A 1,153,433-nucleotide genomic window follows, 5' to 3' on the forward strand; every position below is an offset into this window, starting at 1 on the left:
CCATGCAGGTGTCCCAGGTTTTCTGTTTTTTAAATATACTTGCAGCATGTTTTGTTTGGGCTTATTCCCTTTTTTTTTTTTTTAATTAAGATTTTTATTTATTTATTTATTTGACAGAGAGAGCACAAGCAGGGGGAGTGGCAGGCAGAGGGAGAGGACGAAGCAGGCTCCCCACTGAGCAGGGAGCCCTGGGGTCACGACCTGAGCCTAAGGCAGATGCTTGACCTACTGAGCCACCCAGGGGGTCCCTTGGTTTTATTATAATAAAACAACAGCCCTGACCCCATGACCACTGTCAGATGTTCCCAATATTAAAATGGAATGCTCTGCCTCAGGTGGTAGAAATGGCTCAGTCCCAGGGGCAACTTGGTTTGCTCCCTCTTCAGTCCTAGGATTGGTGCCAGAGGGTAAGGCAGGAAGAAAAGAAGTTGAAACCAAAACCCACTGTTTCTTACACTCAGCTTCAGATAAAGTTTGGTGGCAGAGGAGGCCACAGGTGTTGGCTCAGCCACAGCTGTGGCTTGGTGGATTTCAGTGGTCCCAGGTACCCACAAGTGCTATCAATAGTTCCATGTTCCTTTCCTGCAATGTGCCAGACAACTAGTGACCCACACATGCTGCTTGTCCTCCAATGGCCCAGAAGCTCTGCTCCCTTTCCTAAGGAGCACAGCCTGGCTCCCAGCAAGTTTCCTTGTCAAGTGCCTTGAAAAGTCTCTAATTATATTATTATGGGAACAGTGATTTTCAACCCTGCCTCTACCGCAGAGTCACTGAGGAACATTTAAGGGCATCCTCATGGTCAGGCTCCACACCCAGAGATTCTGATTCATGCAGTTTGGGTGAGGTCTGGGCACCCACATTTTTCAAACTCCAAAGGTGGTTCTGACACACGGCGCTGTTGAGAAACTCCAGCTTATACACTCAAAACACTGAAAATAGGGCAGGAAGGGATAGACTTCCGTGCCCAGTAGGAGAATGGCTACGTGATGAGAGAAACACTTACTTGACATGGTCATTAAAATGATTATATGACATTTTGGAAAAACATTTGTGATGGGATGTTAAAGAAATACAAAAGCATGATGCAAATTGCCATGCTACTATGATTGCGGTCACAGGAAGTTACTCATGTGTATAGATAGGCTGGAAGGAAACTTGGGAAATTGAAAAGGTGTTAAAGCTGAGTTCTTAAATATTCTTTCATACGTGTTATTACTGTCATCATTTGTTTCTATGATAAAAAGCATTTTGATTAAAAATGACCCCTGGGGCACGTGGGTGGCTCAGTTGGTTAAGCATCTGCCTCTTGGTTTCAACTCAGGTCACGATCTCAGGGTCATGTCAGGCTCCATGCTCAGTGAGGAGTCTGCTTAAGATTCTCTCTCTTCCCTGTCCCTCTGCCCCCTCCCCCTCGCTCCCCTCTTTCTCCCTCTCTAAAAAAAAAAAAAAAAAGAAAAGAAAAGAAAGAAAAGAAAAAGACCCCTGTTGCTTAGCAATGCAAGGAGCATCAGGGACTTTTGAAAGGTAGAAAGCACAGTGCCCTCTGATGACACACAAAAAGTCAACTCTGCAGTGATTCTGGCTTCAGTCATTATCCTCATTAGGGGGAAAAGAAATGATTCATTAACTTAAAAAGAAACGACCTCTCTAAGCAAATTGCTGTACTTGGAAAGCAAGTGCTGGGGGCTTCTTTGCCAGTCTCCTCCCTGTCTCTGGACAGATCCCACAAGCCTGGCTGAGCCTTTCTGCTGTGGGAGTCACCACACTGGGGGCTCTCCAAGGATGTCTCATTTCCAGGGGTGGGAGGAGATTAGAGAAAATTATAGTCCTTGTGTGGAGAAGGACTGTAGCTCTGAGAGGTACAGGGAGGGGTTCTGGTCCTCAGGGAAACTCAGAGCAAGCACAGCTTCTTTTTCCTCCCTGGATGCACCTCGTGACTCACCTCTCCAGGATGTCACTCCTGACACTCAGGGATGAGATGGCAAAACCTTGGACCTCAACCCTGACACCGAAACCCAAGGCAGTGTTTACTGCCCAGGAATGGGTGTGGTGGGTCATCTCCATGTCACCTCCAACGTCCCTCCTGTTCCAGCCAATCCCTGTTTGCCCCTGCCATTATGCAGCAGAATCCTGGGGCTGATGGTACCCACACGTGGCAAGAGGCTGCCCTTTTTCAAACAGGCAAGTCCACTTGGTACAAAGTGAAGAACGATAGTTTTGGAGAATAAATGTGTGTCACTAAACTCTGTGTGTTGGACACACACTAAAAAATTTACATGTTTTTCTCTTGGTATCCCCATTTTATAGATGAGAAAACTGAGTTTCGAAAGGAGCAGAGCAAATACTGAGCCCCAATTCTAGTATAAAACCATGGAAGAATCGCAAATTCATGCATCTCTTGGGGCCAAGCCTGTGATCTGACTGTGGGAAGTGGACTGGGTGGGGCTTTGTTGAACTGGAACTTCCATGGGGCAGCGTCTAGTCAAAGCTGCTGATGGCCACAACTCGGGAATGCAGGTCCAGTGCTGCCAGAATGCTTGATTTTCTTGTAAGAAAAACAGAACATTTAGAATTTTTACTTGAAATCTCTTGATTTTTTTTTTTTTACAAGTGGAGGATTATTTCAGATTTTTAAAAAATACTGTGTGTGTCACAGTGTAAATATGCATCCCTCGCTGCAAGTTTGCCACTTCTGGAATAAGAGTCAAATGCAAGGGCTTCAGAATCTGAGAACTCTAGGTCTGAACCTAGATTCCATCACTCGGTAGCCGCATGACCTTGGAGAAGTCATTACTGTTCTTGTACCATAATTTCCTTATCTGTAAGCTGGGAATGACACCATGTGCTTTGCATGTTGCATGATGGAATGATAAAAGGCAGCGTAAATCAGGGACGAGTGAATACAGTCTCCATGAGGGAAGGAATTGTGTCTGTCTTGCTCCACTGCCTAGGAAGGGGCCAGCATGCAGCAAGTATTCAATAAATATTTGTTAAAGGAAGGATTACAAGAAACCAGGATGGTGCTGATAAGTAGTAGCTATTATTATCATCTTGGCCTGGCAAAACACCCCCCTGGATTCTGGTCCCTGGTGGTCACCATCTTTTATGGTTCCATTGGGCTCCTGGCTGTGCACCTGGGACTATGGGCGAGCACCCATCTCTCTTGTCCAAGGCATTCACTGTGTGACTCTGAGACCAGGGAGGTATTAGAGGCCAGGTCTCAGGACTCACTGGAGAAAAGCCAGTCTGCAAGGCCTGCCCTTTTCAAGAAAGTGCCCCATGACTTATTTATCCTAGAAGCCAGACACAAGCAACTTCTCATTCAAGCTTTTTTTTTGAAGAAGGTCAAAATTTTTGAAGAAGATTTTCTAACTGCTGAGTAGGGACAAGTATCTTGAGCTAAGTGCCAATAGCCTTGGATTCTAAACCCACTGAGTAGCTATGCAACTCTGAAAAGTTGCTTCGCCATGAAACTTCAGTGTCATTGATACTGTGATTCCTAAGTTCAAGGCAGTCATGATAGTCAAATGGAACTGTGCAACTGAAAGTGCTGAGAAATACATAATATCACATGAATTTCACATGAATAGATTTTCTTCTAATACCAGAATGTTGATGAAGCCCTTCCCAGGGCTATTCTTTGATATACGAATCACCTTCAAGTAGGGTCTTCTAGGTTCAACATTCTGTCATTTGACAATGATTGATTCCACACCTGTAACATGCCAGGCACATCTGAGCAAAGACATGATGGAGGTGAAGGAGACAGACAGAAAACAGCCAGTGCAAGGGCCCTGGGGTGGGAGAGTGCCTTTGTATTTCTCTGAGGAATAGTTAGAAGGCTAGTGTGGCCAGAGCAGAGTGAATGAGGAAAAAGTAATGAGATGAGGTTAGATCATGTTTGGCCTTGAAGGCCTTGGCTCTGAGTGAGATGGAGAATATTTGGAAAACAATCATTCTTCCTGGGAAGAGCCACATGTCACAGAGATCTTCATCACTTACTAGCTACATGATACTTGGAAAATCACCTGTCTTTTTTAAGTCTCACTCTTCTCTGCTGCAGGGTGGGCCTGACCATACACACCCTGCAGGGCCGTATTAGGCTCTAGTGAGAGAAGGGATAAGCCTGAAAAATGCTGCTTCCCCCCCATTTCCTCTTGGCTTTTTATACCTTGATTCCTTGAGCAATGGCAGCGGCAGCATTGGCTTCTTTTTCATCTGCCTGCACCAGAAGTTTCTTGGCATCAGCTTCTCTCGTTTCCTCCTCAATTTTCACCATCATCTTGGCTGTCTCCTCGGATGTCTGGATGAGTTGAGGCTGGAGAGCAGTCAGTTGTACTTGCATTACTGCTACCTAGGATAGGGGTAGGGGGGTAGGGGAGTCGTTATGTCAATGCCGAGAGTGGTACATTTAGCAGGAGTTGAAACAGTTCTCCAAACTGTCATATAGGCAGAAAGTACTAATGATTTTACCGTGGTACTGGGTATGCATTTGTTGGCTGGAATTTTCCTCTTTGATCTTTCAATGCTTACTTGCTGAGTTCATACTAGGTGTTGTAAATTATCAAGCATGGGGCTAGACACTAGACAGAGAATGGTAAACGTAAACATTTTTTTTTGAAGGTACAGTTTCCTCCGTTCTCTTGAGCCAATACTAAATTTTAGTACTGGGGGCAGGGAGAGATAGAATAAAAGTAAGTTAGGGGGAAAAACTTACTTTTTTTTTTTTAGTCAATGAAGAAAACATATACGTCTGAGATACTCAGAATAAGAGGAACTTTCAAGGCCACTTTCCCCAATAGTCTGATGCCCTCTAAAGCATTCCTGCTCAGTGGTTTTCCAACCTGTGTTTGAACACCTCTAATGGTGGAGAGCTCATTACCTTTCAGGAGAATTGTGCCATTTTTTTGGATCCAACAACCCTGATTCTACCTTCTAAAGGCAGCTCAGATGCATATTTGAGAAGGGTTTCATAATCTTGCAACCACTGTCTCCAGCAAGCATTTGAGAGAGGCCCAGCATGCTGGCCTGGTTAGGAGCACAGGTTCTGGAATTATGCAGAGCTGAGTTTCAGTTTTGGCCTGACCACTTGCACTTCCTTCTCATGAAGCTGCATGTATGGTCTCGTCAAATCTTCTGGTCTCTCCGTATCGTGGTTTCTTTGTGTGGAAAACAGCCCCTTCGTACAGAAGACGAAACTGAGGCCCAGGGGGTAAGATAACATACTCAGGGTTCATCCATGATGAATAAAATACCAAAATCTTAAAGGAAGACAGAATCTCTTAGGGCTGGGTTGAGGCTGAGGCAAGCAAGGTGAGCTCTGCAAGTCTAGGAGTAGATGCTGTCTTTACATAGTGACTTCACCGCATCCACCTAATCCTGGACCTCTCTGTCCCCATTCTGTTGCAGCAGTGCTCACCTGTGAAGATGCAAACTCCAGTTTCTGCAGACCTGTCAGGTAACGGTTCCTCATCATATCAACCTCATGCCTCTTGGTATTGAGGAGGGTCTTAAAGGTTAGGATCAATTCGAGGTAGGAGGTGGGGGTGACGTAGTTATGTCTGCCAAGTGTGTTGTAATAATCAAGTGACAGGTTCTTCACACTCTCTTGGAAATATTTGCACATGGAGATGACCCTACCAAGGACAAGAGGATGGTTAGGTAAGTGCCGTGTTCTCCAGATAGACCTAGCACAGCTGTGGCTATCCATGTGAGGATCTGAGAAGGTACACACTGACTATGGCCTGGTAGAGCCCCAAATCCTCAAAGACAGGTCAACAGAGCTGTGAGAAGTTTTGGAGATGTATATATCCTTACTAGAATGATTTTCAAGGGAGTAATTCCTACTTCTGATCACTTTGGTGATTCACCAGAGCTTAAGCAGGAACTCTTCATCTTTGGCAGTCTGATGAATGATGTTTTAAAATGCATAAAACAAAATACATTGGATTACAAAAGGAACCAATTATGTTGAAATTATTTTCAAAATATTTTAAAAACCAAATTTTTTATATGCCAGGGATCAGCAAACTTTTTCTGGAAAAGGCCAAATAGTAAAATCAATGGTCCGCACGGTTGAATAATGGTAAACTACTGCAGTCTGCTGTTGTGTTGCGGGGAAAAGTGGCATGGCTGTGTTCCAATAATACTTTATTTATAAAAACAGGCTGTGAATTGGACTTGGCCAGGAGATCATACTTTGCTGACCTCTACATTAAATGATAAGACTGGGCAGCCGATCTAAAACCCACCACAACTTTGGAAATGATATACTGACGCATCTATAATGACTGAGTGAATTATTAAAAACACACACAATTGTGAGTCCTGTTGGTAACAAGTCCTGCTAATCCTACTGGGATTTACTATCTACATTCATTATTGAAAGAATTTCAATATGCCAGTTAGATGTCCGTGAAAATAAACATATAATTTTTCTCCATTCACATTAACTGATCCTCTGAATTCTGTTCATGAGCTTATGCACCCAAGTTAAGGGACTTCTGGCTGAGAGCATAAAGTGCAACGTTCTTAAAATGGAATTTATAGCCATCAATATTCTGACCTTTACCTACTTCTTCATTTTCCATTCATTCATTTAATAAACAGTAACTGAATTACTACGTCCAGGCACCTGCTAAACACTAAGGATATAGAATCAGACAAAGCAGATGACATGACCATTGGCTTCATGGGGCACCCAGGAAGGTCAACTTTCCCATAGTTTCCCTTACTCTAACTAAAATTAAGTGCACTTTGGGGGCTGTTTTTGTATATCTGCACTTTACATATAAAAGACTAAGTTTTTTTTTTACCCTCATAATAACCAATTTTCATCTCCTTGACAGCGATGTCACCCCTACTGAGAAGGTATGCTCTATAACTATTGAAATAGCTATATTATTAGAGCTAGGTTCTCATAGTTATGATAACAGTGCATCTCCAGAACAATTCTGAACAATGAAATTTCATTCTTTTTCAGCAAAGGTGTTTAAATATCTAATTAAATGTGATTTTCTATGCAGAAATTGAGAAATCTTTTTTTTTTAAGATTTTTATTTATTTATTTGTCAGAGTGAGCACAGGCAGACAGAGTGGCAGGCAGAGGCAGATGGAGAAGCAGGCTCCCGCCGAGCAAGGAGCCCGATGTGGGACTCGATCCCAGGACGCTGGGATCATGACCTGAGCTGAAGGCAGCGGCCCAACCAACTGAGCCACCCAGGCATCCCAGAAATTGAGAAATCTTAAAACAATAATAACAACACAGCCAACATCTGGATTTTCATTCTGGAATATTTGGTTAGGGTACTAAAATGCAGCTAACGCTTACTCTATCCGAATATTGTCATCCAGCTCCACATCTTCCAGAAATTTGTTGGCTACCAACTCCAGGGCATCCGTGGGCCAGGACTGGAACCAATCAATTGTACAGCAATTGATCAGTGAAGGGAACATCCGCAGCCGGTTCCGGAAGGCGTCCCCAACTGGGCTCATGGCTGATGAAAAACAGAGTTGGTTAGTTTCCTTCCTCCAAGACAAGGAGCCAGGGAGTTCTTTCCAAGGATTCTGGTGAGTAAGGGGTTGGTTTCCTGTAGCTACTCCAGGGGTGTAATGGGAATAGTTATGATGAATGCCTGGGAAGCATAGGAGAATCATAGGGTATTTTCATTCAACTTTATGATGGGAATTCAGAATATTATAATAACCTTCTGAATGGTCTCCCAAGCCCATTTTTTCTCCTTTCCAGATATTTTGCATCCCTTAGCCAGCACGGCTTGTGCCCTTTGATCTTCTTGCTCTATTTGTGTTGACTCAGACATAAGGGAACCATGGATGCCCCATACTAGTTATTTATGGAAACTGAGTGGGGGCCATTGGCTTGTTTCTGACCCCATCTCCATCCAAGCACAAATTCTGGCTAAATTCCGTACATTTTTTATTTAGGCTCAATGTGGTAGGAGGAAGCATGATAGACAGGTGGGAATATGAGGAGGTCACTGTGGCTGAAGAACAGAGAGAGAAGGGGAAGCTTGGTTTGAGAGGAGAGTGGAGAGAATAAAGGGGAAAGTATGGAAGGTAGCCTTATAAAACCATAGATTAGGAATTTTGGCATTTATCCTGATAGAAGGCATATTAAGTGTGTGTGTGTGTACATATAGCGATCAAATTTGCAATACATGTAAAAAAAAAAACCATGAGTCAGTGGAACAAAAAGGTTTGGAATGGACAAGAGTAGACATAGAGAGAATAGAAGTTTGCAGAGGTGAGGCTGGGCAAGATGATGGCAATTTAGCTAATGCAAAGTGGGTGGAGATGGAGATAAATGGGTGGTTGTAAGAAAAAAGGAGGAGGTAAAAATTGACACGACATGGTAACATGAGAGAAAGGTATTAAGTACAACCCCTAGGCTTTTTGGATAGATTGAGGTTGCCATTCAGAGTGAAGAACTTCAGATGTGAGCCACCAGGGTAATGCACTTAAAGGAAGGAGAAGGTTCAGAGGAGAATTGAGAGAATTGAGAAAAGTATGTGGGGAGGGGCTAGGTGGGTGATAGGTATTAAGGAAGCCACTTGTGATGAGCACTGGGTGTTGTTCTACTCCAGAAACCAATATTGCATTGTATGTTAACTAAGTAAAATTTAAATTAAAAAAAAAAAAAAAAGGGAAGGGCGCCTGGGTGACTCAGTCAGTCGTCCAACACTTTTTTTTTTTTAAAAAGATTTTATTTATTTGACAGCAGAGATCATAAGTAGGCAGAAAGCAAGGAGGAAGCAGGCTCCCTGCTGAGTAGAGAGGCTGATGCGGGTCTCAATCCCAGGACCCTGAGATCATGACCTGAGCTGAAGGCAGAAGCTACCCAGGTACCCCAGTCGTCCAACTCTTGATTTTAGCTCAGGTTGGTGGTCAGACTGTGAGATCCTGTATTGGGCACAGTGTTCAGTGCAGAGTCTGCTTGAGATTCTCTCTCTCTTTCTCTCTCTGCCTGTTCCCCTGCTCTCTCCCCCTCTCCCTCTCTCTCTCTGAAATGGATAAATAAATCTTAAAAAAAAAAAAAAGAATTGAGACAAGTGGAACAGTTTTAAAATAGTAGTTTAGGGCGCCTGGGTGTCTCAGTTGGCTAAGCGACTGCTTTTGGCTTGGGTCATGATCCTTGAGTCCCAGGATCAAGTCCCACATCGAGCTCCCTGCTTGACACGGAGTCTACTTCTCCCACTGACCTCTCTCCTCTCATGCTCTTTCTCTCTCATTCTCTCTCTCTCAAATAATAGAAAAATGGAATCTTTAAAAAAATTAATAAAATAAAATAGTGGTTTAGGAGAAGGTCATTTTCCACAGGAATTTAGGCACAAACCCCTGGGTGGTTGCCATGGCTAGATTAATCCTTGGACTACTGCAAGAGGACTGAATTTAGGGCACTCCAGAGAAAAGGGGCAAACTGAGTTTGCTTCTTCTTACCAAGGACAATGTGAAGGTTCTTCTTCACCCTGTCAATAAAGAAGCTATACATAGAAAGAGGAGTGACTTCAATCTTCTCGCCTTCTGTCCTGGCTGCCATTTGCATTTTCTCTACAAGGTCAGCCTTCTCATCAGACGGGAAGATGTTGGGCACATCCCCTGTGTTCAGAAGCATGTTGATGTCCTCGATAAAAGATTCATCCTTGATTTGGTTATCAGCAAAGAGGAACACGGTACTCTTGTTGACTACTCCAACCTGCAGCATGATCTTCTTCAGATCCTCCCGCCAGTCATGATTTGAGTAGTTCTTGGTGATCTCAATCTGGTATAGCTCGTATGAGTTCATGAATGTGGACAGTTTGCTGGCACTCTGTCGCCCACTGCCCCCGATGCCCACCAGGAGCAAGTGGCCTTTGTCCTGCTTCAGGACCCTGCAGATCCTGGAGATGTGTTCAATGGCAAACCTGAACATGACCAAAGACATGGGGGCCTTGCTGATGCTGTTGAACTCTTCCAGGTAGTACTCCATGACCACTGTGAGCTGTTTCAGGTCAGTGATCTCATCATAGATTTTGCGGTCACTCTGTGGCTTGAAATAATCTCCAAAGAAGAGGCTACGGATATTATCGTCAACAATCTTTCCAGTGGGTGACAGGTGAATGAGGACCTGTGGGAAAGATAAATCTCAGCCAGGCATTCTACCAGTGGCCCAATCAAGGTGGCAGGTATAGAGGGAGGGAACAAGAGATATGCTTGTTTCCTCTTGAACATATTCTCCAAAGTGAGGGTTCATCAATAATTTTTTAATAACATTATATTTGGATCTGATGGGTATAAAGACTATGATAAAAGGGCATTAGAGAAAAAAGCATGAAAGTGAGAGTTGATCTGTTTGCCAAATTGTTAAAATGTTGGTGGTCAGACTGTGAGATCCCAGTGGATCATCCAAAAGGATAGGCACCAATTTTTTTATGTGCTTGCTTCTTCACCAAACAAAGGTACAGGTGCTACCCTTGGTCCCCACTCTGTGGCTAGAGTAGGAATGTTCTAGATGCTTTCTCTTCCTGATATTAGAACCTGGTAGTGCTTCTGCACTTAGCCTCTGGATGCAAGATGAAACACCTGCAATATTTCTGTGGAGAAATCACAGCTTCTTAAAAACAGAGGTACAACTAGATGATATAAATGCATAGGCTTAAAACAACTTTTCTTACATCAAAACGGGAAAGAGAAAATATTTACAAATGGAAACCATGACACTCTTCTACTTGAGCTTTACCAGGGCCTCAAACTGTAAAAATTTCAGTTCATTTCTCAACTCACAAATTAATTAACCTTAAAAGCGTATTTTAAGTTAATTATAAACAATTACATCAGATCATAAACCACTTTGAATGGATACAAATGTATATGTTATCAGGGAAGTGAAACAAAGTTGGGCCAAGTATAATATCAAGTGACTAGATGACTCAATCCCATTTCCTGAGATTCAGAAAGCAGAGCTATGAGTCTCCACTAGCAAGCAAACTTGAAATCTGAGACTAACATAGACAAGTATTTGGGACCATTTCTTGGGCCAAATGCTCATAGGGTCTGGCTTACCTTCTCCATAGTCTGCTTGAAGCAATTGGATGTGGCTTCCTTCACCATGTTGAAGAAGACCTGTCTGTCCTCATAGTCAATCAGACGGTCATAGAATACCCGATAAACCTCATGGATCCACAGCCGGATTAATTTTTCCACATCCTGAAAATCCAGGGTTAATTATTTGTATGAATGTTAGGTGGTACCAGAGGTGATAGTTCTCTTTCTAAATCCTAGGGTTGACTGAAGTATATTAAAGAAGATAATGTTTGTAAAATACTTAGCACAAGGCCTAGCAGAGATAAATGCTTAATAAAAGTTAGCTATTACTGGGGTGCCTGGGTGGCTCAGTGGGTTAAAGCCTCTGCCTTCAGCTCGGGTCATGATCTCAGGGTCCTGGGATCGAGCCCCGCATCGGGCTCTCTGCTCAGCGGGGAGCCTGCTTCCTCCTCTTTCTGCTTGCCTCTCTGCCTACTTGTGATTTCTCTCTATCAAATAAATAAAATCTTTAAAAAAAAGTTAGCTATTACTATTATGCTCTTTATTCCATGTAGCCAAGGATATTGCTGAGTGAACTTGATAACAGAAATGATGGTGTCTGACCTGCAGGTGAGTGTGCGGGCAGAGCAGTACCCCTTGGATAACTCGTGAAAAGTCCCGTAAGTTAAAGATGTAATGAGACTTGGAGGGGGTTGGCAAGAAGTTCTCCACTGCAGCTTTATAAATTGTCATAGTAGCTTGTACCAGCATCTTTCCATACCTTGGGAGGAAGGGAAAGGCAGATTCATCAAGGAGGAGCCAGAACTGAGGATAGGGGCCAATATTGTGGAAGACACAGAAACCTCTTTTTTTAATTTTAATTTTTTATTTATTTTTAAATTTTTAATTATTTCTTTTCACTGTAACAGAATTCATTGTTTATGCACCACACCCAGTGCTCCATGCAATATGTGCCCTCCGTAATACCCACCACCTGGCTCCCCCAACCTCCCACCTCCCACCCCTTTGAAACCCTCAGATTGTTTTTCAGAGTCCATAGTCTCTCCTGGTTCATCTCCCCTTCCAATTTCCCTCAAATCCCTTCTCTTCTCCATCTCCCCAATGTCCTCCATGTTATTTGTTATGCTTCACAAATAAGTGAAACCATATGATAATTGACTCTCTCTGCTTGACTTATTTCACTCAGCATAATCTCTTCCAGTCCCGTCCATGTTGATTCAAAAGTTGGGTGGAGGCATAATATTCCATAGTGTATATGGACACAGAAACCTCTTACCTTAAGAACATCACGTCAAATCCTTTCCCAAAGTGCCAGTCAGCAATTGAACTGAAAATCTTGGTTAAAATGTCATCCTCAAAGGCGTTGATGGAAAGAATATTTAGATGGCGAGTGAATCGTCCTGGAAAACACACACACTCACACATACCTCCTGGGCCTTGGGATCCTGGGATATGAAAGGGTAAGTTTTCCTCTGCCTTATTGTTCTAGAGCTGTGATATCCAATATGGCAGCCTCTAACCACAGATGGCTATTTAAACCTAATTAATATTTTTTAAAAAAATTTATTTATTTATTTGGCAGACCGAGATCGCAAGTAGGCAGAGAGGCAGGCAGAGAGAGGGGGAAGCAGGCTCCCCGCTGAGCAGAGAACCCCATGTGGGGCTCGATCTCAGGACCCTGAGATCACGACCCGAGCCAAAGGCAGAGGCCCACTAAGCCACCCAGGCACCCCTAAACCTAATTAATATTAAATTAAAAAATAATTTCCTCAGTCTTACTAGCCATGTTTCAAGTGCACAAGAGTAACATGTGGCTAGTGCCTGGCTTTTGTATCACATAATGCAAATGCAGAACATCTCCATGATTGCAGAAATCCTATTAACAGCACTAAACTGGTGTTCAAGATTTTTTTTTTAAAGATTTTATTTATTTATTTGACAGACAGAGATCGCAGAGAAGCAGGCAGAGAGAGAGGAAGAAGCAGGCTCCCTGCTGAGCAGAGAGCCCGACGCGGGGCCCGATCCCAGGACCCTGGGATCACGACCCGAGCCAAAGGCAGAGGCTTTAACTCACTGAGCCACCCAGGCGCCACCTTTTTTAAAGATTTTATTTATTTATTTGACAGAGAGAGAGAGAGAGATCACAAGTAGGCAGAGAAGCAGGCAGAGAGAGTCGGGGATCAGGCTCCCTGCTGAGCAGAGAGCCCGATGTGGGGCTCGATCCTAGGACCCTGAGATCATGACCTGGGCTGAAGGCAGAGGCTTAACCCACTGAGCCACCCAGGCGCCCCCAAGATTGTTTTGAAAAGTGAAGGTAATATGTGATTATAAACTAGTCAATTCAGAAATATTTTTATAGAAAGTGAGCATCATCTTTGACTTAACCCCACATACCAAATCCATTCTTCCCACAATTAGCCACTATTAACTTGGTATCCTTACATATCTACCTATATCTGTATTTACCTACCTGTCTAATATTAGATATCTATATATTTATATTTATATATCTATGTATCAGCTTTATTGAGATATAATTCACATACTGTATGATTCACCCATTTAAAGTACACAATTCAATCATTTTTTTAATATTTTAGTTGTGAAAACATCATGATCAATTTTAGAACATTTTAATCACCTTAGAAAGAAATCTTGTACCCATTAGCAGCCACTTTCCATTTCGCTGGAGCCCTTGGCAACAGACAACCTATTTTCTATTTCTATAAATTTGTCTGCATATCTGTTTTTAAAAAGAATTTTATTACATAAAATAAAATGCAGATACTGAAAACCAGACAAAAAAAATATAAAGTTTAGTGAATCATAAGGTCAGCACCCCCTTAGATGTCTACCATCTAAGTCAAAAAATAAAGCTTCGCCAGCCCTTCATAGATGTCCCTCCATATATTCCATCCCAATCATAGCCTTCTCTCTGTCTCTCTCCAAAGGTTACTATTATCCTGACTTTTATAATAATTTGCCGTCTTGCGTTTCTTTATGTTTTTATCTCCCAAGTGTTCATTCCTACCTGCCAGAGTTTAACCCTCCCAATTAAAAAAAAAACTTGATATCTTTTAAGTCTCTTTTAATCTATAGGTTCCCTTTCCATCCCTCTCTTTCATCTTTTGTCTGATGAGTATTTGGGCTGTTTGATCAGTAGAGTTTCCACAGTTAGGATTTTGTTCATTGCATACTCATGGTACAGTTAATTCTGTTCCTTTGTCCTCCTGTGTATTTCATAGTAATTTGCAGCTGGATCTAGGGATTTGATCAGATTAAGATTCCATCTAGGGCCAGATGGTAGATGATAGTATATTCTTTCATTAGAGACATAATGATATCTCTCCTTTTGTGACGTTGGTAGCTATGGATGCTCAATGGCTAGATCCACTAATTCACTCATTAGTGTAAAATGGTGATATTCTGACTCTACCATCTCTTTTCATATATTAGTTGTAATATTTTATAGTTCAATCCTCTAGGATTTGCTTATACCATGGTACATTTCGTATAAGAAAATCCGGATAAATATTTGATTCTTTTCATTTATTTATCAGTTTTCAAGATAATAAATGGGTTCCTTACCATCCTCTGAAAATGAACAACTATCATTGTTATAATAGACTAATGGATTTAAGTATATTTTGATAAATTCTAATCCACTAAAATTGCAATCATTGTTGAAGCTCAAATTTTCCCATCTTTGGCCAGTGAGGGCCTCTTTATGTTACCAACTGAGTTCTGTTGACATGACTGTTTTAAACCTTTAAAAGCTTTCTCATTATCTGGTATATCAAGAAGTTACAAGCTCATTTTGTATATTTTCTGTCCTAGAGATGCAATCAGCCATTTCTCAAGAAGCTGTGGCTCCTTTTAGTAGGAAATTGGATTTCAAAACAATCTGGGTGCTAGGCATGTTCAGTGTTAATGAGTTGTTTATTATTTCCCAGACCTAGTACCTCATGAGTTACTACTGGTATTTCTAATTTAGGAATACGGGGCTTTCACTTAATTTCATTTATATTACATCTTGATCTCCTTTCTTCCATACTGAGACTCCCTGTTCTCAAGGACACAAGGGTCAGCGGAAATAGAAAATTTCACAATAACTTGTTTGTATAATCCTACTTTACACAAAGATCTTAGAATAAGAATATAGTACCACTACCAATTATGAGAACTGAAAACAATTTAAAACTTTTTGTACTTGCTATCCTAATCTCCCCTCCATTTTCAACTGTTCTGTATCTACAAGACTGGGTCTCATAGCCTTTACATATTGTAATCTCTCCCAGGTAGTCTTAGTTCAGCAAATAACCGTATATTTAATGTTTACTACCAGTTGTTCTATTTCTTTTTTTCAAAAAATTTTGAATATTGAAATACTTCATTTTTAAATAATGTATTATTTGCCCCAGGGGTACAGGTCTGTGCATCATTAGGCTTACACGTTTCACAAACTCACTATAGCATGTACCCTCCCCAATGTCCATAACCCAGCCACCCTATCCCTACCCCCACACTCCCCAGGAACCCTCAGTTTATTTCATGAGATTAAGAGTCTCTTATGGTTTGTCTTCCTCCCGATCCCATCTTGTTTCATTTTTTCCCTCCCAACCCCCCACGACCCTCCACCCTGCCTCTCAAATTCCTCATATCAGAGAGATCACATACTTGTCTTTCTCTGATTGACTTACTTCACTCAGCATAATACCCTCTAGTTCCATCCACGTCATTGCAAATGGCAAGATTTTGTTTTTTTTGATGGGCTGCATAGTGAAATACTTTATTCTTAAATTTTTTTTCATTATGTTCAGTTAACCAACATATAGTACTTCATAAGTTTTTGTTGTAGTGCTCAATGATTCATTAGTTGCACATAAAACTTATTTCTTTACAGTAATTTTGATCATGTGAAACCCATTTTCTAGTATGTTCCCAAAAAAAGGTTTGTAGACATAAATCTGACTTCTTGTATTCTGATAACAGTTTTCCTTTTATATCTGAAAGTCAGCTTTCCTGGCTATAAAATCCTTGATTCTCATTTCATTTCCTTCTGGCATAAAGCATTGTGGTTGAACAGTTTTAAGATGATCTAATTTTATTTCTCTTAAAAGTCATGTAGTCTTTTGTGCCTAGATGCCCAAAAGACTTTTTCCTTTCCTTTAAAGTCCAGCAGTTTTACTAGTACATGTCTTGGTAGTGATCATTTTTGAGTCTCTATTCTTAGGTACACAATGTACCAAATAAGATTATCCTGTTCATTTTCCTTATGAAAAATTTTATAGGTAAGAAAGCTAAATGTCAGAGGAGAGAGTGAGGTCAAAGAATCTTAAGCCTAGAAATGGTATTAAGATTCTTTATATATTTTTTTAAAGATTAATTATTTATTTGACGGAAAGAGATGCGAGAGAGGGAACACAAGCAGGGAGAATGGGAGAGGGAGAAGCAGGCTTCCCGCTGAGCAGGGAGCCCCATGCAGGGCTCTATCCCAGGACGCTGGGATCATGACCTGAGCCAAAGGCAGATGCCCAATGACTGAGCCACCTAGGCACCCCGATATTAATGTTCTTAAGCAAGGATGTATCTCAGAATTAAAATACAGATCCTACAAGAATCCAGTTGCACCTGAAGCAAATGCATTCCTGAACTGTTAGATGATAGGAGGAACTCTTATTTTTATTATTATTAGTAGTAGTATTAGTATTATTTTGTTTAGGCCACTTTGGGTTAGTTGTTTGATCTTTGGCAATCTGAAGAACTGTAAAAAAACACAACACATGAATCCATCACCCCACTGAACTTTCCTTTTCATATGGAGAGTTCCTCCAGGGCTGAGGGAAATACTCTCACATTCTCTTTTCAAGTCCATTTCACACAACTTTCAACATGAAGTCTTCAAATTCCACTCCCTGGAGCTAGCCCAAACCCTTCCAGCTACAGCCCAAATATGCTTTTCTCCACCTTCCATCAGGACAGAGTGCCCTGCACCGACCCTCCATCCATGAAGGTGGTCTGGCTCTGCTGGATGATAAAGAGGAAACAACTTTCTCTTTCACGTACCAGTGATGTCGTTCCTTCCACCCCCAGGGGGGCCCATGGCTGTCACAAGCAGCATATCCACGATGTCCAGCCTGCTTGTGTCCTTCTTGTCAAACCAGTAACCATGGTCGATCCATTGTCTCAAGAGCTCAATGGGGGGCTGGGCCCCGTACACCTCTTTGGCTGGCATGTTGAGGTCATCTGGGGAAAGAAGGCATGGCCACATATTTTAAGTCTTTGGGATTCCTTTTTCTCATAGGAGGCAATAGATAACTATTCCCTCCTGGGAGAGTCTGTGCCTACTTGCCCCATTCTCACTCTAGTCAGAGCTCAGCCAGTGGACATTCTGACCATATGAGAAGAGGATTTCCTAGGTTCTGCATTCTCCTGCCTCATTGAGATCTCTGTCCACTGTGACTTTAAGGATGCATGGATTGGCATCAACAAACAGGTATTTAATTTTTTTTTAATCATTCCATTGACCACAGTATATTGATTCTGTACTATGTGCTAGACATTTTGTTAATTTTGGGGGGATATGATCGTAAGGAAGACAGTCATCATCCCAGCCGACAGGGTATATAATTTGATCACCAAGAAAAAATTGAACCCCAGTGGGAGAAAGGTTTTGAGCTAGGGTTTTTGAGGAGCAAAATAAGAATGGCAAGGATAGTGACTTTCTCAATGGCAGAGTTTGATTTCCCCCAATAGCATATTGTGAACAGGTCACTGCACATAGAAGATACTAATAGATGGAAGCTCTCTTGATTTTTCTCTAATGAACACTGACTGAATGCCAAGTTTGTGTCAGATAAAATTTCAGGAGTTTTATACATATTATCTCATCTAATCCAAATAATAACTTTATAAGGAAGGTGGTATTACCTTTACGTTAGAGGTAAGGAACTAAGGGTCATGGAAGTTAAATCATAATAGGCCTAGGGTTAGAAAGTGAGAGTTGAACCTAGATCGATTTAGATGCAAAGCTTAAATTGTTTCTGAAAATACCATAGATATAGGAAGGGAGAACAGTTTGGAGGAAAGGGAAAAGTGAAGAAAAGAAAGGGAAAACAAAATAAAATTGGATCTCAGCCTTTAGGAAGCTAATGTTAGTGGTTAAGGATATAAATACACATAATACACTATCAATACATGAATTTTAAGGAAAGGACATGAGATAACTCAGAACAGTAGGGCATTATTTTTACTAAATGACAAACCTATGAGTTAGCAGTAAGACAGTGGAAAATATGATGTTTGTCATAAAAAAAACCCTGGGTTTGGGTCATGGCTCCAGAATTTTCTAGGTGTTTGACAGAGAATTTAACCTTCTGGAGCCTCAATTAGCTGATTGGTAAAATGGTAATGATGGTTAATAACCTCATAGGGATGTTAGGCTCAAACGAAATAAATGAGGAAGTATTTTGTAAACAGATAAAATCCTGGGGAAACTCAATGTGCTTATTTCACAAATAATTATTTATCAATTATCAAGTTTCTATATTTACTGGTAACCTTTATCTGACACAAATGGAATAAGGGGTTTATCACAAAGTGAGTGTTGTTTCTGGAGATGCAAGAAGGTAAACACGCTTCTGGAATTAATTCTCACTACAAGGTAACCTTCCCTGATCCAAAGGCTCATTGTCACCTCAGGAGAATCTGGGAGCCTAACTGAGGTAAAAAGACCTGGACTATGTCTTACTGAAAATGTGACATATAGTACTTGATCAACAAATACATGGTAATGAAAGAATGGAAAGACAAAATTAAAGATGAGAGAAAGGGAGGGAAGTGAGGAGGGGAAAAGTGTGGGAGGAAGAAAGGAAGGGAAGAAGGATGGAGAAGAAAAGGAGAGGGAAGGAATACTAAATTACATTAACCAGAAATACATTATCCCTTAGAGTAGAAGGACTGTATGGTGGGAGATTCTGGTTTGCTGCAGCATAGAAGAATCTGGTTATGTTCATATTCAGGCTAATGCCTTACCCACAAATACCACTGCTTTCTTCCCTAGGGGAGGCCCAAACAGGCCTTTCCGCCGTCGGTCCAGCTTGGACATGATGATATCCTGAGTCTGATTGGCTGAGGTTCGGGCAGAAAAATTGATGAAGTTGGGCAGGTAGGTGCTTTTGGGAAGGTGGAGAAGGAAATTGTTGGTAATGGCTGATTTGCCAGTGCCTGTGGGCCCCACGAACAGCACTGGAATTTCATGGTCCACGTAGGTTTTCAAGAAAAAGGACTGTCTGGCTGTCTCCATTGTGGAGATGATGAGTTCTGAGACCTGTACCACAAAGACATGGGATAGTCTTGTTACTGGCCTAGGGAGGCTGGGTCTTGGCATTCAGCTCCATCCCTTACTATCTTTATGATTTTGAGTGAGTATTTAACCTCCCCAGGGGCTTCAGTTTCTTCATCTGTGATACAGGATAATAATGGCACCAGGTCACTGAGTTGTTTTGAGGATTAAATGAGATCATGCATGTCAAGATGGGCATTATTGGCTCTGTTTTGTAGATGAGGAAACTGAGGTCTATAGTTCTTCTGCAGTTTGCCCAAGTAATATAGCAAGTAAGTGGAAATGCAGGAACTGGAATTCCAGCTTGTCTAATCCCAAAGTCTATATTCTTTTTTTTTTTTTTTTAAAGATTTTATTTATTTACTTGACAGACAGAGATCACAAGTAGGCAGAGAGGCAGGCAGAGAGAGGAAGGGAAGCAGACTCCCTGCTGAGCAGAGAGCCCGATGCGGGGCTCGATCCCAGGACCCTGGGATCATGACCTGAGCTGAAGGCAGAGGCTTTAACCCACTGAGCCACCCAGGTGCCCCCAAAGTCTATATTCTTAGCCACCAAACTACCATAGCATAGACACCAATTTCACTAAGGACCAGTCTAAAGCTATTGCTCTCTGAGATCATTGCTCTGAATCAACTTGTCTGCCTCACCCCAGGCAAGGTCCACTTCTCATAGGTCATCCTACTTCCTGGCTTGGGAGGGTGGGGTGTGATCCTCAGCCCCCATTCCCTGCACTTATTCTTGATCTGCTTTTTCCAACACTCAGATGCTTGGTTCTAGGAGCCATCCCCATTTAAACTTGTTTTCAATATAGGGATTATGACACTTTTCCTGTTATTCAGACTCCAGATAGAATCTAAGGGCTTGGTCTTGGGCTCCTGGAATCCCTATTACTTTGAGAGGAATACCTTACCTTAATTTGGCTTCTCTGAACCTGAACCCTGTCATCAACCATTTGGCGACATTTGGTTCCTCCATGGAAACAGAGGAAGGGAATGGAAGATGTCTATCATATGCTGACATCTCCTTATATGTCTAGGCTAGAAGGGGCCAGCATGGAGCCACTGTTTGCACAACTCCAGAAAGCATCATTCACACTGTGGTTTATGTAAATGATGCCCCTAAAGCAAAGCTAGACCATAATGTCAATGGTGCCAACTGAGTTTGTGCAACATGGAAGCTCTGTGTATACTGGTAGAAAAAGGCTGGGCTTCTTTTGATAAGTAATTTGCTCAAAGGAAAAGGAATAGACAGAGCAGGAATTGATGTATAGATGAAGAGAATAGGTGTTGAGCTATGAAGGTTTTCCCTATATTATTCTTGGCAGTTTTACCAGTAATCCTATGAGGCTGGAGAATTATTGGCTCACTTGTCCAAAGCCATGTAGCTGGTAAGGGGTTCTGAGTGCAGGATCAGGCACAAGGTGCTTATTTTGCTACCTAGATGGAGTTTAAAGCAAATTGGGTTTCAGAGATTTTTATTTTCAGAGACAAGAACATTGTTTGACAAGGGGAAAATTTTCAGCAGATCTTAAAATCTTCTCTGCATTGAACTCTCTTATTTGCATGAATTCAGCACAATTTCAAGCCTCTGGAGTTCAGGTGACAAAGCTCTTTAAGGAGAATTAAAGTTTTGGACCTATGTGCTTGGGGCTTCTGCACAACACTCAGCCCCCAGAGTGGGTCTTGGATTCAGCACACATCCGCCTCTGCTTATCACACCATCTTCAGGAGCAGCTGTGGTCCTGCCAGCTGTCTGACTTGATTGTCAATATCCCCACTTTTCCATTCACTCTCCGCCACTCCATTTGGGGCCTGAATGGTCTCCAATCACCCCCAGTAAAAGAAAGTATGTCCACGAGATACTACTAACAGAGGCAAATTTTCCACAGGGAAATGAGCAGGAGTTGTAGCTGACTCACCTGCTAACCAGAAAACCCATTAATTGGACCTGTTTCTCTAAGAATTCTCATCAAGGAAACCTTCTCTGGGAATTTTGAAGAAAACAATCTTTTTTGGCTGAGATGTCTGAGAGATAAGGTCAATGACCACGTGGCGTTGCCTGCTGACCACACGACAATGCTCATCATCAGAACAGCAACCAACACGGATCCGGCACATAATGCATGACATGTGTTCACGTAGAATGCCTTCAGTTCCTGCAAACACCCTTCAAGTATTTTTTCTGCTACTGTGTCATTGAGTAAACTGAGGCAGAGAGCATGAAGGTTGAGTAAGGAATCTGAGGCTCTCTAATTCTAAAGTCCATGCTTTTGAAGGCTGATCCAACTCAAGTTTGAAATTTTTCTAAAAGAAAGTTCTTATGGGGGCGCCTGGGTGGCTCAGTGGGTTAAAGCCTCTGCCTTCAGTTCAGGTCATGATCCCAGGGTCCTGGGATCGAGCCCCGCATTGGGCTCTCTGCTCAGCGGGGAGCCTGCTTCCCTCTCTCTCTCTGCCTGCCTCTCTGCCTGCTTGTGATCTCTGTCTGTCCAATAAATAAATAAAATAAAAAAAAGAAAGTTCTTATAAATGCTAATAGAGAACTGACATCCATCACTCCACCTTGGAGAAAATTCAGGCAATTTTAGAAACCAAAGCTCCATGGCAAATCCACCCCCCACCTTCTTTTTACCTTTGCATTAGCTGGGATACCTTCCTCCTCTTTGGTGATATAGTCTGTCCATGTGTACCAATGTCCATTACCTTGCTTGAGGAAATAAAAATCATAGATGCTTCCTGGATTAAAAGACATAGAACAGGTCATGAGTACGCCAAGGGTTTACATTTCGTACTTCAGGTATTTTACCACCTCAGCTAGAGGCATCTGAGTATGTATGACTACCAATACTGACAGAGCTGTGGAGGAACTTACACATTAATGATAACTGTATAAACTGGAAAAATAGCATTTAAAGAGTAGTAACTTTATTGTATAAAACATGATAGGTACTAATTGCACAAATAATTATTTTAATAAGGTAAAACAGGAAGGATTGAAAAGAACAATAAAAGGCAATAAATCAAATCTCACACCCAAAAATAAATTTATTAAAAGACTTTATTTATTTGACAGAGAGAGAGGGATCACGAGTAGGCAGAGAGGCAGGCAGAGAGAGGTGGGGCGGGGGGAAGCAGGCTCCCTGCTGAGCAGAGAGCCCGATGCGGGGCTTGATCCCAGGACCCTGGGATCATGACCTGAACCGAAGGCAGAGGCTTAACCCACTGAGCCACCCAGGTGCCCCCCTGGCTTTCTTTTTAGGCACACAAAGACATTGAACACGGAAGGACAGATGGAAGTAAGGATTTGGTAAGGATAGGATCACATATATTATATACTTACATATCACATATCAAAATTATTATATATGATATATATATTATACTATTAAAAAAATAAAGATGTTAAATTTCATTACATTTAACTCTAGCAGAAGAAGAGGAGAGTAAAAACTGAAGTAAAACCGAAGGACCTACCGAACTTCAGATAAATCATGATTTACTACAAGAGATATTAGTTCCTATAAGATGCTCTTTGAAAAAAAAATTGAGGTATGATGACATATAATAGTTTCAGATGTACAACATAATGATTTGATATTTGTATATTCTGTGAAATGATCACCACAATAAGTCTTGCTAACATTCGTCTCCACATACACTTACAAATTTTTTTTTCTTGTGATGAGAACTTTTAAGATCTATTCTCTTAGCAAGACACTTAAAAAAAATCTTTATTCAACTTTTAACCATCACCAACAGGCACTAACAAACTTTTTTTTTTTAAGAAAAATAATCTTTGGGGGCCCTTGGATGGCTTAGTGGGTTAGGTGTCTGACTCTTGATTTTGGCTCAGGTCATGATCTCAGGGTCTTGAGATTAAGCCCCACGTCAGGCTTGGTGTTGAGCGTGGAGAATGCTTAGGATTCTTGCTCTCCCTCTGTCCCTCCCTCAGCTTGTGTGTGCATGTGTGCGTGCTCTTTCTCTCTCTCAGAAAAAAAAAATCTCCACACCCAACATGGGGCTTGAACTCATGACCCCCCGATTGAGAGTTGCATGCTCTACTAACTGAGCCGACCAGGAGCCGCATGATGCTTCTTAATTAAAGAATAATTTTAAGTATAATGGGATTAAAGTTATGCTTTTAAAAAATCATTTAGTCCAACTCTATGATTGTATTTTAACTTATCACGCAAAAAAATTTACTTTAAAGACATGAAAGTGAGAATAGTATAATAAACTGCCATGTACCCATTATCTGGCTTCAATAATAGCATTTTGCTATTCTTGTCTCATCCATGTTCCCACCATCAACCACCACCATATTCATTTACCTCCCTCCCTCTCCCTCTCTCGCTTCCTCTCCCCCTCCCTTTCCTTTTCTTTCTTCTTTGTCTGGAGTATTTTGAAGCAAATCCTGACATTACATTTCATTTGTAAATCCAAGTGACTCAACATTAGATCAATTTCATTGATTCGGTTATAAGCTATGAGGTGATTAACTCACTCTTCCTTCCATCTCCCCTCCTCTGGTGCCTTTTGTTGTGGAGAAGAATCATAATTCTCCCATTCCTTATTCTGAGGTCTCTATTTCAATAGAGTCAATGCAGAAATTTATGGCTTCTACCACAGACCATTCAATAGTTCTTTATTTTGACTGATTGGTTAGTTGGCTGATTTCTTTCCTTTTTTTTTTCCCAAGAAGGGACTGATAGGTGTTTCATTCTCTAAGTTCTTGCAAGTTCGGTAATATCGGTCAGCTGATTTTGTTTTTGAACAGTGACTTGGCTGAGAGTGAATTCTCATTTCACATTTTCTTTTTCTCTAACTTCTGACTGTTCTCTTACGTTTCCTTGTGCACGAAGTTGCTGTGTGGACGTGTGAGATACATCAGATCCTCCCCCTTCACTGACTTTGTTTCCTTACCTACATGTGTGATGCAATCTCTTTTATCTGTAAGCCCAATCATATAATCAGCATGTCTTTTGGTCAATTTTTCTTTAAGATTTTATTTATTTATTTGACAGAGATCACAAGTAGCCAGAGAGGCAGGCAGAGAGAGGGGGGAGCAGGCTCCCCAGTGAGCAGAAAGCCCAATGCGGGGCTCGATCCCAGGACCCTGGGATCATGACCTGAGCAGAAGGCAGAGGCTTTAACCCACTGAGCCACCCAGGCGCCCCATTGGTCAATTATTCTGTATCAGTTTTTCTTGAAACATGGCATGCTCATAATTTGTTAAAGCAGATGTTCATTTTAGGAACAATTTCTCATTTATATTTTTGTATATATTGTCTATACTATTTACTGGGTTACCTACTTAAGGAATTAGCATTGTTTGGCCTCCATATCAATCATATTATTGATAATCATTTTAATATATTTGGATTTTCTTGTATAGTAAGTGTAGTACTCGCAATCCTTCCCTCTAAGCCATTTATGAGATATCTACACTTTATTCCTTGCTATTCCTAATGTATTTATTAGATCATTAATGGTATTGCTTCATTGTCAATTTGTTCCCTTGGTTTTTATTTTAAATTTACTTTTATTTTATTTAAATTCAATTAACATATAGAGTATTAACAGTCTCAGAGGTAGAGTTCAGTGATTCCTCAGTTGTATATAACATCCACTACTCATTACATCACATGCCCTCTTTAATGTCATCACCCAGTTACCCCATCTCTCCACCTCCCACCCCTTCAGGAACCCTGTTCGTTTCCTATACTTAAGGGTTTCTTGGGGCACCTGGCTGGTTCAGTGGGTTAAAGCCTCTGCCTTCGGCTCAGGTAATGATCCCAGGGTGCTGGGATCGAATCCCGCATTGGGATCTCTGCTCAGCAGGGAGCCTGCTTCCCCCTCTCTCTCTGCCTGCCTCTGCCTGTCTCTCTGCCTACTTGTGATCTCTGTCTGTCAAATAAATAGATAAAATCTGGGGTGCCTGGGTGGCTCAGTGGGTTAAAGCCTCTGCCTTCAGCTCAGGTAATGATCCCAGGGTAAGGATCCCAGGGTCCTCTGCTCAGCAGGGAGCCTGCTTCCTTCTCTCTCGGCCTACCTCCCTGCCTACTTGTGATCTCTGTCTGTCAAATAAATAAATAAAATCTTTAAAAAAAAATAAATAGATAAAATCTTAAAGAAAAAAAGAGTTTCTTATGGTTTGTCTCCCTCTCTGATTTTGTCTTTTTTCTTCCCTCCCTGATCTGCTGTTTTGTTTCTTAAATTCCACATGAGTGAAATCATATAATTGTTGTACTCTGCTTGACTTATTTCACTTGACATAATACCCTCTAGTTCTATCCACATCATTGCAAATGGTAAGATTTCTTTTTTTTTTTTTAGAGAGAGAGGGAGTGTGTGTAACCTGGTGGGGGGTGGTGAGATGGAGGGGCAGAGGGAAAGGAACAGAGAGAACCCCACGTAGGCTCCGCACCTTGCATGGAGCCCAATGTGGGGCTCGATCTCATGACCCTGAAATCATGACCTGAGTTGAAATCAAGAGCTGGACCCTTAACTGACTCCGCCACCCAGGTGCACCTGTTTCTTTGGTTTTTAATCCCTCTTTTCCTCTAATTCTGTTTTATCACCTCATCTATAAACTTTGAAAAGACAGTTTTATTGAAATTAAAAGTCACTCATATCAATGATTTACTAAAAAATATATGTATATGTGATGTACTAATAAGCATAGTTATGCAGCCATTACTATAACCAATTTTAAGTCATTTCATTATATGGAAAATATACCCTATATCTTTTAGCTGTTATCCCTCATCTCCCCCTCCAATTCCAGCACTAGGCAACCACTGATCTACAGTCTCTATAGATTTGTCTATTCTGGAAATTTCATGTAAATGAAATCATATAATATATGTTATTTTGTGACTACCTTCTTTTACTCCATGTTCAATCTATCAATCGATCTACCTATCTATATGTTTTTAAAAATTTTTTTACTTTATTTTTCTAGTTGATTAACACATTCACTTATTTCAGGAAGTAGGGTCGAAAGTATCTGTTTGACCAATATTAGGGGACTCAGCAAACACAAAGCCCCAATATTTACTTACACTGTCTCAATGTCAAACCTTTTTTTTTTTTTAAGAGTAGACTCCATTCCCAGTGTGGAACCCAATGTGGGACTTGAACTCACAACTCTGAGAGCCAGACCTGAGCTGAGATCAAGAGTCAGACACTTAACCGACTGAGCGACCCAGGCATCCCTCATAATGATATTTTTAAGGTTCATTCTAAAAATGTTGTAGCATGTATTATTATTACTTCACTTCTTTTTATTGTTAAAGAATATTCCATTGTATGGATATACTCTATTTTATTCATTCGTTCAACTGTTGATGGAAATTTGGATTGTACTTTTTGGCCATTATGAATAATGCTGCTATGAACATTCATGTACAAGTTTTTGTGTGGACAAATGTTTTTGTTTTTCTTGGGCATATACCTAGGAGTGGAACTGCTGGGTCATACAGTAGCTCTGTTTAAGTTTTGAGGAATTATCAAATATTGCTTTCCAACACTGCTGTACTATTTACATTTCCCTTACATATGTGAGAGTTCCAATCTTCCCATGTTCTCACCAACACTTGTTGTTTTCCATGTTTTTTTATTATTCTCAGCCTGGCTGTGAAATGGTATTTCACTGTGTTATTGATTTGCATTTACCAATGGCATTTCCCTATGAAGCAGAGGCTTCATGTCCAAGGGTTTCTCTTAGACATTGTTTGCATCAACAGGCACCACTGTAATCCACTTCTCTCCACAGTGGTGATGACCAGTGAGAACTCTCAAGATTTTGTCAACTCATCACCATTCCTCCCAACATTGCTCTTAGAACAGTGTGGTGTGGTGGGTTCTGGGTTGGGAAATGCAGCATACCAGATCTTATGTTTCTCTTCTTGTCCACTACTTTTCAATGTTTAGAGAATCAGGATGTTTATAGAATTAATCATTTTCCCTAGCTGTTGCAGGGAAATGTTTAGGCTTTATTGTGTTGTTGTTGATTTTGTTTATTTCATTAGGTATTAAAGGAGGGAGCTCTGTTATCCTACATCACTCTGCAGCTTTACCTAGAAGTTAATCTGGCATAACACTTTTAGAAAGCAATCTGGCATTATGCTTACAGAGCTACAAAAATGTTCTGTAGTCTAAGTCAGAAATCCCACTTCTGGGAATTTATCATAAGGAAATAATTCACAATGAAAATAATCTCTATACATGAGTATGCAGCACCATCTGTGATAGCAAAAAATTTGGAAATAATTTACATGTCTCACATTAGGAGACCAGTCAAAATTATGTCTTATGAGATGAATGGATTATTTTGCAAAAACTAAGTATTAACATAAAAAATGCTTTTAAGAAACAATGACAGATCAGGGCACCTGGGTGGCTCAGTCAGTTAAGCATCTGCCTTGAGCTCAGGTCATGATCTCAGGGTCCTGAGATGGAGCCCCACTTTGGGCTCCCTGCTCAGAGGGGAGTCTGCTTCTTCCTCTCCCTCTGTACCCCCCCTTCCCTTGACTAGTGGTCTCTCCCTCTCTCTCAAAGACGATCTTAAAAACAAAAGAATGACAGATGAAAATAGAATAAAAATATGCCATTATGGTAACTAGAGAGCTGAAATCAGGGGGGCAAGACAGAGAAAATCTTTTGAAAACTGAAACACTTGTAACAGGGTAATATGGACAAAGATACTTTTTGATCATTTTTACTTAATGGAATTGATTTTTTTTTTTTTTTTAAGAATTAAAAAAGGTGGGGCGCCTGGGTGGCTCAGTGGGTTAAGCCTCTGCCTTCGGCTCAGGTCATGGTCCCAGGGTCCTGGGATCGAGTCCCGCATCGGGCTCTCTGCTCCGCGGGGAGCCTGCTTCCACCTCTCTCTCTGCCTGCCTCTCTGCCTTCTTGTGGTCTCTGTCTGTCAAATAAATAAATAAAATCTTTAAAAAAAATTAAAAAAAAAAAGAATTAAAAAGGAGACTCTAAAAGCATGAATCAGAAAAGTATTTGTCTCCCTTCCTTGGCCGATAGGATTTAGCTAGAGCTAGTTTGTGGTTTGATACAGGAACATTAAGGCCAAACAGAAAAAGTTCAACTGAGTAAAATTAGATTTACTGACTATGTGACCTTGGCTAAGGTTACCATTTGTATACCTATAATATGGGCCTGATTTCATGTCAAGCTCAGAAAATCACTGTAGAGGGTAATGAGATACACATGTCAAACATGCAGCATAGATGAGCACAGATAGACACTGAGACGATTTAGCTCTAGGTCTCTGGTTCACTCTGCACTGTGATTTTTTTTTTTTTAAGATTTTTATTTATTTGACAGACAGAGATCACAAGTAGGCAGAGAGGCAGGCAGAGAGAGAGGAGGAAGCAGGCTCCCTGCTGAGCAGAGAGCCCAACACGGGGCTCGATCCCAGGACCCTGAGATCATGACCTGAGCCGAAGGCAGAGGCTTTAACCCACTGAGCCACCCAGGCGCCCCTGCACTGTGATTTTTAACCCAAACTCTGGTGCAGCTATGAGGGCAGAAAGGAGAGAAGAGTAGTAATAGTAGAAATCCAGGTAATTCTACTCCCTCTGACCAGGCCCTGCTTCATTCTGTGTTCCTCTGTGGCACTTGAGAGAGTAAGGTAAATTTTCAACAATGAAGTAAGTTTTCTTTCTTTCTTTCTTTCTTTCTTTCTTTTATTATTTTTTTTATTATTTTTTTAAAGATTTTTATTTATTTATTTGACAGAGATCACAAGTAGGCAGAGAGGCAGGAAGAGAGAGAGGAGGAAGCAGGCTCCCTGCTGAGCAGAGAGCCCAATGCAGGGCTCGATCCCAGGACCCTGAGACCACGACCTGAGCCGAAGGCAGCGGCTTAACCCACTGAGCCACCCAGGCGCCCCTCTTTCTTTTTTTTAAAAGATTTTATTTATTTATTTGACAGAGATCACAAGTAGGCAGAGAGGCAGGCAGAGAGAGAGGGGGAAGCAGGCTCCCTGCTGAGCAGAGACCCTGATGCGGGGCTCGATCCCTGAGATCATGACCAGAGCCGAAGGCAGAGGCTTTAACCCACTGAGCCACCCGGGCGCCCCTGAAGTAAGTTTTCAAAGGGCACACAGTGAATGGGCGAATAAAGGGACAGTTAGCACTTTTTTTGACAAATAAATCTCTGGGCTGACAAACAAGGATCCATGTCAGATTACGCGAACCCGACCTTGAGAGACTCCTCAAAAGCCTGTTTGCTTTCCTTCATATATGCTCCCCAATGTAGTTCCACCAGCATTTGTCTCAGAAGTCCACTTATCCCACATCTCCAGAGCATGAAAAACCTAGAACACAATGTCCTGTAAGGTCAGGGGAGGCGTCCCTGGAGCACTTATCAGGAGAATTTTAACCCGTGTCCTTGAGGAAAGGCTAGAAAGGCATTATAAGCTTTTTAAGGTGGTAATAAAGTATACTCAGAGTCAGACATAAGAGGTCTCTTACTCCATGATTTCATACATATGAAATACCTGAAAAAAGCAAATATACAGAGAGCAGGTGAGTGGTTGCCTGAGGCTAAAAAAATGGGAACAAGGATGAATTGAAAATGGGCCTGAAGGATCTTACCAGGGTGATGAAAATGTTCTGAAATTGGATTATGGTGACAGTTGCACAACTATGCAAATTTACTAAAAAACCACTGATTTGTACACTTACATGGGATAATTTTATGGTATGTAAATTATACCTCAATAAAGTTGTTATATATAGAAAAGGCATACTTAGTACTTGAAACATGTCTTTTGATTCAAATGGGTTCTGGCCAGGAGCTTTGAAATTTCAAACTAAAATACTTATTAAGGCACAAGAGAAAGAAGTGGAATGATGTCATTTGGGAAAGAAAAAACCCTGAAAAAAAAATCCAAGCAGAATTTACAGCTGGAATGGGAAATCTTACCCCAAAATATTGCATGAGAAAAGGCAACGGAGGCCACTGAGATGCACAGAGTCAGGTTACATCCCACACAGAAAACTGGGTAGCTGTTCCATTGCCCTGCCAGGTATTAATCTGGGAGGACTGTCTTCATTTTCTCCTCACCAGGCCATCTTCCTCTAGCTGTAAGGGGCAGCAGGGTCCCAGTCCATAATGAGTAAGGAGGAGTCAGGCAGAGCACCTTAGATTCAGTGAGATATGGCCTTCCAGAGTAAAGAGTCACAGATGGCCCTCTGTTGAGGAACTTCCCTTTTCTAGAATGTTCACAGATGAAACAAATAGAAAAGGCTGCCTCCAACAGATGGTATTAGTTGATCATGCGTGGACATTGGATGTTGGCCATTAGATTGTTCCATACTCTACAGCAGAGTTTACAGCATCTGGGGTTATTTTAAAAGTGTTATAAGGGGGCACCTGGGTCATGCAGTTGGTTAAGCATCTGACTCTTGGTTTTGGCTCAGAGTCATGAAATGGAGCCCTGTGTTGGTTTCCACGCTCAGAAGGGAGTCTGCTTAAGACTCTCTCTCCCTCTCTATACCCCACCCCTGTGCTCACGCATGCTCTCTCTCCCTTTCTCCCTAAAATAAATGAATAAATCTCTCTAAAAAATAAAAGTGCTATATGAATATTATTTACCCTAATCATGTCCAAAAGCAGTGAGAATTTGGAAAGCTAGCAGAAAGAGAGATGTATGTTTACCATGTTGAAAAATGAAGCTTAACTTTCTGTGGAAAATTTGCATTGATCACTTGCAAGGTGTCACTGTAGTCTTATGAATGGCCTTTTCAGAACCAAACTTGCTTAATTTTAAGCAAAGTAGTTGCTGCAAAAGAAGGTAAATGAAGAAGCCAATATGTAGTACATGTGGAAATTACTGTTTTTCTTATATCAGTTGAGTAGGATATGGAGTGAGGAGCAAGGCCATAACGATAGACAGATATTACAGGGCAAAGTTACCTAGAAACTGAGTGGGAACTGGACACATGATGAGCCCCCTAGCTGCAGAAGGAATGGAAAGATGTTGTCACAAAGTGGGCCAAGAATGGGGTCAAGTTTACTTTGTGCACCATCTTTATGGACACAAAGCACGAACAGATTGATCTGGAAGGATGAGGAAAGTATAAAATAATTGTGAAAAAAATGCTGCAATGTAAAGGAATATAATATGGAGATTATACCTAAAGAGTATACCTCTGAACCTTGCTTAATGTAAGACTCAAAACCAAATTTCAGGAAACTGTTTGGAATCCTAAATAGAGTACAAAAAGACACCATTTAAAAAAAATTAAACAGCCAAAAAATAAAAAATAAAAAAGCTATAAGGAGGCTAAGATAAAAATGCAAGATGAGATTTAAAAAAGGAAGATGGATGAGCTAATAGATGAGAATGGTGATGACAATGATGAGAAGACAGCAACAGAAATTGCTAATATTTAACTTTCTGTATGTCATGCTTTTATTCTAAATGTATTTACATGTGTTAACTCATTTAGTTTTTAAAGTTTATTCTTATTCATTTATTTGAGAGATAGAGAGAGAATGAGCATGAATGGGGGAAGGACAGAGGGAGAGGATCTCAAACAGATTCCACACTGAGTGTGGAGCCCAATGTGGGGTTCAATCTCAATCCCAAGATCATGAATGAGTCAAAAACAAGAGTCGGATGCCTAACCAATGGAGCCATCCTGGCATCCCATGAACTCACTTAATTTGCACAAGAACACCATGACTGCATACTATTATTATTGTTCCCATTTTATAATTGAGGAAATTGAGAGGGGACAGGTAACTTCCTTAAGGCTGACTAGTAAGTATTGGAGGCAGGATTCAAACCCTGACAACGTGACTTCCTTTTGTTACACTAAGAAAGGATAACAGGGAAACAAGAGAAAACAACAGCAGTACTAAAATCATTCAAGGCAGTAAAAGCATAACTGAAGTTGTGGGTGACATTAAAATGAAAAAAAAAATCTATCTTAAAAAGACAAAAACACATAAATAAGAAAAGAGATTATATATATGGAAGCCAGACAATAAAGCTTTCCCTCGATGACAATGACAGAAAGGACTCATCACAATCCAGGGAAAACAAACAAAAGGAAACCTACATTTAAAGTCTGTTAAAAAAAACAAAGCAGAGTTCCGGAGGACGGGAATGAAGATGGCGGCCTCCCGGTCTCCGGCCCGGAGGAGCCGAGAGCCCGGGGCCCCACTCCTCATTGCGCCCTCAGAGAACGGCGCCCAGTGACTCCCGTCACCCTGGCCTCCGGCCGTGCTCCGGGCTGACCGAGCCTGCGACCGGTTCGGGGCGGCCCCGAGCTGAGAGTCACTCCTCGGCTCTGTCTCTGTGGCCGGCTTCCCCGTTCTAATACCGAGAGAGAGAGAGAGCAAGCAAGGGGAGCAGCAGAGGCAGAGGGAGAAGCAGTCTCCCTGCTGAAAAAGGAGCCCGATGTGGGACTTGATGCCAGGACCCCAGCATCACAACCTGAGCCAAAGGCAGACACCTGACCAACTGAGCCACCCAGGCATCCTGATATATCTATTACATTTAAGGACTCTAAAAAGTTTCTTGAATTTTCTCATAAAGACATTTGTACCTAATCATATGATCATGTATGGACATATAGATATATGTGTGTGCATATATACATATATATGTAGGTATACATATACTGGAAGAATTAATATTAATGACTTCTGGGGAGTGGATTCAGAAGTGTATGGGGATGCTATTTCAGGACGATTGAATATGGCTGTCCATGCTGTACACTGAACAATTCTAGGGGACCATTCATTTAGATGTGAATCTGTACTTTATAAATTTAAACGAAGAGTAACAAAGATGGAGAAATTATGACACCGTAAGTGATATTTTCTTTCTTTCCAGGATTTTTCTGTATTTTGCCAATATGTTCAAAATGGGTGGGCATGGCTTTCATATTCAAATATTGCTAAAATTATTGAGCTGTGGACAATTTCAAATGCTGAAAGTATAAAGAAGAAAATAAAAATGAGCCACATTTGCTAACCAGAGTGAGCTACAGTTAACATTTTACTTCATAAAGTTTTATTATATAATTTTTTAAAATTTAAAAAAAAACAAAACAAAAAAAACCAAAGCAAACCCCTACAACAGAGCATTAAAAAAAAGAACACAAACCGATCAGAACATAGGAAAAACAAACAGCTGCTATATATATAAAATTCAATCTCACTTATAATCAAAAAGAGAAGAAATTAAAATTAGAGACTATATGCATACTACAAATGTGAACAGAACACCAAAATACATAAGGCAAACTGATAGGATGGCAAAAATTAATAGAAAAATCGAATATTACGGTTAGAGACTTCAGTCCCCCTCTATCTGTAATTGACAGATGGCAGGCAGAAAATGAATGAGGATATAGTTAAACTGAACAGCATCATCACCATCAACTGGACTTCACTGACATTTATAGATTACTTCAACAACAGCAGAATACATTTTTCTCAAGCTCACATGGAACAGTCTCTAAGAGAGACCACATTCTGGGCCATAAAACACACTTTTAAAAATTTAAAGAGTAGAAATCATGCAGTAGGATGCCTGGGTTGTTCAGTCAGTTAAGTGTCTACCTTTGGCTCAGGTCATGAGCCCAGGGTCCTGGAATCGAGTCCCGCATTCAGCTCCCTGCTAAGTGGGGAGTCTGCTTCTCCCTCTACCCCTTCCCCTGTTTGTAAAATCACTCTCTCACACCCTCTCTCTCTCAAATAAATAAAATCTAAAAAAAAAAAGAAATCATGCAGTATATACTTTCAAACACAATGCAATTAAACTAGGAATCAGGGGCCCCTGGGTGGCTCAGTGGGTTAAGCCTCTGCCTTCAGCTCAGGTCATGATCTCAGGGTCCTGGGATGGAGCCCTTCATCGGGCTCTCTGCTCAGCGGGGAGCCTGCTCCCCCCGCCCCCGCTGCCTGCCTCTCTGCCTACTTATGATCTCTCTCTCTCTCTCTGTCAAATAAATAAATAAAATCTTAAAAAAAAAAACCTAGGAATCGGTAACAAAAAGATAGCTGAAAGATCCTCAAATACTTTAAGATTAAACAACAAACTTCTAAATAATACATGAATCTAAGAAAAGTCTCAGGAGAAATTTTTATATATTTGAAATAAATGAAAACACAACTTTCCAACATCTGTGGGATGCAGTGAAAGATGTGCTTAAAGAGAAATTTATAGCATTGAATGCATATGTCAGGAAAGAAGAAAGCTCTAAAATCAATAATCTAAGCTTCTATCTTAGGAAACTAGAAAATGAAGAACAAATTAAATCAAAATAAGTAGAAGAAAATAAATAATAAAAATTAGAGGAGAAATAGAGGAAAATGAAAACAGAAGATCAACAGATAAAAATCAACAAAACCAAAAGCTGTTTCTTTGAAAAGATTAACAAAATTGACAAAATTCCAGCCAGGCCAACCAAGAAAAAAGAGAGAAGACACAAATTACTAATATCAGAAACAAACGAAGAATCATCAGGACTGACACCAGGGACATTACGAAGAAGTAAAAGGCATATTAGGAACAACTCTATGACCACAAATTTGATAACTTAGATGAAATAAAACAATTCTTCAAAAGACATGATCTGTCAAAACTCATATAAGTAGAAGTAGATAATTTGAATAGAATGGTCTCTATTTAAGAAATTGAATCAATAATTAATAATCTTCCAAAAGAGAAAGAATCAGACCCAGATGATGAATTCTACTAAGCATTTAAGGAAAAAAAATTATACCAATTTCCTACAATCTTCTCCAGAAAATAAAAGCATATTTACTTTATGAGGTCAGCATAACCTTGATCCCGAAACCAAAAGAAAGGAAGACTATAGACAGTATCTCTCATCAAAACAGATGCAAAAATCCTTAACAAAATACTGGCAAATCAAATCCAACAATATATTTAAAAAAAACTACACACTACAACCAAGCAGGATTTATTCTAGTTATGTAAGGCACAAAATCAATTAACATAATTCATTACAGAAATAGGCCAAAGAAGAAAAATCTCAAGACCATATCAATAGATTCAGAAAAAAACATTTGACAAAAGCCAATACCCACTCATGACAGTGAACTAGAATAGAGAGGAACTTCCTGAACCTGATAAAGAATATCAGCTAAACACCTACAGCTAACATCATACTTTTAGTGTCAGGAACTAGATACTCAGGAACTAGATAAGGATGCCCCATCTCATCACTCCTATTCAATATCATACAGGAAGTCCTCTCTTAAGCAATTAGATTTTTTTTTAAAAGGCAATAAAAAGATTGGGAAGGAAGAAATAAAACTGTGTTTGCTGATGGCATGATTATCCATCCATTCAGGAAATCCCAACAGAATCAACCAAACACTACTACTGGAATTTGAAAGTGATTATAGCAAAATTGCAGGATATAAGGCTAATATACAAAAGTCAAGTGCATTCCTAGACAGCAGTAAAGAAAAATAGGCATTTGAATTTAAAGCCATGATACCATTTACATTAGCACCAAAAATATGAAATACTTGGTATAAATCTAATAAAAAATGTACAAGAGCTACATGAGGAAAACTATAAAATGCCGATGAAGGAAATCAAACAAGATCTACATAAATGGAGATAGAACTCGTGCTCATGAATAAGAAGACTCAAAATTGTTCAGATGCTACCCCTTTTCAATTTGATCTATAGCTTCAATACAACCCCAATAAAAATCCCAGCCAGTTATTCTGTAGATGCTGACAAACTGATTCTATATTTTGGTTTTTTTTTTAAGATTTATTTATTTGGGGGCGCCTGGGTGGCTCAGTGGGTTAAAGCCTCTGCCTTCGGCTCAGGTCATGATCTCAGGGTCCTGGGATCGGGCCCCACATCGGGCTCTCTGCTCAGCGGGGAGCCTGCTTCCTCCTCTCTCTCTGCCTGCCTCTCTGCCTCCTTGTGATTCCTGTCTGTCAAATAAATAAATAAATCTTAAAAAAAAAAAATTAAAAAAAAAAAGATTTATTTATTTGACAGAAAGAGACACAGTGAGAGAGGGAACACAAGCAGGGGGAATGGGAGAGGGAGAGCAGGAAGCCTCTGGGCTTGATCCCAGGACCCTGGGATCATGACCTGAGCCGAAGGCAGATGCTTAACGACTGAGCCACCCAGGCGCCCTGAATTCTGAAGTTTCTATGGGAAGGTAAAATATCTAGAATAGTCAATAAAATGTTGAAGGATAACAAAGTTGGAGGACTTACACTATCTAATTTCAAGACTTAGTAGGAAGCTATAGTAACTACGACAATAATGGCATTGGTAAAAGAATAGACAGATCAGTAGAACAGACCAGAGAATCCAGAAATATTTTCACACAAATATTGTCAAGTGATTTTTGACAAAGGAGCAAAGACAATTCAATTGAGAATAGTCTTTTCAAAAACTAGCCCTGGAACAAGTAGACATCTATAGACAAGCAAATAAAAAGAACCTAGATACAGATCTTACACCTTTCACAAAAATTAATTTGAAATGGACAGATTTATTTATTTATTATTTTAAAAGAAGATTTTATTATTTGACAGAGAGAGACAGAGCACAAGCAGGGGGAGTGGTAGGCAGAGGGAGAAGCAGGCTCCCCACTAAGCAGAGAGCCTGTTTGTGGGGCTCAATCCCAGGACCCTGGGATCATGACCCAAGCCAAAGGCAGACGCTTGACTGACTGAGCCAGCCAGGAACCCCTGGGTAGTGGATTTAAATCCAAAACACAAAACTAAAATACTTCTAGTAGATAACATATGAAAAAGTCTAGATGACTTTGGGTTTGGTACTGACTTTCTAGATACAATACTAAAAGCATGACCCATCAAAGAAAAAAAATTGGTGACTTCATTAAAATTCAAAACTTATGCTCTATGGAAGATACTGTTAAGAGAATGAAAAGACTTAGGGTGCCTGGGTGGCTCAGTGGGTTGGGTCGCTGCCTTCGGCTTGGGTCATGATCTCAGGGTCAGCAGGGAGCCTGCTTCCCTCTCTCTCTCTCTCTGCCTGCCTCTCCATCTACTTGTGATCGCTCTCTGTCAAATAAATAAATAAAATCTTAAAAAAAAAAGAGAATGAAAAGACAAGCCATAGTGTGGGAGAAAATATCTATAAAATATGTATCTGATAAAAGACTTATATCCAAAATATACAAAGAACACGAAAAACTCAACAATAAGAAAACAATCTAATTTAAAAAGGAGAGAAAGATATGAATAACAACTCCCCAAAGAAGATATACAGGTGGGAAAAAAAATATGAAAAGATGCCATGGGGCACCTGGCTGGCTCACTCAGTGGAATGTGCAACTTTTGATCTCAGGATTATAAGTTTGAGGCCTACATTTGGTATAGGGATTATGGTAAAATAAAAAATATTTTAAAAAAAGATGCTCAGCACTGTATGTCTTTAGGGAATTGCAAATTAAAACAAGATACCACTACGCACCTATTAGAATGGCTAAAATCCAAAACCGATAACACTAAATGCTAAGGCAGATGTAGATGAAGAACAACAGAAACTCCCATTCTTTGCCAGTCAGGATGCGAAATGGCACAATCACTTTGGTATACATATTTGACAGTTTCTTACAAAGCTAAACACAGGCTCACCATATGATGCAGTAATCACGCTCCTAGGTATGTACCAGATAAAGTGAAAACTTATATCCATATAAAAAAACCTTTACATGAATGTTTATACTGGGTTCATTTTAAATTTCCCCAAATTGGAATAAGACAAAAGGACCTTTAATAGATGAATGGATAAATAGTTATACAACGGATTATTATTCAGTAAAATAAGCTATCAAGGCACACAAAGATGTAAAAGGTCTTAAATGCATATGCCTAAACTAATCTGAAAAGACTACACACTCTATGATTCCAACTATGCCACATCCTGAAAAGGGTGAAACTATACAGAGCGGAAATCTATCAGTGGTTGCCAGGAGTTAAGTAGGAGGAGGGATGATAGGTGGAGATAAGGGATTTCTAGGGCAATGTTAAACTCTTCTGTATGCTACTGTCATGGTGAATAGATGATATTATTTGTCAAAACCCTTAAAAGTATACAACACAAAGAGCGAAAATGTAAAATATGGACTTTAGTTAAATAATAATTTATCAATACTGGTTCACCAATTTTAACAAGTGTACCACACTAATGCGAGATGTTAATTACAGGGAAACTGGAAGGGAGGGGTGGTTTGGGAAAGGGGGATGTGGGAACTCTGTACTTTATGCTCATTTTTTTCTACAAACCTAAAACTGCTCTAAAATTAAAGTCTATTAAAATATTTTTTTTTTTTACAAAAAGAAGAAAGTTAAAATGAAAGAGCATTTTCACATTTCAAATTGCCCAAGATTTTAAAAAATGGTAATACTCAGGCACAGGGGAAATTTAGCAATCAAATCTTAAAATTTTATTGATCCTTGATTCAGCTATTTTATTTCTAAGAAAATAATCATGGCTTAAGCAAGTAGGTAGCCACCAGAACACTGTTCATCACAGTGTTATTAATGATTACAAAAACGAGAAAATGATGAAAACAAGAGCAGAACAATCTCATGTTTGAGAAAATAAATCTAAAGGTACATATATGTCTAAATGGGAAATGTCTAAAAGGGAAATGTCTAAGAGGATGGTTATCAAAATGTTAATAGTGGTTGTCTTTTTAAAAACATATATCTTTTCTATTATATGATCTATTCATTTTTTCTAAAAAAAAATCAAGAATGCATTTCACACTTAGGGTAGCTGTTATAAGAAGCAAAACAAAACAATACACGAGAATGTGGAGAAATCAGAATTCTTATGCATTGCTGGTGGAAATGTAAAATGGTACAACCGCTATGAAAAACACTGTGGCAATTCCTCACAAACTTAAATACAGAATTACCAAATGATCCCTAAATTCCACTTTTGAGCATATAGCCAAAAGAAATGAAAGCAAGAGACTTGAACAAATATTTGTACGCCATGTTTATAGCCGCATTATTCACAATAGCCAAAAGGCGAGAGCAACTCAAATGTCCATCGACAGATGAACAGAGAAACAAAATGTGGTATATACATACAATGGAATATTATTTAGCCTTAAGAAGGAAGGAAATTCTGATATATTACAGCATGGATGAACTCTGAAGATATTACAAAGTGAAATAAACTTGTCAAAGAAGGAGAGATACTATATGATTCTACATACATGAAGTAACTAGGGTAGTCAAATTTATAGAGACTGAAAGTAGAATAGTTGTTGCCAGGGGGATAGAGAAGGGGAAAATGCGGAGATGGTGTTCACTGAAAATGAATTTTTAGTCCGTGAAGATGAAACAAGTTCTGGAGATAAATGGTGGTGATAATTGCACAACAGTGTATAACATCGCTGAACTGTACACTTAAAAATGTTTTTTTTTTACTGCGGCTGAGGTCGAAGAGGTTGCTGCCTGTGTTCTCCTCAAGGATTTTGATGGATTCCTTTCTCACATTGAGATCCTTCATCCATTTTGAGTCTATTTTCGTGTGTGGTATAAGGAAATGATCCAATTTCATTTTTCTGCATGTGGCTGTCCAATTTTCCCAACACCATTTATTGAAGAGGCTGTCTTTTTTCCTCTTCGACCTCAGCTGCAGCAACATCTTCCTAGGAACATCACCAAAGGCAAGGGAAGCAAGGGCAAAAATGAACTATTGGGATTTTATCAAGATCAAAAGCTTTTGCACAGCAAAGGAAACAGTTAACAAAACCAAAAGACAACTGACAGAATGGGAGAAGATATTTGCAAATGACATATCAGATAAAGGGCTAGTGTCCAAAATCTATAAAGAACTTAGCAAACTCAACACCCAAAGAACAAATAATCCAATCAAGAAATGGGCAGAGGACATGAACAGACAATTCTGCAAAGAAGACATCCAGATGGCCAACAGACACATGAAAAAGTGCTCCATATCACTCAGCATCAGGGAAATACAAATCAAAACCACAATGAGATATCACCTCACACCAGTCAGAATGGCTAAAATTAACAAGTCAGGAAATGACAGATGCTGGCGAGGATGCGGAGAAAGGGGAACCCTCCTACACTGTTGGTGGGAATGCAAGCTGGTGCAATCACTCTGGAAAACAGCATGGAGGTTCCTCAAAATGTTGAAAATAGAACTACCCTATGACCCAGCAATTGCACTGCTGGGTATTTACCCTAAAGATACAAACGTAGTGATCCGAAGGGGCACGTGCACCCGAATGTTTATAGCAGCAATGTCTACAATAGCCAAACTATGGAAAGAACCTAGATGTCCATCTACAGACGAATGGATAAAGAAGATGTGGTATATATATACAATGGAATACTATGCAGCCATCAAAAGAAATGAAATCTTGCCATTTGCGACGACGTGGATGGAACTAGAGGGTATCATGCTTAGCGAAATAAGTCAATCAGAGAAAGACAACTATCATATGATCTCCCTAATATGAGGGAGAGGAGATGCAACATGGGGGGTTGAGGGGGTAGGAGAAGAGTAAATGAAACAAGATGAGATTGGGAGGGAGACAAACCATAAGTGACTCTTAATCTCACAAAACAAACTGAGGGTTGATGGGGGGAGGGGGGTTGGGAGAGGGGGGTGGGGTTATGGATATTGGGGAGGGTATGTGCTATGGTGAGTGCTGTGAAGTGAGTAAACCTGTACCCCTGGGGATAAAAATATATGTTTATAAAAAATAAAAAAATAAAAATAATTAGAAAATTAAAAAAAAGTTTAAAAAAAAAAGATTTTATTTGTTTATTTGACAGAGAGTTAGAGAGAGAGCACAAGTAAGCAGAGCGGCAGGCAGTGGGAGAGGGAGAAGCAGGCTCCCTGCTGAGCAGAGAGCCTGATGTGGGGCTGGATCCCAGACCCCTGGGATCATGACCTGAGCCAAAGGCAGCTGCTTAACTGACTGAGCCACCCAGGCGCCTCTAAAGTGGTAAATGTTTATGTTATGCATATTTTAGCACAATAAAAAATAATCTTCTAAATCAAAGAACACGTAAAAGACAAAGGAAAAAGTGGAGGACGAGAGGAAAAGACAAAACAAAGAAAAAAGGGGGCACCTGGTTGGCACAGATGGTGGGGCGTCTGACTCCTGGTGTCAGCTCAGGTTATGATCTCAGAGTTAGGAGACCAAGCCCCGCTCTGGCTCCATGCTCAGTGCAGTCTGTTTGGATTTCTTTCTCCACCTCCCTCTGTGCCACACCCTGGCCCCTGCTCTCTCTCTCAAATAAAGAAAATAAATAAATCTTTTAAAAAAGAAAGAAAAAAGAATGAATGTACTAGTATCTAAATAAAGGTCCAGGGCCTCTATGCAGTTTATCTGACAGATGACTATATCGCATGAAGTGTGCCACTTATGCTGAAGATTGTGTAGAGAGGCGGTGACACCTACTTATTCACTCATTTATTATGATTATTATGTAAAGTTTTAAAAATAAATACTGAAAACATCATACAGAAAACATTTGTATACCCTCTCCTAGATTTTACCATTAGTTTTCACTTATTTTTGTTTTTGTTTTGTTTTAGTTTTCACTTGTTTTATCATATACCTGTTTACCCCTCTATCCACCAATTAAGCCATCTTATTTTGGGGGACAGATTTCAAAGTAAATTGTATACATCTATACACTTCCTCATAAACTTGAGCCTTTATATAATTTACTTTTCCATATTTGTTTACATTTTTTCTTGATATAAAATTTACAATGAAATGCACAAATCTTAAGTGTATATTCACTGAATTTTGACAAATGCAAATATCTAGTGTAAAACAAATATCTCTCCATATATCACTCCAGAGTTATTTCATGGCCCCTTATATACTATTTAATAATCACAAAAAGTAAAGCTATTTGGAAAGCATTTATAGTATGATGCCCTTTTTAGTACAGAAATATAGAATAAACTGGAAGAAAAAATATTAAAAGTGATCATTTCTGGGTAACTGGATTATCATTGGTTTTTATTTTCTGCAATTTCCTTCTCTGTATTTTCTATATTATAATGGTGATAAGGAAAAAAAATTAAAGTTACTTAAAAGAAAAAAATCTTTTGATATTTTAGTAAATGTTGGCACACATAGAACATTTAGTCATTAAAGTGATCATTTGAAGATAATGTATATGGCAAAAATGGAAACATTTCAATATGATATTAGGTTACAATGACAAAATTATAACAGATATTAATGTCATAATCACCATGATATGATGAAGGTAAACACATAGAACAGGACTAGAAGGGAATAAGAAAAAACATAAGTAAACTATCCTGGGGCCTGTTTGAGTGATGGAATTATGGGTAATTTTTGAAAAAAAGGTTTTTCAACTTTTCTGAATAAAAATAATAGTTAAAACATCCCATAGGACCCTGACTTCAGGATCACCCATCTCTTATATATGTGGGTCAGCTCTGAAGACCTGAACCCTACCAGGCAAACTACAAAATCTCCCCCTGCCTTTGTGACACCCTTACTAGGCCCAAATGTTTTGGTTGGATTTGGAACCATATGATCCAAATTATTAGAGCAAGACAAATCAAACAGGTACTGTTACCTCTTTCTGGAAATATGTTGTTTTTGGTGAGTTTGACGCTTTTGGGCCTTGGATTGTTATCATGCATACCCATGATCAGGTTCCGGAAAAACAGATCAAATTTCTTTCTGCTGTCCGCATTGATGGTGCCTGCCACGGTCCACACCAAGGCAAAGAGGAATAGACCTTGCAGCCAGAGAAAGATCTGTTGACTTGTCAGGCCTTCATGTAATTCTCTTTCCTCCTCATCTATTTTCTTGATTTCATCTAAAAGCAAGAAAAACGAACCTCAGGAGAAGCTGCATATACCTGCTTATATACAGATCTAAACGATGGAAACTCGGTGGTCTTTTCTTCGAGGGCTCTGGGGAGGGGACTGAGAGTGGCTGAGTGGCCATCACCTGCCAGATCGTTTATCCACATATATTTTTTCTTCGTTTTTAATAATTTTTCTATTTTTTTTCTATTTTTTAAGTAGGCTCCATGCCCAGTCTAGATCCCAATTTAGGGCTTGAATTCATGACCCTGAGATCAAAACCTGAGCTGAAATCAAGAGTCAGACACTTAGTCAACTGGGCCACCCAGGTGTCCCTTTTCTTATTTTTATTTTTTATGTATTTTATATTTAAACATACGTTAATAGGGGCGCCTGGGTGGCTCAGTGGGTTAAGCCGCTGCCTTCGGCTCAGGTCATGGTCTCAGAGTCCTGGGATCGAGCCCCGCATTGGGCTCTCTGCTCAGCAGGGAGCCTGCTTCCTCCTCTCTCTCTGCCTGCCTCTCTGCCTGCTTGTGATCTCTCTGTCAAATAAATAAATAAAATCTTTTAAAAAAATAAAAATAAACATACGTTAATATATTTTGTATATTTGTATATATATTATAATGTTTTTGTAATTGTGAAAGGACATGGGAACCAACCTGAAGGAGCTCTCATTGGCTGAAGACATTTGAGGAACAAAATAATTACAGAATTGGATTATAACCCATAGAATAAAATAAACATCCGTGAGCCCATACTTTAATCAGTAAATAACTGAATTAGCAAATAGGGAAGAACAGTCTTTCTTACAGAAGAATTCTAATTAGTAAATGTAAAAGGAATACACATAGAAATGGAAAATAAACATTAGGCAAATGCCACTGTTCTAACTGTGGTAGGCAAGGCCCACCAATGGATGTTAAAATCTGTGGGTGAAAATTTGAGGAGAAATAGGATATTTGCATAGTTTTAAATTATCTTCCCCCAAATACTTATTAATTATGAGGGAAAATCAGAACATTACAGTGGAGAAATGTGGCTCTGGCCAAAGCTAACTTGGACAAAGAGCCTTCACCAGTCATAAGATCTATCATCACGTATCCCCAATCATGCACTGAGAAGAATGCATCACCACTTTTGTGCTATTCTTACTAAATATGCATAACCCTAATCTAATTATGAGAAAACATGAGGTAAATTTAAATTGAGAGACATGCTATGAAATAACTGGCCAGTATTTATCAAGTGACAAAGTTACAAAAGACTAGGAAAGGGGCACCCAGCTGGTTCAGTCCGTGAAGCATGCAATCTTGATCTCAGGGTCATGAGGCCCCATGGGGGTAGAGTCAAAAAAAAAAAAAAAAAAAAAAAGGAGAGAGAAGAAAAGAAAAGGAAAGGCTGAAGAACTCTCACAGATTAGAAGAGATGAATAAGATGCAACAATTAAAAAAAAAAAATTGACCTCCTGGAACAAAAAAAGGACATTTGAGGAAAAATGGTTGAAATTCAAATAAAGTCTGTGGTATAGTTAATAGTATATATTATCAGTGTTAATTTTCTTATTCTGATCATTGTGCCTTGGTTATATAAGATGTTAACGTTAAAGAAGGCTAGGTGAAGAGCTATGTGACTCAATATAGTCTTTTAGCAATTTTTTTTTGCAAGGCTAAAAATGTATTTATTATTCCTTATCTCAAGGCCTTGTTGATCATAGTTACCGTGCTCTTGCATTTTAGCACTGACAGAGTAAAAGTTAGGGCCCTGAAATTAGGTACGTGTGCACTCAAACCCAGTCCCCAGTATTTAGTAGTTGTGTGTCTTTCAGCACTCCTGATAAGGACTCATGGCTATATATTTGGGAAGGCAAGAGATTAGGTCACTCAGTGTTGGGGACAATGAGTCAGTATTTCATGAGATGCCTTCTTTCCTGGAGGAGATACTACACAAGGACAGGAAACAGAACTTGAGAAAATACTCAAAATTTACAACTAATGATGCAAATATCTGGCACTGTTTAAAGTTAGTGTGCTTTTGAAAAAATTGCCTATAATTCCTGTAATTTTAACTTCAGAAAATCACATAATAGTTAGCCAAAGAAAGTCTCCAGTCAACTGTTCACCATGTTGTATTTTTTTTATCTGCACCTGTAATGCTTTCAGAAGAAATGAACTGAGAAAATGTCCATGTAACAGGAGTTGTAGGAAGATCCATCTTGAATTTGAATTATGTGCCATCTTGAGAAAGAAATGGCATCCAATAAAAAGTTCTCCAAATTGACACATCTTTGGTCATTTTCTACAGAATTCAACAAAATTTGATTTATATGAGATCATTACAGAGAACTTCTCTAGGTCCATTAAACAAATGGTTCCATGATTTATTGTACTTCTCATGTCTGAAAGAAGGGTCCCTAGTTTTGTATACTGATATGATCAGTTCTCTTAACAGTGTAACTATATTACACTGTTTTTTGTCAGTTTTCTTTAGCATGGGAAAATTCGCAGTCTCATTTTTTGGGGGGATCTTTTTTTTTGCTCAGACACATTCACATGTATCATCTAAATTCTTTTCCCTCTAGGATATTCTAGTTAGGTAAAGAGGGACAGAAACTGTTATTCCCTTTGTGTGGATGAGGAACCTAACATGAGAAAGGATGGAGTAAAGTGCATAAAAATACCCGAGAAATCAATCCAAGATTAAGGGTAAAGCCAAAACCCATGGACTCTTTCCACTAAACTTTGCTATCTACACTCCAAATGCTTACTTGTTCTAGACTAAAATTCTGGTCTCACTGTGACCCATGGAGGTGGGGGGAATAGAAGGGATGGGAACAGAAGAAATATCCCGCACCTACCCACCTTCACTTGGCTTAAGAATTGTAGGTAGCACGTACCAAACAGGGAGGAATACAGTCTCATCATTGAGAAGACAAGGTGGATAGGAGATGTTTGGACCACAAATTTACACTGAAGGTGAATAAATTCCAGGCAGGGCTGGACAAGCCACATGAACATGTCATTGACCTGAAGGTAGAAATGAAATTTGAAGAGATGTTATAAAAAAAAAATGAGTTTACGACTAAGGGCTGGGTACACCTCTGGAAGGCTGGAGATGCTGATATGATTGCTGGTTATTTTTGAGTGTCAGTATATCAGGGAAAAGACAAGGGGCACCGAGGCCTCTGACTCTAGCTTCCTACTTAATGGACTGTGCAGCCCGTAGGCCATGCCCATCCCTTCCATTTCACTGCCCAGAGCTGGATATTCAGCGAGGCTTGGAGCTACTGTGGGCCAGCTACAAGATGCACAAAAAATTTTAGGGCCCAGACTGAGTATCTGACTTGCTTGTACAAGAATCCTTAGGAATTCTAAAAGATTTTCAAATGACTGTTGTGCATTTTTGAGGCTGGACTCCTGTATAAAGTGGCCACAGGAAGGGCAGAGCTAAGTTCAGGGCTCATTTTCAGTAATTATCTGTATGTACTTACTTGGGGGTATAATGATTCTTGTCTCTGCTCCTTACCCCAGTTATTCTTTTTAGAAAAAAATCCTTCTTTCTCCTCTTATTTGAGTTTTTTTTTTTTTCATTTTTGTTATACCATATTTGTGGCTGTCACTGAAAATTTATCTTAAGTCATTTTTTTGGAAATAGGCAGGTCATCACTAAATAAATACATGAATAGATGTGTATATAGATGAATATCTTTCTGTATTATAAATAGACACAGTAATGTGTACATAAATACAGATGTGTACATGGATTTGGTATATGCATCCAGCCAACAAATATTTATTGAGCATCTGCTAACTGTAGTGTTGTAGGTGCTGAGGATAAACAATTGACAAGATAGATAAGGTCCCTACCCTTGTGGAGATTACTGAGGGGCCAGGGAGACAAATAACTAAACAAGCAAGGAAATAAATAAAATACTTACAAATCATGTCAAGTACTAGCAGGAAACAAAGGTTTTACAATGGGAAATAACAGGAAGGGTTAAATATGGGAAGCCAGGGAAGGCTTCTTAGAGGAGGAGGCCTTTATGTTGAGACCTGGATGATGAAGGTGAATCATCCCTCACACAATAAAATAGGAAACATTTTCAGGAAGAGTAAGAAAAGGTGCAAAAGCCTTGAGGTGATGAAGCCTGGGGTCTTCCAGGAATGGAACAAAACACAAGGGCTACAGGGTAATGAGCTGAGGAAGAAGGCAGGAGATGAGGTTGGAAAGGTGAGTAGGGCCAGATGCCAGCCTCAGATGCCCTGATAAGAAGTTAGACGTTAAGGGGCACCTGGGTGGCACAGGTGGGTGGCATCTGGCTTTTGATTTTGGTTAGGGTTATGATCTTGGGACTGTGGGATGAACCACTCCGTCAGGCTCCATGCTCAGCAGGGAGTCTGCATTTTTTTCTTTCTCTCCCTCAGCCTCTCTTGAGAGAAAGAGAGAGAGAGAGAGCACGCGCACGAGTGCGGGGAGGAGAAAAGAGGGAGAAGCAGACTATCCACTGACCAAGGAGCCCGACACAGGGCTCAATCCCAGGACCCTGGGATCATGGCCTGAGCTGAAGGCAGACACGTAACTGACTGAGCTACCCAGGAATCCCTCAAATAAAATCTTAAAAAAAAAAAAAAAAAGTTAGACTTTGAGCTAAGGACACCGAGGAGTCCCTGAAGGGTTCCGGTGCAGGTGCATAGATGTCTCTGGATGTGCATATAAATGTATGTGATTATACTCACTGTCTATGCATATAAATGGGACAGGAACAGGGCCTTCCTACATAGCTCACCAGAATGCTTCTGCAGTGGGAAGAGAACCCAACTCATCCTTTCTTGGCTTCTTCAATGGGAAACCTTCCTAGGGAACTTTATTTACTAACACAGGGAGGACAAGAGGCACCAAAAGCCTGAGTTCTCCCTTCCTGCTTCCCTAGTCTGAGACTGTGCTCAGGTACTCACCTAACTGAATGTTCACCCCTCTTTTAGGAAGGGAAGAAGGGGACAGAAACTCTTAGTACTTGTAATACAACTTTTCTAAACCGGTTCCAGCTCCACAGCAATGGGAGGTATGAAGCTGAGGTCACCAGGATGGGGAGTGGCAGTACAGAGCAGAAGACAGCTCCTTCTAATTTGGCCTACCTCTAGAGCAACTTCTAGAGACATTTCCACAAGTAGGGCAATGGAGAAAGGTGTGCCATTCCATCCAACATGTGGAATGTTTCTCAAGCATCAGAATTCTCCACTGGGGAGACAGGGAGTGATGGAGAAGGTAGAAGGAGAAATTGACTATACTATCCCACTCCTGCCACAGGGAGAAGCAAGCTGGAAAAATGTCAGGCAGCCAGGAAGGATGATAACTGGAGACAGGCAGGGAATTCCCTGCTCCTTCTTGCATCCTGGAATTAGGAAGGTGAAGATGTAACTAGAAGGCCTTAGTAATGAGGAGTATGGAGACAGAGAGGGAGGGGAAGAAGAGGAATATGATGGTCTCACCAATTCCTTGTGCTCCTCAGTGAGGCTAGCAGGCAGGGTGTCCATGTATGAGTCCTTCAAGGGCTTCCAGCCTAGTTGATGGGGCTCCATGTAGATCATCCCACACCTGGCAGGCACAAAGAAAGGACCAGCATGGTCCACACCCAAGTTCCCAAGCACATAGGGGTGAGGTAAATACAGGCAGTCCTGATAAGGTAAGGGGCTGGAGTTTGGGTTGGGGCACAGACCCTCACCAGTTCCAGTCCAAAGGGAAGATACCCAGATTTTGTCAGGAAAGGATGGAGACCAGTGATAACAGCTGGGGCTTGGTAATTAGAGAGACCTGGGTTTAAATCCCAGCCCTAGATTCTACTATTGGAGTACCCTTGGGCAAGATTTCTTTACTGTCTCTGAAAGTCTACATCCTTGTCATAAATCAAGAAATATAAAAAACACATAGTTCAGGGCGCCTGGGTGGCTCAGTCATTAGGCATCTGCCTTTGGCTGAGGTCATGATCCCAGTGTCCTGGGATCAAGTCCTACATCAGGTTCCTTGCTCAGCGGGGAGCCTGCTTCTCCCACTCCTACTCCCCCTGCTTGTGTTCCCTCTCTCTCTCTCTCTGTCAGATAAATAAATTCTTTAAAAACAAAACAAAACAGAACAGAACAAAAAAAAACAATGTATAGTTCATAAGGCTATTGTAGCAGTTACATAAGAAAATGCCAATAAATAATTCAGCACCATTTCTAGGACACAGAAATTCCATAGAAATTATTAACATTACCATTAGCATGTACTGATATTTTACGTAGTACATTTTTCCCCCCATTTTTCCCCTATTCTGTTACATCTAGGTGTTCTCTTGTTTGTTACTAATATGGCTGCTATTCATTGAGTACCTACTGCATGTCAAGCACTATGCTAGGTCCTAATGGCCTTTATCTCTCAATATTCTTCTTAATGGTCATGTTTTTAGATATGAGGAATGTGTGGCTCAGAGAGGCTGAGGGACTTGGAAGAGGTAGCATAGCTAGATATTGGCAATGGCCAGAGTGGGAGTCCAAGTTGGTCTAACTTGCCAATATTCTTTCTACTCCTTGACATTGCTTTTTGGAATGTGGACTGATTTTTACTTTTTTTATGAACTTCAGGTGCACAGGATTAGATTATTGATCATCCTTGGCATACCATCATTAGCCCATGTATGGCCTTTCTTAGCTAACTGTTTTCAATAATGTAGTGAGTGCCCATAAACTCACCTCCCAAACAGAAGCTAGGATCTTGACAATAACCTTCATCTAACCCTGATGGTCTCCCTTATCCTATACCCCTGGCTTTACCCACAGGGGAAACAGTTACCTTGGATAACACAGTTATCTTGGATCTCATGTTTACCCATCTCTTGATTTCTTTCTTTCTTACATAGTTTTATAACATTTCTATATGTTCCTAAAATGTATATGCATTTATTTTAGTTGTTTTTAGAGGTTTAAAGGGAGACACTATGTTGTATATAATATTGTGGGCTTACTTAATATATAATATTGCTGAGATTTTATACTTAACATAATTAATAAGATTTATCCATAGAGTTCCATGTCAGAACTCATTTATTTTGAGTGATATATAAATATTACAATTTGCTACAGAACACTCATTCAAAGGGGTATATGCACCCTTATGTTTATTACAGCATTATTTACAATAACCATATCATGGAAGCAACCTATAGATAAATGGATAAAGAATGTGATATATCTATACAATGGAATATTACTCTGCCATGAAAAGAATGAAATCCTGCCATTTGCAACATGGACAGAGCTAGAGAATATTACACTAAGTGAACTAAGTCAGTCAGAGAAAGACAAAGACAATATGATTTCACTCATACGTGGAATTTAAGAAACAAATGAGCAAAGGAATAAAGAAAATGCAAGAGAGAGGCAAATCAAGAAACAGACTCTTAACTATAGAGAACAAAGTGATGGTTACCAGAAGGGAGGTTGGTGAGGGATGGGTAAGATAGGTAATGGGGATTAGAGAGTATGCTTACTGTGATGAAAATAAAATAGAATAAAATAAAATATAAAAAAACACAATTTGCAACTGTATTACACATGAATTCACTCCTGTTAATGGGCATTTGGGTTGTTTCAAAGTGTTTGTTATTGTTAACTATGCCAGTTGGAAAATTCTCATATATGAATTTTGTTGTAAGGTGAGCAAAAATTTCTTAGAAGTAGAATTGCTGGTCATGAGGCATGTGAAGTTTTAATCTTAGGAAATAATGTTCAATTCCTTTCCGAAATGCTTGCCTGATTTTAGACTCCTACCAGCACTGTGGACTGCAGACTGGTTTTAGGATAAATTGTAGGGACAAGAAATATTGTAGGTGATCTGCTAGGGCTTAATCACATTTGTGGGTTTTTTGGGTCAGTGAGGCCACATGTTCCCTCAGGGGGCCAGGGCAAGACTGACTAACCTGCTCACAGTGGCCGGAGAGGCCTGCTCCAAGTCCGCTGGCTCAAAGATCAGACTCATCTTGGGGCTCATCTGGATAATCTCTCCACTCATTAAACACAGCTGAAAGTGAAAAGCAGAGGTGGGGAGGTCAGGCAAAGTGGTTAAATTCCATCCCCTAGTGAAAGGCCTCAGCGCAGACAGAGATGGTTCAAATTCATTCAACAAATATTTCTTGAGCACCAACTATGCGTCAGGAGCAGGTGCGGGGAATAAAGCAGATAAAAATCCCTGTGCTCTTGGGATCTACGTTCCGCTGGGAAGAAACAGATGACAGATGATAAACAAGACATACAGCATATAAAATGATGAAAGTGCTTTGGAGACAAATTAAATAGAAGAGGAGGCTGGAGAATGCTCAGCCAGGGCTGGGTGAGTTGTGATTTTAAATAGGGGGGTTTGGCAGGCACTTGGATACTTGAGTCAGTTCAGTGTCTGACTCTCTCTCTCTTTCTCTTTTTAAAGATTTTATTTATTTGAGAGGGAGACAGAGATAGCAAGAGAGAGCATGAGTGGGAAGGAGAGAAAGTAGTAGACCCACTGAGCAGGGAGCCCAATGTGGGGCTAAGCCACCCAGATGACCCAAGCATCTGGCTCTTGACTTCAGCTCAGGTCATGATCTCCACGCTGGGCAGGCAGCCTGCTTGGGATTCTCTCTTTCCCTCTGCACCTCCCATACCTGCTCAAACATGCATGCTCTCTCTCTCTCTCTAAAAAAAACAAAACAACAACAACAACAACAACAACAAAAAAAAAAACCACCAAAAAAAGAGAAACCCCCACAAAATTAAAATAAATAAATAGGGAGGTCAGAGAGTCACTGAATTGCAGCCTTAGATGGAAGATCAAGGTTATCAGATTATGCCAAGTCTCATGGTTCTTACTCAGTTTTTCACATAGAACTTAACTGCACACCTTCTTCCTGTTTTATTTGCTGGTTTCCCATGAGAGACTCCTTCTGGAACCCGTCACGGACTAATGCAGGCCTAGAAGGACAAAAATATCTCCACAAATCCTTTCTGCAATGGAAAGAAAGGCCACCAGAAGTCCTAGCGTTTAGTAGGTATGTCCCGATAGAAAGTAGGGCAAATACATGGGGCAGCCTCAGTGTATGTACAAAGTTAGTGGTACTGCTTCCCATTTGACAACATGGGTTCTAGTGAGATGGTTAAGACATAGGGTTGCTTGAAGCTTTAGTCTTTCAGGGGCAAAGAGAAAACCCCATCATTCCCTGCTGCTCACCCAAAGATGCACTTAAAAATTCCCTTGTACATTACCTGGCCTACATAAAACACACCTGGAAACAGGCCACTACATGTGTCTCCAGGAAGGTCATAGCTCTTATGGGGCTGATACCACCAGCAGTGTCAACTCTGAATATCAAGAAAAGTAAAAGACACCCATATCTCTGATAGTAGTTTGATTTACACCCAGGGAAGAGAAGAGTCATCATAAAATTCACTGATCATGACTCTTTATACTTTTCTTTTTAAAAGATTTTATTTATTCATTTGACAGACAGAGATCACAAGTAGGCAGAGAGGCAGGCAGAGAGAGAGGAGGAAGCAGGCTCCCTGCTGAGCAGAGAGCCTGATGCAGGGTTCGATCCCAGAACCCTGGGATCATGACCTGAGCCTAAAGCAGAGGCTTTAATCCACTGAGCCACCCAGGCACCCCATGACTCTTTATACTTATCTCAAGACCAACAAGTACATTTGTACAATTAGTTTATATAACATAGCCTATATCATGTAATAAAACCTTTGTATTTCTATGTTATGTAATCAAAATCACACATGTGTTATAATTAGTATGTGTATGTAATTTGGATAATTAGGCCTTCCATTGTTGAGCATGACTCACTCATAGTCCTGTGAAATTTTAATGCAGTAGGAAAGTATATTTTGATTTGATAATCATGTATATTCAGGGTAGAAACTCTTCCTTAAAATGGTGACAAATTTTATTTTATTTTAGCCTACAGTAAGATAATGCTTGTTCTATGCCAGGTGCCATTGGAAGCAGCTTGCAAATATTAACTTATTTCATCTTCCTGATTAACACTATGATGTAGACACTATTGTCCCCATTTTACAGATGATGAACCTTACTCAGTTTCTTACTCTACTCTTACTCAGTTTTTCACATAGAACTTAACTGTGCACCTTCTTCCTGTTTTATTTGCTTGTTTCCCATGAGAGACTCCTTCTGGAATCTGTCATGGACTAGTGCAGGCCTAGAAGGACAAAGACATCTCCACAAATCCTTCTGGAATGGAAGGAAAGTCCATCAGAAGTCCTAGTGTTTAGTAGGTATGTCCTGATAGAAAGTGGTGCAAATACGTGGGGCACATAGCTTGCCTGGGTTCATTCAGCTGGCAAGTGGCAGTGTAGGGGTTGAAACCAGGCTGTCCGGTTCGGGGTCTAAGCTCTTTAGGCACTATGCTTACGGTGGCAGAATGTTTTTTCCAAAGACTGATGCAGTGATAGCTCCCATCCCGTGTGTGCTTCTGCCAAGTGGCCTTGCCCCACTCCATCAAGATGTGGAGCCTCTCCCCCACTCCCTTGAATCTGGGCAGCCCCTGTGACTACTTGGACTCATGGAATTGAGAAAAAGTGAGGCTATGCTAGTTCCAAGCACAGCTCTCAATTTCCTGCAAGCTGTCACTTCCTGACTTTTGGAAATGTTGACCACCATGTAAGAAGTGGACTACTCCAAGATCACTAAGTGAGACACCCAAGCCAACTGGAAAGGCCTGGAGGATGATACTATCTGAAGAGAAAGAGACAGAGAGAGATATGCCAATGAGGAATGAGCCCTCAGGCACCGAGGTAGGAAGCCCCCTTGGGTGTGGATCCTCCCGCCATGGCTGCCCTCATGGATATCACAATGATTAGCTGAGCCCAATTAAGCCCTTCCAAAGTTTATAATCCATAATATCATCAATAAAGTAAATGGTTGTCTTAAGTCTCTAAGGACACAGAAATGGATAACCAACATCCATTCCATATATCAGGCACTATGTATGTGCTACTTGGTTAACTGCCAATATCCCTGTTTTATTACTACCTTTTTACAAATGAGGAAATTGAGGTTCAGAGAAGTTATGTGACTTTCCCAATACAACAGCTCAATTCTAGAGCTAGTGGTCCAATAAGATGCCAATACCAAGGCTTTTAACCATGATGCAAATTAATCCCTAAACACACATAGCTTACCCACTACAAGTACAAATGGAAGCATAACTCATAAGCTGTTACTTTCTTGTGGGGCATTTATTCTTTGTTTAATAAATGTATGTATTATATAGTTTTGGTTAATTACTCACTTGAATAAGAGGATTTATACCTTACCTATGTAAAATTGATAGGAGATTCAGTAGTACCTTTTTATTGTCATCCAGAACTGTATTCATATTTTCGATCCAAACAGCATCTACTGGCCCGTCAAATATAATCCACTTGCGTTCATCAGATACTGAAGACGCTTGCTCCCGGAAAGTATTGGCAAGGATACCGTCTGTCCATTCATGGCTCACTTGGTCAAAGCACCCATAGAGCTGCCCCATGGTGATGGCCTTGGGGTTGATGATCTCATACTCTACAGCAAATTCGTCCATCTGTTTGGCTGGGCAAGAAAGTCCAAAATGAGTTACAAAGGCTCTGTTGAGACCAGAATATTAAGTTTGAAATGCCCTAATTTGTTACTAGGGCCAAGTTAGTCTCCAAAACAAAAAACTGTAAAAATTCAACAGTAAATCAACAAATATTATAAGAAAAAACATGTTAAGATAAAGTACTAGAAGGGAATGTGGAAAGAGAAGGTATTGCTTTTCAAAACCACAGGATTGTGGGGCACTTGGCTGGCACAGTTGGTTGAGCATCGGAGCATCTTTGTTTCAACTTGGTTTCAGCTCAGGTCCTGATCTCAAGGTCTTGAGACATTACATTAGGCTCAAGATCTCAAGGTGTTGAGACATTAGCATTAGGCTCAGCACCGGGTCTGCTTGGGGTTCTCTCTCTCTCCCTTCCACTCTCTCTTTCTCTCTCTAAAATAAATAAATAAATAAATCTTAAGAACAAACAAAACAAACAAACAAACACCACAGGCTTGCTTTTTATAAAAGAAAAAAACCCCCAAAATTGTTTCTCTGGCAATTCACGTAGTTTCCATTTGTTGAGCAGGAACTATGCTAGGTTATTTTCCCGCATAATCTCATTTAATTCTCATGACAATCCCATTTCACAGATGGGAAAACAGAGGCTAAGAGAGATTCAATTATTTGTCCAAGTTCTGGGTCTGATTCAAAAATCTGAAGTTTTATCTTCTACATTAAATGGAAGGAGGGAAAGAAGGGGAGCAACGGAGGGAGAGAGAGAGAGAAGGAAGGGAAGGAGGGAGAGAGGAAGGAAGGGGAGGGAGGGAGGAAAAAGGGAAAGGGAAGGGAAGGAAAGAAAAGGGAAGAGGAGATGAAAAGAAAAAGGAGAAAAAAGAAACCATGCAATACTGGCTTCCAGAATAATCTGTTCAGGACAGTGGCAGGAGTTTCTCATAGGAAAGCCTTTGGAGAAGCCACTATTCAGCGTTTAAGAAGTTCATGAAAATTCCTCCACTTAATGACATGCACATAAAATCCCTGTTAGAAGCTCCCCCACCCCCCACCTTTATTTTCTGCCTGCAGACATCTGTATGCCAGGTTCTATTTCTGGCTCTGACGTCACAATCCAGAGATGGCAGGACTAACAGTCTGGCATTATCTCCATAGAGCCAGCCAACCTACTGGGGACTCCTGTGCTCCTGGGAAGCCAGAGATGTGAGATTTACCTTCATATAAATCATCCAAAGCTGCAGCCAGCACTTTATAAGCACAGGTCTTGCCACCCATGGGGTCTCCAACAATCATAAAGCCATGTCTTACCAGCATCATCTCATAGATCTGGAAGAAGACATAATTTTAAGCAGTTAATCCTTGCAGACCTCCCAGAACTGCAAGCTAGTCAGAAGTCAATGATGAATGAGGGACAGTCACTTCTACGTCTGATGATCTATAGTTAAAATATCTTTTGGATAGGGGCACCTGGGTGGGTCGGTTGGTTAAGTGTCTGACTCCTGATTTTTGGCTCAGGTCAGGATCTCAGGGTTGTGAGCTTGAGCCCTGTGTCTGACCCTGTGCTAGGCTTGGAGACTACCTAAGATTCTCTCCCTCTGGGGCGCCTGGGTGGCTCAGTGGGTTAAGCCGCTGCCTTCAGCTCAGGTCATGATCCCAGGGTCCTGGGATCAAGCCCCACATCGGGCTCTCTGCTCCGCAGGGAGCCTGCCTCCACCTCCCTCTCTCTGCCTGCCTCTGCCTACTTGTGATCTCTGTCTGTCAAATAAATAAAATCTTTAAAAAAAAAAAAAAGATTCTCTCCCTCTGCTCCTCCCCCCTCACTTGCAGGTGCTCTCTCTAAAATAAATAAATGAATAAATGAATATCTTTTCGATAAATAAGTATATGTGTATTTTCATATTATTTCAGAAATGGGAACTCCTATTTGCTCTGTACCTACCAATGTGCTAAGTAAGCATCAAGTGACTTACCAAATTATTTCATTTAATCCACTCAGGTATCATTAACCACCTTCTAGGGGTGGGAATACTGAGCCCGAGAGACGTTAAATAACTTGTCCGTGCTCCTCAGTGGTGGAGCCCGGATTTGGACACATGGCTGTCTGACTTTACTGCCTCTAATTTTTTCATTAGGCCATTTGTATTTGCTTTTAAAGGGGAAAAGGAAACAGTGGTCATTTTAGCAAATTGCACTTAAATTGGAAACTTTCTTTTTCGACGCCTAAATGCAGTTCTGACTTGATTAGAACTCTCAGCAGGTAAAAGGTATTTTCTAAGCTAGGACCCATGCTGTCAAATATAAATGATCCTCCCTGTTACTAGTCCCGGGGTGGTCATGCGACTTTACCAGCACAGTTCAAAGCTAATCTTGAGACCTATGCTGAAGCTATTTGGAGAGCAATGCTCTTCTTCCTTCTGGGCTTGAACCTGGGACAATCAAAGACTGAGGCTACTGGGGACCCAACCAAGAATGAAGTTGTAAATCAGAGAGTCCAGAAATGAAGAGAAAGGTTCTCGGATCCCGCTGTGTCTAAGGTCAACTTACACCTGGGTTTTCAAGTTAGGTAAGTGAACAGATTCCCTTCTGTTGACTAAGGTGGTTTGAGTTGGGTTTGTATCACTGGAAACTGATAAAGTCCTGACTAGTTCAAGCCCAATGCCTCCAAAGGTTTTGTTTCATACCTAAATTTAAAAAAAAGAATCCCAAGGGAGATGGTCAGAGGAAAAACAGTGAATTTCAACTTCAGCTCCTGGAAGTGAGACCTGAAGTCACCTCCCACTGTAACCAGGCACCTCTGATTGCCATCGTTGAGTTCAACCTATCACAATTCCAATTCCTGATTTCTGTGTATAGTCCAACAGGTGCATCCCTATAGGGATGCAGGGAACAAACCTGGATAATTTTCCCAATAAACCAAGGTACTGGTTGGAGCTTCATCTTTTTGATATTCTCATTCAGCACTTCTATAAAAACTTCATAGTCTGGCTTTGGGAGAACAACTCCAGGAAACAAGTCTGATATAATCCCCTGTTAATAAGAATTCAAGAGAAGGTGGAAAGGATGAATTGTCAGAGGTATGACCTCAACATTTTCTGAAAATGAGATTACAGATGGCAGAAATCTTTGTAAAATTCCAAACCTCATTTTTCTATGCCAAAACTCATCCACAATTACAAAGTCCAACACTATCTGTAAGACATGATTTCCGTCCCAAATAAATTTACAAGGTGGCAAAAATTTAATAAGTCTGTATTATCTACCAATGAATGTACTAGGAATGAATAAGATAGTCATGATTTCTGTATTTATGGAGCTCCCACCTGATTAGGAAGAGAGGCATTAAAATAATTACAAAAGAAAACTACATTTGGTTAAAACAAAAACTTACCCAAACCCAATAGCAGATGTTATTCTATCAGTGACCATTTTTAGTAAAATCAGGAGGTAGACAGGGATAGTGCTATCACCATGATCAAACATTTGGGAGAGGGTATCTGTTGGTGGGGTTGCTGGCTGGAAATGCAGAGGTGGCCAGAGATACAGTTCATTTTCAAAAAAATGAGTCTCAGGACTTGGTCGAGGTCCCAAAGCCCTCACCTGAAACAGAGGGACATCTTGGGCCAAGAATTTGGCCAGGTTGACATCAAGCAAGGCCCGAAGCAACAGGACACTCTCATCCTCTTCAGGATACTTGAGCTTCAGGTTGCCAGCAGCAGTGAGCACAGACTTGACTGCCCTCATGCCGTAGTCATAGTGATGCTGTGAAGACAGCTGCTCTGAGCACAGGCGGTAGGTCGCGACAATCTTCTGGGCAAGGCTAGGAGGGCAGAGACACCACTGCAGACCACCAGAGAGCACCAGCTTCCGGCCTGCAAACATTCCCAACATCCCTGTGCCCTGTCCCTTCAGGAATCAGGCTTGCTCATGGACTTGATGGAGAAGCCCTATCATCTGAAATCCTTTTAATAGTTACCATGATGAAATAAGGAAGCATTCTGACTCTTTCAAGGTTAGGAGGGAAAGAGCAAGCAGACACATATATGTATAAAATCTACCGTAGAAGAAATTATGTGTGTAATACTTCTCTGAGTATATGAACGTGAATGTACAAGTACACACACACACGCACACATTTTGGAAGAAACATCAAACTACTAACAATGTTAACCCCCAGAGTGTGGGACTCAAGGTCACTGAGTAGACACTCCCTTTATTCACGTCTGTGACATGACATTTTTTTTTCCATGTTCATGCTTTACTTTTTGAAGTCAGTAAATGTTATGATGATAACAATGTTAATTCCAAATTATACTAAAATTTTCCTATTCAATCTTGGAATAATTTCATGTTTTATTTTATTTTATTATTTTTTTAAGATTTTATTTATTTATTTGACAGACAGAGATTACAAGTAGGCAGAGAGGCAGGCAGAGAGAGAGGAGGAAGCAGGCTCCCTGCTGAGCAAAGAGCAGGATGTGGGGCTCGATCCCAGGACCCTGGAATCATGACCTGAGCTGAAGGCAGAGGCTTTAACCCACTGAGCCACCCAGGTGCCCCTAATTTCATGTTTTAAAGTCTTGCTTTAAGCAGTGTGTGTGTGTGTGTGTGTGTGTGTGTGTGTGTGTGTGTGTGTAGCAGGGGCTGGGATAGAAAGGCCAATTTCTTTAAGAGAAGTCCAAGTATACATAAAGAGAGAGGAGGACCTTTCTTGGGAATCTGGGCTATTTCTTGGCCAGGAATGGGGTCAGAACAAAAGCCAGGGTTATGTACTTTCAGATCAACTAGGGAATGGAAGTCCATTTCTCAAGTTTCTCTCCTTTCTTCCATTGGGCAACCTACCTTGAATCCAACACACAGAAGGCACTCTTTCAGAACCTTTAGAATCTACTGGAAAGCCCATGTAACATACCTTCTAGAGTCCAGAAACCCCATGGAGTAGAGGGAGATTTCTCCAATGAGGGCATAATCTGGCACCATCATGGCTACTGTCCGGAATAAGGCCTAGAAAAGAAACAGCGATTGAGAACCTGAACACGTTCAGTGAGCAATGGGTGGCAGTATGTCTACAGATGCAAAGAGAAGCAGCATGGTTGTTCAGGCCACTCCAGTAAAAATGAAGGAAGGGAAAGTGGGAGGAGAAGCCAATGCAGAGGGACTACCTTTGTTGGACAGATCCACTATTCAGCCAACTTCCCTACTGATGTTGGCTAGGTACTTATCGTCACACCAGGTCCCTCAATGGTTATGTGGAAGGCCCTAGGCACTGGTATTCTAACAACATCTATGCCAAAGGAGCATCCTCCAACCATCAGACCCTTCCTGCGTCCAACAGGGACATGGGAAGTCAGTTAGGAATGCAGGACCCATATGTATCAGAAGAATCTTGAAGTCAGACAGATCTTGATTTGCATCATGACTCTGCTATCTAGTGGCTGTGGGCTAGTAATGTAACCCCTCCAGTTAATTCATCTCATATGGGCCAGCAACCGTACCATTCTCATGAGAACAAATGATATCATATAAGTGAAGTGTTTAGAACAGTGTGTGGCAAACAGTGAGAGATCAATAAACATCAGCTATTGATATTACCTTGCATCTTAGAGGAGAAGTCAAGCAGTTAGTTAGAAGTAGAGCCAGGGCTAGAACCCAGGCTCCCTGACACCAACCCCTGGTGCTTTCTGCTATACCACACTATCTCAAGAAGGCTACTTTCTTGAGAAAGTAGACCTAACAAGCTTGTTGGCTGGGAGGGCTGTGTGTGTGCAGGGGGTAGTGAGTCACAACAGTTGAGTGATAAAAAGAACTGTGGGTCCAAATTCTACTTTGGTGCTCACTGGCCTATGCTGGCCTAGAGGGGAGGAGCCATTCCTAAGATCCCCCTGACCCTTTTCCATCTGGAGGGTGGAAAGAAAGTGGATGCATTTCTGTCAGGTTAAGTACTAATGTGGGTTTGGCTACGTCTCTCTTGTGTCTTTGGTTCAATGGGATGGAGCAATGTCTTAGAAGAAAATTCCATAAAGAAGCAGGCCTGGAAGTCTCTCTCTGGTACCTCTTTTCATGCGGTGGGGTTGCTAGGGTCTCTTCCCACAGGAGGAGATCAAGCTATCTTGTACTTTGGGGTTTTTCCTCCCATGAGAGCAGCAGGCTAAGGTCATCACAGCCTATTCCCTTGAACATGGCCTTGGTGACTCTCTCTCTTCCTTTCAGAGGTGCCATCCTTCTCCACTAGCAGCAGGACCAAGGACCAAGGACTATTGCAATGCTATAACTTGGGCCAGCTAAGCAGTAGGCACTGGAGACATACATGTTTCCTTATCATCTCTGCAGCTGGTTGGAACAGCCTGCTTTGGTATGGACACCACCTCGGCTTAACTGTAGTAATAAAGGGGAGCTCCACATGGTTCAGCCTAGGGTTTTTTTTGTTTGTTTGTTTGTTTTAAGACTTTATTCATTTAGGGCGCCTGGGTGGCTCAGTGGATTAAGCCTCTGCCTTAGGTTCAGTCAGGATCTCAGGGTCCTGGGATTCGGCTCCGCATCGGGCTCTCTGCTCAGCAAGGAGTCTGCTTCCCCCTCTCTCTCTCTGCCTGTCTCTCTGCCTACTTGTGATCTCTCTCTCTCTGTCAAATAAATGAATAAAATCTTTAAGAAAAATATTTTATTCATTTATTTGACGGAGAGAGAGAGACAGCACAAGTGGGGAGAGGGACAAAAGGAGAGGAAGAAACAGACTCCCCAGTGAGCAGGGAGCCTGACACGGGGTTTGATCCCAGGACCCTTAGATCACGACCTGAGCCACCCAAGTGCCCCCAGTTCAGCCCAGGTTTCCCAGAGCTCTCTGTGTCTAACTTTGATGCTGTCTTATAATTAGATGCTTTTTTTTGGCCTACAGGGACTTTTTTTTTTTTTTCATTGAGCCAGGATCACAAAATCAGATGTAGAAATCCAAATTTCCGGTTTTTCCTGAAAAATGAGAAGACCTGACAATTCCTGCTTGGCAACAGTAGGCTAAGGAGGGGCTGCTGCTCTGGATGGGGCATTTGTCAGAGTCCCTACCATGCCCAGCTGGTTCCTCTCATTTATATTAGCTGTTTCACCCCCTGTAGACGAATTGGTGACCCTTACTCCATTGTCCATCGTTTCCTAATTGCCATGGTTCATCCTGTATATATATACACCCCTCCCCATGACACCTTGTTGGGGGTATAGTTATGTTCTGGGGCCTATCTTACCACCATTGTTGCTCCACGACTACTTCTCACGGACAAAAAAATGCACCCACTGTTTGCCTTCTTCCGTGAGATCCCTGGTTACTTCCAGAGGTTTCTATACCATAAAGTATACACAGATTTTATACATGCTGACATTTACCTTGAGGTTATCTGGAAGCTCAGCCCTGCCAGCATACCCGGGGTTCATGGTGATGAAGACAGCACAGGTTGGGTTGAGAGAGAGCTCGGTACCTTCAAAGATGAATGTCTTCAGCTTCCGGATGATGGCCTGTTGAATGCTGAGGATCTGCTGAGCCACCACAGATAGCACTTCTACCTGGGGTGAGAGTGGCTGGCTGATGCAAGCTCCTGCTGTGACAGCCACTACCCCACACTGCCCGAGGCCCCCTCACTTGGCGACGACAAAACACATCTGAGAACCAGACCTTCACATCAAAATGAGGAGAATGATTCGGGGTTTTGGTAAAGAAAAAGAAAATTGGTGTGTGTGTGTGTGTGTGTGTGTGTGTGTGTTACTACTTTCCCTAGTATTTTATCTTTGTTCTAGCACCCAGCATAATGTTTGACCCATCGTATGGATTCAAATAGTATTGATTGGTTCTAATTGCATGTTTACATTTCCTGACCTAAATTCCCCACACAAATAGAATTAATCACCCCCTCTCTTTTATGATGGCTCCTTTATACCACGACTATAGACTTCTAGCATTTACTATTTGTTTTGCTTAACTTTTATCTGCCCTTGCTAAAATTGTATCACTCTTTTCTTACTTAGCTTTGTGTCCTGAACAACTGCAGAGTATCTGACATATACTAGCTGCTCAGTAAATTTTTGAATGAGTGCGTGAATGACTACAGTGAGGATGTATATGTACTTTGTCTTCCTGGGACTGTTTTTGTTTTTATCTCGTTGAGTACTTATTCTGTGCAGGGGTCTTAGAGGACACATAAGGCCCTGTCACTGAGGAGCTGAGAGCCCAGAAAAAGGCCACTGCATGTCCAACCCCTGCTCTGCAGGCCAATTGCTGCATTACCTCAATCCTGTTGAACTCATCAAAACAGGCCCATGCTCCAGCCTGGGCCAGCCCCTTGAAGAACTTCCCCATGGCTTTGTAATCCAGACCATCTGAGCAGTTGAAGACCACGCACTAGAGAGAGGGAGGATGTGGGCACCATTAGGGATGGGTTCTCTCCTATCTGAATTACTCTGCACATGAAATACAGGTAGGTCTCCTTTCTTCCTATTCCACTGCAGGAGCTGGAGCCCCACTATACCTCTCCCCCTAAACCATCTTGAACTTCACGCCAACTCTCCTGGACAGAAGTCCAGAAAGGAATGGGAAGAGAGGTTAAGAATAGACCGCATTTCCCTACCTGCTTGGCTAAAGCTTTGGCCAGATCTTTGGTGGTTTCTGTCTTGCCTGTACCAGCTGGTCCCTCTGGAGCTCCCCCAAGGTTCAGCTTCAAAGCCCCCATCAGTGTCCTAAGGGGAAAAAAATAAGAATTTGGTGTCCAGTGGGGTGCCTGGGTGGCTCAGCTGGTTAAGTGAATGACTTGATTTCAGCTCAGGTCATGATCTCTAGGTTGTGAGATCAAGCCCTACACTGGGTTCTATGCTCGATGTGGAGCCTGCTTAAGATTCTCCCCCTCCTTCTGTACCTCCCCTGACTCTCTTCCTCTTTAAAAAAAAAAAAAAAAAAAAAAAAAAGCGGTGCTGCTTCTCATGCTCTGCCGGGGGTTTTCCTTGCCAGTGGATTGTGTAGAATACACTGCCAGTCTCTTGTCTTCTGTTCACCATGGCTTCTTCTGATATCCAGGTGAAAGAACTGGAGAAGCGTGCTTCAGGCCAGGCTTTTGAGCTGATTCTCAGCCCTCGATCAAAAGAATCCGTCCCAGAATTCCCCCTTTCCCCTCCAAAGAAGAAGGATCTTTCCCTGGAGGAAATTCAGAAGAAATTAGAAGCTGCAGAAGAAAGAAGCAAGTCCCATGAAGCCGAGGTCTTGAAGCAGCTGGCTGAGAAGCGGGAGCACGAGAAAGAGGTGCTTCAGAAAGCCATAGAGGAGAACAACAACTTCAGTAAGATGGCGGAAGAAAAGCTGACCCACAAAATGGAGGCCAACAAAGAGAACCGAGAGGCCCAGATGGCCGCCAAACTGGAGCGCTTGCGGGAGAAGGACAAGCACATTGAGGAAGTGCGGAAGAACAAGGAATCCAAAGACCCTGCTGATGAAACTGACGCTGACTAATTTGTTCTGAGAACTGACTTTCTCCCCTTCCCCTTCCCAAATATCCAAAGACTGTACTGGCCAGTGTCATTTTATTTTTGCCCTCCTGACAAATCTAGAAGCTGATGTAGGACTGTATAGGTAGATCCAGATTGTATGATGTTGTTTTCGGGCCTAAAGGGGAGAAACGGAAAGTGTAGCTACTTTTTCTCGTTGCATCTTTTCTACTTCAGTGCACCTGGTGTACTGGGTTAACGGCTAGTACTGTATTGGCTCTGTGAAAACATGTTCGTGAAAAGAGTATGTAGTGGCTTCTTTCAAATTGTTAGATGCTGAATATCTGTTCACTTTTAAATCCCAATTCTGTCCCAATCTTACCAGATGCTACTGTACTTGAATGGTTAATAAAACTGCACAGTGCTGTTAAAAAAAAAAAAAAAGAATTTGGTACCCAAGTCCTAAGACACAGGAAAGAAATGGACTTTTGCTTTATTTTGCTCTGACTTGTACAAATAGCTTTAATTTTTTTCTGATTATATGATAAACATATCATCATTGTAAAAAAAAAATGTTTTACTCAGCACCGTAACCCCAGAGCCTGGTGCGTGGGCACCCATAAACATTTGTTTGAATGAATGACTGAATGGATAAATGAATACATACATAAATGAATCAAATAAGAGTTAAAAGTCTTCATAAGCTCCAGATTTGAAAGATCAACAGTGCTAATGGAGTGGTGGAAATAAATATATTTCTCTCACTGGATTATGAACTCCTGAGTTCAGGATCTGTATTTCATTCAGTTTGGTAAGAGTAGGGCAAACATAAATGTTAGAAATTAATGATGTATTCTTCACTTGAGGCACTACAACCATTGTATGAGCGTCTATGGTTTCAGTTAACACACCATCTTATACTCATCCGACTACGTCTCTGTCCCCTAACCCCATTAGGTTGAGGGTTGATGGCATGCATGGTGCACAGAAGTGTTTAAGAAATGGATATTGAGGGGCGCCTGGGTGGCTCAGTGGGTTAAAGCCTCTGCCTTCAGCTTAGGTCATGATCCTGGAGCCCTGGGATCGAGCCCCACATCGGGCTATCTGATCAACAGGGAGCCTGCTTCCCTTCCTCTCTCTCTGCCTGCCTCTCTGCCTACCTGTGATCTCTCTCTCTGTCAAATAAATAAATAAAAAAAAGAAAAGAAAAAAAAAAAAAAGAAATGGCTATTGAGTAACAGGTGAAATAAATGCATGAATGAAGACCAAAAATCACAGAACACAGAAAATAAGTGATTGAGGGCTTTGAATGAAAAAGTTCTCAAGAATTATCTTTATGATTACAAAAAATTCCACTTTAAGGAATATACAAAAATTGGGCGCCTGGGTGGCTCAGTGGATTAAGCCTCTGCCTTCAGCTCCAGTCATGATCTCAGGGTCCTGGGATCAAGCCCCATGTTGGGCTCTCTGCTCAGCGGGGAGCCTGCTTCCTCCTCTCTCTCTGCCTGCCTCTCTGCCTACTTGTGCTCTCTCTCTCTCTCTCTGTCAAATAAATAAATAAATCTTAAAAAAAAAGGAATATACAAAAATCAAAGAAAGTCTAAGTATCACAAAGTTGACACATTCACAGAGGTCAGATTTCTAATGGTATGAATATCAAGAAAAGTATAAAGCATTTTGCTCAGCATAGAATGACTACGTCTCACCAACAGACTGGCTGGCTGAGCTTGGAGACTCCTTGCCAGAGTCCTTCATCTGGCCCCTTTTCTATCTTTCCTCCATGCGATCTCCAGGCACCATCTTGATTCCTGCCATCAGAGAGCTTTCTACTTAAGTACTGTGGTATTTTTAAGGACAGGCATCAACATTCTGCTTGTTGGTTTGGTCACATTAATTTGCATTAGGACTCCTACTGGGTTCTCATTTCTGGCCTAAGGCCCAATTTCCATGCCCATCTGTAGGACCATGGAAACTAAGGGCAAAATTCTAAAATCTGAGAATATGAAATGTAGATGTAAAAGTCACAAACTCAAGATGCCCCACACCTTCTTCTCCAGAAGCTTTTTCTTCTGGAATTGTTATTCACCCTTTGCATCTGGGAGGGAGGGGGAGGGCAGAGGTTACCTGTAGCAGCGGTCCGTGAGGGGCGTAATCACCAGCCGGGGGGAGTTCCCCAGGTACTCATAGCCATACAAGGCTTCTGTGGTGATCATCTGCACCTGCACGTCCTTTGAATCCCAGTAGTAACGCAGCTGGGAGATCCACTGGAAATCGTTCAGGTCACAGATGTTATCCCCAGATAACTTGGCCACCACATCACGAGCTGTTGGGACAGATGCAGACATGGAAACACACAAATGCAGAGCTGTCAGCATACTCCTATGCCCACAGACTGCTCAGAGGGGGTCTGAGGACATCATCCAGGCCAGCAGTCACTCTCCACAAACAGTTTCAGACTCAACCAGCCTCCCTGCCTACCCCTACCCTGCACATAGCAATTTCTTTTGGAGGCTGGTCTTTGCTTCACCCGAGAAGCCATGCAGAGAATCTGCTGTGTTGTCGGCAAGCAGTACAGCAGAGGCATAAAAAATGCATACTATGAGGGGTGCCTGGGTGGCTCAGTGGGTTAAGCCGCTGCCTTCGGCTCAGGTCATTATCTCGGGGTCCTGGGATTGAGTCCCACATCGGGATCTCTGCTCAGCGGGGAGCCTGCTTCCCTCTCTCTCTCTCTCTGCCTGCCTCTCTGCCTACTTGTGATCTGTCTCTGTCAAATAAATAAATAAAATCTAAAAAAAAAAATGCATACTCTGAAATCAGACTGCTGGGATCCTAATTCTGAATCTGCCATGAACTAGTTACGTGACTTTGGGCAAGTTGGCTCCACCTCTCTATTGAGCTGCATAATCTGTAAGATGGGAATAACACAGTACCTACCTTATAGGGTTATTATAAGGTTATCAGGAGGAGTAACTGTACATACAATTAACCCTCGAACAACAGGGAGGCTAGGTGTGCCCACCCATGGTACGGGAAAAAAATCTGCGTAGAACTTTGACTCCCCTCACACTTAATTACTAATAGCCTACTGTCAACTAGAATCCTTACAGGTAATAGCCAATTAAGACATCTTTTGTAAGTCATATGTATTATATACTGTGTTCTTATAATAAAGCTAGAGAAAATATTTAAGAAAATCACAAGGAAGAGAAAATACATTTACAGTATTGTATTTATCAAAAGAAATTCCCATGTAAGTGGACCTGTGCAGTTCAAACCCAGTTATTCAAGGATCAACTGTATACATACACATATATATACCTACACGTACATATATATGTACATATGTAAATATCTACACATCTACACGTATATAGATAGATGAAAGGAAGAAAAGAAAGATTATATAAATATTAGATACTGTTATAATTCCCAAATTCCTGGGGGACTGACCCTGAGAGTGTTGCAATATGTAGTTACCCCAAATGCTGTCATATCTCCAGTATGACATTTTTGGCCATGTTCTAGGCTTCTAGGATATCCTAGGAGAAAACAGTCAGCTTGGCAAGGGAAAGGGTCTCATGAACCTATGGTTAGATATAGTCTTTCCATCTGGGGGCCTGAGAAACCAGATGGGAGATATACTTCTGGGTTTCCTTCTTTCTCTCACAGGATTATGAGCCTAATTTAATCTTCTCACAGTGATGGGAGGCCTTGATGTTGAAGAGTGCACAAAGATCTCTAAGAATCATTAGCTATTTTTCAGGGAACTCTTAGGTGAGAGCTATTGAGATCTCAGAACTAGGACAGTAGGGGTGGCTGGGTGGCTCAGTTGGTTAAGCCTCTAACTCTTGATCTCAGTTCAGGTCTTGATCTCACAGTCGTGAGTTCAAGCCCCATGCTGAGCACAAAACCTACTTTAAAAAAAAAAAGTAGGACAGCAGCTCTAATTTAGTTATCTCAGAAATAAAACTTTGTAAAGGGATGTTTCTGCAAGTCTACTACCTGTCTGCGAAGAGAAGTCTTTATGACAGTGAAATCCAAAACCTTCTAAAGAAGAGTCCTTCAAGATTACACTGACAGCTCTTCCATCCTTCTTGAGGAACTTAATTCCCCTTCAGGTTCTTGAGGGAAATCACAGAGTGGTAGCAGGAGTAGGGGTTGCCATGAGGGACCCAAGACGAAGGCAAGTCTCAAGGAAATGACTTGGGGATGCCTGTGTGATGCAGTGTGTATGTGCATGTATGTTCCATGCATGCATGTGTATGTGCATGTGTGCATGTGTGTGAACGCAACCCCCCTGGGCAGTAACCGCACCTGCACTTCCTGCCAAATGAAGAGCACATTTTTCTTTCTTTCTCCCTGATTTCATGCTAGTCTATCCAAGAGAAATTAGATTGAAATGAGCATCAGCCTTAGGGAGAATAAGATGCCACGAAATGCCAGGAGGAAGCTTGGTGTGTGAACAAGAGAGACACTGTTTCCAGGCAACCAGCTAGTCCAGCCCTAGTTTCCTTGGTGGTGATGGAGTGAGGGTGAGGGGGTGGTTTGTTTTATATAAAGACCCCAGTTCTTCCTCCTCCTCCCCTTCTTCTTCTTCTTTTTTTTTTTTTTAAAGGAAAGTGCTGGAAGGCATTATCTCTCTCTCCTGTTGAATCCCTGCATACACTGCCCATTTTCAGTCTCTTGGGTTTGGAATCAGACATAGAATTACAATTAAATCAATTACATCAAATTATAAAACAACCTCTGCTCCTTAGTAGCTGCTGTATGCCTCTGGGTAAGTTATTTACCTCAGCCTCAGGTTCTTAATTTGAGAAGTGTGCATAAAAGTGAGATAATGTGTGTCAAGCACTTAGCACAGAGCCTGGCACCTGGTGAGTATTCAAAAATATTAGCCATGGTCAGTCTCAAGAAATCATTCTAAGATGGTGAATCTCAGAAATGGCTTTGGCTGCCATTGTCTCTGTGAGAGCCCTGTTTGGAGGTTTCCTGGAAACAAGAGTGGGGATGGGAGGGGAAAACACACTGGAGATTCAGAGATTCAGAGAAGCTCTGGCTTCTCTCCTTACCTCCTCACCTCACTCTCAGTTGGAGAAGCCCCTCCCTAATGGCAAAGGGGACCCTGAATCACTCCATCCAGGGGAATGGAGAACGGCAAGCTTGGCTGCTATTCTTAGACAGTCAGCAACGCCAGGGAAGCCCCCTTGCTCACCGTGGACATCGATGACCGTGAGGGCCCCGAGGGTGAGTCGAGCCCCACTGCTCAGCTTCCCTCGGACCAGCTGGACAATCTCTGCAATCTGATCGTTGCTCTTTTTCAGAAAATCCTGGCAGGGGCATAGGAGGAGACAACTGGTTAAATTGGATTCTCCTCTGTAACCCCCTCTTGGGGAATGGCACCCTCTACCACCCCAGAGTCTAAGCCATCCCTCTGGGTGCCTTTCCCTTAACCCCTTCATTAATCTCTAGACAAAGTGCAAATGCATTATGTTAATTGAAAGAAGCCAAATTTCAAAGGCTAGATACCTTGATTTTATTGTTATGATATCGTGGAAAAGATAAAACTGCAGGAGCAGACAGCAGATTGGTAATTGCCAGAGGCATGGAGCGGGGGAAGGAGTTACCTCAAGGGGATTGAGGGAATTTTGGGGGGGGGCATGGAACAGTTCTATATCTTGATTGGGATGGTGGTTACACAAAAGGATGTGTTTGTTCAAACTCAGAACTGTACACTAAAAAGGGTAACTTTTACTGTATAGAAATTACACGATAAATATGAATTAATAAAAAAAAACCTGAAATTTTTCAGATTAAAGGAGACACGGGGGATGTGAAAACTAAATGTACGTAAACGATAATCCTGGAATGGATCCTGGACCAGACAAAAAAAGACATCAGTGGGGCAAATGGCTAAATTTAGATTAGCCAATTTAAAAGGTCTATGGATTAGATAAAAATGTATCTTGCATCAATGTTGGTTTCCTGATTTGGATAACTGTAATGTGGTTATTGAAGATGTTAATGTTGGGGGATTCTGGATGAAGGGTGCATGAGAATTCTTAGCATTATTTTTGCAACATTATTTGTAATGCTGGCATTACTTCAAAATGAAGAGTTAAAACACAGAAATAATTGTAAAAAAGGAAAAAAAATGGAGACTAACTTTATAGGTTCATAGTTCACCTTCCCCACTTCCTACCTATGCAGGTCCAGGCAAAAGATATTAACCCTCTGAGTTTCAGTTTCCTGGTCTGTCGAGTCTAGATAATTACAACTACCTCTTGGAGCTGTTTTGAAGATTAAATGAGATGGTGAAGCACTTGGCACAATGTGAATAAAGTATGCAGTAAATACTGATGGTTGTTGTTATTAATAAAGTACCTGACATGCAGCAAAAAACAAACAACCTTTTCAGTCCTTTCCCACTGCCCTTGCTGTGGGTCTGGAAAACCCCTGGTGATAGGGCTGCTTTGCACATCTTTCTGAACCACACCCATGCCACAGCTACTCTGGACCCAAGTGCCTTCACTTGCTGGAATGCACCATATTTTTCGTCTTCAGACTTTTGCACATTCTGGTCTCTCTCTCTGGAACATTCTTTCTCCTGTTCTTTGCTTGGCTAATTCCTATTTATATTTTATGTTTCTTCTTAGACACCATTTTTCTAGGAAACTGTCTCCACTTCTAATGCTTCTCTTATTTCTCGCCTTCCTCCCCATGCTTCCTGGATCCCTGTACTTTCCTTATCACAGTTCTAGCAAAGACACTTTTTATCTCCCCCAGTAGACTGTAAACCCATGAGGACAGACACCATGTCTCTCTCATTCAACTCTAAATCCCTTTGCCTAGTAGCCTCATTCCAGCATGGAGCAGATGTCAAACAAATATTTGTTAAATGAACAATAGATGGATGGATGGGTGGATGGATGGCGATCCCATACCAATACCTGCTTCCTTTAGGATGCTGAGCCACATTATTCAGCATCCATATCCATCAGGGCAGGGGTGTATGATGGGAAGCAGTCTCCCCTTTTTATAGGTAGGAAAACTGGGGCACAGAGATGCAGTCACAAAAATCAGAATTTTTTAGTGTTTCAAAAATTTGAAATGAAATACATGAAAGCAGTTTGCAAGTGTCAAGTGCAATATGTTTGTAGGAATTATCAACATGGAATGTGTATAAATTTGAACCTTGGTCAAATGCTCATGTTCTAATTTTAAGGTATAAAGCAAAATACAGTAAAATGAAATATTTTCTGGTCCACAGCCAGTCATCTATGGGGAGAAAGAACAGAAGGTCTGATAAGATCATCATGGGAAATGATACCATGGTGAAAAGTTTGGGAATGAAGTTGCCATTCATTTCTTCAGTAAATATTTATTAAGAACCTACTATGTGCTCAGCATTGCAATAACCCCAGGAGATATAATAGTGAACCAAACAAGCATGGTCTCTGCCCTGTGGGGGTCATAGCCTGGGCTCTAGTATTGACTAACTTGCCAGCTTCTCATTTAACTCTCCCACCATACAGTACTATGACGTTGTAATACAATGTGGTGTACTGTAGCACATTATATAGTCAAGGAGACTGAGACTCAGGTTAAGGAACTTGCCCATGGTCACACAGCTAACAAAGAAAAGTATCAGGATTTGAACCCAAGTCCATCCATGTCTTGAACTCTCAAACACTGGTTTCAATGGCAAGAGTTAACTGGAAATATACAGGCCTGGATCTGAAGACAAGTAGGACTTGAGCACTCTTGGTCTCAAGGGAACATGGAAGGAAGAGCTGTGTAGGTAGGTTTGTGACCAATTGCAGGTGGCAGTAAGTAGGTAATGGTGGAGGAGGAGGGGAAACAGGACCAGGTGATCTTTTGGCCCAGGAAGAAGACCAGAGGTCTCTGTTGGTGGAAATTCTACTAAGTTGACCCTTGAAAGCAAAGACTGATAAAAACTTAAAATACTGCAGCCTAGAATTTCTGCCTGGGAAGGACCAGGGTGGGTATTACAACAGAGAACTCCGTGGGTCAGTTCCAACGCCAGATTCTCCATCCCACTGTCCCCATGAAAACCCTAACTTCTCTATGCCACAGTTGGATGCTGTGATTTTTTATTGTTTAAAAAACATGGCTACTCATTTGTGACGACGTGGATGGAACTAGAGGGTATCATGCTTAGCGAAATAAGTCAATCGAAGAAAGACAACTATCATATGATCTCCCTGATATGAGGGAGAGGAGATGCAACATGGGGGGTTAAGGGGGTAGGAGAAGAATAAATGAAACAAGATGGGATTGGGAGGGAGACAAACCATAAGTGACTCTTAATCTCACAAAACAAACTGAGGGTTGATGGGGGGAGGGGGTTGGGAGAGGGGGGGTGGGGTTATGGATATTGGGGAGGGTATGTGCTATGGTGAGTGCTGTGAAGTGTGTAATCCTGGCGATTCGCAGACCTGTACCCCTGGGGATAAAAATATATGTTTATAAAAAAAATAAAATTTAAAAAAAAAAACATGGCTACTTTAATTATATGTCCTTCAGATCCTAATCAAGCTTGACTCTCCTCCACTAGCTTCATGACATGTTCACTTACTGGTAGGGTCTTTTCCACCAGGGCTTGGGATACCTCCTTGGTCCAAAAGATGGAAGAGACACAGATAACCACTTGGCCAGGCCACTGCAAGACCCACTGATTACGACGTACCTGGGAAAGTACAGGGGGTCATGTGGTATGTCAGTTCATCCTGTGGGACCAAAACCCACTTCTGAAAAACATTCCCCACCGCCATATCCCCTCAACAAACACACAACTCTCCCCCACTCTCGGAAGCTACTAGACTTGACATCTTTGGGATTACTGATTTATGTCTTCCTCCCTGAATTTTTTGGAAAAAAAAAATCATCAACAATCTCATCAACTTTTTTTTTTCCTTTTTCCTTAAGCTCCCAATCCAAGGATTTTACATAGTTATCATCAAGGTGTTGTTCACAGAGAGTTTTCATAACTACCCTTTCTGAAGGCTACACAATGTTGCAGTGGTGGGCCAGTTTTCTCAGCCTAGCCCAGTACCCCAACCCCCCAAACTTGTTTTTAAACTATAGATGTGGCAAACTACACCAGAGGGCCAAAAACAAAATGTTTTTGTGGCCAAAAACAAATGTTTTTGTAAATAAAGGTGTACTGTAACAGAGCCTCACTCATTCTTTACCGATCATCCACAGCTGCTTCTGCACTACCAAGACCAAGATAAATAGTATGTGCAGCCCACAGAGCTGAAGACATTATAATAACATTTGCTTTACAGAAAACATTTGCTGACTCTTGCTCTGGATGCAATGGCATGAGGTTCTTCCATACAGGTCACCATTTTTCTTTTATTTACATTTAAATTAAATTTACATTTAAATTTTATTTATTTATTTATTTATTTTTAAAAATTTTATTTATTTATTTGACAGAGAGACAGATCACAAGTAGGCAGAGAGGCAGGCAGAGAGAAGGGGAAGCAGGCTCCGTGCTGAGCAGAGAGCCCGATGTGGGGCTCGATCCCAGGACCCTGGGATCATGACCTGAGCTGAAGGCAGAGGCTTTAACCCACTGAGCCACCCAGGCGCCCCTACATTTAAATTAAAAAAAAATTTTAAATTTAAAAATTCTTAATTTTTATTTAAAATAAATCATAGGACAAAGGACCGGCCTTTCGTTTACAATGCAGTATTTCTAAGAGGGATAGCAGGGTCAGTACCCTGTACTTTACTAGGAAGGTGTTAACTGAATATTCTTCCATTCGATGGATGTGATTGTGGGGGTGAGGCCCTGAAAAGTAAGAAGAAAAGGCACTCAAAGTCAAGGAACACAAAGACTGGTCTACCAGTCTACCAGACTGGTCTACCTATATTTAACCTTGCTACGAGCTGGCTGAAGAGTGATCACCAACAGTTATTTTCTTTTGGCTTTCTTCAGTCATACCTGTTTCCCCTAATACTTGGGGAGTTTAATGAATTGTACTGTTCATGGCATGTGTACTGTAAACGAAAAGCCTAGAGGGAGAAACACTTAATTGGAAGGTGCTCTAAAAAGACCTCCTGCCATCATTTCATTTCACAGAAGGGACTTGTAGCTAGCAGCCAGAAGGTTCTGGCTAACCATCTTATCTTGTACCATCTGCTTCTAATTGTTTTACCAGAAATATGTGCATCACCCCAGGATTCAAAGGGAAAGAAGAGAGAGGCACAGCAGGGTCGTGGAAGGGTCAGGTGTTACCCAGCAGGATCCGGGTGGGTTTTGGTAGAAGGCAGAGGGGTGCTTAGAATTGATCCATTTAATCTTCTCCCCAATGTTGTTGTCGCTGTACTAACACCCTGGCACCTGTACCCCAATTCTCATTTACCTGGACATATGCTTCAATCCCAAGTCTAATAACCTCCTGCATACTGGCAATCATCATCTTCTCCACCTGCTGGAGCCACTTCTCCACCATGCCCTATAGGGGTGAGACAAAGCAGCCACAAGTTAGCCAAGCCCAGAGGGAGGGATCATGGACAGACCCAGCTTTCTCTCTGGAGGAAGGCTGGAGGGAGGTCAACGGTCTGACACCCCCTCAAGCCAATATTCTTTAATTATGCATTTTATATTTATTTGCTTATGTCTCTTTTTTAATTCTGAGATGTATGTGTGATGTAAAAGGAAAAATAGGGAATACTTAACATGCGTTTCATGTCATTTTCTGAAACACAACTTCTTGGAAGCAAATGATACATTTATGTTTCAGTTCATAAAATAAATTGCTCATTTCTAATGAACAATCCTAATTCTTGCCTTATTCTAGTGGTTTTCAAACTTTGCTGTGCACTGGAATCATTTCGAGATTCTTAAAAATTATGGACACCTGACTTCCGTTCCTAGCCATTCATGCAACCTGGGCATTTGGATTTTTTTTTTAAAGCTCTACAGGTAATTCAGATGTGCAGCAAATAATTCAGTTTTAGAATTTCAGGACACTGTAGCTCTTAACTTCAGGCACCTGTTAGCTAGCTGGGGTCTATTTGGTAACATGACTCCTGGTTATTACAACTTAGATGTGTGGCCGGCAAAAATGCCTGACGAAGTAAAGCCAAGAGTGCTTGTCTATTTCTACTCCATGGTGCTGTCATGTTCAGCAGGAGTGGGAGAAATTTACATTGTACTCATTATATAAGGACACTTTATAAAAACTTGAGTAAAATAGCATTGATTCCATAACTTTTTAAAAAAAAAGATTTTATTTATTTATTTGACAGAGAGATAGAGAGCACACAAGTAGACAGACCGGCAGGCAGAGGGAGAGGGAGAAGCAGGCTCTGCACTGAGCAGGGAGCCTGATGCAGGGCTCAGTCCAGGACTGTGGGATCACGACCTGAACCGAAGGCAGCTGCTTAACCAGCTGAGCCACCCAGGCACTCCAATTCCATAATGTTTTATTGACCTTTAAAAAACACCTACCCCGGGGCGCCTGGGTGGCTCAGTGGTTAAAGCCTCTGCCTTCGGCTCAGGTCATGGTCCCAGGGTCCTGGGATCAAGCCCCGCATCGGGCTCTCTGCTCAGCGGGGAGCCTGCTTCCTCCTCTCTCTCTCTGCCTGCCTCTCCACCTACTTGTGATTTCTGTCTGTCAAATAAATAAATAAAATATTAAAACAAAACAAAAAAAACACCTACCCCATGTAAGCCTGATGATTCACAGACCTGTACCCCTGGGGAAAATAATATTATATGTTAATAAAAGTAATTTATAAAAAACCCCACCTACTCCAGATGGAGTCTGTCTGTCTGACCAGATCATTTTTTTTTTTTTTTTTTTGTGAGAGAGAAAGAGAGAGACAGAGGCAGACACACATGAGCAGTGGTGGTAGGGGGTGCAGAACAGAGGGAGAGGGAGAGAGAGAATCTTAAACAGCCTCCATGCTTAGCACAGAACTGACACAGGGCTCAATCTCATGACCCTGAGATAATGATCTGAGCCAAAATCAAGAGTTTGACGCTTAACCAACTGAGCCACCCAGGTGCCCGTGAAAGCAGATCGATTTTAACTGGGCTGTACTCATGGAGATCTGAACAGCATCTGCTGTTTGCCTCCACAAACAGGTTTGGTTGAAATCCTCCCATAAATTTAGTGGGTTGCGTGGATTGCAGTATAACCCCCATCGTAGAGATGAGCAAACCGAGACTCAGAAAGATTACGCAATTTCCCAGAGTCACCCAGTCAGTAAGCTGTGAAACCCAGGTGTTCCACACCCAGGCAGTATGGAACTTGTGTCCAAGCAAGGGCTTAAACAATCAATATGCTCTCTGCCTCTCTCTGTATTGCTCTGCCAGGGACAAAAGAATGAAAATGAGTAAGAGGAGAGTTACTTTGGCTTGAGCTGGGTAGATTTTCTGTTTGAATGGAACGGTTTCTTTTTCTGAGCTGATCATTCCCACAATCTCCAGACTGCTTGTAAATTCTAGCTTGGCAATTCCTTCAAAGCACTTCTTTAAATGTGGTTGCACGCGGAGGGGGTCCTTCGTCTCTGACAAGATCTCCAGCAGCTCATCGTTTGACAGGAAGAAGAACCTATTTCAAAGCAAACAAAGATGGAAACTGGAGTCTCTTTTGAGAACTTCTTTTCCCAACAAGGTGATATTTTCTAAAGGGAGAGGACACCCCAGGTACACCAGCCATGTCCTAGAGTCTTTTTAAGGCACATTCCTTTTCACCATTTTTCATCTGGGACATAGAGCATGGACACAGTTTTGACTCAGAGCAAGAGAAAGTAAAAAAGCTGGTATATATGAATTCAATATGGTTTGGGTGTAGGATACTACCTTTTGGGACAGTGGTTCTGAACTTTGGCTGTACTTTAGAATCACCTGTGAAGCTTTTTTAAAAAAACTCCAATGCCAAGGTTGCACTGCCCAGAGTTTCTAATATAATTGATTTGGGGTTGGGTCTGGGGATTGACAGATAGATTGATTGATTTGAAAGATTTATTTATTTATTTGACAGAGACAGACACAGTGAGAGAGGGAACACAAGCAGGGAGTGTGGGAGAAGGAAAAGCAGGCTTCCTGATGAGCAGGGAGCCCAATGTGGTGCTTGATTCCAGGACCCTGGGATCATGACCTGAGCCAAAGGCGGACGCTCAACCACTGAGCCACCCAGGCACCCCACAAATGAGCCACACAGGTGCTCGTGGGGATTTATATTTTTAAAATCCCAGGTGATTCTAACATATAGTCAGTACTGAGAAGGAGAGGGAAGACCTCCTTATCTTTCCTTATCTCAAAGTATGATATGTCACAGGTGTGAAATAAGAAGTATGCTATTAATGAACCTATCTGATGTGTACAACAAAGGCAAAAGGAAATGTAGGTAGAATTAAATTTCCTTACATTTTATAGCCCATTGACAAATACTTGAGACAGGCAGAGTGTGACATTCCTCCAGGAACTCACAACTCTCTTAATGTTAATGCTTTGCTAAAGGCAAAAAGCAACCTTTGCTTGACAATAGCTAGACCTCCAGGATCCTGTAAGTCTTAACATATGACAATCCTTTTGGAAACTTGCTCTGTCTCTACCCCACCCCCCCAAATTTACAAGAATACAATCAATTGCTCCTCATAATCCTGGGGCAGCTCTTTCTGCCCATGGGTCCTGTCTCTGTGATTTAATAAAACCACCTTTTTGCACTAAAAACATCTCAAGAATTCTTTCTTGACTGTTTGCTCCTGAATCCCACAATACATCACATCACTATACATGCAGAGGCTCTGACCATGTTTTAAGTTAGAAATGATAAGCTCATTCTCTTGCTCAGACCCTTCAAACAGCAACCACAAACCATTAGGAAATACTAAAGGTATATAAACCTTTACTGTAACCACCAAGCTGAAAGTCCCATAATGGAGGGATCACGTGATTATGGTCTTCACTGATTATGGTGGATTATAAAAATGGCCACAATATTTATGGCCCCTCTCTACAAGAGGTAGAGTCTGTTTTCACATGTCTCATACTTGGCCTGGCTCTTTGTCCTGTTTTGGCCAATAGACTGTAGTAAATATGAACTCATGTAAGTTCCAAGCCTAGATCTAGCTGGCCTTGGGAATCCCACTACCACCACTATGTGAATAAATCCAGGCTAGCTTTCTGGCCCAACTATCCTGGTTGCCCCAGCCAAAAGGAAGCCAACCACTAGACCAGTGACTGAAGCCATCAACTACCAGCTGGCAAAAGTCATATGAATGAGCCCTCATGAGACCTTTGGAACCATCCAGCTGAGATCAAAGGAACCACCTGGCTAGACCAGAAGAACCATCCAGCTGAGCCCAGCCCTATTTGCAAACCTGCAGAATTGTGAGCTAAATAAATAGTTGCTGTTTCAAGCTTCTATGTTTTGGGGAGGTTTGTTACACAGCAAAGCAAACTAATGCATTATAGCTGCAGTGTTGGGCAGGTAGGAAGAGCTCCATAATTATTTGTTGACTGACTAACTTACCAATAATTAATGATATCCATTTCTCCCACTGTCAAGTAAAATTCAAACAGGTGGTCTCTATGGATTTATCATGTGTGATAAAGCATATGGCTCAATGGCCATAAGAGTCATTATGTAAAAAACTTGTGTACCTACCATAAAATCGTTATTTAGCACTCTGCATTTTCAAGATAAAATTAATTTCAAATATGTGAAATTATTCAATAACATTTTCCAAAGTGTTTTCTCAGAGTGCTTGACTTTATCCTGTAAAAATGCATAAACACACATTGACAGAGAGAGACAATGTGTGTATGTGTGTGTGTGTAATGTAGGGAACAAATGAGGCTTAGAGATGTCAAATAACTCAGTATTTTATATAGACTGCCTGGATTGAATTCTGGCTTGTCCATTTATCAGTCTTATGTTTTCTGGCAAGTTACTATTTCCTTGTTTGTAAAAGGCAGATAATAATAATGTTTTTAACCTCATAGGATTCTTGTGAGTTTAAATAAGTTAATGCAGGTAAGGCACTTAGGGCAGTGTCCTGACATATGGTAAATGCTGTGGCGGTGTTGGCTATTGTTCATATTTTTATAAGGAATAACACTAGTAGGAATAGGACTAAAAGCCCAAATCTCAGGGGTTTCCTCTTCCTAAGTTTTGTGCTTCCAAACTGAAGTTTCTTCCACTATTTGTGCTGTATTCATGTTGTCCAATCCTGAAGACATTAGCCATAGGCTAGCTACATCACAAAATTAATATCAAATAAATCAAAAATTCACTTTCTCAGGTACACCAGGACATTTCTGAATCCTACACAAATCACTTTTTAAAAGTTTGTGGTGGAAAGCAAGAAACTAACTTTGTCTCTAAATAAGGGAACACTGAAATTTCCTTTTCTTAAAAGCACATTGGGATCAAACCTACATCCAAATGACATGGAGTGACCATCCATGGTGAGCTAGACATGGACAGATTATGAGGAGCAAGGACCCTCTTTTCTGGAACCAGCCCTCTAAAATTGACTTTTATGCAGAAGAACACTGGTTCTTGTGGAGAAAAAAGAGTCAAATATTTATAAGCATACCTACCAGAAACTATAACATTTGATGGAAAAGAAATTCAACTGACATTTCTTAAACAGTTTAAACAACCAAATGCTTTACATGCATTATTTCACTGATCTACATAAATATATGAGTAAGAGCCATTATTGTATTTCTATTTTACAGTGGAGAACCGGAGGCTCAGATAGACTTGCTAGGATCTCGAGATTAATAAGTGCAAGAGCTGGGACTCAAACCAAAGTCTGTTTAACTCCAAAGTCTAAGCTCTTAATAATGACTACTGTATCCCTTTGGTTGGGTATTGGACCATGATGGCTGGCAACGATGTGGACTTGGCCCCTACTGGTGTCCATTCAACTTCATTCTAAGTAATGACCGTGAAGACGTGCCCTCCCCATGAGAGCGGTCTTGTGGAGAATGGAGAACCAGGAAAGACTATGAAATAGGTTGGTAGAAGCCAACTCTCAGGATGAAAAAATGTAATTCTACCTATAAATGGGTCAAAAAGGCAACTCTGAACAAAAGGAAAGTACCAAATACCTCGGAAAAAACAGTCTCTTCTTCTCTAAGTAATCATTCAGCCCCTTCTGGATGTCCTCCAACAGAAGGTTGGCTTCTTGAAGCTTCTCAGCCATCCTTGGCTGGTCTGCTGCAACCAGAACCCTGGTATCTTTCACCTAGGTTCCATCAAAAAAGTGAGGATTCACCATGGGGGTCCCAGATTCTGACACTGATCATTGTAATGAGTGTACAACCAGTCCAACAAATACTGACCTCCCGGCCCAGCTAACTTAGCCTCCTAATCCTGCAAGGGTGAAATGCTCATACAACACGATTCTATTCCTTTGGACACGTTTGGCTCTTCCTTCTACAAAAACCTTCCATTTTGTGCAACTCCTCGGAGTGACCTTTTATTTGTTAGATGCAATGCTGCCTGATTTAGGGATTGTTTAATAAAGTCAATTTGCTCTTTAAAGTTTAAAATCAGCCAATTTGATCTTTAATAACTAAGATCAGTTGAATTTGTGTTACTTAATACTTGCAACCAAAAAATCTGAACTAATACAGAGTTGGAGGAAACAGGATGTCATGAATCCTGGCTCCACTTGTGGGGCAATATAAATGCCTACTAGAGTGGATAAATTTTCTTGGGATATGTTCTCTACAAGGGAGCCCCAATGGAGCACATTTGGCTTCAAAAAGGAAAAAGATACCATCTCTCTCTCTCTCTTTTTTTTTCTTTTCAGCATAACAGTATTTATTGTTTTTGCACCACACCCAGTGCTCCATGCAATCCGTGCCCTCTCTAATACCCACCACCTGGTTCCCCCAACCTCCCACCCCCCCTGCCCCTTCAAAACCCTCAGATTGTTTTTCAGAGTCCATAGTCTCTCATGGTTCACCTCCCCTTCCAATTTCCCTCAACTCCCTTCTCCTCTCCATCTCCCCATGTCCTCCATGTTATTCGTTATGCTCCACAAATAAGTGAAACCATATGATAATTGACTCTCTCTGCTTGACTTATTTCACTCAGCATAACCTCTTCCAGTCCCGTCCATGTTGCTACAAAAGTCGGGTATTCATCCTTTCTGATGGAGGCATAATACTCCATAGTGTATATGGACCACATCTTCCTTATCCATTCGTCCGTTAAAGATACCATCTCTTAATAGATACTCCTGAATGCCTCGTATACCCAGTGAACTCACCCTTCAAGGCTTGTTTCCAATGTTGCTCCCCTTTGAAGGACTTCCTTGACACTGCCAGGCAACAAAATCACTCTCCTGTGTTCTAAAAGCTGTTTGTGTATATACTCCTACAATAGCTCTCCTATTTACCTAAGACTCTCTCCTCACAAGACAGTGACTAGGCAGAAATCATATTCTAGTCCTCTTCAAGTATTTTCTGACTATTAATTCGATGCTGAGTATCAAGTAAATATTTGTTAAATAAGTAACTGAATATGGAGGAGAATTTGAGTTCTAAAATGATCCTCAATCTATAAAAGTTTTATTGCATTATCCTGTGACAAAAGTCTCCTACCTTGTTAGGAACGAGAGCTAAATTATACAGACTACTAACAGTTGCCTCTAGGGAGGTGGGCTTTCAAAAGGCCTCCATTCTCTGTATTACATATTTCTATGTTTGAATGTTTAGTAACAGTAAGTTTCAAAATCAGGAAAAAAATTTATAAAAATATTGAATGAATTTGGAAAAAAATCTGGTTTACTTATAAATTTCAAGGGACATGGTTATGATACACAATGAGGAACATCTGTATGGCATCCCACATTCCTGATGGTGAGATGTGCTAGGGAGTTAAAAACTTACCGCTTGGGACATGATTGATTTCCAGTAACTATCAACGATGGAAAATTTCCTGCCCTCTTCTGGCATCTGGGCTATGATGTCCTCTGAACTGAAGATCGGTTCCAGGTATAGCCAGGTGGCTTGGCATTTCAACCAGGCATCCAAAATTTCCTGCACACGAACCAGCTTTTCTTCCCACTTCTGTGAATTTAGCATTTCATATCTGAATCATTAATCTGCCACTCTGCAACACAGGCCCACTGACTGAACAAATTGGATGGATTCGTTCATTCATTTGCTCATTCACTTGTTTAGCAAATACTTGTTGAGTATTTGCCCCCTATGTTCTGGTCATTGTTCTAGGCGTTGTGGATTCAGCAAAGAAAGTAACTGACAAGCATCCTTGCCCTCACGTAGTTCTTTTTCTAGTGGAATAATAACAATAATAACAGCCATAATACATCTTCTGTGACCAGTGATGGTCCGAGTGCTTTATGTAAGTGAAACCAATTAATCTAACAGATTTATGAGGGAGATATTATTACAAAACTCACTTTACAGATGCAGAAATGGACATACAACACAGTTCAAGGAACTTGTCCAAGGCCACACAACAAGGGGTGAAGCCAGAATTTGAACCCAGGCAGTCTGGCTCCAGAGTCTGTACCCTTAGCTTATGCCATTTCTATAAACAATGAGCAGAGGAGGCCAAACCTGTACCCTTGTGTAGTTTACATTCTAGATTACTCTAGCCCATAAAATACTTTCCAAATGTATTTTTATTCAGTGCATTAAAATCATCTCATCTTCTCTTTTGGCAGACTGTTGCAAAGACACAGTGTGCCATATGCTTACTTGGATGGTTACGGCTTTCAGTCTTGTGTTATTTATTTTTTCCAATCAGGAAAAACTGAGCTTCTTTGTTAACTGAACTTAAAAATCTTCTCCCTCCTCCAACAAACCCAGAGCTAATAATGAGACATCACAAAACCTCCACTTCATTTCCTCTTACCCGGCATTCTGCTTCTATTGGTTTGATGAATGGGGAGCCACACATGGTCTGGGTCTTTATCACGTGATCATCAAGTAATAACTGAATGTCATCAACTGCACACAAGATGCTTGTATCCTGCAAAAAAGATTTGCCCAGATGTTAAAACCACAACACCCCCCAATTTTCATGTTGATCTCCAAAGGCCCCACAGCTCTGCTGTCCACCCAAGTGGGGCAGAAATCTATCTCACAGAGGACGGAATTTCTATTCTCTTCCTTCAAAGTGTGTGTGTATGTGTGTGTGTCTGTGTGTTTTTAAAGATTTTATTTATGAGAGAGAGAGAGAGAGAGCACACAAGTAGGGGTAGGGGTAGAAGGAGAGGGAGAAATAGGATTCCCAATGATCAGAAAGCCCTATATGGGGCTGGATCCCAGGACCCCAGGATCACAGTTCTGAGGCAGATAATTAATAATTGACTAAGCCACCCAGACACCCTTCCTGGAAAGTGTTCTTAAAGACATTTATTCTCAACCTCTTTTGCAGAAATCAAATATGATCCCAGCCCATACCTGCAACTATCTGTTGGGGATTGGCGGGGTGGGGGGAGGGGGAGAGCATGCTGTTCTATCTTCTCTATGTTCTACTTCCCTGGCCACTTGCTTTGCTGGCAAGCTGATCCTCAGGTGGGTTCAGCTGCGGATCTCAATGGTTGGCCTTTGACCTGTGGTTCCCAAACTGTGTGCTGAGAGGCTGCTGGGCACTGCAGCCAACTCAGAAATTTCATTCAAAAATGAAATACAAATTTTTTTTCTTTCAATTTACATGTTTTTTTTACATGTATTTTTTAAAAGCAGTTGTGGATAGGATACAACTACTTACTAGAGTTGTTTGTACCTAATTACTTCATAAACAAAGCTGTTAGGAATTTCTTTTGGCCCAGGGAGGGGAACTATGAAAAAAGTACTAAGACACAAAAGACGCCACAAACAGAAAAAAGTTTGGGAACCTCTGCCTATACTCTCAGTTTTGTTTTTTTTTGTTGTTGTTTTTTTTTTTTTAATTTTATCTATTTATTTGACAGAGATCACAAGTAGGCAGAGAGGCAGGCAGAGAGAGAAGGAGAAGCAGGCTCCCTGTGGAGCAGAGAGCCCGATGCGGGGCCCGATCCCAGGACCCTGGGATCATGACCCGAGCCGAAGGCAGAGGCTTAACCCACTGAGCCACCCAGGCGCCCCAGTTTTGTTTTTTTTTTTAAAGATTTTATTATTTGACAGAGATCACAAGTAGGCAGAGAGGCAGACAGAAAGAGGGTGGGAGGGGGGAAGCAGGCTTCCTGCTGAGCAGAAAGCCCTATGCTGGGCTCGATCCCAGGATCCTGAGATCGTGACCTGAGCCGAAGGCAGAGGCTGTAACCCACTGAGCCACCCAGGCACCTCTATACTCTAAGTTTTTACTAGTAGTACAGGTTATTGTGCCGTGAGGGGCAGCTCCTCCAAATGGCACTCTTTTTCCTGGGCCACCTTGGTGAGCCAAGCTGAGGGGAGTCTGCCCCTCTTCTGGCAGGTCTGGCCTTTCTGGCTCTGTTTTCACTTCCTTGAAGCCTACATCTGGATGGTTAAATTGAGGCTAGGATATATTCTCTCATCTACCTTCTACCAGTAGCTCTGCACTGGAAAGTGTGTCTAGCTTTTAATAAAATGATTCTGTGAGTCCCTTTGCCTGTCAAGCCTTGCCTATTAGTTGCATCACTCAAAAACTCTTAAGATGGGCCTACTGCAACTGAGCTGTTGCCAGGTTCCCTAGCTCAACCCCTCAACCCAGCCCAACAGCCTCCAGCAGTATCTAATCCCATCAGGGGGTATAACACCAAGTAGCTGCTGACACCCTCAGGTGCCTGGTCTTGCTGAGGGAGGTCCCAGTTCTTTTCCCTCGCATTGGCTCAGTTATAGTTCTTATCCACACAAAATCGAGGCAACGGGACCATTCAAAGTAAAACAGTGGAGAAGTCACAAAAAGATAACATGTAGCCTGGAGGACAGGGAGATTCTTAACCTGCACTGCCGAGTTAGAAAAAACAGGGCAGCCTGAAAAGAAATATATTGTTTTGAGATGCTTTAAGCATTGTTGACCAGGATGCTCCTGAAGGACAGTGGTGGGTAAGCCCTCCCTGGGAGGTGCTAATTCAGCAGTCTCGTTCAGTTCCTTTGCACTGAGAAAGCTTGTTGCTCTGAATCAAAAGCCCTTTCTCATTTACAAAATGCACCCTTCCTGTGGGGCCTGGAAGGATGAATGACTGGCACATGAAGGCAGATGGGAGGAAACAATCTAATGCACAGGATAGTGATTACAGACAACAAGACCGCATTAAAAACTCCAAAGTTGCTAAGAGACTGATCTTAATTGTTCCCACCACAAAAAAGAAATGTTAATTATGGGACATCACAGAGCTGTTCGCCAACACTAGGGTAGTGATCATATTGCAATACATAAATGTATCAAATCAACACTTGTACACCTTCAACTTATACAATGTTGCATGTCAATTATAGCTCAATAAAAATAAATTAAAAAAAAAAGATGTTAGGGATCCTTCCTTCCTGAGCTCTGTTGCAATTCTGAATGACTACTCTCGGTAAGCTATAATAAATGGGCTGCTGTCAGGGGGCTGGGCGGTGGGAACGACACTCACAGTGTCTCTGTACTTCACGAAGTTGAATGTCATGTTAACCCAGTCTGACTTCATTTTCTCTAAGTTTTTCTCCAGAGAGTATTCCTTACTGGCGGCTGCACCAATGGGCTCCAGTCTAAAGAGAACACAGCAATAGCAATATCAACAGGAGGAGGGCAGTGAAAACACGGCAAAGGAGGAATTGTGGTTCACCCTGAAGACAAATTTAAAAGGCCCTTAATTTTACGAAAATGTTTACTATTCAAATCTAAGATGCACCAGCTAGCTCTGATGTTTTGCAGGGTTTCTTACCCTCAGCACTAGCAGCCTGTGGTCTATCTTATGGGCTGAATTGTCCCCCCTGAAATCATGTGTTTAAGTCCTAAACCCCAGTATCCTAGAATGCAAGGTTCCCTATTTGAGACAGTGTCTTTAATGAGGTAGTTCAGTTACTGAGTAACGAATAGAGTTGTTGATCACTATATTGTACACCTGAAACTAATATAACACTATGTTAACTATAATGGAATTAAAATTTTTTTATTTTTAAAATTTATTTAAGTTCAATTAGCCAACATATAGTACATCATTCATTTCAGAAGGAGCATTCAAAGATTTATCAGTTGCGTATAACACCCAGTACTCATCACATTGAAATTAAAATTTTAAAAAAGAGGTAGTTCAGTTAAAATGAGGTCATTAGGGTGGCTCCTGATCCAATATGACTTGTGTCCTTACAAGTAGGGGAAATTAAGGGGCACCTGGGTGGCTCGGTGGGCTAAAGCCTCTGCCTTCGGCTCAGGTCATGATCCGAATGTCCTGGGATCAAGCCCTGCATGGGGCTCTCTGCTCAGTGGGGAGCCTGCTTCCTCCTCTCTCTCTGCCTGCCTCTTTGCCTACCTGTGATCTCTTTCTGTCAAATAAATAAATAAAAATCTTAAAAAAAAAAAAGAAGGGGAGATTAAGGTAGACACAGGCAGAGGGAAGACCATGCAAGGATGGCAGGGAAAAGGAGGCCTTTTGCAAACCAAAAAGAGAGGCCTCAGAAGAAAATAATTCTGCCAACGCCTTGAACTTTCAGTCTTCAGAACTAGGAGAAAATAAGTTTCTGTTGTTTAAGCCACACAGCCTATGGCATGTGTTATAGCAGCCCTAGCAAACCAATATGGGGGGGAGAGGGGGCTGTCCCATACACTGTAGGACGTTTAGCAGCATCCCTGGGCTCTACTCAAAGGAGACAACAGTAGCAGACTGCCCCTGTTCCCACCTCTTGTCAGTTGTGGCAACCAAAAATGTCTCCAAATATTGTCAAATGTCTCCTAGTTGGGGGTGGGGGGGGGAGGTGTCCCTAGGTGAAAACTACTCCTTTAAAGCCATTAAAACAAGACCTCCTTTTCCCCCATTTGCATTTACTCCTTACTCCAGAATTATTATTCTGACTTCCTATTTGAATCTTAGAACTTCTGTTAACCTACATGATGGCTTTGCTCTACTTCTTGTCCCTACTTATTTTTTTTTTCTTACATAATCTCTACACCCAATGTGGGGCTTGAACTCACAACCCCAAGATCAAGTCGCATGTTCTACCAAAAGAGCCACCCACTTACCCCTGTCCCCACCTTTTTAAAAACCACTGCTATTTTCCTGATAGGCTGGGTCCACATCTATAGCCTTTCTGTTCCACAGAAAGAGGGAAGACAAGTTTCTTTCTTCATGCTTCCAAACGGGGAGATGGGTCCTAAACTCAGGTGTGACCTGGGAATTGGGAAGAACCCAGAAGCCAAGTCCTTGGAAGGAGAAGGAGGGGTTAGTCTCTCTGCCTCAGCACTTGTCTTTCATTGCAAGCCCGACTGCAGAAGAAACAGTCTGGTCTTTCCAGGAACCTGAAGCCCAGATGAAGCAAGTGATGTGCCCAGAGCCACACATGCAGCTGGGGAGTGCCAGAACCAGGTCTAGACACCAGTTCCTCTGGCTTCTAATCCAGTGTTTCTTCTTCCCCCGCAATGTGCCTTTCCCCCTCTCCCTGTCAGAAGGAGCAAGAGAATTATTCACATGTGGTCAACCAAATAGAACCAACTAAACAGAGCTGAGAACCCTCACACGGCCTCATTCAGGGCAGGGGAGGAGATACATTCCAAAGCATGACTAATCAAGACCTCAGCAGTAGGGTCAGCATCCTAAATGTGGCCTTCTTGGGAGATGACCACCATGAGTGTGCATGTAGGAAATAATTAATAGAAGCAGGTGCCAACCCAGGTGGGTGTGAGACAAGGAGGCTGGCTGCGTGGCTTTGCCCAAGTCACTTGACAGTCCTTAGGTCCCCCCATCGGCATACACCCGGGATTGTTGGTATAATTAAGTAAAATGTTTGCAACATGCTTTAGGACTTATAATTTTGCAAATACATGCACAGGGGAAGGATTAATGGGTTTGGGGGTTCTCGAAGCCCATCAAGAGTTTACCTTACACAAAAGGGCTACAGAAGCTGATGAACTCTGTGCCACATGTGGTAACGCTGCATTAACTGTGGGATGGGGGTATAGGGGGACATCCCAGCTCACTCACAGGTAATGGCTGAGAACTTTGATGTTAACTCAGTTCAGGTTACATGCCTTGTCTCCTAATCCCCACCATAACTCTAATCACCCAGCTACTAGTCTTCTTCCCACTTTACCAGATAAGGAGACTGAGATACAGAGAGGTAAACAACTTGGCCAAGTTGGTACCACGTTTGGGTTTGTCATAGTGGAGCCCACTGGCATGGACCGTGGCACAGTTGCTGTGTGTTCACAGGGTTTTTCGGTCTCCTTAGATGGGTTTGTTCTTTAGGTGGTACAATATGGCTCTGGAGTCAGCCAGTCTGGGGTTAGGTGTTGGTTCTTTCAGTTACTGCTGTGGCCTCTGGCTAGTTACCTAACAATTCGGATCAACTTATTTTCTCATCTGTAAAACAGGGATAATAATAGTAGCTACAACCTTAGGTTAGAGTGACGGAGAAGTTCGTTAATGTTTATTAAATTTTTGGTCCAGCATAAATATTCAAAAGCTGGTATCACTTAGAAACATCTTCAAGGGGGAAAACGTGGCCTTTTAATGAAATAACTCACACCTGGTAGAAAGGCACCTGTCTCCAGGTTGCTCCTTAAAGACAGCCTGTGACGGTTGTATGGGGGGGGGGGGGGGGGGGGGGGGTGGGGAGCATCAGAGCATTCAGGTGGCAGAGAGATTTGGGGGCTTGGGAGCACATTAGATTAGACCAAGCATTCCCATGGGAATGGAGAAGGGGAGATGGCATACATCAGAATCACCTAGAGCAGTGCTGCCCATTTGAGATAAAAGGTGAGTACCCCACTTTAAAGTTTCCAGGAGCCATATTTTTAAAAAATAAAGAGAGGGGCACCTGGGTGGCTCAGTGGGTTAAAGTCTCTGCCTTAGGCTCAGGTCATGATCCCAGGGTCCTGGGATTAAGCCCCACATCGGGCTCTCCCCTCTCTCTCTCCCTGCCTCTCTGCCTACTTGTGATCTCTGTCTGTCAAATAAATAAATAAAATCTTAAAAAAAAAAGTAAAGAGAAACAGGGGAAATTATTTTTAATAAATTAACTCAGTGTATCCAAAATATTACCATTTCAACATGCAATCAATATTAAAACTTATTATTTTGCTTTTTTCCTTAATAAGCCTTTGAAATCCAGCTCCTATTTATACTGCCAGCACCTCTAATTCAGAATAGTTTCATTTCAAGGGCTCAGTAGGATATGTGGCTGGTGGCTCCCACACGAAGGTGCTGACCTGAAACACTGGTTAAAACACAGATTGCAGGGTCCACACTCAGAATTTCTCATTCAGTAGACTGGGATGGGGCCTGAGGACATGCATTCCTAACACGTTCCCACGGGATGCTGATGCAGCTGGTCAGGGGACATGCCCGGAGAAGTGTGTGTGTCGAGTTAGACCCGAACCCCACCGTCTAACAGGGATTCTAGTCCATGTCATACAGCACCTCCCATCTTCTGCCCTGAAAGAGGTGCAGACAAACCATCAGAGTCCTCAGAATATCTAGTCCTGAAAATAGCAATTCAAATAGCACCAATTACTGCATACAGACTCCAGGGGCATTAGAAGAAAAGGAGAAAGCAAGTGAAGAATTCTATCACTTGACTGTGTTTTTCAGACTCCTAAGGGCTCAGAGAGCCACTCCTGTTTGTTTAAAAGAGGAAACTGAAGCCCAGGAAAGTGGAATGATTTTACCTGAAGTCACTCAGACCTGGGCTTGGAGCTCCGTTTCCAAGAACTTTTTTTTTTTTTTTCCCCTTTGAAATAAAATCTGACTCAATTTTCTAGTCACAATCTGTCATCCACTCGGCAACTAAAAGTGAGTTTCACCAGGAACCTAAGTCACCCTGAACCAGAAGGAGAAAAACAGCCCAGTAGGAGGCCAGTCATATCCTGTGGGGATTCAGATACTTGGACTGAAAAGCTTCCTGAAGGGGGGAAGAGGAGTCTTACTTGTCAACGAATTTGCCGAACCCGTATTCCAGCATATTCGAGAGGCAAGTTGTTTCTGTGGGCTTTATTTCATAGCCGACAATCTCACTGATCTGCAGAAAAGCGAGGAAAACAAATGCGTGTTGTCCAAGGTAGCAGCACTGGCCAGTAGATTTTCCATGATGAGAGATGTGTTCTACTCTCCACAGTGCCTTATAGTAGCTGCCAGTCACATTTGGCCATTGAGCCGTGGAAATATGGCCAGTGTGACTGAGGAACTGATTTTTAACTTTTATTTAGTTTTTTTTTTTAAAGATTTTATTTATTTATTTGACAGAGAGATCACAAGCAGGCAGAGAGAGAGGAGGAAGCAGGCTCCCTGCTGAGCAGAGAGCCCGATGCGGGGCTCGATCCCAGGACCCTGGGGATCATGACCTGAGCCGAAGGCAGCGGCTTAACCCACTGAGCCACCCAGGCGCCCCAACTTTTATTTAGTTTTACCTACCTTAAATTTAAATAGCTGTACAGAGCTAGTAGCTATTGAACTGGATGGTGTAGGTCTAAAAAAAGTGGGAGGCAGCCTAGGGCCCACACTGAATTCTATCTGGCTTACTGGGGATCACTGCCTATCAACACTTGCCTAGTGCCAACTTGTGAGTACCCAGGGGGGTGAAACTGGATCCTGGTTTGTTTTTGTGCTCCCAGAGCCTAGTGCAAAGCCTGGTCTATGACAAAAGCTGCAGTAAGTGTTTGCTGAGTAAAAGGAGGACGTTATGAGCACATGGGACAAGCAGACCCCCCAATTCTACAATCTGAGGATGCTGGGAAGGAAGAAGAAACCCCCTCTGCCCAAATATCTTCCTTTCTACCTCAGCGTGCTAACTTGCTGGAATGGTTAGCACTCGTTGTGCCCATTCCTATGGTGTAAATACTGCCCCATGCATGTATTTTAACTGAAAATATCCCGGAAGGGGGTCTCACATGAAGTCTCTTAACGGCTTTGAACACTTTTCTCAAGGACTGAGAGATCTGGGAGGATGAGGGTTCCATGTGCTCAAGAGGAGTAGGAGGACCTGAAGGATAATGAGGCTCTAGGAGAAACATCACCTGCTGCCCACCTGTCTCTGTCTAGTCCCAGGAGGATTATAGGATGTCAGAGGGGGAAGGAATATGAGAGCTGGGGCCTGTTCTGTCTTATTTAACCATGTGTCCCTGAGGCCTGGCATTTAATAAGAATCAGAAAGTGTTTATGGAGTGAAAGCATGCGTGAACCAGTTAATTTTAATGGCTTATCAATTGGGTCCCGAGGACACCTGGAGGACCACCAAGATAATAGAAATCATAGAAGTAATTAACATTTATTGAGGGCTTACTAGGAAGTAGGCAGTGTTTTAAGACCTTTATGCACTTATTTCATTCCCCCAATATGATGAGGAAGATACAAATGTATTATTATTCCTGTTTACATGTAAGGAAACGGGAGACAAAGTAAGTATCTTGTCCAGCTAATAAATGACAAAATTGCAACTTGGACCCAGTTCTGCCTAAAAAGCTCTTCTCAGGGCACCTGGGTGGCTCAGTGGGTTAAAGCCTCTGCCTTCAGCTCAGGTCATGATCCCAGGGTCCTGGGATCAAGCCCCGTATCGGGCTCTCTGCTCAGTGGGGAGCCTGCTTCCTCCTCTCTCTCTCTTTGCCTGCCTCTCTGCCTACTTGTGATCTCTCTCTCTGTCAAATAAATAAAATCTTAAAAAAAAAATTAAAAATTAAAATTAAAAAGCTCTTCTCCATCACATCTAGTGAGTCTCTCAGGTCGTCTATGTACAGTTGTGAAAGTTATACACTGCATAACTCTAAAAAGTACAATTCACAGTGTAGTTCACAAAAACTGCATTTCCCCGACTTGCGGAGTGCACAACCTGCACAACTGTTCCTGGTGACCCTGGACTTTGATTTATTCTCTATTACTTGAAAGTGCTCTCTCTAGGATTAAATGACATAACTGTGTGAAGCACTTGGCATAATACTTGGCCCATAGGAAAGACTCAGAGATTAGTAGTTTTTAAAAAATTCCTTGTTAATTACAGAGGCTAACAAAGTGTCTGTTTTTCTAATTCTAAAAGCCTACAGCTGCCCTGTCCAATATGGAGCCATCAGCTTCTTGTGGCTATTGAGAACTTGAAATGTGATTAGCCCAAACTGAGATGTGCTCTAAGTGTAAAAGCATACCACATTTCAAGGATTTAGTATGAAATATGTGGGAGAACACATTAACATTTTTACACTGATTACCTATTGAATAATAATATTTTGAATATGTTTGGTTAAATAAAATATATTCATAAAATTTATTTCACCTGTTTGTGCCTTTTTTTTTTAATGTCGCTACAAGAAACTCTAAAATTAGACATATGGCTCATATCATTTCCATTGGGCAACACTGTCCTAGAGAGCCAGCTTTGGTACACATCAGTGTGGTTTCCTCTTAAGGTCAAATGTCACCCTGTTCATCTTGTTTTAAACCACAGTAACAACCGCTTTGCTGATATTTGTGCCCTAACCCAAGGGACTAGCCCTTCCTTCTTAAGTTCTGGGAAATGATCAGAGACCACAGCACAGCCACCCCCACACCCCATGTCCCCGGAAGATCCATCCTGTAGCCTTAAGAACTAGAGGTGGTTTAACCTTCAGAGTCCCCTGCCACAGCCAGAATCGGTGCATATAGATCTCCTGAGTTAGGCATCGGGGCAGAGAATGGCTTCCCCAGGCTGGTGGCTAAAAATGGGGTGGCATGTGGTTTGACCTACAGTGCAGGCAGGAAGGGCTCTCTGTGTATTTGGTGATTTCTCTCCTTTCTGAGCTCACTTTTAATTGTTCAGGCCCTTGGGTTTCCACTTTAGGGGCTCATTACTCTGGGGCCCCCACCCTGGGTCTAATACTCTGCTCTTATCTACAGTTTACTAATCCCTTTAACCTGATATCCCTTGCCCCATTTCCCCCAGTCAAACAGACCTAGATTGCAATTCCCTCTCTCACCACTTAACTAGCCTTGTGACAATTTACTCTCTCTAAGCCTCAGTTTTAAAATCTGTGAAATGAGACAATGATAGTCCCTGCTTCAAAGGGCTTTTGGGAGGATAAAATGAGGGAATCCACACAAAGTATATAACACAGAACCTAGTTCATTGTTGGTGTTCAAGATGTTTGAGCTATTACTGTTATGCTTTTTAATTCTCTAGTTTTTCCAATCTGTCCATCTAAGTGATCTGTAAATGAGAATTATGAATGTCTAGGAATGGTTGGGATTTTTTAAAGTGCCCACATGTGAGAAGAGCATCATTACAGGGAAAGCACCAAGCCGAGGAGTTTCCTGGGATGGTTGTTTAAAGGCACCACTGACGAGGGCACTTTCTGTAGTGTCATCTCATGGAGAGAACCCAGCATTACCAAAGGCAACTTGTCTATCCAATCTCCCCAGCCCTCCAAACGGGTGAACGTTCTAGTCGGGCTAGGTCCATGGGGAGAGGCACACTAGGTGCACCTTTAAGTGGGAGCACTTCTGCTGGGGCAAGGCAAGACCAGAAGTCTGCTCAGATGAACCCTCCCTTGTCCTCCTTGACACCCTTTGCTTAGGTGTTGCATTTCAAGACTTCCTGGGAAATTAAAAGCAGTTCCCTTTAACAGAAAACTTCAGAATCTCTCATGTATCAAGATCTCTGTATTCCCAGAGAGATCAAAACGCTCCTAGCTCAGACTTCATTCTCTGAAAGGTAATGGGTGTGCTGTCAAATTGGGTCCTTCCAGATACTCGACCTCAGACATGTGCGTGGCTCCCAGAGAGGAATTCCAGGCCAAATCATAGAGAAAACTGCCTACGGAGAGCCAGTCTCATCTCCACCTCCACACAGAGCAACTTCTCAGTAGAGGACATTTCAAGGCCATTGCTAGCCCTCGAACGTGGTGATTATTTTAGAAACACAGCGAGTTTTCTTTTTTCTGCTTAGTGTTCACACCGCACTTATCACCCTCACACTTGGTTGCTTATAAAAGTCCCAACTATTTTTAGGGAGAATATTTATTATTCTCATTTATAGATTCAAAGGGCTGAAAGAAGAGTGAAATGTTATTTCTGAACATAGCCTGTTGGACAGTGAGGCTCTACAGTAGAGTCAGCCCAAGCAGAAACCATCTGGCGCTGTCAGGGGGCCCCCAGAAAAGGTGTGGCTCTCCCTTTTGTGGGTCCTAGGTCAAAGGACAAATCAAGGTCCCTCCCACTAGAATTCAGTGCCCTTATCGCCCTTTAGGACCCTGAGCAGCCATTTGCTGAGGAAGGTAGATAAGGAAAGACTTTGTGGTCACTGGCTGGACCATAGTTAACCATCAGCAACAGGGTCCCCAAAGAAAAGGGTCAACCTGTTCATGTGAAGAGGCAGGCATTTCTGCCTGTTCCCTTCCTCTTTCCATTACTTCCCCTTTAGCCTCAAGTAGAATCTCCCCTTCAGAAAGGAGAAGCTTGACCCAGTATTGGTTCCTGTCTTCCAAAGGGCTACCAGGACTAGGTATAGGTTGGGTATGGATTGGGCTGGGTAGGGGGTGACAGGGACCTGTTGCCAGTGCCGCTCCTTCATTCCTGGATTGCAGGAGATGCTGAGGATAGGGATGTGCTGTTTGAATTTATCAATCTTGACTTTCACATTCTCAGCTAACCGTCTGGGTGCGGGTACATCAGCTAGGGTCTTGGTCAGTTTATATATCGTTCTCCACATGTTCCCTATTTCCTCGGAGATCTCCTCAGCATTCAGTAAGAAGAGGGGTCCTGAAATAGAAAACATGGGATGAGGGAAGGGTCAGGCCCACCAAGTGGAGGTTAGTCCTGTGTACTTTTAATCCCTGAAGTTAGAATGGTACCTATGGTATGGATATTGGAACAGGCACAGGCTTTGGAGTTGGGTCTGGATCTGAAACCTTTCCTTAGCTGATAAAACCCTAGGGGTGTTTTCCCGGAACTTTTCTAAGCCTCAACAGTGTCACCTATGACACAGGGGTGATAACGGACAGCCTGGCAGGTGATCGTGAACATTAAGTAAGCTAAGTGGCAAACACAATGCCTGGCATGTAATGCAAGGGCAGTTAGGGAATCAACTGTTAGCGGTGGTTACAGATGCTGTTATAGAAGCAGTAAAGATGCCCCACAAATCCTGTGAAATACTGACGAGCGGGGGGTGGGGGAGTTCTTTGTACAGCTCTGGCAATTTTTCTGTAAGCTTGAAATTATCTTAAGATAATTTTTTTTAAGATTTTTTTTTTTATTTGACAGATCACAAGTAGGCAGAGAGGCAGGCAGAGAGAGACAGGAGGAGGAGGCAGGCTCCCTGCTGAGCGGAGAGCCCGATGCGGGACTCGATCCCAGGACCCTGAGATCATGACCTGAGCCGAAGGCAGAGGCTTTAACCACTGAGCCACCCAGGCGCCCCTCTTAAGGTAATTTTTAAAAAACAATGACCCCTCATTTAAAAAAAGTACTCTAAAATATTAATTTCCTTCTCCTCCTTTTCTTCATAGGGATCTTCTAGCATGTGGGTTTCCATAGTCAGTCAAAATCCTTCCATGCTGCTGCTTTCTTCCCCTTGGGCATTTCAAATCAGCATTAACTCTTGCATCATGATGTTGCAAATTGATTCAGAAACACTTTTCTTTCATGGCTACTGAGACTAAATAAAGCCTTGTTGATTTCCCATGCTTCATCGGCCTGACGTTTTTGAGGTGAGTGATCAAAATTTAAAACTTTTTGAAAAGAAAAAAAGAAATGTATGTAGTGTCTGGGCAATACATAAAAATAATAATACACCATGTCCAATTTGGGTTTTTCATGGGAATGCAAGGCTGGCTTCATATTTGAAAAAATCAAACAATGGAATAAACTATATTAACAGCCTAAAAAAAGAAAATCACATGACAATATCAAATGATGCGGAAAAAGCATTTGACACAATTCAGTATCCATTCCTGATAAAAACCTCTAAACCGACTAAGGATAGAAAGGAGATTACTCAGCTTGATAAAGGGCATCTATGAAAAGCCTATACTAACTACCTTTATACCTTTGTATACTGGAAATACGCACAGCTCTTTACACATCAATCATACCACAAACCAAACCCAAATAAAACAAATCCCTAACAGTTAATGGTGAAAGATGGAATACTTTTTCCCTAAGATCAGGAACAGGGCAAAGATTTTCACTCTCATAACTCCTAATCAACATCATACTTAAAGTCCTAGTCAGTACAATGAGGCATGAGAAAGAAATCGGAGGCATACAGATTGGAAAAGAAGAAATAAAATGTCTTAGTTTTCCTGACTGTTTATATGGATGATCCAAGAAAAATCTAAAGAAGAGCAATAATGTGGCACCTGAGCCTCGGACTCTTGATTTCTGCTCAGGCCATGACCTGGAGGTCATGGGATTGAGCCCCGTGTTGGGCTCTTCTCTCAGCAGGGAGTCTGTTTGAGGATTCTCTCTCCCTCTCTCTCTCTGTTCATCCCTGCACTCACATGTGCATGCTCTCTATCTCAAATAAATATTTTTAAAAAGCAAAGGACAGCAATAACAAAATCTTTGCAAGGGAACAAACACATTGTAACAGAAATGAGAAGACATCTGAAGGCTCCATTAGTAGACTGGACACAGCTGAGGAAAGAATCTTTGAGCTTGAGGATATATTATCAGAAACTTCCAAAATTAAAGCAAAAATAAGATGGGGAAAAATGGAACAGAATGACTAAGAACTATGGGATAACTACAAAATGTACAACACACAAGGAAATACCAGAAGGAGAATAAAGAGAAAGAACAAAGAAAATATCTGAAGCAATGACTGAGAATTTCCTGCAAATTAATGTCAGATACCAAACCGCAGATCCAGGATAAATGCCAAAAACCGCATCTAAACATACTATATTCAAACTGTGGGAAATCAAAGTTAAAGAGGAAAACTTGAAAAAAGCCAGAGGGAGGGGAGAAAAGCACCATAACTTTAGAGGAGCAAAGATAAGCCATTACATTCCCCTTCTCCTCAGAAACCACACAAACAAGAAGAGAGTAGGGGCACCTGGATGGTCTGCCTTCAGCTCAGGTCATGATCCCAGGGTCCTGGGATCCAGCCCCATGTTGGGCTCCCTGCTCAGTGGGAAGCCTGTTTCTCCCTCTCCCACTCCCCCTGCTCGTGTTCCCTCTCCCACTCTCTCTCTCTGTCAAATAAATAAGTAAAATCTTAAAAAAAAAAAAAGAGAGTGGAATGAAATTAAAGTATTGGGAGAAAAAACCCACCAACCTTAAAATTCTCTATCCTGGGAAATTATCCTTCTAAAGTGAAGGAGCAAGAAATACTTTCTCAGACAAACAAACTGAGGGAATTTGTTGCCAGGGGACCTACCTTGCAAGAAATGTTAAAAGAAGTTCTTGAAAGAAGGAAAAGGATTTGTCAGAAACTCAGACTTAGGTGAGGAAAGGAACAGCATTAGAGATACTTTAATTTTTCTTATTCTTAGCTGATCTAACAGTAACAGTTTGTTCAAAATAATAATAGCAACAATATATTTGATGATTACAGTTTATATACAGATGAAATAAATACCAGAAATGACACAACAGATGGAAGGGAGGAATTAGGGATGCTTTACTATTACAAGACATTTTTGAAATAAAGTTATATATAAACCTTAAATAGAGTCCAGCAATCTACTCCTGGGCATTTACCCCAGAGGAATGAAAACTTAATGTCAACATGAAAACTCATGTATGAATGTTTACAGCAGCTATATTCATGACAGCCTAAAACTGGAGACAACCCAAATATCCACCAATGGGGCAATGGGTAAAAAAACTGGTATATCCATACGATGGAATACTATCCAGCATAAAAGGGAAGGACTGATCCTTATAACCAATAACTGGGATGGATTTCTAAGTAGTATGCTGTGTGAAGCAAGCACTGTCAAAAAGTTATACACTATATCATTCCATTTGTATAACAATCTCAAAAAGAGGAAACCATTGTAACAATGAAATGCCCAACAATGCCAGGCATTCTGGCTGGGGGTAGAGTGTGACTACAAAGTGGGCAGTACAAGGAATTTTACTGAAGTGATGAAACTTCTGCCTTCTGATTGTGGTGAATCTATATATGTGTTAACATCTAGAGAACTGTATGCCAAAAATGTCATTTCTGCTGTGTATGAATTTAAAATTAAAAAATTAAATGCAAAACAATTTTTAATACAATATTGCTTTCTAATAAAAAGACCTGGTAAAGTACAAAACATTTCCCTAACACCATAAAAATTTTGTATCTCAAACCAAAAAAAGCAGCATGTTTAAAGGTGACACTCTGCAAGAGCTCCCATTAAAATAAAGAATAAGACGAGGGTGTCCATTAGTACCACTATTTATTTTGGAAGTGCTAGTCGCCCCTGGCTGGCTCAGTCAGTAGAGCATATGGAAGTGCTAGTCAACACAGAAGAGTGAATTTAAAAAGGGGTATACGAACAAATAAATAAGGTAAAATAATATAATTGCATAGATATGGCTGATTACTTGGGAAAATTAAGAGTGCTAGTGAAGGGGCGCCTGGGTGGCTCAGTGGGTTAAGCCACTGCCTTCGGCTCAGGTCATGATCTCAGGGTCCTGGGATCGAGTCCCGCGTCGGGCTCTCTGCTCAGTGGGGAGACTGCTTCCCTTCCTCTCTCTCTGCCTGCCTCTCTGCCTACTTGTGATCTCTGTCTGTCAAATAAATAAATAAAATCTTAAAAAAAAAGATTAAAAAAAAAAAAGAGTGCTAGTGAAGAGGGCATGTATTGCATGGAGTGCTGGGTGTGGTGCATAAGCAATGAATCTTGGAACACTGAAAAAATAAAATAAATTAAAAAAAGAAATAATACAAAAAAGGCATTAGTGAAAATGAAAATTTTTTAAAAGAAAAAGAAAATTTAAATATCAAATCAGCAAAAAATAAATAAATAAAATAAATTGGCAAAAACCGTTTTCAAAGCTATTACTCCCAGATTTGTTAAGGGTGTCAAGAATGGGTACTCTTAGGTATTGCTAGAAGGGCAATAAATTAAAACATAACTTTTCTAGGGACGCCTGGGTGGCTCAGTTGGTTAAGCAGCTGCCTTCAGCTCGGGTCATGATCCCGGTATCCTGGGATCGAGTCCCACATCGGGCTCCTTGCTTGGCAGGGAGCCTGCTTCTCCCTCTGCCTCTGCCTGCCACTCTGTCTGCCTGTGCTCACTCTCACTCCTCTCTCTCTGACAAATAAATTAAAAAAAAAATCTAAAAAAAAAACATAACTTTTCTAGAAGATAGTTAATAACAACAAAAAGTTTTTAAAATCCTGATTATTTTCATCCCATGATCTTTGATCTAGCCATTTCACTTTTCAGGAATTTACCCTAAGAAAACTATCATAATTATACTCATTACACTGGTGACAAAGATGTTCACCACAGTTGTGCTTATTGTAACACTCAAGTGGTGGAAAAAAACTTCAGGCTCAGCTTTACAGGTCTCAAGAGTTGGTCCTCTGCTCATATACACTCTCCCCAGGAGACATCATTCATGGCTTTTAATTGTAATCTACACTCAATTATTCCCCAATATAAGTTTCCCCCCAAACATATAACTTAACTTCAGGCCGATATCCTCATATTCCCATTGGGTGTTTGCAGACACCTTGAAGTTGGTATATTCAAGCTGATGGGTCTTTTTTCCTAACAAATTTGTCACTTCTCTTATTCAGTGATGGCAATATCCACCAAATTACCTGGGCCAATAATCTGAAAGTCATCCTAGGTTCTTCCTTTTCCCTCCCTGACACCTGCCCCGTATCAGATCAGTCATTAAGTCCTGTTGACTCTACCCCTCCCTCCCCCTGCTCCGCTGCGTCCAACCTCCCCTTCTTTCTAGCCTCCAGGATCTAGAGAAAAAAGTAGTTTAGAGATGGATGTCTCTGGCACTCTGGTCCTTCTTGCAACAGCACAGTGATGGAAATGCTATCTTATTATTCCCCCCTCTCTACAATCCATGGTCCTGGGCGGCTTCCTCTTCTGTTATACCCTGGCAACAGGTCTGGCTCTTCAATCCCCACTTTCCATCATTATCACATCAGAAAAATTTGATTGTGTGGCTGCATTAAACCAGACTATAAGAATATGATAAAAAAAATCTAGCTTAAATCTGAAGTCTAAACCCTATTCTAGAACAGGCTGGGTTGGACCCATTGCCTCAGCAGCCACCATATCCCAGTAGACTGAGCCCGAGCATACCATACCGTTCATCCACTCCTCTGACTTGATGCTAAACTCGTATGTCGTCAGCCACAGCTGCTCATAAGGCACTTTGTTGCTGATCAAGGCTTGCAGGAGAGGGAAGGTACTCTTCTCCTTTTCCAACAGTTCTTCCTCCTTATTGATCAACTGCAGGGCAAAAGGGTTGCTCTTTATTGGGTGAGTGGTTTTCTGAACCCTAGAAGCCCCCATGGCAAAATCCTCGGTGCTTTGAAAACCAAGTTGAGGAAGATGGTCATTCATTTGGAGAGCGAGAGAGGAAAACAAGACATGGACTCAAGTCAGAAAGTCCCTCTGCTACCTCTGAGGGCTGTGATTGCTAAGATCTAGCAGGATGAAGCTCTAGGATAATTTTCTACTTGCTCCATCATCTTTAATCCTCCTCTACCATATCCATATCCCCATTTTTGCAATGTTCATATATGTACTTTAGCTGTTTAAATGATGCTGCCCCTTCTTATGTTGACTTGCCTCAAAGATAAGAACTTTAATGGTTAAAGAACTTACTAGTTAACCTTCAGAGCAATTTACTCAGCTTCTCCAAGCCTTAGTTCTCCTATTTTAAACAGGGATAAATGGGGACAATAACAGTACCTACCCCAAAGGTTTGTTAGGGGTATTTAGGGATATATCACACAAGAGGCCCTTTGTACATTGCTGAGCACATAATAAATACTCAGTGTATGTGAGCAATTATTCTATTGTCATTTCTTCTTTGTGTACCCAATGACTAACAAAAAAGCTGGTATAATGTAGGGTTGTAGGAAAACGTAGTTGAAAGCACCAATGAAAGAACTGGTCAATTCGCCCATCGACACTATCCACCTGACAGGTGATGTTAGGAAAACACAAAATCAAGAAGCAGAACCAACAGGGCAGGACAGTCATAAGTCTCCAACCCCAGACCCCAAGATCCCAAACCTCAAATTCCATCAGGGCTTGATCTAGGTTCTTTGAAAGCTCGCTAAGCTTTTCAACATTGTTCTTCATTTCTTCTGTGCTCATCACTTCACGCTTCCTAAACCCATCCAGTTCCTTGTTGTAGCTTTCAAGTTTCACCTCAAATTCTGAGCACCTAAAAGCAAAGGACAGACCAATCATATTTGGACTTTCCACTTTTGATATTCAAAATATCAGCAATTGTTCACCCATATTCAAGCCTGGGGAGAATCTGATCTTCTGATCTTCTATATATCATATAGACTAATATATATATATATATATTACTTAAAATCCTACTTCCCAGAGATGTCTGCTGTGACCCTATTGATGATTAAACATTTCCTCATATTTACCTGTATGGGTAAATATATATATGTGTGTATATATGAAATCTATATAATACTTACCCTATACAAAATGCATATATACACATGCTATTCAGTCATTCATTAGGTATTTATTATTAAGGGCTTGATACATTCCAAGGACTGGTCTAGGCATCAGGGATACATTTGTGATATATGTTATTAAGCTCTCTATCCTTATGGAGCTTGTATTTTAGTGTGGGGAGACCTAGATAAGAAACACATGGATTAATGGATGGGTAGGTGTGTGGATGGATGGATGGATAAATTTATATATAGATAAAGATAAAATGGGATATTCCTGATAAGCATAAAGGCTCTGAAGAAAATAAAACAGGGCAGAGGGCCTAGTGGAAGGAAACAGAGGGCTACTTTGGCTAGAATGATCAGGGAAGAAATTTTAGCAACAAAGCAAGTCGCACAATTACTTCTCCCTTTTTCTAACAGAGTAGAATATATTACACAGTGTTAAGTTGTAATTGCTTAGCACATAGTAGTTTCTAAAGTACTTTCATATCCATAATGTGTATATATATATATATATATATATATATGTATATATATATATATATTTCATACAACAGTACAGTCATCAGTAAATAGTGGGCACTCAGGTTGAGTAAATGAGTTTTATTTGTGGGACTACCTGGATTCTAAGGGAGGATAATTTAGGGATTTAAAAATGGTAGGCCGGGGCGCCTGGGTGGCTCAGTGGGTTAAGCCGCTGCCTTCGGCTCAGGTCATGATCTCGGAGTCCTGGGATCGAGCCCTGCATCGGGCTCTCTGCTCTCTCGGGGAGCCTGCTTCCTCCTCTCTCTCTGCCTGCCTCTCTGCCTGCTTGTGATCTCTCTGTCAAAAAAAAAAAAAAAAAAAAAAAAAAAAAAAGGTAGGCCAGAATTCTGGCATGAAATGGAATTCACTCCAATGTTCAAAGAGAGTGTTTTTTTTTTTTAAGACTATTTATTTATTTGCCAGAGAGAGAGAGAGAGAGAGAATAAGAGCGAGCACAGGCAGGCAGAGTGGCAGCAGAGGCAGAAGCAGGCTCCCCCCCAAGCAAGGAGCCTGATGTGGGACTCGATCCCAGGACGCTGGGATCATGACCTGAGCTGAAGGCAGCTGCTTAACCAACTGAGCCACCCAGGTGTCCCCAAAGAGAGCGTTTTTAATGAAGGGACTACCTACACAGGTAAGATATGGGTAGCCTCAGAAGGAAGCTATCATGACCCATAGGGCCAAGAGAACAGTGGGAACTGAAACCACCGAGAAGCAAGAATTATCATCCAGGAGGGATGAAGCTCCTACCTGAGCACCAGGGCCAAACAGGAAGGGAGAGGGGAAAAGGTGATCACTGTCCAAACTCCTGAGGGCTCTCCACTGGGGAAACCCTGCCTGGATCCAAGAGTCAAGGGAGCCAGTGGCTTGGGGTGTTGGTCAACCAGGCACTGTGTAGATAGAGGAGGAAGAGGTCCAAGAAGGAATTGGGTGGGGTGTGGTGGGGGACAGCAAGTTGAGAATAGTGTTGAAGCCAAAAATTAATGTGGGCTTATAAAATAGGTCAAGTTTCTTAGAGAGGGAATGGGGTTGGTTTCACAGAAGATGAATGAATAAATGAATACTTCTCAGCCCCCCTCACATGCCATTCTCAGGATTAATGCAAAAATGATGGATGTGAGGTTTAAATGTTCACCAAAGAGAAGGCTGAGCCCAGGGCTTTGGGTTATTCTTGGAGCTCCTCCAGTGCTGAATGAATCTGCTGTGGAGAGCCTAGGAACAAGCTGGGCCATCAGTGAGAGTCACCCCTCCAAGAGGGGATGGCCAGTACCCTTCTCCTCTCATCATAAGTGCCAGTACTCATTTCTCCCAGGGCCTCTCCTCACTCCTCTGAACTTTAACAGCACTTACTGCCTCTAAGCAGTCTTGCAGCACTGTTCCAAAAGTATGCTTGCAAGGTCGTGGTTTAGAAGTGAAGCATTTTTTTTTCTCCCCAAAGAAGTTATTACCCAAAGGATGAAGGAAGTAGACAGATTTTGAATGCCTACCAGGTGCTGGGTACCACTCAGGCACAATCTCAGGTCATCTCATTTCGACCTTCTGCACAATAACAACCTCTTATGGGAAATTGGAAGGGGAGGTGAACCATGAGAGACTATGGACTCTGAAAAACAATCTGAGGGTTTTGAAGCGGCGGGGGGTGGGAGGTTGGAGGAACCAGGTGGTGGGTATTGGAGAGGGCACGGATTGCCTGGAGCATTGGGTGTGGTGCAAAAACAATGAATACTGTTACGCTGAAAATAAATTTAAAAAATTAAGAAAAAAAAAGAAAAAAGAAAAAAATAATAATCTCTTATATAATGTGGGATGATTTGAGATGGGCTCTGTTATCCCATTTTCTGGATGAGGATACGGAAGCTCAAAAAGATGAAGAAAAACTTGTTCCTGTTCATCTAACCTACAGATCAGTTCCATGGTGGGGGCTCTTCATAAGGGGACATGGGGTAAATGGGAATGCTGTACTTTCTTAATTTTCCTGTGAATTTAAAACTGTCCCAAGAAATGAAGTCTATTAATTAAAAAATATCAGTAGCATCCATTTGGCCTAAAGTTCTGGGTAGAGAGAGAGAAGAAGGCTGCTGGAAGAAAAAAAATTGTGTGCACGCAATTGTACACACACATTTTTGTTGTTGTTACTGTTTTTTCTAGATGGCAGACCTAGGCCATATTCTGAAGGCGGTGAATAAAGAGTTTTCTCCTTCAGCCCAAACTCCAATTCTGTGTAGAAATCCTGCTTTTATCCCTCCTGGCTTTTATCTACTCTTTTCCTTTCTTGTGAGTATTTGCTGGGATTATAGGACCTTAAAGCTGGGTGGGTCGGGGGTGTGTGGGGGGGAGTGTTCTCATTTGTGAAGGGGATAGTAATGGGAATGACTCCACAGTCATAAGCCAAGTGTCACAAGCTGGGACGGCCAGGTGTGCATGTGTGTCTTCCCCACCCACCTGGTACTTGGCCCTCTTCATTTGAACATTGTTTGATTTTTCAGTAGGTCTGTATTTTCTCTGCCACTGGACTGAAATCTTTATTTAGCAGCCAAACACACTTACATGTCCAGAATACAGCACAGCACGTAGTAAAAATCCATAATACTGGTTGTATTGACAAATAATGGATGAATAAATGATACGGCCACATGAGCACTGAACAAAACCAGCTGTCAAACAGGCCATTGCTCAGCCTCCTACCACGCCTGTATTATCCTCATCTTGCTGTCTCCCAGATCTTCGGTCTGCAGTGTAAGGCTGATGATTTTGCTATTATTATTGAGAAGCCATTATTCTGTGCCACTATTTTTGTCTTTTTCTCCCTGCACCGCCAAATTCCGGTTGTCCAAGGCAGGGAGGGAAGGCACTGGCAGGGTCACTATAGTGAAGCAGGCTTAAAGAGAACATCTCTCAGCGGGAAACAAAAGGAAATTCCCTCTCCACCAGTTGTCTTCAGCCTTCACCCACGCCTTGCCGTGGGGGCTCTGAGCAGAACCAGGAACTTGCAGCATGTTATCAAGCTGAGTATCGTTTCTGAAACAACCTCACACTCTCTCTGTACCTTTTAATGAGGTCCATCTCGGCCTGATCCCTCTTGTTAAGGAGCAAGTTTCGGCTGTTTTCAAAGATATCTTCAATCTGGTCTGGCCAGAGGAACAGAGTGCTGTTCAATTTGATATCCTCTTCTGCAAAACACATAGAGTCTGCTCTAGGACATTGCTCACCATAGGTCAGCATGCGGGGAATTAATTCGGCAGAACAAGAGGTTAACGGAAGTGGGTGAGGGGTTGGAAATGAAATACGGGGCCATTATGGATGAATGATAGCCAACATTTACTGAGCACTTTCCAAGTGCCAGGCTAGAAGGGCAAGAGCATCCTTGTTTTCACAGACGGGAAAACAAAATTGAGCCAGGTAGTCAAGCCAAGTAGTCACCGCTAGAGGGAAGCAGAGGCAATTTCAGACCCAGCCTAACCAACGCCGAATGTTCTAACCACTATACTCACTGCTTTCCCAGGCTGGGTCTGAGCAGGGTAGCCTTGGGCTCAAGTTCCGGTTCTTCTCTTTAAAAACTGTCACCTCTTCTGAGTCCCAGTCTCCCTTTTGGTTAAATGTCAGTAATAAAATCAGTGCCATATGCCCCACGCATCCCAAGGCTCTGGTCAGCTGAAATGTCCTAGGTTCCCTCTGTGCCCTTGCAAACTCAGGAAGCAGAGGTCCGGTGTGGGTTCACAAGGTCAAGGGCACAGCTCATGAATGTGCAGTTTAGGGCACTGTTTTCCACTCCCAGTCCCTATCTCTTCCTCCCATCATCCTTGCCCCCAAATACCATGAACACCAGGTAATTCACAGATATTTTGAGATGGAAGGAGGATCTGAAAACTTGGCTTGTGGAGAGTGTCGCAGTTTTTTCTTCAGAACCTGATCCTTACAAATCTCTACCAATAAGGCTTGCAGGGGCTCTGGCCATTTCTTTCCTTTTAAGATATGCAGGAGCATGAAGGGAAGTGCCCTGGCCTCTCCTCAAAGGCAGGACTGTATTAAGATTATAGATGAATGAAATCTATCCATTTATAAAAGGACTCTGCATTTAGAAGTGAATTTTTCAGAAACACCAGCCACAATATATCAAGACAGGCATCTAAGAACTCATCAAATCCCTAGATACTTCTTCTTGTGGTCTAACAATAAGATCCCCTTGGCTTGATTAGAATTCCTATGGATAAGAGCATGGAATTAGTGCCTCTAACATACCGGGGATGCTTGAAAAGCAGCTCTCCCAATATTGACATTGAAGTGGTAGGACTGCTAACTCCCCTTCCTAACTCCTTATCTCAAAAAATATAGATATACTTATATATTCACATATAAATCTTTAGGGGTTGGACTTACGGGGCAAGTCTGCATAGTCCATCAGAAACTCCAACCGCTCAATTGCATCTCGAAGTTGCCTCCTGAGTTTGAACACGGTGACATCACTGGATTTCTTTAAGAATTCAATGAGGGATACGAGCTCCTCTGTGTTGGCAGGAATCTCACTGACTTTGTCTGCGATGGTGTTGTACTGATTACAAATGCTACAGAGAGAGAAACAGCTACTATCACCAATATCCTCTAAAATTACTTTCTTATAAGATCCATTATGCTAAACAGGCATGATTCTTATTTGGAGACTAGAAAAATGGTTTCCAACTTTTCTCTACCTGCAGATCTGTGATGGGTAATATTCACACGCACGCTACTCTTCAAGCAAAAAAAAAACAAACCAAAAAACAGTAATAAAAGAAATAATATCTCATGGGTTTACTATGTGCCATGCCCCATTCTAATCATTGGATATAGATTAGCTCATGTAATCTCCACATCAGTTCTAAGGTGTAGGGACTATTATAACCAATATTTTGGGATGGAAGAAAGTGAGGCTGAGTCACTTTATCCAAAGCAACATGGTATGGAGGAGTCAGAGACAAGATGTGAACTTGGTTCAATCGATTCCAAAGCTTGTTCCCTTAACAAATGTACCATGGGTAGAACCCAGATTTAGACTACAACAATATGAACAGCACCACCACCACCAATAGCGGCTCCTTGACTTTTATGCTGAAGTAGAGCACTAAGTTAGTTGGTAATCACTACTCTTCAAAGTACGTCAGCAAACTTATCCTTGTGTGCTGGAGGTAGTTCCTGGATGGCAAAGAGAAACTGACATTCAGCCACCAGGACCACTAAAAGGACCACCAGAAAAGGATGCTACTCTAAGTATAATTCAAACGTGCTCTAATTTATGCAAAAACCAATGAGGAGGGACGCCTGGGGGGCTCAGTTGGTTAAGTGTCTGCCTTCAGCTTGGGTCATGATCCCAGGGTCCCTGCCAAGCAGGGAATCTGCTTTCCCTCCCTTTCTGTAGCTCCCCCTGTTTATGCTCTCTCTCTCCCCCACACTCTCTCAAATAAATAAATAAAATCTTAAAAAATGATGATTTTCATTCACATTTTAATTATAATTAGGAACAAATGATCTGCAATACATCCATTCCTAACAGAGTGGCCCTCAAGAAATGTTAGCAATAGCTACCACAGTTTTTGTCATTAGTAAATAATCATTACATGTTGACATTCACACATTATAGATAAAAAAATACATCAAAAACTAATGACATACTGTATGGTGACTAACATAACATAATTAAAAAAACTATTTCTCTCAGTATTTTCAGTCCTCAATATTCCTTTTTTTTTTTTTAAGATTTTATTTATTTATTTGACAGAGATCACAAATAGGCAGAGAGGCGGGGTGGGGGGGTGGGTGGAAGCAGGCTCCCTGCTGAGCAGGGAGTCTGATGCAGGGCCTGATCTCATGACCCTGGGATCCTGACCTGAGCTGAAGGCAGAGGCTTTAACTCACGGAGTCACTCAGGTGCCCCTATTTTTTTTTTAAATTTAATTGTAAGTGACACTCTATATTCCTCCTTAAAGTAAGGAGACGCCCCCATTGTGAAGCTAATTGTATGTATCGAACTGAAGAAAAAAATAATTAAACCATCTTTGCAGATGCTTCCAGGATTTTAGAAATGAATTTTTATACAATTTAGAAACTTTCTGCAGAGAAACATTACCTACTGCTCTACTACATGGTATTCTCCACTTCAGACCTAGAAGACATGTCTTCTAGGCACCTTTGTATTTTTAGCTGGATATCTTACTTGTCACCTTGGGCTGCCATAACAAAATATCACAGACTGGGTGGCCTAAACAACAGAAAATTATTTTCTCACAGTTATGGAGGCAGGGAAGTCCAAGGTCAAGGTACTGACTGATTTGGTTCCCGGTGAGGGCTTTCTTCCCTCCTTGCAGACAGCTGCCTTCTCACTGTGACCTCATGTGGTAGAGGGGGAAACAGCTCTGGTGTCTCTTCCTATTCTTATTAGGGCACTAGCCCTATTAGATTAGGGACCCATCCTTGTGACTTCATTTAACCTCATCATCTCCTCATAGGCCTTGGCTTCAAATGTAGTCACGCACTGGGCACTAGTGTTTTGCTGTAAACTGAATGCATGTGCATCCCCAAATTTTTAATGTTAAAACCTAATCCTCAGTGTAATGGTGTAATGGTGTAATGGTGTAATGGTCCCAGGTGGCCTCTGGGAGGTAAGTAGCTCATGAGAGCTTCCCCTCATAAAGGGGTTTAGAGCTTTTATAAGAGATACCCCCTCACTCACTTTTCCATGTGAGGACACAGTAAGAAGAGGACCATGTACATAGATCCAGGAAGCAGGCTTTCAATAGATACCAAATCTGTCGGAGACTTTATCTTGGACTTCATAGCCTCCAGAACTGAGACACATGAATGAATGAATGAATGTTTTGTTGAGAGAATGAATTTCTGTTGTTTATAAGCCATTCAGCCTATGGTAGTCTGTTGTAATATTCCAAACAGATTAAGACTGAATTCAACACATGAATTTGGAGGAGGGGACAGTTCAGTCCATTGCAGGTATGGTCACGTGATTGAGTTGCAGTCAGTCTGAAATGGGAAGCAGGGATGAGTATCACTTTTAGGGACAGCACATAAAACTGTCCTTGCATATCCCTTCACGCTCTTTCCTCCTTCCAACTGTCTAGTGTGTCAGCACTTAGAATGACCCTGAAAGCTACATGTTAAAGATGTAAAGTCACCATCTGCTTGAATTTCTGGGTGTACCATAGTAGGTCACCCCCACCAATCTGGAGCTACCCTGAGAAGAAAAAACTTCTATAGTGTTCAGTCATGACATCTTCATTCTATTTGTTATACCATCTAGCCTAGCCTAATACAGGTAGGTCCTCTCAGTCTGACAGACTCTTACCTGACGAGAATCCATCCTTCCTCCCTTTTGTATGAGAATTCAGAGGATAAATATTATGTGGCTACTAGTTATCAGCTTCTTGCAAAGGCCCAGAAGGGTGGTAGAAAACCACTACCTATTAAACTCTCCAAAAAGTCCTTGGTATGGGTCATTGATATCAGGCATCTGACCAACCCAACACTTTACCAATATCCAGGGATAAGGTGAGGACAGAAAACATTGCTTTCTACATAGACAGATGATGTTATTTAAAATCTAAAAGGCCAGAGGTCCCACAAGCACAGGGCTATTCTCTGGTGTAGAAGATAACACAAGGGAGACCAATTAATCCTGCATCAGTCTGTGGTCTCTCTCTATGTGTTGTCATTATTTGGGTAAGAGCTCTTACACTGAAGGAAACAAGCAGCTGGACCACAGGGATAACTTTATTTATCTCTATGCAGGTCCTTGAACTTTTCATCAGTATTTCAGGTCTCTGCTTTAGCAGCTTTAAACCAACGTACCTGCAGTGGGTATGAATGGCATGCCCACTTTCCCAACAGTGCACTCCAAAGTGCCCTCCCTGCCTTTATGTGCAGAGCACCCCCATTCTAGGGTGCACCTAGTCACTGGCAACAGAAAGGCACCCCACTCCCGGCAATGGCAGGACCACGAAGTGGCAAGGACAGGGTTTGGGATGAGAAGACTTCAATTCAAACCCACTTACTTGGGCAAGTAAGGTTTTCTTCCTGGGCCTCATTTTCTCCTCCATTCAGTAAGGGATCTTACTTGTATCTGTCTTACTTACTCTTGGGGTTGTTGAGAGAGTTCAGTGAGTCAGAGTCATTATTTATTTTTAAGGAAGAAAGAATCTTAGCCACCACCTTGGGGTTTCTGCATCCTTAGAAATCCTTGGGTTCACAAGGAGACTTTTATTTTTACTTACATCTAAAAGGCCTAATTACACACTTATTTTGATGAGGATGGATACACTGGCCAAAGTACCATGTTGCTTTGATTTAACATGAAAAAATGGACTACTGCTTACAAAATAAATTTTCTTTGATGCTCAAACTTCCCAAAGAAAGCATCCTACTAGTTTGAAGTATTTCTATTGTCCTGGTCCCAAACCTTAATTCTATAAGCAAAGACACTGAAGATCTAGTAGGTAAAGCCAGAGGACACACAACTAATATACAGAAGGTCTTAGATTCAAAACCAAATCTTCTGGCTCCTAAACCGGAACCTTACCATTTCATTACTCTGTGAGAAAGCTGAGTGTGGTGAGTGCGGTGGTTGACAGCAAGGACTCTGGGGTCAAAATAAACTAGGTGAAGCCCTGTATGTGCTACTTACTAACCTCTTGGAAGTCTCAGTTCCTTCATCAACATAATGGACAGATCAGTGAACAACCTTTTAGGGTTGTTCTAAATACTTGATTAGATCTATACTGTTCGTAATGCTTACACAGTGCCTGGACTATAACATGTGCTGGAAAAATGGTAACTTACTATTATCCAAAATTTGCTCATGAGTTTCTGAAATGTATTTTGTAAACTTAAGGTGCTACATAATGTTAAAATTCTCTCTCTCTCTACATTTATATATATATATATATATATATATATATATATATACACACACACACACACATATGTATATATGTAATAAGAATAATACAGCATATAACAATGTTAGTAGTGGTGATGCTTACTAAATCATCTTAGTCTATAGCTAAAAGCACTCTGAAGAAGAGAGCTAGAAAGACGTGGATTAATCATTTTGTAAGTTTCAAATAGTTCACCATGGTGTTTGGTTCAGTGCTGCCCAAAAGACCCACGTCAGCCTGGTGTCACACAGGCCGGGACTTTTTGAGGCAACTGGAAAGAGAGAAACCATTTTCCCCTCTGGATGGGAACCTGAGAGGATATAAGCCTGGAGCTTCTGGGCCCACAAACAGGACAGTGCCTGTTAGAGATGAAAGCTGAGTAGAGGAAGAGACGCTGCATCCTACCTGCAGGTTTGAGGGCCTGAAGCTAGCAATTCCCAAACTTTTCAATATGTGAGCTCCGAATTTCCTTTTTCATTTTAGCCAGTCTATATGAGCTTCTATCCCTTAGAAACCAAAATATCTTGACAAATATATAGTCACCAGTGAAATGAAGCTACCGCATAGAGCTTAAGATTGACTAACAGAATCCTCAGAGCTATATAGCAGACACCTGCACAGGAGTGATTCCAGGGGGAGCCAGTAAGCACCCTCTATCTCTGAATATATGCTAGATGGTCGGGGAGAGGGCCTCTGACCTCAGACAGCAAAGCCCATGGGGCAGCATCTCCCTGAAGATGTCTCCAAGAAAGCCAAGGCTGAAGGATCAGAGATGGACAGCTGCAGGAGGCCTCCCACCCTCCTGCTCCAAGCCCCATGTTCACCTTCTAGCCTGAACCTGAATTCCCTGCCACCCTCACTCTGGGGCAGAAACAACTTGAGCCAGAAGTTCTGTCTGGTCATGCTGGGAGGTGCAAGTTCTGGCCACATTTTCATTCTCCCGTTCACACCCCATGTTGTTGTTGTCTCTCTGTCCACAATAACAGTACCTGGTATTCATGTTCCGGTTTACATCCACTTGGAATTGGATCAGACGGTCTTTAAGATTTTGGGCTCGCTCACAGAGGTCATAATTTAGGCTCATGGTGTCAAGGCAGAACATGGCCAAAGGCACGGTAATGTGCATGGATGCAATTTCGTTTCTCCGCCTTTTTATGCTACGGATCCTCTGTAGAAAGGAGCACAGTTGGTAGCTTGATTTGCCTTTAGCCTCTGTGCACCTGACCCCAGCCCCTGCCCCACCAGCCAACCTAGTCCAATGCTGAGCACAACATATATACTAACAAACACACTGACTATGTCTTGGATTGTCTGCAGCACGTGTCACCAAGATAAAAAATATCAAATGGTATGTCCTACCACCACAAAATCCTCAATTTCATGGTTTTCTTTCAGGAACGCGGTGATGTTTTGTTCTGCCATGTTATCCAATAAGTCATCATACTTTTTGTAGACATTTAAGTATCTTCCATAATCGAAGAGCATAACATCAGACATGCAAATACGGGTCACCAAGTCAGATTAGGAAGAGTGGCAAATGAAGACATAAGATCACAAAAATTAGCCCAAGCCAGGAAAGGGAAACAGAATGTGGCAAAAAGTGTAGTGAACTGGGAATTCAGGCTGTTGGCTTCAAATTCCAATTTTGCCACTTGCTAGCTGCATGAACTTAGACAAGATATTTCTCTTTTCCAAAAATCAGTGTCTTTAGTTTTAAGTGGAAATGATGACACCGTGTAGTATTGTTTTAAGGCTTACCTATAATAATGTGCATATAAAGCATCTAGTACAATGCCTGATACACAGTAAATATGCAATAAACATTGGTTCCTATCCCTTCTTCCAGCTCTAAAATTCTATGTCTAAATTTTAAGATGAAAATTTGGAACTAACAAACCTAAAATCTATTGGATAAAATTAAGTTTTCCTCTCTTAAAAGATCACACAAAAATGGCTGCATAGATTTCTCACAAATTGGAGGTTGTATTTGGGATGCTGTGACTTTAAGTTTGAATTAGGGGCGCCTGGCTGGCTCGGTCTGTGGACCATGTGACTCTCGATCTTGTGGTCATGAGTTCAAGCCCCATGCTGGGCGTGGAGCCTACTTAAAATAATAAAAATAATAAGAAATAAAATAAAATAATAGTGAAATAAAATAAAGATGATAATGGAGTAAGCAGAATTAATTTTGTCAAGCCCAGGAGTTGGCCAATACTTCAGAGAGTCTAAAGCTGAGATATAATATGAGGACCAGTCAGTCCAAAAAAACAAAAAAACAGTGTGTTAGACTCCAAGAACAGGGAAAACAGAGGTTTCAGATAGATGTCTCCAAATCAAATTCATAAGGACAGAGATTCCAAATTGAGTCTATGATTTTCAGACCAGAAGTAGTTCTTAACTGGGGGTGATCTGACCACTCAGGGGACATTTGGCCATGTCTGGGGATGATTTGGGTTGTAATGACCATCACAGGAGGATCCTGCTGGCATCTAATAGGTATAGGTCAGGGATTCTGCTAAACATCCTATCATGGCACAACAGCTCCTCACAGTTCAGAGTTTTCTGGTCTAAAATGTTGACAGAGCCGCAGTCAAGAGCCATGTGTTCTGGTTTGACTGGGAGAGCCCAGATTTACACTTGTTGTCCCACAGCAATTGTTAATAAAGCCCTCTTCATTCTCAAAGTGTCTCCTTTTGCAAGCTGTATTGTACGAGCCCCTAAACTAGGGATAGCTCACATGAGCAACTGTGAGACATTTTACAGTACGACGATAAAAGAGCATTCAGATAACTTGTCCTCAATCCCCTTCCTTTAATTCCTAAATCCTCTGAAAACAGAAAGCTGCTTCAAAATTTTATTGGATGGCAAAAGCTGGCCTAAACCAATGTGAGGCTACTTGGGGGAATATTCATATTTTTCACTATAGAAGTATCAACATGTTTCATTAAGGGATGCTTCCTGAGATCCTACTGAAGCTGCATCATTGTATATGATATAATCATTATGTTACTTTTCTAAAATCCAGAAATTTCTAAAGGCCAAAACCTGTCTGGCCTCATAGTTTTCAGATAACAGAGGTGGACCTGTAAATTGAATTTGAATTCTGGCTCTCCTGTTTATTTGCAGTGTAATATTGGGAAAGATTCCTCATCTATAAAATGGGAATAAGCAGTAATACCATTGTAAGCATTGGATATTATTACTATGAATGTGTTTCTGATGTGTGGGAATAGTGACCATGTATTTGCTGACAAGCAAACCAATATGAAAATGGCTAAGTTACAAGTAAACAAACTTACTTGTGGGGGCCAACTTGATTTTTCTGATATACCTCAAAGGTTTGATCCACAAAATCAGAAACTAGTTTTTCTTCAGTATTCACAGTTCCAAGAATCAAGTTATAGCCTTTCAGCTCTGGGAACAGGATAGATTCCACCTAAAGAACAGAAACCACCTCTGATGTCACAGGACATCCACGAGATACAAGAAGGGAATGGCACCATAATGTAAAACCTTTTGCAGCAGACACATTTTCAGGGACACCAGATACATTTTCACTCTTTTTCCTTTTGGATAATGCCAGAACCATCCTCTATCTACTTTCTTCTCCCTGGTTTTGGGTTACTCATCTTTTCCTCATCCTTTCAAGTCTCTGGTCCATGAAGATTCACCCTGTGCCTCCAGTTAGGATGTTAGGTTTCCCTGCTTAAGGTTCACATTCTGAACTTTTTCCACTCAGCATAATCATAATTAAATAATGTGTAATGAGCTGCTCTGGGTTTGTCATGGGATTAAATACCATGAAGGCCTGGATCCTATCTGACTTTGTCAGTATTGTGAAGGGTTCAACAAGTGCTTGGCACATAGTAAGTGCTCAATAAACACTGTGTGACTGAATGAATATTATAGCGATGCTCCCTGTCCCCTGCCCACATCAGCTTTTCCTAGTGAAAAACTACTAGAGACATGAGTTCTAATTCTGATTCTGCCACTAACTAACCATGAGACCTTAGTTAAGCTACTTTTCCTCTCTGAACTTGCATTTTCCATCTGAGGAAAAGGAGAGATACTAGATGCTTCTCTCAGCTTGGTGGCGGGGGGTGTGTGTGTGTGTGGAAATCCATGGCTTTATGGTCTTGAAGCTAGAACAGTATCTTTTCTGATAATTCAAGTTCTCTAACTTCTTCATGGCATGTGTGTGTCCCTGAGAAATGTTCTCACTTGCATGACTCATGAAGATTGCCAAGTCCCTGCTGGGGATCCAGTGCCCTCCCCACTAAGAAAGCTAACAGTGATTGGTCCCAGAAAAGACTGACAGAGACCTCTACTTGGTGACAGCCATTATATACAACAGATAGGAATGCACTGATTTAGAAAGGGGGAAAGGCTAGTGCAAATAGTCTGTGTTCCCTCTTTGGACAATCCGAAAGTTTTTAAGCCAGTGGAGGAACAACTTCTTGGCTGTGGCCATACTGAAGACAGCAGTTGAAAGCAAAGGGATGAAGGATCTGGCATTGGTCAAGAAATGGTTTAAAGACACACAACTGGCACATCCAGGCCACGTAAGAGATTATATGTGGGCAGCATACAGGATTGTTTCTTTGGAAGAAGTCTTCAGTTGAAAGAGGAAGTAACACCTTTTATTGCCCTTTAAATTGGGCAGTCTGTAAAACTAAGCTGAGATCAGTGGTGTCTTTTCCAGATAATCATGGTTATGATCTGCGGATCTCCCTGACTTTCCGGTCCCTGACTTCCTGGTCTTGTGGTCACCCTCAGAGCTTACGTCTACACCCTTGCCCAAGTTTGGGATTTCCCTGGCACTTGGAGTGAGAAAATTCTCCCATCAAGAGAGACACTGGCCCAAGTAGACCCTTTCCACAGTAATGTGTGTGTGTGTGTGTGTGTGTGTGTGTGTGTGTGTGTGTGAGAGTGTGTATTTCTGATTATGAAAGTAATATGTTAACATGGTTGCTAATGCGGATTTAAAAATTTTTTTAAAGATTTTATTTATTTATTGGACAGAGAGCGCAGAAGACAGCACAAGCAGGGGGAGTAGCAAATCAAGAGGGAAAAGCAGGCTTTGTACTGAGCAGGGAGCCCCATGCAGAATTCAATCCCTGGACCCTGGGAATATGAGCTGAGCTGAAGACAGATGTTTAACCCACTGAGCCACCCAGGCACCCCTGATTTAAATTTTCCTTATTGCATTTTTAGTTTCAGAAAACCCTTCCTTATTTCACCTCACCTCATTTTATTTATGCCTCTCATTCCCCTCTTCATTTCAATCAGTATTATAGCATTTATGTCTCTTTTTTTTTTTTTTTTTTTTTTGCTAAGACAACTATTTTCTAATATTTACTTTGGTTTCCTTTAGTAACCTTCTCATAAATAGGCTTCTCTTCTGCACTTTGAAACAGCTATTTTCAAAGCCTCATGTTAACATTTTTTCCAACTTTCCCAAAATTTACGTTTAGGGGGTACCTGCCTGCCACAGTTAGTGGCTCCACAGTTAGTGGAGCATGGGACTCCTGATCTCGGGATGGAGTTCAAGCACCGCATTGGGCATGGAGATTACTTAAAAATAAAATCTTAAGAAAATAAAATAAATAAAGGGGTGCCTGGGTGGCTCAGTTAAGCTCAGTTAAACTCAGATGCTCAGTTAAGCTCAGTTAAGCTCAGTTAAACTCAGATGCTCAGTTAAGCATCTGACTTCAGCTCTGGTCATGATCTCAGGGTCCTGTGTCGAGGCCTGTATCAGGCTCCCTGCTCAGCATGACATCTGCTTCTCCCTTTCCCTCTCCCTCTGCCCTTACTCCCACTTGTGCTCTCTCCCTCACTCTCTCTCAAATAAATAAATAAAATCTTAAAAAATTAATTCAATAAAACAAAACTTATATTTAACCATAAAAAAGGCAAGTCTGGCAAGGGTTGGGGATACTGTCCACCTGTTGTTGTTCTTAGATCTTATTAGATATTCAACCTGAGGGGCTATTATTTTAAAGTTATAATACCCAGTTCGGAGATAAAATAGTGTGAGGGGTTTGAGGCAAGAGGCAGTGCTGTGGGCATTCTAGATGGAGAATGCTGAGCCTGGGTTGCTTTTCCTCACAGCCTGATAAAGTCCCATTGGCATTCACTTGGGTCTAGTTTTCAACCCCGGTACACACTTTGACCTGTGACTGTATCTTCTTGCCATGACAATCCACTAAATCTACTACCATCCTTGCTGGGTGTTTGCTGGAGCAGCCACATGAGCCCTGGGCTCTCCTAGCCCAGCTGCTTGCAAGCACTGCTAATCAACAGCAGTGAAAGAGAACTTGAGTGGTATGTACTTAATCTGTCCCCAAGCCCCACACTTATCCTTCCAAATTACATGGTCCTCTCTTTCATTTCCTTCCTAGGAATATGGATGGGTAGGAGAGTAGCCCACTGTTTCTTCCCCCTCTACACACCCAGTTTTCTTGTTAACCAGGCTTGGTTGGGCTTGAGACCCCAAATTTAGAGTTATCTGGTGAAATCAACTGGAACATTTGGCCTTATGTGTTACCCTATAGCTTCCAACTCTAATCTTGAGCTCTTAGAATCCTCTAAGTACATGACTGCAAAGAGAAGAGTACTTAAGAGCATCTAAGCATCACACATAATTCCTGGGGAGGGACGGTAGGAGAGAAGAGAGAGAGAAAAACACTCCCCAGTTTCCTTCCCCATGTGGGGCTAGACACTGGTCTTGCCACATCAACCACACAGAGGGAAATAGAAGACAGATCACAAAAGAGTCACACTCATGTGGGTGATCCTGCCCAGCTCTAAAAGTCTGCTAAGTGTCTGGAACATGATTAGCAATGTCATCCTGGGAAGGAAACTGGAAGGGGCTTGAACCAGGAAGGTAAGCTTCAATCTTTCCCTTTGATGCCTTTAGTGGTTAAACAAACAAAGAAACAGACACACACATGGAATGTCAAGAACTAAATCAGATATCGTTTTATGAAGGTTCTGGTGGGTTCATGGCATTGTTCCATCGTGAATTAACCCAAGTTGGATATGATTTGGGACATATCTGCTCCTTTGAATTTGGATGATGGTGGGCTGGACAGGGGTGGGGGGGACTCTACTTGCTCACAAAGTAACTCTTAATGCTCTTATTAAAAGTACAATTCTTGGGACACCTGGGTGACTCAATTGGTTAAGCGTCTGACTCTTGATTTTGGCTAAGGTCATGATCTCAGGGTCCTGGGATTAAGGCCCATGTCAGGCTCCAAGCCAGTGGTGAGTCAATTTGAGATTTTCTCCCTCTCCCTCTGCCCTTCTCCTGCTTGTGTGCACAAGTGTTCTCTCTCTCAAATAAACAAATAAATCTTAAAAAAAAAAAATAGAAGTAGGGGCACCTGGGTGGCTAAGTTGTTTAAGCATCTGCCTTTAACTCAGGTCATGATCTCAGGGTCCTGAGATCAAACTCCATGTTGGGCTCCGTGCTTAGCAAGGAGTCTGCTTCTCCCTCTGCACCTCTCCCCGTCATGTACTCACTCTCTCTCTCTCAAATAAATAAAATCTTTTAAAAAATAAAATAAAAAAATAAAAGCACAATTCTCAAATATGTGGACATTTCTTTATGGCCCAAATCTTTATGGGGTTTGAGCTCTTAGAATCTTTAGAAACCAAAGGGGGGCATACTCCCTTTTACTTTGGTGTTTATCTCCCAAAGTAAAACTCTCCTAACTGAATACCTTATACAAACAGCCATTTAAAATTTATTTTATTCAATAAGTAAATAAAAGCAAAACAAATGATTAAGTTGATACTATACCTTGGGGATCTCCCTAGAGTTCTTAATAATTTCCAAGAAAGAGTTGTGTATTAATTCCCAGCAGTCATCAAAAGATGGGTTAAAGACGATAATGGGATCACTGACTTCAAGTTTGATCATGATTAGCTGAGGCATGAAGAACTCCATCTCTTGGTAAGGCTCCTCAAAGTCATTTCCAGCCTTTAGGAGACATAAGATACGGTGGCTGTCACAAGGTAAGACCTTCCAGAATCAAAGAAGTGAATTTTACCCATTCACAGTACAAACCAAACACCAGAAAAGGAAATGCAGAGTCTCACACACTACACATGTTTAAATAAGGGCTATGTATGGCATAGCCCACCCTGAGCTCACCTACTTGCCCTTTCCCAAAGCCTTTTTTTTTTTTTAAAGATTTTACTTATTTATTTGATAGAGAGAGATCAGTAGGCAGAGAGTCAGACAGAGAGAGATGGAGAAGCAGGCTCCCTGCTTGCGGAGCAGAGAGCCCGATGCGGGGCTTGATCCCAGGACCCTGAGATCATGACCTGAGCTGAAGGCAGAGGCTCTAACCCACTGAGCCACCCAGGTACCCCTCCCAAAGCTTTTTATTTGGAATGCTTACTTTGCTTAGAAATTCCTACATTAGTGTTTCCAAATTCTTCCTATCCTTCAAAATTCAGCTCAAAATCCCCTCCTTGGGGAAGCCTCCCTGTTCTTCAGCAAGATACAATCTCTTCCACTTCTTAACTTCTAAATTTCCACTTCCTTCATGGGACTTTCTCTTTCTCTCTTGCAGAGATATATATATGTACATCTTATCTTCTCTACTCTAACCTTGAGGGCAGGATCCATGTCTGAACCCTGTACTTCCTCCAAAGTATCTGAGGCAGCATTTAGCCCATAGTTGGTGCTCAATAAAAATTTGACAGAATCCGAAAGTATAAATAGTTATCTGAATGCCTCAAATGGAGCTTGCTAATGAATGAATAGTCTATTTTACATACTCAAAGTGTCTGCCTTCCTACAACAGAAATATTGGCAGGGAGATAACTAGAATTCCCTATCAGGCTATTAATATAAGTTACCTCTCATAAATTACGCTGCCTAAAGAAATTGTTCCTAGTGCAGCTTGCAAAGTACTTGTCTAAGCCAATGATGTTAGACATTTCCAGATCCGTTTAAGGATGACCGATAAACATTTGTTGAATAGCTATCATGCATCAAATACCCCCAAATCTCCCCTTCTTTCAGACATACAAAGATTTTACTTTTCCCTTTGTGTGGAATTTTAGAGTGGGATTTGTTCCCACATCTGAGTCTCTTCTGCTTAGCAAAGTAGATGATTACAGTGACATCTATAGATGGGTTCTTGTCAGAGAGCTAACATCACAGTCTAAATTCAGCAGCATTGGTGTCTACATTTTTTTGAGCAAAAGGTCAGTTGTTCATCTTGACTTCATTTGGAAAAATACTTAGAATTTAACCTTTTGTAACCAGGCAATTTTATATTTTTATTACTTTTTTTAAGGTAAAATGTGCACGTGGTATGAAATCCAAATGAATCTTCCTTAATCCTCAGGCTATCTAAGTTCAGGGGATGCTGTTTTGAAAACCAGGACACGGTGCTTTTAGCTTTTATTTTGACTTCACTGAAGGAGTTTCATGAAGAAAGTTACTAATTAGGTCAACAAAGCCTTTTGTTATCAGAGATGCCCCTTCCAAAGATCAAAGAACAAAAAGTCAACATCTGCAACGATACCCTAAATATCAAGCCAAAGATTTATAATAAAACTTTTTCAACTCCTTCCTTTAACAGAGTGGATCAAAAAGTGACCTGTTTCCCTCCTATAAGGGGTATGAATTCCATTTTACTCAATCTTTCCTTAAATAATTTTAACAATTTCTCCACTTCCAGAGAACTTGGCCAATTTAGTAGTAATTATCTCAGGAAAGATTTCTGTGATTCACAGAAATCATTTTCATGAGCTGATAATGATCCGATGTGTGTGGCAATCAAGAAGTTTACTTTTTGTCCTTGCCTCACAGCTGAGAACCTATGTGATAGAATTCTGATTGTCTCAATTGTTTCCCCGCAAAAGGGCCTACTGCTGATCCCCTACATACCTTGTGTATCATGAAAAAGGAGACCAGGTCCTCGAGAGACTTAATGACCAAGTCCCTCAGCTGGAGTGACATGAAGGAAGCAACAGAAGCAAAATATTCCTCAATGTTATGAGAGGAGTCATAGTCACTTTTGGGAGCAAAATGGACCCACTGCTCCTTCTGTGAGATGAAAAGCTGGGCACAGGATGGGATCCACCTGTAAAGACAGGAGGGTACCCAAGTTACAAGCTCTTCTGAGCTCAGAGAAGTCCGATCAGATAGTCCCCACTCTCTGTGACTGGGCAGATGGCTCACTTCCCAACTAAGCACCTTTCCAAATCAGTATTTTCATATCCCTGGCTACCTAACCTGCCAACATCCTTTTCCAGAGAAGAAAGTAGTAAGATCTGAATTGAGAGACTACTCTTCCAGTGATAATACCCAAATACACAAGCGATACTGGTGGTGTGTCCTGCTCCAAGAGTCTCTAATTTCTTCACTATAATCAGAGATTGTGGTGAAGGGGCATAAGGAACTGGAATGTTCCATCCAACTTCTCTCTCTGTCAAATGCCTGGCCTCTGTTTAGATTTTATAGGGGGAAAGAGAGAAAGAGGAGAAAAAGAAGAAAACCTAAGAAGAGAAACTTCAGTATGACAGCAGCTGCTACTCAGAAGTTGGGACAAGAAATAAGAAAAGCCAAAGAAGAAATGGACACCTTGTTCTTTCTTCCTACCTCCCCCAGTTTCTAATTCCCAGTGGGAACCACTGGCCTTTTCATCCTATCCCATCTTCTCTCTGATTGCTAGAAAAGTACTCCTCTAATAACCAGAAAAGTACTAGGAACAGCCATAGTTGTAAAGACAGTAACTAGGATATTTATCGAGCAACTACTATGTGCCAACGGTTGCATATACATTGTCTCTGATAATAAAAACCCTGCGGTAGGTATTACTGCCATCATTTTGCGAAGGTGATTTCTTCGGCTCTGGACACAGTCTTTCATGCATTTGCAAAAGAAAAAGAAATTGTCACCTCCCTAACCCCCAAACTTTGTAGTTGTTTATCTGGGCCACCTGAACACATGTCATTCAAATGCATTGTTGTGTAACCTAGCAAGTCCTAATGGGCTTCAGAGGAAGGGAAGAGAAGTGGTACCCCCAACAAAGAAGAGTAATGAGAATTTCAGAAAGGCAGAGGGAGACCAGGAGTGAGGGTTGAAGAAGAGTGGACATGGGGAGTCATAAAGACCGGCAGGGAACTAGTTTTCACTCCAGAGAGTTTATGATACTGTGATGCAGTCCCATTCTGGGGCCAGATACTGACTTGTTGAGAAGAATTTGGCGTGCTTCCATGCAGTGTTTCTGGATCACATCCTGATATTCATGAGGCTGCAGAGGCAGTTTTCCCGCCAGTAATTCTGCTGTTCGAACAAACCTGAGGTCTCTAAATCTGCCAAAAGAGAGGGAGAAACATCCTGGGCTGAGAAGACACTTAAAAATGAATTCCGTAGGTTAAGTTCAAAGGGCATATATCTTTATTTTTTTTCAAGGAGAGTAAAACTAATTATAACTGAGAAATCTGAGAGTCTGAGGAGGGAGGAGAAAGTCCAGAGGAACCTTGCAAACGGTAGATAGATGAGCCAGCTCAGCTGGTGTTTGCTGAGCCTTTCTGTGTGTTCTGCTCTGGGTAACCCATCTGGGGAGTGGGGTTTTGGAACCAACCTGGAATCTGCCTGGCTGGGAACTGGAATATCAAATGGACTAATCAACGTTCTTTAACAGTGAAGACAGAGAAGATAGGTCAAGAGAAGCAACACCTTCATGATCAAGGGGGTTCCTCTAATCTTCAGTGTGGACCCAGGTGAGCTACTCAAGCAACTTGGAGGACTGCTTAGGTCTAAACAAACACAAAACCCCCTATAGACCTACCCTTGATTGGCAGGCTCACCAAGACACACACATTATCCCTTGGCACAGCGCCTTACACAATGCAGGCACACAATAGGTATCTGCAGAATGAACACATGAAACTCCCTGCACCTTCTCTTATGAGGCTCTTCTATTTCTTTCAGATCAATGGATGTGTTGTCCTTTACCATATTCCAGAGGTGCCTTTCAGCTCAGAGGGCCACATACCTCTTCCTAACGTCTATTCCATCCATTTATAAATCGGTCTTTTAAATCATCACTGTCTTTCACTTCCCCAGTTAGATCTTTGTTCACTCCCTCAGCTCATCTCATTTCTTGCTTCTCATTTTCATCATCCACTGGAATGACCTCTTGGGCACTTTTCCTCATCCTTCCTAAATCCCACAGCCTATATTTCTATTTCTTCTTGGTGGAGGTGGTGAACTTGGTCCCCATCTTGTCTGGCCAGCCACAAAGCATTGTTAGGGAAGGAAGGAGAGAACTTGAGAGCCCCCTCACCACACGTTTGATATCCAAACCAAGTATGGCCCTTGTTACCACGTGGTAATTATGTTACTTATCTTGAATTCAATCCTTAACAAACGTCCTACAGTGGCTCTTCAGACCACAACTCCCATTCTGGCCCCCAAGCCCCTTACCTTTCACTGGTCACTAGGTGACTTCTTAGAACTTTTTAAATTAAATCATGCAGGTCACAGAGGAAAGCTGTCTGTATCATTTCCTTAACAAATCTTTCCCGTTTTTTGTTGTTGTTCAACTGACAAAAATCTTCTAAATGGTTTTGGTTCACTTTCGCTTTTGTTGCCTGTATAATCTTTAGGGAACCCCTAAAAGCAAGTGGTAAGGATCCTTTCTTCTCAGAAGCTATAGATTCAATAATTTGCCATCTTTACTACATGATAAAATTAAATGCATCTGTACATCTCCTTGGCAGTGAGTATCTGGCAAATTTTACCATCCCTGAGACTCATCTTTTTTTGTTAATTTCCAGGTTATTTTTTGAGGTCATAAACATGCTTATAGTTAAAGCAGGACCTTCATTTATTGAACAACTACTATATGCCAAAACTGTTCTAAGCAACTCATCAAACAAAACCCATGAGGTGTGTATTATTATTATTCCCATTTTACATATAAATAAACGGTGGCTTAGAGAGATTAGCTTCCCCAAAATCACACCATCTGTTATTGACGAAGCAAGAACCAGAACCTATGCAGTGTAGTTTGGGAGCCCATTCTATAAATTATTACCTTAAACACTTCTGCCTCATTAGAAAGTGACTTTTTTTTCAGTGTCCTGACTGACACCTCCAATGACTTAGAAAACTGAATTCAGTCCAAAGAAGGGAATGTGCTTATTTCTTACCATTGGTGGGCTCTATGCCAGCTTGACCTCCCCCTCAATTGTCTTTGGAAATATAGGTACAACTAAGAATGTGATAAACAAGTGAGTTCTCCAAGTAACAGGTCTCCCTTAAGACTAAACACATTCGAAGCTACAGAGACTCCCCAAAATAAAATACCTTGAGTTACCGGTAAGGTCAATCAAAATTAAGTAAGTATATTTGCCTCCAGTTTTTCTAATAAAAACTCAGATGGTGGCAACTCATCATGTCATCAGCCTGACCTTCCAGTGAACTCTGGTGGCCTCATTCTCCCACCAGGATTTACACCTCCCTTAACAGATGCCCTCCCCCTCAAGACAGTCTTTCTCTGCAGCTGATGAGTGGATAAACTAAACATGCAACAGCCATGCAGTGGGGTAATATTCAGCTGTAGAATGGAATGAAATACTGATACATCATTCAATGTCAGATGAACCTTGAAAACATGTGCTAAGTAAAAAGCAGCCAGACATGAAAGGTCACATATTGTGTGATTCCATTTATATGAAGTGTCTGGAATAGGTTAAATCTGTAGAGACAGAAAACAGATTAATGTTTGCCAGGGGCTGAGTGGAAGGAAGAAGGGGTGGGAATGGGGGACTGCTAATGGATACTGCATTTCTTTTTGGGATGATGAAAATATTTTTGAAGGACAGAATGGTCAGAGTTGGACAAATATGGGAGTGCACTAAAAACAATGGTCCTGTGCACTTCAGAAGGGCAAATTTTATGGTGTGTGGATTATATCTCAATTTAGAAAAAAGTGAAGGAGGGAAAAAAACAGCTCCTATATTCTCTGAACTCCTTCACTTGCTGTGGCCAATTTAGTCATGATGAACATAACCAAGACCCCTGCTTGCCATCCCTGGGCTAGCCCTGAGTTACCTAAGGAATAAGACCCAATCCTCCATATGTCTTGGAAGCTAGAGAGAGTCAAACTAGCACACACACAATTTTAATTCAGTGCGATACATGTCCTCATGGGGGTAATAGCTCATTCACACTTAATGGGTACTTACAGTTTGCTGGGCACTGTTCTAAGTACTTTGAATGTATTAAGTTTTTTATTTATTTTAAGTTTTTATTCCTCCTACCAACCCTATGAAGCAGGAACTCTTATTATCCCAAATTTAGGGGTAAGGAAAGCAAGACACAGACAGATGATGTAACACCCCAATGTTACCTAGGAAGCAGCCGGGCTAAGATCTGGGCTCAAGTGGGCTGGCTCCAAGACTAAGCTCTTCACCAGTACACGCCAGGGCTTAGCGACAGGGTTGGGGTGTCACGGGAGCACAAAGCAGGGTCACTTCACTGTGTGGAGAGCTGTCACTTAGTTTCCACGCACTTTGGGTCTAGGATGTTTGTCATCTCCCTTCAAGGGGAAGGCTACCCCCACTGTGCCCAGCATAAGATACTGTCTTTTGTGCCCAAACATTCAAGAAGGGAAAGAAAAGGGAGGGGAGGAATGTCTTACTCTTTAAACCACAGTTCTCTCAGGCTGAGCATCATGGGGTTCACCGTGTGCAGATGCTCCTCGTTCCACTTCTTGGCATTCCTGTAGACATGGCGCCAGGGCACAGGGGCCCGGATCACTCTTTGAGGAAACACGCGGGGAATGTTCTCGATGAAGAGTCTTTTCCTCTCTGTTGGGTCCATGAGGATGTAATCAACTATAGAACCAACAGAGCAAACCCGTTGTTAGTAAGTAGGGACCTTGAACACCCCATGCTCTAAGCTGCAGCTTGGAATGTAAATGAGCCTCTGACCATTTACACTGATAATATCCATGATGTTGATAATCCCTTGGGCATAACCAAATTGGGGAAGTGCCACTCTGTTGGTTTGTTTTCTTTCTGAAGATGTTTCAGGGGGAAGGAGGAGTGTAACTTCACAGTCCGAGGCTTAGAAACCGGGGGCTGAGCTCTATTTGGATATCTAGCATCAAGGATGACAATGAACTAGTATTTGCTGATGCCTCATTAATCATTAATTGACTTCTCACACCTAAGCAGTCACACAAAAAATTCAACACAACAGATGACATCAGATACTTAGAAATGGAAATTTAGGGGTGCCTTGGGTGGCACAGTCCAGTTAAACATCCGACTCTTGGTTTCAGCTCAGGTCTGACCCCCGGGGTGGTGGGATCAAGCCTTGTGTTGGGCTCTGTGCTCAGCAGGAAGTCTGCTCAGGGGGTTTCTCTCTCCTTCTTCCTCTGCCCCTCCCTTCCGCATTCACGATCACTCTCTCTCCCCCTCCCTCTCTAAAATGAATAACCTTAAAAAAAAATGGAAACTTAGAGACCAACTATTTCACACACTAAGGAAAGAAAGATGGGAAAAGCTTCACAGAGGGAGTGACATTTGAGCTGGACTGGAAGAATGAGTAGGAATTTGGAGATAGGATAAGAGGGAAGAGCACAGGGGTCAGAAGAAACAGCATGTAATGAAGTGCAGTTCTAGGACTTCTGTAAAACATGCTCAAGGTGCTGGAGTTATTTGGGGGCAGAAATATCAGACGAAAGTGGTAGAGTTCAAGGTGACAAGATTGCAGAAGTAGGTTGAAGCTGGAATTTGAAGGACTATCCATGTTTATCCTTAAGAGTTTGGTTCTATCCTAGTGTAGACAAGAGGCCACTGCACTGACAGCATTAGGAAGTTAATTAGGAAATTTAAAATAACTAGGCTGCCTGGTATAGACAGCTGCTGTCCAGATAAAATAAGGTGGTGAGGAACTCATATGATCACCACTCGCCTTTAATATGTTTCTCACATTCCTCACCATCATTAAATATTTCCCAGTGACCTCCTGCGTGTACAAGATGCGGCCCGAAGGATGAAGGGGAGCTAGGATCAGTAACATGTCTTTCACCATCAGAGAACTGACAGTCTGATAAGGGAGCCAAGACCCACAAGAAATGAAAAGACAATGCCAGTGTTACATAATAGAAGAGAAATAATGGCCCAGGAGATATTCCAAAGCAGGGGGAGTTGAAAGCAGAGACAGGAAGTCTTGTGCTTGCAGAGGATGGAGGGACCCTGAGGGCTGCAGAGAGAGAAAAGTACTTAAGAGGCAGGTCTTGAGCTAGATTTTAAAACTTGAGTAGATCCTTGTTATTCCTAGGGCTGCCCCAGGGTGAGCAGTATCCACAGCTCCTGGGAGCTTATCAAATGGTTTCACTTATTTGTGGAGCATAACAAATAGCATGGAGGACAGGGGGAGTTAGGAGGAGGGAGTTGGGGGAAATTGGAAGGGGAGGTGAACAATGAGAGACTATGGACTCTGAAAAACAATCTGAAGGGTTTGAAGAGGTGGGGGGATGGGAGGTGGGAGGAACCAGGTGGTGGGTATTAGAGAGGGCACGGACTGCATGGAGTACTGGGTGTGGTACAAAAACAATGAATACTGTTATGCTGAAAATAAATTAAAAAAAAAAAAAGATTAAAAAAAAAGGAAAAAAAAAGATTAAAAAAAAAAAGAAAAAAAAAAAAAAAAGAAATGCAGGCTCTCAGGCCCTACCCCAGATCTGTCTCATCAGAATCGCAGGATCCCCAAGTTATGCAGATGCACATCAAAGGGCAGGAAGTGCTGGTGTTGACCTGAATGATGTGGGGGAAAGCATCTGAAGGAAAAGGATGGTTTTGGCATTTTCAGAGGAACCAGGGTGGACTGATGGTGAAAGAAAGACGGTGTCCTCCGCAAAGGAGCCCCTTGCCCCATTTAGCCCCAGCCTTACCAATGCTTTTCATGACGCTACTGTAGTAGTCATTTTCCTTCTCCTTCACTAGGCTGCTCATCAGGGGTTCCAGCGAGGGACTTGTCAGCAGTGTGTTAGGAATCAGCTTTGAAATCTGATGCATCACTTCATCCTCCTCGGGGGCAATCATGTCTTTTCGGATGCCATTGGTCACATAGTAATAGTACCTCTTCCATAAACAAACCACCGGCAAGACAATGACTGTGATTGGTTAACGGTGCCCACCTGCCCACACCTGTCAGCCTCCAAGGGGCACGTTCACACAGCACCCATCCTCACCCTTCACTCGCTGCTGTTGGACTTTCTGGGCCCATCACCACACACTCACTGCAGTGTGATGGTGGGCAAGTTTCTCCTTGACTCTGGAGGATTCAACCAGAGGCAGAGATTTTGGTGGGGTATAAGGATGGACCTGCCAAATGCTATGCAGATAGGAACAGTGGAATGAGTACTAGGCCAGGACTGAGGGAACCTATCTGGTGAACTTTAAGAAGATGATTAACAAGCTCTCAAATGGACCCAGTGATTCACCCTCTTCAACAACAACAGTGCCCGCCCTACAAAGCACTTTGATCGTGTGGCTTAAAGCTGCCAGTGAGGGAAAACTCCTCAAAGTCCAAGTGAGACTTACGGTACTTCTAATATGACTGTGGGTTTCTGAGTTTAGAAAAGCAACACAAATGCACAAACTGAACAGAAATGGCCAGTGTGACCTGGTGACTTCAGGAAGTTTTGTGTGTTTAGGGCACTAAGCTGCCGGATGGCTGATGAGCTCTAGAAACCAAAACTTTAAGACGGATGAGAAGCACAAAGTGTAGGAAATCAGGTCTGACCTTTAGTGACTACGGCCTGTGGTCAGAGGAGGCTGAGCTCACCTTGCTCCGATCTGAAATGGAAGCTCCTTATAGAGAAGAAACTTCCAAACTTCCCTCATTGTAAGAACCGTGTGGGGTGGGGAGAGAGGCTCTTATTAAAATGCAGATCCATGGGACCCCCTTAATCAGTTCGGGATTTTTCAGCAAGCACCCCAGGTGATTTTTATCTTCAGGCAAGTGTGAGAAATGCTGTCACAGAGACTTTTACGGTCAGTCAGAGCTGGTCTAAGTTCTAGTTATGCCTCTCATCGACTGTGTAACCTTGGTCAAGTTGCTTAATCAGACCTCACCCCAATTTCCACACCTGGACAACAGGAATCGTCATAGTACCCAGGTCTCGAATGGGGTCAAGCATCTAGAGGGTTTAGTGTGGAATCTTACCAGTAGCACATACTCAGTTGCTATGATTTTTATTATAAATTGGTTTATTATACATACTATAAACTCATAAGGTATTGGTTCTAAAGTTTTGTTCCTCTTCTTTTAAAATAGGTTAGGAACTCAAAAGTCTATCTAGAACCAAGCAGGTAGTTAATTGTTGAAAGTTGGCTGGACATAAGAAAATAATACAGAATACTAGAGACGCGCATAAACTGGAAAATGTACTTTTCATCTAAAGGAAGTAGCTACTTCTCAGCTTCAAATATCTTAATTTTTTCCAAAGAGGTTAGAAATCCAGCTTATGTGAGATTTCTCTCATTTTTAAAACACATCTATAGGCCAAATTCAGCCTATGGTAGAATTGCCAAACAAAATATAGGATGAAGTGAGCTATATTTATACATTTAGTACTTTGCTGTAATTTTAAAAATTACTCATTGTGTATGTAAAATTCCAATTTAACTAGGTGCCCTGTTTTTTGTTTTGTTTTTCAAAATCTGGCAACCCTAGCTTATGGGCCAGCATTTTGCAACTTAAGTTCTAAGAGACCCAAAGATTTCTAAGACTTACTAAAATCACACACAGACAGACAGACACACACACACCCCTGTTATTCAGTAGTCTGTTATGGGGTCTGGACTTTGGTATTTTTAAAACATTCCCTGGGTGATTCTGTTCTCCCCGAGTTTTGAATCACTGAGATGCCAAGAATCATACTCAGCAAACTGAGAGAAAGGAAGGAACAAAAACGTACCTCTATGTCTGAATCAGATGGCTGGGTTTCTTTACTTTCTATTTCCATTTCCCGCTGTAACATCACACTAATTTGTTCTTCTGGACTCATTGGCCTGCTTCCTGGAAGGGTCGAAGATGTCACCACCTCCTTCTTTGTGGGTGATGAGTTCGAGATATTGAAGGCCAGCTTGGTCCTGAAAAGTAGACACAGCTCAGCCCTTGCTTCTCCGCTCTGTGTTGGGTCTACTGTCTCCAAGCTGCTGAGAGTTGTTCTGCAGTGGAAGCCCCTCTCTTCTGTGTCATCTACTAGCATGGGTCCTTCAGTGACAACCTCTAACCATGGAACACCCACAGGGATGCTAGCATTCGTTTTACTTGTTGGTTAATTTAGTTTTATTCAGAGCCTTAAAGAATTGGGTTAAGAGTACTATGAGAAAAAAAAATGAATTACCTGGAATCTGAGAATGCTTTGAAATCAAGATACATAGCAGGGTTTCAATGAGACTATAGGCTTCTGTAGTTCAGCTTGGTGTCCTGCAAACCTAACACCCACAGGGACACTTACCTGGTGGAATCCTCTTTGCCTCTAGTGGAGAACTTTCTTTTCTTCTTGTTGGGTTCTGAAGAGTAGTTAGCTGCTAGAACAGTGGAAAAGAAACACATCAGGGATGGCTAGTAGCCTTGGGCCAACCTTTGCCCATAGCGACAGGACTCTCAGGACAGTCCCAGAGCATGCTAAGGGGAGTAGACTTGGCACAGTGGGATGAGGCCGGAGATGGGCTATCTGGCCCCACATGCACCACTAAACACCTGTGTGACTCTGAAGAAGTAATTTCAACATTCCAGGCCTCAGCTTCCTCCACTGTGAAATGTGGATGCACATAACTTCCATTCATTTATACAACTGACAGGTATTAAGAACTGCCTACTTGGGGCACCTAGGTGGCTCAGTGGGTTAACACCTCTGCCTTCGGCTCAGGTCATGATCCCAGGGTCCTGGGATCAACCCCCCCCACCGCCTCCCCGCATCGGGCTCTCTGCTCAGCAGGGAGCCTGCTTCCCCTTCTGTCTCCATCTGCCTCTCTGCCTACTTGTGATCTCTGTCTGTTAGATAAACAAATAAAAATTTGGGTGCCTGGGTGGCTCAGTGGGTTAAGCCGCTGCCTTCATCTCAGGTCATGATCTCAGGGTCCTGGGATCGAGTCCCGCATTGGGCTCTCTGCTTGGCAGGGAGCCTGCTTCCTCCTCTCTCTCTCTCTCTCTCTCTCTGTGTGCCTCTCTGCCTACTTGTAATCTCTCTCTGTCAAATAAATAAATAAAATCTTTTAAAAAAAATCTTTAAAAAAAAAGAGAGAGAGAGAGAACTGTTACTTGATTCACTCACTAATCCTGTATGCCCTGTTTTCTAAACATTGGAAATTACTCCTTAATGTTTTTCTTTAAATAGATGTGGACTTTCAAACTTAGTATATTTGTTTTAAAGGAAATACCATATGATTATTACAAATAAAAAAACCAATATCATTTGCAATAAATACAAGGTAACTACAAACAAATTTGGTAGATGATATAAAACTATATTAGTAAACTTTAACTAGATGCTGTCACTTGCTTAAGTCTCTAGCCTAAAAAAATTAACAAGTAACATAGAAATGTTAAAGACAGTATTATATCGACATTTTGACAGAATCAGAGAGAACTGAAGACCCCTAATCTAGATGTATTCTGAGTTCATACTTTGAGCTCCTCAACTGACTCCAAATACAACAATAATAGCCTCTTTAAAAATTAAAAAAAAATTACAATATTCAACAAGATGCTTCCTATGTGGACCAGAAATGCAGAGGATGAAGTAAAAGTTATAAACTTGGCTTCTGTGTCCAAGAGCAGGGAGGAGTTTAGGTATTTGATACTTGGGGGAGTCAGAGAATCCAAAAATACTCCATGATGTAGGAGACTGGCACTAGGCTCACAGCATAAAGCCAGGACTGAAGCAAGACTGCCCTACCCACAAAGACACAGCAGCACTGCCATACAGATAAAGCACAGAGATACTCAATTCATATGGCAGCCAGAGATAACAAGAGAGCCAGATAATAACTAGGCCGGGTCACACAGCTCAGGGACCGCATCTACATGACCCAAATATCACCTTAGCGTGGGAGTCCTAAATCACCCATACAAGGTCTGATACTAATTTGAGGTCCTAAGTGGACAGATGAAGGCATAAGAATAAAAAAAAAATCAGATTAAGAAGGAGGTGTCAAAAGGGTACACATTGATTACAATTATAAGTGAAAACGAGCAAAACTAATCTATGGTGACAAAAATCAGAAAGTGGTTATGTTGGACGGGGATGGTATTGGGTAGGAGAGAGAACTCATTGGCAGTGAGTACAAGAGAACTTTCTCTAGTGAAGGAAATGCCCCGTATCCTGTTTGGGTGGTGGCTATATGGTATAAACAATTGCCAATACTCACTGAACTGAACATGTAAGATCTATGCATCTTACTGTATGTGAATCACACTTCAATAAAAATAATGGGGGGGGGAATCATGTAGCAAGAATGGAAAAAAACTTTTCAACACAAGTCAGCAAACTAAAATCCCAGAAAAAACCCCGATACTAAGAAAGATAGCTAATAAACTAAAAAATCAAGGGGTAGACTCACAAAGTGAAAATAATACAGCATTATAAACATTGCTTCAAAAAAAATGTTTAAGATCCTCCCAGGAATTGAAAAAGCTATGCCCATAAGAATAAAATGAGAAATTGGCAGGGGTGACACCCATTGAGTAGAACCAATTAGAAAATCTGAAAATGTAAAGATATTGTCATGAAAAAAAAAAAAAAAAGACATTCATTAGACATGATAAACTTAAGTCTCAACAGAGTTGAAGAGCAAATAACTGAATTAGAAGATACATGTGGGGGTGCCTGGGTGGCTCAGCCCTTAAGCATCTGTCTTCGGCTCAGGTCATGATCCCAGAGTCCTGGGATCAAGCCCTACATCAGCCTCCTTGCTCCATGGGAAGCCTGTTTCTCCTTCTCCCACTACCCCTGCTTGTGTTCCCTTTCTTGTTGTGTCTCTCTCTGTTAAATAAATAAATAAATTCTTAATTAAAAAAAAAAAAAGATACATCTGAGGAACTCACCCAGACACAGAAGAGAGAAAAAAGAAAAATATGAAAATAAGTTTGAGACAGAGGGCAGATGAAGAGTCTCCAACATACATGCAGTAAGAATTACTGAAGAATAAGTAGATTGAAGTGTACCTAGTAGTATTAAATAAATTAATAAAGTACTATGTTAAGCAGCTTCCAAGATGGCCCCCAAGGATTCCCCACTTCCTGGTATCAAGCCATTGCGTATGTAGGCTAGACCTACAGACTCACTTCTAACAAACAGAATACAGCCAAAGCGATAGGATGTCATTTCCAAAATTAATAAGTTCCCAAAAGACTGTGGTTTCTGTCTTTTTGGCTCCCTTCTCTCTCTTGTTCTCTCCCTTGTTCCCTCTGAGGGAAGCCAGAAGCCATGTTGTGAGCTGCCCTCATGGAAAGGCTCATGTGGAGGAAACTGATGTCCATGGCCAACAGCCAACAAGAACCTGCAGACCTGAGTAAGCATGGAAGAGGATCCTTCCCTGGGTGCCTTTAGATGACTGTGGTTCTGGCTGATACCTTGACTACGCGCTTGTGAGACACTCCGGCCCAGAACCATTTAGTTAAGCCATGCCGAGATTCCTGCCTCATAGAAACTGTGGGATAATAAATACTGGTTGTTTTAAACCATTAAGTCTTCGGGGTAATTTGTTATGCAGCAATCAATAACACAAGTGTTTGGTGTGTGGTAAATGTAAAGGACATGGCATATGGTAAATGCAATCTTAGCTGTTACAATCATTCTTATTTCACTGACTGAGAGTCTATGAGGTTATCCAAGGTTACCTGTAGCAAGCCAAGGAAACAGAAGTAGAACCCAGGACTAAAAATCCCACCCAACACCCCATTCTAAGCTGGTATGGCACACTGCTACAAATACCTAATGGCAGCCCCTGAACATTCTTTTCCCTAGGGACATTGATGGTGACCGGCTGGTAAACCTTCAGCAGGTCCTTCAACTTCAGGTCCTGGGCCGTCAAAGAATAGTTGTTGGCAATGGAGTCGCTGGGTCCTCGGTAGTGGTGCTGCTCTTTGAAGGGTGCAGCCAGGGTCCACGATGTGCGTTGCATCAAGGGGGGATAAAAGCTGTGTGACATGACGGTCTACAAGGGAAGATATACAGAGTATGATGCGGGGAAGGACACCTCTTGGAGAAGCTTAAGCTTCACTCACGTGGAGACTCAGGGAGACCCGCGTGCCTTATGCTGTTTCTACCTTCTACAAACTCAGGCAAATGTTTCCTGGATGGTCACCAATTACGCTTCTCTGTCGACTATGAGCATGATTTCTGATGTCAAGGACAACAGCTGGCTTTCAATAAACCGTGTATCTGTGAGTCCGGTAATTTATTTCTATTGTCTTTATTCTTTACAGACATGGCTATAAGGTAGAAATGATGGAAGATGCAGAAGTTTGGAAAGGTTCAATAGCACAGAGAAGGGAGAAGGCTGGATCTTAACTCACCTTTGTGCTACGGGATAGCTTTTTTCCCCCATACAGCTGGAGTCTTTTCTGGTAGCAGAGGTGACCAAAGAGCCATTGACCTCACTTGTCAAATCTGACAGCTTATCCTTCACTCCCCTCCCCCACCCCACCTCTGCCCAGTAATAGCAGAAGACCAGTAGCCAGATGAACATACCTGATAGAGTTCAGATGGTTCCTCTCCAGCAGAAGCAGGCAGAGGTGGCAGCTCTGGCTGCATCTGGGAGTGGCTCATATGATGTATCGAGTCACTCTTGGTGATCTGTGGGAAATGGGAACAAAGCCACTCTTTAGGAATTAGGAAAGATTTCCAAACCTCTAGGTTGGGCATGGAGTAAAGAGATCCCTAAGAAAGGGGTTAGAGAGAGTTTTGTCCACTAAATGCCCTTCTCACCCCCATCCATCCATCCATCCATGGTATAGGTTTCATTTTTAAATTACAACCTATCTCTCCTCTAGTGTCCTTTCCTTGGGCACCTCTCTATGAGCAAATTAACATATATTTTCCCAGGAAGACCCCAAGTTACCCTATCTTGGGTCATGATTCAAGGGGCTAACTTTAAAAAACGGACTCTTGCATTTCACAAATACACAATTCCAAATAGAAATTTGCTTATGCAGGGGCATTGTGAGTGTAACATACACATGAGCAGCTCTCTGCTCTTCCTGTAAAAAAGAAAAAAATATATCACTTAAATGGTATGGGTATCTGAGTCCACCAATCCCTTCAGTGAATGTGCACTTAGGGGTGACCCTCAGGTAGGGGTGAACTTGTAGCTCCCATGGCCACTCTCAATTCCAAGCACCTCTCCTGAGCAGAGTTGAAAGCGAATGCAGTGTTGAGCAATTCTATGTGTGTTTCTGTCCTAGGACCCAGCCCCTGCATGCATGACCACTACTTACGTGGGGCTGCAATGGAGAAAGTGCAATGTGTTCCAACATAGAGGAAAACTGCAGGGCTGGGCTTAATTTAGAGGTGTTTCTACAAGGCTCTTTAAAGATGGTTTGGGGGGGACGCCTGGGTGGCTCAGTTGGTTAAGCAGCTGCCTTCGGCTCAGGTCATGATCCCAGCGTCCTGGGATCGAGTCCCACATCGGGCTCCTTGCTCATCAGGGAGCCTGCTTCTCCCTCTGCCTCTGCCTGCCATTCTATCTGTCTGTGCTTGCTCTCTCTCCCTCTCTCTCTCTGACAAATAAATAAATAAAATCTTTAAAAAAAAAAAAGGAAACCAATTTATAAAAAAAAAATAAAGATGGTTTAGGGGATTTTCAAGGGCACTTTTGACTCTCCATGATTTTTCACCTTAGGCAATGACTTTGTACTGAACTCTGTAAGATGAGACATTACTGGATTGATTTGATTTACTTGAGTCAGCAAATTATGTCATGCAGGGTAACTGGCAGGGGGTAGCAGACAGGGGATATATGAAGCAGATGTCAGCCACCCTCATGCCCTAACCAACTGTTCACTGATGACTCAATCTCAGAAAATATTAGCAATAATAACACTATCATTATTCTGAATTATTTCCTTCTAGGCAACCTAGAACCCTATGAGTTTTTTTATACCCATGTTCAACCTGAAAGAAACTAAAGCTCAGAGAATATAGGTAACACATCCTAGCCACACAGAGGTGCTTTCAAATACACATGACTCCATCCCAACACACTGGAAACGGCAAGTATCACTAACAGGACAAGTTGTTTTAGGAAGGTGTTAAAATGAAATGAAAACATGCAAACCCATAAACACAGATATGGAGCAAGCCTGAGATCTTTAAAAACATACAACAGGCCCACTGGTCTGATGCTCCAGTTATTCTAAAAAATGGTGGCACACCAGACTCACCAACAGAACTTCATTAAAAATCAGGTTGCATGGGATTCAATTTAAACAAGATGAGTTTGAGACCTACAGACCTTGTTTGTAGCTTGGAGTGTTCACTTTGTTGATTTAAATAAACATCTCTCTCTCTGCTCTTGACCTCAATTTCGAGGACCTAAGAATTGATCAATTATCTCCAAGATGATTTTCTCTACTGAAATCAGTATCAGAGGGTGCCTGGTAGCTCAGTGTGTTGAGTATTGGACTCTTGGTTTGGGCTGAGGTCATGATTTCATGGGTGGTGAGATTGAACCTTGTGTTGGGCTCCGTGCTCAGTGAGGAGTCAGCTTGAAGAGTCTCTCCTTTGGCCACTCCCCTCCCCCGACACTCGTGTGCATGCACGTGTGTGCACATTCTCTCTCGCAAATAAAATGAATCTTAAAAAAAAATTATTGTCAGATCTGCACCAATCAGTTGAACAAAATGAGAAAACTCTAACATCAGCCTGAAAAGAACCTGGTCATGCAAAGGGGGTACCACACCATCTGGGGCAGATTCTGACAACACACTTCTAGCACCATGAAGTTGTTTATGATTTCCTTCAGGACCCCAGATGTACAACATATACTGATTGATAAGTTACAGCTGCCTGTTTTTTGTCTTTGCAAGCAAGGTTTTGTGGTCCGTGGAAATCTTTCCCCTTAGCCTAGCTTTTAAATCTGTTTCAAATAAGATGTCTTCATTAAACGAGCAAAAAGCAAACACTAAAAGTTTCAGACATCTTGAGTAAGTGACTAGCAACAGTGGTAACGAGTAACTAACCCCCAAGCCCTGACCTTTTGCAGTCGAGGAGGATGTTAATATTATTCAGGAGATGCCTTGGCCTTCACACTTCTGCTCGTGGTGGGAGTAAACCTGACATCAGCCCTGACACCAGTTGGGAAGTTATTCTTCCTACCAAGAAGTAGAACACAGCCCTAAGTGGACATAACTGGCTCTTCTCCAATTTCAGTCCATGTTACACAATAGGCTGATCCCAGCCCCTGGCTATAGTGAAGGACATGTAACACGGGTCTGGCCAATCAGGGCACTCCGTCCTCCTAGACACAGTGATTGCCCAGGGACAGGCATGTGACCCAAGTTGGGCTGATCAGAGTCTTTCCTGACACTTTCACCAGACCTACTGAGAGAGAGGCACTCTCAACACCCATCTCTGCCTGATGCGGGAATAAAGCTCTCCTTAAAATAAAGCCAACCTAGAAGGAAGCATTAACAACCAGAAGGCGAAAGATGGACTCCCAGTGACATCAGCTGACTCCGGGATCCAATTTGGACTTCTCAATTACTTGAGCCCAGAGATTCCCTTTTGGGTTTGAGCCAGATTGAATTATATTTGTGCTCCTCCATACTGAGAGATGGTCACCCAAGGGGCAGACACAGAAGCAGCTGAGTCATCATACAAAAAGATAAACCACTCTTGCGAAAAGAAAGAGAAGCAAAGCATTTCGCAAGAAAGCCAACATTAAGAATTTTACAGAATGTAATAGAGCAGAACCTCGGAAGCAGAACCTCTGAAGAACAAATTAAGTTTGAGCTAGTTTATAAGCACAGGCTAAGACCTTCACACACAGAGCCATAACTACTCTGAGAGCAGAAAACATCTCAGTGCATGGGACAGGAAAACCTATACATACAGCATCAGCAGATCTGGAAATCAATTCCAGAACAGAACAAAGATACTTTTCTTTTTTTCTTTTAAAGAGTTTTTATTTATTTATTTGACAGACAGATCACAAGTAGGCAGAGAGGCAGGCAGAGAGATAGGGGGAAGTAGGCTCCCTGCTGAGCAGACAGCCTGATGCGGGGCTCAATCCCAGGACCCTGGCCTGAGATCATGACCTGAGTCAAAGGCAGAGGCTTTAACCCACTGAGCCACCCCAAAGATACTTTTCTTGATTGACCATACCTGGCTAAGAACTCTCTGTGGCATCTTCAAGGGGAAAGAGAAAGTGATTTTTGTAAGAACTACGCAGTATGCAAAATGGTTTGTTAAAAATGTTAATGCTTAAGTGTTTTCTCTGGTAAACTGTAGGGAGTTTTCATTTTAGTAGTAGATTCAGCCATTACCAACAAATCCACTTTAATTTCATAAAGTTCCAATTTAAAATGCTCCTTTGGGCATGTTAGTGTATGGCAACCTCGTGGATCTTGGCTTTTAAAATCAAGATTCAGACACCTAGATCAGGAGGAACTATTACTTTGAGAGGGCTGATTTCTGACTTCAGATGTCCTTTGCACATTCTTCTTGGGGGCCATTCCCAAATGCTCACTTGCTGTAACAGGAACACTCAATTCTTAGTTAAAAATACAGATTTGGGGACCCCACTGCAACCCTTCTGGATCAGAACCTTTGGAAGTGAGGCTAAGTCTCTGTTTTCAAGAGGCTATCTAGGATATTCTAATGCACACCCAGTGTTGGGAATTATGGGATGGAAGAGATCATCTAATGGCCTTGGAAGGGAAGGGAAAGGAACAAGAGGTGTCTGTTCCTAAAATTTTCACAGCAAAACCTGAGGATGTTCAAAAGCCTAATTCAGCAAAGAGCATATTTCAAAGGACACACATAAAAATGTGGCAAACACACTTGCTCAGTCCAGGGGATCTGACATGGCAATTACTAATTAGTCTACCATTGAAATATCCCCTTCCCTCCCACCCTCCAATTTCCTACATATTGAAAATACAGGTTAAAGAAAAAAAGAAGAAATACACCTCAAAATTCATACCTACCTTCGGAGATGAGCAACCCATGTCACTCATATTGTCCATTCTCACTGGACTTATTACAATACGAATAAAGAGCTCTCAGTTTCTTGGGAGACGATCCTCTCCTACCAGTGGCTCTGAAATTCACACTTCCTTATAGCATAATGGGGATGACACAGAAGATGGAACTTTCTAAATGTTCTGAAAGCTCTGTTCACAGGGCTGCCTCTCTGAGGTCATAGACTTCGGCCCCCTGGGGAGCTCCCTGGTAGAAGAAGAAAGGGAAGCTACAGAATGAAGGGACAGCACTGGGGCTCTGCTGGGGTTTTCTGCTATGGTTCCCACACCTCCTGGTCTGGGCAGTCTTCCCTTCCACTGAGCAGCTCCTCTCTTGGAACTTTTCCAGGAACACACCGAGTTCGCTGTAGAAAAACTGAAGCAGGGTTACATATTAATACAGAGAAGAGGGAGGAAAAACCCTACCAAACAATACCCTGGCAGCCTGAGCTCTTCTCTCTCCTCTTCTTTGGGCTGTTTTAACACTGGAGGTGCTTGCTTACACCCAGGCTCTGGGGCTGTAACCAGGTTTCAGCGTCTGTTGCTAAGGAAGGAGGGGCCTCAGCTGTGCCCAGATACAAGACAGGGCTTGATTCAGCTGGTGTCTTCCTTTGCTGGAGGCCTGGCTGGGCAGCAGAAATTGTTGATGACAGAAGGGAAGATGGGAGGGTGTTCAGCAATGATCGGGCATGTGGAGGTGAGTGGCAATAAAAGACTGTGGCTTTGGTGAAGTCTAAAGGCAAACAGTGTGGTGGTTAAAGTCTTGGGCTGGGCACAGCTAGGTTCAGATCCCACTGTTCCCATTAATTAGCTAAGCTGCTTGAGCAAGTTGTTAATCTCTCTGAAGTGTCCTTTTTATTTTTTTATTTTTATTTTTATTTTTTTTTAAAGATTTTATTTATTTATTTGACAGAGAGAGATCACAAGTAGACAGGCAAGCAGAGAGAGAGAGAGGAGGAAGCAGGCTCCCTGCTGAGCAGAGAGCCCGATGCGGGACTCGATCCCAGGACCCTGAGATCATGACCTGAGCATGAGGTCACCTGACCTGAGGCAGCGGCTTAACCCACTGAGCCACCCAGGCGCCCTGAAGTGTCCTTTTTAAACAGAAAATGGTAACCATGTGAGTACCCACCTCAGAGGGTAGGTTTAAAGGTTAAGGAGATAACGTCTGTAAAACAATTCGCACATAGCAGAGGGATGACCAACTTGCCCCAGTTTGCCTGGGATTTTCTGGGTTTTAACAGTGTAAGTCCTGCATCGTGGGAAGCCCCTCAACCTAGGCAAAGTGAGATGGTTTGGTCAACTGATACAGGACGCACTCTATAGACACTGAGGCTAATGTAATCCTTATTATAAATGCAGAAAAACACATACCTTTGCACAGATGTGTACTCACAGGTTACAATATTAGGGGCTGCCCAAACATTCAAAGCACATGTTCCTTGGTCGCATTCAAAGTTCTTAAGTCAAAACCAGTTTAGACTTACTGATCTCTCTTGGGGTGCCATGCATGCATATCTGTTATTTCATTCAATTTTTCTCCAAACTCCATGTTGTTCCCATTTTGTGGACGAGAAAATCAAAATCGAGCAAGATACAGAACTTTCCGCAGTTGATGCGAGTCCTAAGAAACACCGATCCAAGTCGAAGCCTGTCCTCATGACCCCAGTCCAGTGCTCTTTCCACAAAGGACCTGCCCAGAACACAAACATTTCTGAGATCCTACCCTGAGCACTGTACAGCACCAAGTACTTCCCTTGCTCCTTTTTCTCACTTCTTCCTCAAAGTTGGGCACTCCATACTTTCAAAATAACCTTGTGCTTATTCACCTCTGGTACTTGTAGTCTCTATCATCAGGCAAATATGTAGAAGCAGGCTTTTAGGCTAACAGGCTTGGGCAATGGAATGTAGGCGGGGCCCACAGCGACCCCCTCAGAAGACCCAGAATATCCACAGGCTCTAACTAAACAATGGGCTACTTACAACCAGACACAGTTACCAAAAAGGGGAGAATTCTGTCCCCACACCTCCCTCACCTTCCCCCTTTAAAAACAGCCCCTACCCACTGGCTCCTTGCAGACAGCCTCTCCTCTGCTGTCCCTGTCCCACCTACCCCTCCCTTGCACTGTATTCAATAAACTGCTATCTCCTTTGTTTTGCTTCAGGTGGATTCTTTCAATGACTATGCCACCAGCTTCCACCTGATCATCACCCCATATCTTGGGGCCCCTATCCAATCGGACACCATAATATATATAGTTTCAAATAGTATCTGGAATAAAGGAATTAGTGACAGGGTTTGAAACTTTGGTTTAGACAGAAATGGGGTTATAACCAGGCCTCCTATAACAGGGCATGAACCCAATGTCCCACCAAAACCAGCAGCTGTAACTCAACAAAGTGAATTAGTAGAAAGGGACTGGTAGGATGCTAATGAGCCTCATGATCCGGTGGGTGAGTAGGAGACGTGTCTGCATCTCAAAGTCAGTGTACTTTAAGTCAACCTGTGTTCAAAAATAGAAAAACAATGATTATGGCTTTTATGTAGTTGAGCTCTATGTGTCTGCTGGCACCGTGCTAAGCACTTGATGAGCATCATCTTTCCAAATCTACCCAATAACCCAGAAAATAAATAAAATTATTATCCCAAGTTTTATAGCTGAAGAAACTGAAGCACAGAGAGGTTAAGTAACCAGCCCATAGTCACTCAGCGAGGTCGGTGGCAAAGTTGGGATTTGAACCTGACTATGGAATCTGCTCCCCAGCTTTAATCAAAAACATACATATGGTCTGAAGAAAGGAAGAAAATAAATAAAATAGCTACTAAGGAGAATGAAAATGCCATGTCCCCCCCCCCCACACACACACACACTCCAAACCTTGCTTACCTCATCTGCACCAGAATTGTCTGACTTAACTTTCTATGTAATGATTCCCTCAATCCCTCAACTCCAAGTACACAGGGTTGCTAGATAAAACACTGGATACCCAGTAAAATTAGAAGTTCAGGTAAACAACAAATAATTTTTTAGTGTGAGTATTCAATATTTGGGACATACCTACATTTGAAAAGTTATCTTCACTTTGAATTGGGTGTTCTGGATTTTTATTTGCTAAATCTGGCAATTTGGAGAGAAGAAGTCAGCTAGAGACTGGGTTGTCCCCATCTCTGTGATATTAACAGATTAGGGTCTCAATGTGTTGCTGGGAAATTTTCATACATTTCTTATTCAGAGCCCAGTGCTCCTGGCAGTCTTTCCTAAGACCTGAAATGGTTGCTTAGCCAGAGTAAGTAACCTTGGAAAAGCATAGAAGAGGCTGCATATAGCTTTATTTTATTGACCCATCAATGGTTGCCATGAGCCAAGTCCTGATGATATGGAGAAAGCTAAGATCCCAGCCATCAGGGACCCCATAATATGGTGAAAAAGTAGCCAACATAAAAGGAAAAAAGCAAAACCCGGCTGTCCCAGCAATGACAGAGGTGTGCAGTGTTTTGGGGGATGGGGGAAGGGGAGATAGAGGATTCACAAAGACACCTCTAGATGGCACCCTTGAACAAAAATACTCCGGAAGGCCCCAGTTCAGCTTTCCCAAGCCAGGTAAGGGCAGTTGTAATGTTTTGTTCTAAAGGGGAAAAAAACCCCACAACATTTTCTTAGGTGGGGTACTCATTATACTGCAGAACAAAATGCATGAAGCCACACAGGACTGTCTGAAACTTAAGAATCTAGGGGCATTTATCTGTCCATGTCCTATCTCCATCATCAGCTCCTCTTTTGCTGGCTGTTGTGGAATTAGATGGGATCTCTTAGCTCCTTTTTATTATTATTGTCCTCAAGCTTATTCCTTTATCCACCAGCTTGTTTATTTCTAGAGATATTAGTTGGTAGAAGACTGCACCATTGAATCTTTTTCAATCCCTCCTATACTCGAGGTAGGTACTAAGTTCTTTACAGCTATTTTTGCATCCGTCCTCTCTAAAACCCTGTGATTGCTTCCCAGGCTGCTATGGACGCAGGTCACAGAGGAAAGGGAGGTCCACAGATGTCCCTGGATGAAAAATGCCTGAGAACTACGCAGTAGCAGGCCAATGCTCAGGCAATGCTCAGGTCTGTCATTTTACAGATGAAACCCTGGACCAGAGAGGTAACTTATCCAAGGTCACACGGTAAGAGTCAGCCCTGAGATCAGGGTCCAGGACTGTTGGAACCTCCCTCCCTCCCCCAGCCCACAGTCTATACCAGTGTTTTTGTTGTTGTTGTTTGTTTTTGTTTTTAGATTTATTTATTTGAGAGAGAGACAGGGAGGGGCAGGGGGAGAGGAAGAAGCAGACAAGCAGACCCCTCCTAACCCCCGGCCCCAGCCCCGCTACGGCCCTCACTGAGCCGGATGCCAGAAGCGGGGCTCAATTCCAGAACCCTGGGATCACTACCAGAGCCAAAGGCAGATGCTTAACCAACTGGGGCACCTGGGTGCCCCTATGGCAGTGGTTCTTAATAGGAAGATTGTGTCCTCACAGGACATTTGGCAATGTTTGGGGACATTTTTGGTTGTCACAACTGGGAGGAAGGGGATGACTCCTGGCATCTAGTGGGTCGAGGCCAGGGATGCTGCTAAACTTTCTACAAAACACAGGGCAGCCCCTTCAATACAAACTTTCCCGGCCTCAAATGTCAATAGCGCTGCCATTGAGAAACCCTGCTCGATGGGACGGATATGGGGCCAGGGAACATGTGTCGTCGGGCTCTGACGTGGAGCTGAGGGACTTGGGTTTAGATTTTTTCAATTATTAAAAAAAACAGAGGAGGGGCACCTGGGTGGCTCAGTGGGTTAAAGCCTCTGCCTTTGGCTCAGGTCATGATCCTAGGGTCCTGGGATCAAGCCCCGCATGGGGCTCTCTGCTCAGCGGGGAGCCTGCTTCCTCCTCTCTCTCTGCCTACTTGTGATCTCTGTCTGTCAAATAAATAAATAAAATATTAAAAAAAAAAAAAAAAAAACAGAGGAAACAACCCAACCCATCTTTAAGGATCTCGCTGGTTCATGTTATCTGTGTGAGAAGTAATGGCTAAAACCTGCCGGTCAAGGCCATACCTCATCCTTCGGTGTCCTGGGCTCCAGGAATGCTTCCAAAACAGGTGGCCCAGGTGTAGGTTATTTAGGCAGGGGAAGCCCTAAATCACTGCGCAAACCCGTGCTCCGAGGCCAGTCCACCTGTCTCGGCGGTGGCCCGGGCACTTTCACTTCAAGCCAGGAGTGTAGGATGGGCCTCAGTTTCCTCATCTGTAAACTATTCAGGGCCTGTCAGGGTGGCTTCAAAACGCCGAGGAGGAGAGCTCACTTTGCGGAACGTGCAGTCGGAGGACTCCGTGCGCTTTTGCCACCTCCTCCCAGCCTTGGGCGGGGAGAACCAAATCTTGTGCGCGCGTAGCCGACGCCTGCAGCGGAGGGGCGGAGGAAGGGGCGTGGAGGGGGCGGAGGAAGGGGCGTGGAGGGGGCGGAGGAAGGGGCGGGGAGGGGGCGGAGGAAGGATGCAGCCTGGGCGGGGCAGGAAACAGGCTCCAGCTCCCGCCTTTGCCCACGAGAGTTCTTCCCTTTTCCTCTTCCTCCTAGTTCCCCCACTCCCGCCTCCCTCCTCTCCGCCTGCAGACCCCGGCCAGCGCGGCCGACGGGACCGGTGAGAGCTCGCAGCTTAGATGCTAGGGTACAGCATGCCGGGGCTGGCTAGAACCCCCCCTCGCGGGGAGGGGCCAATGGAGGGGCGCCGGGGCGTGGGTTGAGCGGGCAACGGATGTCCTGAGCTGTGGCCCTCAGTTCGCAGTTTAAAGGGAAGTCTTACCCCTTCGTGTCCCCAAGACGGGCTAGGAGCGCACGCCCACAGGCGCGCGCACACCCTCACACACCCCACTAGATTTGGTAAAAAGGGTTGCCAGCCCCATTCCATCCCCGAGACCCTGCCCCTTCTTGGAAAACCTGGAGGAGGAATCTCCAAACCCTCTCCCCAGGATTAATGAAAATAGGTACCCTCTTTCCCACAGGACCCTCTTCTCTACCGAGGGACACCCCCTTCCCCGGTCACTGCAAAGAGGGTGCTCCAAGTAACAAAGGTGGACTCTTCTCCCCAAATTAATGACTCCACTCCGGCGTGAACGCCCCTTTCTCAGCCTCCGTGCGCTCTCGTGCGGACCCTCTCTCCACGGCCTCCTTTCCTCTTCACCTCTGCCCAGGGATACCTAGAGGCTGGGCGTCTGGAAGCTCCCCCTCGTGTCTTCGAGACTGGAAGCAGATGGGGAAGGATGGGCCTGGGTAGGCCCTAGGCGCCCAGCATTCCTTTCCCCCAACAGTAGGTGCACCCCCTCTCCCAGCTGGAACGCTCCGGGTGGACGTTAGTTAGCCCCGGGAGGGGCGGGATGGCCAGTGATCTCTGGAGTCAGCCTGGAGGGAGCAGAGAAGGCGGGGAACTTGAGGGTTGCCTCCTTGCCTCCAGAGACTTCTCAGTTACTGGGGAAACCCCTCTGTAGAGTGAGTAACAAGGGTCTCTGGGCTTGGTAGCCAAGTGGTTGCATTTGACAGCTGTGGCATTGGCATTCTACCTAGGTTTGTCCCATCCGACTCCCCAAACCGGTCTGCGTGGCCCTTGGGTTCCCTAGGCCTCTGGAGACCTGTAAGGGGAGCTGGGCTTGTATCTGCCTGCAGCAGAGATGAGATTAGGGGAGCTACGTCCTGGGAACATCCTAAATGAAAGGTTTGTGCCAGTTGTAGCTTCAAAGACAGAATATGGCTGTGGCGGGGTCAGTCCTTTCCTGACCAAAGGGTTCTTGTTTGACAAACCGGGTTGTAGCAGAGGCTCTCTAGCTGGGGTAATGAAAATGCACTTTAATCTGCATTCTAGACTCTATAGGTGTTAATAAAGTAACTCCTCCTCCTTAACTCACATAATTGCCATGTTGTATAGTCAACACGGTAAACGGATGTCAGCATCACTCAGTTAAATTTTGGCCACTGTGATAGGATCTTTGAGGCTTTTTTACTATCAGTAGTTAGGAGATCGTTTGTAAGGAAGAGACAGTGTCCAGCCCTACAGCTGTTCTGGGAAATAGAAAATAAGAACAAGGGGCACCTGGTGGCTCAGTGGGTTAAAGCCTCTGACTTTAGCTCAGGTCATGATCCCAGGGTTCTGGGATTGAGCCCTGCTTCCTTCTCTCTCTCTGCCTGCCTCCCTGCCTGCTTGTGATCTTTGTCTGTCAAATAAATAAATAAAATCTTAAAAAAAAAAAAAAAGAAAAGAAGAACAATATATTTGTTTATATGAAAATCTGACAAGGGTTAGAAAAACAGATACCTTACTGAACAAATTGGTTTTATAATTGCATGAACTTAGGACAGTCCTGGAAATTAAAGGCTGTTGAGTCACAGAGTATGTGTGGCTTGGTCTGCCCTTGAGACACCCCACCCATTAAGAGGAGACTTACAGGTAAATAGAGAATGATTTATGTGGTTGGAAGCCAACCTGTACAGTGTGGGTAGTAAATAAAGAAATTGGCCACCATCACTGTTTAAGAAAGGCTTCCTGGGGAAAAGGCAATGGGACTTGAAATAGTGTATTCAGATTTCTACTATATTCTTTGCAGCAGTTTGTCAGGCTAAAAAATAAACATAAGTCCCCAGAGATAGTACCATTAACATTTTGGTATTAAATAATCTATATCCTTCTAGGTCTTTTTACTATGGAATGTAAACATAAAATACATATGTTCCTGTAACCATATGAGATATCTTATAATTTTTTTCACTTACCTTGAATGTATGTTCATGTCACTAACTAGATGTCCACATCATCATTTTAACAGCTATGCTGTACTCCATTTTATGAATTTATCATTATTTAACCAATTTCCTGCTAGTGGACAGTTAGCATCTTTCCAGTGTTTTGCTGTTTATACCATACATAGAATTGCACTGCACATCCTTCTTGTTTTGTTATCCTTTTTTGATTATTCCCTTCAGATTCCTGGAAAATAAGTTGTTGGATGAAGGCGTGTGCACTTAGAAATTCTGATAGATATTGCCATGCCACCTTCCTTCCTCCTGCACACCTACCATCAGTGTGTGAGGATAGTGGAAGCTTTTGTTGAACTAGCTGGGTGAATACTACTAATGGTTCAAGATACTTTTTATTTCACAGTGACAGCAAGAGACTGGGTGACATGAGTGATTCGACTGCGCCCTGCCCTGGACAGTTTACCGGTAGAAGAATTAATCCCTAAAGGGACTGGAGTGGATTTCAGAATGGCAAAAGAGGAGCCTCTGAGTACCTCAAAGGACTTGAAGGAGCTACAGAAGAAGCTATCTTTGTTGGTAGAGTCCATCCAGAATAACTCAAAGGTCAGTTTCCGATCAGGCTCTGTAATGGAAAAATCCCCAAATAACAGCAGCTTAAAGACCCATAGAAGGTTATTTTTCTTTGAAGTAGGAGAAATTTGGAGGTAGGTCAGGAATCTTTGTAATTCACCACCCTGCCCTGGTGTCTAAATTGTGATCTTCAAACTCATTGTCCAAGATGGCTGCTAAAGCATCAGCCATTGTATTCACATTCCAGGCAATAAGGATGGAGGAGGGAAGGGGAGAAAGACTTAAAAGCCACCTCTAATTTAAGATGACTTCCTGGAAGTCACACACACAGCATTTCCAATTCTATCTCATAGACTAAAATTTTGTTGTGTCTCCCCTCGCATTAAATGCGGTTCTTTAGCTGGTTACAGAGGGTGGGTCTCAGTCTATGCCACAGATACCAGCCTTGTTTTGTTTTGTTTTGTTAATTTTCCCCTGTTACCCTGAGACTGAGGGGGGCTAAAGCTTACTTTAAAATTTGAGTCCAGTTTTCCACTAGAAACCCAGCATCCATTAGAAGTATGATATGAACCACATACGTAATTTAAAATTTTCTAGTAGCCTCATTTAAAATGTAAAAAGCAGGTGAAATTAATTTTAATGTGTTTTATTGAGCCTAATCTAAATATTTCAATATGTAATCCTAAAAAATGTCTAATGAAAAAAAGTTATGGAGATGTTCTTTATTCTTTTTTTGTAGTAAGTCTTCAAAAATCCAGTGAGTATTTCACACTTAACAGTATATTTCCATTTGAATTAGCCACTTTTCAGGTGTTTAGTAGCCATTCAGTGACAGTGGGGCTTGAGATAGTATATTCTGCTTTCTTGAATTTTATCTTTCTCCTATATGTCATTCAGCATTTCGTCAAGGAAAACAGCTCTCAGAAATAATACTAACAGTTTGTTGTATTTCCCTCTAGATGTTTTTTTCCTGTACGGAATGCCCATAAAATATATAAATGTATGTAACAAGATGAACTGGTTTGTGATCTGTTTTTTTGTATCATATAGCACGGTTCCCCTCAGGTCTATTTGAAGAGACAGGACTTTGCAGTCTAGAGCAATATACTCCATGGAAATCTTTCCTGGACTCATCCCAAAATGCCTCTGGCCCTCTTTATGGATTTAGCAAAGCTATTTTTAAATCGGCCAAGCAGCTTTCTAGTCAGCAGGCTGAGACTCTTGTTACTAAAAGTTAACTTAGTAGGAAAGGTCCTTCTGCTCATCGACTTGTGCATTTGGTTCTCATTAGATGTGTTAATTATGTTCTCTGAGGTCACCGCAAACAACAGATTAGCAACTGCTGAACAAGTTCTTCTAGGGGAACTGCAAGATTAGGTTCTGGCAAATTTCTGGTCACAGCATTTTCATCAGCTGATACACCTATAAACTGTTGCATGTATATTTCCATTTAAAGACAGCTTATTCAGTATATGTTGTTGATTCATCAACATTAAACTCCTGGCCAATAGCACTCTAGCTCTTGCCTGAACAAAGCTTACTCACACACACATTTTCTCTTAAGGCAGATCACACCCTTCTTACAGTGAAGAACACTAGACGGTACTTCTGTCATTTTAAATGGTGAAATTACCAACAAAAAACGTAAGATGTGAGAAGAGGTGGTACTAAATATACCTTGCAAAGGACAGTTGTTTAAAGAGCTGAAATAAGAGCACTCCCTAGTTTGACCTTAGTTGGGAACATGTGTGTCAGGTGACTTAAGTTTTCCCATGCTCTGTACATGTTCTTGAAAGCACCACAGATACTGATTTTGGGGGCTTCAAATAAATTTTGGTGAGTAGGTGAATGTGCAAATATAGAATCTGCAAGTAATAGGGATTGACGGTAAATTGATTAACCCTGATTGAGGAGTACTATATGCCAAGCACTGTGTTAGGCATTTGGCATGTTTTATTTAAATTTATATCCACATTCTGAATTGGCATTTCAAAGCATGTGACCTCTGCCTTCTTGGCATTTCTTTACTTTTTTGTCGTAGATTCTCAGTTATGGTCATTGGAATAGATATGGGCTTCCAGGCCAGCTGATTCCCAGAGTGATGGGACAGATTATCAGCTGGCTAAGCCCTGATGTTCTTTGGATAGTCCTAAGGCAGAGCAGTTTCTTTTAAAATTTGTTATTATGTTAATTGTATTAATATGAGTTGTATTAACTCAGTAGATTAATATTGAGGAAAAGGGAAAGCAAATCACCTGTAAACCCATCAGTAACAAATGATTGATGGTGATTACTATTGATGGTGATTGATGGTGATTAGTATTATTGATGGTGATTACGATTATTATTAGGCACCTTCAGTATGTAACTTTCATATGTAAGTGGTTGTAATTATGACAGATATAGTCCTATATTTTTATTTTTGCTTGGTATTGCATATTGGTGTTTTTTCATATTGAATCTTAGGTCCTTAGAACAGTTGCTTGGTAATAGAACCTTCCATCAGATTGACCTAACCATAATTTATATAAACATCCCCTTGTTTCCACGATATTTAGATGATTTCTTTCCCCCAGATAATTTTTAACCTTTCCTCAGAGTTAATAGGCCCTCATAATTCCAGAAAAGACCAGATGGGCTTCCACATGAAGTGTTTGTGAAACAGCTCCATAATTTATTCTAGAAAGCCTTTGGAATGTCAAGTCTTCATTGACATAGGCTGAGAGAGTCAGAAACCTGCTTGAAATAGCTTAAGCAGATGAATACTGAGACCTGCTGAGACTTTGGAGAAGTGGGAGGCTATCTTAGAAGCCAAGGGCTGGAAGTGAATCAGGGTCTGGCAGGTCACTGGGGTCAGATTTACTCTCAACACCCTCTCTTGGGCCATGTTTCTTCTGGTTGTAACTTTCCTTATGCATCAGATTCGTTCTCCTCCCGCTACAGCTTGGTTTTCTTGTTCTTCCAATCACATGAGCCATTGTGACTGCCCAGGTTGGCACCTGCAACTCCCTTTGTCTCCCTTAGCTCCCAGCTGAAGCCCTCGAAGCGGCTTGCTCTGGCAATACCTGATTCTTAGGATCAAGAATCTGTTTTGGGGCACCTGGGTGGCTCAGTGGGTTAAAGTCTCTGCCTTCGGCTCAGGTCATGATCCTAGGTCCTGGGATCAAGCCCCACATCAGGCTTTCTGCTCAGCAGGGAGCCTGCTTCCTCCTCTCTCTCTGTCTGCTTCTCTGCCTACTTGTGATCTCTGTCTGTCAAATAAATAAATATAATCTTAAAAAAAAAAAAAAGAATCTGTTTGACCAAGTCACCTATGGCTAGGGAGGCAGCTGGACTGGGACTTTTCATTACATGGAGGGAAACATGGCTTCAGGAGCGTGCCTCTGCTGTGGGAGGGAGCAGGGTTCCAAGAGGAGGGAAGATAAGGAACATGGGGTGGGCAGATGCCTCCTGATGGCATCTCCACCTGTGGATTACCTATGACTAGTTTTGCTCCCATGCTGACCCATCCTTCCACAAGGGATGTTTTTGAATTACATCTCCGGCATCTTTGTGCCAACCCTGAATCACATGCCAGGGGACACCCAAGCTGTGGTCTGGGAGATGTTAACACAGCACCTTGGAGTTGGCATTACCAGTTTTTTATTGTTGTTGTTGTTGTTTTTAAGATTTTATTTATTTGAGGTAGGGGGAGAGCACAGAGGGAGAGTAAGTGGGAGAAACAGACTCCCTGCTAAGCAGAGAGCCTAATGTGGACTCAGTCCCAGCATCCTGAGATCCCAGGATGCCTGAGCTAAAGGCGGACGCTTAACCAACTAAGCCACCCAGGCACCCTTACCGGTGGTTTTAAATAATCTTGACACCTTCATCCTCCTCCTGTCTGGTAGCAAGGGACAGTGGACACTGGTTGTCTTTTGCATTCCGACACCAGGGAATTGGCCTGTCTCCTGAATAGTTCCAGATGGAGACTTCATGTCTTTAAATACTGGCCGCATTACTCCTACTTTGGAACTTGCCATACTCATATGAATTTTAAAATAAATTGCCTTTGTCTGACCTTGAGCGAGTTGCTTAGGTCACTGAATCTCCATCACCTCTTATCTCAAATAAGCAATGCCAGGCTCATCACTTTGTTGTGAGGATAATCTCAGGAGCTGTTCGAGAAGGCTGTAGCCTGTAGCTTGGCACATAATGGTGCTCATCTGTCCCAGCCTGGCATTCCTGAGTTCTTCAGCACAGTAACATGCCTGTAAAATCCAGGTTGGATGACCTGTGTCTGCTTCCAGGATAGGGATGGAAAATTGCATTTCATGTTACTGTGTAATAAGCTATCTTCCTTTCCATCCTTCCACTGTATCTCTCCCTGTTGCCATGAGAATAAGATGTTAATTGCTATGTTCTAGTTCCCTGGATTTAAATAATGTTCCTCATTACCTGCTTCTGGGCATTGAAGGGAGAAATAAATGAGGCAATACATTGAAAGAACTTGAAACAGTGCTTGGCCCTTGAGTGTTTAATGAATATTCTCTATTACTAGGTGTGACTGAATCCTGTCTTTCCCTTCTATGACAGACTGGCCTGAGCAAGGAGGGCCCTCCTTCCTGAGGGAAGACAATTTCTACAATTAACTGCATTTTAAGTGGTCTCTGCATATCTGAATGACTTTCTATTTTTTGGTTGTAGGGCTCAGACTCGTGGGAGGCTAAGAGAAAAATAGATTCCTTGGGATCTGGAAGAACAGATATGCTTTTCTCCTTTTGGATCCCCGTGCCCAACCGTCCCCAAGTCCTATTGATTTTTCTTTTGTCATTACACTTTCATATTCCCCAGCAGCCTAGATTTCGCCATCAGTATCTCTTCCTGACTTTCCGCAAATCTTCTTAATTGCCTTTTGCACATGATGGCCATGTTTATATTTCTTAAATTAGTCCTTTGATTATATTGTAATCCTCAAATGCCAACAGTTTGCTGCTTGTTTTTTTCTAGATAAAGGTTAAGCTTTAGTTAAAACTTAAAAGTTTAAACTTTAGTGCTTTGCAGTGGAAATAATATGCAACCAGTGTAGGGAATTTTAAAATTTGCTAGTAGTCATATTAAAAAGCATGAAAAGGAGAAAAATTAAATTTAGCACTATATTTTAAACAAGCCAGTATATCCAGAATAATATAATCTCAACCTGTATATAAAAAATGAATGATGAGGGGCGCCTGGGTGGCTCAGTGGGTTAAGCCGCTGCCTTCGGCTCAGGTCATGATCTCAGAGTCCTGGGATCGAGTCCCGCATCGGGCTCTCTGCTCAGCAGGGAGCCTGCTTCCTCCTGTCTCTCTGCCTGCCTCTCTGCCTGCTTGTGATCTCTCTCTGTCAAATAAATAAATAAAATCTTTAAAAAAAAATTTAAAAAAAATGAATGATGAGATAATTTACCTTTTTTAATATGCTTAGCACAAGTCTCAATTGAGATACTAAATTTCCATTGAAAATACTTGCTCTCTATTCAGATTCCATAAAATTTACTTTTAAAAAATTTATTTGAAACATTCCTAACTTATGTGAAATGCAATTAAAAATATTCCAGTGACTGAAGCATCTGTCAGTTTTTAAATATAAATTAAGTTGAAAATCTAGTTCATCAGTCACACTAGCTACACCTCGGGTATGCAGGGGACACATGTGGCTGCTGTGCTGGGGTGTCTGCGTGTAAACTCACAAGCCTGGCCTTTGAGCGTTCCAGCCTCATCTGCTCCCCACTGTGGATACTGGGTGTCTTGATTATAACGGATCAGAGAGAACCGTTCAGTCTATCATAGGATACCTGGGTGGTTTTACTAAGAATATGTGTGGACTAGAGCCGGAAAGCAATCAAGACTTAAGACAGCTCCAGCGACCAGCTCCCCCGCCCTGCACCCCCCACCCCCCACCCTTCTTCAGCTGCCTTAACAGGAGTCTCACTGGGTTCTGATGATCTGAGCCAGGCATCCCTAGTATAGCCCCTCTGGCTAGAGAAGCTGAATAGCCAAGTCTGTTAGCTTTTCTCGGGTAGGAGTAGCTAGAGGCAGTACAGCCAGTGGACATCATGCCTTTTGTTTATGGCCGGACTGGAAGTGGAATTTGTCATGCCTGGAGATTCTCCTAAGGAGGCAATGGTGAAGCCCCAAGACCGATGGCAGTGGCTTCTTGGAACGACAGCCTTTTTTAGTTAAGCAGCATGAACCCTGCACTTTGATCACCATCAACTTGAACTTAAAACCGTCTTCCAGCTGGCCCCCAGATTCCCAGCATTGGAGTCGCTAAGAGGCATACGTGTTTTGGGTAGTGATACCTGTGATCACTGTAGCTTGAATTTCCTCTTCATTTCAGCTGCAGCCCTCTAAAGCCTTAAGGAAGGAGACCTGGGAAGTTTGTGATGGGGAAAAGTTCTGGAATGATGGAACCTTTTAAGAGAACAGGAACGAACATGTCTGTAGTCAGGAGACAGACAGAATGGGGTTTAAGAAGAGGCCATCCTTGTGGATTTTCTAGGGTCAGCTCTGCCTTAAAGCAGCCCTCCTCCCACTGAGCTAGATCCAGAAACTCTTTTGCCTGGTGAAGGAAGACCACGTGTTCATTACATAAGCTTGCAGTAATCATCAGGCTGTGGCCTGACTGCGGTATCCATGTTGACAACGTGAAAGCATTTTTTCCTAACCAGGTGGCAGCCCTTACCAGCATTTGACATTTCCAGTGAAGAGATTCAGCTTTGAATGCCTAGATTTTGCCACTTGGATACTGTGTGACTCTAGGCAAGTCCCATTGCTTCTCAGACTTTCCTGTGTGTACAGGTCACCTGGGGAATCTCATTAAAAACCAGCACCTGATGTAGCAGGTCTGGGGCAGGACTTGAGATGTTGCACTTCTAACAAGCTCCCTGGTGATGCCAAGTAGCTAGGACTTAACCTCTCTGTGCCTTGGTGGCCTTGACTCTGAACGCTCAGCCGTGGAGTAGGAGATCAACTGTGTGTACATTACACCCATGCACACACATGCTGAGGGTCTCTTGAGAGGGTGTGTGTGAAGTGGTAGAGCCATGGCCAGATCTTTCCTCCTTTCACAAGACTTGAGGTTGGGTGGGACCCTCAAACTTGCCACCTGTCTATATATTGCCTTAAGCTGTTGCCGGGGTGACTTATGTCTTGGGAGACTTGTTAGCATTGACTTGTTATGTTACCGATGAGCCGTCCAACTTCACAGCCTCTGGTTCGACTTCCTGCAGCTCAGATGGGGTTCCTGGGGTTCAGACATGGCATTCAGTCCTGGCTCTTTCTCCCCTGCCCGCAGGTGATTGCCTTTATGAAGTCTCCAGTGGGTCAGTACCTGGACAGGCATCCTTTCATGGCCCTCACCGTGCTGGTGTTTGTGGCTATGTCAGCCATTCCTGTTGGGTTCTTCCTGCTCATCGTGGTGCTTACCGCCCTGGCTGCTTTTGTGGGAGTCATTTTACTGGAAGGTATATCCTGTTCATCTGTTCACTGCCTCGGAAAATGTTTCAGTTGGGAGCACAGTATGTATTGGGTACCTGCCACTCTTATCAAATTCTCCTGTTTTTGAAAAGATCAACAGTGGCCCAGGCAGATTGTCAGTAGTTACAAGATGGACCGTGGTGTCCGGATTAGAATCCTACCTTCCCCAGTGCGATTTTGGACAATTTATTTACCCTCTCTGAACCTCAAACTCCTCATATATAAACTGAGGAAATAATAACACTGACTCAAAGTGTTGTGGTAGGGATTAAAACTTAGAGTCCTATGAAATATTTAGCAGAGCCCGTGGCATAGAGTGACTTGTGCACGAATGGTAACAGAGTCCAATTACTCCACACCTTGTTATTGAACACTGTTGCATGCCAGGTGTCTTGCTAGGCACTAATGTTCCCCCTTCTCCACCTTTCCTCCTGAGGTCACGCTGCCAACTGTCACCTTCTCCCTTTGTTGCTAAGGTAAAATTACTGAGAAGGCAGATCTGATTGGCTCAGATTGCCTTTTCGTATCAGATCCAAATCACAAGACTCTGGCTATAGAGCTGGTTGCCATTGTTTCATTGGTTTCCCAGAGCCAAGAGCACCCAGAGTTGTTTCCTGCTCAGGGGACCATAGATAAGGCAGTTTGCTTCTGAAGGAGAGGGTGAGCATCATTGATGGATGAGTTAAATACAGCCTGGCAGAGTAGCTGTTGAGGAAATATTCACGGATGAATGAATGGGTGGAGGAGTGCACGAGTACTGTGGCAAAAGTAGATTTAGAAGAAGGGAGCCACTTTTGGTCCTGTCATGCAAAGCTCTACAGAGGACAGGATTTAAAGACATGTAACAACTTTTGTTTCTTTTGGGGAAGGAAAGACTTACTGAACTGGAGGGACAGCACATCACATACAAAGCCTTTAGAACAGTAGTCTAGAACCTGAGTGTGTGTAAGTCTTACTTGTTTTTTGAAAATGCAGACTTCCAGACCTCATCCAGAGATGGTTTTTTAGTAGTTCTGGAGTGGGGTCCAGAAATCAGAATTTTTCACCAGCCTTCCTGAGGCATCTGATTCTGATACACTGGTTGTTGGCCCCACTTTGAAAAACATGGATCCAGGATTTTGTCAGTCTTTGTAAAAAGCAGCACATCCATTTATAGTCTCTGACTTCCTTCCTTTGCAGGGTCTATCCCTGAAATTATATCACTGTAGCCATGAGATGGGAGTTCTAAGCTGTTCGACCCCTCCCAAAGCAAGGAAAAGGATATTTGCCTTGCAGTGAGGCCCACTCAGGTGGTTAGATGACCTCCTTTTTTTTTTTTTTTTTTATTTTATTTATTTACTTGACACAGAGAGACATCACAAGTAGGCAGAGAAGCAGGCAGAGAGAGAGGGGGAAGCAGGCTCCCTGCCGAGCAGAGAGCCTGATGTGGGGCTTGATCCCAGGACCCTGAGATCATGACCTGAGCCGAAGGCAGAGGCTTAACCCACTGAGCCACCCAGGCAAATCGGGATTTTTAGGAGAAATATCACTTAAAAAAAAATTCTGAGTTAACTGTCATAAACATAATGGCCTGGGGTCTGGCAGCTTTGTTTGTTTTAGCTGACTTCTTCTAACTATGCTCTCCTCTAGGACTGGTCATCTCTGTGGGCGGCCTCTCACTGCTTTGTGTCCTCTGTGGCTTGAGCTTCGTATCACTCGCCATGTCAGGGACAATCATAGTGTCCTACGTCATGGTCTCCAGCCTTTTTAACTACTGGTTTCCTCCCAGGTAAATACATATTAATGCAGTAATTTAATCTTCACCATTTAGGGGATTTTCACAAATACCACCCGACCCTAGCTGGATGTCTAGAAGTAAAATTGTGAGAGGCCAGAGTTCTATATAGTTTCCTGTACACATCAAACATCAAATGAAAATTGACAATGGAGTTTCAAACAAAATGCTGTCATCATTCACCACACACAGTTAACTCATTTTGTTGTTGTGGCAATGCTATGAAGTAATTGTTACTGATTCCTTTTAAAAGACACCATTAAATTTACAATACTTCAAAATAAGGCATTTTTTTTTGCGGGGGGCTACAAGAATAATGAGCCATTATTCCACTCACCATGCATATACCTGAGGTTGATACAGGGGGCCGTGAAGCTGCTATTCCCAATGTCCACCTTCATCCTCTTTGCTCTTCAGAATGTGAGTGTCTCACCACACTCGTGGTGACAGTTGGATGGTACGGATCTTATTCCTACATTATGGCCCCTAATGCCAACTACATCCCATCTGGAGCCTCTGCTGAAGGAACAGTGATCTCTTTTAATGCTGGAGGGAAAGCCAGCTGTGTTGGAATTACTGTATGACAGTATGCTTGTCTGTAATGGGCTGCCCTCCTAAGGGATTTTCAGAGATTACTTTTTTTTTTTTTAAAGATTTTATTTATTTATTTGACAGAGAGAGATCACAAGCAGGCAGAGAGGCAGGCAGAGAGACAGGAGGAAGCAGGCTCCCTGCTGAGCAGAGAGCCCGATGTGGGACTCGATCCCAGGACTCTGAGATCATGACCTGAGCCGAAGGCAGCGGCTTAACCCGCTGAGCCACCCAGGCGCCCCACTTTTTTTTTTTAATGCTTGATTTTTATCTTTTTCTCTTTGTTGGATTTAGAATCTAAGTCTCAAATAGGATATAACTCCATTGTGCTTCCTTTAAGCTCTTGCTTAATTGATGACTGTGGCTAATACCCATCAGGTACTTGCTCTGTGCCAGGGACTCTGTTATGCACTTTCCAGGCCCTATCAGCTCACGGAATCCTCACAACCACCCTGTGAGGGGGGTATTAGCTCCATCCTATGGCGAGGGAAATGAAGCCAAGTCCCAAAGCAAAGTGTGGCAGAGAAGGGACTTAATGCAGGTCAGTTGACTCCAAAGCCTCTTAACCAAGATTCCGAGGGACTCCAAAACAGGCATCAGCAGACAATTTCTGTAAGGGGCTAGAGGATAAATATTTTAGGCTTTGTAGGCCATGTGGTCCATACTGCAGCTCTTCAACTCTGCTGTTGCAGCCAAAAAGCAACAGAGACAATAAGAAAACAAGTGAGCATGACTTTGTTCGAATAAAGCTTTATTTATAAAAACAGGCAGCAAGCTGCATTTGCCCCAAGGAATTTGCCAACCCTTGCTCTAAAAGAACCAATATCCTGAATTTTGCTTTTCTGTAGAGTAGCCCTTGAACTTTTTACCAAAATGTTATCCTGTGGTTACTCAGGTTAGAAAATAAAATGTGAGGTGGGTATAATTTAAAAATAGCTCAGGGCTGGTTGTCATAGGATTGCCTGGTTGATATCTCTGGAGTTACATCCAACTTCTTAAAAATTGTTTTTTGTTTTTTTTTTTTAAAGATTTTATTTATTTGAGAGAGGGAGAGAGGGATTGAGAGAATGAGTGGAGGGGCAGGAGGAGAAGCAGATTCCCCATAGAGCAGGAGCCCAATGCGGGATTCAGTCCAGGACCCCGAGATCATGACCTGGGCTGAAGGCAGACGCTTAACCTACTGAGCCACCCAGGCACTCCCCCTTCCTAAAAATTGTTTTGATCACTGTCAGTCTTAAAGGAGTTAAAAGAAGAAATGTGGGTTTAAATTTGGCTTATGAAAGCTGATGCTTCTGAGCCAAAATCTCTCCCTGCCTCTGAACCCTGCTCTGCTCTACCACAGGTGTAACAAAATCTGCATACCGCCTGTTTGTCAACGAAGAGGTGAAAAAGATTTCCAAGATTTGTCCTTGATCTCCTTATACTCCCCTCCTCCTCCTAACCAAGGCATCTGGACCCATTGTTTTCACCAGGGCAGTGGTTCTCAAGCGTTTTGTTCCTGGACACATTTTGCTTCTTAAAATTACTGAGTCTTCTCAAGGTTTTGTTCATGTTGTTTTAAACATATCAGTAATTACTGTAGTAGAAATTAACAACAAATTTGAAAAATACTTATTTAAAAAGGGACAGTATTACCTGTTGATATAAAAAACATCTTTATGAAAAGTAACTAGAGGCGCTTGGGTGGCCCAATCAGTTAAGTGGCTGTCTTTTCGGCTCAGGTTATGATCCCAGGGTCCTGGGATCAAGACCCGCATTGGGCTCCCTGCTCAGTGGAGAGCCTGCTTCTCCCTCTCCCTCTGCCTGCTGCTCTGCCTACTTGTGCTCCCTCTCTCTCTGTCAAATAAATAAATAAAATCATTAAAAGAAAAAAAAAAAAGAAAAAGAACTATATTTTCCAATACAAAATGAAATGAGTGAGTGGCATTGTTTTACATTTCACAATTTTTTTTTTAAAGATTTTATTCCTTTATTTGAGAGAGAGAGAAAGAGTACACATAAGCCTGGGTGCTGGAGGGACAGAGGGAGAGGAAGAAGCTGACTCCCCACTGAGCAGGGATCCTGACTCAGGTCTCAATCTCAGGACCCTGGGATCATGACACGAGCTGAAGGCAGACACTTAACCAAGTGAGCCACTCAGGCACCCCTGTATTTCACAAATATCTTTAATGTCTGCCTTAGTAGACGTCAGCTGGGTTTTGAAGACCCAGCCTCACAAGGGTATGGGTGGCAAAGGGCAGAAAAGCTTTTTCAGATAACTATGGATGTTCTTCTTTAATAGTACACCAGAACTCAGTAAGTTGTAGTTTCTTTAAGGTTAATGGAAATGTGACCTTTTTGTACTTTGTTGTATTAACGTATCCTGGTCTGTCGTGTACTTTTTAAAGAACCTTTACCATACGTGTTTTTGTAAACTTCATGCTCTGCTCATTTGCAATACCCAAATTAGAATACAGGGAAGGGGCCAGAATCCCTACCCCTAACCCAGTCACTTTAATCTCCTATGCCCTCAGTTTCCTCATCTCTAAAATAGGTGTAGCCTTAAATCTGGTGTGGTTGTAAGAACCAGATAAACCAACAAAGAATGTCATATATTCAGCATTGTGCACTCTGCACAGTAAAGCTCTTGAAAGAGGCCCTAGAGCTAACCATTTCTTCTTGTTACCAAACAGACCTCTGACACAACAGAACTCCAGTGGCGACTGTCAGCCGGCTATGAAGTCCACAGACTTAGAGGGGCTCTACCAGGAATGACCGGCCCAGCGGAGCCAGAGCTTTTCCCAAGCACCTCTCGAAGGCTGTGGATCATACTCAGCCCTTGGGATTACGAGTCAGAAGGGGGTTAGGTGGCCAAGCACTACTCGAAAGTGTCCTCTAGCTTTTTCATATAATCATAGGATCCCACGGGGGCCAGTGTGGGGCTCTTGTTGCTCTTGCAGGAGTCCTTTGGTTCTGTTGGTGGGCCCACCTTCCCAGGAGAATTAGCAGAGACTGGCCGTCGCTCTGCACTTCCTGGCCTGTGACCCGCCTTCCTTAGTATGCAGAATTGACCTTGGCCCAGTCCTGAGCCTCTACAGCCTGGGCAGCTCCATCCCAAAGACTCAGATCTTGTGGCTGAGGGCCCAGTTTGGAGCAACTGTGGATTTTTTTTTTCTTTTTTCTTTTTTTCTTTCTTTCTTTCAGAAATGAGAAAAGCTGTTTATATCTTCACTTATTTGAAACAAGGTGGGGACAGAGCAGTACAGAGCAAGCTCTTCTGCCTTATTAGCATTTTATCAGAAAAACCAGCAACATTTGGCAATAATGGCTCTTCAGACAAAGTTGGAAAAGTTAACTATATGGCCAAGGGCACTTTTGAAAAAATCTAAAGATATGTGGAGTACTGTTAAGTGCCGTTACTCTTTAAAATACTTGCACTTGATACGTTTGTATTTTCTTGAAGAACATGGCTTGTTAAGCCATTTCTGTAAAAAATCCTATGAAAATTGCTTAAGGACTAAACAAGCTTTTAAAGTCCTGTGGGATTTCCCCTTCAGTGGTCTGCTGTGGCATTTTATTAAATATTTATTTGGATGAGCTTTTTTCTTTACTCTTTCTTTCACCCCCTAGACATCAGATCGCCTTATTACTTCTCGTTGATTTCATGGCAAATCCCAGGTAATAGGGCTCATGACAGACACTCCACCCAAAGTAGCGTTAATGGGCGGGCGGAGGCAAGAGGGGGAGTTCATTTCATTCCACTGAAAAGCCAGGGGGTAGATTTTCAGGCACTGCTGGATCCAGGGGCTCAAGCAGCATCTTGAGGCATCTCTCTCCCTTCATCCGTCAGCACTGCTTTCCTCGTGTGAGCTGCTTTTCCACTAAGGCCGTGCACACGTGGAGGTCCCAGCAGCTCTGACTGTACGTCGGCCTCATGGTTAGCGCTCCGCACCTGCACCAGTGGGGAACCTGCTCTTGTCCAACAGCACGGGCCGACGATCTGGGTTTGGCCCTGATTGGACAGACTTGGGTCATGTGAGCAATCCTCAACCAGTCATAGGGGTCAGGAGGGTAAACTATGGTGATGGGGCGGGGCTGGGCCATAGTTTCAAGCCGGAACCATGGGTGGTTTACATAAGCCCCACTGGTTTCACGTGGGGTAGGGTGCATACTACCAAAGGAATATGAGACGGAGAGGAAGTATTTGCTGGGCAGACAAAATATAAAGCCTGCTACTTGTGAGAGCAGGACATAAAAGCCTTAATCTGGAAACTTCTGAATCCCGTGATAGCCACGGCTGTCCCTTAAAGGTGGCTTTCCTTCTTAGAGGGAAAAGAACTGCCTCTTCCTGCCAGCACGAGGAGAAGTAGTAATTGGTGTTTATTACATTTTTCTTTTCTTCATGCAATTGTCTGCTCGCATCTGTCTACTGCTATCTACCCAGCTGGGTAGTAATGAAAATGAAATGGTCACTGGCCTCCAGAAGTTTGCTTTCTAACACAAGAGTTGCTTAACTAGTGTATTAACTGTTGCTGCATAACAGTTTCCCACAAACTATAGACTTAAAAGAACATATGTTATCTCACATTTTCAGAGTGTTAGTAGTCCTGGCTCAGCCAGGTCCTTTGCAAAACTTCCAGGCACAGTGTTGCCAGGGCTGGGTTCTCATCTGAGGCTCAACTGGGGAAGGATCCACATCCAAACCCACATGGCCATGGGAAGCATCCCGTTCTTTGCAGGCTATATGGGACCTCATGCATGGCAGCTTGCATCTTTGAAGCCACCAAGAGAGAGATTCTCTTAGCAAGGCAGGCATTACATTCTTATGTAGCAGAAGCACATATGTGGTATCACATGTATCTTGTCACTTTCACCATACTCCATGGGTTAGAAGCAATCGCGAGTCCCAACCACACTCAAGAGGGGAATCACACAAAGGCATGTGCACCAGAGGTCAGGATCATGGACTCGACTCGAGGGGCTACCTGCTACAACCATAAACAAAATAGTAGATTGATAAGCATATCAGGAGAAAGTAAAAGGGTGACATACAACCAGGGGAGGCCACTTTCATCAGAGCAAGCAAGATTTCTTCTCTGAACCAAAGAATGAGAAGTTACAGCCATGCCAAGGGCGGGGCATGGGTGTTCCCAGCACAGGGCACGGGGATGCAAAGGCCCAAAGACAGGAAAAGAAATGATGTCAGTGTGGCTGGACCTGGTGAGCAAAAGGTAGTTGAAAGAGAGACAGAAGCCCATCATTCAGGGCCCCTTAGAGTAAGAAATTTACTCCAAAGAGCAAAGGGAAGATGATGCACTTTAAAGGGACATAATCAGACTTGGATTTTTAAAGATAACTCCATGGCCAATGGATCAGGAGATGAAGGCCAGTTAGGTCTGCAGAAGATGGTTATGGCACCACACAAGGATGGAAGTATGGAGACCTTCCTTGTTTGGAGAGCCAGCAGCATTTGGTGATTGGTTGCATGTGGGTGATGAAGGAAAGCAGAACATGGGATGGCACCTAAATTTTCAAACTTGAGCCAAAAGGTAGATGGGGACGCTATTTTCTGAGATGGGACTGGGTGCATATTCAAGATCTCCTTTGCTCATATTAAGTCAGGTAGGCCTTTTTAACACTACTAGGGTGTGTGAAGTAGACAGTTGGTTTAGAGTGTAAGTCTGGGCAGGGGATCTAAGATTTGGAAGTGTTTTCAGTGCTGAGAGCTTTACACAGCCATCTTATGGAATGCTGTCCCAGAAGTAGCCAAAAGATCGTTTTAAAATATATTTCTGATTCCATAAACATCCTTGCTTCAAACTCTGCAAAGTGCAAGGTGCTTTCCCTTTCCCACTGTACTTGGGTAAGACCCATCACAAGCTGCCTCTACTGGCTTCTCATTTTTTATATCCCATCAGCCTCTGGATTTTAGAGGTGAAACTAAAGTTTAGAGCAGAACTGACTAATTCTGCCAGAAAATGTGGCATCTAAATCATGGCTTTGCAGTTTAGGCTCTCCATCACATTGGCTAGAGCTCAAGGCCTTTTCTGATCAAACAAAGTAAAATAATGTACAAAACCTAGCAGAACCCCTGCCCCAGAATAGGGCCATAAAGCATAGTTGTCAAAATGCACAGTGCACCATCATTTAAAACTGACTGGAACAGAAATGTGTGAAAGGCTTACTGTCAGCCAGGCTTGGAGGAATTTTAGGACTCCCCGATTATTCAAAAGGTGCCTGCCTTTTAGGCATAGTTCAATGCGTGGCTCATTTGGAAAGGTAATTTATCCTTACAGCATGAAAACCATGACTTTATACAGCCAGAATGTTAATTTATCAGTTAGTTTGTCCAGGTGTCTGTTTTTTTTTTTTTTTTTAAGATTTTATTTATTTGACAGTACAAGCTGGGGGAGCAGCAGAGAAAGGGAGAGGCAGGCTCCCGCTGAGCAGAGAGCGTGATGCGGGGCTTGATCCCAGGACCCTGAGATCACGACCTGAGCTGAAGGCGATGCCCAATGACTGAGCCAACCAGGCGCCCCCAAGTATCTGTTTTTGCCATGTGTTGGGCGCTATCTTAAACCCTCTACAAATCAATACACATTTTCTGTCAGTCCTCACTACTACCCATCTTAGAGATGAAAATGCTGACAGATTGAGCAGTTAAGTTGTCAAGGGCACATGGAAACAAGTGGGATGCAAGCCCAGTTTGCCTGACTGCAAAACCCACCCTCGTACTCAGCATGTGGTTCAATGTCAACTCCTCCATCTGCCTTTGAGGCCTTATGAGATTTGGGACCCATACCCTAATATATGCTGTCTCTGACAGTATCCATAACCTTTGCCGCTGTGTCAAATGACTCCAGGGATAGCTGGTTTCATTAAATGCAATGGGAATGGTTGGCTCCCCTAGAGTTGTCCCCAAAGAGGTACCATTTCAACTAGCAATGTGTGTGGCTTCTGTTGTCTGTTCTGCATAGACGAGAGGATTCAGGGGTGTCTGGCTGGATCATTCGGTAGAGCATGTGACTCTGGATTTTGGGCTTGTGAGTTTGAGCCCCATATTGGGTGTAGAGATTACCAAAATAAATAAATAAATAAATAAATAAAATGTTAAAAAAAAAAAAAGGAACAGGAGATTCAGCTCAGAAGTTGCAACACTCTGGCAAAGGCATGATCGGGTGTGAGTTGTCACAAGGTTGAGTACTTTCATGTAGGTTTTGCTGTGCCTCCTTGAGCAGGAGAGAAAAGGTGGAGCTAGAGAGAGGGGGTAGAATTTGAGAATAACCTGCTTTCCCTTACCTATGCCATGGTACCGCCCACAACATGTGCATGCATGCATATACGTATGGTGAGTGATTCAATAGGCGTGCACGTGCGCACACGCACACACCCACACGTCTGGAGTGATTGGTAAGAGTTGTGACAATTATGAATTAATGAAGTGCTCTCTTTGCCTTCCTGGGGGAAGGGTGTGGGGATTACATACAAATCTGGTGGGCCTCTTGGGTGTGTCGTTATGGTGGATAGTATCCATCATGTGTGGCCGAAAAGTTGAAAACCAGTGATGCTGGAGCATCCCTTGTCCAAACCTCCCATCTCAAAAGATTTCCACCTTCTACAACCCAGCTCCAGGTTCATACCTCTGTGAAGTCATGTCTTGTTTTGTGCACTCTCTTTATACTTACAGCCCTCGAGGAACAGGCCTGTTGAGCAAGTGACAGCCTTTCTGTGTATTGACTTCCTCAGTCTGTAAAGAGAACGCCATCTGACTGGAGTCTTTGGGAAACTGAGGCAAGTGGTCTCTAGTTATAAAAGTGCTACAACACCATCAAACAATTATACCCCTGCTCAACTGACGTGTCTCTCATTTGCTGCTATTCTTTTGCATTTACCTTTCCTCCCACCCTCCCTACCTGCCCCCTCTCCACCAGTGCTGTGGGCATGGAAACAAGGCCTGCATATTCACTTTGGATAGCCTAGAACCTTATACATAGAAACCCCTGGACAACATTTTCCATTGACTAGAAAATACTGAGAGGTGTGAATCTAGAGCCTATATGTCCCAGGACATTTGGCAGTGTGTGGAGGCCTTTTTTTTTTTTTTAAGATTTTATTTATTTGACAGACAGAGATCACAGGTAGGCAGAGAGGCAGGCAGAGAGAGGAAGGGAAGCAGGCTCCTTGCTGAGCAGAGAGCCTGATGTGGGGCTCGATCCCAGAACCCTGGGATCATGACCTGAGCCGAAGGCAGAGGCTTTAACCCACTGAGCCACCCAGGCGCCCCATGTGGAGGCGTTTTTGATTCTCATGACTGTGTGTGTTTGGGAGAGGGGCTGCTCCTGGCATCCTTCTGGCATGCTCCTGGTGGGGGATAAGGACAGGGATGCTATTAACTGTCCTACAATGCACCTGACAGCCCCTTACAGAAAGAATTATTTGGGCACAAATGTCAGTGCCAAGGTTGAGAAATCCTGATGGAGACAAGAATTAAGAACATTAGGCTTCACGATAGCAGAGCTCATCTGGGATGAGGCTGGTATCGGCCAGGCCTGTACTAGATCTGCCAGTTACAGTAATGGTATACAGTAATGGTTTCACAAATTAGACATTTGTGAAATATGTCAGGTTTCCAAAGACCTTTCATACATACCCATTACCATTTTTGACCTTTCACAACAGTTTTGCAAGTTCCCTCTCTTCCATCTTCCTGCCATACTCCTCAACTGGCAGAAGACAAAACTGGGCCAACAGGTAAATAATTTGCCAAATGTCTCAGAGCTGGCTAGTGACTGTGCTACGAGAACAGCATCATTGGCTTCCAGCTCAGGCGTGGTTTGCTCCTCTCTCCCTGCTTTTCTGTTAAAGCAGAAATGACAAGGATGAGACATAGGGAAGGTGGGCTACTTGGCAGTTGAGAATTGGAGAGCCATCTAGGTTGGAGAGGACAGTGGGTGTCGTTTGGCTTCCCATGACTTGGGAGGAGACTCAAGGCCCCAGACACATGTGCTAGGAGACCTTATGCCCCGACTTAGGTGCTGAAGCTTCAAGCCCCATCTGAAACCCTTAAAAACAAACAAACAAACAAACAAAAAACCAGCAGGTGGAAATGGAACAGAAATGTTTCCTAAAGTCGGTGCTTACTTGTTGAACCAGAAGAGGGAGCTCACATCTAGCAATCTGAAGCTGGCTCCGCAGCGAACAGCCCTGAGAGCTGAAAGAGACTTTGCACTTGTGCATCTTAGATGTTAATGTGCATCTGTACAAGGGGTCCTGCTAAAAGGCAGGTCCTAAGTCTGTAGGTCTGAGTTTCTGCCAGCTCCCAGGGAAAGCCTTCCACAGACCACACCTTGGGTAGCAAGGCCATAGAAGCCCTCTTCAGTCCTCCTTCTAAAGATGGCACACCTGGGGGCACCTGGGTGGCTCAGTGGGTTAAAGCCTCTGCCTTCGGCTCGGGTCATGATCCCAGAGTCCTGGGATTGAGCCCCGCATTGGGCTCTCTGCTTGGTGGGGAGCCTTCTTCCTCCTCTCTCTCTCTCTCTCTTTCTGCCTGCCTCTCTGCCTACTTGTGATCTCTGTCTGTCAAATAAATAAATAAAGTCTTTAAAAAAAAATTCTTTAAAGATGGCACACCTGAAGCCAGAGAGGGGCCATGACTCTACCTGAAGCCACTGTAAGTCTGCAGCACCTGGGCTGAGACCCATGTTTCCTGCATCTGGGGCTTGCTTCACAGCATCTTCCCTGCTCCTCTGACCCTAACAGAATGCAGTGGGGGAGGATCCATCCCTAGGTATGGAAGCAAAGAGACCATATTGTCTGCTTTGAATTCTTAACCTCAAAAATACAGTGCCAGTTACTTTACCAGCAAAAGAGGTGTTTATTTGGGAATCAAAGAGAATCGCAATCTGGGGCAAACAAACTACAGCAAAACTGTAGGCAAGTCCAGGGAATAAAGGAGAGGCACACCTATTCATTCATTCATTCATTTGAGAGAGAACGTGAGAGCACACAAGTGGGAGAGGCAGAGGGAAAGGGAGAGAGAGAATCTCAAGCGGACTCCACTAAACGGTGGAGCCTGATGTAGGGCTTGATCTCACCACCCTGAGATCATGACCCGAGCTAAAACCAAGAATCGGACAACTAACCGACTGCACCACCCATGTGCCCCAAGGCTCACTTTTATAAGGAGAGAAGGGGTGAGTTGGGAATGCTGTTATGAACTGAAAGTCCGTTAGAGAAAACTGGGAGTCGAAAGTATAGTGGCTTCTCATTGGCTGTTGCCTAGAGGGTGGGGGTGGGGAGTGAGGAAAGCAGCTCTTCCTCTGGCTGGAATAGAAGAGTGGTATCTATGTTCACAGTCAAGTCAATCTCTTCCTGTTGGGTCTGCAATTGATTCGGAGTGGTAGGGTGTGGGAACTCCCCCTGCCAAAACTTCCTGGTTCCATTTAGTGGGGTTTCCCTTTACTAATTTTCACAGAATCAAGCTTCTTTGTACTATATTTTTGGTCAAATCACTTCCCTCCCATAAGGACCACTGGAAATCCAAAGATGAACAGAATAAGACTCTGGTTCTCTTGCGCCTTGGGGGAGCCAAAGCAAAGTAAATTTGTTAAGGTGTTCTTATTTGTGGTTTATACAAATTTGGCTATTAATCCAAAGGAAACCTTACACGTAACTTGGTGTGTTCTTATAGATGCACATTATAGCCATAGCTGATCTCCTAAAAGTAATGCTGCTTTAATCCTGAATCATTTTGAATGCTTTTACCTGCAAGAAACAAACTACATCCCTTAAAAAAAAAGGAATCCTTAGCATCTCACTAAACATGAAAGATTGTTAAAGAACAAAATTTCAACTGAGTAAACTTGAATATCTCATGCAAGTGAGTCATGAATCCCACCTAGCATGTAGAGGGGAGCTCTGAGGAGTTGTAGAAAATGGAAGGTTTCTATAGGAAGGAGGGTGGAGCAAAGAAGATATTAGCTAAAGAAAAGATTGTTTTAGGCAAGGTCACTCTCCCTTAGGACGAAGGGCTGGGGGGGGTCTTACACAGATGACCTCATCTTCCTTTGGGGAATGGAGGGCCCATGTGACAATTACCTCATTAGTGCTGACTCATTAGTGCTGACTAGAAAAGTCCTGACTGACCAGTTAAGACTCAATTTCTGGGGAAGGTTAAAACTGTAATTAGATTAGTTATTAAGCTCTAGTTTGGTGACTTGGCCTACCACGAGTTACTCCCTTTGAGGGCCTGTGGTTTTCTTTTTAATAAGATGCAAGTGATTGCAGGGTTGATTTAGGAAACACAACAAAGTAATCAGGAATCTAGGTTTTCCATGTTTTTACTCTACCGTTCTCAGTGTCATTAGGCTGTTTCCTCATGGTCACAAGATGGCTGCCACAGCTCAAAGACTCACAATGTCACACCACCACATCCACAGTCAGGAAGAAAAGGGGCTAGCTTTACATACCTTTTTTTTTTTTTTTTTTTTTTTTTAAACAAGGAAGAAAAAGACAGACGCTTCCCTTGCAATATCCCTTTAAATCTCATTGAACAGAAACATATGCCTCCTGGTAGCTGATCTGCAAGGGGAGTGAGACTTCGTCTTGATTATTTAGCATCATCAGGGTATGTCACCTAGGGATATATTATGCCATTCCAGAACAGTCAATGTTCTCTTATTAGGGAAGAAGGGGACAGGGAGAAAATGAGGATTCTGGGACCCAGTTGAATGTGTATGGGGGTTTCCCCACCAAGCAATTCTCTGGTGCCATTTGGGTGTCCTACAATTCAACTCACTTCTGTCACTACCTACCTGGAGATAGCATCAGATACCACAGGTTAAGGGCTCAGTCCTACAAGACTGTCCCCACCCACCCTACCCCGCTTCAGATGCCAGTCACAAGTCCAGGTACCTGTGGTCCTCATGGTCTGGCTACAGATGGGAGGTTCTGATGACACCCTATTGGGTTTGATTGATTTGCTAGAGTGTCCCACAGAACTTAGAAAAACAGTGTACTTACTAGATTACTGGTTTATTATTAAAGGATGTAACTCAGGAACAGCCAGATGGAAGATATGCATAGGGATGGAGAAAGGACAAGGAACTTCCATGTCCTCTCTGAAAACACCATTCTCCCCAAATCTCCACATGTTCTCCAACCTGGAAGCTCTCTGAACCCTCTGCTTTGGGGTTTTAATGGAAGCTTCATGTTATAGGCATGATCAACTGGCCAAGTCCCAGAAATCAAGAGGGTGAGACTGAAAGTTTCTACCCTCTGTTCAAGATTGGTTTCCCTGGCAACCAGCCCCCTTCTCTAAGTTATTTGGGGGCTTTCCCAAAGTCATCTGTTAATGTAACAAAAGGCTCCTTAATTGCTCTCAACACTTAAGAAATTCCAAGTGTTTTAGGAGCTCTATGCTACAGGGGGACAAAGACCAAATACATATTTCTTACTATAAATCACAATATCACAGGAAGAGAAAGGGGGAAGGAAACCTTTTCAGATTAAGCAGCCTACGCCAACTTTAGTTGCAGTTCACTCATGAGTTTATTCACAAAGCAAAGTTCCTTGGGTGTTGTGTGATCAAAGGTCAGGGTCAAGGAGAGGTTAGGCAGAATTCTAACCTCTGGCAGGGAAATCTACTCTCAAGAGAGGAAGTGGTACTTAGGCTACCCAAGAGCCCAGCCTACACACACTGGAGTCCATTGACTCATCAGGGGGAAGCTGCTATGACTAAGACTACAGATATGCCAGGATATGTTCTACCTTTTGCTGATTCCCTGTCCTCCAGCAGTGAGGTAGCTTCCCACTCCACGCACCACCACCTTCAAGCCAGAAGCAATGTAACCCCATGGATTTTCTGCTTACTGGCACAGTAGTGACCACTGTAGAAGGTAATTCTAATTCTGGTACCTCAGTGGGTTACAACTTCAATTCCCATCTCAGGATGGACTTGTGTTCTCAGCAACTCTTCAATTCCACCAGGATATACTATGGTTTAGAGATGAAGCTGGTTGCAGTTTGAATCTGTCAAGCTCTTGAGACAATAAACTGCTCCCATGTTCTTAGGCCCTGTGTAGGAGCAACAGTGTGAGTTTGTAACACGTTGTCTGTGACAAAGTTTGCTGGCTTCTGCCTTTGCCTAACACAGCGATTCTAACCCAGGGGTGTATGTCAGAATCACTGGAGGAGCTTGTATTAGTTTCTTCTTGCTGCTGTAACAAATTATCACAAGGTCAGTGGCTTAAAAATAACCAATTTATTCTGGAGGTCAGAGGTTTGAAATCAGTTTCACTGGGCTAAAGTCCAGGTGCCAGTGAGGCTGGTCCCTTCTAGAGGCTCTAGAGGAGAGTCCTTTTCCTGAACTCCTTTAGTTCAGTGTCCATCTGTGGTCCTCAGCTGGTAGCCCCTTCCTCGTCATCATGGTGCATCACTCCAGTCCCCGCCTCCATCATCACATTACCTTCCCTTCCTGTCATCAGATCTCACCCTGTCTCCCTCTTATGGGGATCCCTGTGATTGCAGTTAGGACCCACTTGGATGATCCAGAGAATTTCCCCATCCAGGATCCTTAAATTAATCATGTACATAAAGTCCCTTTTCCCATTGAAGGGAACATTCACAGGTTTCTGACATTAGGACAGATATTTTGGGGCCATTATTTGGCCTCAGAGCCTAAACATGCTTAGACCCCTCTCTTTAAAGGTTCTAGTTTAGTAGATAGGGTCAGGACATGTATATTTTTCAAAATATGGGCCTGATTAAGAATCTCTCATCTAGCACATAGCTTTATCCAACCCTCAGTTGCTTATAATTTTATCCCTGGGGTTTTATTTAGATGACTCCAGTGCTGACTGGGCAGCTCAGACACTAAGACTTTGACTACTGATTATCTCATTGAACCCTCACATGCTTTCAGAGTAGGTTTTGTTTTTAAGACTTTGTCTAATCTCTACACTCAACATGGGGCTCAGACCAACAACCCCAAGATTGAGAGTCCCATGTCCTACTGACTGAGCCATCTGTGTGCCCCCAAAATAAGTTTTTTGTTTTGTTTTTATCAAAATAGGTTTTATTCTCATTTTAAAGATGTGGAAATAGGCTCAGAGATTGTTCCACCTGCCTAAGGTCACACAGCAAGAGCGACATAGATCCAGAACCCAAACACAGCTCTTATTCTAGAACCTGGCAAATTTCATGAAACTGCCTGAGTCAGCAGATCAGGGCAGAGAAGGAAAGTTCAACATGACAGGGGCCTTCCCAAGGCATGCAAGTCCATTCCCAGCCCCTGTAACCTTTGCTGTTCAAACTGTTGGGTAGAATGTTAGAATCCACATATCCCTCATCTACCTCCTGGGACCTGTGTTACAACTATGGCTCATCCCTACTGCATAAGCAAGATTGCAAACACGAGTTTGGTGAGGGAGCAGTCTCTCGGAATCTGAGCTCCCTCTCTCCCCACAGCACAAGGCTGCCTCCCCCACGTACAGTAGGAGGATGTGAACCTTTGGAAGTTGAGAGCATAACTTGTCAATTGAGTCAGTCACTTACTGTACTTGTTCCTGGCTTCCATGGCAACAAGTGTTCATCCCAGCAGCTGCTCCACAGTTGACTTAGCTTGTCTCCCAAGTTCTGCCCCAGCATTTGTAGCAAACATCAGAACCAAGCCCTGCTGTGGGGACGGCTGGAGGCCAGGTCACCGTGATCTTGACTTGTGACCATACACAAACAGACCAACCTGGAGAAGAGAGGCTCCAGCTGCTTCATCAAGATCATATATCTCAGACAAGCTACCCTAGGGCCCATGTTGCTCTTCTGTAAAATGTGTGCATTTCTAGCAAAGTGATGGCTTTAGGGACTCATTAGAGTTTGTATTTATTACCTATTGCTGTTCTAACAAATTCGTATAAACTTAGCATCTTGAGATACAGGTTATTTCACAACTCTGGAATTCAGAAGTCCAAAATGGGGCAGTGGAACTGTGTTCTTTGAGGCTCTAGAGGAGACCCATTTCCTTGCCATCCCCAGCTAATATTGGCTACCCACATTCCATGGCTCGTGGCCTCCATCACTCTGATTTCTGCTTCCATTGGGACATCTTCTGACTCTGATCCTTCTGCCCTTTTTATAAGGACCCTTGTGATTGGGTCTTATTGGATAATATCCCCATGTCAGGACTCTTGGGCACATCTGCAAAGTCCATTTGGAACCATGTAAGGAGAATATTCAGATTCTGGGGAGTAGGAAGTGGACCTGTTGGGGTGGTCATTATTTAGCCTATTACTGGGGATCAGGAAGCCCCTTAAGTGGCCAAATTTAAATGCCATTTTAAAAAGTACAACATACGCGGGTTTTCTGGTTCTAATGTGGAACACTGTGCCTCGTCAGTCACAGAAAAGCTTGACTCCAAGATCATTTATCATTATCAGATTAAGACTTTATTTCCTTCTAAAGCAATATCCCAAGAATGGCTTTGATGACTAACTTGAACTTTTGACTCTTAGAACTCTAGAAAGACCAGAGCTTTCACACAATGTGAGTAGTTTCCTTCCCCACACCATGGTTGAGTTCTACTGTATAAATGTAATCAAATAATTTAGAATGAAAAGGTGTATTGGAAGAGGCAGAATGCATATCAAAAAGCTGCAGTATAGGGTGCCTGGGTGGCTCAGTGGGTTGGGCCTCTGCCTTCAGCTCCAGTCATGATCCCAGGGTCCTGGGATCCAGTCCCGCATTGGGCTCTCTGCTCAGCGGGGAGCCTGCTACCCCCTCCCCCTCTGCTTGCCTCTCTGCCTACTTGTGATCTGTCAAATAAATAAAGTCTTAAAAAAAAAAGAGCTACAGTATATTTAATATTCTTCAAATTTTAAAAAGCGAGACTATGACTACTCCCAAAAAAGTTCCCAACACACTGAAGACTTTGTTTTTACCTCCTAGTCCCGTACAGATATTTTAAAGCTTTTTGAGTTTTTTCCCTAGCCGAAGCTCTCTTACAATCTATGCTTTTTCTAGTTGAAGGATACAAGCGAGTTCATTTCTGTATTATCTTGAACATAGTCTGTTAAGAGCTACAGTGTGAAGCAAACACTAGTCCTTTTGATATAATTGCAGTGTAGAAGCTGGGGGACCCTGAGGGGGAAAAGACACAGAAGGAAGGAATAATCACGTGTAGGCAGTGGGAAAGCCACTCTCCAGGCTCAGCTAAGGGGCTGGTATACAGCTGTGGAGTCTTAACGAGACTAGGAATGTTGTAACTGCACCTAAGAAAACCAGAACCTTTATTCATTTCCATCCCCCCAGGGAGATTGCTGGTCTCGAATTGCATGATGAATACAGGGAACAATGTAACTGAAAACCTTTAAGTTCTTAGGCAAAGTTTCTTTCAAAGAGTAATTTGAGTTAGGAAATATGGAAGCAGAACGCTAGATTAATTCCTTGGGAACACCTCCTTACCCTGCCCTTCTAGTGCCCATGACTAAGGGTGAGCTTTCATCTCCACATCTTGCATATGTGAATGGAGGGGTGAAAGATGAGTCGCCTGAAGGCAGCCCCAGAGGGGGGCTGTAGCTAAGACCTGCTGCTGGTTCAGTTTTCTGGCACTGCCAGTTGGGGGAGTGGAGGTCAGAGAAAGCTGAATGACAGGAAACAATTAAGTCCTGAATTTCCTTATCCTCCTCTACACAGCCAAAGCCCATTAGGATTGTGGAGAGGTTCTACATGCTCTCTACGAGTGTGACCCCAAGAAGCCATCCTTGAACTCCACGTAAGTTTAATGAGGTAAGAGCAAGCCGCTTGCTTCAACCACTTTATTTGAAAATCCTTAGTGATTTATCATGATTCTTTTTTGGCGGAGGTAGCTAATGAGGCCTAGAGTTGCCACCAGGCCTGCTAAGGCAGCCACAACCACCACAGTCTTAAAAGCAACAAATCCAGCAGCCTTGGGCCGTTTCGAGTCCACAGCATCTGGGAAGGAAGGAGACATTCAAGTCTTAAGATCATTTAAAATCAAAAGGCCTAAGTTAAAGTCTGAGGCTGCCCAGAGAAGTGATATGAAGCCTCACAGGGCTCATTTGGGAAGCTCACAGCAAGGTAAGTAGTCTTACTCCTGGAGCCAACCTCCTCCTCTCTCTGCTCTGCTCCCACGGCTGTTCCCACCTCCCCCTTGCTTCTTTTCCTTCTACAATCAGATGAGCTGACACCCGAAAAGAACCTTACTGTTTCAGCCTTTTTAACATTATGGCACTAATAGAAATGATCCCGAGTGCATGATTTCTTGCAGGTTGTTAGGGATTGAAGGCCACTTACCTTCAAATTATGGGTCTGTAATTAAGACCAGCTGGGATCAAGATAGGCGATATTAACAAGAACACAATCTAGTACAGAATGAAGTTTGGCAGGAGTAAGTCACATGCCTTCTGATTTAATAATTCACTTCTACAAAGATTCCCAGCCTGAGTGTTTCAGTCTGTTAAGTGTCTGACTCTTGCTTTTGGCTCAGGTTGTGATCTCAGGGTCTTGAGTTAGAGCCCCCAGGATGGGCTCTGGGCTCAGCCAAAATCTACTTGACATTCTCTCCCCCTCTCCCTGCCCCTCTAGTTTGTGTTCTAAAATAAATCTTTTTTTTTTTTTAAAAAAGCTATCCTGAATTTGTGTAGTAGGCAAAGATTTAAGAGGAGGATTCTACTGGGGCATTAGTGACAAAATTGGAAATAACCTGGACACCCATGAATGAAGACTGTGGCTAAGACAGAGCCGTGTGGATGGAATCCTATATAGCTGTTAGCAGTGAGGTAGTTCTCTGTGCAGATTAAATGGTTTAAAACAAGTAAAACAAATTCCAGCAAGTAGGTAGAATATGTGATAATGATGTTTCCACTTGTATTAAAGATTTTTTTTTTTTTTTAAAGGGGGCGTTTTTGGAAGAGTACACAAGAAAACTTAGAGTTATGGCTAGGAAGAGAGACTCATTCTTTTATTACTTAGGATTACCATAGGCATGTATTATTTGTGCATGGTTAAATTTAACAAAGCCAAGAACTGGAGTCTAGGAAGTGCCCTAGGCTTTAAATCCATACCTCTGAGTGAAGAGCCATTTGACAACAGGAGGATAGGTCCCGGGAGACTTACTATCATTTTCTCTTCTTCAGTGGTACCTGTGGCTGGGGACAGAGATGGGAGTTAGTATCTGACCTTGAGAATAGTGACCAATAGAGAGAGAGGTGTGTCGATGAACTTAAACATCTCTGCCCAGTTCCCTGCTCTATGTGGGTTTTGCCCACCTTTGCAGGAGACGGCATATACTTTACTGTAAAAACAGAATAAACTCTCCAGGAATATCCCCAAGAAGATTAAGTTCCCAGTCCACCCAGACTCCGCAAGAGTAACTTTTCAGAGTCACCTGTGCTGAAGATCAGGCTCCAGTCCATGTACCAAACCAGACTTGCTCATAGTCTGATCCAGAACTTGCCATCTCAGCCTTATCCTATGGGCAGGGAGGCAGTCCTCCCTGAGGTTTCTTGGAACAAGAAACCTGAGAACATTTCTTAGAACTGATAAAGAGTCCAAATAAAGCCCCCCCACTTTTTTTCATTTTATGTGAATTGTACACTCATTGGTACCCACCAGCAACCCAAGATCAAGAGTTGTAGGCTCTACTGACTGAGGTAGTCAGGCTCCCCACAGCCCTCATTCTTAAGGTTTCCAGTTCTGAGAAGATAAGTCTTGCTTTGAGGGCTCATGGTAACAAAGACTTGAAGTTTTTACCTCGCCTGTGTCTGAATGACACAGGGCAAGTCACAGAACACAGAGGGGAGTCTGGAGAGAGTTGATTGCAGATTAACGCGCTGCAGTGGAAGTAGACCTGGAGATAGAAGAGTCGAGTGGAACTGATGCACTTATATTCAGTCTGTCCCAGGGGACTTAATTGCTTACCAGGCTAGAGAGCACTTGGGCCTCAGATACAAAGGCAAAGGTCTTCACATCAAACCTCTGATAGTGATTAGGATAGGTCACAGATGAACCAACTGGATGGAAGGTAGTTCTGTGGTTGTCCAGATTGTATTCACAGCTGGGAGGTACACACCAGGGAAGAACATCAGCAACGTTATTCCCTCCCCCCCCCCCAAGTTTGACTCAACATTTGCCCAAATTCAGCCACGTGTATTCTAACACCTTGTGAACTGTTCTACCTGTGCCTTTTATTTAATATACTTTCTGATGTGGTCTACCCAAAAATATCAAGTCATGAGTTGTACATACTAGTTCTATTTTTCTAACATAGTAATACAATTTAAGTACTGATTAGTTTGCCAGGTAAACCTATCAGGAGCCTCAAGTTTTATATGTAGTTTTTACATTGGCTTAATTCTTCTTACTAATCTGAGTGCCTAGTATGTCCCAGGCAGTTAGACTGGTTACTAATGACCACAGACAAAGATTAGGGCCTTTGTGACTGTGCTCTTCTGAAACCCAGGAGGGTTTTATCTCCTCTTCACGGTCACTTTTTTTTTTTTTTTAACGTAATCTCTACCCCCAACATGGGGCTCGAACTCACAACCCAGAGATCAAGAGTCTCATGCTTTATTGACTGAGCCAGGCAGGCTCCCTTTCGCTGGTAATTTTTCATTAACTGAGCTACCTTATGGGTGGAGAATACCTACCCATCCATGATAATATTCCACTGGGGAAGTGAGGCTGGGTCCACAGTGGGTGTTGCCCAGCAATCATCTAAGACCAGCTTGATATTGGGGTCAGCCCTATTAAGGACTCTTAGTTCCAGGTAAATTGGTTGGCGGAGGTATCTCACCACAGGGTACTCCTTGTCCCCATAAGGTCGAAGGTAAGATTTGTCTGAAATGGAATAGGAACATCTTCACTATGCAAGTGGTTGATGGTTGCAGTAGGAGCTAAAGCATCACTACTATTCCATTAGTCTGGCAGCATCAGAAAGTTCAGGTTGGGGCAGAGTTCTCTGAAAGTATTTAAGCAGGGTTTCTTAGGCTCACCTGGGTAGGTTTGCATGCTCAAGGCAAGTGGACCTGGCCTCACGGAGGCCACTGGAGGAGGAAGGCTTTGGACATCAGTGTTTATTAGCAGGTCATCTCTGCTATAGTGGCACCTCACAGTCATTCTGTAATGAATGTGGGGAGGGGCCAAGTGGTAAGAATTTTAGGTTAGAAGACTGCTTTAACCTAACATGGAGCTTGAGAAGTAGCAATTTCATCACACCTGAATTCACTATCTCTGGAAATTATGCGTGGAGGGAGATCCGCCCAGAGAGCATGTATTTCGTTTTCATAGATGACTTTGCCATCCTTGAACTTAAAATTAGAGGAAGGTTAGAGGTGGGTAACCAGTGATCTTACAGTCCAATCTTAACACCTTGAAGTCTGCTCGTACTCACCTTATGTCTTGTTCCGCATCTGCTCAGGGGGATATGAAACACTGTCAGCCCTTGAGATGGAACCTTGAAGGTAGGTTGGCAGGTTGAGCCCCCCACCCTGAGGGTATCCAAATTTAGAGCTGGTTTTGTTTGGTGGCTGTAGACCTTGACATCCATAAACCCATCCTGGTTACAAAGGTCACCTGTAACTAGATGGTGTTGAGAGTTTAAAGAAACATGTCTGCCATATTAATGGTCATCTACCAACCTTCAAGTGCGGATGAAAAGAACTCTGAGAAAACTCTGAGAGGCTAAAGTGAGTTGAGGGTCAGATTATGGCTTCAAGTGTAATGTCTTGTGTCATTATGTACCTTCTTTCAAGTCTCACAAATCCTGAGTGGTTTGAGGAAGGAAATGGGTGGGGGGTGGTTAGTTGATGCAGGAACTAGTTTTTCCCATTGGCCTGATGGGATATGGTAAATAAGTAAGCACAGGGACAGAGCCAATACTGAACAAAACCACATATTCCACATCCTTAAGCAATTTGTAGGCATTTGGGTGATGTCCTTTAAAGTTTAGTAGTCCTAATTACAGGTTGGAATCAATCTTATTTAGATAATTTGCTCAGGCTCCTAATGCAGAATATATCCAGGCTACTTAAACATGGATCCATTATAGTGAGATCTACACATATGTATATTTTGGAGATATTATCTTCTTAAGGCTCTGTCATGGCAGCTACACTGAGGTTTCTGATCTGATCAGTTTCCTCACAATGTAAGCAATACAGAGTCTGAAACACTATGTTTTCCCCTATACACAAGAGCTGAGGGAGAAGAGATTTCTTACCTACAGAAACCGGTGACTCACAGACACACTCAGGATAAACCACCATTGATACAGTCTCAAGTTTAAAGGTGAAGGTCAGCTTGAGTGAAGCTAAGTAGAACTGATGGGGTAGGCATTTTTCAGAGGACTGAAAGGAGACAAGAATGTCGATGAGCAGCTGCAGCCATGGGGGCCCAGCAAAACCCAGAGTGAGGCAGGAAGGAAGTATACTGAATACCTGTAGGACACCCTCCGGAATTAATCGGGTTTCCCTTTAAACCAGAACAAGAGAGAGCCTATCACTTCTCCAGATCAGGATGCTTTCCTAGGCAGGAAATTTATTGCTTTAAACTCATGCCCCGAAATACCCAGCTCTGCATGCTCTTTGTACTAGATACTGAAGCCTGAATTAACAGATCAGATTCCAAAAAGCCGAGTAGTCTGCCAAGCCAGGTCTGAGTAAAAAGGACTCTGCAAATGTTGTCAGATGTTACTGCAAACCACCCATTCCCCGACATAAGATTACTCTCTGCTCTCCCTGGCAAATGCATCTGTTAAGAATGGCCTCAGTGTGGTGCCTGGGTGGCTCAGTGGTTAAGAAGGGCCTCAGTGAGAACAATTGAGGACAGTTCTGTTTGGATCAAGCCGCCCTATTAAAAATAGGTCGTAGAAAGGTCATCATTAGCAACTTAAAAGCAGTGCAATGAACGGAGGGGGGAAAAAAAAACCACACTCAAGAAAACTTCCATTGCAGTGGTTCAAAGAGGCTTGGTGTTTGAGAGTGAATTTCATTTATTTAAAAATTCACTTAGGCAAAGTGATCAAATGAGGCCTTCCAGAATTTGAATCCATTATATGGATAATTAAGAATTTATGGTCAGGACGCCTGAGTGGCTCAGTGGGTTAAGCCTCTGCCTTGGGCTCAGGTCATGATCTCAGGGTCCTGGGATCAAGCCCCACATCATGTGCTCTGCTCAGCAGGGAGCCTGCTTCCCCTGTCTTTCTCTGCCTGCCTCTCTGCCTACTTGTGATCTCTGTCAAATAAATAAATAAAATCTTCTAAAAAAAAAGAATTTATGGTCAAGTCATCAACTGTATCCTCAAGACTGTGCTTCAAGCGAGGCTTCCATAAAGCTCAGTGGTTCATGCTTGGAACATACTTTGATTTTGAGTAGGGTTTTGCTGAAGTGCAATCTCAAGCCCTTGGAGTCTTCCTTATGGATCCCATGGTCATGCAGCTGGCTTAGAGCAAAGCTCCTGTTTTCAAAGCTCACAGATGTTAACTTCCAAGGAAACTCCGGTATGGTGAGCGTCACATGTGTGGCATTACAGTTCACGGGATCTAGAAGGAATGGCCGACACGATGCCTGTGATCAGCTTTAAGGCCCCGGAACAGTGTCTCCCACAACTGGAGTTGCCCTTTCCTAGGGCCTTACCTGATATACAAAGCACTCGTGTTATTAAGATGAGCTTCTGCCCAGTAGATTCTTGTATCAACTTCAGAGGCGCTGTGTAGAGGTGCCTGTTACCTTGCTGAGGGTGGGATTTGGAGTAGAAACAGTTTTAAAGACACCTGTTTACTTGAATTTCTAACCAACACTGGAAGAATCGTCAGAGCAAACGTGCTTAAGTATTGGCACTATTTTGGCCCAAGTAGAATTTGAGCATCTTGTCTAGGGACTGTTCATCAGGTGTTCTAGTTTTAAAATCTTGTATTTCATAACATCTGGCAAGAGGCTTGGTGTTTTACTGATAGGTAAAGTAAACTTAGTGTTTTACTGATAGGACTTATAGGTGATTGCTAGGCAGATGTGAGCAAAAGCTGATTTTATGGTAACAGCATTCAGAGAAAGTGTTTGCAGGACATATAATCAATGTCTAACAGGACTGTTCTTGTTAAGATGGCAGACATTTAAGCTCTTTCTTAGGTGCCAAGACCTGTTCCAAGTACTTTGGCACATTAACTCATTAACTTCATGTCTTGATTGCTGGCCCTCAAAGCACCAATTCCTACAGTAGAACCATATTATAGGAAAATGAGAAAACAGAACACCTTAATTCATAGAAGAATTTAGTGCCACCTCCCATCACATTATAGAATCAGTATTCATCTATTGGAAGAACGATCTGTTCTGTTCACCCTTGCATCTTTAGTTTTCAGTGCAGGGCTTAGCACATTAAGATACCTGTCAAATCAGTTGTATTCTCAGTTCATATGAACACATGGTTGAGAGGACACTTGGACTTAGAAAAATACTGGTCTGTGCTTGGGTGGTGGTACAAGGAGATTCACACCTACCACATAGTCAGTCACTCCGGTGGCATTGAATGACATTTGGATGCTCAGCTTTTGTTTCTTGAAGAAGATACTATATCCTTGGGTCACGGCCTCCTGAAAAGTCAGAGTTTGGACTTTTGGACCATCACCAACCTCCATGATCCATCTCATCAGAGTCTTGGAATCCTAAAGACACAAGTTTCATTTAGAGGGCTGGTGCTCACCTTAACCCCGAGACTACTTGTCTATTTAATGTTTTATTTCATTTTTTATTTTTTAAGGTTTTATTTGTTGGAGAGAGAGAGAGAGAGAGAGAGAACAAGTGTGCACACAAGCAGCAGGAACCTCAGGCAGAGAGAGAAGCAGGCTCCCCGCTGAGCAAGGAGCCCGATGCGGGACTCGATCCTAGGACCCTGCAATCATGATCTGAGCGGAAGGCAGACGCTTAACCGACTGAGCCATCCAGGCATCCTATACTTAATATTTTAAAATCAGGATTCAAGTTAGGTTACTTTCACTATAAAAGTAAAGTTACTTAGGTAATTTAAACAATTACTTCCATACCGAATTTTCATCAGCCATGCCCGGAAGAACATTGAAGGTAAACTGGAAAAAAAGAAACCATGATGTGAGGTGTTGATTTAGAGGAGCAAGTTTCTGAAATCACACTACCTGACAGCATGTGCAAAATGCCCAGAGCAACTGCTATGTAGTTCTTACACCAAGAGGCCTGATAGTGGGTATAGTAAGAAAAGGCACAGGTTGACTCATGAAAACTAGCTGTCCAGCTGTCCTCTTAGGTATCATTTCATCTCTGAGCTTCTGATCGGAAGATCTAAGCTCCCTTCCAGTTTTAAGTTAAGACAGTGGATTCTTAGGTGCACATTTTTTACCTTCATGCATAGGAATCAAGAATTAGGTCAAACCACACAGTTCTATCATTGTTCTAATAAAACATGAATGTATTTTAGTTGTCCATTATCAATATTTGTTAGGTTAGACTATAAACTTCCTAAATAGGTGATTGGAATATGGTGCTTTTTAACTATATCCTATCATCTGGCATAGAACCTGGGACATGATAGCTATTCCATTTGCTGAATGATTATTATTAACGTGACTGCAGCTACCAATGGAATCTTTTCTACTACCAGGTATGATGTGCTGAGGACTGTATATACCCTCTCAATTTTTATCGCCACCCTCTGAGATATTATTGCCCCCTCTTTCGGATCTGGAATCAAAGGCTCAGTGTGGTTAAGAAATCAATCCAAAGCCACTCAACAGATTAGTAGTTGAATACAGGATTGTAAGCCTGATCCTGTTCCTAACCCCAGCTCTGTGTAGACCAGCACATTTCCCCTGCAGTAGCCATGAGAAGCAGTCACCCTGCTTCACTCACAGACATGGAATCCTTTGTGCAGATAGTGGATCCGGCATGCTCCTGAGTTTCTTCTGCTTGCACAACTGGACAGCTGATGTGATATATGAAAGTCGTAGATGGTAAAGCAGTAGTATTGTCCAGGAGGCCGATGGCAATCAGGTGCTGGCCATGCTGTGTGTAAATGGCACGATAAGAAGAGTAAGTGCTGGGACCTCCGTGGGAAAGCCAAATCCGTGATATCATTGGACCCAGCCGAGTGGCGCAACTCTTGAGGTTACCAGTACCACAAGTTCTGGAAGGTACCTCATTCCCCTATCAACAGACTCTACAACTAGCCTTTTTAGGTATCCCAGGAAGACGCCAGTCTTGGCAGCAAATAGCTCCTTGAGCTTCAGGGATTGGAGTTCTACTTTTGAATTCTTGACATTTACCTTTGTCAGAATATCATAGTTATGGCTAATTTGGAGTCTCTACCCAAGTCATTCTCACATGTATTGAGCACCTACATAGCAGCCATTGCTCCGGGTGGTAGACAGAGCCAACTTTGGTATTTCCCCTGGTTTAGGGAAGTCATAGTCTCAAGTAAGGGAGAGCCACCCTTTTTCTATAAAATAGCAGTAAATATTTTAGGCATCTTAGGCCACATATGATTTCTAGCATATACTTTAAGTCCTTAAAAACCTAACTATTCTTAGCTCAAGGACCATTACACACATGCACACGTGCATACCATGAGCTAAATGTGCCCACCCCCAGGTTTTAGTTTGCAAACCCTTGATCTACAGGAAATCAATCCTAAGCTCCCAAGTTGCTAAGGGCTATTTCAGAAAGGGAAAAATTACTAAAGATCCTCACCATGTAATTAGATGAAGTGGTCAGTTAAATATGCAGATTTCTACCGTGTATCTCAGACCTAAGTCATTAACTAAAGGAACTAAAGGAACTAAGTCTATACTTTCCCAATTCCCCAAGGGAGTCTTTGCACACAAGCTGGAGAACTGCTTGACAGGTTTCTTTTACGGCTCCCAATAACCCTGATTAGGCAATACCGTTGCTTGGCAATGGAGAAAACCCTATTGCTCAGCTGCTATTTTCCTTCCCACACCTGTTTTTATAGCATAGCAGTTCTGTTTGCCAGCACCAAAATAGCCTTCCCTTTCCCATGGAGGTTACAGATCAAAATAGCTCCTTTTGAGCGTTTGTTCTATCTGCATCTTATCATTCATCTTTAGATACCCTTTGGAGAGGGTGCCATGAGCAAAGAAAGAAAGATTAGCTCACTTGCTAGAGATCACAACTAGATAGTGGCAAAGCCAGGACTCACACCAAGGCTCCAACTTCAGGATTTCTCAACCTCAGCATTATTGGCATTTCAGGCCTGAAATCCCTGTCAGAGGGGGCCCCGTGTGCAATGTGGGCTATTTAGCTGCAATCTCAACTTGTACAGACAGCCCCCCCACTCTAGTTGTGGCAGCCAATAAGGTCTTCAAAATGTTTCCAAACCCTGCCAAATATCCCCTGGGCAGACAAAACAGAAAGCAAAAACAAAACAATACAAAACAAAAAACAAAAAAACAACCAACCAATGTCCCAATGCTTAGGGACATTAAGCAACCCTGGTTGAGAATAAAAGCTCTACCTTCAAGCCTATACCCTTAATTAGTAGGGTTACTAGTAGTAACTACTAGGTTACTAATTCCCAAATCACTCTTCAAAGCTATTACTTACCACTCTTTTGGTACAGGTCTCATATGGGACATTCAGGATGAGCTTTTCTGAGTCCAGGATGGAAATGCAGTTCCATGATTTAAAACTAATGGGATCTACAGAAGCCAGAGCAAAGAGCCAAAAAGTACATTTCAGTGGCAAAGTAAACCAAAGCTACTAAGCCAGTCCTGCCAATCCATTTCTAAGTTATTTCAAACCACTTCACGTTTTATTGTCCCATCTGGTGATAGGACCCAAGCTTTGAGAGATGCTGTGATTTGCAACTAAAAAAATTCCCAGGGGATTCGGAGATAAATTTCTGAGGAAAGACAAGGTCTTCCACTCTTGGTGGTATCATGCAAATCAGAGACCCCTAGGGCGTCATGGTAATTGGATGCCAGTTGCTCCCGAGTGTGTATTCTGTTCACCTGAAAAATGGGGCTAGCCTTGAGCCCAGGCCTTCCTACTAAGACGAAGATAAGAATATACACATTACCTACCCACCACAGATGCATGCCATTTTTCGGCGCCCAGATTGCTTGGAAATTCCACTACCATTCTATTTTCATTGCAAAAGACAGTACCTGAAGAGAAAAGGAAGCAACTGGAGTATATATGAGCTGTAGGAGACAGGATTCCTCCAGAAGTATATGGAGGACCTCTTCTCCAATAGGTATCAAGGAAGGGTACCATTTTTGAGAGGCAAAGCTTGACCCCCCACCCTCAAGGAGCTCACAGATTGGTGGAAAAGATGTACTTACTGTGCAAGATACTAACTATAAGAAAGATATCAAATGCCTGGGGCTTTCTGAAGTTCTAGCTTAGGTTTAACCACGCATACAGAGACCAGGCTAGAACCTTGACAGCAGAGCTGATGGAGGTGGGGATGGTAGGTCTGTGAAGAACTGGAGAAGAAATGTTCTGTCTAAACACTTTTGAACTTGCAGTTTAAAAACAAAAAACAAAAAACCCTACATGGAGCACCTGGCTGGCTCAGTCGGAAGAGCATGTGAGACTCTTGATCTTGGGGTGGGAAGTTCGAGCCCCACGTTGAGTGTAGAAATTACTTAAGTAAACTTCAAATAAAATGCCTCATGTAAGCCAAAGGACACTTCTTAAAGGCTAAATTCTTTTTTAGCCTTTTTTTTAAAGGCTAAATTCTTTTTTAGCCTTTTTTTAAAGGCTAAATTCTTTTAAAGGCTAAATTCTACTTATAATCTGCTACTCTACATCCTCTCGCTCAGGGGAAAGTTTGAAAAGCTCTTATGAGTGGAACAATTTCAGTTTTGTCGGTTATGCTGATGCTTTCCTTAAGTACGAATTTGGGTTTGAAAATGACTACTCCTGAAGTTGGGGGCTCAGTATTGTGTTTCACTGTTCTTTAGATAGATACCATAAATCTTGAGGTAATGAGGGAGTAGAAAGTAGTATGGGTGTTTTGCGAGATCTTTTGTTTAGCTAGTATAGCAAGCCATAGGAGAGCAATGGAAAAATCTTTTGACTTGATCAATGTAAGAAAAGGGTGAGTCAAGATTGTCTGAGCCGTATTCAGGTTTCCTAGCTATCTAGTTGCAACCTGTTTTAGAGATGCTAAGAGCATTTCCCCTCACCCAACAGGCATACCTGGGAAGACAGGATCTCCCAACTGAAAAGCACCTGTTGAGTTCACTGAAGTCACAAGGATGAAGAATAAAGAAAGTGACCTGTAGGTGCTAAAAGGGGATTGGAGAGGATTAAGGAGGAATGAATTTCAACAGATAAGGCCATCGTGTCCCCTCTCTCTACTGTCAGGATTACTCACCTCCAATCTGCTCTAAACCAGCTTGAGGGGCTCCCACACACTCCCTTCTGTCCGCACGCCATGACCAAATGTATCATCAAATCAGCCAGGTAGGTGGGTGGGCGCCTTCTTTTTTTTTATAGCAGAAAACAGGATGTGACCCTGCCCTCTCCCATTGGAGACACCTGAGTCTTCTCCAGCCCTCCCAGCTGAGAGAGAGGGATTTGGAACAGAAGAGGCTTTCTGGAAGGCCTGAAGGAAGCATCATTCTGCCCTTTCTGACACTTGCATTTCCGTTATTCTACCAGGTGCTCTGCAGGCTGCCATGAAACCAGAACTCCCTGAAATTGGCTCCAGGTGAATGAATTGGTGTTTTTCTACATAACACTGGGCAAAATTAGTTTCTTTGGGCAAAATATTTACAACTCCAATGTAGAGTGAAAGAAGGAGGTGGGTTTTATTGAGGAATGAATATCTCTTGTTCATACCACCTTTCCTTTAAGTAATCCCCCTAGTCTCCTGGCTATTGGAGACATTACCCTGGTAACTAACCTTTACAGAAAATGGATGGTATAAAGGGGCGCCTGGGTGGGTCAGTGGGTTAAAGCCTCTGACTTTGGCTCAGGTCATGATCTCGGGGTCCTGGGATCAAGCCCCAGATCAGGCTTTCTGCTCAGTGGGGAGCCTGTTTCCGCCCTCCCCACCGCCTCCCTCTCTGACTACTTGTGATCTCTATCTGTCAATAAATAAATAAAATCTTTAAAAAGAAAATGGATGATATATTATTTACCCCAAGTATAAAAGTTAAAACTACTGCAAAAAAATGCAGGCCATTATAGAAGGCTACAGAGAAAAGGAAAAAGTCACCTGTAATCTTGCCACTGCTAAGATTTAGGTATGTAACTTTATGGACTTTTTATACAAACACCACACACACTCAAAACCAACAACTTCGGATCAAAGTTTAAGTTATGTTTCATAACCAGCTTTCACTATTTTACATGTGGTGGACATTTTCTTTATCAAACATAAAGATTGCCATTACCATTTTTAAGGATGCCTCATGTTCAATGTCTAGATAAATCAGTGTTTAACTGTTCCTAATGATGGACATTAAAAAGCTTCCAGTTTTCCAGTTCATCCAGGATGAATTCCTGGAGGTAGAAATTCTGGGTCAAAGAGAGGAGTGATCTAAATAAGAGTGTCATATTGTACCAGTGGGGAGTTTACACATGGGAAAAAGGAGGCAAAGCAACTTGTCCCAGCCTGTTGACAACCGAATGTCAGAGCCATGTTGAGAACTCAGATTTTCTAAGGCCCAATCGACATATCTTTTCAGCATCTCTCACTGCAATTTGAGAACCTAGATGTCTGCAACCCTTGTTCTATTAATAGGTGATTAATGTTCAAATTCTGTGCAAGTTGCGGGGTCACATTTGCAATTATTGTGTTGTCTTTGTGGTGTAACTTTAGGAGTAATCTCCACTCCCCATTACAGGTTTCTGAAATGCAATTGTAGGTTAGAGTAGTATTTCCCCAACCTCCTTGACCCAAACATCACATGCATCTCTCATTAACAGCACAGATTCCTGGGTCTCACCCAAAAGCTGTGGAATCAGGCTTCAGGGGAGCATCCAGAGCGGATGGATGTATTGTTTAACAAGCACCCCAGGTGAGTCTTAAGATCAAGGAAATTTGGCAAATACCTGGAGGGACAGAGGCAAGAAAATGAGTGGTTGCTAGCAGTTATTAACTTCTTCATGGGAATTAACCCATTCTGTTATAAGGAATTGGGGAGCCAGAGCAAAAGCCAAGATAAGCAAGTTTCTGGGAGAAGACGTGTTGAAAGGATTTGGATTCTGAGCAGAGGCACAATAGCAACAGTTAATCCTTTCCTCTGAAGCGTATTTTCTGAAAAGTGACACCTGTTCTGCAAATGTGAAGGTATTCTACCATGATGGTTAAGACTATGATGGGAAGGCAGTAGAGGATGGAGTGTGGAGGGATGATTCCGAGAGACCTGGTCAGAAGGTGGTCAGAGAGCCAATAGGCGAATGTGTTACTCTACCTTCTGAGGTCCCACCCCCAGGCTCTTTCCCCCCTTCCCCCATGCTGTGCTTTTTCTCTAGAGTGTTAGGTCTTGCTTTAGGAAGGGCAGCTCTGGTCTCAGCCCCAAACTTGGGGTTCTGGGAGATGAAAGGGCAGCACAAAAGCCCTGAGCGGGAGGCATGGAGAGAAGGAGGATCCCTGTGGACACTGGAGAAGGTGGTGAACCCACCAGAGACTTATTTCATTAGCACACTTCGCTAATCACTACAAGGTATTTCCTCTCCTCTCCGAATGGGTCTCTCCTGGAGTGTCTTGAGATGACTTACCGCTTGCTAATCGCCAGGCATTTCTTGAAGGGAGCTTTAGGTTGTTATGCATAGGACCAAGAGTGTTGTTGCCCCATCTGGGCAGGTGCCCTCCTTACTTCTGAAAACCAGTTCTTACAAACGACAGTTTAAAATTCTTAAATTCCAAGCTTTTTGTCTTATTTTCTACAATATGAACATATTAATAGAATACAGCCTAAATGTTATCATCAGGAGATGGTTAGATGAACCATCATCAAATACTAAGATGGATCTGTGGATTCAGGTGATCTGTGGAGGCTGATATTGAAGATGTCCACAATGAAATCGGAGCTTGGAGGTGTATAATTGTTTTCATATTTTACTTTAAAAAAAGAAAGAAACCGTGTGTGTGTCTATACATTTATGTGTCTGTGCATGGGTATATAAATGTGCATTTGCACTGAAAAGCCAGGAAGGCATTTCCGGAGAGCTAACCGTGTTACCCAGGGAAGAAGACCATGTAGGTCTTTAGGCGGTCCAGCCCAGTCCAGCTATGCTCGCCATTTATAACTGTTGTCGGTTCCGATTGGTTTGTGCTCTTCTTCTACTACTGGTTAGAAATGTATGTGCTGTATCATCTGTAGAAATAGGGAGGTGGAAACTCCTGTTTTCTGACTTTATTTTTTTCTGTATTGATTGAATTGTCTTGTGATAAAATAACAATTAAAATAACTTTAGGGGTTCCTGGTTGGCTCAGTCATTAAGTGTCTGCCTTTCACTCAGGTCACGATCCCAGCATCCTGGGATCGGCCAGGCCTCCAGCTCCCTGCTCGGTGGGAAGTCTGCTTCTCCCTCTCCCACTCCCTCCGCTTGTGTTCCCTCTCTCACTGTGCCTCTCTCTGTCAAATAAATAAAGAAAATCTTAAAAAAAAAAAAGACCCTAATATTAAAAAAATAAAATAAAATAACTTTAAAGTGATAACAGCAGTAACAGTAAATCTGAGTTGTATTTAAGCGAATAGTGTAAGCTATAGAATCAAAGGGTCCTGGGTTCCAACTTCCTGAAATAAAGGTATAACACCCGAGTGAGTGGATTTGGTTCATGAGGCTTCCAAAGTCCATATCCCTATTGTAAAATGAAGAAATGATGCCTAAGAGGTTTAGTAACTTGCTCAAGATCATATGGAAAATTAGCAGCAGAGCTCCAGTGATAAACTAGGTCTCAATGTCCATTCCCAAGCTCTAATTCATTATGATTTTTCTCTCTCTTTCTCCCTCTGTGTGTGTGCGTGTCTGTGCATGTATGAGGGGGTGTTTTAAAACTCAGTTTCAGTTAGCTTTAGAAGTACAAGATGGCATTAATTAGAATTTAGCAGTATAAGATAAATAAGAAGTCTAGAAACTTCCACCAGCTATGCTAATAGCACTTAAAATAGCTTTCAAATGTCAGATATGAATTTAACTTGGGAAAATAAGTTAGACTATGTCAATGAGAATGTTCGTGAACATCATATGGTAGTTCCTTTAACACTGTAACTCTACATTGTTAATGTCATTTTCCCCTTTGGTTCTTTAGACAGATCCAAGTTGAATAAGCTTCCTGATAATCATGGGCTCAGAAAGAACTAGGACAAAGGCATACAAAGTTTCAATGACCTGTAAATATAAGGATAGGGAAGCTTAGGGAAAAGGATGACAGAGATGGCTCAGAAGCTCTAAATAAAAATCCGTTTATATACAAGTATTAACATGAATTGCTCCACAGGTAGCTAGGGTAGTGGTTACCACAGAAATAGAGAAAAGGTTTCCTTGGCAATGCAGTTTATTCCTTTTAGTTGATAGAATATATGTTAAATACTAAAGTTCTGAAGCTGATGCAGAGATCTGTTGCAAAAGTCACAATCTTCCACTTCTTCCTATACTGCTGTCCCTTATAATATGCTTGAGGTCAGCTTATTCCCTGTGCCCTTCCTTCCCCCCTTGAATCTGGCTGGTTTGATCAACAGAATGTGGTAGAAATGGCAATATGCCAGTTCTGAGCCTCGCTCTTTGGAGGTCTTTTTATTTAGAGCTAGAACCTCTAATTTAACTTAAAATGAGATCATTAGAGTGGGCCATAATGCAGTATGACTGCTGTCCTTAACAGAAGAGGAAATTTGGGCACAGACATACACCAAGGGAAGATAATGTGAAGACAAAAGGAGAAGATAGCCATCTATAAGCCAAGGACAGAGGCCCAGAACAGTCCCTCACAGCCCTTAGGAGGAGCCAACCCTGCTGACACTTTGATTTCAGATTTCTAACTTCCAGAACTATAAGAAAAAAATTCTGTTGGCTAAGCCACCAAGTTTGAGGCACTTTATTGTGGTAGCCCTAGAAGACAAATACATATTCTCAGATTGAGATACAACTGTGTGTGACTATAAAATATGTTCTCATTTTACTGTAACATGGTAAGGGATAGGACCAAAAAACCCAAGTCCTAGTTGTTGTTACTTAGGAAAAAATGCAGAGAAAAGAAGTTTTAAGAAAATGCAGTAATTAGGGGCGCCTGAGTGGCTCAGTGGGTTAAACCTTTTACTTCAGCTCAGGTCATGATCTCAGGGTCCTGGGATTGAGCCCCACATCGGGCTCTCTGCTCGGCAGGGAGCCTGCTTCCCCCTCTCTCTCTGCCTGTCTCTCTGCCTACTTGTGATCTCTCTCTGTCAAATAAATAAATAAAATATAAAAAAAAAGAAAATGCAGTAATTATACACCTATGATTGACCTAAAGAATGGGGAGAGAGTTCTTACTTTTCTAGTAGTAGTAGTTCTGCTTCTACTCTACTTCTGCTTCTATTTCCAGTAGGATGACTACTAATTTACGTTCATTGAGTAATGACTATACACCACACACTGTGTGAAGTATTTTACAAAGACTAACTCTATCTAGTTACTTGCAACAGCCCTGTAAATAATATTACTTGCAATAACTCTGTGGAGTTTTCTCTTCATTTTATTGGCAAGGAAATGAAACTCGGAAGTAATCTGTCCAAATGAACGTCAGAATCTAATTTCTGGTTTAGTGTCTGTCAGTCTCTGACTTAAGAAACTGTGTTCTTAACCGTTACTGTGTTAGAACTTTGTTTCAACACAATGCATGGTGTTCACATTTGCCTGGTTTCCAATCCAACTATCAGCTTTGAGAGAACTGAATGGTTTTGATGGTATTTGATGATCTGCTAAAGGGTATTAAACATACCTCCCTTGTGGTAAATTCTGCCATCTTGAAACAAAATGGCAGCGACTATTGGTTTCCCAGTGATCATTATTCTTGCAATTTTTTTTAAGAACTTAAGCTTTGGGTAAGTATTCATGTCCTATGAGTTTATTGATTGAAGTCCTCAATTCACAGAGCCACTAATTAAGGAGAAAGGGGAAAAGGCAAAAGAAAAAGGAAATTTGTCTAGCTAATAAAGCCAGCTGATTGAAGTGTAGAATTTAAATTCATAGTCCCTGCTTAGACTATCCAGTGTTCACATTTTAAAGAATTTGTTTTTGGAAACCTTTCTAAAACTCTCCACTGTTACAATGTAATGCCATCTGGGATTTAGCATTTATAAAATGTGCAGTTAAGAGATGCCAAGAGATTCCTCATGCAAACCAGATGGTACAATAACAGCTCTGTCTGTTTTTCTGGCAGAGAAATGGGGCTTTGAATGGCTTGAAACTTATGTGAATAAATTAAGCCCAATCAATACTTCAGGGACATTACAATTTCAATAGTCGACTTACCCACCTAAATATTTTCATAAATGTTTTCATTTGGAGAAGAAAAAAACAAAAGTGCAGACAATGGTTCCTTTGATTGCCTCATGTTTGTATTTAACAATGTTTCTAAGAAAAATACCTCCAATGACCCTCAACGTGGGAAAGAACGTTTCTCCGTATTTTAAGAGTGGTATATGTGTTTAAATAAGAAGCAAGGTTTTTCAGTCTCTTTTGAATAGGAAAAATCCACATTAGATAGGTTGAAGAGTTTTATTGCTATGCAGAGGAGAAAAAAAAATACATGTGTAAGTGACATTTTCTGGATAATGGATTTGAAAATGTCTACCTCAACAGGTAGGTTTCTCACAAACCCAAGTTCAGCACATAAAGTCGTGTATTAATGATGCCTTTTTTTTTTTAAAGATTTTATTTAGTTATTTATTTGACAGACAGAGATCACAAGTAGGCAGAGAGGCAGGCAGAGAGAGAGAGAGGAGGAAGCAGGCTCCCCGCTGAGCAGAGAGCCCAATGTGGGGCTTGATCCCAGGACCCTGGGATCATGACCTGAGCCGAAGGCAGAGGTTTTAACCCACTGAGCCACCCAGGCGCCCCTTAATGATGTCTTTTATGACCTTGCTTAATTCCTGTAAGTTTTCTGTGCAACAACAGGGCTTTTGTAATCCTTTTTAATTATTTTCACTTTCTGTTTTTGCTTTTATTTTCATTAGAATTCATAGTAAGATGCTCATTAGATGAAGTAATCTTGTTAAAAGCAAACATTTTGCTTAGGTCTTTTCTTTTTCCTTATTAGGTGAAAATGTGCTTCCCTACCATACAAGTGAATTTCCTCTGTAATTAGGCATGAATAGCTTTGGAGAACAAATACAAGCTGCTTTTGAAAACCGGATCTCTTGAGGTATAGTGGGTAATCTCATTAATAAAAATATGTGTTTCTGGATTGCATGAGCCACTGAATTTCTTTCCCAATTAGCAATGAATGGTTTTTCAGAACAAAGGAGAGTTTGGTTTCCACTTTGCTGGCATTGGTTTGCCTTGGTGTAGACTGGAGGTACCAACTACTACTAATCTTTGTTACTTCCATCTCTCTCCCTGGGCAAAGGAACACACAGGACTCTGTTTTATAGATAAGACAGAATCCCAGGTAAATTCTCCATCCAAGGGCTACTTCCTCTCAGCCAGGATTGGATTCCAGGGTAGATGGGACAACTGCTTACAACACTCAGCTGTCATGTAGCTGGGTGGTGGCAGGAGAGGCCAGAAAATGATAAACACAGCAGTAAAAAGTGGACAGTGCCTTTGCTTTTTGCATGGAGGGGGAGACCCTTAGTGAGAGACTCTTTCCAAGTGCTTTCCCTGGGCTCCCAATTAACCCTTTTTTTGTGGGTCATTGGCAAAAAAAAAGAGTATTTGGGTCTATGGGCCTCTCAAAAGTAAAATAGTTAAATGCTTGAAATGTCAGGTAATAAGTGAGGGTTCAAGAAAACAAAGGAGGAAAGGAAACCTACTCCCTTTGAACCTAAGTGGCAGCCAGAGGAACACAGAAGTCCATAGCTAGATGTTTCTCTAAAGTTATACTAATATGGCAGAGTATAGGCAGGTGGGGGAAGGGCAGGTTTTTGTTACAAGAGAAGTTGATGAAGGCCTTGCCTTGCTTGGTAATGGAACAATTTGGGAGAGGGTCATGGACATTTAAGTCTGACCCTTAAAGTCTCTCCACTAGTGTATAGAGCAGATATTTTTCTCTGAGCTTCAAAGAGCCCAAGAGCATACTGTTGGAACAGATTCAACTACTTATTTCCACAAGGCCAATTACCATCAAAACATAAAGTTACAAGCCACAGTTGCCCCACAATTACCTAGACCCCTCATGAACAGTTAGGGTCTAAATTATATGCAAAATCTGTCTTATTTTCATTAATCTCTGCCCTCATCATCTTCTACCAATTTTTTTCCTTTGTACTTGGAGAAGTACGGTAGAAAATAAGAAAAAAAGACCAATTACTAAGTTTTAGTTCTCTACTCCCTTAGCCACAATCACATGGCTTCTTCCCATTTATAAAACCATACTTTACAGTTTGTAAGAAATTTTATCTCATTTCACTTTCACTACTATAAGCTTAGATGATGATATGATCATGAGCAATATTCCCTGATTTTAATATTTTAAATATTTTAATATTTTTTCTTCACAAAGAAATGGAGATTCAAGTAGATGCTGTAATTTCTTCTAGATCATATGGACTTCAGGTCTTCTAGGTCTAAGTTCAACCCCCTTGGAAGAAGTTTTTCCAAGCAGATGCCAAAGGGTACCAGGATATTTACTATTAAACAAACAAACAAACAAACAAACAAACTCAGATGTCTTACTGTTTCACAGGAGAGTTTAGGTCCAAGTCATAAACACTGCTGGAGTTGAGAAACTTCCTTCTCCTCCATTTTCAACACTTCTTCTCATCTGATGTTTACTGAGGCCTGTACTGGTTCTATTAGGGGGACAACTTTTATAAAAAATTTCTGTTTGCTTGAAAAGAACATGTATTTTCTAAAGAGTATAGAGTTCTACATAGGATTGTTAAATCAAGCTTTTTAACTGTGTTCAGATCTTTTGTATTTTTACTGATCTTTAGTCTGATATATAATGTCAAGATGGTGTATTAAAATCTACTGTGATTGTGGATTTGTTCTTTCTCTTCTAATTGTATTAATTTTTTTTCTATTTTGGGGCTATGTTATTATGTACATACAAGTTTAGGACTATCATATTTTCTTGATGATTTTTTCCTTTCATCATTACATATTATCTGTCTTTATCCCTAGCAATATTTTTTTGGCTTAAACTGTATTTTGTCTGATGTAAATATAGCTATACTATTTTTTTGGTCAGTATTTCCTTTTTATTAAGATTTGATTTATTTATTGAGAGAGAGAGAGAGTGCATGTGCATGTGTGTGGCAGGGAAAGGCAGAGGGAGAGAGAGAATTTCAAGCAGATTCCATGCGGGGTGCAGAGTCCAAAGCAGGGCTCTATCTCACCATCCTGAAATCATGACCTGAGAGGAAATAAAGAGTTGAATGCTTAACCAACTGAACCATCGAGGTGCCCCTGTCAACATTTTCTTGATGAAACTTTTCCATTTTTTGTTTTCAATTTTTCTGCAATTTTATATTTTAGCTCTATTAGAAATAAGATATGGCTGCGTCTTCTGACTGATGAACTTGATCCATTTACATTTTTTTCTTTTTTTAAGACTTTATTTATTTATTTGACAGAGAGAGATCACAAGCAGGCAGAGAGGCAAGCAGAGATAGAGAGAGAGGAGGAAGCAGGCTCCCTGCCAAGCAGAGAGCCTGATGTGGGGCTCGATCCCAGGACCCTGAGATCATGACCTGAGCGGAAGGCAGAGGCTTAACCCACTGAGCCAACCAGGTGCCCCTAAATTTATTTTTATTACAGATAAATTTGAACAATTTTTTGGTTTTATATTATGGTCTTTATTTATACTAATTTTTCCATTGTTTCTTCCTTTCCTTAGGGTGGAAGTTTAAATTATTGATTTGAGATATTTCTCCTTTTCTGAACCAGTCATAAAATTGCTGATTTCTTCCCCAAGCTCTGTTTTACATGCATCCTATAAATTTCGAGATGTTGTGTTCTCATTTTCATTCAGTTTAAAAGAAATCTGGTAAAGAAATTTTGTCAAAAATATATAAAGAAGTCTGGGGCACCTGAGTAGCTGAGTTGGTTAAGTGTCTGCCTTTGGCTCAGGTCATGATCCCAGGGTCCTGTAATGGAGGCTTACATCCAGCTCCCTGCTCAGCGGAGAGCCTGCTTCTCCTTCTCCCTTCGCCTGTCCACCCCACTCCCTTCTGCTGCTTGCATACTCTCTCTTTCTGAAATAAATAAATAAATAAATAAATAAATAATCTTATTTCAGAAATAATCTTTCTGAAATAAATAAATGAATGAATAATCTCTTTCTGAAATAAATAAATAAATAATCTTTAGAGAACTCTTGTAACTCAATAATATGATAATATCCCAATGAGAAAAATGGCCAAAGAATTTAAATATAAGATGTAAGAATGGCTAGTAAGCACAGTGACAATATGCTCGACATCATTAATCAGTAGGAAATGCAAATTAAAACCAGAATGATACCACTTCACACCCACTGAGGATAGCCATAAACAAAAAGACAATAGAGGCTACAAGGATATGGAGAAATTTTCACCATCCATTGCTGGTGGGACTGTAAAACAACAGTCTGGTCACTCTTGAAAACAATATGGCAATTTCTGAAAAAATCAAATATAAATTGCCATATAACCCAGCCATTCCACTCTTTGGTATAAACATGACACACAAAATGAGGCATAAAATTATATGTCAAAAAAATATTATATGTCTACACAGACACGCGTTTCAATGCTCATAGCAGCATTACTCATAAAACCAAAGAGGGAACAATCTAAATGTCCATCAGCTACTGGTTGAATAATGAAAATTTGGTATATTGGCATAATAGAATATTACTCAGCAATAAAAAGGAAGTATTGCTACATGCTAAAAAATGAATGAACCTCAAAAAATTATGTGAAGCTTAAAAAAAATCTCTGGACAGAAAGACCATATATTTTACGATTCCATTTATATGAAATGCCTATATAAAGCAAATCTATAGAGACAGAACACAGATTAGTGGTTTCCTGAGGTTGGGCATGGGAATGGGGACTGACTACAGATGAACATTATTATATTGTTGAATGAATATTATAAGAGTGATAGATATGTTCTAAAATTTGATTATAGTGATACTCGCACCACTGTAAATTTGCTAACAATCTTTGAATTAATACACTTTAAATGTGAATTTCATAGTATATAAATTATACCTCAATAAAAGTTTTAAAAAATAGACCCTCCCCTGAGAACTAGACTAGTTCTGAATTGTTTGGAAATTATTTTGTACATTCTGTGCCTAGATGACCAATATTACATTCAAGACTTGCTAATGGACATAAATTAAATGTGACTCACAGCACGAAAGATGAACCCAGCAGGCCTCAATACTCGATGTCCTAGCTATGCCAGAAAGGAAAGGTCCAAGGTCAGGGCCATGAACCTTTCTGGCTGCCTTCCATGGGGGGAGGCTGGAATGAGCTTTGTCCTGGGGTGACGCTCTACCTTGTCACTGATTAACCAGCTTTGTAGGAAGGCTGCTTCACTGACAACCTGCTCTGCCTGGAGAGTGATATCTGGCCAGGCTTTGGCAAGCAGAAAAAATGTCCACTCGCTACCACCAAGCGGCTAGTGATAGCTACCTGGAACTTCTGAAAGAGGCTACTAAGAGAGATCTGAATCTTTCCGATGAAGATGGCATGACTCCCACACTCCTGGCAGCCTACCATGGGAATCTGGAAGCCCTAGAGATAATCTGCAGCCGAGGGTGAGTTCAACCTAGTAGTTTTGATTGGAGACGGTGCTTCTGGTAGGATTTTGCAGACCACAGCAAGAAACAGGGAAGTCAATGAAAATATTTTGTCCTTTATAGACTGTGTAAATAACTGGCTTTTTAGAGAAAGGGAGAAAACTGCCTGGACGTGCTCCTTTCACACTAACAGCCGGCACCACGGGGATGGCTTGTCCCTTATGAGCCACAAAGAGAATGATTCTTAGCCTTTAGGCTTTGTTATCTGCCTTGGGGATGGGACATATATTTTAATTCTGTGCTTTTAAAAATCTTTTCCCTGAAATGTAAATGGTTGACTCTTTAAAAATGAATCACTGTTCTACTTGACTTGAAGATGTCAAACTTGATTGGAACCAATGGTGTGTTTTTGTTTTTTTTTTTTGTCTGTGGCATTATGATCCCACAGCCTTTTATTAATATTCAGTCCTAACTCAAGCCCGTGATTCTTAGATGAAGTAGTTGGCTTTACAAGCTATTAAAGGGAACCTCAGCCTGTCTGAACTTTACTAGCTATTAGATACATACACATGACCACACACCACCCTCCAAAGTTCTAATGCTGGAATTAGCTAGCTCTTTTCTTCTGCTTGTTACCAGAGGGGCTAGGCAGTGTTGGCAACTGTAACCCAATACATTAAAAAAAAGGAAAAAAAGAAAATGTTAATAAAGGCGCTAAGTGAGTTAATTTCAAATTCGTACATATTGATTTATATATATCTGCAATGTACCGGCCATTTTATTGGCCACTGGAGATGCTGGGATGAACAAGAGAGACACCATTCCCCTCCTCATGGTGATCAGATTTAAGAGAGGAAGATAGAAATTAAGTAAGTCGTGTTTGATATAGGTTACAAAGGGGGGAAAAGGCAGAACTAAATCAGTAACACAGGCATCTATCCCAATCCAAGGAGTGTGGATAGGCTTTCCAGAGCCTTGGAGCTGGGACTTGAAAGGTGAGAAGAAGCTTCCTTCCAGAAGATGGAAGGAAGAATGTTTCCCGCAAGTGAGAGTGCTGTGCATTCCAGACACTGAAGCTGAGCATGGCTGGGTGTGGATTTCACGGGGAGAGGCCAGGATTTAAGGAGGAAGACCAGATCACAAGAGCCTTGGAAACTCTGTTGGGGAGTTAATTGAACTTTGTCCCAAAGACACAAAAAGCCATTGTCAGGTTTATTCAGGGTAACTGACGTGGTAGATTTGTGTTTACAGAACTTGCTTGGGCACCTGTATAGCAGGCACAGAAAATGTTCCGGGGCATTTTAGTGGTTAAGATGAGAGACAAACTGGACAAGGGAGTGGCCATGGGGATGAGGAAACAGGGGTGGATTTGAGTGGCAGTTTGGATGCTGAATCAATTACAGTTGACTGGATGTTGTGGTGGGTGGAGGAAGAGGAAGGTAAGGCCCCATGTTCTGTTGTGTTAAGTTTCCCTGAGGTACACAGGTTGAAAAAAATGTTGTCCAGGTTTTCTTAGGTTCCCATACTGACCATAGTTTAGGAGCTGTGTGAGATCAGTTTGCCAATTAGATTTAAGGGGCTTAAAAAGGGAAACAAATTACAAATTGAATTTAGATGTTAATCAATCATTCATCATTGACAGTGGCTTACGTGGTAACCATTAATATCCAATATCTGGCTTTGTTAAAAATTGTTTCTTTCTTTTCAAAATTTAAAGATGAAAAGAGCAGTAATTACATATGTTATCTTACACTTGGAAGATGGCCCCAATTAACAAAATTTCATTTTGCCTATAAAGTGTACATGGATTTTTTTTAGTTTTGTTTCTTTTTCTAATGGAAGCAAGTGATATACCTCCCTGATTTTTTTTTCAAGATTTTATTTATTTATTTGACACACACAGAGAGAGGGTGTGAGTGGGTATAAGCAGGGGGAGCCCGAGGAGGAGAAGCAGGCTCCCTGCTGAGCAAGGGGGCCTATGCAGAACTCAATCCCAGGGCCCCTGGATCATGACCTGAGCAGAAGTCAGATGTTTAACTAACTGAGCCACCTAAGTGCCTCTTCCTCCCTGATTCTTAGTGGAATACACACTTATTGCAACATTTTGCAGTGTTATTAGAAAATCATATTTAGGGGCGCATGGGTGGCTCAGCTGGTTAAGTGGCTGCCTTCGGGTCATGTCATGATCCCAGGATCCTGGGGTTACCCTGCATCCGGCTCCCTGCTCAGTGGAGAGCCTGCTTCTCCCTTTCCCTGCCACTCTGCCTACTTGGGCTTTCTCTCTCTCTCTGTCTCTGTCAAATAAATAAATAAAATCTTAAAAATAAAAGAAAGAAACACATTTAATAAAATAAAAATCAAACCAATTTTCACAGTCATTAATGGGCATATATTCCTCCAGACTTTTTCCTTTGTGAACATATACACACAAGCACATTTCCCCCCCCTTATAAAAGGCAATCACGTTATACAAACTATTCTAAAGCCTGATTCTAATTATTTAAGAATAGACTATGGACCATTTGAACTTTTTTTTTTTCCATTTGTAACTTTAAAGGAGAAATCTACTCCACTGTTTTTTAACGACTACATGGTTATGGTTTCATCATAATTTATTTAATCAGTTGCTTGTTCATGACATTTAAATTTGAATCCAGTCTTTTAACATATAAATAAGTTGAAATGAACATCCTTGCTTATTCATCTTTGTACAAAGGTCTAATATTTCCTTAGAATAAACTCTTAAAGGCAGAATTGTTGATTCAAGAGAGTGCTATGTTTTTTTTTTTATTAATTTTTTATTTTTTCAGCATAACAGTATTCATTATTTTTGCACCACACCCAGTGCTCCATGCAATCTGTGCCCTCTACAATACCCACCACCTGGTGCCCCCAACCTCCCACCCCCCACCCCTTCAAAATTCTCAGATCGTTTTTCAGAGTCCATAGTCTCTCATGGTTCACCTCCCCTTCCAATTTCCCTCAACTCCCTTCTCCTCTCCATCTCCCCTTGTCCTCCATGCTATTTGTTATGCTCCACAAATAAGTGAAACCATATGATAATTGACTCTCTCTGCTTGACTTATTTCACTCAGCATAATCTCTTCCAGGCCCATCCATGTTGCTACAAAACTTGGGTATTCATCCTTTCTTTTTTCTTTTCCCTTTTTTTTTTTTTTCAAGCTTTATAAACATATATTTTTATCCCCAGGGGTATAGGTCTGCGAATCGCCAGGTTTACACACTTCACAGCACAAGAGAGTGCTATGTTTTAAAAGCTTTTGGGGGGCGCCTGGGTGGCTCAGTGGGTTAGACCGCTGCCTTTGGCTCAGGTCATGATCCCAGGTCCTGGGTTCGAGCCCCGCATCGGGCTTTCTGCTCAGCGGGAAGCCTGCTTCCTCCTCTCTCTCTGCCTGCCTCTCTGCCTACTTGTGATTTCTCTCTGTCAAATAAATAAATAAAATCTTTAAAAAAAATAAAATAAAAGCTTTTGGCACATATTGTGCCAAGAAATTTGAACCATTTTATAATTCCTTCATTGATGTTTATTTGCCAATACTCTTGCCAAAACTGAGTATTACTATTCTTTTTAATCCTTGCTTATCTGATGGGCAGGAAAATGGTAGTACATTGTTTTCATTTACATTTCTTTGATTATTAGTAAGTCCAAATATTCTTTATGTAGAAAAACCTTTTTGAAAGACTGATATTGTTTTCTGAGAACAGCTTCACCAAAAAAAAAAAAAAAAAAAATCAAATTAACTCCAAAAGAAAGAATTGAAAAGGCCCAGATGCTCAGAGTAAGTTAATATAAGCAAATTGCCTATTTAGTGACAATACCAATCCAGCTTTAGAAACTGGTGGGAATAGCCTGAGGGGAAACTCCTGAATTATCTTTCCAACAGTTTCATCTATAAATCTGAAATTTTGCATTTAAAATTTTCTTAAAATGAGACCCATCTTTGGGGTCATCTCAAGGTTTTCTTCATGTTCTTCCTCTTATTTTGAAAGGTTCATTTAAGTTCTCTTGAGAAAGGAAAATTCCACTACTTTACTTGTCTCAAAGCAACTAGATTTAACCTAAACTTCTTACTACCCTTAACATCCCCACCATAGCTCACTCCGCTCAGTAATTTCTTTTTTAAGTTATCCAATTCAATAATAATTTCAGCAAATTTAACCAGTATGTTTTTGTTTAGGTTTATAGTACCATCTTGGATGTTTTTAACAATCCTTCTTTGATGTCTAGAGTACTTAAGGAGTCTTTTAGATATGGTGCTTGGTTAAAATAAATAAAAAGTAAAACTACACCTTTGGGGGTGAGGCACTACGTGCCCCCCTAAGGTATACATTTGTGCAAAGGCTGGAAGAGCTTTCCTTTGATCCAAAACAAATCAGGAGTACTGACCAAATCTCTTGGAAGTGACTGCCCAACAGAACTCTTATTTAATATTTGCTTTCCTTAGATTAAATTTCATTTTCTTACCTTCCTCTTTGCCTGGATTTCTCTCGCCCCCATCTCCATGCACTCTGGTCACGCTGAAATGTCCTCCTGGTCCCCCAGATATGCCATGTTTAACATCACCCATATGGGCATCTGTTCAAGCTGTTCTCTGCTCAGAAGGAAGTTGCCAGCGGCCAGCTTATGGGCTGGATCTAGTCCACAAATGTGTTTTATTTGGACTTCACAGTATTTTTCTTTTAAATTTGAGCCAACATTTCAAAAAAAAAAAAAATCCCACATGAAATTCCTGACTTCGGGCTCCGTTTGGAAAATGGAAGGTCTGGCCATATCGTGTCCGCTGGGATTCAAGGTGGCAGTCAGATGCTTTCTGAACTATAGCTCTCCTTTTGCATTGGAGCTTGCACTCAGCTATGACTTTTCAGAAAGAAGAAACATGGCTCCATTCAGCTACCTGCTTGATTTCTTTGTGTTGAGTCTGAGACTTCTGCTGGGATATCTGACACAAAGGACAAAAAGACACAAGTGTGGCCCTCCGAGGCCTATTATCTAATTAGGGAGATTGGCACGTAAATGTTGGACAAATTAAGTAAGATTTCAAGTGTTAAAAAGTTGCAGGCGCTATTATGGTGCTATTACAGAAATTCATCAGATGGGTGTGAGGAAAAAGTAAATATATGAAATTAGGGATTATGAGTTTAGAGACAAGGGAATTATAATAAAGTTTATTGGAGATTAACTAGGTACCAAGCATATGTCTAATGCTTTATGTTAACTTTTTCACATAACAACTCCATGAAAATTATCCTCATCCTCATCCAGAGGAGGACACCGAGTCCTATAAAAGTTCAGCTTGAGGCCTTGTAGCTGGGCAGGTAGAAAAACCGAGGTGTGTTAAGGTAAGACTCTATTGTGCTGGAGACCATTCGACTTCAAGACAGGCCTGATCCCAGGTGTGCTGCCTGTGTCACACCAGACCAATGAGTTAGGCACTTGGAGCCTTATTTTATCCCTCTGATAATTATCCTGGTCTTTATCCAAGAAGGAGATGGTGACAGTTTTGGCTGGGATGGCACTGAATGTATAGATGCTCATAACTGAAGAGCGGGAGGAGATCAGGGGTTCCCAAGAGGAGTTATATATCTGATCCATTAAATTACTGGACACCGGTTGGGCTGCATTAAACAGTAGGACTCTTTTCAATCTGCAGTGAGCCTATATATCACCTTGGGATCTTGTTAAACTTCAGATCCTGATTTAGGAAGTCTTGGCAGGGGTCCAAGATTGCGCATTTGTAGAAAACTAGCAGCCGCCGGCACTCTTAGTGAAGCAGGGACCAAACTTTGAGTAGCACGGAATAGTGGAAGTGCCCCAGAGCGTTGAGGTGGCTGTCGCAAGGGCACAGATCTTCTCTCCTCTTTCCACATCCTACTCATCAAGAATGTCAAGAGGCCTTCTCAGGCCCTCTTTCCTGACCTCCCACAGGGCCAGCCTGGGGAAAGTTTAGTGAGGTTCTGATTTGGTGATCTAGTCTAGGGTGGGGGAAGATGACCTTTAGTCCCTGTATTATTAGAGTTCTCAGCAGGGGTTTGGGCTTAAGGCCAGAGCCATAGTAACTATAAGTTACTACTTTACTTTCTGTTTGTGTCTGTTTGTAACTCACCATCTCATAGGAGACTGCGGTTGTAGCCTGCGGCAAGATTCCATTAGGCATTCATTCATCTCACACATGTTTACTGAGCGTTGACCAAGTGCCTGTTTCTGTGCTGGCCTGGGGTTTCTGGCCATCTAACAGTGCCCCTAATTCCACCCCAAACTGTTATAGAACTATTCACATAGGGGACACTGTAATTACAGGGAAGTAAGTTGGGGAATCAATGGAAATGTTCTACCCTTTATATGAATACTGGTTATAGTAGATATGGTTACCTACCCAATATTCATTCCCCTCTTTTTGCTGATGGGATCCCAGTTTTGTTCAGTTATTTGTTTTCCTACCCGTGACACTGGTGAGGTAACACTGTTAGAGTGAAAACCTGCTCTTACCAGCTCATGAGAGATGATTCTAAGTTTTCAGAAGTCTGAGAGTCTGTTAAAGAGTCATTACTAAAAATAAAGTATTTAAACTTATAATTTAACAAACTGTATTTTTAAATACTCAAAACTTAACACTTCTTAATGATTTGAGTACATTTTACTATTATCTATACTCTTAAGATTTTGCATATCTATTATACCTATATGTATGGTGGGAATAATTTATAAAGGTGTACCTTTATAATTTACAAAGGTGTACCGTACATCTCTTCCCAACTCCATGTCCAGTAATATAACATTAGTAGCTTGGATTTTGCCATGGTGGGTGTATTTACAACCAAAAACTGGCACATGCTCTAAATCAGAGATTTGATCTCCCCCCTTAACAGGTTGTTAAACATTTACCAGCACACCACTGGATAATCTTATCCCTAACTGCGGGGGAAGATTTTAAACTACTTAAGTTAAAAATGGTAGCTCTTTTTCTCTTCCTAGAGAAGAGAATGGCATGTGACCCAATTGTGGACAACAAGACATGAAAGTTGCTTTTTTGGGAGAGTTCTTGGAAAGCTTTCCCTGTTTCTAAAAAGGAGATAAAAGGTAGAGATGAGCTCTTTCTGTTTCTGATCCTATGATGGCTAGATATGATATAGCTGGACTTTCAGAATGCTGAGGCAGGATTAGCATTTTTATTATTTATTTTTATTAGTATTTCTATTTTTTTGGGGGGACCTCACATTCTAAGAAAAAACACTTTTTGTATGTATTTTTCATATTTTCTCTTCTAGAGGGGACCCCAATAGATGCGATATCTGGGGAAATACTCCTCTGCACGTTGCAGCTTCCAATGGTCATACCCACTGTGTTTCATTCCTGGTCAACTTTGGTGCCAACATCTTTGCCCTGGACAACAACTTACAGTCTCCGCTGGATGCTGCTGCCAGCAGAGAACAAAATGAATGTGTTGCTCTCCTGGATAAGGCTGCCACTGCCCAGAATATCATGAACCCCAAGAAAGTTATCAGGCTGAAGGAGCAAGCTCAGAAGAATGCCAGGAGGCAGATCAAAGAATGTGAGAAGCTCCAAGAGAAGCATGAAAGTAAGATGGCTCGAAACTACAACAAGGAGGAATCTGGGACTCTTTCCTCCTCCATGTCATCCCTTTCAAATGCTTCTGCTTCTGGTACATTTGGGTCCCTGTCTAAGGGCATTAAAGACACCTTCAAGATAAAGTTCAGGAAGAACAAAGACACAGCAGAGCAGGTAGGAAAGGAGAGCAGAAGTGAGCAGAGGAATGTGATGGAAGTGTTCAGAGAAGAGGAAGAAGACAGATTCTCAGGGGATTTCCAAGACAAGCTCCAGTTCTCAGAAGAGGAGGGCACTTGTGTGCAACATGAATCCATTCTCAACCGTCCAGGTCTAGGAAATATTGTTTTTAGAAGGAACAAACTATCAAGTGCTGAAGACATCTCAGACAGCAAGAGGGAGTTAGGGTTTAAAATGAGCAGCGAATTGCTGCAGAGACAAGGAGCAGCAGAGGCTGATGAAGCCGAGGCTGGTAGAGAGGAAGAGGACAACAGCCATGAAGACGATCTGCCTTGGGATGAGGATGAAGTGGAGTGGGAGGAAGATGTGGTTGATGCTACTCCTCTGGAAATATTTTTGCAGTCCCATCATCTGGAAGAATTCCTTCCCATTTTCATGAGAGAGCAGATTGATCTAGAAGCTCTGTTGCTTTGCTCTGATGAGGACCTTCAGAGTATACAAATGCAGCTTGGTCCCAGGAAGAAAGTTCTTAATGCCATAAACAGAAGGAAGCAGGTGCTACAACAGCCTGGGCAACTGGTCGACACCAGCCTTTGATGGAATGTTGGGTCCACAGGGTGAGCCTGCAGCGATGGGGTGATGCTGTGGCCCACTGGAAACACTCAGGCAACACCCCCTCTGCCCAATGCCAGACCACTGGGATTGTTTTCTAGGGTTTCAGAGATACCCTCCTAAAAAAAGAAGCCCAAACTGTACTCTGAGAAATACTCTATACCTGTGTACTCTGACCACTAGTGAGCAACTCAGGGAGACCTGGGAATAAGAAAAGGGTGTTTCTCTTCAATTGTCTTTTTGATATTTTTGTGTATAGAAAGTGTTAAATGGATGACAGAGAAGAGAGAAACTTTCTTTACTTTTCCAACTCTGGGCTTAAAAAGTATAATCTCTCATCATGCAAGTGTGGTGCATACTTTTTTTTTTTTTTTTTTTTTTGGTGCATACTTTCTAATCCTCATAGCCTGGGGACTTCCAACTCCAGTTCTGTCCTTAGCTCTATGACTTTGTCTGTTGGTGGAGACTTGACTTCCTCCACTGGCCTGAGGATTCACACCCAACTTGAATGTGTCTAACCCATCGACAGATGTTTGCATGTTTACAAGTAATGGACATGGGTCTGTAATACTCCTTCCTGGGAACAGAGACAGAGTGGCACGTAGGGAGAGTGAAGAATGAAATAGAATACCGGGTACCTTTTATAAAATATGGATTGTATCTCCCCTAAATTCATATATTGAAAACTTAAGCCCCAACATAACTGTATTTGGAGGTAGGATATTTAAAGAGTTGATTAAGGCTAAATGATGTCATAAGGGTCATAAGGGACACAAATGGATGGTGTCCTTGTAAGAGGAAGAGACACTGGGGATGCACATGCACAGAGAAAAGGTCATGTGAGGACAAAGCAAGAAGCCAGCCCCCTACAAGCCAAAGAGAGAGGCTTCAGCAAAAACCAAACCTTCCAACACCTTGACCTTGCACTTCCAGCCTTCAGAGATGTAAGAAAATAAATTTCTGTTGTTTAAGCCACCCAGTCTGGGGTATTTTGTTACGGCAGTCTTAGCAGTCTAACACAGTGCTGAAGCAAGAGGATAAGAGTGGAGAGAAAAGAAGGATAGTGAAAAAAAAGTCTGACCTCTTTGATAATTTTCCTAAAGGTAAGTGGCTTCTGAGATTTCAAAAAGGGGGAAAAAAATCTGGGTCATTTGTGGGAGAAGGCTGATGATAAAAGGAAATTTTACATTTTCATGCTTGTTATGTACTTATCTTTTATTTACTGTTGTCTGTCATCATTACCACATGTCTGAATACATGTAAATTCTGCAATATAAATCAGCAGCATTGCTGCTGACATTTCTGAATGGCAATCCCAAATTCAAATCGAAGCCCGAATGAATAGCTAAGCTTCCCTGGATTTTTATAGCCAGGACTTACATCAAGTGGAATTTACCATTGATTGTGTGTGTAATATAGAAACAGCTGTTCATCTTCAGCGTGGTTTCTCTCGCACATCTGTTTGGGTTGCTTCAAGAGGCACCATGGAGAGGATAAGCTTAAGGAGGATACAGATGTTTACATCTGATGAACAATTGGCTCATTCTTCCTCAATGGATTGATTCAGGAAGATTGTCAGTCGTGGAATAAATATGTTGCTCTAGGGGATGATTATGTTTACAAATACCATATTTTGTTGGTCTGGAACAAACGGAAGTTGCGTTTGTTTTCAAAAAGTATGCACAAAACCGGTTGCTGTATAGAAGACACCCAGAAAAAGTTCGTTGTATCTGAGCCTGCCAGTATCGTACCTCATTATTTTAGACACCAGGATCCTCTCTCTACGTATTCCCCAGAATCTGCCTAATGAGATCTTGGTTCATAAGATATAGGAGAAGTAGAAGTCACCAGAAGTGTGTTGCTGTTAACAAAAAAGGTGCTTTCTAATGGTGCTTTGTACATCATTGTCAGAAGCAAAAGTAATATAGAAAGCCTGGTGATATATTCTAGCAAATGAGAGGCAGCATGAGGTTGTACAAAGAATTTTGAGCTGGAAACCAGCATTACTGTGCGGAGGATAGAATATCACATTATGGAAATGGAAAGATACCTCTTTGGGAGAACGAGAAAAGTCAGGCCAGTGGAAATGTTACCGGATCTTAGATTTAAAGGATTTAATTCTAAGTGCTTCGTGGGAGTTCCTCGTTTCTATTTGGAATTTTCCATGCTGTCCTACTGGAGGGGCAGCATTTGGCTCAGAAAATACGGGAAAGAGAATGTTTATTTGTCCAGTAGAACTGGAGCTCTGACTGCGACCACCCCCTTGGCCTTCATGTCAATTTTGTGCTGAGAGAAAGGGATATGTATTTGAAGGACATGTGGGTTGTAAAACATCACCTAAAAATTCCACCAAAAATTCCTGGATTAAAAAGAAGGAACCAAACATAATCCCTTTATGTTATCACAATGAATAATCATAAACCTTTATGAGGCCAGAATGGGTGGTCAGAGTTGTATTTTTTTTTTTTTCAACTGCTGAATTTTATTTTCATGAAGGTAACTCAGCTTGTAGGCTCCACTGGCTTCTCTACCATTCCCCAAACATCTTCTGTTGCTTCATCTGAAGGGTAATTACCATATCGGCAATAATCGCAAAAATTGTCTCAAAATATATGAGTGAAACAGTGAGAATTACTGCTGTAGCTCCAATACATGCTGAGTTCCCTAACTGCTCATGCCAACTCAGTGAGGAGTGGTAGCATCTTCCTACTGCTGCTGGCCCTGCCAGCCTTCACCATCCCTTCCTGCTTCCTGTAACTCTCCCCTCTCCTTTCTCAACAGTCCTTTCATTAAATTCTCTCCAATCACCCCTTTTGAGTGTGGCAATAATTTCCTGCTGGGACCCTGACTGTGTGTTTCTGTGACACTGAGGCATGGTACTGTTATTGTCTTTTTACAGCTCTGTTTTCCTAGACTGTGTGCTTTTGGAGATGAGGACTTTTTTTTGTTTTGTTTTTGTTTGTGTTTTTATTAACATATACTTGACATACAATATTACATTGGTGTCAGGTGTACAACATAGTAATTTGACAATTATATACTTTATCAAATGTGCAGCCATGATAAGTGTAGTCACCCTCTGTCCCTGTACAATGTTATCACAATATTATTAACTATAGTTCCAGTGCTGTACTTTTCATCTCCATGACTTATTTTTATAACTAGAAGTTTGTACCTCTTAATTACCTTCGTGAGGACTGTTTCTTTTCTGTTGTAACTTGGTGGCCTAGAATAGAGTTATTGTAGGGGTTCTTAAAGAAAGAACAAAAGAAGATCTCTATGAATTAAGGCAATTTTAAAAAATTTTAATTTCAGTATAGTTAATGTACAGTGTTATATTAGTTTCAGGTACACAATATAGTGATTAAATAATTCTACACAGTACTCAGTGTTCTTCGGGATATGTGTATTTCTTAATCCCCTTCACCCATCCTCTGGCTCTCCTCCCCTCTAGTAACCATCAGTCTGTTCTGTGTAGTTAAGGGTCTGGTTTTTTTGGTTTCTTTCTTTTTTTTTTTAGTTTTGCTCAATTGTTTCTTCAATTCCACATGTGAGTGAAGTCATATGGTATTTGTCTTTCTCTGACTGACTTATTTCACATAGCACTATATCTTCTAGATCCACCCATGTTGTTGCAAATGGCAAGATTTCATTCTTTTTTATGGTTGAGTGATATTCCATTAAATACACACACACACACCCCTTTATCATTCATCTATCAATGGATACTTGTACTGTTTCCATAATTTGGCTATTCTAAATAATGCTGCAATAAACACAGGGGTGCATCTATCTTTTTTGAATTATGTTTTCATTTTCTTTAAGTCAATACCCAATAATGGAATTACTGGGTCATATGGTAGTTCTATTTTTTTTTCTATTTTTAGTTCTTTGAGGAACCTCCATACTCTTTTCCACAGTGGCTGCACAAATTTGAATTCCCACCAACAGCACATAATAATTCCTTTTTCTCTACATCCTCGTCAGCACTTGTTGCTTCTTGTGGTTTTGATTCTAGCCATTCTGACAGGTGCAAGGTGATACCTCATTGTGGTTTTGATTTGCATGTCCCTGATGATGAGTGATGTGGAGCATTGTTTCATGTGTCTGTTGGCCATCTGGATGTCATCTTGGGAGAAATGTCTGTTCAAATCTTCTGCCCATTTTTTAACTGGATTGTTTGTTTTTCTGGTGTTGAGTTGTATATATTTTTTATACATTTTGGATACTAACCCTTTATTATATATGTCATTTGCAAATATCTTCTCCCATTCAGTAAGTTGTCTTTTAGTTTTGTTGGTTGTTTCCTTTGCTGTGCAGAAGCTTTTTATTTTTATGTGGTCCTAATAGTTTATTCTTGCTTTTGTTTCCCTTGCCTAGGAAACATATCTAGAAAGAAGTTGCTATGGCCAATGTCAGAGAAATTACTGTAATTGAGGCAATTTTAATAATCCCATTACCAAACACCCTTCCCTACACATCCTTTAGTGTTGTGACCATTAAGGTCCCCAGAAAGACTTCACAGTCACTTGGGATGTGCAGAAGCAGATCAAATGGATATTTTATTCCAGTGCAAAGGCCCCCATTCAGACAGTCTGGGAAACATGATAAACTAGGGGTTAGGTCACCTAGAACATGAAAAAAGGACCTATTAGGAAGAGTTTGGGTAGGAAAACAAAGCAATAGAAAATGCTTTTGTTTGCTGCTGACTTATCTGATAACCAGCCTAGGGATGGGGGTGGATTTGGATGGGGTCTTCGGCAGGCCAAAGGTCACACAACTCTGCTAGTGATCCAGGGGAGCTAGGGAAAACACACCTCAGTTTCCCCATCTGTAAGTTGGGAAGGTTGGACTAGATGATTCTTAATGACCCTCTCAACACTGATACTTTGGTGGACATCTATAGATTTGCCTATCCAATACCCATTTCTCCTTCTTTTTGCTAAGAGACCCCTTCCCTTCTATTAGTTCATGTGGTCAGGTGGGCTGAGTCTATTCTTGACTTCAAGGGGGAGTGTGTGACCCAGGCCTGGATAATAGGGACATCAGATTCTCCTGGATGATATTTCTTTGGGATAGGCAAATGGCACTGGCCTAGGCCAGAGTGATCCATCTCATTTAGCCAAAATGTTAGGCACAGAAATGGGCACACGACCTCCAGGGTCCCCTGAGTCTCAGTTCTGGGATAATCTCCATTTCTGCTAGGGTTGCTAAAGAGGATAGCCAGGGGGAACACTTACTTAGTAATGGAACCAACACTGAAGAAAACAGAGCTAAGGGATGGCGAGAGCAAAACTGGGTCCTGTGGACACTTGGAGACCTGGATACAGCTGTAGCTTATGATCTGTTACATGTGTTCTTCTTAAATACTAGAGACAATACATTCCACTCCTCTTTCATTCATTCTGCCTAAGGTAGTTTGCGTTGTGGTTGCTACCACTTGTGACCAAAGGAGTCTTGACCAATATAGAAGCTCCACTGTTTCTTGAGATTTAAATTATAAAAAGCCAGAAATGAAAGTCTACATAATGTATGATTCCATTTATGTGAAATGTCCAGAGGAGGCAAGTCCATAAAGATAGAAAGTAGATCAGTGGTTGGCAGGGGCTGGGAAGAAGGGAGAAAGGGGAGTGGCTGCTATTGAGTACCAGGGTTCTTTTTGGGAGTGCTGAAAATGTTTTGGAATTAGAGAGTCTTGATGGTTGCTCCCTGTAAACATGCTAAAAAGCACTGAATTGTGTACTTTACACTGGTATAAGAATTGTATGCTAATTTAAAAAATAGAAATAAATTTAATTATAGTCATTGAAACTCCCCCAGGGAGTGAATGGAAGCAGATTCTCCCCTCACTTTCTTTGCCATGAAACACAGAAATGACCAAAGCAAGAACAGCAGAATTTGAAATGCTTTATTTTAAGGAATTACAAAATGCAGTGAAATTACAGGGGAAAGGGAGTATTACTATAAACAGGTGTAACAGAAGAAATGGCCACCTAGTTTTGCTACACACACAAATGGGGATCTCATTATTTAAGGTAAGATATGATAAGCTCAAAACTATAGCTCACTAGGCATGGGGCTCCATCATTTGATCTAGAAATCGCAAGACAGCTGGTAACAACATCCCTTGAGCCGTAGCTTCTACCTCAATGGAAAGTTCCTTTGTTTTATTTACCAGATGACCAGGAATCATACACTAGCTTGGCTGCAACCATGTCTTCCACCGCCATTCCTGGAATGGACAGAAATGTGGTTCATTTTTTGTCAGAACAACTTTTCCTGTCACAGCCCAGGCCCTGTGACTGGCAGTTTCCCAAGACATTGTCCATGCTACTAATGCCTGTCGGGGGAAACACGGACTGATATCCAGAGGTGAGCTTAGGCTTGGGAGGTCTGTGAGGGGATGGAGGGTGGGGGAGGGGGGAGGGGTCAGGGAAAAGATGCTAAGTAAGCAATGCCCACTAAACACATTTTAAGGGTCCTTCCAAGTTGAGTTCAGGGGCCAGACAACTTTCTATAAGGGTCCAGATGGTACATGTGTAGGCTTTGCAGGCCCTATGGTGTCTTGGAATGAAGTCTACCATTGTACTGCAAAAGCAGTCCTACAGGAAAGGTAAACAAATGAGCCTGGCCATGTTCCAATAACATTTTCTTTATGAACACTGAAGTTTGAATTTCATATAATTTTCATCTATCATAAAATAGTCTTCTTCCTTTATTTTTTTTTTCCCCAGTCATTTCATTAGAAACCTTTCCCAGTTTGAAGGCAGGATAAAAACAGGTGATGGGCTTGGTATGGCCCACAGGCTATCGTTTGTGGACCCTTGGTCTAGTCCAATCCCTGCATCCTTCAGCAACTCCACTTGTCTTGCTATTTTGGATACATAACTTCAGCTCAAGTGGGTATATGTTCTCAAAGGACAGGGGCTGATTTTTATAAATTTTCATAGCTACCCCTGCCCCCAGTACAGATTCTAATACAAAATAGGTGTTTAATATGCACCTGCTAGATGAAAAGATGTGCCAATAAATCAATCCCCAAAGTAAGAAAACAAGCATTGCTCAAAAACGGTAGAGCAGGGGATCAGTCTGGATCAATCTAATCAACTGGATCAGTCTAATGTTTTTGAACCAGGCACTGGGTAACCAGGCTCTGCCCCTGGCCAGAGCACTCTTAATGTTCTGCCAAGCATTAAAGCTTTGGGTGCTTGGGGCACCTGGGTGGCTCAGTGGGTTAAGCCTCTGCCTTCGGCTCAGGTCATGATCTCAGGGTCCTGGGATCGAGCCCCGCATTGGGCTCTCTGCTCAGCGGGGAGCCTGCTTCCTCCTCTCTCTCTGCCTGCCTCTCTGCCTAATTGTGATCTCTCTCTGTGACAAATAAATAAATAAAATCTTAAAAAAAAAAAAGCTTTGGGTGCTTGATACTAGGAAATAGGGGAGATCTTGAGAGATGGCAGATGGCATCCCTGAGGGGCTCAGGGCAGCAACTACTTATCAAACGATTTGGGAGTCTTTCAGTATTTTAGGTGTATCAGCAAATTATCAGCTCTGTTACTATGTGTGTCCATTTCCTTAGGTCTGGTGGGGTGGAGTTGCTGCACTGAGGGGCAGACTGGCCACTGGGAGCCTGCCCTTGGTTGGGCTTCTGCCTGCACAACTCTGGTGGTAATGAGGCTCCCCATGGAAGCCCTTCTCCAGTCAGCAAGCAGGAGGGTAGGAGGGGAAGGGAAAAAAGGGGTCTCAGGTTATACTTCCTGCGTGGGTCTCTTCCGGTGGGTCTCCCTATTTCTCTTAAGCTCTTTGTCTTGTAACAACTTTATCCCCCACCCACACCTCTGATGGATACTTTCTTCTGACTTTCATCTATTTTATTATTATTATTTTGGTTTTATTTAAATTTAAGGTAGTTAACACCTAGTGTATTATAAACTTCAGGAGCAGAGTTTAGTGATTCATCAGTTGTGTATAACACCCTGTGCTCATTACCTCTCATGTCCTCCTTAATGCCCATCACCCAGTTACCCCATCTCCCCACCCCCCACCCCTCCAGCAACCCTCAATTTGTTTCTTATGATTAAGAGTCTCATGGTTTGTCTCCCTCTCTGTTTTTAATCTTATTTGATTTTTTGGACTTTCATTTAGATCTAAGTGTAAATGATTTACTGCTGACACTTGCTATGTGCAAATCGTTGTACATACACATCACTGAATTCTCATAAACACTAGAAGTAACAAGCAGTGAAGAGACCGTGGCTCAGACAGGTGAGGTGAGGTCCCTTGCCCAAGGACGCATGTCCAGGGAGTGGCAGAAAAGGGAAGCCAGCCCAGGACCACCCAGTTTCAGAGTTCCTGGGCTTACCTACTATTCTAAGACATGTAAATAATTGACCCAAGTGATGGATTTTGTAACTCAGCTGTTGAGTCAGGTGACTCATTCCTCTTTCCACCAGTGGGCAAATTTGCATTGTGCTCTGGTTGGATATATGCCCTGGGAGCTAGAGTCCTTACCCAAAGACTTGAACACCGTGGTCTTGTCACAGAGTGCTGGCTTCACTCCCTTCACCACTTCTCCCAGCTCAGCAAAGATCTCGGCCTGGGAAACAAACACACACTGACCTAGGCCATGGAGCCAATGTCCACTCCAGCAACATTCTGAGGGAGTACAGGGAGGGCAGCCACCACTGGGTAAGGGAGAAACTTGACAAAAAGACCATATGTAAACTGGCTTTCCCCATTAAAAAAATAAATAAGCATTGGGGCGCCTGGGTGGCTCAGTGGGTTAAGCCGCTGCCTTCGGCTCAGGTCATGATCTCAGGGTCCTGGGATCGAGCCCCGCATCGGGCCCTCTGCTCAGCAGGGAGCCTGCTTCCTCCTCTCTCTCTGCCTGCCTCTCTGCCTGCTTGTGATCTCTGTCTGTCAAATAAATAAATAAATAAAATCTTTAAAAAAAAATAAACATATATCATAAGTAAGCATATGTATGCTTATTTAATTTTAAAAAATAATAAATATATATTTAATATTAATAAATAAAAATAAATGTATACATTTAAATAATATATTTAAATATATAAATATATTAAAATAATAAATATATATAATAAATATATAAATATATACTTAATATATATGAATAACATTTCTATATATTTAAATAATATATATATTTAAATATATATATAAATATACTATTTGCGTAGCATCTGTCTTTGCGATACCATGAATGTAGAGATGTAAGTTTGTGGCTGGGGGAATGTCTGGCCAAGACAGTATGTCAGTGAGGAAATCAGCATGTTCTTATCTGAACACTCATTTCGGCAGCCCTCTTCTTGCTCCTATGCTCTGTTTACAAAAGAATGAGGCCAGAAAGTGGCCAACCCCAGTCCTGTGTTGTTGGCCACACTGGGAGGGTTTCCAGGCACTTATCTCCCAATCTTACCACCTTAGAGGACAACTCAGTCTGATGGAAAAAATCTGTCAAGCTGCTCTCTCCAGGCAAAGGGGACGGGAAAACACATGTCAACACCATAATGGCCACATTACCCTAGACTGGGATTAGCAAGGGTTGAGAGATGTTTTAGGAGCTGCCAATTTTTCCCCCTCCCCAACCCCCAAAAGAGGTGGGGGTGACTGAGGTTTGGAGCAGTCCAAATGGAAGGGGAGGTTAATGGAACCCTGGGATCCCACTGAGGCCCGCTGGACAGCAGCCCCCCAGGAGGAGGGGCTCACCCCCGACAAGAGGACATCTCCGGACTCTTTCAAGGCAGCCTCATGGGAGTCCACGTAAAGCACAGCCTGTTTCATCAGCTCATCATCCAGCTCTCTCCAGTCGGGTCTGCTGGCTCCAATGGCTAAGAGACAGCAAAACAGACTGTGAGCCCAGAAACAGTGACAAAGGACACTACACGTGCCAAAGAACGGAAGAAGGGCGGGGGGAAAGGAGGTGACCTAGGACACATGAGAACCTTCAGATTTGAGGTGCCACCTTTCCCAATGCCAACCCCTCCCGATCAGCAAGAATGAACACTCATCAGTAAGAACGCCTGTCTTTTTTTTTCTTTCTTTCTTTCATTTCATATCGTGATCTTTCTAAAAGATTTTGAAGCAACTTGAATAAATGAATGCATTTATTGGTTGCCTCCTAGCCGTGGGATGTTTCACACATATTATTTATAGTCCTCACAAGTACGCTTCGTGTCGGATTCTCACTTAAAAGATGCACACACAGAAGTTCAAAGAAGTTAAGGTGCCCGCCACAGTTCTGTCTCTGATAAGTGCACCTAACGACTCAGAAGGACCATGCATTCCATGCCTCTTCCGTTTATCCGGGGCAGCGACTTCTGGACCAAAACCCTCAAACAGAGACATCACCCATCGCTTATCCACACCCCATTCTCCTCCGTCTTCTGCCGATCTGCTTCCTCCTGAGTCATTCTCATTCCTCACCCCTAATCATTTCTCTCTTAACTATGACAAAAGAGCCCAGCACCAGGGTCACAGAGAAGGCCTGATAAAGAGGAAACTGGCTCCATCCTGGCCCTGAGATTTCATGTCCTTTGCAGAGAGCCCAGGATTTTAATGAGGAATCCAAGGAATCATGCCTCCTGGCAGATAAGACAATGCAGAGGCCACCACCAAATGCCCGCGGGGCTGGTCAGAGGGACCGCACTGGAAATGGTGGGGACCTAAGTTCACAGAAGAAAGCCGGCCCATGTAAATAGGGCAAGCATCCTTCTGCTCAAGCTAATTGAGGCCATGTGAGAAAGCAGGGCTGCCATTAGTCTCCCCTTCCTCCTTTTTCTCCCCGCTTTTTTCTTAAAAGAGAAGCAGGAAATCTATTTGCATGTGTTATTTCTTGATTTTTAGAGCATGCTATGGTCCAAACAAAACACATCTGCTGGCTGGAACCAGCCCATAGCCAACTAGTCTTTGGAAACCACTACAAAGCCTCACGCCAACATATTATGTGCCTTCTCACACTGCGTCCAGTTTTCTCTATTTGCTCCCGCTCCTGCTGGTGTCCCTCCCTCTAATTTTCAAAGAGAGTGGTATAAAAATGTCCTTGAAGGTCATTTGTGTGAGGAGTTCTACAGAACAAAAAGCACAAACCAAATGAAGCTTGTAAATAAATCATAAGCTGGTGGGAAAAACCCTGGTTTCTCAAGCCATCCCTTCTCGTGGCACTTGTGTCTCCCCCCAACCCTCCCCTGCCCCAATTCTTCTGAGCAGGGCGAGTTCTCAAAGGGCTGTGTGAGGCAGGCCACTTGGGCAGATGGAGGTGGGCCAGGCAGCAAAGGGAGGGGCCTGACTTAGACTGGACCCTGGCCTTGCTTCAGTGAAGCCAGAATGGGTGAGGGTCAGACCCTGGTGGGGGAGGGGTGCAGTGGTGTGGGGACAGGATGAGCGAAATGCAGGCGAGGGTGGAATTGGGCCTATCTCTTAGCCAAGCTGCAAAATAAGTAAAATCTGTTGCTGGTGTTTCCCTGTCAACTGCACTGGTAACATATTCGTCTGAAGTATATGTGATGCCTCTGTAAACACACAAACCAATTTTGTCTTTAGGCTAGGGACGCAGAAGAGATGCCTTGACTCACAATTGAGGCAGCCCTTCCTGGAGATTCACAGTGTAAGAGAGATTCCCTGTTGCTGGCACTGAAAATGGAGCATCCACATTACAGGGAACGTGGGCGGCCTCTAGAAGCTGAGATTCGCCCCCAGGAAATCAGCACTCTTGTCCTACCTGAGCCTGGAACAGGGGTCTGGCCTCTAGATGAGACCAAAGCTTAGACAACACCTTGATTTCCCCCTTGTGTGAGCAGAGGACCCAGCTGACCCCTGCCCAGCCTTCCGAAACCACAGAAACTGCAAGGTAATAAGTACACGCTGTTTTAGGCTGGGGGAAGAAAAAAATCACTTCCATTTTGTTTAAGATTCAGCTCTTGTCCATTTCACCAAGAATGAGTTTCTTGTGATTTCTGATGACCTTCCAGAAAAGGGGCTACTGTCCATAAAGCCAGGACTCACCCATCTCTTGTCTACTTATTCCCTGAAGCCATGTCCTAACACCAGTCCCACATGGCCTGAGACCTTCACTTCACTTTGGCCCGTTCCTCAGACGTACCATACTTTTGTCTTCTCCAAAGAAATTAATCTTTAGCTGGAACCATCTATTTGTTTCATCTGTTTGTTTATCTGTTTGTTATCTATGCCCCCTCCCTAGAATGCAAGCGCCAGGAAGGGAGTGACCTTGAGTGTGGCTTATTCTGGCCTGCCCGGCATCTAGAACAGTGCCTGGCACACTGTAGGCACTCAATACACATTAGGGATAGAATGCGTAATCTTGGCTCCTGCCTGCTCGTCTGCCAGTGCGTACAGAAATCTCAGCTTCTGAGTTCACACCATGTGCTTGTCACTAAAACAGAAAGCCAATAACATGTTTAAATCCCTAGTACTTGCCTCCCTATGCACAGACTCAGTCTTCTTAGTGGAAGATAATATAGAACATAATTTAAGAGCATAGGCTCTGAGGGTAGATCGCCCCAGTTCAAATCCCAGCTCTACAACTAAGAACCTCTGACGACTTGGGGCAAGTTATTTAATCTCTCCATGCCTTGGTTTACCCACCTATAAAGTGAGGGTCATGATAATAACAGCTCCTACTTCAGAGGATTGTTGTAAGGACTGAATGATAGAATACAAATAAGGAATTTAGAAAAGCAACTACAATAATAAGTGTTCAACGAGACCAGCTCTTGCTAGGACCTCCAGGGCCATTTGAGAAACTTTAGAAGCCCCAGGAACTCTTATGTTTGGAGTCCCACCCATTCCAGCACACATGCTAATGAGCACCCATAAGTCACAAGGAATGTCTTTTGTGCTGTAGTAAAAAAGACTTTTTTTTGGGGGGGGGGGGACAGGGGATAATTCTAAGTATTGTTAAGAAAGAATGACTCATGTGGCTTTTGTGATTTAAATTTCATTGCATTTATGAACTTAGCTGTGTCTGACCACCTGCCATAATGTTACCTTTTATAGAACTTTAATTAAATTTGTTATAAGTTTCAGGCTTGTGACTTTTGTTTCATATTTTTGAGCAAATATTGTTTTTCGGGGCTCCCATGTTTCTGAAGACCTTAAAAGGCTTGGTCATTCTGCATGAGTAAAAGAGCTCTGCAGATGCAGCCGCTCAGTCCAGCCTAAGGGACAACTCTGGTCACCACCTACCCACGCTCACGGAGCCACTCTACTTACCATTGATGTGAGCCCCGGGCTTCACCCATTCACCAAACAAAATGGGCTCTGTTGCCATGGTGACTGTGATGATCACATCTGCTCCTGTCACAGCTTCCTGCACCGATGAACAGACCTCTACCTCTCCTTGAACCGTGTCCGCAAACTTCTCTGCATTTTCTTTGGTGCGGTTCCATATCCTCACCTTCATTGGGGGGTAACAAGAGCGACACCGGTGTCATGATTGTTTGGCTGTTTAAGTTTCATCCAGCCCAGGAGTACCGGGGAAAGATGAGCCTCTCTAGGGTAAGGGCTTTGGTTATTTAAATCATCTCCTACGGAGAAAGAACATTTGACCAAGGGCACAGCATTGATTGTGGCAGGCACCTGACCAAATATTTGAAAATGACCTTTCTCTACTCCTTTCTCCTTGTAAGAAGCAGGGACAGTCTTTCAGTTCTAGCCAGGGATACCCAGCCTCTGTAGCTTAATAGCTATATAACCTAATAATTAGCGGAGCAAATTCTGGAGCTAGGAAGGCTTGGAATCAATCCTCACTCTGTCCCATACTGCTCACTCCTGAAATGACTCAACCTCATGCAGCCCAAGTTTTCAGGTCTACGAAACGCACATAATCGGGCACGGTCAGCATCCAATTCCCACCTTGTGTTTGAGACTGTAAAGGAGTCAGAGCAGATGCAGGCTTCAAAGACAGCACCGTGTGTGGAATAACTTGATCTCTGAAGGGGAGGTAGGGGATTGAAAACAAGAAGGGTTTGAGCAGTGAGGAGTGCAGGGGATGAAAATGTCAGGAGTAGTGGCTAGTTAGAGTCCTGGCAGATGCTGGCAGGAGCTGGGTCATTCGCCTCACCAGGTGGTGGGGACTTGCTGGCTCGCTTAGCGGACTTCCAAGGGAGGAGTGGGAGTTGTCGACCCTCAACAGAAAATAAGGCCTAAAGAATCCCCCATAAGGAAGAGTAAGAAATACAGAAGTAAATGTTATGCCTAAGTTCATCAACCAAGGTAAAAAAGAATACAGTATACCCTATCAAAGGAGAATGGTTACCCACAGCACCCTTCTTGATAAAAAATGATGCAATTGGATATAAAAAATGGGTAACCTGCAAAGTGATGATGTTAGCACATTTCATGAAAAGATAGGATATACAACTGGGTATATCTAACATGATGGACACTACTTTATGAAAAACTAAAGAGAGGACTGGAAAGTGGTAACTGCTTATCTTTGAAAACAGGTAAAAGGCATTTTTCTTTGTTCTTCCTTACAGTCGATATTTGCCAAAGCAGGGGTATTATTTTTATCATTAAAAAGTCGTATTTTAAGGAATGCCTGGGTGGTTCAATCCACTGAGGGCCGACTCTTGATTTCAGCTCAGGTCACGATCTCAGGGTTGTGGGATCAAGCCCTGCCTAGGGAATCCTTGCTCAGTGGGGAGTCTGTTTGCTTGATTCTCTCTCTCCCTTTGCCCCTCCCTTGCCCATGTTTTTTTTCTCTCTCTCTCTCAAATGAGTAAATAAGTCATTTTTTTTTAATTTTTTTATTTATTTGACAGAGATCACAAGTGGGCGGAGAGGCAGGCAGAGAGAGAGAGAGGAGGAAGCAGGCTCCCTGCAGAGCAGAGAGCCCGATGCGGGACTCGATCCCAGGACCCTGAGATCATGACCTGAGCTGAAGGCAGAGGCTTAACCACTGAGCCACCCAGGTGCCCTCATTTTTTTTTTTTAATGTCATATTGGGGCACCTGGGTGGCTCAATCTGTTAAGCATCTGCCTTTGGCTCAGGTCCTGATTCCAGGATTCTCGGATGGAGCCCTGCTTAGGGAGTCCTTGCTCAGTGGGGAGTCTGCTTCTCCCTCTTCATCTGCCCCTCCTCCTACCTGTGCTTGCTCGCTTTCTCAAATAAATAAAATCTTAAGAAATAAAAAAATTTTTTTAAATGCCATATTTTAAATCTGCCCTACCCCTCTCACACACGTGCAAAAAATAAAAGCATAAAATGTTCCCGTAAGAAGTGGGAGGCATGACTGGGGCAAAGGCGGACCAGCATTGGGGCTGTGGAGGCAGGGTGCTGTGGTCTCTTGCCTTCTAGGCCTCGTTCCCAGTTTGTGTGTCCATAGCCATGAATGCCTAAAAAATCCCAGAGTCTCCTTAGAGAAGTACAGAGAGGGACAGAAAGGAAAACTGAATGTATACAATGGATATAACACAATCTTTTAACCAAGTGGGCTTGCTGCGTCCTCTGGCATACCCTAGGAATGGGAAACTGGAGACAGGTGATTCAGATCTCTTTGCCTCCAATGGGACTTCTGGGCAAGTCATTAAAAGAGATCAGACTTGACCTATTTCAGAATAGCCCACGTAGCAGTGAAGGAGTAGAGATAAAGGCCCCAACTGCTCCCTCCCCTCTTCTCCCTCAAGCTTCCTGGACTTACCTCCTTAAAGGAGAACTGCTCTGTGAAGACCTCGTAGTGGCTGTAGGCCTGGACTCCAGCCCCAAGGATGCACAACACTTTACTGCTGGGTGGTTTCAAAAACTATGGGAGAGAAACGATGTGAAAGTCAAGGAAGAAATAGCGGCCAGATGAAGAACAGATACAGTTTGAACATCAGGTGCCTTCTGCCCTATCTTCATTCTCCCTCACTATCTCTTGGGCACTGAAGGAGATGGCATTTTGTGTTTCAGTTTCCCCTCTGTGGAGTGTAGAAAGGAGGAAGGAGCCTTCACTGAGCACCCAATGCTTTATCCTCCTGATCTCATTTAGTCCAGCCAAGGACCCCATGAGCTAGGCACTCCTACTTTTATCTTCCTCTTCTAAATAAAGAAATCGGGGTCTGGAGAGGTTAAGGAACTTGCTCAGAGTCCTACAACTATGAAATGGCACCCTGAGGCTCCAAAACCACATCTTTGATTCTCCAAAACCCACATTTTTTCTCCTGGGCTGCCCTGTCTTGGGGACATGAGAAGCCACACCTACTTCTCAGAGCCCCAAGTTACTTTGAAGAGCTACCTAGAATCCATGACTCAGCCTCCATGTAGAGCCAGCCTCTGTGGCACATGCTCTGATGTATGTGTGTCCATGTTTGGGAGTGGGATTTATGATCACCCCCCATCAAGTGTCACCTCTCCGGTGAAGTCATTCTGACCTCCCTGGGAGAAGTTACCACTTCACAATGCTTATTTGTTTATAGAGTCATTTTCTTGTCCTGGTCTGTGAGCCCATGAGGACAGAGATGGTCTTACGTGCACAGATTTAGCACATACCTACAACTATGCGTAAGAAATCAAGTGAGGTTGTTAAACCTCAGCACTACTGACATTTAGGCTGGATAATTCCCGGTTGGCTGGGGTGGAGGGCTGGGTTGTCCCATGCTTTACAGGTTGTTCAGCAGCTTCCCTGACTATGCATTAGATGCAGTATCCCCTACCTCCCCTAGTTGTAACAACCAAAAATGTCTCCCACTCCTCAATGTCCTTGGGGCCAGAGAAAAATCATTCTGTGTTGAGAACTACTGGCATAGAGGATATCACTTGCTCCTCAAACCATCTGTATTAAGCAATACCCTCTTTTGCTGTTTCTCTATCTCATGAGTAAAATTTTTGTAAAATTTAGTAAAATTCCTTGGGCCTGCTCTTTCTTACAACGTTAATTATAGCATTTCTGGAATGTAATCTTAAAAGTGAAAGTCTCTTGAATTATTAATTACTAGCAAAACGGAGTCTCAGAAATACTAGCAGATGTTCATCTCTCCTATAGCTGCAGAAGGGGAGATACCATTTTGTGCCATAAAATAGCATTCAAAGTATCTGACTTGAAACGTTTTCAGAATTACAATATTCACAGAACCCCTCAATCTTATGCTCTTACGCAACGAGGAGAATTAGCTGATTTTTCCTTAACTAAATCAATCGTTTTTTTCTGTTCTCAGTTAATATGAATCTATTCCAAGAAGTATGCATGGGTTTCAGAAATTGTTGTAGTGTCCTGTAAAAGTAACCTTCAACTTCTGAAACTAAACTTTAATTCTGATTGTTGTCTTGATAATTTGTTGCCTTGGTAATAATGTTACAATTGACATCCCTTTCCCTAAATAGTATAACTTTTGTAAGATTTATTTTTTAAAAAAGAAGAGGATTAGTGGTATTTCATTCTTTTACCATAGCATGCAGATAATAAAAAACATGTATATGAATCTGGTAGGTTTCCTATGGTAGAGTTTGAAAGTGTGTGTTTCATTGGCATCTGCTAATGAATAGCACTGTGTCTGTCTAGCCTTCCCATCTCTCCAACCCCCACTTAAGACATGCTCCCCTGCACTTCCTGTCCTTCAGCCACACCAGCGTCTTTGCAGACTCCCAAGCACATGTGCTTCCATCAACAATAGGATCTTTGCACAGATTTTCTTCTTCATGGAATACTTTCCTTTCTGTCCCTTACGAGTAATTCCTACTAAACTTCAAATTTCTGCTCAGATATCCTTTATACAGGAAAAGCCTTCCCAAATTCGACAGGCCCTCTGTTGTACTCTCTCACAGCATTTCTTCTCTTGTATTCAATGTATTTGTCAGGGTTGTGATTTTACATTTGTTGATATGATCTTTGGGTTAATATCTGTTTCCCCAAATGGACTATGTGTTCCATGATGGCAGGTACTGTTTAGCTCACCATTTTATGCTCTATACTGAGCACTGGGCCTGGACCCTGGTGGGCACTCAAATATTTGTTGAATAGATGCATGCCAGGGATAAACCCTGATATATACTGTCATCTTGAGAAAGCACGTCAGAGTACTCAACTCAGGTTATGTGCAACCCATATGCAAAGAAGTTACAGTGACTGTTAGGCCCGAAAACTTCCCATACATCTCATCCTCCCTAAAGCCCTAAGTGAAAGAGAAGCAGAAAAGAAAACATTCTCTGTTCCAAGGCAAAAAGTATAATAGACCCTTTGTTCTTTATTGAAATAACCCATCTGTATCCCTGGGCATAAAGCTGTGACATTTCAGCCTAAGTTCTTTTTTTTTTTTTTTAAGATTTTATTTATTTATTTGACAGAGAGAGATCATAAGTAGATGGAGAGGCAGGCAGAGAGAGAGAGAGAGGGAAGCAGGCTCCCTGCCGAGCAGAGAGCCCGATGCGGGACTCGATCCCAGGACCCTGAGACCCTGACCTGAGCTGAAGGCAGCAGCTTAACCCACTGAGCCACCCAGGTGCCCTCAGCCTAAGTTCTGAGCATCAACTCAATGATTCTCAACTCTTGTGGGAGTGCAGATTTTTATCAATGCAAAAAAGCACAGTATAACTGGATGCTGCAAGAGTTTGGTTTCCACAGGGTGCCTGGGTGGCTCAGTTGGTTAAGCATCTGCCTCCAGTTCAGGTTATGATCCTGGAGTCCTGGGACTGAGACCCATGCTGGGCTCCCTGTTCAGTAGGGAGCCTGCTTCCCCTATTGCTCCTTACCCTGTTCATGCTCTCTCTCTCAATTATATAAAAAATCTTACAAAAAAAAAAAAAAAAGAGTCTGGTTTCCAAAGCTGGTTGATCATCAGAATTAATCTGAGACTATTGAAAAAAATAACTATTTTCTTGGGCCCCGCTCTTAGTGATTTCAGATCTGTGGTTTGGGGAATCTGAATTTTTTTTTTTAAAGATTTTATTTATTTATTTGACAGAGAGAGGTCACAAGTGGGCAGAGAGGCAGGCGGGGATGGGGGGTGGGGGGGGAGCAGTCTCCCCGCTGAGCAGAGAGCATGATGTGGGCCTAGATCCCAGGACCCTGAGATCATGACCTGAGCTGAAGGCAGAGGCTTAACCCACTAAGCCACCCAGGCTCCCGGGGATCTGAATTTTTAAAAATATTCCCCAGGTGATGCTGCTGCATAGTTTGGGATGAAAACTGCTGACCTGGGCCAAGAAGACAAGGTGGCCTCGGAAGACCCCGCAGCTACGCGGCATCAGGAAGCCCTAGCCTCCATCTCCTCCCACATCAAATAAGCCAATAATATCTTCTTTGCTTTCCTCACAGAAACCCAAAGATACTTCAAGACAGTGGGTTGGAAATTATTTTGACAAGACCTTCACACACAAATGTAAGGCAGTATTGTACCAGTGAACATACATGTGTTCCTCAGAGTCCCTTGATCATTTCAGTCTGAGTTAGGTCTGGAGATAATTCAAAAAACCAGTTCGTCCAGCTGTGTTCTGTAGTCTGCCCCCTTCCTACATGATTACCAGATTAATCCTCACATTCTTCCCCCCTCATCCTGTGTTTAAAAAATCTTAACCATCTCACGATCTGAACACCTGGTGTCTGCTGCTCCCCACATCCCACACTTCCTTTATGCTCAGGCGTCATAAACTAGCGTCAGCAGACCTTGTACTTCTCCATTTCATGTGAAGACACCCGATTTTCCAAGGCTCCTCTTCTTAACCCTAACCTAACCTCTAAAAATACTGTTTTTCTTGTAGGATGACCTGACACTGCTTGGGAACATCATTGCTTTCCCTTCTGCCTGGAGAGTGTCCCCCTCCCCTCTTCACTCACTTGCTTCCTTCAGTCTCTACTCAAATGTCACCTTCTGGGAGGGGTGAGGTCCTCCCTGGATAATTTGGGAAGTCACCACTCCCAATTGAGAATATTCTCAATTCTGCTTTATTTTGTCCAGCACACTGTTTTCTGCTGGAAGTAGGTTTTTTTTTTTAAAGATTTTATTTATTTATTTGTCATAGAGAGAGAAGCGAGAGTGAGCACAGGCAGACAGAGTGGCAGGCAGAGGCAGAGGGAGAAGCAGGCTCGCTGCCAAGCAAGGAGCCCAATGTGGGACTCGATCCCAGGACGCCGGGATCATGACCTGAGCCGAAGGCAGCTGCTTAACCAACTGAGCCACCCAGGCGTCCCTGTTTTGTTTTTTTTTAAAGGTAAATCCTAGTATATTATAGTATATATATAATATAGTATAGTATAAAATATAGTATAGTATATTATTAAACTCAAAAGGGATTTGTTGTTGGTTAATTATTTCCTTGGCGAATCAAACTTTTCACCTTGGGGCGCCTGGGTGGCTCAGTGGGTTAAGCCGCTGCCTTCGGCTCAGGTCATGATCTCAGGGTCCTGGGATCGGGGCCCGCATCGGGCTCTCTGCTCAGCGGGGAGCCTGCTTCCCTCTCTCTCTCTGCCTGCCTCTCTGTCTACTTCTGATCTCTCTCTGTCAAATAAATAAATAAATAAAATCTTTTAAAAAAAAAACAAAAAACTTTTCACCTTGTTTATTGTCTAACCAACTGTGCCTGTTTTGCACATTGCCATATTTAGAACAGTGCCCGATACATGGTAGGATCTGAGACAGTACTAGCTAAATGAATACATGAGTTTGCTCAGATCTCTTCAGCTCCCCCTCGGCTTCTTGGCTTTGACCTGTGGGGCAACCACACTGATTTACCAGGAGCAGTGTGGGATGGGGGCCACAAAGCAGTCCTGGAGTCATAAAAGTCAAATATTAAATTCTTGCTCTGCCACTTAGTAGCTGTGCAATCTTGGGCAACTCACCTAACCTCTCTGAAACACATTCACTAAATCTGGCAAATGAAGATAATCATATCTACTTTGCAAGGCTGATGTGAAGATTGGGAATAATGTATGTAGAGTACCTAGAATCCAGTAGTGCTCATTAAATGGTAGCTAATAATTTTGTGAATCACTGTGTTCACCTGATGTCCCATACTTGGCATTTGGAGTTCCAGCTGTGTCCAAAGGAATACCAAAATAAGTTCCTCACATTTCCCTTAGGCTTTCAAGCTGGAGACACCCAACCTGACTCTCCAGCAAACCTTAACAGTACAGCCTGGCACTAGTCTTACCTTGGTGGCAATGGCAGAAACTGCAGCTGTTCTCTTTGCAGTTATGATGTTTCCATCCATGACCTTGGAGGAAAGGAGAGACAGTGAGCAAGGGGCACTCCTCACCAGAACTTAAGCAGAGAGAAGCAGCTCAAAATGAGCAGCCCTAGGAAGCATCATACTATCCTATAGAGAGCACAGGCTTGCTATCAGATTTGGATCAAATTCTTCCACTTAATGAGAAACGCAACTTTGAAGAAATATCTATCTCTAAGGACCATTTTCCTCACCTGTAAAAACAAAGAAATAATGCCAACCATTCAGAGGATCTTTATGAGGCTTAAAAGCAGTCACAGAAATGTGAACATCTCATACACGATGAGCCCTCAAGAATTGCCCATTTTCTTTTCTTGCCCTGGGTTTCTCAAAGCATCAAGTGAAGGAGGAATCTGAGGAATTAGAGTAAGTCATCTGACATCTGTTCAAGGGCCATGAAATTCCATCTCAGTGGCTCTCCACTCCTGCCACACATGTGGGGAGCTTTGTGAAGTTACAGAAGCCCAGACACTTTAACTACTCTGTATCTCTAAGGGAGGGACACAGACATCCTTGTTTTCAAAAGCTCCCCAGGTGATTCTGAATTACATCTTGCTAAAAATAATCACCATCCTTTGCACTATCTTCCTGTTTTTATGTTAGCCATCTTGGTTGAAATTTACCAGGTAGCACCAGTGTTCTCATATTTACAGAAAAGGAAGTGAATCACTTACTACTGAACAGATTCAGGAAGGATCTAAGGTCTTGTCATTTCGTTAAAAGCCCGAAGTGGTCCCACTTTGCTAGGGAACCACCACGGGCAGGTAGTATGAATGTCATCTCCTTTGAATGAGTGTAGGTTGGGAAGAGCTAGTCTTTCCAGAGGAGTAATGTACAGCCAGGTTCCTGTACTCAGGGAGCCTGAAATTCAGGGGAGGAGGATTTAAGATCCAGAGGAGGTTTGGGTGGAATAAAGGAGACTGTCCCTGGTAACAACTCAACTGCCTGGTCTCAGACCTAGCTTGCAGGGGAGAGGGCACAGAGCACATGAGTATAGAGTACAAGTCCCATGATCATACAGGTCTAGCAATGACTCCCTGGGCCTTTCACAAACCAGCTGTGTGACCTCAAGCAAAGTGGCTCAACTACTTTGAGCCTCAGGGACTCCAACAGAAATTGGGAGGGGGGGATGTGAATTAAAAACTCCCGGGCCTCCTGGGTGGCTCAGACGGCTAAGCGTCTGCCTTTGGCTCAGGTCATGATCTCAGGGTCCTGGGATCAAGCCCTGCATCGAGCTCTCTGCTCAGCAGGAAGCCTGCTTCCCCCTCTCTCAGCCTGCCTCTCTGCCTACTTGTGATTTCTCTCTCTCTCTGTCAAATAAGTAAATAGAATCTTTAAAAAAAAAAAAACAAAACTCTCCGCATATTAAGTCACTGGGAGAAGGCATCTTGTGACAGTGCTCCATTTAATAGGGAATATATCATTACGGGTGCCTGGGTGGCTCAGTGGGTTAAGCCTCTGCCTTCAGCTCAGGTCATGATCTCAGGGTCCTGGGATTGAACCCCGCATCAGGCTCTCTGCTCAGCAGGGAGCCTGCTTCCCCCTCTCTCTCTGCCTGCCTCTCTGCCTACTCGTGATCTCTCTCTCTGTCAAATAAATAAATAAAATCTTAAAAAAACCCCTCCCATCGAGGAATATTGTCATAACTGAGATCAATTTCTCTTCCTTAGCACATGGTAAGCTCTCATTAAATGGCAGTTAGAAAGGCAGGAGACACAGTCTCCAGAGGATATGGACCATGTACTTACACTGAACAGGTCTGAAGTATAGTTATGTAAATCTGGGTAAGATGGGCATCGTTGCTCTATGACTCAGTTTCCTCATCTGTAAAATGGGGGCAAATACTACTACTTACCTCACAGAGTGGTTCTAAGTATTGAGGGAGTTAATACAGGTAAAGCGTTCAGAACCATGCCTAGCCAATACAAAGTGCTCAGTGAAAGGACTACTGCTCTATTTTGATGCTATCATGAAACGTTAAAACAGGTTACTGTGTATCTCTCAGAAAAGACTCCCCAGGATTACAGGACACCAGTTTTCTTCCACATTACAGAGGTTCACTAAATAAATGTTTCCTTGGCTACTGAGTTTGATTAAACTGTATATTGGAATAACTTGTATAGGACAAGAGCTTCTACAGGAATGAGGAGATTGTTACTTCCACACTGTTTGTCACACATTTGAAGCAACAGTGGGCTCTGGTGCTGGGCTATATGCATCTTCAGGCAGGCCTAGAAACAGACACACGGTCACAGGTAATCTTCACCATGGCTATTATCCAGAGACATCATCATCGCTCAGACAGGGGCACGTGTGGTCACAATCAAAACTCCCCGCAGCTCACTCAGAGAACTAATTTCGGAGGCTAGCACTGGGCCCAGGGGCCCCACCTCACCCCAGGGCAGGGAGTTTGCTCACCGCCAGAAGGGAGCCATTGCTGGGCTCAAAGAGCAGCACAGTGGCCTGGTGGGAGGGGACCGTGGAGGCGGTGCTGTGGCCCTCGTAGAAGGTGACCAGCTTGGTGGTCAGGGCATCCTCTGCAGCACTGTAGGCGGGCATGACCCCCAGGAAACTACAAAGAGAGAGGGAGTGAGTAGCTTCAATCCCTTCTTACCAAGACTGGGGGTGTCCTATCAAGTCCCCATATACCTTCCTTTCTCTTTCCTCAGTCACTGCCCTACTGTCCTCCGTTACCCCCATTCCTCTGTCCTGCCTTTAGGCAGTACATAGAGTACATTCAACAGTACAGAGCCATCTAGATGAGAAAAACCATTCCAGTTCTGCCACTACCTACCTATGCTACCTTGGGTAAGTCACTTCACTTCTCTGAGTCTCAATTGTCCCCATCAGTAAAATATTATCAATACCTACCTATATGGATAATGTGTTGAATTTAACAAGATAAATCCCTGTAAAGCGTCCCCTTGACCGGTGGCTAGCGCCAATATTATGTGGCAGCTGTTACCAGCAATGATTAGGCAAGCCCTCTCTTCCTTTCTCCCGCTGCTCCCTTCGCTCGCCTCCCGTTCCACCTTTCCAGTTTCTCCAGCCCTTAACCCCGGCCTTCCTCACTCACCCCCTGTGCTTGGCCACCGGCACCACGGTGCGCACCGGCTGCATAACTCCTCCGTCGGGGCCGCTGGAGAAGTTGGCCAGAGCCGCCTCCAGCGGCGGGATGAGGAGGCTGGAGCTGCGGAGGTGCTTTTGCACCTCGGCTGCGCTCAAGAACGCTGGCGCCCGGCTCATCTTGCCACCGACCTCTTAATTTCAGCTAGGGTGAAGCGCTGGGTGTTCCCAGGGGCTGCGCCCTATATAAGCGCACAGCGCCTCGGTGCCGCCTACTGGTCACCACCCAGCTTCAGGGGCGGAGCAATGCTGGTCTACGCCCACGCCCCCCCCCCCCCCGCCCCCAACCCGCACCGGCCTCGGTTGGTTGAGCTGGGTCCCCTCCCGCTACGGATTCCCCAGGATCGCAGTTCAGGCGGTGGGTTGGTAGTTAGTATTCTTCGGTCCGCTTTCACAATTCCTGTGGTTAGCTGTAGTCACGTTACTTGCAAAGGGCTTAGGCACCCCCCATCCCTCCGCCTCCCACCTCCACCAGTCGTCCCCTCCCGGAAAGAGGAGGCAGGGGAGATGGAGGGCATTAAATGGTGGTGAGGCTCCCTTTTTCTTAAATTATTATCTGCTGTTAGGAGATCTTAGATCAAAGGAGATGGTTATTTAAAAAAAATTCATTTCTTTTCAGTTCTGCCCCTACCTGGAGTCCCTTATCTCAACCTCCCTCCTACTCCCACTCCCACCTCCAGATCCCACACCATTGATTGCTTTAAGTGCACCATTTTCTTTTAGGCTAACTCAACTAACCTTCACGTTTTTAAAAGGGGAAAGTTTCCAGGACAAGATGTAACGGCCTCAGTCACACAAAGAGCCAAAATGCCTAAGAATGCTTATGACGACTTAGGTATTTTCTTCAAGGAGCTTGTTCTAGAGAGGAGGAAATAAGACAGTGGGTGCACAGGAAGGAAACCACCAATATGGGGCACTAAATACTAGCTGTCCAATCAGTGATAGGAAAAATAAATGTTTGATAATTCAAAGAAAAGCGATAATTTTGACGTTGATTGCTTAAAGGTTTTATGAAGAACGGGGAACAAATCAAATAAAATTAATGGTAACAGCAGCAACAGATGATAACAGGGACAGGTTACTAATCTTTATTATGTACCAAGTACTGTACCATGCATTTTATGGGCATCATCTCATTGAATTATCCAACAACCTCTGTGATAGGTAGGTAGGTGTTTTTAGCTGTGCTGTGTATTTGAGGCTCTGAGAGGTGAAGGGCTTCACCCAAGGTCACCCAACATATCAGGAGGGATTAGATCAGTTGGGATCTGTCAGTCTCTAGAACTCTACTCCTAATGGTTAAGCTACACTGGCAGAAAGAGAGACAGGGGGCACTTCAGGCTAGGTGAAACCTACGGGTGGAAGGAATATTGTCTAGTCTTTGGAAACAGTGTCTTGCCGGACAGAACTGGGTTGGAACAGGGTGTGTGTATTGGGGTGGGAGCTGATGTCTGGGGAGCACCAGAAGATAAAACTAGGAAAGCTTCTTGAAGCCTTCCTAGAAGGCTAAGAAGTGTGATTCTTTGAAAAGAAATAACACACTCCAAAAAGCTGACAGTTTAAAAAGATGATTCTTGCACCAATGTATGGGATGAAACAGAGGACTAAAAGTGTATTCTGGGAGACAGATCAGGAGGTTGGAGTGCTTGTGTTGTCACTCCTCTAATATTTGGGTTGGGAGCTGTATAGGACATTTTTCAGGAAATGGTCACATTGCAATAAAAGACAGTGTATGGAGGAAGTGTCAAAATATTTATCAAAGAAATAAACTGTATATCATATACTTAGCACAGGTCTTGGCACAATAAATTATATGTCATATACTTAGCACAGGTCTTGGAATTACAGAAACGTTTATGGGCCATTACTTGTGCTGTTGTTATTATGTCATATTCGTTGGGTTTAAAAAATATAGAAGCATAGGGGTGCCTGGGTGGCTCAGTCTGTTAAGCATCTGCCTTCAGCTCCCGTCATGATCCCGGGGCCCTAGGATGGAGCCCCACATTGGGCTCTCTGCTGAGCGGGAAGCCTGCTTCTGCCTCTCCCTCTGCATGCTGCTCTCCCTGCTTGTGCTCTCTCATACTCTCTCAAATACATAAATTAAATTTTAAAAAAATATATAGAGGTATAAAGAAAATAAAGAGTTCGGCCTCTTATTCTTGAGGGGAAAAGAAGCAAAACCAAATACTCACTAACTCAAATGATTTTCCTTACAAAGCTTTGGTTATCATCACCCAGGTCCTCAGTAAAGTAGTGCTGAGAAAATTGGTCATGATTGAATTAATTCTGTTGTGGCCAGTGACACAGAGTAGTTACTAGTCCCAATACTCCAGAAACTTTTCTTTTCTTTTTTTTTTTTTACAAAGATTTTATTTATTTATTTATTTATTTGAGAGAGTGCAAGAGAGAAAGAGAGAGCACACAAGCAGAGGCTGAGCTCCCATTGAGCAAGGAGCCAGTGTGGGGCTCCATCCCAGGACCCTGGGATCATGACCTGAGCCAAATGTAGATGCTTAACCAACTGAGACACCCAAGTGCTCCAACTTCCTATGAAATATATAGGTATAAAATAATTTCACTCATGTCCTATTGGAGCTATATTCCTCTGGTGTTTAAATTCTACTAGGTTGTGTGTTTTAGTAAAGTACTTTAAATAACTATTTGTATCCCTTGTTTCACGAATTAAGCAATATTCGACTATTTGTAACCCTTGAAAGTTTGGAGCTGGAAGAACTGTTAGAAAATATTTCTTGAGCCGAAGTCAGACACTTAACTGACTGAGCCACCCAGGCACCCCTCCAGAACCTTTTCAAAATGAAAGTTATGCAATATCTCTGGCTGGGATCAGGAGTTGTACCACCTGGCAGGTAGAAGGGAATTTTTAGGTGACCACATATACCAGAAGTCCAACTGCCAAGTTCTGTGGAGGCTCGAACACCTCATGATGTCTCTTTTATCATTCACTTAATATATTTTGTTAAAAATGAAAATACCCTCTTTAGCTTTAGTAAGAGCAAAATTAGCACACGATTTAATGTGCTGTTTTAATTATTTTTAATTTGCATCAAAATAAATGCATAACTATTTAAAAGACAGGGTCTGGGAATTATCTAAAATCATCTTCTTTACATGCCTTTGGGTAAGGTCACCCAGGTCCTTAGTAAAATTTTAGTTGTCAGACATGAAGGTCTGGTTTGACCACCTTTGGAAGAAGTCCTCATAAAAATGTAGGGCAGCCTTCTTCCTCCTACGCAGACTGCTGGTAGCAGCAGTGGTTTTAGGGAGGCTGGTTGGCTCTGAATTCCAGGTGCCCAGCACAAGTTTGATGTCCAGTTATAGAGCATGATCCAGAATCTGCATTAGAAACTGGTTTTGCAGGTATGGACTGAAAGTAGACCATCCAATTGTACAACAAACACCCACTTGCCCCAAATGTTCCAGAGAGAGAGAGGGGTCACTGAAGTACCAGTGTCCTGTCACTTGGCTGAGGCTGTGGGGGATACAGCATGCTTTTGGGTGACATAGAAATAAACACACTTTTATGCCTACTTTAGAAAGAGCTTTCATCTGAAATGGTTGTTACAAGTTTTATATACATTTTGGGATTTATGAAAGTGGTTACTATCGACCCTTGAACAACATGGCAGTTAGGAGTACCAATATACCCCCTCAAAAATCTACACATATCTTTTGACTCCCAAAAGCATAACTACTGTTGGCCAGAAGCCTTATCAATAACGTAACATACCCATGAACATATAGTTTGTGTTTTGTATTGTATACTGTATTCTTCAGCTAGAGAAAAGAAAATGTTAGTAAGAAAATCATAAGGAAGAGAAAATACACTTACAATACTGCACTGTATTTATTAAAAGAATCTGAAGTGGACCTGTGTACTTGAAACGTGTATTGCTTAAGCACCAACTACATAATGTTTTCCTAGTTTAACTCATTGATGTGATCCATTGTAATAGATGTCCTCATATCCCAATTTGTTTCTAAAGTTTTTATTGGCATTTTAATGCCTTTTTCTAATGAAATCTCCACCAAATCACTTGCAGGTAGAGGGTTAGGAGCTTCTTGATTAGTGATTCTCAAGAAAGGGCTCTGAGGTTAGCTAGTGTGGATTTGGATCCTGCTTCTACCACTTGTGCATTCTGCAGGTACAAGAGACTTCACCACCTTGACCCTGTTTCTTTAACTGTAAAATCAGATAATATTACTAGAACCAAGAATTGTCATGAGGCATAAATGAAATAATTTTGTTGTGTTTAGCAGGTTGGTGTTTTATTAACAAGTATTATATTAGTATTATTTGCTGTTATTGATTTTTTACTTTATTATTATTAAAATGATTATTCTTAGTAATAATGACTTATTAGAAAGAATATTAATAAACTTATTAGTAATGTAGGGGCCGGTAAATAGGTCACAGGTGTAACTCTCCCTTCCCTATCCTCCCCTGAGGCTTTGTCCTGGGACAGGGCAAACCTGCTTCTGGAATTCCGGAAGTTCCCTGCTATCCCCTTCGACTGCCTGTCCCCCCGCAACCCTGCCCCTTGCACTTTAGATTTTCTGCCGCTACGATACTGAAGGTGACAGCAGGGCAGAGCTGTCACTAGGATGAGGAGAACACAGTTGCTAAGGTAATCACTTTCAGCGCCAAATTAAAGGGACATATTGAGAACTCAAAATACACAGTACTGAAGATTTTAAAAAAACTGTTTTAAGGGACGCCTGGGAGGCTCAGCTGGTTAAGCGTCTGCCTTCTGCTGGGGTCATGATCCTGAGGTCTAGGTATCCAGTCATGCAGTGGGAGCCTTGTTGGGCTGGGAGTCTGCTTCTCCCTCTGCCTGCTTCTTCCCTGCTTGTACACGCTCTCTCTTGGGCACACACTCTCTCTCTGGCAAATAAATAATTAAAATTAAAAAAAAATCCTTCTAAATGATGCAATGTTGAAAAAAATTAAAACACCAAAAAATGCATGATGAAGACAGTATTAAAATTTTAAATAAAAACAGGGTCAGGATTCCTGATTTTTCCCTTTTGCTTTAGCCTCCCATGTAGCACTTCATGGCACTTTAAAAAAATTTTTTTAATTTATTTTTTATTTTTTTTATAAACATATAATGTATTTTTATCCCCAGGGGTACAGGTCTGTGAATTGCCAGGTTTACACACTTCATAGCACTCACCATAGCACATACCCTCCCCAATGTCCATAACCTCACCCCCCTCTTCCGGCCCCCCTCCCCCCAGCAACCCTCAGTTTTGTGTGTGTGTGTGAGATTAAGAGTTACTTATGGTTTGTCTCCCTCCCGATCCCATCTTGTTTCATTTATTCTTCTCCTACCACCTAACCCCCCATGTTGTATCTCCACTTCCTCATATCAGGGAGACCATATGATAGTTGTCTTTCTCCGATTGACTTATCTCACTAAGCATGATACCCTCTAGTTCCATCCACGTCATCGCAAATGGCAAGATTTCATTTCTTTTGATGGCTGCATAGTATTCACTTAATGGCACTTTTTAAATATATATATTTTTAAAGATTTTATTTATTTATTTGACAGAGATCACAAGTAGGCAGAGAAGCAGTCAGAGAGAGGGGGAAGCAGGCTCTCCGAGGAGCAGAGGGCCCATGTGGGGCTAGATCCCAGGACCCTGAGATCATGACCTGAGCTGAAGACAGCAGCTTAACCCACTGAGCTATGCAGGCGCCCCTTTCATGGCACTTTTATATTTAATTTCTTTATTAGGAAATTAAAAATTAATTAAAAAATTTATCTCCAATACTGAGTTGGCATCCCCTTCTGTGCCGCAGCCAAGGCGAGTACCTTATGCCCCTCCTAATCTCTGTAGAGAGTTGCCGAACTGTGGGGTGGGCGGGAAGGAGGAAGCAGTGAAAGAGTGTTGCGAAATCCGGACGCGGGTCGACCTTCTGCGGGTTGGATGAGCGGTGAGAAGGGACAGGCCCAGGACTCGGGCTCTTGGGCACGTGGGCGCAGGCGCAGACCACGCGGCCTGTGTGCTTCCGCCGGCGTGTGAGCTCGCGCACCTTTGAGAGGTCGCAAGACACCGAGGCGATAACCGGCTGCGGAGCGGTTGCGGGGAGCGTTGGGTGGTGGTGTCTGAGGACCAAGCGCTCACACTTGAGCAGCAGAGGTGCACCGGGAGGCGCAGGGGGTGCTGTTTTGAGGCTTGTGTGAGTATTGGTGAGTATTGGAATCTCTCCACCCTGGTGTCCTCCCAGCCCTGGCTTGTCCTCCCCAAGTGCCCAGGCTGAGGCAGAATTTCCCCCTAGGCCCACCCCACTGTCCGTATCACGTCTCCAAATCTGTACCTCCACATTCCCCCCAAAGAAATACAAACGCCAAAACCCACTGGAGACTTCAGGTTGAACTTTAACGGTTTTAAATTTTATGTTGATTGTAGCTTAGTGGTTAGAAGGTTTTGGCGAACAACAGGGTGGTTCAGTCGGTTGAGCTGCCTAGTCTTGGTTTCCTCCTGGTTGTGGCCTGGGGGTTGTGAGATTGACCCCCCCCCCCCGGGGCTCCAACCTCAGCGAGGAGTCAGCTTGGGATTCTCTCTCCCCCCCCTTGGCCCTCCTCCGCTGTGTGTGCAGGCGCATTCTCTATCTCAAAGAAATCAATCTTTTCTTAAAAGATTGATTTATTTGAGAGAGAGAGAACGAGAGAGAGAGAGCACGGTGGAGGAGGTGCAGAGAGGGTGAGAAAAGCTCAAGAAGATTCCCTGTTGAGCGCCAGCTCAAGAGGGGGCCTCCATCCAATTCAGGATCCTGAGATTATCATCTGAGGGGAAGCCAAAAGTCCAAAGTTTAGCAGATTGTGCCACCCGAGGGTCCCATAAATACATAAATCTGTAAAAAAAAAAAAAAAATAACATAAGGTTTTAGGAGGTGCCCCAGCTTTGGTTTTAATTTGAATTTAGGGAAGTGAATTGATCTTTGCAAATCTCAGCTATCATATAGGAATATCCTCTTACCCATCTCATGGGGTTTTTCTTTTTTTACATTGAGGAAAAAATGATTTCTACCATTTTATTTTATTTTACTTTTTATTTATTTTTCATCTCTACCATTTAAAGTATTAGAACTCTGTGGTTTTGTTACATTCACAGGGTTGTGCCACCATTACCAGTATCTAATTCCAGAACATTTTTGTTTGGTTTTGTTTTATTTAGAGCATTTTTTATCATCCTTAAAATAAATCCTGTACTCACTGAACAGTCACTTGCTATTATTGCCTCTTATCTCCAGTCCCTGGCTACCACTGATCTATCTCTATGGATTTGCAAATTCTGGGTATTTCACATAAATAGAATAAAAAAATATGTTGCCTTTGTGTTTGGCTTCTTTTACTTAGCATAATAGTTTCAGGGTTCTTGAATGTTGTTACATACTTCATTCTTCTTTTGGACATACCACATTTGTTTATCCTTTCATCAGTAATTAACTTTTGGGTTTCTACTTTTTGACTATCACCAGTAATGCTGCTATGAACTTTAGTATAAATGTTTTTGTGTGGACATGTTTTCTGTTCCGTTGGGTATATACCTAGGAATGGAATTGCAGGAACTGCCAGACTTTTTTTTACAGCAGCTATATCATTTTACATTCCTACCAGCAGTGTTTTAGGGTTCCAGTTTTCCAAGTTCTTGCCAACAGTTGTTTTTTTCCATTAAAAAAGTTATTGTTGGGGCGCCTGGGTGGCTCAGTGGGTTAAGCCGCTGCCTTCGGCTCAGGTCATGATCTCAGGGTCCTGGGATCAAGTCCCGCATCGGGCTCTCTGCTCAGCAGGGAGCCTGCTTCCCTCTCTCTCTCTGCCTGCCTCTCTGTCTACTCGTGATCTCTCTCTGTCAAATAAATAAATAAAATCTTTTAAAAAAAAGTTATTGTTTTGCCATTCTAGTGCATAAGTGATATCTCACTATAGTTTCGATTTGTTATTTCCCTAATGACTAGTGATGTTGAGCATCTTTTTATGTCCTTCTTGGCCATTTGTGTAATTTCTTTGGAGAAATGTCTTTTTAGATCTTTTGCTCATTAATGAATTGGTTTGTCATTTTGTTATTGAGTTGTAAGAATGGTGGTTTATATATATTCAGTATATGAAACCCTTAACAGATATATAATTTGAAAATATTTTATTCCATTAATGAGTTGTTTTTTTGTGTCCTTAAATACTCAAAAGGTTTTGATTTTGATGAAGCCAAACTTACCTACATTTTTATTTGGTGTCCTAAGAATGCATTGCTACATTGAGGTTATGAAGATACACTCCAGTATTTTCTTCTAAGAGTTTATTGTTTTAGCTCTTACATTTGGCTGTTTGATCCATTTTGAATTCATGTTTGTATGTGGTACAGGCAAGAGTTCAATTTTATCCTTTTGCAAGTTGCTTAAGCACTATTTGTTTTAAAGACTGTTATTTCCATATTGAGTGAACTTGGCCTCCTTACTGAAAATCAGTTGACCATAGATGACTGAGTTTATTTATAGACTCCTAATTCTATTCCCTTGATTTATGTATCTGTGTGCTTATGTCAGTACCATACTGTTTTGATTATTGTCCCTTTGTAGGAACTATTGAAATCAGTAAGTGTGAGACCTCAAACTTTGTTCTTCAGGATTCTTTTGGCTATCCAGGGTTCCTTGACATTCCATATGAGTTTTGAATCAGTGTGTTCATGTCTGAAAAAGGGCAGCTGGGGATTGATTGGTTCTAAAGATCAATTTGAGGAGTGCTGCCATCTCAAAATATTAAATCTTTAGTCCATGAACATGGGATGTCTTTTCATTTATTTAGATGTTCTTTAATTTCTTATTTTTTCCAGTTTTAGTGAGGTATAATTGATAAATGAAATTGTAGTGTATTTAAAGTGTACAACATGATGATTTGGTGTACATATACACTGTGAAAGAATTCCCTCATTCAGGGGCACCTGGGTGGCTCAGTGGGTTAAGGCCTTTGGCTCAGGTCGTGATCCCGGGGTCCTGGGATCGAGCCCCACGTCAGGCTCTCTGCTCAGCAGGGAGCCTGCTTCCTCCTCTCTCTCTGCCTGCTTCTCTGCCTACTTGTGATCTCTGTCTGTCAAATGAATAAATAAAATCTTAAAAAAAAAAAGAATTCCCTCATTCAAGTTGATTAACACATCTGTCACCTCACATAGTTTTCCCTTTGTGTGTGTGAGAGAGAACACTTAAGATCTACTGTTATAGCAAACTTCAGTTGTACAATACAGTATTATCAAATATAGTCATATTATACATTAGATCCTCAGAATTTATTCATCTTATAACTGAAAGTTTGTACCCTTTTACCAGTCTCTCCCTACTTCCCTCCACTTCTCAGCCCTTGGCAGCCTGGAGATTACATAGAATCTATAGATGATTTGAGGCAATATGGACATTTTAACAATAAGGAACTCAGGATAACTTTTCTGTTCATTTGTATATTCAATTTCTTTCATAAGTGTCTTATAATTTTCAGTGAGTGTATCTTTCATTTCCTTATTTTAAATTTATTTCCAAGTATTTTATTATTTTTGATGCTATTGTGACTAGGGTGGTTTTCTCTCTCTTTGTTGAACTTCTCATTTTTTTTAAAGATTTTATTTATTTGACAGATAGAGATCACAAATAGGCAGAGAGGCAGGCAGTAGGGGGGTGGGGGAAGCAGGCTTCCTGCTGAGCAGAGAGCCCGATGTGGGGCTTGATCCCAGGATCCTGGGACCATGACCTGAGATGAAGGCAGAGGCTTTAACCTACTGAGCCATCCAGGCACCCCATCATTTTGTTATTTTTAAAAAATTTTGTTCTTATATTGTTTTTCTAATTCATTATATTGTTTATCTGTTTTCTCTGGAAATCTTTGAGCATCTTTGGAACATTTATTTTGAATTCTTTCTTGGGCAATTGAATTATCTCTGCTTGGGGTCAGTTACTGAAAGTTTACTTTTTTCCTATGGTGGTGTCATGTTTCTCCCATTCTTTGTGATTCTAGTAGCCTTGCATTTGAGTCTGCATATTGGAAGAGGCAGTCACCTTTTCCAGACCTTATGGGTCAACTTTGGTAGTGAAAGACCTTCACTTGTTGGTGGGACTATGCTGGAGTGTGTTGTGACACCTGGTCTAGTGATACAGGATTCCAGGTGCATATGGATCCTCTGGGTCTAGGGGAACAGGATGTCTTTTTGGGGATCCACAGCATTGAGGGTTAACACTGCTAGAGTCCACAACATTGACAACAGTGTAGCCTTTGGTGAGCACCAAGGGGGGTTCACTTTTATTGCAAAGACTGCTGGGGTCCTCAGAGACACTCCCAGATCTGAGGCTATGGTCCAGGACAGGCAGCAGTGGTGTCTGGAGCACATAGTGTATACATTCTTAGCTCTGGTAGACAGCTGCTGGTACCCATGTAGTGGCAGGGGATGGTTGCAGACAGACACACAGTGGTGGGAACCAGAGCCAACTAAGGATACACTGACAGCTCTGGGTGCCCTGAGTGTTGGCATGCCCTCTGTGGCTAGGATCTCATGTCAAGTACTTACTACAGTAGAGGCTGGGGACATAAGTCTGGCTATCTGGGTGCAGATGTATAGCTAGTGGGGCTAGCTTCAGGTAAGCCCAGTGGTGCAGGCCATTGACAGGAGACAAAGCTGGACCTGGGCCCACAAGAAGTTCTGGATGCCCTGGCTGTCAGTGTGCACTATTATGGCTGCAGTCTCCACAGCATTGGAGGCCAGTGTTAAGAGTCAGGCTAGGGATTTGCAGGTGCATAACTGGAGGGGCTAGCTGCAGATCAACCCAGTAGTGCTGGCCAGCGCCTAGAGATAGGGCCAAATCTGGGCCCACAAGCAGCCTTAGGGGCTTTGGCTGTTGTGTGCATTTTGTGACTGTAGACTATGGGGCACAGGTAGGCACACTTCAGTAGAGTCTGGTGATGGGAAATCAGGCTGGTAGCAGGCAGGTGCACAGCTGGAGGGGCTGTGTATGGGGGTGGAGGTCAGTCACAGAGTGCCAGATTGGCATTTTGTACTTGTGCAGCTACAGAAGCCTGGGGCTGGCTGCCAGTGTGGATCCTGGGATTTGGTGGGGATAGGGAGCCCGGGAGGGATGCAAGTATCTGGTGTTTACAAGTCCAAATACATGTGGGATGAAAACTAGTGAAATCTGGAGGCTATCTGCAGTTGGTTGTGCTGCCCAATGTTTTTCTTCAGTGGTGAAAATTCCTTTGCAGAACAGGTCACTGAGAACCAGGGTCACTCCTACTACTTGGCTGGTACTGGTAGCCCCTGCCTTTCTTCCTTGTTACTAGCCATTTCTATATATATCAGCTTTGCTGGTCTCTGGGTGGGGTGAAACATATTGAGGTACTTTATGTGGTGCACCAAGACTGCGAAAGCCTGTTGCTCAACTTGATCTCCCTTTCCGTAGATGGGAACTCTTTCTAGGTGGGGTACTTCCTCTTGGTACTGAGAAGTGCCAGCCTGGGGGACCAGGATGATGCAGACCAAATGAATCTGTTCTGTCTACTCTTTTTCTGTGATTATTCCCCAGTTTTTTGTTCCATTGTGTTCTTGAAGTTTCTTAAATGGACTTAGGGGCAATCCCAGAGCTATTTTTGTTCATGGAGAGCTGTCTAATTGTTGATATTTGTGAAGGAATGGAGAGGCTGGGGTTTCCTACTTTGCCATCTTGGTGTTGCCATTCCCTTTTTTCCCTTTTTTTCTAAATGTAGGCATTCATTACTATCAACTTACTTCTTAGAACTGCTTTTGTTAGCATTCTATAAGTTTTGGTGTGTTGTGTTTCCATTTTAATTTGTTCCAAGATTTTTTTTTTTAAATGTAGGCTCCATACCTGGTTGTGGAGCCCAAAGAGGGGCTTGGACTCATGACCCTGAGATCAATACCTGAGCTGAAATCAAGAGTCAGATGCTTAACTGACTGAGCTGCCTAGGTGTCCCTCAAAATTATTTTTTATTTCCCTTTTGATTTCTTCTTTGACTCATTGATATTTCAGGAGCATGTTGTTTAATTTCCACATATTTTAAAATTTCCACTGAATTTCCCAGTTTTCCTCTTGTTAAATTTCCACATATTTTAAAATTTCCACTGAATTTCCCAGTTTTCCTCTTGTTACGGGTTTCTAGTTTCATACCATTTATTGTTGGAAATGATGCTTGATGTGATTTCAGTGTTCTTACACTTTTTAAGATTTCTTTTGTGGTGTAACATATTATCTCTTCCTGAAAATGCTCTGTGTGTGCTTGAGAAGAATGTACATTCTTTTTATTTTATTTTTTTTTAAGTAGGCTCCACACCCAGAATGAAGCCCAGCATGGAGCTGGAACTCAAAACCCTGAGATCAAGAATTGGATGCTTAACTGACAGAGCTACTCAGGCGCCCCTGAGAAGAATGTATATTTTGCTGCTGTTTGGTGTAATATTCTACATATGCCCATTAGGTCCATCTGGTCTAGTGTATAGTTTAAGTCCCATGTTTCTTGGATTTTCTGTCTGGATGATAAATCCCTTGTTGGAAACAGGGTATTGAAATCCCTTCTATTATTATTGTATTGCTGACTATTTCTCCCTTCACTTCTTCTAATATTTGCTTTATACATTTAGGTGCTCTGATGTTTGGTGCATAAATATTTACAATTGTTATATCCTCTTAGTTGACCCCTTTATTATTATGCAATGACCTTATTTGTCTCTTGTTATAATCCTAGGGCTTAAAGTCTACTTTGTTTGCTATAACTATAGCTACCCCTGCCTTCTTGTGGTCTCCATTTGCATGGAATATGTTTTTTCTTTTTTTAATTAATTAAATTTAATTTATTTATGTGATAGAGACCACAAGTAGACAGAGAGGCAGACAGAGAGGAAGGGAAGTAGGCTCTCTGCCGAGCAGAGAGCCCGATGCGGGGCTCAATCCCAGGACCCTGGGATCATGACCTGAGCCAAAGGCAGAGGCTTTAACCCACTGAACCACCCAGGCACCCCCATGGAATGTGTTTTTTCTATCACTTTAGTTTGAGCCTATGTGTCTCCTTAAAGCTGAAGTGAGTCTTTTTATCCATTCAGCTATTCTGTGTCTTTTGATTAGAGAATTTAGTACATTTACATTTAAAATAATTCTTGATAAGTATGGATTTACTCTTGTCATCTTATTATTTTTTTTTCTCTTTTATAGTTCCTTTGCTCCTTTCTCCCTCTCTTGCTCTCTTCCTTTATGATTTAATTATTTTCTGTAGTGGTGTGCTTTGATTCCTTTTTTTTTTTTTTTTTTTTTTTTGGTAAAGATTTCCTTTATTTCTTTGACAGACAGATTATCAGTAGGCAGAGAGATAGGCAGAGAGAGAGGAGGAAACAGGCTCCACACTAAGCAGAGAGCCTGATGCGGGGCTTGAGCCCAGTACCCTGGGATCATGACATGAGCTGAAGGCAGAGGTTTTAACTGGCTGAGCCACCCAGGCACCCCTGATTCCTTTCTTTTTACCTTTTTTGTATTTACTCTAGTTATTTGTTTTCTCATTAACATGAATCTTACATAAAACATCTTATAACAGTCTAAGCTGGTGACAACTGAGTTTTGAATGCACACAAAAGCTCTATTTTTGTGCTATTCCTTTCACATATTTTAATTTTGATGTGTATTGGTATCACAGTTTACATTTTCTTATATTGCATATCCATTAACAAAATTATTGTGACTGTAGTTAATTTTTAATACTTTTGTGTTTTAACCATTATCCTTAAGTTATAAATGATTTAGGCATGACCATTACAATATTAACAATTCAGTATATGCTCTTTATCATGTTCAGGAAGTTCCTTTCTATTCCTAGTTCATTTTTTTAAAAAATATTTTATTTATTTATTTGACAGAGATAGAGATCACAAGTAGGCAGAGAGGCCAGCAGACAGAGAGGGGGAAGCAGGCTCCCCACTGAGCAGAGAGCCCAATGCGGGGCTCAATCCCAGTACCCTGAGATCATGACCTGAGCTGAAGGCAGAGGCTTTAACCCACTGAGCCACCCAGGTGCCCCTTCCTAGTTCATTTTTGTCATGAAAGGATGTTGGGTTTTGTCATATGCTTTTTCTGTATCATTTGAGATCCTGTGTGGTTTTTCCTTCATCCTATTAATATGTTGCATTACATAGAATTTTGCATGAAAATCAGCCTTGTATTCTTGTATCCCACTTGATATGATCCTTTGAAATTCTATTAGATTCAGTTAGCTAGTGTTTTGGTGAGGTTTTGATTTTATCTATAAGGAATATTGGTCTATAGTTTTCCTTTCTTGTGATGTCTTTTGCTGATATTGTGTAATGTTGGCCTCATAGAATGAGTTAGGAAGAGTTTTCCTTGTGTTTTGGTAGAATTTGAGAAGGTGGGTAAAATAAAAAATGTATATTGATCTTTATCCCTAGTTCCTAGCACAGAGGTCGCCAAAACCTCAGAATTTCTTGGGCATTAGGAGTATCTTTTGTTCTTCAAAACTATCCCCTTTTGACCATACCTGAGTTTATGCTAATGAGGCGACTCTTTGCAGGCCCCTTGCCAACTTTGAGATGGGGGCTGGTCACAGAGGAATCAACTATGTGATTAAAGGGTCAGAAACCCCCAGGAAGGTAGGGGGCATGGAGAGTAAGTTCATCAATGAGCATTGCTCCAGTCAATTATTACTTATTGAAGTGTCAATAAAACTCTTGAACAATGAGATTTGGGGAATTGAGTTGATGAAGACATCAGTGTGGTGTTGTGTGGCATGCTGGGGAAGGCATAGAAGTACTGTATTTCCAACCTCTTGCCCTATGTACTTCTTTATCTGGCTATTCATTTGCAGTGAACTCTACCTTTTTTTTTTTCATTTATTTTTATTTAAACAAAATTTTTAATTGTCTTTTTAAAAATTTAATTTCTTTTCAGTGTAACAGAATTCATTGTTTATGCACCACACCCAGTACTCCATGCAATATGTGCCCTCTGTAATTCCCACCACCAGGCTCCCCCAACCTCCCACCCCCGGCCCTTTCAAAACCCTCAGATTGTTTTTCAGAGTCCATAGTCTCTCATGGTTGATCTCCCCCTTCAATTTCCCTCAACTCCTTTCTCCTCTCCATCTCCCCATGTCCTCCGTGTTATTTGTTATGTTCCACAAATAAGTGAAACCATATGGTTTGACTCTCTCTGCTTGACTTATTGCACTCAGCATAATCTCTTCCAGTCCCGTCCATGTAGCTACAAAAGTTGGGTATTCATCCTTTCTGATGGAGGCATAATACTCCATAGTGTATATGGATCATATCTTCCTTATCCATTCATCCGTTGAAGGGCATCTTGGTTCTTTCCACAGTTTGGTGACAGTGGCCATTGCTGCTATGAACATTGGGGTACAGATGGCCCTTCTTTTCACCAAATCTGTATCTTTGGGGAAAATACCCAGTAGTGCAATTGTAGGGTCATAGGGAAGCTATTTTTAATTTCTTGAGGAATCTCCACACTGTTCTCCAAAGTGGCTGCACCAACTTACATTCCCACCAACAGACCAACAGTGTAAGAGGGTTCCCCTTTCTCCACATCCTCTCCAACACATGTTGTTTCCTGTCTTGCTAATTTTGGCCACTCTAACTGGTGTAAGGTGGTATCTCAATGTGGTTTTAATTTGAATCTCCCTGATGGCTAGAGATGATGAACATTTTTTCATGTGTCTGATAGCCATTTGTATGTCTTCATTGGAGAAGTGTCTGTTCATATTTTTGCCCATTTTTTTTTTTATATGATTGTCTGTTTTGTGTGTGTTGAGTTTGAGGAGTTCTTTACAGATCCTGGATATCAACCTTTTGTCTGAACTGTCATTTGGAAATATCTTCTCCCATTCTGTGGGTTGCCTCTTTGTTTTGTTGACTGTTTCCTTTGCTGTGCAGAAGCTTTTGATCTTGATGAAGTCCCAAAAGTTCATTTTCACTTTTGTTTCCTTTGCCTTTGGAGACATATCTTGAAAGAAGTTGCTGTGGCTGATATCAAAGAGGTTACTGCCTATGTTCTCCTCTAGGATTCTGATGGATTCTTGTCTCACGTTGAGGTCTTTTATCCATTTTGAGTTTATCTTTGTGTATGGTGTAAGAGAATGGTCGAGTTTCATTCTTCTACATATAGCTGTCCAATTTTCTCAGCACCATTTATTGAAGAGACTGTCTTTTTTCCACTGTGTATTTTTTCTTGCTTTGTCAAAGATTATTTGACCATAGAGTTGAGGGTCCATATCTGGGCTCTCTACTCTGTTCCACTGGTCTATGTGTCTGTTTTTATGCCAGTACCATGCTGTCTTGGTGATCACAGCTTTGTAGTAAAGCTTGAAATCAGGTAATGTGATGCTGCCTGTTTTATTTTTGTTTTTCAACATTTCCTTAGCAATTCGGGGTCTCTTCTGATTCCATACAAATTTTAGGATTATTTGCTCCAGCTCTTTGAAAAATACCAGTGGAAATTTGATCGGAATGGCATTAAAAGTATAGATTGCTCTAGGCAGTACAGACATTTTAACAATGTTTATTCTTCCGATCCAAGAGCATGGAATGGTCTTCCATCTTTTTGTGTCTTCTTCGATTTCTTTAGTGAGTGTTCTGTAGTTCCTCAAGTACAGATCCTTTACCTCTTTGTTTAGGTTTAGTCCCAGGTATCTTATGGTTCTTGGTGCTATAGTAAATGGAATCGATTCTCTAATTTGCCTTTCTGTATTTTCATTGTTAGTGTATAAGAAAGCCACTGATTTTTGTACATTGACGTATCCTGCCACATTACTGAATTGCTGTATGAGTTCGAGTAGTTTGGGGGTGGAGTCTTTTGGGTTTTCCATATAAAGAATCATGTCATCTGCGAAGAGAGAGAGTTTGACTTCTTCATTGCCAATTTGGATACCTTTTATTTCTCTTTGTTGTCTGATTGCTGTTGCTAGGACTTCTAATACTATGTTGAACAAGAGTGGTGAGAGTGGGCATCCTTGTTGTGTTCCTGATCTCAATGGGAAGGCTGTGAGCTTTTTCCCATTGAGGATGATATTTGCTGTGGGTCTTTCATAGATAGATTTTATGAAGTTCAGGAATGTTTCCTCTATCCCTATACTTTGAAGCGTTTTAATCAGGAACGGATGCTGGATTTTGTCAAATGCTTTTTCTGCATCAATTGAGAGGACCATGTGGTTCTTCTCTCTTCTCTTATTGATATGTCCTATCACATTGATTGATTTGCAAATGTTGAACCATCCTTGCAACCCAGGGATGAATCCCACCTGGTCATGATGGATAATCTTTTTTTTTTTTTTTTTAAGATTTTATTTATTTATTTGACAGAGAGATCACAAGCAGGCAGAGAGGCAGGCAGAGAGAGGAGGAAGCAGGCTCCCTGCTGAGCAGAGAGCCCGATGCGGGGTTCGATCCCAGGACCCTGAGATCATGACCTGAGCCGAAGGCAGCGGCTTAACCCACTGAGCCACCCAGGTGCCCCATGGATAATCTTTTTAATGTGCTGTTGGATCCTATTTGCTAGGATCTTGTTGAGAATCTTAGCATCCATATTTATCAGTGATATTGGTCTGAAATTCTTCTTTTTGGTGGGGTCTTTGCCTGGTTTGGGATCAGGGTAATGCTGGCTTCATAAAAAGAGTCTGGAAGTTTTCCTTCTGCTTCAATTTTTTGAAATAGCTTCAGGAGAATAAGTGTTATTTCTTCTTTGAAAGTTTGGTAGAATTCCCCAGGGAATCCATCAGGTCCTGGGCTCTTGTTTTTTGGGAGGTTTTTGATCACTGCTTCAGTCTCATTACTAGATATTGGTCTATTCAGGTTGTCAGTTTCTTCCTGGTTCAATTTTGGAAGTTTATAGTTTTCCAGGAATCCATCCATTTCATCTAGGTTGCTTAACTTTTTGGCATACAACTGTTAATAATAACTTCTGATGATTGTTTCTATTTCCTTGGCATTAGTTGTGATCTCTCCCTTTTCGTTCATAATTTTATTAATTTGGGCCTTCTCTCTTTTCTTTTGGATTAGTGTGGCCAGCGGTTTATTGATCTTATTGATTCTTTAAAAAAACCAGCTTCTAGTTTCATTGATGCATTCTGCTGTATCTCTAGTTTCTATCTCATTGGTCTCTGCTCTAATCTCCATTATTTCCCTTCTTGTGTGTGGAGTTGGCTTAATTTGTTGTTGATTCTCCAGTTCTTTAAGGTATAGAGACAGCTGGTATATTCCGGATTTTTCAGGTTTTTTTTGAGGGAGGCTTGGATGGCTATGTATTTCCCCCTTAGGACCACCTTTGCTGTATCCCATAGGTTTTGGGCCGAAGTGTCTTCATTCTCAATGGTTTCCATGATTTTTTTAAGTTCTTCTTTGATCTGGTTGATCCAAGCATTCTTTTATTTTTTTAAAGATTTTATTTATTTATTTGACAGAGAGAAATCACAAGTAGGCAGAGAGGCAGGCAGAGAGAGAGGAGGAAGCAGGCTCCCTGCTGAGCAGAAAGCCCGATGTGGGGCTTGAACCCAGGACCTGGGATCATGACCTGAGCCGAAGGCAGCGGCTTAACCCACTGAGCCACCCAGGCGCCCCTGATCCAAGCATTCTTAAGCAAGGTGGTCTTTAGCTTCCAGGTGTTTGAGTTCCTTCCAAACTTTTCCTTGTGATTGAGCTCCAGTTTCAAAGCATTGTGATCTGAGAATATGCAGGAAATAATCTCAGTCTTTTGGTATTGGTTAAGCCCTGATTTGTGGCCCAGTATGTGGTCTATTCTGGAGAAGGTTCCACGTGCACTTGAGAAGAATGAGTATTCTGTTGTTTTAGGGTGGAATGTTCTGTATATATCTATGAGGTCCATCTGGTCCAATGTGTTATTCAATGCTCTTGTTTCTTTATTGATTTTCTGCTTGGATGATCTGTCTGTGACTGAGAGTGGCATGTTAAGATCTCCTACTATTAATGTATTCATATCAATATGACTCTTTATCCTGATTAACAGTTTTCTTATGTAATTGGCTGCTCCCATATTGGGGGCATAAATATTTACAATTGTTAGATCTTGGTGGATAGTCCCTTTAAGAATTATGTAGTGTCCTTTTGTATCTCTGACTACAGTGTTTAGCTTAAAATCTAATTTAACTGATATGAGAATCGCTACCGTGGCCTTCTTTTGAGGCCCATTGGCATGAAAGATGTTTCTCCATCCCTTCACTTTCAGTCTGGGTATATCCTTAGGTTCGAAATGGGTCTCTCGTAGACAACATATGGACGGGTCCTGTCATTTTATCTAGTCTGTTTTATGGGTGCATTTAGGCCATTCACATTGAGAGTGATTATTGAGAGATACATTTTTATTGACATCGTGTCACCTTTGAAGTCTTTCTTTCTGTAGATTGTCCCCATATATTTCTGTTCAATGATATTCTTAGGATTTTTCCTCTTTTATAGACCCCCCCCCCCTTTAACATTTCCTGCAGTGTTGGCTTGGTGGTCGCATACTCTTTTAAACCTTGCCGGTCTTGGAAACTCTATCTCTCCATCCATTGTGAATGTCAGTCTTGCTGGATAAAGTATTCTTGGCCACATGTTCTTCTCATTTAGTTCCCTAAATACGTCTTGCCAGCCCTTCCTGGCTTGCCAGGTTTCTGTGGACAGGTCTGATGTTATTCTGATGGGCTTTCCTCTGTATGTAAGGAACTTCTTTGTCCTAGCTGCTTTCAAGAGGTCCTGTCTATAATTATGATTTATCATTCTCACTATCAGGAGTATTGAGGTTTTTCTAGATTCTATAATCTTGGGGAGAGACCATTTTGCCTCTAGTACATGAACGCTGGTTCCATTCGTGAGATTGGGAAAATTTTCATGTAGAATTTGTTCAACTATATCCTCTAGTCTTCTTTCTTTCTCCTCCCCCTCAGGGATTCCAATAATTCTGACATTGGAACATTTCATGGCGTCGTTTATTTCCCTAATTCTGTTTTCGTGGCTTCTAAGCTGTTTGTTCCAGGCTTTCTCCTGATCCTTACTCTCTATTTGTCCTCCAGATCACTAATTCTGTCTTCTTTCTCAGTTACCCTAGCTTTTAGAGAATTTAGATTAGATTGGAACTCATTCAGAACATTGTGAACATCATCTCTGGTGGCTTTCACTTCTGCGCTAATCAATTCCATTTGCTTTCTCCAACCTAGCTATCGCCTGGATAATTGTTAGCCTGAATTCCCTTTCCGACATATTGTCTATGTCCATAGCCATTAGCTCTGTTGCAGAAGGCCCAACCTCTGAATTTTCTTCTGTTGGGCATTCCTCGTCCTAGTCATTTTGGTGAGAGATGGCTGAATGGATGTAGCTGAATGTATCGACTGTGGTGCAGGCAAGGTGCACCCTGGAATGCCTCTGAGCAATCAAGAGTCCCCACCCAAAAGAAAGAAAAAAGAAAGGAAAAAAAAAGAGAGAGAGAGAGAGACAGGAAAAAAAAAGTAAGATAAAATAAAAGAGAAGGCCCAGCCCAAATGAGCCCCAGGGTAAGATTTATGAAGTATACAAACAAAAACAAACAAAAAGATTGATAAAAGTAGATGACAAGAGAAAAAAAAATATATCTATAAATAAACCACATTTCCTGGACCCTTCTCCACCTGTCCCCCTATTTTTAAAATTTTTAGTTAAATTCAGTTAACATATAAAGTATTATTAGTTTCAGAGGTAGAGGTCATTGATTCATCAGTCATATAATACCCAGTACTCATTGTATCACTTGCCCTCCTTAATGTCCTTCACCCAGTTAACCCATCCCTCTACCCCTTCCTCTCCAGCAACCCTCAGTTTGTTTTTTATGTTAAAAGTCTCATGGTTTGTCTCCCTCTCTGATTTCATCTGATTTTATTTTTTCCTCTCTTCTCCTGTGCTCCTTTGTTTTGTTTCTTAAATTCCACATATAAGTGAGATCATATGATAATTATCTTTTTCTGACTGACTTACTTTGTTTAGCATAATACCCCTAGTTTTATCCATCTCCTTGCAAGTGGCAAGATTTCATTTTTTGATGGCTGAGTAATATTCCACACTGTGTGTGTGTGTGTGTGTGTGTGTGTGTGTGTGTGTGTGTATACATCCATACTACATCTTCTTTATCCATTCATCTGCTGATAGACATCTGGGCTTTTTGCATAGTTTGGCTGTTATGGACGTTGATGCTTGAATACTGGGGTGAAGGTGGTGCCCCTTTGGATCACTGCATTTGTATCTTTGGGGTAAATGCCCAGTAGTGCAATTGCTGGGGTCATAGGGTAGCTCTATTTTCAACTTTTTGAGGAACCTCCATACTGACCAGTTTTCATTCCCACCAACAATGTAAGGGGGTTCCCCTTTCTCTGTATCCTTGTCAACATCTGTCATTTCCTGACTTGTTAATTTTAGCCATTCTGATTGGTATGAGGTGGTATCTCATTGTGGTTTTGATTTGTATTTCCCTGATGCCGAGTGATGTTGAGCACTTTTTCACGTGTCTGTTTGCCGTTTGTGTGTCTTTGGAGAAATGTCTGTTCATGTCTTCTACCCATTTCTTGATAGGATTATTTCTTTGGGTGTTGAGTTCGATAAGTTTTTTATAGATTTTGGATACTAACCCTTTATCTGATATATTTGCAAATATCTTCTCCCATTCTGTCAGTTGTCTTTTGGTTTTGTTGTTTCCTTTGCTGTGCAAAAGTTTTTTAACTTGATAAAATCCGAGTAGGTCATTTTTCCTTTGTTTCACTTGCCTTTGGAGATGTGTGTAGGAAGAAGTTGCTGTGGCTGAGGTCAGAGAGGTTGCTGCCTGTGTTCTCCTCTAGAATTCTGATGATTCCTCTCTCACATTAAAGTCTTTTATCCATTTTGAATCTATTTTTGTTATGGTGAAAGGGAATGGTCCAGTTTCATTCTTGTGCATGTGGCTGTCCAATTTTCTCAGCACCATTTATTGAAGAGACTGTTGTTTTTCCATTGGATATTCTTTTTTTTTTTAATTTAAGATTTTATTTATTTACTTGAGAGAGAGAGAAAGTGTGAGAAGGGGGAGGGTCAGAGGGAGAAGCAGACTCCCCACTGAACAGGGAGCCTGATGCGGCACTCAGTCCCAGGACTCCAGGATCATGACCTGAGCTGAAAGCAGTTGCTTAACCAACTGAGCCACCCAAGGCCCTCCACTGGATATTCTTTCCTGCTTTGTCAAAGATTGACTATAGAGCTGAGGGTCTACTTCTGGGCTCTCTATTCTGTTCCATTGATCTATGTGTCTGTTTTTGTGTCAGTACCATATTGTCTTGATGATTATAGCTTTGTAATAGAGCTTGAAGTCTGGAATTGTGATGTCACTAGCTTTGGTTTTCTTTTTCAATATTCCTTTGGCTATTCAGGGACTTTTCTGGTTTGGTACAAATTCTAGGATTAAAATTTTAGGATAATCAACAAATGTTCCAGCTTTGTGAAAAAAAGTTGATAGTATTTTGGTAGGGATTGCATCTAGAGTGTAGATTCCTCTAGGTGGCATAGACATTTTAACAATATTTATTCTTCCAATCTGTGAGCATGGAACATTTTTTCCGTTTTCTGTCTCATTGTTACTATAGAGAAATGCAACTGATTTCTGATTTTTTTTTAAAGATTTTATTTATTTATTTGACACAGAGAGCGAGATCACAAGTAGGCAGAGAGGCAGGCAGAGAAAGAGAGGGGGAAGCAGGCTCCCCACTGAGCAGAGACCCTGATGCGGGGCTCGATCCCTTAATTTCTCTTTTTTTCTGTCTCATTGTTACTGTATAGAAATGCAACTGATTTCTGTGCATTAATTTATATCCCGCCACTTTGATGGATTTCTGTATGAGTTCTAGTAATTTTGGGGTGGAGTCTTTTGGGTTTTCCACATAGAGTATCATGTCATCTATGAAGAGTGCAAGTTTGACTTCTTCTTTGATGATTTGGATGCCTTTTATTTCTTTTTCTTGCCTGACTGCTAAGGCTAGGCCTTTTAGTAGTATTCTGAACAACAGTGGTGATACTAGACATCCCTGCTATGTTCCTGACCTTAGGGGGAAAAGCTCTCAGTTTTTCTCCTTTGACAATGATATTTGCTCTGGGTTTTTTATATATGGCTTTTATGATATTGAGGTATGTTCCTTCTCTCCCTACACTGCAGAGAGTTTTAATCAAGAAGGGGTGTTGTACTTGTTAAATGTTTTTTCGGCATCTATTCAGAGGATCATATGGTTGTTTTCCTTTCTTTTATCAGTGCAGTGTATCACATTGTAGTGTATCACATTTGAAGATGTTGAACCACCCTGGCAGCCCAGGAATAAATCCCAGTTGGTTGTGCTGAATAATTATTTTAATGTACTGTTGGATCCTATTAGCTAGTATCTTGTTGAGGATTTTGGATCCATGTTCATCACGGATATTGGTTTGTAATTCTCCTTTTTGGTGCAGTCTTTGGTTTTGGAATCAAGGTAATGCTGGTCTCATAGAAAGAGTTTGGAAGTTTTCCTTCCATTTTTATTTTTTTTGGAAACAGCTTCAGAAGAGTTGGTATTAATTCTTAAAGTGTTTTTTAGAATTCTACTGGGAAGCCATCTAGCCCTGGACTCTTGCTTATTGGGAGATTTTTAAAAAAGATATTATTTATTTATCAGAGAGAGAAAGTGAGCACAAGTGGGGAAAGTGGGAGAAGGAGAAGCAGGGCTTGATCCCAGGACCCTGGGAACATGACCTGAGCCAAAGTCAGATGCTTAACTGACTAAGCCACCCAGGTGCCCTTGTTGGGAGATTTTTAATTAGTGCTTCAATTTCCTTGCTGGTTATGGGTCTGTTCAGTTTTTCTGTTTCTTCCTGTTTCAGTTTTGGTAGTTTATAGTTCTCTAGGATTGCATCAATTTCTTCTTAAATTGCCCAATTTGTTGGCATATAGTTGCTCATAATATGTTCCTAAAATTACATTTCTTCTGCATTGGTTGTGATCTCTCCTCTTTCATTCATTATTTTATTTATTTGGGTGCCTTCTCTTTTGTTTTTGATAAGTCTCGCCAGGGGTTTATCAATCTTATTAATTCTTTCAAAGAACCGGGTCCTGTTTTTTTTTTTTTGTTTGTTTGTTTGTTTTAATTTGCTCTACTGTTCTTCTGGTGTATGTTTCATTGATTATTTTCTCTAATCTTCATTGAGTCTTTTCTCCTGCTGGGTTTAGGCTTTGTTTGCTGTATTTTCTCCAGCTCCATTAGGTGTAAGGTTAGGTTGTGTATTTGAGACCTTTCTTGTTGCTTGAGAGAGGCCTGTATTGCTTTATACTTCCCTCCTAATACCTGCTTTGCTGCATCACAAATGTTCTGAACTGCCCTGTTTCCATTTTCATTTGTTTTCATGATTTTTAAAAATTCTTCTCTAATTTCCTTGTTGAGGCATTCATTCTTTAGTTGGATGCTCCTTAGCCTCCATGTGTTTGACTTCTTTCTAAATTTCCTCTTGTGATTGAGTTCCAGTTTCATAGCATTGTTGTCCAAAAATATGCAGGGAATGATCCCAGTCTTTTGGTACCGGTTGAGAATGGATTTGTGACCCAGTACATGATCTATTCTGAAGAATGTTCCATGTGCACTAGAGATGAATGTGTATTCTATTGCTTTAGGATGGAATGCTCTGAATATATCTGTGAAGTCCATCTGGTCCAGTGTGTCACTCAAAGCCCTTGTTTCTTGTTGACCTTCTACTTAGATGATCTGTCCAGTGCTGTGGGTGGGGTGATAAAGTCTCCTACCATTATTGTATTATTATCAATGTGTTTCTTTAATTTTGTTATTGTTTTATATATTTGGCTGCTCCCGTTTTAGGGGCATAAATATTTACAATTGTTAGATCTTCTTGTTGGACAGACCCTTTGATTATGATACAGTATCCTTCCTTATCTCTTATTACAGCCTTTGGTTTAAAATCTAATTTGTCTGATATAGGGATTGCCACCCCAGCTTTCTTTTGATGTCCATTAGCATAATAAATCATCTTCTACCCCCTCACTTTAAATCTAGAGGTGTCTTTGCATCTAAAATGAGTCTCCTGCAGACAGCATATTGATGATTCTTGCTTTTTTATCCAATTGGATACCCTTTGTCCTTTGATTGAGGCATTTTGTCCATTTACATTCAGAGTAACTATGAAAGATGTGGATTTAGTGCCATTTTATTGCCTGTAAAGACCCTCTTTATATTGTCCCTGATCCTTTTTGGCCTGTATTACTTTTGGGCTCTCTCTTTGCTTAAAGGATCCTTTTTAATATTTCTTGCAGGGCTGGTTTAATGATCACAAATTTTATTTTCTGTTTGTCCTGGAGTCTTTTAATCTCTTTCTATTTTGAATGACATCCTAGCTGGATAAAGTATTCCTGCCTCCTTAATTTTCTCATATAGCACCCTGACTATATCATGCTAATGATTTCTGGCCTACCAGGTCTCTGTGGATAGATCTGCTGCCAGTCTAATGTTTCTACCCTTGTAGGTTATGGATCTCTTGTCCCAAGCTGCTTTCAGGATTTTCTCTTTGTCTCTGAGATTTGCAACTCTCACTATTATATGTCAGGATGTTGACCTATTTTTATTGATTTTGAGGGGGATTCTCTGTGACTCCTGGACTTGAATGCCCCTTTCCTTCCACAGATTAGGAAAGCTCTCTGGTATAATTTGCTCCAATGTACCTTCTCCCTCTCTCTCTCTCTCTTTTTCTTTCCTCTTCTTCTGGGATCCCGATTATTCTAATATGGTTTTGCTTTATGGTATAACTTATCTCTCATATTCTCCCCTTGTGTTCCAGTAGTTGTTTATCTTTTATTTCAGCTCCTTTATTCTTCATCATTTTGTCTTCTGTAGCACTAATTCTCTCTTCTGCCTCATTTGTCCTAATAGTTAGAGCCTCCACTTTTTTTTTCAGATTCCTTTAAATTTTATTTTTTATAAACATATAGTTTTATCCCCAGGGGTACAGGTCTGCGAATCGCCAGGTTTACACACTTCACAGCACTCACCAAAGCACATACCCTCCCCAATATCCATAACCCCACCCCCTCTCCCAACCCCCCTCCCCCCATCAACCCTCAGTTTGTTTTGTGAGATTAAGAGTCACTTATGGTTTGTCTCCCTCCCAATCCCATCTTGTTACATTTATTCTTCTCCTACCCCCTTAACCCCCCATGTTGCATCTCCTCTCCCTCATATCAGGGAGATCATATGATAGTTGTCTTTCTCGGATTGACTTATTTCGCTAAGCATGATACCCTCTAGTTCCATCCACGTCGTCGCAAATGGCAAGATTTCATTTCTTTTGATGGCTGCATAGTATTGCATTGTGTATATATACCACATCTTCTTTATCCATTCGTCTGTTGATGGACATCTAGGTTCTTTCCATAGTTTGGCTATTGTAGACATTGCTGCTATAAACATTCGGGTGCACGTGCCCCTTCGGATCACGTTTGTATCTTTAGGGTAAATACCCAGCAGTGCAATTGCTGGGTCATAGGGTAGTTCTATTTTCAACATTTTGAGGAACCTCCATGCTGTTTTCCAGAGTGGTTGCACCAGCTTGCATTCCCACCAACAGTGTAGGAGGGTTCCCCTTTCTCCGCATCCTCGCCAGCATCTGTCATTTCCTGACTTGTTAATTTTAGTCATTCTGACTGGTGTGAGGTGATATCTCATGGTGGTTTTGATTTGTATTTCCCTGATGCCAAGTGATATGGAGCACTTTTTCATGTGTCTGTTGGCCATCTGGGTGTCTTCTTTGCAGAAATGTCTGTTCATGTCTTCTGCCCATTTCTTGATTGGATTATTTGTTCTTTGGGTGTTGAGTTTGCTAAGTTCTTTATAGATTTTGGACAATAGCCCTTTATCTGATATGTCATTTGCAAATATCTTCTCCCATTCTGTCAGTTGTCTTTTGGTTTTGTTAACTGTTTCCTTTGCTGTGCAAAAGCTTTTGATCTTGATAAAATCCCAAAAGTTCATTTTTGCCCTTGCTTCCCTTGCCTTTGGTGATGTTCCTAGGAAGATGTTGCTGCGGCTGAGGTCGAAGAGGTTGCTGCCTGTGTTCTCCTCAAGGATTTTGATGGATTCCTTTCTCACATTGAGATCCTTCATCCATTTTGAGTCTATTTTCGTGTGTGGTGTAAGGAAATGATCCAATTTGATTTTTCTGCATGTGGCTGTCCAATATTCCCAACACCATTTATTGAAGAGGCTGTCTTTGTTCCATTGGACATTCTTTCCTGCTTTGTCGAAGATGAGTTGACCATAGAGTTGAGGGTCTATTTCTGGGCTCTCTATTCTGTTCCATTGATCTATGTGTCTGTTATTGTGCCAGTACCATGCTGTCTTGATGATGACAGCTTTGTAATAGAGCTTGAAGTCCGGAATTGTGATGCCACCAACTTTGGCTTTCTTTTTCAATATTCCTTTGGCTATTCGAGGTCTTTTCTGGTTCCATATAAATTTTAGGATTATTTGTTCCATTTCTTTGAAAAAAATGGATGGTACTTTGATAGGAATTGCATTAAATGTGTAGATTGCTTTAGGTAGCATAGACATTTTCACAATATTTATTCTTCCAATCCAGGAGCATGGAACATTTTTCCATTTCTTTGTGTCTTCCTCAATTTCTTTCATGAGTACTTTATAGTTTTCTGTGTATAGATTCTTAGTCTCTTTGGCTAGGTTTATTCCTAGGTATCTTATAGTTTTGGGTGCAGTTGTAAATGGGATGGACTCCTTAATTTCTCTTTCTTCTGTCTTGTCGTTGGTGTAAAGAAATGCAACTGATTTCTGTGCATTGATTTTATATCCTGACACTTTACTGAATTCCTGTACAAGTTCTAGCAGTTTTGGAGTGGAGTCTTTTGGGTTTTCCACATAGAGTATTATATCATCTGCGAAGAGTGATAGTTTGACTTCTTCTTTTCCGATTTGGATGCCTTTAATTTCCTTTTGTTTTCTGATTGCTAGGCTAGGACTTCTAGTACTATGTTGAATAGCAGTGGTGATAACGGACATCCCTGCCGTGTTCCTGCCTTAGTGGAAAACCTTTCAGTTTTTCTCCATTGAGAATGATATTTGCGGTGGGTTTTTCATAGATGGCTTTGATAATATTGAGGTATGTGCGGTCTATCCCTACACTTTGAAGAGTTTTGATCAGGAAGGGGTGCTGTACTTTGTCAAATGCTTTTTCAGCATCTATGGAGAGTATCATATGATTCTTGTTCTTTCTTTTATTAATGTGTTGTATAACATTGATTGATTTGCGGATGTTGAACCAACCTTGCAGCCCTGGAATAAATCCCACTTGGTCGTGGTGAATAATCCTTTTAATGTACTGTTGAATCCTATTGGCTAGTATTTTGGCGAGAATTTTTGCATCTGTGTTCATCAAGGATATTGGTCTGTAGTTCTCTTTTTTGATGGGATCCTTGTCTGGTTTTGGGATCAAGGTGATGCTGGCCTCATAAAATGAGTTTGGACGTTTTCCTTCTATTTCTATTTTTTGGAACAGTTTCAGGAGAATAGGAATTAGTTCTTCTTTAAATGTTTGGTAGAATTCCCCTGGGAAGCCATCTGGCCCTGGGCTTTTGTTTGTTTGGAGATTTTTGATGACTGTTTCAATCTCCTTACTGGTTATGGGTCTGTTCAGGCTTTCCATTTCTTCCTGGTTCAGTTGTGGTAGTTTATATGTCTCTAGGAATGCATCCATTTCTTCCAGATTGTCAAATTTGTTGGCGTAGAGTTGCTCATAGTATGTTCTTATAATTGTCTGTATTTCTTTGGTGTTCGTTGTGATCTCTCCTCTTTCATTCATGATTTTATTTATTTGGGTCCTTTCTCTTTTCTTTTTGATAAGTCTGGCCAGGGGTTTATCAATCTTATTAATTCTTTCAAAGAACCAGGTCCTAGTTTCGTTGATTTGTTCTATTGTTTTTTTGGTTTCTATTTCATTGATTTCTGCTCTGATCTTTATGATTTCTCTTCTCCTGCTGGGTTTAGGGTTTCTTTCTTGTTCTTTCTCCAGCTCCTTTAGGTGTAGGGCTAGGTTGTGTACCTGAGACCTTTCTTGTTTCTCGAGAAAGGCTTGTACCACTATATATTTTCCTCTCAGGACTGCCTTTGTTGTGTCCCACAGATTCTGAACCATTGTGTTTTCATTATCATTTGTTTCCATAAATTTTTTCATTCTTCTTTAATTTCCTGGTTGACCCATTCATTATTTAGAAGGATGCTGTTTAGTCTCCATGTATTTGGGTTCTTTCCAAATTTCCTCTTGTTATTGAGTTCTAGCTTTAGAGCATTGTGGTCTGAAAATATGCAGGGAATGATCCCAATCTTTTGATACCGGTTGAGACTTGATTTAAGACCAAGAATGTGATCTATTCTGGAGAATGTTCCATGTGCACTAGAGAAGAATGTGTATTCTGTTGCTTTGGGATGAAATGTTCTGAATACATCTGTGATGTCCATCTGGTCCAGTGTGTCATTTAAGGCCTTTATTTCCTTGTTGATCTTTTGCTTGGATGATCTGTCCATTTCAGTGAGGGGAGTGTTAAAATCCCCTACTATTATTGTATTATTGTCGATGTGTTTCTTTGATTTTATTATTAATTGGTTTATATAGTTGGCTGCTCCCACGTTAGGGGCATAGATATTTAAAATTGTTAGATCTTCTTGTTGGACAGACCCTTTGAGTATGATATAGTGTCCTTCCTCATCTCTTTTTATAGTCTTTGGCTTAAAGTCTAATTGATCTGTTATAAGGATTGCCACTCCTGCTTTCTTCTGATGTCCATTAGCATGGTAAATTCTTTTCCACCCCCTCACTTTAAACCTGGAGGTGTCTTCGGGTTTAAGATGAGTTTCTTGTAGGCAACATATAGATGGGTTTTGTTTTTTTATCCATTCTGATACCCTGTGTCTTTTGATTGGGGCATTTAGCCCATTAACATTCAGGGTAAGTATTAAGAGATATGAATTTAGTGCCATTGTATTGCCTGTAAGGTGACTGTTATTGTATATTGTCTCTGTTTCTTTCTGATCTACTACTTTGAGGGTCTCTCTTTGCTTAGAGGACCCCTTTCAATATTTCCTGTAGAGCTGGTTTTGTATTTGCAAATTCTTTCAGTTTTGGTTTGTCCTGGAAGCTTTTAATCTCTCCTTCTATTTTCAATGATAGCCTAGCTGGATATAGTATTCTTGGCTGCATGTTTTTCTCATTTAGTACTCTGAATATATCATGCCAGCTCTTTCTGGCCTGCCAGGTCTCTGTGGATAAGTCTGCTGCGAATCTAATATTTTTACCATTGTACGTTACAGACTTCTTTTCCCGGGCTGCTTTCAGGATCTTTTCTTTGTCACTAAGACTTGTAAATTTTACTATTAGGTGACGGGGTGTGGACCTATCCTTATTGATTTTGAGGGGGGTTCTCTGAACCTCCTGGATTTTGATGCTTGTTCCCTTTGCCATATTGGGGAAATTCTCTCCAATAATTCTCTCCAATATACCTTCTGCTCCCCTCTCCGTTTCCTCTTCTTCTGGAATCCCAATTATTCTAATGTTGTTTCGTCTTATGGTGTCACTTATCTCTCGAATTCTCCCCTCGTGGTCCAGTAGCTGTTTGTCCCTCTTTTGCTCAGCTTCTTTATTCTCTGTCATTTGGTCTTCTATATCGCTAATTCTTTCTTCTGCCTCATTTATCCTAGCAGTGAGAGCCTCCATTTTTGATTGCACCTCATTAATAGCTTTTTTGATTTCAACTTGGTTAGATTTTAGTTCTTTTATTTCTCCAGAAAGGGCTTTTATATCTCCCGAGAGGGTTGCTTTAATATCTTCCATCCCTTTTTCAACCCCGGCTAGAACCTTGAGAATCATCATTCTGAACTCTATATCTGACATATTACCAATGTCTGTATTGATTAGGTCCCTAGCCTTTGGTACTGCTTCTTGTTCTTTTTTTTGTTGTGAATTTTTCCGCCTTGTCATTTTGTCCAGATAAGAGTATATGAAGGAGGAAGTAAAATACTAAAAGGGTGGCAACAACCCCAGGTAAATATGCTTTACCCAAATCAGAAGAGATCCCAAATCATGAGGGGGGAGAAAGGGGATAAAAAGGGGTTCAGAAAGAAAGAAAAAAAAAAAGAAACTATTTAAAAAAGAAAGCCGATAAAAAATATAAAAAGGAAAAAAAATATATATATTAGATAAACTATTTAAAAAAAGTTAAAAAAAGAAAACGGTAAAAGTTAAAAAAATTTAGCAGAAGAGGAGAAAAAAAAATTAAAAAGAAAAACAAATTAAATTAACTGCAAGGCTAAAGAATCATGGGGAGAAAGCCATGAGTTCCATGCTTTGCTTTCTTCTCCTCTGGAATTCCGCCGCTCTCCTTGGTATAGAAACTGCACTCCTTGGTAGGTGGACTTGGTCCTAGCTGGGTTTCTCGTTGATCTTCTGGGGGAGGGGCCTGTTGTAGTGATTCTCAAGTGCCTTTGCCCCAGGTGGAGTTGCACCGCCCTTACCCGGGGCCGGGCTGAGTAATCCGCTCGGGTTTGCTGGGTTTGCTTTCGGGAGCTTTTGTTCCCTGAGGGCTTTCCGTAGAGTTCTGGAAGACGGGAATCAAGATGGCGGCCTCCTGGTCTCCGGCCCGGAGGAGCCGAGAGCCCGGGGCCCCACTCCTCAGTGCGCCCTCAGAGAACAGCGCCCAATTACTCCTGTCACCCTGGCCTCTGGCCGCGCTCCGAGCTGACTGAGCCTGCGACCGGTTCAAGGTAACCCCGAGTTTAGAGCTTACTCCTCGGCTCTGTCTCTGTAGCCGGCTTCCCCGTTCTAATACTGGTAAGCTCTGCGACACTCAGACACCCCTGATCCTTCTGTGACCCTGTGGGACCTGAGGTCGCGCTGACCCCGCCTGGGCTTTGCCCCAGTTAAGCCTCTGGAGCAATGTCCCTCAGCGGAACAGACTTTTAAAAGTCCTGATTTTGTGCTCCATTGCTCCACCGCTCACCGGGAGCCGGCCCCTCCCCCCGCGGTCTATCTTCCCGTCGCTTTGGATTCACTTCTCCGCCAGTCCTACCTTTCAGATAGTGGTTGATTTTCTGTTTCTTGAATTGCTGTTCTTCTTCTCTTCAATCTCCCGTTGGATTTGTAGGTGTTTGCAATCTTTAGATAAGCTATTGAGCTGATCTCCCGCTACCTGAAGTAGTCTCAGCCTGCTACTTCTCCGCCATCTTGACTCCTCCCTGCCGAGCCTCCACTTTTTTATTACATCTCATTAATAGCCATTTTGATTTTGACGTGATTATATTTTAGTTATTTTATTTCTTCAGAAAGGGATTCTCTAGTGTCTTCTCTGCTTTTTTTAATTTAAAAAAATTTTTTTTCAATGTTCCAAAATTCATTGTTTATGCACCATACCCAGTGCTACATACAATATGGCCACAGCAACTTCTTTCAAGACATATCTCCAAAGGCAAAGGAGACAAAAGCAGAATGAACTTTTGGGACTTCTTTAAGATCAGAAGCTTCTTCACAGCAAAGGAAACAGTCAACAGAACAAAGAGGCAACCCACAGAATAGGAGAAGATACTCGCCAATGACACTGCAGACAAAGGGCTGATATCCAAGATCTGTAAAGAAAAACTCAACACACACAAAACAGATAATCATGTCAAAAAATGGGCAGAAGATATGAATAGACACTTCTCCAGTAAAGACATACAAATGGCTATCAGACACATGAAAAAATGTTCATCATCACTAGCCATCAGGGAGATTCAAATTAAAACCACATTGGGATACCACCTTACACCACTTAGAATGGCCCAAATTAGCAAGACAGGAAACAACATGTGTTGGAGGGGAGGTGGAGAAAGGGGATCCTTCTTACACTGTTGGTGGGAATGCAAGTTGGTGCAGCCACTTTGGAGAACAGTGTGGAGATTCCTCAAGAAATTAAAAATAGAGCTTCCCTATGACCCTACAATTGCACTCCTGGGTATTTACCCCAAAGATACAGATGTAGTGAAAAGAAGGGCCATCTGTACCCCAATGTTTATAGCAGCAATGGCCACAATCGCCAAACTGTGGAAAGAACCAAGATGCCCTTCAACGGACGAATGGATAAGGAAGATGTGGTCCATGTACACTACAGAGTATTATGCCTCCATCAGAAAGGATGAATACCCAACTTTTGTAGCAACATGGATGGGACTGGAAGAGATTATGCTGAGTGCAATAAGTCAAGGAGAGAGAGTCAATTATCATATGGTTTCACTTATTTGTGGAGCATAACAAATAGCATGGAGGACAAGGGGAGATGAAGAGGAGAAGGGAGTTGAGGGAAATTGGAAGGGGAGGTGAACCATGAGAGACTATGGACTCTGAAAAACAATCTGAGGGTTTTGAAGGGGCGGGGGGTGGGAGGTTGAGGGAACCAGGTGGTGGGTATTGGAAAGGGCACGGATTTCATGGAGCACTGGGTATGGTGCAAAAACAATGAATACTGTTACACTGAAAATAAATTTAAAAAATGGGCAGAAGACATGAACAGACACTTCTCCAATGAAGACATACAAATGGCTATCAGACACATGAAAAAGTGTTCATCATCATTAGCCATCAGGGAGATTCAAATCAAAACCACATTTAAATAGCTCCTTCTCTGCTTTTGTTAAGCCCAGATTGTATCTTCATAATCATTATTCTGACCTCTAGTTCTGACATCTTACTTATCTCCCTACTTATTGAGTCCCTGGCTCTTGTTCTCTTTTTTGAGGTGAGCTTTTCTGTCTTGTTATTCTGAATAGAGAAGAATAGATGAATGAGAGAACAAAATACTAAAATGGCAACAAATACCCAGAGAAATAGAAACTAAACAAATCAGAAGAGACCTGAAATGGAAATAAATAAATAAATAAATAAATAAATAAATAAATAAATAAGAGAGGGAGAATATCATCATATGGGTGAACAGAACAGAGCAATAAACTGGATCCTGTTTGTATTTTGGTGTGTTAGAAAACTAGATCCCAAAATTATAAAGAAAGAAAAGCTTAGATATGTACAAAAATAGAATTATATATAATGAAAGGATAGAATGTAACCATAAAAATGAAAATTAGAAGAGATGCCTGGGTAGCTCAGTCAGTTAGGCATCTGCCTTCAGCTCAGGTCATAATCCCAGGGTTCTGGGATCCAGTCCTACATCAGGCCCCTTGCTGAGTGGGGAGCCTGCTGCTTCCTCTGCCTGCTGGTCTTCCTGCTTTGCTCTCTCTCTCTGACAAATACATAAAATCTTAAAAAAAACCCAAGAAATTTAAAAGACAATAAAGAAAAAAAAAAAAGGAAGGGATAGAACAGACAGGTATACAGAACAGGGAAATACACTATATCCTGAGTGTATTTTGGTTGGTTTGTTAGAAGAAACTACATCTCAAAGTTGTAAAAAAAGAACATATCTATACAAAAATAAAATAAAATACATACAAAAGATAGAATGTAACTTTAAAGATAAAAACTAAAAAATAACAAAAAAAGAAGGTGAAGAAGGAAAAAGAAAATGATCAGATAGGTGAAGAGAACAAAGCCATATACTAGATTCTGGGTATATTTTGGTCTGTTAGAAGAAACTGCATCCCAAAATTGTAAGGAAAGAAAAGCTCACATGCATACAAAAATGAGATTAAATTCAATGAAAGGATAGAATTGTAAGTATAAAATGAAAATTTAAAAATTTAGAGTTGATAAAATAAGAAAGTGGTTGAAAAAGAAAAGAAAAAAAATGTAAATAGACTAAAGAATCATGGGGGAAAAACATAAATTCTATATACTATTTTCCCAGAGCACTGGAGGCTAGCTGGAGTCTCTGATGGGTAAGCCTTGTCTTAGCTGAATGTTCTTCTGATGTTTGGAAGGCAGGACCTATTGCACTGAATCTCAGGTGTCTTTGCCTGGATTGGTATTGCACTGCCCTTGCCTGGGGGCCAGGCTAAGTAAGTGGCTCTGGATTGTTCTATGTGGCTTTTTTTCCGTGAAGCCTTTCTGCGCCATTCTAGAGAAGAATGAAAATGGTGACCTACCCATCTTGAGCCCCCGATCCGAGATTTTGGGGCCCTTCTCAGTGCTCCCTCAAGGGAAAGCATTCAATCACTCCTGTCTCCTGGTCTCTGGCTATACTCCATGCTCACCCAGGCTGTCACTGAGCATTTCTGTCTCAGGCACATGACCCTGTTTCAAGTCTCCAAACCCCACAGACTCCTCCACTGTGCCCTCACTTGGCTCCTCCCAGGGAAGGAATGGGGTTCTCACGGGGGTTCTGCCTCTTACTGGGCCCCAGCTCTGAGAGAAGTCACCTGACTGTGCTTTGGTTCATGGTATATGGCAACCTTGAGCTGAGATCCTACTCCTGGGCCTTCTGATTGTAACCAGCTCCCCCCATCTGATGCCTAGGAGCTCTGCCACACTCAGGAACCCCTGGTCTTTCTGTGACCCTGAGGGTCCTGACACCACACTGTCCCACCTATGCTTCTGCCCCGCTTCACCACCTGAGCAACTTTCAGGTAGGGATGTCTGTAACCAGAGCAGACTTTTAACTAAAAGTTCTGATTTTGTGATCCACTGATTTATCACTTTCTGGTGCTGGTGCTAGCTTATAGAGGCTCCCTCCCCCTGTGGTTTATCTTCCGATTTTCACCTCAGGTTCCCATCTCTGCACCTCCTATGTTGCAGAAAGTAGTCAATTTTCTATTTGTAGGGTTGTAGCTATTTTCATTAATCTCTGATTGATGATCTGTGATTGAGTTCACAGATGTTCACAATGATTTAATAGCTATGTAGCTGAATTCCTGGGACTAAACAAAACTGAGGTCTGGTACTCCTCTGCCATCTTGGACTATCTCCCCCTCAGTGAACTATAATTTTAAGTATGGCATATTCCTGCATTCTGTGAGTCATTCTAGTAAATTACTGAACTTGAAGAAGATTGTGGAAAACCCCGTGTTTGTAGTTAGCCTATATGAGGACCCTGTTTGAGTCTAGTGTCTAAAGTACAGGCAGCCAGTCTTGTCAGACTGGGCCCTTAACCTGTGGCTCTGTGCTAACTCTAGGTAATTTAGTGTCAGAACTGAACTGAATTATAGAACACCCATTTGGGGTGTGGCTAAATTGGGGAATTGGTGGTTGTTTGAAAACACAAACACAAAGGATTGGGATAAATCAGTTTTTAGATATTTGGTAGAATTCACCATTGAAGTCATCTGATCCTGGCCTTTTCTTTGCTGGCAGATTTTTGATTACTGATTCAGTCTTTTATTATAAGTCTGTTTATATTTTCTACTTGAGTTGAATTGGTAGTTTGTGTGTTTCGAGGAATGTGTCATTTTATTTAGGTTACCAAATTTGTTGTCTATAATTGTTCATAGTATTCTTTTATCATCCTTTCTATTTCTGTAAAATTGGTAGTAATATTCTTTCCTTCCTTATTTTAGTAATTTGAGCCTTTTTTTCTTATTTTGGTCAGCCAAAATGAAGGTTTGTTCCTTTTGTTACTCCCATTTTTATCTTCTCTATTTTGTTTATCTGGACTTTAGTATTTATAATTTCCTGCCTTTTGTATCTGTGGTTTTATTTTGCTCTTCTTCTTCTAGTTCCTTACATTGAAAGGCTAGGTTATTGATTTGAAATCATTATCAGTTTGAAATGTGGGAGTTAAACTGCTTTCACTGCATCACATAAGTTTTAATATGTTTTATCTTGGTTTTCATTCATCTCAAAGTATTTTCTAATTTCCTTGTGATTTCTTCTTTGACCCATTTGTTGTTTAATAGTGTGTTGTTTATTTTCCACTTATTTCTGAATTTTCCAGATTTCCTTCTTTGATTGATTTTGAATTTCATTTCAGTGTGGTCATTTTCATGGAAGATTGGAAGATACTTTGTATGATTTCAGTCTTTTAAAATTTATTCAGACTTGTTTTTTTAGAGAGAGGCAGGGGAGGAACAGAATGAGAGAGAGAGAGAGAGAATCTTAAGCAGGCTCCATGCTCAGTGAAGAGCCCAATACAGGGCTTTATCTTATGACCCTAATATCATGACCTGAGCTGAGATCAAGATCAGTTGCTTAACTGGCTGAGCCACCCAGGCACCCCTGTTCAGAGTTGTTTTGTGACCTAATGGTCTGTTCTGGCAAATATTCCTTGTGAGCTTGAGAACGGTATGTATTCTGTTATTAATGGGTAGATTTTTCTGTATATGTTAATTCCAGATGTTCGTGGTGTTGTTTATGACATTCATTTCATTACTGACTTCTGCCTTGTTGTTCTGTTTGTTATTGAAAGTGGGGCATTGAAGTCTCCAATGATTATTTTTGAGTTCTCTATTTCTCACTTAATTCAGTGCAGTCAGTTTTTGCTTGATATGTTTGGTGGCTCTGTTATTGGGTTCTTAAATGCTTCTAATTTTATATTTTGATGAGATGGCCTTTTAATCTGCATATAATACACTTCTTTGTCTCTTTTAACAATTTTTTTCTTAAAGTATGTTTTGTCTTTTATTAGTACAGTGATTCCTTCTCTTATTTTGCTTACTGTTTTCATGGAATATCTTTTCCTGTCTTTTAACTTTCAACTAATGTTTGTCTTTGGATCTAAAATGGGTCTTTTGTAGACATGCTTTTATATCCATTCTACCAATCTCTACCTTTTACTTATTTATTTTTACATAATTTTATCTCTTTAATGTAAATAAAATTTCATTTACCAAGAACTTGAAACTTGCCCTAGATAGGCCAGGAAAATGCTTCCCTGAATAATACAATCTCTGCCTTTTAAATGAAGAATTCAGTTCATTTACATTTGATGTAATTAATGATAAGGTAAGATTTCAGACATTTTTCTCTGGTTTCTTTATGTCTTATATCATTTTTGTTACTCAGTGACTCCATTACTGTCATTTTTGTAACATTTTGATTCCTTTTTGTTTCTTCTACAATATATATTTTAGTAGTTTTTCTAGTGGTTGTCCTATTGATTATATTTAACATCTGTTTATAATAATCTAGATGAATTAATACTCACTTAACTTTAGTAGTATACAAGAATTTTGCTCCTATTTACCTCTGCTCCCCCCTTTATTTTATTATTGTCATAAATTATATCTTTATACATTATTTGCCAAATAAATATGAACTTACATATTTTTATGCAGTTGTCTTTTAAATCATATAAGAAAAATGAGTATAAGAGAACATTAATACTGGCTTTATATTTACATTATAATCCTTGCTGGTTCTTTATTTCTCCATGTGAATTTAATTTAGTGTCTAGTGTCTTTTCTATTACATTTTATCTATTGCAGTTTTGTATAACATTTTAGTTGTACTAGAGAGTACAAAACACAATCTTAACTTGTAGTCTATTTAAAGATTTCATTTATTTATTTGATAGACAGAGATTACAAGTAGTCAGAGAGACAGGCAGGCAGAGAGGAGGAAGCAGGGTCCCCGCTGAGCAGAGAGCACAATGTGGGGCTTGATCCCAGGACCCTGAGACCATGACCTGAGCTGAAGGCAGAGGCTTTAACCCACTGAGCCACCCAGGCGCCCCTTGTAGTCTATTTAGAATCAATATTTTATCAGTTAAATTGGAGTGTAGTTTTATGACCATATTGGTACTCTTATTACTTTTCCTCCTTCATACTGCATTTGTCTTACATATTACATTTTCATTTATTGAACACTTTACCAACTAAGTATATTCTTTGTTTTCAACAATCAAATTATTCTAAAGACTCAGGAAGAGAAGAATAACCTGTTTTGATTTGTCCAGGTGTTTACCACTTCTTTTCATTTCCTCTTTTTTCATTTCTCATGTTCCATGTTTCCTTCTGTTTTCACTTCTCTTCTCTCTGAAGAGCTTCCTTTGTTATGGATCAGACCAGTTGTCGGTGGAGGCAATTAGTTTTCCTTCATTTGTGAATGTCTTTATTTCAAACCTGCATTTCTGAAGAATTTCTTTGCTAAATATCCAATTATACCTTTTCTCTGCTTTTTAAAATCTTTGGCCACTTCCTTCCAGCTTTACTGATGCCAGTCTGTTTTTCAGATCTTTGTCTCTTTATAGGCAATGTGTTGTTTTCCTTTGACTTTTTTTCAAGAGTTTTTTTAAAATTTGTCTTAAGTTTTTATCATTTTTATTATGATCTGTCTAGACATATCTTGTTTGGGGTTTGCACAGCTTTTTATATCTACAGGCTTGTGTCTTTTGCCACATTTGGGAGTTTGCAACCATTATTTAAATATCTTTTCAAGATGACACTCTTCTGTCTTCTGAGAATTGTATGTTAGACTTTATTAATGTTGTTCCACATAATCCTGAGGCTCTGTTCATTTTTTTTCAATCTCCTCCTCCCCTGTTTTGTTCATATTGGATAATTTCTGTTGCTCTTTTTTCAAGTTCATGGACTCTTTCCTCTGTCATCTTCATTCTGCTATTGAGTCTATCCAGTGAGTGTTTTATTTTGGTTACTTTCAATTCTAAAATTCTCCTTTCATTTTTCCTTATATTTCTATGTTCTGTAATACATTTCTTTGTTGATAATTTATACTTTAATTTTGTTTCAAGATCTGTAATTGTTCTCTTGAGCATTATAAAAGTAGCTACTTTAAAGGCTTTTTTTTCAGGTAGTTCCAACTTCTCTGCCATGTCACCATTGCTATCTGTTGATTTTCTTTTCCTGTGCAACCTGAGACTTGTGGTTTCTTGTAAGCTGAATAATTTTGGATTACATTCTGGACATATGTATAGTAAACTATGAGACTCTGAGTTCTGTCTTTAAATCCTATGGGGAATTGACCTGGCAATTGACCTGGCTATAGGGTTGCCAGATTTAGCAAATAAAATATAGGATACCCAGTTAAATATGAATTTCAGATAACGTATGGATATTTTAGTACAAGTATGTACCCCCAATATATTTGTTATTTATATGAAATCCAAATTTAACTGAACCTCCTGTATTTTATTTGGCAGCCCTTCTTGGTTAGGTTTAAGCCACAAGTTCCATCCCATCTCTGTGGGCTGTGGTTTCAATGTCAATTCAGTTTTTTTTTTTAATTTGTAATTTTTTATTTGAGAAATTGACAGTCACTTCATGTACGGGAACAATATAAGTACCATTTTTTTTAGGACACGTTAAACCATTGTCTTATTTATTTATTTTTGAAGTATAGTTGACACACAATGTTACGTTAGTTTCAGGTGTACAACATAGTGATTCAGCAACTTTTTATTTTATACTATGCTCACTATATGCATAGCCATCACCTGTCAGTATACAATAGTATTAAAATACCATTGACTGTGTTCCCTATGTTGTACCTTTCATCCCTGTGAGTTATTCATTCCATAACTGGAAACACTCCCCCTCACCCACTTTTGCCCATTTCCCCATCCTCCTCCCCTCTGGGAAGCACCGCTTTGTTCTCCATTTTTATGGGCCCGTTTCTGCTTTGCTTGTTTTTGTTTTTGTTTTTTTTTCCAATTCCACATACAAGTGAAATCACATGGTATTTGTCTTTCTCTGTCTGACACATCTTACTTAGTGTAATTTCCCCTAGGTCCATCCATGTTAATCACTGTCAGTTCAGTTTTTTTAAACTGTGCTGTTCTATCTGCATCTTCCTGGGTCTTAGTCTTACAGCTCACTCATCAAAGTGATTAGTATGCTAACTGGGATGAGATCAATTTATGTTCAGGCCAAGGCTGAGCTCCTCCTATTCCTATCTCTCTCCTGTACCTTTAGGTTCTCTGAGGCAGTATTCATCTTGGTCTTCTGGCCGGAAACTGCCTTTACCGTGAATGTTTGCCACCAAAAATTCAGAAGCACTTGAGGTGCTTCTCCTTGCTGCAGTCCCTGATTACTCTTTCTGGTTCACTCACTGAAAGCATGTGACACCTTTTAGTACTAATACAATACACACCACATCCTTCTGCCCCTTTAGTATGTCTTGAAGTCCAGTTCTGGTTTTGAAAGCCCTATGAGACTGTTAAAAGTGATACATTTATGAAGGCAGTTCTGGCACATGGTGCAATATGGATAAACTTCGAAGACATTTTATGCTAAGTGAAATAAGCCAGTCACAAAAGGACAAATACTGTCACAATGAAGTAATTCCACCTATCTAAGTTACCTAAAGGAGTCAAATTCATAGGTATGGAAAGTGGAATGATGGTTGCCAGTGACCAGGGAGAGGAAGGAATAGAGAGTGATTGTTTAGTGGCCATGGAGTTTTAGTTTGGGAAGATGAAAAAATTTCTGGGGATAGATAATGGTGATGGTTGCACAACAACGTGAATGTGATTGGTGTCCTTGAACTGTATAATTAAGCATGGTTAAAGTGGCAGATCTTACTTTCTGTATATTTTATCACAGTTTTTAAAAAGGGCATAGTAACAAATCACTCCAGGGGAATACGTTATAAGGTAAGTACTGTGATTTTTCTGATTTTACAGATGTTAAGCAGCTATAGGTTATTTTGCTCAAAATTTTACAGCTTGTGAGAGAGTTAGGATTTGAACTCAAATAGCCCAACTTTAGATCAATTACTGTACTATTCACACCATGAGGAAAGGATCACAATTGTTTTGAATATACTTAATGCCTAGCATAGAATATGGCACAGAGTAGATATTAAATAGGAAGCTCTCAGAATTATAATTTGTAGGAATTTATCTCAGAGCCAATCAGAATGATAATTGACATTCCAAATTTACAGTTTACGTCTTTCTTTGTGAATGTGGGGCTGCAACCTATTACATTTTGCATCTCTGTCATCTAATATTTCCATACATATTAGAAGACCATTAGATGTGAATATAATGAACTAATATAAAAATAGGAGCAGATGAATACTTATTTCAAGATTGATGAAAAAAGAGTAAAACAATGAAGTAATCCTTTCAGTTGACTAAATTTAACATTTTTGCCAGGTGATGTAAGTTTTTGAAATGTTTACTTCCCGTTGAAATTCCATTCTTTGTGATAAAATGGACTTGTTGTGGCTCAACCAATTTGCAGTCCTCCTCTGGAAAAATTTCGTTTTAAAGGTAAGTGGAGGTGTCTGTGGGAAATGATTGTAAAGGCTAATGAACCTGAAGGGGAGAACTTTAAATAGTTTTTTCACTTCATTTTAGTTTATGGGTTTTTTTTTGGTCCTTTTTGTTCCATGGCTTAATGTAGCAATTCTAATTCTGAAGAGTACTCATAGGATATATCAATAGAATAGATAATGAAATGTGGAAAAGGGTGAAAAATGCTAGAAAGCCATTCATATTGTAGAACGGAGCTGAACAATATGTTTAAATTGTATACACATATATGCACAAGAATATAGAATCACACACAGATACACGTATATAGACTCTTAATTATCACAATCCTTTTGTTTCTTTTGCAGAAAAGGAAGATATTTTCTTTAGTTGTGGAAATCTGCATGACAGTCTTCTTCTCTCTATTGATTTTGCTTTATCGCAGCAATATAAAGAAGACGTTTCAGAATGTCACGGTTTTCCATCCTTTGCTTTTGATGTCCTCGCCTGATTTCATGCTTAATGGGAACCTTGAATATGAATTAGCTTATGTGCCTTCTAAAAGTGATGTGGTAAAAAATATTACTGAGACGGTGAAAAACACATTAAATATCAATTTTACAGGTTAGAAATTGTGATGTCTAAAATGTTTTTTGTAGGGATGCCTGGGTGGCTTAGTTGGTTAAGCATATGCTTTTGGGTCAGGTCATGATCCCAGGGTCCTGGGATGGAACCCTGCATCTGGCTCCCTGCTCTTCTGGGAGCCTGCTTTTCCCTTTCCCTTTCTTTGCTACCCCCTGCCCCCAACTTATATGCTCTCTTTCTCTCTCTCTGTAAAATAAATAAAAATCTAAAAAAAAATTTTTTTGGTAGCATAATTATTAGCTTCTTTTTGAAGAGACATACTTCAGTGAGCATAAACTTGTGCATTAATCTCCTGAATATAATAATATGAGCTCTGTCACGTAATATCAGACATATTCTTGTCATAGTCATAAACGAAATATATTTAAAATTAGATGATGAAATTATGTAATTGTAAATCTTTGTCTCTGACTGCATTTTTTTTTAAGATTTTTTATTTATTTATTTGACAGAGAGCACAAGCAGGCAGAGAGGCAGGCAGAGAGAGAGGAGGAAGCAGGCTCCCTGCTGAGCAGAGAGCCCGATGCGGGGCTCGATCCCAGGACCCTGAGATCATGACCTGAGCCGAAGGCAGTGGCTTAACCCACTGAGCCACCCAGGCGCCCCTCTGACTGCATTCTTAAACTAGGGTCAGCACTTAGTAGTGTACCAAAGAGACACAGAATCTCAGGATGACTTGAGTAGTTTCTTCTTGAATGCATGCATAAACTCTACCTCGAGATTATTAATTTTACACATTTTAATGAAACTATTACTTAAGTGTGATATATGAATGCATTTGAAAAGAGTAAAACAGCGTAGAATTATACCAGAGCAATCCTCATTGCCTTACAGTCACCTCCCTCTGCACCTGTTTCTCTTCTCTGTCTCCAATGTTAAAAACACTGTCAGAATTTTGGTAAGCATCTCTCCCATCTTGTCTCATGATTTTACACGTGTGTGTGGGTTTATTCTGTTACATACTCACACAATTTTGTATTTATTTTTCTCATTTTAAGGGCAGGGCTTTGAGATGGGGGGAAGGATAGAAACTATATATTTACTTTGCTATCTTAAAAACCATCTTTAAAAAATAAAGCTTTATATTATATAACTTAATGCAAAATTCCCATGGATTTTAAAATTAGAGATGAATCTCCAAAGAACATTAGTGCTTGTGGTGGGCTTAAAGTTACCTTTTTAACTATCCCTTTATGTGAAGGTGGGGAATAGAGAACAGGCTGCTGTGCTCTCATGGGAAAGTTTAAGAGATATTGTTACTCTGTCATAAAGCCTTCATGAGAAAGTGTGTCTGAAGAATGGAGTAGAAATCTGATGCATTGAAAGTCCGTGGTGGCATTTGTTAATTAATGACTAATAGAGTAAAGTGGTAATTTAAAGGGAAGGAAGCTGAGAAATTTTCCTCCTCTTGATTGGGCCAGACACCTTGTTCTAGTTTCTGTTGAACAATTTCTAGCAAAATAGCTCAGAAGATTTGAGAGGATATGTGTAAAAGTCTTCATTTGGAAAACTTCCATATTCAGATTATAATCTACTCTGAAGAATTATAACTTCTTTTTTTTAAATTAACATATAATGTATTATTAGCCCCAGGGGTACAGGTCTGTGAATTGCCAGGATTACACACTTCACAGCACTCACCATAGCACATACCCTCCCGAGTGTCCATAACCCCACCACCCTCTCCCTACCTACCTCCCCCTGGCAACCCTCACTTTGTTTTGTGAGATTAAGAGTCTCTTATGGTTTGTCTCCCTCCCGATCCCATCTTATTTCATGTATTCTTTTCCTGCACCCCAAACCCCACCCCCTCCATTGCATCTCCACTTCCTCATATCAGGGAGATCACATGATAGTTGTTTTTCTCCGATTGACTTATTTTGCTAAGCATAATACCCTCTAGTTCCGTCCATGTCATCGCTAATGGCAAGATTTCATTTCTTTTGATGGCTGCATAGTATTCCATTGTATATATATATATGTATATACCACATCTTCTTTATCCATTCATCTGTTGATGGACATCTAGGTTCTTTCCATAGTTTGGTTATTGTGGACATTGCTGCTATAAACATTCAGGTGCATGTGCCCTTCGGATCACCACGTTTGTATCTTTAGGGTAAATACCCAGTAGTGCAATTGCTGGGTCATAGGATAGCTCTGTTTTCAACATTTTGAGGAACCTCCATGCTGTTTTCCAGAGTGGTTGCACCAGCTTGCATTCCCACCAACAGTGTAGGAGGGTTCCCCTTTCTCTGCATCCTCACCAGCATCTGTCATTTCCTGACTTGTTAATTTTAGCCGTTCTGACTAGTGTGAGGTGGTGTCTCATTGTGGTTTTGCTTTGTATTTCCCTGATGCCAAGTGATGTGGAGCACTTTTCATGTGTCTGTTGGCCATCTGGATGTCTTCTTTGCAGAAATGTCTGTTCATGTCCTCTTCCCATTTCTTGATTGGATTATTTGTTCTTTGGGTGTTGAGTTTGCTAAGTTCTTTATAGATTTTGGATACTAGCCCTTTATCTGATATGTCGTTTGCAAATATCTTCTTCCATTCTGTCAGTTGTCTTTTGGTTTTGTTAACTGTTTCCTTTGCTGTGCAAAGGCTTTTGATCTTGATGAAATCCCAACAGTTCATTTTGCCCTTGCTTCCCTCGCCTTTGGCGATGTTCCTAGGAAGAAGTTGCTGCAGCTGATGTTGAAGAGGTTGCTGCCTGTTTTCTCCTCAAGGATTTTGATGGATTCCTTTCTCACATTGAGGTCCTTCATCCATTTTGAGTCTGTTTTCATATGTGGTGTAAGGAAATGGTCCAATTTGATTTTTCTGCATGTGGCTGTCCAGTTTTCCCAACACCATTGGTTGAAGAGGCTTTTTTCTTTTTTTAAAGATTTTATTTATTTATTTGACAGAAACTCACAAGTAGGCAGAGAGGCAGGCAGAGAGAGAGGGGGAAGCAGGCTCCCCGCTAAGCAGAGCCCGATGCGGGGCTTGATCCCAGCATGACCCGAGCCGAAAGCAGAGGCTTAACCCACTGAGACACCCAGGCGCCCCAAAGAGGCTTTCTTTTTTCCAATGGACATTCTTTCCTGCTTTGTTGAAGATTAGTTGACCGTAGAGTTGAGGGTCTATTTCTGGGTTGTCTATTTTGTTCCATTGATCTATGTGTCTGTTTTTGTGCCAGTACCATACTGTCTTGATGATGACAGCTTTGTAATAGAGCTTAAAATCTGGAATTGTGATACCGCCAACTTTGGCTTTTTTTTTTTTTTAATATTCCTTTGGCTATTCGAGGTCTTTTCTGGTTCCATATAAATCTTAGGATTATTTGTTCCATTTTTTGAAAAAAAATGGATGGGATTTTGATAGGGATTGCATTAAATGTGTAGATTGCTTTAGGTAGCATAGACATTTTCATAATATTCGTTCTTCCAATCCATGAGCATGGAACATTTTTCCATTTCTTTGTGTCTTCCTCAATTTCTTTCATGAGTACTTTATAGTTTTCTGAGTATATATTCTTTGCCTCTTTGGTTAGGTTTATTCCTAGGTATCTTATGGTTTTGGGTGCAATTGTAAATGGAATTGACTCCTTAATTTCTCTTTCTTCTGTCTTGTCGTTGGTGTAAAGAAATGCAACTGATTTCTGTGCATTGATTTTATATCCTGACACTTTACTGAATTCCTATACAAATTCTAGCAGAGTTGGAGTGGAGTCTTTGAGTTTTCCACATATAGTATCATATCATCTGCAAAGAGTGATAGTTTGACTTCTTCTTTTCCGATTTGGATGCCTTTAATTTCTTTTTGTTGTCTGATTGCTGAGGCTAGGACTTCTGGTACTATGTCGAATAGCAGTGGTGATAATGGACATCCCTACTGTGTTCCTGACCTTAGCAGAAAAGCTCTCAGTTTTTCTCCATTGAGAATAATATTCGTGGTGGGTTTTTCATAGATGGTTTTGATAATATTGAGGTATGTGCCCTCTATCCCTACACTTTGAAGAGTTTTGATCAGGAAGGGATGCTGTACTTTGTCAAATGCTTTTTCAGCAGCTATTGAGAGTATCATATGGTTCTTGTTCTTTCTTTTATTAATGTATTGTATCACATTGATTGATTTGAGGATGTTGAAGCAACCTTGCAGCCCTGGAATAAATCCCACTTGGTCGTGGTGAATAATCCTTTTAATGTACTGTTGGATCTTATTGGCTATTATTTTGGTGAGAACTTTCACATCTGTGTTCATCAAGGATATTGGTTTGTAGTTCTCTTTTTTGATGGTATCCTTGTCTGGTTTTGGGATCAAGGTGATGCTGGCCTCATAAAATGAGTTTGGAAGTTTTCCTTCCATTTCTATTTTTTGGAACAGTTTCAGGAGAATAGGTATTAATTCTTCCTTAAATGTTTGGTAGAAAACCCCTGGGAAGCTGTCTGGCCTTGGGCTTTTGTTTGTTTGGAGATTTTTTTTTAAGATGATTATTATTTTTTTTTTTATTTCTTTTCAGCATAGCAGAATTCATTGTTTTTGCACCACACCCATGTGCACTAGAGAAGAATGTGTATTCTGTTGCTTTGGAATGGAATGTTCTATATATATCTGTGATGTCCATCTGGTCCAGTGTGTCATTTAGGCCTTTATTTTCTTGTTGATCTTTGGCTTAGATGATCTGTCCATTTCAGTGAGGGGAGTGTTAAAGTCCCCTACTATTACTGTATTATTGTCAATGTGTTTCTTTGATTTTTTTTTTTTTATTAAAGATTTTTTTTTAATTTATTTATTTGACAGATCACAAGTAGGCAGAGAGGCAGGCAGAGAGAAAGGAAGGGAAGCAGGCTCCCCGCTGAGCAGAGAGCCCGATGTGGGGCTCGATCCCAGGACCCTGGGATCATGACCTGAGCCGAAGGCAGCGGCTTTAACCCACTGAGCCACCCAGGCGCCCCTGATTTTGTTTTTAATTGGTTTATGTAGTTGGCTGCTCCCATGTTAGGGGCATAGATTTTAAAATTGTTAGATCTTCTTGTTGGACAGACCCTTTGAGTATGATATAGTGTCCTTTCTCATCTCTTATTAATAGTCTTTAGCTTAAAATCTAATTGATCTGATATAAGGATTGCCACCCCAGCTTTCTTTTGATGTCCATTAGCATGGTAAATTGTTTTCCACCCCCTTACTTTAAATCTGGAGGCATCTTTGGGTCTAAAATGAGTTTCTTGTAGAAAGCATATTGATGGTTTTTGTTTTTGTTTTTGTTTTTTTTTTTAAAGATTTTATTTATTTATTTGAGAGAGAGCAGTGAGAGAGAGCATGAGTGAGGAGAAGGTCAGAGAGAGAAGCAGACTCCCCGTGGAGATGGGAGCCCGATGCGGGACTCGATCCCGGGAATCCAGGATCATGACCTGAGCCGAAGGCCGTCGTCCAACCAACTGAGCCACCCAGGCGTCCCATTGTTTTTTTTTTTTTTTTTTTTTTTTTTTTTAATTTATTTGACAGAGAGAGATCACAAGTAGACAGGGAGGCAAGCAGAGAGAGAGAGGAGGAAGCAGGCTCCCTGCTGAGCAGAGAGCCCGATGCGGGACTCGATCCCAGGACCCTGAGATCATGACCTGAGCCGAAGGCAGCGGCTTAACCCACTGAGCCACCCAGGCGCCCGGTTTTGTTTTTTTTAATCCATTCTGATACCCTGTGTCTTTTGATTGGGGCATTTAGCCCATTTACATTCAGGGTAACTATTGAGAGATGTGAATTTAGTGCCATTGTATTGCCTGTAAGGTGACTGTTACTGTATATTGTCTCTATTCTTTTCTGATCTACTACTTTTAGTAGAAGCTTTTTATCTCTCCTTCTATTTTCAGTGATAGCCTAGCTGGATATAGTATTCTTGGCTGCATATTTTTCTCATTTAGTGCTCTGAATATATCATGCCAGTTCTTTCTGGCCTTCCAGGTCTCTGGGGATAAGTCTATTGCCAATCTAATATTTTTACTATTGTATGTTACAGACTTCTTGTCCTGGGCTGCTTTTAGGATTTTCTATTTGTCACTAAGACTTGTAAATTTTACTATTAGATGATGGGGTGTGGACCTATTCTTATTGATTTTGAGGGGTGTTCTCTGTGCCTCCTGGATTTTGATGCTTGTTCCCTTTGCCATGTTAGGGAAATTCTCTACAATAATTCTCTCCAATATACCTTCTGCTCCGCTCTCTCTTTCTTCTTCTTCTGGAATCCCAGTTATTCTAATGTTGTTTTGTCTTATGGTATTACTTAACTCTCGAATTCTCCCTTCGTGGTCCAGTAGTTGTTCGTCTCTCTTTTGCTCAGCTTCTTTATTCTCTATCATGTGGTCTTCTATATCACTAATTCTCTCTTCTGACTCACTTATCCTAGCAGTAAGAGGCTCCATTTTTGGTTGCAGCTCATTAATAGCTTTTTTGATTTCAATGTGGTTAGATTTTAGTTCCTTTATTTCTCCAGAAAGGGCTTTTATTTCTCCAGACAGGATTTGTCTAATATCTTCCATGCCTTTTTCAAGCCCCGCTAGCACCTTGAGAATCGTCATTCTGAACTCTAGATCTGACATTATTACCAATGTCCGTATTGATTAGGTCCCTGGTCTTTGGTACTGCCTCTTGTTCTTTTTTTTGTGGTGAGTTTTTATACCTTGTCATTTTATCCAGATAAGAATATATGAAGGAGCAAATAAAATACTAAAAGGGTGGCAAAGACCCCAGTAAAATGTGCTTTAACCAAATCAGAGGAGACCCCAAATTGTGGGGGGAAGAAATGGGGTAAAAAGAAGTTCAGAAAAAAATAATTAAAAAGAGAAAAAAATTAAAAAAAATATAAAAAAGAAAATATGTATATATTAGACTGGTGAATAGGACAAGTTCACTCACTTAATTTTGGGAGTATTTTGGTGTCTTAGAAGAAACTACATCCCAGAATTTTAAAGAATGAAAAACATATATAAGGGTAAACACAATGAAGGGATGGAATATGGCTATAAAGATGAAAAAAAAATTTTTTTTAATTCCTAAAAAAGGAGTTGATAAGTTGGTTAGGAGAATAAAGAAAAAGAAAGTGGAGAGAATTTGCTCAGGCTGGAGACTAGAACAAAACCCTGTTCTAGATTTAGGGAATATTTTGATCTATTAGAAGAAGTTGTATCCCAAATATTTTTAGAAGAAAAAACCCTATGTGTATATAAAAAATAAAGTTAGATACAATGAAGGATAAAATGTGAGTATAATAATGAAGGTCCAAAAAAGATTTTTTTTTGAAAGGTGTTGTTAAGATAAACTAGTTAAAAAACATTAAAAGAGAAAAGGGTAAAAGTTAAAAAAATTTAGCAGAAGAAAAAAATAAAATTAAAAAAATTAATTAACTTTGCAAGACTAAAGAATCATGGGGAGAAAGCCATGAATTCCATGCTTAGCTTTCTCCTCCTCTGGAATTCCACTGTTCTCCTTGGTAAGTGAACTTGGTCGTTGCTGGATATCTTGCTGATCTTCTTGGGGAGGGGCCTGTTGTAATGATTCTCAAGTGTCTTTGCCCATGATGAAACTGCAGCGCCCTTACCAGGGGCCAGGCTAAGTAATCCACTCGGGTTCCCTTTTGGGAGCTTTTGTTTCCTGAACACTTTCCATAGAGTTCCAGAGGACAATAATGACAATGGCGGCCTCCCAATCCCCGGCCTGGAGTTGCCGAGAGCTCGGCCCCACTCCTCAGTGCACCCTCAGAGAAAAGTGCTCAATTACTCCTGTCTCCCTGGCCTCTGGCTGAGTTCTGAGCTCACCCAGGCTGTGGCCAAGTGTCTCTGTCTCTGGCACACAGCCCTGCCTGGAGTCTCTGAACCCCGCAGATCCATGAGCATTTCCAGGGGAGTCTCCCCAGGTCTTGTGGGGTCCCCGCTCACAGAGCAGTGACCTGTGCCACAGATCACGGTAAGGTAACCCTGAGTTGAGAGCTCACTCCTCGGCGCTGTCTCTGTAGCTGGCTTCTCTGCTCTAATACCTGTGAGCTCTGTGACACTCAGACACCTCTGATCCTTCTGTGACCCCATGGGACCTGAGACCACTCTGTCCCTGCGTGAGCTTCACCCCTGTTTAGCCTCTGGAGTGATGTTCCTCTGTGGAGCGGACTTTTAAAAGTTCTGATTTTGTGCTCCCTTGCTCCGCCGCTTGCTGGGAGCTGGCCCCTTCCCCCGTGGTCTATCTTCCCGTCGCTTTGGATTCACTTCTCTTCTGATCCTACCTTGCAGAAAGTGGTTGATTTTCTGTTTCTAGAATTGCTGCTCTTCTCTTCGATCTCCTGTTGAATTTGTAGGTGTTTGGGATGGCTTGATAAGCTATCTAGCTGATCTGCTACCTGATGTCCTCTCAGCCTGCTACTTCTCCACCATCTTGACTCCTCCTGAATTATAACTTCTTAAAACAACTATTCACTAGAAGCTTTTATTTATTATGTTTATTTTATTTTATTTTTAAAAGATTTTATTTATTGATTTGACACACACAGAGAGAGAGATCACAAACAGACAGAGAAGCAGGCAGAGAGAGAGGGGCAAGCAGGCTCCCTGCTGAGCAGAGAGCCCGAAGTGGGGCTCAATCCTAGGACTCTGAGATCATGACCTCAGCCAAAGGCAGAGGCTTAACCCACTGAGCCACCCAGGTGCCCCTATTTATTATGTTTTAAAGATTTTATTTATTTATTCAAGAGAGAGAGTGTGCATGTACAAGTGGGAGGGCGCAGAAGGAGAAGCAGACTCCCAGGACCTGGGCATCATGACCTTAGCCAAAGACAGACACTTAACTAACTGAACCACCCAGATGTCCCTACAAGCTTTTTATATACCAATTCAAGTTCAGATGATATAGTATCTGAATAGCATAGTATAGTGTATCTACTATTAATATAATTGTGATTAGAAAGTTGGTATTGGGTAAGACACTGATAATGGTATTTGATAACTTGGTTTAATCAGTATTTAGTGATAATGTCTGTTAAAATCTGTGGCAGAGGGGACCCCTGGGTGGCTCAGTCAGTTAAGTGTCTGCCCAGGGACCTGGGTTTGACTCCTGCATTGGGCTCCCTGCTTGGTGGAGAGCCTGCTGCTCCCTCTCCCTCTGCCTCCTGCTCTGCCTACTTGTGATCTCTCTCTGTCAAATAAATAAATAAAATCTTCAAAAAAATCTGTGGCAAAGAATTCTTGAGGATTATGTAGTACTTTACTTTTAGCACAATGGAAGGGCCCCAATAGACACACACACACATTTGATTTTGAAAAATTTCAAACCTATGGAGAAAATGCAAATATGCTGCAATTTACCAAATAACATTTGCCACACTTACTTTTTTATTAGCCCTCTATACACACACATTTACATGCACACATGTAATATGTATGTAAGTATGTGAAACTAAAAGGATATATATAAAATTGCTGGATTTTTTTTTCTCATCCATTGAGAATAAGTTGCATTCATCATGACATATCACCTCAAACACTATATATATCTCCTAATAAGGACATTGTCCAATATAACCTTTACAATTATTATACCCAAGAATTTTAAAATTGATACAATGATGTTATCTAATATATGGTCAATATCTATATTTTCCCAATTGTCCTAATGAGGTTCTTTAGAGCTTTTTTTTTTCTTTTTTGTAATCCAGAATCCAGTTATTGATTTTTTTTAAAAGATTTTACTTATTTATTTACTTATTATTTATTTAGAGAGTGTGTGTGAGTGTAGTTGGGGGAGGAGCAGAGGAAAAGAGAATCTCAAGCAGACTCCACTCCTCAAGCACAGAGCCTGTCTTGGGGCCTGATCCCAGAACCCTAACATAGTGACCTGAGCTGAAACCAAGAGTTGGATACCCAACCAACAGCCACCCAGGCTCCTCCCTGTTGGAGATTTTTAAATATTCACTGGGCTTGGCAGACTTTCCTGTGAAGGGCCAGACAGTAAATATATTAAGTTCTATGGGCTATGTGGGTTTCTATCAAATATTCTTTTTTTTTCCTTTTTTTTTTAGGAGCCCTTTAGAGATGTTAAAAACATCCATAGCTCCCAGGCCCATACCAAAGCAGACTGGGGTAGATTTGACCTGCACAGGACCATAATTTGCTGACCTCTGGCTTAGAATACTTTGTTAGATTGCTTTTGTTATTTTGTCTTTAATGACATTGATATTTTTAAAAGACTTGGCCAGTTCTTTTGCAGAAGTCTTAATTTGTATTTGCTTGTTTCCTTACATTTAGTTCAGTTTGGTCATTTGTGTTGAAAATATTACATCTTTCTTATAAGATCCTCTTAGTGAATCACTTTTGAAAACTTATTACCTGTTTGTTCCTTAATTCGTGGTATCATGCTTGCTCATTTTACAGATTTTTTAAAAATATTTTATTTATTTATTTGACCGACAGAGATCACAAGTAGGCAGAGAGGCAGGCAGAGGGAGAGAGAGAGGAGGAAGCAGGCTCCCCACTGAGCAGAGAGCCCGATGCGGGGCTCAATCCCAGGACCCCGGGATCGTGACCTGAGCCGAAGGCAGAGGCTTTAATCCACTGAGCCACCCAGGCACCCCATGCTTGCTCATTTTAGAGTAAGATGGATTTCCACCAGTTTCCATTATCAAGGCAGTTTTCCTTTTTGTAGTTAATAAGGAATCTGTAATTTTAAGTTAGAGCACTTTCAGCACCCTAGAAGCTTCCTTTGTGCCAAAGTTGCAGTTAAGACTCCCCCAAATTTAACTACTATTTTAACTTCTAAGACCATAGGTTAGTTTTGCCTGCTTCTCACCTTACATAAATGAAACTATTCGCTATGTTCCGTTATGGCATTCTCTGTTATATACAGTATGATATAGTTTCTGTGTGTGTGCTTTCACGTAGCAGCACATTTGTAAGAGTCATCCAAATCGTGTGATTTTTCACTAATTTTCTTTATAGAATCCCATTATATTAATATTATACAATCTATTTATCTGTTTATTATTGATGAACATTTGAGTTGATTCCACATTTTAACTATTATGAGTAGTGCTGTTATGAACATAACAAGAGGTTAAGAACCTTTTGATGAACATATAAATACATATATACACCTTTTTGTTTGGTATATAGCTAGGAGTGAAATTGTTGGGTCATGGGGGATATAACTATTTAGATTTACAGAAATGTATGAGAGTTTCAGTTCCATATCTTCACCAACACTTGATATGTTATATCTTTTGATAGGAAGTAACTAATAAAGCCATTCTTCTCTGTTCCCTGTCTCTGGAGAAAATTTTTCAGTATTTCCCCACTGAGCAACATATTTATTATATGTTATTTGTAGATGTTCTTTATCAGGTTTAGAAAGCTTCCTTCTGTTCCTCGTTTGCCAAGATTTTAAAAAAATCATTAATTAGTATTCAATTTTGTCAAATGCCTTTTCTGTGTTTCTTGAGATGGTCATATGACTTTTCTTATTTTTGTTAATGTAATGATTTTTCAACTATTGAATCATTCATCCATTTACTTGGGTTTATTCTATGAATTTTATTTGTTAATATTTTGTTAAGAAATTTTACATGCATGTTTAAGACATCAGTCTATTTTTTAAAATTTTACTTATTTATTTGAGAGAGAGAGAGAGAGAGAGTAGGGTGAGGGTCAGAGGGAGAAGGAGACTCGCCAAGCAGGGAGCCTGATGTGGAACTCCATCCTGGGACTCCGGGATAACGACCTGAGCCAAAGGGAGATGCTTAACCAACTGAGCCCCAAGACATTAGTCTATTTTGTGTTCTTTATTCCATGAGTTATTGAGAATATATTTCCTCCACGCCCAGTGTGGAGCACATGCAGGACTTGAACTCACAACCCTGAGATCAAGAATCAGACGCTTAACCAGCTGAGCACCCAGATGCCCTAAAAGCTCATCTTTTAATACACTTTGTTATTCATCCATCGTGTTTCCATATAAATTTTAGAACTGGCTTGTAATTTTTCATAAAAATTGTTTGGATTTTTTGGGAAATGTTTTATTCTTTTAATTTTATTTACCAGTTTTATTTTTATATTATTAATGATTGACAAAAACTGTATATATTTAGGTCATATAATAGGATGTTTTGGTATACATATACCTTTAGTGTCATAATCAAGCTAATTAACATATCCATCAGCTCACATATTTACCTTTTTTTGTGGTGAGAACTCTTGAGATCTATTCTAGAAGATTGATATTTTATTATGTTTTGTTTTATTTAAATCCAAGTTAGTTAACAGATTGGATTTTTACTAGAATTACATTGACTTTATATGTCAATTTTTACAGAAGAGACATCTTTACGGTATGGATCTTTGCACACGTTATATAACTTTATTTTAAAAATCTTATTTCTCCATAATTATATTTTCTTATAGAGGGGGCTATCAAAGACTTTAATAACCTGTTAACATTGGAAATATTTTAATTCTTAAGAAAAAACTTTAGTCATTTAAGTTAACTGTATGTGTGTGGTTGTGTGTGTTTTGATTTGAAATTTTAAAATTTCATACAGATTCATTTGTGAATAAGAAAAGTACTACTTTTATTAATTTTTTATTTTTTAAAAATTTTGTTTATTTTTAAATTTTTAATTTAAATTCACAATTATTTTCTAGAATACAATTTATTCTACAATTACTTTTCAAAATAAACCTTCTACAGAAATAATTTTGTCACTTATTTCCTCTCAAAATTTTTTTAATCACTAGATTTCAAAATAGAATTGAAAAATTCCCCTTGTCACAGTTTACCTTAATACACAGTTATTGTAATGATTAAATATTGTTTATAATGTGTTCCAGTTTTTATAAAACACAAGAATTTTTGTGTAGCCCAGATATCCATTAGGTCACCTTGATATTGTTTTAAAATGAGTAATAATGTTTTAATTGAGTAATAATGTTTTAAAATGTATTGTGTTATGATAGGATTATGGTATTCATGGTACAGATAGGGATAATCATTAGATGTTTTCCATTTATGTGATGACTTACTGAGATTTTTTTCTCTACAGTTCGAGGCTTTTCTTCAGAAGCACAGTTTGAGAAGTATGTTCAGTATGAAAAGAAGCCTATGGTTCGTGTGGTGGCTGCTGTTGTATTTGATCATGACTTCAAAAATAGCGATGACCGTTTGCCACTTCAGGTAAGAAATTTTTGTCTAAAGAATTTATAATTAAATGTTAGGTTTCAGAGGTTTAATGAGATACAGGTAACCTCCCCATTTTATAAATGGGAAAAATTTTAAGTTGCCCAAGATCTTAACTTCTAGTAGATAACAAAACCGGGATTTGAATCCTGTGCCAATTTATTTTATTATATTTTACTTTTAAAAATATTTATATATTTGTCAGAGAGAGAGAGTGCATAAGCAGAGGGAGTGGCAGGCAGAGGGAGAGGGAGAAGTAGGCTGGATCCCAGGACACTGGGATTTATGACCTGAGCCCAAGGGAGCTGCTTAACCAACTGAGCCACCCAGGTGTTTCTGTGCCAACTTATTTTAATACCTGTTGTTTTTACTGTGAGGAGAAAACTATTACCTGCTACCTTATGGTCTTAAATTCAGAAAATAGAGTAATAGGAGCTTTAGTAAGGATATTCACTTTACAAATCTCCCTGGCCAGGCAGATCCTTCCAGTCTTGCCAATGGTGGTTAAGAAAATAACAATGTAGCTAGGTAAAAAAGATGGGTAACAATGTCCATTCCCTGTTCAAATGCCTTCTGGAATTTCAGATAGTGCATATCTGTAATATGATATTTAAACTCTTTAATGAGCTAATTTTAAGTGTAATTGGCATTCTAACTTTGTATCTGAAGTGACTTTCATAACAAAGCTATTATTATATGAAAGTTAAAAGTAAAAGTAAAAACAAGAACTGAACACTTCACTCATATCTGGATGTCTTTTAAGCTGAGGTAGCTCCCTTTCCTGGGACTGTGAACTCCAGAAGGAGTTTTTATGTCCTCTTATTAGGACAATCCACTTGCTTCTTGTTTTGCTTTGGTGAATGCCCCCTGTTTTTCACTTTGTATAAAGTTTTAATGTATTTGTTTTAGATCTCCAAAGAGATAATTGCTTTAACTTTCAGAATTCTTGATTATCACTGGTGGTGTGAATGGAAGGTTCTGTAACCCCACCAGTAACTGGTCTGGAGGTCCTTGAAATGTTAAAGTTTGGCCATTAAAAAAAAAAAAAAAGGCATATACATATATACCAACAGAGATTCCAGCACGAAAGACATTTCTTTTGAGTGAATTACCTAATTTCTAAATCTCTAGTGTCAGCTTTTAGGGTTTTCCAGCTTGCATCAGAATTAGGACAGACCCCAGGGAAGACTTTGAGAACATCCCTTAAGGAGAGAAAATGGATAGTGTTCGAACTTTGGTAACTTGGTGTATCTCTTTACCACAAGTTAGAGATGAACCAGCCAGGGTTGAGGGAATGATCAAACTATAGTATTTATGCACAGATTCAAATCCTGTTTAGGATACAAGTGTTTGCTAATGGAAGGAAGGAAAGAGAAAGAAAAATCACTGGTAGGACAGTATGTAGCCTTTCTTTCTGTTCTGTCCTCTCCTCACTTTTCCTAGCTGTGCCTACTGTACACTAATTACAGCATCAGAAGTATATGCTGATGGTGATACAGGTTCATTGGTATATGTAGAGCTTCTGGTTCAAATTTCAAATAACTTTGGTGCGGTACAAGCTTCCATTTTGTTGATGTTTCACTGTGTCTAGCATTTAGAATGGATACCTGACAAGATTTTTCCCCAGGTTATTTCCCTAGGTGCCTGTTCTCTTTTTCCACAGTTTATCAAATAAAATGTCTTATCTGTTTTCTGAGTCTGTGGCCTGCTATACTCTCCCTGACCCCCAAAACCAACTCTTCTGTAACTTAGCTGATTTTCCTGGTCAAGACCTCTTTCTACTATAGATACCACAATGATACACCAAGAACACAGAAAAGATCATGTCATTGTGCTGTGTAAAACACTCCAGGGGTTCTCCATGAACTACAGAAGGTCTTTTGTGTGGAATTCAAGGTCATTAGTAACCTGTTTTCTGAATAACCCTTCAGCCTCACGTTGCCTCTTTCTTTGAACTTAATGCTCTAGCAATATTGAATCAGTAGTAGTTGTTTGTATATATTATGTGGTCTATTGCTTCTCTGCCTTTGATCACATTATCCTCTTTCCTTTTGATGCTCTGCCTGTCCCTCTTTTTCTGAGTAACTCTTAGTATTAATTTCTATAAAACTTGTGCTGTAAGTATCTATCCAAATTCTCCCCTTCTCTCTTCTGTGCTTCCTGAATACTTGGTCACTTCCTTGAGCTCAAGAATTGTGTATTGATAGTATGTAGCTACTTAAAATGTTGCTTTTGAATTACTGAATTATGTGAATGTTTGCCTAGACTTGGTGCACTTGCCAGTTCCTTCTCAGGCTATTGACTTCTTTCTCTGTTCAGCCTCTACTGGCCTTAGGCAACTGTAGGTTCTTGCTTTGTCAGGCTACTCAGATCTACCATAATTTACCCTGAGGTTGGCTCAGCTCTCTAGATAAATCATCCTCTTTTCATGTAATTTATAAAATATATAGCATTCTACATTTTAATTTTATTAACCCTACTTTCATTATATCTGGGCTTTTTCCTTTTCTGCTAGTCACTTTTTAAAGGGGAAGATAATCACTATATCTGGGCTTTTTCCTTTTCTGTTGGTCACTTTTTAAAGCGGAAGATAATCTTTACCATAGTTGGCTAACATAATAGAAAAGAAAATAAATAGAACTGTTGAAGGAGTTAGGCAAGACAGTTGTGGATGTAGAAAAATAACGTTGGTAATCATCAAGGTACCACTGTTGGAATCAATTCTCTAATTTCCCTTTCTATATTTTCATTGTTAGTGGATAAGAACGCAACTGATTTCTGTGCTTTGATTTTGTATCTTGCCAATATTATTGAATTGCTGTATGAGTTTTAGTAGTTTGGGGGTGGAGTCTTTTGGGTTTTCCATATAAAGTATCATGTCATCTGTGAAGAGAGAGAGTTTGACGTATTCTTTGCCAATTTGAATACCTTTTATTTCTTTTTGTTGTCTGATTGCTGTTGCTAGGACTTTTAGTACTATAATGAACAAGAGTGGTGAGAGTGGGCATCCCTGTTGTGTTCCTGATCTCGATGGGAGGGCTGTCAGCTTTTCCCCATTGAGGATGATATTTGCTATGGATTTTTCATAGATAGATTTTATGAACTTTAGGAATGTTCCCTCTATCTGTATACTTTGAAGAGTTATGGCACCAATAACTATGAGATACCTTGGAATAAACCTAACCAAAGAGGTAAAGGATCTGTACTCGAGGAACTACAGAACACTCATGAAAGCAATCGAAGAAGACATAAAAAGATGGAAAAGCATTCCATGGTCATGGATCAGAAGAATGAACTTTGTTAAAATGTCTGTACTGCCCAGAGCAATCTATACTTTCAATGCCATCCCGATCAAAATTCCACTGGCATTTTTCAAAGTGCTGGAACAAACAATCCTAAAATTTATTTTGAACCAGAAAAGACCCCAAATCACTAAGGAAATGTTGAAGAAAAAAAAAGCTGGGGGCATCATGTTGCCTAATTTCAAGCTTTACTACCAATTTGCAATCACCAAGACAGCATGGTACTGGCACAAAAACAGACACATAGACCAATGAAACAGAGTAGAGAGTATAGATATAGACCCTCAACTCTATGGTTAAATAATCTTTAGCAAAGCAGGAAAAAAATACCTAGTAGAAAAAAGACAGTGTCTTCAATAAATGGTGCTGAGAAAACTGGACAACTATGTATAGAAGAATGAAACTCGACCATTCTCTTACATGATACACAAAGATAAACTCGAAGTGGATATAAGACCTCAACATGAGACAGGAATCTATCAAAATCCTAGAGGAGAACATAGGCAGTAACCTCTTGACATCATCCATGGCACCTTCTTTCAAGACATGTCTCCAAAGGCAAAGGTTTGAACAAAAACAAAAATGAACTTTGGGGACTTCATCAAGATAAAAGTTTCTGCACAGCAAAGGAAACAGTCAACAAAACAAAGAGGCAACTCACAGAATAGGAGAAGATATTTGCAAATGACACTACAGACAAAGGGTTGATATCCAAGATCTATAAAGAACTCTTCAAATTCAACACCCAGAAAATAGATAATCACATCAAAAAATGGGCAGAAAACATGAACAGACACTTCTCCAAAGACATACAAATGGCTATCAGAGACATGAAAAATGTTTATCAGCATTAGCCATCAGGGAAATTCAAATAAAAAAAACACATTGAGATACCATCTTACACCAGTTAGAACGGCCGAAATTAACAAGACAGTAAACAACAAGCATTGGAGAGGATGTGGAGAAAGAGAAATGGTGCAAATGTAAGCTGGTGCAGCCACTTTGGAAAACAGTGTGGTGATTCCTCAAAAAATTAAAAATAGACCTACCCTATGACCCTGCAATTGCACTACTGGGTATTTACCCCAAAGATACAGATGTAGTGAAAAGAAGGCCCATATGTACCCCAATGTTCATAGCAGCAATGGCCACAATCACTAAACTGTGGAAAGAGCCAAGATGCCCTTCAACAGATGAATGGGTAAAGAAGATATGGTCCATATATACAATGGAATATTATGTCTCCATCAGAAAGGATGAATACCCAACTTTGTATCAACATGACAGGACTGGAGGAGATTATGCTGAGTGAAATAAGTCAAGCAGAGGGAGTCAATTATATGGTTTCATTTACTTGTGGAGCATAAAGAATAACATGGAGGACATTAGGAGAAGGAAAGGAAAAGTTAATTGGGGTAAATCGGAGGGGGAGATGAACCATGAGAGACTGTGGACTCTGAGAAACAAAGAGGGTTTTGGAAGGGGAGGTGGTTGGGGGAATGGGTGAGCCTGGTGGCGGGTATTAAGGAGGGCATGTATTGCACAGAGCACTGGGTTTGGTGTATAAACAATGAATCTTGGAACAATGAAAAAAAATAAAAAATAATAAACAATAAAAAGAAATTTTAAAAAAAGTTACCACTGTTGGCATCTTTGTAACTCAAGAGGCAAAATCCTAAAGATGATAGAGCAGAGATACAAATTTAATTGATTTCAAACTTTGTGATTATGGCACATGAGGCTTGCTGCTTGTCCCTTGCGTCAGTGATACTATCATTTCTTACCATTTAGAATACTGAATTGCTCACTCTGTCCTCCAAACACAAATTTTAGCTTTGTATTTTCCTCTCACTGTTGATACTTGCTTTTAGTGTTCATTGGTCTAACATGTTGTTTGTATTCTATTGTTTATTCCAGGTAAAATATCATCTGCGTTTTGGTGCAGGTACTGAGAGAACTTCGGATTTGCTAAGCTCCTTAGTAGATACTGGATGGAATACACACATTCTTTTTCCGGAGGTACCTCCTGTAGGACCCAGGAACCCACTTAAGAATGATGGGGGAGATCCTGGTGAGCTGTCCCCCAGAATACTTACATTAATATTTTGCTTTCAAGCTAGCAGTCATATCAACATGTGTGAATCATTTTTTTTTTCAGTGAGTGAAAAAGTTTATTCATTGTTGCAGTTCATATTTAAAATTGAGTTTTTATTGTAAAAACAAGCATGTAGAAAACCTTATACATTTGAAAAATATCTTCCTATTACTGTAAATCATTTCCTGAACTTTATCAGTATGTATCCTTGCATTTATATAGTCTTAGTTAGTAAACATTGGCTCTGCTGACTTAATAGACACATCTTCGTAAACTAACACTGTCTGCATATTTATGGTTCTAAATTATTTTTATTTTTTAATTTAAATTTTGGATAGTTAACATAGGATGCAATATTGGTTTCTAGAGTAGAGTACAGTGACTCATCACTTACATACAGTGCTCAGTGCTCATCACAGCGCATGCCTTCTTTAATACCCATTGCCCATCTAGCTCATCCCCTACCCACCTCTCTCTGTTTGTTCTCTACCCTTGCATGGCTTGTCCCCCCCCCCCCTTTTTTCTTTTCCCCCTTCCATATGTTCATCTGTTTTCTTTCTTAAATTCCACATGAGTGAGATCATATAGTATTTATCTTTCTCTGACTGATTTATTTCACTTAGCATAATATACGTTAGCTCCATCCACATCTTTGCAGATAGCAAGATTTCATTCTTTTTTTAAAAATTTAATTTCTTTTCAGTGTAACAGAATTCATTGTTTATGCACCACAGCCAGTGCTCCATGCAATGCGTGCCCTCCATAATACCCACCACCAGGCTCCCCCAACCTCCCACCCCCCCCCTTCAAAATACTCAGATTGTTTTTCAGAGTCCATAGTCTCTCATGGTTCATTTCCCCCTCCAATTTCCCTCAATTCCCTTCTCCTCTGCATCTCCCCATGTCCTCCGTGTTATTTCTTATGTTCCACAAATAAGTTAAACCATATGGTAATTGACTCTCTCTGCTTGACTTATTTCATTCAGCATAAGATTTCATTCTTTCTGATGGCTGAGTAATATTCTAGTATATATGTATACCACATCATCTTTATCCACTCATCAGTCCATGGACGTTTGGGCTCTCTCCATAGTTTGGCCATTGTTGATAATGCTGCTATAATAATCTGGGTGCACGTAGCCTTTCAAATCTGTATTTTTGTATTTTTGTACCCTTTGGGTAAATACATACTAGTGCAATTGTTGAATCATAGGGTAGTTCTATTTTTAACTTTTTGAGAACCTCTGAACTGTTCTCCAGAGAGGCCACACCAGTTTGCATTCCCACCAACAGTGCAGGAGGGTTCCTCTTTTCGTTTTTTTTTTTTTTAAAGTATTTTATTTATTTATTTGACAGAGAAAGAGCGATCACAAGTAGGCAGGGAGGCAGGCAGAGAGAGGGGGGAAGCAGGCTCCCTGCTGAGCAGAGAGCCTGATGTGGGGCTTGATCCCAAGATCCTGAGATCATGACCTGAGCAGAGGCTTAACCCACTGAGCCATCCAGGTGCCCCAGAGTTGGTAGGTTCTTTATAGATTTTGGATACTAACCCTTTCTGAGATATATCATTTGCAAATATCTTCTCCCATTCCATAGGTTGCCTTATAGTTTAGTAGTCGATTGTTTCCTTATTTGTGTAAAAGCTTTTTATCCTGATGAAGTCCCAGTCATTCAGTTTTGCTTCTGTATGCATTTTGTTCCCCCTTCCTCCAGCGACATGTTTTTTGTTTGTGTTTGTTTTTAATTTTTTTTTATTTTCAGCGTAACAGTATTCCTTGTTTTTGCACCACACCCAGTGCTCCATGCAATCCGTGCCCTCTCCAATACCCGCCACCTGGTTCCCCCACCCTCCCACCCCCCGCCGCTTCAAACCCCTCAGATTGTTTTTCAGAGTCCATAGTCTCTCATGGTTCACCTCCCCTTCCAATTCCCCCAACTCCCTTCTCCTCTCCATCTCCCCTTGTCCTCCATGCTATTTGTTATGCTCCACAAATAAGTGAAACCATATGATAATTGACTCTCTCTGCTTGACTTACTTCACTCAGCATAATCTCTCCAGCGACATGTTTTTTTTTTTTTAAAGATTTTATTTATTTATTTGACAGAGAGAGATCACAAGTATACAGAGAGGCAGGCAGAGAGAGGTAGGGAAGCAGGCTCCCTGCTGAGCAGAGAGCCCGATGTGGGACTCGATCCCAGGACCCTGAGATCATGACCTGAGCCGAAGGCAGCGGCTTAAACCACTGAGCCACCCAGGCACCCCACTCCAGCGACATGTTTAATAAGAAATTGCTATGGCTGAGGTCAAAGAGGTTTCTGCCCATGTTCTCTAGGATTTTGATGGATTCCTGTCTCATATTGAAGTCTTTCATCCATTTTGAATTTATTTTTGTGTATGGTGGAAGAAAAGTGGTCCAGTTTCATTCTCCTGCATGTGGCTGTCCAGTTTTCCCAACCCTATTTGTTGAAGAGACTGTCTTTTTTCCACTGGATATTCTTTCCCGCTTTGTCGAAGGAATGTGACCATATGGTTATGGGTCCATTTCTGGGTTCTCTATTCTGTTCCATTGATCTGTGTGTCTGTTTTTGTGCCAGTACCATACTGCCTTGATGACTACAGCTTTGTAATACAGCTTTGAAATCCGGAATCCTAATACCTCCAGTTTTGTTTTTCTTTTTCACAAATGCTTTGACTATTTGGGGTCTTTTATGGTTCCATACTGATTTTAGGATTGTTTGTTCTAGATCTGTGAAAAATGCTGGTGGTATTATGGTAGAGACTGCCTTAAATGTATAGATTGCTTTGGGTCATATAGACATTTTAATAATATGAGTTCTTCTAGTTTTTAAAATATAGATCATTTTAATAATATGAGTTCTTCTAGTTCATGAGTATGGAATACTTTTCCATTTCTTTGTGTCCTCTTCAGTTTCTTTTCTCTTCTGTAGTTTTCAGAATACAGATCTTTTACTTCTTTAGTTAGATTATTCCTAGGTATCTTATTGTTTTTGGTGCAGTTGCAAATAGGATCAATTCCTTGATTTTTTTTTTGTGGCTGCTTTGTTATTGGCTTATAGAAATGTAACAGATTTCTACACATTGATTTTATATACTGCAACTTTGCTGAATTCATGTATGAGTTCTAGTAATTTTTTGGTGGAGCCTTTCAGAGTATTATGTCAACTGTAAATAATGAAATAATGAAAGTTTGACTTCTTCTTTGCCACCTTGCCAGTTTGGATGCCTTTTATTTCTTTTTGTTGTCTATTCAAACAGGCTAAGACTTCCTGTACTGTGTTAAGTAACAGTGGTGAGAGTGGACATCCTTGTCTTCTTCCTTACTGAGAATGATATTAGCTGTTGGCCTTTCATATATGACCTTTATGATGTTGTGGTATGTTCCATCTATCCCTACTTTGTTGAGTTTTTTTTTTTTTTTTTAGGGAGGGGGGATTTTTATTTATTTATTTGACAGAGAGAGAGAGAGCCCAGCAAGGGGAGGAGCAGGCAGAGGGAGAGGGAGAAGCAGGCTCACCGACCAGGGTGCAGGACTCGATCCTGGGACCCTGGGATTATGACTGGAGCTGAAGGGAGACGCTTAACCGACTAAGCTACCGAGGTGCCCCAAATTGAGGGTTTTTATCAAGAAAGGATGCTGTATTTTGTCAAATACTTTTTCTTCATCTCTTGACAGGATCATATGGTTCCTATCCTTTCTTCAATTAATATGGTGTATCCTGTTTATTGATTTGCAGATGTTGAACCACTCTTGCAGCCCAGGAATAAATCCTGCTTGATCATGGTGAACAATTCATTAAATGTATTTTTGAATCCAATTTTCTAGTATTTTATTGCATCCATGCTCATCAGGGATATTGACCTATAATTTTGGAATTTAGAGAATAGTATTAACTCTTCTTTCAGTGTCTGGTAGAATTCCCCTGGGGATCTGTCTGGCCCTAGACTTTTGTTTGTTGGGAAATTTTTAATTACTGATTCAATTTCTTTGCTGGTTATGGGTCTGTTCAAATTTTCTATTTCTTCTGCTTCAGTTTTGGTAGTTTGTAGGTTCCTAGAAGTTTGTCCATTTCTTCCTGGTTGCTCAGTTTGTTGCATATAATTTTTTATAGTATTCTAATTGTTTGTATTTCTGTGGTATTGGTTGTGATATGTCCCCTTTCATTTATTATTTTATCTATTTGGGTCCTTTTATCTTTTTGATAAATATGACTATTGTTTTATCAATTTTATTCATTCTTTTAGAGAATTCTTTGAAAAATGAGCTCTTAGTTTCATTAATCTGAAATCTCTTAATTTTGTTATTTTTTTGTTTCTATATCATTTATTTCTGCTCTAATCTTTTATTTTTTTCCTTTTTCTACTGGCCTGAGGCTTTATTTGCTGTTCCTTTTCTAGCTCCTTTAGGTGTAAGGTTAGGTTGTGTATTTGAGACTTTTCTTGCTTCTTGAATTAGGCTTGTATTGCAATAAGCTTCCCCTTAGGACTGCTTTTGCTGCATCAGGTTTAGACTGTTTTGTTTTCATTTTTACTTGCTGCCTTGTATTTTTTAATTTCTTTTTTTTTAAAGATTTTATTTATTTACTTGACAGACAGAGATCACAAGTAGGCAGAGAGGCAGGCAGAGAGAGAGGTGGAAGCAGGTTCCCTGCCGAGCAGAGAACCCGATGCAGGGCTCAATCCCAGGACTCTGGGATCATGACCTGAGCTGAAGGCAGAGGCTTTAACCCACTGAGCCACCCAGGTGCCCCTTTATTTCTTTTTTTAATGTAATGACTGTATATTTATTTTATTATGTTCAGTTAGCCAGCATATAGTACATCATTAATTTTTGATGTAGTGTTCAGTGATTCCTTAGTTGCATATAACACCCAGTGCTCATCACAACATGTGCCCTCCTTAGTACCCATCACCTGGTTACCCCATCCCCCCTCCCTTCTATAACCCTCAGTTTGTTTCCCAGAGTCCAGAGTCTCTCATGGTTTGTCTCCCTCTCTGATTTCTTCCTATTCAGTTTTCCCTCCCTTCCCCTTTGGTCCTCTGTACTTTTAAAAAATTTTTTCTTTAATTTTCTGGTTAACTCATTCATTCCTTTTCTTTAATTTTTAAAATTTTAACCTCATTCGTTTTTTAGTAGGATGCTCTTTAACTTCCCGGCATTTGTGGTCTTTCCAATTTTTATTTTATTTTTTTTTGTGGTTGACTTAAAGGTTCATAGTATTGTGGTTAAATTATTCTTTTTGGTTGATGAATGAATTTTAATTATGCAGTGGTAATTTAAAACTCTTTTTTAATACCTTGAAAGAAGAAAGTAAACAGTATGGGCTTTGAACTAACTAACAATCTTGAGAAGTTATCTTTAAGAAATCATTCAACAGCAGACACAAGCTATGTGTAATTTAACTATTACAAATAAAAATTGGCAACAATCAAAACAGCACATAATAAGTACCTGGTTAAGAATATGAGGATATGTCAGTTTGGTAACTATCATGTAGGGGTTAAAAATAATACTTATCAGGCCTAATAAATAGGGAACCATATATATAGAATCATAACTATGAGAAGTATGTATAAACCTATACAAAGATTGGGATGACTGTCCAAAAATGAATATAGTTAAACTAGAATGGTGATATTGATTGCATGTTGTTATTTCATCTTATCAAAAACATTTTGAATATTTTTCCAAGCAAAAGTTAAAAAGGAATCTGGTGGGGGACCGGGTGGCTTAGTGGGTTAAAGCCTCTGCCTTCAGCTCAGGTCATGATCCCAGAGTCCTGGGATCGAGCCCCGCATCGCGCTCTCTGCTCAGCAGTAGTCTGCTTCCACCTCTCTCTCTGCCTGCCTCTCTGCCTACTTGTGATCTCTTCCTCTCAAATAAATAAATAAAATTTTAAAAAAAAAGGAATCTGGCCTTTCTTAAAATTAATCTACTACAAACTAAATGTAATTTGGGAGAGTAAGTTAATTGAAAATAGCATGACCTTAGTAGAAAAAGAGTAATTTAAACAAGAAAAGAAGAGTTGATCACATAAAAATATTTTAAATAGAGCATTTCTTCTGGAAGGAGGTGTTTCTTTAAAAAGACCATTTTCTATAAAACAAGAAGGAAGATAATCAGGCAAATTCCAACTATTGAGTGATACTGCATAGCAAATTTACATTAAAAAATTGGTATAAGGGGACACTCTTTGGTTAAAGTGTGGTGACTAGGAGTTAGGTGGCTTGATGTATTTTGTTCAGACTCTTATTAATTGGTAGCTTTATTATCCTAAATGTTCTGGATTAAGTTTCTTCATCTGAAAAATGAATGTTTGGAATAGGTCACCATTTAGGTCCCTTTTGACATGAAGATTCTATGATATTAATTATTAGAACTTTAGCTGATTAAATTAGCTGAGGATAGGTGATGAGAGAGAAAATCAGAATTAGTTTGGTGAAATTTAAAAGTGAGATTCTAAAATTGTAATAAGAGCACTTAAGATGAGATATACCCTCTAACTTTTAAGTGCCCAGTACAACATTGTTAATTATAGCCATGTTTTGTACAATAGATTTTTTTAAATTTTATTTTTTCAGTGTTCCAAGATTCATTGTTTATGTACCACACCCAGTGCTCCATGCAATACATGCCGTCCTTAATACCACCTCAGGCTCACCCATCCCCCCAACTCCCCTCCCCTCCAAAACCCTCAGTTTGTTTCTCAGAGTCCACAGTCTCTCATTTCTAAAACTTTTAATATTGCAAACCTATCCATTCTTAATGTTTCCCTCTCTCCAGCTGCTGGAAACAAAGATTCTACTTTCTGTTTCTATGAATGTAGGTCAAATGCCCAGTATAAGTAGAATCATGTATTACTTGTCCTTTTGTGCGTAATGTCTTCAGGGTGCATCCATGTTGTAGAATATGACAGAATTTCTCTCTTTTTAAAGGCTGAATAATATTCTACTGTATGTATATGGTGCATTTTGTTTATCCATTCATCTGTGGAGGAACAGAGGTTGCTTTTACCTCTTGGCTATTGTGAATAATGCTGAGTGAACATAAGTGTGCAGATTATCTTTTTGAGATCCTTTCTTCAGTTCTTTTGGTTACATGCCAAGAAGTGGGATTGCTGGATCGTATGGTAGTCATTTTTAGTATCTTGAGAAACTTCCATACTGTGCACCATTTTATATTCCTACCAACAGAGCACAAGGATTCTGATTTCTTTACATCAATATTAACACTTGTTCTTTTATGGTTTTTTGGTAGTGGCCATCCTAACAGTTATGAAGTGATCTCTCATTGAGATTTGGATATGTATTTCTGTAATAATTAGTGAAGTTGAATGTTTTTTCCTGTGTTTTTTGACCACTCATGTGTTTTCTTTGGAGAAATGTCTCTACGAGTCCTTTGCCCATTTTTTTTTCTTTGCCCATTTTAAAATCAGCTTACTTTTGTTATTGAGTTAGAGGAATTCTTTATGTACTCTTTTTTAAAAAGATTTATTTATTTTTATTTTACTTTTACTTTTTATTTTTATTTATTTTTAAACATCTTAATTTTTTTTCAGTGTTCCAAGATTCATTGTTTATGCACCAAACCAGTGATCCATGCAATACGTGCCCTCCTTAATACCCACCACCAGGCTCACCCATCCCCCCAACCCCCTCCTTTTCAAAACCCTCTTTGTTTTCCAGAGTCCACAGTCTCTCATGGTTCATCTCCCCCTACGATTTCCCCCAATTCACTTTTTCTTTCCTTCTTCTAATGTCCTCAATGTTATTCCTTATGCTCCTCAAGTAAGTGAAACCATATGATAATTGACTTTCTCTGCTTGACTTATTTCACTCAGCATGATCTCCTCCAGTCCCGTCCATGTTGATAACAAAAGTTGAGTGTTGGGGCGCCTGGGTGGCTCAGTGGGTTAGGCCGCTGCCTTCGGCTCAGGTCATGATCCCAGGTCCTGGGTTCGAGCCCCACATCGGGCTTTCTGCTCAGCAGGGAGCCTGCTTCCTCCTCTCTCTCTGCCTGCCTCTCTGCCTACTTGTGATTTCTCTCTGTCAGATAAATAAATAAAATCTTTAAAAAAAAAAAAAAGTTGAGTGTTCATTAAATGATCTGTCTATTGCTGAAAGTGGTGTGTTAAGATACCCTACAATTAATGTATTCATATAAATATGATTCTTTATTTTGTTTAACAGTTGGCTTATGTAGTTGGCTGCTCCCATGTTGGGGGCATAAATATTTATAATTGTTAGATCTTCTTGGTGGATAGACCCTTTAAGAATGATGTAGTGTCCTTCTGTATCTCTGACTACAGTGTTTAGCTTAAAATCTAATTTATCTGATATGATAATTGCTACCCCAGCTTTCTTTTCAGGCCCATTGGCATGAAAGATGGTTCTCCATTCCTTCACTTTCAGTCTAGATGTATCTTTAGGTTCAAAATGTGTCTTTTGTAGACAGCATATGGACGGGTCCTGTTGTTTTATCCAGTCTGTAACCCTGTGCCATTTTATGGGAGCATTTAGGCCGTTCACATTGAGAGTGATAATTGAAAGATAAGTTATTATTGACATCATGTTGCCTGTGAAGTCCTTGTTTCTATAGATTATCTCTTTAAATTTCTGTTCTGTGTCACTCTTGGGTTCTTTCTTCTTTTATAGAACCCCCTTAATATTTTTTGTAGTGCTGGCTTGGTGGTCACATAACCTTTTATTTATTTTTTTAAATTTTTAAAATTTATTTTCAACATAACAGTATTCATTGTTTTTGCACCACACCCAGTGCTCCATGCAATCTGTGCCCTCTCCAATACCCACCACCTGGTTCCCCCAGCCTCTCACCCCCCCCGCCCCTTCAAAACCCTCAGATTGTTTTTCAGAGTCCATAGTCTCTCATGGTTCACCTCCCCTTCCAATTTCCCTCAACTCCCTTCTCCTCTCTAACTCCCCTTGTCCCCTTGCTATTTGTTATGCTCCACAAATAAGTGAAACCATATGATAATTGACTCTCTCTCCTTGACTTATTGCACTCAGCATAATCTTTTCCAGTCCTGTCCACGTTGCTATAAAAGTTGGGTATTCATCCTTTCTGATGGAGGCATAATACTCTGTAGTGTATATGGACCACATCTTCCTTATCCATTTGTCCGTTGAAGGGCATCTTGGTTCTCTCCACAGTTTGGCGATTGTGGCCATTGCTGCTATAAACATTGGGGTACAGATGGCCCTTCTTTTCACTACATCTGTATCTTTGGGGTAAATACCCAGGAGTGCAATTGCAGGGTCCTAGGGAAGCTCTATTTTTAATTTCTTAAGGAATCTCCACACTGTTCTCCAAAGTGGCTGCACCAACTTGCATTCCCACCAACAGTGTAAGAGGGTTCCCCTTTCTCCACATCCCCTCCAACACATGTTGTTTCCTGTCTTGCTAATTTGGGCCATTCTAAGTGGTGTAAGGTGGTATCCCAAGGTCACATAACCTTTTAAACTTTGACGGTCTTGGCTCTTTTGTTTTAACTTTTGCATGCAGTTTAAGGTAAGGATCTAACTTCATTCTTTTGCATGTGGATATCCAGTTTATCCAGCACCATTTGTTTTGAAGAGAGTGTCCTTTCCTCTGGTGGCCTTGCCAAAGACATTTGACCATGTATGTGAGAATTTATTTCTGGGATGTCTGTTCTGTTGGTCTCTATGTCTGTCTTTATGCTGCTAGTATACTAGTACTGTTTTGATTACTGTAATTTTGCATTATATTTTGAATCAGGAAGTACAAGGCCTTCAGCTCACAAGAGCAAGTGCTCTCTTTTCTTGCGATTATTTTGGCTATTCGAGATTCTTTGCAATTTCATATGGATTTTAGGATTGTTTTTTCTGTTTCTGAAAAAAATGCCATTGGGATTTTTTTTAAAGTTTAAAAAAAATTCTGGTTAGTTAACATACAGTGTAATATTATACAATTTAGCGTATACAATTTAGTGATTCAGCACTTCCATACATACACCTGGTGCTCATCACAAGGATTTTGATAGAGGTTGCATTGAATCTGTAGATAATTCTGGGTAATATGGATATTTTAACAACAGTAAGTCTCCCAATCCAGGAACAAGGAATGTCTTACATTTACTTGTGTCATCTTTAATTTCTTTCTGCAGTGTTTAGTAGTTTTCAGTGGTAGAAGTCTTTTCACCTCCTTAGTTAAGTTTATTCCTATGTATTTTATTCTTTTTGATGCTATTGTAAATGGGATTGTTTCACATCTTGTTTTGAGCATCACTTCTGTTTACATGTCGGGTATGTCTCGTATTGAATTCTCATTTATTTTGGCTGATAAAATTACATAAAGCAACAGTATCATTTTCATATAGTATTTTAGTTTTGAAAAGATAGTAATACAATTTCATGTTATCTATTCTCTGTTTGTGTCCCAAATCACTATAGGTTTTGGGAAATTGTTTTGTTCTTTGAGTTAAAAGCTTTGAATTACCCAAATTGCCTTCTTTGTTTGCCTGGCTGTTTCTTGGTATACTGAACTTGATCATCTTTGTTTTCTCATTTAGGGTACATCAAAGAAGGGTTCCTGCTTTTGCAGCATATCATAGACCAGGCCATCATGACATACCATAACGGCGAAGCTGCAAAACAAATGTTAAATGGTGCCATCATTTTGGTTAATAGGTTTCCATACCCTGCTTATTATATGGATCCTTTTTGGTTTAATTTTTCAGATCTCTTCCCTTTGATAGTTATACTTGCATTTTCTCTAACTGAACTTACCCTCATCAGGACCATTGTTTCAGAAAAGGAAAAGAGATTAAAGGTAATTTCACTTTCTTTGTAGCATTTTGGGCCCAAGGAACAGATTTTGTGCTCTATACCTTTGGCATTGGTAAATAATTATATCACAATAACAGTGTACAAATATACAAATTTTCTGATGGTCTACTTTTATCTAAATTCTTGATTTGGCCTATAGCTTTATTGACTAATGGCTATTTAACATGAATATTATGGAGAGAGGTCATATATTAAATATGCTGAATCTTTTTTGGAATAAAATAGGCAACAAAGAAATAATCATATGAGGTTTTGAGTTAGACTGATTTAAGATGCACTACAATTCCAAGATTTGAGATGCATGTCAGTGTTGAGTCAAAGTAAGACCATATTGTTAAAAACAGTGGCTCTAAAGTCAGAAAACCATTGATTTCCCCTGGGGCTAAAAATACATTATATGTTTATAAAAGTCAAGAAATATAATGCCTGCAATCCAGAATTCCTCACATTCCTTCCAAATCACTGCACCTTCCCTCTTCCACAAAGATAATCACTAACTTCTAAAACCCTATGTCAGTGTTACCTGGTTTTAAACTTTATTTGAATAGAATTATACAATAGCTATCCTTTTGTGGTCTGTATAGTTATAACTCAGCCATTTTCTTTGCTGTGTACTATTACATTTAATGAATATATCACAATTTACCACTCTTCTGTGGATGGATGCATGGTTGTTCGAGTATTGGGCTATTACAGTAAGCTACTGTGAATATTTTAGTGCACATGTGCACATTTTTTTGTTGGGTTTATACCTAGGATTGAGGTTGATGGAGTATACAGTATACATGTTTTCAACCCTGTTAAATAAGGCCAAATGTTTTGCCAAAATGTTTGTGCCAGTTTGTTCTCTTAATCAGTAATGTATGGGAGTTAACTCTTGGTCTGTATGTATGCCAACACTTGGTGGTGTTAGTCTTTTTAAATGTGAACCATTCTGGAAGGCATATGTTGATATCTCATTGTGGTTTTATTTCATTTTAATATTTATATATTTATACATTTATTTATTAAATTTAAGTTCAGTTAGCCAAGGTACAGTATAATCATTCTTGTTTTAATTTGATTCACCTCATTAACTGATGTTGTTGAACATCTTTTCATATACTTATTGGCCACATGGATATCCTCTTTTGTGAAGTATCAGTTCAGAAGTCTTTTCCCCATTTTTCTCTGGGGTTGTGTGTCATTCATCTATTTACAAGCATTCTTTATATATTTTGAATACTAGTTTTTAGTGTGATGTTTATATTGCAGTATTAACTCCCAGTCTCTAGCTTGTCTTAATGGTGTCTTTGGATTTATAAAAGTTACTAATTTTAATGTAATAAAGTCTTTAACCTTATGATTAGTGCTTTCTGTGTCCAGCCTCTGCTGGCTGAGTTCTCCCCAGGTCTTTAGATACTCTTCTTTTCTAATCTTTGTATTTAAGCTTCTAAATTTCCCTCTAGTCATAACTTTAGTTGCAACCTACAAATTGAAGTATGGTATTTTCTTTATCATATAGTTCAAAGAGTTTCTAATTTTCATTTTGGATTTTTTCTTTGACCCATAAGATAATTAGAAAAGCACTTAAAAATTTTCAGACATATTAGGAGCCAGTATTTGAGTTAAATTTTTTGATATTTTGATGGCATTAGCTTTGTGGGCTAGACTGTAGCCAATTTTAGCAAATGTTCCACATGCATGTGTGCACTAAAATCAATGTGTACTGTGTGTTCAACGGGTGCAGTTTTCTCTGCATGTTATAATAAGTTAGTCATGTTCATATTTTTTTTAGAGGGGGGGGTTGGAGGGGCAGAGGAAGAAGGTGAGTGAGAATGTTAAGCAGGCTCTATGCCCATTGTGGAGCCTGATGTAAGGCTGGATCTCACAACCCTGAGATCATGACTTGAAACAAAATCAAGAGCCAGACACTTCACCAACTGAACCACTCAAGCACCCCTGTATTGTTCATATCTTTTTAAAACTTTTTATTATCTTTTTTTTAAAAAAGTAATCTCTACAGCCAGTGTAGAGATTACTTAAACCCCCAGTGGGGGTTGAACTCACAACCCTGAGGTCAAGAGTCACACATCATACTCTACTGACTTGAGTCAGACAGGCTTCCCTGTTGTTCATATGTTTTTTTTTTTTTTAGATTTTATTTATTTATCTTAGAGAGAGAGAGCATGCACATGTGTCAGGGAGAGGGACAAGTAGATTCCCTGCTATGCAGGGAGCCCGATGCAAGGGCTTGATCCTAGCACACCGAGATCATTACCTGAACTGAATGCAGATGCTTAACTGAGTCACCCAGGTGTCCCTGTTTATATCTTTTTTTTTTTAAGATTTCATTTATTTATTTGTCAGAGAGAGAGAGAGAGAGAGAGAGAGAGAGAGCATAGGCAGACAGAATGGTAGAGGGAGAAGCAGGCTCCCTGCAGAGCAAGAAGCCCGAAGCGGGACTCGATGCCAAGACGCTGGGATCATGACCTGAGCCGAAGGCAGCCGCTTAACCAACTGAGCAACCCAGGCGTCCCCCTGTTTATATCTTTAACATGGATTTTTATGTTAGTATATCAGTTATGGGGAGAAGTATGTTGAAGATCTCGCTCTATTATTATTGATTATTAAGTTGTTGGTGTTCATGAATGATTGTTATTAGAGCACTTTTTTATGATAGCTACTTTAAAATCATTATTAGATAATTCTAATATGTATGTCATCTTGATTTGGCATTTGAGGATTTTCTTTTTGTTTTTAGAGCTTAGATTTTCCTTATCTTGGTTTGTTGAGTAATTTGGGGTTGTATCTTGAATATTTTGAATATTGTGTTATAAATCCCTTGATCATTTTGAAAATTTTCCATTTCATTTTCTAGCTATCTCTTCGTGCTTAGAATACACATCTTTGCAAATGGCAAAATCCCATTCTTTTTCATGGCTGATTAATATTTCATTTTATATATATATGCTACATCTTCCTGATCCATCTATTGATAGGCACTTGGGTTGCTTGCATATCTTGGCTACCATAAATAATGCCGCAGTAGACATAGGGATGCATATATCTTTTGGAATTAGTGGTTTCATTTTCTTGGGTAAATACCCAATAGTGGAATTAGTAGATCATATGATAATTCTATTTTTAATTTTCTGAGGAACCTCTACACTGTTTTCCACAGTAGCTAAACCCATTTGCATTCCCACCAACAGTGTGAGAGGGTTCCTTTTTCTTCATATCCTCACCAATACTTATTTCTTGTCTTTCTGATTCTAGCCATTCTGGCAGATATAAGGTGTTATCTCATTGTGGTTTTGATTTGCATTTCCTGAGGATTAGTAATGTTGAACATCTGTTCATATCTGTTGGTATCTGTATGTCTTCTTTGGAAAAATGTCTATTCAGGGTCTCTCTCTATTTTTTAAGTGGATTATTTGTTTTTTGGGTGTTGAGTTTTGTAAGTTCTTAATATATTTTGGGATTATAACCCCTTACTGGATATATCATTTAGAAATACCTTCTCCCATTCAGTGACTTGTCTTATTTTTGTTGATTGTTTCCTTTAATGTGCAGAAGCTTTTTATTCTGATGTAGTCCCAATAGTTTATTTTTGCTTTTGTTTCTAGATATATCTAGAAGAATGTCACTATGACTGATGTCAAAGAAGTTACTAACTGTCTTCTCCTCTGGGATTTTAATGGTTTCCTTTCTCATGTGTAGGTCTTTAATCTATTTTGAATCTTTGTCTGTGGTATAAGAAGGTGGTCCAGTTTCATTCTTTTGCATGTTGCTGTCCGGTTTCCCCAACACCATTTGTTGAAGAGACTATTTCCATTGTATGTTCTTTCCTTTTTTGTAGAAGATTAATTGACCATGTAGTTGATTTCTGGATTTTCTGTTCTATTCTGTTGCTCACTGTGTCTGTTTTTGTGCCAGTACCATACTGTTTCCATCACTACAGCTTTGTAGTATAACTTGAAATCTGGAATTATAATACCTCTAGTTTTTTCTTTTCAAGACTACTTTGGTTATTCAGGGTCTTTTGTGGGTTTCATATAAATTCTAGGATTGTTTGTTCTAGTTCTGTGAAAAATGCTGGTGGTATTTTGATGGGGATTTCATTAAATTTGTAGATTGCTCTGGGAGTGTAGGACATTTTAACAATATATGTTCTTCTAATCTGTGAGCATGGAATTTCTTTCCATTTGTGTCATCTTTAGTTTCTTTCATTGATATTTTATAGTTTCAGAGTATGGGTCTGTCAGTTCTTCACTTAAGTTTATTACTAGGGTTTGTTTTTTTCTCCACATCCTTACCAATACCTGTTGTTTATTATGTTTTTGATTTTAGCCATTCTGATAAGTGTGAGGTGATACCTCATTTGATTTGCATTTCCCTGATGATAAGTGATGATGAGCATATTTTCATGTGTCGTGGCTATTTGTATGTCTTCTTTGGAGAAATGTCTGTTCATGTCTTCTACCCATTTTTTAATTGGATTTTTTGGCTTTTGGGTGTTGAATTTGATAAGTTCTTTATATATTTTGTATACTATGCTGAATTATGGTTCATGAAGCTCACTTCTAAAACTCCACTTCTAAAACAATCTTGCCCATTATGTTATTTGGATTTTAGTATTTGTAAATGAGGACATTGAGGCACAGAGAGGTCAAGGAGTTTGCTCAAGGTTATATTGCTGGTAAGTGGCAGGAAGAATGAGGATTCAAACTGGGGGAATCAGTCTCAGATTTATTGTACCAGGGAAAATTAGCCTCAGAAATGTACAGAGACAGCATGATGGAAGGGGAGGAGCACAGAACAGGGAGCTCCTTCTGTGCAACTTTGTAGAAGCAACTCACCCTCTTTGAGTCTGGCTTTATAATCTGTAAAATTAGGAGGGTTTATATAAATTAGGGAATGGCAAACTTTACCTGTAAACAAAACCAGATAACACATATTTTAGGGCTTGCAGCCCTATTGTAGGATGAATGCAGCCACAGTACAGAAATGAGTGAGCATGGCTCTATGCCAATAAAGCTTTAGTTATAAAAGTATGAGGCAGCCTGGATTTAGGCCATAGGCTGTAGTTTGCCCGTCCCTGCTTTAATCTGTAATTGAATTAAAGCTTATATACCTTCCTTTAATATTTCTGGAGGTAGAACCTAATAAAAAGAAAAAAGAAAAAAGAACATAATAAAAAGAAAGGTGGTCTTATTTTTTGTGTTTAAATTTTTAATTAAGTATTTCTTGTGTTAGAACCACAGTTGGTAAGTTATCAGGGAGAAGATCTGGACTCAGAATTCTGAGTTGGAATTGTAGCCCTGCTGCTCATTAGACAGATGGTTTTGGTCAGATCACTCGACTATTCTGAGACTTGATTTCTCTCTAAAATGAGGGTGATATTACTTAGCTTATGTAAGTTTTTGTGGGAATAAGTCAGTTAATATTTATGAATGCATTTTGAAAACTATGAATTGTTTTTCATGACATTTGATTTGTGTTTACTCTCCTACAGGAGTACCAGCTCATGATAGGACTCAGTAATGCTATGCTCTGGGCTTCCTATTTTGTCTCATTCTTTCTGATGTTTTTAATTATCATCTGTTTACTGTGCGTGATTTTATTTGTCAAGGCAAGTATGTATTTGAATGCAGTAGGCTGCATCTAAAGCTCGAGAGGGATAAAATAACTGGGGATGGGCTGAGTGGGTTTTAGGTTACAAAAGAATTTATACATTTTTCTTTGAGTCACCTTGGGAATTCAGAAGCTGCTCAGTTTTATCAGCACACAAAACCATAGACCTAGATGGGCAACCCTTCCCTAAGAAAAGAGTTATTTAGTTAACTTTGCATCTCTCTGAGCAGTGACCTGTTTCACTAGGGCTACTGAAGTGGTAAGGGTATTTTCTTTGGCCTCCCTTGTTTATCTATGACACCTCTTACAGTAGGACTAAACTGGCATCCCGGTTGTTTTGTTAGATTGCACCTGATGTAGTCATCCAGTACAGTGACCCGTCTCTTGTCTTCGTCTTTTTCCTGTGCTTTGTCATCACCTCTATATCCTTCGGCTTTCTGATTTCCACACTCTTTGATACAGGTGAGTCTAAGACTCCCCCTCTTGACAGATTCTCAGCATTTTGGTTGACAAAAGAGGATTTCATTTGGGAGCTCCTTCCAAACTTCAGCTGCCACCTCATATCCAGCCTCTGCTTATTACACTTTAACAAAAAAGACAGATATATCATGTGCATATAAAATGATTTGAGAGGAAGGACAAAGATCAGGAAAATCAATACAGCAGAGGATGCCCATAAGAAGAGGATAAAAACCAACATAAGATTACATGTGACAGTAGGGTATCAACTAAAATAGGGTCATGTGGAAATATTCATTCACTCATCTGCTCTTTTAAGTCTTTGGATCACTTTTCACATGCCAGGAACCATGTATGCAGGAACCAAAATGCTCCTGAGAATCAACTTCCTGCCCTTTGTGTTCTCACATATGAGAGGGATGTGTAACTGGATAAATTCAGACTGGGCTAAGTTAGGGAATTTGTACAGTTACTTCTCCAGTGGTCATTTTCTGTTATCACTTACTAAAAAAATAAATATGTCTTCTTTTTCAGACAACAAGTATTCACCATTTTCATTTTTATATCTTTCATATATGCTGAATAATTAGAGTATTACTTTCAGTCATTTAAGGTATAAGTACTATAAAACAAATTGCTTTATGGTAAAATTTACATTTCATAGGTATTTTTATTGTTTTCAGCAATAACACTGCTACCAGTTGGCGCAATCTTACAAAAATAGAGAGTCATACCTACCACCTATCATGATGTATAGTAAAACTATGAATGCAGAGAATCATTATGTCAAAGTTAGGCTGAAGGTGACTTGCTGAAGAGCAGGTTAAAGTGGACAAATGCCAAGGAACAACTCATTGGCCAAAACAACTATTTTTAAAAATCCCTTCTGTTTATAAAATCCACAAATTAGGTGGAAGGTGATTGAAAACCAAAGATAGCTTTTGTGTTGGGATTTTCTGTTGAGCACCAGAGATTTTGGTGTTTTCTTCTGACGCAATTCAGGAGCTAAGGTAAGTCCGGAGAACCTGACAAAAGTGGACTATGTAAGAGGACTCCTCAAATAAAGGTAAAACCTCAAAGAGCCGCTCTTGCTGTGCAGGTGAATGAGAAACAGAGGGGCCACACGGACCGCAAATTCTTGCCTTGCTTAAATTCACCAAGGTCTTAAGATTGTGGTTTATGTGAGAAGGGCATCAGTGAATGCCAGTCAGCAGATAAAAATTCCAAGTTTTAATAGCAGAAGATTAGTGAGTTATATCAAGTTTTATATTTTGGAAGTTACAGAAGTGCCTCTTTATCCCTCTTGCAATCTCCTTATACATCTGAAGTTTTTTGGTTGTTTGTTTTTTGTGATTCCAGTTTTAGTTGTCTTTTTGACTAAATGAAACTGCATGTACTATGTAGGGAATGATCTATATATGAAGTGGTATCATTCTGTTATTTCCCATTCTGATGCTTTCCCATATCTGTTTCTTTATTATAAGTTCTCTAAGTTTTTTCATGGCATGAAATAGATAACAAATGCAACAGTGTATATACAGTGTACCTAATAATAAAATGAACACCCAGGTGCTCACCCAAGTACTGAACATACCATATTGAAAAATTGCTAGTATCTAAGGAACACTTTAGGTGATCCTTTCAAATAATGATCACTATTCTGACTGACTTTTCTTTACAGCTTTTCCACTTATATGTCTATCACTAGCTAATGTATTGCTAGTTTTATAGTGAAATTATACCATATGATTTGGATACAACATGGTGTTATGATTTAAGTGTTATCTACATAGTTGTGATTTCATTTTTACTGCTGTATAGTGTTCTCTTGTACAGTTATCAGTTTTATACTTCATAGGTACTTGGATTATTTCTAGTTAGTTATTATTATGAATAATATTGATGTGAACATTCTTGTATATGTCAGTTGGTAGAGATGTACAAGATTTTTTCCGGGGCACGTAATTAGGAGTGAAATTTCTTACTCAGGTAGGATATGTGAGCATGTTACCTTACTAGGTTATAGAAAAACTGTTTCCAAAGAGGTTGTACAATTTCAAATTCCTCCTAGCAGTAGGTAAGAATCTCTGTTGTTTCTAGCTTTTACAATTTGTATCATATTTTGAGGTGTGAAAGGCATCTCATTGACGCCAATCATATTTTTAGGTTAATAAGAACCATGTGTGTTTTTTTCTATAAAATGCCTGTTTACCTCTTTTGACCACATATTTTTATAGCTTTATAAATGTATAACATACATACCATAAAATTCACCCACTAGTAAATTTTTCAAGTTATGCAACCATCACCAAATCTCATTTTAGAAATTTTCCATCACTCCTGAAATTTCCTTTGAGCTAATTTTTGGTCAGTCCTCATTTTTATCTCTCTGGCACAAGGCAACAAGTCAACTGCTTTCCCTCTACATCAATCTGGGTTATCTTGCCATTTGGTATATATGGATAAAGTGTGGAGTCTTCTAAAACATTTAGTTTCTTTTACTTATAATGATTTTGAAATCCATTCATGTTTTAGCATGTATCAGTATTTCCTTTCTGTTAATTGTTGAATAATATTTTTGTTATATGGATATACAACATTTTGTTTATACATCTCAGGGTTAAAGGACATTAAATTGTTCACAGTATTTTTGGCCATTATGAATAACACTGCTATGGCTATTTACATACAAGTCTTTGTGTGGACATAAGTTTTCACTTCTCCAGGAAATGGAATTGTTGGATTGTGAGATAAATTTATATTTAACTTTTAGAGAACATCCTCAAATTTTTCCAGTGTGGCTGTATAATTTTATATGTATCCCCATCAGTCATTTAGGTGTGGGGCTCTAGGACCCCTAGGTTGGGGGTTTGATAATAATCCAATAAGGATTTAAGGTGATTAAAAAGGATCTGTTTCTGTTACACCTGTACTTTAGACGTAGCCCTTCAGGGTACTCAGTAAAAGTTTGAGGTATTAATTATGGCTTCTTTTCTTTAATATGTCTTAATTTCTGTATGCCTTTGACATTGTCAGAAACTCTGGTCAGTCCCTCAGACTCTTTTTTAAAAATTATTATTTTATGTCAGTCACCATACTGTACATTATCAGTTTTTGATGTAGTGTTCCATGATTCATTGTTTGCATGTAACACCCAGTGCTCCCTGCAATCCAGGGCTTCCTTAATACACATCACCCGGTTCAAATAGGCAGTAACATCTTTGACATCAGCCACAGCAACTTCTTTCAAGACACAGCTCCAAAGACAAGGGAAACAAAAGCAAAAATGAGCTTTTGGGACTTCATTTTGGAACTCTCCTGTGCACAGCAAAGGAAATCATCAACAAGACAAAGTGGCAACCCACAGGATGGGAGAAGATATTTGTAAATGACACTATAGACAAAGGGCTGATATCCAAGATCTGTAAAAAAGTTCTCAAACTCTACACCCAAAAACTAAATAATCTAGTTAAAAAAATGGGCAGAAGACATGAGCAGACACTTCTCCAATGTCCCTCAGACTCTAAGCCATAGTTTGGATTTTACAAATGCTTCAAGGTGGAAATTAGCACCAAATTTTAGACTGATCGCTCTTGAGTTCTTGTCTTTTACCTTGATTTTGGTCGTATAAATTGTCCTTGCTTGGTAGCTTTCTGTCACTCAACATACTTAAAAAGTAATACTTTAACAAATCAATCAATAAACAAACAAACATAAATAATTTGTCTAGATTTTTCTGTTGTCATTGCAAAAGTTGGTCTGAAATAATGCAGTCCCCATAATACAGAGTATCCTAATCCAGATGCTTCTGTTACACTTTTTTTCTGTCTTCTTAATGTACTGTTTTATAAAGTATTATAAATAAGTATTCAAAGTAGCATAAATAAGACTGGAAATATATCTAAAACCACTGTCAACTTTTTCAGTTTTCATCTTCCAAAATCCAAGATAAAGGGAAATAATGTAGGTGTATTCATACGATGTAATTAGTGGTAGTGTACATCTCGAGATTGTTAGGCTGAGTAGTCATGAATAAAAATGAAAAAGAATGTTTCTATAAACATAAGGATAAATCCTTTTTTAGATGAGTAAATAACCACAATCATAGCATTAGAAGGAGGATAAATTCCAGAAAAGTTTATTCCTTGTATCATTCATTTGTTCATTCATTTGAGCAAAAATATTTACTGAGCACCTGTCTATGTTCAACACTGTTCTAGATACTCATGAGAGAGTGGTGACCAAGACTGTTTCCCTTCTTTTGTAGGATCTACATTTTAGAGCTCTTTTATAATAAGATGAGATTTCTACATTAAGCTTTTATAGTTTACTTGAACTGACTCTATATTTTCCTTCTTTCTTTTCAGCTACTTTGGCTGTGTCTGTTGGAGGTTTCCTCTATTTTCTCACCTTCTTTCCATATGTATTTGTGCAAACCATGTATACACAAATGCACCTCACCGAGAAGCTGGTTTTCTGTCTCCTTTCAAATGTTGCAGTAGCTTTGGGGGTTAATATTATAAGCCAGATGGAAATGAAGCGTGAGTCTTTCCTTTATAAAATTAACTTTGATGATGATCCCAGGAAGAAAAGGCATGTTGTCTGGGGTTGCCAGTGGAGTGGGTGGGACAGTGGGTGAGAAATGATTATAATGTTTCTTAAATATTTTTTCTGGATTGTAATTTTTTTATCATAAATGATATCTCTGTACTATATGTATGCATGCACCATATATATGTATACCTGTGTACATGAACATGTATATGCAAATATGTATTTACATATGTATTTACATGTCTTTATATCAGTGGGCTCATCTTGGCGGGCATTTTTGCCACCTAGGGGATATTGAGAATTCTGGAGATATATTTGGTGTTTGATTATCATGTCTAGTGAAGGATTGCTACTGATATCTAGTGTGTAGAAGCCAGAGATGCTACTAAATATCCTACAAACTACAGGACATTCCCTGAAACAGAAGTATACAGGCTCAAATGTCAGTAGTGCCAAGGATGAGACATCCAGCTAATATCCATATTTTAACATCTGTGAGTTCACACTGTTGGATCCAATTCCTATCTAGTATCAAGAGTTCTTCCTAGTTTTTCCCTATCCTGTCCAACCATGAGAAATATTGCCTGCTACCATTATCAGTATAATTACACATTTGTTCAGTTTTGCCCTACTCTGGATATAGGGAACCACTCATCCATACCACTGTAAACAACAAACGTATTAAGTATGGTAATTATTTGTAATTCTACATTTCTCCTTCAGAATTTCCAGATTCTCTCCAGAATCTTTAGGATTTTCTATACATAAGCTTAAGTCATCTGTGAGTAACAGTAGTTTTAGTTCCACCTACGTAATTTGCCTTATCTCTTTATTTGGCTTAACTTCTATGGATGTAACTTCACATGTGTACAGTGTTGAATAGAAGTGGGAGAGTGAACATGTTTATTTTGTTCCTGATCTTTGGAAGAAAGCTTTCTGTCCTTTATGTTTTTTTTTTTTTTAAGATTTTTATTTATTTACTTGACAGACAGAACTCACAAGTAGGCAGAGAGGCAGGCAGAGAGAGAGAGGTGGAAGCAGGCTCCCTGCTGAGCAGAGAGCCCGATGCCATGCGGGGCTGGATCCCAGGACCTTGAGATCATGACCTGAGCCGAAGGCAGAGGCTTAACCCACTGAGCCACCAAGGCGCCCTCTCTTTTACCCTTTATTATTATTTAGTTGTGGATTTTTCATAGGTGACCTTTATCCAATTAAGAAAATGCTTTCTCTTTTCATTTTTAAATGTTTTATTATTGTTGTTATTATGAAAGAGTATTGATATTGTCAGATATTCTTTCTGCATCAATAGGAATGAGCATGTAACTTTTTTCCCTCCTTTTTTTCCAGCTTTATTGAGGTATAACTCATAAAAAATTGTATATACTTAGGTTTTCAGTGCAATTTTTAAAAGGTGTACAGTGATACATGATGATTTAATATATAACATATAGACTGTGAAATGACGATCAGAATAAAGTTAACACATCTGTTACTTTAGATACTATTTGTGTGTGTGTGTGTGTGTGTGTGTGTGTGTGTGTGTGTGTGTGGTAACATTTAAGATCAATTTCTTAGCAAATTTCAAGTATACAAAAATTATTATTAACTATAATTACCATAATGTACATCAGATCCACAGAATTTATTCATCTTATATCTGAAAACTTATACCCTTTGACCAACATCTCACAATTTTACCCAACCCACAGTCCCAGGAAATCATTCTTTTGCTCTCTGGTTCCATGAGCTTTTTAGATAAAATATATAAATGAGATCACACATTATTTGTCTTTCTGTGTCTGGTCAGTTTCACTTAGTATAATGTATTCCAAATTCATTCATCTTGTTGCAAATAGCAGGATTTCCTTCCTTCTTATGGTCAAATAATATTCCTATGTGTGTGTGTGTGTGTGTGTGTGTGTGTGTGTGTGTATGTACATGTATGTATATATACACATAGTTGACCCTTGAACAATATGGGGGTTAGGGCACTGACTGCCCATATAGTTGAAAATCTGTATATAACTTCTGACTCCCTAAAAACATAACTACTAATAGTCTAATGTTGGCTGGAAGTCTTACCAATAACGTAAGCATTCGCTTAATTCATATTTTGTATGTTATATGTATTATATACTATATCCTTTTAATAAAGTAAGCTAAAAAAGAAAATGTTATTAAGAAGATCATGAGGAAGACAAAATGCATTTACAGTATTGTACATATATATTTTTTAATATTTTTATTTATCTGAGAGAGAGCACAAGCATGAGAAGGGGCAGAGTGGGGAGAGAGAATCTCTCAAGCAGACTATGCACTGAGTGTGGAGCCTAATATGGGGCTCGATCTCACAGCCTTGAGATCATGACTTCAGCCTAAACCAAGAGTCAGACACTTAACTGACTGAGCCACCCAGGCACCCCTGTACATATATTTATTGGAAAAAAAAATGTATAAGTAGACCCATGGTTCAAACCCATGTTGTTCATGGGTCAAATGTGTATATATCACATATTTTCTTGGATAATGGAATGGGTATTTTCTTTTTTCATTCATCTGTTGATGGAGACTTAGGTTGTTTCCATACCTTGGCAGCTGGAATAATGGTGAAGTGAATTTGGGGGTACAGCTATCTTCAAGATCCTGTTTTCATTTCTTTTTTGTTCTGTTTTCATTTCTTTTGGATATATACCTAGGAGAGGGGTTGCTGAATCATATGTCCTAAATTTTTGAGGAACTTCTACTGCTTTCTGTAGTGGCTGTACCAGTTTACAGTCCCATTAACAGTGCATCTGGGTCAAGAAAAGAATATGTAGGAGAGGGACATTATTTTAACACAAACAGTAGAAGGGACTAAAATGGAAAGTTTGTCTATACTAGAGTACAGTTCATATATTCTGATATAATTAAATCACATAAGTAGGAACGAATAGTTCTATATACATTTCCATTATTTCCCTGGGGGCTCATTCTAAATGCAAGTGTACATAGTGTAAGAATGTATAGAGGCTGCTTCTCTGGTGTCATTGCCTAGTAAAAAAGTAATAGTAACCACCAACAAAATAGTCTAAAAGCTTCCTCCAAAATTAACATTAAAGGGGTTCTCAGGGAAATCATTATGTAGTATGTTTGTTTTGTCTTTGACTATGTGTTTAACTATCACATTCAAAAGGAGTTCATATACAATACAAAAATTAAAAAAAAAAAACAGAAAAACTCAGACTACCTACAACACACAGATATAAGAAAGTATACATGGTCAGAGATTCCATAAAGTGTTTAAAGATGCATTTACTTATATTCTATTTTTAGTACCTAAAGAGTTTTGAGTGTCCATTTTTTTTTAAAGATTTTATTTATTTCTTTGACAGACAGAGATCACAAGTAGGCAGAGAGGCAGGCGGAGAGAGAGGAAGGGAAGCAGGCTCCCTGCTGAGCAGAGAGCCCGATGCGGGACTCGATCCCAGGACCCTGAGATCATGACCTGAGCCGAAGGCAGCGGCTTAACCCACTGAGCCACCCAGGTGCCCCTGAGTGTCCATTTTTTAGTATATGTATTTTTAATCTATATATGGAGTATAGTAGTAACAAATCCTGTATTAAATTCAATTCAAATTGGGTTTTGCAAGTTAGTAACTTAAGTGCTTTGACAAAATAATAGTACATTTTCTTATTTTCTATTTTCATACAGTATATAATTTTTTGGTGTTTATACCTTTTAAAAGTTAAAGTCAACCAAATATTAAGCAATACGTACCCTAAAAGTTTAGGTGGTAGTTTGTATTTTAAAAGGAGCAATTTCCTTATGATTTGCCTCAAGTAAGTAGCATTAATAATAAAAAATGAGAAAAGCACATTGAAAATACTGATTTAATTTGGCAGCAAATGGTTATTCTTTGGAGACTAATGAAGGTAGACATGACCCATCACGATGAAGTGGGCTCTTTCAAATACTCAGTGGTCTACATAAAATTAAAAAAAATATTTTTAAAGAAGCATCTGTAGCTACTAACAAGGCAATGCCACGTTTATAATAACCTGAAGCAAAACAAATGCTCATAGGGAAAAAAGCTGTGTTTTTATATTATCTAAATACACAGTAACATTTTTCTTTCAGTGCAATACTCTTTTTGTATAAGGCAGTTTCTGGAAGCCAGACAGTTTAGATAATGAAGGAGTTAAGTTAGGGAGTAATTGCTTGCAGGTTTTTTTTTCTTCAAGATTTTATTTATTTGTCAGCAAGAGAGAGAGAGCGCAAGCAGGGAGAGCTGCAGGCAGAGGGAGAAGCAGGCCCCTCGCTGAGCAGGGAGCCTGTGTCTAGGGCTCAATCCCAGGACCCTGGGATCATGACCTGAGCCAAAGGCAGACACTTAGCAACTGAGCCACTCAGGTGCACCTACTTGCAGTTTAAATAGCAACTTTTTGCTTTCCATTCAGTGTGCTAATAGTTGTGCCTAACAAAAAAAGCAATTCTTAAAAGGTACAATTTCTGATTTCTTCATTATATGTACTCTTTGTATATGAATCATGGGAAACTACAAAATTAGCAAATGTCTGGAGATCCTTATGTACAACGTACATTATCCCTAATTTCAAATCCATGTATTTGTGTAGCACTCAACCTTTACAAAGAAAAGCGGCTTCAAAGATAGTCGTATACACAGGAAACTGATCCTTTTTCACTTTGTACCCACCTCACACCCTGATTTTAATTGTCTTGGTCATGGACCTTTCCAAGAAGAGATTTTTATATTTCAGTCCCATAGTTGTTTATCAGGAAACCCTCCTTTCCTCTCTTGAAGGAGTTAGGTCCTATTGATGTTGGTGTGTCCCCTCTAATATTTTCACAGTTTCAGGAAGCATGTCCTCTGGTTCTGTCTTCACCTTCATTTAAAGCTGCTGCCACTTATGGGTTTGTGGAGCAAGAACTGGAAGTTTCTTTAATTTGGGTGTACTTGATCCAAGTTGGATGAATACGGATAATTCTTTGTCATCTGACCCCACACCCAAACTTGGAGGTCTGCAGCTTCTCATTCAGCTGGTCACTTCTCAGCACTGTGACTGGAACTTTCCCCTGTTACTCCATAGGCTGCAGTTAGATGTGGCTTCTTTTACTTCTCTCTCTTACCTTTCTGTCCATCATTGTTGCTGCCCCATCCTCTCCTGTAGCTTTTAACCAAGGACTCTGGCATTTCTTTTTTATTCTTTCTTAGAATTTCCATCTCTCTGCACACATTATCCATCTGGTCTTGCATGTTGTATATTTCTTCCATTAAAGCACTTGCCATGGGGTGCCTGGGTGGCTCATTCATTAAGCATCTGCCTTCAGCTCAGGTCATGATCTCAGAGTCCTAGGATGGAGCCCCACATCAGGCTCTCTGCTTGATAGGAAGCCTGCTTCTCCCTCTCCCACTCCCCCTGCTTGTATTCCCTCTCTCGCTGTATCTCTCCCTATCAAATAAATAAATAAATAATCTTTAAAAAAATAAAGCACTTACCGTGTTAATCACAGTTTTTTAAAATTCCTGGTCTGATAATCCTAATATCTTTGTTATATCAAAGTCTAATTCAGATGCTTGTTCACTCTCTTCAAACTGTGTTCTTTGCTCTTCAGTATGCCTGATAATTTTTTGTTGTAAGATGGATAAGAGGGGCACTTGGGTACTCAGTCAGTTAAGTGTCTGACTCTTGATTGCAGCTCAGGTCATGATCTTGGGATCCTGAGACTGAGACCACCATCAGGCTCTGTGCTTAGCAGGGAGTCTGCTTGGGATTCTTTCTCTCCCTCTCCCCTTCCCACTTTTGTTCTTTCTCTCTCTCAAATAAAATAAAATAAAATAAAATAAAATCTTAACATAAAAAAATAATGAAAATAAAGTGAACCCTTATAAGCAGTAACCACCCCCCCCCCAAAAAAAAAGTGGCTATGGAGTACTGGGTAAAAGGAACCACACAGTAAATAGGCCTTTAGTGATGTAGAGGTAAGGTACGTAGCCCTATGACTCGGCCTCAGTCACTTTGTAAGTTTGTACCCTTGGACTATGAACTCCATAAGTGCTTCTCAGTTTTTTGCCCTGCTTAGATGGGGCAGAATGGCTCAAGGGGATTAGAGTTAGGTATTTCCCTTCCCCTAGGTGAGTTAGGCTCTGGTAAGATAGTTTCTTATGAAGAAAGTCCTGATTAGGAATGAAATGCACAAGAACATTTCCAAATGGCTCTTTCCCTCTCCCTCTTAGGAGTATGAGGGGATTTTTCTCTGATATTCACTGTAAGGAACTGGCAGGGCTACCAAAGGTAAAACTCGCAAAAGCCTCAATGACTTGATCCCCTGGAATATTTAATCCTCAGGCTTGTTTACCCTGGGATTGGCAATTCATCAGTTATAGTTTAGGTTTTCCTACCCCAGTTCTCGTTCCCTTGGAGGTTTTTGCTCGAAGTTTGTTTCATTAAATTCTCTGTGCCTGCTTGTCTGTCTCTCCAGTTGTGGGGGCAGTGGTTTGCCCCGTGACCTCATGTTTCTAACAGATCTAAGAAGAATTTCAGTTCACCTTTTTACTTCTTGTTAGGATGGAGTGGTGATTCCTGCGTTCCTTACAGACCAACTTGAAACTAGCAGCCAAACCTTGTTTTTATACTTATGAATGTATTTCCAAATGTATATATCTTGCTGGTTATTTCGGTGGAGATTCACATGAAAGAGAATGGAGGAATAGGGCCGCCATCACAACCAGTAGGTCTGTTTGTGGCTTTAAAGCTTACTTTATGGACTTTTTGTGACTATTTTTGTTTCAGTCACTACTAACTTTTAGTTGAGTTTGGCTGTAGAAAGAGGCAAATTGTTTCATTACTTACTTTATTATCCTCTTGGACAGCCTGAATTTCAAAGTATCAGTGAATAGCAAATAGACAGTACCTGTCTCCAGAGAATACCAGTACTTTCTTATTGTTTAATGATAAAGTAGCTGGATAAGTTTGTTCTAGTCACAGTTGGGCACCTCAAGTAACTGTCTACTATTATGTTTCAGAATATGGTGTCCAGTGGGATAACATCCAGTCACCAGTGAGCCCAGATGATGATCTTAGTTTTATTCATATTATGGGAATGCTTTTATTTGATGCTTCCTTGTTTGGCCTTATGGCCTGGTATATGGATGCTGTCTTTCCAGGGAGATATGGTGTGCCCAAGCCATGGTATTTCTTTGTGCAGGTAAGTTCTAATGATTCTATCATTGAGAGAAACCCCAGTCTTAAGTATTTAGCTTGTTAAACAGTGAACATTATTACCTTAAACACCCTCTCTGTGGTTCTCCAGTCTTATGATACTAATACAGTTTTTATTCTTTCTGAACTAAAGCCATTACAAGTTAACTTTGTGACATGTATAATAGAATCAAATAGCTTTCTACAGGAAAAAAAAAATCACCTGTCTGGATGAATATGTGGTGGTGCCCTTAGATCCTAGTGAGGACAAAATGAATTGTGTCTCATATCTGGTTTATCAGCACCTGCTTTTTTCTACTATTAGCCCAAATTACTTAGAATCAAAGCAACAGCAAAGTGGGAAGCATCTCTATCTTAGTCTATTTTCAGTCTACTTCTTTATTATTCTGTGGTTCAAAGTGAGTGGTTCCCAAACTCTTTAGTCTCAGAAATCCTTTATACTCCTAAAAATTATTGAGCACCCCAAAGAGCTGTGATTAATATGGGTTTTATCTATCAATATTAACCATATTTAAAAATTAAAAGAAATTTAAAAAATATTTGTCAACTTATTTAAATATATTACTAATAAACCCATTGCATGTTGAGGTCAGCATTTTGGGGATAAATAGCTTTTTTTCAAAGTTTAAAAATATTTGAAGAGTGGCCTGTTTTATAATTTTTTTCAAATATTTTGTATATTTACTTAATAAAATAACTAGATTCTCATTGGAGAGTATATTTCTGCATTTAATCTTCGCATTATGTTTTTTTTGCCTAAAATATATGGAGAAAATACAGCCTCATGCAGATACATAGTTGAAAAATGAGGAGCATATCAGTAGCCTTTTAATCAAATTTGGGTATTTGCTGTGTCACGACTAATGATAATTTTCTAGCAAGTAGTTGAAGTTTGGAATCTGAAAACACATTAATAAGCATTTCTTATTCTGTTTCATAATAATATTCATTGGTGTATCTTGTGATCTGATAGATCTTTAACTATGCATAAATTTGTAGCATCATATTTTGGTTATTTGAAAAATATTGGTTCATCAGTACAAACCTTCCAAGTGATGACACATTTCATCATACATTATCAAAGCATCATCTATTAATATCAACATGGTGTTGTTATGATAGTTTTTAAGAATTGTAAATTTGGGGCGCCTGGGTGGCTCAGTGGGTTAAGCCGCTGCCTTCGGCTCAGGTCATGATCTCAGGGTCCTGGGATCGAGTCCCGCATCGGGCTCTCTGCTCAGCAGGGAGCCTGCTTCCCTTCCTCTCTCTCTGCCTGCCTCTCTGCCTACTTGTGATCTCTGTCTGTCAAAGAAATAAATAAAATCTTAAAAAAAAAAGAATTGCAAATTTGTCACACAAGAGTAGATACCAGTTTTTCAAAATTCTAGTTTTCACTTGAAAGTTCCAGTTATATCATTAGCAGCAAATATTGTCAGTTCTTTTCTTTTAAGTAATAATATTTCTCCATTAATTTTCTTTTTTTCGTGGGTAAAGCGATAGAAGTTTATTAAGTGAAGATACAGTAAAAGCTCTTAAGAGTGAGAGAGGTCCCGACAGGATTGCCAACGAGGGCCTTTACAGTTGGTCTTTTACAGAAAGCTAACCAGGGAACTTAAATCCTTTCAACACCTTCAATGGCTTCCTTCCTTTTTAGGGTCTTCATTAATTTTCAAGAAAATATCTGCTAGATATCCAAGTCTAAAGAATATGCTGAGTGAAATAAGTGAAGCAGAGACAGTCAATTATCATTTGGTTTCACTTATTTGTGGAGCATAACAAATAGCATGGAAGACAAGGGGAGTTAGAGAGGAGAAGGGAGTTGAGGGAAATTGGAAGGGGAGGTGAATGAGAGACTATGGACTCTGAAAAACAATCTGAGAGTTTTGAAGGGGCGGGGGATGGGAGGTTGGGGGAACCAGGTTGTGGGTATTGGAGAGGGCACGGATTGCATGGAGCACTAGGTGTGGTGCAAAAACAATGAATACTGTTACGCTGAAAATAAACTTAAAAATTAAAAAAAAAAGCAAAAAAAAAAACCACTATAATTTTTGTATCTGTCATTCTTTCAGAAAAAAGTGGTTTCCATGAAAAAAGTGGCTAGTTCACAACTCAAATGACACAAGTAATTTTTCTCAGAGCTTCCATGATATTTTCATTTGCTATAGAAATGCTTTATTCATATTTCCCATTTCATTACACAGAATATTTAAAATATCATATTCAAGGAATGAAACTTAATAACTAATTTTTACTTTTTCATAAAAGACACAATTAAATGAAATAAATTGATTTATTACTGTGTCTAGTGGTGAAGAGGATGGTGATTGCTTAGTACAGTTTTATGCTACTAATTTGATCAGCATTAAAGCACCAGGCATTTTACACAACATTTCTTTTATACCACCAATGAAGATATCAATGCAATAGAAAGATGAATAATGTATTTTTAAAAGTATTTTTATGAAAAAGAATTTTGAACTCACAGACTCATGAAAATGTATTAGGAATCTCCAGGTATCTGTCTGTATACTGCATGTCCAAATAAAGACACTTGACTTAGAGTGGTAGAATGCTTTTCACTGAACCATTTTTAAGTAGATTTTATTTTGTTTTTCTTCTTGGACAGTGAGCTTTTAAATAACAGGTTTCGTGCTTACTGTGTAGAAGTTCACAATCTAGGTAGTTTGCTTTCAATTTTGTTTCAATGTTTGTGGTTCAACCCATCTTGAAACCAAAGTGAAATGAGCCAAAGTGTTAAGAGCATTTCATTTTTCACTGACATCATTTCACTGACATCCTGATGACTACGGTTTTGTTCTTTTCTTAGAAATCCTACTGGTTTGGTAAAGCTTTAAGCGTTAAGTATAAAGAAGATAAACAAATTATTGACACAATTAGAAGTGATTATTTTGAAAAAGAGCCTGTTGATTTGGTGGCTGGTATTAGGATCCAACATCTATACAAGGTACTGTTTTCTAAGTCTCTTTTCCCCAATGCACGGAAAGTTAGTTGATGGTGTATAGTAAATGTTTTCACTGGCCATGGCTCTACCCTCCCCCCATAAGATGTTAATAAAAGTTATATGCAGCACATTAATTGTTTGACAAAATAAAAATGAAAGATGTGCAAATAAAGTAAAAACTCCATGTATTTCTCATTTCTTCAGAATGGAATCCAGCTTTGTATTAATGATAATGGTGGCTTTTACAGTATTCCCACTATAAGAGCTAATGTCTAGCTGGGACTATGATGATTTGATGTGTAAATATTAATTTATGTTTACAGTTACGGTTTTACTTGTTCTACCAATTATGCATTAGACTATTTGGCTGAATTCTCTTTTGTCCAAACTTTTGGTGAGGAGGTGTTCCTGGGTATATTAGTTTATTTGGCTCAATTAAGTGCCCCTATGTAGGCCTTTGTTGCTATAAACTTTGCTCTTAGTACAGCTTTTTGTTATATTCATATGAGCAATTACTTGCAAAAAAAAATGAAATGGAGGAATCTGGAAGAAATGGAGGCATTCCTAGAAACATATAAACTACCAGACTGAACAGGAGGAAATAGACAACCTGAACAGACCCATAACCAACAAAGAAATGGAATCAATAATCAAAAATCTCCAAACAAAAGTCCAGGGCCAGATAGCCTCCCTGTGAAATTCTACAAAACATTTAAAGAATTAATACATGTTCTTCTGAAGCTGTTTCAAAAAGATAGAAATGGAAGGAATATTTCCAAACACTTTTTATAAGGCCAGAATTACCTTGATCCCAAAACCGGACATAGACCCTACCAAAAAGTAAAATTACAGACCAGTATTCTGGATGCCAAAGTTCTCAACAAGGTACTAGCTAATAGGATCCAATGGGCAACATTCAAAGGATTATTCACCATGACAAAGGGGGATTTATTCCTGGGCTGCAAGCCTGATTCAATACCCACAAATCAATCAATATGATACACCACATTAATAAAAGAAAGGGTAAGAACCATATGGTCCTATCAATAGATGCAGAAAAAGCATTTGACAAAATACAGCATCCTTTTTTGATAAAAACTTTCTGCAGTGTAGGGATAGATGGTACATACCTCAATACCATAAAAGCCATATATGAAAACCCCACAGTGAAAATCATCCTCAATGGAGAAAAACTGAGAGCTTTCCCTCTAAGGTCAGGAACATGACAGGGATGTCCACTCTCACCACTGTTGTTCAACATAGTACAGGAAGTCCTAGCCTCAGCAATCAGACAACAAAAAGAAATGAAAGGCATCCAAATTGACAAGGAGGAAATCAGACTCACTCTTTGTAGACAACATGATACTCTGTGTAGAAAACCTAAAAGAATTGCTAGAACTGATACAGGAATTCAGCAGAGCCACAGGATCTAAATCGATGCACAGCAGTTAGTTACATTTCTATTCACTAATAATGAGGCAGAAGAAAGAGAAATCAAGGAATTGATCCCATTTACATTTGCACCAAAACCAGTAAGATACCTAGGAATAAACCTAACCAAACAGGTAAAAGATCTGTACTCTGAAAACTGGAGAATGCTTTTTTTTTTTTCAAAGATTTTATTTACTTATTTGACAAGGGGAGAGAGAGAGAGCATAAGCAAGGCGAGTGGCAGGCAGAAGGAGAGGGACAAGCAGACTCCCTGCTGAGCAGGGAGCTTGATGTGAGGCTTGATCCAGGACCTTGGGATCACGACCTGAGCCAAAGGCAGACGCTTAACAACTGAGCCACCAGGCACCCCTGGAGAACACTTATGAAAGAAATTGAGGAAGACACAAAAAATGGAAAAGCATTCCATGCTCATAGATGGAAGAACACATGTTAAAATATCTGTGCTACCCAAAGCAATCTACAAATTCAGTGCAATCCCTATCAAAATACCATCAGCGTTTTTTTCACAGCACTAGAACAAACAATCCTAAAATTTGTATGGAACTGGAAAAGACCCCAAATAGCCAAAGCAATCCTGAAAAAGAGAAGCAAAGCTGAAGGTATAAAATTCTGGACTTCAAGCTCTATTGCAAAGCTGTAATCATCAAGAGAGTATGTAATGGCACAAAAACAGACACATAGATCAATGGAACAGAATAGAGAGCCCAGAAATGGACCCTCAGCTCTGTGGCCAACTAATCTTCAACAAAGCAGGAAATGATATCCAATGGAAAGAAGGCAGTCTTTTCAACAAATGGTGTTGGGAAAATGGGACACATGCAGAAGAATGGATAAAGAAGATGTGGTATATATACACAATGGAATACTATGCAGCCATCAAAAGAAATGAAATCTTGCCATTTGCGACGACGTGGATGGAAGGGTATCATGCTTAGCGAAATAAGTCAATCGGAGAAAGACAACTATCATATGATCTCCCTGATATGAGGGAGAGGAGATGCAACATGGGGGGTCGAGGGGGTAGGAGAAGAGTAAATGAAACAAGATGGGATTGGGAGGGAGACAAACCATAAGTGACTCTTAATCTCACAAAACAAACTGAGGGTTGATGGGGGGAGGGGAGTTGGGAGGGGGGTGGGATTATGGACACTGGGGAGGGTATGTGCTATGGTGAGTGCTGTGAAGTGTGTAAACCTGGTGATTCACAGACCTGTACCCCTGGGGATAAAAATATATTATATGTTTATAAAAAATAAAATTAATTAAAAAAAAGAAAAAAAAAGAAGAATGAAACTGAAGCACTTCCCACACCATACAAAAAAAATAAAATGGATGAAAGACCTAAATATGAGACAGGAATCCATCAAAATTCTAGAAGAGAACACAGGAAGCAACCTCTTCTCCCTCACCCTAATGACCTTTCATCGGACCTTCCCCTTTTACCAGCAGAACACTTTTCCACTCCTCCTCCTGGCCTGCATTGGCTTGGAGTCTCTGCTGGACCCAGGCAGCGGTGGGCGCCCACAGACTGTCTGCTCTCAGAGGTGATTAGTCTGGGGAATGCATAAAAGCACTCAGAATACTATCCATGCCCAGTATCATACACTGCCACTCCCCTTCCTTTTCCCTCCCCGTCTCACTCCTTCCTGCCTGCTGGACACATCTCCAAAGGCAAGGGAAACAAAAGCAAAAATAAACTGAACATAATAAAAATTTTTTAAAAATTTACCCCAAAGATACAGATGTAGTGAACAGAAGGGCCATCTGTCAATGGCCACAGTTGCCAGACTGTGGAAAGAGCCAAGATGCCCTTCAGCAGATGAATGGATAAAGAAGATATGGTCCATATATATGATAGAGTTTTGCCTCCATCAGAAAGGATGAACACCCAACTTTTGTGTCAACATGGACAGGACTGGAGGAGATTATGCTGAGTGAAATAAGTCAAGCAGAGTCAATTATCATATGGTTTCACTTACTTGTGGAGCATAAGGAATAACAGAGGACACTGGGTGAAGGAGAGGAGAAGTGAGTTGAGGGGAAATCGGAGGGGCGATGAAGCATGAGAGACTGTGGACTCTGAGAAACAATCTGAGGGTTTTGGAGGGGAGGGGGGTGAGGGTTGGGAGGGCCTGGTGATGGGTGTTAAGGAGGGCACATATTGCATGGAGCACTGGGTGTGGTGCATAAACATTGAATCTTGGAACACTGAAAAAATAAGTAAAAAAAGAAAAAAATTAAAAATAGAGACTTTAAAAAATGAACTCTTAGGACTTCATCAGGGTAAAAAGCTTTTGCACAGCCAAGGTTAACTAAAAGGCAAAATACATGTGGTGTGTGTGTGTATACACACACACACACACACACACACACACTGGAATTTTACTCAGCCATGTAAAAGAATGAAATCTTGCCATTTGCAATGTCATGGATGAAACTAGAGGGTATTACACTAAGTGAAGTAAGTCAGAGAAAGACAAATACCGTATGATGTCATTCATATGTGGAATTTAGGAAACAAAACAGATAAACATACAGGAAAGGAAGGAAAAATAAAATAGGATGAAAATTGAGAGAGAGGCAAACCAGAAGAGATGCTGAACTCTAGGAAACAAACTGAGGGCTGCTGGAGGGGACATGGGTCGGGGGGATGGAATAACTGGATAGGGCACTGGATGTAATGAGCACTATGTGTTATATGCAACAGATGAATCCCTAACAGAAAAGCTTTATGACTTCAAGGAGCTTTACTTGACTATCTTATACAAAGTAGCACCATCTACCAATGTTACTACGATAGATAATCATTTACAGGTTTTTGATTTCTATGTGTTTCTCCTACTGGAATTTTTCTGTCATGAGAGCAGGAGCTATTTTGGTCTTGTTCATTAATGTATTCATAGTACCTTACACAATGTATGCCACAAAGTATGGGCCCACAATAAATATTTGTTGACTGAAGGGATTGATTAGCAGTGATTTGTTTTAGTAGACCAGGCAGAAGGAAGTGTGTAAGGTAAGTCAGTCTCAGGCTTCTGTCTTTGCATCTACGTGGGTTGTGGTAAGAAATGTGGCATGAGGAATACATTTTCAGGTATGCTAATGAGTAGTGTTTGGAGTACCTCAAGGAAAGTATAATGTGTGTCCACCATGAAGTTCTGGAACTTAGCAGGAAGACATAGAGAAGCAGACTGTGGTGTTATCAGCCTCAAGACAGTAGCTGGACTGAAGTGGGACTGGATCAGATGAGTTTTGTAGACCTACTTTTAAGGTCTCTGCATATATTGCCTTTAAATATTGTTTATTTTTCACAGTTTTATCGTTTTTATGCTTTGGCTTTTTCTTCTTTTGAGATTAATGTTCTGTCATTTGTTCTTTTCTGGATAGTTGATAGACATGCTGCCCTTTATAAGCAGTAATAATAAACATAAAGCTAGTACTTTTTTTAAATTTTCACAGGAATTCACAGTGGAGAAGGATACCATCGTAGCAGTAAAAAACTTAACTTTTAATGTATATGAGGGTCAAATCACTGTTCTTCTGGGACCTAATGGAGCAGGAAAGACTACCACCTTATCGATTCTTACAGGTAAGTTTTTAGGGTCACCCTGATCACAGATACCATACATCAAACTCTGAAGCTTCTGTGTACCCTCTTGACATTGACATCATTGTTATTTAAGTTATATACACAGTTGTTGATTAATTCACACTCTTCTTAAAGTGCAGAACATTTGTTACAAAGTTTAAAAATCAGTATTTGTTTTTGCATCTCACATGCCTTTTCTTCATAATATATTGTTCCCATTGGTGAATGCAAACACCCTTTAATTTTCAATTCTTATTCATTTATTCTTTCCTTTTCTTTTGTCTTACTTTCCCTTTTATTCCCCTGTCCCCTTTGTAGGAAAATCATTCTAATTCAATTTACATAGTTTTCATTGTAAAATATATGATATGATATATATTCTTATGAATGGATTATTATAATATTAAAAATTTTTCAATCAACAAGACTAAAAGGCAACCTACAGAATGAGAGAAGATATTTGCAAATTACATTACAGATAAAGGGCTGGTATCCAAGATCTATGAAGAACTTCTCAAACTCAATACCCAAAAAAACTTAATCCAGTCAAAAATGGGCAGAAGACACGAACAGATACTTCTCCAGAGAAGACATACAAGTGGCCCATAGACACATGAAAAAATGCTCCACATCACTAGTCATCAGGGAAATACAAATCAAAAACAATGAGATACCACCTTATACCAGTTAGAATGGCAAACAAAATAGGAAACAACAAATATTGGCAAGGATATGGAGAAAGGGGAACACTCTTATGCTGTTGGTGGGAATCCAAGCTGGTGCAGCTATTCTGGAAAACAGTATGGATCTTCCTCAAAAAGTTAAAAATAGAGCCACCCTACAACCCTAGCAGCAATGTCCACAATAGCCAAACTGCAGAAGGAGCCAAAATGTCCTTCAATGGATGAATGGATAAAGAAGAAGTGGTACATATATGTACAATGGAATATTATTCAGCCATCAGAAATGATGAATATCTAGCATTTACATCGACACGGATGGAACTAGAGGATATTATGCTGAGTGAAATAACTCAGTCAGAGAAAGACAATTATCATATGGTTTCACTCATATGTGGAATATGAAGAATAGTGCAGAGGACAATATGGATGGGGGGAAACTGAATGGAGTCAGAGAGGGAGACCAACCATATGAGACTCTTGATTCTGAGAAACTAAGGGTTGCAGAAAGGGATATAGGTGAGGGGATAGGGTAACTGGGTGATGGCATTAAGGAGGGTATGATGTGATGAGCACTGGGTGTTATAGTGAACTGATGAATCATTGAACGTTATCTTAAAAACCAAGGATGTACTGTACCTTGGCTAATTGAATTTAAATAAAAAAATTTCAAACATTCATCCAAGATGAAAGATTTTGCACCCTTACCTACCACCTAGATTCTACTATTTTAGTATTTTGCCACACTTGCCACATGTCTATTGATCCTAATTTTAGGCATCTCAAAATTAATTTTAGATGTTAGTATGCTTCTTACTAAATAATTTGATATCATTAACTATAATTTTCTTTTGGTGTAAAACTTTATTATGATGAAACACTTAAACTTTGTGTGTGTGTGTGTGTGTGTTTTGCTAAATTTTGACATGTGCATACATCTCTGTAATCCAATTGTCTGTTAAGCTGGAGAAATTCACAACTATCCCAGAAGAGTCTCACTTTGCTCAAGTGATCCACTTGTAATTCATAGCAACTGATACATTTCAGATGAGGCAATAATTTCATTCATCTCATGACTGTATACTAAAAAGCCAGGTGTTTGGGTTTTTAAAAAGGAGTTAAGGTTCATTTATTTATTGATTTAATTTTTCAAATTTTATTTAAATTCCACTTAACCTATAGTGTAATACTAGATTCAAGAGTAGAATTCAGTGTTTCCTTACTTACATATAACACCCAGTGCTCATCACAGAAAATGACCTCCTAATACCCATCACCCATTTAGCGCATCCTCAGCCTACCTCCCCTCCAGCAGCCCTCAGTTCATTCTATGTAGTTAAAGAGTCTCTTTTGTTTCCCTTCCCCTATTTTCATCAGTTTTATTTCTTAAATTCCACATAAGTGAAATCATCTATTTGTCTTTCTCTGACTTATTTTACTTAGCAAGATACACACTAGGTCCATCCTGGTCATTACAAATGGCACTCTTTTTAGTGACTGAGTAATATTCTATTGTACATATATATGCCACATCATCTATACACATTCTTCAGTTGATTGCCATTTGGGCTTTTTCCATAGTTTGGCTATTGTTGATAATGCTGCTATAAATATCAGGGTACATGTACTCCTTTAAATAAGTATTTTTGTATCCTTTGGATAAATACCTAGTAAGCAATTGCTGGGTTGTAAGGTAGTTCTACTTTTAACTTTTTTGAGGCACCACCATACTGTTTTCCAGAGTGGCTGCGTCAGTTTGCATTCCCACCAACAGTGTAAAAGGGTTCCCCTTTGTCCACATCCTCACTAAAATCAGTTGTTTCTTGTGTTGTTTATTTTAGCCATTTAGATGTGTGAGGTGGTATCTCATCGTGGTTTTGATTTGCATTTCCCGGGATGCTCAGGTGATGTTGAACATCTTTTCATATGTCTGTTAGCCATCTGGGTGTCCTCTTTGGAAAAGTGTCTATTCATGTCTTCTTCCCATTTCCTAACTGGCTTATTTGTTTTTGGGGTGTTGAATTTGGTAAGTTCTATATAGATTTTGGATAGTAACCTTTTATCAGCTATGTCATTGCAAGTATCTTTTCCCATTCCAAAGGTTGCCTTTTAGTTCTGTTGATTATTTCCTTCACTGTGCAGAAGCTTTTTATCTTAATGAAGTCCCAGTAGTTCATTTTTGCTTTTGTTTCCCTTGTCTCTGGAGACGTCTCTAGTTAAAGTTGCTATGCCTGATGTCATAGAGGTTGCTGCCTTTGTTCTCCTCTAGGATTTTAATGTTTCCTGTTTCACATTTAGGTCTTTCATCCATTTTGAGTTTATTTTTGTGTATGGAGTAAGAAAGTGGTCCAGTTTCATTCTTCTGCATGTTGCTGTCCAGTTTTCCCAACCCCATTTGTTAGACTGTCTTTCTTTCTATTGGTTATCCTTTCCTGCATTGCCAACGATTAGTTGACCATACAGTTGTGAGTTCATTTCTGGGTTCTCTGTTCTGTTCCACTGATCTATGTGTCTGTTTTTGTGCCAGTACCATACTGTCTTGATGACTACAGCATTTTAATACAGCTTGAAGTCCAGAATTTGATGCCTCCAGCTTTTCTTTTCTTTTACAAGATTGCTTTGGCTATTCTGGTCTTTTGTGATTCCATACAAATTTTAGGATTGTTTATTCTAGCTTTGTGAGAAATGCTTATTGTATTTTGATAAGGACTGCATTAAATATGTAGATTGCTTTGGGTAGTATAGATATTTCAACAATGGGTAGTCTTTCAATCCATTAGCATGGAATGCTATTCCATTTCTTTGTGTCCTCTTCAATTTCTTTCGTAAGTGTTCTCTAGTTTTCAGAGTACAGATCTTTTCCCTGTTTGGTTAGGTTTATTCCTAGGTATCTTATTGTTTCTGTTGCAGTTGTAAATGGGATTGATTCCTTGATTTCTCTTTCTTCTGCTTCATTATTCAGGTATAGAAATGCAACAGATTTCTGTATGTTGATTTTGTATTGTACGACTTTCCTGAATTCCTGTATCAGTTCTAGCAACTTTTTGGTGTAATATTTTTGTTTTTCTACATAGAGTATCATGGCATCTACAAATAGAGAATGTTTGACTTCTTCTTTACCAATTTGGATTTCTTTTATTTCTTTCTGCTGTCTGATTACTGAGGCTAGTACTTCCAGTACTTTGTTAAATAACAGTGGTGAGGGTGGACATCCTTATCTTGTTCCTGACCACAGAGGAAAAGCTCTGTTTTCCCCATTGAGGATAATATTTGTTGTGGGTCTTTCATCTATGCCCTTTATGATGTTGAAGTATGTTCCCTCTATTTCTACTTTATTTAAGGTTTTTATCAAGAACGGGTGCTGTACTTTGTCAAATGCTTTTTCTGCATCTATTGAGAGGATCATATGGTTCTTATCCTTTCTTTTATTAATGTGTAATATCACGTCATTGATTTGCAAATACTGAACCATGCTTGTGGCTCAGGAATAAATCCCACTTGATCATGGTGAATGATTCTTTTAATGAACTGTTGGATTTGATTTGCTAGTATCTTGTTGAGAATTTTTTATCTGGGACATAGGCCTGTAATTCTCCTCTTTACTGGGGTCTTTGTTTAGTTTTGAAATCAAGGTAATGCTGACCTCATAAAAAGAGTTTGGAAGTTTTCCTTCCATTCCTGTTTTTTGGAACAGTTTGAGTAGATTAGCTGTTAATTCTTCTTTAAATGTTTGGTAGAATTTCCCAGGAAGCCATCTAGCCCTGGACTTTTGTTTGCTGGGAGATTTTTTTTTTAAGTTTATTTGTAACCCAATGTGGTCCTTGAACTTACCACCCTGAAAGCAAAAGCTGCATGCTCTACTAACTGAGCCAGACAGGCTCCCCTTTTGGGAGATTTTTGATTATTGATTCAGTTTCTTTGTTGGTTATGGGTCTGTTCAATTTTTCTATTTCTTCCTGTTTCAGTGTTCATAGTTTATATGTTTCTAGGATTGTATCTATTTCTTCCTGGTTGTATAGTTTGTTGGCATATAATTTTTTTTGAAGTTTTTAAAATTTTAATTGCAGTGTAGTTAACATACATTCTCGTATTAGTTTCAGGCATACAATATAGTGATTCCACAATTCTATACATTACTCCATGCTCATGATGGTAAGTGTGCTCTTAATCCCCATCACCTATTTTTTTTCCTTTTTTTAAAAATTTATTTTCAGCATAACAGTATTCGTTGTTTTTGTACCACACCCAGTGCTCCATGCAGTCCGTGCCCTCTCTAATACCCACCACCTGATTCCCCCAAACTCCCACCCCCCACCTCTTCAAACCCTTCAGATTGTTTTTGGGAGTCCATAGTCTCTCATTGTTCACCTCCCCTTCCAATTTCCCCCAACTGCCTTCTCCTAACTCCCCATGTCCTCCATGTTATTTGTTATGCTCCACAAATAAGTGAAACCATATGATAATTGACTCTCTCTGCTTGACTTATTTCACTCAGTATAATCTCTTCCAGTCCCGTCCATGTTGCTACAAAAGTTGAAGATATTTGCAAATGACAGTACAGACAAAAGATTGATATCCAGGATCTATAAAGAACTCCTCAAACTCAACACACACAAAACAGATAATCACATCAAAAAATGGGCAGAAGATACGAACAGACACTTCTCCAATGAAGACATACAAATGGCTATCAGACACATGAAAAAATATTCATCATCATTAGCCATCAGGGAGATTCAAATTAAAACCATATTGAGATATCACCTTATACCAGTTAGAATGGCCAAAATCAGCAAGACAGGAAACAACATGTGTTGGAGGGGATGTGGAGAAAGGGGAACCCTCTTACACTATTGGTGGGAATGCAAGTTGGTGCAGCCTCTTTGGAGAACAGTGTGGAGAAATTAAAAATAGAACTTCCCTATGACCCTGCAATTGCATTCCTGGGTATTTACCCCAAAGATACAGATGTAGTGAAAAGAAGGGCCATCTGTACCCCAATGTTTATAGCAGCAATGGCCACAGTTGCCAAACTGTGGAAAGAACCAAGATGCCCTTCAACGGACGAATGGATAAGGAAGATGTGGTCCATATACACTATGGAGTATTATGCCTCCATCAGAAAGGCATATAATTTTTTATCATATTCTCTTATGATTGTATTTCTGTGGTGTTGCTTGTGATCTCTCTATCATTTGTGATTTTATTCATTTGGGCCCTTTCTCTTTTCTTTTTGATAAGTCTGGCTAGGGGTTTGTCAGTGTTACTAATTCTTCCAAAGAACCAGCTCCTAGTTTCATTGATCTGTTCTACTGGGCTTTTTTTGTTTGTTTGTTTTTGTTTTTGTTTTAAAGATTTCATTTATTTATTTGATGGAGAGAGAGAGCGAGCAAGTACAAGCAGGGGACCAGCAAAGGGGGAGGAAGAAGCAGGCTCTCCGCTGAGCAGTGAGCCCAATGCGGGCCTCAGTCCCAGGACCCTGGGATCATGACCTGAGCCAAAGGCAGACACTTAACCAACTGAGCCTCTCAGGTGCCCATTATTTTAGTTTCTATATAATTTATTTCTGCTCTAATCTTTATTATTTCCCTTCTTCTGCTGGATTTAGGCTTTATTTTTCTAGTCCCTTTGGATGTAAAGTTAGGTTCTGTATTTGAGAATTTTGCTACTTGAGATATAGGCCTGTATTGCAATATGCTTCCCTCTTAGGACTGCTTTTGCTGTATCCCAAAGGTTTGGAGTGTCATGTTTTCTTTTTCATTTGTTTCCTTTAATTTTGTTTCTTCTTTAATTTTCTGGCTAACCCATTCTTTAGTAGGATGTTCTTAAACTTCTATATATTTGTGGTCTTTCTAAATTTTTTTTCTTGTGGTTGACTTCAGGTTTCATAGCATTGTGGTCTGAAAGTATACATGGTATGATCGCAATCTTTTTTGCCTGTTGAGGGCTGATCTGTGACCCAGTATGGGATCTATTCTGGAGAATGCTTCATGTGCACTCAAAAAGAATGTGCATTCTACTGCTTTAAAGTGAAATGTTCTAAATACATCTGTTAAGTCCATCTGGTCTAATATGTCATTCAAAGCCATTGTTTCCTTATTCATTTTCTGTGTAGATGATCTGTCCATTGCTGAGAGTGGGGTGCTAAAATCCCCTGCCTTTACTGTATTATTATCAGTAAGTTTCTTTATGCTTGTTATTAAATGATGTGTGCTTAAAAGTTGGGGGCATAGATATTTACAGTTGTTAGATCTTCTTATTGCCTAGACCCCTTTATTAAAACGTAGTGTCCCTCTTTATCTCTTATTATAGTCTTTGGTTTAAAACCTACTGTGTCTGATATAAACATAGCTACCCCAGCTTTCTTTTAATATCCATTAGCATAATAAATGGTTCTTTATCCCCTCATTTCGTTTTTAAAAATATTTTATTTTTGAGAGAAAGGGGAAGAGCATGAGTTGGTGGGGGGCAGAGGAAGAGGGAGAAGCAGGCTCCCCACTGATCAGGGAGCCGAATGCAGGTCTCAGTCCCAGGACTCTGGGATCATGACCCAAGCCAAAGGCATTCACTTTGGTGGCCCTCTGTCCCCTCACTTTCAATCAGCATGTGTATTTAGGTCTAAAATGATTCTCTTGTAGCCAGCATATTGGTGGGTCTTGTTATTTTATTCAGTCTGATACCCTGTGTCTTTTGATTGGAACATTTAGTCCATTTACATTCAGTGTGATTATTGATAGATATGAATTTAGTGTCATTATATTACCTGTGATGCCATTATTTCTGGAGATTTTTCTGTTCCTTTCTAGTCTTTGTCACTTTTGGTTCTTCTTTTCAACTCACAAGTCCCCTTTAATATTTCTTGCAGAGCTGGCTTAATGATCATCTACTCCTTTAGTTATTGTTTGGGAACCTTTTTTTTTTTTATTAATTTTTTATTTTTTTCAGCATAACAGTATTCATTATTTTTTTTTTTGCATTTTTACTTTTTTTTTTCTTTAATTATTTATTTTTTCAGCATAACAGTATTCATTATTTTTGCACCACACCCAGTGCTCCATGCAATCCGTGCCCTCTACAATACCCACCACCTGGTGCCCCCAACCTCCCACCCCCCACCCCTTCAAAATTCTCAGATCATTTTTCAGAGTCCATAGTCTCTCATGGTTCACCTCCCCTTCCAATTTCCCTCAACTCCCTTCTCCTTTCCATCTCCCCTTGTCCTCCATGCTATTTGTTATGCTCCACAAATAAGTGAAACCATATGATAATTGACTCTCTCTGCTTGACTTATTTCACTCAGCATAATCTCTTCCAGTCCCGTCCATGTTGCTACAAAACTTGGGGATTCATCCTTTCTTTCTTTCTTTCTTTTTTTTTTTTTTTTTACAGCTTTATAAACATATATTTTTATCCCCAGGGGTACAGGTCTGCGAATCGCCAGGTTTACGCACTTCACAACACTCACCATAGCACATACCCTCCCCAATATCCATAACCCCACCCCCTCTCCCAACCCCCTCCCCCCATCAACCCTCAGTTTGTTTTGTGAGATTAAGAGTCACTTATGGTTTGTCTCCCTCCCAATCCCATCTTGTTTCATTTACTCTTCTCCTACCCCCTCGACCCCCCATGTTGCATCTCCTCTCCCTCATATCAGGGAGATCATATGATAGTTGTCTTTCTCCGATTGACTTATTTCGCTAAGCATGATACCCTCTAGTTCCATCCACGTCGTCGCAAATGGCAAGATTTCATTTCTTTTGATGGCTGCATAGTATTCCATTGTGTATATATACCACATCTTCTTCTTCCATTCGTCTGTAGATGGACATCTAGGTTCTTTCCATAGTTTGGCTATTGTAGACATTGCTGCTATAAACATTCGGGTGCATGTGCCCCTTCGGATCACTACGTTTGTATCTTTAGGGTAAATACCCAGCAGTGCAATTGCAGGGTCATAGGGTAGTTCTATTTTCAACATTTTGAGGAACCTCCATGCTGTTTTCCAGAGTGGTTGCACCAGCTTGCATTCCCACCAACAGTGTAGGAGGGTTCCCCTTTCTCCGCATCCTCGCCAGCATCTGTCATTTCCTGACTTGTTAATTTTAGCCATTCTGACTGGTGTGAGGTGATATCTCATGGTGGTTTTGATTTGTATTTCCCTGATGCCGAGTGATATGGAGCACTTTTTCATGTGTCTGTTGGCCATCTGGATGTCTTCTTTGCAGAAATGTCTGTTCATGTCCTCTGCCCATTTCTTGATTGGATTCTTTGTTCTTTGGGTGTTGAGTTTGCTAAGTTCTTTATAGATTTTGGACACTAGCCCTTTATCTGATATGTCATTTGCAAATATCTTCTCCCATTCTGTCAGTTGTCTTTTGGTTTTTTTAACTGTTTCCTTTGCTGTGCAAAAGCTTTTGATCTTGATAAAATCCCAAAAGTTCATTTTTGCCCTTGCTTCCCTTGCCTTTGGTGATGTTCCTAGGAAGATGTTGCTGCGGCTGAGGTCTCCAAGAGGTTGCTGCCTGTGTTCTCCTCGAGGATTTTGATGGATTCCTTTCTCACATTGAGATCCTTCATCCATTTTGAGTCTATTTTCGTGTGTGGTGTAAGGAAATGGTCCAATTTCATTTTTCTGCATGTGGCTGTCCAATTTTCCCAACACCATTTATTGAAGAGGCTGTCTTTGTTCCATTGGACATTCTTTCCTGCTTTGTCGAAGATGAATTGACCATAGAGTTGAGGGTCCATTTCTGGGCTCTCTATTCTGTTCCATTGATCTATGTGTCTGTTTTTGTGCCAGTACCATGCTGTCTTGATGATGACAGCTTTGTAATAGAGCTTGAAGTCCGGAATTGTGATGCCACCAACTTTGGCTTTCTTTTTCAATATTCCTTTGGCTATTCGAGGACTTTTCTGGTTCCATATAAATTTTAGGATTATTTGTTCCATTTCTTTGAAAAAAATGGATGGTACTTTGATAGGAATTGCATTAAATGTGTAGATTGCTTTGGGTAGCATAGACATTTTCACAATATTTATTCTTCCAATCCAGGAGCATGGAACATTTTTCCATTTCTTTGTGTCTTCCTCAATTTCTTTCATGAGTACTTTATAGTTTTCTGAGTATAGATTCTTAGTCTCTTTGGTTAGGTTTATTCCTAGGTATCTTATAGTTTTGGGTGCAATTGTAAGTGGGATGGACTCCTTAATTTCTCTTTCTTCTGTCTTGTTGTTGGTGTAGAGAAATGCAACTGATTTCTGTGCATTGATTTTATATCCTGACACTTGACTGAATTCCTGTACAAGTTCTAGCAGTTTTGGAGTGGAGTCTTTTGGGTTTTCCACATATAGTATCATATCATCTGCAAAGAGTGATAGTTTGACTTCTTCTTTGCCGATTTGGATGCCTTTAATTTCCTTTTGTTGTCTGATTGCTGAGGCTAGGACTTCTAGTACTATGTTGAATAGCAGTGGTGATAACGGACATCCCTGCCGTGTTCCTGACCTTAGCAGAAAAGCTTTCAGTTTTTCTCCATTGAGAATGATATTTGCGGTGGGTTTTTCATAGATGGCTTTGATAATATTGAGGTATGTGCCCTCTATCCCTACACTTTGAAGAGTTTTGATCAGGAAGGGATGCTGTACTTTGTCAAATGCTTTTTCAGCATCTATGGAGAGTATCATATGGTTCTTGTTCTTTCTTTTATTAATGTGTTGTATCACATTGATTGATTTCCGGATGTTGAACCAGCCTTGCAGCCCTGGAATAAATCCCACTTGGTCGTGGTGAATAATCCTTTTAACGTACTGTTGAATCCTATTGGCTAGTATTTTGGCGAGAATTTTTGCATCTGTGTTCATCAAGGATATTGGTCTGTAGTTCTCTTTTTTGTTGGGATCCTTGTCTGGTTTTGGGATCAAGGTGATGCTGGCCTCATAAAATGAGTTTGGAAGTTTTCCTTCTATTGCTATTTTTTGGAACAGTTTCAGGAGAATAGGAATTAGTTCTTCTTTAAATGTTTGGTAGAATTCCCCCGGGAAGCCGTCTGGCCCTGGGCTTTTGTTTGTTTGGAGATTTTTGATGACTGTTTCAATCTCCTTACTGGTTATGGGTCTGTTCAGGCTTTCTATTTCTTCCTGGTTCAGTTGTGGTAGTTTATATGTCTCTAGGAATGCATCCATTTCTTCCAGATTGTCAAATTTGTTGGCGTAGAGTTGCTCATAGTATGTTCTTATAATTGTCTGTATTTCTTTGGTGTTCGTTGTGATCTCTCCTCTTTCATTCATGATTTTATTTATTTGGGTCCTCTCTCTTTTCTTTTTGATAAGTCTGGCCAGGGGTTTATCAATCTTATTAATTCTTTCAAAGAACCAGGTCCTAGTTTCGTTGATTTGTTCTATTGTTTTTTTGGTTTCTATTTCATTGATTTCTGCTCTGATCTTTATGATTTCTCTTCTCCTGCTGGGTTTAGGGTTTCTTTCTTGTTCTTTCTCCAGCTCCTTTAGGTGTAGGGTTAGGTTGTGTACCTGAGACCTTTCTTGTTTCTTGAGAAAGGCTTGTACCGCTATATATTTTCCTCTCAGGACTGCCTTTGTTGTGTCCCACAGATTCTGAACTGTTGTGTTTTCATTATCATCTGTTTCCATAAATTTTTTCAATTCTTCTTTGATTTCCTGGTTGACCCATTCATTCTTTAGAAGGATGCTGTTTAGTCTCCATGTATTTGGGTTCTTTCCAAATTTCCTCTTGTTATTGAGTTCTAGCTTCAGAGCATTGTGGTCTGAAAATATGCAGGGAATGATCCCAATCTTTTGATACCAGTTGAGACTTGATTTAGGACCAAGAATGTGATCTATTCTGGAGAATGTTCCATGTGCACTAGAGAAGAATGTGTATTCTGTTGCTTTGGGATGAAATGTTCTGAATACATCTGTGATGTCCATCTGGTCCAGTGTGTCATTTAAGGCCTTGATTTCCTTGTTGATCTTTTGCTTGGATGATCTGTCCATTTCAGTGAGGGGAGTGTTAAAGTCCCCTACTATTATTGTATTCTTGTTGATGTGTTTCTTTGATTTTGTTATTAATTGGTTTATATAGTTGGCTGCTCCCACGTTAGGGGCATAGATATTTAAAATTGTTAGATCTTCTTGTTGGACAGTTCCTTGGAGTATGATATAGTGTCCCTCCTCATCTCTTATTATAATCTTTGGCTTAAAATCTAATTGATCTGATATAAGGATTGCCACTCCTGCTTTCTTCTGATGTCCATTAGCATGGTAAATTCTTTTCCACCCCCTCACTTTAAACCTGGAGGTGTCTTCGGGTGTAAGATGAGTTTCTTGTAGGCAACATATAGATGGTTTTTGTTTTTTTATCCATTCTGATACCCTGTGTCTTTTGATTGGGGCATTTAGCCCATTAACATTCAGGGTAAGTATTGAGAGATATGAATTTAGTGCCATTGTATTGCCTGTAAGGTGACTGTTATTGTATATTGTCTCTGTTTCTTTCTGATCTACTACTTTTAGGGTCTCTCTTTGCTTAGAGGACCCCTTTCAATATTTCCTGTAGAGCTGGTTTTGTATTTGCAAATTCTTTCAGTTTTGGTTTGTCCTGGAAGCTTTTAATCTCTCCGTCTATTTTCAATGATAGCCTAGCTGGATATAGTATTCTTGGCTGCATGTTTTTCTCATTTAGTACTCTGAATATATCATGCCAGCTCTTTCTGGCCTGCCAGGTCTCTGTGGATAAGTCTGCTGCGAATCTAATATTTTTACCATTGTACGTTACAGACTTCTTTTCCCGGGCTGCTTTCAGGATCTTTTCTTTGTCACTAAGACTTGTCAATTTTACTATTAGGTGACGGGGTGTAGACCTATCCTTATTGATTTTGAGGGGGGTTCTCTGAACCTCCTGGATTTTGATGCTTGTTCCCTTTGCCATATTGGGGAAATTCTCTCCAATAATTCTCTCCAATATACCTTCTGCTCCCCTCTCTGTTTCCTCTTCTTCTGGAATCCCAATTATTCTAATGTTGTTTCGTCTTATGGTGTCACTTATCTCTCGAATTCTCCCCTCGTGGTCCAGTAGCTGTTTATCCCTCTTTTGCTCAGCTTCTTTATTCTCTGTCATTTGGTCTTCTATATCGCTAATTCTTTCTTCTGCCTCATTTATCCTAGCAGTGAGAGCCTCCATTTTTGATTGCACCTCATTAATAGCTTTTTTGATTTCAACTTGGTTAGATTTTAGTTCTTTTATTTCTCCAGAAAGGGCTTTTATATCTCCCGAGAGGGTTGCTTTAATATCTTCCATGCCTTTTTCAAGCCCGGCTAGAACCTTGAGAATCATCATTCTGAACTCTATATCTGACATATTACCAATGTCTGTATTGATTAGGTCCCTAGCCTTTGGTATTGCCTCTTGTTCTTTTTTTTGTTGTGAATTTTTCCGCCTTGTCATTTTGTCCAGATAAGAGTTTATGAAGGAGCAAGTAAAATACTAAAAGGGTGGCAACAACCCCAGGAAAATATGCTTTAGCCAAATCAGAAGAGATCCTGAATTGTGAGGGGGGAGAAAGGGGATAAAAAGGGGTTCAGAAAGAAAGAAAGAAAAAAAAACTATTAAAAAAATGAAAGCCGATAAAGAAAAAATATAAAAAGAGGAAAAAATATATATATATTAGATAAACTATTTAAAAAACGTTAAAAAAAGAAAACGGTAAAAGTTAAAAAAAATTTAGCAGAAGAAGAGAAAAAGAAAAAGAAATTGAAAAAGAAAAAAAAATTAAATTAACTGCAAGGCTAAAAAATCATGGGGAGAAAGCCATGAGTTCCGTGCTTTGCTTTCTTCTCCTCTGGAATTCCGCCGCTCTCCTTGGTAGGTGAACTTGGTCCTGGCTGGGTTTCCCGTAGATCTTCTGGGGGAGGGGCCCGTTGTAGTGATTCTCAAGCGTCTTTGCCCCAGGCGGAGTTGCACCGCCCTTACCCGGGGCCGCGCTGAGTAATCCGCTCGGGTTTGCTGGGTTTGCTTTCGGGAGCTTTTGTTTCCTGAGCGCTTTCCGTAGAGTTCCGGAGGATGAAAATAAAGATGGCGGCCTCCCGGTTTCCGGCCCGGAGGAGCCAAGAGCCCGGGGCCCCACTCCTCAGTGCGCCCTCAGAGAACAGCGCCCAATGACTCCCGCCACCCTGGCCTCCGGCCGCGCTCCGAGCTGACCGAGCCTGCGACCGGTTCAAGGCAACCCCGAGCTGAGAGTCACTCCTCGGCTCTGTCTCTGTAGCCGGCTTCCCCGTTCTAATACCGGTAAGCTCTGCGACACTCAGACACCCCCGATCCTTCTGCGACCCTGCAGGAGCTGAGGCCGCGCTTACCCCGCCTGGGCTTCACCCCAGTTAAGCCTCTGGAGCAATGTCCCTCAGCGGAACAGACTTTTAAAAGTCCTGATTTTGCTCCGTTGCTCCGCCGCTCGCCGGGAGCCGGCCCCTCCCCCCGCGGTCTATCTTCCCGTCGCTTTGGATTCACTTCTCCGCCAGTCCTACCTTGCAGAAAGTGGTTGATTTTCTGTTTCTGGAATTGCTGTTCTTCTTCTCTTCAATCTCCCGTTGGATTTGTAGGTGTTTGCAATCTTTAGATAAGCTATTTAGCTGATCTCCCGCTACCCGAAGTAGTCTCAGCCTGCTACTTCTCCGCCATCTTGACTCCTCCCTGTTTGGGAACCTTTTTATCTCTCCTTTTATCTTGAATGACAGCGTGGCTGGATAAAATATTCTTGGCTCCATATTTTTCCCATTCAGGATGTTGGATATATCATGCTACTTTCTTCTGGCTTGCCAAGTTTCTGTGGACAGATCAGCTTCTAACTTTATTTGTCTTCCCTTGTAAGTTAAAGATTTTTTTTTCCCTTGCTACTTTTAGGACTCCCCCCCCCCTTTTTTTTTTTTTTTTTTGCAAATTTTACCACAATGTGTCTTCATGTCGGCTTATTTTTGTTGATTTTGATTGGAGTTCCCTATGCCTCCTAGATTTGGATATCTGTTTCTTTCCCCAGATTAGGGAAGTTTTCAGTTTTAATGTGCTTAAATAAACCCTCACCTCTTTTTCCCCCTCTCTTCTTTGGGGACTCTTGTGATATGAATGTTATTACACTTTACAGAATTGCTGAATTCCCTAAGTATATATTCGTGACCCAGTATTTTTCTTTCCCTCTTCTTTTCAGAATCATTATATTCCATAATTTTATCTTCTTTTTTTTAAGATTTTATTTATTTATTTGACAGACAGAGATCACAGGTAGGCAGGGAAACCGGCAGAGAGAGAGGAAAGGAAGCAGGCTCCCACTGAGCAGAAAGCCCGATGTGGGGCTCAATCCCAGAACCCTTGGATCATGACCCGAGATAAAGGCAGAGGCCCCAACCCACTGAGCCACCCAGGTGCCCCCATAATTTTATCTTCTTATCACTTATTCATTCTTCTGCTTCTTGCATTCTTGTAGTCATTACATCCAGTTGGTTTTAAATTTCAGTTATAGCAGTTTTTATTTTGGGCTGACTAGTTTAGGTCTTTTATCTCTGCCATAATGGACTGCTTAGGTCTTCTGTGCTTTTCTTAAGCCCAGCTAGTATCCTTATGCTTGTTTTTATATTCTTGATCAGGCATATTACTCCTATCTATTTTGATTATATCCCTGGCTGTGACATTTTCTTTTTCTTTATTTTGGGATGAGTTCCTTCACCTTGGCATTTTGTCTAGGTCTCTGTCTTCTTCTGTATGTTAGGTAAGCCTATTATATTTTCTGCTCCTGAGCGTAATGGTTCTGAGAGATCATATATTGTCTAGGGACTGGTGCTTTAGGAAGTGTTTCTGGTGTATTTTGTGTGGACTCTACTGCTGTGTTTTGTCTGTGTTAACTGTTCATAGCCTCAGTCATCTTACCCCACTTTATTGTATCAGAGAGTACCTCTATAATTTTCTTGAAATGGATGTGTTAGTGACATTGTGTCAGAAAATATTGTTACTGTTCCTCTTTCAGACACCATGCATTGAAGTGTGATAACTCTTTTTATTGTGCATGCTTCTCACATACCTCTAGACAAAATAATGGCAGAAGTCAGATATACAAAGTGAGAGGTATTCCAACCCAGTCCCTGCCCCATCTTATGTTAGTACCATTAATAATGACACTTTGTTAAAAATGAAAAATCTGGGACAAATGTTAAATGGGTTAGAAGACCTAACAACAAGAGTAAAGGAGGACATTCAATTACCCTAAATGTAATGGACAATCTTGAATACATTTTTTCTTTTCAGAGTGTTTTTTAAAATTTTTAAATTATTATTATTTTTAGAGCATTGTGGGGGAGGGGCAGAGGGAGAAAGAGAATCTCAACGAACTGCATGCTGGGTGCAGAGCCCCACACAGGGCTTAGCCTCACAATCCCGAGATCATGACCTGGGCTGAAATCAAGAGTTGGATGCTTAATTGACAGAGCCACCCAGGTGCCCCTTAGAGTGTACTTTTTAAAGTGGAATTATTTTTTTTAAGATCTATTTTATTTATTTTAGAGAGAGAGCATGTGGTGGGAGGAAGAAAGAAACACAAGCAGACTCCATGCTGAGCAGGAAGCCCAGCACAGGGTTCGATCCCATGACCCTGAGATCAGATCTGAGCCAAAACCAAGAGTCCAGCACTCAACCACTTTAAGTACGCCTTATAGTGGAATTATTGAGTTGTGGAACTTAAGAAGGAGTTTTGTAACTATATTTAGTATATTATCAACTGTTTAACCAGAAAACTGGCCCAGTTGCCATCTATGCATAAATGTTATACAAATATTTTTAGACTCTTACACATGATTATGTTTTATCTTCCAACAAAATTTTAACTTCTAGAGGGTAGGGGGCCTACGTTCTGAATTTTTCATCTAAAAAAAATCAACCAGGGGCGCCTGGGTGGCTCAGTGTGTTAAAGCCTCTCCCTTCAGCTCAGGTCACAATCTCAGGGTCCTGGGATCGAGCCCCACATCAGGCTCTCTGCTCGGAGGGGAACCTGCTTCCTCCTCCCTCTCTCTCTCTCTCTCTGCCTACTTGTGATCTGTCTGTCAAATAAATAAATAAAATCTTTAAAAAAAAAATCAACCACAGTGTTCATAATCCCATACTCAGGTCATAATATGGCTCACATATGTTGTCAAATGGCAGACAGCAGTACTAGAATATTGGAACAGCAAATTCTTCAAAGCATTTTATATTACTCAAATAATTAATATTATTTTATACTCATTGAAAATTGGAATATAAGGTAAGCAAAAAATAAAGGAAAAATTATTTCTTTCCCCATCACCATGGCATTTATATTTACCAGAGTATTTCTTCTGTAGAAGACTCTGATAACTTTTTTTAGTAATCCTTAAGTAGACTGAAGTTTAGGTGCTAATGGACAGTTGTCAGGTTCTCTCACAGAAGCTAAGCTTCTGTGATATCTTCTGCTTAATTCCAGGTTTGATTCTTCCTACAAGTGGAAAGGTGTATATTAGTGGATATGATATCTCAAAAGACATGGTTCACATCAGGAATGACTTGGGCTTTTGCCCCCAGGATGACATATTGTTTTCAGAATTGACAGTATCAGAACATCTCTATTTCTACTGTGTGGTGAGTCAGAGTGATGTTCTTTTCCTCCACTCTTCATATGCTTCAGGCAGTGTGACCAAGGATCAACATCCTTACCCTAATTTAGTGGAAGGTTTTTTGGCATTGTTCTTTTACCATAAAGGAAAGCAAAAGGAAAAAGAATTGTCTTATATATAGATAACTGTGTAAGAGAAGTTCCGATATAAGAATTTATTTTAAGTATAAAGTTGGAAGCACCTTGTAAACTCTGGCCCTCTCTTTCTAGATAAAAGGAGTACCTCCAGAGATACGTGCCACAGAAGTTAATAACGTGCTGACTTCTTTTGATCTGCTGGAAAAGCGTGATGCACTTGCACAGTCACTGAGTGGAGGAATGAAGCGCAAACTCTCTATTATTATAGCACTTATAGGAGGCTCCAAGGTAAAGAATGGTTAACATGAGTCCCTGCTCCAGTTGATAAATGAAACTCACCTGACACAAACCTAAGAGCTGATATGAATCTAACTTTCTAAAAGGAACTTCTGAAATGATAATCAGAGGGGGTTCCCATTATTGACCTGGTGGTGTAATGTGATTATGGGTTTTGAGATTACTATTTTCACATTTTGCAGAGTTCTTAATATAATGTAGTGTAAGTTATGTATCTTAACTTAAATATGCACCCCACAAATAGTAAGTTATCCCACAGGACACAGCATGGATCATGAATTGTTCTTTTGGTCTTTAGGTGGTGATACTTGATGAGCCAACATCTGGCATGGACCCAGTTTCAAGAAGATTCACCTGGAGTGTCCTTCAGCAGTATAGATATGATCGTACCATCTTACTGACCACCCATCACATGGATGAAGCTGATGTCCTGGGTGACCGTATAGCCATCATGGTCAAGGGATCCCTTCAGTGTTGTGGCTCTTCAATTTTCCTGAAAAGAATATATGGTCTCTCTCTCTGATCATTGTTTGGATGCTAGTGGCTTAATAATATTATTCTAACATGATTATTACAATTTTTTGTCGCTCTACACAGGTCTTCAAAAATTTCCTGTGTCCTATTATGTTAGATCTAAACTATTTAAATCAACTCTGTAATTTAGACAGTTCCTATCTAGTTGATTACTTCCCATTATTACTTAACAAGTATATTCTAACTTGGAAAATATTCTTTTTTGACCCCACAAAGGTCATGTTTATTTCTTACATATAGCTTCTACTGAAGTGTTAATTTGTTGCAGGAGTAAAGTAATTCTTCTGAGGGATTTGGTACGTAGATTCATGGCTTGGAGAGGAAAAAATCAGTGACTAGATATTTCTTACCCTTTCCAATCAAATCAATATCAAACTCCCAGTATAATGAGTTAAATGCTTTCAAGTTTATTTTCATGAATAATATTCCTGAGATGTGGCAGTTGATCAACAAGAATTTACTGGACAGAAAGTGACTGAACAATGGAATAAAATTGTCTTGACTTGATAAGTATACAGTCTGGTTAGTCAGTGAAACTAGTAAAATAAAAATGAACAATATAAAAACCTATATAACTTGTTCTGAATATAACTTGTTCTGAAATTACATGGCTCAAAGCAGTGAGTGCTTCAAAATTGGGAGGAAACATTAGAATAGTTAAACATGGTGTTCCATTAATCATGAATTCAGTATTTGAATTCATTCATCCAATCACATATATTACAGATAAGTTATTATATTCATATTTACACACATTATCCCATCTAATCTTTATGAAATCACCATTTTTATGAAGCAGAACACTGGAGCTTTTATTAGGTAATGTATCCAAAGCATGTGAGTAAGTGGACCTGTGGGTCCCTCTGGCACCAAGACCCATGCTTTGTACTCTCATATGCTACCTTTTCCCATGAAAGAGGATGTTGGGTTTAAATAGTCAATTTGGTGAATGTCAGAAAGAGAGGGACTCATATTGTTGAATGCTTTTGTACGAACAGATGAGGATATAGAAATTGATATTCTCATAGTAGGTTAGTTATAGACACAAAAGTGTTACTCAAGTATATTGATTATCCATAGAATGTCTTTAGTTGCAGGCTTTATAAAGGCAATGGAGAAAAGAACATGATTTTTAAGGAAGTTGGATAAGTAAATGAAAGCAAGTGACTATATTACCCCTAGAACAATGAGTAAGTCAGCCTGGATCATAAGGTTTTTTGGGAGGATCAGTAAGAAATTAAGTGTGACGGTCAGGGATAGAAAATGGAAGGACATTGAAAAAAACAAGAGTGGTTTTCATTAGATGTACACATGTATATATGAGAAGAAGTTAGAAATAGTGGATTTCAAAGCTCCATTCCAGGATTTAACAGTAAGCCACCTTAATGTGATGAATTATAAAATAATAAGAGCAACAAGACCAGAAAAATGAATATGTGTGTATACCTGTACACACATGTGTGCAGAAACATGCACATGAACATGAGCGTGTGTATAAAATCCCGAATGTATCAGGCAGACTTGGTGTTAGAAGTCCAAATAGCCTGTTTTCATATGACAAAGTGAAGACTTCTAGTACAGTAAGGTAAAATTTTACAGTTTTCATTCATTAACATGAATGACATGTGTCTGAAACTTTGACATGTGTCTGAAAAGTGGTGAGCAAGCATTAAGTATTTAAAGAATGATGGAATGAAGAAAATCCAAATAAAAAAGATATATAACAATAAAACTTTAACAAGTTTAAATTGTGGTCAGAGTAAAAAACCTATATACCCAAAGGTTAAAGAGTCAGGGACTGACTAAGAGGAATGGGTTGAAGGTAATTTGAAATCCATTTCCTCCTAAGCACAAACATGATTCCTCTTAAAAAATGATATTTTTAACAGGCAAGAGCCTGTTTTTTTTTGGGGGGGGTGTTTAATTTGGAAGGTTACCTTTTTAAAATTTTGATGTTTAAATGGTTGTTTTCAGGTGTGGGATACCACATAATTATGGTGAAGGAACCTCATTGTAATGTTGAAGAAATTATTGAAGTGATTAATCAACATATACCTGAGGCCAGATTGGAGAGCGATGTTGCAGCTGAATTATCATTTATCTTACCCAAAAAGTACACACACAGGTACGGATCCAGAAAATCTCAGATAAATGATTTTGGGTTACCAGAAATAACTATTGCTTTTCCAGGTTTTCTTGGGCTTGGCAAGCAGATTATTTCTTGTTGCCACTTGACAAGTAATAGTCAATTTACTTTCCAGGGCACCCAGTGAGAGAGCCTGTTACTAGTCTCTGGTTTCAGTGGGCCTTGTAGCCCCAGAAGTTTCAGCACAGTGAGCTCAGTTGGGGCAGGGTATGAATTGTCAGCCCCTACATTCTGTCCTGATGGAAGGGTTTTTCAAGTTGTATATGCTATGAAGGCTGTGAAAACAGTAGTATAGCTATTGGAATCAGATGTAAAGATGGTGTTGTCTTTGGGGTAGAAAAGCTAGTCCTTTCTCAGCTATACAAAGAGGGTTCCAATGAACGACTTTTTAATGTTGGTCGGCTGGCAGGTTTGTTGGCAGATGCTCATTCCTTAGCAGACATTGCAAGAGAAGAAGCTTCCAACTTTAGATCTAATTTTGGCTATAACTTTCCATTACAATGTCTTGCAGATAGAGAGGCTATGTATATACATGCATATACACTGTACAGTGCAGTTAGACCTTTTGGTTCTGGCTTCATGTTAGGGTCTTATAGTGTGAATGATGGTGCACAGCTCTACATCAGGAGTTTCATATGGAAATTGGGACTGTGCCATTGCCAAAGCCAGGCAAACTACAAAAGACAGAAACTAAGGGAAGAGGAAACTTATCATAAACTTCCAGGACCAGGCCAACTTGCAAGATGTAATTACTAGCTTCATATTCCTTTAAAGCAAGCTTGTTGGCATTCTCAAAAGAAAAGTAGAGGGGAACTTCTTCAACTGGATAAGGACTATCTACAAAAAGCCTGTAGCTAACATCATGCTCAATGGTGAGAAACTTGAAGCTTTCCCATTAATAGCAGGAACAAAGCAAGGAAGTCCTCTCTCACCACTGCTCTCAATATCATGCTGAAAGTCCTAGCTAATGTGATAAGAAAAGACAAGGAAATGTATGTAGATTGGGAAAGAAGAAATAAAACTACCTTTGTTTACAGATGACATGATCATCTTATACAAAATGTCTGAAAGAATTGACCAAAAAACCCCCCTAAACTTCTGGAATTAATAAGTGATTAAAGCAAAGATTCAGTATACAAAGTTAATATGCAAAAGTAAGTCACTTTCCTATATATATTAGCAATGAATAAGTGTAATTTGATATTATAAACACACTTCTAAATTTAGCACCTCCAAAAATGAAATGCTTAGGTATAAGTCTACCAAATATATGCAAGCTCTATATGAGGAAAACTATCAAAATTGGATGAATGAAATAAAAAAACTAAAAAACAAAATATTTTATGTTTATGTATAGACAGACAATATTGTCAGCTGTCTGTTTTTCCCAGCTCGCTCTATAATTCAGTGCAGTCCTTTTTTTTTTTCTTTTTAAGTATGCTCCATGCCCAGCATGGAGCTCAAACTCACAGCCCTAAGATCAAATTGTGAGCTGAGATCAAGAGTCAGACCCTCAACTGACTGAGCCACACAGACACTCCTTGATTCAATGCAATCTTTTTTTTTTTTTTTCAATTTATTTGACAGACAGAGATCACAAGTAGGCAGAGAGACAGACAGAGAGAGAGGGGGAAGCAGGCTCCCCACTGAGCAGAGAGCCCGATGTGGGGCTTGATCCCAGGACCCTGGGATCATGACCTGAGCCGAAGGCAGAGGCTTTAACCCACTGAGCCACCCAGGTGCCCCGATTCAATGCAATCTTAATCAAAATCTCAATAAATTATTTGATGGATATCAACAAATTGATTCTAAAGTTTATGGAGAGGTAAAAGGCAGGCAACACAGTATTGAAGGGGAACAGTTGGAGGACTGACACTAACCAGTTTGAAGACTTGTTATAAATCTGCCATAATCATGACAGTTTGATATTAGTGAAAGAATAGAAAAATAGATCAATGGAACAGAAGCAATCCAGAAATAGACCAACATCAGTATAGGCAACTGATCTTTGTCAAAAAAGCAAAGGCAATACAGTGGAAAAAAGATAGTCTCTTCAACAAATGGTACTAGAACCACTGGACATCCATATGCAAAAATATTAATAAGACACATATCTTATACCCTTCACAAAAGTAACTCAAAATGGATCATAGGTCTAAATGTAAAATGAAAACCTATAAAATTGCTAGAAGATGGGGCATCTGAGTGTCTCAGTTGGTTAAACCACTGCCTTCAGCTCAGGTCATGATTCTGGAGTCCCAGGATCAAGTCCTGCATTGGGCTCTCAGCTCCAGAGGGAGTCTGCTTCTCCCTCTGACCTTCTCCCCTCTCATGCTCTCTCTCTCTCTCTCAAATAAATAAACTAAAAACTGCTGGAGATCTAGGAGAAAACCTAGATGCCCTTTGGTATGGCAATGAGATTTTAGATACAACACCAGCAGCATGATCTCTGAAAGAAATCATTGAAAAGCTGGGCTTTATTAAAATGAAAAATTGCTCTGTGATGGGCAATGTCCAGAGAATTAGAAATCAAGCCACAGATTGGGAGAAATATTTGTAGAAGACACATGTGATAAAAAACTGTTATCCAAAATATTAAAGAACTCTTAGAACACAACAATAAGAAGACATACAACTCAATTTAAAAATGGGCCAAAAACTTTTAAAAAGACTTATTTATTTGTTTTAGAGAGAGAGAAAAAGAGTATGCGAGGGGGATGGGCAGAGGGAGAGGTAGACAGAGAATCCCAAGCAGACTATGCACTGAGTCCAGAGCCCAACCCAGGGCTCAGTCTCATGACCCATGAGATAACAACTTGAGCCAAAACCAAAAGTCTGATGCTTAACTGACTGAGCCACTCATGCACTCCTAAAAATGAGCCAAAGACTTTAACAGACACCTCACCAAAGAAGACATATGAGTGGCAGATAAACACATGAAAAGATGCTTACCTCGTATCAGGTAAATACAAATTAAAACAATAATTAGATACCACTACACACTGATTAGGATGACCGAAATCTGGAGCAGTTGTTGTCTGACAACACCAAATACTGACAAGGCTGTGGATTTGACAAGGACTCTCATTCATTGCTTGGCAGAATGTAAAATGGCACAACCACTTTGGAAGACAATTAGGTGGTTTCCTACAAAACTAAACATACTTTTGCCATTTGATTCAGCACTCACATGCCTTGGTATATATCCAAAGTAGTTAAAAACTTACATACTCACAAAAACCTACACAGAGATACTTATAGCAACTTTATTCATAATTGCCAAGACTTGGGAAGCAAGCAAGATGTCCTCAGTAAGTGAATGGATGAACTGTGGTTCATCCTGACAAGGAAATATTATTCAGCATTTCACAGAGATGAGGTATCAAACAGTGAGGAGACATGGGGACCTCAAATGCATATTACTAAGTGAAAGAAACCAATCTGAAAAGGCTACATACCAGATGATTTCAACTCTCAACATTCTGCAAAAGGTAAAACTATGGAGACAATGAGAAGATCAGTGGTTGCCAAGGGTGTAGGTAGGGTGAGATAAGTAGGAACAAATATTTAGGGCAGTGAAAATACTCTGTAATAGTACTCTGTAATGTCCAAATTTTTGAATATATAGCACCAAGAGTAAACCTTTGAGTAATCTGTGGACATTAGGTGAGTATGATATGTCAATGAAAGCTCATTTTTGGTGAAAAAAAATGTGACATTCTGGCGAGTGGTAGTGGTAGTGGGGTGGCTGTGTTTGTTGGAGCAGGGATATATAGGAAATCTCTGTACCTTTCTTTCAATTTTATTGTAAACCTAAAACTATTTTAAGAATAAAGTATTAAAAAAAGACTCAAGAAAAAATAAAAATCTGATTAGATCTCTAGCAAGTAGAGATTGAATTAGGAATCAGAATCTTTCATAGTGAAAAGACAAGGGTCAGGTGGCTTCAGTGGTGAGTTCTACCAAATGTTTAAGTAAAGATGAATACAGTCTTTTGCAAACTGTTCCACAATAGAAGAGGGAACTAGTTCCATTTTATGAGGCCAGTATAACCCAATAATAAAACTAGAAACATAAAACTATAGAAAATCACTTCTAGAATATTGAGGCAAAAAAACAAAACAAAAACAAAAACAGTTCAACCCAAACACAAAATACTAGCGAAACCAATCCACAAGCATTTAAAAAGGATTATATACCTCGACCTAGTCAGATTTGTGTCAGGAGTATAAGGTTGGTCCACATGCAAAAATTATTGATGTAAAATACCACATTAATAGAATAAAAAACAAACATTACATGATTATCTCAAAAAATAAAGTACTTTGACACAATCCATAGCCATTCGTGATAAAAAAAAAAAAAACCCTCAACAAATTAGGAATAGAAAGCAAGTTTCTCAGCTTGTTAACAGGCATCTGTGAAAAACCCACAACTAGCATCATATTTGGTGGTGAAAGGATAAAAGCTTTCCCTGTAAGATAAGGAACAAACAAAAGACATCTTTTGCCATTTGTATTAAACCTTGTACCAGCCGGCAACTAGAGAAGAAAGATAAGTAAAAGGAATCCAAATCAGAAAGAGGAGTGAAACTATCTATATTCATAGATAACATGTTCTTATATAGGGAAAATTATAAAGAACCAACTTTAAAAATGTATTAAAAATGTATTAGGACTAATAAACTATCTCAGTGAAGTTGCAAGATATAATATTAAAATATTACTTATATTTTCTATATACTAGCAGTGAGCAGTCCAAAAATGAAATTAAGAAAGTAATTCCATGTACAGTACTATAGAAACAATAAGATAGCAAAAATTTAACAAAAGAACTGTGTGACATACAACTTTTTGAAAACTATAAAAAATCATTGAAAGAAGTTAAAGAAGACCCAAGGAAATGGAATGACATCCTGTATTCATAGATTGATATTAAGATAGCAGTACTCCCTACATAATCAACATGATGCCTATAAAAAATTCCAATTGTTTTGGGGCACCTGGGTGGCTCAGTGGATTAAAGCCTCTGCCTTCCGCTCAGGTCATGATTTCGGTCCTGGGATCGAGCCCCGCATTAGGCTCTCTGCTCAGTGGGGAGCCTGCTTCCTTTCCTCTCTCGGCCTGCCTCTCTGCCTACTTGTGATCTCTGTCAAATGAATAAATAAAATCTTAAAAAAAATTCTAACTGTTTCAACATACAATCTAGGATTCTAACTGTATTTAGTTATCATGTCTCCTTATTCTCCTACAGTCTTTGACAGTTGTTCTTTTTTTTTCATGACCTTGACATTTTTTTTTAACATCTTAATTTAATTTTATTTTTTTTCAGTGTTCCAAGATTCATTGTTTATGCACCACACCCAGTGCTCCATGCAATATGTGCCCTCCTTAATACCCACCACCAGGCTCCCCCATCCCCCTCCCAAAACCCTCAGATTGTTTCTCAGAGTCTACAGTCTCTCATTCATGATTCATCTCCCCCTTCTGTTTCCCCCAATTCACTTTTCCTTTCCTTCTCCTAATGTCCTCCATGTTGTTCCTTATGCTCCATAAGTAAGTGAAAACATATGATAATTGACTTTCTCTGCTTGACTTATTGAACCACTGTTAACTTCTTATTTTAGTAGGTGAAATATGTTAATATTAGAGAAATCTGGATAAAGGGTATACAGGAATTTTCCTTAATATCTTCACAACTCTTTCGTAAAATTACTCCAAAATAAGAAGTCTGAAAAAAAAAATAAAAAATTCCAACTGCCTTTTTTTTTTTTGCAGAAATTGACAGGCTGATTCTAAAATTAATATAGAATGGAAGGGTTGCTAAATAACCAAAACAATCTTGAAAAAAAGGAAAGTTTGAGGATTCATATTTCCTGATTTCAAAACTTACTATGAAATTATAGAAATCAAACTATGTGGTACTAGAATAAGGATAGACATGCACAGAAATGAAGTAAATCAGAATTCAAGATAAACGTTTTACATAAAATTGATTTTCTCAAGCATCCAGAGACAGTTCAGTTGGGGAAATAATAGCCTTTTTAGCAAACGATGCCAAAAGTGAATATGCCAAATGTGAATATGCCAAATGTGAATACCCACATGCAAAAGAATAAAGCTGGATCCTTACTCTCACACCATAGACAAAAAATTAGGTTGGGGTGCCTGGGTGGCTCAGTGAGTTAAAGCCTCTGCCTTCCGCTCATGTCATGAACCCAGGGTCCTGGGATCAAGCCCCACATCTGGCTCTCTGCTCGGCAGGGAGCCTGCTTTCCCCCTCCCCCGCCTGCCTCTCTGCCTACTTGTGATCTCTTATCTGTCAAATAAATAAAATCTTTTAAAAAAGGTCAAATGGAGCAAAGGCCTAACTACAAGAGTGGAGCTTTTAGGAAAAATATACAGGCATAAATCTTAGTGACCTTGGATTAAGCAATTTTTCTTAGATATGACATGAAAAAATATAAGCAACCAAGAAATAGAAATAGATAAATTGACTTCATGAAAAATTAAAATGTTTCACCTTCAAGTACACTATCAAGAAAGAGACAGCCCAAATAATAGGGAAAAATTATAAATCACTTATATCTGATAAATGACTCGTGCACAGAATATATAAAATATCTTTTCACCTTGCTCTTAAAAGACAAGTCATTTAATTTAGAAATGGACAAAGAATTTGAATAGATATTTTTAAATAAATATGTATAAATGATCAAGACACATGAGATGATGCTCAATATCATTAGTATTATAAAAGCAGAAAATAATAACCACAGTGAGATACTGCTGCACATCCAGTGGGATGGGATAATATTTTCTTAAAGAAAATAGAAGTTTGAGTTTGGATATGGAGAAGTCAGAACCCTTATACATTGGTGGTAAGCATGTAGAATAGTATAGCCACTTTGGTAAAGTATTTATGAATTCCTCAAAAAGATTGAGTTACCATGATCCAGCAATTCCACATCTCAGCATATACCTGGGAGTTTTGGAAATTTATGTCCACAAATAAGTTTTTAGTAGCATTATTAGTAATAGTCAAAAAGTAGAAGTTACCCAAATGTCCATTGATTCATGTATGGATAAACAAAATATGGTATATCCATATAATGGAGTAAAAAATGTTAAAGGAATGAAGTGTTATACATGCTACAACTTGGATGAACTTTGAAGTCATTAAGACAAGTGAAAGAAGACAAAAAAGGCCACATACTCTATAATTCCATTTATATGACATATTCAGAATAGGCGAATCCAAATGGGATTTTTATATGCAATTTTTTTCTTTTCATGATTGCTTGATGTAGACTCACAATGTTCTTTTTAATCTTAACTGAGATAATGAAGAAGAAAATTTCCAAATTTTTAAAATTTATATGGTTCTATATTGTGGAAGGGATACAGGAATGAATAGTAACCATTACTCTGGATGAGGAGAAGAAAGTTGATATGCCTGACATCATATTATTCATCTATTTGTTTATTGTATTGACTTACACTAAAATGTTATATCAGGGACTTAGTTTTGTTCACTTCTGTGTCTCTTGGACCCAGAACATTTTCTAGCATGTGTTTGGCACTACATAAATATTCGATGGAGGGGTGAAATAATCATTGATGAGTGAAAATTATAAGAATTATTTAGGGAAGGGCAAGGTGCTCTTATATTGGAATCATGAGGAAAAGTGAGCAACATGTAAACCAATATTCAAATGAAGAATAAAATTTAGGTAGGAGAGGAGGTGGGTTAGAAACAATTTTTGGAAAAAAAATCAGAAATAAAAAAGGACAAGTCACATTTGAGAGCCTAGATAAAGGCCAGTATGGCTGGAGCATGGAGGGAAAAGTACACAGATATGACTGTTGTTAAATTGGAATCTTTTTCCGTCCCTTCATTTTAATTTTTTGGCACTCAATTTCTTTTCTTTTCCTTCCTTCCTTCCTTTTTTTTCCTTCTCTCTTTACTTTTCTCTCTCCCTCTCTTTCTTTTTTCCTTCCTTCCTTCCTTCCTTTTTCCACTGCTGAAGGAAATTAATTAGGAACAAGAAATATTAATTTGAAAATAATCTGTTTTGGTGGTAACTTTCACTCTTCTTCTCCTTATTCTAGGTTTAAAGACCTACTTACTGATCTGGAAAACAGGCAGAAAGAGCTGGGCATTAGTAGCTTTGGTGTCTCAATTACTACCATGGAAGAAGTTTTCCTTAGGTGAGTAATGATGCTTGGAGGGACAGGAGAGAGGAAAAATCTCTTCCTCTATAATTGGATTTTGTTTTGAAATCAAACCCCATAACTGGAATCATTGAAGAAATAGTATTAGATTGTTAGGTATGGTAATCTTCTGTGAATGCCAACAGACCAGTGTATGCCCCTTGCTCCTCTAATGGGCTGAGGCTCCTATGAGTCATGGGACTAGGGTGAGAATAGCGATTCATTGAGCTGGAGAGACAGGATCTTCCCTGCAAATCATGAGGGTGTGGAACAACAGAAAATAACTAAACCGAGGTTCTAAATACCCAGGGTAGTGGAGTATTGGGTGGGAAAGTTATTTATGAAACTTTTGGGTTTGTATTTGGGTGCCTGTGCCTTCCGAGAGCGGGGGATTAGGACTGGCCTAGAGAATTTATGGGTCACAGCGAAAGTCCAGTATCTAAATTAGAGGTCGTAGTGAGGATGACTTTAAAATCTTTAATCTAGTCATGTCTCTGTAACCTACTTAAATTGTCCATGGTTTATGGTCTGAGATTACCTTGCACTGTGTGAAAGCTCAAAGAGAAGGTGCCCAGGGATTTCAGGATGCTGCTAAGAGAAGGCCAACTGGTTAGCAGTGAAAAGATCTCACAAAAAGTCTTTTCGGGACTTTTCTAGACTTCAGTCTCTCAGGCTTAGAAACAGTCTTTTTTTTTTTTTTAAGATTTTATTTATTTATTTGACAGACAGAGATCACAAGTGGGCAGAGGGGCAGTAAGCAGGCTCCTCGCCAAGCAGAGAGCCCGATGGGGCTTGATCCCAGGACCCTGAGATCATGACCTGCACAGAAGGCAGAGCCTTTAACCCACTGAGCCACCCAGGCACCCCTAGAAACAGTCTTGACAGCCTCACTGTTTCATGGAGTTCTGACTAAGGGATGTATTTTGCAATACAGGCCTACCTCAAGAAGTAAGAAAAATCTCAAATACATAACCTAACTTACACCTAAAAGAGCTAGAAAAGGAATAACAAATAAAGCCTAAAACCAGCAGAAAAACGATAGAGGAGAAATAAATGATATAAAAACAACAACAAAAATACCAGTAGAACAGATCGATAAAACTAAGAGCTAGTTCTTTGAAAGAATTGGTTTTAAATTGATAAACCCCTAGCCAGACTTATCAAAAAGAGAAAGAACCCAAATAAATAAAAACATGAATGAAGAAGGAGAGATCACAACCAATACCACAAAAGTACAATTATAAGAGAATATTATGAAAAATTATATGTCAACAAATGGGGCAATCTGGAAGAAATGGATAAATTCCTAGAAACCTACAAATGATCAAAACTGAAACAGGAAGAAGTAGAAAATTTGAATAGACCCATAAACAGGAAAGAAATTGAATTAGTAATAAAAAAATCTCCTAATAAACCAAAGTCCAGGGCCAGATGATTTCCCAGGGGAATTCTACCAGACATTTAAAGAAGAGTTAATACCTATTCTTCTCAAACTGTTCCAAAAAACAGAAATGGAAGGAAAACTTCCAAACTCACTATGAGACCAGCATTACTTTGATTCCAAAATCAGACAAACTCCACTTTTTTTAGTGTCCCTGATGAGCATGGATGTAAAAATTATCAACAAGATACTAGCAAATCGAATTTAACAGTACGTTAAAAGAATTATTCATCTTAATCAAGTGGGATTTATTTCTGGGCTGTAGGGATGGTTCAGTATTCACAAATAAATCAACATGATAAATCACATTAATAAAAGAAAGGATAAGAACCATATGATCCTCTCAATAGATGCAGTAAAAGCATTTGACAAAGTACAGTATTCGTTCTTGATAAAAACCCTCAACAAAGTAGGGATAGATGGAACATACCTCAACATCATAAAAGCCATATATGAAAGGCCCACAACTGATATCATCCTCAGTGGGGAAAAGCTGAGGATGGTCAGGAACAAGACAGGGATGTCCCCTCTCACCATTTCTGTTTCACGTAGTACTAGAAATCCTCGTAACCTCAACAATCAGACAACAAAAAGAAAATAAAAGGCATCCATACTAGCAAGGAAGAAGTCAAAGTTTATTTATTCACTGATGACATGATACTGTCTATAGAAAACCTGAAAGTCTCTACCAAAATGACTCCACTGGTAAACAAATTAAGCAAAGTTGCGTTTCTATACCAATAATGAAGCAGCAGAAAGAGGAATCAAGGAATCAGTCCCATTTAAAATTGCACCAAAACCCAGGGTGCCTGGCTGACTTTGTCAGTGGAGAATGTGATTCCTTTTTTTTTTTTTTAATTTTTAAATTTTTAAATGTGCCCCAGCATGTGACTCTTGATCTCAGAGTTTTGAGTTTGAGTTTGAGCCCCATGTTGAATATAGAAATTGCTTAAAAACAAAAGCAAACAAAATTTAAAAACAGTGGTACCAAAACCCTAAGATACCTAGTAATAAACCTAACCAAAGAGATAAAAGAACTGTGCTCTGAATGCTCTAGAACATGTATGAAAGAAATTGAAGAGGATACAAAGAAATAGAAAAACATTCCATGTTCTTGGATTAGAATAAGAAATAATGTTAAAATGTCTATACTACCCAAAGCAATCTACACATTTAATGTAAACCCTATCAAAATAACAGCAGCATTTTTCACAGAGCTAGAACAATTAATCCTGAGGGGTGCTTCAGTGGCTCAGTTAGTTAAGTGTCCAGCTCTTGATTTCTGCTCAGGTCATGATATCGGGGTCCTGGGATTGAGACCCGTGTCAGGCTCTCTACTCAGCAAACCAGGGAGTCTACTTGAGGATTCTCTTTTCCTCTTCCCCTCTCCACCAGCTTACATGTGTGCTCTCTCTCCCTCTCTCTCTCTCAAATAAATAAGTCTTCAACAACCCTAAAATTTGTATGGAACCACAAAAGACCCTGAATAGCCAAAGCAATCTTGAAAAAGAAAAGCAAAGCTGGAGATATCACAATTCTGAATTTCAAGCTATATCACAAAGCTGTAATCATCAGAACAATATGATACTGACATAAAAACTGACACACGGATCAATGGAACAAAACTCGAAAACCCAGAAGAGGCCTACAACTATGTGGTCAATTAATCTTTGACAGAGCAGGAAAGAATATCCAATGGAGAAATCACAGTCTTTTCAACATCTGGGGTTGGGAAAATGGGACAGCAATACAGAAGAATGAAACCGGGCTACTTTCTTACACATACACAAAAATAAATTCAAAATGGATGAGAGACCTTAGTGTGAGACAGTGCCTCCTCTCAGTAGGAGAGCAGATGCAGCAACCTCTTTGACCTTGGCTGCAGCAACTTCTTACTAGACACATCACCGGAGGCAAGGAAGACAAAAGCAAAAATGAACTATTGGAACTTCATCAAGATAAAAAACTTCTGTCCAGGGTGCCTGGGTGGCTCAGTTGGTTAAGTAACTGCCTTCAGCTCAGATCATGATCCCAGAGTCCTGAGATCGAGTGCTGCATCAGGCTCCAGGCTCCATGGGGAGTCTGCTTCTCCCTTTGACCTTCTCCCCTCTCATGCTCTCTGTCTCACTCTCTCTTTCTCAAATATCTCAAATAAATATCAAATATCTCAAATAAATAAATAGATAAAATCTTAAAAAAAAAAACAAAAAACAAACAACAAACCAACAAAAACCTCTGTCCAGCAAAGGAAGCAATCAACAAAACTAAAAGTCAGCCTATGTAATGGGAGAAGATACTTGCAAATGACATATCTGATAAAGGGTTGGTATGAAAAAAATCTATAAAGAACTTATCAATCTCAACACCCAAAAAACCAGATAATTCAATTAAGAAATGAGCAGAAGATATTGTTGTAGGATTGCAGGGTTCTTGTCTCATTGAGTTGAAGAATGAATCTCTGGACACAAAAGGGTGAAATGAAGTGTAAGTTTATTAAGTGAAGGTGAGAGCAGAAAAGAAAGAAAAAGCTCTCTATAGAGTGAGAGAAGACCCGTGAGTTGCCACTGAGTGTTTTAGGACTGGTCTTTTATTGAAAAGTTAACCAGAAAGCTTGTGGCCTTGAGATTCTTATGCCATCTTGGTTTCAGCAAGGACTGTTGATGACATCCTTAATGACTTACTTCTTTGAGGTAAATTTTTAATAATAGAATAGCTTTATATTTACAGAAAAGTAGCAAAGATAATGCAGAAATCCTGTATGCCCCTCATGCAGTTTCCCAGTTGTTAACATCCTTCAATACTATAGTACATTGGTCATGACTAAGAAACCAACATTGGCAAATTGCTATGAATTAAACCTACATTTTATTCACATTTCATTAGTTTTTCCTCTAAAGTCCACTAAAGTCCATTTTCTGTTCCAGGATCCCATCCAGCATATGTTATATTTAGTCATTTCTCTTTAGTCTCATCTGGTTTGTGAGAGTTTCTTATACCTTCCTTGTTTTCATAACCTTGGACATTCTGATCAGATGTTTTGTATAATGTTCCTGAATTTGGGTTTGTCTTACGTTTTTCTCATGGTTAGAATGGGGTTATGGCTTTTGGGGAAGAATATCGCAAAGATGAAGTGCCCTCTTCCTCTTATCCTATGGGGGGGTACATAATAGTAACATGACATATCACTGTGATGGAACTACTACTTTGATCACCTAGCCAAGGTAGTATTACATGAGTCCATACTGATATAAGTAGGGGGCTGAATGAATAAATGGAGAAGACAGACAAATCTTCCTTGTAGAATTCCAGATAATGTTATAGCTACTGTTCCTTCCAGGAAGTGTATGTATTCAGTCCTTTCTCCCCTTGAGTATTGAGTATGATCTGTGTCTGATGACATGCTTCTAAAGAACACAGTACAAAATGGGGACAATAGGTAATTTTACAGTGGAGAAATCATATTTTAATATTATTGTATATACATTTTTGCATCCATAAGCATGTATAAACATGTTTTATGAGCTTAATGTTTTATATAAATGGTATATTTAACAGTCCTGAAAAATACTTTTTTTCCTCTAAAAGAATAGACATTTTATATCTCTCCATGTTGACATTTATATAAGGAGAAATTTCGTTTGTTCTCTCCAATTGATATATATCATATTTCTTACATAACTATCATATTTTTTATTATATTGTATTATTTATTCCAGTATTTTGCTATTACACACTTTAGTGAATATCTTTGTATCGGTCTTCTGGGCAAATATCTGAGATTTCTCTAGAGTGTATATCTAACAATGGAATTTCTAAATTGTGGAAGGTGGGTATTTTCAACTCGCTGGATGTTGTCATGTATTCACCAATGCATTAGAACTAGCTCACTGTATAATTGGCAGGATTTGAGTCTTTCCTTTTCATCAGCACAATACTGGATATGCATTGACAAAGTTATTTTGCCCATTCTAAGTCCTCTTTATCGAGTCAGAAATTTTAGAATCAGCTGATCAGTTGTTACAAAAACTTCTGGCATGCTGGTTTATCTGGCTGGAATTGATCTGATTAGAAACCATAGGTCAATTTGGGGAGAATTTATATCTTTAAAATATTGAGTCTTCTAACTGAACTCAGTATAGTATATCTGCATTTATTTTAATCTTCTTTAATCTTTCTCAGTAATGCTTTACTGTGTAGATTTTATACATCTTTTGTCAGATTCATCCCGAAGTTTTTTTCATTTTTAGATGCTATTGAGGATGGAATTTTTTAAAATTTCAATTTCAGATTGTTCCTTACCAGTATATAGAAAATACTTGACTTTTGGATGTTTCATTTTCTTACCCTGCTGCAATGGGTAGACCTCCAATAAAGTCTTGAATGGAAGTAGTTAAGAATATCCCTTTCTGAACTCAGAGAAAAAACATTTAGTTTTTCATAAGTAAGTAAGATACAAGCTGTAGGTTTTTTATAGATGCCCTTTATAAGTTTGAGAAAGATCTCTTCCATTCCTATATTAATGAGAGTTTTTATCAGGAATGAATGTTGGATTTTGTCAAATTTTTTTCCGTATCTAATTAGATGATTAAGCACCTTTTCTTTTTTAGTTTCATAAAATGGTAAATTTTATGAATTTTTGAATGTTAAAACATTAAATGAACCCTTGTATTATTATAACAAACCCTGTTTAGTTCTGATATATCATTAATTTTATTATCATATTGTTAAATTTGATTTCAAATTTTGTTCAGAATTTTTGCATTTATGTTCATGAGATACTGGTTTGTGATTTTTTTTTAACATTGAGTCAACTTTCTTTCTTTCTTTTTCTTTCTGTTTTTATTTAAATTCTATTTAGTTTTTATTTAAATTCTAATTAGTTGAGGTACCTGGTGGCTCAGTCAATAAAGTGTCTGCTCTGAACTTGGGGCTGTAAGATTGATTCCAGTGTCAGGTTTTGGGATTCTCTCTCTCTACCTCTTCCTCTGCCCCTCCCCCATACTGTTCACACACTCTCTCTCTAAAAGAAAATTCTAGTTACTTAACATGTAGTGTAATATAGGTTTCAGGAGTAGAATTTAGTGGTTCATCACTTACATATAACACCCAGTGCTCACAATAAGAGGGTTCTTCTTTCTCTGCATCCCCATCAGCATCTGTTTTTTCCTGTGTTGTTCATTTTAGCCATTCTGACTGGTGTGAGGCGGTATCCTATAGTGGTTTTTATTTTGTATTTCCCTGATGCTGAATGATGTTGAGCATTTTTTCATGTTTCTGTTGGCCATTTTATGCCTTCTTTGCAGAAATGTCTTTTCATGTCTTCTGTCCGTTTCCTTTTTTTCCCCCCTAAGATTTTATTTACTTATTTGAGAGAGAGAGAGTGAGAGAGAGCATGAGAGGGGAAAAGGTCAGAGGGAGAAGCAGACTCCCCATGGACCAGGGAGCCTGATGGCAGGACTCGATCCTGGGACTCCAGGATCATGACCCCAGCCGAAGGCAGTCTCCCAACCAACTAAACTACCCAGGCACCCTCTTCTGTCCATTTCTTGATGGAATTTTTTTGGGGGGGTCGGAGGGGATGTTAAATTTGTTAAGTTCTTTGTTGGTTTTGAATACTAGCCCTTTATCTGATAAGTCATTTGCAAATATCTTCTCCTGTTCCATAGGTTGCCTTTTGGTTTTGTTGACTGTTTCCTGACCTATGCAAAGCTGTTTATCCTGATGAAGTCCCAGTAGTTCATTTTGCTTTTGTTTCCGTTGTCTCTGGAGATGTGTTTAGCAAGTAGTTAATGTGTCTGAGGTCAGAGATGTTGCTGCCTGAGTTCTCCTCTAGGATTCTGATGGATTCCTGTCTCACATTTAGGTCTTTCATCCATTTTGAGTTTATTTTTGTATATGGTGTAAGAAAGTGGTCCAGTTTCATTCTTTTGCATGTGGCTGTCCAATTTTCCCAACACCTAGAATGAATGTAAATAATTTTAGAAGCAAGTTGCATAACAGTGTATTATAGCAGATCCAAATTTTTCATTTTATGTGTGTATATACATACATTCATGCCTGTGCATATGTGGATATGGAAAATGTCATTTGCATTTGCCTGAGTTGTAAGATCTTGAGTATTTTTTTTCCCTCTGGCTTATTGTAATTTAAAAATTTTTCCCATTGACTGTGTCTTATAAAATTAATAAAAACCTCATAAAGGAATTAGAAGAAAAAGGCAAGGTAAGAACCGTACTCGTCTTCATTAGTATCTATTACTGTTGTTTCACAGTGACCAGACATAGCACAAATACTACCTTGAATTTAAAACATTATTGTCAGACCAAATCAGTATCTGATGTGCTTTTTTGTGGTCCTGGTCAAAGAAAGGTATTAAAAAGTCTTGCTGGGTCACTGATTTAGAGTGAAAAATTTATCTCCTCAAATTATGAGATTCATCACAGGTTTCAGAATGCCCATGGTTGGATCTCAGATCTCTATAGTATGAATTTTATGATTCCATTTATCATTTTTTCCCATATATTAAAATTAAATAACAATGTCTGTTTCTCCCATAGAGTCGTGAACTTTTGGAGGATAACTGAACTCTGTGGTCATTTGCTCATAAACCATTACAGATGTTTAGATTGCCTGGAGCAGAAAGTTGAGAAAACAAATCTGTTAAACTGGCATACACTTAGAAACATTATAGAAATAAAAGTCTGCTAGAATTAGTATCATTCTTTAAAATAAATGTACTAGCTCTCTCTTCTAAAAAAATATACTGTCTTATACCTTTAACTTAATTAAGTTCAGTTTATTTTATCCAATATTAATGTTAACATTATATAACTGTGCTTACTTTTTTTTGTAATTTTTGCCATCAACCATGAGAATCTTGCAATGAAACTACTGTTATGGTTAAAATGAATATTTGCTTGTGTGTAGGGTCATTAGGGAGGATGAGGAAGCTTTCCAGACCCCATCCCTAAAGGAGAAAAACAGAAAAGAAGACATGAACCAGAATATGAATGCTTCTGGAAGTTTTGAGAGATCACACTCTCCTACTGCAAGTGAACACTCTAATATTAGGTTTAATACTGGGGTGAGCATCTTTACTAAGAATGCAATGCTAGTGGTATACGTTTGGATGGGATAAAAGATAAATTTTATTTTAATGTTTGAATTCAAAGGAGACTTCAGAGTTCTTAGCCAGGGAAGGCCAAGTAAGGAAGAGTCTGTAAAACAATCCAATCAATTTTCTAATTCAAAAGTTAAAATATGATAGTTAAAAATCAGATTTTACTCTCAGCATTATTTCTTTTTTTTTAATTTAATTTTATTTTTTCAGTGTTCCAAGATTCATTGTTTATGCACCACACCCAGTGTTCCGTGCAATACATGCCCTCCTTAATACCCATCACCAGGCTCACACCTCCCCCCACCCCAAAACCCTCAGTTCGTTTCTGAGTCTACAGCCTCTCATGATTCATCTTCCCCTCCGATTTCCCCCAATTCACTTTTCCTTTCCTTCTCCTAATGTCCTCCATGTTATTCCTTATGCTCCTTATTTCTGAGTTACTTATCTCGGTTTTTAAAATTATTTGTTCATTCAGAGTTGAAAAAAGGCCTTAACAAAAGTTATCACTATTTACACATATAAAAGCCATTTAAAAAAATTTTTAAATTCTATTAGCCAGCATATAGTACATACTTAGTATCATATGTAGTGTTCAATAATTTATCAATTGTGTCTAGGAACCAGTGCATGAAAGCCACTTAAATTTATGCCTTGGAATGTGTTGGCACTTTCTAATAGACTGTTCCCCAACCATTTCCTCATTAGTATGGGAAAATTCATTGGATTGCCAATAATTTCTTTCGTTGTTCTCCGATTGTCTTTTCCCTACAGTTTCCCTAATGAAGACTAGGAATTCTGAGATGATCAGCATTTCTCAGAGTTGCCCATAAGCATGCCTTCACTGAGGGGCTTATGAGCTAGTTGTAAAGCAGAATGGGTATTGTACAACCAGAGTGCAGAATTTTGAGCCAATTGGAACTGGAATTCCTGTTCTATCATTTCCTGTCTATTTGACTTTGACCAAAATCGTTAACATATTTGCATTTCAATTTCATTCTCTGCAAGACTGTTTTAATGAGTTAATACTAGTAAAATTTGAGTTTCATAATGTTTGGCATGAATCAGTTACAAAATGTGATTTTTCTTGTCTCCTTGCTTGCTCATTTCTCCTACTGTATCACTCTTCCCTATTTCCCTCTCTTATGAAGATGCAGATGAAGGAAGATTTGCATACTAGTCTAGAAAAGTTGATTCTTACATTCGCATATTCTTTCACTCTAGAAATATATTTAATAAGCCATCTTATAAAACTCAGAAAGCGCATTCTTCTACTTTGAAGACAACGTGTGAAAAAAATTTTCCTTCTAAACTTTACCTTATTTTTGGCCAGTGACAATAACCAAATTTTGATTTTTTTTCATTCAGATGATACTGGTTGATTGATTAGGGATTTTTTTCATGATGAATTGTGGGGTGTCCAAAATGTTGGGAAATACAGGGTGAGCATATCGTTAAACTATTGGTTACATATTCCAAGTAATACGCCCTCTATGCTTTTCTTTAATATTCAGACTACCTTTTCACGGTTTGTCTCTACATTTAAAACAACAGGTTTTTGTTGTTAACCTGGAAAAATATATAATCAACTATAGCTGGGCCAAAAAGCTTGAAAAAATAAAGAAAATAGTATATTTAGGTACATTTTTCGAAATAACAATTAGACACTTTGCTTTAAATTTAGAAGTTGAAGAAAAGGGGCTGAACACATTATTGCAATTTAAAAATAAATTCATTTTCAACCTGGCGATTCGCTGACCTGTACCCCTGGGGATAAAAATATATGTTTATAAAAAATAAAATTAAAAAAATAAATAAATAAAAATAAAAAAAATAATAAAAATAAATTCATTTTCTGTTTCCTGACTATCCACTATCACATGAATTAAAACCTAACAATGGAAACTTTTACATATATGCACATTATGGGAATGCTTTACTTATCAAATAGAGATAGGATTGAAGAATCATGATTTAATATTGATGACTGATGTCATGTTGTTCTGCTCAGAGAGGCTACGAATATGTTAGTGATAAAAATCATCCTTTTGAGTTTTCCAGTATAATTTGATTAGAAGCCAAGCCTCAACATACTACCCAGGAAGGAGTTTTTGCTTGTTACCTGTGTGCTAACCATGGCTATGTTCTAGTCAAGGATATATTTATAGAATGTGTACATCTTCTACCATAAGATTCAGAAAATTAATGTCAGTGAGTTTCATTAAGGTTTGTAACCATTGTAATGCCATCTTTCTCTCCTCTCGTCAGTGGTCTCTTCACTGTCAGCAGTTCTATGCCATGTTCATAAAGAGGGCTATGTTCTCCTGGCGCAACTGGAGTTTGTTGTTGATGCAGATACTGGGACTTCTGGGTGTTGTTTATTTTCTCATGAAAGGAATGGAGATTTCAAGAAATAAAATTGAACCTGCCAGGGAAATGGATTTGGAACAATATGGTCAAACCACTGTGCTTTTCTCAGATGATAACCATTCTGATTTTTCTCAGAATTTAACAAAAATTCTTGATATCATGCTAAAGGCTAAGAAACAAAAACTTCAGGAAGTGAAAGGTAAGGCTCTTTCAGAAAGAAAAAGACTGCTAATAGATGAAAACCTGCTTGTATCACTCGCAAAGAGAGGTCCTAACTGGAATATCATTGCTCTTTTATTTCTTGAGACTCACCAATCTCACAAAGGCAGCCCAATCAGAGACAAGGATCATCCTTTAAGGGAGACTGGCCACAAAACTTCATTATTAATGGAGGCACTTTGACCGTGGGTCATCTGAAAGCTATTAGCTACACCTTCTAGGGAATGAATTGAAGTACTAAAATATTTTGTTTTGTAAAATTTAGGACAAAATCTCACATAAAACCAGGCTCACAATGTGATACTAAATCCTAAAAGCCTTCGCACAAGTCTCTAGATTAGCTATATTTTAAAACAAGTTAGGCTGAAGACTTTATGGGCAGGCTTAAGTATTTGGAAGGCAGTGATAATAATTGATTCCATGTACTGAATACTACCTTTGGCAAGAACTTTTCTAAATATTTCAATTATCTCAATTTCTATAACAAACATACTTGCTTGAGGCTTAGAGATGTTAACTAAGTTGCCCCAAATAATGTATCTAGTATGTATTAGAGGAGGGACTAGATTTTAGGACTACCTGGTGGGAGTCTGCAATATTAACCCGCTCACTACACTAAATCACATCTGTAAGGAGCAAATACTGTCTTTCAAGGCTGATCATTTCCTTACAGGTGTTTGCATTTCCTTCAGCTACTGCCTTGTTGACTATTGGTTTAGGTTAGCATAGAGCCTGTGCAGTTTGGCAGGTTTTTTCTCTTTTATCCTTTAGGTTCCATTGTCGGAGATGAAAATGCACTGCGAAATGTTGGTTATTACTTCTATCATAATCCTGATTTTACAACATGCACATTATAGGTTGGGTGGTATAAAAGTTGTCATTAAATCACATATCCCCTTTCTTCCTCCATGACAGGAGTACTAGATGAACACTTATTGTCAAAGATCACATAGTTTAGGAGAGAAGAGGGGAGAGAAAAGGGAGAAATTAATTACTGTAATGCATAATGTGGTCCCTTTTCTACTATAGTGTGTTGTTCATACAAAATAAAGACTGTACCTCACAGATATATCAGTAGTAATGTTTCAAATGGCAAGATTGCATTCCTTTTTCATGCTGAGTAATATGCATGTGTGTATCTATCATATACATGTATATATGTGTGTATATATATCTACTCTTCATCTGTTCATCTGTCACCGGACACTTGGGTTGCTTCCATAATTTGGCAATTGTAAATAATTCTGCAGTAAACAAAGGGGTTTCAAATTAGTGTTTTTGTTTTCCTTGGGTCAGTACCCAGTAGTGGAATCACTGGATCATATGGTATTTCTATTTTCAATGTTTTGGGGAAGCTCCATACCATTTTCCACAGTGGCTGTACCAGTTCCTATTCCCACCAACAGTGCACAAGTGTTATCTGTTCTCCACATCCTCATCAAAATCATCCTAACTCTATTAATAGAATAGAGTTCTTGGGTTGGATGGTCAAGATGTGTCAGAGCTGTTGTGAGACACTGGAAATAGAAAAAGTATCCGGCAAGTGAAATTATTGGGTTCTCCCTCTCCACACTGCATATTAAGTGATCTCTACCGCATGCTGAGCCTGTGGTCATTTATTGTTTTCTCATTCCAGGTGACTTACAGACATACTTGCAGAACAGTCAAGAATGCATTTACTCGTGCATTATCGCAATTTCCTTTAGGGATCAGAAGGTAGTTACCCTTTGGTTCAACAACATGGCATACCATTCACCACCATTATCCCTGGCAGTATTTGACAATCTTCTTTTTATGGCACTTTCTGGACCTGATGCTTCAATTACAGTCTCCAACAAACCTCAGCCTCAAAATATTGTTTCTAAAAAACTTGAGGGAAGGTATGTATGCTTTTTTATTGGGATTGCGCTTGGCATTTAAATATAGCCCTATTTCCCTATCTGAACACATTCTTTTTTTTTCTGAACACATTCTTAATAAAAAGTTAATTTTAAAAGTTAATAAAGTAATAAAATAAATAAAAATACAATTTATAATAAATAAAGTTATTTTTAGAAACTATTATTTTCAACTTCATTATCTTACCAATGTGTCCTCTTTATTCATTCCTTTGTAGAAAAATGACAGGACAGCAAGTAGCCTTGAATTTGTTTTTTGGTGTGAGTATTTTTGTCAGTGGCTTTTGTCTTCTGACAGTGACTGAGAGAATCAATAAGGCAAAGCACATCCAGTTTGTGAGTGGGGTCTCTGCTATTAATTTCTGGCTCTCTGCTCTGCTGTGGGACTTCATGATCTACTTCATTGCCTGCTGCTTACTCTTGGTGAGTGTTAAAGTCCTTTGTGGGGCTTAGTTTCTGGTACATCCCAGAAAATTCTACTCAGCTAATATTAATTATCCTAATTAATATTAATATCTAAATCTCTCAAAAAAGAAAGAAATACTTTGTCACATTATATCAGGGAATACATTGTGGAATATGTCCCAGTGAAAATCTTTTCCTTTACATTCTTCTTTTAAAACAAAATGTTCTCGTTTGAAGAAACAACAGTCTTTTAAGATACCTTCCAGACATCCTTGCTCTCTAATATGTATTGACCCCACAGCTGCTACAAATATGGAAGGATTCGACCTGTTATACTACAACACCAGTCCCATATTAAACAAAGACAAATATTTTTATGAATACTTTTCTCCTCCCTCTAGTCATCTGATTGCACTGCAAGAATAGTAGTGGAATCACTGGATCATACGGTATTTCTATTTTCAGTGTTTTGGGGAACCTTCATACTGTTTTCCACAGTGGCTGCACCAGTTTGCATTCCCACCAGTAGTGTACAAGAGTTATCTGTTCTCCACATCCTCATCAGTAGCTATTTTGACATGTGTGAGGTAGTATCTCATTGTGGTTTTGATTTGTATTTCCTGGTGGACTATATTTTCTCAGTGAAATTAAGCTAAAAGGTGTGAGGTTTGTGTGGATTATTAATAGAACAGAGTTCTTGAGTGGAATGGTTAAAATGTTTGACTTTGTGCCATGGACCATTCAAATTTTATGCATGTGTTCGAGCATTTAAACATTGAATAGATAATGAAGAATTATTGAAACTCTTATTTTTTTTAAGATTTTATTTATTTTTTTGACAGAGAGAGACTGCGAGAGAGGGAACACAAGCAGGGGGAGTGGGAGAGGGAAAGCAGGCTTTCTGGGGAGCAGGGAGCCCGATGTGGGCGGGGCTTAATCCCTGGATCCTGGGATCATGACCTGAGCCAAAGGCAGATGCTTAACAACTGAGCCACCCAGGCACCCCCGAAACTCTTATTATTGAAAGTAAAGTCAGGAGGATATTTGTGGTCTGTTTATACTTGTCACTTTCCTCATCTTTTCTACATCTGGCATCTCCGGAGCCATCCTTCTATGAGAAGGGCCAGTGAGATACTGCTGTGAAAGTTAAAGCAAACCCATTTGTTTTAAATGAGATGTAGGTCTTATAACACCCACTGCTCATGACAACACGTGCTGTCCTTAATACCCATTTCGTTTGGTGTGCTCCCTCCTTGCCTCTGTGAATGAATCATTAAACACTACATAAGAAACTCTAACGATATACTATTGAGTAGCTAACTGAACATAATAAAAAAAAAGAATTAAAAAGATAAAATAAATTAAAAAATAAATGAGATGTGGGGCTCAGAGGCCAGTTTCACTGGCTCCCATGTCATTAGAAAACTGGATCATTGTTCATGGTGCTCTAGGGTTGGAAGGTTATAACTTTTGGTTCTGAGGAGGAGTGAAGCTCCTGTGCAAACAAGAACAGATTTAAAAGAAATTAGAGGCTGGAAGTGGTGGGGAGAGCACTTCATGAATACAGAGAGCTTTTATTTAAAAATTTTAAGGAGACACATGATATGAGCACTGGTGTTATACTGAACTGATGAAATCATTGAACATTATATCAAAAACCAGTGATGTACTATACCTTGGCTAATTGGATTTAAATGAAAATAAATAAATAAAAGTAAAATATATATAAAAATTTTTTAAAGACTTTATTTACTTGAGAGAGAGAGAGGGAGAATAAGTGAGAGATAGACCACCAGTGGGGGAGAGGGGTAAGGGAGAGGGAAAAGCAAACTCTCTGCTGAGCAGGGAGCCTGACCTGGGGCTCAATCCCAGCATCCCAGGACCATGACCTGAGCCAAAGGCAGATGCTTAAGTGACTGAGCCACCAAGGTACCCCAAACATGCACATTCGATTAATTACTGTCAGTGGAAGTTACTGCTTTTACCACTTTCCTGATAGTGCTAAGACCTTACAGCCTTGTCATTCCAATGATGCTCTCCAACTTTTTGATTATGATAAGTCATTTTAATTTTACATATTTATCATACAAAATCTGCTATTTTTGTTACAATAAATATTGACTCATAATTTTTTCCATTGCTTTTGTTTCTTTTCTGAAGTTTTATCTGGGATCATTTTTCTCTTCCTGAAGAACTTCCTATGATATTTCTTTTAGGAAAGTTTGAACTTCCAAAACAAAACATCTTGTAGATTTTGTTCGGAAATAATTTCATTTTTCTATCCTTTGAAGAATATTTTGCTAGTGCTCGCTTCGGCAGCACATATACTAAAAATTGAAGAATATTTTGCTGGGTTTCCCCCCTGCTCTTTAGTGACGCTGTTCCCTTGTCATGGCTTGCTTCATCATTTTTCAATAAGGAGTCAGCTGTCAGACTTCTTATATTTCCTTGGAAAGTAATATGTCTTTTTTGCACTGTTTTCTTCTACTGTTCTTCCTTTGAGGTAAGTTTAGCATTCTTACTGTAATGTGCTTAGCTTTCTTTGTGTCTACCCTGCTTGGTGTGTTCAAAGCTTCCTAAGTCTAAAGGTTGGTGTCTGTTATCCGTTTTGCAAATTCCCTGGTAATTCCCTTACTTTGCCCCATCTTCCTTCTCTTTTTGTTCTCTGTTTGCACGTGTATTGTTTCTTTTCATTGTGTCACGGGTGTCTCAAGCACGGTTCTCTTTATTTCCCTTTTTTTCTTCTCTACTTTGTATTTCTTGGTGTATTTTCTATTGACTTCTTTTCCAATTTATCAATCCTACCTTCTGCCTCCATCTACTCAATGTTAAACTTGTCTAATGAGTTCTTAATTTCAGATTTGTGTTCCTCAGATATAAAACTTCCAGTTAATTCTTTTCTTTTCTTTTAAAAAAGATTTTATTTATTTATTTGACAGAGATCACAAGTAGGCAGAGAGGCAGGCGGGGGGGGGGGAAACCAGTTAATTATTTTCAAAATTTAAATTATCTTGTGACATTCTTCATCTATAAACCTATGCTCTCTGCTTTTTTATTTTCTCAGACATAGTCAACATAGTTCTATTAATGTTCTTATGAGTAACTTCATATCTGGATCATATTCTTGTGTATATTTCTTTAGCAGTAAGAATAGGACAGTTAAAGAAATAGAAAAAAAAGAGAAAGAGGTTAGAACTGGTATATCATAAAAGAAGATACCCAAGTGGCCCATAAACATATGGAAAAGCATCAATTGCATTAATTATTGAGAAAATACTTAGCAAAAACATAATGATAAATGTTTTCAACAAGATAGTATAGGAGGAAGTCCCAAGTCCCTTCTCCCCTGTGGGGGAAAAAAGAAAACAAGTGAAATTCAACCAAGTTTATCGTAACTCTAGAAAACAGTCCTAGGTCTGTGCCCCAAACAAGAAAATGTCACATTCAAAATGACAGGAATTTCATAGCATATTTATGGACTCTTGACTCAGCCTGTTCCTAGTGTAGCACAGTCTTAGTCTGGAGGATATAGCAGTCCAGTTGCCAGCTGTCCGCTGAAGTGGAAGAAATAGAACAGACCTTCTTTATATTCAACATTTTGGCCTGTCTAGAGGCTGCAAGAAGGGCTGCTCTCTTTCTTGTCTAAGATTTTAGGTATGGAAAAGCAACAGTAGCTGCTGGCTGTGAGCCTGCAGGGGTACCACAGACCTGAAGATGCCTGGAAGAAAAAATGATGAGTTGAAACATAAAATAGACTGCCTAAGGCTTCAAGGAGAGCCTAGTGTAAGGCCCTGGGAAATGAAGACATCTCAAAGCAGCTCTATATGTAAGGGAGGGAATCGAGAAACAATATGTGGGCCAAGATCGTGCACATGCTCATAAAGACCTGAGAATACTTTAATCTTGATGGTATAGGAATGATCCCTAGTCTCAGAACTGCCCTGACAGTGTCAGTACAAGGATTGGAAGAGGTGGCTGATATTTTAAATACCCAAGTTTATACAGCAACATCATAAGGCCTACAAATAAATAAGAAAATATGGTCTATTCAAGGGAAGAAAATTAAATGACAGCAACCATCCCTGAAGTACAAACAGGGCTGCTGCTAGACAAAGACTTAAAACTACTGTCTTAAATAAGTGGAGGAAGTTAATTACCACTAAACCTACCCCACAAGAAATGCTAAAGGATTCCTTCAGGTTGAAATGAAAGAATGCTGGACAGTAATTCAAATAATGTAAAGGTCTCCAGTAAAGGAAATATAAAAACTAGTTGTCTTAGTCAGCTCTGACCACTCTAACGAAATAGATATAGTGGATTACATAGCACAAATTTATTTTCTCACAGTTCCAGAGGCTAGGAAGTCCAAGACCAAGGGGCATTTGATTTGATTTTTCCAATGAGGGCTCTCTTCCTGGTTTGCAGATGACGCTCTTCTCACTGTGTCACACAGAGAAAGGAGAGAGGGAGAGGGAGAGAGAGAGCAAGAAGGAAAGGGAGAGGGAGGGAGCAAGAGCGAGAGCTCAAGAGCCTGCTTTCACCTTTCTTATTGTAAGGACACTATCCCATCACAGGACCCCACCCTCAGGGCCTTGTCTTAACCTGATTACATCCTAAAGGCCACACCTCCAGATACCAGCACAGTGGAGATTAGGGCTCAAAAATACTAAGCTTCCAGTGTTGAAGATAAAGGAAGCTGCCTTGAGCTGAGTGATACAAACAGCCTCTGGAGTCTTGAAAAGGCAAAAAATGGAATTTCTTCTAGAGCCTCCAGAAGGAATACAGTCATGTGGACTTTTTTTTCTTAGTCTAGTGAGAACCATTCTAAAACTATAAGATAACTTTGTGTTGTTTTAGCCACTAATTTGTGAATTTGGTACAACGGCATTAGAAAACAAATACGGAGGCTATTATATACCTATCAGAATAGCTAAAATCTAGAAAGCTAAAATACCAAATATGGATAAGAATTTAATGCAGTGGAGGGGGCAGTTATTACTGATGGGAGCATAAATTGGTCCAGTTACTTTGGTAAACAATTTGGCATTTTCTTCTAAAACTGAAGATATATATATACATATATATATACACACACACATACAATATGTATATATGGTGTATATATCTAAAACTTTTTTAGATATATATATCTAAACTTTATATATATTCTAAAACTTTGAAGATATATATATGATATATATATATAGATGATCTCCAATGCATATATATGTGCAGCAAGAGACATGTACAAAGAGGTTTTTAAGAATGCTATTCATAATAATAAACAATAAGCATGGCAAACAACTCAAGTATTTATCAAATATAACAGATGAATAAAAGTGATACAATAATAACCTAGAATACTAAAGAGCAATGAAAATGAACTGCCACACTAGGCAACAGTGGGGATGAATTTCACAAATACAATGTTAGCAAAAGAAGCCAGGTAGGAAGAAGTACATACTATATAGTTCCATGTATAGTTGAAAAATAGAAGTAGTATTTAGGGATGTTTTTGTTAAAACTGTAAAGAAAAGAAGGAAAGTAATTATCATAGAGGTTGGGGTAGTGTTGACCTTCACAGAGGAGGGAGATGTGCCTTGAGTTGCATTGGTGTCTTTGGTAATTTTCACAGCAGTGTTTGTTTTGTAGTATTTGAGTGATCTGTTCATCTGTATTTTGTACAATTTTGAATGTGTTACATTTCAAAATAAATTTTCACTTGATAATTATTTTTAGAGACTGTCTACAAAAGTTTTTTTAAGACCCAAGATAAAATAAATTACAATGCTCATTCTGGCTATTTATATGCCTGATTTAAAAGATACTTCCATGGGGCACCTGGGCGGTTCCATCAATGGCTTCAGCTCAGGTCATTGTCCCAGGGTCCTGGGATCGAGCTCCATATGGGGCTCCGCGCTCTGCAGAGTCTGCTTCTCCCTCCCTTTCCCCCTGCTTATACTATCTCTCTTTCTCAAATAAATAAATAAAATCTGTAAAAAAATAACAAAATATTCAACTGAATAGCTTATTGCTATTTTTGTTTATAGACTAATTTGGGGAATAGCTGCATTCTTACAATGTTGAGTCTTCCTACCTAAAAATGTACATTTTATAATTAGTGAAATCCCTAAACATCATAAATCTTTCAACCAAAAAAATACCTAGATCATTCAAAATTCTAAATAAGTTATTTACATTCACTGCATTTCTCTTGAGACTGAAAGTCTATGATGACAGAAGCAAAGTAGCCACTCCCATAATTCCCAAATATTTTCATCTATGCTATGTTTGTTTGTTTGTTTACTTATTTTTGCTGCTTTTTCTAAATATTTTCATCTATGCTATGTTTGTTTGTTTACTTATTTTTGCTGCTTTTTCTACTACCACTGAGAACCTGCTTTCAATCACTGCTATTCTCAACTTAATCCTACCATCCACTTCTCAAGGTTCTTGCTACATAATCATTTAATAGCTCAAAATAAATGATTCTGGAATATATGGAGAAACCACAGTTTTGACAACTTATAAGTTGTTGATTTCTGGAGATATATTTTCTGTAACAACTCTCTGTAACAGATTCTCTGTTCCCCTTCTTAGATCCCCTCTACTTTTGAGTTTCCCTGTGTGCTTCTCAACTGAGTGGCTGACATGGGGAAAGGAGGAGTAGGAAAACAGAGTAGAGTCAACAGGCAGAATCTAAAAATGGAGAGCCGTGAAAGGCACGTCCTTAGCATTACAGTTTACATCTGCCAGAATGTAAATCTTAAAAAAAAAAAAAAAAAATTTTTTCTCCTAGGTGATCTCATTTCTGGGAATACTGAGAATTTGGTTTATTTATATAGAGGAAGGAAAAGAAAGAATATACTTTGATCTTGTTCAAGGAGAACCAAATGAAACTTTCAAGTAGATGAAAACAAGGAGAATGGCAATTAGAGGAGATGTGTTCACCTGAGGGAGAAGCAGAAGAACCTCAATAGCCAGGCTCACAGACAAAATTGTTTGGTTAATAAAATATTTAGTGTTCTAACAAAGGAAGACTTTTCCCCTTTTCTAAGTTATTAGACTGAATTCGTAGTCATTGCATAGTTTTCTCCACTTTGACTTTACTTGTGTACTCTCTGTCTCAGGTGGTGTTCCTGTTATCTGGATTGGATGAACTGACCAAGAATTACCGCTTTCTAGACACATTGATCATCTTCATGCTGTTTGGCTGGTCTGTCATTCCCTTCACGTACCTGATAAGTTTCCTTTTTTCTAGTCATACCAGTGCCTACATCAAGCTTGTGATGTTAAACTACTGTGCAGGAGTTTTCGGCATAGTACTGGAGGTAGTAGTAACTACAACGTCAGGTAAGGACATCACACCATTTCCCCCATAAATAAATATGGTCTTGAAGATAAGAACAATACAAAGTTATTTTGTTCTGGATTTCTGGGAAAACTTACACTGCTTATAAGTTAATAATCTTTTGTTAAGTGTCACAGATGTTATAGGCATTATGTTGGGGGCAATGCAAGACAAATTAAGACACTACATTTTCACTAACCCAGTCCTTTAGTCCATTGGCCCAGGCTCAGTACAATATTTATTATTTCATTTTCCTCCTTTGACTTTAAGATTATGGAGAGATTGATTGGACTGGCAATGATGGCAAAGAGAAGTTTCATAGAGCACAAATGTTGCCACTACTTTATTAAATGACCCTATGAACATTAATTAGATCTGTTTTATGTAATTCAGCCATACTAGGTCTTGCAAAGACTGAGAGGAAGAGGCTTCTAACTCATTTACTGACCTTGGGCCTTGCCCTCCCACAAAAGAATTCCCTGACATAGTTGGAAACCTCTTTTAATACTCCTTGCACACCTCTTCAATGAGTAATATTAAGCCACATGAAGAAGAATTGATCTCTGAATAATAGACTAAGAAACATGTAGAAGAATTTATACTGTGGTGCTCATTTACTGAGTTAGTCACATTGCTGTCAATTAGTTTCTGTGTTAGTTTTCTATTGCTGCAGTAGCAGGTCACTGCAAACTTAGTAAATTATACAAATGTATCATCCTACAGCTCTGTAGATGAGAAGTCTATCAGAGGGTACATTGGGCTAAAATCAAGTTGGCTGGGCTGCAAGGCAGCATCCCTCTCAGAGGTCTTTTTATTTTTATTTATTTATTTTTATTATGTTCAGTTAGCCACCCTATAGTACATCATTAGTTTTTGATATAGTGCTTGGTGATTCATTAGCTGCATATAACATCCAGTAGTCATCACAAGACGTGCTCTTCTTAATACCCATCACCCTGCTACTCCACGCCCAGGCCCCCTCCCTTCTGTAACCCTCAGTTTGTTTCCCAGAGTCTATAGTTCCTCAGGGTTTGTCTCCCTCTCTGATCAACCCACCTTCAGTTCTCCCTCCCTTCCCCAATGGTCCTCTGTGCTATTCTTTATGTCCCACACATTAGTGAAACCATGTGATGATTGTCTTTCTCTGCTTATTTCATTTAGCATAATCCCCACCACTTCCATCCATGTCGATGTGGATGGTGGGTTTTCAACCTGTCTGATGGTTGAGTAATACTCCATTGTATATATGAACCACATCTTTTTTATCCATTCATCTGTTGAAAGGCATCTCAGCTCTTTCCACAGCTTGGCTATTGTGAACATTGCTGCTATGAACATTGGGGTGTATGTGCTCCTTCTTTCACTACATCTGTATCTTTGGGGTAAATACCTAGTAGTGCAATTTCTGGGTTGTCGGGTAGCTCTATTTTTAACGTCTTGAGGAACCGCCATACTCTTTACCAAAGTAAAGCTTGCATTCCCACCAACAGTGTAAGAGTGCTCCCCTTTATCTACAACCTGCCAACATTTGCTTCCTGCCTTGTTAATTTGTGCCATTCTAACTGGTGTAAGGTGGTATCTCAGTGTGGTTTTGATTTGAATTTCCCTGATGACTAATGATGATGAACACTTTTTCATGTGTCTGTTAGCCATTTGTATGCCTTCTTCTTCTTTTTTTTTTTTTTTTAAGATTTTATTTATTTATTTAACCAAGAAATAAACAGCAGTGAGAGAGGGAATACAGGCAGGGGGAGTGGGAGAGAGAGAAACAGGCTTCCTGCTGAGCAGGGAACCTGGTATGGGGCTCAATTCCAGGACCCTCGGATCATGACCTGAGATGGAGGCAGATGCTTAACGACTGAGCCACCCAGGCACCCCACTTCTTTCTTTTTTTTTTTTTAATTTTTTTTTCAGTGTTCCAAGATTCATTGTTTATGTACCACACCCAGTGCTCCATGCAATAGGTGCCCTCCTTAAAACCCACTACCAGGCTTCTTTGGAGAAGTGTCTGTTCATGTCTTCTGCCCATTTTTTTACTTCGTTATCTGTTTTGGGGGTGCTGAATTTGAGAAGTTCTTTATAGATCTTGGATATCAGCCCTTTGTCTGTAGTGTCATTTACAAATATATTCTCCCATTCTGTGGGTTGCCAACATTCCCTTTCAAATCAATGTTACACCTAAGGCCCTAGTCAATGTAGTAATAGGTGAGAATAAAGAATGTGAAATTAGAAAAGAAACTGAACTCATTATTCAGAGATGATAAGAAAATCAGGAAACTATTATCAGAAATATGGAGAATATAGAGAGAGGCAAACCAAAACAACAGATAGTAATTCTCCTTTTCTCTAAATCCTACAGAGAGAGTTAATTTTTGGTCATTACACACAAAATGGCCACACTTGTTTATGATTGTATCCAGTTTGGTTGATTGGTATTCTACTCCTATTGCTTTGTACACATGCCGATCTGGAAGATAAGTATTTTTAAACATTATCCATGCATTTACAACCATTTTTTCCTCAGTTTTTGTATCCCTCCACACCCCATTCATATGGTATCTTTAAACAGTTTGTCAGCTAAGGAATCATATTACTTAAAAATTTTTAAAAAATTTTCTTATTTATTGCATAAATTGATTTTTGTTTTTGTTACATGACAAAACTGAATCAAAACCAGTTATATTAGCATATTACTTTTCTTTATGTAGGAAGATTTTCCTCTACTCCTTAGAAATAAGAGGATAAGAAATAAGGGGCGCCTGGGTGGCTCAGTCGGTTAAGCTTTAGCTCAGGTCATGATCCCAAGGTCCTGGGATCAAGCCCCACATCAGCCCTCCTATTGAGCAGAAAGCCTACTTCTCCGTTTACATCTGCTGCTCCTGCTGCTTGTTCTCTCTCTTTCTGTCAAATACATAAATAGATTTTTTTAAAAGAAGAAAAGAGAACATTTGTATTCTATGGAGAGAGGCTAAATACTTATTAACATTAGCTCCTTGTTATTTTTGGCATCTATTCAGGGGGCCAGTCAGTGTCCAGAATTCTTTCTGGATACTAGATTATTTGCGTATACACCAGTTGTTACCCTCTTTGAGGCAGGCTTGATATGACTTTACCACTTAGAAAATTTATATCTTAGGAACTTCACTCATTCTCTGTCCTCCTTGGTTGACCATCTCACTTTTATCAAAGTGTCTTACAAAGATGTTTTTTGCCCAGGCATATCATCTTATATTTATTACCAACAGTCTGAGCTCAGTCTTGAAGTCCAACAATGACCTTTGTTAACTTGTAATTGTGTTGCCTATTCCTTCATATATAGTCTTCAACTATTATACACATTAAATTAATATTTAAAGAAACCTCAGTGAGCTTTAAACTTGGTTCTCTGAAGATGTATCTCCTTTCAGCTGATAAAATATTTGTCTCTTTCCTACTATTGTCATATGCTGACTTTCCTACCACAACTTTGTTTCTTTATTCATCCATGATAAGAAAAATGATAAGATAAGAAAAATGAGAAATTAGTATGCATTTCCTATTCACATCAGGTGACAGAGGACAGGTTATATGGACATCAACTTTGCAGAGGATTTTCCAGTGCTGTAATTATCAACATAAACTATGCTACAAAACATATACTTAGTGGCAAGAAGTAAGAGTTTTGTGAGGATAATATAGCTTTGTAATTTTCTCCACTTAATTCATTGGAGACATTTTGTTTTCCTGGGGCAATTCATTTTGTATAAAGCATGCTAATGTTATCTTTTTAATCACAAAGGACCTGATTCTGAGAGCCTTCTACTTGATTCATTGATGGTGTTACCCATATATAACTTTGGGATGAGCATCAGTAAATATTTTCATAACCAAAATATAAGGCTGCTGTGTTCCTCAAAAGACGTTCCTGCCTTCGTAAATTGTAGTAAAGCAAGTGAGTATCTGGGACTTGTCAGACACCACTGGCCTATTACTTATTTGACATACATAGCTCTACCTTTATTATTTTGAATCTTCACAATGACCATCAAGTTATGTGTTGTTATATTCACTTTGAGGAAACTAAAGTTTATATAAAATTGAATAACTTACTCTGTCACACAATTTGTACGAGTTAGAGCTAAGATTCAAAACTTTAGCATAATGCATTTTCTCATGGGATAGAATCTCCATGGATGAATGGATAAAGAAAATGTGATACATACGCATATATGCATATACTATATACACACATATACACACACATACCCACACACTCACACACACACACACACATATATATATGAATTTAGAACCTTGTAATTATTACTTTTTTCTCATAAACAATTGAAAAAGTGTCAGCCGTTTAGCACTTCCAACTTAGTTTAAATGTTAGTATTCCCTTATAGGTAAGAATGTTTGCATATGTAGCATATTCCAGGTGATTCTACTGCCACTGCTCCATATTTTCAGACCCACCATTTGAAGTAGTTTCAAAGGAAATGTATTTTGGGGCAAGGAAAGCCTCTGTTGCTACCCACTACTCTGATTAGTGTGAACAGGCATTCACCCAAAGGTTCTGGCTATATGGCAGCATATTGATAATGGATGCCTAGAACTATAGCAAGACAAAATTCATGGAATTAAAGGATCTTGAAGATATTTTGCATGACATATAAAGTCATCAAACATACCACTAAATATACCATTTTGTGCTTATTTGATAATCATTCTATTTGATTCTGTGGTACTTCCAGTTTGTTGACATCTTAGAGTTTTCTTATTGAAATAATTTTTTTAAATAAACCTATATCTTTTTCTTTGTCATTGACATCAGTAACTCAGATGAATGTATATGGTTTGGAAAAAGATGCAATAGGAAAATTTTTAATTGCGATGGCTGTTTTGGGATTTATTTTCTTCGTCTTGATTTTCCTTATGGAGACCACCTCATGGAAAGTGAAAACCTTTGTGTTTCACTATATTTTCTTTGGTATCTACAAGAAATTTAATAAGGTAAGTACCTGGCTATGGATCTTAGGGATATCTCTAAGACCAAAAACATGTCTCCACACATGCCGAATTCCGTTATTGAATATAGAAATATAAATCAGTCTGTGTTGATTGAAATCCATGTTAATCAAAGATCTTCATCGTAATTTGAACTTTGTGGTTTCTAAACATTCTGAGCTTTGCCAGTCAAAATATGGTATTTTTTATAGTTTTATTATAATAGAAAGCTTTCCTTTGAACATCTCTTATCAGAGGGCCATTTCCTCCCAAAGTGCTCATGCACCCTAATTTGGTCCCTAGCTATTTAACACACTCCCAGGTGGTATTGATTCTGCCAGCCTACAGAATGCACACTTGATAGTAAGGCTCTATAGCACTTGCTCTCAAAATCTGGCATTTACCAGATTCTCCTGGAAGTCTTCTTAAAATACAAGTTGCTGGTCTCTGCTCCATGAGTTGCTGATTTTGTGGACCTTAGGTAGGGCCTGAACTTGCATATGTAATAGATTTTCAAGTGGTGCTTCTGCAACTCCTTCATGCTTTGAGAACCACTGTCTGAAGTGTTTTCAGAAGAAAAAATATTTTGAGGCAAAAGGAGCCTCTCTGTTATCAAAATAGATGAAATTGCATGACTGTCCCATAAGCTTAGACTTCAGTCCAAAGTCTTACTATGCCAATGTGGTCTTTCTTCACATTTGCCAGTACAGGTCTGACTCCATAGGTAATCAAGACACAATGTACATGAGTAAGGTATGAATGATAGCACTAATGGAGGCATAAAAGGCAGAGAATATCCCAGAATTGCCTCCAGAAGTGGGGAAGATGCTGAGCAAAGTCTCAGCTAAGGTGTCATCGGTAGAGCCAGCACCTGGTGTCCAGATCTTAGAGTGTCTCCTATTCAGCTGAGCCATTAATCTGCAAGATTACATAGGGAATTTCTCAGTGGGTAGGAAAAGCCCAAGAACTGAAGGGTCAGGTCAAGTGAACATGCAAAAAGCTTGTTAGCACCAGCAAAGTCCAACACCCAAGGCTGAGGTCATACATTCCAAAGATATGCCTCAGGTACCTACTATGTACCTGGTATCATACTAGATGTTGGACAGGTCTCAGATTCCTGGGAGAGGCCCAGGAGGAACAAACAGATTCCCAGACTTGGAAGAGAGAGTAAAGGAGACCTCCACAGAGATGCAAGAGAAAGGGTTTCAAGACAGGGACCAAATCAGAGTTCAGACAAATACAATCCAAAAAAATATGTGCTCTAATAAACAGAAACCCAAAATACTGTAAATGCATCTAGGTGTCACAAAACCAAGCTTTGGGCATTGGGTGACACTTGAGAAAGTGAGTCCAAGGCATAGAGGTCAACTTATGAACGGACAAGGAGCTGGAAAACATTCAAGGAGCTATTATTATGTCTGGAGCCAAGGTGTTGAAAGGCAGGGCAGGATGACTGCAACAAATAATACATTATATGTCAAAAAAAGAAAAAAAAGTGATGTGGCTGAGCTGGGAAAGGCCTCCAAAGTGCCATGCTAAGGATCTTGAACTTCATTCTGAGGGCAGTCGAGTTTTGGGAATGAGGAATTTAAGGGCAAAATTATATGGATTTGGGATTTTCTTTGAGGGAAAATTTGTAATAAGAGTTTCAAATTATATAACATTGGAGTGTGCAGGTTTTCTATTCTTTTCTCATTTTGCATTTTTCAAGGAATGTGCCGGTTTCATCTAAATCATCAAATGTATTGACAACAATCTGTTCACAGTGATCTTCTGTTTTTTTTTTGTTTTTGTTTTTTTTTTAATTTTTTTTTTAATTTTTTTTTCAGCATAACTGTATTCATTATTTTTGCACCACACCCAGTGCTCCATGCAATCCGACCCTCTACAATACCCACCACCTGGTGCCCCCAACCTCCCACCCCCCACCCCTTCAAAATTCTCAGATCGTTTTTCAGAGTCCATAGTCTCTCATGGTTCACCTCCCCTTCCAATTTCCCTCAACTCCCTTCTCCTCTCCATCTCCCCTTGTCCTCCATGCTATTTGTTATGCTCCACAAATAAGTGAAACCATATGATAATTGACTCTCTCTGCTTGACTTATTTCACTCAGCATAATCTCTTCCAGTCCCGTCCATGTTGCTACAAAACTTGGGGATTCATCCTTTCTTTCTTTCTTTTTTTTTTTTTTTTACAGCTTTATAAACATATATTTTTATCCCCAGGGGTACAGGTCTGTGAATCGCCAGGTTTACACACTTCACAACACTCACCATAGCACATACCCTCCCCGATATCCATAACCCCACCCCTTCTCCCAACCCCCTCCCCCCATCAACCCTCAGTTTGTTTTGTGAGATTAAGAGTCACTTATGGTTTGTCTCCCTCCCAATCCCATCTTGTTTCATTTACGCTTCTCCTACCCCCTCGATCCCCCATGTTGCATCTCCTCTCCCTCATATCAGGGAGATCATATGATAGTTGTCTTTCTCCAATTGACTTATTTCGCTAAGCATGATACCCTCTAGTTCCATCCACGTCGTCGCAAATGGCAAGATTTCATTTCTTTTGATGGCTGCATAGTATTCCATTGTGTATATATACCACATCTTCTTCTTCCATTCGTCTGTAGATGGACATCTAGGTTCTTTCCATAGTTTGGCTATTGTAGACATTGCTGCTATAAACATTCGGGTGCACGTGCCCCTTCGGATCACTATGTTTGTATCTTTAGGGTAAATACCCAGCAGTGCAATTGCAGGGTCATAGGGTAGTTCTATTTTCAACATTTTGAGGAACCTCCATGCTGTTTTCCAGAGTGGTTGCACCAGCTTGCATTCCCACCAACAGTGTAGGAGGGTTCCCCTTTCTCCGCATCCTCGCCAGCATCTGTCATTTCCTGACTTGTTCATTTTAGCCATTCTGACTGGTGTGAGGTGATATCTCATGGTGGTTTTGATTTGTATTTCCCTGATGCCGAGTGATATGGAGCACTTTTTCATGTGTCTGTTGGCCATCTGGATGTCTTCTTTGCAGAAATGTCTGTTCATGTCCTCTGCCCATTTCTTGATTGGATTATTTGTTCTTTGGGTGTTGAGTTTGCTAAGTTCTTTATAGATTTTGGACACTAGCCCTTTATCTGATATGTCATTTGCAAATATCTTCTCCCATTCTGTCAGTTGTCTTTTGGTTTTTTTAACTGTTTCCTTTGCTGTGCAAAAGCTTTTGATCTTGATAAAATCCCAAAAGTTCATTTTTGCCCTTGCTTCCCTTGCCTTTGGTGATGTTCCTAGGAAGATGTTGCTGCGGCTGAGGTCTCCAAGAGGTTGCTGCCTGTGTTCTCCTCAAGGATTTTGATGGATTCCTTTCTCACATTGAGATCCTTCATCCATTTTGAGTCTATTTTCGTGTGTGGTGTAAGGAAATGGTCCAATTTCATTTTTCTGCATGTGGCTGTCCAATTTTCCCAACACCATTTATTGAAGAGGCTGTCTTTGTTCCATTGGACATTCTTTCCTGCTTTGTCGAAGATGAATTGACCATAGAGTTGAGGGTCCATTTCTGGGCTCTCTATTCTGTTCCATTGATCTATGTGTCTGTTTTTGTGCCAGTACCATGCTGTCTTGATGATGACAGCTTTGTAATAGAGCTTGAAGTCCGGAATTGTGATGCCACCAACTTTGGCTTTCTTTTTCAATATTCCTTTGGCTATTCGAGGTCTTTTCTGGTTCCATATAAATTTTAGGATTATTTGTTCCATTTCTTTGAAAAAAATGGATGGTACTTTGATAGGAATTGCATTAAATGTGTAGATTGCTTTAGGTAGCATAGACATTTTCACAATATTTATTCTTCCAATCCAGGAGCATGGAACATTTTTCCATTTCTTTGTGTCTTCCTCAATTTCTTTCATGAGTACTTTATAGTTTTCTGAGTATAGATTCTTAGTCTCTTTGGTTAGGTTTATGCCTAGGTATCTTATAGTTTTGGGTGCAATTGTAAATGGGATGGACTCCTTAATTTCTCTTTCTTCTGTCTTGTTGTTGGTGTAGAGAAATGCAACTGATTTCTGTGCATTGATTTTACATCCTGACACTTGACTGAATTCCTGTACAAGTTCTAGCAGTTTTGGAGTGGAGTCTTTTGGGTTTTCCACATAGAGTATCATATCATCTGTGAAGAGTGATAGTTTGACTTCTTCTTTGCCGATTTGGATGCCTTTAATTTCCTTTTGTTGTCTGATTGCTGAGGCTAGGACTTCTAGTACTATGTTGAATAGCAGTGGTGATAACGGACATCCCTGCCGTGTTCCTGACCTTAGCGGAAAAGCTTTCAGTTTTTCTCCATTGAGAATGATATTTGCGGTGGGTTTTTCATAGATGGCTTTGATAATATTGAGGTATGTGCCCTCTATCCCTACACTTTGAAGAGTTTTGATCAGGAAGGGATGCTGTACTTTGTCAAATGCTTTTTCAGCATCTATGGAGAGTAACATATGGTTCTTGTTCTTTCTTTTATTAATGTGTTGTATCACATTGATTGATTTGCGGATGTTGAACCAGCCTTGCAGCCCTGGAATAAATCCCACTTGGTCGTGGTGAATAATCCTTTTAACGTACTGTTGAATCCTATTGGCTAGTATTTTGGCGAGAATTTTTGCATCTGTGTTCATCAAGGATATTGGTCTGTAGTTCTCTTTTTTGTTGGGATCCTTGTCTGGTTTTGGGATCAAGGTGATGCTGGCCTCATAAAATGAGTTTGGAAGTTTTCCTTCTATTGCTATTTTTTGGAACAGTTTCAGGAGAATAGGAATTAGTTCTTCTTTAAATGTTTGGTAGAATTCCCCCGGGAAGCCGTCTGGCCCTGGGCTTTTGTTTGTTTGGAGATTTTTGATGACTGTTTCAATCTCCTTACTGGTTATGGGTCTGTTCAGGCTTTCTATTTCTTCCTGGTTCAGTTGTGGTAGTTTATATGTCTCTAGGAAAGCATCCATTTCTTCCAGATTGTCAAATTTGTTGGCGTAGAGTTGCTCATAGTATGTTCTTATAATTGTCTGTATTTCTTTGGTGTTCGTTGTGATCTCTCCTCTTTCATTCATGATTTTATTTATTTGGGTCCTCTCTCTTTTCTTTTTGATAAGTCTGGCCAGGGGTTTATCAATCTTATTAATTCTTTCAAAGAACCAGGTCCTAGTTTCGTTGATTTGTTCTATTGTTTTTTTGGTTTCTATTTCATTGATTTCTGCTCTGATCTTTATGATTTCTCTTCTCCTGCTGGGTTTAGGGTTTCTTTCTTGTTCTTTCTCCAGCTCCTTTAGGTGTAGGGTTAGGTTGTGTACCTGAGACCTTTCTTGTTTCTTGAGAAAGGCTTGTACCGCTATATATTTTCCTCTCAGGACTGCCTTTGTTGTGTCCCACAGATTCTGAACTGTTGTGTTTTCATTATCATTTGTTTCCATAAATTTTTTCAATTCTTCTTTGATTTCCTGGTTGACCCATTCATTCTTTAGAAGGATGCTGTTTAGTCTCCATGTATTTGGGTTCTTTCCAAATTTCCTCTTGTGATTGAGTTCTAGCTTTAGAGCATTGTGGTCTGAAAATATGCAGGGAATGATCCCAATCTTTTGATACCGGTTGAGACTTGATTTAGGACCAAGAATGTGATCTATTCTGGAGAATGTTCCATGTGCACTAGAGAAGAATGTGTATTCTGTTGCTTTGGGATGAAATGTTCTGAATATATCTGTGATGTCCATCTGGTCCAGTGTGTCATTTAAGGCCTTGATTTCCTTGTTGATCTTTTGCTTGGATGATCTGTCCATTTCAGTGAGGGGAGTGTTAAAATCCCCTACTATTATTGTATTCTTGTCGATGTGTTTCTTTGATTTTGTTATTAATTGGTTTATATAGTTGGCTGCTCCCACGTTAGGTGCATAGATATTTAAAATTGTTAGATCTTCTTGTTGGACAGTTCCTTTGAGTATGATATAGTGTCCTTCCTCATCTCTTATTATAATCTTTGGCTTAAAATCTAATTGATCTGATATAAGGATTGCCACTCCTGCTTTCTTCTGATGTCCATTAGCATGGTAAATTCTTTTCCACCCCCTCACTTTAAACCTGGAGGTGTCTTCGGGTGTAAGATGAGTTTCTTGTAGGCAACATATAGATGGGTTTTGGTTTTTTATCCATTCTGATACCCTGTGTCTTTTGATTGGGGCATTTAGCCCATTAACATTCAGGGTAAGTATTGAGAGATATGAATTTAGTGCCATTGTATTGCCTGTAAGGTGACTGTTATTGTATATTTTCTCTGTTTCTTTCTGATCTACTACTTTTAGGGTCTCTCTTTGCTTAGAGGACCCCTTTCAATATTTCCTGTAGAGCTGGTTTGGTATTTGCAAATTCTTTCAGTTTTTGTTTGTCCTGGAAGCTTTTAATCTCTCCGTCTATTTTCAATGATAGCCTAGCTGGATATAGTATTCTTGGCTGCATGTTTTTCTCATTTAGTACTCTGAATATATCATGCCAGCTCTTTCTGGCCTGCCAGGTCTCTGTGGATAAGTCTGCTGCCAATCTAATATTTTTACCATTGTATGTTACAGACTTCTTTTTCCGGGCTGCTTTCAGGATCTTTTCTTTGTCACTAAGACTTGTCAATTTTACTATTAGGTGACGGGATGTAGACCTATTCTTATTGATTTTGAGGGGGGTTCTCTGAACCTCCTGGATTTTGATGCTTGTTCCCTTTGCCATATTGGGGAAATTCTCTCCAATAATTCTCTCCAATATACCTTCTGCTCCCCTCTCTGTTTCCTCTTCTTCTGGATTCCCAATTATTCTAATGTTGTTTCGTCTTATGGTGTCACTTATATCTCGAATTCTCCCCTCGTGGTCCAGTAGCTGTTTGTCCCTCTTTTGCTCAGCTTCTTTATTCTCTGTCATTTGGTCTTCTATATCGCTAATTCTTTCTTCTGCCTCATTTATCCTAGCAGTGAGAGCCTCCATTTTTGATTGCACCTCATTAATAGCTTTTTTGATTTCAACTTGGTTAGATTTTAGTTCTTTTATTTCTCCAGAAAGGGCTTTTATATCTCCCGAGAGGGTTGCTTTAATATCTTCCATGCCTTTTTCAAGCCCGGCTAGAACCTTGAGAATCATCATTCTGAACTCTATATCTGACATATTACCAATGTCTGTATTGATTAGGTCCCTAGCCTTTGGTATTGCCTCTTGTTCTTTTTTTTGTTGTGAATTTTTCCGCCTTGTCATTTTGTCCAGATAAGAGTTTATGAAGGAGCAAGTAAAATACTAAAAGGGTGGCAACAACCCCAGGAAAATATGCTTTAGCCAAATCAGAAGAGATCCTGAATTGTGAGGGGGGAGAAAGGGGATAAAAAGGGGTTCAGAAAGAAAGAAAAAAAAAACTATTAAAAAAAAGAAAGCCGATAAAGAAAAAATATAAAAAGAGGAAAAAAAATATATATATTAGATAAACTATTTAAAAAACGTTAAAAAAAGAAAACGGTAAAAGTTAAAAAAAATTTAGCAGAAGAAGAGAAAAAGAAAAAAAAATTGAAAAAGAAAAAAAAATTAAATTAACTGCAAGGCTAAAAAAAATCATGGGGAGAAAGCCATGAGTTCCGTGCTTTGCTTTCTTCTCCTCTGGAATTCCGCCGTTCTCCTTGGTAGGTGAACTTGGTCCTGGCTGGGTTTCCCGTAGATCTTCTGGGGGAGGGGCCCGTTGTAGTGATTCTCAAGCGTCTTTACCCCAGGCGGAGTTTCACCGCCCTTACCCGGGGCCGCGCTGAGTCATCCGCTCGGGTTCGCTTTCGGGAGCTTTTGTTCCCTGAGCGCTTTCCGTAGAGTCCGGAGGACAGGAATAAAGATGGTGGCCTCCCGGTCTCCGGCCCGGAGGAGCCGAGAGCCCGGGGCCCCACTCCTCAGTGGGCCCTCAGAGAACAGCGCCAAATGACTCCCGTCACCCTGGCCTCCGGCCGCGCTCCGAGCTGACCGAGCCTGCGACCGGTTCAAGGCAACCCAGAGCTGAGAGTCACTCCTCGGCTCTGTCTCTGCAGCCGGCTTCCCCGTTCTAATACCGGTAAGCTCTGCGACACTGAGACACCCCCGATCCTTCTGCGATCCTGCGGGACCTGAGGCCGCGCTTACCCCGCCTGGGCTTCACCCCAGTTAAGCCTCTGGAGCGATGTCCCTCAGCGGAACAGACTTTTAAAAGTCCTGATTTTGCTCCGTTGCTCTGCCGCTCACCGGGAGCCGGCCCCTCCCCCCGCGGTCTATCTTCCCGTCGCTTTGGATTCACTTCTCTGCCAGTCCTACCTTGCAGAAAGTGGTTGATTTTCTGTTTCTTGAATTGCTGTTCTTCTTCTCTTCAATCTCCCGTTGGATTTGTAGGTGTTTGCAATCTTTAGATAAGCTATTTAGCTGATCTCCCGCTACCCGAAGTAGTCTCAGCCTGCTACTTCTCCGCCATCTTGACTCGGGTCCCCCTGGTTTTTTTTTTTTTTAAGATTTTATTTAGTTATTTGACAGACAGAGATCACAAGAAGGCAGTGAGGCAGGCAGAGAGAGAGAGGAAGGGAAGCAGGCTCTCCGCTGAGCAGAGAGCCCGACGCGGGGCTCGATCCCAGGACCCTAAGACGATGACCTGAGCCGAAGGCAGAGGCTTAACCACTGAGCCACCCAGGCGCCCCTGTTCTTCTGTTTTGTTCTTAATATCTGTTAGTATTTGTAGTTTTTCTGCTCCCCCAACCTTGTTTTCTTAATTACTCTTGGTAGGTGTTTAACCAATTAATCTCTCCGAAGAACCAACTTTTGAATTTTTTACTTCTCTGTTATATGTTTTGTTTTCTATTTTATTGATTTATTTTCTTACCTTTATTTTTCTGTCTTGCTGTCTTGTGAGGCCATAATAGCTTAGAGAATAATAGCTATAAATAATGCTACAAAACAGAAAATTACAGATGAATTGTGCTTATGGACACAGATGCAAAAATCCTTCACAAAAATGTTAGTTTGAATTCATCACCTGGTAAGGTTTATTACAGGAATGCAAGCATAGTGTAACACTTTATTTTTTCTTAATTTTTAACTTAAATTCAATTTAAGTCAACAGTGTAACACTTTAAGTCACCATACTAATAAAACATAATTCACTATATTAATAAGAAAAATCAGAAAAATAATTACAATCCTGAGAGATTCAGAAAAATGATTTGATAAAATTGTATTTCTTATAAAATTCTTTAGCAAACCAAAACCAGAAAGGAACTTCCTTAATATGGTAAAAAGTAACCACAAGAAAAATCTACATCAAATAATATGATTGTTTTAAAAGATTTCATTTATTTACGTGACAGAGAGAGAGCACAAGCAGGAGGAGTGGCAGGCAGAGGGAGAGGGAGAAGCAGGCTCTGCACTGAGCAGGGAGCCCACTGCAGAGCTTGATCCCAGGACCCTAGGATCATGACCCAAGTTGAACAATGTTAGATTAGTTTCAAGTGTCAACATAGTAAGTTCACAAGTTTATATGTTATGCTATGCTTACCACAAGTGTAGCTATCATCTGTCACCATACAACACTACTGCAATACCATTAACTATATTCCCTATGCTATACCTTTTATTCCCTTTTATTCCATTTTTAAATTCCATTTTTATCCAATTTATTATAGGTATTAATGCAATAGGGCAAGAAAAAAAATGATAGGCATAAAATTGTAAAAATTTAAAAATTCATTATTTACAAATGACAGCATTGTGTACATAGTTAAAGGAATGAAGTGTTAAAATTAATATTGCTAAATACAAAGTCTGTATAGAAAAATCAGTTATATATCCATATATAAGCCACAAACAAGTGAAATGTAAAATGTTGTTATTCAAATAACATAAAAAGAAAAAAATATCTAGGAATAAGTCTAACAGAATTTATACAAGACCTTTATATGGAAAAGTACAAAACACTATTGAGAGATTGAAGAAGACCTATAAATCAAGGAATACCATGTACTTGCTTTGGAAAACCCAATATTGGGAAAATGATAGTTTTTTCCCAAATTGATCTAAAGATTCAAAACAATTCCAATCAAAATGCTAGTGGGTATTTTTGTGTGTGCATGTTTATATGTGGAAAATGATCAGCTGAGTCTAAAATTTGCATGGAAATGCAAAATGTCAAGGATAGCCAAGGAAGTGTTGAAGGAGAACAAAAGTAGTGCACTAATACTACCATATATAAGTATTTTTTGTAAACTGTAGTAACTAAAACAGACAAATAAAACAATGTATTAGAAAAATAATTTTCCTTAAGGGGTGGTTATTTGTAGTAGCTTGGAATTTTTCATTTTTAGAAATGCAAGTTCTTGGGGGCACCTGGGTGGCTCAGTGGGTTAAAGCCTCTGCCTTTGGCTCAGGTCATGATCTCAGGGTCCTGGGATTGGGCCCGTGTTGGGCTCTCTGCTCAGCAGGGAGCCTGCTCTCCTACCCGCCGCCGCCTGCCTCTCTGCCTACTTGTGATCTCCGTCTGTCAAATTAAAAAAAAAAAAGAAAAAAAAAAGGGAAATGCAAGTTCTTGGGCCCCACCCCAGACCTACTAAAATCAGAAGCTTTGGTTTTATTTTATGTTTTATAAGCCATCCAGCTGATTCTGACACATGCTAAAATTCAAGAACAAATGGAATAGAATTTCTAGAAATAGATGCACAAATATGTGGTCACTGATGTATGACAACATTGACACATAATGCAGTGGAGAAAGGATATTCTTTTCAATTAGCGGTGCTGATCCAGTTGGTTATCCACATTGAGAATAATGAAGTTAACTCCTGTCTTACTCTGTATAAATCATTTGTAACTTACAACTTTTCTGTAGATCTAAATGTGAAAGGTAAAATAATAAACTTTTAGGACAAAAACATAGCAAATACCTTCATGATAGTGAGGGCATCATTATCAAAAGACATCAAGTGAATGAAAAGGCAAGTCACCAACTGGAAAAAGATTTTTGAATTGTTAATCAGTAAGAAAAAGACAGAAAGCCCAATTTAAAAGTGGGCAAAAGACTTGGGACACTGACTTTACAGAAAAGAATATCCAAATATGCAATAAATATATGTAAAAATTCACAACATCAGTAGTCATCAGTAAATGCTAATAAAAGCCACTAAAGGACACCAAATCAGACTCATAAAAATAGTAAGTGCTGAGGCTGCAGAATGACTAGAAATCTCAAAACACTGGTGTTGGGAATATAAACTGATAACTCTTTAGTAAACGGTCTTGCATTGCCTTCTAATATATTGTCTTCATATGTTTATGAAAATGAGCACATACTGAGACCCAGAAGCTCCCCTTCTAGGTATAAATCCAACAGAAATGCACACTCATGTTCACCAAAAGACATTTACAAGAATGTTCACACAGCATTATTCATATAGACCCCCTTTAAAAAAGAGAGAGAAGCAGACCATATGTTTGTCAGTCATATAATGGGCATTAGGGGAAAGAAGGGAAAACTAAAGTGGGGGAGAAATCAGAGGGGTACATGAATCATGAGTGATTATGGACTCTGGGAAACAATCTGAGGGTTTCAGAGGGGAGACAGGTAGGGGGGAATGGGTTAGCCTCATGATGGTTATTAAGGAGGGCATGTGTGGTAATGAGCCCTGTGTGTTGTACACAAAAATGAATCATGGGATGCTACATCAAAAACTAATGATGTACTTACTGTATGATGACTAACATAATATAACAAAAGAAATGTCTGTTCTCACAATAGAATATAGCAACAAGAAGAAGCAGGCTATAACTCATATGGAACAGCATGGCATAATAACACAACTATAATATTGCCCCAAAGAAGCCAGACACAGAAAAGTTACATAAAGTAGAATTCTGTTAAGAGAAAGAGACAGTCAGACCAAGAAATAGCCTCTTAACTATAGAGAACAAACTGACAGTCACCAGAGGGGAGGTTGGTGGGTGGAATGGGTGAAATAGGTGAAGGGGATTAAGAGTACACATCACAATGAACATAAGTCATATGTAGAATTGTCAAATCACTATATTGTACACCAAAAACTAATTTAAAACTGTGTGTTTACTGGAATTAAACTTAATTTAAAAATTAAAAAATAAAGTAGAATTCCGTTCATATAAATTTCAAAAACAGACAAAACTAATATATAATATTTGGAGTTACAAGTCAGGATTCCAGTTACTGTTGAGGTAATGCTCTGTTTTCTTTATCAGGGGTGATTACATAAATATGTTCACCTTGTGAAAAATCATTAAGATGTGGGTTTATGATTTATGCACTTGTCTGGATATGTTGTGCTTTAAAAGTTTAGACTAAAAGTGGCATTAAAATTATTCAGCATATTTTGCACTAAACTACAATAAAATCTGTAGTTCCTAGAATTGAACCAATGTTAATTTCTTTATTTTGATCAGTGTACCATGACTATGTAAGGTGTTAACCTTAGAAGGCTAAAATGCATACTGGAATTATCCTCTGTTTATAATTGTCCATAAATCAAAATTTTTTCAAAACAGGAAGTTAAAAATTAAAGTAGAATAATGGACAAAGCTTAGATTATTCTTTCATACTCTTTCTACCATGTGGAATGCCCTGCCCTTTTTTCTCCCTTCCCATTATAAGTCTCCTAATTAACTCCTATTTATTTTTTTAAATTCAGTTTATTTACCTTGTGAAATGGTCCTTGGATTCCACTCTTCCTCTCAGAAAAGAAAGAGTTAATCTTCCCTATTCTTAATTCTATTGATATCTTATAAAATAAATGTAATTAGCAAATAGTATTTGGTTATAATTTATAGTGTGTGTTGTGGTTCCAGTTTTTTTCCCAAGATTTTATTTATTTATTTGAGAGAGTGAGAGAGAGAGAGAGAGCATGAGAGGAGAGAGGTCAGCAGGAGAAGCAGACTCCCTGGTGAGAAGAAAGCCTGATGTGGGACTTGATCCCGGAACTCCAGGATCACGACCTGAACTGAAGACAGTCACTTAACCAACTGAGCCACCCAGGAGCCCATGGTTCCAGTTTTTGATTAAGTGTCCATTTTGATAGGAACAAGCTACTTGCTCATGGGCAGGAGTATAGTTTTCAAACTTCGGAAATAGGGGATATGACAGTGTGACAGGTATGTAGGAAGTTTTTTGGGAATGATTTGAAATTTCTGTTCTGACATCTTTGAGATAAATCCCCAGTTAAGCCTTCCTGAAGCCAACCAGTTATCTAGACCTGATGTCTAAGAAGTCTCCATTTCTGTGATGCTGTTTTTGAAAATATAGGAAATAGTGTCCACAGAATTATCTGGGGAATCTGAAGATGATGATGTGCAATATGAGAGAAACAGAATCCTGGAGCAACCTCAGGAATCCCTGAATTTCACAGTACTTATTAAGGAACTCACAAAGGTAATATTGTTCAATGGCCAATTTATGATTTCATTCCTATTAAAGATCATGTCATTAGCATCAAGGGCTCACTGTGGTCTTCTGAATCTGTGTGTATTAGTCCAACAGAGTAGGAGAGTTTTTGTGAAGTTGTCTGAGGTCCAGAGTGGTCCATAGGGGTCTGATGTATTTTTAAAATTTAACCTATAAATATCCTTTGCTATATTGTGCTTTCTGTATTTTTTAAGATATACTTTACATGTCCAGCTGTTTTGGCTGTCAGAAATATCTCCCTTGGAATCCAAAAGAAGGAATGCTTTGGATTGCTTGGATTAAATGGAGCTGGAAAAAGTACTACCTTCAAAATATTGACTGGAGAAGAGACTGCTACCTCTGGGGATGTGTTTATTGAGAACTTAAGTATCACCAAAAATCTTCTAGAGGTAAGACATGATTACTATCTGAGATGTGAGTAGCATGATTACTTGGGGGAGAGATAAGAGGAAAGTAGTGGAAAGTGATAGGTAGGAATCATGGCAGGTATCGATATTGATACTGTTGACTCAGCCAGTGGATTTCAGAGGGAGAAATACATTTTTGAGGGAAGTGATAGGATAATAAGAGCAGCCTTACTCTGAGAATCTAAGACAAGAGTGTCTTTACTGTTCTTTGAAACTACTGGAGAATGAGATGGTGAAATAGGAGGCTCCTAACTTTCCCTCATTCCATGGATACACTGAATAAATAGTTACACAGAGATCATTTCCTTCTGCAAGAAATCCAGAAATGAATTGGGAGATTCTTACACATCATACAATTGAGGAAATACATAAAAAAGGGTAGGATAAGTTGGAACACATTCTCTCTGTAAACCCCACCTACAACACAGTGTCTTACATTCAGGAGGGAATCCCCAATTCCCAGCTTCTGCCTGAGGACTGAAAACTTTAAACCATACGTGTAGCTTCTCAGTTTTTATGGCTTCCACCCAAGGGACTGGTCCCCAAATCTTCTAGCTCTGGGTCTGACAGGATGGCTCAGCACAAAGCAAGTAGGCCAACATACCCAGCTCCCAGTTTCTTGCAGGAGGGGCTAGACTACATATCTAACATCCCAACAAAAGTTGAACTTCAGATTAATCTGCATCTGGGAACTAATGGGTTAAGAAATTAGTACTCTTCCAGGAACCTGAATGAGCTTGTGGGCACTTCCTCTGCTTGATGGGATTTGATACACCCTAATCTCCCAGGATCACTAACATAAGCAATGGTTTTGACAAGCACAAAGTTTTAAGAGGTATGGAGAACCCCTGGCCAGATGATTTCTTCTCCTATGTGAGGCCAACTTATCTAGGCAGGGTAAGTTGGCTTTTTTATTTAATTAATTTATTTAATGCAATATAGAGAGGAAAAAGGAAGAGACAGTGAAATATATTATAAACAAAAGAGCAAGGTAAATATCCAGAAAAGACCATAATGAGATAGGTGATTTATCTGCTAGAGAGTTCAAAGCAGTGATTTTAAGTATGCTAACCAAGTTCAGGAGACCAAAGCATGATCTAAATGAGAATTTCAATAAAGAGAAGCATAAAAGTATCAAAAATCATATATCTGAAGAATCTAACAACTAAACTGAACAATTCAATAGAGGAATTCAGCAGTGGACTACATCAAGCAGGAGAAAGGGTAAGATTTCAAAGACAAGTCAGTGGAAATCCTCTGATCAGAGAAAAAGGAAAAGAAATGAAAAAAGTGAAGATAGCATAAGAAACATAAGGGACACTATCAGGAGGACCAATATATGCATTACGGAAGCTTAAGAAGGAAGAAAGAGAAAGGAGCAGAAAACTTATTCAAAATAAGATAGATAAAAACTGCAAAACTGGGGAAGGTCATAGGCATCAGATCTAGAATACCAAAGCATTAAAATAAAAATGTACATCCAAAGAAACCCACACCGAGACACATAATCAAATTATGAAAAGTTAAAGACAAAGAATTTTGCAAATCACAAGAGGAAAGTGACTCGTTACATACAAGAGAACCCCCATTAATGTTCAGAAAATTGTTCAGCAGAGACAGGCTAGAAGTGAGTGGGATGATATAGTAAAAAAAAAAATAAATAAATAAACAAAACAAAGTGCTGAAAGACAAAAATTGCCAACAAAGAGTACTATACCCAGCAAATGTTTACTTCAGTATAGGGGAGATAAAGACTTTCTCAGACAAACAAAAGCTGAGGGAGTTTAACACCACTAGAACACTCTTACAAACAAACAAACAAACAAAAAACAACAACAAAACAAAAACGAGACAAAGCAAAAAAACTAAACAGAGTTCTTCAAGGTAAAAGAAAGGACAGAAAACAATATGAGAGCCTAACAAAATATGAATCTCATTGATAAAGATCAAAACCAGAAATGTTTTACTGTATTGGTGGTGGGTAAATTGCTTTTAATTATACTGTAAAAGTTAAAAAAAAATTTTAGGGGCGCCTGGCAGCTTAGTTGTTAGGCATCTGCCTTTGGCTCAGGTTGTGATCCCATGATCCTAGGATGGAGCCCGGCATTGGGCTCCCTGCTCAGCAGGAAGCCTGTTTCTCCCTCTCCCACTCCCCCTGCTTTTGTTCATGCTCTTACTTTGTCTTTCTCTGTCAAATAAATAAAATCTTAGAAAAATAGAAAAGAAAAAAAGTATTTAAACAGCTATAACTAAGTTATGTTAATGGATATATAATACAAGACAGGTAGATATAAATTGTGACATAAATAGCATATAATGTGGAGGAAAAAGAGAAAAGCAGAGAATTCAAGTTGTTAAAAAGAGCTTAAAAGAGACTGTTATAAGACATTTCGTGTAAGCCCCTTGGTAACCACAAAGAAAATATCTAAGAAGTTACATTAAAGAAAGGAAAAGGAATTAACACCTGTCAGTCAATCAGTCAATCAAAAAGCAACAACAATGACACACAAAGGAATACAGCAAGAGAGAAAAAGAGGGACAGAAGAACTGTAAGACAAACAAAAAACAGTTAACAAAATGGCAATGACAAATCCTTCTCTACCAGTAAGTCTCAACAGACTAAACTCCCTCCCACCCCCACCCAAAAAAACCCGGCTGAATGGATAAGATTCAACTGTGATCTTATTAATTCTTTCAAAGAACCAGCTTCTAGTTTCACTTATGGTTCTGCTGTTTTTCTGGTTTCTATTTCATTGATTTCTGCTCTAATCTTTATTATTTCTCCTCTCCTGCTTGGCTTAGGCTTTTTTTTCTTTTCTTTCTCCAGGTCCCTTAGGTGTAAGTTTACCTTGTGCATTTGGGATTTTTCTAATTTTTTCAGAGATGCTTGGATGGTTATGTATTTCCCTCTTAGGACTGCCTCATTCATATGTGGAACATAAGGAATCGTGCAGAGGACAATAGAGGAAGGGAGGGAAAACTGAATGGGACAAAAATAAGAGAGGGAGACAAACAATGTGAGACACCTGACTCCGGGAAACAAACTGAGGGCTGTAGAAAGGGAGGTGGGTGGGGTAATGGGGTAACTGGGTCATGGGAATTAAAGAGGGCATGTGATAGAATGAGCACTGGGTGTTATATTCAACTAATGCATCATTGAACATTATATCAAAAACTATACCTTGGCTAATTGAATTTAAATTTTAAAAAAAGAAAAAAAAGAAAATGGAAAAAAAAAAGATCCAACTATGATGTGTCTACAAAAAACTCTTTCAGATTCAAGGATACGCACTGACTGAAAGTGAAGTTAAGGAAACATATTTCATACAATTGGTAAGCAAAAGAAAGCAGGAATGACTAGACTTATGTCAGACAAAGTAAACTAATTAAAACTGTCAGGAGACACTAATGATAAAAAGTGTCAATTCAATAGGAGGATATAATAATTGTAAATATATATGCGCCCAACATCAGAACACCTAACTATATGAACAAATAACAGATCTGAAAAAAAGAAACCGATACAATAACAGGAAACCTCAATAATGGATAGAATACCCAGACAGAAAATCAGTAAGGAGTGAATTTAACCAGCATTATATATTAAAATGGACCTGACAAACAGAACTTTTAACCTAACAGCAAAAGAATATACATTCTTTTCAAGCACATGAGGAGTATGTTAGATGACATGTCTGGATGACATGTCAAAACAAGTCTTAACAATTTAAAAAAGATACTGATATGGAAAACTTTATGTCAGTGCCCCTCCAAAATAGAATTATCATATGGTCTGGAAATTTTCCTTCTAGCTATATAAAATCCAAACAGACCAATAATGACTATGGAAATTGTAGTAATAATCAAACCTCCTCTAAGAAAGAAAAGCCCAGGACCAGAAGATTTCAGTGGTGAATTCTACCAAATGTTTAAAGAATTAATGCCACTTCTGAAAATCTTCCAAAAAAATTGAAGGTAACACTTTCAAACTCAGTTTACAAAGTCAAAATTATTCTCACACCAAAGCCCATATAAGGACACTACAATAAAAGGAAACCATAGGCCAGTATCACTGATGAATATAGATGCAAATATTCTCAACAAAATACTAAGTAAACTGAATTCAGTAGTGCAATTCAAGCAGCATGCACCAATATGAAGTGGGATTCATCCTTGAGATGCAAGGATAGTTCAACAAATAGAATCAATAAGTGTGATCTACTACATTAATAGAATAAAAGATTAAAATCACATGATCATTTCAAAACGTTCTAAGAGAGCATCTCATGATGAATGCAAAGTGATATTTCATTGTCGTTTTGATTTGCCTGTTTTCTTGCTTATTGGCCATTTGTTTATATTCTTTGAAGAAATGTCTATTCAACTCTGCTACCCATTTTTGAATCAGTTTGTTGTTTTTGTTGTTGACTTTTAGGTCTTCTCTATAAGTCCCAGGTATTAATCTCTTATGGGATATGAAATTTAGTTTCTTCAGGGCACCTGGGTGACTCAGTGGGTTAAGCCTCTGCCTTTGGTTCAGGTCATGATCTCAGGGTCCTGGGATCGAATCCCGCATCAGGCTCTCTGCTCAGTGGGGAGCCTGCTTCCCTCTCTCTCACTCTCTGCCTATGTCTCTGCCTACTTGTGATCTCTCTCTTTGTGTCAAATAAATGAAATCTTTTTAAAAAATTTAGTTTCTTCCTCCCATTCTGTGGGTTGCATTTTTACTTTGTTGATAGTCTTTTTTTGATGTACAACATTTTAAAATTTTCATGAAGTCCAATCTTTTCTTTTCCTTTGGTGTCATGTTTAAGAAATCATTGCCAAATCCGATGTTGTGAAGCATTGGACCTTGCCTTTTCCCAACCCCCCCTTAGTCTGTTTAGCTAGAGGTTTGTCAATTTTTTGATCTTTTCAAAGAACCAACTTTTGGTTTCACTGATGTTCTTTATTGTTTTTCTCTTTTCTGTTTCATTTATTTCTGCTCTGCTCTATTACTTCCTGCTTTCTGCTAGCTTTGTGTTTAGTTTCTTCTTTTTATGTTTCCTTGAGTTGTAAAGTTAGATTGTGGATTTGAGATGTTATTTTTTAGTGTAAGTATTTAAAGCTACAATTTGGCTCTTAAGCAGTGCTTTCACTGAGCCATGTAAGTTTTGGTACGTTCTGCTTTCATTTTCATTCATCTCTACATTTTTCTAACATTCTTTGTGATTGCTTCTTTGATCCCTTGTTTAAAAGGGTGTTCAATTTCTACAAATTTATTAATTTTTTTAGTTTTATTTTGTAATTCATTTTTAACTTCTTCACATTGTAGTCTAAAAGTATTTGGTACGATATCTGTCTTTTTTAATCCATAGAGACAATTTATGGCCTAATGTATGTTCCATTCTGGAAAATATCCCATGTACACTTAGCTACATCAAAAACTAAGGATGCAATATATATTGGCTAGCTAAACATAGTAGAAAATTAAATTTAAAAAGGAAAGAATGTATATGCTGTTGTTGTTGGGTAGAGTGTTCTCTATGTTTCCTAATCTAGTTGGTTGGTTGTATTTTCAAGTCCTCAATTTACTTATCTTCTGTCTGGTTTCCTATCAGTCACTAAGGGTCAGTATTGAGGTATCAAACTATTATTGTACAACTATTTTTCCCTTAAATTCTATCAATTTTTTGCAGTGTATATTTTATGATATGTTATTAGATGCATAGATATTTACAACTCTTGTATTTTTTGCTGCATTGAAATTTTTACTAATATTTCATGTCCTTCTTTTTCTCATATTTTTTAAGCCTATTTAGTCTGATATTAGTATAGCTAGCCTACCATTTTCATTACTATTTGTATGGGATACCTTTTTCCATCCTTTTACTTTCAATGTATTTGTATCCTTGGATCTAAAGTGAGTATCTTGTAGACAGCCCATAGTTGGATCATGTATGTGTGTGTGTATATATATATATATATATGTATATATATATATATATATACATATATATATATATATATATATTTAGAGCAAAAGAGTGAGTGGGAGGAGGAGACAGGGAAAGAGAATGAGAGAATCTCAAGCATTCTCAAGGCTCCATGCCCAGTGTGGAGCCCAAATGTGGGGCTCAATCCCACAACCCTGAGATCATGACCTGAGCAATCTTAACACTTTGAATATTTTGGCCTGCTGCTTTCTTCTTCTTCTTTTTCAAGATTTTATTTACTCATTTGCGGGCAAGAGAGAGAGATCATGAGCGGGGAGGGGCAGAGGGAGACCGAGAAGCAGACTCCCCGCTGAGCAGGGAATCTGATGCAGGACCTGAGCCAAAGGCAGACGCTTAACCAACTGATCCACCCAGGCACCACTGGCCCACTGCTTTCTGACCTAGAAGTTTTCTAATGAGAAGTTTTATTGAGGATCTCATGTCTCTTCTTTAAGATTCTCTCTTTGGTTTTGGAAAGTTTGATTTTTAATGCATCTTGGTGTGGCTCTCTGAGTTCATCTTGACTAGAGTTCATTGAGCTTCTTGATTGTTCATATGCATGTCTTTCACTGAATTTGAGAAATTTTTAGTCATCATTTCTTCAACCGTTCTTTCTATCTCTTTATCACTCTCTTCTTTTGAGACCCTAACAACGCATGGTTCATCCACTTGATAGTGTTGCACAGGTTTTGTAGGCTTCATCCACTTTTCTTCAATCTTTTTTCTTTCTCTTTGATGGGCTCAGTGATTTCCATTATCCTATCTTTTTAATCTCCTGCTTCTTTCTTCTGCCTACTCAAAATTGCCTTTGTGGGGCGCCTGGGTGGCTCAGTGGGTTAAAGCCTCTGTCTTCGGCTCAGGTCATGATCCCAGTGTCCTGGGATCGAACCCCGCATCGGGCTCTCTGCTCGGCGGAGAACCTGCTTCCTCCTCTCTCTCTCTGCTTGCTTGTGCTCTCTCTCTCTCTCTCACATAAATGAATAAATAAAATCTTTTAAAAAAATTGCCTTTGTACTCCTCCAGTGAATTTTTCACTTCAGTTATTAAACTTAATAGTTCCAGGACTTCTTTTAGTTTCTCTTTAGATTTTCTACCTCTTTACTGATAATTTCCATTATGTTTATACATTGTTTTCTTGACTTTCTCCATGTCTTCCTTTAGTTCTTTGATCATGTTTAAGAAAGTAGTTTTAAAGTATTTGTGTAACAGATCTATCATCAGGTCTTACTCAGGGACAGTGTCTATTGACTTATTTTCTTCCTTCAAATGGGCTCTACTTTGCTTTTTGTGAAGGAAGCAGCAATAAGCAATTAGAACACAGAGGCCCAATATTTGGAGGACAGGATAACTTTAGGCCAGCTGGCTCCCCCAGCTCTTTGCAAGCTGCTCCAGGAACACATGCACAGATGCTACCATAGTGCTAGGAATAAAGGATGGTAAGTGCTAGTGTGCCAAAAGCTGGAATTGATTAAAATTAACCCCAATTTATGGTCTAAATCTTCTCTTGGAATTCCAAAGCTTTCAATATACTCCAGAGTTCTAAAATAGTTCTATCAGTCAGATTCTGCCACTGTAATATAGTCTAGATGGGGAGATAAATTGGAGCTTCCTACTCTGCCATCTTTCCAGAATCTGCTGAATCTGTGTTTTTTTTAATGCTATGAGTTAACTTCTAAATTATTTTTTTTTACATTTAAAAAATTTTTTATATGTTCAGTTAGTCAACATACAGTTTTTGATATAGTGTTCAACAATTCATCAGTTGTGTATAATGCCCAGTGCTCATCACAACACATGCCCTCCTCAGTACCTGTCACCCAGTTACTCCATACTTCCAGCCCTTCCCTTCTGTAATCCTCAGTTTGTTTCCCAGAGTTCAGAGTCTCTCATGGTTTGTCTCTCTCTCTGATTTATTCCCATTTAGTTTTCCCCCCTTCCCCTATGGTGCTCTGCACTATTCTTTATGTCTGCATATGAATGAAACCATATGATAATAGTCTTTCTCTGCTTGATTTATTTCACTTCGCATAATACCCTCAAGTTCCATCCATGTCAATGCAAATGGTAGGTATTCATCCTTTCTGATGGCTGAGTAATATTCCATTGTATTTATGAACCACATCTTGTTTATCCATTCATCCACTGAAAGACATCTCAGCATCTTCCACAGTTTGGCTGTTGTGGACATTGCTGCTATGAACATTGGGGTGCATATGCCCCTTTTCACTACATCTGCGTCTTTGGGGTAAATACCTAGTAGTGCAATTTCTGGGTCATAGAGGATAGCTTTATTTTTAACATCTTGTGTAAATACTGTTTTCCAGAGTGGCTGTACCAGCTTGCATTCCTACCAACAGTGTAAGAGGGTTCTCCTTTCTCCAAATCCATGCCAGCCCTTGTTGCTTCCTGTTTTGTTAATTTTTGCCATTCTAACTGATGATAAGGTGGTATCTCATTGTAAGCTTTACCCTTAAGGTCAGGAACATGACATGGATGCCCACTCTCACCATTATTGTTCAACATAGTACTAGCAGTCCTAGCTTGAGCAATCAGACAACAAAAAGAAAAAAAAGGCATTCAAATTGGCAAAGAGGAAGTCAAAATCTCTCTCTTCACAGATATATGATACTTTATGTGGAAAACCAAAAAGACTCCACCCCCAAGTTTCTAGAACTCATACAGCAATTCAGCAACATGGCAGGATACAAAATCAATGGACAGAAATCAGTTGAATTTCTATACACTAAAAATGTAATTTAAGAAAGATAAATTAAGGAATCAATTCCATTTAAAATAGCACCAAAACCCATAAGATACCTAGAAATAAACCTAACCTAAGAGGTAAAGGATCTATACTCTAGGAACTACAGAACACTTATGAAGGAAATGGAGGAAGACACAAAGTGATTCCATGCTTATGGATTGGAAGAATAGACATTGTGAAAATGTCTATGCCACCCAGAGCAATCTATGCTTTCAGGGCAATCCTTATGAAAATACCATTGACATTTTTCACAGAGCTGAAACAAACAATTCTAAAATTTGTATGGAACCAGAAAAGTCCCCCGAATCACCAGGGGAATATTGAAAAAGAAAACCAAAGCTGGGGGCATCACAATGCCTGACTTCAAGTTATATTACAAAGCTGTAAGCATCAAGACAATACAGTTCCAGCATGAAAACAGACCTATAGGCCAATGGAACAGAATAGAGAGCCCAGAAATGGACCCTCAATTCTATGGTCAAATAATCGTCAATAAACCAGGAGAGAACATCCAATAGAAAAAAGACAATCTCTTAAATAAGTGGTGCTGAAAAAATTGGACAACCACATGCAGAAGAATGAAACTTGACCATTCTCTTACACCATACACAAAGATAAAGTCAAAATGGATGAAAGACCTCAATGTGAGAGAGGAATCCATCAAAATCCTAGATGAGAACATAGGCAGTAACCTCTTTGACATCAGCCACGGTGACAAGACATGTCTCCAAAGGCAAGGGAACCAGAAGCAAAAATGAACTTTCGGGACTTCATCAAGATAAAAAAGCTTCTTCACAACAAAGGAAACAGCAAACAAAACTAAGAGACAATGCATGGAATGGGAGAAGAAATTTGCAAATGACATTTCAGATAAAGGGCTGGTATCCAGGATCTATAAAGAACTTACCAAACTCTACACCCAAAAAACTCTACACCCAAAAATAATCCGTCAAAAAATGGACAGAAGATATGAACAGACCTTTCTCCAAAAAAGACATACAAATGGCTAACAGACACATGAAGAAATGTTCAACATCAACAGCCATCAGGGAAATACAAATGCATTATTTATTTAATTAATAAGCTTTCATTGTTTAAAGTGGTCTTCTCACTGCATCAAAATATTTTTTGTTCAAAATATTGCAAGATGGGGGGGAGGAGTCAAGATGGCGGAGAAGTAGCAGGCTGAGACTACTTCGGGTAGCGGGAGATCAGCTAAATAGCTTATCTAAAGATTGCAAACACCTACAAATCCAACGGGAGATTGAAGAGAAGAAGAACAGCAATTCCAGAAACAGAAAATCAACCACTTTCTGCAAGGTAGGACTGGCGGAGAAGTGAATCCAAAGCGACGGGAAGATAGACCGCGGGGGAGGGGCCGGCTCCCGGCGAGCGGCAGAGCAACGGAGCAAAATCAGGACTTTTAAAAGTCTGTTCCGCTGAGGGACATCGCTCCAGAGGCTTAACTGGGGTGAAGCCCAGGTGGGGTCAGCGCGGCCTCAGCTCCCGCAGGGTCGCAGAAGGATCGGGGGTGTCTGAGTGTCGCAGAGCTTACCGGTATTAGAACGGGGAAGCCGGCTACAGAGACAGAGCCGAGGAGTGACTCTCAGCTCTGGGTTGCCTTGAACCGGTCGCAGGCTCGGTCAGCTCGGAGCGCGGCCGGAGGCCAGGGTGACGGGAGTCATTGGGCGCTGTTCTCTGAGGGCGCACTGAAGAGTGGGGCCCCGGGCTCTTGGCTCCTCCGGGCCGGAGACCGGGAGGCCGCCATCTTTATTCCTGTCCTTCGGACTCTACGGAAAGCGCTCAGGGAACAAAAGCTCCCGAAAGCAAACCCAGCAAACCCGAGCGGATTACTCAGCGCAGCCCCGGGTAAGGGCGGTGCAACTCCGCCTGGGGCAAAGACTCTTGAGAATCACTACAACAGGCCCCTCCCCCAGAAGATCAACGGGAAACCCAGCCAGGACCAAGTTCACCTACCAAGGAGAGCGGCGGAATTCCAGAGGAGAAGAAAGCAAAGCACGGAACTCATGGCTTTCTCCCCATGATTTTTTAGCCTTGCAGTTAATTTATTTTTTTTTTCTCTTTTTCAATTTTTTTTCTTTTTCTCTTCTTCTGCTAAATTTTTTTAACTTTTACCGTTTTCTTTTTTTAACATTTTTAAAATAGTTTATCTAATATATATATATATATATTTTTCCTCTTTTTATATTTTTTCTTTATCGGCTTTCTTTTTTTTAATAGTTTCTTTTTTTTTTCTTTCTTTCTGAACCCCTTTTTATCCCCTTTCTCCCCCCTCACAATTCGGGATCTCTTCTGATTTGGCTAAAGCATATTTTCCTGGGGTTGTTGCCACCCTTTTAGTATTTTACTTGCTCCTTCAGAAACTCTTATCTGGACAAAATGACAAGGCGGAAAAATTCACAACAAAAAAAAGAACAAGAGGCAGTACCAAAGGCTAGGGACCTAATCAATACAGACATTGGTAATATGTCAGATATAGAGTTCAGAATGACGATTCTCAAGGTTCTAGCCGGGCTTGAAAAAGGCATGGAAGATATTAAAGCAACCCTCTCAGGAGATATAAAAGCCCTTTCTGGAGAAATAAAAGAACTAAAATCTAACCAAGTTGAAATCAAAAAAGCTATTAATGAGGTGCAATCAAAAATGGAGGCTCTCACTGCTAGGATAAATGAGGCAGAAGAAAGAATTAGCGATATAGAAGACCAAATGACAGAGAATAAAGAAGCTGAGCAAAAGAGGGACAAACAGCTACTGGACCACGAGGGGAGAATTCGAGAGATAAGTGACACCATAAGACGAAACAACATTAGAATAATTGGGATTCCAGAAGAAGAGGAAACAGAGAGGGGAGCAGAAGGTATATTGGAGAGAATTATTGGAGAGAATTTCCCCAATATGGCAAAGGGAACAGGCATCAAAATCCAGGAGGTTCAGAGAACACCCCTCAAAATCAATAAGAATAGGTCCACACCCCGTCACCTAATAGTAAAATTTACAAGTCTTAGTGACAAAGAAAAGATCCTGAAGGCAGCCCGGAAAAAGAAGTCTGTAACATACAATGGTAAAAATATTAGATTGGCAGCAGACTTATCCACAGAGACCTGGCAGGCCAGAAAGAGCTGGCATGATATATTCAGAGTACTAAATGAGAAAAACATGCAGCCAAGAATACTATATCCAGCTAGGCTATCATTGAAAATAGAAGGAGAGATTAAAAGCTTCCAGGACAAACCAAAACTGAAAGAATTTGCAAATACCAAACCAGCTCTACAGGAAATATTGAAAGGGGTCCTCTAAGCAAAGAGAGACCCTCAAAGTAGTAGATCAGAAAGAAACAGAGACAATATACAATAACAGTCACCTTACAGGCAATACAATGGCACTAAATTCATATCTCTCAATACTTACCCTGAATGTTAATGGGCTAAATGCCCCAATCAAAAGACACAGGGTATCAGAATGGATAAAAAAACAAAACCCATCTATATGTTGCCTACAAGAAACTCATCTTAAACCCGAAGACACCTCCAGGTTTAAAGTGAGGGGGTGGAAAAGAATTTACCATGCTAATGGACATCAGAAGAAAGCAGAAGTGGCAATCCTTATATCAGATCAATTAGATTTTAAGCCAAAGACTATAATAAGAGATGAGGAAGGACACTATATCATACTCAAAGGAGCTGTCCAACAAGAAGATCTAACAATTTTAAATATCTATGCCCCTAACGTGGGAGCAGCCAACTATATAAACCAATTAAGAACAAAATTAAAGAAACACATCGACAATAATACAATAATAGTAGGGGATTTTAACACTCCCCTCACTGAAATGGACAGATCATCCAAGCAAAAGATCAACAAGGAAATCAAGGCCTTAAATGACACACTGGACCAGATGGACATCACAGATGTATTCAGAACATTTCATCCCAAAGCAACAGAATACACATTCTTCTCTAGTGCACATGGAACATTCTCCAGAATAGATCACATTCTTGGTCCTAAATCAAGTCTCAACCGGTATCAAAAGATTGGGATCATTCCCTGCATATTTTCAGACCACAATGCTCTGAAGCTAGAACTCAATAACAAGAGGAAATTTGGAAAGAACCCAAATACATGGAGACTAAACAGCATCCTTCTAAAGAATGAATGGGTCAACCAGGAAATCAAAGAAGAATTGAAAAAATTTATGGAAACAAATGATAATGAAAACACAACGGTTCAGAATCTGTGGGACACAACAAAGGCAGTCCTGAGAGGAAAATATATAGCGGTACAAGCCTTTCTCAAGAAACAAGAAAGGTCTCAGGTACACAACCTAACCCTACACCTAAAGGAGCTGGAGAAAGAACAAGAAAGAAACCCTAAACTCAGCAGGAGAAGAGAAATCATAAAGATCAGAGCAGAAATCAATGAAATAGAAACCAAAAAAACAATAGAACAAATCAACGAAACTAGGAGCTGGTTCTTTGAAAGAATTAATAAGATTGATAAACCTCTGGCCAGACTTATCAAAAAGAAAAGAGAAAGGACCCAAATAAATAAAATCATGAATGAAAGAGGAGAGATCACAACGAACAGCAAAGAAATACAATTATAAGAGCATACTATGAGCAACTCTACGCCAACAAATTTGACAATCTGGAAGAAATGGATGCATTCCTAGAGACATATAAACTACCACAACTGAACCAGGAAGAAATAGAAAGCCTGAACAGACCCATAACCAGTAAGGATATTGAAACAGTCATCAAAAATCTCCAAACAAACAAAAGCCCAGGGCCAGACGGCTTCCCGGGGGAATTCTACCAGACATTTAAAGAAGAACTAATTCCTATTCTCCTGAAACTGTTCCAAAAAATAGCAATAGAAGGAAAACTTCCAAACTCATTTTATGAGGCCAGCATCACCTTGATCCCAAAACCAGACAAGGATCCCAACAAAAGAGAGAACTACAGACCAATATCCTTGATGAACACAGATGCAAAAATTCTCGCCAAAATACTAGCCAATAGGATTCAACAGTACATTAAAAGGATTATTCACCACGACCAAGTGGGATTTATTCCAGGGCTGCAAGGTTGGTTCAACATCCGCAAATCAATCAATGTGATACAACACATTAATAAAAGAAAAAAGAAGAACCATATGATACTCTCCATAGATGCTGAAAAAGCATTTGACAAAGTACAGCATCCCTTCCTGATCAAAACTCTTCAAAGTGTAGGGATAGACAGCACATACCTCAATATTATCAAAGCCATCTATGAAAAACCCACCGCAAATATCATTCTCAATGGAGAAAAACTGAAAGCTTTTCCGCTAAGGTCAGGAACACGGCAGGGATGTCCGTTATCACCACTGCTATTCAACATAGTACTAGAAGTCCTAGCCTCAGCAATCAGACAACAAAAGGAAATTAAAGGCATCCAAATCGGCAAAGAAGAAGTCAAACTATCACTCTTCGCAGATGATATGATACTCTATGTGGAAAACCCAAAAGACTCCACTCCAAAACTGCTAGAACTTGTACAGGAATTCAGTAAAGTGTCAGGATATAAAATCAATGCACAGAAATCAGTTGCATTTCTCTACACCAACAACAAGACAGAAGAAAGAGAAATTAAAGAGTCCATCCCATTTACAATTGCACCCAAAACTATAAGATACCTAGGCATAAACCTAACCAAAGAGACTAAGAATCTATACTCAGAAAACTATAAAGTACTCATGAAAGAAATTGAGGAAGACACAAAGAAATGGAAAAATGTTCCATGCTCCTGGATTGGAAGAATAAATATTGTGAAAATGTCTATGCTACCTAAAGCAATCTACACATTTAATGCAATTCCTATCAAAGTACCATCCATTTTTTTCAAAGAAATGGAACAAATAATCCTAAAATTTATATGGAACCAGAAAAGACCTCGAATAGCCAAAGGAGTATTGAAAAAGAAAGCCAAAGTTGGTGGCATCACAATTCCGGACTTCAAGCTCTATTACAAAGCTGTCATCATCAAGACAGCATGGTACTGGCACAAAAACAGACACATAGATCAATGGAACAGAATAGAGAGCCCAGAAATGGACCCTCAACTCTATGGTCAACTCATCTTCGACAAAGCAGGAAAGAATGTCCAATGGAAAAAAGACAGCCTCTTCAATAAATGGTGTTGGGAAAATTGGACAGCCACATGCAGAAAAATGAAATTGGATCATTTCCTTACACCACACACAAAAATAGACTCAAAATGGATGAAGGATCTCAATGTGAGAAAGGAATCCATCAAAATCCTCGAGGAGAACACAGGCAGCAACCTCTTGGAGACCTCAGCCGCAGCAACATCTTCCTAGGAACATCACCAAAGGCAAGGGAAGCAAGGGCAAAAATGAACTTTTGGGATTTTATCAAGACCAAAAGCTTTTGCACAGCAAAGGAAACAGTGAACAAGACCAAAAGCTTTTGCACAGCAAAGGAAACAGTGAACAAAACCAAAAGACAACTGACAGAATGGGAGAAGATATTTGCAAATGACATATCAGATAAAGGGCTAGTGTCCAAAATCTATAAAGAACTTAGCAAACTCAACACCCAAAGAACAAAGAATCCAATCAAGAAATGGGCAGAGGACATGAACAGACATTTCTGCAAAGAAGACATCCAGATGGCCAACAGACACATGAAAAAGTGCTCCATATCACTCGGCATCAGGGAAATACAAATCAAAACCACCATGAGATATCCCCTCACACCAGTCAGAATGGCTAAAATTAACAAGTCAGGAAATGACAGATGCTGGCGAGGATGCGGAGAAAGGGGAACCCTCCTACACTGTTGGTGGGAATGCAAGCTGGTGCAACCACTCTGGAAAACAGCATGGAGGTTCCTCAAAATGTTGAAAATAGAACTACCCTATGACCCTGCAATTGCACTGCTGGGTATTTACCCTAAAGATACAAACATAGTGATCCGAAGGGGCACGTGCACCCGAATGTTTATAGCAGCAATGTCTACAATAGCCAAACTATGGAAAGAACCTAGATATTCATCTACAGACGAATGGATAAAGAAGATGTGGTATATATATACAATGGAATACTATGCAGCCATCAAAAGAAATGAAATCTTGCCATTTGCGACGACGTGGATGGAACTAGAGGGTATCATGCTTAGCGAAATAAGTCAATTGGAGAAAGACAACTATCATATGATCTCCCTGATATGAGGGAGAGGAGATGCAACATGGGGGGTTGAGGGGGTAGGAGAAGAGTAAATGAAACAAGATGGGATTGGGAGGGAGACAAACCATAAGTGACTCTTAATCTCACAAAACAAACTGAGGGTTGATGGGGGGAGGGGGTTGGGAGAGGGGGTGGGGTTATGGATATTGGGGAGGGTATGTGCTATGGTGAGTGTTGTGAAGTGTGTAAACCTGGCGATTCGCAGACCTGTACCCCTGGGGATAAAAATATATGTTTATAAAGCTGTAAAAAAAAAAATGAAAAAGGATGAATACCCAAGTTTTGTAGCAACATGGACAGGACTGGAAGAGATTATGCTGAGTGAAATAAGTCAAGCAGAGAGAGTCAATTATCATATGGTTTCACTTATTTGTGGAGCATAACAAATAGCATGGAGGACAAGGGGAGATGGAGAGGAGAAGGGAGTTGAGGGAAATTGGAAGGGGAGGTGAACCATGAGAGACTATGGACTCTGAAAAACGATCTGAGAATTTTGAAGGGGTGGGGGGTGGGAGGTTGTGGGCACCAGGTGGTGGGTATTGGAGAGGGCACGGATTGCATGGAGCACTGGGTGTGGTGCAAAAATAATGAATATTGTTATGCTGAAAAAATAAAAAAATTTAAAAAATTAAAAAAAATATATTGCAAGATGTATTGAGTTTTAACTCCCAAATTGAGTGTAGTCTTAGAAACTTGTTTTAAAACTTGTAAAGTATAGAGGTTTTTAAAATATTCATTGTTTTTATTACTGATTTTAACTAAATTTTAGTCAGATATTTTGTCTAAATATTATAAAATTTTTTATAGTACATTAAGTCTTCCTTTACCATCAATATATGGCTAAAATAAGAGCTAGGATCTTAGTTCTATTCCCCCACATTTTAAACACTGGTCATAAAGTCATATGGCATATAAAAGAGCAGCAGAAGACCCTGTTATTGCCCAACTACCTACTGCCACTATCAGAAAGTAGGATGTCACTGAGCTGAACCTAGATATTTTTGTTGAACATCTCCTTCTAGACAGTCTTCAGTTATCCTAGTATCCCTTGAGACTAAACCAATGAAGACTTATAAGAGAAAATAAGGTACCATTATTCAAAAATATCCACTCAGTTATTAACATTGTACATCACACTGGTTGTTTAGATCTCTTGCTTTTTAGGGTCATCAGAATTTCCTCTAGAAAAGGTTGAGGAGCCAATGGTAGACTAACCTCTTTCTAGCTCATTCTGCTTTTCCAGGTGAATATACTTATGTAAATAGGTGTACTGTTAATTTAAGATTATTTTCCACTTATTTCATAGATTGATTATGGCATATATATGGAGATAACATCATTATAGAAAAATCCATAGTTTTGCCCACTTGTGTTCCAATATATGACAGTAACCTCCAGATGGAATGATTCGTAATCACTGGAGGAGAAATTCTTTGGAAAAACTCTGTGAGTTCTAACCTTTTTAGAGGCATGAGCTGGAGAACTACAGGTCTTCTATATTATCTATATCTACTATATGCTCAGTAAGATAGTTGAATTGTATCCATCGTTATTCTCTTATTTCAGGTAAGGTCAAAAATTGGCTATTGTCCACAGTTTGATGCTTTGCTGGATTACATGACTGCCCGGGAAATTATGGTCATGTATGCCAGGTTGTGGGGGGTTCCTGAGACCCAGATTACACAATATGTGAATAAATTGTTGCAGTCACTGAATCTGGAACTCTATGCTGACACGTTTATTTACACTTACAGGTGAGATATTACACTGGTGCTCTCATTGCAGCTGATATTGATAAGTCTCCTGTGTTTCTGCTCTTTGGAATGGGTGCTTACTGTTTAACCAGAGTTCCACTGACAGACAGAGGCAACTGTGAAGCAATCTCATGCCCTGCCAGGGTTTAGATGCCTGCAGTAAAGCAGACCTAGACAGTATCATATCTTCCCTTTGCAGAGATGGAACTCAAAATCTTGGTGCTATTAGAATTGTAGCCATTGAATTACAAAAGAGCCTGTTTTTCTACCTCTATAGTTCTGTGTCTTTCAAATAAGGGAAATGCAAGGTTCTTTGTATTAGCCTGGCCACTATGTAGTTTATGTATCTAGGAATCTCAAGGAATCTCAAGAATAAGATTATAAATTGCCCTGATAACCTGACTAAAATTGATGTTGTAAACAAAAGTCACCTTTCTACATTTCAAATGAAAATGATTTGATTTATACAGGTGGTTTTGGGTCTGGTGCCTTGGTTGAGCTGCATGTAATCAGCGTTTTTAGTACCACTGCTTGTTCCCTGACTCAGCATTTTGGAAACAGGCGAATTGTTTTCTGTTAATGTGTTATACAGATGTTTGATGTATTAAATTACTGTAACGTAATTTAATCTCTGCTTCTGCTTTCTTGACCATGAAGTGGAGGAAACAAACGTAGACTGAGTAATGCCATTGCCCTAATGGGAAAGCCCTCAGTCATCTTCCTGGATGAGCCATCAACCGGCATGGACCCAGTGGCCAGGCGTCTGCTCTGGAACACAGTAACAAGGGCACGTGAAAGTGGCAAAGTCATCATCATTACCTCTCACAGGTATGGTTTATTGGGAGGCTTGATTAAGTGTTGGAAGCGTTTTCATGGCTATGGGAGGGCATTATCTGGGGATTGTAATACTGGACAGTAAATGTGCCTAAGTATGAGCTCCTACTGAATCCTAAAGAAAGGAATGATTCTCACTGAGAGGAGAGGGCAGAAAGTTTATGATCTGTTCCATTTGAGAATTTGGTATTCAACTACTTTGTACTTGAAAGTGTTTCCACTTTCCATGATGATGATGGGCAAATGCAACTTCCCATTTTAAAGAGTTACAAAATACTGGAAAGTTGAACTACAAAATATCTTCCAATGGAGATCTTTTCAGCCTTACATTGTTCTGGTGTCTTGTTTTGCTAGCATGGAAGAATGTGATGCCCTCTGTACCAGGCTGGCTATCATGGTGAAGGGAAAATTCATGTGCCTGGGTAGCCCTCAGCACCTCAAGAACAAGTTTGGCAATGTTTACATTCTGAAAGTTAAGTTCAAGATGGATACAGATGAGAATGAATTAGAGGATTTTAAAACCTACATTGCAACAGTTTTCCCAGGTAAATTAGGTTGGTTTGGCTAACTTTGTTAGAGATGTGTTAAATCATATTAGTTGTTTTCGCCACCCTGGTGGCATCTCCAATAACTATTTCTTGTGAGATATTGATACTTATTGATCTTCCATATTGATATCCTTTTTATTTTTAAAAACTATTTTTAGAGAGAGAGGGTGCACAAATCAGGATGGAGAGGGATAGATGGAGAGAGAAAATCTTAAGCAGGCACCCATGCTGAGTGTGGAGCCCAATATGGGGCTCGATCTCACAACCTGAGATCATAACCTGAGCCAAAATTATGAGTTGGATGCCTAACCAACTGAGCCACCCACGTACCATTGGAGATCCTTTTCAATGTTTGTTCTTATAAAATTCTTGTGCCTGGTTGTGATAAGAAGTTTTCACAGGAAAAAACCCACAAACAAATACAGTTGACCCTTGAACAACATGAGTTTGAATGCATGGATCAACTTATACAGGGATTTTTTTTTTTTTTAGGTAAGTATAGTACTGTAAATGTATTTTCCTTATAGTTTTCTTAATAGCATTTTCTTTTCTCTTACTGTATTGTAATAATACAGCATATAATACATATGACATACACAACATATATTAACTGACCATCAGTAGTAAGGGTCAATAGTAGGCTATCAGTAGTTAAGTTTTGGGGGAGTTGAAAGATATACACTAATCCCTGTATTGCTCAAACGTCAATAGTATTCACCAACCTTTCGTATATTAACTAGTAGGGCAGTTGTATATTAGGACTATCTGTATGATTTATATATCTAAAGTCATATGTTTGAGTGTAATTCTCAATTACTTGCCCATATAGTCTGTATAAGTCTGCTAGGGATACTATAATAAAATACCACATACAAGGTGGCTTAAACAACAGAAATTTATTTTCTCACAGTTCCCTGGATAGAAGTCCAATATCAAGGTTTCAAAAAGTCTGGTTTTCCCTGAGACCTCTCTCTTTGGCTTGCTAATGGCTCCTTCTTGCTGTGTCTTCCCAAAATCTTATCTCTGTGTGCACATCCATGATGTCTTTTCCTCCTCTTGTAGGGACACCAGTTATAGTGGACTGAGGCCCTATCCTTAAAACCACATTTAATGTTAATTACCTCCTTAAAGGCCTTTTGTCCAAACACAATCACATTTGGGATTGGGATATGAATTTGGGGGGATACAATTCAGTCCATAATATCATCCATCACAACAAAGTTTTATGCTAGGAGAGCGTGTAAGATATTTAAGATACTCTGTGAAAGAAAAATGCAAGCAAAGTTTTTTCCTCCAACCAAAATGACTTTGATGATTAAAAGTCACAGTCATGAACACATAAGAACCAGGGAATATTGTTCCCGTCAGCCCTTTCTGAGGAAAATACAAACTAAAAAGTTACATATCAACTAAGAAATGATTAGAGAAGCTTCTGCATAAGAACGAATAGACATTGAAAAAATGTAACTGTAGAACTAGGGCTAAATGAAGGGTATTCATGTGATAAAATATCACATAATTGATATATATTTTAGAAATGTATGTATAATACAATTATCAAAAATGGGAAGAAGACAGAATATATGGAAAGTTAAATATTATTGAATATATACTAGGTATTAGCTGTGAATGATAAAATATTGCTTGAAATTGCATGTTTTTGAAGGAACTAAGAGATTACTAGCACAGAGAATGTTTTTCATAAGTGGAAACAAAGGACAGTCTTTCTTTTTTTTTTGCATTTTTAAAAAGATTTTATTTATTTATTTACTTGACAGAGAGAGACACAGTGAGAGAGGGAACACAAGCAGGGGGAGTAGGAGAGGGAGAAGCAGACTCCCCACTGAGCAAGGAGCCTGAAGTGGGACTCGATCCCAGGACCCTAGGATCATGACCCGAGCTGAAGGCAGACACCCAACAACTGAGCCACCCAGGTGCCCCCAAAAGACAGTATTTCAAAAAGGTGGGATTATGGACACTAGTATAAAGATATTAATATGAAGTTATTCATTAGAACAAAAATATAAACCTTGTATATTGCAAATATAACAGGAAGCAGAACCAACTACCTTACTGAGAGTGTGTTCATTTATGTATGTACATAGATCTGTGCATTTCCATTTCCATGTAAATATAGAACAATGTAGGGGAACTGCTACAGCACATATTGGTACTATCAATCAATCAATAAAAAGGCTTAACTCCAAAAAAAAAAAAAAAAGAAAAAAAAACTTTTTCAGTTTGCCTAACAAGCAAATTCCAACTCTCTGCTGTATATAAAAAAACACTACTAAAGCTAACTGAATAAGAGAGATTAAAAGAAAAGAATGGTCTTCATGATTTTATGCTAGCTCCAATATACAACTTTTAACAATATATTAAAATTTTAGCAAAATCTTACTATCTGGTGTCCATCAATGCTTGCCTTCTATAAGCAAATACTTTCATCCTGTTTCTTCCTGCAGGTACCTATCTCTCCCCACATATTTTGTTAGTTGTTTGTCCAGTGTTTGCCTAATCACAGAACTGATAAGTTAAAGAAAAGACATTACTTTGCAATTTGTCCAAACTTTCCTTGTTTGAAGCATGGGAGTGACACCCTTTCCCACTTTTCACACCTCTGAGGTGAAACCAAAGTTGGTACAACCAATTATAAAAAGAGCAATGCCCCAAAATTCCACCTTTAGGTTTATCTTAGATACTTGCATCTACCAGTCCTATGAGAAAAGTAAAATTTAATATTTAAATCAGTGATATTCACAATATTTAGACTCTAGATGTCCCCCATATGTCTATCAGCATGGAAAATGAATGAATGAAAATAAATTATGAAGTATCATATACCAAATTACTGTACAGAAAGGAAAAATGAGTGAATCATAACTATATGAAACAGCATGAATGAAACTTATAATATTGAGTGATGTCATCAAGATGACAAGATGGGTCATTCTTGACTTCAGTCCCAGTTACAAGAAGACCAACTAGGAATTATCCATAGACGAGACACCACTGTGAAAATCCCAAAACCTGGGAATGAGGCTAAAGCAGCCTCCTGGACAGCAGAGACTGAGAAGGACCACATTAGAAGGGTAAGAGGAGCAGCTACATACTGACCTCATCACCCTTTTCCCCAGGCCAGCACATTGAGAATGCCCTCCCAGGCCTATTGTTTCTCCAGTGGGGAAAAAGAAAGCCAAAGGTGAACACCAGGTTCTCCAGTATTTCTGGACACTTTCTGGGAGGCCCACTTGGGTCTCACCTTACAGAGATCACTGAGGAGATTTGCCACTGAGCATCACATTGGAACAGAGAAGGTGGGTGGTACTTAAAGCAACCAGCACCCAGATCGTGGCAGACCACACTGTTAATTGTACTGGCATTGGAGCAGAGTTCCCAGTCAGCGGCTCTGCTCATCTGCAGAGCTGAGCTGGTGCTGTGTCTGGCCTGGGAGCTGGAGGGTACTTCTGCCTGATTTGGGTCCCCAGTCAACAAGCTGTGCCAGGTGTGGAGCCCGTTCTACAGCCTTGCTGCCCAGAGAAGCAAATGCAAATTACCAACCAACTGCTGAGTATAGCCTCCAGTCCTGCCCAATGGTGAAGTCTGGCCAGAGAACCGGAAGCCAATAAGGCCACCCTACAGCTGTATTTTCATCATTATCTTGTCAGAGATTCCAGCTGATAGATCTGCCCAGTTGTGGAGCTGAGCCATTGGCCCTATCTGGCCAGTAAACTCAGTGGGCAGCCTGCCTAATATGGGTCCCCAGCCAACAAGCTATACCAGCTATGAAGCTTTTTTTATAGCCCTACCTGGAGAGAGAAGCAAATTTGCAGCCACACTCAACTGCTGAGTGTCGCCTATGTCCGACCTGATTAGGAAGCTTGGACTGGGAATCAAACCAACAGTCATGTCCTACTGTTAAGTATAGTCTCTGGCCCCACATAACCAGGGAGCATGCAGAGTGATCTTGGACAGCCTTGGAACCTAGCCTGTGGTACTGCTCACCAGCAGATCCTAGATTGTGACCTTGCCCAATGGTTGAACAAAGCCTATGGAGCCCAGCCATGACCCCACATAGTCATGGAACATACCTGGTGGCCCTACCTGAAGACAGAACCCAGACAGTGACTCTGCCCAACTGTGGATCACAGTCTCTAGCTCCATGTAACCATGGGATACAGCTGGAGGCCCCCCAAAAGTAGCCCAGCTTGTGACCTTACCCAACAATGAAACACAGCTAGCAGCTTACTAGATCTTAAGGGCCAGCCAGCCATCCTGCCCTCCGTTTGAGACACAGTCATAGCCCCTGCATAATTTTAGAGCACAACCTAGGCCTTATCTGACTCTTAGGCCTTTCTTGTGGCTCCACTGGAACACAGAGACCAGATGGTAACACCATCCCATTGGGGAGCACAGCCCAAGGCCTCCCCCAAACAAAAGCAATGGTGTAGCCCCTAGCCCTGCTCCAATTTGAAGTCCAAACACCTACTGGCACCACCCTGATAAGGAACACAGCCTGTACTTCATCTGAGCAGAAGTGGTTACAGAACCCAGGTAATGCTCGAATGCAAGCTCAGCTGGTAGGATAATCAAACCGTAGAACACAGATAGCCACCCCTCTTCTCCCCCCACCTCAGAGCACAAGTATTGGACCCACCCAAACCAAGACCCTGATAACAAGCATTGCCTGCCCGTGGAAGTTACCACATAAATAGTCCAATACCTCAAGCTGATGGCGGAAGATCTGTCCCTGCTGAAGTGATCTATAAAGTCTAGGAGACTACTTAGTGAAATGTGCTGGACCACGGAGAATCAGGTAAACATAATACCACCAAAAGAAACTAATAGATCTCCAATAACTGACCCTAAAGAGAGATCTATGAACTATCTGACAAAGAATTTAGAATAATCCTTTTAAAGAGGTTTAGGAAACTACAAGAACACCCAGACAACTAAATAAAATTATTTGTACAATGCATGAACAAAATGTGCTTGTGATGGGTGTGCAGACAGTGAGTGCATGGAGTGGGTGACCTTCTAAGATAAATGTTCCTCCTATGTCAAGCATTTACTCCCTGGATGAGTCCATTGAGCTGCCACGAGAATCCAACAGTTTCCAGCCCAGAAACCTTAAAATCGTCCAGTTTTCCAGAGACTCCTTTGCTTTTCAACTAGTCTTATCCAGGGAGGCATGTGTTTATTAACTGTCTAGCCAGGCACTCTGAAGTGCCACAATCTTCGAGCACAGTGTGAAAGTAGTGAGCACAAAGGGCTCAGCGAGTACCTATGTGTGTTTGTTCTTTGCTCCCAGAGCCATTGGACAGGAGGGCACTTTTGAACCCATGTTCTGACACCAAAACTGTTAAAAGATAAACTGGTGCATATTACAATTTTCAAGAGTTTATTAGAGCATTTATCAATTTTAATTGGGCAGCACCATGCTAAAGGTAATGAGGAGGAATCCACAACCACGAGCTAAGGGAGAGGTTTACATAGAAAAGACATGTGGGTAAGGAAGGGAATATTTGGTTTGCTATAGCTTAAGCAGTTGCCTAATTTACAAAAATTTAGTTGGCTATTTGTAGCTGTCTGTTCTTGAGTTTTGTTTTCTGAGATTCAAGTGCATTTTACTCTGGTTTAGGTTTTGATTTGCTTACAGGCTACCAAGATACTGGACCCACCTCAGCCTCATGACTTCTTTGATTACTTTGACATATATTTTAAAACAATTATAACCCCAATTAATTGAACTGGTAATAATTTGAAAATATGCAATGATAAGTATGAAATGGATAGCCCCCCTTCCCTCTCTCATTCCACCAGTGGATTCTTATTCACCTGTAAAAGAAATAAGAACACACAACCTGACATCTGGGGATTTATATGTGTGATTTCCTCTTTCACAGGGTGTGTGAAGAGTAGTAAGTCTTGCCCCGCTTTACTCCCCAGCAAACACACTCTACATGCATGCATGCACAACCAGAATGACAATCCTGGCAGTTCATAGTCTCAAAACTTGATTTATAGTAACAAGAGCATTTTAGAAGACTCAAGATTTTTACATTGTGCATATGAGCTAATAATATTTTTTATGACTGAAGCCTGCTAAAAGAAGTAACCATGTCATGTATACTAAAGAGGTGAGCTTTTGGATAACGTCCCTCTTTTATTTGCCACGTTTATTCACCCCTTTGTTGTGTATAATTAAGATGATTTTGCAATATTTTAAAACTTTAAAATGAAATCTATAAGATTATTCATCTATCTTTCCTTTCCTAGGTAGTGAATTAAAACAGGAGAATCAAGGGATTCTTAACTACTACATTCCCAGAGAGGACAATGGCTGGGGAAAGGTGATTGTAGCAACCATGCTCTTCTAATGTTACTTGTTAAGAAAGCACTAATGATGGGAAGTGTTTGGGACTGTCACACAGAATGGGAGCCTGATTTTGTAGAAGGAGCAGAGACCATAAGTTACTTTTCAATGGTTCCTAGGGTTTAATTGCTTCAAATTTCCACCTCCAAATCACAGTTTTTGTCTCCCTCAAGAAAATGGGAACAGAGAACTGCTTCCTCACAGATTCTCAATGATCTGTCATTTTCTCATCTCCCCTGTCTGTGCCTTTTGTCATCAAACAATAACTTGGTAGGAGTTGGAGGAAGTGGTGGAGAGGCTCATCTGGGTTGGGCGCTGGAGGGGATGGCTGCAATGGTAACTGTACTTTTTTATTGCTGTCATTGCTAAAGGTGTTTGGTATTTTGGAGGAAGTTAAAGAGAAATTCAGTTTAGAAGACTATTCCATCAGTCAGATAACACTGGAACAAGTCTTCCTGAACTTTGCTAACCCAGAGAACAAAGGAGGTGACTGAAACAAAAAGGTGCAATGAAATTCACTTCTAACTAATGATACTATGTCTTCCTTAGTACTCTACTATACTTGGATACATAGAGGGGCATTTCTGTGTGTATATCATTTCTGTGTGTATATCTTATTTATGTAATAAAGAGTCCCCCAAAGGAGACCATATGTTAATTCTTTGTAGATTTACAGGGATGGCATGTACAAATCTAAAGACACTTGGTAAAATTCCTGTTTTCAATGCTAGGAACGTGTAAGAGCAGCATTTATCAGGGTCGGGAAAAGGACTTATTCCTGAGTATTTTGAATGTTTGAACAGAAACATTCAGAAATGATCAGGCTGTCAGATGGGATAGCCTGAAGAGCAAAAGCTTTATGTTTTAGCAGCTGAATTATAGGTAAGAGGATCCTAAGGCCTGGGGGACAAATTATCTTTCCCATGGATATTGATGTGCATGCACACACACACACACAAATTTAAAAACAAAAAGTGTTAAAATCAGTGTCAACATTTATGCGGATAAGTTATTTCCAAAATTTGAAACAAGATTCTACATTTGTCTATATAAGAGAATCTTTGCACCAATAATATTTAGAATCCAAGAAAGGAAGAAAAAACATTCTTTAAAAATAGTATGTTTAGGGGCACCTGGGTGGCTCAGTGGGTTAAAGCCTCTGTCTTCGGCTCAGGTCATGATCCCAGGGTCCTGGGATCAAGCCCCGTATCAGGCTCTCTGCTCAGCAGGGAGCCTGCTTCCCCCTCTCTCTCTGCCTACCTCTCTGCCTACTTGTGATCTCTGTCTGTCAAATAAATAAAATCTTTAAAAAAAAATAGTATGTTTACTTTTCTACTCTTGCCCAATTCTCTGATTAAGAATGAATGGAGAAATAAGGTATGGAAGGAGACAGAGTTCTTGTGATTCTTGTTTGGGCACATGGAGTCCCCCATAAAAACACATGAGAAATCTAATCACTGCTCTAGATTCATGTGCAGATAAACAGACAAGGAGAAAGATCCTCCTGAAATTTCAAGATGGAAAGAGTCACTGAAGCTATTCTATTTTTGGGGTGGTTTGGGGGTGATGGTTTTTATATCCTCAGTTGGATATTGTAATGAAGTGATATCCAGTTTTTAGCTGTTGTATAACTTTCTGTGGGTTCCAACCAATATTACCGATAGATCTCTGCCACGTGATTTCAGTGACTGCAAAATTTATTTCCCAGGCGGCCATCTCTAAAAAAGGAGAGGAAAGTCATTTTATTAATTTAAATTTATTTTATTAATTTTATTTATTTGCAGCTCATCATCAGTTGGTTTTATTAATGATCCTCTAAAAAATTCCTTTAGTCAGGTAGTCTTTTTCACTGTCCCTGTTTCTCACCCAACCTCTTATCTTCCAGCAAGAAACAACAACAAAAAAATGTATACATTTCTCTACTAAGCACTTTACATACATTGCATCATTTAATCCTACTACAAACCTCTGGGTTAGGTAGTGCTGCTATTATCCTCATAGTACATGGAGGCTCAGAGGGGTAAAGGGATTTACCCAGGATGACCCAGCAAGCAACCAAATATATCTGTCAACATCCCCATTAGGAGCCAGGAAACAACACAGCAATTTGAACAGGGAAAGTTAAAAGAATTTATTAACTCTAACAGGGAGTTAACCATAAGAAAGTACAGAGAAGGCTCAAGAATACACTATGGCAGAGAGAAAATACGCAAGGAAGAAACAACAAACTTGGAAGAAGACTCCTCCCCAAGGCTGAGATTCAGATCTTTTTGGAGAAGGTCAAGTTGGAAAATTCCTTGGACTTGGGTCAAGGCTTTTTCACACCTGCTGAGCAAGCAGGAAGTGTCCCGGTGGAGTACAGGCTGCCTAGGCCGGCCAACAGGGAACTGGCTGGACCCAGCAAGCAGGGAACTTTTCTGTGGTTGTTGACGGGCTGGTAGTAAGAAGGGGCACCTGCGAGAGTCACTGAGTATCCACTGTTAATGAGGGTTGGGCCTGTAGGGTGAAGGCTGCGAAATGTCCTCCACACCTGCTGCTGACAGCCGCAAGGTGATAGCAAGAAGAATCAGAGAAAACACCTGAACCTGGAACAGCAGCCCTTGGTCCTGCAGGGTCCCTCCAGCACCCGCTCCTGACAAAGCTTAACCTGATCGTTCAAGAGCCCAGCTCCATTTAGCGCTGAGAGGCCGGAACCCGATACCGGGTCTAGTAGGGAAGAGATTTGCCCTGAGTTCAGAACTTGGGCTTCCAACCATCAAGCTACAGTGGAGATGCCTGTTGGCGGGGAGGATGCGCCAAGAGAAGCGGCCATCAACGCCTTGGAGCAGCATGAGACAGGTGGGGCGCTGAGGCCCACTGAGTGGCTGGTGGGTCAGGGCAGGGCGCGCAGAGGACGCAGTGGGGAGCGGGTGGTCTCAACGCTCGGAGCGCCCACGGGCAAAGGCGGCGCATGCCACCCGGGCGAGGCGAGTGGCGGCGCGCCTTAGATCGGGTCGCTCCGCGTCTGGGCTTTGAGGAGCCCCGGGAGCGGGCTTGCGGGCCCCTGTGCCTGCACCTCCGCAAGTTTTCTGTTGATGCCCACAACCTTGGAGGGTGGCGGCCACTGAATCTCCTCCCACTTCCTGCCACCCGTACTGGCCCTCTGAGGGTGACTATGACACATGAGGGAGAGGGAAGCCAACGACAGAGGGAAGGATGGTCTGGTCGTCCAGTGGGGTGCAGAGGCGAAGCGCCTGGGAGCAAGCGAAAGGGCCCGAGGTAGGGCCCTCATGGATGGGCCTGGGGCCTGGGGCAGCGTGCGAAGTAAGAGTTTAGTGAGGCCTCACGCTCTGAGGGGTCCCGGGGAGGGTCCGGTGCGCATGTGGGAGAGGGGGACGCTGGCTGAAAAGGCGGTGAAGCCAGAGCGCACAAGGGCTGCAGGGGCGGGGTGAGGACTGGGCGAGTGCGCGCATGCGTGAGGAAGGCGGCGGGACGCGCTCAAGCGGCGGGCGGCGGGTGGCGGGGCGGTTGGGGTAGGCGTTGCGAGGAGGCTCGGCGCCGGTGACGCGAGTCCCTCAGAGGTGGAGGTGGAGGTGTGGCCTTGGCGGTTTCGAGACCTGAGCGGTGAGTGTGGGACCTCGCTACCCCTCTGTCTTCTCCCCAGATTCCCCCGGGGAGGCGGAAGGTGCTCCCCGGACTGCCCTGGAGGCCGACCCGCCTGCTGCACTCTGAGCTCAGAGCCCGAAAGTGTGAACAGCGCATAACACCCCAAACCCCCAAATACACTGGAACCCTCCACAACCCTCTCGACTCCTCTCCAAAATGATACCCAAATCCTCTTGTGTGTAATATACATAATATTACCTATACCTCACTGTCGAATGTCAGGGGCCGCCACACCCAGTGTTGACCCTCCACCCCGTTTTGCTTGTCCCTCTCTGGACCTCACTCCCATCCTTTCCCTCTCCAGGTCCCCCTGCATTGGAGAGTGCATCCAGGGCTTCTCAGGGGGGAGAAAGTATCCTCCCCCTCAAAACCACCAAAACAAGCACAGGAAGTGAAAGCCACTTCTCTGGACCCTGAAACACACAGAGAAGCTAACCAGAGCAAATTAAACAAATTTGTATTTTGGCTGTGCCAAGTATTTGAAAGTCAGGGCTCTGGAGGCACATGTTGTGGGTCTAGGCCTGGGGAATCCAAATTTATTTGCTGCATGACTGTCCCAATCATCTGGAGCTGCTGTAACAGAATACTGCAGGCTGGGTGACTTGAACACAGCCAATGTACTTCTGACAGTTCTGGAAACTGGTAAGTCTCTGATCAAAGCTCCATGCAGCTTCAGTGTGTGGTGAGAGGCTGCTTTCTGTTTCAAACAGGCATCTTCTCACTGTGTCCTTCACATGGCGGAGGGAGCAAGGGAGCTCTTGGGGCCTGTGTCATAAGGGCACTAATGCCATTCATCAGGGCTCCATCCTCATGACCTAATCACATGCCACGTGTCCCTGATGGTGATACCATCACACTGGGGTTAGGATTTCAACATACCAATCTGGGGAGAAGGAGAAGACACAGACATTCGGATTATAGCAATGACCCAATAATGGAAATTAGGTATCATTGTCTAAAAGAAACTGGACATCACTTGTACCCATCTCTGAGGGTAATTTGAATATTTCAACTGATAGAACCTAGTAAATGTTCCATAAGTAGAGGAAGGGTGTGGAAGTTAAGTGCTGCAGGAAGCTCAATTGTCTTAGTTCTCCTCTGCCAAAGCAGAAATTGCACTGAACTAAGTTGAACAGCCAAGGAAGACTTTATGCAAGGCTCTAGGAACTGGGAAGAGAAGTCAGAACTGAGTCTGAGCTCAGTTCTGCTGAAACAAAGGATGGGAAGGTGTCTAAGGGCTGAATGAGACAGTGGGAATGTGCTGGAGGACTGTAAAGGGGAGGCTGACCAGTAGAACACACTGAGTAACTTCCTGAAGTTTGTTCCTGTGGTTCTCTGTGATTAGGCCATGTGTGTTTTCTATTGGTGCCTATTAGAAGCTAGCTCCTACACTCCTACAGAGACGGGAATGGGGTGCTGTCTTCCCTCAGGATTACATTTCAAAGGATGACTTCCAGGTCCTTCAGAGAGAGAGTTTGGGGATGGTGAAACAGGTAAGAGGCTTGTAAAAAAGAGTTACATTATGTTTTAAACAAAGAAAGGCTGTATAATGTTTTCTAAAGCAGACAGGCAGAGAAAAAGGTGGTCAGGACCTACAGCCAGGGAGAGTCACATGTATGGTATTAGTCCAGCTCAGAGGAACATTCAAGCCGTCTTGATCACCTCATTTTATGCAAACTAGGCAGAAGATTTAAAAGGAAAGGTACATCTCTTTTGCCAGAATTAAGAAAGCTGCTGTGTTTCATTCAGAACAGCTCAGTGCTTTTCAGAAAAGGAAAAGTGTGTGAGTATAAATCTCATTCTAAGAATTTAGGACTGTAGGCATTGTAATGGTTTAATTTTCTTTAACTCCTTTTATTTATTTATTTTTTTTAGAGTCCACACATCAATAGATTGCCTTAAATTTTTCACACAGTCTAAGTTCATGTGCCTTCAACTTCCTCCTCCTTTCCCTCCCACCCCAGTTTTGCATCCAAGTTTGGGGTGGACAGGAGTGGGAACGCATTTAGTATTTAGGGTATTAAAAGTTCAGAAATAGTAGAAGTAAAACCAATCACTGAAGTAGTAATTACTGAAAGTTTTGGGCATACACCAAAAAGACAGTTCATGAACTGGGAGCACTCAAAGCAAAACATGGAATGATTGGATATATTGTCATAAAGCAGCTTATAGCATGAGAAGGCAGTGACTGTTTATTCCTCATAGTGATTTGTTATGATATTAGAATATTTTAAATGATAGAGACTGGCTAGTGGTTATAGCAATTTTGGGAAAACAGTTTTAAGTTTTGCTTATGATTTCCAAAGGCATAAGCAAGAATTGATTGAGGTTGAGTCAGCCTAGCTAAATTAAGCTTTGTATGTTTAAACTGGTTTTGTCTGCTCAGGGAATTTTCAAGGCTGGTCTCTGATTGTTTTATTTTTCATTTTAACAAGGGACAGGATATTGAGGGCCAGGTGGTTTCCTTGCTAGGCTCTTTTGGAGTCAGACATCTCCAGCCCAAAGATTCTCCCATGTCTATCTGGAGTATAGTGAAGGAGATAGGATGATAGGACCCTAAGAAACTGCTTTTCCTCTTTGTACATAACTTCATATCTGTTGTTTTATCCTAGAAAGGATAAACGGAGAGAACCGGCCTCTGTCTTTTTAGGTGTAAGTGTTGCTCTTTAGTCCTTGAGACAAAAAAAAAAAAAAAAAGAAAAGAAAAGAAAAAAAAAAGAAAGGAAGAAAAAGGAAAAAATATTGGGGGATGAAACACTAAGTATTGAAGCAAAAACATGTAGTTAATATTTCAAGATATTAATCACTATAAGAGCATGAGAAAAAAAGTTCCTGGACCGTTAGTTATTTTATTGTCTTTGGTGCAACTGTAAATTGTTGAGAGTTGTTTGATTACTGATTCACTTTCATTGCTGGCAATTGGTTCAAATTGGTTCTATTTTTTTCTTGATTCAGCTTGGGAGGTTATACGTTTCTAGGTATTTATCCCTTTCTTTTAGATTGTCCAGATTGTTGGCATATAATTTTTCTTAATATCTTCTTATAATTCTTTTTATTTTTGTAGTGTCAGTTGCTATTTCTCTCTTATAATTTTATTTGGGGCCATTTTCTTGTGTTATTGATAATTCTGGCTAGATGTTTATCAATTTTGTTCACAAATTAAACTAGATGGATACTTAGATACCTAGAAATAAACCTAACCAAATGGGTGAAAGACCTGTATTCTGAAAACTACAAAATACTAATGAAAGAATTGAAGAGAACGCAAAGAAGTTGCATTCTCATGGATTGGAAGAACAAATATTGTTATAATGTCCATACTACCAAAAGCAACCTATAGATTTAATATAATCCCTTTCAAATGCCAATGGGATTTTTTACAGAACTAGACCAAAAAGCCAAACAGCCAAAGAAATTTTGAAAAAGAAAAGCAGAGTTGGAGATACTACAGTTCCAGACTTCCACTTATACTGCAAAGTTATCATAAAACAGTATGTTACTGGCACAAAAATAGACACATAGATCAATGGAACAAGACAGAAAACCCAGAAAGAAGCCCACCACTGTATGGTGAATTAATCTTTGAAACAGGAAAGTAGACTATCCAATGGGAAAAAGACAGTCTCTTCAACAAATGGTGTTGGAAAAACTAGTCAACAACATGTGAAAGAATGAAACTGGAACATGGTTTTTCACCATACACAAAAATAAATTCAAAATCAATTAAAGACCTAAACATGAGACCTGAAACCATAAATTTCCTAGAAGAGAGCACAGACAGTAAGATCTCTAACGTTGGCTGCCAGCAACATTTTTGTAGATATGTCTCCTGAGGCAAGTAAAATAAAAATAAACTATTAGGACTACATCAAAATATAAAGCTTCTGCACAGTGAAGGAAACAACAAAACTAAAAGTAATTTATGGGATGGGAGAGCATATTTGTAAATGGCAAATCCAGTAAAGGGTTAGTATTCAAAATATATAAAGAACTGATACAACTTGATGCCCCCAAAAACAAATAATCCAATTGAAAAATGGGCAGAAGTCACGAGCAGACATTTTTCCAGAGAAGACCTCTCGTTCGCCAGCAAACACATGAAAAGATGCTCAACATCACTCATCATCAGGAAAATGCAAATCAAAACTAGGATCAGATATCACCTCATACCTGAAGGGCTAAAACCAACCACACAAGAAACACTAGGTATTGGTGAGAAGGTGGAGAAAGGGGATCCTCTTGCATGTTAGTGGGAATGTAAACCAGTGCAGCCACACTGGAAAAGAGTATGGAGGTGACTCAAAAATTTAAAAATAGATATATCCTTTGATCTATCAATTGCACTACTAAGTATTTACCCAGAGGGCATAAGAGTGCTAATTCAAATGGATACATGTGCCCCCATGTTTATAGCAGCATTATCTATAATAGCCAAACTATAGAAAGAGCCAAAATGTCCATCAACTGATGAATGGATAAAGAAGTGGTATGTACACACACACACACACATACACACACACACACGAATATTACTCAGCCATAAAGAATGAAATCTAGTCATTTGCAATGATACAGTTGGAGCTAGACAGTATTATGCTAAGTGAAAGAAGTTGGAGAAAGACAAATACCGTATCTATTTGAGAGAGAAAGCATACAGGGGGAGGAGCAGAGGGAAAGGTACAAGCAGACTCCACGCTAAGCCCAACCCAGGACTCAATTCTCAGGACCCTGAGATCATGACTCGACCCAAAACCAAGAGTTGGATGCTCAACTGACTGAACCACCCAAGCATCCTCACTCATGTGTGTAATTTAAGAACAAACAAGCAAAGGGGAAAAGAGAGGCAAACCAAGAAACAGACTCTTAACTATGGAGAACAAACTGAGGGTTACTGGAGGGGAGGTGGATGGGGGGATGAGTTATATAGGTGATGGGGATGAAGGAGTGCAGTTGTGATACGCACTGGGTGTTGTATACAATTGTTGAATCACTATATTGTACAGCTGAAACTAATATTACACTATGTGTTAACTAACTGGAATTTAAATTAAAACTTAAAAAAAATAAAAATGGAATTACCATAATGATCCAGTAATTCAACTACTGGGTATTTATTCCAAGAAAATGAAAATATTAATTTAAAAAATACATGCACCCATGCAGCATTATTTACCATAGCCAACTTATGGGAACAGTTCAAGTGTCCATTGATAGGTGAAAGGATAAAGAAGATGTGAGATATATATATGATGGAATATTATATCTTATATAGATAAATATATGATGGAATATTACTCAGCCATAGAAAAGAAATATCGGGCCATCTGCAGTGACATGGATAGAGCTAAATAGTATAGTGCTAAGTGTAGTCAGAGAAGAATACCAGATGATTCACTCATATGTGGAATTTAAGAAACAAAACAAATGAATAAAGAAAGAAAGAGATAAACTAAAAAAGACTCTTTGACTATAGAGAACAAATTGGTGGTTACCAGAGGGGAGGTGGGTGGGGAGGGTGAAAAAGATGATGGGGGTTAAGAGCACACTTATAACGAGCACTGAGTAATGTATATGATTGCTGAATCACTATATTGTACACCTGAAACTAAAATAACATTCTGTTAATTGAACTGGAATTTAAAAAATAAGTAATAATTTAGAAAAACTGCTGAGGCCTTCCAAAGTGTTTGTATCATTTTGTACTCCCACCAGTAATTTATGAGACTTTTTGCTTTGCATCACCTCGAATATTATGTGTTGTCAGTCATTTTAGTGTGTATGTTGAGGTATCTCATTTTGGTTTCACTGATGACTTAAGATGTTGAGAAGTCTTTCCTGTGCTTTTTTGTTAATATTTTACTTCTTTAAGAGCAGTTTTAGGCTCCCAGGAAAATTGAGGAAAGGTGTAGCAATTTCCCGTATACCCACAACCCGTGTGCATGTGTGGCTTCTCTCATACCATTCCCTCACAGGGTGTAATGTTTGTTAAAATTGATGACTCTTACACTTAACTATACATCGTTATCATTCAAAGTCCATGGTTTATATGAGGGTTCAGTTTTGCTGTTACACATTCTGTGGGTTTGGACAAATATCTAATGACATGTATCCACTGGTGTAGTGTCTATATAAAATAATTTCACTGCCCTAAAAATTCCCTCAGCTCCATCTATTCATTCCTGTTCCCTCTACCCCCAAGGCCTAGGAACCACTGATCTTTTTATACTGTGTCTATAGTGTTGCTTTTCTTGAATGTCATATTGTTGGAATCATAGAATGTAGCCTTTCTAGATTGGCTTCTTTCATTGAGCATTAAGCACTTAAGGTTTTTCCATGTCTTTTCATGGCTTGATGCCTCATTTCTTTTTAGCACTGAATATTTTGTTGTCTGGGTGTACTATAGTGTATTTATCCATTCATCTACTGAAAGATATCTTGGTTGCTTATAAGTTTTGGAAATTATGAGTAAAGCTTCTATAAGCATCCCTGTGAAAGTTTTTATATGGACATACATTTTTCAACTACTTTGTGTAAATACCAAGGACTGTAATTGCTGGACTGTATGGTAAGAGTATGTTGAGTTTAGTAGAAAACTGCCCAATTCTTTTCCATTCAAAAGTGGTTACATATTTTGCATTCCCACCAGCAATGAATGAGAGTTTCTTTTGCTCTATATACTTATCACATTTGGTATCATTAGTGTTACAGATTTTGGTTCTGTTAGATGTGCAGTGGTATCTCATTGTTATTTTAATTTACATTTACTGGATGATATATGCTATGGAACATTTTTTCATATGCTTATTTGTCATCTGTATGCCTTCTATGGTGAGCTGTATGCTAAAGACTTTGGTCCATTTTAAAATCAGTTTTCTGTGCTACTTGGCAATATATACATCTTCCCCTCTCCAGATTTAGTATATAATTGGCATAAAACATTGTATAAGTTTGGGGCACCTGGGTGGCTCAGTGGGGTAAGCCTCTGCCTTCAGCTCAGGTCGTGATCTCAGAATCCTCCAATCCTCTCTGCCCAGCAGGGAGCCTGCTTCCCCCTCGCTCTCTGCCTGCCTCTCTGCCTACTTGTGATCTCTCTCTCTCCGTCAAATAAATAAATAAATAAAAATCTAAAAAAAAAAATCAGTTCACATTAAAAAAAAAACATTGTATAAGTTTAAGGTACATAGTCTGATGATTTGACATATGTTTATATTGTAAATGATTACCACAATAAACTTAGTTAACACATATATCTCCTCACATAGTTTTTTGTGTGCGTTGTGAGAACTTTTAGATTTATTCTCTTAGCAACTTTCAAATATGTAATACAATATTAAGAACCATAGTCACCATGCTGTACCATACATCCCCAGAATTTACTCATAACTGGAAGTTTTTACTTTTTGACTGTTTTCACCTATTTCACTCATTCCCATCCCTTGTCTAAGCACTCACCAATCATACAGTATTTGTACTTCTGTATCTTATTTATTTTACTTACTGTAATGCCCTCGAGTGCATATTTTTGATACTGTTATTGTATTTCCTTTTTATGGCTGAATAATATTCCATTGCATATACATACCATGCTTTTTCTCTCTCTCTCTTTTTTCTTTTTTTTTTTTGAAGATAGAGTGTTTTTATTTTTATGTATCATATTTTCCATTCATCTGTTGATGGACACCTAGGTTGTTTCCATGGCTTTTGCGAATCTTGCTGCTATGAACATGGCAGTTTAGATGTGTTTCTGAGATAGTGATTTCATTTCCTTTGGATAAATACCCAAAAGTGATATTGTAGTGTCATATGGCAGATCTGTTTTTAATTATTTGAGAAATTGCAAGACTGTATTCCATAGTGGCTGAACCAGTTTGCCTCCTTGCATGGATGGGGTCATAGGATAGGCCCCATGGCCAGTAGGCCTCTTTGGCTTAGGATCCGAATGAGATAGAACTGTTCACTCGGCTCTCTGGCCAGATGTGGCCACCTGCTCAGTCAGGTCAGCCTGGTTCTGGGGTTTTCATAGTGCTGTCTTGACTATGGATAGTTACTAGCTGGTCTTTTTGGAGGACGAATGATGTTGGGAATGACTTAGGTCACTGTCTTGATGCTTTCTCATATATATTATTTTAATTAAATGTCTTTCTAAAGTTTTTTCAATTTTTAAAGTTTGGGTTTCATATTTTTAAAAGATTTTTTAAAAATTTATTTATTTTACATAGAGAGAGAGAGAGAGCACAAGTAGGCAGAGAGGCAGGCAGAGAGAGGGGTAAAGCAGGCTCCCTGCAGAGCAGAGAGCCTGATGCAGGGCTGGATCCCAGGACCTTGAGATCATGACCTGAGCCAAAGGCAGAGGCTTAACCCATTGAGCCACCCAGGCGCCCCGGGTTGTCATATTTTTATTTATATTTTTATTATTGGCTCGTAGCAATGCTTTATATATTCTATATATTCTGGATATAAGTCTTTTGTTAGGTAAATGTGTTAAAAAGGTTTTCTCCCCTTCTTTGGCTTTCCTTATTTTCACAATGGTATTTTTTGATTAGCAGAAATTTAATTTAATTTAAATTTTGATGTAGCCCTCTTTTACAGCTTGTGATTTTTTCATTCACTTTAGGAAATTTCTGTGTGTCCAAGGCCACAGAGATATTCTCCTGTTTTCTTATATTTTATAGTTTAGCTTTTATGCATAGGTCTAGGAGCCCTTCTTCCTTCACGCTTTGAGATCCTAATCTAATGTCTTTTTGTGGAATTTCTAAACCTTCTATGTTTTTTGCCTTGAAAATGGTAAGCGTTATTTTAAATTTTAGTACAGATAACTCTACCCCAGATGTAAGGAGTGCCAGATATTATATGCAGAAAAATTGTTTGGAGGAATAGCTAACTCTACAGGATATTTTTTTTTTCCAGAAAGGATTTATTTTTTTATACCAGGCAGCTGTAGGCCTTTGTAATATGGGATACCTTCATCTGGTATCAAAGATTGAAATTTGAAATTGCCCTGCAGTTCCTGGGAAAGCCAGTCTCCTTCACTAACATCATTATTTATAAGGTGAGGTCCTAAAATAATGTCTCCCCTTCCAGGCCCTGAATTTTATCTCTCTCCCTGGTAGCTGCAAGAATTTAAGTCAAGTTTTCAAGATCACACAGATATTAGTAGAGCTGGGAATCAACCTAGACAGTCCAACTTTCAGCTCCTGGGTTATTAATAGCCTGCTATGCCACCATACCATGAAGGAAGGGTTTTATTTGTTATGTTTCCCATTATATACCTACACTTAACATGTCACTTACTATTCAGCAAATATTTGTGAAGTATAAGAATGAATCCGTTCCCATTAGTAATGTTATTAATGGAGGTACTTTTAATCTTGGTAATTGTGGAGTGGCATTTTGGGATTGTAGCTGTGATGTGATTTTACTAGCATTTTTAAAAAGATTTTTTATTTATTTATTTGACAGACAGAGATCACAAGCAGGCAGAGAGGCAGGCAGAGAGAGGGAAGGGGGGGAAGCAGGCTCCCTGCTGAGCAGAGAGCCTGACAGTGCGTGGTGCTCGATCCCAGGACCCCAGGATCACGACCTGAGCCAAAGGCAGAGAGGCCTTAACCCACCAAGCCACCCAGGAGCTCCTGCATACCATTTTGTCCTTTTGCTGATGGTGATTTTTGGTGTTATCTCTTAAATAGTGTTTTAGTAATAATTGGGAAAAGTACTGGTCAAATTTACCTGGAAACTTGCATCAATAACTTACTGAACTTTGTTTTGTGCTTGAAGTTTTATAAATATTAGAAACTCAGAAGATACTGAGTAAGGATGTAGGGCTAAAAAGCTTCTCCAATATTTCAAATGTTTATTGTTTCTTTTTGTCATCCTTTAAGCTTGACTAGAAAATGAAGCAATTCGAATTTAAGTAATTTTTTGTCTAAAATTTATATTTTGTTATATAATCTTAATTTCTTTTTTGTAAATTCTTTACTCCCTCCATAGAGTTGAAGAATGGATTTCTTATGGTTTTACAAATTTATGGCTCTTCTGTGGAAGAATTTTATTTTAAAGGTAAGTTGAGCTATCTGTAGGATTTTTGCAATATCTAAGACACCATAATGGGAAAATTCTTACAAACTGATCACTGCACTTCAGTTTATATTGTTGTATTTTTGTCAGTTCTATGGCTGGGGGTATTTCTTCCAAATACGAAGAGTCCTCATAGCAGAATGACACGTAGAAAGGAGAGGAAAAAATGGCCCAGGAAATTACTGCTATTATAGAGTGAAGCTGTTCTTTTTTTGCCAGCTATGTATCTTCTTTTAAGAAGTGTCTCTTGGGGGCGCCTTGGTGGCTCAATGGGTTAAGCCTCTGCCTTGGGCTCAGGTCATGATCTCAGGGTCCTGGGATTGGGCTCCGCATCGGGCTCTCTGCTTGGCAGGGAGCCTGCTTCTCCCTCTCTCTCTCTGGCTGCCTCTCTGCCTACTTGTGATCTTTCTCTGTCAAGTAAATAAATAAAATCTTTAAAAAAAAAAAAAAAGAAGTGTCTCTTAGTATAAAACAATTAGGCATTTGCAGAGGTAATGAACTCATAGGACTTTAACATAATCCTTTTTTTTTCCCCATCTCCTAGAGACGGCAATTGGTGGCATTAATTGTGGAATTCATTCTAACATTGCTATTTGCTAGCACACTTTTGTTAACACGCAAGTCATTGATTATAAAGAAGTCTGGGCCTTTCAATTACTCTCTTCAGCCTGTTGATGAGTTGCCTGCATTACTTGAAATGGCCACCACTTTTCCTGGTCAATGGGAACTGGCTTTCGTGCCTTCCAAAAGTGTTGTGGTGAAGAACATCATTGAACTGGTGAAGAGGGATTTACACTATAATTTCTCAGGTTAGAAATTAAAGTTTTTTGAAAAAAATGTGTTATTTTACATTTTAAATTGGGCTTCGGTGAAGATACATGTATTATCTTTTAACTGGACATTAATCTCCCAAGTAAAACATTGTAGGGTATATCCTTATAACCAGATAGTAACCTCCTATGTATAATATTATACATTTTATTATACTTGAGAGTTAAATTCATATAAAATATTTTCTCCTAGAGCCCAAAACACATAGTAATATTTAAAAATTAGATAATCAATTTATATTATCTTGGGTTACTATCCAATTCTGTGATACTGTCTTCCTTGTATTCTGTGATACTGTTTCTGGTTGTGCTTCTTAAGCCTGGTAAGTATGAGCCCAGGGCTATATATGATGGTGTGCCAAAGGAACACACAGCTTAAGCATGAGCCCTGATTCTAGATGCACTCTCAGTGGTCAGTTATTTCAAACATTGTTCATATAAAAATGTTACAGAAGATGTATATGAATGCATTAGAGAAGACTCGGGCTATGTACAATTATCTTAAAAGCCCCCAAGTGAGCTTACCCTCACATTCTCAGTTTTTCTCCTCTTTCTCCCAGGGAGAAGTGCAGTCAGAAGTTTGGTGAGCATCTCTCTGGTGCCTCTTCCTTTAAATACACATGTGTATTCAGTAGTATATTTTTTCAACTTTTTGTTGTCTGTCAAGGATTTGAGGGTCCTTGAGAGTAGATGCCATCTGAAAACATAACTAACTAAAAAAACAAACAAACAAAACAGTGAAGCAGTAGAATACCGATAATTTTTTAAGTATATAACACAAATATCCCAATAAATGTAGTACTGGAGGCTACTTTGGGTTACCCAGAATATTTCATAATTTCCATCTGATTTCTTCTTTGATGTGTGAGAGTCTTAAAAATATATTACTTTACTTCAAAACATTTGGAATTTGTGTTATCTTTCTGTTTTTTTAATTTCTATTTCAATTTCCTCAAATCAGTATATTCTAGGATTTCAGTTTGAAATTTTGAGAATTTTTTATGCCCACATTAAGGTATATTTTGAAAAATGTACCATGTACATTTGTAAAGACTGTGTATTCTGTAGGTTTTGCTTATAGTGTTATATAAATGCCACCCAGGTAAAGTTGTCAAGTTGATGAATCATAGTGATTTTCAAATATGTATTCTTACCATTTTTGTCTGCTTATTCTCTCAGTTATTGAAAGAAATACTAGCATTTCTAGTTAGGTGTTGTTAGTATTAAATAGGTTATATGTGTTTGTATGTGTGTGTATGTTAAAATTTCTTTTTGCTTACATATTTTGAAACTTGGGTCATGTGAATTATTGAATTGTTTTTAAAAGTATTTCTCTGTTCTGGAATTTCCATTTGTCCTGTTTTTAATAGATTTCAGGTCTCTAGAGAAATGTTCTAGCTTTATTGACCTTACTAACCATAGTTACTTTAAAGTCACTGCCAGAAAGTTCTGGTATCTAGATTATTTGTGTATATTTTTTTTCTCTTCAATCATTGAGTTCTTTTTTATATCATATTTTGTATATTTTTATTGGATGGCAGGTGTTGTGAATTAAAAACATTAGAGGCTCTTGAGGGTACTTGTTTATCCAGAGAGAGTTAAGTTTTCTTCTGGATGATTGCAAACTGACAGAGCATCTTGATTCCATTGAAGTCTGGTTTGGGGCTTTATAAGGAGTGCTCTGTTTCACTTTTGTCTTTACTTGTGCAACTTATACCTTGTCCTAGGGCATGGCTCTTCTGGGGTGTTACCTAGAAACCAGAATATTTATGAAGGCTCCTCTTCCTTTGTGGGGCTTGAACTCTATTGTCTGGTTCATCAATATTGCCTACCTGCTGTTATTCTCTTGGTTTCATGATCTGAACTTAGGCAGCTTCAATGGGGGGCTGACTGGTGACTTCAGGGGAATTTACAAGCTGATTTTTCACTTCTTTGCTATTTTCTTGGCAGTCTCAACTCTCACCTTTTTTCTTCAGCCCAGTAAGTCTGCAGCTTTCTGCAAATGCTTTCAGGGAAAATACCAGGGTGAATATGGCCCTCACCCTGTGCATCTCCCTTTTTCAAGCTATGTAAGTCCATAATTATTCATTGCAGCATTATTTATAAGATAGAGAAGCGACCAAAGTGTCTACCAACAGATGAATACATAGAGAAAATGTGATTATTCAGCTACAGAAAAGAAGGAAATCCTGTCATTTGTAACAGTATGTCTGTTTGGAGGACATTATGCTAAGTGAAAGCTGGACACAGACAAATACTATATTATCTCACTTATTTTGTGTTACCTAAAAATGTTGAGCTCACAGAAACAGAGTAGAATCATGGTTTCAGAAGAAAAGGATCATGGTTGCATTGGAGTTGAGGGTAAGTGGAGAAAATGGGGAGATGTTGGTCAAATTTTAGGAACTTTCAGTTATAAAGATAAATAAGTCCTGGCAATCTAATGTACATGATGACTATAGTTAACAGTATTGTATAGTGTTATGAAATTTATTCAGAGAGTAGATTTTGCAGTGTTCTCACAAAAAAAGATGATAACTATGTAAGGCAATAGGTGTGTTAATTAACCTGGTTTTGGTAATCATTTCACAACGTATGCAGATATTGAAACATCACATTGTTTATCTTAAAATCATGTTATACAACCTACGTATATACAATTTTAATTTATCAGTGATACCTCAATAACTGGCCAGAAAATTTTGAAAATAAAATAAGTGGTAACTGTGTGGTCATGGATGTATTAATTAACTTGATTTTGGCAGTTAATTCTTTTTTTTTAAAGATTTTGTTTATTTATTTGACAGACAGAGATCACAAGTAGGTAGAGAGGCAGGCAGAGAGAGAGGAGGAAGCAGGCTCCCCACTGAGCAGAGAGCCGGACGCGGGGCTCGATCCCAGGACCCGATCCCAGGACCCTGGCTGGGATCATGACCTGAGCCAAAGGCAGAGGCTTTAACCCACTGAGCTACTCAGGTGCCCCTTGGCAGTTATTTCTCAGTGTATATATCATCATCATCATGTTTTGTACCTTAAATACCCCATTTTTTGTGTGTCATGTGTTTCAATAAAGCTGGGGAAAAAATAAAGCCACCCAGGTAATAAATGAAAATAAATAAATAAGAAATTTCCCTCTAGTTCTGTTTTCTGAGAAATCTAGGCAAAGACACGTCTTAGCCTCATAAAGTACTCAAAACTCACTCTCCCTCCCTTTATCTCTCATACTTCTGCTTAAGCAGGTAATACCTTTCTTGAAGCTCAATTAAATTAATGAAAACAGACCAGTGGGTCCCTCCTCAGTCCCTCATCAATCATGGCCAGGCAGTTACAAAGACCTGTGGCTATTCCCACAACATTCAGTGGTTAAGGCAAAGAAATTGGGAGGTTTCCTGGGACATAAAGGATGCGTGGGTGAGATGGATGAATTAGGTTTAGATGCGGAAGTAGAGGCTACGTGCCCCAAAGTGTGCCTGATTACCTGCTTGTACACTTTGTACACTCACTGTGTTGACAGTGTACTTTCGATATTAGATTCTATTTCCAGCTGTGTTTCCAAGTTTTGTTTAACTTAATGGACTTTGTTTTTCCAGCTTTAATCATTTGAATTCTCTGAGGACTTTGTTTGATCTTGCTTCTGGTCACCTTGTGTAGGTGCAAATCTGATTCTGGTACCTGAGATCCTTCTCATACCTTTGGGATTTATAGCCCAGCTGTGCTCACCCTGAGAAAAGTGCGGCATACTTGGCATTTCCCAACTATACAAAAAATAATGATTATGACACATAATAACCTCAAATATTAAAGTTGGGAAGTTTCATTATTCAACTTCTGAGTATTTTTAAATCAGGTATTATAGATTCCCATCTTCTAAGACTTTGAATAGATTGCATGGATCAGTTTTGTTATTTCCTTCCAAGGTGGAAATTTCAAAACACATTGGAAATATCCCTCTTCCTTACCTTATTTCACTATGCAGTTATTATAATGATTAGTTACATTTTAAACTTGTGATAAAACTTTTAAAACTCTTTTTTAAAAGATTTTATTTATTTATTTGAGGGAGAGTGAGAGCATAAGCGAGAAGAGGGGCAAAGGGAGAGGGAGAAGCAGATTCCCCACTTAGCAGGGAGTCCAGTGTGGGGCTCCATCCCAGGACCCTGCGACCTTGACCTGAGCTGAAGACAGACGCTTACCCGGCTAAGCCACCTAGGCACCCCAAATTTGTAAGACTCTTAAAAATTTTTATGCATTCCTAATATCCATTAGTTTGTTATGCCAATGATTGAGCAGCAGTATTTTGAAATTAATATTTTGATAGCTTTTCATCCATGTAAAGCATTTTCCCATTTTATAGATAGAAAAGGCAGTCAGATAGTTTGCCTTTATGTGGGCAACTCATGCATTTGATTCTTTTCTCTCTACAGTTCAAGGGTTTTCTTCAGAAAGAGATTTTGAAAAGTATGTTAAGCAAGAGAATAACTCTAAAAAAGTGTTGGTTGCTATTATTTTTGACCATGAGTTCCAAAATAGCAATGATCCCCTGCCATTTAAGGTAAGAAGTTTTTAATGTAGAAACATCATAAGTGTACTTTGCATTTCTGAGGCTTAATGAAGTAGGGGCATAATTATTTCATTTATTAAGTGCAACTTACCCACAATCATACTACTTGTACATAGTAGAGATTTAAATCCATATCTAATTTTTGTGCCGATGCTTTTATTTAGCCAGAGCTTTAGGTAAATGGGGGAAGAATTGAATTCACCACATACTAGGTTTTCTCCTTATAAATCATAATCATAGGAGACATTGACCTTTACCACTGTATCTAATATGGCTGCTGTCTCCAACTCTGTGCGTGATGGTGAAGTACATACACATTTCCCAGGTCAAAAGACCTGAGGTGTTAAAGCAGATGCATCTTCACCAGGATGAAACACAACATGAAAATGTACCTCTTTCTTTTGACCGAGTCTCATCATTTTTCTCCAAAATCTAAATCTGGAACACAGTATTAAGGCTTAGCCAAGCAGAATCAGAATTAGGACATAGGCAGACTCTGAGATTCTGATAACAACTTCCGAGAAGAGAGATGAGGACTGTGCTTTGACACAGTCCTCATCCCTGGTGTTGAGGGAAATAACCAAGTTATGGCACAGATGTATGCACAGAGCTATAATTCTACATTTAAGATACAGATGGTTGTCAATGGAATGAAAAAGTAAAGAAAATCCCTGGGTCATAAGTATAGTTGTAGGTATCTTATGTTCTGTCCCATCATTCCCTCATTCCTTTCATGTTTATAAAATTCCCTCAAGTCACTGATTCAGTGTAAGTGATGCTGATGTAGGCTTATCGGTGTATACACAGAGTGTCAAAATGTTTTTGGTAAAGCTGTCATCATGAAGACAGCATGGTACTGACACAAAAACAGACACATAGATCAATGGAACAGAATAGAGAGCCCAGAAATAGACCCTCAACTCTATGGTCAACTAATCTTTGACAAAGCAGGAAAGAATGTCCAATGGAAAAAAGACAGCCTCTTCAATAAATAGTGTTGGGAAAATTGGACAGCCACATGCAGAAAAATGAAATTGGATCATTTCCTTACACCACACATGAAAATAGACTCAAAATGGATGAAGGACCTCAATGTGAGAAAGGAATCCATCAAAATCCTTGAGGAGAACACAGGCAGCAACCTCTTCGACCTCAGCAGCAGCAACATCTTCCTAGGAACATCGCCAAAGGCAAGGGAAACAAGGGCAAAAATGAACTATTGGGATTTTATCAAGACCAAAAGCTTTTGCACAGCAAAGGAAACAGTTAACAAAACCAAAAGACAACTGACAGAATGGGAGAAGATATTTACAAGCGACATATCAGATAAAGGGCTAGTGTCCAAAATCTATAAAGAACTTAGCAAACTCAACACCCAAAGAACAAATAATCCAATCAAGAAATGGGCAGAAGACATGAACAGACATTTCTGCAAAGGAGACATCCAGATGGCCAACAGACACATGAAAAAGTGCTCCACATCACTCGGCATCAGGGAAATACAAATCAAAACCACCATGAGATATCACCTCACACCAGTCAGAATGGCTAAAATTAACAAGTCAGGAAATGACAGATGCTGGCGAGGATGCGGAGAAAGGGGAACCCTCCTACACTGTGGGTGGGAATGCAAGCTGATGCGACCACTCTGGAAAACAGCATGGAGGTTCCTCAAGATGTTGAAAATAGAACTACCCTATAACCCAGCAATTGCACTACTGGGTATTTACCCTAAGATACAAACGTAGTGATCCGAAGGGGCACATGCACCCGAATGTTTATAGCAGCAATGTCTACAATAGCCAAACTATGGAAAGAACCTAGATGTCCATCAACAGACGAATGGATAAAGAAGATGTGGTATATATACACAATGGAATACTATGCAGCCATCAAAAGAAATGAAATCTTGCCATTTGCGACGACGTGGATGGAACTAGAGGGTATCATGCTTAGCGAAATAAGTCAATCAGAGAAAGACAAGTATCATATGATCTCCCTGATATGAGAGAGAGGAGATGCAACATGGGGGGTTAAGGGGTAGGAGAAGAGTAAATGAAACAAGATGGGATTGGGAGGGAGACAAACCATAAGTGACTCTTAATCTCACAAAACAAACTGAGGGTTGATGGGGGCTGGGATGTTATGGATATTGGGGAGGGTATGTGCTATGGTGAGTGCTGTGAAGTGTGTAAACCTGGCGATTCTTAGACCTGTATCTCTGGGGATAAAAATATATGTTTATAAAAAATAAAATTTAAAAAAATGTTTTTGGTACAGTTTCAAACCTCACCTTGTACGATCTCCCGACTGTTCTGGCCACTTAGCTGATTCTTACCTTTAACATTGCTACTGTGACTTGCTCTACAGTCTCTCTCCCAACCACACCCACCCCTTTCTTCCTCCATCTTCCCATAAATGCCCTGTACATATTACTATCACTGAATTTACTGTAGTGTAAATATATATATATATATATATATACACACATATATATATATAGAGAGAGAGAGTGTCTCAACTAGAATTTGAGCTCCTTGAGGAATAGGTGCTATATCTTAATCCTTGAACACACAGTAAGTGCCTAAAGCTTTTGTCTTGGTAACTTGAGTGTATTAATATTTACCTAGGGTTATGATATCTGCCTGCCCCTCCTGGTGGTACTGATTTCTCTGGTCTGACCCCTGACTTGAGGCAACTGCTGGTCCATTTGCTGTCTTGTAAAGCTACTTAGATCCATCATGATCTACCTTGAAGTTTAGTTCTCTAGAATTAGTATTATCTTTTCATTTAGTAATGAAATCATGCAGTATTTCACTTTTATACTTTCACATATCTCATCTGTCTTCATGTGGGATTCTTTCTTAGGTTCTAATCACTTTTAGGAAAGGAAGAGATTTTCCTGTTGGAACACTTGGCTGCCATAATGGGAAGAGAAATTAGCAATACCTTTTGGTATGTTTCATTTCAGTATGCATGCCACCTGTCTATTTTGGGAAAGAGACATTGGCAATGGTGTGCAATGTTTGCTTACCACAAACCCACAGTAGCCACACAACAAGTCTGCTTCATTGGCTGATGTCCAGAATCGGCTTAGTGCTCGACACTCTGCCTCAGAATCATACATGTGCAATTTTTCTTTAACTTCCTTTTGTTTCTCATTCTCAATTATTTTTTCACTTACAGATGTTGTTTCTTTTTGCTCCTTATAGGTAAAATATTTTCTGCGTTTCAGTAGTTTTCAGAGGAACAAGTATGTGACTTTTTTCCGAACTGACGGCTGGGAAACAGGTGTTCTCTTTCCACCTTTTCCTTCTGTGGGACCCAGAAGTCAAAGTAATTCAAACGGGGGACATCCTGGTGAGCCTATCTTTAGTTATACTTATTTTAATATCCAACTAATATAATAAGAACCGTCACTTGTGTATACCTTCATTTCTTCAAGCTTGTGATAGAAATTTGTTAATTTTTAACTTACTATATTGCTGGTGAATTCTTTATTTAAAATTTTCAGTGTCCAAAAGCTTGTGTAAAATTTCTGTACATTGGAACAATGTATTTTTATGCAGGTTCAGCTCAACTCAACTAAACTCTTGGAATTTAAATGGTCAGCTCCTCCCTTTAGGTGTATGACAAAGGAGGGGACTAGCATCTTTAAGGAAACAGAACAAACAATTATACACTTTAGTGTCCACTGTTCATTTCACCACAATTTCTGGCATAAGATCCAAAATTATAGGATATGCAAACAAGCAGGAAAATGTTACATAAAATTAAAAGAAAAAAAGAGTCAATATAAGTAAGTGGACAGATAAGCTAGATACTGGAATTGGCAGACAACGAGTTTAAAATAATTTTGAGTATTTTGATGTCATGTTGTTGTTAGCAAATGTTCTCTGATATAATGTGAAGAAGAGGACACTTTACCCCTGTAAACTTGTAACTCCGTTAGTGAAAAAAGATCATTCAAATACAAAATACAGAACGTACTCCAAAATACATGCCCAGTATTCTTGAAAACTCTCAAGGTTGTGAAAAACAAGAAAGGATAATAAGGTTTCATAGATCAGAGGAGACTATGGAGACATGACAACTAAATCCAATGTAGCATCCTAGGTGGGAACAGGGGGAAAAAATGACACTGGGGAATAACTGGTGAAATCCAAACAAAGTTTGTATAAACTAGAAATTATTTTGTGTCAATACTAATTTCTTAGTACCATGTACCATGGTAATATAAGATGTCATATTCGGGAAGCTGGGTGCAGGGTATCAGTAATATTTTTCAGTCTTTTTGTTTCATTATTTCCCTTCTAGAGAAGCCTTTTGGACATTTTTTCCCTAAGTATGTCCTCTCATGAAATTTTAATACCACAGATATACTACAGATCTGTTTCATTGTGGCTTTAGGCTCTATAACTCTGTTGAGAATGTATGGTATTTAGGACCCTCTATATTACTTTTGCAAATTTTCTGTAAGACTACATTTTTTTTCCAAAATAAAAAGTGTATTTAAAAAACTCTCCAAGCCAAAGTAGCAATAAAAGTGGAAAAAGTGACAATTTCTGAATCTAAGTACATGTGTAAAAAATTTGTATCTTCCTGGTATTGAACATTTCTCCTCTAATAAGGAACAAAATAAAGATGTTTGCTCTCATCAGTTCCTTTCAGCATCTTACTGGGAATCCTAGCTTGTATCAGAAAAGGGCAATGAAATAAAAGGTATAGATTTTGGAAAGGAAGGAGTGAAATTATCTTTATGTGAAGTTGACAGAATCATTTTATGTAGGTGCTTGTGAGGAGATCCACAAAAAAGTACCACATAAAATGTATTAATTTAGCAATATAATTTAATAATTTATAATACATATAATTTATACAATGTAATTTATAATACATATAATGTATTAATTTACCCAAGATGTACTATACAATAATAAATTATAAATCTATACCCAAAACAGCAAAACATTTCTGAGAGAAAACTTTAAACACCTAAACAAGTGATGATATATCTAAATCTCATTGGTTGGGTTACTCAAAATTGTTAAGATGTAGCTTTTCCCTGAATTGATCTGTACTAGCAATATAGTGAAAGTCAGAATCCCAGCAGTCTTTTTGGAAAAAAATGGCAGGCTTAATCTAAAATTTATATGGAAATACAAAGGATCTAGATTAGTTTTTTAAAAATCTTGTAAAGGAATGTCAGTGTCAAAGAACATTCAAGACTTATTAAAAATCTACATAATTAAGACATTGCCATGTAGGTGTAATGACGAACAAATACAAATGAAAAGAATGAGGTATCTGGAAATAGACTCATATACATATATACATATATACATAAAATAGTTGGATTTTTTTTCATGAAGGCACCAGTATAATTCACAAGGAAAACGAAATCTTTTGAACAGATTGTGATGGAATAACATGGTATGTGGATGGAAAGAATGAATCTTGATCACTAACCCATATTTACACATTAGTTAAAAACATGATGATCATAAACATAAAAACTAAAATCATAAAATTCCATAACAAAATTTATGAGAGTATCTTCATGAATTTGGGGCCAGCAGTGATTCATTAAGACAGAAAAGGTATTACTATAAAAGGAAAAATTGACAGATTGAACTTCATTAAAATTAAATATTTTAGCCTATGTGAAGAACTCTATTAAAAGAGTAAGGTGGGACCCAGAAGGGAGAAAATGTGACACAGATCCACATTCAAAATCTATAAGGAAGTTATGTTGATGAACAGAAAATTCAGTTTTTAGATGTCATAGCATTGCCAAATCTTAATAAAAGTTTTTAAGTGTTTGCTCATTTTTATACTAAACTTGTGTAACAGTAAGTAGCTATTTGCATATTCCCACATATCCAAGGACCACGCTGAGTAGCTCTTCTTTAGTGGACATCAGCTCATGTAACTCACTCAGTATGAACTTCACTTAATTTTTTAAATATCAAGGGTACAGAATTAAAGTCTTTTCCTATGCTATAGTTTATTCAATTCTCATCCGGTTTATTGAAATTGCAGAAAGCAGCTCTGTAATTTCACACAATATCTTACTTTCTGGGAAGCTGGGAATTAGGATCCTTTTAAAAAGAATCTAAAAAAAACCACAAATGAGCAAACAAAAAGCGGAATCAGACCTACAAATACAGAGAACAAGCTGATGATTGCCAAAGGGAGGGATAGGCAAAGTGCGAGAAGGGGAATGGGAGATACAGGCTTCCAGTTAAGGAATGGGAATAAAAGGCAAAGCACAAGGAATATAGTTAATTGTATTGTAATAGCATTGTATGGTGACAGATGTTATCCACAATTGTGGTGAGCACAGCATAATATATACACATATTAAATCACGACATTGTACACCTGAAACTAATGTAACATTGTGCCTCAAACATACTCAAGTAAATAAAAATTTAAATAATAGAAAATATTTATTATGTATTTGGTGGGGAAACCGTAATAGCTGTGAAATTTAGACTATTTTAACAGGAGCCTCTTCACGATAATTAAATTTGTTGTTTCTGACATACTTTAGTTACATTTTTCTTTGTTCACTTCAGCTATTTCTTGTTCTGTTGTACTTAGCAATCCTTGTTTTGTCATTTAGGGTACATCACTGAAGGGTTTCTGGCAATGCAGCATGCCGTGGATCAGGCCATCATGAAATATTATAACCACACAGCTACACAAAAGCTATTCCAAGATGTCACTGTCTTTGTTCAAAGATTTCCATATCCAGAATATTCTCATGATTACTTCTTTACCTTTTTTGGTATTGTCATCCCTTTAGTAATCTTATTTATCTTCTCTATGAATCATCTTACCCTCATTCAGTCTATTGTGTGGGAAAAGGAAAAGCGATTGAAGGTAACTCTGCTTTTCTTGTGGTAAATAGAGCTTCTGGAGAAAAAGCTGGGTCTGTAGCATAAATTGGAGGCTGGATTATTTCTACCCACTCAGCCCTGGTAGATGGTCCTGTTTCAGTAGCAGCCAGAAAGTGAACACTGATTTCTCTTGGCAATTTTCTAGAATTTTGTTTTTATTGGAGTTCTTTGGTTTTATTTCTAGAAGACTAATTCACAAGGTTATTACAAATAGAATTTAAATGCCAAATGCTCTAAAATCTCTCTGGAATAGCTGGGTTGCAAAGACTTAATCAACTGGACTAATAGAATTGTCTTGATGAATTTAGATACAAGTAAATTTCAAGATTATGTAATTCTATGATTAGTTTTCCTGAGTTTTTTTTTTCTAAATGACCTCTTATTGTCCCCTTCAGAATTTGTATGTCTTGGTAGGAACCATGTTGTGTTATGGCCAGAGACTTTGCAGTTCAAAATACAGTCATTTAACCAATGATTAATTTATAAGTAATATATGATTATTAGCATATATAATTATAAGTAATACATTATTATTACATATTTGACATGTATGATATACAATAATATTATAAATAGAGGGGGAGAAATGATTTATATAATTATATATAATTGATTTATTGCCTAATTTGTTTCAGGAACTCTGATAAATCATAGATTTGAATCCTATCTCTATTATTTTTTGACTCTGACATGTCATATAAATTTTCTAGCCTTTTTTCTCAACTATAAATTGAGTATAATAATAACAACCAATTTGGAGGGCTGTCATGATAGTAAGCTAGATATTGTATAAAAAATTACCACCATCAAAACAGCTGGGCCTGATGTTGTGAGATGGAAAGGAGGAAATAGCAGTTGAGTGTTTGGTACATTGTCAGGTACATAGTGAGTGTTCAACAGCCATTAGATGTGGCTGTTAACATCAGTCATCTCTCCATTTCACTTGTCTCCTTGTGTAGTCTTAAATCATGTCATTTTTCTCTCTTTCCTCTCTTAGTGGCTGCACCACTTCACAGATCAGCCTCACGTTGTTTCTCACCATCACCTCTTCTCACTCTGGGCTCTTTTCACACATCTCCTTACCCTTCAGCTTTCCTCTGAACCTACCTTGTACATTGTTGCCAGGGTTATTGTCCTATAACACAGATGGCTATAAATAGATTTTAAGGTTGTATTTATCTTTGTTCTCTCCTAAATAAATTCCACTTACGCATATACATTTTCTAATATTTGGCCTCTGCCTACTCCTTGTTTTGTTGTGATTGTTTACAAATATAATTTAAATGCCAAATGCTGTCAGACATCTCTGGAATAAGGAGAACTACAAAGAAATAATCTACTGGATTTGTGGAGCTGTGTTAGATACAAATCAATTCCAAGATTCTATAATTCTGTGATTGAAGAAGAAATTTTTTATGGAAATATTGTTGACACACAGTGTTACATTAGTTTCATCTGTACAGCATTGGACACATTTGCACATTATGCTATGCTTAGGACAGGTGTAACTACCATCTGTCAACATGAAACACTATTACATTACCTCTGACTATATTTCCTATGCTGTACCTCTCATCCCTATTACTTATTCATTTGATAACCGGAAGCTGGTAACTCCCACTCCCCTTCACCGATTTTGCCCATGCCCCCCACTCTCCTCTCTGGCACCCAGCAGTTCTCTGTATTTATAGAGATGTCTTTGTTTTTGTTAATTTGTTTGTAGTCCATCTATAGATGAATGAATAAAGAAGATGTTGCATATAGCTACAATGAATATTAGCCATAAAAAAAGAGATCTCGCCATTTGTGACAGTATGGATGACATTACTTTTTGATGTCATGTTCAGTGATTCATTAGTTGCATGTTTTTAACTTTTTTTTTTTAAGATTTTATTTATTTATTTGACAGAGATCACAAGTAGGCAGAGAGGCAGGCAGAGAGAAGGGGAAGTAGGTTCCCCTTTGAACAGAGAGCCCTATGCGGGGCTCGATCCCAGGACCCTGGGATCATGACCTGAGCCGAAGGCAGAGGCTTTAACCCACTGAGCCACCCAGGCGCCCCTGTTTTTAACTTCTTGAGGAACCTCCATACTGTTTTCCAAAGTGACTGTACCAGCTTGCATTCCCACCAGCAGTGTAAGAGGGTTCTCCTTTCTCCATATCCTTGCCAATAGTTGTTTCCTATTTGGTTAATTTTGTCCATTCTAACTGGTGTAACGTGATACCTCATTATGGTTTTGAATTGCAATTCCCTGACAGCAAGTGATGTGGAGCATTTTTTCCCATGTGTCGGTTAGCCACATTTCTGTCTTCTTTGGAGAAGTGTCTGTTCATGTCTTCTGCCCATTTTTTGACTGGATTATTTGTTTTTTGAGTGTTGAGTTTGGGAAGTTCTTTATAGGCCTTGGATATCAGCCCTTTATCTGTAATGTTGTTTACAAATATCTTCTCCCATTCCTATAGGTTGCCTTTTAGTTTTACTGACTGTTTCCTTTGCTGTGCAGAAGCTTTTCATCTTGATGAAGTCCTAAAAGTTCATTTTTTGTTTTTGGTTCCCTTGCCTCTGAAGATGTGTCTTGGAAGAAGTTGCTGTGGCCAAGGTTGAAGAGGTTACTGCCTATGTTCTCCTCTAGGATTTTGATGGATTTCTGTCTCACATTGAGGTCTTTCATCCATTATGAGTTTATCTTTGTGTATGGTGTAAGAGAATGATGCAGTTTCATTCTTCTGCATGTGGCTGTCCTGTTTTCCCAGCATCATATATTGAAGAGACCGTCTTTTCCACTGGATATTCTTTCCTGGTTTGTCAAAGATCAGTTGACCATAGAGTTGAGGGTCAATTTCTGGAGTCTCTATTCTGTTCTATTGGTCTGTATGTCTGTTTTTGTGCCAGAACCATACTGTCTTAATAATTACAGCTTTGTAATTGAGCTTGAAGTCCAGAATTGTGATGCCTCCAGCTTTGGTTTTCTTTTTCACCATTCCCCTAGCAATTCAGGGTCTTTTCTGGTTCCATACAAATTTTAGAATTGTTTGTTCCAACTCTGTGAAAAATATAGATGTTATTTTGATAGGGATTGCACTGAATGTATAGATTGCTCTGGGCAGCATAGACATTTTAACAATGTTTATTCAGCAACGTGGCAGGATACAAAACTAATGCACAGAAATCAGTCCCATTTCTATACCCTGAACAGTGTGTCTGAAGAAAGAGAAATTAAGGTGTTTATCCCATTTACAATTGCATAAAGACCATAAGATACCTAGGAATAAACCTAATGAAAGAGGTAAAGGATGTGTACTCTAGAAACTAGAGAACACTTATATTTCATTTTTAAAATATTTTCATTGAAGTATAACATACATACACACAGAAAAGTGCCCAAATCAGAAGTGTATATATATATATATATATATATATATATATATATATATATATATATATTTAAAGATTTTATTTATTTATTTGACAGACAGAGATCACAAGTAGGCAGAGAGGCAGGCAGAGAGAGAGGAGGAAGCAGGCTCCCCACCGAGTAGAGAGCCTGATGCGGGGCTCGATCCCAGGATCCTGGGATCATGACCTGAGCTGAAGGCAGAGGCTTTAACCCACTGAGCCACTCAGGCGCCCCATGGAAGTATATATATTTTAATCCATTCAGGCTACTGTAACAAAAATATCGTAAACTATATTGCTTATAAGCAATAGAAACTTATTTGTCTCAGTTCTGCGGCCTGGAAAGTCCAAGAACAAGGTGCCAGTAGATTAAGAATGTCTGATGAGAAACTGCTCTGCAGTTTGTAGATGGCACCTCATTGATCACTGTCTTCCCATGTAACAGAAGAAATGTGAGCTCTCTGGGGTCTCCTTTATAATTCATGAGGATTCATGAGGGCTCAGTCCTCATCACTTAATTATCTGTGTGCCGTCACACAGGGGACTAGGTTTTCAACTTAGGAATTTTGAGGAGATACTAGCATTCAAACTTTCATGAAGAAAGTATGCCCATTTTATCGTGACCCCCGTAAGAAATAAAATACTGCTAACACTCTAGAAGTCTTCTTGGGTATGCCTCCAAACATTTTCCCCAAAGTACACACTAACCTGATTTCTAATTTTATGAGTTAGTTTTGTCTGCCTTGACCTTGATAAATGGAATCATGCATTGTATTATGTTGTGTCTGTGATTCCTTCAGCTAAATATGTAGCTGTAGTTCATTTATATTCATTGAGATATATGAGTTTTAAGAGTCCATAGTATGACTATCACAATTTATCTATTTTCCTTTAGGGTTTGGAGTTAGGATATTATAAGTAATTCTTCTATGAATATTTTACATATGTTTTTGCTGCATGTTAGATTATGCATATTTAATTTCAGTATATAGTGCTAAAGTTTGCCAGTAAAATTTTGCCGATTTTCACATCCATTAGCAATGTATGAAAATTCTGTTTGCTCTACATTTCACCAAAGTTTTTTTCTAATTTTATCTAATTTTCTAATTTTTTAAAATTTATGGGACCGCAGTGGCCTCAAAAATGTAGAGATCTTTCACTTTTCATTGTTTTAATTGTAAGTCTTTTACCTCCTTGGTTGAGTTTATTCCTAAATATTTTACTCTTTTTTAAAGATTTTATTTTTTTATTTGAGAGAGAGAGACCACCAGCAGGGTAAAGAGCAAAGGGATGGGCAGACTCCCTGCTGAGCAGAGAGCCCCATTTGCAACTCGATCCTGAGGACTTGATCCTGGGACTCCTGGATCATGATATGAGTTGAAGGCAGACACTTAACTATCGAGCCACCGAGGCACCCCATATTTTTTTTAAAGATTATTTATTTATTTATTTAACAGAGACACAGCAAGAGAGGGAACACAAACAGGGGGATTGGGAAAGGGAAAAGCAGGCTTCCCCCTGAGCTGGGAGCCCAATGTGGACTCAATCCAAGGATCCTGGGATCATGACCTTAGTCAAAGGCAGACGCTTAACCACCGATCCACCCAGGCGCCCCAGCACCCCATATTTTACTCATTTTGATGTTCTTGTAAATGGAATTGTTTTCTTAATTTCCATTTTAGATTGCTTATTGGTAGTGTATAGAAGTTCAACTGATCTTTGTTTGTTGACTTTGTATTCTTCTACTTTGAGGAGACATTTATTAACTCTTTTTAAGTGTGGAATCTGGTTTGCATGTAACATTGTCTCATCAACTTGGATGCCTTATATATATATTTTTTTCTAAATTGTCCTTCTTCCATTGTGTATTTTTTACTTCTTTGTCATAAATTAATTGGCCATATATGTGTGAGTTTATCTCTGTGCTCTCTATTCCTTTGCATTGCTCAATGTTTTAATGTCTGTCTTAATGTCTGTTTTAATGACAGTACTGTACTGTTTTGATTACTATAGATTTGTAATATAGTTTGAAATCAGAAAGTGGAATGTTCCAGCTTTTTTCTTCTTTCTGAAGATTGCTTTGCCTATTTGGGGTATTTTGTGGTTCCTTATAAATTTTAGGATTGTTAGGGGCACCTGGGTGGCTCAGTGGGTTAAGCCTCTGCCTTCAGCTCAACTCATGATCTCACAGTCCTGGGATTGAGCCCCGCATCAGGCTCTCTGCTCAGCGGGGAGCCTGCTTCCCCCTCTCTCTACCTGCCTCTCTCCCTACTTGTGATCCTTCTCTCTCTTTCAAATAAAAATTTTTTTTTAGGATTATTCTATTTCTGTGAAAAATGACATTGGAATTTTGATGGGGATTGCATTGAATCTGTCCATTGTTTTGGGGAGTATGGACATTTTACCAATATTAATTTTTCCAGTCCACAAGCATGGTATACCTGTTTATTTGTTCGTGTTGTTTTCAGTTTCTTTCTTCAGTATCTTAGAGTTTTCAGTGTACAGGTCTTTTACTTCCTTGGTTAAATTTATTCCCAGGTATCTTATTCTTTTTGCTGCATTTGTAAATGGATTTTTTAAAAATTTCTCTTTCTAATATTTCTTTATTAGTGAATAGAATTGCAACAGATTTTTGTATTTTGGTTTTGTATCCTCCAACTTTACTGAAATTGTTGATTAGTTCTGAAAACTTTTTTGGTGAAATTGTTTGGGTTTCCTATCATGTCATAAGCAAGTAATTCTGATTTGCCTCCATTATTTCTTTCTTGCCCAATTGCCCAAACTAGAACTTCTAATAGTATATTGAATTAATGGGTTATTAATGATGTGTCTTTCCTATAGTTAGGTTTCCTTTAATTGCTCTCAACAGTGTTTCAGTTTTCAGAGTAGAAGTTTTACACTTTTTTAAAAAGACTTATTTATTTATTTTAGAGAGAGCAGCGGGTAGGGCAAGGGTAGAAAGAGATCCTAAAGCAGATTCCCCACTGGGCAAGAAGCTGGATGTGGGACTCAATCCCAGGCCCCAAGATCATGACCTGAGCTGAAACCAAGAGTTGGCCGCCCAACAGACTGAGCCACTCAGACACCTCAGAAATCTTGCTTCTTTTGTTAAATGTAATTTGTCATTTTCATTGGTTATGAAAACTTGCTAAGTACGTCTGGCTGTAGCATTGATTGCTAGGAACCATTTATCCTTATTTCTGTCCCCTGTGCATAAGAAAGCAGACCTTTGCCCATTTTTAAAACTTTGGAAAGTATGCAAATTCCAATGATCTTCACATTCATTCATTTGTCCCTTCAACAAACATTTATTAAACTCTTTGTATGGGCCAGGTAGGTATGGATAGGCGTAGTCTCTGCCCTCTACCCTAGAAGAGCTTAAAGTTACAGAACTTAATATTGGTCCATCAGTGAAATTCAATAGAAATATTTAAAATAGCCTGTGAAGGCTCATACCACTCATTTGAATCTTCTTTTTTTTTTTTTTTAAAGATTTTATTTATTTGACAGACAGAGATCACAAGTAGGCAGAGAGGAAGGCAGAGAGAGAGAGGATGAAGCAGGCTCCCCGCTGAGCAGAGAGCCCGATGCGGGACTCAATCCCAGGACACTGGGATCATGACCTGAGCTGAAGGCAGAGGCTTTAACCCGCTGAGCCACCCAGGCGCCCCTCATTTGAATCTTCTTAATGTTTTTCTATGTTATATGCTCAACTTTTTTATGTTCTTTTGTTAACACTTGAAATAACAAGTATTTCTTTGAAGAATATAGTTCATAAAGATTATTTCTAAAACTGAATTTTCCCCCTTACTTTTCTTCATGGTTTTAGTGTTTGCTTCTATCTTTTATAATTTAATTAAAATCTATTTATGTTATTTAATCCCTCCTAGAAGAGGGCATGATAAAAAGAAAGGGGATATTAATCTAAACAGTTTATAGTTTTATTTAAGAGTTTTTCATACCTGAGCAATATCGGGTAAATTTTTGGTGAGATCATCTGTAGGCTTATAAGCTTCATAGCATTGCCACACACTAGCTGAGTGATTTTAATCAAGTCATTAATCTCCTCCTCTATAAATTGGGCATGATAATATTTCTTATTTAACCAATTTTGATTGTGGCAGAAATAAATCAGATAATCTTTGTGAATACATTTTGTATAATTGTATTGTTTTACATGATGTTTGATTTGTGTGAACTCTCCCACAGGAGTATCTGCTCATGATAGGACTCAGTAATTGGATGCTGTGGGCTGCCTATTTCTTCACATTCCTCTCTTTGTATTCAGTTATCATCCTTTTGATGTGCATTATTTTCTTTGCCAAGGCAAGTGTCTATTTCACTGTAGTATGATATAGCTAAACTTCAAGAGGAAAAACAAGCAACGTGGTGTGGGCCTAATAGATTCAGGTTGTCAGGAAGTGAACATGTGCCTATTGTTGACACCACTCTGGAAATTCAGGAGCTGTTTAGTCTCTCAGCATACTAAACTTACTAAACATACTAAGTCTAGATGTGTGGACCTTTTGTAGTTAATGAATTGTTTACTCATCTCCCTGAAGTTTGTCATTAGTTTCACTAGGACCATTAAAATGTTTAAAGATGTTTCATTTCTCCTCTTTTGTTTTACTGTGATGCCATATAGAGTATGACTCAACTGGCTTCCTGATTGTTTTGTTAGATAGAACCTGTGCCAGTCATCCAGCACAGTGACCCATCTCTTGTCTTCGTCTTTTTGCTGTGTTTTGCCATCGCCACAATATTCTTCAGCTTCATGGTTAGCACGTTCTTCAATAAAGGTGAGACTGAAACTCCTGGAAAAGATAATTAATGAGACAATGGGGGTTATATTTGGAAGCTTCTGAGACCTTCATTTGCTATCTCATCTGGAGCCTCTGTTTACATTCTAACTAAACAGATAAGTATTGCAAGCACATGGAATGATAAAAGGGAATGAAGGGAGCAGTGAAAATTAATCTAGTATAGTATACAAGTGAAAAAGGATGAAAAACAAAATAACGTCATATATGAGTATTCTTTTTAACCTTTACCTGCCACTTTTCATATGGTATTGATTTAACCATCCAGCAGGAGTGGTAATGATGGGGATGGCTTCTGTATATTTTGTTGGAGGGAATAAAGTCTGTCAGTATCTGAAGATGATCTGGAGTATGTAAAGAGAAAGAAAACAAGAAAAAAATTGCTTGCCTGAAAGAAAGGGCCCGTGTACTTCATTAATAGATCTTTATTGTGTGTTTGCTGTGTATTCGAAATACAGTGTATGTCCCATACAGCTGACATTGACCTCATAGATGTGCATATCATCTGCCCAAAAAATTACTTGATAGGACATGCAGAAAGCAATGAAAATTTATGAATCATAGTATATATAGGAAAAAGGGATTAAAATACTCCAACTCCATATAGGATTGAGATAAACCTAATAATTCTTCCTATAAAGGTTAGTTTTTAAACATTTTTGAAAGACTGGAAGATTGGAATGGGTTAGGGTTAGGGTTGTACTGGCACAGTATCTAATAAGCAAAGGCAATTGAAAGTTGTTTCCTTGCTTTTTGAAGGCTCTCATGCCAATAGCAGTCATGACTTTTATTTTTATTTCATTTTATTTTTCTCTGTACATTATCATGAGTATTGATAGTTAATGGGCACAGGACTGTACAACCTATAAGCAGCCCAAACAAACAGATACGACCGACCAACCCTGCAGGTAAAGAAAAGTGGTGTGTCAATCAATGTAAGGCAGAATGTGATATACTAAAGAGAAAAATGAGATAGTCAGAAAGCAGATTCTTTCATTTTCTGTTTCTGGAATTATGACAGACTCGATATTTAGAGCATTTTTATATGTGTCTTTAGTTTATAAGTTTATATGTGTTAGACTTTAACTATGGTACATACATAGAAAAGGAATTGCTGGGTCATAGGGTTTGTAAATGTCCAACTTGACTACCTGTATCCAACACTTCCAAAGTGGTTCTGTGCATTTACAGCCCCACTGGAAGAAGATGAGAATTCCAATTATTCCATATTATTGCATACTTATTACATCAAAATTTATTACATCAAACTTTTATTTGTGCCATACTGGAGATATGAAATGCTATCTTATGGCAATTCAAACCTGCATTTTCTCACTTACTGATGAAGCTGTGTTCATTAGTAATATGGGTGATGTATTTCCTTTTCTGTAAAATCTGTGCATTCATATCTGTTATGATTATTGATTTGCAGGAGTTTATATATGTGTTCCTGCTACCTAGTTGCAAATGTGTAGCAAAACTTATCCCAGTTTGGAGCTTTCAGCTTGTGTGTGTGTGTGTGTGTGTCTTCTAATAGTTACTAATTTTAATACAACCAAACATTTCCTTTACCGATCTTTTCCTTCATAGTTTGTGATATTAAATATTTCGGTGAAAAAAATTTTCTACTCCAACATCATAAAATTATCTTCCTGTGTTCTTTTGTGTGTGATATGATGTAGCAAATTGACTCTTCTCCCAAGTGCTTAGGCAGTTGTCCTAGCAACATGTGATAAACAGTTTACCTTTTCCTCACTACTCTGCAATACCTACTCTGCTGTATGTCAAATTCCCACTCATGTGCATTTCTTTGGAGGTGATCCTTTCACTGAAAGAGAAATTAAGAAGATGACCCTGTTTACACTTGCCCAGAAATAACAAAGTGCCTAGGGATGAATTTAACCACAAAGGTGAAGGACCTATATTCTGTAAACTATAAAACATTGATGAAAGAAATTAAAGAGGATATTTGCAAATGACACTATAGACAAAGGGCTGATATCGAAGATCTATAAAAAGCTTCTCAAATCCAACACCCAAAAAACAGATAATCAATTTAAAAAATGGGCAGAAGACATGAGCAGACACTTCTCCAATGAAGACATACAAATGGTGAACAGACACATGGAAAGTGTTCATTATCATGAGCCATCAGGGAGATTCATATCAAAACCACATTGAGATACCACCTGACACCAGTTAGAATGGCCAAAATCAGCAAGGCAAGAAACAACAAATGTTGGAGAAGTTGTGGAGAAAGGGGAGCCCTCTTACACTGTTGGTGGGAATGCAAATTGGTACACCCCCTTTGGAAAACATTGTGGAGATTCCTCAAAAAATTAAACATAGAGCTACCCTGTGACCCAGCAATTGCACTACTGGGTATTTACCCCAAAGATACAGATGTAGTGAAAAGAAGGGACATATGCACCCCAGTATGCCACAATGTCAACATATGCAGCAATGTCCACGATAGCCAAACTTGCCCTTCAACAGACAAATGAATAAAGAAGATGTGGTCTATATACACAATGGTATATTACTCAGCCATCAGAAAGGATGAATATCCAACTTTTGTATCAACATGGATGGGACTGGAGGAGATTATGCTAAGTGAAATAAGTCAAGCAGAGAAATTAAATGATATGGTTTCAATTATTTGTGGAACATAATGAATAGCATGAAGGACATTAGGAGAAGGAAGGGAGAGATGAAGGGGGAAATCAAAGTGGGAGATGAACCATAAGAGACTATGGACTCCAGGAAACAAACAGAGGGTTCGTAGAAGGTAGGGGGATGAGTGAGCCTGATGGGTATTAAAGGAGGGCATGGATTGCATGGAGCACTGGGTGTTATACGCAAATAATGAATCATGGAACACTACATCAAAAACTAATAATGTACTGTGTGGTGACTAACAAGACAAATAATTTTTTTAAAAAAGAAAAATTAAAGAGGGAACAAAGAAATGGAAAACATTCCATCCTCATGGATTGGAAGAACAAATATTGTTAAAATGTCTATGCTACCCAATGCAATCTACAGATTTAATGCAATCCCTCTTAATATACCAACAGCATTTTTCACAAAACTAGAACACACAACCCTGAAGTTTGTATGGAACCACAAAAGATCCAGAATAGCTGAAGAAGTCTTGTAAAAGAAAAGCAAAGTGGAGGTATCACAATTCCAGACCTCAAGTATATTGCAAAACTATAATAATCAAAACAGTATAGTACTGGCACAATACTGGACATGTAGATCAATGGAACAGAATAGAAAACCCAGAAATAAACCCACTATTATATGGTAAATTAATCTTTGACAAAGGAGGAAAGAATATCCACTGTGAAAAAGTTGCTTTAACAAATGATGCTGGGAAAACTGGACAATTACATGCAAAAGAATGAAACTGGACCACTTTCTTATACTATACACAAAAATAAACTCAAAATGAATTAAAGATGTCTTTGGTCTCTAAGTGTGAGGCCTGAAACCATAAAAATCCTAGAAGAGACCACGGACAATAATTTCTTTGACATATTTTTTGATCTGTCTCCTGAGGCAAGGGAAGTAAAAGCAAAAATTAACTATTGGGAACACATCAAAATAAAACCTGCACAGTTAAGGAAATAAAGGCAACCTTCAGAATGGGAGAAGATACTTAAAAATGACATACCCAATAAAGGGTTAGTTAATATCCAAAATCTATTAAAAAAAAAAACTGATATACAACTTAACACCTAAAACACAGATAATCAAATTAAGGAATGGACAGAAGGCATGAAGAGACATTTCTCCAGAGAAGACATCCAGATGGCCAGCGGACATGAAAAATGCCCAACATTGCTGACCATCAGGGAAATGCAAATCGTAACTACAGTGAGAGATCACCTCACACCTGTCAATGGTTAAAATCAAAAGCAAAAATATTGAGTGTTGGTGAAGATGTGGAGAAAAAGTTGGTGCTTTTGGTGAGAATGAAACTGGTATAGCCACTGTGGATAACAGTGTGGAGGTTCCTCAAAAAATTAAAAATAGATCCAGTAATTCCCCTACTGGTATTTACCCCCCAAAATACAAAAACACTTAATTCAAAGGGGCAAATGCACCCCTATGCTATAGCATTTTTAACAATAGCCAAATTATGGAAAAATTCCAAGTGTCCATCAATAGATGAACGGATAAAGAGTTGGTTTATATATACCATGGAATATTATTCAGCCATAGAAAAGAATGAAATCTGGCCATTTGCAACAACATGGATGGAGCTAGAGAGAATAATGCTAAGTGAACTAAGTTACTCAAAGACAAATACCGTATGATTTTACTCACATGTGGAATTTAAGACACAAAGGACAAAAAATAAAGGAGAGAGAGGTAAACCAAAAATAGGCTCTTAACTATAGGGAACTAACTGAAGGTTATCAGAGAGGAGGTGGTTGGGGATGGACACAATAGGTGAATGGAATTAAGAATACAATTATGATGAGCACTGAGTAATGTATAGAATTGTTGAATCAGTGTATGGTAAACCTGAAACTAATGTTAATTATACTGGAATTAAACACTAAAACCTTAAAAAATGTTGCTGTATTCAGTTTGCTAGATTTTGTTGATGACTTTTGCATTTGTAACTCACAAATTTTATTTTCTTTTGATGTCTTTCTCTGACTTTATTACTTGGGTTATTCTGACCTCAAAGAATGAGTTATGAAGCATTCCTTTATATATTTTGGAAAGTTCGAGAGGGATTGGTGTTCATTGTTCTCTAAGTTTCCATATAATTTACCAGTGAAACCATTGGGTACTTTGCTTAAAAAAAAAAAAAAAGACTTCATTTATTTATTTGAGAGAGAGCAAGCATGAGTCAGAGGAAAGGGGCGGAGGAAGAGTGGGAGGCAGCTCCCCACTGAGCAGGGATCTCGACACAGGGCTTGATCCCAGGACCCCAAGATCATGACTCAAGCCAAAGACAGCAGTTTGATGGCCTGAGCCACCCAGATGTCCCTGGTACTTTGCTTTTTTAAATTTTTCCAATTTTTCCAATTTGCTTTTTCCAATTTTTAATTGGAAGGGTTTTTGGAAGTAATACAATATCTTTGCTTGTTATAGGTTCATTCAGATTTTCTGAGTCTACTTAAGTTAGTATTGGTAGGTTCTGCATTTCAAAGATTTTGTCCGTTGCATCTAGGTTATGTAATTTGTTGGTTATTATTAATATTTATTATCATTACTTTTAAGGATGAAAATCCATTGAGTTGTTTGTCTTTTTTTATTTAAATTTTGTTAGTTAACATACAGTATTGGTTGCTGGAGTAGACTTCAGTGATTCATCACTTACAAACAGCAGTCGGTGATCATCACAAGTGCCCGCTTTTTTTTTTTTAAGATTTAATTTATTTATTTGACAGAGAGAGGGAGATCACAAGTAGGCAGAGAGAGAGGAGAGGAAGCAGGCTTTCCGCTGAGCAGAGAGCCTGATGCTGGGCTCAATCCCAGGACCCTGGGATCATAACCCAAGCCAAAGGCAGGACTTTAACCCACTGAGCCTCCCAGGTGCCCCACAAGTGCCCTCTTTAATACCCATCACCCATCTAGCCTATCCTCCACCCACCTGCCTCCATCAATGCTCAGTTTATTCTCTATCAGTAAGAGTTCCTTATGCTTGTTTCCCTCCCTCTCTCCTTTTTAAAATTTTTTCTTTTCCTGCTTTCCATGTGTCCGCCTGTTTTCCATCCTAAATTCCACATATGAGTGAGATCATATGGTATTTATCTTTCTCTGATGACTTCACTTCATTTAACATAATACACTGTAGCTCCATCCGTATTGTTGCAAATTGCAAGAATACATTCTTTTTGATGGCTGAGTTATATGCATATTGTAGCTATCGTGGACATTGCTGCTATAAGCATTGTGCTCTTTTGAATCACTGTTTATATCCTTTGGATAAATGCCTAGTAGTGTAATTGCTGGGTCATGGGGTATTTCTATTTTTAACTTTTGTGAGGAACCTCCATACTGTTTCCCCAGTGGCTGCACCAGTTTGCATTCCACCAACAGTGTGAGAGGGCTCCCCTTCTCCACATCCTCATCAACATCTGTTGTTTCCTGAGTTGCTCATTTTAGTCATTTTGACAGGTGTGAGGTGGTATCTCATTGTGGTTTTGATTTGTATTTCCATGATGCCCATGAGCATTTTTTTTCATGTCCGTTAGCCATCTGTATGTCTTCTTTGCAGAAATATCTGTTCACATCTTACGCTCATTTCTAAACTGGATTTTTTGGTTTTGGGGTGTTGAGTTTAATAAGTTCTTCATAGATTTTGGAAAATAGCTCTTTATCTGACATTTCATTTGTAAAAATCTTCTCCCATTCTGCAGGTTGCCTTTTAGTTTTGTTGATTGTTTCCTTTGCTGTGCACAAAGCTTTTTATCCTGATGAAGTCCCAACAATTCATTTTTGCTTTTGTTTCCCTTGCCTTTGGTGATGTATCTAGCAAGAAGTTGCTGTGGCCAAGGTCGAAGAGGTTTCAGCCTGTGTTCTTCTCTAGGACTGTGTTGGATTCCTGTCTCACATTTAGGTCTTTTTTTTTTTTTTTTTAAGATTTATTTATTTATTTGACAGAGAAAGATCACAAGCAGGCAGAGAGGCAGGCAGAGGGAGAGGGAGAAGCAGGCTCCCCGCTGAGCAGAGAGCCCGATGCGGGGCTCGATCCCAGGACCCTGGGATCATGACCTGAGCCGAAGGCAGAGGCCTAACCCACTGAGCCACCCAGGCGCCCCGCATTTGGTCTTTTATCCATTTGAGTTTATTTTGTGTAAGGTGCAAGAAAATGGTTTAGCTTCATTCCAAGGATGTACACCACTGTAGTGGACTTCTACAAGTTCCAATTCTGCGCTCTGCTGGTTATAATACTTTGGGGTAGCCTCCTTAAACAGGCCTCCTCCCCTCTGTAGCTCTATCACACTGGGTTCAAGTCTCAGAACCTTCTACCTTCCAAATGGTGGTTGCTTTTCTACTTGTAGACTTGCAGCATGTGTTTTCTCAGATCTCCCATTGATTTCTTAGGTGTTCAGAATGATTTGGTGAATATCTAGTTGTATTTGAGGGATGAGAAAAACTTAGGGTCCCCCTACACCGCCACCATCTTAACTTTTCTCCTCTCTAGACTGAGCCCAAGGAGGAAGTCCTTGAAAACTCTGATCTTTAGTCAGCAGAAGCAAAGTTAATAACCTAGGCTTGTGACTGGCATCTGAAGTTTGGGTAAGGGAAATAGCCAGGTAGGGCTGAATCCTTAAACTGTGGAATCTGGTGCTGTCTTGGAAAGAGTAGTGTCAAAATTGAGTTGAACATTATGACACCCAGCTAATGTCCTGGACACTTGCTTGATGGTGTGGGGAAAATCCCCCTACATAGCCACTTTAAAATTGAGGTCCAGCAACAACTTCTTAGAGTATGAAGTTGACTGGAAACTTTTAAATTATATAGGTATATAATTTATCAGGTTAAAAAGGTTTTTTTCATTTACTGTTCTAAAAATTTTATCTGCACTAAGGATGTAGAGTTTTATTTAGAATTTTTACTTGCATTTATTGAAATGCTAAAATTATCTTTTTTTTCTTAACAATGTACATTATATAAGCTGATTTTTAAGTATACCAATCTCATACTCTTGAAATAAATTTAAATTCGCCAGGATATGTTTTCCTTTGTATTCCTGCTGGATTAATTTTGCTAATTTTTGGTTTAAGGTTTTTACCTATATGTTCAAGAGTTAAATTGCTCTATGATTTCCTTTTTATACTGTCATTGTTGATTTTGTTATCAAGTTATGGTAGTTTTATAAAAGTATTTGGGAAGGTTGTCCTCTACTCTCTGTCTCAGAATTTCAGTGCAGTTGTCTAATTATTTCTTCTTTGAATATCTGCTAGAAGTTGCTGAAAAGGCATTGGGAAAGATTTTAATTATTGATTCAGTTTCTTTTATGACCTTAGGACATTCAGGTTTTCTTTCAGTTTTGGTAAGTTGTATTTTCTTTAACTTACATTTTTAGTTTTGAAATTTATTGGTGCAGTATCACTAATTTAATATGGTTTTTTATGTTCTTAATGTCCTTACTAATGTCTGTCATGATATATGCTTTTTTACTTCTTATAAAGTAATTTGTGCTTTTTTTTTCTTGATCAGTTTCACAACAGGTTTGGTTGCAGTATTAGTCTCTACAGAGAATCCGCTTTTGGCTTTGCTGATCCTCTTACCATTCCATAAATTTTGTATTTATCGCCATTTTTTAAAACTTGTGATATTGAATGTTTGTTTTATGTCTTTTAATAAATGAATTTAAGGCTAGTTGTTTCCCTCTTAGTACTGGTTTGACTGCATGACACAAATTTTGGTGAATAAGCTTTTCCCTGTTGTTAGAATGTTTTATAATTTTCCTTATAATTTTCTTTAATTGAGAATTATTCAAAGATGGGTGTCTTAAATTAAGCAACATAATGGAATTTTTTGGATATCTTCTGGTTATTGATTGCCAATTTAATGTAATTCCTTTGAAATTTGTTAAGATTTACTTTATAACCTAGTCAATTCCAGTTTTTTAAAAATCAGTATGTTTGAAAAAGATGTATATTTTGAGGTTGTTTGGGATAGTTGACATATTTTCATTAGGTCAAGTTTGTTAATTCTGATAAAGATGATTAAAATCTCTGCTATGATTATACATTTGTATATTTTGTTATTTTTTTGCATTATATATTTTGATGCCATTTTATCAGGTATGTCTGATATATTTGTTAGTTCTTATTTGTCCCCTCTCATTCTGTTTCTAATTTTAAGTTTAAAAAAGAATACACATTGATGAGTATATAAAGTGTTCTAGTTTGTGAATATGGTATGTAGAGTGAGGTAGAGAGGGAAAGGAAGAATCATTCCTAATAGTGGAATAATACATTGTACTTTATAATACACCATTTTTACTTAGATGCTGAATTTTAACTCCTGATGATGTTAATTGGTTTATTAACAGAAATTTTCTTTTTAGTGTTTTATCAGAGTCACGTTTTTGGAAATCTTCATATTCTAAACCATATCTGCTTTTTTGAGACCCAATTTTGTATTTCTGTTTATTCAAGTATCCTTCTTTTCCCTCAGTATCCTGGCATAGACTGAATTTCATAGTATCTGGAAATACAATCTAGATATTTTCTGATTATGTCAATAATAGTATTTACATTTATAATTTTTATGCTGAATAATAAATATGTAAATTTTCCATTAAGAACTATAATATTCATAGTTACTATATTATATAATGATAAATTCCAGAAAAAATTGTTACTGAAATGTTTAATTTCAGGCTTTTATTCATTCAGAAAATACTTTCAAGCACCTCCTAAGTGCCATGCATTTTATAATGGTGAGCAAATGGTGAACAAAAGAAATTTCTATTCTCACTGTGCATGTTTTATTACACTCTTCCAGTAAGACAAAGATATTTGTAGTTTAGGTTTCTGCATGTAGCTTTAATTGACCTTATAATTTCCTTCTTATTTCCAGCACATTTTGCTGTTTCTGTTGGAGGTTTCATTTATTTTGCCACTTACTTTCCATTTGCTACAGTCTCTACAAACTTTGCACAAATGACATTCACCCAGAAGCTGGCTTCCTGTCTCAGCTCAAATATTGCAATGGCACTGGGAACTAAATTCCTAGTCAAGGCAGAAATGGAAAGTGAGTATTTACCTTCTAAATTTGATGATATTCTCATAAGATATTCACAATTTTAAAATTGATTAATATTGTTAAACTGTCCTTCAAAAAATGATATTACTTCATACCACCACCGGTAGCACACGAGTGCTTCCACATTCTCTCCATAAATTTGCTCAAGTCTATTCGTATCTTTCCCTACTCATTTGGAGCTCCTGGCTGCTGTTTAGTGCTAGGACAGGAAGCAAAACAGGTTTGCTTTTAGTAACTTTTAGTCTTCCTTTTTTCATCAGGGCAATATCTACATAAAAATTCTTCTAGTCTTCTCTCCTGTGGATAGCATTTATCCCTGCTTTTCAATGATTATGATTTTCTAAAATTATATTTCCCAGTGAACATTTGGCATGAGGAGGGGTGGAGAGGAAGGAGTCCGTGTCTTAACCCATATGTTTGCTTATTTTTCCTAATGTTTATATTCCTGACTTAGTATATTTTATTTTTGTTTTATTCATCTGATTGTTTTCTGGCACACTAGGAAGCATCTTACATGATTACTTGCTCAGATGCCCTAAATTCTAATGGTATAAGAAAGTAACTTGACTATAATAGGAATCTCTGTAGAATATTAACACCTTTTTCCTTCACTCTTTAATTATGATGCAGTTGAATAACTGTTTTAGTGTCAGTTGGCACCTAAATTAAATGTCAACTGTTATCTCTTAGAAATTGGAATTAAATGGAGTAACATCTTCTCATCACCCAAAATGGCGAACTTTGACTTTACCCATGTACTGGGAATGTTTTTATTTGATGCTTTCTTATATGGCCTTGTGGCCTGGTATATAGAAGCTGTCTTTCCAGGGGAGTATGGTGTGCCCAAGCCATGGAACTTTTTCTTGCTGGTGAGTTCTAATGCTTCTGTTGCTGAGAGAGGTCACTCCTTATGAACAAGTATTGTAATTTCTATAAAAGCCACCATGAGCTAATTTTGCACTGTCTATAATTGATCCAGTAGTTCTGGTGCAAGAATAATTTTAATGACTCTGGCCACTCATTGGCCTTTTCCTAATACACTTTAAAGCACCCAGTATATATAACTATAAATAATGTGTAGATCATGGCGCATAACTCCAAACTTTAAAAATTCTGAGTATTCCATCACAGTTACAGACAAGTAGCTCATAAACGATTAAACTTGGGCATAAAGAAATTAATATAGTATGGGTCTTTGGGTAGTAAAAGCAGAGGTTTAGTTATGCCCCCTGTCTGGGCACTCACCACATGTTTTATATCCTTGTTCAGTACAGATGTCTTAGAGTCTGACCCATGCATGGGAATCATGTATATCTTGCCTTCCATTCTCAGTCCTTTCCCTTCTTGTATTGGCTTATGTATTGGCAAGAGAAGATATGACAAGGAGTGATATAATTGTTTTTGTTATGACCTCATTTTAGAGCAATTTGCATTTGTCCTCTTGGACAGTTATGATTTTAATAGAGTAGTCTGCTTTTATGCCTTGGGGATTCAGATTAAGCCATTGAGCTCCAAAATTTAACCCCAAGAAATTTTCATCAGTCCATCTCAGTACAAAAGGTAACAGGCTAAAGTATTTTCTGTTGCATCACTTTTCAAAAACGTTTGCAGTGATTTCACTTTTATTCCCCCTTTCTCAGCGCTCTCACTGGTTTGGAGAAACACCTGAGGAGAAAAAGGAAACAAGGCAATTTTATGAAACAAATGAAAGCAAGTATTTTGAAGCAGAGCCTACTGATTTGGTGGCAGGTATCCAAATCAAAAATTTGTGCAAGGTATTATTTCAAAAATTTTTTCTTCCTGATGGAACTGAAATTTAGTTTATAGTTTGTTGTAAATGATTATTACTAGAAATACCAGAAAAAAGATCACACGCTAATAGAAAGTCATGGCCTTTCTTTTAAGAAAGATCAAAATAAAATTTTTTCAGTATGTAATAAAAAGTCACATCTTTCTCCTTCCTCCAGAATAGATTTAGGTTTTCTATAAACTATATGGCGTCTTCCACAAGTGCCTGTCAAGGAATTTCCCTCTGTCAAGGAATTCATCAAGGGGGGACTTTTGAATCTCTTAATTTATCTTCACCAACTATAGGCATGCAGTATTTAAGTAACCTAAGCATTGGCTAGTATTGCCTCTCACAGGTCTACCTAAGTTTCGTTTGAGCTCCTAACCCCACAGCCTTGGGAAACCCAGAGCCTCCCTGCCAATACAGCTGATTTTGAAGATGAGTATATAACCATCAACAAAACAAAACAGCCTATAGAATGGGAGAAGATATTTGCAAATGATATAATCTGTTAAGGAGTTAATATTCCAAAATATGTAAAAAATCATACAAGCCAACACCAAAAAAGAAACAATCTGATTTAAAAATGGGCAGAGGACCTGAATAGACATCTTTCCAAAGCAGATGACCAACAGACACATAAAGAGATGCTCAACATCACTCATTAGGGAAATGCAAATCAAAACCACAAGGAGATTTTACCTCACACTGGTAAGAATGGCTAAAATAAAAAACACAAGAAACAACGGTGTTGGCAAGGATGTGGAGAAAAGGGAACCCTCATGTACTGTTGGTGGGAATGTAAATTGGTCCAGCCACTGTGGAAAACAGGATGGAAATTCCTCCGAAAACTAAAAGTAGAATTACCATATGATCCAATAATTCCACTCTTGGGCATTTACCCAGGGAAAATGAACACACTAAGATATGTGTACCTCAGTGTTTATTGCAACATTTACTGTGCCTAAAACATGGAAGTAACCTAAGTGCCCATTAGTGGATGAATGGATAAGGAAAATGTGTTATATATACACAATGGAATATTACACAGTCACAGAAAGCATGAGATTGTGCTGTTTAACACAATATGGGTGGACCTAGAATATATTATGCTATATGAAATAAGTCAGATTGAGAAAGACAAATATGTCTCATATTTCACTCATATTTCACAATATGTCACTCAAAAGTGGAGGCTAAAAAGTGAATAAACAAAACGCAGAACCAGAACTGTAAATACAGAGAACAAATTGATGGTTCTAGAGGGCAGGGAGATGGGAGTTTGGGGAAAACAGATGAAGAGGAAAGAAAGATACTAGCTTCCAGTTGTGTCATGAGTAAGTCAGGGGAATAAAAAGCAGAGCATAAGGAATATAGTCAATGATTTCATAATACTGATGTAATGGAACAGATGGTAGCTATAATTGTTGTGAACACAGCATAATGTATAAACTTGTAAAATCACTAATTTGTAGCCCTGAAACTAATGCAACGTTGTGTGTCAACTATAACCAAAATTAAAAATATTGACTAAGACCTTTGTTTCAGATGGAGGAATAGCTAAGGTTGTGCCTCAGAGGGTCATTTAATCAAACATTAGGGACAATAGCGACTTAGGGCATTGTTTGCAGGAACCTCAACAGAAGCCAAAGGTAAAGGATTATCTCAAATATATTTATGGGAGTGGCTTTTGTGGCTTGCATGAGCAAAATTTAAATAAAATTGTGCTACAAGAAATACGCCTAGCTTCTTTAAAAGAACTGATATAGTAAAAAATGAATAGAGGCCTTTGAACTGCCAAACTCCTACAGATAGGAAGCAGGCTAGAAAAAATAGCTGAAACCATGGGATGCTTTTCATGGTGAAGGAAGGATGATTGAGAAGTCAGAGTCAAGAATAGAAAGTGGAGTCAAGTACCTTGGAGAATTATTCTCTGGTCTTGGGTCCTAATCAAAGAACTACCGACAATGCCAAATAGTAGATTTCAGAATTTCATTTGACTGCTTTATTCTTCTTACCTTCCACTTACTTTACTGAGAGTATGTGGAGTGGTTAAGTTATGCATATCCCACTAGTTTGTGTTGGGTTTGTGGGGAGAGTGGAAGATGGTAGATTTCAAGTCCCTTTTGATCACGTGTCTTCCATTATAGAGTAATTGTGCTCTAAGAGGTAATCTCTAGAAACTAGACCACAGGAGCCTCATCAACATCTGGACCTGATTTAGATGGCAGGACCCTGGACTTTGAGCTGATGCTATAAATGGTTGAGACATTTGTAGCACTGAGAGCCGGTGAAGGTGTTTTAATGTGAGAACAAAATGAGTCATTGGAGGCAGAGGATGGACTGTGGTTGCTGGAAGCTTTCATGATGGCCCCCAGGGATCCTCAATGATATTCACATTTCTGTGCAGGCCCCTTCTGCAGTGACTAGGCTGATCTTGTAACCTGTATAATACTCTGCAAGTGAAGTATGGGACTTCCAAAACTGGGTCGTAGAAGTCATTATGGCCTTTGCCTTAGTTGTGAATTGCTTTCTCTGGAGATAGCACCATGTCATTCAAGCTGGTCATATGGACAAGAACTGAATCTTCCCCAGACAATCAGTATGAACTTGAGTAGGCCTAGAAGTGGATACCCTGGTCTCGGTCAAGTCTTCAGATGACTTTAGCCCAGGTTATCACTTGACTGCAACCTTAGAAAGACCCTGAACCAGTTTCACCCAATTAATCTACTACATGACCACGCTTTTGCAGATGCGCCCAGTCAGAGCAATAAGGAATATACTAGTGAGAGGAATACCAGCATCACTGATAAAGTCTGGCAGTAGGAGATACCTTAACAGACATAGACCCGCTAGTAGAAGTGGAGGTAATGTGAGTCCAACATAATAGAGGATAGGTGGCCACACAGGCAGGAACAATTTTTCAAATAAAGTGTCAAGTATGGAGTGGCAGTCTGGGACACCTGGTCCACAAATGAAGGTTAACAGAGCACAGTTCTCTTGAAGCAGCACAGCAGGATAGTTAGTGAGGATATTGCCCAACCTGTACTACCAGAAGAAATAAAAGTTGTATCATCAGGAGCTAAGATAGCACCTGATATATAAATTCATGGTCTCCTCCACAGTTTCCAGTTTGTAGAGCTCACACTCATTGACCAAAGGAAGGTCTGGATTGGCTAAGTAGAAGTGTTCTGCAACACCACAGCAAATGTACATGAGGATTACCCAAGTCGGACAAAGGGACTTCTAGCAATTTACTTGGGTAACCATACTTGGAGATCCAAAGTACCATCACTATCCTATTGTTAGAGCAAGTCTATGTGCAGGCTAGGTAATAAATGTAATCTTGGCTGTTGATGACTTACAGTAGATACACTGGGACTACACTACCATCTAGTGGACATTTCTGTAGTTGCCAAATGTAGAATTACAAATTTAGGCATCAATTCCATTCACAGTAGCAACAAAAACCCTAAGATACCTAGGAATAAACCTATCTAAAGAAATAAAGGATCTATGCTCTAGAAACTACAGAACACTTATGAAAGAAATTGAGAAATATACAAAAAGATGGAAAAATATTCCATGCTCGTGGTTTGGAAGAATAAACATTGTTAAAATGTCTATGCTGCCCAGAGCAATCTATACTTTCAGTGCCACCCTGATGAAAATACCCTTGGTATTTTTCAAAGAGCTGGAACAAACAGTCCTAAAATTTGTGCAGAACAGAAAATACCCCTGAACTGTCAGGGGAATGATAGTGAAAAAGAGAAACAAAGCTGTGGGCATCACGTTGCCTGATTTCAAGCTGTATTACGAAGCTGTGATCACCAAGACAGCATGATATTGGCACAAAGACGGACACATAGACCAATGGAACAAAATAGAGACTCCAGAAATGGAACCTCAACTCTACGGCCAGCTAATCTTTGACAAATCAGGAAAAAAATATTCATTGGATAAAAGACAGTCTTTTCAACAAATGGTCCTGGAAAAATTGGGCAGCTACATATAAAAGAATGAAATTGGACCTTTCTCTTACACGATACACAAAGATAAACTCAAAATGGATGAAAGACCTCAATGTGAGACAGGAATCCATCAAAATCCTAGAAGAGAACATCGGCAGTAACCTCTTCTACCTTGGCCACAGCAATTTCTTTGAAGACATGTCTCCAAAGACAAGGGAACCAAAAGCAAAAATGAACTTTTGGGACTTCATCAAGATCAAAACAAAACAAAACAAAAAAAAACTTCTGAACACCAAAGAAAACTGTCAACAAAACAAAGAGGCAACCCACAGAATGGAAGAAGATATTTGCAAATGACACTACAGATAAAGGGCTGATATCCAAGATCTATAAAGAACTTCTCAAACTCAACACTCAAAAAACAAATAATCAAGTCAAACAATGGACAGAAGGCCTGAACAGACACTTCTCCAAAGAAGACATACAAATAAATGGCTAAGAGACACACAAAAAAATGTCCAGCATCACTAGCCATCAGGGAAATACAAATCAAAACCACAATGATGCATCACCTTACACCAATGAGAATGGCAAAAATTAACAAAGCAGGAAACAACAAATGTTGGCAAGGATGTGGAGAAAGGGGAACCCTCTTACACTGTTGGTGGGAATGCAAGTTGGTACAGCCACTCTGGAAAACAGTGTGGAGATTCTGCAATATGTTAAGAATAGAGCTTCCCTATGACCCAGCAATTGCACTACTAGGTATTTACCCCAAAGATACAGACATGGTAAAAAGAAGGGCCATATGCACCCCAATGTTCATAGCAGCAGTGTCCACAATAACCAAACTATGGAAGGAGCTGAGATGCCCTTCAACAGACAAATAGATAAAGAAGATGTGGTCCATATATATAATGGGGTATTACTCAGCCATCAGAAAGGATGAATACCCAACTTTTGCATCAACATGGATGGAACTGGAGGGGATTATGCTAAGTGAAACAAGTCAAGCAGAGAGAGTCAATTACGTGGTTTCACTTACACATGGAACATAAGGAATAGCACAGAAGACATTAGGAGAAGGAAGGGGAAAATGAAGGGGGGAATCAGAGAGGAAGAGGAGCCATGAGAGACTGTGGACTCTGGGAAACAAACTGAGGGTTTCATAGGGGAAAAGGGGTGGGGAGATGGGTTAGCCCAGTGATGGATATTAAGGAGGGCACATTTTGCATGGAGCACTGGGTGTTATACACAAAGGATGAATCATGGGACACTTTATCAAAAACTAATTTTGTACTGTATGGTGGCTAACAAAATTTTAAAAAATGAAAAGAAAAAAAAAAAAGCAATGACATACCTGACGGTTGGTGTAAACCCTTATCTTGATTCATTGGTCTCTGGGGAAGAGCTATTCTATTAGAAAAGCCAGGTGGAATCCTTTGAAACTTCCTACCCGCACTGGCCAAGATGGTAAATCCAAGGCAATATCACATTCTTGGGAAAGTGGCAGAGATGAAAGTGGCATGAGTAGCAATTCCCCTTAACTCTATTTAACTCTCCCCTCTGGTCCTGGCAAACCTGCAGAATGACAGTGGATCTATCCCACATTCAAAAAAAATAGTTCAACTATTTGCAGTTTTTGTGTCAGATGTGGTAATTTTCACTTATGGCAGATTAACACAGCCTCAGAATGTAGTATAGGGCCACTGATTCGGCAAGTTTGTTTTTCCTGCACCACCAAAATGGGAATCAGAGATCTTTGTATTCATTTGAATGGACAGCAACAGCATATATTTATTTGTCCGGGGTTATAGGCTCTTAAGATCTCTGTCCTGATAGAATCTGAAGGGAGCTGGATCGGCTACACATTTTGCAGAGTATCGCTGTGGCCCACTGTATAGATAATTGGATCAGATAAGCAAGAAATGGCAAGTTTGTTGGAGGCCTTGGTCAGACATGTATTCTGAGGAGGGAACAAATAAAGCCTATGAAGATTCAGGGACTCACTACATTAGTAAAAATTTTAGAAGTTAGTGATCTCATATCTGCTAGTAATTCTTCCCAAAGTAAAGGATAATTTAGTGCATTTTATACCTCCCACCGTAAAAGAGGAAAATAGTGCCTATTGGCTACTTCAGGTTTTGAGGCCAGTATAGTTTGTACCTGATAATACTGTTTTTACCTCTATACTGAATGACACAAAAAAACCTGCCAACTTTGAGTGGAGTCTGCAGCAGAAAAGGACACTGCAACAGGTCCAGGATGTAGTAGAAGCACTCCTGCTGCTTAGTCATCCCAACTCAGCAGCCTTTTTATCTGTGGGTGTTTAACACTGGGAAAGTATCATGTTGATTTTATGGTAAACCTCAATGGGAGAGTAATAATGCAGACATCTAGGGTTCTGGATCAAGGCAATGCCATCATCAATTGAAGCAGAGTTATATTTTTCAAAAAACAGTTCTGACATGCTGTTGAGCCTTGGTAGACACGAAGCAACGGATCATGGGATACCAAGTATCCAGATAGTTGAAAAACTAGGTAGAGATAATTGAAATAGAAAATTCAAACCTTTGAGATTGAAAGGAGCTTCATTTGCTGAGGAACACAGATGAGATTAAAGTTGGAGTGAAGAAAGCAAAGCGAAAGAATGACATGAAATGAATTTGGTGATATAGTCACAATATAAACCCTGCTGGGGGCTGTGAGGGCCATGATAAAGTGCCGCTTCCAGTCAGCGACGGGAGAAGAATTAGGCACAAACAAATCAGCTGCAAGAGATTGGGAGCAGGGGACAACAGTCGAGAAGACTGCTGCCACAAGCAACTCCACAGCCCCACTTTTATTGGATAGAAACAATAGCCAACAGAAGGACCGATGAAGGTCAAATGTTAGTCACTTGTCTTGTGGACCAGCAAGAAGAAGGATAAAGTTTATAGTTAACCAAGCACATTCTAAAGGACTTATCTAACAACGGGCGCTTCTCGGAAGAGAAAGGAGCAATAACGGAAAAGGGAAGCAGGCGGTATTTCGTTCCACCCTGAGCTGACCGGCGTTCCCGGGTGCTTGGCTTCCCTGAAGCAGGCGGAGTTCCACCCTGGGCGGGCCGGGCATTCCCCGCTGCCCGGCTTCTCTGAAGGGGCAGCCTCCCACCCTGAGTGAGCCGGGCATCCCCAGCTGCCCAGCTTCACGGTTGTATATCGTTCTTCTCCCCAAAGACCTGTTGCCAGTATATGTTTTTCTTAAGGCCATATCTAAATGTGCTTGGTAACTAGTAAAATCCTCCAGGGGTTATAGTTTAAGTAACAAATTGTCCCGAGGGGCAGTAGCAATAAAGCTCGGATTCCATTTTTTTTTTAATATTAGAAAATAATTGTTGACCTTTATTATTTTTTTCTCCCAAGTTTTTATTTAAATTCCAGCTAGTTAACATACAGTGTAACATTAGTTTCAGATGTAGAATTTAGTGATTCATCACTTAACATACAACACCCAGTGCTCATCACAGCAAGTGCCCTCCTTAATATCCACCACCCATTTTACCCATCCTCCCCACCTACCTCCCCTCCTGTGACTGTGTTTGTTCTCTGTAGTGAGGCTTTTCTTATTTGCCCCCCCCCCCACCCTGTATTCATTTGTTTCTTAAATTCCGCATCTGAGCAAAATCATATCTTGTTTGTCTTTCTCTGACCACTTTGCTTAGCATTTTACACTCTAGCTCCATCCACATCATTGCCTCACACCAGTCAGAATGGCTAAAAGTAACACAGAAAATAACAGGTGTTGGCGAGGATGTGGAGAAAGGGGAGTTCTTGTTGGTAGGAATACAAATGGGTGCAGCTACTTGGAGAACAATATAAAGGTTCCTCAGAAAGTTAAAAATAGAACAACCCTATGATCCACCAATGATGAGATATTTACCTATAAGAATACAAAATTACTAATTTGAAAGGATATATGTACCCCAATGTTTATAGCCAAACTATGGAAGGAGCCCAAATGTGCATCAGCCAATACTGGCCTTTATTAAGTAAAGAAACATGATCTAATTTTTCTGTGAGAACACTCTGGCTGCTGTGAGGATTATGAGTGGAAGAAAGAAGACAAATCAGGGGCTTTTGTAATAGCTTGGGTAAAATGTGGTGGCAGTGTGGACTGGTCTCATGGAGATAGAAGTATAGAAATTCAGAATATATCTGGGGTTAGAGCTGAAAAGTTTACTCTCTGGATGTAAAATTGAAGAAAAAGGAGTAAATTAAAGTAGTTGGTTTTGTGCCTTGAGCAATGGATGGTTGGTAGAGCAATTTATGGATATTGGAGATATTGGGGGAGAATTTGAGGTTTTTCATTAGTTGGTATTAAAGTGAAACTTTAAAAAAATTAAGAGCTTCATTTTGGATGTAAAACTTTACACATTCATTTAATTAGAGATTTCAAATAAGCAGTTCATGAAACTGGTAGCTTTGATCTAAGGAAAAGAGAGGATGAGGACATCTATGGAGAAAACATTTATTGCCATTTGGGGTAAAAGAGAAATCGCTTTTTTTGTTACACAAGATATTTTGCTTTATTCACCATTAATGGGTTATATTGGAAGGAACATATGTTAGAGTCTGAATGAAATGGGCTTGAATCCCAACTTTTTGATTTAGATATTGTGTTTCTTAAAGTATTTTTACTTCATTTGCATTACAAGTTTAACCAAATTTAACCAAAATCTTTTTTTTATTTACATAGTACCTTTGTCTCCTCCAGATAAGCAAATACTTATATATCATCTCTTCTTAAAGGTATCTATTTTTTCTCAAATTCAAGGCTAATTGGTTGCCTGGAAACATCACTACTCTGATGAGTTCAAGAAAATTTATAATTTTTTCAGATTATTTAAACAAGTTTCTTGTTTTCTAGAGTGAGAGTGATGCTCCTTCCATATTTTTGCATCTTTTTAAGGAGAATTTTATTTGTTTGTTTGTTTGTTTGTTTGTTAGTTTGTTTTTGAGAGAGTGTGAACAGGAGAGGGAGAGAGAATCTAAAGCAGATTCTGTGCCCAATGCACAGGGCTTGATCTCATGACCAGGAGATCATGACTTGAGGTGAAACCAAGAGTTGAATCCTTAACCACCTGAGCCACTAGGCACCCCTCCATATTTTTGCATCTTAAGCAGGAACCCTGCTAAACTCACATAAGAAATCTGAGATGCCTATAAAACATCTATGGTTTAGATATTCTATCCAGGTTTTTTATTGGCAATTCTCCAAACCAGGACAAATGTATGGACTAGAGAATATTATGGCATTATCAGCTTTAAGATGTTAGTTGAATCAAGGCATGAGTGGATATTGCTAAGGGGATATTTATAGATTTACTATGAAATTTTATAGCTCATGTTATGCCTTCAGATATTTTTTTCAGTCACATTTTCAGCCTTCTTAATTTTGGATTTTTTTATTTCCTCATGAGATTAATTACATGGTATGGTTTCTTGTATAGATAGTTGATATGAATGCTTGTCCTTTCAAAGTGATAGTGATAAAGTCAATATATTGTGGGTTTTCCTCAACAGGAATTCCGAGTACAAAATACTACCAAGATAGCTATAAAAGACTTGTCTTTGAATTTATATGTGGGGCAGATCACTGTTCTTCTAGGACACAATGGGGCAGGAAAATCCACTACCCTATCTGTTCTCTCAGGTAAGTGTATATATCTGTCCAGAGTATTCTCACATAGACACTGTAGATCAAGCCTACAAGACTTGTGTGTATTCTTTTGATATTTACAATTTAGCCAGTTCAGTGATGCATAAAATTGTTCAGTAATCTTTCTTTTTAAATTTTAAATAATTTTATGTGAAAGATAGCAGATAACAGGTTTTACAAAGATTTTACAAAGTGACCATTATAAATATGCTCAAAGAACTAAAGGAAACCATGATTAAAGAAGTAATGGAATGTATGAAAACAGTATGAAATAGAAAGTATCAATGAAAGGATAGATAGATTATTTAAAAAACCAGGTGGGAATTCTGGAATTTGAAAAGTACAATAACCAAAGTGAAAAATTCATTAAAGGGGCTCAACAGTAGATTTCATGAATTGTCACAAGAGAACACCAGTGAACTTGAATATAGATTGATAGAGATCATAAAATGTGAATAAAACTAAGGAAAAAGAATGAGGGAAAGTTAACAGTTTGATAGGAATTTTTGATACCTTTAAATGCACCGGCATACATGTACTGGGATGTAAGAGAGGAGAAAGAGAACAAAGCCGAAAAGGTAATGGCTGAAAACATTAATTTACACATTCAAGAAGCTCCACTAACTTCCAATAGGATAAATGTGAAGAGATCTTCACCCATAAATATTACAGTAAAAATTAAGGAGAAAATATTGAAAGCAGGAAGCCAAAATTGTCACATTCAGATGCACCCCAACAAGACCAGAAGCTGACTTCTAATTATAAACCATGGAGGCCGGAAGGGATGATATTTAATAAAAAGTTGAAAATTTGAAATCATCAGTTACTAATAATGAAATTGAATCAGTAATGAAAAAACTCCCAATGACCAAAAGTCCAGGAACAGATGTCTTTGCAGGTGAATTTTATCAAACATTTAAAAGATTTAATGTTCATTCTTCTCAAAGTATTCCAAAAAATTAAGAGAAAGGAAAACTTCCAAATTCATTCTGCAAGGTCAGCATTATCCTGATAGCAAATCAAGCACCCTACGTAAAATTACAGGTCAGTACTTCTGATGAACATATATGTAAATCTCCTCAAGAAAATGTTAGCAAACCAAATTAACAATAGATTAACAGGATTCATCATGATCATGTTGGATTTATGCTACAGATGCAAGGGTGATTCAGTACTGGCAAATCAATCAATGTGGTAATCACATGAACAAGAGGAAGGATAAAAACCATATGATCATCTCAGTAGATGCAGAAAAAAGGCATTTGATAAAATGCAACATCCATTCTTGATTCAGACTCTCAAAGTAAGTTTGGAGGGAACTCCAAAAGTATGTTTGGAGGGAATATATTTCAATATTATTAAGGCCATCTGTGACAAACCTACAGCTAAAATCATACTCAGTGGTGAAAAACTGAAATCTTTTTTTCTGAGATCAATAACAAGACAAACATGTCTGCTCCTACCACTTTAATTGAGCTTAATAGTGGATGTCGTAGTGACAGCAATCAGACAAGAAAAAGAAAAGGCATTAAATTGGTAAGAATTAATAAGGTAACTATTAGCAGATGACGTACGTAGAAATCCCTAAAGACACCACCAAAAAAACTATTAGAACTAATAAATGAATTCCATAGGTTGCAGAACACAAACAAACTCTATTGTTTTTATATACCTGAGTGATTTGTACTTATATTCATTGACTATTAGAACATGCAGTTAATCAAATAAAAATAAAAATTAAATATTTTTAATCTCATCTCCTCAAATACAATTGGTATTTTATGGAATTTTCTCCTGAGAGATATTGCTAATTCTAACAAATAATCCATATATAGATTTCAAATTTAAGTTTTTAATGAAAAGTTTGTTGTCATGTTCCCTCATGAAAGCTAAGGTACTATTATGTCTTCTGCTCGATCCCTAGGTCTCTATCCTGCTACCAGTGGAGAGGCCTATATTAATGGATATGACATCTCACAGCAGATGGTACAGATCAGGAAAAGCCTGGGCTTGTGTCCTCAACAAAACTTGTTGTTTAATTACTTGACCGTGTCAGAACACCTTTATTTCTATTGTGTGGTAAGCCAATAAAGATATGTTCCTTTTTCCCCACTCTACTGATGTACTTTAGGTAGATTCCCAACTATCAATATCCTTATTTTTAGAAAGTTCAAAAACTGATTTTTGATTAATTCTCCTTTAAATGTAAAGACAGGCTAAGGAAAGAAGACACTACAGTAATAATATAAGAAAAGGCTTGTATAAAGTTTTTCTAAGGAAAAAGCTGGAAACACCATGTAAATTCTGGCTTCTCTTTGTAGGTAAAAGGAATACCTCGAAAGACACATCTTCTGGAAATTGATCATATGCTGGCTGCTTTTAACCTTCTAGATAAGCGTAATGAATTTTCATGTTCACTGAGTGGAGGAATGAAGCGCAGACTCTCTGTGATCATAGCACTTCTAGGGGGCTCCAAGGTAAAAAAAAAAAAATGTGGGGGTACTAAGAATGGATCCCCACTGAAGCTAGTCTAAAAAATTTAGCCAACAAAAACCTGAGAGCTGATAAAGATCTAACACTGTAAAAGGAACCTTACAAATTAAATCCCATATAGAATTCATATTATCAAATTATTGTAATAAATTTTTCACAGGTTTGGAATTATTCTAGCATTCCTAATTCAGTTTTAGTCTAAACTTGTTAGCTTAATTGAACAAGTGACTGAAAAACAAAACCGGAGTAACCCCCATAAGTGGTAAGATCTTAGTGACACTAGTACATATGCTTAATGGTTATGAAATTGTTCTTCTGGTCTTCAGGTGGTGATACTTGATGAGCCAACCTCTGGCATGGACCCAGCCTCAAGGAGGGCCACCTGGGATGTCCTTCAGCAGTATAAACAGGATCGTACCATCTTATTGACCACACACTACATGGATGAAGCTGACTTCCTGGGTGATCGCATAGCCATCATGGTCAAGGGATCCCTGCGGTGCTGTGGCTCTTCAGTTTTCCTGAAAAAAATATACGGTCTCTTTCCCTTTGATTATTTTTTGGGTATTGATATCTCAATATTCTTCTAACATAATCTTCATGGATATTGATATCTTAGTAATATTATTCTAATATAATTTCCATAATTTTTTGTGTGTCTCCCCAAAACTTCTATGATTTCCTCTTTTTATTGGGGCTCAACTATGAGCCCTTTGAAGTAATGGTCATAGTTTATTTATTTTTAATATGGAAGTATAATTGACATACAGTGTCCTATTATTTTCAGGTGTACCTCATAGTGGTTCAGTATTTTATGTATTACAGAGTGATCCTCATGATAAGTCTAGTTACAATCTGTAACCATACAGTGTTATTACAATATTATTGACTGTATTTTCCATGCTGTATATTATATCTGCATTGCTTATTTATTTTGTATCCAGGAGTTTACTCCTCTTAATCCCCTTTACTTATTTGCGTGGCCTCCAATCCCTTCTGTTTCTGGTAACTGACAGTTTGTTCCTTGTATCTTTGAGTCTGTTTTGTCTCTGTGGGTTTTTTTTTGTTTTTTTTTTTGTTTGTTTTTTTTTTTGTTTTGTTTTTTTTTTTTTTTTAGATTCTACATGTAAGTGAAATTATTCGGTATTTGTCTTTGTCTGATTTATTTCACTTAGCATGATACCATCTAGGTCTAGCCATGTTGTTACAAATGGAAGGATTTCATTTTAATGGCTACGTAATATTCCATTGTATATATTTACCACATCTTCTTGATTTGTTCATCAGTGGGTGGACACTTAGGTTGCTTCCATAACTCAGCTCTGGTAAATAATGCTGCAATAAACATAGGGGTGCATATATCTTTTTGAATTGGCATGTTTGTGTTCTTTGAGTAAATACCCAGTAGTGGAATTACTGGATCGTATAGTAGTTCTACTTCTAATTTTTTGAGGAATCTTCACAATGTTTTCCACAGTGGTTCCATCAGTTTCCATTTCTGCCAACAGTCCAGAGGGTTCTTTTTTCTCCGCATCCTCACCATCACCTATTATTTCTTGCATTACAGTTTAAGCCATTCTTTTTTTCATTATTATGTTCAGTTAGCCATAGTATAGTACATCATTAGTTTTTGACGTAGTGTTCAATGATTCATGAGTTACATATAACACCCAGTGCTCATCACAACACATGCCCTGTTACCCTCATCATCACCCTGTTACCCCCTCCCCTGACCCCCTACCCTCTGAAACTCTGTTTGTTTCCCATGGGCATAGTCTCTCATGGTTCATCTCCCTCTCTGATTTCTCCTTCTTCAGATTTCTCCCCCTTCCCCTATGCTCCTCTGTGCTATTGCTTATGTTCCACATATGAGTGAAACCTTATGATAATTGTCTTTCTCTGCTTGACTCACTTCATTTAGCATAATCCTCTCTAGTTCCATCCATGTTGATGCAAATGGTGAATATTCATCCTTTCTGATGGCTGAATTGTATGTGTGTACTGGAAAGGAACCAGTCAACAAAACTAAGAGGCAAGGGTGCCTGGTGGATTAGGTGTTAAGCGTCTGCCTTCGGCTCAGGTCATGATCTCAGGGTCCTGGGATGGAACCCCACATGGGGTTCCCTGCTCAGTGGGAAGCCTACTTCTCCCTCTCCCACTCACCCTGCTTGTCTTCCCTCTCTTGCTGTGTCTCTCTCTAATAAGTAAATAAAAATCTTAAAAAAAAAAAAAAAAACCAACAACTAAGAGGCAGGCCACAGAATGGGAGAAGATATTTGCAAAGGCCATTATAGATAAAGGACTGGTATCCATGATCAAAAAAGAGCTTCTCAAACTCAACACCCAAAAACAACCCAGTCAAAATATGGGCAGAAGACATGAACAGACATTTCTCCAGAGAAGACATACAAATGGCTAGGAGACACATGAAAAAGTGTTCAACATCACTAATCATCAGGGAAATAGAAATGAAGACCACAACGAGATACTACCTTACACCAGTTAGAATGGCCAAAATTAACAAGACAGGGAATAACAAATGTTGGCAAGGATACGGAAAAAAGGAAACCCTCTTACACTGTTGGTGGGAATGCAAGCTGGTACAGCCACTCTGGAAAACAGTATGGAGCTTCCTCAAGAAGTTAAAAAATAGAGCCACCCTATGACCCAGCAATTGCACTTCTAGGTATCTACCCCAAAGATACAGATATAGTGAAAAGAAGGTAAACATGCACCCCAATGTTCATAGCAGCAATGTCAACTATAGTCAAACTGTGGAAGGAGCCAAGATGCCCTTCAACAGATGAATGGGTAAAGAAGATGTGGTTTTAGCCATTCTGACAGGTGTGAAGTGAAACCTCCTTATGGTTCTGATTTGTAATTCCCTGATGATGAGTGATGTTGAGCACATTTTCATGTATCAATTAGCCTTCTATATGTCTTTGGAGAAATGTCTGTTCACGTCTTCTGCCCATTTTTAAATTGGATTATTTGGTCTTTGGTGTTGAGTTGTATAATTTCTTTGTATATTGTGGATGTTATCCCTTTATCTGATATCATTTACAAATATCTTCTCCCACTCACAATGCTGCCTTTCGTTTTGTTAACAATTTCCTTCCCTGTGCAAAAGCTAGGTAGTCTCAATAGTTTAATTTTGCTTTTGTTTCCCTCGCCAGAGGAGACCCAGCTAGAAAAATGTTTCTATAGTCAATATCAAAGAGATTACATCCTGTGTTTTCGCCTAGGAATTTTTGGTTTGCGAGCATTTTCTTTTATTCTGTAGGTTGCCTTCCATTTTGTTGTTTCCTTTGTCATTCAGAATCTTTTTATTTTTTTAATTTTTAAAGAGGATTTATTGATTTATTTTAGAGAATGAGAGAGAGAGAGAGAATGATTGGAGGAAGATGCAGAGGGAGGGAATCTTCAAGCAGACTCTCCACTGAGCACAGAGCCTGACTCAGGGCTCAGTCCCACAACCATGAGATCCTGACTAAGCCACCCAGGCACCCCCATAATCTTTTTAGTTTGTTGTGGACACACTTGTCTATTTTTTTTTCTTTGCTATGCTTTTGGTTTCATATCCAAAAAACATCATTGCCAGGACCAATGTCAAGATTTTACCCAGTGTTTTCTTGTAGGAGTAGATCTTACTTTTTTCATTAAATCTATTCATTTGTTCTGTCTTTTGATTGGAGAGTTTAATCTGTTTATATTTAATGCAGATTTTTATAGGGAAGTACTCCTTTGTTAATTGTGTTCTCTTTGTCTTATAATTCTGTGTCCTTCTTTTCCTGTCTTACTGTCTTCATTTCTTTTTTATTGATTTTTTTTGTATTGATATGCTTTGATTTCTTTGTTTTGTGTAATTTCTAGACATATTTTCTTTGTGGTTATCATGGGACTAACATAAAATATAACTTCATATTATAAGCTGATAACTTAAACTCCATTGCATACAAAAAACTGTTCTCTTTACTCACAATATTTTAGTTATTGATGGCACACATATATATTTGTATTGTGTAATTGTGTATTGCATATCTTATTTTTAGTTAACATGTTTTAGTAATATTTACTTTTAGTTATAGTTTTTTAATACTTTTGACTTTTATAGTAGGATTAAAAGTAGCTTATCCACCATCATTACAATATACATTATTCTATTTTTTAAAATATTTTATTTATTTATTTGACAGAGATCACAAGTAGGCAGAGAGGCAGGCAGAGAGAGAGGAGGAAGCAGGCTCCCTGCAGAGCAGAGAGCCTGATGTGGGGCTCGATCCCAGGACCCCAGGATCATGACCTGAGCCAAAGGCAGAGGCTTTAACCCACTGAGCCACCCAGGCACCCCCATTATTCTATATTTGTATATTTACATTATTTGTGAGATTTATGCTTTCATATGAATTGGTATTACTGGTTAGCATCCTTTTTTTTTTTTTTTAAGAATACTTTTCAATTTCAGGATTTGAAGAACTCCCTTTGGCATTTCTTATAATGTAGATCTAGTGGTAATGAATTCTCTCAGCTTTTGTTTATCTAGGAATGTCTTTCTCCTTCATTTTTGAAGGATAGTTTTGCCAAATAGAGTACTCTTGGTTGGTATTTTTTCTTTCAGCACTTTAAATATATCTCGTTATTCCCTCTAGCCTTCAAGATTTCTGCTGAAAAATCAGCTGTCTAATGAGCAGTCCCTTGTATGTAACAACTTGCTTTTCCCTTGCTGCTTTTAAAATCTTCTCTTTGTCTTTGACTTTTTACTATTTGATTTATAATGTATCTTATTGTAGATGTCTTTGGATTCATATTGTTTAGATCCTTTGCATTTGTGTCTCTGAATATCCATTTCCTTTCCCTGGTTGGGAAATTTTCAGCCATTATTTCTTTGAATAAACTTTCTAGCTCCTCATCTTCCTCCTCCCTCTCTCTCTTCCTCTCTCCCTCCCTCCATTATGGGACTCCCATATTGTATATATTGTTCTACTTAGTGATACTCTAAGTCTCTTGGGCTTTATTTATTCTTTTTCATTTTTTTTCTTTTTGTTCCTCTGAGTGAACAGTTTCCAGTGACTTGACTTTGAGGTCACTTATCCTTTTGTCCACTTTATGTAGTCCACTTTTGAACCCCTTTAATGAATTTTTCATTTTAGTTATTATATTCTTCAGCTCTATGACTTCTTTTTGGTACTGCTTATACTTTGTTTCTTTGTTGAAATTCTTGCTTTGTTCATGTGTTGGTATCCTGACATTGGTGAGCATCTTTATAATGTTATTTTAAACTCTGTCAGGTAAATTATGTAGATCTCCATTTAATAGAGTCATATTCTGGAGATAATATTTTTCCTTTGTTTGGAAAACATTTCTATTTCTGCTTTTCTATTTTTTCCATCATATTTAGGTTTCTATTTTCTAGTTTCCTTGCATGTGTTTTTAAATGATTAAATTTGTGACTATAATAATAGTGGGACTAAAGTAATTGATATTTATCCCCAGAAAATGGTATACCCTGGTCTGTTAGGCCACTATTATGGAAGACTTAGTCACTATAATCTATATTTGAGCAAATACTGGGATGTATTCACCTTTGTATAGGTTCTCTCCATCACTGTCTTCAGATGTTTTAGTAATAGGATCAGGATTTTGCTCTTAGCAGAGGTTGGGATCTGTACATGAATGAGATCATGGAGATCTCTTTAAGCTATAGTGCAGTTCCCAGCTTTTTGTATCTAACAAATGCTCTTCGATTTCCATTTCTGCACTGTTTTCTTCACCTTAAAGGTTTTCTGTCTACCCTGCTGCCTCTCTCTAACTTTCAAAGGGCCATTGCAGTGAAGGGCTAATGTACCACAGACGTGTTTCTCTCAGCTCTTTTTCTGCCCTGAGCTATCAGAGTACCATTGCAATGTTTTCGACAAAGTTCTGGAGTGCCCCAGAGACATTTTTTTTCTACTTCTTACCCTTTCCTCCAGCTTTGCAAGACAAGTATAGTGCATCTGGTGGAGGTGGAGAATACTTTGGAAAGATTTCTCAGATATCTGATGGAAGGGACTTTTATCTGATTAACTTACTGCCTTACTTATAATAGGCACCAAATAGATATCTGTTTAATGAATATTAACCTTGTCTTCTCAGATCTCAATGTCAATAGAATAAAAGGCCATATATTTTTTTCCAAATATATGGAAGTTTCCCAAATATATGATTTAAAAAAAAAAAACAGATTTTTTTTCCATCTCTGTTCTATCAGTCCCTAAGAAAATTAATGAAATTATGAAAGAAGTACTAATTAGACTTCTTAGACTTATAGTCATATGATTAACATGCTTTATCTTCTTCTAGCTCACCTAAAACATGGAAAGCCAACTATGGTCTCCCAAGAATATTGGAAATACAAAATTGTTTCACTTGTTTTTCTAAATGGATTTTCTCAGGTGTGGGATACCACATTGTCATGGTGAAGGAAGCTCACTGTGATGTTGAAGAAATCTCCAAATTGCTTCAGCGTTATATACCAACAGCCACTTTGGAGAAGAACGTTAATAAAGAAGTATCTTTTATTCTACCCAAAGAGTATTCCCACAGGTATGAGTCTAGAGAATGCAAAATGATTAATGTTTAGATAACCAGATATCATTATTGCTTTCCCAGGCCTCTTCAATCTTAGTAAATAGAGTTTATTTAACAAGTCAAAACTCCAGTCATTGCTGTCACTTGCACTGAAAAGAAGGATGCCACATTTGGCTATAGATTCCTGGTTTTAATTGGTTATTACTGATAGTATGTTTTGGTGGCATCAAAATTGGTGAGTGAAGTGAACAGAAATATAAATGAGATGAAAATGATTTTAGTGGTGGCTCTTGAAGCCAAGGTGATAGGAACTCAGTGTAAAAAGGCAGTTTGACTGCACTCACTAGCCCAGTTTTTCATCAAAGATAGTCACAAAGAATAATAACTTTACCTAAGATAACCATCCTGATGAAGGGAAATCAAAACTAAGTATACTCATCAGTGACTTTGAGAGTATAATATTTTTATCTTTTTCTAATATATAAGTAGGTAGTTGTAGTATTTCCTCAAGCCAGTTGTCATATTCCAGAAGAATATGAAGGGTTTTAATGCCCTCTTTTCTAGGTAAAGGAGGAATGTTTCAAAAAGCCAAAAAAGAAGGAAAAGGAACTGCATCCTGTCAACATTGTTCATTGAGTAAATCTGAAAGTTCTTGAGAAGCAGCAGCATAGAATAGAGTGATCAAGCAGCAGAATGGAATCAAGATTCTAGCCATAAGCTGGAATGAGTGAATTAAATATCATGGAGAATTAGAAATTCTAGATACGTATCCTCAGCGATACATGGTGATTGACTTATTCAGAAAAGTTGGGAACCAAATGGATGTTTTGGCCCATTGTGATAGTTGTGATTCATGTGAAGCTGCAGAGTCTCTCTGAAGGAGACATAAAGTTAAAGCACTTGCCTAAACTTATCACACTATCTGCCTATCTGCATTCATATGGACACAAATGACATTCTCAAAGAATGTCTAAAACAGGAAATGAAAGTATTCTGAAGCAGATGATATCTTTTATCATCATAGTTATAGTATCTTCTTCATATTTTATCATATCTTCATATTTGAAAGCAGAAGGTCTTTATCATCTATTTTTACTAATCATTGGGGCTTAAGAGAACAGGAAAAGGAAGAAGATCCAAGAGGTGAACTATTAGATTACTGGGCCATATAATGATGCACTGACTCCAGAATAAACTTGGAAGTCATGAAAGGAGGGAAGAATGTGTTTTTCTAACAGGGAGATATTTTATTTAAAAAAACAACAACAACACAATTTTTTAAAAAGTCAGCTCCACATCCAGCATGGACCCAACACAGGATTTGAACTCACAACCCTGAGATCAAGACCTGAGCTAAGATCAAGAGCTGGATGTTTAATTGACTGAGCCAACCAGGTACCCCTAATAGGGAGATATTTTAAACTAAGAAATGGAAAAAAACTATTTAAAGGAAAAGAAATAGCTATGAATCTATTTTTTTGTCAGAATATAATATGAAAAAAAATGAAATGATGGTTGAATTCTTGGTGATTTTCATTCCAGCTAAGATTTTTATAACTGAATAGTAACTTTTTGCAAGATATTATTCTAGTATGGATTTATTTACAAATCTAAATAAATAATAAGGAAGAGAATAAGCATTTTAGTTACATATATCTGTATTCTGATTCATTGAATGTCTCTCACAAGGAAAGTACTCTTGAAATTTTAAAACAGTATTGTTACTTGCTGTAAAACAGTGCTGAAACATGTTGGAATGAAGCTTAAGTTTAGAGTGTTGCCTGGGGAGTGGAGTGAATGGAAGTGATATGCAGAGACATAAAAGAATTACCAGAATAGTGCTACATATCAGGAAATATTTATATGTTTAAAATTCATGAATTAGAGGCTGTAAATATAAAGGGAAACCAGTGGGTGGCAATAGAAGAAAGAAACAAATACCGTTTTATGAAACTCCTACAAATTAAAAGGAGGAAATGTACTATTACTGGTACAAGGTTTAAACAAGATAACATGGTAAAGAGAGTAATTCAAGTATAGACACACAACAGATATTTCATTCACCTCAAAGCGGGTCTACTGATGTGTCTCTGAGGTTTGTTGCCAACAATTACCTCTTAGAAAGATGGCGGGGGGAGGAATGGAGAAAATTAAAAACAAACTAATACTATAAATCTAAATCTGCTAATCAAGAAAATGTTGGCTGAAGGCAAAAAAAAATCAGATATTTTATGGGAAATTTACAACATCGTGGTGAACTTCATGGCAGAGAAGAAGAAAGGATCTTGGTAGACTTAGAAGCCAACATATATAGAATATACATAAGATATATAGAAAAGCAAATTTCTGTAACATAACCCAAGATTGTTTGGAAGCTTCAAAAATGAAATTCTGAACATAGATCCCAAAGTTGAAAAAAATAGAGTGAGAGCTAAAATTCAATAAACAAGGATAAGTAATAGAGTTGATACAGAATATCATCAGGAATTTTATCACCCCAATCTGTTATTCAAAGGATTTAAAAAGCAGTTCATTTAATATTAATTTGGGGTGTTTTGAGCAGGTTTAGCTCCTAAACTGTGAAGTTGGAAAGATGTATGAGGGTTACAAGTATGTATTTGGTACAGCAGAAAGAGCCTAGTATTTGAGATAATCCAGCATACTAGCCAGGAAGAAAAAGAAGGGAAAATAAATGTATACATGATAGATCTAGATAATTGTTATGCAAGGCCTCTTTAGAAGTGTCCTGATAACCTTCCTGTAGTTTGGCCTTGACTTGTCTTAAAGGCATGAGATTTTGAGGTTGGGACCTAGAAATGAGAAAAGACTAAAATATTGTCACCAAGAATTTCAAAGAAAGGAAGCTTCAGTGTCGGCATCAAGTAAAGACAATTTTCAATTCCTGTTTTGATTCAATCTTTCCAAGCAAAGAGAATGATCTTTTAATTTAAAATACAAGAACAAACAGGGAGAAAGGGAGAAATTTTCAGTGTGCTTCTCACAGCTGTAAAGAAGTTCAAGTTTCCAAGCTGTAATGAAGTGCGTATGAGACACTCACATCACTATGAAGTGATTGCAGAGGAATAAATGTTAGTTCAAGTGAAATAATTTTGCAATAAATAAGGGAAGAAAATAAAATGTACTTAATTTTACCTTTTTCCAAGTGACTCTGTTTACAAGATGATTCTTAAATTCAGAAAGATTATACCAAATATTAAGATTAAATCAGTAGTAAATCGAGAGAGATTAAATCAAATAGTCATGGTGATACAGTTGGTTTAAAACACAAACCAGTTAGAAAACTAGAGATGTGCCAATCTCATTCTAATTTTAAACTTCAGAAATTGACACTGATGTTCCCATGGTTGATTCAGAGCAAAACACACACACACACACACACACACACCCCAAAACCTTGAATGATAACTAATAAATCATTAAATCATGCAAAAACTCATCTTGGTCTTGTACAGAATTTCCTCCATATGTTTTATATGATTTTAAGTCAGTCCTGGATAAATATCAATCTCTTTCTAAGGAAGAGCAGGAAGAAGAATGGGCTGTAGAAAAGATACTGAATTTTGAAATAAAAGCACTAATCTAAGAAATAATAAGAAATGCCTACTTTGAAAATAATTTCCCAATATGGGAAACTTCAGAAATTCTCTTCTGTATAGTCTCAATCAAATTAAAGAGGGCACTAAATGTAGAACAGTTTGGAGGAGAGGAAAATGAGATAAAATGATGTGAAATTCCTGATCAGCTAATAAAGATCTGACCAATACTTAGGCAGAAAAGAGAACTACTAAAAGAGAACTGCTATGCCAAAAATTCTTCCCAGGACTATGAGGAAACCTGCAAAAAATAAAGAGGCCAACCAGTACATTAACCCTACACACCCACAAGAATGGCTGAAACTAAAAAGACAGCCTTTAACATATGAACATGGTAAATGGATCTCATCGCTGATAGAAGTATAAAATGGTAAAACTGCTTTGGAAAATGAGTGATCTTTTTTTACTAAGCTAAGTATGTGCTTATCCTATGACCCCGCAATTATTCCTACTATATACCTTAAAAACACATGTCCATCAGAAGAGATGTAAAAGAGTATTTATATATGTAGACACTATTCATAATAGCTCCAAACCAAAACCACCAAAATGTCCATCAAAAGGAAAATGGAAGAATATAGCAATAAAAAAGAATAAGCTTGTGGTATATATGACATGAATAAATTCTCACAGACATTGAGACATTGGATAAAAAAGTACAGGCTGCAGGATTCCATTTATATGAAGTTCAAGAAAAGAAAAAAATCTTTATGTAATTCTAAAATTAAAATAACCTCTATAAGAGGGGTGTCTAGCTGGCTCATTGGAGCACGTGACTCTCGATCTTAGGGTTGTTAGTTTGAGCCCCACATTAGGTTTAGACATTACTTAAAGTCTTTTTAAAAATAATAAAATTACCATAAGAGGGGTGCCTGGGTGGCTCGGTGGGTTAAGGCCTCTGCCTTCGGCTCAGGTCATGATCCCAGGGTCCTGGGATCAAGCCCCACATCGGGCTCTCTGCTCTGCGGGGAGCCTGCTTCCTCCTCTCTCTCTCTCTCTGCCTGCCTCTCTGCCTACCTGTGATCTCTGTCTGTCGAATAAATAAATACAATCTTAAAAAAAAAAAATACCATAAGATGTGTAGGGGTGTGTGTGTGTGTGTGCACGTGTGCATGTGCACACACACACACATGCGGTGGGAGGGCATTAGGAAAGAAGTTATTGACTAAGAAAGGACCTGTTAGGATCCCCCTTTGTTATTCTGGAAATGCTCTCTATCTTACCTGGATGGTTATCATGTATGTATGTACTTATGTGGAAATTCATTTACAAGTAGTATACTTTGTTATGTCTCAGTAAAAAAAATCTTTATTTAAAAATATATGTAATGAAAAAAACTTTGTAATGGATAGAAGTAAGTACATCAAATGTTAACAGTGGTATACTTTAGGTGGTCACGTTTTTTTCTGTTTTTTAAAAATTTTTCTGTATTCTTATCTTACGTAGACTATATGTTGTCTTTATAACTATGTATATTTATTCAATATATATGTATCATATATATAATAAATAACAAAACAAAATGGGAAAAACAGCTATACTCAAGGTGATCAATTTTTCTTTTTAATTTTTTTTGTGTTCCTCTCAAGTATAATATATAATATATATACTTATATTTGTTAAATATATATTTTATATTTTATATATAATAAAACGTATATTAGTATGTTTTTCACATTATGATTGGCTCATACAGTTTTTTAAATTTATCTTTCTATTACTGTCTTTACTGTCTTTATCTTTACTCCATATCACTAAGGAGCCAAGGGTATGCTAGTTGACACGTGATTGCATGATGACAAAAATCAAGAAACTTATTTAGTTCTGGAGTATATGAATTAGGAAAGTCTGCCATAGTTACTCCCTATGGGAATAATCACCAGGCAAATTTCTGTGTTTTTTTTCAGGATCATTACATGCATTTACTGACATGAGTATAATATGTTGTACATCACATACATATATTGATACGAATACAATAATAATAATTCGTTTTATAACTTTTTTTAAAAAAAATTTATTTATTTATTTGACAGACAGAGATCACAAGTAGTCAGAGAGGCAGGCAGAGAGAGAGAGAGAGCTGTTAAGCAGAGAGCCCGATGTGGGGCTCGATCCCAGGACCCTGGGATCATGACCTGAGCCGAAGACAGAGGCTTTACCCCACTGAGCCACCCAGTCACCCCTAGTTTTATAACTTAACAGAAGTGAAATCCTATCATAATGATGTTCTGAATCTTGTTCTGTTTACTTACCTGCATTTTTGGTCAACTGTTTATGGTAGGACTTTTAGGACTTCCCATTTTTCAGATAACTCGAGGGGAAATCTGCACTTTACTGCATCTTTCTCTTTCATAATATCATACCAGAATATATTCATTAAGCTGTTAATGGATAGTTTGAATATGGAGGAAATTTTGATCTTCCAAAAGAGGGAATTTTGAATTCCTCCAACATTGAGAGTGTGCATACATAGTTTACATGGTCCTCACTGAATATATATTTTTTTAGTATATATATATATTATATATAATATAATATATATATATTAGGTTTTGAGACCTAGAGGTTTTTGGAAAAGATCATCTTATAAATGTGAAGCACTGTAAATTCTTCCCAGGGAAACTATTCTTTAAACACCTTGATGTCTCTATGCTGCATCTGGCTCAAATTCCATGGTTTTTCTTGACTCTTGAATCACTTGATTCTATCTATGCCTCCCATTTCTACTGCACCTTCTCCATTGTCTATGTGAGTGACTTTTTTCTCCTGTTAATTTGAATAATCTTTTAAAAAACTTACTGAATAATAAGAACCATAGCATTTATATGTCTGTGATAAGTTAATTCACGTGAGCTAGCTAGAGTTATTAGCAGATAGAGTCTCTTGGTAGTTTATTAGAAGACCAAAATTATGTGTTTTCAAGAACTAGGGTGAGAAACTGCAAGAGCAGTTTACTTGTTTCTGTATTAAGAACCGAAGTGAAGAATGAGCTACATTGTCCCTGCTGCTGAAGGGAAATCAATTTAGAATAATATGAAAATCTTCTGATTTTGGTACTAACTTTTATTCCTCCCCTTCTCACTTTTCCTTCCCCTTATTATTTCTTTTCTATTCATATTCTAGCTTTGAAGCTCTATTTACTGATCTGGAAAAGAGACGATATGACTTAGGCATTGCTAGCTTTGGTGCCTCTATTACTACCATGGAAGAAGTCTTTTTTAGGTGAGCAAGGATGCATAGGGAAAATAAAAACCATTGGGGAGGAAGAACCACATCGTGGTCCCTTTTTTAAACTCCCCAAACTCAGAGTCACACATTAGAAAATTAAGAGGTGTGGAGAGGTAAGAGAACTGATGTGATTTTTTTTTTTTTTATGGTAATAACCCTGGAAAAAAACACCACTATCATTTTTTAAAAAGAACAGATATTTTGGTTTATCCAAAGTATGAATTAGATGTTAATCTTTAACTTGAATCAGTTCAACTTAATGAAACATTCAATAGCTTTGCCCTAATTTTCTTAGCCTTACTATGGTCTGCCAGCAGTCCTGTGACTGGTGTTTGGGAACCACTCCTCTAGCAGAGTTACGCTGTGGCCTCCATATAATGCCCCTGCCAAGTCAGTAAGCAAACCCAGAGCCTTCTGAGTTGAATGTTGTTAACTCACATTCTCCAAACAAGATATTATGAGGGTAGAGTTGAAATTAAATGATTTGTGCTATTTTTTTTTTTTTATGTAGAGTCAGTAATCTGGAAGATTCACAAACAGGTATCCAAGCTACCCAAACTCCACCTCCCTCTGTGATGAGTGAAGTCTCAGTTAAGAACCAGAATTGGAGTATGCCAAGCAATTTTTCTACCATGAATGAAATCCCTGCTATTATGTTTAATACTGGGGTAAGGGCCTTTGCTAAGAAACCTGATGTATATTTACTTGATTAGGGCACAGGAAGTACATTTTTGTTTACTATTTGAACAAAGGTACTGTGGAGTTTTTAACCACTACACCCTACCAGACAGGGAGCAGTCTGTACCATAACCTAATTTATTTCCCAACGCAGAAGCAATGAAGTCTAGGCAAAAATTTCAGCTCTCACTCTCACCATTGCTATTCCTCAGGGTTGTTTTTTTGTTTGTTTGTTTTTTGTTTTTTAATGTCTTAGAATTCTTTTTTTTTTTTTTTTCCAAATTGCTAACCCAGAAATTTGATAGTTCACTGAAGCTGGAGTGAACTGGAAAGAGCATGATTTTTGGTAATCAAACATGCCCAATATTATAAGTTTTTGCAATGGGAATTGATAATGCATAAGGGATCTTTCCCTAATGAGTGCAGTTCTCAGCATGGGAAGTCCCTATGAGTTGCCCAGCATTTCTTTCCTTCTCCTTCTAATTAGCTCTTCATCCTATAAAGAAGCCTGGTTTTCTCTAGTGTTAAGAGTCTGGGGAAAATCATCCTGTTGCAATTTCAGGTGTATTATATGAAAAGGCAGACCTTAAACACTATTTAATACCTTACAACAGAGGTCGGCAAACTTAACATAAGGGAATAATAGATATGTAAAGTGGGGGTGGCCACGTGGTCTCCCTTGCAATCGCTCTATTCTGTCCTCGTAGCACAAAAACAACCATAGACAACACAGAAATGAATGGGTATAGCTGTGTTCCAGGAAAACTTGATTTACATAAACAGGTCATGGTTTGTTGACCCCTGCCACATAAGGAAAAGACTGATCATATGCTTATGTAATATCATACTGTGCTTAGATTCTTATACTCAGTATTTATTTAGATAAATTTTATATGTCTTGTACATAAAATTCCAGAGTGTTCATTCATCTTAATGAATTTGATCATGAATGATCTGTTTGGGTCCATGAATATTGTAATATTATGTCTTTCTTCCTTCTTTAGTATTCCCTCTATCACCAGCAGTTCTGTGCCCTGTTCATAAAAAGGGCAATGTTCAGTTGGCGGAATTGGAAACTGATTTTGCTACAGATCCTGGCACTTCTAGGTTCCTTTACTTTTCTCTCAAAGGCTGATAAGTTTTTACATAATAATGATGAAAAGCCCAGACAAATGGATTTGGATCAATATGGCCGAACAATTGTGCCTTTTTCTGTTTCTGGGAATTCTAATTTGACCCTGATTTTCCTAAAACATCTTAGGAGTATGCTAGAGTCTCACAAACACACGCTTAAGGAAGTACAAGGTAAGACTCATTAGGTATAAAAGACTGCTGCTCTTAGATGAAGATCTGGTTGTATGAATTGCAAAGAAGGTCAAATGTATATTAGTTATAGTATAAATACTCAATATGATAGCTCCTCTGAATACATTTATTTTTAAGATAGTAATAATAAAAATTTACATTTACTGAGCATTTGTTTTTGGCAAGAACCCAGCTAAGTATTTTACCTGTATATCATTTAACCTGAGCAATCACCCCGATTTAGTAGGTATTTTTATTATGGACATCAGTTAAATGAGGAGCACTGACATTTAAGGAAGCTCAGAAGTTTGCACCAAATCTGACATGTAGTAAATACAGAGACTTGAATTTAACTTGTCCTACCTGATGTCTGCAAATCACTCACTGCATGGCATTACCTCTCTGATCATAAAGTCTATTCTCTTTCAAGTCATCATTTCCTCTTAGATACTATATATATATATATATATATATATATATATATATATATATATATATTCTTTTTAACTGCCACCTGATGAACAGTGTTCTTCTGAGTTAGCAAACAGCCTGCATTACTGGCAAACCTGTGTGGTTCTTTTTTCCCTGTCATTAAGGTTCTGTTGTGAAAATACATTTTAGAAATTATTGTTCCTTATAATACTGATTCTACAACCTACAAGTAATAGGTTGGCTGACTACAAGTAATTGTCCCTATTATTCCTCCACTATAAATAGTAAGTAAGCATTTGTTAACCAGGGTCACACAAAAGCACAGAGCATAAAGGATAAAATCATTATTTTTTTTTAAAGATTTTATTTATTTATTTGACAGAGAGAAATCACAAGTAAGCAGAGAGGCAGGCAGAGAGAGAGAGGAGGAAGCAGGCTCCCCGCTGAGCAGAAAGCCCGATGTGGGGCTCGAACCCAGGACCTGGGATCATGACCTGAGCCGAAGGCAGCGGCTTAACCCACTGAGCCACCCAGGCGCCCCCAAAATCATTATTTTTTAAAAATTACAGTATACTGCTTATTTTAAAAAGTGAAATGACTAACTGAATATGTTTGTTATATTGATAATGAGACTAAATGCAATAGAATACACAGTAGCCACACTGATATCCATTTTCAATTGTTATTGTTTCGTTCATTAGCTAGAAATTATCTAGACATAGGCAGATAATACTTAGGCTTAACCAATCTCACTTTGTTTTAAGAAACTTACATGTAATTTTCTTTTTTCGTTTCTAAAGATTTTGTTTATTTATTTGACAGAGATCACAAGTAGGCAGAGAGGCAGATAGAGAGAGAGGGAAGCAGGCTCCCTGCAGGGCAGAGAGCCTGATGCGGGACTCGATCCCAGGACCCTGAGATCATGACCTGAGCCGAAGGCAGCAGCTTAACCCACTGAGTCACCCAGGCGCCCCTACATGTACTTTTCTAAGTTGTGCCCTAATTATCTTAGTTACAGAACCTTGTATAACTGAATTCTACTAATTTTATATGGTTTCTAATCCCACCTGCATGCCTTTTTTAACTGAATTTTTTAGGATAAAGATAGAGCAAGAAATCCTTTATAACTACAAGAAAATGTTTTGGGGGCACCTGTGTGGCACAGTGGGTTGAGCATCCACATTTGGTTTGGGCTCAGATAGTGATCTCATGGTTGTGTGGGGCTCCATACTCAGAGTGGAGTCTGCTTGAGATTCCCTTCCCTTCTCCCTCTGCCCCCCCAATAAATAAATCTTAAAAAAGAATGTTTATTAATGGGAGAATAGATTTCTTTTTTTTTATAAACATATAATATATTTTTATCCCCAGGGGTACAGGTCTGTGAATCGCCAGGTTTACACACTTCACAGCACTCACCATAGCACATACCCTCCCCAATGTCCATAATCCCACCCCCCTCCCAACCCCCTTCCCCCCATCAACCCTCAGTTTGTTTTGTGAGATTAAGAGTCACTTATGGTTTGTCTCCCTCCCAATCCCATCTTGTTTCATTTACTCTTCTCCTACTCCCTTAACTCACAGTACCGAATCAGGGTGGTGAGAATGGGCATTTTTCCCTTGTTCCCAGTTTTAGGGGGAGAGTATGCAGTCTTTCATCAAAAGTATAATCTTAGCTGTAGAGATGTTTTAGATGTTCTTTATAAAAGTCTGGAAGTTTAGCTCTATAACCTTTTTTCCAGAGCTTTCTCATGAATGATTACTAAGTTTTGTCAAAATTTTTTGTATAAATTTATATGATTATTAATGATTTTTCTACTTCAGCCTGAAGTGAATATGGTGAATAACACTGGCTGAGTTTTAAATATTGAGATAGCCTTGAATCCCTGGAATAGACCCCACTTGACCATAGTTATAATTCTTTCTATATATTAATGAATTTTATTTGCTAATATTTTGTTAAGGGGTGTTACATTATTTTTGTGAAAGATATCGGTCTTTAATTTTCCTTTTTCTTGATATGTCTTTTATGATTTTTCTATCAGAGTAATACTAACTTGATAAAATGAATTCAGAAATGTTCCCTCATCCTGTATTTTCTGAAAGATATAAATGTTGATTCTTCCTTAAATATTCTGTAGAATTCTCCAGTGAAAACATCTAGACCCAATTGCTTCTCAGCCTTTTGGCTAAAATCAAGTGAAAACATTTAGATCTAGAGATTCCTTTGGGAGGAATTTTTAATTTATGAGTTAAATTTCCTTAAGAATTACAATTATTCAAATGACCTATATTGGGAGAGCTGTTGTAGTTTGTGTGTTTTGAAGAAGTGTTCTATTTCATCTAAATTGTCAAATTATGTTTGTAGAGTCGTTCACAGTATTCCTTTGTTACTGTTTTGATGTCTTCAGTATCTGTAGTGATTTCCCCTAAGTCATTTTTAATATTGGTAAATTATGTTTTATCTTTGTTTCCCATTCTCTTTCTCTCTCTGCTTTGAGCTGAGCATTTTTTTTTAAAGAATGTATTTATTTACTTGACAGAGAGAGACAGTGAGAGAGGGAACACAAGCAGGGGGAGTGGGAGAAGAAAAGCAGGCTTCCCATGGAGCAGGGAGCCTGATGTGGGGCTCAATCCCAGGACCCTGGGATCATGACCTGAGCTGAAGGCAGACACTTACAGACTGAGCCACCCAGGCACCCCTTAGCTGAGTATTTTCTTTATTTTTTATTTTTTACTAACATATGACGTATTATTTGTTTCAGGCATACAGGTCTGTGATTCATCAGTGTTAAACAATTCACAGCAATCACCATAGCACATACCTTCCCCAATATCCATCACCCAGCCACCCCATCCCTCCCATCCCCCTCCATTCCAGGAACCCTCAGTTTGAGATTAAGAGTCTCTCTCTCTCTCTCTTTTTTTAAAGATTTTATTTATTTGAGAGAGAGAGAGAGAAAGTGAGAGAGAGCATGAGAGGGTAGAAGGTCAGAGGGAGAAGCAGACTCCCCATGGAGCTGGGAGCCCGATGCGGGACTCATTCCCGGAACTCTAGGATCATGACCTGAGCCAAAGGCAGTCACTTAACCAACTGAGCCACCCAGGCACCCTAAGAGTCTCTTACGCTTTGTCTCCCTCTCTTGTTTCATTTTACCCTCCCGTCCCTATGATCCTCTGTCTTATTTCTCAAACTTCTCATGTCAGTGAGATCATATGATAATTGTCTTTCTCTGATTGACTTATTTTGTTTAGCATAATATCCTCTAGTTTCATCGATGCCATAGCAAATGGCCAGATTTTCGGGGGGGGGGGGGTTGATGGCTGCATAATATTTCATTTTATATATATATATATATATATATATATATATATACACACACACACACACACACACACACACACACACACATACATACCACATCTTTATCCATTCATCTGTTGATGGACATCTGGGCTCTTTCCATATTTTGGCTATTGTGGACATTGCTGCTATGAACATTGGGGTGCACATGCCCCGTCAGATAACTACATTTGTATTTTTAGGGTAAATACCCAGTAGTGCTATTGCTGGGTCATAGGGTAGCTCTATTTTCAACTATTTGAGGAACCTCCATACTGTTTACTAGAGTGGCTACACCAGCTTGCATTCCCACCAATAGTGTAGGAGGGTTCCCCTTGCTCTGTGTCCTCACCAGCACCTATCTTTTCCTGACCTGCTAATTTTACCCATTCTGACTGGTGTGAGGTGGTATCTCACTAGCTGAGTATTTTCTAATTAACCTGTCTTCCAGTTTCCTGTCTACTCTTCATTTGTGTCCAACCTGCCATTTCTTAATCATAATTGATGTTTATATTTTTCAATTCTAACATAAATGTTTGATATTTTCTGTGGACTCCAGTTCTCTGGTAAGTATTCTGTTTCTTATATCTAGTTTATATGTAGATCTATTTCTATAATCTGTGCTTTTTCTTGGTTCTGTTTTTTGGTATACCTAGTAATTTTTTAATGGAATGCCAGATGTATGTATGAAAATTATGTAGACTCTACTTGAGTTTATCTTCTCCAGAGGAAGTTTAATTTAACTCCTAAAAAGCACTGAGTTTAAGGGAAGATCTAAATCCAATTAGGGATTTAAGTGCCTTGAGACTGGTTTGAAATTTTTATATGAACTGACCTATATGTTACTCACTCTTACAGTATAGCCCCTGAGAGCTTGAGGATTTACCACTGCATTCCATCACTTATAAATCTAAAATGCCTTAAAGAAAAAGAGGGTTTGGAATGTTTGGCTCAATTCAATGCATTTCAGTCCTTCTAAGGGCTTATCTCCCAAATGATCAACATTTCTTTTTTAGATATCTAGTACTTTCAAAGAGGTGATTTCTTATTTATTTAATCCAGCTTTTAAAATTTTCATGGTTTTATTTTCTGCTTTAAGCAATAAGATCTGTAAGTGGAAATGCTTACAGATGTTTTTAAGGTATATTAGGGGAGCCTGGTTGGTTCAGTCAGTTATACATCTACCTTTGGCTCAGGTCATGATCCCAGGGTCCTAGGCAGGGAGCCTGCTTCTCCCTCTCCTCCCCATTCATGCACTCTCTCTCTCATAAGTAAAAAAAAAAAAAAAATCTTTAAAAACAAAAGATAGATAAGTTAAGAAAATCTATACCATGTTGCCTGTGTTTTCTCAGTGAAGTAGCAATCTAGGTCATAGACTAGGAATTGAGAGAGCTTGGAATTTAATCATAAAATGTTTGAAGAGAATAACAAATGTTTGAAATAATCATAAGAAACTTGAAAGGGATGAGAACAAAGTAAAATTATTTGTTCCTTTTCCCAACATATATTGTAGATGATTTCTTCGTGGGTAATCTGACCAATGTTATTTCCTCATCCTAGGTGATCTACTGAAATACTTAATGGAAAATGAAGATTGTATTCACTTGTGCATTGTCGCATTTTCCATTGAGGTGAAGACAAATAAAATAATTCTTACTGGTCTTTTCAACAATCAGGCATATCATTCACCATCTCTTACCCTGGCAATATTAGACAATATTCTCCTCATGACAATTGCTGGCTCTAATGCTTCCATAACCGTCTTCAATAAACCTCAGCCACACTTTAAGGATAAAAAACAAAGTAGAACGTAAGTTATTCTTTTTATTAAAATTTGGTATTTCTTTTTTCTTTTTGTCTTTTTCTGTCTGATTTATTTCATTTAAGCGTAATGCCCTTGAGGTCTATTTGTGTTGTTGCAAATGGTAAGATCTTGTTTTTAAGGCTAAGTAATATTTGATTGTGTGTGTGTGTGTTTTAAGTTTGACTTATTTCACTCAGCATAATCTCCTCCAGTCCTGCCCATGTTGATACAAAAGTTGGGTATTCATCCTTTCTGATGGAGGCTAATACTCCATAGTATATGTGGACCATATCTTCCTTATTTATTAAAGATTTATTTATTTGAGAGAGTGAGAGAGAGCAAGAGCAGAAGCAAGGGAGAGGGTCAAGGGAGAGGGAAAAACAGACTCCCCACCTCAAGGCTAGATCCCAAGACCCCAGGATCATGACCTGAGCCAAAGACAGATGTTTAAGCAACTGAGCCACCCAGGTACCCCTACAATTTGATATTTTAAATGTATCTCTCCTATCTTGCATGATTATATTTACATGATTAAAAATAGCTATTGGTAGAAATTTATGTTTTCTGCTATATTGATTTCCTGATATATCTACTTTTTTCCCTTCTGTAGATTATCGGATGGAGTCCAGGTGGCCTTATATATACATTTTGGCATGGCTCTTTTAATCAGTGGCTTTTCTCTCCTGACAGTGACTGAACGAGTCACTAAAGCAAAGCACATCCAACTTTTGAGTGGGGTTTCTGTCCCTGTATACTGGCTTTCTGCTCTACTGTGGGATTTCATCATATTCTTCATTACCTGCTGCTTACTACTTGTAAGTGTTAGATACAGTTTGTTGAGGGTCCATTTTCCTTCCGTACCCCCCAGAAAATTCCTGTTTCCTAATTATGTAACTCAAAATGGGGAAATAGGGCCTTCAAAGAGGTGATAAACTTAAAATGAGGTAGCTAGGGTATGCCCTAATCCATTCTGACTGGTATGCTTTTTAAGAAGATATTTAAACATACAAAAAGACACAAGGAGTGTGCACGCACATAGTGAAGACCATGTGGGGACACAGCCAAAAGGTGGACATTTGCAAGCCAAGGAAAGAAACCTTAGAAAAACCAACTCTAAGAGAAGATGGCGGCAGGGTAGGAGGATGCTAGGCTCATCTACTCCCAAGAACACAACTGGATAACTATCAAATAATTCTAAATACTCCAGAAATCAACCTGAAGACTGACAGAACAAACTCCACAACTAAAGGGAGAGAGGAGTCACATGATAGAAGGTAGGAAGTGTGGAGACCGGTTTAGAGGAGAAATAGATCACTGATGCTATGAAGGGGAAGGAGCTGTGGTCACAGAGAAGAGAGAGAGAGTAGAGCATAAGGGAATGCACAAGGCAAACATTTTCCTAAAGCCATGGCTGGGAAAATGAGAGGGTACGATTTTGGTGAGTTCTTGCAACCATCAGGGCTTAAAGCCTGGAGTTTTAGAATTCAGCATGTTTGGCTAATATAGAGCCGTGAAGGCACTATGCTGCTCCTGGAACATAGAAACAATGATCTGAAAAACACCTGACACATGGGGGAGTGGGGGAAGATTATTTGCTCTTCTCAGAGTGCTTCCCTGAGAGGTAACTTTAACAGAAATATCTCTCTGGGAGACAAAGGAACTGGCTGGGACTATTTGACCCCCCTGCCCCTCATCATAAATACACAACCACCTTCAGGAAGCAGTGCAGCACCTACACAAGCATGATGCCTAATTTGCTTACAATAAGTCCCAGTGCTGTGGTGAGACTGCCCTTCCCAGCCAAGCATGTATCAGTCCCAGTGCAGTGGAACCTTTCCCCAGAAGACGAGCAGAAATCCCTGACCATACCACATCTCTCAACCAGAGTTCTGCTGGGCTTCAGTTCTAGTGGAAGTTATATCAGGTTTCATATAATAAGCAGACTAAAGCACACCTAGCTAAAACTATCCACATTCTGGCCAAGAACCAAAGGAGAGTTTCTGCAGATGACTGGCCTGAAGGATAGAGCAAGAAAACACAATAGCGGAGCACACACAGCACACACCAGAGACTTTGAAGCACCAGGTTCTGGATACTACATGACCTCTTCTTAAAGCCATTTACTCTCGGGAGCAGGACACATAACTGGGTTTTCTAACACAAGAAAGCAATGACTTGGACAAAATGCCAAGATAGAGGAATTCATCCCAAATGAAAGAACAAGATAAGAGATCACAGCCAGATAGTTAGATGAAACTGATATAAGTAGCATGCCTGATAGAGAATTTAAAGCAACAATTGACTTGGTTAGATATTAGTTCTTTTATTTCTCCTAAAACTGATTCTCTAGTGTCTTCTATGCTTTTTGCAAGCCCAGCTAGTACCTTTATCATTTTTCTGAACTCTAGTTCTGACATCTTACTAATGTCCATATTGATTAGGTCCCTGATAGTCAGTACTGCCTCTTGTTCTCTCTTTGGATGTGAGTTTTTCCATCTTGTCATTCTGTCCAGAGAAAACTAGATGAATGATAGAATAAAATACTAAAATGGCAACAACAATCCCAGAGAAATATACACTAAACAAATCAGACCCAAAATTGGGGGGAAAAAAGAGAAAGAGAATATAATCAGACAGTGAGCAGAAGAGCAATGCACCAGATTCTGTATGTATTTTGGTCTGCCTTTTAGAAAACTAAATCCCAAACTATAAAGAAAGAAAAGGTATATATATGTACAAAAATAAAATTAAATACAGTGGAAGGATAGACTGTAACTGTAAAAATGGAAATTAAACAACAAAAAAAAATGAAAGAGAAAGAACAACAACAAAAACAAAAGGAAGAGATATAAACAGGTGAAAAGAACAGAGCAATCTCTTGAGTGTATTTTGGTCAGTTTGTTAGAGGAAACTACGTCTCAAAATTTGTAAAGAAAGAAAAACTTATATATACAAAAATAAAATTAAATACATTGAAAAAATAGAATATAATTGTGAAGATGAAAATTAAAAGACACTTTAATAAAACAAAACAAAACAAAAAGAGAATATGATCAGGTGGGTGAATAGAAGAGCCATACACCAGATTTGGGGTGTATTTTGGTCTGGTAGAATAAACTATATCCCATAAATTTAAAGAAAGAAAAAATTATATATAATATAAAAATAAGATTAATATAATGAAGGGATAGAATGTGACCCTGAAAATGAAAATTTTAGGGGCGCCTTGGTGGCTCAGTGGGTTAAAGCCTCTGCTTTTGGCATAGGTCATGATCCCAGGGTCTTGGGATCGAGCCCTGCATTGGGCTCTCTGCTCAGCAGGGAGCCTGCTTCTTCCTCTCTCTCTGCCTGCCTCTTTGCCTACTTGTGATCTCTGTCTGTCAGATAAATAAAATCTTAAAAAAAAAATGAAAAATTTAAAAAGATTTTTTAAAAGGAGTTGATAAAATAAGAAGTTGGTTGAAGAAGGAAAGAAGAAAACTTTTTTTAAAAGAAAATTTTAAAAATTAATGTTGAAAGATTAGAGAATCATGGGGAAAACAAAACAAAACAAAACATGAGATCTGTTTGCTATATTCCCCTAGCATTGGAGTTATGCAGTTCTCATTAATGGATGAACTTGGTCTTGTCTGGATGTGTAATTGCTGATCTTCTGGGGGAAGGAACTGTTGCATTGATTCTCAAATGTCTTTGCACCAGGCAGAATTGCACCACCCTTGCCAGGGGGCCAGACTAAGTATTTCTGCTCTGGTTTGCTCTATGCGGCTTTTGTTCCCTGAAGACTTTCCACACAGCTTTGAGGATAAGAATGAAAATGGTGGCCTCCCAATCTCCAGCACTGTGGAAATTCACAGACCATAATAAGAGATGAGGAAGGACACTATATTATGCTTAAAGGGTCTGTCAAACAATAAGATCTAACAATTTTAAATATCTATGCCCCTAACATGGGAGCAGCCAATTAGATAAGCCAATTAATAACAAAATCAAAGAAATACACTGAGAATAATACAATAGTAGTAGGGGACTTTAACACCCCCCCCACACTGCAATGGACAGATCATCCAAGCAGAAGATCAACAGGGAATTAAGAACTTTGAATGACTCACTGGGGCAGATGGACTTCACAGATATATTCAGAACATCCCATCCCAAAGCAACAGAATACACATTCTTCTTTAGTGTACATGGAACGTTCTCCAGAATAGATCACATACTGGGTCACAAATAAGGTCTTGACTGGTATCAAAGGACTGGGATCATTCCCTGCATATTTTCAGACCACAGTGCTTTGAAACTGGAACTCAACCACAAAAAGTTGGAAAGCACTCAAATACATGAAGGTTAAAGAGCATCCTACTAAAGAATGAATGGGTCAACTGGGAAATTAAAGACGAATTTTAAAAAATTCATGGAAATAAGTGAAAATGAAAACACAACTGTTCAAAATCTTTGGGATACAGCAAAGGTGGTAGTAAGAGGGAATTATATAGCATTATAAGCCTTTCTTAGGAAACAAGAAAGTTCTCAAATACACAACCTAACTCTTCACCCAAAGGAGCTGGAAAGGGAATAGCAAATAAAGCCTAAGCAGAGCAGAAGAAGAGAAATAATAAATATCAGAGCAGAAATCAATAAAATAGAAACCAAAAGAACAGTAGAACAGATCAACAAAACCAGGAGCTTTTTCTTTGAAAGAATTAATAGGCTTGATAAAAACCTGGCCAGATTTAACAAAAAGGAAAGAGAAAGGGCCCAAATAAAGAAAATCATGAATAAAAGGGGAGCGATCAGGTGCCTGGGTGGCTCAGTGGGTTAAGCCGCTGCCTTTGGCTCAGGTCATGATCTCAGTCCTGGGATCGAGTCCCACATCGAGCTCTCTGCTCAGCAGGGAGCCTGTTTCCCTCTCTCTGCCTTCCTCTCTGCCTACTTGTGATCTCTTTCTCTGTCAAATAAATAAATAAAATCTTTAAAGAAAAAAAAAAGGGGGGGGGAGCCATCACAACCAACACCAAAGAAATATAAACAATTGTAAGAACATATTAAGAGCAGCTATAAGCCAACAAATTAGACAATCTGGAAGAAATGGATGCATTTGTAGAGAAATATAAACTACCAAAACTGAACCAAGAAGAAATAGAAAACCTGAACAAACCTGAAGAAAACCTGAAGCAGTAATTAAAAATTTCCCAACAAACAAGAGCCCAGGGCTAGAGGGCTACCCAGGAGATTTCTACCAAACATTTAAAGAAGAATTAATACATGTTCTTCTGAAGCTGTTTCAAAAAATAGACATAGAAGGAAAACTTCCAAACAGTTTTTATGAGGCCAGCATTACCTTGATCCCAAAACCAAAAAGGAGAATTACACCAATATTCCTGATCAACATGGATGCAAAAATTCTCTTCAAGATAGTAGCCAATAGGAATCAACACTACGTTAAAAGATTATTCACCATGACCAAGTGGGATTTATTCCTGGACTCCAAGGTGGTTCAACCTCTGCAAATAAATCAACCTGATAGATCACATAAATAAAAGGAATGACAAGAACCATATGATCCTCTCAATAGATGCAGAAAAAGCAGGACAGAATGTCCAATGGAAAAAAGAGAGTCTCTTCAATAAATCGTGTTGGGAAAACTGGACAGCCACATGCAGAAGAAGGAAACTGAACTATTTCCTTACAACATACACAAAAATAGACTCAAAATGGATGAAAGACCTCAGTGTGAGACAGGAATCCATCAAAATCCTAGAAGAGAACATGCACAGCATCCTCTGTGACCTGGTCACAGCAACTTCTTGCTAAACATGTTTCCAAAGGCAAGAGATAAAAGGCAAAAATGAACTATTGGACCTTCATCAAAAGAAAGGATTTTGCACAGCAAAGGAAACAGTTGACAAAACCAAGACAACTGACAGAATGAGAGAAGATATTTGCTAAAGACATATCAGATAAAGGGTTAGTATCCAAAATCTATAAATAACTTATCAAATTCAACGCCCAAAAACCAAATAGTCCTATTAAGAAATGGGCAGAGACATGAACAGACCTTTCTGCAAAGAAGACATCGAGATGGCCAACAGACACATGAAAAAGTGTTTAACATCACTCAGCATTAGGGAAATAAAAATCAAAACCACAATGAGATACCATCTCACACCATTCAGAATAGCTAAAATTAATAAGTCAGGAAAAAAAGGATATTGGCAAAGATGTGGAGAAAGGGGAACCCTCCTACATTGTTAGTGAGAATGCAAGCTGGTACAGCCACTCTGGAAAACAGTATGGAGTTTCCTCAAAAAGTTGAAAGTAGAGCTACCCTACAACTCAGTAATTGCACTGCTGGGTATTTACCCCAAAGATACAAATGTAGTAATTCAAAGGGGCACTTGCACCCCAATGTTCATAGCAGCAATGTCCACAATAGCCAAATTATGGAAATAGCCCAGATGTCCATCGTTAGATGAAGAGATAAAGAAGACAAATCTTGCCATTTGCAACAATGTGGATAGAACTAGAGAGTATTAATGCTAAGCTAAATAAGTCAATCAAAGAAAGATAATTATCATATGATCTCACTGATATGTGGAATTTAAGAAACAAAACAGAGGACCATAGGGGAAGAGAGGAAAAAAATGAAATAAGACAAAACAAGAAAGAGAGATGAGCCATAAGAGACTCTTAATCTCAGGAAACAAACTGAGGGTTGCTGGGTGGGAGAAGGAAGGGGGGATGGGGTAATTGGGCTATGGACATTGGGGAGAGCATGTGTTATAATGAGCACTGGGTATTATATAAGACTGATGAATCACAGACCTGTACCCCTGAAACAAATAATACATTATATATTAATTAATTGAATTTAAATTAAATAAATAAATAATTTTTAAAAATGCAGGCCTATGCTATGATTGCATGTTATTAAATGACATATCTGTGTAACTGAAAATATTGTAATATATATTGTGAATATGCATCTATCCATTAGATAAAGAATCCATACATGTGAAGTTTTTATTTTTTATTTTTTTATTAAAAGATTCTATTTATTTGAGAGATTGAGAGAGAGAGAGCACAAGCAGGGGAACAGGCAAAGGGAGAGATATAAGCAGGCTCTCTGCTGAGCAGGGAGCCTGATGTGGATCCCTATCCCAGGACCCCAGGATCATGACCTGAGCTGAAGGCAGACACTTAACCAACTGAGCCACCCAGGTACTCCTGTGTGAAAATGTTTTAAAAGTTGAATAGCAGGACAAAGAGTTTGTATTTTAAATAAATTGTGACCACTAAAAAAATAAATTTAAAAAATTTTAAAAACAATTACTAAACCATAAAAAATAAAGCATAATCATAAAGATACTCATTGGGCTTGTGAAAAGAATGGAAGACATCAGGGAGACCCTTACCACAGAAACAGTAAAAAAGAGTTAAAAATGAACCCATCAGAAATGAAGAATGCAATAACTGAGATTAGAAACAGGTTTCATGTAATGAATAGCAGGCTGGAAGAAGCAGAGGAATGAATTAGTGATATAGAAGACAAAATAATGGAAAATAATGAAGCTGTACAAAAGAGAGAAAAAAAGAATTATGGAACATGAAAATAGGCTTAGGTAACTCAGTGACTCCATCAAACATTATAACATCTGTTTTAAGAGTCCCAGAAGAAGAAGAGAGAGAAAAGGGGGCAGAAAACTTATGTGAGGAAATAATAGCTGAAAATTTCCCTTACCCAGGGAAGCAAACAGACAGCCAAATCCAGGAGGCACAGAGAACTCCCATCAAGATCAACAAAAGCAGGCCAATAAGATGTTTTATAATTAAATTTGCAAAATAAAGTGATAAGAAAAAAAATCTCAAAAATGCAAGACAGAAGATGTCCTTAACATACAAGGGAAAAGTCATAAGGTTAGCAGATCAGATCACAGCAAGCCAGAAGGAAGTGGCATCATAAATTCAACATCCTGAATGGGAAAAAATCTGCAGCCAAGAATAGTCTGTCCAGCAAGGCTACCATTCAGAATAGAAGAAAACATAGTTTCCCAGACAAACAAAAACTAAGGAAGTTTGTGACCACTAAACCAGCTCTGCAAGAAATATTAAAGAGGATTCTTTGAGTGGAAAGAAAAGACCAAAAAATAACAAAGGCAAGAAAGGACCAGAGAAAATCTCCAAAAATGACCAAACAAATAATAAAATAGCAGTAAATATGTATCTGTCAATAATTAAGCCCCAGAGTTTCTTGGGTGGATGTGACGGGAGTGGGAAGTAGCGTAGGGAGTAGGAGACTTGGTTCAAAAGTATGATAGGTAAGGTATAACCAGAGATAAAAAATCTTTAGCAAAATAGGCTCTCTAGAATAATCATCTTTCTGGGAAAGGTGAGAGTTAGCCTTACTGGGGGAAAGTATACTGATTTGTTAATTACAAAACCATTCTGGGTAGAAAAAAAATAAAGGGAATTATGGTGGTTCTGCTCATTGGACTATCCTCTGGTGAAGTACAGGTAGAAGTATCTTACTTCATGCTCCTAGTTTGAAGTATTTTTTAGAGGTTAATTCATTTAATTGATAAATACTTCCATCCTAAATAGCAATAAGACTTGCTATCTCCTCTATAAACATTCTGGCTTGCATTATTTTTGACTTGCCCTTCACCTTGCCTTTATCTCTATGCACTCTGTGTTTCAGGGAGCATTCAAATTCTGCCAGCTGGATATTTACATCACAGATTACCATTTTCTGGACACAATGCTGATCTTCATGCTCTATGGCTGGTCTGCCATTCCCCTTACATACCTGCTGAGCTTCCTGTTTACTAGAAGTACTTCTGCCTACATCAAACTTGTCCTGTTCAACTACCTTTCAGGCATTTTCAGTCTCCTCATAGATGTCACACTTCAATTCGGTAAGGGTAAGGGTTTCATAAAGTTTCTCTTTACACAGAAGGCAGCAGTAAATAAATAAGTAGAAAGGGACTAAGGACGTTAGTAGACAATTAAGTTCTAGGTTTTGGGAAAATCCTGTACTTGAATTAAGTCATAAAATTATTTCTGAGTGCCTATAATATTCTGAGTGCTTTGTTAGAGCTGGGATCCTCATGCTGAACTGATGGGGCTGAACGTGACCTACAAGTCCTTCGACAAGTTTACTCTAATAACTCCATCTCCTTTACCACATAACTTCACCACCTCCAGTAACTCCATCACATGACTTAAGGAATCTGTTTTGCAACAGATATGGGAAATTTTTGGAACATTTGTCCTGAGACTCATTTGCCAGCAAGGGAGAGCGAAGAAAAAAAGCAGCTTTCTTTTTAAAAGAGCCGGTCTCAGAAAGAATAAATTCTGTCTCAAATATATGAGGCCATTATTATCTTTAAAGGTGTTCCGCCTTGATGATATGGCAGTTTGTAGTGAGGTGAAGAGAGGGAAGTATGGAGGGAAATCTTGAGTTCTTGGGAGAGGCTGATAGTTTTGTTTTTTGGAAGAAAAGGTTTTATGGTGTGGCTTTTCTTCCCTAATTCAAAGAAAAGTCACAAGTTTGTGAACACCCTAACAAGATTTTCCAGGAAGAAAATCTCTATATGCATCTGACATAGACATAATTATTTAAGCCCATTTTTTCCTACCTTCCAGGAATGGTTTTTACGGTATTCTTGAATTTGTATTTCCTCCTTTTCCTTCTTTGATTTTAGATTTGGGAAGATCATCACGTTGTTGTAAATGGAGTTGGTGATTCCCCCTCTAATGTGCCTTTCAATAGACCTCAGCACTTTTTCACATCCTCACTTTGTTGTTGCTCCACAAACACTGGCTCCTGCCTTGTTCCCTTGGCCCTTCACTGGTCACAAAAGAATAGCTTGTAATTTCCTTTGAGAACGAATGTTTCACATACATAAGACTCAGGCTTATGCATAGCTGATGAAAAAACTTGTTAACAGATATGACTTAGCACTCATTCTCACAAAAGGGTACCCAAATTATGGAAGCAGATGTTTGAATATTGTTGCACACTTGTCAAAAGAGTGCTACTTCATGATGTGAGGAAGACTCACTTGAAAGCATTTGAGTCTGTGAGCCCTAATCTAAAAGGAAATGATCACTTAAGGGGCTAAAGAGAAATAGTTGTTTCAGAGTAAGACTAGGAATAAATTACTGTTTTAGAAAATTTTTGAAGGAGTTTTTTAGGAGGACTATGTTGCAAAGAGTAATGCAAAGTAGGATGAGAACAAAATGGAAGCCAGTAGATTTGGCAATTAGAAAATCAAAGGAGACTTCCATTTTTAAGCAGCAGAACAAATGCTATGATACTATGATGCAAAAATAATGAACTGAGAAGAAAGTATGGAATTGGCAGAGGCCAACAATAAAATAAAAACAAGTGTCCCCAAAGGTAAGCAAGCATCAAAGATAGCTTTGACTTGTGGTTATTGACAGTATCTGTTGACCTTAATTTTCCATTTTATAAGTTGTGTGGAAATTAGAAGTCAGAATAAAGAGCATAAAGATATAACAAAGATTTAATATCTTCTATTAAAATTAGAAGTTCAAAGGGCTATGTCCTCATTATAAGGAAGAACAAAACTAGCACCACAATAGGACACAGAAAGGAAATTTGTAAAGATTGATTTGGACTGAAATGAAGAATAATAATTTCCCTTTGGAATTTTTAAACACATGCAACTATTCATACTGGCTTGTGTCCTGAAATCAGAGAACCAATGTAAGCTGAAAAACATAACCTGATAATTTATTTTAAGTAATCTTGGTTGGTTGTGCCCTCAGGTGAATGGCAAAGGGACACATAATTCTTTGACTTTAAAGGATTCCCATAGTTATATTTGCTGGAGAACTTAAGATCGAATAAAGGAACAAAGGAAGGAAAAGAGGAAAAAAACAAGGTCTGAAGAGCAAGTGTTAGTAAAAACCACAAATTGTAGAATCAGAATCAGACCTGCAAAATTAAGATTTGGGATTTTTAGAATGATATAAAATATGTATGCCTAAAATATTTAAATTGTAACAGAGTCTTAGGAATATGAGCAAATAATAGAATATAAATGATAGAACATATAACAAATAATAGAACATGTATCATATATGTTATATATGCATACAATATAAATATATGTTTAAATTATTAATATGTATAATATGTGTGTTTAATAAATTGTAAAAAAGTGTGTCAGGAATATATGTATATAGTATATATATGTAACATATATCATGGAATATAAAATAATAGAAATATATACATTTATGCATATGCTATATATGTACATGTATGCTTTTTATATGCACACACACACACACACACAGATAGAGAGAGAAAACAAGTAGATCTAGAAAAGATCCAAAAAGAATCATGAGAAATGTTAAGATTTAATAATAATTTAAATTAAGAACTCAATGGATAGAAGTGACACCGTATAGATGGGTATTGTTTTTTATCCATTCTGTCACCCTATGTCTTTTGATTGGAGCATTTAGCCCATTTACATTGAAAGTAATTACTGAAAGATATGTATTCTTTGCCATTTTATTACTTGCTTTGTGGTTGTTTCTGAAGTTTTCCCCTGATCTTTTCTTGTCTTTCATGTTTTGTTTATTTTCTTTAGTGATATATTTAGAGTTCTTTACTTCATTCTTTACAAATTTATTTGTGGTTTTCGACTTGTGGTTACCATTAGGTTTGTATATGACATGTCCTGCATATAATAGTCTATATTACGTCGATGGTCATTTAAGTTTGATGGGGTGCCTGGGTGGCTCAGTGGGTTAAAGCCTCTGCCTTCGGCTCGGGTGGTGATCCCAGGGTTCTGGGATCGAGCCCCACATCGGGCTCTCTGCTCAGCGGGGAGTCTGATTCCTCCTCTCTCTCTGCCTGCCTCTCTGCCTACTTGTGATTTCTGTCTGTCAAATAAATAAATAAATAAATAAATAAATAAATAAATAAATAAAAGTGTGAACCCGTTCTTTTCTCCTCTCCATTTTAGGTGTATATGTTATACTTTATATTTTTTGTGAAATTAAATACAATTAAAATTTAGTTCCACAGCTACAATGGGCACATTTCAAGTGCTCAGTAGCCAGTTGTGTGTATTGGTACAGCTATAGAGCTATTCTGTATTCATAAAAAGATAGTGCTGGTATATATTGTGCCATTTTTGGTATCTGTTTAATTGGCTAATATCCTGGATTTTTCAATCTGGATCAATTACTTGACACTGGACAGAATCACCATGGGTTGGACACTTGAGTTTTGCTCTTGGCTATCTCTCTTTGCCCAAAGTGTCTTATATGAAATTTCTGTTTAGACTAGATTTTATCTTCTTTGTAAAAAACTGAATTCATGATCAGGATTCCATAATGTCAATTTAGAAATTAAGCACGTTTATATTATCAGGAATTTAGTCTCTAATAATTGTTCATATTAGGGACGCCTGGGTGGCTCAGTGGGTTAAGCCGCTGCCTTCAGCTCAGGTCATGATCCCAGCGTCCTGGGATCGAGTCCCACATCGGGCTCCTTGCTCAGCAGGGAGCCTGCTTCTCCCTCTGCCTCTGCCTGCCACTCTATCTGCTTGCACTTACTCTCGCTCTCTCTCTCTCTCTCTCTCTGACAAATAAATAAAATCTTTAAAAAAAAATAATTGTTCATATTAAATACATTCTTGAACAATTATCACATGATCTCCCTGATATGAGGGAGAGGCAACATGGGGGGTTTGGGGGTTAGGAAAGGAATAAATGAAACAAGATGGGATTGGGAGGAAGACAAGCCATAAGAGACTCAGTCTCACAAAACAAACTGAGGGTTGTCAGTGGGGAGGGGGAAAAAGGAGAGGTTGGTTGGGTTATGGACATTGGGGAAGATATGTGCTATGGTGAGTGCTGTGAAGTATAAACCTGGTGATTCACAGACCTGTACCCCTGGGGCTAATAATACATTATATGTTAATAAAAAATTTTTTTAAAAATTAAAAAAAAATACATTCTTGAGACAGACAGTAATTATCTATCAGCTGGTTCCTTGATTTTTCTACTCTCAAACATGTCATAATTTCCCTAATTGCTCCCTACTATTGAATTATAGGCTTTATCTCCAACTTCTACTTTATTCCCTTACTTGATCGATTAGGATTAGAAATATAAAAAATAGTAGTGGTTTCCTATCCATATCAGGTGTCAGGAAGTCTTATCACATGGCCACCCACTTCACCAAAGAGACTTTTCAGAACTCTGCAGTATCAACACAAAATTTGTCACTGGGTGTCAATTGGAACAACTTATTGGGAAGTAATTAGTGTTCTTCAAATATAATAATCTGTTTTTTTAATTCCCTGAGCTTGCTTTGACCATCCTTGGTGGATTTGTTGTCCTGGAGAAAGTTAATTTCCTATAATGAAATCTAATCTTATCATCTTTTTTAGAAGTTCAACATAAGATGTCAAAAACCACCAGAGCCTTCATACTTAATTCATTACTGTTCTTTCCCAATTACAACCTTGCGAAGTGTATCAGTGACTATTTTACTTTCCACCAGATAAAGAAATGGTGCTCTGGAAATAAGCCTCCTATCTACCTTAATTGTAGTAAAGAAAGTAAGTATTATTAACCTTAAACATAAAATCGCCAATAATTTTTCCAGCAAAAATGGGTTAACTGGGGAATGGCACAGAATTGCAATATAGGACAAGCAAGTTGGAGCAAATCATAGGCAAGTCTCACAAGCATTGTTTTAGAGAGGAATATTATTCAGGATGAGGGAGGAAGCTGGGACAGACGTTTGGAAAAAAAAAAATGTCCATTTGAGAGAAGCAAGAGTTTAGGGTGATGACTTTCTAGTTGGCTGAGTTGCAGGAGTAGTCAGTTTCTCATAGGAGATACAGTGTACATTTTTTGTTGTTGTTGTTGGGGCCTGTCATGGAGGATTCTTTCCTATTGAAGAGTCTTCTTTTGGATCTATAATTGATAATTCTTCTTGTCATTAACAAGTGGTAGGGTGTGAGAATTCCCCCTGTTGGCCTCCTGACTCCACTTTAGAGAAGTGTCCCTTTATTAATCTTCACAGTATTCTTGGCATCCCTAAGCCTAAGAAATTAGTCTCAGGCTTAACCCATGAGACATGTGGGAAATCAGACCTTCTTTCAAAGGAGGAAGTCAGGACACACGTTCAATACGTAGGTCATTTTGCAAAACTAGGGGGGAAACCTTTGGAAATATAATAAAACCTCAAAAGCAAAGCCAAGGTAAGTTTAAAGTAGTCGTCAGATATAAAAATAAGAGCTACTAATAATCAACCATCTAGTAACTACATACATTATTTTAAATTGTCACAACTTCAAGTTCTCAGTTTTTTATACTCATTTCAAGGAAGAGGACTATGTGCCCTATGCCACTCAGCTTTTATGGTCCAGAACTGGGATTCACTGTTTATGTTCCCTCATTGCATAATGCATTTCATCTTTGGAAAAGAACCTCCAGGGGAAGAATTTGTATTATATTTACTTTTCCTATTTTCCACCACCACCACCACCACTCATAATCACCCACACTTACCTGCCCACAACTTATTTGAAGGAGTGGATGAAATCCATTCTCCAGTGTTTAATATAGTATCTGCATGTAGAGGAATTCAACTGTTTTTCGGTTTTTGTTTTTGTTTTTTTATTGTTGTTGTTGTCATTTTAGATAGGTAAAGTTCAGGATATGGTAATTTGGGTGATAAAGAGATGTACAGTAAAGGAAAAAAAAAAAAAACAAATCCCAGAAAGAAAAGTAAGAGAAAGGCAAACAGTACTGCAGATTTTTTGAAAAGGGTAAACATTCATGTTAACTTTAGAAATCCTCATGGTGGTGCTGTAGCATTTAGTAGGTAATTTTGAAAATACCTTACTTTGGTGAGAGTGGGCAGAGTGAGAAGGAATACTTAGTAAGCCAGATCTTACCTAGAACTGTAGTCAATGACCTCAGAGGGAAGCTCAGTGTTCAGAACTATAAGTTGTATGATAATAAATTTTAGGGGATGAAGTGAGGTAGAAAGAAATGGAAGAGAAACATTTCAGGTAAAATATAGTGACATGGAAAGTTAGGTATTATTGAGTCTCCAAGGAGCAGGGAATATTTTGCACGATGTAGAAGTGTTCCAGTTTCTCTATACCCCCTCCAACAACTGTTATTTTCCATTTTTTTTTTAATTATATAGCCTTTCTAATAGGTATGAAGTTGTATCACATTATTGTTTCGATTTGCATCTCTCTAATGTTACCAGTGATGTTGAGCATCTTTTTGTTACCTGTTATCCATTCATGTATTTTTTTCATAGAAATTCAAGTATATAGTTTTCTTGTAACAGAAATTCTATGTCTTTTATTCAACTTTCTTCTCAAAGCTCAAGAAATATCACTAATGGTCATTTTTACCTTTTAAAGCAAAGTGTTATCTTTTATACAAGTATTTGCACTTTAATACTTTCTTCTAATTATTAACTTAAGATTTCACATGTCTGAAAGGATTTGGGGCATATTTTTTATGGCATCCAATAATAATAAGCATATCAGTAAATATATTAATATTTATATGCTTACTTGATTATTATATATTATATTCATGAAATTAACCTTCAGAATTCATTGTTGAAAAGTTATTTTGGGTAGTAGGATAACCACTTTTCACACTCCAAATAGTTTACTTGTCCCAATTTAGCCTAATACTTCATTTCATCTTTTATTTCTCCTTTATTGTTTTTTAGTCCTTGTTTATGGTGGATTAAGATCGCTCCCTTTCAATTCACCCCCCCCCCTCCCCTGCCATTCTCAGGAACTGCAAAGAACATTTATTCTTTGGAAGAGAAAATGATTGGAAAGTACATGATTATAATGAGTATCACAGGCTATATTTGCCTTCTCTTCATTTTCTTTTTGGACACTACTTTGTGGAAGATAAGAACATTTTTCAATCAATATATTTACTTTGGTATCTATAAGACATTCAGGAAGGTGAGTAATTATGCGGGAGCCTTAACTCCAAGCAGAATCTTTTAAAAAACGGGGGTGGGGGGGGTGGGGAGGGAGGGTGCTTGGGTGGCTCAGTTGGTTAAGCCTCTGCCTTTGGCTCAGGTCATGATCTCAGAGTCCTGGTTCAAGCCCCACATCGGGCTTCCTGCTAGTGGAGAGTCTGTTTCTCTCTCTCCTTTTGCCTCTCCCTGGCTTGTGCTCACATTCTGTCTTGCTCACTGTCTCTCAAATAAATAAATCTTAAAAAAAAAATAATAACTCCAAGCAACTGGAACATTAGACCTAAAAATCATGTATATCTATACATGACTATCTCAGTTACTGGTACTCAGTTACTGGTACTCAGTACCAGTTACTGGTACTCAGAGTGCAGAGCCCAGCAAGGGGCTGGGTTGGTCCTAGGAGTCTGAGATCATGACCTCAGCTGAAACCAAGAGTGGCTGCTTAACTGACTGAGCCACCCAGGTGCCCCAGAAACATATTTTCTTAAATAAAATCTGTTGAAGTTCTAGAACATAGGTGAGGTTTGGTGGGGTGAGGTCCGGAGCCATGACCAAGAAAGAATTCTTGAGACATCTTTGGTGCAAAATGGGGGTTTATTAAAGCACGGGGACAGGACCCATGGGCAGGTGGAGATGTTGCTACCCCAGGTTGTGAGGGATGGCAGGCTGTGTACCCTGCGGTTGGGGGAAGGTGAGGGAAAGGGAGGTTTCAATGGAGCTTTCATATGCTAAAGAAGGCCTACAAGGTGCCTGGATCAATGTTGTCTTCTGGCAAGCCATTAACATCAAGATAGTTGGGAGATTCCAGTCTTGCAGGATTGTGATCTCTGCAAGTTAACTATTTGATTCTCATTTATGGCAGTCAGCGGTGCCTGAGGAATGTTACACATATTACCCAGGGAAGCGGGTGGAGAGGGGGTGCAGGATGCCAGCTTTTGCTTTGTCCTCAGTCAGCCTTCTGCTCCCTCATCAAAATCCACTGAGGTTTAGCTTACCTACAATAAACTGCATTTGTTTTTATTGATTATTTCAAGGAACCAAATTTTGTGTTTACTAATTTTCTTTATTTTTGATTGTTTTCTCTTTCATTGATATTTTTGGGCTTTATTTAAAATTTTTTCTTCCTGCTGCTTGCTTTTGGGTTACTTCTTCCTACCTTCTTTATGAGAAGACTGAAACTACAGGTTTTAGGTCTTTCTTCTGTAATAACATAAACATTTAAAGCAAAACATTTCCCTGCAAATAGTCCTCAAACTCTATCCTGAAAAAAATTTGATTACTTCTATTTTCATTATCATTCAAATGTTTAAGTATTTTTTTAAATTTAAATTTTAAAATTTTTTTATAAACATATAATGTATTTTTAGCCCCAGGGGTACAGGTCTGTGAAGTGCCAGGTTTACACGCTTCATAGCACTCACCATAGCACATACCTTCCCCAATGTCCATAACCCCATCACCCTCTCCTGAACCCCTCCTGACCCCCCGACCCCCAGCAACCCTCAGTTTGTTTTGTGAGATTAAGAGTCACTTATGGTTTGTCTCCCTCCCAATCCCATCTTGTTTCATTTATTCTTTTCCTACCCCCCCAAGCCCCCCACGTTGCATCTCCACTTCCTCATATCAGGGAGATCATATGATAGTTGTCTTTCTCTGATTGACTTATTTCGCTAAGCATAATACCCTCTAGTTCCATCCACATCATCGCAAATGGCAAGATTTCATTTCTTTTGATAGCTGCATAGTATTCCATTGTATATATATATATATATATACACCACATCTTCTTTATCCATTCATCTGTTGATGGACATCTAGGTTCCTTCCATAGTTTGACTATTGTAGACATTGCTGCTATAAACATTCGGCTGCACGTGCCCCTTCGGATCACTACATTTGTATCTTTAGGGTAAATACCCAGGAGTGCAATTCCTGGGTCATAGGGTAGCTCTATTTTCAACTTTTTGAGGAACCTCCATGCTGTTTTCCAGAGTGGTTGCACCAGCTTGCATTCCCACCAACAGTGTAGGAGAGTTTGCCTTTTCCCACATCCTCGCCAGCATCTGTCATTTCCTGACTTGTTAATTTTAGCCATTTTGACTGGCGTGAGGTGGTATCTCATGGTGGTTTTGATTTGTATTTCCCTGATGCCGAGTGATGTGGAGCACTTTTTCATGTGTCTGTTAGCCATCTGGATGTCTTCTTTGTAGAAATGTCTGTTCATGTCCTCTGCCCATTTCTTGATTAGATTATTTGTTCTTTGGGTGTTAAGGTTGCTAAGCTCTTTATAGATTTTGGATACTAGCCCTTTATCTGATATGTCATTTGCAAATATCTTCTCCCATTCTGTCAGTTGTCTTTTGGTTTTGTTAACTGTTTGCTTTGCTGTGCAAAAGCTTTTGATCTTGATGAAGTCCCAATAGTTCATTTTTGCCCTTGCGTCCCTTGCCTTGGGCAATGTTCCTAGGAAGAAGTTGCTGTGGCTGAGGTTGAAGAGGTTGCTGCCTGCATTTCCCTCAAGGATTTTGATGAATTCCTTTCTCACATTGAGGTCCTTCATCCACTTTGAGTCTATTTTCATGTGGGGTGTAAGGAAATGGTCCAGTTTCATTTTTCTGCATGTGGCTGTCCAATTTTCCCAACACCATTTGTTGAAGAGGCTGTCATTTGGACATTGGACATTCTTTCCTGCTTTGTTGAAGATTAGTTGACCATAGAGTTGAGGGTCCATTTCTGGGCTGTCTATTCTGTTCCATTGTTCTATCTGTTTTTGTGCCAGTACCACACTGTCTTGTTGATGACAGCTTTGTAATAGAGCTTGAAGTCTGGAATTGTGATGCCACCAACTTTGGCTTTCTTTTTCAATATTCCTTTGGCTATTCGAGGTCTTTTCTGGTTCCATATAAATTTTAGGATTATTTGTTCCATTTCTTTGAAAAAAATGGATGGTATTTTGATAGGAATTGCATTAAATGTGTAGATGGCTTTAGGTAGCATAGACATTTTCACAATATTTGTTCTTCCAATCCAGAAGCATGGAACCTTTTTCCATTTCTTTGAGTCTTCCTTAATTTATTTCATGAGTATAGTTTTCTGAGTATAGATTCTTAGCCTCTTTGGTTAGGTTTATTCCTAGGTATCTTATGGCTTTGGGTGCAATTGTAAATGGGATAGACTCCTTAATTTCTCTTTCTTCTGTCTTGTTGTTGGTGTAGAGAAATGCACTGATTTCTGTGCATTGATTTTATATCCTGACACTTTAGTGAATTCCTGTACAAGTTCTAGCAGATTTGGAGTGGAGTCTTTTGGGTTTTCCACATATAGTATCATATCATCTGCGAAGAGTGATAGTTTGACTTCTTCTTTGCTGATTTGGATGCCTTTAATTTCCTTTTGTTGTCTGATTGCTGAGGCTAGGACTTCTAGTACTATGTTGAATAGCAGTGGTGATAATGGACATCCCTGCTGTGTTCCTGACCTTAGCGGAAAAGCTTTCAGTTTTTCTCCATTGAGAATGATATTTGCGGTGGGTTTTTCATAGATGGCTTTGATAACATTGAGGTATGTGCCCTCTATCCCTGCACTTTGCCGAGTTTTGATCAGGAAGGGATGCTGTACTTTGTCAAATGCTTTTTCAGCATCTATTGAGAGTATCATATGGTTCTTGTTCTTTCTTTTATTAATGTATTGTATCACATTGATTGATTTGTGCATGTTGAACTAAACTTGCAATACTGGAATAAATCCCACTTGGTCGTGGTGAATAATCCTTTTAATGTACTGTTGGATCCTATTGGCTAGTATTTTGGTGAGAATTTTCGCATCTGTGTTCATCAAGAATATTGGTCTGTAATTCTCTTTTTTAATGGGATCCTTGTCTGGTTTTGGGATCAAGGTGATGCTGGCCTCATAAAATGAGTTTGGAAGTTTTCCTTCCATTTCTATTTTTTGGAACAGTTTCAGGAGAATAGGTATTAATTTTTCTATAAATGTTTGGTAGAATTCCCCTGGGAAGCTATCTGGCCCTGGGCTTTTGTTTGTTTGGAGACAAATGTTTAAGTATTTTTTAAAATTTCCTGTATGATTTCTTTTATTGATTTATGGATTACTTAAAAGTTAAATAAATTTTAAAATATTTGGGAAGTTTCTAGATATATTAATTATTACTGATTTCTAGTTTAAGTCCTTCATGGTAAAAAAAAAAACACTCTATAGTCAATCCTTTTAAATTAATTGATAATTGCTCTATGGCTCAGCATGTGATCAGTGATCAATCTTGGTGATATGCCATATGCATGTGAAATAAATATGTCTTTTGTATTTGTTAGTTATAATGTTCTATAAATATCAATTAAGTTATGATGGTTGATAGGATTGCTTATATCACCTAGTTTCTAACTGATATTTTTGTTGGATTTATCTTTCAATTGCTGAGAAAAGAGTGTAAAATCTCCAACCCTAGTTATAGGTTTGTTTATTTTTCCCTTTAGTTCTGTCATCTTTATTTTTTTTAAAGATTTATTTATTTATTTATTTAACACAGAGAGAGAAATCACAAGTGGGCAGAGGCAGGCAGAGAGAGAGGAAGAAGCAGGCTCCCCGCTGAGCAAAGAGCCTGACATGGGGCTGAGATCATGACCAGAGCCGAAGTCAGAGGCTTTAACCCACTGAGCCACCCAGGCACCCCAGTTCTGTCATTTTAAAAAATATATATTTGAATCTCTATCATTAAGCCAATAAACATTTATTATTATATGTCTTTCTGATTAATTGAATTATGGAGTATCACTGGTAATGACATATGTCTCTGATAATATTCTTTGTCTTAATGTCTATTTCCTGTAACATTAATGGGCACCTTCACTCTTGTACAGTTTCTCATGGTATGTCACTTTACATATATTTATTTTCTTTTTTTTAAACTTCTTCATTTTATTTTATTTTTTTTAGCGTTCCAAGATTCATTGTTTATGCACCACACTCAGTGCCCCATGCAATACGTGCCCTCCTTAATACACACCACCAGGCTCACTCATCCCCCAACTTCCCTCACCCCTGTAACCCTCAGTTTCTCAGAATCAACAGTGTCTCCTCTTTTGTCTCTCCCTCCAATTTACCCCAATTCACTTTTCCTTTCCTTCTCCCAGTGTCCTCCATTTTATTCCTTATGTTCTACAAGTAAGTGAAACCATATGATAATTGACTTTCTCTGCTTGACTTATTTCACTCAGCATAATCTCCTCCAGTCTCATCCATGTTGATACAAAAGTTGGGTATTGGGGTGCCTGGGTGGCTCAGTGGGTTTAAAGCCTCTGCCTTCAGCTCAGGTCATGATCCCAGGGTACTGGGATGGAGCCCCAAATTGGGCTCTCTGCTCAGTAGGAAGCCTGCTTCCCCCTCACCCCCGGACCCCCCCCCCCCCGCCGCTCTGCCTACTTGAGTTCTCTGTCTGTCAAATAAACAAAATCTTAAAAAAAAAAAAAGTTGGGTATTTATCCTTTCTGATGGCTCCATAATATTCCATTGTATATGTGGACCACATCTTATTTATCCATTCATCTGTTGAAGGGCATCTCGGGTCTTTCCAGAGTTTGGTGATTGTAGCCATTGCTGCTATGAACATTGGGGTACATATGGGCCTTCTTTTCACTACATCTGTATCTTTGGGGTAAATACCCAGTAGTGCAATTGCAGGGCCATAGGGTAGCTCTATTTTTAATTTTTTGAGGAATCTCCACACTGTTTTCCAAAGTGCCTGCACCAACTTGCATTCCCACCAACAGTGTAAGAGGGTTGCCCTTTGTCCTCATCCTCTCCAACACTTGTTGTTTCCTGTCCTGCTGATTTTTGGCCATTCTAACTGGTGTAAGGTGGTGTATCTCAATGTGTTTGTTTGTTTGTTTTTAAGATTTTATTTATTTATTTGACAGACAGAGATCACAAGTAGGCAGAGAGGCAGGCAGAGAGAAAAGTAGGGAAGCAGGCTCCCAGCTGAGCAGAGAACCTGATGTGGGGCTTGATTCCAGGACCCTGGGATCAAGACCTGAGCCAAAGGCAGAGGCTTTAAACCCACTGAACCACCCAGGCATCCCAATACCCAACTTTAACCCAGGTGCCCCTCAATGTGGTTTTGATTTGAATTTCCCTGACTGCTAGTGATGATGAACATTTTTTCATTTGTCTGTTAGCCATTTGTATGTCTTCTTTGGAGAAGTGTCTGTTCATGTCTTCTGCCCATTTTTTGACATGATTATCTGTATTTTGGGCGTTGAGTTTGAGGAGTTCTTTATAGATCTTGGGTATCAGCCTTTTATCTGTAGTGTCATTTGTGAATATCTTTTTTTTTTAAAGGTTTATTTATTTATTTATTTGACAGAGGAGTTCTTTATAGATCTTAAATATCAGCCTTTTACCTGTAGTGTCATTTGTGAATATCTTTTTTTTTTTTTAAGATTTATTTATTTATTTGACAGAAGTCACAATTAGGCAGAGAGGCAGGCAGAGAGAGAGGAAGAAGCAGGTTCTCCACGGAGCAGAGAGCCTGATTCGGGGCTTGATCCCAGGACCCTGGGATCATGACTTGAGCTGAAGGCAGAGGCTTTAACCCACTGAGCCACCCAGGTGCCCCTGAATATCTTCTTACATACATTTATTTTCAAAATTCTATGTCTTTTGTTTTTTAAAGATTTTATTTATTTATTTGACAGGCGGAGATCACAAGTAGGCAGAGAAGCAGGCAGAGTGAGAGGAGGAAGCAGGCTCCCAGTTGAGCAGAAAGCCCGATGTGGGGCTTGATCCCAGGACCCTGGGAACATGACCTGAGCTGAAGGCAGAGGCTTTAACCCACTGAGCCACCCAGGCGCCCCCAAAATTCTATGTCTTTACATTTAAACTGGCCCACTGTAAACAGCTTGTAATTGGGTCCTAACTTTTTATCCATTCAGATAATCTCTGACTTTCCAATTTGAGCATTTGGTCCTTTATTGATAAATTTGTATTTCCATCTACCACATATGTTATTTGTCTTCTATTTGTCCCTTCAGTCTTTTGTTTCACTCTTTTTACATTTCTGCCTTAACTTGGGTTAATTGAATATGTTGGAATTCCATTTTAATTTTTCAGTTCACTCTAGCAACACTTTTGTATTTATCGTTAGTGGTCAATGCAGGCTTTACAAAATATATAGTTAATTTTCCATAGTGTTTTTAGAATTAATATTGTAAAATGTAGTAAATATGAAACCATAAATGTCCATTTCTATCCCTTGCTTTTTTTTAATGCTGCAGTTGGTGTATGTCTTACATCTATACATGTCATTTTTATTAACCATGAAAAATAATATATTATGTATTTCAAAGTAGCCAACAGGAAATGAGTTTGTATTTATGTAGATACTTAGCATCTCTGGTGCTATTCATTCTTTTCTGAATATAAGAGTATCCCTCTGCTATGATTTTCCTTCAGACTGAAAACTTACTTAAGGACTTATTTTAATATGACAAAAAGAATATAAAATATTTCAATGTGTTAAAATGACAATATTTTGGATATATTTGTTTAAATAAAATGTGTTTCCTACCTTTATACTGTCATTTTCAGTCTTTCCTTTCCTCTCTTTAAAGTCCTCTTTACTATTTCTTGCAGGGATGATTTAGCAGGCATGAACTCCTTTAGTTTTTGTTGTGTCTGGGAATCTCTTTATCTCTCCTTCTATTCTGAATGATAGCCTTGCTGGATAGAAGCATTCTTGGCTGCAGATTTTTCCCAGTCAGCACTTTGAATATATTTTGCCACTTTCTTTTGGCTTGCAAAGTTTCTGCTTAAAAATCTCATGCTATCCTTGTGGGGTTTCCCTCACAAGTTATGATGTCCTTTTGTCTTCCTGACTAATTTTTTTTCTTTTCACTGTATTTTGCCAATTTAATTATAGCATGTCTTGATGTGGGTCTGCTTCTCTGTGCTTCCTGCATCTGAATATCTGTTTCCTTCCCCAGATAGGGATGTTTTTAGCTATTATTTCTTCAAATAAATTTTCTGCCCCCTTTCCTCTCTTTTTCTTCTGGAACTGCTATATGAATGTTATTACATTTGATGGAGTCACTGAGTTTCCCTAAGTCTATTTTCATTTTGCATTAATCTTTTATCTCTCTTTGGTTCAGTTTGGTTACTTTCTGTTACTCTTTTAGGTCATTAATTCATTCCTCTGCTTCTTCCATCCTGTCTTTCATTCCATCAAACATGCTTCTGATTTTGTTTATTGAGCCCTTTATCTATGTTATGTTAATTCTTATCTCTGTGTTAAGGATCTCACTCATATCTTTCATATGATACTCCTGTGAGTATCCTTATGATCACTGCTTTAAATTCTGTATCAGGCATGTTACTTATATCTGTTTCTTTTAGATCTCTGGCTATGGTCTTGTCCTATTCTTCCATTTGGGATAAGTTTCTCAGTCATCTCTCTTCTGCTCTTAAAAGTGGTAACTTTAGGAAAAAGAGGCCCTGTACTGCCTTGCAGCGCAGTGTCCTGCTCAACAGGACCTGACACTTTAGGAGGGTATTCTTTGTGTGTTGCTTATGCCCTGCTGTTGTCTCTGAGTCCTTTCAGTGTAGCCATCTGCACTCACTGCCTATTGTGGGCTATGCTCACTCTCTGTGGTATTAGTGGGATCCAAGCAGGGCCAGCTCTAAGGGGCATGCCTGCCAGGGATCACGAGAGTGAGTCAGTGGTGTTAGCAAAATTTTAGATGGGCTACTAGTCCTATACCAGATCCCCTGAAGCACTGCGGCAGCTGAGGTTGTAGGCCATGGCAGCAGGGGGGTTGAGGCTGAGCCAGCAATGGCTGGACACATCTGGGTCTAGTGCATGAAGGTGGCTCTGGGAGCATGGCTCAGTCCCAAGTTGGATGTGCGCAGTACACTGCAACAACTGTGTACCAGACAGTTGTGTAGGAATACACGTGCCAACAAAATTTGCCCTGAGCCCAGTGCCAAGGCTAACAGGCTCCGAGTAAGTGAGTCCTCAGGAGAAATCATGGGCTTAGTGCAGTACTAGCCCATTAGTTAGCAAATGTTTGTTCAACACCACCTCCTGCAAATAGCTTTGTGTTTATGCTGGGGGCTGGGGGAGGAAAGTGGAATGTGCCAGCTCCCTTGTTTTCAGAGAAGTCCTCCAACACACTCTGAAATCAGTATGCACAGATATCTCTTGTTTGTCCCTGGTGTTGTGTAAACTGCTGTTTTTATATTGCTTCTCCATGCAAACTGCTGTCTCTTTAAGGGCAGAAACCAGCTATCACTTGCCCTCCTGGATTATCCAGTGCTGAGATTTTTAAAGTTTTAGGCTCAAGTCTGACCAGTTTTAAAAACTCATGGCATTCAGCCCCTCTTGCTTTTAAAGCCAAATATAATGGGGGATTAGTCTTCCCTGTTTAAGCTCCCTGGTGAAAGGGACTTTTTCCCTGCCCTTTTTAGGAGAAAAAAAAAATAAAAGGAGGGAGCTCCTTCCCTCCTATGGACAGCCTCCCTCTACCATTCTGACATTCCTAACCTTTCAGATGCAGCTTCTTCTCTATATTTAGCTATGTAGTTTGTTCTGTCAGTCTTCAGGTTGTTCTCTTGTTTATTTACTTGGATGTGGATGATATCTACTTATAAACATGAGATGAGGAAAGCTCAGGGTCCTCCTACTCCAGATTCTTCCCAAGCTCTGTTCTATATCACTTCTTTATCCATTAATCATCTACTAATGGATACTTGGGCTGTTTCCATAATTTGCCTATTGTAATAATGCTGCTATAAACATAGGGGTGCATGTGTCCCTTTGAATTAGTGTTTTTGCATTTTGGGGTTATAATACTGAGTAGTAAAATTGCTGGATATAGTATAGTTCTATTTTTAAGTTTTTAGGAATCTCCATACTGATTTCCAGAGTGGCCGCACCAGTTTCCATTCCTACCAACAGTGCATCAAGATTCCTTTTTCTCCACACCCTCACCAACACTCATTGTTTCTTACGTTGTTGGTTTTAGCCATCCTGACAGGTGTGAGATGATATCTCATTGTAGTTTTGATTTGCATTTCCCTGATGATGAGTGATGTTGAGCATCTTTTCATATGTCTGTTGGCCATCTGTCTGTCTCCTTTCAAAAAAATGTCTGTTCACGTCTTCTGCTCATTTTGGATTGGAATATTTGGGTTTTGGGTGTTGAGTTGTGTAAGTTCTTCATATATTTTGGATTCTAACCCTTTATTGAATATGTGATTTGCAAATATCTTCTCCCATTTCACAGGTTGCATTTTAGTTTTGTTGATTATTTCCTTCACTGTACAGAAGTTTTTTATTTTGATTTAGTCCCAAGAGTTAAATATTTTCACTTTTATTTCCCTTGTCTCAGGAGATGTATCTTGGAAAACCTTACTGTGGCCAATGTCAAAGAAATTATTGCCTTTGTTCTCTCCTAGGAATTTTATGGTTTCAGGTCTCACATTTAGATCATTTAGATCGGTAATCCATTTTATATTTATTTTTGTGTATGGTATAAAAAAGTGGTACAGTTTCATTCTTTTGCATGTTTGCTCTAAAGTTTTCCCTACATCATTTGTTGATCTTTCCTCCTTTGTTGAAGATTCACTGACCATATAACTGTGGCTTTATTTCTGGGTTTTCTATTATGTTCTATTGATGTATGTTTCTGTTTTTGTTCCAATACCATATTGTTTTGATTAGTGCAGGTTTGTAATAAAACTTGAAGTCTGGGATTGTGATATCCAGGCTTGTTTCATTTCATTTTCATTTTCTTTTTTTTTAAAGATTTTATTTATTTCACATACACACACACACACACACACACACACACACACACACAGAACACAAGCAGGGGGAGTTCAAGAGGGAGAAGCAGGCTCTCCACAAAGCAGGGAGCCTGATGTGGGGCTCAATCCCAGGACCCTAGGATCATGACCTTGAGCCAAAGGTAGACTTAATGACTGAGCCACCCAGGCACCCCTCATTTCATTTTCAAGATTGTTTTGTCTATTCAGGGTCTTTGTGTTTCCATACAAATATTGGGATTTTTTGTTCTAGTTCTCTGAAAAAATTCTGTTGGTAATTTGATAAGGATTGCATTAAAAAATGTGTAGATTGCTAAGAAAGCCATGAGTTCCGTGCTTTGCTTTCTTCTCCTCTGGAATTCCGCCGCTCTCCTTGGTATTGAAACTGCACTCCTTGGTAGGTGAACTTGGTCCTGGCTGGGTTTCCCGTTGATCTTCTGGGGGAGGGGCCTGTTGTAGTGATTCTCAAGCATCTTTGCCCCAGGCGGAGTTGCACCGCCCTTACCCGGGGCCGCGCTGAGTAATCCGCTCGGGTTTGCTTTCGGGAGCTTTTGTTCCCTGAGCGCTTTCCGTAGAGTTCCGGAGGACGGGAGTGAAGATGGCGGCCTCCCAGTCTCCGGCCTGGAGGAGCCGAGAGCCCAGGGCCCCACTCCTCAGTGCGCCCTCAGAGAACAGCGCCCAATGACTCCCGTCACCCTGGCCTCCGGCCGCGCTCCAAGCTGACTGAGCCTGTGACGGGTTCAAGGCAACCCCGAGCTGAGAGTCACTCCTCGGCTCTGTCTCTGTAGCCGGCTTCCCCATTCTAATACCGGTAAGCTCTGCGAAATAAGTCAATCGGAGAAAGACAACTATCATATGATCTCCCTGATATGAGGGAGAGGAGATGCAACATGGGGGGTTCAGGGGGTAGGAGAAGAGTAAATGAAACAAGATGGGATTGGGAGGGAGACAAACCATAAGTGACTCTTAATCTCACAAAACAAACTGAGGGTTGATGGGGGGAGGGGGTTGGGAGAGGGGGGTGGGGTTATGGATATTGGGGAGGGTATGTGCTATGGTGAGTGCTGTGAAGTGTGTAAACCTGGCGATTCGCAGACCTGTACTCCTGGGGATAAAAATATATGTTTATAAAGCTGTAAAAAAAAAAAAAAAGAAAAAAGAAAGGATGAATACCCAAGTGTTGTAGCAACATGGACGGGACTGGAAGAGATTATGCTGAGTGAAATAAGTCAAGCAGAGAGAGTCAATTATCATATGGTTTCACTTATTTGTGGAGCATAACGAATAACATGGAGGACATGGGGAGATGGAGAGGAGAAGGGAGTTGAGGGAAATTGGAAGGGGAGATGAACCATGAGAGACTATGGACTCTGAAAAACGATCTGAGAATTTTGAAGGGGTGGGGGGTGGGAGGTTGGGGGCACCAGGTGGTGGGTATTGTAGAGGGCACGGATTGCATGGATCACTGGGTGTGGTGCAAAAATAATGAATACTGTTATGCTGAAAAAAAATTAAAAAATTAAAAAAAAAGAGTTAAAAAATGTGTAGATTGCTTGGGTACAATAGACAGTTTAACAATATTTGTTCTTCCAATTAATGAGCATGGAATGTCTTTCCATTTTTTTGTGTCATCTTTAATTTTTCACCAACGTTTTATAGTTTCCATAGTACAGACCTCCCATGATTCAATTCTTTTGTTTTAAAGATTTTATTTATTTATTTGTCAGAGAGAGAGTACAAACAAGGGGAGTGGCAGGCAGAGAGAGAAGCAGGCTCCCTGCTGAGCAAGGAGACTGATGTGGGACTTGATCCCAGGACCTGAGCCAAAGGCAGATATTTAACTGATATAGCCACCCAGGCATCCCCATGATTCAATATAACATTTATAATTCTTAGAGTTGCAGTTAAATACCATAGGTGTTTTTTTTTCCCAATATATGTTTACCAATAAATATTATATTTTAGGGGCATCTGGGTGGATCAGTTACTTAAGTGTCTAACTCTAGATTTTGGCTCAGATCATGGTCTCAGGGTCATGGAATAGGGCCCTACATTGGCCTCTGCACTCAGTGCAATCTGCTTGTCTCTCTCTCTTTGCTCCTTCCCCTATTCTCTCTCTCTCTCTAAAATAAATAAATAAAATCTTTTTAAGAAGATTATATTTTGACCCATATCCTAACCTCGTGTTAGCATTTGGCATTCTTTATGAGTAGGTAAAAACAGAGAAATAATTCTAGTCATATTTAAAAATGGAGAATTTTTAACTTTGAGTTAAATTTTTATTTTTAATAAAATTAAAGGTGGTGAAGGTGACTCCTAGCTTAGGGTGGCCTACACAGATTTTGAGAGTCTCAGTAACTTTACAACTCCTCATATCTTCAGAACTTATTTTTTTCTTGTTTGGATGGCAATATGTTGGTTTTTTTTTTCCCTCCTTTGCCTATAAGTTTTTGTAACTTTACCAACATATATCATATTGTGTATTTCAGTATCCTTTCTCTTGGGACAGAATTTCTTTAATTTCAAAGTTCGTCATCTAAGTTTTACCATCTCTGAATTTTTACAAATATTTATGGGTACATACTCTGGTTTCTCTTCAGATCACATACATCTTCACCTTTTACAAATATTTATGGATGCAAAACCATTATAATCTCATCATACTCGAAATATAGAATATTTCCATCATATCAGAAATTGTCCTTTGCAAGGCACTCCTAGGTTTACCCCTTTAGTATTCTTCTAAGGTTCAGAATATCCATAGTAATGGCCCTTTATTTATTCTTCATATTGGTAATTTGTTTTTTTCATATTGGTAATTTGTTTATTTTTTTATTGATCAGTTATACTAAAGGCTATTGAATTTTGTAGATATTTTAAATAACCTACTTTTGTTTTCGTTTATTTTTTTCTTCCATTATTTGTTCCTAATATCATTGAGTTCACTCTTGTCATTATAATATGTTTCTGCTTATTACGGATTTACTTGTATTATTTGACTTATATTTTTAGTTTCTTCTGGTAGAAGTTTGGACCACTGAGACTTTATTCTTTTTTTTAATTTTATTCTTTTTAATGTAAATATTTAATGATATAAATCTCTCTAATCACTGCTTTAGGTGCAGCTCATAAGTTTTGAAATATGTTTTCATTTCATTCTCTTCAAAACATATTCTAGTATCTTTTGTGATTCCTTTTCATGAGTTATTTATAAAGTGTTGTTTAATTTCTAAATATTTCAAAATTTTATAGGTATTGTTCTGCTGTTGATTTCTATTTTTTTTCTTATTATTTCTGGAGTACATATTCTTCTGTCTCCATAAATTTATGAAGAGTTGTTTCATGGCTCAAAATATGCCCTATCTTGGTGAATGTTCCTTGTGTACTTGAAAGAATGCATATTCTGCTCTTATTGGATTCAGTGTTCTTTAATTGTTAACTAGATAAAGTTGTTTAATAATGTTCAATTTTTCTATATTCTTATTTTTTCCTCAACCCGTTATACCAATTTTCAAGAGATTAAAGACTCTAAGTATGACAGTGAATTTGCCTATTTCTTCTCCTTTATTTGTCTACTTACTTGCTTGCTTACTTATTTTTTGGTTTTGGCCCTATCTGTTTATAATCTAAAATATTAGGCGCACATGCACTTAGGATTTTTATATCCTCTTGATGAATTGACCATCAGTCATTATGTAATTACTTTTTGAAAAATCTCTGGTGATATTCCTTGTTCTATAATATATTCTGTCTGATGTTACTCTGCCAATATTTTCATGTATACATTTTGCATGATGTATCTTTTTTATCATTTGACCTTTAACCTGTATTATTATTATATTTGAAATGAGTTTCTTTTTTTTAAGATTTTATTTATTTATTTGACAGACAGAGATCACAAGTAGGCAGAGAGGCAGGCACAGAGAGAGAGGAGGAAGCAGGCTCCCTGCTGAGCAGAGAGCCTGATGTGGGGCTTGATTCCAGGACCCTGGGATCAAGACCTGATCTGAAGGCAGAGGCTTTAACCCACTGAGCCACCCAGGCGCCCCTGAAGTGAGTTTCTTATAGAGAGCATAATTTACTTAGTTTTTTATTCAATCTGATAATCTCTACATTTTAATAGAATTTAGACTATTTTGAATGTAACTTTTTTTTTTTGAGATTTTATTTATTTATTTGTCGGAGAGATAGAGAGAGCACAGGCAGGCAGAGTGGAGGAGCAGGCTCCCTGCGGAGCAAGGATCCCGATGCGGGACTTGATCCCAGGATGCTGGGATCATGACCCGAGCCAAAGGCAGCCGCTTAACTGACTGAGGCATCCCAGGCATCCCTTGAATGTAACTTTTTATATGGTTGGGTTTAAGTTTATCATTTTGCTTTTTATCTATACTTTATATTTTTTCTTTTCATGTCTTCTTTTGGATTAGCAGTATCTTGTGATTCATTTGCATCTCCACTACTAATTGATTAGCTGAGCCACTTGGTTATAACAATATAATTTCTTTCAATCCATGTGCACAGAATATCTTTTCCTTTGTGTCTGTTTTAATTTCTTTAATTGTCTTATAGTTCTCAGTTCACAAGAATTTCACCTCCATGGTTAAATTTATTACCAGGTATTTTATTCTTTCTCATGTAGTTGTAAATGGGATTGATTTTATTATTTCTAATGTAGTTGTAAATGGGATTGTTTTCATAATTTCCCTTTCTGATAGATCATTATTAGTGTATAGAAATGCAACAAATTTTTGTACATTGATTTTGTAAACTGCAACTTTACTGAATTCATTAGATCTCCTTATGATTTTATATTCTTTTGAACTTATCTTTTGTTCATATTGTTTTCCTAATTTCATTAAATTGTCTATCATTTCTCTTATAGCTCACTGAACTTCTTTAAAACAATTATTTTGAATTATTTTGTCAGGTAGTTTTAAAATCTATATTTCTTTGGGATAAGTTACATGAAATTCCCTGTGTTCCTTTAGTGGTATCATGTTTCATGTTCAAAATTTTTTTTGTTTTTCCTTGATTTTTGTGTATGTTCCTTGTAGCCTCGTATTTACATCTGTGCATTTGTAGGAACAGTCACCTCTTCCAGACTTTATAGACTGGGAAAAGACCAGTCTATAAAGGTGGAAAAAGACCTTTACCTTCATATGAATGTGAGGGCACCAGATGGGTGGAGTCTGGTCTCTCTGGCTCTGGTTTCAAGGGGGTACAGCAGCTTCTCTGACTCAAGGTGTTGGGGTGAACAGTGGAATAAACTCTGGATTATTCCATCAGCTGAGTTTAGCATTAATGAAGACTTTAAGTGTTTTGGCAGTGACAGCTTTAGTGTCTCTAGCAGCAATGAGGGCTGCTGGTGTACCTCACGACAGTGGCTACTGGGATCTTCTTGCCCTACTTTTCTCTCAAGAAGAGAGATTGTGAACAAAGAGAGTCTTCTTGGTACCAAGCTGTGCTAAGCTGAGGAATGGGTTGATGTGGGTAAAATGTATCCTCTACTTTTTTATATGGTCATGCCCGGAGTTTCTACTCCATCAGGTTGCTGCATCCTCTTTAACTATACTCCAGAGCTCTCCCAGGGTTATTTTCTCTGTGGATATTTGTTAAACCATTGATATGGAGGACAGCAGCAAGCACCAGGGTCTCTTAATCCACCAACAAGCTGATAGCACTCTCCATTGGTTTTTGTAAAAAGTCAGGTGCTGCTCCTATTGGGAATCTCTTATAAGTGTTAAGTGTTTATCTCTTGCTTATTTCAAATATAGGGAAAAGTGTCCAAGGAACTATCTGGGGAATCTGATGATGAAGATATACAAAATGAAAGACAGAGAATCCTGGGGCAGCCTCAGGGGTTACTGGATTCCCCAGTGATTATTAAGGAACTCACAAAGGTAATATCATTCACTGGCCAATATATACTGGCTTCAGTTATCCCCAAGAGCATGGCATCAGTGTCCGGGGCACACTATGGTTTTTTTTTAGAATATATGTTTATTTCCCCAGTATAATAGAAGAGTTCTTACGAAACTACCTGAAGTCATGGTCCATAGGGATCTGAGGTATTTATTTGTTTTTATATTCAAATACTCTTTACTGCATTGTGTTTTCTGGATTTTTTTTAGATATATTTTAAGTATCCAGTCATTCTGGCTGTGAAAAATATTTCTGTTGCAATCCAAAGAGGAGAGTGCTTTGCATTGCTTGGATTCAATGGAGCTGGAAAAACTACTACCTTCAAAATTTTGACTGGAGAAGAGATTGTTACCTCTGGGGATGTGTTCATTGAGCACTTTAGCATCACTAAAAGTCTCTCAAAGGTAAGACACTATTACAATCTAAGATATGAGAAGCTTGGGGCATCTGGGTGGCTCAGTCATTAAGCATCTGCCTTTGGCTCAGGTCCTGATCCCAGGGTTCTGGGATCAAGCCCCGCATCTGGCTCCCTGCTCAGTGGGTAGCCTTCTTCTGCCTCTCCCATTCCCCCTGCTTGTGTTCCTTCTCTGTGTGTGTGTGTGTCTCTCTCTCTCTGTCAAATAAATAAATAAAAAAAATCTTAAAAAAAATATTTGAGAAGTTTGATGTCTTGGGAGTACAGGTAACAGGCAGGCACTGAAGATAATAGATGGCAATCATGGTAGACATTGATACTGACAGTATTAGTCGACTCAGTAGATCTGGAGAGAGAAAAAAAATTTTTGAGGAGAGAGAGGCAACAAAGTTAGAATCTAAGACAAGATTATCTTTTGTGTTCTTTGAAACTGCTAGAGTAAAAGGCAAGTTCTCTCAACAATACATCTAACATATGCCAGACAAGATGCTGTAAAGGGAAAGCCAGGGTAGAAGATGCAGTTCATTTATAAATGCAGTTCACTTGTAACTGTGGTCTTCATGAACTTTAGAGCTCTGGAACAGGATGAACTTTCAGAATGGTCCCAAATCAAGGCAAGATAGCTTTCTTTTATATCTCTGATTCAGCCAGCCATTGGGTGCACATGCTGCTTGGGAGAGAGTGCATAACCTTGGGGAAAGCTAAAAGGTAAGAAAAATTCAAGATGAAGAAACTGGTCAATGGTGTCAGATTCCAGGTAATCTCCAGCAATGTAAGATGGAATAGAGTGTATTGGATTTGGCAATCAGAACTTCAGTGATGTAGTTAGCAAGAACTATTGTGCTATGGTCAGTTGAGTGGTAGTAATGGGATCCTAAATAGTGTATTTCTTACCTCTTTAGCTCATGGCACTTCATCATTATGACATCAGGAAGATGGGGTTGTGGGATCCTGCATGCTCTAGGATAAACAGTATTCTAGTAACAGAGGTGAAGCTAAGAATATGGGTTATACTTTGAACAAAGTTAGCTTTGAAGCTAAAGGAAACATTAGAATTCACCCAAAGTTGTGAGAATGAGACAGGAGATATTTTATACATTAAACAACTTGACCACATTTATACTAGAAGGAAAAAAAATGAAATAGAGGAAGAGGTGATGTATGATGAAAGGAGGTGAATGGGTTCTTCCAGATGGTTCTTGGGGTTTTCTTTGGGTAAAGACACAGTAGTGAAGTTTCCGGATTGTATGATCTTTCTATTTTTAATTTTTTTGAGGAACTGCCTGCTGGGAATTTTGGATTCTCTGACCCCAAGAACCATGTCTGATGACATGCAGGGAATCATCTTAATCTTTTGATATTGGTTGAGACCTGATTTGTGATCCAGTATGTGATCTGTTCTGGAGGAAGTTCCATGTGCACTTGAGAAGAATGATTAGTCTGGTGTTTCAGGATGGAATGTTCTGTATATATCTACAAAGTCCATCTGGTCCAATGTGTCATTCAAAGCTCTTGTTTCTTTATTGAGCTTCTGCGTAGATTATCTATCTCTTGCTGTAAGTGGAGTGTTGAAGTCTCCTACTATTAATTATTATTATCAATAAGATTCTTTATTTTGGTTAATAGTTGGCTTATGTAGTTGGCTGCTCCCATGTTTGAGGCATAGATATTTACAATTGTTAGATTTTCTTGCTGGATAGACACTTTAAGTATGATATAGTGTCTCTCTACATCTCTTACTACAGTCTTTGGTTTAAAAATCTAATTTGTCTGAGATGAAAATTGCAACCCTAGCTTTATTTTTAGGTCTGTTAGCATGAGAAATGGATTTCCGTCTCCTTGCTTTCAATCTGGAGGTGTCTTTAGGCTCAGAATGAGTCTTGTAGACAGCATATGGATGGGTGCTGCTTTCTTATCCAACTTGAAACCTGTGCTGTTTGATGGGAGTATTCAGCCTGTTCACGTTGAGAGTAACTATTGAAAGCTATGAGTGAAAGGGGAGAAATCACAACTAATAGCAAGGAAATAGAGGCAATTATTACCAGCAGCTAGATGCCAACTTACTACCAGTAGCTATATGCCAACAAAATAGGCAACCTGGAAGAAATGGGTGCATTCCTGGACATATATAAACTACCAAGACTTAAACAGGAAAAAAAAAAAAAGGACAATATGAACAGAGCATAGCCAGCAAGGAAATTGAAACATTAATCAAAACGCTCCCAACAAACAAGAGTCCATGGCCAGATGGCTTCTCAAAGGAATCCTACCAAACATTTAAAGAAGAAATCATAGCTATTCTACTGAAGCTATTTCAAAAAATAGAAATGGAAGGAAAACGTCCAGACTTATTCTATGAGACCATAATTACCTTTATCCCAAAACCAGATAAAGATCCCATCCAAAAGGAGAATTACAGACCAATATCCCTGATTAACATGGATGCCAAAATACTCAACAAGGTCCTAGCCAATAGGATCCAACAGTACATTAAAAGAATTATTCTGGGAGAGGGGGGGTGGGGTTATGGATATTGGGGAGGGTATGTGCTATGGTGAGTGCTGTGAAGTGTGTAAACCTGGCAATTCGCAGACCTGTACCCCTGGGGATAAAAATATATGTTTATAAAAATTAGAAAAATATATGTTTATAAAATTAGAAAAAAAAAGAGAAATAACATTAAAAAATAAAAAAAAAAGAATTATTCACCACTACCAGGTGGAGTTTATTCCTGGAATGCAATGGTGGCTCAATATTTGGAAATCAATCAGTGTGATAGATCATATTAACAAAAGAGACAAGAGCCATATAATTCTCTCAATTGATGCAGAAAAAGCATTTTGACAAAATATAGTATTCTTTCCTGATTTAAACCCTTCAAAACACAGGGATAGAGAGAACATACCTCAAGATAATAAAATCCATCTATGTAAAGCCCACAGCTAATATCATTCTCAATAGGGAAAAGCTGAGCTTCTCCCTTAAGGCAAGGAGCATGACAGGGATGCCCACTCTCAACACTTGTTCAACATAGTACTAGAAGTCCTAGCCTCAGCATTCAAATTGGCAAAGAAGTCAAACTCTCTCTCTTCGCAGATTACATGATACTTTATGTGGAAAACCTAAAAGACTCCACCTCCAAATTAATAGAACTTATACAACAATTCAGCAAATGTGGCAGAATAAAAAATCAATGCACAGAAATAAGCTGCATTTCTATATACTAACAATGTGACTGAAGAAAGAGAAATGAAGGAATCAATTCCATTTATAATAGGACCAAAAACCATAAGATACCTAGGAATAAACCTAATAAACCTCCAGAATAAATCAAAGAGGTAAGGGATCTATACTCTAGAAATGATAGAACACTTATAAAAGAAATTGAGGAAGATGCAAAGAGATGGATAAACATTCCATGCTCATGGATTGAAAGAATAAACATTGTAAAAATGTCTATACTGCCCAGAACAATCTATAAATTCAGTGCAATCCTTATCAAAATATCATTGACATTTTTCACAGAGCTGGAACAAACAATCCTAAAATTTGTATGGAACCAGAAAAATACCAAATCACCAGGGGAATGTTGAAAAAGAAAACCAAAGCTGGGAGCATCACAATCCCTGACTTCAAGCTATATCACAAAGCTATGATTATTGAGACAGCATGGTACTAGCACAAAAACAGGCCCATAGATCAATGGAGCAGAATAGAGAGCCCAGAAATGGACTCTCAACTCTATGGTCAACTCATCTTTACAAAGCAGGAATGAATATCCAATTAAAAGAGATAGTCTCTTCAATAAATGGCACTGGGAAAATTGGACAGCCACATATGGAAGAAAGAAACTGGACCACTTTCTTATGCCATACACAAAGATAAACTCAAAAGTGGTTGAAAGACCTAAATGTGAGACAGGAATCCATCAAAATCCTTCAGGAGAACATAGGCAGTAACCTCTTCAACATTGACCATAGTGATCCAACTTCTTTCAAGACATGTCTACAAAGGCAAGGGAAGCAAAAGCAAAAATGAACTTTGGGGACTCAAGATAAAAGGCTTTTGCACAGCAAAGGAAACAGTCAACAAAACTATGAGAATGGGAGAAAATATTTGCAAATAATCATACAGTTAAAGGGCCATTATCTAAGATCTATAAAGAACGTCTCAAACTCAACACCCATAAAAAAACAAAAGATCCAGTCAAGAAATGGGCAGAAGATGCATAGACACTTCTCCAAGGAAGACATACAAATGACTAACAGACACATGCAAAAATGTTCAACATCATTCTAGCCATCAGGGCTAAAATCAAAACCACAATGGATATCACCTTATACCAGTTACAATGGCAAAAATTAACAAGTCATGAAACAACAAATGTTGGAAAGGTTGTGGAGAAAGGTGAACCCTCTTACACTGTTGGTGGGAATGCAAGCTGGTACAGCCACTCTGGAAAACAGTATGGAGGTTCCTCAGAATGTTCAAGATAGAGCTACCTTACAACCCAGCAATTGCACTACTGGGTAGTTACCCCAAAGATGCAGATGTAGTGAAAAGAAGGGGCATATGCACCCCATTGTTCATAGCAGCAGTGTTCACAAAAGTGAACAATAGTACAAACTGTAGAAGGAGCCAAGATGTCCTTCAACAGATGAATGGATAAAGAAGATGTGGTCCATATATACAATGAAATATTACTCAGCCATCAGAAAGGATGAATACCCATCATTTTCATTGATATGGATGGAAATGGAGGGGATTATGCTAAGTGAAATAAGTCAAGCAGAGAAAGACAATTATCATATGGTTTCACTCATATGTGGAATAAAAGGAATAGTGCAAAGGACCACAGGGGAAGGGAGGGAAAAGTGAATGGGAAGAAATCAGAGAGGGAGACAAGCCATGAGAGACTATGGACTGCAGGAAACAAACTGAGGGTTACATAAAGGAGGAGGGTGGGGGGGTGGAGTAACAAGGTGATGGGTATTAAGGAGGGCATGTGTGGTGATGAGCACTGGATGTTATATGCCACTAATGAAACATTGAACACCACATCAAAAATGAACAATATATGTCAGCTAATTGAACATAAATTTTTTAAAAAAATAAACATTAAAAATTTCAAAAAGAAAACAAATGAAAAATGAACAAAGAAAAACAGAAAGAGACTCTAGATACAAAGAACAAACTGAGGGTTTCCAAAAGAGGAGGGGATAAGGGAATAGACAAAATAGGTGAAGGGGATTAAGAGGTACAAACTTCCAGTTATAAAATAAATAAGTCATGGAGATGATAAACACAGCATAGGGGATATAGTCAATAATATTATAATAACATTGTTTAGTGACAAATGGTAACTATACTTACCATGGTGAGCACTGCATACTGTATAAAATTGAATTACTATGTTGTACTCCTGAAACTAACATAATATTATATGCCAACTATACTTCCATAATAAAATTTAAAGAAAATAAGTACAAGTATAGTATTGAAGTCTCCAACTCATATTTTTCAGCTGTTTATTTTTCCCTTCAAATCTATTATTCTTTTCTTCATATAATCTGGAGCTCTAATGTTTGGTGCATATATATGTATAACTATTTTATCTTCATGGTAAATTGATCCTTTCATCAATATTGTCGCGGCTGGTGTGACAAATTGACCAGGGTCGAGAGGGTAAGAGGATGGTGAAAAGAAATTAAGAGACAAAGAGATGGGGGCAGGAGGAGCACCAAGGAGGATGTCCAATAGTGCCAATTTTATTCAAGGCAGCAAGGCATTATATAGCTAACAGAAACAATCATAAAGTATCTATTTTTAGCTGATTACTAAAGAGTTTGCAACATGCACAGAAAATCCTTCAAGCTTTCCCATTATCTATTTCCCAGGCACCAATATCAGACCCTCTAGCGCCAGATGTACTGACTTCAAGGCCACTCAAGACATTGTTTATGTAAGCACAGCACAGTCTTACAGTGGTGTAGTCTATAGCCCGTGCAAGGACAGCAAGGACCAGCCAAGAATTTCTGACCCTGGCCAAATTGTCTCTTTCTGACTAGCAAATGTGTGGGAAGTCACGTAGGCGAGTGTGCAACACATAGCACAGACCCTTTCTCAGTGCTACTCAACTTTATCGACCTAAGCCTTTTGTTTGGCTATTCAGCCTTTAAAGGAGGCACAAGTCAGGGAGGGCCTGGTTTGGTCTTCATCTCAAGCCTTACTGTGGCCTCCCACACAATATATAATACTGTATTTGTTCTTGTCATAGTTAGTGGCTTCGTCTATTTTGTCCAATAATTGTTTAGACCCATCTCTTTGGGGCATTATTTGCATGAAATTTTTTCATGTCCTTTAACTCTCATCCTATTTGTGTACTTAAACATAAGTCAGTCTGACTAGATAGCAGATATTTGGATCATGTTTGCTTTTTCAATTCATTTTGACAATCTGTGCGTTTTGATTAGGGAATTAAATCCATTTACATTTAAAGTAATTACTGATAGTGGAACATCTGGGTGACTCAGTTGGTTAAGTGTCTGCCTTTTGCTCAGGTCATGATCCTGGGTCCTGGGATCAAACCCTGCTTAGGCTTCCTGCTCACCAGGGAGTCTGCCTCTCCCTTTCCTGCAGCTCCTCCCCACTACTTATGCTCTTTCTCTCAAATAAATACATAACATCTTTTTAAAAATAAAGGAATCACTAATAGAGAAGAACTTACTTTTGCCATTCTTGTTTTATGTATCCCTTGTGTTTTTTACCCCTAATTTTCTCCATTACTGCCTTACATTGTGTTTAGCTGATTTTTTTTTTGTAGTTGGATGTTTTGATACACTTATTTCCTTTTGTGTATATTATACAGTTATTTTCCTTGTGATTACCATTGGGATTTCATTTAACATCTTAAAGTTGTAACTATCTCTTTTGAATTGGTATCAACTGAAATTCAATCACACACAAAACTCTACTTCTCTACACCTCTGTTCCCATGTCCACACTTTGTCATTGTTGTCACAAAATACATCTTTATACTTTGTGTACCATTAAATGTTATTTTATGCATTTGCCTTTTAAATACTGTATAAAATAAATAGTTGAATCATAAGTCAAAATTGTAATAATTCTTGTTTTAAGTGTGCCAATCTATTAGCTTTACCAGAGATCTTTATCTCTTCATACAGCTTTAATTTACTGTCTAGTGTCCTTTAATTTCAGTGTAAAGGATGGTTTTTAGTGTTTATTGTAGGGTAAATCTAATGGTAATAAACTCCCTCATCTTTTATTTATTGGGAATTTCTTATTTTCTCCCTATTTTTGAAGGACAGTTTTGTTGGTATAGAATTCTTGGCTGATTCTTTTTCTCACTTTAAATATATCATTCCACTCACTACTTTCTAGCCTCAAAAGTTTCTACTGAGGGACTCTTGGGTGGCTCAGTCAGTTAAGAATCCAACTTTGACTTTGGCTAAGATCATGATCTCAGGGTCCTGGGATAGAGCCCTGGATTGGGGTCCAAGCTCAGTGGGGAACCTGCTTGAGGATTTTCTCTCTCCCTCTTTTTCTGCCCCTCCCACTGCTCGTGCTCTCTCTCTCAAATAAATAAATAAATCTTTTTTTAATTAAATAAAAATTAAATTATAGATGAATTGAGGAATTAGCTTATCTTTGTGTAAAAATCCTAGAAGTTTAAGTGGGATTTTAGAAGATTGACATACTTATAGTGAACATAATACATCTTTCCATGTGTTGGATCTCATTAAATGTCTCAGAATAATGGTTTTAAACTGGGGTTGTACACTAAATTTTAGGGATTTTACACTAAAGAGGCAATTTAGCTTGTTTGGATATAAGATCATGAAACAATAGTACTGTGTGTAATTTATTTCTACATATTGTGTTTTAAAATTAATTTAAGTGATTTTATATTTTATTAAATGCTGATTATCTATTGAGTGCAACTGATTTTTAAAAAGATTTTAATTTTTTATTATTTTTTATTATGTTAGTCACCATACAGTACATCATTAGTTTTTGATGTAGTGTTCTGAGATTCATTGTTTACATAAAATACCCAGTGCTCCATGCAATATGTGCTTCCTTCATATACCCATCACCAGGCCAACAGAGAGCAAGGGGAGGGGCAGAGAAAGAGGGAGAAAAGCACACTCTCCCCACTGAGCACAGAGCCCAATGTGGGGCTGGATTTCAGGACCCTGAGGTCATGACTTGAGCTGAAATCAAGAACCTGATGCTTAACCAGCTGAGCCCCCAGGCACCTTGAGTGTGACTGATTTTTAAATATTGAAGTTGTATTCAATAAAATTACTAAACTCTCTTAATTCTAATATTTGTCTATAAATTATATTGGAATGTTTACTTTGGGGGGGGGAATGTTTACTTTTAAATCATGACTGCTGCAAATAACAATTTATTTTCCTTTCCAATCTTACGCTTTTTTTCTAGCCATGGCTAGAACCTCTCCTCGGCACAGAATAGAAATGGCAATTGCAGATTCTCAGTCTGAAACTCATGGGCAAACTTTCTTATTCATGTTTTGTTTTTTATCTGTAAATCCCTCTTATTTACCCTCATTGGCAAAAGATATTTTCACTGTGTATAGAAATTTGAGGTTTGCCATTATTTTTCTTTAGCAAATTGACCTGCTGTTTCCCTATCATCTAGTTCCCATCACTACTTTTGAGAAATTAGCTCATTCTGATATTCCTTTATAGATAAGCTTTCTTTTCTCTGTAGCTTTTATATTTTATCTTTGTTTTACATAAGCTTCAATATGAAATATTTAGATATGAATCTAAAATTTTGTCCTGCTTGGAATGTGTTGACATTCTTCAGTTGATCGATTGGTGTCTTTAATTGGTTCTGCAACATTTTCACTTAATGATTTCTTCAAATATTTCTCCTGTTCCTTTCTCTTCTTCTGCAACTTTGGCTATCCACATATTTCCAATCTATCTTTCACTTTCACACTTCCCCATTTTTAATTTTTCTGCTGCATCCTAGCTGCCTTCTTATTACCTAATCTCCAGGTTAATTTCTTCCATTGTCATTAAATTGCTGTCAAATGCATTCACAAAGTTTGCAGCCTGCTTTATTTATGGACTTACTTTATTTATTCATTTATTTTTAGTTTTTAGATATTATATGTGGTTCATTCCCAAAAATCCAAGTGACTTTATACTTTTCTTTCTCATAAAGATTTTAAAAATTTTATTAAGCTATTAAGTTTTTTATTTTAGTTCCAGTATGATTAGCATATAGTATAACATTAATTTCAGGTGGACAGTATAGTGATTCAACAATCCCATACATTATTCGGTGTTCATCATGATAAGTATATTTTTCATTACCATCACCTATTTCACCCACTGCCCACCACCTCCTCTATGATAACCATCAATTTGTCCTCTATAGTTAAGAGTCTGTTTCTTGGGTTGTCTCTCCCTCTTTTCCCTTTTGTTTGTTTCCTTGTTTCTTAAGTTCTGCATATGGAATGAAATCATGTTGTATTTTTCTTTCTCTAACATTTCACTTAGCTTGAAACTCTCTAGATCCATCCACGTGGTTGCAAGTGGCAAGTTTTCATTCTTTTTTATGCCTGAGTAATATTCCATTGTATATCTATGTATATACTGCTTCTTCTTTATCCATTCATCAATCAATGTACAGTTGGTCTGCCTCCATAATTTGGCTATTATAAATAATGCTACAATAAACACTGGGGTGCATTTATCCATCTGAATTGTGGTTTTCTGTCTTTGGGGTAAATTTCCAATAGTGGAATTACTAGGCCATAGGGTAAGTTCTATTTTTAATTTTTTGAGGAAACGCTGTACTGTTTTCCACAGTGGCTGTTCCAGTTTTCATTCTCACCAACAATGCAGGAGGGTTTTCCTCTCTCCACACCCTCAGCAACACCTGTTTTTTCTTGTGTGGCTGATTTTAACCATTCTGACATGTGTGAGATGGTATCTCCTTATAGTTTTGATTTGCATTTCGCTGTTGATGGTGATGTTAAGCATCTTTTCATGTGTCTGTTGGCCATCTGGATGTCTTCTTTAGAGAAATTTCTGCCCATTTTTAAATTGGATTATTTGCTTTTTGGGTGTTGAGTTCTTTAAGTTCTCTACATATTTTGGATACTAACCCTTTACTGTATATGTCATTTCCAAATATCTTATCCCATTCAGTAGGTTGTCTTTTATTTTTATTTTTTTTATTGTTTCCTTCACTGTGCAGAAGCATTCTATTTTAATATGGTCCCAATATTTTATTTTTGTTTTTATTTCCCTTGTCTTGGGAGACATATCTAGAAAAATATTTCTATGGCCAAAGCAGAGAAATTACTACCTGTGTTCTCTTCGAGAATTTTTATGGTTTCAGATCTCACATTTAGGTCTTTAATCCATTTTGAGTTTATCTTTGTGTGTGGTAAAAGAAAGTAGTCCAGTTTCATTCTTTTGTTGAAGAGACTGGAGACTGTTTTTGTCACATTGCATATTTTTGTCTCTTTTGTCAAAGATTAATTGACCAGGGGCGCCTGGGTGGCTCAGTGGGTTAAAGCCTCTGCCTTCGGCTCAGGTCATGATCCCAGGGTCCTGGGATCGAGCCCCGCATCGGGCTCTCTGCTTGGCAGGGAGCCTGCTTCCTTCTCTCTCTCTCTGCCTGCCTCTCTGCTTGTAATCTCTCTCTCTGTCAAATAAATAAATAAAATCTTAAAAAAAAAAGATTAATTGACCATATAATCATGGGTTTCTTTCTGGGCTTTCTATCCTGTTCCATTTATCTGTGTGTCTGTTTTTGTGCCAGTACCATACTGTTTTGATTACTACAGCCTTGTAGTACAACTTGAAATCTGGAATAGTGATACTTCCGGCTTCATTTTTTTTCATAAATATATTTTAAAGTATTAAAAATTTATTTAAACATAATAAGCACAATCATTTGCACATCTGATCTGATAATTCCAACATCTGAAGTCACTTCAAATATGTTTCTCGTGAGTATTGTTTCTACCCATGACATTCATGGTATCTTTTTCTTTAATTGAGTTATGGTTGTATGTAGCTCATTTACTTTCAAAAATTATATGGGAGAATAATTTTAAACCTTTAAAATAGAAGAAAGGGTTTCTTTTATGACCCAGCAATTGTCCTAGTGAGTATTTACCCCCAAAGATACAGATATAGTGAAAAGAAGGAGCACATGCACCCCAGTGTTCATAGCAGCAATGTCCACAATAGCCAAACTGTGGAAAGAGCAGAGATGCCCTACAACCAATGAATCGATAAAGATGTGGCCCTTATATATGATGGAATATTACTCAGCCATCAGAAAGGCTGAATACCCAACTTTTGCTTCAACATGGATAGGACTGGAGGAGATTATGCTAAGTGAAATAAGTCAGCCAAATTATCATAGGGTTTCACCTATTTGTGGAACATAAGGGATAGCATGGAGGACATTAGGAGAAGGAAGGGAAAATGAAATGGGGGAAATCAGATGGGGAGACAAACCATGAGAGACTATGGACTCCAGGAAACAAACTGAGGGTTTTAGAGATGAAGGGGGAGTGGAGATGGATTAGCTCAGTGATGGGTATTAAGGAGGGGATGTATTGCATGGAGCACTAGGTATTTTACACAAACAATGAATCATGGAACACTACATCAAAAACTAATGCTGTACTATATGGTGACTAATGTAACATAATTTTTTAATTATGGGTTTGTTTTTATTTCTACCAAGAAATTGGGGTATAAACAATCTGAGATTACTATAAATTAGTAAAATCTCAGAGGAAAAGTATGAACTTTAAGTATTTAGAAAAATTTTAACTATTTTTAATTTTAATTAATTTTGACAAAATGATGTCATTTATTTTTTGTCTATGTGCATCTGAATGCAAATCCATAAAAGGGTTAGTTATTGGCAAAACAATAGTCATTGCAGTCTCCTGTTTGTGGAAGTGCGGAAAGTCTTTACTTCTGGTTCAGCCTTACTATGAAACAACATCTACACAGGGCTGTGCAGATTGTGCAATGCAAAAAACTTCAATGATGGCCATGTCCTTTAGAGTTTCTTATTAATGAGGGGAGAATCTTGTATTCTCCTCCAAATTGAGTGGGCTCTGGGATTTTAACGTTTTCATTGCTAAGATCTTTAAAAATCAATTGAGGAAGCTGTTATTCCAACTTAAAACAATAGGTCCAATAATCATCATTGTGTAGACTTAAAGAATAAAAATTCTTGGTAGGACTCTTAGAGACATGGTCTGGAGAACTGTGGTCTTCTATCTTATCCAGGGATGACCAGTGGAATAGATAACTTGGGTCCTTATTAAAGCAATTCTTGTAATCAGGTGAAGTCAAGAGTTGGCTATTGTCCTCAATATGATGCATTGTTGGAATACATGACTGGTCGGGAAATAATGATCATGTGTGCCAGATTATGGGGAGTATCTGAGCCCCAGATTCAGCTCTATGTGAATAGATGGTTAAGTTCAATGCAACTGGAAGCCCATGCTGACAAGCTTATCAGAACCTACAGGTGAGTCATTTCATTATAAGGATCTTTGTGTTGCTGCCATTAATGTTGACATGCTTCCCTGTATTTCTGGTGTTTGAAATAAATGAGCACAGTTTCACCTAGGTCCCTCTGTCACACAATTATCTAATGGTAAAACTATCTCACAAGTTGCTAGGTTTCAGATAATAGTAATAAGACATATCAACGTAGTTCCATGTATTTCCTTTGCAGAGATGAAACTAAAAATCCTTGTTCTATTTGAACTGTAGCCTCTAAATCTCAAAAGGGATTATATTATTCTTCCTAGTGTCCATATGGTTCGTTGTCTCCCAAGAAAGAAGGAATATAAGCCCTTTGAATTATGGTAGATTTTTATACTTGGAAAATCATGGTACCCTAGGCACAGGTGAATAAATGCCACTGACAGTGTACCTAAAATCAGTTACAGAAGAGTCACTCATCTACATTTCAAATGAAAATTAATTGATATATACACCTACTGGGCTTGCTAACTTATTGAAGTGTAACTAATCAGCATTGTGGAATTCCATATTACATGTTTGTTGATATGTTTATGTTCTTTCCTATAAGTAACTAATTTATATAACCTCTCTTTCCCTTCTTCTTCTTCTATGACCATAAAGTGGAGGAACCAAACGTAGGCTGAGTACTGCTATTGCCCTAATGGGAAAGACCTCAGTCATTTTGCTGGATGAACCATCAACGGGCATGGACCCTGTAGCCCGATGCCTGCTCTGGAATGCTGTGACATGGACATGTGAAAGAGGCAAAGCCATCATTGTAACTTCCCATAGGTGTGGCTCATTTTGGAGGCTTGAATGAGGGTTGGCAAGTATTGTAGTGGCTATAAGTGAGAATTATTTGATGCTAGGAATATTGACAATAAATTTGCTTAGGTATGTGATTTCCTCCTTAATATTAATGAATGGAATGGCCAAAAATCCTCATTGAGTTAAAGAATTAAGAATGGGGGGAGAGCAGGAAGTTCAGGAGATGTGTTTGGGGATATGTACCCTACTACTAATTGTTTAAAAAAATTTCACTTTTCAACTATGATCTTTATGATGAGCAAATTCCATTTCACACTGAAAAGAGAGTCTTAAATTCCTGGCTCTGTTTGAACTACAGAATGTCCTCCAAAACAGAATTTTTTACGCTATTATGTTTTGCTAGATTGGAGGAATGTGATGCCTTCTGTACCAGGCTGGCCATAATGGTGCAGGGAAAGTTTCTGTGCCTGGGTAGCCCTCAACACCTCAAAAACAAGTTTGGCAACATTTACATCCTGAAGGTCAAGGTCAAGATTGATGCACAGAAGGGCAAACTGGATGGTTTAAAGTATTTCATCACACTGACATTCCCCGGTAAATTAAGTTGAACTAACTTTTATATAGATGTTTTAAAGCATGGGTTTTTCTGTTTCACCATCCATATGTTTTATGTCTTCAATAACTGTTTCTTATGGTTTATTGATACTTATTGATCTTCCATACTGAATTGCTTTGGGGAATCCTTCTGATAGTTTCTTAGCATAATAAGACAAGTTTCCCACACATACAAAAGTTCTCACTCAGCTCTTGTATCATTTTAATAAGGCAGCTTTGGATTCAAGCTGTCAATATAAATTACATCACTAAAGTCATATTTTTTAGTACAATTCTCAATTATTTTCACATATTACCCATGCAAAGTTTTAAGGCTTTTTTCCTCCACCTATGCATGTATCCCCACTCTTTTGGTATCTCGGGCAGGATGTGGTATAGAAATGCAAACGAGAACCACTAAGCTTTTCTCTTCTCTCAAAATTAGTTCTGGGGCGCCTGGGTGGCTCAGTGGGTTAAGCTGCTGCCTTCAGCTCGGGTCATGATCTCAGAGTCCTGGGATCGAGCCCCGCATCGGGCTCTCTGCTCAGCAGGGAGCCTGCTTCCTCCTCTCTCTCTGCCTGCCTCTCTGCCTGCTTGTCATCTCTGTCTGTCAAATAAATAAATAAATAAAATCTTTAAAAAAAATACCTATAGTCATTGAAAGAACAGCAGAGCTATAGGGCCACAAAGCAGATGAAACTATTATCTAATATTTCAACATAAGCCTAAAGAATTAAGAAGGGAATGAATGGTATATAAAAAATCCTAAATTCCAATTGAAAAGATAAAGAGATTAGATGGCTAGCCAACAGGGTGATATGCAGACATTGAAGAGGGTATTTTAAGGTAAACATTTCAGAAATACTTATCAAGAGCAAAAACCACATAGAAAGCACAAGGGAAATGAAGATTGGAAAGGAGAAAAACAGAAAATCACTGAACAGAAACACAGGTGAGGTTTCAAAATGAAGTAAGCAAGAGGCAAGGCAAGGACAGTCCAACAAAACTATGAAATTAGTCCAAAAGGAGAAAAGCAACGCCATAGATTAGAACACATACAAAAAAAAAAAAAAAACAAAAAAACTAAAAACTATCATTCAAGAAAATTTCCGAAGATGAGACAAACTTGTTTACTGAAAAGACAACCTGAAAAATATCAACACCACGAAGGAATTTTCCAATCTAACTATTGTATTTTAATAAAAAAGTGGAATGACCTTTGGATCCCAGATTTAAAAAAACAAGGGGAAGAAGGAAAATTTATAAGGGAAAGAAAATTAGATTGATTTTGGGCTTTGTGAAAAATCGTTTATGCCAAGAAAAATTAAGCCATAGTTTTCATATATAGCCAAAATGATGTTCAAGAATAAAATTCAAAAAGAGTTATAAACAGGTATTCAGGGGATATTACTCCTGATGGCTCTGCCTGAAGACTACGCAGACAAAAATTTCATGTCAACTGAGGAATGACTAGAGAGGTGTCTGCATAGGAATTATTGGTGAGCCCTGAATGTTTATGCCAGTATCTTAAAAAGAAGGGACAATCTAACTTTAGAATGAAGTTAACCATTAGAACAAAATAAATACTTTACTCTATCACAAGTATAACAGTAAGAAAAAGAACCAGCCACAAAGTGAAACACATACACACACAGTCATATTTTGCATATTTACATTTGTATTTATATTTATGCATTTACCTGGTATATATGCATATATAACTTCACAAATTATATAGGAAGACTGTAACTAAATATATTGTTCCTTTCAATATGCGTAAGTAGACTTAACTCCTGCATTAAATGAAAAAAAATAATGTCAGCTTGGCTCACAGGCAAAATTCAGTTTTCTTGTAAGAAGTAAGCACTATCAAAAAACACAAATTAAAGAGGTTAAAATTTTAAAAATGGGTTTCATAATTCTCTTGCTATCCCATACTTGGTCTTCAGCAATTTATTAATTTTTTTATTTCAGCTTATGTTATCTGGTTGTGTCTGCCTTGTACAAGCAAATGCTATGGTCCTGATCTTCTCTGTAGATGCCTGTCTCTACCCAGATATGGGTTAGTTATTTGCCCTGAGTTTGCCCTGTCAGGAAACTGAGGGATTCAAGAAATGCAATAATTTGCAATTTGTCCAGCTTTCTTGTACTAACAGTGGGAATTACAGTCTTTCCAAGTCACTATATCTCACAGGTGAAACTGGACCAATTTTTTAAAAAGCAATGGCCCAATGATTCTACCTACAGCTATATTTTAGACACTTGTATCCACCTATAAAAAGAGATAAGTAAAATAATATTTAAGTCAGTAACATTCACAACAGTAAGACAGTAGCCTCTATCAGTATCCTAATGGAAAATAAATTGCAGAATATTCATATGCCAGATTACTATTTAGAGAAGAAAATGAATTATAGCTATATACAACTGCATGAATGAATCTCACAAATACTGAATGAAAGAAGAAGAAAAGAAAATATACTAGATGATTCCATTCACATAAAGGTCAAAGGTAGGAAAACTCTACCTCAGTTTTTAGAGGTATATGCATGGTAAAAACACCTTTGAAAAAGAAATGTCCACAATAACAATGAAGGTATTGGTAATTTTTGGGGGGGAATAGAGGCTGAGAAGTGGGACAAGGGTGAGTCTGGGTTACTGTTACTTGGCCTAAATAGGGTGAATTCATGAGGGTTTGCTTTGAAAAATTCATTAAACTCCATGCTTCAAATTTTTGACACACAAAAAAGAGCTTTTTGGGATCACGGAGGCAATACATGCATTAAAATTCACATCAAGAAAATCCACTCACCCTTATAAACATGTATTTTTTACTTTAAAACATTTTGACCCCAGTATCCAATTTGCAACAACCTACAAATCATGCACTGGTAAGTGTAAACACATTTATTTGTTTCAATTAGAAGTGATTACCACCCTCTTCCCTTTTGTTCCACCAGTGGGTTCTTACTCCCAGTGAACAAAACCAGAACCCACAGCCTGACTTTGGTGACTTACATGTATGATTTCCTCTTTCACAGGGCATGTAATAATGAAAAACCAAGGAGGCCTTGTCCTGCTCTCCTCCCCACCAAGCACACCACACATGCATACGTAGCCCCACAACCAGAGTGAAAATCCGGCCAGTTCATATTCTCAGCACTATGTTCAGGAATAAAGTCTTTGTAATGTTAGAATTTTAGAAGGCTCAGAGTTTTTACATAGGGTATCAGAGCTGACAATTTTATTGTGCCGGAAAGCCTGCACTCAATAATTGCTATGACCTCCACATAATAAGACTATTTTATCAGGAATAAATCCAAAAGGAATTAACCATGCCATATATATCAAAGACAGCAGGTTATTAGACCATGTTCCTTTTTGTATTAACAATGTCTATTCATCCCTCTATTGTGAATAATTAAGTTGATGTAACAATATTTTGGAAATTTAAAATGATATCTGTAAGATTATTCATCTATCCTGTCTTTCATTTCTTAGATAGTGTATTAAAACAGGAGAATCAAGGGATCCTTACCTACTATATTCCCAGCAAGGACAACAGCTGGGGAAAGGTAATGTAGAAACCATGACCTTCGAACATTACATACTAAGAAAGCACCAATGATGGGGGGTGGGGGATTGATATCCAGGTATGTGTAATGGGAGCCTGACCTTGTATGAGGAGCAGAAAAGTAACCTAAAGTATGTTATTTTCCAAAAGTCCCTAGAGTTTAATTGATTTGTTTCTTAAATCCCATTGTTAGTCTATGTCCATCAAGAGAATGGGGACAGAACTGCTTCCTTGGAGATTCTTAATTATGTTTTCTACATTTTCTCATCTCCCCCTTTTGTTCTCCAACATTAACTTGACAGGACTTGGAGGAAGTGCGGGAGAGGCTTATCTGGGTTGGGCACTGGAAGGGAGGACTATAATGGTAACTGCACTTTTTTACTGCTGTTGTTACTAAAGGTGTTTGGTATTTTGGAGGATGCTAAAGAGCAATTCAATTTAGAAGACTATTCCATCAGTCAGACAACACTGGAACAAATCTTCCTGGCCTTTGCTAGCCCAGAGAACACAGAAGGTGATTATAAAGAAAAGGTACCATAAGATTCACTCCCAACCAGTGACACTTATGTCTTTCTCAGACTACTCCATCTACACATGGACACACAGAGGGGCATCACTATGTGTGGGCATATCTTGATATAAGTATATTTACATAATAAAGAGCCCCCCCCCCCCAGAAGAACATACGTCACTCTTTTGTAGATTTACATGAGTGGCCTTTGCATACAGCACGTGCAAATCTAAAGACATTTGTCGAAATTCCTGTTCATTTTTCTAGAAATATAAAAGAGTGCCATTAATCAGGGTAGGGAGAGGACCTATTCCTGAGCATTCTGAATGTTTAAACAGAAACATCCAGAAATGGCAGTGCTGTCAAGTGGGACAGCTTAAAGAACATGAGGATTATGGGTCAGTACTCGAGTGATGGCTAAGAGGAGCATTAAGCCTGTATCCGATCATCTTTCCCATGACTACACACATAATTTTATACCAAAAAGGATCTAATTAAAATCAATATCAGAGTTTAAGGGGTAGGGTAAGTTGGGTTGTTATTTCCAAAACTCAAACCAAGATTTTTCATTTGTAAAAGAATCTTTGTACCAAGACATTTAGAGTGCCAAGAACAGAAAGTAAAACAGTTCTCTAAAAATAGTGTGTTTTCTTCCCTATTCTCATCCCACTTCTGATTAAGAGGGAAAGAAGAAGAAATGAAGTGGAGAGGGAGACAGAGAGCTCTTCCTCAAATCTTGTTTGGGCACATGGAGTCCCCCATAAGCCACATGAGAACTCTAATCACTCTCAAGATTCATGGGCAGATGAGCAAGATGAATAGGGATGACTGTTGTCCAGTTGCAGACAGAAGGAGTCCATGAAGCTATTTTGAGATGGTTTGTTTAAGGTTTCTATATTCTCATTTGGATTTTGTGAGTAATAAAATAATACCCAGAAGCTATTCTGTGTTTTATTGTTTTTAGGTATAACTCTTTATGGGTTCCACTCCCATACATGCCATACATTACCAGTGATTTCAGTAATTGCAAAATTTGTTTACAAGGCTTGCCACCTTTAAAAGGGGAGAGGGAACTCATTTGATTAAGTTATTACTTGCATCTGGTCTCACAGCTGGACTCAATAATGACTCTTTCTAATATTCCTTTAATGTGGGACTCTCTTTCACTGTCCCTCCCTATCCTCCCTATCCACCTCTTCCAGCAAGAAACAAAAAATTGTAGGCCAGTTCCTCTACTAAGCACTTTGCATGCTTTGCATCATTTAATCCTACTACAAACCTCTGAAGTAAGTAGTGCAGCTATTATTATCCTCACTGTACATGGGAGACACAGAGGGGCGAAGGATTCAGCCAGGGTCACCCAGCAAGCAAGCAGGAATATCCCTATGTACCCATTAAGAGCCTGGAAACCACACAGCAATTTGAACAGGGAGTTCTCTTTCTCTATACCTCCTTATAGCTACTTCAGAGGTTTATAGTAGGATTAAATGATGCAGTGCTTCCAAGTGCTTAGTAGAGTTCCAAGAATGCTAAAGAATACACTATGGCGGGGCACCTGGGTGGCTCAGTGGGTTAAAGCCTCTGCCTTCCGTTGGGGTCACGGTCCCAGGGTCTTGGGATCCAGCCCAACATCTGGCTCTCTGCTCAGCGGGAAGCCTGCTTCCTCCTCTCTCTGCCTGTTTGTGATCTCTGTCTGTCAAATAAATAAATAAATAAAATCTTAAATAAAAAAGAAAAAAAGAATACACTATGGCTGAGGGAAAAGACACAAGGAAGAAACAAACTTGGAAGAAGACTCCTCAAGGCTGGGATGCAGACCTTCTTGGAGAAGGTGAAGTTGGTGGAAAGTTCCTTGGCCTTGGGTCAAGGCTTTTCCACACCTGCTGAGCAAGCAGGAAGTGTCCCGGTGGAGTACAGGCTGCCTAGGCCGGCCAACAGGGAACTGGCTGGACCTAGCAAGCAGGGAACTTTTCTGTGGTTGTTGACGGGCTGGTAGTAAGAAGGGGCACCTGCGAGAGTCACTGAGTATCCACTGTTAATGAGGGTTGGGCCTGTAGGGTGAAGGCTGCGAAATGTCCTCCACACCTGCTGCTGACAGCCGCAAGGTGATAGCAAGAAGAATCAGAGAAAACACCTGAACCTGGAACAGCAGCCCTTGGTCCTGCAGGGTCCCTCCAGCACCCGCTCCTGACAAAGCTTAACCTGATCGTTCAAGAGCCCAGCTCCATTTAGCGCTGAGAGGCCGGGACCCGATACCGGGTCTAGTAGGGAAGAGATTTGCCCTGAGTTCAGAACTTGGGCTTCCAACCATCAAGCTACAGTGGAGATGCCTGTTGGCGGGGAGGATGCGCCAAGAGAAGCGGCCATCAACGCCTTGGAGCAGCATGAGAAAGGTGGGGGGCTGAGGCCCACTGAGTGGTTGGTGGGTCTGGGCAGGGCATGCAGAGGACGCAGTAGGGGGGGGGGGTGTCTCCACGCGCGGAGCGCCCACAGGCAAAGGCGGCGCATGCCACCCGGGCGAGGCGAGTGGCGGCGCGCCTTAGATCGGGTAGCTCCGCGTCTGGGCTTTGAGGGGCCCCGGGAGCGGGCTTGCGGGCCCCTGTGCCTGCACCTCCGCAAGTTTTCTGTTGATGCCCACAACCTTGGAGGGCGGCGGCCACTGAATCTCCTCCCACTTCCTGCCACCGGCTACTGGGTGACCGTGATACAGGAGGGAGAGGGGAGTCAGCGACAGAGGGAAGGATGGTTGGGTCGTCCAGTGGTGTGTAGAGGCGAAGCGCCTGGGAGCAAGCAAAAGGGCCCAAGGTAGGGCCCTCATGGGCCTGGAGCCTGGGGCAGCGTGCGAAGTAAGAGTTTAGTGAGGCCTCACGCTCTGAGGGGTCCCGGGGAGGGTCCGGTGCGCCTGTGGGAGAGGGAGACGCTGGCTGGAGATGTGGTGAAGCCGGAGGGCGCAAGGGCTGCAGGTAGTCAGGGGCGGGGTGGGGACTGGGCGAGTGCGCGCATGCGCGAGGAAGGCGGTGGGACGCGCTCAAGCAGCCCGTGGTCAGGCAGTTGGGGTAGGCGTTGCGAGGAGGCTCGGCGCTGGAGACGCGAGTCCTTGTGAGGTGGAGGTGTGGCCTTGGCGGTTTCGAGGCCTGAGCGGTGAGTGTGGGACCTCCCTACCCCTCTGTCTTCTCCCCAGATTCCCCCGGGGAGGCGGAAGGTGCTCCCCGGACTGCCCTGGAGGCAGACCTGCCAGCCACACTCTGAGCGCAGAGCCCGAAAGTGTGAACAGCACATAACACCCCAAACCCCCAAATACACTGGAACCCTGCACAACCCTCTCGACTCCTCTCCAAAATGATACCCAAATCCCCTTGTGTGTAATATACATAATATTACCTATACCTCACTGTCGAATGTCAGGGGCCGCCACACCCAGTGTGGACTCTTTACCCAGTTTTGCTTGTCCCTCCCTGGACCTCATCCCCATCCTTTCCCTCTCCAGTTTCCCCTGCATTGGAGAGTGCATCCAGGGCTTCCCAGGGGGGAGAAAGTGTCCCCCCCCCCCCAAAAAAAAAAACCACCAAAACAAGCACAGGAAGTGAAAGCCATTTCTCTGGACCCTGAAACACACAGAGAAGCTAACCAGAGCAAATTAAACAAATTGGTATTTTGGCTGTGCCAAGTATTTGAAAGTCAGGGCTCTGGAGGCACATGTTGTGGGTCCAGGCCTGGGGAATCCAAATTTATTTGCTGCGTGACTGTCCCAGTCATCTGGAGCTGCTGTAACAGAATACTGCAGGCTGGGTGACTTGAACACAGCCAATGTACTTCTGACAGTTCTGGAAACTGGGAAGTCTCTGATCAAAGCTCCATGCAGCTTCAGTGTGTGGTGAGAGGCTGCTTTCTGTTTCAGACAGGCATCTTCCTTCCAAGGGAGCTCTTGGGGCCTGTGTCATAAGGGCACTAATGCCATTCATCAGGGCTCCATCCTCATGACCTAATCATACGCCACGTGTCCCTGATGGTGATACCATCACACTGGGGTTAGGATTTCAACATACCAATTTGGGGAGAAGGGGAAGACACAGACATTCGGATTATAGCAATGACCCAATAATGGAAATTAGGTATCATCGTCTAAAAGAAACTGGATACCACTTGTACCCATCTCTGAGGGTAATTTGAATATTTCAACTGATAGAACCTAGTAAATGTTCCATAAGTAGAGGAAGGGTATGGAAGTGCTGCAGGAAGCTCAAGTGTCTTAGTTCTCCTCTGCCGAAGTGGAAATTGCACTGAACTAAGGTTGACCAGTAGAACACATTGAGTAACTTCTTGAAGTTTGTTCCTGTGGTTCTCTGTGATTAGGCCATGTGTGTTTTCTATTGGTGCCTGTTAGAAGCTAGCTCCTACACTCCTACAGAGACGGGAATGGGGTGCCGTCTTCTGTCAAGATTACATTTCAAAGGATGACTCCCAGGTCCTTCAGAGAGTGAGTTTGGGGATGGTAAAACAGGTAAGAGGCTTGTTAAAAGAGTTGCATATGTTTTAGACAGAGAAAGGATGTATAATTAAAGGTTTTCTAAAGCAGACACCCAGAGAAAAGGGTGGTCAGGACCCTCCGCCAGGGATCGTCGTCTATATGGTATTAATCCAGTTCAGAGGAACATCCAAGCCATCTTGGTCACCTCATTTTATGCAAAGTAGGCAGAAGATTTAAAAGGAAAGATACTTTTGTTTTAGCAGAATTAAGAAAGCTGCTGTGTTTCATTCAGAACAGCTCAATGCTTTTCAGAAATGAAAATGAAGTATAGTGAGTATATGTCTCATTCTAAGAATTTAGGACTATAAGGAATATAATGGCTTAATTTTCAGTAACTCCATTTAATTGTTTTTTTAGAGACCACACATCAGTAGGTTGCCTTAAAACTTTTTAGACACACCAGCTTCATGTGCCTTCAACTTCCTCCTCCTTTCCTTCCCACCCCAGGGTTGCATCCAAGTTTGGGGTGGACAGGAGTGGGTGTGCATTTAGTATTTAAAGCCAGATTATTATAGATGAACTGGTTCCTAACCTGGCTGTGTGGAGTCAGACCTCCTCTGCCTGAAGATTCTCCCAGATCTGTTCCCCGGGATAGTGAAGAAGGTGGGATGACAGAGATATTAAGAAGCTTTGCTTTTCCTCTTTGTGCATAATTTCAAATCATTTGTGTTACCCTAGAAAGGATAATTGGAAAGAACCAGATTTTGTCCTTTTAGGCTCAGGTGTTCCTCTCTCTGTTTGAGACCGGAAAAAAAATTTTTTTTTGAATGGGGGATGGGACACTAAAATTGTATGAAGTTGGAAACTTACAGTTAATATTTTGAAATATTACCCACTATAAGAGCAAGAGAAAGAAGTTCTTGGGTCAGTCAGTACATCAGGTAGTTCTTCACAGATTTATAACCCCCAACATCTGAAGAAACGATTAGAAAAATGGTACATGTGCATTGTAGAGAACTCAAGTCTTACAGACATAACAAATTGTGGAATGTGTTAATCTATACTTCACTCTTGAGAGACAAATAATGTCAACAAATTAGAATATATTCTACCATTTTTCTTCTCTCTACATAAACTAACATATATATGTATATCTTTACAAAAAAGTATTTATATCAAAAAGAATGTTTTTCATCTTTTCCCCCTTCACAATGTATTATCCTCCAATGAAAATAGAGTTTTTATCCTCCTCTTTGAAACAGATGAATAGGATTTTACTGAAAGGATTGCCATTATTTATGTAATCATTCTATCTGTGTACATTTTATCTTACTAATTCCAGTGTTCTGGTGAATGATGACCTTTCTGTATGAATCTTTGTTATGCTGTGGTTTTGCTTTAAACCCCTTTATTGTTAATGTAGCAGACACCTACTAAGTGTCTTTTATCTACCACTGAGGGGTAATATTTACCCTTATGTGAAGACCTACCTTCTAATGAAAAATTCAAGAATAGCGTAATTGCACAGTTAGAAGACTGTATGAATTATAAATTGATGTTATGCCATTGTCATGTAAACAAAAGACCTGCCATGCTGTTTTGAATAAGGTTAGTCTTCAGGATTGCAGTCTTTAAATAAATAATGGGCAATGCACTAGGCTTCATGTTGTTTGGGACCCAAAGGAAAATGACACTATCCCCACTATAGGGCTGTCAAAGGTGTCTTGTCACAATCTTAATGCTAAAGGTTGTTTTTTTAGCCTCCGCGCTTAGTATATAGGAGCTATAATGATATTAAAAATTTTTTCACTTGAAGTAAAATTTACATAATATGGAATGCCCAGGTTTTGAGTGACAGTTTGATCAGTTTTGAAAAATGTATACCTCTGTGAAGACACAGACCATTTGTATCACAACAGAGAATATCCTCCTGCCCCTTTCTTTTCAACCACCACTCACCCTGGACACCCTAACCCTTGATAGGATTTTGCCTCTTCCAGGTATTCCATATGAATGCAATCATGTGGGATGTACGTTTTGTGCCTGGCTCTTTCTTCTTATACCCTTTCTCACATCCTCCCATACTTAGAGTACTGCTCCGTTTTATGTCTCTGTAATTTTGTATGACTTGTATGTATATTCTAGATAGGAAATCTTTATTAGATACATGTATTGTGAGTATTTTCTTTTTCTGGCTTGCCTTTTGGTTTTCTTAGCAGTGTCTTTTGAACAGTAAAAGTTTTTTTTTGTATTACTTACGTCCAGTTTATTTTTCTTTTGTGTCCTAAGTCAGAAATCTTCACATACCAGATTTTGAGGATTTTCTCCTGTTTTCTTTTGAAAGCTTTAATTTTTAGGCTTTTAATATAGATCTGTGATATATTTTGGGTTCATTTTTATGTGTGGTATGAGGTAAGATCAGTGCTCATTTTTTTTTTCCATACACATACCCAGTTGTCCTAGCACCATTTTTTGAAGTCTTTTCTTTACCTGTTGAATTTCCTTGGTAACTTGTAGAAAATAATCGACCACAGTTATGTGGATCATAAATATATGATTGTATTTCTAGACCCTAATCTGTGTTGTTGGTCTGTTTCTGTCTCTTCACCAATACCACACTTTTTTTTTTTTTCTATTTTTTGGTGCTTACTTCTCCCTTCCATTTTAGAGAGATTAGCCCTTTGCCTTTAAGTTGCTAGTTTTCTCAGTTTGTCGTTTGTTTCTTTAATTTACTCATGTTAACCGCACAAAATGTACTTTTTAAACATGTTATTTTATGAAACTTGTATTGCTAGTGGATTCTAATTCCTGGAGTCTTTTCCCACTCCCACGTTTTATCTGTTTCCAAATGACCATTTATTCCAGCAACATTTAAAAAAAAATACATCTTTTACCCAGTGAATTCAATGTTACCTACAACATATCCTGAATTTCTGTATGTACTTTGGTTTATTTCCAGACTTTGTATTTTGTTCCATTTCTCTGGCTTACAATTAATGTACTAGTACCACTTTTTTTTTTTTTTTTTTTTTTTTTTTTTTTTTTTTTTTTTTTTAAACTAGGCTCCACAGGAGCCCAGTGCAGGGCTTAAACTCAGGACCTTGAGATCAAGACCTGAGCTGAGATCAAGCATCAGATGCTTAATCACCTGAGCTACCCAGTTGCCCCTACCACCCATTTTTTTAAAAGATTTATTTATTTATTTATTTGATAGAAAAATCACAAGAAGGCAGAAGTAGGCAGAGAGACAGGCAGATAGAGAGGGAGAAGCAGGCTCCCTGCTGAGCAAAGAGCCTGATGTGGGGCTTGATCCCAGGACCCTGGGATCATGACCTGAGCCGAAGGCAGAGGCTTAACCTACTGAGCCACCCAGGCATCCCAGCTATCACCCATTTTTAAATGTAGAGACTTTATAGTATATTTTAGCATCTGGTAGAGCTAAAGTTCACCTCATTAATCTTATTTTTCAGTATTTTTCTAGCTGTTCTTTATTACCTTTCCAAATAACTTTAGAATGAAAGGATACTTACTGGTTATTATTTTCATTGGGATAACATTAAATATATGTGGACTTTGGAGAAAAATGACATATTTATGATTTTGGATCATCCTATTGAAAACAAGGAATATTTTTCTAACTATTCAAATCTATTTCTGAGTTTTACAGGAGGGCTTTATTTATTTTTAAAGATTTTATTTATTTATTTGAGAAAGAAAGAGAGAGAGAGAACAGAGCTTAGAGGGAGAGTGAGAGGGAGCAGCAGACTCCCCACTGGACAGACAGACTGACGTGGGGCTCAGTCCCAGGACCCTGAGATTGTGTCCTGAGCTGAAGGCAGATGCTTAATCGAATAAGTCACCCAGGCACCCCTGTAAGTGGCCTTTAAAGTTTTCTTCATATAAACCTTGCACATTTTTTATTACATTTATTTCTAACTATTTTGTCTTTGTTGCCATTACAAACTAGAGTATTCCCTTTATGTCTTGTAATGAGTTTTTTGTTTTTAAGTTCTGTGTTTATGAAAGTTACTGGTTTTTATGTTATATATGTCACTATAAGTAAGTAAAGTTTTATATACTATGAAAATTCAAAAGATTGAATTTTTTTTTAAAGATTGAATTTTTTTTTAAATTTAAGTTTTAGTTAACATATAATGCAATATTGGTCTCATTGGTGGTTTCCCTGCTTACATTCCCTAGGTCCACGTACTTAGCCTCTAAGTGTGTGAAACCTTATGTCTATCCCTCAGATTGAAACTCTAGATTCAGTGAATCATCACTTATATGCAACACCCAGTGGTCATCACAAGTGTACTCTTTAATACCCATCACCCTTCTAGCCCATTCCCACCTACCTCCCTCTATCAACCCTCAGTTTGTTCTCTATCTTTAAGAGTCTCTTATGGTTTATTTCCCTCCTCCCCCCGACTGTCTACTTCCCATATGTTCATCTGTTTTCTTTCTCTGACTGACTTATTTCACTTAGCATAATACTTTGGAGTTCTATCCACGTCATTACAAATAGCAAGATTTCATTCTTTTTGATAATGGAATAATATTCCATTGTATATTTATACCATATCTTCTTTATCCATTCATCAGTTGATGGACATGTGGACTCTCTCCATCACTTGGCTATTGTTGATAATGCTGCTATAAGGATCACGGTGCATGTATACCTTCAAATCTTTATGTTTCTGTCCTTGAAAAGGTTGAATTTTTTGTTTTTCACATTGGTTTTCTTGGGTCAAGTAATTATATCTGCAGGTAGAGATAGTTTTACTCTTGTTTTGTCTGATTACATTGTCTAAAATCCTTAATACATTGTCAACCTGTAGTGGGAATAGTAGCCACCATTATTTTTTCTAAAGCGTGGTGCATACATTTTACTGTATTAGGACATATCCATGAATTCCTATTAGTTTTTAAGTGGTTTTAATCAGGAACAAAAGTTAAATTTTGTCAGAGGCCTTTTTAAGAAGGTAATTATAAGACTCTTCCATGTGAGATATATTAACATGGTGAGTTCCATGATAGATTTTCTAATAGTGAACCATCTTTTTTTTCCCTGGAATAATGCCACTTGCTTATAGTGTAATTTTTTTAATACTTGGATTATATTTGGTAGTATTTAGAATATCTTATTGATATGTAAGTGGAATTATGTTGTTTCTTTTGGGGGAGTGAGGTTTGCTTCCTAAAAATAATTTGGTTGTCTCACTTCTGTGCTCTTGAAAGCTTAAGTAGTGTTGGAATTATCTGATTATCGAAGGTTTGACAAAATTTCCCTATGCTTTGATGGAGCATTTCTTAGATAATCTTTCTGTTTCCTCACTGAAAATTCATCTGTTTTATATCTCCAAGAGGATAAATTTTGGTATAAAAATTGAGGTTCCAGATGACTGTATAAGCTTCTTTCTGTGAGATATTCTTGAGGTCTGGCAAGGACAAAGGAGTGCACAAGAATGGTGGTCTCCCTGCTTACATTCCCTACATCCACGTACTTAGCCTCTAGTAGTGTGAAACCTTATGTCTGTCCCTCAGATTGAAACTCTAGACTAAGTAAATAGGCCTGTTTCACAGGAAAACTGAACTTGTTTTGCAGTCTCCTGTCAATGCAGTGCCCTGGCAATGGTGGTCTGCCAGGAATTATCTTTCCACTTGTTATGGTCCCATGGATTTAGGTTTTTTTTGGCATTTCAAGTATTTATATTAGTGTATTCATGGATATTTTCCTTATTGCATGTACATATGTGTTTTATTGGCTAAATATATCATTGTGAGACCATTCACACCATCATTCTGTGAAAGAATTAGGATGCAGCCCTCATACCTTCAGGCACATAACCATTTGGAGAAATGGAACCACATCTTATATTTTAAATGTATTAGAAGTTCATTAGATATCAAGTAAACAAATATAAAAACGAAAACAAGATGACTTTATTTCCAATATGTAATTATTCCTGCTATCAATATTTGAGGCCGATTAAGAAGAAAATTAGGAGAAAGAAGTAATTCTGTTATTTGCTTGATGTTCACATTATTAGGTGACTTAATATTATAAAACTTTCCTCTACCCCTGGAGGTGAATTGTAGAGAATGGATTTGTTGACATTCAACCAATTTGCAGTCCTCCTCTGGAAAAATTTTACCTTAAAGGTGGGTAAAGGCTGTATAAAATGTTCATAAATGGCCATTTGTTGCAGTTCAGGGTTGTGTGTGTGTATGTGTGTATACATACTTTTGAAAAAATTAGTTCCAGAGCTCTAAGGTAGCTCTTCCAAATGTATAAAACTGAGTTAATCAGTAGAATAGTATGGCCTATAAGAAAGTTGGGAACAGGGGGCGCCTGGGTGGCTCAGTGGGTTAAGCCTCTGCTTTCGGCTCAGGTCATGATCTCAGGGTCCTGGATTGAGCCCTGCATTGGTGTGGGGGGTGGTCTCTGCTCAGCGGGAGGCCTGCTTCCCTCTTCCTCTCTGCCTGCCTCTCTGTCTACTTGTGATTTCTCTGTCAAATAAAATCTTTATTTAAAAAAAAAAAAAGAAAGTTGGGAGGGATGGAGGTAAAGGTACAACAAGACAGTCTGGGAAGTACTTGGCTGTTCCAGAGTAGAACTGTCAGGAGTTTAATATCATAGAACTATTCATTTGCATTGAATGTGTGTCCTTAAATTAATTAACACCATCTTTTTGTTTCTCTTCTAGAGGAGGCAGTTCTTTACTTTAACATTGGAAGTCTTAACAGCACTGGTGTTCCCAGCGACGATTTTGGTATTCCGTACTCACATTGCTATAAAAGTTGTTGGACCTTATAGTTATGCTCCTCAGCCCATCAATTCTTTGCCTTCTTTCCTAAAAAATCCTGAAGAGTGGGAATTGACTTATGTGCCTTCTAATATTGATGTGATACAGGAGATCATTGAGAATGTAAAGAGGAATCTGAACACCAGTATAAAAGGTTAGAAATTAAGGTTTTCTGTAACACAAAATTGTTTTTCAGTGGAGATAAAGCAGTGTTTTTTTTTTAAAAAAAAGAATAGGGGCGCCTGGGTGGCTCAGCGGGTTAGAGCCTCTGCCTTCGGCTCAGGTCTTGATCCCAGAGTCCTGGGATCGAGCCCCGCGTCGGGCTCTCTGCTCCGCAGGGAGCCTGCTTCCTCCCCTCTCTCTCTGCCTGCCTCTCTGCCTACTTGTGATCTCTCTCTCTGTCAAATAAATAAATAAAATCTTAAAAAAATAAATAAAAAATAAATAAAAAATAAAAAAAGAATAAAATTAAAGGAGTCACAATTTTAAATTTTAATTTCCCAATTTTAAATTCCCAGTTTTTAAACTTGCAATGTAACTATAAAGACAGTGTGGTATTGGTGGAGGGATAGACACATAGATAAATGAAACAATACAGGCATACCACAGGTTCAGTTTCAGACCACTGCTGTAAAGCTAGTCAAATGAATTTTTTCATTTCCCAGTGCATATAAAAGTTATGTTTACACTATACTGTAGTCTGTTAAGTAAGTAGTCACATTATGTCTAAAAAAGCAACTCATACCTGAACTTAAAAATACTTTATTACTAAAAAATACTGTCATCTGACAATATACAATAACAGTCACCTTACAGGCAATACAATGGCACTAAATTCATATCTCTCAATACTTACCCTGAATGTTAATGGGCTAAATGCCCCAATCAAAAGACACAGGGTATCAGAATGGATAAAAAAACAAAAACCATCTATATGTTGCCTACAAGAAACTCATCTTACACCCGAAGACACCTCCAGGTTTAAAGTGAGGGGGTGGAAAAGAATTTACCATGCTAATGGACATCAGAAGAAAGCAGGAGTGGCAATCCTTATATCAGATCAATTAGATTTTAAGCCAAAGACTATAATAAGAGATGAGGAAGGACACTATATCATACTCAAAGGAACTGTCCAACAAGAAGATCTAACAATTTTAAATATCTATGCCCCTAACGTGGGAGCAGCCAACTATATAAACCAATTAAGAACAAAATTAAAGAAACACATCGACAAGAATACAATAATAGTAGGGGATTTTAACACTCCCCTCACTGAAATGGACAGATCATCCAAGCAAAAGATCAACAAGGAAATCAAGGCCTTAAATGACACACTGGACCAGATGGACATCACAGATATATTCAGAACATTTCATCCCAAAGCAACAGAATACACATTCTTCTCTAGTGCACATGGAACATTCTCCAGAATAAATCACATTCTTGGTCCTAAATCAAGTCTCAACCGGTATCAAAAGATTGGGATCATTCCCTTCATATTTTCAGACCACAATGCTCTAAAGCTAGAACTCAATCGCAAGAGGAAATTTGGAAAGAACCCAAATACATGGAGACTAAACAGCATCCTTCTAAAGAATGAATGGGTCAACCAGGAAATTAAAGAAGAATTGAAAAAATTTATGGAAACAAATGATAATGAAAACACAACGGTTCAGAATCTGTGGGACACAACAAAGGCAGTCCTGAGAGGAAAATATATAGCGGTACAAGCCTTTCTCAAGAAACAAGAAAGGTCTCAGGTGCACAACCTAACCCTACACCTAAAGGAGCTGGAGAAAGAACAAGAAAGAAACCCTAAACCCAGCAGGAGAAGAGAAATCATAAAGATCAGAGCAGAAATCAATGAAATAGAAACCAAAAAAACAATAGAACAAATCAACGAAACTAGGAGCTGGTTCTTTGAAAGAATTAATAAGATTGATAAACCCCTGGCCAGACTTATCAAAAAGAAAAGAGAAAGGACCCAAATAAATAAAATCATGAATGAAAGAGGAGAGATCACAACGAACACCAAAGAAATACAGACAATTATAAGAACATACTATGAGCAACTCTACGCCAACAAATTTGACAATCTGGAAGAAATGGATGCATTCCTAGAGACATATAAACTACCACAACTGAACCAGGAAGAAATAGAAAGCCTGAACAGACCCATAACCAGTAAGGAGATTGAAACAGTCATCAAAAATCTCCAAACAAACAAAAGCCCAGGGCCAGACGGCTTCCCCGGGGGAATTCTACCAAACATTTAAAGAAGAACTAATTCCTATTCTCCTGAAACTGTTCCAAAAAATAGCAATAGAAGGAAAACTTCCAAACTCATTTTATGAGGCCAGCATCACCTTGATCCCAAAACCAGACAAGGATCCCAACAAAAAAGAGAACTACAGACCAATATCCTTGATGAACACAGATGCGAAAATTCTCGCCAAAATACTAGCCAATAGGATTCAACAGTACATTAAAAGGATTATTCACCACGACCAAGTGGGATTTATTCCAGGGCTGCAAGGCTGGTTCAACATCCGCAAATCAATCAATGTGATACAACACATTAATAAAAGAAAGAACAAGAACCATATGATACTCTCCATAGATGCTGAAAAAGCATTTGACAAAGTACAGCATCCCTTCCTGATCAAAACTCTTCAAAGTGTAGGGATAGACGGCACATACCTCAATATTATCAAAGCCATCTATGAAAAACCCACCGCAAATATCATTCTCAATGGAGAAAAACTGAAAGCTTTTCCGCTAAGGTCAGGAACACGGCAGGGATGTCCGTTATCACCACTGCTATTCAACATAGTACTAGAAGTCCTAGCCTCAGCAATCAGACAACAAAAGGAAATTAAAGGCATCCAAATCGGCAAAGAAGAAGTCAAACTATCACTCTTCGCAGATGATATGATACTCTATGTGGAAAACCCAAAAGACTCCACTCCAAAACTGCTAGAACTTGTACAGGAATTCAGTAAAGTGTCAGGATATAAAATCAATGCACAGAAATCAGTTGCATTTCTCTACACCAACAACAAGACAGAAGAAAGAGAAATTAAGGAGTCCATCCCATTTACAATTGCACCCAAAACTATAAGATACCTAGGAATAAACCTAACCAAAGAGACTAAGAATCTATACTCAGAAAACTATAAAGTACTCATGAAAGAAATTGAGGAAGACACAAAGAAATGGAAAAATGTTCCATGCTCCTGGATTGGAAGAATAAATATTGTGAAAATGTCTATGCTACCCAAAGCAATCTACACATTTAATGCAATTCCTATCAAAGTACCATCCATTTTTTTCAAAGAAATGGAACAAATAATCCTAAAATTTATATGGAACCAGAAAAGACCTCGAATAGCCAAAGGAATATTGAAAAAGAAAGCCAAAGTTGGTGGCATCACAATTCCGGACTTCAAGCTCTATTACAAAGCTGTCATCATCAAGACAGCATGGTACTGGCACAAAAACAGACACATAGATCAATGGAACAGAATAGAGAGCCCAGAAATGGACCCTCAACTCTATGGTCAACTCATCTTCGACAAAGCAGGAAAGAATGTCCAATGGAACAAAGACAGCCTCTTCAATAAATGGTGTTGGGAAAATTGGACAGCCACATGCAGAAAAATGAAATTGGATCATTTCCTTACACCACACACGAAAATAGACTCAAAATGGATGAAGGATCTCAATGTGAGAGAGGAATCCATCAAAATCCTCGAGGAGAACACAGGCAGCAACCTCTTCGACGTCAGCCGCAGCAACATCTTCCTAGGAACATCACCAAAGGCAAGGGAAGCAAGGGCAAAAATGAACTTTTGGGATTTTATCAAGATCAAAAGCTTTTGCACAGCAAAGGAAACAGTGAACAAAACCAAAAGACAACTGACAGAATGGGAGAAGATATTTGCAAATGACATATCAGATAAAGGGCTAGTGTCCAAAATCTATAAAGAACTTAGCAAACTCAACACCCAAAGAACAAAGAATCCAATCAAGAAATGGGCAGAGGACATGAACAGACATTTCTGCAAAGAAGACATCCAGATGGCCAACAGACACATGAAAAAGTGCTCCATATCACTCGGCATCAGGGAAATACAAATCAAAACCACCATGAGATATCCCCTCACACCAGTCAGAATGGCTAAAATGAACAAGTCAGGAAATGACAGATGCTGGCGAGGATGCGGAGAAAGGGGAACCCTCCTACACTGTTGGTGGGAATGCAAGCTGGTGCAACCACTCTGGAAAACAGCATGGAGGTTCCTCAAAATGTTGAAAATAGAACTACCCTATGACCCTGCAATTGCACTGCTGGGTATTTACCCTAAAGATACAAACATAGTGATCCGAAGGGGCACGTGCACCCGAATGTTTATAGCAGCAATGTCTACAATAGCCAAACTATGGAAAGAACCTAGATGTCCATCTACAGACGAATGGATAAAGAAGATGTGGTATATATACACAATGGAATACTATGCAGCCATCAAAAGAAATGAAATCTTGCCATTTGCGACGACGTGGATGGAACTAGAGGGTATCATGCTTAGCGAAATAAGTCAATCGGAGAAAGACAACTATCATATGATCTCCCTGATATGAGGGAGAGGAGATGCAACATGGGGGGTTGAGGGGGTAGGAGAAGAGTAAATGAAACAAGATGGGATTGGGAGGGAGACAAACCATAAGTGACTCTTAATCTCACAAAACAAACTGAGGGTTGATGGGGGGAGGGGGTTGGGAGAGGGGGTGGGGTTATGGATATTGGGGAGGGTATGTGCTATGGTGAGTGTTGTGAAGTGTGTAAACCTGGCGATTCGCAGACCTGTACCCCTGGGGATAAAAATATATGTTTATAAAGCTGTAAAAAAAAAAATACTGTCATCTGAGCTTTCATCAAGTCATAATCACTGATCACATATCACCATACAAATATAATAATGATGAAAAAGTTTGAGATATTGCAAGAATTACCAAAATGTGACATATAGATGAAATGAGTTGACGCTGTTGGAAAATGGCATCACTAGACTTGCTTGACTCAGGGTTGCCACAGACGTTCAGTTTTTAAAAAAACACAGTATCTGCAAAGTGCAATAAAACAAGTTATACCTGTAGAGAATACAGAGATAGAACTACACAAATATGCCAAAATACTGTTTACAATAGTGGAAGGATAAGTTTTTCAACAAATAGTGCTAAACAATTGGACATCAGTAGCCAAAACAATGAAACCTCACATCAAAATGGATCACAGGTCTAAAAGAATCTACATCACAGATCTAAAAAAATACATCAAAATGGATCACAGATATAAAAGTAAACTGAGAGACACCTGGGTGGCTCAGTCAGTTAAGCATCTGACTTCAGCTCAGGTCATGATCCCAGAGTCCTGGGATCGAGCCCCATGTCAGGCCCTCTGCTTAGCCAGGACTCTGCTTCTCCCTCTCCCCCTGCCTGCTGCACTGCCTGCTTTTGCTTTCTCTCTCTCTCTCTGTCAAATAAATATATAAAATCTTTAAAAAAATAAAAATTAATAAAAGTAAAATGGTAAAATATTTAGGAGAGAACAGAAAATCTTTGTAACTTCATGAAGAGTTAGTTGAAGTATTCTTAGACACCATTCATGAAAGAAAAAAATGAAAAATTGGACTTCTGATATATAATATTATTTGCTCTTAGGGTTAAAATATGCATTCATAATTTTTCACAATCAACTTAGAACATTTTACTACTTTATTTTCACATCTACACAAGTGAAAACTATACCAGAAAGTGTTGTGATTTATGGACGTATTTTAAAGAACTTACGAAAACTATTTACCCAGATAGTTACCATAGCTCTTGTTTGTAACCTCATTCTTTTTTTTTTAATTATGTTCAGTTAGCTACCATATAGTACATCGTTCGTTTTTGATGTAGTGTTCAGTGATTCATCAGTTGCATATAACACCTAGTGCTCATTACAGCATGTGCCTTCCTTAATATCCATCACCCAGAGACCCCATCCTTCAACCCCCACCCCTCTGAAACCTTCAGTTTGTTTCCCAGAGTCCATACTCTCTCATGGTCTCCCTCTCTGATTTCCCCCCTTCCAGTTTTCCCTCCCTTCACCTATAGTCTTCAGTGCTATTTATGTTCCACATATGATTGAAACCATATGTTAATTGTCTTTCTCTGCTTGACTTATTTTACTTACCATAATTCCCTCCAGTTCCATCCATATTGGTACAAATGGTTGGTATTCATCCTTTCAGATGGCTGAGTAATATTCCATTGTATATATGGACCACATCTTCTTCATCCATTCATCTGTTGAAGGACATCTTGGCTCCTTCCACAGTTTGGCTATTGTGGACATTGCTGCTATGAACATTGGGGTGCATGTGCTCCTTCTTTTCACTACATCTGCATCTTTGAGGTAAATACCCAGTAGTACAATTGCTGGGTCATAGGGTAGCTCTATTTTGAACATCCTGAGGAACCTCCATACTGTTTTCCAGAGTGGCTGTACCAGCTTGCATTCCCACCAACAGTGTAAGAGCATTCACCTTTCTCCACATCTTTGCCAACACTTGTTTCCTGTCTTGTTAATTTTTGCCGTTCTAACTGGTGTAAGATGGTATCTCAATGTGGTTTTGATTTGAATTTCCCTGATGGTTAGTGATGTTGAACACTTTATTTTTTTTTCTGTTAGCCATTTGTATGTCTTTGGAGAAGTGTCTGTTCATGTCTTCTGCCCATCTTTTGACTGGATTATTTCTTTTTTATGGGTGTTGAGTTTGAGAAGTTCTTTATAGATCTTGGATACTGGCCCTTTGTAGTGTCATTTGCAAATAATCTCCCATTCTGTGGGTTGCCTCTTAGTTTTGTTGACTGTTTCCTTTGCTGTGCAGAAGCTTTTTATATTGATGAAGTCAATATAAAAGTTCATTTTTGGGGCACCTGGATGGCTCAGTCATTAAGTGTCTACCTGTGGCTCAGGTCATGATCCCAGAGTCCTGGGATCGAGCCCCACATTGGGCTCCCTGCTCTGTGGGAAGCCTGCTTCTCCCTCTCCCATTCCCCCTGCTTGTGTTCCCTTTCTGACTCTCTCTTTCTTTGTCAAAAAATAAAAACTATTTTTAAAAAGTTCATTTTTGCTTTTGTTTCCTTTGCCTTTGGAGACACGTCATGAAAGAAGTTGCTGTGGCCAATTTCAAAGAGTACTGTCTATGTTCTCTAGGATTTTGATGGATTCCTGTCTCACAGTGAGGTCTTTCCTCCATTTAGAGTTTATCCTTATGTATGGTGTAAGAGAATGGTCCAGTTTCATTCTTGAAACTTGTATGAGCTGTCCAGTTTTCCCACATGATTTATTGAAGAGACTGTCTTTTTTCCATTGGATATTTTTTCCTGATTTGTCAAAAGATTAGTTGACCATAGAGTTGAGGGCCCATTTCTTGAGTCTCTATTCTGTTCCATTGATCTATGTGTCTGTTTTTGTGCCACTACTATGCTGTCTTGATGATCAGAGCTTTGTAATATGGCATAAAATCAGGCAAAGTGATGCCCCCAGCTTTGTTTTTGAATTTCCAAGTTCCAGGTTTCTTCTATCATTTTCCTTCTTTCTGAAGAACTTTAACAATTTTTTAGAACAGGTCTTCTGACAATGAGTTCCCTTTGTTTCCCTTCATCTAAGAATGTCTTTAATTCATCTTCATTCCTAAAGATTATTTCATTTGGTATAAAATTGGGGGTTAACAGTCCTCTCAACATATTTAAAAAATATTTTTCAGTTTCTTCTGATCTCGTTGGTTTTTGAAAATTTCCTTGTTTTCTTGTAGATGACGTATCATTTCTCTCTGGCTGCTTTCAAGATATTTTCTGTCCTTATTTGTCAAAACTATGATTATGATATGTCTAATGTGGATTCTTTTGGTTTATTCTGTTAGGGGTTTACTGAGCATTTTGAATCTGTAAGTTTCTGTCTTTCACCAAATTTGGAGAGTTTTCAACAGTTATTTCTGAAAGTCATATTGTCCCATAAATAAATCTGGAATTTAAATAAAAACTTTTTAAAAAGGATATAGAAAAAAAAATTAAAAACGTGGCTGCATTAAAACATAAAAATCTAGTCATCAAAAGAAAATCTTATCACCACAAAAAAACTGAAAGGAAAGCCACAAACTGGAGAAATATACCTAGATTTACTTAACCCAACTCCACCACCTTTTGGTTCACATTACCCACAATCCACCACCTTTTGGTAGGTAGGTACAGAGACTTGAATTCGGGTAGACAGAGCTGTGGATACAGTGGTGAGGAAGGAGCCTGCTTACAGAGTGAAATGCAAAATCAGAGGTTTTAAAAGTCTGCTACTGTGGGGGATGTGAACGTACTACAATGCTTACTACAAAACTTACTACAATGCTTACTACAAAACTTACTACAATGCTACAGTAATTAAAACAGTGTTGCACTGGCATAAGAACAGGAATAGACCAATGATATAAAATTGAGTCTAGAAGTCCACATATTTATGGCCAATTTTTGAAAATGGTGCAAAGTACTACTAAAGATACAAATGTAGTGATCCAAAGGGGCACATGCACCTGAATGTTTATGGCAGCAATGTCCACAATAATCAAACTATGGAAAGAACCTAAATGTCCATCAACAGATGAATGGGTAAAGAAGATGTGAAAATACGTGTGTGTGTGTGTGTGTGTGTGTGTATTTAAGAATCTATTTGAGTTTTTTCCCATTTTTCCCCCCTCTCTCTTTTTTTTTTAAAGATTTTATTTATTTATTTGACAGAGAGAGATCACAAGTAGACGGAGAGGCAGGCAGAGAGAGAGAGAGAGGGAACAGGCTTCTTGCTGAGCAGAGAGCCCGATGTGGGACTCGATCCCAGGACCCTGAGATCATGACCTGAGCCGAAGGCAGCGGCTTAACGCACTGAGCCACCCAGGTGCCCTTTTCCCTCCTCTCTTGTTCAGATTAGGTGATGTCTACTGATCTGTGTTCACTGACTCCTTCCTCTGTTATCTCTGTATAGCTATTGAGCCATCAAATGTGTTATTTTTTTCAAAAGCACAATTTGAAATGATCTCTGCCTCCTGATTTATCTTGTTTTGAGAGCTTTTTGTGGGCCCCTGGCTGGTTCAGTTGGTAGAGCCTGTGACTCTTGCTTTCAGGGTTGTGAGTTCAAGCCCCACATTGGGTGTGGAGCCTGCTTAAAAAAGGAAAAGAAAGAAAAGAAACTGCGAAACAGCTTTTTGAGATCTAAAACACATACCATATATTCACCCATTTAAAGCATACAATTCAGTGGCTTTTGGTATGGTCACAGAGTTGTGCATCCACTACCACAATCAATTATAGGGCATTTTTGTCACCAAAAATAAACTCTGGAGCCTTCAGTCATGACTCTATAATTTTCCATCCCACCAGGATTAGGAAAACAATGATCTAAATCTACTTTTAGATTTGCCTACCTTTTATATAAATGGTTTATATATAAAATTGTTATTTAAATTCTATATACAAGGAAGTTGTGGTCTTTTGTGACTGGCTTTTTTCACTTAGCATAATGTTTTCAAGGTTCATCTATTGCAGTTTGTATCAATACTCCATTACTTTTCATTGTCAGGTAATAGCCCATTGTATGGATATACTGCATTTACTTTGTATATCCTTCATCAGTTGATAGACATTTGGGTTGTTTCCACCTTTTCTTTTGCCTGTTATAAATTGTACTGCTATGAACATTCATCTCTAAGTTTTATGTAGACATATGTTTTCATTTGATTATATACCTAAGAGTGGAATGAATATGTCCTGTAGTAACTATGTTTAACTTTTTGAGGGGATACCAAAAATTGTTATCTAAAATTATCTAAAATTGTTTTACTATTTTATACTCTGATCAGCAGTGTACGAAGTTTCCAGTTTTTCCATGTTCTCACCAGCACTTGTTATCATGAGTCTTTTTGTTTAGAACTACCTCAGTGGATTTGATTTGGTATCTCATCGTGATTTTGATTTGCATTTCCCTTATGACAAATGACTTGTCTTTATATATATTTTATAGTGATTGTTATTTAAAATTAAAGTAAAAATTGTTTTGAACCCAGTGTCCATTACGTAGTTACGATACTAATATTTGAAAAACAGTGTTTTTAAGTTTATAGTATTAGGATAAGATTTTATCCATGTATTCCCCCTCAGGAGGAATTATCAGATATTCCCATTATAATGAACATAATCTTTTCTACAGTTCGAGGGTTTGCTTCAGAAATGGAGCTTGAGAACTACCTTAAGCATGACTATGGATCTCATAACGTACTGGCTGCCATCATTTTTGACACTGACTTCGAAAGCAGCAGTGACCCTCTGCCACTTCAGGTGAGAATGTTATATTTAGAGTTTTCTAAATACATAGTTTTCTAGTAGTTGTACTTCCAGTTGCTAGGATGACTTTGCTATTACTAACCCAATTTTATGGATGAAGCAACCAATTTTCCCAATATCAAACTACTAGTATACAACAGAACAAGAATGTGAATCCAGATCTGAGTAACTAATTTCTGTGCTGTTAATTGTTGGACTATGATAGGAACTACACACAGGAGGCCTTAGAGTCATGAGAAACTTTGACTACTCAGGCATTGCTTCTAGTTCTATGAAGAATGGTGATACAAGCTACAGAGCAGATGCATTTTCACTAACAAGGAACCAAGCATGTAAAAGATAAAGAAATTCTTTTTCTTTGAATGAAACACATAACTTAAGTCCTTTCATAAATGAACAGAAAAAAGTCCAAGGCTCAGCCACATTGATTCAGAACTAGATATCCATAAGCACTGAGGAAAGATCTGATTATAGCATAGCCCGTGGGAAGGAGAAAGAAATACAGTGCCTTGAACTTGGTGTCTGCTTATCAGATCTTGTTAGGCATTCTATCCTGGTGGTGATAGAAATAAATTATCAATCTATAATTTCTAGACATGGAGCCAAGTTCTATGTTTATAATGCAGATGCATGTTAGTAGAAGGTAAAATTAATAAAACTCCTGGTAGGACAATATCTATTCTTTCTGTATGTCCCATCCTTCCATGACTCCATGCTTCTGTACCAACTTCCTTCCATTTACTAAGTCAGAATTATCCATATGCTGATAATGGATTTAGGCTCAACAGTATGCATTGGCTCGAAGTGTGTACTTAACATTTCAAGTTTTATTACAATTACTATTTGACTGTGTTTGTGTCCCCAGGTATTTGTACTAGATTCTAGCCACTACCTGTATGCTAAACTGAAATAGGCTCACTGCTTGATGTAATGATAGATTTAAATAGGATCTTGTCTCCCAACATAATTGAGAAAATGAATAGGATAAAATAGAAAATTATCTGTCACATAAAGATCCAAGAAAACCACAATTTTGGGGGGGGGCTCTGATTCATTTATTTACATAATAATATTACATTATATAAAGAGTTCACAATTATCAGTTTTGCTACTGGACACTTGAGATGTTTATAGCTTTTTTTTTTTTTTTTTTTTTGCTGCTGAAACAGTGCTACTATGAACATTAGATACTCTGGATATATGCTTGTACATAGAATTTCTGGGGCATGGTCACATCTTAAAATTTATTACATAAATTCTGTTGTTTTCTATAGCGATGATACCAGTTCAGACTCCCAGCAACAGTGTCTGAAAGTTCTTATTATTAAACTTAATATTTTCAGATGTTTATATTTACTAATTCCATGGATATGAATTAGTTAATTCCACAGTTGTGAAATGGTATGCAACTTTTGGCTTTAATTTCCATTTCCTTGGTTCCTGATGAGATTAGCATATGTCCATGTTTTAAGTGATAAATTATTCTTTAGTGAGGTATATATTTGGTCTTTCCCCCCAGTTTGCCGTGGTAAAATCTATTTTACATATTAATTGGCCAATTTCTTTGTATATCCTACACAAGGACCCCTTGTCTCTCATATGTATTACAGGTATATTTTTCCAGTTTGTGGCTTTCCTTTCAGTTTCTTTTTTTTGTGGTGATCAGATTTTCTTTTGATGACTAGATATTTATGTTTTAATGCAGCCAAGTTTTTAATTTTTTTTGTATATTCTTTTTAAAAAGTTTTTATTTTAATTCCAATTAGTTAACAGTGCTGTATTTCTTTCAGGTGTACAATATACTGATTCAGTTAATTCTGTTCATTACTCGGTGCTCATTACAAGTGCACTCTTTTTTTTTTTTTTTAAGATTTTGTTTATTTATTTGTCAGAGAGAGAGAGGGAGAGAGAACAAGCACAGGCAGACAGAGTGCCAGGCAGAGGCAGAGGGAGAAGCAGGCTCCCTGCCGAGCAAGGAGCCCGATGCGGGACTTGATCCCAGGATGCTGGGATCATGACCTGAGCCGAAGGCAGCTGCTTAACCAACTGAGCCACCCAGGCGTCCCACAAGTGCACTCTTTAATCCTCGTCACCTATTTCACTCATTTCCCTGCCCACCTCCCCTCTGGTAACATCAGTTTGTTCTCTAAAATTAAGACTCTGTTTCTTGATTTCTCTCTCTCTCTCTCTTATTTTTTCCCTTTGCTTGTTTGTTTTGAAAAAAAACCACAATTTGAATGAGTAAAAAACAATCAGCTGATACAAACATGGAAATGAATCAGAGGTTGGATTTATCTAACAAAGATTTCAAAGCAGCCACCCTAAAAAATGTTTCAACAATAAATTAAAATTGTCTTGAAATGAAAAAGAAAATCTTAGTAAAGACACAGAAATTATAAACAAGGAATTATAAACTTAAAAATACAATGATCTATAAAAAAAAACTAGTTGAATGGCTGAATAGTAGAAAGGACAGAGCAGAGGATATCATACTGAAGAATAAATTTAGCCAAAAGGTGCAAGAGGTGCAAGGGGCTTACGGTGAAAACTACAATGCACTGTTGAAAGAAGTTAAAGAAGTTTTAAATAAATGTGAAGATGGCCAAAGTTCCTGGGTAGGAAGACCTAATATTGTTAAGATGTCTTTGGAGGCACATGGGTGGCTTAGTTGGATAAGTGTCTGACTCTTGATCTCAGCTCAGGTCTTGATCTCAGGGTTGTGAGTTCAAGCCCTGCATTGGGCTACAAACTGGTTGTGGAGCCTACTTAAAAAACAAAGATGTCAGTACTACCCATAATTAACCTACTGATCCATCACAATCGCTATCAAAAGTCCAACAGCTTTTTATGAAGAAAGAGAAAAGCCCATTTTCAAATTCATATAGAATTGCAAGAGACCCAACTTGTAAAAACAGTTTTACAAAAGAGCAAAGTTAGAGGATTCACGCTACCCAACTCCACCACCTTTTGGTTCACATTACCCACAATCCACCACCTTTTGGTAGGTAGGTACAGAGACTTGAATTCAGAGAGACAGAGTTGTGGATACCATGGTGAGGAAGGAGCCTGCTACAGAGTGAAATGCAAAATCAGAACTTTTAGAAGTCTGCTACTCTGGGGGACATAAACTTACTACAATGCTTACTACAAAACTTACTACAATGCTACAGTAATTAAAACAGTGTTGCACTGGCATAAGAACAGGAATAGACCAATGATATAAAATTGAGTCTAGAAGTCCACATATTTATGGCCAATTTTTGAAAATGGTGCAAAGTACTACTAAAGATACAAATGTAGTGATCCAAAGGGGCACATGCACCTGAATGTTTATGGCAGCAATGTCCACAATAATCAAACTATGGAAAGAACCTAAATGTCCACCAACAGATGAATGGGTAAAGAAGATGTGATATACACACACACAGACACGTACACACGATGGGATACTATGTAGCCATAAAAAAACCCGAAATCTTGCCATTTGCAACAATGTGGATGGAACTAGAGGTTTATGTTAATTGAAAGAAGTCAATCAGAGAAAGACAATTATCATATGTTCTCTCTGATACGAAGAATTTGAGAGGCAGGGTGGGGGTCATGGGGGGAAGGGAGGGAAAAAAATGAAACAAAATGGGACCAGAGAGGGAGACAAACTGTAAGAGACTCTTAATCTCAGGAAACAAACCGAGGGTTGCTGGAGGGGAGGGAGGATAGGGATAGAGTGGCTGGGTTGTGGACATTGGGGAGGGTTTGTGCTATGGTGAGTGCTGTGAATTGTGTAAGACTGAGGATTCACAGACCTGTACCCCTGAAGCAAATAATACATTATATGTTAAATAAATAAATAAATACTTAAGAAAATGATGCAAAGTCCATTCTGTGGGAGAGAACAATTTCTTTAACAAATGATGCTAGGACAACTGATTTTCCACATACAAAAGACTGAAAGTGGGCCACTACTTCACACTATATACAAAAATCAACTCAAAGTGGATAATGATCTAAATACAGGAGCTAAAAACAAAACTCTCAGAAGTGCACATGTGAATAAATCTTTATGGGGGGTGGAGTTAAGATGATGGAAGATTAGGGGCACCCTAAACTTGTCACTTGACTACAGCTGATTAGTTATCAAATCACTCTGAGCACCCAGGAAATCAATCGGAGATCCAAGAGAACAAAAACTACAAGTCTACAAGTAGAAAATCCACCACCTTTTGGTAGGTAGGTACAGAGATTTGAATTCAGGGAGACAGAGCTGTGGATACCATGGTGAGGAAGAAGCCTGCTTACAGAGTGAAATGCAGAATCAGAGGTTTCAGAAGTCTGCTACTGAGGGGGATGTGCCTAACTTAAAGGTGCTCAGGTGGTGAAGCAAGGTGGAATTCCAGGTGTGACACCCTGGTCTGAGAATCAGCTGGGTCACCAGAATGGGTGGCAACTAAGTGGTGTACTGTTCCCAGTATAACAGTGAGTCTAGGTGCCAGCTCTCTGCTCTGTGTTGCAATAAACTGTGAACCGCAGTTCACACGGTCCACACAGGCATGGTCCTGCAACCACTTTCCTGGGACAGGCCAGCAAATGGCAGAAATGTAAGTTCTCCTTAGGAGGATCAGTGTGGGTCCATGCCACAGGAGTTCCTAAAATCTGAGTTTGAAACTCAGTCATGCACCTGAAATAAAAAAGCTGGGACACAGGCAGCGTGAAGGCAGGGTTCTGACAGAAACCACGGAGATAAGAGAGATTGGTTGCTCTTCTGTGAGCACTCACTGAAGAGTGGAGGGTGTAAACTTCCAGCTCTGGGGCTAGGGAAGGGGTCTCTCTCTGCCATATTTATCCCACTCATCAGTGCTGAAACCCCTCAGGGAGAAACACAGCACCACCTAGTGGAATCCAGACCCACTTATACCAACCCCGGCTGCCCTGTGTTCTGGAGGCAATTTTTGCTAGGGTAAGGCCACCTGAGCATCAGTGCAATGGCCCCCTCCCCCAGAAGACCAACATAAACAACTCTCCCACAGTTCATTAATCATAGAGGGCTACAAAGATTCAGCTCCAGGGGAAAGTAGTATCTAGCCTTCTTTGCAATTCTTTTTATTATTATTATTTCATTTATTTTCTTATTTTTTTAACTTTTTTCCCTATTTTATTTTTTCCTATTTTTATTTCATTTTTTATTTTATTTTTATTTTTTCCCTATTATATATACTTTGTGTGTGTGTGTATAATTTATTTTTACTTTCATTATATTTTACTTTCTTTTTTTTTTTTTTAATTTGACAGAGAGAGATCACAAGTAGGCAGAGAGGCAGGCAGAGAGAGAGGAAGGGAAGCAGGCTTCCGCTGAACAGAGAGCCCGATGCGATGCGGGGCTCGATCCCAGGACCCTGAGATCATGACCTGGGCCGAAGGCAGCGGCTTAACCCACTGAGCCACCCAGGCACCCCATATTTTACTTTCTTATTTTGGAGTCTAGATTCTTTTAAAAAAAAGACCAAACATATGCCCAGGATCTAGTTTTATTGTTTTTTTTTTGTTGTTGTTGTTTTCTTTTTCTTCTTTTCTTTCCTGGACAAAATGATGAGACAAGGGAAATTCACTCCAAAATAAAGAACAGGTGGTAGTACTCATGGCCAGGAATTTAATCAATACAGATATAAGTTAAGATGTCTGAATTAGAATTTAAAATGAGTATAATTTATTAGCTGGGCTTGGAAAAAAGCATAGAAGACCTTAGGAAATCCCTTACTGCAGAGTTAAAGAACTAAAATCTATTCAGGCCAAAATTTAAAATGCTGTAAACAAGATGCAGTCCCAAGTGGAAGCCATAAAAAATGAGGATGGATGAAGCAGAGGAGTGAATCAGTGATATGGAAGATAGAATTATGGAAAACAATGAAGCTGAAAAGAAGAGGGAAAGAAAGGTGACGGACCACAAAGATAGACTTAAGGAACTCAATGATTTCTTAAAATGTAGTAACATTCATGGGGCGCCTGGGTGGCTCCGTGGGTTAAAGCCTCTGCCTTTGGTGCAGGTCATGATCCCATGGTCCTGGGATTAAGCCCCACATCAGGCTCTCTGCTCAACAGGGAGCCTGCTTCATCCTCTCTCTCTCTCTCTCTGCCTGCCTCTCTGCCTACTTGTGATCTCTGTCTGTCAAATAAATAAAAATCTTTTAAAAAAATGTAGTAACATTCATATCTTGGTAGTCCCAGAAGATGAGAGAGTGGGAGACAGAAGTTTTATTCAAACAAGTTATAGCTGAAAACTTCCCTAATCTGGGGAAGGACAGAGAACTCCCACTCAACAACAAAAGCCAACCATCGCCAAGGCATATCATATTCAAATTCACAAAATATACAGATAAGAAAAGAATCCTGAAAGAAGAAAGGGAAAAAAAGTTCTTAACCTGCAAGGGAAGGTATATTAAGTTCACAGCAAATCTGTCTGCAGAAACTTGGCAGGCTAGAAAAGAGTAGAAGGAGATATTCAACATACTGAATGGGGGAAAGTCTGCAGCCAGGAATACTTTATCTATCAAGGCAGTCATTCAAAACAGAAGGAGAGATAAAGAGGTTATCAAAACCTGAGGAGTTCATGACCACTAACCCAGCCCTGTAAGAAATTTTAAGGGGGATTCTTTGAGTAAAGAAGAAAAAAGAACAAAAGCAACAAAGACTAGAAAAGACCAGAGAACATCACAAGAAACACCAACTCTACAGGTTAACACAATGGTACTACATTCATATCTTTTGATAATCGCTGTGAATGTAGATGGACTAAATGATCCAGTCAAAAGGCATAGGGTATCAAAATGGATTTTAAAACATGATCCATCTATATGCTGCATACAAGAGAATCATTTTAGACCTAAAGACATCTGCATATTTTAAGTGAGAGGACAGACAACCATCTCTCATGCTAATGGATGTCAAAAGAAAACAAGAATAGCCATACTTACATCAGAAAAACTAGATTTTAAACCAAAGATGTAAGAAGACACAAAGAAGGGATTTATATTATAATTAAGGGGTCTATTCATCAGGAAGATCTAACTATTGTAAATAGGCCCCCAACTTGGGAGCTTCCAAATATATGTTAATTAATAATAAACATAAGGAAACTCATTGATAATACAGTAATTGTAAGGGACTTTAACACCCCACTCACAGCAATGGACAGATCATTGAAGCTCAACAAGAAAACAATGGCTTTGAATGGCAGATGGACTTAATAGATACACTCTGAACATTTCATCCTAAAGCAGTAGAATACACTTTTTTTCAAGTGCACATGGAACATTCTCCAGAATAGATCATATACTGGGTCACAATTCAGCCCTCAACTTGTACAAAAAGATGGACCCCACAGCGCTATGAAACTGGAAGTGAACCACAGGAAAAATTTGGAAAGACCACATATACATGGAGACTAAAGAACATCCTACTAAAGAATGAATGGGTTACCCAGGAAATTAAAGAAGAATTTTTAAAATATATGGAAGCAAATTAAAATGAAAACAACAATTCCAAACCTTTGGAATGTAGCAAAGGCAGTCCTAAGAAGGTAGTATATTGCAATACAGGTCTACCTCAAGAAGCAAGAAAAGTCTGAAGTACACAACTTAACCTGACATCTAAAAGAGCTAGAAAAGGAATAGCAAATAAAGCCTATTGCCAGCAGAAGAAGGGAAATAGCAAAGATTAGAGCAGAAATAAATGATATAGAAACAACAACAACAAAACAGTAGAACAGATTAATGAAACTAATTAGCTTCTGCTTCGAAAGAATTAATAAAATTGATAAACGCCAGCAAGACTTATCAAGAACAAAAGAGGTGGGATGCCTGGGTGGCTCAGTCAGTTAAGTGTCTGCCTTCAGCTCAAGTCATGCATCCAGGGTCCTAGGATCGAGTCCCGTGTCAGGCTCTCTGCTCAGCAGGAAGCCTACTTCTTCCTCTCTGCCTGCCACTCTGTCTGCTTGTGCTTTCTCTCAAATAAATAAATAGTCTTTTTAAAAAGAGAGAGGACCCAAATAGACAAAATCATGAATGAAAAAGATCATAACCAAACCCAGAGAAATACAAAGAATTATCAGAGAAGACCATGAAAAATTATATGCCAACGAACTGGGTAGTCTGAAAGAAATGGATAAATTCCTGGAAACCTACAAACTCCTAAAACTTAGGGAGAAATAGAAAGTTTGAACAGACTTCTAATCAGCAAAAAAATTGAATCACTAATCAGGAATCTAAAAAAAACAAAGTCCAGAGCCAGACGGGTTCCCAGGGGAATTCTACCAGACATTTAAAGAAGAGTTAATACCTATTTTCCTCAAAACAGTTCCAGAAAATAGAAATGGAAGGAAAACTTGCAAACTCATTCTACAAAGCCATCATTACTTTGATTCCAAAATCAAAGACCACACGAAAAAGAAAAATTACAGGACAGTATCCCTGATGAACATGGATGCCAAAATTCTCACCAAGATACTAGCCAATAGGATCCAACAGTACATTAAAAGAATTATTCACCACGATCAAGTGGGATTTATTCCTGGATTGCAGGGATGGTTCAGTATTTGCAAGTCAATGAACATGACACACCACATTAATGAAAGAATAAAAACCATATGATTCTCAGTAGATGCAGAAAAAAGATTTACCTTTTCAGGTTTTCTAGTATGATCAATATGATTTCTGTTTTCTGACTGTAGCTTAAACAAATGTATAGCTGTTTGTTGTGTACAGGTTCGACCTTTTGTGCCATCTCCTTTGATCAAGTAGGTTGATTCCCAAATATTTATACCACAAATAATGTTACAACAAACTTGTTCATGTTTCCTTTATATTGTTGGAGGTGTACAAGTCTGTTCCTAGAAGGAGGATTGCTGAATCAAACCATAAATGCATGTGTAGTTTTATTAAACATTACCATATTCTCCATTATAATTGTGTCATTTTGCCTCCCACAACCTGTTTGTCTACAGCTTCACTGACAGAGCTTCTAGTGTGATGGGTAAGACATAGCTCTGTAATTTTAATTTGTATTTATTTCATTGTATGACATTGAGAAGCTTTTCATATGTTTATGGGCCATTTGTGTGTGTCTTTTTGTGAACTACCTATATTCTGAGAGGACTTGTGCTTTCACTGTCATTTCCAAGTGTTCAGAATCACTGACATCAGATGAGTCTCATCTTTCAAACCATGTGTTTTCCCATTTGGACTTAACTGTTCTTTATTTTTAAGATGTGCATTTCAGTTTTATATGGTTTTAAGTATGATTTGTTTCCTATTGCTACTTCTAGGTAAAATATCATCTGCGTTTTGTTAGGATACAGAGATCTTTGATGTGGCCAGACAGGCTGGGCTGGAAGACATCCTTACTCTTTCCTGTTCATCCTTCTGTAGGACCCAGGAATGCAGATTATGATGATGGAGGAAGTCCTGGTGCGCAAATCGTTAAACATCCTTATTTCATTATCTCAGTTGCATGTTTACCTACACATATGGTTATATGTATGTTTTATACATGTATATACCCATTGTATATATGTTCTTAACTTGTAATTTTTAAATTTAATTTATATTTTATCAAAACTACTTTCAATTCTATACATTAGTTGTGGTTAAGTGTTTTGCTTTCCAAATACAAATACCTTCATTTGTTGGCTTCGCTTGCCTATTCGCTTGCCTATTCATGTCTATATATAATTTTACTGATTTGATCTAAAAGTTTTTAAATTGTGGTAATTTAAAAAAAGATTTCGTTTATTTATTTGACAGACAGAGATCACAAGTAGGCAGAGTGGCAGGCAGAGAGAGAGGGGGAAGCGGGCTCCCTGCTGAGCAGAGAGCCTGATGTGGGGCTTGATCCCAGGACCCTGGGATCATGACCTGAGCCGAAGGCAGAGGCTTTAACCCACTGAGCCACCCAGACGCCCCAAAATTGTGGTAATTTTTAATTCAGATTTTTATTTTGAAAATTATCTTACATGAAAAACCCTTGATGTAGAACTTTGGATTTACCAACTATCTTGAGATTTTTATCTTTAGCAAATATTTATAGAAGAAAAAAATCTGTGCATATTCTAGCACAAGGAACAAAAGTTGGAAACAACTTAAAATCAGTAAAAGAATAGTTGAGCCTACTAGACAGTCATTAAAAATAATCCTTACAGAGTCTACTCTAAGATTGAATTTAAGTTTAAGGATTAAACGGAGTCAATACATACATGTATTTAAATAGTTGGAGATGGGTGGGGATTATTTCAGGCAGTGGAAGTAAAATCATGAGCACATACAGGACAGGATGCCACATTCGGGGAACTGCATGGCCTTTTGTTTGTTTTCTTTCTTTATTAGCTAGAATAGATGGTGCATGTAAGGCTGTTAGAAATGAGGTTAAGGGGCGCCTGGGTAGCTCAGTGGGTTAAAGCCTCTGCCTTGGGCTCAGAAGCCTCTGCCTTCGGCTCGATCCTAGGATCGAGTCCCACATCGGACTCTCTGCTTGGCAGGAAGCCTGCTTCCCTCTCTCTCTCTCTCTCTGCCTTCCTCTCTGCCTACTTATGAGCTCTGTCTTTCAAATAAATAAATAAAATTTAAAAAAAAAAAGAAATGAGGTTAAGAGGCAAAAAGGTCACTAAAGACCTGGTGTGTAGGTGAAGGAGTATGAAATTTCTCCTGGAAGTTATGAGAGATACAGTTTACAGCAATATTCAGCTTTAATAGGAGAAATGATTTATTATGGTAGTGGATGCATATCTCCAAGTGATAACACTCATAGTTTATCTTTGGTTTTTGTTGTATACTGTTGCTGAACAAAAAGTACTGTGGCCTGTGTTTCACAATTTATATAATAATTATACAAATGACCAAGATTTTTCAGAGAATGACTTTTCTCAGATGTTGGGATTTTATTTTGTTATTTCACTTCTCAACTTCAAGTAGCACAATACTTGAGAACAAACAATATATATCCTTAGATTTCCTTAATACCATGCTGTTTGGGGCCAGGGGAATGTTAGAGAAGGAAGGACGAAGGACTGAATGCTAGGTAAACAAAGGAGGACAAAGGTACAAAGACTAAGAAAGATTGGCAGGGAAATGAGTAGAAAATTAAGATACTCTATTACATGAATCAAGGGAGGAGTGGAAAACTATGGTTAAATTTTCAGTTATATTACCACAAATGAACTTTTGTGATATTTAAAGCTTAAGACAACAATCCCTCCACAGAACACAGTTTCAAATAATCTAACACACATTTTGTTTAGATATCTAAAGATTTATATTTATTTGGGAGTTCCATGTTTTCAGGTATATTATTGGTTCCAAATTTTGAAAGTATGTTTTTCCAACTTTTTATTTTATCTATGCTGTCCTTTATTGAAATAGCAGAGATCTTTAATTCGATGTAATTTATCATATTTTGGCCACATGGTCTTTTTCTGGGCTTTCATTTAAGAAGTCCATCCCTACTTCAAAAATATTCTTCTCCTATTTCCTCTTTATGGTTTTTCCTTCTGTAATTTGGTTGTTAATCCATGAGGAAGTAGTTCATGTTTGTATGTAGTTGGGCTAGGGATTCAGTATTGTTTTTTACCACAGAGAGGAAAACAGTTTTCCTAAAACTGTTTCAAATAATGTCCTAAAATTCTCTTTTTTTCTATTAGTCTATTCTTTTTAAAATTTTTTACTACTACTACTAATATTATTATTATTATTATTATTATTATTATTATTATTATTATTTGAGAGAGAGAGACAGCAACAGAAATAGCGAGAGAGAGCACAAGCAGGGAGGAGAGGGAGAAGCAGACTCCCAACTAAGCAGGGAGCCCAACAGGGGGCACAATCCCAGAAACCTGGGATTGCCACCTGAGCTGAAGGCAGACACTTAACCGACTGAGCTACCCAGGTGCCCCTAGTCTTTCTATTCTTAAACTAATATAGTATTACTATTAGAGTGGTTTTGTGTACTGCATCTTAATATCAACTGAGACTCCAAAAAAAACCTCAGAATATGGAGCTAGCAGATAAGAACTTGTTGTAAGGTGGCTATTATAACTATTCTCAGTCATCAAATTAAAATGTGTACAATGAAAGAAGTGGTAAGTCTCAGCAGAGAATTAGAAACCATAAAAAAGGAATAAAACAAAGTCTAGAATTGGAAAATATAGGACAGATTCAATAATGAAGATAACAGAAGAAAGAGTAAATGAACTTGGAACAATAAAACGTATTCAGTTTTAAAAACAAAAAAATTGACTTTCATTGAAATGTGGGGCAATACCAAAAGTTCTAACATACGTGTAATTAGAATCCCTGATGGGTAAAAGAAGAGAAAAGAAAAACGTATGTGTAGAAAAATGGCTTTAAGAGTCTTAAATGTGTAACAAACTGAGGGTTGCTTGGGGGTACAGGTCTAGGGATATGGTGGCTGAGTCTTGGACACTGGGGAGGGTATGTGCTATGGTGAGTGCTGTGAAATGTGTAAGTCTGATGATTCACAGACCTTGTACCCCTGGGGCAAATAATACATTATATGTTAATTTTTAAAAAGTGTCTTAAATGTGATTAAAGATAGTAACCATAAAGTGGCTGGAGCAGGTATACACATATCTGATAAAACAGATTTCAAGACAAAGGATCAATTTGTCAGGAAGATATAATGATTATAAATATGTATATATTTAATAACAGCTTCAAAATACATGAAACAAAAATTGACAGAATTAAAGGGAGAATTGGGCAATACCACAGTTGTCAATGGAGATATTAATATCCTTCTCTCAATAGTTGACAGAACATCTAAACAAAAAAAAAAAAATTGTAAAGAAGTAGATGATATGAAGAATGTTCTAAGTTTCCCTGAGCTGATTGACATTTACAGAGCAATTACTCAACAGTGGTAGAATATACATTCTCTTTAAGTGCACATGGCATTTTCACCAGAATAACTCTTATATTGAGTTGTAAAATAAATCTCATTGAAATTAAAAAGACTGAAATCATATAGAGTGTAATGAGTCAAAGAAGTCACAAAGAAATCAGAAAATATTTTAAATTGAATAATAAGAAAACCTGACACGTTAAGATATGGGAGCAAAACTGGAGGGTTATAGCTAAAGCCATGCTTAGAATTTTATAGTTTTAAATGTTCATATTAGAAAAATGGAAAAGTGCAAAATTAATTATCAGAGTTCCAATTTTAGAAAATGGATAAAAACAAATTAAACCCTAAGTTGTCTTTTAGTTGTATGGTTGCTTTTTAGTTGTATGGTTAATGTGGACCAATTTTTCTTGAGGGCCATTCTGCATTACTCTGTAGAATTTATTTGTGATTCTGAGCCTCATTTCTGTATTTCTTCATCTCTCTAATATTTAATTAAATCTGCCTTCTTTTGAAAATATAGATTACATTAGCAAGCCTTCCACTGTTATTAAGTATATTTAATTTTGGGAAGGTGTGAATCAGATTCAGCTGAAGATGTATCCCTTATTTCTGTGTCAAAACAATGATATGTTTTCAGGGTTATTATGTGCATTTAGCCTTGATACACCAGTAAATTTGTGTTCTGTAGGTGACAAACTATGACTTACTTGAATTGCCATGTTATTTATGTGTCTGAGCAATTCCTTAGTCTGTTTTATTTGACATTGTTTGTTTTCTCTTGCAGGGTACATCAGAGAAGGGTTCCTGGCTGTACAGCATGCCTTAGATAAGGCCATCATGCTGTATCATGAAAGCAGTGCTAGCCAGAAACTGTTTGATAATATCAGTATCTTTATACAGAGATTTCCACACCCAGCTTATTCTCATGATGGATTAATTTGGATCACTAGTTCCTTCCTCCCTTTGATGTTCATCCTGATGTTCTCTCCAACCGTACTTTCCATCATGCGATCCATTGTCTGGGAAAGGGAAAAAAGATTGAAGGTAATCTCAATTTCTTTGTTTCAAGTTCTTATTAAATTCCATTTATTTAAATTTATTTAAATTCTAGTTAGTTAACATATAATGTAGAATTTAGAGATTCATCCCTTATATACAACACCTGGGGCCCATCACAAGTGCTCTCTTTAATCCCCATCACCTATTTAAACCACCCCACCGACCCACCTCCCCTCCAGCAGCCTCAGTTTGTTCTGTACAGTTAAGAGTCTGTTCTATGGTTTTGCCTCTGTCTTTTTTCACCTCTACGTTCATCTGTTTCTGTAAAAATGTTTTTAGGCATGTGGGACTCTTTTGTACAGAGAGTTGGATTATTTCTATATATTTGTCATTAGTGGGTAGTTGTTACATCCCAGTAGCAGGAAACGTAAAATAAGAAAAGTGAGTACTGATGCCATTTGTCAGTTTTTCAAGCTGGCAGAATTTCAGAGAGAAACTTGTCTCTTGAGAGCAATAGGAAGAGAAAACCTGAAGGCATGCAGGGGGACCAAAAGGGTCACTGGAGGGATTTAAAGCCTTTAATAATTAGAGTATCAATGAACAGGTCCTGGCTAAATTAACATAAAACCCCACATCTTAGGCCTTTACCTTGATATCTGTTACCCTGGATAATGTCTGGGTGTCAACAAAAAAATTATTAGGCACACCAAAAATTAAGAAAAAAACTTGGTCCAGAGAGGCAAATCAGTTATCAGAACCAGACACAGATAAAACACAAAAGTTGGAAATACCAGACAAGGAATTTTGAATTGCTACAATTAATTATTTAAAGGCTCTAAGGGAAAGGTAGATGTGTCCAGGATCCTCAAGACAGCCCCTAGTTTCTGAAATTCTCTAGAAGGACTAGTGGGACTTGGCATATAGTTAATGCTCACAGCTAGGCATTATTATAGTGGTATAGTTAGTAAATAAACATAGCTGTCTCAGAAGAGGATATGACACAGGCAAAGCCTGGAGGAATTCACCTGCAGGCTTCTTCAGTTAACGCCACAAGAGGTTACACAGAGCACACTTTTGCCTCAGCAATGAAAATCCAGCAGTACGTTTGTGAAGAAAATCCAGCGGTATATTTGTGATGTTTGTGTCCAGGGGAGTCCATTAGAGATTTGGCACCCGAGGTTTTGATGGGGACTGGTCATGTAGACACCCTTTGCCTAGCATTTACCAAAATTCCACACTCCTAGAAAGCAGGTATTCAGCATAAACCATAGTGTTTGTACCAACAGTTTTGGCACAGTCACCTACACTTACATTTAAGGAAAGTTTTGTATTAGTGTAGGGAGCAGTTTACCAACCAAGTTCCCGTATACCATCCAAGGGCCAACTTGTAAATATGCCTTTTTAAAAAAAAATTTATTATTTAAATTCAATTAACATGTAGTGTATTATTAGTTTCAGAGATAGAGTTTATTGATTCATCAGTTGCATATAACACCCAGTGCCCATTACATGCCTTTCTAAGAATAGTAGCCTTGGGCCTCCTTAGTTAACTCTTTTCTACACAGTAGGTAACATGCAAGATCAGATAGGTAATGTTATCAGACAGGTCAAAACTATAAGGAGTCAAATAGAATTTCTAGACATAAAAAACATGCTAACAAAAATGAAGAACACTTTTGATGGGCTCATCACTAGACTTGAGGAAAGAATCATAGAATTGAATATGACAGTTGAAATTACACAAACTGAAATGCAAAGACAAAATTGTAAAATGTAAAATGTAAATGTAAAAAGTGAAAACCCAGAATAAAGCATTTAAAAAGGTATAGGACAGGGGTGCCTGCGTGGCTCAGTGGGTTAAAGCCTCTGCCTTCGGCTCAGGTCATGATCCCAGGGTCCTGGGATCGAGCCCCGCATCGGGCTCTCTGCTCAGTGGGGAGCCTGCTTCCACCTCTCTCTCTCTGCCTGCCTCTCAGCCTACTTGTGATCTCTGTCTGTCAAATAAATAAATAAAAAATCTTAAAAAAAAATAAAATAAAAAATAAAAAGGTATAGGACAGTATAAATGGTATAACATATACACAGTTTAAATCCCCAAAAAGGAGATAAGAGAATAGAGCCAAAGAAATAACAGCAGAGAATTTTCCAAAATTAATGATAGACATCAAATCACAGGTCTAAGAAACTCAGAGAACACACAGCAGGAAAAATAACATGCACACACACACACAGTATATTCGAACTATTGAAAATTAAAGACCAAAAAGAAAATCTTGAAAACAACTAGAGTGGGGATAGACATGTTGCCTAAAAGGAACAAGCATAAGTATAGTCAACTGGATTAAAAAAAAAAAAAAAAAAGACACATTTTTCTTATACTCCAGGAAGTAGAGTGTAATAGAAAAGAGAGCTTAATATTTCAAAGTTTTAATTTTAGATGTTTTACCTTTTGTTCCATTATGAGGTGTGGTAATGAAGAAAGATCTCTGAACTCAGGAGAAGTATATTTTAATGCCAGCACTTCCCTAATTGACTGCATAATTTTGAACAGCATACTTTCTGAGACTTGACTTTTCTTATTCATAACATGGAGATGATATTAACCATTCACATAGTTTTTATGGAAATTTAAATAGAAAAATACATGTAAGTGGTATGAATTGCTGATATATTTAATATTTGATTTGTGTTGACTTTCCTACAGGAGTACCAGCTTATAATTGGACTTAAAAACTGGATCATCTGGGCTGCCTATTTCTTCACATTCTTCTTTTTTTATATCATTATTATCTCTATGATATGTATTTTATTCTCTGCCAAGGCAAGTGTGTAATTTCATGCTACCCAGTAAAAATACCATGAGTCACATATAATACTGGTTTTTTAGTAGCCAGTAGAAATTTTAAAACCATAAAGAACAGGTGAAATTATGTTAATGATATTTTAAATTTAACCTAATACATACAAAATATTTGAATATGCAACCAATTTAAAAATGAAGAGATTTTTTTTACATTCTCTTTTTACATTTTATTTATTTATATTATTTATTTATTTGAAAGAGCAAGAGATTTATTTATTTGAGAGAGAGAGCATGAGCATGGCGTGGCGGGGCGGGGGGAGAAGCAGACTCCCCACTGAGCAGGGAGCCTGACACAGGGCTGTATCCCAGGACCCCAGGATCATGACCTGAGCTGAAGGCAGATTCTTAACCAACTGAGCCACCCAGGCACCCCTACATTTTTTTGTACTGTCTTCCTATTTCAGGAGGTGTTTTATATGTACAGCACATCTGAATTCATATGCTATATTTTCATCAGAAATACTTGATCCGGGGGTGCCTCGGTGGCTCAGTCTGTTGAACGTCTGCCATCAGCTCAGGTCACTATCCCTGGGTCCTGGGATTGAGCCCTACATTGGGCTCCCTGCTCCACGGAGAGCCTACTTTTCCCTCTCTCTTTACCTGCCATTCTGCTACTTGTGCTCTCTCCATCAAATAAATAAATAAAATCCTTAAAAAAATAAAAGTCTTCTTTAAAAAAAAAAAGGATCTGTTTTAGACACTGCCTTCATTTTTCAATTTAAATCAAGATAACTAAAATTAAATGAAAATAAAAATTTAGTTCCTCATGGGGTGCCTGGGTGGCTCAGTGGGTTAAAACCTCTGCCTTCGGTTCGGGTCATGATCTCAGGGTCCTGGGATTGGGCCCCGCATCGGGCTCTCTGCTCAGTGGGGAACCTGCTTCCTCCTCTCTCTCTCTCTCTGCCTGCCTCTCTGCCTACTTGTAATCTGTCAAATAAATAAATAAAAATCTTAAAAAAAAATTTAGTTCCTCAGTCACACTAGCTACCTTTCAAGTGCTCAACAGCTACATGTGTTAGACATCTTAGTTTTTGCTGATTATAGCCTGCCCCAACTACCCTTTGGGAGGCAAAAGGTAATTATACGGTGAACTGGTTGGTCTCAGGTGCTGGGAGGATGAAATACAGATTTTATTTCTGCTGTGGAAACTTAGAGACTGCTATATCTCTGAGAAAAACATAAACCCTTCTGTAAGAAATAAGTTACTTAGTTAACTTTCATCTAATTGAGTTTCAGTCACTGAGCAATAATCTACCACATTAGCACTATCATTTTCTCCCTCTTTTCTTGTGATTATGTGACAGTAATTTATGGTGTACCTTACCTGATGTCATAATTGGTTTTTTGTAGATTTTCAGTGAGCCAGTCTTTCGCTTCAGTGACGGTAGTTTCATCTTTGTCTTTCTTATGTGTTACGCCATTGCTTCAATATTCTTTGCCTTTATGGTTAGCACGTTCTTCAATAAAGGTAAGTCTAAGACTCATTCTGTAACAGATTTTTGGGGTATTTGTTTACTGAATTCCACTGTAATTAATGTATAGTGTTATATTAGTTTCAGGTATACAATACAGTGATTCAATAATTATGTACATTACTCAGTGCAAATTACGATAAGTGTGCCCTTAATTCCCTTCACCTGTTTCATCCATCCCTTCAAATTTAAAAATAAAACTACTCTATGATTGGGTGCCTGGGTGGCTCAGTGGGTTAAAGCCTCTGCTTTTGGCTCAGGTCATGATCCCAGGGCCCTGGGATTGAGCCCTGCATCGGGCTCTCTGCTCAGCAGGGAGTCCACTCCCCCCCCCCTGCCTGCCTCTCTGCCTACTTGTGATCTCTGTCTGTCAAATAAATAATATCTTTTTAAAAATTTTTAAAAAAACCTACTATATGGTTCAGTAATCACACTACTAGGTATCTATCCTAAAATATGAAAACACTAATAAAAAGGGATACATGCACCCCTATGTTTATAACAGCATTATTTAAAATAGCCAAGATGTGGAAGCGGCCCAGGTATCCATCAATTGATTAATGAACAAAGAAGATGTGGGGTGTATATATATAACAGAATATTATTCAGCCATAAAAAATGAAGTGTTGCCATTTGCAATAACATGGATGGAGCTAGAAAGTATAATGCTAAGCAAAATAAGTGAGTCAGAGAAAGACATATGCTATACGATTTCACTCATGTGTGAATTTAAGAAACAAAACAAATGACCAAAGGGAGAAAAAGAGAGAAATAAACTAAGAAACAGACTCTTAATTGCGGAGAACAGACTGATGGTTACCAAAGGGGACATGAATGGGGGATGGGGAAAATAGGGGATTGGGATTAAGGAATACATATATCATGATGGGAAAAAAAATTAATAGATAAGTAAAAATGTATAATAAGTGAAATATCTGTATTGTTGTATTCATTATTCACAATAGAAAAGCCACAAAAGCAACCTAAATTGTCCTTCAGTGGGTGAATGGCTAAAAGAAAAACGTGGTATATACATTCAAAGGGATATTTTTCTGCCTTACAAACAAAGGAAATTCTGCCATTTGTAAAAATACTGACTCTAGAAGACATTAGGTTGTGAACAAGCAAGACACAGAAAATAAGACATGATGCCACTTATTTAAGAAATGTAAAGTAGGGGCACCTGGGTGGCTCAGTGGGTTAAGCCTCTGCCTTCAGCTCATGTCATGATCGCAGGGTCCTGGGATCGAGCCCCACATTGGGCTCTCTGCTCAGCAGGGAGCCTGCTTCCCCCACCCCCGCCTCTGCTCTGCCTAATTGTGATCTCTCTCTCTCTCTCTGTCAATAAATAAAATCTTAAAAAAAAAAAACATCTAAAGTAGTCATACTTTATACACAGTATAGAATGGTGGTTGCCTGGGAGTTGGGGGAAAGGGAAGCAGGGAGGTATTAGTGAAAGGGTACAGAGTTTCATTATGCAAGATGAAGAAGTATCTTAGAGATCTCCTAAAAAACATAGTGCCTATAAGTAATAGTAATACTGTAGTATTATAGTAATACTGTACTGTACACTTAAAAAACTTGCTAAGAGGTACATTTTATGTTAAGTATTCATATCACCAAAAAGATAATAAGTAAACAGGGCAGAAGGAAACTTTGGGAGGTGATAGATATGTTTATAGCATAGATTATGTATTCACAGGTATATACCTACCTCCAGACTCATCAAGTTGTTAAGTATGTACGGCTCTTTATATGTCAGTTATACCTCAATAAAGTGATTTAAAGGAAGAAAGAGACAGTTGATATCATTATAATTTGAGTGTTTTTTTGTGTTTGCCTTATTTATTTTTTGTTTCAAGTTTTTATTTAAATTCTAGTTAGTTAACATACAGTGTAATACTGGTTGCAGAAGTAGAACTTGGCAGTTCATCACTTAACACATAACAGCCCTTTCTCATCACAACATGTGCCCCCCTTAATATGCATCATCCATTTAGCCCATCCACAGCCTACCTCCTTCCATCAACCCTCAGTGTGTTCTCTATAATTAAGAGTCTCTTATGGTTTGCCTCTCTCTTTTTCTTTCCCCCTTCTCCTGTGTTCATCTGTTTTGTTTCTTAATTCCACATATGAGTGAAGTCATATAGTATTTGTCTTCCTCTGACATTTCATTTAGTAGTTCCATCTACATCATGGCATAGGGCAGGATTTCATTCTTTTTGATGGCTGAGTAATATTCCACTGTGGTGTGTGTGTGTGTGTGTGTGTGTGTGTGTGTGTGTGTGTGTGTTGTACTACATCTTCTTTTATTTTTTTTTAACTTTTTATTTTTTATAAACATATATTTTTATCCCCAGCGGTACAGGTCTATGAATCACCAGGTTTACACACATCACAGCACTCACCATAGCACATACCCTCCCCAATGTCCATAACCCCACCCCCCAACCCCCCTCTCTCCATCAACCCTCAGTTTGTTTTGTGAGATTAAGAGTCACTTATGGTGGGACGCCTGGGTGGCTCAGTTGGTTAAGCAGCTGCCTTCGGCTCAGGTCATGATCCCAGCGTCCTGGGATCGAGTCCCGCATCGGGCTCCTTGCTCATCAGGGAGCCTGCTTCTCCCTCTGCCTGCCATTCTGTCTGCCTGTGCTTGCTCTCTCTCCCTCTCTCTCTCTGACAAATAAATAAATAAAATCTTTAAAAAAAAAAAGAGTCACTTATGGTTTGTCTCCCTCCCAATCCCATCTTGTTTCATTTACTCTTCTCCTACCCTCTTAACCCCCCATGTTGCATCTCCTCTCCCTCATATCAGGGAGATCATATGATAGTTGTCTTTCTCCGATTGACTTATTTCGCTAAGCATGATACCCTCTAGTTCCATCCACGTCGTCGCAAATGGCAAGATTTCATTTCTTTTGATGGCTGCATAGTATTCCATTGTGTATATATACCACATCTTCTTTATCCATTCGTCTGTTGATGGACATCTAGGTTCTTTCCATAGTTTGGCTATTGTAGACATTGCTGCTATAAACATTCGGGTGCACGTGCCCCTTCAGATCACTACGTTTGTATCTTTAGGGTAAATACCCAGCAGTGCAATTGCTGGGTCATGGGGTAGTTCTATTTTCAACATTTTGAGGAACCTCCATGCTGTTTTCCAGAGTGGTTGCACCAGCTTGCATTCCCACCAACAGTGTAGGAGGGTTCCCCTTTCTCCGCATCCTCGCCAGCATCTGTCATTTCCTGACTTGTTAATTTTAGCCATTCTGACTGGTGTGAGGTGATATCTCATTGTGGTTTTGATTTGTATTTCCCTGATGCCGAGTGATGTGGAGCACTTTTTCATGTGTCTGTTGGCCATCTGGATGTCTCCTTTGCAGAAATGTCTGTTCATGTCTTCTGCCCATTTCTTGATTGGATTATTTGTTCTTTGGGTGTTGAGTTTGCTAAGTTCTTTATAGATTTTGGACACTAGCCCTTTATCTGATATGTCGCTTGTAAATATCTTCTCCCATTCTGTCAGTTGTCTTTTGGTTTTGTTACCTGTTTCCTTTGCTGTGCAAAAGCTTTTGATCTTGATAAAATCCCAATAGTTCATTTTTGCCCTTGCTTCCCTTGCCTTTGGCAATGTTCCTAGGAAGATGTTGCTGCGGCTGAGGTTGAAGAGGTTGCTGCCTGTGTTCTCCTCGAGGATTTTGATGGATTCCTTTCTCACATTAAGGTCCTTCATCCATTTTGAGTCTATTTTCATGTGTGGTGTGAGGAAATGGTCCAATTTCATTTTTCTGCATGTGGCTGTCCAATTTTCCCAATACCATTTATGGAAGAGGCTGTCTTTTTTCCATTGGACATTCTTTCCTGCTTTGTCGAAGATTAGTTGACCATAGAGTTGAGGGTCTATTTCTGGGCTCTATTCTGTTCCATTGATCTATGTGTCTGTTTTTGTGCCAGTACCATGCTGTCTTGATGATGACAGCTTTGTAATAGAGCTTGAAGTCCGGAATTGTGATGCCACCAACTTTGGCTTTCTTTTTCAATATTCCTTTGGCTATTCGAGGTCTTTTCTGGTTCCATATAAATTTTAGGATCATTTGTTCCATTTCTTTGAAAAAAATGGATGGTACTTTGATAGGAATTGCATTAAATGTGTAGATTGCTTTAGGTAGCATAGACATTTTCACAATATTTATTCTTCCAATCCAGGAGCATGGAACATTTTTCCATTTCTTTGTGTCTTCCTCAATTTCTTTCATGAGTACTTTATAGTTTTCTGAGTATAGATTCTTAGTCTCTTTGGTTAGGTTTATTCCTAGGTATCTTATAGTTTTGGGTGCAATTGTAAATGGGATGGACTCCTTAATTTCTCTTTCTTCTGTCTTGTTGTTGGTGTAGAGAAATGCAACTGATTTCTGTGCATTGATTTTATATCCTGACACTTTACTGAATTCCTGTACAAGTTCTAGCAGTTTTGGAGTGGAGTCTTTTGGGTTTTCCACATAGAGTATCATATCATCTGCGAAGAGTGATAGTTTGACTTCTTCTTTGCCGATTTGGATGCCTTTAATTTCCTTTTGTTGTCTGATTGCTGAGGCTAGGACTTCTAGTACTATGTTGAATAGCAGTGGTGATAATGGACATCCCTGCCGTGTTCCTGACCTTAGCGGAAAAGCTTTCAGTTTTTCTCCATTGAGAATGATATTTGCGGTGGGTTTTTCATAGATGGCTTTGATAATATTGAGTTATGTGCCGTCTATCCCTACACTTTGAAGAGTTTTGATCAGGAAGGGATGCTGTACTTTGTCAAATGCTTTTTCAGCATCTATTCAGAGTATCATATGGTTCTTTTCTTTTTTTAATTAATGTGTTGTATCACAGTGATTGATTTGTGGATGTTGAACCAACATTGCAGCCCTGTAATAAATCCCACTTGGTCATGGTGAATAATCCTTTTTTTTTTTTTTTAAAGATTTTCTTTCTTTATTTGACAGAGAGAGAAATCACAAGTAGGCAGAGAGGCAGGCAGAGAGAGAAGGGGAAGCAGGCTCGCCACTGAGCAGAGAGCCCAATGTGGGGCTCGATCCCAGGACCCCGGGATCATGACCTGAGCTGAAGGCAGAGGCTTTAACCCCTGAGCCACCCAGGCGCCCCATGAATAATCCTTTTAATGTACTGTTGGATCCTATTGGCTAGTATTTTGGTGAGAATTTTCGCATCTGTGTTCATCAAGGATATTGGTCTGTAGTTCTCTTTTTTGAGGGGGATCCTTGTCTGGTTTTGGGATCAAGGTGATGCTGGCCTCATAAAATGAGTTTGGAAGTTTTCCTTCCATTTCTATTTTTTGGAACAGTTTCAGGAGAATAGGAATTAGTTCTTCTTTAAATGTTTGGTAGAATTCCCCCGGGAAGCCGTCTGGCCCTGGGCTTTTGTTTCTTTGGAGATTTTTGATGACTGTTTCAATCTCCTTACTGGTTATGGGTCTGTTCAGGTTTTCTATTTCTTCCTGGTTCAGTTGCGGTAGTTTATTTGTCTCTAGGAATGCATCCATTTCTTCCAGATTGTCAAATTTATTGGTGTAGAGTTGCTCATAGTATGTTCTTATAATTGTATTTCTTTGGTGTTAATTGTGATCTCTCTTTCATTCATGATTTTATTTGGGTCCTTTCTCTTTTCTTTTTGATAAGTCTAGCCAGGGGTTTATCAATCTTATTAATTCTTTCAAAGAACCAGCTCCTAGTTTCGTTGATTTGTTCTATTGTTTTTTTTTTTTCATTTCTATTTCATTGATTTCTGCTCTGATCTTTATGATTTCTCTTCTCCTGCTGGGTTTAGGGTTTCTTTCTTGTTCTTTCTCCAGCTCCTTTAGGTGTATGGTTAGGTTGTGTGCCTGAGACCTTTCTTGTTTCTTGAGAAAGGCTTGTACCACTATATATTTTCCTCTCAGGACTGCCTTTGTTGTGTCCCACAGATTTTGAACCCTTGTGTTTTCATTATCATTTGTTTCCATGAATTTTTTCAATTCTTCTTTAATTTCCTTGTTGACCTATTCATTCTTTAGAAGGATGCTGTTTAGTCTCCATGTATTTGGGTTCTTTCCAAATTTCCTCTTGTGATTGAGTTCTAGCTTTAGAGCATTGTGGTCTGAAAATATGTAGGGAATGATCCCAATCTTTTGATACCAGTTGAGACCTGATTTAGGACCGAGGATGTTATCTATTCTGGAGAATGTTCCATATGCACTAGAGAAGAATGAGTATTCTATTGCTTTGGGATGGAATGTTCTGAATATATCTGTGATGTCCATCTGGTCCAGTGTGTCATTTAAGGCCTTTATTTCCTTGTTGATCTTTTGCTTGGATGATCTGTCCATTTCAGTGAGGGGGTGTTAAAGTCCCCTACTATTAATGTATTATTGTTGATGTGTTTCTTTGATTTTGTTATTAATTGGTTTATACAGTTGGCTGCTCCCACGTTTTGGCATAGGTATTTAAAACTATTAGATCTTCTTGTTGGACAGATTCTTTGAGTATGATATAGTGTCCTTCCTCATCTCCTATTATAGTCTTTAGCTTCAAATCTAATTGATCTGATATAAGGATTGCCACTCCTGCTTTCTTCTGATGTCCATTAGCATGGTAAATTCTTTTCCACCCCCGCACTTTAAATCTGGAGTTTCTTGTAGGCAACATATAGATCGGTTTTGTTTTTTTATCCATTCTGACACCCTGTGTCTTTTGATTGGGGCATTTAGCCCATTAACATTCAGGGTAAGTATTGAGAGATATGAATTTAGTGCCATTGTATTGCCTGTAAGGTGACTGTTATTGTATATTGTCTCTGTTCCTTTCTGATCTACTACTTTTAGGGTCTCTCTCTGCTTAGAGGACCCCTTTCAATATTTCCTGTAGAGCTGGTTTGGTGTTTGCAAATTCTTTCAGTTTTTGTTTGTCCTGGAAGCTTTTAATCTCTCCTTCTATTTTCAATGATAGCCTAGTTGGATATAGTATTCTTGGCTGCATGTTTTTCTCCTTTAGTGTTCTGAATATATCATGCCAGCTCTTTCTGGTCTGCCAGGTCTCTGTGGATAAGTCTGCTGCCAATCTAATATTTTTACCATTATATGTTACAGACTTCTTTTCCCGGACTGCTTTCAAGATTTTCTATTTGTCATTAAGACTTGTAAATTTTACTATTAGATGATGGGGTGTGGACCTATTCTTATTGATTTTGAGGGGGGTTCTCTGAACCTCCTGGATTTTGATGCTTGTTCCCTTTGCCATATTGGGGAAATTCTCTCCAATAATTCTCTCCAATATACCTTCTGCTCCCCTCTCTCTTTCTTCTTCTTTTGGAATCCCAATTATTCTAACGTTGTTTTGTCTTATGGTATCACTTATCTCTCAAATTCTCCCTTCATGGTCCAGTAGCTGTTTGTCCCTCTTTTGCTTAGCATCTTTATTCTCTGTCATTTGGTCTTCTATATTGCTAAGTCTTTCTGCCTCATTTATCCTAGCAGTGAGAGCCTCCATTTTTGATTGCACCTCATTAATAGCTTTTTTGATTTCAACTTGGTTAGATTTTAGTTCTTTTATTTCTCCAGAAAGGGCTTTTATATCTCCTGAGAGGGTTTCTCTAATATCTTCCATGCCTTTTTCGAGCCCGGCTAAGCCTTGAGAATCGTTATTCTGAACTCTAGATCTGACATATTACCAATATCTGTGTTGATTAGGTCCCTAGCCTTTGGTACTGCCTCTTGTTCTTTTTTTTTGTGGTGAATTTTTCTGCCTTGTCATTTTGTCCAATAAGAGTATATGAAGGAGCAGGTAAAATACTAAAAGGGTTGCGACAACCCCAGGAAAATATGCTTTAACCAAATCAGAAGAGATCCCAAATCGTGAGGGGGGAGAAAGGGGATAAAAAGAGTTTCAGAAAGAAAAAAAAAAGAAACAATTAAAAAAAGAAAATGAATAAAGAAAAAAATATAAAAAAGAAAAAATATATATATATTAGATAAACTAGTTTAAAAACGTTAAAAAAGAAAAGGGTAAAAGTTTAAAAAATTTGGCAGAAGCAGAGGGGAAAAAAATTGAAAAAGAAAAAAAAAATTAAATTAACTGGAAGGCTAAAGAATCATGGGGAGAAAGCCATGAGTTCCGTGCTTTGCTTTCTCTTCCTCTGGAATTCTGCTGCTCTCCTTGGTATTGAAACTGCACTCCTTGGTAAGTGAACTTGGTCCTGGCTGGATTTCTTGTTGATCTTCTGGGGGAGGGGCCTGTTGTAGTGATTCTCAAGTGTCTTTGCCCCAGGTGGAGTTGCACCGCCCTTACCCGGGGCCGGGCTGAGTAGTCCGCTCGGGTTTGCTTTTGGGAGCTTTTGTTCCCTGAGCGCTTTCCGTAGAGTTCCGGAGGGCGGGAATGAAGATGGCGGCCTCCCGGTCTCCGGCCCAGAGGAGCCGAGAGCCCGGGGCTCCACTCCTCAGTGTGCCCTCAGAGAACAGCGCCCAATTACTCCCGTCACCCTGCCTCTGGCCACGCTCCAAGCTGACCGAGCCTGTGACGGGTTCAAGGTAACCCGAGCTGAGAGCTCACTCCTCGGCTCTGTCTCTGTAGCCGGCTTCCCTATTCTAATTCGTGCAAGCTCTGAGACACTCAGACGCCCCCAATCCTTCTGTGACCCTGCGGGACCTGAGGCCACGCTGACCCCACGTGGGCTTCACCCCGGTTAAGCCTCTGGAGCGATGTCCCTCAGCGGAACAGACTTTTAAAAGTCCTGATTTTGTGCTCCGTTGCTCCACCACTCGCCGGGAGCCGGCCCCTCCCCCCATGGTCTATCTTCCCGTCGCTTTGGATTCACTTCTCCACCAGTCTTACCTTTCAGAAAGTGGTTGATTTTCTGTTTCTACAATTGCTGTTCTTCTTCTCTTTGATCTCCCATTGGATTTGTAGGTGTTTTCCATCTTTAGATAAGCTATCTAGCTGATCTACTGCTACCTGAAGTAGTCTCAGCCTGCTACTTCTCCGCCATCTTGACTCCTCCCCCTACTACATCTTCTTTATCAGTAAGTAGACCTTTGGGCTCTTTCCATAGTTTGGCTATCATTGATAATGCTGCTATGAACATTGGGGTTCATGTACCCCTCTGAATCTAAAATTTGTATATCCTTTGGGTAAATACGAGTAGTACAATTGCTGGGTTGTAGGATAGTTCTATTTTTAACTTTTTGAAGAACCTCCATACTGTTGTCTGGAGTGGCTGCACTAGTTTTCATTCCCACCAACAGTGTAAGAGTGTTCCTCTTTCTCTATATCCTTGCCAACATCTGTTGTTTCTTGTGCCGTTAATTTTAGCCATTCTGCTAGGTCTGAGGTGGTTTCTCATCATGGTTTTGATTTGTATTTCCCTGATCCTGAGTGATGCTGGGCATCTTTTCATGTATCTGTAAGCCATCTGGATGTCTTCTTTGGAAAAATGTCTATTTGTGTCTTCTGCCCATTTCTTAACTGGGTTATTTGTTTTTCAGGTGTTGAATTTGATAAGTTCTTTATAGATTTTAGATACTAACTCTTTATCAGATATGTTGTTTGCAAATATCTTTTCCCATTCCATAGGTTGCCTTTTAGTTTTGTTTCTTCAACATGCAGAAGTCCTAAGAGTTCATTTTTGCTTTTGTTTCCCTTGTCTCCAACGATGTGCCTAGCAAGTAGTTGATATGGCCTAAGTCAAAGAGGTTGCTGCCTGTGTTCTCCTCTAGGATTTCAATGGTTTCCTGTCTCACTTTGAGGTCTTTGATCCATTCTGAATTTATTTTTGTATATGATTTGAGAAAGTGGTCCAGTTTCATTCTTCTGCATGTGGCTGTCCAGTTTGCCCAACACCATTTGTTGAAGAGAGTGTCTTTTTTCCATTGGATATTCTTTCCTGCTTTGTTGAAGATTAGTTGACTATGATTTGGGTGTTTTTACTTTCTTCTTTAATGTTGATTTTATGTCATCTCAATGATAATCTTTTTTTTTTTTAAGATTTTATTTATTTGACAGAGAGAGATCACAAGTAGGCAGAGAGGCAGGCAGAGAGAGAGGGAGAGGAGGAAGCAGGCTCCCTGCCAAGCAGAGAGCCCGATGTGGGGCTCGATCCCAGGACCCTGGGATCATGACCTGAGCCGAAGGCAGAGGCTTTAACCCGCTGAGCCACCCAGGCGCCCCCATCCCAATGATAATCTTAACAAGAATTCTTTTTCGAGCCTATAAGATCCAATGCTTATGGACCTAACCATATCCAACTCTCAGTAGTTAGCAATTTATTCAGCTATTTTTTTTTTTTTAGGATTTTATTTATTTTTTTGACAGACAGAGATCACAAGTAGGCAGAGAGGCAGGCAGAGAGAGAGGAGGAAGGAGGTCCCCTGCTGAGCAGAGAGCCCGATGTGGGGCTCAATCCCAGGACTCTGGGATCATGACTCGAGCCGAAGGCAGAGGCTTTAACACACTGAGCCAACCAGGCGCCCCTCTTCAGCTATTCTTTATTTGGGGCATCGTGATTGAGATTGGAAGCATATGTTTATTTTTTTCTTTCTTTTTTTTCTTTTTTTTGGAAGCATAATGTTTAAAACTTCATACAGAGCTTTTTATTCTACCCAGTACTTAAGACTCTGGAAACTCTAGCAGTTATTAATAATTATTAATACCGATTGTGTGCATTTATAATTTCTCAAGCCCAGTGCTCATGAATAAATCTTCATTCAAATGACTATAAATATCCTGTACACAAACTATTAATTCATTTATTTAACACATATTTAGGGAGCATGTACTGTGAGCCTGATGGTGACACAAGGATGAAAAAGAAAGACAAATACTCTTCCCTCATAGAGCTTACATTCTTTTCTCTATAATGTAGTAGAAAAAGTCAGTATTTTGCATATTGCTTTAGGGTGACCTTATAATTTCCTTATTTTCAGTCCATTTGGCTGCTTCTGCTGGAAGTCTCCTATATTTTGCCAGTTTCTTTCCATTTAATACCATTATTCAATTCTATGGACAGATGACCCTTACCAAGAAGGTGGCTGCCTGTCTCAGCTCAAATGTTGCATTGGCACTGGGGATTAGTCATCTGCTCAAGTTGGAAGTAAGACGTATGTGTTTGCCCTGCAAATTTTGCCTTTGCTGTTTGATTCCTTGAAAGGTTGAATTGAGGCAACATAGGTGGGACAGTGGGTAAGGAAGTAAGAAAATCCTATACAAGTTATTTATCCCTAGATTTGTTTGTTTATTGTAAAAGCAGTTATGTGAACTAAAAAAAGAAAAATCAGAGTTGTGAAAAATTAGAAGTTCCCCATTACTCCACAATAAGCCTCCAGTTATACTCTCAAATAAAGTAGTTTTAAGCCTGTTCTGCTACTTGCTTTATTTAACTTAATAATCTGTTAGACCTCTTCTCACATAGAGAAATACTAACTTTTTACATAGTCGTTTAGTATTCTATCCATTGTGACGTACTATAATTGATTAGTTCTCTGGCAATGTATATTTAAGTGGTTTCCAGTTTTTTGCTATTAGCATAACAATACACATATATTTGCTCAAACAGTATACATACTAATGTAAATAATTTTTTGTATACATACTAATGTAAATAATTTTTTCAATATAAAAATACTATTTTATAAGATATTCATAGCTTAGCTTTGATTGATATTGCTGTTGTGATAACTCAGTAAGCGCAGAGTAGATACTTCTGCCGGTTTGAGCTAAGAACTTAATTTTATTTTCCATATGGAAATCAAGCTATTACCATTATTTATTGGATAATTTGTTGATCTCTACTGGTTTCAAATTCCACCTTTGTTTTATGTCAAGTTTCCACATAGGCATGTATCTTTCTGGTGACTTTTTCCATTCTTTTGATCTCTTTTATTCTACTTTTGTGTCAGCACTACAATGGTTTTCTCATAGCTTTATAACAAGTCTTAATATGTTCGTATCCCCAGACCTTGTTTTTTATTCATATCACTTTGAGAATCACTTTATCAAAATCTATGAAAACTCTTACCGGGATTTAGTGGGAATTTCATTACATTTATTCATTAATGAAGATGATTAAGGACTTAATTTTTTCACCTGTGAACAAAAACCTACTCCCAATGAACAGCCAGTCAGAAGAATATACATATAATTTCTGTATGGATACTTGTATTTTTCTTTCTTTATACCTGAAACATTAAAATTTCACTGGTATTTATCTAGATGTGGGATTTTCATTGGCTTAGTCTACAACAGGATGTATACTTTTTGGTTTTCTAATTAGTTTTTTAAAAGATTTTTACTTATTTATTTGAGAGAGAGAGAGAGAAAGAGAGTGAGAGCATGAGAGGGGAGAGGGTCAGAGGGAGAAGCAGACTCCCCACAGAGCTGGGAGCCCGATGTGGGACTCGATACAGGACTCCAGGATCATGACCTGAGCCAAAAGCAGGCGCTTAACCAACTGAGCCACCCAGGCACCCACTTTTTGGTTTTCTAATTGAATTTTTTTTTATTGGATTAGTTTATTTTATTTAGTTATTATTTTCTATATTTTCTCTTTCACGAACTCCTGTTGTGTTCTGGCTGGGAGGATTTCTCAAGGTACAGCAGACTTCCTAAAATTGCATTCTACCTTTGTTGTTGTTGTTTCTAATTTGCTGTTCACTGTCTCTCAAAATGGCTTTCATTTTGATAATTTTTAACTCTACTAAATACTTTTTCTTAAACTATTACTTTTTTATAGCTTTTTCAAATACACAGCACTAATGAATATTCTGATGGTATTGATCTATAGGAAAGGGAGGCTGAAGCTGAAAGAAAGGACAAGTTTCACTGACCATATTCATGAAATGTCTTTGAATTAGGAGTTCACTGCAAGCCCCCATGCTTTTTCAGTTATGCTATACTTTGTCCAAAAATAGAAGAAATAGAACAAAGGATAACTTTTTAAATGACTTTCTTTTTCTCTTCTATCAGAACTTTATTTATTGATTGATTTAGAGAGAGTTGTATGTGCCATGTGTGTGAGTGGGGGAGGAAGAGCAGAGGGAGAGGGAGAGAGAGAATCAGGCAAGCTCCACACCCAGCATGGAGCCCAGTGCAGGGCTGGATCTTATGACCCTGACATGACCTGAGCCAAAATCGAGATTTGCACACTTAACCACCTGAGCTACCCAGGTGCCCCAGAACTATATTTAAGCAAAATCTCTTTTTCTTCTGCATTGTAGTGTAGTCAGCATCCATCTCTAGTGCTGTTGAATATCTTTCCAGATTTGTGTACCCTGATGGTAGTTTAAATGTGAATTTAGTATGAAGGGATAGAAAAATAGGCTCTAATAGACTTCCTTTTTTCTTGCCATTTTTGTTATTATTGTTTCATTCGTTGACCTTGTCTCAGTCATTCCTATTTATTTTTGTAGATTCTAAATCGAGGTCAGAAGAACCCAGTGTTATTACATATTCTATCTTTTTCTTAGATGACTTAAATAATAAGGGTATTAACATATAGATAATTCACAGTGACAGGATTTAGAGTATCAACTTTTTTCTTTGCTGTTTTACAGAGCTGTCATCCATGGTATCTCCTTTTTATTTCAGAAATTGGTATTAGATGGAATAATATTTGGACACCAGTCCACCTTGAGGATAATCTCATGTTTGGCTATATTTTGTTAATGCTTTTACTTGATGCTTTCTTGTATGGCCTTGTGACCTGGTATATAGAAACTGTCTTTCCAGGGCAGTATGGCGTGCCCCAACCATGGTACTTTTTTCTTATGGTGAGTACTAATGCTGTTGTTATTATAAAAAGTCATAGTCCCTTTGAGCCTATTTCTTTTAATATTTATAGGCAAATCAAAAGGCCATATGCAGAATAATTTTCCTGTGCATGCCAGCCATAGGAAAATGCTAGCTATTTCTTGATCTCTTAAAGCCTTCCACATATGCAAATGCATATCTGTGGATAAGACACTGAAACCCCATACATTTAAAAATTGTGAGTAATAGAACTCTTCTTCAGCTACATGGTACATAGTAAATTAGATTGAAGGATTAAGAAACCTGAAAGTCTGCAGAAGATTTTCCCAGCTAAATAACATGCAATGATTTCTTAGATCCTAGTAAGTAGAGGATGGGGTATTTCCCGTATCTCTGTCCTTACCACCTGTTTACTTTCAAGGAGTAGACCAGTTTACTTAGAGTGGAAGAGTTTCTGCATCTTGCCCTCCACATTATTTCCTGAATAATATACAGTACAAAGAAAGTATTCTGAGTGTGATAAAATGCATTGGCTATGACTTCATTGTTGAATAATTCCGTTTTGTCTCTTCTTCCTGAACACTAACATTTCAAAACAATTTTTACTTCTAAATCCTAGAGATATAAATCATACACAATTTTGCTGCAAAGTTCAATCCCTTGAGGTATGCAGTAGCCACAGAGTAAACCAAGCCAGTGTTTTTTTTAAGTTCTTAGAGTACTTCATTTCTTTTTTCACATTAAAATTTTTAATTCCAATGAAATTCATATGTTAAAATTAACTATTTTGAAGTGGAACAAAAAAGTGGAAGTTAGTACATTTACAATGTACTTGCACATACCTAGTTCCAAAATATTTATCACCCCAAAAAATAAAGCCTTATACCCATTAAGAAGTCACATCCCATTTTTCCCTATCCCAAAGCCCCTAACAACCACTAATCAGCTTTCTTTTTCTAAGGACTTACTATTCTGGATGTCTTGTATAAATAAAATCATATAATATGTGACTATTCAGTTTCTTTCACTTAACATAATGCTTTTGAAGTTTATCCATGAATATGTATCAGCACTTCATTCTTTTTGATTACTGAATAACATTCCATTGTAAGTATATAGGACAATTCCTTTATCAACCTATAGTTAGAAATGTAGGACATCTTTTGGCTGTTTGAATAGTGCTGCCAGGAATATTTATCTATAAATATTTGCTTGTGTACCTGTTTCAGTTCTTTGGGGAATATACCTTGGAGTAGAATTGCTAGTACTTAGGATAATTCTGTTTTCATGTTTTCAGTAATCACTAAACTGTTTTCTGCAGTGACTGCACCATTTGTACATTCCCACAAGCAATGTACCAGGGTTCCAATTTCTCCACAGCCTCAAAACACTTTTTTATTCTTTTTCCTTTATTATGGCCATCCTTGTGGGTATAAAGTGGTCTCATGGTTTTGACATGCATTTCCCTAATGATTAATCATGTTGAGATATTTTCATGGGCTTGCTTCTTGGCCATTGGATATGTTACTTACAGAAATGTCTATTCAAACTCTGTGACTTTTTAAAATATATATTCTGGACAGTAGAGCCTTATCAGATACATGATTTACAAATATTTTATTCCATTCTCTGGGTTATCTTTTCATTCTCTTTGTAGTACTCTTTCATGCACAATAATTTTTAACTTTGATTCAAAACCAATTAAAAAATTTTTGTTGGTTGTGAATTTTGTGTCACATCTAATCCAAAGTCATCAAAATTTACCCGTGTTTTCTTCTAAGAATTTGATGGTTTTAAAAAAAGAATTGTATGGTTTTTATCTGTTAAATTTAGATCACTGATCAATTTTGGGTTGATTTTCATATAGTATGAGATAGGGATTCAGCTTCATTTTCTGGCTGTGGATATCCTTTTGTCCCAATACCATTCTTTGGAAAGACTGTTTTTCCCCATTGAATGGTCTTAGCACCCTTGTTGCAAATTGACCATAAATGTATGGTTTCACTCTTGCATACTTAAGTTTATTGCATTGGCCTATACATCTATTCTCATGTCAATACCACACTGTTTGATTACTATAGTTTTATAGTAAGTTTTAAAATCTGAAAATGTCATCCAGCTTTTTCTCTTCTTTTTCAGGATTGTTTTGGCTATTAGGAGGTCCTGGAGTCCATAAGAACTTGATATCAGCTTCTGTATATCTGTAAAAGTAACCATTAGAATATTTATAGGAATTATAGTGAATCTATTGATTGCTTTAAGTGGTAGTGCTGTATTAAAAATGCTGTCTCTCAACAGGGTTTGAAATTTATTTGGAAGGATCAGAAAGAGGGGAAATGAGACAGGAAAGGAAAGCAGCCAGGAAAGAACATGTCAACACTGTGGGCCCCTGAAGCCCTGCGATGCAGGGAACTCTGGGAATCAGTGCAAAGCAAACAGTGATGATCTTGGAATCATCCCCCCACCACCACCAGAAAAATATTGCCTTTCAGTCCATGAACTTTCTTCTTCTTTTTTAGCTTTCTATTTATATTGTCTTTAAATTCTTTCATTGAGGTGTTACAGTTTCAGTATATGAGTCGTTCACCTCTTTGTTTAGGAACTTTGTTCCTAAGTATTTTACTCTTTTGGATGCTATTATAAATAGAATTGTTAGAGGGGCGCCTGGGTGGCTCAGTGGGTTAAAGCCTCTGCCTTCGGCTCAGGTCATGATCCCAGGGTCCTGGGATCGAGCCCAGCATCGGGCTCTCTGCTCAGCGGAGAGCCTGCTTCTTCCTCTCTCTCTCTGTCTGCCTCTCCGCTTACTTGTGATATCTCTCTCTCTGTCAAATAAATAAAAATAAAATCTTAAAAAAAATAGAATTGTTAGAATAGGATTTTCTTTTCATATTGTTCATAGCTCCCAACTGATGTATACATGTTGATCTTGTATCTTGCCTTTTTGCTGAATTTGTTTATTAGCTCTAATAGTGTATATTAGGAGAGGATTCTTTGGGCACATCAGTATGTAGAATCACATTATCTTCAAATATAGGTAGTTTTACTTCTTTCTTTCCAGTTTGGATATCTTTTATTTCTGTGAATAGCAAGGATGAAAGCAGGCCCTTGTCTTATTCCTGATTTTAGAGGAAAAACTTAAGTCTTTCACTATTGAAGACTAAGCTGTGGTTTTTTTCATAAGTTCCCTGATGAATGTCAAGAAACTGTTCCTAGTTTTCCAAGTGTTTTTTTTTATCATGAAACACTTTGTCAGAGGCTTTATTTGTATCAGTTGAAATGATCATGTTCCATTTGTTCTATTAGTGTGATATATTTCGTTGATTGGTTTTTGTATGTTAAACCACTCTGAATTCCTAGGATAAATCCCACTTTGCCATGATGAATATTCCTTTTGATATGCTATTAGATTTACTTTACAAGTATTTTTTGAAGATTTTAAAATCTATATTAGTAAGGGGTATTGGTCTGTAGTTTATTTTCCTTATGATGTCTTTGTCTGACTTTGGAGTTTGCTTTTCAAGTAATACTGAGCTCATAGAATGAGTTAGAAAGTGTTCCTTTCTCTTACATTTTTGAAAGGCTTAGAGAACAATTTTTGTTAACTGTTGTTTAAATGCTTAGTACCAGTGATGATATCTGGTCCTGGACTTTTCTTTGTAGGCACATTTTGATTACTAAATCAGTCATTTTATTCATTATAGATGTGTTCAGATGAAATGCTTCATTTCTGAAAGCTCATCCTAGTAATTACATTTTGGCTTTCTTTGTAGCACTCCTATTGGTTTGGTGCACCAAAAATTAGAAGAAGAAAAGAAGAGATGAAAAACTGTGGGGAAACTCCAAACAAGTATTTTGAGCCTGAACCTAGTACTTTGGTGGCAGGTATCCAGATCAAACATTTGCACAAGGTATTTGTTTCAAAGGTCTCTTTTTCCTGCAAAGACTGAAAGCCATATACTGTGCCCTGGATTTGTAACTGGCCATTTCTAGAAAACAAATAATATGCTTAATAACGAATGTGTCATAATCAGTATAATTGTAATTTAAGAGACATCCATAGAATGCATAGATATATCTTTACAATATAGTATTTACTTCATTATGCTTTTAATCTCCTCTGATGGGCTTGGCAACAAGTGATATTTCAATTTTGTAATAAATTCTGTGAAGAAAATAAGCTAGGTACCTTAGTAACATCTGAGTGTAAGTGCAGAGGATGACACTAAATGTAGTTAAAGAGAAATCTCTCTGAGGAGATGACCTTTGAGCTGAGATCTGAAGAATGAGTAGAGCTAATTTTTTTGAAAAGCTAAGTAAGAAAAGAATAATACCCATAGTCAGCAAATAGCAAATTCAATGAACTGAGGTGAGAAAGATCTCCATGTATTTGAGGAGCAAAAAGAAGTCAGTATATTTTGAGGCAAAAGAATGATAGTAAATAGCTTAATTGGAAAGCCATTGATTGGTGATCACTAGAGGAATATGATACACGTGTTTTAAAGATCATTTTGGCTACAGTATGGAAAACAGGGTGTTGAAGGGTGGGGAGTTGAAAAGGAAAAGAATGGGAAAAAGAAGACTGGATGCTACTTTTTATAAGAAATAAGAATTAGATAAGGGTTGTGGAAGTGTATATGAACAAATGGATAGATCCAAGAGATTGCCAACAGAACTGAGAATACTGGGGGGTGGGAGGACACTGAAGGAAGAGGAGTAAACTAGAATAATTCCTAGAATGAGAAACTAGACTAGCATGTTAAAAACAGCAAGTCTGTCATTTACCAAGTTGTAGTAGATTCTCTTAAATAAATGTTTCTTGTTTCCTGTGCTCCCTTAGGACAATTCCTGAAGACGATATGTGATTTGTTGTTGTTGTTGTTGTTGTTTTGTTTTTTAATTTTCACAGCTTTTCTTGTTTCACTGGGGAGTGGGTCTGTGGACCCACTTTTCATGCTGATTTCCTAGCAGTAAAACTCCATAGTTTGGCTATTATGGACATTGCTGCTATAAACATTCATGTGCATGTGCCCCTTTGTATCACTACATTTGTAATTTTGGGGTAAACACCCAGCAGTGCTATTGGTGGCTCATAGGTCAGCTCTATTTTCAACTTTTTTGAGGAACCGTCATGCTGTTTTCCAGAGTGGCTGTACCAGCTTGCATTCCCATCAGCAGTGTAGGAGGGTTCCCCTTTCTCCACCTTCTTGCCAACATCTGTTGTTTCCTGACTTGTTAATTTTAGCCATTCTGACTGGTGTGAGGTGATATCTCACGGTGGTTTTGATTTGTATTTCCCTGATGCCAAGTGATGTTGAGGATTTTTTTCATGTGTCTGTTGGCCAGTTGGATGTCTTCTTTGCAGAAATGTCTGTTAATGTCTTCTGCCCATTTCCTGATTAGATTACTTGTTCATTGGGTATTCAGTTTGATAAGTTATTTATAGATTTTTGGATACTAGCCCTTTATCTGATACGTCATTTACAAATATCTCAAATATTTGCTGTTGTGATAACTCAGTAAGCGCAGAGTAGATATATCAAATATCTCCCATTCTGTTGGTTGTCTTTTGGTTTTGTCGATTTTTCCTTTGCTGTGCAAAGCTTTTGATCTTGATGAAGTCCCAATTGTTGATTTTTGCCCTGCTTCCCTGGCCTTTGGCAATGTTTCTAGAAAGAAATTGCAGCATCTGAGGTCCAAGAGGTTATTGCCTCTGTTCTCCTCAAAGATTTGGATGGATTCCTCTCTCACATTGAGGTCTTTCATCCATTTGGAGTCTATTTTCGTGTGTGGTGTAAGGAAATGGTCCAGTTTCATTCTTCTGCATGGCGGCTGTCCAATTTTACCAAAAGCATTTGTTGAAGAGGCTGTCTTTTTTCCATTGGATATTTTTTCCTGCTTTGTTAAAGATTAGTTGACCATAGAGTTGAGGGTCCATTTCTGGGCTGTCTATTCTATTCCAGTGATCTATGTGTTTGTTTTTGTGCCAGTACCATACTGTCTTGCAGATTACAGCTTTGCAATAGAGTTTGAAGTCTGGAATTGTGATACTGCCAACTTTGGTTTTCTTTTTCAACATTCCTCTGGCAACTTGAGCTCTTTTCTGGTTCCATATAAATTTTAGAATTATTTGTTCTATTTCTTTGAAAAAAATTGATGGTATTTTGATAGGGATTGCATTAAATGTGTAGATTGCTTTAGGTAGCAGAGACATTTTCACAATATTTGTTCTTCCAATCCATGAGCATGGAACATTTTTCCTTCACTTTGTGTCTTCCTCAGTTTCTTTCATGAGGACTTTATAGTTTTCTGAATACAGATTCTTTGCCTCTTTAGTTAGGTTTATTCCTAGGTATCTTATGGTTTCGGATACAGTTGTAATGGGATTGACTCCTTAATTTCTCTGTCTTCTGTCTTGCTGTTGGTATAGAAATGCAACTGATTCCTGCACATTGATTGTATAACCTGACACTTTACTGAATTCCTATATGAGTTCTAGCAGTTTGGGATGGAATCTTTTGGGCTTTCCACATAAAGTATCATATCAGCAGCAAAGAGTGAGAGTTTGACTTCTTCTTTGCCAATTCAGATGCCTTTTATTTCTTTTTTTCGTCTCATTGATGAGGCTAGGACTTCGAGTACTATGTTGAATACCAGTGGTGACAGTAGACAGCCCTGCCGTGTTCCTGACCTTAGGGGAAAAGCTCTCAGTGTTTCCCCATTGAGAATAATATTCGCTGTGGGTTTTTCATAGATGGCTTTGATGATATTGAGGAATCTACCCTCTATGCCTACACTGTGGAGAGTTTTGATCAGGAAGCGATGCTTGCTTTGTCAAATGCTTTTTCAGCATCTATTGAGAGTAACATATGGTTCTTGTTCTTTCTTTTATTAATGTATTGTATCACATTGATTGATTTGCAGATGTTGAACCAACCTTGCAGCCCCAGAATAAATCCCACTTGGTTGTTGTGAATAATACTTTTAATGACTTGTTGGATCCTATTAGCTAGTATTTTGGTGACAATTTTTGCATCCATCTTCATCAGGAGTATTGGTCTGTAATTCTCCTTTTTGAAGGGGTCTTTGTCTGGTTTTGGGATGAAGGTAATGCTGGCCTCATAAAGTGAGTTTGGAGGTTTTCCTTCCATTTCTATAGTTTCGGGAGAGTATGTATTAATTCTTCTTTAAATGCTTGGTAGAATTCCCCTGGGAAGCCATCTGGTCCTGGGCTCTTGTTTGTTGGGAGATTTTTGATTACTGCTTCAATCTCTTTACTGGTATGGGTCTTTTCAGGTTTTCTATTTCTTCCTGATTCTGTTTTGGTAGTTTATAGACCTATAAACTTATAGGTCTCTAGGAATGCGTCCATTTCTTCCAGATTGTCAAATTTGCTGGTGTAAAGTTGATCAAAATATGTTCTTATAATTGTTTGTATTTCTTTGTGTTGGTTGTGATCTCTTTTCATTCATGATTTTATTTATTTGGGTCCTTTCTCTTTTCTTTTTGATAAGTCTGGCCAAGGGTTTATCAATCTTATTCATTCTTTCAAAGAACCAGCTCCTGTTCTTTTGGTTTCTATTTCATTGCTTTCAGCTCTGATCTTTATTATTTCTCTTCTCCTGCTGGATTTGGGCTTTCTTTGTGTTCTTCCTCCAGCTCCTTTAGGTGTAGGGTTAGGTCGTGTACTTGAGACCTTTCTTGTTTCTTGAGAAAGACTGTATCTCTATATATTTTCCTCTCAGGACCACCTTTGCTGTGTCCCACATATTTTGAACAGTTGTGTTTTCATTTTCATTTGTTTCCAGGAATTTTTTCAATTCTTCTTTAATTTCCTGGTTGGCCCATTCATTCTTCAGTAGGATCCTCTTTAGCCTCCATGTATTTGAGTTCTTTCCAACTTTCCTCTTGTGATTGAGTTCTAGTTTCAGAGCATTGTGGTCTGAAAATATGCAGAGAATGATCCCAAACTTTTTTTTTTTAATTTTTATTTTCAGCAAAACAGTATTCATTATTTTTGCACCACACCCAGTGCTCCATGCAATCCGTGCCCTCTACAATACACCACCTGGTGCCCCCGACCTCCCACCCCCCACCCCTTCAAAATTCTCAGATCGTTTTTCAGAGTCCATAGTCTCTCATGGTTCACCTCCCCTTCCAATTTCCCTCAACTCCTTCTCCTCTCCATCTCCCCTTGTCCTCCATGCTATTTGTTATGCTCCACAAATAAGTGAAACCATATGATAATTGACTCTCTCTGCTTGACTTATTTCACTCAGCATAATCTCTTCCAGTCCCGTCCATGTTGCTACAAAACTTGGGGATTCATCCTTTCTTTCTTTTTTTTTTTTTTAAAGCTTTATAAACATATATTTTTATCCCCAGGGGTAAAGGTGTGTGAATCGCCAGGTTTACACACTTCACAACACTCACCATAGCACATACCCTCCCCAATATCCATAACCCCACCCCCTCTCCCAACCCCCTCCCCCCATCAACCCTCAGTTTGTTTTGTGAGATTAAGAGTCACTTATGGTTTGTCTCCCTCCCAATCCCATCTTGTTTCATTTACTCTTCTCCTACCCCCCCAACCCCCCATGTTGCATCTCCTCTCCCTCATATCAGGGAGATCATATGATAGTTGTCTTTCTCCGATTGACTTATTTCGCTAAGCATGATACCCTCTAGTTCCATCCACGTCGTCGCAAATGGCAAGATTTCATTTCTTTTGATGGCTGCATAGTATTCCATTGTATATATATACCACATCTTCTTTATCCATTCGTCTGTAGATGGACATCTAGGTTCTTTCCATAGTTTGGCTATTGTAGACATTGCTGCTCTAAACATTCGGGTGCACGTGCCCCTTCGGATCACTACGTTTGTATCTTTAGGGTAAATACCCAGCAGTGCAATTGCAGGGTCATAGGGTAGTTCTATTTTCAACATTTTGAGGAACCTCCATGCTGTTTTCCAGAGTGGTTGCACCAGCTTGCATTCCCACCAACAGTGTAGGAGGGTTCCCCTTTCTCCGCATCCTCGCCAGCATCTGTCATTTCCTGACTTGTTAATTTTAGCCATTCTGACTGGTGTGAGGTGATATCTCATTGTGGTTTTGATTTGTATTTCCCTGATGCCGAGTGATATGGAGCACTTTTTCATGTGTCTGTTGGCCATCTGGATGTCTTCTTTGCAGAAATGTCTGTTCATGTCCTCTGCCCATTTCTTGATTGGATTCTTTGTTCTTTGGGTGTTGAGTTTGCTAAGTTCTTTATAGATTTTGGACACTAGCCCTTTATCTGATATGTCATTTGCAAATATCTTCTCCCATTCTGTCAGTTGTCTTTTGGTTTTGTTACCTGTCTCCTTTGCTGTGCAAAAGCTTTTGATCTTGATAAAATCCCAAAAGTTCATTTTTGCCCTTGCTTCCCTTGCCTTTGGTGATGTTCCTAGGAAGATGTTGCTGTGGCTGAGGTCAAAGAGGTTGCTGCCTGTGTTCTCCTCAAGGATTTTGATGGATTCCTTTCTCACATTGAGATCCTTCATCCATTTAGGATTTTCCACATGAAGTATCATGCCGTCTTCGAAGAGTGAGAGTTTGACTTTTTCTTTGCCAGTTTGCTTTTTATTTCTTTTCATTGTCTGATTGCTGAGGCTAGGACTTCTAGTACTGTGTTGAACAGCAGTGGTGAGAGTGGGCATCCCTGTCATGTTCCTGACCTTAGGGAAAATCTCTCAGTTTTTCCCCATTGAGAATGATATTTGCTGTGGACTATTCATGGATGGCTTTTATGATATTCAGGTATGTTCCCTCTATCCCTGTATTTTGAAGAATTTTAATCAAGAAAGTATGCTGTATTTTGTCAAATGCTTTTTCTGCATCAATTGAGAGGATCATATGGTTCTTGTCCTTTCTTTTATTAATGTGGTGTATCATATTGATTGATTTGCAAATGTGAACTACCCTGACATCCCAGGAATAATCCCACCTGGTCATGGTGAATAATCTTTTTAATATAGTGTTGGATCCTATTGGGTAGTATCTTAGTGAGAATTTTGGCATCCATGTTTATCAGGGATATTGCTCTATAATTCTTCTTTCTGACGGGTTTTTGTCTGGCTTTGGGATCAAGGTAATGCTGGCTTCATAGAGTTTGAAAGTGTTCCTTCCATTTCTATTTTTTGAAACAGCTTCAGAAATTAATAAATGTATTAATTCTGCTTAGAATCTCAAGAATTTCTGGGCATGCTCTTGTGAATCACCAAACTTCTGGCTGAAATCATAGCATCAGTGGCAACTTCTATGAAGTTTCCTAGCTCTTACTACAATTGAATAAGCCCGTAATTACTATATTACACTCTTCCAACATAGACTATAGAAAGGCTCCATTTTCCTTACCAAATCACACCTATTTTGCCTAACATACAAACTCAGTGACCTACAAATGTTGTTCATTGTTCACATTATCTTTTTTCACAAGTTTGATAGTATAACGTTGCTTTTTTTTTTTTTTTACTTCTTTATTGAACTATAGTTGACTCACAATGTTACATTAGCTTCAGGTGGACAACATAGTTATTTGACTAGTCTGTATGTTATGTTGCGCTTACCACCAGCAAGCTACCACCTGTTATCCTACAATGCTATTATAGTACCATTGACCATATCCTCTGTACTATACCTTTCATGCCCATGACTTGCATAACTGGAAACCTGTACATCCTACCTTCACCTGTTTTATAATGTTGTTTCTTCTAAGGGTAGAGTATTTGAGTGTTTTGTCTTTCATAAGTGATAGTGACAGATAACAATTTATTCTTTCTTTTATCTCACAGGAATTTGGTGACAAAGTAGTAGTAAACAACATGTCTTTGAATTTATATAAGGGGCAAATCACTATTCTTCTAGGACAAAATGGGGCAGGAAAAACCACAGTCTTGTCTCTTCTTGTAGGTATGTATTTATTTCTGTTTAGAGCAGAAGTCAGGTTCCTTCTAAGGCTTCAAACCAATCAGCACCTTGTGGTATTGAGTATGTTATTATTTCAGTGTTGCAGTTTTTATTACACTTTAATTATTTAAAACCAAGATGCCCTTGGTAATGTAATAAATTGATTCATTTATTCAATGAAAATATTTATATGCCTATCCTTTTATAGGAATTGGTAATACAGTGGGTAATACAGTGATGATTACAGGGTTGTTAACCTCAATTTTGTATGCTGGTGGAGATATAGGAAAGAAACTTGAAACTAACATCGTAAGTGTAAAAGGAGATGTGATATGTGGCATGCTGTTCACCTTATGAAATGCAACATAACCTGTCTTGGGGGTGGTGAGAAAAGGGGTGTCATCAAATCTGAGACAAATAGGATATCTAAAGGTCCATGAATGGAACCAAAGAATATTATAGACATAAGCAAAGACTAGGAGACTTGAAAGGAGGGAACTGACTAGATCAGAGATAGAATTTGAATAATAGCAAAAGATAAAGCTAGAGGAATAATGAAGAGGTCAAATCATGAAAGGTTTGAGGGAAGCCATGCTATGAAGATTAGAATTTATGCTGACCGCAATAAGAAGCCATGGGAGAATATTTTATATAGGTTTGTATGTTAGACGCACTGCATTCACCAGAAGGGAAGAATGGATAAGGAGTACTATGGACAATTAGAATCATGAATCCCATGTTGTGTGTGAGGTTAGCATAAGTTCTAGAGGCTGGAACAGGGCTGAGCCTAGTAGTTGAAATATAATAACCTCCCCTTTGAAACTAAAATGATGCCAAAACTAGCTCAGGAGGGCAGACACTACCTGCATTCTCTGCTATTTTATATATTTGAACTGATTTCCTTTAGGTCTCTTTTAAACCTCTTCTTAATAACATGGCTACCTAGGTAGTATCACAAGGTTATGATTTGAATTGTCATTAACTTCATGATAATATATGCATTATATATAGTTGATATGCTTTACATGTTATCTTGGAACACACTCCACGTTCTACATGTAATGACAGAATGCATATAATGCACTTTTCCATCTGTATATGCTCATGCCCTTTCTCTCAATGGGAGTGCCTGAACTATCTGTCCACCTATCGAAATCCTATTCATATACCGAGAGTGAGCTCAGAAGCAACCATTAGGAGCAAATTCTCAGAGATGGTAACTCCCAAGTTCTGGTCCCTTCATAGACAAGATATATGTAAACAAGCACAAAATGTCAGAACCAATTTTGCCAGAACTCAGGAAACAGGAAAAGACTTACAGCAATTAAATAAGACTAAGTGAAGATAGAGGTAACTTAGAAGCAGAAGGTGAGAGTCACATCAGAAATATGGTGAACTTGGAAGCTCCAGACCCTCCTCCCCATAGAGACACTAAGTTAACAATAATATGCAGACAAACATACCTTTTTAAAAACTCCAAAAACAAGTTAGGATGCTGTAGCATGCAAATGTATGCATGTCAAATACCTAAAAGGGCAGGAACCTTAAGGCTTTTTCTCACCCCAACCCCTCTCCTAGCATGGCATGGCACAATGAGGAGGAAATGTGCCAATTCCAAGCTCCTCCCTTGGGACAGAAAGAAAAGACTAGAACTTATATCCAATGTTCTGGCTTGTCTAGGGACTGCCCAAGGGACTGGTTTCTGCTTTGCCTAATGGAGATCTAATGGGAGTGGCAATGTATTATGTATGGATGACAGTTTGGAAGTCACAGTAAAACACAGGCAAATGCTGCAGCACTTTAAAGTATTTTAAGGCAGCAGGAAATGTGCAATTCCCCAGTCAGATGCCAAGGAAGCAACAGAAAATATGCAGAGAACTACAAAAGAAACACAATCTCCAAGCTGCTTAAGGAAATTAAGATAGTTTAGAGTGGCCGTATATAGCAGAATGAAAACATATGCAAAACCCCAAAGACTCATCCCCAGAAAATATTTTAAGGTCCCAAAACCTCTAGCTGGGGTGATGGGTGAAGGACTTGCCATGCATGAAGCTAGTCCATAAATACTATGACAGATGTCTGTTTTTAAATATTTAAATCTCAATGAAACATAAGGCATACAAAACACACACACACACACGGAAGCCTGCCCCAAGGTAACAAAATAAAGCACTAGAACATGACCCTTAAGAAACACAGATCTCTGAATTACCTGGCAAAAAGTCATTTTAAGATATTCAGTGACCTAAAAGAGAACACAGACAACAAAATGAAATGAGGAAAATTATGCATGAACAAAATACTAACAGAGGTAGAAGTAATTTTTTAAAAACCCACACAAATCTTGAATATGGAAAATATAAGAACTAATTTGAAAATTGTTATTAGAGGGTTTCAACAGCAGAGTTGAGCAGGTAGGAAAATGAACTAGCAAACTTGAAGATAGGCTATTTGCAATTATTAAGTCAGAGGAGTGAAAAGAAAAAAGAATGAAGAAAAGTGAAGAAGGCTAAATGACTTATGGGATATCAAGTGAGCCACTGTATGCACTATGAAAGTCCCAGAAAATAAGCAAGAGAAAGGGACAGAGTATTTATTTGAAAAAATAATGTCTGAAAACTTACCAAATTTGAGGGGGGGGTAAAATAGACATACAAATTCAAGAAAGTCAGCAAATTGCAAGTAGAGTAATTGTGAAAGAAACCCATAAATGAGACACATTATAATCACACTAAAAATTCAAAGAATGAAAATCCTGAAAGAAGCAAGAGAAAAGTGACTCTTCAATTGCACTTGATGCTCTTCAAGACTTAGAGAGGATTTGTCAGTGAAACCTTGCAGGTCAGAGTGTAGTAGGATATTATATTCAAAGTGCTGAAAGAAAAAACAACTACAACCAAGAAAACTATATCTGTCAAAACTTTGAAAAGTGAAGGGAAAATTCAGATTTTCCTAATTCAGCAGAAGCTGAAAGAATGAATTACCATGAGACATCTTCTGTAAGAAATTATGAAGGGAGTCATTCAAGTTGAAATTCAGGACACTAGACAGGTACAAAGCCATATAAAAATATAAATTTCTCTAATAAAGGTAAATATGTGAGTAAATACAGAAATATGTTATTGTAATTTGGGTGCATAAATTCACTTTTAACTCATATAGAACTTAAAAACATAAAAATAATTATAAATATATGTTAATGAGTACACAGTATATAAAGGTGTAATTTATGACATCAGAAAATAAAGTGGAAGGACAAGGCTATGAACAAAGTTATTGTCAATTTAAAATTGATCATTATCATTTTAAGATATTTACATTAATCCTTATGGTAGTCACAAAGAAGATCTATAGAATATACACAAAGGAAGGCAGGCAGCAAAAGCAGTAGTGAGAAGCAAAATGCTACAGACAGAAAGTAATTAATAAAATGGCAATAGTAAGTCCTTCCCTGACAATAATTACTTTTAAAATAAATGGATTAGGGGCGCCTGGGTGGCTCAGTGGGTTAAGCCGCTGCCTTCGGCTCAGGTCATGATCCCAGGTCCTGGGTTCGAGCCCCACATTGGGCTTTCTGCTCGGCGGGGAGCCTGCTTCCTCCTCTCTCTCTGCCTGCCTCTCTGCCTACTTGTGATTTCTCTCTGTCAAATAAATAAATAAAATCTTTAAAAAAAAATAAATGGATTAAATTACCCAATCAGGGGTACCTGGGTGGTTCAGTTGGTTTAGTGTCTGCCTTCAGCTCAGATCTTGATTCAAGAGTCCTGGGATCTATATCGGGTTCACTGCTCAGTGGGGAGCCTGCATCTTCCTCTCCCTCTTTACCTCTCCCTGCTTGTGCTCTCTCACACTCTCTCTCTCAAATAAATAAAATCTTTAACAATAAATGAAATAAATAAATAACCCAATCAAAGGATATAGATTGACTAAATAGATTTTTTATTTTTATTTTTTAAAGATTTTATTTATTTGTCAGAGAGAGAGGGAGAGAGAGCAAGCACAGGCAGACAGAATGGCAGGCAGAGGCAGAGGGAGAAGCAGGCTCCCGCCGAGCAAGGAGCCTGATGTGGGACTCGATCCCAGGACGCTGGAATCATGACCTGAGCCGAAGGCAGCTGCTTAACCAACTGAGCCACCCAGGTGTCCCTAAATAGATTTTTTAAAAAGGATACAGATACATCCTGTCTGCAAGAGAATCCCTTGAAATCTAAGGACACACATAATCAAGTAAATAGATTAAAAAATATGCAAATGATGATCAGAGTAGAGGTAATGATACCAAATCAAACACTGAATGGGAAAATATAACAATTATAAATATATATTTATCAAACATGAGAGTTTCTTTCTTTCTTTCTTTCTTTCTTTCTTTCTTTCTTTCTTTCTTTCTTTCTTTTTCTTTTCAACAGAGAGATAGCACAAGTAGGCAGAGCAGCAGGCAGAGGGAGAGGGAGAAGCAAGGGAGAGGGAGCTGAGCAGGGAGCCCAATGCAGGGCTGGATCCCAGGACTCTGGGATCATGACCTGAGCTGAAGGCAGACACTTAACAGACTGAGCCACTCAGAGTTCTTTAAAAATGAAGCAAATATTGGAGAAATAAAGAGAGAAGTAGTAGCACAATAATAGTAGGAAACTTTAATACTCCCCTTCAATGATATATGGAATTTGACAAAACTCTTTAAGAAAATAGAGATCTTTAACAACAGTTGGACCCAGCAGACATGTACTAAACACTCGACCCAACAACAGCAGAATATACATTATTCTCAATAAGACATGGTATGTTCTCCAGGAGTGATCACATGTTGTTTTGTATACAAATGTTACAAAACAAATCTTAACTAATTTGAAAATAATGAAATTATACAAAGTATCTTTTCCAGTCACAATAGAAACTATAAATCAATGAAGAGAAGGATAATTGGAAAACCCACAAATATGTGGAAATTAAACAACACACCCTTAACCAATGGGTCAAAAGTGGAATCACAAAATAGAAAGTATGTTGAGAAAATTTAAAATGAAAACACAACATAAAAAACTTACAGGATGCATCAAAAGCAGTGCAAAAATGGAATTCTAGCATTGTGAACACTTACATCAAAAAAAGAGGATTCCTATGTATCTTATGGTTCTTGGTGATATAGTAAATGGAATCGATTCTCTAATTTCCCTTTCTATATTTTCATTGTTAGTGTATAAGAAAGCCACTGATTTCTGTACATTGACTTTGTATCCTGCCACGTTGCTGAATTGCTGTATGAGTTCTAGTAGTTTGGGGGTGGAGTATTTTGGGCTTTCCATATAAAGAATCATGTCATCTGCAAAGAGAGAGAGTTTGACTTCTTCATTGCCAATTTGGATACCTTTTATTTCTCTTTGTTGTCTGACTGCTGTTGCTAGGACTTCTAATACTATGTTGAACAAGAGTGGTGAGAGTGGGCATCCTTGTCGTGTTCCTGATCTCAGCAGGAAGGCTGCAAGCTTTTTCCCATTGAGGATGATATTTGCTGTGGGTCTTTCATAGATAGATTTTATGAAGTTCAGGAATGTTCCCTCTATCCCTATACTTTGAAGCATTTTAATCAGGAACGGATGCTGGATTTTGTCAAATGTTTTTTCTGCATCAATTGAGAGGACCATATGGTTCTTCTCTCTTCTCTTATTAATTTGTTCTATCACATTGATTGATTTGCGAATGTTGAACCATCCTTGTAGCCCAGGGATGAATCCCACCTGGTCATGGTGGATAATCTTTTTAATGTGCTGTTGGATCCTGTTTGCTAGGATCTTGCTGAGAATCTTAGCATCCATATTCATCAGTGATATTTGTCTGAAATTCTCCTTTTTGGTGGGGTCTTTGCCTGGTTTGGGGATCAGGGTAATGCTGGCTTCATAGAAAGAGTCTTGAAGTTTTCCTTCTGCTTCAGTTTTTTGAAACAGCTTCAGGAGAATAGGTGTTATTTCTTCTTTGAAAGTTTGGTAGAATTCCCCAGGGAATCCATCAGGTCCTGGCCTCTTGTTTTTTGGGAGGAACTACAGAACACTCATGAAAGAAATTGAAGAAGACACAAAAAGATGGAAGACCATTCCATGCTCTTGGATCGGAAGAATAAACCTTGTTAAAATGTCTATACTGCCTAGAGCAATCTATACTTTTAATGCCATTCCGATCAAAATTCCACTGGTATTTTTCAAAGAGCTGGAGCAAATAATCCAAAAATTTGTATGGAATCAGAAGAGACCCTGAATTGCTAAGGAAATGTTGAAAAACAAAAATACAACTGGGCGCATCACATTACCTGATTTCAAGCTTTACTACAAAGCTGTGATCACCAAGACAGCATGGTACTGGCATAAAAACAGACACATAGACCAGTGGAACAGAGTAGAGAGCCCAGATATGGACTCTCAACTCTATGGTCAAATCATCTTTGACAAAACAGGAAAAAATATAGAGTGGGAAAAAAACAGTCTCTTCAATAAATGGTGCTGGGAAAACTGGACAGCTATATGTAGAAGATTGAAACTCGACCATTCTCTTACACCATACACAAAGATAAACTCAAAATGGATGAAAGACCTCAACGTGAGCCAGGAATCCATCAGAATCCTAGAGGAGAACATAGGCAGTAACCTCTTCGATATCAGCCACAGCAACTTCTTTCAAGATATGTCTCCAAAGGCAAAGGAAACAAAAGCGAAAATGAACTTTTGGGATTTCATCAAGATCAAAAGCTTCTGCTCCGCAAAGGAAATAGTCAACAAAACAAAGAGGCAACCCACGGAATGGGAGAAGATATTTGCAAATGACAGTTCAGACAGGGGTTGATATCCAGGATCTATAAAGAACTCCTCAAACTCAACACACACAAAACAGATAATCATATAAAAAAATGGGCAGAAGATATGAACAGACACTTCTCCAATGAAGACATACAAATGGCTATCAGACACATGAAAAAATGTTCATCATCACTAGCCATCAGGGAGATTCAGATTAAACCCACATTGAGATACCACCTTACACCACTTAGAATGGCCAAAATTAGCAAAACAGGAAACAACATGTGTTGGAGAGGATGTGGAGAAAGGGGAACCCTCTTACACTGTTGGTGGGAATGCAATTTGGTGCAGCCACTTTGGAGAACAGTGTGGAGATTCCTCAAGAAATTAAAAATAGAGCTTCCCTATGACCCTGCAATTGCACTACCCCAAAGATACAGATGTAGTGAAAAGAAGGGCCATCTGTACCCCAATGTTTATAGCAGCAATGGCCACGGTTGCCAAATTGTGGAAAGAACCAAGATGCCCTTCAACGGATGAATGGATAAGGAAGATGTGATCCATATACACTATGGACTATTATGCCTCCATCAGAAAGGATGAATACCCAACTTTTGTAGCAACATGGACGGGACTGGAAGAGATTATGCTGAGAGAACTAAGTCAAACAGAGAGAGTCAATTATCATATGGTTTCACTTATTTGTGGAGCATAACAAATAGCATGTAGGACAAGGGGAGATGGAGAGGAGAAGGGAGTTGAGCGAAATTGGAAGGGGAGGTGAACCATGAGAGACTATGGACACCAAAAAACAATCTGAGGGTTTTGGAGGGGCGGGAGGTGGGAGGTTGGGGGAACCAGGTGGTGGGTATTAGAGAGTGCACGGATTGCATGGAGCACTGGGTGTGGTGCAAAAAACAATGAATACTGTTATGCTGGAAAGAAATTAAAAAAAAAGAGGAAAAATCTGATATTAATAAACTAACTGCATACTTTAAAGAACTAGAAAAAGAATAACAAACTAAACCTAAAGACAGTAGAAGGAAGAATAGAATAGAAATCACTGTGGAGATAAAATAGAGAATGGGAAGATAAGAGGAAAAAATAAAACTTAAGAACTGGTTTTTGAGGGACGCCTGGGGGACTCAGTCATTAAGCATTTGCCTTCAGCTCACATCATGATGCCAGGGTCCTGGGATTGAGCCCTGTACTGGGCTTCCCTGCTTGGTGGGAAGCCTGCTTCTCCCTCTCCCACTCCCCCTGCTTGTGTTCCCTCTCTTGCTGTGTCTCTCTCTGTTAAATGAATAAGTAAAATCTTTTAAGAAAGAAAAAGACTTGTTTTTTTTTTAAAAACCACAAAATTGAAAAAACTCAAATAATTAAAATAAAAATGGGATGTGGGATATTACCGCCTATGCCACAGTAATAAAATGGATCATGTTATGCTGAAAAAAAAAATAAAAGAAAATAAAACACTGTGAACAACTGTTTATTAGAAAACTTCATAACCTAGAAGAAATTGATAAATTCCTAGAAACATGCAATCCAGCAAGACTGAATCATAAGGAAATAGAAAATTTGAACACACCTATAACTACTAAGAGAATTGAACAGTAATGAAAAACCTCTTAAAAGAAAAGCTTAGGACCAGATGATTTCATTGGAGAATTCTACCAAACATTTAAAGAAAAATTAGTGCCAGTCCTCTTCAAATTCTTTGAAAAGATTAAAGAGGAGGGTACACTTATTACATCATTCTATAAGGCCAGTTATTACCCTTATACCAAAGTCAGACTAGGACACTACAAGATAAGAAAACTATGGGTCAATATCCCTGATCAACATAGATAGACAACTCAAAAACAAAACAAAACAAAACTACAAAGCAAAATTCAACAATACATTAAATGGGTCATATACCATGACCAAGTGGGATGAATTCCTGGAATGTAAGGATGGCTTGACATGCAAAATCAATGTAATACATCATGAATAGAATCAAGGACAAAAACCACATGATCATATCAATGATGCAGAAATTGATTTTTTGAATGTTGATTTTACATATAGCAACTTAACTGAATCATGTTCATCACAGAGCACATGTGTATGTGGAGTTAAGCTTTTATACATGTAATATCACACCATCTGCAAACAGATAGTTTACTTCTTTTTTTCCAGCTTGGATGCCTTTTATTTCTCCCCTAATTGCTTTGGCTATGCCCTCCAGTACTAGAAGTGGGACAGGAAGTGGTCCAGAAATGGGACAGGAAGAACCCTTACTTTGTTTCCAGTTATGGGAAAAGCTTTTAGTTTTCCTAAAGAATTATATTAGCTGTGGGCTTTTCATTTATGGTATTTTTATGCTGAGGAAATTTGCTTCTATTTCTAGTTCATTGAGGAAAAATGTCTTATACATTATCATGAAAGAGAGTTCAATTTTGCCACATGTTTTCTTTGCATCTCTTGAAATGATCATGTGATTTTTAAAAAATCATTCTGTGAATATCTTGTATCACATCAATTGATTCTTGAATATTGAGTCATCCTTACATCTCATGGGTAAATCCCACTTGGACATGGTATATGATCCTTTTAATGTGTTATTGAATTCAGTTTGCTTGTATTTTGTTGAGGACTTTTGAATCTATTTTCATCCGAGTTATTTGCCTTATAGTGTCTTTGTCTGGCTTTGGTGTTAGGGTAATGCTGGCCTCACAAAATGAGTTTGGAAGTATTCCCTCATTTTCAGTTTTTGGAAGAGTCCGAGAAGGGCTGGCACTAATTCTTCTCTTAAAGTTTGGTAAAGGGATGCCTGGGTGGCTCAGTCATTAAGTGTTTGCCTTTGGCTCAGGTCATGATCCTTGGGTCCTGGGATTGAGCCCTACCTCAGGCTCCCTGCTCAGCGGGCAGCCTGCTACTCCCTCTCATACTCTCCCTGCTTGTGTTCCCTTTTGCTGTGTCTCTCTCTGTCAAATAAATAAATAAAATCTTTAAAAAAATAAAATAAAAATTTGGTAGAATTCAGCAGTGAAGCCATCTGTCTTTGGGCCTTTGTCAGGAGGTTTTTGATTACTGTTTCAATCTCATTACTAGTAATAATTCAGTTTAGATTTTCAATTTCTTCATGATTCATTCTTGACAAATTTTATGTTTCTAGGAATTTATCTATTTTTTCTAGGTTATCCAGTTTGTTAGCTTGTAATTTTTCAGAGTAATTTCCTATAAACTTTTATTTTTGTGATATCATTTGCAATGTCTTTCCTAATTTTGAGGCTTCTGACTTTTTTTTTTAGTCTAGGTTTGTCAATTATGTTTATCTTTTCAAAAACCAACCTTACTTTCAGTGATTTCTTTTACTATTTTTCTAGTCTCCATTTTGGTTATTTTTGGGTAATCTTTTTTATTTCCTTCCTTCTGCAAACCTTGGAATTAGTGATTTTTCTAGTTTTTTGAGGTGTAAAGTTAGGATGTGTATTTTTTACCTTTTTTTTTATAATGAACACTTATCAGTATTAATTTCTTTTTTAGTGCTGTTTTTGCTGTATTCCATAGGTTTTAATATTTTGTATTTTCCTTTTTATTTGTCTCAAAATATTTTCTAACTTTCCTTTTCCCCCCCTTTTTTGAACAATTTGTTTTCCAGGAATGTTATGTTTAATTTCCACATTTATGAATTTTTAAATTTTTATTCTTTTGCTTCCTGGTTTCATCCTATTGTGGTTTGAAAAGATACTCAGTATATGACTTGAGTCTTAAATTTGTTATTTACAACTTAAAATTGTGTATGATACTTTGTGACTTAACATATGACATATCCTGGAGAATGTTTTATGTGCATTTGAAAAGATGTATATTTTCTGCTGTTAGAACACTTATTAGGTCCATTTGGTCTCTAGTGTTGTTCACTTCTGTTTCATCATTGATCATCTGTCTAGATGTTTTATCCATTATTGAAAGTGTGATATTGAAGTCTCCATGTAATATAATATTGCTACTATGTAATCTTCCCTGTAGTTCTGCCAATGTTTACTTAATATATGTAGGTGCTCTAATGTTGGACACATATATTTATAATTGTTATATCTTTCTGTAACTTTATTTATTATATGATATAACCGTTATATAATACTGTTCTCTGGCTCATGACATATTTTTTAAAGTCTATTTTGCCTAATAGAAGTATAGCCACCCCTGCTCTCTCTGGTTACCATTTACATTGAATATCTTTTTTCATGCCTTTCTTTTCTGCTTATATATGTCCTTAAATCTAAAGTTCCTTGTAGAATAACAAGTGATGGTGAGGATTTGGAGAAAGGGGAGACCTCTTACACTGTTGGTGGGAATGCAAGCTGGTATAGCCACTCTAGTAAACAGTATGGAGGTTCCTCAGGATGTTCAAAATAGAGCTACCCTATGACAGAGCAATTGCACTATGACTACTTATGAGTATTTAACCCAAAGATACAGATGTAGTGAAAAGAAGGGGCACCAGTACCCCAATGTTCATAGCAGCAATGCCCACAATGGCCAAACTGTGGAAGGAGCTGAGATGTCCTTCAATAGATGAATGGATAAAGAAGATATGGTGTATTTATACAATGTAATATTACTTAGACATCAGGATGAATATCTACCATTTACATTGACATGGATGGAACTAGAGGGGATTATGCTAAGTGAAATAAGTCAATCAGAGAAAGACAATTATATGGTTTCACTAGTGTGGAACATAAGGAATAATGCAGAGGATGAAAGGGGTGAGGGGGGGAAACTGGGAAGAAATCAGAGAGGGAGATAAACCATATGAGACTCTTGACTCCAGGAAGCAAACTGAAGGTTGTGGAAAGGGAGGTATTTGGAAGGGTGAGGTAGCTGGGTGATGGGCGTTAAAGAAGGCATGTGATATGATGAGCACTGGGTGATATACTCAAGTAATGAACATTATATCAAAAACTAATGATGTACTACTATACCTTGGCTAATTGAATTTAAATAAAAAGTAAAGGTCCTTGTAGAGAGCATTATAGTTAGGTATTGTTAGTTTATCCATTTTGGCCACTCTATCTTTTTAGGTCTTTGCATTTAAACTTAAAGTAGTTATTAATAGGGAAGGGCTCGCCATTGCCATTTTAAAAATTGTCTTTCCTACAGTTCTTTTGCCCTCTACTTTTTTCTTTCATAAATATATATATATATTTATTTTATACATATATATAATATATATATATTATCTTATATTAGGTACTTTGATTTGTTTCTCTTTGTGTTTTATGTTTATTCTGTAGGTATTTCCTTTATGGTTACCTTGGAACTTACATAAAATATTTTATAGTTATAATATTCTACTTAAATTAGTAACAACTGACCTTTAATCACAAACAGAACTCAATTTTATTTCTTCCACATGAACATGCTTTATGTTAATGTCACAAAATACTTCTTTTTTATGTTGTATGCTGATGAACATTTTTATGTGTATAGTATTTTAATACTTTTGTCTTTTAATTTTTATACAAAAAAATGAGTGATTTACTCACCACTATTTTACATGTATTATACTCACCATAGCATTATAGTGTTCTGTATTTGTCTACATTATTTACCTTTACAATGAGTTTTATATTTTAATATGCTTTCATATTACCATTTAGCATCCTTATGTTTCATCCTGAAGAACTCTTAACATTTCTTGTAATGGAGGTCTCCTAGTAATGAACTCTCAACTTTTGTTATTCTGGTAGTCTTAATTGCTTGTTATTCTTTCATTTTTGAAAGATAGTTTTGCTAGGTAATAATGATTCAACAGTTCTCTACATCACTCAGTGCTCATCACAGTAAGTGTAGTCCTTTTTTAATCTTAATTCCATGGTAGTTAACATACAGTGCTATATTAGTTTTAGCTGTACAATACAGTGATTCATCAGTCCCATATATTACTCAGTTCTCATCAAGGTCTTCATCTTTTTCTTGATTAAGTATTGTGTTGCTGTAAACCTTTGAATACTTTTCTGAGTTTAGCAAGTTGATTCTGGTAGTTTTTGCCCTTTTTTTTCCTTTGTATAGAAAAACAGGTGCTTCTTTACTTCCCTGATCTTCCACTATCATTGTCATTTAAAACACCTTAAAATGTAAGAATTTGAGTAATGATATGAGAAGGAAGGAACCTAATGAAAGTAAAATTCTAAATTTTTCATATCTTTTCAATAAGGCTTTCTTAATTATTTATAAAATATTAATGTTATTACTATGTAACATGATAGTTTGTGTTCAGTTTTTAAAGAACGTAATTTTATATTGAAATTTCCTTATGTGATGTAGTCTTTATATATATTATTTCCAAGGCCACATTGTATTTTTAGTAGTTACATAGTATTCTTTTTAATAGCCATATGGTAGTCTTTTAAATTAATATGCGGCTCTTAACTTGTCATTTTCTTTTTAATTGTTTTTTTAGCATTTACCATCAATGCTAAATAAGTAGCCTTATTTAGGTGTTTTTGAAAGACTTTTCAATAAATACATAAATAAAATCTTTAAAAAAAAAAAAAGGGACGCCTGGGTGGCTCAGTTGGTTAAGCAGCTGCCTTCGGCTCAGGTCATGGTCCCAGTGTCCTGGGATCGAGTCCCACATCGGGCTCCTTGCTTGGCAGCGAGCCTGCTTCTCCCTCTGCCTCTGCCTGCCACTCTGTCTGCCTTTGCTCACTCTCGCTTCTCTCTCTCTATGACAAATAAATAAATAAATAAAATCTTTGAAAGACTTTTCCACTTTGGAATATATTTTTAAAAAATTTTTTTTAGATTTTATTTATTTATTTGCCAGAGATCACAAGTAGGCAGAGAGGCAGGCAGAGAGAGAGAAGGGGAAGCAGGCTTCCTGCAGAGCAGAGAGCTCAATGTGGGGCTCGATCCCAGGACCCTGAGACCATGACCTGAGCTGAAGGCAGAGGCTTAACCCACTGAGCCACCCAGGCATCCCCCCCGGAATATAAATTTAAATATAATTTTCAAAATATGTTTTAAGATTATAAATCATCTTATTTATAGTCTTTTTCTGCACCTCAATAGATGCAGAAAAGCATTTGACAAAATTCTACATCCACTTATAATAAAGACTCTAAACAAACTGGACATAGAGGGAACATACTTAACATATATAACAAAGGCCGTATATGACAAGCCTGCAGCTAACATCATATTCAATAGTAAAAAGGTAAAAAGCTAAAAGCTTTTCCTCTAAAATCAGGAATAATACAAGGATGCCCACTCTTGCTGCTTTTATTTAGCACAATTATCAATTAGGCAAGAAAAAGAAGTAAAAAGCATCAAAATCAAAAAGGAAAAAAATATTTACAGATGACATAATATTATATATAAAAAACTATAAAGATTCCACTAAAAAACTTTTGTAACTATTAATTCAGTAAAGTTGCAGGACATAAAGTCTGTCTACAAAAATCCATTGTGTTTCTATACACAAATAAACTGTCAGAGATGCTCCTGGGTGGCTCAGTTGGTTAAGCATCTGACTCTTGATTTCAGTTCAGGTCACAATCTCAGGGTTGTGATATCAAGCCCTGCATTGAGCTTGTACTGAGCATTGAGCCTTTTGGGGATTTTCTTTCCCTCTCCCTCTGCCCCTCCCTCCCTGCTTATGTTCTCTCTCTCTCAAAAATAAAAGAAAGAAAGAGGAAGAAAGGAAAGAAAGAAAGAAAGAAAGAAAGAAAGAAAGAAAGAAAGAAAGAAAGAAAGAAAGAAAGGAAAACACTATATATAATTACATCAAAAAGAATAAAATACCTAGGAGCAAAATTAACCAAGGGGGGTGAAGCACCTGTACACTGAAAACTATAAGACATGAAAAGGAGTGAATAAGACATAAATAAGTGGAAGATACTCCATTAGTAATGATATTGTTAATATTGTTACCCAAAACAATCTACAGGTTCAGTGCAAATCCCATCAAAAATTTGATGGCATTTTTCACAGAAAGAACAGACAATCTTAAAATTTGTATGGAACTGCAGTAGTCCCTAAATAGTCAAAACAATCTAGAGAAGGTGTAAGCATCAAGCTTCCTTATTTCGAACTATGTTACAAAGCCTGGACATAAAAACAGACACAGAACAGTGGAACAGTATGGAGAGCCTAAAAATAAATGCATGTATATATGATCAGTTAATTTACAATAAAGGAGCCAAGAATACAATGGAGAAAGACAGTCCTGTCAATAAATGGTGTTGGGAAAACTGTATCACTCTCTCATACCGTATACTAAAATCAACTCAAAATGGCTCAAAGACATTAACATGTAAGACTTGAAACCACAAAACTCCTGGATGAAAATACAGGCATACAGTAGGCTCTTTGACCTCAATCTTGGAGATGATTTTGGGGATTTGACACCAAAAACAAGGCAACAAAAAGCAATGATAAATAGGTGTGGGGCTACATCAAACTAAAAAGCTTCATAGCAAAGAAAACAATAAAATGAAAAGTAACCCACTGAATAGGAGAAAATATTTGCAAATCACGTCTGATAAGGTGTTAATATTCAAAATATATAAAGAACTCATGTGACTCATAGCAAAAAAAAATCCAATTTAAAAAATGGACAAAGGATTTGAATAGACATTTTTCAAGAACAGAAAGCTAGATGGCTAACAAGTACATAAAAAGAGGCTCAACATCACTTACCATGTGGGAAATATAAATCAGAACCACAATGAGATACCACCTCATACCTGTTAGAATGGCTGTTTTCAAAATGCCAAGAAATAACAAGTGTTGAGAAGGATGTAGAGAAGAGGGAACCCTTGTCCACTGTTTGTGGAAATGTTAATTGGTGCAGCCACTATGGAGAACAGTATGAAGTTTCCTCAAAATTTAAACATAAAACTACCATATGATTCAGCAGTTCCATTTCTGAGTATTTACTTGAAGCAAATGAAAACACAAACAAAGAGATATCCACTCCCATGTTTGTGGCATTATTTCTAATAACCAAGGTATAGAAGCAACCTAAGTGTCCTTCAGTGGATGAATGGATTTAAAAAAAATGTTGAGTTGATCTTCCTACCGACCTGGATTTTTTGCCTTGGGATTATCATATGAATGCAAAATTTCCATCTTTTTTTTTTTAATTTTTTAATTTTTTCAGCATAACAGTATTCATTATTTTTGCACCACACCCAGTGCTCCATGCAATCCGTGCCCTCTACAATACCCACCACCTGGTGCCCCCAACCTCCCACCCCCCACCCCTTCAAAATTCTCAGATCGTTTTTCAGAGTCCATAGTCTCTCATGGTTCACCTCCCCTTCCAATTTCCCTCAACTCCCTTCTCCTAATTTCCGTCTTTTTAAAACTTCTTTGTGGCCTCTTTGATAATAGCAGTTTAGCCTTTATCCTAACTCAGTGTCTTCAAAGTCTGGTCCTCTGACTAGCAGCATCATTAATATCACCTGGGAATGTGTTAGAAATGCAAGTTCTCTTCGACTGATGAATAGATATCTATATACCCAATGGATTATTATTCAGCCATAGAATGAAGGAACTCTTGTTTGTGACGACATGGATGTACCTTAAATGCATTATGCTAAGTGAAATAAGTTGGAGAAAGACAAATACTGTATAGTCTCACTTATATGTAGAATTTACAAAGAAAAAAAATTCACAGATATAAAGAACAGATTGGTGGTTGCCAGAGTCAACAGATGGGGACTGGGCTAATAAATGAGTGAAGGTGATCAAAAGGTACAAATTTCCACTTACAAGATAAATAAGTTATGGGATATAACATACAGCATGATGACTATAGTTAATTTTACTGTTTCATATATTTGAAACTTGCTAAGAGAGTAGATCATAAAAGTCTTCATCACAAGAAAAATATAATTGTGTATGGTGATATGCTAACTAGACATTGTATGATCATTTTGCGATATATGCAAATATCAAATCATTATGTTGTACACTGGGAACTAATATGTTTTATGTCAACACTTTCAAGTTTTAAAAAGAATATATATTTTTAAACAAGGTAAATGATTTATAGGATTTAAATAGTCTTATAGTCTTTTTTTACATGTTATCAAATTGTTGCCCACAAAAAAAAAAAAATGTTGCCCACAAATCTGGACTGTTTGTTATTAGTATTTAAATTTCTTGAAGACAAAAGTTAAATAATTCTAATCTTATATTTTTCCTTTTTTCTTTTCTTTTTTTAGATGTATTTACTTAGAGAGAGGGAGAGTACAGATGCAGGGGGAGGGGCACAGGGAGACAAGGCAAGCAGACTGCCTGCTGAGTGAGGAGCCCAATATGAGGTCCAAGCTCAGGACCCCAGAATCATGACCTGAGGGAAAATCAAGAATTAGAGACTCAACTGACTGAGCCACCCAGGAGCCTCAATATTATGTCATAACATCTACACAGTACCTATTCTGATCCACAAATACAGTAACAGTCTAATTGCAATGTGAATGTATTAGAATATAGCAAATTATTTATGTTTTTATTATCAATATAATCCTTATCCATTGTAGAAAATTTGTATACAAAAGCAGAAAAGAAAAAAAAAGATAGCTTATCCCAATATCTAGATGTAATTATTGATATTTTCCTAAACTATTCTGTAGGAGATAGTGCTAATTCTTTTGAGTAATCTACAAGCAGGCTGAATTTAAGATACTAATTTACAATATCTTATAATGCTCTCTCACCAACGCACAGCTTCTTTTATGTCTTCTGCTTAATCATAGGTTGTTACCCTCCAACTAGAGGAAAGGTTTATATTCATGGATTTGACATCTCAAAGAACATAATTGAGATTCGAAAAAATTTGGGCTTCTGTCCACAACATGACATGTTGTTTAATGACTTGACACTCTCAGAACACCTTTTTTTCTACTCTGTGGTGAGTCAGAAATGTTTTAAAACTATACAGTATATTTATTTTTTCTTTTGACATATAGACATGTGAAGTTTAACATTCAGCTAGCACCACAGAATATTTTCATTACTCCAAAACACTCCCTCATGCTATTCCTACACTTGATCTTAGCCAAAAGGCTGAGAAGTGATTCCCTCATGCTATTCCTTTGTAGTCATCCCTATCCCACCCTGGTAATCACTGGTCTATCCTAATCACTAATGTCTTGTCTTATTGAGAATACCATATAAATAGAATCATATGGTATGTAACCTTAAAAGATTAGCTCCTTACACAGAGCATAATGCCTTCAAGATCCATCCATACTTGTACGGTCAGTATACATTTCTTTTAATTGTTGGGTAGTATTTCAAATTTAGATGTAATGCAGTACACCAATTAAAGGACATTTGGGTTGTTTACATTTTGAGTATGAATAAAGCTGCTCTGAATTTCATGTGAAGTTTTTTGTGTGTAAACATAATTTTTTATTTCTCTCAGAATGAGATTACTGGATCATATTATAAGTGTTTAACTTTATAAGAAACTATATAGTTTCTGTATAGTCACTGGAGTGACTGAACCATTTTACACCCCTACCAGCAATGCAGGAAGATTTCAATTGCTCTGTATCCTTGCCAGAATTTGGTATTGTAATACTTTTTAACACCTTTTTTTTTGAAAGGGAGAGAGAGCTCAAGCAGGGTGGGGACAGAAGGAGAGGGAGAGAGAGACTCTCAAGCAGACTCCACACTCAATGCAGAGCTCGACATGGGGTTCAATTTCATGACCCTGAGGTCATGATCTGAGCTGAAATCAAGAGTCAGATGTTTAACCAACTGAGTCACCTAGGCACCCCTTTACATCTTAACATTTTAACCATTCTAGTAGATGTATAGATGTAGATCCTCCTGGTTTTAATTTGCATTTCATGAATGGCTAATGGTGTTGATTATCTTTCACATGATTATTTCCCATTTATACCCTCTTTGATGAAAGGCCCTTTGTACATTTTTAAAATCTGGGTTTATTTTGTTACTTAATTTTTTATAGTTCTTTATATATTCTGGATATGTATCCTTTGTTGGATAATGTGCTTTGCAAATACTGTCCCTATTTCTGTAGTTTGTCTTTTCATTTACTTGGAAATGCTTTTTACAGAGCAAAGGTTTTTAATACTGAAATCCAATTTATCACATTTTATCACATTTTTCTCAAAGGATCCTGCCTTTTCTGTCTTTTCTAGAACTCTGTTCCTAACCCCAAGACATGAAGATTTATTCTGTATTTTCTTCTAATTTTTTTTATTTTTATGATACACTTAGATCTATGGTCCATTTGTGGGTTAGTCTTTGCTTAAAGGTGTAAAATGTAGATCTAAGTTCACTGTCTTGCATATAGATGATCAATTGTTCTAAAACCATTTTTCAAAAATATTGTTCTTTCATCTTTGACTTGCTTTTTGCATTGTCAAAGATCAAATGGTCATACTTCTCTGGACTTACTTATCAACTCTCTTTTAATGTGCTATTGATCCACACTGCCCTGATTTGTATATCTTTATGGTAATTCTTAATATGGGATAATGCTATTCATCCAACTATATTCTTTTTCAAAAGCGTTTTAGCTATTATAGCTGTTTGACCCTTCCAGATAATTTGCGTATTATCTCGTACGTGTCTACAACAGTTGTGCTGTGAGTTTGGTATTAGATTAAACCTGTATATCACGGGAGCCTGGGTGGCTCAGTGGTTAAGCTGCTGCCTTCGGCTCAGGTCATGATCTCAGGGTCCTGGGATCGAGTCCCGCATCGGGCTCTCTGCTCAGCAGGGAGCCTGCTTCCCCCCCCCCCCTCTCTGCCTGCCTCTCTGTCTACTTGTGATCTCTCTCTCTGTCAAATAAAAAAAAAAAAACCTGTATATCACTTCGGAGAAAGTTAATATTGTTACCATGTTGTGATTTCAAATCCTTGATCATGGTATTTCTCTCTGTTAATTTAAGTATTTGCTGTCATTACCATTTTTAGTTTTCAGTATACAATTCCTTTATATTTTTTTCATTATTTGGAGACTTAAAAAGTTTTTTGATTTCCAGTTGTTCATTGCTTGTACATAGAAAAATGATTGATAATTGTAGGTTAACCTATTATTCTTTGACCTTACTAAGCTCACTTAATGGGCTTAGGAGGGGGTTTTTTGTAGATTCCTTGGGCTTGTGCATAGACAATCATATTATTGGAGAATGGGGATAGTTTCTTTGTGCCAGTATGTTTACCTTTTACTTCTGTCTTTCCTTTTTTTTTTTTTTTGCATGACACACTGGCTAGGAACAGCATAATGTGTGGGCATCCTTCACTTGCTTCTGATCTCAAGGGAAGCATTCTGGTTTTCACCATTAAATTTTTTTTCTGCAAATACCTTTTATCACTGTGAGGAAGTTCCTTTCCTTGTTTTTTAATTTGATTTTAATTCTAATATAGTTAGCATACAGCATTATATTAGTTTCAGGAGTACAACATAGTGATTCAACAATTCTCTACATTAGGGTACTGCTCATCACACTAAATGTACTCTTAATTTCCTTCACCTGTTTCAGCCACCCCTGTTCTAGTTATCATCTATTCTCTGTAGTTATTTAAGACTCTGTTTTTTGGTTTGTCTCTTTTTTCCTTTGGTCATTTGTTTCATTTCTTATATTCCATATATGAGTGAAATAATTTGATATTTGTCTTCCTCTTACTTATTTCTCTTGGCATCCATCCATGGTTTTGCAAATGGCAAGATTCCATTCCTTTTTATTGCTGAGTAATATTCCTGTGTGTGTGTGTGTGTGTGTGTGTGTGTGTGTATCACATCTTCTTTATGTGATTCAATATTATTTAATGCCCTGTTCATATGGCTTCTAAAATGATCTGCATTCTCTTTCTAATGTAAGCATTTATTGCCATGATTTTTCCTCCTAAGCACTCCTTTGTTGTGCCCCAAAAATTTTGATACAATTTTTTATATTTTCATTTTTATTCAGTTCAAAATATTTTCTACATTCATTGAGATTATTCTGTGACTCATTTGCAAGTATGATCTTTAATGTACAAGTGATGGTAAGTTGTCCTACTTTCTTGCTGTTATGCTTACTTTAATTCTATTTTGGTCAGAGATCATATTTTGTGTAATTATAAGTGTTTTGAAATTGCTAGGGTTTTATGACTGAGGATATGGTCTGTCTTGGTTACTATTCCATACGCACTTGAGAAGAATATGTTTTCTGCTGTTTGGAATTTTCTGTAAATATCAGTTAGATTCAATAACTTTTTCTTGTTTCATTCTTCTGTATATTTGCTGATTTCTGTCTGGTAATTCTGTTACTTAGGAGTATTTCTGAAATATCCTATTATAGTCATGTTCTTCATTTTCATTCTATTCATTTTTGTCTCATGTGCTTTAAGTTCTATTGTTAGATGTATACACATTTAGGGTTATTATGTCTTATTATTCTCTTATGAATATGCAGTGTCCCTCTTTTGTCTCTTGTAATTTTTTTTGTTCTGAAATCAACTTTATCTGATATTAGTATAACCTTCCAGCTTTCTTCTGATTTGTGCTTTTTTTTTCAATTAAGTTCAATTAGCCAACATAGAGTACATTAATGGTTTTTGATGTTGTGTTCAATGATTCATTAGTTGCATATAATACCCAGTGTTTTGTGTTTTCATGGTGTATCTTCTTTAAACACTTCACCTTAAACTAACCTATATAATTAAGTTTTAAGTGAGCTCATTGTAGACACTGTATAAAAAAGTCATGTTTTCTATACAATCTGAAAATTTCTTTTAATTGATGTGTTTAGGTAATTTAGTTTTAATGTAACTAGTAAACTTATATTTAAATCTATCCTTTTATTATTCTCACTTTTTTTCTCTGTTTGCTCTTTCCAGTTCTATTTTGGGTTATCGGTTATTTTTTTAGTATTCCATTTCAGTTTGTCAATTGTGATGTTTACTATATCTCATATATACTTCCAGTGATTGCTCTAGACATTGCAAAATACAGCCTTAGCTTTTCACAGTTATTTAGAATCAATATTTTCTGACTTTATTTAGAATGTAGAAACCTTACCAATTACTTGTAGGTTCTTTTTTTTTTTTTCCTTTTCAGCGTAACAGTATTCATTGTTTTTGCACCACACCCAGTGCTCCATGCAATACGTGCCCTCCTTAATACCCACCACCTGGCTCCCCCAACCTCCCCCCCCCACCTTCAAAACCCTCAGGTTGTTTTTCAGAGTCCATAGTCTCTCATGGTTCACCTCCCCTTCCAATTTCCCTCAACTCCCTTCTCCTCTCCATCTCCCCATGTCCTCCATGTTATTTATTATGCTCCGCAAATAAGTGAAACCGTATGATAATTGACTCTCTCTGCTTGACTTATTTCACACAGCATAATCTCTTCCAGTCCTGTCCATGTTGCTACAAAAGTTGGGTATTCATCCTTTCTGATAGAGGCATAATACTCCATAGTGTATATGGACCACATCTTCCTTATCCATTCGTCAGTTGAAGGGCATCTTGGTTCTTTCCACAGTTTGGCGTACTTGTAGGTTCTTTATCCTCTGCTGTATTTGCTATAGTTGTCATATATTACATGTAAAAATACTGAAAACATCACTATTTTTAAATATTTAAAACATCTTTAAAATATTTAAAACACCTTTAAACATACTAGATAGTTTTAAATGAATACTATATTTTTCATTTAAAACTATCTAGTATGGGGCACCTGGGTGGCTCAGTTGGTTAAGCAACTGCCTTCAGCTCAGGTCATGATCCTGGAGTTCCGTGATCGAGTCCTGCATCGGGTTCCCAGCTCCACGGGGAGCCTGCTTCTTCCTCTGACCTTCTCCTCGCTCATGCTCTCTCTCACTGTCTCTCTCTTCTCTCAAATAAATAAATAAAATGTTTTAAAAAAACCTATCTAGTATGTTTAAAGAACCATAAGAAAATAACTGTTATTATATTTACTGTTCCTTTACCATTCATAATGTTTTGGGTTTTCTATATTGTTTCTCTTCTGTTTGAAAAATATTCTTTATCAGTTCTTTTAGGCCAGTGCTCTTGGCTAGTTTCTCTTAGTTTTCTGTCACTTGAAAGTACCTTTAATTTTCTACCATTTTTCCAGAATATTTTTGCTTGACATAGAAATCTGGGTTCTTTTCCTTCAGCAGTTAAAATTGTTACTCCACTGCTTCCTGGATACCCATGGTTTCTGATGAGACCTACAAAGTCATCTGAATTGTTTCTCCTATAAATAATTTGTCGTTTTTCTCTGGGGGCGCTCAACAATTTTTTTGTCTTTACTTTCAGCAATTTAGTTAGGAGTTGTTTGGTGCAGATTGCTTTGAGTTTATCTGAATGAAGCTTTAGTCAGCTTCTTCAATCTGTAGGATTGTGTCTTATTCCAAACCTCAGAAGTTTCCAGTCATTATTTCTTCAAATATTATTTCAGCCTTATATTCTTCTCTCCTTCTGGAACGTCAGTAACGTGAATGTTCGACATTTTGTTATTGTCCCAAAAGTCGCTTGGGCGTTGGTTTTTTTTTTTTTTTAAGTTTTTATTTAAATTCCAGTTAGTTAACATACAACGTCACAGTGGTTTCAGGTGTACAATTTAGTGATTCAACACTTATTCATAACCGTTCATTTTTTTAATCATTTATCTCTCTGTTGTTCAGATTGGATAATTTTTATTGATCTACCTTCCAGTTCATTTACCCTTTATAATTTCTATTCTACTACTGTTGAGTATATCTAATGAGCTTTTTGTTTGGGTCACTGGATTTTTTTGTTTTAAGATTTCCATTAATTTGTTTCTTTATCTTGATGATACTTTCTACTTTAATTCCAGCATCTGTGACATCCTAACATTGATATCTGTTGATAGTCTTTTCCTAAGTGAGTTGAGATTTTTATGATTCTTTGTATGCCAAGTAATTTTTGTTTTTATCCTGGATGTTTTTAAAAGTAACTTATGAGACTGCATCTTGTTTATATGTTATCTGTGGGCTATGGTTTTAGTGTCAGCTTTGAAGTCTTAGCAATGATGATCCAGTCTTTCCCATGTTAGTTAGTTCACATCTGGGTTGGGGTTTACTGGCTAGCATAATTTTAAAGTTTGGTATGCTAATTAGGAGTAGATCCAGGTATGTAAATGATGGGGTTCATAAATAACTTTATGGTAATACTTTCCTGCTCCTCTCTCCTGTTACCTAACCAGTATTTCCTGGTTACTGAAGATTCCTTTCTCAGTCCTCCAGCCAGAAATTGTACACTTCATGATTGTGCCATATCCAAGTGGCTGGAAAACAGAGAAGGTGGTAAAGAGCAACTGGGTCTGACCCTGTCCTGTTGGAGCCATGGTTCTACTTAACTGAGAAGTTTCCCCTCCTTCAGTATTTTGGCTTTTGCAGGATTCCCTTTCCTTTCTACTCTTGCTACCATCCCTGCCACAAGACTCCTAAGGGGTTGGGACACAAAAGGACAGCAAAAAAATAAAAGAAAAAAAGAAAGGGAAAAAAAAAAACCAAATTGGCCCATCCACACTCTCTCAGAGCTTTAAGGTTGTTTTCTTTTGCATTCCTCAAGCCAGAACTACAGAGTTTCTCCTTAATCTCACTCTATCTGCACTATCAGGGTTTGGATACTTTGTGTTCAGGCTAAGAGGATACAAGGGGTGAAAAATGATAAACCCAGTGCTGGCTCAGTGATACTTCAAAATATGGTGTTCTTTCTGATGCAACTGCTGATGTTTACTTTTTATTGTTCTCCAGGTTTAATAATTGAGTTCAGTGGGAAATGAAACCAGGGGTGAGGGGTGGGAGATGGTTTATTCCATCATACCTAGAAAATAGAGATGTTTCTTTTCTCCTTTTCTGAGCTTCAGTTGTCTATAAATCTGAAAATAAATTCTTTTTTTAGGAATTCTCCTTTAGACTCAAAGAGAGGCAGTGGGGAAAAGACACTGTGTATCTGTGAGAAAAGAGATCATATAAAATGTTTTAAGGGTGTAGTTGCAAGAAACTTCATTTATCTACATAGATATTCAAAGACAGTTATCTAAAAACATTCCAAGGATAAAGTTGGATGCACTATGTAAATTCTGCCTCCTCTTTTTAGGTAAAAAGAATATATCAAAACATGTATTGTATGGAAATTGACCATATGCTGTCTACTTTTAACCTGCTAGAAAAGCGTGATACATTTTCAAAGTCACTGAGTGGAGGAATGAAGCGCAAACTTGCCATCATCATAGCACTCATAGGGGGCTCCCAGGTATTAAGGAAAGAGGATGAAAAGGGGGAGTGAGGAGGCATGAACCATGGGTTCCTGCCAACTGGTCTAGAAAACTCAGCTGACAAAACCCTGAGAGTTGGTATGAATCTTAAAGAAATGCTGCCAATGATAATTATAAGGAATTTGCATTATTTGGTTCAATTCTCATAATATGATTTGGGACTATCTTTTTTCTGGGGTTTTTATCACTATGTACAGTCTAGATTCTTTATCTTAGCTTAAATAATAGCAATTATCTCACAAGTAGCCTAGTATCAATTATCAATGGTCAAGGAATTCTTCTGGTTTTTAGGTAGTGATACTTGATGAACCATCATGTGGCTTGGACCCAGTCTCAAGGAGAGCCACCCGGGATCTCCTTCAACAGTATAAACAGGATCGTACGATCTTAGTGGCTACCAACCACATGGATGAAGCTGATCTCCTGGGTGACCGAATTGCCATCATGGTCAAGGGAACACTGCAGTGCTGTGGCTCTTCTGTCTTCCTGAAACAAATATATGGTTCTATCTCCTTTTGCTCATTCTTGGGATATTGATGCCTTAGTAATATTCTGCTAACATGATTTTAATTATATGTTGTCTACATAGCCAAAATTTCAGTGGCTCCCTCTGTCCTACTAATTAAATCTCAGCAGTTCTAACTGGTTTTTAAGGCCATTTGCAACTTGGATATTCCATATATATATATTTATCATTTGTTCTCTGACACGTACATTCAGACTCACAAAATATCTTTGTCAACCTACAAAGGCAATGCTTATTTCTCCCATTTTGCACTTAAAGTTTTCTTTTTCTGTAGAATATAGTTGTATCCAAATAGATTTACATTGTTGAATAATTAATTGGTTGATGAGGAAAGGAAATAGAGAAATCAGTCATGTCTGATCCTAATTTCTCATTTGCCAAACAAGTATTAAATCCCCACTGTGATGAGATAATGAGATAACTCTAAAGTATGGTAATTGACAGTAAAGATGTAGTACAGAATGAAAGCACCATACACCATTCTACTATAGAATAAAATAGTTATTGACTTTAATTAAAGTAGAGGGCTTTTTTAGGAGATAAAACTGATATATCAAACAGTGAATTATTGATGACTAAAATTACAATAGTGGGAATTCAAAATTTGAGGGTATAAATATAAATGTAGATAATAAGAATGAATTGGTTCATCATTCACTTATTCCATATTTGAATTCATTCAACTCACATTAATTATTTACTCTATGCTAATTATTGTGTTACTGACTTTACATGTCATATTTAGTATTCAAAACAACCACCTCACTTTATAGAATATAAAACTGGGCCCTAGATAAATTTTTAAAAATTATCTAAAGTCACATTTATATGCCCATTTAGGTATTCAAAATTTATGTTCACCTTATGGGTTTGAGTTTGTGCAGTTGACTTATAATCCAAAATTAGATTTATCTGAAGTGGGTATACCTAAATTATGAGCCACGACATTTAAATAGTTACGCTTTTGATAAAGAAGTCATTTATAATTTCTAACAGCATACACTTATGTTACTAATTATTGATAAGATAGTACATAATGCATAAGTAGGTATTTTAAAAGGTCTAATACTTTGGAATATTCCAGTCCCTTCTTACATGCTAAACTTTAAATATACTTAAATTGACTTCTTACATCCTAATCAAAAGCCTAGGATTTTTGTTTGCTTCCTTGATGGCATAAGACATTAAATGTTGGCGTTAGCATTCAACTCTCACTAGCTACCTCACTTCTCTCCAAAAGGAGGCATTTTCTATTCAGTTTCAAGAGCATGAGACAATTGTGTCATGATTCCTGAGAAATGAAAAACAATTCACCTATCAATTTGTAAGTAAAGCAAAAGTAGTTTTTGGTTCCAATAGCTAATAAATAATGGATAAATCACTTTACTCTTAAGATGTAGTTGCCTCTTTGTAAAATGTAATAATGTCTTCCATTCAATAAGCCAAGTAAATAAACCAGACTATCTGATAAGATATATATATACATATATATCAGATACATATATATATACTTAAAAACCCAGTATTCACTTTTTTAATCTTAAGAAGAAACAAATGCAAATAGAATGACCATTTAAAAACATATATTTAAAAATAATGATGGTTTCCTCTAATTCCAGAAATAATTTCTCTGTATAGGGGAAACACTAAGTGTAACAGTTCCCTGATGTCTTTAAAGTCACTAGTCAAAAATCCTATTCTCAGGTTTCTTTCAACACTTATTATATCCCTTTTCTGATTTATTTTTTTTCTAACACAGTATATATTTTAACTTATTCCTCTTCATTATTATCTGCTTCCTTTGACTAGAAAGTAGCTCTTAAGAAGGCAGAATTTTAATATGCTTTGTTTGCTGCTCTATCCCTCAAGCCCAGTTAATGCCTGATATACGCTGAGCAACCAGTAATAATAAGTAAATATTTGTCAAAATTACAGTTTCAAGAGTAATAGGTAGCCAGATTATAGGGGACTTTCTTCATGCATCTTTCTTCATACATACATACATACATACTTTTTCATACATCTACTGTTTCAATAATAACTAAATTATTATTGTACACTAAGAAAATTATAGAGGGAGTTGATGTTTATACAATATCTTTGTTCTTGGAGTAGCATTTGAAAGTTTTAGATGTGAGCCTTCCTTGGGTCATAAAAAAGTATCTCATGACATTCCATGTCTTCTTTGTGGACCTAGGTAACTTGAACCATGAAGAGCCAAGTTTGGAATTACAAGGAGATCAAAAAGTATGAAAATGCTTCATGTGGTCTTTTAAATGATTTCTCTCAGGTGCTGGATATCGCATAGTCATGGAGAAGGAATCACATTGTGATGTTGAAAAGATCTCAGAAATAATTCACTCTTATATTCCAGAAGCCACTGTGGAAAACTTTACTGGAGCTGAACTATCATTTTTCCTATCCAAAGAATACATACAGAGGTAAAGAATCAAAGTTTTATATGGATGATTTGGGTGACCAGAAATCATTTTTAATTTTCTATGTTTAGCAAACTTAGTGAGTAATATTTTGCCAATAAGCCAGATGTCCAATTTCAGCTGTCTGTTGCTGACTAGATTTGAAAATTTTGTAGCTGAAGACTTCTCTCATTGAACAAAAGGATTTCCTCATAAGTTTAAGTTCACACAAAGCTTATTTGATTTTTTAAGTGTTTATTTAAATTCCAGTTAACATACAGTGTAGTATTAGTTTCAGGTATATAACATACTGATTCAACACTTATACCCAGTGCTTATCACAACAAGTGTACTCCTTAAACTCCATCACCTATTTAACCTGTCACTCTAACAATATCCCCTCTGGTAGCCATCAGTTTGCTTTCTATAGTTGAGTCCGTTTCTTGATTTGCCTCCTTTTTTTTTGCTCATTATTCATTTGTTTCTTTGTCTTTTAAATTCCACATATGCAAGGAATACAAAACATTAACTCCAAGGAATACATGCTCCCCTTCATGTTTATAGCAGCACTATCAACAATAGCCAAATTATGGAAATACCCCAATATCCACTGACAGATGAATGGATAAAGATGTGGTGAGAGGAGTTAAGATGGCAGAGGAGTAGTGGGACCCTAAGTTTGTCCCATCTTTCAAACACAACTAGATAGTTACATAATTCTGGACACCTGAGAAACCAATTAGAGATCTGAGAAAACAAATGTTGCAAATCTACAAGTAGAAAAGCAAACATCCTTTGGAAGGTAGAAGTTGCAGTGTGATGTAGCTGAGAATATGGTGCAGGGAAGAAAGCCTGCCTAATGAGGCTACCTCAAAGTTTTGCAAGCAGTAGAGTGTAGAATTGGAGCTTTTAGAAGTTTGCTATGATAAGGGATGTGCCTGGCTTAAAGGAGCTCAGGTAGTGAAGCAGGGTGGAATCCCAGGTGTGACAATGTGGTCTGAGGTTTCCTGGGGTAACAAGAAGAACAGATGGTGCCTGAGTGCCAGAGTTACCAAGCATAAGAGCATGGAAGCCAGCTGAGAACAGTGAGTCTAGGTGCCAGCTTTCTGCTCTGTGTTGCCGTAAACTGCAAACTGCTGTGCATTTCTGTGACTGCTTTCCTGAGATGGGTCCGGCAAAAGGCAGAAGCATGGCAAGACCTTCCTCAGGATGAAGAGAATGAAGAATGCAGGTTCACATGGGGGGAGTCCTTAAAGTTTAGAGTTTTGAAACTTGCATGCCTGAGATAAAAACCCTCAGTCACAGGCCAAGTGAACAGAGAGTTCTGATGGAAACTGGGGAGACAAGAGTGATTGCTTTTCCTTGAAGGCTCACTGAAGAGTTAGGGGTGGGGGGTATGAATTTTCAGCTCCATATTCACCATTTTTCTTTCTTTCTTCTTTTGGGATCTAGTTTATTATAACAAACACACCAAAACACACGCAGTATCCAGTTTTTTTTTCTTTCTCTTTATTCTTTTCTAGACAGAATGACAAGATGGAAAAATTTGTCCTAAAAGTAAGAACAGGGGATGCCTGGGTGGCTCAGTTGGTTAAGCTGCTGCCTTCGGCTCAGATCGTGATCCCAGGACCTTGCATTGGGCTCCTTGCTCAGCAGGGAGCCTGTGCCTCTCTGTGGATCTGCCTGCTGCTCTACCTGCTTGTGTTCTCCCCCTTCCTGACAAATAAATAAATCTTCAAAAAATAATAATAAAAGTAAGAACAGGAAGTAGTACAGCCAGGGATTTAATCAATATAGATATAAATAAAATGTCTGAACTAGAATTTAATGTGATTATGAAGATACTAGCTGAGTTGAAAAAAGCATAGAAGACACTGGGGAATCACTTACTATAGAGATAAAAGAACTAATATCTAGTCAGACTGAAATTAAAAATGCTATTACCAAGAAGCAGTTCCAAGTGGAGACCATAAAAACAAAATGAACAAATCAGAAGAGTGAATCAGTGATCTAGAAGACAAAATTATGGAAAATAAGGAAGCTGAAAAGAAGAAGGAAAGAAAACTATTAGATCATGAAGGTAGATTTAAAGAACTCGTGGGGGCGCCTGGGTGGCTCAGTGGGTTAAGCCGCTGCCTTCGGCTCAGGTCATGATCTCGGAGTCCTGGGATCGAGCCCCGCATCGGGCTCTCTGCTCTCTCGGGGAGCCTGCTTCCTCCTCTCTCTCTGCCTGCCTCTCTGCCTGCTTGTGATCTCTCTGTCAAATAAAAAAAAAAAATCTTTAAAGAACTCGGCAATTCCATGAAGTGAATATGAATATTATAGATGAAGAGTAGGAAAAGGGGCTGAAGGTTTATTTACCCAAGTTATAGCTGAGAATGTCCCTAATCTGGGGAAGGAAACAGGCATTCAACTCCAAGAGGCACAAAGTAAAATCAACAAAAATACATCAACACTTCAACATACTATAGTGAAAGTTGCAAATTACAAAGATAAAGAGAAAATCCTGAAAGCCGTTTGGACAAGAGGTCCTTAACGTACAATGGTAGACACATAAGGCTGCAGCAGACATGTCCACAGAGACCTGGCAGGCCAGAAAGGACTGGTATGATATTGTCAATGTACTAAACGGGGGGAAATATGCACCCAAGAATACTTTAGCCAGCAAGGCTCTCATTCAGAATAGAAGGAGAGAGAAAGGAATGTTGGAAAAGAAAACCAAAGCTGGAGGCATCACAATTCTAGACTTCAAGCTGTATTACAGAACACCAATCATCGAGACAGTATGGTACTGACACAAAACAGACACATAGAACAATAAAACAGAGAACTCAGAAATAGACCCTCAACTCTCTAGTCAACTAATCTTTGACAAAAAGTAAAGAAAACCCAATGGAAAAAAGACAGTTTCTTCAACAAATGGTGTTGAAAAAATTGGACAGCCACATGCAGAAGAATGAAACTGGACCACTTTCTTACACCAGACACAAAAATAAATTCAAAATGGAAATCAAAATCCTAGAGGAGAACACAGGTGGCTACCTCTTTGACCTCAGCTACAGTAACTTCTGGCATGACACATCTGGGAAGGCAAGGGAAACAAAAGCAAAAATGAACTATTGGGACCTCATCAAGATAAAAATCTTCTACACAGCAAAGGAAACAGTCAACAAAACTAAAAGACAACCTATGGAATGGGAGAAGATATTCACAAATATTACATAAAGAGCTAGTGTCCAAGCTCTATAAAGAACTTAACAAACTCAACATCCAAAAAACCAAATAATCCAGTCAAGAAATGGGCAGAAGACATGAACAAACATTTCTCCATAGAAGACATCCAGATTGTTAACAGACACATGAAAAAAATGCTCATGAAAAAAACCTATGCCCCAGCTATTGTACTATTAGGTATTTATCCAAAGGATAGAAACATAGTGATTCAAAGGGGTACCTGCTCCCCAATGTTTATAGCAGCAATGTCCACAATAGTCAAAATATGAAAAGAGTCCAGGTGTCCATTGACTGATGAATGGATAAAGAAAAGGTGAAAAGGTGGTTATGTGTGTGTGTGTGTGTGTGTGTGTGTGTGTATGTGTTTGTGCATAATGGAATACTGCTCAGCCATAAAAAGAATGAAATCTTGTCATTTCCAATGAGGTGGATGGAACTAGAGGTTATTATGCTAAGCAAAATAAGTTGGAGAAAGAAAAATACCATATCATTTCACTTACTTGTGAATTTTAAGATACAAAACATATGAACGTAGTGGGGAAACAAAAGAGCGGCAAACCAAGAAACACACTCTTAACTACAGAGAACAAACTGAGGGTTACTGGAGGAGAGGTGGGCAGGAGAATGGGTTAAATCGGTGATGGGTATTAAGGAGTGCACTTGTGATGAATGCTGAGTGTTGTACGTAAGTGATAAATCACTAAATCCTGCACATTAAACTAATATTATACCATATGTTAACTAATTGGAATATAAATAAAAATTTGAAGAATGAACAAAATTTATTGATTAATGAAAAAAAGATTGTATTTCTGTGGTGTTGGTTATTTCTCCTCTCTCATTTGTGATTCTATTTATTTGAGTCCCTTCTTTTTTCTTTTTGTTAAGTCTGGTGAGAGGTTTATCAATTTTATTAATTTTTTTCATAGAACCAGGAACGGTTTCATTGATCTATTATTTTTAGCTTCTGTATCATTTATTTCTGCTCTAAGCTTTATTATTTCCCTTCTTCTGCTGTCTTTAGGCTTGGTTTTTTTCTTTCTCTAACTCCTTTAGGTGTAAAGTTAGGTTGTTTATTTGAGATTGTTCTTGTTTCTTGATGTAAACTAGTATTGCTGTATACTTCCCACTTAGCACTGCTTTTGATGCACCCCAAAGGTTTTGGACCATCATGTTTTCATTTTCATGTACTTTTTATTTCTTATTTTATTTCATGGTTGACCCATTCATTGATTAGTAGCATGTTGTTTAAACTCCATGTATTTGTGCCCTGTCCAGATTATTTTTTCTTTTTTTTTTTGACTTCTAGTTTCATAGTGTTGTGGTGGAAAATATGCATGGTATGATTTTATCTTTTTGTATTTGTTGAGGCCTGTTTAGTGACCTAATATGTGAGTTATTCTGGAGAATGTTTCTTGTGCTCTTGAAAAGAATGTGTATTCTGTTTTAGGATAGAATGTTCTGAATATATCTGTTAAGTCCATCTGGGTCATTCAAAGCCCTTGTTTCCTTGGTTTATTTTCTGTTTAGATAATATGTCAATTGATGTAATTGGGGTGTTAAAGTCCCCTACTGTTAATGTATTATTTTTAATAGTTCCTTTATATGTATTATTAATCATTTATATATTTCTGTGCTCCCATGTTGGATACATAAATATTTACAATTATTATGTCTTCTTTGGGGATTGTCCCCTTTATGATTATATAGTGTGCTTCTTTGTATCTTGTTATGGTCTTTGTTTTAAAGTCAAGTTATCTGATATAAGTATTATTTTTTTTAAAGATTTTATTTATTGGTTGATTGATTGATTTGACAGACAGAGATCACAAGTAGGCAGAGAGGCAGGCAGAGAGAGAGGAGCAAGCAGGCTCCCTGCCAAGTGAGCAGAGAGCCTGATGCGGGGCTCGATCCCAGGATCCTGGGATCATGACCTGAGCCAAATGCAGAGGCTTTAACCCACTGAGCCACCCAGGCGCCCCTGATATAAGTATTATTTTTAAAAAATTTTTATTAACATATAATGTACGATTAGCCCCAGGGGTACACATCTATGAATCGCCAGGTTTACACACTTCACAGCACTCAGCATAGCACATACCTTCCCCAATGTCCATAACCCAACCACCCTCTCCCTATCCACCTAACCCAGCAACCCTCAGTTTGTTTTCTGAGATTAAGAGTCACTTATGGTTTGTCTCCCTCCTGATCCCATCCTGTTTCAATTATTCTTTTCTTACCCCCAAAAACCTCCACATTGCCTCTCAACTTCCTCACATCAGGGAGCTATGATAGTTGTCATTCTCTAATTGACTTATTTCACTAAGCATAACCCCCTCTAGTTCCATCCACATTGTCGCAAATGGCAAGATTTCATTTCTTTTGATGGCTGCATAGTATTCCATTATACACACACACACACACACACACACACACACACACACACACATCTTCTTGATCCATTCATCTGTTGATGGACATCTAGATTCTTTCCATAGTTTGGCTATTGTGGACATTGCTGCTATAAACATTCAGCTGCACGTGCCCCTTCAGATCACTACATTCGTATCTTTAGGGTAAATACCCAGTAGTGCAATTCCTGGGTCATAGGGTAGCTCTATTTTCAACTATTTGAGGAGCCTCCATGCTGTTTTCCAGAGTGGTTGCACCAGCTTGCAGTGTAGGAGGGTTCCCCTTTCTCCGCATCCTTGCTAGCATCTATCATTTCCTGACTTGTTAATGTTAGCCATTCTGACTGGCATAAGGTGGTATATTTGTGGTTTTGATTTGTATTTCCCTGATGCCAAGTGATGTGGAGCACTTTTTCATGTGTCTGTTGGCCATCTGGATGTCTTCTTTGCAGAAATGTCTGTTCATGTCCTCTGCCCATTTCTTGATTGGATTATTTGTTCTTTGGGTATTGAGTTTGATAAGTTCTTTATAGATTTTTGGATACTAGCCCTTTATCTGATATGTCGTTTGCAAATATCTTCTCCCATTCTATCAGTTGTCTTTTGGTTTTGTTGATTGTTTCCTTGGCTGTGCAAAAGCTTTTGATCTTGATGACGTCCCAATAGTTGATTTTTGCCCTGCTTCCCTTGCCTTGGGTGAGGTTTCTAGGAAGAAGTTGCTGCAGCTGAGTTTGAAGAGGTTGTTGTCTGTGTTCTCCTCAACGATTTGGATGGATCCCTTTCTCACAATGAGGTCTTTCATCCATTTGAAGTCTATTTTTGTGTGTGGTGTAAGAAAATGGTCTAGTTTTATTTTTCTACATGTGGCTGTCCAATTTTCCCAACACCATTTGTTGAAGAGACTGTCTTTTTTCCATTGAGCATTCTTTCCTGCTTTGTCAAAGGTTAGCTGACATAGAGTTAATGGTCCATTTCTGGGCTGTCTATTCTGTTCCATTGATCTATGTGTCTGTTTTTGTGCCAGTACCATACTGTCTTGATGATGACAGCTTTGTAATAGAGCCGGAAGTCTGGAATTGTGATGCCACCAACTTTGGCTTTCTTTTTGAATATTCCTTTGGCTATTCGAGGTCAGAAATTTTCTGGTTTTATATAAATTTTAGGATTGTTTGTTCTATTTCTATGAAAAAAATGGATGGGATTTTGATAGGGATTGCATTAAATGTGTAGGTTGCTTTAGGTAGAATAGACATTTTCACAATATTTGTTCTTCCAATCCATGAGTATGGAACATTTTCCTTCACTTTGTGTCTTCCTCAGTTTCTTTCATGAGGACTTTATAGTTTTCTGAATACAGATTCTTTGCCTCTTTAGTTAGGTTTATTCCTAGGTATCTTATGGTTTCGGATACAGTTGTAATGGGATTGACTCCTTAATTTCTCTGTCTTCTGTCTTGCTGTTGGTATAGAAATGCAACTGATTTCTGCACATTGATTGTATAACCTGACACTTTAACTGAATTCCTATATGAGTTCTAGCAGTTTTGGATGGACTCTTTTGGGCTTTCCACATAAAGTATCATATCAGCAGCAAAGAGTGAGAGTTTGACTTCTTCTTTGCCAATTCAGATGCCTTTTATTTCTTTTTGTTGTCTCATTGATGAGGCTAGGACTTCGAGTACTATGTTGAATAGCAGTGGTGACAGTAGACAGCCCTGCCGTGTTCCTGACCTTAGGGGAAAAGCTCTCAGTGTTTCCCCATTGAGAATGATATTCGCTGTGGGTTTTTCATAGATGGCTTTGATGATATTGAGGAATCTACCCTCTATGCCTACACTGTGGAGAGTTTTGATCAGGAAGCGATGCTTGCTTTGTCAAATGCTTTTTCAGCATCTATTGAGAGTAACATATGGTTCTTGTTCTTTCTTTTATTAATGTATTGTATCACATTGATTGATTTGCAGATGTTGAACCAACCTTGCAGCCTCAGAATAAATCCCACTTGGTTGTTGTGAATAATACTTTTAATGACTTGTTGGATCCTATTGGCTAGTATTTTGGTGAGAATTTTTGCATCCATCTTCATCAGGAATATTGATCTGTAATTCTATTTGATGGGTTCTTTGGTTTTGGGATGCAGGTAATGCTGACCTCATAAAATGAGTTTGGAGGTTTTCCTTCCATTTCTATTTTTTGGAACAGTTTTAGGAGAGTATGTATTAATTCTTCTTTAAATGTTTGGTAGAATTCCCCTGGGAAGCTGTCTGGCCCAGGGCTCTTGTTTGTTGGGAGATTTTTGATGCCTGCTTCAATCTCCTGACTGGTTAATGGGTCTTTTCAGGTTTTCTGTTTCTTCCTGGTTCAGCTCTGGTATTTTATATGTCTCTAGGAATGCATCCATTTCTTCCCAGATTGTCAAATTTGCTGGCGTATAGTTGCTCAAAATATGTTCTTTTTTTTTAAGATTTTATTTATTTATTTGACAGGCAGAGATTACAAGTAGGCAGAGAGGCAGGCAGAGAGAGAGAGGAGGAAGCAGGCTCCCCGCTGAGCAGAAAGCCCGAAGCGGGGCTCGATCCCAGGACTCTGGGACCATGACCTGAGCTGAAGCAGAGGCTTTAACCCACTGAGCCACCCAGGCACCCCAAAATATGTTCTTATAATTGTTTGTATTTCTTTGGTGTTTGTTGTGATCTCTCCTCTTTCATTCATAATTTTATTTATTTGAGTCCTTCTCTTTTCTTTTTGATAAGTTTGGCCAGGGGTTTATCAATCGTATTCATTCTTTCAAAGAACCAGCTCCTCCTTTCATTGATTGTTCTACTGTTCTTTTGGTTTCTATTTCATTCATTGCTTTCAGCTCTGATCTTTATTATTTCTCTTCTGCTGAATTTGGGCTTTCTTTGTGTTCTTCCTCCAGCTGCTTTAGGTGTAGGGTTAGGTTGTGTACTTGAGACCTTTCTTGTTTCTTGAGAAAGGCTGTATCACTATATATTTTCCTCTCAGGACCACCTTTGCTGTGTCCCACTGTGTCCCACATATTTTGAACAGTTGTGTTTTCATTTTCATTTGTTTCCAGGAATTTTTTCAATTCTTCTTTAATTTCCTGGTTGGCCCATTCATTCTTCAGTAGGATGCTCTTTAGCCTCCATGTATTTGAGTTCTTTCCAACTTTCCTCTTGTGATTGAGTTCTAGTTTCAGAGCATTGTGGTCTCAAAATATGCAGGGAATGATCCCAAACTTTTGATACCGGTTGAGACCTGATCTGTGACCCAGGATGTGATCTATTCTGGAGAATGTTCCATGTGCACTAGAGAAGACTGTGTATTCTGTTGCTTTGGGATGGAATGTTCTGAATATATCTGTGATGTCCATCTGGTCCAGTGTGTCTTTTAAGACCTTTATTTCCTTGTTGATCTTTTGCTTGGATGCTCTGTCCATTTCAGTGATAGGGGTGTTAAAGTCCCCTACTATCCCTACTATTATTGTATTATTGTCAATGTGTTTCTTTGATTTTGTTATTAATTGGTTTATATAGTTGGCTGCTCCCGTGTTAGGGGCATAGATATTTAAAATGGTTAGATCTTCTTATTGGACAGACCCTTTGAGTATGATATAGTGTCCTTCCCCATCTCTTATTATAGTCTTTGGCTTAAGATCAAATTTATCTGATATAAGGATTGCCACCTCAGCTTTCCTTTGATGTCCATTAGCATGGTAAATTGTTTTCCACCCCCTCACTTTAAATCTGGAGGTGTCTTTGGGTCTAAAATGAGTTTCTTGTAGACTGCATATTGATGGGTTTTATTTTTCTATCCATTCTCATACCTTATGTCTTTTGATTGAGACATTTAGCCCATTTACACTCAGGGTAACTATTGAAAGATACAAATTTAGTGCCATTCAATTGCCTATAAGGTGACTTACTGTATACTGTCCTTGTTGCTTTCTGATCTACTACTTTTAGGCATTCTCTTTGCTTAGAGGACCCCTTTCAATATTTCCTGTAGGGCTGGTTTGATGTTTGCAAATTCTTTTAATTTTTATTTGCCCTGGAAGCTTTTTATCTCTCCTTCTATTTTCAGTGATAGCCTAGCTGGATACAGTATTCTTGTATCCAGCTAGGACACAAGAATATCCTTTTATCTTGTCCTTTCTGGCCTGCTAGGTCTCTGTAGATAGGTCTGCTTCCAATCTAATATTTCTACAATTGTATTTTACAGACCTCTTGTCCTGAGCTGTTTTCAGGATTTTTCTCTTTGTCACTGAGACCTGTAAGTTTTACTGTTAAATGACAAGGTGTGGACCTAATTTTATTGATTTTGAGGGGGGTTCTCTGTGCCTCCTGGATTTTGATGCTTGCTCCTTTTGCCAAATTAGGGAAATTCTCTGCTGTAATTTGCTCCAATATACCTTCTGCCCCTCTCTTCTTCTTGGATCCCAATTATTCTAATATTGTTTCATCTTATGGTATCATTTATCTCTTGAATTCTCCCTTCATAGTCCAGAAGTTGTTTGTCTCTCTTTTGCTCAGTTTCTTTATTCTCCATAATTTGGTCTTCTATATCACTAATTCTCTCTTCTGCCTCATTTTTGAGTAAAAGAAGTAGGAGACTCCATTTTTTATTGCACCTCATTAATAGCTTTTTTTATTTCAACTTGGTTAGACTTTAGTTCTTTTATTTCTCCAGAAAGGGATTTTATTTCTCCAGAAAGGGATTCTCTAATATCTTCCATACTTTTTTCAAGCCCAGCTAGCACATTGATAATCATCATTCTGAACTCTAGTTCTGACATATTACTAATGTCTGTATTGATTAAACCCCTAGCCATTGGTACTGCCTCTTGGTCTTTTTTTGTGGTGAGCTTTTCTGCCTCATCATTTTATCCAGATAAGAACAGATGAATGAGGGAACAAGATACTAAAAAGGTAGCAATGACTCCATAAAAATATACACTAACCAAATCAGAAGAGACCCAAAACCAGGGGGAGAAGAAAGTGGAAAAAAAAGAAAAATTATATATGTATATATATACCTCTATCTATATAGATAGATAGATAGATAAATAGATAGATAGATAGATGTTAGACCAGTGAATAGAACAAGTGGCTGACTCTTGATTTCGGCTCAGGTAATGATCACAGGGTCCTGGGGTGAGCCCTGTGTAGGGAAGCAGGGAGTCTGTTTCTCTCCCTCTCCCTCTGCCTCCTACCCCCCTGCTCACTCTTCTCTCTCTCTCTCTCTCTCTCTCTCTCAAATAAATAAATAAATCTTTTTTTTTAAAGGTTAAACATAGACTTACCATATGATTCAGCAATTCCACTTCTAGGTATATACCAACAAAAATTGAAAGTAAGAACTTGAACAGGTGTTTGCACACCATTGCTCATAACAGCATTATTCATAAAATCCAAATGATAAAATATACCCAAATGTCCCACAAATAAATGGATAAGCCACATGTTGTATTATCCATACAATGATTATTATTCAGCCTTAAAAAGGAATGAATTCTTATACATTCTACAAGAGATTTGAATTAGAAAGAATTATGCTAAGTGAAATAAGTCAGCCACAAAAGGATTCCATTTTATAGGATACACTTAGGAAAACTCAAATTGACAGAAAGTAAAAGTGAAGCTTAAGGAAGGAATAGAAAATTACTGTTTAATGGGTACAGAATTTTAGTCTAGGATCTTAGGATAGATAGTTCTGGAAATGGATGGTGGTAATGGTTGCGAATGTGCTTAATGCTGCTTGAATTGATGAAATAATACATGTAATGTTTCTTATATTTTTCACAATAAAAACTTTTAAGAGAACAATAGGGAGGAATACATTTGGAAATAAAATTAAATATTAACTGAAAGTGTTCATATATTTTAAAAATTCAATTTGCTAGAATATAAAATGAACAACAGCAGAAAAGAAAATGTATCTAGACTAGTGCTAGTTCCTTCTTCTCTTCTTCCTCTCCTTTCAGGTTTGAAGCTCTGATTAATGACCTAGAAAAAAACCAAAAAGAGCTGGGCATTGCCAACTTTGGTGCTTCAATCACTACCATGGAAGAAGTCTTCAATAAGTGAGTGATAATGACCTTTAAAAAAAATAACAAGTTTCCACCCCTAAATTGTCAGTTGTAGAGCAAACTCCACCCTCTTCTTATTGGAATGAAATAATCACAGTTACGGATTTTTTCAACTATGTTACTATTTTATGTTAATGCATTTATATATATTCAGCTGAGAGTAAAGATTTTGGGCTTGGGCCTTGATACATGTGTCTTTGTGGTAGATGTTTAAGAGTTAGTCAAGAAAAAGAATATCTATGTTGTCATAGGAAAAGTACTAGTTCAACTTGAAATCTATACTAGAAATTACTTAAAATCTTTAACCTAACCATGTTTTCATAATTTGTTTAATTGATGCATGATTTGTTTGGTTTCTTGCACTGTAAAAAAAAAAAGAAAAGTTCAAAATGAATATGTCAAGGGAGTTCAGGCTGTCACTAGGCAAAATAGGCTGACTATCTTTCAAAAGATTTCCCAAAATGTCCTTTTTCTGGTAAGGTTATGACAGAGCTATGTCTAAACTTCGTTCTCTCAGGCTCAGTGTTTTAATATTGTCAGTGTCTCAGAATTGACTTGGTGTAATTTATTCACATGATTTAGGTTTGCAGAAAACTTTTATAAATTAAAATGCCACTTGATTTATGATAAATAAGTTATAATAAGCAAAATTTATAATAAGAAATTGCCTGTTGGCTATTCAAGCAAATGTTCTTTTGTCTATTCTAGGCAAGCTACATAGGGAGAAAAGTTATAGTGAGAAACTTCCTTTGTGAATACAGCTAGAACAAACTCCTTAAGGACAGAGACCAAGTTTGTTTTGTTCGCTGACAATACTTGATGCCACAAATGGTGTCACAAAATAGATACTCAAAATAGTTCTCAGATGAATGAATGAATCAATCAATACTATTTAAAGCCATTAACTGCACAATAGGTGCTTTACCTACCACTGCGAACTACAGTTTAAAAACCATAGGCCAACACCATGGTATCTGGGTTGTCTTTCTATTTAGGGCCTCTGTCCATTTTTTTTCTTTCAAATCTTTATTTAAATTTTAATTAACATATAGTGCAATATTGGTTTCTGGAATAGAATTCAGTGGTTCATCACTTACATACAACACCCAGTGCTTATAACAAGTGCCCTCTTTAAAACCCACACCCATCTACCCTATCCCCCACCCACCTCCCTCTATCAGCCCTCAGTTTGTTCTCTATCCTTAAGAGTCTTTTATTGTTTATTTTCCTGCCTCTTTTTCCTTTCCCCTCCCCCTCCCAAATATTCATCTGTTTTGTTTCTTAAATTCCACATATGAATGAAGTCATATGCTATTTGTCTTTCTCTGACTGACTTACTTTACTTAGCATAATACACTCTAGCTCCATCCACATTGAAAATGGCAAGGTTTCATTCTTTTTGATGGCTGGGTAGTATTCCATTGTGTATTTATACCACATCATCTCCATCCATTCATCAGTCGAGGACATTTGGGCTCTTTCCATAGTTTATTGTTGATAATGCTGCTGTGAACATTGGGGTTCATGTGCCCTTCTGAATCTGTATTTGTATATCTTTTGTGTAAATACCTAGTAGTGCAATAGCTAAATCATAGGGTATTTCTATTTTTAAGGAACCTCCATACTGTTGTCCAGAGTGGCTACACCAGTTTGCCTCCCCACCTAAAGGAAAGAGGGTTCCATTTTCTTCACATCCTCACCAGCATCTGTTGTTTCCTGTATTGTTAATTTTAGCCATTTCGATAGGTGTGATGTGGTATCTCATCATGGCTTTGATTTGTATTTTCCCAATGATGAGTGTTGTTGAGCATTTTTTCATGTGTTTTCCATCTGGATGTCTTTTTGGAAAAGTGTCTATTCATGTCTTCTGCCCACTTCTTGAATTGATTATTTGCTTTTGGGGTGGTGAGTTTGATATATTCTTTATAGATTTTAGATACTAACCCTTTATCAGGTATGAATTTGCAAATATCTTCTCCCATTCTGTAGGCTGCCTATTAGTTTTGTTGATTGTTTCCTTTGCTGTGCAGAAGCTTTTTACCTTGATGAAGTCCCAGTACTTTTGTTTCCATTTCTCAGCCACAGCCAAGGTCAAAGAGGTTGCCGCCTGTATTTTCCTCTCGTATTTTGATAGTTTCTTGTCTCCCATTTAGGTCTTTATCCATTTTGAATTTATTTTTGTATGCGGTGTAAGAAAGTGGTCCAGTTTCATTTTTCTGCATGTGACTGTCCAGTTTTCCCATTACCATTTGTTGAAGAGACTGTCTTTTGTCCACTGGATATTCTTTCCTGCTTTGTCAAAGATTGGTTGACCATATAGTCATATGGGTCCATTTATGACTTTTCTATTCTGTTCCATTGGTCTATATGTCTGTTTTTGTGCCAGTATCATACTGTGTTGATGACTACAGTTTTAAAATATAGCTTGAAATCTGGAGTCATGATGCCTCCAGTTTTGTTTTTCTTTTTCACAATCATTTTAACTCTTTGGGCTCTTTTCTGTTTCCATGCAAATTTTAGGGTGGTTTGTTCTAGCTCTCTGAGACATGCTGGTGGCATTTTGATAGAGATTGCATTAAATGTGTATATTGCTTTGGGTAGTATAGATGTTTTAACAGTGTTTGTTCCTCCAATCCATGAGTATGGAATGCTTTTCCATTTCTTTGTGTCCTCTTCAATTTCTTTCACAAGTGTTCCATAGTTTTCAGAGTACAGATCTTTTACTTCTTTTGTTAGGCTTATTCCTAAGTATCTTATTCAGTTTAGTGCAGTTGTAAACAGGATTTTCTTGTTTTCTTTTTTCCTGCCTCATTATTGGTGTATAGAAATGCAACAGATTTCCATGTATTGACTTTATATCCTGGACTTTATTGAATTTGTGTATTAGTTCTAGCAATTTTTTGGTGGGGTCTTTTAGGTTTTCTACATAGAGTATCATGACGCTAGCTGTAGGTCTTTCATATATGGCCTTTGTGATGTTGAGGTACATTCTTTCTATCTCTACTTTGTTGAGGGTTTTTATCAAGAATGGATACTGTATTTTGTCAAATGCTTTTTCTGCATCTTTTGAGAGGCTCATTTGATTCTTATCCTTTCTTGTATTAATGTGTTGTAACGGGTTGATTGATTGTGAATATTGAACAAGCCCTGCTACAAATCTGATTCATATTCCCTTATAGGCCAAGGACTTTTTTTTCCCCATGCTGCTTTCAGGATTCTTTCCTTATCTGTGTATTTGTGAATTTGACTATGATATGCCTTGGTGATGGCCATATTTTGTTGAATTTAATGGGAGTTCTCTGTACTTCTTGGATTTTGAGGTCTGCGTCCTTCCCCAGATTAGGGAAGTTGTCAGCTATAATTTTCTCAAGTTAACCTTCTCCCCCTTTTTCTCACTTTTCATCTTCTGGGACACCTATGATGTGAATGTTATTCCATTTTAATAAGTCTCTGAGTTCCTGAAGTCTACTTTCATAATCCATTACCTTTGTTTCCTCTCTTCTTTTGAACTTCATTTTTTCATAGTTATATCTTCTATAATACTGATTCATTCCTCTGATTCATCCATCCTTGTTGTTATGGCATCCATTTGGGTTTGTATTTTTAATTTAGGCTTGACTGGATTTTAGCTCCTTTATCTCTGTAATAAAGGATTCTATGGTGTCTTCTATGCTTTTGAAAGTCCATCTAGTATCCTTATAATTGTTCTTTTAAAATCTATTTCAGACATCTTACTTATATCTGTATTGATTAAATCTCTAGCCATCACATCTTCCTGGTCTTTCTTTAGGGGTGAATTCCTCCATCTTGTCATTTTGGAGGTCAGAAAGAAAGAAAGAAAAGAAAAAATTTTTAATTAAAAATAAATAAATAAAAGAAGCTAGGTATGTTTTGGTCTGCTTGTTGAGACAATCTTGAGAAAAAAAAAGAAAGAAAAAATAAAAATTAAAAAATAACAAAAAATACAATAAAACAAAATTTAAAAATTTAAAAAACAAAAATTTAAATTTTAAAAATTTAAAAAACAAAAATTTAAAATTTAAAAATTGTTCAGAAAACAAACAAAAACCCAAAAGAAGCTAGATCCTGTTTCCCACAAAACTGAAGCTTTGTCACATTCTATAATCAATAATGTTGGTGCATGGAGAGGTTTGTGCTAGTCTTCTGGGTGAGGGGTCTGCTGCTCCAATTCTTTGGTGGATTTGTCCTAGTGGAGATGCACCAGGAGGGCTCAGCAGGGTGCAGCTTGGTATAGCAGCTCCATTGTCCACTTGGTGACGCTGTTAAGCAAACTGAGGTTGATCATTGCTGGTGGAAGAGGTTATAAAATGGCTTCTCCCCCCAAAATAAATAAATAGATGGATAATAGATAGATAGATGATAGATAGATAGATAGATAGATAGATAGATAGATAGATAAATGGCTTTGTCCAGCTTTCTTGTCTCCCCAGCGGGAAGTTCTGCCCACAACTCTTCAGGAAGCCCTCAGAGATGTGCAAAGAGTCACCCTTCCTGTGTCAGATCCCTGCCTTCACCCTGTCCTTGACTGAGCTGTCCGCCTGCCAAGTGGTACAGTACTCCTGTGTTTTATCTCAGGGACTGCTCTGTTTCAAAACCCCACACTTCAGAAACCCCCTCCACAAGGATGGTGCTGATCCTCTCAGGGAGGGCCTCCCTCCAGTACTAGTTTGTCTGAGAAAACAGTCTGTGGTAAATTTTAACACACAGCCAGGTTTTGCTACCCTCAACTGGTGTCTTGTTCCTTTACTGGTGAATCCCACAGCTCAGTGGCACCCACAGGAGACATTGCCCATGCAGAGGCCATATCAACTCTACCAAATGCGCTCCAACCAGGGGAATCGCTTCTCCCTGTGCAACTCAGAGGATCCTCAGACCGGGCTGGGGCTCACCCTGCTTTCCCGCAGGAGGACCACCAGGCACAACCCTGGTTATGGCGCTGACCTCCCAAGCTTCAGACTGCATCCTGTGCTGTTTTTAAAAACTGGTGGTATTGGGGCGCCTGGGTGGCTCAGTGGGTTAAAGCCTCTGCCTTCAGCTCAGGTCATGATCCCAGGGTCCTGGGATCGAGCCCCACATTGGGCTCTCTGCTCAGCAGGGAGCCTGCTTCCTCCTCTCTCTGACTGTCTCTCTGCCTGCTTGTAATCTCTGTCTGTCAAATAAATAAATAAAATCTTTAAAAAAAAAACTGGTGGTATTGAAGCCCTCTCCTTTTTCCCATTCACTGGTTTTAGGGAACACCTTTCTTGTGCAGTCTCCTGTGTGTTTTCAGTCTTGTCTTTTTTTTCCCTTCATTCTTTATCTCTCTCAGTCTCTCCTGCTACTACCTCCCTTATCAGGGCTCCCTCCCCTGTGCAGCGCCCATGGTTCTTTTCTCCCATGAATCAATTCTTCACAGTTCCTATCTTCCACCAGTTGTTTTTACTGTTTACAGAGGTGCAACTTTGTTTTCTGAGACTTCCAATCGATTTCTTGGGTGTCCAGAATTATTTAATATTCATCTAGCTGTGTTCAAGGGAGGAGGCAAGCTTTGGGTCCCCCTCTCCTCCACCATCTTAACCCTGGGCCCTCCTCATTTTTAATAGGATTACTTTGTTTCCTTGGTGTTGATTTGTTTAAGTTCTTTATATATTTTGGGTATTAAACCCTTATCAGACAAAACATTTGCAATTATCTTCTCCCATTCAGTAGGTTGCCTTTTTTGTTTTATTGATTGTTTCCTTTGCTGTACAGAGGTTTTTATTTTGGTTTGTCCCAATAGTTTATTTTTGCTTTGTTTCCCTTACCAGAGGAGACATATCTAGAAAAATGTTCCCAAGACTGATGTCACAGAGATTACTGCCTATATTTTCTTCTAGCAGTTTTACAGTTTCTGGTCTTACATTTAGGTCTTTAATGCATTTTGAGTTTATTTTTGTTTATGGTCTAAGAAAGTGGTCCAGTTTCATTCTTTTACATGTAGCTGTCTAGTTTTCCCAGCACCATTATTCAAGAGACTGTCTTTTCCCCATTGTATATTCTTGCTTCCTTTGTCATAGATGAATTGACCATATGAGAGTGGGTTTATTTCTAAGCTTTCTATTCAGTTCTGTTCTATTCCATTGACCTACATGTCTGTTTTTGTGACAGTACTGTACTGTCTTGATTACTACAACTTTTTAGTATATTATGAAATCTAGTATTATGATACCTCCAGCTTTGTTCTTCTTTCTCAAGATTGCTTTTGCTATCTGGGGTCTCTTGTGGTTCCATACAAATTTTAGGATTATTTGTCCTAGTTTTGTGGAAAATGTCATTGGTATTTTGGTAGGGATTTCATTGAAACTGTAGGTTGCTTTGGTTAGTATTGACATTTTAATAATATTAATTCTTCCAGTCTGTGAGCATGGAATACCTTTCCATTTGTTTGCATCCTCCTTAATTTTTTTCTTCTTTTATTTTTTTTATTATGTTCAATTAACCAACAGTACATCTTTGGTTTTTGATGTAGTATTTTATACCTTTCAGAGTACAGGTCTTTCACCTCCTTGGTTAAGTTTATTTCTATGTATTTTATTACTTTGGGTGGAATCATAAGTATGAATCATAATCATGGGATTGTTTTCTTAATTTCTCTTTCTGCTACCTCATTATTAGTGTAAGGGATATACATAGATCTGTCATATACAGATTTCTGTATATTAATTTTGTATCCTCTGACTTTACTGAATTCATTTATCAGTTCTAATAGTTTTTTGGTGCAGTCTTTAGGGTTTGCTATATATAGTGTTAGGTTATCTGCAAATAATGGAAGTTTAAGACTTCCTTACCAATTTGGATGCCTTTTATTTTTTTTGTTCTCTGACTGATGCAGCTAGAACTGCTAGTCCTATGTTGAATAAAAGTAGTGAGAATGAACTTCCTTGTCTTGTTCTTGATCTTAAAGGAAAAGCTGTCCATTTTTCACTATTGATTATAATGTTAACTCTGAGTTTTTCATAAATGGCCTTTATGATGTTGAGCAATGTTCCCTCTAAACCCACTTTGTTGAGATTTTTTATTGTGAAATCATGTTGTATTTTTTCAAATGCTTTTTCTGCATCTATTGACATGATCATGTGGTTTTTATTCTCTCTGTTATTAATGTAATGTGTCACATTGATGTGCAAATATTGAACCACACTTGCATCTCTGGAAAAAATCTTTCTTGATTGTGAAGAATGATTTTTCAAATGTATTGTTGTATTTGGTTTTCTAATATTTTGTTGAGGGTTTTTTCACCTATGTTCATCAGAGATATTGGGCTATACTTTTCTTTTTTTGTAGTGTCTTTCTCTGATGCTGGTATCAGGGTAATGTTGGCCTCATAAAATGAATTTGGGAGTTTTCTGTTCTCTTCTGTTTTTTGGAATAACTTGAAAAGAATAGGTGTTAACCCTTCTTTAAATGTTCGGCATAATTCACCTGTAAAGCCATCTTTTGCTTATTAAGGGTTTTTTGATAACTTACTCAACTTCATTACTAGTAATCTCTCAGTTCAAATGTTTATTTCTTCCTGATTCAGCTTTAGAAGATTATGTTTTTAGGAATTTATCTAGAAATTCTTATAGGTTGTCCTGTTTATTGGCATATGGTTTTCAAGGTATTCTCATATGCTTTGTATTTCTATGATGTCAGTTGTTGTTGAGTCTAGGTAAAGATTTATCACTTTTCAAAGAATCCGCTTCTGGTTTCATTAATCTTTTCCATTTCTTTTAGTCTCTATTTCATTTATTTCTGCTCTAATGTTTATTATTTTTTTCTACTAGCTTTGCACTTCAATCTTATTTTTGTAGCTTTCTTAGATACAACGTTAGGTTATTTATTTGAGATTTTCTTCTTTCTTGAGGTAGACGTGTAATGCTATACACTTCCTTCTTGGAACTGCTTTTGCTGTTCACAAAGATTTTGGACTGTTGTGTATTCATTTTTTTTTTGTCTCCATGTATGTTTAAATTTTCCCTTTGATTTCCTGTTTGGCCCATTCATCATTTAGTAGCATGTTGTTTACCCTCCTTTTATTTGTGTTCTTTCCAGATTTTTTCTTGTGATTGATTTCTAATTTCATGCCATTTTGATCAGAGAAGATGCTTGATATGATTTCAGTTTCTTAACTTTATCAGGATTTGATTTATGGCCTAATATGTGATCTGTTCTGGATAATGTTCCATGTGCTTTTAAAAAGAATATGTATTCTATTGTTTGGGGATGGAATATTCTGTATATATCTGTTAGGTCCATCTGATCTAATGTGTAATTCAAAGCCACTGTTTCCTTGTTGCTTTTCTGCCTAGATGATCTATCTACCCATTGATGTGAATGGGATATTAAAGTTCCCTAGAATTATTGTATTACTGTCCATTTCTCACTTTATGTCTATTAATAATTGTTTTATGTATTTAGATGCTTCTATAATGGGTATATAAATATTTTAATCACAATAGACATTTATTTAAAGTAATACATTTGTAGCTCAAATAGTTCCAAATTGTATGAGTCAGGTTTATCCAACTTATTTTTTTAACTTTATTTTTTTTCAGTGTTCCAAGATTCATTATTTATGCATCACACCCACTGTTCAATGCAATATGTGCCCTCCTTAATACCCACCACCAGGCTCACCCAACCCTCTACCCTCTTTCCCTCCAAAACCCTCAGTTTGTTTCTCAGAGTCCACAGTCTCTCTTGGTTTGTCTCCCCCTATGATTTGCCCAACTCACTTCTCCTCCCCTCCTCCCAATGTCCTCCATGTTATTCCTTATGCTCCACAAGTAAGTGAAACCATATGATAATGGACTCTCTCCATTTGACTTATTTCACTCAGCATAATCTCCTCCAGTCCTGTCCATGTTGATACAAAAGTGGGTACTCATCCTTTCTGATGGAGGCATAATATTCCATTGTATATATGGACCATATCTTCTTTATCCATTCGTCTGTTGAAGGGCATCTTGACTCTTTCTACAGTTTGGCGACAGTGGCCATTGCTGCTATGAACACTGGGGTACAGATGGCCCTTCTTTGCACTACATCTGTATCTTAGTGGTAAATACCCAGTAGTGCAATTGCAGGGTCTTAGGGAAGCTCTATTTTTAATTTCTTGAGGAATCTCCACACTGTTCTCCAAAGTGGCTGCACCAACTTGCATTCCCACCAACAGTGTAAGAGGGTTCCCCTTTCTCCACATCCTCTCCAACACTTGTTGTTTCCTGTATTGTTAATTTTGGCCATTCTAACTGGCATAAGGTGGTATCTTGATGTGGTTTTGATTTGAATCTCCCTGATGGCTAATAGGTTTATCCAACTTATTAAATATATTTGAGGACAGCTACAACCACAGATTTCAATTCCATGATTATTTCTTTGCCCATTCTTCTCTCTCTTTTCTTTCCCAAATAACTCTTTCAGATATGGATCAAGGTAGACTTTGTCTTCCTCATATTTTGTCCAATGCTTTTTAGGCAAGATACTCCGCTTCATGGTCAGGTCCATTATTCTCTTAATGTGAAACATCCTGTCATTATAAAGTTCCCAGGAAGGCTTATTAAGGTGTCTTTCATATCATCATTCTCGTATATTGTATCATCTTACATTGACACCTGTTTATTGAACCCTGCAGCATTGTAAAACCATTTTTTAATATCCTCCAGCCCCTGGCTTGATGCTACTATAGCAGGACTGCACACCATTTTGACCTGAAATTGCAAGGTGCATAGATATTTACAACTGTTATATTCTCTTGTCACATGCTTCCCTTTATTATTATGTAGTCCTCTTCTTTATCTTTTGCTACAGCCTATTTCAAAATCAATGATGTCTGATATAAGTACTACAATTCTGGTTTACTTTTTCTTCCACTTAACGTGTTAGATGTTTTTCTAGCCCTTCACTTTCAGTCTGTACATGTCTTTAGGTCTGAAGTGAGTCTCGTATAGGCAGCATATAGATCTATTCAGTCACCCTTTGTCTTTTTATTGGAGCATTTACTCCATTTAATTTAAAGTAACTATTTGGGGACGCCTGGGTGGCTCAGTTGGTTAAGCAGCTGCCTTCGGCTCAGGTCATGATCCCAGCGTCCTGGGATCGAGTCCCACATGGGGCTCCTTGCTTGGCGGGGAGCCTGCTTCTCCCTCTGCCTCTGCCTGCCACTCTGTCTGCCTGTGCTCACTCTCGCTTCTCTCTCTATGACAAATAAATAAATAAAATCTTTAAAAAAAAAATAAAAAATAAAGTAACTATTGGTAAGTATGTATTTGTTGCCATTTTATTCATTTTTTTAGTTGGTTTTGTACTTCTCTTCTTCTTTCTTCTTGTTCTTTTCCCTTATGGTTTCTTGGCTTTGTTTAGCCTTATGTTTGGATTCTCTTTATTTTTTTTATCTGTTATAGATCTTTTATTTGTAGTTATCATTTCTATTACATTCATATATAACATCTTATGTGTGTAGAAGTCTATGTTAATTTGATGGTTGCATAAGTTTGAACACATTCAAAAAGCACTAAATTTTTACCTCTCCCTATGTCTTCATGTATACAATGTGCATATGTTACATTGTTATATTTTGTGTATCCCTTGGACTGATTTTTGTAGACATAATTGGTTACTACTTTTGCGTTTTAAACTCCAAACTGGCTTTATAAGTGATTGATATACTACCTTTATTATATATTTTATTTTTCCTGTGAAATTTTTTTCTTTTTGTAATTTTCTTCTAGTTATGGCCTTTTCTTTCCACTGAAGGAATTCACTTTAACATTTCTCTTGTAAGGTTTATTTAGTGGTGATGAACTCTTTGAACTTTTGCTTTTATCTCTCCTTTTATTCTGAATGATAACCTTGCCAGGTAGAGTATTCTTGGTTGCAGGGTTTTTTCCTTTCAATGCTTTGAATATATTATGCCCCTCCCTTCTGGCCTGCAAGTTTCTGCTAAAAAATCAGCTGATAGCCTTATGGGGTATTTCTTGTATGTAACTGTTTTCATTTTTCTTGCTGCTTTTTTTTTTTTTTTAGAGATTTTATTTACTTATTTGACAGCCAGATATCACAAGTAGGCAGAGAAGCTGGGCAGGGGTTAGGGGGAAGCAGGCTCCCCGCCAAGCAGAGAGCCCAACTTGGGGCTCGATTCCAGGACCCTGAGATCATGACCTGAGCTGAAGGCAAAGCCCCAACCCACTGAGCCACCCAGGGGCCCCTTTCTTGCTGCTTTTAAAATTCTCTTTATCATGACTATTTGTTATTTTAATTATGTTTTGTCTTGGTATAGGCCTGCTTGGGTTAATCTTGTTAGGGGATATCTGAACTTCCTCAGTCCAGCTGTTTGTCTCCTCCCTTCCTTAGGGAAGTTTTTAGCTATTATTTCTTCAATAAATTTTCTGCCTTCTCGCTCTCTTTTTCTTCTGATATGATATGAATGTAAATGTGTTTGATGATGTCACCAGAGTCCCCTTAACTTAAACTCATTTCTTATTTTATGTTTTTCTTTTAGCTGTTTGGCATGGTTGGTCTCCAGGACCCTATCTTTCATCTCACTGATTCATTTTTCTGCATCTTCTAATCTGCTGTTGATTTCCTTTGGTGTATTTTTTATTTCAGTTATGGAATTCTTCAGCTCTAACTAGTTCTTTTTTTTTAATTTTTATTTCTTTTCAGCATAACAATATTCATTGTTTTTGCACCACACCCAGTGCTCCATGCAATCCGTGCCCTCTCTAATACCCACCACCTGGTTCCCCCAACCTCCCACCCCCAGCCCCTTCAAAACCCTCAGATTGTTTTTCAGAGTCCATAGTCTCTCATGGTTCACCTCCCCTTGCAATTTCCCTCAACTCCCTTCTCTCCATTTCCCTTTGTCCTCCATGCTATTTGTTATGCTCCACAAATAAGTGAAACCATATGATAATTGACTCTGCTTGACTTATTTCACTCAGCATAATCTCTTCCAGTCCCGTCCATGTTGTTACAAAAGTTGGGTATTCATCCTTTCTGATGGAGGCATAATACTCCATCGTGTATATGGACCACATCTTCCTTATCCATTCGTCTGTTGAAGGGCATCTTGGTTCTTTCCACAGTTTGGCAACTGTGGCCATTGCTGCTATAAACATTGGGGTACAGATGGCCCTTCTTTTCACTACATCTGTATCTTTGGGGTAAATACCCAGTGGTGCAATTGAAGGGTCATAGGGAAGTTCTATTTTTAATTTCTTGAGGAATCTCCACACTGTTTTCCAAAGTGGCTACACCAACTTGCATTCCTGCCAACAGTGTAAGAGGGTTCCCCTTTCTCCACATCCTCTACAACACATGTTGTTTCCTGTCTTGCTAATTTTGGCTGTTCTACCTGGTGTAAGATGGTATCTCAATGTGGTTTTAATTTGAATCTCCCTGATGGCTAGTGATGATGAACATTTTTTCATGTGTCTGATAGCCATTTGTATGTCTTCATTGGAGAAGTGTCTGTTCATGTATTCTGCCCATTTTTTGATATGATTATCTGTTTTGTGCGTGTTGAGTTTGAGGAGTTCTTTTTAGATCCTCGATATCAACCATTTGTACTGTCATTTGCAAATATCTTCTCCCATCCCGTGGGTTGCCTCTTTGTTTTGTTGACTGTTTCCTTTGTGGAGCAGAAGCTTTTGATCTTGATGAAGTCCCAAAAGTTCATTTTCGCTTTTGTTTCCTTTGCCTTTGGAGACTTATCTTGAAAGAAGTTGCTGTGGCTGATATCGAAGAGGTTACTGCCTATGTTCTCCTCTAGGATTCTGATGGATTCCTGTCTCACGTTGAGGTCTTTTATCCATTTTGAGTTTATCTTTGTGTATGGTGTAAGAGAATGGTCGAGTTTCATTCTTCTACATATAGCTGTCCAGTTTTCCCAGCACCATTTATTGAATAGACCATTAATCAAGATAAAGAGTCATATTGATATGGATACATTAATAGTAGGAGATCTTAACACACCTCTCTCAGAAATAGACAGATCATCGAAGCAGAAAATCAATAAAGAAACAAGAGCATTGAATGACACATTGGACCATATGGACCTCATAGATATATACAGAACATTCCACCCTAAAACAACAGAATACTCATTCTTCTCAAGTGCCCATGGAACCGTCTCAAGAATAGACCACATACTGGGTCACAAATCAGGACTCAACCAATACCAAAAGACTAAGATTATTCCCTGCATATTCTCAGATCACAGTGCTTTGAAACTGGACTCAATCACAAGGAAAAGTTCGGAAGGAACTCAAACACCTGGAGGCTAAAGATCACCTTGCTTAAGAATGCTTGGATCAACCAGGAGATCAAAGAAGAACTTAAACAATTCATGGAAACCAATGAGAAAGAAGACGCTTTGGTCCAAAACCTATGGATACAGCAAAGGCCATCCTAAGGGGGAAATACATAGCCATCCACGCCTCCCTCAAAAAAATTGAAAAATCCTGAATACACCAGCTGTCTCTATACCTTAAATAACTGTAGAATCAACAACAAATCAAACCAACTCCACATGTAAGAAGGGAAATAATCAAGATTAGGGCAGAGATCAATGAGGTAGAAACCAGAGATACAGTAGAATGTATCAATGAAACTAGAAGCTGGTTTTTTGAAAGAATCAATAAGATCAATAAACCATTGGCCACACTAATCCAAAAGAAAAGAGAGAAAGCCCAAATTAATAAAATTATGAATGAAAAGGGAGAGATCACAACTAACACCAAGGAAGTAGAAACAATCATCAGAAGTTATTAACTAGTTCTTTTTTATATGTATGTCTCTCTGTTGAGTTTCTCACTGAGTTCAACTCTTTTCTCAAGTCCAGTGAGTACTTTTATAACCATTACTTTAAATTCTTTATCAGACATATTGCTTATCTCAGTTTCATTTAGCTCTTTTGCTGTGATTTCATCTTGTTCTTTCATTTGGGGCACATTCCTCTGTCTCCTCATTTTGTTTAACTCTCTGTACTTGTTTCTATTGGGGGGATCCTCTACATCTCCTACTTTTGAAAGAACTGGTCTTGTGTAGAAAAGTCTTGTGGTGCCCTGTAGTTCAATGCTTACTGGTATCCAGAACCAGGCAGTCCACCTAGGTTTTCTGTTTGGGTGGCAAGTAACCTTCTGCTATGGCTGAGCCACCTTTGCCTTCAGCCCATTTGGTTGAAATGAACTGCTTCACCTGCTTTTTGCATACTGGGCAGAGTTTGTTCTCTATGCTTTTCAGGGGCTTGTTTGAGGCTACAGTGGGCCCTTAGGTGGGCTGGTTCAGCAGTTAGCCTACTTGTCTGCAATTAGTTTCCCTGTCACAGTTTTGGGCACACGAAATGGCAAGATTTTTCCCCATGTGACCAACAAAGTCTTCCATTGTTGGTTAGCCAGAAGTCAGACTAGACATCTATAATTAGGCTTTCTGCCAATCGCTGCAGGCATACCAAATGGCAGGGCTTTCTTCCTGCATGGCCAGCTAAAAACCTCTGCTGCCGGAACTTGAGGTATACTGGCACATGGGGTTATCTCCCCTCACCTCCAGAATAGGAGTCACTTTAGAGTGGTGCTATTCCCTGTTGGGGCTTCTTGTAGACTGTGGTGGGGCAGGAGCTGCTCTTTGGGGGGACATCTGCTGAAGTGGATGGGTTGGAGAGGGCACATCAACAAGGAATGCTGGAATGGCATGTATGGTGTTAGCAAGATAAATGAAGAGGGTTGTCTGGTTCTCAAAATTGTCCAGGTATATAGGCTACAGAGGGAAGAAAAATGTTGCCCACCAAGACTTTTGTTCTTAAAGAAATCTCCGGAAGATGCTCCCACTTTCAGGGCAAGTTCTGAGATCAGAAAATAAGCCTCTTTCATGTACGTCTGAGACACGTTTCAATCTGCAGCTTCTGTGCTGTGTCCCAGACTGAGTTATTTACTATGCTGGCTCTTTAAGGTTAGGGACTCAGTTTCCTTTTGCCCTCCTATTCTCCCAGAGTTAAATTACCTGGCCTTAAGCCCCACCAATTTTCAAAGCTCCTAACGATAAACCCACTTGTTTTCAAAGCCAGATTTCATAGGAACTCATCTTTCCTGTGTGGATCCCCAGTGCCTGAGGTGCCTGATGGGAGATCTGATCCTCTCACTTCTCCAGGTTTCTTGTTGTCCCTCCTATTTGTGGTTAGTCCCTCCAGGGGTTTTCTTCCCAACAGTGTCTCCACCCCTCTTAATCTCTTCAATGTGGCCTCCTCTCTATGATTAACTGTGGTGAAGCCCAATTTTTAACCAAGTCATTTCTTTATCATTATTGAGTTTTATTTCTATATATCCTTGATATTAATCCCTTATAAGATACATGATAGGCAAACATTTTCTCTCTGTTGAATTTTTACTGTTTATGTTGTCTTTTTAAGTTTATTATTGTAGTTATTATTGTTTATTATTGTTTTATTGTAACTGACATGTAACATTATGTTAGTTTCAGGTGTATACCATAACAATTGGACAATTCTCTATACTACTCAGTGCTAACCACAATAAATGTAGTCCTCATCTGTCACCGTAAAATGTTATTAACAATATTATACTTACTATATTCTTTATGATGTACTTTTCTTTTTTTTATTTTTTATAAACATATATTTTTATCCCCAGGGGTACAGGTCTGTGAATCGCCAGGTTTACACACTTCACAGCACTCACCATAGCACATACCCTCCCCAATATCCATAACCCCACCCCCCTCACCCAACCCCCCTCCCCCCATCAACCCTCAGTTTGTTTTGTGAGATTAAGAGTCACTTATGGTTTGTCTCCCTCCCAATCCCATCTTGTTTCATTTACTCTCCTCCTACCCCCTTAACCCCCCATGTTGCATCTCCTCTCCCTCATATCAGGGAGATCATATGATAGTTGTCTTTCTCCGATTGACTTATTTCGCTAAGCATGATACCCTCTAGTTCCATCCACGTCGTCGCAAATGGCAAGATTTCATTTCTTTTGATGGCTGCATAGTATTCCATTGTGTATATATACCACATCTTCTTTATCCATTCGTCTGTTGATGGCCATCTAGGTTCTTTCCATAGTTTGGCTATTGTAGACATTGCTGCTCTAAACATCCGGGTGCAGGTGCCCCTTTGGATCACTACGTTTGTATCTTTAGGGTAAATACCCAGCAGTGCAATTGCTGGGTCATAGGGTAGTTCTATTTTCAACATTTTGAGGAACCTCCATGCTGTTTTCCAGAGTGGTTGCACCAGCTTGCATTCCCATTTCTTCCTGGTTCAGTTGTGGTAGTTTATATGTCTCTAGGAATGCATCCATTTCTTCCAGATTGTCAAATTTGTTGGCGTAGAGTTGCTCATAGTATGTTCTTATAATTGTCTGTATTTCTTTGGTATTAGTTGTGATCTCTCCTCTTTCATTCATGATTTTATTTATTTGGGTCCTTTCTCTTTTCTTTTTGATAAGTCTGGCCAGGGGTTTATCAATCTTATTATCCTTTCAAAGAACCAGCTCCTAGTTTCATTGATTTGTTTTATTGTTTTTTTGGTTTCTATTTCATTGATTTCTGCTCTGATCTTTAGGATTTCTCTTCTCCTGCTGGGTTTAGGGTTTCTTTCTTGTTCTTTCTCCAGCTTCTTTCGTTGTGTATGAGACCTTTCTTGTTTCTTGAGAAAGGCTTGTACCGCTATATATTTTCCTCTCAGGACTGCCTTTGTTGTGTCCCACAGATTTTGAACTGTTGTGTTTTCATTATCATTTGTTTCCATGAATTTTTTCAATTATTCTTTATTTTCCTGGTTGACCCATTCATTCTTTAGAAGGATGCTGTTTAGTCTCCATGTATTTGGGTTCTTTCCAAATTTCCTCTTGTGATTGAGTTCTAGCTTCAGAGCATTGAAATATGCTGAAAATATGCAGGGAATGATCCCAAACTTTTGATACCGGTTGAGACCTGATTTAGGACCGAGGATGTGATCTATTCTGGAGAATGTTCCATATGCACTAGAGAAGAATGAGTATTCTGTTGCTTTGGGATGAAATGTTCTGAATATGTCTGTGATGTCCACCTGGTCCAGTGTGTCATTTAAGGCCTTTATTTCCTTGTTGATCTTTTGCTTAGATGATCTGTCCATTTCAATGAGGGGAGTTTTAAAGTCCCCTACTATTAATGTATTATTGTTGATGTGTTTCTTTGATTTTGTTATTAATTGGTTTATATAGTTGGCTGCTCCCATGTTAGGGGCATAGATACTTAAAACTGTTAGATCTTCTTGTTGGACAGATCCTTTGAGTATGATATAGTGTCCTTCCTCATCCCTTATTATAGTCTTTGGCTTAAAATCTAATTGATCTGATATAAGGATTGCCACTCCTGCTTTCTTCTTCTGATGTCCATTAGCATGGTAAACTATTTTCCGCACCCTCACTTTAAATCTGGAGTTGTCTTTGGGTCTAAAATGAGTTTCTTGTAGGCAACATATAGATGGGTTTTGTTTTTTTATCCATTCTGATACCCTGTGTCTTTTGATTGGGGCATTTAGCCCATTAACATTCAGGGTAACTATTGAGAGATATGAATTTAGTGCCACTGTATTGCCTATAAGGTGACTGTTACTGTATATGGTCTCTGTTCCTTTCTGATCTACTACTTTTAGGGTCTCTCTTTGCTTAGAGGACCCCTTTCAATATTTCCTGTAGAGCTGGTTTGGTGTTTGCAAATTCTTTCAGTTTTGGTTTGTCCTGGAAGCTTCTTATCTCTCCTTCTATTTTCAATGATAGCCTTGGCTATCATGTTTTTGGCTGCATGTTTTTCTCGTTTAGTGTTCTGAATATATCATGCCAGCTCTTTCTGGCCTGCCAGGTCTCTGTGGATAAGTCTGCTGCCAATCTAATATTTTTACCATTGTATGTTACAGACTTCTTTTCCCAGGATGCTTTCAGGATCTTCTCTTTGTCACTAAGACTTGTAAATTTTACTATTAGGTGACGAGGTGTGGACCTATTCTTATTGATTTTGAGGGGCGTTCTCTGAACCTCCTGGATTTTGATGCTTGTTCCCTTTGCCATTGGGGAAATTCTCTCCAATAATTCTCTCCAATATACCTTCTGCTCCCCTCTCTCTTTCTTCTTTTTCTGGAATCCCAATTATTCTAATGTTGTTTCATCTTATGGTGTCACTTATCTCTCGAATTCTCCCCTCGTGGTCCAGTAGCTGTTTGTCTCTCTTTTGCTCAGCTTCTTTATTCTCTGTCATTTGGTCTTCTATATCGCTAATTCTTTCTTCTGCCTCATTTATCCTAGCAGTGAGAGCCTCCATTTTTGACTGCACCTCATTAATAGCTTTTTTGATTCAACTTGGTTAGATTATAGTTCTTTTATTTCTCCAGAAAGGGCTTTTATATCTCCTGAGAGGGTTTCTCTAATATCTTCCATGCCTTTTTCAAGCCCGGCTAGAACCTTGAGAATCATCATTCTGAACTCTAGATCTGACATATTACCAATGTCTGTGTTGATTAGGTCCCCAGCCTTTGGTACTGCCTCTTGTTCTTTTTTTTTGTGGTGAATTTTTCCACCTTGTCATTTTGTCCAGATAAGAGTATAAGAAGGAGGAAGTAAAATACTAAAATGGTGGCAACAACCCCAGGAAAATATGCTTTAACCAAATCAGAAGAGATCCCAAATTGTGAGCAGGGAGATAGGGGATAAAAAGAGGTTCAGAAAGGAAGAAAAAGAAACAAAAAAAGAAAATGAATAAAGAAAAAATATAAAAAAGAAAAATATATATATATATTAGATAAACTAGTTAAAAAACGTTAAAAAAGAAAAGGGTAAAAGTTTAAAAAATTTGGCAGAAGCAGAGGGGAAAAAAATTGAAAAAGAAAAAAAATTAAATTAACTTCAAGGCTAAAGAATCATGGGGAGAAAGCTATGAGTTCTGTGCTTTGCTTTCTCCTCCTCTGGAATTCCGCTGCTCTCCTTGGTATTGAAACTGCACTCCTTGGTAGGTGAACTTGGTCCTGGCTTGATTTCTTATTGATCTTCTGGGGGAGGGGCCTGTTGTAGTGATTCTCAAGTGTCTTTGCCCCAGGCGGAATTGCACCGCCCTTACCAGGGGCCAGGCTGAGTAATCCACTCTGGTTTGCTTTCGGGAGCTTTTGTTCCCTGAGTGCTTTCTGTAGAGTTCCGGAGGACGGGAATGAAGATGGTGCCCTCCCAGTCTCCGGCCCGGAGGAGCCGAGAGCCCGGGGCCCCACTCCTCAGTGTGCCCTCAGAGAACAGTGCCCAATTACCGCCGTCACCTCTGGCCGTGCTCTGAGCTGACCAAGCCTGCGACTGGTTCATGGTAACCCCAAGCTGAGAGCTCACTCCTTGGCTCTGTCTCTGTAGCTGGCTTCCCCGTTCTAATACCTGCAAGCTCTGAGACACTCAGACACCCCCGATCCTTCTGTGACCCTGCGGGACCTGAGGCCACGCTGACCTCGCATGGGCTTCACCCCGCTTAAGCCTCTGGAGCGATGTCCCTCAGTGGAACAGACTTTTAAAAGTCCTGATTTTGTGCTCCATTGCTCCGCCGCTTGCCGGGAGCTGGCCCCTCCCCCCGTGGTCTATCTTCCCGTCACTTTGGATTCACTTCTCCGCCGGTCCTACCTTTCAGAAAGTGGTTGATTTTCTGTTTCTAGAATTGCTGTTCTTCTTCTCTTCGATCTCCCATTGGATTTGTAGGTGTTTTCAATCTTTAGATAAGCTATCTAGCTGATCTACTGCTACCTGAAGTAGTCTCAGCCTGCTACTTCTCCGCCATCTTGACCTATGATGTACTTTTCATCTCCATGACTTATTTATTTTATCACTGGAACTTTGTACATCTTAATCCCTTTCATTTATCTCATCCCCCCACATGCCACATTCCCTCTGGCAACTACCAGATGTTCTCTGTATTTAAGAGGCATGGTTTTTTTGTTTGTTCATTTGTTTAGTCTTTTAGGTACCACAAATAAGTGAATTCATATAGTATTTATCTTTCTCTGACTTACTTAGCGTTATACTCTCTAGATCCAACCATGTTGTTGCAACTGCAAGATCTCATCTTTTTATTATGGGTAATATGGTAATATTCCTGTGTGTATGTGCAATTATCAATCTTATTTATCCTCTCTCAGTGAACACTTGGGTTACTCCCATATCTTGGCTGTTGTAAATAATGTTGCAGATATTATATATATATCCCTATAACATAGGGTTATATATACATTTTTGAATTATTGTCTCTCTATTAAATACTCAGTAGTGGAATTGCTGGATCATTTGGTAGTTCCATCTTTAATTTTTTGAGAAACCTCCATACTGTTTTCCACACTGGCTGTACCAGCTTGCATTCCCAAAAAACAGTGCACAAGTGTTCCTTTTCATCCTCACTCTTATCAACACTTGTTTCTTGTCTTTTTTATTTTAGCCATTCTCACAGGTATAAGGTGATATCTCCTTGCGGTTTTGATTTGCATGTCCTTGATGAGTGATGTTGAGCATCTTCTCATGTGTCTATTGGCCATTTCTTTGAAACAACATCTATTCATGTCATCTGTTTATTCTTTTAATTATGTTGAGTTAGCCACCATATACATCATTTGTTTTTGATGTAGTGCTCAATGATTCAATAGTTGCATATAACACCCAGTGCTCATCACAATACGTTCCCTCCTTAATACCCATCCCCAACTACCCCATCCCCTACCCACCTCCCTTTCCACAAACCGTCAGTTTGCATCCCAGAGTCCATAGTCTCTAATGGTTCATCTCCCTATCTGATTTCCCCCCTTTCAGTTTTCCCTCCCTTTCCCTATGGTCTATCGTGCTATTCTTTATGTTCCACATATGACTGAAACCATATGATAATTATCTTTCTCTACTTGACTTACTTCACTTAGCCTAATCCCCTCTAGTTCCATCCATGTCAATCCAAATGCTGGGTATTCATCCTTTCTGATGGCTGAATAATATTCCATTGTATATATGTACCACATCTCAGAGAGATAGAGAGCACAAGTAGGCAGAGTGGCAGGGAGAGGGAGAGGGAGAAGCAGGCTCTCCACTGAGCAGGGAGCCCAATATGATCATGACCTGATCCAAAGGCAGCTGCTTAACCAACTGAGGCACCCAGGCACTGACCTAAATAAGTCACCCATTCATCTGTTGAAGGGCATCTCAGTTTCTTCCACAGTTTGGCTATTGTGGCCATTGCTGCTATGAACATTTGGATGCATCTGCCCCCTTTTTTCACTACATCTGTATCTTTGGGGTAAATACCCAGTAGTGCAATTGCTGGGTTGTAGGACAGTTGCATTTTTAACTTTTTGAGGAACCTCCATACTGTTCTCCAAAGTGCTGTACTAGTTTGCATTCCCACCAACAGTGTAAGAGCGTTCCCCTTTCTCCACATCCTTGCCAACAGGTGTTGTTTCCTGCTTTGCTAATTATTGTCATTCTAACTGCTATAAGGTGATATCTCAGTGTGGTTTTGATTTAAATTTCCCTGATAGCTAATGGTGAATATTTTTTCATGTGTCTGTTGGCCATTTGTATGTCTTCTTTGGAGAAGTGTCTGTTCATGTCTTCTTCCCATTTTCTGACTGGATTGTTTTTTGGGTGTTGAGTTTGAGAAGTTCTTTATAAATATTGGATACCAGCCTTTTATCTGTAATGTCATTTGCAAATATCTTCTCTCATTCTGTGGGTTGCCTCTTACTTTTGTTGATTGTTTCCTTTGCTGTGCAAAAGCTTTGTATCTTCATGAAGTCCAAATAATTCATTTTTGCTTTTGTTTCCCTTGCCTTTGGAGATGGGTCTTGAAAGAAGTTGCTGTGACTTGTGTCAAAGTGGTTACTGTCTATGTTTTCCTCTAAGATTTTGTTGGATTCCTGTCTCACATTAAGGTCTTTCATTCATGTAGAGTTTGTGTATGATGTAAGAGAATGCTACAACTTCATTCTTTTGAATGTAGCTGTCCAATTTCCCCAGCACCATTTATTGAAGAGACTGTCTTTTTTTCCATTGGATATTCGTTCCTGATTTGTCATAAGTTAGTTGAACATAGAGTTGAGGGTCCTTTCTTGACTCTCTATTCTGTTCCGTTGATCTATGTGTCTGTTTTTGTGCCAATACCATGCTATTTTGATTATCACAGCTTTGTAATAAGCTTGAAGTCAGGGATTGTGATGCTCCAGTTTTGGTTTTCTTTTCAACATTCCCTTGGCAATTTGGAGTCTTTTCTGGCTCCCTACAAATTTTAGGATTGTTTGTTCCAGCTCTGTGAAAAATGTCAATGGTATTTTGATAGGGATGGCATTGAAAGTATAGGTTGCTCTAGGCAGCCTAGACTTTTTCACAATGTTTATTCTTCCAATCCATGAGAATGGACTGTTTTTCCATCTTTTTGTATCTTCCTCAGTTTCTTTCATAAATGTTCTATAGTTTCTAGAGTATAGATCCTTTACCTTTTTGGTTCGATTTATTCCTAGGTATCTTATAGGTTTTGGTGCTATTGTAAATGGAGTTGATTCCTTAATGTCCCTTTCTATAGTTATATTGTTAGTGTATAGAAAAGCAACTGATTTATGTGCATTGATTTTTCTATCCTGCCACTTTGCTAAATTGCTGTATGAGTTCTAGTAATTTGGGAATGGAGCCTTTTGGGTTTTCCACATAAAGTATTGTGTCATCTCTGTAGAGAGTTTGTCTTCTTCTTTGCCAATTTGAATGCATTTTATTTCTTTTTGTTGTCTGATTACTGAGATCAGGACTTCTGTACTATGTTGAACAATAGTGGTGAGAGTAGGCATCCATGTCGTGCCCCTGATCTTAAGATGATATTCGCTGTGGGCTTTTCATAGATAGTTTTTATATTGAGGAGTGTTCCCTCTATCCCTATACTCTGAAGATTTTTTAATCAGAAAAGGATGCTCTGTTTTGTCAAATGCTTGTTCTGCATTAATTGAGAGGATCATATGGTTCTTTTCTTTTATTACTGTATTCTATCACATTGGTTGATTTACAAAAGTTGAACCACCCTTGCATCCCAGGAATTATACCCTGGGATTCCATACCTGGTCCTGATGGATAATCCTTTTAATGTACTGTTATATCCTATTGGCTAACATCTTGTTGAGTATTTTGGCATCCATGTTCATCAGGGATATTGGTCTATAATTCTCCTTTTTGATGGGGTCTTTGTCTGGTTTTTGGATCAAGGTAATCCTGTTCTCATAGAAAGAGTTTGGAGGTTTTCCTTCTGTTTCTATTTTTTGAAATCGCTTCAGAAGAATAGGTATGATTTCTTCTTTAAATGTTTGGTAGAATTCTCCTGAGAAGCCATCTGGCCTTGGACTTTTGTTTTTTGGGAGGTTTTTGATTATTGCTTCAATTTTTTTTATAGGTTATTGGTCTGTTCAGATTGTCTGTTTCTTCCAGTTCCAGTCTCAGTAGTTTATAAGTTTCCAGGAAGGCATCCACTTCTTCCAGGTTGCTTAATTTATTGGCATATAGTTGCTGTTAATAATTTCTAATGATTGTTTCTATTTCTTTGGTGTTAGTCTTGATCTCTCCCTTTTCATTCATGATTTTATTAATTTGGGTCCTTTCTCCTTTCTTTTGGATAAGTCCAGCCAGAGACTTGTTGATCTTATTAATTCTTTCAGAGAACCAGCTTCTAGTTCTGTTGATCTGCTCTACTGTTTTTCTGGTTTCTATTTCACTGATCTCTACTCTAATCTTTATTATTTCTCTTCTCCTGCTTGGTTTAGGTTTTATTTCCTGCTGTTTCTCCAGCGCCTTTAGGTGTAAGGTTAGCTTGTGCATTTGGGATTTTTCTACTATTTTGAGAGAGGCTTGGATGGCTATGTATTTTCCCTATACAACTGCCTTTGCAGTATCCCATAGGTTTTGGACTGATGCATTTTCATTCTCATTGATTTCCATGAATTGTTTAAGTTCTTTAATTTTCTGGTTGACCCAATCATTCTGTAGCAGGATGGTCTTTAACTTCCAAGTGTTTCAGTTCCTTCCAAATTTTTTCTTGTGATTGTGTTCCAGTTTCAAAGCATTGTTGTCTGATGACATGCAGGAAATGATCTTAATCTTTTTTGATATCAGTTGAGACCCAGTTTGTGGTCTGTTCTGGAGAAAGTTCCTTGTGCATGTGAGAAGAATGAGTATTCTGGTTTTTTTAGAGTGGAATGTTCTGTGTATATTTATGAATCCCATCTGGTCCAATGTGCCATTCAAAGCTCTTGTTTCTTTGTTGTTCTTCTGCTTAGTTGATCTTTCCATTACTGAGAGTGGAGTGTTGAAGTCTCCTGCTATTAATGTGTTATTATCAATATGATTCTTAATTTTGGTTAGCAGTTGGCTTATGTAGTTGTCTGCTGCCATGTTGGGGGCATAGATATTTATAATTGTTAGATTTTCTTGTTGGATAGACCCTTTAAATATGATACAGTATAGTATCCCTTTACATCTTTTACTACAGTCTTTGGTTTAAAATCTAATTTGTCTGAGATGAGAATTGCTAACCCAACTTTCTTTTGAGGTCTGTTAGCATGATAAATGGTTCTCAATCCCCTTGCTTTCAATCTGGAGGTGTCTTCAGGTTCAAAATGAGTCTCTTGTAGACAGCAAAAGGATGGGTCCTATCTTTTTATCAATCTGCAACCCTGTACCATTTCATGGGAGAATTAGGCTGTTCGCATTGAGGGTAACTCTTGAAAGATATGAATTTAGTGTCACCATATTTATTGCCTGTGAATTCCCTGTTCTATAGATTGTCTCTGTAAATTTCTGGCCCGTCTTACTCTTGGTGTCTTTCTTTATAGAATCCCCCTTAAAAATTCTTGCAGGCCTGGGGCGCCTGGGTGGTTCAGTGGGTTAAAGCCTCTGCCTTCGGCTCGCGTCATGACCCCAGGGTCCTGGGATCGAGCCCTGCGTCGGGCTCTCTGCTCAGGAGGGAGCCTGCTTCCTCCTCTCTCTCTGCCTGCCTCTCTGCCTACTTGTAATCTCTGTCTGTTAAATAAATAAATAAAATCTTAAAAAAAAAATTTTTTGCAGGCCTGACTTGGCGGGCACATGTTCTTTCAATTTCTGCTGGTCCTAGAAACTCTGTCTCTCCATCCATTCTGAATGACAGCCTTGCTGGATAAAGTATCCTTGACTGCATGTTTGTCTCATTTAGTACCCTGAATATATCTTGCCAGCCCTTTCTAGCTTGCCAGGTCTCTATGGATAGGCATGACATATTCTGATGTTCCTCCCTACATATTTAAGAAATATCTTCCCCATAGCTGCTCTCAGGATGGCTTCTTTGGTTCTAAGATTTGCAAGTTTTACTATTACATGCAAGGGCATTTGTCTGTTCTTACTAATCTTAGGAGGGGTCGTGTCTGCCTCTAGGACATGAATGCTTGTTTCCTTCCCTAGACTAGAGAAGTTCTCAGCTATGATTTGCTCAAATATGCCTTCTAGTACTCTCTTTGTCTCCACCCCCTCAAGGATCCTAATAATTGTGATGTTGGAAAATTTCATGGCATCATTGATCTCTCTCAGTCTGATCTCATGGGCTTCTAGCTGTTTAGCCCATCCCTATCATCCTCAGCTTCCTTCCTTTCTATCAGCTTATCTTCTAGATCACTGATTCATTCTACTGCCTCATTTATCCTGGCTGTTAAGGTATCCAGCTTAGATACTGATGAGTATCTAAAGTACTATCTAAAGTACTGATGAGTATCTAGATGAGTTGACCAATCTCATTCATAGCATTTTTTATTTCAGCCTGATTAGATCTCATTTCTGCCCTCAGAGATTCTATATTGTCACTGATGGTTTTTTCAAGCCTAGCTATTGACTTCATAATTGCTACCCTGAAGTCCTGTCTCTGACATCTTGCTTATCTCCGTATCCATTAGGTCTGTGGCAGAGGCCATTGTCTCTGGTTCTTTTCTTTGTTGGGAGTTCCTCCTCCTAGTCATTCTGTTGAGGGATGGTTGAGGGAATGTACTGAGTCCAAAATATCAACCATAGCCCAAGCAAGTTGCACCCTAGGAAAATCCAAACTGGTCCACCACTGAAAAGATAAAGCCAAAATGAAACACAAGAATAATATTTATAAAATTATTTTTAATTAGAAAAAAAATAAAAAATTTTTTAAAAGACGGGTGTGAGGGGAAGAGTGGGCTATAATCTCAGTGTGGACAAAGTAGGGTGTTTCATTTGTTCCTGGGTATATTTTGTTCTGTTTGTTAGAGGACACTTCTTCCCAAAATTATAGGGAAAGTAAAACTTGTATGTATATAAAGGTAATATTGAATAGAGAAAAAAGGACTATACTGAAGCATATATCTATAAAAAAGGTATGAAAAAGTACAAGTTAAAAAGCTATTATGAAATAGGATATATTAAACATCTAGTTGAAATGAGAAAAAGGTAAAAAGAAAAAACATAGAAGAAACATAAGGAAAAAAAGAAAAAGAAAAAGAAAAAGAGAGTTGTATCTAAAAAATAAACAAGCCCTGAGACAATGACTGGAACTCAATATACTATTTTCCCCTGATGTTGGGATTTCACAGTTTTATGGGGACCCTAGAGTTGTTGTCCTCTTAATCTTCCAGTGTGTCTTCTAGGGGAGGGGCCTGCCACACTGTTTATGCTTGGGCAGAGTTGCCCTGCCCCCCCCCCCCCTGTTAGGGGGCTGGGCTCCATGGAAACCGGTTTTTTGAGCTTTTGTTCTCTGGTGACTTTTCTTGCCTCTTCTGAGGGTCAAAGCAAAAATGGCTGCACCCAGTCCCCTATCCCAGAGCAGAGAAATTGCAGTCTATTTTCTTCACTAAACCCTCCAGAACAGAGTTTCTGTTTCTGTATGCACCTCTGAAAACCACAGCCACCCCTTGTGCATACCCACAGCAACTCTCTCAGGGATCAACCCAGGGATTGGTGTGTGTCCCTGCCCTTAGTACTTTTAAAACCACAAGTGGCCCTGGGCTCATGGGGGCTTGAATGTGTGCACTCACATGTCCTGGATTCTGTCCAGGGCACTGCTCTACTTTCCCTGCCACTACTGCTCTGCAAATTTTTGCCTCCTCCTGGCACAGGACACTTTTGCCCTCTGGAGTTATATCACTTTTCAGGTGCCAGCTTATGGAGGCTCCCTCCCTCTTCTGTTTTTCTTCCACCATCTCCCCACAGATTTATGACTCAGCCTTTCCTACCTCGAGACAGGTGGTGTTTTTCTGTTTGTAGAGATCCAGATATATAGTCTTACATTGCAGGCTGATTTCTTGGGTATTCAGACCGGTTTAGTAGATATCCAGCTAAATTCAAGGGACCAGTTGAAACAAGATTCCCTACTCCTCTGCTATCTTGCCTCTTCTCTCATTTGTTTATTTTTTTAAGATTTTATTTATTTATTTGACAGAGAGAGAGAGAGAGATCACAAGTAGGCAGAGAGGCAGGCAGAGAGAGGAGGGCAAGCAGGCTCCCTGCTGAGCAGAGAGCCCGATGTGGGACCCAGTCTCAGGACCTTGAGATCATGACCTGAGCCGAAGGTAGAGGCTTAACCCACTGAGCCACCCAGGTGCCCCTCATCTGTTTATTTTTTAATCTGACTCTGTGTGTGTGTGTGTGTGTGTGTGTGCATATTGAGTTATGTAAGTTCTTTATGTATTTTCCATATTAAAGACTTAATAGATTTGTCATTTGCAATTATCTTTTCCCATTCACTAGGTTGCCTTTTTGTTGTGTTGATGGCTTCCTTTGCTGTGCAGAAGCCTTTTGTTTTTGTTTAGTACCAACAATTTATTTTTGGTTTTGTTTTCCTGGCCTCAGGAGATATATCCACAATTATGTTCTAAAGCCAATGTCCAAGTGATGACTGCCTGTTTTATTTTATGGTTTCAGGTCTCAAATTTAGGTCTTTAATCCATTTTGAGTTTATTTTTGTGTATGGTATAAGAAAGTGGTCCAGTTGCATTCTTTGTATGTAGCTATCTGGTTTTCCCGACACCATTTATTGAAAAGACAGAATATATTGTATATTCCTGTCTCCTTTATTGAAGGTTAATTAACCAGATAAGTGTGTGTTTATTTCTGGGCCCTCTGGAGGACAATAGGCTAAGTGAAATTAGCCAGACAGAGAAAGATGAAAACTGCATGATCTCACTTCTGTGTGGAGTCTTAAAAAAGTTGAACAAAGAATAGAATGGTGGTTACTAGGTGCAAGGAGGAGGGAAAGTGAGAAAAGTTTGTCAAAGGGTACAAACTTTCAGTTATGAGTAAGTTTTGGAGACCTGATGGTCACCACAAGTACTGCATGGTGACTATATTTAATAATACATTGTAAAATTGAAATTTGATGAAAGAGTAAATCTCAAGTGTTCCTACCACAAAAAAAGTTAGCATGTGCAATGATGGATATGTTAATTTGCTTGATTATGGTAATAATTTTATAATATATACATATAACTAAGTATCATGTTCTATACCTTAAGCATATAATTTTTATTTCTCAATCATACTTCAAAAAGCTGGGGTAAAATCTGGCAAGTAAGAAGATAAAAAAGAAAACAAATGGATTAAGCATAATCCATTTGCCACTTTTAAGAGAGTGTATGTTTGTCCCTTTTTATAAAGGTATGTGGAAAATATCAGTACTATCTCTAGGTCATAGGAATATTTTGCCTTGCACTTATTTATATTCTCTAATGTTTTCCCAATGGAAATTTATTACCAATAAATAAAATATAAAAAGAAAACTCAAGAAAGATGAAAGAAAAAATATCTAATGATTATATTTTTAAAGTACAATAGTCCTCAGACTTTTAGTATCAGACAAAAAACATGCTACAAGAATATCTTAAAGCAGGTTTTTTAATATGTATTTAATGCACAGTTTTTTTAAAGTATAGAAGTCTTATCTATCTGCTCATTGCTTTTGGTTGTTATAGTTGAGAATTTATTTATGTTCTTTTTCATACAAATGCTAACAGAGAGGTATTAAAAAGATTTTGATAATTCTGTGGTTTAGAAAAATACACCTGGGGCACCTGGGTGTCTCAGTAGGTTAAGCATCTGCCTTCAGCTCAGGTCATGATCCCAGGTTCCTGGGATTGAGTCACACGTTGGGCTCCTTGCCTGCTTCTCCTCCTGCCCCTTCTCCTGTTCATGTGCGTGTGCTCTCTCTTTCTCTCTCACACACACACAGACACCCACAAATAAATAAAAATCTTTTTTAAAAAGGAAAAGAAAAAAATACACCTTTCAAATCATATATATTCTACTAAGGGTTTTACCACTTTGACCAAGGTAATTAATCTTTCCTGTCTCTCAATATACTGTGATATATTGTTTCTTCCATTTTTTCTTAGAATTTTTCTCCTTAGATTATAATTATCCCTATAGCTCTTCACCTCTTTCAAGTATCCATACACAAAGAGCCAGTTTTAGACATAGGCAGTAGTAGGAAATGTAAGGACTTAAAAAAAGAAAAAACCACCACCACCACCACCACCAACCCTGCTATTATATAAATGTCTCCATCATTTCATAAAACAAAGAACATTTTAACCCGCAAAGGAGAGTTATTACCTTTGACTAGAGGTAAGTTTTAAATTAAATAACTTCAGCTTATGAAATATACAATATTGTAATTGCTTTTCTCACGTTGTCTCAGAATGATATAAACTTTGCTGTGGAATTTCAGCAGCCCTCTGGTTTATTGGTTTGTCATACTGCCTCTATACAATACACCTTACAATCAATGAGAAAGATCAAGGAGTCTTCCAAATTTGGAACCTTGTTTGACTTTCCCTAAATAAAATAGATTGAGACTATAGTCAAAATGAAATGTTTTGTGCTTTTTGTTGTCTATCTGTGTTTGTAGGGTCAATAACCTGGCAGGTTCCCATATCGATATTCAGGATATCCATGCTACTTCCTTAAAGGGCCAAAAAATAAGACAAGACATGAAGAGGAATATGAATATGTCCAGATATCATGAGAGAGCTGTTTTCTCTAGATTGAATGAAATTGCTACTATTAAATTTAATACTGGGGTAAGCAAATTCACTAAGAATGTAAACCTACTATGTTTGGCTTGGGTATAATATGTGTAATTTTTTAAATATTTGAACTTAAAAGATATTTGGAGTTTAGACACGGAACATCAAGCCAGATAGAGACCAGTATGTGTTACAACCCCCAATAATTTCCTGATGCAGGAGAAATGGGTTCTGGATAAAGATCACAGATGCTACTTTCACCATTAATTCTCAGAATCACTTTGAAAAGTTCTTTTTTATTTCCCTTTAAAGATTTTTGTTTATTTATTTCACAGACAGAGATCAAAAAGGGGCAGAGAAGCAAGACAGAGAGAGAGAGAAGGGGAAGCAGGCTCCCTGCTGAGCAGGGAGCCTGGTGCGGGGCTCAGTCTCAGGACTGAGATCATGACCTGAGCCAAAGGCAGACATTTGACCCACTGAGCCACCCAGGCACCCCTCATTTATTTTCTTATAAATTTCCCCTTTGTTCAGTTCTAAGACAAGACCCAAAATTATGACTGTTACAATCAGAAGATATTGGTTGACCAGATTAAGGGCATTTTTTCATGATGAACCATAGTTTGTATATCAAGTCTTAACAAAGTATAGTAGTTACATACAAATTTCGTGGGGATATTTGCCTTTAAAACTGACAAATAGATTATGGTTTAATATCAAATAAAAGAAATACAATTTTGTTTTCTGATCGGAAACACTACAAATATATTAATGAATAAAATAAACTTGATAAGATTTTCAATGTACTTAGATCAGAAACTAGATATGACTCCTTTCCCTTAATACTTTACACAAATAAAATTTTATACTATCTTATTTATTTTCTTGGGCTAAAGGATATATTTATTATATGTGTATATCTAGTGTGATAAAAATTTGGAACATTTATATTAATGGGTTTCACTATGAATTTCCTACTTGGGTCACTACCCATTGTAATGATATGTTTCTCTCCTCTTTTTAGTTTTCACTTTACTGCCAGCAATTTTATTCCATGTTTATAAAGAGAGCACTATTCACTTGGCGCAATTGGAAGTTGATGTTGCTACAGATATTAGTAATTTTGGTTTTCACTACATATCTCTTAAGAACTGCATACTCGCATTATGACCTTCCCACGAGAGAACTGGACTTGAGTCAATATGGTCAAACAATTGTGCCTTACTCAGTTTCAGGGAATTCTGATTTGGCTCTGAATCTCATAAATAACCTTAAGATTTTTCTAAAACGTAACAATCAAGAAATTTGGGAAGTGCAAGGTAAGACCCATAGGGGAAAAAAAAGAGATTGCTGCTATATGAAAATCCATTTGTATTACTTACAAAGAAGGCACTTAACTATGCTATTTACCCATTTCTTTCTTTTCCTACTAATTACCAGTATCTTAGAGGCAGCTAAATCAGAAGCAAGAAACAAAAAAGTATACTTCAAGACAACTGGCCACAAAAGTTAATAACTAATGGAGACATTTGGCTCTAGGTTGTCTTTCAGCTAATTGCATCATCTTTCAGAGGATGAGTTAAAGAGCCACAATACTGTGAGAAATTTAGCACACAATTTTTATTCTGATCAAGATACAAAAATGTTTCTCTAGGCTCTCAAAGTGAAATGATTCCACGATCTGAAGTTTGCCCTTCTGTCTACTATGTTCATTTTTTAAAAACAAGGGGCAGATATTTAATAGATTGTCTCCTCAGAACTAATTTTTAGAGAGTAGTATAGTTATATTTAATTTGTTCAATGCTTAGCTTTGGTAAAACCATACTAAACACTTTCTCTTGCATTATCTTTCTTAGTGACAAAAGCAACCCTTTTATGTAGCTTATTTGTATCTATTCCTTTGTAGAAAATTACCCAAAAACCTAGTGAATGGAAATTTTGAATCTTTTGGTATGATGGAATGAACTCCTTTTCTCACAAAAGCAACAAAGATACTTCAAAAACAGTTTTATAAATCAGCCAATTAGGAACACTGGAAATTAACCAAAACACAGAACAAACTAAAATGTGTCTATTCTAAAAACAAAAAACAAACAAAAAACAACAAGAACAACAAAAAACCCTACCAAACCTCTTTAAAAAGAGTAAGGTCTGTGGCATTTTAACTTAGAACCATTCCTATCACTCTCCTTCCTCAACTCAATGAAATGGTAGCCACAAAAAGCCTTGAAGTTGATTGAAAGAGCTGATCTATTTAGAGTGGTGTTAAAAGCCCCATCTCTAGAGCACTGTCAGTAATTTAACTAAAATAAGTCCTGAAAAAAACTCCATTCCCAGGGAATTGTTCCTATTGGATTTGAATCAGGGCTCAGCTTTTTTGGAAAAAGCCCTATCCACAGAGCATTAATAAAAACAGTAACAATCTGCTGGTAACATCATCACAGTTGGCTAAGGCTGTGATTTTAGTTGAGCAACAAGAGCCTGGCCAAAAATTAACTTTGAAGGAATCCCTGGAGAGCTAGAGAACCAAAATGAACTTTTAAAAGTTCTGATATTTCTGAGGATATAGAAGGCTCAGAATGGTAGTGTGTATGACCAGAAATGACCTAGGAAAGAAGACTCCAGTCAGAAAACTCTAATTTGATGTTGAGACCTGGTCAAGCAAGAAGTAAAAGTTGAGGCTGACTTATAAACTGTCTTAAATTTGAAGTGTGCCTTTATACACAGATCCCTTTGGCAAATAATGGAAGACTTACTGGCTCTAGGCATTTAAAGAAATCTTTTAATTGATTACTAAATTAAACTGACCCAGGATGACTCCTAGGAACTTGTTTTACAAATAAAAGTCAGAATTTTTAAAGTCTGTCAGAGAAGTAAGTGACTGTACACTATATAGTACAGAATCTATAGAATTAGTCCACATAAGTTACTAACCAAATGAGCAGCAACAAGTTAAAAAAAAAAGGCAATAACAGCAAACAAGAGATGGGAAGGGGAGTTCAGATATCATCAGAGTTGTTACACTACTTGTCTTAAATGTCCAGTTTCCACAACAATAATAACAGAGAAAGGAAAGAACTATGGGCTGAATTGTGTTCCTTCAAAATTCATAAGTTGAAGTCCTACCCCCAGTATCTCAGAATGTGACTATATTTGGATATAGTTTCTTTAAAGAAGTAATTAAGTATAAGACTTACTTAGGGTGGGCCCTAATCCAATATGACTGGTATCCTTATAACAAATGCAGATTAGGAACAGACATGCATACTCAGAAGAAAGACCATGTGAAGACACAGTGAAAAGACAGCTATCTACAAACCAAAGGAGAAAAGGCCTTCAGACGAAACCAACCCTGCTGACACCTTGACTTGGACTTCTAGCCTCTAGAACTGAGGGCAAATAAATTTCTGTTATTTAAGCCACTCATTGTGTGGTACTTTCTCATGAAAGTCCCAGAAAACTAATACATAAAGAAACAACCATATGACCCATAGTGGGGAAGGGTGCTGAAGCCACTAGCTGTCCTTGAGGGAGGCCAGATGTTGAATTTAATAGACAAAGACTTTAAATACTACAAATATTTTCAAAATACTAAAGGAAATATGTTTAAAGAATTAAAGTATAGTCACTATGTCTCCACAAAGAGAATATTTATAAATAATTTTTTAAAAAAGAGATTTTGTAGTTGAAAAGCATGACTGAGAGAAAAAAAAAAGTGGAAGAAAGATGGCAGAGTATGAGGACCCCATCCCATATTTTTAGCTAGACATTGTCCACAACCAAGTCAACGAACCAAGGAGCAATCCAAAGACTGGCAGAACAAACTGCACAGGTAAATATAAAGAATCTGCAACTGAAGGGTTAGAAAGATTGGAAAGGCAGAGAGAGGCTGCCTGCAACAGAGACGGAGCTGTATGGGCAGAGAAGGCGAGAACCCTCACACCAGGGAGCTCACATGGGGAAGACTCCTCCCATAACATTGGGCTTTAAAATCCAGAGGGGCTGAATTCCGTAAGTTTATGAAAACAGTGGTCCTTGGAGTGGTGCTTTAAAAGTCTGTTGACTAAGCACTGGGTGAGCTAGAAGGTTGAGTCATACCTTGGTCACCGCCCTTAAAGAGATAGCAACCTGCATGGAGGGGCAACATAAAAATGTCAGTTTACATAGCATTTCATAGTGATTTTGGAGTGTGTTGGAGAACTTTAAAAAGAGGGAACTGACAGGCGCTGTTTTCTCCCCTGCCCTCCAGTATGAACACAGAGCCACCTGAAAACATCAGGGGGCTGCACAGACACTTGCTACCTTATCTGCTAGCAGTGCATCACAGCCTGAGTTCTCCTGAAGACTATCCCACTCCAAGCTTCCTAGCCTAGGCTCTGAGCTCAAGGTAAATTTTGTTAAAACCATGCATGCACTCCAACCAGCTGCTGGGTACACAGCTGATGCAGCATGCCATACATGTGCGTAACAGTGCCCAGCCATGTGCCTCCAGCCACGGGCACATGCCACATACTCACAGCTGCCAGCACTTGCCAGGCCCAGTCTTGCCCAACCTCAGCCCCAGCAGCCCTGGTGTGCAGCCTCCAGCTGCCATAGTGCTTCAGGAGATCTAGCATAGGACTAGTGGCCCAGCACTAATTTTCCTAATGCCATCTCTTTGCTCCCAAGTTCACCAGCTGGCATACCCCCTCAGAGCTGACCTCCTTGGAGCCCACTAACACCACAGAGAATAAGCACAGCCCATAGCAGGTAGAGAGTCCATGCAGATGACTGCACTGAAAGGAAAAGTGACTCTTTTAGTCAAACACAACAGTAGGGTGTAAGCAAAACACATAGAACTTTTTTATTTTTTTATTTTTTTAAAAGATTTTATTTATTTATTTGACAGACGGAGACCACAAGTAGGCAGAGAGGCAGGCAGAGAGAGAGGAAGAAGCAGGCTCCCTGCTGAGCAGAGAGCCTGATGCGGGGCTCGATCCCAGGACCCTGAGATCATGACCTGAGCCGAAGGCAGAGGCTTTAACCCACTGAGCCACCCAGGTGCCCCGATACTTTTTTAAAGTGCTAGTTTCTGGTGAACAGAGGACACTGCACTGCAAGCCACTCCAGAACCTCTTCTTCTTAAAGTGACTACTTTCAAGAGCAGAAGACACAGCTGACTTTCTTAACACAAAGAAAGAGACACAGAGAGGCAGACAAAAGGAAGAGACAGAGAAATGTATCCCAAATAAAAGAATAGGACAAAGCCATAACCAGAGATATAAATAAAACAGATATAAGTATCATGCCTCATAGAGAATTTAAAGCAGTGATCATAAGGATACTCACTGGACTTGAGAAAAGACTGGAATAAAAAATAATGAAATCTTGGGGCACCTAAGTCAAATAAGTCAGAGAAAGAAAAATACCATGTGATTTCACTCATATATGAAATTTAAGAAAATGAATGAACTTAGGGGGGAAAAAAGAGGAAAACCAAGAAACAGACTCTTTTTAAAAAATTCAATTTAATTAACGTGTAGTGTATTATTAGTTTCAGAGATAGAGTTTAGTGATTCATTGGTTTCATATAACACCCAGTGCTCATTCCATCAAGCGCCCTCCTTAATACCCATCACCCAATTACCCTATACCTCTTCCCTCCTCCTCTCCAGCAATCCTGTTTGTTTCCTATAGTTAAGAATCTCTTATAGTTTGTCCCACTCTCTGTTTTCTTCTTATTTTCCCTTCCCCTGTGTTCATCCACTTTGTTTCTTAAGTTCCACATATGAGTGAAATCACACACGAGTGATATTTGTCTTTCTCTGACTGACTTATTTCACTTAGCATAACACTCTCTAGTTCCATCCACATTGTGTAAATGGCAAGTTTTCATTCTTTTTAATGGCTGGGTAATAGTTCACATCTTCTTTATCCATTATCTGTCAATGGACTTCTGGGATCTCAAAAGGCAGACTCTTAACTGTAGAAAACAAAACTGGTGGTTACCAGAAGGGATGTGGATAGGGGTATGGGTTAAATAAATGGTGAAAATAGAGTGCTCTTGTTGTGATGAGCACCAACTGTTGTATGGAAGTGCTAAATCACTATACACCTAAAACTAGTATTACACTGTTAACTAGCAGCAATTTAAATAAAAACTTTAAAAAATCAAATAACCCTTGTATGACCTTGAACTTACAGGGCAATCATCTGTTCAGTGAGAGAAATCTTCAGCTGTAAACTCCTCAGATTTAGTCAGGAATTGACACCAGTCACTGGACAAGGATTGTTGGCAAAATACTACTCATTAAACTTGCTAAACATAGAAAATTAAAAGATTTCTGGTAACCTAAAGCACTAAACCCCAGCTGTAGCCGAGAATTGTCAAGAGGCAGAGAAACTCTGGAAGGAGTAAATCAGTTTGCCTATATAAACACTGACCTCATTTTGGAAAAGAAAAACAAGGACAATGTATATTTTCAGAAAAAAAGAGCATCCAAACCATGCAAGGTTTATTACAAAAGTAATGAGATAGCATCCACAGAATGCCAAATTCTATAACAACCACACAGAAAGTGTACAGCTGGGAGCTCAAGTCTAGGAGAAATACATCCAGCTAGAACAAACCTCACCAAGTATTATACTTTGAAAGCAGCTGACCTAGAAATTTTCATGAGGGATAACACACAAACCAATGATGTCTAACAGAAGACTCCAGATCTGTTAAAAGTATCAGGTGGTTATCAATGCCATATGATGGTCCAGTTCAATTGACATCATAGCCTTGAGTCTTCGAAGTGAAAGAACATAGTTGAAGTGTAACAAATAACCCAGTCATATGGTACATCTTAAATGCAGAATTCTCCTAGGCGCTCAGTGAACACTTAAAAGGTTCCTGTCTTAACTCAAAAAATTGGAAACCTGATGATGGTTTGTTTAGCTCCCTTTTCTTTCCCCTCTTATGGAAAGAGGAACTGGGACTGTGATGAGCAGAATGGAGCAAAAAAGAAGAGAAGATGAAAAAGAGAAAAAACTTAAATTCATATATGTATACACACTCATCCATGAACCATTCAGAGATGTGTGCTAACATCCTTTGTGCAACCACTCTTTTCATAGCCCTCTCAGGGCAGGCTTATTCTATCCACTGCTTACATATGTTCCATATTTCCTCCCTATAATGTTCAATTGCTATCTCAACTGTTCTGTCCATAGTTCATTATTTTAACTTTTGGACAGCAAACATGTTTGGGAAGGAGGGATGTTTGGCCCAATTGTTTGGCCCATCTTATTAAGTACTTTTATCTCTCCCAATAAAAGTCCCACAGCAATTCACACACACGTGCGCACGCACACACACACACACACACACACACACACACACACACACACAAAGTAGAAAAAGAAGGAAAACTTCCAATTCATTTTATGACTCCAGCATTACCCAATACCAAAACCAGATAAAGACACCACTAAAAAGGAGTACAGGCCAATATTACTGATTATCACAGATGCAGAAATCCTCATCAAAGCACTAGCAAACTGAATCCAACAATACACTAAAAAAAAAAAAAAATTACCATGATAAAGTGGGATCTGTTTCTGGGTTGCACGGGTGGTTTAATATTCATAAATCAATCACTATGGTACATCACATAAGTTGGAGAAAAGATAAGAACCTTATGATCATTTCAATACATGCAAAAATAAAAAGCATTTGACAAAATACAACATCCATTCATGATAAAAACCTCAAGAAAATAAGTTTAGAGGGAACTTACCTCAACATAATAAAGCCCATATGTGAAAAATGCATAGCTAACATCATGTTAGTGGGGTAAAACTGGGAGCTTTTCTCCTAAGGTCAGGAAAAGTGATGTCCACTCTCACCACTTTTATGCAACATAGTACTGGAAGTCCTAGCCACAGAAGTCAAACAATGAAAAGAAATAAAAGACAAATACCATGTGATTTCACTCATTTGTGGAATTTAAGAAACAAAACAAGCAAATAGAAAAAAGTAACAAAGAAATTGAGAAACAGACTTAATTATAGAGAAAAATTTATGGTTACACAAGAGGAGTAGAGTATGGGGGATGGATTAAATAGGTAATGGTGATTAAGGAGTATACTTATTATGATGAGCACTGGTTGGTGTATGGAAGTATTGAATTACTATATTGCACATTTGAAACTAATATTACACTGTATGTTAACTAACTGGAGTTAAAAATAAAAACTCAAAAAATTTTTAAAAATTAGGAAAAGCATGATAAATTGACAGTTCACCAGAGGGGTTCAACAACAGACTTGAATTGTCAGAAAAACATATCAGCTATATTGAAGGTAGGTCAGTAGGGATCAGTAAAGGTTATCTTTCTGTGGGACAGAAAGAAGAAAAATGGGGTAGGGGGTGGACAGAGCTTCTGATAACTGTGGAACAATAGCAAGCATTCCAATATATACATAATGGGAGACTAGAAGGTGAGGAGAATGATAAAAGGACAAAAAAATAATAATTTGAAGAAATAATGGCTGAAAACTTCTCAAATTTGAGAAAAAAACATTAATCTTTACATTCAAGAAGCTCAATAAGTTCTAAGTATGATTGACTCAAAAATGTCTACACTTAGACACATTATAATCAAACTAGTGAATACCAAAGAAAGAGAACATCTTAAAAGCAGAAGAGAGATGATTTATTAGGGGATTATCAATAATATTAACAGCTGACTTTTTGTCAGAAACCACAGGGATGGCCAGAAGACAGTGGAATGACAAAAAGTGCTGAAAGAAAGAATTGTCAGGGCGCCTGGGTGGCTTAATCAGGTTCATGATCCTGGAGTCCCGGGCTCAAGTCCCTCATTGGGCTCCCTGCTCAGCAGGGGGTCTCCTTCTCCTACTGACCTTCCCCTTCTCATAGTCTCTCTCATTCGCTCTCTCTCAAATAAATAAATCTTTCTTTAAAAAAAGAGAGAAATATATAGATTTCAACAAAAAAGAAAAAAAAAGAATTGTCAGCCAAGAATATTATACCCAGCACATTTCTCCCTCAAAATGAAGAAATATGGACATTCCCAGATAAACAAAGACCAGGTGAATTCATCACCATTAGACCTTCCTTATAAGAAATATTAAAGGGATTTCTTCATACTGAAATAAAAGGACACTAGACAGTAACTTCAACCTATACAAAGAAATAAGAGCTCTGGCAAGGATAGTTACATAAATATGAAAAATGTATAAACATATATATTAACTCCTTTTTTCTAACTTAAAAGACAATTACATAAAATAGTTAAAAAATGTGTTAATGGGCTTATAATGTATAAAAGTATAACTTATGATAATAGCACAAAGGGGGGAAGAGGGAAGGGAAATATGTGGAGCAAAATTTTTGTACACTATCAGAAGTACATTGGTGTCTATCTGAGCTAATAAAATTAGGATTTATTTTGTAGTCCCCAGAGCAACCACTGGGAAAATAAACTTTAAAAAAACAGTAAAACATAAAATTTAAAATAGTAAAAAAAAAAAACCAAAAAAAAAAAACCAGTAAAACAACAACAAAGGCCCTTAACTGGTACAGTACAAAATAGGTTTGACATTAAATAGCAATAGTAGGGAAATAACAAAAAAAGAGGTATAAGATATGTAGCAATATTTTGGCTAATTGAACATAATTAAAAGAAAAAAAGTGCAAAGGAAAGAAAATAGCAAAATGGCAGATATAAATCCTAGCATACAGTAATTATGTTTAATGTAAATGGAGCAAACACTCCAATAAAAAGGCAGAACTTTTCAAACTGGAATTTTTAAAATCCAGCTTAGGTAAAGTGGACACAATCCTATAGGGGAAAACACAAATTACCACAACTCATAATAGCACTAAAAAGAATAAGACTGGAGGCTCCTGGGTGGCTCAGTTGGTGAAGCATCTGCCTTCAGCTTAGGCCATGATCTCAGGGTTCTGTGATCAGGCCCCTTGTCAGGCCTGCTTTTCCTTCTCCCTCTGCCTCTTCTCCCTCTGCCCCTCCATCCCCACTCATTCTCTCTTTCTCTCTCAATCTCAAATAAATTAATAAAATCTTTTTTTTAAAGAATAAGACTGAATATTACTAGGATAGCAATATTCTTTACAATAAAGTTTAACAGACTTTTGTCTTAAAAATAGTCAGAATTCAGAATGCCTGGGTGGTTCAGTTGGTTAAGCAGCTGCCTTCGGCTCAGTTCATGATCCCAGAGTCCTGGGATCGAGTCCCACATCAGGCTCCTTGCTCAGCAGGGAGCCTGATTCTCCCTCTGCCTCAGCCTGCCACTCTGCCTGCCTGTGCTCGCTCTCACTTGGCTCTCTCTCTGACAAATAAATAAATAAAATCTTTAAAAAAAATAGTCAGAATTCAACTTTGTGATTTATACATAAAATATACAAAAAACGCCACAATTTGTGGTTAAGGCAATGAAAACACAGAAAAAATTAGAATTACTCTCTCCAAAGTGATAAACTATAGATTCAGTGCAATTTTTTCTTTTTATTTTTATTAACATATAATGTATTAGTTGCCCCAGGGGTAGAGGTCTGTGAGTCATCAGGCTTACACATTTCATAGCACTCACCATAGCACATACCCTCCCCAATGTCCATAACCCAGCCAGCCTCTCCTTAACCCCCCCACCCCTCAGCAACTTTCAGTTTGTTTTGTGAGATTAAGAGTCTCTTATGGTTTGTCTCCCTTTAATCAAAATACCAAAAGACTTTTTGCAGAAATGGCAAGCCAATTCTAAAATGTGTATGAAAATGCAAATGACCTAGAGTAACCAAAATAACTTTGAGAAAAGAATAAGCCATGTTTGTTTTATTTTTTCCCTGTACAAACAAATTTATTAAACCAATTGGTAGTACTATAACTATAGAAGTCAAGATGCATTTTTTATTCAAAATTAGATTCACTTTAATAGTAAACAGTGTCTCCAACAAAATACATATGTATGCTACATTTTGAACATAAGTCATCATAAATCTCTCCCTGAAATAGTGTTTCCAGGTTTTTAGAATTAGTAGACACTATCTAGAATAGGTTTAGATTAACAAAAATGTTGAACGGATAATACAGAAAGTTTCCATATCCCAACCCTCCAGTTTCCCCTATTAATAACAACTGACATGAGTGTAGTACATTTCTTTAAATGAATGAAACAACATTGATACTTTTATTAACTGAAAGTCCACAGTTTACATTAAAATTTTTTGTGCTTTGACATTCTATGAGTATTGACAAATGTGTAATGTCAAACATCTCCATGTCTGTTTTAGACAAGAATAGAACAAGACATTCTTAGTAATTTACTGTTTTTCAAGTTATAGTCTATGTGGTGAGATTATTATACGGATTAGTGATGGAGTGGAATTCTTGAGGAGAAACAAAGATTTGAAATAACCATTGTGGGCAGCTAGAAAGGGGAGAGATACAAGGAAAAATATTTTTTTTCCTCTCCAACTTAAGTAGTAGGTGATTTATTACATGTTGACTTACTGATCAATTTCTTCCTTTATCCTAGGTAAGGTAACAAAACATATAATGGAAAACAAAGAGTTTCGTGACTTCTCCATTATTGCACTTTCCATTGAGGTTGAAAAAAACAAAATGATACTTACTATTTTGTTCAATAATGAGGCATACCATTCAGCTGCAACATCCTTGGCAGTGTTAGACAACGTTCTTTTTATGTCACTTTCTGGCCTCAATGCTTCCATCAGTGCCTCCAACAAGCCTCAACCTCTCCCACTTCATGGTCATATCATAATGTATGTAAGACTTTCCTTTTACTGTAATTGATCCTTAATATATCCCTTGCTGTCTGGCCATATGCATTTAAAAATAGATATTAAATCATCATTTTCTACTTATATTTCATAATTTCTTTCATTTATTTCATCCTCTGTAGACCTACAAATGGATTACAAATAGTAGTATGTTTGGCTTTTGGCATGGCTGTTGTGGTTGGTAACTTTGGCCTTCAGACAGTGATGGAGAGAACCACTAGAGCAAAACACATCCAGTTTGTGAGTGGGGTATCTGTACTTACGTATTGGCTCTCTGCTTTTCTGTGGGATCTCATCTGCTTCTGCATTCTCTGCTGCTTACTACTGGTGAGTGTTACTGATGTTGCATGAAGGCTTATTGTCCTTTGTCAACCTAGGAAATTCCTATTCAATAATTTGTATCCTAAAATAAAACTTGTAAAGAAATTTGAAACTACTTTGGCTTATTATGCCAGAGAATATATTGTGGAAACCTCATTATGGAAATGTTCTCCTTCATATTTTTTTTAACTGGAGAAAACACATTTCTCTGAAAAGTCTCTCTTGAATTATCTTCCCATGTAACTGTTCAGCATGTCCCAGCCTGTCCCAAAACCCCTGGCTGGGTCTTCAAAACAGAGATAGTTTTTACTCAGAGATCCAATTTTAGATCCTGAGGATATGCTATAAAGAGCAAGCAAGGATGGTATAACCTCGTTTAATGTAATGATTTTGCTCATTGGTGAACTTTGCAACTTCTTTTGTTTTGATGCATATTTGAAGGTGAGGGAGAGAGAAAGCTATATAGTTTCAAGGGGGTGAACACATGAATAAAAGAGGTAAATTTCTGGGGCACCTGGGTAGCCCATCAGTTAAGCTGATCTGCCTTCAGCTCAGATCATGGTCTCTGGATCTTGGGATGGAGCCCTGACTCCAGCTCCCTGCTCAGTGGGGAACCTGCTTCTCCCTCTCCCTCTGCCCCTCCGCACCCCCACTCTTGCTCATGTGTACTCTCTCTCATATAGTCTTTTTTAAAAAACAGATAAAGTTTCTTTATGTAAAAGAGGTGCTGGGGAAGAAATAGTTTACTTCAGGCTCATAAGCTAAGGCTTTTCTTTTTTTAATGGGTTAAGTGATTGAAGTAATGAATAGTTTTATCTTCTAATGAAGGCAGGGCTTGCTGTTTTTTCTAGGTTTTCTGGCTTGACTTATTGCACACTGTCCTTCACCTTGCACTTAACTCTGCACTCTGTGTCTCAGGGAGTGTTCAAATACTGCGGATTGGATGCATTTGTTGCAAATTACAACTTTCTGGACACAATGATGATCTTTATGCTGTATGGTTGGTCTGTTGTACCTCTCATGTATCTTGGAAGCTTCCTGTTTTCTAGTAGTACTGCTGCCTACATCAAGCTCACCCTCTTTAACTACTTTTCAACTATTTTCAGTATCAGCATTTATGTCATAAGACAACAATATGGTAAGGACTTCACAAAATTTTCCCTTTCTTCAAGAAATGCATTAAATAAATCAGGATGAAAGAGCTTGAGGATAAAAATATTAATTGCTAAACACTTACTTTCCAGGAATCTAAAAATCTGTGCTTTTGGAAATTTGGGTATATGAGAGATAGAGTTTGAATGAGAGAAAGAGGGAGAGAAGAAATGGGGAAGAGAAAGGAAGGAAGAAAAAGAGATAATTTAAGTCTTTAAGGGATCTGGACTCAATATCACTCTAGCCTCATGAAAGAAAGAAAAGAGAAAGAGGTTGCGAGTATGCTGATCCCACCCACCCCTCCCTCCACTTAGAAAATGTTTCTTTAGTTTTTATCATAATTAGTACTTTGGAGCAAGGTGTGGAGATGAGAGTGGAAGATTTTCTGGTATGACTCTTCCCTAATTTAATGAAGCACAAAATCTTTATCCTCCTAAGGAGAATTTTCTTCAGAAGGAAATAATAAATTATGCAAGGAATGTAGTCATCATTAAACCAGTTTATTCCTTTAAGGCCTGAGAGGAATTTCCCATATTCCTTCTCTGATTATGAAATTTAAAGAAAGGCAGACTCCACTGGAGATTATCAGAAATAGGATTTGTTTGTTTTTAGAAGATTCTAATTTCTTGTAAACAGGAATTTTGAACTGTATTCATCCATTCAACCCTGCCTTAAGTGGCAGAACCCCACCAAAAGAGGCTTCCAGACTCATTCCCTAATTTTATACCTTGGCCTTCCACAAAATGAAATTTAGTGAATGAACCAGAAATAGCTTTTTTATTCTTTTGCACAGCTCTCCAAAGAGTAGTAGTATTCCATATGGGGAAGACTTGAGCTCATTCTCTGAAAAGTACTACTGTCAATCACTTTTATAACCTATAGATTCTACCAGTAGTCTGCCCTATTAAAAAAAATCTTTTACCCATTCTGTCTTGCATGAATTTCATTTCTAAATGTTTCCTCTACTAGTAACTTAAACCTTTGGACTCTTGCACCAAGATCAACTTGAAATTTTCCCTGACACCAGGTGGAACTGAAGTCTATTTCTCCTAGCAGGTTGTCCACCTACCTCCCCTTCCACAAACCCTCAATGTGTTTTCCAGAGTTGAGAGTCTCTCTGGTTTTTCTCCCTCTCTGATTTCTTCCCATTCAGTTTTTCCTCCCTTTCCATTTGGTCCTCTGCCCAATTTCTTATATTCCACATATAAGTAAAACCACATGATAATTGTCATTCTCTGATTGACTTATTTCACTTAGCACAATACCCTCCAGTTCCATCCATGTCGAAGTAAATGGTAGGTATTCATCCTTTCTGTTGGCTGAGTAATATTCCATTGTATATATAAGCCACATCTTCTTTATCCATTCATCCGTTGAAGGACATCTTGGCTCCTTCCACACTTTTATCTATTGTGGACATTGCTGCTATGAACATTAGGATGCAGGTGCCCCTTCATTTCACTAAATCTGTATCTATGGGATAAATACCCAGGAGTACAATTGGTGGGTCATAAACTCTATTTTTAACTTCTGGAGGAACCTCCATACTGTTCTCTAGTGTGGCTGTACTGGATTGCATTCCCTCTTTTGCCACATCCTCACCAACATTTGCTGTTCTCTGTGTTATTAATTTTAGCCATTCTAACTGATGTAAGGTGATATCTCATTGTGGATTTGATTTGTATTTCCCTGATGACAAGTGATGTGGAGCATTTTTTCATGTGTCTGTTGCCATTTGTATGTCTTTGGAGAAATGTCTGTTCATATCTTCTGCCTATTCCTTGACTGGATTATTTGTTTTTTGGGTGTTGAGTTTGAGAAGTTCTTTATAGATTTTGGATACAAGCCCTTTATCTGCAATGTTGTTTGCAAATATCTTCTCCCATTCATGGGTTGCCTTTTAGCTTTGTTCACTGTTTCCTTGTTGTGCAGAAGTTTTTATCTTGATGAGGTCCAAATAGTTCAGTTTTGTTTTTGCTTCATTTGTCTTTGGAGGTGAGTCTTGAAAGAAGTTGCTGCAGCCAAGTTAGAAGACATTGCTGCCTGTGTCTTCCTCTAGGATTCTGATAGATTCCTGTCTCACATTGAGGTCTTTCATTCATTTAGAGTTTATCTCTGTTTATGGTGTAAGAAAATAGTCCAGCTTCATTCTTCTGTATATAGCTGTCTAATTTCCCCCAGCACCATTTATTGAAGAGACTGTCTTTTTTCCATCAGATAGTCTTTCCTGCTTTGTCAAGGATTAGTTGATCATAGAGTTGAGGGTCCATTTCTGGGCTCTCTGTTCTGTTCCATTGATTATGTGTCTGTTTTTGTGCCAATACATGGCTATCACATCACAACTTTGTAATAAGCTTGAAGTTAGGGATTGTGATGCCCCTAGTTTTGGTTTTCTTTTCAACATTCCCTTGGCAATTCAGGGTCTTTTTCTGTTTCCCTACAAATTTTAGGATTGTTTGTTCCAGCTCTGTGAAAAATGTCAATGGTATTTTGATAGGGATGGCATTGAAAGTGTAGGTTGCTCTAGGAAGCATAGACTTTTTCACAATGTTTATTCTTCCAATTCATGAACATGGAATGTTTTTCCATCTTTTTGTGTCTTCCTCAATTTCTTTCATAAGTGTTCTGTAGTTTTTAGAGTATAGATCCTTTACCTCTTTGGTTAGGTTTATTCCTAGGTATCTTATAGACTTTGGTGCTATTATAAAAGGAGTTGATTCCTTAATTTCCCTTTCTGCAGTTACATTGTTAGTGCATAGAAATGCAGCTGATTTCTGTGCATTGATTTTGTATCCTGCCACCTTGCTGAGTTGCTGTTTGTGTTCTACAAAAATTTAGTGGTGTCTTTTGGGTTTTCCACATGGAGTATCATGTCATCTGTGAAGAATGAGTTTTACTTCCTCTTTGCCAATTTGAATGCCTTTTATTTCTTTTTTTCGTCTGGTTGCTGAAGCTAGGATTTCTGATACTATGTTGAACAGCAGTAGTGAGAGTGGGCATCCCTGTCATGTTTCTGACCTTAAGAGAAAAGCTCTCAGTTTTTTCCCATTGAGAATGATATTCACTGTGGGCTTTTCATAGACAGTTTTTATGATATTGAGGTATGTTCCCTCTATCTCTAGACTTTGAAGAGTTTTAATCAAGAAAGGATGGTGTATTTTGTCAAATGCTTTTTCTGCATCAATTGAGAAGATCATATGGTTCTTGTCTTTTCTTTTATTAATGTGCTCCAGCATGTCGATTGATTTGCAAATGTTGCACCACCTTTGCATCCCAGGAATAAATGCCACTTGGTCATGGTGAATAATCTTTTTATTATTTTTCTTAACTTAAAAAAAATCCTTATAATGTAGTGTCAGATCCTATTGGCTCTTGGTGAGAATTTTGGCATCCATGTTCATCACGGTTATTGGTGTGTAATTCTCCTTTTGGATGGGGTCTTTTTCTGGTTTGGGATCAAGGTAATGCTGGCCTCATAGAAAGAGTTTGGAAGTTTTCTATTTTTTTTTTGAATAGAAAATCCATTTCTATTTTTTGAAACAGCTTCAGTAGAATAGGTATTATTTATTCTTTAAATGGTAGAATTTCCCTGGGAAGCAATCTGGCACTGAACTCTTGTTTTTTGGGAGGTTTTTGATTACTGATTCAATTTCCTTGCTGGTTATTGGTCTGTTCAGATTCTCTATTTCTTCCAGTTTCAGTTGGCAGTTTATAAATTTCTAGAAATGCATCCATTTCTTCCAGATTGCCTAATTTTTTGGCATATAGTTGCTCATAATATGTTCTTAAAATTGTTGGCATTTCTTTGATGTTGGTCATGATCCCTCCCTTTTCATTTATGATTTTATTAATTTGAGTCCTTTCTCTTTTCTTTTGGATAAGTTTGGCTACAGGTTTATTGATCTTATTAATTCTTTGAAAGAACCACCTTCTAGTTTTGTTTATCTATTCTGTTCTTCTGGTTTCTATTTCATTGATTTCTGCTCTAAACTTTATTATTCCTTTTCTCCTGTTTGGTTTAGGTCTTATTTGTTGTTCTTTCTCCAGATCCTTTAGGTATAAAGTTAGCTTGTGTATTTGGGATTTTTCTAATTTTTTCAGAGGCTTGTATAGCAATGTATTTCCTTCTTAGGACTGCCTTTGCTGTATCCAAAAGGTTTTGAACAGATGTATTTTCATTCTCATTAGTTTTCATGAATTTTTAAAATTCTTCTTTAATTTCCTGGTTGACCCATTAATTCTTTAGTATGATGCTCTTTAGCCTTTATGTATTTGAGTTCTTTCCAAATTTCCTCTTGTGTTTGAGCTCCAGTTTCAAAGAATTGTGGTCTGAAAATATTCAGGTAATAATCCCATTCTTTTGATATCAGTTAAAACCTGGTTTGTGACCCAGTATGTGATCTATTCCGGAGAAAGTTCCATGTGCACCCAAAAAGAGTGAATATTCTGTTGTTTTAGGATGGAATGTTTGTATATATCTCTGAAATCCACCTGGGTTAGTGCGTCATTCAAAGTGCTTGTTTCTTTGTTGATCTGCTTAGAAGATCTGTCAGTTGTTCTGAGTGTGATAATGAGGTCCCCTACTATTAATGTATTATTATTAATGTGTTTCTTTACTTTGGTTATTAATTGGTTTATATAGTTGCCTGCTCCCATGTTGAGGGCACAAATATTTACAATTGTTAGATCTTCTCCCAGGGGATGGCTGAGTGTCACCCTACTGTCCTTTCCTGGGCCACTGCCCTGAGAGCTGTTGCCTGGTCATGGGTCCACCCATTTGCGGCTCCCCTCCGCCATGAGATGGCAGATGGTCTGCACATTCCAGTCCATTTCAGGGTCCTCAGGCAGAAAGCAGTCACCCAATAGGTCTGGCTTGTGGTATATGGCGACCAAAGCTGAGACCCCTCCCTCCTGGGCTCACTGACCATAACCAGTCTCCCAGTTCCACTGCTTGAGCACTCTATTGGCTCAGGCTCCCCTGTTAGTTCTGTCACTCCTGGAATCCTGAGACCACATGGACCTACCTAAAATTCTGCCCTTTTCATCTCCTGAGCCCCCTTCAGGCAGGGATGTCTCTCACTAGAGCAGTTTTCTAAGGGTTCTGATTTTGCCCTCTGGGGCTGTATCACTTTCTGGTAGCCAACTTATGGAGGGTCACTCCCCCCTCCATTTATCTTGCAATATCTCCCCTCAGATTCATGTATCTGCACCTCCTACCTTGCAAAAAGCAAACACTTTTCTACTCATAGAGTTCCAGGTATATTTTCATATATCTCAGGCTGAATTCATGGGTGTTCAGAATGGTTTGATAATTATCCCGCTAAGATGAAATGAGGTCCCCTAGACTTCTACCATCTTGCATCCTCCTAAAAATAAAATAAAATCTTTTTAAAAAATAAAATTTGTCTGCAAGAGATACTGAGCTTAGAAAATCAATTCCATTCCCATAGTTGAAAAAAAAAATCTGATTACCATTCTATCCTTGTTGTTTGTTGTGGTACTGTTTCCTATCTTCTTTCTAATAGTTAAGTTCTCCCACCAGTCTTCTCCTTTCTAGGATCCCATTATTCCCACTGATACCAAGGAAAGCAAATTCCATTGCAACGTACGTTACCATCATCTTCACCTTATAGAAGACAATCAACACAGAGCTCTTCAATAATATTTATTTTTACCTTTTACTGAAGTATAGCTTGCATAAAGTGCAGAGACCATAAATGCACAGCTTGAAATTTTTTCACAAAGTGGCATAGTAGTGAAACATCCCTCTTCCCAGCCAGCATTTCCCATGGGTCTAGACCAACCAGAAGCCAGGAAGCAAAGAAGTCCCTTGACCTAGTTTACACAGATAATCTTCCCAGGACAGAAAATGAAATGGAGAAGGGTAGAGTACTGGTTTGAAGGGACAAACAGAAGAAATGTGACACAGAGACTATTGGATTTGGCAATGAGAAATTCAGTGTAGACTTCTATGTTCAGAAGGATGAAGGAATGAAAACTGTGAATTGCCCTCTCACTTAAAACACAATATACATTGGATTAAAAATTGTTGGGGTTTTTATTGGCAAGCATTTCTATCTTTTTGTTTCAGTTGTAGAATTTAGTTATGAATCACTTTCATACAAAAACCAGTGCCCTCCTTAATACCCATCACCCATTTAGCCCATACTCCCGGCCCACCTCCCCTCCAACAACCCTCAGTGTGTTCTATATAATTAAGAGTCTGTTTTATGGTTTGCGTCTCTCTTTCCCTCCCATGTTCATCTGTTTCATTTCTTAAATTCTTTCTTAAATTCCACACGAGTAAAATCATATGGTATTTCTCTTTCTCTGCCTTATTCACTTAGCATAATACTCTGTAGCTCCATCCAAGTTGTTGCAAATGGTAAGATTTCATTCTTTTTTTATTGCTGTTGCTAGGACTTCTAATACTATGTTGAACAAGAGTGGTAAGAGTGGGCATCCTTGTCCTGTTCCTGATCTCAACAGGAAGGCTGTGAGCTTTTTCCCTTTGAGGATGATATTTGCTGTGGGTTTTTCATAGATAGATTTTATGAAGTTCAAGAATGTTCCCGCTATCCCTATACTTTGAAGCATTTTAATCATGAATGGATGCTGGATTTTGTCAAATGCTTTTTCTGCATCAATTGAGAGGACCATGTGGTTCTTCTCTCTTCTTTTATTGATTTGTTCTGTCACATTGATTGATTTGCGAATGTTGAACCATCCTTGTAACCCAGGATGAATCCCACCTGGTCATGGTGGATAATCTTTTTAATGTGCTATTGGATCCTATTTGCTAGGATCTTGTTGAGAATCTTAGCATCCATATTCATCAGTGATAATGGTCTGAAATTCTCCTTTTTGGTGGGGTCTTTGCCTGGTTTGGGGATCAGGATAATGCTGGCTTCATAAAAAGAGTCTGGAAATTTTCCTTCTGCTTCAATTTTTTGAAACAGCTTCAGGAGAATAGGTATTATTTCTTCTTTGAAAGTTTAGTAGAATTCCCCAGGGAATCCATCAGGTCCCGGGCTCTTGTGTTTTGGGAGGTCTTTGATCACTGCTTCAATCTCATTACTAGATATCGGTCTATTCAGGTTGTCAATTTATTCCTGGTTCAATTTTGGGAGTTTATAGTTTTCCAGGAATGCATCCATTTCATCTAGGTTGCTTAACTTATTGGCATATAACTGTTGATAATAACTTCTGATGATTGTTTCTATTTCCTTGGTGTTAGTTGTGATCTCTCCCTTTTCATTCATAATTTTATTAATTTGGGCCTTCTCTCTTTTCTTTTGGATTAGTGTGGCCAGTGGTTTACCAATCTTATTGATTCTTTCAAATACCTCACTCATCTAGCAAGAAATTTCAGAATGCAGAAGTCAACAATAAAGTGGGATTCAGAATCCCATGCTTTTCTGTTTTGCAACCTGGATGGGGAACACAGAAGAGTAGAAAGACTTAGAGCCAAGAGATGGGGATTTTAATAGCAGACCCACACATAAAGAGGGAAGAAAACAGATCCTAGGGAAACACCATTAGCAAAAGTCTCCTCTTGAACTCTGTAACTGACAAATCCAAGCCACAAGCTATCAAGGTGAATAAGTTTAGTGACTTAATAACTAATGTTTTCTCGATGATAATGTGTTAGATTGGTAATTCTCTGGCTTACAAAATGAATGGTTAAGTCATCTTGGGAAAGTTTGTTGTAATGGGAAGTTCCTTATTTTCTTATAATTAGAAAGCTAATCTATCATTTTTTTAATCATAGGTCTTGATTTTCATCACTATGCCACAACCCTCATAGATAGTATCTTAGTGATGCTTCCTAGTTACAACTTTGCAATGTGTATCAGCAAATTCTTTGACGACTATGAGATGAGAAATCTGTGTGCCAGGCAAATTCCAAGTATATTTGTGAAGTGCAATAAAACGTGTGAGTATCTCAGGCTCCGTGGGTCCTTGAAAGTAATCTATTCCTTTCCAGAAGTTCGAAGATAAACCTGTCCTTCCTCCAATGGAGATAGTCAGGCTTGCTGTTTTGAGTGCTTTTCTGTACCAAAGTTTTTCTGTACCAAAATTATTTTCATAGACTGTGGGGATAAAGAGAAGCCTCAAAATAAAATCTAAGATGAGTTTCATGAAGTCACCACCAGATTTAGAATGAGTTACTCCTAGTAACTCACATACTATGTGAAAATAGCTTTACATACATTATTTTAAGCTCTCAGAACATCCTACAAGTTAGCCATTATTATCTCAGTTTTATAAATGAAGAAACTGAACTTGTTACTAAACTGAACATTAACTGAGTTCTCTGGGCCATTTACCTGTGTCACACAGGTAAAGGAAGGTAAATTCACAGCCATATCAAAATCAGGAAAAAAAACATTCTACTAAATTATCTAATTTCATATTTTAAATTGATTTTTATTTTTTTTAAATTGATTTTTTAAATTGAGAAATAGCAAGCATATTTACTCTGAATGTGTGTGTATGTATGTGTGTGTGTGTGTGTGTGTGTGTGTGATTCATTCTGAAACACAATTTATATGTTGCCACAGAAAGAAAAATGTAATCATATTTGCCTAAATAAGAAATATCAAATGGATTATATTTTTGGGGTGCCTGGGTGGCTCAGTCAGTTAAGTATCTGCTTTTGGCTCAGGTCATGATCCCAGGGTCCTGGGATTGAGCCCCACATTGGGCTCCCTGCTCAGCGAGGAGTCTGCTTCTCCCTCTTCCCCCTGGTCATGCTCTTTTTCTATCTCTCTCTCTCAAATAAAAACTAAAATCTTAAAAAAAAAACCCAAATGGATTATATTTTCTTACAATCTCTGAATAAGAAAAACTATATCACATTTTAGTTTATATCATATTTTGACCATAAATTCCTCTCTCTGATTTTTAAGAATAACTCCGTTCAGTTATTATTTATATACCACAGTCACCAGTTTTAATTAATTTATTTTACTTATTATTTTTAAGAATCTTATAAAGCTCTGTAAACATTACCACAAACCAATGTTAGAATATTTCCATATCTGATATGTCTCCAAAGGCAAAGGAAACAAAAGCGAAAATAAAAGCAAAAATAAACTTTTGGGACTTCATCAAAATCAAAAGCTTCTGCACAGCAAAGGAAACAGTCAACAAAACAAAGAGGCAACTCACGGAATGGGAGAAGATATTTGCAAATGATAGTACAGACAAAAGGTTGATATCCAGGATCTATAAAGAACTCCTCAAACTCAACACACACAAAACAAGACAATCATATCAAAAAATGGGCAGAAGATATGAAAAGGCACTTCTCCAATGAAGACATACAAATGGCTATCAGACACATGAAAAAATGTTCATCATCACTAGCCATCGGGGAGATTCAAATTAAAACCACATTGAGATACCACCTTAACCCAGTTAGAATGGCCAAAATTATCAAGACAGGAAACAACATGTGATTGGAGGGGATGTGGAGAAAGGGGAACCCTCTTACTCTTGGTGGGAATGCAAGTTGGTGCAGCCACTTTGGAGAACAGTGTGGAGATTCCTCAAGAAACTAAAAATAGAGCTTCCCCATGACCCTGCCCTTGCACTACTGGGTATTTACCCCAAAGATACAGATGTAGTGAAAAGAAGGGCCATCTGCACCCCAATGTTTATAGCAGCAATGGCCACGGTTGCCAAATTGTGGAAAGAACCAAGATGCCCTTCAATGGACAAATGGATAAGGAAGATGTGATCCATATACACTATGGACTATTATGCCTCCATCAGAAAGGATGAATACCCAACTTTTGTAGCAACATGGATGGGACTGGAAGAGATTATGCTGAGTGAAGTAAGTCAAGCAGAGAGAGTCAATTATCATACGGTTTCACTTATTTGTGGAGCATAACAAATAGCATGGAGGACAAAGGGAGTTAGGAGAAGGGAGTTCAGGGAAATTGGAAGGGGAGGTGAACCATGAGAGACTATGGACTCTGAAAAACAATCTGAGAGGTTTGAACCGGCAGGGGTGGGAGGTTGGGGGATCCAGGTGGTGGATATTGGAGAGGGCACGGATTGCATGGAGCACTGGGTGTGGTGCAAAAACAAGGAATACTGTTATGCTGAAAAAAAAATTAAAAAAAAAGAATATTTCCATATCTGAAAAAAATCCCTCAGGCCTATTTACAGTTAATTTTCATTACCACATACAGTCCAGACATCCTCTGCCTCTATAGGTTTAATATTTCTGGATATTTCATATAAATAGATTCAGTTGCATGAATAAGTACAAGTACATATATCCCTTTGAATCAGTATTTTTGTATCCTTGGTTAAACACCTAGTAATGCAATTGCATTCTATGTAAACTAAATTTAAATTTAAAGAAAAACTTGGGAGGAAAAATCATTCACCACAATCAAATGGGATTTATTCCTGGTTTGCAAGGGTGGTTCAGTATTTGTAAATCCATCAACATGATACACCATGTTAATAAAAGAAAGGATAAGAATGATCCTTTATTATGATCATTTCCTAGATGCAGAAAAGGCATCTGACAAAATACAACATCAATTCTTGATAGAAACCCTTAACAAAGTAGGATTACAGGGAACATAGCTCAACATAATAAAGGCCATATATGGAAAACCCACACCTAATATCATCCTCAATAGGGAAAAACTGAGAACTTTTCCTCTATGGTCAGGAAGAAGACAAGGATTCCACTCTTTTTTTTCTTCTAAGATTTTACTTCAAGTTAGTTAACATATATAGTGTTGGTTTCAGGAGTAGAATTTAGTGATTCATCACTTACATATAACACCCAGCGCTCATCACAACACATGCCTTCCTTAATGACCATCATTTAGTTCATGCTTCCACCCACCTTTCCTCCAGCAACTCTGTTTTCTAATGAAGTCTCTTACTGTTTGCCTTCCTCTCTGTTTTTCTTATTTTATTTTTCTTTCCCTTCCCTTATGTTCATGTTTTGTTTCTTACATTCCACATATGAGTGAAACCATGTGGTGTTTGTCTTTGTCTGACTGGCTTATTTCATTTAGCCTAATACACTCTAGTTCCATGCATGTTATTGCAAATGACAAGCTTTCATTCTTTATGATAGCTGAGTAATATTCCATTCTGTAGATAGACCACATCTTCGTGTGTGTGTGTGTGTGTGTAAGAGACTCACTATAGATTTATTTATTGTGTTATGTTAGTCACCACACAATACATCATTAATTTTTGATGTAGTGTTCCAAGATTCATTAACACCCAGTGCTCCATGCAATATGTGATAAATGGGATTGAGATATACCACATCTTCTGTATCCATCAGTTGGATATTTAAGCTCTTTCCATAGTTTGACTATTGTTGATAGTGCTGCTATAAACATTTGATTGCATGTACCCCTTTGCATCCATTTTTTGTAAAGGATGTCCACTCTTAATCAACATAGTACTGGAAGTCCCAGCCACAGCAATCAGACAACAAATAGAAATAAAAGGCATCCAAACTGGCAAGGAAGAAGTAAACCTTTCACTATTTGCAGATGACATAATATTGTATATGGAAACTCCAAAAGACTACTGTGCCCCTTTGCATCTGTTTTTTAAAGGATGTCCACTCTTAGTCAACAAAGTACTGGAAGTCCTAACCACACCAATCAGACAACAAATAGAAATAAAAGGCATATAAATTGGCAAGGAAGAAGTAAAGTTTTCACTATTTGCAGATGACATGATATTGTACATAGAAACTCTAAAAGACTACTGAAAAACTACATGAATTCAGAAAAGTTGTGGGATACAAAATCAGTGTACAGAAATCTTTTGCATATATAGACCAATAATGAAGCAACAGAAAGAGAAATTAAGGAATCAATTCCATTTATAATTGCACAAGAAACAATAAGATGCCTAGAAATAAACCTAATCAAAGAGGTGGAAAGGCTTGTACTCTGAAATCTATAAAACACTGATGAAAGAAATTGAAGATGACAGAAAGAAATGGAAAGACATTTCATACTCAAGGACTAGAAGAACAATACTGTTTAAATGTCCATACTACCCAAAGCAATCTCCATATTTAACACAACTCCTATCAAAACACCAGCACTTTTCACAAAACTAGAACAAATAATGCTAAAATTTGTATGGAGCCACAAAAGTTCCCAAATAGCCAAAACAACCTTGACATTGTTTTCTTAATTTTATTTTCTGCTACTCACTGCTCGTATATGGAAATCCAAATGATTTTTTGTATGTACTTAAAAATACTATGACTTTTTGGTCTTATATCCTGTGCAATGAATTGACTCATTTATTAGTTTTAATAGTTTTTGTGAATACCTTACTTCTTCCTTCCAAAATTAAGGTTTCTTTTATTTTTTTTCTTTCTTTTTTTATTATTTATGTTAGTTAGCACATAGCACATCATTAGTTTTTGATGTAGTGTTCCATGATTCATTATTTGCATATAGTGCTCATTACAACCTGTGTCCTCCTTAATACCCATCACCATTCTACCCTATCCCCCTCCCCTCTGAAACCCTCAGATTGTTTCCTGGAGTCCATAGCCTCTCATGGTTCATCTCCCCTCTCTGATTTCCACCCCTTCAGTTTTATTATCCTTCCCCTAATGTCCTCTGTGCTATTCCTCATGTTCTGCATATGAGTGAAACCATATAATTGTCTTTCTCTGCTTGACTCATTTCACTTACCTTAATCCCCTCCAGTTCCACCGATATCTATGTAAATGGTGGGTATTCATCCTTTCTGATGGCTGAGCAGTATTCCATTGTATATATGTACCCATCTTCTTTATCCATTCATCTGCTGAAGGGTATCTTGGCTCCTTCCACAGTTTGGATATTGTGGACATTGCTGCTATGAACATTGGGATGCATGTGCCCCTTCTTTTCACTACATCTGTATCTATGGGGTAAATACCCAGTAGTGCAATTGCTGGGTCATAGGATAGCTCTATTTTTAAATTTCTGAGGAACCTCCATACTGTTTTCCAAAGTGGCTGTACCAACCTGCACTCCCACCAACAGTGTTAAGGGGGTTCCCCTTTCTCCACATCCTCTCCAACATTTGCTGTTTCCTGTTTTGTTAATTTTTGCCATTCTAACTGGTAGAAAGTGGTATCTTATTGTGGTTTTGATTTGAATTTCCCTGATGGCTAATGATGGTGAACATTTTTTCATGCGTCTGTTAGTCATTTGTATGTTTTCTTTGGAGAAGTGTCTGTTCTTGTTGTCTGCCCATTTTTTGGCTGGATTATTTGGTTTTCAGGTGTTGAGTTTGAGAAGTTATTCATAGATATTGGATACCAGCCCATTTGCAAATATCTTCTCCCATTCTGTGGGTTGCCTCTTAATTTTGTTGACTGTTTCCTTTGATGTGCAGAAGCTTTTTATCTTGATGAGGTCCCAAAAGATCATTTTTGCTTTTGTTTTCCTTGCCTTTGGAGACAGGTCTTGAGAGAAGTTGTTTGCCTGATGTTGAAGACATGTTCTCCTCTAGGATTTTGTTGGATTCCTGTCTCACACTGAGGTCTTTCACCCAGTTTGAGTTTATCTTTGTGTATGGTGTAAGAGAATGGTCCAACTTCATTCCTCTGTATATAACTGTCTAATTTTCCCAGCACCATTTACTGAAGAGACTGTCTTTTTCCATTGGATATTTTTTCCTAATTTGTTGAAAATTAGTTGACCATAGAGTTGAGGGCCCATTTCTGGAGACTATTCTGTTCCACTGAACTATGTGTCTGTTTTTGTGCTAATACCATGCTGTCTTGGTGATCACAGCTTTGTAATATAGCATGAAATCAGGCAACATGATGTCCCCAGGTTTGTTTCTCTTTTTCAACATTTCCTTGGACATTCAGGGTCTTTTCTATATTTTATTTTACTGACTAGAACTTCCAGTACAGTGTTGAATAGAGGTGATGGAAATAAACATCCTTGCCTTGTTCCCAGTCTTAAGAGGAAAGCAATCCAGTCATTCATCATTAAGTATGATTTTTAGCAGTAGGTTTTTCATAGATTCTCTTTATAAGTTTGAGAAGATCCATTCTATTCCTAGTTTATTAAGAGTTTTTGCCTTGAGTGAGAGCAAGTGCTTTTTCTGTGTCTTTGAGATCATTTTAATATAATGTCTTAAGTTAATTGATTTTTCTGATGTTAAACCATATTGTTTAAGAGGACTCTGATGTTAATTTTATTTTATTTCCTTTTGCAGATAGCCTCTGAAAACTTCTATCTTCAGAAAATCATTATCTTTGATGTTGTGAAATTATATCATGAACTATCCAGACATCAATTTTCCCCCTTAATTTTGTTTAGCGTTTGATGGCAATTTCAACCCAAAGGCTCTAGTCCTCAAGTGCTAGGAGACAATCTATACTTTCATTTATAAATTTTCCTCCATCTCTTCTGTTTTCTCTTTCTTGAACTCTTACTATTTGCTGTACCTTATATTCTAATACTGAGGAAGACAGATCTCTGGTTTCACAAGACTTTTATTGTAAGGGTTGGGACAGGTGGGAAAAAATTAAAAGGTTAGTAAATAAAAACAGTGGTTGCATGTAGAAATAAAACAACAAGAGGGATAAATGAGGTAATTGGATAGAATAACACAGGCACCTGGGTGGCTCAGTCAGTTAAGTGTCTGCCTTCAGCTCAGGTCATAATCCCCAGGATCCTGTGTCAAGCTCCCTGCTCAGTGGGGAGCCTGCCTCTCCCTCTACCTCTTCCCTTCCCTCTGCTTTCCCCCTTCCTCATGCTCACTCTCTCTCCCAAAAATATAAAATCTTTCTTAAAAAGTAATTTAGGCTACTCCAGATAGAATTTATGGAGGACATCTCTGCAGAGTGGTATTGGATCTGATGACTAAAAGAATGAGATTGAACTAGCCAATGAAGAGCTGGAGGAATGACATTCTAGACTGATGGAAGAGCAAGAACAAATGCCTCAAATTAGAGAAGGACCATATGTGTTTAAAGAACAGAATGGAGGCTTGTATGGCTGGTATAAAGTAGAAATAAAGCTGTACAATACCTTTATTAAATACCCTAAATACTGTTTCACAAGACCACAACAGAAATGTTTCATTTAGAGCTTCTCTGGGATTTTGTCTCTTAGAGCCCAATTTTTTTTTCTTCTGTGGTTTATGCATGACTACCCACTGAGACATCTTTCCCTATTACAAAAAGTCAACAAAATTTCAAGTTACCTGTTTCCAATTATTTCCCCCACTTCTATTCTCCATGTTTTTATAGATTTATACATTTTTGTATATCTTTAATGATATTTGAAAGATTTTAGGGAAGCAAAGAAGCAAATGTGTGTGCTCAACTGACCATTTGAATGTGGGAAATCTGAAGTTTTTCAGGTAACATGGGAATTATTTGATTTTTGATATAGCTAAGCTTATGAAGCTGTCTAAATTTGTCATATTTTTCCTGGAAGGGTTTTACCAACTTCTCCAGTTATTGGGTCTATTCTTTCTATTGTTCAACTCACATGAGTATGGCAATTTATATTTTTCTTTTAAAAAAATTATTTATTCTGAACTCATGACTAATGGCCAATTAATCTCTGACAAAGCAGGAAAGAATATCCAATGGGACAAAGACTTTTCAACAAATGGTGTTGGGAAAACTGGACAGCAACATGCAAAATAATGAAACCTGGCCACTTTCTTATACCAGATACAATGATAAACTAAAAATGGATTAAAGACCAAAATGTGAGACTTGAAATCATAAAAATCTGATGAGGAAATACAGGCAGTAATCACTTTGACACCAGCCATAGCAGCCTCCTTCTAGATATGTCTCCTAAGGCAAGGGAAACAAAAGCAAAAATAAACTATTAGGACTTCATTAAAGTAAAAATCTTCTGCACAGGGGTGCTTGGGTGGCTACATCAGTTAAGCATCCAACTTTTGATCTCAGCTCAGATCCTGATCTCAGGGTCATAAGTTCAAGCACTTGATTTAAGTCTACTTTAAAAAGAAAAAAAGAAAAAGAAAAAGAAAACTTCTGCACAGTGAAGGAAAAATCAATAAGACTAAAAGGCAAACTACAGAGTGGGAGAAGATATTTGCAAATGACAAACCAGATAAAGGATTAGTATTTTAAATACACAAAGAACTTATAAAACTCAACACCTGAAAAAAGAATGATCCAATTAAAAACACACAGAAAACATGAATAGACATTTTTCCAAAGAGGACATCCAGAGGGCCAACATATATGAAAAGATACTCAATATCACTAATTATCAGGGAAACACAAATCAAAACCACAGTGAGCTATCACCTCACACCTGTTAGAATGGCTAAAATCAACCATACAAGAGTCAACAAGTGTTGGTGAGGATGTGGAGATAGGGGAACCCTCTTACACTGTTGGTGGGAATCCAAACTGCTGAAGCCACTCTGAAGAACAGTATAGAGGTTCCTCAAAAAATTAAATAGACCTACCCTATGATCCAGCAATGGTATTACTAGTTATTTACCGAAAGAATACAAAAATTCTGATTTGATGGGATACATGCACCCCAATATTTATAGCAGCATTATCTACAATAGCCAAACTATGTAAAGAGCCCAAATGTCCATTGACTGATGAATGGATAAAGATGATATGGTGTGTGTGTGTGTGTGTGTGTGTGTGTGTGTGTGTGTGTATCTGAGTTATATATGAAACCTTGCCATTTGCAGTGACATGGATGGAGCTAAAGAGTAGTATGCTAAGCAAAATAAGTCACCCAGAGAAAGGCAAAAGCCACATGATTTCATATATATGTGGAATTTAAGAAACAAAACAAAAGAACATGGGGGCAGGGGGAAGAGAGGCAGAGACAAACCAAGAAGCAGAGTATTAACTATAAAGAACAAAGTGATGGTTACCAGAGGGAAGGTGATGGAGGAATGGGTAATGTAGGTGAGGGAGATTAAGGAGTGCAGTTGTGATAAGCACCAGATGTTGTATGGAAGTGTTGAATCACAATATTGTAGACCTGAAACTAATATTATACTGTATGATAACTAACCGGAATTTTTAAAAATCTATATTTTCTTTTTTAAAAGTTGCTATAAAATATGAGTTTTGCAAAAAAATTATTCTGATTTCCAGTCACTGACATAAAATTGAATATAGTTATTTTATTCTCTTCTGTAAGTCCTATCTACTTTCCTCTTCCTAATATAGTATACTTGGGGAGAGGGGTTCCCATATATTTTATTACACTTGATCACCAAAGGCTTATATAAATATACATCATTTTCAGAAATCAGCCTTTATTTTTATTCTCCCTTTTTAACTCTTTTTATTTTTTTATTTTTTTTTTCAAAGATTTTATTTATTTGTCAGAGAGAGGGAGAGAGAGCAAGCACAGGCAGACAGAATGGCAGGCAGAGGCAGAGGGAGAAGCAGGCTCCCTGATGAGCAAGGAGCCCGATGTGGGACTCGATCCCAGGACGCTGGGATCATGACCTGAGCCGAAGGCAGCTGCTTAACCAACTGAGCCACCCAGGCTTCCCTTTTTAACTCTTTTTAATTTCTATTTTGTTAATTGCAACATTTTAAATTTTCTTGTCCTCTTTCAAATTTCTAAGTGAATATTTACCTCTCTTCTTTTTAGAATAAAGTCTTAACAAAGGTATATATCTAATTAGGTTCTTTATATGTAATTTAATATTATAGTTTAAATTTAAGTTTTAAAAAATTTCTATTTTGTTCATTTCAGATATTCTTTGTATAATTTGATTCTGCCTTTGCTTTACTTAGTGTTACTGTGTATGGTCACAGTATTTGGCAATTATACTATAAAACTATATCACAAAATGAAAAAACAACCCAGAAAATGGGAGAAAATGTTTGCAAACCACATATCACGTAACAGGTTAATATTCAAAATAGATAAGGAATGCGGTCATCTTAATAACAAAAATGATCCAGTTTAAAAATGGGCAGAGAACCATAGGGGAAGGGAGGGAAGACTGAATGGGAAAAAATCAGAGAGGAAAATAAACCATGAAAGACTCTGGACTCTGGGAAACAAACTGAGGGCTGCAGAAGGAGGTGGGGATGGGGTGACTGGGTAATGGGTGTTAAGGAAGGCATATATTGTGATGAGCACTGGGTGTTGTGCACAACTAATGAATCTTTGAACACTAATCGAAAACTAATGATGTACTAGTATATGTTGGCTAATTGAACATAATTTAAAAAATAAAAAAAAATAGGCAGTAGAACTAAATAGACATCTTTGTAAAAAGAACATCAAAATGGCCAACAGGCACATGAATAGATACTCAACATCAATAGTCATCAATGAAATGCAAATCAAAATCACAATGAGCTATAACTTCCTATTAGATATCTATACCTATTAGAATACCTATCTAGATATCTAACACCTATTAGAATGGCTGAAATCAAGAAGACAGTAGATGATAGGTGCTGACAAGGATGTGGTGAAAAGGGGACTTTTATACATTGTTGGTGGAAATTTAAATTACCCCAACCACTATGGAAAACAATATGGAGTTTCCTCGAAAAGCTAGAAAATAGATCTACCACATAATCCAGCAATTCCTATTCTAAGTAGATGCCCAAAGGAAATGAAAACAGGCTTTTGACAAGATATATCCACTGCCATGCATATATCGCAGCATTATTCACAACAGCCAAGATACGGAAACAACCCAAATGCCCACCAGTGGATGAATGGGTAGAAAAACAATATGGTACATAAACACAATGGAATGATATTCAGCCATGGAAACAGAAGATGCTCTTCCATTTGAGACAACATGGTTGAAATAAGCAAATTATGCCAAACAAGATTAGTCAGACTGAAACAAGTACTGTATGGTATCACTTATATCTAGAATCTAAGAAACTTAAACCTGTAAAAAACGGTAAAATTTTGGTTAACTGGGAGTGGAGGACAGTTGTTAAGAGTGATGGTGTTTAAAGTTACAAACTTATTATATAATGAGCACTAAATCATAGAGCTCTAATGCACAATATGATAAACATAGATAATAATATTGTACTATAATTATGTGATGTAATCAATATTACTACATTGGCGATCACATTCTAATCCATAAATTTTTTGAAGTAGCATGCGATAACACCTTAAGCTTACACAATGTTAAATGTCAAATATATTCAATAAGAAAAGCATAGTAGGACATCACTTCTTACCCATGTGGATGGCCATAATCAAAAAATGAAAAATATCAAAGGTTTGGTGAGAATGTGGAGAAGTTCTTACTCTCATATATTGCTGGTATGAATGTAAAATGTTGCAGCTGCTGTGGAAAACAGTTTGGTGGTCCCTCAGAAAGTTAAACATAGAATTACCATATGACCCAACAATTCCACCCCTGAATATATATCCAAAAGAACTGAAAAGAAGTATTTAAACAAGAACTTGTACACAAATACTCAGATCAGCATTATTCATAATGGTTTTTTCCCAGAAAAATTGGAAGCAATCCAGATGTTCATGCTCTGATAAGTGGATAACAAAATGTGGTATATCCGTACCAATGGAGTAATATTCAACAATAAAGAGAAATGAATTACAGGCAGGTGTTACAACATGGGTGAGCCTTCAAAACATGACGCTAAGTGAAAAGAGCCAGATACAAAAGGCCACTTACTCTATGATTCCATTTATATTTAATGTTTGAAATAGGCAAATCCATAGAGACAGATTAGTGGTTACCAGTGGTTAGGGGGAGGGGGTTAATAATGACTGTTTCATAGATACTGGGTTTTCTTTTGGGGTAATTAAAATGTTATGGATCTAGGTATTGGTAATTGCTATACAACATTGTGAATATATTAAGTGCCGTTGAATTATACACTTTAAAAAGGTAAGTTTTATGTGTATTTTGTTAAAATAAAACAAATTGCATTTCTTCATATTGGTACAAATCAGAAAACACAATTCTGATAAAAAGAGTAATTTATCTCACATTTCAGAGATGTCTGCTATTTGAACATGTAGAATTTAGCCATTTGTATTAGCTAATTTTCTCTGTAGTAAGGCCAAAAACTATAAGCTATTTTCCATTTACATTTCAACTATTTGTTGTTTTCTTCCTTACGATTATTGCCATCTCATATTCTTTTTTTACTTAAAATTTTTACCTATTTACATAATAAAGGTTTTTCTCACTTTAAAGGAGTTTAATTGTTTGGCATGACCTAGGTATGCTACAAATACCTTTATTTTGTTTGCTTTCTTTAATTACTAAGCATTGTTTTCATGGAGGCTTACCCTTTAAAATTCATTGAGTATGTGGTTATGTTGTCCTGGTAAAAACTAGAGGAAAAAAATCACTGGCAGAAGAACTTTTATAAAAAACATAAATATCCAGAAAGATAAATTAATAAAATATTAAGATAATTATTTCCCATATTCTATATTTCCTTAAATCTAATTTAAAATTCATTTGACCCTATATTTCTTAACTTTGGTGTCACCTTAGACTTTGTATCAGTTTTTAAAGTAAGGCTATTTGTCTTTTATCATCCTCAGCTACTGAGAAGAGTGTCTATAATTTTGGAACACATGGGATTGCAAAGTATTTGACTGCATTGGCTGTCTTGGGCTTATTTTATCTCCTCTTGCTTTTGTGTGTGGAGACTACATCCTGGAGCCTGCAAAACTTTATCTCTCATAAAATTTTATCTAATGTCCACAACCTATTCGCAAAAGGCATGAAGGTGAGTAACTAACGTAGACTTTAGATACAATTCAAAGAAAGCTCATTATTAGGCCAAAATGTATGAGTCTACATATTCTTACCTCTATTACTTGATAATGAAAATATCACACAGTTATGTCAAGATCTAACTGGAACTAATTTGAATCATAAGCCTCATTTTAGTTGGGTTGACTATGATAGAAAGCACTGCCTTGTGCACTTACTGTCTTTGAGATGTATTTGGTTATAACTATGGAATTGATTTCTTAAAAGTTATGTGGTGGTGGGTATTAAGAATAGCATGTTTGGGGATGAGCACTGGGTGTTATAGGCAGCTAATGAATTGTTGAACTCTACAACAAAAACTTATGATGTATGATATGATGGCTAACTGAAATATATATACAACTTCTATATCACTTATCATCATATAACTTTTGATGTATAATGGCTAACTGAAACATATATATATATATATATGTTCTCTCTCTAAAATAAGTAAATAAAATTTAAAAAATTCTCTCTCTCTGCCCCTCCCCTCTTTGCACACACACACTCTCTGAAAAAAAATACATCATTTTCATTTCACTTCATCTCTTCTCCCACGCCATAGTCTGCCTTTTAGTTTTGTTGATTGTTTCCTTCACTGTGCAGAAGTTTTTATTTTGATGTTCTAATAGTTTATCTTCGCTTTTGTTTCCCTTGCCTCAGGAGACATATCTAGAAGGAAGTTACTACAGCCAATGTCAAAGAGGTTACTCCCTGTATTCTCCCCTAGGATTTTTATCCTGTCTCAAATTTAGATCTCGAATCCATTTTGAATTTATTTTTGTGTGTGGTATAAGAAAGTGGTCCAGTTTCATTCTTCTGCATGTTGCTGTCCAGTTTTCTCAACACCATTTGCTGAAGAGACTGTCTTTTTCCCTGTGGATAGTCTTTCCTGCTTTGTCAGAGAATTAATTGACCATATAGTTGTGGGATCATTTCTGGGTTTTCTATTCTGTTCCATTGACCCTTGTATCTATTTTCATGCTAGTACAATACTCTTCAGATCTCTACAGCTTTGTAATATAAATTGAAGTCTGGAATTATGACGCCTCCAGCTTTGCTTCACTTTTTCAAGGCTGCTTTGGCTATCAGGGTCTTTTGTGGTTCTAAACAAATTTTAGCTCTGTTAGTATTTAGTTAGGTATTACATTGAATATGTAGATTGCTTTGTATAACATGGACATTTTTAACAATATTTTTTCTTCTAATCCATGAGCATGGAATGTCTTTCCAACTCTTTATATAATTTTCAATTTCTTTCATCAGTGTTTTTTAGTTTTCAGAGTACAGATCTTTTACTCCTTTGGTTAGATTTATCCCTAAGTATCTTGGTTTTATGTACAATTGTAAATGAGATTGATTCCTTAATTTCTCTTTCTACTGCTTCATTATTAGTGTATAGAAATACAACAGATTCCTGTATGTTGATTTTGTATACTGAAACTTTACTGAATTCATGTATCAGTTCCAATAAATCTTTTTGGTGGAGTCTTTCTACATTGTTTTCTACATTGAGCATCATGTTGTCTTAAAATAGAGAAAGTTTGACTTCTTCCTTGCTGATTTGGATGCCTTTTATTTTGTCGTCATTGTCGTTCTTCTTGTTGTTGTTGTCTGAAAGCCATGGCTAGGACTTCCCGTACTACATTAAATAACAGTGATGAGAATGAACATCTCTGTCTTGTTCCTGACCATAGAGGATGATATCAGCTGTGGGTTTTTCATAGATGGCCTTTATTGTGTTGAGGTATGTTCCCTATAACCCTACTTTGTTGAGATTTTTTTTTTATCATGAATGAATGTTGTTCTTTGTCAAATGCTTTTTTATGCATCTTGTGAAATGATCATATGGTTCTTAGCCTAGATGCCCCTGCAATGAAGAAGTTGTTCCCTTTAACTTTCGGGAGTACTATCTTCAGACAACCTTCACTTGTCATTATCTTTTTTTTTTCAAAGATTTTATTTATTTATTTGACAGAGATCACAGGTAGGCAGAGAGGCAATCAGAGAGAGAGGAGGAAGCAGGCTCCCTGCTGAGCAAAGAGCCCGATACGGGGCTTGATCCCAGGACCCTGGGATCATGACCTGAGCCGAAGGCAGAGGCTTTAACCTACTGAGCCACCCAGGCGCCCCTGCTTGTCATTATCTTTATGGATTGCTTCATCTATAAAAATTCTTATCTCCCAAGGTGACACTTCTTCCCAGATGGCCAGCATCCAATCACAGATACAAGAGCAAAATGCTTGGTGTTCTCAATGCCTCTCAAACAACTTCAAGGCTTTCCATGGGGTCAACTGAGAATATCATTTGGCCTGCATCACAGCTTAACTTCTCCCTCTGCCTACTCCCAATTCCTTCCTCTCCTTTACACAGGTTTTGGTCCCAAGGGAACTCTACCTGCAAGTTAGTTCCAGGAGAGTTCTAAGAAATTATATAATAAGATGGGGTTTTAGGACTAGTTGATTCCCCAACTCAGCTGTCAATGAGGTCATGTTACTGGTAGCAAAGGAAACAGATTTCCTCTGACACAAAGTAGTAGCCTAGTTGTTAAATTTTTCACCAGTGCTGAATTGGGATGATATGTCAAGAGAATGCACTGATTGATGTGTACATCAGAGAATCAAGAAATATGGGGAAAATAGCACACATTAAAACAATGGAATTGTGAGACTATTGCTAAGCTCTTTGGTTTAGAAAATAAAAGGCCAGGAATTACTAGTGGGAGACTGAAAGCCTCCTTTTTCACTTTCACTGTGAAAGTGAAAGGGCTTCATTGATCACATATAATGGACCCCTTATTTCCTTCAGTGGAAGTTCCAAGTGAGTACTGGGATCAATGTCCAATTTTCAGATTTGATGAACTTCAGGAACATCAAACTATCAATCAAGGCAGATCTGTTATGCCAAGATCACAACTCTTGTTAGAAAGGAATGGGACCCTGATACATGGAATAGGGACATCTGAGTTAATGACCCAAAAATCTTAAATTCCCAGATTTCCCTAAACAATCTGAGTCTAAAGAAGTGACACACTGGGCACCTAGGTGGCTCAGTGGGTTAAGTCTCTGCCTTCAGCTCAGGTCATGATCTTGGGGTCCTGGGATCGAGCCCCATGTCGGGCTCTCTGCTCAGCGGGGAGCCTGTTTCTTCCTCTCTCTCTGCCTGCCTCTATGCCTACTTGTGATCTCTCTCTCTGTCAAATAAATAAATAAAATCTTTTTAAAAAAGAAGAAGAAGGGGCGCCTGGGTGGCTCAGTGGGTTAAGCCGCTGCCTTCGGCTCAGGTCATGATCCCAGGTCCTGGGTTCAAGCCCCACATCGGGCTTTCTGCTCAGCAGGGAACCTGCTTCCTCCTCTCTCTCTGCCTGCCTCTCTGCCTACTTGTGATTTCTCTCTGTCAAATAAATAAAAAAAATCTTTAAAAAAAAAAGAAGAAGAAGAAGTGACACACTCCTCTCTGTTAAGAATTTATACTCCCTTTTCAGGCAAAGAAAATTTGGAGGCCTCCCCTGCAAAACAGTATGTTCTCATTCACAGCTTTCATAATCTACTAAATACCCCCTCACTAATCAGTAGAACACAAAGACAGAAAATCAGTGAAGAATTGTAAGACACTATCTACTGAATAAATCTAATTGGCATTTATAGAACATAACCCATAATAAGAGTAGTACATATGGAACCATCAACCAAAATACATCAGTCACAATTTTAAAATAATAGAAATGCAGTGTTTTCTGATCATCATTAAATTTGACTATAAATGAATAACAGAAATATAATGGGGAAACCTCTATAAACATTGGGAAATTAAGCAACACACATCTCTGGAACCCATTCATCAAAAAGGAAATTGCAGAGGAAATTAGGAAATACTTTGAACTGAATGAAAATGAAAATACAACATACCAAAATTTGTGGGATGTGACTAAAGCAGTGTTTTAATAGAAATTTAAAGTATTTTTTAAGGATTTTATTTATTGATTTGACAGACAGAGATCACAAGTAGGCAAAGAGGCAGGCAGAGAGAGAGAGGGGAAGCAGGCTCCCTGCTGAGCAGAGAGCTCTATGCTGTGCTTGATTCCAGGACTCTGAGATCATGACCTGAGCCAAAGGCAGAGGTTTAACTCACTGAGCCACCTAGGTGCCCCTAGAAATTTAAAGTATTAAATGCTTATATTATTCATGAAAAAATGTCCCATTTTTTATTCCCTTCTCCTATGTTCATCTGTTTTGTTTCTCAAATTCCACATACAAGGGAAATCCTAAGGTATTTGTCTTCCTGACTGACTTATTTCACTTAGCTTAATACCCTCTAGTTCTATTCACGTCGTTGAAAATGGCAAGATTTCATGTTTTTTGATGGCTGCATAGTACTCCATTACATATATATGGCATCTTCTCTCTCTCTCTCTCTCTCTCTCTCTCTCTCTATATATATATATATATATATAAAGAATGCTGCCACCAGCAGTGGGAGCTCATCATACATTTTGATGGCTGCATAGTATTCCTATATATATATATGTATAGATAGATAGATAGATAGATAGAACACTGCCATCAGCAGTGGGAGCTCGGTATATATATATATTTATACATAAAGTTATATATATATAATATATGTGATATATCTGCTGATGGATATATGGGATTCTTCCATATATTGACTATTGTGAACATTGCTGCTATAAACATTGGAGTGCAGGTGTCCCTTCAAATCATTGTTTGTATCCTCTGGATAAATACCTAGTAGTGCAACAGTGGGGTCTAGGGTAGCTCTATTTTTAAGTTGTTTTTTTTAAGATCTTATTTATTTATTTGACAGACAGAGATTACAAATAGGCAGAGAGGCAGGCAGAGAGAGAGGAAGGGAAGCAGGCTCCCCACTGAGCAGAGAGCCCCATGGAGGACTCGATCCCAAGACCCTGGGACCATGACCCAAGCCGAGAGCAGAGGCTTTAACCCACTGAGCCACCCAGGCGCCCCTCTATTTTTAAGTTTTTGAGGAACCTCCATACTCTCTTCAAGAGTGGCTACAACAGTTTGCATTCCCCCAAACAGTGTAAGAGCGCTCCCCTTTCTCCACATCCTCGCCAATATCTGTTGTTTCCTGAGTTGTTAATTTTAGCCATTCTGAAAGAGAGTTAACCCATAGGAGATGCTGAATTCTAAGAAATAAACTGAGGATTGCTGGAGAGGAGATGGTTGAAGGGAAGGGATAATTGGGTGATGGGCATTAAAGAGGGCACTTGATGAAATGAGCACTGGGTGTTACATGCAACCGACAAATAACTAAATTCTACCTCTGAAACTAAAAAAAAAAAAAAAAAAAGTCCCAGGTTAATAATTGAAACTTCCATCTCAATAAAAGGAAAAGAAGCAAAATATACTCAGAGCATGCTGTGAAATGTGTAAACCTGGCGATTCACAGACCTGTACCCCTGGGGATAAAAATATATTATATGTTTAAAAATAAATAAATTAAAAAATATATATATACTCAGAGCAGGCAGAATTAAATAAAAATAAAAAATAAAACTGAAAACAGAAGAGTAATTGAGAAAAATTAATGAATGCAACAAAAAACTAATTTTTAAAAATGATTATAATTGATAAATCTATAGCCAGAGCAATCATGAAATAGAAACAATAGAAACATATTGTCAGTGTGAGGACAAATGAAAAGATTTCACTATGGATACCACAGAAATTAAAATCCAGTCTATGTCATAAATTTGTTACCTTAGATGAAATAGAACAATTCCTAGAAAGACCCAACCTTATCAAAACTCACTCAAGAATAAAGAAACTAAATAGTTTTATTTCAATTAAAGACATTATTTGCATAGTATAAAACATCCAAAAAAGAAAATGCTAAGCCTGTATAATTTCACTTACAAATTCTATCAAAAAAATTAAAGAAACAGCATCAATTATGCATTCTTTCCTCCAGAAAGAAGAAGTGAGAACATTTTCCAACTCATTTTGTGAAACTGTCATTACTCTAATACCAAAATGGAGAAATTAGAAAAAAACAGTATCCCTCAAGAACACAGACACATAAATTCTCAACAAAATATTCATAATAAAACCCAAGAATATATGGAAGGAAGAATAAACTGTGAACAAATGGGGTTTATTCCATGAATGTAAAGCTAGTTTAATATTTGAAAATGAATATTAGCCACAAGATCAATAGTCTCAAGAAGAAAAACCACATGTTCATGCCAATTATTGCATAAAAAGCATTTGACAACATTCAACATCCATCTGTGATTTTTCAAAAAACTGCTAACCAAGGAAAGAAAGGAAACATTTCAACCTGATAAGTGGGGTCCACTTAGATAGTCTACAGCAAACATGATGATGAAAGAGTGAATGTTTCCCCCCCTAAGATCAAAAGCAAGGACAAGATGTTCATTTTGACTGCTCCTATACATCCAGTTTTTAGACTGGAAAAGAGAAAAACACTTAAAGCAGCTCTCTAGTCACTCTTCTGACTAGCATGTTTACTGAGCTAAATATATTCCCCCCCCCTCCATTCTTCCTTAATGAAGTACCATCAAATGAGCACTTGATGCAAAAATAGACAATTCAAAAACAACAACAACAACAAAGTTGTGCTCAAACACTACAAATTACTATTCACAAAACATGCCCTGTTGGTTCATTGCTACTTATCTCTCACTGAGCTCCCACTGCTGATGGCAGCGTTCTTTCTTCCCCACCACATCTTCACTCTTTCAATGAACCCCTACTTATTCAAGCTCTGACTTCACCTATAGAGGGTATTTCCTTAAAAAAAAATTTTCATTCTTTTTTAAAAATTGGATCTCATGGTGTCTTCAACATATTTTATTTGTAACAAATCACACTAAACAACAATATTAGTACCAGTGTGGCTTTTGTTTTCCATGAAGTACCCATGTTATTGGCAAGAACATACTACTTACTCACAGCTCTAGAAACACTTGCTCTTGAAATCTAAGCACGTCAAGAATAAACTTAGTGGGGCGCCTGGGTGGCTCAGTGGGTTAAGCCGCTGCCTTCGGCTCAGGTCATGATCCCAGGTCCTGGGTTCGAGCCCCGCATCGGGCTTTCTGCTCAGCAGGGAGCCTGCTTCCTCCTCTCTCTCTGCCTGCCTCTCTGCCTACTTGTGATTTCTCTCTGTCAAATAAATAAATAAAATCTTAAAAAAAAAAAAGAATAAACTTAGTGCATGAAAGTTCAGGAAATTGGTAGGAATGTTCTTGGAAATTAAGCAAACATTTTCTGACATCTTTGATATTACTTCCTTGGGCCAGCATTCAGAAGGTCTTTCGTTTAAACCAGATACTTAAAGTGTATTCTTATCTGTGATTTTTGTCTTAAAAATGTAGGCTGCAGTGTCCTGTCAAGTGGTCAAGGACTATGAGGATGAAGATGTAAAAAATGAAGAGAACAGAGCCCTGACACTGCCTCCCAAGTTAAAGAATATCCCACTGGTTTTGAAAGAACTTACAAAGGTAATGTCATTCAATAATCAACATTGTCCTGAACTGTAGCCCACCATCCCTGGCAAGAATTTATTGATAGTACTTCTAATCTATTAGTAGAGTACTACTAATCTAATCTACTAATCTCTTAGTTCTATGGGATCTGTATATATCTGGTAAAATAGAAGGCTGAGAGTGGAAGAGTGAAACTGTCACAGGTACCAGTCTATAGGGATTTGTGGTTATGGTTGTAGTTGGCCCATAATCAGTGCTCCAGTACACTATGGGTTTTTTCCCTTATTTTCTCAGGTTTATTATAAGTGTCCAGTGGTAAAGGCTGTAAGAAACATCTCCCTTGTAGTCCAGAAATCTGAGTCCTTTGGATTACTTGGATTAAGTGGAGCTGGGAAAACCACTACCTTCAAAATATTGACTGGAGAGGAGACCACAACATCTGGATCTGTGTTGATTGATGGCTTTAACATTACCAAAAATATCAGAAAGGTATTTCTGTTACTAATCACTGAGTTGGCACCCTAAAGGAGGAGGCAACTGGGCAAGTAGGTGGGAAACATGAAAGGGAACTTAGAAGTGCATATGTGTGTGTGTGTGTGTGTGTGTATACATATATACATACTCTTTCCTCAAAAGTAACAGAATGCAGGGACAGCAATAGTTATGATAACATATTGAGTTTGGGAAAAGGCAAATATTCTTTCTGTTTGAGACAAAGTATGAGTATCTTTAACAGGCCAAATTAGAAACAGGAAGAGTAGTTATTTCACTTAAGCTACCATGACACAATTAAGATTTTGGTATGAAAAAATTATTAGAAAAAGTAATTGTGAAAGATGTTAAGGAAGTCAAATTGACAGGGTTTGGTTTCCATTTGGATGTGGGTTATAAGGAAAACAAATTATCTTAAGATATGGCCCAGATTTCTATCATGATCCAGTGAATAGGTGAAAGTTCCACTTACCAATATAGTAAACACAGGAACTGAGTGTGTTTGAAATAGGATATGTTGAGTATAAGATACCTATGACACATACCTATGAGAGAACAACCAACAGGCAGTTGGAATCTATGAATTGATGTAGAGATATAAATTTGGGATTCATCAAAGTACAAGTGAAATTTGAAATGGATAGATAAGATAATCTATTGGGAGTATGTATAATAATGAGAAGAGAGATAGGGGATGAATCCTGAGGACTAACAACATTTCTAAAATAGAATAACTGAAGAAAATATTGGGTTGGATTAGTGAAATAGGAGGAAAATCTGGATAAAGTTTTATTGCACAATCTGCATGAAGAGAAGATGTCAAGAAGGAAATAAAACAGAAATGTCAGGCAGGTAGACCTGAATAGTATACACTGGACATCATCGAAATCTGAAGCAGTAGGTTGACACACAGGTGAGGATGGGGAAATACTGAATGTGGACAAAACATAAAAGAAAGGCAGCTGTCAAAAGAGGAAAAAGAGTGACACCCAGAGTTTTAGAAAATGAACAAAGTATCATAATTTCTAGTAACTAGTAACTAAAGCATGTTTGTATAAATGGGGGAAAGCAGTAAGAAGTTTAAAATATATAGCAACAGGAGCTCTCTGAGAAAAGAAGGTATTCCTTCAAATGAACCATAACTCAAAACAATATGAAAAGGATACAAATAAGTTTAATTCCCTTTCCTACCCACCTTTCTTTCATCCCTTCCCACAGAAAAAGATAACCACTTTTATCACACTACATACTCTTTATGCATATTTAATAAAACATAATAATCTATCTTCTGTTTCATTACACAAAATGTACCATATTACACACAATCTTTAGGATCTTGCCAAAATGCTTTCCATTTATGGTTATACAAATTTGTACTACACAAGCAATTTTTGCAAATGCCTATTTCTCTAAACCATCCACGACAGAGTATATGATCAACTCTTGGGGGTTTTTGCCAATCTGGTAGATTTTTTTCAAATGGCACTTTGGTGTAGCTTTAATTTTTCTCTTATTGTAAGTGAGGTTGCATAACTTTTTAAAGAAAAATTTTATATAATAAAGGTGTGCAACATGATGGTATACCTATAATAAAGGTGTACAACATATATATAGTTACTTTAGGCAAACTAATCAACACGTCTTCTCTTTATTGAAGAGACTGTCTTTTTTCCATTGGGTATTTTTTCCTGCTTTGTCAAAGATTTGTTGACCAGAGAGTTGAGGGTCCATTTCTGGGTTCTCTATTCTGTTCTGTTGATCTATATGTTTGTTTGTTTTTGTTTTTATTTTTTAAGATTTTTATTTATTTATTTGACACACAGAGAGAGATCACAAGTAGGCAGAGAGGCAGGCGGAGAGAGAGGGGGAAACAGGCTCCCCACTGAGCAGAGAGCCCAATGCGGGGCTCAATCCCAGGACCCTGAGATCATGACCTGAGCCGAAGGCAGAGGCTTAACCCACTGAGCCACCCACGCAACCCCTGTATGTTTGTTTTTGTGCCAGTACCATACTGTCTTGATGATCACAGCTATGTAATACAGCTTGAAGTCCAGAATTGTAATGCCTCCAGCTTTGGTTTTCTTTTTTAACATTCCTTTGGCTATTCAGGGTTTTTTCTGCTTCCATATAATTTTAGGGTTGTTTGTTACAGCTCTGTGAAAAATGATGGTATTGATAGGAATTGCATTGAATGTGTAGATTGCTTTGGGTAGCATAGACATTTTAACAATATTTGTTCTTCCAGCCTATGAGCATGGAACATTTTTCCTTTTCTTTGTGTCTTCCTCAATTTCTTTCATAAGTGTTCTATAATTTTCAGAGTACAGATCCTTTACTTCTTTGATTAAATTTATTCCTAGGTATCTTATAGATTTTGGTACAATTATAAATAGTATCAGTTTCTTAATTTCTCTTTCTTCAGTGACATTGTTAATGTATAGAAATGCAACTGATTTCTGTGCATTGTTTTTATATCCTGCCACATTGCTGAATTCCTGTATGAGATCCAGCAATTTTTGAGCGGAGTATCATGCCATCTTTGAAGAATGACAGTTTGCTTTCTTTGCCAATTTGGATGCCTTTTCTTTCTTTCTGTTCTCTGGTTGCTGAGGATAGGACTTCTAGTGCTATGTTGAACAGCGGTGGTGAGAGTGGACATCCCTGTCGTTTCCCTGACCTTAGGGGAAAAGCTCTCAGAGGCAGGAGCAAACTTCAGCTCAGCTTGTTGGCCAGTATTCCTAGAGTGTAAGACACTGACATCAGCCAGGTGTTTGGTGGCAGCAATGGCATGAGCTATCAGCAGGAACATCTCAGGTTCTCTTCAGATTTATAATATAGATGCTATCACTTTTCTTTTGTAGATGTTCCACTCCATTGGGAAGTCAAGGTTGGTGCTGTACCCTCTTTCTTCATTTGAAGGACATCAAGGGCTCCAGACATTATGAAAGTTTTCCTTTAAATTATGACCATGTCTCCTCTTTGGCTTGCGTAGAAAGGCTAGCCATTATTTCCTTTATTTCCTTGAGTAAACTTTCTGTCCCTTCTCTCTCTCTCTTTGTTTACTTGGACTCCCATAGTGCAAATATTGATACACTTCGTGGTATCCCATAAATCCCTTAAATTATCATTCCTGTTTTTCATTCTTTTTTTTTTTTCCTCTGGATGATTTCCCCTGGCTTGTCTTTGAGTTCACTGATCCTTTCTTGCATTTCATTTGGTCTGATGTTGATCTCTGTAATTGAATTTTCAGTTCAATTATTGGATTCTTCACTTCTATGATTTATGTTTCATATTTTTTAATATTTTCTCTCTCTGTTGAAATTCTCACTTTTTTCATGAACTGCTCTCCTCACCTCAGTGAGCATCTTTATGACCATTATTTTGAATTCTTTGTCAGGTAAATCATTTCTCTGCCTCCCATTAGGGTCAGTTTCCAGAGATTTATCTTGTTCTTTGTTTGTTCTTTTATTTCATGTTCTTCATTTTCCTTGGCTCTTTGAATTGTTTTCTATGCATTACATTAAAACAGCTATCTCTCCTAGTCTTAACAGACTGAACTTGTAGAAGCTAGTAAGAGATAACCCTTGCCAATCAGCCCAGCTAAAGATATGGGTGCCTCTCCAAACTTTGTGCTTGTCCAAACTGCCATGTTTGTTCTTAGTGGACCCTGAGAGATTAGGTTATACCAAGTTTCATCAGTGCTCTGAAGGCAGAGGAGAAGTGCACACACTTGTTCAGGCTCTTGGCATACTACAAAGTGCCTGCCCCATCAGCTCCTAGATGCAAGATAATTAGAATCCTTACTTGGAAAGAACCAAGATGCCCTTCAACGGATGAATGGATAAGGACGATGTGGTCCATATACACTATGGAGTATTATGCCTCCATCAGAAAGGAGTTGTAGCAACTTTTGTAGCAACATGGATGGGACTGGAAGAGATTATGCTGAGTGAAATAAGTCAAGCAGAGAGAGTCAATTATCATATGGTTTCACTTATTTGTGGAACATAACAAATAGCATGGAGGACATGAGGAGTTAGGAGAAGGGAGTTGGGGGAAATTGAAGGGGAGGTGAACAATGAGAGACTGTGGACTCTGAAAAACAATCTGAAGGGTTTGAAGAGGTGGGGGGGTTGAGGTTGGGGGAACCAGGTGGTGGGTATTAGAGAGGGCATGGACTGCATGGAGCACTGGGTGTGGTACAAAAACAATGAATACTGTTATGTTGAAAATAAATTTTAAAAAATGATTTAAAAAAAAAATCCTAACTTGCAGGCAGCAGCTGGGCAAGTTGGAATGTTAGCTACACAGTCTAGCCCCTTTTAGGGAGAAACTAGTAAGTGGGTGCTTTTGTCTGTTCTCTGTCCCTAGCCAAGGGGAAGAGCTGCTGGGAGTGCTTGTGTGCCTATTTAAAGCCATCTCTTTGTTCTCTGTGGTCCTGGGAGACTAACAAATGCTGAAGACTATCAGCTCCCAGAGTTAGGTGATTTAGAAGCCAGTCCCACAGGTGGCAGCTGTAAAAGTTGGGGTGCTAGGTATGTGGACAAACTCCTTTCCCAGAGAAGCTAGAAACCTGATTTTATCGTTAGAGGAAGCCATAGAGAGAAGGCACAGGAAATTCCTTCATGCTCATTCAGGCTCCTGAAAGACTACACTTACCCGCCCTATAAGCTCCCAAACACAGACTAAGTGGAAGCACAACTCTCAGGCAGCAGGTGGGAAAATATTCAGTCTAACCCATCACAGGGAGAATATGGGAACTGGGTGTTTTTCCCCTTTCCCTCTGCACTGAGCCTAAGTGTATAGCCACAGTGTATCATTACATGCTTGTTTAAAATCACCTCCTTGACTCTTAATTATAAAGAACAATCTGATGGTTACCAAAGAGGAGGTGGGGATGGAGGTGGGAATAGGTCAAACAGGAGATGGGGATTAAGGTGTACACGTGTTCTGATGAGCACAGGGTGATGTATGGAACTGTTGAATTGCCATACTCTACACCTGAAACTAATATAACATTGTATGTTAACTAACTGGAATTAAAAGAACAACTAAAAGAAAATAAAATAAATTTTAGAAATAAAATAAAATTTAAAATACCTTTGCTTTCTGTGGTCCTGGGGACAAACAAATGTCAAGCCATATCAGCTCTCAGAGCTGGGTGATTTGGGATCTGATCCCTTAGGTAGCAGCCACAAAAGCTGAGGAATTAGATGGGTGGTCTTGGGCACCCACCTAACTCAGTAGGCAGAGCATGTGACTCTTGGTGTCTAGGTTGTGATTTAAGCCCTACATTGGGTGTACAGATTACTAAAAAATAAACTTAAAACAAAAATGTGTATTTGTTATAGAGTGAGATTTCCAATTTAGCAACTCACTTATTGAGGTCACAATGACTTCCCCTCTGTGTTAATTGGCTAACTTCTCTCCATTCTTCAGTTTTTGGTTAAAAGAAAAAAAAAAAGGTGTGTGACCATAAGTTTTCACTCCTCAGGGAAAGGCTGGAAAATGGGATTCCTTCCTAATTGTAAGGCACTATGCTAGGGGTAGGGTTTACAGAACAAGTGTGTCTCAGCTTTTCCTACCCATTTTGATGTGGGTATTTTCTGTCACCCTTTATGTAGGACTGTCTTAATTTTTTTCTATATTTCTCTCAAAAGGATTTGAACCATATGTATCTGTTTATTTGGTGCATCCATGGAGAGGGGAAGTGAGGAGCTTCCTATTCCACCATCTTGCTGACATCACTCCAGCTTTTTATATGTTTAAAAATCTTTTGAATTTCCTTCCCTATGAATAGTCTATTTATATCCTTTATACATCTTTAACTTATTGACATTTTCTTTCTTACTTTGAGTTCTTATATGAAGATAATACATGATTATCATTATCTGCAATATGAGTTTCAAATATATTTGCATTTGCTTCTTGACTTAGCTCATACTGCTTTTGTCCTGCAAAAACATTTAGTTAAGTAAACACATCACTCTTTCTCTTTTATGGTCATTTGATTCCAAGTCATTGTTAGAGTAAAACTCATTAGCCAGAGATCACTAGAAACATACCTGTAGGGGCACCTGGGTGACTTATTTGGTTAAGCCTCTGCCATTGACTCAGGTCATGATCCCAGTGTCCTGGGATAGAGCCCCACATCAGTCTCCCTGCATAGTGGAGAGTCTGCTTTGTGTTTGTCCAAACTGCCATGTTTGTTCTTAGTGGGCCCTGAGAGATTAGGTTATACCAAGTTTCATCAGTGCTCTTTCTCTCTCCCTCTGCCTCTCCCCCCTGTTTGTACTCACTTCCTCTATCAAATAAATAAATAAAATCATTTTTTTAGATTTTTTTAAAAAGAAGCACCCCTGTAGTCAAAAACATTAGGTTTATTCACCTAGTTGCAGCAAAGGGAAATGCATAACAGGGGAAGTAGGGGGGTCTCCGTAAGAGGGAAGAGGATTATTACAGGATTTGGGTTTGCACTGGGAATTAGAAAGAATCAGAGTTTGGAAGCTGTCAAGAAGTATGGGAAATTTAGTGATTATTGGTATTTCTAGCCAGAGGCAGAAAGATTAAAACAAGGTTACAGATGTCATTAGAAAAATAAGTGCAGCAATCACATGTGTTAGAGAAGAGAGTTGCTTAGTTATTTTTGTGACTGGAAAATATCCTCATGTCTCATTTCAAAGTTACAGAGTGGTCCTATTTCAATTTTATTTTCAATTTTGTTCCACCAGAGTTAAGGGAGGTGCCTTGTTTAATTATTGTTTCTAGTTTGTAAGAATTGTTTCTGTCTTGCCTAGGACACCATATGTGTCCAAGATAGATTTCCTGTTAGATGAATCATGGTGAGAAAGTAGCCATTTATTTTCATTTTTGAGGGCTATTGAGTATTAAATTATGTCAAATACATTTTCACCATCTATGAAGAAAGTAATACTATTTTATCCTTATATTTGTTAGTAGTATAAACTTATATACATTTTCTGATGTTAATCCATCATTGCACCCTGAAATAAATTACAGTTGTTCCTAAGGCATTGTATCAGGAGTTTACATTACTGAATTTCTATACAGTTATTTTTTTAGGAGCTTACATCAATATTCAGAAATGAGATCAGACTTTTATATCCAGTAAAAAATATCTTTTGAAAGTAAACAGGGGCACCTAGGTGACTCAGATGTTAAGCATCTGCCTTTGGTTCAGGTCAGTTGGGTGTCTAACTCTCTCACCTCAGGTCATGAGATTGAGCCCCACGTCAGTCTCGGCACTGGGCATGAAGCCTACTTAGGATTCTCTTTCTCTCCCTCTCGTAAAATAAAAATAAAAACTAGATTCACACACACACACACACACACACACACACACACACACACACAAATAAAAATAAATAAGTTCATATATATAAGTGATGATTTTCAGAATAAAAGAATTCAATGTTACAGTTAAAGGGTAAAGATTGACAGTTGGATAAAAATAAAGAAACAAAATTTAAACTATATCCTCCTTATAATGGGCATATTTTAAAACATAAAGTTTGAAAGTAAATGGAGAGAAAAAGATATGCTGTGCTTATACTAATCAAAAGAGCAGGGATAGCTGTACTAATATTAGGTAAAACTTTATAGTAGAAATCATTACTAGTATTAGAAAAGTGTAACTACATAATTTTTATCAAAAAGCCAGTTAAAAATTTTAGGTATCTAAAAATATGGTCTCAAAATACATAAAACAGGGGCGCCTGGGTGGCTCAGTGGGTTAAGCCGCTGCCTTCAGCTCAGGTCATGATCCCAGGTCCTGGGTTCGAGCCCCACATCGGGCTTTCTGCTCAGCAGGGAGCCTGCTTCCTCCTCTCTCTCTGCCTGCCTCTCTGCTTACTTGTGATTTCTCTCTGTCAAATAAATAAATAAAATCTTTTAAAAAAATACATAAAACATAAAAAAGAGGACTTTGAGGACAAACAAACATTCATTGTCATGGTAGCTAACTTTAACATACATCTCTCTCATTGTGATAGAAAAAGGACATTAAAAATCATTAATGCTGTATAATATCTGAATAAAACAATTAATAGGCTAAATCTAAAGAAATATATAAAGCATTGTACTCAAAAATGAAAGAATGAAACTGTTTTTTCATATACACAGGAATATTTATTTAGAAGAACTTATCATATGTTGGATTAAGGCAAGTCAATAAATTTCAAAGATGTAAAAAGATATATAAATATTTATCAAAGGTACCATCAGAACAATACAAACCTTTGTAAATATCAGAAGAAAAAAAAAAGGGAATAACCCCCAGTCATATCAATAAATATAAATAGATCTAAATCATACATTGTTAAAAAAAAGACTTTAAAATTGCAATTCCAAATAAAAGCCAAATCCATGCTAACCTGAAGACACTCCTTATGCAATGATTCAGAAATGTTGAAAATAAAATGGAAAAAGTATGAAATTAGGAGTCTCAGCCTTAATATAAAGAAGGTGGAATTCAAACTTAAGAGCATCAAAAGTTACAAAAATGGCATTAATACTAAAATGTAGTATTTATAATGGAGATAGAAAAGTTATGAATATTTTTGTACCAAATGACAGGCAACCTCTGTAAGGCAGAAATTATAGGAGATATGAGAAAAAATATATAATACATGAGATGTTTGATTTTCTTCTTTTAGTCCAAGATAGGTTATGTCAGTAAAGAATAGATACAAAGAATACATAAGTGATAAAGTCAATTTTGTAATCATGATCAATATCTGTCTAATTCTATATCCCTCAAAAATACTTCATTTATGAATATGACCATTTTTGCATACATTTTAAAAAAATACATATATATTCTTCAATTGTAACAATTAAACAAAAAACAAAATCAGAATATGAAAACTCCCTCCCTTTCTGAAAAATATTCTGAAAAAAGATTATTTTTTTCTTTGTAATTAATCACACACTCCATCAACTAAGCCAGCCAGGTGCCCCTCCCCTTTTGAAATTAAAAAAAAATCATTTTAGGTGATTCTTGCTTTTACTCAAGAATTACAAAAATTTCTAGAAAATAATGAAAATATTATATATCAGAAACTATGAGATGCAATAAACAACTACAGGGAGAGTAATGTATATACACATTATACACTCATTTCAAGAAAAAAGAAGGGGTGTCTGTGTGTCAGTCAGCTAAGCATCTGACTTTGGCTCAGGTCATGATCTCAGCATCCTGAGATAGAGCCCTAAGTCAGGCTTCCTGTTCATCAAGGAGCCTGCTTCTCCTTCTCCATCTCCCTGCCACTCCCCCAGCTTGTGCTCTCTCTCTCTCACATAAATAAATAAAATCTTTTTAAAAAAAGAAAGATGAAGAAAAAGAAATAACTGAAAAACATGACTCACTAAAAAATGAATGGAAGGAAAATATATAAAAATGTACACAAGTACATAAATTAATTATTAAAAATATAAAGCCAGCTAACAACAATTAAGTCAAGACACTAGAACTTCATAAAAATAAAGAAATGGGTAAACCTGCCCCCCCAAAAGGAGATGTAAATACATTTAAAGAAATGATAAGTTAATGATGCTAAAAACATTGGAGTCCATGTATCCCTTTGAAATAGTATTTTTGTATTCTTTTTGTAAATATCTAGTAGTGCAATTGCTGGATCATATTTTTGACTTTTTGAGGAACCTCTGTACTGTTTACCAGAGTGGCTGCACCTGTTTGTATTCCCACTGGCAGTGCAAGAGTGTTCCCCTTTCTCCACATCTTTGCCAACACCTGTGGTTTCCTGTGTTGTTGATTTTAGCCATTCAGACAGGTGTGACATGATATCTCATTGTGGTTTTGATTTGTATTTCTCTGATGATTAGGGATGTCCTAGTAACATTATCTACAATAGCCAAATTATGGAAACAGCTCAAGTGTCCATCAAATGGTGAATAGCTAAAAAAGATGTAGGGTATCAACTTTTGTATCAACATGGACGGGACTGGAGGAGATTATGCTGAGTGAAATAAGTCAAGCAGAGAAAGTCAATTATCATATGGTTTCACTTACTTGTGAAGCATAAGGAATAACATGGAAGTCATTGGGAGAAGGAAAGGAGAAGTGAGTTGGGGGAAATCGGAGGGGGAGATGAACCATGAGAGACTGTGGACTCTGAGAAACAAACTGAGGGTTTTGGAGGGGAGAGCGTGGGGGTTTGGGTGAGCCTGGTGGTGGGTATTAAGGAGGGCACGTACTGCATGGAGAACTGGGTGTGGTGCATAAACAATGAATTTTGAAACACACACACACACACACACAAAATTACATTAAAAAAAGATTGTGTGTGTGTGTGTGATGCAATATTACTCAGACATAAAAAATGAAATACTGACATTTGCAACCACATGGGTAGAGCTAGAGAGTATTATGCTAAGCAAAACAAGTCAATCAGAGAAAGACAAATACCATATGATTGCATTTGTATGTGGAATTTAAGAAACAAAATAAATGAACAAAGGGGGAAAAAAGAGAGACACAAACCAAGAGACAGACTCTTACCTATAGAGAACAAATTTATGGTTACCAGAAGAAAGGTGGGTGGGGGAATGGCTGATGGATTAAGGAGTGTGCTTGTGATGAGCACTGGGTATTGTATGGAAGTGTTGAATCACTATATTGTACACTTGAAACTAATATTACACTATATGTTAACTAACTGGAATTTAAATAAAAACTTCTTTAAAAAGAAATAAATACAACATACAAAAAAAAGAAACACGAAGTACTTGAATTCCATGGAAATAAAACTTAAAATCTTTAAAAATATTTTATTTGATTTTTTTATTTGAGAGAGAGAGAGCACATGGAGGAGCAGAGGGAGAGGGACAAACAGACTCCACAATGAACATAGTGCTCAATGCGGGGCTTGACCTCATGATCCTGAGATCATGACCCAAGCCAAAACCAAGAATCATACACTCAACCAATTGAGCCATCCAGGTGCCCCAGTAAAATTTAAATTTTTAAAGGAACTCATAACTTTCTAACTACAAACAAATTATTAAAACTGATGTCAGAAGAAATAGAAAATAAAAATGGAAACTTTCACAATTTTTATAGAAATAAACTTGTCAAAGATTCACTCTTCAATGAGATAAGATGAAGTCCCAGATGGCTTCGCAGGGGTTCTTCCATAAGCTTTTTAAAGAGCAGAAAAGAACAATGGTATTTAAATATTCAGACCCTAGAAAAATTAAAACTTAACAACATAAAATAAAAATATACTTAAAAATAAAGTTTACATATAAGTGAAATCATATTGTGTCTTTCTCTGTCTGACTAATTTCACGTAGCATAATGCCCTTAAGGTCCATCCATGTTGTCACAAATGTCAGGACTTCCATATTTTTTTTGTTTTTTTTTTTTTTTAAAGATTTTTATTTATTTGACAGATCACAAGTAGGCAGAGAGGCAGGCAGAGAGAGAGAGGAGGAGGAGGCAGGCTCCCTGCTGAGCAGAGAGCCCGATTTGTGAGGCTCCATCCGAGGACCCTGGGATCATGACCTGAGCCGACGGCAGAGGCTTTAACCACTGAGCCACCCAAGCGCCCCGCGGACTTCCATATTTTTATGGCTGAATAGTATTTCATTGTATAGATATACCATATTTTCCTTATCCATTCAACCATCATTAGACTGAGGTTTCCATGTCATGGCTATTGTAAATAATGCTGCAATGAATAGCAGATACTTTTTTTAATTAGTGTGGATAACTTTTTGAGTTAGTGTTTGTGTTTCCTCCAGGTAAATACCCAGATATGGAATTAATGAAGCATGTGGTAGTTCTATGTTTAATCTTTAGAAGAAACTCCAAACTGTTTTCCTGCACCAGCAGTGCACAGATTTCCCTTTTCTCCACATCCTCACCAACATTTGTTATCTCTTGTCTTTTTGGTAATAGCCATTCTAACAGGTGTGAGGCGATATATCATTATGGTTTCCATTTGTATTTCACTGATTATCAGTGATACTGAGCACCTTTTCATGTACCCTTTGGTCATCTGGATGTCTTCTTTGGAAAAAATATATGTTCAGATCCACTTTTTAAAGATTTTATTTATTTATTTGAGAGAGAGAGAGAAAGCATGGGGGGGGGGGAGATCAGAGGGAGAACCAGACTCCGCCAAGCAGGGAGCCCAATGTGGGACTCTATGCTGAGACTCCAGGATCATGACCTGAGCTGAAGGCAGTTGCTTAACCAACTGAGCCATTTAGGTGCCCCCGTATCCATTTTTCAATCAGATTGTTTGTTATTGAGTTGTATAAGTTTTTTTAATGTATTTTGGATACTAACCCCTTATCAGAGATATCATTTGCAAATATTTTTTCCCTTTCAGTAGGTTACCCTTTCATTTTATTCATGGTTTCCATTGCAGTGTAGAAGCTTTTTAGTTTGATTTTGTATGATTGTTTATTTTTGTATTTTTTATGTATATAAAGACACATATTATATATATCATATAATTCTTATCTATGAGTGTTGGCCTAGTAGAAGTTGCTTAACCATTACTAGAAATAAAATCTTATACATTACATTAATAGATTTAGTAGAAGAGTTCTTTCCTAATGATATTTAAATAGGCAACTTCCTCTAACAAAATTCTGTCTTGGGTACCTAGCAGTGCACAGTGAATATGTGTTGAAAATTCCAGGTAGAGATGTTAGTATTCCATCTTACTACAGTGGGTTCCACCTAGAAATGAAATAATCCTTGTTGGGAGCTCTTGGGGGATCAAACCTTTTTAGCAACATGGGTTACAAAACCAGGTTTTCTATCTCATCCTTATAACTATATGCTCAATTAAATAGTTGACTTGGGCCTATTCTTATGATTACTCTCTTGATTCAGATTAGGTCAAGAATTGGCTACTGTCCTCAAAATGACCCCATTCTCAACCACATGACAGGTCAGGAAATGCTGATGATGTATGCCAGGCTGCGAGGGGTCCCTGAGCCAGACATTTGCAAGTATGTGGAAACCTTTTTGTATGCAATGCACCTGGAAACAAATGCTGATGAGTTTGTCCACATATACAGGTCAGACATAGTGCTATTGCAATTAAGCTGCCTACTTGTGTTTCTACTGTTCAGAATGAATGCCTGCAAACTCAATCTGATCCATCTGTCACACAGGGGCAATGGCTGTGAAATAGCCTAAGGTCCTGTCAGGGTTCAGAGGTCAGGAATAAGGCAGATCCCACCTGTATTAATTTAACCTTTTGCAGATGTGAGCTGTAGACTTCACATTTTATTTTTAAAAAAGTACCTTCATCCTTATCTCTTTATTGTTTTTTCTTTCCCTAAAACAAAAATATTTTACCAATAATGATGCTGAAATAAATTACCAAGAAAAGTCATTTCAATGAAAATGAATTGATATATACATCTGGACTTGGGCCTGCTGCTTTGTGAGTCATATCAAATCAGCATTCTATATACATGAGCTAATTCCTATGAATTAATGACATGTGTACCCTTATCTTCTTTCTCCTTTACTTTCTCCCTTGACAATAAAGTGAAGGAAACAGACGTAGACTGAACACAGCTATTGCCCTTATGGGAAAATCCTCAATTGTCTTCCTGGATGAGCCATCTACCGGCTTAGATCCAGCAGCCAGGTGCTTGCTATGGGACACAATTACATGGATGTGTAAAAGAGGCAAAGCTATTGTTGTAACTTCCCACAGGTATGACACATTGGGAAGCTTGGTTGAGAGTTAGAAGAGTATAGGAGGGAATTATGTGAAGCCAGAAATAAAGGCAATGCTTAAGTATATGAGCTACATAGGAGGGATTGTGGGTAGAGGCTGATTCTTGGCTGATGCCAGGAATCCTCAGTTGAATTCAGTAATCCAGAAATGACTGGATAAGAAGTTAAGGAGCTGTTCCTATTGTTATTTAGGAATCGACTGCTTTGAATCTTAAGATCTCCTCTTCCCAAATATGGTCTTAGTGGTGATTATCTGCATTACTGAGCTTTCCTATAGCAACTGTTACTTATAATCCTAGCTCTGTTTTGAGATATGGAATTTGCCTGCTGAAAGGCAATCTCTTCAACCATATTTCCTTTGTCTTCCTAGCATGGAAGAATGTGAGGCCCTCTGTTCCAGACTAGCCATCATGGTAAAGGGGAGGTTCAAGTGCCTAGGCAGCCCTCAGCACTTAAAGAACAAGTTTGGTAATGCATACACTCTGACAGCAAAGATTAAGTTTGAAAACAATGAAGATAAACTAGAGAAATTCAAAGAATTCATGACAGCAACTTTCCCAGGTAATGTAGGCAGGACCTCCTTGTGATGACTGTGTTAAGTTTTTACATTGTTCTGCTTCATATCTTCAATAATTAACCTTTCCTGCAAGTTATTTTTTACTGAGCTTTTTAGTGTGTGTGTGTGTGTGTGTGTGTGTGTGTATGTGTGTGTGTGTGTGTATAATTGGAATAATTTCTCTATGATATTATCCATGATTTCTTAGCACGTACTTTCTCAAAATGGTAGAGGCTCTCACCAGTCTATTATGGGAATCAACCAGTAAGACAAACCTGTTCATATGTATTCATCTAGAATTAAGTTACTGAGATTGTCTGTTTTTTTACCCTTGATAATTTTTTTAAGATTGTATTTATTTATTTATTTATTTATTTATTTATTTATTTATTTGAGGGAGAGAGGACAACATAGAGAGGACAAGCAGGGGAGCATGGTAGGGGGAGAGAAAGAAACAGACTCCCAGTTGAACAGGGAGCCTGATGCAGGAATAGATCCTAAGACCCTGGAATGGTGACCTGAGTCAAAGGCAAATGCTTAACCAGCTGAGTCACCCAGGCGCCCTCCCATGATAATTCTTTAAGGTTTCCTCTTGACCATGTATCTTCTGCCTTTCCTTGGTCCCTAAGACAAGCAATGCTTATGAAATGCAAACTAGAAAAATAAACTTCCTTTACTCCTTTCAAGGAGATAATCTAGATGTGTAACACATAAAAATCAACCATTCTGCTTTTGTGGCTAAACTCAGTAAGTGCTTCTCTGTGCTCATGGTACAGAGTCATTGACAACCAACTCTATTTACTTCTATTCCCACTACTTTAATCATTAAGCAGTGACATGGTAAACCTTTTAAGAATTTTTATTTCCTTAGTCTCCAGCTTGAGTGATCACTCTATCAACAATGTAGTGGCCAAATGGTCAGGATACAAGATTAAAAACATGGAGGCTATAATGATGATAAAGCAGTAAATGGTATTGGATTGTACTAAGGAAGTCACAGTAATAAAAGAGAGGAGGATATGATAGGAAATGGATATGATAGGATACACAAGCATGCATGCTCAATTAAGGGAAGAAACCACTATGTGGGAAAGATCAATAATTCAGTATTAACTATATAAACTATACCTAGATATCCAGATAAATATATCTGTTGGGCAGTTGAATATTCATTTAGTCATTCATTCATATGATAAAGATTTATGGAGTGCTTATTGCCTGCAGTGCTCAAGTTATGGAATTAACTACACAGTATCATAAATGCTCTTTCAAATGTATATTTCTTTCTTTTTTCCTTTTCTAGATAATCTTTATGTATGTTATTCAGAAAAGGGGAAAAGAAAGAAAATAGTTCCTCTTTCTATAGCATGGCAGATTATACTCTCAAAAAGATTTTTCTAGGGGCACCTGGGTGGCTCAGTGGGTTAAGCCGCTGCCTTCGGCTCGGGTCATGATCTCAGGGTCCTGGGATCGAGCCCCGCGTCGGGCTCTCTGCTCAGCAGGGAGCCTGCTTCCCTCTCTCTCTCTGCCTGCCTCTCTGCCTACTTGTGATTTCTCTCTGTCAGATAAATAAATAAAATCTTTAAAAAAAAAAAAAGATTTTTCTATTACATACTGGAAACATAAAGTAGAATTGTGTTTTAATTATTTGCTTAGACTGATAAAGAAAATGAGAAAAATTCAAAAAACCAAAACAGAACAGAAAAAAAAAATCATCAAGCTGAAACTTGATAGTAAAAATTTAAAAATGCAGAAGCTGATTTGCCTGAAGCAAATTCCAATACCAGTACTGAGATAGGAGGCGAAACTTTGGCCTCATGGCAATGTTGGGCAGATTAACCTAAGATTCCCATAGTAAGCAAGGACCTTCACAAATGAACAGATGCCCTGGTTTCAAGCCCAGCATGTAAGAAGTTTGGAAATTGCTACTCTGTCTTAACAACTAAAAAGCTGAACAAACTGAAAAATCAACAAACTCTTCTAGAATCTAAAAGAGAGATGATGAAACAGGGCAAACCACTGCAGCCAAGATTGGAAAGACAGGCAAATACAGGAAGTCCTGGTTTACCAAAGCAGAGACCTAAAAGCAGAAAGCACATTGATAACCAGGGCCAGGGTAAGAAACCCTGAACTGTAACTGAATTGCTAGGTGTGCTGTGTGGCTAATTCTAAGAGGTAAAAATGCCAGGGAAGGCAAACATGGGCATTTCTACAACCAGATTGCCACAGTAAATCTCAGACAAAAACCCCTGCGTATTTCCCATAGGGAGAAGGGAAGAAGAATCATTTTGAAATATACCAGACGGCTCTTTGTAACAAGGCCTGTTCTCAGGAGGAAACTAGTTAAACTAAACCAAATGAATAGAGTATAATCAGAGCCTGATCTTGAAGAAGGGAAATACCCAACTTTAGCCATCTTTTTCCACATAAGGGAGGAGAAGGAAAAAAAGAGAAACTTGTGAACCTTACAATCCAGAGGCATAGGCTCAGTAAAAGTGTGAGAGTTACATAGGCTTCTTCCCAGCTCCACACCACCAGATTACTAATGGCCTAATTACAGCAGTTCCTTTTTCCCAAGAAGTCTGATTATCAGGAAAAAAATTACAAAGCATACAAAAAGCAGAAAACACAATTTGAAGAGACAGAACAAACATTAGACCAGACATGGCAAGGATGTTGGAATTATCAGACCAGTAACTGGGAAAACAACTATGATTAACATGCTCAGGGCTATAATGAATACAGTAGACAGCATGTAAGAACAGATGGGCAATATAAGCAGATTGAGGGAATTCCTATCTAAGAACAAAAAAGTAATGCTTGAGATTAAAAAAAAAACTATAATAGAAATGAAGAATGCATTTGATGGACTTATTATTAGACTGGACTTGGCTGAGGAAAGAGTCTCTGAGCTAGAGGATGTATCAATAGAATCACAAAAAAACAAAAAGCAAAGAAAACAAAGACAAAAAAAACCCCCAGAATATGCAGACTGTAGGACAACTACAAAATGTGTAATATATGTACAATGGGAATACAGAAGAAAAAAAGAGAAAAGAACAGAAGTATTTGAAACCATAATGACTGAGAATCTCCCCCCAAATTAATGTCAACACCAAACCACAGATCAAGGAAGCTCAGAGAACATCAACAGGATAAGAGTAAAACAAACAAACAAAAAAACATACCCAGGCATATAATTTTTCAAATAGAGAAAATCATAGAAAAAGAAAAAATCTTGAAAGAAACCAGAGGAAAAAGACACCTCATCTATAGAGGAACAAAGATAACAGTCACATCCAACTTCTCAAAAACCATGAAAGTAGGGGTGCCTGGGTGCTCAGTTAGTTAAGCATTTACATTTGGCTCAGGTCCTGATCTCAGGGTTGTGGGATTGAGCCCCATGTCAGGCTCTCTGCTCAGTGGGAAGTCTGCTTCTCCCTCTCCCTCTACCCCTCCCCCATTCATGCTGGGTCTCTCTCTCTCTCTCTGAAATAAATAAATAAAATCTTTTAAAAAAAATAACATGCAAGCAAAGAGTGAAGTGAAATATTTAAAGTGTTGAGAGAATAAAACTACCAACATAGAATTCTGTACCTAGAGAAATTACCCTTCATTGTAAAGGAGAAATAAAGACTTTGCCAGGTAAGAAAAAAAAATGAGGGCATGTTTTGCCAGTAGACGTGCCTTGGAAGGTATGTTAAAAGAAGTTCTTTAGAGAGAAGGAAAATGATGCAGGTCAGAAACTCAGATCTACATAAACAAAGGAAGAGTATCAGAGAAGGAATAAGTAGAGATAAAAATGAAAACTTTTATTTTTTCTTATTCTCAACTGACCTAAAAGATAAAAATTTGTTCAAAGTAATAAGAGAGTGATGTAATCAAAATGACCAAATACGAGTTTTCTACTGTCTTATCTACAAAGAACACCCACATGCAAAAGCCCCTTTTTGGAAGTTGGAGAGTCCAGTAGAGAAGTTCTAGCACATCAGTAAGCAGAAAACTCCAAGATTGGTCATATTGATGAGGGGAAGAGAAACAATTTCACTTTACCAGTGTCACCAGTGCCAAGAGAAACCTTCTTTACCTACAATTCCCCCCACGAAGTAAAGTAAGAATGAATGAGTAAACACCTGGCTTCCCAAGTTGTGAGGGACACTGGCAAAGAGATACACTTTTGTCTTGCTCCAACCAGAATACTGAGATGCACTGCATGACAGGAGCAAGGACAAGCTGGGAGAACAGCAGCAGCCAAGACTCTCAGAGGTCTTCGAAGAGAGGCAGATCCTACAAATCACTTTGAAGACCCCATCAAAAAGTCTGCCCATGAGCATCTGTTAACACCTTGACTACAATTCCCACAACTGGTCCACAAACACCAGTTATGCTCCATGCAAGTCACCCACATGAATATCCTGTGGCTGGCTCCCTATGTGCAACCCCAAGGGTGTCAAGAGTGAGACTCTGCAAATGACTGGTGTGCACATAAATCTATGGGATTGGAAGAAGGTACACAAATTTAAGCATTCACCATCATGCTATGGAAAGCAAAGAATATACTCTTATTGCCTAGCCTAGCATAGCAGAATTGACAGAATTGTCTTAAGAATTCACTTCCAAGAGGGAACAAGTAGTATGAAGCAAGGTTACCCATTGAAAGGGTCTAAGAAAGCCTCAGAATCCCTACCTGGTTGATAGAAGGTATTTTCTTCCTGAAGGCCATCAGAAAAGACTGGAGGAGACGACTGCTACTTCTAATGTAAAGACTCAGGCTCAAAGTGAAGGGATGAATAAAGATACTCCATGCAAATAGAACCAAAAGAGATCAGTATTGCTATATTCATATCAGTTTTAAGTCAAAGGCTGTATCAAATGACAAAGAAGTTCATATAATGACACAGGAGTCAGTTTTATCAAGATGATATAACAATGTTACTCCCATCACTCTTACTCAACATAATATGAGAAGTCCTAGCCAGATAAAATAGGCAAGAAAAAGAAATAAAAGTCATCCAAATTAGAAAATAAGAAGGAAAACGGTCTTTGTTTGCAACAACTGATTCTTTGAAAATACAAATAAATAAAGTCCATAAATATCCAGCCAGTATAACTAAGAAAGAGAAAAGATACAAATTACTAATATCAGAAATGAAATGGGGCACATCACTGCAGAGGCCAAAGACATTAAAAGGATAAGCAATACTATGAACTATTCTATGTCCACAAATTTGATAATCTAAATGAAATGGACCAATTCTTTGAAAGACACAATATGCCAAAACTCACACAAAAAGAAATAAATAAACTGAATAAGACTTTATCTATTAAAGAAATTGTCTCAATAATTGAACTCCCCAGGACCAGGCCCAAATGGATTTACTGGTAAATTCTACCACACATTTAAGGGACAAATTATAACAATTGTCTACATTAACTTTCAGTGGATAGAAGCAAAAGGAATATGTCCTAAATTATTCAGTATTGTGTTTTTTAAAGATTTCATTTATTTGAGAAAGAGAGAGTGCAAAAGCAGGGGTGGGGTACAAAGGGAGAGGGAAAAGTAGACTTCCCACTGAGCAGGGAGCCCAACACAGGGCTCAATCCGAGGACCCCAAGATCATGACCTAAGCTGAAGGCAGATTCTTAACCAACTGAGCCACTCAGGCACCCCTCAGCATTATCTTAACACCAAAACAGGGCAGGGGTGCCTGGGTGGCTCAGTCGGTTAAGTATCCATCTTTTGATCTCCGCTGAGGTCTTGATCTTGGGGTCAAGAGTTCAAGCCCAGCCTTGGGCTCCATACTGGGAAGCCTACTAAAAAAGAAGAAGAAGAAAGAAGAAAGGAGGAGGAGGAGGAGGAGGGAGGGAGGGAGGGAGGGAGGGAGGGAGGGAGGGAGGAAGGAAGGAAGAAAGAAAAGGAAGGAAGGAAGGAAGGAAGGAAGGAAGGAAGGAAGGAAGGAAGAAGAAGAAAGAGAGAGAGAGAGAGAAAGAAAGAAAGAAAGAAAGAAAGAAAGAAAGAAAGAAAGAAAAGAAAAGAAAAGAAAAGAAAAACAGACATATCACAATCATCCAGTGTGATTTATCCCAGGGATACAAGGCTGATTCAGCATTCAAAACAGAGCTAATAAAATCCAACACATAAATAGGCTAAAGAAGAAAAATTCCATGATTCTATCAATAGATGTAGAAAAAGCATTTGACAAACTTCAACACCTACTTATGGTTTTTAAAACTTGCAGTATACTAGTAACAGATAGAAATATTCTTAATGTGATAATGAATGTCTACAAAAACCTACAGCTATCAACATACTTAAATGTGAGAAACTTGAAGCGTTCCTACTAGAGCCAGGAATAAGGCAAGCATGCCCCATCTAACCACTGCTCTTCAACACTGTACTTGAGAACTCAGCTAAAGACAAGAAAAGGAATAAAAGACATACAGGTTAGGAAGGAAGGAATGTGATTTTTTTTTCCATTGATGACAAGATTGACACATTAGAAAACCTGAAAGATGGACCAAAAACTCTGGGAACTATTAAGTGGTTAAAGCAAGGCTGTAGGATACAAGCTTAATATACAAAAGTCAATGACTTTCCTGTATACCATCAATGAACAAGTAGAGTTTTAATTTGAAAACACAGTACCATATACATTAGCACCCCCAAAAAATGGTATACATAGGTGTAAATCTAACAAAATATATAGAAGATCCACATGAGGAATACTATAAAACTCTGATGAAGGAAGTTGAAGAAGAACCAAATAAATGTAGAGATATTCCATGGTCATGGATAGGATAAGTAATTTTGTGGCTATCAATAAACTGATTCTAAAGTTTATATGGAGAGGCAAAATTTCCAAAATAGCCAATATGATTGAAATAGAAGAAGTTGCAGGACTGACAGTACCTGACTTCAATACTTAATTAAGGTACTACAATTAAGGCAAAAGTCCCACTCTTTTTTCTGCAGTGAATAGCTCAGCCCTGTTCACTGGGAAGAAGACTAGACAGTTTGGTGAAAACTAGGAGGTAGGGATCATTTGGGGCCATTTAGGAGGCTGGATACCATACCATATATCCACCAACAACAGAGGTGTAGTCATACACTGACAACTTTATAGTAATGAACACAAATGAAGTACAGTTATACACAGCAACACTGATGAATCGTAAAAATATAATGATTGAGAGAAGCCAGATGAGAATAAGGCAGACTGTGTTATTGCACTCATGTGAAGTACAAAAAAGGCAAAATCAAATTATAGTATTTATGTTTCCATACTTAGCTAAAGCTAATAAAACCATAAAGAATGGGAAAATAAATGTTTACCATAGAGAAGAAGTGAGTCACTAGTGGCACATAGCTGACTTCTGGATTGCTGAGTTTCAGTCACATGTTTGTTAGCTTTATTATAATTCACTGAGGTGTACATTTATGTTCCATACATATTACATAGTTTATATGTTTGATGTATTTCCCAATTTGAAAAGTTTTTTTTACATATTACCTCATGGAATTTATTTAGGGACTCATGACAAGATAAAATCAGTATTATTGATATGTACTTTTAAAAAATATATTAATTTCAATTAATTCCATTTGCAATTAATTCCATTTGCAATAATGTCCAGTTGTGTCATAATACATAAAAGTGCATCCTATCAGTTAGGAATGGCTACAGTATTACTACCAGATTTTCAAAAGCTGTAATATCCCATTTCTCCAATGAATGCCTTCACATTTATGTTTAAAATTATGATTTTTAAAATTTCCTTTAGGATGAAGACTGCCTAGTCATAAGAATAGTATAGAGATCCTAAACACACACACACACACACATGCGTGCGTGCACACACCCATACACACACACACCTGGAGAAAGAAACCACACCCAAATTTTATGAGCAGTTTCAGGACAATGGAACATTAGGATTCATGTAAGTCAGGTTTGGCAAAGTAAGTGTATGAGCTTGCTGTGATTATCTGACCCTCTGTAATTTTTATAAACTATAGATATTAAGACCATACTTTACATGGAAGTAAATCTATTGAAATATTTAACAAAGTGGCAATATACTAAAAGAGAATGGGCTTTGGGATTATATGGTCTTTTGCATTAACATATATTCTATCTTCCATTGGTATGGACATTTGGAATGGTATTTATTTAGGAATTTTGTAAAACTCTTATCACATATGGGGCCCCTTCCGTTACTTTCCTTTCTTAGGTAACATCAAACACCAGGAGCTTCAAGGGATTATTAGCTACTATATTCCCAAAGAGGAAATCTGCTGGGGAAAGGTGATTGTAGAAATCATACTCTTCTAACATTATGTGTAACAGAGGACTGATAGAAGGAGGCATTGTGATTCAAACATAAGGAATGGGAGCCTGACATTGGCAGAGAAGAACCTTTGTTACTTTTCAAAGGCACCTATAGTTTAAGAGTTCTGACCCTAAATTCTATTATTCTATACTATCAAAAGAATGAAGATGGAAAGCTGCCTCCTCTCTATTTTTCAGCCCTCTTTTCCTTCTACTTTCTAACTTCCCCCTTCTGTGTCTTTTTGTCCCTAAGCATACGCCTGGCAGGAATTGGGGAATGATGGGGTGGGGGGAAAGGGTAACTGGAGATATTACAATAGTAATACCATCTTTTTCTTTTTTCCCCTGTTAAAGGTGTTTAATATTTTGGAGGAAGCCAAAGTGCTATTCAATCTAGAAGACTATTCTGTCAGTCAAATAACACTGGAGCAAGTCTTCCTGACCATTGCTAATATTGATAAAACAGAAAATATTCGAGAAATAAAAGTGCTATGAGATTCAGTTCCAACCAGTGACCATTATGTCTTATCTAGATTGCTGCATGCAATTAGATAAAGAGGGAAAAATTTGTAATCTTTGGAGATGAAGTGGCCTGTTGTAAAGAACTGAACTGTAAAGGGTCTGAGATTTTACCCTAAGTGAAAGTTACCACATTGGCATGCCACAGTTTCATAAATACTGGCAGAAGACATTGGAATCTTGGGTCAAAGAAACAGGAATTTGAAATCAATGAGAGATAGGCTTTGTTTACACATGGAAGATATGATATCATTGAGATTTCTGTTTTCCATGATTTGATTCATGCAAACAATGCAATCCCAGTCAAACTCCTAGCCATCCTTTTCCCCTTTTTTAGAAAAAGTGAACAAGTTGATTTCAAAATGTATATGGAAATGCGAAGGGTCTAGAATAACCAAATAAATCTTCAAAAGAACACAGTTGAAGAACCTACACTGCTTATTCCTGCCCAATATTAAGACTTATAGTAAAACCACAGTAATCAAAGTCTTTGGCTTAAAGATAGATCAGTGAAACAGAATAGAGAGTCCAAAAATAGACCAATCACAACAGGTACTGTCGATTGATTTTTGCCCAGAGTGTCAAGTCAGTTCAGTGGGGAAAAGGAAGTCATTTTATTTTTTTTAAAAGATTTATTTATTTATTGGAGAGAAAGTGAGAGATCATGAGCAAGGTGGAGGGGAGAGGGAGAAGCAGACTCCCTGCTGAGCAGGATGCCCAATGTGGGACTGGATCCCAAGACCCAGGGATCATGACCTGAGCCGAGGACCATGCCCAACAGACTGAACAAACCAGGTGCCCCAGGCGAGTCTTTGTAGTGAATAATTCTGGGTGAATTGGATATTGAAATGGAAACAAAACAGACCTTGACCCGTACCTCATTCTTTACACACACACACACATAAATTTGGGTAGGATCATGACCCTAAATATAAAAGACTTAACCAACTTCTATCACTCATCCTTTCCCTTTCATTCTGTTCAAATACATCTGAAGGGCGTTTTCATCAGCACAAAATCAAAATCAAATTAAAATTCTAAGTAATAGGAAAAACATTGAGCAACTGAAAGTTTTTCTTCTTTCCTTTTTCAGTCTTATATTTAATGGTGTCTTAGAATGAAATATGGCATATGGGTAGTGTAGGAAAATTTTAAAACAGAGAAATTAAAACACACACACACACACACACACACACACACACACACACACACTTACGGAGACCCCAGAAGTCTGAGGTTTCTCCTGTTTCTCTGCTGTTCTTCAGCCTCCCTGCCTACCTGCTGCTACTGGAACATTCCAAGGTGCTTCCTGCCCAGAGCATTTCTATCAGCTGCTCATCCCATCCCGAGTGCCTTCTGCACAGCTTTCTCCAATTCTGTGGGAGTCCACGCAGCCCTCCCCTTTTCAGAGAGGCCTTCCCTTTGACCTTGTCTGATGCAGGTCCTTCATCCCCCATGCTGTTGTCCTTCATCTGGCATAAGCTCTTACTTTGTCTCTGTCTCTTCCTGGGTTCCCCGCTGTATCCCCAATGCCTGGTACTTTGCAGACACTCAACAAGTATTGTTTGTCTGGATCAATAGTGTTAGCTGAGGGCGAATACAGAAGCTGCTCCGTGTCATCCAGGAGAGGGCAGTAGGAAGCCCCTCCCTGGGCTCCAGGAGAGGGCAGTAGGAAGCCCCTCCCTGGGCTCCTAGAGGAAGGCAGCTTGGTCAGCTTTTCAGCAGGTAGAGCTACTCAGCGGGGGAGCGAGTGCTTTCTTTGTAGGGCGTGCTCAGGCGGTGGCTTGGTGTTGTTGAAGGGTTCTTGCCCTGGATGTCAGGGTTGACCAGGTCATTTGGAAGGTTGCTTCCAACCTGACAGCCATGCTTGAGGTCTCTCTGGTCTGTTGTTCTTTCTCAACTGCAGATCTGGCTCTAACCACTAGAGGGCACTACATGATGCCTTTGAGGACAGTGCCCATCAAATCCCCAACAGTGAGAACACCATTTTCTCTCTTTTAATTATTGAAATATAGTTTGATCTATACAATGTTATGTCAGTTTGAGGTGTGCAGCATTACTGATTTGACACGTCTGTACATTATTCAGCACTCACCACGATTATGTGTATTCACTGTCTGTCACAGTACATTATTATGATATTATTGATGATATTCCTGAGGTACTTTTCATTTTTGTGAGTTATTTATATAAGTGGAAGTGTGTGCCTCTTAATCCCCAGCACCAGTTTCGCTACCCCCCTTCCCCTGCTACCCTCTGGCAATCATCATTCTGTGTTGAGGAGTCTATTTGGTTTTGTTGGTTTGGAGAACAAACTTCACAAAACAATCTTTAACTCTTACAGTATGTAATGGATGCTGATATTTTCTGTTTAACTCTTGTCATCTGCATTTTCTAAGCCTGGGATTCGCAGACTATTACAATGATTTTGTGAACATGTATGGGTCACAATTCATTGTTTAAAAGCACTGTTTTAGACAACGGAGTGTGTTCACCTTTGTAAAACTCTGTGGGTCAGTTTTCCTTGACAGTATGGGCTTGTAGGTAATTGTGTCCCTTAGTGCGTACTGTGTTTCTGTGCTGAGTTGCTGCCTCGAGTAGCCGAAGGTATTTGCTTCCTTACGGGTGCCTGTTGAGGCGGGCACATGGCCGTCTGTAGGAGACTGGTCGGGACAGGTACAGGATTAGCACAGACTGTAGTCAGGGCAGCAGTAAGCCTTGTCGGTGGATATGAAGAGAACATATGATGTCTATCTGAGATGGATATCTGAGAACTTAGGACCTAGCTGGGTGAAAACACACACACACACACACACACAGACACAAACACACAAACACACACAGACACACACAGTCGCATACACCCTACCCCTTTTAGCTTACTGGTCAGGCAAATGGAAATGAGGTAACATACTCAGGATAGCACTTAGGATGTTTCACGGTGTAAGTAACAGAAGACCAACTCCATTCGATTGATTTATTACTTTTTTAAAAAGATTTATTTGAGTGAGAGAGAGAGTAGTGGGGGGAAGGGCAGAGGGAGAGAGAATCCTGAAGCAGACTCCCCATTGAAGATGAAGTCTGATGCCGGACCGAATGCCAGAACTCGGAGATCGTGACCTGAGCCGAAACCAAGAGCTGACCATGCAACTCCATTTGGTTTGAGTGGTAAACATGTTTATTAATTCCCAAGATAGCCATTGAAGGGCAAGGGCCAAAATGACTTCACAAAATGGTCTTAGGGATCCAGGCTCCTTCCGCTACTTCTTGTTTTTCTAAGGCTGGTTCCTTACAGTTGGCAGAAGACCTTTACTGGTAATCTGGGCTTCAGCTCCTGGTTTAGAACACTAAAACTTTGGTTCCTTGGGGAGAGCTTAGGCTACCATAGCATTTTCCAGGTTGTGTAGACCAGAGTTCAGGCTACTGCACCATTTTATAGGTTGTAGCTGTTGTGTTTATCAGTTCCTGGTTTTCCCACTATGACCTGCCTGAGAGATGTGGAAGGACTGGTACCTAATATGGAGCCGGGGGAAAGGCTTAGGTAGTCTTTCGTGAGTTTTAGGAAACAATCTCAGATCTCCCTTCCTACGGACACAGAACTAACTTGTGGTCGAGCAGAGTTGTCTGACTGGCTCTTGCCAGTGAGTTTGCTGAGGGAATAAATGGTGGGAGGTCTTCTAGGTGAGGTATGAGGTGAGGTGCTGTGCTCTGTAGGGTCCTGGGAAGGGAATTAGGCACATGAGCAAAGAGAGAGAAGAAATGGCCACGGGGAGGGGGGTGGTGATGAGGGGCTGTGTACGTGAGCACCAAGACGGATGGCTGAGTCTGCTGAGATTTGTAATGGAGCATGAAATGTGCCTCTCTTCACTGTTGGAGGTAGCTGATGGTCCTCCTTGACCTGGTTCCTGAGAACTGAGTCAGAACCTAATGACCTCACCTCACCTGCCTCCTTTCTTCCCTTTTAGGTCTGCAGTAAGCCTTGGCTACTGGCTAGACCCTTCCATCTAGCATTTTGTAAGACCATCTAAGGAGAGGAAGGCCCCCAGAATTAACAGAGGCAAGTTCCTCCCTCCCTCCCTCCCTCCCAACGTCCCTTCATCAGACAGAGGCCCAAGGTTTTAGGGATTCCTTCTTCAAAAGAGAGTGTTCACTCTCTCCAGTGGCATATGAAAGTGCTCATTTCCCAACATCCTCACCAACACAGGAACCTTTTCATTGTGATTAATCTGAAAAATGGTATCTTACAGTAAATTTATTTTATTTTATTCCTCTTATTTTGGGGCTGAAGTTAAGGACCATTTTATGTGTTTAAGAGCCATTTCTAGTATCTTTTATTGTGAACTGTCCCAAGTAAGGAATCATCTTTTGGGCCTTATTAAAGTGATAGTAACACTATTAGGCTCTGCAAGTCCTTTCTATCAAGGCAGTGAAAGGATTTGAGACAGGAGGGTGACTCAGTCTCAATCAGATTGAGAAATTAGCCAAATGACCTCAGTCCTTGGGCATGCAGGGAATCCTGGCCCTAAAGATGGAGCTTGTGGGTAGATTCTGTAAGAAATGCAAAGAAAGTTTAAAGTGGTGGTCCCTGACAATAAGGACATGGATCTTACCTTGAGCTGAGGGTGAACCCAGGCTTTAGGAAGATGGGGCCAGGCCTGCCTAAAAGGCCTGAAGCTTCCCTACTGGGACCCTGAGGCAGCTTTCCTAACCAGAGGCAGGGACTCACCTTGGAGCCCTGGGGAGCTGGGTGCCCCCAGGCAGCATGTCAGCGGCCTGCCTTCCTTCTTCCTCTGCTTGGGCTGGCATGTCCAGGCTGCAGCACACAAAGAAAGGGCTTCCCGAATAGGGTGTGGTGAGCATCTTTAAAGTTTTTGTTTCAATATCCAGTCTGTTGTGGATGATATTCTATAACATACAATAAAAATGAATTCCTAGAAACATAAAATGCAAGATAACCTGTAAAGTACAAGCTCAAATTGTTTATTAGGAGAATCAATACACATAGAACTCCTGTATCACATTGCAGTATGTTTCTGAATGCTACTCAAATTTTGTTCTTAAGATAGTTATGCTTTAAGCAACAGAACTTTAGAACACAGATTTTGTCTTCCTTTTCCGCTCTTTTATTTCCCATCTCCTTTATGCAAGCTCCCCACCCTGGAGCTGAATAAGTCCATTTTGGGGGCAATTTTGCTCGTGCCTTCCTCTCCCTCAGTCAGTCTGTGAGGTCAGTTTATAAGCATAGAGGCTTTCACCCACACAGGATGGAGATGAAGGGAACATGGTAAGAAATACGGCTTTATTTTATTTCATTTCATTTCATTTCATTTCATTTTGCTTGGCCATTTATCTGCCCCATATTCTGACCACAAAATATTATTTCGTCATGATCTTGCATTTTGAGGTTTAGCTGAGTCCTAAGTAGTTTGCACCTGGCCACGAAAAAGCATATTTCAAAGAGGAACATTAAGATCTGATGTTTTGATGTAAAACACTTGTCTTTCCTAAGTACAATCCTGGGACATTTTATTTTTGAAAGATTTTATTTATTTATTTATTGGAGAGGGAGAGCATGAGTGGAAGGACCAAAGGGAGAGGGAAAAGCAGGCTCTCAGCTCAGCAGGGAGCCCGATGCGGGGCTTGATCCCCAGGACCCTGAGATCCTAACATGAGCCAAAGGCAAACGCTTACCTGACTGATCCACCCAGGTGCCACAAGGGACATTTTATTCCTAAGATCCTTAATTCCACCATTAAATCATTAAATAGATTGTACTTACTTTGGTTCCAGCAGCTTTAAGTTAAAAAAAAAGAGAGAGAGAGAGAATGTGAAAGTCCTGATTTCTCCCATGAGTCCACAGATAAATCACTGACCCCAAAGAAGAGCAGCAGAGTCCTCATTTGCTCTTCTGCTGGGGCGGGCTCTGCAGGGATGCTTTCCGACCTCACTGAGAGATAGCTTGTCTCTGTGTCTCTCTCTCAGGATATTTTGCTCGAGTCCATGGCGGCGTCAGTCAGTTGATAAAGGCATTTCTACAGGAGACAGAATGTCATTGTCAAATTCTAAATCTTGGGCCTGGGATGGAGACCACCTTCTGGAGATTAAAGGTAAATGAACATTCGCCCTCTTCCTTCCCCAGTTGTTTCATTTGTGAAGGTGCCCGCCTGGATCAAAATGTTAAAAATATATTCAGAGGGAATGCAGTGACTGCCTGTCTCACGCCCCTGTCCCCAGCTAATTGTGCCTGCTGCCGCCATCAGCCTCATACTTGATGTCACCGGGGCCCTGGTGAAGGATGGGTGCCTGGCTTCTCCTCCTTTGCTGTTACAAACGGGGATTCTGATAAAAACCCTTGTTGAGGGGTGCCTGGGTGGCTCAGTGGGTTGAAGCCTCTGCCTTCAGCTCAGGTCATGATCCCAGGGTCCTGGGATCGAGCCCCGCGTTGGGCTCTCTGCTCAGCGGGGAGCCTGCTTCCTCCTCTCTCTGTCTCTGCCTGCCTCTCTGCCTACTTGTCTGTCAGATAAGTAAATCTTTTTTTTTTTTTTGTTACAACATAAACAGATAAGTAAATCTTTAAAAAAAAAAAAAAAGAACCCTTGTTGATGTGTCCTCTGCATGTGTGGAAAACCCTGCCAGAGGGATTGTGAGGCCCTGTGTCTGCCGTATTGACGATCGCAAAGATTTTATTGTCATTGTGACAGTGTCTTCAGTACAGTTTAGAGATGTGCAAGGCTGGGTGATAGTGATATGATACAAAGGCCGTTTGTAGCTACTCCCTGATTTGATCCCTCAACTGCTCTTTTTAACAGGTATAACTTCTCTCAAGGGAAACGAGACGGGTCTGGTTAGTGGCAGAACCAGGAGCGAATAGACTGCAGGTCCCACAAGTCCAGGTTGCTTCCCTGTTCTCTGTCCAGAGCCTTGTGCTTGCTCAGGGGGGTCTTTGGGGTCCGTCAGTCGGTGGTGCATCTGTACCTCAGTGACCATCGTGTGGTGGAAGGAGCTGGAGCAGAACGTAGAGTGCAGAATGTGTGCAGGGTGAGCAGAAGCCACTGAAGAAATGCCTCCTCTCAGCCACACACCCTTTTGAATTGGTCCCGAGGTTTGTGTTGGCCTTCGTGTCATGTAGTAGGGGAAGGCAAATAGCACAGGGTAGGAAAGATTTAGAGGAGGTATTTTGGATTGGTCCAAAAGGTTTTTTAAAAACTCTAGTCTCCTTGAAAAAAAAAAAAACAACAACAACAACAGAATGCCTGTTTGGACTTTGGAGCCCAGGCTGAAAGGGCCAAATTTCGCCTACCCATCTGTCTTTGTAAATAAAGTTTTATTGCAACACAGCCACTCCCATTTACGTAAGTCTTCTCTATGGCTGCTTTAACAGCACGACAGTGGAGTTGAGTAGTTCAAGGAGAGGCCGTCTGGCCTGCAAAGGCTAAAATACTTTCTAGTCATTTGCAGCAAGTTTTCTAATCCCTGAATTAAGAGATCTGTGCTTCTAGACAGTGTGGAACAAATTTTGTCTGCCATTCATGGTCTCATGCACCTCCCACCCTGGATGGTCCCCCGGCTGCACAGCAGAGGCTTAGCAGCGGGTCACAGGTTTTCTGCTTCCACCACAGTGGGAGCTCATTCTGTATGATCTCGGGCCCAAGACTATGGGGATAGGCTCCTACCTTCTGGCAGTGAGCAGCAGTAGGGCCCAGGAAAGCCAGTACCGTCACAGATAAAGAATCATGGGGTAGTGAAACCCTTAAAGGGACCTTGGCTTCTCTGTGTCTCCCAACTTCTATTTCCACACAACCCAAGGATCAAGGACGCAAGGGATGGGTGTCACCTTGGGCAGCCTGTGCTGTGGTCAGCCCTGAGGGATCCCCTTTGAATCCAAGGGCTGTCCTTCCTCACAGCTGTCCTTGGCTGCTCTCCAGGAGCAAGGCCTCATCTGCATATCCTCCACACCTCCTGTGACATGCCAGCTCCTGATGAAGAGTGTCAGATGGGCTTAGGGATCCTGGAATCAAAAGTGGAAGTGTCACGTGCATGTGCTGCAGCCGTCTTGCTCCTTGCCAAAGCCCAGAAAGAAGATGTCTGTTCATTAGAGGCTCCAGGTGTGCCTTTGGATAGCTTTCCCTCCACAGTGACCCCTCATTCACAATTCTTCTGAGGGTCAAGTATCTGATGCCTGGGAAAACTCTTTTTTTTTTTAAGATCTATTTATTTATTTGAGAGGGAGGGAGGGAGAATGAGCGAGGAGGGGCAGAGGCAAAAGGAAACAGAGAATCAAGAAGCAGACTCCCCACTGAACACTGAACCCAACTCATAACTCAATCCCACGAACCTGAGATCGTGACCTGAACCAAAATCAAGAGTTGGCTGCTCACTTGACTGAGCCACCCAGACGCCTGAGGGAAAACTCCTTATAATAAAGTAAGAAGTCCAACACAAGGTATAGTAGTGTATGCTGTCCCTCATTTGCTTGCAATCATTCTCATTGTCTTGGAATTTTAGACTCTCCTTAACCTTTCCTATCGTGGGAGTAACATTCTGGAAAGGTGTTGTGGGGTATCCTAGCAGAAGTTATGTCCTCATCTGCTCTAAACATTCTTAGTTAGTTAAATTCTTAGTTAACCTAAAACTTTTCAGCATTTCCTTCAAAGATGTCTAATTCTCAACATCTGGAAATAGTTTTCTAGTATGAGGCTATTCTACTATATCCTATAAAAACCAGGTTTTCACCGTTTCCAAATAGAAGATTCTGTTACAGTAAATATGCTTTTTAGTTGCCACCTGGCATCTGAGACTGTGTATCTGCAGAGGAGGATCAAGCTTGGTGAGCTCCCAATACTCTGCTCACCTCTAAGCCTTTTGAACCAAGGGAAACCTCTTCCAGAATGTTCCATCATTTTCAGTCTGTGTCTGACAGAGTAGTTCAAGGGACTTCTTAATAATTCCTATCAGGAGACATGCCCAGAGAGGATGGCCTTTGTGGTTGGTGGACACAGATGACACAGGAAACATCAGACAACCAGACAGGCTTCTATGCAACCACAGTGCCATACTCGTGCTCCTAGTGAAGAAACTCCCCCAGAAAAGAACATCTCTCCCATCCTTTGTTTCCCTCCTATGAATTGTAAGTAGATCCTCTGCAGGCTTTGCCATTTCCTGGCCTAGCTGTTTTCTCCACACTGTGGCTGTCACAATTCCCTGCATATTGGGTGACTACTTGGGTTAGGATGATTACCGATAATGAAAGAGCTACCACCTTGCATTAGCTTTGATCCATAATACAGGAATGTATGAAGTAGAAGTAAACATGCTCCATAATCTCTCCCCTTACCAAGAAAAGCAGCATTCGGCGTGTTTTCTCTTGTGGATGAACAGCACACCTAGAGACGGATAAATATCACACATGAGAAAACACACACAGAAAGATAATCCAGTGCCTGGCACATAGAGGGTCCCATACATTTTTGTTGAGAGACCATATATACACACTGAATGAATACATAGGTTGTATTTCAGTGTATATCTGTTGAATTAATCTGTATTTCTCAAAATCAGTAAATTCAGGTGTCCTTTTAATAAAGTGAATCATTTATACATCCTGCTCTGTAGCTAGCTCGCTCTTTCTGCATTCTAGTGACCTGTGACTATCTTTGTGTCATCATATATAGGTCTGCCTCCTCATTTCTGATGGCTTTCTAGTTCTCCTTGGCATGGAAATTCCACTTTTTAAAAAATTTTTAAATTTATTTTCATCGTAACAGTATTCATTGTTATTACACCACACCCAGTGCTCCATGCAATCCGTGCCCTCTCCAATATCCACCACCTGGTTCCCCCAACCTCCCACCCCCCGCCCCTTCAAAACCCTCAGATTGTTTTTCAGAGTCCATAGTCTCTCATGGTTCACCTCCCCTTCCAATTTCCCTCAACTCCCTTCTCCTCTCTAATTCCCCTTGTCCTCCATGCTATTTGTTATGCTCCACAAATAAGTGAAACCATATGATAATTGACTCTCTCTGCTTGACTTACTTCACTCAGCATAATCTCTTCCAGTCCCATCCATGTTGCTACAAAAGTTGGGTATCCATCCTTTCTGATGGAGGCATAATACTCCATAGTGTATATGGACCACATCTTCCTTATCCATTCGTCCGTTGAAGGGCATCTTCGTTCTTTCCACAGTTTGGTGACCGTGGCCATTGCTGCTATAAACATTGGGGTACAGATGGCCCTTTTTTTACTACATCTGTATCTTTGGGGTAAATACCCAGGAGTGCAATGGCAGGGTCATAGGGAAGCTCTATTTTTAAATTCTTGAGGAATATCCACACTGTTCTCCAAAGTGGCTGCACCAACTTGCATTCCCACCAACAGAGTAAGAGGGTTCCCCTTTCTCCACATCTCCTCCAAAACATGTTGTTTCCTGTCTTGATAATTTTGGCCATTCTAACTGGTATAAGGTGGTATCTCAATGTGGTTTTAATTTGAATCTCCCTGATGGCTAGTGATGATGAACATTTCTTCATGTGTCTGATAGCCATTTGTATGTCTTCATTGGAGAAGTGTCTGTTCATATCTTCTGCCCATTTTTTGATATGATTGTCTGTTTTGAGTGTGTTGAGTTTGAGGAGTTCTTTATAGATACTGGATATCAACCTTTTGTCTGTACTGTCATTTGCAAATATCTTCTCCCATTCCATGGGTTGCCTCTTTGTTTTGTTGACTGTTTCCTTTGCTGTGCAGAAGCTTTTGATTTTGATGAAGTCCCAAAAGTTCATTTTCCCTTTTGTTTCCTTTGCCTTTGCAATCAAAATTCCACCGGTATTTTTCAAAGAGCTGGAGCAAATAATCCAAAAATTTGTATGGAATCAGAAAAGACCCGGAATCACTAAGGAAATGTTGAAAAACAAAAACTACAACTGGGGGCATCACATTACCTGATTTCAAGCTTTACTACAAAGCTGTGATCACCAAGACAGCATGGTACTGGCATAAAAACAGACACACAGACCAGTGGAAAAGAGTAGAGAGCCCAGATATGGACCCTCAACTCTATGGTCAAATAATCTTCGACAAAACAGGAAAAAAATATACAGTGGAAAAAAGACAGTCTCTTCAATAAATGATTATTGGGAATATGCTGGGAAAACTGGACAGCTATATGTAGAAGAATGAAACTCGACCATTCTCTTACACCGTACACAAAAATAAACTCAAAATGGATAAAAGACCTCAATGTGAGACAGGAATCCATCAGAATCCTAGAGGAGAATATAGGCAGTAACCTCTTCGATATCAGCCACAGCAACTTGTTTCAAGATATGGAAATTCCATTTTACTTAATGTATTCAGTACCAATGGTCCTTTAGATAGCTGCGTGTTTTATGGTGTTCTCTTAAGCAGTGCTCTAGAAAGCACAGGTACATGTGCATGTTTGCAGGAATTGCTGGCTCAAGGAATTGTCCCTTGTGAATTCTAATAGCTACTGCCAAGCCGTTCTTTGAGACCCTCTTTACTGATTTGTATTTTCACGAGAGTAGATGAGGGTTCCCTTTCCACACACCCTAACACTGGCTGTTATCATTTTTAAAATTCTGCCAAGCTGCCAAACCTATTAGTTTAAAACTTTTTAAAGAACTTTGTGCTAATGAGATGGAGTATCCTTCCTTCCTTTTACTGGACTGTTGGATTTCATTGTAAATGTCCATCGGAAATGTTGCAGTTTTATTTTCTTTTCAATGGCTGGGAATCCTTTAGAACATAAAGATACAGTTTGATCAAAGTCCCTCATCAGCCTGTTTGGGAAAGATTTTTTCTTAGTGTTTTCTTGCTTGCTTTTGAACTGTGTGTTTGTATCTTCTTTAGGCACATTTTCTGGTCCTGCGCCTTCGAGTTTCTGATTTTGCCATCATAGTGTCCGGAGCTCACGACCAGGAAAGAATTCTTGAGCTGTCTCTGGTGCTGCAAAAAGGTGATTTTATTATAAAATGGGGACAGGACCTATAGGCAAAAAGGGCTGCCATGTGGTCATGAGGAGTGGCCTATTCTATACTTTCAAGTTTGAGGGGGTTGGGGATAGTGTAAGTCTCCAAGGAATTCTGGAAGGAAAGTTTCCAGGACCATGAGGGGCTAGCTGTTGTTGGCAAAAGGTCATTTATTACGGTCTAATAAAGTCTTAGTCATGAGACCCTTCAGGCCTAGAGCAGTGGGCCATATGCTTGAGGGATGATTGCCAACATGTATCTTGGGGGCTAGAGAAAAAGGAAATTTCCAAAGTAAGTTTTATATGTTAAAGTAGGCTTCCAGGATCCTGGGAGGGGGCCACACCTTCAGTTTCTCCAGAGATGTGCTGGACTTTGCTGATGTCATCTGGGTACAGCAAAAATCAACAGCCCCTCCAAATGCGATCCTAACACTGAAGGCAGAAGTGACACGGTGTAAGAACTTGTCCCAGTCTTCATCGCAGGGACTGAAGAGCTCAGACTCAGCTGCAGTCTGGAAACTGAAGAACACCTTCAGGGACAGAACAGCATCGGGTGAGGGAGAGGGATGACCACATCAGCTTGGAGTGGCGGGATTCCAGAATATCCCTCAGGAGCTTCCCCAGGAAAAGCGTTTGGATGTTGGGAACATAATTGCCACACCCTTCATAGCTGGATAGTCGCCTCAGCTTCTGCTGGCATCCAGCAATAAAAAACACAGTCAAAGGTCAGGGCCAGAGACCCATTGACTCTGTCGAGTTTTCATTTTCTCATACTGGGGCTCACCCCGCCAGGGTGATCTGGTAAGATCTAGATTTACCTCTGATTTGACAATCTTTATGGAGTTTCTACCCAATGCTAGGCACCACAGCAGGTGCTGGAGAAAGACAACAAAGACTCTCTCGAGGCCTTTCGTTTACTGGAGAACAAGAACAAGTAAATAGGCCACTGCATCATAGAAAACCAGGTGCTGTGTAAACTTATGAAAGTTCCCCAGATTGTCTCTGTTGGAGAATCAGTAGCATCTGCGAAGGCCTTTTAGAGGCAGAGACTTTTGCCTGGAGAGCTGAAGAATGAGTAGGCGGCAGCTACAGGGCTGGTGTGGTGAAAGGAGCTCTGGAGAATTCCAGGGAGGGGTGAACAGGTAGGAATCCTCGGCCTGCTCTGGAATCTAAAAGCAGGGCATCTATGGCTGAAATGGAAGTGTGAAGAGAGAAGCTGTTGCAGAGGAAGCTGGGGCCAAGGAGAGCCTGACTGGCTTGGGAGCTTGAAAGGGCTCAGAACAGGTGCACCTGGGGAGCTCAATTGGTTCAGCATTTGCCTCCAGCTCAGGTCATGATCCCAGGGTCCTGGGAGAGGGGCCCCAGGTCAAGCTGTCTGCTCGGTGGGAAGCCTGCTTCCTCCTCTCCCACTGCTTGTGTTCTCGCTCTGTCAAATAAATAAGGAGAATAAATAATAGCCTCAGAACTTTGTGCCAAAAGAGCAAACACCCCTTTCATGATACAGTGTATAAACATTGCCAGAACGACAATGTGACAAATCTGTCTTGACCCTCACCGAATATTGATTTCACAAAACATGTTACTAAGACTCCCAAGGAATTATCTTAGAATTCATTTACATATTCTCCATTGAAACATTGGCCCCCACACCTGATGAGGTAGCGGAAGCTGACACCCTGCACTCAGCCTCCCCCATTCCTCGGTGGGACCTGTGTGACCTTCCTCCAGGAAACTTCCAACCATCTTCATGTTCATTCCTTGCTGGAAGGTAAAACCACCTCACTTGACCATGTCAAGGTCTCCAGTATCTTGTAGGTCCTCTTTAGCATAGGAAAGTGCTTTTGAAACCCTTCCCTTTCCTTTCCTTACCTCCCCCACCTTCCAAGTGTATATCAGTTGCCCCCCACAACCCTGATACAGCTATTTCAGCCCACAGATCCTGTCCCTGTGCTTTAATAAAACCACCGTTTTGCACCAAAGAGGTCTCAAGAATTCTTTCTCAGTCATCAGCTCTGGACCTCACCCCACCAAATGTTACTTACATTCCAAAACTCTATCACTGCTCCCCCGTCTACCTGTCACTTGGCATTACTTCTGTCATTTCCCACAAATGACGGAAAAGTAGGCACCACTAGGCTTTAGGGGACGGGCATCAACTCTGCAAACAGGATCAACGCACACTAAGAGCATAGGGTGGGGTAGTGACCAAATTACACAACAGAACAAAGCCACTAAGCAGAAAGTTCTGGGGGAGGGTCCCCAAACCCTCAAAAGCAAGTTTAGAAAATGCGAGGGGAAGGAAAAGCATTTTGGTACACACACACACCAGAAGAACTGCCACACGTGCTTTGGCCAAACCACACTCCCCCTTTGACCCAGGTGTTGTGGGGTGGGGGGGAGAGCAAAAGCTGTGGAAAACTCACACTTTGGTATCTTATCCCAGAATAAACAGTCAGTAGGTCCAGTACAGCCAACAGCCCTAAAAGACCTTGAAAGCTGTGCCCCAGATAACTGGGCATGTGACCATCACCTCCAGGAGCTCTCAAAACCACCAGTGGTTCCTATTCTGACAGCCAGATGGTCTACAAAGCCTGGTGTCTGCTGTCATTTCGTAATGGCTAATGTTTCCTGTCAGGCATTAAAGCAGAACCAAAGAAACCTGGAGAAAAATCTGCTTCCAAACCCAAAGGGAGAAAGGCTTTTTAAAAAGCTCTTAAAAAAATAAATCAGCTAAGGCATTTCCACCATTCTTTCCTCCCAGTTGCCAATTTCTCCATGTCCATGTCAGTGCAGCCAGCACTCCTATAACCTCCCCGGCTCCCAACTGGCGCAATCGCAGTGGGCCCCAATGGGCACATTCGTCTGCCCAGGGTCTGGTTGGCCGCCTGATTCATGCAGTAGAAATGCTGGTGGTGGGGGCTTGCAGGGCTCTGGCAAGGCAGCTGGGAGGGACGGTTCCTAACCATAACCAGTAGACCAGCGCCAGGCCGGGACCTCGGTGCGGACTCGGGCCTCTGCCGACCCACACCTGTGCCACTCTGTGCAGAGCAGAGGACCTGCGGACCAGGCACCTCCACCATTCTGCACAACCGCTGGCCTGGTCTAGGCGCGCAGCCAGGGAGGCCACAGAGGCAAGCCCAGGCTGTGGCCAGTGAAACGCCAAACCAAGGCATGGGCCCAGGTTTCTCCGCAGGACTGATGGGGCAAGGAGGGATGGGGCACTCTGGAGCCTCTGGAGGCTGGAAATACCCAAAGTCTCCATGAGGTCCATTCTCTGCGCGGGTGTAGACATCTGTGAAATGCACCTAGGAGCCTCTCTCCTAGCTAGATGGATGTGTGTGACCTTTTCACCTCACTGAAAAATACTATTGCGTGGAAAGCGCATGCCACAGGACTTTGTGTACTGCCCAGCAGGGAGCTTGACATGGGGCTCTGTCCCAGGATCTTGGGATCAAGATCCAAGCTGAAGTCAGATGACTAACCATTTGAGCCACCCAGGTGCCCTTGTAAATTTTGGATTTACAATTGGATCCCACTTAGGGGGAAGTCGAGGGCCAGGTGCATTTTCTGGGGGCAGGCACCTGGGGACAGTCAGGCAGGAGCATGCTCTAGAGGCCCACCCAGGACAGCCACCAAAGCAGGGGAAGGAGGGCAAGGGGCCCAGGCCTGGTGTAGAAGTCCTGGGGATGAGCAGCGCAAACCGGGATCAGTGGCCAAAGGGCCTTGGCTGTTTGGAGGTACCTGACCAGCAGTGGCCGGGAGTGCGGGAGTGCACACAAGGGGGGTTGGGGGGAGGGGCACGCAGGCGTTGCCTGGAAATGCCTATTGGCTTTTGATTCTTAGCCTCTGGCAGGCAGGGGTTCTGGGACACGTGGGGTGTAGTTGGACTGGGCTGGATGCTTTTGCACCGAGGACCAGGGCAGTTGTATGACCGTCAGATGTTCTCTTGGGCTGTTGGCCTGGGCTCTGGCCTAGGCCATTCCCTAGGGGCCGTGGACAGCAGCCAGACCTCTTTGACCAGAGACATCTCCCATATAAACAGACATGTGCTGGGGAAAGGGACTTTGCCTGGGGACGCCATGGGTTTGGCTGATGTCATCTCAGCCCAGACACAGATCAATAGACTCCTCCATAAGATTGAAACACGGAGGCTGAAGTGACTCACTGGAAGAAGTTGTGCCTGTGTTCTATCCAGGGACCAAATACCATTGACCCAGAAACAGTATGGAAACTGAAGAGCCACATCAGGGACCTAGAGCAGCGGCGGATGTGGGAGATGGACAAACATCAGCTGGAAGTGGCGGTGTTGCAAAACGTCCACCAGCAGAAGCTAGCAGACCTCACTGACCGGCACCGCAAACAACTAATGGACTATCAACGACGGGTGGGAGACCTGCAAAACCAAGACGCTACTGGGAACGTGAACTATGACCTTCTTCAGGAAAGGGAAATGGAGCTCAGAAGGTTGAAGCAACAACTTACACAAATACAGTGGCTGAACGACAGTTTGAACAACATTGCTTCAGATCTCCGAGCAGGAAAGCAAAAGTTGGTTCACGAGCTCCAAGATGTAAGACATCAGCTGAAGGTATCTGTTCTGAGCAACAACGAGGATTCTCCAGAAAACAACATTGCTGTGAGGGCTTTAAAAGTAGAGAAAGGATGGTTAGTGGCAAAATTGGGTCGGGCTGAAAAGAAGCTGTTGGAAGAGACAAACAAGTCTGAGCGAATTCTCAAATAATCGTCACTGATAGAGCATGCGCCTTTCACTCAACTCGGTCAAGAGAAAGTCCTGGAAATACTACACCTCCAAAAGAGGATCAAGCAGATGGACGCCAACCATCAAGGAACGAAGGAACTGCTGTCCTTTGCTTTGGAGGAGCAGAAGCAATTGACACAATATAGGTCAGAGAGCAAGATGTGTACATTAAAGAGTTTAGAAAAAGGCCAGAGTTTCAGGAGGAATTCGGTATGTCGACTGGAACCTTAAGAAGCAATGACATTTTACAGCCATCCTTGGAGGACAAAGACATGCATCTCCCATCCATGACAGACGAACATCTTCATGTGGATGGAGACCTGGAGCGCCTAACACAACAGAGTCGTGCTGTTCCTGTGGTTGACCCTAAAATCCTAGACGAGATTGTAGAACTAGAGTGTGAGGTCTTTCATCTCAACGAGTTAAAAGATGATCTTGAGGAGGAAATAAAAGAACAAGAGAACATCATTCACAACCAGCAGCAGGGGAAGAGAGCACTGCTTCAGTCCTTACAGGAGCAGAAGGAGAAAGTGGGCCGTCTTCAACACTGGGAGGAGGAGATGAACACTGAACACGCTCAGCTCCTTGCAGCGAAAGATCAGGCGATTTGGAATTTGCAAGTCATGTTAGAAGAGATGAAAGCCCAGTTGCCCGACAAAAACCTGCAAATTCCAAGAGAACCTGTGAGGAAGAGGAAGTGCGAGCAAGCCAGCCTCTCCCCAGAGAGAACAGAAGTGAAGAGCATTATCCATCTAAAGCCTAAATTCAAAGATTAGTCCAAGGAATCAAAGAACAGGAACTGGAGATGAAGCTTCTCACTGAACAGAACATCCGACTGACTGAGCAGGTGGATCGGCTCTCCAAAGAGGAGATCAGGAAACTCACTCGGATTATCGAGCAAAAGGATGTGGAGATTCAGGGTCTTTCCAGCAGAATCTCTGTGGCTTCTCACAGCCAGAACGGGCACGTGGGACAACTTCAGTGGCAATTGCAAGAGTGTGCTTTGAAAAGCGAACAGGTGTTGGTCGTCCTAAATGAGAAGAGGGAGGTAGGGGGAGAAGCAGACTGACTCCTTGCCCAGCAGGGAGCTTGACATGGGGCTCTGTCCCAGGATCTCGGGATCAAGATCCAAGCTGAAGTCAGATGACTAACCATTTGAGCCACCCAGGTGCCCTTGTAAATTTTGGATTTACAATTGGGTCAAATTTTGAACCTATGTTGAATTAGTCGGTGTGTGTTGGGGGTGGTGGGGTTCTGCCTCCTGTATTCAGATTTCTCTCTTCCACTCCTCCTTTGCTTGGGTTTGTGTCTTCCTGGATATACGTGTGGGTTGGGGGAGTGTCTTTTTACCCTGTTCTTCTTCCTTGGATTTTTCTTCCAGAGAGTCTCAAATCAGCATCATCAGCCTTGGAACTTCTGTCGTGGCGATGGTTGTATGGTTTCAAGTCTCCTGGCATAAGTCAAGGTGGGAATTGATCCCCTCACTGTGCCACAGGGGTCCCCCATAACCCTGAGGATCAGGATATTGTGCCAAACAGGTTTAGACAATGGAGTGGTCAGTGGAAGAGCACAGAACCCACAGCCTAGTTGTTGATGAAGCAAAACCATCTTCTGCTACAGCCCTACCTTCTCTCAGGGGGGACTGTTTCCCCTGTCCCCCTTTCCCCTCTACAGATTCCCTCAGGATAGATTTTCATTTCTAGCCACATAAGGTCATGAGTTTTTGTTTCTGTCCCCATCTAATCACACATGGAGCACACGTTCTGGGTGTTTATGGGTAAAGGGAGCTGGGTGGGTCAGATGGCTGTGGGTCAGCCACAGATGGCTGTCCTCTTCCTGTGGGAATGCCAGTCCATCTCCCCAGTGTTGGAGTCCACAGCCAGGAAAATCATTTCGTTCATGGCCAGAGTCAGAGCCTTAATCCCCTGGATCACAAGATGAGTCTATCGACGAGCTGAGGAGCAACAACACTACGAGAAAGGCAAGTGTGCTGGTGAGGGGTTTAGAATGGGGTTTAGAAATGGGAAATGGGAAACAGTACACAGAATAAACATGTAAAAGTAAGTTGTATTGCTATACGTAGCAATGAATATGTGGGCTCCACAATCAAACATACATTCCCAATTACTGGTACAAAGAAACTACTTTGGGATAAATCTAACAGTGCATGTCCAGAAACCACATGCTGAAAGCTATTTAGCACTGATAAAGAAAATCAAAGATATAAATAAATGGAGAGATACACCATGTTTGTGATTTGGAAGACTAGGCATCGTAAAGATGTCAATTCTCCTCAGATTGACAGAGAGATTTAATGCCATTCCTATCAAAATCCTGTCAGCTTTGTTTGTTTTTGTAGAGATGAGAAAAATATTCTAAAATGTATGTAGAAAGACAAAGGAATTAGAGCAGTTTCAAAAACAATTTTGAAAATAATACTAATGGGGGAACACAGTCTATGGAGTTTCAGAACTTATTAGCAGTTATAGTAAGGAAGACTGTGTGGTATTTGCAGGACAGACACATAGAACAGAACAAAGAACCCAGAAATAGTCCCCACAAATATGCCCAACTGCATTTTGAAAAGGGTGCTAAAGCAATTCCATGGGAGAAGGCTGGGTTTTGTGCTGCCTACAGCCATCTAAAGCTTGTGATGAACTCAGAGAGGCCAAACTCAGAAAACAGCAGCAGCAGAGAAGGAGGAGGGTGGTGTGACCGAGGGCCTACCAGGTGCGAATGGGAAAGGAGAGAGAGTGCGCGCCCAGGGTTGTGTGGGCGGGGCCCAAAGAGCTATCCCGTGATGCTTTCTGAAGACCGAGGGAGCGGGGAACTGTCCAATCAGCGGGTGGGCAGAGGCACCAATGAGCGGGAAGGTTGTTAGGACGGCTGACGGGGGCGGGTCACCGAGACGCCTCAGCTGAGGGGGGGGGGGAACCAACTCGCATTCTGCAGCCTTCTGTGAGGCTTGCTTCTTGCCTGGTGTCTCTGGATCTCGCAACCTTGCCCTGGTGGGCGCAGCACCTCTGAACCTCCAGGCCCATGGCCACTGGTCTGAAGATGCCCTCTTTCATCTCTGCGTCCTCCTCAAGGTCGACGCAGAGGACGAGTGAGTGAGCGGCCCTGGGGAAGATGCTTCTCTGCGCAGAGGTACCTGTAGGGCATGGTGTCAGGGCCCTGTGTCCCCGGGGGGCTGGGGCCTGGCTGGGAGGCGGGCCTGTGTCTCAGGAATACACTGGTTTGCCAAAAGGTAGCTGTCGGCTCGTGCGCCCCTCATTTCACACCTGTGAAGAGCCCGGAGCGGGGCTTCCTTTATGGAGCTGCTAATTATCTCACCTGGGCTGTGCGCGGGGCCTGGGGATAGCAGGAGTGGGAATGCGGCCTGAAGCAGGCAGATGGGGTTTCAGCCTTTTGGGGGCTCAAGTCCTGCTAGAAGACCGATGTGAAGGGAGTCAGTGTATTGTTGATGGGGGAGAAGTTCTCTTCAATAGTTACATTCCACCAGGGGTTGTCAGGATCCCCACTGTGCACCTGAGATCAGGCCTATCTGGGTGGGGGGGTGTGTGTGTGTGGGTGTGTGTGTGTGTGTGTGTGTGTGTGTGTGTAGGGGGAATGGCCTTCCTTTTGGGTGGGTCGTGGGTGTTCGGTGATTTGGAACACATGATAAATAGGACTGACAGGATGTGTGAGGGATTCACCCCCTGGTTGGAAAAGACAGGAAGGAAATGACCCGTGGAATTCATTACTGTTTTGCATTGAGTGCTGAGAAATACAGGGTGCATTAGAGCTTGTAATTTACTGAGTAATGTTTAAGCTGAGACCAGAAGGCTAAGAAATAAAGGCGGATGTGGGAAGGTGTTCAGTTAGAGCAGGGAAGGATGTGTACTGTTACAGGAACTGAGAGAATGTCCTTGAAGCTGGGGACACGTGGGGACTGTAGGGTGGGGAAAACCAAGGTTTGCGGTGAAGACTTGGACTTTTTGTAGGTTCTTGGAGACTAAGCATAGTGATTTAAAACATCATGTCCAGACCCAAGCTGATCCTAGCTCTGCCTCTTACGAGCCGTGTTACTAAACCATTGTAGGTCTCAGTTTCCTGATGGGAGAAATGGGGGTGGTGATAATCCCACTTCATAGATGATTGTAAAGATGAAATGATATTTAACGTTAATAAAACCCTCAGAGCCATGTCTGGCATATAGTAGGTGTCGGTGGTTGATTCAAGAAATAAATAGGGGCGCCTGGGGGGCTCAGTGGGTTAAAGCCTCTGCCTTCGGTTCAGGTCATGATCCCAGGGTCCTGGGATCCAGCCCCACATCGGGCTCTCTGCTCAGTAGGAGCCTACTTCCCCTTCTCTCTCTGCCTGCCTCTCCACCTACTTGTAATCTCTCTCTGTCAGATAAATAAATAAAATCTTTTTAAAAAATTAAAAAAAGAAATACATACATACATACGTTTTGAAGACCTGGAGGCAGTCTGTGGTGACATTTGTGAACTTAAATGGATTCCACCGAACTTCATTTCTTCTCCAGCTTTCAGGTGCTGTTGAGCACATGTGTCACACTGTTAAATTAGAAATAATTTTTCTCATATCGACAGTTATTTGCCAAGAGAATCTGAAGTGCCATTGAAATGATGAGAGGGAAATAAAATGCTTTTCAATACCATATCCTAGTTAGGCGTATTTAAAATCTGATAAATTCATTTATTTAATATTTGTTGGTAAAAGTTTGTGCAAACTTGCTCACTTAAAGTAAATTGACTGTAGAGTAATTCAGACACAGAATAAGGACAGAGAAGTAGTATAACTAGAGCTTGCCTTTTCTTGACTCTAAATGGGATAGTTTTTATAGTTTCTCTGTTCTTCTCTGTTTCCAATGCCTTCCTGTGTCTGCTGCCTAAGCATCGTAGGGGAAGTTTGGGTTTAGAATTGTAGAGACTAAATCGTTGTACCCAACCCAAAGTGTAAATCAGCAAACTCGAAGGACTTTTCTTTTTTTTCTTTTTTTTTTTTTTTTTAAGATATTCATTTGTTTGTTTGAGGAACAGAGTGAGAAACAGAACAGGAGCTGGGGAGAGGACCAGAGGGAGAAACCGAGTCTCTGCTGAGAGGGGAGCCTGATGTGGGTCCTATTCCAGGGACTCCAGGATCATGAGCTGAGCCGAAGGCAGGTGCTTACCTCACTGAGCCAGCCTGGCACCCAGCCTGTGGGGCTTTTTAAAAGAAAAGACAGATGCTTACGTCCTACTCTAGACTCACCGAGTCAGAGCCGTGTGGGATAGGCCCCAGGGTACAAGGACCAAGCATGTTTGCCATCTGGATGTGTTTCATGAAAGCTTTTTTGGCACTGGGCTTTCTGTCATCTGAAGAATCATGCAGCGAGATTGGGAGGACCCATAAATTAACGTTTGATGACATTTAGCAGGGCTCTGTCCTTCAGGGTCTGGGATATCGTGATCTGCATGTTTGGTGAGGTGTGTTACATCCTTAGCTCTTGTCAGAAAGTTATGGATTATTTTTTTCTTTTGATTTGTTTATAAATTTTATGTATTTAACAGAGAGCGAGCCAGAGAGCATAAGCAGGGGGAACGGCGGAGGGCGAGGGAGGAGCAGGGAGCCCAACAAGAGGCCAGATCCCAGGACCCTGAGATCAGGACCTGAGCTGCTACCAAGAGTCAGATGTTTTGCCAAACTGAGCCACCCAAGCACCCTTACAGGACCTGATGCCTTAGGAAAATAAATTGCAAGGGTAAAGAAAGAGGAGGGAGAAAGTGAGGCCTGTAATTAAAAGAGGCTTGAGAGACCTGTTAACCAATTGCAAGGTATGGGCCTTATTCTCACTCAGCTTAATTTTTTTTTTAAGATTTTATTTATTTAGAGAGAGATCACAAGTAGGCAGAAGGGCAGGCAGAGAGGAGGAAGCAGGTGCCCCGCTGCACAGGAAGCCCGATGCGGGGCTCGATCCAAGGACCCTGGGATCATGACATGAGCTAAAGTCAGAGGCTTTAACCCACTGAGCCCCCAGGCACCCCAATCAGCTAAATTTGAACTGTGACTTGACATGTCATGATATTGAGAAATTATTTTGAAATGTTTAAAGAGTGAAGATAGTTTTGTGGGTATATCTATGTGTGTGTCCATCAAGGGCAGTTTTGCTCCCTAGGAGATGTTTGGCAACATCTAGGACATATTCGGTGGTCATAAGCACGAGTGAGGAAGAGGCTCTCCGCATCTCATGTATGGAGACCAGGGGTGCTGCTAAGAATCGTAGTATGCTCAGGACAGCGCCCTCAGCAACGAATGATGGGGCACAAGATGTGGGTCATGCCAAGGTTGTGAAAGCCTGTTCTGGAGACTGGTGTTGACGTAGCCATGGGTCCAATGATTGGATGAAGATATTTGTTTCAAAATGTCGTGGGGGCTGTGGGGATGGGCTGTGAGTTGAGAATTATTTAAGTTAGTGATGGGAGTTCCTTATACCATTCTCTCTACTTGTTGTGTGTATATGTATCTATCTGTATGTTTATATCGTGTGTGTGTGTGTGTGTGTGTGTGTGTGTGTGTGCAGTATGTGTGTATATTATATACAATTGTATATTTCCATAACAAAAGCTCACAAGCTTGCTACGGGTGACGTAGAGTCTGTGTTAACGTGGCGTCTGGTGCCAGCAGGTGGGGAGGGTGGACAAGCTGAGACGGTGGGTTCACAGGAGCGGCAGCAGTGGCGTCCTTAGCAGCCTCGGTCTGCGTGGAATATTGGTGGTGTCTGGCTGTCAAGCTTCTCTTTATCCCTGTTTTTTTTTTTTTTTTTCATTTTTTGTCTTGTTCTTTGGCCTTCCTAATAGCCTTTCAATAAATTCTTTTTCTGTTAAATTCAGTCAGAATCAGTTTCTGTGAAGCAAGAATTCTGACTTACACAAGAAAAGGGTGAAGCTGATGTATAGAGAAAAGGTGATCTGACAGACTGTGGGAGGAGAGAGAGGAATTAGGAGAAAGAGATATATAAAAAATATATGTTCATTTATATATCTAACAACTAAAATTTACAGAGTGTATATAGTATATATATATGTATATATATACATGCACATATATATGTATATAATATTTGAGAGAAAGAGAATCTCATGGCTTCTGTTTTTCTTGTTCTTAACTTCTATCACTCTTGAGACCACAGTTTATTTTTTTTATTAACATATAATGTATTATTAGCCCCAGGGGTACAGATCTGTGATTGCCAGGTTTACACACTTCACAGCACTCACCATAACACATACCCTCCCCAATGTCCATAACCCCACCACCCTCTCCCTACCCCCCTCCTCCCACCACCCTCAGTTTGTTTTGTGAGATTAAGAGTCTCTTATGGTTTGTCTCCCTCCCAATCCCACCTTGTTTCATTTATTCCTTCCCTACCACCCAAAACCCCCACATTGCATCTTCACTTCCTCATATCAGGAAGATCATATGATAGTTGTCTTTCTCTGATTGACTTATTTTGCTAAGCATAATACCCTTTAGTTCCATCCACACTGTCGCAAATGGCAAGATTTCGTTTCTTTTGATGGCTGCATAGTATTCCATTGTGTGTGTGTGTGCGTGTGTGTGTGTGTATACACACACACCACATCTTCTTTATCCATTCATATGTTGATGGACATCTAGTTTCTTTCCATAGTTTGGCTATTGTGGATATTGCTGCTATAAACATTCGGGTGCACGTGCCCCTTCAGATCACTACATTTGTATCCTTAGAGTAAATACCCGGTGTGCAATTCCTGGGTCATAGGGTAGCTCTCTTTTCAACTTTTTGAGGAACCTCCGTGCTGTTTTCCAGAGTGGCTGCACCAGCTTGCATTCCCACCAACAGTGTAGGAGAATTCCCCTTTCTCTGCATCCTCACCAGCATCTGTGATTTCCTGACTTGTTAATTTTAGCCATTCTGACTGGTGTGAGGTGGTATCTGATTATGGTTTTGATTTGTATTTCCCTGATGCCAAGTGATGTGGAGCACTTTTTCATGTGTCTGTTAGCCATCTGGATGTCTTCTTTGCAGAAATGTCTGTTCATGTCCTCTGCCCATTTCTTGATTGGATTATTTGTTCTTTGGGTGTTGAGTTTGATAAGCTCTTTATCGATTTTGGATACAAGCTCTTTATCGATTTTGGATACTAGCCCTTTATCTGATATGTCATTTGCAAATATCTTCTTCCATTCTGTCAGTTGTCTTTTGGTTTTGTTGATTGTTTCCTTGGCTGTGCAAAAGCTTTTGATCTTGATGAAATCCCAATAGTTCATTTTTGCCCTTGCTTCCCTTGCCTTTGGTGATGTTCCTAGGAAGAAGTTGCTGCGGCTGAGGTCGAAGAGGTTGCTGCCTGCATTTTCCTCAAGGATTTTGATGGATTCCTTTCTCACATTAAGGTCCTTTATCCATTTTGAGTCTATTTTTGTGTGTGGTATAAGGAAATGGTCGAGTTTCATTTTTCTTCATGTGGCTGTCCAATTTTCCCAACACCATTTGTTGAACAGGCTATCTTTTTTCCATTGGACATTCTTTCCTGCTTTGTCAAAAATTAGTTGACAAAGAGTTAATGGTCCATTCCTGGGCTGTCTATTCTGTTCCATTGATCTATGTGTCTGTTTTTGTGCCAGTACCATACTGTCTTGATGATGACAGCTTTGTAATAGAGCTTGAAGTCTGGAATTGTGATGCCACCAACTTTGGCTTTCTTCTTCAACATTCCTCTGGCTATTCGAGGTTTTTTCTGGTTCCATATAAATTTTAGGATTATTTGTTCCATTTCTTTGAAAAAAATGGATGGGATTTTGATAGGAATTGCATTAAATGTGTAGATTGCTTTAGGTAGAGTAGATATTTTCACAATATTTTTTCTTTCAATCCATGAGCATGGAACATTTTTCCATTTCTTTGTGTCTTCCTCAATTTCTTTCATGAGTACTTTATAGTTTTCTGAGTATAGGTTGTTTGCCTCTTTGGTTAGGTTGATTCCTAGGTATCTTGTGGGTTTGGGTGCAATTGTAAATGGGATTGACTCCTTAATTTCTCCTCCTTCTGTCTTGTTGTTGGTGTAAAGAAATGCGACTGATTTCTGTGCATTGATTTTTAATCCTGACACTTTACTGAATTCCTATACAAGTTCTAGCAGATTTGGAGTGGAGTCTTTTGGGTTTTCCACATATAGTATCATATCATTTGCAAAGAGTGATAGTTTTACTTCTTCTTTGCCAATTTGGATGCCTTTATTTCTCTTTGTTGTCCGATTGCTGAGGCTAGGACTTGAAGTACTATGTTGAATAGCAGTGGTGATAATGGATATCCCTGCCATGTTCCTTACCTTAGCAGAAAAGCTCTCAGTTTTTCCCCATTGAGAATGATATTCACGGTGGGTTTTTCATAGATGGCTTTGATGATATTGATGTATGTGCCCTCTACCCCTACACTTAGAAGAGTTTTGATCAGGAAGGGATGCTGTACTTTGTGAAATGCTTTTTCAGCATCTATTGAGAGTATCCTATGGTTCTTGTTCTTTCTTTTATTAATGTATTGTATCACATTGATTAACTTGCAGATGTTGAACCAACCTTGCAGACCTGGAATATATCCCACTTGGTCATGGTGAATAATCCATTTAATGTACTGTTGGATCCTATTGGCTAGTATTTTGGTGAGAATTTTTGCATCTGTGTTCATCAAGGATATTGGTCTGTAATTCTCTTTTCTGATGGGATACTTGTCTGGTTTTGGGATCAAGGTAATGCTGGCCTCATATATTGAGTTTGGAAGTTTTCCTTCCATTTCTATTTTTTGAAACAGTTTCAGGAGAATAGGAATTAATTCTTCTTTAAATGTTTGGTAGAATTTCCCTGGGAAGCCAAGACCACAGTTTAATTCTTGTCCAGGGATATTATGAGATAGCCCCGTATTGCTTTATATAAGAAACTCTCCTTTCTACTTAAATAAATGCAAGTGGTCTTCTGTCACCTACAGCCCAGAGAAGCTCAGCATAGTTTAGATGATGACGTGCTCACCTAACCACCTTTTTGCTATACCTGCTTTTGCTCACCGCTGTGCAGAGGTTCCACAAATGTCTGTTTAATGGGCCCATGATTGTCATTTGGCTCCAGACAAGGAACGAATGTGCTGTTCATGGCAGCAGAGGCCCTCTGGTCTTCTTGGCCTTTCAAATAATCATTGTATGTGGGCACACTTATTGAGAGTTCTTTCTGTCATATCTGCCTTTCAAAAGTTTTGCCAGCAACCTTCAGTCTCTCTGTACACCACTGACTATAGGGTCCTCAGTCCTTGGTTTGTGAGACACAAGGAATGAATGAATCCAGTGGGACCCCTTGAGGGACAGCCTGCCGGCCTCTCCTGGTGGGTCCTATACTGAAGGACACAGGGCATTCCAACTTCATTGATGAAGGTGGCATAGAAGTTGGAAGAGTGTTCAGGCAGGGTAGCCTGGGTTTTCTGAGAACAGGCTTTGAGTCAAATAGCCTTAGAGTATAACCAACCCTAATTCTACCCTGTGCTCCTGTGCTTCCTTAGGCATGGTATTTAACCTCTCTATGCCTCAGTTTCCTTGTCTGTAAAATGGTCTGTTTTAAGGATTAAATGAAAAAAAATACATATACATACATAAATTCAAGGAGAAGATGACACATGGGGAGCACTCTAGAAGTGGTACTTTTATTATTACTCAACATTGTGGTTAATATTATCATAGGGAAGTTCTTCCAGTGTAAAGAGCATGAAGCAGGAGATCCTCCATGTAGAGGATGGTCAACTTTTTAGCCCCTTGCAGACCCTGCAGTTTCCATGATGCCATTTACTCATCAGCTCAGTGATCTCGTGCTTAGGTGACCCCTTCTGGGCCAGCACATTAAGTATGCAGCCTTGGTAGCTCCCAGGGGCCTGGTCTGGTGGGGAGGGTTTGTGTGTTTGAGCTCTTAGGTCCTGGCTGCCTGGACTCTACCACCTTCTACCTGTGTGACACTCAGTACCTAATAACCCTGTGACAGAAAGTAATTTGGGCTATCCGGTAGGGTTGTTGGTGACAATTAGATGGAATGATACATATAAAATGCCTGGCACATGTCAAGAAATGTTTCATCTCATTCCATTCTCTTATTCTTTTTTACTAGCTCCCAGAACAACCCATTTCTACCCGTTTCTGTTTCAGAGAGGTGAGGTGATTTGCTGAAGGCCATACTGTTAGGCGAGTGAGTTGAGGAAAAAATACTGCAGGTGTAGGAGAGAGCATGAGTAAAAGTGGGGAAGTGAGAACCCGCTGTGAAGCTGCAGGTAACCAGGCTTGGCTGGAGAGCAAGATGTGGGTGAAGGAAGGGAGCGGGATGAGTTTAGGAAGGACTTTGGATGCTCTGTGCTGAAAGACAGTGGGTCCCTGAGGGATTTTGGAGTTGGAGTGACCTTGTTTAATTTGCATTGTCAGAGCATTCCAGAGGAGAGGTTGGAGGAGGAGCCAGTAGAGACAGAGTGACTCCAGAGGAGGAGGATCTTCTCTGAGGGATCAGGACAGGCAGTGCAGAGGGTTTGAAGCAGGATGTGATAGGGTCTGGGTCCGTAAGGAAGGCACAGCCCACTGGGGAAGAAGAGGCCTGCACGGGAGGGAAAATGACATAGTACAGTGCCCAACACAGATGCCAAGAGCATCCAGCCTGGAACCGCCGGTCACCCAGGTATACGGTGCCAGGTCCCAAATGCACAGAGCAGTGTATTCAGATCAGATGGGATCAGAGCAATAGATTCTCCCAGTTCTGCCTTGGTCACTAGAACTCAGGAGTTAGCTTTCTAAAGTCCTGCTTTATTATGGCTGCTCTCTCTTCCCAAGGGGTATGTGTGTGTGTGTGTGTGTGTGTGTGTTGGAACAAGGGACCAACATCTTAGTCACCGAACCAGGAGAGAAACCTTATTTTTCTCTGTGAGATGCTACCTGCCTCCAGCCTTCAAAAAACAGTGCAGCATTTTTTGTCACCAGGCAGATGTGATTTCCAGTACACGCCCTGCCACGTCACTGTACGACCTTGAGAAGCCCACCTCATTTCTGTGTCCTTGGTTTCCTTATATAGACAATGGGGGTTATTATGCTGTCTTCTTCCTAGAGTTGCTGTAAAGATGAGGTATTGCATGTGTACACATTATCTCAGAACATAGACTGAAGTGCAAAATGAACATCAAGCATTGTTTCTTGCCTTGTCATTTGTGGCCTTATTCCCAGGTAGGATAGTTTGGTTCCCATCCTGACATCAAGTAGTGAGAGCCATTTTGTTTCCTATACAGATGGCAGTGACTACAAGAGAGTCTGAATACATGACCGAACAGACTTGAACTGTCTTCAGTGGTCCAGAGCCTCTGATTTCCAGGAATGGTTCAAGGGTCCCCATGGGGGCATAGACCACATGGAACTTACTTGGGAGCTTTCTTGGACTTGGTGACCCTTCTCACTGTGATAATGACACAGCTGAATTTCCCAGCAGTGATCATTAATCACAGCAGCCACTGACCCCACAAAAGATGGAGCTGAGCTCTTTCCAGGCATCCAGGACAAATATGGTTCCTGCTTATGATCCTTGGTTTCAGTCCACTAGGGGGAGAAGAAGAAGCAAATCCCCCCTTTTCCATGGAGTGGGTCATGGGTAGATATAGACCATGGATTAGCTTCCAACTTCCCTTACCTCAAAACCTCAGCCCTTGCTTCCTTCCACCCTCTCTGCCCCTCAAATCATAACAAATGCTGACATGCTGGGATATGTTTGATGGGGTTGAGAGGGAGGAAAGGCAAAAGGGGAGCAAGGATATATCCCATATCTTCTCACATATTCACCGTATGTGAATTCCAGTTTTCCCATAGATTTATCACCACCCTATGTGGTAGATACTGTCATTCCCATTCCCACTTTAATTTTAGGTGAAGAAACTAAAGGTGAGAAAGGGGAAGAAGTAAAGTGCCCCTGACACACAGCTACCAAGAGAGTCAGTGGTACCGTATCATCCTTCCTCCTGTTGGTTCTAGCAGTTGTTTCACGATTCCATTTAAACAGGTCGGGAAACAGGCTAGAGGATAGTCAAGGAGCCACAGTGAAAAAGAGGTAGCGATGGATTTTGACCTCAGGTCTGTGGTTTTTAACCCTCGGCTACTTCCAGTATGCCAACAACATTCTTGTTACTCCAAGTGTGAACCAGCAGCATCTGCCATCATCTGAAAATTGTAAAATATGGCTTCCTAGGACCCACTTAGATCCACTGAGTCAGAGCTGCATTGCCACACAGCCTCTGGGGGATTATGGGTACTCTGACATTTGAGAAGCAGCGGTCTGCATAGTTCTTCCTGGCCATGAAGTATGCTTGCTTCGGGCAGAGGCAGTGTGGCAGCCTGTCTCCCAAGCTGGCCCCAGCCATCCCTCCCCTCTCCCTGTGTATATGAAACTCCTCACAACAAGGGGTGGAACTTGTGTCCCCTGAATCTGTACTGTTCCATGACTGGCTTTAGCCACTAGAAGGCACCAGAAATGATATCCTGGTATTTCTGAGAGTTTCTGCCTTCTTGCCTCTCAGATTCCAGATGCCATGCTGTGAGAAGCTGAGGCTGCATGGAGAAGATATGGGAGTGAGACGTGAGGCGCTCCACTTTATGGTCCCATCCAAGCATCCACCTGACCCCAGCTGCTGGCCAGGTAAGTAAACCATTGTGGATGTTCCATCCACGTTGCCCCGCAGATAACTGCATCCCCAGCTGACACTGTATAGAGCAGACGAATTGCTCAAACCTAGTCAGTCCACAGGACCGGAGAGATAGTGAAATGGTTGTTGACTTAAGCCACTAAGTCTTGAGCATCAGTACCTAACTGAAAGAGAAATCAGTACCTGAACGTAGGGCGCGGAGGTCACCAAAACATAAAACAGGTAGCAAGGGCTTTGGAACCAGAGATCAGCTGGAGGCCAGAGCACCTTAAGGGGATTGTAAACAGAGGCAGGAAAGGCAGGGAGAACATGGCTCTTGGAGGCAGGAGAAAATGGGACTCGAAGAATGAACTGCCAGAGCCATTAGCAGAATGTGCCCTGCAGGAACCTGGAGGTGGAAAGAGCACCTCATGAACCGGTCAGGCTAGTCAAGGACATTTCCAAGTCAAACGGTGAAAGTGCCAACTGTTTTTTAAAAAAGATTTTATTTATTTATTTGAGAGAGAGAGAGACAGTGAGAGAGAGCGTGAGAGGGAGAAGGTCAGAGGGAGAAGCAGACTCCCCATGAAGCTGGGAGCGTGATGTAGTACTCGATCCCAGAACCCTGGGACCATGACCAACTGAGCCACCCAGGTGCCCGTGCCAATTACTTTTATTATCTCTGAGCTAATTATTTTTATTAATTGAACTGGAATAAAGGTAAATGTAATAAAATTCCTCAATTGCTCTAGCAATGAGATTGAGCCGACACATGGTTTGGATGTATTAGCTATATTTTGGAAATACACATTTGATCTATAAATGCATAATTATTAACAGTAAAAAGATGTTACTACCCTTCAAAATTATCTTAGTTGCAACATCTCAGGGTACCATGTTATTAACGATGAGGTCTGTCCAGACCATTTTAAGAAGGGAAATAACCACCGTTAATGTTTCTTTCCAATTTATTTTTCCCTCTCCTCCCCATTTCTGTTCCTTTCCTTTCCCCTCTCTTCCTCTTCCTCATTCTCTCCCTCTCTTTCTTCCCTCTCTACTCTCTCTCTGTATTTCTATTATGTAATAATATGATAGGGAACAAAGTGTCATGTCCTAGCTTTTTCACTAAACATTATGTTTTAAACATTTCCTTGTACCCTTAAGGAGTCTCCGAAAACAAGTTTTACAGTGGCTGAGCAGATGGTTTAAAGATGATTGTTCCTGTAAACTGTCTCAAATCCTTCTGGAAAGTAGGTGGTGTATAATGCAGAAATGATAAATGAAAAGCAAGTTGTTCTTAATTTTACTCTGAGCCTTCAAAGTGCAGCAGCTCTTAGTGGATCTGTCTCTCGAAAGCCACAGAAATAGAAGGGATGGTGACAGGAACCAAACAGGAGCCACAAGGTGGAAGGCTGTTGAAGTGCGGCTTCATGCCAGGTTCTACCCAGTGTCTGCCCAGGTGACCTCAGATGAGGGTGCTTAGACCAACTAAAGTTCAAGGTCCCCTTTAGTTCCACTTCTGATTTCTGACCCAAATTGAGTGCCCTCGCAGGTAGAAAAATGCCTCATTTCAGGGGCTTCCCACCAGTTGCATCACACCCTGGTGCAGGGCCCCATCACCCCTCACCTGAGCAACAGCAGTCCCCTTGCTTCATTGGTCTCCTCTGGCCAGTCTTACCCTCCATCTATTCTCCACAAAGCAGCTAGAGTGATCTGGTAAAGACTATGTCAGATAATCACACACATCTTACTACTCCTTGTCATGGAGGATGAGGCCCCACATGATCAGGTGCCCCACCACCTCTCTGATCTCCCCTCCTGCTTCTGCCTTGCTCACTCTACCCTGTCCAGCTGTGTCAACTGTACTCCCACTCAGGAACCTTTACACCTGCTGTTCCGTCTGCTCAGAATGCTGTTCCTTCATATTTCCTCACAGCTCATATCTGTTGGAGAGAGGTCTTTTTCTGACCTCTCTCAATAATATAGGCCCAGTTCCTGTCATTCTCTATAGCTTTCTGCAGTTTTACTTTCTTTGATGGCACTTATCCTGGACATGATGTCTGTAGGGGCTTATTATTATTTGTCCATCTCCGCTGGAATGTAAGATCACAGAACAGGAACTTGGTCTCTTTTATTCATTGCTATATTCACTGCACTTTGAAGTAAAATTAGTAAGTGCTTGGTAAAGTGCACTTAGTGGGAAATCAGTACATAATTATTGAATGAATGAATGAATGAATGCCTCAAACAATCCTTCTGAGGAAGGCCAGTGTTCAGGAGAGAAAGATGCACACACACATCAGCTTCGTGATTGGCACAGATGGATTGATGCTCAGTCCCTGCCTAGGGCCTGGATATTTTATACAAAAGCCATGGTGTCACTTTCTCTGTCCTTCCTCCTTCCATTCCCTCAGGCCACCTCCTCACAGTTCCTCCTGGCATCTTTGCCCCAGTTCTGTTCTCCTCTTTCTCACCCCTGTTCCTACCCAGTGGTCTGTGATCCCCTGTGCATCTCACAGATGATGGCAATAACCATTTTTCTTATTTTCATGGCATTCAGTGGCATACAGTACCCTCCCCTGCATCTGATCTCTTCTACTGATGCCACAGTTCCTGGACATGGGACCTAATGTCCCCATTTTAGTCATTTGTTCAAGCTCTGCAGTTTCTTGAGCACTACACTGGTGTGGACTCGGGAACAATGACAAACAGGCAGAGATGGTTCCTACTGTCATCGGGCTCAAAATCTGGCAGAGGTGACAGACGTGAAGCACATAATGGGATCAATGTTTCCCAAGATGACACTTGTGCTAAGTCCTGTGTAGGGGAAATGGGCACCACTTATTGAGTGTCTCCACGTCTCATGTAGTTAGTCTCATTTTGTCCTCCCATCAGCCCTCGGATGTAATGTTTTCTGAGTAACTAGATGGCCTCACTCATCTTTGCTTTCCCACAGGAGGTCTGAACAAAGTGTTTCTATGTACTGTGAATAAGAGTGAAAGGACAGTTGGGAGGGAAAGCAGTGTGGCTCACAGAGTAGGGCCTGGATGGGAAGGGTGGAGTGGTCTTTTGCCCTGGGTGCAGGCACAGCTGGGACAGGGCTTGGATGCTGGCTTTGACTTCTGCCTGGGAGCTGGCCACATTGGAGGCCCAGGGAGGAAAGAAAAGGAATAGGGACTGTCTGTGCCTCTCTCCACTGAGGCTGGAGTATCATCCGGCCAACTCTGACAAGTAAGACCCTTTCTCCATCTTGCAGATGAAGGAGAAAGTGGAGAGAAAGCATCGCCAGGAGCAGTCCACTGGCGTCTATTGCATAAAGCAGAAGAAAGCATAGATTTTTTTGCCTTTCAGTATAGTGACCTACAGCTACACTTGGCCCAGTGAAGATCAGCTGAGCCATTTGTGTGCTTCCAGGATTGGATGACACACAGATAGATGATGGGTACAGAAGGCAGGAATTCTCTTCTCCCTTGAGGAAGAGTCCAGAAATGTGAGCAGAGCAGGGAAGAGACACTGTCATGGGAAACATTCCCTAGATTTGTTCTTCTCCATGATTGCATTAGAAGGCTAAGCCAAAGGTCAATTGGAGTATAGTTTTCCTCCTTGGGGGAGATGAAGAGGCAGACCTAGGTAATTCTGCTGCTACTTTTGGAGAATTCCCTCCTTATACATCCTTGGGTGTTTTCTTGGAATCACTTGAATGGGTGGTTCAGCTTTTGCCCACCAGGATTCTCTGAAAATGGTTCATGACCACTCATTCATTCAGTGAAGACTCTTTGCATGAAGAGGCAGGTACTGTCTGTTCCAATGCCTGCCTCAGACTATACCCACTGATATTGTCCAGCCTAGGTTTCTTGTGATCCTGCTCTGTTCCAAATGGAAATCATGTGATGCCTCCTTAGGTAACTCACTTTTTCCTTCCAGAATAGAAAGAAGTTAAAACCTGACATTCTCCTCTTTCCAATTTTTACACTTCTTTGTCTTAGTCCGGGTAGTTTAATCTGACTTTGTGAATAACAATGGTAATGATAGTAGAAATAGTAGTAGTAGTAGTAATGATTACTATCATTTGTTGATCACTTAATATGAGCCAATGACTGTTCTAAGAACTTTAGATTTTATTTACTTATCCATTTTAGAGAGAGAAATAGAGTGTGGGTGGTGGGAGGAGGAGAGGGAGGGAGAGAATCCAAAGCAGACACCACACTGAGCACAGAGCCCAGTGTGGGGCTTGATCTCACAACCATGAGATCATGGCCTGGGCTGAAACCAAGAGTGGAATGCTTACTGAACTGAACCACCCAGGCGCTCCTGTTCTAAGTAATTTATTCAATGCTCACAACCATCCCATGAAGTTGGTGCTCTTATCATCTTATTCCCATTATATAGATGAGGAAATTAAAGCAAAGGTTGATGTGACTTGACCAAGAGCACGTTTAGGTTGTCTCTTGAGTCCACACTTTTTTTTTAAAAGATATATTTTGTATGGAGAGCATGAGCAGGTGGGAGGAGGTTTAGATGGAGACACCCTGCTGAGCATGGAGTCCAACACAGGGCTTGATCCCAGCACCCTGAGTTCATGACCTGAGTTGAAACCAAGAGTGAGATGCTTCACCAACTGAGTCAGCCAGAAACTCCACTGAACACACACTTTTAACCACTAGGCTTCATGAATGTCTCCATTGATGGGGGTCACATAACCGACGTAGTGTTATCTGGGGAAGAAGGAAACACGGAAATCAGGAAAAAGAAGAAGAAAATCTCCATAGTTTATGGGTTGATAGGATGCTAGGTCACTTTATACCACTTGTGTAGAATTTAAGAAATATGAATTTAAACTCAGTTGGAGAAAATCTCCCATGTAGAGGTTGTGACCCTGTGCCCTACTCATTCTGGGGAAAAAAAATCCATCTCTGTGTTGGTGTCTGCCTCCTATTCCATGCATGGGATTTGTCTAAATTACTTGTGCTGGTCTTCCCACCATGTTTATATGTGTTCTGAGGAAGTGTGTCCAGTCTCCTGGTCTTGCTTGAGGTTTTTTTCTTCCCTTTATAGTCCTTCCTATTTTCCTTAACTATTTTATTTATTTGTCAGAGAGAGAGCACATGCGCACACACACAAGCAGGGAGAGGGAGAGGTAGGCTCCCTGCTGAGCAAGCAGCCTGATGTGGGACTCTATCCTAGGACCCTGGGGCCATGACCTGAGGTGAAGGTAGCCACTTAAATGACAGAAGTACCCAGGCACCCCTACAATACTTCCTATTTAAAGCCTCCAATGCCCATTTCTCTTTGGGTCTGTTGTAGAAACCCAACCTCCCTCCCTGCACTTCTCCCTCAGCTATAGGTACCGTCTTTGAACAACTCTTTAAACAATGCTTAATGTCTTCCATTCTCCAAGGGCCCTGTGGCCTTTGTTTGTCTCTATTTTTCCATCTTCAGCTATATCTCAGGGGTTTAGGGGAATTCAGGGAACGATGATTGCTGGATGTGAAATTCAGCCAACTGGCTTTCAGGGAATTGCTTGTGGTTCAATTGGTGTTTGGTGTACTGGTTTGTCTGGGTATTCGCCTGATTGTGTATCTCTTAGCTCATCACCTCTTGGTCTTTGTCCTTTGGAAGGAAGGAAAGAAGAAAAGAAAGGAATAAGAACAAAAAGAAAGAAAAGAAGAAAGAAAGGAAGGACCATCATCCCTGAAGTAAAACTAATTAACTGAGCTCCAATGTAAAAAGGTGTCATATGGACGTAGACCATTCCTGACACATTAAAAATCTCGTCTCTTGTTCTCAGGAGAACCTTATCTCCCAGTTCATTCTTCCTTTCTCCTTTGTTTTGCCACTGTCCATATCCAATTGCCAGACCAAAATGTGGCCTGAACGTTCTGAGTCTCTGAGAAAAACTGGTGGTGGATGTATATTGAGTTTTTCCTTCACTACAAGCCAAGAAATCAAGGGTCTGCAAAATGCTTCCCAAACAATTGGAATGGGAAAGGCTCAGTGATGATGGTGGTGATGGTGGTGGTGGTGGTGGTGTTGACATCAAATGATATTAAACAACTCTTTATGGACCTCCAGTCATGAACCAGACTGTATGCTCAGCCGTGTTGGTCCAGAATTGTGTTAGAACAACTACGATTTATTTCTTTATTTTTACTGCTGTATATTTGACATAGAACATTGTGTCAGTTTAAGGTGACTTGATACTTTTGTGTTGCAATACAGTTGTCATTGTACTGTTAGCTAACACCTCTATAATGTTACATAATTCTTATTTCTTCTAGTGTTGGGAACAATTAAGATCTAGTCTCTCAGGGGCGCCTGGGTGGCTCAGTGGGTTAAGCCCCTGCCTTCGGCTCAGGTCATGGTCCCAGGTCCTGGGTTCGAGCCCCGCATCGGGCTTTCTCCTCGGCGGGGAGCCTGCTTCCTCCTCTCTCTCTGCCTGCCTCTCTGCCTACTTGTGATTTCTCTCTGTCGGGTAAATAAATAAAATCTTTAAAAAAAAAAAAAAAAAAAGATCTAGTCTCTCAGCAAGTTTAATGTTTCTGATATCATTTCTAATGTTTCTGATATTGTTGGTGTCCATAATCACCGTACTGTAGGTCTCTGGGACTTATTTATCCTTCAGCTACACTATGTGCCTTTGACAACACCTCTCCCATTTCCCTGCCCCCAGCCCTTGGTAACTACCACTTTACTGTTTTTACAAGTTTGGGGGGTTTTTTAGATGCCACATAGAGAGGTACCCTTCGGGGGCATCTGGGTGGCTCAGTTGGTTAAGGTTCTAAATTTTGATTTTCACTTAGGCCATGATATCAGGGTTATGAGATCAAGCCCTGCATTGGGCTCCAAGCTCAGCAGGGAATCTGCTTGAGATGCTCTCTTCCTCTTCCTGTGCCCTTCCCCAACTTGCACATGTGCGCTCGCTCTTTCTCTGTCTCTAAATAAGTAAGTAGCCTTAAAAAAAAAGAGGTACTGCATGTTATTTGTCTTTCTCTGTCTGACTTATCTTAGCACAATGTCCTCAAGATCTGTCCTTGTTGTTGTAAATGGCAGAATTTCCCTGGCTGAATCATAGTCCATTGTAGCTATCTACCACATCTTTATTCATGCATCCGTTGATGGACACTTGGTTGGTTTCCATATCTTGGCTCTTGTGAACAATGCTGCCACAACCATGGGAGTACCTATGTCTGTCTGGTCTTTCACTGAATACTTAGTACCGCAAGGACTGTTTTACACACTGTACTTGGATTAAGTCACTCGATTTCCCAAGCATGACAGCAGGAGCCACTATGATCATTCCCTCAGAGCATGAGGCCAAGAGCACCAAAGTAGCTCTGCGTAGTCACACAGCTAGCAAGTAGGAGAGCAGCTTTGCAAAACCAGTGGTCCAAGTCCAGAGCCAGTCTCCTGAGCACCGCTCTGTTCTGCCCCTTCCCAGCTCCTCCAGAGCCTTTGGTCTAGGCTGAGGCAGTTTGGGTGGCCAGGCTGAGTGGTGAGGAATGTGAGGAGCCACAGTGAAGGGGGACTGTCTAAATCCTTTTCTCAGAGTCACCAAGTCTAAGCAAGATCTTGAGACGTCACTAGACCGAATCTCGTCTCCCCAGATTCCACTTGCTTAGCCTCCACCCATGATGGTACCATCCAGACAGCCAAGCCATGAAGACAGGGCTTGTGGTCACCTCTGGATCATCAGTCTCCATTAGGCTTCATGTGTCTTCCCGGAAAACTCCAGCAAAAGGTCATGAGGGTAGAGGGTGCCTGGGCGGCTCAGTGGGTTAAGCCTCTGCCTTCAGCTCAGGTTGTGATCTCAGGGTCCTAGGATCGAGCCCTGCATTGTGCTCTCTGCTCATCAGAGAGCCTGCTTTCCCCTCTCTCTGCCTGCCTCTCTATCTACTTGTGATCCCTCTGTCAAATAAATAAAATTAAAAATAAAAAAGATTCCCACCAACAGTGTAGGAGGGTTCCCCTTTCTCCGCATCCTCGCCAGCATCTCTCATTTCCTGACTTGTTAATTTTAGCCATTCTGACTGGTGTGAGGTGATATCTCATTGTGGTTTTGATTTGTATTTCCCTGATGCCAAGTGATATGGGGCACTTTTTCATGTGTCTGTTGGCCATCTGGATGTCTTCTTTGCAGAAATGTCTGTTCATGTCCTCTGCCCATTTCTTGATTGGATTATTTGTTCTTTGGGTGTTGAGTTTGCTAAGTTCTTTATAGATTTTGGACACTAGCCCTTTATCTGATATGTCATTTGCAAATATCTTCTCCCATTCTGTCAGTTGTCTTTTGGTTTTGTTCACTGTTTCCTTTGCTGTGCAAAAGCTTTTGATCTTGATAAAATCCCAATAGTTCATTTTTGCCCTTGCTTCCCTTGCCTTTGGTGATGTTCCTAGGAAGATGTTGCTGCGGCTTGTGACGACGTGGATGGAACTAGAGGGTATCATGCTTAGCGAAATAAGTCAATCGGAGAAAGACAACTATCATATGATCTCTCTGATATGAGGGAGAGGAGATGCAACATGGGGGGCTAAGGGGGTAGGAGAAGAGTAAATGAAACAATATGGGATTGGGAGGGAGACAAACCATAAGTGACTCTTAATCTCACAAAGCAAACTGAGGGTTGATGGGGGGAGGGGGGTTGGGAGAGGGGGGGTGGGGTTATGGACACTGGGGAGGGTATGTGCTATGGTGAGTGCTGTGAAGTGTGTAAACCTGGTGATTCGCAGACCTGTACCCCTGGGGATAAAAATATATGTTTATAAAAAATAAAATTTAAATGTGAGTCAAAAAAAATTTTAAAAATAAAAAAGATCATGAGGGTGGAGCCTTTATGAATGGGATTAGTGCTCTTAGAAAAGAGAGCCCAGAGATCTACCTAGTCCCTTCAACCCTGTGGGAATACAAGGAGAATTCTGTGCCTTAGAAGATGGCCCTCACTCAACCATACCGGCCCCCTGCTCTTGGACATCCGGTCTTCAGAACTGTGAGAAGTAGATTTCTGTTGTTTCTAAGTCACCAAGTCTGTGGTATTTTGTTATAACAGCTCAAATGGACTAAGACACCCTCCTAAGCAGTTTGTACATCTTATAATACTGAGGAAACAACTAATTATTATTATTGTTATTTTAAAAGATTTTATTTGTTTGAGAGAGAGAGTGAGAGAGCACGTGCAGGGTAGTAGGGTCAGAGGCAGAGGGAGAAGCAGGCTCCCCCTGAGCAGGGAGCCCCTGCAGGGCTCAATCCCAGGACCCTGGGATCATGACCTGAGCTGAAGGCAGACACTTAACTGACTGAGTCACACAGGTGCCCCAGTAGTGACTACTTAGTGTGCACGTAGTTATTGAGGATGTCTGACATCCCAGCTAGACCATAGCCCTCCTAAGCGTAGCACCCTTCTCTGGGTGACGCACTGCCATCTATCTCTCTCTCATGCCTGGCCCAGTGCCTGCCAGAGAGTATATATTGAATAAATACGTAGTGAATGGATGTTGAAGGTGAAGCTCAGTTATTTCAAAACCTCTTGATTTCCAAAACCCTCTGGGAAGAGTTGGGAAGGAATTCAAACAACCTCCCTCAGAGAAGGACAGATTGTGGAAAGCCGTGCAAACAAGCCACTAAGATCAGTGGTTTTGGGAGTTTCCTTCTACCTGGGAATTCTGGGGGATGGGCGCTTTTCCCTAAGCTGGTCACGTTTGAAACCACTCAGTCCCACTGGAAGCCCACTGTCACCTCTTCCTTCACTCTGGCCCTGATGGTAAGCTCTCTAGGATCAGGCAGCCGTTAATTTAAGGTAACAATTAAGTGCAACTAAATTGCTCTTTCAATACTATAAAGGAGTCAACAGGAGAGCTTTCCTCTGCCAAACAGAATGAATCCCCAAAGCTGGACGAATGCTCTGAGCTTGACCCAAAGAGAGTGGAGCTCAGAATCAAGTGTGAGCCTACCCACAGCCTTTGGAAGTGATGAAGTCCGTGAACTCAAAGGGTCTGTGGGGTACCTCACCTGTGTTTCTTGTCCCTGAAGCTCTTGGAAGTCTCCTGTGGTCCCAGTGATGCCATCAGATCCTTGAGACAAAAATCCACCTGAGTCCATTTAAACATCAAAGTGGCTTTACTCAACAATTCAGGAGACAGGCAGCATCCCCTCTAGCAAGTAGAAAGGAGCTCTGCTGAGCTATGGGAAAGGGAAGGTTTTTAAAGGTCAAAAGTGGGTGGAAAAAGGAAATGATTACCAAAGAATGCCTTGTCTTAGAGGAGGTCACCTTCCTAAGCAGAACAGAAGGAGTCAAATGGGTGAATCATCTCATTAGTGCTGACCTTCTAATTCCATGGTGACTAGTTGAGTTTGCATTCCTGGGGGGTTGAAATGGCGGTTAGGTTAGGTGTTCAGTCTTGGTTTGCTGATGTTGGGGTTTGGTACATGTGACCCCCTTTGGGGCATGCTGTCTCTTTTTATTTTTTATTTTTTTAAAAGATTTTATTTTTTTGGCAGACAGAGATCACAGTAGGCAGAGAGGCAGGCAGAGAGAGAGAGGGAAAAGCAGGCTCCCTTCTCAGCAGAGAGCCCGATATGGGGCTCGATCCCAGGACCCTGAAATCATGACCTGAGCTGAAGGCAGAGGCTTTAACCCACTGAGACACCCAGGCGCCCCACTATCTCTTTTTAAACACAGTGTACCAGTCTTTCACATCCTTGGTTAAGTTTATTCCTAAATATTTTATTCTTTTAGATTTTATTGTAAGTGGAATTAGCTCTGAATTTCTTCTTCAGGTTGTTCATTTCTAGTGCAAAGGAGTGAAAGTGATTTCTGTGTGTTGATTTTGTATCCTACAACTTGGCTGAATTTATTAAGTCTAATATGTTTATTTGTGTGTGTGTGTGTTGGAATCTTTGGGGCATTCTATGTATAAGATTATTTCACATGCAAGCAGGAATGATTTTTCTTCTTCCTTTCCAATCTGGATGCCGTTTATTTCTTTTTCCTGCCTAATAGGTCTGGCTAGAATTTCCAATCCTGTGTTGAGTAGAGGTGGTAAAAGTGGGGATCTTTGTCTTGTTTCTGATCTTAGGGAAAAAGCATTTTGACTTTTATCACTGAGTATTATGTTAATCATCACTTTTTCAAAGATCGCCTTTATCCTGTTGAGGTGACCAGTGGATTTTGTATTGCTATGACCATCTCTAAGGTGGGGTTGGACATAGAGACTTATAGCCAGTGCTGTTTGAATATTTTGTTTTCATTAGCATAAAAAAATTCCTAAGGGTGGGGCATGTCCATCCATGGTATGTGAGATGATTTTAGAGGATGCATTCTAGCAGGATTTAAAGAACACCAAGTCCCCCTCTTCCATGGGCAGGATTTTATTTCTCACACAAAATTCTTTTCCAGTTCTTCTGATGATTTGATAGCATCAATGGCATCTCAGTCTGGGCTACTGCATTTTTAACACTTCTCTAACACTAAGTGATTTTTAATTTTTTTTTTTTTCATAATGACAGAGCAGATTTTGGTTTCAGTGCCTTTAGCAAACAACAGTATCTCTTTAGAGTTTAAGGGTGTTATCTTATTTGTATTTTTTGCCTTCTTTTTCTGGCAAGTGATAGAGATTTCTAATTACTTAGAGCTGTGAAATAATTATAGATTAGAGGGATAAGGTTTTATTTAAAAAATAAGTGTATTCAAGTAATATCCAAGAGAGCTGACCTTTAAAAGGTCATGTCAATGCATCAGTTTGATTAAGGACTACCTCTCTGGTACCCACAGAGGAGTTGGAAGCAGGTTCTCTTCTTACCAAGCAGATGGGTTTGTGCAGTGACTGCAGATGTGTAAGGCGTAGATTAAATATACGTGACTTTTAATGATACCCCAACTTCCCGAAACCCAGTAAGGAAGAAGATCCCTGTCAATGAGAGTTATAATCTTTTGATCTTCAAACTGATCATTCTAACTCTTTGAGTCCCCAAGGAAGCCTGTGATTTCTCTGTGTCCAGTCAGTGAAGATCAGACTTTCTGTCAGTGATGCTGCTGAGATTCAGTTCACCCAAGTCCTGCCGCTCCGAGTGGCTGATCGTCACGTGTCCTTTGAATGTTACTTGGCTGTTGACAGGGAGAGAAAGTGCTGCTTGTGTGGAGTTAGAGGAACCAAACCCATATGATAAGGATTTTGCTCTGAAACCCTATTTAATGAACTTTTGGCATTAAATATTAATCTTGAGAACTTGAGTCATGTGAACGTGCAACTGAAAACAGATCCTTTGTTAGTAAAATCTGGGATTCCATCGGCAAAGCTGAGGTTGATCTGGGGACTGCAGGGTAAGTGTTCAGGTGACCCCTGGCTTTTGGCGGGCCTCTACAGGGGGCCAGTGGGATTGAGATGTCCCCATGGCGAAGCTCTCTGAAGGAGCAGCTGGATCCCGGGCCAATGGAGGGAGTCCGTTGTGCCACCCAGCGTGTCCTTTAAGGAACTGCTCATGTGTCCTAGTCCCCCTTTTCCAGAAAACAAATCATGAACTCAGTATAAGGAATGATGAATATGTAATGATGGAGAATAGTTCTGTGATTTTGGGCAGACTGAAGGCGGGTGAGCAGTTCCACGAGGGCGGAAATTGATTCATCTGGCTTCCTTCGGTTCTAGATAATTTTCTATTTGTAATATAGAGGTTGTGTTAAACAACCTTCAAGGCATTCCTGTCCTCCACTCTGCCGACTCCAACCCTCCCCTTTTCTCTTCTTTGTCTTTCTCTGACTTCCACAGGTATTTACTGAATGAATACCTGCTTTGTGTCACCTCCTGTGCTGGGGGCAAAGGATGAACTCTGCAGGTAGCCACTAGCCTTTTGTGCCTCACAACCCCATGGGGAAGGGGGGGAGGTACAAGTTAGTAGTCCTAGGAATCTCGCCAGTGTTTACTGAACAAGTTCTGCATCCCACCTGTTATTCCGAATGCTTCCCATGAGTGAACTCACTTAGCCCTCATAGGAACACTACGAGAAAGGGATTCTTAGTATTACCCATTGTACAGATGAGGAAACCAAAGTGCAGAGAGGTTAAGTAACTTGCCTGGTGTCACACAGCTGGTAAACTGGCATCAAGCAGTCTGGTTCTTGAATCCGCATTCTTCAACACGTGGCATATACAGCATAAGAAGGAGTGTAAGAGAAGAAATGCAAGAGTGCCAGGGGCTCCTGGAAGAGAGGCACTGTGTGTTGTAATGGAGGTGACGTTGGTGTGTTTGGAGAAGAGAAAGCCGAATGTTGTGATTAAAGGATACAGTATCTTACAGAATGAGAAAAATCCCGAACAGGATATGTAGCTCCCAGGTTCTCACGAAGGCACCCAGCTACCAATGATACTGCCCGAGCCGTGACTGGATCCCCTCAGGTCCTCAAGGAAACTTCCTTTGGTCCTCATCATGGACATCCTGTTCCCTCTTCACATTTTGGGAGAAGCTGACCCTTTGGCTGCCTGCCCACCTAGGATGGCTCCCTGATGACACCTAGCACATTCTTCTCTGTTGACAGTGGGGTGAGGTGAACCGAAAGGCAGTTTCCTAGGACTGTCATTGCCCAAAGGACCAAGCCTCATGCCTGCATGGAGATTCTTCTTGTAGCCCCTAATCCAGTCTTCCTGCCAGCTGGGGAGGTTGGGAGGGGTTTCTGGAGAAGGTGAACAGGAATTTCTAAGTGCCAGCAGTTGTGAGGAAGGGAAGAGAGAGTGGGGGACATGTGGGGGAAGTGCATGTCATTGTGCAGGAATGAGGGAGGATGCCAGAAGCAAGAGCAAGTCTGCAGGGACAGAGCATCAGAGACCACAGTGTACGGGGTCATGCACGTATGCTCCTGAGTTTGGGCTGTGTCCAGTGAGCAACAGAATATCTAGATGCTTTTGGAAAGGCCTGTGTAACTCTTCCAACTCTGATTACTAAACATTTCCTACACACCAGCAACTGCACTAACTGCATGCGTTGATTTCTTTGTTCTCCACAGCAACCAATAGTTTCGGCTCTGTCATTCACGCCATTTCACAGAGGGGGAAACTGAGGAACAGCAAGATGAAGTTTGCTCAAGACCACTCATCTAGCAAGTGGTGGAGTTGGGTTTGAGCCTGGAGATTCTACCTCCAGAGTCTGCACGTTTGCCCCATGTGCTGTGTGTCTGAAGTGGTCACGGCGTACCACGCTGTGGGCATCTCAGAGCCCCTGACTTCCAGTGGGCAGATTTCTGCCCATTTGTCTAGGTCTCCCTCACCTTCATGTCGAACAGGTGAACGACTGAAAATTCCATCCCCTGCAATCGGTTTCAGAGCGTGTATGACTGACCCGAGATGAATACGAGTTTCATCTTGCAGGCCTCACGAACTCACAGAGGTATCTCAGAGATTCTCCTGCTTCTGTTGGTGACACAGGGTGTGGGGCTTATTTCTACTGACAGGCAGTTTCATCATTATTTTTAAAGCAGGGACTTGTCTCGAATAGTTCAGGCAGTGTCAATGGCAGAGATAAGAAAGCTCATAGAATAAAACGTCAGTGCAGGAAAGGAGCTAAAAATCAGTCCTACGCAAGGGTGGTAAACACAGGGGTGAGAAGTGGCTGGGAGGCTGTTTATCCTCAGGGCACACCTGTGGACTTCATGAGGGTGGGGGCTGTCAGCTCTCCAAGCCTCCAGGTCCCTGAGAAATAGGTAACAAAAACGTGTGGTACGTGTTCTTCCTCCTGAGTGGCATCCTTCGTTTAATTTGATTCTTGCAACCTAAGGTAGGGTGTCTTTTCCCCATTTAAGTAAACAGAAAGGAAAGCTCAGAGCAGTGACATGACTGGCTCAAGGTCACTCAGGTAGTGACTTGCAGAGTTGGCATTCTAAATCAAACCAAATTCTCTTGTACCATCGTAGCTATCAGACAAAAGGAGTTGCCACCTATGAGGGTTCAGAAAATGAGGTTATTCTGTGGCTTCCACCATGACCACCAGCCGATCTTCAGGGAGCACTTAGGCGGAGCACTGTGCACAGAGCCGAGCACTCCACGTGCGTCATTTCCTTTCATCCTCAGTCACCCTTCCCAAGGTGTTATTTTTCCTGTTCGACATCTGAGGAAGCTGACGCTCCAAATGGTGAGGCAGCAAAGCTCAGGTCTGTCTGGATGCTTTACATCGTGTCCTACCCACTGCTTTTTCCCTGTGGGTTGGAAGTTTTTGTGCCTGGGAAGCTTCTGAGCACAGGGAAGGGCCCTGGACTATCCCACAGAACAGCAGTTTTCACAGCGTGCTTTCTGGGGCTCTGTGGGTCCAGGGAGGTGTCTTAGGAGTCAAGGCCAGGGGGAAGCAGTGCAGGATACCTCTGGGATCTTGAGTCACAGCAGCCAGAGCTGCTTCTCCCTACTGTTACATAAACTGGGCCTCCACAGAGCATTGCACTCAGGGAAAGCATTCTACAGTGTGGCGTGATTGGAAGCAAGAGTCAGATGGCCCTGATTCACATCCTTGCTCTCCATTTGGTGTCTTGAGCAAGTGATCTTGGGCAAGGTAGTCCATCTCTCTGTGGCTCAGGTTTATCCAGTCTGAAATGGAGAAGATAACAATAGAACCTGCTTACGGACCTCTTTTGAGAATTCAGTGTGATGACACGCACACGTTCAGTGGGGAATAAAGACCAATAAATGCCGATTCCTCTCCCTCCCCAGGCCTTACTTTACTTAACCCCAAATGTTGCTTGGAGGAAACACTCACTTTGGAAAAAGGAAGGGGATGATGCAGAATCATTTATTCCTCTATCCAGTCAGCCATCAACTGGCTTTATTATACTTTGAGGACCTACGCTATGCCAACTGCTGTGCCAGGGGTTGAGTTCCAGGAGTGACAGTGGGGACAGGGTACAGAATTTTCTGTGGTACCTGCCCATGCATCTCTTCATCCATTTTTCCATCTATCCAACAAGTACACACCGAGTACCTGTGTGTCAGGTAATGTGCAGTGACCTGCCTGGGTATTTGAACCTATCTCAGACTTGCTTCTAAGTTTTCCACCTTTCCCATACCACTCGGCTTAGAGGTCTTCTTAATCCTGGCTCTATCACCTTAGATGTCCTTCTAGAGGGCTGTGCAGCCCCCAGGATGCAGCAGGCAGACTGCTGAGAGATGGCGTGCGATGTCAGCGCCCTTAGTGGTTATGGATGTGGAGTATGCTGTGGTCCTCTTCATAGGCACTTGCATGATATCTCATTTCGTTGACACTTTGTTGCATTGTACAACCCCTGATCTTGTCCTAAATGTCTTTCTGAATACAGAAAAAAAGAGTGTGTTCTAAACACAGAACAAGAGGCCTCTCCATGAGTGGGGACATAGGAAGACTGGAATGTGATCCCCAGGACATGGCAGAGCAGAATGACAGGTTTTGTGGCCTCCCTCTCTCCATGTGGATATGCATGTGTATATGTATCTTAGTGACACAGCCACACTGCTATGGGGGCTTGGTAAGTATCTACACGTATCACACATACGCACATAATTCTGGTAAAGGCAATTTCTTCTCTGTAGAGTTGGAATGTCTCCAATTTGATATCTGGATGTCCTCCAGCCCGAAAGACTCTGTCTGGCATGTTGCAAAGTGTCTGGTTTATTTGGAAAGGGAAAGATGTGAGGTTGACAGTGTTGAGGAGCCAGCTGCCGTGACATCTGAGATGTCCAGGAGAGAGAAAAAGGGGTACCTCCTAGTTAGGGACCTGACCACCAGTGTATGACCTTGACCAAGTCCTCCTTGCCAACTTCCCACCTAAGCTGTACTTTCTTCCCACTATGAACGAATAAGCCCGTGTGCACAGGAGTGGAATGTGTGCATATTTGAGTGTGTGTGAATGTGTATTTAGAAGCATAGGTATTGTGTGCCTGCATTGATATGTACATGTGTGTTTCTGTTTGAGCTTGCAGGTTTATGGGTGAGTGTGGACACACAAGTAGCTGTGTCTGTGAGTACGAAAACCATACTGCTAGTTGTTCCCCACATCCATTATTGTACTCTTGTATGGTATAGACTTTTTGCTAGTTATGTGGCTTCTCAGAATCAAGATTTGCTTTGTAGTCTCCCTTGCAGCATGGTTTGGCCAAGTGAGTAACTTCTGATCAATAGGATGTGAGCAGAAATGCTGTGAAGAACCTCTAGGTCATGCCTCTGAAGGGCAGGATGTGCTCTCCCCATGCCCCCTGGGTCCTCACTGACATGGGCTGGAATGCAGGCATGGGGAGTGAGCCATTTTGGACCACATGTCAAGGGCAACACCCCACGTGTGGAAGAACAGCAACATGACGGGAGGATCCTGGGCCACACCCACTCTGGAGCCTCTTTACTGGCCCTTACTTGCTTGTTCCAGATTGTTTCATGAGACATCAAGGAAGTTCTTATTTAAGCCACTGTCCCGAGTCTCAGATATAGAAGCCGTATGCAGTTCTATCTTGGCTCAATACAATGCATGCATATCTGCACACAATTCTGGTAAAGGCAATTTCCTCACTGTAGAGTTGTAATGTCTCCAATTTAATATCTGGATGTTCTCCAGCTCGAAAGACTCTGCCTGGCATGTTGCAAAGTGTCTGGTTTATTTAGAAAGGGAAAGATGTGAGGTTGACAGTGTTGAGGAGCCAGCTGCCGTGACATCTGAGATGTCCAGGAGAGGGAAAAAGGGGTGCCTCCTAGTTAGGGACCTGACCACGAGTGTATGACCTTGACCAAGTCCTCCCTGCCCACTTCCCACCTAGGCTGTACTTTCTTCCCACTAGAACAAGGCAGTTGGATTATTATCCCTATAGATCCTTTCCAGTTCAGAGGTTTGGAGTTGGTGGCTTTTGCATTATTAGTTCTCTTGGCTTCTGGCCCCTGGAAATTCTTAGTATGTTCTCAAGAAGATGTATGCATCTGGGAAGCCTCTGGGTCCTGGTGGTTCAAGGTGGAGGCTATGGAGTGAAGACCTGGAGGCAGCCATATGCATAAAAGCCTACAGACCTTGTGCTTCTGAATGCCTGAGGACTTGGGCTGTCCCACTGCCTTAGCCACAGATTATGTGTGACACAGGCATGAATTTGCTTCACAGTGTTAGGGTGCAGAAAACTTCACATTTCTTCATTTTCCTAAGTGAAATGAAATCTGGCTCTGAGCCCCCACTCCCGTGACTGGTGGGATGGGCAGTATCTGTCATCATTGGGCTGCCTGCCCCACAATGAGAGGGTATCAAATCTTCGAGCTTCTGTTGGTGCCAGCAGGGGTGTGGTCTTCAGGTATCCGTTTTGGGAAGTGATCCCTGCAGTGACCAAGTGGAGCTGTGGATCAGATAAGAACCTACCAATGTCCTTCAAAGTCTTGTTCTTGGTCATGACCCCTAGGATTCAAGTGTCACCCCATCCAAGTGGTGCCTCCTTTGGGACACTGTAAGGGAGAAGAGCACAGTTCTCCAGCACTTCAGGTGTGGCTTGCTGTGTCCTCCTGGTCCTGGGAACTCCAGTTCTTGGCCAGGGTGATGCTCTCCTGTCCTCCATTCACCCACCTGCTCTTTTCTCCTTGCTCCTCTACAGTGACCCCCACTTACTTCTGTACTCAGTCTGACCCACCCACTACGGAAAGAGGGACTCCTGGAATTCAGAGAAGCTCTGACCATTCCCCTCCCTCCACCTCAAGACTAACTTAGACCTTCAACTGCTTGCCCGGAGAAATATGATTTGAGCCACATCTGTAATTTAAAATTTTCCTGTACCGCCTGAAAAGAGTATAATAAAATGGATGAAATTTATTATTTATTATTTTTGTTTTTATTTATTTTTAAAGATTTTATTTATTCGACAGAGAGATAGATCACAAGTAGACAGGCAGGCAGAGAGAGGGAGAAGCAGGCTCCCCACAGAGGGGAGAGCCCAATGTGAGGCTGGATCCCAGGACACTGAGATCATGACCTCAGCCAAAGGCAGAGGCTTAACCATCTGAGCCACCCGGGCACCCCTATTTATTTATTTTTATTATTGTTTTCTTTAACTCCGTTTATTCACAATATTGCCTTTTGAACATGTAATGAGTATGAACGTATTAATAAGATATTTTGTATTGGTTGGTCATACTACTCCATTGAACTCCAGTGTGTATTTTACACTGATGCCATATCTGTGGCTTGGACGAACCACATGTGGAGTGCTCAGCAGCCCCATGTGCCAGTGGCTCCCACACTGGACCGTGCAATCTTCGTACAATACAGCAGCAGCAAAATGTGGCTGGGAGGATGGGTGAAACAGCTGAAGGGGATTAAGAGGACACTTATTGTGGGCAGCACCAAGTGATGTACAGAACTGTTGAATCACTGTGTTGTATATGTGGAACTAATAGAGGGCTGCATGTTCAGTATACTGGAATGAAAGGTAATTAATGAAAAAATAAAGTGACTAATTCAGTGGCGTTTAGTGCATTCACAGGGTTGTGTGACCATCACCTCTAACTAGCTCCAGAACATTTTTGACAAGAAACCCTGTGCTCATTAAGCAGTTTTCTACCCATGCCCCCTCCCTCCAGTCCCTGCCAACCCATTATCTACTTTCTGTCTCTGTGGATTACCTATTTGGGATATTTCAAATAATGGAAATCATTTGATATGTGACCTTTGGGTGACTGGTTTCTTTCACCTAGAGTAGTGTTTTCCAAATTCATCCATGTTGTGACACCATCAGTACTTCGTTCCGCACCTGGGGTTCCATGTATGGATGTGCCCCATTTGTTTGTCCATTTCTCCTTTGATGGGTACCCATAGTCTCTTAATAAATTTGAAGTTTGGAGGGGCGCCTGGGTGGCCCAGTGGGTGAAGTATCCAACTCTTGACTTTGGCTCAGGTCATGATCTCAGGGTCATGGGATAGAGCTCCACGTTGGCCCCGTGTGCAGTGGGGACTCTGCTTGGGATTCCAGTTCTCTCCCTCTCCTCTGCCTTTTCCCACATTTGTGCTCACTCTCTGTAAAGAAATAGATAAAATCTTAAAAGAAAAAGAAAGCAAGAAGTTTGGCCACAAACTAACAAAATGGTGGCCTGAAAACCCCTGTGTTCATAGTAGCATTATTCTCAATAGACAAAAGGTGGAAGTGCCCTGTGTGTCCATTAGGGGATGAATGGATAAACAGAGGTAGCATACCTCTGTTATGGAGGATTCTATAGTCTTAAAAAGGAAGGGAATGCTGACCCATGGTACCACATGGATGGACCTTGAGGATGTTACACAAAGTGAGATAAGCCAATTAGAAAAGAGCAAATACTGTCTGATTCCATTTATGAAATGCCTACAGTAATCTAGATAATAGAGACAGAAAGTAGCATCGTGCTTACCGGGGACCAAAAGGAGGAGAGAACGACGTGTTGTTTCATGAGGACAAGAGTTTCATTTTGGAAAGTGGGAAAATTGTGGAGATGTACAGTGTTGATGGTTGCACAACGATAGTATCCTTAGTGCCATTTAACTGTATGCTGAGAAATGAAACGTGTTGATATGTGTATCTTAAAAACTGTTGTCTTGACTCTTAGATTGATTTTAAGGAACGGGCCATTGGGAATTAGGAAAAAGCAGGTCTGTTTTCTCCACTCTCACAAAGGACCTATTCCTGGATCACATTTGAGGACATTAAGTCTTCTTGTTCACTGTTAAATTCTTTCTTTTTTTTGACTAATGCTAAGGCTTATTTATCAACACACAGATGATAACATAATATTTTACATCTTGGTTTGACTAAAACACAGCCATGCTCAGAATAGGCACTCCTTGAAGGAGGAATATATGACAGGTTATAAAGGAAAATATAAGTTGTAAATCTGTGCCATCTGTTTCTGCCCCAGGCCCCCCTGGCTTACTACTCTTTTCTCACACAGTATCTGGGTGATGGTAGAAAAGGAAAACTGGAAGAAGCCAGAGAGCTGACACAGAATAGGGAAATGAGAAAAAGCAGAAAGACTGCTAGGGTTGATTTATGCGCTAGTCTTAGGGGCTATGGAATGATGAGAACAGAGACAGCCTGGGGAGAGGAGTTTTGAGTTTTGCTGTGCACTAAGGCAGTCTTTTTCCTTTAACATTTTTAGCAAACGCTGCAGCAGAGATGTAAATTGCCTTCTGATTACTATTTATTTGAATGTCATAAGGAGATGAGGTGAGGCACAAGGTGCCAGGGTTGCCTTTGGGTCCCATTCACATCCCCAGGACCTGGGAAACTGTCCAGTAGTTGTGACCGAGTCAGCGGTATTTGATGGAGGAGTTGATCCTCTGCGTGCTCATTGGGAGCTCGTCCTTCTCAGCTCCCTCATTTCTCTTGCATCCACCCAACATCTTATGAAGGGCCCATCTGAAGGGATCCACTGAAAGATGCAAGGGCGGTTCCCTGTGTAGTGGGAATACTATAGCCATTGTCACTTAATGTCATCCTGATGCTCTGGGAATGAGCTGAAGCCGGAGAAGAGTCGTGGTGACAGAAAGTATGTGGAGAATAGCTGTACATCACCTCATGTAGTGCAGGGGGAAGTCAGCATATTCATAAACGTGCATTCAGTCTGAAAGTCAGTAACTTAAGTCATTCAAACTATGTCTTGTTGGACCATATAGCCGCTGGCAGTATTTCATATAAAGGACTCTGTAGAAGGATGAATTCTGTTTACTGAATTGAACATCAAGTAATAACTCTGCCACCTACCCTGGCCTTCCCAGCCTACAAATTTTGATGCATTACAAAAAGTTCTATGGCAGCAAGATCACTTAAACCAAAAGCTATCCCAGTAGCAACACAAGCATCTTTAAACCGGAGATAAACTCATTTGCCTTTGGGTTTGATCATTCTTGATTTTTGTCACTGCTCTGATTGCCTTTCTTGGGAAAAACGTTCAGAGTAATACCTTCTTGTTCATGGTGACAGGTGTTCCTTGAAATCTACCACTCTATTCTGTAAAGAACTCACTCTTGGATGCTTTCGGTGAGATGTCTTCCACCTCCACGTTCTGATCTTGGCTTTTTGCAGTCAAGCCTGATGCTGCCCTGGTCCAAACGAGGGCTTCTTCCATACAGAAAAGATGCAGGAGCTTGGCTAGGGAGCATCGATGACTGTGTGAAATATAAAAAAAAACACATTCTCAGAATTCCACCTAACTGCTTCAATGTTTATTGCCTAATTTGATTTGTCTGCATTGCCTTTTCTGAAGACTCAGCCCAAGTATCCTTTCCCTTAGGGAGCTCTGTCTGATTTATGTCCTAGATAAGTTGTTATATGTCTTTCCCATAGGCTTTTTTTTTTAATTTCTTTTCAGCGTAACAGTATTCATTGTTTTTGCACCACACCCAGTGCTCCATGCAGTCCGTGCCCTTTCTAATACCCACCACCTGGTTCCCCCAACCTCCCATTCCCCGCCCCTTCAAAACCCTCAGATTGTTTTTCAGAGTCCATAGTCTCTCATGGTTCACCTCCCCTTCCAATTTCCCTCAACTCCCTTCTCCTCTCCATCTCCTCTTGTCCTCCATGTTATTTGTTATGCTCCACAAATAAGTGAAACCATATGATAATTGACTCTCTCTGCTTGACTTATTTCACTCAGCATAATCTCTTCCAGTCCCATCCATGTTGCTACAAAAGTTGGGTATTCATCCTTTCTGATGGAGGCATAATACTCCATAGTGTATATGGACCACATCTTCCTTATCCATTTGTCCATTGAAGGGCATCTTGGTTCTTTCCACAGTTTGGCAACCGTGGCCACTGCTGCTATAAACATTGGGGTACAGATGGCCCTTCTTTTCACTACATCTGTACCTTTGGGGTAAATACCCAGTAGTGCAATTGCAGGGTCATAAGGAAGCTCTATTTTTAATTTCTTGAGGAATCTCCACGCTGTTCTCCAAAGTGGCTGCACCAACTTGCGTTCCCACCAACAATGGAAGAGGGTTCCCCTTTCTCCACATCCTCTCCAACACATGTTGTTTCCTATCTTGCTAATTTTGGCCATTCTAACTGGTGTAAGGTGGTATCTCAATGTGGTTTTAATTTGAATCTCCCTGATGGCTAGTGATGATACATTTGCAAATCAATCAATGTGATAGAACAAATTAATAAGAGAAGAGAGAAGAACCACATGGTTCTCTCAATTGATGCAGAAAAAGCATTTAACAAAATCCAGCATCCGTTCCTGATTAAAACGCCTCAAAGTATAGGGATAGAGGGAACATTCCTGAACTGCATAAAATCTATCTATGAAAGACCCACAGCAAATATCATCCTCAATGGGAAAAAGCTTGCAGCCTTCCTGCTGAGATCAGGAACTTGACAAGGATGCCCACTCTCACCACTCTTGTTCAACATAGTATTACAAGTCCTAGCAACAGCAATCAGACAACAAAGAGAAATAAAAGGTATCCAAATTGGCAATGAAGAAGTCAAACTCTCTCTCTTCGCAGATGACATGATTCTTTATATGGAAAACCCAAAAGACTCCACCCCCAAACTACTAGAACTCATACAGCAATTCAGTAACGTGGCAGGATACCAAGTCAATGTACAGAAATCAGTGGCTTTCTTATACACTAACAATGAAAATACAGAAAGGGAAATTAGAGAATCTATTCCATTTACTATAGCACCAAGAACCATAAGATACCTGGGATTAAACCTAACCAAAGAGGTAAAGGATCTCTACTCGAGGAACTACAGAACACTCATGAAAGAAATCGAAGAAGACACAAAAAGATGGAAGACCATTCCATGCTCTTGGATCAGAAGAATAAACATTGTTAAAATGTCTATACTGCCTAGAGCAATCTATACTTTTAATGCCATTCCAATCAAAATTCCACCGATATTTTTCAAAGAGCTGGAGCAAATAATCCAAAAATTTGTATAGAATCAGAAGAGACTCCGAATCGCTAAGGAAATGTTGAAAAGTGAAAGTACAACTGGGGGCATCATGTTACCTGATTTCAAGCTTTACTACAAAGCTGTGATCACCAAGACAGCATGGTACTGGCATAAAAACAGACACATAGACCAGTGGAACAGAGTAGAGAGCCCAGATATGGACCCTCAACTCTATGGTCAAATCATCTTCGACAAAACAGGAAAAAATATACAGTGGAAAAAAAGTCTCTTCGGGGCGCCTGGGTGGCTCAGTGGGTTAAGCCGCTGCCTTTGGCTCGGGTCATGATCTCAGGGTCCTGGGATCGAGTCCCGCATCGGGCTCTCTGCTCAGCGGGGAGCCTGCTTCCCTCTCTCTCTCTCTCTGCCTGCCTCTCTGTCTACTTGTGATCTCTCTCTGTCAAATAAATAAATAAAAATCTAAAAAAAAAAGACAGTCTCTTCAATAAATGGTGCTGGGAAAACTGGACAGCTATATGTAGAAGAATGAAATTCGACCATTCTCTTATACCGTACACAAAGATAAACTCAAAATGGATAAAAGACCTCAGTGTGAGACAGTAGAATCTATTTAATGATTTAATGGTAGAATTAATGATCTTACAAATAAAATGCCCTGTGGGGCACCTGGGTTGCTCAGGCAGTTAAGTGTCTGCCTTTGACTCAGGTCAGGAACTCAGGGTCCTGAGATCAAGCCCCGCATCAGTCTCCTTGCTCGCCTGGGAGCCTGCTTTTCCCTTTCCCTCTGCCTCTCCCACTCATGCTCTCCCTCTCCAATAAATAAATAAAATCTTTCAAAATTAAAATGTCCCATGGGACATTTTGAGTTTTATCTGAGTCCTAAGCAGTTTGTACTTGGCCACAAAAAAGCATATTTCAAAGAGGAAAATTAAGATATGATGTTTTGATGTAAAACACTTAGGACAAGGAAAGACAATTGTTTTACATCAAAACATCAAAATGCGAGATGGTGACAAAATAATATTTTCAGATCATGAAATGTGGTCAATAAATGTTGAAGCAAATAAATAAAAAAGGCCATTATCTCTTACCCTGTTTCCTTCATCTTCATCCTCTGTGGGCAAAAGCCTCTATGATTATAAAATGGCCTCACAGACTGTCTGCAGGAGGGGAAGGCGCAAGCAAATGTTGCTGAATAAATGGACTTGTTCAGCTCCAGGGTGGGGAGCTTGCATAAAGGAGACGGGAAATAAAAGAGGGGGAAAGGAAGATAAAATCTGTGCCCTAAAGTCCTGTTGCTTAAAGTAGAACTATCTTAAGAATGAAATTTGAGTAGCATTTAGAAACATACTGCAATGTGATATAGGAGTTCTGTGTGTATTGATTCTCCTAATAAATAATTTGAGCTTGTACTTTACAGGTTACCTTGCATTTTATTTCTAGGAAATCATTTTTATTGTATATTATAGAATATTGTCCACAACAGACTGGATATTGAAACAAAAACTTTAAAGATGCTCACCACATCCTATTTGGGAAGCACTCTCCTAGTGGGCCGCAGTGTGGAGATGCAAGCCCAGGCAGGGGAAGAAGGCAGGCAGGCCGCTGACACGCTGCCTCGGGCACCCAACTCCCATGGCTCCAAGGTGGGTCCCTGCCTCTGTTAGGAAAGCAGCCTCAGGAGCCCAGGAGGGAGACTTCAGGCCTCTTAGGCAGGCCTGGCCCCATCTTCCTAAAGCTTTAGTTCACCCTCAGCTCAAAGTAAAGTCCCTGTCCTTACTGTCAGGGACCACCACTTTAAACTGTCTTTGCCTTTTTTACAGAATCTACCCATAGGCTCCATCTTTAGGGCCAGGATTCCCTGCATGCCCAAGGACTGGGGTCATTTGGCTAATTTCTCAGTCTGGGTGAGATTGAGTCACCCTCCCATCTCAAATCCTTTCACTGCTTGCTAGAAGCTGCAGAGCTTAATAGTGTTACTATCATTTTAATAAGGTCAAGAAAGTAATCCCTTAACAGTTCATAGTAAAACATAAATGGCTCTTAAGCATATAAAATGATTTTCAACTTCAACCCCAAAATGAGAGGAATATAAAGTTACCATAAGATACCATTTTTCACATATCAGATTAACAACACTGAAAAGGTTCCTAATACACTGTGTTGTTGAGGATGTTGGGAAATGAGCACTTTCATACGCCACTGGAGAGAGTGAACACTGGAACTCTCTCTTTTGAAAAATGAATCCCTAAAACCTCGGGCCTCTGGGCCAGTGAGGGGACACTGAGAGGGAGGGGGTCACTTGCCTCTGTTAATTTCGGTTGTCTTCCTCTCCTTAGACAGTCTTACAAAATGCTAGATGGAAAGATCATGACAGTATACAAGGCTTACTGCAGACTTGGAAGGAAGGAAAGGAGACAGGAGAGGTGAGGTCAGTAGGTTCCGGCCCAGTTCTCAGGAACCAGGTCAAGGAGGACAATCACCTACCTCCAACGGTCAACAGGGGAACGTTTCATGCTCCATTACAAATCTCAGCAGCAGACTCAGCCATCTGTCTTGGTGCTTACATACATGGCCCCTCATCCTCCCCACAATTGCCATTTCTTCCCTCTCTTTGCTCATGTACCTAACTCATTTCCCAGGACCCTACAGAGCACAGCACCTCACCTCATACCTCACCTAGAAGACCTCCCACCATTTATTCCCTCAGCAAACTCACTGGCAAGAGCCAGTCAGACAACCCTGCTTGACCACAAGTTCTGTGTCCATAGAAAAGGAGATCCAGGATAGTTTCCTAACAGTATTTCCTAAAACTCATGAATGAGTAAGCATTTCCTGTGGTTCTGTATCACGTACCAGTCTTTCCACATCCCTTAAGCAGGTCATAGTGGGAAAACCAGGAACCAATAAATACAACAGCTACAACCTAGGAAATGCTGCTCTGGTCTATACAACCTGGAAAATGCTGTAGTAGCCTAAACTCTCCCCAGTCTATGGTACAAGAAACCAAAGTTTTAGTGTTCTAAACCAGGGAACTGAAGCCCAGATTAACACTGAAGGTCTTCTGGCAGCTGTGAGTGGACCCAGCCTCAGGATAAGGAGAAATAGCAGAAGGAGACTGGATCCGTAGAAGCATGCCAAGTTATTGCGGGCCTGGAGCCTGCTCTGCCCCTCATTGGATATCTTGTGAATTAATAAATGTCTTTAACATTTATACCAAATGGAGGGGCACCTGGGTGGCTCAGTCTGCTAACTCTTTGTTTAGGTCCAGGCCATGATCTCAGGATCCTGAAATAGAGCCCCATGTTGGACTCTTTGCTTAGCGGAGTCTGCTTCAGGATTCTCTCTCCCTCTGGCCCTTCCCCCCATCCCCATTCACTCTCTAAATAAATCTTTTTTAAAAAAGTAATAAACTGAGGAAGGAAGGCAAGGTGGTGGACTGGTAGGGGGACCTTGTTTTATCTGGTCCCTTGAATTTAGCTAGATAGCTATTTAATAATTCTGAACACTTACGAATTCAACCTGAGACATAAGGAAATAATTGTTGGAATTGTACAGATAGAAAAGTGACCACTTTTTGCAGTGTAGGAGGTGCAGAGAACTGAATCTGCAGGGATATGTGGGAAGATCCTCTGTGCAGAGAGGGAGCCTGTGTAAGCTGGCCACAGGAAAGTGAGGTAGCCCTAAAGCATAAAATCAGAACCTTTAGAAATCTGCTCCAGCGAGAGACGTCCTTGCCCAGGCGGTGATGTGGGGCAGAATCCAAGGTGGGACAGTGTGGTCTCAGGACCCCTGGGGTCACAGAAGCATGGGGTGTCTGAGCCGGCAGAGTTCCCAGGCATTGGAGTGGGGAAATTGGATAGGGTCGGGGAGCAGAGGAGGAGGTTCTGGACAGCGTTTGCCATAATCCGCAAACCGTGGCTAGGTTGGGCAGTAGCTGTTGTGTGGGAGCTCTGCAGGACAGAAAAATCGGTGACCTTCTGCCTTCTCCCAGGAGGACTGGGGCAGGCACGAGCCACAGGAGACTGCAGAGTCTGGCACACACAAAAGTGAAGACTGCTTATCCCTGATGGTTTACTGAAAAGAGTAGACCGAGATCTTTCACTCTGGGGCTGGAAATCGGGGCACAGGCATTTTTATTTTCACCCTTTAAAGTGGCCCACAAAGCCTTCAAGGAACAAGAGCAACACAGAGCAATCAGAAGCAGTTTGCACTGAACCCGGCCCCCTGGCAAGGGGCGGCACAACTCCCCCCAGACAGAGATACCTGAGAATCAGTACAGCGGGCCCTTTCCCCAGAAAACACCTGGAAGAACAGGTGAACACCAAGTTTAGGAGCACACAGGAGTGCAAAATTCCAACACTGGGGGAAAACAGTAAATAGAATTCAAAGGTTTTGATCTTTCAGTCTAAAATTTTTCCTTTCTGTTTTTTTCTTTTTTCCATTCCAATTAGTTTCTTATTTTATCAACTCTTCTTTTTACGTCTTTTTAAATTTTCATTTTCTACATTTACATTTTTTAGATATATTCTTCATTTTTTGCTTCCTTTCACTGTATTCAGCTTTATGTTTGTATGTAATTTTGGTGATTTTACACTTTTGGGATTTGGCGTCTTTTAACAAACAGACCAAAATACACCCAGTACTTCCTGGAGGTTTGACCACCTGGGAAATTATATTCTCTTCTCGCCTTGCCCTCCCTGGCCCCACATTTCTTTTTTCTTTAGTTTTTGGTTTCTGACCTCTTTGAATTTCACTAGTGTGTACTTTGCCTGGGTCATGGTCAATATTTTTTATTTTGCTCTTTCACTAGTGTGTACTTTGCCTGGGTCATGGTCAATATTTTTTATTTTGCTCTCTTGTTCATTGATTCTTCTCTGGGCAAAATGAGTAGGAGGAGGAATTCACAACAAAAGAAAGAAACAGAGGAAACACTCTCTGCCACAGATCTAATCCATAGCGGTGTAAGTAACATGTCAAACCTGGAATTTGGAATAACGATTATAAGGTTACTAGCTGGGCTTGAAAAAAACATAAAAGACACTAGAAAGATCTCTTAGTGCAGAAATAACATGTAATCAGGCTGAAATTAAAAATGCTTTCACTGAGATGCAGTCTAAATTGGATGCTCTAACAGCTGCAGTACATGAGGCAGAAGAGAGAGGAAATGACATAGAAGACAAGTGGATGGAAAGGAAGGAAGCTGAGGAAAAGAGAGAAAAGCAACTAATGGACCATGAGGGGAAGCTTCAAGAAATCAGCAAAACCATAACGTTAAACAATATTAGAATTTTTGTGGTCCTGGAGGAGAAAGAGAGAGCAAGACCGAGTATATTTAAACAAATCATAGCTGGAAACTTCCTCATCTGGGGAAGGATGCAGGCATACAAGTTCAAGAGGTAGAGAGGACCCCTTTCAAAATCAATAAATAGATCAACACTGTGACATATAGTAGGGAAGCCTGCAAATTATCAAAGAGAAAATCCTGAAAGCATCTCAAGACAAAAGGTTCCTAACCTACAGGCATGGCAACATTAGGCTGGCAGCAGACCTATCCACAGGGACCTGGGAAGCCAGAAAGGGCTGGCATGATATCCTTGGGGTACTAAATGAGAACATACAGCAAAGAATACTTTCTCCAGAAAGGCTGTCATTCAGAATGGAAAGAGAGATAAAGGGCTTTTTGGGCAAACAGAAACTCAAAGCCAGCCCTGTAAAAAAAATATTAGAGGGAGATCTTCAAAGTGAGGAAAGAGCCCAAAAGTAAGAGAGACCAGGAAGAAACAAAGACAATCTACAGACACACAGACTTTAGAGGTAATACAATGGCACTCAATTCATATCTCTCAATAGTTACTCTGAATGTAAATGGGCTAAATGCCCCAATCAAAAGACACAGGCTGGGATGCCTGGGTGGCTCAGTCAGTTAAGCTGCAGCCTTCAGCTGGGGTCATGATCCCAGGGTCCTGGGATCAAGTCCTGCATTGGGCTCCTTGCTTGGCAGGAAGGCTGCTTCTCTCTCTGCCTCTGCCTGCCACTCTGCCTGCTTGTGCTCATTCTCTCTCTCTCTCTCTCTTTCAAATAAAGAAATAAAATCTTTGAAAAAAAAGACACAGGGTATCAGATTGGATATGCTATCTACAATTTTAGACCTAAAGACACCTCCAGATTGAAAGTGAGGGGGTAGAGATCTATTTATCATGCTAATGGACCTCAAAAGAAAGCTGGTATAGCAATCCTTATATCAGACGAATTAGATTTTAAACCAAAGACTGTAGTAAGGGATGAAGAAGGATGCTATAGCAGGCTTAAAGGGTCTATACCCAACAAGAAGGTCTAAGAATTATAAATATTTATGCTAACTTGGGAGCAGCCAATTATATAAGCCAATTAATAACCAAATTAAAGAAACACTTTGATAATAATACAATAAACGTAGGGAACTTCAACACCCCATTCACAGAATGGACAGATCATCTAAGCAGAAGGTCAACAAGGAAACAAGGGCTCTGAATGACACACTGGACCAGAGGGTCTTAACAGATATATACATACAGAGCATTCTAGCCTAAAGCAACAGAATACACATTTTTCTCCAGTGCACATGGAACATTCTCCAGAATAGATCACATACTGAGTCATAATTCAGGTCTCAACTGATACCAAAAGATTTGGATTATTCCCTGCATATTTTCAGACCACAATGCTTTGAAACTGGAACTCGATCACAAGATGAAATTTGGAAAAAGACTTGGAGACTAAAAAGCATCCTAATGAAGAATGAATGGGTCAGCCAGGAATTTAAAGAAGAATTTTAAAACTTCATGGAAACGAATGAAAATGAAAACACAGGCATTCAAAACCTTTGGAATATAGCAAAGGTGGTCCTAAGAGGAAAGTACATAGCAATGCAAACCTTTATCAAAAAACATGAGAAGTCTCTGAGGCACATGGGTGGCTCAGTCATGATCCCAGGGTCCTGGGATCGAGCCCCACATCAGGTTCTCTGCTCAGCAGGGAGCTTGCTTCCACCTCTCTCTCTCTCTGCCTGCCTCTCTGCCTACTTGTGATCTCTGCCTGTCAAATAAATAAATAAAATCTTTTAAAAAAATACAAGAAGTCTCAAATACACAAGCTAACCTAATACCTAAAGGAGCTGGAAAAAGAAGAGCAAATAAAGCCTAAACCAAGCAGGAGAAGAGAAATTGTAATGATTAGAGCAGAAATCAATGAAACAGAAACCAGAAGAACAGCAGAACAGATCAATGAAACTAGGAGCTGGTTTTGAAATTATTAAGATTGATGAACCCCTAGCCAGACTTATCAAAAAGAAAGGGGAAAGGATCCAGAATAATATCATGAATGAAAGAGGAGAGGTCACAACCAACACCAAGGAAATACAAAGATATTTAAGAACATATTATGAGCAACTACATGACAATAAATTAGGCAATCTAGAAGAAACAGATGCATTCCTGGAAATTTATAAGCTACCAAAATTGAATCAGGAAGAAATAGAAAATATGAACAGACCCATAACCAGCAAGGAAATTGAAGCAGTGATCAAAAATCTCCCAACACACAAGAGTCCAGGGTCAGATGGCTTCCCAGGGGAATTCGACCAAACATTTAAAGAAAAACTAACACCTATTCTTCTGAGGCTGTTTCAAAAAACAGGAGTGGAAGGAAAACTCCCATACTTGTTCTGTAGGCCAGCATGACCTTGATCCCCAAACTGGACAAAGACCCCACGGAAGTAATGTTAAAAGGACTATTCACCCCAACCAAGTGGGATTTATTCCTGGGCTGTATGGGTGCTTCAACATTCACAAATCAAATCAACATGACATATCACATTAATAAAAGAAAGGACAAGAGCCATATGATCCTCTCACTTGATGCAGATAAAGCACTGGACAATATGCAGCATCCTTTCTGGATTAAAACTCCACAGTGTAGGGATAGAGGGAACATACCTCAATAACATAAAAGCCATCTATGAAAAGCCCACGGTGAATATCATTCTCAATGGGGAAAAACTGAGCACTTTTCCCTAAGGTCAGGAACATAACAGGGATGCCCACTTTCACCATAGTTGTTCAACTAGAAGTCCTAGTCTCAGCAATTAGACAACAAAAAGAAATAAAAGGCATCCAAATGGGCAAAGAAGTCAAACTCACTCTTTGCAGATGATATGATGCTTTATGGGGAAAACCCAAAAGTCACAAGCCCCAAATTGCTAGAACTACTATAAGAATTCAGCAACATGGCAGAATATAAAACTCAATGCACAGAAATCAGCTGCATTTCTACATGCTAACAATGAGACAGAAGAAAGAGAAATGAAGGAATTAATCCCATTCACAAATGCACCAAAATCCATGTAATAGGATGCCATGGATCTGAATAATGCTGAAGTACTTAGGGAAAAAATAAAAAATTTAAGAACATGTATTCTGAATGTTATCTCGCTGTCTTGCCCATTCATTTTCTTAGTGTATCCATTTTTTTCTCTCTAATTAGCACTTTTTTTGTGTTCTCCATACAAAACATTTGCATACCCCAAGGTTGTCAAGTTATTTTCCCTTGTTTTCATATGAAACTTTTATGGTTCTAGCTTTTCTGTCCTTTTTTTTTTTAACATTTATTTATTTATTTGAGAGAGAGCATGCAGGATGAGGGGAAGAGGGAAAGAATTTCAAGCACTCTCCCCACTGAGTGTGAAGCCTAACACAGTGTTTGACTCCAGATGGGGCTCCACGTGGGGCTGGACACAGGGCTCAATCTCATAACCCTGAGACCATGATCTCAGCCAAAATCAAGAGCTGGACCCTTCAGGGACTGAGCAAACCAGGTACCCCTGGTGCAAAGTTTTATATTTACGTTTATGATCCATCCAAAATTAATGCCCGTGTACACAATGAGGTCAGGGTCAAGGTCTGTTTTGCTTCCACTTGAATAACCAGTTTACCCAGAATTATTCACCCAAAAGTCTTCCCTTTCCCCCACTAAACAGATTAGACACTCTGGGCAGAAATCAATTGACAGTACTTGCTGTGATTGCTCTATTTTTGGACTCTATTCTGTTTCACTGATCTATCTTTATGCCAAAGACTTTGATTACTGTGGCTTTATTATAAGTCCTAAAAGTAAGTGGGAATAAGCAGTGTAAGTTCTTCAAATGTGTTCTTCAAATGTAAGTTCTTCAAAGGTGATGGGACTGTCCCCTTGAAGGTGAAGAGAAAAACAAGCCCCCATGCACTGAACAGCTAAGGGCCACGTTCCCAGGGGGCGAAGAGCAGGTGCTGCCCCCTTGGTGGCACCACCCTGCCTCCCAGTCACATGCCCCCTGCCCACTCTGCCCACTGAGGGTCCAGCCTCCCACCTCCCTCTGTGGCTCAGTTATCCAGACTGAGGTGGTCACTGGCATTCCCCTCCAGGGGGCCACACCCAAAGCCACAGATGGATGTTACATGCGAAATAAAAGATTTATTAAGTTGCTGAAATGTGATTCATTCACTAAGAGCCCCTTGCACATATGGACTGGTTGGACCTGTATCTTCAGGGGTCCCCCAGATGAATGGCTGGTGTGTGTGTAGGGGGTCTAGAGATCCTTATGGCTTAAAATTAAGTAAAGCCACCAACAAACTATTCCTAATGGATGAGAGAGAGAGGGGTAGAGACAGTGAGAGAGAGAGAGGAAGGAGAGAGGATAGGCACAGGAGTGAGGAGGAGTAGGAGGGCAGAGAAAGTGGCAAAGATGCTTGAATGTGCGTTTAGCAGATGAGGTGGAGGAGGAGCGGAGACGGAGAAGGGAAGAGACAGGAAGCGGCCAGAGATAAGATGACAAGAGGGGAGGCAGATGTGAACGGGGCAGATGGGGCAGAGCAGATGGGGCAGAGACAGGGACAGAGAAAAGAAGCAGGTGCGGGGTGGGCAGAGGGCTGGCAGCAAGGTGGGCAAAATGTAACCGTCCCTCAGAATAATACACTGCTTAAAACATAATTAATGAGAATTTGTACTGGTCACGCAAGATGACCTTGAGAAAAACACATACTAGCAGCAGGCTTCTGGTGGTGGAGAGGATGATATACATCCTTGAAGCCGAGCCACTGGGGATGCCAGGCCCACTCAGGGTAGGACACCACATGCTTCCATTTTTCGTTGCCTCCCCAGCCTCAAAGAAAGTCTGCTGTTAGAATAATTCCTTTAAGTGCAGCTTGCTCAACTACAAATTCCCTGCTGCTTGACTGGGCACCCCCTACTCTTCTTTTTTTTACCTGTAAGACTTGTGATCAACGCTTGACTCACATTCCTTCTTGTTTACCCACAAGACCTATGACTATTATATATACTTCTTCTCCTTTGTTGGTTGTTATCTTGTATCTCATAAATGCAGTCCTTTTAGCTGTCGACCCCTGCTCCCTCCCTATTACAGCTGACTTGTTTGTGCCTCATTGTTCTCCTGTGCACCATTGGGAAGTGGCAGCAAAGAAAGACACACAGAGCAGGGGCACCAAAAGAGAGATGGACACAGAGATGGTCAGATCCCCACACAGGGAAACAGGGACCCAGAGACAGAAAGAACAGAGCTGAGGCCTGAGAAGACAGTGGGGGAGGGAGGGTTTGGAGGAGCAAAAGAGTCTCCCAGTCTCCCTAGGAGATCCACATTCTTCTCAGTTTGGTGTTCTTTCTACTCAACTACTTCCCTGATAGAAAAATGACACAAGAAAAAATGTCTCTCTGGAAGAAACCTGTACCAAAATTCTGGAGGGCCAGATAAGAAGCACTTGTTTGGAATTTCTTGTATTTGCAGCAATTCTAAGAATAACTGTTGCAGCACTCATAATAAGGCATATTTGATTTCCCCCACGCTTGCTCTCACAGAGTATAATTTTTCTATACAGTTAGTTGTTCTGTGGTTCCTTTGTTTTACTTTCTTGCTGTCCTGGTTAAGGGTTTATCTTTGAATTATCACAGTGGCAAGGATGAGTGAAATGTCAACCTAGAGAGTCCAACTGAGTTGCTCCCATCACTCAGCAATGCCATGGCTGTAGCCCATTACCCTAGTGGTTCTCCACCAGATGGGGTGCTTCCCTCAGGGGGGCCATTTGGAAATGTGGGAAGTGCCTGGGACTGTCATAGTGACCAAGGGAGCACCATTGACATCTGGAGGAGCCAACTGCACAAGCCATCTGCAACGTTCACAATTTCTCCGGCCCCAGATGCCTCTAGTGACCCACTGAGAAATACCATATAAGGCCCAAAGAAGCCACACAGAGATGTTCTGGGGGAACCGAGGCTGGGCTCAAGGGTTATTTCCATCCAGAGAAGATTTTCAATTTAAACAAACAAACAAACAAACAAACTTGCCCCCCTCTATCCTCACTTTGTTTAGGAGCCATCTAGGATTCTCTCCCCGATAAACTCCCAAAAAAGTCCAGGAAAAGGACTCACCTCCCATGCAAAGACATACAGTGGACTGTCTCCCTTCTTGGAAAACCCCTTCTTTCATCTATTCAAGATGTACATCTCTTCCTGCCTTATAACATCTCTGATATAAGGAGGCATCTCATTAATAATGGTATCGTAGCACAGCTTTTGGTCAATGGCACTCAAGACATTGGTATCATTTCCTGTGCATGTCCAAATTTGGTTTTTACTCCAGTTTGCGTGGCTGGACACTTAGAACTCCCTGACCTTTCAGTCAACAAACCACTGAGGACCACCTAGGGAGGACAATGAGTGTTAGTTCTTATGTGAAAACCTTTCACTGCAACATCCTTATAAGATCAAGAAAATGTCAACGGCAAAATTTGCAGGACTTTCTTTTAAAAAAATTGTTTATTTAGTTGGGAGAGAGAGGGAAAGCAAAGAGGGAGAGTGAGAGGGTGAAGCTGACTCCCCGCTGAGCAGAGAGCCTCATCTGTGGCTTGATCCCAGGACCCTGAGATTATGACCTGAGCCAAAGGCAGATGCTTCAGTGACTGAGCCACCCAGGTGCCCTACAGAATTGTCTGTCTTTTTCTTTCTTTTTTAAAATAATATTTCATTTATTTATTTCACAGAGAGAGAAAAAGCAGGGTGAACTGCAGGCAGAGAAAGAGGGAGAAGTAGGTCCCCATGGAGCGGGGGAGCCAGATGCAGGGCCCAACCCATGACCCTGGGATCACAGTGCAAACCAAGGCAGACACCCAACCCACGGAGCCGCCCAGGCACCCTGCCCTGTAGAATTTTCTTAAAAGAAAACCCCAGGGACACCTGGGATGGGAGGACTCTTCTGGGAAATGCCACCTCACCACCACTGAACAGCACAGAGGCTGACACTGTGTGGATAAAGCAGACACTGACCACCACAGATGACTCAGAGTTGAAAATGGATTCAGAGGCATTACACTTGGAATGTGAAGAGGTTTGAGGACTACTGCCAACAATTTCCTTTGCTTACACCTTCTTTTTCATATGTCCATAAGACTGATATGTATTGAAATCTAAGTCTCAAAGGGACTAGCAAACTCCTCTCATGAATCTGAAATTGAAAGCTGAAGTGACTTTCATAGCTTAATTGGGAGTGTGGTCTTTTCCGTAGTCACTAAGGAGATAAGTAAGGTACAAAGACAAGGAGACAGGGACATAAGGAGAATGAAACACAGATGAGGCTTCAGTACCCGATCCAGCCACACAGTGCCCAGCCAAAACACTCGCCCTCTGAGAGCGAGCTGCTAAAGGCTGGAAAAATGAGATGTCATGGAAGGAGGAATTCCAACATTTGCCCATGCCCTGCAGTTTCCAGATCTGGGCCCTGAGCCCCTGCCCAAAGTCCCCAGGTATTGCCAAATGAAGAGTGAAAAGATGGAGGCTTGAGTTCCAGCACGACAAGTCCTTGGCAAGAACCACAGTGGAGGAAGGACCCGTCTACCCAGTGGCCTCAGAGACCCTGGCTGGATGTGAAGTGGATTAGTTCTGAACAACACCTCACGGCTCACACCTTTCCTGATCACTCATCCATTTGGAACAAGACAGCTCTCTTCTGGGCCTCTCAGAACTAAGTCTGGGTGAGCAGAAGAGGCACAGGTTTTGGAGAGGACCCACAAAGACCTGCTTACACATCTCAACGCCCACATGTATGAGTCATGTGCTTGTCAACAACCTGCATAATCTCCCTGGTACTAGGCTTCCACCTCCCTTCCTCCCTTCCATCTTCCCTTGTTCCCTTTCTCCTTTCCTCCTTTCCTCTTTTTCTCCCTCCCCATTTTTTCACTCTCCTTTTTCTTTTCTCCCTCCCTCCCTTCCTGCTTTCATTCTTCCTTAAACAAATACTCTAACATCAAACACTGTCCTAAGCACTTCACAAAATTATGTCCTTTAATCCTCAGAACCACCTGTGAAGCAGACACTCTATTCATCATTCTCATTTACAGACTAGAAACCCGAGGCACAGGGTGTAAGCAACACAGCTGGGTTCACACAGCCAGTAAGAGGCTGAGCAAGGATTCAGACCCAGGCAGCCTGGCCCCAGAGTCTGCCGCACACTGTCCTCCTACGCTCTGCTACGCAGTCACAATTGTCAGCCAAAACTAAGAACCGCCTCTGGGTCTTGTGATGCTTAACTAACAGAAGTCAAGTCCCTGGCAAATAGTAAGGCTGTAAGAAATAAAAATCATCACCTTCGATCTCCAGGATGCTAGTCTTTCAATTCACAAAGAGAAGAAAAATACATTCTACCTGTATTCTTCTACAAGTTTGGAAAAATGCTTTACGTAAATTACCCTCCTTGGTTCTTAGAACAGTCCTAGGATATACTGTTTTTCTTTACTTTTTTGAAAGATTTTATTTATTTATTTGTTTGTTTGTTTGTTTGATTGTTTGTCAGAGGGAGAATGAGCGAGTATAAGCAGGGAGAACAGCAGCAGAGGGAGAAGCAGGCCCCCTGCTGAGCAAGGAGCCCATGGCAGGGTGGATCCCAGAACCCGGGGATCATGATCTGCACTGAAGTCACATGCTTATTAAGCGACTGAGCCACTGAGACGTCCCAATCCACTGTTTTTCTTCTAATAATGTTAGCATATAGAACTTAGCATGTCCCAGGCATTTTTTCTGTGTACCTTATGCATGCATTTAATCCTAAAATCACTCAGTCCTATAGCTCAGTGAGGTAAGTAGTAGTATTAACTCTATATTACTGGCCCAGAGAGGTTAAGTAAGTGCCCAGGGTGACACAGCTAGAACATAGCGGTGCTGGGATGAAACTCAGAGAGTCTGGTTTCAGACTCTGAGCTCTCTGACCCTCTCCTCTGAGGGTGTCTGTGTAGGAGGCAATTCTGGCTCACAATCCCTGTGATGAGTAACAGAGTCAGTAAGTACCAGAGCCAGAATGCAAGCCCAGGCCTGTCTGCCACCAGTGTCCCTAGCAGGTGATTTCTCTGACTCTTGCCTTGGACATCCGAGTGGCCTGATGGACGTCGCCTTGAGTTGGGGCTTAAAAGACATAGGCTCTAGACCTGCCAATAAAATAACTGGTCAACAGCAGGGAGACCTTGAACAAATCACTTTGCCTCCAACCTTCATCTAAAAATTAGGGAGTCGTGCTCACTTGATCTTTAATGTCCTCTAATTCTAAGCAACTGTTTTCCAGAAAGAATTCCAATTCTGTTTGAAGGAAAGAAATGTAGCATGTTTCGTATAGCTCAATGTCAACCTCCCCCACCCCTGAGGAAAACTCTGGATAATGCCTCTTTTTACCTGATACAAATCCTACAGGTGCCATGAAGTACAGCTCAAATGCACAGCAGCCAGAAACACGGCCACTTCTCTGGAGGCCTCTCAAGCTTCTAGTCCCTTTCCCCCACCCTTACTGGTAAGAACTATGCACACGCTACTCTGTGCTCCTGCAATACTGAGTTTGTGCCTCTGGAATAACAATTCCTACATTCACAGACAGCAGCAGCATGTGTGCCTGTGCGTGTATATGTGTGTGCATGTCCTTTAGGGCACAAACTGTACTCCATTCATTTTTCTATGCTTGGACCATATCTGTAAGTACCAATATCTGACCATTTTTGACCTACACAAGTGACAATTTATATGGTGCAACCTAACAGATGCTCATTAAATATAGGCATATTTCCTACTGTGCAACAGATGCATTCCCGAAAAACTTTATGCTCTACAAGAGGGGCCAGTAAGCTTCTCTATAAGGGGGCCACATGGTCAATACTTTGGACTTTATGTGCTATACAGTCTCTATCCCAAGGATTCCACTTTGTCATTGTTGTATCAAAGCAGCCCTAAAGAATCTATCAATGAGCATGGGTGTGTTCCAGTAAAACCCCATTTGGAAAAAAAAAAAAAAAAGGCTGAGGCCACCTGGGTGGCTCAGCTGGATAAGTGTCTTGACTTCGGTTCAGATCATGATATTGGGGTCCTGGAATTGATTCATGGGTTGTGCTCCCTGCTCCATAGGGAGTCTGCTTAAGCTTCTCCCTCTCCCTTTGCCCTGCCCCCTGCTTGTGCACTCTCTCTCACTCTCTAACAAGTTAATAGAGTCATTAAAAACAAAAAAAAATTAAAAAAAAAAAGCTGGACTCATGAAGAAACAGAAAATCTCAACCTATGACAAGTAAAGAAATCGAATTAGTCATTCAAAACTTCCTATCAAGGGGCGCCTGGGTGGCTCAGTGCATTAAGCCTCTGCCTTCAGCTCAGGTCATGGTCTCAGAGTCCTGGGATTGAGCCCCACATCGGGCTCTCTGCTCAGCGGGGAGCCTGTCTCTCTCTCTCCACCTGTTTCTCTCTCTGCCTGCCTCTCTGCCTACTTGTGATCTTTCTTTCTTTTTTTTTTAAGATTTTATTTATTTATTTGAGAGAGAGGCAGTGAGAGAGAGCATGAGCGAGAAGAAGGTCAGAGGGAGAAGCAGACTCCCCATGGAGCTGGGAGCCCGATGCAGGACTCGATCCCGGGACTCCAGGACCATGACCTGAGCCGAAAGCAGTCATCCAACCAACTGAGCCACCCAGGCGTCCCTACTTGTGATCTTTCTCTGTCAAATAAATAAATCTTCAAAAAAAAAAATAAAACTTCCTATCAAGAAAAGGTCAGGACCAGATAGCTACACTGGTGTATTCTAGCAAACATTTCAAGGAAAATGAATACCCATGTGTAGATTCATGTATCTACTACCAGCAGTCAAGAAAATGTACAATTCCACCATCAAGGGGTTCTTCCTGATTTACTATTAGAATCTTACTTACCTACTCCCCACTATTCCTATTCCCTGGCACTGAGCCCTGCATTTCTGAATTTTGTCATTTCAAAATGTTATATAGATGGAATTACAAAGTACAGAACCTTTTTTCACTCAGCACAGTTCTCCGGAGAGTCATCCAAGATGCTGCATATAGATCAGTACCTTATTCCTTTCTATTGCTGAGTATTCTATTTCTTCTAAGTTGTCTAATTTTTTAGCATACACTTGCTCATAGTATGTCCTTGTTAATTTACTAAAGGCTATAGGATCTCTAGCGATTAAAAAAAAATGAATGCCATTATTTCTTCACAAACACTTTCAGAAAATAAAGGAAAAATGAACACTTGCCAACAACTTTTATGAAGCCAGTATTACCCTGATACAAAAACCAAGCAAGGAAATCAGAGGGAAAAAAATAATCTACAGACCAAACTCTCTTAAGAAGACAGATGCAGAAATCCTCAAAAATTCCTAGCAAATTGAATCCAGCAGTATATTAAAAGGATTATATATCATGAGCAAGGAGACTATATGCCAGGAACACAAGGCTGGTTTAATATCTGGAAATCAAGTATTAGAAGACACTACATAAACAGAACAATGCAGAAAAAACATATGATCAACTGAAGAGACACAGAAAAGCATCTGACCGACTTCAACACCCCTTTCTGATAAGTTTTAAAAACTAGGAACAGTTCAAGCTGATAAGGGTATCCACAAAAACAAACAAACCAACCAACAAATCACTAGTAAGGTCCTACTGAAAAGGAAAAGACTGAATCTTTTCCACCTAAGATCAGGAAAGAGGTTCAGACTCACCCCTTCTATTCAAAATTGCACTAGAGGTTCCAGCCAGGGAAATTAGGCAAGAAATGTAAAATTAACAGGAGGCAACATTGGGAAGGAAGAAGGAAAATTGTGTCAATGTACAGATGACATGATTGTGCATATACAAAAATCTTGCATATAAGAAATTCAGGAAATGAACCACTAAAAAATCTTTCTTGTATATAAGAAATCACTAAAACCTATTAGCATGAATAAATGAGCTCAGCGAGTTTGCAGGATATGAGATTAATATACAAAAATCCATTACATTTCGGGGCGCCTGGGTGGCTCAGTGGGTTGAAGCCTCTGCCTTCGGCTCAGGTCATGATCTCAGAGTCCTGGGATCAAGCCCTGCATCGGGCTCTCTGCTCGGCGGGGAGCCTGCTTCCCCCCCCCCTCTCTCTCTATGACTGCCTCTCTGCCTACTTGTGATCTCTGTCAAATAAATAAATTAAAAATAAATCTTAAAAAAAAAATCCATTACATTTCAACAGACTAGCAACAAACAGTTCAAAAATGAAAATGCAGAAAACAATTCCATATAGAATATCATCAACATATCACTTAGGAATACATGTAACAAAGGCAGTGCAAAACCATAAACCATTGTTGAAAGAAATGAAAGAAGAACTAAATAAGCAGAAATATATCTCAGGTTCCTGGATCCAAAGACCTAATGTTGTTCCAATGGCAGCACATTCCAAATTGATCTACTTGTGTTATCAATTCGATCCTTACCGGACAGAGTGGAAGGCCAAAAGGTAGCTAAGTGGAGATAAAGGGAAGAGAAGGAAGTCCTGGCTGGACTGATAAAGAAGCAACTTCCATAATCACACTGGGAAAAAGAGAATAAGCAATTTAAGAACTGGAAATTAATATTCATAACCATTACATACAATCTATTGGTACCTGAACAAAAAACTCTGTACAATTCTCATTCCAAGATTCCAAGATCTGGACTCATTTTTCTCAACTGAACTTTTTGTCATATTCATAAAATTCAGAGTTAACTTTCAGGGGACACGATCCGAGATCGCTGTCCGAATTGAGTGGACCCTCCTTGATGATTATAGTCACTATTTGTTGCTAAACTGCCAGACAGATCTAATTTTTTCATAGCACCGGATGGTATTTTTAGTCCATTTCCATTCAGGAATGTTAAACAGTACCCAAATAGAGGCAGTCACATGGGTGATAAGATCATCACCATCTACGTGATCTCTTGCTGCCAAAGAACTGATCTAGCTGGAAGGAACTGTGTATTTCATCTCACTCGTTCAGCTTGTACTGAATGCTTGCCACAATGCCACACACGGGGCTAGGTGCCAGGAGATAGCAGAGCCCCGACTCTCACTCCAGCCCAGAAAATTATAAACTGTTTATCATCTAATAGCATCTAAATCAGTGGTTCTCAACCAGAGTGATTTTATGTCCAAGGGATATCTGGTAACGTCTAGAGACACCGTTGGTCACCGTTAGGGAAATGCTATTGTCGTCTACCGAGTCGAGGCCAGGGATGCTTCTAGACATTCCACGATGCACAGAACAGCTTCCACAACAAGAATTATCCAGCCCAGAATGCCAAGAGCCAAGACTATACCTACTGGGACACTTTTTCAGACGAAAATCTTGGGGCCAATGTCAATGATATATTCAAGATCATCAATTCTGCAGCAGAGTCTATAGGTCCTGGTTCTATTCTGTGTGCAAGAGATCTTCAGTTTCCCTTTTTTGAACTGAAATTGAGCACTAATTTTTCCATGTTTGTCCTTTCCTCAAAAGCAATGAGTTCTGCAGTGCCATCCTGGTGGAAAGCAGCTTTAGACAGCAACAGAAAAGCATTCACCTTTGATCTGCATGTTTCACTGCAAGAGATGGGCTCTACACTTGAGGGACAAAGGTGCCTTATCATGGTTGCATATGGCTTCTGATTTTATTTGAAAGGAAGGATGCTGTGGAAAAAAAGCATGGACTCAAGGAATTCCATTTATTCTTTCTTTTTCTTATTCATTCACAGAATCAACAAAAGCATACCAACCTCCTACCGTGTGCCAACCACCGGGCTAGACACCAGAACCATGAGGATGAATAAAAAGTATGTGTTCTCTCAACAGCCTGCAGGAAACAGGAGACACACACATAAACAAGGCATTACAACGTGTTGAGAGAGAAACACTAGAGGTGGCAAGCACAGGATGGAATAGGGATGTGCCAGTCAGAGCTACTGGCTGCAAGTAAGAGAAACCAATTTTGGCTTATTTAAGCAGGAAAGAAATTTACTGGATCTACCTCAGGGAGCTCACAGAAGCACCAGAGAGCCTGAATAACAAAGCTCAGGAAATAGGCAGAAATACAGAGGCTCAGTGCAGCTAGTATCCCAGTCTCAAAACGACCATGGTGAACACTCTGCAGCCCTGCTCAGTGACCACTGACCATGTCCGTTAAACAGCACTATCCAGCATTCACACTGTAAGCTGCACTGGACTCCTCTTCTCCCACGGCCCTGGAGCCAGCAGCTATGACAGGATGGCTTCTCTCACTTTTTATCTTGCCAGATCCCAAAGAAAAGTCCTTGGGATTTTTTTTAACTTTTTAAAAAAGATTTTATTTATTTATTTCACAGACAGAGAAATCACAAGTAGGCAGAGAGGCAGACAGAGAGAGAGGGGGAAGCAGGTTCCCCCACTGAGCAGAGAGCCTGATGTAGGGCTCCATCCCAGGACCCTGAGATCATGACCCGAGCCAGGGGTAGAGGCTTAAACCAGTGAGCCACCCAGGCACCCCCCCCAAAGCAAAGTCTTTGGATTCAGTTATTCTGGTTTTCTTTTTCTCAGCTTTTTGGTTTTTTTATTATGTTCAGTTAGCCACGTAGAGTACATAATTAGTTTTTTTTTAAAGATCTTATTTATTTATTTGACAGAGAGAGATCAAAAGTAGGCAGAGAGGCAGGCAGAGAGAGAGGAAGGGAAGCAGGCTCCCTGCTGAGCAGAGAGCCCGATGTGGGACTCGATCCCAGGACCCTGAGATCATGACCTGAGATGAAGGCAGTGGCTTAACCCACTGAGCCACCCAGGCACCCCATAATTAGTTTTTGATATACTGTTCAATGATTCATTGGTTGCTTAAAACACCCAGTGCTCCATAGACCAGTGAAACAGAGTATGGAGCCCAGATATGGACCTTAAACTCTATGGTCAACTGATCTTTGACAAAGCAGAAAAAATATCCAGTGGAAAAAAGACAGTCTCTTCAATAAATGGTAGCTATGTATAGAAGAATGAAACTAGACCATTCTCTTACACCATATACAAAGATAAACTCGAAATGGATGAAAGACCTCAATGTGAGGCAGGAATCTATCAAAATCCTAGAGGAGAACATAGGCAGTAACCTCTTCGACAATGGCCACAACAACTTCTTTCAAGACAGGTCTCCCAAAGCAAAGGAAACAAAAGTGAAAATGAACTTTTGGGACTTCATCAAGATCAAAAGCTTCTGCACAGCAAAGGAAGCAGTCAACAAAACAAAGAGGCAACCCACGGAATGGGAGAAGATCTTCCCAAATGACACTACAGACAAAGGGCTGATTTCCAAGATCTATAAAGAACTCTTCAAACTCAACACCCAAAAAACAGATAATCACATTAAAACATGTGAAAACATGAACAGACATTTCTCCAAAAAAGACATACAAATGGCTAACAGACACATGAAAAAAAATGTTCATCATCATTAGCCATCAGGGAGATTCAAACCAAAACCATATTGAGATACCATCTTACAGCAGTTAGAATGGCCAAAATTAACAAGACAGTAAACAAGTGTTGGAGAGAATGTGGAGAAAGGGGAACCCTCATACACTGTTGGTGGGAATGCAAGTTGGTGCAGCCACTTTGGAAAAGAGTGTGGAGATTCCTTAAGAAACTAAAAACAGAGCTACCCTATGACCCTGCAATTGCACTACTGGGTATTTACCCCAAAGATACAGAGGTAGGGAAAAGAAGGACCATCTGTACCCCAATGTTCACAGCAGCAATGGCCATAGTCGCCAAACTGTGGGAAGAGCCAAGATGCCCCTCAACAGAAGAATGGATAAAGAAGATATGGTCCATGTATACAATGGAGTATTATGCCTCCATCAGAAAGGATAAATACCCAACTTTTGTATCAACATGGACTGTACTGGAGGAGACTATGCTGAGTGAAATAAGTTAAGCAGAGAGAGTCAATTATATGGTTTCACTTACTTAGTGGAGCATAAGGAAATAAGACGGAGGATTTTGGGTAAAGGACAGAAGTGAGTTGATGTAAATTGGAGGGGGAGATGAACCATGAGAGACTATGGACTCTGAGAAATAAACTGAGGGTTTTGGAGGGGGTGTTTGGGAGAGCCTGACAGTGGGTATTAAGGAGGGCATGTATTGCATGGAGCACTGGGTGTGATACATAAACAATAAATCTTAGAACACTGAAAAAGCAAAATAAAATTGAAAAAAAAAAAAAAACACTCAGTGCTCATCACCACACATGCCCCCCCCCAGTACCCATCACCTGTTACTCCATCCCCCCACCCACCTCCCCTCTGAAACCCTCAGTTTGTTTCCCAGGGTCCAAAGATTCAGTTATTCTAGATCACTCACCTTCAGTCTAGCTGTAAGGCATGCAGGGAAAATGAGCATCTCACCTGCTGGTTTCTACAGTTGGAGACCAACTTTGTCTCCCACCACCAAAACTCGTACAGTAAGGGGAAGCCCTCTTTCCCGGTTTTGCTCAAAAGTCACCTTCTCAGTGAGACCACTATATTTAAAACTCTAATGCCTCCTTCCCCTAATATTTGTCATCACCCTCCCATGCTATATTTCCCCCCCAATGGCTCTTACCACCATTTCATACACTATTTGTGTATTTATTTATATGCTCATCTGTCTCTCTCTACTCAAATGTGAGCTCCAGAAGGGAAGGATGCACATCTGCTTCATTCACTGCTGTGTCCCCAATGCCAAGAACAGTGCCTGGAACACAGTAGGTTCTCAATAAACACTCAAATAAATGAAGGGAGGAAGGAAGGGAGGGAGGAAGGAAGGGAGGGAGGGAGGGAGAGAGGGAGGGAGGAATTCTCCAAACACAGGGAAATCAAAGACCCTGAGAATCCAAACTATCAACAAATTCTCACTATAAAAAGCCAATGGGAAAGACACAGAATGTAACCTAGCCTGGAAATAAATCAGACAGAGCTCCCTAAGGGAAAGGATAATTGAGCTGAATCTTCAAAAAAGGCAATGCAGAAAAATCAAAATTAGGAAAGAAAAACTGAGGCAGTTAAGAGGGATTCCAAGAATTTGTTGTTTTATATTTTACACAATCGTGGATGTTCCCTAGCCAAGCTCCCTGCATCTTTTCTGTATGGAAGAGGCCCTCATTTGGACCAGTGCAGCATCAGACTTGACCACGAAAAGCCAAGATCAGAACGTGGAGGTGGAAGACATCTCACCAAAAGCATCCAAGAGTGAGTCCTTTATAGAGTGGTAGATTCCAAGGAACACCTGGAGCCTTGAACAAAAAGGTATTACTCTGAATGTTTTTCCCAAGAAAAGAAATCAGACCAGTGATAAAATCAAGAATGATCAAACCTCAAAGGCAAATGAGTTTTTCTCTGGTTTAAAGGTGCTTGTGTTATTACCAGGATAGCTTTTGGTTTAAGTGATCTTGCTGCCATAGAACTTTTTGTAATGCATCAAAATTCATAGGCTGTGAAGGCCAGGAAAAAAAGAGTAGGTGGCAGGGTTATTACCTGACTTTCAATTCAGTAAACAGAATTCATCCTTCTACAGAGTCATTTATACAAAATACTGAAGGCGGCTTTATGGTCCAATGAGATGGGAGTTTGAATGACTTAAATTATTGGCTTTCAGACTGAATGCACGTTTATGAATACGCTGACATCCCCCTGCACTAAATGAGGTGATGTACAGCTATTGTCCACATACTTTCTGTCACCACCACTCTCTTCTCTGGCTTTGGCTTGTCCCCAGAGCATCAGGATGACATTAAGTGACAACGGCTGTAGTATTCCCACTACACAGGGAACCGCCCTTGCTGCTTTCAGTGGATCCCTTCAGAAGGGCAATTCACAAGATGTTGGGCGGACGCAGGAGAAACGAGGGAGCTGGAAGGATGAGCTCCCAATGACCACGCAGAGGATCGACTCCTCTGTCAAATACCGCCAACTCTGTCACAACTACTGGACAGTTTCCCAGGTCCTGGGGATGTGAATGGGACCCAAAGGCGACCCTGGCACCTTGTGCCTCACCTCATCTCCTTATGACATTCAAATAAATAGTAATCAAAAGGCAATTTACATCTCTGCTGCAGCGTTTGCTAAAAATGCTAAAGGAAAAAGACTGCCTTAGTGCACAGCAAAACTCAAAACTCCTCTCCCCGGGCTGTCTCTGTTCTCATCATTCCATAGCCCCTAAGACTAGCGCATAAATCAACCCTAGCAGTCTTTCTGCTTTTTCTCATTTCCCTATTCTGTGTCAGCTCTCTGGCTTCTTCCAGTTTTCCTTTTCCACCATCATCCAGATACTGTTTGAGAAAAGAGAATAGTAAGCAAGGTGGGCCTGGGGCAGAAACAGATGGCACAGATTTACAACTTATATATATTTTTTTTAAGCTCTCATATATTCTCCCTTCAAGGAGTGCCCATTCTGAGCATGGCTGTGTTTTAGATAAACCAAGGGTATAAAATATTATGTTATCACCTGTGTGTTAATAATAAATAAATAAAATAATATATAAATTATAAAATATTTTATTTTATATAAATATTTTATTAATATATAATAAGATATTATAAATATTTTATATTTTATATAAAATATAAAATAAGATATTTATTTTTTATATAAAATATAAAATAAATAAATAAATAAGCCTTAGCATTAGTCAAAAAAAAAAAAGGAAAGAATTTAACAGTGAACAAAGATTTAAAGACCTCAAATGTGATCCAGGAATAGCTCCTTTGTGAGAGTGGGGAAAACAGACGTGCTTTTTCCTAATTCCTCTAGCCAATGGCCACTTCTTTAAAATCAATGTAGGAGTCAAGACAACAGTTTTCAAGATACACATATCAACACATTTCATTTCTTAGCATACATTTAAATGGCACTAAGGACACTATTGTTGTTCAACCTTCAACACCGTACACCTCCACAATTTTCCCATCTTCCCAAACTGAAACTATTGTTCTCATGAAACAACACCGCGTTCTCTCCTCCTTCTGGTCCCCAGTAAGCACCATGCTACTTTCTGTCTCTATTATCTAGGTTACTCTAGGCATTTCATAAATGGAATTGGACAGTATTTGCCCTTTTGCCCTATTTCGCTTTGTGTAACAACTTCAAGGTCCATCCATGTGGTACCATGGGTCAGCATTTCCTTCCTTTTTAAGACTATAGAATCCTTCCATCTCCTGAGGGACATGCAGGGCACTTCCACCTTTTGTCTATTGAGAATAATGCCACTATGAATGTGGGGGTATTCAAGCCACCATTTTGTTAGTTTGTATCCAAACTTCTTTTTTTTTTTTCTTTTAAGATTTTATCTATTTCGTTACAGAGAGTGAGCAAGAACGTGGGAAAAGGCAGAGGAGAGAAAAAGGGAATCCCAAGCAGACTCCTCACTTTGCCAGGGGCCAACTTGGAGCTCTATCCCATGACCCCGAGATCATGACCTGAGCCAAACTCTTGTTGGATACTTCACCCACTAGGCCACCCAGGCGCCCCTCCAAACTTCAAACTGATTAAGAGACTATGAGTATCCATCAATGGAGAAATGGACAAACAAATGGGGCACATCCATACATGGAACCCCACCTGACAAATGAAGTACTGACAGATGTCAACACTGATGAATTGGAAAAACACTACACTAGGTAGAGGAAACCAGTCACATAAAAATCACATATCAAATGATTTCAGTTATCTGAAATATCCCAAATAGGTAATCCACAGAGACAGAAAGTAGATGATGGGTTGGCAGGGACTGAAGGTAGGGGCATGGGGAGAAAACTGCTTAATGAGCACAGGGTTTCTTGTCAAAAATGTTCTGGAGCTAGAGGTGATGGTCACACAACCCTGTGAATGTACTAAATGCCACTGAATTCGTCACTTTATTTTTTCATTAATTACCTTTCATTTCAGTGTAGTGAACATGCAGCCCTCTATTAGTTCCACATGTACAACACAGTGATTCAATAGTTCTGTACATCACTCAGTGCTGCCCACAATAAGTGTCCTCTTAATCCCCTTCAGCTGTTTCACCCATCCTCCCAGCCACATTTTGCTGCTGCTGTATTGTACGAAGATTGCACGGTCCAGTGTGGGAGCCACTAGCACATGGGGCTGCCGAGCACTCCACATGTGGTTCGTCCAAGCTGAGACCAGGCGTCAGTGTAAAATTCACACTGGAGTTCAATGGAGTAGTATGACCAACCAATACATAATATCTCACTAATACGTTCATACTCATTACATGCTCAAATGATAATATTGTGAATAAACTCAGTTAAGGAAAACAATAATAATAAATATAAATAAATAATTTTTTAAAATTTCATCCATTTTATAATACTCTTTTCAGGTGGCATAGGAAAATTTTAAATTACACATGAGGCTCAAATCATATTTCTCCGGGAGAGGGTCCGTTGAAGGTCTAAGCCAGTCTTGGGGTGGAGAGAAGGAATGGTCAGAGCTTCTCTGACTTCCAGGAGTCCCTCCTGTCCATAGTGGGCAGGTCAGACTGAGCACAGAATTAAGTGGGGGTCACTGTAGAGGAGCAAGGAGAAAAGAGCAGGTGGGTGAATGGAGGACAGGAGAGCATCACTCTGGCCAAGAACTGGAGTTCCCAGGACCAAGAGGACACAGCAAGCCACACCTGAAGTGCTGGAGACCTGTGCTCTTCTCCTTACAGGGTCCCAAAGGAGGCACCCCTTGGATGGGGTAACACTTGAATCCTAGGGGTCATGACCAAGAATGAGACTTTCAAGGCCACGGGGAGGTCCTTATCTGAGCCACAGCTCCACTGAGCCACTGCACACAGCGCTTCCCACAATGGACACCTGAGGACCACACCCCTGCTGGCACCAACAGAAGCTCTAGGATTGATACCATCTCATTGTGGGGCAGGCAGCCCAATGATGACAGATAGTGCCCATCCCACCAGTCTTGAGAGTGGGGGCTCAGAGCCAGATTTCATTTCACTTAGGAAAATGAAGAATGTGAGTTTTCTGCACCCTAACACTGTGAAGCAAATTCATGCCACATAATCTGTGGCTAAGTCAGCAGGACAGCAGGACAGCCCAAGTCCTCAAACATTCAGAGCACCTGAAGCAGAGGGTCCATGGGCTTTTATGCAAATGGCTGGCTCCAGGTCTTCACTCCCACAGCATCCACCCTGAAACACCAGGACCCATAGCCTTCCCAGATGGATTCATCTTCTTGAGAACATATTCAGAATTTATAGGGGCCAGAAAACAAGAGAACTAATAATGCAAAACCAAACCTCTGAACTGGAAAGGATCTATAGGGATAATAGTCCAACTGCTTCATTCTAGTGGGAAGAAAGTACAGCCTAGGTGGGAAGTGGGCAGGGAGGACTTGGTCAAGGTCATACACTGGTGGTCAGGTCTCTAGGTAGAAGGCACCCCATTTTTCCTCTCCTGGACATCTCACATGGCCCGACAGCTAGCTCCTCAACACTGTCAACCTCACATCTTTCCCTTTCCAAATAAACCAGACACTTTGCAACACTCCAGGCAGAGTCTTTTGAGCTGGAGAACATGCAGATATCGAACTGGAGACATTCCAATTCTACAGGGAAGAAATTGCCTTTACCAGAATTATGCATGGATATACATGCATTGTATGGTGCAAAGATACAACTGCATACGGCTTCTGTTACTGAGACTCAGGACATTGGCTTAAATAAGAACCTCCTTGATGTCTCATGAAACAATCTGGAACAAGCAGGTAAGGGCCAGTAAAGAGGCTCCAGAGTGGGTGTGGCCCAGGATCCTCCCGTCATGGTGCTGTTCTTCCACACATGGGGTTTGCCCTTGATGGTGTGGTCCAGGATGGCTCATCCCCCTGCCTGCATTCCAGCCCATGTCAGTGAGGACCCAGGGGGAATGAAGAGAGCACATCCTGCCCTTCAGAGGCATGACCTAGAGGTTCATCACAGCATTTCTGCTCACAACCTATTGATCAGAACTTATTCACATGGCTAAACCATGCTGTAAGGGAGACTACAAAGCAAATCTCAATTCTGAGAAGCCACATAAGTAGCAAAAAGTTGAGTTGGAAGAGTTACACAAGGCCTTTCCAGAAGTATCTAGATATTCTGCTGCTCACTGGACACAGCCCAAACTCAGGAGCATACGAGCATGACCCCATACACTATGGTCTCTGATGCTCCATCCCTGAAGACTTGCTCTTGCTTCTGGCATCCTCCCTCATTCCTGCACAATGACATGCACTTCCCCCACATGTCCCCCACTCTCTCTTCCCTTCCTCACAACTGCTGGCACTTAGAAATTCCTGTTCACCTTCTCCAGAAACCCCTCCCAAACTCCCCAGCTGGCAGGAAGACTGGATTAGGGGCTACAAGAAGAATCTCCATGCAGGCATGAGGCTTGGTCCTTTGGGCAATGACAGTCCTGGGAAACTGCCCTTCGGTTCACCTCACCCCACTGTCAACAGAGAAGAATGTGCTAGGTGTCATCAGGGAGCCATCCTGGGTGGGCAGGCAGCCAAAGGGTCAGCTTCTCCCAAAATGTGAAGAGGGAACAGGATGTCCATGATGAGGACCAAAGGAAGTTTCCTTGAGGACCTGAGGGGATCCAGTCACGGCTCGGGCCGTATCATTGGTAGCTGGGTGCCTTCGTGAGAACCTGGGAGCTACATATCCTGTTCGGGATTTTTCTCATTCTGTAAGATACTGTATCCTTTAATCACAACATTTGGCTTTCTCTTCTCCAAACACACCAACGTCACCTCCATTACAACACACAGTGCCTCTCTTCCAGGAGCCCCTGGAACCCTTGCAATTCTTCTCTTATACTCCTTCTCATGCTGTATATGCCACATGTTGAAGAATGTGAATTCAAGAACCAGACTGCTTGATGCCAGTTTACCAGCTGTGTGACACCAGGCAAGTTACTTAACCTCTCTGCACTTTGGTTTCCTCATCTGTACAATGGGTAATACTAAGAATCCCTTTCTCGTAGTGTTCCTATGAGGGCTAAGTGAGTTCACTCATGGGAAGCATTCGGAATAGCAGGTGGGATGCAGAACTTGTTCAGTAAACACTGGCGACGATTCCTAGGACTACTAACTTGTATCTCCCCCCCTTCCCCATGGGGTTGTGAGGCACAAAAGGCTAGTGGCTACCTGCAGAGTTCATCCTTTGCCCCCAGCACAGGAGGTGACACAAAGCAGGTATTCATTCAGTAAATACCTGTGGAAGTCAGAGAAAGACAAAGAAGAGAAAAGGGGAGGGTTGGAGTCGGCAGAGTGGAGGACAGGAATGCCTTGAAGGTTGTTTAACACAACCTCTATATTACAAATAGAAAATTATCTAGAACCAAAGGAAGCCAGATGAATCAATTTCCACCCTCGTGGAACTGCTCACCCTTCTTCAGTCTGCCCAAAATCACAGAACTATTCTCCATCATTACATATTCATCATTCCTTATACTGAGTTCATGATTTGTTTTCTGGAAAAGGGGGACTAGGACACATGAGCAGTTCCTTAAAGGACACGCTGGGTGGCACAACGGACTCCCTCCATTGGCCCGGGATCCAGCTGCTCCTTCAGAGAGCTTCGCCATGGGGACATCTCAATCCCACTGGCCCCCTGTAGAGGCCCACCAAAAGCCAGGGGTCACCTGAACACTTACCCTGCAGTCCCCAGATCAACCTCAGCTTTGCCGATGGAATCCCAGATTTTACTAACAAGGGATCTGTTTTCAGTTGCACGTTCACATGACTCAAGTTCTCAAGATTAATATTTAATGCCAAAAATTCATTAAATAGGGTTTCAGAGCAAAATCCTTATCATATGGGTTTGGTTCCTCTAACTCCACACAAGCAGCACTTTCTCTCCCTGCCAACAGCCAAGTAACATTCAAAGGACACGTGACGATCAGTCACTCGGAGCTGCTGGACTTGGGTGAATCGAATCTCAGCAGCATCAAGAGAAGATGGACTGACGCGTCCATCTTAGAGGAACAGATGGCCTGGCCTCATACTGCTGCAGCCTCACTCAGGGACACTTCTGTGACTTTGTGCTACACCCACTGGTACTATTCCTGACTAGCTCCATACAGGGGTCCTGGACAGTCGCTTTGGGGGTGGGGCTAGGAGCCTCCACACTAATACTTCTATCAAGAGTTTTTTTTCACTTGTTACCAGATAGTTCCTAACATGGTTGAAGCTTAAAGGTCTTCCTTAAATATAAAACTGGCTTTGCAAGTTATTTTAATCACATGATGCTTGTGGGGAGATACCAGTTGTATGTTGAAATGTAAGAGGGTGCTTGCCTTTCAGAATTATGTAATGTTCAGGATTGCTCTTTTTTTAAGATTTTTACTTTTATTATTTATTTGAGAGAGAGAGAGGAAGAGAGACAGAGAGAGAAAGCATGAGAGGGGAGAGATTCAGAGGGAGAATCAGACTTTCCTCTAAGCAGGGAGCCCAATGAGGGACTGCAGCCAGGGACTCCAGGATCATGACCTGAGCTGAAAGCAGTCTCTTTTTTTTTTTTTTTAGAAAATTTTTTTTTTAATTTTAAATTTTAAGTAAAATTAAAAATAAATTAAAGTTATTTATTTATTTATTTATTTGAGAGAGAATGAGTGAGAGAGAGCATAACAGAGGTCAGAGAGAGAAGCAGACTCCCCAAGGAGCTAGGAGCCCAATGCAGGACTCGATCCTGGAAGTCTGGGATCATGACCTGAGCCGAATGCAGTCATTCAACCAACTGAGCCACCCAGGCACCCTGAAAGCAGTCTCTTAACCAACCTAGCCACCCAGGTGCCCCCAAAATTGCTCTTAGTTTCTAAGCCCAGACAGATCCACTCCGGGAACCATAGCCTCCATTAATTAAGGTTAGATACACTCAAGATAGCCCATACTCCAGGGCAGCCAGAAACGATGCGATGCCCACTCAGTTCCTTCCATTACTACATAGTGCTCTCTCACACTGAGGCCCACTGATACAAAGTCTGATCTTTCCTGACTGGACACAATTAAAACACAGCCTTCCTTGGGGACTCAAAGTATTAGAATGGTCAGTCTGAAGATCCAAACTATAGCTCTTTACTCCCCTCTTTGACTAGGGATCTTCTTCCTCACTGGGTTTACGGAAGTTTAGTGCCTCACTGGGTTTAGTGCCTCACGTCTCACCCACGTGTCTTCTCCATGCAGCCTCAGCTTCTCACAGCATGGCATCTGGGTTCTGAGAGGCAAGAAGTGGAAACTGCTCAGAAATCCCAGGACACCATTTCCAGTGCCTTCTAGTGGCTAAAGCCAGTCATGGAACAGTACAGATTCAGGGGACACAAGTTCTGCCCTATGGTATGAGGAGTGTTACATACACAGGGAGGGGGGTGGGATGCCTGGGGCCAGCTTCAGAGACAGGCAGCCACACTGCCTCTGCCCTTAGCAAGTGTCCTTCATGGCTGGGATGAACTACACAGACTGCTGCTTCTCAAACATCAGAGTTCCCATAATCCCATGGATGTTGTGTGGCAATGCAGCTCGGATTCAGTGGATCTAAATGCGTTCTAGGAAGCCACGTTTTACAATTTTCAGGTGATGACAGATGCTGCTGGTTCAAAGATCACACTCCGAGTAACAAGGATGATGTTTGTATACAGGAGGTAGCCAAGGGTTAAAGACTACAGACCTGAGGTCAAAATCCATCGCTACCTCTTTTTCACTGTGGCTCCTTGACTATCCTCTAGCCTGTTTCCCGACCTGTTTAAATGGAATCGTGAAACAACTGCTAGAACCAACAGGAGGAAGGATGATACGGTACCACTGACTCTCTTGGTAGCTGTGTGTCAGGGGCACTTTACTTCTTCCCCTTTCTCACCTTTAGTTTCTTCACCTAAAATTAAAGTGGGAATGGGAATGACAGTATCTACCACATAGGGTGGTGATAAATCTATGGGAAAACTGGAATTCACATACGGTGAATATGTGAGAAGATATGGGATATATCCTTGCTCCCCTTTTGCCTTTCATCCCTCTCAACCCCATCAAACATATCCCAGCATGTCAGCATTTGTTATGATTTGAGGGGCAGAGAGGGTGGAAGGAAGCAAGGGCTGAGGTTTTGAGGTAAGGGAAGTTGGAAGCTAATCCATGGTCTATATCTACCCATGACCCACTCCATGGAAAAGGGGGGATTTGCTTCTTCTTCTCCCCCTAGTGGACTGAAACCAAGGATCATAAGCAGGAACCATATTTGTCCTGGATGCCTGGAAAGAGCTCAGCTCCATCTTTTGTGGGGTCAGTGGCTGCTGTGATTAATGATCACTGCTGGGAAATTCAGCTGTGTCATTATCACAGTGAGAAGGGTCACCAAGTCCAAGAAAGCTCCCAAGTAAGTTCCATGTGGTCTATGCCCCCAGGGGGACCCTTGAACCATTCCTGGAAATCGGAGGCTCTGGACCACTGAGGACAATTCAAGTCTGTTTGGTCTTGTATTCAGACTCTCTTGTAGTCACTGAAATCTGTATGGAAAACAAAATGGCTCTCACGACTTGATGTCAGGATGGGAACCAAACTATCTGACCTGGGCATAAGGCCACAAATGACAAGGCAAGAAACAATGCTTAATGTTCATTTTGCACTTCACGCTATGTTCTGAGATAATGTGTACACATGCACTATCTCATCTTTAAAGCAACTCTAGGAAGAAGACAGCATAATAACTCCCATTGTCTCTATAAGGAAACCGAGGACACAGAGATGAGGTGAGCTTCTCAAGGTCGTACGGTGACGTGGCAGGGCCGTGCACTTGGAATCACATCTGCCTGGTGACAAAAAATGCTGCACTCTCTTTTGAAGGCTGGAGGCAGGTAGCATCTCACAGAGAAAAATAAGGTTTCTCTCCTGGTTCGGTGACTAAGATGTTGGTCCCTTGTTCCAACACACACACACACACACACACACACATACCCCTTGGGAAGAGAGAGCAGCCATAATAAAGCAGGACTTTAGAAAGCTAACTCCTGAGTTCTACTGACCAAGGCAGAACTGGGAGAATCTGTTGCTCTGATCCCATCTGATCTGAATGCACTGCTCCGTGCATATGGGACCTAGCACCATAGGTCTGGGTGACTGGCGGTTCCAGGCTGCATGCTCTTGGCATCCGTGCTGGGCACTGTACTATGTCATTTCCCCTCCCATGAGGGCCTCTTCTTCCCCAGTGTGCTGTGCCTTCCTTAAGGACCCAGATCGTATCACTCCTGCTTCAAACCCTCTGCACTGGCTGCCTTGATCCCTCAGAGAAGATCCTCCTCGTCTGGAGTCACTCTGTCTCTACTGGCTCCTCCTCCAACCTCTCCTCTGGAATGCTCTGACAATGCAAATTAAATGAGGTCTCTCCAACTTAAAAACCCCTCAGGGACCCACTGCCTTTCAGCACAGAGCATCGAAAGTCCTTCCTGAATTCTTCCTGCACCCTTCCCTCACCCACATCTGGCTCTCCAGCCACACCCGGTTACCTGCAGCTTCACAGCGGTTCCTCACTCCCCAGTTTTACTCGTGCTCTTCACAACACCTGCAATGTCTTTTCCTCAACTCACTCGCCTAACAGTATGGCCTTCAGCAAATCACCTCACCTCTCTGAAACAGAAACGGGTAGAAATGGGTGTTCTGGGAACTAGTAAAAAAGAATAAGAAAATGGAATGAGATGAAACATTTCTTGACATGTGCCAGGCATTTTATATGTATCATTCCATCTAATTGTCACCAACAACCCTACCGGATAGCCCAAATTACTTTCTGTCACAGGGTTATTAGGTACTGAGTGTCACACAGGTAGAAGGTGGTAGAGTCCAGGCAGCCAGGACCTAAGAGCTCAAACACACAAACCCTCCCCACCAGACCAGGCCCCTGGGAGCTACCAAGGCTGCATACTTAATGTGCTGGCCCAGAAGGGGTCACCTAAGCACGAGATCACTGAGCTGATGAGTAAATGGCATCATGGAAACTGCAGGGTCTGCAAGGGGCTAAAAAGTTGACCATCCTCTACATGGAGGATCTCCTGCTTCATGCTCTTTACACTGGAAGAACTTCCCTATGATAATATTAACCACAATGTTGAGTAATAATAAAAGTACCACTTCTAGAGTGCTCCCCATGTGTCATCTTCTCCTTGAATTTATGTATGTATATGTATTTTTTTTTCATTTAATCCTTAAAACAGACCATTTTACAGACAAGGAAACTGAGGCATAGAGAGGTTAAATACCATGCCTAAGGAAGCACAGGAGCACAGGGTAGAATTAGGGTTGGTGATAGTCTAAGGCTATTTGACTCAAAGCCTGTTCTCAGAAAACCCAGGCTACCCTGCCTGTACACTCTTCCACCTTATATGCCACCTTCCTCAATGAAGTTGGAATGGCCTCTGTCTGTCGGTATAGCACCCACCAGGAAAGGCCGGCAGGCTGTCTCTCAAGGGACCCCGCTGGATTCATTCATTCCTTGTGCCGCACAAACCCAAGGACTGAGGACTCTACAGTCAGAGGTGTTCAGAGAGACTGAGGCTTGCTTGCAGAACTATGAAAGACAGGCAGGATCGACAGAATGAACTCTCAATAAGTGTTTCCACTTACAATGATTATTTGAAAGGCCAAGAAGACCAGAGTGCCTGTGCTGCCATGAACAGCACATTCGTTCCTTGTCTAGAGCCAAATGACAATCATGTGCCCACTAAACAGACATTTGTGGAACCTCTGCACAGAGGTGAGCAAAAGCAGGTATAGCAAAAAGGTGGTTAGGTGAGCATGTCATCATCTAAACTATGCTGAGCTTCTGTGGGTTATAGGTGACAGAAGACCACTTGCATTTATTTAAGTAGAAAGGAGAGTTTCTTATATAAAGAAATATGGGGCTATCTCATAATATCCCTGGACAAGAATTAAACTGTGGTCTTGAGAGGAATAGAAGTTAAGAACAAGAAAAACAGAAACCATGAGATTCTCTTTCTCTCAAATATTATATAGACATGTATGTGCATATAGATATATCTATCTATCTATATATATATATACAAACTCTGTAAATTTTAGTTGTTAGATATATAAATGAACATATATTTTTTATATATCTCTTTCTCCTAATTCCTCTCTCTCCTCCCACAGTCTATCAGATCACCTTTTCCCTATACATCAGCTTCATTTAACACTTTCCTTGTGTTAAGTCATTATTCTTGCTTCACAGAAACTGATTCTGACTGAATTAAACAGAAAAAGAATTTACTGAAAGGCTATTAGGAAGCCCAAAGAACAAGGCAAAAAAATGAAAAAAACAACAGGCATAAAGAGAAGCTAGTCAGCCAGACACCACCAACATCCCACTGCAGACTGAGCCTGGTAAGGACGCCACTGCTGCCACTCCTGCAAACCCACCATCTCAGCATGTCCACCCTCCCCACCTGCTGGCACCAGGCACCACGTGAATAGTCTCTACCTCACTGGTAGTAAGCTTGTGAGCTTTTGTTATGGAAATTTACAATTATATATAATATACACACATACTATATACACACACATACACACATATATATACAACATAAACATACAGATAGATAGATATGCACACACCCAAGTAGAGAGAATAGTATAAGGAACTCCCTTCACTCACTTAAATAATTCTCAACTCATGGCCCATCCCCACAACCCCCATAACATTTTGGAGCAAATATCTTCATCCTATCATTTGATGCACAGCTATTTCAACACGTGTCTCCAGAACACGGTTTCACAACCTTGGCATTCCCCACATCTTGGGTCCCATCATTCTTTGCTGAGGGCGCTGTCCTGAGCATAGCATGGTGCTTAGCAGCACCCCTGGTCTCCATACACATGAGGGTAGCCTCTTCCTCACTCCTGGTTCTGACCACCGAATATGTCCTAGACGTTGCCAAACGTCTCCTAGGAAGCAAAACTGCCCTTGCTGGACACACACATAGATATACCCACAAAACTATCATCACTCTTTAAACATTTCAAAATAATTTCTCAATATCATGACATGTCAAGTCAGAGTTCAAATTTATCTAATTATCTCATAAATATTTTGACTCTATGTATTTGTTAAGTCCTGAGTGAGAATAAGACCAATACCTTGAGATTGGCTAACAGGTGTCACAAGCCTCTTTTTTTTTTTTAAAGATTTCATTTATTTATTTCACAGACAGAGATCACAAGCAGGCAGAGAGGCAGGCAGAGAGAGAAAGGGGGAAGCAGGCTCCCTGCCGAGCAGAGAGCCCGACTCGGGGCTTGATCCCAGGACCCTGAGACCATGACCTGAGCCGAAGGCAGAGGCCTTAACCAACTGAGCCACCCAGGCACCCCTCAAGCCTCTTTTAATTACAGGCCTCACTTTCTCCCTTCTCTTTCTTTAGCCCTTGCAATTTATTTTCATAAGACATCAGGTCCTGTAAGGGTGCCTGGGTGGCTCAGTTTGGCTAAGCGTTCGACTCTTGATATCAGATCAGGTCCTGACTCAGGGTTCTGGGATCCAGCCTCTTGTTGGGCTCCCTGCTCAGCGGGGAGCTTGCTTCTCCCTCTCCCTCTGCTGTTCCCCCTGCTTATGCTCTCTGGCTCGCTCTCTGTTAAATACATAAAATTTATAAACAAATCAAAAGAAAAAAATAATCCATAACTTTCTGACAAGAGCTAAGGATGTAACACACCTCACCAAACATGCAGATCACGATATCCCAGACCCTGAAGGACAGAGCCCTGCTAAATGTCATCAAACGTTAATTTATGGGTCCTCCCAATCTCGCTGCATGATTCTTCAGATGACAGAAAGCCCAGTGCCAAAAAAGCTTTCATGAAACACATCCAGATGGCAAACATGCTTGGTCCTTGTACCCTGGGGCCTATCCCACATGGCTCTGACTCGGTGAGTCTAGAGTAGGATGTAAGCATCTGTCTTTTCTTTTAAAAAGCCCCACAGGCTGGGTGCCAGGCTGGCTCAGTGAGGTAAGCGCCTGCCTTCGGCTCAGCTCATGATCCTGGAGTCCCTGGAATAGGACCCACATCAGGCTCCCCTCTCAGCAGAGACTCGGTTTCTCCCTCTGGTCCTCTCCCCAGCTCCTGTTCTGTTTCTCACTCTGTTCCTCAAACAAACAAATGAATATCTTAAAAAAAAAAAAAAAGAAAAAAAAGAAAAGTCCTTCGAGTTTGCTGATTTACACTTTGGGTTGGGTACAACGATTTAGTCTCTACAATTCTAAACCCAAACTTCCCCTACGATGCTTAGGCAGCAGACACAGGAAGGCATTGGAAACAGAGAAGAACAGAGAAACTATAAAAGCTATCCCACAGAGAGTCAAGGAAAGCCAAAGCTCTAGTTATACTACCTCTCTGTCCTTATTCTGAGTCTGAATTACTCTACAGTCAATTTACGTTAAGTAAGCAAGTTTGCACAAAGTGTTACCAACAAATACTAAATATCAATTCATCAGGAAATTTTAAATACACCTAATTGTGATATGCTACTGAAAAGCATTTTCTTTCCCTCTCATCATTTCAATGGCACTTCGGATTCTCTTGGCAAATAACTGTCAATATGAGAAAAATTACTTCTAATTCAACAGCGTGTTGAATTGACAGTGTGGTCCACAGCACCTGAAAGCTGAAGAAGAAATGAAGTTCAGTAGAATCCATTGAAGTTCACAAATGTCACCACAGACTGCCTCCCGGTCTTCAAAACTTATCTATGGATGTATTTTTTTTAACTTTTTAAAGATTTTATTTATTTGACAGAGAGAGATCACAAGTAGGCAGAGGCAGGTAGAGAAAGAGGGGGAAGCAGGCTCCTACTGAGCAGAGAGCCCGATGTGGGGCTGGATCCCAGGACCCTGGGATCATGACCTGAACCGAAGGCAGAGGCTTTAACCCACTGAGCCCCCCAGGCGCCCCTATTTATTTCTTGAATCAACCACCGACACCTACTATATGCCAGACATGGCTCTGAGGGTTTTATTAACGTTAAATATCATTTCATCTTTACAATCATCTATGAAGTGGGATTATTATCATCCCCATTTCTCCCATCAGGAAACTGAGACCTACAATGGTTTAGTAACACGGCTCGTAAGAGGCAGAGCTAGGATCAGCTTGGGTCTGGACATGATGTTTTAAATCACTATGCTTAGTCTCCAAGAACCTACAAAAAGTCCAAGTCTTCACCGCAAACCTTGGTTTTCCCCACCCTACAGTCCCCACGTGTCCCCAGCTTCAAGGACATTCTCTCAGTTCCTGTAACAGTACACATCCTTCCCTGCTCTAACTGAACACCTTCCCACATCCGCCTTTATTTCTTAGCTTTCTGGTCTCAGCTTAAACACTACTCAGTAAAGGACAAACTCTAACCCACGCTGTATTTCTCAGCACTCAATGCAAAAGAGTAATGATGAATTTCACGGGTCATTATTTCCTTCCTGTCTTTTCCAACCAGGAGGTGAGTCCCTCACATATCCTGTCAGTCCTATTGATCATGCTTTCCAGTCACTTCATGCCCACCACCCACCCAAAAGGAAGGCCATTCCCCCTACACACACACACCTGATTGGCCCTATCTCAGGGGCACAGTGGGGACCCTGACAACCCCTAGTGGAATGTAACTATTCCAGAGGGAGAACCGGAACTTCTCCCCCATCAACACTACACTGACTTGCTTCACGTCGGTCTTTCAGCAGGACTTGAGCCCCAAGAAGGCCGAAAGCCCATGTGCCTGGTTCAGGCCACATTCCCTCTCCCCCTTTCTCACAACACACGTGAGAGAATTAGCAGCTCCATAAAGGAAGCCCTGCTCTGGGCTCCTCACAGGTGCGAAACGAGGGGCGGAGGAGCTGACAGATACCTTTTGGCAATCCAGTGTATTCCTGAGACACAGGCTGCCTCCCAGAAAGGCCCCAGTCCCCAGGGACACGGGGTCCTGACATCATGCCCCACAGGTACCTCTGCGCAGAGAAGCATCATCCCAGGGGCCGCTCACTCCCTCATCCTTTGAGTCGACCTTGAGGAGGAAGTACAGGAGGCGAAAAAGGGCATCCTCAGGCCAGTGGTCATGGGTCTGGAGGTTCTGTACCCACCGGGGCAAGGAAGCGGGATCTGCAGACGCCAGGCAAGAAGCAAGCCTCACAGAAGGCTGGAAAATGGAAGCTGGTCGCCCCGCGCTCAGCCTAGGCGTCTCGGTGACCCGCCCACGTCAGCTGTCCCAACAGCCTTCCCGCTCATTGGCGCCTGTGCCCAGACGCTGATTGGACAGTTTCCCCGCTCCCTCGGCCTTCGCAAAGCATCACGGGATAGCTGTTTGGGCCCTGCTCACACAACCCCGGAAGCACACTCTCTCTCCTTCCCCATTCCCACCTCCGAGGGCCTGGGTCACACCACCATCCTCCTCCTCTGCTGCTGCTGTTTTCTGAGTTTGGCCTCTCTGACTTCATCACAAGCTTTAGAAGGCTGTAGGCAGTACAAAACCAAGCTTTCTCCCATGGAGTTGCTTTAGCGCCTTTTTCAAAACGCAGTTGGGCTTATTTGTGGGGACTATTCCTGGGTTCTTTGTTCTGCTCTGTTCTATGTGTCTGTCCTGCAAATACCACACAGTCTTCCTTATTATAACTACTAATAAGTTCTGAATCTCCATAGACTGTGTTCCCACATTAGTAGTATTTTCAAAATTGTTTTTGAAACTAATTCCTTTGTCCTTCCACATACATTTTGGAATATTTTTGTCTATCTCAACAAAAACAAACAAGGCTGGCAGGACTTTGAAAGGAACGGCATTAACTCTATCAGTCTGGGGAGAATCGACATCTTTACAACGCTTAGTCTTCCAAATCACGAACATGGTGTATCTCTCCATTTATTTATATCTTCGATTTCCTGTATCATTGCTAAATAGATTTCAGCATGTGATGTCTGGACATGCACTGTTAGATTTATCCCGAAGTAGTGTCTTTGTACAAGTAATTGTGAATATGTGTTTGATTGTGGAGCCCACATATTCATTGCTAGCATAGGAATACAACTTACCTTTACATAAGGTAAGAATCACTTTGTTGTACCCTCTTGTGGCATAAGGCCTGAAATTAAGATTCTGTATTAAGGGCTGTCTTGACACCTGGAAGATCAAGGAGGGACTCAAATGGCATCATGCATGTTCTCCTCTCCCTCTCTGTCACAGGGGAGGTCTCTTAACCAAACACCCTTCTCATCACAGGGACCAGACATAGAGTCTATTGGTTTTTGGGGAGCAGCGTTCAGTTCTCTAGAAGCCCACTGAATTTTTCAAGGAAGCCACTCATACCCTCCCACGGGAACCAGGACGTGACCTGCCCTCTTGGTTCAACCAAGTCTTGCCTTCCAAGGCCCTGCTCCTTCTCTCTGTTCCCAAGTGCAATCTCTGTGCAATCCTGCACAGTGTGTGGTATCCTCCTCCCCTGAAGTGTGAGTATCTGTGACTAGTAAACTGTTGTTAATCACACGTAGCGGGTATCAGGGGATCCCCAAACGTCTGGAGCAGGAATCTCTCATCAGGGACCTGAGGAGAAGGTGATTAAAACAAGTGGCATCACAAACAGGGTGTCCCCTCATTAAATGAGGACATGGGGTCAGCTTGACCTGCTCCTTTGCTATTTAACTGGCTTCAGAGGTGACGATCACGATCTGGGAGGGAACCAGCAATCGCTGGCAAGCTGGTGTGTTGGCTCGTGTTCTATTCTCTCAAATGGAGGTCGCCATCCATTTCCAAACTAATGTCCCATCCTTGCCAACAAGGTGAGAATGAATGAGAATTGACTGTATCTGGGGGAGAGGTATCCCTATGTGACCTGCATGTGGCCTGCATTGGTCTCCAAGGCTCCCCCCTGAGGTTGCCAGAGGACATGCTGACTGGTGTGCTTGAGTTCCAGGGTCTGGGTGATGGCCCTGTCTTGGGGCTGACGTACAGGTACTATGGGGGAAAGCACACCCCAAGCACAGTCCGGGGATGACCCTCGGTGTTGTGGGTGCAAAGCAGGGAGGCACTGACCCCAGGGAAATGTAAGAATGACTCCCGGGCTGCCTCCCGAGTCACTGTGTTTGAGGCAATGGGAGTGTCCTTGCCTGAATCCGAGCTGCCACTCCTCTCCCTGTTACAGTGTGTCTTCCTGAGCCCTCAAGGTTTTCAGGTAGACATCCATGGCAGCCCAGGGCCCACGAGCTGATGAAAAACAGGAAAGTGGGGGGGGGGGGCGTTTGGTATTCCACTTCTCTCCCAGTGCCAAAACCCTCACCAGCCAGCACACTTGCCTTTCTCGTAGTGTTGTTGCTCCCCAGCTCGTCAATAGACTCATCTTGTGATCCGGGGGCTTGAGGCTCTGACTCTGGCCATGGACAGAATGATTTTCCTGGCCGTGGAATCCAAAAATGGGGAGATGAATTGGCATTCCCACAAGAAGAGGACAGCCATCTGTGGGCTGACCTACCCAGCTCCCTTTCCCCATTAACATGCAGAACATGTGCACCATGTGTGATGAGATGGGGACAGAAACAAAATCTCGTGACTTTATGTGGCTAGAAATGAAAATCTATCCTGAGGGAATCTGTAGAGCGGGAAAAGGGGGAAAAGGAAACAGTGTACACTGAGAGAAGGTAGGGCTCTGGCAGAAGATGGTTTTGCTTCATCAATGACTAGGAAGTGGGTCCTGTGCCCTTCCACTGACCACTCCATTGCCTAAATGTGTTTGGCACAAGATCCTGATCCTCAGGGGTATGGGGGAAACATACGGGGGACCCCTGTGGCACAGTGAGGGGATCAATTCCCACCTTGACTTACGCCAGAAGACTTGAAACCATACAACCATTGCCACGACAGAAGCTCCAAGGCTGATGATGCTGATTTGGGACTCTCTGAAACAAAAAAACCGAGAAAGAGGAGCAGGGTAAAAAGACACTCCCCCACCCCACAGGGGTTTCTTCTTCCAGGAAGAAACCAACCCAAGCATAGGAGGAGTGGAAGAGAGAAATCTGAATACAGGAGGCAGAACCCTCCCCCCACCCACCCCGACTAATTCAACATAGGTTCAATATTGGACCCAACTGTAAATCCAAAATTTACAGGGGCACCTGGGTGGCTCACATGGTTAGTCGATGACTTCAGCTTGGGTCTGGATTCCAGGATCCTGGGATAGACCCCCATATCAAGCTCCCTGCTGGGCAAGGAGTCAGTCTGCTTCTCCCTCTACCTCTCCCTGCTACTTCCCCTGGGGCCTGCTCTATCACATGTGCTTGCTCTCTCTCTCTCTCCAATGAATAAATAAAATCTTTGAAAAAAAGGATATCCAATATTTACTAAAATAACTTAATTGGCAAAATAAAAGGAGGCCGACTGGCTTTTGTGCCTCTACAACATAGGTTCTGAATGAACTCTAATGTTGCTAAGAGGCACCGGTTGGCTAACCTTAATGGACTTATTACGAGGGCTCAAATTCTGTTTATGGCAAATATAATAACCATATTTTCTACCCTCTGTATTTAAGGCTTTGACATCTCAGGCCTTGCTGACTTTGGAGGGACTGTCCTTGGCAGGCTTACTGAATTCCTAGAGATGGTCAACAGCTTGCCTGCCAGCAAACCTTTCACATGTAAAGCAACTAATTCAGAGCCTTGACCCCCAACCACCTCTTGTAAGAAACTCTTACACTCTGGGCCACTATGCCCTGCCCTGATCACCCCAGGGGCAGGGACAGACTACTCCAGTCACCACTGTGTCACAGAACCCACTGAGATGACACAAACTAGGCAGTCTTCAACGTGCTTACCCGGACTCACCTGCCCCTTCCCATGGAAACCATGATAAAGGGTCTTCCCCCTCTTGTCCCTTCACTCCCTCTTTCTCCTGACCGAACCTGGTGCTTCCCTGGACGGCCCTCCATGGCTCTCAGGACCTCCTTTCTTGGGATCTGTGAGTCTAAAAACACTTCTTCCATTGTGAGAGTTACTTGTATATCTGCCTGTCTTACCAGGTGTTGTCCGCTTGGGATTTTCTCTGCCTCTGCCCTTCCCTCCCCACCACGACCCCCTTCCCCTGCTCCTTTGCTAGCTCTCTATAAAGTCATTTAAAAAACCATGAGGGATGGGGTGCCTTGGTGGCTCAGTGGGTTAAAGCCTCTGCCTTCAGCTCAGGTCATGGTCTCAGGGTCCTGGAATCAGGCCCCACATTGGGCTCTCTGCTCAGGGGCGAGCCTGCTTCCCCTTCTCTCTCTGCCTGCCTCTCTGCCTACTTGTGATCTCTCTCTGTCAAAATAAATAAATACAATTTTTTTAAAAATAATAATAAAAAAACATGAGGGAGCCCAACCAATTTAAAGATGGTGAATACTTTGCTATGATAGATTTGGCCAATATGTTCTGTTCAGTGCCTATTTCAACATCCTCTCAGTCACGCGTGCCTCAACCTTGAAGGAGACATGATTTACCTTGTTATACACAGGGCATCCAAACTGCTCTGCTATCACAGGCATTCTCTGTGGGCAGGAACTTACTGCACCCATCTTTCTCCAGGAACATAGGTGCGACATCACATTTCAGACATCCTACTGTGCGGAAATTTATTTGGCAAACTTGTTAAGGACCTACAAATGCGGGGGTACCCGGGTGGCTCTGTCAGTGAACTGTCTGCCTTCAGCTCAGGTCCTGACCTCAGGGTCCTGCAACAAGGCCTGCATCAGGCTCCCTGATCAGCGGGAAGCCTGCTTCTCCCTCTCCCTCTGCCCCTGCCAGACCCTTGTACTCTCTCTCTCTCTCTCTCTCTCTCTCTCTCTCATGTTCTATCAACTAACAAGTTAAATCTTTAAAAAGAAAAAAGGACATAGAAGTCCAACATCTTTCAGTACTTTTGAGCCGAAGGCAGCTGCTTAACCAACTGAGCCACCCAGGCGTCCCAACATATTCCTTCTTTATAAATTTTACAGAAGCCCATTTAGGCTATTACTTGTCAATTAGCCAACATTGAGGGGGGAGGGTCTCCCCTCAACAAAAGGCACTAGGATCTGTGCAAGTAAAAATTACCTGTTGGGGGTGAGTGGGTGGCTCAATTGGTGAAGCATCTGCCTTTGTCTCAGGTCCTGATCTCAGGATCCTGAGATCGAGCCTGGCAAGGGGTTCCCTACTCAGTGGGGAGCCTGCTTCTCCCTCTCCCTTTCACCCCTTTTTCCAGCCAGAGCTCTCCCTTAACTACATAAACAAAATCTTTTTTTAAAAAATCACCTGTTAGGAATTCAGTAAAGTGTCAGGATATAAAATCAATGCACAGAAATCAGTTGCATTTCTCTACACCAACAACAAGACAGAAGAAAGAGAAATTAAGGAGTCCATCCCATTTACAATTGCACCCAAAACTATAAGATACCTAGGAATAAACCTAACCAAAGAGACTAAGAATCTATACACAGAAAACTATAAAGTACTCATGAAAGAAATTGAGGAAGACACAAAGAAATGGAAAAATGTTCCATGCCCTGGATTGGAAGAATAAATATTGTGAAAATGTCTATGCTATGCAAAGCAATCTACACATTTAATGCAATTCCTATCAAAGTACCATCCATTTTTTTTTCCCAAAGAAATGGAACAAATAATCCTAAAATTTATATGGAACCAGAAAAGACCTCGAATAGCCAAAGGAATATTGAAAAAGGAAGCCAAAGTTGGTGGCATCACAATTCCGGACTTCAAGCTCAATTACAAAGCTGTCATCATCAAGACAGCATGGTACTGGCACAAAAACAGACACATAGATCAATGGAACAGAATAGAGAGCCCAGAAATAGACCCTCAACTCTATGGTCAACTAATATTCGACAAAGCAGGAAAGAATGTCCAATGGAAAAAAGACAGCCTCTTCAATAAATGGTGTTGGGAAAATTGGACAGCCACATGCAGAAAAATGAAATTGGACCATTTCCTCACACCACACACAGAAATAGACTCAAAATGGATGAAGGACCTCAATGTGAGAAAGGAATCCATCCAAATCCTTGAGGAGAACACAGGCAGCAACCTCTTCGACCTCAGCCGCAGCAACATCTTCCTAGGAACATCACCAAAGGCAAGGGAAGCAAGGGCAAAAATGAACTATTGGGATTTTATCAAGATCAAAAGCTTTTGCACAGCAAAGGAAACAGTTAACAAATCCAAAAGACAACTGACAGAATGGGAGAAGATATTTGCAAATGACATATCAGATAAAGGGCTAGTGTCCAAAATCTATAAAGAACTTAGCAAACTCAACACCCAAAGAACAAATAATCCAATCAAGAAATGGGCAGAAGACATGAACAGACATTTCTGCAAAGAAGACATCCAGATGGCCAACAGACACATGAAAAAGTGCTCCATATCACTCGGCATCAGGGAAATACAAATCAAAACCACAATGAGATATCACCTCACACCAGTCAGAATGGCTAAAATTAACAAGTCAGGAAATGACAGATGCTGGCGAGGATGCGGAGAAAGGGGAAGCCTCCTACACTGTTGGTGGGAATGCAAGCTGGTGCAACCACTCTGGAAAACAGCATGGAGGTTCCTCAAAATGTTGAAAATAGAACTACCCTATGACCCAGCAATTGCACTGCTGAGTATTTACCCTAAAGATACAAACGTAGTGATCCGAAGGGGCACGTGCACCCGAATGTTTATAGCAGCAATGTCTACAATAGCCAAACTATGGAAAGAACCTAGATGTCCATCAACAGACGAATGGATAAAGAAGATGTGGTATATATACACAATGGAATACTATGCAGCCATCAAAAGAAATGAAATCTTGCCATTTGTGACGACGTGGATGGAACTAGAGGGTATCATGCTTAGCGAAATAAGTCAATCGGAGAAAGACAACTATCATATGATCTCCCTGATATGAGGGAGAGGAGATGCAACATGGGGGGTTAAGGGGGTAGGAGGAGAGTAAATGAAACAAGATGGGATTGGGAGGGAGACAAACCATAAGTGACTCTTAATCTCACAAAACAAACTGAGGGTTGATGGGGGGAGGGGGTTTGGGAGAGGGGGGTGGGGTTATGGACATTGGGGAGGGTATGTGCTATGGTGAGTGCTGTGAAGTGTGTAAACCTGGCGATTCACAGACCTGTACCCCTGGGGATAAAAATATATTATATGTTTATAAAAAATAAAAATTTAAAAAAAAATCACCCATTAGTGCCCAGGTGAAAAGGTTTTAGCAGCCTCCTTTCCCTCTTCCTGAAGTCCCTGGACCACCCATGCTATCTGTCAGTTGTCCATGGGCTCCCAATGCAAGAAATGGCCCCCCTTGGCCCTGGATTATAGACCATGAAAGCAGCAATTGCTGACCATGCACTGGGCTCTCCTGGAAATAGAGTCTCTCACAGACTCTGAGCCTTCCTATCCAGCTGTCTATTATTCTCTCTGTGTCATGGGACAGAGAGAGCTTAATATAGTTACCAAGGCCTTCTTGCTACAGGCTGAAGCCAAAGTCTGCATATCCTACCTGCAGATGGAGGTGGCTGCTTCTGTCCACAGTGTATTGCCAGATTCCATGGTGCTGGATGGAGGACTTCAGCTCTTCCTCCTGCCCCTTGGCCACCCAAGGATTCCCTTGGGATCAACTGCGTGAACATCAATGGAAGTTATTACATTTTCCTTTTGATGATCACGTCTCCCTCCTGGTCATGTGACAACTTCACGTCCTTGAGAAGCACCTGTCCTACGCCTTAGGAGTCTCAGGTTAGGGTGTCTGGGTGGCTCCGTGGGTTAAAGCCTCTGCCTTCAGCTCAGGTCATGATCCCAGGGTCCTGAGAGCAAGACTGCATCGGGCTCTCTGCTCAGCAGGGAGCCTGCTTCCTCCTCTCTCTCTGCCTGCCTCTTGGCCTACTTGTGATCTTTGTCTGTCAAATAAATAAAATCTCAAAAAAAAAAAAAAAGACTCTCAGGTTGAAATTGATGTCCACTGTGATGGAAAGCCTGAGATTAAGATTCAATATGAAGTGTTGTCTTGGCATCCGGTAACTTCAGATGGCCTCAAATGGGCTCACTCCCATGTTCCCTTCCCACTCTTCTCCCACAGATCAGATTCCCTGGCCAACAAGCCCTCCTTAGCACAGGGACCAGGCACAGTTTCTCCCCAAGTAAGCTCCAGTTCCCTGGCAGCCTGTGGAATGATCCAGCAGGCCAATCATTCCCTCCTGCAGGAAGTAGGGCTCACATTCACTCTTCTGTTACTACATAGACTGCACCCACAGCCTTTGTCCATTACGTCCCAGGTGCAACATCCCACGTGGCCCTGCATGGTGTGTGTGTCCTTTCTTTCCTATAACCATATTATAGGCCTGGAATTAATTACGGTGGAGCTCAGCTGTGCAGCATCCGGTCATCCCATAATTTAGGGTGGGAATCCCTCCCTTCGCCAATGGGTGAAGAAGATAAGAATGAAATTATTCTCACTTGTACCTTTGTCAAGGCACAATGAGGAGGCTCATGGACTTGACATTATTTGGATAATAATCCATTTGGGGCTTGCAAGAATTCACCTGGAGCTAAAGGGTGGCCTTTATGTGAACAATGAAGAGGAAGGAAGGCCACAAAGGCAAGGGCTTCGATGGTCTCTTAAAGGTCAAACTCCAGGCAGTGGGGGAACCCTCCAATAATTACAGCAGGGAAGGAACATCGAATTTTCATCTCAGTTCACCCTGACAGCCATGTGCAGAATGGATTCAAGGGAGGCCAAGAGTGGAACCAGCAAGAACGGTAGGGAGTCTACTGCACCAGCCAGAGACAGGAGTGGGTTAATCAGAGAACTGACAATAGGAAGGCAGGGAAGGAATTACCATATTTTGCAGGCTGAAGATACAGCAGAATGGAAAATTAACGTAATGAGGTCCTTAAAGAGATCTGAATGGATACTTGCCAAGGTACAATGGAACAATTCGCCTGGAAGGGCAAATGAAGATTTGAAGGGGCTTTTGAAGAAATGAACAAGGGAGTTGACCATGGACACTCCAGGTAGAAACCACTTAAAGGCTAACCAAGAAGAGCTATTTATATAATTTAGGATAGACCATAAGCTGTTGGGTTTTCATTTAAAGAAAAAATAGGAAATAAAAAATAAACTAAGAGAAATGAGACTTACCTGAGAAAAGCAAACTTGCATTTTTTTAAACTTATATTCATCTAGTACTTTCATGCTATTCACCTTATTTCCCATATAAGGAGTGTGTGCTCGTATATCTGAAAAATTTGGAGCACTAAAATAAGTTGGTGTGTTCCCTACCTAAGGTGTACGTAGACACCGGACCCTTGTAAAAAACCTTAAAGCATTCCAAATATTACTGGAAGAATCCTTTGACCACAGCCTTCAACCCCACCAATGTCTACTCTCACAAAAAATTCACCATGTTGTGGCATCTGGGTGGCTCAGTCAGTTACGTGTCTGACTTTGGATCAGGTCATGATCCGTGGTTCTGGAATCAGGCCACAGGTCAGGATCCCTACTCAGTGGGAAGCCTGCTTCTCTCTCTCTGTCTGTTGCTCCCCTGGCTCATGTGCCCTCAATTTCTGTGAAATAAATAAATAAAATCTCAATTAAAAAAAAAAAGAAGTCACCACTGTTTTCACTTTGGCGAATAATTCTGCAGTCATTAAAAGACCCATTGTTGGTGAGTCATAAAAGAATATATATTTTTAAGATTTTATTCATTTATTTGACAGAGAGAGAGAGATCACAAGTAGGCAGAGAGGCAGGCAGAGAGAGACGGAGGAACCAGGCTCCCCGCTGAGCAGAGTCCGATGCGGGGCTCGATCCCAGGACCCTGAGATCATGACCTGAGCTGAAGGCAGAGGCTTAATCCACTGAGCCAGCCAGGTGCCCCAAAAGAATATGTTTATTAAGCTGAAAGCAAAACTGCAAGTATTAATACGTTTTGAAAAAGGAGGGGCACCTGGGTGGCTCAGTGGTTAAAGCCTCTGCCTTTGCCTCAGGTCATGATCCCAGGATCCTAGGATCAAATCCCTCATCAGGCTCTCTGCTCAACAGGGAGCCTGCTTCCCCCCTCTCTATGCCTGCTTGTGATCTTTCTGTGAAATAAATAAAATCTTTAAAAAAGAAAAAAAGAAAAAGAAAAAAGACATTTGGCGATAAGGTAGACACACAGAGTGACTTGGGATCTTCAAAGCGTGGCCTCGTCTCTGGCTTGACAATCGTCTGTTTTTTTTGAGAGGTCTTTGGCCGCCATTCAAACCTTCTTGGCAGGTGACAGTATATAGGGTGTGTACCCGGGTAAAGCGTCAGTGACAGCATTTAGAAGAAGGTGCTCTGAAACATCCATTTCCAGTCCAGGTGGGTTAAAAAGAGACACAGCTGTGGTGCGGGGCTTGACCTCTTTTTTTCGGGGTGTGGATCCCAGGGTAGCTTTCAGTCGTGGTGGGCCTTGTTTCTTAGGCAGTTTTCCCCTTCCTCCTGAATCTGGGGGCATCACGTCATGAGCAGAGGGTTTGGGCAGTAGAAAAGCTGAATGAGATTCCACTTTTAGAAACTGGATGAAAAGTCCTGGAAAAGAATGATTGGCCACAGCTTGGTGATTTGGTTTTGCAGGTGCGTTGGGGGCGCTTCTGGACCCAGGCCCCCCAATCGCCCCGCTGGGCACACCCGCGGGCTCTTGGCCATGCAGCTGCCGCAGCTGGTCTTCTCAGAACCCCAGCGCACTTGCCATCAGCCTCAACGCTTCCTGCCGTTCCGCATCAGCTGCCTGCAAAGATCCCACGAAGAGTCCCCTTAGGAGGGTTTTGTCCACCATTCCTTCGGACTGACTTACTAAGGTCAAGAGTTTCTTCTGTGTGTCCTCCAGTATTTCCCGCTGCACCTCATTCTGTTTCTTGAACTCTCGGAGTTGGTCCTCCTTCACCTCCAAGTCGGCATTTGTTTGATGCCATCGTCCCTGTAACGACTTCAGTTCCTTCTAGGGCGTCTGCCTTTTCCATCCATTCGGCCAGTTCCAGCTTGAGGTTCACTAGTCATCGATCATAGTGCCTTCCCTCTTCCTGGGAGGCGGCAAGCCGGAGCGCAGCTTCCTCCTTCTGCTGGGTGACCACGTGCAACTGCTCCTGGAGCGACTCTACCTGCAGACTGGCTCCGCGGCTGGCCTTTTCTATGGCAGTGGAAGACAAAACGAGTTTTCCCCACAGGACCGTCACTTCCTCTCTCAGCTGAGCTACTTGGTCTTCTGAGGCCAAAGCTTCCCGGCGATGAGAATCTTTGGCTTCAGCAGCGAGGTGCCGCCCTCTCTCCAGCTCCTGGGTTAGGTGCAATTCTCTCTCTCGTAACTGGTGAACCTCCTTCTGGAGGGCGCACATTTCCATTTCTTTCTGTTTCAGTGCCAACATGATGTCATCTCTCTCCTGTTGACACAAAACTGTCTTTTCCTGCATTGACCTAACGGCGTCGAAAAGCGGGTTCAATTCCCTGGTCTCACCCTGTTCTTTCTCTTGCAACAGTTGCTCCAACAGGAGTGCCTTCTCTTTCATCCCAGCATGCTGGGATTCCTCCTCTCTCTACATCATTGAAAGCAGCCGATTTGTCTCTTGCAATGCCTGATTTTCCATTTCCTTTTCTCTAGATGCTTCCACAATCTTTGTATTTTCCTCTTTCAGCTGACACACATCCATTTCAAAACCTGCTATCCTCTCCTTCAGACTGGTGACTGCCTGCCTCAGCAGCTCATTCTCACACAGTTGGCCACTGAGCTTCTCCTGTGAAGAAAGCAGCTCCTCACTTTTCGCTGGGATTCGGAGCTCCTGAGCCTGAAGGAAGTTTTGTAGAACAGGATGAATGGATAAGGAAGATGTGGTCCACATACACTGTGGAGTATTATGCCTCCATCAGAAAGGATGAATACCTAACTTTTGTAGCAACATGCATGGGACTGGAAGAGATTATGCTGAGTGAAATAAGTCAAGCAGAGAGAGTCAATTATCATATGGTTTCACTTATTTGTGGAACATAACAAATAGCATGGAGGACAAGGGGAGTTAGGAGAAGGGAGTTGGGGGAAATTGGAAGGGGAGGTGAACAATGAGAGACTGTGGACTCTGAAAAACAATCTGAAGGTTTTGAAGAGGTGGGGGGGTTGAGGTTGGGGGAACCAGGTGGTGGGTATTAGAGAGGGCACGGATTGCATGGAGCACTGGGTGTGGTACAAAAACAATGAATACTGTTATGCTGAAAATAAATAAATTAAAAAAAAAAAAAAAAGAACAGGCTGTTTCTCCTTCAGCTGCTTCATGTGGGAATCGGATTCGCTGTGTTCCTGTGGTTTGCCTTCTCCTTCCCCCGTGGCAATCCATCTCTGCTGATCTTCCTGGAGGGTTTAAATCATTGGATCTTTTCCTTGCCCTGATTTTCTTAGCCCTTCTACCTCCTCTTGGAGCACCTGAGAAGATTCACTCACTAGGTCAGATTTCACGGCCTTCAGAGAGTCCCTGGAGGGCTGGAGGAAAATCACGTCAAGGTTCCCTAAAAGGAGGTCCTTGGCATTGCAAAGCTCCCCGATGCGGAGCTGAAGTTGTGCCAGTTCCTTCTCTAGCTCTTGTAAGTTTATTTCATGTCCTTGGGAAGTTTGGATCTGGTCAAAAGAGGTCATCTGGAGTTTCAAAACCTTCTCGCTGTTGGTGAAAGCCCACTCCTGGAGTTGTCGCAGATCCTCTGAAGCTGGGGTGACTCACGCTTCACATTTTGGACCGTGGTCAGCACCTGCTCTTTCCACTCTTCCATGATCTTCATTCCCTGTGTTAATGTGTCTCGTTCCTGTAGAAGCTGCTGGAACTGATGGATACGAACTCCTTGAATCTCATGACCAGCACTGGGAGTTTGCAGGATCGTCAATAAAGTCTGACATTTCTGGCTTAACACATCCACTTCCAGTTCTATTTCTCGAATAATGTGAGACAAATTCCGAATCATTTCTCTAAACACCTCCTGGCTGCTGCTTTCAATACTAGTGGACAGTTTTAGATTTTCCACTTGCATCCTCTGGAGGTCTGCTTCTTTGGCAGCAAGTCGATGGGGCATTCAGATTCAGATTGCTGTTCTCCTTCGTCTTCTCATTTAGGATGACCAACACCTGTTTGCTTTTCAAAGCACACTCTTGCAATTGCCACTGAAGTTTTTCCATGTGCCCGTTCTGGCTGTGAGATGCTGAAGAGATTCTTTTGGAAAGACCCTGAATTTCCACATCCTTTTGCTGGATAATCCGAGTGAGTTATGCGATCTCCTCTTTGGAGAGCCGATCCACCTGCTCAGTCAGTCGGATGTTCTGTTCAGTGAGAAGCTTCATCTCCAGTTCTTGTTCTTTGATTCCTTGGACCAATCTTTGAATTTCAGCTTTAGATGGATCACGCTTTTCACTTCCGTTCTCTCTGGGGAGAGGCTGGCTTGCTCGCACTTCCTCATCCTCACAGGGTTCTCTTGGAATTTGTGGACATTTGTCAGGCAACTGGGCTTTCATCTCTTGTAGCGTGACTTGCAAATTCCAAATCGCCTCATCTTTCACTGCAAGGAGCTCAGCGTGTTCAGTGTTCGTCTCCTCCTCCCGGTGTTGAAGACAGTCCACTTTCTCCTTCTGCTCCTGCAAGGACTGAAGCAGTGCTCTCTTCCCCTGCTGCTGGTTGTGAATGATCTTCTGTTCTTTTATTTCCTCCTTGAGATCATCTTTTAACTTGTTGAGTTGAAAGACCTCACACTCTAGTTCTACAATCTCGTCTAGGATTTTAGGGTCAACCACAGGGACAGCAAGACTCTGTTGTGTTAGGTGCTCCAGGTCTTCGTCCACATGAGGATGTTCGTCTGTCACAGATGGGAGATGAATGTCTTTGTCTTCCAAGGATGGCTGTAAAATGTCATTGCTTCTTAAGATTCAGGTCAACTTACCAAATTCCTCCTGAAGCTCTGGTCTTTCTCCAAGCTCTTTAATGTACACGTCTTGCTCTCTGATGCATTGTGTCAATTGCTTCTGCTCCTCCAAAGCAAAGGACAGCAGTTCCTTCGTTTCTTCGATCCTCTCTCATCACTTCTCGGCCTTTTGGCTAAGATCAAGTGTAGTTTCTTCGATCCTCTTTTGGAGGTGTAGTATTTCCAGGACTTTCCCTTGGCAGAGTTGAACGAAAGGTGCATACTCTACCGGTCACAATTCTTTGAGAATTCGCTCAGACTTGTTTGTCTCTTCCAACAGCTTCTTTTCAGCCCGACCTAATTTTGCCACTAACCGTCCTTTCTCTATTTTTAAAGTCCTCACAGCAATGTTGTTTTCCAGAGAATCCTCGTTGTTGTGCAGAATAGATTCCTCCAGCTAATGTCTTACATCTTGGAGCTCCTGAACCAACTTTTGCTTTCCTGCTTGGAGATCCGAAGCAATGTTGTTCAAACTCATTCAGCTGCTGCATTTGTGTAAGTTGTTGCTTCAACCTTCTGAGCTCCGTTTCTCTTTCCTGAAGTAAGTCATCTTTCACATTCCCGGCAGTCTTGGTTTTGCAGGTCTTCCATCCATCGTTGATAGTCTATTAGTTGTTTGCGGTGCTGCTCAGTGAGGTCTGCTAGCTTCTGCTGGTGGACATTTCACAACCCCGCCACCTCCAGCTGATGTTCGTCCATCTCCTGCATCCGCCGCTGCTCTAGGTCCCTGATGTGGCTCTTCAGTTTCCACAGTGTTTCTGTCTCGATGGTATTTGGTCCCTGGGTGGAACACTGGCACAACTTCTTCCAATGAGTCATGTCAGCCTCCAGTGTTTCGATCTCATGGAGGAGTCTATTGATCTGTGTCTGGGATGAGGTGACATCAGCCACATCCATGGTGTCTCCAGGGAAAGTCCCTTTCCCCAACACATGTCTGTTAATATCAGAGATATCCCTGGTCAAAGAGGTCTCATTGCTGTCCACGGCCCCTAGGGAATGGCCCAGGCCAGAGCCCAGGCCAACAGCCCAGGAAAACATCTGACGGTCATACAACTGCTCTGGTCCGTGGTGCGAAAGCATCCAGCCCAGTCGGACTACCCCGCCAAGTGTCCCAGAACCCCTGCCTGCCAGAGGCTAAGAATCAAAAGCCAACAGGCATTTCCGGGCAACACCTGCATGCCCCTCCCCCCACAACCCCTGGCTTGCGCCCCTGTGCTCCAGAGGGCCACTGCTAGTCAGGTAGCTCCAAACAGCCAAGGCCCTCTGGCCACTGATCCAGGTCCCCGCTGCACATCCCCAGGACTTCTATGCCAGGCCTGGGCCCATTGCCCTCCTTCCCATGCTTTGTGGTGGTCCTGGGAGGGCCCCTTGAGCATGCTCCTGCCTGACTGTCCCCAGGTGCCTGCCTCCAGAAAATTCACCTGGCTCTCAACTTCCCCCTAAGTGGGATCACAAGTACACAAAATCCTGTGACGTGCGCTTTCCACACTATAGTATCTTTTTAATTGAGGTGAAATATACGCAGTCACACACATTCATCCAGCTAGGAGAGAGGCTCCTAGGTGCATTTCACAGATGTCTTCACCTGCGCAGAGAACGGCCCTCACGGAGACTTTGGGTATTTCCAGCCTCCAGAGGCTCCAGAGTGCTCTGTCCCTCCTTGCCCCGTCAGTCCTGCAAAGACACCTGGGCCGATGCCTTGGTTTGGCGGTTCACTGGCCACCTCCTGGCCTCCCGCAGTTGTGCACCTAGACCAGGCTGGCGGTTGCGCAGGATGGTGGAGGTGCCTGGTCCTCGGGTCCTCCACTCTGCACAGAGTGGCCCAGGTGTGGGTTGGCAGAGGCCCAAGTCCACCCCGCAGTCCTGCCCTGGCACTAGTCCACCAGTTATTGTTAGGAACCGTCCCCCCAGCTGCCCTGCAGGAGCCCTGCCAGCCACCTCCACCAGCAATTCTACCCCATGAAGCATGCGGCCAACAGAGCCTGGACAAGCCAATGTGTCCATTCGAGCCCACTGTGATTGCACAGCTGGGGCGGGAACAGGAGTGCTGGCTGCTCTCCTGGTGGTGTGCTCCCATCACCTGCCACCAACAGGCACCAGGCATAGGGGGGTCCCGGCCTGGGACTGCGCCTCGCCAGGCTGGAGCCCAGCTCAGGGCGCCACCAGTCCCAGAGGAGCCACTTGGTGGGTTGGCCTTCTGAGACGCCCTCTGGGCGGGTTGCCACAGCCTTCTGTCCTGGCCTCGCCCAGCATCGCCTTGCGGGGACTGCACCTGAGCCTTCCCCTGCCCTCCCCCAGGGTTTGCCCTGGGCAAAAATTCCAGTCATGGATGTGCTGGAGGCCTGGTGATCACTGGGCTCTGGGGGCGGTGTTCTCTGCCTTTCAGGGGGCACCCCGCCTCTGCAGACCCTCTGCCTCCAGGTGCCGGAGGGCAGAAAATAATTAAGAGGCGATCAGAGTCCACAGGATCCACCTCAGGAGTTTCTGGCATCCATGGAGGGACTGTAGAGGTGTTGCTGCCTCCAAACCGGGGCCCCTGTGGACTGAACTGCCCAAGTTTTTGACATGGAGAAATTGGCAATTGGGAGGAAAGAATGGTGGAAACGCCTTAGCTGACTTTTATTTTTCAAGAGCTTTTTAAAAAGCCTTTCTCCCTTTGGGTTTGGAAGCAGATCCTTCTCCAGGTTGGATGCCTGACAGGAAACATTATCCATTATGAAATGACAGCAGAGACTGGGGTTTGTAGACCATCTGGCTGTTGGAGCAGGAACGACTGATGGTTTTGAGAGCTCCTGGAGGTGATGGTCATGTGCCCAGTTATCCAGGGCACAGCTTTCAAGGTCTTTTAGGGCTGTTGGCTCTACCGGACCTACTGACTGTTTATTTTTTTTCCTTCTCAAGATTATTTATTTGTTTGTTTGTTTATTTGACATAGAGAGGTTACAAGTAGGCAGAGCGGCAGACAGAGAAAGGGGGAAGCAGGCTCCCCGCCAAGCAGAGAGCCCGATGCGGGACTCGATCCCAGGACCCTGAGATCATGACCCGAGCCTAAGGCAGAGGCTTAACCCACTGAGCCACCCAGGCGCCCCCTGTTTATTCTGAATGAGATACCAAAGTGTGAGTTTTCCACAGCTTTTGCTCTCCCCCCCCAACCCCACAACACCTGAGTCAAAAAGGGAGTATGGTTTGGCCAAAGCACGTGTGGCAGTTCTTCTGGTGTGTGTGTGTACCAAAATGCTTTTCCTTCCCCTCCCATTTTCTAAACTTGCTTTTGAGGGTTTGGGGACCCTCCCCCAGAACTTTCTGCTTAGTGGCTTTGTTTTGTTGTGTAATTTGGTCGCTACCCCACCCTATGCTCTTAGTGTGCATTGATCCTGTTTCCAGAGTTGATGCCTGTCCCCTAAAGCCTAGCAGTGCCTACTTTTCTGTTATTTGTAGGAAATGAGAGAAGTAATGCCAAGTGGCAGGTAGGCAGGGGAGCAGTGATAGAGTTTTGGAATGTAAGTAACATTTGGTGGGGTGAGGTCCAGAGCTGATGACTGAGAAAGAATTCTTGAGACCTCTTTGGTGCAAAACGGTGGTTTTATTAAAGCATGGGAACAGGATCCGTGGGCAGAAATAGCTGCATCAGGGTTGTGGGGGGCAACTGATATACACTTGGAAGGTGGGGGAGGTATGGAAAGGAAAGGGAAGGGTTTCAAAAGCACTTTCCTATGCTAAAGAGGACCTACAAGATACTGGAGACCTTGCCATGGTCAAGTGAGGTGGTTTTACCTTCCAGCAAGGAATGAACATGAAGATGGTTGGAAGTTTCCTGGAGGAAGGTCACACAGGTCCCCCCGAGGCATGGGGGAGGCTGAGTACAGGGTGTCAGCTTCTAATCCCTCATCAGGTGTGGGGGCTAATGTTTCAATGGAGAATATGTAAATGAATTCTAAGATAATTCCTTGGGAGTCTTAGTAACATGTTTTGTGAAATCAATATTCAGTGAGGGTCAAGACAGATTTGTCACATTGTCGTTCTGGCCTGTTTATACACTGTATCAGGAAAGGGGTGTTTGCTCTTTTGGCACAAAGTTCTGAGTCTATTATTTATTCTCTTTATGTATTTGAAAGAGCAAGAACACAAGCACTGGGAGAGGAGGATGCAGGCTTCCCACCAAGCAGGCAGCTTGACCTGGGGCCCCTCTTCCAGGACCCTGGGATCATGACCTGAGCTGGAGGCAGATGCTGAACAAACTGAGCTACCCAGGTGCACCCATTCTGAGCCCTTTCAAGCTCCCAAGCCAGTCAGGCTCTCCTTGGCCCAGCTTCTTCTGCAACAGCTTCTCCCTCCATACTTCCATTTCAGCCATAGATGCCCTGCTTTTAGATTCCAGAGCAGGCCGAGGATTCCTACCTGTTCACCCCTCCCTGGAATTCTCCAGAGCTCATTTCACCACACCAGCCCTGTAGCTGCCGCCTACTCATTTTTCAGCTCTCCGGGCAAAGGTCTCTGCCTCTAAAAGGCCTTCACTGATGCTACTGATGCTCCAACAAAGACTGGAGGGACCCATCCTGGGAAATTTCATAAGTCCACACAGCACCCAGTTTTCTCTGATGCAGTGGCCTATTTACTTGTTCTTGTTCTCCAGTAAATGAAGTCCTCGAAAAAGGCCTTGTCATCTTTCTCCAGCACCTGCTGTGGTGCCTTGGGTAGGAACTCCATAGATTGTCAAGTCAAGGGTAAATCTAGTTCTTACCAGATCACCCTGGCAGGGTGAGTTCAAGTATGAGAAAATGAAAACTCGACAGAGTCAATGGGTCTCTGGTCCTGACCTTTGACTGTGTTTCTTTATTGCTCGATGCCAGCAGAGGTCGAGGCAACTACCGAGCTATGAAGGGTGTGGCGGTTATGCTCCCAACATCCAAACGCTTTTCCTGGGGAAGCTCCTGAGGGATATTCTGGAATCCTGCCACTCCAAGCTGATGTGGTCATCCCTCTCCCTCACCCGATGCTGTTCTGTCCCTGAAGGTGTTCTTCAGTTTCCAGACTGCAGCTGAGTCTGAGCTCTTCAGTCCCTGCGATGAAGACTGGGACAAGTTCTTCCACTGTGTTACTTCTGCCTTCAGTGTTAGGATCGCATTTGGAGGGGCTGTTGATTTTTGCTGTACCCAGATGACATCAGCAAAGTCCAGCACATCTCTGGAGAAACTGAAGGTGTGGCCCATGAAGGAAGTCTCACTGCCATCCACTCCGCCCAGGGAATGGCGTAGGCCAGAGTCCCGGCCACCAACCCAGGAGAACATCTCTGCAGGTCATAAAACTAACCTGGTCCGCTGTGGAAAAGTGTCCAGTGCAGTCAGATTACCCTGCCAAGTGTCACAGGACTCCTGACCGAGGGAGGCCTAGAATCAAAAGACAATAGGCAATTGTAGGCAACACTCACCTGGGGCCCAGCCGCTGCAGGCCAGGTGGCTAGGAAAGGCTGAGACCAGGGCCCTTCAGTAGAGTGGCTGTGACCACTGGTCCTGGTCCCAGCAGCTCATCCCCACGACTTCCCACACCCCAGCTGGGCCTCTTCCCCTTTTCCCCCTGCCTTGTTGGCTATCCAGGATGGGCCCTGAGTGTGTGCTCCCACCTGCCTGCCCTTGTGCCTGCCCACAGAAAACACACCTGGCCCTTGACTTTCCCCCGAAGTAGTATCACACCACACAAACTCCCGCTGCCTGTGCTTTCCACGCAACAGTACTTTTCCTCACTGAGGTGAAATGTGATGTGGAAACAAAGGCTGAAGAGAAATTATGAAATGTCCTTACTACCTGCAGCCCACTGACAACTCCTTGAAACAGGCAGGTGCATTCCTCTAGGGACTCAACTGTGTCTGTGTTGACACCTGTGAAGAGCAAAAGGCAATCCTAGCTCAAATCCCCCTCCCAGGATCCTGGAAGCCTACTTTAACATATAAAACTTACTTTGGAAATTTCCTTTTTCTCTAGCCCCCAAGATACATGTTGGCAATCATCCCTCAAGCATATGGCCCACTGCTCTAGGCCTGAAGGGTCTCATGACTAAGGCTTTATTAGTCCGTAATAAATGACCTTTTGCCAACAACAGCTAGCCCCTCATGGTCCTGGAAACCTCCCTACCAGAATTCCTTGGAGACTTACACTATCTCCAACCCCCTCAAACTTGAAAGTATAGAATAGGCCACTCCTCATGACCCCATGGCAGCTCTTTTTGCCTATAGGACCTGTCCCCGGTTTTTAATAAAATCACCTTTTTGCGGCACCAGAGACAGCTCAAGAATTCTTCCTTGGTCATGAGCTCCAGATACTATGATGGCAAAATCGGAAACTCTAAGGCACAGGACCAGAAAATGTGCCTAAAGAAGATACAAACACACAGTTCAAAAGCAAGCAAGAAAACATGAAGAAAAAAATCTGCCCCAAACAGGCTGATGAGGGACTTTGATCAAAGACTGTATCTTTAAGTTCTAAAGGATTCCGAGCAATTGAAAAGAAAATGAAACTGCAACATTCCCAATGGACATTTACAAAGAAACCCAGGAGGCTAGTAAAAGGAAGGAAGGATACTCCATCTCATTGGTACAAAGTTCTTTAAAACCTGTTAAATTAACAGGTTTGGCAGTTTGCCAGAATTTTTTAAATGATAACAGCCAGTGTTAGGGTGTATGGAAAGGGAACCCTCATCTACTCTCGTGAAAATACAAATCAGTAAAGAGAGTCTCAAGGAACGGTTTGGCAGTAGCTATTAGAATTCATAAGGGATAATTCCTTGAGCATACGCACGTGTACCCGTGCTTTCTACAGCACTGCTTAAGAGAACACCATAAAACACGCAGCTGTCTAAAGGACCATCGGTACTGAATCCATTAGGGAACATGGAATTTCCACGCTGAGGAGAACTAGAAAGCCATCGGGAATGAGGAGACAGACCTATAGATGACGACACGAAGATAGTCATGGGTCGCTAGGTTGCAGAAAGAGCAAGCTAGCTACAGAGCAGGATGTATAAATGATTCACTTTATTAAAAGGACACCTGAATTTACTGATTTTGAGAAATACAGATTCACTGATTCAACAGATATATACTGAACTACAACCTATGTATTCATTCAGTGTGTATATATGGTCTCTCAACAAAAATGTATGGGACCCTGTATGTGCCAGGCACTGGATTATCTTTCTGTGTGTGTTTTCTCATGTGTGATATTTATCCGTCTCTAGGTGTGCTGTTCATCCACAGGAGAAAACACTCTGAATCCTGCTTTTCTTGATGGGGGGAGAGATTATGGAACATGTTTACTTTCTACTTCATACGTTCCTGCACTGATGGATCAAAGCTAATGCGAAGTGTAGGCTCTTTCATTATGGGTAATCATCCTGACCCAAGTATTCACCCAATATGCAAAGTATTGTGACAGCTACAATGTGGAGAAAACAGCTAGGCCAGGAAATGGCAAAGCCTTCAGAGGATCTACTTACAGTTTGTAGGAAGGAAACAAAGGATGGGGGAAATGTTCTTTTCTGGGGGAGTTTCTTCACTAGGAGCATGAGTATGGCACTGTGGTTGCATAGAGGCCTATCTGGTTGTCTGACATTTCCTGTCTCATCTGTGTCCACCAACCACAAAGGCCATCCTCTCTGGGCATGCCTCCTGACAGCAATTATTAAAAAGTCCCTTGAACTACTCCATTAGACACAGACTGAAAATGATGGAACATTCTGGAAGAGGTTTCCCTGGGTTCAAAAGGCTTAGAGGTGAGCAGAGTGTTGCTGGCAACACTCATAATTAAAACGTGAGGGTGAAAACCCGAGCGAAGGGGCGAGGAGGTGACATAATCGACAGAGCAGGTCAGGTACAGACAGCGGGGAGCGGTGGGGGTGGGACTGAGGGTCTGATGCTGCCAGAACGGATGCTCCCAAGGAAAGCTGGGAACAGAGATTTTCAGGAAAATCTATTTTTGCATCTTTTGGAAATCACTGAAACACATTTTGTAAAGATTTAAGAATGAGGACCTATGCACACGTGTTTTAAATTCCTTCACAGTAAATGCGATGCAGTGTAAACGTATCACAGAAGTATATGCCATGTGACATCATCGGAGCGCACACACAGGCTCAGACTCACACACACACACACACACACACACATACACACACCCTTTTCAAAGGAAAAGGGGAAAGAAAGCAAAGAGAGTTCTATAGCCCATACTGTAACACGTAGCTGAAGTGTACTTGCCGATTTGAAGCGGGTCCTCCGAATGTAATTCTATGATGGGTTGGGATAAGAAAGGCTTGACTCTGTGGGAAGATGGGAAAGACAGAAATGAGACAAGGAGCTCAGTTTCAGCAAAACTGCAAACACCATCTCCAGAAACAGCAAACACATCCTGCTCCTGTTCAAAGCAAGGGCCGCTCACTGAACAAGGCATTCTGCTCCGTGACATCTGGCCCTTGGCACACGCAGTCACACTTTGGCAGATCAGGGCTCAGGGGAGGTCACTAAGCAGGGCACTCAGAATTGGATGTCCACTCTCAATCTCATCATGAAATACTGACGACTCAGAAATTGCTCAAGAGGGGTCAGCAAGAATTTGTCTGAAGTTCCAATGTTTTCCAAGTTGTCTCTAGTTTCCTGCCTCTTTTCCAACAAAATTTATAACCCAGTGCTTACTGCTCACAGTTATCTGGAAAACAGACTCCTATACAGACCTGAAGTCAGTAACATTTATGTGAGGAGTCCTCTCCTCCAGGATATGCAAAAAACCAGACCTGAGAGTCCTGAATCCTTTATCACAACAACCACACACAAAGGTCAATGCCTTTTCCAGCCTAGAAGCCACCTCTGGACTTAAGCAAGAGCCCATGTACTCTTATTTCACCCGGGGTTCTACCCAGCTAGATCCTCCTCTGCCGATACACAGTCTCAGATGCCAGGCGGCAACTAAAAAGCATACTTACTATAACAGAATCTTCTATTTGGAAACGGTGAAAACCCGGTTTTTATAGGATATAGTAGAATAGCCTCATACTAGAAAACTATTTCCAGATGTTGAGAATTAGACATCTTTGAAGGAAACGCTGAAAAGTTTTAAGTTAACTAAGAATTTTTAAAAATTCACTGTGGTGCCTGGGTGGCTCAGTGGGTTAGGCCTCTGCCTTCAACTCCGGTCCTGATCTCGGGGTCCTGGGATTGGGCCCCACATCTGGCTCTCTGCTCAGCGGGGAGCCTGCTTCCCGCCCCTCCCCCCCACCTATCTGCCTACTTGTGATCTCTCTCCCTGTCAAATAAATAAATAAATAAAATCTTTTAAAAAAATGTAAGACTTGACATTTTATTTAAATGACTCATTTAGAAAGAGGGAAGACAGCACAGGTTAGAACTACTAGGAAACACTGACCTGGCTTGAGGCCAGGGTTTAAATCTCAGCTCCAACCCTTCTCCCACAGGTGCCCTGATGGAAATTCCCTTCACTGTTTTGAGCCTGGGTTTCCCCACTGGAATTCACGAGTCTGCTCTGAGTACTGAATTAGATGATCCAAGTGAAGCATTTCACATGGTGCTACGACAGCTCCCAGCAGAGATTTACAAACTCGTCCTCGACAACTCTGCAAATTTCTTAAAACCTGGCCTCAGGGTGGCACCTGGAATATCTCACATATAGTAAATGCCCAAGTTTAGCCTCCTTGTCATTCACTCGAACAATATTTACTACGCATCCCCTCTGGGCCGGGCACCTCTCTATACCCTGGAGATAATGAAGGAGACAAAACACACAGAATAATTCAGATGATCAAACTACTGTAGGTCATTTCTTTTCAAGGTTCAGACAAATGATGCTCACGGACAGAACTGTCACAACAGAGGGTGTACTGCATTTAGAAGACTGCTCCACAGGTTGGAATGAGGATGCCGGGGCCAGCAAGAAAGTGGGGAGGGGGTCCAAGAGAAGAGCCCCCTAAAATGAGGTCCCCAGCATGCAGACCAGCCCCCTACTGAACACTGCCTCTAAATCTACCCGGCTCTGTTGTCTGGTCCAAGCCAACTTACTTGATGCTGTGTAGCTTTCTCGTGACTATCACCAGAAAGTCAACCTCAAAATATTTTCTTGGGAGAAGATCTTCATCCTGAGGAAAAATACAGAGTAAGTTTCCTAATTCTATATTCCCTCGTACATTTACTGACCACCTTCATGCACTGAGTACTAAGCCCCAAACAGCAACAGAGTATTTCAAGGCCCAAATCAGGAACGATATGTGAAAAATGCATGTTTCAGGTGACTTCGGTCTCTGTGTGGAGAACGGATGGAGGATGAAAGTTAGGAGGTGCTCATAGCCATCCAGGAAGAAGGTCCAGGGAGGAAGACATGGGGAGCCGGAACTGGGGGAGCAGCCACTGGGATGGAGACAGGGAGGCACTGAGAGGCCCTCGAAAGCAGGACCTAACAGACTTTGCCAAAAAGCAGACTGAGACAGATTAGGGAGGGTCAGGAAGCCGATGTGGGGGTGGGGCCAGCATGTGGGGGATCAAATAGATTATAACAGCAAATATCACAAAGCACCTGCCACGGCGAGGGCAAGCACTGTCTTGTGCTACATTTACATTTTCCTGTGAGAGGAGAGTGTGGTGGGGGGAAAGGGCAGGCACTCTGGAGCCAAGGAATAGGGTTCAGATCCCAGCTCAGCCACTTGTCTGCTAGGAGGTGCTGGGAAGTCACTCAACTCCCTGGGCCAAGCTTTCCCCATCCACACAGTAGAGAAAGGGACAGCACCTCACGGGGCTGTGCGGAGTCCGGCAGAAATAAATACTCCAGCAACACTCACAGCAGGACCTGCCAGAGTAAGGGGCATGGGTGGGACTTTATGATGTATTGATATGTGCACACAGACGTGGGGTTGGCCTGGGCTATATATTTATTTCTACTGTGGGTCACAGTAATGAAAGTGTGAAAGCCACACACACAAATAGAAAACACACAAACACATACACTGAGTCAAAGAAACGCATCTACACAGAGACACAGAGACCCATGCACAAACACACGGAGACCCACAGACACAAAGACGTAGAGATACATATGCAAAGACACACAGATACACACACAGAGGTATACACACCCACACAGAGACACAGACACACACACTCATGGCCCCACTCCATCTGTGTCCCAGTCTGGTCACCCCCTGGCCATCCTAGCACGTTCTCTCCATGTCTGTCATATCGTCACTCAGCCCTGATGACTATTCTTGAATGCATTCTCTCCTCAACCCCCAGCTGCAGAGACACCCCTTTCTGACCTCTTCCTACCATACCCTGTGTGTCGCCTGCAGCAGCTCCTCATGACCCTACAGCCTAGCAAGAAACAAGGTGCTCCGTACCTGCTGACTTATTCGGCATCCCACCCACCCCATGTATTCTTTAAACACCCGTGTCCACCTGTACTTCTATTCCAGAAATACAGAACCAGTTTGCTCAAGAGGAAATAACAAAAGAAAAGACAGTTGCTGGTATCCAGAATCTAGCCATGGTGTCGCTATTGCAGGCTGGGATGACACCCCCGTTTCTGACGTGAGCCACTGCACAGGCAAGAGCACCATGTATGCAGTCACCCGCGATGGGAAACAGAGACTGCTGGGTCACCAATCCCGGGGTCAGCATGATGGGGGCAGAAATCACGAGCAAGCATTTCCTAATAGGAGGGGACACCAAAGGGCGAGTGTCAAAACTGTAGGTCCAGCTACTGCCCACCCTTGTGGAACATCTCAGTGGGTCTGGTTTACAGGAGAGGCAGGGAGAGAGAGGGAGACAGGAGGACAGAGAAAAAGACCACTTCCTGGCATATCAGAAGACACAGGCTCAGCCACCCCAACCGTTCACATTCACAGCTGCCACGCATGCCTGGCCGTGTGCAGAATGCGGTGATGGACGAGCCAGCTGAGGCAACTGGGAGGAAATATTTAGAGCAGATGAGGACGTAACTTCTGCTAGGATACCCCACAACACCCTTCCAGAATGTTACTCCCACGATAGGAAAGGTTAGGAGAGTCTAAAATTCCAAGACAATGAGAATGATTGCAAGCAAATTAAAGACAGCATACACTACTATACCTTGTGTTGGACTTCTTACCTTATTATAAGGAGCTTTCCCTCGAGATGTTTGGGTGGCTCAGTTGAGTGAGCGGCCAACTCTTGATTTCAGTTCAGGTCACAATCTCAGGGTTGTAGGATCCAGTCATGAGTTGGGTTCAGTGCTCAGTGGGGAGTCTGCTTCTGGATTCTCTGTATCCTTTTGCTTCTGCCCCTCCTCGCTCATTCTCCCTCCCTCTCTCTCAAATAAATAAATATATCTTAAAAAAAAAAAAAAGAGTTTCCCAGCCATCGGATACTTGACCCTCAGAAAAATTCTGAATAAGGGGTCACTGTGGAGGGAAAGCTATCCAGAGGCACACCTGGAGCCTCTAAGGAACAGACATCTTCTTTCTGGGCTTTGGAAAAGGAGCAAAACAGCTGTGGCATGTGACACTTCCACTTTTGGTTCTGGGATCCCTAAGCCTGTCTGATACCATTCGTCAGGAGCTGGCGTGTCACAGGAGGTGTGGAGGACACCCAGGACAGGGCCCTGCTCCAGGACAGCAGCCAGGGACAGCTGTGAGGAAGGACAGCCCTCTGATTCAAAGGGGATCCCACAGGGCTGACCGCAGCACAGGCTGCCCAAGGTGACACCCTTCCCCTGTGTCCTTGATCCTAGGGTTGTGTGGAAAGAGAAGTTGGGAGATACAGAGAAGCCAAGGTCCCTTAAAGGGGTTCACTACCCCATGACTCTTTATATCAGTGAGATACAGAGAAGCCAAGGTCCCTTAAAGGGGTTCACTACCCCATGACTCTTTATATCAGTGATGGTACTGGCTTTCCTGGGCCCTACTGCTGCCCACTGCCGGAGGCAGGAGCCTTCAACTGTCCCCACAGGCTTGGGCCCAAGATCATACAGAATGAGCTCCCACTGTGGTGGAAGCAGAAAGCCTGTGACCCGCTGCTAAGCCTCTGTTGGTGCAGCGGGGGGACCATCCAGGGTGGAAGGTGCATGAGACCATGAGAATGGAAGAAAAAATTTTCTCCACACTGTCTAGAAGCACAGATCTCTCAATTCAGGGATTAGAAAACTTGCTGCAAATGACCAGAAAGTATTTTAGCCTTTGCAGGCCAGACAGCATCTCCTCAAACTATTCAACTCTGTGGTAGTGCTGGTAAAGCAGCCATAGAGAAGACTTACGTAAATGGGAGTGGCTGTGTTGCAATAAAACTTTATTTACAAAGACAGGTGGGTAGACGAAATTTGGTCCTTTCAGCCTGGGCTCCAAAGTCCAAACAGGCATTCTTTTTTTTTTTCAAGGAGACTAGAGTTTTTTAAAAACCCTTTGGACCAATCCAAAACACCTCCACTACATCTTTCCTATCCTGTGCTATTTGCCTTCCTTACTACAGACAGATTACATTTTTCTTGGAAGGGGTACCTAAGTCTCAGTGTACCTGGACCAGAAATTAAAATGTCAGGGGACACCTGGGTGGCTCAGTGGGTTAATGCCTCTGCCTCGGCTCAGGTCATGATCCCGGGGTCCTGGGATCGAGCCCCACGTCAGGCTCTCTGCTCTGCAGGGAGCCTGCTTCCTCCTCTCTCTGCCTGCCTCTCTGCCTACTTCTGATCTCTGTCTGTCAAATAAATAAATAAAATTAAACAAAAAAAGAGATTAAAATGTCAGATTTATTCCTTATCGACCCAACTACATGACACGAAGGAGAAACCAAACCTCGGGACCAATTCGAAAGGGTGTGTGGCCAAGAGGAGGCATTTCTTCAGTGGCTTCTGCTCACCCTGCACACATTCTGCACTCTACGTTCTGCTCCAGCTCCTTCCACCACACGATGGTCACTGAGGTACAGGCACCACCGACTGATGGACCACAAAGACCCCCCTGAGAAAGCACAAGGCTCTGGACAGAGAACAGGGAAGCAACCTGGACTTGCAGGACCCTGCAGTCTATTCGCTCCTGGTTCTGTCACTAACCGGACCCGTCTCGTTTCCTGTGAGTGAGCGTAGTTATACCTGTTCTTGCTCGTTAACAGAGCAAGTGAGGGATCAAATCAGGAATAGCGACGAAAGGCCTCTGTGTCATATCACTATCACCGAGCCTTGCACGTCTCTAAACTGTACTGAAGACACTGTCACGATGACAATAAAATCTTCGTGATCGTTAATACGGCAGACACAGGGGCTCTGGGCCTCACAATCCCACTGGCAGGGTCTTCCACTCATGCAGAGGACACATCAACAAGGGTTTCTATCAGAAGCCCAGTTTCTAACAGCAAAGGAAGAGAAGCCAAGCACCCATCCTTCACCAGGGCCCCGTTGAAATCAAGTACGTGGCTGACGGCGGCAGCAGGCGCAATCAGCTGGGGACAGGGGCGTGAGACAGGCAGTCACTGTATTCCCTCTGAATATATTTTTAACATTTTGAACCAGGCGGGCACCTTCACAAATAAAACAATTTGGGAAAGAAGAGGGCGCATGTTCATTTACCTTTAATCTCCAGAAGGTGGTCTCCATCCCAGTCCCAAGATTTAGAATTTGACAATGACATTCGTCTTCCGTAGAAATGCCTTTATCAGCTGACTGACGCCATAGACTCGAGCAAAATATCCTGAGAGAGAGACGCAGAGACAAGTTATCGCTCAGTGAGGTCGGAAAGCATCCCTGCAGAGCCCGCCCCAGCAGAAGAGCAAATGAGGATTCCGCTGCTCTTCTTTGGGGTCAGTGATTTTTCTGTGGACTCATGGGAGAAATCAGGACTTTCACATTCTCTACCTTTTTTTTTTTTAATTTTTAAATTTAAAGCTGCTGGAACCACAGTAAGTACAATCTATTTAATGATTTAATGGTGGAATTAAAGATCGTAGAAATAAAATGTCCCTTGTGGCACACCTGGGTGGCTCAGTCAGTTAAGAGTCTGCCTTTGGCTCAGGTCAGGCTCTCAGGGTCCTGGGATCAAGGCCCACATTGGGCTCCCTGCTCCGCTGAGAGCCTGCTTTTCCCTCTCTCTCTGGCCCTTCCACTCAGGCTCTCCCTCTCCAATAAATAAATAAATAAATAAAATCTTTAAAAATTAAAATATAATATCCCATGATTGTACATAGGAAAGAAAGTGTTTTACATCAAAACATTAGATCTAATGTTCCTCTTTGAAATATGCCTTTTCGTGGCCAGGTACAAACTACTTAGTACTCAGCTAAACCTCAAAATGCGAGATCAAGACGAAATAATATTTTGCGGGGGCACCTGGGTGGCTCAGTCGGTTAAGTGGCTGCCTTCAGCTCGGGTCATGATCCCGGGGTCCTGGGATCGAGCCCCGCATCGGGCTCCCTGCTCAGTGGGGAGTCTGCTTCTCCCTCTCCCTCTGCCTGCAGTTCTGCCTACTTGTACTCTCTGTCAAATAAATAAATAAAATCTTAAAAAATAAAAATAAAATAATAATATTTTGTGGTCAGACTATTTGCAGACCATTTGCAGATAAATGCCCAAGCAAAATAAAATAAAATAAAGCCGTATTTCTTACCATGTTCCCTTCATCTCCATCCTGTGTAGGTAAAAGCCTCTATGCTTATCAATTGACCTCACAGACCATCTGCAGGAGAGAGAGGCATGAGCAAACATTGCCCCCAAAATGGACTTATTCAGCTCCAGGGTGGGGAGCTTGCGTAAAGGAGATGGGAAATAAAAGAGCGGAAAAGGAAGATAAAATCTGTGTTCTAAAGTACTGTTGCTTAAAGCATAACTATCTTAAGAACGAAATTTGAATAGCATTTAGAAACTTACTGCAATGTGATATAAGAGTTCTAGGTCTACCGATTCTCCTAATATTTAATTTGAGCTTGTACTTTACAAGTTATCTTGCATTTTATGTTTCTAGGAAATCATTTTTAGTATGTTATAGAATATCATCCACAACAGACTGGATATTGAAACAAAAACTTTAAGGATGCTCACCACACCCTATTTGGGAAGCCCTTTCTTTGTGTGCTGCGGTCTAGAGATACCAGCCCAGGCAGAGGAAGAAGGAAGGCAGGCCGCTGACAGGCTGCCTGGGGGCACCCAGCTCCCCAGGGCTCCAAGTTGGGTCCCCGCCTCTGGTTAAAAAGCTGCCTCAGGGGCCCAGGAGGGAGGCTTCAGGCCTCTTAGGCAGGCCTGGCCCCATCTTCCTAAAGCCTGGGTTCACCCTCAGCTCAAGGTAAGATCCATGTCCTTATTGTCAGGGACCACCACTTTAGACTTTCTTCGCATTTTTACAGAATCTACCCACAAGCTCCATCTTTAGGGCCAGGATTCCCGGCCTGCCCAAGGACTGGGGTCATTTGGCTCATTTCTCAATCTGATTGAGATTGAGATGAATCAATCTCAATCTCAAATCCTTTCACTGCCTTGATAGAAAGGACTTGCAGAGCCTAATAGTGTTACTATCACTTTAATAAGGCCCAAAAGGTGATTCCTTACTTGGGACAGTTCACAATAAAAGATACTAGAAATGGCTCTTAAACACATAAAATGGTCCTTAACTTCAGCCCCCAAATAAGAGGAATAAAATAAAATAAATTTACTGTAAGATACCATTTTTCAGATTAATCACAATGAAAAGGTTCCTGTGTTGGTGAGGATGTTGGGAAATGAGCACTTTCATATGCCACTGGAGAGAGTGAACACTCTCTTTTGAAGAAGGAATCCCTAAAACCTTGGGCCTCTGGTCTGATGAAGGGACGTTGGGAGGGAGGGAGGGAGGAACTTGCCTCTGTTAATTCTGGGGGCCTTCCTCTCCTTAGATGGTCTTACAAAATGCTAGATGGAAGGGTCTAGCCAGTAGCCAAGGCTTACTGCAGACCTAAAAGGGAAGAAAGGAGGCAGGTGAGGCGAGGTCAGTAGGTTCTGACTCAGTTCTCAGGAACCAGGTCAAGGAGGACCATCAGCTACCTCCAACAGTGAAGAGAGGCACATTTCATGCTCCATTACAAATCTCAGCAGACTCAGCCATCCGTCTTGGTGCTCACGTACACAGCCCCTCATCACCCCCCCCCCCCCCCCGTGGCCATTTCTTCTCTCTCTTTGCTCATGTGCCTAACTCCCTTCCCAGGACCCTACAGAGCACAGCACCTCACCTCATACCTCACCTAGAAGACCTCCCACCATTTATTCCCTCAGCAAACTCACTGGCAAGAGCCAGTCAGACAACTCTGCTCGACCACAAGTTAGTTCTGTGTCCGTAGGAAGGGAGATCTGAGATTGTTTCCTAAAACTCACAAAAGACTACCTAAGCCTTTCCCCCGGCTCTGTATTAGGTGCCAGTCCTTCCACATCCCTTAGGCAGGTCATAGTGGGAAAACCAGGAGCCGATAAACACAACAGCTACAACCTAGAAAATGGTGCAGTAGCCTGAACTCTGGTCTACACAACCTGGAAAATGCTATGGTAGCCTAAGCTCTTCCCGGTCTATATTACAAGGAACCAAAGTTTTAGTGTTCTAAACCAGGAGCTGAAGCCCAGATTACCAGCCTTAGGAAAACAAGAAGTAGCGAAGGAGCTTGGATCCCTAAGGCCATGTGAAGCCATTTTGGCCCTTGCCCTTCAATGGATATCTTGGGAATTAATAAACATTTAAACCAAACGGGGTTGCGAAGCCAGCTCTTGGTTTCAACTCAGGTCAAGATCTCCGAGTTCTGGCATTCAGTCCGGCATCAGACTTCATCTTCAGTGGGGAGTCTGCTTCAGGATTCTCTTTCCCTCTGCCCTTCACCCCACTACTCTCTCTCGCTCAAATAAATCTTTAAAAAAAAGTAATAAATCAATCAAATGGAGTTGGTCTTCTGTTACTTACACCGTGAAACATCCTAAGTGCTATCCTGAGTACGTTACCTCATTTCCATTTGCCTGATCAGTAAGTGAAAGGAGTAGGGTACACAGACTGTGTGTGTCTGTGTGTGTGTCTGTGTGTGTGTGTGTGTTTTCACCCAGCTAGGTTCTAAGTTCTCAGATATCCATCTCAGATAGATAACATATGTTCTCTTCATATCCACAGACAAGGCTTACTGCTGCCCTGACTACAGTCTGTGCTAATCCTGTACCTGTCCCGACCAGTCTCCCACAGACAGCCATGTGCCCACCTCAGCAGGCACCTGTCAGGAAGCAAATACCTTCGGCCACTCAAGGCAGCAACTCAGCACTGAAACACACTAAGTACGGACTAAGGGACACAATTACCTACAAGCCCAGACTGTCAAGGAAAACTGACCCACAGAGTTTTACAAGGGTGAACACACTCCATTGTCTAAAACAGTGCTTTTCAAACAATGAATTGTGACCCATACATGTTCACAAAATCAATGTAATAGTCTGCGAATCCCCGGTTTAGAAAATGCAAATGACAAGAGTTAAACAGAAAATATCAACATCCATTACATACTGTAAGAGTTAAAGATTGTTTTGTGAAGCTGTTGTTGAAGTCTCTGTTCAGGGCAAAAGTGCCCTGAGAAGTTTGTTCTCCAAACCAACAAAACCAAATAGACTCCTCAACACAGAATGATGATTGCCAGAGGGTAGCAGGGGAAGGGGGGTAGCGAAACTGGTGCTGGGGATTAAGAGGCACACACTTCCACTTATATAAATAACTCACAAAAATGAAAAGTACCTCAGGAATATCATCAATAATATCATAATAATGTACTGTGACAGACAGTGAATACACATAATCGTGGTGAGTGCTGAATAATGTACAGACGTGTCAAATCAGTAATGCTGCACACCTCAAACTGACATAACATTGTATAGATCAAACTTTTATTTCAATAATTAAAAGAGAGAAAATGGTGTTCTCACTGTTGGGGATTTGATGGGCACTGTCCTCAAAGGCATCATGTAGTGCCCTCTAGTGGTTAGAGCCAGATCTGCAGTTGAGAAAGAACAACAGACCAGAGAGACCTCAAGCATGGCTGTCAGGTTGGAAGCAACCTTCCAAATGACCTGGTCAACCCTGACATCCAGGGCAAGAACCCTTCAACAACACCAAGCCACCGCCTGAGCACGCCCTACAAAGAAAGCACTCGCTCCCCCGCTGAGTAGCTCTACCTGCTGAAAAGCTGACCAAGCTGCCTTCCTCTAGGAGCCCAGGGAGGGGCTTCCTACTGCCCTCTCCTGGAGCCCAGGGAGGGGCTTCCTACTGCCCTCTCCTGGATGACACGGAGCAGCTTCTGTATTCGCCCTCAGCTAACACTATTGATCCAGACAAACAATACTTGTTGAGTGTCTGCAAAGTACCAGGCATTGGGGATACAGCGGGGAACCCAGGAAGAGACAGAGACAAAGTAAGAGCTTATGCCAGATGAAGGACAACAGCATGGGGGATGAAGGACCTGCATCAGACAAGGTCAAAGGGAAGGCCTCTCTGAAAAGGGGAGGGCTGCGTGGACTCCCACAGAATTGGAGAAAGCTGTGCAGAAGGCACTCGGGATGGGATGAGCAGCTGATAGAAATGCTCTGGGCAGGAAGCACCTTGGAATGTTCCAGTAGCAGCAGGTAGGCAGGGAGGCTGAAGAACAGCAGAGAAACAGGAGAAACCTCAGACTTCTGGGGTCTCTGTAAGTGTGTGTGTGTGTTTTAATTTCTCTGTTTTAAAATTTTTCTACACTACCCATATGCCATATTTCACTCTAAGACACCATCAAATATAAGACTGAAAAAAGAAAGAAGAAACACTTTCAGTTAGTCAGTGTTCTTCCTATTGCTTAGAATTTGATTTTGATTTTGATTTTGATTTTGTGCTGATGAAAACACCCTTCAGATGTATTTGAACAGAATGAAAGGGAAAGGATGAGTGACAGAAGTTGGTTAAGTCTTTTATATTTAGGGTCATGATCCTTCCCAAATTTATGTGTGTGTGTAAAGAGTTAGGCATCAAGGTCTGTTTTGTTTCCACTTCAATATCCAATTCACCCAGAATTTTTCACTACAAAGACTCCCCTGGGTCACCTGACTTGTTCACTCTGTTGGGCATGGTCCTCGGCTCAGGTCATGATCCCTGGGTCTTGGGATCCAGTCCCACATTGGGCATCCTGCTCAGCAGGGAGTCTGCTTCTCCCTTTCCCCTTCCTCCCTGCTCATGATCTCTCTCTCTCTCTAATAAATAAATAAATAAATAAATAAATAGCTTAATCAATCTTTTTAAAAAAAATTGAATTACTTCCTTTTCCCCATTGAACTGACACTCTGGGCAAAAATCAATCGACAGTACCTGTTGTGATTGGTCTATTTTTAGACTCTATTCTGTTTCATTGATCTATCTTTACACCAAAGACTTTGATTACTGTCATTTTACTGTAAGTCTTGAAATTGAGCAGGAATAAGTAGTGTGGGTTCTTCAACTACATTCTTTTGAAAAGTTTTTTGGCTATTCTAGACCCTTGGCATTGCCATATACATTTGGCATCAACTTGTTCATTTTTTCTAAAAAAGAGGAATAAGATGGCTAGGAGTTTGATTGGGATTGCATTGTTTGCATGAAGCAAATCATGGAAAACAGAAATCTCAATGACCACATCTTCCAATGCATAAACAAAGCATATCTTCCATTGATTTCGCTCTTACTGAATTCCTCTCAACAATGTTTTGCTTTCTTTTTTTTTTTTTTTTTTTAAGATTTTATTTATTTGTCAGAGAGAGAGAGGGAGAGAGAGCAAGCACAGACAGACAGAATGGCAGGCAGAGGCAGAGGGAGAAGCAGGCTCTCTGATGAGCAAGGAGCCCAATGTGGGACTCGATCCCAGGACGCTGGGATCATGACCCGAGCCGAAGGCAGCTGCTTAACCAACTGAGCCACCCAGGCGTCCCAATGTTTTGCTTTCTGTAGGCGTTTCATGTCTATCATGAGACTTACTTCCAGCCACTTTGCTTTTTTGTTGCTGTTGTTGTTTTTTTAAACAGGCTCCACACCCACCATGGAGCCCAATATAGAGCCCAAAGCAAGGCCTGAACTCACAATCCTGAGTTCAAGACCTGAGCTGAGATCAAAAGTCAGATGAGTCATCAACTGAGCCACCCAGCCACCGAACCAGTTTATATCTTAGATGCTACTGTAAAATATTTTAAATGTTCATTCTCCTATCCATGTACAGTTATCATGCATCTGTCTGACAAAGAATTCCTATCCAGAATACATAATAAACTCCAATATGTCAAAACCAAAACCAACATTAACAACAACAATGGGCAAAAGACGAACAGACAGTCCCCAAAAGATGTAGGAATGCCCACTACACACACGAAAAGGTGCCTAACTCAGATCATTTGTCACCAGGGAAATGCAATGTGAAACCATAATGAGATGCTATTTCACCCTCACAAGACAACACAGAATGTTAACGAGGGTGCTGAGCAACTAGAGTGTCACTATATTGCTGGTGGGAAGTGTAAACTGATCAATCACTTTGGAAACTAGGCCAGCACTTCAATATATCCCCACCCTGTGACTAAGCAATCCCACTAAGCAAGTTCAGGAGAAATTTAAGACTTCTGTAAGAAAGTTTATTGTAGCCTATTCACAATGACCAAAAACTTGGATACAAAAAATGTCTAACCATCAGATGAACAGATGAACAAATTGTGGTTTAAACACACAACATAGAAAGGAGGAAACTACTTTACACTGACGAAGATTCTTTCCTTGACCAAACTCTAGCCAGACTGCTCTGAGCCCTCTTCTCAAACCTGGCTTATCATATACAAACTTGAACAAACATTAACATAGTTTCTAACAGCTCCAGGTCCCAACCCTGTGACAACACCAGTCCCCCTTAGTGCCTGCCTGAGGAAACTCAAGGTATCTACTGTTTGTTCAATCGACACTGAAAAGTCAGGCCCTTGTCTCCCAGTGAGCAAATACAAGTGCTTTCATATGGACCAATACCTATTCCACTTTTTGTCATCTGTTCCTCCCCTGACTTTACTCATCCCTGGCCTTACTTCTTCATTCTCTCTTTAAAATGCCCTCTGTACAAATCAAGGTGGAGTTTCATTCATGCAGGACTCTTTTCCTGATTCCAACAGTTATTACGGATTAAAATCTGTCCTCAACACTTTAACCATCAGGGTTTGTTTACCTTTGGAAGTGCACACAACATGGATGAATCTCAAAGAACATGCCGAGTGAAAGAAGACAAAGGAATTACATATGACAAGATTCCATTCACACGTTGTTCAAGACCAGGCAAATCTAATCTACCATAGATCCTGAAATCAGAAAATGACCAGCGGTGGTAAGGAGACTAACTACAAAGAGATATGAGGGTAACTTCTGGAGCTTCAGATATATTTTATGTCTTGTGTTTGGGGCTAGGACACAGATACACAGTTGACCCTTCAACAACACAGTGGTTAGGGGTACCCATTCCCATGTAGTCAAAAATCTGCATGTAAATTTCATCTCCCCCAAAATTTTACTACTACTTGCCTACTGTTGACCAGAAGCATTACTGGTAATAGAAACAGTTGATTAAAGGCATTTTGTATGCTATATGTATTATACATTTTATTCTTTCACTAAAGTATGCTACAGAAAATCATGAAGAAAATATATTTGCATTACTGTGCTATATTTATCAAAAAATCCACATATAAGTGGACTCATGCAATTCAAACCCATGTTGTTCAAGAGCCAACTGCGTACATTTCTTAAAGCTCATCAAACTGAACACTGAAGACTGAGCATTTTCTTTTATACATTATCTCCTCTTCCCTGCTCTCCCACCTCCAGCCTCTTTCTTCCCCACCCTTCTGTCTCTTAGGAATACCTGGGGAAATCCTTGTTTTCTTTTCTTTTTTCTTTTAAGAGGGTTCCGTGCCAAGCATGGAATGCAACATGGGGCTTGAACTCACAACCCTGAGATGAAGACCTAAGCTGAGATCAAGACTCACATGCTCAACCCAACTAAGTTACCCAGGCACCCCTACCTGGGGAAATTCTAAAGAAAAACAAAAACAAAAACAAAAAACAATGAGAGATGTGGCTGACCCTCCAAGTTCCCCTTTCAACATCTACCTATCTCTTCTTCCTTAGTAAGAGGACCCCAATTTTGTTCGAGGTATCAATCTGCCCTGTGAGAAATTCTCCCCTCCCACACACTCCTGCAGCTAAGAGTAGGGCCACATGCCTAGTTTTGGCCAATGACACATATGTTGAAGTCTACACAGTATGGCTTCCTGAAAAGCTATTGCTCTCACAGACTTAGACATGTGCCTTTTGTCAGTGTCTCTTTCTTCTCTTCCTTCCTGGAGTCCAGATGCTCAAATGAACTAAGAAGATGGTGCTATTCCCTGGCACAAACCTATTCTTACTCTGAGAAGCAAGCTATGGGACTTCTCAATCAATTCACAACTAAGTTACATCACAAGTCAACACGTGGAGGCATCAAAATGAAAAAAAGCAAGTCCAAATGGAAGTGAGGAAGGATATACACATGGCTGTGTTAAAGCATATGTAAGAATTTGGTATCTAAGTTATGTTTCAAATCCATGGGGGATATAGACCATTGCTAGATGGTGTAGGGACAAAAAGGGCTACTTTATATCATACAAAATAATAAGGTTAGATAAATGGTCTAAACAATAGAAGCCAAAACCATAAAAGTGCTAAAATAAAATGTAGTACTGGCTGAAAAAGGTCCTTTAAAGCATCATCTCAAAGCCATGAAGTCAGACTGCCAAATTTGGCACCATAAAGATTCAGAATGAAATGTATCATGAAATGTATGGTACAAGCTAAACTCAAAGACAAGCAAGAGTTTGGGACAAAAAACTACAACAAGTACAGAAGCCAAGGACTACCACTCTACATATAAAAATTCTTACAAATCAATATAAAGGGGCACCTGGGTAGCTCTGCCTTTGGCTCAGGTCATGATCCCAGGGTCCTGGGATCCAGCCTTGTTTCAGGCTCCCTGCTCTGGAGGGGGGCTTGTTTCTCCCTCTCCCTCTGCCTGTCACTCTGCCTACTTGTGCGCTCTCTCTCTCTCTCTCTCTCTGCTGTTCCCCTTGCTTATGTTTGCACACACTCTCTCTGTCAAATAAATAAACAAAAACTCAAGAAAAAAATCCAAAAATTAAAAAAAAAAATCAGTAACAAAAACATAAAAAGCCAAAGAGACAACCCAGTGGGAAAATGCTAAGGAGAAAGGGTTCATATAAAAAAACTGTCAGTGACAGTGACCAACTGAAAATTCTCAGTCTTCCTACTGATTATAAAAATATAAACTTAAGGGGCAACTGGGTAGCTCAAAAGGTTGAGCATCTGACTCTTGATTTTGGCTTAGGTCACAGTCTCAGGGTTGTGGGATCCGGCCCCATTCAAGCTTTGTGCTCAGCGGGAAATGTGCTTCAGATTCTCTCTCTCTCTCTCCTTTTGCCCCTTTCCCATTCTCCCATTCTCTCTCTCTCCCTCTTTCTCTCTCTCGAAATACAAAGAAATCTTTTTCTACTTCCCAGCTCACAATTTAAGAGACCAAGATTATTCTGTGATAGCATCTCATTTACCATGGGTGAGAATAGAAATTGATGTAACCTCTTCTGAGGACCATTTTGGAGACGCTTCTACCCTGAGATCAATCTCATTGAAAAATTCAAACACACATGCAAAAATGTTTAACACAGCCCTAACAGCCACCCAAATGATGAACAGAAGTGTTGTCACATGAAGTACAACCACACTGTGGAATACCATTCGGCCAATTAAAAAAAAAAAAAAAAGAGGCAATAAATTATATGCCCAATTTATTCAAATTAGATTACCGAGTGGAGAAAATGTATTCACTTTTGTCATTGAAAACGTTAATCCTGAAGGGGCACCTTGCTGGCTAGCTGGAAGAGCTGGTGATTCTGATGTGGGAGCTATGAATTCAGCCCCGTGTTAGGTAGAGATTCCCTAATAACAAAATCTTAAAAAAAATAACTTTAAAAGAAAAGTAATTAGTATTCTAGATCTGAGGCCAGTGTTTTCCATATATATTTTCCAAATTTAATTTCTTACCTTTTGGAAAAAATGGGGGCAGCTGGCAAAAATCCAGAAAAGCCATGATTTACTCAACTTTCTTTTTTTTTTTTTTAAAGATTTTATTTATTTGTCACAGAGAGAGAGAGAGAGAGCACAGGCAGACAGAGGTAGAGGGAGAAGCAGGCTCCCCGCGGAGCAAGGAGCCCGACGCGGGACTCGATCCCAGGACCCCGGGATCATGACCTGAGCCGAAGGCAGCCGCTCAACCAACTGAGCCACCCAGGTGTCCCTTTACTCGACTTTCTTGATGGGCAAGTTTGGCAGCTAATTTACCCTCACCAGAATATTCTCATTCTAGAGTGACATGTCTACTCTGGGGAGGGAAAGCAGCAGCCCCCACCTTCAGAATGTCTCGGGTCAAAATCTCAACCCTGCTCTCTGGGCTGAGCTGTGTAGATGTCAACCCTGTGCTAAGAAGGAAGGCCTCGGCCTCTGGAAAATGCCGCCTCTGCCAAGACGTGATCCTGTGACCCACTTGCATGTCAACAGTGACATTTTTCAATGCAGATGACAGCAAATTAATTTTTTCACAATGGAATTTCAGTCTTAACAGCCTTTGGCCTGGTTTCTAAAACACACAGACTACTCAAAACCAGTGAAATAGGACATGGTAGTTTTGAGACCTCGTCAGGAAATAGAACCTTGAGCATCTACATTCAGTTCCTTGTCACTCTGCTGGCTCAGAAATACTTGCTAGGAGTCTACATGGCATGGGACACTGAGATATAGGTGGTCCCTCTCAGCACCATTATTCTCACGGTGGAGGGGTAAGGATAAACATTAAACAAGACTCCGCATTGAGACAGGACTGACTGCCATGAAGGACATGCATAGAGAAGAGATAGTGGGCTGGACCTTGTCTGTAAGTGTCAGGGGCCTCCAGAGGGAGCCAGAGGCTGGGCACCTTCTTGACTCATGGCCTCACCCACATCCAATCTGTCAGCATATCCCAACAGCTCTTCCTTCAACATGTACCCAGACTCAGGTTGATTAACAGCACTTCCACCCCTACCACCCTGATCCAAGCTGACAGTATCTCCTGTCTTGGAATATTCTAGTAGCCTCCAAACTGATCTGACTGATTGCACCTTCGCTGTTCTCAACAGAGAACTGAAGTGATCCCATTAAAATCCAACTCAGGTCACCTCATTCTTCACTTCAAAATCTGCCCCCACCCGCCCTTGCCTGGCCTCCAGTGGCTCCCACCCTAGGTCCCTAAGACCCCATCTGCTACTATCCCCCTTCTCCCTCGCTCTGGCCTTGTCATTCCTGGAACAAGTCAGCCCAGCTCTCTCCACAGAGACCTTCCTACTCCCCCTTCACTCTGCCAGGGACACTGTGCCCACAGACATGCACAGGGCTCACTCCCTCACCTCCTACAAGGCTTTCCCCACCTTTGTCCTCAGGGAGCCTTACTTGGCTATCCCAGCTCTGATAGCCCCTTCCAACCCTCCTACAGCATCCAGCACCCCCTGACATGTCAGATTCCTTGACTCTGTTTTCTGGCTGCTTCTCTCACTGGAAGAAAGGCTCGCTAACTGTTCCACCCCCGTCTGTTTGGGTCACGTCTGGAACCATGTGAGAACCGTGCCTCTGGCAATTGAGTAGCCATTCAATAGAGATTGTGGAGTCACGGCATTCATCTGAGGGGAGATGAGAGCTCATGAGTGAGGGGGGATTGAGGAGAAAGTGTCTTGGGCAGAGGGAGCGGCCGAGCTGCCCCAAGGCCAGTGGACACAGAGCACATTGGAAGGACTGACCAGATCCTGTAGTGCAGCAAAGGTGATTGGGAAGCAGGACTGGAGAAGGAAGATGGACCAGGTGTGCGACACTGAAGGAACATTTGGGTCCATCTCCAATGGCTACAGGAAGCCAGAAAACTGGGGCACCTGGGTGGCTCAGTCGTTAAGCATCTGCCTTCAGCCCAGGATCCTGGGATCGAGCCCCCACTTGGGCTCCCCACTCAGCAGGAAGCCTGCTTCTCCCTCTCCCACTTCCCCAGGTTGTGTTCCCTCTCTCGCTGTGTCTCTCTCTGTCAAACAAATAAATAAAATCTTAAGAAAAAAAGAAGAAGAAGAAGCTGGGAAACAAGAAACTAGGCAGTGATATGAATGCATAGGGCTTCCACAAATCTCTGGATTCTGGGGGAGATAGTCTTGGGGGAGGTTGATGCACCTGGAAGCTCACTGATCACACTAGCACCATGGATGACACCACAAATGACCATAGATCAGACTGAGAGGGCAGAAGCAGCGTGGAGAAAAGGAGGTAGATCCCAGAAATAATTAGCAGACAAAAATCACACGTCTGGGTGAATGATCGCAGAAGGGGGAAAGGAAGTCAAAGCAGAGTTCAAAAATGACTCTTCCCAGGGTGGGAGGTTGGGGGAACCAGGTAGTGGGTATTGGAGAGGGCACGGATTGCATGGAGCACTGGGTGTGGTGCAAAAACAATAAATGCTGTTACGCTGAAAAGAAATAAAAAATTTAAAAAAAAAATGACTCTTCCCTTTCGCACATGGGAGCTGAAGGGCACACTGGTCCCAGTCATGGAGTTCAGAGGGTGGGGGTGGCAAGGAGAAAAAAACAGGCAGGAGATCTCAAAGCACTTTTGGAAGAACTGGATTTGAGATAACTCTGAGACATCCAAATGCAGATTTCCAGTTGGCAGCAGGAGACCAACTGTACCGTGGGAGGATCATGAAAAGCAAAGGGAGTCACACCACACAGTGCAGATTCCACCTTGTAGCTGATTGGGAATCAAAAGGTTTCTAGTAACATAGTAACAGGAAAAGATGTGGGATTCCAAAAAGATCACCTTGGCCAAATCAGGAGCACATGGGTGGGAGAAGGAGCTGCATGAGAAGCAGGCAGAACAAGGAGGAAGTGTTGCAACAGAGCAAATAGGAGAAGGGACCTGAGCCAGGGGTGTGGCTACAGGGAAGGAAAAGGGAACAGACTTGCCCTTTTTCACCAAGGCAGCTCCCACGCGGCTCCTGGAGATGGTCAAAAACCCAGAGCACATCACCTCCCCAACTTGAAACCCCTGGGTCCTCCTGCATTTCACTCTCTGACAGCCTCTCCAGAATGCCCTCTTGCTCCCCGCTCCCCAACACAATGTCAGGTGCCGCTGACACAGCTCTGGGCTTCAATGTCCAGGCTAGTTTCTCCTGTCTGGCAAACACCTGTTTGTCTTGTGAAGACTTCCCTCCTCCACTGGGCAAGAAGGAAGAGCAGTGCTGACATCGAGGAGGCGGCCTGGCACCATGAGCAAGGCTGCACAGCTGGTAGCGCACACAGAGAGGCCATGTGTTTCCCCTGTTGGACATACACAACCTTGCAGCACAAGGTAACCTGGCCACAGTGACGGGAGACAAAACAGGCCCACCTCCTCTCTTGTCCAAACACACAAAACCAGGTTGTCATGCCCATCACAAAATACCAATCATCCTCTCTCCCAGCTCATAGGAGCAAGTGCCTTCCTTCTGAATTGACACTGTTCGTCTCACTACTCACACCTCCTTCTAGAAAAGACCGATGGACCTACCCAGGCCCAGAACTGTCTCACCTCCCAACAGCACCCAGTCCAGAGCACACCCCTTCTTCCTTGAATGCTACCCAAAACATCCACCCAAAGCCCAAATCCTGTATGTTCTAACATCCTCTTTCTTACTGATCAGCCCCACAATTCCCATGATGTGGGTTCTCCCCCACGATGAGTAATAGAACCCACTGTGTTTAAGGGCAGGGGTACTCCCAGTGGCCTCTGGGGAGGATGCTGACCACTGTCATGGGAGGAAAGGACGGTTCCCTTTCTTGGAGGTACGTTCATGGAGATCAAATCTGAAGGTTCGCATCTTCTCTGTGAAGCAGTATGCATCCCATGGCCCATGTTATGCAGAGAATGAAGGAGGGTAGCATCAATCAAAGGGTTGAGGAGAGTGGGAAAAGTCTGCTGGAAGGATTCTGGAGAGTGGGAAAGGGAGCTGCCCAGGGAACCACAAAATGGGGGAGCTCCATGAGGGCACAGGGGAGGCTGGTTCGCAAGAACTCGCAGTTGTTCTGAGCTGCCCTGCTGTGTGATTCCCACCAGGAGGATTCAAGGTTGAAGGAGGATTCCTTGAAGGAGGATTCAAGGATGCTTTGGTTCACCCATGGCTTGGGGTTTACTCGGACAAAAGGCAAGGGCGGTAGAAGCATTGCCAGGACAACCATTGAATCATGGGCTGAGAAATCCAAGCTCAGGTGAGAGATGAGAGCCTCAAGGGAGCATCTAAAAGACAGAGAAATCCAAGGAGATCCTCAGGAAGAGCACGCAGATAGCAGAGCAGAAATGACAGAAAGAACATGCTGGAAAGAAGAGATTGGGGTTGAAAGGAGCCGCACTGCTCACGTGCGAGGTGGTGCAGCACCAGGGTGGAAATCCAGGGCATCACGGTGATAGTGGTGGTAGAGGTGATCATGGCAAAATAGGCATTTGAGAAAATGATTTTGAGAAAATGAGTGCCCTGCTGGAGGCTGGGCCCTCCATGCGCACACTGAGGCCACCCTGTCTAACGGCAAGAATCAAGACAGAGGAGGTTGTGGGCCTGGAACCCAAGTCTTCAATGAATTAGGTGAATAACCACAGGGAAGGGAGAAAACAGTAATGACGAGGAGGTCAGGAAGCTCTCCCTGGGGACCACAAATCTCAAAGAAATGGCATGGGGGCAAAGAAGAGAGAAGACACCATCTTGAACCCCCCACTCCTGAATAATGTAGGGTATGAGAACACAGGCAGCACCTTAGGAGGTTTCAGGAACAGCTGTCCCCCCAAGAAGCGCCAGGGTCCAAGCAAAGACAGGGAGGAAATGGCTAATGGACTCCTAATTTCCCAGGATACAGGGAGGGGTTGGGGTGGGGGGTCACAGGAAATAAAAGAGGGAACTGCCTTAAGGGAACAGCAGAATGGAAAGATAAGGAGAGAGGGATCAGAAGTCGAGAGAGTTGATCACAGTAAGTGCTCGAAAGATTCCAATTGAACCAAATGGAATTATTAGAATATAATAACATATAAGCCCGATGTATCCAATAGAAGAGTTCTAATTGTAGGATAGTAGGAATGAGAGCACCAGTCCATGATGAAGGTCAGGACACTGATGATGGTGACATGGCGCTGACACTAACTACCAGTCTTGAACACCTGCTGTGTGCCCAGCACTGAGGAGAACACTCCATATCTAGTCCTCCCAGCAGTCTTCTCTGGAAATTCCTTGCATGGCTAGCCCCAGGAGGGCTCTGTACTGAAGGCAGGAACACATCAAAACCGTGGCATCCTAGGACTCTTGGGAGGCTAACTGGCTTTCTTAACATGGCTGTAACCTGGGGAGGCAGGAACCAGCCTAATCCACAGCAAGGACATAGTCAGTAACTGCATCCAAATAATATTCAGAAGGAGGGAAATCAAGGGGTGCGTTGAGTGCCTGACTCTTCATTTAGGCTCAGGTCATGACGTGAGGGTCATGACATCTATTGCCACATCAGGCTCTACACTCACTGTGGATTCCTGCTTGAGGTTCTTTCTCCCTCCCTTTCCCTACTCCTCTCCCCACCCACCGTGCCCACCCCTGCCACAGGGGCGTGCACTCCTTCTCTAAAATAAATGAATAAATCATATCTACAAAGAAAAAAAGAATGGAGGGAAATCAAAAGTAGTAATAATAACTTGTGGAAGGCATCACTCTGGGCCAGATCCTGTGCTGACTGCCTTGGATCTATTTCTCATTTAGTCCTTACATCCCAAAGGCGGGTTACCATTCTTATCCCCACTCCAAAGAGAGGACTGAGGCAGAAAGGGATTTGTCAAGGATTCTTGCAAGGAATCCCTGTGTTATTAATACCATGACTTTCTGACAAGGTTTAAGGATTTAATACACCACAGGGAAGATGCAGATCACAAAATCACGGAACTTGAAGGACAGAGCCCTGCAAAATGGTTTCAAACATTAACTTGTGGATTCTCCCAATCTTCTTGCATGTGGTTCCAAAAAAAAGCTGTCATGAAACACATCCACATGGCAAACATACCTGGTCTTTAAAACCCCGGGACCTATCCCAGAAGATCTGACTCAGTGAGTCTAGAGGAGGATCTAAGAATCCTCCTCGTTTTTCTTTAAAAAGCCCCACAGGCTCTGCTGATGTGCCCTTTGGCCTGGGTACAACTACCTTAGAGTCTCTGCAATTCCAAACCCAAACTTCCCGAACTACAATGTGTAGTTGCCGGCAGACACGGGGGCATTGGAAACTGAGGCAGAGAGGAACAGAGAAGTTATAAAAGCTTTCCCACAGAGAGACAAGAAAAGGTAAGCTGTAGTTACGCTACTTCTCTCTCCTTTTGTTGTATCTGAGTTACTCTACAGTTTGCTTTTTTTTAAAGTAATCAAGTTTGCACAAACTGTTACCAACAAATATTAAATAAATCCATATTAACAACTTTTCAATAAACATAATCGTAATATGCTATTGAAAAGTATTTTCTTTCTCTCTGATCATTTCAATGGCACATCAGATTCTCTTACCAACAGCAGTTGATACGAGAAAAATTATTTCTGATTCAACAGTGCTACACATGTGGTCAACAGCACCTACAAAGTGGAGAAGAAATGAAGTTGGGTCGAAGCCATTTAAGTTCACAAATGTCACTGCAGACTGTCTCCAAGTCTTCAAAACTTATGTATTTATCTATTTATTGAACCAACCACCACTAACACCTAATACATGTCATACATGGCTCTAAGTCTTTTATTAATGTTAAATATCATTTCATCTTTACAATCATCTATGAAGTGGGATTATTATCATCCCCATTTCTCACATCAGGAAACTGAGATAAAGAGTGCTTTAGTAACACAGCTCTTAAGTGGCAGAGCTAGGAGCAGCTTGGCTCTGGACTCCATGGTTTAAGTCATTATGCTTAGTCTCCAAGAACCTACAGAAAGTGCAAGTCTTACCCCAAACCTTGGTTTTCCCCACCCTACAGTCCCCACATGGCCCCAGCCTCAAGGACATTCAATTCCTTTAACACTCATGTCCTGTTCTAATGGAACACCCTCCCACATCTACCATTTGTCTTAGCCTTCCGGTCTCCGCTTAAACATTATTGCCTAAATTACAGAAACACCCTGTATTTCTCAGCACTCAAGGAAAAACTGTAATTATGTATTTCATGGGTAATTATTTGCTTCCTGTCTTGTCCAAACAGGTGGTGAGTACCTCAGACACCTGTCAGACTATTTAACATGTGTTCCCAATCACCACCCACCCAAAAGGAAGGGCCTACCACAAAGTACACTCTCAACAATTTCTGTTGAACAAACTACACTCCAGCCTCGTGCTTTCCAATATGTCACAAACATCTGTGCGCACAACGCTGCCCCCACTACACCCCTGAGAATGTAGACTCCAGTGGCCTCCACGCAAAAGCTCTGCAAAGTACTGGCTCTGCCCACCAATATTAGGAGGTCCTGGGCCGCACTCCCTCCGAACCGCACCCCCCCGCCCGCCAACCGCCGCCCTGATTGGCCTGATCTCAGGTGCACAACGGGGATCCAGACAACCCCCAGTGGAATGTAACCTATTTAAGAGGGAGAACCCGAACTCCCCCCCACACACACAACTCTACACTTACTCCCTTCACGCCGGTCCTCCCGCAAGACTTTAGCCCCAACAAGGCCGACACCGCGTCTGCCCAGTCCCGCTATCCCCAGGCCCAGCGCACGGCACAGGTGAGATAATGAGCAGCTCCATAAATGAAACCCGGCTCTGTGCTCTTCACAGTTGTGAAACGAAGGGTGCACGAGGTGACGGCGAAAGAGCCTATTCCTGAGACACAGCCCCGCCTCCCACCAAGGCCCTGAGCCCCGCCCCGCAGGTACCTCTGTGCATAGAAGCATTTTCACAAGCGCCGTGCACTCCCTCGTCCTCTGTGTCTGTCCAATAGGAAGAACAGGAGTTGAATGAGGGCGTCCCCAGGTCACTGGCCTTGGGCGCGGGTGTTCCCGGAGGATGTGCCTCCCGGAGAGATGGAAGCGAGGTCCACAGATGCCGAGGGGAACCGCCAGCGTCTGAGACGCAGGTGAGAGGGGCTGGTTCCACCCACTCAGGGATGCCGCTCCTGTCAGGGCCGCTAACAACCTTCCCGCTCATTGGCGCGTCTGCCCAGTCGCTGTTTGGACAATTTCCCCGCCCCCGTCGGACCGCTGAAGGACTCATTGGATAGCTCCTACATCCACCAAATGCCTACTCTGGCCCTGGAGTAAGCAATCCTTTTTGGGAATTGTAGTCCTGGGGGCTCGGGGACTGCCTGGGTGTCCTTTCATTGTTCAGAACCTATTATAACTGTCATTCAACGGGCGGATCTAAAACATTGGGGCAGGGGCACCTGGGTGGCTCAGTGGGTTGAGCCTCTGCCTTCGGCTCGGGTCGTGATCTCAGGGTCCTAGGATCGAGCCCCGCGTCGGGCTCTCTGCTCAGCGGGGAGCCTGCTTCCTCCTCTCTCTCTGCCTGCCTCTCTGCCTGCTTGTGATCTCTCTCTGTCAACTAAATAAATAAAATCTTTAAAAATAAAAAAATAAAAAATAAAAATAAAACATTGGGGCAGAGAAATGGAACATACAAACCCGCTTCTTTGTCTAGAATTTTTTTTAATAAATGCAGGACAAAATATATGTATAGAACATCTTAACTATGCATAATAATGAAACCCGTGAACACACCAACTTCAGAAATAATTGAGATGCCCCGGTAACCCTTCCCCTCCAGGGTTCTACCCTCCCCCTCCCTAAAGGTCACGAATATGGTGATTCATGTTTCTCCTCCCACCATTCCTTTCTTTTTCTCTGCAGTATTTTATTATATATGTGTGGTTCTCTAAACATTCGTTTTGCTTGGTTTGAAAGTCATAAAAATGTTCTATTCCCTTCTTTCACTCCATAGTATGGTTCTGAAATTCAGCCACTGAGGCTTGTAACTGGCAGCTCTAGTTCGCTTTCACGTTCCTACAGTTTTGCATTGTACCAGTTTTCCACACATCTGAAAGGGATTCTGGGCGCAAAGCCCTTACTTAAGACAACAACTGGCGCACAGTCTGCGCTCCATTAACATTTGTTCAGTGGTTAAAACTGAGCCCGGACTAACCGTAACACTAACACTTGTTTCCTCCCGCTGGATTTTCTGCGCTTCGCGCCAACGCTGAGGATCCTGGTACCTCTTCGCCTCTGTGAATGAGTCTAAAATGCTCCAACCTGCTAGAAGGAAGCCGGCTTTCCCCTGGCGCACCCATGACTACCATTCCCAGAAAGCATTTCGGTGCTCTATAGGCGTCTATTTCAATTTCTCCCCCCGCCCCCTCGGCAAGCTTCCGGGTTGTGTGGGTGGCAACGAAAGAATTATCCAATGACCCCAAAGCCGGGCCAAGGAGGTTTGGCCAATAAGCGTCTAGATTGACGCGAGCAGGAAGGTTTCTGGGGGATTCGACGTCAGAGGCGTCATTGAGCGCGCCAGCTGAGAGCGGTGGAACCTAGCCCATCTCCCCTGTCTTTTCGGTGTTTGGCTGGTTCCCTCCGTGTCTTGGACGCCTTCCATATCCCCGCTGGGCACAGCATCCCGGAACCTGCACGCCCACGGCCACTAGCCTGAGGTCGCCCTCTTTCACCTCCCTTTCTTCCTCCCTGACAGACACAGACGGGGAGGATGTGCGCGGCCCTTGTGAAGATGCTTCTATGCGCAGAAGTAAGGGGGGGGATGACCTTCCTTTTTTTTCCCGATTTGTTTGTTCCTGGATATACTTGTCGGGTGAAGATGTGTCTTTTTACCCTGCTCGTCTTTCTCCATTCTTTTCAGCTGGGACGGTCATTTTGTTCATGGCTGGATTGGGAGCCTCAAGCCCCTGGATGACGAGATGAGTCCCTTGACGAGATGGGGAGCAGCATCACTAAGAGAAAGGCAAGTGTGCTGTTGAGGGTTTCCCACTGGGAGAGAAGTAGAACACCAAACGCCCCCTCCCTCCACTTTTCCGTTTTGCATCAACTCATGGGCCCTGGGCTGCCATGGATGTGTACCTCAGAGCCTTGAGGGTTCAGGAGGATGGCAGGGTAACAGGGAGAGGAGTGGCAGCTCAGGAGCCCTGCAAGGCCACTTGCCTGAACCACAGTGACTGAGGAGGCAGCCAGGGAGCCATTCTTACATTTCCCTAGGATTGCGGCCTCCCTCCTTTCCACCCACAACACAGAGGGCCACCCCCAGGACTATGCTTGGGGTGCGCTTTCCCCCATAGGATCTGTTCGTCAGCATCAAGCACTGGCCCAACACCCAGTCCCTGGAACTCAGGCACACCAGTCAGCATGTCCTGCGGTTGCCAACCTCAGTGGGGAGTGTTGAAGACCAATACAGGCCACATGCAGGTTACATGGGTGACACCTCCCTCCTAGATACAGTCAATTCACTTTTTTCTCACCCTGTTGTCAAGGATGGGACATTAGTTTGGAAATGGATGGCGACCTCCATGTGAGATAACCGAACACGAGCCAACCCACAAGCTGGCCAGCAGTTGCCAGTTCCCTCCCATATCGTGATTGTCACCTCTGGGGTCATGACCTGAGCTGAAGGCAGACACTTAACTAACTGAGCCACCAAGGAGTCCCTATAGTCCCTCCTATTTTAAGCCTACAGTGCCCATTTCCCTTTGGGTCTGTTGAAGAAACCTAACCCCTCTTCCCCTACTTCTCCCTCAGCCATAGGTACCATCTTTGAACAACTCTTTAAACAATGCTTAATGTCTTCCATTCTCCAAGGGCCCTGTTGCCTTTGTCTCTATTTTTCCATATTCAGCTATATCTCGGGTTTAGGTGAATTCCGGGAATGATAATTGCTGGATAAGAAATTCAGCCAACTGGCTTTCAGGGAGTTGCTTGTTGTTCAGTTGGTGTTTGGTGTACTGGTTTGTCTGGGTATTGGCCTGATTGTGTATCACTTAGCTCATCAACTCTTGGTCTTTGTCCTTTGGAAGGAAGGAAAGAAGAACAAAAAGAAAAGAAGAAAGAAAGGAAGAAAAGAAGTAGGGAGAAAGGAAAGACCATCATCCCTGAGGTAAAACTAATTAACTGACTTAGCTGAACTCCAACGTAAAAAGGTGTCATATGGACGTAGACCGTTCCTGACACATCAAAAATCTCGGCTCTTGTGCTGAGGAGAACAATTTCTCCCAGTTCATTCTTCCTTTCTCCTTTGCTTTGCCACTGTCCATATCCAACTGCCAGACCAAAATGTGCTTTGAAAGTGCTGAGTCTCTGAGAAAAACTGGTGGTGGATGTATGTTCTTAGAGTTTCTCCTTCACCACAAGCCAAGAAATTCAAGCATCTACAAAATACTTCACAAAGAATTGGAATGGGAAGGACTCAGTGATAATGACGATGGTGGTGGTGGTGGTGGTAGTCTGGATATCAAATTATATTAAACAACTTTCTTTTAAGATTTTTTATTTACTTGGCAGAGAGATAACAAGTAGGCATAGAGGCAGGCAGAGAGAGGGGGAAGCAGGCTCCCCACCAAGCAGATAGCCCGTTGCGGGGCTCTACCCTGGACCCTGAGATCATGACCTCAGCTAAAGGCAGAGGTTTTAACCCACTGAGCCACCCAGCAGCTCCAGTCATGAACCAGTCTGTATGCTCAGCCCTGTGGGTCCAGAATTGTATAATAAAAATACAGTTTATTTATTTTTACTGAGGTATATTTGACATAGAACATTGTGTCAGTTTAAGGTGACTTGATACTTTTGTGTTGCAATACAGTTGTCATTGTACTATTAGCTAACACCTCTATCATGTTACATAATTCTTATTTCTTCTAGTGTTGGGAGCAATTAAGATCTAGTTTCTCAGCAAGTTTAATGTTTCTGATATCGTTGTTGTCTATAATCACCGTATAGTGTATTAGGTCTCCAGGACTTATTTAACCTTCAGTTACACTATGTGCCTTTGACAACACCTCTCCCATTTCCCTGTCCCCAGCCCTTGGTAACCACCACTTTATTCTGTTTTTACAAATTTGGGGTTCTTTTAGATGCCACATAGAAGGATATGGTTTAGAAGCACCCTGGTGGCTCAGTCAATTAAGCTTCTACCTTTTGATTTCAGCTCAGGTCATGATCTCAGGGATGAGATCAAGCCCTGTATTCGCCTCCAAGCTCAAGCTGGAGTCCGCTTGAGATTCTCTCTCTCTCTCTCTCTCTTTCTCTCTCTCGCTCTCCCCTTCCCTGACTTGCACATGTGCTCTTTCTCTCTTTTTCTCTCTTTCTGTCTCTAAGTAAATAAATAAAATCTTTTTTTTTTTAAAGAAAAAAAAAGGTACCGTACGTTATTTGTCTTTCTCTGACTTATCTTAGCACGATGTCTTCAAGATCTGTCCTTGTTGTTGTAAATGGCCTAATTTCCCTGGCTGAATCATAGTCCATTGTAGCTATATGCTACATCTTTATTCACGCATCCGTTGATGGACACTTGGCTGGTTTCCATACCTTGGCTCTTGTGAACAATACTGCCACAACCATGGGAGTACATGTCTGTCTGGTCTTTCACTGAGTACTTAGTACTGCAAGGACAGTTTTACACACTATACCTGGATTAAGTTACTCCATTTCCCAAGCATGCCAGCAGGAGCCACTATGCTCGTCCCCCCAGAGCATGAGGCCAAGAGCAGCCCAGTAGCTGCACACAGTCACACAGCTAGCAAGTGGGAGAGCAGCTTTGCAAAACCAGTGGTCCAAGTCCAGAGCCAGTCTCGTGAGCACCGCTCTGTCCTGCCCCTTCCCAGATCCTCCAGAGCCTTAGGTGTAGCCTGGGGTGGCAGTTTGGGTGGCCAGGCTGAGTGGTGAGGAGTGTAAGGAGCCACAGTGAAGGGGGACTGTCTAAATCCTTTTCTCAGAATCACCAAGTCTAAGCAAGATCTTGAGACATCACTAGACTGAATCGCATCTCCCCAGATTCCACTTGCTTATCCTCCACCCAGGATGGTACCAGCCAGACAGCCAAGCCATGAAGGCGGGGCTTGAGGTCACTGCCGGACCATCGGTTTGTCTCCATTAGGCTTCATGTGTCTTCCTGGAAAACTCCAGCAAATGGTCATGAGGGTGGAGGGCGCCTGGGTGGCTCAGTGGGTTAAGCCTCTGCCTTCAGCTCAGGTCATGATCCCAGGGTCCTGGGATTGAGCATGGCACCGGGCTCTCTGCTCATCAGGGAGCCTGCTTTCCCCTCTCTCTCTGCCTGCCTCTCTGCCTACCTGTGATCTCTCTGTCAGTCAAATAAATAAAATTCAAAAAAAGAGAAAGGTCATGAGGGTGGAGCCCTTATGAATGGGATTAGTGCTCTTAGAAAAGAGAGCCCAGAGAACTGCCTAGCTCCTTCGACCCTGTGAGAATACAAGGAGAAGTCTGTGCCTCCGAAGATGGCCCTCGACCATACTGGTGCCCTGATCTTGGACATCCAGTCTCCAGAACTGTGAGAAGTAGATTTCTGTTGTTTCTAAGTCACCAAGTCTGTGGTATTTTGTTCCAAGAGCTCAAATGGACTAAGACACCCTCCTAAGCAGTTTGTACATCTTATTTATAGTACTGAGGTAACAATTATTATTATTATTTTTAAAGATTTTATTTATTTGAGAGAGAGAGTGAGAGAGCACAATCAGAGGGGAGGGTCAGAGGGAGAGGGAGAAGCAGGTTCCCCCCGAGCAGGGAGCGCCTGCAGGGCTCAATCCCAGGACCCTGGGATCATGACCTGAGCCAAAGGCAGACACTTAACCAACTGAGTCACACAGGTGCCCCGATAGTGACTACTTAGTGTACACGTAGTTATTGAGGATGTCTGACATCCCAGCTAGACCATAGCCCTCCTAAGCGCAGCACCCTTCTCTGGGTGACACACTGCCATCTATCTCTCTCTCATGCCTGGCCCAGTGCCTGCCAGAGAGTAGATATTGAATATATACGTAGTAAATGGATGTTGAAGACGAGGCTCAGTTATATCAAAACCTCTTGATTTCCAAAACCCTCTGGGGAGATCTGGAAAGGAATTCAAACAACCTCCCTCAGAGAAGGACAGATTGTGGAAAGCCGTGCAGACAAGCCACTGAGATCACTGGTTTTGGGAGTTTTTCCTTCCACCTGGGAATTCTGGGGGATGGGCGCTTTTCCCTAAGTTGGTCACATTTGAAACCACTCAGTCCCACTGGAAGCCCACTGTCACCTCTTCCTCCACTCTGGCCCTGATGATAAGCTCTCTAGGCTCAGGCAGCCGTTAATTTAAGGTAGCAATTAAGTGCAACCAAATTGCTCTTTAAGTACCATAAAGGAGTCAACGGGAGAGCTTTCCTCTGCCAACAGAATGAATCCCCAAAGCCGGACGAATGCTCCGAGCTTGGCCCAAAGAGAGTTTAGCTCAGAATCAAGTGTGAGCCTACCCACAGGCCTTGGAAGTGATGAAAAAGGCCATGAACTCAAAGGATCTGTGGGGTACCTCGCCTGTGTTTCTTGTCCCTGAAGCTCTTGGAAGTCCTGTGGTCCCAGTGGTGCCATCAAATCTGTGAAACAAGGAAAATCCACCTGAGTCCATTTAAACATCAAAGTGGCTTTACTCAGCAATTCAGGAGACAGGCAGCATCCCCTCTAGCAAGTAGAAAGGAGCTCTGCTGAGCTGTGGAAAAGGAAAGGTTTTTAAAGGTGGAAAGGGAGTGGAAAAAAGAAATGATTACCAGAGAATGCCTTGTCTTAGAGGAGGTCATCTTCTTAAGGGGAACAGGAGTCAAATGGGTGAATCATCTCATTAGTGCTGACCTCCTAATTCCATGGTGACTGGTTAAAGTTTGCATTCCTGGGGGGTTGAAATGGCGGTTAGGTTAAGTATCCAGTCTTGGTTTGTTGATGTTGGGGTTTGGTACAAGTGACCCCCTTTGGGGCATGCTGTCTCTTTAAACACAGTGTACAAACCTTTCACCTTCTTGGTTAAGTTTATTCCTATTTTATTCTTCTTGATGTTATTGTAAGTGGAATTGTTTCTGTATTTCCTCTTCAGATTGTTCATTGCTAGTGCAAAGGAATGAAAGTGATTTCTGTGTGTTGATTTTGTATCCTGCAACTTGGATGAATTTATTAAGTCTAACATGTTAGTTGTGTGTGTGTGTGTGTGTGTGTGTGTACTGAATCTTTAGGGCATTCTACATAAGATTATGTCACATGCAAGCGGGAATGATTTTTCTTCTTCCTTTCCAATTTGAATTCTTTTTTCTGCCTAATTGCTCTGGCTAGAATTTCCAATCCTGTGTTGAGTAGAAGTGGTAAAAGTGGGCATCTTTGTCTTCTTTCTGATCTTAGGGGAAAAGCATTTTGTCTTTCGTCATTCAGTATCATGTTAATCAATCCTTTTTCAGAGATGACCAATACAGTGTTGAGGTGACCAATGGATTTTGTACTGCTATGGCCATCTCTAAGATGGGCTTGGACATAGAGACTTAGAGCCATTGCTGTTTAAAGATTTTGTTTTTATTGGCATAAAAATATTCCTAGAGGGTGGGACATGTCCACTCTTCCTCTGTGAGATGATATTAGAAGGTACATTCTAGCAGCATTTAAAGAACACCAAGTCCCACTCTTCCATGGGTAGGATTTTATTTCTCACACAAAATCCTTTTCCAGTTCCTCTGAAGATAGCATCAAGGGTGTCTCAGTCTGGGGCTACTGCATTTTTAACAGTTATCTAACACTAAGTGATTTTCAAATTTTTTTATGAAGAGCGAGCAGGTTTTGGTTTCAGTGCCTTTAGCAAATGACAATATCTATTTAGAGTTTAACGATGTTATGTTAATTTGTATTTTTTTTGCCTTTTTCTGATAAGTGGTATAGATTTCCAATTATTTAGAGCTGTGAAATAATTATAGATTAGAGGGATAAGGTTTTAATTTAAAAATAAGCATATTCAAGTAATATCCAAGAGTTGACCCTTAAAACGTCATGTCTAATGCATCAGTTTGATTAAGGACTACCTTTCTGGTACCCACAGAGGAGTTGGAAGCAGGATCTCTTCTTATCAAGCAAATGGGCTTTGCATAGGGACTGCAGATCTGTAAGGTATAGATTAAATATACGTGAACTTTAATGATACTCCAACTTCCCTAAACCCACTGAGGAAGAAGATCCCTAGTCAAAGGGGGCAGTAAAGAACTATAATTTTTTATCTTCAGACTGACCATTCTAACACACCCAGTCCCCAGTGAAGCTTGTGACTTATCTGTGTCCAGTCAGTGAAGATCAGACTTTGTATCAGTGGGCCTCAGTGTGAGAGAACACTATGTAGTAGTGGAAAGAACTGGGTGGGCATCCCACTGTTTCTGGATGCCCTGGAGTACTGGCCATCAGAGTGTACCTAACCTTAATTAACGGAGGCTACGGTTCCCAGGGTGGGGCTGGCCGGGCTTAGAAACTAAGAGCAATCCTTGGGGCGCCTGGGTGGCTCAGTTGGTTAAGAGACTGCTTTCAGCTAAGGTCATGATCCTGGAGTATGTGGCTACAGTCCCTCATCAGGCTCCCTGCTTAGCAGGAAGTCTGCTTCTCCCTCTGACCCACCCCACTCTCATGCACTCTCTCTGTCTCTCCCCCTCTCTCTCAAATAAATAATAAAAATAAAAATCTTTAAAAAAAAAGAGCAATCCTAAACATTACATAATTCTGAGAGGCAAGCACCCTCTTACATTCCAACATACAACTGGTATCTCCCCTCAAGCATCATGTGATTAAAATAACTTGCAAAGCCAGTTTTATATTTAAGGAAGACCTTTAAGCTTCAACCATGTTGGGAACTATCTGGTGACAAGTGAAAAAAACCTCTTATTAGAAAGAAGTATTAGTGTGGAGGCTCCTAGCCCCACCCCCAAAGCGACTGTCCAGGACCCCTGTATGGAGCTAGTCAGGAATAGTACCAGTGGGTGTAGCACAAAGTCACAGAAGTGTCCCTGAGTGAGGCTGCAGCAGTATGAGGCCAGGCCATCTGTTCCTCTAAGATGGACGCATCAGTCCATCTTCTTTTGATGCTGCTGAGATTCGATTCACCCAAGTCCTGCCGCTCCGAGTGGCTGATCGTCACGTGTCCTTTGAATGTTACTTGGCTGTTGACAGGGAGAGAAAGTGCTGCTTGTGTGTAACCCGCATGATGTAGATTTCACGCTGAAACCCTATTTAATGAACTTTTTGGCTGTAAACATTAATCTTGAGAACTTGAGTCATGTGAACGTGTAACTGAAAACAGATCCCTTGTTAGTGAAATCTGGGATTCCATTGGCAAAGCTGAGGCTGATCTGGGGACTGCAGGGTAAGCATTGAGGTGACCCCTGGCTTTTGGCGGGCCTCTAGAGGGAGCAGCTGGGATTGTGATGTCCCCATGGTGAAGCTCTTAGAAGGAGCAGCTGGATCCCGGGCCAACGGAGGGAGTCAGTTGTGCCATCCAGCGTGTCCTTTAAGGAACTGCTCATGTGTCCTAGTCCCCCTTTTCCAGAAAACAAATCATGAACTCAGTATAAGGAATGATGAATATGTAATGATGGAGAATAGTTCTGTGATTTTGGCAGAATAAAGAAGGTAATCAGTTTCACTAGGGCAGAAATTGATTCATCTGGCTTTCTTCAGTTCTAGATAATTTTCTATTTGTAATATAGAAGTTGTGTTAAACAACCTTCAAGGCATTCCTGTCCTCCACTCTGCCTACTCCAACCCTCCCCTCATTTGTTCTTTGTCTTTCTCTGACTTCCACAGGTATTTACTGAGAACCTGCTTTGTGTCACCTCCTGTGCTGGGGGCAAAGGATGAACTCTGTAGGTAGCAACTAGCCTTTTGGACCTCACAACCCCGTGGGGAAGGAGGGGCGCTTGATACAAGTTAGTAGTCCTAGGAATCATCACCAGTGTTTATTGAACAAGTTCTGCATCCCACCTGCTATTCTGAATGCTTCCAATGAATGAACTCACTTAGCCCTCATAGGAACACTATGAGAAAGGGATTCTTGGTATTACCATTATACAGATGAGGAAACCAAAGTGCAAAGAGGTTAAGTAACTTGCCTGGTGTCACACAGCTGGTAAATGGAGAATCAGGAATTGGCATCAAGCAGTCTGGTTGTTGAGTCCACATTCTTTTTTTTTTTTTTTTTAAAGATTTTATTTATTGGGACGCCTGGGTGGCTCAGTTGGTTAAGCCGCTGCCTTTGGCTCAGGTCATGATCCCAGCGTCCTGGGATCGAGTCCCGCATCAGGCTCCTTGCTCATCAGGAAGCCTGCTTCTCCCTCTGCCTCTGCCTGCCATTCTGTCTGCCTGTGCTTGCTCTCTCTCCCTCTCTCTCTCTGACAAATAAATAAATAAAATCTAAAAAAAAAAAAAAAAGATTTTATTTATTTATTTGACAGACAGAGATCACAAGTAGGCAGAGAGGCAGGCAGAAAGAGAGGGGGAAGCAGGCTCCCTACTGAGCGGAGAGCCTGATGCGGGGCTCATCCCCAGAACCCTGAGATCATGACCTGAGCTGAAGGCAGAGACTTCAACCCACTGAGCTACCCAGGTGCCCCCTGAATCCACATTCTTCAACACGTGGTATATACAGCATGAGAAGGAGTGTAAAAGAAGAATTGCAAGGGTCCCAGGGGTTCCTGGAAGAGAGGCACTTTATGTTGTAATGGAGGTGATTTTGCCGTGTTTGGAGAAGAGGAAGCCAGATGTCGTGAGTAAAGGATACAGTATCTTACAGAATGAGAAAAATCCCATACAGGATACGTAGCTCTCAGGTTCTCACGAAGGCACCAATGATACTGCCCGAGCCGTGACTGGATCCCCTCAGGTCCTCAAGGAAACTTCCTTTGGTCCTCATCATGGACATCCTGTTCCCTCTTCATATTTTGGGAGAAGCTGACCCTTTGGCTGTCTGCCCACTAGCACATTATTCTGTGTAGACAGAGAGGGTGAAGTGAACCAAAGGGCAGTTTTCCAGGACTGTCATCACCCAAAAGGACCAAGCCTCATGCCTGCATGGGGATTCTTCTTGTAGCCCCTAATCTAGTCTTCCTCCCTGCCAGAGAGGTTTGGAGGGGATTCTGGAGAAGGTGAGCAGGAATTGCTAAGTGCCAGCAGTTGTGAGGAAGGGAAGAGAGAGTGGGAACATGTGGGGGAACTGCATGTCATTGTGCAGGAATGAGGGAGGATGCCAGAAGCAAGAGGCAAGTCTACAGGGATGGAGCATCAGAGACCACAGTGTATGGGGTCATGCACGTATGCTCCTGAGTTTGGGCTGTGTCCAGTGAGCAGCAGAACATCTAGATACTTCTGGAAAGGCCTTGTGTAACTCTTCCCACTCAGATTACTAAACATTTCCTACACACCAGTGACTTCACTAACTGCATGCATTGATTCCTTTGTTCTCCACAGTAACTGATAGTATGGGCTCTGTCATTCACCCCATTTCACAGAGGGGGAAACTGAGGAACAGCAAGATGAAGTTTGCTCAAGACCACTCATCTAGCAAGTGGTGGAGCTGGGTTTGAGCCTGGGGATTCTGCCTCCAGAGTCTGCACGTTTTCCCCATGTGCTGTGTGTCTGAAGTGGTCAGGGCGTACCAGGCTGTGGGCAGCTCAGAACCCCTGACTTCCAGTGGGCAGATTTCTGCCCATTTGTCCAGGTTTCCCTCACCTTCATGTCGAACCAGCTGAACAACTGAAAATTCCATCCCCTGCATTCAGTTTCAGAGCGTGTTTTAGCCGAGATGAATTTGAGTTTGATCTTGCAGGCCTCACGAACTCACAGAGGTATTTTAGAGATTCTCCTGCTTCTGTTGGTGACACAGTGTGTGGGGCTTATTTCCACTGACAGACAGTTTTACCATTATTTTTTAAATTATTTGTCTCAAATAGTTCAGGCAGTGTCAATGGCAGAGATAAGAAACCTTGTAGAATAAAATGTCAGTGCAGGAAAGGAGCTAAGAATCAGTTAGTCCCACCCAGGGATGGTAAACACAGGGGTGAGAAGTGGCTGGGAACTCTTTTTGAGGACACACCTGTGGACTTCATGAGGGTGGGGGCTGTCAGCTCTCCCTACAAGCCTCAAGGTCCCTGCAAAATAGAGAACAAAGACATGCGTTGCGTGCTTTCTCCTGAGTGGCATCCTTCATTTAATTTGCTTCTCACAACCTAAGGTAGGACATCTTTTCTCCATTTAAATAAACAGAAAGGAAAGCTCAGAGTGGTAACAGGATTGGCCCATGGTGACTCAGCTCGTGACTCAGAGTTGGCATTCTAAATCAAACTGAATTCTTTTTTCCCATCTTCACTGTCAAAGAGACAAAAGGAGTTGCCACCTATGAGGGTTCAGAAAATGAGACTATTATGAGCCTTCCTCCGTGACCCTGACCACCAGCCGATCTTCAGGGAGCACTTAGGCAGAGCACTGTGCACAGAGCCGAGCACTTCACGTGCATCATTTCCTTTCATCCTCAGTCACCCTTCCCAAGGTGTTATTTTGCCTGTTCAACATCTGAAGAAGCTGACGCTCCACAGGATGAGGCAACAAAGCTCAGGTCTGTCGGGATCCTTTACATCATGTCCTACCCATGGCCTGTTCCCTGTGGAATGGAAGCTCTTATGCGTGGATGCTTCTGAGCACAGGGAAGGGCCCTGGACTATCCCACAGTACAGCAGTTTTCACACGTGCTTCCTGGGGCTCTGCAGGTCCAGGAAGGTGTCTTAGGAGTCAAGGTTGGGTGAAGCAGTGCAGGACAGCTCTGGGATCTCGAGTCAGAGCAGCCTGAGCTGCCTCTCCCTCACCGTTACACAAACTGGGCTCCCAAAGCACATTGCACTCAGGGAAAGCGTTCTACAGTGTGGCATGGTTGCAAGCAAGTCAGACAGACCTCGTTCAAGTCCTTGCTCTCCATTTGCTATCTTGAGCAAGTGACTTTGGGCAAGGTATTCCATCTCTCTGTGACTTGGGTTTATCCAGTCTGAAATGGAGAAGATAACAATAGAACCTGCTTACGGACCTCTTTTGAGAATTCAGTGTGATGACACATGCACACGTTCAGTGGGGAATAAAGACCAATAAATGCCGATTCCTCTCCCTCCCCAGGCCTTACTTTACTTAACCCCAAATGTTGCTTGGAGGAAACACTCACTTTTGAAAAAGGATAGAGAAGATTCAGAATCATTTATTCCTCTATCCAATCAACCATCCAGCTGGTTTAATTATTGTTTGAGCACCTATAGTATGCCTCTTGCTGTACCAGGGTTCAAATTCCAGAAATGAAAATGGACACAGGGTACAGAATTCTCTGTGGTATCTGCCCATGTTTCTGTTCATCCATTTATCCAACCATCCATCCATCCATCCATCCATCCATCCTTCCAACAAGTACTCACTGAATACCTGTGTGTTAGGTAATGTGCAGTGACCTGCCTGGGTATTTGACCCTATCTCATACTTGCTTCTAAGTTTTCTGCCTTTTCCCATACCACTCGGCTTAGAGGTCTTCTTAATCCTCCTGGCTCTGTCACCTTAGATAACCTCCTAGAGGGCCGTGCAGCCCCAGCATGCGGCAGGCAGACTGCTGAGAGATGGCGTGCGATGTCAGCGCCCCTAGTGGTTATAGATGTGGAGTATGCTGTGGTCCTCTTTGTAGGCACTTCGTTTACACTTTGTTGCATTGTACAACCCCTGATCTTGTTCTAAATGTCTAACGGAATACAGGAAAAAGAGTATGTTGTAAACACAGAACAAGGGGCCTCTCCAATGAGTGGGGACATAGGAAGACTGGAATGTGATCCCCAATACATGACAGCAGAATGACGGGTTTTGTGGCCTCCCTCTCTCCGTGTGGATATGCGTGTGTATATGTATATTAGTGACACAGCCACACTAGTGTGTGGGCTTGGTAAATATCTACATGTATGGCCCAGTGTATGAACGAATAAGCCCGTGTGCACAGGAGTGGAATGTGTGCATATTTGAATGTGTGTGAATGTGTATTTAGAGCATAGGTATTGTGTGCCTGCATTGATGTGGACGTGTGCATTTCTGTTTGAGCTTGCAGGTTTATGGGTGAGTGTGGACACACGAGCAGCTGTGTCTGTGAGTATGAAAACTGTACTGCTAGTTGTCCCCCACATCCATTATTCTACTCTTGTATGTTATAGACTTTTTGCTACTTATGTGCCTTTTCAGAATCGAGATTTGCTTTGTAGTCTCCCTTGCAGCATGGTTTTGCCATGTGAGTAAGTTCTGATCAATAGGATGTGAGCAGAAATGCGGTGAAGAACCACTAGGTCATGCCTCTGAAGGGCAGGATGTGCTCTCCTCATTCCCCGTGGGTCCTCACTGCCATGGGCTGGAATGCAGGCAGGGGGGTGAGCCATCTTGGACCACAGCGTCAAGGGCAAACCCCACGTGTGGAAGAACAGCAACATGACGGGAGGATCCTGGGCCACACCCACTCTGGAGCCTCTTTACTGGCCCTTACCTGCTTGTTCCAGATTGTTTCATGAGACATCAAGGAGTTTCTTATTTAAGCCACTGTCCTGAGTCTCAGTAACAGAAGCCGTATGCAGTTGTATCTTCGTACCATACAATGCACGTATATCCATGCATAATTCCGGTAAAGGCAATTTCTTCCCTGTAGAGTTGGAATGTCTCCAGTTCGATATCTGCATGTTCTCCGGCTCAAAAGACTGCCTGGCATGTTGCAAAGTGTCTGGTTTATTTGGAAAGGGAAAGATGTGATGTTGACAGTGTTGAGGAGCCAGCTGTCGGGCCATATGACATGTCCAGGAGAGGAAAAAAGGGGTGCCTTCTATTTAGAGACCTGGCCACCAGTGTATGACCTTGACCAAGTCTTCCCTGCCCACTTCCCACCTAGGCTGTACTTTCTTCCTGCTAGAACGAAGCAGTTGGACTATTATCCCTATAGATCCTTTCTACTTCAGAGGTTTGGAGTTGGTGGCTTTCACATTATTAGTTCTCTTGGCTTCTGGCCCCTGGAAATTCTTAGTATGTTCTCAAGAAGATGTATGCATCTGGGAAGCCTCTGGGTCTTGGTGCTTCAGGGTGTAGGCTATGGGACTGAAGACCTGGAGGCAGCCATATACAGAAAAGCCTACAGACCTTCTGCTTCAGATGCTCTGAATGTTTGAAGACTTGCGGCCTTAGCCACAGATTATGTGTGACACAGGCATGAATTTGCTTCACAGTGTTAGGGTGAAGAAAACTTCACATTTCTTCATTTTCCTAAGTGAAATGAAATCTGGCTCTAAGCCCCCACTCCCGTGACTGGTGGGAGGGGCACTATCTGTCATTATTAGGCTGCCTGCCCCACAATGAGATGGTATCAAATCTTCGAGCTTCTGTTGGTACCAGCAGGGGTGTGGTCTTCAGGTGTCTCTTGTGGGAAGCGCCGTGTGCAGTGGCTCAGTGGAGCTGTGGGTCAGATAAGGACCTCCCTGTGGGCTTGAAAGTCTCATTCTTGGTCATCACACCTGGGATTCAAGTGTCACCCCATCCAAGGGGTGCCTCCTTTGGGACACTGTAAGGGAGAAGAGCACAGGTCTTCAGCACTTCAGGTCTGGCTTGCTGCACCCTCTTGGTTCTGGGAACTCCAGTTCTCAGCAAGCATGATGTTCTCCTGTCCTCCATTCACCCACCCGCTCTTCTCTCCTTGTTCCTCTGCAGTGACCCTCCACTTAATTCTGTGCTCAGTCTGACCTGCCCACTATGGACAAGAGGGACTCCTGGAATTCAGAGAAGCTCTGACCATTCCCTTCCCTCCATCCAATGACCTGCTTAGACCTTCAACTGACCCTGCCCTGGAGAAATACGATTTGAGCCTCATGTGTAATTTAAAATTTTCCTGTACTGCCCAAAAACAGTATAATAAAATGGATGAAATTTACTCTTGGAAGTTATTTATTTATTTATTTATTATTGTTTTCCTTAACTGAGTTCATTCACAATATTGGCATTTGAACATATAATCAGTATGAAAGTATTAATGAGATATTTTGCATCAGTTGGTCATACTATACCATTGAACTCCAGTGTGTATTTGACACTGATGCCATGTCTCTGCTTGGATGAACCACATGTAGAGCGCTCGGCAGCCCCATGTGCTAGTGGCTCCCACACTGGACCGTGCAATCTTAGTACAATACAGCAGCAACAAAATGTAGCTGGGAGGATGGGTGAAACAGCTGAAGGGGATTAAGAGGACACTTATGGGCAGCACCGAGTGATGTACAGAACTGTTGAATCACTGTGTTGTACACCTGGAAATAATAGAGGGCTGCATGTTCAGTACACTGGGATGAAAGGTAATTGATGAAAAAATAAAGTGACTAATTCAGTGGCATTTAGTACATTCACAGGATTGTGGGACCATCACCTCTAACTAGCTCCAGAACATTTTTGACAAGAAACCTTGTGCTCAGAAATCAGTTGCATTTCTCTACACCAAGAGCAAGACAGAAGAAAGAGAAATTAAGGAGTCAATCCCATTTACAATTGCACCCAACACTATAAGATACCTAGGAATAAACCTAACCAAAGAGGCTAAGAATCTATACTCAGAAAACTATAAAGTACTCATGAAAGAAATTAAGGAAGACACAAAGAAATGGAAAAATGTTCCATGCTCCTGGATTGGAAGAACAGATATTACAAAAATGTCTATGCTACCTAAAGCAATCTACACATTTAATGCAATTCCTATCAAAATACCATCCATTTTTTTCAAAGAAATGGAACAAATAATCCTAAAATTTATATGGAACCAGAAAAGACCTCGAATAGCCAAAGGAATATTGAAAAAGGAAGCCAAAGTTGGTGGCATCACAATTCCGGACTTCAAGCTCTATTACAAAGCTGTCATCATCAAGACAGCGTGGTACTGGCACAAAAACAGACACATAGATCAATGGAACAGAATAGACAGCCCAGAAATAGACCCTCAACTCTATGGTCAACTAATCTTCGACAAAGCAGGAAAGAATGTCCAATGGAAAAAAGACAGCCTCTTCAATAAATGGTGTTGGGAAAATTGGACAGCCACATGCAGAAAAATGAAATTGGACCATTTCCTCACACCACACACAGAAATAGACTCAAAATGGATGAAGGACCTCAATGTGAGAAAGGAATCCATCCAAATCCTTGAGGAGAACACAGGCAGCAACCTCTTCGACCTCAGCCGCAGCAACATCTTCCTAGGAACATCGCCAAAGGCAAGGGAAGCAAGGGCAAAAATGAACTATTGGGATTTTATCAAGATCAAAAGCTTTTGCACAGCAAAGGAAACAGGTAACAAAACCAAAAGACAACTGACAGAATGGGAGAAGATATTTGCAAATGACATATCAGATAAAGGGCTAGTGTCCAAAATCTATAAAGAACTTAGCAAACTCAACACCCAAAGAACAAATAATCCAATCAAGAAATGGGCAGAAGGGGCGCCTGGGTGGCTCAGTGGGTTAAGCCGCTGCCTTCGGCTCAGGTCATGATTTCAGGGTCCTGGGATCGAGTCCCGCATCGGGCTCTCTGCTCAGCGAGAAGCCTGCTTCCCTCTCTCTCTCTCTCTCTGCCTGCCTCTCCGTCTACTTGTGATCTCTCTCTCTGTCAAATAAATTAAAAAAAAAATCTTTAAGAAATGGGCAGAAGACATGAACAGACATTTCTGCAAAGAAGACATCCAAATGGCCAACAGACACATGAAAAAGTGCTCCATATCACTCAGCATCAGGGAAATACAAATCAAAACCACAATGAGATATCACCTCACACCAGTCAGAATGGCTAAAATTAACAAGTCAGGAAATGACAGATGCTGGCGAGGATGCGGAGAAAGGGGAAGCCTCCTACACTGTTGGTGGGAATGCAAGCTGGTGCAACCACTCTGGAAAACAGCATGGAGGTTCCTCAAAATGTTGAAAATAGAACTACCCTATAACCCAGCAATTGCACTGCTGGGTATTTACCCTAAAGATACAAACGTAGTGATCCGAAGGGGCACGTGCACCCGAATGTTTATAGCAGCAATGTCTACAATAGCCAAACTATGCAAAGAACCTAGATGTCCATCAACAGATGAATGGATAAAGAAGATGTGGTATATATACACAATGGATTACTATGCAGCCATCAAAAGAAATGAAATCTTGCATTTGTGACAACGTGGATGGAACTAGAGGGTATCATGCTTAGCGAAATAATCGGAGAAAGACAACTATCATATGCTCTCCCTGATATGAGGAAGTGGAGATGCAACATGGGGGGGTTAAGGGGGTAGGAGAAGAATAAATGAAACAAGATGGGAGGGAGACAAACCATAAGTGACTCTTAATCTCACAAAACAAACTGAGGGTTGCTGGGGGGAGGGGTGTTGGGAGAGGGGTGTGGGGTTATGGACATTGGGGAGGGTATGTGCTATGGTGAGTGCTGTGAAGTGTGTAAACCTGGTGATTCACAGACCTGTACCCCAGGGGATAAAAATACATTATATGTTTATTTTAAAAATAAATAAATAAATTAAAAAAAAAAAAGAAACCCTGTTCTCATTAAGCAGTTTTCTCCCCATGGCCCTTCTCTCCAGTTCCTGGCAACCCATCATCTACTTTCTGTCTCTGTGGATTATCTATTTGGGATATGTCAAATAACTGAAATCATTTGGTATATGACCTTTTTGTGACAGTTTCTTTCACCTAGCGTAGTGTTTTCCGAATTCATCCGTGTTGACACCTGTCAGTACTTTGTTCCTCAAGTGGGGTTCCATTGTATGGATGTGCCCCATTTGTTTGTCCATTTCTCCTTTGATGGATACCCATAGTCTCTTAATCAGTTTGAAGTTTGGAGGGGCGCCTGGGTGGCCCAGTAGGTGAAGTACCCAACTCTTGACTTTGGCTCAGGTCATGATCTCGGGGTCATGGGATAGAGCTCCACGTTGGCCCCGTGTGCAGTGGGGAGTCTGCTTGGGATTCCCTTTCTCTCTCCTCTGCCTTTCCCCACGTTCTTGCTCACTCTCTGTAAAGAAATAGATAAATAGGGGCGCCTGGGTGGCTCAGTGGGTTAAGCCGCTGCCTTCGGCTCGGGTCATGATCTCAGGGTCCTGGGATCGAGCCCCGCATCGGGCTCTCTGCTCAGTGGGGAGCCTGCTTCCTCCTCTCTCTCTGCCTGCCTCTCTTGCCTACTTGTGATCTCTCTCTCTCTCTCTCTGTCAAGTAAATAAATAAAATCTTAAAAAAAAAAGAAATAGATAAATAAAATCTTAAAAGAAAAAGAAAGCAAGAAGTGTGGCCACAAACTAACAAAATGGTGGCTTGAATACCCCCATGTTCATAGTAGCATTATTCTCAATAGACAAAAGGTGGAAGCACCCTGCATGTCCATCAGGGGATGAAAGGATAAACAGAGGTAGCTTAGACCTGCATTGGAGGATTCTGTAGTCTTAAAAAAGAAGGAAATGCTGACCCATGGTACCACATGGATGGACCTTGAGGACATTACACAAAGTGAAATAAGACAGACAAAAGAGCAAATACTGTCCAATTCCATTTATGAAATGCCTACAGTAATCTAGATAATAGAGACAGAAAGTAGCAAGGTGCTTACCGGGGACCAGAAGGAAGAGAGAACGACGTGTTGTTTCATGAGGACAAGAGTTTCAGTTTGGGAAGATGGGAAAATTGTGGAGATGTACAGTGTTGATGGTTGCACAATGATAGTCCTTGGTGCCATTTAACTGTATGCTGAGAAATGAAACATGTTAATATGTGTATCTTGAAAACTATTTTTTGGGGCGCCTGGGTGGCTCAGTGGGTTAAGCCGCTGCCTTCGGCTCAGGTCATGATCTCAGGGTCCTGGGATCGAGCTCCGCATTGGGCTCGCTGCTCAGCAGGGAGCCTTCTTCCTCCTCTCTCTCTGCCTGCCTCTCTGCCCGCTTGTGATCTCTGTCAAATAAATAAATAAAATCTTTTAAAAAAAAAAAGAAAAGAAAACTATTTTTTGACTCCTAGATTGATTTTATTTTTTAATTTTTTTTATGATTTTTTATTTGACAGAGATCACAAGTAGGCAGAAAGACAGGCAGAGAGAAGAGGAAGCAGGCTCCCCACTGAGCAGAGAGCCCCATGCGGGGCTCTATTCCAGGACCCTGTGATCATGACCTGAGCTGAAGGCAGGGGCTTTAACACACTGAGCCACCCAGGTGCCCCAACTCCTAGATTGATTTTAAAGAACTAGCCATTGGCTAAAGGAATTAGGAAAAAGCAAGTCTTTTTCCCCAATCTCACAAAGGAGCTATTCCTGGATCACATTTGAGGTCATTAAATCTTCTTTGCTCACTGTTAAATTCTTTCCTTTTTTTTTTTCTTTTTGACTAATGCTAGCTAAGGCTTATTTATCAATACAGGGGTGATAACATAATATTTTACACCCTCGCTTTATCTAAAACACAGCCATGCTCCGAATGGGCACTCCTTGAAAGAAGAATGTATGACAGGTTATAAAAGAAAATACAAGTTGTAAATCTGTGCCATCTTTTTCTGCCCCAGACCCACCTGGCTTACTACTCTCTTTTCTTACACAGTATCTGGGTGATGGTAGAAAAGGAAAACTGGAAGAAGCCAGAGAGCTGACACCAAATAGGGAAATGAGAAAAAGCAGAAAGACTGCTAGGGTTTGATTTATGCGCTAGTGTTAGGGGGCATGGAACGACGAGAACATAGACAGCCTGGGGAGAGGGGTTTGGAGTTTTGTTGTGCACTAACGTGGTCTTTTTCCCTTGGCATTTTTAGCAAACGCTGCAGCAGAGATGTAAATCGTCTTTACGATTTATTTGAATGTCATAAGGAGATGAGGTGAGGCACAAAGTGTCAGGGTCGCCTTTGGGTCCCATTCGCATCCCCAGGACCCGGGAAACTGTCCAGTAGTTGTGACCGAGTCGGCAGTATTTGATGAAGGAGTCGATCCTCTGCGTGATCATTGGGAGCTCGTCCTTCTCAGCTCCCTCGTTTCTCTTGCATCCGCCCAACACCTTGTGAAGGGCCCATCTGAAGGGATCCACTGAAAGACGCAAGAGTGGTTCCCTGTGTAGTGGGAATACTATAGCCGTTGTCACTTAATGTCATCCTGATGCTCTGGGAATGAGCTGAAGCCAGAGAAGAGAGTGGTGGTATCAGAAAGTATGTGGAGAATAGCTGTACATCACCTCATTTAGTGCAGGGGGAAGTCAGCATATTCATAAACGTGCATTCGGTCTGAAAGCCAATAACTTAAGTCATTCAAACTCTGTCTTAGTGGACCATATAGCCGCTGGCAGTATTTCATATAAAGGACTCTGTAGAAGGATGAATTCTGTTTACTGAATTGAACATCAAGTAATAACACTGCACCTACTCTTTTTTTCCTGGCCTTCCCAGCCTACGAATTTTGATGCATTACAAAAAGTTCTATGGCAGCAAGATCACTTAAACCAAAAGCTATCCCAGTAGCAACACAAGCACCTTTAAACCCGAGATAAGCTCATTTGCCTTTGGGTTTGATCATTCTTGATTTTGTCACTGCTCTGATTGCCTTTCTTGGGAAAAATGTTCAGAGTAATACCTTCTTGTTCATGGCAACAGCTGTTCCTTGGAATCTACCACTCTATTCTGTAAAGAACTCACTCTTGGCTGCCTTTGGTGAGATGTCTTCCACCTCCACGTTCTGATCTTGGCTTTTTGAGGTCAAGCCTGATGCTGCCCTGGTCCAAACGAGGGCCTCTTCCATACAGAAAAGATGCAGGGAGCTTGGCTAGAGAGCATCCACGACTCTGTGAAATATAAAACAACACATTCTTGGAATCCCACCTAACGCTTCAGTCTTTCTTTCCTAATTTTGATTTGTCTGCATTGCCTTTTCTGAAGACTCAGCTCAAGTATCCTTCCCTTTAGGGAGCTCTGTCTGATTTATTTCCAGGCCTTGTTATGTTCTGTGTCTTCCAGAGGCTTTTTATAGTGAGAATTTGTTGAAAGTTTGGATTCTCAGGATCTTTGATCTCCCTGTGTTTGGAGAATTCGTTTGTTCATTCATTCATTCATTCATCCATTCGTTTGTTTGACAGTGTTTATTGAGAGCCTGCTGTGTTCCACGCACCGTTCTTGGCATTGGGGACATAGCAGTGAATGAAGCAGATGCGCGTCCTTCCTTCTGGAGCTCACATTTGGGTAGGAAGAGATAGACGAGCATATAAATAAGTACACACATAGTGTATGAAATGGTGGTAAGAGCCATTGGTGGGAAAATATAGCATAGACGGGTGATGACAAATGCTAGGGTAAGGAGGCATTAGAGTTTTAAATAGAGTGGTCTCACTGAGAAGGTGACTTTTGAGCAAAACCGGGAAAGGGCTTCCCCTTCCTGTAAGAGTTTTGGTGGTGAGAGACAAAGTGGGTCTGCAACTGTAGAAACTCAGCTGGTGAGATGCTCATTTTCCCAGCATGACTCACAGCTAGACTGAGGGTGAGGGATCTAGAATAACCAAATCCATGGACCCTGGGAAACAAACTGAGGGTTTCAGAATGGAGATGGGTGTGGGGATGAGGTAACGGGGTGATGGGTACTAATGGGGGCATGTGTTGTGATGAGCAGTGGGTGTTTTATACAACTAATGAATCATTGAACACTTCCTGAAAAGATAATGACTTACTATGTGGGCTAACAGAACTTAATTAAAAAATCAAAAAGCTGAACAAAAAATAGAATAAGTGAATCCAAAGACTTTTCTTTGGGATCTGGCAAGATAAAGAGTGAGAGAAGCCATCCTGTCATAGCTGCTGGCTCCAGGCCGTGGGAGAAGAGGAGTCCAGTGCAGCTTACAGTGTGAATGCTGGATAGTGCTGTTTAACTGACATGGTCAGTGGTCACTGAGCAGGGCTGCAGAGTGTTTACTATGGTCGTTTTGAGACTGGGGTACAGTCTCAAAGCTGCACTGAGCCTCTGTTTTTCTGCCTGTTTTCTGTTTCTTGTTCTTCAGGCTGTCTGGTGCTTCTGTGAGCTTCCTGGGATATGTCCAGTAAATTTCTTTCCTGCTTAAATAAGCCAAAATTGGTTTCTGTTCCTTGCAGCCATTAACTCTGACTGGCACATCCCTATTCCATCCTGCGCTTGCCACCTTTAGTGCCTCTCTCTCAACACGCTGCAATGCCTTGTTTATGTGTGTGTCTCCTGTTTCCTGCAGGCTTTTGAGAGGAGAGAACACATACTTTTTATTCATCCTCATGTGTCCAGTGTCTAGCCCAGTGGTTGGCACACAGTAGGAGTTTGGTATGATTTTGTTGATTCTGTGAATGAATAAGAAAAAGAAAGAATAAATGGAACTCCTTGAGTCCATGCTTTTCTTCACAGCATCCTTCCTTTCAAATAAAATCCAGAAGCCATATGCAACCATGCCAAGACACCTGTGTCACTCAAGTGTAGAGCCCATCTCTTGCAGTGAAACATGCAGATCAAAGGTGACTGCTTTTCTGTTGCTGTCTAAAGCTGCTTTCCACAGGATACCAGTGCAGAACTCATTGTTTTGAGGAAGAGACAAACATGGAAAAGTTACTCCTCAATTTCAGTTCAAAAAAGGGGAACTGAAGAACTGAAGAATGGAATAGGACATCTAGACCTTGCTGAGGAACTGATGATCTTGGGTATATCACTGACATTGGCCCCAAGATTTTCGTCTGAAAAAGTGTCCCAGTAGGTATAGTCTTGGCTCTTGGCATTCTGGGCTGGATAATTCTTGTTGTGGAAGCTGTTCTGTGCATCGTGGAATGTCTAGAAGCATCCCTGGCCTCGACTCGGTAGACGACAATAGCATTTCCCTAACGGTGACCAACGGTGTCTCTAGACGTTACCAGATATCCCTTGGACATAAAATCACTCTGGTTGAGAACCACTGATTTAGATGCTATTAGATGATAAGCAGTTTATAATTTTCCAGGCTGGAGTGAGAGTCGGGGCTCTGCTATCTCCTGGCACCTAGCCCCGTGTGTGGCATTGTGGCAAGCATTCAGTACAAGCTGAACGAGTGAGGTGAAATACACAGTTCCTTCCAGTTCTAGATCAGTTGTTTGGACGCAAGAGAATCGCGTAGATAGTGATGATCTTATCACTCATGTGACTGCCTCTATTTGGGTACTGTTTAACATTCCTGAATGGAAATGGACTAAAAATACAGTCCAGCCCTATGAAGAAATAGGTCTGTCTGGCAGTTTGGCAATAAATAGTGGCTATAATTATCAAGGAGGATCCACTCAATTCTGATAGTGATCTCAGATCATGTCCCCTGAAAGTTAACTCTGAATTTTATGAATATGACAAAAAGTTCAGTTGAGAAGAATGTGTCCAGTTATGCAAGGCAGAGCCCAGGCCCCCAGGGACATACAGCTGGCCCTGCACCAAGACTCCCACAGCCCCGGGAACAATAGGCTGACCACACAACTGTCTCTTAGAACCCGGGCTTGGGCTTCTGGCAGTTCTGGTCAAGCTGGCCTTCACGGGGTGCTGTTCCACTCTGATAATCTCCAGATGTGTCCGAGTGACACTCCAAACGTTAACCCCTCTGCTGTGAATGACCTGTTGTTAAAGCGTTTAACAATTAAGTTAACTAGAGGCTTGTTCATTCATTAACAGTCCACTCCAAGCAGAGCAGCTAGGTCTGTGCAGCTACAAACAACTCTCCCACAGGGACCCTCACATCACACCAGTGGGCTTTCCAAGGAGGACTTCTTGCAACAGGACACACCTTTTCACACCTTGCACGGGTTTGGGCTTAAACAGAGAGTTCATAAGAGTTTCCCCCATGCATAGACTCATCCCACAAATCTCAGACTTTCTGGTCTTTGGACTCATTTTACAAGAACCCAGAAGAGCTCCCATTTATGTGGGTTCTAGCTACAGCAACTTACAGAATTAGACATTTAAATGAGGATGTAATTTAAAACATGCATTAATTATTTAAAAGTAACAATAGCAAATCCATTGCGTGTTAAATAAATAATGGGTTTTTTTTGTTTGGTTTGGTTTGGTTTGGTTTGGTTTTGGTAATGAAAAGCCACCATCTTCCTGAAAGATTTAGTGAGAAGGGTGACATTGTTCCACATATTTACAAAGCTCTGGAATGTCTGGTTTAATAGGAGACAGCTGGATTCTCACATCTGCTCCAGCATTCAGTCCATGGTGACATCTTCTGGAAAACTCCACCACAGTTCAGGAAATAATGAGAAAAAAAAGAAAAGTGACATCTTAGTAGTGTAAAGAACATTATAGGAGTACCTGGGTGGTTCAGTTGGTTAAGGGTCAGACTCTTGGTTTCAGCTCAGGTCGTGATCTCAGGGTTCTGGGATGGGCTCTACACTCAGGGAAGTCTGCTTCCTCTCTCCCTCTGCTCCCCCCAACCCCTCACTGCTCATTCACTCTCTCCCTCAGATAAATAAATAAATCTTTAAGAACATTATAGGTATTATCTCATTCAGCCTTCCCGATAAAATAGCTCAGTAATATAAGGAGGCCCTCCTCTTTCCAAGTAGAGAATGCAGGCACTTGATTTATTTATACCAGAACACAGACCAAGAGTCTCCCCCACTCCCCCCCACTGTCGTGAAGCCACTGGCAGATGGAAGGCCACCCAGGTTTTTGAGAACTGTGACCTGGAGAACAACAAAACAAAACAAAACAAAAAGAAAGAGATAGAGAGAGGAGGAAAAAATGTACAATTTTTCCTTGTTGGATCCGTCATAAAGAAAAAGACTTGAGATTCTCAGTGACAACTAAATGCAAAGCAGGCCGCTAACCCTCAGGGTTTAACTCCAGGTGAGGTGGGGAGGGAAAGCGGCCCCCACCCTTCTGAGTGGGTCCAAAAGTCACTTCATTAACATAACAAAAGTCACCTTACTCTCTTTTATCTGCCCCAAAAATTCTGAGGGTTTTTGGGAGTTCTGTGCCAGAAATGAAGACAAATGAAGATGAAGACCACATATCTGTTATTATAAATTACAACGTCAGTATCACACAGGGTTACAAAGAACAATCTTTTAACTTCTTTTGTTTAATATCAAATTACTTGCCGAAGTTTATATATCAGGAGGCTTCACATAAAACCCAGATTTACTTTGGGATTTCTCTGAAAAAAAATCAGGCACTTTGGCAATATTGGGACTGCATTCTCCAGTGGAGACAGTAGACTGGGACGAGCTCCTGGGAGGTAATACTTGGGCAAGAACCACAGTGTCTACCACCAGAGAAGCATGGACTGCATTTGCACAACTCCTTGTTGGTACATTCTCTCCTGTTTTTTTGCCTTTTTTTTTTTTTAAGATTTTATTCATTTGAGAGGGAGAGAGCGCATGTGCAAGCAGGATCTGGGGAATGGGGAACAGAGGGAGAAACAGACTCTCCACCGAGCAGGAGCCTGATGTCGGACTCGATTCCAGGACCCTGAGATCATGATCTGAGCTGAGGGCAGACGCTTAACTGACTGAGCCACCCAGGTGCCCCTCTCTTTTTTTTTTTTAAATTTTTTAATTTGTTTTTTATTTTTTAAAGATTTTATTTATTTATTTGACAGACAGAGATCACAAGTAGGCAGAGAGGCAGGCAGAGAGAGAGGGGGAAGCAGGCTCCTCACTGAGCAGAGAGCCTGATGTGGGGCTCGATCCCAGGACCCTGGGATCATGACCTGAGCTGAAGGCAGAGGCTTTAACCCACTGAGCCACCCACCACCCCTTGTTTTTTTTTTAGGCATAATTCACATGCAGTCAAAATGTACAGATCCTCTCCCCAAGTTAAATTGTCATATTTATTATGGTATTTCTATAACTCTTTGTCATTTAACTGTATATAAAACTGTGCTACTGTTTTAATTTGGTTCTTATCTTTGTGTGTCTGAACAGTTTAGTAGATGCCCATAAAATTCCCACCTAAGCAAAAATACAGAAATTGCCGTTGTTCCAGGAAGTGCCCCCCTTCCAGTCATTTCCTGACTCACTCCCACCCTCCGGCTTCTATCTGCATTTATTCATCCTTTCTGTTCTTTTTTTTTTCTTTTTTCTTTTTTTTTTAAGATTTTATATATTTGTCAGAAAGAGAACACGCATAAGCAGGGGGAGAAGCAGAGGCAAAGGGAGAAGCAGGCTCCCTGCTGAGCAGGAACTCCCCCCCCCAATGTGGGACTCAGTCTCAGGACCCCAGGATCATGACCTGAGCTGAAGGCAGATGCTTAACCAACTGAGCCACCCACCCATGCACCCCATTTTTCTAGTTCTTGAACCTCATAGAAATGGAATCAAAAGAGGACTTCAACAACCTCCATTTTGACCTCAAACTTTCTAATTCATTAAGTTCTTGGGTGCTTGGGTGGCTCAGTCATTTTAAGCAGCTGCCTTTGGCTCGGGTCATGATCTCTGGGTCCTGGAATCAAGCCCCACATTGGGTTCTCTGCTCTGTAGGAAGTCTGCTTCTCCCCCTGCCTGCCGCTCCCCCTGCTTCTGCTCTCTCTGTCAAAAAAATAAAATCTTCCAGCATATCTCTTAACTCAGGCAAAAGCCTGGGCAGGGATAGCATCTTGGGTCCAACCTGAAACTACCCCTCCAGCAGTAAGGAACGCCCTGAGTCAGCAAGACCCTGCAGGTGTTTGACCCTAAGACACTGATGACATGACCTTCACTGCCCACCTTTGTCTCATGTTTCCTTCTATAAACCTGGAAGTATTGTCAGCACTTTGGAGGAAGTTTCTCAGCCTTTGGATTCTGTCAGTGGCTAGTGGCCGAACCCGATGTGTTCAACGTGTGACCCGATGTGGGTCCCTGGAGCCATACCCCTGCGCCCCCACTCCAGAAGCCACACCCCTGCGCCCCCACTCCAGAATCATAAGGTATGTGTATTCTTCAGGTCTGTCTCAGCTTCTGAGGTCCGTCCAGGGCAGTGCCTGTCAGTAGCTTGTCCCTCCGGAACCCCAGCCCAGTCTTCCTCATCCCTTCACCCATGTTTGAACCCTGGGCCTCTCATGAGCAAGACCACTGTGTAGGTAGGTTTGTGGACAAGTGGGAATATCTCTTTTCATTTCTCCAGATAAACACCTGAGAGGGGAATTGCTGAGCCATAGAGCAACGTGTGTTTACCTTGGAAGTAAGAAACTTTCAAAAAGTCCTCCCAATTGGTTGTACCATTGTCCTTTCCTGTTCTTCACAGCACCAAGAGAGGGTAGAAAATCAGGGAAATGGTCAGAGAGGATGAGCCAGTGTGGCCCACTCAGATGAACGGCATGTCACTATACCAAATTCTGGACTTACTTTTTTAGAACAACCAGAAGGTCTGGGCCCATTGGGCCTGGGTTCTCCACATTAGAGCTGGGTGATGACTCTCCATGTTGGCTGGGACACATGCTCTCCAGTGGGTCACAGCCCCACCTCACCAGCCCAGCTCACTCACATGCCTCCTCCATAAGAACTGGAACCCTGAAACATGCCTGTGGCCCCCAACACATGCCCAAGTGGTCAGGGCCGGGCCCCAGGCTAGGGGAGGAATGCATCTTCCGCCGTACCCACCACCTTCCTGGTATTGTGGCCTGTGGCCCCAGATCACAGGTACAGGCCGTCTGTTCCCTGGTCTTCTGTCTGTCCCCCTCTTCCAATCCCAGCTGTCCCCTCTGTAAGCCTGTTCCTCCAAGACATACCTCTTCTCCCCTACTCCTGTAAGACTCTGGGTTCAGGTGCAAATGCTGCTGTTAGCTGGGTGACCCTGGGCGAGTTACTGGCCTCTTTAAAAAAAAAAAATGTTTTATTTGAGAGAGACAAGGGTGCCTTTGCTTGTGAATGGGGTGGGAAGGGACAAAGACAGAGGGAAAGAGAGAATCACAAGCAGATTCCACGCTGAGCACAGAGCCTGACCCAGGCTGGGATTGATCTCACAACCCTGCGATCATGACCTGAGCTGAAATTAAGAGTCAGACGCTTAACTAAGCCACCCAGGCACCACATTACTGGCCTGCTGTTTCAGGATGTCTTTTCCTTCAGTGCCTGGGATTCTTGGTCACCCCTCTTTGAAGAGTGAAGAGGTAGACCAAAGAGTGGTGGGCAACAAAGCAAAGGTTATTGGGCGATAGCACAAAGCTCCTGAAGTGGGAGGGGACCCCAGAGGGTTGCCATTGGAGTTCCTCAGTCTAGGGGTTTTTAGGAGGTTGTGGGCGGGCTGTTTAATGTGATTCACCGGCCACACACCTGTCACCCAATCTCATTTACGTCCACGTGCTTATCTACTTATCAGGTAGTTCACCCGGGAAAGGGTGGAGGGCTCCTTCTGGGGCGGTGTTTCCTAGCCTCAGGACTAAGAGGGCAGCCACCACCCTGGCCATACCTGCCCTAAGGCATGACAGCCTCCTGTCATCAGATCAAGCTCTTTGTTTAAATATCCCACCGGCTGTTGAGCTAACCCCCAGGGCTTGGGTTAGGATGCCCAAGGCCATTCCCTTTCTGGAAAGCCTACAACAGGATGGGGGGCTTTTTCCATTTAAGGATGGTTTCCTCCGAGGAGGAGGACGGGGACCCTATCTCCTTCCTACCTATCTTCCAACTCTCCCCCGTTATTGCCTTTACCTCTCCTTGCTCATCAGTGAAAGGGAGATAGACATCTGTCAAAGGTTCATTTGAAGGATCAAGTGAGCAAAGACCAGAAAGCAAGCCCTTGGAGGGAAGGAAGGCTGGTGCGCAGTTAGCCTCACTCATCTTTCTGAATCACACTGCGCCGGGGGGCTGCGCTCCCAGGGCCCAGTTGGGGCTCCTGAGGGAGACAGGTTGGCTGGAGGTGGGGTCTGTGGCAACAGAGGGAGGCCACGACTCTGCTCTAGCCAATGGCTGTCTTGTGACTATGTGGACCTGGTGTGGCCAGATCTTAAGAATGTCTTATGAATGTGGGAAATCAGAGCCTTGTTTCTAAATCTCCTGGTTTGTAAATGTTAGTACCCATTTTTTATTTTTTGAATGCCCCCGTGAAGGCCTTCTGCTGTCCTCCATTGCCTGTCCTGGTGTCTTGGGGCCCTGGCCATGGCTTGATCACTCCTGACAGCTCCCAGGGCTCCAGATGCCTGTCTTTTTTTTTCCCTGCCTTGGTCTGGAGTGCACCCGCAAAAAGGGGCTGAACAAAGTGTGGGCACTGTCCCTGTGGCTGCAGTGGTGGGGCTGTGGCTACAAGGGCCCTCCTGGGATTTTTCCACTGTCCCCTGCCTCCCCGGCCAGCCTCTCTCCTCCCCCTTTCCCCAGCCCGTCCCAAGCCCGCCTGTCCCCAGCATGGAGGCGGGCCAGTGGGGGAATGGGTGAGTGAAGCAGGACAGTGCAGGGCTCCTGTGGCTCCCCTACCCCTCCCTGCGATGGGCCCCCCTCCAGGTGAGGGCCTGGATAAAGACTGCAGGGGCGGAGCTCCAGGCACGCCATCCTCCCCACACAGGCCTGCTCAGAGTTCAAGTTCAAGGGTTCAGGGCTGGGCTCAGTCTCTCCTTTGCTTGGGAAGATCATTCTCTTCCTCTGATTCCCCACTGCAGTGAGGCTGGAATTTGGAGTTTGACCCGCAAGGAGGCTCTCAGCTGTAGGCGGTGCAGGAGAGGGTGGCCACTGTCCTCTCAAGCTCTGTCTGTGAGGGGAGAGGAGCCCAGGTGTCCCCCCTTCTTGCAGCTGCCCTTGCCTCAGAAGCCACGGACGGGCCCCCAGGCAGGTAAGCCTGGCCTCTGGAGGAAGGTAAGATTCCCTGCCTGCACCAGGCCCAACCTCACAGGCATTCTCCAAACTGGGGAGGTTGGTGTGGGAACAGGAGGCTGCCGTGGCCTAGAGGACTCCAGCTGGGAGTGGAGGGTGGGGGCACAGCTCCTCTCCTTGGAGAAGGCTCATCCCATACCAGGCGAGTGGAGTGCTTTTGGGGGTGAGTAGGGTGGGGACAGCCGGTGGCACCAGGCACAGGTCCCTGTTATTCTGCATCCCAAGTTTAGACACTCAGCTCAGGGAGTCTCAGATTCTTATCTGTTAAAGGAGACTGTAAACCGCAGCCCAGCCCAGCCCAGCCCAGCCTACAGGCATGGTGTCTCCCAAGGCCCCAAAGAGAAATGCAGGTGGAAATATCTCTTTAAACAACAGGAGGCTGGAGGGATACGGTGCAAATTTGAGTTTCACTGAAATGTGCTGGGCATTGCAGAGGGCTTCCCTTCCTGGGCCTGGCCTCGCTGGACAGTTACCCCTGAGGACACCACCACCTGAACTCACAGACAAATGGAGAGCCATTAAGAACCATACCTGAGTTTGCACAAATCATGAGTGGCAAAGCTGAGACCCAACCCTCCCAGCCATGAGCTGACGCACAAGGTCTGGTTTTTCTGACAGTGTTTGGCTGGATGATTCTGGAGACACACAGAAGAGAGGTGCCCTCCCCAGGTCCTGGGGATAGCACTTTGGAGAAGAGGGGCCACAGCATGCGGGGGTATATAGTAAAAGCTCTGAAAGCTGGCTTCAGGGACACCAAGTGAGTAAGACATACACAGTCCCTGCCTTCAAAGAGCCTCTAGTGTCACAGGCAGGGGCAGCAATGACCTGTACAAACCAGATACAGTGTTTGATTGACAGTGAGGAAATGTCATGTTTGCTGTGACAGCAGATCGCTTAAGGACCCAATTTAGATCGAGGCTAGGGAATGCTCTTCTGGGAATGGGATAGTAGGATGAAATCTGAGGGACAGGGAGGAGCTGGTCAAGCCGAGGCCATAAGGAAGAGCGTTCCAGGCAGGGGGAACAAAATAGCAAAGACCCTGAGGCCAGAAGTCACAGCTAAGGAAGAGGGCCAGTGTGCAGGGAGGGTGGGCCACAGAAGAGCTGGTCAGTGGCCGTGCTTATCTGTTGATGACTGTGTCTGGTTTATGGTCCAAGATCCCTCTGGCCGCCCTGTGAGGGGCAGATTGGAAGGAGGGGAGGTGGAAGGTCCTTGCTTGCGCTAGTATAGATGAAAGCTCTGGAAGTAAAGGTGAGGGAAAATGCGTGGGTTCAGCCATGCTAGGGGAGTAGAATGGAATGAATTAGGGGCCATTAGATTCTGGGAGTTAAGAAAGAGAAACTGTAAGTGCTTTCGTGCTGTGTTGGCATGCTGTGGCCGCTGCTGTCCTCTGACAGCACGGACCACTGACAGATGAGTCAATGAGTGAATGCATGACTTTAGGTTCTCAAGTGACCCATGTGAGCGCCAGGGTGGGCGATGTGGTCCTGTATATGCATGGTCTCCGAATTGGACGCGTTTCATTGGAAAGGCCATGCTGTCATTTGGATGCTCTGTTCTCTAGGAAATCACGAGACAAGGTCATCACTGAAGGTTGTCACCCCTGGAATTTTCCCTGCCAAAGGTCCACGTGCCAAGCGGTGGTTTTGAGCTCAGGGTTTAAGCCTGGGCTGGACCTGGGTTCAGTCATTTACCAGCACTGTGACCTTGGGCCCCGGGGCCTTGGCTTGGTTTTCCTCACCTGTTCAATGGGGTTAATCCAAGAGCTGACCTCTTGGGGTGCTGTGCATTTAAAATGAGATTCACACACACACGTAGGTGGTCAGGACCTGCTGGACCACAAAGTCCAGGCTTTTTTGTGTATGTGTGTGTGTAACAGGGACAGAGACAGACCCAAGTATTCTAGGCCTAATCATGTTATATAATGAACTTGCCTAATGCTCTTATCAAACCTGTGACAGGTCTGATTACTATCTCCATTTTTTTTTTTAAGTAGGGGCTTTTTAATTTTTTTTTTTAAGAGTTTTGTTAATTTGTCAGAGAGAGAGGGAGAGAGAGAGGGCACAAGCAGGGGAAGGGCAGAGGCAGAGGGAAAAGCAGACTCCCACCGAGCAAGGAGCCCAAAGGGGACTCGATCTCAGCACCCTGAGATCATGACCTGAGCTGAAGGTAGACACTTAACCAAATGAGGCAGCCATGCCCCAAGTAGGGGCTTTCTTTAACTCAGGGCTTGAACTCACCCCTCTGAGATGAAGACCCGAGCTGAGGCCAAGAGTCAGACGCTTAACTGACTGAGCCACCCAGGTGCTACTCTATCCACATTTTATAGATGGGGAAACTGAGCCTCAGAGAGCTTCTTGGCCAAGTATCACGGAGCTGGTAAGAGGTAGAGCTCGGATTTGAACCGGGCAATGCAATTCTTACATCTTAACATTTTCTCAGAGCACATCTCTTTTCCAGGGAGTTTTTGTCTATAATTAAAACTTGTGGGGCGCCTGGGTGGCTCAGTGGTTAAAGCCTCTGCCTTCGGCTCGGGTCGTGATCTCAGGGTCCTGGGATCGAGTCCCGCATCGGGCTCTCTGCTCGGCGGGGAGCCTGCCTCCTCCTCCTCTCTCTCTGCCTGCCCCTCTGCCTACTTGTGATCTGTCAAATAAAAAAAAAAAAATCTTAATTAAAACTTGTAGTGGGACACCTGGGTGGCTCAGTCAGTTAAGCCGCTGCATTCGGCTCAGGTCATGATCCCAGGGTCCTGGGATCAAGTCCCGCATCGGGCTCCTTGCTTGGCAGGGAGCCTCCTTCTCTCTCTGCCTCTGCCTGCCACTCTGCCTGCTTGTGTGCTTGCTCTTGCTCTCTCTCTGTGACAAGAAAATAAATAAATAAATAAATAAATAAGATCTTAAAAAAAAAAAAGTTATAGCGAGCTGTCATCTCTGGTCCCTGCAGTGCCTCTCCCTACTATCTCTTTCTCATTCTGTGTCCCCGCTGATGTGTTTGACAGTCTTGGGCAAATAATGCCCACATCCTGACAAAATACTTCCCAGCTATTTAGTGTCTTGGAATGTATTTAATATATGTAGATTTTTCTTTGTGCTGTAAAATTTGTTCTGTTTCTTTTCTTTTGTGATGAAATGTTTCAAGACACACAAAAGTTAAAGAATAATGTTGGAACCCACCCCCTGTCTGTGGACGCACGCAGGGGAGCCAACCTACAGAACCAAATGGCCCGCAACCCTACCTGCAACCACATCTCCCAGTCTTGTCCTTCCACTGGGGTGTGGAAAATTTCCACATCTGCTATGGCAAATTATGTAAGGGCTACAACGCAAAGGGTGAGCAGCCGTCCCGGGGTGCTGGGCTTCCTTTGTTTTCTGGCCTATCGGTGACTGTGAGGCCAGGGTGTTCTCGCGAACAAAGCCAATGTCACAACGCCGGCTTTGTCCAAAGCCGCACTGCCCTTAACCCGGCCCTCCTACACAGAGGGTCCCTCACAGGAGGTGAAGCTGGAGCCCACCCAGCTTGGCCATCCTGGCCATCCTGGAGCAGTCCGGAGGTCTCTCATGCACAGGGCTGCAAGGGGCTGGCAGAGGGACCCACCAGGATGGGCACCATGGCTGCCTGGCTCACTGCTCTGTCCTCTCTGTCTAGCATAGAGCCTGGCACCCGGCTGGTACGTCATAAATGTGTGAAAAAACAGAAGGCTGGAAGGAAGGAGTGAAAGAGGAGAACAGATGAAAGGAAGGAAGGGGATAAAGATAGAGCAGCCAGTACTGGGTAATACTAGCTCCTGCAGTTTAGGACCTGGGTTCAAATCCCACCTCTGCCATTTCCTGTGCCCTAGAAGCAAGGGGTAGGACCCAAACTTCCACGTCTTCATGCTTTTCTTTCGCACCTGTAAGGGGGCTGGTAACCGTGTCTGCCTGGCGGGGCTGACCAGATGCAGTAAGAGGACAGCTGTGAAGTGTGTCCCATGCCCCACACTTGCACAGTGCTCACGGGTTTGCCGAGAAGGGGTGCATTAGCCTGTGAGCCTGTGGCCGAAGCGGCAGCACTGGGGTTCCCAGCTTCTCTGGTCCCTGCTTCTGTTCCTGCCGTGCAGAAGGGCCAGGCCCTCCCGGCCCCTGGCAAGGCCCCCACCTCCCTGGGACTCAGGAAGAGCCTGGAGTCAGTGCCAGCCTGCCCAGGACTGAGATGAATAAGTTGTTTATCTGCTCCCACCGCCCTCGGTGCCTGGCGGGCAGAGGCCTGCAAGGGGCAGCTGGGGGAGGGCCTGGTCCCACGGTCGTCCCAGTGCCCGCCCCTCCTTCCTCCCTTTCAAACCTGTTGGTTCTAGAACAATCTACCCCACCACCCAGTTCAGCAATCAGTCTCCACCTTGAACTGCTTGCCAAGCTCCTAGCCGTCACCTTCCCCAAAGCCCCTAGATTTGGAAGCTGGAGGTTGAAGTGTTTAAAAACACAGGCTGTGAAACTATACAGTTGTGGGTTCAAGTCCTGACTTTGGACATGATGCTAAACCTCCCAGAGCCACAAGTTCCTTGCCTCACCTGTGATGTACAGTCACACTACCTAATAGGGATTTTACCCCTGAGATAACCTGACAAACCATCTAGCCCCCTTCTCCCCAAGCCTCCAGAATGTGCCTCTTCCTCCTTAATTATTATCATTTTAAAAGATTTTATTTCAGAGAGTGTGAGTGGGGAAGAGGCTGAAGGCAAGAGAGAGAGAGAGAGAGAATTTCAAGCGGACTCTGCATGGAGTGCTGAGCCTTTCGCAGGGCTTGATCTCTTGACCCCAGAATCATGACCTGAGCCAAAACCAAGAGTCGGACACTCAACCGACTGAACCACCCAGGCTCCCCTTTCCTTTATGGACTTCTGTTCCCACCATAGAAATTGCAGGCTCCTTTCCACTTCCTTGCACAAAGGCTTTGCAAGTGTCTGATTTAGTTAGGTTCATCCAGAGCATGTTATTATCCCATTTCACAAATGACAATGGTCATAAAATCTAGACTGAGGGGTGAGGGGGAATCCTGGCTTCTGCTGCTTCCTTCCTCCCACATTAGGGTACAATAAGTGTCTGAGCTGGGCAAGCCCAGTCGTGGCTGTCTTCCCTCTCTCCCTCCCTCTTCCTCTCTGCCGTCCTTCCTCTCTGTCGGTGCAGTGGATCCCTGGTTGCTTGGGTCCTTCCTTCCTGGGAGAGGGCCACCACATCCAAGGTCTGAGCAGCCCTGAGAATGCTTCCAACAGAACAAAGCGAGGGGCAGCCCCAGGGAGAAGTCTAGAGCAATCCTTGGCATGGGAAGGGAACGTAAGATCCTGGAGCGCCCCCCTGAGGCATCTTGTCTAAGTGAACTTGCAGCTGCCTCATTAGGACATAGCAGCGAGGTTGTAAAAACCGCCGGCAATGCAAACTGTGGAAAGAACCAAGATGCCCTTCAACGGATGAATGGATAAGGAAGATGTGGTCCATATACACTATGGAGTATTATGCCTCCATCAGAAAGGATGAATACCCAACTTTTGTAGCAACATGGACGGGACTGGAAGAGATTATGCTGAGTGAAATAAGTCAAGCAGAGAGAGTCAATTATCATATGGTTTCACTTATTTGTGGAGCATAACAAATAGCATGGAGGACATGGGGAGTTAGAGAGGAGAAGGGAGTTGAGGGAAATTGGAAGGGGAGGTGAACCATGAGAGACTATGGACTTTGAAAAACAATCTGAGGGTTTTGAAGGGGCGGGGGGTGGGAGGTTGGGGGAACCAGGTGGTGGGTATTGGAGAGGGCACAGATTGCATGGAGCACTGGGTGTGGTGCAAAAACAATGAATACTGTTACGCTGAAAATAAATTAAAAAAACTAAAATTAAATTTAAAAAAACAAAAACAAAACAAACAAACAAAAAATCACCAGCAATGCACAGAATAGCCTTCCCACCCTGTAACAGAATTATCCGGTCCAAAATGTCAGTAGTTTTGAAGCTGAGGGAATTTACTCTAGAAACAAGGACCATCCTGCCCAGGTAATCAGGTTGTTCTGTCTGTGGGCAGCTCTGATCAGAAGCATGAAAGTACTCCCCAGTCCTTATTACCCTGTCAACTAATCACCAAACCCTATTGATTTTAACCTCAAATTACTTCTCGGATCCTCTCTCGCCCCTCTCTCTACTTCATCTCAAGTCAGTGACCTTCCTGCCCCCCTTCTTGCTTCTGCACAAGCCGCCCCTACCCCTATCTGAGCACATGACTCCCTGGTCCCTTATCCCAGAGCGCAGGCGTACAGCAGACACATTGCTGCCTGTCAGGAGATGCAGTGAACACGTATGGGAGCACTTTTGGTTGTGACCATGATTTGGGGGTACCACGGAGGCCAGAGATGCTAGACTCCCCGAAATATGGAACTGCCCCATGCAACATGAACTTTCAGAATAGTCTATCAGACCTTCATGTGTGTGAACAGCATGCTTATAACTGAGACTAGAACCTACCTCCAGTTCATATGAAAAACAATATGTTGGCTTTTTTTTTTTTTTTTAAAGATTTTATTTATTTATTTGACAGACAGAGATCACAAGTAGACAGAGAGGCAGGCAGAGAGAGAGGAAGGGAAGCAGGTTCCCTGCTGAGCAGAGAGCCCGATGCGGGACTCGATCCCAGGATCCTGAGATCATGACCTGAGCCGAAGGCAGCGGCTTAACCCACTGAGCCACCCAGGCGCCCTATGTTGGCTTTTTTAAACAAAATTTTTAAAGCAAAGAATGTGCCTGCTTTTATCTTCACAACATTGTCTCAAATATTTTTTAGAGTGCTTGGTCTCTAAAAGATGGCATATCGTGGTAATTTCTTGAACTTTTTTTTTTTAAAGATTTATTTATTTGAGAGCGCACGATGGGGGGAGGGACAGAGGGAAAAGCAGACTCCCTGCTAACCAGGGAGCCTAATGCGGGGCTCGATCCCAGCCCCCTGGGATCATGACCTGAGCCGAAGGCAGGTGTTTAACCCACTGAGCCACCCAGGCACCCTGGACTTTTTCATATAAAATCATAGGGGCACCTGGCTGGCTCAGTCAGTAGAGCATCTGGCTCTGGATCTCAGGGTCATGAGTTCAAGCCCCCCATTGGACCTGGAGCCTCCTTAAAAAATAAGGGAATCACAAAGTATGCATACAAATTTAAGCATCTTGGTGTATATGCACTCGAACAACACATTTGAACGATATGGGTTTGAACTGCATGGGTCCACTTAACACATAGATTTTTTTTTTCTTGATAAATACAGTGCAGTATTATAAATCTATTTTCTCTTATTTTTTTAGTGTTTTATTTTTTTCTCTATCTTTATTGTAAGAGTACAGTATATAGTACCTATACAAAATATGTATTAATCAACCATTATTGCTAAGGCTCCTGGTCAGCAGTAGGCGTTTGTACTGAAATTTGGGGGGGGGATCAAAAGCTACCTGTGGATTTGTGGTTGCATTGGGGGTCAGCACCCCTCACCCCCATGTTGTTCAACTGAGTTTCTGTGCTGCTGTTCCTTCGCAGATTTACTTTTTATTCTGAGTTTGAGGAATAAAATGGCTTCTGACTTTCTTATTTCTCTTAAAATCGAAACTTATTCAGCATTGTAGGTGCAAGTGTCCGATGGCCTCTTAGGGTCCACCCACGGATGTAGCATGTTGATGCATTCATCATTTTATCATTAATTGCTTTCCTTTTATTTCTCTTGGAGTTAGAGCATCGACTTTTTAAAATTTATTTATTTATTTATTTACTTAAATTTTTAAAAGATTTTATTTATTTATTTAATTGGCAGAGAGAGAGAGAGAGAGGGAACACAAGTAGAGGGAGTAGGGGACGAACAAGCCTGGGATGAAGCCCCGCATCCCAGGACCCTGGGATCACAACCTGAGCTGAAGGCAGAGGCTTAATGACTGAGCCACCCAGGGGTCCCTACTTATTTATTTAATTTTGGGGGAAGATTTTATTTATTTATTTGAGAGAGAGAGATTGAGAGAATGAGTGGGAGGAGGGGCAGAGGGAGAAGCAGAACCCCTGCTGAGCAGGGAGCCCAATGCAGGGCTCAAACCCAGGACATGACCTGAGCCAAAATCAGGAGTCGGATGCTTAACCGACAGAGCCACCAGGCACCCCAGAATCTGGTGGTTTCTTAACTGTGTCATGCTTGTTCATACCTCAGTGTGTAGATGCTATTGTTTTTGCCTGGAATGTCCCCAGGCCCTGCTTACACATCCAGAACCACTGACTCATTCTTCAAAACCCAGCTTATGGGGGTGTCTGAGTGGCTCAGTGGGTTAAACCGCTGCCTTCGGCTCAGGTCATGATCTCAGGGTCCTGGGATCGAGTCCCGCATCGGGCTCTCTGCTCAGCAGGGAGCCTGCTTCCCTTCCTCTCTCTCTGCCTGCCTCTCTGCCTACTTGTGATCTTTGTCTGTCAAATAAATAAATAAAATCTTTAAAAAAAAAAAACCAGCTTATATGCTCCTCTTTGGATCTCTCCATTGATCTCTCCATTGACAATGAGGGGGTCCTTATTGTCACCCACTGCATCTTGTAGAAAATCCTATTAATCATCATAATAATAATGGCCAGAATTTATGGGGCACGACTATGCAAGCAGTGCACCTAGCCCTTCGTAGGCATGAGCTCACCACAGTCCCTCAATACACACTCTCATTGCCCATTTAGAGAACTTGTCCCGGTTCACAGGACTTCTCAGTGGTGTGGCCAGCTGTGTGGCTTCTAAGCTCAAATCCTGAACACATCTGCCACTAAGCATCTCCCCTATATGGAACATCTTTGTGCTGTTATCTCATGAGTGAGTTTCCCCATTACTGGCCTGCCCATCGTAGAGGTCAGGGACTGAGTCTTTTCATTCCCAAACCCCCAGAGTGGAGTCACACATTAACACGGGAATTAGTCAATGCCCAAATCACTTATGGTCAAAAAATCACCCTTTGAAATTTTATTAGTTGCCAGTTACTAGCAATGTAGCAACTTGAAACAATGCAGGGTTATTGTTGGGGCCGATTCCATGTTAAAACCTGTTAAACCCCTAGGGCCTGCCTGGGCCTTTTTAGCCATAGTGAATCCGTGTTGCCTAGGTAGCCATTTTGTTGTTTAATAAATGCCTCAGCAGTTACTGATACCGGTTCCAGGTAACCGTTGCTAAAACACATACCTAAAACAAGGCCATTTTGTTTAATAAATGCCTCAACAGTTATTGATATAAGTTCCAGGTAACTGTTACTAAAACACACACCTAAAACAAGGCCAGACAGGTGGAAACATCCAATCAGCCAAAGCCACATACGTAGACGTCTGCTGTTGTGCCCTATAAAACTAGCCTGTAAGACCAAGGGGTGGTCACTCTCTTCGGAGGCGGCCCTGGCCGGTCAGTCTGACTTCTAATGCTTGGCGTAGAATAAAGCTTTGCATAACTTTCACTTCGTCTCAGTCTTGTTCCCCTCGCCGGTCAGTCTAACTTCTAATGCTTGGCATAGAATAAGGCTTTGCATAACTTTCACTTTGTCTCAATCTCGTTCCTTTGATAACGGACCCAACAGTTATCATCTTAGGGTTCTACAAGTGGGAAGTTCTAAGTGGGTCTCACTGGGCTGACATCAAGGTGACAGCTGGGCTGAATCCTTTTTCGATACTCTAGGGTGGAATGCATTAATTTGTTTTTCCAGCTTCTAGAAGCCGCCTGAGTTCCCTGGTTTGTGGTCCCTATTTTTCCATCTCCAAAGCCAGCAACATTTGGCCAAGTCCTTCTCACTCTGTCATCTCTGGTTCTCTGTTCTGATTTCCCTTCACTTTTAAGGACTCTTGTGGTTGCGTTGGGCTCACTCAGATAATCCAGGAAAAATCTGCAAATTTAGCTGTCCTCTGGCCATGTAACTTAACATATTCATAGGGTCTGGGGATTAGAATGACACATCCTTGAGGGGAACATTTATCTGCCCACCACAGAAATCCCTTAAATTGCACACAAGTGCAGGATACTGGGTAACAGCTTAGGATAGTTGTTCGAAGTATGGATTCTGGAGCAAGATCATTTGCCTTCAAATCCCAGCTCTGCCACTTGAGCCATCTTACCTTAGGCAGGTAACTTCCCTGTGCCTCAATTTTACCATCTGTAAAATGGGGATCATGACAGTAGTGCTCACTAATATTAAACACTTAGAATGATGCCCAGCGTGCAGGAGATGCTACATATATTGCTAAATATATGCACTTTCATGGGCCATCCATCATTCAAAGGAGTAAGATCGTAGTGTCTAGCTGACCCTCAGACAAAGTTGTCAGCTTGACCTACACCCAGCTGAGGTTCCTCAGAAATGGGAGTAACTCAGGTGTCTTGCTGTACTCACACTCCTGGAGTGGGAAACCATCTGTGCTATTCACACTGTTTATTCTTTTTAATATTTTGCCAATTGGCTGAATTGCTAAACTATCAGTGGGTGATTTGATGTGACTTCACTGAATTTGCTGAATGAATGAGTGAGCAGATGGACAGACAGATGGGTAGGTGGCTCTGCCTTCTTGGGGTACTTGTCCCCACACACATCCCTCCATGGTTGTCCTCTCGTCTGGGTGCTCCGAGGAGGCAGCTGTGGAGTGGGTGAGAGAAAAGCACCTCTGGTTCTGGCTTCTGACAGGCATTTGCACTTCCCACAGGATTGAGCATTTGCTCAGAACCATGGAGAGCAGCTCCAGCAGCCCTCAGCCCACCCAGTCCGATTCCCTGGAGGCCTTTCCCCAGAGGAACCTCGAGCCAGGTGACATCGCAGTGCTCGTTCTGTACTTCCTCTTTGTCCTGGCTGTAGGACTATGGGTAAGCCAGACCAGGGGAGGCAGGGGAAGAAACTCGCCCAAGGTCATCAAGTAATCTGAACTTTATGCTTGTAAAAATGGACTGTGTGGATCATATGTCAGGTGCTGTCTTAGGCAATTACATTTGTGTTACCCCATGTGCTTGCAGAGATGTCTACAAAGAAGACACTACTACTGTACCCATTTTATAAGTAAGGAAACTGAGGCTCAAAAATCTAAGCTCCTTATATGTTAGTAAGTTAGCAGAGCTGCAGTTAGAATCCATATTTCCTTCACTTCGAAGGCCATGTTCTTTCTTTCTCTTTTAAGTGAGGGTTTTGTTTTGTTTTGTTTTAAAGACAATAAAGCCTCATGGTTCAAAAATAAAAGCAACTTGAAATGACATACAGTGAAAAGTCTCACTACTGCCTTTCCCTCCTCAGGTAACTACTGTTACTAACTTGTTTGCACATTAGTTTGAGTTTCCTTCTGGAAATCCAAGCAAATATTATCCTTGTATTTACCTCTTTCTTAAATAGGAAGTAACTTATTATACACATTTTTTTTTTAACCTTGCTATTTTTCACCTATCATGGTCCCTTGGCTGTCTTTTCATATCAGCACATAGACGATTCCTTGCCTTCTGAAAAGCTGCACAGGATTCCATAAGATACTTGTACTGTATCATTTGGATAGAGGGTCATTTGGACTGCTTCCTGTCTCTTACTGTTACAAATTATGTTGCAGTCAGCAAATCTTGTGCACTCATTATTTTGGATGTGTGCAACTATAATGTGGGATAAATTCCTACAACAGATAAGGTTGTCAGACCAAAGGATGTATGAGTTTGTAATCATTCAGACCTAGGTCTGAATTCCCAGCCTTTCTGCTATCTAAAATATGGCACAAGATAGGTAACTTTGAGCCTCTGATAGGTAAGTTCTGAGTCTAGTGTCTTCTGTTAGATTGGTCTAATGACACCAACTTCATAGGAGATGGTAGAGATTACCATGAGATGATGCTCTACAATATTTAGCATAGTGTCTGCGTGCTGAGCTACTGTGTCTCTATGAACACTCAGTAAATGGTACCTATCATGAGCTCTCCTAGATAAGCCATGGGTTGAGAACTCAAACACATAGTTGAGCTGTAAGTATGCAAAGCAGGGAGTGGCAGGGGTTGCATCGGCCTGAAGAATTTACGTCTCTTCTAAAACATTCAAATTAAAATCTTCCTAAACGATGGGTTTAAAAAAAAAAACCCAAACTATATTTGATGTCCAAATCTGGCCCGCTGGACTCACAGCAGGTAATCCATGGCTCAGGTGCTCTGGGATGCCTCTGATTATTTCCTACCTTCTTCTCTGTTTCAGTCCACAGTGAAGACCAAGAGAGACACAGTGAAAGGCTACTTCCTAGCTGGAGGGGACATGGTGTGGTGGCCAGTAAGTGATCTTTGGTTCAATTAAAGTCATTTCTCAAAGATTCTTCGAGGGCTGATGTTCTGTTAGGCTTTGGTCTCACAGGACGCTGATTGTATGTTTTGTGGAAGTCATGGTCTAGAGAAGGCTTAGCTCCGGTGCAAATGATTTTGAACAGAAAGAATTCATCAGCTCACCCAAGGGAGAAATCTAATTAGGCTGGTTTCAGGGATGGCTGAGGGCAGGGTTTCAAGTGATGTCACTAGGACCTGGTTTCCTTCCCCATGCCCATCCCTTTTTCCCTTCTTTTCTTCCTTCCATCTGTCCATATCAACTTCTCTTCTTCTGGACAGGCATTATTCCCAAACAGGGTCGACTTCATGGCAATAAGATGGGAGACACTGCTCCAGACTTTTCATCTTCTCAAGCTCAGTCCAGTGTGGGAAGAGCACTTGCCTCCATGGCAGCATCCCTGGAAGATATCTCATCTCTGGTTGGGTCCCATGCCCACCTCTGTGCCAGTCACTGTGACCAGGGTAGTTTGATCTGCTAATTGGCTTAAGCCTGGGTCACATAGTAAATGCCTGAGCTGGGTGGGGGAGCCTGGAACCTCCCCGCCCAAAGCATATGTGATGAGAAATGAGAAGGGGCTAGAGGCCATTACTGAGACAATGTAGAATAGACGTTGAGGACACAAATGACAAACACTGTAGTCGAATTAGTATTTTCTTTTCTTTTTTTTTTTCAACTTAAAAAAAAAAAACATTTTATTTATTTATTTATTTGACAGAGAGATCGCAGGTAGGCAGAGCAGCAGGCAGAGAGAGGGGAGGAAGCAGGCTCCCTACTGAGCAGAGAGCCCGATGCGGGGCTCGATCCCAGGACCCCGGAGGCAGAGGCTTTAACCCACTGAACCACCCAGGCGCCCCAGTATTTTCTTTTCAAGTGGACCTAGGGGCATTGCCAAACACATATACAAACATGCGTACATGCACACATACACATACGTGCACACACACACGTGCACTCGTATGCACACAGGTGTCTACTTCATGTGCCCTGGGTAGGTGGTCCGGGATAATAGTTTGCTTATAATCGCCTAAAATAAGGATGAAATCTTTGAACTAAGAAGAGGGAGGACATCTCCCATTTGCAGTGAAGCCATTCACTGCAAATCCACTCAATATTCATTACAAAACATATTCTCCCTGGGGCACCCGGGTTGACTCAATTGGTTAAGCGTCCAGCTCAGTTTCAGCTCAGGTTGTGATCTCAGGGTTGAGAGATCAAGCCACATGTCAGGATCCTCACTGGGCATGGAGCCTGCTTGGGATTTTCTCTCTCTCCCCTCCGTCCCTCCCTTTCTCTCTCTTTTTCTCAGTGAGCTGGTCTTCACCCTCAAGGAGCTCTTATAATCTAGTGTTCCCCGAATTATGAGTAACAGTTGCCCAAAGATTTCTCAGTTGCCTGCTGACACAGCATTAAATATCACCAAATGACAGAGTGTGAACATACTCCCTTTCCTATCTGTCAATCCTCTTGACTGTATAAAAGAGAAAGTCACAGTTTGGTACTAATGTATCTTCAGCTTTCTGTCTCTGGATAATCTCTATGTTTAACCAAGAGAATGCAGGCCTCAGCGAGAGAAAATAGCTAGGATTTAGTAACAGAGATGGTGTCCCAGTTCGATTCCCAGAAGAGAAAATGTCATTGACCCAGCTTGGGCCAGGTGCTCAAGTCTGTCTGGTCCAGTCCATTGAGACCAGGGATTGGGGTCATTGAGTGTAGGCTTGGCCACTTACTGTTCTACCAGAAAGAGGGCTATCTACTTTGCTAAGTTAGAAGCAGAACTGGAATAGAACACAGGCTTTCTGATTCTCATCATGAAATACCTTCCACAAGACCGTGTCATCCTTTCCCCAGGGATACTGCATACAGTTGTTCATGTCATGCACTGCACAACCCTATGGCACACAATTCATATTTTAGCCATCACAAATATGCATATTTATTATGCCAGTATCTGATAGATGGAAGTAAAAGAGTCTTGAGGAAGAAGAATCTTTTTCTAATTTGAAGAAAGAAAAAGGTGCCACATAGGCTAGGGATGGTCCTGCCTTCTCTACTTCTTGTTGGTCCCTCTGGAGCATGAGAAAAATCGGGGTTGGGGATGGTACCATAGACCATCACTCCAAGATCTGACTTGTCCATCTGCCCACAGGTGGGTGCATCCTTGTTTGCCAGCAATGTGGGAAGTGGACATTTTGTTGGCCTGGCAGGGTCAGGTGCTGCTGTGGGCCTCTCTGTCACTGCTTATGAATTGAATGTAAGTATTTTACCAGCACGCACACAGCTCACCCTTTGCCTACCAGAGAGTCCTGGGGGACAATGTGAATTCCCTGTACTTTCATTTATTTATTTTTGTTAAAGATTTTATTTATTTATTTTAGAGAGAGAGCATGAGAGAGGGAGCATGAGCAGAGGGAGGGGCAGAAGGAGAGAATCCCAAGTGGTCTTCGTTGCTGAGGGTGGAGCCCAAGGTGGGCCCCAGTTCCTGGACCCCCTGAGATCATGACCTGAGCTGAAACCAAGAGTCAGAGGCTCAACCAACCAAGCCACCCAGGCGCCCCTGCCCTGTTCTTTTTATTTTTTTTTAATTTTTTTAAAAGATTTTATTTATTTATTTGACAGAGAGAGATCACAAGTAGACAGAGAGGCAGGCAGAGAGAGGGAGGGAAGCAGGCTCCCCTGCTGAGCATAGAGCCCGATGCGGGACTCGATCCCAGGACCTTGAGATCATGACCTGAGCTGAAGACAGCGGCTTAACCCACTGAGCCACCCAGGCGCCCTACCCTGTTCTTTTTAAAACTACAGTTGTACTTCATGAGAAAACAAGCAAGCATCAAAGGCAGACCTGGTCAGCAAAAAATCAACTGATTCTGCAAGTTTTGGGCTTGTCTGGGTTTGCTTGATCCTGGCCCAGAAGACTGGGACCCCAAAAAACCAATGTGTGGGAGAAGACGGCTTAGAACCTCTCCCTTGTGGATGCAGAAGATAGAAGGTGTCAGGGGACCCAAGGGTATATCTGTGTATTAGATCCAGTTGGCCATCACAAAAATGTAGTGTGTGGTTCAGTGGTTCTCGACCTTCCTGCCACCCCACAGAGACTCCAGAGATAGGACACATTATCCTGGGTAGCAGGGTTCATGCAGGGTATGATTTTCAGTGAGGGGGCGGGCGTGCACTCTTAGTAGTGAGTTTCATCTTCACAGTGACTAACAAATTTTTTTAAACAAGATTTATTTATTTATTTATTTATTTATTTATTTATTTATTTATTTTTACATTGTCTCTACGCCCAGGGTAGGGCTTGAACTCACCACCCTGAGATCGAGAGTGACTCGCTCCACCCACTGAGCCAGCCAGGTACCCCCTCGGTGACTAACATTTTTAGAGTACTCATTTTGTGCTGCAGACTTAGTACCCTACGCACAGTACCCTATGATAGGGTTCACTTAGCAAGCCCATCCTGGATCAACGAGGGAGGTCCACCCATGGATGGCAGGGGATGACACGAGGTTTCGGGAGACACTGAATGAGGAGTCACAGGGAAGCTGCTATTTCCATGCTTCCCTCCTTCATCCCCTTCTCCCATTTCAACATGGAAATATGATGGCTCAGGGAGGATGAGCTACTGAACCTGAGACGGAACCAGGCCAGGTGACCGCCAAGTGCAGAGGGAAATCCAAACCAGCACCTTGATGTGCCTGACTCTGTTTTCTTGGGCAGGGCCTGTTCTCTGTGTTGATGTTGGCCTGGATCTTCCTACCCATCTACATCGCTGGTCAGGTGAGTTGGGGTGCTCTGGGACAAGAAGACCCTTTGGGAGGGTCACCCTTGTGTTCCCTCCCTCCCACCTGAGGACATCCATTAGCCAGTCCCTGGGAACTCCCCACGTGGTGAGGGATGCTGCCCAGGTGAGACCAGGGAGCCCTGTCCTTAGCAGCTCCCACCTGCTGCCCCATGAGGGAGATGCACACAGGCTTTTCAGAGGCTGGAAGCAACAAGGGCTCAAAAACATTTTTTTTTCTCAATGCCAAGACACAGACACGAGACTCACAGTGTCTTTTAAATGTTTAAGCCATAACGGGTTACTGCTTTTCTTCCTTTGCACAGAAAATTACACAAACGGAATTATTTCTGGTGGATGTGAAAGGTTAACATTTTTGTTCCCAAATGACAGTGCTTTAAGACTTTTTGAAAAAGTAGTTTAAAAAACTGTTTCTGATCCGACAGCTTTATGTCAGTCCTCCTGTCTAGACTTCCTTCTGTTTTAGGGATCCTACCACACAGGCAAGATTGTACTATCCCATCATGGTTTTAATGATGCAAAAACTGATTTTCATGTTTTATTGTGGCAGTTAAAAAAAATACACAAGTAGGGAGACCTGCTGAATGATAAAAGGAATCATTTAAAAAATTACGTTGTACCAAATGTAGTGTGATCCTGTGTAAAGGGCAAGGGTACATGGATGAATAACCTTGGAGATAATACGGAGTCTGAATAAGATACGCAGGGCCTTAGTGGGTGGCTGGCAGGGGGCTCCCACCTCCACCTGGGACTAGCTCCCATGTGGGCAAAAGATCTGGGGTATAACAACACTGGGCTGGGACCGAGGGTCTCTGGGCCAAAGCATCAATAATTATGTATTAACACCTCCTATGGAAAGGGGTAGAGATCGGTGGAGATGCAGGTTATTTCCCAGGTAGGGCAGCCAGACATTCTCAGCCACTTTCTCTGGCAAGAAAAGGTAATGTCATCTGCTGAGAGTGAGGAAGGAATTCGGGGGCTGGAGGTTGAGAGGAGGCAGGAAGACTTGAAATGGTAGCTGCGGTTGCTTCTAATAGGAAAATGTGGGATCTGGGATGCCTGGTGGCTCAATCAGTTAAACTGACTAACTCACTCATTCGCTCTGTCAAATAAAAATCATTTTAAAAAATAAAAACAGTGAGTAATTGATAATACAATTGGGATGGGAGTGATAATATCCCCCTGCACAGAACCTCAATTCCTCCACATCCCATCCCTCTGCCCCCATTTTCTCCTCCTTTTTTTTTGTTAAGATTTTATTTATTTGAGAGAGAGAGAGAGTGAGCACAAGCAGGGGGAGAGGGAGAAGCAGATTCCCTGCTGAGCAGGAAGCCTGACTTGGGACTCAATCCCAGGACCCTGGGATCCGGACCTGAGCTGAAGGCAGATACTTAACTAGTGAGCCACCCTCCTAAGCCTATTTTCTTCTCCCCTCTTAAGTCTATGATTAAGAAGACCATCAGTGCTGCTGAGTTGGGAGAGGAAGGGGGGAGGGGAGGGGGAAGGGCCAGTGCCAGGAGGCCATGTGCCCCAAATCAGGTGGGTGGTGACAGCTCAGCTCTGGCCGCCAGGTCACCACGATGCCAGAATACCTAAGGAAACGCTTTGGTGGCAACAGGATACCCATCATCCTGGCTGTGCTCTACCTGTTCATCTACATCTTCACCAAGATCTCGGTAAGGTGGGGACCCAGCCTGGCCACTTCCCTACAGCATGGTGAGAAGATGGAATACAGCCATTGGTAGTGTGTCCTGCCCATGCATTTCCTCTCCTTGGGCAGGCTTCAGGGGGCTTGGAGAATGGGAGGGGTCGGGGAAGAGGGTAAGCTCAGGGAGAGGAAGTTGGGAGAAAAGGTGGAGGGAAGGACACCTCTTTCCACTCCTTTCAGAGCTCTGGCAACATGTCAGGATGGTGAGGGTTGAAGAACGGGGTTCTGAGAGCCCTGCCAAACTTCGGTGGGGAACTGTTCTCTTCCTCCTGGGATAAGGCAGTCATCAGGTATTCATCAGGTGTGTGAAGGCCCATGGAGAATGCCCCACCCTGGGCTTTGGTTGGATGGGCAGATTTCGAGAAAGAGGCCAAGAGCAGACCTGACTCATGCTGATGCTGTCTCCGCTTACAGCTGGGGCTGGGGAAAGCCTACCCCAGGTGTGAGAGTGGGAGTAAGTGCAGTGCAGAGGAATTCCATTCAATCCAAACAACAATAATTGATTCTATGCCAGATGCAGGCTTGAAAGATAGACGTTAGATAACAACATTCGTTCAGAACTCCCCTCTCAGTCTGGTGGGAAGCTACAGATGTAGGAAGCCTTCACAAGGGAAGTTACGACCAAGGATGATTACCAGCTAGGGAAAGGGGGCCTGGCATTCTGGATGGATAGACAGGCTTGTTAAGGGAATCAGGGAACATGAAGGGAATGCGGGAAATGAGGTCAAGGGGCAAGCAGACCATGAAGCCTGAAGTGCAATTTTAATGTTTTTATGTAGATATTAGTTTGGGGTTCATGGGGGCAGAGCCACTGAAGAATATTAATGGGCAGGAGAAGGATGACATGATCATGGCAGTATTTGATAAAAGTTGCAGTGTTGAGGATGGAGAGTGAAAGACCAAGAGTAGAAGCAGGAAGACCACTGAGGAGGTTGTTGTATTAGCCCGGTGAATGGGTGTCAAATGTAATGGCCCACACGGCTCCAGTTTGAGACCCCCGATCTGGGAAGAGGTGGCTGAAGATAGGGCAGTAGAGAGCTCTTCTGTATTTGCTAGAATCCAGGCTTAGGGGAGCCTGTGCTGAAAATGTCCCTCCATTCATTCATCCATCAATTTCCTGTCTCCCCAGGTGGACATGTATGCAGGCGCCATCTTTATTCAGCAGTCTCTGCACCTCAATCTCTACCTGGCCATAGTCGGGCTGCTCGCCATCACGGCTCTGTACACTGTTGCAGGTGTGTCTGAATAAGGGGTGATGCTTGAGAGCCTGTAGCCTGCCCCTCCCCGGCTTTTCCTGGCCCATCTTCTGATGTTCCCATGTGTTAAAACCATTCATTCATTACACCTCACTCCACAACCCCAGATGAGATGATTTCTCTTGGCCATTTTCCAAAGGAAGAGGGTTCCCTTTTAGAAAGAGGATTTAAAAACACACCAAAACTGCATCAAGCTATTTCTTATTTATTTATTGAAAAACTATTTATTGAGAACTGTCAGAGCTGAGCATGTTTCTCCACACACACTCTGGAAAGCTAGTTGGTAAGAGACTCTAATTCTGGAGGCTGAGGTTGGGTGATCTCCTCTCTCCCCATCAGAGCAGCATCATAGGAGAGAGACCAGCCTCTAGTAGGCCCCGGACAAGTATTTGGTTTGGAATATTTGCCTTCTTATCTTCACATTCTGCTCCAGCTTCATCCCGCTCTGCCCCCTCTTGGTGTAATATAATTCTTTCCACAAATATATCTATATATTACCTAGCATGTGCGAGACATCTTGCTAGGAAATGGGGCATGGCAGTAAACAAAACAGACAAATTCTTTACCCAAAAGGACCTTATATTCTAATGGGGATGGGGAGACAGACAACAGAGCATGAAAACCAAGAAATAATATCAGGACATATTATTATAATCTGATAAGTGCGCTGAAGGAAGTTTAAGCAGGATGAGATGGGGAGTGATGGGATAAGGAGGTTTGTCGTTGTTTTTTTTTTTTTTTTTTTTTTTTTTTCCACAAAGAATGTTCAGGGAAGGTCTTTCTAAGGCCTTCTTGAACCACATTTAAATGATATGAAGGAAGCTCTCAAGAGAAGCTCAGGGGAAGAGAAGTCCAGGCAGAGGGATGGACACATGTAAAGACTCTTAGGATGAGAACATGCTTGCTTGGGGAACAAAGGGGTGGTCAGTGTGGCTGAGGCTGAGAGAGGAAATGGTTGTTCAAGTGCATTCTGCTCCGCTCTGGGGGCCATTCCCACAAACCAGAAAGGGATGTACCCCCGACCCTGTGTGGCACAGCATCCCTAACAACACGCAAAAGGCCAGCCATTGGTGCCTCGCAAGAGACAAAATGCACCTGGGTTTTATTCCAAGTGCCGTGCATCTCCACTGGCGGCTCTAAGTGGAAAAGCAACCAAATCGAACGTATGCAGAGGCCCCTGAAGGATCTCAGGGCGTTCCGCACTCATGGAGGCCATCTGATGGGAGCCCCAGGAAAGAAAAAGGCTAGCGGCCATAGTCCGTTTATCTTGGCAATTCCTTGTTTGGGGAGTCTGTGTCCCCATTACGCTGATCTCTCTTAGGACAGGGGACATGCTGTTTTGTTTGCTTCTCTGTCCCTTCCACAAAGAGCTTGGCAGGGTGCTCACGAGAGATTTGGGGAAGGATTGAATAAGACACTGCACCCAGTGCCTGGCACGTGGTAACTGCTCAGTAATCATCAGTATAGGAACGATGCCAGCTTCTAGTGGCAGGATCTCAGGCTGGATAATTGCAACAGAGGGTCAGGGCCAGAATGGAGGCCGGATCTCTCTCCATGTTTGTGACAGGGACCTTATTCATGTTGGCAAGGTGGGAGGAATCAGAGTGGAACAACACAGCTCTGTGCACACTTTTTGCACACTGACACTGCCCACGAATAAACGTGCTCACATGAGAGAAGCATCTCTTTCCCCTTTGGGAAGAAGGAAGCGGAAAGTATGGTACAGGGAAGAGACTGGGAAGATCACCCTGTCTAGATGCTGATGGACCTGCTGCCATTATATGGTCATGATCAGCTGGTCTCACCTGGCTCAGTGGAGAGGGGGAGGTCGATGACATCTGGAATAGCTGGCTGGGGCAAGGTGGCCTCCCTCATGTGGCTGGTGGTTGGCGTGGGCTCTCAGCTGGGCTTCCCCTGTGTGAGCCATCACCCTCAGGTAGGCAAGGGTGGGCTTCTCCAGCATGGAGGTCTCAGGGCAACAGGAGAACAAGAGCAGAAGCTTCCAGGGCCTTGAGGCCTGGGCTTCGAGCTGCACAATATCACTCCCGCCATATTCTGCGGATCCAAGCAACCCATTTGGCCAAGTCTCTCATTAAGAGGTAGAGAAATCCGCTTTACCTCAACATGGAAGGAACAGCAAAGCCACACTGCCAAATGGGCATGTGCTCAGGAAGGAGACACTGTGGCCATCTTTGCACACGACACTAAGAAGTCTCCTCAGGCAGGTCTTGAAATTGCAGGTTCTGTCTGCTCCCCAGGGTAACTTCTCTCTACCACCATACCTGATGCTCACCTCGTGCTTATCCCCACCCCTACCCTCAGGTGGCCTGGCCGCTGTGATCTACACAGATGCCCTGCAGACTCTGATCATGCTTATAGGAGCACTCGTCCTGATGGGCTACAGTAAGTGGGGCCCCAGGGTCACTTGGGTGGATGACAACCGCACTCTTGGTGACATCTGCTTTCATCACTGTGATCAGCAAGCCCAGGGTCACAAGCATACCACTGGGCATTCCTGTCATGGGGAACTTCCTTCAGGCATGGATATTTTAGCTGGAAGAGAACTCGGCTTATGGAAACTTACGTCTTGTTTTTTTTTTTTTTTAAGATTTATTTATTTTAGAGAGAGGGGGAGGAGAGGGCATAAGAAGAGCGAATCTCCAGCAGACATTCCCCCCCACACTGAGCAAGGAGCCCCACATGGGGCTCCATCCCACAACCCCAAGATCATGACCTGAGCTGAAATCAAGGGTCAGCTTCTTAACCAGCTGAACTACCCAGGTGCCTTGACATTTACTGTTTTTTAAGTAAAAATGAATAGTTCTTCCAATGTTGATATGGAAAAGTGATTAATAAATAAGAGGGGTTGGGGTGCCTGGGTGGCTCAGTGGGTTAAGCCTCTGCCTTCAGCTCAGGTCATGATCTCAGGGTCCTGGGATTGAGCCCCGCATCGGGCTCTCTGCTTAGCAGAGAGCCTGCTTCCCCCCTTCCCTCTCTGCCTGCTTCTGCCTACTTGTGATCTCTATCAAATAAATAAATAAAATCTTTTAAAAATAATAATAAATAAATAAATAAGAGGGGCAAAGGCACAGCTCTTCCTTACAGAAGAATTCCAGTGAATAAATACAGACAGAGGGAGAGCTAGAAAATCACCGTGAGGACATCACAGTGATCTGCAGGCAAGATCAAATGATAAATTCTCAAGTTGGCAGGTGAAAGTTCATGAAGACACAGGATCTTTGCATGGCCTCAATTATCATGCCCAAAATATTAATTGCAAAGGGAAAAGTAGCCACTCTCCAGGGGAGCAATCTAGCTCACACCGCTGTAGCTAAATGATCACCAGGAATTAGGCATTGATATCGTGTAACTCCTGATACGGGGAGGAGGGTACAATGTATCCTCTGTGCCATGTTTGTCGACAAGACATAACCTCAGCTTCATCAGAAGAACCATCAGAAGTCCAGATTGAGAGACATTTTACATAGCGTAACCAGTTCCTCATAAGTACTAAAGGCATGTAAAATAAAGACAGACTCAGGAATTGTCTAGGAACAGGGGTAGAAGGATATAAACAAGAGTACCTTAAAATGGTGTCTTTCTGCACGGTTTCCATTTTCCGTTCTTTTCATCTTTACAATAAGAGTTCAGAGTAATCATGGAATAATTGTTTCACAACACGGACAGAAAAGGCTTGTTACTAACTTTACCAAGAAGTGTTTCAGAACCTTAGAAGAAGAAAAACTTCACTGGTGTCCTGTGTGTAAAGAGGAAATACAGATGAGTAACAGATATGTGAAATGTCGCTGTCCTTGGGGCACCTGGGTGGCTCAGTGGGTTAAAGCCTCTGCCTTCGGCTCAGGTCATGATCCCACATCGGGCTCTCTGCTAGGCGGGGAGCCTGCTTCCCTTCCTCTCTCTCTGCCTACTTGTGATCTCTCTCTCTCTCTCTGTGTCAAATAAATAAACAAATCTTTTTTTTTTTTAAGATTTTATTTATTTGTCAGAGAGAGAGGAGAGCGAGCGAGCACAGGCAGACAGAATGGCAGGCAGAGGCAGAGGGAGAAGCAGGCTCCCAGCCAAGCAAGGAGCCCGATGTGGGACTCGATCCCAGGACGCTGGGATCATGACCTGAGCCGAAGGCAGCTGCTTAACCAACTGAGCCACCCAGGCGTCCCTAAACAAAATCTTTTAAAAAAAAATGTCGCTGTCCTAAATACCAAACCTTTGAGCCTTCCAGGGCCACACGAGCTACTTAAAAGAGGTTTTCAGAGGCAAGAGAGAACCAAAATAGATCTGCCCAGGGTCTATTATTCTTAGCCAAACCTCTAGATCTTTCTCCGGGAAAGGATGGGTTCCAGATGCAGAAGTTCCATTACTTAATTCATTATGGTCAGGCAGGAAAGAGTTTGCAGACCCGCCCCCAGTAATCCTCACCAATCTGCTGTATCTATTAGATGTTTGCCATCTAATTGACCATATATGTGTGGGTTTATTTCTGTGCCCTCAGTTCTGTCCCATTCATCTGTGTGTCTTTTTATGCCAACACCATACTGTTTTGATTTCTACAGCTTTATAATATAGTTTGAAATCAGGAAGTGTGAGGCCTTCCACTTTGTTTTTCTTCCTCAATGTGGTTCTGGCTATTCTGGGCTTTTGTGGTTCCAGATGAATTTTAGAATGATTTTTTTTCTGTTTCTGTAAAAAATGTCATTGGAATTTAATAGGGATTGCACTGAATCTATAGATTGTGGGGTATCTGGCTGGCTCAGTCCCTGGAGGATGTGACTCTTGATCTCAGGGGGATGAGTTCAGCCTTTGAGCATGGAGCTTATTTGAAAAAAAAAATCCGTAGATCACATTGAGTAGTGTGGATATTTTAACAATATTCTTCCAACCTATGAACACAGAATATCTGCCCATTTATTTGTGCTTTCTTCAATTTCTTTCATCCATGTTTTATAGTTTTCATTCCTAAGTATTTTAGCCTTTTTGATGCAATCATAAGTATGATCGTTTATTTAAATGTCTCCTTCCAATCATATGTTCGTGTATAGAAATGTAACTGATTTTTTGTATATTGATTTTGTACCTACAAGTTTACTGAATTCGTTCATTGCTTCTAACAATTTTTGGTGGAGTCTTCAAGATTTTCTCTATATAATTCCTGTGTTCCACAAACAGAGACAATTCTCAAGTACTTGGAGATTTTTCAGGTATATTTCTATTATTGATTTTTATTTAATTCCACTACAGCCGTGGAATATATTTGATATGATTTTGTTTCTTGTGAATTTGTTGATGTTTGTTTTGTGGCCCCGAGACCTTGCCTGACTTGATGAACATTCCATACGTCCTTGAAAAGAATATGCTGCTGTTGGCTATACTGTGTTATCAGTCCCAATTAGGTCAAGAGGGTTGACAATGTTCAATACTCTATCTTTATTACTTTTTTCATCTATTTTCTCTATCGATGATTTAAAAAGGGGTACTGAAATTTCCAATGATAGTTGTTGATTTGTCCACTAGTCTTTGCATCATTTACTTTGAAGCTCTACTGTTAGATGAATACACATTTAGGAGTGTTATACATTCTTAGTGATTCAATTTCTTTATCATTATGTGATGTCCCTCTTTATCCCTGGTTGTGTTCTTTATTCCAGAGTCTCCTTTGCCTGGTATTAATTTAGCCTCTCCAGCTTTTGCTTTTTCTTTTCTTTCTTTTTTTTTTTATTCAAATCCCCAAACTTACTTACTTACTTACTTTCTTTCTTTTATTTATTTCTTTTTTTTTATTTTCTTACTTTTTCGGTGTTCCAAGATTCATTGTTTGTGCACCACACCCAGTGCTCCATGCAATACGTGCCCTCCTTAATATCCACCACCAGGCTAACCCATCCTCCCACTCTCTTCCTTCCAAAACCCTCAGTTTTTTTCTCAGAGTCCATAGTCTCTCCTGCTTCGTCTCCACTTCTGATTTACCACAATTCACTTTTCCTTTCCTTCTCATAATGTCTGCCATGTTATTCCTTATGCTCCACAAATACGTGAAACCATATGATAACTGACTTTCTCTGCTTGACTTATTTCACTCGGCATAATCTCCCCCAGTCCCATCCCTGTTGATACAAAAGTTGGGTGTTCATCCTTTCTGATGGAGGCATAATACTTCATTGTATATATGGACCATATTTTCTTTATCCATTCGTCTGTTGAAGGGCATCTTGGCTCTTCCCATAGTTTGGCAACTGTGGCCATTGCTGCTATGAAAATTGTAGTACAAATGGCCCTTCTTTTCACTACATCTGTATCTTTGGGGTAAATACGCATTAGTGCAATTGCAGGGTCATAGGGGAGCTCTATTTTTAATTTTTTGAGGAATCTACACACTGTTTTCCAAAGGGGCTGCACCAACTTGCATTCCCACCAACAGTGTAAGTGGGTTCCCCTTTCTCCACGTCCTCTCTAACACTAGTTGTTTCCTGTCCTGTTAATTTTGGCCATTCTAACTGATGTAAGGTGGTATCTCAATGAGGTTTTTTTTGTTTTTGTTTTTGTTTTTTTTTTAAAGATTTTTTTTTATTTATTTATTTGACAGAGAGAGATCACAAGCAGGCAGAGAGGCAGGTAGAGAGAGAGGAGGAAGCAGGCTCCCTGCTGAGCAGAGAGCCCGATGCGGGGCTCGATCCCAGGACCCTGAGATCATGACCTGAGCCGAAGGCAGCGGCTTAACCCACTGAGCCACCCAGGTGCCCCCTCAATGAGGTTTTGATTAGAATCTCCCTGATGGCTAATGATGATGAACATTTTTTCATGTGTCTGTTAGCCATTTGTATGTTTTCTTTGGAGAAGTGTCTGTTCATGTCTTCTGCACATTTTTTGATGTGATTATCTGTTTTTTGGGTGTTGAGTTTAAGGAGTTCTTTATAGGTCTTGGAGATCAGCCCTTTGTCTGTAGTGTCATTTGGGAGTATCTTCTCCCATTCCATTGGTTGTATCTTTGTTTTGTTGACTGTTTCCTTTGCTGTGCAGAAGCTTTTGATCTTGATGAAGTCCCAAAGGTCATTTTCACTTTTCTTTCCTTTGCCTTTGGAGACGTGTCTTGAAAGAAGTTGCTGGGTCCAATGTCAAGAGGTTACTGCCTGTGTTCTCCTCTAGGATTTTGATAGGTTCTTGCCTCACATTGAGGTCTTTCATCCATTTCGAGTTTATTTTTGTGTATGGTGTGAGAGAATGGTCTAGTTTCATTCTTCTGTACATAGCTATCCAATTTTCCCAGCACCATTTATTGAAGAGACTGTCTTTTTTCTTGATTATCAGTGTTTGAATAGTATATATTTCTTTTTTTTAAGATTTTATTTATTTATTTGAGAGAGAGAGAGAGCACAAGTGGGGAGGCAGGCATGAGGGGCGCTTGAGTGGCTCAGTTGTTACACATCTGCTTTGAGCTCAGGCTGTGATCTTAGGGTCCTGGGATGGAGCCCTGCATCATGCTCCCTGTTCAGTGGGGAGCCTGCTTCTCCCTCTCCTGCCTGCCACTCCCTCTGCTTGTGCTCTCTTTCACTATCTGTGTGTGTGTGTGTCAAATAAATAAGCAAAAATCTTTTTTAAAAAATTGTTATTACAGGGGAGCCTGGCTGGCTCGGACAGTGTAGTGTGTGATACTTGATCTCAACATTGTGAGTTTGAGCCCCATGGTGGGCACAGAGATTACTTAAAAATAAATAAATAGTTACTAGACCTACTGCTAGGTCTTACTGTTTAAAGGAGCAAATAACTACTAAGCCACAGTTTTAATGTTTTGATGACTGCCTTAATATGTATCGTTTCCTTTATAATCCTATATATTTTGTATTATGCATTGGTTATTCGTATTCTGAGAAGCAATACATAGTCACTACCAAAGGCATCAAAAGAAGGTGACTAACTTTCCTTGTCAGCTCTGCTCTAAGTAGGATGTCACCCATCCAGCCATCCACTTACCCTTGCTGCGGAATGCTCTGAGTTTCTGGCAAATTTGGGCTTCCTCTGCATTTTAGGTTTTGCTGCAGTTGGCGGGATGGAAGGCCTGAAGGAGAAGTACTTCTTAGCCGTGGCTAGCAACCGGAGTGAAAATAACAGCTGTGGGCTGCCCCGAGAAGATGCCTTCCATATTTTCCGAGACCCTCTGACATCTGATCTCCCGTGGCCCGGGATCCTACTTGGAATGTCCATCCCATCCCTCTGGTACTGGTGCACAGATCAGGTACAGGGCAACTGATGAGGGAGCACCCTCCAGGATGCTTCTTCCTTTATGGGGCTAGAGGCTGGGCTGGTTTCCTCCATCTGTTCTCTTGTTTGCATTCCCCTTCCCTCTCCCACCCCCCAAGCTCAACTACTCCTTCCTTTCTACTATTCTACATTATTTTACTTCTTGAACTTGTTCATGTAGTGGCAAATCCAGGGCTACTACTATTTGCAAAGGGGAACTGTTCTTTGTTTGTTTTTAAAGATTTACTTATTTATTTAGAAAGGGAGAGAGAGAGAGAGTGAATAGGGGGTGTGGTGCAGAGGGGAGACATTCACAAGCAGACTCTGCGCTCAGTGCAGAGCCTGACGTGAGGTTTGATCTCAACATCCTGAGATCATGACCTGAGCTGAAAAGCAAGAGTTTGATGCTTAACTGACTGAGCCACCCAGGCACCCCTGCAAAGTGGAATTCTTAATACATCTTGCTAATGTCTGGAAAGATCCAGTAAGCAAGAGATGATACATTTTAAATGGAGATTAAAATTGATATTTGGTATCATTTACTCAACAAATACTCACTAGTTATCCTCTTTGTACCAGACACTTGGAAATCATGAGTAAACAAATCAGACAGGGCTCTTGTCTCCCTTGGAGCTCACCTTCTTCTAGTGGGGGGTAGATTAAGAAAGAAAGAAAAGTAAGGAAGAAAATTATATGGAATATTTAAAGGTGATAAATGTCATTTTTTAAAAAGCAGGGTAGGGAAAGAGGGGTTGAGAAGGTGGGAATGCAGCTTAAAATAGGGTGGCGGGGTCGTGGGCTGGCTCAGTCAGTGGAGCATGCAACACTTGATCTTGGGATTGTGAGTTTGAGCCCCACTTTGGGTGAAGAGATTACATAAATAAAATATATAAAGCATTTTGAAAAATAAATAAAATAGGGTAGCAAGCGGAGGTGGGACTGAGGAGTGACCCTTGGAAAAACAGGCCTCAAAAAAGTAAAGGGCTCGCTGTGATAGTTGGGGAACATTTGCAATGGAGGCAATAGCCAACATGTATAATAAGCCCTTTTGTGTTAAAGGGGGGAAGGATAGAATCAATATTTGCATTTCGTATATCTGCGTGAAGCAGCTCCAGGTGGATGCAGGTAAAACGAAGAGTGGATACTCATGGGCAGGGAGATAGGTGTCATTTTTTTTTAAGATTTTATTTATTTATTTGACAGACCGAGATCACAAGTAGGCAGAGAGGCAGGCAGAGAGAGAGAGAGGGAAGCAGGCTCCCCACTAAGCAGAGAGCCCGATGCGGGGCTTGATCCCAGGACCCTGGGATCATGACCTGAGCCGAAGGCAGAGGCTTAACCCACTGAGCCACCCAGGCGCCCCGATAGGTGTCATTTTGTTGCATACCTGTTTATATTTGGTCAGGTTTCAAATCCAGCCAATATATCACCCATTGAAATGTGTGAGGCTGAAAAGATAAGTTAACAATGGACAATCGTGATAGCACTTAAACATTTGCTGCTGATGTACTGTGGCCAGTCCCTGGTCTAACCATTCTACATGAATTAATTCTTTTTCATACCACCCCTCTTGAACTGTGGTTCCATTACTTGGGCCAGGGGATTGTCCTACAGGGGGACCCCTTCCTCTCCGGGCTCATGGGTTTTCAAGGGGCACAGATATCTTCAAACTTCCTCAGCTGCCTCTTAAATTAATGCTTGTATTCTCCACATCATGGGAACTAAAAGCCAGAATTCTTTTTGGTCACAGTTTTGGATCTCCGGTAGAAAGGGCTTTGTTTTCCAAAGCTGTAAATGCTTTCCTCTCTGCTCCAGAGGGGCGGGCTAGGATTGAAGCCTGCATGCCTCTTTGAGCACCTTACTAAAGCAACAAGATGTATTCTATACACCCTAATATCCTCACATTCTACGACCACATTCTAAAGTGTTCTAGAAAGGCTCAGTAGGTAAATGGAGTTCTGAGAAATAACATATAACAGTTAAACCAACTTTTATAAATTTTTTTAAAGATTTACTTATGTATTTGAGAGGGAGAGAGAGAACAAGCATGGGGTGGGGAGGGGCAGAGAGAGAGGGAGAGAGAGAAACTCCAGCAGACTCCACACTGAGCAGGGAGCCCAATGCAGGGCTCAGTCTCACAACCCTGAGATCATGACCTGAGCTGAAACTAAGAGTTAGAGGCTCAACCAACTGTGCCACTCTCAGGTGCCCCATTAAACCAACCTCTAAACAAGGAGCCTAACTTCTCAGTTCCATGCTCCCCACCTTTCCTCACATAAGCCAATCTTACATTTTAGAGTCTTTCACTTATGGCATCCAAACAAATGTAATTGTGCCTGTCAGGGTACACTTGGTTGCAAGTGACAGACAAAAAAAAAAAAAAAATCAAACAAACTACCTCAGGGAAAGGGTAGGGGATGTATTAGCTCAGGGAATACAAACAGCAGGAAGTTAAATGAGCCTTCAGAAACTGCTGGAACATACTCTGGTTTCCCTCTCCGTCAGCCGTCTTTACACCTGTAACTTCATTGTCTCACTGCAGACTAACAGGAAAGACGCTGGCAACTCCCCAAGGCCTAATCCAAAAATCCTGTAGAAGGTTCTAGTATAGGTCAGGTGCCTACCCCTGGATCAGGCAGCTGTGCCCAAGATGATAACGTAGCTGTGTGGACAGGGTGTGTGTTTCAAAAGAAGGAGCAGGACACTCTAGGAAAACTAGTGTCCACTGTCAAAAAAAAAAAGGGAAGAGTCCCAGCTTTGTCCTGCTTGTCAAAGCTTGTCACAGGGCCTCTGTACCTCCTCCAGATGCTTCAACACTCAAAGCCTAAGAAAACAGAGAAAGTTCTGGGCTCATGTAAATTCAATCTGAAGGCTGGAGGAGGATTTGGGGGAATCTACTTAGAAAACACTCTGGAACAAGTTATTCCTTTTGAGTAGATAATGTTTTTTTTTTATTTGATACATATTTTTAAAGATATAATTTGAGAGAGATAGAGAAAAAGAGAGCATGAGTGGGGGGAGAGGCAGAGAGAGAGGGAGAAGCAGACTCCCCACTGAGCAGGGAGCCTTGATGTGGGGCTTGATCCCAGGATCCTGGGATCATGAACTGAGCTGAAGGCAGATGCTCAAATGACTGAGCCATCCAGGCATCCCAAGATAACTTCAATTTTAAGGGATCTTTCCCAGTATAGTGGTGGAGGTGCTGCCAGTGTTCTAAGCTCCTTTCATAGTTGGCAATTCTAATGAAGGCTGTTGGTGTTAAGGTGCTTATTTCCTTTGCCTCTTCTAGAAAGAAGTTCCATGGAAAGTTGTAATTGACCCACCTTGGATTCATACTTTTCCTCAACTGGTCATGGTAGCCAGAGAAGCCAAGAAACTCTATGTAGAAATCAAATTGGCCAAGTCCAACTCCAGGATAAAGGAGTAGGGAGGGGATGGAACCGGGTTCTTAGCTTCCTCAACTGGAGCACAGGGATTGGGAATAGGAAAGTGATTTTTCCTCGAAGAGAAACTAGACAAACCAAGATTCTAAGTCCATGATGCATACCAACAAGCTTTGCACACTTAGCCACTTCATCCTCCAACCACCCCACTGTTTTCCAGGTGATCGTTCAGCGGTCTCTGGCTGCCAAGAACCTGTCCCATGCCAAAGGAGGCTCTTTGATGGCTGCCTACCTGAAGGTGCTGCCTCTTTTCATGATGGTGTTCCCTGGAATGGTCAGTCGTGTCCTCTTCCCAGGTGAGAAGACAATGGGGAGAAGAGATCATCTGTCTTTGAGTCGCAGACCCTGTGAAGTATTCTAAACATATGACTGTCATCAGAGATTGGGACTGGAGTCCCGCATTGTGATTTGGCTGAGGTATCTCCATCCAGATATCTGACTCTACACTGTTTCCCAAAGGGGTTCAACAGGAATGTCTAGTAGATGTCCCAGGCCAGTAGAGGGGAGACCCATCTGGGGCCTTGCCTGAAATGTATTTTTGAAGCCACAAACTACAGGCTAAGATCTTGTGGTTCCAGATGTCAGTTTCCTGAAGACTAATATGAAAGTTCCTCTTAGGCTTTTTAGTACTTCATTTCAGCTCAGTTGTTTGGTTATTTTGGCCCAGTGGAACCCCTTTGGGGGTACTTAACAAAAACCAGGGATGTCAAAGCCTCTAGAATATTTACCTTAGAATTTTTAGTGTGGTAAAGTGGTGAGATTTGCACTGTGTAGGTAAACAGGACTGGGGGAAGGGTATTATTGGGAATCACTGTGACGCCAGGAACTGCTGATCTGTATGGAAGAAAGCTCCTCTTTTTCTGAATCAGTGAGCTTTCCTCCCATATCCACCAAGGCTGTTATTTATTTTTTTAGATTTTATTTATTTATTTGACAGAGAACACAAGTAGGCAGAGCAGCAGGGAGAGGGAGAAGCAGGCTCCCCACTGAGCAGGGAGCCCAATGCGGGGCTCGATCCCTGGACCCTGGGATCATGAACTGAGCTGAAGGCAGCCGCTTAATCGACTGAGCCACCCAGGTGCCCACCACCAAGGCTGTTATTACCTCAAAGGGGAATGAAAGGTAGAGTGCTCCCTCCCCTGCACTTTATCCTACACGATGTCATGCTCAGGTAAAGAAAGGATAGGATGGCCTAGAAGTTTTGTCAAAATAATTTAGGACAATAAGCCTAGGAGAACAGAATTGGGGGAGGAAAACAGGGGGAGCTGTGCTGTGTGCTAGACTCTGTGCTTCCCCCTTCTCCAGCCCAGAGGGCATGAAGAACCCAGAGTCACCGGTCCTGGTTCCAGGAAAGGTACACAAGACTTGAGAAAAGCCAGGTCAGAGTGAGAACTGGGATTTGGGATTTGTGGTGACTTAATGGAAAATACACAGCTTTGGGTGAGGCTTGATAGGTGAACGAAGAACTAGCTTTAAACAACCTACCTTCGTCATGACAAGAGTCTTACAGTGTGGTATTTCGGAATATGGACTCTGGTTTGAATGTTTTAGCCAGAATTCTGGCTCTGCCACTTCCTAGCCGTGTGACCTTGGAAAGCCACTTGCCTCTTCTTCCCGCACTCATAAGATGGGAATAATCCTTCATAAGGCTTAAAGCAGTTCTTCGCATGAGGTAAGCACTATGGTAGTGTTTATTCTTATTTTTATGTATTATCTCATTTATTCCTCAAAACATCCTTGTAAGGTAGGTAGTGTTCGGGCTCTTTTCATTTACAGATGAGGAAACTGAACTTCATCCACTCATTTATTCTTCCATGTGTCCATTGAAGAATCTGAGAGCCAGTGAACTACCAGGCCTTAATCTGGGAGACCTGGGGATCCTTAATACCAACAGTATCCCTGCTGTGGTGGGTCTCACATTCTAGTGGAGAGGAGACACACAAAGAGAAGAAATAAGTAAATGTGACATCCATTGATTGTGAGGCAACAGTTGATCCATATGGGGGATTTCTTTTTTTCTTTTGGTGGGGAGGGGCAGAGGGAAAGACAACGAGTCTTAAGCAGGCTCCATGCCTAGCAGAGAGCCTGGTGTGGGGCTAGATCTCATGACCTTGAGTTCATGACCCGAGCTGAAATAAGGAGTCAGACGCTTAGACGACTGAGTCCCCCAGGCGCCCTGGGTGGTCTCAAAGTACATTTCAGAGTGGATACAACAAGATTAATGATGGGTAGGATGTTGGGGATAAAGAGGAGCAATCTAGACCCCTCTTAGATTAAGCAACTTGCCGAAAGTTAACCTGGCTAGTGCTCGGTGGGCTGGGATTGGAACCCAGCTGCATCTGCCTCCAAAGCCCAGATCTTAATCATGCTATTTTCTGCCTTAGCAAATTACACCTTAAGCTTTGGGTCAGTATCTGGAAGATCAATCACAACACCTTGACCATAATTCTTTGTTTGTTTTTAAGATTTAATTAATTTATTTATTAGACAGAGAGAAAGAGCATACCAGCAGAGGGAGGTGCAGAGGGAGAAGGAGAAGCAGATTCCCCAATGAGCAGGGAGCCCAACATGGGGCTCGATTCCAGGACCCCAGGATCATGACCAAAGCTGAAGGCAGATGTTTAACCAACTGAGCCACCTAGGTGTCCCCTTGATCATCATTCTTAATAGCCTGTCAATCGGCAATCATGATTAAGTGAAACAATGCCATGTTCTATGTCTCTAAGGACTTTTGAATGTAACAGATGAGTCTGGTACTCATGAAGAAGCAACACAAGATATAAATCAAAACACTCTAGCATATAGTACTAACAATAAGTGAAAGGAATTTGAGAGTGAAGTAGGTTGGAGAAGGTGAGGTCGGCATGGTATGTTTGAAGACCTGGACAAGTCCTTCTCAAAGTGTAGTTCCCCAGTCCTGCAGCAGTGATGTCACCTTAGAACTTGTTAGAAATGCAAACTTTCAGGCCTTGTCCAAGACCTACTGAATCAGAATCTCCTGAGGTTTGGGCCCAGCGGTCTGTTTTTGACAAGCTCCCCAGAAGACTGAGAAGCCCTTGCCTAAAGTGCCAGCCTTCAGGCCAAGCGACTCTACCTTCCTATTTCCATGTCTCCCCCTGTGTCTGCTCTTCCAGCTACCCCTGAATCTTCAATTGGGTCCAGAAGCCACCCAAAAGGATGCTCCAATTCTGAGATGTAATGAGCCTGAAGAACACCTTCTTCCACTTATCCATCTGAGAAATGGCACACACTTTGAAAGGAGCCATAGTAGAAATTAAGAGAGAAGCAAAACCACCCTCAAACAATAAAATGCAAGTCTAGAAGTGTACCCATTTACAAACCCAATCATCCCCATCTGAGCTCTGGAATACACTCAGGGTATGAGACCTCGTCATGATATTTACTCGCTATTTGATTTGAGGAAGCGTTTTCACCTCTCTGGGCCTCAATTTACTTGTCCTTAAAATAGGTGAAATACCATCTCTTCCCCCTGGAGTTGTGAAGAATACAATGAGATATATATGGATAGTCTTTATTTGTCATGGTGAACCCTCAGTGAATGTTAGCATTTGGAAATAGAAGACTTTGTGTTGTTTGGATGGGACCTTGCCAGAAGCATCCTTTATGCCAACTATCAGAGAGACTGATATGAGAACCCACACCATATACAAAATGGTTGATTAATTAACCCAAGACAGATGGGAGGTTGTTACCCAATGGTGGGTTAATGACTCATAAGGCTGTTGGTTTCAGTTGTAGCTTAACTGAGCCAACTAATATCCTTACGATGAATATATTCTTTTTTTTTTTTTTTTTTTTTTCAAAGTAAGCTCCATGCCCAGCATGGAGTGCAGTGTAGGGCTTGAACTCACAACCTTGAGATCAAGACCTGAGCTGACATCAAGAATCGGATGCTTAATGGACTGAGCCACCCAGGCACCCTGAATGAATATATTCTTTAAGCTGAACAGACAAGGACAACTGCCACAAACATGCTTTGTAAACTGTGTCTGTCACCTTTCATGGTTGAAGGGTGCATGTCTGGAAGGTTAACCAACCTAAGCTTAACAACCAAAGGTTAAACTATATAGTTAATTAAATATCCCAGGGAGAGTCTTGCTTCTTCTCAGTGTACCTTGAAGAGGGGAGCTTTTGGGGGTGCCTGGGTGGCTCAACTGGTCGGGTGACTGTCCTGGGATCGACCTCTGTCTCTAAAGTAAATAAATCTTAAAAAAAGAAAAAAAGAGGAGCCTTTGGGCAAAAAAAAGGTAAAGCCCGTATAATCTGAATGTGAATAAGACCTTTGCCTGACTGGGAGGCTCTTTACAACATTCTAAGCATGGGGATGAAACTCTTCCCTTATCTTCTTTTAAGGCTTCTCAGAAGAGCCATAAAAAGCCAGGAACTTTGACCTGTCAAAAGCATTTTTCTCAAGATTGTTGCTGCTCAGGACTTCTCTTCAAATACCAGTTTTGGTCTACAGTCTTAATTTTGTCTGAGGTTTGAGCCAGAGCTTTGGGGGCATCTACCTCTGTTCTGCAGCAACAGTATTATTAATTGTGGCCACAGCACCCATTGGTGGATGTTAGTGAGGTGAGGGGTGCCAGCCTTTGAGAAGACATAACAATGCTTGGAGAAATTTTATAATGACCGGTTGGTTTGCTGGTGGATTTCCCAGGGGATGAAAGGGCCCAGGATTGTATCCATTGCTTAGGTCTTCCATTACATTAAAAAGAAAATGAAGATAGAACAATATTGCATTTTAAAATTGTGGTGTCCTTTAAGTGTTTACATTTATTAAATTAGCAGGTAAAAATATAGAGACTAAGTATACAAGCTCATGTGGAGATACTGTCAAACATCTACATTTGAGGTCTCAGTTAAATGGTCATTGTGACATTGATACTGCACTGGAACCGGGCAGGAAGTTAAGCATGAGCAGTGGAGGGGTTCACATTACTTGTGAGCTGAAGTTCAAGATGGGTGGACAGACAGCCCATCACCCTTCAAAATGAGGAGCAAGGACTGAAGACTTTGGATTGAGCAGATGGGGCCCTGGAGGGATTTAGGGGTAGTTATTTCTTAGTCCACCTGGTGGAGGAGACTTGAGAGGTAATCATTGACCCAGCTGGGGTGAGTGATGTTGGGTAGGCATTGGGGTGTTGGTGAGGAGCGCTGGTTAGCTCAGATATCAGGAGCTGAAGAAATCAGAAGGTGACGAGAAAGGTATCGTTCAGACACAGGTGCCAAACCTTTGAGACCATAAAGAGTTCTAAAGGTCCCAGTGGCCAGGATGAAGCCTTGGGTGGGGTGTCTGCCAGACTTATTACAGAAAAGCAGGTACTCTCTTGGTATTCTCTGAAAAATTGGATTGGGAGTCAGGAGACCTGGGTTTCGACTCTGCCTCTGACGTGACCTTGCTGGATATTTATACTTAGGTCCCTTGTCCTGGTTCTTCGTCTGTGCAACAGTGAAAGTAATCTCTTCCCTCATTCAGGAGCGCAGTCATAGCTAGCCTCTGTCCCTCAGAAATTTGTTGACCATCTGCTCTGTCACACACTCTGGACTCCAAGCAGGAGGCCTAGGCTTGTATGCTTGGGATGTTTTCGTCATCATACAAGGAGGAGATGAAGAACTCCAGGTGCCAGGAAGGCTGGGTGGATTTATGCCAGAACATCAGAATGCTGTTCAGGAGAGCAAAGACCCGATACAGAAAGGCAGGAAGAGGAAGGCAGGGACATCCAGTCAGCACAGCTGGGTTGTTAGGAGCCTAAAAGGAGAACAGCTCTGGAGGAGCTAGGGGAGAGAGGGATTTGGAAAATAATCATCCTATGTGGGGGAAATGGCATTCTCCAGTGTACCCCTGAGGAACTGTAGGCAAGGTGTGAATGGCATATCCCCTTGTGGGGGTCAGGGGATGCATCCTGATGAAAGACATTGTAGAGAATGGCCACGAGGTGTCTCAGCTTTATTAAGGTGACAGTCATAACAGCTGAAATGTATTCAGTGCTTCCTACATAGCAGCTTCTGGGCCAAGCATGTTACATATGTCATCTCAGCCAACCCTCAGGATAATCATACCAAGTAGACTTACGTTGTTGTCCCATTTTACAGGTAGGGCAAGGCTAAGTAAGAAGGTAATGGTTTGTGAAGTCTAGAATCCTTTTTTATTTCTCAGAGCTATATGCATATAGACAGTCATCCTGTCTCCTGGCGTGGGCCTGCGTCAGGCCATGTTGTGGCTCGGCCTGGGCTCAGAGGGTCTGTCTGCTCACTCTGCACCTTGTTTCTTCCACAGATCAAGTGGCCTGTGCAGATCCAGACACCTGCCTGAAGGTCTGTAGCAACCCCTCCGGCTGCTCTGACATCGCATATCCCAAACTTGTGCTGGAACTCCTGCCCACAGGTAATGTCCACTCGCCCCTAGATGGAGTCCCCTGGAGTGCCCAGAAAGGAAGACCTTGGCTGAGCCCTGATCTGAGGGAAGGACAGGATGGGAAGGCAGCTGGAGGAAATGTGCTCTGGGCTGAGGGACTGAGCCCCAGAGCCAGAGACCTCAGATAAAACCCAGGTCCTGATTATGGCCCCCCTCCAGCCCCGGTCCCTCTTATAGCTCGCTCCCACCCCAAGTTCTGCCTCCTCCCAGTGGCACCTACTGGGAGATCGGTTGGCACCATGGGCCTGGGGTAACGGGGTCATGAGTGCAGGCAGGGGCAGTTAGCAGGAAAAGCCTGAGGCCCATAGACCTCCCTTTTGCCCCCAGGGCTCCGTGGGCTCATGATGGCTGTGATGGTGGCGGCGCTCATGTCCTCCCTCACCTCCATCTTTAATAGTGCCAGCACCATCTTCACCATGGACCTCTGGAAGTACATCCGGCCTCGGGCATCAGAGAAAGAGCTCATGATTGTAGGCAGGTAAGGTTGCACTGAGTGGGACTGGGGAAGGAGAGTGAAAAGTTTAGAAACCCAGGGAAGAGAAAGCTGAGCCCACTCAGAGGCAAACACTGACCAGCCACTCATTCTGGAGGCTCAGCCTCCTCTGATGGCAAAGGTGAGGCTCATTAGGACTCTGTGTACGAATAAGCCACTCATTCAAGAGATGTTCACTGAGCACCTACTATGTGCTGGGTGGCTAGACACAGAGCAGGGGAAAGCAAAGATTCAGTTTCTGCTTTCACAAAGCTAAAGATATTTAAAGAAAGAGGATAATTAAACAGAAACTACAACCCCAGTGAGTGCTGTGAGGAGAAGCCAGGAGATGTAGAGATTCAGAGGAGTCCCCAGCCTGGAGTGGGTGGGACCTTAGGGATGAATAGGAGTTAGCCAGGTAAAAGGGAGGAAGAGGTTCTGGGGACTGGGCGGGGTTGTGGTGTGGGGAAAGCTTTCCTACCAAGGCTTCTGTAAGGTCCTGAAATCTAATGGGGGGAACGAAAGGGACCAAAATGGATGGTATGCAAATATATGCAAATATTATGTAAAATAAATGCTAATAAGCATCTTGGGGCCCCCAAGGACTGTCTCAGCTTTGAGTTAGGGAAAGAGTTCTTAGGTCTGACAGCATGAACATAACTTATAAAGGAAAAGAAACAAATACATTAGACTTCATCAAAAGCTAAAACTTTTTCACTTCAAAAGTCACCATTAAGGAATGAGAAGACAAACCACAGATAAGGAGAAACTATTTGCAAGCCACATAGCTGGCAAAGACTTGTGATCTAAAATGATCTACAAAATGAAATTGTAATCCTAAAAAACTATAAGAAGATACCATGACATGCCCACTAGAATGGCTATAATCAGAAAGACAGACAAGGAGATAGAGAAGTTGGAACCTTCCTAACTCTGCCAGCGGGAATATAAAATGGTTCAACCATTCAAAACAGTTTGGCACCTTTTAAAAAAATTAAACATACAGCTTATCATGTGACTGAGCAGTTGCATTCCCAGAAATGAAAACATTATGTCTACATAAAGATTGCATTCCCAGAAATACATTAAAACTCAAACACAAATATTCAAAGTAGCTTTTGTTTATAAGAGGAGAGAAGTAGAAACAACACAAGTATCCACGGACCACTGCAGGATAAAACAGTGGTGTGTCATGGTAGATCCATTCAATGGAGTGTTTTTCAACAATAAGAACGAATGACATACCGTGATTACGTGATTACGTGATTACGTATGATGTGTGGATGAACCCAAAAGCACGCCACGTGGAGGAAACCGGCTGCCAAAGACCACATGTTGTTGAATCCTGTTTCTATGAAATGTCCAGAAAAGGCAAACCCATAGAAACAGGAGTAGATAAGGGATAAATTGTAAATGGAAGCAAAGGAACTTGTTTGGAATAACGGATGTTGTCAAACCTGATTGTGTTGCCTGGAGTTATGGGATTCTACTCTTAGAATAGGTGAATCTCGTGGTATGTAAATTCTACCTCAATAAAGCTGTAAAGAGAGAGAGAGAGCAGGAAGTATTTCCGGGGGCAATATGCTAACGAGGCGCTCTCTCCACCTGGCACTAGGGTGTTTGTATTGCTGCTGGTGCTGGTCTCCATCCTCTGGATCCCCGTAGTCCAGGCCAGCCAGGGAGGCCAGCTCTTCATTTACATCCAGTCCATTAGCTCTTACCTGCAGCCGCCCGTGGCCGTGGTCTTCATCATGGGATGTTTCTGGAAACGGACCAATGAAAAGGTAGCTCTGGATAAGCACTGCCCATGAGGATGTCTTAATGACATGGGTGGTGTTCCAGAGGATGAGTTCTGGGGATGGAGGTGTGGGAAGGGGGCCAGCTGGCCTTTGAAGAGCAACCACGGGGGTTCTGTTTGGATGCATTGTGTCATGAAACAGGGAAGCTAAATTTACAAGGAATGAGTATATTACACATGAATAATTAGTTGTGTGTGAAAGATAAACAGATAAGGAGGTCCAATCCTTTTTAAATTACTGACCCCTACATCAACCATCCCTAGAAAGGCAAACTCCTGGAAATGGCTTGTCGAGGTCTGCAGAGGCCCAGGCTGTCTGCCCTGTAACCCTGGATGTCTCTAAGATGGCCTTGCTCTGATTTGCAGGGGGCCTTCTCAGGTCTGATCTTGGGCCTTCTCCTAGGCTTGATTCGGCTGGTCCTGGACTTCATTTACCCGCAGCCTCGGTGTGACCAGCCAGATGATCGCCCCGCTGTGGTGAAGGATGTCCACTACCTCTATTTCTCCATGGTTCTGTCTGGAGTGACTCTGATCACCGTGTCCATTGTGAGCTGGTTCACAAAGTCACCCTCCAAGGAGATGGTACGTTTGGGTTTGATACTGTATAACCACTGAGACCCTTGGCTGCAAGCAACAGAAAACTGACCCAAACTGGCCTCAATGAAGAGGGTTTGATTGTTCAAGAAGCTGGAATATCCAAGACTGGGCTTTAAGGGACGGCTTGATTTGGGACAGAGGACCATCCAAATCCATCCTTCATTTCTGCCTCAATTTTCAGGTGCCATGCGGGACTGGCAGTTTCCAGGGATTTTATCTTTTCTTATACCCATCAAGCAAAAGCAGAAACACACTTGTCCCAGCATTTCCAGCAAGGTTCCCGATTCCCACTGATGCAGTTAGCTCGACACATGTTTACCCATGAACCAGTTCAGTCTCCATGGCTAGAGAAATGCACGATGGAGGGGTGGGGGGTCCACCAAAAGCCCCAGGCTAGGGTTAAGCTCTGGGGGGCCAGAATGAAGGAGGGTGAGATCCCAACAGAATTAGCGCTGCTGAAGAAAGCAAGCCAGGGAAATGTCCATTTCGTGGGGGAAATGTCCACTGACTGTGCAGAGCACAGGGAGCTGGAGCTTGTTGGAGGTACAGTAACACGGCGGGCATTCTCACACGTGAGGCCCAACATGGGGTGGAGCAGGGGACCCTAATCTGATCCATCTTTGCTCCTTAGGTAAGCCGCCTGACCTGGTTTACTCATCATGACCCCGTGGTCCAGAAGGAACAAGTGCCACCAGCAACTCCCCGGCCTCTTACTATCTCTCAGAATGGGACACCAGAGGCCAGCATCACAAACAGCGAGTTGGAGATTGTTCAAGAAAGCATATCCAAACCCCACAGCTGTGAGTTGCCTCTCTTCGGTTACAGTGGAAACCCAAGAAGCATTAGGTGTTTAAGGGGAGATATTTCTACCAAATCACAAGCCAGAAGAGGGGTGTACTTGGAATGTGAGCATCCCTTGACTCCCTGTGTCTGTTCTAACTTTCAACAGAAGCTCAGTGGAGAACAGTAACAGTAAGTGGGTGTTGAGTGGCTTGCTACAACATGGCTCCCTTAGTCCCCATGAGATCCCGCCAGGCAGGCTGGAATGCTATTGGCTTTCTCTAAATTGCTGGTTTCACACTGGCAGCCTGTAGACATACTGTGGTGTAGTCCACCTACCATTTCAATAAAAGGTGAGCTGACATTGAAAACTTGGGAGATTTCACATAAAATGCCAGATTTCCATCTACTTTTGAAACATGTAACAACTCTGGGCCCCCATGTCTGCATGACTAACGCTGTCCAGAGCTTGGAAAGCCGGCCCCTCAGACCGGGCTGTGCCCTTCAGTGAGCCAAGGTCCCCACCCATCCCTATTGCGCCATGACCCTGCGGCTGTGGGCTGTCATTTACCATCACATGTGGCCTTTTACATCTGTCAACTTACATGTACAGACAAACATTCTGTGGCTATGAATCCATGTCAACCTAATGATGGAAATCCAAGGATAGATCCAGAAGGCCATGTGTTTCAGGAAAAATGAGAGAATCTTTTCTGGTTCATATTTTGACAAGTTTAATAAGCAAAGTATTTTGCCCTGACCATGTGACTGGCCCTAAAGGCCGTGGAGCTTGCAGCCCCAGCTCTAAATGGGGAAATAGTTTCCCACAAGAGTGCCCTTCCCTGCCTTGTGCCTCCTGGCAGGCAGTGTGATAGAGAGGAGGGAATCAGACAGATGTGGCTTCTAAACCCACCTCTGCTACCGCTTACCAGCTGCGGGACTTCACCCAAGTTAGTCAAATGAGGCTCCGTCTTTTCAGCTGAAAATGATGACAAGTCTGAGAATACCACTCTTCCAGATTAAGGTACTCATGAATACTTCCCAGAAAAGGTATGGAAAATATTTCTCACTGGGCACGGAACACAGCTGGTCAGCCCCTCTGCTCCCTTCTGAACTTCATTTGGATTCTTTTAGGTGACACGACCCCAAAGCAGTCCAAAGTGATGCGAGCCATCTTGTGGCTCTGTGGAATGGAGAGCCTGGGCAAGGAGCCCCCAAGCACAGTGGAACCGGTCATAGTTTCCTTGGAAGAAAACCCCCTTGTAAAAACCCTTCTGGACATCAACCTCATCGTCTGTGTTAGCTGCGCCATTTTTCTCTGGGGCTACTTTGCTTAATGTGGGGGTGAACCCAGGGGTCCAGTCTGTTGTCCAAGCCCTGTTTTTGTAATGAAAGGGAATAAATAATAAAGCTTTGTTTGTTTACTGTGAGGCTTCAAAGGAGTTCATTTTCAACGTGACATTTAGTGCTTTTCTTCTTAAAAGGGAATGGGGGGGTAGAAGGTGGGGGAGAAAAGTGTCAAAGCTGCCTCTTCTCAAAGGCTGTTCAGTCTTCTTGTCTATCATGCAACACCAAAGGGGGATAAACAAGCGAAGAGACCCACTAGACCTCCCAGCCTGGCAGCAGACCCCTCACCAGGGCCGAGCACGCTAGCATTTGAACTTGCCCGGCTCACCTTCAAAGTACAGGGAATGGGACCCACAGGCCACCACTCGTCTAGCACTCCTGCTGACTTTGGGCGAAGGAGTGGCTTTATCCCAGGACTGGAATCACGGGCCAAGGTGCAGGGCCACCCCAAAGATGGCATTCAGGGTTGGCTCTGTGGGCCTGCCCTTGATCTTAGCTGTGCACATGGCAGACACAGCCTGTGCAGGTCATTCTGGCAGACCCCAGCAGAGCCCAGAATGGAGAAAGGAGGACGGCTGGGACTGCATGGAACAGGGCTGGCCGCTCTTCGAGTCCAAAGCCCCACAGCTCCTCGGCCAGTAGAGATTTGCTGTGGAATTGCCCATCCTTCTGGCCACTTGTTTGAGGGGAAGCAGCCTTGTGGGAATTAAGCAGAGAAACAGTCAATGCCAGCACTTGGGAAGTACACACAGTTTTCTCCGATTTTCTTAAAGCACAAGATTCTAGGGCACCCCCTCTGGTCTACTTCCCAGATATCATAATGAGAAGCAAGTGTCACAGTGAGGAAAGCTCTGGGGGACCAGACACTCAGCAGCAACTTTCTGGACATCAGCACCTTCCTGATGACCAGGGATGGCCACTTAGAGTTTACATTATAAAACCTCTCCTCTCTGATGGTGTTTGTGCCAGAATGGGACAGTGAGATGGTGACTGTCCCAGCAGGGGTAATCACCTCTCTGTGGGACCTTGGAGATGCTTCCATCATGATGCGGTTGAACACAAGCTGACCTCCATGCCCCACTCTGGGCCTCGCCCATTCAAGAAGATGGGCAGTAGCCCTGGTTTGGTATTTACCTTTGACACGCAGACAAAAATCAAATGATTATCATTTTTCTTTAGATTAGAGCTGTTGGGGTTGGGAGATTTTAATAAATGAAGGAGAATGAAAACTGAAACATTCTTTAAATAGAGAGGGTCTGTGTTGTGTTTTGGAGCCAGCAATAACAAAACATGTGTGCCACTCTGGGGAGAATGTCCAGCACGGACCTTCCTGGTCCCCAGGCATCCACACCATCTCCTTGGCAAGCATGGCATCTTGCTTTCCTCCTGAGCACCAGAGCTGTAGAGGGAGCACGTCCAAGGTGCCACAGAGTTGCCTGACTATGGGCAGTGGCCTCCCTGGAGATGGGACTCAAGGCCAATGAGCAACCGACACCAACACCCTTGGTCTCTACAGAGAGCCCGATCTACAGCCTGGGGCAGGGGGATGGCATCTGAGGAGGAAGAGAGTCAGCCTTAAGCAAAGATAAATTTAAGATACAGGGGGAAATGGGTTTATAGGTATATATTTTCAATGACATTATTAAGTGCAAGAAGCACTTTGGGGACACAGGGATCTTTGATGTTCAGCCAAATTCTGTTTCGTGAGGTGACAACATGCGCGCGTGTGCACACACACACACACACACAAGCCACAGTTTTGCTTCTGAGAATTATAAAGTTTTCATATAAACCACAGAATATATTTAATTCAAATTAAACATGAAACTAGAATAATGTTCGGGTCCTTATCAAGTAGCAATTACACTGTTTAAAATAAAAAAAAAAAGAACAGTACATTTCCTTCTACATTCTGGCGATCCAACAAGGCACAAGTCACATCCAGCTTGCTGAGGTGACGGATCCAGCAGTCACCGTCAATGCTCACGGTTTGGAGGGGTTCGGGGAGGGACGACCATACTTCATACAAAACGATTCTGCAGCAATGGTGAAGGAGAAGAACCTCCTTCCTAATATATAAGAATGAAAGTCCAAGTAGCAGGAAGTAGGCGATTTGCATAATGCATATATTTTATTAAATAGATTGTTCACGCACTACTTCTTCTTCATTCCAAATTGCCTTTTGTGCCACCTGCCTCAACGGCAGTGACAAAGCTTCCTATGCGCGTCTCGGCAGTAATACTCCTTCCATTCTAGGTACTTCTTTTTTCTTTTTTTTCTTTCTTTTTAAAATTTTTTAAAAAAATTTTTTGGCATGATTTCTTTCCCGTGTAAAGAAAGCCAACTTCTTCAAGACACAGATCATTCAGCTTAAAGTGTCAGCCTCCACCTTCTCCTGAGGCTGTGGGAAGGCAAAGGCCTGCATGCCAGACCTTCTTTTTCCCTTCACTGAAAGCTCTTCACTGTTTGGTCTGCGGAGAGAACCATGCACCTGCCCAGTTCCCCAGTTCCGGGCTCCACAGTGGAAGGGGGCGGGGAAGGGGGCGGGGCTTTCTTCACAGGGCGGTGCTTTCTGTATCGTTGTCTATATCCAACAGAATGCGTCCGGGCAGGTCTTTGCTGGCTGAGTCTGAATGCATGTCAGGAAAGGTGCTGCGAAGCGGCTCTGAAACTCTACAACTGGTGTCTGGACAAAAACAGGAGACATGCTGTCAGCGTATGGTAATGCTCACGAGGCCGCCCCACGGCGCTCTAGAAGAGAAGCTGGACAGTCCGAGTCAGCCCATGCACACACACTTTCTCTCACTACAGGCACCGTCAGCCCCTGGAAGTTGAGTCAAGCCTCTCAGACCCCAGAGCAGCTGAGTGGCACAGCCCTACCTCCTGGTTCTGGTGGCCCTTCCCAGGAGCCCTCAGACAGGGCGCTCGTTCTGCCCGATGAGAGGAAACCTCATTCTTTGCACCAAGCCTCTCACATGGTAGCTAAAACCTCTTCACAAATCAGGGCTGCCGGGATAGGTGCGCCTCACTGGACAGAGCCCCCTCCTATGGGGCCCAGGAGTCCGTCCTCCTGTTATTCATGCTATGCCAACTCAGCGCCAGTGACATTTTGGGCTGGGTCAGTCGGGGCTGGGGGGCTGTCCTGTGCCCTGTGGGATGTATGGCAGCTGTCCTGCCCTTCATGCATGAGATGTCAATGGCAGCCAGCCCTCTCACCCTCACTGTGACAAAGGTGTCTCCAGACATGGCCAGATGTCCCCTGTCAACCCCTGGGTGACAATCACTGAGGTAGATCACCAGCCTCTCACAAATACCGATTTTCTCTTTTCCTAATACTTAGACTCCAGCTTCTTTTTCATGTCTTATGTTGGCGGAAATTCCTCTAGTGAGAGGGCAACTGGAATCCTCAAGCCGTCAGTCCCTCACTCCTCAAAACCCACGAGAGACATCTTTACCTGTCATGGATGGCCTCCTCCTGAGGCCAGAGAGGCTCGGATGCATTCATTCATGAATAAGTAATTACTGAGTGTCTACCTGAGACAGCACAATAGTGAACAAGCCAGACCCAGCTTTAATGAAGTTGGGGGTTCAATGGGGGAGATGGCCCCTGATCAAGACAGAATCATTTGTTTCTCCAGTAGGTTTGTGTTTGAGCAAACTGTGAGGGCCTGGTTAGAGGTTTTAGGACAGGTGCAGGAGAGAAGGGAGAGGTTGTAGTTTCACGTTGCTGGGCTAGAGCGTGCTGGGAGTCTCCCCAATATGTTTAAGAATTACTCATAATTTCTCTTTCCCTTGTTCCTTCTCTATGCAGGCTGGGGGCAATTCGGTGGCGGGGGGGGGGGGTGCTCACTGCTTTGAGACTGTTTCCTGCTCGTGCACAACCCTACAGTTCTGAGCTGCAAGATCTATCTACTACCTTTTCTCACAAGGGCTCCTGGGTTGGCGGCCCCAGCTCTTCAGGTTTCCTGTGCACCACAACTCAAGAGAAATTTCTAGATGTGTGGAGGTGCCAAGGCATGAGAGGGTTCAAGTGCTGGATGCATTTGACAATTCCAGTCTTACGATAATGGTAAAACAAACTGAACTGTGCTGAGTTGCAGTGTCCAGTGGTGCAGTCAAGGGAAGGGTGGGCTGTGTGCACAGAACAGGGATCCCAGTGTCTCAGACTTGACCTCAGCAGAAAGGAAGTCACGAAGAACAGGGACTGTGTCTGTCTAGCTCAGGGCATCCCCAGCGCCTAGAACAGTAGCTGCTTAATATCTGAATCTCAATAAATGTTGTGGCTGGCCAGTTGGACGGGTAAATGACGAAGAGCCCTCCAGCTCAACCATCTTTCCAATCCTCCCCTCCTACAGCCTCAGGCAGAGTAGTCATGTCTCCAAGACAAGACTGGTACAAGAAATCCATTGCAAATTCAATCCCCAACCCAATAAGACAGATGGTGCAACCAGTCAGTGTCTCTATTTAGCCCAAAGAGTTTATCAGAGACTATGGAACTGCCATGCCTGGTGGGGGAGGCGTGATGCAAAGGTTCTATATGTGCTGATTAGATTTCTACTTGTTAATATGTGGATTTCCATGCAAACCAACACCAATCAGACACAGACCCTTTTCAGAGGACAGATCCTTTTCCTTCCTTCCTTTCCATTGCATATAATTTCTGGATTTGTACTTTCCTGAAATTCTCTATTTATGATGAATACACGCAAATTCTACACAGGGGGGAAAATGTGTGGTGGGAGCATAAGGCCTCCTGCCTGCTTCCCTGGTTTGCCTGAGGTTGGCAGATACATTATTTCCCAGCCCTACCCCCCTGCCCCTTACACGAATCTTTTTTTTTTTTTTTAAGGCAGCTGAGTTTATTTTTATTCATGATTTTATTATAATTTTAAAGTTTTGGGGCACCTGGGTGGCTTAGTGGCTTAAGCCTCTGCCTTCAGCTCCAGTCATGATCTCAGGGTCCTGGGATCAAGCCCCACATTGGGCTCTCTGCTCAGCAGGGAGTCTGCTTCCCTATCTCTCTCTCTGCCAGCCTCTCTGCCTACTTATGGTCGCTCTCTCTCTCTCTCTCTCTCTCTCTCTCTCTGTCAAATGAATAAAATCTTAAAAAATAAAGTTTTAAGTAGGTTCCATGCCCTGAACTCATGACCCTGAGATCAAGAGTTACCAGCTCTACCCACTGAGCGAGCCAGGCTGACTGAACCATGTTTAAAAAGAAGACAGCAAATCTGTTCACACACGGGAAGTAGGAAGAATCAGCATGTGTGCAGAACTAGCTTTCAGAAGGAGACTACTCTTCATCACGACGGTGGTACCACTGAGCAGCTACCACACACCAGACATGGTCCCAGGGGCTACGCACACAGCATCCTGTCAGCTCACTGGCCCTCTGTGAAATGACCCCAAAGCAGCACTAGTATAACCAGTGTAGAGGGAAGAAAGGGGGACCCTGAGAGACTCAGCTCCTCACACAGGATCAGAGCCAGATGGGCTGGACCCTGGAGCCTGGGTTTTCATTGGCATAGTGCTCTCCCTCCGCCCCACGGGACTTTGTGCGCCTGACAGAGCAGACAGCTTCTGAGGATATAATGCAGGAGTCTTAAACAGTCTGGTTCATTGTAGCAAAAAGGGGGAAAAGGTTATTTTACAAAGATTCTAATATTTACCTTGACATGATTCTGATGTTTAGTTATTAAAAATAAACTGCAAGTAGAAGCAGAAGCCACTGAAATGTCCAACTCTGAGCAAAAATCCATCTGCTTAATGTTAGATATTCATTGGAAGAGATGGGTTGTCAAAACTCCATCAGAACATGGGGAGGAGCATAGAATGTAAGGTGAAATTAAAAAATGCAAGATCAAAATCTATACATGCAGAATAGTTAGAATCATACACTCCCTGGACTTCTAGGGGGAAAAAAACAAAAACTAGAGAAACAAATAGTGCCTTTTTATTTCTAGTTTCCAAATCTCCTTCAATATCTGTGGCTAGTTTTTTTAATGCATGTCTTTCAGGATATAAAAAGAGGTTAGTTTTAAAAAAAGAACACCGTGAGAACTAGTGAAGTGTTGAGTTTGTTTAAGGATGCTCCCAAGGGCAATAGGGCGTAACATTGTGCAGAGGATGGGGGCCTCGTGGATATTCTCAGACTCACGGAATATCACAAAATATTAAGAAATGTCTTTTGCTCCAGAGCATTGTCTTTTTAACCCACAGAAGAACTGGGAAAACCAAGCAGTGCCTCAGAATCTAAATAGGGATGACTGGGCCCCAGCCCTAGAAGGCTGTGTCTGGGCATATGAATTTTTAAAGCATTGACATATGAATCTAATATATAACTCTGAGCGTCTATTTTTTCCCAAGATAAAAATGATCATAAATGGCTACCGTTTACTTAAGATTCCGTGTAAATTAAGAACTGAAAGATGTTCTCTTATTTTATCTGATTTCACCCCTTTAGGAGAAATTCTCACAAGTGTCACCCTCTTACTCATCAGCTAGGTCATGCCTTGTCTGACGTTACACAGAGCTGCCATTCTAATTCAGGCACATCCGAGTCTACAAGGTCCTCTTTCTATTACACCTCAAGCCTGCCCAGTATAGACAAGAACAGGAGTGAGAGAAGTAACAGGGCCAGCCCTGTGAGCACCTGGCACACGCTGTGGACACGCTTTGTACTCAGGGTGATTGACAGCAAGCATGAACAAAGCCAGCCTCCATTAGTACATGCACTATTAGTAGGGATACAAGCAGGCAGGGGGAGCGTGCCCGGTTAGTAACAGGCATTAGTGCACAAACATGATCATCAAGTAGCACAAATGCTTTGGCCAATCAGGTGCCTTTTCCTTACCATTAAATATTCCAATTTCAGTTCTTACTGAATATGGCAGGTCATACATCTAAATTATTTAATAAAATGTTGAAATTAGAACACTCTTGGCTAGAATCTATTACTTTAAAAACAGCAAGATGTAAACTCTCTTACTTTCACAGCTAAAAGCCTGGTCGTGTTTTCTACAGTAATGACCAAGAAGAGGTTCCGGTGACATCAGAGTCCCGCCAATCTCCCCGGGCTGCAGCTGAGCTGGCCCAGGTTGGCTGCCAGAGGTGCCTGGCAGCAACAGTCACTCCCAAGAGTTTATCTTAAGCCCCGGGCCTTAATTCTACTTTTGGGGGATTAATTGCTCTAAACAAATAACCTGTTTCTAGGAATCTGTCCATGGTTTTCCATGTAAAAACATGATGTCGTCATAAAGAACCACCTTCCTCAGAAGTTATGTTGAAATACCCAATGGCCGTATCCAGGAATGGTAAATAATAGAGGATTCATGAGCCCTAAATGCTGACCTTCTGTGTGTTCCCGGGGGGGAGTCCAGGCGATTTTAAGCAATTGAAAGTTAATTCTGCAACACAGAGGTCATTGTGGTGACCTAGAATTTCTTGAGTGTAGGAGAGTTCATAACATAGATTGGTTTTTAAATACTTCGCTAATATCTTAAGGAAAAGTAGTTTTCATATAAAATTTCCCTGACCTGACAATTATAAAGTACAGAGCCTTATGGGGTTGTACTGGATCAGTAAGATGGCTTTCTGGAAGAAATACACCTGAGCTGAGAATGGTATTAAACAAAAGACATGATTCTGGTTTGTAGTTTTCTGTCAAAAAGAGGGAAAGATCTAGGGGGAGGGGAGAAGTTTCGTGTGTCCCAAGTACTGACATGTTGATTAGGGCTTAGTCACTTCACTCTTATACATGACTTCCACACCCTGTCAGGCAACCCCAGGCTTCTCTGGGTTATAGGGAGTGGGGAGGGGGACTCACCCCCGTGCCCTCCTCCATGTCCTAAAGGTCGCACTCTAGTTTCCCTTTCTGGTTTCTCCAGAAAGTCTTACTCAGACCAAAGCTGTGAATACTCTGCCAAAGTAGCCCACCATAGGTTTAAGGCTCAGCTCAGCCGATGAGAGCAACGGTACCCTTAAAGAGAACCTTATGGTGTCCAAATGCAGACCCAAAGGCAGGATTTAGATGAGCCTCACAGTGCCCTTGGAAAAGCTCATATGGTTTAAGAAAGCAAAATGTAAGCATGCTGGAATGCAAAGGAATTTAGTGGGATCTTTGTAGGAAGGTTTTTGGATTTTTTTTTGGTCCTCAGAATTTCAAACATCAAATTAAGAAGCTCCATGCAGTTAACTTGCACTTAAGATATACAATTAAAAAAATTAAAGCTCAAGACACAGGGAACACAATTTTCTGGGCTGACTGCACCCGAGTCCTCTTTGATTGGAAGTGATGAGCCAATCGATGAGAGGTAAATCCCTGAGAAGAGCAGGACCCTTTAGGAAAGGCTTACCAACAAGAAAGAAGACACTCCTCATATCTTACGAGAGTTGCTTGAAATTGGGTTCTCAATCTACGGACATCTACCTCTTGAACTGCGAGCACAGCAGCTCAGCGTAAGGAATGTCTAACGCTACAGAACGGTGGCAGGGGCCTCAAAGAGCTGCTCCTGAGCACAGAGTCACAAGCACATTTGCAAAACATGGCTAAGCAGGAGCATTTGGAGCTGTGGAGCGAGCTGCTTGGGGGGTGGTTACAGACCTTAGTCCTGGGAACCTTCCCCACCTGTGAGGGCATCTATTGGGAAACAAACAAACAAACACACCAATATGGCTTTGTTTTTCAAAAGTAAAAGCTGGAGTATCATCAGAAATTATTAACCATTTATAATAGTGCATTTATGCAGTATATTCCTGAAAAAGAAATAGGGTTAGCAAAAGATAGACTAATTGGTTAACCCTCAGCATTTGGGGTACCAGTCTGGGGGATACCATTGGCTCGTTTCAGCAGAGATGTGTAGTATAGCTGGTCAGCCAAGAGGTATATTTCAACTTCTTCTCTAAAACTAGCTCCACGTAGGAAATTTAAAACTAAGCTGTTGTGATTCAAAGCTCCTAATTGCCATTAAAAAAAAACACATTAAAAAACCCCCCATCCACCCCATCCTTAAATCAAATAGTGTATTAGAGCCCTAAGGGTAGAACTTTTAAAAGAAATCATAATTAAATAAAATGATCATGTTCTAGACTGCCCGTAAAATATATAAATATATATATATATATATATGTATATATATATATATATACACACCCCATTAGGTAGCCCACAGAAATGTATACAATCATCACTACCTGAAACAGGTTTCCACGGAATTATGGGAAATTCTTGATCCTTCCCTCCCTCAACACTCAGGACTGGCGCTCTGATGTGCTCACGCCCAAGACCTCCCTTCCTGGAGCATCCAAATGGGCACAGATCATGTTTTTTAAAGTTATATCTGAAATGTTTCATTTACTATGAACATTTTTAGCTTTAGAAGGAAGGTAAGTATCTTAATGGGGAATTCGCTAAGAAATGAATTTCATGCTCACGTTGTACAATACCTTCCACCTGGATTAGGTCATTATACTTAGAAAAAGGTAAATGTAGACAGGTCTTCAGCACATATGAATCCTGTAAGTCAGAGGCCAGCCAACTTCAAGGGCCAGGTATCAAATATTTTCAGGCTCTGTGAGCCAAATACTCTCTGAAAGGACTATACCACCATTACATTAGCACAAAAGCAGTCAAAGGCAGTTTGTTAACAAATTAGAGTGGCTCTGTCCCAATAAAACTTTATTTACAAAAATGGGCTAAGGGCTGGATCTGGCCAATGGGTATAGTTTGCTGCCCCCCGCTGAAAACCAAGGCCTAAACGAAAGGGGAGAGTCTGGATACAATGTACTGTGGAAGGGGGAAAGGTCTGAGCTGATTTCTCACTTACCCGTGACTATTTTGGAGGCAGTGGGAGCAGCGTTGGTGAGGGTGCCATCCCCAGCTGAGTGGGCACCAGGAGGATGTGGGGGTGGAGGCATGCTGGGTCGATTCCTCGGCTTTGGTACTGGTCTTGGTCTTGGTAAGGTTCCGGTGTGTGGCTGTGCCATCTCGGGATTACTCACCGCCTGGGTCTGAGAAGCTGGCAGGCTGGGGTTCTGTTTTCCTAAAGGTGGAGTACTGGGGGGCGTTGGAGTCTGGGGAGGGGTGTGAAGCGGCTGCTCAAGTCCAGGCTCACTGGGCAAAGCCACGGGAGCGGGCGGGCCTTGGCTACTCGGTTTGCTGTGCCCCAGCAGTGTGGCCTGCGTCGGGGGCTGCGGTGGTGGGTGATTGGGAGCTTGTATCGGGGACAGGCTGCTCGAGTACCTCCGGGGCGCAGAAGGCTGTGAGGTGGTACACGGTTGGCCAGGGGCCTGGCCCACATGCTGGGCGGGAGGAGAAGGGCTTCGCGTGGTTGGCTTTGGTGACAGGCTGGGTAGGTGCTGAGATGTTCCTGGAGAACTCTGGCCCCCAGGATGGCCAGGAGGTGGGTTTCCTGGCTTCGGGGGTGCAGGAGCAGGTTTTTTAACAGCTGAACAAAGGGGGAAAACATCTTTCAGTGAGTAAAGCCAGCACCGCCTTTATCAGGTGAATCTCACAACAGCTCACAACCCAGTGGAAGGATGTGAGCAGGAGGGCATTCACCTCTGTGGTCTGCCTCCTCCAAGGCCCTCGGCCCAGTCTAACCAGGAGAACAGCTGCTGACAAACGTGAATTGAGGACGTCCTTCAAAATGCCTGACTGGCCCTCCCTAAAAGCTGTCAAGGGCAAGAAAACACAAGGGAGGACAGAAACTGTCACAGCTCAGAGGAGACCCAGGAGAAGAGGCGGCTGCATGCACCGTGGCATCCTGGATGGGAGTGGGCCTGGGACAGAACATGGCCCCTGGTGGAACAACTGGTGAAATCTGAACAAAATATGGAGTTTTGTCCATAGTAAAGCGGAAGGGCTGGTTTCTGGGTGGTGATAAATGCACCTTGGGGACCTGGGTCATTAACAGTCAGAGAAGTGGGTAAGGGGCATTTGGGAACAACCAGCACTGCCTCTGCAACTTCTCTGGAAATCTAAAATTTGCTCAAACAAGAGGTTTACGGTTCAAAAAAAAAAAAGTACCTTATATACATACTGACCTTTAGATCTTTAAAGACCCATTGTTTATTTTTTTATTCTAAAAATTTTTAGTAATCTCTACACCCAATGTGGGGCTTGAACTCACGACTCTGAGATCAAGAGTTGTATGCTCTGCTGATGGAACCAGCCAGGGACCCCAAGGTCTGCCATTTGAAAAGCTTAATATGAAGAGAACTAAGTGAAGGGGGCCACCTCCCTAAATGGAATCGATACTCTAAGGCCACTGAGCTGCCCACTTGTCAGTGTCCTGCCCTCCCAAAGAATCGGGGAAAAGCAAGAGGAGCTAGAAGAGGGTGACCCCCAAGCATGACTGATCTGCCTATACATGCACCATGGCCCCTTGCCTTAAGCCGGCTTCTAGAGGGCTTAATTTTTTTTTTTAATAGCAGAAATTCTACCAATTCTGGAATCATTTGAATTAATAGGTATGCTCTGGATAGAAGTACAAGTAAGTCTGAAGAGTTGTCTTAGCTAGATTTCTCTAAGGAGTGATGAAGCAAACCACTACCCTCTCCATACCAGCTGAGATCGGCATCACTAAGGGGGCAAGGGGGCAAGGGGGCAGAATTTGGTACTGAGGAGGGTGAAATAAAAAACATGGAGACCTGGTTTTGGGCTGGGAGAGATGAGCGGAAAGGGGAGACGTTAGCATTTTTCAAATTATACTGAGATCCTACTAATCTTCCCAAAAAGCGATAGGGAAATTAAGGAGCATCACTTACCCCACATCACTAGTACCAAATTAGGCCCCTTACATAAACTGAAGTCCCATTTAAGTCTCACTTAAGTCCCATTAGCTCCCTGCAAGACAGGCATTGTTATACCCATATCATGGTAGAGAAAACTGAGGTTCAGAGAAGTCAAATATTTGTAAAAGATCACACAGCCAGTAACTGGCAGAACAGAGGCTCACAACCATGTTCTATGGACTCCTTGGACTCTTTCTCAGCCCCTTCCTCCTTCCTACACTGGCTGGCTCTCTGCTTATAGGGCTCAGAATTCAAGAATGAAAAGGGTATAAAGTCTGCTCTGCTGGCCTAGAACTTTTGACCCTGAACCCTGGAAGACCTTTTCCCACAGAAATAACTATGCAGCAGATGAAGAAAGCACTCTTTGGAATAGTAGCCATACTCTGGTTACCATAAGCAACTTAGAAAGAAAAATGTCTCGCTTTCTATTCTGAGTGGTATTAACTGTAAATTCACACTGAATAAAAGACCATTCCTGGCATGAAAGGGTGCCAAGGGAATGAGGAGAGGAGGCAGGGGGTGCCAGGGCCATGGGAGAATGGTGGATCTTGTCCAAGACAAAGCAACAAGGTAAAAAATTAAATTTAAAAATTTCAGATCAAGGGAAAAATGCCCTGAAAGAGAGTGATGTGACAGAAGACGACTCGGTGTCACGGAGATGGGGCTGGGCTTTAGTCAGAGTGGGACAACAGGGAGGGCTCACAGGGTGGGTAATCTCTGAGCTGTGACCTGAATGCTAAGGAGCCACGTATGGAACAGAGTAGAGAGCCCAGAAATCAGTCCATGCATATGCGGTCAGCTGATCTTGGACAGGGCACTGAGGATACACAATAGGGAAAGGATGGTTTCTTCAACAAGTGGTGCTGGGAAAAGTGGATATCCACAGGCAAAAGAATAAAACTGGACCCTTATCTTACACCATAAATAAGAGTCGACTCAAAATGGATTAAAGACGTAAACATAAGAGGGGCACCCGGTGGTTAAGCATATGCTTTCGGCTCAGGTCATGATCCTGGGGTCCTGGGACTGAGTCCTGCATTGGGCTCCCGGCTCAGCAGGGAGCCTGCTTCTCCCTCTCCCTTTGCCTGTCACTCCCTCTGCTTGTGCTTTCTCTCTCTGACAAACTTAAACAAAGAAAAAGGAAGAGGGAAATGAGCTCAGTGCTTCCCAGGAACAGAGAACAGACCAGCCATGCTGAAGCTTGGGGAGAGAGGGGCGTGATAAGTGCAGGGCCCAAAAGCAGGTCCCACCACACACGGGGGGGGGTCTGCACGGAAGCCACTCGAGGGAGAGTTTCAACAGAGAGAGGACACGATCTGCCATGTTTTAGCACAACCTCCCTAACTGCTGAGCAGAGGACGGTAGGGAGATGGATGGGAACGATTCAGATCACACAGCACTCAGGACCCAGAAAGCCCTGACCTCAATCTAGAGGTTACAGTGGCTGGCAGATCCGCAGAACCTGGCTAGACGGAGGCTGGGGTGGTTTCCAAGCAGAGGGCAGGGTTGGAATACCAGATTCCTGGAAAATTGGGAGCATTGTTTACAAGAAACAACTTTTTGTTTGTTAGGCTTTGTGGTTTAAACATATTCCTAAATGCCTGCCTTTCAGCTATTAGTTCATTTCTTTTTAATGATTTTGCTCTTCAATGACTGATTTTTCTGCTTGCCATTTTTTTTTTTTAAAGTAATCTCTACACCCAATGGGGGGCTTGAACTTGAGACTCCAAGATCAAGAGTCATGTGTTCCTCCGATGAATCCAGCCAGGTGCCCCTCTCCTTGCCATTTTGTGACAGACACGGAGATGCTCTCTCGGAAAGCCTTGCACCGTGAATCCCTGCGCTAACCCAAGGAAGTCTGCATGTCCCTCCGTAAGGGGAAGGAGTAAAGGTGGCTACTTACCTCGGCGCAGAGTGTGCGGGCTAGGGCCTGCGGAATTGTGCCCTGGGCCGACAGAGAGCTGATGGGAGCCAGCCGTGGTCTGGACCTGGTTCTGGCCAGTGGCCATCTGACTGCTGTTTCTCGCCGGGGCAGGAGCAGGTGCGGGGTCCTTGGGTTTTGGTGGACTACGGAGAGCAGAAGTCACGTTAGGTGTCAGGTACTCCCTGCGGAAGCCAGTCAGCGCGCTATCAAGACACTAGATTCCACCAGAGTTCACACCTCCACAGGCAAGGAGGGCATCAGGAATTTTCAATAATTTGCACTGGGTCTGCAAAGCCACTGTTTATTTGGGGCCACACAGAGCTAAATATTTTAGGACATTCACTGCCTCAATTGTCTTCTAGCTATTCAGCTGTTCGAATATCACGAGACACGCCATTTGATAGAGGCCAACGAGGAATTTCTAGTTTGCTTGTACTTAAATTGGGCAGTATTAAAAAAAAACATGAAAGGGCTTCTGGACTTCCAAAGAACGAGATATGACGCACACAGTGTACAAAACAAAGCAAAGCTGTGGCAAGATCCCAACAGTCTAAATTATAAAGTGCTTGGTTATTATCAATCATTTGCACTCTAGGAAAGAGTAACCCTTGAGACTCAGTGATGGCTCCCAGCCCGGAGCTGGTTAGCAGCAGGGTGGACAGAGATCAGAACAAGGGCCAATTCCCGGTTCAGAACTTCATACACTAAGCTTTACAGCTGCAGGGTCACCAAAGAGTGAACGGCCATTCGGGAAGGGTACACAAAAATACCCACAGGGCACAAAAAACAAAAGCAAATTGACGACTGACATTCCATTTGTCCTTCTGCAGGGCGTTTTAGTTACTGTCTTAAAGTATTTAGCCTTGATTAAGCAAACCGAAGACTACAGGTAAATGAAAAATGTTTGGGTCTGCAAATACTTGTTTTTTTTCCTTCAAACAAAGAAATTAGAGCTGAAACAAAGACGTGTGTGGAGCGGCAGTTTCGACAAGACAACATGGAGCTCAGGATGTGCCTAGGAAGCCTGGGGAGGTGGAAGCCTTCATGATTTTTAACCAAAATGTGAACTTCAGCTAATTCTGTGAGTAAAAAGGAGCTCAGGAATATATACGGCAACCTGAATTCGGCTGTGAGGCTGGAACGAGATTCTTATCTCCTAAGCAGCTGGCATCACACCCCACCAGGCACTCCCTCCCCATCCAGAGAAGCTTGATCCTTGTTCCATGCACTTATTTTACTTTATATGTGGTTATTTCATGCTTTCTAGATGGCCACAGTAGAGAAAAGGACCAGAAAAATCGGAGCACATACTCCATAGAAGGGCTCATCTTTTACAGCACTTCTCGTCCTGAACTATCTGGCATACCACCTAAAGTGGCCTCTGGTGGGGAAGTGAATTCAGGCAGATTAGATGAAAATCTCAAGTTCAAAGGCACTCTTCCTTAAAGCTGTACTTTGTACCCCATTCCAGGTGGCTAATCAAAAGGTTAAGCAACAAAAGGGCCTCTTAAGAAAGTACCATTATCATATTTTCTACCTTGTATTTGCCAATCAATTTGCCTGTAAGACTGAAAGCTAGGGGTGGGGGAAGTCTCAGTCACCAACTGTGCCTGGTACGGCACCCAGCACACAGTTACTCAGTAAATCTGATTGGACGGGTGGATGGGTGGATGGATGGATGGACGGATGGATAGACTGATGGATGGATGGGTGGACGAAGGGATGGATGGACAGATGGATGGATGGGTGGGTAGGTGGATGGATGGATAGATGGATGGGTGGGTGGGTGGGTGGGTGGACAGACGGACAGACGGATGGATGGATCGGTGGGTGGACAGATGGACAGATGGATGGATAGATGGGTGAGTGGGTGGATAGATGGACGGACAGATGGATGGGTGGGTGGACGGATGGACAGATGGATGGATGGGTGAGTGGGTGAACGGATGGACGGACAGATGGATGGATGGGTGGGTGGATGGATGGACAGACGGATGGATGGATGGGTGAATGGTGGATGGATGGACGGACAGATGGAGGGGTGGGTGGGTGGATGGATGGACAGACGGATGGATGGATGGGTGGGCAGATGGATGGACGGACGGAAGGATGGACAGATGGATGGGTGCGTGGGTGAATGAATGAATACCAGCAATGCTCTAATCTAAGTAACTCATTACATTCAAGTGTTAATTACTTAGTGTACAAGATGACAAAAGCAAATGGTAAATGAACACTGAATACATCAAACAGGGAAAAGAGGTTTATAATATAGCTAGCCACCTATTGGCTTCCAGCACCAAAGCAGGATGATAAAGAATGCAAACAAGTGTTGCTTCTTTTGGAAAACAGGAAAGAGAGCAAGCAATTTACAGTCTTTTTTCCCATCCTTTGCCAACCAGAAGAGGGAAGGCAGATCTGGTTTCACTCCACGCCGAGCAATTCTGTGGGCATGGAGGCAACGCCCGCAGGCCAGCACCTGCAAGAAGGCTGGGGCATTGAGCACCCACTGCCAGCAGAAGCTGGTCTTCTTACCTGTCGCCCGAGCTTGGCCCCTGCTCCAGTGTGCCCGCAGTGGAGGGGACCGTCCCACCCCCTGCGCTGCTTTCAGCCCTAGAGCTCTGGGGAGGGGGCTCTGGGCCTGCAGGAGCCAAGGTGCTGCCATCTGTGGGCGGGAGTGGTGGCTGGAAAGCTGGGGCTATGTGCTTTCTAGTTAGAGTGCCACCCCGCCGGTGGGCCTGGAAGTCCATAAGCTTCACACCAAAGCTACACAGAAAGAAGAAACAGTCAACACAGCATGCAAGCCAACTAGTGAGACAGAAGTCCATCACTCCACACGTGTTACAACCCGCGCCCGGCAAGAGCCACCCGACTTGCCCCGCATGCAGTGAGGCAGCAAGGACCAGATGAATGGTCATTGCTATTACTGAGGCAAGCAACTTGCCTTGGCTTTAACCTGAGCAAGCAACAGACCTGGTACTGATCAATGTCCTGTCTCGGTTCAGGTGTGAACAGCTGAAAGTCCGTGGACAGGCCTCGTATGGAGTGGGTGACATCACGTCAGCGTGCCCACCCGCCTACCACCCAGTGGCATCCTCACTTCCATGTGTTTGGTGGACAGGGTGGCAGCCGAGGGCAGCATCAGGACTTCACACCACACTGCCTCCTCGGCTGAGGTGTACGAGCACTAGTGTGGGTGCATGTGAAGAATAGATCTGAGAGGATTCATGATCCCGGGAAAAAAAATCACTGCCTTTGGGAAGGAGATGGTGGTTGGAAGACGGGGAGAAGGAAGATTCATCACTTTTCATGTAAGTGAACTTATGTGATGGAGGAACTCTCAGGCTTTTCAGTTTGAAAAATAAACACGTGTGGCTCCCTGAGCTCGCGTGTGCTGGGTCAGTTGGCAGGAAGAACCTACCCCGGGAGATAACCGAGAATTGCATATGCCAACCACGGCCACGATGCTGCATTTTGTGACTTCAAATACATGAAGGCTAACTGTGCGGTGGCCCATGTGTCATCAGGAAGCAGGACCTACTGTGTGACTGGGGCTTCAGAGAAGTAAAACTTCTGCACATAAGAAATGTAGGTTTCAGAGGGACAGATGGGAACGTAAAGTATTGGCCTTTGCCCGGACAAAACAACAACAACAAAGCAAAAGGAAACAAAAAAATCAAAGCTCACTATAAGTTCGGGCAATGAAAAGAAACTATGAAATTTAGTTGTGAATCTGTTTACTGGTTTAGTTGTAAAACTGTGTCGGGTGACGTTATTCCGTGTGTGTGCGCAAAGCACGTCACTCCAAAGGCCTAACTTGACCTTTCAGGTGAATACAGTGGCATTTCATCATATGGACTTAATGGTTGGCCTCTGCAGGCACAAAACATAAACAGCCTCATTAAGCATTGAAAATCCCACTAAACTCGCCTGTGGAGCATAGAAGAGAGACTGACGTCTCTCACTAATGCCAATGCAGCCGTCTTTTTTCTCCCACGGTCAGCAAATAGAGAAGTACCTCCAGCTGAACACCAAATTCAGCAGCTGGCTTCCACGAAGGGCCAAGTTATACCCAAAATAGGTCTCTTTAAACACCACATCCGACAACTCACTGTGTGAGGTGGGTTATTCTCCCATCTGTCCACAACATTTAAATTTCCTCCCACTTTTCCTCTCCTTTTTCCCCATCAAGTACATTTAAGTGACTTCGTAGCATGCGTATGATGCTTATCACAGACCAGGTGAAGCTTGGACGCATATGGAACAGATGTGTACTGACAAGCTACGTGTCTGCCTTGGGGGGTCACGTTTAATGTTTGGAATGAACTAGAGCGGAATTCCTGAAATATCTGGACCTAACAGTCATGGTTACACCGTGGGCCACTCTCATACTACAGGTCCATTGAGGCAGTACTAGATCTCGAGGGTTTAATAATTCTTCTACATGACATCTGCTGCTGGAGGAAAGTGAACAGCTATGAACACACCTCTCCTTCTTCACCAAGTCCCCTTCCATGACCGCCATGCTGGCAGGTCGCTTTCTCTCGAGGGTCCCTGAGTCAGAGTCATTTCCAGTGTGAGATGAGTGATTGGAATTTGGGGTGACGAGAGGCACAAATGCTTCCGATACGTTAAATTCCACCTCTGCAAGGAGAAAAAGAAACGAATGTGAAGGTACACCTTAGAGACAATGCAGGTGTGGTGCAGACCACTGAAATAAGGCGAGTATCACACTGAAGTGAGTATCGCAATAGTGTGATGATAAAGCAAATATCACGATGAAATGAACAATCCAGTAAAGTGAGTATCACAATAAAGCAAGTGAAATGGCTCTTCTGGTCCCCCAGTGCACATCAAAGTTATGTGTGTACTAATGCTGTCAAGAGCTATTTGGTCTACAAACACAGGGCACATACCTTAATTAAAAAATACTTTATTGCTAAGAAAGGCTAACCATCATCTGAACTTCCAACGAGTTATAAACACTGATCGCAGATCACTATAACCAATATAATGAGAATGGAAAAAGTTGGAAATACTGCAAGAATTACCTAAATGGGACAGAGACATGAAATGAGCAAATGCTATTGGAAAAATGGCAGCAAAGGTGGGGCTGCCACCAACCTTCAACTTGTAAAATAATGCAACATCTAGGCAGCGTGGTAAAGTGAAGCGCCATGAAACGAGGTCAGCCAGCACATAAGGTGTACAGCATATGGGCACACGAGGCTTAAAAATTACCCCCAGCCCTCCCTGTTTCACAAGTGCAACCCCCTGCCCCCTCATCTTCTCAATGGTTTGCCAAGCCAGGGGGAGGAGGTAAATTGAGATAAGGACAGGGTATGATTCAGAATATAAGTTACACAATTCCTCTGCTTTCTTCTTTGTAAAAAAAAAATTTAAAAAAAAATTTAAAAAAATCATGGAATATGGAAGAGGACAATAAGCATGGATTACTTAAAAAAAGAAAGGTATTTACAGTTTGATATAAAATGCAAATAAAAGGCAACAGCAACTCCATACTGCCTAGAGCAGTTTTTCTAAGACTTGTTTTCCCAAAGAAATCTTGGGCAAAATGCCAGTTTTCATCGATGCGTCATGTACTTGTTGAGAACCTCCATGAATGAGGCGTGATTCTCAATGGTGAGGAGACCCTGGGAAAGGAGAAACGAGCTCACCCTGGTGTCACGGGAGGTGACAGCGGGGCCACTCTGGGCAAAGTACGGGGCAGGAGGTCTGGACTCACAAAGCTTGCCCTAACAGTGTCCCCGAAGGGGTTCATGGAACCTCTGAAGATCCCAGGACTACAACAAATATAGTTTGAAAACCTGTCACCATTGCCTGAAATCCTCTTTCTCTGACACAGTCAACTCCCACCTTCACAAAACGGCTCCAATCAACCTATTCAGCTTCATCTTCCACCTTTACAAAAACCCGGCTCTCTGGCCACAGGAGCAAAAAGCCGTCTTCCAAGTGGAAAACTGCATATCTGGTGTCACCCCTTCTAGAAAGCGGTCCTGGTTCTTTGTGCCCAACATCCGAGTTTGTATAGCCATCCACCCTTCCTTCTAACACATGGGATAGTGTCTGCTTCTTCTCAGAGGGCAGACAGCATATCTCACCAGCAGGCATGGCGCCGGGGGTACTAAGTACACACTGGCTGAGTGGACACCCCCGGGGTGAAGTGAAACAAAGAGAAATGCAAAATACTGTGGATGCCAGGATGTCAAAGATGGACGCGAGGGGGTCTAAAAATAAATGTGAGCCAGTCACGGAATCGCGAAGGGGTTACTGAAGCATTTTCTTCTTTAAAGAATTTTTTATGCCATCATTATGCTATTTGGGCAATCCGTGAAGTTGAAAAGTTACGTTACCTTCAGGGAAGAACCAGTCAGCATGCTGGATAATGGGCTCGATGACTGCAACCACGTGGACAGAGGTGGCCGCTGCCATTTCAGCCAGAGTTCTGCGAAGGACATTCACAGTTAGACCGCTTTCCGCAGACAGCCTCTAATTTCTGCAGGTTGTGTCAGAGCAATTTAATTATTTTTTTTTTGAAGATTATTTATTTATTTGAGAGAGAGCGAGCGAGCACTTATGAGTGGGAGGGGTAGAGGGTGGGAGAATCTCAACCAGATACCTTGCCAAGCTGGAGCCCGACACGGGGTTTGATCCCAGGACCTGGAGATCGTGACCTGAGCCGAAGCCAAGACTCCAACGCTTAACTGACTGTGCCACCCAGGTGCCCCCAATTTAGATACTTTAAACAAGAAAATATTTATGCACAAATGCAAAAACTAAATCCATGGGGCTCTGGCCTCAGAGTGTGGCAGTGACACCTCAGGAGGAAAAATCGCCCTGACTCGGCTGTCACTCCCTAGTCTGCATGCGCTCGCTGGGTTAATGGTGTGTCCAAATGCTGATTTTATGTTGGTGTGGAACAGGGTTGCAAACAGGCATTTTCCCACTGGAGCAGCGTTGCCCAAGGTAGTCATCTCATATGACCCAAGACACCACCGACAACTTTGCCCACAATATAAGCGAGAGTGTGCGCTGTTTCGGTGTGGACGTTACATCGGAGAACCTGAGCCCCATGTTTATACAAACTACTAATTAAGGCTGTCACATAAGGCTGTGGACTGGTCCCAAGATGCAGGTTTGGAAGTTGAGGGTGTGAATGCCAAGGTTCAAAAGGAAGAAAACAGGTAAGAATCGTTATCGATGTGTGTCAAGGAGCTCATGTTCCAGTTCAGAGTCAGAATATCACAGAAGCCAAAAAGCTGCAAAGGCCTGACATTTAGGGAGCGCCCAACCTTGGGGGTCACAGGAGCATGAGGAAGGTTCAGGACACAGACTGTGGGTCCCGCCACTTCCCTGCTGTGCAACTTTAAGCAAGTTCCTTGGCCTCACCTGTAAAAATGAGGACAGAAGCACCTACTTCAAAAAGGTTACTTGTGAGGATTAAAGGAGGTCATTATAATGCCACCAGAGTAAATACCAATGTTGGTGATTTCCCAGGAGCTCTCTACCTGGGCTCCCAGACCCCTCCTTTCTATTCAATCTGCATTTCTCGAAGCCAACAAAAAAGAGAACACAGGCAGGGGGCAGGAGCAATGAAAGAGAGAAAAGCAGACTCCCTACTGAGCAGGGAGTCCGACGTGGGACTTGATCCCAGGACCCCAGGATCATGACCTGAGCCAAAAGCAGATGCTTAACCTACTGAGCTGCCCAGGCGTCCGCAAATTATCTTTTTTTTTTTTTAAAGATTGTATTTATTTATCTGACAGACAGAGATCACAAGTTGGCAGAGAGGCAGGCAGAGAGAGAGGAGAAAGCAGGCTCCCCGCTGAGCAGAGAGCCCGATGCGGGGCTTGATCCCAGGACCCTGAGATCACGACCCGAGCCGAAGGCAGAGGATTTAACACACTGAGCCACCCAGGCGCCCCCTCAAATTATCTTTTTTTTTTTTTTTTAAAGATTTTATTTATTTATTTGACAGAGAGAAATCACAAGTAGGCAGAAAGGCAGGCAGAGAGAGAGGAGGAAGCAGGCTCCCTGCTGAGCAGAAAGCCCGATGTGGGGCTTGAACCCAGGACCTGGGATCATGACCTGAGCCGAAGGCAGCGGCTTAACCCACTGAGCCACCCAGGCGCCCCTCAAATTATCTTTTTAAATACAGTTTGATCAACTCATTCTTCTGCTTAGAAACCTTGATGCCGGGCACCTGGGTGGCTTAGTTGGTTGAGCCTTCCGCTAGGTCGTGATCCTAAAGTCCTGGGATTGAGTCCCACATCAGGCTCCCTGCTCGGCAGGGAGTCTGCTTCTCCTGCTAACCGCTCTTCTCTCATGCTCTCTCTCGTTCTCTCCCAAATAAATAAAATCTTAAAAAAAAAAAAAAAGAAAAAGAAAGAAAGAAAAAAAGAAACCGTGATGCCTCCCTGACCATTTATGACCCAATATAAGTTCCAAAACCTCCACCAGATACATAAGGCCCTTCAGAACCTGGCTCAGTCTTCATATTCCTCGGGCACAGTCTCCTGGCCCCAGTGCTCGGGTCAAACAAGACCATGTGACACCACCCCCACCACCAGGCCCTTTCACACACACAATGCCTTTGCTCATTTGGGCCGCACCTGCAGGAAGCTATTCGTTCATCCAAGTACAACCCAAGTGCCTTTTCCTCTGCAGGGCTCTCCCTGCACTTCTCACCCTGAGCTGTGCTCCTCTGATATGCACTGTGGCCGTCGTGCTTTATAACGTCTATGGCAGCCCCGGTGCCATGGCCATTCAGCTGCCTGCCTGCCCAACAGCAGGGCCCTCTGAGGCCTGCACGCATGACCTGCCTCTGGGACGGGACCCAGCTCACAATAGTGTTCTGAGAATGTTGGCTATATGGAGAGACCAAGCTCATAAGCGCAAGTCTGGAAGTGAATCTTACCCTAGAACGGGGTCTATCCCCCTGCGGCACAAAGACAAGATTAAAATACCGTGATATGGAAAGAGGTCACTTACCCTTCAGTTTTGGCCCATAATAAGTTAGGGCCTAACACAATTGCAATGTTGCTGGGAGTCATTTTATTGACGTCGCTGGTCTGAGCAAGCTTTGCAAGGAACTTGATTAAATACCTGGGGGAGAAAAGAGAAAGGAAAATATTTGCAGGAACAGCATCCTCCAGCCCTGGTTTGCTCAGGTGCTAAGTGCAGAGTGGAGTCGAATCAGAGTCTGGCTCAGGTTCTGTATCTTACAAAGTCCTGTGCTCTCTGTTTCAGATGACAGACTCCGTTAGGGCTTGGAAGAGGAAAACAGCTTACAAGAAGACCTCCACGATTCAATCCCTATTTGCTGTGTACTTTCCACCATTTCTCCTTTATGCCCTATCTATCAACCCCTCAGTAAATTACAATCTGGTTAACAGTGAGCTTGATATGTTTTAATGTAGATGTGAAAAGATACAAGTAGAGAGAGGGACATTACTTAGACGAAGCTGTATTTGAAAATATCTTATGTGGTATTTATGAAAATTTCCAATTTATCATATAGTTACAGTCTCCCCTATACAAGCACAGCACTATAAAAACAAAATATTAAGAATAACCTCACTATCTATTAATAGGGGGCTGATTAAATAAATTAAGATATATCCATACATCTTAGTTTAGTGGTAGAACCCAGGACTGAAATTAAAGGTCAGGTAACATGCCACAAATTTCACTGGTAGAATATCTGTCATTTTGGACCAAGTCCTCCTCTACCATTTTATTTGGTTTTCAATACTGTGGGCTACCTTTTATCCTTCTTCTCCTTACACTTCTTCAAAGTCATATTTTAGGTCAAAGTGGAAGTGCATCTTACCCTAGAACGGGGTCAAAAGGAAATTGGAGACGAAATTCTAGAAATGTATTCCACGGTAAATTCTCTTAGAAACAGTTATTCCACAAAGCAATATGCAATTTCCAGTTCTAGACATTTCATCTAATAGGATGATTTATGCTCTATTCAAAATAAATTCTATAGCATATATAGAAGCAACTGCAGAAAATAGAATTGTTGATTAATTTTTGCCTTTTACATACTGGACTATCTATCTATCTATTTATTTATTTATTTATTTTGTAATTTATTTAAGTAAGCTCTACACCCAATGTACAGCTTGAGCTCATGACTCTGAGATCAAAGAGTTGTGGGCTCTACTGACTGAGCTGGGTCCAAATCCAACACACAGTCAAGCCAACTTTCCATGAGAACTTTCTCCTAGTAGCTGGAGGGGTAAACTGACCAGGGGACTTAGCTGTCAATGCAGACCTGATGCAGATACGTCACACAGTGATATGCTTCACAATAACATATATCAAATCCCACTGCCAGCAACCCCCAGTTCCTCTCCGAAGCACTTGCTCGGTGTGCTTGGACCGAGTGACCTCTGCTGCAGATGGCACCTTTCTTCACTCCAAAGTCACTGTGGCTTGCTGGCTTAATTTGCAGGATGCCAGTCATACATACCTAAAGTTAACAAAATTTTGTGGTGGCAACTTTTGACATGTTCTCCACAAATCCTGAAGCTTTTTGTCTTGATCCTGCACACTGAGGAAAAAAAAAAAAAAAGCAACCTGTATTCATAACCCTTCATTAGGACACATCATTAGCAACCCCTGGGTTAATAACAGGCTATGTGAACAGCGATGCCCTCGATGACAGAGAAAAACCACAGCTGGAAAACAGGACGGGTTTGGAAATGAATACATATGGAGTCAAATACTTCACTCTGAGCCATGAGTTAGCCTCGCCAAGACTCGGTCTCCTGATCTGCCCACCTGCAGATAAGAATGTTGATTCTGCCCAGTGACGGGGAGGTTCTAGAGGTATAACCCACAAAACCATCTGCGCCCACGCCCGGCACACAGGAGACAAGACACCGCTGAAAACTCTATCCCAGAAGGTGCCTATCTCCACGAGCAGCTTCCTGGAGCCCAGATTTCTTGCTGGCCCAGCCATAGGGGGGCTGGCTGAGCTCCCAGGCACCCAAACCCCCACGCCTCTTCCTGCCCTTAACTCTGCCCAGAGGCTCCAGGCCTAGCAGCCCTGTCCTGTTGTAAAGCAGTCACAGGAGCTCTTCCACTCTATGGTTTCCATGTGCAAACTTCCATCGACACAAAAGAAGGCTGGAGAGGGTGTTAGCAGTCGCCCACACAATGTACCTTTGGACCTAAAATGTCCTCCACAACTGGAACAATCTGGACTGGGGGGTAGCGGATAAATGTAATTATACGTTAAAGGCTAGTCATCGTGTCACTGGGATGCTCACCTTTCTCACATATGGAGGATCCATACACCCAAAAACAGATACCTGCTTCAAAAAGTGTATTTTTTCATGGGAACCGTGTTGGGAGTCTTGGAACCGAGAGAAGACTCAGGCGCAAGAGGAGTGGAGCAGACTACCCAACAGAGAAGACCCCAGAACGCTCTCCTACTCGACATTGCTGTTGGGGCCCATTTATTCAGTCCCACAAAAATGGACATTTACAATAGGCTGGGCCACACGCAGGTTCCAAGGATATGACCGTGACTATGAACTTACTCTGATATTTTATTTTATTTTATTTTATTTTATTTTATTTTATTTTATTTTATTTTAATTTGTCAGAGAAAGAGAGAGAGAGAGAGAGCACAAGCAGAGGAAGCAGCAGGCAGAGGGAGAAGCAGGCTCCACGCCAAGCAAGGAGCCCAATGTGGGACTCGATCCCAGGACGCTGGGATCATGACCTGAGCTGAAGGCAGCTGCTTAACCAACTGAGCCACCCAGGCGTCCCTGAATTTTTCTTTTTTAAAGATTTTATTTATTTACTTGTCAGATTTTATTTATTTACTTGTCACGCAGGGGGCATGGGGAGCAGCAGGCAGAGGGAGGAGAAGCAGGCTCCCCATTGAGCTGGGAGCTCAATGTGGGGCTCAATCCCAGAACCCCAGGATCATGACCCAAGCTGAAGGCCGACATTTCACTGAGCCACCCAGATGTCCCTTACTTTGACTTTAAAAACCTTAACAGTAGGGGTGGAACCACCTGCCACTGAAGACTAAATGATCAGCCCCAGCTGCCCATCTTCTGGGAACGGGTGACAGTGGCTAAAGACAGGAGAAGGGTAGGATGGGAAAGGAGATCTGTTCCTTCTCCCTTAGGGTGAGAATTAGGCTCCTAAGGGAGGAAGGGAGTCAGAACCATGAGGCGCAGGCTAACAAGGAGGCAGGCTGGCCGGCCAGAGAGAAGTCTCTGGGGCTTTTAGGACAAGGCTGCCAACACCTCCTGGCATGGAAGCTGGGCATGGGGGAGAAGGAGCAAATGACAGGGATACAGTCTTTGGGGCAGACAGGTCTGGGTCTGAATTCCTACTCTGCCAGTTATTTGCTGCTCCCTGAGCCCCGTGCCTCCCCCGCCTCAGTTTCTGCAAACCACATCTGTCTTTTATGTCGCTGATCATGGATGACAGGAGGTAATGGGTATTAAGATTAGTAGGTACTAAGCACACAGTAAGTGTTAACTATCATTACTAGTACTGTCAACACTGTATTACTGCACAACTGAGTTTCCCCACGGCTTGCCAGGCACATTGCCGCTGGCCAATATGACACCTGTCCCCATGACAGGGCTTCCCTCCCTCTAAAAGGGGTTTGAGACCAGATGCTCTAGTCATACAGGTCCCACTACATGTCTTCATCCATATACATCATGCAAACTGAAGCCAGTGCATAAGTGCTCATGTTCCCACACTAATAATAATACTCCATATTTTCACCCAACACGTAAGAACTAAGGCACTTATTATTTAACACACGTGCTATTTTAATGTTATTTTATGACCCCTGAGAGTAAGCTGATTCACAAAGGGGATATAATATCCTGTCATTTCCTTTAACTTTGAAAACTCTGTGTTCTTTAAACTTACCTTGCAACTTGTGTCCATTCTTCATACAGATTAAAAGTCATCAGAGGTTCAGGCAGTTCCCGTAAATAGGACTTTAAAGCACCTGAAATTGTTAACATTCAAGGGGTAAGCCTGGGAATCTCGGGATGGATTATTTTTGCAAATTGAAATGATCTCAGTTACAACATGCCGAGAATATGTGAAACACGCCATGAATCAGCGGGAGTAGTTACAGAGCATGGGGTGTTCCTAAAACAAATCCTGGCCCTTGCAAAATAGATTTGAGGGGTCAGTAGAAAATAAAATTAGCTTCAAAGTAACCTAATGGACATCATTTCCCAGGCAGATCTAGTCTCTGAAGGAGAAAGAAGGGAAGGAAATATAAGCAGGTCTCCAAATATTTGGGTTAGAAGCTACCTTCTTCACCTTTACTTAATAATCAGGAAAACAAAGAAACCCCCCAAACAGGAAAAGGGGTGTGTGTGTGTGTGTGTGTAACCTTATTCAGTTGTATTTGTCATTTCAGCTCGTCCAATTAAACCTATATAGGGAGACCATTTCAATTTTATCAGAATCTGAAAATGAACACTGGATTTTTAAATGGTGATGTGTCTGAGATGGGACCCATTCCCGTGAGGGCAACTCCTCACAGCTCACCTGCAACAGCATGGGGGTCAGAGTAGAACTCATCCAGGTGAGAAGTAGAACAGTCTAAAGCAGCTTTCAGTTTCTTTAACTTGGAGGCCCCAGCCCCAATTCGGAAAAGGCCCTAAAGACAACAAAAGGCCATGAGCAGCAAGTTCAAGTTGTGGGCTTTATGCTGAGCAGCACCATACAGTTGATGAAGAGCTTTCCACCCCAGCCCCAACTCCCACACACCTCATCTGTGAGGGCGGGGATGCTGCCTGCCTTGCGGGATGACTGGAAGGGATGATGGGACCAAGCACAGGCAGGCAGAGGGGCAGACAGATAGGCAGAGAGCAATTCATTCCTGATCGGTGTGAGCTCTTGCCCTGCCCCATTGCTAAAATATCTGTGCCTATTAGAAATCTACTTAAATGCAATATTTTAGGGGCACCTGGGTGGCTCAGTCAGTCCTGGGATCAAGCCCCACATCGGGCTCCCTGCTCAGCAGGCAGCATGCTTCTCCCTCTGCCTGCTGCTCCCCCTGCTTGTACTTTCTCTCTGGGTGTGTCAAATAAATAAACAAAATCTTAAAAAAATAATAATAAATGCAATATTTTAAACTTCCACAAGGTGGACTGCTATAGATTTTTTTTAATTTAGAATTTTTTTTTTTTAATTGACATCTCATGAAAACTTGCTAGACTAGGCGCTTGTCACTTTCACTGCCCTAAAAGTTACTTAGAAAAAAACACATGGTCAACCAAGAAAGGCAGAACTATGAAGACATTGGTCCAGGTGTTATAAGATGTGGTTTTTAAGCAAAATTAATCTAGGCAATTAATTTAAGCAAAATTAATCTAGGCAAAGTACTGATTGAGTACTGACATTCCAGACTAGGTAATTCCTTGTTGTGGGGGGCTGTCCTGCACATAGTGAGACATCTCAGCAGCAGCCCAAGTCTCTACCCACTAGAGCCAGTAGCAAATCCACTTTTAAAATTGTGACCATCAAAACTGTCTCCAGACCTTGCCAAATATCTCCTAAAGTGGACAAAATTGGCCCCAGCTGAGCAGCTCAGATCTCGGCTACTAGAAGTTGGGTTCACATCAGTGGGGGAGGGGGCAGTAAGTGGAAGCAAATACAAGGGTGGCTTCTGGAGTGTCCCTTAATCTGGGTGCTGATCACATGCATGGGTTCAGTTTGTAGAAATTTACCAAACTGTTTACTTATGCACACATTTTCTATGTATAAAATACTTTAATAAGGTTTTTAAAAGGGAAAAAAAAAAAGACTTGGCATCTGATTTTGATTCCCCCCATGAAGTTTGGTTCATGAACTTCATGGTGAGTTCATGAACTCACTCACCAGGAAGAGGAGTAACAAGACCTGTCCTACTTGGTTCATGAGGTTCTGGGGGATAAGGATTCCATAAAATAAGAATATAAATACCCCCACCAAAATGCATAGTACTACCCAAATGTAATATTCTGCTTTAAGCAAACTAAAGCTCACAGAAGCTCTGGTCCATTTAGTGCATCATGAAATTCAATGTCATGTAAGCACATGGGTGGCTCAGTCAGTTAAGCACCTGCCTTCGCTCAGGTCATGATCTCAGGGTCCTGGGATTGAGTCCCACATCAGGCTCTCTGTTCAGTGGGGAGTCTGCTTCTCCCTCTCACTCTCCCTCTATGCTCTCCTTCTCTCTCTCTCTCTCTCTCAAACAAATAAATAAAACCTTTTAAAACATTAAGGGGCACTAGGGCACCTGGGTGGCTCAACTGGTTGAGCATCTGCCTTCAGCTCATGTTGTGATCTGAGAGCCTTGGGTTCAAGTATCATATCTGGTTCCCTGCTCCACAGGGAATCTGCTTCTCCCTCTGCCTCCGCCTCCCTCTCTATCTCTCTCTCATGAATACATAAATAAAATCTTGTAAAAACTTTTCTTAAAAAATGAAATTCAATGTCACAAATCACAACCAGAGTCGAAAATGAAACAATAAGTGGGGAAAAAGAAAGTCAGAGAGTACCACACACAGAAAAGGGAAATGTTCTGCGACACTCGTTTCATTCATAGTGTCTGTTCCAGGTAAAATGTGCAGGGTCCCCGTTTAAAATGTGGGTCATGGCAACTAAAACTGGAAAGCCGTCAGTCCATGCAGCGTAGGTGGCGGCAGGCAGGGCCACCGAGAGCCGCTCACCTCCTCCTTCATGCCCGTCTCCAGGAGCAACATGACGCAGGCTTCGATGGGCAGGGCAATCTCACGGCCGCTCCGCTTCAGGTGTTCCTCCAAGGGCGTCCCAAAGGCTGGCTTTTCCGCCCACTTATCTAGAGTAGCAAACCATCCAGTAAGACACTCAGCGATCTCACGGCATCAGTGGGGAGTTTCTTTTTTCTCCCCAAACCACCAAAGGGGAATTTTTTTTTTTTTTTTTTTTTTTTTTTTTTTTTTTTTTTTTTTTAGCAGGCTGGTAGTTGAGGCTTGGGAAAAGGGGAAGCATCTGTTCTGTTTGCTTTGGTTATTTACCATGTACTAGAACAAGAATAGGTCCAAGGTTGGGGGGGTTACTTTCAGAACAGAGCCCTGAACGCCCTCCAGGGGGAGCTGTTGAGCAGAAGGCGTGACAGGGGCTCCTGCAGGGGACAAGTGGGCCGCCTGGTGCTAACCCTAACCCGAGGATTCGTCCGAGCAGACGGATTTCACTGGAAGGAAATTTACTCTCACCGTGCAAAGCACCACTGGCCTTCTATCTCGAGGACAAGAAACAAACTCCTTCAATATGAAAGAGGAAATAATTTCTTAAGATTTTAAACAAAAGCCAAGCGTCATCACACAGGACCGGAAGACGGCCGATGTGAACTCGTATTAAACGGAATATGTCCAGGACATGCAGGGCCTCCGAGTGCCATCGCCCCAGCCAGGTCCCGAACATTCCGAGTAGGAAACCACGCGGTATCTGCAGCCCCAAAGCAGCTGAGGCTGAAGCCTGCGTCAGCAGTAAAGCGATCGTTTCTATTATTTTGGGGTCACATACTCTGCTTCATTCCACAAGAGGTGTGAGGCAGCTTAGCAGGAGTACACACAGAGGAGCAGTGAAACAGAAACAAGAATTTTGTGAATGGACATATTCCATTAGAACGAGAGGCGTTTTGACTGGGTTTGGCCCGCCGGTGGGTGCGTACGGATCCCCAGCTGCCTGAGACGCACACAGACGCAGAAGAGGGGAAACCAGCCCGTGGAAACTACTTTGCTGAGCAACACTTAGTTTCTTACAGAGACGGGAAGGGTTCGCGTCCTTCTCGGCACCGTTAAAGGACAACTGTCACGCAGCCACTTTGCTGTTCGAACCTTAGGTTCAAAGCAGGCAGTAGGACGCTGATGTGCGCCCCTTACCCTCAGCTACGTGGAAGAGCGGGGACGGGCCCCATCACGTGATCCGCACACAGGGGAAGGAAAAAGAGGGAACCCCCATGTCCATGGACCCAAGAGCTTTTACAAGGTTAAAATCGATGGAAAGAGCAAGCGGGATCCAGGTGGAAGAGGGGTGAGGACCAGGGAGGTGGGTGTCCTCCTCATCTCTGATCCTGGCCCCAGCCCTGGTAGCAAGAGCATCTGGGGGTCTGGCCCTTCTCAGAAGACAGAACTCTGTGACATTCCTCTCAGAGGCCAGTCCTTTCCCTGCACACTTTGTCCCTTTGAACTAAATGATTCTCAACACAAGAAGAAAATGGCTATGAGGCCCCTCCCCTGGGGGGGAACATCAGAACCCCCAGGGCAGTTTTGCAAATGGCACCTGCCACCGCTGCCACTGCATGCCTGACCCTATCCTCTGAACACCTGCTGGAACTTTCTAGGAAACGCTCTATGGTGTGCCCCACCCCCAACCTTGGTGTAACATTGGCAGAGGGAGGACGTGAGAACCAGTTACCTAGACAACTCCTGAGCCAAACTGCCCGAAGGGGCTGGCCTCTCCAATAGTGGACACCCCACGTTCCCAGAGACTCCCCACCCTTCTAACTGGGAAGACAAGACGAGATACACACGTAAACATACAACAGTCATTAAAAAGACAAGACATGTTTGCTAAGTCATGGCCAGAAAATGGTACAGATCAGGGTCGCAGATGTGGGTGCCCACAGAGGCTGGTGAGGCCCCCGAGGTGCTGAGTCAGGATGGGGGCAGGGGTCCACTGAAAGGCAGCCCTGAACACCCCCTTAGTGCCTGCTGACCCATGTCGCCAGACTTCCAGGACTTTCAAGAGAAGCCAGAAATTGCATTGTTATGTGAAGGTGTCTGGTGTTTAAATGGTGGCACAATTTTTTGAAAAATGAGATACACCCATTTGCGACTTCTGGCACAGACCACAGACATTAGAATGACTTGGGAGACAAAGTGTTTGCTGCTGGCTTCAAGGCAGGGAGCTGGGGGCTCTGAATGAAACAGACCAGGAAGAAGGGCTGAGAAAAGACCAGGATCTTGAGTCTCAGAATTTACATTTGATTCCATAGCTCTTGCTCAAGGTGACAAGAGCCCAGAGAAGGGGGGACGGTGTGAGCAGAGCAGACGGCCCAGCAGAGGGCAGAAAAGATGGACCCCAGCTACAGGGTATGGAGAAGGAAGGACAAGATGGCTCCAAGGTCATGTCTGCATGGTTTGAAGGGAGGTGGCACCCAGGAGACACAGAGGAGAAAAAGACAGCTAGTTTTGGGGGAAGAATCAGCTTGCTTTCTGGGATGCATTGGAGTTTCTGGAGACAGCCAGAGGAGTCTCAGAGGGAACCAGCACTGAGGTGGCTATGAGGGTGAAGACACGGGGGACATGAGGGCTGTCACCAGGAGGGAACTCTGGGGACAAAGGGATGAGGAAGGGACATACACAGCCCTAACAATGGAAGACACAATCAGGTGCAATGAGGGGCACACGTTCCATCAAGGGAGAGACAGCCCAAGCCACATCAGATGCCAGAATCAAACAATTAAGAGCCTGGTCCACTGGGAACTGCAGTATTTTTTACTCTTAATAGAAGGGTAACTGGGAGTAGAAGCAAGACTGTGCACAGTGTGAAGGGCTGGCTGGTGGAAACAAGACATTCAGAGAACCTACCAGAAGAACAGAATAGAATGAGACTGAACAGGGCACTGTGTTGTGAACAGGCAGGTACCAAGTCGGGTTGGCTGACGGTGCGTGTGAGATTGGGGTGCGCAGGGGTACAGTGCTGTGGGGTCAAGGTGGTTTTTTTTTTCCTACTGTAAGGATGCTCTGAGTCTTTCTGAAAACAGAAGAAGAAAAAGAAAGAGGAAGATAGGAACTAAGACAATAGGGAGATGGGAGGACAAGCAGAAGTGAAGGGGTTGAATCCCAAGGCTTGGCAACCTTGGAGAGAAAGATGGATCATGTTTCCTTTGTTGGGTTTCTGCCCCGCACACCTGCTCCTTGTTCCACTCTCAGCCTCCCCCCTGCCCTCTTCCTGTTCCCTGTCACTTGCTGACATACTTCTCTAGGGAAAACAGACTTGGAGGGAAATAATTGTTTAAAAACAACAACAACAAAAAAAAAACCTTGGGGAAAAAAATCGTTAAAAAAAAAGTTTACAGGGTGCCTGGGTGGCTCAGTCAGTTAAGCATCTGCCTTCAGCTCGAGGTTTTGATCTCAGGGTCCTGGGACTGAGCCCCGCATTGGGCTCCCTGCTCAGCGGGGAGTCAGCTTCTCCTTCTCCCTCTGCCCCTCTCCCCTCTCATGCTCTCTCTCTCTCAAATAAATCAATAAAGTCTTAGGGGGAAAAAAAAAAGACCTGCTCACGAACCCCAATCTTCTCTTTTTTAATGCTTATCAGTCAGCTCCAAACCAGACTTTAATGCATTCAAAGTCTAAGACGATGATGGTTCCTATTCTGTCCTACACAGGGCCAGGCACAGGGTAGGAAATCCCACAGATAAACACTCTTGGCATTTGGAACTTGCCCCGCTAGAGCCTGCCCCTTGCAAGGCTGAATGTCTGCCAGCAGCTTCACTCCTTTGCACTGCAACTCAACCTCATCATCCCCCAACAAGGATGTTAGATCACTTAGGAAAGCAAGGGCAGCTCATCCTAGGAAGAGTCAATCAGATGCATTTACTCAAGATGGCTGAAGGTCTGACTATGCAGGTGGTCAAGATAGAATTTTCGAATTCTGTCATCCAAAACCTTTCATGCACAAAGCCAGAAGCTGTGGGGACCCTCCTCAAACTAGGAGAAGTGACAGACTTGAGGACGGCAGTTAGTGTGCACACCCCCAACACAAACATCCCACCCATACACCTGCTGACTCGCTTCCCAGATCACAGAGTCACCACACTCAGCACCTGGCTTGATCCTCTTCAGCCCATACCAAAGATTCTGCAGGGGGAACCTAAGCTCCCAACGTGTGGTCTACGCAAGCAAGATAGTATGAGATAGCCAAAGAAGACAGGGTATCTTCTGCCTCAGCTGTGTCTAATGATCTCTGCTGGGAGATGCTCTGATGGCAAATCAGAGAATTAAGAGTCAAAAGCTTTAATGTGCAGGTAAAACTAAGCATCAGGAGAAAGCTCAGTCCACTCATGACTTGTGTGGGTGAAGTCGGCTGAGAGCCTGGGTACAGTGGGCAAGATATGAGTGCTAAGAACCAGAGCCTTGTGGGATCACAAGGAAGAGGGGGAAGGAGGGGTCACGGCCTGATGATTCAGTGACGCTGATGATGGGCCCCCAAGTACTGGCTTCTAAAATTCCTTTCAGAAGGTCCACAGTATCTTCCCCAGAATGTATGCTCTTGGAATCACAGGGTCAGAATTGAACCCAATGGACTGAATAACGGACTTGGAAGAGGGTAAGACCGGAAGACCCATGCAGGCAGCCATCCCCAAAGGGTCCAGCTTTCTCCACAACTAAAGATGTCAGAATCGCTGCAAATGTCCCATTAGTAGGTTAATCTAGGTTTGGAAGAAATTAGAGAATGTGGCGAGGAAAGATGAAATTATGCTGGGAGATAGTACTCTCCTAGGCAGAGAGGCGTTACCCAGAGGAGAGGCATGCAAAGGAGTCAGGGGGAAGAAGAACAGAGGCAGAAGTGGTAGAGGCTTAGGAAAGGGGGCATCAGCCAGCACGCAGGTTACATTACCTTGATGGGCTCGCATTTCGGGAAGGGCCTTTTCTAAGACTGCTAATGCTTTTCTATGGTAATCTGCTTGGGCTTCTAATAACTGAGAACAGACCCACATTCAAAAACAAAAGTAACGTTAGCATCGGATGGACACACACACAATGGCTGAGCAAAACCAAAAATGAAATCTTTTGCAAAAAAAGCTAAAATGACTCAATTTTTACAATGCTTTCATATTTCGGCAAGGCGAGGTACTTACCGTAACAAAGAATTTGCCATACTCCCCTTCTTTGGCCATAAAGTTGTACATATCTGCGGCAAGTTGATCCTGGTGAGTGGAAGGGAAGATAGGTCACTGAATAAAATGGCATCTGAGAATTAGTATTCGTGGACTCTTAGAGCAAAATGTCACGGAATGAGCCATAGATTAAATGTCCATCAACTGGTGGGGCACCTGGATGGCTCAGCTGGTTAAACATTGGCCTTCAGGTCAGGTTATCATCCTGGGTCCTGGGATCGAGCCCTGTGTAGGGCTCCCTGCTCAGTGGAGAGTCTGCTTCTCCCTCTTCCTCTGGCCCGCCCCCCACTCATGCTTGCTCTCTCTCTCAAATAAATAAATAAAATCTTAAAAAAAACAAATGTCCATCAACTGGGATGACAAAAATAAATAAATAAATAAGGAAGCTTATTAGGGGAATTATAGGGGAGGATCTCCAAAATATATGACTAATATTCCTTATCAAGAAGTGAAGTATAGAGCATTATGTATGCTATGTTGCCATCTACATGAAAATAGGAGAGAAAGAAGTGTTATATTTTTACTGCCACATGTGTATAAAATAAATATATAAATAAAAACTTGAAAAATGAATTAAGAAAAAAAGAAAAGGTAGAGGAAAGACCTGGCATAAGTGGAGCTCAGTAGTGTATGGGAAGACTAGAGTATCTGCGTTTTGCATGGGGCTCTGGGTCTAGGAAAGTAAAAACATTACCCTGGATTTTGTAAACACAGATCTGCCTTCATGAAGCTCCGAAGTTTGAGTTTACTGTATGTGTGGTCCAGGGATCCTCAAACTGAGAAAATTTAGTTAAGAATGGCCTCAAGTGGCACCTAGGTGTCTCAGTCGGTTAACTCTCTGATTTCAGCTCAGATCATGATCTCGGGGTCCCAGGATTGAGCCCTGCATTGGGCTCCCAGCTTGGTGGGGAGTCTGCTTTTCCCTCTCCCTCTGCCCCTCCCCCCTGCTCATTTTCTCTCCCTCTCTCAAATAAATAAATAAAAATCTTTAAAAAAAAATATCTCAAACTGGTAACACTCTCTAGGGAGAATCACTGCCAATACCTAAGGGTCCCACAAAGTCTTAAAATGAGCTCACAATACAAAATTGCAAAACATATGATACAAAATTGCAAAACACAGGAGGCAACGATCCACCATGAAGCAAAAGCCCACCACTCTCACAGAGGAAACAGAATTACCAAAGACTGTTATGATAAGTTGGTTAAGCTTATATAAAATGATTAGACATTAAAAAAAAATAAGCACTATCTGTCAAATAAATAAAATCTTAAAAAAAAAAAGAAAGAAGCAGCAAAAACAATAATCCACCATCAAAGAAGGCTGGCTTTGAGGAATTAGAACCGAAAAACACAGTAAATGAAAGTCAAAACTCGATGTTAATTAATTATAAGTAGATAAGACCTAGCTAAAGAGAAAATCAGTGAAAAAAAGAACTTAAATCTCAGGAAATTACCCAGAAGTTAACATAAAAAGAGACAAACTATTTTCACCATTTGAAATGAGAAGGTATGGCATGGAAGTTGAGAGAAGACACATCAGCCCATAACACACCAGCTCAGACTCCTGAGACCGCTGCCAAATTCATGTCTGATAAGTACCCGATAGCTGAGATCCAGGTTAGACTGGATTTCTAAGGAAAGCTATGTACTTACATTAGTGAAGTTACGACTTTTCTGAACAAGAATAAGCCATTATGAGACTATTTTATCAGCAGCATTTATCCAAATATCATCTTTTTAAATGCAAAGGCTATGTATGACATGACTTTGTGAGTTCAGTTTTAATTCCTATCCACTATATTACTTTAAAAAAGTCATTTTACTGCAGTTAACTGACCTTTTTTTTTTTTAATTTTATTTATTTATTTATTTGATAGAGATCACAGGCAGACAGAGAGGCAGGCAGGGAGAGGGGGAGCAGACTCCCTGCTGAGCAGAGAGCCCCATGTGGGGATCAATCCCAGGACTCTGAGATCATGACCTGAGCCGAAGGCAGAGGCTTAACCCACTGAGCCACCCAGGAATGCCTCTGCAGTTAACTGATCTTAAAGTTCACTATCTTGAAGAATGAATTATAGTATGACCTAAACAAACTAAAATATTATAGTCCTAACACTATCTGAAAGGATAGACTCCATTTTCAGAAAATGAGGAATAATAAGACGAAGAAAAACGAAGATCTTAAGATTCACCAAAGCCTGTTTCTTTACCACCTCAAATAACATTTAGAATAAAGAGCTATCTTCATAGATAGATGTAGTCACTTAACCATCTAATCTGAATTTATTTTAGGAGATAAAAAATTATATTTCTCCCCATTACAAACCAATTGTCCCAGCAACATTTAAAAATAATCCTTTCCTTCTCTATGGATATACAATGACCCCCTTTACTATATATTCAATTGTTTAAAATAATAGCATTGATTCTAGAAAACCTATGCTATTCCACAGATTATTTTTGTGGCTCCTGTGCTTTTTTTTTCCTCTTGTGCATTTTTTAAAAAAGATTTTGTTTTGGGGGGTGCCTGGGTGGCTCAGTCCATTGAGTGTGTGACTCTTGGATTCGACTTAGGTCATGATCTCAGGGTGGTGAGATAAAGTCCCACAAAGGGCTCAGTGGGGAGTCTGTTTGAGATTCCTCTCTCCCTCCACCTCTGCTCCTCTCCTGGCTAGTGTGCGTGTGCTCTCTCTCTATATATGTAAATAAATAAATAAAATCTTGAAAAACAAAGTTAAAAATGTATTTTCAAATAATCTCTACACCCAGTGTGGGGCTCAAATTCACAACCTCAAGACTGGGATCACACACTCCACTGACTGAACCAGCCAGGTACCCCTGTTGTGCACTGTTTTAATTGGTGTAACTTTATATGTTTTGCTATGGTTTTCTCCCACCCATTTTTTTTTTCACCTATTCTTTATTTTAAATAAGCTCAGATATTTTTGTAATTTTAAAAAAATCCTACTCAAATTTATTTTATTTTTTAAAAAATTTTTAAAGATTTTATTTATTTGAGAAAGAGAGAGAGAGGGAGAGAGAGCATAAGTGAGGTGGGGAGGGGCAGAGAGAGAAGCAGGATCTCTGCTGAGCAGGGAGCCTGATGTGGGGCTTGATCCCAAGATTCTGGGATCATGACCTAAGCCAGAGACAGATACTTAACCAACTGAGCCACCCAGGCACCGCTGCTTCAGTTTTTTTTGAAAAAGTCTTATTCTCATTATAAAGTAACACAGGGTCTTAGAAAATAAAGAAGAAACTAAAACCCACCTTTCCTATCATGCAGAGTATTCTGATAGGACTTGTGTGAAACACTAAATGATCTGCAGGATTTACCCTTTCCTCTGTCATTTGCAAGAACCAGGCTGATGCAACTATTATTTATCAGGGAAGTCTCGTACCTTGCACAGTTCTACTTTATTTCCAGCTTCATCCATCTCTTCCTTTAGGGTATCTATTTTTGACGGAAGCCCCTGGAAGTTGGTTCCTGAAGATTTGTGAGCCTGGTTCCACCTGCAAAACATGGGGGCAACCAGCATCTGAAAAGCAGCTGCACATTCTCGACCTCGTAGAATCAGGGCCCTCAAGGAGACAGATTTTCTCCAAAACATACAGCATACATCGGATGCTAGCCTCTCTTGAGCTTATCCTCCAGGAATGGAAGCAAGCATGACAGGACTCTTGCAAAGCTATCTGCTCGGAATATAATCTACCACATCTTGTCTCATACATGCCCCACTGCTGGAAATCACGTCGCAAAACCCCTTTCTGGTGTTGTCTAGTTGTGGCATCCTTGCAGTGAAACACCCTTGCACTTTCCTGCTTTGACCTGGAATGTTCCTGTGCCACTGGGAGTCAGTCCTCCTCTTGGGCTCCTATGACTCTTCCTGCTACCATCCTCAGCTGTGATTACTGCCATCATGTAAAACCCAGAACTTCAGTCAAGCAGCTAGCAATTCAGAGGCAGCAAAAACTTGTAGAATAAAAAACAGTTCTTAGAATTACTATACTAAAGACCAAATTTTCAACAAATCTGAACTGTCATGTGGAATATTCGCATTCCCTTTACAGTAGGTGAGAAGCACTGAAAAAAGGAAGGATTATACCATAGCAAGAATAGGCGAGTACAGGGGGACAGTAATCTAAAACAATCTCCGTGTGGTTTTCAAGTACGCTTTGACCTTCTGTTTGAGTCTGGATTATGTGTGCTATTCTGGAAAGTGCCAGCAATTTCAACGTAAACATGGATATTATAGAGATGAAAACCCATACTAGCAATTCATCAAGCTTTCCAGCTGCTGCTCTGTGCCCCCCACCCCACCCCACCAGTATGCTCTGCCTTCTCTCCAGCTCCTGATGTGAGGCACTTCCCCACAGTGGAGCTTCGGCGAGTCTGCCAAGCTCAGCTTAGTGAGGCTGTATAGTGAGCACACAGAGCCTGGACTTTGGAGTCAGACATGTTCAAATCTGAAGCCTGGCTCTCCCGCCACTAGCTGTGTGACCTTGGGCGATGACTTAACCTCTCTGTGCCTCAGTAAACTCATCTATAACACGAAGACAGCCAACACCGTCTGCCTTGCAGAACCATCATAAGGAATCAGGGAGAGAGCAAATACATATACATATGCATGCATATGTGTGTGCAGATTATATCTGCCTTATAACTGATTCCTGCTTAGAAAATAAGCAGTAAGTAGTCATTAGGTAGGATCATTTTCCTCCAGGGAAGAGCCAAAGGAAGAAGTAAAGAAATTCCACTGTCTGTTTCTCTGATACCTGCTTTGATTGGTTAAGTGGACAAGACCATGAATGCAGATCAAGAATCTGTGTTGAAATCCCCTCAAGGATACATGTACCGTACATGTGAAGCTTCTAGCAGATAAGCATCTATTATGTCACTCAACCAACTCTAGTGAGGGAGCATTCACAGCCTCATTTAATTAACCATTAGAACATGCTTCCTTATCTGGAGCAAAAAAAAAAATTTCAACCTCAGGGTGGCCTCCACTCCCAGTCCTGGCCCAGATGATTCTGTCCATGTGACAAGGAGACGAGATGGTGGACTTTACGCCAGGGACCTAGCTCAGACGTTTATCTTCTCTGAGGCATGAAGCAAGTCATGTGGGTACTCTGTGCAGGTCCCTCCCTGATCAATAAAAGAAGTCTCTTTTCAAGAGGAACTAACCCACTGACCCCTGTTCCCTCTCCTATCCTGAGGGGCCTTGGCACTTGTACCCAGCATGGAGTCTGACACAGTAAACACCCAAATGAGATCTGTCGAAAACATGAATGAGCAGAATGATAGGAACTGGTGGAAGACTCAAGTGAGCTGACAGACCATGCACGGAGCTCAGGGCCTCACGCGTGGCAAGTTTCTGGTAAGTGGTGGCAATTATTTTTACCATGATCATTACCTTTTATGAGCTCAACGTTTCTTAAATCAGGACAAGTGATTTGTACATTGAATGGAGTGGTGTTTCTCCCCCTACCCCGTCCCTCAAAAAAGTAGATATTAAATCAGTGGTGCATTGATACTCAGTGGTATTTTAGAAACGAGGAAAGGTTGCCTTGTAGAATTGCTACCCATGTTCTAAATCTGCAATAAAAAAAAAAACATGTCCCAGGTAGAAGCTCAGGAAATGATGGCTGTCTCTCCGTGTATCTGCCAAAGAGAAATAATCGTATCCACTTCACAGGACTGCAATGTGAACGCGGTTACCAAATAAGTAAGTTACAGGGATGAAGAGCACAGCATAGGCAGTACAGCCGAGAAAATTGTAGTAACACTGTACAGGGACAGATGGGGGCGTCTTATCACTTAAGGTGATGAACACTGAGCAACATATAGAACTGTCGAATCAATGTTGTGCACCTAATACAACATTGTGTGCCAATTATTCTTCAATAACAACAACAACAAAAAAAGCAAACAAAAACAGAGAGCTAACAAAGCCACTTCTTGTTTAAATAAAGTTTTATTGGGAGACAGCCACACTTTCATTTACTTATGATCCAGAGCTGTTCCTATGCTGCAACAGCAGAGTTCATTAACTGTGAGAGGGACCACGTGGGTTGCAGAGCTGAAAATACTTCACAGAAAATTTAGCAACCTTTGTGATAAAGTCTGAGAAAGGACAGGCGGGGTGGCTGCCTCCATTATTTTCCACTCTCATCCGAGAAGAAAGCCACTTAAGTCACTGATACAAATGCCCTCGTGGACAGAGCTAGCCTGGAATCCTGCCACGAGGCTCTGCAGATTGTCATCAGGCATCAACCCACAAGTCAGCAGCCCTCTGGGATGGGTTCTTAGTTCTATGGGAGTTCCTCCCTCTTGAGAGCAGTGTTTGATCATGAAAGTATCATAACTACACGGAGTCTGGACACAGCAGGACCCTCAGAACTGCTAAGATCACAGATCTATTTATTCCTACGGTCCCCTATCCAAGCAATGAACACTCGTAGAACAGCCTGCCACTGACCCCTCTCCCCTTAAAACATTTACTTAAGTTTCTTTTTTCCTTTTTTTTTCCCCCCATCTCTTTTTACTGCTGACTCACTAAGAACAGGATGTTCTAACATCATCCCCATTGCCATGCTTGGGAGAATAAGCCCTAAAAAGCAAGTGGAAGTGGGTGTGACTTGGTCTACAGGTCAAGTGCATGAGTCTGGAAACCTGCGTCTTGTCCACCAACTGGCCTTTCTCTCATCTGTGTTGGGGACGAGACGGTTGCTGAGGGAGGGACAATAGTCCTGCATTACTGGTTATTTTTACAGCTCTACCTTACCTGGCTCTGACCGAATCCCAGTCTAACACCAATTTAGCGAGCTGTTTCCTCTGTTTTTGGATGTTGGGAATCTCCACCTAGGAAGAACATACCACATATCGAATGGGATAAGCTTCGGGGTTTTAAACTTAACATTTGAAAGGGCAATACTTATTTACTTCTATTGTTCTTGTAGGCATAGGATTTTGTACCCTCAATTTATTCCCCTTACTTCCAAAGAGAAGCGTACATCAATGCCACTGGTTACTGTTAAAATCATAGACACAAGCAAACCATTCACCACGCAGCCCACGCTAGTCTTAGCTTTTCTGTGCCTCCCGGCAAAAGCACCCACCTCTGCTATGCTGCACAGAGGCTCCACAATCTCTTTCTCAACAAAGACTTCATGCTGTGTAAGCTCTAGAGCCAGCTGATTCTCGGCATCACCACATGTCTCCAGCATCTTCCTTTAAAAACACAAGACACCCCCACAAGCATCAGGCACCTCATTACTGTATTGGGCCAGTTCGGCTCTCTACGTGATGGGAACGCATTAGGGGGCCACGCTGTAGAACCTCAAAAACGTTATATGTTTTGGGCATTGCCTAAAATGTGAGTCTACAGATTTATGCTTTAGGATGAAAAAGACTGTTAACACATGTATGTTATCAAATGTGTCTTATGCCTCTATGGAATTGATAACTATCTTGCATGGTTGACATTTCATCTGTTATTGTACAAAATATTAAATTTAGATAGCCAAAGAATCTGTTTTTTTATTTTTATTTTTCTATTTTTTAAAATATTTTATTTATTTATTTGAGAGAAAGAGCAGAAGACAGAGAGCAGGAGCGGGGGAGGGGGCAGAAGGATGGGGAGAAGCAGACTCCCCCGCTGAGCAGGGAGCCTGATGTGAGGCTTGATCCCAGGACCCTGGGATCATGACCTGGGCCAAAGGCAGACACTTAACCGGCTGAGCCACCCAGGTACCCCTGTTTTGTTTTGTTTTGTTTTTAAGATTTTATTTATTTGAGAGAGAGAGAAAGCATGAGAGAAAGAGAGAGCACAAGCAGCGGGGGCGAGGGGAGCAGCAGAGGGGGAGGGAGAAGCAGACTCCCCGCTGAGCAGGGAGCCTGATGTGGGGCTCAATCCCAAGATTCTGGGATCATGACATGAGCCGAAGGCAGATGTTTAACCAACTGAGCCACCGAGGTGTCCCCTAGGAAGTGACTCTTAAGGACCAGAAGGGACTGGTCAGACTGGTCAGCTGTAAACCTGAGTCAACAGCTGGAACAGGAAAGAGATCCGTTCTTTATACCCAAGCTCAGGGAAATAAATATGGACCCTATCGATCACTTTTGCTCGCAGCCTTTTCAATCTGTCTCCAGCCCTGCTCCCACTAAATGGAAGATTCTCTACCATCCCAGTGGCCTGGACCCCACTTTTTCCCCACAGACACTGCACTGTTCTCCTGGTGGATGAGCCACACTGTCACACTCATAGTCCCCCTGTCACACAGATGGCTGCCCCCCCACCCCCGCTGACCCACGGGGCTCCAGGCTCTCTCCCTGAAAGCAGCCAACTCTTACCCCAGCAGAGACTCTTCCAGTTGAGTTGATGCTTCTTGCATGTTCTGAGCGAGAGCAGTCAGCGGGAGTTTTTTCTGGAAGGCAGAAGACAATGTGTTGGTTTCACTATTATTGACACCCGTTCTCGAAGACCTGCTTCAGGTCACCCTTCAGTAATTTCTCCTCCAGGAAAACCGCACAGGTAAGACAGAACCTGTCTGGATTCAGGTTCTGGTCTCGAAGGCAGAAGCTATGTGAGCTCTATGTCCGTGTCCTCATGCCTGGGTAATACAGAGGCATGGTAACAACACAGGTCTCCCAGGGCTGTCCGTCTATGGAGACGTTCAATGTCAAGTGCCCAGCACGCGATAAGTGCTCAGTATGTGCTGACTGCTAGTATTGTTGTGGTTGCTGTTAGCTGTCATTTTTAATTAATTAAGTGCATATTGTGTCCCAGATACTGGGAACAGAAGACACAGACTTTGCTCTCTGATGATCATAACAAATACGTAAAATAAAATGCTTGATTTCAAAAACTTTTGCTAAAATATTCATTCTTTCTTAAGATTTATTTATTTATTTTGAGAGAGAGAGAGAGAAAGAGCAGGGAGGAGTAGAGGGAGAGTCTTTTTTTTTTTTTTTAAAGATTTTATTTATTTATTTGACAGAGAGAAATCACAAGTAGGCAGAGAGGCAGGCAGAGAGAGAGGAGGAAGCAGGCTCCCTGCTGAGCAGAAAGCCCGATGCGGGGCTCGAACCCAGGACCTGGGATCATGACCTGAGCCGAAGGCAGCGGCTTAACCCACTGAGCCACCCAGGCGCCCCGAGAGGGAGAGTTTTAAGCAGACTCCGTGCTGAGCCTGACACAGGGCTCAATCTCACGACCCTGAGATCATGACCTGAGCCAAAACCAAGAGTTGGTCATTTAGACAACATTGCTACCTAGGTGCCCTGAGAATACTCATTCTTAAACTGGCTCTTAATTTGGCTGTAATCATAACGAAATAGCTTCAGTTAAGTATCTAAAAATATCTGGCTAAATATCTGAAAAAGGTTTTTTTAAGGTATTTAAGCCCAAAGCCTATTAGTGATTCCTTGTTCAGCTGGAAATGACCATAACGATCCTCTAATTAATGTTCTAATTGTCCAGCCAAGGGACCTGAAGCCCGGGGAAGTCAGGTGGACTGGCCAGGCACCCCCCCGGTGAGGGGCCCCAGAGCCAGAACCCCGTGCCCATAGCCTGAGCCCCGGGTTAGGGCCTTGCCACCACTGGCTGATGGCTCATCTCAGAATATAGGTTGAAGGGGCCTGGAAAGTACCACAAGATAACACAATCTGCTAACAAAAAAATCCACGTTCAGTGCTGCAGGGCTCCAAGCGGCTTTGCCTCCTCAGTGTAAAGGGCCCTCATGGCAAAGACACAGGGTCCATCCTGCCGTGGCACTGTTGAGCCTTGACCTGTCGCATGTCACCTGCCTTCCCTGCTTTCAGAGGGCTCCATGCGATATACTTGCACCACATTTGTTTGCATTGTAGAGAATGTCTCTGGAGGGCTACACAAGAAACTACCAGTGCTGGTCATTCGGAGAGGGCAGCAGGGTGCCCGGGGAACAGGACTGGGACAGACCTCGCTTTACCTTCTCCTGTACATACTGGATTTTCACCATGTAAATATGGTGGAATATACCATATATAAATATGCTATTTATACTATTTATACTGAATATGCTATAAATATACTATTCAAAGCAGTATTTGAAATGCCAAGATAAACAACAACAACTGTATTTACCCATCTCTTATCTTCTCAAGTTGCTTTCAAGTAAGTAAATAGCAGGCCTCACCTGCCCCACAAGGAGACATTCCCAGATTCTACACTTCAAGACTAGGAAGACAGGAGAAAACGGGCAGCGTGCCTTGAACATGGTGAGAGTAATTCAGACATTTTCATAATGCTGCCTGCCTTTTTCTTTCTTTTTAAGATTTATTCATTTTATTTGAGATATAGAGAGAGTGAGCATGCAGACAGGGGTGGGGAGGGACAGAAGGAGAGGGAGTGGGGAGAGAGGATCTCAAGCAGACTCTGTGCTGAGCACGGAGCCCACCGTGGGGCCTGATCTCATGACCCCGAGACCATGACCTGAGCGAAAACCAAGAGCTGGACGCACAGCAATGCACCCAGGCACCCCAGTAATGCTGACTTTCTGAGGGAATTTAAATCTGGGATAAATGCAATAATTAGGAGAAATATACTTTGTGCCACTCCGGAGCTCTGGACCAAAAAAAATAAATAAATAAATCATAAAAAGAGGAAGTCTACTTTGCAAGTATCAGAGAGCCCTGTGGTTGGCAGGCTCTGACCCCAAAGCTGCGATAATCCTGTTTCCTGATGTATACAAATAAGGACATTGTGCTTACTTAACCCTGGGCTCCTTGATGAAGGTGCTATTGACCACCGCCATTCTCCTCCACGATCACAGCTGCGCACTGCCAAGGCAGGGGCAGCTTTTTTATCGCCAGGGATTCATTTAAAAAGTTCTAAAGTCATAATTCATAAACTGTGTGCCAACTACACAAAAAGCAGTCACTCCAGGTCTCACAGGACGCACAGCATGAGCTCTGCCGTGTCCAGGTCTTAGACTGAGAAAACCACTGCCTCCGAGTCTTGTCTCTTCACACACATGCGAGCCTCTGAGAGGCTCCTCCTGTGTATTCTAGGGCCCTAGAGGCTGCTGCTGTTTTCTCCGCATTGTACGACCTCTGTGGTCACCTATCTTCTATCGTTTCTATGGTGACTGCTCCTCCCACGTGCACAGTGTAGACAGCCTCAGAGCCCTGTCTTTGGCTCTTCTGTCTGAGGCTGGAAAAGGAAGCCTCTGGCATTAGGTTTTAGAAATGAGGGTCGGGCACCTTTGCCCCTGTTGCCTAGCATATGCCCATCGCCTGCCACTCATTGCCCTCCTTTATTGTGGGGCTACCTCCTCCTCCAGGAAGCCTTGCCTGACTACCTCTCTCGTCCCGTGATGCCCCATTCCTGGTCCTCCCATGATGCCCTGTGCACACTTTGTTACACATGTCATTTTATAATGATCCCTTTGCGTGTCTCTCCCCACCGGGCTGTGAGCACCTTTAAGGTGGAGACTACCTCTTCTTCATCTTCTGTCTCTAGCACTTGTATACTGTAGGCATTTGATAAATACTTGTTTGTTTTTAAGGAGTATATGGGACACCCAGGTTGTGTCTTCAAGCAGTCAGAGGGAACGACCAGACATAACAACGTGAAGGACAAGGCACAAGTACGAATGGGAGGAAGCGGGAGACACCAGGACTGTCAGGGGAAATGGGGTCAGATTATGAAGGGCTTGTCATGCTGAAGAGCTTGGACTATTAATCCCACCAATGGGAAGCAGCCAGCGCCCCCTTGAAAGAGGCACCATAGGCATTAGGGGCCACTTCCGGTGTGGAATTACCCCTCCAGGCACTGCAGAATATTTGGCATATTGGTCCCCTCCCTCCAAACACCAAAAGTGTCCCCCCGTTCCTACAGCAACCCAAAGTGTCTCTACATTTTTCCAAATCTCCCCAGGGGTGTCCTTGTGGTCCTTCTTGAGAACCATGAAGCTAAGATTTTTTTTTTTTTTTTTTTTTTTCAGGCAGGAAGATGACATTTCAGAACATTCAGGTGATCCGGCTGGAGACAGGCTGGAAAACAAGGGAACCAGAGGCAGGAATTGAAGCTGAGGGAATGACCTCACTGTCCAGGTGAGAGGTAATCAGGTTTTGCTTTAAGGCAAAGGTGGCAGAGATGGGAGTGGAGGTGAGGAATTCAAAAGATATTCCCAATCACAGGACTTGCTCATCAAGCAGCTATGGGAGGGTGAGGATAAAAGGAAAGGGAACCTAAAGTAACCCTACAGTTTCTGGCTTGCATAATAGGGTGGGTGGAACTCGAGAGTCAACACAGAAGGAAGAACTGGTCACGCACGCTGAAATAGACATCTGGGGAAGGAAGTGTTTTTGCTTGGTTGAGATGGTTTAGAAGTCGCTGGCATAAACACACCAGCCAGAAGCCATGAGAACAGAGGAGGTGGCCCAAGGAATGTGGCTGGGGGAATAAGGAGAAGGACAGAGCCTTAGGGTACCGTGTGAAAAGGATCGGTAGAACAGAAGCCATGGCAAGAGGAGAGGAGCCGTGGGGACAGGACCAGGGAACTGGCTCCAGTTCTGTGGGACTGGACCTGCAGCAGACATTCCTACAATCGTGGGTGTGCGCAAAGTTCCACTCACTGGTCTATAACTACTGCAGCCGAGCAAGTATTGCACAAGAGAAGAAGAACCCTGTTGTCTCGATGTCCCATAGATGTCTGTAGGAAAAATCAAAGGGTGACACAGATCACCCACATGCCAGTTCTTCCTTTTGAGACATCCAGTGACAGACAAAACACTGCAGCAAATCACAGCTTCCCAGGATGCCCCTGAAACTATCATCTTAATGGTATTTGGGCTTCCAAGGGTTAGCATATGCAGCCGAGTCCGGATCTCGTAAACCCAAGGACAGGATGGCCCCATGACCACTGCTGCTGGTGGCACAGGAGGAAATGGATGGACACATTCGACGGTTCTCCTGGAGTTTAGCCCTCTTCCTCTCTACGACAGCATCCTGACTTCTCTTAGGGATTCACCCGGGGCTCAATAAAGCCTGTGAGCTGGAAGTGGCTCTGCAGCCCACACTCTAGGGCTGGGCCCCAATTAGCTTAAGCCAACCAGCACACCCCATCTCCTCTCCAATTTCACCCCTGCCCACAGTAACCAGGTGGAATGGGAATGTTCAGGAATGGGAAATATGGCTCAATATGGACCAATGCAATGGGAGGTGGTTTCTACCTGCCAAGGACCTGGAAAAAGAAGATTTCCCACTCTTTTAAGAAAACTACTGAAGCACGCTTTCTATTCCTGCCAGACATGCACAAGGAAGCAAGCAGCTCATGGAAGCTGCTGGTGGCCAACCTGTGACCACTGAGAGGAGCCCATGTAGGGATAAAGCAGACAATGAAGAAGACAGAAGGGACAGAAGGAAAGAAAGTAGGGTTCTGGTCAAACCACGGAAATGCTAGCCCAAGTTTTACCTCAAGTCCACCCCACCTTTTGGACGTTTCAGTTAGTAAGCCAATAAATTATGTCCATTTTCCAAGTCCATTTAAGACAGGCTCTCAGCATTTTTGCCATCAAAGCATTCCTAACAGACATCTGTCTTATCAATGACAAATGGCTCACTAAGTCTTTAAAAGCACCTGGAGAAAATTCAGTGTGAGCAGGGCTTTTGGATCAGCAATGTCTTTTTTTTTTTTTTTTAAAGATTTTATTTATTTATTTGACAGACAAGTAGGCAGAGAGGCAGGCAGAGAGAGAAAGAGGGAAGCAGGCTTCCTGCTGAGCAGAGAGCCCGATGTGGGGCTCGATCCTAGGACCCTGGGATCATGACCTGAGCCGAAGGCAGAGGCCTTAACCCACTGAGCCACCCAGGTGCCCCTGGCTCAGCAACATCTTAGGCACAAAAGAATGTTCTCGTCAGGCAGGTGGCATGAGAGTAAATGGCAATACAAGGTATAAATCAGCAAGGCAACGCTGCTGCTCCTGCTTGAGGAAAACCAACGGGCCGCAGCGTGCAAAGCCTCACAGAGACACAAGGACCACGGCCCCGAGTCACGTCCGCTACTCACGTATCTCCTCTCAGCATCGGTGCCGTGCTGGCCCTGGAAACATGCCATCAGACGCTTGTGCGAATGGTGACACATTGACCGAACCGTGTCCAGGCGCCGCTCGATCTGACAAAACAGAGACAAATGAGCCATTTGCAAGGGGCTGAAGAACACATCCAGCCTCTTCCTCCGTGGCACTGGCACGCAGGCAGGAAAAGCATCCCATGGTCTAAGTGTTCAGCTCTTGGGTGGACGTGGAAATGGTTCCCATTCACTTACACCAGCGGTTCTCACTACTGATATTTGGGGCCAAATAATTCCGGGTGTGGGAGGGGTTTCCATCTCTCAAGGGCTAAGTCTGCACGCAGGGAGGGAGCCGAGTCTGGACCAAAACCTGCCATCAGAAAGAGTGGTGGCAGCCCAGTTACACACCACAGCGCCCGCAAAGCCTGGGCTCCAGCCTGCGGGAATGCAGGTGCACACCTCAGGCCCAGTCCCACTGCCAAGCGGAAACAACCACAGGGACATTCAGAAGCGATCTCCCGCAGATGGCGACCATGCCTTCCACGCACAGGACATCAGGCTGAGGGACCAGAATCAAAGTTCTGCAATTTCCACGCAAGGTCAGTATCTTCAAAATGGCTCCTTATTGGGTTTAGGGTGGGTTTTTGGCTTTGTTTTTGTTTTGTTTTGAATAAACCTCTAAAGCAGAAGGGACAGCCAAGACTAAGAAATACCGACTAAGGGGACCCACGCATCACGATTTAGCTTCCCAAAATATTATTGCTGGGATATGGCTGTTTATGGCAAAGAGAGCTGCTTTTCACGGGAAGGAATGCCAAAAATGTGTATTCTGATGACTCATTAAGACTGAACGTAGGCCCTTAGGGATGCTTTCTATTTTAAAGAAAAATCAACAAATTCAAAACAGAATGCATTATTACCCTACAATATTTTGCCCAGTGTTATGGTTCTGTGTTTCTTCCTTGAAGGTCCTCACTGCCCCAGTAGCTTTTCTTCAGAGCCAAGGCCCGACCACCAGGACCCTGATCTGGCAGGCATATAAGGAGCAGATGCCACATCACCTCCCCCCGATCTTATAATGACCAGATTTTAAAACACTGGAAAAATAATACACACTCTTTACTTGCCAAGAAAATAGGCAAAATCAAAACCAAAATAAACAAGAGCACCCCATCATTTCACTTTGATTCTGATTGCCACGAGAAAACTGTCAAGTTCACAGGGACGGGGGCCTCAGTGTCTTTTGTTCACTGATTTCTCCCGAGTGCCTGGAATGCTATCTGGTTCACAAATATAAGGTGTTCATTTAATATCTGTTGAAAGGACAAGTATGCATCCCGTCCCTGGGCAAGGTAGTAGAAAAACAATAGTAAATAAGTTGAGGTTCTCACCCTCCCGGGATTCACAGCCTCCCAGGGAATTGCCACACGAGCAAAATAAACTTACCAGTGAAAAACAAGAGGCAAAATAGAGCCTCCTGAACTGATCTAAGAGGCAGGGGGACACAGAGCAAATTCAGGGAAGTTTCACACCAGAAACAAACAAACAAATCTCTGTGGCTTGGGATCCATCCCTCTTGCTTTCCTGTTTAACCCATTAACTCCTGCTAATAACCTTATGGGGTGGATGTAGCCATTATCTTCATTTTAGAGAAGTGGAAACTGGGGCACAGGGAGGTTCAATAAATCTCTGAGGCCACAGAGCGAGTCAAGGGCAGACCTGGGTAGGAAGGCTCCACACTTTTACCCATTACTCTCTTTCTTTATAGTCAAAGAAGGGGGAAACCATCTGTAGCAATGATGGCAGATGTGGAGTAAGTATCCGTGTCATGAACTGAGGTGTTCCTAGAAACTGGCACAATCTTGGGTCCCCAGTGGATGTACGGGCAAAGAGACAAGCACAGACGGTTGCCGCCTGCCTTCTATGGGAACTCTGCCATCCTTGAACTGCCTGAGAAGCCCTTTGGCTGCATCTTGGGGCTTCAAGGATTCAGTGAGATCATGTGTTTAATGATGCGGGATGTGGGAGACAGAACATGGACATGAAAACCCAGTCAAGTTAAAGGTTAACTAATACCAAACAACATTGCTGGAAGTCTGAAAATGAAGTTGAAATACATGGTAAAAGCCAGCGAGGAAATATTATTAAGAACATGATTGTCTAATAAATCTGGGGGAAAAAAAAAAAACCTTCTAATCCTTAATAAAAACTTCTGTCCTGGGACGCCTGGGTGGCTCAGTTGGTTGGGCAGCTGCCTTCGGCTCAGGTCATGATCCTGGCGTCCTGGGATCGAGTCCCACATCAGGCTCCTTGCTTGGCAGGGAGCCTGCTTGTCCCTCTGCCTCTGCCTGCCACTCTGTCTGCCTGTGCTCGCTCTCGCTTCTCTCTCTATGACAAATAAATAAATAAAATCTTTAAAACAAAACAAAACAAAACAAAACAAACCTTCTGTCCTTTAAAAAAAAGGTGCGGAGGGGTACTCTTAAAATCTTGTACCTGTGACTGGCTGTCATAATTGAGAAGGATGTTCTGACACGGGATGGTACAAGCCACATTCTTCTAAACTATGCTAGCTCCTTCTCTCCCTAGGGAGAGAGGGAGTGTCACCTGGGAGCAGATCTTTGGTCTTCTGGGGTCAAGTGCACACACCTACTGTGGGTTATGGAAATGACACGAGCAAGGAGGCTTCAGAGAAACCTCAGTGCAGGAGGGGCTCTGTCCTTCCCAGTGTGCTCTGGGGTGAGCGGGGGAGGGGAGGTTCTGAGGTGGAGCGAAGGCATGTGTATAAAGGGTCCCAGGCCTTCTGGGAGAAACTCCGAGCCCCAGAGTTCAGGAAGCCTGTTGAGAGATGAAGTGCAGGAGCCCTGGCTGAGGTCCCCACAGGAAACACCCCTCCCTATGGAGAGGAAAAGACATCTAGGTGGGTGGCAGACCACCTCAGGGCCTCAAAGCAGTTCTGCCAGATCTGGTCACTGTCACTGAGACTCTAAGTCCCTCGGGACACAGCTCAGCCCAGAACTGGGGAACAACAGCGTGAAAGGGAAGGAGAAGTGGAAACTCTAGGTTGGAGCCAGTGGGGCCCTCCGCCACAGCTGGCAGAGCCTGTCCCATCTAGGACACCATCCCAGCAGCAAACAACAGTCCCTCTGCCTGCCCAGGACCCGTGACCAGGCCGCAGTGCCAGTGAACTGGCCCATATACCCCACCCCAACACCTGGCACTTGAAAGCAGGACTAGCCCCATCTGAACTTCATAACATGACACCAGAGTTTCAGATCCCTTTTCCATCACCACACAGCCCAACTGTTCTTTTTAAGGATCAGAACCACACTGATCCATTTTTTTTTATTCTGTTTCGTCGGAGAATACACACATACACACATACGTCCATCCATCCATCCGCTTCCATTCTCACCTATGAGATTTGGTTTGGTTTGGTTTTCCTCTTTAAACAAAGCACCTGAAAAAGATTTTTATTACCTGTAACAGATCTTCACTGAGGACTTCTGTTTTCTCGGCTCTGTGGCGGGGGGAAAAATCAAAAGTTCAGAGTTTGGAATCCAGAAATGCAAAGCAACTCAGGAAATTCAGTAATAATCATCCTGGAGCTTAAAACAAAACAGGCAGCAATGAATGATAACGTGGGGAGAAATTCCACTGATGTTTACATCAGAGGGCTGCTTAAGCAAAACCAAAGAAAACCAAAGTTTGCAGAAAATGGCAACCCTAAACAAGAACCAAGGATCGAGACCAGTGGCTCCCCTACGTGGGCTGTACAGAATCCCTGGCAGGGGAGCGGGGGGAGTGTGTTGATATAAAATGCCAGTTTCCAGGTCCCACCTCTATTCTAATTTAGCAGGTCCAGGACAAGGTCCTGCTGCATTCTGAAGAAGCCCCTCCTGCCCAGAATTCCATGGTCCCAGACCCACAGACCACCCTTTGGGAAAAGCCTGCTTAGAGAAGCTTAAACTTCATTTCTTAAAATGATCATTTCTGAGTTTCACGGCCTTACTGAAACAGGTTTGTCACAAATGCAGGAACAGGATTCAACAATACCCACTCAAGATGGTAACATCTGAGCATTCTCTCTTTCCAGTATCTCATCTCGCCTTTAAAAAGAAACCATATTTTCAGCTTTCCTCCACCTATGCCTTCCAAATACCATTAACTACATTAACCCCATAGACCTTTCCAGAAAAGCCGACCGGCTGCCCCACAATCAGCACAGGGGCATTCAGAGCTGCTCGAGCCTTGGTTGCCAGATTACAGTACTTTCTTTTTTTTTTCCAAGATTGTTTGTTGTTGTTTTTTTTTTTTATGTATTTGACAGAGAGAGAGCGCGCAAAAGTAGGAGAGCAGCAGGCAGATGGAGACAGAGAAGCATGGTCCTCGCTGAGCAGGAAGCCCGATGCGGGGCTCAATCCCAGGACCCTGGGAGGCAGATGCTTAACAGACTAAGCCCCCCAGGCACCTCGATCACAGTACTTTTTTTTTTTTTAAGATTTTATTTATCTATTTGACAGAGAGAGATCACAAGTAGGCAGAGAGGCAGGCAGAGAGAGAGGAAGGGAAGCAGGCTCCCTGCTGAGCAGAAAGCCCGATGTGGGACTCGATCCCAGGACCCTGAGATCATGACCTGAGCCGAAGGCAGCGGCTTAACCCACTGAGTCACCCAGGCGCCCGATCACAGTACTTTCTTAAGAAGACTTTCCTCTGCAGTCCAAAAGGACAGCGCCTTTGCTGTACATAAACCCAGAATGACAGCAATTGAGGTGCCCTGTTGGGACTTCTGGTTTAAACAGTGATTGAAGCCAAGTCAATGAACATCCCTACCTAACTCCCATTGAAATGAACAAGGAAACTTTTAAAGGGAAAAGAAAAAGTCTGTTTCAGCCCTGAATGTTGGCAGAGTTGGAGAAAGAGGAAGACCATCAATGAACCAGAATTCTGAAGCCTTTTTATAAGATTTACTGCAGAATGGAAGGCTGCATGACCTTCCCCGTGAACGAATCTAATGCAAGAGAAGGAAAAGCCATTTGGCCAGAAAGTAGATGGGACCCCCTGAGACTGACCTCAAAACACTGCTAAGCTTAGTTCAGTACAAGTCATCTGCTTGAGGTGTAGTGGTGCACACCTCTAGCCCACGCTTGGACGATGGCAGATCAAGTAAAAGCTGGCACTGCTACAAAGGATTCCAAGACCAGTTGTCGCTGCAGTGCCCTAGTTAACGCAGAGATGCCAATAGCAGTGGCTCACACACCAGTTCCTGCAGGAACCCAGAACTCTGGGCTCCCAGGTTACCTGAACCTGGGATACCAGAACTCAGATACCTCCCAGGTCCACAGGAGCAGAGCCTGGAGATGAGATCAAAGTCCCCGCTTTCAGAGAAGGCCAACTTTCAACTCTATGAATAAGTTCCGCAAGCAGCGGGCCAAATTATGCCATCCCAGACCTTGCTTGGCATGCATGGTGCCAGGCATTGCGGAAGCACCAAACATAAGTAAGCATGCCAGTTAGGGAAGTGGGGCAGGGCCCCAGCTGACTAGGAATTCAAGCAACCAGCCTCAAAAAGAACCCTCATGACCAGACTCACAGGGACATACCTCGCATGAGACCACCATAGCTTCACCATGACTCCTGTTCTCCAATAGCCTTGTCCCTCCTCTAGCAAAATAGCAGCACTAGATTGTATAACTTTGGCCTCATCTTCTCTGGCCAGGACCCTGTATGCCTGGGATAGAACTGTGAAACCTCTTCCTTCTGTAAGTATAAGTATACACAGACCAAAGTCCCCAAGGCCTATTGAAACATTCAGAGTTCAAAAGAAGAGATTCAGAACCAGCAAGTCCTTTGATGAGATAAAATTATTTAAAAAATATAACAGAAGAAGAGGAAAACTCAATTTTAAAGTCCCAATGTGGACCATTAGCAGGTATGAGGAAGTTACTAATAGCTGAGAACCAACCGTATGCATCTTTTCCCAGCAACTTGTTCAGTGACCTCACACTGGTAATTTGAAATGAAAAATCAAACACAATACAAACAAATGCAAACGATACAAATCAGGGCTTTTGTTGGGGGGGGGAGGTGTCAAACATCTATGAGCACAGCACTGCAACAGCCACAAAGAAAATAAAGCAAACGTAAAAACAAACCAAGTATTAACTGCAAGAAAAAACAAAAAGTCCATCAGAAAGAGTCATAGTACACTACTATGCTTAGCTGCAAATAATTGATTGTATATAAAAATGTAAATATCAAACAGTAGTGCATCCAAAAATTGTTAATATAACTGTATCGGAAGGATAAGGGAACAGAAGTGCGGAGAAAGTCACATAAGAGCACGAAAACCTCGTTATCATGACAGTAAGCCAATAAGTAATAACTAAAACTTCGTAACTTGAAGGATAGCAGTTTACATATTTGTCTATAAATGTATACATGAGTAAATGCCAGAATAAACATAAATTTGAAAATAGTTTCCTCTGGGGCTGGGGACTGACTCTCCCTGGGAGAATGAGATTAATAGAGAAAGAACCCACTGTGGTAAGTTTTTTACCATTACTTGACTTTTTAAACTACCTGTATAGATAGTTTCAAATTTTAAAAAATAATATATTAGTTACATTTTTCAGGGACATGTTTGATATGGTTTCAAGTGATGCATAACTTCAAGCGAAGCATAACTCTAACTTAAAACAATGGGTCCAACTGCTAATCTGCACAAAACTATACAGAGTGTCCAGACTATAAAACAAATTTGTATATTTAATGTCCTTCTTTTCAAATTAACAACCAACCCTTTGCTTTAAATTCAGAGGTACTTTACCAAAAAAGCTATTTGGAGGTGGAGATATACATGGAACATATAATAGGAAAATGTTAACATCTTGCTTAAAAATAAATTTATCCTATGTTTCCTGCCCCTGTGGACACTCTATATTACATCGATAAAATTAGTTTTATTTTTTTTTAATTTAAAAAAACTTTTTAAGATTTTATTTATTTATTTGACAGAAAGAAAGAGAGAGCATAAGCAGGGAGAGTGGCAGGCAGAGGGAGAGGGAGAAGCAAGCCCCCTGTGCTGAGCAGGGGGCCCCATACGGAACTCAGTCCCAGGACCTTGGGATCATGACCTGAGTCAAAGGCAGATGCTTAACTGACTGAGCTACCCAGGCACTGTGATAAAATTAATTTGAGAGAGAAATCCAATTTCTCTAAAGACTTGTTTATTTGAGAGAGAGAACACACATTTATGAGCAGGGGGAGGGCAGAGGGAGAGGGAGAGAATCTCAGGCAGACTCCCCACTGAGTGTGGGGTTCGATCTCATGACCTGAGCCCAAATCAAGAGGATGCTTAACCGACTAAGCCACCCAGGCATCCCCCCGAATGTATCTTTTTAACCAGATTTTTAAAATTCACTGAAATTATTAAAAATTACCTAATATCAGAAATGATTACTTTACTGAGCTTTACCAGCCTTAGTGACCTATAATTGACAAATAAAACTATACTTATGTATATTATATATATATATATTTAGAGTATATGTGACAATTCAGCTTGCATATGTATTGTGAAATGATGACCCTAATCAGGTTAATGAACTTATCCATCATGTTCCACAGTTTCCTTTTTTGTAACAGTAGTTGTGAGAATGCTTAAGATCTACTCTCAACAATTTTTAAGTATATAATATAGTATTACTATAATCCCCAGAGCTTATTCTTTTTCATTTTATTTATTTATTTATTTATTTGACAGAGAGAGAAAGAGAGATCACAAGCAGGCAGAAAGGTAGGCATAGGGGGAGGGGGAAGCAGGCTCCCCGCCAAGCAGAGAGCCCAATGCGGGGCTCGATCCCAGGACCCTGAGATCATGACCTTAGCCGAAGGCAGAGGCTTAACCCACTGAGCCACCCAGGCGTGCCCCGCCCCCCAGAGTTTATTCTTTTTATAACTGAAGGCTTGTACTCCTTGACTAGCATCTTCCCACCCTTTTAGCCCCTGGTGACTATCATTCTACGTTGTTTCTATAAATGTGACCTTCTTTTTTTTTTTCTTTTTTTAGATTCTACATATAAGTGAGAGCATACAGGATTCGTCTTTCTTTGTCTGGCTTATTTTTAAACACAATATCCTTCAGGTTCATTCATGTTGTTGCAAATGGCAGAATTTCCTTCTTTCTCATGGCTGAATAATATTCCTCTGTGTGTGTGCGTGTGTGTGTGTGTGTGTGTGTGTGATGTATGTGTGTACATACCATAGACACATATATGTATGTATCACACTCACACCCCCTACATCTTCTTTATCCATCCGTCCCCAACACTTAGGTTGTTTCCGTACCTTAGTTGTTGTGAATAATGCTGTGGTGAATATAGGAGTGCAGATATCTTTTGAGATGCTGACTGCATTTTCTTCAGATATATACTCAGCAAGTGGGTTTGCTGCATCATATGGTAGCTCTATTTTTAATTTTCTGTGGAACCTCTATACTGTTTTCCATGATGACTGTGTTCTCATCAAAGTACACCTGGGTCCCAATTTCTCCATATTGTCACCAACATTTGCTATCTCTCGCCTCTTTTATAACAGCCATTCTTATAGGGTAGGAGGTGATATCTCATTATGGTTTTGATTTGCGCTTCCCTGATTATTAGTGATGTTCAGCACCTATGCATGTACCTGTCGGCCACATGTATTTCTTCTTTGGAAAAATGTCTAGTTAGGTCTTTTGCCCATTTTTAAACCAGGTCATTTGGTTTTTTTTTTAACCACCGAGTTGTATGAATTCATTATGTATTTTGGGTATTAGCCCCATATTTATAATTTACAAATATATTTTCCCATTCTGCAGGTTGCTTTTTCATTTTCATTGTGTCCTTGCTGTGCAGAAGCTTTTTGGTTTCTGTAGTCCTACCTATGTATTGTTGCTTTTGCTGACAGTGCCTTTGGTGTTATATCCAAAAAATCAATGCCAAGGTAGATGTGAAGGAACTTTTTCCCTATATTTCTTCTAGGAGATTTGTGGTTCCTAATATTATATCTAATTCTCTAAATCATTTTGAGTTAATTTTTTTAGAGTGGTACAAGGTAGGGGTCCGGTTTGCCTTCTTTTCCCAACGTTATTCATTCAAGAGATTGTCTTTTCCCCATTGTGCATTCTCCGTGCCCTTGTCAACAATTAGATGACTATTTACATGTGGATTTATTTCTGGGCTTCCAAATCTTCCACTGATTTATGTTGTTGTTGTTGTTGTTGTTTTTTAATGCTAAGACCATACTATTTTGATTACTACAGCTTTGTAACAGGTAGACCCTTGGACAACACAGGAGTTAGATGTGTTAACCCCTTTGCAGCCAAAAATCAGCATATAGATTTTAACTCCCAGAAATTTTAACTACTAATAGCCCTACTGTTGACCAGAAGCCTCACTGATTAACATCTTTATATGCTACGTGCCTTATTTACTGTATTCTTACAATAAATTCAGTTAGAGGGAAAAAATGTGATTAAACAAATTGTAAGGAAGAGAAAATACATTTACTTTACTGGACTGTAAAAACTCTGTATGTAAGCTATTCAAACCCATGTTGTTTGTTCAAGGGTCAAGTAGTTTGGAATCAGGAAGTCTGATGGCTCTAGCCGTGTTCTTTTTGCTCAGGATTGTTTTGGCTATTTGGGCCTATTGTGGTTGCATGTGGATTTTAGAAGTATTTTTCTCCTTCTGTGAAAAATGGCACTGGAATTTTTTTTAAAGATTTTATTTATTTATTTATTTGACAGAGAGACAGAGAGCACAAGTAGGCAGAGGGGCAGGCAGAGGGAGAGGGAGAAGCAAACTCCCCACTGAGCAAGGAGCTCTATGTGGGACTCAATTCCAGGACCATGGGATCATGACCTGAGCCAAAGGCAGCCGGTAACCAACTAAGCCACCTAGGCACCCCAATGCCATTGGAATTTTGATAGACAGCTTTGGGTAGTATGGACATTTTAATAATACTAAATCTTCCAATCCATGAATACAGGATATCTGAGAAAGATGACTTTTAAGTGACAAATCATGATTCTGGAATGTAATATACAAATTGGGGTGGCTCCTTCACACAATAATACTCCCGCTGGCCTATGCTATCCCTACCTTCATTTTAGGGAGCCACCACTGCCCCTACTTCCCCCAACATGTGGTCCAAATAACTTGATCTTCCTCATCACTGCAACTGGTCCAAGTCTCAGTCCTTTGTATGTTGAATTGTTTTGAAGTGTTCATCTTTACCAGAGACCTAGAATTTTTACCCAAGGCAAGTCCAGCAAGTATTCAGAATACTGGCTACGGTGCCCATTTAAAGGATTTATAAGCCCCTTGGTTTTTACTGAGATGTGATTTTTTTTTTTTAAAGGATTTTATTTATTTATTTACTTGAGAGAGAGCAAGAGTGAGAGAGCACGAGCAGGTGGAGCAGCAGCAGAGGGAGAAGCAGGCTCTCTGCTGAACAGGGAGCCCAAAGCAGGACTCCATCCCAAGGCCCTGGGGTGACGACCTGAGCTGAAGGCAGACGTTAACCGACCAAGCCACCTAGGCGCCCCATCTGAGATGTGATTTTTTTTTTTATCAGATTTTAAAAATTCATTAATAAAGCAAAGAGGGGAGAAACATATTAAACTTATCAAGGCACCTTAAAGCGATCCAAAAATTTTAAAAATAATGCTCGCTAAATCAGACTATTTTAAATCAGACATTTTGCTACACAGATACAAACTTTTTGTTACATGGGCCTTTTTTTCTGCTTTGTCAGAGCCGTCTTTGTGTGCAGTGTTCTGTGCTTGAAAACACACTTGAATGTTTCCTGTCTGTAACTGGGAAAACAATACAAAGCAGGAAAGCATTTCCCGCTCGCCATTTTACTCTGGAGTTTGTTTTTTCCTACGCACGCCACTGTGCAATTTCACAAGTCATTCAAACAAGGCTTACAGCAAGCAGCAGTTGTAATTTCTTGATTACTTTTTGGTAAAGCATAACCTTTTTCCTTATAACTCCCAAAGCCTTACAGCAGCAGGGCTGTGCAGACCTTTATGCCCCCCACCCCCTTCTCCCTTGACTGGTTGTAGTTCTGTCCCACCTTGCAGTTGAGGCTAACCAAAGTCTCACTCAGCCCCCTTCCCAGGCCACGAGAAAATGGAAATGCATCCAATCTAAAGTCATTCAGCTCACCAAAAAAGACAGAGATGCTTCAACTAGGACACAGGGCCAAAGGAGAATCTCCAGTTGGCCCAACAACTTCCAACCCTAATGGCAGACTGACTTCTGGAAAGGTTTCTGCCAAGGCTATGTTCAAATGCCTGACACCATGATTGTGAACTGCCATCTTGTTTCCCAGGATACCACCTACCACACTCGGGCCATATACACCTACATGAGGAATGTATTCCAAGCGCCACAGAAATCAGTGCTGGAGGCCACATCTCCAATGCATGCTGTGATCATCCAAGCACTGCATATTACTAACCTCGCCCCTGCCAGCAGAGAGTTCCACAAGGGCAGAGACCAAGTCTATCGTAGCCATCGCTCCCCGGGCTCCAGCATCCTTCTTGCCACCTGCCTGCCACACAGCACCACACAGCAGATGCTTCGTAAAAATACACCAAATGAATCAGTGGAAAAGTAAATGGCTGTCCCAACAATAGAGCAATGGCTTGAAAAAAGGATCTTTCTTGATTTCAAAAGAGGTAGCAAGAAAAAAAAAAATTCAATAGCAGTAGGCAGGAAAGCAGACGTATGCATAGAATTGCCTTCCACAATAAAATCCACAATGACTACAATTCAAAGGTGATAGTGCCTTCCCAAGTTAATGTTTTTTTTTAATGAAAAAAAATACAGAAAGTAAACTATCCATATTACCAGGGGTCAGCAAACAATGGCCTACAGGTGCAATCTAGCTCACTGCCTGTTTTTGTATGACCAGTAAGGTAAGAATAATTTCTACTTTAAAATGGTTGGGGGAGGGGCACCTGGGTGGCTCAGTCAGTTAAGCATCTGCTTTTGGCTCATGATTCTGCTTCTCCCTCTGCCTCTGCTCCTTCCCCCTGATTGTGCTCTCTCTCTCATTCTGTCTCTCTAAAATAAATAAATCTTAAAAAAAAAAAAAAAAAAAAAGGTTGGGGGGGGGACTCAAAAGAGGAATATATAATGCAATGCACCAGAATTACTTGACATTCAAGTTTTCATGTGCACAAATAAAGTTTTATTGGAACACAGTGAGGCTGACTGGTGGATATATTATCAATGGCTGCTTTCATGCTACAACAGCAGAGCTGTGTTGTTCTAACAGAGACCAGACGGCCTGTGGAGCTCAAAGTATTTACTCTCTGGCTGTTTGCCAACCAGTGTGCCAACCCCAGGTCAACACCAGTGACTCTCACAGGGTGTGGTGCAAACCTCACTAAGGAGAGTTTTGGGAATCGCTCTGAGGACTGGTATGTGAGGCTGGTCTGGAGGTGTATTTCGTCTTCTCAGACATTCCAACTCATGTCGGAGAAGCTGCTGCCAGAATGAATGGGGGTGGCTGACTGTTAATATGGCCCAAATGTGAGATACAGCCCAGGGCTGGTGATGCTGGTGACAGGGCGGGATCAGAAATTATGTCTCTCCTCCACCCACTCACCTCCCCTCAGACCACTGAAATATTATAACTACTGTTTTCTTCCTGATTCCTACTCACAAACATATTTCAGGACAAGATCTCAATAAATACAACTGCCTGGGTCAGGAGTCAGCCAGCTTTTTCTGGAAAGGCCAAATAATAAATATTTCAGGCTTGCAGGCCACACCATTGATGCTGTTATCACTGAGATCTGCCGTTGTAACACAAAGGTCACCAGAGACAACATAGAATGAATGGACCTGGCGATGTTCCAATAAATTTGACTTATGGCCACTGCCATGTGAATTTGCAGAGGTTTTTTTTTTTTTTTTTCCTTCTAAGTAGGCTCCACGTCTAGCATGGAGCCCAACACGGGGCTTGAACTCGTGATCCTGAGACCAAGACCTGAGCTGAGATCAAGAGTCAGATGCTTAACTGAGAGCCACCCAGGTGCCCCATGAATTCACATAATTTTCATAGGTCACAAGATATTCTTCTTTTGATTCCTTTTTTTAACCATTAAAAAAAATGGAAAAACTCTTCTGAGCCAACTGGGGCTGGATCTGGCCCACAGGCCACAGTCTGCTGACCCCTGATCTGTGTACAAGTGAAGTGTGCTTTCCCATGAAGCTTCAAGCCTTTCTAATCACTTCCAAATTCTTCTTACTTTGATGGGGATTTCTGTGCTTTCCCAATTCGCTCTTCCGAAGGCACGAGATGCTAGCTTCTCAACATCTCACCAGGATTGCTCCTTTCAACCCCTGCAGGCATTCTGAGCCCCTGAGAGCAGTGCCTCGCTCACCTCTTTCCACTCAGTCCATCTCTACCCACCGACAGCTAACAGTTGGCCCAAGAGCCAACACTAACTTCAAACATCTGTGTCTTCTCGTTGCCCCAGGATCACAGTTCTGATGGTTTGAGTTGACAAATCCACACGAGAGATGATAAATCTGTGGGTTTTTCACTTAAATAATGACTTCGATATATCAATTGAAAGGAAAGAAAGGGGGTGCCTGGGTGGCTCAGTGGGTTAAGCCTCTGCTTTCAGCTCAGGTCATGATCTCAGGGTACTGGGATCGAGCCCCGCATCGGGCTCTCTGCTCAGCAGGGAGCCTGTTTCCCTCTCTCTCTGCCTGCCTCTCTGCCTACTTGTGATTTCTCTGTCAAATGAATAAATAAAATCTTAAAAAAAAAAAAAAAGAAAGGAAAGAAAGGGGGGCGGGCATGGGGAGAATTTTTGTTGTTGTTGTTGTTGATTTCTTTTTTTTTTATTTTATTTTTTATAAACATATATTTTTATCCCCAGGGGTACAGGTCTGTGAATCGCCAGGTTTACACACTTCACAGCACTCACCATAGCACATACCCTCCCCAATGTCCATAACCCCACCCCCCCAACGCCCCTCCCCCCATCAACCCTCAGTTTGTTTTGTGAGATTAAGAGTCACTTATGGTTTGTCTCCCTCCCAATCCCATCTTGTTTCATTTACTCTTCTCCTACCCCCTTAACTCCCCATGTTCCATCTCCTCTCATGGGGAGAAATTTTAAAGCGATTTGAAATTCTGGTTACCTGCAACGATCGAAGCGCATGTTTGCTAAGTGATAGAAACTGGGACCAATCAGTCGAGGAATCTTAATACTGTCTATGGGGCAACGACACACGTGGTCACTGTCTGCAGTGAAATTCCTATTTGCAGGGAAATTACAGGGGCCAGCCCCACAGCTAAGTGGTGTATTTCATCCTGCCAGGAACCAGATTTTGTGCAACGCCGTCTTCTCCTGGTACAAGTGTTTACAAAATCCACTTGAGCCTCTGTGCTGTGTTGGGACACACTCAGTCTGGTTTCACAGCGAGCCAGGGGACGGCTGGGTGAGTTTTTCCTGTTCTATCTCATTAGATTAGCTGTCTTCTTAAATTTCTGGGCAGGGATCTGAAGGCTACTTAATTGGATTTTAAAAATAAAGGAACCCTCTGACGCTTTATAAATGCAACGATTTGTTACGCATTCCACAAAGGAGTTTAAAAAGTCTTACAAGTTATTTCCCCAAATGAGGAAAGTCTGGCCACACAGTTACAGCTTTTCTGAGATAACATTTATTTTTTACTTGAAACAGCAGTAACAAAACCCTTATCAATCTTAACTGACTCTCCACAATATTATTTGAATTCTAATCCATAACTAAGATGAACTATTATATTTTTTAAAATCAACTGAATTGAGGTTTTGTTTTTTTTTCTTCCTACACATGTAAGCTTATACGGCAGCTATTTGTTTGGTCACTCGGCCTTTTTCCTCCCCTCTCTGGCACACAAAACGGAATCTCTTTGCTGTCCCGGCTGTAACCACGTGCTCCACCAACAATTTCTGCTTATGGCAAAGTGGGAAGGAAGCTCCCTGCCACCCGCCACTCTGCAGACTCTGCCTTCAACAGTCTCCTGCCTCAGGCTGCTCAAGTCAATTACAGCACTGGCTTGGACCTGGAGGCAGCTGAGTTTGAGATTTCAAAATGTATTCAAGCAGGCAGAAATACAAGCGATGTGCAAGGATCTCACTGTGGACATTGCGCGTGGAGCTAAACCCTGTGGGGTGGGGGAGATCCGGGAGGGGGTCCGGTGTACTGGCACCCCAACGCAAAGAGACCAGGCCAGGTGGAGCTGGACTGCCACACACAAAAATTGGAAGCAGAAGTGCCAGAGGCAAGGCCAAACAAATTCGAGGGCTCGGCTCTGACTCAGTGCTTGGGCCACTGGCCGGGAGGCCCTCTGCATCTTTATTTTCTTTTTTTTAAAAGATTTTATTTATTTATTTGACAGAGAGAGAGAGATCACAAGTAGGCAGAGAGGCAGGCAGAGAGAGAGAGGAGGAAGCAGGCTCCCCGCGGAGCAGAGAGCCCGATGCGGGGCTCGATCCCAGAACCCCAGGATCATGACCCGAGCGGAAGGCAGAGGCTTTAACCCACTGAGCCACCCAGGCGCCCCGGCCCTCTGCATCTTAAGACAGGTTGTGCAAGCCCTCTTCCAAATGCTTCTTCCTGAGTCAGCACATTTGGACTTTCAAGAGCATGTTCCCATAAAAGCAGGTTATAAATGATCATTAAGTTCTCAGGCCAGGATCCATTTTGCTTATAGCTTATCTGAGGGACCCATTACATTTGCAACTTATCTAGAAGACAGCCCTAGTAGGCGCCTACTGATTTCTCTGAGCCACGGTGATCCAGGGAACAGTAGTAAAAAAAAAAAAAAAAAAAAGTCTGAGATAATGGTGATTCTCAACCATGGCTATGCATTATACCCCAAGGCCTTTAAAAATAATACAGATGATTCCATTTTTAAGAAAAGGCCAGAAAAAGCAAATCTAGGGGGGCCTGGGTGGCTCAGCTGGTTGAGGCTCTGCCTTCGGCTCAGATCATGATCTTGGGGTCCTGGGATCAAGCCCCCACATCTGCTTCTCCCTCTCCTTCTGCTCTCTCTCTTCTCTCAAATAAGTAAATAAATATCTTTAAAAGAAAAAGAAAATCTATAGAGGCAGAAAGTAGAGTAGGGCTAGCTGGAAGGGAAGGATGGGCTAGACAGGGGCATGAGGAATCTTACTGGGGTGATTCAATGGTTGTCCAATCAGATGGTGGTAATAGTTACACAACGCTATCAGTTCACTTAAAAAAAAAAAAAATCACTGAATTGTAAACTTAAAATGGGTGAATTTTATGACATATAAATAAAGTTGTTTTAAAAATAATACCTGGGGGCGCCTGGGTGGCTCAGTGGATTAAAGCCTCTGCCTTCGGCTCAGGTCATGATCTCAGGGTTCTGGAATCGAGCCCTGCATCGGGCTCTCTGCTCAGCAGGGAGCCTGCTTCCTCCTCTCTCTCTCTGCCTGCCTCCCTGCCTACTTGTGATCTCTGTCTGTCAAATAAATAAATAAAATCTTAAAAAATAATAATAATACCTGGACCCCAACCCAGAATGACTGAATAGGAACCCCGTGACGGAGGGGAGGGGAGGGGAGGGGGCACCTGGCATTTTGTTTTAAAGCTTCCCAAGCCATTCCAAAGTGTGGCGAGGGTTGAGAACCCCTGTGTCAGAAGGGTCAGGGTACCAAGCCAGCAGGTAGTGGCGTAACCACCAGAACATGACAGAAAGAGGGTCCGGTGGTAAGTGGTTGGCAGTAGCACAAACAGTCAGAGGTGTCCCTCTAGCACCGGCCACAGACGAGCTCTTGCTATGTCAAGACTGCCTGGTACGTGGTCTGATGTACATGGCTCGTCACGGAGTTCACTCTCCTACCTTCACAGGAAGGGTGAGCTGAGTGATAAGAAGCCAGCAGACAGTAGATTCTAAGTTGCAATGTAGGCAAAGGAGGAGACAGAGTATGGTACGAGCTAAGTTAGGGCTCTAGGGTCAGGCAGACCTGGCAATTAATCCCAGTGCTTGGGCTCTACCACTGTGAGTGTCCATGTCCTCCCCAGTAAGATGGGAGTGATGGAAATAATAATACCACCACCCCAGGGATTGTTTTAGAAACACCACAATCTCATTTCTCTCACTGCCATGGTCCCTGGCGCCCCGTGAAGCACCTGGGGCATGAACCGTTCTGAGCATCATGACCCACCACCACCACCTTCAGAGAGCTCCCAAGCTCTGTCATCTCTGGGAGAGACTTTTCTGCAGTGACCAGGCTGTTCTGGCTTCTCCCAGAAGTTACACAAAGACACAGAGTGGCAGCGGGAGGAGGGCAGCCTGTTTCATCACAACAAAGGGTTGGTTGTAGTGACCCTGCGTGGGCTGGAGGCCACCGAAGAGAATCATGGGCACAGAATGCACAGAAATGTGCAGACTGGGAGTGTGGTGAGTTAGCAAAAAACCCTTCACCACAGGATCACTGTCTTAGCACTCTGCACCCCACACCGCTGGTCCTGAGCCTGCAGAAGTCCCAACCACAGCCGTCCTCAGCGCTGCATTCATGGAGGGCCAGAGAGCTCTCGGCACAGAAACCATCTTAGCGCAGCCTCACTATGAGATACGCGGGTCCTCATTCACTCAGCCAGTATTTATGGCTCTAAATGTCAAGAACTGGGGAGGACTGAAGGAGGGACAGGAGCCACAGTCCCCGCCCTTGGCAGCTAATAGGAAAGACGGCAATGTAAACAACCAACTTCAGTCGATGTTTCTAGAAGCAGAGAGAGAGGCCAGGAAAGGCTTCACAGCGAAACAGCCTAAGCAGATCTCAGATAAGACAGAACACCCAAAGAGGACCGGCGAGGGAATGGAGAGAGGGTCCTGCACCTGGGCCCAGAATCAGGGCTGAAAAGAATCAGGAAGCAGGGGGCCATGGGGAGCCATTGACAGTTTCTCCCCAGTGGAGTGGCATCAGATTTGAGTTTTCAGAATGCAAATTCTGACAGCACAGTACAGGCTAAAGGTAGGAGAACATCTGGAGGGCCTCTGCCGTGATTCAAGGAATGAATAAGAACAAAGGCACGAAGCCCTACCAGTCTGATGCTGGCCAAGGATATGTTGCTATTTTAACAGAAATGGCATGGCTGAATCACTGACTGTAAACCATCAACTTGAAAAACACTTTAAAAAGTTCAAGAAAAACCCATAAAACATGGAGATCTTTCTGATCAAGAAATGAATCAGACATAGAAACTAGAATTCATGGGCCATAAGTGAGCTGATCACCAGATTTCCAATACTAGATTAAGTCTGCATTTGTACATTTTTTTCTTTTATGGAAGCACTTTTGCATATATGATTTCATTTTATTATGATATGTACCCTTATGGGGCAATTTTCATGGGTGTGGAAACTGGGCAGACACCCATTAAATAGATGAACCAAAGTCTTTGGACCCTCAAAAAGAGAGCAATTTTAAGGTCACTGACCAAAGTTGACTCTCTTAATTTGTTTTCAAATTTTGTTTCCCACAGCAAACTAACCATATGCTCTAAAAATACAACCCCTGACCTTCCTGTACCTCACTTTATTTATATTTGCACCAACATCTCACACAACTTTTAAGAGACTATAATAGAACAGAATATTTGAGAGAAAAGGAACTATTGGAAACCTTCAAAACTGTGCTTTGCAAAAGCAGGGCTGTATCTCTAAAAAAACAAGAAACATTACATATTTTTAAAAGGCATGCAATGCTGAGAATTTGGAGTAATTGTGGGTCCTCTAAGTTTCTACAAGGAATACACATGACAGAGGTAGCCCAGAAATTTCTATGATTAGCATGGTGCACAAAATGAAGGGAAAAAAAATGTTCACCTGGAAAAATGGGGTGAGGCTGCTTTTAATGGATGATGGATAGATTCTGGGTGGAGAACACCATAAATCTTCATATGCCCTTTTTTAAAGGTCAAAGAAAAGAGTGTTCCAAAACCACAGCTTGATGGATGGAAGGACACTGTTGATGACTCAGAACAGAATATCGATTTTTTTTTTTTAATGAGGACTTTTTCTCAAAAGGATATTCAGAATAATAAAATGTTCTCTGAGTGAAGCTATGTGGCCCGTCACTATATTCAGCCACAGGCGGGTGTCATGCATGCTTTGCCACTAACCTTTTCATCAGGTTAGTCACTGAACAAATATTTGTTGGGTTCCCTTCTGTGAGCCATCATGAGTAAGAGACATGGCCCCTATTCTGACAGGGCTCGATGACTGTCGAGGAAAATCAGCAATTAGACTCCAGTGCGATGAGTGCTGTGCCTGGGGAAGCCCAGGGCCTCTGAGGGTAGAGGCCTGTCATCACTATCACAGCTGACATTTAGGGAGCTAATACCCTGTACTCGGCACTGGTCCACGTGCTTGGTAAGAATTAATCCCCTTGATGTTCACAAGAACCCCATGGGGTAAGTATTGTTGCCCCCATGTTATAGATGAAGAAACTGAGGTAGAGAACAGTGAACAGACTTGCTCAAGCTTTCATAGGTAGGCTCTGAACCCAGGCAATTTTGCTCCCCAAGACCCTGTTCTTAACTTCTGGGCTCCAGGTGCTTTACATGTAGTAACTCATTGAATCCTTGAGATAACTGTGTGATCCATGCTATTACTGTGCCCTTTCTGGAGATGAGAAACCTGGGCATTGAGAAGTCATTAACGTGCCAGAGGTTTGAAAACATGGGAGGGCATCTGAAGCAGACTTAAGATACCAGAAAAGTTTTTGAAACTGGTGATGGCTTTTGAGACCCAATAAGTGAGTTGGAGCTGGATGCTTGGATGTTGGATAGCAGAAGGGTATGTTAAGGCCATGAGGACAGAGGTAAGAGGGAGAGCGCAGGAAGGACACACACAAGGTGATACAGCTCTGGGAGAAGACTTGCTCCCACTCCCCGGACCCCTTAGGCTTGGGTGCATGGGGCCTGCTGAAGTCTGAGGGCCAAGTTGGAGAACTAAAAGGAAACTTCCAATACTGAGCCACCTAGATGCCCCAGAAGTTTCCAAATTTAATGAACAATGAACAATCCACTGACCTAAACTCAGAGAACTCCAAGGAGGATAAACACACATACAAAAAAACAAACCTAAAAAGATCAAGGTCACACTGTGGAGAAAGAGAAAATCTTGAAAGTAGACAGAAAAAAAGGGGGGGGGGGTACTTAACAGACAGGGGAGCAATGTAAGAATGATGGCTGACTCATCATCAGAAACGCTATGACCAAATGACAATAGAATGATACTCTAAAGTCCTGAAAGAAAAAAAGTCAACCTATAATTGTACATCAAATGCAAGTATTTCAAAGATGAAGGCAAAATAACAAGATCTCTGTGCCCAACATGGAGCTCCAACTCCCAACCCGAGATCAAGGGCCACCTGTTCTTCCAACTGAGCTAGCGAGGAAACCCTGAAATAAAGACAACTTTCAGAGACAAAGGCTAAAGAGATTTCATCTCCTGAAGACCTCACGACAGCACTGTCATAGGGAGAGGAAGGATAGAGAGGTGGAGAAGGAAAGAATTTAGGCATTTGACATCTGCACTGGACCAGTCCAGGGTGAGGAAATTTCTTAGGGAAGGTGGCAAGGGCTCTTACTTCCCATGCCAACGCTGATTAGTCATGGCTGTCTGCAGCCCTGGTCAAAGGAGAACTGGAAGGTTACACCCATGCTCCCTGGGAAAGAGAACCAGAGAGACTGACAATGATGACAGAAAGATGTACCAATCGTTCCAACTATAGATGTCCTCCCCCCCCAGGCTAAATATCATTCTTGATGTCACCACCTTCCGTTTCACTGTGCAGCAGATTAGGCACAAGAAATGCTAGAGATTTTATCTACTTTCTAGTAAAGTATTAGGCTAGTTTAACATAAGGAGACTGCCAATTTTCAGGGTACAGCTTTTAACTTCTCAGGTCTCTGACGTCTTCGGAGATTAAGAAGCAGGTCTGGTTGCAAGTGGCTAGGCAATTTAGAGTTAACTCTTTCTCTACCTTGGCACTTTCAACATTTTGGTCTAAATAATTCCTTCTTGGGGGGCTGCCCAGAGCACTGTAGAATGTGCACAGCACCCCTGGCTCCTGTGTGCTCAGAAGCCAGTGGCAACATGCCTCCCTCTCCCCAGAGGTGACAACGAAAAACATGTAGAGATATTGCCAAATCGAGGGGGTGGGGGGGGGCAAACTATTTCCAGTTAAGAACCATGCAGATAATAATAATAATAAATCTTTACAGTTGCCAGAAAGGCAAAAAGATAGCAGTCTTTCTGTGTGAAAATCAACATAACTTGGTCACATTAATAGGATGGGAGGTTTGCAGGAAGAGGAAGGATGTGCCTCTGATTCTATAATAACCTAGTAAATAACTTTTCTTTGGTTTATCAGTGCTATTCCTGATGATGTACCTTTGGGGGAGTCCTATATCCTGAAAAATGAAAGAACACAGAAACTTGCTTTACTTCCTTTCTAAAGGCTGTTTCTTTTTTTAGTTCCCTGGGACTTCTAAATGAATTAGTGATAGATTTTTTTTTTTAAAGATTTTATTTATTTATTTGACAGAGAGAGATCACAAGTAGGCAGAGAGGCAGGCAGAGAGAGGGGGAAGCAGGCTCCCCTGCTAAGTAGGAAGCCTGGTGTGGGACTTGATCCCAGGACCCTGAGATCATGACCTGAGCTGAAGGCAGAGGCTTAACCCACTGAGCCACCCAGGTGCCCCCCCCCTTTTTTAAAGATTTTATCTCTTTATTTGACAGAGAGAGCACAAGCAAGGAGAGGTGCAGAGGGAGAGGGAGAAGCAGGCTCCCCTGCTAAGTAGGAAGCCTGGTGTGGGACTTGATCCCAGGACCCTGGGACCATGACCTGCGCCGAAGGCAGATGCTTAATTGACTGAGCCACCCAGACACCCTGTGACAGATTTTTTAATTTCCAAGAACTCTGTGTCTTTTTCTCAGTAGCCTGCTTTTTTTTCTTTTTTTTAAATGGATGTAATAGCCTTTCTGAGGATTTTCTTACATCCTATTGTCCCGTCTTGGATAAGGAATGAACAAATAAAACAGCACTTGCTATAGTCAGTCACGGGCCTACTTAATCAGTCATCTGGAACTTTTTCTGAATGGCTTTCAGTATCACATTTTTTAATTCCCAAGAATTAAAAAAAAAATACCTTTCCTAGCATTTCAATGGATTTCAAAGATTTACCTATTTATTTGAGAGGGGGAAGGAGGCAGAGGGCGAGGGAAAACCTCAAGCAGATTCCTCCTGAGCTCGGAGCCCAATGCAGGGCTCAATCCCACGGCCCTGAGATCATGATCTGAGCTAAAACCAGGAGTTGGACACTTAACTGACTGAACCACCCATGACTCCCTCAATGGATTCTAATGAGAGAGAAGAAATACACACATGTTCAGTCAATGACCTTAAACTGTCTCCTCTAATGTATTAAGTCCATGAGAGAATTTTCCTATCATGGATAATTTCAGGAACTTACCATTGGAGACAAGAGGTCAACCTGCTATGCTCTAACATGTTATTATGATAGTTGTGTTCCTAAGGGTTCATGAAAGATTCCAAATTATGAAGTCAATTCATACAGTGGCAGGAGGGAGAATAATCAGAATGGAGCATGTTACACTGACAGAGGAATTTCTATGGCGTTACGGGGCAAAGCATTTCACCATTTCTGGATATCACTTGAATATGGTGCTGGTCTCTTCTGATCACAAATGCTCCTATTAACAAGAACATCTTTATACAAGTATACCTTCTTTGCCACCCACAGTTCTAAAAGAACAGAGAAATACTCCCAGAAGGGTGAGTTCAGAAGGTGCTCACTCCTTTTGAGCAGGTACATTGGCTAAGACTGACAGCCTAGAGCACATTTGCTGGGGGTCAAAGCCCTGTCCACCACCTAAAAGCTGTGCAACTATGAGCAGGTTACTTAATGTCTCTGTGCCGCCATTTCCTTGTCTGTAAAAACAGAAATACTAAGAATTTCCAACTTACAGAATTAAGTGCATTGAAGGGAGATAATATACACACAGTGCTAATGCCTTGAAAGCTCAAAACACGGTTGTTATGGTGATGACATAAGTGGTTAAGAGCAGAGACTCTGGAGACGGACTTCCTAGTTCTGTGACGTCAAACGAGTTATCGAATGTCTCTGTGCCTCTGTTTTCTCACCTGTAAGAGGGGATAATGCCGTACTGATTTGGGTATTAAATGAGTTGATACATGACTAGCACTTGGAATAGTGCCTAGTACACAGCAAGCATCCAAATAAATGTAAGCTATCAGTATTACAATTATTTTTTTTGGAAAGATCTTTCTGGCAACAGTGTGGAAGAGCGTGGAAGGGGAGGGAAGACATACTGGTGGGCAGGGAAACTGAGGAGGTGAGTATTACGAGACCCGAGTATATGAGACTGAGTGAGAAAAGGGAGGTCCACCCTACAGCAGGGAGTAAGGAGAGGAGGGGACAGAGAGCTGTTACAAAGACACAATAGGCAGGACTTCGTGTCGTGGCGTGGATGGGAAGGGAGAAGGAATCCCCTAGAATGATCACCATGTTCCTATCTTGAGTGACTGGCTAGATAGTGAGGTTTTTCAACTGGAGGGACAGTTTGTAAGGCTCTGAGGGTGAGGTCAACAAGGTCAGCTCCGGAAACGCTGGGTTTAAGGGATCTGTTGAACATGCAGGTGGAGCTGTCCAGTGTGATTTTTTGCTCTGTGGTTCTGAACCACAGAAGATGCATCTGCAGAGAAAATTCCAAGCGCTGCCAGCAGGAGTGGCAAACAATGCCTTGGGATGGGGGGGTTCGCTCGGAGTGCAGATCTGCATAAAATAGGAAGGCTGAGCACAGAAGCCTGATGAGGAACACAGTGGAAGGGCAGGTGGAGCAGGGAACAGTAAGGCAGCGCCCAGGGAGGGCAGGGAAGAAGCTGGGCATATGGTGCCCCCGAAGCAAGGATGGAGGGCTGGCTCAAACTGCAAGGGTGGCAGAAGGGACAGGAATGCTCCCTGAGAGCCAACGTGCAGGGCACTGATGGCAAACAGAACAGCAAAGCCCTGCACGGGAAGTAGAGAACTGGAAACAACAGCCTGAACATCACAAATGGCTGGGAAGAGCCCGGGGAGAGAGGGAAGCTGGAAATGCAGAGTGGACAGGGTAAGCTCCCCCCGACCGCCGCCCTGGGGACAGCGGCTCATGGGGATTGTGGGGCAATGACCACTTAGACTGATTACTTTGAGCCTGAGGGACCTGGACAGGGTGGCAGTAGCCAGTTTTCTCTGGAAACAGGGAGGCAGGTCATCCAAGGGGAGTGGGTGTGTCTAGAGTTGGGTGGAGTGGGTCTGAGAAAAGTCAAAGTCTGGCAAAAGCACTTAGGAAAACAGGATAGGAAACTGAGCCAAGGGCAGGGAGGCAGTCTTTGGAGCCCAGCTGAGCATAGAGACCAGAACATCTTGGCTGCCCTGCCCTGGGAAGTGGGATGAGCTTTCTGGACCACGCCCTGCATCCCAGGTACAGGCACCAAGAGATGTCCGAGTAGGGCTGTAGGGCTGCAGGATGGGAGAAGGAAAAAGGCCAGCTGGACAGAGTGCTGGAAGTGTGAGGTCAGAGACCAAGCTATGACTGACTGAGGTCAGAGAAGGAGGGGACTTAAGAAAGCACAGAGGGGGAAAGGGATCCAGAAGGATAAGAGATTGGAGGACACTGTGGATGATTCAGGTTCCAATCTCAGAAATGGTTCTTAAAATGCAATGGCAAATTTCCTTCTAGAAAAGAATGCCCGTTTATATTCCCACCTCAGTATGATTGGATAAACACAGCCCTTGTCGGCTCTCCCAAGACAGTAACATATCATTATTTTGAGCTTTGCCAATTTGGTAAGTGAGAAATGTTGTCTCGAAGCTTTGTACTTCTTCAATCAGCTGTAATTTTGAAATGAGTCTCATACACTTACCGGTCATCTGTGAGCGTTCTGTTGACGGTATTTGCTCATTAGAGAGCACTTCTTTAAACTGTTTGATAAGAGAGCTTTATACACGAAGGACATTAACCCTGCATTGTGGCTGCTCTCGGTTGTCTCCAACTAGTCCTCTGTCATCATCTTAACTATGACATATGACAGACAAAAGTTTAATCATTGGGCGGCTGTGAGTTTATTGGTTACCTTTTATTATTCATTCTCTGCACTCTTGTCCCAGAGCATGAAGAACTTTCCATCTTTTCCTCTATTTTATGGTTCGGTTTTTTACTTGAAACCCTTAATCCATCTGGAATTTATTTTGGTCCCTGGTGGTGAGGTGAAATATAACCTGCCTATTCTTTCCAGTACTCACCTGCTGTCTCCTGCTTCCTCACTGTCTTATGATGCCTCCCTACCTCATGCCAACTTCTTAAACCTATCAGGGCTGGTCCCTGTATGGTATCAGGAGCCCTGTCTAACCAGCGTGGGAGCGCAGCGGGAGGCTCGGGCAGCCAAGGTCAGAGAGACAGCTGGTGGACAGCATAGACTCGTGTCCAGTTCACCTTTTACTATACTCCAGCTGCCCTAGAGTGGTTTTAGGTTTTCAAAGTCTTCATCTAAAAGCTTTGAAAACATTCTGGAATGGAGGCGCCTGGGTGGCTCAGTGGGTTAAGCCTCTGCCTTCGGCTCAGGTCGTGATCCTAGGGTCCTGGGATTGAGCCCCGCATCGGGCTCTCTGCTCGGCAGGGAGCCAGCTTCCCCCCTCTCTCTCCACCTGCCTCTCTGCCTACATGTGATCTCTGTCTATTAAATAAATAAATAAAATCTTTAAAAAAAAAAAAAACATTCTGGAATGAAGTCATTGCCAAAAGAAGCCGATTATTCAGGTAAAGTACTTTAAGGTGATCGCCACATCTCATCATCCAGAATATCCCATTTCGGCTTTTCTGGGGGAGGCTCCCACATAGAGGTCAAGTGTGTGTTCTGGAGAACATGTGAGACATATACCTGCAGCTACACGATTCTCCAGGAGCTAACAGGATTCTTTAATCCTGGGGTTCTTGGCCTTGGGCTTGAAGAGGTCAGTGAAGTCTGGGAAATTATATGCAAATCTATGTGGGTGAATGATTTTTTTTTCCTGGTACAGGGCTGTTAGAACCTCCATCTAAATCAAAGTGCAGCAAGGTTTCTGTTCCTCAAGACTGCTCCAAGAGTCAAAGTCTGCAATTAAGTCCACTGCCCCATGACGTGCTAACCATTTCTTTAGAAGTTATAGTAACCTATTTTCACATGTGCTCCATTTCAAATTTCTTTTTTTTTTTTTAGGATTCTGTAAATGTAGATTTATTTTTTTTTAATTTAATTTCTTTTCAGTATAACAGATTTCATTGTTTATGCACCACACCCAGGGCTCCATCCATTTCAAATTTCTCTTCCATTTCCTTCCTCAGTCCGAGTGTACTGTGGTTGTTTTCTCTGTATGGATGGACTACCAAGAGTTCAGTGTTCTGCCTTTAAGCCACACACCTGCCAATCTTATGACTAAGCTCAAACATCACACATACTAAAAGGTGTTGTGGCTCCAAGAAGAAAGGGAAAAGGCTTGTAGATTTCCATCAGGAACCACTCAGATTAGGACATTTGCATTTAAACAGGGCTTTACCAGTTCTTGTCACATTTTTGGAATGCCTAATAGAGGTGAAATCACATGACCTTTATACAATATTGCTGCAAACAATTACACAGCTACACATTATTTTGGAGTCTAACCCATTAAATGAGAGATGAAAGAAAAATCACTGAAATAAATAATAGGAAAAGAAGAAATAAAAACATGATGGATAATATTATATACATGGAAATTCAAAGAAGTAACAAAATGATCAGCTGCAACTAGTTTAGTAAAGTAAATATATATACAAACATGAACATCACTCATGTTTACCAACTAAACTAATTAGGCACTATTTCCAACAATAACAAAATACTTAGGAAGCACATAAAAGCTTTGTATGGAAAGAGTTATGCCATGCTCATGCTGAAAAGACATCAACCTTCCCCAAGGTTTAGTTCACAGATATGCTAGACCATAAATACCTAGGATGTATTTGCTTTTGTATCCTCAGGACCTACACCACTGTAGGTGCCCAACAAATATTATGTGGATGAATGAGCTCTAGACCAATCAAAATCATAAGTGAATTTTGCTAGGAGCTAGAAACGAAGGGATACCAAAATTCATTTCTATACAGAAAGAGGAGAGACTGAGTAAGAAAAAATGCTGAAGAAGACCAGCTTCGCCAGATTTAAAACACGTTACTCATTGGTAGTTATTATTAGCACAGTGTGGTGTCCACACACACAAACACACACACACCCAAAGCCATCAGTCAGTCAATGAAAAGAAAGCCACAAAAAGTCAAAGCCGGCGTGAGAATTACATGTTTAAAAAAAGAGAAGCATCAGAAATGAATGGAAGTGAAGATCGCTGTGTGACTTATGTCAGTAGATAACATCCAGCCATAACCCGAATCACTACAACCCTTCAGTTTCTCCCTTCCTCACCTCAAACACCGTGGTGCTAAACATCTGCAAGTCAGTCAGCACACCATGGTCCTACTCCCCCTTAGCCTGTTGCAACAGTTTCTTACACTTTACCCCCAACCATCCCCTGCTTCCACAGTCCCAAGTCACCTGCCACCAGAGTGGTCCTCCTAGAGCACCCACTTGGCTTTCTCAACCTTGCGCATACACAGGCTCCCCAATTCTACTGCAGTGGTCCTCAACCATGATTCCCCAAAACTGGCATGGAAGCTTTTCTACCCATTGTCTTCCACAGATGAGAACAAAAGCCAGTCAACACTGCCGGTCTCTAAAATTTGGTGTCCACAGTCATAGGTGCTCGTGTGTTTTAGTCCTGCCATCTTGAGGTTGTTTGGGGACCATCATGCATCCTAGCGGGTCCAAGAATGCAAAAGCAATAAGAGTACTGAAAAGGTTCTAAAAGGGGATGACCGAGTATGATGAAAACTAAAGAAATTAAAAGTGACACTCTGAGAAATGATGCCACCACAGAGTTTCAACATACAACAAAATTGTCTCCTTTGGGGAAAGATGGCCATCAGTTTTTATTAGGCAAAGGAAGTAAGAGTATGCTGCTTTCACAGCTTTTTAAAACTTTGTAAAGAACCAACTTGCTCCATCTATTGGAGGGGGCTGCATCCAGAGACTTGTGAATTTCAACACCACAGTCACTCTGGGCTTTAGTACATATGGATCTACAAAAAAAGTTAGTTCACTGCCTAATTTGAAAATAAGAGCTGGACAGAGTTTTCCCACTGATAGCAATCAGATATAGACAATTTATAGACAAAAAATACTGAGTTAATGTATAGATTTAAAAAAAAAACAACATTAAGTTAAAGGATAAAACTGTCAGTGGGTTAGGTTTCCTGAGAATTTTTCTTCCTTCTGGGAGTTCTCGATCACCCATCATCTCTACTTCCTATTATCAAGATTGCTCAAGTGTTGTGTGTCAGAGAAATCTTCACAGAAACCCAAGCTAGTGTCCATGCTCCATCTATCCTAGCACCCATCAGAGCTAGTGAAGTGAAACACTTTGGTGTTATTTCCCCAAGGTACAGATGGGCATGGGTTCAGCTGGCCAGTCCAGCCCACATATCTCAAAGTATCCAGTGACCATGTGAAATACAAGCTGGTAGACTTAGAAATGTTCCCACTGACAGGTCACGGGTAGCTGGTCATTGCTCAGAATTTCTGGGCAGTTCTGAACATTGATTTATTAAAACTTTAATATTCACTTGAGTATCTATTTACTTAGTCTACCACTTATAATTTAAATTCTTTATTTAGGAAACATAAATGTGGTTATCTCGCTTGGAAATGATAGAAGACATGCTAATAAAACATTTAAGGAGGGATTAAGTGGACTACTAGAACAAAGTATCTCTGATAAGGAAGACACCTAAAAAGAACTGTGGGAAAAGACAGTCCAAGAAAAATATCTTCAGACTAATCAAAAGGAAGCAGCTTATGCAAATCATTAATAAGCTGTAATTAACAGGAAATAGTAAGACATTAGAGACCAGTCTTACAGCCTGCAGAGCTTAAGATGAACTTAGCATTGTTTTCACATCACTGGCTACAAGTATGTTATACTTATTCAAAAGCAGTGTCTTTGGGGTGCCGGGTGACTCAGCAGGTTAAGCGTCTGCCTTTGGCTCAGGTTCTGGGATCGTGCGCCACAATGGGCTTCCTGCTCAGTGGGGAGTCTGCTTCTCCCTTTTTCTCTCCCTCTTTCTCCCCCACTTGTGCCCTCTCTCTCACACTCTTTCTCAAATAAATAAATATCTTTAAAAAAAATGTTTTTTAAAAAGCAATGTGTTCTGTAAATCACAAGGTCAGGTTTTCTACAGAATCTGCTTTATCTTCTGAAACTTGTATCAAATATGTACATGGTCATGAATGGATTTCCTCAAGGTACCGTCCCTGCACTTATTATGCAATATATCCAAGGATAAGAATGTTAACTCCTTTATATTGCAATATATGAATAAATCAACATATGGCGTTAATATTTCCTTCCTAACACCCAAGAGCTGCTAGAATAGGTACAACAGGCTGTACTTGAATTATCTGCTTGTAGGTCTGTCTCCCGACTCAAGTTCCTAGGAATCAGTGATCTTTTTAACCAGCCTCTGACAGGTTCTCAGTAGACGTCTGTTGAACCCAACTGGTAACAGAACAAAGACATCAACAACTGGACATTAATTCCATGGCGATTAAATGAACAAATGACACAGACAGAAAACTCCTACAGAAATACAAACACATTTCATTCATTTTAACCTTAGTGGGAAAAAATGTAAATAGGTTGCAATTTCTAGGGCAACGCTGAATGCTACTATCATAACGGTGAAATAGGACATTCATCACAGCTTGCACAATGATGTGCATTCCAGGGGCCATCCTTTGCTGCACTAAAACTGAAGGACAGCCCTATCATGTAGAAGGCAATTTAGCAATACTGTGACCGCATCAATATTAATCCCCTACCAATGTCATGATTCTGGACTCCAGAGAATTCATCAGAAGAAAATCATTTAGGGAGGAATGGCTATGATAAAATTGTGACTAGCCATGCCAGACCAGAGTGGAGGCCTAGATGTCCCACAGAAGGGATAAAATCCAGTTCAAGCTAGTTAAGCCAGCTGGAAGACAATTTCACATCCAGGTTTAAAAAAAAAAAAAAAAAAAAAGCTTAAACTAAGGCCATCAAGAGGCAGAGATTGACTCAAAGATATTCCAGAGGCAGAACTGCCAGGACAGGGGGAGAGCCTGGATATAAAGAACACAGAGGAGGGCGCCTGGGTGGCTCAGTGGGTTAAGCCGCTGCCTTCGGCTCAGGTCATGATCTCAGGGTCCTGGGATCGAGTCCCACATCGGGCTCTCTGCTCAGCAGGGAGCCTGCTTCCCTCTCTCTCTCTGCCTGCCTCTCTGTCTACCTGTGATCTCTGTCTGTCAAATAAATAAATAAAATCTTTAAAAAAAAAAAAAAAAAAGAACACAGAGGAGAAAGAGGGGGACTTAACAGATGATGTGGCATTCGAAGTGCCAGGCCAGGGGTCGCAAACACTTCCTGTTAAGGGCCAGACAGTAAACAGCATGGGCTCTGCAGGCCGTATGGTCACTCTTAACTGCTCAGCTCTGCTGGGACAGTGCAGGCCTGGGTTTCAATAAACCTTTTTTTTTTTCTTTTTTCCACAAAACAGGCAGTGGTGGGGCGCCTGGGTGGCTCAGTCATTAAGCGTCTGACTACAGCTCAGGTCATGATCCCGGGGTCCTAGGATCAAGCCCAGCATTGGGCTCCCTGCTCCGCGGGAGGCCTGTTTTTCCTCTCCCACTCCCCCTGCTTGTGTTCCCTCTCTCTCTCTCTCTCTCTCTCTCTGTCAAATAAATAAAAAAATAAATAAATAAACCTTAAAAACAAAAACAAAAACAAAAAAAAAAAACGAAAAACAAACAGGCAGTAGGCAGGATTTGGCTTCCAGGCCAGAGTTTGCCGACCCATAGACTAAGGAATACAGGGAAGGAAAGCCAATTTGAGGATATAGTTCAAGTGGAAAAGTTCAAGTAGAGAAGTTCAAGAGGAAGATCAATGGGGGCACGAAGAGATGCCAGGGTTAAAAACATAAAGCTGAAAGCCATCAGCTGTGAGGTGGTAGGTCCGGGGCTGCTGAATCACCCAGGGGAATGGTCAGAGAAGACAGAAGAGAAGGGACATGTCTCTATCCAAATACAAGGACAGCTATGCAATGGCCCTTCAGATCACAAGGGCCCTGGAAAGATAGGAACATCATAGACTAACCTCCCTTAACTCAAACTTTTTAAAAAGAGGCTCTTATTTTAACACAGAGACAAAGCAGATAGGAGTGTAATAATACTTTAAAAGGATTTATACCTGATTAATTACTGTGGCATCTACCTACATTTGAGAAACAGAAGTAGAATGATATATGCCAAACTTCTACAGTCTTACAAGAATGCATGGTACACATACTAATTCTGGGACCCTACACCAGAATGTCAGGTCCCTCGGGTGGGGGGATGGGGTGGGAGGGTCTGCCACAGACATACTGGGAACCACTAACACAGAGATCATTTCAGATGAGAATAACATGCCGCCTTCACAGGTAACCCGATGCCACAGGGCCACATCTGTTTAGGGTTCTTTTTTGTTTCAGCAAACAATGGGTTTTCACTAAACCTATAAATACTCTGTTTGATATTCCGGGATTTCACAATATGTGCAGTGTATAATAAGGCCATGCAAGAGAAGTTGCGAGGATAACAGATTTCTTTCCTCCTCTGCTCTATGCAGACTCTGGATGGGATCCACTCAGATTGATGCAAACAGAGCATCATTATCTCTGTTTTCTCAGAAACCCTGTTCCAAGCTCCCTTAGAAAAGGCAGAGGAAATCCGTGTGTGGAATAGGTAAGGGACGTAGAAGGTTCCTGCTGACAAAGGGAAGGATATGGTTTATGATGCTGAGTACAAAAAGGGCTGATTCTTTGTGGCACCGGAGGACTGCCCTGGGATGCCCAGGCAGAGATGCATTTTGAGTCACTGTGAGAATCTGTGTTGTCCCTAACACAGTGGGCTACCTCGTGAAGCAGTGAGTCTTTTGCTCCTGGGGAAGGTCGTTAGATTTCTGTGATTAGGGAAGGGTGTGCAAGGAATCTAACACAGGAAAACAAGCCATTAGGGAGTGGGGCAAATGGACAGTTGACACCTGATACAGAGGGGACAGCAGCTACTCAGCCACGACTCCCTGTACGAGGGAACAACACTAGCCATTGCTAGGCCTTCATGATGGTAGAAGATCCGCTAATCCAGGTTTTCATGGGAAAACACCAAATCTTTAAATATGAGCCAATGACTGTAATAAACACTTACATACTTGAGAAATCAACCAAACAGAACACATCGATACCCCGCAAGCAAACAGCGTAGATCTTTGGTTTTGTCCATTCACATATCAAGAATGTAAAAGGACTAGACGAAGGTTTCCCAACCTCAGCGTTCTTGACCTTTGGGACCAGATCATTCTGTGTGGTGAGGCCATCCTGTGCATGTTAGGATGGTCAGCAGCATCCCTGGCCTCTCTCAGCAGATGCCAGGAGCACCCCCCCACCAACCAAGTCCTGACCAACAACCATGTCTCCAGACACTGCCACATGCCCCCCAGGGGACCATCCCTGGTAGGATGAGCAACATCCAACTCTGAGTTTCCAGCATTTTATGAAAGCATCATGCATGACTCCAACACAGGCTTCCCCCAAGAAGAGTTGCCCACATGAAGTCTGGACTTACAGCTGCTTTGGAATCCCAGACCTGATTTCTGGTTCATGACAGCTCTATCAGTGACTAGCCTGATGACCTCTTTTTTTTTTTTTTTTTTTTATGTGACAGAGAGAGAGATCACAAGCAGGCAGAGAGGCAGGCAGAGAGAGAGAGGGGGAAGCAGGCTCCCCGCTGAGCAGAGAGCCCGATGTGGGGCTCGATCCCAGGACCCTGAGATCATGACCCGAGCCGAAGGCAGCGGCTTAACCCACTGAGCCACCCAGGCGCCCCCGATGACCTCTTTTGAGTCCTCCCTTCCTCATCATTCAATCAGGAATAAATAATATCACCTCTGGGACTTCCTATGGAGAAGGTGGTGAGATCATTTATGCAAAGCCTATAGCCCAGCAGCTCAGCCAGCACCAAAGGCACTGAATCCACACCAACCCTTCCCTGGCGAATCAGGTGAAAAGGCAGCCAGGCCAGGGTCTGTCGTCAGAAACATGTGGGATCCAAAGTCAGAAGCCCCGGCCCCGAGTTCTGCCCCGAGAACCAAGCCAGGTGCTTTGGGACAGCACTTGGGAAGCAAACCCACTAGATAAGTATTGATGCGTTTGACTATCAGATCTTTTGAAAGCTTTTAGAAAAGGAAAAAATCCAGGAACTTACAGTGCAGTCATGTCAGGGTAAGGTACAGGAGAGAAAAGGAAAATTGGAACAGGAATCATTAACCTCCTGATCCTTTTACACATGCCACTGCCAACTAATGACCCACACCCAGACCAAGTCTGACCAGGGACAGATTCTGTTGATCCCCACATCATGTCAAGGTGGTGGTTTAATTTGCATTCAGTACCACCTGATTTTCATGAAAATCCAGATTTCAATCCTTTCTCAAAAACTCCAAAGGTTGGGCCACACTGGGCCCATGTTCCCACATGCCCCTCTGGTGAGACAAACATTGGTGAGGTCCCCCACAGCTCTCACCTATTCTAAGTCACTCTGCCACAGCCTGGAGTCTGTACCCTTGACTGCTCTAAAGGCTACTATCTAGGAAAGCATTCGGACCTGCAGGGAGTACTTCAGCCTTGCCGCAAACCAACCCCAAAGAGACACTCCCTTCCAGGGCCTCTGCTAGGTCATCAACTCTCCTAGGTCAGACTCAAAAGAGTTCAGACTCTTTTGCTCCTTGACACTTCTACCTCATAACTCAGTGTTCCTTGAGTTCCTCACACTGGTGTATGCCTTCCTCCACTCAGGCTCTCACCTGCCAAAAAGTACCACCTGCATCTGATGGATTATCTATCCACCCTGGAGATTGTCAAAATACATCTTTCTTTTTAGAGCAGGACTACACACAAAGACACAATGTGATACTTACTGTATCCTGACCAGCACTCCTTCTCCCCTCCTTCCGGGAACAGCACCCAGTGCTCTCTGGGGGGCCAGTGCTCTCCCATTCCCAGTCCCTGTGGTTTGGGTGGGGCTGACTCCATTCCCATTTCCAGGGCAAAGCATGGGACCCAGCCAGACACATTCAGAATCAATCCTGGACCTCTAACCCCAGTGAAAAGCATTCTCTGCCCTTTGGGACTTGAACTAAGGAGGAAGGAAAACTAGGTTGGGGCAGGGGTGTCTCCTGATGGACACAGCCTATCTAGAGAGCAGAAACCCTGGATCTAGCCCTGGCTGCACCCACACTACTCTTGGACTCTCTGGGTCACATAGGAGCCAAGAAATTCCCATCTTGGCTCAAGGCAAGTCAAGTCGGGTTCTCTTACAAGCAAAAGAGTCCTAATCGATAGGAGAGAAAATGGAAAGAAGTAAAGGCTCTGCTCCACTTTTCTCCCAGTTTGTCGGTCTGGTTTTGGTCCCTCTCTCCATCCACTGAGAGTGGAGTGTTGCTCACTGTATTAGCTGTCCCTCTTTAAACAGTTACCTAATGGTCTATAATTATTTCTTGTTTGTCCATCTCTTCCACAAAGCTACTGAGCCCCTTCAGGGCAGAAACTGGGTTGGGTTCACTTTTGATTCTTTAATACCTTGAGCAGTGGCACACAGTGTGGGCTCAAGAAGTGCCCCTTAGTGAATCAACCATCCTAATTCTCTTTTTGGGGACACCCTGTCCTGAGACCACAAAATCAGCCGGGCGCGTGTGCTACGCAAGCCATCTTCTGGAAACACCCTCCGGCTCCCATTGGAGACACACACACACATCATGAGAACTCCCTCGTTCCGGCCGTTCCTGACTCTCCCCCATGAGGTCCCATGGAACCTCACTGTGGGGTTCCTCACGAGGTCCCCATTCTTGGGTAGAGAACATGGCCTTGCAAGGCTCTAGGAATGGATAACATGCACGATGGGCATGCACCATCCACACACATGACTTCACTCGTGGGTGCAAGAGACCTTTGCTTTCTAGCCTTCCTCTTGAGTTGAATGCACCCAGAATCCCGCTTCTGAAGTCTACCAATAACACGGTAACACACAATCACAATTCTAGGCTCTCTTCTGCCTCTGTGTTTCCTCCTGAGACTTTTACAATAACTTGAGTGGAAGAAATATAAATATATCGAGGAAATGGACAGCAGTGAAGCTGAAGCTTCCCCAGAAAAACAGTTTGGATTTTGGGACCATAACTGCCACACCCTTCAGAGCTCTGTAGTTGCCTCAGCCTCCACTGGCCTCCACTGGCATCGAGCAATAAAGATTTTCAAACAGAGTCAAAGGTCAGGGCCAGAATTACAGTCCCAGCATGAATCACCATTGACTCTATCCAGTTTTCATTTTCCCATACTTAAGCTCACACCGCCAGGGTGAACTGTTAAGAACTAGATTTACCCCTGATTTGACAATCTTTGTAGAGTTTCCGCCCAAACCATAGCAGAGGCTCAAAATAAAAAAGAAAGGCAGCAAGGGCTCTCTCAAGGCATTTCATTTACTGGAAAACAAGAACAAGTAAAAAGGCCACTCCGTTATAGAAAACCAGGTGCTGTATGGAGTTATCAAAGTTCCCTGGGATGAGGCCCTCCAGTCTCTGTGGGAGCAACAGCGAAGGCCTTTTAGAGGCAGAGAGCTTTGCCTGGAGAGCTGAAGAATGAGTAGGAGGCAGCTACACAGCTGGTATGGGGAAAGGAGCTCCGGAGAATTCCAGGGAGAGGCGAACAGGTAAGAATGCTCAGCCTGCTCTGGAATCTAAAAGCAGGGCATCTATGGCCGAAATGCAAGTGTGAAGAGAGAAGCTGCTGCAGAGGAAGCTGGGGCCAAAGAGACCCTGACTGGCTTGGAAGCTTGAAAAGGCTCAGAAGGTTGCACAACACAAGCAAACACCCCTTTCCTGATACAGTGTAAAAACAGGTCAGAATGACAATGTAACTAATCTGTCTTGACACTCACCTAATATGAATTTCACAAGGTATGCTACTAAAAATGTAAAGGGGAGAGTAAGAAAACTCAAAAGGGATTATCTAATCATTCATTTACAGATTCTTAGTTGAAACACTGCCCCCACTATGACCCTTTCTACCTCCCTCCCAGCATTATTTCTATCATTTCCTACAAACGACAGAAAAATAGGCACTGCTAGGCTTTAGGGAAGAGGCATGAACTCTGGTAACAGGATAAATGCGCACTAAGATCATAGGGTGGGGTAGCGACCAAATTAAACAATAAAACTAAGCCACTAAGCAAAAAGTTAGGCGGTGGGGAGGACGGGGAACTGAAACAGTAAAAGGCAAATTTAGAAAACGGGAGGGGAAGTAAAAGTATTTTGGTACATACACACAAAAAAGAACTATCACATGTGCTTTGACCAAACCAAACTCTCCCTTTGACTCAACTGTTGGGGAGAAAAAAAAAAAAAAAAAGAAGCAAAAGCTGTGGAAAACTCACACTTTCATATCTCATCCCAGAATAAACAGTCAGTAGATCCAGTATAGCCAACTGCCCTAAAAGACCTTGAAAGATGTGCCCCAGATAACTGGGCACATGACCATCACCTCCAGGAGCTCTCAAAACCACCAGTGGTTCCTGCTCCAACAGCCGGATGGTCTACAAACCCCGGTCTCTGCTGTCATTTCATTTTGGATAATGTTTCCTGTCAGGCATTAAAGCAGAAACCAAAGAAACCTGGAGAAGGATCTGCTTCCAAACCCAGAGGGAGAAAGGCTTTTCAAAAAGCTCTTAAAAAATAAAATAAAAGTCAGCTAAGGCGTTTCCACCATTCTTTCCTCCCAGTTGCCAATTTCTCCATGTCAAGAACTTGGGCAGTTCGGTCCACAGGGGCCCCGGTCTGGAGGCAGCAGAATCTCTACAGTCCCTCCTTGGACGCCAGAAACTCCCAAGGCGGATCCAAAGGGCTCTGATCGCCCCTTAATTATTTCCTGCCATTAGGCAGGAGGCGGAGGGTCTGAAGCGGCAGGGAGACACGGAAAGCCTGAGAACACGGCCCCCAGAGCACAGCGTCCGCCGGGCCTACCGCACATCCGTGAGGGGAGTTTTCGCAGGGCAAACCCCGGGGGGAGGGCAGGGGAAAGCTTGGGTCCAGTCACCCCAAGGCGATGCTCGGTGGGGCCTGAACAATAGGCGGCGGGTACCTGCTCCGGGGGCGTCTCGGAAGGCCAACCCAACCTGTGGCTTCCCGGGAGCTCGGGCGGCGGCTCGGAGCTAGGCTCCAGGCCGCAGCGTGGCGCAGCCCTGACTCGGACCCCCCGTGCCTGGTGCGGGGTGCGGCAGCATACTGGAGCGCGCGGCCAGAGGAGCAGCCGGACCGCCCCCGCCCAGCCCCTTCGCGGGATCCGGCCTTCGGCCCCTTACGCAGCTCCGCGACCCGACGCGCCCCCGGCCCCCACCCGGCACAATCCCTGCCGGCCCAAGTCGGCGCACTCGCCTGCCCACGGTCTGGTTGGCCAGCTGCTTCATGCGGTTGAATTGCTTCTTCATGGTGGCGGCGGCGGCCGGCGGGGCTAGGGCCGGACAGCTGGGGGGACGGCCTGGCGCGGCTACATCGTTTCCCGGCCCAGGAAGCAGCGGCGGCCGCTCTCAGGCCCGCGCCCCGCCCTCGCCGCGTCACTTCCACCGGCGCCGCCCGCGGGGGCAGTGCGGGGGCCCGCCTGTCACTAGCTCCAGGCGGAGGACGCCGGGCGGAATCGGACCTCTGCCGCCAGAGACCTGGGGCCACACTGTGCAGAGCGGAGGACCCGTGGATCAGACAACTCCAACGTCCTCCGCAACCCCCTGCCTGGTCTAGGCTCCCAGCTGCGGGAGGAGAGGGAAGCGCAGCACATTCATTCATCTGCCGGTGAACCACCAACCCTAGGCAAGGGACGGACTGTCCGCGCAGAACTGACGGGGTGAGAAGGGACAGGGCGCTCTGGAGCCTCTGGAGGCTGGAAATACCCAAAGTCTCCGTGAGGGCCGTCCTCTGTGCGACTGTAGACATCTGTGAAATGCACATAGGATCCTCTCTATGTACTGTGTACATTTCACCTCAATTAAAAAGATACTGTTGCGTGGAAAGCTCAGGCTACAGGACTTTGTGTATTGTAATCCCACTTAGGAGGAAGTCGAGGGCCAGGTGCATTTTCTGGGGTCAGGCACCTGGGGACAGTCAGGCAGGGGCATGCTCTAGGGGCCCACCCAGGACAGCCAACAAAGCAGGGGAAGGAAGGCAAGGGGCCCAGGCCTGGCGTGGGAAGTCGTGGGGATGAGCGGCGGGGAATGGAACCAGTAGCCAGAGAGCCATGGCCTTTCCTAGCTGCCTGATCAGCAGGCGCTGGGGTGAGGGAGGGGTACCCAGGCGTTGTCTGGAACCACCAGTTGGCTTTTGATTCTTAACCTCGCACAGGCAGGGGTTCTGGGACACTTGGCGGGTTAGTTTGACTGGGCTGGATGCTTTCCCATTGCGGACCAGGGCAGTTGTGTGACCGTCAGATGTTCTCCTGGGCTGGTGGCCTGGACTCTGACCTAGGCCATTCCCTAGGGGCCGTGGACAGCAGCCAGACCTCTTTGACCAGGGACATCTCCCATATTAACAGATATTTGCTGGGGAACGGGACTTTCCCTGGGGACACCATGGTTTTGGCTGATGTCATCTCATCCCAGACACAGATCAATAGATGCCTCCATGAGATCGAAACACTGGAGGCTGAAGTGACTCATTGGAAGAAGTTGTGCCCGTGTTCCACCCAGGGACCAAATACCATCGACCCAGAAACACTGTGGAAACTGAAGAACCACATCAGGGACCTAGAGCAGCTGCAGATGCGGGAGATGGACGAACATCAGCTGGAAGTGGCGGTGTTGAAAAACACCCACCGGCAGAAGCTAGCAGACCTCACCGACCGGCACCGCACACAACTAATGGACTATCAACGACAGGTGGAAGACCTGCAACACCAAGACGCTGCCAGGAACGTGAACCATGACCTTCTTGAGGAAAGGGAAATGGAGCTCAGAAGGTTGAAGCAACAACTTACACAAATGCAGCGGCTGAACGACAGTTTGAACAACCTTGCTTTGGATCTCGGAGCAGAAAAGCAAAAGTTGGTCTGGGAGCTCCAAGATGTGAGACATCAGCTGGAGGAATCTGTTCTGTGCAACAACAAGGATTCTCTGGAAAACAACATTGCTATGAGGGCTTTAAAAATAGAGAAAGGGCAGTTAATGGCAAAATTGTGTCGGGCCGAAAAGAAGCTGTTGGTAGAGACAAACTAGTCTGAGTGAAGTCTCAAAGAATGGTCACTGGTAGAGCATGTGCATTTCATTCAACTCCGTCAAGAGAAAAACCTGGAAATATGTCCATCGAGCAGATGGACGCCAACCATCGAGAAATGAAGGAACTGCTGTCCTTTGCTTTGGAGGAGCAGAAGCAATTGACACAATGCATCAGAGAGCAAGATGTGTACATTGAAGAGTTTAGAGAAAGGCCAGAGCTTCAGGAGGAATTCGGTAAGTCGACCGAAACCTTAAGAAGCAGTGACATTTTACAGCCATCCGTGGAGGACAAAGACATGCGTCTCTCCTATCCATGACAGAAGAACATCCTCATGTGGATGGAGACCTAGAGCGCCTAACATAACAGAGTTGCGCTGTCCCTGTGGTTGACCCTAAAATCCTAGGCAAGACTGTAGAACTAGCGTATGAGGTCTTTCAGCTCAACGAGTTAAAAGAAGATCTCGAGGAAGAAATAAAAGAACAACAGAAGATCATTCACAACCAGCAGCAGGGGAAGAGAGCACTGCTTCGGTCCTTACAGGAGCAGAAGGAGAAAGTGGACCGTCTTCAACACTGGTAGGAGGAGATGAACACTGAACAGCTCCTTGCAGTGAAAGATGAGATGATTCGGAATCTGCAAGTCACACTAGAAGAGCTGAAAACCCACAAATTCCAAGAGAACCCTGTGATGATGAGGAAGCGTGAGTAAGCCAGCCTCTTCCCAGAGAGAACAGAAGTGAAGAGCGTGATCCGTCTAAAGCCAAAATTCAAAGATTAGTCCAAGGAATCAAAGAACAGGAACTGGAGATGAAGCTTCTCACTGAACAGAACATCCGACTGACCGAGCAGGTATGGGCTCTCCAAAGAGGAGATCAGGAAACTCACTCGGATTATCCAGCAAAAGGATGTGGAGATTCAGGGTCTTTCCAGTAGAATCTCTGCGTCTTCTCACAGCCACAACACGCCTGTGGAACAACTTCAGCGGCAATTGCAAGAGTGTGCTTTGAAAAGCGAACAGGTCTTGGCCGTCCTAAATGAGAAGACGAGGGAGCATAGCAATCTGAAAAGGGACTATCACGAAATGACCCATCGACTTGCTGCCAAAGAAGCAGACCTCCAGAGGATGGAAGAGGAAAATCAAAAACTGTCCACGAGAGTGGAAAGCAGAGGCCAGGCGGTGTTTAAAGAAATGATTCAGAATTTGCCTCACATTATTCGAGAACAAGACCTGGAAGTGGATGCGTTAAGTCAGAAATGCCAGACTTTATTGACGATCCTGCAAACACCCAGCACATGAGGTTCGAGGAGTTTGTATCGATCAGTTTCAGCAGCTTCTACAGGAACGGGACACGTTAACACAGCGAGTGAAGATCATGGAAGAGTGGAAAGAGCAGGTGCTGACCACGGTCCAAAATATGAAGCGAGAGTCACCCCAGCTTCAGAGAGATCTGCGACAGCTCCAGGCGTGGGCTTGCACCAACAGTGAGAAGGTTTTGAAACTCCAGACGACCTCTCTTGACCAGATTCAAACTTCCCAAGGACATGAAATAAACTTACAAGAGCTAGAAAAGGAACTGGCACAACTTCAGCTTCGCCATCGGGAAGATTTGCAAAGCCAAGGACCTCCTTTCAAGGAACCTTGATGTGGGTTTTCCTCCGGCCCTCCAGCGACTCCACAGAGGCAGCCGACTCTCTGAAGGCCGTGAAGTCTGACCTAGTGAGTGAGTCTTCTCAGATGCTCCAAGAGGAGATAGAAGAGCTCAGAAAATCAGTGCAAGGAAAAGATACAATGATTCGAACCCTCCAGGAGGATCAGCAGAGACGGATTGCTTCAGGGGCTGCCATGGTGGAAGGAGAAGGCAAACCACAGGAACACAGCGATTCCAGTTCCCACATGGAGCAGCAGAAGGAGAAACAGGCTGTTCTACAAAACTTCCTTCAGGCTCAGGAGCTCCAAATCCATGCGAAAAGTGAGGAGCTGTTTTCTTCACAGGAGAAGCTCAGTGGCCAGCTGAGTGAGAATGAGCTGCTGAGGCAGGCAGTCACCAGTCTGAAGGAGAGGATAGCAGATTTTGAAGTGGATGTGTGTCGGCTGAAAGAGGAAAATGCAAAGATCATGGAAAGATCTAGAGAAAGGGAAATGGAAAATCAGGCGTTGCAAGAAACAAATCGGCTGCTTTCAGTGATGCAGGGAGTGGAGGCATCCCAGCATGCCGCGATGAAAGAGAAGGCACTCCTGTTGAAGCAACTGTTGCAGGAGAAAGAACAGGGCGAGACCGGGGAATTGAACCGGCTCATCGACGCTGTTTAGTTAGTGCAGAAAAAGACAGTTGTGTGTCAACAGGACAGAGATGACGTCGCGTTGGCACTGAAACAGAAAGAAACGGAAACCTGTGCCCCCCAGAAGGAGGTTCACCAGTTACGTGAGAGAGAATTGTGCCTAACCCAGGAGCTGGAGAGAAGGCGGCACCTCGCTGCAGAAGCCAAAGATTCTCATCATCAGGAAGCTTTGGCCTCAGAAGACCAAGTGGCTCAGCTGAGAGAGGAAGTGACGGTCCTGCGGGGAAAACTCGTTTTGTCTTCCGCTGCCATGGAAAAGGCCAGCCGCGGAGCCAGTCTGCAGGTAGAGTTGCTGTGGGAGCAGTTGCACGTGGTCACCCAGCAAAAGGAGGAAACTGAGCTCCGGCTTGCCGCCTCCCAGGAAGAGGGAAGGCACTATGATCGACGACTAGTGAACCTCAAGCTGGAACTGGACGAATGGATGGAAAAGGCAGACGCCCTAGAAGGAAAACTGAAGTTGTTACAGGGATTATTGCATCAAACAAATGCCAACTTGGAGGTGTAGGAGGACCAACTCCAAGAGTTCAAGAAGCAGAATGAGGTGCAGCGGGAAATACTGGAGGACACACAGAAGAAACTCTTGACCTTAGTAAGTCAGTCCGAAGGAATGGTGGACAAAACCCTCCTAAGGAGACTCTTTGTGGGATCTTTGCAGGCAGCTGATGCGGAATGGCAGGAAGCATTGAGGCTGATGGCAAGCGCGCTGGGGATCCGAGAAGACCAGCTGTGGCAGCTGCATGGCCAAGAGCCTGTGGGTGTGCCAGCGGGGTGACTGAGGGGCCTGGATCCAAAAGCGCCCCATTATGCCTTGGAAAGGATCCACTCAGATTTCCTTAAGGATCTCATTCCATTAATTTTCCATTCTGCTATATCTTCAGCTTACCAAATATGGTAATTCCTTCCCTGACTTCCTGTTGTCAGTTCTCTGATTCACCCACTCCTGTCTCAGTCTGGTGCAGTAGACTGCCTACTGATCTTGCTGGTTCCACTCTTGGCCTCCCTTGAATGCATTCTGCACACTGCTGTCAGGGTGAACTGAGATAACAATGTGATGTTCCTTCCCTGCTGTAATTATTGGAGGGTTCCCCCACTGCCTGGAGTTTGAGCTTTAAGAGACTATCCAAGCCCTTGCCTTTGCAGCCTTCCTTCCTCTTCATCAGTCACATAAAGACTGCCGTTTAGCCCCAGGTGAATTCTTGCAAGCCCCAAATAGGTTATTATCCAAATAACTTCAAGTCCATGAGCCTCATCACTGTGCCTTGACAAAGGTACAAATGAGAAAGATTTCATTCTTCTCTTCTTCACCAATTGGTGAAGGGAGTGATTCCCACCCTAAAGTTATGGGATGTCCAGATGCTGCACAGCTGAGCTCCACAGTAATTTATTACCAACCTATACTCATGGCCCAGGGAAGGAGGACACACACACCATGCAGGACCACGGGAGACATTGCACTTGGGAACCGAATGAACAAGGGCTGTGGGTGCAGGCTATGTAATAACAGGAGAGCGAAGGTGATCCCTACTTCCTGCAGGAGGGACTGATTGGCTTGCTGGATCATTCCACAGGCTGTCAGGGAACTGGAGCTTACTTGGGGAGAAACTGTGCCTGGTCCCTGTGCTAAGGAGGGCTTATTAGCCAGAGGATCTGATCCATGGGAACAGAGGGCAAAGGGAACCGGAAATGGGGCTATTTGCAGCCCTCTGACATTACCCAATGCCAAGACAACACTTCCTATTGAATCTTTTTTTTTTATTTTTATTTTTTTCAGCATAACAGTATTCATTATTTTTGCACCACACCCAGTGCTCCATGCAATCCGTGCCCTCTACATTCCTATTGAATCTTAATCTCATCTTTCCATCACAGTGGACTCTGATGTTTGGACATCAATTTCAACCTGGGACTGAGACTTTTAAGGCATAGGACAGATGCTTCTCAAGGAATTGAAGTTGTAATGTGACCAGGAGGGAGACGTGGTCATCAAAATCAAAATGTAATAACTCCCATTGATGTTCATGCAGTTGATCCCATGGAAATCCCTGGGTGGCCAATGGGTAGGAGGAAGAGCTGATGTCCTCCAGAACCCTGGAATCTGGCAACACACTGTGGACAGAAGCCGCCACCTCCACCTGCAGGTAGGATATGCAGACTTTGGCTTCAGCCTGTAGCCAGTAGGCCTTGGTGACTCTATGAAGCTGGTGGGGGTGCCATGACCCAGAGAATAATAGACAGCTGGACAGGAAGGCTCAGAGTCTGTGAGAGACTCTGTTTCCAAAAGACCCCAGAGCTTGGCCAGCAATTGCTGCTTTCATGGTCTCTAACCAGGGCCAAGGAGGGCTGTTTCTTGCATTGGGAGCCCATGGACAATTGACAGATAGCATGGGTGGTCCAGGGACTCCAGGAAGCAGGAGAGGAGGCTGCTAAAGCCTTTTCACCTGGGCACTAACAGGTGATTTTTTTTTAAGCTTTTATTTATGTAGTTAAGAGAGAGCTCTGGCTGTTTGAGGGGGTGAAAGGGAGAGGGAGAAACAGGCTCCCCACCGAGCAGGGAACCCACTGCCAGGCTTGATCTCAGGATCCTGAGATCAGGACCTGAGACAAAGGCAGACGCTTCACCAACTGAGCCACACAGTCACCCCCAACAGTTAATTTTTGCTTGCACAGATCCTAGAGCCTTTTGTTGAGGGGAGACCCACCAAAGTGGACTCATTGAGAAGTAACAGCTAAAGAAGCAATATGTCACCTCCAGAACCCAAATGTACTGAACGATGTTGGGCTTCCATGTCCCTTTTTCCTAAAAAAAAATTTTGATTTAGGGATGCCTGGGTGGCTCAGTTGGTTGGGTGTCTGACTTTGGCTCTGGTCATGATCCCAGAGTCCTAGGATCAAGTTCCGCTTCAGGCTCCTTGCTTGGCGGGGAGTCTGCTTCTCGCTCTGCCTGTTCTGCCTGCAGCTCTCTGTGCTCCTGCTCTCTCTGACACATAAATAATTAAAAAATCTTTTTAAAAATTTTTATTTAGTTACTTGAGAGAAAGAATACACAAGGGGTTGGTAAGGGCAGAGGGAGAGGGAGAGGGAGAGGGAGAGGGAGAAGGAGACTTACTGCTGAACAGGGTGCCCAATGCAGGGCTTTTTTCCAGGACCCTGAAATCAGGACTTGAGCCGAAGGCAGACACTTAATGATCATAGCCACCCAGGGCCTTGGAGTTGTAGGTCCTTAATAAGTGTGTCAAACAAATGTCCTCACAGTAGGATGTCATAAATATGATGTCACACCTGGAGAAAGATGGGTGCAGTAAGATCTTCCCCCAAAGAATGATTGCCTGTGATAGCAGAGCGGTTTGGGTGCCCTGTGCATAACAAGGTAAATCGTGTCTCCTTCTAGGTCAAGACACATGTGACTGAGAGGATGTTGAAAGAGGAATCTATAATAATAAAATATTCACCATCGTTAAATCTGGTGGGATCCCGGGTGTTTTTTTTTTTTAAGATTTTATTTATTTTAAAGAGAAATATAGACAGCAAGAACTAGTGGGGGCAGGGATGGAGGGAGAGAGAATTCCAAGGGGATTCACTGTGAGAACAGAACTGAACATGGGGCTCAAGCCTGTGACCCTGAGATTATGACCTGAGCCAAAAGCTTAACCCACTGAGCCCCCCCAGGTGTCTCAGATGTTTTAAGGGGACCGGAGTTTATTTTAATCAGGTATGGTAAGACAGGCAGATGTACAAATAACTCTCACAATGGAAGAAGCTGTTTAGACTCACAGATCCCAAGAAAGGAGGTCCTGATTGCCATGGAGGGCTGCCCAGGGAAGCACCAGGGTCAGTCAGGAGAAAGAGGGAGTGAAGAGACAATGTGGGCAAGACCCTTTATTGTGGTTTCCATGGGAAGGGGCAGGTGAATCTGGGTAAGCAAGTTTAAGACTGCCTTGTTTGTGTCATTTCAGTAGGTTCTGGGACACAGTGGTGTTGGGAGTAGTCTGTCCCTGCCCCTGGGATGATCAGGGCAAGGGATAGTGGCCCAGAGTATAAGAGTGTCTTAGAGGAGGTGGTTGGGGGTAAAGTCTCTGAATTGGCTGGTTTACCTGTGAAAGGTTTGCTGTCAGACAAGCTGTTGTTCATCTCTGGAAATCAGTCAGACCTGCCAGAGACAGTCCCCCCAATGTCAGCAAGGCCTGAGATGTCAAACCACTAAATACAGAAGCTGCAAAATATGGTCACTCTACCAGGTATAACCATAATTTGAGCCCTTGTATTAAAGCTAAGAAGGTTAGCCAACTAGTGCTGCTTAGCAGACATTAAAGTTAATTCAGAACCTATGTTGTAGAGGCACAAAAGCCAGTCGGCCTCCTTTTATCCTTTGCCATATAAATTATTTTAATAAATTTTGGATTTCCGTTGGGCCAAATTGTGAACCTATGTTGAATTAATTTGGGTTGGGGTAGGGTTTTTCCTCCTGTATCCAGTTTTCTTTCTTTCATTCCACCTTTTTTTTTTTTTTCCTGACTTGTTTCTTCCTGGATATACTTTGGGGGGGAGGAGTGTCTTTTTACCCTGCTCATCTTTCTCTGCTTTATCATCATCATCATCATCATCATTATCATTTTTGTGCTAGGATGATCATTTTGTCCATGGCTGAGTTGGGAGCCTCAAGCGTCTGGATCACCAGTTGAGTCCTATGACAAGCTGGGGAGCAACACCATTAAGAGAAAGCCAAGTGTGCTGGTGAGGGGTTTGGCACTGGGAGAGAAGTAGAACACCAAACGCCCCTCCTCCACTTTTCTGTTTTTCATCAGCTCGTGGGCCCTGGGCTGCCATGGATGTGCACCTCAAAACCCTGAGTGCTCAGGAAGACACATGGTAACAGAGAGAGGAGCAGCAGCTTGGGAGACAGGCAAGGCCACTCCCATTGCCTGAAACACAGTGACTCAGGAGGCAGCCAGGGAGCCATTCTTACATTTCCCTGGGGTCAGGGCCTCCCTCCTTTCCACCCATAACACAGAGAGTCACCCCCAGGACTGTGTTTGGGGTGCGCTTTCCCCTTTAGGATCTGCAAGTCAGCCCTGAGCACTGGCCCAACATCCAGTCCCTGGAACTCAGGCACACCAGTCAGCATGTCCTGCGGTTGCCGACCTCGGGGGAGCCCTGGAGACCAGTACAGGGCACATGCAGGTCACATAGGTGACACCTCCCTCCTAGATACAGTCAATTCTCATTCATTCTCACCTTGTTGTCAAGGATGGGACATTAGTTTGGATATGGATGGCGACCTCCATGTGAGATAACAGAACACGAGCCAACACACGAGCTGGCCAGGGATTGCCTGGTCCCTCCCAGATCGTGATTGTCACCTCTGAAGCTAGTTAGTTAGTGAAGGAGCAGGTCAAGCTGACCCTGTGTCCTCATTTAACGTGGGGACACCCTGTTTGTGATGCCACTTGTTTTAATCACCTTCTCCTGAGGTCCCTGATGAGAGAGAGATTCTTTTTTTTTTTTTTTAAAGATTTTATTTATTTATTTGACAGAGAGAGATCACAAGCAGGCAGAGAGAGAGGAGGAAGCAGGCTCCCCGCTGAGCAGAGAGCCCGATGCGGGGCTCGATCCCAGGACCCTGAGATCATGACCTGAGCCGAAGGCAGCGACTTAACCCACTGAGCCACCCAGGCGCCCCGAGAGAGAGATTCTTGCTCCAGACTTGGGATCCCCTGACATCCGACACATGTGATTAACAACAGTTTACTAGTCGCATATACTCACACTTCAGGGGAGGAGGATACCACACACCGTGCAGGACTGCACAGAGATTGGATTGCGCTTGGGAACAGAGAAAACCAGCAGGGCCTTGGAAGGCAAGACTTGGTTGAAACAAGAGGGTGTGGCAAGTCCTGGTTCCCATGGGAGGGTGTGAGTGGCTACCTTGAAAAATTCAGTGAGCTTCTAGGGAACTGAACGCTGCTCCCCAAAAACCAATAGGCTCTATATCTAGTTCCTGTGATGAGAAGGGTGTTTGCTTAAGAGACAACTTAAGAGACAACTCCCCTGTGAGGGAAGAGTGAGAGGAGAACATGCATGATGCCATTTGAGTCCCTCCTTGATCTTCCAGGTGTCAAGACAGCCCTTAATATGGAATCTTAATTTCAGGCCTTATGCCCAAAGAGGGTATGACAAAGTAATTCTTCTTAGAACTAATAATGGAATTTTGCAGTGAAACAGTATACAGTGTAAACCCATAAAGGTACGTTGTGTTGCTATACGTAGCAATGAACAGGTGGGCTCCACAATCAAATACACATTCACAATTACTCGTACAAAGAAACTACTTTGGGATAAATCTAACAGTGCATGTCCAGGAGTCGCATGCTGAAATCTATTTAGCACTGATAAAGGAAATCAAAGATATAAATAAATGGAGAGATACGCCATGTTTGTGAATTGGAAGACTATGTATAATAATGATCTTCATTCTCCCCAGATTGACAGAGATTTTTTTTTTTTTTTGTAAAGGCAGAAATATTTTAAAATGTATGTGGAAAGACAGAAGAGGGCACCTGGGTGGCTCAGTGGGTTAAGCCTCTGTCTTCAGCTCAAGTCATGATCTCAGGGTCCTGGGATGGAGCCCCACATTGGGCTCTCTGCTCAGCAGGGAGCCTGCTTCCTCCTCTCTCTCTGCCTGCCTCTCTGCCTACTTGTGACCTCTGTCTGTCAAATAAATAAATAAAAATCTTAAAAAAAAAGAGAGAAGAATTAGAGTACCTTCAGAAACAGTTTTGAAAAGGAGTAATTAAGTGGGAACATTCATTCTATCCAGTTTCAAAACTTATTAGATAGTTATAATACAGAAGACTGTGGTATTTGTAGGACAGAAACATAAATCAATAGAACAGAACAAAGAACCCAGAAATAGTTTCCATAAATATACCCAACTGAGTTTTTATAAAGGGTGCAAAAATAATTCTATGGGGGATAGCAGGCTTTCCACCTGACTATAGCCATTTAAAGCTTGTGATGAAATCACAGGCCCCAGACTCAGAAAACCGCAGCAGCAGAGAAGGAAGATGTTGGTTTGACTGAGGTCCTACCAGATGGTAATAGGAAAGGAGGAGTAGTTTGTGCCCAGCTCACGATGCAATCTCCAAGTGCTGGATGACAGTTTCTTTCATTTTTCTGAGTCAAGGTACTTCTGATCCATCATTTCCACAGGATCTGGGGATTTTCCCATTAGCTCCCACACTGCAAACTGAGGTCACCCCTAACTGAGCATCCAGTGCTCCAGACTCCATTAGCCTTCCCATTAGCATCATTGTCAGCCTATATGAGGTGATCATTAGATAAATAAAGATGTTTTCTAAGAAGTCCAGTACAAAATATATGTAAGGACCATCTTAAATATGCATAATAATGAAACACAGGTGAACCACCAGAACTTGAGAAATGATTGAAGTGCGTCGTAATCCTTCCCCCCCAGGATTCTATCCATCCCCTCCCTACAGGTCACAAATGTGGTGATTCTTGTTCCCCCCCCATTCCTTTCTTCTTCTGTATAGTATTTTATCATATATGCGCACTTCTCTGAACATTCGTTTTCCTTGGTTTGAACTTTATAAAAATGTTCTGTTCCCTTCCTTCACTCAATAGTATGTTCCTTAACTTCAGCCATTGATGCTTGTAACTGGCAGTTGTAGTTCGCGTTCACGTTCACACGATTTTGCATTGTACCACTTTTCCACACATTCCTTGTCTGCATTTGAAAAGGTTATGTGCGCAAAGCCCTTACTTAGCAGAACTCCTGGCCCACAGTCAGCGCTCCATGAACATTTGCTCAGTGGTTGAGACTGAACCCCAACGAACTTGTTTCCTCTGGCTGGATTCTCTGTGCTTCGCCCCAAAGCTGAGGATCTTGTAGTTCCTTCCCCCTATGAATGACAGAAAATGATCTGAACAGCAAGAAAAAAACCTAGCGCACTTCCCACGCACCCGTGACTACAACTCCCAGAAAGCATTACGGTGCTCCATAGTGTCCCTTTCTGTTTGCTCCACAGCCCGCTCACCCCCTCCACCAGAGCTTCCGGGTTGTGTGGGCTGGGCCACAGTTTTTCTATTCAATGAGTCCTTCCGCCAGGGGAGGAGAAATTATCCAATGAGCGTCTTGGCAGAGGCACCAATGAGCGGAAGTGTTGTTAGGCAAGCTGACATGGGACCGGGGGTCGCTGAGCCAATTTGGCTGAGTGCCGTGGAACCAGCTCTTCTCAGCTGCGTCTCAGAGGCTGGCGGTTCCCCTCGGCTTCTGTGGAACCCCGGGTCCATGTCCCCGGTGGACACAGCATCCCGGAACCTGCATGCCCATGGCCACTAGCTTGAGGACGCCCGCTTTCACCTCATGTTCTTCCGCCTCGACAGACACAGACGACGAGGGAGTGCGCGGCATTTGTGAAGATGCTTCTATGTGCAAGAGGTGCCTTCGGGGTGCGGGGTCAGGGGCCAGTGTCCCCACGGGGTTGGGGCCTCGGTGGGAGGCGGGCCTGTGTCTCAGGAACAGGCTCGCTTGCCAAAAGGTAGCTGTCACCTCGTGCGTTCCTCATTTCCAACCTGTGAAGAGCCCAGAGCGGGGCTTCACTAATGGAGCGGCTAATTATCTCACCTGTGCTGTGCGCGGGGCCTGGGGATAGCGGGACTGGGGATGCAGGCGGGACTGGGGATGCGGGCCAAACCAGGCAGACGGGGTGTCGGCCTTCTTGGGGCTAAGGTCTTGGTGGAAGACCGGCGTGAAGCGACTAAGTGTCGTGTTGATGGGGAAGAAGTTCGGGTTCTCCCTCTTGAGTAGATTACATTCCACTGGGGGTTGTCAGGAGCCCCATCGTGCACCTGAGACCAGGCCAAACAAGGCCCGGGGTTCGGAGGGAGTGCCGGCCTGGGACCGCGTGATATCGGTGGACAGAACCAGTACTTTCCAGAGCCCTTGCGTGGAGGCCACCGGAGTCTACATTCTCATGGGTGTAGTGGGGGCAGCGTTGTGAGCACGGATGTGTGTCCCATATTGGCAAGCACGAGGCTGGAGTGTAGTTCGTTCAACAGAAATTGTTGAGAGTGTACTTTGTAGTGGACCTTTCATTCTCTGTGTAACATGGGCGATGGGATGGGTCCTGCTTCACAGAGAAGATGGAAACCCTTCAGACTGGAACTCCATGAATGTCCCTCCGAGAAAGGGAACAGTTCATCCCCCCTCCCCGTGATGGGTCAGTGTCCTCCCCAGAGGCCACTGGGAGCCCACCTGTCCTTAAACATAGTGGGTTCATTACACATCATGCAAGCTGTGAGGCTGATCAGTAAGATAGTTCTGGGATTAGCTAGCTCTATCAGTCTTTTCTAGAAGGAGGTGTGAGTAGTGTGAACAGTGTCATTCAGAAGGAAGGCACTCACTAGTATGAGCCAGGAAAGAAGATGATTGGTATTTTGTGGTGGGCATGACAACCTGGTTTTGTGTGTTTGGACAAGAGAGGAAGTGGGCCTATTTTGTCTCCCTTCCTCACTGTGGCCAGGTCACCTTGTGCTGCTGTTCTGCGAGGTCATTTGTGTCCAAAAGGGGAACCACATGCCTCTCTGTGCGCTACCAGCCATGCAGCCTTGCTCATGGTGCCAGGCCACCTCCTCGATGTCAGCACTGCTCTTCCTTCTTGCCCAGTGGAGGAGGGAAGTCTTCAAAAGACAAACAGGTGTTTTCCAGACAGTAGTAGAACTAGCCTGGACACTGAAGCCCAGGGCTGTGTCAGCGGCACCTGACGTTGTGTCGGGGAGCGGGTAGCAAGAGAGCATTCTGGAGAGGCTGTCAGAGAGTGAAATGTGGGAGGACCGAGGGGTTTCAAGTGGGGTAGGTGATGTGCTCTGGGTTTTCGACCATCCCCAGGAGCTGCGTGGGAACTGCACTGGTGACAAAGGGCAAGTCTGTTCCCTTTTCCTTCCGTGTGGCCACACCCCTGGCTCAGGTCCCTTCTCCTGCCTGCTCTGTTGCAACACATCCTTCTCGTCCTACCTGCTTCTCGTCCAGCTCCTTCTCCCAACCACATGCTCCTGCTCTGGCCAGGGTGATCTTTTTTGGAATCCCACATCTTCTGTTACTGGAAACCTTTTGATTCGTCATCGGGAACAAGGTGAGACTCTGCATTGCATGGCGTGACTCACTTTGCTTTTTGTGATCCTCTCACAGTACCATGGGTCTTCCGCTACTGACTGGAAATCTGCTTTTTGATGTCTCAGAATTATTGCAGATCCATTCTTTCTAAAACTGTGCTCAAGATCTGCTTCCTGTATTTTCCCTCTTGCCACCCAATCCCCCAACTCTGAATGGGGCTACTGTGTCCTTCCTCTCCCATGTGCAAAAGGGAGAAGTAATCTTAGAACTCTGCTTTTACTTTCTTTCCCCCTTATTCGATCATTCACCCAGACCTGTGATTTTATCTGCTAAATATTTCTGGAATCTACCTCCTTTTCTCCATCTTTGCTTCTGCCATTTTTGTCCCAGTTAAGATCATTTGTGCTCAGAGCCATGGCCCTAGTGTGCTTAGTGAGCTTCCAGACTCTTCTATCTCCCCCAGGTCCCTATCTCCCTGGATGCCAGAGCTTTCAGGAAGGCCCATTCAATCATGTCACTGCCTAGTTTCCTGACTTCTTTTTGCCATTGGAGATGGATGCAATCTTTCCTTCTGTGTCCGCACGGCTGCTCTGTCCCTCTTCTTCCATCTTGTTTCCCACTCGCCTTCTCTGCCTTACAATATCTGGTCAGTCCTTCTAATGTGCCCTGTGCCTGCTGGCCTTGGGGCATTTCGGCCGCTCCCTCTGCCCAAGATGCTTTCTCCCCCACCCTCCTCACCTCATGAGCTCTCATCTCCCCTCAGATGAATGCAGTCACTCCACATTCTTTATTGAATACCGGCTCAGTTGCCCGAGGCTTGGTTCTCTTGTGGTTCCAGACATGACCCAAACAGACCAGGGTGGAGCAGTTAGCGAACCTTTCTTCCAGGGAGAAAAGCAGCCAGGAGACAGAGAGGCAAGGAATCAGGTGTGTCAGCTGGATGCTGTAGGAGGGTTGGAAGGGGCTGTCATCTGAGCTGGGATGGCCAGTGAAGGCCCCCTGAGGACAAAGATGGGGAGAGCCTTGCAGGAGGTGAGGGAGTGAGCCCTGTGCATGTCTGTGGGCACAGTGTCCCTGGCAGGGGGAAGGGGGAGTAGGAAGGCCTCCATGGAGAAAGCTGGGCTGACTTGTTCCAGGAATGACAAGGCCAGAGTGAGGGAGAAGGGGGTGTTAGAGACCTGGGGTGGGAGCCACTGACAGGGGGGATTTTGAAGTGAAGAATGAGGTGACCTGACTTGGGTTTTATTGGGATCACTTCAGCTTCTCTGTTGAGAACAGTGGGGGTGGAAGAAGGAAGATTACTTAGGAGGCTCCTGGAATATTCCAGGAGAAGAGATGCTGTTGGATTAGATCAGGGTGGTAGGGGTGGAAGTGCTGCTGATCGACCCGAGTCTGGGTACATGTTGAAGGAAGAGCTGATGGGATGTGCTGACAGATTGGATGTGGGTGAGGCCCATGAGTCAAGAAGGTGCCCAGCCTTCTGGCTCTTCCAGCTCATGTTGGATGCGGCTCCTTCCGGAGGCCCCTGACACCTGCAGACACGGTCCAGCTCACTATCTCTTCTCTGTGCATGTGGCAGTCAGTCCCATTGCAACGCAGACATCTTGTTTAATGATTGTCTACCCCTGGGAATAATGGTGCCTGGAGGGACCATGTGTGTCTCAGTGCCTCATGCCCTGTAGAGCCCAGTAAGTACTTCTCAGCCACCAGAGTGACGAGGAACTGAATGTAGATGCTCAAGGTTCTATTCCCTGATGAGGTCTCTAAATTGCCATGTTCTGTTTCACTGGTTTTTAGTGGTCTGTGTGTTTTAGAAAGCAGGCTAGGGGCTGTAAGACTGAATTCCATTTTGAGAATTCCAAAAGTTAATCTGATGTCAGCCACATTGAAAATCACCCCCTTTGATGTGCAAGTGGGTCACAGGATCACCTTTTGGGAGAGGCAGCATTTTCCGGACAGCCTAGGCCTTTGCATCACAGTGTTGGCATCTACACAGCTCAGCCCAGAAAGCAGGGTTGAGATTTTGATCTGAGATGTTCTGAAGGTGGGGGCAGCTGTTTTCCCTCTCCAGAGAAGACATGTCACTTTAGAATGAGAATATTCTCAGGTTCCTGGGTGGTTTAGTGGGTTAAGCCTCTGTCTTCTGCTCAGGTCATGATCCCCGGGTCCTGCTGCTCAGCAGGGAGCCTGCTTCCCCCTCTCTCTCTGCCTGCCTCTCTGCCTACTTGTGATCTCTCTCTCTCTCTCTGTCAAATAAATAAAAATAAAATAAAATAAAAAAAAATGAGAATGTTCTCATTCTTTGGAGGATAAATTATTTGCCAAACTTGCCCACGAAGAAAGTCAAATAAATCATGGCTTTTCTGGATTTTCGTGCCCCTCCCCCCATTTTTTTCTCAAATGGAACAAATTAAATTTTAGAAAATACCTGTGAAAATCAGTGGTCTCAGATCTATAGTACTAATTATTTTTCTTATATGGTTAATTTTTTTTAAGATTATATTTTTAAGGAATCTCTGTACCTAACTTAGGCTGGCTCTCCTAAGCCTCAGATCAAGAATCACATGCTCCAACTGAGCAAGGAAGGTGCCCCTTCAGGATTAACTTTTTAAACAACAAAAGTGGGTACATTTCCCCCACTCTGTAACCTAATTTGAATAATCTCGGCATACAATTTTTTGCCTCATTTATTTTTTATTGTCTCAGTGGTATTCCTCAATGTGATTGTACTTTATGTGACAATATTTATGTTTGTCATTTTGGTGGCTGTGTATTTGTTATTAAGATAGGGCTGTGATGAACATTTTTGCATGTGTGTTTGAGTTTTCCAGTGAGATGGATTTCAGGGGGGAATCTTCTACGAAAGAGAGTCCTCAAAAGAAACCCCATTTCGATTTGTACAGAGGGCATTTTAAAGAGAGAATGAAGAAGTAAGGCCAGGGATGAGTAAAGTCAGGGGAGGAACAGATGACAAAAAGTAGAATAGGTATTGATCCATATGAAACTGCCTATATTTGCTCACTGGGAGACAAGGGCTTGACTTTTCAGTGTTGATTGAACAAACAGATGCCTTGAGTTTTTCCTCAGGCAGGCACTAAGGGGGACTGGTGTCACAGTGTTGGGACCTGGTGCTGTTAGAAACTATGTTAATCTTTGTTCAAGTTTGTATATGATAAGCCAGGTTTGAGAAGAGGACTCAGAGCAGTCTGGCTAGAGTTTGGTCAAGGAAAGAGTCTTTGTCAGTGTAGTCTCCTCCTTTCTATGTAGTGTGTTTAAACCTTGATTTGTTCATCTGTTCATCTGATGATTAGACATTTCGTTGTATCCAAGTTTTTGGTCATTGTGAATAGGCTACAATAAACTTTCTTACAGAAGTCTTAAATTTCTCTTGAAATTGTTAGTGGGATTGCCTAGTCACAGGGTGGGGATATATTGAAGTACTAGCCTAGTTTCCAAAGTGATTGATCAGTTTACACTTCCCACCAGCAATATAGTGACACTCCAGTTGCTCAGCATCCTCGTTAACATTCTGTGTTGTCTGTGAGGGTGAAATAGCATCTCATTATGGTTTCACATTGCATTTCCCTGGTGACGAATGATCTGAGTTAGGCACCTTTTCGTGTGTGTAGTGGGCATTCCTACATCTTTTGGGGACTGTCAGTTCGTCTTTTGCCCATTGTTGTCAGTGTTGTTTTTGGTTTTGACTTGTTGGAGTTTATTATGTATTCTGGATAGGAATTCTTTGTCAGACAGATGCATGATAAATGTACATGGATAGAGGAATGAAAATTTTAAAATATTTTACAGTAGCATCTAAGACATAAACTGGTTGGGGTGACTGGGTGGCTCAGTTGATGACTCATCTGACTTTTGATCTCAGCTCAGGTCTTGAACTCAGGATTGTGAGTTCATGCCCTGCTTTGGGCTCTATACTGGGCTCCATGCTGGGCATGGAGCCTACTTACAAAACAAAAACAATAGGAAAGCAAACAGGCTAGGAATAAGTATCATGATAAACATGAAATACCTTTACACAGAACACAAAAAAACATTGTTGAGAGGAGTTCAAGAAGACTGAAATAAAGGGGGGGGTATGTTTTATTTATGCATTAGAAGATACAACATTGTTGAAATTTCTGTTTTCCACGATATGATTCATGCACACAATGCAATCCCAGGCAAAATCCTAGCCTTCTTTTTACTCTATTTTAGAAAAAATGACTTAAGTTGATTCCAAAATGTATATGGAAATACCAAGGGCCTAGTTAGCCAAAAAGTCTTTAAAATAATACAGTTGAAGAAACTACACTGCTTATTCCTGCTCAATTTTAAGACTAATCTTAAAACCACAGTAATCAAAGTCTTTGGGATAAAGATAGATCAATGAAACAGAACAGAGAGTACAAAATAGACCAATTGCAACAAGTACTGTCGATTGATTTTGGCCCAGAGTGTCAAGTCAGTTCAATGGGGGAAAGGGAAGTCATTTAAAAATTTTTTAGATTTATTTATTTATTTGAGATAGAGTGAGAGATCATGACCAGGGAGGAGGGGGAGATGGAGAAGCAGACTCCCCACTGAGCAGGGTGCCAGATGTGGGGCTTAATCTCAGGACCCAGAGATGCTCCCAATGGATTGAACCACCCATGTGCCCCAGGGGAATCTTTATAGTGAATAATTCTGGGTCAACTGGATATTGAAGGGGAAGCAAAATGGACCTCGTCACCTACCTCTTTCTACATAGAGACATAAATTTGGGAAGGATCATAAACCTAAATATAAAAGATTTAACTAACTCGTGTCACTCATTTTACCCTTTCATTCTGTTCAAATAAGTCTCAAAGTAATTTTTCATCAGCACAAAATTAAAATTAAATTAAAATTCTAAACAATAGGAAAAACACGGACTAACTGGAAGTGTTTCTTCTTTCTTTTTTTTTAGTCTCATAATTGATGGTGTCTTAGAATGAAATATGGCATATGGGTAAGTGTAGGAAAGTTTTAAAACATAGAGAAATTAAAACACACACACAAACACACACCCCAGAAATCTCTGACGTTTCTCATATTTCTCTGTTTTTCTTTAGCCTCCCTGCCTGCCTTTTGCTACTGGAATATTCCAAGGTGCTTTCTGCCCAGAGCATTTCTATCTGCTATTCATCCTTCTTAGAGTAAGAATAGGTTTGTACCAGGGAAGAGCACCGGAGTACCTTTTGCACAGCTTTCTTCAATTCAATGGGACTCCACACAGCCTTCCCCTTTTCAGAGAGACCCTCCCTTTGATCTCGTCTGATGAAGGTCCTTCCATCTGCCATACTGTTGCCGTTCATCTGGCATAAGCTCTTACTTCTCTTTGTCTCTTCCCGGGTTCCCCACTGTATCCCCAATGCCTGGTACTTTGCAGACACTCAACGAGTATTGTTTGTCTGGATCAATAGTGTTAGCTGAGGGCGAATACAGAAGCTGATCCATGTCATCCAGGAGAGGGCAGTAGGAAGTCCAGGGAGGGGCTCCTAGAGGAAGGCAGCTTGGTCAGCTTTTCAGCAGGTAGAGCTGCTCAGCGGTAGAGCGAGTGCTTTCTTTGTAGGGCTCAGGCGGTGGCTTGGTGTTGTTGACAGGTTCTTGCTCTGGATGTCAGGCTTGACCAGGTCATTTGGAAGGTTGCTTCCAACCTGACAGCCATGCTTGAGGACTAGTCTCCTTTCTGGTCTGTTGTTCTTTCTCAACTGCAGATCTGGCTTTTTACCACTAGAGGGCACTACATGATGCCTTTGAGGACAGGGCTCCTCAAACCCCTGACAGTGAGAACACAGTTTTCTTTTAATTATTGAAGTATCATTGATCTACACAATATTATGTCAGTTTCAGGTGTGCAACATAGTGATTTGCCACATCTGTATATTTCTCAGTGCTCACCACCATTAAGTATAACCACCGTCTATCACAGTACTTTTTTTTTTTTTTTAAGATTTTATTTATTTATTTGACAGAGAGAAATCACAAGTAGGCAGAGAGGCAGGCAGAGAGAGAGGAGGAAGCAGGCTCCCCACCGAGCAGAAAGCCCGATGTGGGGCTCGAATCCAGGACCTGGGATCATGACCTGAGCCGAAGGCAGCGGCTTAACCTACTGAGCCACCCAGGCGCCCCTATCACAGTACATTATTATTATCTTGACATACTTTTCATCATTGTGAGTTATTTATATAAGTGGAAGTATGTAGCTCTTAATCCTCTTCACCAATTTCTCCCCCTGCCTTTCCTTCTAGCAACCATCAGTTTGCTTTCTGTGTTGAAGAGTCTACTTGGTTTCGTTTGTTGAAGAACTGAGTTTTCATGGCACTTATACCCCGAACATGCAGTTCAACGACAGCTTCACAAAACAATCGTTAACTCTTACAGTTGTGATGCATACTGATATTTTCTGTTTTATTGTTGTCTGTATTTTCTAAGCCAGGGTTTCGCAGACTATTACATTGATTTTATACATGGGTGGGTCACAATTCATTGTTTGAAAAGCACAGTTTTAGACAACAGAGCCTGTTCACCCTTGTAAAACTTTGTGGGTCAGATTTCCTTGACAGTCTGGTTGGTAGGTAATTGTGTCCCTTAGTGTGTACTCAACTATGTGTTGAGTTGCTGCCTTGAGTAGCTGAAGGTATTTGCTTCCTTATGGGGTGCCTACTGCTGTGGGACAGGCAGGGAGAGAGAAGGCCAAAAAAGGACAGAGAAAAGGTCTGCTTCCTGGCATATCAGAAGAAACAGGCTCAGTCATTCCACTCTTCAGACTCAGAGCTACCACACATGTCTGACTGTGTGCAGAATGTGGCCATGGACAAGTGAGGTGGGGGTACAGGGAGGAAATGTTTAGGGCTGATGAGGATGTAACTTCTGCTAGGAAACCCCACAATACCCTTCCAGAATGTTACCCCATGGAAAGAAAGGTAAAGGAGAGTCTAAAATTCCTGAAGATAATGAGAATTATTGAAAGCAAACAAAGGACAGCCTAAACACTTATATCTTGTGTAGGACTGTATTATAAGGAGCTTTCCCTTGGGGCATCTGGGTGGCTCAGTCGAGTGAGCGGCCAACTCTCGATTTTAGTTCAGGTCACAATCTCAGGGTCGTGGGATCAAGTCATGTGTTGGGTTCAGTGGTTGGTGGGAAGTCTGCTTCTGAATTCACTGTCTCCTTTTGCCTCTGCCCTCCTCGACCATTCTCCCTCACTTTCTCTCAAATAAATAAATATATCTTTTTTTTTTTTAAGGGGTTTTGCCATGCATCAGATACTTGACCCTCAGAAGAATTGTGAATAAGGGGTTACTGTGGAGGGAAAGCTATCCAGAGGCACACCTGGAGCCTCTAAAGAACATACATCTTCTTTCTGGGCTTTGGCAAAGGAACAAAATGGCTGTGGCACGTAACACTTACACTTTTGATTCTGGGATCCCTAAGCCCATCTGACACTCTATTCGTCAGGAGCTGACATGTCACAGGAGGTATGGAGGACACCCAAGACTGGGCCTCGCTCCTGGACAGCAGCCAGGAACAGCTGTGAGGAAGGACAGCCCTCAGATTCAAAGGGGATCCTGCAGGGCCAGCCATGGCACAGGCTGCCCAAGGTGAGACCCATCCCCTGTGTCCTTGATCCTTGGGTTGTGTGGAAATAAAAATCGGGAGATACAGAGAAGCCAGGGTCCCTTAAAGGGGTTCACTACCCCCATGACTTTTTATCTGTGATGGTAGTGGCTTTCCTGGGCCCTACTGCTGCCTGCTGCCTCAAGGCAGAGCTTTCAACTGTCCTCAAAGTCTTGGGCCTGAGATCATACAGAACGAGCTCCCATCATGGTGCAAGCAGAAAGCCTGTGACCCACTCCTAAGCCTCTGCTGGTACAGACCTAGGACATCCAGGGTGGAAGGTGCATGAGACCATGAGACTGGCAGATGAAATTTTCTCCACACTGTCTAGAAGCACAGATCTCTCAATTCAGGGATTAGCAAACTTGCTGTAAATGACCAGAAAGTATTTTAGCCTTTGCAGGTCAGACGGCCTTTCCTCGAACTACTCAACTCTGCTGTCGTGCTGTTAAAGCAGCCATAGAGAAGACTTAAAGTAAATGGGAGTTGCTGTGTTGCAATAAAACTTTATTTACAAAGACAGGAGGGTAGGTGAAATTTGGCCCTTTCAGCCTGGCCTCGAAAGTCCAAAAGACATTTTTTTTTTCCCAAGGAGATTAGAGGTTTTTAAAAACACACATACCACACACACACACACACACACACACACACACACACACACAGTTACATGTGCCCTACCCCTTTCAGCTTACTGATCAAGGAAATAAAAATGAGGTAATGTGCTCAGATATCACTTAAGGTCCTTCAGGCTGTAACAGAAGACCAACTCCATTTGATTTATTACTTTTTTAAAAAGGTTTCTTTATTTCAGTGAGAGAGAGTAGTGGGGGAAGGGCAGAGGGAGAGAGAATCCTGAAGCAGACTCCCCACTGAGGATGAAGTCTGATGCTGGGCTGGATGCCAGGACCCTGAGATCATGACCTGAGCCAAAACCAAGAGTTGGCCACTAAACTGACAGAGCCACCAGGAGTCCCGCCATTTGGTTTAAATGGTAAAGACATTTATTAATTCCCAAGATATACATTGAGGGGAAAGGTCACAATGGCTTCACATGGCCAGAGGCAAGTGACTCCCTCCCACCCAACATCCCCTCATCATCCCAGAGGCCTGAGGTTATAAGAATTTATTGTTCCAAAGAGAGAGTTCCAGTGTTCACTCTCTCTAGTAGGAGAAAAATTAAAAATGAAAGTGCTCATTTCCCAACATTCTCACCAACACAGTGTATTAGGAACCTTTTCATTGTGGTTAATCTGATAACTAAAAAATGGTATCTTACAGTAATTTTATTTTATGTTATTCCTCTTTTGGGGGGCTGAAGTTAAGGATCATTGTTATATGATTAAGAGCCATTTATATTCTCTTTTACTGTGAACTGTTTATGTAAAGAATTACTTTTTTGTCTTTTTTAAAGTGATAGTAACACTATTAGACTTTGCAAGTCCTTTCTATCAAGTCCGTGAAAGGATTTGAGATGAGAGGGTGACTCAGTCTCAACCAGATTGAGAAGTTGGCCAAATGACCCCAGTCCTTGGGCTTGTAGGGAATCCTGGCCCTAAAGATGGAGCCTATGGCTAGATTCTGTAAGAAATGCAAAGAAAGTTTAAAGGGGTGGTCTCTGACAATTAAGGACATGGATCTTACTTTGAGCTGAGGATGAACCAGGCTTTAGGAAGATGGGGCCAGGCCTGCCTAGAGGTCTGAAGCCTCCGTCCTGGGCTCCTGAGGCAGCTTCCTAACCAGTGTTTCAGAGGCAGGAACCCACCTTGGAGCCCCGGGAGCTGGGTGCCCAGGCAGCGTGTCAGCGGCCGGCCTGCCTTCTTCCTCTGCCTGGGCTGGTATCTCCAGACTGCAGCACGCTAGGAGAGTGCTTCCCAAATAGGGTGTGGTGAGCATCTTTAAAGTTCTTGTTTCAATATCCAGTCTGTTGTGGACGATATTCTGTAATATACAATAAAAATGATTCCCTAGAAACATAAAATGCAAGATAACCTGTAAACTACAAGCTCAAATTATTTATTAGGAGAATCAATAGACATAGAACTCCTATATCACATTGCAGTATGTTTCTAAATGCTACTCAAATTTTGTTCTTAAGATAGTTATGCTTTAAGCAGCAAGGCTTTAGAACACAGATTTTATCTTCCTTTCCCCCTCTTATTTCCTATCTCCCTTACTCAAGCTCTCCCCACCCTGGAGCTGAATAAGTCCATTTTGGGGGCAATGTTTGCTCGTGCCTTCCTCTCCCGTAGATGGTCTGTGACACCAATTTGTAAACATAGAAGCTTTTACCCACATATGATGGAGATGATGGGAACATGGTAAGAAATACAGCTTTATTTTATTTTGTTTTGCTTTGCCATTTATCTGCTCCATTTTCTGACTGCAAAATATTATTTCATCATGATCTCGCATTTAGAGTTTTAGTTGCGTCCTAAGTAGTTTGCACCTGGCCACAAAAAAGCATATTTCATAAGTCAATCGGAGAAAGACAACTATCATATGATCTCCCTGATATGAGGGAGAGGAGATGCAACATGGGGGGTTGAGGGGGTAGAAGAGTAAATGAAACAAGATGGGATTGGGAGGGAGACAAACCATAAGTGACTCTTAATCTCACAAAACAAACTGAGGGTTGATACGGGGAGGGGGTTGGGAGAGGGGGTGGGGTTATGGATATCGGGGAGGGTATGTGCTATGGTGAGTGTTGTGAAGTGTGTAAACCTGGCGATTCGCGGACCTGTACCCCTGGGGATAAAAATATATGTTTATAAAGCTGTAAAAAAAAAAAAAAAAAAAAGAAAGAAAGAAAGGATGAATACCCAAGTTTTGTAGCAACATGGACGGGACTGGAAGAGATTATGCTGAGTGAAATAAGTCAAGCAGAGAGAGTCAATTATCATATGGTTTCACTTATTTGTGGAGCATAACAAATAGCATGGAGGACAAGGGGAGATGGAGAGGAGAAGGGAGTTGAGGGAAATTGGAAGGGGAGGTGAACCATGAGAGACTATGGACTCTGAAAAATGATCTGAGAATTTTGAAGGGGTGGGGGGTGGGAGGTTGGGGGCACCAGGTGGTGGGTATTGTAGAGGGCACAGATTGCATGGAGCACTGGGTGTGGTGCAAAAATAATGAATACTGTTATGCTGAAAAAATAAAAAAAAAATTAAAAAAAAATTAAAAGCATATTTCAAAGAGGAACATTTAGATCTGATGTTTTGATGTAAAACACTTGTCTTTCCTTTGTAAAATAATGGGACATTTTATTTTAATTTTTAAACATTTTACTTATTTATTGGAGAGGTAGAGCATATGCGGGAGGGGTAGACAGGTAGGGAAAAGCAGGCTCCCAGCTGAGCAGGGAACCCATGGGGCCTAATCCGAGGATCCTGAGATCCTGACCTGAGCCAAAGGCAGATGCTTAACCAAATGAGCCACCCAAGTGCCCCAAGGGATATTTTATTTCTCATATCTTTAATTCTGCCATTAAATCATTAAATAGGTTGTCCTTACTTTGGTTCCAGCAGCTTAAAGTTAGAAACAAAAACAAAAAACAAAAAAAAAGGAAGAAAATGAAAGTCTTGATTTCTCCCATGAAGTCCTCGGATAAATCACTGACCCCAAAGAAGAGCAGCAAAATCCTCCTTTGCTCTTCTGCTGTGGCGGGCTCTGCAGGGATGATTTCTGACCTCACTGAGTGATAGCTTGTCTCTGTGTCTCTCTCAGGATATTTTGCTCGAGTCCATGGCATCAGTTAGCTGATAAAAGCATTTCTACAGAAGAAAGAATGTCATTGTCAAATTCTAAATCTTGGGACTGGGATGGAGACCACCTTCTGGAGATTAAAGGTAAATGAACATTCGCCCTCTTCTTTCCTGAATTGTTTCATTTGTGAAGGTGCTTGTCTGGATCAAAATGTTAAACATTTATTCAGAGGGAATGCGGTGACTGCCAGTCTTGTGCCCATGTCCCCAGGTGCTGCTGCCATCAGCCACGTACTTAATGTCATACAGGCCCTGGTGAAGGACAGGCACCTGGCTTCTCATCCTTTGCTGTTACAAACAGGGCTTTTGATAAAAACACTTGTAGACGTGTCCTCTGCACGTGTGGAAGACCCTGCCAGTGGGATTGTGAGCCCCAGAGCCCCTGTGTCTGCCGTATTGACAATCGCAAAGATTTTATTGTCATCGTGACAGTGTCTTCAGTACAGTTTAGAGATGTGCAAGGCTGGTGATAGTGATATGGCACAGAGACCTTTTGTAGCTATTCCCTGATTTGATCCCTCACCTGCTCTGTTAACGAGCAAGCACAGGTAACTAGGCTCACTCACGGGAAACGAGACGGGTCCGGTTAGTGGCAGAACTAGGAGCGAATAGACTGCAGGTCCCGCAAGTCCAGGTTGCTTCCCGGTTCTCTGTCTAGAGCCTTGTGTTTGCTCAGGGGGGTCTTTGCGGACCATCAGTCGGTGGTGCCTGTGCCTCAGTGACCATCGTGTGGTGGAAGGAGCTGGAGCAGAACGCAGGGGCAGAACGTGTGCAGGTGAGCAGACGCCACTGGAGAAATGCCTCCTCTCTGCCCCACACCCTTTTGACTTGGTCCCGAGGTTTGGTTTCTCCTTCATGTCATGTGGTTGGGTTGATAAGGAATAAATCTGATATTTTTTTTTTAAAGATTTTATTTGTCAGAGAGAGAGAGGGAGAGAGAGCAAGCACAAGCAGACAGAATGGCAGGCAGAGGCAGAGGGAGAAGCAGGCTCCCTGATGAGCAAGGAGCCCGATGTGGGACTCGATCCCAGGACGCTGGGATCATGACCTGAGCCGAAGGCAGCTGCCCAACCAACTGAGCCACCCAGGCGTCCCTAAATCTGATATTTTTATTTCTGGTCCAGGCACATTGAGACTAGGTAATCCTTCCAAGAAAAAGGTTATCTGCCAGTAGTAAGGAAGGCACATAGCACAGGGTAGGAAAGATGTAGTGGAGGTGTTTTGGATTGGTCCAAAGGCTTTTTTTTTTTTTAAATCTAGTCTTCTTGAAAAAAAGAATGTTTGTTTGCTCTTCAGAGCCTAGGCCAAAAGGGCCAGATTTCGCCTACCCACCTGTCTTTGTAAATAAAGTTTTATTGCAACACAGCCACTCCCATTTATGTAAGTCTTCTCTATGGCTGCTTTACCAGCACGACGGCAGAGTTGAATAGTTTAAGGAGAGGCTGTCTGGCTTGCAAAGGCTAAAATACTTTCTGGTCATTTACAGCAAGTTTGCTAATCCCTGAATTGAGAGATCTGTGCTTCTAGACAGTGTGGAGAAAATTTTATCTGCCATTCTCATTGTCTCATGCACCTTCCACCCGGGATGGTCCCCCAGCTGCACCAGCAGAGGCTTAGGAGTGGGTCACAGGCTTTCTGCTTGCACCATGGTGGGAGCTCGTTCTCTATGATCTCAGGCCCAAGACTTTGAGGACGTTGAAAGCTCTGCCTTGAGGCAGCAGGCAGCAGTAGGGCCCAGGAAAGCCACTACCATCACAGATAAAGAGTCATGGGGTAGTGATCCCTTTTAAAGGACCTTAGCTCTGTGTCTCCTGACTTTTATTTCCACACAACCCAAGGATCAAGGACACAGGGGATGGGTCTCATCTTGGGCAGCCTGTGCCATGGTCGGCCCTGTGGGATCCCCTTTGAATCCAAGTGCTGTCCTTCCTCATAGTTGTCCCAGGCTGCTGTCTGGGAACAAGGCCCCGTCCTGGGTGTCCTCCACACCTCCTGTGACACGCCAGCTCCTGAGGAATAGAGTGTCAGACGGGGTTAGGAATCCCAGAATCAAAAGTGGAAGTGTCACGTGCCACAGCCATTTTGCTTCTTGCCAAAGCCCAGAAAGATGTCTGTTCCTTAGAGGCTCCAGGTGTGCCTCTGGATAGCTTTCCCTCCACAGTGACCTCTCATTCACAGTTCTTCTGAGAGTCAAGTTTCTCATGCCTGAGAAAAACTTTTTTTTTTTTAAAGATATATTTATTTCTTTCAGAGAGAGGGAGGGAGAATGTTCGAGGAGGGGCAGAGGCAAAAGGAGACAGGTTATCCAGAAGGAGACTCCTCAGAGCACTGAAACCGACACATGATGCAATCCCACGACCCTGAGATCATGATCTGAACCAAAATCAAGAGTTGGCCACTCACTCGACTGAGCCACTCAGATGCCCCGAGGGAAAGCTCCTTATAATAAAATAAGAAGTCCAGCACAAGGTATAGGAGTGTATGCTGTCCTTCATTTGTTTTCAATCATTCTGATTGTCTTCGGGAATTTTAGACTCTTCTTAACCTTTTCTATTGTGGGAGTAACATTCTGGAAGGGCATTGTGGGGTATCCTAGCAGAAGTTATGTCCTCCTCTTCCCTAAGCATAGCCTCCCAGTAGCCTGAGCCAGCTCATCCATCACCATGTTCTGCACACAGCCAGACATGAGTGGCAGCTCTGAGTGTGAATGGTTGGGATGGCTCAGCCTGCGTCTTCTGATATGCCAGGAAGCGGTCTTGTTCTCTGTCCTCCTGTCTCCTTCTCTCTCCCTCCCTCTCCTTCAAACCAGACCCCCTGAGATTTTCAACAAGGGAAGGTGGTAGCTAGACCTATAGATCTGACACTCACCCTTTGGGGTCACCTCCTACTAGGAAGTGCTTTCTCATGATTTCTGCCCCCATCATGCTGACCCTCGGGTCGGCGACCCCGCAGTCTCTGCTTTCCATCACTGGTTACTGTCTGCATACACGGTGCTCTTCTATGTGCCATTGCTCCTGTCAGAAATGGGGTTGTTATCCCAGCCTGCAATAGTGACACCACAACCAGATTCTGGATACCAGCACCTGTCTTTTGTCTTTTCCCATTGAATGAACTGGTTCTGTATTTCTGGAATACAAGTACAGGTGGACACGGGTGTTCAAAGAATACATGGCGAGGGGGGATGCCGACCTGGTCAGCAGGTGTGGAGCACCTTGTTTCTTGCCAGGCCTTAGGGCCGTGAGGAGCTATTGCAGGCAACACAGACTGTGATTGCAAGAGGCCAAAAAAGGGTGTCTTTGCAGCTGGGGGTTGAGGAGAGGATGCATTCAAGAATAGTCATCAGGCCTGAGTGACTGGACATGGCAGACATGGAGAGAATGTGCCAGAATGGCCAGGGCGTGACCAGGCTGGGGACGCAGATGGGGTAGCGGGGCCGTGAGTATTTGTGTCTGTGTCTCTGTGTGGGTGTGTGTCTTTGCATGTGTATCCCAGCGTCTTTGTCTCTGTGTGTCTCTGTGTGGGGTCTCTGTGTCTGTGAGTGTCTCTGTGTGTGGGTCTCTGTGTAGATGTGTTTCTTTAACTCAGTGTACATGTTTGTGTGTTTCTGTGTGTCTGTCTGGCTTTCACACTTTCTTTACTGCAGCCCTCAGTAGAAATAAATGTACAGCCCAGGCCAGGCCCCACATCTGTATATGTGTGTCAGTACATCATAAAGGCCCGCCCATGCTGCTTACTCTGGCAGGTCCTGCTTTGAGTGTTGCTAGAGTATTTATTTCTATAGGACTCCTCACAGCCCTGTGAGGTGCTGTCATTTTCTCTACTGTGTGGATGTGGAAAGCTTGGCCCAGGAAGTTGAGTGACTTCCCAGCACCTCCTAGCAGACAAGTGGCTGAGCTGGGATCTGAACCCCATTCCCCCACTCCAGAGTGCCTGCCCTTTCCCCCTACCACACTCTCCTCTCACAGGAAAAATTAAATGTAGCATAAGACAGTGCTTGCCCTCACCATGGTGGGTGCTTTGTGATATTTGCTGTTGTATCCTATTTGATACCCCACATGCTGGCCCCACCCCCACATTGGTTTCCTGACCCTCCCTAATCTGTCTCAGTCTGCTTTTTGGCAAAGTCTGTTAGGCCCTACTTCTCCAGGGCCTCTCAGTGCCTCCCTACCTCCATGCCAGTGGCTGTTCCCCCAGTTCTGGCTCCCCATGTCTTCCTCCCTGGACCTTCCTCCTGGATGGCTATGAGAACCCCCTAACTTTCATCCTCCATCCGTTCTCCACACGGAGACCAAAGTCACCTGGAACATGCATTTTTCACCATATCGTTCCTGATTTGGGCCCTGAAATACTCCATTGCTATTTGGGTCTTAGTACTCAGTACATGAAGATGGTCAGTAAATGTACGAGGGAATATTGAATTAGAAAACTTACTGTGTATTTTTCCTCAAGATGAAGATCTCCCAGGAAAATATTTTGAGGTCCACTTTCCAGTGATGGTCACAAGAAAGCTGCACTGCATCAGGTAAGTGTGGCTTGGACCAGACAACAGAGCCGGGTAGATTCAGAGGCAGCAGTCAATAGGGGGCCAGTCTGCTTGCCGGGGACCTCATTTTAGGGGGCTCTTCCCTTGAACCCCCTCCCTGCTTTCTTGCTGGCCCCGGGATCCTCATTCCAACCTGTGGAGCAGTTTTCCAAATGCAGTACACCCTCCATTGCAACTATTTTGTCCGTGGATGTCATTTCTCTGAACCTTGAAAAGAAATGACCTACAGTAGTTTAATCATCTGAATTGTTCTGTGTGTTTTGTCTACTTTGTTATCTCCAGGGTATAGAAAGGTGCCCAGCCCAGAGGGGATGCCTAGTAAATATTGTTCGAGTGAATGAGAGGAGGCTAAACTTAGGCATTTAGTATATGTGAGATATTCCGGGTGCCACCCTGAGGCCAGGTTTTAAGAAGTTTGCAGGGTTGTCAAGGATGAGTTTGTGACTTTCTGCTGGGAGCTTTTGTAGCACCATGTGAAATGCTTCACTTGGATCATCTCATTCAGTGCTCAGAGCAGACTCGTGAATTCCAGTGGGGAAACCCAGGCTCAAAGCAGTGAAGTGACTTTACATCATGGCACCTGTAGAGGAAGGGGTGGAGTTGAGATTGGACCCTGGCCCAAACTGCTAGAGCTCCTATAGCAGTTCAGTAATGTGTCAGGATACAAAATCAATGCACAGAAATCAGTTGCTTGCTTATACACTAGCAATGAAAATATAGAAAGGGAAATTAGAGAATCAATTCCCTTTACTATAGTACCAACAACCATAAGATATCTTAGAATAAATCTAACCAAAGAGGTAAAGGATCTATATACTCAAGGAACTACAGAACTCTAATGAAAGAAATTGAAGACACAAAAAGATGGAAAAACATTCCATGTTCATGGGTCAGAAGAATAAACATTATTAAAATGTCTGTACTGCCCAGAACAATCAAAATTCCACTGGCATTATTCTAAGTGCTGGAAGAAACAATCCTAAAATTTGTATGGAACCAGAAAAGACCATGAGTCACTAAGGAAATGTTGAAAAAGAAAAACAAAGCTGGGGGCATCACATTGCCTGAGTTCAAGTTTTACTACAGAGCTGTGATCTTTAAGACAGCATGGTACTGGCACAGAAACAGACACATAGACCAATGGAACAGAGCAGAGAGTCCAGATATGGACCCTCAACTCTATGGTCAACTAATCTTCGACAGAGCAGGAAAAAAATATCCAGTGGAAAAAAGACAGCCTCTTCAATAAATCGTGCTGGGAAAATTGGACAGCTATGTATAGAAGAATGAAACTAGACCATTCTCTCACACCATACACAAAGGTAAACTTGAACTGGATGAAAGACCTCAACATGAGGCAGGAATCTATCAAAATCCTAGAGGAGAACATAGGCAGTAACCTCTTCGACATCAACCTCAGCAATTTCTTTCAAGACATGTCTCCCAAGGCAAAGGAAACAAAAGCGAAAATGAACTTTGGGACTTCATCAATATCAAAAGCTTCTGCACAACAAAGGAAACAGTCAACAAAACAAAGAGGCAACCCACAGAATGGGAGAATATAGTCCCAAATGACACTGCAGACAAAGGACTGATATCCAAGATCTATAAATAACTCCTCAAACTTAACACCCCAAAAACCTATAATTATGTTAAAAAATGGTCAGAAGACATGAACAGATACTTCGCCAAAGAACACATACAAGTGGCTAACAGACACATGAAAAAATCTTCATCGTCACTAGCCAACAGGGAAATCCAAACAAGATCACATTGAGATACCACCTTACACCAGATAGAATGGCCAAAATCAACAGGACAGGAAACAAGATGTGTTGGAGAGTCTGTGGAGAAAGAGGAACCCTCTTACACTGTTGTTGGGAATGCAAGTTGGTTCATGTAGCCACTTTGGAAAACGGTGTGGCAATTCCTCAGAAAATTAAAAATAGAGCTATATGACCCTGCAGTTGCACTACTGAGTATTTACCCCAAAGATACAAATGTAGTGAATAGGAGGGCCGTCTGTACCCCCATGTTCATAGCAGCAATGTCCACATTTGCCAAACTATGGAAAGAGTCAAGATGCCTTTCAACAGACAAATGGATAAAGATGTGGTCTATATATACAATGGAATATTACGCAGCCATTGGGATAGAATATGGAGAGAGGCAAGATGGCAGAGGAGTAGCCGACTGAAATGACATCAGATCCCAGGACTTCAGCTAGATAGGTATCAAACCATTCCAAACACCTGCAAACTAAACAGGAAATAGAGGAGAAGAGCAGCAATTCCAGGAACAGAAAATCGACCACTTCTGAAAGGTAGGATGTGTAGAGAAGTGAATCGAAAGCAATGGGAAGATAGACCGTGGAGGGGTAGGGGCCAGCTCTTGGCAAGCAGTGGAGCAGCAGAGCACAAAATCAGAACTTTTTAGAAGTCTGCTGCACTGAGGGACATCACTCCAGAGGTTAAGCGGGGTTGGAGCCCTCGCGGGGACAGTGAGGTCTCTGGTCTCACAGGATCACAGAATGACCGGGGGTATCTGAGCGTGGCAGAGCCCCCAGGTGTCACAGCAGGGAAGCCAACTACAGAGACAGAGCTGTCGAGTGAGCTTTTAGATTGGGGTTACCTTAAACAGTGATTCAAGGCCCAGTAAGGCCTCTGCTCTTTGAGCATGGACCCCACAAGTGGCAGATCCAGAGACTCACCTTCCTGCTCTGTAAGGAGCAGCATGGCAGGAATCTGCTGGGTTTGGAGACTCCAAACGGGGCCATATGCCAGAGATAGAAGTACTTGTTCACATACCAGGTGAGCTCAGAATGCAGCCGAAGGCCAGGGAAATGAGAGGGATTGACTGCTTATCTCTGAGGGCGCACTGAGGAGTGGGGCCCCAGGCTTTTGTCTCCTCTGGGCCAGAGATTGAGAGGTTGCCATTTTCATTCTTGTCCTCCAAATCTCTTCAGAAAGGGTTAAGGGAACAAAAGTTCCATGAACAAACCCAAGCAGAGTACTTAGCCTGATCCCTGGCATGGACGGTGTAATTCCACCTCAGGCAATGACAGTTGAGAATCACTGCAACAGGTCCCTCCCCCAGAAGATCACCAAGAACATCAGCCAAGACCAAGCTTATTGGTCAAGGAGAACAGTGGAACTCCAGAGCTAGGGGAAAACAACACGTAGAATTCCTGGCTTTTCCCCCATGATCCTTAATCTTGCAATGTTATTTTTTTATTATTTTACTTTTTTTCTTACTCTATTTTTTTTTAACTTTTCCTCTTTCCCCTTTTAGCATTTTTAAACTAGTTTATCTTAACAATACCTTTCTAGAAAAAAAAGTTTTTTAAACCTTCATTGTTATAGTCATATTTTACCCCTTCATTGTACTTAACCTTATTTTTTGTATACATATTATTTTTCTATAAAATTTCAGGATGCAATTTCTTCTAATAGATCAAAATATACCCTAATTTAGAACATGGCTTTGTTCTAATCTCCAGCCTGAGCACATTCCCTCCTCTTTTTCTTCTTTTCTTTTTCCAACCAACTTATCTTATTAACTCTTTTTTTAGAATTAAAAAAAAAAAATTCATCTTTACAGTCATATTCTGTTACTTCATTGTGTTTACTCTTATTTTTGTACATATAAGTTTTTCTTTCTTTAAAATTTTGGGAGGTAATTTCTTCTAAGAGACCAAAATACAGCCAAAATCAAGTGGGTGGCTCTGTCCTATTCACCAGTCTAATACATATATATATATTTTTTTTTAATTTTTATTTCTCCCCCTCCTTTCTTCTCTCCCCCCCCCCCAGTTTTGGATCTCTTCTGATTTAGTTAGCATACATTTTTCTGGGGTCTTCACCATCCTTTTAATATTTTATTCTCTCATTCACATATTCTTATCTAGATAAAATGACAAGGCAGAAAAACTCACCACAAAAAAAAAAAAAAAAGAGGGAGTAGAGATGGATAGGGATATATGGACATTGGTAATATGTCAGAACTAGAGTTCAGAATGATGATTCTCAAGGTGCTAGCTGGGCTCAAAAGAAGGCGTGGAAGATATTAGAGAAATGCTTTCTGGGAAAATAAAAATCCTTTTCTGGAGAAATAGAAGAACTAAAATCTGACCAAGTTGAAAACAAAAAAAAGCTATTAATGAGGTGCAATAAAAAAATGGAGGCTCTTACTGCTAGGATAAATAAGGCAGAAGAGAGAATTACTGATATAGAAGACCAAATGATGGAGAACAAACAAGCTGAGCAAAAGAGAGACAACTACCATGAAGGGAGAATTCAAGAGATAAGTGATATCATAAGATGAAACAATATTAGAATAATTGGAATTCCAGAAGAAGAAGAAAGAGAGAGAGAGAGACAGAAGGTATATTGGAACAAATTATTGTAGAGAATTTCCCTAATATGGCAAAGGGAACAAGCATCAAAATCCAGGAGGCACAGACAATTTACCCCCTCAAAACCAATAAAAATAGGTCCACACCCCATCATTTAATAGTAAAAGTTGTAAGTCTTAGTGACAAAGAGAAAATCCTGAAAGCAGCTCAGGACAAGTCTAACATACAATGGTAGAAATATTAGATTGGCAGCAAACTTATCCACAGAGACCTGGCAGGCCAGAAAGAACTGGCATGATATTTCCAGAGCACTAATGAGAAAAATATGCATCCAAGAATACTATATCCAGTGGGCTATCACTGAAAATAGAAGGAGAGATAAAAAGCTTTCAGGACAAATGAAAACTAAAAGAATTTGCAAACACCAAACCCCCCTACAGGAAATATTGAAAGGGGTCCTCTAAACAAAGAGAGAGCCTAAAAGTAGTAAACCAGAAAGGAACAGAGACAATATACAGTAACACTCACAGGCAATACAGTGGCACTAAATTCACATCTTCAAATAGTTACCCTGAATGTAAATGGGCTAAATGCTCCAATCAAAAGACACGGGGTATCAGAATGGATTAAAAAAAAAAAAACAAACCAAAAAACAATCAATATGCTGTCTATAAGAAACTCATTTTAGATCCAGAGACTCCTCCTGATTTAAAGTGAGGGGGCGGAAAACAATTTACCATGCTAATGGACATTAAAGGAAAGCTGGGTGGCAATCCTTTTATCAGATAAATTAGATTTTAAGCCAAAGACTAGAATAAGAGATGAGGAAGGACACTATATTATACTGAAAGGGTCTGTCCAACAAGATCTAACAATTTTAAGTATCTATGCCCATAACATGGGAGCAGCCAACTATATAAACCAATTAATAACAAAATCAAAGAAACACATCGACAGTAATGCAATAATAGTAGGGGATTTTAACACCCCCCCCCTCACTGAAATGGACAGATCATCCAAGTAAAAGATCAACAAGGAAATAAAGGCCTTAAATGACACACTGGACCAGTGGACATCACAGATATATTCAGACTATTCCATCCCAAAGCAACAGAATACACATTCTTCTCTAGAGCATATGGAACATTCTCCTGAATAGATTACATCCTGGGTCACATATCAGGTCTCAGTTGGTACGAAAAGATTGGTATCATTCCCTGCATATTTTCAGATCACTGTGCTCTGAAAGTAGAACTCAATCATAAGAGGAAAGTTGGAAAGAACTCAAGTACACGGAGGCTAAAGAGCATCCTACTAAAGAATGAATGGGTCAACCAGGAAATTAAAGAAGAATTGAAAAAATTCATGGAAACATATGAAAATGAAAACACAACTGTTCAAAATCTTTGGCATGCAGAAAAGCTGGTCCTGAGAGCAAAGTATGTAGTGATACAAGGCTTTATCAAGAAACAAGGAAGGTCTCAAGTATACAACCTAACCCTACACCTAAAGGAGCTGGGGAAAGAGCAGCAAAGAAAGCATAAACTCAGCAGGAGAAGAGAATTAATAAAGATCAGAGCAGAAATCCGTGAAATAGAAACCAAAAAGAACAGTAAAACAGATCAACGAAACTAAGAGCTGATTCTTTGAAAGAGTTAATAAGATTGATAAACCCCTGGCCAGACTTACCAAAAAGAAAATAGAAAGCACCCAAATTAATAAAATCATGAATGAAAGAGAGGAGAGATCACAACCAACACCAAAGAAATACAAACAATTAAAAGAACATATTATGAGCAACTATACACCAGCAAATTTGACAATCTGGAAGTAATGAATGCAATCCTAAAAACGTATAAACTACCAAAACTGAACCAGGAAGAAATAGAAAACATGAACAGACCCCATAAGTAGGAAGGAGATTGAATCAGTCATCAAAAATCTTCCAACAAACAAGAGCCCAGGGCCAGACGGTTTTCCAGGGGAATTCTACCAAACATTTAAAGAAGAATTAATAACTACTCTTCTGAAACTATTCCAAAAAAAAAAAAAAAAAAAGAAAGGAAAACTTCCAAACTTATCTTACGAGGCCAGCATTACCTTGATCTCAAAACCAGACAAAGACCCTACCAAAACAAAGAACTACCAATATTCTTGATGAACATAGATGCAAAAATTCTCGCCAAAATACTAGCCAATAGGATCCAACAGTACATTAAAAGGATTATTCACCACGACCAATTGGGATTTATTCCTGGGCTACACTATTTGATCAGCATCTGCAAATCAATCAATGTGATAAAATACATAAAGAAAGAACAAGAACCATATGATACTCTAAATAGATGCTGAAAAAGCATTTGACAAAGTACAGCATCCTTTCTTGATCAAAGAAGAGTGGAGGGATAGAGGGTACATACCTCAATATCATCAAAGCCATCTATGAAAAACCCACAGTGAGTATCATTCTCAATGGGGAAAAACGAGAGCTTTCCCCTCAAGGTCAGGAACACAGCAGGGATGTCCACTATCACCACTGCTATTCAACAGAGTACTAGAAGTCCTACCCTCAGCAATCAGAAAACAAGAAGAAATAAAAGGTATCTGAATCAGCAAAGAAGTCAAACTCTCACTCTTTGCAGATATGATACTTTATGTGGAAAACCCAAAAGACTCCACTCCAAAACTGCTAGAACTTGTACAGAAATTCAGTAAAGTGTCAGGATATAAAGTCAATGCACAGAAATCAGTTGCATTTCTATACACCAACAACAAGACAAAAGAAAGAGAAATTAAAGAGTCAATCCCATTTACAGTTGTACCCAAAACTGTAAGATACCTAGGAATAAACCTAATCAAAGAGGCAAAGAATCTGTACTCAGAAAATTATAAAGTACTCATGAAAGAAATTGAGGAAGACACAAAGAAATGGAAAAATGTTCCATGCTCATGGATTGGAAGAACAAATATTGTGAAAATGTCTATGCTACTTAAAGCAATCTACACATTTAATGCAATCCCTGTGAAAATACCATCAATTTTCTTTTCAAAGAAATGGAACAAATAATCCTAAAGTTTATATGGAACCAGAAAAGACCCCGAATAGCCAGAGGAATGTTGAAAAAGAAAGCCAAAGCTGGTGGCATCACAGTTCCAGACTTCAAGCTTTATTACAAACCTGTAATCATCAAGACAGTATGGCACTGGCACGAAAACAGACGCATAGATCAATGGAACAGAATAGAGAACCCAGAAATAGACCCTCAATTCTATGGTCACCTAATCTTTGACAAAGCAAGACAGAATGTCCAGTGGAAAAGAGACAGTCTCTTCAACAAACGGTGTTGGGAAAATTGGACAGCCATATGCAGAAGAATGAAACTGGACCATTTCTTCACACCACACACAAAAATAGACTCAAATGGATGAAAGACCTCAATGTGAGACAGGAATCCACCAAAATCATTGAGGAGAACATGGGCATCAACCTCTTCGACCACAGCTGCAGCAACTTCTTCCTAGAAACATCGCCAAAGGCAAGGGAAGCAACGGCAAAAATGAACTATTGGGACTCCATCAAGATCAAAAGCTTTTGCACAGCAAAGGAAACAGTCAACAAAACCAAAAGAAAACAGACAAATGGGAGAATTTATTCGCAAATGACATATCAGATAAAGGGCTACTATCCAAAATCCACAAAGAACTTATAAACTCAACACCCAAAAACCAAATAATCCAATGAAGAAATGGGCAGAGGACATGAACAGACATTTCCACAAAGAAGACATCCAGATGGCCAACCAACACATGAACGGGTGCTCCATATCACTCCATATCAGGGAAATACATATCAAAACCACAATGAGATACCACCTCACACCAGTCAGAATGGCTAAAATGTAACAAGTCAGGAGACAACAGATGTTGGAGAGGATGTGGAGAAAGGGGAACTCTCCTACACTGTTGGTGGGAATGCAAGCTGGTGCAGCCACTCTGGAAAACAGCATGGAGGTTTCTCAAAAAGTTGAAAATAGAGCTACCCTATGACCCAGCAATCGCACTACTGGGTATTTACCCCAAAGATACAAATGTACTGATCCAAAGGGGCACGTGCACCCCAATGTTTATAGCAGCAATGTCCACAATAGCCAAGTTATGGAAAGAGCCTAGGTGTCCATCAATAGATGAATGGATAAATTAGATGTGGTATATATCTATAATGGAATACTGTGTAGCCATCAAAAGAAATGAAATCTTGCCATTTGCAACAATGTGGATGGAAATAGAGGGTATTATGCTGAGTGAAATAAGTAAATCAGAAAAAGACATTTGTCATTGGATCTCCCTGATATGAGGAATTTGAGAGGCAGAGTGGGGGTCTTGGGAGGAAGGAAAACTGGAACAAGATGGGATTGGGAGGGAGACAAACCATAAGAGACTCTTAATCTCATGAAACAAACTGAGGGTTGCTGTGGGAGGGGGGTAGGGAAAGGGTGGCTGGGTTATGGACATTGGGGTGGGTATGTGCTATTGTGAGTGCTATGAAGTGTGTAAGCCTGACAATTCACAGACATGTACCCCTGGGGCAAATAATACATTATATGTCAATAAAAATAACAATAAAAAGGATGAATACCCAGCTTTTGTATCAACATGAATAGGACTAGAGGAGATTATACAGAGTGAAATAAGTCAAGCAGAGAATATCAGTTATCATATGGTTTCACTTTCTCATGGAGCATAAGGTATAACACGGAGGACATTAGGACAAGGAAAGAAAAAGTGATTTGGGGGAAATCGGAGGTAAAGATGAACCATGAGAAACTGTGGACTCTGAGAAACAAACTGAGGGTTTTGGAAGGGAGGAGGTGGGGAGATGGGCGAGCCTGGTGGCGGGTATTTTTTTTTTTTAAAAGATTTTATTTATTCATTTGACAGAAAGAGAGAGAGAGAGTACAAGTAGGCAGAGGCAGGCAGAGAGAGGAGGAAGCAGGCTCACCGCTGAGCAGAGAGCCCGATGCGGGCCTCGAACCCAGGATCCTGAGATCATGACCTGAGCCGAAGGCAGCGGCTTAACCCACTGAGCCACCCAGGCGCCCCTGGTGGTGGGTATTAAGGAGGGCATGTAATGCATGGAGCGCTGGTGTGGTGCATAAACAATGAATAATGGAACGCTGAAAAAAATAAAGATTTTTAAAAAATAAATAAACCCTGACCTCAAGCCCACGGTCAGTGTTTCCTAGTGGTATTAACCCGTACTCCCTTCCCTCTTTCTCAATGAGTGATTTAAATAGAATGCCAAGTCTTACGTTTAAAAAAATTTTGGTGAACCTAAAAGTTTCAGCTTGTCTTTCAGAGATGTCTAATTCTCAACATCTGAAATAGTTTTCTAGTATGAGGCTATTCTACTATATCCTATAAAAACAGGGCTTTCACCTTTTCAAATAGAAGATTCTGTTACAGTAAATATGCTTTTTAGTTGCTGCCTGGCATCTGAGACTGTGTATCTGCAGATGAGGATCTAACTTGGTAGAACCCCGAGTGAAATAAGAGTACGTGGGCTCTCGCTTAGGCCCAGAGGTGGCTTCTAGGCTGGAAAAGGCATTGGCCTTTGTGTGTGGTTGTTGTGATAGAGGATTCAGGTCTCTCAGGTCTGATTTTTTGCATATCCTGGAGGAGAGGACTCATCACATAAATGTTACTGACTTCAGGTCTGTATAGGGGTCCGTTTTCCAGATAACTGTGAGCAGTAAGCACTGGGTTATAAATTTTGTTGGAAAAGAGGCAGGAAACTAGAGACAACTTGGAAAACACTGGAACATAAGGCAAATTCTTGCTGACCTCTCTTGAGCGATTTCTGAGTGTTCCATATTTCCTGATGAGATTATGAGTGGACACCCAATTCTGAGTGTCCTGCTTAGCGACCTCCCCTGAGCCCCGATCCATAGAAGTGTGACTGCATGTGCCAAGGGCCCAATGTCATGGAGCAGAAGGGCCTCTGCAGTGAGTAGCCCTTGCTTTGACAGGAGCTAGATGTTTGCCATTCCTGGAGATGGTGTTTGCAGTTTTGCTGAAACTGAGCTGCTTACCTTATTTCAGTTTTTCCCATCTTCCCACAGAGTCAAGCTGTTCTTTTTTTTTTTTTTTTTAAGTTTTTATTTATTTATTTGACAGAGAGATAGAGAGCACAAGTAAGCAGAACAGCAGGCAGAGGGAGCGAGAGAAGCAGGCTCTCTGCTAAGCAGGGAGCCCAATTCCGGGCTCAATCCCAGGACCCTGGAATCATGACCCGAGCTGAAGGCAGTCGCTTAACCAACTGACCCAGCCAGGCGCCCCATGAGTCAAGCTGTTCTTATCACAACCCATCATAGATTTACATTCAGAGGACCCACTTCAAATCGGCAAGTACCCTTAACTTGCATGTTACAGTATGGGCTATAGAACACTCTTTGTTTTTTTCCCTTTTCCTTTGAAAAGTGTGTGTGTCTGTGTGTCTGTGTGTCTGAGTCTGAGCCTGCATATGTGAGCCGATGATGTCACATGGTGTATACTTCTGTGATACGTTTACACTGCATCACATTTACCGTGAAGGAATTTAAAACAGATGTGCATAGGTCCCTGTTCTCTAATCTTTACAGAATGTTTCTCAGTGATTTGCAAAAGATGCAAAAATAGATTTTTTCCTGAAAATATCCATTTCCAGCTTTCCTTGGGAGCATCCATTCTGGCAACATCAGACCCTCAGTCCTGCCCCCACTGTTCCCCGCTATCTGTACCTGACCTACTCTACTGATTATGTCACCTCTTTGGCCCCTCTGTTTTAATTATGAGTGTTACCAGCAACACTCTGCTCACCTCTAAGCCTTCTGAACCAAGGGAAACCTCTTCCAGAATGTTCCATCATTTTCAGTCTGTGTCTGATGGAGTAGTTCAAGGGACTTCTTAATAATTGCTACCAGGAGACATGCCCAGAGAGGATGGCCTTTGTGGTTGGTGGACACAGATGACACAGGAAACATCAGACAACCAGATAGGCCTCTATGCAACCACAGTGCCATACTCATGCTCCTAGTGAAGAAACTCCCCCAGAAAAGAACATCTCTCCCATCCTTTGTTTCCCTCCTATGAATTGTAAGTAGATCTTCTGTAGGCTTTGCCATTTCCTGGCCTAGTTGTTTTCTCCACACTGTGGCTGTCCTAATTCTCTGCATATTGGGTGATTACTTGGGTAGGATGATTACTGGTAATGAAAGAGCTAACATTTTGCATTAGCTTTGATCCATCAGTGTAGGAAAGTATGAAGTAGAAAGTAAACACACTCCATAATCTCTCCCCCCACCAAAAAAAGCAGGGTTCAGAGTGTTTTCTCCTGTGGATGAACAGCACACCAAGAGATGGATAAATATCACACATGAGAAAGCACACACAGAAAGATAATCCAGTGCCTGGCACGTACAGGGTTCCATACATTTTTGTTGAGAGACCATATATACACACTGAATGAATACATAGGTTGTAGTTCAGTATATATCTGTTGAGTGAATGAATCTGTATTTCTCAACATCAGTAAATTCAGGTGTCCTTTTAATAAAGTGAATCATTTATATTCCTACTTTGTAGCTAGCTCGCTCTTTCTGCATCCTAGCGACCCGTGACTATCTTTGTGTCATCATATCTAGGTCTGCCTCCTCATTTCCAATGGCTTTCTAGTTCTCCTTGGCATGGAAATTCCGTGACCCTTAATGTATTCAGTACTGATGGTCCTTTAGATAGCTGCATGTTTTATGGTGTTCTCTTAAGCAGTGCTGTAGAAAGCACAGGTACATGTGCATGTTTGCAGGAATTGCTGGCTCAAGGAATTGTCCCTTGTGAATTCTAATAGCTACTGCCAAGCCGTTCTTTGAGACCCTGTTTACTGATTTGTATTTTCACGAGAGTAGATGAAGGTTCCCTTTCCACACACCCTAACGCTGGCTGTTATCATTTAAAAAATTCTGCCAAACTGTCAAACCTATTAATTTAACAGGTTTTATTTTATTTTTTTTTTAAGATTTTACCCATTTTTATTTATTTGTCAGAGAGAGAGAGGGAGAGAGAGCGAGCACAGGCAGACAGAATGGCAGGCAGAGGGAGAAGCAGGCTCCCCGCCGAGCAAGGAGCCCGATGCGGGACTCGATCCCAGGACGCTGGGATCATGACCTGAGCCGAAGGCAGCTGCTTAACCAACTGAGCCACCCAGGCGTCCCAATTTAACAGGTTTTAAAGAACTTTGTGCTAATGAGATGGAGTATCCTTCCTTCCTTTTACTGGCCTGCTGGATTTCTTTGTAAATGTCCATTGGAAATGTTGCAGTTTCATCTTCTTTTCAATTGCTGGGAATCCTTTAGAACATAAAGATACAGTCTTTGATCAAAGTCCCTCATCAGCCTTTTTGGGGAAGATTTTTTTTCTTCGTGTTTTCTTGCTTGCTTTTGAACTGTGTGTATCTTCTTTAGGTACATTTTCTGGTCCTGCACCTTAGAGTTTCCGATTTTGCCATCATAGTGTCCGGAGCTCATGACCAAGAAAGAATTCTTGTGCTGTCTCTGGTGCTGCAAAAAGGTGATTTTATTAAAAACCGGGGACAGGTCCTATAGGCAAAAAGAGCTGCCATGGAGTCATGAGGAGTGGCCTATTCTATACTTTCAAGTTTGAGGGGGTTGGAGATAGTGTAAGTCTCCAAGGAATTCTGGAAGGAAGGTTTCCAGGACCATGAGGGGCTAGCTGTTGTTGGCACAGTCTAATAAAGCCTTAGTCATGAGACCCTTCAGCCCTAGATCAGTGGGCCATATGCTTGAGGGATGATTGCCAACATGTATCCTGGGGGCTAGAGATAAAGGAAATTTCCAAAAATAAGTTTTATATGTTAAGGTAGGCTTCAAGGATCCTGGGAGGGGGATTTGGGCTAGGATTGCATTTGCCCTTCACAGGGTGTCAACACAGAGACAGTTGAGTCCCTGGAGGAATGCCCCTTGCCTGTTTCAAGGAGTTGTCAATGGGTTGCAGGAAGTAAGGACATTTCATAATTGCTCTTCAGCCTTTGTTTCCACATCACATTTCACCTCGGTGAGGAAAAATACCATTGCGTGGAAAGCACAGGAAGCAGGAGTTTGTGTGGTGTGATACCACTTCAGGGGAATGTCGAGAGCCAGGTGTGTTTTCTGTGGGCAGGCACAAGGGCAGGCAGGTGGGAGCCACTCGGGGCATATCTGGGATAGCCACCAAGGCAGGGGTAGAAGGGGAAGAGGCCCAGCTGGGGTGTGGGAAGTCGTGGGGATGAGCTGCTGGGACCAGGACCAGTGGTCACAGCCACTCTACTGAAGGGCCCTGGTCTCAGCCTTTCCTAGCCACCTGGCCTGCAGCGGCTGGGCCCCAGGTGAGTGTTGCCTACAATTGCCTATTGTCTTTTGATTCTAGGCCTCCCTCGGTCAGGAGTCCTGTGACACTTGGCAGGGTAATCTGACTGCACTGGACGCTTTTCCACAGCGGACCAGGTTAGTTTTGTGACCTGCAGAGATGTTCTCCTGGGTTGGTGGCCGGGACTCTGGCCTAGGCCATTCCCTGGGCAGAGTGGATGGCAGTGAGACTTCCTTCACGGGCCACACCTTCAGTTTCTCCAGAGATGTGCTGGACTTTGCTGATGTCATCTGGGTACAGCAAAAATCAATAGACCCTCCAAATGCGATCCTAACACTGAAGGCAGAAGTGACACGGTGGAAGAACTTGTCCCAGTCTTCATCGCAGGGACTGAAGAGCTCAGACTCAGCTGCAGTCTGGAAACTGAAGAACACCTTCAGGGACAGAACAGCATCGGGTGAGGGAGAGGGATGACCACATCAGCTTGGAGTGGCAGGATTACAGAATATCCCTCAGGAGCTTCCCCAGGAAAAGCATTTGGATGTTGGGAGCATAACCATCACACCCTCCATAGTTTGGTAGTCTCCTCGACCTCTGCTGGCATCGAGCAATAAAAAACACAGTCAAAGGTCAGGGCCAGAGACCCCATTGACTCTATCGAGTTTTCATTTTCTCATACTTGGGCTCATCCTCCCAGGGTGATCTGGTAAGAACTAGATTTACCCTTGAGTTGACAATGTTTATGGAGTTTCTACCCAACGCTAGGCACCACAGCAGGTGCTGGAGAAAGGCGACAAGGGCTCTCTTGAGGCCTTTTGTTTACTGGAGAACAAGAACAAGTAAATAGGCCACTGCATCATAGAAAACTGGGTGCTGTGTGGACTTATGAAATTCCCCAGATTGGGGCCCTCCAGTCTCTGTTGGAGCATCAGTAGCATCGGCGAAAGCCTTTTAGAGGCAGAGACCTTTGCCTGGAGAGCTGAAGAATGAGTAGGCGGCAGCTACAGGGCTGGTGTGGTGAAAGGAGCTCTGGAGAATTCCAGGGAGGGGTGAACAGGTAGGAATCCTCGGCCTGCTCTGGAATCTAAAAGCAGGGCATCTATGGCTGAAATGGAAGTGTGAAGAGAGAAGCTGTTGCAGAGGAAGCTGGGGCCAAGGAGAGCCTGACCAGCTTAGGAGCTTGAAAAGGCTCAGAACGGGGGCGCCTGGATAGCTCAGTCAGTTCATCGTCTGTCTCCGGCTCAGGTCATGATACCAGGGTCCTGGGAGAGGGGCCCCAGGTCAGTGTGCCTGCTCAGTGGGAAGACTGCATCCTCCTCTCCCACTGCTTGTTTTCTCGCTCTGTCAAATAAATAAATAAAATAATAAGCCTCATAACTTTGTGCCAAAATAGCAAACACCCCTTTCCTGATACGGTATATAAATAGGCCAGAATAACAATGTGACAGATCTGTCTTGACCCTCACCGAATATTGATTTCACAAAACATGTTACTAAGACTCCCAAGGAATTATCTTAGAATTCATTTACATATTCTCCATTGAAACATTAGCCCCCACACGTGATGAGGGAGCAGAAGCTGACACCATGCACTCACCCTCCCCCATGCCTCGGTGGGACCTGTGTGACCTTCCTCCAGGAAACTTCCAACCATCTTCATGTTCATTCCTTGCTACAAAGTAAAACCACATCACTTGACAATGGCAAGGTCTCCAGTATCTTGTAGGTCCTCTCTAGCATAGGAAAGTGCTTTTGAAACTGTTCCCTTTCCTTACATCCCCCACCTTCCAAGTGTGTATCAGTTGCCCTGCACAACCCTGATGCAGCTCTTTCTGCCCACAGATCCTGTCCTGTGCTTTAATAAAACCACCATTTTGCACCAAAGAGGTCTCAAGAATTCTTTCTCGTCATCAGCTCTGGACCTCACCCCACCGTCACCTACATTCCAAAACTCTATCACTGCTCCCCTGTCTAGCTGCCGCTTGGCATTACTTGTCATTTCCTACAAATAACAGAAAAGTAGGCACCACTAGGCTTTAGGGAACAGGCATCAACTCTGGAAAAAGGATCAATGCACACTAAGATCATAGGGTGGGGTTGCAACCAAATTAAAGAACAAAACAAAGCCACTAAGCAAAAAGTTCTGGGGGAGGGACCCAAACCCTCAAAAGCAAAAAAATTAGAAAACGGGAGGGGAAGAAAAAGCATTTTGGTACACACACACCAAAAGTACTGTCACACGCTTTGGCCAAACCACACTACTCCCCCTTTGACCCAGTTGTTGGAGGGGAAAAAAAAAAAAGCAAAAGTTGTGGAAAACTCACACTTTGGTATCTCATTCAGAATAAACAATCAGTAGGCCCAGTACAGCTAACAGCCCTAAAACACCTTGAAAGCTGTGCCCCGATAACTGGGCACATGACCATCACCTCCAGGAGCTCTCAAAACCACCAGTCATTCCTGTTCCAACAGCCAGATGGTCTACAAACCCCGGTCTCTGCTGTCATTTCGTAATGGATAATGTTTCCTGTCAGGCATTAAAGCAGAAACCAAAGACACCTGGAGAAGGATCTGCTTCCAAACCCAGAGGGAGAAAGGCTTTTCAAAAAGCTCTTAAAAAATAAAAGGAAAGTCAGCTAAGACATTTCCACCATTCTTTCTCCCAGTTGCCAATTTTGCCATGTCAAGAACTTGGGCAGTTCGGTCCACAGGGGCCCCGGTTTGGAGGCAGCAGCAGCACCTCTACAGTTCCTCCATGGATGCCAGAAACTCCTGAGACAGATCCAGTGGGCTCTGATCACCCCTTAATTATTTCCTGCCCTCAGGCACATGGAGGCAGAGAGTCTGCAGAGGCGGGGCGCCCCCTGAAAGGCAGAGAACACCGCCCCCAGAGGACAGCGACCACCAGGCCTCCAGTTTTTGCCCAGGGCAAACCCTGGGGGAGGTCAGGGGAAGGCTCAGGTGCAGTCCTCACAGGGCAATGCTGGGCGGAGCCAGGACAGAGGTAGGCGGGGACCCACCAAGTGGCTCCTCCAAGACTCAGTCTGTGGCATGCTGCAGTCCTGACCTGGGACCCCCTGTGCCTAGTGCCTAGTGGTGCATGGGATGGGAGCACGCCACTGGGAGGGCAGCCAGCCCTCCAGTTCCCGCCCTGGCCCCCAACTGGCGCAATCGCAGCCAGCCCGAAAGGGCACATTCGCCTGCCCAGGTCTGGTTGGCCGCCTGCTTCATACGGTAGAATTGCTGACGGAGGCGGCTGGCAGGGCTCCGGCAGGGCAGGTGAGGGGACGGTTCCTAACCATAACCGGCGGACTAGTGCCAGGCCGGGACCGCGGGGCGAACTCGGGCCTCTGCCGCCCCACACCTGGGCCACTCTGTGCAGAGCGGGGGACCCTCAGACCAGGCACCTCCACTGTCCTGCGCATCGGCCTCCCTGGTCTAGGCCCACAGCTGGGGGAGGCGACGACGGAGGTGAAGCGCAGGCAGCGGCCAGTGAACTGCCAAAGGCCCCAGGCCGAGCTGTTTCCACAGAACTGACGGGGCAAGGAGGGACAAGGTGCTCTGGAGCCTCTGGAGGCTGGAAATACCCAAAGTCTCCATGAGGGCCGTTCTCTGCGTGGGTGTAGACATCTGTGAAAAGCACCTAGGAGCCTCTCTCCTAGCTGGATGGATGCGTGTGAGTGTGTACATTTTACTTCAATGAAAAAGATACTATTTCGTGGAAGGCGCACCCTGCAGGACTTGTGTACTGTGATCCCACTTAAGGGGAAGTCGAGAGCCAGGTGCATTTTCTGGGGGCAGGTGCGCGGGGGCAGCCAGGCAGGAACATACTCTAGGGGCCCACCCAGGACAGCCACCAGAGCAGGGAAAGGAATGCAAGGGGCTCAGGCCTGCGTGGGAAGTCATGGGGATGAGCAGCAGGGACCCAGACCAGTGGAGAGAGGGCCTTGGCTGTTTGGAGCTACCCGACCAGCAGAGGCACCTGGGAGCCCACTCGAGGCGGGGCTGGGGAGGGGTACGCAGGCATTGCCTGGAAATGCCAGTTAGCTTTTGATTCTTAGCCTCGCACAGGCAGGGGTTCTGTGACACTTGGCGGGGTGTCCGACTGGACTGGATGTTTTCCCACCACGGACCAGGGCAGTTGTATGACCGTCAGATGTTCTCCTGGGCTGGTGGCCTGGGCTCTGGCCTAGGCCATTCCCTAGGGGCCGTGGACAGCAGTGAGACCTCTTTGACCAGAGACATCTCCCATATTAACAGACACATGCTGGGGAAAGGGACTTTCCCTGGGGATGCCATGGATTTGGTTGATGTCATCTCATCCCAGACACAGATCAAAAGACTCCTCTGTGAGATCGAAACACTGGAGGCTGAAGTGACTCATTGGAAGAAGTTGTGCCCATGTTCCACCCAGGGACCAAATACCATTGACCCAGAAACACTGTGGAAACTGAAGAGCCACATAGGGACCTAGAGCAGCGGCGGATGCAGGAGACGGACGAACATCAGATGGAAGTGGCTGTGTTGCAAAACGTCCACCAGCAGAAACTAGCAGACCTCACTGACTGGCACTGCAAACAACTAATGGACTATCAACGACGGATGGAAGACCTGCAAAACCAAGACTCTGCCAGGAATGTGAAAGATGACTTACTTCAGGAAAGGGAAACTGAGCTCAGAAGGTTGAAGCAACAACTTACACAAATGCAGTGGCTAAATGACAGTTTGAACAACATTGCTTCGGATCTCCGAGCAGAAAAGCAAAAGTTGGTCCGGGAGCTCCAAGATGTAGGACATCAGCTGGAGGAATCTGTTCTGTGCAACAACGAGGATTCTCTGGAAAACAACATTGCTGTGAGGGCTTTAAAAATAGAGGAAGGGCAGTTAATGGCAAAATTGTGTCGGGCTGAAAAGAAGCTGTTGGAAGAGACAAACAAGTCTGAGCAAATTCTCAAAGAATGGTCACTGGTAGAGCATGCGCTTTCATTCAACTGTCAAGAGAAAGACCTGGAAATACTACGCCTCCGAAAGAGGATTGAGCAGATGGAACATCAAGAAATGAAGGAACTGCTATCCTTTCTTTGGAGGAGCAGAAGCAATTGGCACAATGTGTCAGAGAGAAAGACGTGTACATTGAAGAGCTTAGAGAAAGGCCAGAGCTTCAGGAGGAATTCGATAAGTCGACCAAAACCTTAAGAAGCAATGACATTTTACAGCCATCCTTGGAGGACAAAGACATGCATCTCCCATCCATGAGAGACAAACATCCTCATGTGAACGGAGACCTAGAGCACCTAACACAACAGAGTCACCCTGTCCCTGTGGTTGACCCTAAAATCCTAGACAAGATTGTAGAACTAGAGTGTGAGGTCTTTCAGCTCAATGAGTTAAAAGATGATCTCAAGGAGAAAATAAAAGAACAGCAGAAGATCATTCACAACCAGCAGCAGGGGAAGAGAACACTGCTTCAGTCCTTACCGGAGCAGAAGGAGAAAGTGGACATCTTCAATACCGGCAGGAGGAGATGAACACTGAACACGTTCAGCTCCTTGCAGCGAAAGACGAGATGATTCGGAATCTGCAAGTCACACTAGAAGAGCTGAAAGCCCAGTTGCCCGACAAAAGCCCGCAAATTCCAAGAGAACCCTGTGAGGATGAGGAAGTGCAAGCAAGCCAGCCTCTCCCCAGAGAGAACGGAAGTGAAGGGCGTGATCCATCTAAAGCCAAAATTCAAAGATTAGTCCAAGGAATCAAAGAACAGGAACTGGAGATGAAGCTTCTCCCTGAACAGAACATCCGACTGACCGAGCAGGTGGATCGGCTCTCCAAAGAGGAGTTCGGGAAACTCACTCAGATTATCCAGCAAAAGGATGTGGAGATTCAGGGTCTTTCCAGTAGAATCTCTGCGTCTTCTCACAGCCACAACAGGCCCGTGGAACAACTTCAGCGGCAATTGCAAGAGTGTGCTTTGAAAAGCGAACAGGTCTTGGCCGTCCTAAATGAGAAGACGAGGGAGCATAGCAATCTGAAAAGGGACTATCACGAAATGACCCATCGACTTGCTGCCAAAGAAGCAGACCTCGAGAAGATGAAAGAGGAAAATAAAAAACGGTCCATGAGAATTGAAAGCAGCAGGCAGAAGGTGTTTAGAAAAACGATTCGGAATTTGTCTCATATTATTCGAGAACAAGACTTGGAATTGGATGCGTTAAGCCAGAAATGTCAGACTTTATTGATGATCCTGCAAACACCCAGCACTGGTCATGAGGTTCAAGGAGTTTGTATCAATCAGTTCCAGCAGCTTCTGGGGAACGGGACACGTTAACACAGCGAGTGAAGATCATGGAAGAGTGGAAAGAGCAGGTGCTGACCACGGTCCAAAATATGGAGCGTGAGTCACCCCAGCTTCAGAGGATCTGCGAGGGCAGCTGAGGGGACGGTGCAAGCGTGGGCTTTCACCAACAGCGAGAACGTTTTGAAACTCCAGACGACCTCTCTTGACCAGATCCAAACTTGCCAAGGACATGAAATAAACTTACAACAGCTAGAGAAGGAACTGGCACAACTTCAGCTCTGCACTGGGGAGCTTTGCAATGCCAAGGACCTCCTTTCAAGGAACCTTGACATGATTTTCCTCCAGGCCTCCAGCGACTCTCCGAAGGCTGTGAAAACTGACCGAGTGAGTGAGTCTTCTCAGGTGCTCCGAGAGGACGTAGAAGAGCTCAGAAAGTCAGGGCAAGGAAAAGATACAGTGATTCGAACCCTCCGGGAAGATCAGCAGAGATGGATTGCTTCAGGGGCTGCCATGGCGGAAGGAGAAGGCAAACCACGGGAACACAGTGATTCTAACATAGAGCAGGTGAAGGAGAAACCGGCCATTCTACAAAACTTCCTTCAGGCTCAGGAGCTCTGAATCCAAGCGAAAGTGAGGAGCTGCTTTCTTTACAGGAGAAGTTCAGGGGCCAGCTGAGTGAGAATGAGCTGCTGAGGCAGGCCATCACCAGTTTGAAGGAGAGGATAGCAGATTTCGATATGGATGTGTGTCGGCTGAAGAGGAAAATGCAAAGATCGTGGAAAGATCTAGAGAAAGGGAAATGGAAAATCAGGCATTGCAAGAGACAAATCGGCTGCTTTCAGTGATGCGGAGAGTGGAGGCATCCCAGCATGCCGCGATGAAAGAGAAGGCACTGGCACTGGAGCAACTGTTGGAGGACAAAGAAGAGGGCGAAACCGGGGAATTGAGCTGGCTTGTGGACGCCGATCAATCAATGCAGGTAAAAGTTGTGTGTCAACAGGACAGAGATGACATCGTGTTGGCACTGACACAGAAAGAAACAGAAACTTGTGCCCTCCAGAATGAGGTTCACCAGTTACGAGAGAGAATTTCGCCTAACCCAGGAGCTGGAGAGAGGGCAGCACCTTGATGCAGAAGCCAAAGTTTCTCTGGGAAGCTTTGGCCTCAGAAGACCAAGTGGCTCAGCTGAGAGAGGAAGTGACGGTCCTGCAGGGAAAACCCGTTTTGTCTTCTGCTGCCATGGAAAAGGCCAGCCGCGGAGCCAGTCTGCAGGTAGAGTCGCTCCAGGAGCAGTTGCACGTGGTCACCCAGCAGAAGGAGGAAGCTGCGCTCCGGCTTGCCGCCTCCCAGGAAGAGGGAAGGCACTATGATCGACGACTCGCGAACCTCAAGCTGGAACTGGCCGAATGGATGGAAAAGGCAGACGCCCTAGAAGGGAAACTGAAGTCGTTGCAGGGACGATGGCATCAAACAAATGTCGACTTGGAGGTGAAGGAGGACCAACTCCGAGAGTTCAAGAAACAGAATGAGGTGCAGCGGGAAATACTGGAGGACACACAGAAGAAACTCTTGACCTTAGTAAGTCAGGCCGAAGGAATGGTGGACAAAACCCTCCTAAGGGGACTCTTCGTGGGATCTTTGCAGGCAGCTGATGCGGAACGGCAGGAAGCGTTGAGGCTGATGGCAAGCGCGCTGGGGATCCGAGAGGACCAGCTGCGGCAGCTGCGCGGTCAAGAGCCCGCGGGTGTGCCCAGCGGGGCGACTGGGGGGCCCGGGTCCAGAAGCGCCCCCAACGCACCTGCGAAACGAAATCACCAAGCTGTGAGCAGTCATTCTTTTTCAGGACTTTTCGTCCAGTTTCTAGAAGCAGAATCTCATTCAGCTCTTCCACTGCCAAAGCCATCTGCTCATAACGTGAAGCCCCCAGATTCAGGAGGAAGGGGAAAGCTGCCTAAGAAACAAGGCCCACCACGACTGAACGCTACCCTGGGATCCACACACAGAAAAAATGTTGTCAAACCCCGCACCACAGCTGTGTCTCTTATTAACCCACCTGGACCAGAAATGGATGGATCGGAGCACCTTCTTCTAAATGTTATCTCTGAATTTCATAAATGCTCTTTGGGTAAGAGTTATTATTCTCCTCGCCCAATTAAGTGACACCTGTTCTATCCTCAAATGGTAAATACAGTTCTGTGTTCTACTGGACCTACTACTCATGAAACTCTGACTTCCTTTCTAGACTAGGTCGATTATGGCAATAAAGACCAAAATGATGAACAAACTCCAAAATGACCACTGGCTAGGCCACCGGAGAGACTGTTGTCATACTACGAATAAGAAACAACAGCTCAGAGCAATAAAACCCAATTTCTACACCAGCCAACAGGTTAACAAATCCCTTTCAAGATTTTGAAAAGTTATTCGAAAATCCCAAATTTTTGCCTAGTCCTCAGCATCCAAACCCAACAAGTTTTCTACTGTCATCAATACCAATATGCAAGGCAGAAAGTATGCAATGTTTGCAGTACCACAAAAGAATTACAAAAAAAGACCCAGGAAAATCACAGAGCAGTAACTGGGATGGCAAGGAAATTAATCAACTGTTTCGACACCTCACGACGCCTGGATGAAGACCTGTTGAAAGTCCCCTTCCCACATGAAACCCATTTCTAGCCTAAGAAAGCCCAAATGGGGTCTGCTTTCCAGTTAAAGACGGTTTCAAGAATAGATCTCCAACACCAAAACACTGACAATAACCAAGATGCAACAAAAAGGCCACGGAAAGGTGGCGCCACTCTTCAGAGTGTTAAGTCCTCTGATCTTGGAAATCGGAGTTCAAGTCCTACTCAAGCAGAGACTTCAAAAAATTACACAAAAACCCTTAAAGAGAAGAGAGAAGTATCCTCTTCCTGAAATAGTCCGGCTTCAGTAATCTAGATTCGTTAAAAATCGGAAAGTCACTGTCATCATCTGTAACTCTTAAACAAACTTCGAACATTTCTATGGCTTTTAAAATCAAAACCTCTCACGTGCTTCCAAAAAGTTGGTAAGTCAGATTTTTTTGTAAGAAACATGTAGACACTGAAATGCGTTTCATGAGAAGATAATTATTCCCAGCAATACACCAGATATAAACTTGAATTTGGTTTTGGTCTTCACTGGTAAAGTTCTCAAGTTCTTAAGAGTTTCCTAGTCATTTACTTGAACATCATCTAAGGGAACACTCAAAGCAAAACCACAATAAAGAAGTTGGGCCTCTGAGGGATTCTACATGTAAAAAAACAGGACACATAAATAAAACACAATCACTACTGCTTTAAATAACATTTCTAAACTTTCATGCCATTTGATGGAACTCCCTGTTTAAGAGAGCAAAACAAAGTCTATTCAGCTCCCAGTAAGTGCTTTTTCTTTTCTTCTTTTCTTTTTTTTAAAGCTTTTATTTATCTGACAGAGAGAGATCACAAGTAGGCAGAGAGGCAGGCAGAAAGAGGAGCAGGCTCCCTGTTGAGCAGAGAGCCCAATGCAGGACTGGATCCCAGGACCCCAGGACCATGACCCCAGCTGTGCGAGGCAGCATGGTCGCGGGCCCAGAGGTTGCAGGGTGCCGGTGGGGGCGCCCCGTCCACTCCCCGGTCCCTGTTTCGGTCCCCTGGAAGGGTGGGTGGGTGATGGCCTGAGCCAAGTTTCCAGCCCTGGATTCCTAGGAAATTGCGATGGCTCACCAGCGCCTATGTTTTGCTGTTTCTCCCCCCTTTTCCCCTGCTCCCTGTCCCCACTCCTCACTCCTCCTACAGCCAAAAGGACCAGGGAACCTGCCACAGACAAAGGCTTTTGGGATTGGAGCGTCTGCACCTTCAAAGGCACCGCTGAAGCCTTGAAGTGCAGCATCTGCGATGTGAGGGAAGGCACCTCCACCAGGTACTTGAAGATCTGGGTTAGCTTTGGTGGAAGGACTTTTGTCCTTTAAGGTGTGGGAGAGGGTGGAGAGCTATCCTTGAGGCCCTCTTCCCAACTTGTTGATGATGGCTATTTTGCATTTGGGGGTGGTTGAAGTGTGGTTTGGGATGTGTGTATTTTGTGTGTACTTCCCCGCCACTGCCTCGCCCCACCCCAGGATCTCCATTTTAGCAGCGCGCGCCTCCCCACACCCCGGGTGGCCCTGGACACTAGTCATCGCCAGCCCCAGCACGCCCCCAGCCCTCCCTCCCCTTCCACCCCCTCATCTCTGAGAAGGTACCTGGTCAGGGATAGGTGGTACCCCCACCCACCCACCCTAGCCCCAAGCCGAAAGCAGCGCTGCTGGGAGGAGAAATGTGGTCCGCAGAGTCGTCGCGGACGGGCCCCTCTCCCTTCCCTGTGCCCTTCCAAAGCCAGACCTACCTCAGCGGCTGGGCCTTGAGCTCCCACCCCCACCTCTGTTTGCGCCGCTGCAGCTGCCAGTCTCCCTGCCACCTGCACCGCCTTCTCCAAGTGACTGATGAGGGGCAGGGCCCGGCGCTGCGCCCTGGCGTGGAGTGGCATGTGCCGAGCTGTTGGTGCGCGCGCCCGGGTGGGTGTGCTCGCCGGGCACACGCGGGACTGCTGGTGACCCGGCGGCCCGGCGAGGTGGAGCCTGCGAGCCCTGCAAGTGGTGATGGGCTCTGGACCCCGCGTGTCCACCTTACATGGCTGCATTTCCAGTGCGTGAGTTTTGTGATTATGAGTTTTGTATGTATGACTTTGCCTGAGTATGTATGAGTTTTGTGATTATGTCAAATTTATTCCTAAATCATTTAAGGTTTGATGTTTTTTGTAACTGGGATTGTTCGTAGCCTCTTAATCTCATTTTTGCACTGCTCATTTTTGGTATATAAGACTACAGTTTGTCTTGTGTAGTGATCCTGCATCGTGCAACTATGCTGGACATACCGAGGTCTAATGGCATTTTTGTGGATTAATTTTTTTCTATAGAAGAATTCTAGAGAAAAATTTTTTTCTGTAGTATCTTCTGAAAATAGAGACATTTTCACTTCTTCCACTCTTATCCATACTCCTATTATTTCTTTTTCTTGCTAAATACCTTAGATAGAATTTCCAATAAAATCTTGAATAAAGTGGCAATTGCAGGCTTTTTTTCTTGTTCCTGACCTTAGGGAGGAAGCATCTAGCCTTTTACCATTAAATATGTTAGTGTGGGTTTTCATATACAGCTTTTTTTTTTTATTCATTTATTTGACAGAGAGAGATCACAAACAGGCAGAGAAGCAGGCAGAGAGAGAGGAGGAAGCAGGCTCCCCACTGAGCAGAGAGACCGATGCGGGGCTCGATCCCAGGACCCTGAGATCATGACCTGAGCCGAAGGCAGCGGCTTAACCCACTGAGCCACCCAGGCGCCCCACATATACAGCTTTTATTATGTTAAGAAAACTCTCTTTTATTCAGTTGAGAGATTTTTATCATCAAAGGGTGTTGACATTTAACCACGTTTTTCTTCTATATCTATGGAGTTAATCATGTGGTTTACCCTTTATTATATTAATATGGTACATTAATCATATTGATTAAATGTCACATTATTTATTTATTTAAGAGAGAGACAGAAAGACAGACAGACACAACAGGTGAGGGAACACAAGCAGGGGCAATTGGAGAGGGAGAAACAGGTCCTCTGCTAAGCTGGGAGCCTTATGTGGGGCTTGATCCCAGGACCCTGGAATCATGACCTGAGCTGAAGGCCCAATGACTGAGCCACCCAGGTGCCCCTAAATATCACATTTTGAGCAAACTTGCATACCTGAGATAAATCCTCTTTGGCCACAGCATTTTATGTGTTGCTGAATTCAGTTCACTAGCATTAGTATCGAAGATTTTTGTGTCCACAGTTATAAGAGATATTGGTCTAGAATTTCATTTTCTGGTGTTATCTTTACCTGGTTTTGGGATCTGGCTAATACTGACTCTCACAGAATGAATGGGAAGTGTTCTCTCCACTTCTACTTTTTGAACGATTTTTGAATCTTCCTTAAATGTTTTGACAGAATTCACCAGTGTGCCGTCTGGTCCCAGATTTTTCTTTATGGAAAGTTTTGTGATTACATGTTCAACTATTTTACTTGTTTTAGTTCTATTCAGATTTTCTACTTTTGAGTTAAGATTAACTAATTTGAGTCTTTCTAGAAATCTGCCAAATTTCTTTAGTTTTCTAATTTATTAGCATGCAAGTGTTCCTAGTATTGCAACTTAATTCTTTTTATTTCTGTAAGGCTAATAGGAATGCCTCTCTTTCATTCCAGATTGTTTCATCATTTGATATTTTTACCTTATTTTTGGTAAAGAATAGCCCAAAGTCTGTCAATTGCTCGTCTCTTTAAAGAATTAGCTTTTGTATATATTGATTTTCTCTACTGTTGTTGTTGTATCTTATTTCATTCATATCTGATCTCCTCTTTCAAAATTTCTTTCCTTTTGATTGTCTTTTAACTCGTTCTTCCTTTTATAATGTTTTCATTTTTATTTATTTATTTGAGAGACAGAAAGAGTGAGCAAGAAGGGAAGAGCAGAGGGACAAAAGCAGTCCTCGTTGAGCACACCAGAGCCCAACAAGGAGCTCAACCCCACAACCCTGAGATCATGACTTGAGACAAAACCAAGAATTGGTCACCTAACCAACTGAGCCACCCGTAAGCCCCTAATTTGTTTTTCATTTTGTCATTTCTTAGGATGATAGGTTATTAACGTAACACCTTCTTCCTTTTTAAATATATGTTTACAATTCTAAGTTTCCCTCAAAAAAGACTTATCTGTATCCCATAAGACTTTGTATTTTATATTTTCACTTTCAAGAGATGAGCAATTGACAGATTTTTGGCTTTCATTCATCTCAAGGTATTTTCTGACTTCTACTGTGACTTCTTTTTTGACTCATGTCTCATTTAGGAGTGTGTTTTTTATTTTCCACATATTTGTGAATTTTCCGTTTCCTTTTGTCAATGACTTTTATTTTATTGCATCGAGTTACAGACCATATGTTAAATGACTTTAGTTCTTCCACATTTGTACTACATTTATAGGTCTTTTGGTTTTTCAGACTGGATAATCCCAATTGATCTCTATTTATATTCCCTGATTATTTCCTCTATTACTACCACTGAGCTCACCTGGAGAATATTTTATTTCAATTATAACGCAACTTCCATTTCATTCTGTTCTAATTTTATTTTTATTATATTCTTGATTTGGTGTGGCACCATTCTTGTACTTCCTGTGTATTTTAAGATTTTATTTATTTATCTGACAGAGATCACAAGTAGGCAGAGAGGCAGGCAAAGAGAGAGGAGGAAGCAGGTTCCCTGCTGAGCTTCCGGCTCTCTGCTCAGCGGGGAGCCTGCCTCCTCCTCTCTCTCTCTCTCTCTGCCTGCCTCTCTGCCTGCTTGTGATCTGTCAAATAAATAAACAATCTTTAAAAAACTAAATAAATAAAATATGACTCAGATGATAAAAGCCTGATATATAATTAGCTTTCGAGAAACATCACTTAGCAACAGTGTGAATAAACGCTGTGAGGCCAGCAATACGGGTAAACGTACTGATCCATCTGTAGAATTCTATTTTAATGTTCACATAAAACTCACTTATACTTTCTCCCACTAATTTTGTAAGCCCAGTATTTCTGTCAACCTTTGGTTCTAGTGTCTTGTATTCTATGGGTTATATTTCATGCCTCTAAAATACTAATTTTTATCCGAGGAGACCTCAACCATTAGGGGGAAGAAACCTTTAATAACTACTGTTTGAAAGGTAGCTCCTTATAGTACGTGCTGTATTAGCAATTCAGCAGAGGCTTTGAATGCAATTTAGAGGTCATATTAACCATCCCATGAAAAAATTTTAAAGGTGGATTGAGTTGGGCAAATGAATTTGTCTTTTCAAGTGTTTCCTTTCATGTTGGAATGAAATGATGCAAAAGGAAAGGCAAGTACACACAAAAAATTCTCTTATGCCTCCATGTTTCATAAGGATTTGATTAGCTGGTCTAGAAGAAGATGGTCTAGAAGTAGAGGAAGGTAATGGTTTTGAATGCATTTTCTAGTATTTTTATGGCGAGATTACAATTACTTATTTACTATCACTTTATTCTCTAGTATAAAGCAGTTAAATCTAGAAGTTTTCTTACAGTTTTGCTTATCACAAATGATTTCTTTAAACAAACACCAATTTTTGTATTAAATATTTACTGTGTACTTAATATATGTTAGCTAATCTTACTGATTAATCTCAAATTTTTAAAAAAGATGTATGTATTTTGAGAGAACGTGTGCATATGTACACGTGAGTCCAGGGAGGACACAGAGAGAGGGAGAAGAGCCTCAAGCAGACTCCCCGCTGAGTGTAGAGCTCCTTCTTGGACTGGATCCCATAGGCCCTCAGATCATGACCTCAGCTGAAACCAAGAATCCCTGGCTTGACCTACTGAGCCACCCAGGAGTCCGGGTCTTGTAGTTAAGCTGTCTGATATTTACTCATAAAACAGGACATCATGTAACAGAGGATACTGATCAAGTTTTTAGAATTAGAGAAGATATTGGAGTAAAGAAAGCAGAAAGGACTAAATGTTTACTATGGACCTAACACGTTAAGAAAAACAAAGGCAATAGGATATCCAACTCTGTCAGTTACTGTAAATTAGAAAAGAGGAGTCAAAGATGCCAGAGAAAAGAACAAGTGTATAGGGTCATGATTAGGTGAAAAAGAATAGCTTCGGAAGCTTTATTGAACAGAAGATATTACCCATGGTATACTGGCATTTTGATGCATGGTATGATTTTGAGCATAGGATGTTTGCTATGTTTAATAATCCTGGAGCTGTGCACACAGGCTAATGGAAAAAATAACTACCTTATTTGATACGAATCCTGTAAGTGCAGAGTCAACCTGCAGTGAGAACAAAGATAAGGAACAAGCTAATTGTTAAATGCTAAGAGAAAAATTCCTCGCCCAGGCTAGCTTTTGAATAGTTAATGTGTTGAAGACTATGGAAACTTAAGCAAGGCCTTTCCTTAGAGCCTCCTATGTTAAAGTGTAGTCAGAAGAATGTACCTAGCAAGAAGATGACACCTGAAGAGTAAACGGAGATCCTCTGTGGAGGGCCTGGGATGTGTGAAAGATAGGTTGCACTAGTCTAGTAGCTCAGTTGGAATGTTTCTGACTAGATTTTTAAAATTTCTCCTTGGTGAGATAAATATTTACCCTCATAGCAAGCTCAATCTTTAATGTACGCAAATTTGTATTTGGTGGGAAGGGAGTGATGACACATGTGCTGGAGGATGTCTAGATGGGACAGAAATGGTTTACTGGGGCAAAGGTGTTGCTGAGTGGAGTGAGCCATAGATGAGAGTTACTTCCCATAAATGAACAATGTGTTTTTATTACCAGCTTGTACTTGTCAATATTGACTCAACTTCCACACAGCTCCATGGTGCTGAAGCAGAATCTGATCTAGCAAAATGTGGCAAATTGGTCAATTCATCCTCTGCCATCTACTTGGTGTCTTCCCATCTTCCCCACCTGTTGTGATCGCTTTTATCTATTCTGTGGGAAGGCAAACAACCTTGGTGTTCAAATTCTCACTTTACCTTGAATCTTTGTGTGTCTGATACCTTACGAAAAACCATGTGTGTTTTATAATCATGTATATTTTTTTCTTTCTGTATCGGTTGACTCAGGACTTTATGACCATTGCCATATCTGCCTTGTCAATATCAAGATGTCATTTCAAAACATGTGAATATTATTAGGATATATAAAACCCAATACAGATTGTGCAACATGATTTTTTAAGGTCTATAGTGTGACGATTTCACGTATGTACATCTTATGAAATGAATACCACACTTAAGTTAATTCACACATGGATCTCCTCATATAGATTTCCTTATTTGTGTGTCTGTGTGTGGGGGGTGGAGAACCCTTAAGATCTATTCTCTTAACAAATTTCAAGGATGTAATACAGTATTTTTAACCTTAATCCCACTGCTATACAGTAGACCCCAGAACTTTTCATATATCCAAAAGTTTATATCCTTTGACTCTATGATTTTTTTCATATACAATTTGCCAGTCGTAACTTAATAAAGCTGGGGAAATGTTAAATAAATAAATAAATAAAAAGTGAAGGAAAAATTTAAAAATATAGAAATGTTGCTGTTTAAAGGACCATGGATTATGTATGTTAGCTTCTATGATGCTGGTAAGTAAGAATAATTCAGAAGTTTCTACCCATAGTATCATCCAGTGTATTCATTCCCAGCATATTACTGTTCCCAAAGGGGCAGATTTTTCAGTAGAATATCCCACCTCAAACTATTTATTTTCATACAAAATATGATTTGTCACCTTAACACCAGCAAGTACCTTGAGAAGAACAAACTCCTTACCCAGATACATAGAGCTTTGGGGCTAAGAAAACATGCAGGATAGCACCTACAAATAACCAACATCTTTCAGTACCTTAGTGAAAGTAAGTACATAAATCCTAGCGGTATGGCAAAAGATGCTTATTTTGCTAACAAGAAAACCAGAATGGACTTAATTCTTCTATCCTGTACCATAGAAATTAAAGAGAGATATATTATTTAAGCAAGAGACATAAAATATTTTACTCAAGACCACCCAGCTGGTAATTTGATTGAGCTAAGGTATGAAGCTAGGTATCTTTACTAAATTTTCAAAATTTTAATTCCAAGGAATTTTATTTAATTCCAAGGAAGAATTTTGGCAGAAAATGGTGAGGGTAGAAGAGAATATCAAGAGAAGCATAATGAGGAGGGGTGCAAACCACTCTGGGGCAGAGTTTTATCTTACCCACATGTTGTAGAGTTCTTTCTGGTTTCTGATGACAAGGGGAAAAAGTGGATAATATAATCTTGCTACTGTTTTCATTGTATATGTTTGAAACTAAGTCATTTCATTGTTTTATATATCTCACGATTGTCTAGATAATTATTGTTCTTTACTAAAAGCTTAAACCATCTCAATCTTTTGTCTTTAAGAAGTGTTTGCTGAATAAGATGGAATGAGGGAGTCCACCTGACAGTCAGGACTAGCTGTGCGCTGTGGGAAATATTAGGTTAAGTAGCTCTTCTCCAAAATGTTGCTTTCATAAGCTTTTTTCCCCCTGTTACTGTCTGCTATGTATTACATATTCATAAACTTTTAAATGGTTTTCTTTCCCGAAAGTTCTCTGGTAAGTAGATATTAGAAATTAGAAAATATTTCACCCTAGTAGCAATGTTATTAAGAGGATTCATGTTTTCAAACCATCTCCCAAATCATTACTTACTCTAAAGCGTAGTAATAAAACATAATAGAAAACAACTCTCATGCAATATTCCTAATTAGACAAAACAGAAAACAATAAAATCTACTAAGTAATTTATCTCGATGCTGATATGCAATGATTAGCAAGACCCTAATGAAAAGAAAATAAGGAAGTAGAAGAAAACATTTTTACATTTACAGAAGGAGACTTTGGGCATTTTTAAAGGCTTTAATGTATTGTTGTTGTTGTTGTTAATTATTTCCTTTTATTGATTCAAGTTTTAAAATTTTGAAAACATTATCTGCTCATTTTGTGTTGTTGTAGATTCTTACGTAGAAGACATCCTGAGGAATTTAACAGAACTTTCTTGACTGTTCTGGCATGATTGAGATTATCAAGGGATCCATATTAATGCACTCAAAATAGAGATAACATCTGGTAACTGAATCACAGAGAAGAGTGGGCTGAACAAATATTCTTATATTTTGTAACGTATAGTGATGGTATTTTTATACTAGCCGTTTTCTTGTTATCTGCTCCTAAATCTTTACTCATTCGAATGGCAAGTCAATTGTGGGAAGGGCAAACAATACAACCGCAACTACTGAACTTTGAAGTTTAGCAATAGGAAACTGAAATGTAAATGGCCTTTTATCTCTCAGGTTGCTGGTATAACATATTTCAGTGAACAGGCACTAAGTATCAGCAACACATTTGCAAATGAGACTCTTAAAGATTTTAAAAAGTTATGATCATATTTCTAACTACTAATATTCCAAGGAGTGTTCTATAGATCTGGGGCTAAAACACCTTTCCATGAGTTATATCACTCTTTCATGGAATTTTGGGATATTTTGAAGGTTTTGTCTTGTTTGGTCATACATCAGACAAATGCCAGTAAAGAGAAGAAGCCCTGCCCCCTTCCAACTGACAGAATTATGATGGGCCTTCGGAAACAGAATTCTGGCAATAGTGAGGGAAATCTAAAACTCCTCATTCATCAACAGAACCTTAGGAAGGGCACCACTGGGAAACACAGGCTAGAGGAGGAAGAATTGTAAGAGGAAGGAGCTTGAGAAAGGATGCTTTAAATTTAAAGCCAGGGGTGTCAAGACCTATGTTTACTCCATAGCTTTGTATGCATGAGACTGACTTGAATCATCATAGAAAAGGCTTTGAACATTGAAATATAGCTTAAAAGTCAATGTTCTGATTTCAGACTGGGAATTATAGACAAGGATGGGCCAAGATAGTACTATAAAGGTAAACTAAATAGGCATCAGAAGCAAAGCCAGCAGAAATAGGGAAAGACAATTTGTCTTAACCTAACCTGATAAATGCCTGCTCAAACAACGAAAATCAATATTATCTAGAAGTTGTAAACAAGACCCAGAATCACATGACGTTTCAAATGACAAAGGTGCATACCAAAGTATTTATAATATACACCGAAAAGGGAAAACCTAAAAGATTTTCAACTGAAAAGGTAATCAATGAATGCCAATCTCCACAGCTCAAATGTTGGAATTATAATGGGAAACCTGAAAAAAGGTTTCAAAAGACAGAATTTTAGGAACCAGTAGAACAATATCAAAAATTCTAATGTTCATGTGATAGGAATCCGAGAAGGAGAAGACAGATTGCAGCAGACAAAAACCAGTTCCTATTTGAAAAAGTCCCAAATTTAGTTAAAAATAAAAATTTACATATTCAAAAACACAGCCAACCCCAAATGAGATCAATTTAAAGAAATCCAAACCAAGTAACATCATAATCAAATATCTGAAACCGAAAATAAAGAAAAAAATCTTGTTAGCATTCAGAAAAAAGCAACTCATTACATACAGGGAAACTGCTTAGAAAATTTAGCAGAGTTTGATCAAAAGCCATTGAGCTAAGAAAAGAGTGGAATAACATTTTTTCAAGTACTGTAACGAAAGAATCATAGTCTTCAATCTTATATACAGTAAAATATCCTTCAGAACTATAGGTAAGGGCGCCTGGGTGGCTCAGTGGGTTAAGCCGGTGCCTTTGGCTCAGGTCATGATCTCAGGGTCCTGGGATCGAGTCCCGCATCGGGTTCTCTGCTCAGCAGGGAGCCTGCTTCCCTCTCTCTCTCTGCCTGCTTCTCTGTCTACTTGTGATCTCTCTCTCTGTCAAATAAATAAATAAAATATTTAAAAAAAAAAAGAACTATAGGTAAAATAAAGCACCTCAAATGAAGGAAAAAATAGTGTTTATAATATTAATATTTTAAAAGAAATCCTGGGGCGCCTGGGTGGATCAGTGGGTGAAAGCCTCTGCCTTTGGCTCAGGTCATGAGCCCAGGGCCCTGGGATTGAGCCCAGCATCCTGCTCTCTGCTCAGTGGGGAGCCTGCTTCCCCTTCTCTCTCTGCCTGCCTCTCTGCCTACTTGTGATCTCTGTCAAATAAATAAATAAAACTTTTAAAAAATTAAAAAAAAATGCTAAGGGGATGACATCATGTAGATGGAAGTGGATAGCAGAGGGCATCCTGGAATGCCAGGAATGAATAAAAAAACCATAGATTTTAAATTACTGGGTGAATAAGTTATTTTTCAACGCTAAAGTTTGTAATAAATGGAAATCTGTTGAAGACAAAATGATATCATCTGATGGGATTTTCAATGTACACAGCTGTAACAGACCTGAAAACTGCACTGCAATGGGACCTGTATCTTGGGAAATTTGTAAGTTTTTTTTGAAGTAATGAAATATTGATTTTGAGTAGGATATATAATGTTTAAACGAGTATTAAATCTCCTAAAACAGCAACAAAAACATTTTAACACTATATACTCAAACTATTAAAAGATAAATTAAAATGGAATTCTGAAAAAATAGACAATATTTCAAAACAATAGAAGTGGACACAGTAGTGGAAACAGGAACAAATTCCAAACAAGATGATGACAATATTAATAATAACCGTATTAATTATTACATTAAGCGTTCTAGACACATGAATGGTCTAAACATTTAATATGTCAGAGATTGTCATATTGGAAGTCAATAATTTAAGTGTCACTTAGAAATAGAAAATGAAACCAAATAAGATCAATGACTTTTGGAAATACTGATATACAGGGGCACCTGGATGGCTCAGTTGGTTAAGCATCTCCCTTTGGCCCAGGTCATGATCCCAGGTTCTGGAATTGAGCCCCACATCGGACTACCTGTTGGGCAGGGAGCCAGCTTCCACCTCTCCCTACCACCCCTCCAAATCCCCCCAACCTACCCCCCCACACCGGGTGTGTGCTCAATTCCAGGCACACAGGCATTCTCTGTCGAATAAATGAAATCCAAAGAGAAAAGAAGGTAAAATAGACAATTTAAGACGCCTCATTTATAAAACGGTACCAACGGAAAGGAAAAGATCACCTAGGACCTTCAATCCTGAAAAATAACAGATAAAATACCAGTATCTAAATTACTAAGAGTTCAAAAGGTTGTCCAGCCCACCTCTTGAAAATCCCTTGCTAAGTAAAGGAAGCCCAGTCATCAGGAGTCCTATTCAGCTGTAAAATTTCCAAGAAAAACAGAGACTTCATGATCTTGTCAACTGGAATCCTTTTCCTCCTTAAGTCATATTGTACCTAGACACCACTCTAGTCACTATTCTACCAACTGTTTCAAAATAGCCGTTTCGAAACCCTGAAGCCAGCAAGCACAGAACAAAATGGAATTATAAGAGAAAGGCATTTTCTAGTTCTCCTGGGGTGACCCTTTTTAAAACAGACACTGGTTCAGAAGACATCTATTTTGCAATAAATTGTTGCCTCAGCTGTGAGCAGAGGAGCAGGTATGAACTTGAAAGGGAGATGATAAAGGGACCTAACGTTAAGAGACTATGCAAAGGGATGCCCTGGTGGCTCAGTCAGTTAAGCCACTTCTCCCTCTGCCTCTGCCTGCAACTCTGCCTGCTTGTGTGCTCTCTCTCTCGGACAAATAAATAAATTAAAAACAAACCAAAAAAGGAAGTGAGAGACTATGCAAAGAGGGGCACCTGGGTGGCTCAGTCCTTCAGCCTCTGCCTTCAGCTCAGGTTTGGATCCCAGGGTCCTGGGATGGAGCGCAGGGCTCCCTGGTTGGCAGGAAGGCTGCTTCTTCCTCTCCCATTCCCTCTGCTTGTATCCCTTCTCTCACTGTCATTCTCTGTGTCACATAAATAAATAAATAAATTAATTTTTTTTTAAAAAGAGGCTATACAAAGAGTAAAATTAAAAACTAATGAGAGGAAGTAAACGAATGTTGGCAGTATTTCCAAATCATTCGCCAAGTGCTTTTTAAAAAATTTAATAGACATACCCTATTCGCAGAAAAAACGGACCAACATAGGACATTATTTTAAAAAGGAAACATTTTAAAACTAGAGATTGGGAGAATGGATTACCCTTTAAAGTCACACTGAGGAGTACAGAAGCTGTAGCACACGAAGACCTTGCCTCTGAAGATTTAACAGTGTGTCAGAGGCACTATCCTTGGCCATGTGGCCTTCAAATTTAAATCTGGGGCAAACATGTAAAAAGGAAATTCCACTACAAAAGGAAATGCACAAAGTTCTTCCATGACCACAGAACAAAAGAATCGACCGGTGTCCCAAGAGTTCACATGAGCTGGGTCTCACAGCTGAAGGTGGCTTTCACCAAGTAAAACGAAGAGGTGGGAAGTCTTCAGGCAACACACTGACATGAGAGAACATGCTGAGGAACACAAGTTTGACCACGGTAAGAAGTGGCAAAGATGAGCTGGTAGGTAGGACAGAGCCAGACCATGATGGGGCCTCGCAGGTCCTCTAAGGAAACAAGGCAGTACCTCCTTGGGCAATCAGGCAGCAACCAGGCAGCAACCGAGCATTCTAGGCAGACAAGCTACATGACCTATGGGTTTTCTAGAGAGATCATTAGACACCTGGCTGAGCAAAGCTACTCCAAGAGTTCAGGTGCAGGTCTGTACCACAGAGATTCACAATTAATGAAGTTCACACTGAACTGAAAAAGTAAAGCATGAGGACCTAAATTAAGGTGGTAGTGACAGGAATACAGGAGGAATAAAACAGAATTTGGCATCTGACTGCTACAGTTGGTGTCTAATGATGCCTATAAAGTGCTGGCTGTGGAGATGGTAATACCGTTTTCAGAAAAAAAGCTTATTAAAAACAGTATGAATGTGAAGTTGGAAAAGATCTGAGTCAAGGGCAACGGTGCAATAGAAACCCAGCTGGGAATGGAAACCCTAAGGCTCATTTCGTTATCTGCGAAATGGAGAGAAGTATCATACCCTTAAAAGGATTACATGAGACAATCCATGAAATAGGCTTATATAGTGCCTATTTGTTAAATGCAGGTTAAAGGCTGGCCCTTATCAGTATACGTGTTAGGGTGAGTGTAGGTTACAGATGAAGACTTGATGAGGTGTCCCACTCTTCCTCCTGTTACCCAGTGAAGCTCTTTCTAGGTCTGTTGTTCCAATTCCTCCCTCAATAACGGCCGTTCCATAAATACTAAGCATGAAAAAGTGCAAATGAACACCTGTTCTAATAGAACCAAACTTTACCTAGGGGCATAACACACTATTAGCTATTTCAGTAATACACTTGCCAAAAAAGAAAAAAAAAAAAAAAGAAAAGAAAAAGAGAAGCACTGAGTCTTTCTTTTAATTAAACAACAAAGACTATGACGACCCCTAGGGCTGTAGTACACGATTCTGTAGTTAATACACACCTTCCACAGCAGGTGTTTTGACAGAAAGCTCTTATCACCCACCCTTTCCGGGAACGAAACAGCATCCAGGGAGGGCACGGGGCACCCCCAAAGACACCCTGGAACCTCAGGCCCAGACCTTGCAGCCTCCACAGAAGGCGGCGACTGCGGCGCCCCAGGAAAGACATCAGAGAGCAGGAAAGCGGGCGGACTTGTGGACTTGAGCATCCTCCTCAGGCGGGGCATGGGAGCCCTGGGCTGGATCTGGAAGGGGCGCGCAGGGGCAGCCCGAGGTCTGCGGCAGGGGAATGGGCCAGCTCCTTCCCTCTCCCCTCCCAGTCTCCCAAGCTCCCTCCCCACCTGGTTAAATCTCCCTTTGCCTGGGACCAGTGGTGGCGGCAGCCAGGGCGGGGTCCGCTGAGCAGGAGCCGCCAGGGCTACTGCCTGCAAAACCGCAGGCCAGAGGGGGAGCCACCCCGCCCGCCGCCCGCCCCAGGATCTCCATTCTAGCAGCTCCCGCCTCTCCCCGCCCTGGGTGGCCCCAGAGACTAGTCGTCGCCGGCCCTCTCCCGCCCCCAGCCCTCCCTCCCCTTCCACCCCCTCAGCTCAGAGCAGGTACCTGCTCCGGCTCTTCTAATCGCCCGAGGACAAGCGTGGGCTGTACCCCCGCCCGCCCCCCCACCCAAAGCCGAAACCGGCGCCCCTGGAAGGAGAAATTCCGTCCAGGAAGTCCTCCCAAACCGGACCCCCTCCCTTCTCCGCGACCGTCCTCAGCCCTACCTCAGCCCTTCCTCAGCTGCTGGCCCTCCAGCTCCCACCGCCGCCACCGCTTGCGGACACCCCGCCAACGGTTGAGCCGCCGCCGCCGCCACCGCCGCTTGAGTTGCCGACGCCGTCAGCGCGGACGCCGCTTGCACCTGCCCCGATGCCCTACTGCCGCCGCCGCTGCTTGCGCCACCGCCTCCGCTTGAGCCGCCGAAGCCTACGCCACTTGTGAAGCCGACGTCGTCCGCGCTGCCGCCGCTTGCGCCGCCGCCGCCGCTGTCTGCGTCGCCGCCGCCGTTGCCGCTTGTACATCCCACGCCATCTGCGCCGACGGCGCTTGCACCTACGCCTCCGCTTGCACGGCCAAAGCCGCTATCTGCTCTCCGCTGCTACCCCGCTGCCGCCGCTTGCGCTGCCGCCGCCGTCGCTTGAGCCTCCGACGCCAAAGCCGTCGCCGCTTGGGCAGCCAACGCCATCTGCGCCAACGCCGCTTGCGCCGCCGCTGCTGCTATCGCCGCCTACCCGCTTCCGCCGCCGTCTACGCAACCGCCGTCTGCTCCGCGGCGCCCGCCGTCTGCGCCGCCGCCGACGCCGCTTGTCCAGCCGCCACCATCTGCGCCGAAGCCGCTTGCGCCGCTGCCGCCGCCTGCGCCAAAAGCGGCGGCGGCAGCTTTAAGTTCAGTTCTATGCAGTGACTGGCTGTCGTGTCAAAGAAGAATTGTCAGTAAAGACAATGCAAGACAACTGCAGTGTTAGAAATCAAGAATAGTTGAAATCATAAGGTAAACAAGTGAAATTTTAATTTTTCAATAGGATTAGATAATGCTCCTTTTCCCTCCCTTTCTCATTTTAGAAAAACTATTTAAATGACCCTTTGGTTGACAGAAGAAACTGGTAGAAGGGATATGTTAAAAAAAAAAAAATCTTACTTAAAACTTCATATTAAGAGCATTCGCAATGCATTTTAAGATGAAGTTGCTTTTGCGGGGGACAGGAAATTAAAGGGGATGTAGGATGCCAATTTTATCAGCCTGTATTGGATCTTCAAATCTATCGAGTACTTGGTGGTTGGTTAGTCAGGGAGAAAATCAACCTGATGACTGCTTTCTGAGAAGAGATGAGATTTCCTATGTAGGGTAGAAGGTTTATACACTGTTCATTCTTTTCTAGAAGTAAAAGTTGTTGAATATCCTAAGTCTGCCAGAATATTCCAGGTTTCAAGAAATAAAATTCAGCTTAAAACGACCTTCAGTCAAAACCAAACCGTTCTGTGGTCTTGGGGTGCCTTGGGTGGCTCAGTTGATTAAGCATCTCCCTTTGGCTCAGGTCGTGATCCTGAGGTCCTGGGATTGAGCCCCACATTGGGCTCCCTGCTCAGAAGGTCTTACTTGGAGGGAAATGGGACACTTACCCAGGTGGATAGGAGGTAGCTACCGTAGTAATACCCATTTGTAACCGGGTTCATACCCATGTGTTCACTTCGAATTTCAAACTTTAATAAGCATGAAGGTTGGAACTCTGTTTATCTGGTACTACCCAAGCCTCTTGTGAATTTTTATCCCATGAAGTAGAGAGATTATCAGCGCATTGGTAAAATTTAAAAATAACTGACGTATTTGTAGGGTATTTTCCTGTATCATTCCATATATTCCCGATTGTCCTTTAATTTGGTTGTGAAGGTGGTAATACGTGCTTAGAAGAAATTAGGGGACAAAACAACATAAAGGTCACTTTTATTCTGCCCATGCAGAATCATTTTTATTTGACCAATTTATTTGTTTATTCCCTGGACCACAAATATTTTTGTAATTATAGTTTTGCAGGTGTTGTTTAATATGCTAGTTCATTGAATTTTGAAAGTGCAGTAGGTTGTAGTTCCGTGTAGGAATGGGGGTATCAGGCAGTGTATGATACAAAACTAATTGAGTCTCTGGTTTGAAAGACATCAGTTCTGACCTGTTGGTTTTCTATGGTTCGTTTTGGGTTTTTCTTCTCTAAGGAATTTTTTTGCGATCACTTCATAGTTTTAGGGATTCCTTTTTGTAGGAAATAAAGCTAACATCCAGTTTCCAGTTTTCTTTTTGTTTTTTATTTTGTTTTGTTTTGTTTTACTTTGGGGGAAATGAAAATATGTCTTTGGATTCTTAGTATCCGTGGCGTGATTAACTTTGCCAAAGTCTTTCATGAAAAGAATAAGTATGTAAGGCAATCCAGATTTAATGTTTTTCTACTAAATTTGTTTAACGTTGTGGCGCTCCAACCTTCCTATGTATCAGAATCCCCTGGAATGCTTGTTGAAACACACTGCGTGATTTCCGGCTCTACCCACCACCTTCTGGGTTTTGTTTTTATGAAGTAGGTCTGGGGTAGGGCCTGTGACTTTGCATTTATTTCTTAGAAGTTACTAGGTGATGTTAGTGCTGCTAGGGCTGGTCTAGGGAGCACTCTTTGAGAACTATTGGTTAGATGACCTTAAATTTGAAAGAGAAGCCAGCCATGTTTCTTAATGAAACTGGAGATAGTTTTGATGTTCCAGAAAATGGATATCTCGGGGCGCCTGGGTGGCTCAGTGGTTAAGCCTCTGCCTTCGGCTCAGGTCATGATCTCAGGGTCCTGGGATCGAGTCCTGCGTTGGGCTCTCTGCTCAGTGGAGAGCCTGCTTCCTCCTCCTTCACTCTCTCTCTCTCTCTCTCTCTCTGCCTACTTGTGATCTCTGTCAAATAAATAAAATTTAAAAAAAAGAAAATTGATGTCTTGGCATTGCACAGGGAATTTAAGAGAAGTGATCTCCATTCATGTTTTTATTTATTTATTTATTTAAATGATTTTATTTGTCGGTGGAGGTGGGGGAGAGTGAGGAAGCACAATCAGGGAGAGCGGCAGGCAGTGGCAGAAGCAGGCTCTCAGCTAAGCGGGAAGCCCCATGCAGGACTCGATCCCTGGACCCTGGGATCATGACCGGAGCTGAAGTCAGTTGCTTAAGTGCCTGAGCCACCAGGCATCCCTACATTCATTTTTTTAACTTAGAGCTGGCATTAGAGGCGATTTCTTAAGAAATACATTGTGTGTAGTAGAAGAGCACTTATCAGTTGGGGAACATATGCACTAAATTTTTATCTTCCACATTGAAAAGTCAGATATTGTCTTGGGCTATTAATATGTGAGTTGGATTTCAGATACATGTAGTTTTAAAGGCTATTTCTTTGTAACATATGTTAGAACAAGTTTGATAGTCAATAAACTTTTCTTTCAATAGAATGTTGGCCAAAGAATATGAATAGGTAGTTAATCAAAGAACAACAAATTAAGTCAGGAAACATGAGAAATATATAACTTCTATTACTTCAATACAAAACAACATTTTCGGCAAGTCAGATTTTAAAGACTACAAAATTGTTAGTGCGTCTAGGAAGAAGAGGACGTTGTAACAGAGCCTTGGTGGCTAAGATAAGCTGCTTTACATTTTCTGAAGGCCAGTTGGTAGCAATTCCTTTAAAAATATTTGTAGCTTGTGACCCAGCATTTTCACTAGGAGTTAGTGTTCTCTGCACATACATTTTCTGTGTAAATACATTTGTTGCATCAATATTATAACAAAAAATAGCCAATGAACTCATTAAATGTTGGTAGTGTGCTTCATGAGGGGCAGGTCTTTTGCTAAGGCCACAAGGGTCTGTGGCCCAAAAAGTGGAGTTTGGTAGTAATTCTTGCTGCAAGTTAAAAACAAACAAACAAAACAGCCTACATAGAGGTCAGGGAATTGATACAAAACTGTGCAATAGTTACAAATGTTTTGCAGCTCTTAAAAATGCCGGTTTTACTTGTCGTACGGTAAAACTGGAAATGACCCAGATGTCCTTCGGTAAATGAGTGGTCCATCCGTCCCAGATGGAATACTTCTCAGCAATTAAGAAGGAACAAACTCTGTATGCATACGACAGCTGGTGTGGATTTCAAGGGCATGATTCTGAGTGAAAGAAAACAATCTGTGCAGGTCACACACTGTAGGCAGCCACTCACGCTTTTGTTATCACAGAGTTAGGTGAGCAGTCACCAAGGGTTAGGGCTGATGAGGTTGGGGGGTGGGTGGTTGTGACTGGAAAGGGGTACTGAGAGGGAAGGTTTTGTGTAGATGAAATCTGATCTTGATTGTGGTGGTTGTTACATGAATCTGCACATGTGATAAGGTGACCTAAAATGGTACCCATGCGTCCCCATGTCAGTTTCTTGGTTTTGATGTACTGTAATCCAGAGGATGCAACCCCGTCTGGGAAATGGGGTGCAAATTATATGGGACGTCATATTGTTTTTGCAACACCCTGTGAATCTGTAATTATTTCAAAATAAGATGTGAAGTTTTAGAAAGAATATATAATAAAAGGAAATGTTCACAGTATTAGAATAACACAAGTTTCAAAGTGATAAAACATATGATCCCACTTTAATATTTCATATCACTTAATTTAGTATATTTACCTGGAAGTAATGAGTGATCAAAATATTCTGAGCAGTAGCATGGTGGATTCTTTTGGATTCTTTTGTGTGTGTGTGTATGCTTCTTTACAATGTCTACAGTTTAGATGCGTTGATATCACTTCTGTAGTTTGTAAAGCAGTCTTCATTAATAAGTTCCAAAAATCTAATTCTGGAATGTTGAAATTTAAAGAACATTTACATTGAGATAGTAAAGTTTTGTTTATATTGGTTACAACAAGTTAGCATTTAAATAGCTCTTAGCTGAGATTGGAAAGTATATTTTTCCTCTAAAACGTGTTGTGTTTGTAAATTTAAAGCTGTTTTTTGCTCTCGGTATTAAAATGTCCTGTATGATGTTCTGACTCCCCAGTGTTGTCCATTGTGAGTATATACATTGCAGGCCACATGAAATTTTAAGCTTCATTAACCACAGTGAGCAAGTACAAAGCAGCTGAAATGATTATTTTTAAAGATTCTATCTTATTTATTGTCAGAGAGAGAGAGAGAGAGAGAGAGAGAACGTTCTCTCAGGCCCGAGAGCCTGTGTACCCGTGCACAAGCCGGGGGCAGGGGCAGGCAGAGGAGACAGGGCAGGCAGAAATGAGAAGCAGGCTCCCTGGTAAGCAAAGAGCTGGATGTGGAATTTGATCCCAGGACCCTGAGATCATGACCTGAGCTCAAGCTTAATTAACTGAGCCACCCAGGTGTCCTTAGGTGAAAGAAATTTAGTTTGTTTAATCAGTTATATCCAGAATATTATCATTTCAATATGTAATCAGTATAAAATTGCAGTGAGATATTTTACATTCTTTTTATCATACTGTAATAAAAATCATACTGATGTGGGAAACAGAGGCAGAAGAAAAACTATTAAATTTCCTTACCTCCTGACAAGCCCTTAAAACAGGCAGAGTGACTCTCCTCTAGGGACTCAACTACCCCCACCTTAAGGCTTTGCTAAGGGCAAAGGGCAGTCCTAGCCTGACCGACCCCCAACCCCTCACCAGGGCCCTGTAAGTACTTTAACAATTCCTTTGGAAACTTTGTCTCTCCACCTCCAAGATAGTGCTGACAATCACTCCCAAGCATATGGCCTACTGATAGACATCTAAAGGGTCTCACTAAAAGATTTTACCACTAGTAATGAATAACCTTTTCCCCAAACAATAGCTAGCCCCTCAAGGTCCTAGAAACCTTGCTTCCAAAATTCCTTAGAGACTGACACCATCCCTAATGCCCTCCCCACCTTACAAGTATATAATAGATGACTCCTGACAACCCAGAGCAGCATCTCTTCCTGCCCACAGATCGTGTCCCCGTGCTTTAATAAACCACCATTTTGCACCAGAGAGGTCTCAAGAATTCTTTCTTGGTTGTCAGCTCCAGACCTCATCCCAGCGAACCTCACCTATGTTGTAGAAGTTCATCATTTGGAGCCCAATGTGGGGCTGTGAGTCTTTACATTTGGACTCTGAGCTTTGGTGCAAAATTGGTGAGTACTTTCTCGCTTCTTCCTTTACTCTCATTTCAGGGCTTCTCAAGGAGTATGGTCTTATTGGAACACTTGCATGTCTGTTGCTCAGGCTTTAATCCTCCAGCCCGTGGCTACTCCACAGGGAAGAAAACGTCTGACTTTTGGCTGGAAGTTAGTACCCTGGCCGGAATGGTAATAAGACCCAGAAACTTGATGCCCTTTCTTTATTCCTGTCCTTACATAAAGTTGTCTTTCTTGGGCGTAGGACAGCCACCTAAGTCACCAGGAAGGACAGCTGCCAATCTTAAGACTCCCATGTGAGGTTTCTTCCTGATTGATCTAATGTGATCCCCTCCACACGCCTGGTCTAGCCACTTCTGGCCTTGGGACCTCCACTAGGAGCCGGTGGGAAGCAGTACCCGATTGAATTAAAATGCAACCGGGGATCGTTTCCTAGGGAAGTGGGCTGTAAGGACCACATGTGTTGGAATGTCACATAGACCATGATGGATTTCAGTCTTTACTGTTTCACGTCAGTGTCTTCTCCAAACTACTTAAAGCTACGAAATTGGGTAATTTTCCCTTGCCAAACATTTTTGTTTGTTTGTTTCCCATGGGTTAACAATGGCAGGGCAGCCACACTGCTTTTAGTGTACAGGATGGCACAAGATCCTAGTCCATTCACCAGGCGCCCATCTGTAGCCGAGGATGCGACGGGGAAGAAGAGGGACGCCGGCACCCCTGCAGGGCCTTTTACGGCAGGAATGACTTCCCCGGAAGGTAGGATGGTGGTCAATAGCGATGTCTTGAGGGACGCCTCTGGTGGCTTTTGACACACGGGCACCTCTGACATATCCTGCGTGGGTCGCCACCCAGGCGTCAGGGGGGATTTGGTAATGGACCTTCTCTCCTTTCTGGGAGCATGGCCTCAGTAGGCTTCTTCGGTCCCAAGGACTCTACCGTGGGATGCCTTTTAACCCACTGGAAAGCTTCTACTAAAATTTTTGGAGGGTTGGGTTTTCACTTATAACAGCATTTAAAAAAAATATTATAATACACAATTCACCTGTCAAACAGTTTAGCGAGTTTATACATGTGCCCATTAAACAGATATTTGTGGAGAGAGGGAGAGAGAATCCTGAAGCAGACTCCCCACTCAAGATGAAGTCCGATGCCGGGCTGGATGCCAGGACCCTGAGAGCGGGACCTGAGCCGAAAGCAAGAGCTGGCCGAGCATACCCTTTGGTTGAAATGGTAAAGATGTTTGTTAATTCCCAAGATACCCACTGAAGGGCAAAGGCCAAAATGGCTTCAAATGGCCTTAGAGATCCAGGCTCCTTCTGCTACTAATTGTTTTCCTAAGGCTGGTTCCTCCCAGTTGGGAGAAGACCTGCACTGGTAATTTGGGCTTCAGCTCCCGGTTTAGAACACTTCAACTTTGGTTCCTTGTAGGGTACACCAGGGAGAGTTTAGGCTACCATAGCATTTTCCAGGTTGTGTAGACCAGAGTTCAGGCTACTGCACCATTTTCTAGGTTGTAGCTATTATGGTTATTGGTTCCTGGTTTTCCCACTGTGACCTGCCTAAGGGATGTGGAAGGACTGGTACCTAATACAGAGCTGGGGGAAAGGCTTAGGAAGTCATTCAAGTGAGTTTTCGGAAACAATCTTGGATCTCTTTTCCCACGGACACAGAACTTGTGGTCGAGCAGAGTTGTCTGACTGACTCTTGCCAGTGAGTTTGCTGAGGGACTAAATGGTGGCAGGTCTTCTAGGTGAGGTGTGAGGTGAGATGCTGTGCTCTGTAGAGTCCTGAGAAGGGAGTTAGGCACCTGAGCAGATAAAGAGAAGAAACGGCTGCCGGCGAGGGGTGAGACGATGAGGGGCCGAGTATGTGAGCATCAAGACGGATGGCGGAGTCTGCTGAAATTTGCAATGGAGCATGGCATGTGCCCCTGTTGACCTTTGGAGGTAGCTGATTGTCCTCCTTGACCTGCTTCCTGAGAACCGGGCCAGAACCTATTGACCTCCCCTCACCTGCCTCCTTTCTTCCCTTCTAGGTCTGCAGTAAGCCTTAGCTACTGGCATGACCCTTCCATCCAGCATTTTAGGAGACTGTCTAAGGAGAGGAAGGCCCCCAGAATTAACAGAGGCAAGTGACTCCCTCCCTCCCAACGTCCCCTCATCAGCCCAGAGGCCTGAGGTTTTAGGGGTTCATTCTTCAAAAGAGAGAGTTCCAGTGTTCACTCTCTCCAGTGGCATATGAAAGTGCTCATTTCCCAACATCCTCACCAACACAGGACCTTGTCATTGTGGTTCATCTGTTATGTGAAAAATGGTATCTTACAGTAAATTTATTTTATTGTAGTCCTCTTATTTGGGGGCTGAAATTAAGGATCATTTTTATATGCTTAAGAACCATTTCTAGTATCTTTTACAGTGAACTGTCCAAGTAAGGAATCACCTTTTTGGCCGTATTAAAGTGATACTAACACTATTAGGCTCTGCAAGTCCTTTCTATCAAGGAAGGCAGTGAAAGGATTTGAGATGGGAGGGTGACTCATTCTCAATCAGATTGAGAAATTAGCCAAATGACCCCAAGTCCTTGGGCATGTAGGGAATCCTGGCCGAAAAGATAGAGCCTCTGGGTAGATTCTGTAAGAAATGCAAAGAAAGCTTACAGTGACAATAGGACATGGCCTTTCCTTTGAGCTGAGGGTGAACCCAGGCTTTAGGAAGATGGGGCCAGGCCTGCCTAAGAGGCCTGAATCCTCCATCCGGGGCTCCTGAGGCAGCTTCCTTAACCAGAGGCAGGGACCCACCTTGGAGCCCTGGTGACCTGGGAGCCCCGAGGCAGCGTGTCAGCGGCCTGCCTGCCTTCTTTCTCTGCATGGGCTGGCATGTCCAGAGTGCTTCCCAAGTAGGGTGTGGTGAGCATCTTTTCAGTTTTTGTTTCAACATCCAGTCTGTTGTGGATGATATTCTATAACATGCAATAAAAATGATTTCCTAGAAATAAAATGCAAGAAACCTATAAACTACAAGCTCAAATGATTTATTAGGAGAATCAATAGACACAGAACTCCTGTATCACATTGCAGTACATTTCTAAATGCTGCTCAAGTTTTTGTTCTTAAGATAGTTACGTTTTAAGCAACAGGGCTGTAGAACACTGATTTTATCTTCCTTCCACCCCTTTTATTCGCCATCTCCTTTACCCAAGCTCCCCACCCTGGAGCTGAATAAGACCATTTTGGGGGCAATGTTTACTCGTGCCTTCCTCTCCCGCAGTCGGTCTGTGAGGTCAGTTTATAAGCATAGAGGCTTTGACCCACACAGGATGGAGATGAAGGGAACATGGTAAGAAATACGGCTTTATTTTATTTTATTTTATTTCATTTTGCTTGTACATTTATCTGCCCCATACTCTGACCGCAAAATATTATTTTGTCTTGATCTCACATTCTGAGGTTTGGCTGAGTCCTAAGTAGTTTGCACCTGGCCACGAAAAAGCATATTTAGAAGAGGAACATTAAGATCTGATGTTTTGATGTTAACACTTGTGTGTCCTGTGTACAATCATGGGACATTTTATGATAATCTTTATAGATTTCATTTATTTATTTCTTGGAGAGGGAGAGCATGAGTGGGAGAGCCAGAGGGAGAGGGAAAAGCAGGCTGTCCGCCAAGCAGGGAGCAGATCCTGACCTGAGCCAAAGGCAGATGCTTTACCGACTGAGCCACCCAGGTGCCCCAAGGGACATTTTTATTTCTAAGATCTTTATTTCCACCATTAAATCACTAAATAGATTGTACTTACTTTGGTTCCAGCAGGTTTAAGGTAAAAAGAAGGGAATGTGAACATCCTGATTTCTCTCATGAGTCCACAGAAAAATCACTGACCCCAAAGAAGAGCAGCCGGATCCTCATTTGCTCTTCTCCTAGGGCGGGCTCTGCAGGGATGCTTTCCGACCTCACTGAGCGATAACTTGTCTCTGCGTCTCTCTCTCAGGACATTTTGCTCGAGTCTATGGCGTCAGTCAGCTGATAAAGGCATTTCTACGGAAGACAGACTGTCATTGTCAAATTGTAAATCTTGGGACTGGGATGGAGACCACCTTCTGGAGATTAAAGGCAAATGAACATTCGCCCTCTTTCCCAAATTGTTTCATTTGTGAAGGTGCCCACCAGGTTCAAAATGTTAGAAATATATTAGGAGGAGATGCAGTGGCTGCCTGTCTCCCACCCCTGTCCCCAGCTACTCGTGCCTGCTGCCGCTGTCAGCCACGTACTTGATGTCACCAGGGCCCTGGTGAAGGATGGGTGCCTGACTTCTCATCCTTTGCTGTTACCAACAGGGATCCTGATAAAAACCCTTGTCGACGTGTCCTCTGCATGAGTGGAAGACCCTGCCAGTGGGACTGTGAGCCCTAGACCCCTGTGTCTGCTGTATTCACAATCACGAAGATTTTGTCAGCGTGACAGTGTCTTCAGTACAGCTTAGAGATGTGCAAGGCTGGGTGATAGTGATACGTACGAAGGCCTTACCTAGCTGTTCCCTGATTTGATCCCTCACATGCTCTGTTAACGATCAAGAACAGGTATAACTACTCTCACAGGAAATGAGACGGGTCGGGTTAGTAGCAGAACCAGGACCGAATAGACTGCAGGCCCCGCAAGTCCAGGTTGCTTCCCTGTTCTCTGTACAGAGCCTTGTGCTTGCTCAGGGGGCTCTTTGTGGTCCATCAGTCGGTGGTGCCTGTGCCTCAGTGACCATCGTGTGGTGGAAGGAGCTGGGGCAGAATGCAGGGGCAGAAGGTACGCAGTCAGAGCAGAAGCCACTGGAGAAATGCCTCCTCTCGGCGCCACACCCTTTCGAATTGGTCCCGAGGTTGGTTTTGTCCTTCGTGTCATATAGTTGGGTTGATCAGGAATAAATCTGACATTTTCATTTCTGGTCCAGGTACACTGAGCCTTAGGTATCCCTTCTAAGGAAAAGGTTATCTGCCAGGAGTAAGGACGGCAAATAGCACAGGGTAGGAAAGATTTAGTGGAGGTGTTTTGGATCGGTCCAAAGGGTTTTTTAAAAAAAACTCAAGTCTCCTTGAAAAAAAAAAAAAAAAAGAATGCCTGTTCCAACGTTCTTCATGTTCATTCCCTGCTAGAAGGTCAAACCACCTCTCTTGACAATGGCAAGGTCTCCAGTATCTTGTAGGTCTTCTTTAGCATAGGAAAGTTCTTTTGAAACCCTTCCCTTTCCTTACCTCCCCCACCTTCCAAGGGTGTATCAGTTCCCCCACAACACTGATGCCGCTCTTTCTGTGCACGGATCCTGTCCCTGTGCTTTAATAAAACCACCGTTTTGCACCAAAGAGGTCTCAAGAACTCTTCCTCTGCATCGGCTCTGGACCTCGCCCCACCAAACGTCACGTACATTACAAATCTCTATGACTGCTCCCCTGTCTACCTGCCGCTTGGCATTATTTCTGTCATTTCCTACAAATGTCGGCAAAGCAGGCACTGCCAGGCTTTAAGGGATGGGTTTCAACTCTGGAAACAGGATCAGTGCACACTAAGATCATAGAGTGGAGTGCAACCAAGTTAAACACAAAAGAAAGCCACTAAGCAAAAAGTTATGGGGGAGGGACCCCAAACCCTCAGTAGCAATTTTAGACAATGCGAGGGGAAAGAAAAGCATTTTGGTACACACACCAGAAGTACTGTCACATGTGCTTTGGCCAAACCACACTCCCCGTTTGACCCAAGCGTTGGGGAAAAAACAAAAAAGCAAAAGCTGTGGAAAACTCACACGTTGATATCTCATCAGAACAAACAGTCAGTAGGTCCAGTACAGCCGACAGCCCTAAGGACTTTGAAAGCTGTGCCCCAGATAACTGGGCACATGACCATCACCTCCAGGAGCTCTCAAAACCACCAGTGGTTCCTATTCCAACAGCCAGATGGTCTACAAAGCCTGGTGTCTGCTGTCATTTCGTAATGGATAATGTTTCCTGTCAGGCATTAAAGCAGAAACCAAAGAAACTTGGAGAGGATTGGCTTCCAAACCCAGAGGGAGAAAGGCTTTTTAAAAAGCTCTAAGAAAACAAACAAACAAACAAAAAGTCGGCCCAAAGCGTTTCCACAGTTCTTTCCTGCCAGAGGACTGGGTTTGGAGGCAGCGGCACCTCTACAGTCCCTCCATGGATGCCAGGAACTCCGGAGGCAGATCCTATGGGCCCGGACCTCCCCTTCATTCTTTCCTGCTATTAGGCACTTGGAGGCTGAGGATCTGCAGAGGTAGGGCGCCCCCGCAAGGCGGAGAACACCTCCCCCAGAGCACGGCGACCACAGGGCCTCAGGCACATCAGTGCCCAGAGTTTTCACCCAGGGCAAACCCTGGCGTGGGGGGCATCGGAAGGCTCAGGTGCAGTCCCCCCAGGGCGATGCTGGGCGGGGCCAGGACCGAGTGCCGTGGACACCCGTCGCAGGGCACCTTTTGGAAAGGCTGATCCACCAAGCACCTCTTCCGGGACTCTGGCGCTGGCCCGAGCTGGCCTCCAGTGTGTGGTTTGGCGCAGTCCCGGTCAGGAACCCTTGTGCCTGGTGCGTGGTGGTGGCAGGGGACAGAAGCATGCCACCAGGAAAGCCGCCAGCCCTCCCGTTCCGGCCCCGGACCTCACCTGGCACAAACCCGGCCCGAATGGGCGCATTAACAGGCCAGAGTGTGGTTGGCCGGCTGCTTCACACAGCAGAATTGCTTCTTCATCGTGGCCATGGGGTGGGCAGCGGGGTTCCTGCGGGGCAGCTGCCAGCGCGGTTCCTAACCCTATCCCCTGGACTAGCATCACCTGGGATTGGGTGGGGGGGTGGAATTGGGCCTCTGCCGCTGCACACCTGGGCCACTCTGTGCAGGCGGAGGACCCGGGGACCAGGCGCGTCCACCGTTCTGCGCAACTGCCTGCCTGGTCTAGGCGCACACCTGCGGGAGGGGATAGAGGCACAGCGTGGGCGGCGGCCAGTGAACCGCCAAACCAAATCACGAGCCAAGCTGTCCCCACAGAACTGATGGGGCAAGGAGGGACAGGGCACTCTGGAGCCTCTGGAGGCTGGAAATACCCAAAGTCTCCGTGAGGGCCATCCTCTGCGTGGATATAGACCTCTGTGAAGTGCACCGAGGATCTCTCCTAGCTGGATGGACGTATGTGACCTTGTAATTTACACCTGAATGAAAAAGGTACTATTGCGTGGAAAGAGCATCCCACAGGACTTTGTGTACTGTGATCCCACTTAGGGGGAAGTCAAGGGCCTTGTGCATTTTTGGGGGCAGGCACCTGGGCGCAGTCTGGCGGGATCATGCACTAGGGGCCCGCCCAAGACAGGCACCAAGGAGGGCAAGGGGCCCAGGTCTGGGTGGGAAGTAGTGGGGATGAGCTGTGGGGACGGGGACCTGGACCAGTGGCAAGAGGGCCTTGCCTGTTTGGAGCTACCTGACCAGCAGAGGCATGCGGGAGCGAGCGCAAGAGGGGGAGCGGGGGAGGGGCTTGCAGGCATTGCCTGGAAACGTCTGTAGGCTTTTGATTCTTAGCCTCGCATAGGCAAGAGTTCTGGGACACTTGGCAGGGTAGTCCGACTGGGCTGGACGCTTTCACACCGCAGACCAGGGCAGTTGTATGAGCGTCAGATGTTCTCCTGGGCCGGTAGGCGGGGCTCTGGCCTAGGCCATTCCCTAGGGGCCGTGGACAGCAGCCAGACCTCTTTGACCAGGGACATCTCCGATATTAACAGACATGTGCTGGGGAAAGGGACTTTCCCCGGGGATGCCACGGATTTGCCTGATGTCATCTCATCCCAGACACAGATCAATAGACTCCTCCATGAGCGTGAAACTCTGGAAGCTGAAGTGACTCATTGGAAGAAGTTGTGCCAGTGTTCTACCCAGGGACCAAATACCATCGAGACAGAAACACTGTGGAAACTGAAGAGCCACATCAGGGACCTAGAGCAGCGGCGGATGCGGTAGATGGACGAACATCAGCTGGAGGTGGCGGGGTTGCAAAACAGCCACCGGCAGAAGCTAGCAGACCTCACCGACCGGCACCGCACACAGCTGATAGACTATCAACGGATGGATCGGCTCTCCAAAGAGGAGATTGGGAAACTCACTCAAATTACCCAGCAAAAGAATTTGGAGATTCAGGGTCTTTCTAGCAAAATCTCTGCGGCTTCTCGCTGCCAGGATGGGCACGTGGAACAACTTCAGCGCCAACTGCAAGAGTGTGCTTTGAAAAGTTAACAGGTCTTGGTGGTCCTAAATGAGAAGACGAGGGAGAATAGCAATCTGAAAAGGGACTATGACAGAGTGACCGATCGACTTGCTGCCAAAGAAGCAGAACTCCAGAGGCTGCAAGAGGAAAATCAAAAACTGTCCACTCGAATGAAAGCAGTGGCCAGGAGGTGTTTAGAGAAACGATTCGGAATTTGTCACACATTATTCGAGAAAAAGACCTGGAAGTGGAGGCGTTAAGTCAAAAATGCCAGACTTTATTGACGATCCTGCAGACACCCAGCACTGGTCATGAGGTTGGAGGAGTTTGTATGGATCAGTTCCAGCAGCTTCTACAGGAACGGGACACATTAACACAGCGGGTGAAGATCATGAAGGAGTGGAAAGAGCAAGTGCTGACCACGGTCCAAAATATGAAGCGTGAGTCACCCCAGCTTCAGAGAGATCTGCGACAACTCCAGGCGTGGGCTTGCACCAACGGCGAGGTTTTGAAAGTGCAGACGACCTCTCTTGACCAGATCCACACTTACCAAGGACATGAAATAAACTTACAAGAGCTAGAGAAGGAACTGGCACAACCAGCTCCGCATCGGGGAGCTTTGCAGTGCCAAGGACCTCCTTTTAGGGAACCTTGACGTGATTTTCCTCCGGCCCTCCAGCGACTCCGCAAAGGCAGCCGACTCTCTGAAGGTGGTGAAATCTGACGGAGTGAGTGAGTCTTCTCAGGTGCTCCGAGAGGAGGTAGAAGAGCTCAGAAAATCAGGGCAAGGAAAAGATACAATGATTCGAACCCTCCAGCGAGATCAGCAGAGACGGATTGCTTCAGGGGCTGCCACGGGGGAAGGAGAAGGCAAACCACAGGAACACAGGGATTCCAATTGCCACATGGAGCAGCAGGAGGAGAAACAGGCTGTTCTACAAAACTTCCTTCAGGCTCAGGAGCTCCGAATCCCAGCGAAAAGTGAGGAGCTGCTTTCTTTACAGGAGAAGCTGAGGGGCCAGCTGAGTGAGAATGAGCTGCTGAGGCAGGCCGTCACCAGTCTGAAGGAGAGGATAGCAGATTTCAAAATGCATGTGTGTCGGCTGAAAGAGGAAAACGTGAAGATCGTGGAAACGTCTAGAGAAAAGGACATGGAAAATCAGGCATTGCAAGAGACAAATCGGCTGCTTTCAAAGATGTGGAGGGAGGAGGAATCCCAGCATGCCGCGATGAAAGAGAAGGCACTTGCGCTGGAGCAACTGCTGCGAGAGAAAGACCAGGGTGAGACAGGGGAATTGAACCGGCTTGTGGACGCCGTTCGGTCAAAGCAGGAAAAGGCAGTTGTGTGTCAACAGGAGAGAGATGACGTCGTGTTCGCACTGACACAGAAAGAAACGGAAACCTGTGCCCTCCAGAAGGAGGGTCACCAGTTACGTGAGAGAGAATTGCACCTAACCCAGGAGCTGGAGAGAGGGCGGCACCTTGCTGCAGAAGCCCAAGATTCTCGTTGCCGGGAACCTTTGGCCTCAGAAGACCAAGTGGCTCAGCTAAGAGAGGAAGTGACGGTCCTGTAGGGAAAACTCGTTTTGTCTTCCGCTGGCATGGAAAAGGCCAGCCGCGGAGCCAGTCTGCAGGTAGAGTCGCTGCGGGAGCAGTTGCACGTGGTCACCCAGCAGAAGGAGGAAGCTGCGCTCCGGCTTGCCGCCTCCCAGGAAGAGGGAAGGCACTATGATCGACCACTAGCGAACCTCAAGCTGGAACTGGCCGAATGGATGGAAAAGGCAGACGCCCTAGAAGGAAAACTGAAGTCCTTACAAGGACAATGGCATCAAACAAATGTCGACTTGGAGGTGAAGGAGGACCAACTCCAAGAGTTCAAGAAACAGAATGAGGTGCAGTGGGAAATACTGGAGGACACACAGAAGAAACTGTTGACCTTAGTAAGTCAGTCTGAAGGAATGGTGGACAAAACCCTCCTAAGGAGGCTCTTCGTGGGATCTTTGCAGGCAGCTGATGCACAACGGCAGGAAGCGTTGAGGCTGATGGCAAGCGCGCTGGGGATCTGAGAAGACCAGCTGCGACAACTGTGCAGCCAAGAGCCCGCGGGTGTGCCCAGCGGGGTGACTGGGGGGCCTTGGTCCAGAAGCGCCCAAAACGCACCTGCGAAGCCAAATCACCAAGCTGTGGCCAGTCATTCTTTTTCAGGACTTTTCGTCCAGTTTCTAGAAGCGGAATCTCATTCAGCTTTTCCACCGCCAAACCCATCTGCTCGTGACATGAAACCCCCAGATTCAGGAGGAAGGGGAAAGCTGCCTAAGAAACAAGGCCCACCACGACTGAATGCTACCCTGGGATCCACACGCAGAAAAAATGATGTCAAACCCCGCACCACAGCTGTGTCTCTTATTAACCCACCTGGACTAGAAATGGATGGATCGGAGCACATTCTTCTAAATGTTATCTCTCATACTTTACCCAGGTACATGCCCTATATACTGTCACCTGCCAAGAAGGTTGGAATGGCGGCCAAAGACCTCTCAGAGAAATAGATGATTGTCAAGCCAGAGAAGAGACCACGCTTTGAAGATCCCAAGTCACTCCGTGTGTCTACCTTAACCCCAAATGTCCTTTTTCAAAATGTAAACTATTTGCAGTTTGGCTTTCAGCTTAATAAACACATTTTTTTATGATTTAACAAAAAAGGGGTCATTTAATAACTGCAGAAGCATTTGCCAAAGTGAAAACAGTGGTGACTTCTTTTTCTTAAGATTTTCTTTATTTTTCTGACAGAAATTGGGGGCACACAAGCAGGGGGAGAAGCAGAGGGAGAGAGAGAAGTAGGTTCCCCACCAAGCAGGGGTCCAGACCTGTGACCTGACCCTAGGACCCCGGGATTATGACTGGAGCCAAAGGCAGACGGTTAACAGACTGAGCCACCCAGATGCCACAACAGTGGTGACCTTTTTAGGAGTGTCGACACTGCTGGGCTTGGAGGCTGTGGTCACAGGATTCTTCCGATAATGTCTGTAATGCTTTAAGGTTTTCACAAGGGTTAGGTGTCTTCGTAAATCTGATCTAGGGAACACATCAATTTGTTTTAGTCGTCCACATTTATCAAATACACGAGCACACACTCCTTATATGGGAAACAATGTGAATAGCACGAAAGTACAAGATGAATATAATGTTAAAAAATAAAAAAGGCAAGTTTGCTTTTCCCAGGTTAAGTCTCATTTCTGTTAGCTTATTTTTTCTTTTCTATTTTTTCATAATCATTTCCTTTTCTGTTGTCTGCAAAAGCACTCTATGGGTAACCTGAGTTCTCTCGGGCCTTATGTATATTTGCCTAGTTAGGAGTATTGTATTCTCTGAATTCCCCCCCCCCCCCGCCCGATCACTCTGCCTTGGAGACCATTTGAAATGGGAATGAATCCCATCTTATTCTTTAAACGAAAATCCAGCAGCTCATGGTTCTACCCTAAATTACACAAATAGCTCCCCTTGATTAGCCTTTAAGTGGTTTTTACCTGGAATGTCCATGGTCAACTCCCTTGTTCATTTCTTCAAAAGCCCCTTCAAATCTTCCTTTGCCCTTCGATGCGAATTGTTCCATCGTGCCTTGGAAAGGATCCATTCAGATTTCTTTAAGGACCTCATTCCATTAATTTTCCATTCTGCTGTCTCTTCAGCCTGCCCAATATGATCATTCCTTCCCTGCTTTCCTGTTGTCAGTGCTCTGATTCACCCACTGCTGTCTCAGACTGGTGCAGTAGACTCCCTAACAATCTTGCTGGTTCCACTCTTGGCCTCCCTTGAATCCAATCTGCACACTGCTGTCAGGATGAACTGAGATGAAAATGTGATGTTACTTCCCGCTGTAATTACTGGAGGGGTCCCCCCCACTGCCTGGAGTTTGACCTTTAAGAGACCATCCAAGCCCTTGCCTTTGCGGACTTCCTTCCTCTTCATCGTTCACATAAAGGCTGCCCTTTAGCTCCAGGTGACTTCTTGCAAGCCCCAAATAGATTATTATCCAAATAACTACAAGTCCATGAGCCTCATCATTGTGCCTTGACAAAGGTACAAGTGAGAAAGATTTCATTCTTCTCTTCTTCACCCGTTGGCGAAGGGAGGGATTCCAACCCTAAAGCTATGCGATGTCCAGATGCTACACAGCTGAGATCCACCATAATTTATTACCGACCTATCCTCCTGGCCCAGGGAAGAAGGACACACACATCTTGAGGGCCATGGGGGACATTGCACCTGGGAACAGAATGGACAAGGGCTGTGGGTGCAGACTGTGTAGTAACAGGAGAGTGAAGGTGAGCGCTACTTCCTGCAGGAGGGAATGATTGGCTTGCTGGATCATTGCACAGGCTGTCAGGGAACTGGAGCTTATTACTTGGGGAGAAACTGTGCCTGGTACCTGTGCTAAGGAGGGCTTATTGGCCAGAGGATCTGATCTGTGGGAGCAGAGTGGGAAGGGAACGAGAAATGAGGCCATCTGAGGCCCTCCGAAGTTACTGGATGCCAAGACACTTGCATCCTTGCACTTGCACACTTGCACTTCCTATTGAATCTTAATCTCTGGCTTTCCATCACAATGGATTCTGATATTTGGACATCCATTTCATCTGAGACTCATAAGGCATAGGAAAGGTGCTTCTCTAGGACGTGAAGCTGTCATGTGAGCAGGAGGGAGACGTGGTCATCAAAACCAAAATGTAATAACTTCCATTGATGTTCATGCAGTTGATCCCAAAGAAATCCCTGGGTGGCCAAGGGGTAGAAGGAAGAGCTGATGTCCTCCAGCACCATGGAATCTGGCAATGCACTGTGGACAGAAGCTGCCACCTCCACCTGCAGGTAGGATATGCAGACTTTGGCCTCAGCCTGTAGCCAGTAGGACTTAGTGACTCTATTAAGCTGGTAGGGGTGCCATGACCCAGAGAATGACAGACAGCTGGACAGGAAGGCTCAGAGCCGGTGAGAGACTCTATTTCCAGGAGATCCCAGTGTATGGCCAGCAATTGCTGCTTTCATGATCTATAACCCAGGGCCAAGGAGGGCCGTTTCTTGCATTGGGAGTCCATGGACAATTGACAGATAGCATGGGTGGTCCAGGGACTCCAGGAAGGGGAGAGGAGGCTGTTAAAGCCTTTTCTCCTGGGCACTAACAGGTGATTTTTTAAAAAGATTTTTACTTATTTGTTAAGAGAGAGCTCTGGCTAGAAGAGGGGGTGAAAGGGAGAGGGAGAAGCAGGCTCCCCACTGAGCAGGGAACCCCCCTGCCAGGCTTGATGTCAGGATCCCGAGATCAGGACCTGAGACAAAGGCAGACGCTTCACCAACTGAGCCCCCCGTCACCCTCAACAGGTCACTTTTACTTGCACAGACCCTAGAGCCTTTTGTTGAGGGGAGACCCTCCCACCTCAACATGGGCTCATAGACAAGTAACAGCCTAAATGGGCTTCTGTAAAATTTATAAATAAGGAAAAAAGTACTGAAAGATGTTGGACTTCTATGTCCTTTTTTCTTTTTAAAGATTTAACTTGTTAGTTGATAGAACATGAGAGAGAGAGAGAGAGAGAGAGAGAGAGAGTACAAGGGTCTGGCAGGGGCAGAGGGAGAGGGAGAAGCAGGCTTCCCGCTGATCAGGGAGCCTGATGCAGGCCTTGTTGCAGGACCCTGAGGTCAGGACCTGAGCTGAAGGCAGACAGTTCACTGACAGAGCCACCCGGGTACCCCCGCATTTGTAGGTCCTTAACAAGTTTGCCAAATAAATTTCCGCACAGTAGGATGTCTGAAATGTGATGTCGCACCTATGTTCCTGGAGAAAGATGGGTGCAGTAAGTTCCTGCCCACAGAGAATGCCTGTGATAGCAGAGCAGTTTGGATGCCCTGTGTATAACAAGGTAAATCATGTCTCCTTCAAGGTTGAGGCACGCGTGACTGAGAGGATGTTGAAATAGGCACTGAACAGAACATATTGGCCAAATCTATCATAGCAAAGTATTCACCATCTTTAAATTGGTTGGGCTCCCTCATGTTTTTTTATTATTATTTTTAAAAAATTGTATTTATTTATTTTGACAGAGAGAGATCACAAGTAGGCAGAGAGGCAGGCAGAGAGAGAAGGGGAAGCAGGCTCGCCCCTGAGCAGAGAGCCCGATGTGGGGCCCTGATTCCAGGACCCTGAGACCATGACCTGAGCTGAAGGCAGAGGCTTTAACCCACTGAGCCACCAAGGCACCCCATCCCTCATGGTTTTTTAAATGACTTTATTTCTTTATTTTAAAGAGAGAGCAAGAGAGAGCTAGCAAAGGAGCAGGGGAAGGGGGTCGTGGTGGGGAGGGAAGGGCTTTCTGATAATTCACTTGCCTTTACCTCTAACTGGTCTCCAGGTTTAGTTTTACCTCTCCTGCCATCAGTAACCATTATTCTGACTTCTAAAACCAGAGATCAATTTTGCCCGCTCACTTATACAAATGGAGTCAGACAGTCTGTACGTCTTTGTGTCTGACTTCTTTCTCTCCAAATAATGCCTGTGAGATTTATACATGTCATTGTCTGTATCTGTACCAATAGTTCATTCTTCATCGTTATGTAGAATCCCATTCTATGAACATACCTAAAATGTACTTCACTCTACTTTTGGTGAGAGAATGGAATTGTTTCCAATCTGGGATAACATGAATGAAGTTGCTATAAATATTATTGTACATGTCTGTTGCTGAATACTTGCAGAGATTTTATGATTGATATATAGCTAGGAGTAGAGGTGTGGAATCGTAAGGTGTACATAGTTTAAGTTTGATTAAGTTATTACCACACAGTTTTGTAATTCCTAACGTATACTCCTGCCACAGTGGAAGCTGAATAAAAGTTGAATAAAAGTTCCGACTGCATAATTATGATGAGGAAAAATAAGTCAGAAAAAGACAAATATCACATGATTTCACTCATGTGAAATCATTGATGAGCACTGGATTTTGTACTGTGTGCTGAATCACTAAATCCTACACTTAAAACTAATATTATACTCTATGTTAACTAACCAGGATTTAAAATAAAATAAAATAAAATAAAAAGTTCTTTTCACTCCATACCCTCAACAACACTTGTTATTATGAATCTTTCAAACTTTAGTTATCCCTATAAGCATGCAGTATTATTTCATCAGAGTTTTCGAATAATTTTAACGGCCATGTATTAGTTCCTTCTGTCAAGATGATAAAGTTTTTTAGTTTACTAATCTTTAATTATTGGAGGCTTGTTTTTGTTTTCTTTTTAATTCTGTACTTTACAAAACACCTGGATGATCATCCTTTACTATAAAATTTTTGTGTGCCAATATCAGAAACTAAAAGAGAGTTATCACTACAGATCTTACACACTTAAAAAAGGTAGGGACACCTGGGTGACTCAGTTGATTAAGTGTTTGCCTCAGCAGTTTTGGCTTAGGTCATGATCTCAGGGTCATGGAATCGAGCCACATATCGGGCTCTGTGCTCAGGAAGGAACCTGCCTGAGATTCTCTCTCTCCCTCTACCCCTGTACCAATCTCTCACAATCTCTCTCTAACATACATAAATCAATCTTCTTGAAAAAGATACCATAAAAAAGATAACAAGACAATACTATGAGCAGTTTTATGTCAACAGATTCAACAATGTAGATGAAATGGAAAGATGCCTTGAAAAATATACCTTAGTGGCACCCGGGTGGCTCAGTGGGTTAAGCCTCTGCCTTTGGCTTTGGTCACGATTTCAGGGTCCTGGGACTGAGCCCAGATCGGGCTCCCTGCTTCCCCCTCCTACTCTGCCTGCCTGTCGACTTCTCTCTCTCTCTCTCTCTGTGTCAAATAAATAAGTAAAATCTTTAAAAAATATATATATAACAACACAAAATAATACAAACATCTGAATGATTCGATATCAATTTTAATAATTGAAATAATTATTAACAACTTTACCGGAAAGAAAGTCCGGGATCCAAGTAGTTTTACTGGCAAATCCTATCAAACATTTATGGAAGAAATAACACGAAAATTACAAAAACCCTTTCAGACAGTAAAGGAGTAAGTAACACAGGATGTTACGAGGTTTTAAGCCTTCGCCAGTGTGAAGAAAAGTGAAAAATCTTTCACTTTAATCTGATTTGTCCTTTGGTTACTAGTAAGATTGGATTGTTTCTTTTTAAAGATTTTTTTTTTTTTTTTTGGTACAGAGAGAGACAGTGAGAGAGGGAACACAAGCAGGGGCAGTGGGAAAGAGAGAAGCAGGCTTCCCACTGAGCAGGGAGCCCGACGCGGGGTGCGATCCCAGGACCCTGGGACCATGACCTGAGCCAAAGGGAGATGCTTCACAACTGAACCACCCAGGCGCCCTGAAGTTTCTTTTTTAAAAAAAGTATTTATTTGAGAGAGAGAGAGAGAGAGATCACAAGTAGGCAGAGAGGCTGGCAGAGAGAGAGTGAGTGGGGGAAGCAGGCTCCCTGCTGAGCAAAGAGCCTGATGTGGGTCTCGATCCCAGGATTCTGAGATCATGACCCAGGCTGAAGGCAGAGGCTTAACCCACTGAGCCTCCCAGGCGCCCCAGATTGAAATATTTTGTATATTTACTGTCCTTTTCCCATTTTAAAATCTGAATGTCATTTTCTGACTGTTTTTTTAAGGTTTATTTATTTATTTGAGAGAGAGAGAGAGAACACGAGTTCGGAGGGGAAGGCAGAGGAAGAGAAAGAGACAGAGAAGAGAGAATCTCAAGCAGGCTCCCCACTGCACGCAGAGCCTGGCACTGACATGGGGCTCAGTCTGACAACTAAAAGATCATGACCTGAGCCAAAATCAATCAAGGGTTGGACACCTAACTGAGTGAGACTGAGCAGAGGGTGGTGTGCTCATTATGAAAGTAAAAGTCCTCAGTTCGCAGTCCCTCTACCTCCACGCTATGGTCTAAAATACCTGCGTGTCATTAGAGCACTTTTGACCTAAGGTATCATTCAAAGACCAGAACTGTGGGAGAGATGGATCACGAATCAAGTCATCCTCATTTACTATATTTTCAGTAGCACACTAAGGCACCAGGAGACAAGGTAGTTTGGTTTGGATGGAGAAAGGAGACAGGTCGTGAAAACCGGAATATAAAAACCATGAAACTGGGGTGCCAGGATGGCTCAGTGGGTTAAGCCTCTGCCTTCGGCTCAGGTCATGGTCTCAGGGTCCTGAGATCGACACCGCATCGGGCTCTCTGCTCAGCAGGAAGCCTGCTTCCCCCTTTCTCTCTGCCTGCCTCTCTGCCTACTTGGGGTCTTGGTCTGTCAAATAAACTAATAAAATCTTAAAAACAAACACATGAAACTCCACAGTCCTGAAGGAGGCTCTATGAAGCCTGATAAGTGGAGTTAAAGAAGCAAAACAAGCCCTTCTGGCAAAATATTTCATTACAGACCAGGGCCTATACCATATTTGTCTGGGGGATAATCTGTTCAGGGAACCAGGAAAGTAATAAGACAAAGAAAAGTGCAGTATTATAATTCTTCTCAGAGAGGCTGAGAGTGTGTGGCTGGAAGTAATTTGGGATATTGCCTAAGAAACCCATAAAGGACACATGATTCAAAGGAGGAAGTTGCTAACCAGCTACCTGAGCAAAGCAGATCAGACCAACTGCAGGGCTTTGCTTCTGACTGAGAGGGGCACGCGAGTTGGGGGCCAGAGGTGCTTTGCTTGGCACTCTGGGGATGAGGCTGCACACTGTCACCTATATCTTTCTTTTTCATCCTTCCCCATGCAGCAAACAGCTTTTCCTCCAAACAGATGTTGAACAAGTGTATAAAGGATGTTGGTTAAATTTTCGCTATGAAGAATATTGGGCTCCCCGAAGGGCTGCCCATCTCAGTCTCACCCTGGCTTCAGGAAGGCGGAGAGAAGACAAGTGGAGAGATGCCACACTTTTCCTGGTACTCACTTGAATCCTCAAGCTCTCCAGCTTGCTCCCTCCTCCCTTCCTGACAAAACAAAGAGAAAAAGAAGAAAAGGGTAAAAGTCGGAGGATGTATTCGGTTATAAAACACCAGAATTCTTTCCCCTGCCTATAACGTAAGGGTGATAGAGCTCCAACATCTCCTATCCCCCCTTCCAAAATCAGAGAAGCTCTGAAAAATAAAACTGCTTCTCATATCTCATTTGATGCAAAACTTGACCTATCAGCAAGTGAAACTCTCTGTAGCCTTTCTCTAATCAGTAGGCATATTCATATATTTCAATGCAGAAATATTTCTTGGTATGATTTCAAGATGCAGCTCCACGGTTTTATGTACCATATCACCTTTATAAAAGCTGAGAAACAATGAATTCTAAAACGCAATAGCCCTATGGCTTTCAGGTAAGAAATAATACTGAGAGATATTTCATAAGTGATAAGTGAGAAAATGTTCACAAAGCACCCAGAACAGTGCCTGACACCCAAGAAACAGGAATTCCATTTTCTTCTGCCCATGTTTGGCTTGTTTGGGGAAGGGGCCCTTCTTCAGAAATTAGCTCCAGGCTGGCTAACGGGGATCACATATTACCAATGAGGTACTGAGTGAAAATATTTGCAACTTCTACAACAGACAGAGAACTAGTATCTCTAACATATCCAGAACTCTTAAAGAAGAAACAGACCAAACTTGGTAGGAAAATAGGAAAAGTACATGAATAGACTGTTTATAGGAAATGATAAGCAAATGTTCCTTAAACATTAAAAAAAAAAAAAACACAGAGTGTTACAAAAGGGAAGGGATGGGGTGATGGGGTAATCGGGTGATGGGTCCTGAGGAGGGCAGGTGTGGTGATGAACACTGGGTGTTACACGCAACTAATGAATCATTGACCACTACATCAGAAACTAATGATGGAGTATATGTTGGTTAATGGGACATAATAAATAATAATAATGATGATAATAATAATAATAATAAATAAGCCACCCTTGGGAGCCTTCTTGTTTTCTGCTCCCTTCAACCCAGGACCCTGTTCCCTCTTCTGGGCGCTCTCTCCTTCCTTTCCAAACTCCCGACCGAGAGCCACTGGCTGAACAATGTAGAAAGCAAAGCAGGACCAAACTGCAACAACAATCAAATACACAACCAGAGTGGGAGGTTCCAGCCCTCTCTCAGCAACTCAACGCAGTCTACAGAGCATCCACAAGAGACAGATCTTGATGGCAAACCATCTGAATCCCACAGCTGTCTCCATACATCTGTCCACATCCATATCCACTGTGGAGGACACATGGATTTTAGGCACAGAGACCGTTACAAAAGTACTCCCGATTTACTTTGGCCATAAGGGAAATTTCGATCTGTTTCAGAGGCATGAAATCACACAGGCATGTTGTGGTAACATAATGCGCTAGAAATCACTGATAAAAAGCTAACCAGAAATTCCCATATGTTTAGAAATAGAGAAATACCTCTATCAATGAAACAGGAGTAAAGAAATAGAAAAGAAAAAGTGCTACATTGGAACTGAATGATATGAGCATGATACAATCGTAATCAAATATGTCTTTGGCTGAGAATATCCTGGAAATGTGGTGTGAGAACACTGTATGGTCTCAAAATCATGCCTAATAGGCTGAAACTTATAAATCCTATGTGGTGGTGGAGAACGCAAACCCATCCTGACACAGCCCTGCGGTCATTTCCTACCAATATCCCACGTCCCTCCTCTGACCCTGCACAGTCCCCCAGATGGACTGGCACCATGTGGTGGCCCCAAGAGGCTCCACCAAGCATGTCAAGCTGTCCTGTGACTCAGGAAGTTGGATGCAGTCCTGTAGACATGCTCTGACCAGTGAGATGTGCGAAGGAGTGAGACGTGCCACCTCGAGCAGAACACCTGGGACCGAGTCTGGCTCCCCCTCCATCCATCTCATATAGCACCCGGCAGTTCCCTATGGTGGGTGCTCTTTTATCTTGGCCCCACGAAGACCGTGTGGACATGTGGCAGGTGCTAGAAACACACTTCCCTAATAGAAACCGCTAAGGCACAGGGCTACAGGTTACTCACAGTAACATCTGGCCCTTCCTAACTGGCACGCATCCTCCAGTCTTCTCTCCATGAGGCAGCTCAGCCTTAAAGGCGAAGCATGAACTCTGTTGTCTGGGACACAGGGTTTGACTCCCAACTCTGCCCATTTCTTCACTCCAGCCTCAGGCAATTTACTGTGAGTCTCTGAGCCTCCATTTCTACTCTATAAGGTGGATGGTTATACCAACTCAGGTTTGGGGGGGATTAAGGAAATAATAATACACGAAAAGATTGAGTCAGAACCTGGCACACACAGTAAATGTTCAATAAATTTTTGCTGTATACCTTTATGTCTCGAGTGTAAACATTCCAAAATTCAGGAATGTATTATGACAAAAGAAGGACTTGTTCAGTTTTTGGCTTGCGTATCCTTTTGAACTGTGTTTTTCAACAAACGGTGTAATATTTACGTTCACTGACAGTATTTTTCTTCTTAACAAGGTACTGTGCTCTTTTTAAGTTACAAAGTATAGCTCTGCCTCAGCTTTTTCAATCATGCAATGTTAAATATTGTCAATAATTTAATCATTTTTCTATTGTGCAGCATTTTCAGAGGCTGCACATGGCATCAGAAACAAATGAAGTAGATTAACGTATATCATGTATTATAGGCTAGAATAAACACTTTGTTCACTTTAATCATCTATCTATATATGTCTACATATATGTATATATGTCTACAATTTAAAATGTACTCCAGAGACTCTAAGATGGTGGAGAAATAGGAGACCTTAATTTCCTCTGGTCGCAGGAATTCAGTTAGACAGGTATCAAATCACTCTGAACACCTGTGAACTCACCTGGAGATGTAAGAAAAGAGTAGCTGCAACTCTAGAAATATAAAAGCGACCTACTTCTACAACATAGGACATGTGGTGAAGTGAATTTATGTTGATATATGGGAAGATAAACTGCAGGGAGGTAACGGAAAATGATATAGTAGAGGACTGCAAAGTAAGGACTTTTAGAAGTTTGCTCTGATGAGGGACATTCCTGCCTGAAAGGTACCCAGGTGGTGAAGCAGGGCAGAATCCTAGGTGGGACAGTGTCATCTCGGAATGCCCAGGGTCACAGAAATAACAGGGTTCCCGAGTGTGGCAGAGCTCCCAGGCATCGAAGCGGGGACTCTTGCTGGAATCATCAAGCCCAGGAGTGGACTCTCAGCTCCAGGTTGCCATATGCCGTGAACTGTGGCACAGTCAGGTGACTGCCTTCTGAGTAGGGACCCAGCAAGAGCACACAGGCAAGATCCCCTCTCCTTCCCAGAAGGAGTGGCTTGGGTGTGCCATGCAGGAGTCTCTAGGGTTTGGAGACTCTAATAGGGTCCTGCCCTGAGATACAAATGCTCAGTCACAGACTGGGTGAGCACCGAGAGCAGATGGAGACCAGGGAGCCAGGAACGATTCGCTGCTTTTCCCTGAGGGTGTGCTGAGGAATGGGGCCTCAGACTCTTGGATCCTGGCCTGGAGTTTGGGAGGCTGCCATTTTCATTCTCATCCTGTAAAGAGGCACAGAGAACCTTCAGGGAACAAACGCCAGAGCAAACCAGAGCAGATGACTTAGCTTGACACCTAGGCAAGAGCAGTGCAATTCTGCCCCGGGGCAAAGACACCCCAGAATCAAGGCAACAGGCTCCTTCCCCAGAGGATCAGCAAGAACACACAGCCAAGTTTAATCATCACTGAGAATGCCAAAACCCCAGTGCTAGGGGATTATAGCATATAGAATTCATGGGTTTTTTTCTCACGATTTTGTCTTTGGCGTTTTAAATTTTTTTTTTTAATTTTTTTGTGTTGTTAGTCACCATAAAATATATCATTAGTTTTTGAGGCAGTGTTCCAAGATTCATTGTTTATGTACAACAGCCAGTGCTCCATGCAATACGTGCCCTCCTTGATACCTACCACCAGGCTCACCCATGCCCCCCACGCCCTCTCCTCTAAAGCCCTCAGTTTGTTTCTCAGTCTCTCATGGTTCATCTCCCACTCTGATTTCCCCCAATTCACTCTTCCTTTCCTCTGCTGATGTCTTCCATGTTATTCCTTATGTTCCACAAGTAAGGGAAACCATATGATAATTGACTTTCTCTGCTTGACTGAGTTCATTCTGCATAATCTCCTCCAGTCCCATCCACGCTGATGTAAAAGTTGAGTGTTCATCCTTTCTGATGGCTGAGTGATATTCCATTGTATACTATGGACCACATCTTCTTTATCCATTCATGGTTTTGTCTTTCAATTTTAATTTTTTGTTCTCTTTTTTTTCAACCAATTTATTTTATCAACAGTTCTTTAATCTTAACTTTCATTTTTGTACTTAACTTTCTTTTTTTTTAAAGATTTTATTTATTTATTTGACAGACAGAGATCACAAGTAGGCAGAGAGGCAGGCAGCGAGAGAGAGGAGAAAGCAGGCTCTCTGCTGAGCAGAGAGTCCGAGGTGGGACTCGATCCCAGGACCCTGGGATCATGACCTGAGCCGAAGGCAGAGGCTTTAACCCACTGATCCACTCAGGCACTGCCCCGTACTTAACTTTCTATCCTTCCATTATATTTAATTTTGTTTTTGTAAATATTTAAGTTTCTCTTTCTTTATAATTTTGGGGTGCAGTTTCTTCTAACAGACCAAAATACACCTAGAATCTAGGGTATGGCTCTCTTTGCTTTAACTGCCTAATCATACTGTCTTTTCTTCTTCTTCCTCTTCCACTTCTTGTTTTTGTATGTTAGGTTTTTTAGGGTTTTTTTTTTTTGTTTTCTTGAAGTATTTTTAAATTTTCATCTTCACGGATACATTCTATCCTTCAGTATATTTAATTTTATTTCTGTGTATATATGTGTGTACATATATATAATTATATATACATATATATGTATACATATAAATATATAGGTTACAAGATTATATATATATGGAAATCTGGAAGTATTTTTCATAATATATATTATATAATACTATATATTGTATGTATTGTTTATATGTATTTCATATGTATATTTATGGAAGATTTTCCTTCTATACCATTTTGAGGTGGAGTTTTTTTCTAACAAACCAAAAAATACACTCAGGATATGTAGTGTATTGCTCTGTTTTCCCTACCTGTCCCATGATATTCTCTCTATTCTGTTCACCTGGCTAAGTAACTTCCCTTTTTTTTCTCCTTTTTTTGTTTTTGGACTTTTAAGTTTCATTTATAGGTAATACAATGGCACTAACTTCCTATCTTTTCATAATTACTCTGAATGTAAATGGAATAAATGGACAATCAAAAGGCATGGGGTTTAGGATTGGACGAAAAGGCCAAGACCCATCCATATTTTATCTAAAGAGAATCATTTTAGACCCAAAGACACCTCCAGACTGAAAGTGAGGGGGCTTGGAAAAATATTTATCATGCTAATGGACATCAAAAGAAAACTGGGGTAGCAACCCTTATCAGACAAATTAGATTTTACGGGCGCCTGGGTGGCTCAGTGGGATAAAGCCTCTGCCTTCGGCTCAGGTCATGATCCCAGGGTCCTGTGATCGAGCCCACATCGGGCTGTCTGCTCGGCAGGGAGCCTGCCTCCATTTCTCTCTCCCTCTGCCTGCCTCTCTGTCAACTTGTGATCTCTGTCAAATAAATAAATAAAATCTTTTAAAAAATTATATTTTAAACCAAGACTGTCACAGGAGATGAAGAAGGCTACTATATCATACTTAAAGGCTCTATCAAAAAAGATCTAACAATGATAAGTATTTGTATTGCTAACACGGGAGCAGCCAATTACATAAGCCAATTACAACAAAATTTAAGAAACACAGCAACAATAATACAATAGTAGTAGGGGACTTGAACACCCCACTCACAGGAATGGACCTATCATCTAAGCAGAAGATCAACCAGGAAACAAGTGTTTTGAATGACACAGGGCACCAGGTGCACTTCACATAGATATTCAGAACATTCCATCCTAAAGCAAAAACAAAATAAAACAAAACAAAACTAAAATTTCTCTTGAGTACACATAGAACATTCTCCACAATAGATTAAATACTGGTTCGCAATCACATCTCAACCAGTACCAAAAGACTGGTATTATTCCTCACATATCCTTAGACCCCAGTGCTGTGAATTTGGAACTCAATCACGAAAGGAAATTTGGAAAGAACTCACATACATGGAGGCTGAAGAGCATCCTACTAAAGGATGAATGGGTCATCCAGGAAATTAAAGAAGAATTGAAAAAATTCATGGAAACCAATGAAAATGAAAAAAACAATGTTTCAAAACCTTTGGGATGCAGCAAAGGTGGGCCTGAGAGGGAAGCATATAGTAATACAAGCCTTTCACAAGAAACAAGAAAAGTCTCAAATACACAACCTATCCTTACACCCAACGGAGCTGGAAAGAGAACAGCGAAAAAGCCTAAACATGGCAGATGAAAAGAACTAATAAAGATCAGAGCATAAAACAATGAAATAGAAACCAAAAGAACCGTAGAACAGATCAAAGAAACAAGGAGCTACTTGCTTGAAAGAATCAATAAAATTGATAAACCCCTGCCAGACTTATCAAAAAGAGAAAAGAACTAAATAAATACAATCATGAATTGTATTTGACCGACAACAAAGAAATACAAACACCGAAGAAACGCAAACAATTATAAGAACATATAATGAGCAATTATATGTCAACAATTAGGCAATCTGGAAGAAATGGAGGCATTCCTAGAGATGTCTAAACTACCAAAACTGAAACGGGAAAAAATAGAAAACCTGAACACTTAACCAGCAGGAAATTGAACCAATAATCACAAATCTCCCAACAAACAAGAGTCCAGGATCAGATGGCTTCACAGAGGAATTCTACCTCAAGAGGAATTCTACCAAACATTTAATGAAAAACTTACACCTATTCTTCTGAAACTGCTTCAAAAAACAGAAATGGGAGGAACACTTTCAAACTCTTTCTATGAGGCCAGCATTACCTGCTCCCCAAAACAAAGACCCCAGCAAGAAGGAGAATTACAGTCCAATATTCTGATGAACATGGATGCAAAAATTCTCACCAGAATACTAGCCAATAGGATCCAACAGTCCATTAAAAGGATTATTCACCACAACCAGGTGGTATTTATTCCTGGGTTGCAAGCGTGGCTCAACATCTGCAAATCAATCAATATGATATACTCCATAAATAAAAGAAAGGACAAGAACCATATGATCCACTCAAACGATGCAAAAAAAAAAAAAAAAAAAGCATTGACAAGTATAGCATCCTTTCTTGATTAAAAGTCTTTACTGTGTAGGGCTAGAAGGAACGTACCTCAATATCATAAAAGCCAAATAAGAAAAGACTACAGTGAATATCATTCCCAATAGGGAAAAACTCTTAGTTTTTCCCCTAAGGACGGGAACATGACAGGGATGTCCACCATCACCACAGCTGTTCAACACAGTACTAGAAGTCCTAGCCTCAGCAATCAGAGAAAAAAAGAAACAAAAGGCATCTGAATCAGCCAAGACATAGTCAAACTCTCACTCTCTGCAATTGACAAGATACTCTATATGGAAAACACAAAAGACTTCACTTCAATATTCTACAACTCATACAGAAATTCAGCAATATGGCAGGATATAAAATCAATGCACAGAAATCAGTGGCACTTCTATATAATGTGAGAGAAGAAAGGAGAAATTAAGGAGTCGATCCCCTTTTCAATTGCACTCAAAACTGTAATATACCAAGGAACAAACCTAACCAAAGAGGCATAGGACCTGTCCTCAGGAAACTATAGAAAACTCAGGAAAGAAATTGAAGAAGACACAAATAAGGGGAAAAATATTTTATACTCATGGATTACAAGAATGAATACTGTTCAAATGTCTATGCTGCCTACATCAATCCATATATCCACCGCAATCCCTATGAACATACCATCAACTCTTCACAGAGCTGGAAGAAATAATCCTAAAATATGTACAGAGGCACAAAAGACCCTGAAAATCCAAAGGAATGTTCAAAAATAAAACCAAAGCTGGTGGCATCACAATTCCTGACTTCAAGCTCTATTACAAAGCTCTAGTCATCAAGACAGTATGGTACTAGTACAAAAACAGGCACACAGAGCAATGGGACAGAACAGAGAGCCCAGAAATGGACCCTTACCTCTATGGTCAACCAATCTTTGACAAGGCAGCAAAGAATAGCCAATGGAAAAAAGGCAGTCTTTTCAACAAATGGTGTTGGAAAAATTGGACAGCCACATGCAAGAGAATGCAAGTGGACCATTTCCTTACACCATACTCAACATGGATGAAAGGCCTAAATGTAAGACAGGAATCTAGAGGAGAACACAGTCAGCAACCTCCACGACCTCGGCTGCAACAACTCCTTCCTCGACATACCTCCAAAGGCAATGGAAACAAAGGCAAAAATGAAGTACTGGGAATTCATGAAGATAAGAAGCTTTTGCACAACACAGGAAATAGCTGACAATACCAAACAACCGACAGAATGGGAGAAGATTGTTGTAAATGATATCAGATTAAGATCTGGTGTCCCAGATCTATAAAGAATTTCTCAAGCTCAACATCCAAGGAACAAATAATATAGTCAAAAAATGGGGAGAAGACGTGAACAGACACTTCTCCTAAGAAGACGTACAAATGGCCAACAAGTACATGAAAAAATGTTCCACATCGCCCAGCATCAGGGAAATAGAATTCAAAAGCACAATGAAATTAAAGAACAAAGGCACAATGAAATACCACCTCACGTCAGCCAGAATGGCTAACATTAACAAGCCAGGACACAACAGATGTTGGTGAGGAAGCAGAAAAAGAGGAATCCTCTTACAATGTTGGCAGAACGCAAGCTGGTACAGGCACTCTGGAAAACAGTACAGAGGTTCCTCAAATAATTGCAAATAGAGCCACCCTACGACCCACCCATCACAGTACTGGGTATTTACCCTCAAGATACAAATGTAATGATCTGAAGGGGCACGTGCACCCAAATGTTTACAGCAGCAATGTCCACAATAACTAAACTGGGAAGAGCCCAGATGTCCATCAACAGATGAATGGATAAAGATGATATGGTGTGTGTATGTGTGTGTGTGTGTGTGTGTGTGTGTGTGCGTGCGCATGCGTGTGTACACATACATACATACACACAATGGAATACCACTCAGGCATCAAAAAATGAAAGCTTGCCATCTGTAATGACATGGATGGAACTAGAAGGTAATACTGTAAACAAAATAAGTCAGTGGAAGACAATTATCATATGATATCATACTATCATACTAGTGATAGTATGTGGAATTTAAGGCACCAAACAGAGCATCATAGGGGAAGAGAGGGAAAAATAAAACCAGACAAAAGCAGTGAGGTACACAAACCGTAAGTACTCTTAATCATAGGAAATGAACTGACAGCCGCTAGAGAGGAGGATGGTGGAGGGATGCGGTAACTGGGTGATGGGCATTAAGGGGCACA

The 1,153,433-nt window shown here is 41.2% G+C and overlaps 15 protein-coding genes, 7 long non-coding RNA genes and 4 pseudogenes across 56 annotated transcripts in view; 18 read left to right on the plus strand and 8 right to left on the minus strand.

Annotated features, from left to right (window-relative positions):
• Positions 1-145,084, minus strand: part of DNAH3 (dynein axonemal heavy chain 3) — a 175,063-nt gene extending 29,979 nt beyond the window's left edge. Inside the window, exons 1-52 of one of the 2 annotated variants that reach the window (XM_047714390.1) lie at positions 144,790-145,084; positions 141,183-141,388; positions 139,986-140,071; positions 135,206-135,310; positions 134,447-134,669; positions 130,967-131,039; positions 130,421-130,595; positions 128,390-128,579; positions 126,128-126,323; positions 122,664-122,789; positions 121,360-121,555; positions 119,254-119,433; positions 114,749-114,885; positions 112,809-112,914; positions 112,439-112,617; positions 106,909-107,093; positions 105,578-105,701; positions 101,594-101,747; positions 100,657-100,801; positions 94,930-95,141; positions 90,350-90,441; positions 85,863-85,977; positions 83,192-83,308; positions 82,201-82,380; positions 80,410-80,546; positions 76,693-76,894; positions 74,696-74,788; positions 72,898-73,008; positions 69,514-69,628; positions 66,426-66,624; positions 63,455-63,563; positions 63,115-63,228; positions 62,220-62,396; positions 59,761-59,852; positions 58,449-58,668; positions 57,744-57,878; positions 56,066-56,177; positions 54,627-54,868; positions 51,204-51,304; positions 48,739-48,844; positions 46,146-46,275; positions 43,015-43,260; positions 22,013-22,116; positions 19,075-19,369; positions 17,107-17,286; positions 12,317-12,440; positions 11,644-11,800; positions 11,059-11,202; positions 9,457-10,123; positions 7,331-7,496; positions 5,420-5,636; positions 4,172-4,354 (exon numbers count right to left, since the gene is read on the minus strand). In XM_047714390.1, coding sequence (XP_047570346.1) covers positions 4,172-4,354; positions 5,420-5,636; positions 7,331-7,496; positions 9,457-10,123; positions 11,059-11,202; positions 11,644-11,800; positions 12,317-12,440; positions 17,107-17,286; positions 19,075-19,369; positions 22,013-22,116; positions 43,015-43,260; positions 46,146-46,275; positions 48,739-48,844; positions 51,204-51,304; positions 54,627-54,868; positions 56,066-56,177; positions 57,744-57,878; positions 58,449-58,668; positions 59,761-59,852; positions 62,220-62,396; positions 63,115-63,228; positions 63,455-63,563; positions 66,426-66,624; positions 69,514-69,628; positions 72,898-73,008; positions 74,696-74,788; positions 76,693-76,894; positions 80,410-80,546; positions 82,201-82,380; positions 83,192-83,308; positions 85,863-85,977; positions 90,350-90,441; positions 94,930-95,141; positions 100,657-100,801; positions 101,594-101,747; positions 105,578-105,701; positions 106,909-107,093; positions 112,439-112,617; positions 112,809-112,914; positions 114,749-114,885; positions 119,254-119,433; positions 121,360-121,555; positions 122,664-122,789; positions 126,128-126,323; positions 128,390-128,579; positions 130,421-130,595; positions 130,967-131,039; positions 134,447-134,669; positions 135,206-135,310; positions 139,986-140,071; positions 141,183-141,207 — 8,199 coding nt within the window. In that variant the 5' untranslated portion in view covers positions 141,208-141,388; positions 144,790-145,084. Of the gene's footprint in view, positions 1-4,171; positions 4,355-5,419; positions 5,637-7,330; positions 7,497-9,456; positions 10,124-11,058; positions 11,203-11,643; positions 11,801-12,316; positions 12,441-17,106; positions 17,287-19,074; positions 19,370-22,012; positions 22,117-43,014; positions 43,261-46,145; positions 46,276-48,738; positions 48,845-51,203; positions 51,305-54,626; positions 54,869-56,065; positions 56,178-57,743; positions 57,879-58,448; positions 58,669-59,760; positions 59,853-62,219; positions 62,397-63,114; positions 63,229-63,454; positions 63,564-66,425; positions 66,625-69,513; positions 69,629-72,897; positions 73,009-74,695; positions 74,789-76,692; positions 76,895-80,409; positions 80,547-82,200; positions 82,381-83,191; positions 83,309-85,862; positions 85,978-90,349; positions 90,442-94,929; positions 95,142-100,656; positions 100,802-101,593; positions 101,748-105,577; positions 105,702-106,908; positions 107,094-112,438; positions 112,618-112,808; positions 112,915-114,748; positions 114,886-119,253; positions 119,434-121,359; positions 121,556-122,663; positions 122,790-126,127; positions 126,324-128,389; positions 128,580-130,420; positions 130,596-130,966; positions 131,040-134,446; positions 134,670-135,205; positions 135,311-139,662; positions 139,843-139,985; positions 140,072-141,182; positions 141,389-144,789 lie in introns of those variants that run through there. The other variant, XM_047714392.1, reaches the window with a different exon arrangement.
• Positions 63,796-64,497, plus strand: LOC125091022 (stathmin-like). Its single transcript, XM_047714393.1, has one exon. It carries the CDS (start codon positions 63,877-63,879, stop codon positions 64,324-64,326), a length of 450 nt encoding a protein of 149 aa, XP_047570349.1. The 5' UTR covers positions 63,796-63,876; the 3' UTR covers positions 64,327-64,497.
• A 154-nt stretch (positions 145,085-145,238) lies between the features above and the next one.
• LDAF1 (lipid droplet assembly factor 1) lies at positions 145,239-165,620 on the plus strand. 7 transcript variants are annotated; one of them, XM_047714424.1, is made up of 6 exons: positions 145,239-145,372; positions 147,881-148,080; positions 155,362-155,530; positions 157,173-157,311; positions 159,251-159,291; positions 160,581-161,484. In XM_047714424.1, exons 2-6 carry the CDS (start codon positions 147,985-147,987, stop codon positions 160,586-160,588), a joined length of 453 nt encoding a protein of 150 aa, XP_047570380.1. In that variant the 5' UTR covers positions 145,239-145,372; positions 147,881-147,984; the 3' UTR covers positions 160,589-161,484. The 7 variants fall into 7 exon arrangements, with proteins under 7 accessions (XP_047570380.1, XP_047570381.1, XP_047570374.1 ...); XM_047714425.1 differs by lacking the exons at positions 159,251-159,291; positions 160,581-161,484 and adding an exon at positions 165,575-165,620; XM_047714418.1 differs by lacking the exon at positions 159,251-159,291 and having other exon boundaries at positions 145,240-145,372.
• Positions 165,621-174,709: 9,089 nt separating this feature from the next.
• ZP2 (zona pellucida glycoprotein 2) lies at positions 174,710-186,330 on the minus strand. Its single transcript, XM_047714417.1, has 18 exons — positions 186,269-186,330; positions 186,091-186,179; positions 184,968-185,051; positions 184,489-184,583; positions 182,779-182,931; positions 181,941-181,982; positions 181,398-181,562; positions 180,535-180,631; positions 180,259-180,440; positions 179,120-179,246; positions 178,292-178,479; positions 178,117-178,208; positions 177,894-178,018; positions 177,549-177,738; positions 176,821-176,956; positions 176,653-176,749; positions 175,965-176,048; positions 174,710-174,852 (listed from the first exon to the last, which is right to left on the minus strand). Exons 1-18 carry the CDS (start codon positions 186,328-186,330, stop codon positions 174,710-174,712), a joined length of 2,151 nt encoding a protein of 716 aa, XP_047570373.1.
• Positions 186,083-186,761, plus strand: LOC125091032 (uncharacterized). The gene is made up of 3 exons (XR_007124557.1): positions 186,083-186,172; positions 186,259-186,357; positions 186,556-186,761. It is a non-coding gene; the product is annotated as an uncharacterized LOC125091032 (long non-coding RNA).
• A 10,826-nt stretch (positions 186,762-197,587) lies between these two features.
• Positions 197,588-206,516, plus strand: ANKS4B (ankyrin repeat and sterile alpha motif domain containing 4B). Its single transcript, XM_047714590.1, has 2 exons — positions 197,588-197,800; positions 205,070-206,516. Exons 1-2 carry the CDS (start codon positions 197,637-197,639, stop codon positions 206,142-206,144), a joined length of 1,239 nt encoding a protein of 412 aa, XP_047570546.1. The 5' UTR covers positions 197,588-197,636; the 3' UTR covers positions 206,145-206,516.
• A 5,537-nt stretch (positions 206,517-212,053) lies between these two features.
• Positions 212,054-230,664, minus strand: CRYM (crystallin mu). The gene is made up of 8 exons (XM_047714355.1): positions 230,417-230,664; positions 229,759-229,912; positions 227,266-227,328; positions 221,843-221,944; positions 219,411-219,594; positions 215,889-216,010; positions 214,668-214,752; positions 212,054-212,391 (listed from the first exon to the last, which is right to left on the minus strand). Exons 1-8 carry the CDS (start codon positions 230,584-230,586, stop codon positions 212,327-212,329), a joined length of 945 nt encoding a protein of 314 aa, XP_047570311.1. The 5' UTR covers positions 230,587-230,664; the 3' UTR covers positions 212,054-212,326.
• Positions 212,398-224,756, plus strand: LOC125091003 (uncharacterized). Its single transcript, XR_007124545.1, has 4 exons — positions 212,398-212,531; positions 213,736-213,872; positions 217,722-218,550; positions 224,741-224,756. It is a non-coding gene; the product is annotated as an uncharacterized LOC125091003 (long non-coding RNA).
• Positions 230,665-236,485: 5,821 nt separating the features above from the next.
• LOC125091001 (phospholipid-transporting ATPase ABCA3-like) lies at positions 236,486-423,030 on the plus strand. Of its 9 annotated transcripts, XM_047714346.1 has the most exons (31): positions 236,486-236,676; positions 272,542-272,659; positions 273,010-273,265; positions 286,338-286,468; positions 291,691-291,844; positions 302,435-302,694; positions 308,209-308,325; positions 308,672-308,789; positions 313,154-313,327; positions 320,366-320,547; positions 323,389-323,526; positions 328,435-328,564; positions 345,741-345,895; positions 346,140-346,295; positions 346,603-346,813; positions 348,813-348,963; positions 357,096-357,194; positions 365,566-365,722; positions 368,024-368,324; positions 369,981-370,224; positions 370,461-370,665; positions 377,778-378,000; positions 381,777-381,929; positions 382,812-382,990; positions 396,311-396,436; positions 396,664-396,858; positions 414,448-414,635; positions 415,293-415,463; positions 415,824-416,014; positions 422,297-422,370; positions 422,765-423,030. In XM_047714346.1, exons 2-31 carry the CDS (start codon positions 272,600-272,602, stop codon positions 422,885-422,887), a joined length of 5,022 nt encoding a protein of 1,673 aa, XP_047570302.1. In that variant the 5' UTR covers positions 236,486-236,676; positions 272,542-272,599; the 3' UTR covers positions 422,888-423,030. The 9 variants fall into 9 exon arrangements, with proteins under 9 accessions (XP_047570302.1, XP_047570304.1, XP_047570303.1 ...); XM_047714348.1 differs by lacking the exon at positions 313,154-313,327; XM_047714347.1 differs by lacking the exon at positions 308,209-308,325.
• LOC125090618 (proteasome subunit alpha type-3-like) lies at positions 348,990-349,678 on the plus strand (annotated as a pseudogene).
• Positions 423,031-425,887: 2,857 nt separating the features above from the next.
• Positions 425,888-553,446, plus strand: LOC125090540 (phospholipid-transporting ATPase ABCA3-like). Of its 2 annotated transcripts, none has more exons than XM_047713302.1 (32): positions 425,888-425,996; positions 436,026-436,094; positions 436,657-436,921; positions 441,367-441,494; positions 444,716-444,863; positions 448,132-448,391; positions 456,015-456,131; positions 456,487-456,604; positions 466,190-466,363; positions 467,066-467,244; positions 468,016-468,150; positions 477,700-477,829; positions 479,760-479,914; positions 480,157-480,312; positions 480,655-480,865; positions 486,760-486,910; positions 493,636-493,734; positions 494,252-494,408; positions 495,423-495,723; positions 501,056-501,305; positions 501,910-502,114; positions 509,995-510,211; positions 514,736-514,906; positions 517,125-517,303; positions 533,931-534,056; positions 534,288-534,482; positions 546,879-547,066; positions 547,690-547,860; positions 548,240-548,430; positions 551,932-552,005; positions 552,404-552,518; positions 553,197-553,446. In XM_047713302.1, the coding sequence occupies exons 2-32, from the start codon at positions 436,035-436,037 to the stop codon at positions 553,214-553,216; spliced, it is 5,046 nt and encodes a 1,681-aa protein (XP_047569258.1). In that variant the 5' UTR covers positions 425,888-425,996; positions 436,026-436,034; the 3' UTR covers positions 553,217-553,446. The 2 variants fall into 2 exon arrangements, with proteins under 2 accessions (XP_047569258.1, XP_047569259.1); XM_047713303.1 differs by lacking the exon at positions 425,888-425,996 and adding an exon at positions 434,968-435,087.
• Positions 553,447-555,517: 2,071 nt separating this feature from the next.
• On the plus strand, positions 555,518-752,174 carry LOC125090549 (phospholipid-transporting ATPase ABCA3-like). The gene is made up of 31 exons (XM_047713324.1): positions 555,518-555,656; positions 563,034-563,145; positions 563,691-563,943; positions 574,090-574,217; positions 583,537-583,678; positions 587,911-588,170; positions 590,830-590,940; positions 592,339-592,456; positions 603,421-603,594; positions 606,080-606,261; positions 610,012-610,149; positions 617,075-617,186; positions 634,732-634,892; positions 642,076-642,231; positions 642,545-642,755; positions 645,070-645,220; positions 656,827-656,925; positions 686,872-687,043; positions 688,011-688,305; positions 698,528-698,774; positions 698,915-699,119; positions 700,032-700,251; positions 708,037-708,201; positions 720,836-721,023; positions 728,434-728,559; positions 728,839-729,033; positions 741,926-742,113; positions 742,593-742,763; positions 743,157-743,347; positions 751,575-751,648; positions 752,027-752,174. Exons 2-31 carry the CDS (start codon positions 563,086-563,088, stop codon positions 752,165-752,167), a joined length of 5,034 nt encoding a protein of 1,677 aa, XP_047569280.1. The 5' UTR covers positions 555,518-555,656; positions 563,034-563,085; the 3' UTR covers positions 752,168-752,174.
• LOC125090548 (cytochrome b-c1 complex subunit 7-like) lies at positions 666,323-666,656 on the minus strand (annotated as a pseudogene).
• An 18,848-nt stretch (positions 752,175-771,022) lies between the features above and the next one.
• Positions 771,023-781,289, plus strand: LOC125090550 (uncharacterized). 2 transcript variants are annotated; one of them, XR_007124373.1, is made up of 4 exons: positions 771,037-771,666; positions 772,026-772,083; positions 780,100-780,740; positions 781,256-781,289. It is a non-coding gene; the product is annotated as an uncharacterized LOC125090550 (long non-coding RNA). The 2 variants fall into 2 exon arrangements; XR_007124374.1 differs by lacking the exons at positions 780,100-780,740; positions 781,256-781,289 and adding an exon at positions 772,184-772,381 and having other exon boundaries at positions 771,023-771,666.
• Positions 781,290-781,820: 531 nt separating this feature from the next.
• On the plus strand, positions 781,821-782,649 carry LOC125090555 (uncharacterized). The gene is made up of 2 exons (XR_007124381.1): positions 781,821-782,391; positions 782,531-782,649. It is a non-coding gene; the product is annotated as an uncharacterized LOC125090555 (long non-coding RNA).
• A 42,710-nt stretch (positions 782,650-825,359) lies between these two features.
• LOC125090553 (uncharacterized) lies at positions 825,360-830,332 on the plus strand. The gene is made up of 3 exons (XR_007124379.1): positions 825,360-825,459; positions 825,577-825,654; positions 828,939-830,332. It is a non-coding gene; the product is annotated as an uncharacterized LOC125090553 (long non-coding RNA).
• Positions 830,333-855,060: 24,728 nt separating this feature from the next.
• Positions 855,061-855,871, minus strand: LOC125091123 (thyroid receptor-interacting protein 11-like; annotated as a pseudogene).
• Positions 855,872-859,478: 3,607 nt separating this feature from the next.
• LOC125090545 (thyroid receptor-interacting protein 11-like) lies at positions 859,479-892,372 on the minus strand. Of its 5 annotated transcripts, XM_047713317.1 has the most exons (7): positions 891,889-892,372; positions 875,677-875,768; positions 874,452-874,520; positions 873,419-873,539; positions 868,894-868,970; positions 864,204-864,223; positions 859,479-859,951 (listed from the first exon to the last, which is right to left on the minus strand). In XM_047713317.1, exons 3-7 carry the CDS (start codon positions 874,469-874,471, stop codon positions 859,500-859,502), a joined length of 690 nt encoding a protein of 229 aa, XP_047569273.1. In that variant the 5' UTR covers positions 874,472-874,520; positions 875,677-875,768; positions 891,889-892,372; the 3' UTR covers positions 859,479-859,499. The 5 variants fall into 5 exon arrangements, 1 of the variants encoding a protein (XP_047569273.1); XR_007124372.1 differs by lacking the exons at positions 859,479-859,951; positions 873,419-873,539; positions 874,452-874,520; positions 875,677-875,768; positions 891,889-892,372 and adding exons at positions 861,987-864,020; positions 865,095-865,200; positions 870,971-871,118 and having other exon boundaries at positions 864,147-864,223; XR_007124369.1 differs by lacking the exons at positions 859,479-859,951; positions 873,419-873,539; positions 874,452-874,520; positions 875,677-875,768; positions 891,889-892,372 and adding exons at positions 865,095-865,200; positions 870,971-871,118 and having other exon boundaries at positions 861,987-864,223.
• A 1,132-nt stretch (positions 892,373-893,504) lies between these two features.
• LOC125090551 (uncharacterized) lies at positions 893,505-907,966 on the plus strand. Of its 2 annotated transcripts, XR_007124376.1 has the most exons (3): positions 893,600-893,743; positions 893,855-895,099; positions 907,747-907,966. It is a non-coding gene; the product is annotated as an uncharacterized LOC125090551 (long non-coding RNA). The 2 variants fall into 2 exon arrangements; XR_007124375.1 differs by lacking the exon at positions 907,747-907,966 and having other exon boundaries at positions 893,505-893,743; positions 893,855-895,068.
• An 11,860-nt stretch (positions 907,967-919,826) lies between these two features.
• SLC5A11 (solute carrier family 5 member 11) lies at positions 919,827-965,120 on the plus strand. 3 transcript variants are annotated; one of them, XM_047713313.1, is made up of 16 exons: positions 922,680-922,814; positions 933,530-933,686; positions 935,037-935,108; positions 937,306-937,410; positions 938,874-938,933; positions 940,527-940,631; positions 941,793-941,898; positions 944,242-944,322; positions 949,959-950,164; positions 953,773-953,908; positions 959,911-960,018; positions 960,376-960,526; positions 962,136-962,304; positions 962,685-962,900; positions 963,547-963,715; positions 964,830-965,120. In XM_047713313.1, exons 2-16 carry the CDS (start codon positions 933,552-933,554, stop codon positions 965,030-965,032), a joined length of 2,022 nt encoding a protein of 673 aa, XP_047569269.1. In that variant the 5' UTR covers positions 922,680-922,814; positions 933,530-933,551; the 3' UTR covers positions 965,033-965,120. The 3 variants fall into 3 exon arrangements, with proteins under 3 accessions (XP_047569270.1, XP_047569268.1, XP_047569269.1); XM_047713312.1 differs by lacking the exons at positions 933,530-933,686; positions 935,037-935,108 and adding an exon at positions 919,829-919,960 and having other exon boundaries at positions 922,622-922,814; XM_047713314.1 differs by lacking the exons at positions 933,530-933,686; positions 935,037-935,108; positions 963,547-963,715 and adding an exon at positions 919,827-919,960 and having other exon boundaries at positions 922,622-922,814; positions 964,830-964,994.
• A 1,710-nt stretch (positions 965,121-966,830) lies between these two features.
• ARHGAP17 (Rho GTPase activating protein 17) lies at positions 966,831-1,051,745 on the minus strand. 8 transcript variants are annotated; one of them, XR_007124368.1, is made up of 22 exons: positions 1,051,583-1,051,745; positions 1,017,253-1,017,292; positions 1,013,770-1,013,874; positions 1,008,071-1,008,144; positions 1,006,837-1,006,948; positions 1,006,503-1,006,579; positions 1,003,119-1,003,230; positions 999,677-999,745; positions 999,436-999,517; positions 994,500-994,627; positions 992,332-992,443; positions 991,696-991,777; positions 989,258-989,338; positions 987,769-987,882; positions 985,131-985,222; positions 983,244-983,400; positions 981,292-981,522; positions 978,736-978,899; positions 974,864-975,484; positions 973,642-973,677; positions 971,893-971,941; positions 967,590-967,728 (listed from the first exon to the last, which is right to left on the minus strand). XR_007124368.1 is itself a non-coding variant. In XM_047713307.1 (22 exons), the coding sequence occupies exons 1-21, from the start codon at positions 1,051,633-1,051,635 to the stop codon at positions 971,934-971,936; spliced, it is 2,526 nt and encodes an 841-aa protein (XP_047569263.1). In that variant the 5' UTR covers positions 1,051,636-1,051,745; the 3' UTR covers positions 967,590-967,728; positions 971,893-971,933. The 8 variants fall into 8 exon arrangements, 7 of the variants coding, with proteins under 7 accessions (XP_047569260.1, XP_047569265.1, XP_047569261.1 ...); XM_047713307.1 differs by having other exon boundaries at positions 973,666-973,677; XM_047713304.1 differs by lacking the exon at positions 971,893-971,941 and having other exon boundaries at positions 966,831-967,728; positions 973,666-973,677.
• A 2,522-nt stretch (positions 1,051,746-1,054,267) lies between these two features.
• Positions 1,054,268-1,073,350, plus strand: LOC125090546 (thyroid receptor-interacting protein 11-like). 4 transcript variants are annotated; one of them, XM_047713321.1, is made up of 2 exons: positions 1,054,268-1,057,886; positions 1,073,145-1,073,350. In XM_047713321.1, the coding sequence occupies exon 1, from the start codon at positions 1,055,051-1,055,053 to the stop codon at positions 1,055,717-1,055,719; it is 669 nt and encodes a 222-aa protein (XP_047569277.1). In that variant the 5' UTR covers positions 1,054,268-1,055,050; the 3' UTR covers positions 1,055,720-1,057,886; positions 1,073,145-1,073,350. The 4 variants fall into 4 exon arrangements, with proteins under 4 accessions (XP_047569277.1, XP_047569276.1, XP_047569278.1 ...); XM_047713320.1 differs by lacking the exon at positions 1,073,145-1,073,350 and adding an exon at positions 1,068,747-1,068,758; XM_047713322.1 differs by lacking the exon at positions 1,073,145-1,073,350 and adding an exon at positions 1,059,137-1,059,179.
• LOC125090543 (uncharacterized) lies at positions 1,063,874-1,139,852 on the plus strand. The gene is made up of 9 exons (XM_047713315.1): positions 1,063,874-1,064,306; positions 1,073,357-1,073,499; positions 1,075,765-1,075,833; positions 1,077,242-1,077,363; positions 1,105,668-1,105,791; positions 1,127,666-1,127,757; positions 1,129,618-1,129,739; positions 1,138,625-1,138,738; positions 1,139,632-1,139,852. Exons 1-9 carry the CDS (start codon positions 1,064,091-1,064,093, stop codon positions 1,139,653-1,139,655), a joined length of 1,026 nt encoding a protein of 341 aa, XP_047569271.1. The 5' UTR covers positions 1,063,874-1,064,090; the 3' UTR covers positions 1,139,656-1,139,852.
• Positions 1,074,104-1,077,247, minus strand: LOC125090552 (uncharacterized). The gene is made up of 2 exons (XR_007124377.1): positions 1,077,029-1,077,247; positions 1,074,104-1,075,453 (listed from the first exon to the last, which is right to left on the minus strand). It is a non-coding gene; the product is annotated as an uncharacterized LOC125090552 (long non-coding RNA).
• Positions 1,123,233-1,123,374, plus strand: LOC125091218 (uncharacterized; annotated as a pseudogene).
• Positions 1,135,471-1,136,418, plus strand: LOC125090544 (thyroid receptor-interacting protein 11-like). Its single transcript, XM_047713316.1, is given in 1 exon segment — positions 1,135,471-1,136,418. A coding segment is annotated over 1 exon segment (948 nt).
• Positions 1,139,853-1,153,433: the final 13,581 nt, after the last annotated feature.

This window comes from Lutra lutra, chromosome 18 (assembly GCF_902655055.1).
Source record: "Lutra lutra chromosome 18, mLutLut1.2, whole genome shotgun sequence".
NCBI classification, from domain to species: Eukaryota; Metazoa; Chordata; class Mammalia; order Carnivora; family Mustelidae; genus Lutra; species Lutra lutra.

What these genes read in the sequence shown, in the direction of transcription:
- SLC5A11 (XM_047713313.1), top strand. Translation starts at nt 933,552, where the DNA reads ATGGAGAGCAGCTCCAGCAGCCCTCAGCCCACCCAGTCCGATTCCCTG. An exon ending in GGGACATGGTGTGGTGGCCA is followed by an intron (nt 935,109 to 937,305) that starts GTAAGTGATCTT and finishes ATCTGCCCACAG; the next exon opens with GTGGGTGCATCCTTGTTTGC. An exon ending in CATATCCAAACCCCACAGCT is followed by an intron (nt 963,716 to 964,829) that starts GTGAGTTGCCTC and finishes GGATTCTTTTAG; the next exon opens with GTGACACGACCCCAAAGCAG.
- LOC125090545 (XM_047713317.1), bottom strand. Translation starts at nt 874,471, where the DNA reads ATGGAGATGAAGGGAACATG. An exon ending in ATGGAGATGAAGGGAACATG is followed by an intron (nt 873,540 to 874,451) that starts GTAAGAAATACG and finishes TCTCTCTCTCAG; the next exon opens with GATATTTTGCTCGAGTCTAT. An exon ending in AGAAAGCTACACAGCATCAA is followed by an intron (nt 864,224 to 868,893) that starts GTAAGTTGGCTT and finishes TTTTGATTCTAG; the next exon opens with GCCTCCCTCGGTCAGGAGTC.
- LOC125090546 (XM_047713321.1), top strand. Translation starts at nt 1,055,051, where the DNA reads ATGTGGGTTTTCCTCCGGCCCTCCAGCGACTCCACAGAGGCAGCCGAC.
- CRYM (XM_047714355.1), bottom strand. Translation starts at nt 230,586, where the DNA reads ATGAGCCGGGCGCCAGCGTTCTTGAGCGCAGCCGAGGTGCAAAAGCAC. An exon ending in TTTCTGCCATTGCCACCAAG is followed by an intron (nt 221,945 to 227,265) that starts GTAAGACTAGTG and finishes TCTCTCCCATAG; the next exon opens with TTTTTGAAACCACCCAGCAG. An exon ending in GCCCGGGGCTCACATCAATG is followed by an intron (nt 216,011 to 219,410) that starts GTAAGTAGAGTG and finishes GCTGTCTCTTAG; the next exon opens with CCATTGGAGCCAGCAGACCC.
- LOC125090549 (XM_047713324.1), top strand. Translation starts at nt 563,086, where the DNA reads ATGGATTTGTTGACATTCAACCAATTTGCAGTCCTCCTCTGGAAAAAT. An exon ending in TAGCACGTTCTTCAATAAAG is followed by an intron (nt 592,457 to 603,420) that starts GTAAGTCTAAGA and finishes CCTTATTTTCAG; the next exon opens with TCCATTTGGCTGCTTCTGCT. An exon ending in AGATCAAACATTTGCACAAG is followed by an intron (nt 610,150 to 617,074) that starts GTATTTGTTTCA and finishes TTTATCTCACAG; the next exon opens with GAATTTGGTGACAAAGTAGT.
- LOC125090543 (XM_047713315.1), top strand. Translation starts at nt 1,064,091, where the DNA reads ATGCCCATGGCCACTAGCTTGAGGACGCCCGCTTTCACCTCATGTTCT. An exon ending in ACAGGCTCGCTTGCCAAAAG is followed by an intron (nt 1,064,307 to 1,073,356) that starts GTAGCTGTCACC and finishes TCTATTCGTCAG; the next exon opens with GAGCTGACATGTCACAGGAG. An exon ending in CCACCTTCTGGAGATTAAAG is followed by an intron (nt 1,077,364 to 1,105,667) that starts GTAAATGAACAT and finishes CTCCTCCTACAG; the next exon opens with CCAAAAGGACCAGGGAACCT.
- ARHGAP17 (XM_047713304.1), bottom strand. Translation starts at nt 1,051,635, where the DNA reads ATGAAGAAGCAATTCAACCGCATGAAGCAGCTGGCCAACCAGACCGTG. An exon ending in CTCTGTGCAGCATAGCAGAG is followed by an intron (nt 1,006,580 to 1,006,836) that starts GTGGGTGCTTTT and finishes TGTTCTTCCTAG; the next exon opens with GTGGAGATTCCCAACATCCA. An exon ending in GACTTGGTGAAGAAGGAGAG is followed by an intron (nt 981,523 to 983,243) that starts GTGTGTTCATAG and finishes CTTTCTGTGTAG; the next exon opens with CTTTGGTGTGAAGCTTATGG.
- ZP2 (XM_047714417.1), bottom strand. Translation starts at nt 186,330, where the DNA reads ATGGCGTGCGGACAGAAGGGAGTGTGTGGGAGCCCCTCAAGCTGGTTT. An exon ending in ATGGCATGCATCTGTGGTGG is followed by an intron (nt 184,584 to 184,967) that starts GTAGGTAATGTG and finishes TGGCTTCTGTAG; the next exon opens with ATCCCATTAGTTTTAAATCA. An exon ending in GATGCGGAACAAGACATAAG is followed by an intron (nt 178,209 to 178,291) that starts GTGAGTACGAGC and finishes TCTAATTTTAAG; the next exon opens with TTCAAGGATGGCAAAGTCAT.
- ANKS4B (XM_047714590.1), top strand. Translation starts at nt 197,637, where the DNA reads ATGTCCACTCGCTACCACCAAGCGGCTAGTGATAGCTACCTGGAACTT. An exon ending in GAGATAATCTGCAGCCGAGG is followed by an intron (nt 197,801 to 205,069) that starts GTGAGTTCAACC and finishes TTTCTCTTCTAG; the next exon opens with AGGGGACCCCAATAGATGCG.
- LOC125090540 (XM_047713302.1), top strand. Translation starts at nt 436,035, where the DNA reads ATGGATTTCTTATGGTTTTACAAATTTATGGCTCTTCTGTGGAAGAAT. An exon ending in AAAAGGAAAAGCGATTGAAG is followed by an intron (nt 448,392 to 456,014) that starts GTAACTCTGCTT and finishes ACTCTCCCACAG; the next exon opens with GAGTATCTGCTCATGATAGG. An exon ending in CATGGAACTTTTTCTTGCTG is followed by an intron (nt 467,245 to 468,015) that starts GTGAGTTCTAAT and finishes CCCCTTTCTCAG; the next exon opens with CGCTCTCACTGGTTTGGAGA.
- LDAF1 (XM_047714418.1), top strand. Translation starts at nt 147,985, where the DNA reads ATGGCAAAAGAGGAGCCTCTGAGTACCTCAAAGGACTTGAAGGAGCTA. An exon ending in CCATCCAGAATAACTCAAAG is followed by an intron (nt 148,081 to 155,361) that starts GTCAGTTTCCGA and finishes CCCTGCCCGCAG; the next exon opens with GTGATTGCCTTTATGAAGTC. An exon ending in AACTACTGGTTTCCTCCCAG is followed by an intron (nt 157,312 to 160,580) that starts GTAAATACATAT and finishes GTTACCAAACAG; the next exon opens with ACCTCTGACACAACAGAACT.
- LOC125091022 (XM_047714393.1), top strand. Translation starts at nt 63,877, where the DNA reads ATGGCTTCTTCTGATATCCAGGTGAAAGAACTGGAGAAGCGTGCTTCA.
- LOC125091001 (XM_047714346.1), top strand. Translation starts at nt 272,600, where the DNA reads ATGGACTTGTTGTGGCTCAACCAATTTGCAGTCCTCCTCTGGAAAAAT. An exon ending in TTTCCTGAAAAGAATATATG is followed by an intron (nt 346,814 to 348,812) that starts GTCTCTCTCTCT and finishes GGTTGTTTTCAG; the next exon opens with GTGTGGGATACCACATAATT. An exon ending in CCCAAAAAGTACACACACAG is followed by an intron (nt 348,964 to 357,095) that starts GTACGGATCCAG and finishes TCCTTATTCTAG; the next exon opens with GTTTAAAGACCTACTTACTG.